The sequence below is a fragment of the Molossus molossus genome, unplaced genomic scaffold, assembly GCF_014108415.1.
Source record: "Molossus molossus isolate mMolMol1 unplaced genomic scaffold, mMolMol1.p scaffold_m16_p_1, whole genome shotgun sequence".
Lineage (NCBI taxonomy): Eukaryota > Metazoa > Chordata > Mammalia > Chiroptera > Molossidae > Molossus > Molossus molossus.
In genome coordinates, this window is record NW_023425344.1 from 43,918,310 (window position 1) to 45,071,742 (window position 1,153,433).

Here is a 1,153,433-nt window from a genome sequence, read left to right on the forward strand (position 1 = left end):
TCCTGCACTGGATGCATTTTAGCTGTTTTATTCTAACTAAAGCGTGTTTGCTTTTTACATAGAAAAGGTCCTCATTGAGAATATATTTTACAAAATTCTTACAGATGTCATCACCCAGCATCTAAGACCCAGCATATTAAGTTCACCAAATTATTATAAAATAAAAATACTGAAAACTACATATGAATCTGACATAGTACATTAAGGATAGGGACCAAATAACCAATAAAAGTCATAAAACATTAAGTATAGCAGTCTGTATCTATTATATATCAGAGCAAAGTTCCCTTATGTATCTAAGAGGCTCTGAGTGATACATATTTTGCAAATGTGTTTTTTATTAGGAAGAATGCTGAATCAAATTACCTTCGCTCTAGGCCTGGTCTTGCCATTAACTTGCTGTGGGACCCAGGGCACATCATATAATCTCTCTGGATTGTAGAATTCTCATTTGTCCAATTAGTGAGGACAGATCTAGATTATCCATAAAGGACATTCTTGCTCTTAAAAAAATAGGATGCTGCAATTCCATGATGATCTTGGGTCATTGAGAAAAAAAAGTTAGTCTATGTGTTTAATATAATATGCTAGAAAACAAGGATATGTACAATACATTTTTAGAAACTTTAAAAATATACATGATTTTGAAAACTAGTTTTTGTACTTGGAAAAAATCTACTAAATATTCCAGAAAGATCGAATATAATAGAATCATTGTTTTTCTACTGTTTTTAAAAGTTTAATAATTTAAAAAATTACGGATGTTGTTTTATATTTAGTAAGTAAAAGGATAAATGTAAAATCATATCCCCATTTGTTAGTATAATAGATTTTATTGAAAATTGTATTTTAAAATATTTTAGTTTTTAGTGTGAATAAAAATGTATTTAATTAATGTCTCTCCTTAATTGTGAAACAGGCTTCATCATAACTCTTCATTTTTTGAGTACATATGCATTTTTTGAAACAATTTCAAGCTTATATACTCACAAGAAGAGGAAACTGATTCAAAGCATCACCTTTGGTTACATTTGCTTAATGCAAAGTAACTACTATTTTATTAAGTAGCATATTTCAAAAGCTGAGGGAAGTCATCGTACATCTTGATAAGGAAGAAGATTGTGAAACACAATTTTAATTTATTTAAAAATGTATTTGTTTAGTACACATTATATTGGTGTCTAGTGTGCATAAGACCTCTGCTTTGTTCTGGAGTAATGATTAGGCTATTCTGACCTAGAGAAAATCAAATCTAGTTGGGAGTACAGAAAGGTATAAAACTAGGTGTATTGTATTTTGAGTACTGTAATAGAAACATGAGAAAAATGGGAGTAATTAATTCAGATTTAAAAACCTTGGGAAAGTTTCCTGGAAGTGGTAGCACAGGAGAAGGATTTTACTGTCAGAGAAGAGAGAATGGACATTTTAAGAGACTGATCTTCGCAAGGCCAGAGTATTCATTAGGGAATAAGGAATCCTCTGGGGGAATATATTCTGGGGGATATGTTTTTTTCCTGAGTGAAACAGTATCAGGTAAAGATACTTATGAAATTTACAGACGTGTTAAGAGACCCTTTTTATATTATTATTTATTATAATCACACAGATATTAATGCAATACTGTTATTTTAAAGAACATCATCTCTGCCCAGCCAATGTGGCTCAGTGAATTGAGCCTCACCCCATGGATTGAGAGGTCCCAGTCCCATTCCTGGTCAGGGCACATGCCCAGGTTGTAGGGTTGATCCCGGTAGGAGGCCTGCAGGAGGCAGCCGATCCAATTTTCTCACATCAATGTTTTTTTCTCTCTCTCTCTCTAAAAAATCAATAAAAACATAAATAAATGAAAAGAACAACATCTCTTAGATGTGTGAGAGATGCATTTCATTAAAGATGGATAAGATGATCAGCTAAAACATATGAAATAGGGGGCTAGAAGGCTAGAACTAATAGCTGCAGTCTACTGCGAACTATATAAAACACCACTGCTCTCTTTTACATAAACCTGTGACATATATACTTTTAGAATTTATTTGTCCTGGGAGGATTACATTTTTCTTCTTTAAAACATTATAAATTTTATGCTTAAATAATAGTTTCTTTTATATCTTTCCAATCTATCTAATATATAATATATGCATTTTTTTTCCCCTTGGGTCCAAAAATGTGTTCGTGAAAGAGAATTTAATTGCTTAAGAAAAAAAAAAATGAAATGAGAAATTGAATTTCTTGGTTTGGCTTAGTGCTGCCTTCAGTGTTCTGAGAACAATAATGCAATTAACTAAAATGTTTATCCACAAAATTTAATTCCTGGGGAGTATCTTCTCAAATTGCCTCTTACAAGTGTAATGGAAGCAAGTAATTGTTTGCTGGTTTTGTTGCCAAAAATTGTGAATGGCTAGATTTTTGTAAAACTTGGTTGTAATGCATGTATAATCATGTAATCTCTCCATTATAAATTTCAATGAAGAAATTGAATTTTGTAGACAAACACTTTTTGTTATATTGCATGTCAGTGTTCCCAGCCACAAATGAAGAAATCCTTTTTGTTATTAATTATTCCACAAATGAAGTTATTAATAGATTTTGTATTTCAATTTTATTTCATTCCTAATTAAATATACTTAGATTAGCAATATTTTTGTATTGTCAGTTTATGGATAATCTAGTGATAAGTAGTTGTAAGCTTATTTTCAGCATTTAAATATCCAAAGAAAGTAAATGTTTCTTATCATTACATCTTTATCAGTAAATATTGTAGCAGTAATTCCCTCTGATACCACCTTTGAAAAGCATTGCTAGTAGGAAAAGAGAGGAAAAAGTATATTAAAAACTTTTCCTATAGATACAGCTTCTGAAATGGTATCCCTGGGCAAAATGCTGTACAGATAATTTCTAATAACTTAGCTTTACTGTACTATGCTATTTCAGGTGCTTTTTATCTTATCAACTGGTATATTTTCTTGCTGCAGTTAAACATTAGATTAATACTATACAATAAATATAATAAAATATTATTAAATCCATTCAGCAAAATATCACAACAGAGTTTTCATTTAAGAATAGTCCACTGTAATCCATTTGAAATAGATAAAACTTTAAAATAGCTGAAAATGTTTTAACTGGCATGGACTACAATGGAACACCAAGAAATACGTTTCAGGTGAAACTATTTGAAAAACATTGATATGGAGGGGGATAGCTCAACTGTGAGTTTAGGAAGGGTAACACTAATAGGACGTTTTTAAAATATATTTTTATTGACTTTTTTTTTTTTTTTTTTTTTTAGAGAGAGAGGAACATCAGTGTGAGAAACATTGATCAGCTGCCTCCTGCCTGGGATAGAGCCCACAACATACATGTGCCCTGACCAGAATTAGAACCCAGACCTCTCTGTCCATGGGATGATGTTCAATTCACTGAGTCACACCAGCCAGGAAAATAGGTATTTTTTATCCCATCTTCTGAGACAGCACATCGCGCTAACATTAAGAGACAAATAAGGAATAGTAATAATAATAATGGTCTCCACCAAACTATATTCACCATGAACTGAAGACCACATCCGATTTGAGATCATTTTTAAATTGCATTTACTATTTAAAACTGCATTTTAAATTACATTTAGCCTATTTTTAGCTAAAGAAGGGAAGGGTTTATTTTTGAAGTACTGCCTATAGTGTGCCTTTCGCCTAAGTGCTTTTCACATTTCTTATACATACTTGCTTTCTAGTGACAAAATTATTTTAACTTTAGCTATAGAAGAAAGTGAACTGTTAACCAAGTTAATAATTATTGAAAAAACACTAGATTTTTGTCCCCCATTATATATGTATTCATGTTTGAAAATTTAGAACGTGGCTCTGTCCAGTTTAGGGTGCCTGTCCACCAAGTTTTCACCAATGTTTCGGGTTGGATCCCTGGTCAGCCAGTGAATACATAAATCAGTGGAACAACACATTGATGTCTCTCTCTCCTTCTCTCTAAACTCAATAAATAAAAAGATTTAAGCCCTGGCTGGTTTGGCTCAGCGGTTACAGCGTCGACCTGTGGTCCAAAGAGACCCGGTTCTGTTCCCGCTAAGGGCGCGTACCTCGGTTGCAGTTTGTCCCCGGCCCTGGTCGGTTGTGCGGGTGGAAGCCACTCGATGTGTCCCTTCACATCGATGTTTCTCTCTCTCTCTCTCTGTTCCTCTCCCTCCCTCCCACTCTACCTGAACAACAAAAAAAAAAGATTTAAAGGAAGAAAAAATTTAGATTGCAAACTCATTTTAATGCTGGTTCATTTCTGCCATAAAAGATGATAAAGCCTTTAAAGTGAGTAGAAATTATCTCTAACTTTTATAATGTCCTAGATCAAATAACTTTGGGTATTTTTTATATTTATGGGAACAGTCATAGATCAAGTTACATTAAAAGACACTTGAATGCATGTATGCATAACCAATGGACATGGACAACAAAGACGGGGGTGGGGTGGGGGGATGGGGAGGAGGCTGTCAATGGGGTAAAAAAGGAGAAACATCTATAACAAAAATAAATTAAAAATTAAAAATAAATAAAAAATGAAAAAATAAAAGACACTTGATATGTTGATGTAAAAGGAGATAATTCTTATTTTGACTTACATTTGCAAAATTTTCCAACTTGACTCATTTGAACTGAATTCTTGAACATTTTATCATTTAAAGGGCCTTTTCTGACAACATATTAGATAAAATGGGTAAAAATGAAGAGTAACCCACACACTTTTCTCTTTTCCAGTCACTGCCTTTTCTGTCACATCCAAGTTTAACTCATTTAGATGGAAACATTTATTATTATTGTTATATTGATTGATACATGATGTAGTTAATTATGCATTTACTATAAATCTATTTTCCAGCTAATATGTTAATTTATAAATTTACACTAGTAACATGTATTCATATAGTGCTTTGACGGGCCTTTTGATATTTCTCACATTCAAATTCACATCACTGAATGTCTGTTATGTCCCAGGCACTGTGAAACATATTTTCATGTGCTTTGTTTAATCACTCATTAATCTAGTAAGGGAGAGATTATTACTTCCACCACTGAGAGGAATGGAAATTATATATAGTAGAATAAATGTTTATTTTTCATTATTAGTTTTCAATATAAGAAATATTTATAACTATAATATGTAACAACAATAATGCAATTTCTACATGTTACAGAAAACGTCACCAACTCATATCATTATTCAGCAATTATTACAGAATTATATATATTTAGGGCTTTTAAACAATAAACTTTTTCTTACTTGCATATTAATTCAGCCTCTTTTTTCCTCCACCTGTAACAATGTTGCCTTCTTTTTATTCTCACATTTTCTGAACTTCAAATAATTTTACATAAACGAATTAAGGTGTAGGACAGGTATGACTGAAGCCGAGACCGTTTCCCTGGTCTGGCTACCATTAAAATCAAGCCCTCGAAAAGCTATGCAGGAGGACATGGGGCAAATGTGGTGATATGAAAATATAAAAGCACATCATTTTTGGAGCTTTGGTGGATTATTTTCATAATCCTCCAGAAAACTGAATTTCACAGCGTCTGTTACCTCCCAGTTCTTAGTTGGCTGTGTTAATTCCTCACCTCTTTTGTAACAGAGCTAGAACACCAGTGTTTCCGAGGTGCTGGCTGAGACCAGCCCTGCTCTGTTCCTGTGTTTTCTAAGTGCTACATATGTGTACCTTTCTTGGAAAAGTTTGAAAAAACGCAGGAGTTGTTCATCTCCCCCCAAAAACACAAATTGAAAACTGTTAACTGGTCTTTTCAGGCTCCTGAGGGGTATGTTGAATCTCTTATCTTTAAGAATAATTTTTTCAAAGAAGAGATTTAAAACTTTACAGTAAAGATTCTGTTTTTCTATATGTTACTCCAGAGTTGGTTTGAGTGTATAGTTCTACAGGTAGAATTGGTGAGTTATAAATCGGTCAGTGGAGAACCTTAGCAGGTAAGTAAATCTGGTCTTTGTAAGTAGCTGCCCTGTTAAAATTTCTGAGTGAACCATTCTTCATATTATTTTAGAGTATTTTTATCACACCAGCTGGATAGCATCTGAATGATGAAATAATGAAGTGATGTTAGTTTAGATATATTTGATTTTGCCTTGAGAAAAAAGATTATTGAACACTGTTTCACTAAAACTTTAATCCCGAATATTTGTCAGTGTCCTTTTTGATACGTCCAAAATTAAAATGATGGAATAGTTGAATTTTGGATATTGATTGATTGAAAATATCCAATTTAGTAGACCCTTCCTTAGATATCACGGAGAGAGAATTATTAGCCACTATAACTGTACTGACAGTAAATGGCATGACAGTCCCCTTGAAGGATATACTATTTCACTGATATACTTTTTCTTTATCTGTTAACACTTAAAACATGGCAAATACTTTCAATTTTAAAGTCTTCATCCAGCCTTGATTAGCACGTTTAATTCATGGTAATTGTGTTCAGCACCCTTAATCTGACTCAGCATTACTTTGTAAAATAATGTCTTCTATATCTTTCCTGGCTTTTATCAACTAACTCCATTTATGGAGCCCCTGGTACAGAGCACCCTTTTTCTCTTTGCTTTTACACTTGGACTTTCTTGGTATATTCCTGAAATATGAACTAAAATAGTTAAAGGATCTTTCAAAGCCTAATGTTTATTTAAAAACCGAATCAGATATAGAAAACATGTAAATAAAGGCATCTTTTTCTTTCCATTCTTCTTCTCGTTTACATGTACATTTTCTCCTTCTACAAGTGTCTTCCTAGCCCCTGGCTCCCCTCCCTACACACTTTCACCCATACACCTGATCTTTTTTTCCTTTCTTCTTTCTTACTGTAAAGAAAAGAATAACTTATACTAGGGCTATTTGAATTTATTCATACATTCTAATTAAAAATAAAATTCCTGAATGGACTATTTATAGGACAAGACAATCCCGTTTTTGTAAGGAGGATGTATACAGAAATAGAAATTGTCCATAGAGTCTGACATTACTTAATCATGATTTATTCAAATGTCAAAGTGGTATTTGAAGTAAAAATTGCTTACTCCAGTTAATAGTCAAATCTCTACGAATAGATAAATAACATTAAATGAATTGTATGAAACTCTCAGGAATAGAGGTGATATTTTATATTTTTCATAGTAGGAATTAATATTAATTAACAAAGGGCATTGCTCACTAGTTTAGAAATGATTTCAAAGTGTGTTTTATGGCTAAAGAGCTACTCTTAAAAGCAGATTATTTTCAGCATGAAATCAAATTTTAAAATTATATATAATATATAACAAAAATTATTAATAAAAATATATAACAAAATTATTAATTTATTTCTCATCTTTTGGTTTAATTCCGTTAATTTTGAAGGTTAATTTTACAAATACTATATATACTAAATATTTTAAGGTGTTTAGGTTGGCAGATAAAAGTATAAAAAGGGTGAACTAATAATAAGAGAAATGTCTCTCTTGTAAATGAATACTTAAAACTACTTGTACTATTTCTAGTAGTTCTACTGGTTCTAGTAGTTCTTAACCTGTAAAGGGTATCACGTAACTTCTGTGGGCCTCATTTCTACCCTAAAATTTGAGAGCGTTGGACTTAATGACTAAGGTATCTTCCTGGTTCTAAGGGTTTAACATTAAAATATTCCCTCCTGTTCTATAAACTTAAATAATGTCCTTTGGGACTTTAGGAGTGGGGAGGAATGTCATTCATATTTGCTCTTATATACGATAACGTAGGCAAGAAGCTCAATCAGAATGACAGAATATAATTTTCAATTTTAAAATGTTGTTATGACTAATGCAATAAATGTGTGCTTAGTTATAAATAGAGGTGCTGAGTAGCAGGGCACACGATCAGTGCAAGTTTGCCCCTGAGACAATATCGTTTTCTGCAAATCAAAACAATCAGCAAGAGAGCATATATTTCCTTAATGGAGGACTGAGAGCTTATCAGCTCCTATTAGAATGTTCACGTAAAAAGAAAAAAAGGAACAAAAGAGAAAAGATCCAGTTGAATTTTGAAGCCTCAGTTAAATAAAAAGGTTTTGCATATGTTATATTTTAATGATGTATCTAGAAGGGTTAATTCCATGTCGAAGAGAGAAGGGTAATAATTATAGAAATGACGATATTTAATATAAGTGGATTCGAGAAACTAAAATGTCATCTAGTTTCATTTATTTCCCTAGTGTATTAGTCCATTATAAAACATTTTTGCTCCCGTCAAACATGCGAAGGAAATATAGACTAATAAAATTAAAAAAAATCTCATACGGTGTATAAAAAGAAGAAAAACAATATACTTTATTTTCTAGAGGAGACTGGAAAGTCAACTAAAATAATTTCTCTGTTCAAACCGGGCATTTGTAGAAGAGAACCATCACTATGCGCTGTCCATGGGACGCCCTGAGAAGAACTGGCAATGTGAGGTTACAGTAGTCAGCGCTCTTTACTCCTTCCAAACCAGCCATTGTGCTGCTAATTAGAATTGGATATCGGTGGTAGTGGAAATGAGGGAGACTATCAATGTTACTTTGTGTTAAATTTTAATCACACAAGTTAGGACATTCAGAATTATGGTTTCCATGGTAACCACAACACTGAGCCCTGTGTGAAGGCATTACAGTGGGGGTCTTTGATTAAAAGAAAGTACACCAGAAGTGAAACAAAATGCTCCATATGTGCAGCTAAAGTTACCAAAAAAAAAAAAAAAGTCTAGCTCCCTTGTCCGTAATTATATTTGCTTAATAGTATGTCACGTGTTTGCGCAGTACACTGAAAGGTCTGTTGTAATTCTCCTGTGGACGCTGTGTTTTCATTAGACTTTAAATGATTACTTTATAGCACCTTTTGCGTTTTTAAAATTTATTATTTTCATTTTTAAAATATTTACAGAATTCGACTTTAGGGAACTTAAGATAATTCATGTGGAAGAGGATTTTTTTAAAAAATGTGTGCGTAGAATTATAGTACTGGGTTTTTGCTTATAAGGTTTCAGTTGAATATTTGGGTTAAGACAGCTGTTTAAGACTCCAGTTTTATTAACTTAATTTTTATCACCAACATGAAAAGAATCCCAAGCAAGACTTGAAATGGACGGATGCAGGGCATATAGATCATTAGATCTGTGAAAAGATTGTCACAGTAAAAAGTAGGTGGAGACGCTGATCATGAAAGATAAAATGTATTTGTACATGATTTATTTTTCAAGACTACATTTTAGTCAGAATGGGTATAATAAATATTAAAACATTATATTACATTCCTTTCACATTTTTATAGAAATGTAATATTTAACAAGCGTGTGTCGTACAAATAAATATATGTATTATACAAGCATGACGGAGAAATCTTGTTTGTGGTGTAGAACCAGAAGGCCTGCTCAGATAAGAAATGTTTTATGTATTATAGTAATGCCTTAGTGAGCATCTGTTATGGGCTTAGTTCTGCTAAGTTTGTCATTACTTGAGTTTCTGTGCTTTCGGGAGCATAGGGTCCAGTGACATTTTTTCTGAGACTGAGTGAAAATAAGGACCAGTACTTTTCTACATTTTCATCTCTAAATGTAGAAAATGCTAATTAGACTGAAATTTCTCATGAAGTAGTTCAAAACCTTGTAACATATATTCAAATCAGTAAGATGGATTAAGAACGTCTCTGTTCAAATCTTTTTCCAAATTCAACACAGTTTTCATTGATGATTTGAATATTTGATGATCCATTCTATGTTGAAACACTGCTGATATCATCTACATGAATTAGACAGGGCCAATGAATAGAAAGTTTTTTCCACATGTGAGTTTTAATCAAAGTGAGAGCTGACACGAATTTAGAGAGATACAGATGAAAGTGTTAACAACGGGGTTGGAGAATGTAGCTCGCACATAGGGTTTCATTGGACTCCCTAAATAGCATCCCAGATATAAACAGTTTCAAGCTCAGAGGGATACATAGGCCTCCCTCCCCATGCAGGGCGATGCCACTGCCAGTTTTATAAATGAAATAATACAGCAGGTTCTGTGTTTTCTGCATGAGCCTGGCTGCCCACAGCTGGGAAAGGGAAAAGGAACGAGCTGGGTATGTCCGGTCCCCTTCCTGAGCTCATCAGTTAGTAAAGTCACTGTTTCACTTAGCAGAGGGAGTAAAGACTGGCAAATGCCAGACACTTACATTAAATGCTGTTTCTCATGAAAAATGAATTTAAGGGAAAAGGATTTTTATCCATCATATTTTATTCATTCATTTATTAAATCAATCATTCAGCACATCATTTCAGTCACCTAATGTTTTAGTCTGCTCACACTAACATAACAAAATACTAGAGTCTGGGTAGCTTAAGCAACAAAAATACATTTTCTCACAGTTTGGGGGGATAGAAGTCCCATCTCAAGATGCTTGTTTGGTTCCTAGTGTGGGCTCTCTTCCTGGCTTGCACATAGCCTTCTCCCACCAGGGCCTCAAGTGGGCTGTGCATGAGAGACCGACGGAGGGAAGATGCTCTTTGTATCTCTTTTTACAGGTGCGCTGATCCTATTGGATAAGTGTTTCATCTTCATGACTTTATTTAGACTTAATTATATTCTAGGGGGCCTCATTCCCAAATACTATCCCATTGGGGGTTAGGTCTTCAACATATGAAGTTTGCAAGAACACGGTTCAGTCCATAATACCTACACTGTGTCAGGCTATGTTCTAGTTACTGTATGTACATTAGTCAACCAGTCCTTGGTATTATGGTCTTTAGAGTCTCTTGGCAAAGACAGACATTACTCAAATAATTTTACTAACTAATACATAATAGCAAACTGACAAAACTTCTCTGAAGAAACAATATTTTTGAGACTATTTTTTAAAAATATTTTTTTCCTTTATTGATTTGAGAGAGAGAAGAAGAGAGAGGGAGAGAGAGAAACATCCATGAGAGAGAACATCGATTGGCTACTCCTGCATGCCCTCCACTGGGGATTGGGCCCACAACCTGGGCATGTGCCCTGACTGGGAATCAAACTGGCGACCTCTTGGTGCATGGGTCAACATTCATCCACTGAGTCACAGTGGCCAGGCGAGACTATTATAATAATAAAGTATATATCCATACTTTTAAAAACTAGCTAAGCCAGATAGGTTCAGAGAAAGCCTCTCTGGGGACTGAAGAGAAAGTACTCCGGAGAAGGGAATCAGCTTGGGGGAAAACCTGGTCCCTGCAGGGTCATGTTTCTCTGATCTTTCCTGTTCAGTTTCTAGGAGGGAAAACATACCTTGCTCTTTTCCAATTGCATCTTACTTTTCAGTGTGCAAAAGGACAAGAATAAACCCCTGGTCTAGAAAAATTATTCAGTTGAATTTGAAACAACTTACCTGAAAAAATGTTTAGAAGCATATTATTTGGCACTTCTTTATCCTGGCTTTAATATTTATTACTATCGAGGATTCCTCAACTGGGTGTTACTTCTAAGAAGCAGAAATATTCTTTCAATCATTTTTTTTTTTTTATCACCACCATGAGTGAAAATAAAAATCTTAATACTGAATATAAATAGTTAAGTCTCAATTGATGCTGTATTCATGTTTGTCCTTTGTGAAAAAATATGTCTGGTTAACAACAGTCAAAGGAAAAATCTCGCCCTGGCCAGTTTGGCTCAGCGTTAGAGCATCAGCCTGTGGACCAGAGAGACCCGGGTTTGGTTCCTGCTAGGGGCCCGTATCTCGGTTGCAGTTTGTCCCCGGCCCTGATTGGTTATGCGGGTGGCAGCCACTCGATGTGTCTCTTTCATGTCGAAGTTTCTCTCTCTCTCTCTCTCTTCCTCCCACTCTATCTGAATAAAAAATGGAAAAATGTCCTCGAGTGAGGATTAAAAAAAGGGAAAATCTCTTTATGTTTTCAATAATCGAGTAAACAGCCCTGGCCAGTTTGGCTCAGCGGTTAGAGCGTCGGCCTGCGGTCCAGAGAGACCCGGGTTCGGTTCCCGCTAAGGGCACGTACTTCGGTTGCAGTTTGTCCCCGGCCCTGGTTGGTCGTGCGGGTGGCAGCCACTCGATGTGTCCCTTCACGTTGATGTTTCTCACTCTCTCTCCCTTCCTCTCTCTCCCTCCCACTCTATCTGTACAAAAAAAAATGGAAAAAAAAAAATATCCTCGGGTGAGGATAAAAAAAAAAAAAAAAATGATCGCGTAAACAAGTATCAGAATCATGACTAATGACATACATAGAAAGCTTTTGTCTGTTTAGAACTCTCATAAGTTTCAAATGCATACTATTGCACAAGAAAATCTAAGAATATTTGAAGTATTAATGAGACTGAGATAGCAAATGACGGGCTACATGTAGACAACTGAGATGTAAACAAAGATGTGGCCAGTGTGCTTACCGTGCTCCCCTTCACCAGAAGTTCTTTGTGAAACCATCTCCCAGACTTGATCTTCAAGGTCTTCATAGTAGCTACTTGCATCTTTGAAAAATGGTAGAATTAATTGAAGAGGGAATGTAGATATCAAGAGTCTTTGGAACTATTGCTACTTGTTTATTATGGAGAATACAGAATGGCAGATTTAAAAACAATGATCATTTTACAGTGAATAAAGGATTCCATTAGAAAATGAAACAAAATTTTTTTTAATGTTTATTTATTTATTTTTGTTACAGATGTTTCTCCCCTTCCTCCCACTGACACCCTCCTCCCCACCCCAGCATTATTGTCTATGTCCTTGTTTACACATACATGTGTATAAGTTCTGTGGTTTATCTCTTCCCTCCCTTCACATCCAACTCTTCTGAGGTTTGTCAGTCTGCACCCTATTTCCATGTCTCTGGGTCTATTTTGTTCCTAAGCTTGTTTTGTTTATATCCCACAAGTAAGTGAGATCATGTGATATTTGTCTTTTTCTGATTGACTTGTGTTTCTTAGGATAATACTCTCTAGGTTCCTTCATGTCGTCTCAAAGGATAATAGATCTTTCTTTCTTATAGCTGCATAGTACTCCATTGTGTATTCGTACCACTGCTTTTTTACCCACTCATCTATTGATGAACACTTGGGTTGTTTCCAGATATTAGCAATTGTAAATAGTGCTGCTGTAAACATAGGGGTACATATGTTCTTTCTGATTGGTGTTTCAGGCTTCTTAGGGTATATTCCTAGAAGTGGGATCACTGGGTCAAATGGCAGTTCAATTTTTAATTTTTGAGGAAACATATTGTTTTCCATAGTGGCTGCACCAGTCTGCATTCCCACCAGCAGTGTACTAGAGTCCCCTTTTTTCCACACCCTCGCCAACACTTGTTTGATGATTTGTTGATGGCGGCCATTCTGGAAGCTGTGAGGTGATAATTCATAGTCATTGTAATTTGTATCTCTCTGACGATTAGTGATGTTGAGCATTTTTTATATGTCTCTTGGCCATTTGTATGTCCTGTTAGGAGAGCTATCTATTTAGGTCTGGAAACATAAAATTTCATATGCTTTGACAAATTTTTCCATGTCTATGAGCAGCTCAGTCTTAATTGTGATTAGTATTATAGCATCAATTTTCATTTCTTCTTATTGTATATGAAGGGCACAATTCTGTAACAGGTAGTATTTGTAAACTCCTAGTACTAAATCTTAATTGTATTGGTTATGATACACCTAGTCTAGATACATATCTACAATAAAACCCAAAAGGATTCTTTAATTTGAGATTTAAGATGAAAGTGAAGCCTTTTGTTAAGACTGACTGAAACATTCTTATGGCAAGAGGACTGCCCTTTATTTATTTATTCATTTTTTCCTTCATTGCTTTTAGAGAGGAAGGAATGGAGAGGGAGAGAGAAAGAGAAACAAGGATGAAAGAGAACATTGATTGTTGCCATGCCCCCCACTGGGTATTTGGCCCACAACTGGGACATGTGCCCTACCCGGGAATTGAACTGGTGACTTTTTGGTGCATGGGTAGACACTCAACCACTGAGCCATGCCAGCCGGGCCAAGAGAACTGCCCTTTAAACTGAATGGGATTCCAAACTATTCTGACACATATCATTCATTGTAGCTGATTCAAATCCCCCATAATCCTGAAGTGAAAAATTTATAATGTAAAATTATGGGTAAATATTGGTACAGACTATGAGACAGATGTATATATTTTTTAAATATAGGGGTGCAAAGTGGAATTTGTATCACAGATTTTGATCCTAACTGCCAAATTCTTACGTTGAGAGGTTTCTTTGTGTTAAATCAAAACATGTTTTTCACATTGCCAAATGCTAAGCTTTCTAAATAATTAACATTGCTCAGTGGAGTGGTCAGCCACAGTAGAAAAAGAATGCATTTTGATCTGTATAATTCAACATCTGGTTGCTAGTATAATGCTAAGCCTACCACAAATATACTATGCCAGATGTGACTTAGGTTTACATTATATTTTATTTTGTTCAGCCAGTGTATTGGAAGTCAAAGATATTACCATGAATAAACAAACCTCAATCCACTTATATAGTCATTTACTGATATGGTAAAATCATTCATAATGAAATAGTTAACATTTATTGAGAAGGCCCTGAACACCTGCATTTGCATATATATTACCTTGTTCATGGTCACATCAACTCTGTGAGAACATTGCATTTGTTCTTTGTGGTATAGAGGAAACTGAGGACAAAAAATTTGTGGATGGTCCTACAACCAACATGTGGGAAAGCCAGGCTTTGAATTAAAGCTGAGACCAAAATACTACACCATATGCCCTCCATCTATGTTGTTATAGTTTGTAGGGTATTTTCACTCTGCCTGTATGAAAAAAATGAGCGGCTAAATTTCTAGGGTAAAATTATCTAATTCATATAATAGTTAATGAGGGACTACATGCTGCTCCTATGAATTAGTACATATTACACACAAACACATACCCACACACAATAATTAAAGGTGATAGATTAGACAACATATTTCTCTGGTGAATACACAGATTTTACTTTTACTGTGTTTAAACTTATTTTGAATATATCTGTGTTGTTAGAAAAAAAATTAAGAGAATATTATGTCATTCCCAGATTATTATTATTTTAACTTTGCATATATTTCTTCCATTCTTATTTTTGAAAGCATAACAGGATAGACAATATGGCTGGTAAGTCATAGGAATTATCACACCTATGCAATATTACCCATATTTGGAGAGGCAAGGGTAGTTCCAGTATTTTAACTATAATGTGTTTTTAGAAGAAAATATTCTGTGCTATTTATTCAACATGTCAGGTTAGTAAAAATATAAAACACTGTTAGTATTGTTCTTTAATAGGTGAGTTTATCTCCTATAATGACTAAATGATGTCATTGGTATTTCCTTTAGCTAATAGCAGTATGCCGTGTGCCACAAATCATTCAGTGGTACCAACGGTCGTAAAATAGAGCATAAGGTTTTAAATTACAACTAACATTAAAAATAACAAAATAGAATGTTAGGGATATGATTAGTTTAGTCTGATTTGTATAGGTTTTATTTCATTCATATGGCATTTTAAGTTGGGCAAGTAATTGTTTTAGTAATTCAGCAGGACTTCTGTTCTTTGGTTTCAGTGGTAAAATTTATATTCAATGCCTAAATCTGATACAATGAAACCTTATAATACTTTATTATAATTTTTCAGAATTAATAATAAAAATAATTTGTGGTAATTTTTTTTTCCAACAGAAAGCCAAGATTAGAACCACATGGAAGAACTGCATTAAAGAATTATACTAAAATAATACGTTGAAAAAGTAACTTGCTTTGATATTGTAGAAGTGGATACGTCATTCATTTTTTACATATTAATTTGCTCTTTGCTCAAATCTATAGTGAGAGAACAGTCCCAGCCCTTTAAGATTTTGACAAACCCTGAAAACACAATACAATATAAGAGTTAATCCTTTCATTTCCTTTCTTTATGTCCTGTGAGGCCTTCAAACTTCAAGGTTTGAAAGTCTCACTTCACTTGTAACATCTTGATAGTGTCTTAAAGTTGTCCATTAGAAACAAAAGAAATGGCAGCTGTGTAAATGAATTTTTAGTTTAAATTGCATCTTGTTTTATCTTCCAAACAAAGCTCTATAACAAAAGTTTCTCTGTTATTTTTAAAGAACATCTTGAAGGTTGGAAGAGCAATAGAGATTCAAATCCCAAGAGATGAAGGAGGCTGGATTCTTTATATGTACCATTAATTTCACAAATGCCTGTATTTAAGGCTATACAAATTACTTTGGATGTTGACTTGAATTATCAAATATAAATGTGTACATTCTATAACTGAATGGATGAATTCACTAGAGAATGAGTGAATAAATAAATAAATGAAGGGAATCTTTTGTAAGTCAAAGACTCAAAATTATAAATTGGTTTTCCACAATAAACATCTTGAAGTCTATATTTATGAGGAATACATGTGGGAAAATAACCATCTAAATATGAATGATGATGAGTCTACATTATATCACTTTTGGGAAAAGAAGGTGGTATGGGGGGGGGGGTGGAGAAGAAGGAAAGGAAAATAAGAGAAAAACATGTGAAAATGAAGGGTCCCTGTGTCTTTATAAGATGGATCTATTAACCTCGGAGAAATGTCATAAAATTAAACATCCCAGTAAGAGAACTTTAAAGATTGCACTAAATGGCTATTGTATTCTTCTGTGTGCTTTCATTTTGTAGATTTTTCCCTTCTCTTTGCCTCCAAAGTATTGCAAATGTGCCAGACGTATTAACTTGGCCCATACTCTCTTGCTAGGCCCCAGTTGGGCCATGAGAAGGCTGTTTTCATCTGCTGACCCTGCACCTGGGTATTTGCAGCCCATGGGTGTATTCGCTGCTGTCCGTTTTTCCCCTTGCTCGACTGCTTGTAAAAACTGCTTTGTAGCAGACTGTACAGCGATTGATTGATCTTTCTGTTTGTAGAATAGATTACCAGAAACCCACATCTACTTTCCAGCTCTTCCTGATGCGGAGGACTGACTTTGATGGTAACCTGGCTTTCTGTCTTAAGCCTTGTGGAAATGTCCCTTACTTATCAATATTTAAGTTAAAAATTGATTTTTAACTTAGACTATTTAATGTATTTATGTAAACTTCATGATGATATATTTTAAAATGGTCAAAACTAACATGTTATCATTTTAGACTGAGATTCAAATCCAAATTAAGTGATAGCCTGATTTTTTGGTAAGTTTAATAAGAAAACTTTTAGTTTGTATGCACCAAAGTGTTTGTATTGCCTCTTGCTACATCTTACCTGCCATTCATAAGCTTATTCTAAGAGTTTTAAAATTATTTTATAGATTAGTTTAAAAGCATCATTAGTAATGAAGAGAGTTGTTGATTCCCTAGCTAAAATATATTGACATTTATGTCTAAATAATGCAATTTCCTTATTAATTTTGTCTTTTTGATTCAACATAAGAACAATTATTTTGGCTGTGGAATTCTGATAATGGCTTTTTCTGCTCCCAAACTAACTCCACCTGATTCATTAACTCACTTTTCCAGTTGCCTTTTAATAAAAGCAAAGATATGCTTAAGAAAAAATAGAAGTCACTAAAAGTTCCCATTTTGTTAAAAAAAAAAATTATATCTATGCTCTTTCCAAGCTATTCCTTTTCATATTTTTCAGGCAGGTTACATACCATTTCTTTTATTCTCTCTTATTTCTAAATATAAGGCATTATGATAACCATAGTTAATTCACAGTCCCAAAATGTTAGTCCTCGTGACCCAAAAAAAAACATGGTAGTCAGAAAACCAAACTGTTTAGATATCTAAGTGTTTCAGTTTTAGATAAAGTCACCTCATTCAGTTTTCACTCTTCTTTTAAGCAATATCTGAAAAAGAATATTACCATAAGCTCTTTTAAACCAAAATTTGAACCACAAAATAAAATGTTATACTTTTAAAAAAATAATTTGTAAACACGAAATCATATACCTATATAGGAACTCTAAAAATAATTGCACTATTTTTTGTTTGATTTTTTAATTTATTATTTATTTATTTTATTTTTTTTAACTTTTTAATTAATTTATTTTTGTAACAGATGTTTCTCCTTTTTCCCCCCACTGACACCCTCCTTTCCAACCTCCCCCACCCCATCTCCAGCTTTGTTGTTCGTGTCCATCCGTTACGCGTACATGCATATAGATTTTTATTCTTTTTTTTTTTGTTACAGATGTTTCTTCTTTTTTACTCCATTGACCCCCTCCTCCCCACCCCCCCCCACCCCATCCCCGACTTTGTTGTCCATGTGCATTGGTTATGCATACATGCATATAAGTTCTGTGGTTTAACTCTTCCCACCCACCACCACCCCCTCTTCTGAGGGTTGTCAGTCTGTGCCCTACTTCCATGTTTCTGGGTCTACCCTATTCCTTAGACTGTTATGTTCATTATATTTTATATATAAGTGAGATCATGTGGTATTTATCTTTTTCTGCTTGGCTTGTTTCACGTAGGATAATACTTTCCAGGTCCCTCCATGTCGTCTCAAAGGATAAGAGATCTTTCTTTCTTACAGCTGCATAGTACTCCATTGTGTACATGTACCACAGCTTTTTGATCCATTCATCTACTGATGGACACTTGGGCTGTTTCGAGATCTTAGCTATTGTAAATAGTGCTGCTATGAATAAGGGGTACATATATTCTTTCTGGTTGGAGTTTCAGGGTTCTTAGGATATATTCCTAGAAGCGGGATCACTGGGTCAAATGGAAATTCAATTTTTAATTTTTTGAGGTAACATCATATTGTTTTCCATAGTGGCTGCACCAGTCTGCATTCCCACCAGCAGTGTATTAGAGTCCCCTTTTCTCCACACCCTCGCCAACACTTGTTGTTTGATGATTTGTTGGAGGCGGCCATTCTGACAGGTGCGAGGTGATACCTCATTGTTGTTTAAATTTGCATCTCTGATGATTAGTGATGTTGAGCATTTCTTCATATGTGTCTTGGCCATTTGTATGTCCTGTTTGGAGAGGTGTCTATTTAGAGCCTCAATTTGCATTTCTTTGCTTTACCTGGGAAAGGCTGAATCTCTGCGGGGGGCCTGCTGCTTTTCCCCACAGCTCTGGGTAGGAGCACACTGGCCACTCTCCTTTGTGGCCGCAACTCAGCAAAGCTCTGAGCACCCTCCAAACCCCGAGTGTCCCGACACAGTTCCAGTCCAGTCCGCCCTCCCTCCGCCGGAGCCCAAGGTGAGTGGCTGTGGCTGTTTCAGCCTCTGTCCCGGCTGCGCTGTGGGGCCGCCTGGGAGTGTACCCCGAGGGCGCCGCTTACAGCTAAGGCTGCTGCCGAGCTGCTGACCGTGGGCTCCCAGCCCCGTCTCGCGCCTTCGCAAGCCTACCGGGATGGAGGCAGTGTCCCTCGTTGTATGGTCCTCCAAGCTGCTTTTCTGTTGCGTTTTCCCGTCGATTTGTCTGTGTTACAGTTGTAATTCCAGTTTGATTCTGGGAGACCGTCTGTGTAGCTCCGTTCACTCCGCCGCCATTTTGGAAAATCTAGATTTTTATTCTTAAAATTTAAATATTGGTAGTGATTTGCTCTACAAGGTTAACCCAAAAGGGTTCTGCTGAGGCTTTCTTTTAAAGAAATGCACTTTTTGAATTCAACTTTTTGTAGAATTAAACCCTAGTTTGAGCATAACTAATGGGTCCCAGAATGGGAAGTTTAGGATAGAGATAACATATTTTTGTCTATGCGGACAGCCATACTAGATTTGTATAATAATGAATCCATATTTTTGTGTGTGCATATATGTTTAATATCTTTCATGAGAATCAAAAAAAGCCTGCTTAAATCAGCATTTTGGCAAATGAAAGAGAAGAAAAAAATACTCGAAGAGTTGTTTCTAGTTATTACTTTAAAAGAATTGGTGTCAGACATTTTAAAATAACAGGTTTTTTCATAACATATTCGTAATTCTATAAACATGGCTTATAAAATGAGTAATATTCAGAGGTGAGCTAGATAGGATTATTTTTCTTTTTATTTGACATATTGAAAGAATTATATTAAGAATTTCTGTATATCTTTCAATCACATTCCCCCAAATATTAAACTCTTACCTGTTACCACAGCTGCTAAAAAAAAAAAAAGACAACTGTTTTTTTTGTGTTTGTTTTTTAGCCCAGTGAATATACATGCTTTGCCATCTCTTCAGGGTTTACTTATGAAACAAATGCAGAGATAAAGTTATTAACACTTCGAGGTGATTACTGAAGGTCCTTGACCCCCAGTCCTGATCGTCCTGAGGGGAGACTGCTGTGACTGCAGAGATTGGCACGTGGAGCCAGGCTGTTTGTAAAGCTGACTCAGATGTCAGCTGTCCCCAAATGTCCACTATAGCGAAAGGAAATCCCTAATCACGCATTAATTGTGTATCCTCAGTTTATTTTTTAAAAATAGTTTCTCCGTCTTTCTTTTGTGTCTCATGACATTGATACTTATAAATAATACAGGGCAGTTATTTTATAGACTGTCCCTCAATTTGAAATTTTCTGATGTTTTCTCGTGATTAGATTCATGTTATACATTTTGGGGCAGGAATACCATAGGAGTCATGTGGAGTTTTTCTCAGAGCCTCATATCAGGTGGCCAGTGCTATCAGGAACGATAATTTGTCAACACGCCTTCCTCTGTAGAGTCTATGTTACAGCAGAATAAGCAGGATTTTTTTTTTTTTTTAGAGAGAGAGAGGATGGGAGAGATAGAAACATCGATGTGAGAGAGAGACATCAATCGACTGCCTCCTGCACATCTGCCACCGGGGACAAGCACATGACCCCAGCCTGTACCCTGACCAGGAATAGAACTGGGACCTCTCAGTCCATGGGACAGTGCTCAATCCACCGAGCCACACCGCCAGGCAAGCAGGATTCTTTCTTAAACAGCTTGCCTTATTTTTATTTGCCTCTTATACTGACATCTGCTATTTCAAATGTAATATCACCTGTGTTAATACTTAAGAACACTATTCAACTTCTAGGTGTGAATCATTAATGACATTTTTGTACTTTTACAAAACATTTTGGCTAATAGCTCTGTCTTTATCTATTGTTGGACATTTTATGAATTCTCTTTCAGATCTCATTAAATTTTGTTTTCTCCACATTCATGACCTGTCAGAAGTTCCAAGCACATCTTAAGCTTAGCTGCTGTAAGGACTGTTTATATTTTATTTACTGAATTTCAGGAGAAGTACTTGGGAGATGTAAGATATTTCCCCCAAATATCGAGAAATCACTTTAAAAATTCAGCTAATGAAGTGATAATTCTATTTGAAGATGAGAACCAATTTTGAAAGGATTTAAATATAATTAAGTCATTAGTATTTTTCCTATTTTTTGGATTGAAATCATGAATGTGTTCACCCTCATTCATTAATTTTAATAAATGTGATTTGAGTTCTGGGTTCTGTGTCACCTTTCAGACCTCTGACCAGGTGCTGTGGTCTCTTGTCTCAAAAAGCTCACTGTTTGGCTAGGGGCATATTTAAATCCATAATTAAGTCCATGTAGTAAAGAATTACACACAGCATAATTATTTCAAACATTTTAATATTTACAAACATTTTATTAATTTTTTTCATGTTTTTAGCATACATGTCCAGTACATATTTTATTGTATTTACATATATTTGTTTCTTATTAAAACTTCTTATAGATGATTATGTTTTGGTGTTTGTGTGTTCAGTTCTATTTTATAGATACAATTAATTTTCTTTTTTAAAAAAATGTAATTTTAGCCCTGGCTGGTTTGGCTCAACGGTTAGAGCGTCGGCCCATGGACCAGAGAGTCCTGGGTTTGGTTCCCACTAAGGGCACATAACTCTGTTGCGGTTTGTCCCTGGCCCCGGTTGGAGTTGTGCTGGTGGCAGCCAGTCAGTGTGTCTCTCTCACATCTCTTGAAAGGTAACCAACTAGAATATCTTCTTCTTCTTTTTTTAAAATTCTCACTCGAGGACATTTTTCTATTTATCTTCTGATAGAGCAGGAGGGAAAGAGAGAGGAAGAGAGAGAAACCTGCATAAAAGGTTATACATGCATTTGACCTCTAAGGCTCTAATGGTTACTTTAAAGGAAGAGTCTCAACACTCCCCACCCTTTACACACATGCATTGAAATTTGATGATGCTTTTCTTTCAAACATAGAAAGACATGAAAATACTCACTGTATGTCTTTGTTGGGACAAATGTTTTAGTTCATCCTTATACAAGTCATAAAAGTAATGTAAATTAAAAGATAACTTAGGAAAAGATTCTCAAAGTTGGTATCTTACTGACCTTAAAGGAGGACTAGATGTTTTCAAGGCCAAGAAAAGATGATGGAACAAATTATAACTAAAGAAAATTCATGTCTAATTATAAATGTTGTGAATCATATTTAGCTACAAACATATGCGAGATAGTTACCCCAATACCAAGTTACGTCTTTTCTTATTGAAAATATTCATCCCCTTCTTGTCCCATCTGTATATGAAGCAGATAACAGAAAAAGTAACTTTTCATAGTGAAATTTTAATGAACCTAAAGATAGATGAAACATTATTTCCTAGCCTTAATATTATGAAGAAGTATTGCTTGAGATCTAAGGGGACTGTATTTTATGAGTTTGACATCAATTTTGGTGGGGAGGCGGGGCTAAAACTATTTGAAATTGACAAGTAACTAGACAGAGTTTTGAGGTAAAACTCTATAGTTTTTCTGAATTGGGTACACCTTGATTACATCCCCAACATGATAATTTGACTTATCAAGCTATCGGAGTATTTCTGTGCAGCAGGAGTTGAGGGTTCTAAGGAGAGGTATCTTGAAGTTGATTGCCAGATACCCCAGTAAAACAACTAGAAAAGCACTGATCATTTCAGTAAAGAAACAGATATGAAATTATTAAGATTCTGATAGAGAAGGAATAGGTAAGAATAGGACTGAGTGAACAGCATAGACAAAGTAAGAGACTGTGAACTATCGTGATATTCTAGGGAATGTGAATCCAGTGTAGAGATGATTAGCAAGAGATGAACTAAAAGGGGTATTCAGATTGAATTCCGGGAGTTACTGAATGCTACAGTAGGGAGTTTAGACTTATGCTTCAGCAACATGAAGTCATATGAGGCTTCATGAAAGCATAGGGGAGAACATTTCAAACAGGCCTATCTGGCCGTAGTGTGAAAAATCAATTAGGAGCCAAGCAACAGTTCATGAGACTCTGAGCTTGTGGAATGCTTGAATTAAAAGGAAGGAGATGGTGTTAAGAGGTGTTTTGGAGCCCTGGCCGGTTTGGCTCAGCGGTTAGAGTGTTGGCCCATAGACCAGGGAGTTCTGGGTTGTTCCCGCTAGGGGCATGTACCTTGGTTGCCGTTTATCTCCAGCCCCGGTTGGGGTCGTGCAGGTGGCAACTAGTCAATGTGTCTGTCACATTGATGTTTCTCTCTCTCTCTCTTCCTTCCTCCCTCCCTCCTGCTCTACCTGAAGATAAATATAAAAATGTCCTCGAGTGAGGATAAAAAAAAAAGGTGTTTTGGAGTGTGTTTAAAGGAATTCACATGATTAGATTGTAGCAGGATTTATAATGTGGCTGACTGGAAGGCCAGTGTTATTTTCATATATTGAAATCACAGGGAATATAACAGTTGGGATTACTAGCAGAGCAGTTATGATTGTGGGATGTTTCACATTTGTAAGACCTGCTGAAAATCTTGGTTTTGTTTGTTGGTGATAATAAGGTTGGAAATGCATTGTTTTGGAAGCAAGGCCAATGTTAACATACGAGTTGGGAATATCCATGCCTCTGGTCCTATTTTGTTCATCAGTATATTATATTCTTTAGATTCCACATATAAGTGAAATCATGTGATATTTGTCTTTCTCTGACCGACTTATTTCACTTAGCATTATACTCTCCAGGTCCCTCCATGCTGTCTCAAAGGGCAAGAGTTTCTTCTTTTTTACAGCCCTGTACTATTCCATTGTGTAAATGTACCACAGCTTTTTAATCCACTCATCTGCTGATGGGCATTTGGGCTCTTTCCAGATCTTGGCCATTGAGGGTGGGGAGGAAAGGAAGAGAGCAACCATGCAGAGCCCATGGACATAGCCAATGATGTGGTGAAGGCCTAGGGGAGACAGGGGCAGGGCGGAGGGAGACAAAGTGAGGGAAAGTGGGGGACATCTTTAATAGAATCAACAATTAATCAATCAATCAATCAATTAATTAATCAAGTGTTGGGCATAATGTATATATAGTAGCCATAAGCCAAAGAAGGATTGGAGAGTGTGAACATTTTCTAAAATGTGATTGATGAATACCTCCTTTTAAAGAAGTATTAGAGGATGAGGAGTTAGTGAAGAAAGCTGTTAAGAGTCAATATTAATTAGATATTTAGAAGGAACACAAAAGGGTAGGACAAGGTCACAGGAGAAGAGTATTTTGAGGAAGGCAACAGTTTCAAAGCTTCCAAAAGTTAGGTCTGAAAAGACTGTGCTGTCTGAAAATACAGCCCATATTTGGATATTAAGAGGCAGTATATATAACATCTTGGGTAAGAGTTGACTTGGGAGCATAGGAAATAAAGGGAATTGAAACTTGACAATTTTAAACTGAAACTTGATCAAAGGAAATGGTGTTGCCCCAAGAAGTACTTCTAGTAAATGGCAAAGTAAAGACTGCTGTACGTATCCAAAGAAACTCAATCTTCAAGTTCTTTTCACTGCAGCACGTTATTTCTCTAGAAAAAAATAGTGTGGGTAAAACCAAGCTGGAAAGTTGAAATTGAAGAAGAATCAAGCATACATTAAGTAATTATTTGGCGAGAGGGCATGTTGGACTATAATCTTTATAAATATATAGGTTGATATCATATTTCTTTTAGTATATTTCAAGGTACGACACATGGTAATTTCATACTAAATGTAATTGAAATGGATTTTATCCTTACTGCTGTTGTTTAGAGTTAGGGAAAGTGATTATGGCATTTTATCAGCTTATTTCTTTCTTCTTTGAACATAAAGGGTAGCTCTAGAAAGTCTCATGTATATACTTTTGAAAAGCCAATAAATGGTTTTTTAAAAGTTTCTGTTTTGTAGGCAGTGATTTAAGAAATTAGACAATAGCTTGCCTAGATATTGGCTAATCAGAGACTCACAAGCTATTATAAATTACAGTTCAGAAATGTGAATGGAAAATAGTCATTTTTATTAGCAAAATACACTTGGAAATAAAGTAATTTTTAAGGTAATTTTCTTGGTGTTTTATTGATGGCTTGATTTTATTTACTACATAGACATCACAATAAAATAGGTATTTATGGGGTAGTTTTAAATTAGAAATAATGGCCTATAGAGTTGAAGTCATGAATCAATTTATCTATATATTGGTTTAAGTGACCCTAGTAAAAGATGATCCCATTGACAGCTTTGCAGTATCTTAACTATATACTTACTTGGTTTTTTAAAACACAGCAAAATCTGTCTTATATTTCAATTTATATGCAAAAGCTCCACATCAACAATGAGGTAAAAAGAAAATCTAAATATGAACCTGTGCTTTGGAAGCAAACAGGCACTTTTGTCTTTCATCTAAACTGAAGCACTTTATAAATTAATAGAAAAATAAGTTATGTGACTACATATTTCTAAATGTAAATGGGATTGGAAGGGAATCAACCAACCTTGTCAAATTTATGAGCATGAGTACAGTAGCCTAGCTGATGAAATGGTTCTGCAGGTATGAAGGATGTGTCATTCAGAAGGACACATTGATTCCAGTTAGTTCTTTTCTGTTTGCATTTAATTATGTACTAAAAAGATTGGTATAGAGAATAAAATATACATGAACTAGTTCTTCTGATTTACAAAAGTGTATCAATAACGTTCCAATTTCGAGTACAACCTCTGCAGGGAGAATCAGACTGTGTACATGCAACTTGCATTTATAATATTGAATTCAAACAAAAATTTATTCTTATTTTCCATTCTTCTTTTAGTCCAGATATTTTATTCCTACTGCAGTGTACGTGTTAACATGACTTGTACTTAAAACCCACAATCAATAAAACTGAGATAGAAAAATAATAAATAAAACTTGAAAAACAGGTAACTACATAATTTCATTCTTTGTTAATTCCTTATAAAGGTGGTGCTTCTCAATGCCCCTCACTTAGATAGATAATTATGGATTTAAGAAACTGAAACCACCACTATGAAGAATGACATACTTCTTTCGAATGAACCAACATATCTAATATATTAATATCTGAAGATATTCCACTGAGTACTTTGGTATTAAGGATAACACAAGTTTAGGGACAGCATTAAAACCTCGAGCTCAGGAAAGCCTCAAGGACAGTTATTAAAAGAGTAATGAGTCTCGAATAGTCATTTCATACCCAGCGCTGATATTCCAATAGTCATTGATTGTCACTAATACCCATTCTCCTTCCATAAGTCTTTCCTTTTTCCCGAAAGTTTGAGCCACATTCAGTGTAAGATAGACTGGCTCTCTCTCAATTATAAATGACTTGTCATTGTAATCATTATTACCGTCACTTGTAACCAAAGGAAAGAGGTGAATTGGGGATGCTGTGTCTGTATAGTTTCTGTTGTTTTAATTAAAACAGTCCATCATTGTGAGGACTCTGAGGTGAATTGCACTGACCACAAAATAGGATCATAGGGTGTTTTAAACAATCCCTCTATACAACAAGACCAATAGATGTCAGGGCCATCTGGCCGCAGCAGCTGTCTTCCCCTCCCCGCCCCAGTTGGCTTCTCTCAGTGGATAGTAGGTGCCTCTTCCTTTTCAGGGGAAGTTGTCTCTTTAGAAGCTGAACACTCAATAGAAGATGGCCCACTGAGATAGAGGACAACTGTGTTTTGTAAGAGTGCCCAGTCTCAGGTAGCGACCTGTTTGCTGCCACCTCTAGCGAAGGCCATTGAAATGGAACCGTTCTAAAGTATTTAGTGTTGCACAGAGAGCAAACTAAATATCAACAAAATTAATAGAACAAATTTTTGTTATAAAATAACTGTATCGGAAATGATTGGGATAAAATGAGAACAGGAAAGTCTGAAAAGACAGATTAATATTAAATCTCCCTCAGAAATGAAGGTGTTTTAAGTCATATTATTGATGCCAATAATAGCTTATAAGGTACTTGTTTAAGTGAGTCTTATAACACAATGTTTAAAAAATAAGAAGCTCTTAATAAAATATAATGATAGCAAAAATAATTCCTGCCTAAGTAACGATGGATAAGTTAATGAATTTATCTTGGTTTTAGTTTCTTCCTACGTAAAATGAGAATGACAGTGGTTACTTCATAGTTTTGATACAGTGATTGTGTCAATATATGTTGAGTTCAGAAGGGTTCTAACACAGAGAAAGTTAAATATTTGCTATTTTTAAAATCATTAATAATAGCAAACTGGATCTACTTGGCTTTCTTTTAGCCCTCTGCAGAATCATCTGCTTTGTTTGACAAACCAATTGATTTTTTTCCCTGAAGAATTAGTGTAAGACAAAGTTCTTGATACTGGCTTATTTCAAGATATAATTGAAATTGCGCTGCCACTTTTACGATTCTGTGAATGTCATAAATATTTATTTGTAGTAATCATAAAGATTAAAAAAGCTGATTCTTTTAAATCGTTATTATATCATGTTAACCTGGTTTTGACTGTTCTGCCATGACCTATTTCTTTCATGCTCATCCATTTTCATCTATTTCATATCTATAAATTACCCATTGTGCAATAAGATTATAACATAGGCAAGCTTTAAGTTTTAAAAGACCAATTAAGTCTGATAAGTTACAAGTACATTGGGCTTTCTCCTAACCCTTTGTGTTACTAGTGTCTCATTCATTATAATACTTTTCTTACTTATGTTTGGTATTTTCTTTGTTTCTGGTACTTCATTTGTGCATGAAATTATTAATTACCTAAAGCTCAGGAGAAAGATATGCTACAAAACCAGTAGTCCTATAAGGGCTATTTTAACGCATAGAAGTGGCAGTACTAGAACAAAAATACATAAAATACAGGAATTAAATTATTATTTTCTGTATTCCAATATCCCTTGTATTTTTTACTATGCATTCTCTAGATATGTTATTTTTAGTGTTTCATAAGTATATTTGTATTATTACAACTTGTGTATTTTTTCATTTGAATGGCCCACAGTAGATTGTCACTTAGTAAGAGTTTAATAGAAGTTTGTTAAATATAATTTACCAATTAATACATAGTGCATAAGGCGTTCTGGCTTTGTATTAGATAGTGAAATGTTTACAAAGGCATACTTTTGATAATTTGTAATTTCAGGCTTGTGAATAGAATTTTATTTAAATTAATCTATCGAGTTATCTCTTTCCCCATTAATGCGGTAACTCCTCTGTTGACAAACAGGATGGATAATTTCCAGCCTCATCTTACTTAAGTCTCGGTAGTATTCAAAGCATTTAATGACTCACTTTTTTCTGAAACCCTTTTTATTTTTTAATGTGATGAACCCAGTCATGTCTCTAGTACTTCCTTTTCAGTTGTAGGCAGTGTCATCCGATTTTCTCCCTTTACCTGTTGTTGAGCTCAGTCTTTTGCTTTTCTGCCCTACTTGACCTTGTATATACCTATTCTGTACATATTGACTCTTATGTCACTGACTTAAATTTAGATCTACATGGGCTTTTTCTCTTAGCCCCAGCCTCATGTTTTCAGCTTGACATATCAACTTGGATGTCTCATAGACTTCTCAAAGTTAATATTTTCAAAAATATTTTTTTAAAAATCTCTCTGCCTTCCTAAGCTGTTCTACCTCCAATGTTCACCATATCAATAAATGAGACTTCCATCATGCCCAACACTGTTGAATCATTCTTGATAACTCTGTCTTGCTCGATCTAGAAGCTATTCCTTTATCAGGTCTTATTACCTCGACCATCCAAAATATGTCTCAAGTGAATCCAGTTTTTGTTTTGTTTTTAATGTCTAAATACCATCTACTCGGTTTTCTGAGTGTCTTCTTCACTGGAGTGTAAGCTTCTTAATGGCTAGGATTACATACGTTTTGGTTATTGTCATTTTTCAAGTGATTAGTCCAGTACCTTGCTCATAGTAGGTATTTGTCAAATGGATAGATTGATTAGGGCTTCCTGGAGGAGTCTCTGCCATAATCCCTGATAAATGGTACCTTGAAATTAGGTCTGCCACAGTCATGGTTGGAAGAGTGCTGACCAGTCCTGTACTAATTGACTCTGATGTCCTTGGGGGTAAATTCAAATGACCTTTTTAATGAAATCTTTCTGGAGCTGACACTGTGAAAAGTTTTGACAGAATGGCATGGGACTTAGATCAAAGCAAGTGTTGCAAATGTCACGTGTACATATATATTTAATTCAAAATATATGGAAAATAACTCTGGTAATCCATTTATTCAAATAAGAAAAGGAAATGATCCTGATTTTAATCTTTTGTTTCTGCAATCAGAATAGATAATGGACACACACAGGGTAGTTTCCTTTTTTAACATTAAATAAAGCTTAATGATCATTCTGAATCTTGCTGACTATTTTAATGGTTCTCAAATATGAGATGTAATAATTTTGAATCAAGAAGAGTACTTTATACTGCTGTATTTAGTGAATATTTAGGTTTTTATTCATTGAGTAATTTCAAAATTAACCAAAGTTCTTTAGGTATGCCAGTTTTTTCAAATTGTTTATTAGAGCTGATTTTAAAACATACCACAGCTTGGTGTAACTTGGTGTAAAATTTGGAAAAATTAAGATTTGTACATTTAAAGATGTACTTCTTATCACTCATTTTTTCAATTAAATGGACTTTGCAAATATTTTTGGTATTAATTATAAGTTACATTTATAAAACAAAACTGAATTGTAGGTTACATGGCCACTCAAACTTAAAAAAGGTCTTCAGTTCTGTGAGAGAAAGCTTCCAAACACAAGTCAATGAACATACAGTTCATAATTCCATTTATTGTAGATGATCTTGAAAAGAAAACAAAATAACATATTTTAAAATGCCAGAACAATTTTGTTTTGCTATATATGTTGAAAATATTTTTTCAGTAATACATATGCATTACAGTATTTTGGTGTATTTTTTTAAATGTTTTTATTATTTGATTGATTTCTTTTTTTCTTTTTTTTTTTATCATCCTCACCCAAGGACATTTTTCCTTTTTTTTTTGGTTCAGGTAGAGTGGGAGGGAGAGAGAGGAACAGAGAGAGAGAGAAACATCGACGTGAAAGGGACACATTGAGTGGTTACCACCCACACAACCAACCAGGGCCGGGGACAAACTGCAACTGAGGTACGTGCCCTTAGCGGGAACCGAATCCGGGTCTCTCCGGACTGCAGTCCGATGCTCTAACCGCTGAGCCAAACCGGCCAGGGCTGATTTCTTTTTTTCTTAGAGAGAGGGAGAGAGAGAAACATTCATGTGACAGAGAAACATTGATCAGCTGCCTCCTGCGCACCCCCATAAAACCCAGGCATGTGCCCTGACCAGGAATTGAACCAGGACCACCGAGTCCATGAGACGATGTTCAACACTGAGCCACACTGACTGTACTATTTTGGTGAATTTTTATGTTTTGTTACCATCTGAATTTGATATCCTTTATGCACCTAGAACTATTTTTAATTTTATGGAGCCTCTAGTTGAAACAACTAGTTATGAATCATTGACTTTGCTATTTACTTAATTTTTTTATGATAGAAATATTTTCATTGTCTCAAAAAGAGTTAATATTCACAAATAGAAATAGAAAATCAACAGCAAATATAGAGAGTTAAAAACAGAATTCCTTTCTAATCTTCTGCTTAATTTCAACTTCCACCAGACATGGATTCAAAGTCAATGAATATATGCCCATTTTCAGTGTGAGAACAGAAATGTTGATTTAGGTTTCTGTATAGACTCAGCAAGTTATTTTGTAAATATCCTATTGTTTATATACCACCTCGTTTTAAAATCCACATTAATCCAGCCCTGGCCAGTTTGGCTCAGTGGTTAGAGCGTCAGCCTGCGGTCCAGAGAGACCCGGGTTCGGTTCCCGCTAAGGGCATGTACCTCGGTTGCAGTTTGTCCCCGGCCCTGGTTGGTCATGCGGGTGGCAGCCACTCGATGTGTCCCTTCACATCGATGTTTCTCTCTCTCTCTCTCCCTCTCCCTCCCTCCCACTCTATCTGAACAAAAAATGGAAAAGTGTCCTCGGGTGAGGATTAAAAAAAAAAAAAATCCACATTAATCCAATTATATCTCATCATTTCCTTTGACCATTTTATAACCCAAATATTTTATTCCTCACCTGGGACCACTGTACCCACCTGCTCTCTGGTCTCCTACTTCCTCTGTTTTCCTTGACAGTCCATTCTATATAAATCAGCCAGGGAAAATTATCCCAAGAGGAAATACCTTTACTAGAACAGAAAAACTAAATCCAAGGCAAAATTAGAAAGGAGAAAATCTCAAGAATTATTTGAAAGTATTCTTATTTACATTTGTGGTATTCTATTATGAAAAAAAACATACATTTTTATAGCAGCTCATAGGTGGATATGAATCTATACCAGCTTAATAGCATTTATTCTTTTTTATATGTATATTTTATTCAGATAGAGTGGGAGGGAGAGAGAGAAAAAAACATCGATGTGAAAGGGACACATCAACTGGTTGCCACCCCTAGGACCCAACCAGGGCCAGGGACAAACCACAACCAAGGTACATGCCCTCAGTAGGAACCAAACCCGGGGCTGTCCAGTCCAAGGGCTGACACTCCAACTGCTGAGCTAAATCAGCCAGAGCTGTTCATTTATTTTTTATTATCTTTATTGTTGAGAGTTTTACAGATGTTCCCCCTTTTTCCTCCCATATATCCCCCCCATCCTGGCTCCTATCCTGCCCCAAACTTCCCCACCATATTGTCTGTGTCCTTGGGCAAACATTTGGTATTGATTAACAAATAGGTAATAGGGAAGCCCAGGTAGTGTGGCTTAGTGGTTGAGCATTGACCCATGCACGAAGAGGTCGCCGGTTCGATTCTGTGTCAGGGTACATGCCCAGGTTGTGGGCCCAATCCCCAGTTGGGGGCACGCAGGAGGTAGCCAATTGATGTTCTCTCTCATCGATCTTTCTATCTCCTTGTCCCTCTCTCTTTCTCTCTCTCTAAAAATCAATATGAAGGAAAAAAAATAGGTAACAGGGAAAACTTTTGATTGACATTTCCTGCAACCTTAAAGTTACTAGACCTTTAACAATTATGAACTTTGTTTCTTTGTAATGTATAAATACTAAAATCACAAGTAATTTTGGACTAAATATTGTTGATAGGAAGCTAAAAGTAGGAAAACAGAAAATGAGTTTGTAAAAATATTATTACATATGAATGTGGAAAAATCATGTTTGATGTGAAGAAAGTAATGGCCAGTACACCATTGATCCAAAACTAAAAATTTGTATGTTATAATTAAATTTTATTCAAAGATTGAAAATGTTATATAAAACCTATGCAACATAATTGAATGCTTTTAAAAATATTTAGGATATATGTTAAAAATGTATCCCTGGCTGGTGTGGCTCGGTTGGTTGGAGCATCATCCCATACACTGAAAGATTGTGCGTTAGAGTCCCTGTCAGGGCACATACCTAGGTTAAGGGTTTTTATCCCTGGTCGAGGCACTTATGGAAAGCAAGTAGATGATTTTTTCTCTCTCACATTGATATTTCTCCCTCTCTTTCTTTTTCTTTCTCTCTTTCCCACTCTCTAGAATGAGTAGTCATACCCTCAAGTGAGGATTAAAAAAATATGAAGACATCCTAAAAAATGTACATTTTTTTTTTTTTTTTTGTGATTGCTAAGTTTATTCAAAAGTAGTCTTAACTTTGCATTGTTTTCCTAGCAATGGTAATAAATTTGAAAACTTCCTTTTTTCATGTGCTTAACCAACTCTTCTTATCAGTCATGGTGTCTTATCTGTTTGATCTGTAGCAGTTTTATATGTGTGCTTTCTTTTTTGAAGTGATTTTTTAAAAAAAATTTTAAATTTATTTTTGTTACAGATGTTTCTCCTTTTCCCCCATTGACACCCTCCTCCCCATCCCCTTATCGGTTATACCTACATGTATATAAATTCTGTGGTTTATCTCTCCTCCCCCACCCCTTCTTCTGGGGATTGTCAGTCTGTACCCTACTTCCACATCTCTGGGATTACCCTGTTCTTCAGACTGTTATGTTCTTTATATTTCACAAATAAGGGAGATCATATAATACGTGTCTTTCTCTGCTCAGCTTGTTTCACTTAGGATAATACTTTTCAGGTCCCTCCATGTCGTCTCAAAGGATAAGAGATCTTTCTTTATTACAGCTGCACAGTACTCCATTGTGTATATATACCACAGTTTTTTTTATCCATTCGTCTTATTCACACTGCTAATTGCGTTTACCTTAAAGAGATCACCTTCTGTTGTTTTCTCTCATCCTCCACTTTCAAACCACATGCTGGCCCAGAATCTTGTAAAATATCACTTTCATCATGAATAAGGTTCTCCTCAAGCAAACCTCCTTTCAGTAGAAGCTTCTCAGGCCTCTGTACCTTGTTCTCTCTGGCTCCCTGGGAAATTCTATAGGGACTGACACTATATTATATACTCCTTTGAATTCCTTATAGGGAACATTGTGTTACTAATATAGTCTATCTGCAAGCATTTTTTTGGTGGAGTGATAAGGCAAATGTGCCCACCATGACTTGATGAATATGATTGTGACAGAATAGAAAGAAAATATGAATATTTTAATACTCCTTTTAGGAATCTGAATGCTTAAATGGATACAAAAATATAAAACTGTTGCCCAGCTGGTGTGTCTCAGTGGTTGAGCATCAACCCATGGACCAAGAGGTCACTGATTCGATTCCCAGTCAGGGCACATGCCTGGGTTGTGGGCTTGATCCCTAGTAGGGGGCATGCAGGAGGCAGCCAATCAATGTTTCTCTCTTATTGATGTTTCTATCTCTCCCTTCTCTCTCTCTAAAATTCAATAAAAATATTGTGGGTTTTTTTAAACTCTCTATAGGTATTGAATCACTCTATCACTTTCACAATTACCTGTTTCCTCTCTCTCAGAGTACTGAGTTTTGTCAGAAGGGAACTTATTTATGCTGCAGTTTTGTCTATTTGTTATATAGATGAGGCTCCATAGGGGACTTGTGTTTACTGTGACGTCCAAGGATCAGCATAGTACCTGGAACTTGATAGATAATAGATTAATTGTTAGTTAACTAAGCAACAACATATAATGTTAATACCCTAAGATAGTGCCTACAGCTATGTTACTCTTATCCACTGGGTATTAAATTGGAGGAAAGAGAAACCCAGGAGGAAGATATTGAGCTAAATAAATTATACAGCAAAATCAAGGTACTTGTGAAAGCACCATTATGTTGTAGTATAGTGTTCAGTTAAAAATTCCTGATTTGGACTGCATTTGATAAGGAAGCTTCTCTGCAATCTATGATGGACTAACTCTGAGGTCACTATACTTGGAAATCATTGAAAGAGTTAAATAGACTTTAGGATGTTGAAAGACAGTATTTGATAAGAACAACTTATTCTTAGCTTACCCTTCTGTCAGGATCTGGTCTCAAGTACTGTTTCAGAGTGACCCCCTTGTTAGTCACAGGTGACATTTTTCTTGCTAAGGAAATAGATACAGATACCATATTTGCTGATTTTTTTGTTTTAAACAGCTTTCTTGTTTATCTTAAAATAATCCTTATAAGTATACATTTCAAAAAAGTAATCTACTTTTTTTCCTACTCATCCTATACCTTCATCTCTTTTCTTTTATTTCATCATCTCTTATATACATGCACACATAACATGCACACATAGGTTCAATATGCATACATGTATCAAATGCAGTGAAATTACTGACATTTTTCTATTCCCAACAATGATATATCTGTCCTATACAGCATTTCTTTTAATATAAGTTTATGGTTCTTGCATTTACAATATTTATTTCACTATTCATTTGGAAACTGATAAAGTTTAAGAGAAATACTTAGTAACTGAGCTGCTCAAGTCATGTAACAGGTGATTCAAAGACTATTTATAAAGCACCATCTGTTGTCTCAAAGGACTTCTCGGATTTATCAGCCATGACAGTAGATTCCTTATAGTTTGTGAGTGGCTTTTCTTAAGAGAGCATGATGAGTGTGATTTTATGAGTCTAACATCTGCAGATGGTAGAAGTTGAGTTGCTATTTGGAAAGTTAAAGATTGAAATTCATACAATATATCACAATATGTTGTTTTTACACAGGATGTTCCACTCTTTTCTCCTCTCATGCTTGTATTGTGCTATGTTATCCTGATTGTCATTATCCCTTGACTTTTCTCTTTTTCTCTGCCTAATTAAAAGTAGTGGAGGTGATGATGACAATGATGATAACAGCAGCAGCAGCAATAATAGAATTGCAGTTCACCTAATGAGGTTCTAATATGTAATAAGTGATGTGCTATTTAATTTAAACACTATTCAATGAGATTCTCACAACATTTCAAGACGTAAGTTAAATTATTTGTTCAACATTGTGTAACTGATAAATGGCAAAACTAATGTTTGAAGTCAAGTCCAAGGGTGTGTCAAGTGATTACATAAAATCATTTTTTTCTGCTTTTTGTACTTTATATTTCTTGTCAAACTGATGCATTTGCAGTATTTGATACTGCAAATAGCCCTACAAATTACTCCTACATGTTAGTGTTGAATATTTCTGAAATTATTACACTCTAACAGCCTTCATTGCCTGCATACTATACAAAAAAGAATTATAGAGGGTACCCTTGCCATCTTGGTATTCACTATTTTTTATAATTGCATGCCAACAAATATTGGTTACATCCAGATATCTCCTTCACAAGTTATAAACTTCTATCAATGTAACTTTTTTATTACTTATGAATGTGTCCAGGGCCTTGTTCATGGCTCTTTTATCTCCCTTGAATATTCTGTTTTTCCTATACCCTTATTAGCTGTCTTCCTGAATTCTATCCTTTCTTCATTCTATTTATATAACTTTTCCCAGTGGGGTTAGAAATTTTTTTATGACTGAATGAACCATGACTGACTCAGCTTCCTCTTTTTATTGTAGTTGTTCAATAAATGTTTATTGAATTGAACAAACCTGATTTAAATGCTAAGCTTGCCTATTCAGATATAGATAATGTTATAGCTCTCCAATTACTCAAAGCACTGTTTTTGCTGGAATCATATTGATTTTGATATTGATTTTAATTATGAGCTTATTAGTTTAATATGCTTTCTTTCTATTAACACCACTTTTGAATAGATAGTATGGTTCAAGGTGATGTCCATAATTTTCTTATTTAAAAATTGAACAGATTTTTACACTACCCAGTAAAATTATGAATAATCATTTCGGCTAAAGAAATTTGAATTCCAGGAAGCAAATAAATTTCTTCATTAAAAATACAAATATTTTATTGTATTCCTTATAAAGTACTACTTAAGTCAGTAAAACATATTGATTCAAGTAATTTGAGTTTGAGGAATCCTTTAGAGCATTTAGTGTGTACACTTGACTGAGTGCCTGGGAAATGAATAAGAACCTCTCTCTATTCTTAAAATCAAACATCAATTAAAGTACGAGGGAGATAGATGGGAGAGCTGGTTATTTCACATGGCAGGGTTATATCTAAGTTGAACCTTGGAGCATAAATCTGAATACATCAAAGAAGTTATAAGTAAAGGGGAGAGTGTTCAAGTTTCCGGAGGAATGACTGTACATTGTGCTAGGGGAAGAGTGAGTGGAGCTGACGAGGTTAGACACAAATACATGAGAGAAAAACCCCAAGAAGTTAGGCTTCGAACTAGGTTGGAAAAGGTAAAGAGCCATTGAATATTTTTTTTATTAATTAATTATTTTTGGTTATAGATGTTTCTCCTTTTTCCCCACAGACACCCGCCTCCCTATCCCGCCCCCCTACCCCCCCGTCCCCAGCATTTTCTGTCCACTGGTTATGCATACATGCATCTGAGTTCTCTGGTTTATTTTTAGCCAGAGATGTGACGCAATCACTGTACGTGCTAGGTCGAAGAGAGAGAATAAATGGGAAGGGGGTTCATTTAGGAACCACATACAGTAATGTAGGAGAGAATATCGTGCTTGTTCTGGGATAGGGAATAAGAATGGAAGGAGGGCAGTGTGAGAAGTGAAAATAGTACTTGACTGAGTGTGAGTTTAGAGGGTGACTTAGAAGTTCATCTTGAACGCTGGGTGGCTGATAATGCTACCAAAGTGATACTGAAAGCAGACGTGTGTGGGAGAGGAGCAATCATGATGAATTTGTCACAAGCTTATCAAATACTGAGGCTTAAATCCAGATTCCTTGAAGTCAAAATATGATCATGCATCTTAATAATTTCTACTTTAAAAAGGTAGCCATGTATTTGTTATTATAGTTCTCCATCCCAAAGTTTTTTCTTGTTGTTGTTGTTGTTGTGCTTGTTTGTTTAATAGCCAGAAAGAGAGGAAATGTAAAACTATGGAGCATTTCTTTTATTTGAATCTGGTTTTGTCTTGGAAACCTAATATGGACTGTATAACATTTTAAACAGAAGTAATAAGGCCCAGATACAAAACCATTGTGTTCTAGCCCTGGCCTGTTTTTTGGCTCAGTGGTTGGAGTGTCAGCCCATGGACCGATGAGTCGCGGGTTCAATTTTGGTCAAGGGCATGTTCCTCGGTTGTGGTTTGTCCCTGGCCCTGGTCGGGGTCATGCAGGAGGCAACCAGTCAATGTGTTTCTCTCACATCATTGTTTCTTTCTCACCCCTCCCTCCCACTCTGTCTAAAGAGAAATGGAAAAAACAGTCCTCGGGTGAGGATTTTATGCCTCACAGTCTATTTACCAGCAACTGACGTAATTTTCCAAATCACATTGCAGCATACACAGCTATGTTCTTTACAAATGCTCTTTATTTTTAAATGTTAAATGAAGACTTACAGGATCTGATGTTCTAAAGAATATTTCAAGCCCGGCCGGTGTGGCTCAGTGGTTGAGTGTTGACCCATGCACCAAGAGGTCACCGGATTGATTCCCAGTCAGGCCACATGCTCAGGTTGTGGGCCCAAACCCCAGTGGGGGGCGTGCAGGAGGCGGCCAATCGATGTTCTCTCTCATCGATGTTTCTATCTCACTCTCCCTGTCCCTTCCTCTCTCTCTCAAAGTCAATAAGGAAAACATAAAATTAAAAAAAAAGAATAATATTTGATACTTGTTATTTAATCTTACTTGACAGTTAAGTCTTTTTTTTTTCTAGCAATTAGAGCCCTGTTTCATTATTAACATGGATATTAATTATCACCACCTGCTCAATTTGTTATAGTTATCTTATCTAAGGTAACCCTTAAAAAGGCCAAAATAAGGTTAGCATATATTAACAACCAACATTTAATGCAGTTTTTTCATATTTCTTTAAATTTCAAGATATTACTGATTATATGTTATGTATGCACTTCATGTGGTCATTTTTGTTTGTCTTACTCTAGACCGGTGGTGTAGGAGCAATATACAGATTTGCAACACATTTTGGGTCTCTATACTCTTTCTACTCATAAATGAAAAATCTCATATCAGTTTTTCAAAGAATAAACAGGATGAATATAAGCCCTAAATAAATTCAAATGTCAAAACCTTTTCTTGTAATTCAGTGAAAGTCATGGCTGATACAGGGACACATTCTGCTATAAATTCTGTGAGAGTGATATGAAAAATTCATTAGTTTACTAATTTAGATTTCGGTGGTTTTGTTTTCATGTGTGTCATTTTAAATATGTTGCAGGTATATTTGATTCTGGTGCCCGAATCAGCGTATGCTATTAAATGGAAAACAATGACCAGAACTTATTTTATATTTTGTAATATAGGTAAAAGGACTATATTTGCTGGAATAAAAAAGCACCCTTTTTTCACAATATCAAATCAGTTTTATGCATTTATTACGAGATTCAGAGATGTAATGTCATTCCATTTATGAAGACATATTTTCATTCTTCCTCACTTGATGTATTTGTTGGTGTCATGTGATTGATTAACCCCTGCTGATGAGCAGCTTTGAGGAATATGAGTTAGAGCTTTGTCTGTTTTGTCTGTGGTCATAGGCCTTTGGTGCTCTTTTCCCAGCCTGTCAGTTCTTGAATCACTTGCCTTCCTCTCCTTTTCAAACTCTTGGATTGGCTTTGGACCACCCGACCCCACCCCACTCCACCATCACCAGATTTGATGAATGGCTTCTGTGTTGATACCTGGGCTCAGCCTCTGACTTCAGTTCACTTTGTCTCAACTTGCTTTTTGTTACTGAATTAGGCTTTTACTTTTCAGATTTAGACCTTGGCCTACCTTTTTGTAGTATATTCTTAAAACTGACAACTGTTGAGGAACCTCAACTACCTTAGGTCATTTCTTATCTAGTTTCTCCCTGTTTTAATTCTCCATTTTCTCCCAAATCTGCTCATATACCCTCACCCACGCATTGATGTCTCTGTCACTGGACTTGGTTTTTGTTGGCGTGAAGTATTGGTGAAACTGTTCATTGCTATCAGGTGTTTTTGTCATTGAAAGCACTATTTCAAGTTAAATATAAAAATCTCTGTATTAATTTTATACATTAAGAATGCTTAGACAAGAAAATTCTACAGAAGTGAAGGATTGTTGATATTACTATTTGTTGAATTCCTACAATATTTGAAATACTGCTTCAGACATTCTATATATGTTGTGTAATTCTAAGGGAAGTCCCATGAGGTTGGCTTTCTTATCTTCATTTATAGATGAGGAAACTGATGCTCAGAGGAGGAGGATAGATTTGCAAAGAATTGTACAAGTTAGAAATAGAGCCAGGATTGAGTCACCGGTAACCCAATAAAAAGAAAGCCCATCATTTTTCTGCTATATTAGGCTGAGATTGGTGATAAAGTCAATGTAATGTTCTGTTTATGAACTAAGAACCCAGGCTAACTTTATGGAGGTAGGCAAATTACATAATAAGAAATTAAAAGGGAGTATAGGAAAGATTGTTCATTATTTAATTTTGTTCACTAATTTGAGTCCAATGTGCAGAGGAAAAATACATAGTAGAGTAGAGAGTGTCATAGACCTTGAGAGGGGAAGTGTTGGTTTAGAGGTCAGCGGGTACTCTTAATGGTGTCATAAACAGATTATGTTAAGGAGGCAATTGCCATTGTAGTAAGTACCATAAACATGGATGTCAGATGTTGTATTGGTGTACAACTTATCCTCACTACTGCATTATATATCTTTTGAATCTCAATTCTACTGTATTTCCTCAGTGACACATTCTTTTAGCCCTGCAACAGGGTCAGATTACTTTTCCATAAATACTTTTAAAGCAAGTGTACATAGGATATTTGCCCTGGAGATGTGATATGTGTATGGATATTTCTCTCTCTCCCTCTCCCCCTTATATGTGGAAAGGTAACTAAATTTGTATATTTCTAAAGTATATGATCAGAAGCAAAAATGTACAGTCCCCCTCATGCCTATTTCATACCTATCTGATCTATTTTTAGCTCTCCCTGATTTTTTTCTATGAAATATACTTATTGTTGGTTCTAGGCCAGTTGATTTGATGAATTACTTTTTTCTTATATGTTGATGCTAATAAGTTAATGTCTCATTGTGCAATGTCTTTTGTGTTAAGAATAATTTACTATGTGGTACCAGCCTTCTGAAGGAGATGAATTTGTAAGAGATAGAGGAAATTTTTCATAACCATCATAGCATACCTTCTACCACATCTACACCGAGACTGAAATACCACCGATCCTGGTTACAGGTCTCTCTGATGTTAAGCTGCTTTGATTGTCCCATTAGAAAAAAAAATATATCTTTATTGATTTGAGAGAGAGAGGAAGGAAGAGGGAGAGAGAGAAATAGAAAAATCAATGACAAAGAACATCGATTGGCTGCCTCCTGCCTGGGGATTTGACCCACAACCTGGGTATATGCCCTGACCGGGAATTGAACTGGTGACCTCTTGGTGCATGGGTCGGTGCTTAACCACTAAGCCACATAGGCCGGGAAATTGTCCAATTTTGATTGCATAAATTAAGATAATATGTTGGTTCATCCTCTCCAGAGAAAAGCTCTCCCGGTTTATGAATATGGAGCTCCAAGTCCAATTTGTCAACCTGGGGACATACAATGTGAAAAAGGAGAGGTAGGCCTGCTAGATATTAGTGGGTATATAGAATACAACAGAACACTAAGAATCAGATTACAGTGAAGGGTAGGTGGTCAAGTTTCTATAGTTTGCTTGGGCAGCTGCAATAGCATTTGCTTGGATAACAAGGGTCTTAAAGGAATTAAGTCTCAATTCCCTTACTCCAGTTTGTGCAAGACTGGACCCCTCAATGTTTGCCAGTTTCCTAATCTTAACATAAATTCCAGGAATCTTGTCTTTGCAGTGGACTCACTTTTTGGTTATTCTGCATTCTGTATGTTATTTACTTTTGCATTTTGATCTTTTATTACAGACATTCCTTTGGGTCACTATTTCTCAATTCAGTCGCCTTGCTCTTTTCTTTTATTATCCATTATTGGCTTTCGACCAACCCAGTGTGACCTATGTTGCCTTCAGGCTACACCATGGTTATAAGCTAATCATGCACCAGGTTTTATGGTTTCCTTTTTCTCTGTAATCCCTGGATTCTTAGAACAAACATTTTGAATTAGGTTTCTTGAGTGTGTGAGATAGGATTGACAACTGACAATTATTAAAACACGATATATAAGATTTCCTTTAATGTTTTAGGTTCTGGAGCTTGGAAGGAAACCTAGTCCTTAACATAAGCTCGATGTTGGCAGCTCCACCTATAAGAAAAGATGTATTCTGCTTGTTCTGCCTGGGGTAGTTGGAGAAAATATCGATGAGCGTAATGAAAGTCAGAGAAGATTTATATAAAAGGAAGGGCAATCTCGTTTTTGTTAAATCCACAGATTTTTGCTTAGTGGCATCCACAGAGCAGTAATACATATTGGTTGAAATCACTAATAGTGTGCTGATAAAATCTTCCTGCTTCCTTCTCAGTTGTGAATAGCCAGGTATGTATTTATTTAACTTCTTGTAAGCCCAGAGTAGAGCAAAAAATATGTTTGCTAGCTAAATGTTTGCTGTTATAAAGCTGAAAAATAACTATGAGAGATAAGTGGAAATAGGGACAATAATAAGAGATAAAAGGCTTGGGGAAATAATTCTAAGCAGTCTAGTAATTAAAAATGAGCTTGTCTTGACTTGAATCCCAATCTATTGGAGTCCGGGGGACTTTGGGGCAAGTTACTGTAGTTCTCTATGCCTCCGTTTCTTTCCTTATTTGTTGAATGAAGATAAAAGTACTTTATAGATGCTTGTGAGGTTTTAATGACAAAATGTATATATGAAGTGCTTAGGATACTTCTCAGCATTTTCAGCATTTGATGAGTGTTATACCTTATGTCCTGTGGAATTCAAGTAATGAAGTTGAAATTTGATTTCAATATATATCATTAGCAACCTTAAAGGGCAAAAATGGCAGTGGACCTAGTGTAGAGGGAAGTTGAAATTGGCACTACATCTCTTTTGCTGACTGCTAAGGGTATCTGGGTGTTTATGAGTTAACAAATCACGTTATTTTGTGTTTTTTTTTCAATTTTTATTAATTTATTTTTGTTACAGATGTTTCTCTCCCCCCTACACACCCTCCTCCCATCCCACCTCCCCCAGCTCCCCGGCATCGTTGTCTATGTTCGTAGGTTATGCATACATGCATATAAGTTCTTTGGATCATCTCTCAATTCCCCCGGCCCCCTCCTCTGAGGTTTGTCAGTTTGAACTATACTATTTTCTATGTCTCTGGGTCTATTTCATTCATCAGCCCACCTTGTTCATTATATTACACAAATAAATGAGATCATGTGGTATTTGTCTTTCTCTGATTGGCTTATTTTGCTTAGCATAATACTCTCGCGGTCCCTCCATGTCATCTCAAAGGATAAGAAATCTTTCTTTCCTACAGCTACATAGTATTCTATTGTATATATGTAACACAACTTTTTAAAAAAATTTATTTATTTATTTTTTTGTTACAGATATTTCTCCTTTTTTACCCCATTGGCACCCCCCTCCCCACCCCACCCCCGCTCCGACCCCGGCTTAGTTGTCCATGTCCATTGGTCGTGCATACATGCATAAAAGTTCTGTGGTTTATCTCTTCCCACCCCCCTACCCCCTCTTCTGAGGGATGTCAGTCTGTGCCCTACTTCCATGTTTCTGGGTCTACTGTATTCCTCAGACTGTTATGTTCATTATATTTCGTATATGAGTGAGATCATGTGGTATTTGTCTTTTTCTGCTTGGCTTGTTTCACTTAGGATAATACTCTCCAGGTCCCTCCATGTCGTCTCAAAGGATAAGAGATCTTTCTTTCTTACTGCTGCATAGTACTCCATTGTGTATATGTACCACAGCTTTTTTATTCATTCGTCTACTGATGGACACTTGGGCTGTTTTGAGATCTTAGCTATTGTAAATAGTGCTGCTATGAACAAGGGGTACATATATTCTTCCTGATTGGTGTTTCAGGCTTCTTAGGGTATATTCCTAGAAGCGGGATCACTGGGTCAAATGGAAATACAATTTTTAATTTTTTGAGGTAACACCATATTGTTTTCCATAGTGGCTGCACCAGTCTGCATTCCCACCAGCAGTGTATTAGAGTCCCCTTTTCTCCACACCCTCGCCAGCACTTGTTATTTGATGATTTGTTGATGGTGGCCATTCTGACAGGTGTGAGGTGATACCTCATTGTTGTTTTAATTTGCATCTCTCTGATGATTAGTGATGTTGAGTATTTCTTCATATGTCTCTTGTACATTTGTATGTCCTGTTTGGAGATGTCTATTCAGCTCCTCTGCCCATTTTTTAATTGGGTTGTTTGTCTTCCTTTTGTTGAATTGTATGAGCACTCTATATATGTTGGAAATTAACCCTTTATCTGATACATCATTGGCAATGATGTTCTCCCATACAGTGGGTTGCCTTTCCATTTTGATGATTGTTTCTTTTGCTGTGCAGAAGCTTTTTAGTTTGATGTAATCCCATGTGTTCATTTTTTCCTTTGTTTCTGTTGCCTTAGGTGACATATCAGTGAAAATTCTGCTTCCATATGATGTCCGAAATTTTGTTGCCTACATTGTCTTCTAGAATTTTTATGGATTCACGGGTCACATTTAAGTCTTTTATCCATTTTGAGTTTATTTTTGTGTATGGTGTAAGTTGATAGTCTAGTTTCATTTTTTTGCATGTAGCTGTCCAATTTTCCCAACACCATTTATTAAAGAGGCTGTCTTTACTCCACTGTATGCTCTTGCCACCTTTGTCAAATATTAATTGAGCATATTGCCTTGGGTCCATTTCTGGGTTTTCAGTACTGTACCACAGCTTTTTAATCCACACATTTATTGATGGACACTTGGGCTGTTTCCAGATCTTAGCAATTGTAAATGGTGCTGCTATGAATATAGGGGTACATATATTCTTTCTGATTGCTGTTTCACGCATCTTAGGATAATTCCTTGTAATGGTATCACTGGGTCAAAAGACAATTCAATTTTTAAATTTGAGCAAACACCATACTGTTTTCTATTGTGGCTGCACGAGTCTGCATTCCCACCAGCAGTGTACTAGAGTCCGCTTTTCTCCACACCCTCACCAGCACTTGTTGTTTGATGATTTGTTGATGGGACAGCCGTTCTGGCAAGTGTGAGGTGATACCTCATAGGAGTTTTAATTTGCGTCTCTCTGACGATTAGTGATGTTGAACATTTCTTCATATATCTCTTGACCATTTGTATGTCCTGTTTGAAGAGGTGTCTATTTATGTTCTGTGCCCATTTTTTAATTGGGTCCTTTGTCTTCCTTTTGTTGAGTTGTATAAACACTATATATATTTTGGAAATTAACCCCTTATCTGATGTATCACTGGCAATTATGCTCACCCATATAGTGGGTTGCCTTTCCATTTTGATGATTGTATCTTTTGCTGTGCATAAGCTTTTGAGTTTGATGTAGTCTCATGTGTTCATTTTCTCCTTTGTTTCTGTTGCCTTAGGTGATATATCAGTGAAAATTCTGTTGCATATGATGTCTGAAATTTTGTTGCTTTCATTTTCTTCTAGGATTTTTATGGATTCACGAGTCACATTTAAGTCTTTTGTCCATTTTGAGTTTATTCTTGTGTATGGTGTAAGTTGATGGTCTAGTTTGATTTTTTTGCATGTAGCTGTCAAGTTTTTCAAACACCATTTATTAAAGAGGCTGTTGTTACACATTGTATGCTCTTGCCACCTTTGTCGAATATTCATTGAGCATAATGTCTTCGGTCAATTTCCGGGTTCTCTGTTGTGTGCCACTGGTCTATATACCTGTTCTTGTGCCAGTACCAGGCTGTTTTGATTACAGTGGCTTTGTAGTATAACCTGATATTCGGTATTGTGATCCTACCTACTTTGTCCTTCTTTTTCAAGATTGCTGTGACTATTTGGGTTTTTTTTTTTTTTTTGGTTCCATATGAACTTTTGAAGTATTTGCTCTAGTTCTGTGAAATATGTCATTGGTATTTTGATGGGGATTGCATTGAATCTATAGATTGCTTTGGGTAGTATGGACATTTTAATGATGTTAATTCTTCCTATCCATGAACAAGATATGTGCTTTCCCTTTTTTATATCTTCCTCTATTTTTTTTTTTTTTTCCAATGTCCTATAGTTTTCTGCAAATAGGTCCTTTACATTTTGGTTAAGTTTAAGTTTATTCCTAGGTACTTAATTTTTTTGCCACAATGGTACATGGGATGAATGAAAAACTTCCTCAGGTATTCAGGGTAAGAGGATTTCCAGAAAATGGGGCAAATGTCGGTTGTTAATGAGCCTCAATTTGCATTTTTCTGGCCCAGCTATGTGGGGTTAAATCTCCAAAGGAGGGGTTCCCCCTTCTCCCCAGGGCTCAGAATGGGCTCTCCGAGCAAGATGGCCCCTGTCCTGTGAAGGCACGACTTAGCAAAACTCTCAACGCCCTCTAAATCTTGAGTGTTTCTACACAGTTCCAATCCAGTCTGCCCTTTCTCTACCATAGCCCAAGGTGAGTGACTATAGCTAGTTTAGTGCTCTGTCCCAGCCCTCTGCACAGTGGAACCACTAGGGATTTTAACCCTGAGGGAGCTGCTCACAGCTAAAACAGCTGCTGTCCGTGGGCTCCCAGCCCCCTGTCTCGTGTCTCCACATATATACCAGGCTTGATTCAGTGTCCTTTTTTCCTGTCCCTTGTTATATGGTCCTCTCCAGCTGCTTTGCTGTTGCTTTTTTCCGATGATTTATCTTCATTTTAGTTGTAATTTCAGTTTGGTCCTGGGAGATTGTGTAGCTCCATTCATTCTGCCACCATTTTGGAATCTCCCAACAAATCACTTTAAATGTCCACTTAATTTTTTGATTAGTGCTATATTATTATCTCTCTTGGTAAATATTTAGTCAGAACCCTTGATAAATTACTTTGAGAATTTGGAATGTCAATGCTGAATATGTCATACCAGATAAAAAGGTACTTGTAGGGAAAATAATATACTATTTTCTAGTCTTTGACCACTGGTAATAATAATCTGTAGGGTGTATAGTTTACTAAGAATGATGGAGTGTGAATTGATGAGTTGCCTCTACTGTTCCTAAAGTGAAACATAAAGAAGGGATTAAATTGTGTACAGAATAATATTGAGTTTTTTGTCTCTGTGTGCTGCTGTTCCATTTGATTTATCTTATAATTTCAAAGCCTGTAAGGAAAATATTTAATCATGATTTTTTTGGAAAACTTTTTCATGTGCATTGCTTTTTAGTACTTACAGGATTGAAAGGTACAGATGCACATAAAGGAGGCAAATAAAGCCTGAAACCCAGACTCTGCTGTAACTTCTCAAGGCATCTGCTATAGTATGAGTCTGTTGTAGCACAGAGGAGATGTATTTTTCAAATGAATTTGCATAAAGTTATCCTATTGGCTAGCAGCAGCCCTGAATAATTGGGTCTGACATTTATCTAATGTACAGAGACAATAGTGTTAGGTAATATAATTGAATTACCTGTCGCAGATATGTTGTGTCTGAATGCTATTCAATGGCAATTATAATTATTTCACAGAAAAACTTTATTAAAGAATATGGCTTGACCTGACACTCATCTTTTTGGAAAAAAAATATTCTAAGACATTTAATTGTTCTGTTTACAATTGATAATATGTATTGTACTATAAATCTATGTAAATGGTGTTTATTTGTAAGCCTTTACCTTTAACCCTTTTTTCCTCTATTCCCCACCTGGAAGGCAGAACTGTGGCTAGACATAAGGAAAGAACTTATGATTGGAGTATTGTTGTCATTGCTTTTTTTTCTTCTCTTAGTGAGTTTTGAAGTTGAAGGCCAGATGAAGATAGAGGCTTCTTTCTCTGAATCCTATTTTGAAATAAAATAGCAGAAATAGAAAATATAGATGACATTTATGTATTTTAAAATTGGAAATCTAAAACATAAATACACTGACTTATTTTGAGGATCAGATATAGGTGGTTCCATTCCATCCAAGCCCTCCATGCACACCCAATTCCAACTGTGATTGGCAGCCCCTTGAGCTAAGGCTGTGGGTGTTAGGCTGGTTATGACTTTATAATGCCTTGCTATGTTTCATAGCTTTACCTAAAAACAAAGCAACACATTCTATACTCTGAACTGTCAATTACTCACATATATACACACATATATACACACACATTAATATACATATGTGTGTATTACTAGCAAATATTTTGATTAGGAATACAAAGTTATAAATGCTCACAGTTTTTTTCTTATTCTAATTAATGTATTTTGTTACAGATGTTTCACCTTTTCCCCACATTAACATCCTTCTCCCATTTCCTCCCCTCCCCCAGCATTGTTGTCTATGTCCATTGGTTATACTTATATGCATAAGTTGTTTGGTTTATCTCTTCTCTCCCTCCTCTGAGGTTTGTCAAACTGATTTACTTCTATGTCTCTGGGTCTGTTTTGGTCATCAGCTTATTTTGTTCATTATATTCCACAAATAAGTGAGATCATGTGATACTTGTCTTTCTCTGACTGGCTTATTTTGCTTAGCATAACACTCTCCAGGTCCCTCCATGTCATCTCAAAGGATAAGAGATATTTCTTTCTTACAGCTGCCTAGTATTCCATGATGTACATGTACCACAGCGTTTTTATCCACTCGTCTACTGATGAACATTTGGGCTGTTTCCAGATCTTAGCAATTGGAAATAGTGCTTCTATGAACATAGGGGTGCATATATTCTTTCTGATTGGTGTTTCAGGCTTCTTAGGATATATTCCAAGAAATGGGATCACTGGGTCAAATGGCAGTTCAATTTTTAATTTTTTGAGTAAACACCATATTGTTTTCCATAGTGGATGCACCAGTCTGCATTCCCACCAGCAGTGTACTAGAGTCCCCTTTTCTCCACATCCTCATCAGCACTTGTTGTTTGATGATTTGTTGATGGAGCAGCCATTCTGGCAGGTGTGAGGTGATACCTCTTTTTTGTTTTAATTTTGATTAGTGATGTTAAGCATTCTTTCATATGTCTCTTGGCCATTTGTATGTCCTGTTTGGAGAGGTGTCTATTGAGGCCCTCTGCCCATTTTAATTGGATTATTTGTATTCCTTTTGTTGAGTTTTATGAGTACTCTATATATTTTGGAATTTAACTCTTTATCTGATATATCATTGGCAATTTTACTCTCCCATATAGTGGGTTCCCTTAATGCTCACAGTTTTTAATAGAATAATTTATTTATTAAATTTTTTTAATCCTCACCCAAAGACATTTTTCATTTTTGTTTAGATAGATTAGGAGGGAGAGAGAGGAAGAGAGAGAGAGAAACATCGACGTGAAAGAGACACATCGAGTGGCTGCCTCCCTCACCACCCCAACCAAGGCTGGGGATTAATTGCTACTTAGGTACGTGCCCTTGACCGGAATCAAACCTGCAACTCATTGGTCCGTGGGCCGACTCTCTAACTGCTTAGCCAAACTGGTCAGGGCTTTAATAGAATACTTCAATCATCAGTTATGTGCTTTGATATTAATAAAGGGTTCTTGGCATAGTTATTTCCAGGATTTAAAATTGCTCTTAAAGATAGTATTATCTTTACAATTTATAGATCACATTAGAATGGCAGCTGATATGTAGACCTTAAAATGTTTTGAAGCTTGTGGTTTGAAAAATCCAATATTGCTGTATTTTTCTGGGAAGAAGTATTTGGTCATGAAAAGACCTGAAAACCCATGTTTAGACATATCAATGTCAAATATCAATTTACTATGAAGAGTAATTAAAAGATATTCTTGAAAAGGTGCAAAATATGCAGGATATTATGAGTTTAAACTAACATACAATTTGTAAGAAAAAGTTATAATGGAAAAGTGAAATGTGATGAAGAGAATGTATGTGGTTCAATCATATTTCAGTTTGTGGCTTTGGCATCTATTTGCTGTTTAGCCTTGGACAAATCAATATATTCCCTTTTCCTCAGATTATTTATATACAGATTAGGGATCCTGAGAGTTCTTCCTTTGTAAGGTTGTTGTGAATATTAAACGAAGTAACATATATAAAGTGTCCAGCACCTTGCCTGGCAGAAAAGAAAGTTTCAGCTCTCATGGTTGCCTGTTCTTGAATTGGTCTTTCTGACCCTCTGAATAGCATGAGGTTTTAATTAAACAACTACCATGACAAAGGTGCACCTTAATTTAGTCGCCTTGGAAAAGACAATTTGTTCTTCTACTTTCTGAATTTAGGTTTTACTGAGAGAGGGAAAAAATAAATAAAGATATCTTTAAGAAAAATAAGTGCCTTTTTTTTTTTTTTTTTGCTTGAGTTGTTTTTTTATTCCTAAAGATAACTTTTAGCAAGACACAAATATTTTACACTGTAAATTTCCTTCAAAATAAAGATTTATTTTTAAGACAAAACAATGAGAATGTATGCAAATAGGATGGTTTCTTTTTTATTTGTTTGTATTATTTATTTATTTATTTTTGGTGAAAAGTATGATGTATTATTACAGCTTACTGGAGTGTGAAGAGCTTGATTTATAACCCTGGATAGTTATATGAATAAATCATGCATTACAACAGTGAGCTACTTCATAGATTTAGACTATCTTATTTTGTATATAGTCAGAATGAATTCGGCTGAACAAGTGGTAGGTGTGTGTGTGTACATACATATATATTATGTGTATATATATATATATATTTTTTTTTTTCATTTTTTGTTCAGATAGAGCGGGAGAGAGAGAGAAACATCAATGTGAAAGGGACCCATTGAGTGGCTGCCACCCCGCACAACCCAACTAGAGCCAGGGACAAACTGCAACCGAGGTATGCGCCCTTAGTGGGAACCGAACCCGGATTTCTCTGGACCGACACTCTAACCACTGAACCAAACCAGCCAGAGCTGTATATATTTTTATATACAAATACACTCTTTAGTATTTTGTCTATGTAGACTCATATACAAATATTTTAAAATCACAAACTAGACACTCATACACATATATAGTTAATTTGTCAGAATGGAAGATGTGTGTGCTGTTTTCTTTAATCTGAGTGGGAGAACTATCTATTTTGAAGTTTCTTTTGTTTAGAGGTCACTTGACTAGGAGACATGAATGCCTTTCACATTGGAAATCCTTATTCAGTGATAGTAGTATTACAGATTAAAGAAATTTTATTATGTAGCTAATAATATATTTTACCTATTAAAGAAAAAGAACTGTTAAAAAAAACCAGTTTAAAATGTTAAACTTAGTTTTCAGTTATTTCTTCTTTTGTGTACTAAATTTTCCACTCAGAAACAGTGGTGGTGGTGGTATGGGGAAATTTTTTTGAGTTGAAACACTTCAAAGACATTACTTTCTCAATAATGATGACTCTTGAAGCAAAGAGGAGATCAAATGAAGACTGGAGGAGTGGACAGCTTAGTGGGAAAAGCATCACTATTAAAAGTGAAAAAGGAGAATTAATCATAACTTTGGAATATTTTCAAATATGAAAATGTTCTCCTTTGACAAGTGTTAAAGATGAGAGCAAAATATGGTGAAAGCTTATCTGCATCTTAAGACTGGATGCTGAGACCACAATATTCTAAATATTTATTATTTCAGCAGATTTACTGAGCATCAGCCAAGTGCTAGGCCCTGAGGTTGTAGGTATGAACAAAACAGACAAGTTGTTCTTTTGGAATATATTTGATCAGGGGAAGTAGATGATTATGTACAGGAGTGGGCAGAAGTACATTTACAGTTGTTCATATGGAAAAAGACATGCAGGTTATAATTATTACAATAGCTTTCTTAACTGTGTTTCATGTACTCACAACTGCCTACCAACTTTTGCCCAGCCCTTTGTAACAAATACTATTCATATTAATAGTTTACAGCTATTCAGCAATGCTATTCTACTCATTTTATGTAGTTCTATTCTATCCTATTCTATTCTGTTCTGTTCTGCTCTGTTGTGTTCTATTGTGTTCTGTTCCATTCTACTCTACTCTACTCTACTCTACCCTACCTACCATACCCTAGCCTAGCCTAGCCTAGCCTATTCCATCCTATCCTATCCCACTATACTCAATCCCATTCCACTCTATTCCACTCCATCAGTCATTCCACTCCATTTATTCCTCACTTGATTTTGAATTAATAAAAATATTTCCAGATAATAATCCTATTTTACTTAAAGAAATGCATTATTTTACATCAACATATATGAAATTGACTAAATCTGTTATTTCAGAATGAGACAGAAAGCACTTTCGATCAATTTTTAGTTGTTTGTTCCACAAAAGGAAAACAATCTTCACAGATACTAAGAGTTGTATCTGTTTCATTCACCTGATATCTGCCAAATTGTTTATTAGTTCCACATATATTTAAAAGTAAAACAAACCAGATACTTGAATGAAAAGTATGAAACATATTCTAAAGATGCTCCATGACTTAGTTATTTTGCCAGCCTTCATTCCATGCCTAATGCCTGTATTTGCTGTGTAATGAGGAAGAACAAATGTAAAGTAGAACAGTCTCTAGAGTTTGGGGAACATGTAAGGACAAACCAAATGGTAAGTGGCTCAGATAAAACTAGGTGGAGATGCTGCTGGGTTCAGAGAGGTTATTAACAGTTTTGAAATGAGGTTTGTTGAGGTGGATCTCAAAATAGTCATAAGAAGTTATTAGCAGATGGGAAGTGACTTTCAGTTCATTGGTTAAAATGTAGTCATATAAATTTTATTATGGTAAAATTCAGGGATTTATATAATTTATCTTCTAAATATTTTGATTGTTTTCTACCAATGAATATCATTCATATTTCAATATACTTTTTAGTGTTTTGAAAACTATGTACCTAAATTTTTTTTTGATACAGTTTTTATGGACCAGAATACATGTACAGTTTGTGTCTTTTGCTTAAATTTATATGTCATAAGGTATTGTCTGTGCCCTTAAATATTTTTTAGAATATGATTCAATGGATGTCTTTATTGTTTTTAAAAAGAGTCTCTCTTCATGAAACCACAATTTAAAAATATATAATTGCCCAACTTAATAATAATTATTTCTAGATGTAAAATAGGGTTATTTAATAGTTAAAAAAGCTATTTCACAAAGTTGTATATAGTCATTCTCAAATGACTCTGGCTCTTGGTGGTCATGGTGCTTAATTTCGAAGCTTATGGGAAATTGATTACTAAATATAAAGTAGTAAAATATTGGATTTTCATTAAATCACTTACTATCTCATATATTAGGAAAATGTTTGAGACAAATTTAAAATTCAAAAAATTCTATTCAGCGGCTCCTTTTCTGTGAATACAGTTTTGATGGCAGAAGTCTAAGTTTAAATCGTGTAACAGTCTTGTTCTGCAGTAGCTTAGTTTGAAAACCTCTGTTAAAATGCAAATTACATACTGTTGAATAATGGGAATTCAATCCAATTAATAGGGCTTTAATTTACATTTTTAATCCCTTCTGACTTGTTTCTTGTTCTTTGTGACAGATCAGATTCAGTATATTATTGTAGAATGAGACCTGAACTGGCAATTAAGATTCATGTGTTCCCTTTTAAGGTCTGCTACTTTTTTGCTTGAATTTTAGGAAAGTCATTTAACATTTCTTATTTTACTGACTTAGAAAGTGATTAGATTGGACAAGGTTGCAATTTTCAACCTTAGTGATTCCTGAAGGCTTTGAGTTTCCGTAAAAATCATGTATGTATATATGCAGATTTTTGGCCTGGGGTTCCTAATTCCCAAAAGTAAACAACCACTCTTTTTAAAAGGCCTTCTACAAATAAAGAGTTAAATTTCAGTTTTCTTGGAGTTCTTGAAATACCATGAAATGCTTTTTTGCAACAGATTTGTCAGGATGCTTTGTCAGTGAGTTCCCACGTTTGTGGATGGTAACTATCTGCCTGGAAAGCTGCTTCTTTTGGTCATTATAGATAGGGTGCTTTGCACTGTGCCTTTGGGCCACTGCTGTTTGATTTGTATCTCCTCCTAGGGAAGTAAAAAAAAATCTGGATATGACTGTAGATACAAATGAACATTAGTGTTTAATGACAAACAATATGATGAGATAATTGTTAGATATCTTGAATTTGCCTATAATTATACAATTTTTTCTTATATTTTAAATCTGAGCTAAATGGATTACTTTGATATACAAGAAGATGTATAAAGTAATAAATAAAATCTTTATTAGCAATTGTTTCATCCAAATGGTTAATAATTTTAAGACCAGAAATATTATCTCCAGTGATGGTGGTGCATATACTAAATATGTATGAGATACATGATTTGTAAATCTTTTCAAGATATGAGCATGATCTAATAATATTCTTGTTAGCTTCCAAATAGGAATTTGTCTTAGAAAAAGTGAATTTGGGAAAATAATATGAATAGAAATCAATAAATTCCTGAAATTTAATCTTAGATACAAATATATTCTAACTTTTAAATTATATGTATACATACATATATATATAAATATAATGCTTTCTTGTCAAGAAACTGAATTTTCCATCAAGTTATTCAACACAAATTGTTTAGTTTACCTAATATTACTAAAATGAATTTTATTTTATTAATTATTTCCTTTTATTGAATTAATTGGGGTGACACTGGTTAACAAAATTATACAGGTTTTAGGTATACATTTCATAACGAATCATCTGTTCACTGTATTGTGTGGTCGCCACCCCAAGTCAAGTCTCCATCCATCACCATTTCTCGCCCCTGTACCTTCTTCCGCTACAATTAACTTTCATTTATATAGGAAATGTATTTTAAAATTTGAAGCATTTATTTCCTTTTTGAAATCCTGTTATCTCTACATATCCCCTCGATATTTTCTTTGAAACAGTAAAAATGTAAGGTGATTGCATGATACTAGGATCTCAGAATTTCAATTTTATTTTTTTCTAATTTCTATTTATCACATTTTATTTTAAAAGAGATAATACATTTAATATATCTCCAATAAGTCATTTGTTCAAAAACATGTTAAAGGTTTTGACAACCGATGATACTTTTTTTTTTTTTTGGAGTTCTGTTGGATATTAAACACACCACCAAGATTTAAAGAGTAGATTATTTCCTGCATATCCTATTCAATATACAGGGGGAATAAAACACACACAAAAAGTACACTCAAGTTTTCTAAATGTGTATCAGAAAGAAAAATACTTTTGTACAGAGATTGACTTTTAAACTATGTTTGTATTCAATTATTATTTAGTTAAATATTTAAGGATATCTGTTTAAGATACTTTTTTGTGCTCTCTTAAAATGTATATTCCAGTTGGTGGGACAATAGTAAGCAATACATTAGAAGTGAAATAACATGTCATTTATTCAAAAATGCTGTGGAGGAAAATAAGACACAGAACCGTATATATAGGTTATTAATAAATGTGCACTTACTAAATTGAATGGATGTATTTACCTCATAAAATAAATTTTAGTTTATCATATTTAGCTCATGTTTTATTGTGTATGATTACCTTTATAATTTTGTCACATTAAATATTAAGTACACATTTAATCTTAAATTTTAAGTCCATTCTCATTCATTGACACTGAAATTTTAGGCACGTAAAGAACCAGACTGATTTTAAAAATTATTAGGAACTCAGTCATTTCTTTTTTCTAAGTCATCAACACAAATCTTAGTAGCCAGCAGATTGAATGGATCTGTATAAACACTGTAATGTAACACATCAGACCCAGGTTGCGTCAATTAATTTCCTCAAGATTATAGCAGTTTCAGTTCCCTGCTCCTTCGCTGGTGTGAGTCAGCTCACAAGTGCATCCTTTATATTTTGTTATTAATCTGCTCAGAGAGACTCCCTTTTTCTAAAAAAAAAAGTAATTAAACATCAAACATATAAAAACATCATAAATGCCAAAGCATTTATTATTAACTGTATGAGATGTAATATTTATATACGCAACTAAATAGCGGCTTGTTATAAAATTTATACGTGAGCTTTCATTTTAATAGCCCTGGTGATCTCCATTTAATCCATAAATGGAGGTAGACAGGAAGATGATTTCTTCAAGTGTTTCCAGTTTGGCCTTGAACTTAAAAATAGATAGAGTAAGTTGTTGTCTATGTACTGTCATTTCGAGGGTTCCAGAAGGATAACAGCTTGAACTTATGCTTTAGGAGAAGGAGCTTAGGACATTGTTTCCTAAGTCAGGCAGCTGAGACGGAGTAAGAGTTTGAGAAGAGAGGGCCTCGGAGGAGCAAAGGAAGTATGAGTGTGGAAACTGCAGCTCCCACGGAGCTGGCCTTGGTTTGGTCCTGTTCACTGAGTCAGTAGAGAAACCCTTTTGTGTACTCAAATGTAGTTAGCAAAGGATATGATGACTTGATAGTGTTACTGTCCATTGACAAACTATTCCTTAAATGTCACTTAACAGAAGGAAGTAAGAAAGCTGAGTATTGTAGAGAAATCAAAAGAGAAAAAGTAGGTAGAAAGTCGAGAGTTCTGTTTTAGACTTGGCTGAGTATATTGGGCCAGTTGGCCAAGCCAGGTGTTGTGGTGTTACCCAGGATAAACAGCCACTGTTCAGTGAGTATAATGGCTGTATGGTACCTGCTTCTTGGCCAAATGCAGAGAGCCAAAGCTAAATAACACAATCCCCACACCAAAGAGATTAAAGATTAGTCACATTTGGGTCTATTCGGAGCTGTTTCAGTGACCCACTGCTCAGATCTTTGCTTTTTTTCCACTTTCAGAGTATTTGATAGAAAAATATAAGCCTCAGTTACAGAGCTAATATTTTTTCCAAATGCAAATTAGATTAAAAGGAAAGTGAATGTAGAAATGAAATGGCAAAGGAACAAACCAGCCCCTCTTAATTTGCCTTCACACAGGTATAATTAAAGGGGAAGTGGGAATGACCTGTGATATTCAGGACATACTTACACCAAAATTGTATATGTCGTTTATCTGAAATTTACATTTCACCTATTTTCCTGCATTTTTTATTTTAATCAGGCAATCTTATTTTGGGGGCATGACACTCAAAAGTTTCATCACTGACACATTAAAAAAAAAAAAGATAACATAACAAATGCAGTAAATATGATGCTTTATCTTATAAAAACATCCATTTTGATGTGGAAGTGGTTATCAGCTTATGCGTTTTTGTGGGAAAGGAGTGGGTATGAGGATTATCTGAAATTGGATGGAAAGTTCCGGCACCAGATTTAAATGGGCATGATTCATAATACACACAGTGAACTGAAGTCACTGGTAGACATCTGAAAGTGCATTTGTGCATTCTGAGGATTCCTCTGCACTTGGTTCAGCTGAGTGTAGCTTAGCCATTTTACTAAAGGGCCAGAGATGGCCTGTTACAATTACTCAACTCAAGTTATGGAAGCATGAAAGCAATCATAGACAGTACATTAGAAAATATGAGCATGGCTGTCTTCCAATAAAGCTTTATTTACAAAAACGGGTCCATTTTGCATGGGTTTGCAGACCCATGACTTTGTGTTTCTTGACTACAAAATCTTACATAAGCAAATGCCAAGGTTGTATTATGCTCAAATAGTTTCGCAAACACATCAATTGCATTGCAGCAAATTGGTGTTTTCAAAATAAGTCTTATAGTTCATTTTTAAGTTTGGCATGCTAAGATAATAGGTGTGTAGACATACAGCAAAGGGGAGAAACTTAAATAGGAAGTAACTGATACTTGTCCTGGGACTGTAAATATGCAAAGTTGTTAGCTGGAATATGCTCACTCAGGTTCACGTTCTCTGCCAAGAGGTTTTCATATTTTTAATTTTTAGATTTAATTCTTAAATTTACCTTTAGTTTGCACTGTTTATTCATGTATTTAAAAAACTCATTTTCTCCAGAAATCTCTATAGTAACTTTTGCCTTTAATTTGTACTTTTGAATGAATAAAAAAACACATTAACGAGAAGTTTGAGCGCATCGAATGTGTGGACACGTATGGGTGTGATATAAATGATGATGTAGATGCAGTTAGAGAACAATTTTTTTTAAGTGTGCCAATGAAGGACAGTTATTTACAGTCGAAACACTCAGGAGTAGAAGTGATCTCTAGTTTTCTCGTCACCGTTTGTGTGAATAGAGCTAAACACTTTCTAATTATTTGTCATCTCATTATTCCATTTGTGAATTTTGCAGATCTTGCTTTCTGTCAATTTTCCTTTTTCCTTTAAATAAATATTTCATTCTCATTCTCTCTCTCTCTCATATTTTGGTTATTGAAACATTGAAAATATATATTAATATCTACATACACTCTCTTCTCTATTATTATGGCTGCATGTTTATTTGTCTCTGTCTTTTAATCATGAGATTGATACATGCACCAGGGGGGAAATGTTGATACTGAAAAAAACTGTGTTCTTGTCACTTAAATGTATTTTGTCACACCTTTGGCCTCTGTCAAAGGAAGGATAGATTAGACCCTGATAAGGGCATGTACACCAGGAGGTCGGAGGTAGCAGACTGAAAGGGCCCTGGAGAAGAACACAGGAGTTCAGAGAAGAGAATGGGTTTCTCTGTGTGTGTTGAAGGGATGAATTGGAGAAGAGAGGTAGCTAGCTACCTTAGATGTGATTGACTAAGCATTACTCAGCAACCTTGTGTGAAACTTTGGAATAATTTGGCAGGTCGAAATGCCTCTTTTGTAGAAGGAAGGTAGAGCTGTAGAAATGAGGCATCAAAAAACCTGTGCGGCTGGTATGCAAAGCATACACATGGAAGTCCTTCTGTAAACTAATAATTAATAATCACCTGAATCTACTCTCTAAAGGTAATGGAAACCCTAAAAGGACAATCTGACTTCTCTGATAGAACCAACTGTACATTTTTGTAATACTACAATAAGGAGTACAAATAGTCCTCAAAATTAAAGAAGACATGACACATTCTAGAATATTCAGTGTTAATCTACATGCTCTTGTTTTACTCAAACATATGTACTCTGAGTATATTCAAGTTTGGGGAAAAGTTATGCTGAACATTTATATGAGTGAATCAGTCTCCTAAATAAAACTATAAATTACAGTTTAAAAACTAATGTTCTCCCATATTTCCAGAAGAGTGTCTTTAATTTAATTTATTTCCCTTTTATATGGCAATTGATAATTTTATCCAAAGCTGAAATTTTATGCAATTATTTTCTTTAAATATGTTTCGGTTGGGGATGAAGAGATAGACCTTCTCAGGGCACTGAGATTACTACTCAAAGTTTAGGGACCTAGTAACAAGCCTCAAAAACTTTAATAGCATTAGCTCCTTTTGATCTAATTACCCATCATTTTAATTTTTGAAATGTCTAAAAATCAACATCCATTGAATATTTCAAGGTGACATATTTCATTATATCAAAAATTATGACTCTGAGGAATTTTTTATGGCATGAAAATATTCTCCAGTTATTTTAATACAATGATGTGATATTGTGTGAAATTTTATTAGGGAATACAGTAATATTGCTGAGACTTTTGCCTGTACTTATTTTTCAGCTTTTTGTAGTAATACATTTTAGGGAGCTCTTGGTCTATAATTCTTTGACTTAAAAGCCTCGATATCTGGATTTGGGTAAATTTGTCTTTACTCAAGTTTTTAGAACTTGCTAAAGCATCCTTTGGATAGATTTATTTCTGAGATATTTGATTTTCTATTTCATATATTTAGTATTTATCAAGACAAAATAGGGAAAAAATAAACATTAAACCCTATTACTAAAGAATAGTAACCACTTGAGCTTGGATGCTTCTGTTAAATAGAAAGTGTGATGGAAACATTTCCAAGTAATTTCTTAGTAGAGTAAATTGATTTAGGGGTTTTAGTAGAACTTTTTTCTTTCTTGGCAAACTAATTAAATGATAATCACATTGATCTTTCTCCTCATTAATATTTTTCATTGGTATTGGTATTTTGTCTTTTAAATATTTTGACAAGTTCATTATAATTCTGTATGAGCTTCAAAATATTTTCAGATTTTTATGATAATTTATTTATGATCTGAGAAAACATTCAAATGGCATTGAATATTGGTGCAAAAGTCTTAATTATATCAAATTATTTATCTTTTTAAAATATTTGTTGTCATCCTCACAAAATAATGCCTTTTAAAATTCCACATATAACGGTTTTGTGCTATGTACAATGTGCAGTAATTTAGGATTAGATCATTTAAAATATATGAGCTTACATTGTGACACAGTCATGCACCTATTGCTTTCTTTTACTTGTGTGCTAAGGAAGCAATCCATAGCCAGGCTCTAACAGACTTTCCTCTGCAGTCTTCATAGTTATAAAAATCACATTAGGCTAACAGCTCTCTAAATCATTGCCGCATACTTTGCAACAAGTGCTACAAAGGATTTGAACATAAAAGAATATATACAAAGTAAAAACTTCATTGTTGAAAAAAATGTTACCCCAGGCATACTTTCTTCCATTTCTTCACCCACACTCCTACCCATCAAGCTGCCACCGTCTCTTAAACAATGGTCTGGTACATTTTTAGAAGAACCGTGTCTGTGTTTTCCTGCCAGGCATGTGAATATCAGGGACCTGGGCTTCAGCAGTTGTTTTCCTGGCCTTGCGGTTTGGTGCATCAGTGAGGTCCGGCTGGGATACCCGTGCTGGGTGGCTACAGGAAGAGCTCTCTTTTTTTTCAATAGGTCTGTTTTTGTCAAATCACCCTGAAGGGGATCATTTTTCTCAAAGTCTTTCTCAGAATGTCCTAAATATTCTGTGGTATACAAAATGATTAGAGTTTAGCTAAGATTTCACTTTATCAAAACCTCAACCTCAACTGAGTTAAAATGTATTCCCCTTTTTCCAAAATAATAGTGTCTTAGGAACCTGCATGCAAATAGTGGAGAGAAGTGAGATTCTTGCAATGCAGACTGGAAATAGGGCTAGGATAAGGACTGTCAGTTATGTTGGTTTTTTTGGTAAAATAAATGTATTGGGATGACATTGGTTAATAGGATCACATAGGTTTCAAATGTACATTTCTATGATACTAGATCTGTATACTGCACGGTGTCCCCACCACCCAGAGTTAAATCATCTTCTGTCACCATATAGTAGGCTCCTTGGCCCCCCATCCCACCCTTTCTCTGGCAACCACCACACTGCTGTTTGTGTCCTCAAGTTTCAGCTTTATATCCCACATATGAGTGAAAACATATGGTTCTTAGCTTTTTTCTGACTGGCTTATTTCACATAGCATAACATTCTCAAGGTCCATCCATGCTGTCCCAAACGGGCAGTATTTTGTTTTTCCTTACGGCTGAATAGTATTCTAATGTGTATATGTACCGCATCTTCTTAATCCAGTCCGCTATCAAAGGACACTTAGGTTGTCGCCAGAGAAGTCATTGCTTCTTGTTTAACGAACTTAGTAAAAGCTCTTGCCTGGTCGGTGTGGCTTTGTGGTTGAGCATTGATTCATGCACCAAGAGGTTTCCGGTTCGATTCCCGGTCAGGGCACATGCCTAGGTTGTGGGCTTGATCCGCAGTGGGGGGCATGCTGGAGGCGGCCAATCGATGTTCTCTCTCATCAATGTTTCTATCTCTCTCCCTCTCCCTTCCTCTCTCTCTAAAATCAATAAAGAAAAAATATATATATAATAATAAAAGCTCTGTTACAGGGACTGGCATAAAGAGAGTGATTTTTTTTTTTTATTTAGCAGAGTCTACACTGCACACTCAACCAGAGGAAACAGGCAACTAAATTCTCTACTTCAGTCATTAACCATCAATAAAACTCCATTTGTGCTGACAGAGCTCCTCATTGCTCAAGTAACAGGTAAAATGACAGATGAAAGTAAACTAGGTTACTAACGTATATATAAAATTTTATAGTTACACTCTTCTTACTCTGTGTGCCTTGACTCAGACTCAGAGTTCTACATTGTGCACTGGAATTGCAGGGCTTGGTCATATATTCTGTCCTAACTCCAGGCAGCGTTCAGCTTTGCAATTTTCTCTGTTCTTGATGTGAGGTCCCATGGCTATGATACCTGACTTCTGCCCAGCCCTCAGGTCTTAGAAGGGCAGTTGCCATGTGTTTGGAGTTTTGGCTCTGTGGTCACACTACCTGGTTTGAATATCTCTTTTTTTCCCCATCATGTGAGTTTGTGAACAGTGATGTCTTCTGGGAAAATGATTCATTTTGTGCCTTCATTCCTGAATCTGTAAAAGAAATGATTATAATAGTGTTAACTTAAAGAATTATTGTGTGTTTTAAATGAATTAAGCTTTGCCCAAGTGTTTTAAACAGAGCTGTGCACATAGCAGGTGTTCCATACAGGGACGGCTTCCTGACTAGAAAGATCTCTGTTATAAGCTCTCGTAGCCTCATAGATTTCTCTTTGGAATTTTTGGTCAGAGTTGCAGTTTTTTCTGTGTGTGTATGTGTGAGTGTGTGTGTGTGATTCACATTTGTGTATTTATTCTTCATTTGAAGGCTATGCTCTTAGATATTTCAAATCTTATTTTATTTTATATTTTTAATTTAATTTTATTTATTTTTTATCCTTACCCAAGGACATTTTTGCACTTATCTTCAGATAGAGCAGGAGGGAAAGAGGGAAGAAGAGACAGAGAGACATCGACTGGCTGCCACCCACAAAACCCCAACCGGGGCCGGGGACAAACTGCAACCGAGGTACATGCTCTTAGGGAGAACCGAACCTGGGTCTCTCTGGTCCATGGGCCGATGCTCTAACCTCTGAGCTGAACCAGCCAGGGCTTATTTTATATTAAAATGTGTTTTTATAACATCCTAATAACATGTATCTCTTATAAAATATTTGTATTCACTCTTTTGAGGGTGATTCAGATAAGAAAAAAATATCTTTGGCCATATGAATCTTCTGTGTTCCAAATGTTATCCATTTTCAAGGCCATTTATCGTTTATATCATGAGAATATTGTACAAAATACAAGTGCCAAAAAATATATAATATGGAAAATCATTGAGGGTATTTTTGTTTGAGAAGTCAAATGAAACTTCTATGCCCCTAACTATGTATGCCCAGGAAGGAAAATAAGACAATACTTAAAAAAATTTTTTTTAATATTTCTATTGATTTTAGAGATAGAAGAAGGGAGAGTGAGAAGGAGATAGAAACATATATGAGAGAGAAACATCAACATCAATCAGCTGCCTCTTGATTCTGGGGATTGAGCTTGCAACCTGGGCATGTGCCCTGACCAGGAATCAAATCAGCGACCTCTTGGTGCATAGGTTGATGCTCAACCACTGAGTCACACCAGCCCAGGAGAAGATGATACTTTTTTTAAATCATAATTTGTACCCAAATAAGAATTAATTTCATTGTCTTGTTTGTTTTTTTAAAGAATAATAATGTACTGCAACTGATAAGCTTTCTAAAAGCTGGATGCTTTATTTGTTATTATTGATAATATACGTTGAGTAAATAAGACTAATTTAAATTCAACTTTTGCCTTTTAAGCACTTTATTTTCACACTTTTAGATAGTACATCATAGTAAGATTCTAGACAGCTAAGAAGAAAGTATTTTTAAACTTAATAAAAAAAAACAAAAAACTGATTTTTAAAGGGGCTTGGAGGAAAACCTTGATCCCAAGTACTTCCCAAGGAAGATTCATGTTTTTAAAAAAAGAATATGTTCAGCCCTGGCCAGTTTGGCTCAGCAGTTAGAGCATCGACTGCGGTCCAGAAAGACCTGGGTTCAGTTCCCGCTAAGGGCACGTACCTCAGTTACAGTTTGTCCCCGGCCCTGGTTGGGTCATGCGGGAGGCAGCCACTCGTTGTGTCCCTTTCACATCGATGTCTCTCTCTCTCTCTCTCTCTTTTTCTCTCCCCCACTCTATCTGAACAAAAAAATGGGAAAATGTCCTCGGGTGAGTTTTTAAAATAATAATAATAATATGTGCAATTTTAGGATTGATTACAATCAATTTTAAAATTGATTATATGAAAAATTTCTGGGACCCCATACCTTTTAATGAGTCTTTTTGTATTCCCAGAGTAGGCATACCTGAGTTTAAATAGTGCTATATTAAATATTTAAGTAATAACTGTAACTAACAGTAGAACCAATAAAACAGGGCAGTTTTTTATCTGATTGACAAAAACATTTAGATAACAGTATTTATTGGAATTATATATATATATATATTTTTTTTCATCCTCACCGGAGGAAATTTTTCCATTTTTTGTTCAGGTAGAGTGGGAGGGAAAGTGGGGAACAGAGAGAGAGAGAGAGAGAAACATCGATGTGAAAGGGACACATCGAGTGGCTGCCACCCGCACAACCGACCAGGGCCGGGGACAAACTGCAACCGAGGTACATGCCCTTAGCGGGAACCGAACCCGGGTCTCTCAGGACCGCAGGCTGACACTCTAACCGCTGAGCCAAACCGGCCAGGGCTATTGGAATTATAGAAATGGCCAATATAGTTATTATTGCATAGAATTTTTGCTACTTCTGAACATTCTTGTAAAATATCTTGTCTAAGGTCTCAAATATCATGATCACAAATAGCAGATGAAAACTGGTAGGCATATTTGAGAAACAGTAAACCAGTTAGCACATAGTAGATGACTGTGTCTGGCTGAGTACTGATTTAAGTATTTTTAACATATTGGTGGTCTGCTATTATATTTAATGAGACATTGATTAATAGAAAACCATGGTGCCTGTAATGATGTTGGAAGGATGAAGAAGCAGAACATATATCATGCTTTGGGGTGGAGAGATAGCTTGCCCTATAACAGTAGTCTTGGGATAAGATGTATTAGTTGCCATTGATGCATGAGAAAAATTACTCACAACTAGCATCTTACAACTGATATTATCATATACTGTAAGTGGATCATGAAGCTGAGTGTTACTTTGGTGAGTGCCTCTGGCTCAGTGTCTCTCGTGAGGTTGCAGCCAAGCTTGCTGGCCAGTGCTGCAGTCGCGCTGAAGGCTCGGCTGGAGAAGAATCCACTTCTCAGCTTACTCTATGGGTCTTTCCACGTGGCTGCATCCTGACATGGCAGCTGGATTCTCCAGAGTGAGCTATGCAAAACAGAGGGTGCCAGAGATAGAAGCCACCATGTTTTCATGATCTAATCGCAAAAATGACTTTCCTTTACTTCTACCGTATTCCCGTTGTTGGAAGTGAATCATAAATCCAGTCCACCCTCGGGGGAATAGGTAACACAGGAGTGTGGATACCTGCAGGGAAGAACCAATGGGGTCTATCTCAAGACTTTCTACCACAGATAGTAAAGCCTGAGGCATAGATTTAGTAGAAGTAGAAAGAAAGAACTATACTGACAAAAGTATTGATAAACTTTGGGGAGATAACCCTAAATATTAACCATTGCTCATATCTAATGCAAGATATGACCTTGAAGAGAACTTACCTTTTAGACTGTAGGTTTTCCCTTTGCAAAGTGAGGTGTTGGTTTCAGTTTTACCTAAGGTTTATTTATTTGGTATTATCTCCTTTTATTCTTTGTATCTGATTGAATTTTGAACCAATGATTTTTATTAAATTTATTTTTGTTACAGACGTTTCTCCTTTTTTCCCCATTGACACCCTCCTCCCCGTTCCCTCACCCCATCCCCAGCTTTGTTGTCCATGTCCATCAGTTATGCGTACATGCATATAAATTCTGTGGTTTATCTCTCCCCCTTCCCTCTTGTCAGTCTGTACCCTACTTCCACGTCTCTGGGTCTACCCTGTTCCTCAGACTATTATGTTCATTATATTCCACAAATAAGTGAGATCATGTGATATTTGTCTTTCTCTGCTTGGCTTGCTTCTCTTAGGATAATACTCTCCAGGTCCCTCCATGTTGTCTCAAAGAATAAGAGATCTTTCTGTCTTATAGCTGCATAGTACTCCATTGTGTATATGGACCACAGCTTTTTAGTTACAGTGATACCTCAGTTCTCGAACATAATTCGTTCCAGGAGGACGGTCGAGGACCAAATTGTTCGAGAACCGAAGCAATGAAACCCAATAGGAAATAATGGAAACTGGATTAATTCGTTCCAAGCCCCAGAAAATGCCTATTTACTGGCCTAATTTGTATATAATATGTAGAAAAACATAAGTCTCAACAAGAAATAAAAGTGTACAGTATGTCTAAGGGTTAAATTCAGTGTAAAGCGTGACTCTCTCCACAAAGCGTGACTCTCTCTCTGCACTCACACTGAGGACGCAAGCAAGGCGCGCTGGGCCGAATGAACGCCATTCGGCTCAACTCGGCTCATCTCGGAAGTTCGAGTTCCAAATATTTGTTCGGATTCCAAGACAAAAGTTTCTCGAATCTCCTGGTCGAATACCGATTTGGTCGAAAGTCAAAGCGTTCGAGAACCGAGGTATCACTGTATTTGTCTGCTGATGGACACTTGGGCTGTTTCCAGATCTTAGCTATTGTAAATAGTGCTGCTATGAACATGGAGGTGCATATATTCTTTCTGATTGGTGTTTCAGGCTTCTTAGGGTATATTCCTAGAAGTGGGATCACTAGGTCAAATGGAAATTCAATTTTTTTTTTTTTTTTTTTTTATCCTCACCCGAGGATATTTTTCCATTTTTTGTACAGATAGAGTGGGAGGGAGAGAGAGGAAGGGAGAGACAGACAGAAACATCGACGTGAAGGGACACATCGAGTGGCTGCCACCCGCACGACCAACCAGGGCCGGGGACAAACTGCAACCAAGGTACATGCCCTTAGCGGGAACCGAACCCGGGTCTCTCCAGACCGCAGGCCGACGCTCTAACCGCTGAGCCAAACTGGCCAGGGCAATTTTTAATTTTTTGAGGTAACACCATCAATACTGTTTTCCATAGTGGCTGCACCAGTCTGCATTTTCACCAGCAGTGTACAAGAGTCCCCTTATCTCCACACCCTCGCCAACACTTGTTGTTTGATGATTTGTTGGTGGCGGCCATTCTGACAGGTGTGAGGTGATACCTCAGTGTTGTTTTAATTTGCATCTCTCTGATGATTAGTGATGTTGAGCATTTCTTCATATGTCTCTTGGCCATGAACCAATGATTTTTTTAAAAATGTATCTTTTTGTTGAAAGTATTACAGATGTTCCTTTTTTTCCCCCATTAATCCCCTCCACCCTGTCCCCCACCCACACCTTCACCACACTATTGACTGTGTCCATGTGTCATGCATACTTGCTTATATGTTCTTCGGATAATCTCCCCCTACCCCATGAGATTCGTCAAGGATTTTAATGGGTATCAGGGTCAGTGGTGCTACAAATAAATTTAGATTGAAAATTATGAAGAAGCCATTGGATTTAACAATTATAATAAGGCCATTAGGGGATTTTTTGAGATAATTTTCAATGAGTGAAAGAGACAGAACCTGCACTAGAAATAATTAGAGATTGAAGTGGACATGAAGTAATGGAGCCAACATTTCTTAGCTGCTAAGGTGAAAATTTTGGTAGAGAAAGGGAGAAGACACCTATTGGTATGTGTTTGACCCTGTGTGTGTGTGTGTGTGTGTGTTTAGCATGAGAGATTATCATATATTTATGAGAAAAATTGATACCAGGGATAAAAAGGATCCTGAGTCTTATTCACTTGGTACCCTGGTTACTGGTTACTTTGTACAGTGCCTGGAGCAAAGCAGGCACAGGGCAAGGGGCTGGTCAGTGAATGAACACAGCTTTTCCCTTCTGATCTCTGGGGGCTGAGGACACAGGACTAAGCAGCCTCTTGATGCAGACTGCCCAGAGGGGAGGTAGCTTGAGCCCTTACTCATTCAGTGACATGCATTTGAACAAGTTCCTTAGGCTTATTGTGTCTCAGGTTTTCCACATATAAAATGGGTATCACTCCAGACTCTATAAGAAGTAAATGAAGAAAAAACAAACCAAACCCCAGATATATCTAGTGTTTATCACAGGGCATTAAGACATATTCACAATTTAATATGTAGTTTTATTTAGGAGAAAATATTTTTAAGGCATTTTCTCTTTGATCTAACCAACTCTAATTCCTTTGTTATGGGGAATCATATTCTTTGGCTTGTTTCATTACAATTTAGTGAAGCAGAAATGTAATGACCTTAGATAGCAAGCCTTATGCTAGTTGATGGGGACACAGAAATGAATAAAACACGATCTTGCCCTTTCTGGTCTTAGGCCAGGAGAAGACATACATGTGTGAACAAAGGAGAGCAATCAAGTATTCTTTATAGAATTGTGATGGAATTCTGAAGAGGCGTTTTGTGGAATTATCAGGAAAACCTTGGCAGGGGAAAAAAATCCATGAATATTACAGAAGTCAGGATTATTCTGTGATGGGAAGAGATTAACAGATGGATTAGCAGGCCTGATTAAGGAGCCTCTAACAAGGCTACATTTACAATACAGCCAGCAGACAGAACCTTTTACAAGAATGCATTTGGGTGTACAATAAGAATTTGAGACGACTTACAAAATCCCTCTCAAATATTTAGATGTAGTCTTGGCCTGTAGGTATAAGTGTCCTATGTGAATAACTTCTGAATAGGTAGAGGAAAACGTAAAGAAGCCTATCATTTTTTGTGAATGACAGTGAAAAAAACCAATTTGAGTCTTTTCTGTGGGAGGCTTTGTGCTGTCTCTCTGCCTTGTGAGTCTCTGAAAGCTCAGTTCATCTAAGAAAAACAAGTGTCCCTGTGTGTTATGATGAAAAGCACTTTTAAAACACTGAGATTATTCCTCTTTATTTACATTATTTTCTGAATACATGGAGTTTATAGAATATTATTAGGTGATCATTTTATAAAACCAAAGTGGTATCATTGTTGCCCTAATGTATTGATTTTTTTTTTTAAGGAGAATAAGTTAAAATATTTATTTGTCTAACAAGAAGAAAGTAAGACCACTTCAAACAGCAAAAGAAACAAAACATGAGAAATATCCTCCTTGTGTTTCTTTTATAATTTTTTTAACCCAAACAAGAATGACTATGTTAACTTCATCAGCATCGTGCTAGATTTTATAAACAGGAAAATATACCTACATATTTCTTAGCTTTAGCACTAATGAATTACCAGCTCTTTAGTATCTAAAACCTAAATAGATTTCACTTGAGTGTTATTTTGTCTCACCTATTTATCCAAATGCAGTGTATCTTGTCCAAAGATAAATTATTTTTCCCCACAAGATTTTGTTGCTGGTTAAATTAATATAAATTACTGTCCAACTCTCATTAAATCACTATTGCCCAATTGCATAAAGTTGCATTTTTAATTTAAAATGATTAATCTCTCACCAAAGAACGTGTGTGCACTCTGTAGCAATCAATTAAACTATTTTAGCCTCATCTAACAAACTGCTTTAGAATGTGGAGGGAAATGTGAAATAAATATCTTCCCACTGTTCTCTAATTAAACACTCTGAGCAGAGTTTTCACACACTAGAACATTTTTTAAAGTTTCTTTATCATTGATATGTTTTAGTATTTATTGTATGTCACATATCATAAGGTCCCTCAGTTCTCTGTGCAAAAAAATCTTGGTATTTGGCCCTGGCCAGTGTAGCTCAGTTGGGTAGGCATCACCCCCTACACCAGGAGGGTGGTGGTCAGTTTGATTCCCAGTCAGGGCACATTTCCAAGTTACAATAGCCAATTGATGTTTCCCTCTCACTTCAGTATTTCTCTCTCTCTCCCCCTCTCCCTTCCTCTATCTCTAAAAATCAATTAAAAATGATAAAAATATATTGGTATTTGTTAGAATCTTGAAATTTTAAGCATATTTTATCAGAACCCGAAGGGAATTAAATAAGTTGGGATACCATTAACAAAACTACTAGGTAAACTCAGCCAAGAGAGAACAAAAATATTTCAGTCTGGCTGAATTCAGTGCTCATTTCTGAAAGTGACAAAGATTTATAGTTTCTTTTTTCTCTGTTTCACTTAGTCCCCTTGGTACTACATCTTTCTTGAAGTACATAAGAAACCGTGCTAATGGCAAGATAGTTTCTATAAAGGTGTATTTTAAAGGTGGATTTGGGAAATGTTAGCAAAGCTACTGTGATTTTTTGAAACAATGATTAATTATGACTACCAAATGTACCTCTTGATTAATATTCATAAAATATATCTTTCATTTTCTTTGTTTTGTCAAAATACCTGCCAAGATCTTATGTTAACTGCTACGACATGAGAAATTCCTCAGGAGCCTTGATGATACTTCAAGGATTAAAACTTCAATTCAAGAATATTAAATCAGGGATAAATGAAACTTCTGAATTCTATTACTTCAGTAGATTTTTAGACTTTGTGCCTTTAGTATTAAAATCTATAGACATCATCTTATTCACTGTAAAGCAAATCTGTAGATCACGTACTGATAAAAAATAATGACAGCCTCTAAATTAAAAAAGTCTATAATGTGCCCAACTGGTGTGGCTCACTGGTTGAGCATCAGCCCATGCACTAAGAGGTCACTGGTTTGATTCCCTGTCAGGGCACATGCCCAGATTGTGGGCCCGATCCCCAGTGCGGGGCATGCAGGAGGCAGCCAATCTATTTTCTCTCTCATCAATGTTTCTATTTATCTCTCCCTCTCCCTTCTTCTCTCTCTAAGATCAATAAAGAAAAATGTCCATGATGTTACACAACCATTTTAGTTAAGAATTTAGACCTTACTCTGAAAAGATGAAGTGGCAGGAAAAAAGCGTGTGTGGGGGTGGGGGGAACATCTGTAACACTGTCAACAATAAAATAAAAGAAAAAGATAAAGTGGTTTTTCAAATATTTTGAGTAGATTAGCAGTGTGATCATCTGTCTTGGCCCTGGACCTCTGTGGGCTGTGCTCAGTTTGGGTCATAACACCCCTCATATTTTATTTTATTTATTCTCACCCAAGGGTATTTTTTCATTTATCTCAGATAGAGTGGGAGGGAGGGAGAGAGAGAGAGAAACATTGATATGAGAGTGACACATAGACTGGTTGCCTCCTGCACGTCCCCAACCAGGGCCAGGGGCAAACCACAACCAAGGTACATGCTCTTGACCAGAATCGAACCTCTACTCTTTGGTCAGCCAGCTGATGCTCTAACCGCCGACCCAAACTGGCCAGGGCAAGACTCCTCATATTTATTGTTGTATTTATGAGTCAGATTTTGCACAATAGCTATATTATTCTATCTTCTGGCTAATTCCTCTCTAAGTGTTCTTTCTACCCTTTTGTACCATAATAATTTATTCAAGTAATATTCTTGCATATCAATAGTTGTCTGTTTTGTTTTGTTTTTATATTCCCTACTCGAAAATATGTTTTTCATTGATTTTAGAGGGATGAAGGGAGAGAGAGCAAGAGAAAGAGAAAGATACATATAGAGAGGAACATCGGAAACATGGATGAGCTGCCTCTCGTATGCGCCCCTCCTGGGAATCAAACCCACAGCCTTGTATGTGCCCTGACTGGGAGTCTAGTTGCAACACTTTGGTGCACAGGAGGGTGCTCCAAACAGCTGAGCCACCTGGCCAGGGTATATATCAGAAATTTTTAAGAGTATTATTATTGCTAGGATTCTTCTTTCTACCTCCTATTTCCTACTTTATTTATCAGTTAAATGAAGGACTTGAACTCAGTTCATTTGAAAACAGTGAAGCCCAGCCGATGTGGCTCAGTGGATTGAGCATCATCCCATGGACTGAGAGGTCTGGTTCAGTTCCCAGTCAGGGCACATGCCTGGGTTGTGGCCTCGGTCCCCAGTAGGGGGCATGCAGGAGGCAGCCCATTGATGTTTCTCTCACACATCTATTTCTCCTTTCCTCTCTCTCTAATAAAATCAATAAAAACATTGAAAAGAAAACACTGAATAAATACAGAAAATTAAATAAAATTAATGATTTGAAAATCATTATGCTGAAATATGTCTGATACATATTTTTAAAAATCTGTATTTACAGATTCTTGGTAATATAGGGGGTCATTATATCTAAACTAATTTCAGCTATGGTTTAGGCTTTGATATAAGTAATATAAAATCAAAAGGTCAATGGCATCAGAGAAATTAATGAGATTCCACATTATTCTATTAGAATGTTTATTGCCAGAATTTTCTTCTGGCAATATGTCAAGTTTGGTAAGCGATCATTTCTGTTTTGTTGTTATTAAACTGTGATAGCAATTCCCTTTTTGAAACATTGATATTTTTTAAAAATATCAATAGTGAACATTAAACATTATTAAAAAGTTGAATCAAAATCTATTTTTTATAGTTCTATTAATGTTCCACTTTTGTCCAAATTCTCTGGACAAAAGTGCTTGAAAAAAATTGTGTGGAATCAAGGATTTGGACTGTGCTCGTTAGCTCCTTGTAAACAGAAAGTTATTCCCCAACTGTATTTTATAATTTCTTATGTTTCTCTTAGATATTTGGCAAATGTATCCCAATGGTAGGAAGTGTATGTAGGGGAAGGATACAGAGAGCTTAGGGAACGTATATAACATCGCCTCCTCACTTGACTCACAGGGTTTAAAAGGCTGTGTATAATTGAAAATGTGTCTTGGAGTTTATTTTGGGTCAGAGTTAATACATTCTGCCATAAGAATATTATTTTTAATCATTATTATTTTTTAAAAGTTTTCAAAATATATTTGTACTAGAGAATTTGTTTCAAAACTAGTGGTGGTTGATGCATTACATGTCTCTTTTTTTTTAAAAAAAAAGCATGAAGTATATGATTTTAAGAATTTGCGCCCAGCCGGTGTGGCTCAGTGGATTGAGCATCCTCCCATGGACTGAGAGGTCCCGGTTCGATTCCGGTCAGGGCACATGCCCAGATTGTGGGCTTGATTCCCAGTAGAGGGTATGCAAGAGGCAGCTGACTAATGTATCTCTCACATCGATATTTCTCTCCCTCTCTCTCTAAGAAATCAATAAAAATACATTTTAAAAAAAAAAGAATTTGCCTTAGTTCTGACATACCAACTGTGGACTTTGTACTTTTTATATAAATTAAACAATTTCAATTAATTTATCCATAAAATGCCTTAAGAGTCACATGTTTCATTTTTATTTCCTTATACATTTTCTTGAAGAATAGAACATAAAATAATAATCACTTAATTTGGAACAAAATCTCCCAAAGCCAATAAAAAGTTGATCTATGTCAGAGTAATTTTTATAAGTATCAGGGAAGAACTCTACACTAAAAGGATTAATGCTACATCCCCCACCCCTGCCCCAGATAATTTTGTCTTCTGTTTAATTTTAAGATACAGAGGCTCACTTTGAGATGTTTATTTATGTAAAAGCAAATGCATTAATAGTGGTGTGATTCTGTTTATAATGTTAGTGAACTTTTGTTTTCTTGGCTGGAACACTGAGTCAATAAAGTGGAAGAGAGGAAAAAGAAAAAAGAAAAAAAGAAGAGAGAGAAAAAAAAGGAAATATAGTGGGGTCATGTCTGAGAGCAGCTAATGGATGCTTTTGGTTTAATGATGTCTGAAATGTATTTTTTAATGCTCCTTAGAATTCAAAGAAACTTCTCCATTACATTAACTGTTTTAATCACTGGGAACACTGATGTTCTCCAGATTGCCAATCACATTTCTTTTTGGCCTCTGCTATATGTCTTCATATCTGAATCTCTAAAAAAATGTGGAGAATCCAGTATGGGGCAATTTGATGCTTTGTATTTGAGAAGAAGCGGATCATTGTTATATTTATTTCTCGGATCTGGATAATGAACATTTACATTTTGACACTTACTGACAGTATGCAGCAAATTTGCCCTTCACTATTGATTTGTAATATATATCCTTTCTATCTAAACATTTTAAATGTGTATGTCTGTGTGCTTCTTTTATTTATGTTCATGTAAAAAAATTTTTTAAAACTTTTATTTTAGGTAATATGTTTCCATGGTGAAGAAAAATATATAGCTATACTACAAAAAACATTTCTGTCTGTAGCATAGGTCACACAGAAAAATAGTCAACATAGTTTTGTTGTTTGATTTGGAGATGTCTGAAGCTATACTTCAGGTAACTGACAGCTGAACTGAAAAAGTTTTTCCTTTTTCTCTTCTTTTTAAAAAGATATTATTAGCAGAAAAACTGCAGACAAAATTGTCAAGGAGATGCCTCTTTAATATATTGGCTCCCAACCTTTATTTTTGAAACCAGACTCAAATAGATCCAAATTTTTCTTTCTATTAGAAGAAAACTGACATTATTAAGCAACTATTCCCTGAATATAAATCAACTACCAGTGCTAGGAAATTTACATATATAGCAAAGGACCTATGAGAAGATATTTAGACTTACATAAGCTTTACATATGTGGAACACACACACACGTGGAAGGGCAGATACTCAGAAAATGTTTGCTTATATTAACTACCTATGGCATTTCTTGCTGAAACACCATTTGACCATAAAGCATTTCTCAAATCTATAAAATTATGCACAATAGAGTATCATCCTCCCTGCTAACTGGAATGATTTTCAAAGAAAGCTGCTCTTCAGAAATCTTTCTAAAAACATCTTTTACTATAAATATGAGAAATTTTCTATAAGTAAATTATGAAATTGAAGAAAATATAAATCAAAACTATTTATTGAGCTCACCATTATGCCATGGTGCATGAGACTTGGTTAAGGTAATTAAGGAAATTTGAGGGGTAAAAATATAGTATAAATTATCTGGAAACATGTATATCAAAGGTTATTATATATATATATATATATATAAAATTTGTGATTCATATTAATATTGTTTCCAATAATATCATCCCCTTATTTTTTTGGCATTGTTGTTGACTGCAAAGATGCAAGATTCTTTTTTTTTTTTAAATTGAGGTTTAATTGACATACAATATTATATTTGTTTCAGGTGTACAACATGACTCGATATTTGTATATATTTTCAAATGATCACCACAATACGTTTAGTTAACATTAGTCACCATACATAGTTATATACATATGTACATATTAGTTTGTGTGTGTGTATGTGTGATAACAACTTTTAAGATTTACTCTCCTAGCAACTTTTAAATGTGCAAGACAGTATTATTAACTATAGTTGCCATGATATACATTACATTCTCATGACTTATTTATAACTGGAAATTTGTATCTTTTGACTCCTTCGACACATTTTGCCCACCCATCCACCACCTCTGACAACTATTAATCTGTTCTTTAACCTATGATCTTGACTGAAGTTTTTAGATTCCACATACAAGTGAGATTATACCATATTTGTCTTTCTCTGTCTGACATATTTTGTTTAGCATAATGCCCTCAAGTTCCATCCATGTTGTGGCAAATGCCAAGATTTTATTTTTTTTATGGCAGAATAATATTCCAGTGTGGAGTGTGTGTGTGTTTATGTGTTTGTGCACATGCTTGCACACATGTGTGTACCACAGTTTTGTTATCCATTCATTCATAGATGGACAGTTAGGTTGTTTACAATTTACATTCCCACCAGAAATGCGAAAGGTTTCCCTTTTCTCCACATCCTTACCAACACATGTTACTTCTTGTCTTTCTGGTAATAGCCATTTTAACCAGTATGAGGTGTTATCTTATTGTGGTTTTAATTTGCATGTCTGTGATGATTAATGAGATTGACCATCTTTTTATGTACCTGTTCGCCATTGGTATATCTTCTTTGACAAAATGTCTATTAAGATCTTCTACCCATTTTTTAAATTGAAGTGTTGTTGGTTTTTGGTTTTTGCTATCGAGTTATATGAGTTATTCATATATTTTGGATATGAACCCTTTATCAGATGTATTATTTACAAATGTTTTCTCTCATTAAGTAGGCTGATTTTGTGTGTGTGTGTGTGCAGAAGCCTTTTAGTTTGATATAGTTCCAGTTATTGATTTTGCTTTTCTTTCCTTTTCTTTAGGTATCTAATCCAAAAAAATATCATTGCCAATACCTATATCAAGGAGCTCATTAAGCCTATGGTTTCTTCTAGGAATTTTATAGTTTCAGGTCTTACATTCCAGTCTTTAATTCATTTGAGTTAATTTTTGTGTATGGTGTTAAATAGTGGTCCAATTTTATTCTTTTGATTATTGTTGTCCAGTTTTCCCAGCACGACTTACTGAAGACACTGCCTTTCCCTATTGTATGTTCTTAGCTTCTTTGTTACAAATTAATTGACTATACGTGTGTGACTTTATTTCTGGCTATTCTCTCCATTGATCTGTGTGCTTCTTTTTATGCTCAAAGCCTACTATTTTGACTACTATAGCTTTGTAATACAATTTGAAATCAGGGAGCATCATACCTCCAGCTTTGTTTTTGTTTCTTAAGATTGCTTTGGCTATGCAAAATCTTTTCTGCTTCCATACAAATTTTAGTATTGTTTCTTCTAGTCCTGTGAAAAATGCCATGGAATTTTGATAGGGATTGTGCTTAAATCCATTGATGGCTTTGAGTAGTGTGGACATTTTAACAATATTAATTCTTTCAATTCATGAACATGAAATACCTTGCCTTTTATTATTATTTTTTTTAGTTTCTTTCATCAACTTCTTATAGTTTTCACTATACTGATCTTTTATCTCCTAGGCTAAATTTATTGCAAGCTATTTTATTCTTTTGATGCAATTATAAATGGGACTGCTTTATTAATTTATCTTTCTGATAGCTTGTTACTGGTGTATAGAAACACAACAAATTTCTATGGTCTGTGGGCCGATGCTCTAACTGCTGAGCCAAACCGACTAGGGCAACAAATTTCCGTATATTGATTTTGTATCATGTAACTTTACTGAATTTATTAGTTATGACAAGATTTTTGTTTTTTCTTTGTAGAGTTCTTAGGGATATATATATATATATATATATATATATATATATATATTCATGTCATCTGCAAATAGTAACAGTTTTACTTCATTTCTACCCATATAAATATCTTTTTATTTTTTCTTGCCTAATTGCTGTGGCTAGGACTTCCAATATTATGTTGAATATAAGTGCTGAGAGTAGGTATCTTGTCTTGTTCTTAGAGGGAAAGCCTTCAGCTTCTCACCATTGGGTGTGACATTAGCCATAGAATTGTTATATATGGTATTTATTATGTTGAGGTTTATCCCTTGTATACACACTTTGTTGAGAATTTTTATTGTGTTTAATTTTGTCAAACGCTCTATCTGTTGAAATTACATAGTTTTTATTCTTTATTTTGTTAATGTGGTATATCTTATTGATTGATTTGCATTCCTGGAATAACCACTTGATCATGGTAGAGGATCTTTTTAATGTATTGTTTAATTTGGTTTACTAATATTTTGTTGAGGAGGTTTATTTCTATGTTCATCAGGAATATTGGCCTGTAATTTTTCTTTCCTATGATATCCTCATCTGTTTTTTATATCTGGGTTATGCTGTCCCATAAAATGAGTTTGCATGTATTTCTTTTGCTTCAATTTTTTTTTTAAAGAGTTTGATCAAGATTGGTATTAATTCTTCTTTGAATATTTGGTAGAATTTACCAGTGAAGCTATCTTGTCCTGGATTTTTGTTTGCAGAGAGTTTTTAAATTATTGAGTCATTATTCTTAGTATTAATTTGTTCAGATTTTCTATTTCATGATTCAATATTAGAAGGTTGTATGCTTTCAGGAATTTATCCATCTCTTCTAGCTTATCCAATTTGTTGGTCTATAACTGTTCTTAGTTGTCTTTTATGATTCTTTGTGTTTCTGTGGTATGAGTTATAATATCTTCTTTTTCATTTCTGATTGGTTTTTTTTGAGCCCTTTCTTTCTTTCTTGGTTTTATAATTGGTGGAAATGGGATGTTCACTGGTGGAAGTGGGTGATACGTTTCCCCACTAGGTGCCAGGGGTTGGGTTCTTATGATAGCTTGAGAATGAGTGATATTTATTTATTTATTGATTGATTGATTGATTGATTGATTGCATGGAATCCCTGCATTTCTAAAGTCCCATTTCCCTCAAACCAGTCCTGGAAGTGGTGCAGCTGAGGATTCAGCAGAGCTAGAAGCAAAGCCAGTGTCCAAAGTTTCCATTCAGTGCTAGAGTTATGTCAGGCACAGCATCAGGCTAGTCCTAGACCATCAGTCCATTGTGTGGGGTCCACATGGCCTTGAGTCACGTGGGTGAATGCAGAGGAGTGGGCTCCCTACAACAACAGAGGCAGGACCCCAGTGCACACAAAAAAGTACTTCTTTGTTTAGGAGCTTAAGTATTTCAGATTTTGCACCCTTGAAGTGGCCATGCTTATTCTGGCCAGTGTGACCTGTTCCAAAGTGTGACTGACAGGCAAGTACCTTCCCTAGATCACTCAGACTTTACTGGGCATGCCTGTAATATTTGGTCTTCCCAGTTAATTAATAAATGGGTTTATTTACAATGGTATCAGTTTGAGCTAAAGGTTTGTCTACTTTGTTTATTTTTTCAGAGAGCCAGCTCTTGGTTTTATTGATCTTTTTTTATTGTCTTTTTAGTCTCTATTTCATTTGCTCTGATCCTTCTTACTTTTTTCCTTCTAATAACTTTGGGCTTTGTTTGTTGTTCTTTTTCTAGGCCTTCATGCATACAGAATTCTTAATTTTAAGTCACAGTGAATTACTCTGAAGGATACTGACTTACTTGATGAACGAACCATGTATCATGTTCAATTTGGTATTTTATATATAATTATAAATTATATAACTTATACGATTTATATTCTTCTAATAATATTACTGGCTGTGGTAATAAGCAGTCATTGATTTCTGACAGCTCCTGCCTGAAATTATATAATTGTCAGTGAGCTAATTAATATGTTATAGTAAGCTCAGTCTTGGACTTAATCAAAGGATTTCATGTATTTGTTTTTTATTCTATCCAAAATGACCTAGAGATTGCAAAGTTCTATTTGTAAAATGAGTATGTAAAAGAATAACAAAAAAAGGCAAAGAGCTAAAAGGAAAGTAGTATGATATTCTGTAAGTGGCATGTACTGATTAATGATGCTACTATGTAGCCCTTGTTTTTTGTTTGTTTGTTTATTTGTTTGTTTGTTTGTTGTTAGCCTCCTCAGGTATAATGAGGGAGCTGAAGGAAGATGGACCTTGGAATTACCTAATTTTTAAAGATGCACCACAAATGTACATGTCCTTCCTGTGGGCAAAATGAATGCTCTGTGTTATGATAAAATACACTAATGATAAGCTTTGAAAAACCATTAAATACAATTCATTCATGAAGACATTTATGTTAGCAATGGTGGGATTTGTATTTTAAATAAGATCCCTTATCAAGACCATGGGAAGTTTGAGATAAAATATTTACCTGTGTTTTATTTTAAAACACATATAGGAATATACATTTTCATCAGAGTTTAAAATATAAAGCATGTTATGGAAGAACAAGAAAAAAGGAACCCTTATCAAAAAGCTACTATTTTAGTTGACCAAACAATCTTACTCTCTCATAAGGAAAAATAATTATTTTCCCTTTATTTTGACATTCTTAGAAAATACAAAGTAAAGGATATAAACTTCGTGTTTAAATCGTGGCATTTCATGCATGCATTTAAAAAATTCATTGGTATAGTAAATCTTCATAAAAGCAAGACTATATTTTCTTTCTGAATGCAATTGTCTTGATATATTTTAGTGAACACCTGAATTTTAAAACCATTTTAAAAGAAATCAGTCTCTAACATGCAAGGAGAAAAGAATGTTTAGGCTGCTTTCAACTATATCTTATTCATATATAGTTGTTAGTAAGGCAAAGTCAGAAAAGAGTGATACTTATTGATTCTAAAACAGGTAAAAGAAAGTTGTTAATACAAATACAGTTATTAAATTAAGAAAATAATCTAAAGATGTTTCACCATTTTCCATAGTAGAGAATTATGTACTTTGGCTCTTTATGTGCCATCACTGTGAAATAAATTACGAGAACATTTAAATAAAATGTTAGATAAGAAATATCCTGATAGTGTGTGTGTGTGTATGTGCATGTGTGTGTGTGTGTGTAGCTTGGCTTTTTCTGATGGATTTTCCATTACGGTCAATCTGTGTTTTCTTACTTTACTTTTAACTAGAGCCAAGTGTTAGCAATGACACAATATATCTTTTTGTACAGCTAGCCAATTTTGGTTACTTTAGAAACTGTGTGCTCTTGGATTGGCCCTGTGGATCACCATTCTGCTGAGAAAGGATTGAACAAAGGATTGATATATATACTGGGACTTCTATTGTAATTTTTAAACTATATAACTCAAAGGTATTTTTTTACCAAAGGGGGGGAAGCTTTTTGTGGGGATCAAAACAGTGGTATCTTTAAATAAATAGTAGCAATTTCAGATCTCTTGATTACTAAGAATATAAAATTGTACGAAAAAGGATGTTATAGACATTTATCTCAAATAGTCTTTGTCAGAAGAAATTCGGACAACCATTCTTACACTTCTCTTTTTCAAGTTTTCTTTCCTTGTGCATTTCAGTTACATGATCTCTATTTCGAATGAGTTGCTGTTTGGCCTAAATTCATTTAAATATAACTTGAAGATAATTATATAACATATCCTCTTGCCTAATGGGAAATAAAAAAAAAACAGTTACCCTATAGAATACTATCTTGCTCAAATCCGTGAGATGATTTCATTGAAGTTTCTGGTTACTGAACACTGAAAAGAGTGGACACCCACAGAATACAGTGTAAGGACCTCTGGTGAGATGTGTGGGCTCGTCTGTATGTGGATAGCTTTTGATATGCTTTCACATTGTCAATGATGCTGCTGTTGTTGTTTTCAAATATTATTTTTCCAATTTACCCAGAATTTCTTTGGTTTTTACCAATTGTTTTCATTAGTCAGTGTATTCGATTGATTTAATTATCTGCCTATGTCAGAAAATAAAGCAAAAAAAAAACCATAGCCTTTTTTGTATAGACAGCTTTAGGGGTCACTCAGTGTATCTTTTTAAATGACAAGTGTTTGACATTTTTACCATTATAAAATATACCAAATATACAAAAGAGACACTGAGAAAAATCAATTGACTAATGATAGCTTTGAATTCTATATTCTTAGATATTCTTTTGTTGTACCAGGTTATTAAAATCATGAAAATTTTGAGTTGCAATATTTATTGAATAAATATACAACTGAATTGAATAATGAAAGATTATATGCTATCATGTGTGGTTATATAAAATATATTATACATTTATGAATGAATGAATTAGTATATTAAGAAGTATTACATGTTCTCTTATAGAATTCTTTAATTATGGGAATCTAAACAAGACATGGCTTATATGTTTCTTCTCTGAATATATCCTATATTTTTTTAGCATTTAAATTTATTAGCCAAATCAGTTTAGTGATGTTTTCTTTCCTCACAACCTTTTTTTTTTTTTTAACGCTGATCCAGGTCAGTTTCCACAGTGATAGGACTAACAGAAACGGGATGAATTAAATGACAGGATGGTTTCTTTCTGATTTGCTTTTAACTCCCTGTTTGCCATTTTGTCTACCTATTGAAACCCTAGAAGTCGGGGATTTTTGATGGGGAAATAGGCTTCTCTACTCTGAAAGCTGGAATGCCAATAGCTCCATCTTATAGTTGTTTTATATTATCATAGTTAGAGTTAATTCAAGTAATGCATGTAAAATGAGAATGTTGTTAGTGTGCTAGCACCCATTAAAAACCACGGAAAAGTAGCTGTAATGGTGATGATTATTTCTATAAAATTACGTGCATTTTATTCTAAAGATAAAATTTACTTTAGGTTTTTCCTTCTCTTTTCTTCTCTATGAGGAATAAACTTTTTGGGGGTCTTTAAGGTTAATTTTTGCACAATGGCCATTTTCATAATTTGGTAGCAACCTGTAATGCTCATTATCAAAGCATTAGTATAAAAATGTATTGATTCACTGATTTTTTTAAATATATTGTTGTGGTTATACTGAACTTTATTATAGCTATTGATTTTAAAACCATAAATATATATTTAAATAAACTCCCAGGCAAGCTAAAGTTACAGCAGAAATATTGCATCATATGCTACTACCTTAGAAACTCTCCCTTGGCAGTAATAGTCCCTGATTCCCTTTGGGTATTTTAGACACTGATACTCCATAATGGGCCATTAAGGAAGATGTTTAATTTGAGACCTATCCAGGTGCACTCTACTAAGATGAGATAATTTCAAAACATGTGTATTTTCTCTCCTGCATGGTTGCTACTGATACACTAACTACAAGGAATGAAATATAGGAGAGCAGTCTTGCAACGCTTTGTGTATCACAAAAGGCAATACATTTCTCTTATAATCTCAAGAACAAGATATTTAAAACATATAGATATCACTTTTATGTAAGGAAGTTCTGAAAGAATTCCTTTTTGACCTTGTCTGCTACATGTTTTAAAATATTTCACGATTTTATAATAATCTCTTTTTTATTAATACTTATTTAAAATGTGTTTTGAAAATAAATCTGTTGATGTCATTAAGAAATGTGAATATCGGGGGGGGGGGTGTTGTTTTTTTGTTTTGTTTTGGTACGTGCCCCTAGTGGGAACCGAACCCGGGACTCTCTGGTCCGCAGGCCAACGCTCCAACCGCTGAGCCAAACCGGCCAGAACAATATCAGGGTTTTATTTATTTATTTATTTTTTAATCCTCACCTGAGGACATTTTTCTATATTTTGTTCAGATAGAGAGGGAGGAAGAGAGAGATAGAAACATCGACGTGAAAGGGACACATCGAGTGGCTGCCACCCGCACGACCCAACCAGGGCCGGGGACAAACTGCAACGGAAGTACGTGCCCTCAGCGGGAACCGAACCTGGGTCTCTCTGCTCAGCAGGCCGACGCTCTAACTGCTGAGCCAAACCGGCCAGGGCTAATACCAGGGTTTTAAAGTCAAATTGTTTATGTGAAAGAGATGAGTGGCACTGAGCAGTCATGATAACTTAAGTGTGAAATTCTGATAGTCATCTAGCTCGTAATGAGATTTAGCTTCCCCTGCATTCCTCTTGATTTGGGAAATTTTCAAAGAAAGTGTAAGTAGATAAGTATTTTCCTCTCTTATCTGCCTGAATTAATTGGAATAGAATGAATTTGACATTATTTCTTTAATTGTTGTAGTTTCTCCATTCTAGGCTTTATTTTTAAGTCAAATATTGAGTAATAGTCATTGTTTTCAGAGAAATCATGTTAAGAAATGAGGTGATTGTGAGTTCAGTGTCCTACATCCATACAGTTCCTTGATGCAATTTGGGTCATCTCTTATGACATTTAAGATTTATTGTTCCAGTGATAGAAATAACATTTGCACCGATCTTTTTTTAAGATAATTTTGTTGAAAGTATCACAGGTACGGTACCCCTCTCTTTTCCCCCATTCACCCCCTCCACCTCACTCTCGCCCCACTCCAGGCCTTCACCACACTTTTGTCTATGTAACTGTAGTTCTGTTTGCAATGATCATAATAAAGTTCAGAATTTTACAGGAGAACATGTGATTATGTTGGTTTTAAATCAAACCCTGGAACTTCACGTATAACACAAACTTACAGTAGATAGAACATATTGTCATGGTTGTCAATCATGAAGTACTCAGGTAATTTCAGTTCTAAAATTGCCAAAAAGAAAAAAAAAAATTAGGCAGTACTAGTCTGTTTCAATCATAAAGCCTTGGTAGGTAATAAAAGTCAAACACATCTTAAAGTTTTGAGGCTAGCTTGGTTGATCGTTTGTCAGTTTGACTCTTGAAGTCAAAATAGTATGAAAAAGTCACAAGCAATTCAACTTTGAAAATATATTTGCTTCTTTTTAATAATATTCAAACTGATCTTAGTTCCTTTTTGGAAAAATTACTTTAGTAACAGAATTAAATAGTCATGCTAATTGAAATTTGGTTTTGGAGTCTTTCACAATTTTTATATAGGAGATATTTTTTATTTCCTGGTTGATTTCAACTTTTAAGAAGCACTTGCTTGGCTCCTAAGAACATCCAAATTCATCGTTCCTGGGTGACTCTCCTGATGACGTCTGTGGTCTGACCCTTCACTCAGCCAAAACAAGCATGAATGAAAGAATAAAATGGGTCATTGGTTCTATTCAGATGTGCCAAAGATATATGTGATGCTAGGTAGTAATTAATAAGAAGGAAAAATAATGAAAACCTTCTGTCTGTGGCATGATTCTCTCAATCCTAAGTTTGTTTGAGTATTTTACAGTATAGCTGTACCCTAGGTCTGTGTCTCACTTCATTCAACCTCCTATTCACAACTGGCTAAAAGCTCCCATATTTACATAACGTGCTGTCCTCAGACAGGCGGCTGGAACACAAGTATTATAGTCTGGGTATCTAATAAACAACAGAAATGTGCTTCTCACAGTTCTGGAGACCGGAAGTCCAAGATCAGATTGTGATCATGGTTGGGTTCTGGTGAGAGCCCACTTCCTGAGTTATAGACAGGTGTCCTCTTGATGTCACCTCACATGTGGGAAGGGGCTAGGAAGTTCTCTAGGTCTCTTTTTTAGGGGCACTAATTCCCTTCATGAGGGCTCAGCTCTCATGACCCAATCTCCTTCCAAATGCACCACCTACAAATACCATCACACTGAGGATTAATATTCCACCTATGAATTCCCCGGGGGCACAAAGTTTGAAATTGTAGTAGGTATGCTGCAGAATCAGTAGTCAATAGAAGTAATCGAAAGTGGTAGAATCGAATGAATGAAAAGCCAGACGATGGGTCAAGGTACAACTTTGTTTAGGTACAAATCTGGGCTCTTTGATTTGTAGCTATGTGACCTCACTAAGTTCTTTAATCTCTTGGTCCCTCAGCTTCTCAGTTATGAATAAAAATAGCCCCTTTATTTGTAGTTGTTATATGATTAACAATAATGTTTATATATAGAATTAATTAAATGAGTTAGTATGTGAGAAGCCTTTGTAACAGTGCCTGATTTAGTAAGGACTCAATAAATGTTAGCTGTTGTTATGAAGAGGACTGTTATTTCCCTGGTACTCTGTAGATTTTGAATAGATTAACATGTTCCTGTTATCAACGGAATATTTTATTTTGAAGTAGAAATCTGTTAAATTCAGAATTTTTTAACTGTAGCTTGCTTGCCATTACGAATTTATCCTTACCTAAGAGCCTAGAACTCAGTCCTTAATTATTATGAGAAATGACATATTGTAAAGCAATTGTTGATTTTTGAATATCGTTTTATATAATGGCTATGTGAATTCAGACTTATTTTTCACAGTTAATGATGATAACAATTTGAGGTTTAATGAATATTTTAATTTTTGGAGAGCAAGTGAGGGATCTATTTTTCAAATCACATCTATTTTACAAACCATATATGTGTAAAGGTATGAGATCTATGTTTTAGTTTTAATTATCTCATTGTAAGAAATTGAATTGTTTTCCAAACTAGTTGCATTATTGTAAGTATTTATACTTACCTTAATTTCAAACTCTGATTTCATTTTCTATTGAACATATCAATGATAGCAAAGATTATCTTATTGAAAACCTATGGGAAACAAACTCTAATCAAATGCTTTGTGTAATCTTCCAGAAGAGGTTAACTGAAGGACACTTCACAAGAAAATAATCCTGTGTAAAACATCAATCTATTTCATGGTTAAATAATATGCTGCCCTAAAGCCAAAAATAGCAATGTTCATTAAATCCAAATTTGTTCCTAAACATTAATAGACACTTATTAGAAAGACAATTAGATGAGACTTTTACTCTAAAGAATTTTCTTATTAAAATTACTTTCCTAGATTACTTGTTTTCTAGTATAACATCAAATTCTGTTTGAAATGTTAAGCAACCAAAAAATGTTGCTTGTGTTTCAGACAGTGTTTAGAGATTTAGCATTTTATTGCCCAAAAAGTGTTGTAAGTAACACTTTGAAAAAATTATTTGGATACAGATAGGTCTTTGCTCTCTTGTCTGAACTTTTCGAAGGAGATGGTAGGGATAAAATGAAGGAAGAATGGAGACGAGTGAAAGTTCTAGTAGAAATGTAGTTTTCTTCTTGAAATTCTTTCCCTATTTCCAATTTGATTTATCTTTTTCCTGTATCTTTTGTACCCATCCTCTGATTTTTCCATCTATTTTTTGTCCTGATTTACTTTTCCTTCACCTTGACAAAACATAAAACTGTGACATTTCTACAACTTGAAAAATGGTTCCCTTGACTTTCTTCAAATAATCTATATTTTAAATCACCATCTATTTGTATGTGACTGAACTCTGGCAGATATTGTTACTGACACCATCAGCCTAAGATATTTTTCTTTCCATTTTCTCCTATATACTACGACCAATTTAATCTGCTAAAAGCATGCTGTTTATGATGTACCTTCTGATTCTATCCCCTTTCACCCAACCACTCACAGATGCCTATCAAATGTTTTCCTCTATCCTATTCACCACCAAACCTAATACGTTTACTATTTATAACACTACCGTTGAATATAAAACCCTTCATTAAATGAGAACAAGAATTTTTTTTACTCACTGAATGCCTGCTTTTGCCAAGAATCTTTATAGGTGACTCTCTCTATCTCTCTGTGGAATAAGTGTTAATTTCAGATGTAAATATTAGAGTATAGAACATTTAAGTAATCTATTTAAGTAATCTATCTACCTGTGGTCGTATGGCATACAGCTCAAAGAGAGAGGAATTCAATGCCTTTTCTCAATCAAAAGTTCATCTCATGCCTTCTATTCATGGTGCTTCTGATGGCTCTGACTTATTTCATGTTTAGTACTTGATGACAGAAGCTTATAATTTTTAAAAACCTGTGCAGTAATAAAGGACTTAAAAAACAAACACCATGGCTGGTTTGGCTGAGCAGTTAGAGCGTCGGCCCGCGTACCAGAGAGTCCCGGGTTCGGTTCCCACTAAGGGTATGTACCTTGTTTGCAGTTTGTCCCCAGCCCTGGTTGTGTGGGTGGCAACCACTCATTGTGTCTCTGTCACATCGAAGTTTCTCTCTCTCTTCCTCCGGCTCTATCTGAAGATGAATGCAAACATGTTCTTGGGTGAGGATAAAAAAACAAACAAATGGCCTCATCCAGTTCTAGGTCAGGGGAAATACATACTTAGTGTATATGAAATATTTTCCAGGGTGCATTTGACTGGAATGTGTTATAAAATATGCATCTGTACAGATAAGTAGTCCAATTATAGTCTGTTATTTGGTAGTAATACACTGCCAAATGGATAACAATACCATTGTATCTATAAGTGTTGTAATTCTCTGGAATCAATATTTGATCTCAAATAGCATAATAGCTACTAAGCAGTGTTATGCAAATTTGGAACCCTGACAAAACTATCATATTATGAAACTGCAAAGGTTGCATTATTATTTTTTTTGTGTGTGGTGTCATGTTAGGTACCAGCTAAATACCTGTTAGTTTATTAATGATTCACTTAATACCTCTATTTCGTTTAATACCTCTATTAACTCAGGCTCTTTATTTCAAGCCAAAGACAATTTACACAAATTAAATTGAGAACAAAATGTTCAAGTGTTTAGGAGCAATTTAGAGGATTATACATTTTTTGGAAATTTACTCACTATAAATATTTATTCTCAATCTTAAAAGACAATACTTGCATTGATTTTTGTGTATTTATGTAATTTGTTCCTTTAAATATTATAAAATATATTTAAATACTTCAAGTTGCAACCTTTGAAATTAACCCAATTGAATTCAAATTTATTTGTATAACCTTTAAAATCCTCTCTATTTGGTCCCAATGGATCATCTATCTTTCCTCTGCTATTCCTCACTAACTCAGTAGACCTGACAAAACTATTGTAGTTCTGTAATAGGCTCTGTTTTTTACTAGTTCTTCATCTTTCTTCATAAAAACCCTTAACCCAGAATGTCCCTCCTTCAAGTATGGTTCAGTGAAATCATCTCCATTCCTCAAACTCTAGCAGTTATTATTCATTTCTGGCAGGTATTCCAGATCTTCAAGTTGTGTTATTTCATCTACTTCTTTAAATCTATTCTTTATCATATTTGGATTTATATTATTTGTATTTCCTGAATTATCTCTTCTTCTTCTCCTTTTCCTCCAGCTTTATGCCATGAATATCTCATATACTCTCTATGACCAGACCCAGATTACATTGTTTGTATTAAGTAATAATCTCATGGGACACTATGCCACAGAAACCCATGTGGGTTGATAGACTTCAGTATTTCCTGAAAATATTAAATACGATGATTGTGAAATTTGCCCTCTATGAATCTTCAAAATTATATGCCACTATTTTTAAAAGTATCCATTGCTAAAACATTCAGCTCCTTATTTCTACTAGATTCAGTAGTTAATATAATGTACTTTAAGTCCATAAATATTGAAAAGAAAGGTCCTTGAACATTATTGTAATATGAAATTTTAATAAGCTTATTTAAACAATAAATTGTTTTCAGAGTCACAACATTAAGAAAATGTGTTTAATTTTTTAAATGATATGATCAATAGTAGGACCCAAAGTAATAGTGCTTTTGAATTTCCTAGTTTACTCATATAATATATTCAAATGCACTCACATTAAAAGAACCAATACAAATTATTTTAGCCAACAATAAGAAAACTTTAAAAGGAAGTTTTAAAGTTTTTTCTGGGTTTCAGACATTATAAGTTACAGCTAACATTTTCAAAAATGGTATGTTTTGCTTCGTCTAAATTTGTCTAAAGCTCATTTTGCTTCTACCTTGTGATCATCACACTAAGCATTTTGAACTATTGTAGGATGCTGGTGGGAGGATGTTGCATTATAGTCGTCTAATTTTTCATCGTTTCCCTAAGAGATAATATATCGTACATTCCCCGTTTGGCATTAGAAGGAGCATTCCATATAGAACTGCTTTGGAAAGACGTTTTTGTGAGAAAAGATCTCATACTTCATTTCCTATTGCATGAACAATGAGGCATTACAGGATGTGTGCTTATTACTCCGCAATATTAGTAAATCATGGAAATATAGCAATCTTAAATTTGAATAATGAGCATTAAAATCCCTGATCTAAGCATCTATGCATAATTACTGCACATGAAATATCTTTTCCATCCTTATTAAATAAATATTTTTCAGAAATACTTGGCTCATTTTGTTTACTTTGGATAGGTCTTATTTTTAAATGTAGTGAGCTGTGTTCACATAAATCATAATTATCTAGATGTTTTGCTACGATAACAGATATTCGCTTTACTTGTTAAGGTAGTGATAAATGATAAAATGTAATAACTACATAAATCTATTTAAAATTTATATCATACTTCATGAGTTACCATATGTCAATTTTATATCATTAAAAAGGTAATTTATGGAGAAGATTGTGTTAAATACTTGATTTATTAATTAATGTAATTTTAAATTGTTCAAATTTCAAAATACACAAAAATAACTGGAGTTTTTTACTTGTTATGTGAAGTTTTTAGAGCATCTTACATAACACATATCTCCTTTTGGACAACAGCATACTTTATTGGTTGAGAATACCTTTTGGTGTTCATGCTTCACTTCAAGTTGTGTTAGCACAGCGATCGCATCTTAGAACTGTAGGCACAGTCCCCCGTTCTGTCCCACAGAACTAGCCAGAGCTTTGCACATAGAGAAGGCTAAAGTACATTTACTGGAGATGGAAATTCTTTTTTTTTTGCAATGACTTGTTAAATGCTTTATATATCTTTAGTAAGTCTTCTTTATGAGTAATTATCTTGTCATATGTAACTAAATGAGTCTCTAATTTTCTTCTCTATGTGTTTTTGAAGAGCTATGTTTTAGAAATGAGTTGAGTGAAAATCCCTTTTATATGAACACTGATTGGTTTGGTAAAGTTAAAGCACATAAATTGGGGAATAAAATTGCAGAAAAAAATTTTTTTAATGTTAGTATTTAAAAACGGAAGTGGGGGGTATCTTTCCATAGGTTATGAGTAATCTTATCTTTTGTTTATCTATTAAAATGTATATAGTTTAATTGGTGGGATTTTATTATATATGCTCCCAAATTAGCACATTATTTTGGGGCTGTGCGTGTGAGGTAGGCGGGTGGTGAGGCTGGAGTGAGAGAATGTTATCCTTCTCAAATAACAGCTTCTGCTTCTACCGATTCCTATCCCCGCCTCTGTTTACACAATAATCCTGAAAACAAATGCCTATGCCTAAACCAAATGTAAAATATCATAGAATTCTCTTTATGCCCTGCTGCAATATTTTTAAATAACCATTATTATAAATAATAGATGTGTGATTTTTATTTTATTCATAAAATAACTTTCTCCCATTGCTTCAAAGATGTGAAAATATATAGCTTATAAAATAAACTAAAGCCAGACTTCACAATAGCAATACTCATATTTCACTATGGAAGTAATTATCCCTGAACTTCCAAAGGGTACAATGTGTAATTAGGCTTTATGAACCCATCTTTTTTCTCTTTTTGTCCTCCACTCCTATGCTGGTCCGGGTTCTTCACTTTTCACAATCAAATAACGTATTTCAGCAAGGCCTACCTCTACCTAGAGACTTGCTACATTGTCTCCTTCTTTTTGACAACTAATAGAACTATTAGGATCATGCAGTTTCTTATTTATTTCTACTGTAGTGGGAGGAAAGAACATTGAAGTTGGGGTCTGACATTTGGTTAGAAATTCTTGCAGCGTAACATGGCTGATTTTCCTCAATAAACATGAGACAATATTATCTGCTTTAAGATTTCTATGGAGCCCTGGAGGGTGATGCTCAGTTGATTGGAGCATCCTCCCATATGCCAGAGGGTGGTGGGTAAGATGGTAGGTTCATTCCGGTCAGGGCAGATACCCAGGTTATGGGTTCAATCCCTGGTCAGGTCCTGTAAGGGAAGCAACCGATGGATGTTTCTCTCTTTCTCTCTCTCTCTCTCTCTCTCTCTCTCTCTCTCTCTCTCTCTCAGTCTCTCTCTCTCTCCTCCTCCCTCCCTCTCTCCCTCCCTCTCAAATCAATAAAAACATATCCTCAGGTGAGGATTAAAACAACCAACCAACCAAACTAAAAAGATTTCTATGGAGAAAATTGTTTCATTTCTAGAACTTTGGTTGGCATATGATAGTAAAGAAATGTTCATTCTACTCTTTATGTGACTTTATTTCCTGTGTTGTGTTTTTCATACTATAGTGTGAGTTGTGAGAAAATTTGTTCTATTTCACTGGCCTTTTCCACAACATTTAGTATATATATTGGAAACAATGAATTAACAATTTACCTGGATGGCTACCCACAATTTTTTCCAGTAGCTAAATAGTTCTTGACATATTTATTTTATTAATGTATTTGTATGTGTTTTTGTGTATGGTCTGTGCATACACACATCCACCGATGTCAGTTTTTGACACTCATCATCTCAGTGTTTATAGAGAAAAAAATAATAACTGAATCTTGAGGGTGGGGGAGTATTGTGTGCTTGTTAATCTATCAATCAATTTAAGTATTATTTAAAATATATTCACTAATTATTATGTGCATGTAAAATAATGTGATTTTAATTTAACTTTTTTAATTTTATTTTTGATAGTATTATAGATGTGCCCCATTTCCTCCCCTTTGCCCCCTTCCATCCAGCCTCTGCCCCACCCCAGGCCTTCACCACACTATTGTCTGTGTCCCTGGGCAATACATATATGCATATATGGTCTTGGGTTAGTCTCTTCCTGTCCCCCTACTTCCCTCCCCTCTGAGGTCTGTCAGTCTGTTCCATGCCTCTGGACTCTTTGAAAATACATCTTGAAAGAAATAAATTAGCAATTTCTTTCAAAGTGTATTTTGGAAAAGCATTACACACTTATGACAATGAAGCTCTGAGTGGTTTTTGCAAGGCAGAGTGTGAATAAGTGAAAATGAAACAAAACCACCGCACATGCTCCCTTTCCACAATTTCAGTTTTGTCTAAACCACATTTTTTCCGTCAACGCTTTTCCTGTTTGTAAGAGTAAAATACTGTATCTGTTGTGTCCAAATTTAGGGTTCGTGGAGCCCATGTAGACACTAGTGACTCAGTAAAGATTTTTGCTGAATTATCAAATGACCTTGCTCCTTATACAGCCACATGAAAAGGATACAATTGAAAACTAGTGAAAGACAGAGAGCACTTATTACATGCTAGACCCTGTTCTGGGCAATCCATTTTTGTGTATTTTATATAATTAAAAATTACAAATTTTAGCTCATTTAATGTTCATATAACCATATGGATTAGGTAATATCACTTTTCCCCACTAACTGAAAGCAAACGAAGGCACTGTGAGTGTAAATGACCAGCCCAAGGTTATAGGACCAGTAGGGTCGTAGTTGACACAAGGTGGTCTTGACCTAGAATCCAGGCTCTTTGTGATCATGCTACAAATAACAGTGCTGGAAATTCAGATAAATCCTTGTAATTTTGCCTTATAACCAAGGTATTTCAGAAATATGTTGAAAACTGTTTTGGCAAAATAAGGATTATAACACGATCTTCACTAAACTATATGTCCGTTTCCAGAAAAAAAAAAATTTATATTCAAAATGTGAAATATTAAATATATATTAATCACCAGAATACAAAAGAGAGAGAGAAGGAAGGAAGGCAGATGCAGTTTGTACATGATTGATACATTTTAAAGGTGCTGACCACGAGAGACAGTCTTCAAAATGTATGTCATGTACCCTGGCTGGTTTGGCTCAGCATTTGGAGCATCGGCCCACTGACCAGTGGGTCTCGGGCTGGATTCCGGTCAAGGGCACGTACCTACCTCAGCTGTGGTTCCTCTCTGGCCCTGATCCAGGTCATGCGGGAGGCCACCACTTGATGTTGTCCCTTTCACGTCAATGTTTCTCTCTCTCCCTCCCACTCTATCTGAACAAAAATGGAAAAATGTCCTCTGGTGAGGATAAAAAAAAGATGTGTGTCATGTTCCCTCATATTCATCTCTGCAATAAATCTGAGCGTGCATAAGAGGAGGCAGCATATCTGTCTGATTCACTAGCAACTTTTCTGATGTCTCACATATACGTATTTGCACTTTTAAGCAAGATTCTTCATCGTAAGTTGTAAAATCCTGGAGAATGGGTTGCATGTTTCATTCCATATTCTATCTTTTTTTTCTAGTCCAGTGCTTTGTAGTTTTGTGGGTACTCCATAAACCTCTGCTGAATGAATTAATTATGTTTGGGCATAATTAATTAACATAAATCTATGGTTTGCACAGATTTACTTACAAAGATGCTTGGAATAGCAATGTAGGTAATAGGTGGAATGATTTCTGAATGAATAGCAAGGCCTAGAATGAAAGTAAGACTCATACCTTTAACTTCTTTTGTGTGACACTCCTAGTAATGATAATGAATGTATTTTTTTAGTAACGTTAGTAAAAATTTATATTTGTAGAAAATACTTATACATAGTGAGTGCCAGATCTATTTATATATATTAATGCATTATATAAAATTAGTTATTATTATACAAATTTATATAGTATATTTATATAAATTTTTTCCAGTGATACTAAATTGTTTATTTTCGTTTGTTTGGGGTGTGGGAATTAAACCTTGATAATACATGTATAAATGTTGTCCGTTAGGCTCCTTTCTCATTTTTATATATGAATCCTGTACTCATTAAAATGGAGTCAGGAGGCATGCCCAATGTTTTAGTCAGGAAATAAACTTTCAAGGAGTTAAGTTAAGAAAACCTGTATTTGATAACCCTTTTTTTTTTCTTGTTTGCAGGATTCGGATTTGGGATATTGGTGTTTCTGTTTTGAGGAATATTTCTTTTTGGGTTTTTACTTTTTTTTTTTTTAATCATCGGTCTTGGACTACAGAAGAGGAACCAGAAATACTTACTGTGACTCACGTTTGAAACACTCCGGAGGCACTGACGCCTTCCTGCACAACCATGTGGCCATCACAGCTACTCGTCCTCATGATGCTCTCAGCACCAGCAGTTCATGGTAAGACCTGTAATTAGCTTTTTGTGTGATGCTTAACACTGTCTCAGTTATTTATACTTCCCGGGCTGGGGCTCGAACCTGCAACCCAGGTACGTGCCCTTCACAGGGAGTCAAACCCGAGACCCTTCTGTCTGTGGGGCCGATGCTCTAACCGCTGAGCCAAAACGGCCAGGGCTGCATGTTTTATTCGTTATTTTCACCCTTAGGGAAAATCAGCTCACTCATTGATTATTATCACTTATTGTGAACTTTTTGGTTTTCGTATTTTTGTAATTAAAATAATTTTTAATGTAGTAAGTATATACATTTGAAAGAAAACACCCCCAAAAGTCAAATTTCCCAAACTAAGTGATCATTTTTTGTGAATGTGTACTCCTCTGTGTAATCTTTAATACACAGAATAAAAACTAAACCTCTCATTAAAGGAAAATTACTTTTGTCATATACCTTTCGATGCAAATAGGAAAAAACAACATCTTAATAATATGAACATTTGCAGAAAGGTAATTTTATGGAAACATGCTATATAGTCATAAAAATCTATATAGTTCATTTAAACATCTTGGTATTGATAACACAAATATATAATAAATTATATACCTTTGGAAATTTTATAAAACATGATTATACAATAAGTAAGCAAGATAATTTCTGTACAACTTAATATATAATATATACTGAATCTCAACAAAATCTGGCAAGTTGAAGTTTATATGTATGTTCCTTTTTACAAATTAAAATTTTCTTCTAATTACCATTGGGTTTGCACTAAGATGAAAATGGTATAATATAGTCACTATCTCATATGTTAATGGTAATTATAGCAAAGAAAAAGAGACAGCTATATTTGCCAGTGCTTAGGAGGTTTCAGCATTTGTATCAAGCAACTGAAATTAATTTTCAGCCTCTTTCAGTTTTGGTTTTTAATTGATTACAGAATTGTATTGTAGTCCATCAGTAATGTAATTCCTAATTTGGCCCAAGTTCCTAAGTTTCAAACTGAATTGCATTCTGCTGTCATTATGAGAACTGGTTTTTCTCTGCAGTTGCCCTGATTTAACTCAGTTATATCTAACAGATCACTATAATATAAGGTAGTGCTTTTTTAAAAACGAGAGTAAAATTATACACCATAAACAATATAAATGTTGTAAAAACTTCAAAATGTTTCTTTAATTCATATACCAATGTAGTACTTAAACATTCATAACTTGGGCATATATAATATTTGTGATATGGAATAATCAAAGAATTGTGTCACTTTAAAAAACTGTCTTGCTTATTAACTATTTCAAGATGATTCTGGTTAGGTTTTTTTGATGTTATTAAAAATGCCTCACTTATAAGTTTCTTTTAAGGATTGAATAAATAGTGTATGTAAAGAATCTAGCACAGTGCATGACAAATATTAAGTGGTTGAACATGTTAATTGCCTTCATCATACATACTATCTGTCCCTCTAGTTTGGTTCCAGTAAATTGTAACAACCAAGAATTAGCTCAGAAATTATCTTACCATGGGAACTGTTCCATTTGATGTTGATGCTGAAGGGAAAACACACACACACACAGTATCTCTAGGTAACTCTGAGAAATATCTTAAAATCCTTAATAGGGCACATAGAAAATTAACTTAGTATATAAAATATTTTAGGCTAAAAACATAAAGAATTCTTTCCATTTTATGTGAACTACATTCTATTATCTTTACCTTGAACCATGTAGAGCTAAACAACATGGAAGCTATCAATTTATAAACTGTATCCTTTGATCATGTTCAGGTATTCTAAAACTTGCACCAGAGAAAATTCAAGTCAGTGTTTTCTACCTTCTATAGAAGCCTTTGCCATTGCCTTGTGGTACGACTTCTGCCTTGCAAACAAAGGGCTTCACATGAACAGCCTTTTAGAGCCCAACTTACTCATAAATGGAGGAATGTATTAACCTTTTGCCAGTGCTGAAATCTACCAAGACAGACATTTTTAGAGTCTCCACCAATCCTGCCTTAAAACCATAGATGATTGAGTTAAAATGGATGTCACAATTATAGAAGTACTCTTTCCCCAAAACATCTGCTAACAACATCTCCTTACCTCCTGTCCTGTTGGGGTGCCCAGCTTTATTTGCCCTCCTGTTCATGGAGAATTAACTTTTCTGGGTATGACCCGAGTCTCTATTTTTTTTCTCTTGAACAAATAATCATGATGACTACTCACTTTATAGCCATACACTTTAGATGTATTGATACAATTAATTCTCACAATATTCTTGTGGGTTTAACAACATTTATTATTATAATCTTTATCATTAACTCTTTATGGTGGAAACATTGAGGCATTGAGTGGTAATGGAACTTGGCCAATGTTACACACTATTATGAGACTCAGGAGAGATTTAAAATCAAGGACCTGGTTTTGTGAGATCTGGTCCCAGTAGATAAGGTAATCAGTTCCTATCAAGGCCATTCTTCCCCATAGAGAATCCCATTTCAACTCCTGGAGTCACTTGGGAGAGGTGAGGCAGAAATGCAGATCACCCACCTCTTCTATAGTCTGGGCAGAGACAGACTGAACTTTAAAGTCTGACAAACCGGAGGTAAAATTCCAACTCTACCACCTACTAGCTCTGTAACACTATTACTTGGTAAACTAGCTAACAAATACTGTTTATTACCCACTGTGAGTCATAAAACTATGCTAGCTGCTAAAAATATGATAGAGAAAAAGAAAAGGATTCTTAATTCTTCCCTCGAGGAGCTTCCAGTAACTTAAAAATTTATAGGTCTACTTTTCATCTGCAAAAATAAACATTTATTCCATGTAGAGTTATTTTAAGAATGGATAGAATGATATACTATGTATAGCTTTTTACATAGTGCTTGGCATTTGGTAAATTTTCCTTGTAGATGATTGTTCTACTGTTACCTACCTTGAAATAGAGCTAAACCTCTGATCGTTTGAAAAGGAAAATGCATAATTATACTTATTCTTTCCCTGAGAATTGAAAAAAATATTTAAGTTTTACCAGAAATATCTTAATACTACTCTCTGAACAACATTATTATTATTAAATTAATACATGTATCAAAGCTTAATATATAATGTCAATATATAAAGATATAATTATAGTATATAATTTTCAGTGATTCTAGTATATAATTGTCCGTGGCAGTCATATATAAATGGTAGTATATAATGCATTTTTGCATGATCTTTACATGGATAAAATTAGAAGCCAAGCTAAAGAACTAATTCTGAATAATGTTTGCATTAGTTGAATTATCTCCACATCATCCTGGAAAGTCTGGCCAATATTTTGTGTAAGAAAATAAAATTAATCAGTACATCCACATTATGTATATATACACATTCTTTTCAATTAGGAAATGTCACTGGTCCTTTGTTTATCTGTCCATACTCTATGTCTCTATGTGCCTCTGTATTTCTGTTTTCCGTGACTGTGCACCATGAAACCCTTATCTCTTGTGCAATGCGATCTGGCAGAAGTAAAGAGAAGCAGCAAAAGCAGATGGCCAGTTCTTTGCTGTGAACTAATGTAGTGTTACATGAACATAAAGGATTTTTTTGTTCTATTGATGTGGTTGGAAAGAAGGGAAAATAGTGGAATCGGAGCACAATATCCAATGATAACATGAGCACAGGGGCTCATTGCTGACGGGCAGGAAAGAAACACCAAGGTTCAGTGTGGGACCTGGGCTAGGAGATCTGGCCAGGGTGTGACTTCACCCAAGCCACAAGGATTGGAAGTTGGGAAGGTGATTGGGATGCTCAGATATTTTAAATATATCTCCTTTTAATTTAACCATACTTATATATTGTATCTTTATCGAAATGATAGAAAACAAGATCCTTGGAGCTCACTATGGGTAATGGGAAACAATATTTTTTATGGCTCATTTCCATAGAATACAAGGTTTTGATATTTTTTTTCTATACCCACCATATGCTTACCTTTTTCCTGAAAGCCTTTTTTGTTGTTGTTAAAGTTACATGTGCATTTATAGATTCATGGACTTTAGCAGGTATCCTACTTTTTATTATGTTCAACAAGTTAATTACAATAAAATGTTCTTAGCAGGGACAAAGCAATGAATAAGATGCATATATATTTAGTACTACACAGTTTTATATAATTTGAATTTTATCATTAATCTGTTTTAACAGTTATAATACTATTTAATGTGTCAGTGATTTAAAATAATATCCATGCATTTTTTTAACACCTAATAAAATGTGAAGCTTGAGAAAGGAGATAATTACATTTTATTACATAACATCTCACCATATAATTCTTTTTATGAAATTATGTTTTATAAATGCAAAAAAGTCAGGTTGACTTATAAGCTATGCTTCACTTTGTTATATTTAGAAATTAATCGTCCTGTATATATTTAAAATGTTTTCCAGCATAGGTTAATTTGTAATATTTCTAATATCATTACTTTTATGGTCAAATATGTTATACAGAAAAACCTTTGTCATGGTCATGATATATAAGGTTACTGTAACACACCCAATACCATCTTCATTAGCCACATGATACTGAATTCCAAAATATATATGCTGTAAATTAACTATGTAGTATCTGATATTACAACGTAAAGTGCAAACAGGCATGGCTGATAGCTTTCCTTTGTAAGAATGGGTTCAGAAACCTTCCCTACATACTTGTTATGCAGTTGGCAATTTGGAAATATCTTCTGTTGTTTTCACACTTACAAAACAAGATATATATGAATTTTATTGTAGTCATACCCATGAGTGACTTGTGTATGTCTTGAGAGTGAAATAGCATTTTTTTTCTAGATCTTATATATTGTGCCTTTTGGGGGGGACTAGGATTCTTTCTTAGTTTGTATATTTCTTGGACCTGGGGTGGCCTATTACTTCAGGAGGAAAGTCATATACTTGATGTTGAATTAACTAAAAAATATTTGGATATATAATATATAAATACTTATCTGTTTTTCTCTTTATTTCATTGCTATTTACTTTCATTCTCAATGTAAGAATGGTCTTACATTTATAATTTCATATAATCATGATACTTTTTTCATGCATTTACTTCCTCCCTTCTGATTAGGAAATTACTCTTTAATGACCAGTTAAAAAACTGAAATGCTATAGGAAAGAGTCTCATTGATTTATCATGTAAATAGAGACAATGCATTGTATTATGATCTTTTTTAATTTGGCAATTTAGAATAAGATTAAGACCCTGTTGAGAAATAGTTAGTTCATTCTCTACTTTTGACTTGATAAATTGATTGGTTTGATAATGCTAATTAGAACATATAAATTGGAAAAATCATTTCAAAAAGTTTTTATTTTCAATGGTAGTATTCATAGAGTGGGAGGTTATCTTTCTATAGATTATGATTAATCTTGTCTTTAAATTTTACTAATAATGACATTTTTATTGTGTTTATATCTGTATTTCTCTTATATTGCTGTCATAGCAGAATTAGTTTTTTTTGTTTTTTTTTTAATATAGAAAAGTGTCTTTCTATCAGAAAAAAATATATAACATGAAAGAGTGATCAAATAAGCTCGGTTAGTTAAGGGTTTGCCAGTGAAATATGCTAGTTGTATTTACAAAAGTAATAGATACGGGTCTTTGTTCAAAAATAGCCTCTCACAATGTCATTTGACAAGCTTTCTGTATTTATTTATCCACACATATAGTTTGTGGTGATTTGAATGTGGTCCTGAAGTCAAGGTTGTAGCTTACTGGTCAGGAACAGAACATCATCACATATATATTTTTGCCATTACCAGGGCCACCTACTTTGTTGTCAAAGTAATTCTCCTCATAGAAATTTAAATTAGAAAGGAAAAATCCAATAATCCTATGACCCCTTGATATACTTAATATTAATGTTGGTTAGATTTTTCTGTTGTTATGTGTGCGCATATTTTTTTAATTAGAATAATGTAAGAAATAAAATTTACCGTTCATTTGAATTAACCTCAAAATATAGACATGTCTATGCTCTCATTAAATTTTTTAAAAAATTATAATATTGTTTCATATGAAGGAACCATTATTTATTTAACCATATGGTAATGACTCAACAGTGAAGGTCACTGATATATTACCATTACAAATAGCAATATAAAGGAACATGCTTGCATATAATTTGACTATATCTCTGTACCCCTGGAAGAAAACATCCTGAGAAGTGGAAAGTAAAAGAATGGCTCCTTTTTAGATTAATTAACTATGTGAAATGAATGGTAATAAGCAATCAATATGACCTTGCATGTTATTACTACCATCTGTTTAAAAGAATTCCACAAGTTTTGGCTACCATAATAAAGAACAAAACAAAATATGAAGACTAAATGTTCAAATAAAAGATAGAATTGTTATTTGAAGTGGTATGATGATGTGTTCAGCAGATTTAAAACAAAAAAGCTTTCTCAGAACCGCAGTCACTTTGAGTTGAGCTGTGTGATTCACACATTCATACTGTATGTAACTGAGTGACATGCATTTCCTCTCTGAATCAACACAGCAATGAGATACATAACTTAGAAAATATCATAGCAAGAAGACGACTCTATGAGAAGAAAATGCTGAAGCTTTACTGGGGATTACCAAAGAGGACATGCAATATATTATGTCCCTGGATAAAAAGACTGAGCACAGCAAAATTGACAAATATTTCAAAATTCATTTCTTTAGATTTTTACTCAAATGCATTCATTGTTCCAATGTGAGCTTTTCTAGACATAAGTGGAATAAAAATATTCTAAAATATCTATGGAATATTAAAGAGAAAAGTTAATAGAAATGAAAAGAATAATAGGAAGGCACTTTGCCCAATTGATCATAAAATATATATTGTAAAAATACAGTAATTTTTTTAAAAGACAAAATAAAGAAAATTGATCATTTATAAAAACAAGTCCTCTGAAACAGCACTGCAGCTTATTTATTTGTGTTGCAGTGTGATAGGAATGACTCCTATGAAATTCAACTGTCTAGAACAGGAAGTAGTCAAAGTAGGATCAAATCAATTGTGTGTGTGTGTGTGTATTGCAAATTATGTTATGAAACTTCCAGAGGAACACGATTTTGATTTACCTACACAAATCTGTATTTTTGAAAAATGTATTAGATAGGATAAACTAGTCTATAGTCACAATAGATTTCAAAATTAATAACAGCTTCCAGAGAGTATTTTCTTGTTCACCAAACATTCCAAGGCAGGTAGGTGTTTCTGGTCAGAGTGTGAGGGGTTTGGGCAGGTGGATGCCATGCTGTTGCTCCTGTTGTTCTTCAGATACCTAGGCTAATGTCACGAGGCTTCCAGAGTCATTTAGAGGGCCATAGCCATTCCAGTGCACAAGAGGGAATAACGAGTGTTGTGGAGATTCTATTGGAAAGTTTTTAGGGATATGCTTTGTAGTAATGCACATTATTTCTGTTTCCGTTTCTATTAAAAAGAATCGAAGCCTCTGCCCTGGCCAGTTTGGCTCAGCGGTTAGAGCGTCAGCCTGCGGTCTGGAGAGACCCGGGTTCGGTTCCCGCTAAGGGCACATACTTCGGTTGCAGTTTGTCCCCGGCCCTGGTTGGTCGTGCGGGTGGCAGCCACTCGATGTGTCCCTTCACGTCGATGTTTCTCACTCTCTCTCCCTCCCACTCTATCTGTACAAAAAATGGAAAAAATATCCTCGGGTGAGGATTAAAAAAAAGAAAAAAAGAATCGAAGCCTCATAGCCACATCTGTAAAGGAGTCTGAAAAGTGTAGTCCTCTTGTGATAAAGGAAGAGGGTAATTATTTAATATACCGCATAGCTCTAAAAAAAGAGGGGGGGAATCTAATGCACTAGCTCTAAAAAAAGAGGGGGGGAATCTAATGCACTAGTTTTTAAATGCATAAATGGAATTTTTTACAGCTTTATTGAGATATACTTAACATACCATAAAACACCCTTTTAAAGTGTACAGTTCAGTGGATTTCAGTGTATGCATAGTTGTACAACCATTACCACAATAAATTATAAAACATTATTAGTCCTCCAAAAGGAAACCACACGTATTAGTAGTCATACCCTGTACCTCCCCCTCCCCCACAATCCCTGGCAACCACTAATGTAGTTTATGTCTCTATGGATTTGCCTATTCTGAACATTTTTCCTAAATGGAATCATACAATTTCTGAATTTTTGTGGCTTGCTTCTTTCATTTAACAAAATTTAAGAATACCATAGCATGTATCAACACAATTATTTTTATTGCCAAATTATATTCTGTTTTATGAGCATACCATATTGAATCTATTGGTTGAAGGAAATTTGGATTATTTCTACTTTTTCCCTATTCTGCATAATGCTGTTATGAAAATTCATGTACAAGAGTTTGTGTGAACATGTTTTTCCTTTTCTTTGGTATATGCCTAGGAGCGGAATTGCTGCATCGCATGAACACTCTATGTTTAGCATTTTGAGGAAATGCAGAACTGTTCTCCAGAGGGGTTGTATAATAATGCATTCTCAACAATAGGAAGAGGCTTCTCATTTTCTCATGTCCTCACCTACGCTTACTGCCTTTTTTGTTTTAACCATCCTGGCGTGGATGAAGTGGTATTTCATGGTTTTGATTTACATTTCTCTAGTGCATAATGAAGTAGAGCTTCTTGTCATGTGCTTATTGGCCATTTGTATGGATATCTTATGTTGTTGTTATTAATCCTCACCTGAGGATATTTTTTAATTGGTTTTTAATAGAGTGGAAGGGAGGGAGGGAGGGGGAAAGAGAGAGAGAGAGAGAGAGAGAGAGAGAGAGGGAGAGAGATACATTGATGTGAGAGAAACACATAGATTGGTTGCATCTCCAGGACCCCAATCGTAGCCAGGGATTAAACCCACAACCCAAGTATGTGCCCTTGCCTGACAATCAAACCCAAGACCCTTCATTCTGATGCTTTAACTACTAAGCCAAACTGGCCAGGGCTGTATGTATATCTTACTTCAATAAATATTATTCAATAATTTCTCAATTTTTAATTATCGAGTTTTACATGGTCTTGTTAGAATAGAAGAGAGGATGTTATTGTTAGAATACATTTAGATGTAAGAGTTCTTTTTTAAAAAAATATTTTTTATTGATTTTTTGAGAAAGGAGGGGAAGGGAAAGAGAGAGAGAAACATCTAAGACAGAAAAACACATATGTGAGAATGAAACATTGATTGGCTGCCTCCTGCATTCCCCATACGGAGGTCGAGTCCGAAACCTGGGCACGTGCCCTGACTAGGAAGTGAACTGGCAACCTTTCGGCGCGAGGGTGACCCCCAACCACGGAGCACATCAGGTAGGGCTAGATGTAAGTTATTTAGACCGCATCTTCCAACAGAGGCTTTTAGCCTGGATTTGCCCATTTAAATCTTATTTATTTTACATTCACTTTGAAATTACACACTGTTTTTCTAGCCTTATTCAATCCCCCCTTTTACTTGTATATTTGATTCTTAGAAGTAGTTCATTAATTCAGGTTTTTATTATGATGATAAAAACTAGAAATTAGCAATGATTGAAACTTCACTCTGATATGTGAACTGTAATAGCAGTGCCTTATATACAAAACCCATACAAAACAAGGTAATTTACTGGGTTCTTCTAGCAGCTTACAATTATTCCTTCCTAGGAAAATGATAAAGAACATTAAGCTTTAATTATAGTAGCCAGAAAAGCTGCTATTTTTTTGTTCTTGTCTGATTCCTTATTCTTCCAGATTTTAGAAGTCTTCTTATTTACATTTTTTGTGTTTTTGCTCTAATTATGTTAAAAATATTGAGTCATTAATTTCATTTCCATAAACTATTTTTTCTCTAATATGTTCTACAAACTACTAGATGCCTTTTACTTTATCTCAAGAAAGTTATGCATCATTATGTCTCTATACAACCTACATATTGTAGATGAGTGACCACTCACATTGTATCTAAAAACAAACACAAATGAGAATCAGAAGAAAATATGAGGTTTTATATGGCAAGAATCCTAGCAAAATTGCACTATTTTAGACAAGTGGGTTTATTTGAAATATTACCATTTGGGAAAAGAAAAGTTTAGGAGAAACCTAAATAAAGATAATGACTTACAAAGGTTGATATTGAATAACTCTTTTAAGGAACTATGAATGGAGGAGTATGTCAGTAGATCTAGAAACTAATATTTAAATAAAGGCCTGAAGTTTTCAATATTGTCTAATCTAAGAGGCCTTAGAATTCTAATTTGCATGGTCCTGTTGAATGAAAAGAAAAATCTCAAGCCTTAGAGTCTAATTCCAGTTCTATTGCTTCCAAGATACATGACCTTAACCAGTTTGATTCCCAGTTTCCTTGTTTGTTAAAGGGGTAATTAGGCCTACTTTGTTATAGTATAAGGATTAAGTAAAAATGTGTAGAGAGACCCTAACACAAAGCCTCACACATTTAATCCTGGGAGAATGTGGTCATTAAAACATACCTTTTGGAATTAGAACTAAAAAAACAAATGACCTGGAGAGTAAGCAAAACTTAAAATATAACACCATCTTGGGGTCACTTACCCTCCATAGAGTTTTTCAAAGACTGCATTGTATATTCTTAATCCCCAATTGTGACAGTTTCTCTAATTATGAGCCTACACATTTGTATACACATTCCATCATTATATTCAGGCCTCACCCACTGGACTGTAACTAAGTCTTTAATGAGTTACTAATTAACATCTTAAGCTTAGATCAGCATTTAAAAAATGTTAAAGAGTGTTGAAAAGCTATTCAGAGTACAAGCCTGTTGCTTTTAATTAGACTATAAACCCAATAAAATCCCTGTCTTCATTATTCACCCCAGGTTTGAAGAACGTGAATAGTGAGCGAAACGTACACCTCACTTTGGTATTATTAGTTTAATGTGAAGTTAAAGGGGATATATACATTGAGCACAATTAGAGAAATCACTGTTTTGATAAAATGAAAAGACAAAAATAATATGCAAAATCATAACTGCATTTCACAATGACTCATTTTTTTGGTGAACTCATGATTTTAAAACAGATTAATTTTATTGTTGCATTAGTGAATAATAAATGACATGAGGGGGAAAGATTCAGATATAATTAGATCATTTAAATAAAAAAATAACCCTCTCAATTTATAAAAAGAATGAATAGTCGGCTTTCACACATTACTGCTTCTGTCCAAGCTTTAGTCACCAGAAAAGTAGTAATTCTCCACACTATCTGAATTAGATCAGGACTATTCTTTTCTGTAGCTCTTGTTACAAATCAACAATGGTGGTGACTATTTAGTAATGATCCTTTGTTGTGTGTGTGTGTGTGTGTGTGTGTGTGTGTTTCCTTTTGATAGTGAAGTTGGTGAAACCATGTTAGCTGTACAGGCACATAATTTAATAATGAAGAGAGATAATACATAAAATTCAAAGCAACAGGCTGGTATAATACTCTCCCTCCAGGGAACACTACACATTTGTCTAAAGGAAGTCTTTCAAAGTCGTCACAATAGCTCAGGACAGTTGGAATAGCTGTGATAGTCCAGGTGTTTAATAGGTCACAGGCTGTCCTTAGGAGGCAGGCCTGACGCCCCGCCTCTGCACACAGATAAAAAGCTGCTGTGCCTATTTTTCAAAGTAGGGGTCCAATAATAATCACACTCTGTGTATGTACCAACAACATAATGTAATCGATCATTTTGACATGTTCTTGATAACTAGCATGTTACTTTCATTCTCTGTGGGCTGAGGAGGGAATGGCGGAGTTAAAAATCTCTACTACCAGAAAAAAAAAAATAGATAAAAAGTTATCAGTCTTCTCAACTATCTTCAGACATGCCAGTTATGATTAACTTAGGACAGGGAAAGAAAGCTCACTAACAAGACAGATCTCTGTCGAAATGTGTATTTTTTCCATGGTTCTTCCCACACATCAAGTATAATTGGCAGAGTGATTAAGGGAAAGTGCCCTGTTACTATAGTTATAAAATTTTTTAAAGAAATGGTTTACTTTACAACATTCTGAAATAACAGCTTTCCAAACCATTAAAAATTTATATATTTGCCCTGGCCTGTTTGACTGTAATAGCATCAGCCCAATGACCTAAGGGTCACAGGTTCAGTTTCCCTGGCCAAGGGTGGGAGGCCAACCAATCGACGTGTCTCTCTCACATCAATGTTTCCCTTCCTCCCTTCCACTCTCTCTAAAAATCAATGGAAAAAATATCCTAGGGTGAGGATTAACACAAAAATATATTCTTAGAGAGGGGAGTAGAGGAAAAGAAATGAAAAGAAAGTTGGTATTCTCCAAATAATAACTTTCAGAATTTTATTTTTGTTACTATGAATTTAAATCTTTTTGCAATATATATACAACTAGATGGGTGTTTTTAGTGAGAAAAGAAAAACTATTAGTTGTCACTCTTTGATGAATAAGATAGGTACTATGCATTTGTTTAATTTGAATAAAAATGTCTTTATCAGAAACTGATTATAATTATATAAATTTGTATCATGTAACAGAAACTTTACTCTCTGATTACTTATTTTAACACATGTTTGAGATATTTATATTACAGTATTACAATCTAGGCAACTGTTGTAATGAATAAACCACAATTTTCCTTCTGTTTTTGGGACATGGGAGATACATATTTGAAAGCCAGTTAAAAGTAATCTTTCAATGTCATTTCTTTTATTTTTAACACTAGGAATTAAGGCTCCTTCTAGCTTTGTTTGACTCTTCTACTGTTCTCAAAATGTCTTATGCATCTTTTATTACTTGATTGTTCAGTCTTCTGGCAACTAAAAGTTTAGCCAAAATATGTTTTATTTCACTGTAACAAGCTATGTTGTACAGGAGAAGAGTGAGAAACCTAGTTTGAAGGAAGAATTACTTACCCACATAGGGTATACCAACTCTTCATAAAACAATTTAATCTAGGGAATGAGTCTGTTGAGTTACATAGATTGAATAGCATCCAGGTATACTATAAAAGTTGCTTCATCATATGAGGTGGACAATTAATCACTAGTGAGCCACTTTCTTATAAGGCCCAGAATTGAAACCGATTTTTTTCCATGTTAGAACTTCCATGTTGTAATTTCTGCCTTAGTCATGTGCTTAAATTGAAAGTTTTATGACTTTTGTTAGAGATTACTATGCAGCCTATAAAGAAATTATGCAGGTGTCACAAACACTGTAGGGAGAAATCAGGAATGATATGATCTTTCTATATGGCCAAAATGAAGATACTGGGGGAAAAGTAGAGTCTTTCAGGTATGCATAAGGATGCTCGATTGGAAAAAGTTCCTTACTTACAAGAAAAGACTTGAAACAATGATTTCTCTCCCCCCCCCCCCACCATATACATACATACATATGTATATATATGTATATATATATATGTATATGTATGTGGTGGCTTGGGAGTTGGATTAGACTTTCCTTATCAATCAGTCATTTGTTATTTTGATATAATGTCTAGCATTTATATAGCATGGTGCAGTTAGCTGAACACTTTTTCACACAATAGCTCAGTGACTACTTGTAACAATCCAGTGAGTCATAGATAGTATCAGTAATTTTAGGATGAAAAAATAGACTCAGAGTCATCAATCTAATAATGCAATGACATTTAAAATTGTTTTTCAAAAAGAAACTCTAATCAAAATATCTTTACCATCTAATAAAACCTTTTTCCACAGGTGTTTTAATAACCTACTGAGCATTTGCCTTATTTTATAGATCTTTAATTTACATTTGAACTAAACCAACCAAAACAATGTATAGAAGAAGGAGCTGGAATATTACAAAATACAACAAGTAAAATTTATAAATTTTTATTTAAGAAAGAAAGCAATTTGTATTTGCTTAACCTTAGAAATGTAACAAAAAACATGATTTTAATTTATTAGATTTAAATTTTAATTAAAAAGTTGATTTAAAAGTTTAGATTTTAGTACAAAAGGGAAGTAAAATAGTGTGAAATTTTGAATAGTATTTGCCTGAGCAGTGGGAGAAAGGGTTTTCTACCAAGAAGGATAATTTGAACAGAGGATTTATAGGAGGAGAGGTATCCAAGAAAATAATAGTGAAAGGTAAAATTAAGTAGTTAGCCATAGTTGTAGTTACAGTACATTTAAAACTCTACAAGGCTCATAATTAACTAATTACTTAAAAGATATGATAAAATATTACCCTAAAACACAGGAACAAATGACTTGTGAGAAACATTTGTAATATATGAGAGTTAGAGTACTTGTAACTCTGATAAATTAACTCAGGTGGTATTTTGTTTTTAGCATTTCTCTCACCTTAGAAATATCTTAGTATAGCAGATCATTGTTCTGTTTAGATTCCAAGCTCAATATTGTGATCAGTAGATATTTGGAGGAAGAAGCTAAATAGTTGACACAATTACATAATGACTCATCTAAGAAACAAGGAAACAAACATTTGAAATTGGTTAGAAACAATGTTAATTTACTAGTTTTTAAATTAGAATTATTAAACAATATCCATCATTTAGACTATATACATTGAAATCTGATAGTTTTGATGTTTATTTCAAGTATTAGTTCTACTAGTAAGATGAAAACTCTGATACTACCATTATAAATAATTTGCCCCTTACATGTTTTTTATTTGTCATTTATGCCTCATATTTAACCACAGCCAATATTCAGAAATTTTGGGGCTATGATGATGCCTTTTGATATTTGGAGACTATACATAAATATAGGGGATATTTTGATCATTTCTGTAGATTATGAAAATAATAATTTTCATGTTGCATGCCTTCTAGTAAAGCAGAATGAAAGTGTTTAAATAGTAAAAATATCAGAAACAACTATGTAGACAGTTTGATTATGACAATAATTCATATGACTTATGATATTAAATATTATCTATGATTAAAGCAATTCACATTTTTAAAGAACTAGTTAGTCTCTTTCACAAATGAAGTCTTAATTAGATATGCAATATTTTACAGTTTTATTGAGAAGTAATTAACATAGCACTGTATTTGTATAAGGCATACAGCATCATAGTTCAATTTACATATATTGTGAAAGGATGACCACAATAGGATCTGCTAACACCAATCTTCTCATAGATAAAATAAAATGAAAAGAATGAAGGAAAAACACCCTTCTCTTTATGCTGACAACTTTAGAATTTACTCTTTTAATGAATTTCTGTACATCATACAACCTATCACCTCTAGGCACCATGTTATATACATCACACCTCTGGTGGTAACTTATTTGATCATTGGAAACGTGTACTTTTTGACCATCTTTCTTCTGTTCCTCCTTCCCTTACACCTTTGGTAATCACAAGTGTGTTCTCTTTATCTGTGTGGGGTTACCCCCCCACACACACACATGTAAGTGAGATCACAATATTTGTCTTTCTCAGTGTGACTTATTTCACTTAGTGTAGTGCCTTCAAGGTCAATCCATTTAATTGCAAATGGTAGGATTTTCTCTTTTTTTTTTTATCCTGACGAGGACATTTTTCCATTTTTTTGTTCAGATAGAGTGGGAGGGAGAGAGAGGAAGAGAGAGAGAGAAACATCGATGTGAAAGGGACACATCGAGTGGCTGCCATCCGCACAACCAACCAGTGCCAGGGACAAACTGCAACCAAGGTACACGCCCTTAGCAGGAACTGAACCCGGGTCTCTCTGGACCGCAGGCCGATACTCTAACCACTGAGCCAAACTGGCTAGGGTGCATTTTCTCATTTTTTTATGTTTGAAAAATATTGTATATATACAACCCAACATCTTTATCCATTTATCCATTAATGGATACAGTAAACCTTCTATTTTAAGGACATCAATTTAATGGACTTCAGATTAAATAGATAGAATTTCCAGCCTGTATGTCATATGTGAAAATTACTACCATGTTAATTTTTAAATGATTTTGACCAAGATTTGCTTCTAATAAAATTAATAGGCATTTGTATTATTAATTTACTGTTATTTTTAACAAATTTTAGTGAATAGGTCATATGTTGGAAAAAGGAACGGTAGTAATTCCACTGACATAAGTGAATATTACATATCTAAAACCATAGTTTACATATTTAAATCCAAGAGACAGTGCTCATAGACACAGTGTTGGGGGAATGGCTAACATGTGTTCACAGTGCATCATCTGCGGTAGTTGTTGCGTGGCATGATTTTCTGCAGCAGTTGTAACAAGGGCCAGCCTGTGTTACCATGTGCACTAACCCACGTTGTTCTGTTTTCTCCACTGTATGGAGACTTTACTGTACTTAAGTTTTTGTGTGTGTGTGTGTGTGTGTGTATGTGTTGACTATTGTAAATAATGCTGCTATGAACATTAGGTGAGATATCTTTAAAAGTTAGTGCTTAATTTCCTTTGGATATATTTTCACAAGTGGAATTGCTGGAACATATTGTAGTTCTATCTTTAAATTTTTGAGAATCATCCATACTGTTTCCATCCTGGTTATACCAATTTGCATCTCCCCCGAGCAGTGTACAAGGGTTCCCTTTTCTCCACATCTATGCTAGCATTTATCTCTTGCCTTTTTGATGATCGACATTGTTATAAGCAGGAGGTGATTTCTCACTGTGAGGTTTTTTTGTTTCTTATTTTTGCTATTGAATTGTATGAATTCTTTATATATTCTGGATACTAACCCCTTATCAGATTTATGGTTTGCAAATACTTATTCTCATTCTGCAGGGTGTATTTTCACTTTGTTCATCATATCTTATGCTGAGCAGAAGCTTTTTAATTTGATGTAGTCCCACATGTTTGTTGTTGATTTTTGTAGCTCATATTTTAGGTATCATACCTAAAAATGTATTACCAATACATGTCAAAGAGCTTTATTCCTATGCTTTATTCTAGGAGTTTCATGAATTCAGGTCTTACTTCTAAGTCTTTAATCTAGTTTGAATTAATTTATGTGATTGGTGTAAGATATGTATAAGTTTCATTCTTTTAGATGTGAATATCCAATTATCGCAGCATAATTTATTAAAGGGACTGTCTTCTCTCCATTGAGTATTCTTGGATCATCTGTCAGATATTAGTTGAGCATATGTTTATGGCCCTTGATTCTGTTTCTTGTTCTATTTGTCAGTTTTTTATTCCCCCAGTACCATACTATCTTGATGACTACAGCCTTACTGTATAGTTGAAATCAGAAAGTGTGGTGGCTCCTGCTTTGTTCTTTCTCAGGATGTCCTTAGTTATTCAGTAAATAATAATATTTTAGGAGTGTTTCATTCTATTTCTATAAAAATGCCATTGGAATCTTGCTAGGGATTGCATTGAATCTATAGATGGCTCAAGTATTGACATTTTAACAATATCAAATCTTCCAATCCACAAATATAATACACTTGTATCTACTTTGATTTCTCTTACCAGTGTCTTATAGTTTTAAAGTAGACATCTGCACCTCCTTAAATTTATTCCTAAGTATTTTATTGTTATTATGCTACTGGAAATAGGTCGATTTCTTTATTGCTTTTTTGGAAAAAAAATTTGTTAGTGTTACAATTTTTAAAGGAGATGAGAATGAAGTTTTTCTGTCTCTGAAAAAGAGTAGAAAGAAGAACAAGATGTGTTGACCTTATCATTACTTTCCGTCCCAGCACCAAATATCTGTGACACCTTAGAGTTTGAAAATGTGATCTCAAATGCAGATGAGAGAGGAGTACAAGGGCAGGGTGTTGGTGAGGTGCCTCCAAACTATACTTAATGCTACAACATTCTGAGGTATGGTTATAGTTAATCTAAAAGAAAACCTTTTCCTTTTTGCATCTAGAGGAGAAAAGGGACATTTATGATGTGAAGATTAGCTTCAACTATCTGAAGACATGTACCTTCTAGGAGTAAGTTGATCTGTTTTGCATAGGCCATATGTATAGAATTTAGACAAGTGGTTGGAGAATACCAGAGCTTAGGTGTCACCTTTCTCGACACAGAGGAAGAACTTGCTGCTTCAAATGGAATTGAGTGTTTCAACAACAGAGTGGTCACTGCCTTTTTATTGCAATGTGGGAGATTTTTAGCCGGGATGATCTAAGGGTTTTTGTGTATGTAGTTGAATGATTAGTTGAATGATTCTGTCTTAGTTGAATGATTCCTTCCAGACTTGAAATTCCATGGTTCTAATGGAATACCAGTCTTATAACTGTGTTTATCGTGAAGACATAGTTGTCTAATAGCTGCAGGAAGAAAAATTAGATGTATATTGTAACTCAAATATCTCCCCCAAGATTATACATACGGTACCTTAAGTTTAACAGACGTGGTATTTTTATACCAGAAGTTAAGATTTGGCTCTGTTCCAATAGCCCTTTTCCGTGCGGACAGTGGAACAGCCCCTCTGCTTCCGCTCTCACTCACCAGTGACTCTGGATTCCTTTCACAGAGATGGTGAACTTAAAGACGTGTCTGATCTCTGGACACAAGATATTTCAGCTTCATAGAACACATCAAAGTCTGATTTCCTTTAACTCAAGAGTCAAATTCTACTTAACTTCCTGATATTTTGTATTCCTCAATTTTATTTCATAACATCGTTTTATTCTCTGGTCCATACCTATTCTCTGTAGGTCTGTAGATCTTGCATTCTTGTTCTAGTTTAAGCATATTTAAGTGAAGATCTTTTACTTCATACAAACACTATTACGTATATTTTTCATGTGACGGTGATTCTAATCTATATGCATTTTAAATCAATTGTCATTCTCTGCCTACTCTAGAAATTGACCTTTCCTGAAATGATTGATCTCGAGTTCAGTAGAGATCACTACCCCCTCGTTCCCATTCTGCACTATTTTTTCTTCCTAGGAGCTTTATTCAGTATCCTAAACAGATTTGATTGCTCCAAAACTAAACTTTTTACCCTCTTTTACAAAGATCATGATCTGCTTGTTGCTGACCTCTCCGATCTCATTTCTTACTATCTTTCTCCCAGCCCACTACACACAACAGCTTCATTGGCCATTGTGCTATTTCTTGAACAGACTAAAGTGGTTGAACAGACTGAGGGCTTTGCAGCAGCCTGGAGTGCTCCTTACTCGTTTTTTATATGACTAGCAACTTGAGATCTCAGTTTAACTTTTACTCCCATAGATAAGTTTTCCATAAAAACCTAAACAGAGTAGTTTTTACATATTACCCTAAACTTTCTGTAAATTACTCATCTCTACATGGTACTTAAAGAAATTATTTATCTATTTATATATTCTCAGTCTCCCACAAAAGTATCTATTCATTAGAGTAGATACGTGGTCACAGTCTGTTATGTTTACCAGAATCTCTAGCACCTACAAAAGGAGTTGACACCTCATGGGAACTCAGTAAATATTTGTTGAATGAATGAATGAAGCACAATGCTTCCTCACTCCACATGTTCTTACATGTTAACTTGGCTGTAGATTAAATTTCCACTTTATTATAACTGAAGTTTGTAGGTTAATACAGCATTATAATCTTTTGTTAATTTTTTTTCATAGAGTAGTTGTAAAGATGTTAAAACATGCCTGTATGTGTTTATGTGAAAAAATCATTAAAAATTAGTTGCATTGTCATTTGGGGATATTTCAGAAGTTAAAAGATCAGAAGAGATGTAACTGGATTTAAACATCAAAGGAGGCACTTAGAGATTTTGATTTTCACAACTTTTTTGGCCTTAAAACTTGTTTCCTTCTTTGACACCTTTTTCATTCACACAAACTATCAAAATAGCATGTAGAGTATATTTTTCCTGGAACTTATATACTATAATGAGTTTAAGTAAAAATGTTACTTTAGTTATAATCTAAACTTTTTCATTTTTGATAGATTGTTTGACAGGTTTCTTTATATTATATGTTTTTTGTTTTCAATAGGTTGTACTATTTCTTGTGATTTGAAAGAAAACATGTTTTCATTTTTAACTTGCAAATATTTTATATATCAAGAAGTTGTAGTCCCACTGTATAAACTTCCAGTGTTAGAAAGATGATTATAAAATTCTCTCGCATTATTGAATTTTTTAGTTTCTCTACTGACTATTGAATGGTAGCCATATAGCATTATTCACGTGTTTTTAAATATGCATGCTCTAGTATGTTAAAAATAGTTGTGTAAAGCAAAATCTTTTTCCTTGTAAAGTCTTTTTCTTATTTTGACAGGAAAATTTTTATGATCATTTCTATTTATTATACTAGTTGCAATTAGTTTAGCGAAATGTGTATTTTATATACCAATTCACCAGAAAAAAAAATCCTGTACTTAAATAGTTGTTTTTCATAGCATACAATGTATGATTGTTTTGTGAATTATTAAAAAAAACCATATGTGTGAACTTTTATTTTTTTCATTATTGTCTTGGTCTTTCATATTTACTCATTTATGTAATATGTACATTTGTCAGTAAAATCACTGTGTATATAAATGGCCAAAATATGTGTATACCCTTTCACCTTAATGTCCATCACAGATCTTAATACAGTATCTTTCAAAAAAATGTTAAATGACCTGAAACATAAATTAATATAAATCAATTATTGTAAGTGTAACAATACAACATACAAAACAAAACTAATAAAAACACCTCTCTGAAACTTTTTTCATCCATTAAATCTTAAGAAGTTTTCTGTGTGAAAATATTTAGTTCAGTAACCCATATTTTTATTTACACTTATAGGTATTAGTGCCCATAATTGACATCAGAATGCTGTGAATCTGTAAAAATATAGATACTATTTATATTTTTCAGGTAGCTTTCTCAGCTTTCAATAATTACGCCTCATTTTCTAATCATGGTGAGGGATTAGGGTGAGGTTTTGAGCTTACTTAAGGTCGTGCTTTACTAGTCCAGAGCTATACAGTCATTATTATCACACTAGAGACCAGGAGATACGGTCTCAGCTCCGTGTGGTCTTAATGGGGCCTGGGGTGGCTGGTGGATGGGGCCTGTGGCCCGCAGCTGACAGCAGCCTTGGGAATAGGCTCTAGCAGGGCCCCTCTGAGCGGTCCTGAGCTGAGTGGAGTCTGATGGTGCCCGCAGGTGGCAAGCACAGCGAGCGACATCCAGCCCTCGCTGCTCCGCTGCGACACGCTGAGCGCAGCCCGGGAGGCGCTCTACCACCCAGACATCTCCTTCAGCAGCCCGCCGCCGAGCGCGCCACCTCTCATCGTGGACAAGGGCCCCGTGGAGCTACCAGAGGAGTCCGTGGTCCGGGTGCCCAAGGAGCCCAGATCCCAGCCCAAGGTGCGGCCAGAGGTGGGGAAAGGGCTGGGGGTGGGTGGCAGGGGCTCCTGGGAAGCTCAGCCCCAGATGTGTCTTGTCTTGTATTTGTGGCTGATATTTGCACTGGGTTGTGTCCTGGCCAGCTGCTGAGCAATGCATGCTTGTTCCACGTGAGAGCCTCGTCAGTATTTCCAAACGCTGGCCTTACAGTTTGCAATATCTTTTCGTTATCACAGGAAATTTAAAATTACTTTTAGTGACAATGTCAACTCAATTTAGTGACGATTTGAATGGTTGTAAAATACAAGTGTTAACAATTCTGACCATTTGCTTGTTTGGAAAAAAAAATGTTAATCAATGGAAATGATCAAAATGTTGAGATGACAATGAAAACGTCTTGGTTAGCAGTTGTGTATTGGCATTTCAAAGCAGGAAACCTGGTAGAACAGGGATGGTTGCAGGAGCAAGCTGGTTTTCCTATGAAAATGTTGGGAAGTCCCTTGTTGACAAACGTCCTCTCTGCAGCAACAGGTGGAACAGGTACCACACAGTCCGCCAGGCTCCTGTGAGGACTGTCACATAAAACTGCGCAACACTCAGTACTGGTCTTTTCCCCAATACTTCATGTTTTGTTTTATCTTTACATAATATTTAGGCAATGTAACTTTTATTTTCTCTCATTGAATTCCATACAGGAATTCTTATCCCTCTAACTTCCACCAGGGAATATAATAGACCATTATATACATACATGGTGGGCAAAAGTACGTTTAAAGTTGTTCCTATGGAAAATAATACAATAATTAATAAACAATAATACAAGAATAATCTCTGGTTTGCATACGACTGTAAACCTATTTTCACCCACTCCTGTATATAAGTATCTATAGTATGATATATATGTTGTATATCATACTATGCTTATAATTTTCTTTGTGTTCCAAAGAAAACATGAAAGAGGCTAGGAAGCATTTGGCTTGTGAACCATAAATATCAAGTCTTCTCCGAAAACACAGCCACCTCTCCTAATTTCCTCAAGGAATACAAGAAATAGTGCCAAAGTTGAGCTTGTCTTCTAAACCTCATTGCAGAATTCTCTGAGAAAACAAGTTGGAATAGTTGATTTCCATTCAGGCCTGAGGGAGATGCACCATACAGCCATGTGAGGCTTCAGAGACTGTGAGAGTTATCCTCTCTCTGCAGTTCCTACAGCCACGGAGAAAGAGGAAGCGTGTGGGAGACGAGATGCTCCCTGTGCTCTGTCCACTCGGTCACATCATGCATTTGCTGGCCCAGAAGCTTTCTGTTCCAAGTAGCATGTCATCCTTGTGGTGATGACTGGGCCGGGGCAGTGGTGGCTGAGAACATGAACTTCCACAGAAGCATGTAGAGTTGACTCCAGCGTGTTCTGAAATTCCAGGAAAATGTGTAGGAAGCATTCTTTAAGACTGTTTTTTTGTTGTTTCTGCTTTCTGTTTTGCATTACCTTTTCAAACCCAAAATTCTCTAAATCGGGTACTGTTGTGTTCTTCCCAGAGTGGGGCTCAACAGTCACAGTTTTCATCACAATATTGGCTTTTGATTTATATTATGAAATAATACTATAAACTTAATATTCATTGATTTACCCCAATGCATATACATTCTTACAACTTCTAGTACTAATGAAGTATTGCAATCCAGAAATGAAGTTTAATTTTTGAGTAGATGTTATAAATATTTAAATTAGCAACTAACAAACACACACACACACACACACACACACACACACACACACACTTACAGTTCTGTTTTGTGACAAAAATTAAGAATATTAGTCACTTAAAATAGTTGCTCCCTGTAAAATTTTTACGAAAGTGTTCTTTGAATATGCATTCCCCAGTTTTAAAGCTTGATAGGATTTTTCTATATTATGAGCTTGTACTTTTATGCCATGTATATGGGAGGTTGCAGTGTAGTGATAGTTATGAATTCTGTTTTTCTATCAATTTACAAATGGAAAAATTATTTTCTGTTTTGGACAGAAATGGAAATGAGGGTCCAAGGCAACCTTCATGTGATCTCATAAATGGAGACTGAGGTAAATGGGATTTGAACGGAGCCAAGAGAATTGTGTTAATCTTTTATGATGAGACAATACTTTTGGAAGTTGCTTTTCTGCAAAACTAATTTTATCAGCGAGACACAGGGCAAATGAAGGACATCTTTGAGTGCTCTCTAGAAAAAATAAGGGAGAATAAGCAGGTAATACAGGGGCATAATATGGAAGATACTGTTATCTATGGGGTGTCCTCCATGTCCCCAGTTGTTGCTGGTAGAAGTGGGTTTCTTGGGGTCGCACAGGAACAAGAATTTCCTGGGACCCCCATGGGAAGATGCCTTATGGTGGAAAGCTTTATCAATGAGGTAACATTAAGGGGGTTCCCCTTCAAGGTTCCATGCCACTCTGCCTTGCCATGGAAAAGGTCCTATTTTGTCTTCAGCAGAACTAGAATTAAAGCCACTACATATTAAAGCACAGTGGGTCCAGTCCAGCATCTGGCTTGCTTTGCTTGTGTTCCCAGCTGCAGTCCATTGCATGTGGGTTGGCTGTGCGGCTGCCAGGGCCACATGGCAGGCTAGCATGGGTCACGGAGCAAGCGTGCAAGGAAGCAGGACCAACACAAAAGAAACAAGAGGAATAGAAACTTTCTTTCTGAATTGAAACTAGGAGCTTAGCCAATGAATCCTTCAGGATTTTACATGCTTGCAGTGGCTCCTTTCTAGCCAATCCATGGTTCCCCAAGCTAGATTGGCAGGCAGGTACCTTCCCTACATCACCCTGACTTCACTGGGCATGTGCCCATCTCCCTCTTTGGTTTCTTCCCCCAGTGATTTTTAGGGAGTGGACTGGTGATTCCTTGGAGTGTGTGAGCTGTAGCTGCCTGGTGAAGCTGCCCAGATAACCACGCTTACAATGCTTGGCCTTCCCTTTGCTTTTCTCCCATAATTAATCCTAATAAACTAGCTAATTACTATAGTAACAATAGTACATACCGCTAGAGCATTTGGACAGTCATTAAAAGTGAAATTGAAATAAGAGATACCACATTACTTTGAGCTCTTCAAAATGAAAAGACATGGAAGACTGCAAACAAGAAAATGTCGACAAACTACTTCCCTCCCTTCCTCTCCTCCACTCCTTTCTCCAAACAAAACAAGTCTGTTCTAAAAACAAGATACTTTAAGATAAAGACAATTCAAATAATATAAGTAATAAAGATTGATATGAATGCAATCTGATTTCAAAGTAATATCAATTTTATTTTTCAATGTGTTAACCTCTCTTTGTTCTACAGATAGCCAAACAAGCATGTCAGAAACCTAACAAAAACAGCCGCAAAAGCATAACAAGGACATAACAAAAACCCTTTTATTGGTTTTAAATTAAACTTTGCCTGTTTTTTTTTCTTTGCATTCATTTGACTCCACATAGCTAATAGTGGTTCTTGAGAGTTAATGAGTGTTTAGATTCAGAGGAATTAGGACTTCACAGTAGAGCAGCAAAGCATAAGATATTTAAAAAGCATTGTTCTCCAAAGACGTTTTTTCTTTAGCATATTAAGGCAGGAGGAAGTCTGAGGGCAGATTGCCCAGTTAATGACTAGATATCAAGGCTTTTCCTTGAAGCTAAAGGAATGTTAATGTGTTTTTTATCAGCACTTTCCTTGCTTTAATTGTGATTTTCATGCAGATGCATAAAAAGTTCATTGAGAGGATCTAGAAATAACCCTCCTGCAAGCCACACGGAGTATGCATGGTTCATATGAGTGTTCTCCAGAATATAGCTAAAGCTTTGCACTCCTGACAGGTCATAAACTCTACCTTTTGTGAGAGCCAAGATGCTTTTCCAAGGGGCTCAGGTGTTCTGTCAGTCCTTTGGAGAATCCCATCAACCTCTACAATCAATTTTCCCCTCATTTTGGGGTTTTTATGTTTATAGATGGGAATGCTTTTTTGTGTGTGTGTGATAATTATAAGCAAGGAGAAAGCTCCTTTTGATATTTTTATTACTTTACACAAAATTCAGCCTCTGAATTATTAAAGACTGGAGGTTCCTTCATTTATTTTTGCCCTCATTTATTTTTATATATTTTTTAACAATGTTGGAGTTAGTGCAAATGCATGCTGGGTATTGCACTCAGTACCAGGAGAACAAAGATGGGGAATTCACAAATGTTGATCTCTCAGTGAGTATAGGGAGACAAGAAGAGAGTACAGTGGTGAAGGCTTGCTGAAGGATACCTCTCCCCTGCTCCCAAAAAGGCAAGAGCCTTGTTTGTAAAATGGTAATTAACAGAAACCAAAAGCGCGCGCGCACGTGTGTGTGTGTGTGTGTGTGTGTGTGTGTGTGTGTATTTGAGGGGGAGTGCTAAATGTAGGAACTGTGTTTTAAGAATACATATCTTATGGGAATCTAAGAACTGGAGTTCAGGATCCAGAATCTCAGTAAATAATATCAGGGAATCAGCTCACACTCACCAAATGGCCTTAATTCTCCTTTGGTTCTCTAACTTTCATCAGCTTTCTTTGCTCATTAACATTACAAGTGACTGTCACACCAAATTGTATACCACCCCTCTTACTACCAACCACCAACTGTCACTGTCTTCATGTCTTTTAGTTTACATTTCCAAGAAAGGGAATTTAATCCCTATTAGATTACATCAGTATCCCTGATCTAATTATTCATGACAGTGGCCATTTCATGACCTATCCTCCACACACTAGCGATGTGTAGCAAAAGTCAATACCAGGAATACCTATTTCAGAGGTGAGTGCAGATACTATAGAAGAAGTATCTACCAGTCTTGGAGAGTCAAAGAAAATGCCCCTGAATGTAAAGTGGTATCTAAACTGTGACCTAAGTAGTAGTTAGCCAAACACAGAGTTAGAAGAAAGATATCATTTAGACAGAGGAAATGGTAGTACAAATGTCTAGCTCAGTATGGTTGGAGCATAGAAGTCTGAAGGATAATGTCTAGGCATTAGTCCAGAATGATCTGGGAAGCAATGAAGAATTTGATCAGGATGGCATGATATAGCATTTTGAGGAGTTTGGAATTTTTCTGATGCTAGCAAGTGAATAATTAAGTTAATCTTAGAGGAATTACACAAAGTGACCTACTTACTGCCTTCATTTGAAGAATGAACTAGAGGCTTCAAGATGAGATGGGGAGGTTATTCTATTGACTTAGCTAAGAAATGATGATTGTCTTGATTCAAGGAGTGAATGACATTAGTGATATGAGGACCACATGACAAGAGTTACAGATTCATTAGATGTATGAGTAAGACAGAGGAAACATCCAAAGAGGACAACCAAGTTTCTGGCTGGAGAGATTTTATGGTGAATGACAGTGTCACTTATTCAGATAAGAAAGACAAGAGGAGCCCCAAAATGTTAGTGTTGATATCCAAACATTTACAAATGAATTCTTCAACATACTCCTTTGAACAGAAACTCAACTTTCTGAAACCCAGTTTAAGAACCCATAACTTAAATATAATATACAAATCTGAAAAAAAAAAGAAAATTAAAAATGTGATTTATTGGGCATAAGTTAGTCTCATCAAAGAGAAAAATGGTATTATTATTCTTTGTTACACATTCTATTTTGGTTTAGGTGTGGTAAGCTATTCTGCAACAAAAGAGCATCTGCTAGGATTTTCAGTCAGTCCTTTCTACTTCCCAGTAATACCTAGCAAGGCTATAGTGGAGCCAAGATTAGATCTGATTATGAGCTCTCGTCTGTTCCCATGAAACAGCTGAAAGGATTCTTGCTATATAGTATGTGCGTGTAATATATGCTTTTCAGTACTATATCATGGAGAGAAACTGGACAAAGTTAGGACAGTTGATCTGCTGGCTTAGGTATATTTGGCATTCATTTCATTCTTAGTAGAATGTTCCATGTCACAATTTGGAAAGAAGCTGGAGAGTAATCTGCTCTTATTTGCACTCAACAATGTCATAGCACACATTTTAATAAAATAATAACAAAAAAGTAATCTTCATGTGTCTTTTGAGAGTGCCTCAAAAAATGAATCTTGACTTATATAACTCTTGCCTAATTAAAACTAATGATTAACATCACGACATCCCTTGGAGACTTTGCAAAGCAAAGCTTTATCTCAAGGAAATGGTTAATGTTCTCATTGGGTAAGAGTCTAGAAAATGAAAGCTGCACTGGAAAAAAAAAAAAAAAAAAAGCACTGTTAAAGTAGATCCAAGACCGCAGTTGTACAGCTCACCTCACTGTACACACAAAGGTGTTATAATAGACTGATAGAGGCAGGGAAGGGGTGGCAAAAACTCTTTGTTGGGTTACGAATAACAATGATTTGGGAATGGAGCCAATTCCTTTTTATCCTATGAACTCACCAATGTAATTAGATAAGTTTTGGACACTGGAATAAATGAAGAACAAGGAGAGGTAAATGCAGGATGCTTAGAGACCACTGAGCCCGCATACACACACAGTAAATAAGATTAGTAGGCAATACATTTCCCCTTCCTTCAAACCACAGCTCCTCACATGTCTTATCCTTCACCCCAAGGAAGTTCTGTTAATTTACTAGACAAGCCATGGCCCCTTCTTTCTAGATCATTGGCAAATGATATTATCTTTGCTGGTTGAAATGTTCTGTACCACCTGGGTCCTCTTCAGCTCAGCTAAAAATTCGACATAGGTTGAATTGGATTGATTTTCCTCCACTTTTACCCATCTCTAGACCTAGTCTTGACAGAGCAATTTCTAATCTGTCTCTGATTCTGAATTAGAGTGGCCTGAAACGTGTGTGTGCATGAGGTAAACAATTTATCTTTATTTCCTCTGGCTTTCATATTTTCATTTGAGATAACTAATGATTATTGGAAAATTTGAGACTTGTTACTCTTAATATGTATTTACTAGTGTTATTTATATTGATTTTGATGAGTTAAACTTCTGGCATGTGCTCATGTTCTTACTCCCAAATTTTTGGAAAAGCTGGTTTTAATTTTGTTATTATTTTACAGTCTGAAGTGTGTAGGTGAGGTCTAGGAATTCATGGGGAGGTAAGGAGATGAAAGAACTTGTAACCGAAGAACAGAGATTAATGTTGCTACAGCAATGGAAAACCTTCTGTTTTACAAGCTCAGCTATTTCAATGTAACTGTTACTGCAAGAGAATAATATAATGTGGCCTTCAGAGTGCTTGTTAGCTTCTTGGTTTATATGACAATATCATATTATTTCAGATAATAGCCCCTGTTCACATTTATTTGTATCCTGCAGTGAGGTTTGCCAGTTCAGAAAAAAATGTCAGGTCTATTTGATATGCAAATAACATTATTTGCACATCGCTCTTAAAACTGTTATGTACATCTAGGGCCTTATATTTCATGTGAGAAGAAGGGTAGTAGACATCTAGGGAAGTAAAGTATTGAGGTTAAAAAAGGCAATAAGCTTTGGGGCCCTAAATATGATTTTAAAACATTTCTTCGGGATCTTGTTTCTTTCCCATATGGTATATATACCAGAATGATGTATCCAATTGAAAATAATGTGTTATTGAGTTTGGCCTTCAAGTATTTACATGAACATATGATAAGCTCTTTTATTTCTATTGGTATAAATTACAAATTATTTTCCCTTTCTATCTGAGAAATACCTGGGTAGGTTTTCAATATGCTTATGGAAATTATATTTCTCATCATTATATTTTTCTTGTTATAAAGGATATGAATAATGAAAAATAAATGCTAAACTTTGACATTTAATACAAAAAAATGTTTTATTTTCTTGACTTAATTAGGAATGCATTGCAGGTTGTTTCATTAATGTCTGTCACATGCTGATAATTTTATATAAGTTCCAAAGGAGCAAATTTTACATCCCCAGTAACAGATACTTTTCAGAATAAGTGAATTAATTATTAGGAAATCCCTTCCTTTTTCTTCTGTTTTTCTTCAACTCAAACAATGTGTGGTAGTAAAAGAGATCTGAAGTATATCCCATACAGAGAGAAAACATCCATTATATTTATAGTGGCTTTAACCCCAAATTTAGAAGAAAGGGTAGGGCAGGTATTGTTATGCATAGACCATCACACTTTCATAGATATGCTTATTGTGTTTTCAGATTTTACATTGTTCCTATAGGTCTACAGTACAGAAATACAGAAATTTTGGCAGACACTCTATCTTTGTTTGTATATATAGTTAATTAAATTGATGATTTCCACCCCCCCCCAATTATTACTTCTTAAGAAGCTTTTTGTATTTTTGGGTTACTAGATACTGGATATATCTTTAATTCTTTACCTTTTTACTTTTACTGCTACAGAGAGGGCTATGGCATGGAATTGCAGTTACTATATGAACTTTGGGGTCAGAGGGGTTTGAGTTCATTCACAGCTTTACTGTTTATTAACTGTTTTTTGTTTTTTTTTGGTGGTACGTGCCCCTAGTGGGAACCGAACCCGGGACTCTCTGGTCCACAGGCCAACATTCAACCGCTGAGCCAAATGGCCAGGGCTGTTTATTAACTGTTTTAACTAAGGTCAAGGACTTACATTTTAAAAATCTTTTTTATCTCTTTTGTATAGGGGCATAATAAAAGTACATATATTGTTGTGATTATTAAGCATCATATATAACTATATTAAATATAATTAATCATTTAGTTCTTAAGGCCTACTAAGTGTTACCTACAACCATTTACCGTTTTTGTTTTTGTTTTTTTGGTGGGGAGGGCATTCTGTTTTGTAATAATCATACCAGAGATATATAGTGGACAATGAAGTACATTTTTTCAATGCATTTATTTAGTTACTCTTTGATACTTCTGATTAGTTTGGGGAAGAGATAAAGTAATGTTCTAAAATGCTGGCTTTATATTTTATGCACATTCATGGGTTCATAGCTTGAGTGACTGAACATGGAGTATAATAAATGTTTAGAAGAGAAAATAACTCAATATAATTGGCACATTTGTTGTACCTTTAATGTGCACAGAATTCTCTATAAGGCTGTCTTTCCCCCAAGGAATTATAGTCTGCTGCTGGTGACAGGGAGAATAGCCAGACCAGTATGCTTTTGGCTCAGATCTGGTCATGCAAGTGCTGTAGTACTTTAAAGAAGGAAATGGCATTCTTGGTGTGGGATGGGGACAGGAAAGAGGGGAGGATAATGTGATATCTTAACTAACTCCTGAAAAGTCCTTAGGATCATTTGCAAACATAGATGGGAGGTGCTCGAGGAAGGAGGATGTTCCATAATTGAATTAAATGTGAACAAAATTACAGTTGGAGAAAAATATGACAATTTCATCAGACAGTGAACAACCCTAACCAACAATAAGAACACAAGGAAAGAAGTATTGAAGCAGGACGTTTGAAAGGTAGGTTGTAGCTCTTTGTAGGCGGTCTTAAATGTCAGGGTGAGACTTTGTACATAATTGTTTCTGTGGCTTGGATCTTTAGAAGCTCCTGATCAGAGTTGCAGTTTAGAACCTGTGGGGATTCTGTGGGAAGTGTGAGGGTAGAGAGGGACTTGAAAGTGGAGAGATCAATTGGGTTGTTGCCCTGGGCAGAAGGTAATGAATTCATGAACTGGCAAAATAGCAATGGGGACGGGGAAAAGGGGGTGGTGTGAGAATTGCACAGAGACGGAATCTGCAGTGCTTGGCTACTAATTGGATTCAAGAGGGGAGGAGGAGGGGCAATCAAAGATGCCTAGGTGGCTCCTGGTACCATTCAGAGAATTAGAATTTAAGAGGAGGCTTTGGTTTATAGGGGGGAGGGACTGCAGAGTTGGACCCGGGAAGTATTGAGTGAGAGGTGTAAATGTGAAGCAAACTCTGAGGTATTAATCTAAATATCAAGAGAAAAGTAATGGCTAGTGATAGCAGTTAGGAATTTGCAACACAATGTGCTATTTAAAGCCATCAGGGTTCATGAGATTATTAAAGTAGAGAGAAGAATGGGCAAGGGGAGATCCCGGGGATGCGCTTACCTTGAGAGAAGGCAAAAACTATGAACCCTGGAAGGTGATCAAATAATGGGTCAGTACAACTGGTAAACTGAAAGGAAGTTTCACACTTTTCTTATGCTTAGCCCCTCAAACAGCCCCTGCTAATGCTAATCCATAGAAAATTTATACATACCTAATGAGATGAGGACTCAATATGAGAAAAGGAAAGTGGTTTTGAGTTTCAGTGGTGGTAGTGATGCAGCGATCTTTCTCAATTGCTCAATATTTAAGTACAGCAAATAATAGTGGGTTCAGTTTATGAGTATATGTGATGGTATTGAGAAAATATGACTAAGTTTAGTGAATTTCTTCTATTTTATAAATTTCAGTTCTTTGTTTCTTTGATTGGTTAATTGTAAATCATCAGGCTATAGTAGTGCTGGAGTGAACACTCCTTAGAAGTATATAGTAGTGTTCGTTTCTGGAATGTCCTAATACTTTTTGAGATTAATAGAAAAACACTGGGATGCCCGGCCAGTGTGGCTCAGTGGTTGAGCTTTGACCCATGCACCAAGAGGTTGCTGGTTTGATTCCCAGTCAGGGCACATGCCCAGGTTGTGGGCCTGATCCCCATTGGGGGGCATGCAGGAGGCGGCCAATCAATGTTCTCTCTCATTGATGTTTCTGTCTCTCTCTCCCTCTCCCTTCCTCTCTCTCTAAAAATCAATAAAGGAAAAAAAATTTTTTTTTAAAGAAAAAAACATTGAGATATTTTTGTACCAGACTTGGGAATTAAAAATTAAACTAAATATGATATATTGTAATAAGTTTTAAGTAGATGGATCTATATATCTTTATTTGGGTTATAGTAAAGAAGAGTGAAGACTTGTTTAAATACTTAAATCATTTTAAGATTTAAGAATTATATTCTGGGAAAAATATTTGTCATTAATGATATGTTTATGAAACTAGCCTTGAAATATAAAAAAATAAATAGACATTTGCACCAGATTTTCTTAGCCACAAAAAATATTTATATCCACCTTAATTTCTGTGTTAAAAAGTAAACACATTAAAACTTTTATTCTTTAAAAATCAAAGGAATTCAAAAACAGAATGAACTCTTAATTTCATTAGAAACTCTTTGTCTTGTAAAAGTCATTTATTTCCACAGTTTTACTTCTAAAAGAAAAATTGTCTTCTTTGCTTATCTAATATTTATAAATTTGGTTTTATCTTTGTTAAATAATATGATTATTTATAGCAATAGAAAAAGAATGTGAAGATAAATTTGAATAGCCTATGATGATATCTGTTCTGTTGGTTTATTTCTTGCCTAATAAAATAAAAAATATTTTATTTTTTCTTTTATACAAATTTGTTTACCACCTTAACATAAACATCTATGACAATAGTATTGATGAAGAGCTACTTGTGTGAGATCTGTTTTGCATTCATCTTATTTTTAGTTGACCTACATATACATGGTGCACATTCATAGGCTTACATGTAATTATATGTGTGTGATTTAAACAGTAGAAATGATTAGAGGTAGCCCATGCATAGAGCTCTACTTTAGATAAGATGTCAATTCTGTTAAAATTTTTATTTGTTTTGTGTTGTAATTCAGAGAATGTGGAATATATATAAGATGTTGCCATCAATTAAAAGAAAACTATTATTAGTTAAACCTTTCAAGGCTTGTTTTTTGGTTATTGATTCTCATGCGACATAACGGATTATTCTTTTATTTTTCCTGGTAAGATTGTGCTGCAGACTGAGCTATGGGGCCCTGTGGCGAGCATGTTCTGGTAGTCGTTTTTCTGGCCCTGCCAGTTGAGCAGCTTCATCGCTTCCAGGTCCTCACTCCCATGCCCTGTTCCACTACGGCAGTTGTCTGAGTTGGGGGTTGGGGTTCTCCTCACCACGCACTGGGCGCCTTTTCACCTTTCTGACTCCCAGCCATGAGTTAGGTAGTGGCACTTGGGGTGCAAGGCAGTGTAATTTAGTAATTAGGAGGATGGTTCCTTGGGCCCAAATGCCTGGTGTTGTGTCCTGACTCCTCCACTTGAAAGAGGTGTGACCTCTCTATGCCTCCCTTCTCTTATTTTTCAAGTAGGATTAATAACAATATTAACTGACAGGGTTTGTGTATGAAATGAGATACTTCACATAAATTACTCCGAAAATATTGGTGCATGCAGTTGGCGATAAATGTTAGGGAGTCTTTTGTTGTTGTTGTTGTTGTTGTTGTTGTTCTGTTCCATTTTATCCTACTCTATGTTCTCTGGTGTCACTTCCTCTAGGAAGCTTTCCTTGATCCCTGCAGGCTGGGTCAGACAACACTATTATACAAACAGTGTCTGTTTCCTCCTGGGACTCTGTTTAAATGCAAAGGCTGTGTCCTTTATCTTTAAATCCTAAGCACCTATAATTAAGCTTTCCTACCTGTGTGGAAGGTACTCATATTTGTTGAATGAGAACATTAATTAATGGGATTTTGGAGAGATGTGCTGTTGTGTGGTAATTTTTATTAATGCAAATAACAGCCTCTGCATAAGTGACCAAGTGAGTTATAACAGAGGTCATGGAACAAAAAAGCTCACCAACCAAGATGCTAAGATTCTGGAATCACGTGGTTTATTTGTTCTGTAGTGCGCTTGAAGCCCAGAACAAAGCTATTGGATAGGTGTACACGGTTAGATTAGTCACAGGATGGATGGAGGGATCACACTTCCTTAACTCTGTTTCATGCAAAGTTGCAGTCTCCTGATTCGTTCTGCTTCATCAGTTATTTCTGCGGATGGTGTGGTTACAGAGACCAGATAAGCAAGGAAGCTCAATAGTAAAGCAGTCTGTCTTTGTTGGAGAGATTCAGAGACGCGTACACCTGACCACAGGTATAGCTCATTGTTTAGCATGTTGTGCTGCTCTGGATTCTACCTGTGTTTCTCAAGCAGAGAGCATACGGAGTCAGAAAGAAGCCATAATGGATGTGACTTAAGGAGGCAGATTTAGAGATGACTAACTGTCAATCTAGAAGCTTTGTGAATATTTAAGGTGTATGGTCATTACATCCTTTCTAAGCAGCCTTCTAATCTATTCCATTTTTGTTACTGATATTCAACAGACCTACATTCCATTATTTCTATCATATCTCTGTGGGTTACTAACTTAACTCTCTATTCTTAATACGTCTTATGAATTCTGCCTTTGTCTCCTGGGTTACTTGCCAATACATTATGTATATTTAACACATAAGTTTTATCTCTCCTATTTGTTTCTGGTCTCTGTAGCAGATTGAAGTTCTCTATTAAAACAGAAAATACACATTGCATGTGTTATAGCTAGGCTAGCCATATGTCCTGGTTTCCCCAGAGAGACCTAGTTTACACCTGTTGTCCTGCAGTCATCCTTAACAATATCCTCTTTCATTCTCAAAAGTGTCCTGATTTGGGTGATAATGTATATAGTTACCTTAGTATTAATTCACATCTGTTACTTGTAGAGTTATGTAAATTGAGGTAAATCATATATAATATCCCATCTATAACATCAGTGGACTGGCTGCTATTTGTATAGCCCTTGCCAAATCTAAAATTCTTTGACATTTAGAGAAAAAAAATAAATAAAGCTTTTTACTTTCTTAAATCTATTCACATGACTATTACCCTGAAGACAAGTGCATTTTTCCATTAAAAATAGATCTAAATAGAAGTTGAATATAAATGTATGCATTAACTACTTTGAAATGTGTGAAATTGCAGTTTTAATTTATACTTGGGGCGACATATCTGAGACATTGTGACCGTAGACTTTAAATCTGAAAAACTAAAAGCACTTTTATTAATTTCTTTAAAAATGGAGTATATTAAATAAAGGGCTTTGAAATCGTTATATGTGGTTTTAAAAATATTTTACAGCTATGTGTTCAACCTATGCTTGTATTCCTTATCTGTCCATTGAATTAATTAGTTGGCAAGGAATACTGGTTTCTGAGGAGGTAATGATTTTAGTTTTCATTATGATGTATTTTCAGGTGTTCCTGAGCCAGTTCTGTAGGGATTTTGAGAATAATGGGAATTAAAGTAAATCAGATCTTTAGCAACAGATTTGGATATCACCTACAGAGAAAAAAATTACCTCAAGGTGTGAATTGTCCTAGAAGCGTTAGTGTAGTTGTGGAGGAAAGTGCAGGGAATCTGGGGAGCATTTCTGTTTTCTCCCGTCAGTTGCTTCCTGGGTCTTTCAAGATTGGTAACTAAAAATCTTACCATAGAGCAACTGCGGTTGCTCCCCCCTCAATGACAACAATAACATCTCCCCAGTATATTTGGGTATCTGAATCGTTTTATTTTAGTGCAACATTGCTTATTTCAGGGTTTTTGTTGTTGTTGTTTTATGGCTAGAAATTTTTATGGCTTGGTGAACAAAGACTGTGGGAAGGCAGATTTTGTCTTTTGGAATTTTGCACTTATGATGTTATCCAGTTTGAAAGGGATGGGATTAAAACATTTATTCATTATTCAAGTCTCCCTGCACCTGCTTCTGTGATCCGATACTACTGAAGAAAATGGCACTACCAGCCTGCTATGGTACCACATTAACTTTAAAAATGTCAAGAGATTGGATAGGTGATTAAATAACTTGCGCTTCAGGGAAACTTTCTCATTTTTGTAGGTTTATGAAGATAGAAGAGTAATGAGAATGTATTGATCTGTGTACTATTGGCAGTTTCTTGGAATTATTATAAATACAGATGGCAACACGTGGCTCTTAAATGTATTGGGGAACATACTGCACTATCACGTTATAGTTGTGTATATATGTGCCTCTTCCTCTTTACCTGACTATAAAATTCTTGAGATAAGGAACTGCATTTGCTAGGGAACCTTAACATTGTGGTTCATTGGACTTGTTCAATACATATTTCTTTGATTGTATATTAATTATAATACAAATGGCAAAGTATCTGTGATCTGTAGGTGAGCATCTATGCAAGCAGGAAGTAGCTGACAAAGTATTGGCAGGCTTGTATGGCCTGTCCCTGATGAGACTATTAAGGAAAGAAAATATGCACACATGTTCTTTCACAGACCTGAATTTCAGTAAAATAATCAGGTGCTTTGCTCCCACCTCTACCCTACGTGAGACAGATTGTCTCCTGGTCTGACTTGCACCGATGCTAACAGCTATTCTTTGACTTGTTTGCTTCTGGGCTTTTTGGAAGTGGCTCACTAACTCCCTGGGGGTTGTGGCTGGGACAGGGGAGGGAAGGTGAGCGCTTGCATCATTCTATGGTGGCCTCAGGGGTTCCTTCGAGAACCTCAGTGGCTTGCTGTGGGGAGAGCAGTGCACAGCCTCCACTTGGAAAGAGATCCTAATTAAAGCATTTCATTTCTATCATCCAGCAATCTTGTATTATGAACCTACTGTGTGTAAATACATGACACTGTTTAGAGAAATAATAGAAATCTGAAGATTTCACTCCTACTTGGGAGAAAATTATAACCAATAGATAAAATATAAAAGGAACCCGAGAAGAGAACAACCCCTATTTAAACCATCAGTGAGGAATCAGTTTGGGATGCTTGTTGGAGTAAAATTCCCATGTGCAGTGTGCTCTCTAATTTTCTAATAGTACGCCTAATATTTCCTTATGTCTGCACGACATTGCCCTTAAGTGATTTTCAAGAAAAGCAGACAGTTCTTTTTATGCTCCTGTATATTTTTGTTAGCCTGTGGAAGTATTAGTTTCACCTGCCATAACTGAACTTTAAAGTATGTAATATGGTGTCTGTGTTTCCAATGAAGGTGATACGTTGTCTACCGCATGCATGTAAAGTCAGGAAAGGATCCTTTTGGCCCTCGGAGCAGATTACCTATTTCATTCTTTCAGTCTGTTTTATAATACTGGGTAGTTAACAAGCTGAAACAAAATATTTGGCAGAGCTGATGATCTCTTCCCTTAGGAGAGCTCTTGGCATTAGAAGGTGTACCTTGATTTATATGAAGGTCACCAGTTCATGCTGAGAGTGTGAGGAAGGGAGGCGGTCAGATACACACGGCTGCATCGAGACAGGAAAAGCCTTGCACTCGGCCACAGCAGCTCTTGTTCCGTCTCCAACGTTAGAAGGAAAGCTGGTATGTCTTGGAGTGAGAAAAAAGTTTATCAGCAAGATCATTAATAACTTGGGACTCAGCTTTTCAAGTTACAATTAGCTGCTCAACAGCTGTGACCTTCAAGAGCTCCTCATTATTGTCGTTCCCCATTGTTCACTCCCACTCCAGAGCTCTTTGCAGAAATAGTTTCTCTGACATCACTGACCCCAGGGGTCAGAGTGAGAAATGACTCTTCAAGCGCTCCTTTGTAAAGCCTTGTTTCTGTAGGAGGCGGTGTCTGTGCGCGTGAGAAGGAAATGAGGGGATGGTTAATGCCTCCTCGTAAATCCAGCTGTGTGGTCAGATCCCGGTTAGGATGTGATGCCTGTTCAATGAAGGTGCTCTCCTGGGAGTAGAAAGATTTAGGGACTCGAAGCCAGGGTACAACCGACGGTGTAATAGCTCCGTTTTATTTAGATGTTTCAAAAAAAACAACAACACAGCTCTCAGTGCACAAGCTTGCCAAACTCTGTCATGCACTGTGTAGCATCTCAACGGATCAGCAGGGATTTTAAACATGCTGTGTGTTTGGCATACACTGCAACCCGAGGAGAAAGTGGGGATTAGAGAAACTGTAGTGAAGTATGAAATGAAAGCTCAGCTGGAGAAGGAGGACTGGATTATGTTCAGCTTCTTTGCCTCCGTTCCTTTAGATATTAAGACCATGGGACTCAGGGGGAAAAGGGATTTGCTTCCTCAAGGTGTAGTGTATCATCTCTACAGGCGAAAAGGAGACTTAATTAGGAAAAAGCTATCTGTCAGAAAACAAACAATAAGCAAATTGACGAGAAGGGTGATAGAATGTGTTATCGATAAGGACTTTTCTGGCCAGTTAGGTCTCAGAATGAAATCTTGAAGTCTCTGGGAAGTCTCGTCCATGCAATGTTTCTGTGATGAAGCTGTCAACATGCAGTCTTGGCTGTTTCAACCTAAGATTTCCAACATGTGACGTCGTCATGATGTGGTCAATGGGATCTCTGGGTACAGGACAAGGTGCTGTGGCTTCTACCGCTGACTCATTTTCTTCCCAACCTTGTGATCCAGGACGGGACCCCTGCCCCGTGTGCATCTGAGTTTTCTTCTGTGCAAATGATGGGATTGGGTTAGACTTTGATGCTATGTCAGGTTCTTGGGGAACTATAAGTCTTGGGACTGCGGTCTCTCTTAGAGCATTTGTACTTCTCTGTCACCTGCATTTTAACTGTCTTTACTAGCCTCTGTTACCAGCCTCAGTGACTAAAAGAATCGCTGAATACATTTTACATAAGTTCAGAGGTCTCTTCTTTTGTCCTCCAACCTTAGCCTCTCTCCCACCACACTATTATTTGTTTGCCGTGTCTAATATCATATGGTTGAAGTTTTTTGTTCGTTTGTTTTCTTTTTTTAATCCTCACCCGGGAACATTTTTCCATATTTTGTTCAGATAGAGTGGGAGGAGGAGAGAGAGAGAGAAAGAGAAAGAGAAACATCGATGTGAAAGGGACACATCGAGTGGTTGCCACCCGCATGACCTAACCAGGGCCGGGGACGAACTGCAACCAAGGTACATGCCGTTAGCGGGAACCGAACCCGGGTCTCTCTGTACCGCAGGCTGATGCTCTAACTGCTGAGCCATACCGGCCAGGGCCATATGGTTGAAGTTTTTTATTTTTTTTAATGTTCCTATTCATGAATTTTCTAATAGTATGATTTCTGAAGTATAACTTTGCATCTAAGTGTCCAATAAGGTTCTCCTAAAAAAAAATAATAATAACTTCATAATGGTGAATTTAAAACTATTGTTGATACTTGCAGTAAAAAAATAGTTACAGATGAACAACAGCTGCAATAGCAATAGCTTACTTATTTAAAATGGGTTATGTGCAGGTACACCTTTTAAGCATTTACCGATATTTACTTATTTAGTCTTTATAACTAGCCCATGGGCACCATTATGGTCCCAAAAGGAAAGTGCAGCACCCCAAAATTAGATGGCTTGCCTGTAGTCATGGCAGAATTAGGATTGCAGTCTGCCACCAAGTCCGAAGTCATTGCCACTATAGACTTTCTTCAAGGCAGCAAAGATTCCCGTATGCCCTAGACATTAGAATTGTTAAACACATCCCTAAAACTGGACTAAATAGAGTGAAATCTTGAGTGAGAAGATGTAAGAATACAGCACAATTGTTCCATTGAAGATGAACCTGCATTTACTGCTTAAGTTGATATTTTAAAAAAGAGATTAAAAAAAAAAAGATTTATCTGTGCCTATTGGAAGTCTCCCTGATAACTACAATGATTAGTGACAGAAAGGGGTGTCCGTGGGTGTAGAAAAGAAGGTAAAAGGTGCAACATTAATATTATTAGACTTTTATAAAAGGTTAAATTTGGTATAAGACGTATTCTCAAAAAGAAAAAGAAAAAAAAAAAAACAACAACAAAAAAACCCAGCCCCACACCTTTCTCCATGAGGTAATTAGGATCAGCTGGGCTGGGAGGCCATGGCCCCGAGGCTGGGGAGTGGAGCCGGAGGACGTTGTTACTGGAGGCAGAGTGAGAGAAGTGGTCCCAAGTCCAGAGAAGCTTCCTGCAGCTTGGAGAATCCTCGGAAGTAAAAGGTCCAGCGCGAGACGGGCAGAAGGAGCTCGGGCCCCAGCAGCTTGACTGCGCATCTTGCCGGCCTTTATTTGCTTCACCCCTGGTGAGAGTTCATCTGGAGAGAACCTGGCCAGCAGGTGAGAGTAACTGAGAACAGCTGGCTGTTCGCGAGGGCAGGGCCAGAGCAGATGCTATTTTTCTGGCAGAGTTTTTGCTTTTCTGTTTTTCCTCTGACATCCGGGCAGGTCACATGTAGTTGACTCTCTTAGCCACACACGTTGCCAGACCTCCCTCTAATCCCGTGACCCCAGGCTGCGCTTCTTGTCCTTCAGGGCTGATGTGTCTAAGGAAATACAAACAAAGGGTTGGAAATTAAGTATTGACGTTCTTCATTAAGGTTGATTTGCTCACATCTCATAGCTAAACTCCAGAGTCATCCGGATAGGAAAGCTGTCACTGGGGAGAAGGGTGCTCCTAAGAAAGCCGGAAGGTATAACAGCTTGGTCAGCTGGCTTACCTGGAGAGCAGTTCCTCTGAGCATTTCCAGAGGGAGCTCTCTGCAAAAGAACCTCGGTGGACGGGATCCGAAGCTCCCCTGAGCCTGTCAGCCTGGCCTTCCTTTCCTTCAGAGCACACAGTCTGCAAAGAGAGCTAACCAACCAGGCAAATAGATCCATTGAGCCTTAGATGTACAATCGTATTTCAGTAGCAGAGCTGGTTGAGTTTCTGAAACCACTTTACATTGTTTTCGTCTGTTCGTGCCTGTGAACGGATTTGGTGAAAGGGTGCTGGGAGGTTGTGGCACATTCATCCAAGCTTTGAAAAATCCTTATTATCAGTAGTAGTCCAAGACAGTTTGCTTTTGATTCTCGTAATTTTTTTATTTCAATAAATTATATGGATTTTTGTGTAAAGAAAGATGACTATGACATTAAGAATGAACGTTGAATCTGGGTATTCTCGTACTATGTTGAAGCGAGAAGGGACGTGTTGGGTCACATCTACTATCCAGTTATTTACAAATGAGGAAACTGGCCCAAAGTTCCAAGTAATCTCACCGTAGTCAGTGGGCTCGCCACCGTCACGGACCCGGATCCATTTCCAGCCTCACAGGGTCCATTGTGGAGGGAAACGGTTCACATTTTGTTTTCAAAAAAGCATATTTGAGTAATCTTCTTGTGTCCAAAGATTTGCATCATTTCTGGGAATTAAGAACATAATTTATGCTCATAATAGAATATTGGGAAAACAGGAAAATGTTAAAGAAAAAAAACAAGCATATATATATATCAGCCTGCTAAAGACAAGTACTATGAAGACTTTCAGGGATTTTTTATCTTTTTTTTTATGTGTTATTCCTTTTTATGCAGTTGTGATTATACTCAATTTTTTTCAAGGAAGATTTTGAAAACGTCAGACTCTGAAAATGTTTAACAATTACATTTAGAGAGAATAATTTACTTTCATGTGCTCTCTATCTTGTGGCATTTTATTTTTAGTATATTAGAGGATCTTTGCGTAATACAAATACATAGTATACAAGTGACATTGTGTTTTCTCACCGTGTCCTCACCTCATAGTCTCTCCTCAGTCCACTTTAACCCTGCACTCTTGGCTACAGCCACACTAAGACTGCTTTTACTAGCTTGTCTGGCTATTTGCGTTTTGCCAAATCTAGTGTTTCTTCTATCGTTATCTTTGTTGACTTCTCAGAATCATTTGACACAACCGACAACACCCCAGTCCCATGCACTCCCTTTTCCTGTTCTGTTTTAGGCCCTCAGGCACACAGAATTTAGTTGACTTCATTTCTGACATTATCACCTCCCAGTCTGTTCAGTCTTTGGTTTCTTTCTTTCTTTTTATTTTTCTTGGTGGTAGGCAGAATAATGTTCCCCACCCCAGTAGGTGACTGTGTCAACTTAGATGGCAAAGTTAAGGCCCTTGCCAGGTGGGCCCAATGTAATCACAAAGTTTTTTAAATGTGGAAGTGGGGGGCAAGAAGGAGCATCACGGGGAGACAGAAGAAAGACAGCAAGAGATGCGACATTTGTTGGCCTCGAAGATAAAGGACCAGGGCTTCTGGAGGCTTGAATCCTCATATCAAGGCTCCAGGAAGAAACAGCCCTGCTGACTACTTCATTTTGAGCTACAGAACTGGAAGATCAAACTTGTGTTCTTGCAAACCTTAGTTTCTGGCAGTTGGTTAGTGCGGAGATGGAAAACTAATCTCTTTCTTTCTCACCCTCATTCTCCACGCTAATGTATTTAACACATATTCTTTCATTCATAATTTCAAAGTGTACTTCAATATACCTGTATCCTTAAAAAATAGAAAACATTTTGTGTGTTTTTATATACGTACAAATGCGTAGGTAGTTCTGTGCTAATCATCTTATCTGTTTATTACTTTTTCACTCAATGCTGCTATTGAACTCAATTCATACTGTTATAATGTTTGCTCAGTGAGTCTAGCTGCAGTCATCTGATTCTAACTAGTCATCTGCTGCGTAACATTTCCGTCAGTGACGGACCACAGATAGCATGGTGTCAGACCATATGGCCTAGGTGTGTGCTATTATATGCAGTACTCATCTAGGTTTGTGTAAGTATGTTCTGTGATGTTCACACAGCCATGAAAATGCCTAATGACCTTTCTCAGAATGTGTCCCTAAGCCACTCATGACTGTACATCATATTCTATTAGAGTATTCCATAGCTGCGTTGTGTTTCATCATATGCATATACTACATTTTACCAATCTAGTCTTCTAGTGATTCTGTCTGCTCATCTTAGTCCACTGCATGTGTTTCACTCTTTATTCATTCAGTGATGGCTACTTAGGATGCTTCACATTCTTTGTGATCAAAGACAATGTACCAGATGCCTCTTTTTGGATCAGTTTGAGAGTGTCCTTGGGAATATATTTTGGATTCGATGACACGCATAGGTAACTTTACAAAACACTGACAAATTGCTTTTCAGAAGGGTTGTAACAGTTTTCACTTGAGCAAACAGGTGAGGAGAGCTTCCCTTTCTTCTTAGCTTCCCTAAAGCTTCACGATAAAAGCAAGCTTTCTGATTTTGTCTGCCTGAGAGATACTAAGTGGTATCTCATTGTTTTAATTTGCATTTCTCTGCCTACTAGTGAGATTGAACATCCTCCTTCAATATTAATTAGCTCTTTGGATGGCTTCTGTAAATTGACTCCTCATTCTTTACCTATTTTTCTCTTAGGTTGTTTTCCACCCTAGGTTGTAAGAACTCTTGATATTAATCCCTTGCCATTTACAATTGTGTAAATATTCTCTTCCTGCCTGTCACCATCTAGAAAACTTTAGGCAGAATCTTTTATTGAGAAAATCTCATGTTCTCCCTTTTGTTTGTGATTTGCAGGTGTGTTGGAAACCATTCCTTACCCAGTCATAAATATTTTACCTTTTGCAGTTAGAATCACACTTCAAATGCAAGTAGATTAACTTGAAGTTTTTATATGTTGTGAATTAGAAAAACAACATTTTTAGATGCATTGAGTCATCTTTTAAAAGAAACATTATCAACTAATGCAAGCTCTCACTAATGCTTTGTGATGTTGCTTCTGTATGACAAGTATAGCTTCTTTATTCTTTCACTGGTTCATTAGCCTACATCTAATCCAGTATGCCACAGTGGATTTGCAATATTGCTTAATGCCGCAAGGAACAGGTTTAATACCCTTTTTCAAAATTGGCTTAAAAATTTTTGAACCAGATTGTCAAATTCCTACCAAAACTTATGGTTAGATTTTGATTGGAAATTGATTGAATTTAGATTGAATTGTGTGAAGTCGATAAACAGAACCATACTAATGTCCATGTAAAGATCAAGAAATTGCCCTGGCTGGTTTGGCTCAGCGATTAGAGCATCAGCCCATGGACCGAAGAGTCCCGGGTTCAGTTATGGCCAAGGGCACGTACCTCGGTTGTGGTTTGTCCCCATGCAGGTGGCAGCCAATCCATGTGTATCTCTCACACCGATGTTTCTCTTTCTCTCTCTTCCTCCTTCTCTCCCTCCCACTCTATCTGGAGAAAAATGTAAAATATCCTCGGGTGAGGATAAAAATATTAAAAAATAAAAATCAAGAAATCATCTTGGATTTTAATTTTTTCTTTCCCTCCCTCCCCACATCACTCTTCATGTTTGTGGGTCCAGAACAGGCGTGTGAATGCCACTAGCCACTTCCACCCAGCAACTAGTTCTCAGACTTGCTTCCCTCCTCTGAAGAGCACGTTCAGTTCTTGGGCCTCTCTCTGTCATTATCCTTGGTTATTGAGCTTTCAAAAAACTTTTTATGACTTATAAAAGAATATAAAAGAGTTTCTATGAATGTGATAGGTGGGTCTTTGTTGTCTGTTCTAAGGACTGTGCTCTCTCTCTCCATCAGTAAGTCTCCTCAGTCTACTGCCTCGACATTGTTACAAGTGCATTCTTCCCCAAGCCCTCATTATCTTTCACCCAGACTTTTACAGTAGCTTCTACCTGGTTTCCCTGTTCTTGAAATCAATGCTCAAGAGTCCTGAGAAGGAACATTTTAAAACACAGTTTGAGTCATATCTCCTGATTTCAAACTTCCAGTGTTTTTTCTTTATTCCTTTAATGAAATAAAAACGCCATTGGTTTACCAAGCCCTTCCCAGTGATGTCTCCCTTTACATCTGTAGCCTCATTTGTATCGCTGTGTGTGTGCTGGAGTCAGCTTGCATTGACCTGTGACAACGAATTCAGAAATTTTCAGAAATTGTTCAAGCCAGTATAAAAACCAATTATTAAAAATACTGTATAGCCCCGGTGTACATGGTATGCGGTGGAAATGCTATGTAATGGTTTGCTTTTGCATCTCTCTTCCCCAGTGAAGTCATGCTGATAGCTTGAAATCAACCCTGGAGTGAGTATTTACATCAGAGAAGTGGGCAAACACCACAAATCAGGGTTTACTTCATGCCTTTTGTTGATTATGTAGATATAAGAGAGTGTTGGAGACAATTTGTACTAATGCGAAGTAAACTTAGTGTGTTGCGTATATCTGTTACATTGTGAATAGCACAAAAAAGTTGAGTGCCTATTCCAGTATTGGGAAACTATTGTGCAATATAGCAAGTAAGTTACATTACTGACAAATGAGTAAAACCCCAACATATGTCTTTGTTGTTTTACTTTCATCTTCATCATTAAAGCAAACAGAAATCAATCAACATTTACTCTGTAACTATACTCATTCATTAGTTCCAACCATAGTTTGGCTACGGATATAACAGTTAGCAAAAGTCACTAACAGCTTTCTGTGAGAATAATCAGCTGCATAGACTTTACATCATAGGTTATTGTATATTTTTTTATTGTTTGCAAATGGTATGCTAGACATCTTTTATATCAGTGAAGTGTATAATAAACTTAATGTATGTTTCCATATACATACAAGTGTTTTTCCATAATGACAGTTAAACATTTATCAGCCACTACTGCAGTTCAATCCACTTCCACTTATTCATTAAGATCTAGCTCCCTTGTTTTCCTTCTGTGTTTAGCAAACCTTGTGCTCTCTTTAGGTTCTTTGCCATAGTTATGGTCTCTGCCTAGATTGTTCATTTTTTCTCCCCATGAGCAGTTCCTTTGCAGTCCTCAGCTTAATTGCTACCTCATAGAAACCTTCTTTAACAAAAAGTAAACTAGTCACACTTTATCACATAATCCTATTTTAATTCTTTGCCAAAGACTAGATATTATTTTTCATGTTTCACCCCTGTACAATAGAAGATACCATGAGCCTTGGAGCTCTATATTTCTGGTGTAAATACTAGACCTTGAATAGTAACTTGCATTTATTAAGCACTAAGAAGTAGTTTTAGCTGAATTAATATAATTAAAACTAGATAGATCATGAATCTGATTATTATTAAATAATGTGACTATTTAAGAAGTTGGTAAAATTGTTTCTTCAAGCAGTATATTGACTTAATAGACAGCAGAGGTGGCATCACCAGTCAGTGGAGGAATGACAGATTGCATAGTACTTGGTGCTGGAGAAAAATAAAATTGGGTCCTCACCAACAACAAACACATTTAAAGGAGGATTCCATATGGATAAAAATTTGAATGCAAAATGTAGTTACATATTTAACTGAAGAAAATGGAGACAGTTTTTCTGATCAAGTAGCAAGGATGGTTTTCCTAAAAAACAAACAAAAAACTGCACTATATTGATATAAATTTAAATATTGCAATAAGTACTTATACTTAAATACAAATTTTTGACATTTTTTATCTTAGAAATTGTAAATTTAAGTATTAAATTTGAGTTTTTAATTACCTTTAAAATACTCCAATATGGCAATGTCATGTATCCAAACAAGTATCGACTTGAGAGTATTGTTTATAGAGTACTTTTACCTTATCACAATGGAGTGGGAAGATATACAATTATTAATTTTTGGCAAAATACAGAAACGTCTTGAAATAAGTCACTTTAAGGTTTATTGTGTCCTGATATGCAGGAACCATCTTGTGTGCTTGTTGTGGAGTAAATCACTGCACTAGGGCTGATTCTGGGCTTTCCATAAGTCAAATAGGTTTGCTTTCTTTAATTCCTTTTTAAATGTATACAGCATCTTCATCTTTGCAAAAATATTTTTTGATGAGAATAGTTTTACTTTGGGATTCAGTTGAGGTTGAGTTGAGGCTGAGAAGATAAGTAGATTCATGGAACTGGATTTTTTTTTTCTTTTCTTTTATGGCTTCTAGGATAAGAAAGCAAACTGGAGGATGCTATAAAAGACAGTATTGTTTAAAATGACAGTATCCTCAAGGTATTAAAATAAATCACTTCTCTTAGAAAAGAAAATTTTGAATTTGTGTACTTTCTCAGAAGGAGGCATGCTCACTTGCATAGTAATTCAGATACGCATGCATGTGTCCATGTTTTAATTCGATGTGACAATAAAATATGGGCATGCAAATATGTCCTACAGTTCCTGTTGATTCATTTTATAGAGCAATAGACAAGGCTGTTTAGATACTTTGCTGTGGTGGGTGGTGAATCAGTGACACTGGCCTTCGTCAAGAGATAACAAGGGAAGGGGTATACATAAGATTCCAGAAGTTTTCTTGCTGGTGAGGCTAATTGATTTTGAGAGGATGGCCAAGGCATAATTTTCAAGCCATGATATATTTATTAATTTATGGATCATTAATCGAGGGAGCTGGCCAACTAAGAGGTTACTTTGTTGATAATGGCACTATAAATCTAGATAATTCTTAAATATCTTACTATTTATATTATACGTTGAGCTAGGCACAGGACCTTCCAGTTCTCCACTGTCAGTGTGTGTGTGTGTGTGTGTGTGTGTGTGTGTGTGTGTGTGTGTGTATGTGAGAGAGAGAGAGAGAGAGAGAGAGAGAGAGAGAGAGAGAGACTAGACACTTGTAAGTTTTTATGTTGATGATATTAACTACATTGTAGCTACATGGTCCTTTTTCATATCCGAAAGTCACTCCACATATTCTTTTGAGATTAAGAATTCTGAAGATACTTCTCTAGCACCAGGACTTGAGACAAATGTAACTATTTGTAATTATACAGTAGTTTCTTAGACATCTAAAAAATTATTTCAAAACCTGCCTATGAATTGTAAGCAAATATATAGTGATTTTTGTGTAATAAGAAAAACTTATGTGCGTAGTGAGGGAAAAAAAATCAGAATTATTTATTTTAGTTGGAGTTGAAAATATATATATGTAAAAAAGAATCATGATAACTAGATATTTCTAAAAATAGGTTTTTATTGATTTTTTTTTTTTTTTTTTAGAGAGAGAGAATCATTGAAGTGAGAGAGAAACATCAATTGGCTGCCTCCTGCACGCCCCTTACTGGGGATCAAACCTACAACCTGAGCATGTGTCCTGACTGGGAATCAAACTGGGATCTCTCAGTCCATGGGATGATGCTCAATCCACATAACCACACCACTGGGCAATAACTGGATATTTTAATGCTAAAATAGTGTTTGGGTCATTTGCCTCTTCTTTATTTTGCTTTCATCATACGTATATCAAAACTACCAGTTATAATTCTGGAGGAGACTGAAGGAACAATGATAACTTCAGGAACACTGAGGACACCACTGAGGACAGCTGTAGAACACTAAGATTTTATTTATAGAGTTACTGTTAGCATTTATACATGCTGTTATTGCATTTAGATATAACTCATTATATAAAGAGTTGAATATGACTCCTCTTGCTATCATAACAAGATCTTTCCTCACCCCTTGGGTTGGTAAGTCTGTAATTCTAGGGTAATATGTAGAGATTTTATATTACGTGATGTGTACCATACATTTATCTCAAACAAATATACTCGTATCTGGATTACTGCAAGGAATCACAGAGAGGAACAATAATGAGGTATAAGTAAAAACTAAGGACATATTGCCAAAGAAAGAAAATAGTTTATAATGTTCTGAAAATGCTGAATGTATAGTTATTAAATAGAACTATATATATATATGTTACAGACACACTTTTATATAATACATGTATACTTATATAATAATATATAATTTGTATGTATACATATATATTACAGACACACATATATATACATATATATACTCATATAAAAATATATAATTTGTGTATACATATATTTATTACAGACACACACACACATATATATACTTATAAAATAATATGTAATCTGTGCGTATAAAATTAATTTAATTACATAAATACAACGGTAGGAAAAATACTTGTTCTACTCCCTCCCTGTAATAAAACACAGGAGCAAGTGAAACATAAACAGAAGTTTATTAACATGCATATAATTCATATACACATGGGAGGTAGATAGGGGAAAATGAGCAACTTTTAGGAGTGGCCTGAGCCACCCCAATAAATAGTATACTCAACTAAAGACAAAAGAAGGGCGTGGGTATGTGTGTTGGGTGTCAGTTATGGGGAGTAATCAGGAAAAAGCAAGATACACAAGGGTAAAGTTTCTATACAGATTTATTTTAATATATATTTTTTTCCTTAATTGATTTTAGAGAGAGAGGAAGGGAGAGGGAGAGAGAGATAGAAATCAATGAGAGAGAACATCGATTGGCCACCTCCTGCATGCATTCCACTGGGGATCGGGCCCCCCAACCTGGGCATGTGCCCTGACCGGGAATCGAACTGGCAATCTCTTGGTGCATGGGTGAATGCTCAAACATTGAGCCATACCTGCCGGACTTCTATGCAGATTTAAACTGGCACCTCTCTATTAGTGAGATGCTTTTGTTATTAAGTCATCCTTCTCTTCCTGGTCCAGAGGGAGACACAGCCTTACAAATGGAGGTTTTCTTTATAAATGGAAGTACCTCTTACAAAAGAGGAACTTCTCTGTTTTTGGAACTTCTGCATGAGCTGTTTCTAAAAATAATCCTCATGCCAAAGGGCACATTTTGCTATCTTCCCACTTTTGACCATAAGGTAGAAGTTACCAAGTCTACTAAGGAGAAGCGAAGCCACCACTTTTGTTAGATGAATTATACAGGGTGGGGCAAAGGTAGGTTTGTTGCAGCAGAAAATAAGATTGTTCCACAGTATCTCAGGAAATGCATGTAAGGGATACATGCACAGGAGAATTTGAAGTGTACTATCATGACATATTGCAGCAAGAACAGCAGAAGGGCTTAGGCAATGTCCATTCGGCGATGTGGCTCAGCTTCCTCTTGCTGAAGAAGTCCAGCTCTGAGGCTGCAGGCCCGCCCTTGTCCCCACCGAGCCCGGGGGAGGGCCAGGACCCAGAGAGGCCCTGCGGGCAGCCCAGCCTCAGAGGCTGCAGCAGTCCAGCACAGCCTCTGTTCCCATCGGCCTGGGATCGGTGAACCTGCTTGAAGGCAGACAGTGAGACTCTGGCCTTTGTTAAGCGTTGATTATATTTCCCTGGGCTTGACAGAGAGTAGGCTTTCTTTCAAACTATCTGGTCTCTCTCCAGGATCTTCCTAGGGCTGTGCTGGGCCTTCCCCTTACCTAAGCCCTTTTCTGGATCTTCCCAGCCCAGTGGCCCTATCCTATCCTTTCCCTCCTCTGTCTCCTTCCCTTTGTGGCTGCCATTTGGCTCCTGCTGCGTTACTCATAGTAATAGGACCTGCCCTCATTGTCTTGACCTCTGCACATGCCTCAGCAGAGGAGTTTCCCCCTCACTGTGTCTCCCTCCCCACATTCAACTGGGGGAGCAGCTGGTTCCCTGGTGAGATTGAAGAGCCTACCCAGATGCCCAGCATGCCCATGAAGCTGCCTTTTCTGGTTAATCCAACTTAATTAGATGTCTGGCTCCCTCCTCTTTCATTAGTATCGAACCAACAGCCTACTGTGAGAAGTTTACAGTTGTTCATACGGAAAAATAGCATAGTAATTAATAAATAATAATACAAAAATGAACTGTGCTTCATGTACTCACAACTGTAAACCTACACAGCCCTACCCTAGCTATATGGATTTGGGGGCATAAAGCTGAAAATGTTTCTTTCCTTCTAGTTGTTTTAGCTGGTCTAATAATTAAATTAACATAGCCCTGATTAACTAGAGGAAAAAAAAATTGGTTTCATATGTGTGGGGGCCCCATAGAAATGTGAGACTCAAAAGCAACCCAGCTATTGAGGCCTGTATGTTATCCTGCGCAAAGGAAAGAAATGGGAACTGGGGTGTCAAAGGGGAGGAGGCAAGTCACAGGAAGATAAGAAGAAAAGATGTTTGTCCCACCGGTGTCTCTTTCTGATGCAGGCCCCTGTCTGAATTATCTTCGATAATTAACGGGGAGATAAAAAGTTTGCCTGAGTCTCCTGGGTCTGGATTGCCTTCAGCTCAGAATAATCCGCATGACAAAGTGGCCCAATTTTGGGTGGCACATTCTGCTCCCATTACTTTAAGTGTTTTTAAGATATGTATTGATTATAAATATGGAATGAGTGATTGCCTGGGAAATAGACTCAATAAATATAGAACAGCAGCTTAGTAACAAAAAAGGCTCATGTATGTCACTAATTCATTCAGCTAAATTTATTGAGCACCTACTAATTATCAAGCACAGTTTTATCACAATCTATCTCAGAGTTTATTACTAATTTTTATTTTCTAATCTGTAGTTTAGGTAACTGGTTAAAGACATTCAATTCAGAATTTTTAATTTAAGTTGTGTTTTTTTTTTTTGGAAAGGGGAGATTCTCAGAAAATTGCCAAACTGCATTACACAGTAGTACTACTCTTATCAGAGACGTGCATGGATTGCCTTTCTCCTTTGTTAGTGGGAGTGGATTTCTTGGGGCGCCACTGGAATAAGCATTTTCAGAGGCCCCCACAGGAGGATGGGATGTGGTAGAAAGCTTTATTTTCATGGATTACATCCTTGGGTTTCCAAAGTCCCATGGGCCTAAATCCAGTCCTGGAAGAGGTGCAGCTGGGGATTCAGTAGAGCTAGAAGCAAAGCCATGTCCAAAGTTCCTGTTCCATATTGGAACTGGGTCTGGTTTAGCATTGGGCTAGTCACAGCCTATTAGTCCATTGTGTGTGGGGTCCACATGGTTGTGGGCCATATGGGGAGTGCAGGGGAAAGTGAGAGCCCTGCAGGCCTGGAGTCAGGCACAAGCAAGAGAATCATAGAACTCCTTTGTTTAGGAGATTAAGGATCTAAAACACTTGCAGTGGCCACACCTACTTTGGCCAATGACCTGTGTGACAGTCAGGCAAGTACCTTCCCTATGTCTCCCAGACTTAATTGGTCATGTGTCTGTTCTTCCCCTGTCCATTCCTTTCCCCCAGGGCCTAGGGAGATGGGTGGCTCCCTGAGGAATGCTTAATTGCAGCTTCCTGGCAAAGTTGCACAAATGGCATGCCTATACTATTTGACCTTCCCTTTGATTCTTTCTAGTTATTCATAATTAGATAATTATAAGGGTATCACTATTAAACCAAGTTATAGTTTACTTTCATAATCAATGGAAATCTTTATATCACTAGTGTTTGTTATAGCAAGGCCAAAATTACACTAGACTTTATATGCTAAAAATGTTAAAAATTACTTCTTAGTCTGTTTTCTTTTCCTGTTTCCTGTATTTTGTATTTTGCTTTACATTCAAGCGCTTACCTGTTGCTACAAATAATTATGAAGAGCCTGCAATGTGGTGACACCATGCCAGATTCCCGGAAACAAAGATACATTTTATCAGTCTTGGCCTCCTAGGAGGAAGCAACACATGGTAACATTCAATGATAACCTGTGCCATTTAATGTGTAAGCTGCCTTCAGTTGTTTAGAAATGGGCAAAGTTCATAAATACATATTTCACATTTGGATATGTTACTAAGTTTTCTGGCCAGATTTCTCTTAATCAAATCTGATATAAATGGGCTATGACCAAGGTGTAACAAATGCTATTTCTGCATTTCCACCCTCCTTTAGTTTGAACTTCCAAAGCCAAAGAAAATATGTCTGAACATAAGCATCTCTATATCTAAAACATATAACCCAGATCAAAAATAACAATACAGCCCTGGCCGTTTTGGCTCAGTGGTTAGAGCGTAGGCCTGCGGTCCAGAGAGACCCGGGTTCGGTTCCCTCTAAGGGCACGCACCTTGGTTGCAGTTTGTCCCCGACCCTGGTTGGTCATGTGGGTGGCAGCCACTCCATGTGTCCCTTCCACGTTGATGTCTCTCTCTCTCTTTCTCTCTCTCTCTCTTCTTCTCTCTCCCTCTCACTCTATCTGAACAAAAAATGGGAAAATGTCCTCGGGTGAGGATAAAAAAAAAAAAAAAAGAAGAGAGAGAGGGAAAAAAATAACAATACAGACCTGGCCAATTTGGCTCAGCAGTTGAGCGCCAGCCTGCGGACTAGAGAGTCCCAGGTTTGGTTCCCACTAGGGGCACGTACCACAAAAAATAAGTAAATACAAATACAAATACGTATAAATAATTTTCAAATAAGTATAAATACAAATAAGTATAAATAATTTTCAATTCAGGAGACAAAATAGAAAAATAGATTTTTTAGGCAGAGGAGAAAGAGAGAGCATTTTTCTTTTCCTTTTTCGAAAAAAATAACACAACTCTTAATTAAGCTCCCACAAGCATATAGCATTTCCCAGAATGCTAAATAAAGCTAAACAGTTTAAATGATTTATTGTTAAAAGTAGATTCAGCCTTTTCAATTGCTTACACTACTGGTTGATTGAGTGATTTTGAACTATTAATAACCCCTCCCCATGTGAACTTAATTGATTATTGGCTGACCTCATAATATAATAATAAGAATGATTATTTTGGTATTAAGACATAAAAGGGAAGTGTAGACATAAGAGGAAACCACAATAATTCTAAGTCACTGGGATTTTTTTTGTTTGTTTCCAGGTGCTTACTTACTCTCTTGTTTGAAACCTCTCACCCAGGGGAAATATTTGGTTAATCAATGACTGGGAAACAGGATGTTTTCTAGACTTGCTGGAAATTTTCTAAACTTCTCAATTAACTCCTACAACTGACATCTTTAGGTTTTCAGTTTCTCTGACTCAATGCAGAGTTAATAGCCCATTTTTTAATTGGTTTATGCAAATGAGTATTTGAGGTGAAGCAATTCAAATTTACATATCAATGTTAGGTGGAATTTTCTTTAAATTAGTACTTCTCTATACCTCTACACACTGGAGGACCAAGAAGAAAGTGTGGAGTAAAAGCTGTTAAAAGGAGAGAAAAAAATGTTGCCCATGTTGTCAGTCTTTGTTTTAGAAATTCATTGTATTTCTTATTAATTAAAAAGATTATTAAGAAATACATTTAGCCTTCCTCAACTTGGAATGATAGCTCTTGAATAAGAATCTCAAAGTCATATTAGCTACAAACTTTTAGAGTATTATTAGTGGCCTTTTTTTACATTTGAAATGTTTGGTCCTACTTATAAAATTGTTTTCTCCTAAGTTTAGATGCTTGATTCTCCAATTTGTATTTATATTTTCTAACATCTATGTTGTGATCACCACCTGTGTTCCTTTGTGTGTGTGTGTGTGTGTGAGAGAGAGAGAGAGAGAGAGAGAGAGAGAAAGAGAAAGAGAGTGAGAGAGAGAGACATAAAAAAAATCCAAATCCGTAGAGAATTTTTATGAGTTTATTTGAACCAAACTGAGGACATATGCCAGGGAGCAAGATCTCAAATCTGTGGTGAATAACAATTTTGCAGCTTCTATTATGCTTTTGAAATGAAGGCGGGGATTTATGGAAGATTGGAGAAAGCAAGGTGGGGATTGGATTACAGGAAAGTTAACGAGATTATGTGCTCCCTTGTGGGTTAATACCCCCTTCAAGAAATATTACTTCTGGTATTTTAAAGCTATGTTAACCTACATGAATAATAGATGGGCTAGTTTAAGACCTTTCACTAAAGGAGTTTTATGCCTGAAGTATGACTTACCCACCATGACCTGCCCAGTTATGAGATCAACTTTTGAGGTTACTTTTCATAGAATCTCCCCTCTTCCTTTTTCATCCACAGACAGCCTGAAAGAAGGAGGGAGGAAGAGGTTACTTTCCATAGAATCCCACCCCTACCTTCTTTTTCATCCACTGAGAATCTGAAAGAAGGCGGGAGAGAGAGACAGACAGACAGAGACAAAGAAAGGGACAAAGACAAAGAAAGTAAAGGGGAGAAAACTGATTTTGTATATTAAATGTTTAAAAAGCAGTTACTGAGTAACCCTATGGCATTCCTGCACTTCAATGTTAGTGGCCGACGTCAAAAAAAATTGTATGCTAGTGTAGAGGAGGAAAAACTCTTCTGCTTTCTTAGATTCACAGGTTGGAGCCTTCCAATAAACTGACAAAAGACAAATTAGCAGGAGAAAAGTTTGTTTGGTATGCAACTGACCAGCATCACAGAAAAGAAGTGAAAAACCCACAAAGGAGGCATTAGACCTGGAGACTTGCATACCATTTTAACAAAAATTCAGAGTGTGGAGAAGAGAGTAGGTAAAGGTTAAGGGTGTTTGGGTTTCTTTGTTTGGGGTAACGGGGAGGGGGGTAGGAAATGTATGGTGATAAGGGTCCTTTAGGGGATAAGAGATGTCTCTGGAGCAGTTCTCTAATGTCAGGAAAGGCAGAGGAGGGCACCGATGCAGATGTGCATTTTCTTTACAGAAGGAAAGTATGTACCTGTTTGTACATAGACAGTGGTAGGGCCCGGAGCTCCTCTGTGTTTGCCATTTCCTGCCTTCAGCTCAACATGATCCTTGTGCCAATGTGACATATTTTGGGCTATTTTTTGATCCTCCTCATTTGCTTTAAATTGCCATTAAATGTTCATTAAGAGAATTTTCTCCCAATTTGTTTGACATCTTAACTCTTTTTTAATATAATTTTTTTCTGTATTGATTTTAGAAAGAGAGGAAGGGAGAGAGAGAGAGAAACATCGATGAGAGAGAACATCGATTGGCTGCCTCCTGCATGCCCCCCACTGGGGATTTGGCCCACAACCTGGGCATGTGCCCTGACCTGGAATCTAACCGGTGACCTCTTGGTGCATGGGTCGATGCTCAACCAGTAAGCAACACTGGCCAGGCTATATGTTAACTCTTTATTTCCCACATAAAAGTTAACAGAAATCTATCTTAGTAAATGTAAATGACAAAGGAATCTATTCAACAAATAAAGCCATTGCTGCATATATTCTGTAAATGTTGAGTACAACCATGCTGCTCTCCTAGATGCTGAGAACACAGCAGCAGGATAGGAATGAGCAACAGAAAATATTCTGCCCTCATGGAAAGAGGAAAAAGAATGAATATATATGTTTTAAATATGGTATGTCATATATTCAAAAATACTGTGGTGATACTAAGTCAGGACATGGAGAGAGGTATTGCTGGTGTATGATGAGGTTGCAAATATAAAGATCTCAGTGAAAAAGTGATTTCTGGTCTTGGGAAAACTATTCCAGGTGGAAGGAACAAGTAATAAAAAAAATAATGTGTGACAGGTGATTGCTGTGACTGAAGCAGAATTAGCAAGGGAATGGGGTATTGGGGAGTTATGGAAGCTGGATTTTTGTGTATTGGGGGGATTAATTTGGACAGAGCAAGGATTTTGGATCAGAAGAAAATGAGAGAACTCTGAGCAGAGCAATAATAGGATTTGACTTCTGTGTTTCCAAGGATCATCCTGGCTGCTGTATGGAGAATAGAGTGCATTGGGAAGGATCTCCCTGATTTTGAAATGAAAGGTTTGCAATACTTGAAGCTCACAGATGCCTATAGGGCCCGTGTCACTGAGCCTCAATGTTGGACTTCCTCCACGTCCATGCATCAGCCAAAAGAAAAGCATGAGCCAAGCAGGAGTTTGCAGTAGAGAAAGGAAGTTTATTATATGACCTGCCAGTCTGGAGAACACATTATTAGACAGTTAGATATTAACAAAAGAGGAGGGAGCAAATGGACAGTCTCCTGGGGAATAACGGGCATTGTTCTGCCAAATGGAGCAAAACCTCCTGCCTATTCTACTGGGCAGGAGAGATAGCTTTACAGCCCTGGGCGGGCGGGGGTGGGGGTGGGGTTACAGTTACTGGCATTGTTATTTATTTATTTATTTTTTGGATTAAGGAGGGAGGGAGAAAATGGCTAGAGGGAATTCCTTTCCCTAGGTGCCTAAGCAGTGGAAGACAAATCAAGAAGCAGAACTAGGAGGCTTGCACAGCAGGAGCCAAGATGACCACTATAAAAGTGGAAGGCACTAACCTGAGAAAACTTGGGGAAAAGAGATTGGCTGGGGCAGGAAGCCTGGGAAACTCCAGGAAAGCGATGGATAGTGTAAAAGAAAGTCTTTTCTTTCCTGAACCCAAGGAAATAGATGAAAGCTAGACAAAGAACGCAGTGCGTGCCCTCCTTGGAGCATGGCCATGTTCTCCCTTCTCTTGGGCACATAAACTTTTGGCCTTTTTCTTTTTTTTCCTCCTAAACTCTTAAGTGTCCCCGTGAGATTGCAACCTGGAGAACAGCCAACAGTGGCAAAGAACTCTCCTTTGGCTACTGTAACTTCCTTTCCCGAGTTGATGCAACTGCTGCTGAGCTGCTGCCCGTTCTCCTGCCTGCTCTCTGTCTCTCTGGGAGGGTTCTGTCACTTTTTGCTTTCACAGATCTTGCCACTATCGGTTAAAACCCCTCCCGTGTGAGTGTCTCTGAAAGACACTTCCTGCACTACCACTGAAGGACCTCTTTCCTCCAGCAACAACATGAGCTTGTACCCTGAAAGACCAACTCCCCAGTGGCATGTAGGTTAGAGATTACATAGGGAAAAATCACAGGACACCATGAGTTACGGGTTCAGGGTTATGTTAGGGGGTAATTTGTCATAGGTCCAGTAGGAGTTATATTTCATTTCTTTAGGTCCCAAGGATAGCTCTGAGGTCAGCCCCAGCATCCCTCTCTCTGGTTTCATGGAAAAGTAGCCAAGGGGCCATTCCACCTTTAGGCTCAGGTACTGAAACATAACTTTGGTCAAGATGTTATCCTGAGTCAGCTAGGGACTCAACCTTGTGACCCTTACTCAGGACCAGAATATTCTCTTCTGTTGCCTGCAGGGTTAATGATTATCAAGGGGAAAGACTAGGTCTGTGAGGTATGTAGAGGGAGAGGAGGGGAAAAAATAGTTTCTAAAACTATAGTCACAAATCAAAATTAGGAGGACCTTTGGTTTCACCAGTAGATCATGTAAAATAGGAAAACGTAATGGTGAATGCAGCTGGATGTTCCGATGATAAAAGGCAAGAAGGTGCTCATGATGAGGGTCCCACGGAATGGAGGGGCTAGCAGTCCATTTGCATGGCAGTCATTGCTCACCTCCAGTTATTAGAATGTAGCAACCTGAGCCTAAGTGTAGCCAGGTCTTCAGACTTTTTAGGAGAAGCCTAGAATATTAATTTTTATGTTAATTTTTTAGAAGTACAGTCTGCACTGCATAACAATGTTTTAGTCAAAGATGAACTACGTATGTAACAGTGGTCCCATAGATTATAATGGAGCTTCAAAACTCCGATTGCCTATTGATATTATAGCCGTTGTAACATCATAGCACAATGCATTACAAAATTACTTACCACTGTGATACAATTGCCTGCAGTATTTGGTACAGTAATGTCAACTTAAGAACATACAAACTTGTTGAGAATTTTTGTAAGAGTTTATTTGAGCCACCCTGAGGACATGCTAGGAAGCAAGATCTCAAATGCTTCAGAGGATGAGAGTTATAGCAGTTCTTTTTATACATTTGGAAGGGGCCTGGGCAGGCATAAGGAAGATTATGTGAAGGTGAAAGAAAGTAAAGTGGAGAGATATCGGTGATTGGATTGTATAGTTAACAAGATGATGTGCCCCTTGTGGGTGGTTGTGCCTCCCAAGGGTCTGTAAAAGAGGATTACTTCTGACATCTCAGAGGTATGTTAATGTAGATGCACAAGAACAATGGACAGGGCTTGCTTCAGTCAAAGAAAAACCTTTTATAGGCCTGGGACATGACTACTTACCTTGACCTCTCCAGTGAGGAAGTTATGATCAGATCACTACGTGAGGTTACTTTTGGTCACTGAACTTGTCCATAGCCTGTTTTGTTCACAATAACATGCTATACAGGTTTATAGCCTAGGGGCTGTAGGGAATCAGAAATTGCCACCCCTAAATATGGCATAAGGATTATTTTAGGCTGGTTAATTTGAAGAAAGTGCAAACATGGGAGAAGTTCTGAAAACCAAATAAAAGTTACCCTTTGTAAAAGACATTTACATTTGTAAGTGAAATCTCCATTTGTAGGTGGTCTCCCTGCTGTACCAGTCAAAGTGTGGTGATGCCATGTCTAGAAATTCTTATCAGTGCAGAAGAAAATAACTAAAATCTGCATAACAACCTCACTGGTGTTTACTGTGCTTTTCTCGGTAACCTCCCACAACTAACTGATTCCTCCCCCACTCGCCACAACATCTTCTTTTGGTTTTAGCTGATGATGGTATTTAAGACGATGGCTTTAGCCATTTTGGCTATAGTGTGAAGTAGGCTGTGCCATCTAGGTTTGAGCAAGTATATTCTACGATGTTTGCATTACAAGGAAATTGCCTATGGATGCATTTTTCAGAACATATCCTTGTCATAAAGAGGCACATGACTGTATAGCTATTAACTCATATTTAAAACACTCTACAGCCCTGGCCGGTTTGGCTCAGCGGTTAGAGCGTCGGCCTGCGGTCCTGAGAGACCCGGGTTCGGTTCCCGCTAAGGGCGCGAACCTCGGTTGCAGTTTGTCCCCGGCCCTGGTCGGTTGTGCGGGTGGCAACCACTCGATGTGTCCCTTCACATCGATGTTTCTCTCTCTCTGTTCCTCTCTCTCCCTCCCACTCTACCTGAACAAAAAATGGAAAAATATCCTCGGGTGAGGATTAAAAAATAAATAAATAAAAAATAAAACACTCTACAGCCCAATACTGCTTTCTTTGATAATTAAAGCATTTCTGAGAGTAGGATTCACTAGAAAGACTATAGTTTGCATTCTCTAATCTATGGAAAGATAAAGCATGTATTTTTAACACTGGTAAATCAGAGGTGAGATAAAGATGGAGAGAGATTGGTGTCTAAATTCAGAGCTTTTCAGGTAAAAGTCTTGTCAAAAATGTTTTCTTAAAAATATTAGGCATAATCCAAAAGTGAGTGCCATATAAATTAAAGCATTTTTGTCTTAATGATTTTGAATTGGCTATCATGTTAATTTTTTCTTCACACAGACACACACTAGAATACTTCATTCTTCATATCAGGACCGCTCATATACAAATTTAATCTAAAACAAATTCCATTATGGATCCTTAGTGGATGCCTGGTACAGTCATTTGCATTGCAGATACATCATTGATTCACAGAAGGTAATCACCAGGAATTGTTGTAGTCTGTAGTGGTTTTAGTAAAAGCTAAAACAGTAAACATCAATAACCCATTTGCTATGAAGGTGCATGCACCGTCTATAGAAGTGGGCGTTTTAATGATGACATTGCCAGTTTTAGTGTATAGAGCTGCCATACAGCTGCAATTATGACATTACTATTGTAAATTATCTAGCAGACTGCCTGCCTGGTTTTCTCTCTGAAGTGCAAAGGGCTTTAGGTCCCAGAGTTGCAATTAATAAGAACATTCAAAAACTAATCTTAGAAATCTCTCACAGGGTGTGTTTGTTTTTAGTATGAAAGTATATGCTTTGGCAGTTTTTCCTTAAATCATTGATCAGATTTTCAGTGCACACTCATGCATGGTGTATGTGTGTGTATTTGTGTGTGTGTGTGTGTGTTTGTGTGTGTTACCAGGAATATTAAAGAAGTATGATTGACTCCAGCAATTTTTCATGAGAAGGAATAACAGGTGGCCTCCATAAGAATATGTACAAAGCATCTGAGGTAATATGGGTCTTTACCTGAAAACCCTGTACAGAACTTATGGATAAAAACAAAAATTTGATATATGAGCTTATAAAATTTTATTGAAAAAGTATCCTAAGTTTTTGGAATGTCAGAATATATATCTTGCATTTTAGTACCCCTGTTGAGTTAGTTCAAAATATGGTTATTGATTTCTATTATTTTACATCACAATATCCTGAATTTTCTGACTATAAAGTCTGATGATAGTCTAGTTGAATGAAGGTTTTGATAGAATTGGTATTTTTAAGTCATTTTTCTTATGTGTTCCTGGCTTCTGTCCTCATGGACTTTCCCAGCCTTTGTTGGAAGCCCCTTTTAGCGGCTAAGAAAACAAAGCACTTTGAAAATGATACTTAGCCCTTCGGTAAACCTCTAATCCATACTAATGCTTTCGGTTCCACTGTCTTTTACCAGTACCAGAGACAAGATAGATCTCTTTCTCTTTCTAGATATATACCTATCTACCTATCTGTACATCTAGGTTCACTGCCTTTAAAATGGCTTGAAGAACATAATCATTATTATTCAATTGATTTTCAAAACAACCCCAAAGATTCCTACAACAGGATTATTTTATTTTAAAGAAAGATCCTATGAGGCTTCTGGCAGAAATGGGTACCATTTTCTAGGCTATAAAGGACACACTTGACATATCCAAATCTCTTACACAATTTCAAAGTACTGTTGAACAGTGAGCATAGGGTTTGGCTTTTTGGATTTCCCTTTTCCCTTTGGAAAATGCCAATACCCCTTGGGTTATCATAAGAATTAAAGGAGAAGACAATAATGTGTAAATAATAATTGCATTGAGGATTAAATTAAGAATGATGTTTAACACAAGTATTGGTGCAGAATAAGTGCCTTGTGATATGTATGGATTATTGTTATCATCACCACGTTTCGAGCATTTAAGGTAGAGCTGAGACAAGGTTACCTAATACGCTCACTGCTGTCGCACAGAGAAGCTGCCCGCAATGGCATTTTCTTAAGTATCAGCATCATCCTCACCCTCACTATCTGTTACCAGTGGCACCTTCCCACTATGTACAATTCCATATTTTATTCTTTGAATAATAAATTAAATAGAAACATGAGTCAGAGGTTATGGACTGTTTGTCCGTTCCCTTTAACTTCTGTGTGGTGACTTGAACATCTTCTGTTGCTTGCCCTCCCTTTACCAATGCAAGTTGCTTTTGTTTATGACCTAGATGGATAGTTAAATAAAAATTAGAGAAGGAAAACACTTAAAAATAAAAACTTGGTATGATTAGTCTGAATTTGGCTCTTACTCAGACACTAATAGTCAGTGCATCTGACACATTGGCAGTAGGTTTTTCCAGCACAAATGTTCATGCTTTGTAATAGTTTGTACTTAGTGTGTGGACATATTTGTTATGTGTTACTTTTTTTCTGGCAGTGCTTTAAGGGGCTGAAAGTGTGACTAAAAATGTAGGAAACAAGAAAAGCATGAGTGAAATATTTGTCTTTCTTCCCGATTTGTTTATGTCCATATCAGTGTGTATAACTTACTGACCTAAAGAGAAAATGTTAAGGTATTTTTATGCATAATCATAATCATGTGTTTATAGTCTAGTGTTTTGTATGTTACGTAGAACAAAATTAGCTCCGAAGGAATAGAATGTGATACTTGGTGCACTTGGTACTCCCTGAATAAGCCATATTCATTCACGTCCATTCCCCGTACATGGAATTCTCTTCTTTCCCTCGCTGCTTAACCATTTCCCTCTGATTCACATGATGAACTTCCAATTATCTTTGAAGATGCATCTTCAAGGCCCCTCCCCCTATGCTCTCATGGCCTATGCTACACAGTTATATTATAGCATTTAACCAATTATATTGTTATTGATCATTGGCCTGGAAGCAAAATAGAAGTACAAACAGGGGAGGACTTCTGTATGTTTTATTCTCGTTGCTTTAAATCGGTGGTGCCTCGCGTGGAACTAGTTTGTGGTATCTAATAAACAAGCATTTGTTTTATGAGAAAGTGCATATTGACTCTCATGGTTACACAAGGTATCTTTTATGTATTCAGAAATCACTTGGATATAATAATCCTTTTCCTACATTTCATAATAGAAATTGTAAAATCTAATGGCAATCTGATGATATTTGACCTTTAAGTGACTAGGAGAATTTAAATTCCGAGGGACAAGTTACTATGACCTTAAATTGCTATGATGGTTGTTCTGTCTTCTGGGAAATGGTGGAGTACTTTGAGCACCTAAGGTACCGCGGTGGATACCTGCCTCCAGAGGACACTAACTGTGTGGGGATAGAGAACCCCTGGCCCACCCAATTTGGCCAATTTTGAATTTTCTTAAAATTTTATATTACCGTTTAAAAGGGTTGTATACTCCTTTACAACCCAAATAACTCTTCTGTGTCCATCTGGTTGATCCCATAGGGCCTCCCACACTGCCTCAGGTATACTGTCCATGTATCTCCCGGACTGGCACCGGGACAGGGGAAATAGATATGCCTTTTCTCCAGTTACATGTCTGTTATCATTGTCACTGAAATACAGATGCTCTGATTTATTTAAGGTTGTAGTATTTTTTTTTTTTTCAGGTGAAACATTATGGTAGCTTTGGTTGTGAATAACTTGGAATAGGTATATTGTGGAGAAAGATAGGGCATTATGTAGATAAATAAACATGGCATCTTTTATTTTAACTTTCTCTCAGGGTGCCTAAGGAGTATGAATGTGCTTTATTAATAATATTGATCAGAACTTACACTGCAAGCTCTTCTGTTATTTATTTATTTTTGGCCACCCAGGTAAACTGAATTCTGCTATCCAAGACTCATTTCTATCAGAGTGCATTGCTCTATGTTGAGTACCTTATTTGGTAGTAAATAAAAGAGGCAATTATTCTGCTTATCTTCCATTATTTAACCATGCTATTTAAAAATAATTCTGAAAGAACATGTATTCCATTCCCAATCCTCTGGTTTAGGAAAATTGTTGAGAAAATAATGTATGTCTTGGAAGATGATAGACCTTTTATTTATCGAGGTGTAATTATGTCAACCAATATCTTATTTATGATCTCATTTAACTCTAGGTACATTAGAATGTTCCCTGACACATCATTTCATCTCCAGGAAGAATAATAAGTAATTTACTGCTTTAAAAACAAACAAACAAAAACCCCCTGATGATTCAGGGGGCTTAAGAAGAAAGAGACAAAAGTCTCTCCAGGATATTTGACCTATTTTAGGATGAATTTTAGAATGCCTAAAATTTCCATAGCCTTATGCTAAATAAACATTGGTTAAATCCTTATAGAGAAAGCAGAAGTGCTCTACACACGTTTCTCTCCTTATTGAAACAGAGTTGTTCCATTTGTATTGCATAGAAATTTATAAATTAAAACCTATAAATCTCATAAATGTCTACTATAGAAATATGAAGAGCAATTTTCTTTCTTAGTGAGGTGGACTTTAAAAATTAATTTTACTCCCGGCCGGTGTTACTCCATGGTTGAGCGATGACCCATGCACCAAGAGGTTGCTGGTTTGATTCCTGGTCAGGGCACATGCCCAGGTTGTGGGCCTTATCCTCAGTGGGGGACATAAAGTAGGCAGCCAATCGATGTTCTCTCTCACTGATCTTTCTATCTCTCTCTCCCTCTCCCTTCCTGTCTCTCTGAAATCAATTAAAAAATAATAATAAAATTAATTTACCCGGGGGATCCCATTTCACGACACACACGCGCACACACACACACACACACACACACACTCATAATTTATACTCTCATAATGCTTGTTCTTATTTTGTCGTATCATCTATCCTAATTCTAAAAAACACTCACACTTTCCACCCTTTGAACTTATTTCTCATAAGATGGCCCTAACTCTATATAAATATGTTTAATAAAATTAAAATTTATGTTTAAGCCATATTATTTTAGCACTATTAATTATTGATACAGGATAACAAATCTTTTCCAACTGACAGTACATTGGGACTTCATAAAAGGCCACATCCATGGAACTTGGCTGTATCAGTTTGTTCAAGCAGTCCTTTCAATTTACTCAGATTTAGGGATCTATTAGTATTAGCTGTATTACCGCTAAAATAATCCTTTTTCCACTTATTAGCTTGATTTCATATGGATTTCTAAATTGTTTGTTTGACATTTATGATTTCCAGTTTGCAGATTTGAAGAGGAAAGCATAAAGGTATATTGATTCTGGGAAAGGGAGAAGAGAGGATTTGGCCCAAAACATTGAACTACAGGGAGTTTGTGAGTTTGCTGGGGCTGCAGTACCAAAGTATTACAATCTCAGTAGTTTAAACAGTAGAAATGTATTGTCTGACCATTCTGGAGGCCACGGGTCTGAGATCGAGGTGTCTACAGGGTCGGTTCCTTATAAGGCCTGTGGCGCAAGGATCTGTTGCAGGCCCCTCGCCTAGTCTTATAGATAACTGTCTTCTCATTGTGTCCCTTTCGGTAATCTTCCCGCTGAGTGTGTCTCTATGTCCAGATTTCCTTTTATAGGGACACCAGTCCTATTGGATTAGGCTCTGTCCCTATAGCCTCATTGTAAGTTCGTTATCTTTGTAAAGACTCCATGTCCAAATAAGGTCGCATTCTGAAGTACTGGGGGTTAGAACTTAAACATAGGAATTTTGGCAGGGGACACAAGTTAACAAATAAAAGGAAGAAAAGGTTACTTTTCCTTCCTGTACCTTCTATTTGAAGTTACTTTTAAAATATAAACCCCTTCTCTTGGTATCTGTTCTATATTAGCAGAGATTAACAAAATATGTTTTGGCATAGACTCATTACTTTTAATGTGTCTGGTGAAGCTAAAACATGTCTGATTAATAAATAAAAAGGAGTTAAATATAACATAAAATTATTAAAGTTTATACAAGAACGTTTGGCCTTATTTAAAAATATTTTTGAGTAATAGATTTAGTATAAAATGTGTCTACTTATATTGTCATTAGCAATATGTGTGTGCCAATTTTACTTTTCTCTTTGACTGTTACTATATTTAAAAAATTAAGGTTTTTTTTTTTGTTTTTTTTTTGAGGAAGATCACTATTTGCTCTACAAAAAACTATAACACCCTAACTTATGGAACATGGAATTGCCCATACTGTGTCATCAATCACCCATTCAGCTTGGACTCTAAGCCTGAAGAACATTATTAATCATTTACCTTACTCCTCATGTTTTATGATGAGGAAATAGATTCCTGAAACATACAAGGGACTTGCAAAGTTGATGAAATTAGTAAAACTGTAGGGCAATTATAAAATAAAATTTCAAAAAATTTTATTATTTTTTTATCCTTACCCAAGGATATGTGTTTATTGATTTTTGAGAGACGAAGGGAGGAAGGGAGACAGGGGGAGAAAGAGAAGGGTCCATTGGTTGCTTCCTCACACGCCAGACCAGGAGCAGAACCCACGACCTTTCGATGTATGGGGATGACGCTCCAACCAGCCGAGCCACCCAGCCAAGGCCACATTTTACAGTTTTGGTTTTTTTTTATCCTCACCCAAGGACATTTTTCCATTTTTTGTTCAGGTAGAGTGGGAGGGAGAGAGAGGAACAGAGAGAGAGAGAGAAACATTGATGTGAAAGGGACAGACACATCGAGTGGCTGCCACCCGCACAACCGACCAGGGCTGGGGACAAACTGCAACCGAGGTACGGGCCCTTAGCGGGAACCGAACCCGGGTCTCTCAGGACCGCAGGCGGACGCTCTAACCGCTGAGCCAAACCGGCCAGGGCACATTTTACAGTTTTAAATGATCTTTAAGTTCATTAGCTCTGTAATTTTCCTGATGAAGGAGCTAAGCCTCAGAGAAGTTAAATAAAGTCATACAGCAGGTTCAGTCAATGGTAAAGTAGATATCAAAATTCAGGTTTAACTGATACACTGATTTCTAAATCAGTTCAAGCAAGGTCAGTGCCAATGGATAGTTGAGGGCCTTAGGAAACTTTCACTGATCTTCATTACCTTCAAATACCCATGGATATAAGGACCAAAAGATTTAAGCAAATACACACATGAGTAGGAAAAATAGGCAGTGTCTGTAGTCTTCAGACTGTTGAAGTCTCTGCTCCATTTGTAATACTATTGGAGTAACTGGCCAGTCATTAAGAAAAAAAAAATACATTAACATTTGAGGACAAGACCCTCTGTCTTTCCACCATCGAATCCAGCTAGATTGGTATTTCTCAGCCCTTTTTGGAGCCTTCACTGAATTCATTGATGTCTTCTGTTCACTATTCTTGCTGGGGCAAGAAGCAGATTAAGTCTAATTATTAATTTGTTGGTTTTTACACTTATTATGGTGCCTTATATTTCCCTCATTCAATTTTTATTTATCCTTTAATATACCCAATTATATTATTACTGTATTATCTCTCTATCTGAAATCTTCCTTCTCTATAAGTATCTTATCCCCTTTCATTTTTTGTCTTTTTGCTTAGCCCCACAGCAAATACCTACAAACATTTTTTCCCTACAAACCTTTTTAAAGCTTCTCCACAAGACATGCTCAAACAGGCAAGCAAAATAACTAAAATAATAGTGATGATACTTTTTAAAAGTCAATACACCATACTATTTTCTTCTGATGTTTTTCCTTCAAATCATACTAATAATTTGGAATTAAATTTATTATTTATCATTAGTAGATTCAAATTCAGGTTTTCTTCTCTTTCCCACTATGCTGCAGAACCAATCCTTCATAAATGGAAACAGCAGATGAAAGGTATTGTGAGATGATTGATTACATTCATAGTTGAGGCTCTGAGGAATTGAGAAATTATACAGTGGTTATACATACTTACAAGTGATGAAGTCAGAATTCTGTAACAAAGAGTTTCTCTATACTCTATATTAGTCCCACTGTAATATACTAAAGCAAAGGCATTAAATAAATGTCGTAATTTGTTTGGGCTGCTATGACAGATGGACTATAGACAGGGTGACTTATAAACAGCAGGATTTTATTTCTCCCAGTTTTGGAGGCTGGGAAGTCCAAGATCAAGGTTCATTGTCTGTGAGGACCAGCTTCCTGGTTCATAGATGGCCATCATTTTGTGGTGTACTCACATGGTGCAAGTGGGAATCTCTCTGTGGTCTTTTTTATAAGGCCACTAACCCCATTCATTAGGGTTATGCCCTCATGACCTAATCATCTCCCAAAGGTCTCACCTCCAAATACCATCATATTGGGGATTAATTTTCAACATACAGAATGGGATTCGGGGGCACAGACATTCAGTCTATACCTCTAAAGTTAATGTATTTTTTTATTTTTTTATTTTTTATTATCATTGAAAATTCTGCATTATGTGATATTGGTTGCTAGTTATTTCATGATCCCCTTTACCTCACCTGGTTCTGTACAGCATAGTCACGGACTCTCTTTCCTTCTTTAACTCTCCTTCCTTTTTTCTTCAAGATTTCTTCTATTTTTACCCCTTTTCCCAAAATCACTCTAGTCCTTGTGATAATCTTCTATCTTTTTATCTTCTCTAGAATAGTGTTTTTATCACTATATGAATTATGACTAATGATGGAATTATAAAAGCAACTTAATGGATTGGACTAAAATTATTTTAATAAACCAGAGTGGAGGGTACCTTATATACTGAGCACTGGTGATGTTCGGAGAGACTTTTATTTCCATTGTGAATGTTTGAGTGTATGTCTTTTGTATTGTGTTAAGGATAAAAATGTATTTACTACTGTAGGGTCATGGTCAAAAAAGGTTTAGAAACTTTTCTCTATCTAGATTGTCTTCCTTGGCAATGAAAAAAATAACAATAGTTCTATTTTGATATAGTTCATATGCCATAAACTTTATCCTCCTAAAGTATATAATGCAGTGGTTTTGTTATATTCACAGAACTGTACAACCATGACCACAGTCTAGAATTTGTAATATTTTTATCATCTCCAAAAGAAACGTTGTACCTGTTAGTAGGCATCAACCTTTTTCCTTCAAACTCGCAAGTCCTGGGCAGCCACTAATCTATGTCTGTCGCTGTAGATGTACCTGTCTGGATATTTCATATAAATAGAATAATACAATATGTTGTGTTTTGTGATCGGCTTCTTGTACTTCGCACAATGTTTCCAAAGTTCATATCAGTTATAGTATAATATGTCAGTTTTTTTATTTTGATTTTTCTATTGAGGTGAAAATTACATAGCATAACAGTGACCCTCTAAAATCATACTTATATGACATTTAATACATTCACCATGATGTGAAGCAGCCTCACATACCAAGTTCTAAAATATTTTTCTCACCCACTTTATTTCTTTTTATAGCCGAAAGATATTCCACTCTGTGAACATACCACATTTTTAAAAATTCATTCATCAGTTGGTAGATAGAGATTTGGGTTGTTTCCATTTTGAGCTGTTATGAATATTTCTGCTATGAACATTTGTATATGAATTTTGTTGGCAATCTTTTTAAATTTATGGACTGTATATAATTTTTAATTCATATGACCATCGTTTATATTTTCTCAAGACTGATTTATAAATGTGCCTGAAATGTAAGGGCTAAATCATGATTGAGCCTTTTTGTATATAAAGACTCACCTACAAGGGCATTTATCTTTGTCTCCTTCCCACCAACTTGAATACCCGTGACGTTCCTTTTTTCTGCTGCTAATACAACCTTCTCTATCAACTTTGGTACACCTGCTCTTTCTTCCCACATCCCGAGAGTTAACTAAATTTGGATTAATTTTCACAAGTCTCTTAGAGCTTCACTATTATCTTTCCTAACATTGCTGTTTTCTCTTATCAGGGTGATTAAAATGATCGTCTTAGATAATTTGTTATTCTTTCTACCATTTTGCTCCCTAAATTCTCTGGAGTCCATCTTGTTCATCTCAGGCAGATTATTTTTCCTAATGTGTAATGGTAACCAAACCAAGACTCCATTCTAAGATATCAGTGCCTCATATCTGGAAAAACCCCATTTCATCCATGTAGTCTATGGTCCCAGGTCCTTGCCTATCGAGGGTAGTGCCCTCAGCCAGGAACACCTGGGCACTCACCTGGCCTGCGTTCCTGTGGTTGGACATGCCCTTGTTGTTTTATGATCTCAGGATGCACTTCAGCAACAGCAATCAGGGAACTCTGGAGGAAAAGATTTATTACTCACAGGTCCTGGAGGGTATGCAGCACAGCATGAGCCAAACAAGGAGGTTGTGGGGAGAGAGAAAGAGTGTAGAATAGGGCTCTGTTCTTATTAGAGTCTGAGGGTGGGTGTCTAGGGTTTTGTGAGTTCATTCTTTATTGGCCAATTTAAAATATAAGAGTGGAAATTAGGGTTCAGGAAGGGGGAGAAACAGGGTCACTTGGGCAATGGGCGATGGGTTATCGAGGTTGCCCTGGGCTTTTCGAAAGCAGGAACTTCATGGGTAGGAGTGATCTAGCTCCTTATTTGGTTGATGTGCTAGTAACTATGTCATAAAGCTGTGGCACTGTATTTATTCAAGATGATGTCTTTTGAAATGGATACATTGGCATTTAAACATTTGGTGTTAGGAACTTATGCTACAATAAAAAACTTAACATCAGGTACTTACACTAGAGTCTATTATATTTTTTCCCATAATACTTACCACTAATGGATGTACCATGAATTTACAGTTCATTTTCTGTATCCCCTCACCAGAAATTAAGCTTTATGAGGGTAAAATTTTTTGTTTTCCTGTATTGTGCACCAGTAGCTACAGCAAAACTAGACTTGTTGCCATTTCCTGACGTGTGTGTGTGTGTGTGTGTGTGTGTGTGTTTACCTCTGTTTTTTGCAATGTAAGAAATAAAGAAATGGGTGAGCCTGGAAATGACTGGGGCTGGGGTGCTATGAGAAAAGTTTGAACAAAGTGGTCTTAAAATCAAGGTTATCTCAAAAGACATCTTTTAACAGTGGAGACATAGTACAGGACACAATATATGTTCTAAAAATGTATAAAATTTAAATGATATGTATATTGAAGAACAGCCTGCACACATAAGATAATACATTTGCCAACAATAAGACAATTAAATGGCTCAGATGAGAAAAATTGGAGGTTTGGGGGAAGATGGAGGTAGGTTGTAATTTTATTCTATGTGTACTTAGGGCTCCCACATGGCTCTCTATACCTTTATTCATACAATTCCCTCTATTACAAGTGACTTTTTTTTGTTCTTTATTGATGTTATATATATAGAGAGAGATAGAAACATCAATGAGAGAAAACATCGATTGGCCGCCTTCTGCACGCCCCCCACTGGGGGTTTGGCCTACAACCTGGGCATGTGCCCTGACTGGGAATCAAACCAGCAACCTCATGGTGCATGGGTCGATGCTCAACCACTGAGCCACACCAGCTGGGCAGGAATGAATTTGAATATATTTCTTATATTCACTTACAACCCTTGCCGTATAAAAACATACTAGATCTATAGCTTTGATTGACACTTATTATATACTTAACAAGTGATTTAATTCTTGTGAAGGAGGCTCAAATTATCCTCATTTAATATAGAAGAAAACTATTACTTCAAAAGTTTGAGAAAGTTGCTCATGAATAAAGAGCTTTTGGATAGAAACCATAATATTTATATTCTGTACATTCATGCTCATCTTTTGGAGAATAAAGCTTATTTCTTGGCATATAATAAAACTCAGCAGCTATTTCTTGAATGAATGGTTGAGTAGATAGATAAATAAGTTGTATTAACTTACAAATAATAAGGTTCGCATCAGATGATTTTTCCAAATGAACTGTATGAGTGTTTTTGAAGATTTTAATAATATTTGTTAGAGAGTTTAAAAAATTATTTTGGCTTGTTTTAAATCCATTTTCTTGGCAAAACTTGCTTTAATAGATTTAGTGTTATGGTAAACAAGCCCATAAACCATATAAAACACTATAATCATGCAATATATCACTGTTTTAAAAGTGTAAATATTATTCCATTGGGCTGAGAGTTCTTTTACAAAAAATGATCAGGGAACCATAAGTGCATAAGAAATCTTATGTGATTAATAAAAACCTCACTTATGTCACAATTTGTTTGCCCATAAATAGCACTGCATTTCATTAATTTGCGCCATGTTAAATTCGTACCACAGACAGTTAGTCTGGCCGGTGTGGCTCAGTGGATTGAGTGTAGGCTCATGGACTGAGAGGTTCTGGTTCAAATCCACGTCAGGGCACATGCCCCGTTTCAGGCTCCATCCCTAGTAGGGGGCTTGCGGGAGACAGTCAATTTATCTCTCTCTCTCTCCCTTCCTCTCTAAAAAAAATCAATGAAAACATATTTTTAAAAATACTGCAGACATTTATAATTATTACCGATGTGAATATTCCATGTATTTTTAAAGTCGATCTGTGATGTGACCTCATCTTTGAGACCACACAAATAAATGCTTTGGCACCTTGAATCCCCGAGCATTTTTAAGTAAATGACCATCTTTAGCCAAGAGTTCACATTTTTTTATGTGCCAAATTCTTGGGCCATTTCTAAAATAAGATCTATGAGTCATCTAAGCAAAATCCCTTATATTCATAGTAGAATTGTTTTTTTCCAAATTGATATTCATGTAATATGAAATTATGTTTTTGTGAAATAGAAATTAAATGATTCATATTTTCCCATCAATTTATGAACTGAAATCTCCTTTTTGTAGAGACTTTGGACAAAGAAACTTTTCAATTAAAATTGATAACTATAAAAAAATTAAATAGTTACAACTTACATTCAACAAATATCTCTAAAAAGACTACGAAGTTGCATTCTCTTTTTTATAGATTTGGACAAATGTAAAATATAACTGGAGAAAGCATATTAACTGTGAAAAACTGGATATCATTTATTTTATTATACAATGATCATTGAGTTTTAAAAGTAACCGTTGATCTCTCATTTTTTGAAAGTGTATGTGAGAAAAATGGAAAAATATCCTCGGGTGGGGATAAAAAAAAAAAAGAAGAAAAAAAAGAAAGTGTATGTGAGGAGGGAAAAAACAAAAACAAAATGTTGGCCAAATAATTGGATAAACAGAAAAAATAAAGAACATTGAGAAATGCATATTATTTTTTAAACTGTTTGGTTAAAATAAAATACTTTCATTCCCGTTTGTCATTCAACTTAACTCTGTGTTATGATTAGGGCATTTACTCATAACCAGTCACCTTGAAAGCATATTTCACATCAAACTGAGAGAAAGAGTATGGATTCATTAGACCTAAAACATCAGCAGTACTAGAAAAATAACTTAAAAATCCATAAAGTAACCGTGTGTGTGTGTGTGTGTGTGTGTGTGTGTGTGATTTTTGACACCTTGTATATATTGAAAAGGCAAGCATAAATAGAGGGAATAATTGCAGTAAGGTGTATGTATATAACCATTCATAAGTATTAGTGTATCACTTTAGTACTTTAATAATTAAGTTGAAATTTTTATTTTATTTTATTTATTTATTTTTGGAGAGAGAGGAAGGGAGAGGGAGAGAGAGAGAGAAACATCAATGAGAGAGAACTTCAACTGCCTGTCTCCTGCATGCCCCCCCCCCCCCGGGGGATTAGGCCCACAACTTGGGCATGTGCCCTGACTGAGAATCTAACGTGCGACCTGTTGGTGCATGGGTCGATGCTCAACCACTGAGCCACACCGGCTGGGCAGAAATTTTAGTTGTTAAAGTTGTCAAAATTCCACTGAACTCACTGGATAAATTCAGGGGAAAAGATAATTAGAAGAAAATAAACAAACAAAAAGCACAAAAAAACTTCCTCAATATTAAGAAGAATATTCTGTTTGGAGAATAGGGAAATATTGCAACAGTAGTCAAGATTAAAAGCGAGGATCTTGGAAACTGGAGCAGATATCCAAGTGAGGATAAATATGAAAATAGATCAGCAGGATAGTAATTAAGTTCAATTCAATGAATGCAACATGGTTAACAGGAAGATGTGTCCAATTAGGAAATAATTTTGGATTTATGTATTTGTAATGATGGGTTTGTTTCTTGGAGCTGGGCAAATTTTTAGGCATTAAAAGGATTCTTTTATTAAAAACAACTTTTATTTTACTTTGTAATCCTGAGATGATAATTTGGAGACCAACTAAAATTTGCAAAATATCTTTGCTCATGTAAACTCTTTAGAAATAGATTGGCAAATTTATTTTAGAATAGCTTAGTATATTATTAATTATTTGATATGATAAGATTCCCCTATGTTATTTATTAAAGGTAGCATGCATCTTTTTATGACTGCTTTCTCAAGAAAATGTATTATATTCTATGCCAATTAAATCGAAGACGTGAAAATCTTTTTACAAATGTCAGCATTTTCTTTTTATTGCAAAATGATGTGGTTTGATTGAAATGGGAAAAATATTTTAGTTTATCTACTCATTTATCCTATTTTGGTATGAATCACTGAAAGCCATTTCTGAATGTAATTATGCTTTCTGCTCTCCCCTTCAACAACTTATTGATTTATGTAAATGATACATTTATAATGATACATTTTCATTTTTCTCTACTAAGGTTTTGACCAAGACTTAATGAGATAATTCATTTTCAATAACATAGAAATTTAAAATTCTCATAATGCTCGCTTTTAGTAATTTAAAAAATTATTCTTGTTAAAATCATTGTGGACACGCCCAGCTTTCTGGGGAAAACCAGACAGATATGTTGTTCAAGCTGGCTTTTGGCGAAATGTGCTCTTTTCTGTGTCATATTTTGTTTTTCTTTGTTTTTCCATCATAGTTTTTATAGTGATTTTGAGGTTAATTATTTGTGCATTTAATTATTTTTAATGTCTATTCCCTACCCCCATTCATTGTAATTTCTATAAGGTGATGAATCAATCTTTTATTGACCATTGAATGCTGTGGGGGCTAAAAAATTAATATTTTTCTTCCCACCTTTGTTAGTGTAGGTAGCTAATTAATTATATATAAAAAAAGGAAGCAAAAAATATCAGACATTAAACATAAATGAAGGAGCTGAGTGTGACAATAAGTCTGCCTCACTAGGAAGATGCAGCATTCATAGGCTTTCGAGGGGACCCCTGCTTCCTTCCCTTTGGGACAGACCCCCGACTGGGCAGGAAGGGTCTGTTACCAGCCCTTAGCTGGGATTACAGAGGGGCGGGGTGAAACAGCAGGGGCATTCCTCTGCTGGGCACTGTCCAGTGAGAGCCAAGGTTGTGACCACAAGAGGAACGTCTCTCACCCGAGGGAAGCATGGGATTGGATAAGGGCCACAGAACCTTGGAAGCTCCAGGGAATGGATTGGTTACAGGGAAGGCCCGGCACAAGCCTGGGAAGGTTTAGGAAATTGATTGATTACTTTATAAGAATGTCTGGTCTTCCCAAGGCTGAGACAACATAATCAGAACCTAACAAAGGCCTGGGCTTGGTAACACATGTTCGTTTGCCCGTTCCTTTGCATGTCCTTTCTCTGAAGCAGCCATGTGAGCTGTGCAGGCCCTAAACGCGGGCCCCAAGTGTGAGCCTGGGTACAGCCCTGTGGCCTGCCCCCAGCCACCAGAGACAGAGACCGCGCTGGCCGGGTGGGGACAGAGACCGAACTGTACTAAGCGTTGGCACAGGTTTTCGGGACCCTGGCCCTACTTCTGTGCTTAGTGAAGAGGAGGCTGGGTTCTGTCACAGTGGAGCTGAACCACCCCACCAGGCATGACACGCGGGAACCTAGGGGCCGTCTTTTATTTCTATACCAATAAATCTTACACTACAGCTCATCCGCGCCCATGCGGGTCCCCAAAGCACTTTTCTCGCATCTTCGTGGAAGGATCCCATTTCCACTGGCAACACCTTTGAAGTTCTTCTAGCTGGGCTAATAATCAAATTAATAGAGACAGATTAATAGGAGAAAATAAAAATTTTAATACATGTGCATGGGGAATTCACATAAGCATGGACACTTTAAACACAGTGAAGCAACATTGGGTATGTATGACATTTTGGACAAAGGCGACGCGGGTGGGAGTTATTAGATTTCAGAAGTGAGGGCGCGCATTCTCCAGGGAGGTGAGGAAGAGGAGAACGTACATGGCGGGCAGCTTCTCGCTAGGCCGCTCAGACAAGGGACACAGGTGGTATCCTGCTAGAGGCTCCTGTCTGACGCCCTCCCATTTACCACACTTCTTTCGAATTAGATTAAGATGAACAAACTAATATCTCCTTCCAGAAGCAGATGCCTCTGCCTGAATCTCTTGGGCAGGAACCGGGGAAGGGTCAACGGTTCTTTGAGTCTTTTGTTTCCTAATAAATAGCTGAAAATCAATATCCCAAAAAGGCAGCTTCAGAGTGGCAAAATTGTTTTTTTTCCCAATGTCCACAACCTGGAAAATGCAGGAAATTCCCTAGTACTAAATATATATATATATATATATATATATATATATATATATATATATATATATATTTTTTTTTTTTTTTAATTGACTTTTATTTTTGTAATTCTCACCCAAGGATACGCTTATTGATTTTATAGGGAAGGGGAGAGAGAGAAAAACATCAATGTAAGAGAGAACATTGATTGGTCACCCACTGTACGTGCCCTGACTGGGAATCGAACCCCTAACCCTTCAGTGCATGGGACAATAGTTCTAACTGACTGAGCCACATTGGCCAAAGTTCAATTTATATTTTTGTTAAATGAATAAATGAACTCGATCACTGGTGTGAAAAATTGATATTAATCATTCAGGCATTTCAGAATATATATTTCTCAGCCACAACTTTGAAAATTGGTTTTTATTACACTATTTTTTTTAAAGATTGGAGGAGACATTGAGGTGGATGCTTGGAACCTTGATTGCAGTCTATTCAAGGAACGTGCTGTGTGGCCCTGAAAATGCGTTATGTAAATACTTTCTATTAAGTTTTATTTTAGGTGAGAAAATATATTTTACTAACCTCAGTAGTATATTTTGTGGCTGAATGTAACAAATATAATTGGATGCTGTACGTACCCTGTCCTTTCATGACTATTTCCCCACATATACAAATAATCTGTGGTATAGACTTTTATCACCTGTTTCCTGTAATTTTTTTTTTTTAATATGGTTTTGGAAGTCAGTTCATAAAACTTTAGAAATTTAAACGTGTGAACTGCTTTTCTGCCTTTCAGGATATTTTTGTTGGTTCCATTGTTGTTAGAGAAGAGATCAAAACCTATTCATTTAAGCCCTGCTCGGGTAGTTCAGTTGGTTAGAGTATCATCTGGATACTCCAAGGATGTGGGTTCAATCCTTGGTCAGAACACATACAAGAAACAACCAATGAATGCATAAATAAGTGGAACAAGTCTCCCTCTCTCTCAAATCAGTACATTAAAATAATTTTTAAAAATATATACTCATTTAGAATACTTCTGGAGGCTTCCCCTCAGAGCTGGGCGGGGTGAGAGTTCGTTTCTGCCTAGCCCAGCAGTTCACGTTCGCTCAAAACCTCTTCACTAGTGTCCAGAATTATCCAGTGTGCCCCCCCCCCCCCCCGAGTTATAGTTTCATTTTGGCTAGATTTTTTTGTAATTCTGATTTTTTTCTGCTTTGGAAAAAAATTGTCAGCAGTGTTTATTTAAAAAGCTGGTTGTCCACTTTGTTTATTCTACATTTTTTCTCATCCTCACCTGAGTACATTTTTCCATATTTTGTTCAGATAGAGTGGGAGGGAGGGAGGGAGGGAGGGAGGGAGGGAGGGAGAGAGAGAGAGAGAGAGAGAGAGAGAGAGAGAGAGAGAGAGAATCGACGTGAAAGGGACATATCAAGTGGCTGCCACCTGCACAACCCAACCATGGCCAGGGACAAACTGCAACCGAGATACATGCCCCTAGCGGGAGCCAAACCCAGGTCTCTCTGGTCTGCAGGCCGATGCTCCAACCGCTGAGCCAAACCAGCCAGGGCTGACATTTTCACTTTTTAAGCAGCATATTTAATTTACAAACTGATTCCTAACAGATACATTCTCCTGGAATAAATGTTTACTTTTAGCTGCTATAAACAAGTAAGAGAAAACTTAGGTTAGAAAACATAACAATGTGGAAATTCAGATTTGGTCAGCCTCTTTATGGAGGCAGGAAGGGAGGGAGGGAAAGAGAGAGAGAGAGGAAGAGGGAGGGAGGAAGGAGAAGAAAGGAGAGAAATCTGAACACGTGCTTTTCATTCAAAATTTGTTTATCCTTTATTAAATTTCTTGTATGTTTCTTCTGTTGAAATCTGCATGACTATGGATTTTCTTGGTTTCACATTCAGAATAACAAATTTTAAATTTGTCAATTTGCAATAAAAATATATATATACTTATATATTGCAAGAAAAGTATACTGACAACACTTGAGGATTGATGCCACATTTTAAAACTAAAATAGTGATTTTCCATCTTAATACAGTCAATTTTCACACAAAGACAGTCTTCATATTGCTTTTTCTGGTGTACTATTAATGTGTTAGAAAAGGAATTCTTAAAATTCTCAAACTAGTGATAGTATGGTATTTTTGTTTTGTGCTATTAAAAAAAAAACAAATAGCCCTTGCTAGACACAGTAAATAGAATGTTTTATTTAACATTTCATATTCAGGAATTTGACTTCATTTCACAGAACTTTAAGATCATTGATAATTAGTACGCTTTTCCTCAGAATTTCTCATATATTTCCGGAAACAGATCCCTTCTTTGTTTTCCCGTCTGTGGACACGGCGAGAAGCATTGCCTCTTACCTCTCTTCTGTGTGACTTTCTCGTCCAAGCCTCCCATTCTTACCACTGTTGGCTAAACTGCAGTTTCCTGGTGCATGGAATGGGGATGGAAATATTGCCAAGCTGTTATTGTTTAGAATTTGAAAGAAGATGCTTTCCGAGTACCACCACTTGGAAAGCTCTTGATAAATGTTAGCAATTATCATGGTCATATTGCCCTAAATAGCTTATCACAATGTCTTCCTGAATAAGTCCCAGACTCTGTTATTTTTCACTCTCATCAGTTTGAATCATCTATTGGCTAATGCTTTTAAAGATTAATTTTGTAAATATTATTATGATGTTATGTTATCATGTCATCTTCCACTGTTCCTGTGTAATTGAGGCTATATTCTGAATCTGATTTTAAGGCTCTTTTCAATCTGACTACTCTTTAGTTCTGTCTCCCATCTGATCCAGATTCTCTACTGAGTATATCTGTCTTTTTCCAGCTGTATAGAGATTCATTTATTTTGTATAAATTTAAGGTGTACAGTGTGTTGATTTGAAACACATATATTGTGAAATGGTTACCACAGAAGAGTTAGTTAATACCTCCATCACCTCATGTAATTGCCTTTTGTGTGTGTACTGAGAACATTTAAGATCTTTCTTAGCAACTTTCAACTATATAATACAATATTTTTTTGAGAGAGAGAGAGAGGAAGGGAGGAGAGATAGAAACATTGATGTGAGAGAGAAACATCTATGGGTTGCCATGTGCACACCACCTACTGGGGATCGAGCCTGCAACCCAGGCATGTGCCCTGACTGGGAATCTAACCTGGACCTCTCAGTCTGTGGGACAATGCTCAATCCACTGAGCCACACCAGCCGGGCTAATACAGTATTTTAACTGTAACCACCATGCTGTACAGAAGATCTTCACAATATATTTATCTGTTAATGGAATGTTTGTACCCTTTGACCAACATCTCCCCATTTCCCTCAAACTCCTTCCGTGGGGAGATATTATTCTACTTTCTGTTACTGTGAGTTTGGCTTTCCTGATTCCACTTATAATTGATATCATACAATATTTGTCTTTCTCTGTCTAACTTATTTCACTTATAATGTCTTCAAAATCCATCTAGCTCAGCCGGTGTGACTCAGTGGTTGAGCATCAACCCATGCACCAAGAGGTTGCCAGTTTGATTCTGGGTCAGGGCACATGCCCAGGTTGTAGGCCAAATTCCCAGTGGGGGACATGCAGGAGGTGGCCAATCGATGTTCTCTCTCATTGATGTTTCTATCTCTTTCTCCCTCTCCCTTCCTCTCTCTCTAAAATCAATAAAGGAAAAAAATCTTAAAAAACAAAAAAACTATCTATATTGTCACAAATGACAAATTTTCTTTTTTCACATGACTGAATAATATTCTATTGTGTATACAGGGTGGGGCAAAAGTAGGTCTACAGTTCATGTGGAAAATTATATAATACAAGGAGAAAGTCTATGTTTTGTGTACATGTCTACTCTATCCATTTATCCACTGATGGACACTGAGGCTGTTTCTATGCCGTCATTATTGGGAGGCTGTAATGAACATGGGAGTATGTCTTTCTTTGCTCAGAATTGTCTCCTCTCCTATATTCATATATTATTTTACTTTTAAAGTCCAGCTTAAGTTTGCCTCCTCAAGAAATCTTTCTTGTGCTCCCAAACACATTTATCAGGTCATTACTCTTTACTCTGTTCCACATAATTCATTTTTCTTTCTGATGTTTTAAAACCTTGCATAGATGTGTTCATTCTCTCTCCAACTACAAGCTTCTAAAGTCCGTGGAGACACTGAGGAGGGTCAGGTACCCACCTGCCCTCTCCCCAGATGGTTCCCCATCTGGTCTTATCATTACCCTGTGACCTTTGGTTTTCAGTAATTATGGATCTCATCTCTTGGCTTTTGGGACATTGCCACAGACATTTTTTTGACAGAGTTATCCAGATTGTTTTCCAATTATATTCATGAGGAATAAAATTTCTGAAACTGTGTCAAATTTTACATGTCACAATTATATATAGATACATACATGAAGAGATGTATTATGAGGGATTGGCATATACAGTTATGGAAGCTAAGAAGCCCCTTGACTTGCTGTCTGAGAGCCGGAGGCACAGGAAGGCTAGAGCTGCAGTTCCAGTCCACAGCTGAGGGCCTGAGAACCAGGGAGCCAAGAGTCTAAGTCCCAGCCTGAGCTCAAAGACCTGAGGAACAGGAGCACCCCTGGCGGAGGGCAGGAAGATGGCTATCCCGGCTCCAGCAGAGAGCAGGTTTACACCTGCTCTGCCCCTTCGTTCTATGTGGGCCCTCAACAGACTACATAATGCCTACCCCAGTTGGTTAGGGTGATCGTCTTTATTCATCTCCTCAATCAAATGCTAATCTTTTTCGGAGATGCCCTCTTACACAGAGCCAGAAATAACATGTTAGCAGCCATCTGGGCAACTCTTAGTCCAGTCAGGCTGACATGCATTTATTCACCATCCCACATTCACTTTTATCATTTTCTTGATTTTATGTCATAACTCTGAGGATCTTTCTGACAATTTTGGAATCCCATTCTGTGTAAGATTACTCCTAGGCCTGAGATAATCCCCCGTGTGGAGCAGGAATTTAAATAATGTCCATGTCACATTCTGGGTGATGCCTATGCATTAAATTAGCATATCTTTTCTGTTTCTTTTGAATTATATAATTGTTTTTACTGGGTTCCTGTTTATCTTGAAATTATAGTTTTTATTTTTAAAAACATTTTGAACCACGAGTTTGGAGTTTTTGACATTTAGAAGAAGATTGAAATAGTTGTGATATATGAAGGATAGTTGTGATATGTGAAATTTAAAATAGTTTTAGAAATTTTATCCCTCAAGAATATTATTGGAAGACAACGTAGAATATAATTTTATTACATGTTGAGAAATGATAACAAGTAGATATGAATTCATTTATTCCAACACTTTCTACATTTTTTTTTTTTATCCTCACCCGAGGACATTTTTCCATTTTTTGTTCAGGTAGAGTGGGAGGGGGAGAGAGGAACAGAGAGAGAGGGAGAAACATCGACGTGAAAGGAACACATCGAGTGGCTGCCACCCGCACAACCGACCAGGGCCGGGGACAAACTGCAACCGAGGTACGTGCCCTTAGCGGGAACTGAACCCGGGTCTCTCTGGACCACAGGCCGACGCTCTAACCACTGAGCCAAACCGGCCAGGGCTTTACATTATTTTTAGACAAAATTGTGTGGATAATTTCACTGAAGGCCATTGCTTTGTATATGGATCCTCAAAAAGGATTATTGATGTTATTCTCATGCCGAAGCTCCATAAGTCATAAGGATATACCAGTTCTTATGATATTTCATCCATTAGAACTTTTTTAACCTCTGTACTCTCAGAAATTCTAAATTTCATGTTTTTTTAACCTTAGAACATAATTGCTTTTTCAGTTTTAATTGTTACTGTGTTCCACTTTATTAAATACTAAAATATAACTTAAATTATATATATATTTTGTTGAACAAAACTTGTTGAAATTCAGTTGAAATTAGAAGCTTACTGGTAGCAGATGTACTTTTAAAGAAAGTAGATGATAGGTTGATATTTCATTGGGTTTCCAGTGTTATTTTTACTGCCAAATATTTTGGACTAGACTTTCAAAGCACATGTTAAAAAAGCTTGTATAAATGTGTTGGCATGTAAAATGGCACAGAGATGTACACATATTTAAGAAAATTATGTTGTAGGCTCTGCTCAGTCTTAAAACTAGGACTATTTCCTTTTGGCAGCGTTTAAGTAATGGAAGTATTTTTAAAAGGCATTGACAATAAATAAAAAGTAGTCTACTTCTAGATCTGTGAGTGTCCCTTTCCATCATTAAGAAACTCCTTTCAAATCATTAATCTGGAATTACAAGTAGTCTAAATGCTCTTCTCTCATGAGGAACCAGATCTTTTTTCTTTCATTCTAAAGTTTTCAAAAGAACCTTTCTTTTTTTCTGATGATCACTGGGAAAAAATGTTTTTAATACCTGTTAGTAATCAGGTTTCAGTGTTGAAATTGATATATATATATATATGTATATGTATATATATAATATATTTGTATATTATAATATAATATATATCATATAATATATATCATATAATATGTATATATATAATACCTGTTTGTATGTACATATATATGTTTTATATATCTACATATATAATTAAATAATTAAATAACATATATGTTTTATATATTTAAACTTAAAAATTATTTATATATATATATTATTGTATTTATACTAGTGGCCTAAATGATGTTTAAGCAAACGGATGGTCATACCAGACTGTCTGTATGGGTAATTCACAACACTTTTATTGATTTGGTATTTTTCAGTATCTGTGTCACAGATTCAACATCCACTCTTGAAATTTGTCTTCAGGCTTGGTTCAGGGTTATTTATATTGGTAATGTATTACCCAAAACTTAGTGGCTTAAAATGATAAACATTTATTATCCTCCATGGTTTCTTTAGATTAGGAAACTGGGTGGAGTTGAACTAGTCGCTCTGGCTCAGGTGTTCAAAGGAAGGCGTCCTGGTGGTTGGAGGACCAGCTTCCAAAGTGCTGCACTCGCCTGCCCTGCGAGTCCACAGCTGTCAAGAGAGGCCCTGTTCTTTGCCTGCATCTTGCAATGGGGTTTAAGTGTTTTCAAGATATGGCGACTGGCTGTGCACAGAGTATGTGATCCAAGAGAGACTGAAGCTGCAATGTCTTGGTAATGAACTACTCTTGGAAATGACACACTCTCATTTTTCCATCACTGCATCCATTAGAGATGAATCACGATGTAAAGGCTGCATTGAAGGGGGAAGGGAATACGAATGGAGTACTATCCAAGAACTGTGAACATATTTAAAAACTGCCTAATGGACTTTCTTCATCAAATCCATACTCCCTTCCTAGGGCCTATCTTATCTACTGTTCTGGTTTTAAGCACTACCTTACAGTTCTGAAATTTATAAAAATCTCTCTTCTGTCATTGACCTGTATTTAACTTCTGTGCTGATTTCGTTAATGGTGCTATCATCTCACCATTTGCTTTCCGTAGGTGAGAAACCTGATAGTCACCCTCCTCACTCTCTCTTTTACTCTCAGTTCAGCCAGTCATCAAATTATGTGATTTTTGTTTGTTTGTTTGTTTCTAAACAGATGTTCTCTGTCATTACCCATATAAACAACCATCTTGTCTGTACTGCTCTAAATAGCCTTCTAATAAGCATTTTGTATCCATGTCTTAAAAAACAAATTTTTTGTAGTAGATTTAATTTTGTTTAAATAAATACAACTTAGGGTAAACAAAATGTAAAGGTCAAGAAATGAAAAATAAGTGCAAATGTAGGCTGTTTTGCTAACATTTTTGTATTCACATGAAACAAACATGTAAGGCAGGCTAGAGATTTCATTCTCTGCCAAATGGAGATTAAGCTGAAGCCCCTATATTTTGAGTGAATCCTTGAGTATGTAGAACAGTTCATGGATATACCAGATTTGAACAAGGCATTGACGACTTGATATATATAAGTGCTTGATTCTTCTGACCTGTAACTCTTTTAGTACCCTCCCATCGAAGCAGTGGCTGGTGGGTTAGTCCCTTTGGTCAAAATCTTCCTTGAATAGATACACAGTGTCCTTTGCTCAGTTAAATATACATATATCCTGTGACTACAACATTTCTTCCGTGGCCATTGAGAATCCAACTTCTGGATTCATCATCTTCTCTATAGGCACTTCCTGAGATACTTCCCATTATTATCATGGTTTTAGCCTATATTCTACTCCTGAGTTCTAGACATATATCCAACCGATGATTGAACATTTCTGAGTGTAATTCTGACACCTTAAATTCAATATGCTTAAAATTTAATTAATTATACTGGGTTATACCCTCAACCAACTAACCGGCTGCTTGCCTCTTCATTTGTGTTAAATCTTTTATTTTTTTGCACTAATACACTTTACTAAAATCCTGTGTCTCAGGGAATAGCTCCTTCCTTGTAAGCTTCCTTCTAATGCCCTGACACTATCGTAGCAGGTCTCTGAGCCCGGTACTAGGGATACAAGAAGAATCATCTGACTCCTGTGTAGTCACCAGGTTCTAGCCTCCTGCCCCCACCTCCACCCAACCCCTAGACTGGTATCTTTAGTTATTATACCCACAGTTTACCAGGATTTACCATTTTGAGTGAAGCATCACCAAGCAGGCTTAATAGTAGGAGAGAGAGCCCAAGGAGAGAGAAATAAAAATAAGAAGTTTCAACAACAGAGCAACTGAGGTCTTAGAAGAAGAGGAAAGAATGAAAGCGATTTGTGCTGAAACAAGTGAGCAAGAACAGGGAGCCATTTCTCTTGTTCAATCCCTGGGAAGAATCACTGTCTTTTGGCGTGTGTTTGACATGGAACTTGGGCACCTGAGGAGGTTCTGGTCATCTTTAAGAAAAAGCTCAGTTTTATTCATGTTCCCATTAGCCCTTGGTCATGAATTGTTCCAAAGTGCAGCATTCTACCAGAAGGTTAGCAGATTTCACACCTAAAGTTTCTTTAGTTTCTTTAGCTAATATGTATTATATACCTAACAGGTGACACTCTGTTCCTTGTTATAACGTATTAACTCATGGGATAAAAGTGGGAAGGAGCTCAATTATATGCCTTTTTTTTGCCCCAGATTACTTTTTTTAAAAAATATTTTTCCTTTATTGATTTTAGAGAGAGTGGAAGGGAGAAGGGGAGAGATAGAAACATCAATGAGAGAGAACATAGAATGGCTGCCTCCTGCATGCCCCCCACTGGGGATTTGGGGCATAACCTGGGCACATGTCCTGACTGGGAATCGAACCAGCGACCTCTTGGTTCGTGGGTCGAGGCTCAGCCACTGAGCCACACCAGCTGGGCTGCCCCAAATTACCTTTTTATTGCCATCTCACAATGCCCAATGCAATATACCCTGGATATTGACTACCCTGCATTTGAATGGTTAACATTTCCATTTAGTCTTTTTCTTTAGAAACATGTTTCTCCATTGTTAGCAATGATAACTGAATGGTAAAACAAAACAAACCTAAAGCACATTGTTTTCATGGAAATTTGCTTGCTGACTAAAGCATTTAGTAATATAATTAAAAGTAATTTAAATAGATGATTAAGTAATGTTATATTTTTCAGGAATGCATTCCTTTAAACAAAGCATCCATCATTTAGTAGTGCAATTTATCACTGGGTTACTGATACAAATACAGTTATATGTTAAATGGTAGAAAACATGGACAAACGAACTCCAGATCTTTGTAAAAGTTTGCTATATCCATAACTTTTGAATACTTCTCCTAGGCCCAAAGTAAATACTTTGGAAATTTGGGTTTCCACATTCTAGTTGACTTTGTAACTGTCTAGTGTCTGATTCCATATTATGTTTTTGACAATACCCAAATTAAATATATGTTTATGTACATGTTTTGAAAAATTGACAAGTTTTAATCAACTAAATTGTCCACTTATATTCAAACAAATGCTTTGGCTCTATGATTTGCTTATTTGCTTTGTTTTGTTGTTAAATTATATTTGAAAAAAAAACTTGACGTAATTGTTTAAGTGAACAAAATATAGCCAGATCAGTTCAATGTTTAGAGTAGTTTCAGTGTCATTAAAAAAAAAAAATGTTTATACCAAAGTTAAGCAGCAAAATGTCTCTTAGCAAGTACTCAAATATTACCTATAAACATTCTGGAAAATTCTGATTTCAAGGACTTTCTATTAAAAATAAACAAGCAAACCTCTATGATGTCATTTAAACTGACTGAAATCATGAAACTAGGTTCCCAAATTGGAATATTTTTATTATTCAATGATTTCATTAAATAAAATACTAAATACATTAATGAAAATGTATTCTTGAAATTATACTTAATATTAAAAATAATTTTATGTTTAAACAATCATCTAATTTCTGAATGATAGGCAAGAAGGATATCTTATTTTAGGAATAGTAGAAATGCAGAAATGTACATTTCAGAAATTTGAGAAATTCGGTGTCTTTTGTGAAAAAACCCTATTGAAGTGTTGTCTCAAGATCAAACTTTAAAAATAATATTACTACCACTTTTAATTATGTAAACTCTCTTTTATCAATGCTATGAATGTACTAGACTAGAGAGAGAGAGAGAGAGAGAGAGAGAGAGAGAACGCACGATGTTGAAGGGCAACCGGAATGGAAATGACTATATAATGCATCATGAGATCTTTAAGCAACGTGCATAGAAGTGCTGCATAGGGTCTATGGTGCAGTTACAGTTTTTGCAAAATATTATAGAAATACAGTAGAAACTAATGTCATTCTCACTTTTGAAATAATTGGTATGGTTTTTGTAAACCAAATCAATATTTTAAGTTTCAAGTGAAAACATGTATAGTAATAAAATTGATCTTTCCCTACCCCAACCCTTTTTACTTCCTCCTTTCACTTCTCCCTTCTTTTCCTGTCACATTTCATGCTTAATGAAAAGGCAACGAGAGTGGCATATATTTATTTACATACATACTTTAATGTGTGTGCACATGAGTGAGTTCAACTATCAGTACAAATTTATAGTTATCACATTAATATCTCTAAAATTAATTATCTTATGTGGAAATAACTCATTAGGTTATTGGTAAACAACTTAAAATTTCACTTACATGTATTTTAAAAGAAGACTTGTTGACTTTTTACAATTAAACATTTGACTTTCTTCCAGTAATGTACTGATTATGTTCCCAGTGTTAGAATAGGCAACTGTAAAACTTGACATGAAAAGATAGTTGGCTATATAAAAATGAAATATATATGTTCATCAAACATCTAAAATCAAACAGCAGACTAGAAAAATATGTGCCATAAATATGAATAACAAATTTTCTATTTTCCTTGCTATACAAAGAACTTTTACAATGCTAACTATGGATAATGTGAGCAAGCAATTCCGAAGTAAGAGAAATATGAAGGGTCCATAAACATATGAAAATGTACTTTATTGTCCAAATATAATAGTGAAAATTGAAATAAGGATATTATATCATTCTTTATCTATCACATTGGCCAAATGGTACTATGTAGCTTTCAAGAGAAAAGTACTGCTGGTGGAAATGTACATTTGTGTAACTATTTTGGACATGTGCTTGTGGATGAGTGCAGCCATTAAACATGAGGGATACAATATAGAAATGAAAACATTTCCATCATGTATTGTTAAGTTAATTAATAAAATAAATTAAAGTATGAAACAATATGTTTAATGTGATACAATCTTAGTAAAATTTACTTGAGTGAAATAAAAAGAGGGGTGAGGGAAACATGTAATGTCTGTTTGTTTTTTTTTTTGTTTGTTTGTTTTTTTAGTGAAACAGTTTAATAGGAAGGTTACCACATTGTTAACTGGTTGCCTCTTGACATTTGGGGACAGGTGTGGTGAGGGTGCTAGAGAAATATTTAATTTTTTAATATACATCTCATTTTCTTAAAGAACATTCATTATTTCTGTAATTAACTCACAAAGTTTACAAATTGTTATTACTTTAAACTATCTATTGTGTTTTAAGATTGTAATAGACTACTGTATTTAAATATATATAAACTCAAGAACAGTGCAATTTTTTGATAATAGTTTTCACACACACACAAAAAAATGCACACACAACACCCCCGACATTTCTCTGAGAACCTTGTTCAGCAAACTGGATATTTCTATATAGTCTTTACTTCACGTACCAGCCAAAGTTTTATAAAATTCAGAGTGCTTTTTCCCATGTATAAGTTAAAAAAAAAAAAAAAATAAGGACTGTTAGGTTTTTAAAGAAATAATTGTTATGACAGAATAAAAAATATCTATGATGTTACTGAAGTGAGAAATGTTCTTTTTGAATTAAAATTATGAATAGCAACTGCTTTATTCCTTGGTGTTCATTTACCCCATACACTGAAAAGCAAACACATGTACTTTTCCTTTGTATGTAATGAAGGGAACTTAACTTCCTCCTCCTTCCCATAGCTTTCAGCCGCGCCCCAATACCCATGGCTGTGGTCCGAAGAGAGCTGTCCTGTGAGAGCTACCCCATAGAGCTCCGCTGTCCTGGGACAGATGTCATCATGATTGAAAGCGCCAACTACGGGAGGACTGATGACAAAATCTGTGACTCTGACCCTGCTCAGATGGAGAATATACGATGCTATCTGCCAGATGCCTATAAGATTATGTCTCAAAGGTACGGTACTCCTAATATTCTTTTCTTTGTGTATTTAATATAAGCTGTCAACATGCAACTGTGTGACATATTCAGCACAGGTAAGAACAGAAAAAATATTGTGTTATTTTAGGATAATTTGAACTATGTCAATATCAAACTATCCCCCATATCACTGAAATGATAAAAGAATTGCAAGTGGCATTGGGAAATTACTAAAATGTATTAGGTTATTTGTTAAGTTTCATGGTCTCCTGTATATTTTCTAGATGTGGGTTCATTAGATGAGAAACTAAATTTATATTTTGCAGTTGCCAGAAAAAATCAGAAATTACAGAAAAATCACCTCACTGCCAGCAGTTATTTTCTATCAGTGTAGGAAGATGAGAATAAATATTAACAGGCAATTTTTGTAACCATTAATCAAAATGCAGTGTAATGAAATGCTACTGATTAAAGATTATTTGGCCTTGGAAACAACAAAAAAAGTATTATTTTAATAACTAGTATATAGCCCTGGCCGGTTTGGCTCAGTGATTCGAGCGTCCGCCTGCGGTCCGGAGAGACCCGGGTTTGGTTCCCACTAAGGGCGCATACCTCGGTTGCGGTTTGTCCCCCGCCCTGGTTGGTCGTGCGGGTGGCAGCCACTCGATGTGTCCCTTTCACATCGATGTTTCCCCCTCTCTTTCTTCCTCTCTCTCCCTCCCACACTGTCTGTACAAAAAATGGAAAAATGTCCTCGGATGAGGATTAAAAAAATAAAATAAAATAAATTTGCCCTGGCCGGTTTGGTTCAGCGGTTAGAGCGTCGGCCTGCGGTCCTGAGAGACCCGGGTTCGGTTCCCGCTAAGGGCATGTACCTCGGTTGCAGTTTGTCCCCGGCCCTGGTCGGTTGTGCGGGTGGCAACCACTCGATGTGTTTCTTTCACATCGATGTTTCTCTCTCTCTCTCTCTGTTCCTCTCTCTCCCTCCCACTCTACCTGAACAAAAAAATAAAATAAAATAACTAGTATATAAGTTAATTCATTGAATACATTCAAGCTTTCTAAAATGTTACCGTATTAAAATAATATAAATTAAGGTGCCATATAATATCACTGGATAAGTAAAAGATCTTCAATTCAAAAGAGACTGATCAATAGAGATCCATGCTACAGAAGGTTTGAATTATATTAATTTATTGAAAAATCAGCTAAATATTTAATGTAGTTTAAATGTGTGCTTACTATTAATGCAATTTCTCAGAAATCAAAGAGGAAGTCATTCATTAAATATAAGCCTTCATGCTATCTGAGTATTTGGTCACAAAATGGTTTTTAAATAATCAATCAATTATTGTACTTAGTGAATTTGTTTAGTGGACTTGATTTTCATTAGGGTTTTTTGTTTTTAATCCTCACCCGAGGACATTTTTCCATTTTTTATTCAGCTAGAGCAGAAGGGAGGGAGAGAGAGAGAGAAACATTGATGTGAAAGGGACACATCGAGTGGTTGCCACCCACATGACCCAACCAGAGCCAGGGACAAACTGCAACGGAAGTACATGCCCTTAGCGGGAACTGAACCCGGGTCTCTCTGGACCGCAGACCAACGCTCTAACTGCTGAGTCAAACCGGCCAGGGCTAGGATATTTTTTAGGCATTTCTTTTCTTCTGTTGTTTAAGGATGTCTTAAAATATGGGTGAAATCATAGCATATGTAAAAATAAACTAATTGAAGTATAAAAGCAAAGACAAAAGGTTTCAAAGATTGCCTTTCTTGTGCTTAAGAAAGTTTGGCTTGTCTAACCTTTTGTCCTCTTGATAAACTTATAATTCTACATATGTTTGTGTGTGATTAATAAATTGGTGGAGTCAGTGTCTTATTTTTATAAGTTATTATATCTATTAATAAAAGAAATTATATAACATGCCAGCACTTTGATAATTAAAGTATGTGGATATACTTGAAGGATAGTGGTCTCTCTGGGCAAATCTGAGGGGCTTGTTAGTCTACTTCTCAAATGCTGGCTCATGCTAAGGTGAGTGTATATGAGAAATACAATTTTAAAATTAGGGATACTAGTTGATATTAGTTCAGTTGCATTTGTGTCTCTCTCTTTGTTATGTTTGACATACACCAACTATAGTTAAATCCTCTGATGTTATGCCTAAAAGAAGTCTAATCATTTCACTGCATGTAGATGTTGGAAAGACCTTTCAGGAGTAGTTTTCCATGAGTAAGTAGTAAGGAATGGGTACTTGATTTCTTTCTGTCAGACCAGCAAACTTTGGAATCCATCTGGGGTGTGTTGAGGAGGAGATTGTGCTTTACTGTGATTAGGTTTTCATTTAAAATGTAGCAGAAGCATTAACTTCACTGGCTCTTTGATCTCTATATGATTTTCATTGAGATTGTTTTAATCCTTTCATTAATATTATTAATGGCTCCCCAAATAAGCCCTTAATCTTATAATGATTGCAAAAAAAAAAAAAAAATCCTCTGTAGCTACTGAATTATATGGGATGCATGTATAAAGTGACAAATCTGCAGAGTAAAATTGCTTTAAGCACCCTGAGTAAATCTTTGTGGAAGCCCTCCTGGTGGTTTCTCAAGGAAGAATTGTCACTTAGCTGAAATAACTGTGGTTAATTCTCCATGGAGGCAAGTTCTTTGCTTGTCTTTGGACTATTAAATATACTATATTTACACTTGTCCAAAATGAATGCTTTTGACTCTTGGAGAGAAGAAATCAGATTCCATCTTGTAAGGTTCCAAGAAATAGAATCCATCATGTCCACTTAAGCTGCTTTATAATGAACCTTCACAGTCATGCCAGTGACAGAATGTTAAATAATTCTGATAATTCCTAATTATGATATGGGCAGTTTAATGTATTTGAGCTAATCATAATGGAAAACATCTTTTCTGAAAGGGATTATTTTCTTTCATTTAAACTTCTAGACATACACTGTATCAGAGTCTAAACATTTTTAAAGCATGTCTCCAGATGGGAGGATTATTAATAAAAGATTATTTGTGTATCCTTGCATAACCTTGTTAAAATGGCTTCCGAACTGGTTTCATCTTCATAAATCAGACAGACATCACAGGCAGGCACAGACAGGAAACATTTTTACCGTATGCAGATGTTTGCATACACATTGAACAAACGCATAAATAAAACTGTGTACCAACAGCTTCGTTAAATGTGAAAAACTGGGGACTTGAACTGAAACGTACGTGACACTTCATTTGCACATGTTCCGGGTAGGACTCTGCAGTCTGGTATCTGCTCCAGGGAAGCCAGTCGTCTCCCTGCCTTTCAGATTGTGCCTCCTGTCCTCAGCGCCAAGTGGGTCCTGCCATTCCGGCCCCACCTCCTACAGATTTCCTGAGCTTCACCCTTTCGCCATTATCCTCCAAGAAGACTTGTTAAGCTGTCAGAGCACATTTATTTATCCTTCACGGGCCTTCTAATCTCACCCATTATCCTCTACATCCATCTTGGTGCATCTCAACATTTATAAACCTGTGCTGTCACGTTCTACACAAGTTGCCTTGTCTACCTAAAACTAACTTTTGATGTATGATGATGTGTAAATGAATGAAAAAAAAATGCTCTCCAATTTTGTCGTGTCACTTAAAAGCTTCCTTAACTCTTCACTGAGTGATTTTTATTTCTTTTTATTTTATGTTTCCATACCTCAGAGAGTTTAAAAATAGTACAGATAACTTTGGAATCTAATTGTGAAGATGACTGTTGACAACTGGTAACTGCGGACATTTTTCATTTGGAATTCAGCTGAGGTTTCATGTTATCTTCGGGTATTAATGGAAATATTTTCATGTTAAACTCCACCACGACTTTAAAGTCCACGGTCTGCAGTTCCCCATGACAGTTAGTCTAGAGTTCAGTGGAAATGTAAGTCAGATAAGATTCCTGCCTCCACAACTAGAGTGGTTTTTCTGACAGATAAAAAACAAGTAACTATATCATTTGATGAATATTTTATTTTTATCTCATTTACATTTATTGGAGAGTTAAAAAAAATAAAAAGGAGGCACGTTCTTTCAGCTACATTATTTGGATGTATTGGTGGAGAGGAAGTGTTAAGCTGGTCCGTAAAGATAACAGCATTAATAGAACCAGGAGAGATCAAGGTGATATTAGAGACATAAATGAATTAACACCAAAAATAAAAAATCGCCCTGACGGGTTTGGCTCAGCGGTTAGAGCGTTGGCCTGTGGTCCAGAGAGACCCAGGTTAGGTTCCCGCTAAGGGCATGTACCTCAGTTGCAGTTTGTCCCCGGTCCCGGTTCGGGTGGCAATCGCTCAGTGTGTCTCTCTCACATCAATGTTTCTCTCTCTCTCTCTCTTTGTCCCTCTCTTCTTACGCAAAAATAAAATAAACAAATAAACAAACAAATACATAACTAACTAACTAACTCAATAAATAAATAAATAAATAAAATAAAAAATAACATGGGAACAGCTTCCCTTTGAGTACCCTACACCCATCCTTTCCCATCATGGCTTCACAAGCGTATTGTGTTGTGCTGTGCACAGTTCAGTCTCTCTAAAGTGTCTTCCGCATGTGCCACAGCTCGAGGCCAGCCCCCAGTCCTCCCCAAGAAACCTTGATGATGCAATGATAAAGGTGCTTGATGCTGTCATTCTCTTGCCAATAAAAACTTTTGTGAAGCCCTCCTTAAAAACTGGACAAAGGTATGGGAACTTGGAATATCACATACTATGGTACCCTTATACCATCTTTTGATGACTCATATTTTCAATATGTGATATAACAACATTACATAGAATTGCGTCTATCTTTCAAATTAAAAAAGACATTTTGAATGCATATATATGTGTAGGAACAGAACAGGAAAATTGTGTATATCATAAGTGTACAACTCAGTGATTTTCACCAAACTCATCCAAACAGCCTGTGCCCTGTACCAGAGATATACTCCCCCACAAAAGAATTGCCCCTATTCTGACTTTTTAACACTCTGAATTAGTTTGCCCCTTTTGTAATTCAAATACAGAGATTCATATAGTATTTGCTCTTTTGGGTCTGGCTTCTCATTCAATGCATTCATTTCTTATATAACTTTATTGAAGCATTTTTTAATATGCCACATAATTCACCCATTTCAAGTGTATAATGATATTTTTAGTAAGTCTACCAAGTGGTTCAATCATGAGCATGAATCAGTTTTAGAGTATTTCCATCACCACCGTAAGATTCTGCATATCCATTACTGTTAAAGTCCATCTCTTTTCCCACCCTGCAATGACTAATCAGTTTTCTGTCTATATGTCTATCCATAGTGCATTATTTTTCAGGCTAAAAAAAGATTAGAATCAAGTTAAATTGAGTGGGCTTAAAGAAATATTAGCAGGTATTATTTCTGGAGGCATGGAGGTAAATACAGGGTGGGCCAAAGTAGGTTAACAGTTGTTTGTATGAAAAGTAATACAATAATTAATCGATAATAATACAAGAATTAACTCTGTTTCTCATGTACTCACAACTGTAAACCTACTTTTGTCCCACCCTGCATGTTGCCTGCATTTTGAACTCTCTTAGAACCTAAGATCATGAATCTAGACATTTAAAAAATACCATCTTTAAAGTTTTCTATCAAGTAGAGCTATATAAAGGTGGAGGAATTTTTCTATGTAAGTAATCTAACCTCTTTTAGCAGTATTTTAGCAATATTACATTTTCATGTGTCATAGTCACATCAGGAACATGAAAAAAAAAGGGAGAGAGAGAATTGTTTTTCACATTTATGAGAAAGTTATATTTCAGTTTATATCAATACCACTGCAGGGGATTTTACAGTTTACAAAAGATCTTGGTTTCTGTTGTATTCATTCCCGGTGATGTTAAGTCTTTCAATAGCAATAGAAGAAAAAATGCCAATGGCAATTTTTGTATGTACATAGCTGAGTAAATGTTCTGCAATAGCTGTGTCTATATATACATGAGTTTTTCAACGTGGGTATTCTCCTTTGTTCCTTTGACAGATTCATTACATTATGTCTTGTATTTCTCTTATGAATTATAACAGATCAAGACGATGCCTCGTATCACAGACTTTTCCATTGAATCCGTGTTCTTAGCAGGGAAAAGAAGAAATAGGCAAGGAAACTATAATCTATAACTTGGTGCCTTAAGGTTACTGTTGTGTGCATGTTTATTTAAAAAAAGAGGGGTGGGAGAGGAAAGATAATTCCCATTCCCAAAGCCTCATCATAGAGAATATGGTAAAAAAAGAAAGAAAAAAAAAAAAAAAAAGGAGAGCATCTATCTGGTTGACATTTATGACTTCTCTTCTAATATTTTGGCTCTTTGCAATTCTGAGATTATATTTTGATAATGTCCTGCTTTATAGGCCTTCCTGCTATTAATGTTGAATGAAATTATGTTATATACATGTAATTCTAAATTTAAAAATTTAGTATATGATTCAAATATTTCAGAATAGCTGTGGGTAAATGCTAAAGGGAATTGTGTTGGCTGTCTCTTCTGGGCCAAGGGGAGTATTAACCCTCTGTGCAGCTATTATTGAGTCTTCATTCATGGAAACTCAGAATCCCTGAGTCTTCTCTGTGAGTTACAGAAGGGCAAAACTATTTTCATAACAACACGAACGTATTCTTTGCCTTTTTTGTTGTATTAGTTATAGGCACTGGTAGTATAAAGCAACGGTGTGTGAAACTGCTGGCATTTTAGCTGGGATTAAGGCAGCAGCAACAATATACTTAACATTTTTTTCTCTGTTTTCATTTCTAATATGGCAAATATCAATAGATATAACTCACATAAACAGATACTCTTTATTAACTTTTATTTTAAATCCTCTCCCAAAGATATGTTTTTTATTGATTTTAAAGTGAGTGGAAGCGGGAGAGTGAGAGAGAGAAACATCGACGTGAGTGAGAAACATTGATTCCCTTACCTGACCGGGAATGCAGTCCACAACCTAGGTATGTGCCCTGACCAGGAATCAAACCCACAACATTTTGGTGTACGGGACGATGCTCCGACCAACAGACCCACCTGGCCAGGGCAGGGGAATCTAAACTTTAAGAATTAAAGAGGTCATGTGACAAAGTAGGAGAATTGATGTTTTTGCAAATATAATTATTTTTTTGATTTCTGCCTATTGGCTGAAAATGAATCATTTATGTTTTATTCTTATTGTTTTTACATTACATAATACTTGTTCTGTTTGTTTTACGTTCATCTGGTCTTTTTCTATGAGTGAATTATTTGTAAGAGAAGACCATCTGTATGTTTTATAGCAGTCCCTGTTAATACAGAGCCTAATGAGAATTAGACCATTGGGATCTGAAAATTAATGTCATTTTCTGTTCAGACATTCATGTGATTAATCTTTCACAAAATTATAAAAACCTGCTTAATATTAAATATAAAATGACTAAAACAGAAATTTAGATTAGCTTATTTTTAAATGACATGTACTACACGGATTAATAGTATTGGTTTGGGGGAACCCTGCCATGATATTATTCTAACTAAACACGAAAATGTTGGAGGAACTAAATTTGTAAGTCTGTATACTGGAAAAAAATGTTTTTTATTTTAAAGGAGCATTGATTTTAATTTTCTTTTCTTCTTTTTTTTATAAAGTCAATACTGTAAAGACTGAGTTTGAGAAGTATGGGCAGCTGTTTCCTGGTATTCTTTACATTTTCTGAATTCTTATTTATTTATCAGTGTTAGTGGTAACTCCAGTGAACTTAGCCATTAGTAAACAAAATAGACCTAAAAGGGATTCAAATACCGGCAGAATTAGTTTGATAGATTTGCCTTGAATTTGTATTGATTCATATTTGATTGATAAACCAAGAATCTCTTTTTTCCTTTTCATTTACAGTAAATGATTGCCTTCGCTGTTTCCCCACATCCAGCTTTTCAGATAATTTTATTTTCTGTGGTCAGTCTGCAGAACTTGACATCGTGTGGAAAATATGTATAAGAGATTACTGAGAAAGGAAAGATAAACAGTTGTTGAAAATTAGAAAATATTGGAAGAAAATACTTCTAATTATCTTGAGTATAGCTTAAATCCCAATGGAAAAGAACTAAGTAGATTACGAACATAAATTCTGTCATTGGTTAGTTGGATATCACTGAACTCCAGGGGGAAATAACTTATAATGATATTTAGCAAACATTCAGAATAAATACCTCAGTTTCTCATTCATTACTAATTTTAAAGATTTCTGGAGCAATTGGGTGAGTAGGTCTCAAAGTGTTTCAACTGCCTCTCATTTTTTATTTTACTGATGAGGACGCTGAGTGACATGAAGTTTAAGAAACTGACCTAAATTGCGCCCTTAGGATACAATAGCACAAATGTACCTCCTCTCTTTAGGTGTAAAGTTCATGATTTTATTTCTTTTACTGTTTTTTCCTCTTTTAAGACTCTAAGAATAATTTTTGTTACAGGAAAGGTCTTTATTTACTTTTAGTAATACATCAGAAAAAGCGAATGAGAGATTCAAATTCATCCACATTTATATAATTCCATCTGTTGGTTAAACAAAAGTAAGGTCATTTTTTTTTTTTCCTTTTTGGTTGACTGATTTATGTATTGAATCCCACCTTGTACAAAGAGGCTTGAGGGGTTTGGAAATAAGAAGACATTGAATTGGGATCTGAAGATGGAAAGAGGCAAGTATTCCAAGCTCTTCGACCTGCAGGCTGGACAGGTGACGCAGGAGTTGAGCCAGGTGGAACTGGGGAGGCCACATCCTCCCAGGGGGCGGGCCTCCTGGGTCAGCAGGCTGCTGCTTGCGGGCATGATGCCCAGGGTTGCTAGATCCGATTTCTCAAGGGATGGCAGCAGTGAAGATTTCCTGAGTTATAAATATTAGAAACTCAGATGCTCAGAAAACTCAGGTTTGAATCTCTGATATTGGAAGACAGGGTGGGGAGAGCCAGGGTTGGGGGCCGGGGTGGTGCCGCAGGGGCGTGGTCAGAGGTTTTGTGCCTTGATCTGGGGGGGTGTGCCCTTCCTGACCATTTCATTGGAACCAGGAAACCAAGTTCACCAAATGGATCAATATAGCCATGTAGCTTCCTGTCAGGAAATTCCTTTCCTCGCCTTCAGATTATTTAGGCAGTTTTTCATTAGCTGGACTTTTGATCCAGATTATAATGTGCTTGAATAAAAAGGGAACATATTCTGTTGTCATTGTTAATAATACTTGTTAACATGTATTGTGTGCTTTTTGCCATAGACTCTGGTAAGTAATTTGCCTTTATTTTATTTAATCCTCCCCGGAACACTAAGAAAATACATGTTATTACTTACATTGTGCCAATGAGATCATTAAAGCACTTAGAAATTTACTTGCTGATTATTTAACCCAACATATGGCTTATTTGACAGATTTGGGGCTTTATTTATTGTAGCAAGGGTGATTAAATGATGAAGTTTAAGAATAGTTAAAAACTGCTTCTGATCATGATCATGATTGTGAGAAAAGAAACTCATTTCCTCTGATGCAAACACAACCAAATATCAGATTGATTTGGCTCAGGTTTGATCAATATTCAATTACAGCCATACACAAATTTTATTATTGAATTTTTTATAGAAACAATTTAATATTATTGTGAATCTGAAACCCTCTAGCCTTTTTTATTTGAGTCAATTATGTTTATAAAGTGTTTTGGATAATGTAATGATTCTTAGAAAAACAAGCATTGATAGAACAGAGCTGGTTGTATTACTAAATATTTCCAGCTATAACCATGTATTAGCAATATTTATTGAGAACGTCATCTGAGCCAGACTGTGTTCTAAGCACTTTATATGAGTTAACTCATCTAGTTCTTCCTCACTCCAGTGAGTGGATACTGCTGTCATCCTTACTTCACTGATGGGAAAGTAAAGAACATTTAAGTAACGTGGTGATGGGCACAGCTGCAATTTTAACCTAGGCAGTCTGGCTCCAAAATCCATGATAGCTGATCTGTTGCCTTGTGAGCTGTGTCTAAAATTTGTACTGTTTTAAATAAATGGGACTGACCTAGGAAACAAGTATGAACCAGTCACTATTAATGAAAAAAATATATATATATACGTATGTGTGTGTCTGTGTGTTATCATTTTCACCTACAAATATGAGAACATGGCATGAAGCTTATTAAATTATCTGGCATTTATTTTCTGCCTTAGAATAAGTTTTCTGGCGATAACACTCAAATACATGTGATGAAATTTATAGTAAAAAAAAATCTATGAAATCCAATTTTGTTATTCTTTTTAACATTTTGGAGTTCACAGGGACACAACTATCCATACAAATACTGCAGTAAAGGTGAATGTACCAGGAATACTGGGGAATAAGTTAATATTTGCATATTATTTGGATAAAAAGAAAATTGATTTCACAATGTACAAACTTAGGAACAGAGAGGACTCATGAGTTTGAAGCTAAATACAATGAGAACTTTGAAATACTTGTAAATAAGAAAATGTATCATTTCAGCCTTTCTTAATCAAACTTGAATATAAGTAATAGAATGCTTTAAAATTGCTAATGCTTTATTTTATGCAATGATATTCAGACAGCATAAATCTACACAATGGAAGCTTTTTACCGTAAGTTATAAAAATGAAAGTGAACCTTTATTTTTACTGCTCTGTAGTTACTTTGTTTCACTATGCAGATCAAGCTTATACTTATTTTCTGATTTTATTTTTTTGTTTCCTGCAAGAATTCAATTATACTGAAAACATATCGCTAAATTTGCCTCTATCAATACTCTGCTAGTTACAAGTTTAATTGATTCGTTATTTCGTTATTACCAAAAAAAAGAATATTGCCAAATAAAGAGTATAGTTAATAAATCATTCTGTGTAATACATTTTGAATCTTCCCATGATGTGTTGGTATGAATAATTTAAGAGAAATGTTATTTCCCAAATTCTTAGGGAATAACGATTACCCTAATACTTGTTAATATGAAAAATGCATGAATTGACACTGGTTTCTGCAAAATTAGATATTTACTTCATCACATATTTAGCAGGGATATATGTAAATCATATTTATTTGTAACCAGGCTTATCAAGTGGTAAAAGCACAATATTTTTTTTCATGCATATTGGCTGATTTCAATATATATATTTATGAGTGTTTTGGCTTGAAAGATTCGAGGTCTGTCAACCATATGAAAATAAATATTTGGAGCTGTTGCTTGAATTTGTTAGTGTATCGAGGAAATAATACTTGGAAGAGAATGTAAGTCCACAGTAATATTGCAATATAAAAAGAAGAAAACATACTTCAAAAGTATTAAACAGGACAAGGAGAAGATAGGGTTGTTACAGAAAGAGGAAACTACATGATTTTGGGTTGCAAGGTGAGAAGATGATAATTGAACTGAACAGAACCTTTGCAGTTAAAATTCTTGATATTGTTGATTAACAGACACTGATGTTTTCAAACCTTCACCACTGATCATCTAAACAACTCTGTATATTTTAAATTTCATTTATGTACCCCTGGATATTCAAATTTACTTAGCAAATATAGTATACTAATTTTATGTGAAAGATTTATGATAGCCCTCTACCAGTGTGAACATCTTATTAAAGATGAAAATCTATTATTATTTGCTGATTTAGTAACATTGACTTTTTTGGTTTCATGATACTAGTAGTTTCTGTTTTAGTTTCAGAATTATACCCCTGAAGCCCACCAAACCCTGGGTCCATGCTACAGTGCTTGAGGGTTTCCATTATACATGTGTGTGTTTCTGGTATACTATACCTGCACAATTCTAACTTTATCTAGATTCTAATTTTTATTATCTTATTTCTCTCTCCAAACCACAAATATTTATCTTTTCATTATAATATACTATAAAAATACCTGTGACCAGTCTCACCATTTACAACCTTCTAGACAGTGAGATTATTTCTCTGTAGGTATTTTAGAAATTAGGGTCACAAAAATGCACTTCTACATAAATTAGTCTTTGCAAAATTTGTCATAATAAAAGGCCTTTCACCTCCAAGGAATTCAAGTAGATCATCCTTGCCTGAGGAGATAGGAGGGTTTTGAATTACTTTCCAAGTTCAGTTCTAAAAAAGGAAGAGTCCTTCAAATGACCTTATATTCAGTTATTTTCTCCACTAGCAGTTCTCTGCTGTAACATTAAAAGATACTACAACTATAACAACAAGCATTGTGTGTAATCTTCCACTGAAAGTCATAGAAGTGGAAAAGCATAAATTAAGCAAAACTGCAGGAATTAAGAAAAGCAGCAATGCCCACAGGGAGATGGAATGGAATATGAGCCTCCTGCAGAATCACACAAAAATGGGTCTCAGGTAAGGGACATAATCCTGTCCCTAAAATGTTCTGCATTAGTGCATATAAAGGAAACAATAATTACTGATGCTATTTAGTAGACTACATATTCGATGACTGTAAATTATAAAATAATGTGAGCAACAGAAGACATAAAGAAAGTGCAACATAAAGCTTGAGTCTTAGATTATTTTATTCTGTTGTACCAGTTTCTTGTGGGAAATAACTGAAGATGTTTGTTTTGATGGTAGCATGAACTCAGTGTATGTTTAGAGCCACAACTTTTGTAGCGATACCCATGTGTATGTACACACACACACATGTACAAATAGATGAGGGCATAACTTCTGAGGTAAAAATGTATAGGGTAATATAATGTGTATTAAATTATTTCTGGGATGAAAATTAATTTCAAGGGGGAAAAAGATAATATTTTCTCTGGAAACGAATAGTTACATTGTTACCTAATGGTTCAAGATTTCAAAGGGTTTACTTCTTCTCTTATTTGTTAAGTAGAGGAATATGTTTATTATTCATTTTGTTTTAAAAAAATGTTTATGTGAGTCAGGAAGATAAAACAGACATAATTATTTTATTTTACTGTTGAAAATACTGATGCTTAAACAGGTAGAATGATTAAGATTAACTATAACCCCGTGCCTTTATTTTAAAAGAGCACATGTGCACAGCTCATGGACACAGACAAGTGTGGTGATGCAGGGAATGGGGGAGGGGCTGGGTAAACGAGGAAAATGGGGGACATCTGTAACAGTGTCAACAATAAATATTTTAAAAATCAACTATATAAATCTATTATTATCACTGGGTTTTTGGAGAGTAGAATGATTGGCATATAACATTATGAGATAAAAGTATATCTTTCATTAATTGGTAAGATTTTTAAAATATTAGCTTGAAATTTTGGACTTTACAATTGAAAAAATAAAATTTTCTCTTTCTAAGAGAAAACACATTGAAAATGGGATAGTCAGCAGTTGTGTAAAGACCGTCTAAAGAAAAAGATATCTCCTGGAGCTCCAACAGTGAATTTGTGTGAGGAAGATGCTTAGAAAGCCCCCTGCTCTCCCTGTACTTAGGCCCCATCTTGTAGGTTCAGAGAATGTGCTTTGAACTCTTGCAGCAGACCTTGGTTTGAAAGGCAAGCCCTCGGTGCACTGGCACTCTGAGCGACTTTTAGGCTCTGATGAGCCTAGAAAAATCTGTTTTCCACATGTGTAGCACCACAGTGCCAAAGTGGTTATTATCCCAATTATTGAATAAGAGGCATGTTTCTGGATATTGACCCTGTTTGTTTTTCTATTAAGTCAAAAGAGAAGTGTTTCAAGAATTCCTGTCTTAGAAAGCATCTCTCTCCATTATGTCTTTAGCAATATATCAGCTTCATATTCTAAAAAAATAGGTTTTGATGTTTTCAGATTAGTAATTTTTTTCTCTACTTATTTTTATTTGATGACCTTTGGGTAAAGAGTTCTGGCCCTGGAAAAATCCTTATATCACATGCAGTTTACCTTTAAAACAAGGAAGTAGTTTTGTTTGTTTGTTCATTGTTTTTGTTTTTTGATTTGGGGACTTCCACTTCATGTTCCAGAACTTCAGGCCTCATTTAAGTGAGATGTTTCAGGCAATAATCTTTGTAGCTTTTCAGGGAAGGAGGTTACCATTGTCATTTCATTCTGCCATTGCTATTGAGAACATCTTGATAGATCACATAAGAAACAGTTGCCCACACACTGTTTACATTAGTAATTAACAGAGAGAATTTTAGGAGACATTATAGACAATGTCATCCCTCCAACATTTGCCTCTTAATGAAATAACCAACAGTGGGGAGCCAGCTGCATTTTTAAACCCAGCAGGCTAAACTTTGGAATAGAAACTATTAAGAATCAGAGGGAAGGGTTTGAATGCAAAGTTTGCTACTGGTGAAAATGATAAGAAGTAGTCTGGTACGGAAATGCCTCTTGGACAATCCAGCCAAGGTGTGTAGAAAACTTCAGGCTCTTTTTAAGTATATATTGATATGCATTTTCAGCTAGACAGTTTGTGGGCTACGAGACCACGAAGACAAACAGGATCAGAATTCCCCTTTACTAGTGGAGACCCTACTTCATTGACTAGAGACAGAATTATTATTTTTTAATCCTCACCTGAGGATATTTTTTCATTTTTGTTCAGATAGAGAGGGAGGGAGAGAAAGAGGGACAGAGAAAGAAACATCAACATGAAAGGGACACATTGACTGGTTGCCTCCCACACGACCCCAACCAGGGCCAAGGACAAACCACAACCAAGATGCATGCCCTTGATTGGAATCGAACCCATGACTCACTGGTCTAATGGCCGATGCTCTAACCACTGAGCAAACTGGCAGGGCTAGAAACAGAATTATTTAAGTAGACTCTCTTACATACCCCATGGGTTTGGGTGTAAAGCAATCAGTATATTTCCAGAAAAGCAACATTGAACAAGGAACAAGAGCAGCAATTGGAAAACGAATCTTACTAACTGCCATTCATCTTAGCCCCCCACCCCACCCCTTTTCTCTGACATCTGGCATTCAGTTTATTGTCACCAGTGGCTAAGAATGGTTCTAATACCAAACAAAGCACATACCTAAAAATGAGGGAAGGATGTTCACCAAAGGTAAATGTGTGTTCTTGACAAAAGACAAGATCCATAGATGACGGGGAGGTAAGCACAGTGATCCGTCCCCGACTCCAAAGGCAATTCGGTATGTTTTGTGGAATTCATAAAACAGTTTACCCTTTCCTAGAAATTACAATGCCAATTACAAAGAATTTGAGAATCTCAGAAATCTCTGCAGCAGCACCTCCCTCCATAAGAACCAAACATGACCCATCAAGGAAGACACATGTTCCCACACGGTGGTGTTTCAACTTTGAAATGAAGAACCCCAGTGCGTTTCCCTGTTTCAGTCTCTCAGCTCTTAAACACTGGGTGCCCTAAGGTCTAATTGGGGATCCTACGTAAAAGGAGAGATATTTGAATTCAAATTTTAGTTTTGTTACAAGTTTTGTATCTAAGGCCTTTGTGAATTCTTCCTTTCTTTTCACCACTGGTCTGTGGAGACGAACAACAGAGCCCTTGGCTGATCCTCTTCCCTGATGTGTGCTGGTGTTTGTGACCTGAGCACCTGCCTCCTTCTCCCCATTGTTGAGGTCAAGCTAATGAAAGGAACTGGAGGCAGGGGCACAGGCCAAGCTTCTTACCAACCGCACCTTTCAAAATTAGCTTTAAACTTTTTAATCAATGGTATTTTTGCTCTGAAATAAAGTGTGCACAAAAGGTAAAAAGAGAACACTTGGCACTTTGAAATAACTCGAGAATCCCTTGCTGAGATATTTTAAATGTTTAAAATTGTGCATTATGAGTTAGCAAAAAAAATAAGTCTTAAAACAATCTAAAATCTCGAATGATACTTTCTTCCCTTTCCTCTAGTTGAAATTGCACTTTTAAAACTCATTAAAACAATTCCATATGTTCAACTATAAAAGCAATTGCTGCAGCTTTTGGAGTCCTGACTTCTCTTGTTTGTCAGCACATACTCTAAATGAGCCATTGTTAGACATTGCATAGTAAATGGTATGATTTATTTTAACAAAAAATATATTTATTGCTTTTAGCAAGAACCAAACACTTCAAAGTTATTTTCCACTTCAGTGTGAATCAAAATAATAAATAAAAAGTATATTATAAACATGTAAAGTCTATTAATCTGCAAAAAATGAGAAAACTTTCCTTGTAGGAAGAAACCACCTTACACTGAAATGAAAACCAGAAGTTGACTTTCTGGGTTTTGCAGCCTTTAAAGTTATCCTACGATGACTTTCACTACCACAGAAAATAAGGAAGTCATTTCCACAGAATTTGGACCTTCAAAAAGTAAAAAATCTTTTTCAGTTTTTGAGTAAAGATTGTTCATTTTATGAGCTCTTGATGTTTCATAAGAAATGTCAATGGCAAGTGTGTTTCTGCAACACAACCAAATAGACACTATGATGCTGTTTTCTAGAAGCATCTGGCAACTCCACTTGAGTCGATCATAACCAATACAAAGACATGCACTCAGTCATTCCTATTCTATATAAACACAGTGAAATGCAAGTAGTTTTGTTTATAGTCTAGGTATACAATGAAATTATGTGCAGGTCAAGATCCTTGATTTCAAGCTTACTGTATGAGAAAAACCAAAAAAGCTCTTTGTTTTGTTTTGCCAATAAAATTACTTTGATGCAAAACATGCAAGTTTTACTTTTCAAATATCCAGGGTTTCTCTGTTGCAGTAGACCGTTCTTAAAGCTTATGTATGTGCATTGAGTACTGAAAGCTGATGCTGAGCAAGTCCAGGCTCCATAGCATGAGCAGACTCAGATTAACCGTAGAGATAAGCTCTTGCTAAAGATGCTTCTGCATATACTACTGTGCCAGGAATCATAAATCCCAAGCTTCTGGCTTAGGAAAGTAGATGCTGATACTGCCCTAGACGAACAGTCGACATGATACTTGTAAGTTCTGCAAAGGTGGACTACCCTTCCTGCACTGTTCACCTGCAGCCAGCCTCCCACATGGGCACACACAGCTTTGCCCTTTTGATCTGGTCTCTTAGTACCTTCAGTCTTGCTCCTTCTTATCCAGCGGTCGTGGTGTCCTTGAACATACATGACAGACGCAAATCACCGACCACTGCTAATTCTTCCGTTGATCAAGTTAACAGCATAAGCATTGTTCCCATTAACGTATGGTGAAATGCTCCAGAGAATTTCAAAAATATATACAAAAGAAGAGAGAAAAACTTCTAAGTACACTCGAAGAACTGGAGGAGGAAACATTCAAAGTTACCAAACCAAAACTGAGGCAAATGTTAGAAAGGAAAAAGGAAAAAGAATTTTGAAAATGCATGCGATCAATATTTGTTTATTTATATACTTATTGAGATAAAAAGGTAAGCTTTAGTGGCTTTAGGGCGATAGATAAATAGAATTCTGCTAAACTGAAGATATGTGCAGCCTCTAGAGTATTTGCCCTGTTGGAATGCCAGCCATACACAGATCTTGTTATTATTAAAGAGAAGCCATAAACTGGATTTCTATGAAAATCTTCTAAATTATTAGGTTTGGATCTCTTAAAAAATACACTGGGTGGGTCAAACAAATGATACCTGAAGAAGAGAAGTAGCTTGTATTTTATGGTATCTACTAGAATGCCAAGGGATTCAAATATGAATTATCGATGGTGATGACTTCAAGTCAATGAGTGGGACTCTATTTCTTCTTTCACTAAAACTTATTTTAATCTTTCAGGGATCTTAAGTAGAATAGACAATCTCAAGTTCACAGAATAGACAGTGTCAGAGTGTGTTTCAGTTTACCCTCGAAATCATAGCATGCATGAAGAACAGAGAAGTTAAAGACATTCAGGGTAATGTTGTGACATACTGAAACTATGTCAAAGCTAGGTTTTTATCATTAAACTTGGTCAGAGCCAGACAGTAAAAGAATAAATTATTATAGGCTTATTAGAAATTGCTCTTCCTCAGACATGATGTCATTAGAAATGGTATACCTTCACTTATTAGGAATTTGAGATGTTGCCTAATTAGATCAAATGAGGCAGGGGACACATTATCATTGATTTTCATAGTTGAAAGACATAGAAATGTAACTGTTTGTAAATGTCCAAATATGGCTTAGTTATTCAGGGCCAAACACCTCGTATTTGTTACTTAGTCATTCTTTTGTTTGTCTGTTTTGCTTGCCTTTTTCCATGTTTAACCACATGTGTGCAGGAGACAATAAGAGTGAAGAGGAGGTAAAATTTCCATCCCTTAATTTTATCTTTAAACATGTGTTTTCCTTTTATGGGGTTAAGTCTTTTATGAGAACCACTACAAGGTCATAGGTGTATGGAATTTACCTTTTATTTATATTATTATTATTTGAGAACTGTCTAAATCATTGATATATGCAACAGCATAAAGATACGACGTAGGTTAGAAATATAACCAGAGCTGTTGTTAGTGGCATCTTGTCAGCTCAATTATGTGGCAATAGTTCTTGAAACAAGATTATTATCTTTTTTAGAATATTATTTCTTCACTGACTACCTGTGAACTTATTTGGAACTTTTTGCTTAGGATTAAAGGTGCGTGTCTGTGTGTGTGTGTGTGTGTGTGTGTGTGTGTGTGTGTGTAAGATTGTCTCTCTTTGTTTTTTACAATTTAGCATTCTGTTAGAATGTGTGCTAAAGCTTATTTGTTTGTGTTTATGTAGATAAGGCTTATCAACTGTACAGAGGAAGTCACAGCAGGGATGAGGCAGGAAAACCTTTGCCAACAATTTTCTCACTGGTTAGTCTCTTTACCAATTTTACGTGGAAAAAGATATGAGTTCCAATTTGTTTAATGTTGAGATTAATTAAAATGTACTCATCAGTATTCCCAGAGAAACTTACACTTGTGTATTATTTCTTACCTTCTGAAGTAATAAATTCTAACTCTGCAGACATGTGCAAATACATAATTAATAAGCAAGGTATAATATGCTGTATATACTATTTTGGACTGCACTCTAAAGGCTATTTTAAAACCTTTATTAGGTTTCATAAAGTCACTTATGAGTAAGAATCTGCCTGATTAATTTTCATAGCTATTAATATTTAATAGCCTGGCTCTTAAAATTAAAGAAGTAAACATGGTCATTTTTAAGTTAAAAGAGAAAGCACCCAAAATATTTGGGATTCATTTTTAAAGAATTGTTTCATATTTTAACTGATGCCGTTTGGTTCAGTTTCTCTCTATTTAGTATCTTAGAATCCTTCCTCCTGAATTTCCTTTTCTGTGTTTATATATACAATCCTGATTATACAACCCAGCTTCACCTAATATTGTTATGTCTTAATCCTTCTTTCCCTTGGGCTTGCCCCATGTTATGTTCAAATGTGTAACATTGTGATAACAAATACATCAAATTAGGACCCTCGAGCTTCTGATCTGAATTCTAAAAATGGTCTGTGAGTAGCTGGTATAAATATACGGAATAAAAGGGGCATAAATTATCCATAGTTACTTCTAAAACATACATATATAATTATAAAATTATAAAATATTATAAAATCTTTAATAAACTTTCTCCCCAAAAGAAATTGAAAGTGATACAAATATATAGTGTAGGGCAATAGTAGGTTTACAGTGTGGGTACACAAATCAGTTTATTCTTGTATTATTATTTATTATTATCTTGTTCTCCATATGAACAACTGGAAACCTACTTTTGCTCCTCCCTGTATAATAGGTACCAAAGATGTGTCTAATGGACGGTGATAAATATTTTTGCCGAAACAGAAACACTTTTGAAAATGACAGTAGGCAGTGTTAGGAATTATGTCAGGATCAGAAGGGTATATATACCAAGAGAGCCCGGGACTGCTCAAGACATGTGGATGAACGCTGGCTACCAGAATTAATTATATTGTTACAAGCATTTCATGTTCAAACAAGAAGAGTGATACATGTGCCTTTGTGAAAGGACTTGGTTTCACTTTTAATGCTCACCTATGATTAATTTATGAGGCAAAAATTTAATATATAGTTTTATTGACTCTACTCTAGTTCTTTTCTTTGAGACAAGTGTCACATTTCTAAAATCCATTCTTAAATTTTAAACTTATGTGAATAATGTATTGTTTCTTCATCTCTGATGGGTCCCATTACAAAGATTGCCCAGGGGTAGGTCAGCAAACTACAGCTTAGAAGACAGGTAATTTCAAACTTAGACATGATAGGTCACATTCTTATATCTGTGCTGATCTTTAAAGGATGTGATGAAGAGGAAAACATTTTTCAACCTTTTGGAAATACAACTTAATGTTTCAGCACTGTAAATGATCTGGCAGATCAAAGGAATAACCTTAGTCTCACTATTTGTAAAAAAGATGTCCTCCAGAAATAATGTCACAGAGATTATGGTGCCATAGTCAGGCAACTGAAGCATATCACAGTTATCCTTGATTTTTAGCAAGAATACAGGCAAACATTAAGATGTTCAGTTTATTTTCAGCTTCACCTCTGAAAAGTCTCCAGGTGATGTAGTCTGCTAAAAGACTCAGCAACATTTTACCTGCTTTTCAGTGGAAAGAAAAAAGAAAAAAAAAATGTTTTAACCATGGGAGGCAGAACATCAGATTATTACATTGAAAGAGAAAGTCTTTTATTGCTTTTATATTAGACACTCATTTCCTAGAGGTCAAAAAATAAATACTGAAGACAGAGTGAGATGAAGGATGTTTGCATATTATCAGCATTAGCAATTTGACTAAAAGTGACAAAATTTTACTTATCAAAATCTGTTAGCCTGGCCAGCATGGCTCAGTGGTTGAGTGTCGATCTGTGCACCAAGAGGCCACAGGTTCGATTCCGGTTAGGCCACATGCCTGGGTGTGGGCTCGATTCCCAGTAGGGAGCATGCGGCAGGCAGTGATGTGAGAGAAAGTGATCGATGTTTCTATCTCTCTCTCTCTCCCCCTCTCCCTTCCTCTCTCTCTAAAATCAATAAAAACATATTCAAAATATTTTTTTTGGTTTCCCTCAAGTCCATTTTGTCAAAAGGTCTACAGATACAGGACTGTTCTGTATTAAGGAGATGCTAGATGCTCTTATAGATAAAGCCCAACATTTCAGTGGCTTAACAGAGAGAGGTACACATGAGATTTCAGAGTTGATGCTTTAGCCGGTGATATTCTTTCATATGGTTATCAGAAAAACCTAGGGTTCATCCAAATTGTGATTCTCATTTTCCCTAGGGCCTAGGAGTCCCCTGAATCCAGCTGGGAGGACAGACAGGGTAGCTACAGAGGAGACTTAACAGGCCCTAAAATTAACCCTGGCCTGGAATGTCCTTCATTGCCTCCGGTCGTGACCCACTGGCAAGAACTAATCACGTAGCCACTGCTGATAAGGGTTTCTGCTGGTCTATAGCTTCTGTAGGTGGTCACTTCCCACATTTTGGAATAGAAAACATGATTTTTGCTGAAAGAACATGATTTAGCTGCATGTACTATAGCAACTGCTGTAAATTTGATTTGGTAGTGGAAAGCCATTCAACAGATATGTATTAATAAGCCATCAGAGTGGTAGGTAGTTCCAGGGAGGTGGGGTGGGTCCCCGAGGGGAAAAATATCTTCAGAGAAAATCTTTTTCATATTTTGAATTAATACCATGTGTACAAATTAGCTGAATAAATATCAATTATATATTGAAATATTTATGCATACATTTAATGGAAAGGAATTTTAGTAATCAGTAACTCACCCACCCTCAGGCTTTAGTATAAACTGTGTGCACTTCTTATTTACTTAGTACATTACAAAAGAGAAATTTGATCCTTTAAAGAGAATGCAAGTTGAAAATATAGACTAGCATTTGCCTTCTTTTCCCATTGGAAAATGTTCTCAATGATTCACATGAAGGAAGAAAAAGAGTCCCTTTATTCTAGACAAATTGAAATGTGGCCAATTTAAGCATACAATGAGTATTTTAGAAATGAAAGCAGATATAGCTCAAAACTTGGCAGGATTTTGATATCATTCTATCTTTCAGCCATGAGGTTATTGTGAATTTTATCAAATGAAGCATTTACTGGTGGAAAACCTGCTCGCTTCACCTCTGGAAAGTCTCCAAGTGATATAGTCTGCTAAAAAACTCATTAAAAACCAGAAACAATAGTCAAAGACTCACCAGAGGCTGGATGTGAAACCCATGGTGGTCATTCCTGTGTTTTGTCCTGAAAATATACACCTTTACTTATTTGTTGGATCAACCAAAAATGTGAAGAGACATTTAACAAGTTTCTAAAAAGTTCACCTTAAGATAATAACCTTTTCCTTACTTCTGTAGGATGGTTATTACCTTTGGTAGATATAATAACACAGCTTGAGAGAGAATTTAAAAATAGAAGTATTGCCCTACCAGTGTGGCTCAGTTGGTTGAGCATCATCCTATGAACCAAAAGGTTACCAGCTTGATTCCTAGTCAGGGCATATGCCCAGGTTGCGGGCTCGATCCCCAGTCGGGGGGTGTGCAGGAGGCAGCAGATTGATTTTTCTCTCTCACATTGATGTTTCTCTCTCTACCTATCCCTTCCTCTCTAAAATTAATTAAAAACCATTTAAAAATAAAAGTATTTTAAAAAAACACCTTAAATACAAAAATCACTCTTTTTTATTATTGGGAAAAAGGACTGTGTTTCTATCTACAAGAAGATCATGGATTTAGGCTTTTCCAAGTAGTATGCAGAATAAAGAGCCATTTATAAATTTCAGTGGGCGCTGCTAAACCTTTTACAGTTATTTCTGCGATGTCTGATGCAGGATGCCCCCTAGTGTAGTCTAGCCAATTTGAATATAGGATTGGCAGCCTCACATTAGGTTTTAGTAGCTATAACACCCAGGGCATGACTGGAGCTGCTTTGGAAAGAAAGGGAAAAAAAAAAAAAAAATCCTAAAGCTTCTTTAATTTCCACAGAGGAATTATTTATTTGTTGTGTGTGTGTGTGTGTGTGTGTGTGTGTGTGTGCGTGTGTTTGTGTTTCCTTCATCATCCTATGTAGCTGTGTAAAATATCTATATGCAATTGTGACCAAGTCCCTACCCTCATAGAGCTGAATTAATTTGGCAGAAATATTAAAGGAACAATTTGCTCTTAAAATGAAATGATCAGCCTGGCTGGTATGGCTCAGTGGTTGAACGTCAACCCATGCACCAAGAGGTCCCAGGTTCGATTTCCGGTCAGGACACATGCCCAGGTTGTGGGCCAAATCCCCAGGGCGGGGCATGCAGGAGGTGGCCAGTCGATGTTCTCTCTCATCAATGTTTCTATCTCTCTTTCCCTTCCTCTCTCTCTAAAATCAATGAAGAAAAAAACAAAATCAAAAATAAATAAATAAATAAAATCTTTAAAAAAATAAAACAATAAATAAAATGAAATGATCACACCTTGTGCCTTACCATGGCCTTCAGTATGATGAGAACTCCCAAGGGCTGTCTGGCCTCACCTCCTGCCCTTGCTCCCCGAACTCCATCTGCATGTTGGTAGGACTCTGAATAGTCCTCTTGTCATTGCTCTTTATGTCAGCATGGGAAAGCTTTGACGCTGACTTAAACGAGGAGACAATTTTTGTTTATCTTCTCCTTTTTTTTTCTGGTTAGAATAGTTACTACAAAGAATGATCTATTTAAGGCCTAGGCAAACAATTCTGTCTTCTTTTGAAAAAAGCCACGGTTGCTTTCCGAAGTCCTTGCATGTTTACAAAAGCGGTCAAGGGTGGGCCCGCTTCCATGTTGCAGTAGTATATTCAACTGTTATAATCTAAGTACATTGTTAAATGAAACATATAAACGGAGCTGCAGATAGGGGTCTAGATGACACCTAAACATGAACGGTGTGATAGCAACACTGCAGCTGGATACTACTGAGTGCAAGGTTCCTGGAAGAGGCAGGTTAAATTCCTAACTGGTGTGCATCAAAATTATCAGCGTGAGTTTGTTCAAAACTTATGGGTAATGATGAGTCATGGGTAATGAATGTATCCCCCACATGCTCAATTTTTAACAAAGTTGGGGGGAAAAAAGTAGTTTTTACAAAGGAAATAAAATATCTGGAGCTCAAAAAAGTATCACACGGTGAAAAGGGACTACTGCTAAGAGTGTTAGTAATACCGTAGGCACCGGCCAGCACGGGAGTGAACGTCATCACTGGAAATCCCCAAGGCTGCCAGCATCCACCACTGACTCACGTGCTCTCGCTAAGAGCATTATGCATGCTTACACTGAGAATAATCTCAAAAAAATTGAATTTATCTCAAGTGGCAAACTTCAGAAGGCTGTCTTTTCAAACTTTGTAGCGTGCAGTTTAGAAAGTGATTGATCTTATTAAGCAACTGCTGTTGTCTGCCACAGAGGCAGCTGGTGCTTAAGGTCACTACTTACTCTGTGCTCCGCTCATTCTACTGCAAATACCTTCACTGCAGGATGTGAGCAATCAATTGGGAGCCTGACGACTAAAATATAAAGGCGAGTTTCTGATAGCCTCAACAAGCCGCGCTAGATTTAAAGCACCCTTTAGCATAGTAATCACCCTATTGCTAAGAGAATTAAGGTAAATTTGTCAAGTCTAATAGAGAAAGAAAAGGCAGGGTGCCAAGAAAGGACATATTGCACCTGCAATGATGCTCACTTTGTTTAGTCTCTGCTTACAACTCACCTTGTGAAAGAATTCTTCCTTGACCTCCCTGTCACCCCCACCCCATCCATCAGACACACTTATTCTCTCCCCACCTGATTTATTTTCTCAGGCATGGCTACCAGTCATTATAATGTATTTAAATTTTTTATTTATTTTAGTCTCACTTAATAAGAATGTCAGCTCTGTGAAGGTAGGGACTTTGTCTTTTTAGCTCATTGTGATATGTTGGTGTTTAAAACAGTGCCTGCCACGTAAAAGACATTTTTTAAAAAGTGTGAAAGATGCGGAACAGGAAGGAATGCACTGCCCGCCCTTCTCATTGGAACCAAAGCGCGGAATTTTCTAAGAGCAATCTCTGAATATACACATTTTATAAAGAATCTTTTCTAATGAAAGGAAGCTATTAATTTGTGAGAGAATGGTAAAATAAGTATGGGCTGAAGGGAAACAAAAATAGATAATCATTTGAGGTGTGACCGAGGATGAAGATTTTAGGAAAGCTGTCATGATCTTGAATTGTAATGGCTGTATTTGTTATAATAATTATCAAATTATCTTTAATGTGCCCGATGTTGTGCAAGACAATAGGCATTAAAAGATTAATAGAGTATATGTCCTGCCCTTCACGGGTTCACAGTCTAGAGAGGGTCGAGAGCAACTAAGAATTATTTGATCACAAACATATGTGCTAAACTACCACCAGTACAAGTCTCTGTGGGCACAGGAGGGGAGAGGGCTTGCCATGTTAAGGTACAGCTTTGAGAGTCGTACTATTTAAGTTGAATTTTGAAATATGATAGGGCTTTGTCGGTTGGTTACTCAAAAAGACAAAGAGGAATAAGAAAGTGAGAAAGAATTTGCATATTGTTTGAAATCGCATGTGAGTGTGTGTGTGTGTGTGTGTGTGTATGTGAGAGAGAGAGATATGACAGAAGGTATTGATAGAGAAAGAAGGAACAAATTACAGTTTTAAATACCAGATTAGTGAATACATTTTTTATTCTTTAGGTCATAGGAAGCTGTCAAAGAATGTTAAGCAAGAAAATATAATTCGAACAGGCCTGTGTGTGTGTGTGTGTGTGTGTGTGTGTGTAATCCTTTCCCGAGGATATGTTTCTAAGTGATTTTAGGGAGGGAGAGAGAGAGAGAAACTTTGACGTGAGAGAGAAACATTGATCGATTGCCTTCCATACTTGTCCTGACTGGTGTACTGGATGGCACTCCTACCAACAGAGTTACCTGGCCAGGGCCAGGCTTGTGTTTTTAAAAAAATATATTTCTATGGACAGAATGTGGCTAAGAGATTGGAGGGAGATGATGTGACAAAGTAGGAGATTAATCTTTTAGTTGCTCGGTATTTTCCAAAATGTGTTCAGTGTGTTGAGTGTATGTGTGAAAAGGGATTGCACAATTAGATATATTGAGGGAATAATAAGTTAAATAAGCCTAAACAGGTTTATTATTTGTATTATTATTGTTTTTATTATTATAATCATTATTGCAGAACTTATTAGTGAATTCAGTATGTTTATTTGTATCATGAATCTCTCAGATGGGGGGCATACTATACAGAGTTTTCTAAACATACTTGACCATGGGACCATCTACTTTTTCTCTTCCTGTCAGATGCCATCCCCCCAATCTTACATGACACTTGAATTTTCACTAAGTCTAGCATTTTTTAAAACTTATCTTTATTGTTGAATGTATTACAGATGTTCCTCATTTTTCCCCCATGGACCCCCTCCAAGTCTAGCATTTTGTCAGAATTTCTCAGCTGGTCTTCTGTGAAAAAATTAAGCCCTATAGAAAATTGAATGATTCTTTTGGCAATTTTCCCAACCATGATTCAGAGGTAGTACCATTCTGAATGTGCAAGAGAGAAGTTAATTCTGTACATACAGTAAATGCCTTTGGACATTAGAAATGGGTTCTTTTATGGGACCCTGATTGAAAGAAACACACTTTGGGATGTGCTGGTAGAGATAATCAATTCTGAGGCCTTGAGCTAAGGCAATAGCAGTGTTAATAAAAAGACTGTTTCATATACTTTAGTGAATTAGTGTGTGGGGGTCTGTGTGTGTAAATTACATTGAAAGATGTTATCATAGGTTTTCTTAATTGAAGATATGTATTAGAATTTATCAGTCTTATTTTTTTTCTCCCCATAATTACTTGTGATCATGGAAGAGTTCTGTTCAAAATCTTTTAGAAAAATCTTGATATAGGAACAAACTGGTTATATAGGAAATAATGGGTAAGAGACATTTGTAACACACATAATCTGAGAATATATGTTTCTGTAAAACCAGCCATTCCATTGAATCACAGGAAGAACATTAGAAATACAGTAAAGTACACATTGAAAATGATGAGGAAATTAAACAGTGAGAGAAAATGGTTCAAAAGATATTTATTTTTAAAGGTTGGCAATATAAGTAGTAGGGAGAAAACATGGACTTGAATAAGTTATTTCAAAAGCATGGTTAGTAGTTACCTAATAACTGTAACTTAAGCATATGTTGAAAACTAAAACATTAGAAATAAGTTTTTTAAGCAGTGTTTTATTGAATATATGCAAATATGCATAGTAGATGCCCAAAACTCATACAATTACTATGTTAAACTATTATTTAAGGCCATTTATATTTTTATATTGAGAGTGAAAGCTATTGAATAGTTCAGTGGGCAAAACAATTTCATCACCACTGGAGATTGATTTTTTACTTCAGTAATCAAGATAGAGGAATTTAAATTTTGCTGTTCTTAAAAGATGTGTAGAATTTTAAGCAACACAAAGACTGCAAGAGAAGGCTTGTTTTTCATAGACAGCTTGATTGGTGGAAGATTCATTCTTTTTTTTTTTAAACAGTGCTACTTTGCCAGTTGGAGAGATAGTCTCTATCCAACTATTGACTACAACCTCCTATGTTGACAAAGACTTTCTTTATAATTTTAATCGATACCTGGAATAGGAAAGCCTGGATTTCTAATACTAATTTATGACTTTCAGTTCTGTTCTTCATACTATACAATGACTGTTTCTTTTATTTATATTATAAATAAATTATATTCACTTTAGTCTCTAGAGTTTAAAAAATTATTAATTTGGATGGATTCATAGTACTTAAACATGGTCCTGTCATTTCTGACTTCCTCCTTAAGCAAAATGTTATATTTATAATACAGAGAGTATTTCTTGTGTTTATTACATTTCATAAAAATCTAGACTTGCAGGCATACTTTTATAGGCATAGGATTAATTAATTGTGAATCTTAAGTTATTTGAATATAAAATACAGATGTTCTGCATTGTTCATTAGAATGGTATTTTCCCCGTGTTTTAAATATATGAAAATATAACCTTATGCATAAAAGTACAGCATTTTTATTTAATGTGGTGTTTTTTTTCAATTTTGATATATATGTTATTTATGACAAATGCTAGCCTTTAGAATTGTTAATTATTGATTGAGTGCATTTATATTCTAATTATTTTCTTCTCTCTTCATTTTAACCTTTCTCTCCATTGCAGCATTTACATTTTCTTAAGCTTTATAGCCACAAAGCACTTACATTCTCTAAGCCATTTCATGACACGTTCTTTCTAGGTCTTTAATTTCTCTCATTATTCTTGGTGATCACTGAATGGTTCTTCCAACTCCTGCTTCTCCCGAAGAGTTATTGTTAGTGCTTGGGCACACACCTCTGCTGCTCAGTCAGAACTTTCTCCTCCAAAGCTGCTCCACACATCAAATGGTCAAGTAAGGGGCAGCGAATATTTCAAACAGCGTGTGTCCCCACCAACTCTCTTCACTTTAGTGTTTCTTGACCAACAGCTCTACTTTTTCTTTCTTTCATTCTTTCTTTGTTAAGCCTCACCTGAGGAAACTTTTCTATTGATTTTTAGAGAGAGTGGAAGGGAAGGAGAGAGAGACACACATTAATGTGAGAGAGACACATTGATAGGTTGCCTCCTGCAAAACTCCTACTGGGGCCAAGGATTGAACCTGCACCCCAGGTATATGCCCTTGACGGGAATCGATCCTGCAGCCCTCTGGTCCATGGGCCAATGCTCTAACCACTTAGAAAACCTGCCAGGTTTCTGCTTTTTATTTCTTGAACTGTGAATCTTATTGAGGTAGCTAGAATTCTGAAGACATCCTCGATATTTTCTTCCCTCAGCAAAAACCTCAGCTTGTTCTCTGTTAACTACTATTATAAATCCTAGTTACTCACTTACTTCTATTACCTACCTAGCATTTCTTTGCCTGTTCTGTATCAGCCAAATCCAAGAATTTACTAGTAAATTCAGCTTAATCAGATAGATTTGACATCTACTATTTAAAAATGTGTAGTGCTGGACACTCAATGTTAGTACTTCAATGAAAATAAGACATCTTGATTTTGAAGAGTTTATAGTCTAGTGATAGAAAAAGCCACATCAACAGATGATTTCAAATTAATATTGTAAACTCTGGAATTGAGGTGTTATTAGGTTTCTATCGGAATCCAGAGAGAAACTCTTGGCCCAATCTTGAAATTGAAGGATGGCTTCCTGAGAAAGAGTCTACCGTGGAAAAATAAGCCCAGAGATACGAAACAGATATGAAATAGAATGAATGTGAAGAAAACTATAAGTTTTATATTTTTAATGAAAAATGTTATATTATTTTTTAATAGCTGTTTTAAAATTTTATTTTGTTATTCCTCTGAATTTTAATCAAACTAATTCAGTGCATAAAATTACTTTATCAGTTGTTTCTAATTTAAAAATCAACCTAAATCTTGGGGTCTTAAAAGGATAAACATTTATCAGATTCATAATTCTGTTGATAAGCTTTGTGGTCCTGATCTAATCTGAGCCTGCTAGGCTGGAGTCTGATGGCCTAGAATGGCCTCCCCATATTTCTGGTGGTTGGCAGAGTGATTGGTTTTGTTTGGAGAGTTGGAGGAATCAGATGGGACTGCTTGTCTGAGTTGTTCATGATCTCTGATTCGCAGACTTCTTTTTTTTCCTTTATTGATATTAGAGAGAGAGAGAGGAGGGGAGAGATAGAGATAGAAACATCAATGGGAGAGAACATCAACTGGCTACCTCCTGCATGCCCCCACCTGGGGACTGGGCACACAACCTGGGCATGTGCCCTGACCGGGAGTCGAACCAGCAACCTCTTGGTGCATGGGTCGATGCTCAACTACTGTGCCACACCAGCCAGGTTGACTCCTAGACTCCTTTATAAGGTGGTCTTAAGGTTCCAAAGAGCTGCAAGCAAGATCAAGGCCCAGTGTGCAAGCGATTTTCAATCTCTGCTCAGCTCACTTTCTTCCCCATTGAGCCATTAACCAAAGTAAGTCTTATGGCCAATCCCAGAGACAATGTGTGGAGAGAGAAAGCCCACCTCCTTAGCAGAATAATTGCAATTCCATTTTCAAACAGATCATTTATATTATACAGGAATAAGAATAATCTTTGGCTATCTTGGTATCTACCAGTTGCCCTGTAGACTTAGTAAAGTTTTATGATAATCTTATTCTTTTTTTCTTCCTTTGCTGTATTATTTTCATATTGAAATACACACATTCTACTTTGCCTTGGGACATAATATTTATTACTTATAAATTTACAAAAAGAGCCAATCTGTTTTTTTGTTTTTGTTTTTGTTACAACTAATTGGATACACACATTAACTTCCTCACAAATCTCTTTACTTTCTACTTGATCTTTCTGTTGTAATTTTCATAAACAAATAACCCCTAATACTTTATTTTCTAGAAATCAAAAGCAAGAAAATGAATGTTTTCTTTGGAAGGAGATACTGAAATTATTATTTAAAGAAATTTTTATGTTACACAGTATCCATATTTGAAATACTGTGTTTTTGTTCGGTAGTTTTTATCTCTTGACTTTTGTAGAATGTGATATACATATACACATATATATCTACGTATATAGATATGTAGATGTAGATAGATATAGGTAGATAAATGTAAATAGATAGATGTAGATATGGTCATGCTTTTGGATTGATGGCCTGTTTTATGATGTTTTGATCCAGTTTTCCCCTGGTGTCCCCAGGCGTCCAGGCGAGTCGTGGGAAGAGGAGGTGGCTCACTGCTGCCTCCGCAGTTCACACTGGAAAGTTCTCAGGCTGAAACTTAGCTCATTGTCTTTCTTTCTTCACTCAAAACTATAATAACTCGTTCGAAAGAAATGCATCCTACCAAAGGATTTTACATTCTGGAAGAAGTTACATTTAATTTTGTTAGTGCAGACTAAACAGAAATGTTCTACTGCATATCTGGGTAAGAGCAAAGAGTTACAAGTTCGTCTACGTCCAGTTTCTGATGCAGTTTTTACCTGTAGGCAGAGCACAGCAGAGTCAAGTTATAAATGAAACGTATTTAAAACGTGTTCTGTGTTCTTAGAAAATTTAGGATATTTTCCCTCATATGTTTAGAAATACAGATGAACATATATTCATATAAATGCATATATCTGTTATATACATAGAGATGTGCACACACAGATATAAATAAAATAAAGCTGGATTTAGGCTTCTTTCTTTTAAAAAACAGGTGAGGGGTTTCTTAACAATATAGAAAACACATGTGTACAAACAAGAACACGTCCCTATAAATGTATCAGACTTAGCTCGTACAACTAATTTCTCTCCCTTCTGAAAACCATACTGAAATGACAGTAAAGAAATTTCCAAGACATACATTTTACAACAATGGCCTGAACGATAGAGGACACAACAGCTAGATAATTTGGAAAGCTGGAAAGTGGATGGATGAGTACTAACTGCCCAGACCTGAGAAATTTTAGTTCTAAACTGACATTGTAGAAAGCCTAAAACTAACCCCATTTAAAGGGGGTGTTAGTGCCAGATTCTTCTGGAGGTGGAAATAAAATTAAAATAAATCTATTTAATAAGCCAGGATTCCAGAGAAGCTCAAGTATTTGAATCTACTCGTGTCTCTTTTCTGCCTTGTATGCTCTTTCCCTCATCCGTTCTGCAGCCGTAGACAAAGAAACAGTTTAGCTGACTTATTTTCTACCCTCGTGTGTAGTGTAGGTAATATAATAAATTACCTGTACTTCCTTTAGGATAGTTCATATCTGAAACTATTATGATTTTATGACTTTATTTGTTGTGTTTGTTTCTGTGTTTCTTTTCATTTTTGTTTTTGTTTGTTTTGTTTTAAGCAAGAAAATTTCCTTAGGCCCTCCAGGAGGATTTTCTTCATTCAAAGAGTATACTTTGATATGAAAAGACTTGTGGCTTTATTTAATTTTGATTATTTTAAAAAGTATTTTTCACATTTTCTCTTATTGTTTTTTTTTATATTTTTTTAGTTTTGCTATATTCCTTCTCTATTATATAGCCCATTTTATTAACATGGATGGATTGAAGACTAAAGATTGCAATGAAATTATCACAGATTAAATTCTTTTTTTTTTTAAATAAAAAATAGTTCATTGATTTTTAGAGTGAGAGGAAGGGAGAGGGAGAAGAAGAGAGAAATATCAATATGAGAGCACAACATTTATTGGCTGCCTCCCACGTGGCCCTTACTGGGGGTTGAGCCCAAAACCCAGTGTGTGCCCGCCCAGGAATCCAGCTGGCCACCCTTTAGTGCAGGGGGCAGTGCCCGACCAAGTGAGCTGCTCCAGCCAGGGCACAGGTTAAATTCTTGACTGAAGTTTAGACAATGACAGTGATGACAAATATGTAGTAGTAACTGATAATTTCTGAGAAAGATGTGGTACCTCCCCCCGGGGATCTCAACATGAAGTATCTCTGCTGGGACCTTCTTAGTGTTTATCACTCACTGTAAGAGTACTTTCCTGGTAAATTAGTAAAATCTGAATGAAAAAGGAACATTTTTTATTTATTTTATTTTTAAAAAATATTCAATATTGAGATTTTATCATATATGTTAACACTTTAATTCTATTCTCTCAACTTTTTAAAAAATATTATGATCTTAACATTAATTAAAGGAAATCTTTGTGTATTAACTGTTCCCAGTATAATCACCATTACTTTTTTTTTTTTGTGCTCAGTAGTGCTTAGTTAATTCTTCCAAACAGCTAATTTTCCTCTTACCGTCACTAGGACAGCAGAACTAATTAATTTGCGTAAACAAGGCAGTTTCTGTGTGTGTGTGTGTGTGTGTGTGTGTGTGTGTGTTGGTGTAATTTTATTTTTTGCTGTGAAATTTGAAATTAAAGGGGGAAAACCAGTTGTACCTTTCCTTTCCTACTTTAAAAGAAGAAAAAGCCAATTAATCTTTACCTGCAGATTTTTTCAAGTGAAAACTAATGGTAGAAGAATGCTGTTTTCATCAGTGTCTGCACTTGTAAGCAAAATTGTCGTCAGATAATTAGACCACAGTAATTATTCATCAAGAGGCTGCCGTCATGTCTGTGGCTGCTGTTGAGATATTTATATCAAAACAGTGTTGCTTTCAGCGTTTTCTGCAAGTTTACAGAAACAAGTTGGAGGCAGTGTACAAAACAAAGAAAATTTGGGGACTATATCTCTTTTAAATATTGCCAAAAAAATTTTAAAAAAAAAGTAGTTATTTAAAGGAAAATAATGTTCTCAGTAGGTGTTAATAGGTCTCATATCAGCATTCTCATCATCACAATTTCCCCTGGGCTTTTCTTTACAGATTCAGTGTGATCAATTAGGATTTTTAAAAATATATGTGTCAGGATGGGAATAATGAAAATCGTACTGATAATAATGCAATGATGATGGAAAAGAAAAGGGTAGTTAACATTTATTAAATATTTGCTCTGTGCCAGGCATTCTCATGTTTGCTTTATTTTGATTTAAAAAAAAAAAAAATTGCTTCCATTTAAACAAACCGGACCAGAGAGAATTTTTAAATGTTTTCCAAAGTCACATAGCAAAGGAGCTCCAATTGAAATCAAAGCAGTCATTTTCAAGACTTCTCTCTAACTATGACATTCTCCTTCCTCCCAGTGGCCAGTGCAGCCCTGTGATGAAGTAGCTAGGATGAGGCCAGCTTCTCAGGAAGGGTTCAGCCAAAACGGAGAACACTGGCTATCAATCTAAAACTGGCTGTTCAGTCTCCAGTCTTTTCATCACATAATGAAAAATGATTAAAAAAAAAAAAAGTCATGCTAACAGTCTACTAAATAGGTAAAGGTTTTTAAAGCTACCTTGACATTATCTGCCTTTTTAACCAAGTATTACTTTTTCCCACTATGACTCAGAGCAGTGATTTTCAACCTCTGTGCTGCCAGAATTTTTAAAACATGCCACACCTGACTACTTAGTCAGGGGCACTGACCTCTTTTCCCTGAGACTGTCAAAGAAAAAAAATGACAATAGCCAACACAACAATAGCTATCCTGTGTGAATGAATCAAAATTATACCTATTTTTTTCATCGGATCAGCAAAAAAATAGAGTATGTTTTTTGGTATGCTGCAGAATTTTAGTAATTGGTTTGTGTGTGCCACGAGATGAAAGGGTTGAAATCCCTGGCTTAGAGGAACTTAGCTGCAATGTGAGGAGATGACCCATCCTCCTCACGCCTCATTCTGCTGTTCCGCTTTGCCTTTGCCACATGACTTTTTTTCTGACTTAAGGTCCTAAATTGTTTTTCCCCGACTTAATTTATCCATTCAAACCTTCCTGATAGAATCTGTCATGTCTTGATGTGCCAAAAGGCCATCCCAGCCGGCATGCTTTGGGCCTTTCAAAAGTGGGCAAAACAAAATGTAACTTTAAAAAATAATGATAAAAGGAGGTATTATGTTCAAACAGTGCTGTGTGGTTACAATTATATAATTTTAAAAATATGTTTTTATTGATTTTCGAGATAGAAGAAGGGAGAGGGAGGGAGAGAGAGACATCCATGTGAGAGGGAAACATCGATTGGCTTTCTCCTATATGCACCCTGACCTGTTCAACCAACTGAGTCCAGAACACAACCATATAATTTAAAAATATTTCTATAGGAATGAATTGGGAACCAAAAACACTGTATCATCTTTCATTAAGTTTGAATTTTAAAACCTAATCATTATGGAAATACTTCTTTGTAGATCTCTCCAAAGAGATTTCTCATCTGTTGGGAACTAAATTAGTCTTTTCTACCATTACCAGTATTTGCCAAGAACTTGTATTCAGTTTGTCCCTGATCTTAATAATTTCGACAACTATTTACTGTGTTTCTGGTATGTGATAAACACTACTATGTTAAGTGAAAGGGAGAACAACGTAGTCTCTACAGAAGGAGATAACATTCAAATAATAACCCAAACAAGTATATTTATCAGTCTGATGGAAGTTCTCTGAAGGATATGAGCATTGTTCTATAAGAGTGTTTAAGGAATCTGAGCTGGTCTAGGGGTGGGGGGCATGTCATGGGAAACCACCCTAAAAGAGAAATGAGCTCAAACACAGGAAGCGTATAGTGGTGAAAAAAATTAAACAGTATGACCAGAGGCTCTTTCAAGGAACTTAAAAATCCCATATACAGTGTGTGACTGGTACTCAGAGTGCAGGGTGATGAATGAGTACATGGTGAGGCTAATGACAGAGGACTATCTCAGATCATGCAGGGTCCTACTGGCCACATTACAGCATTTTGGTTTAAACCTAAAAGCAGTAATGATCTGTTGAATGGATCTAGTAGTGGTGCATAATAATCTGTTAGAGTTTCATTTTGAAAAGATCTGGCTTCATAGTGGAGTTTGATGGGAGGATATTCAGATGGAGTTTGGAAACGGCGCCTGTAGGTTACTGGAGTCTAAGGGAGGGACGGCAGCAGTAGGAAAAGTTGTGATGGATGGCATATAGAATATGAAGCCATATGCTTAGGGTAATTCTTGGTCCTTTTGGCTCACATTATCCAATAGATAATAGTAAAGAAGGAAAAACTAGAAGAAGACCAGGTTTGGGTAGAAGACTCAGCAACTATTTATTGCATGCCTAGTCAAGCCCTTCCAACCTTAGTTTCTTGAAAGAATTAAGCCCTAAATGCCTCTTATGGTATTAATTATATTTAATGAATTACATCTTTCCTATGCATCTAGAATGATACCGGTCTTGTAACATCCTCAGAAGAATTGAGGAAATAGTCAAGTCATTTTATGTAGGCTTTAGTTATCTTACAGACCCATGGTTGAGAAAGACTGGTTTATTTCATCCCAGATACAGTTCTACCTATGTCTTGAATATAATGAATATGAGATGCTCTTAAGCATTTGAAGTGAAGAAAAAATCAGTGTCATGATACGTTTAACACTGATATTTAATAGCTAAGATACCCCCAACAACTTATATATGTTGTTATATATAACTAAGAAATGTTTTAAATCTTTTAAAATATCTCTTTAAAAATTCCACTATAATAGTAGATATGCATCATTAATATATGCTTTCTTAGATGATTTAGAGATCGTTTTTTGCCTTAGATTAAAAAATTTATTCATATTCTATATATCTGCAACTCTTTTTGAAATATGCATACCTTATTATCTTTGAAGCAGAAATCTAGAAATTATTTTGAAAAATGGCCTGGGTGGTAATATAGACCCAAAAGAACCTTGTATGTGGAAAATAAAATAATGCTATCTGAACTTTGAACCTGAGATGTAGTGACATTAAGGTAAAGTATTGTTTTTTATCCAATTAGTCATTAAATAATTATTTATTTAGTGCTTGGTATATGTCAAAGAATGAATAAATCAGCAAACAAACCAGATATGTTTGTGGGTGGAGTAGGCCAGGTTGTTATTTCTATAGGGTATTTGGCAAAGTCCGTGCTAATATTTCATAAACATGCTCAATAGTATATGTGAAAAAAAGAACGTGGACTTAGTTTACAAACTTTAGGTACTTTATGCTTTTTTTTTGATTAGATGATTTCTAGTTTTTAATGTGAATATTTTGAAATTTGAATATAGATCATTTATCCTTTCACAGTTCTTATAGTTTTAGGGGAGCTCAGGCAGATATCTAAAGATGAATAATACAAACCTAAGAACTTGAATGGGGTCAACACAGGGTGATAGGAGATCACACTATACAGCAGGTCAGTCACCATGGCTGTGGTGGTCCAAACGTCTCAGAGAAGATACAAGGTATTTGGAGGAGGAATAATGCTAAATAGAGGTGTTGTGTAGACACTTTAGTCATATATTTAAAACTAATTTTTAACAGTAAATACATAAAGGGAAAAGATTGCACTAACTGACAATATTTTCTTTTGCTCTATTTTATATATTTCTATATACCAAAGAGTAAAGATCAAGTGGTTCCACAAATGTGTAATATTAAGCAGAGCTCTAAGTATTTGTAGAGCAAATTAAATGCCATTAAATTGTATATTTTTTTCAGCATTTTACTGTTACAATATATGTTTATATGGCATTTTATTTTATCTTCAGAGCAGATGAGAAAACTATATGTAGAGATATTAAATAATTTCTCACTTTGAAATCTAAAGAATCAAAGAACTGATTTTTTTTACATTATTTAATGACTCATTTTATTCAGAAATATCACTGTGATAATAATTTAATTAATGTTTTGTGCAGAATATCTATTGTCTATGTGTCTTTAAATCCATTTCCTTTTCTCTGGATATCTATTGATTTGGATTAAACCACTTACCATCAAGTACTCAAGCTTTCACATAATTCATAATTCAGCATATCTCTCAAAACACAAAGCTAGGTAAAAACCAAGCTGGAGTGACTAATTGTATGCTATTTATGTTCTCCACAAGCTTTTTAAAAGTACTTTTTGGTCTTTTTTGATCTCCGTTGTATTAGTAATGTCTACCCTGTGGCAAGGTTAAAATAGTAAAATTTCTTCTTTCTCAAGAGGGATCAAGAAAAACAAAATAATTAATTATTCATTAAGATTTTTATTTCAGATCCAAGGGTATGTTTCCTAATTTATGCTTATAAATTGCTCACATTCTAATTTCAGTTTCTATTATACCTTTATAAAAGCAAAGATGAGAAGCAATTTGGAGCTAATGAAAGAACACTGGCTTGAAAGTGATACAGACCTTATTTAAATAATAGTCAAATAACCGTTTTTGTTTATCAGTGAGGTTACCTTTACTCAATCTTCCTGATTTCTACTGTCTTAAGCTCTAAAATGGGAACAATATACAAATCTATAATTTTTATGAAAAATAAATGAAATTTTGAGTACTTGTCACCCTGCAACGATCTCATATAAAATAGTGCACAATTGTATTTCTTTTTTACTTATCATCCTCATTTCTTAACGTGGACAAGTAACATTATATTTGACCACCTAAAGTAATTATATACTGTATCGGTTTATTATTTTAGTATGGATATGCTCTTTGTTGCTTCTGATTAATATTAATAATTTTTATTTCCCTTGTGTATCAAGGAACATTGTAATTCTAAAAAGTTTGTGTCTTTATTTGATATTATTTTGTGATTGATTGGGATCAGGGGTTACAAGGAAGAAGGGAGGAGACAGAAACAGGGGTATATACCTAGAGAGCAAACCTGGCTTACAGCAATTCTTGGACCAAATTGGTGCATATTACATGGTATCTCTCCCTACAGTGAACTTGCTAGCATAGTAGGAAGAGGCACACAGAATAATAATAATAATGATAATGAAAATAATAATAATAATAATAACAGGTAATATATAATATAGTTATGTGCTAGGCTTGCTATTAATTTGCTTAATTTTATAATAACCAGTATATAAGTACTATTACTGTCTCATATTACAATATGAGAAATCTGACATGGAGGTTAAATAAGTTGGCCAATAATCACACTCCTATGAGGTAGAGAAGTCGGGGTACCAATTTAAGCAGTCTGATCCCTGCCTTTCTGCTCTTCACCATCACCCTGCGGGGCCAATCTAACAGGCCTTCCTCTCCAAACCTACTCCTACTACCACTGTGACTTCGTGATAAATAGGACGAAAAGAATGAGTGTTTTGAATGACTTGATAAAAATATTTGTTTGAAAACACAGGCATTCTTGAGGGATCATGGGTTTTTATAATATGGTTTATTCATGGCTAAGTCCATAAGTAATTTTATTTAACAGTATGCATCTCACTGATGATACCTTTAATTTAATTATAAATGAAAGATAGGAGTTTACAGTGTTCACGACTCAAAGAGATAGCTGTAGAGAGGTTGGGAACTGCTTTGCCAAAATTCGAGTCTTCCTACTTCAAAACATAGCTTAAGAACAGTCCTGTTTGAGAATCTCAGCATTAAAGAAAATATAATTGGGTATTATTCTTTTTGAAAGTATATAAAACCCCTAGAATAAGTGCTGCCAAGGCATATTAGTGGTACTCTGTTTACATGCACCTGTTCCTACAAAGGGAATACAACCTTGCCAGTGTGACAGCCTCTGAGTCTGGAATGTGAGACCTTGCTGCCTTACTTGTGAGAATGATATGCTTTGCCCTGGCCAGTTTGGCTCAGCGGTTGGAGCATCGGCCTGAGGACCAGAGAGTCCCAGGTTTGGTTCCCGCTAGGGGCACGTACTGAAAGAAAGAGAGAGAGAGAGAGAGAGAGAGAGAGAGAGAGAGAGAGAGAGAGAGAGAGTGAGAAAGAAAGAAAGAGAAAGAAAGAAAGAAAGAAAGAAAGAAAGAAAGAAAGAAAGAAAGAAAGAAAGAAAGAAAGAAAGAAAGAAAGAAAGAAAGAAAGAAATGCTTTGCAGACTAGTGAGGTGAGGAGTGAAACTTACTATATACTGATAGAGACTCTTTAGAAAACTCTTTGCCTTATAAGTGTTATGGAGATAGAAAAGATTCATTTTCATTTTCTAAAAGGACAATGTATAACATTCATAAACAAATGATACTGATACTGTTAGCAATTAGTAGAGATAGTGTGTATCTTCATGGCAATGTAGTGAGATCATTTATTTCTGCCCATTTTATTACGTAGTGGAATCATATTTGTAGTTTAACAACATACATCTTTCATCTTTATTCAAGGCCATCAATTATTAGTATCTGAAGTACTACTTGTTTTTCTTCTATTTTTATAAAAGTCCAAGTAATTGGGTTCATCCAAAAATCATAATGCAGACTGCCAGAATCAGAGTCATTTGCATTGAACATGTGTCCTAATTGTATCCATGTGTTGGCATGATGTACTATAGAGACTAATTCTAGTCAATTCTGTCTAAACATTCTGGATTTCCCATCAATTACTATGCTAAGTTGTTGACAGAATGCATGCCAGTCTTTGGGCTTGTGCCTCCCAGTACTGCCATTTTAACACCCCGGAGTGAGGGCAACATGACAGATTTCTTCATCTACATAGTTTGCATACCCACCTTGTTTTAATGTGAAAGATTACTCCTGTGAAGTCGGCACTTCAAGGACATAATACTTTTTATGGATCTTAATGTACTGGGGAGATTGGAATAGTATTTTATCCCAGTTTTCAGAACTGAATTGGCTATTAAATTATTATGGTATGTTTATACACATGTACTATTTCAGGCACACTTTAACCTTTCAAGCGAATATAATGTTACTTAAAAGGTGAAGTAATGTATTTACTATTGACATTATTAGAACTGCATACATATAATAATAGGTATGACATTTCTGTATTAGTCATGTCTTTTTACTACAAGTGATAGGATCTTAGTAAAGAATAACTTTGTTGAAAAATCCTTTTTTTTTTTTTAATGTTGTGTTGTCAACTGACTCATATTATCCTGGAATAAAAAACAGTACACGCATCAGGGACCCAGAAGGCTATGTGTCTTTCTCTTCCTCTTCCTCTCTCTGTTTCCCCTAATATTTTTATAATTTTCTCTCTTTTTATCACTGTCATTTTCTCAGTGTTAAATATTTTGTACAGCTAATATGTGCAAATGGCTAAAAATGTCTCATAGAAATCATGTTTGCATGTCTACAGTTTGCATGTCTACACCTGCTGAGGCTGGCTAGCCAAATGCTCAGGAACAAATGCTTGAGTTAGGTGGTAAATCTTGGGCATGAAGTCGATACACAGATGTGTACAAAGTGCGAATATAAATGTGGTGCCTATTATGCACAGGCACGGAGATAGTAGTTCTCAAAGAAGAGGTGGAGAGGTACCCTGAAAGAAGTCCGCTTACCTTATTTCTTAGAGCATACAATATTTCAATCATTAAGCTATTATGGTTGGAATTGAATAATAGTTTTTCTTTCATTAGCCACCTTCGTAGCTGAAATAATTCTGAATGCTAAAAAGATAATTATTGCATGATTAAATGAATGAGGTAAGGGATGATGGGCATGCCTATCAGTATCTCAAGCTGTGTTGACAATTGTTATTTTCCTACATCCCAAGCTTAACAACAACAACAACAAAAATGTGGCATTTACCTTTGACTAGAACTTCTTTTTTGTGCTTTTTCCACCCCTCTTGGAAGCTTTTCTTGTTTTTTCTTTGCCATGCGTAATGCAAATTCACATGTCTCAACATTTCCAGTTGCATCTCCCTAATCCTGACTTCACCTAGGTCAGCAGTTTCTAAATTCGGTTTTGTGGAATAGTCATATCCAGTGAGATATTAGTGAGTGTTCTGGGAAAAAATAATAAAAAGTTTCTAAGGTCAAATAAATTTGGGAAAGCTGCCTACTATATCAGCCGTTGGAGATTTACAGTGTACGTTAGTTCTTTGAGAAGTTACACAGTAAAGAAACATGTTTAATGTTGATTATACCAGCATCTTTTAAAAAGCATTTGACCATGACTCCGTTTTCATGGAATATCTGTTAGTATCTCACAAGACTGGTATTCTATAGATCAGTGTTCAGGAACTGCTGAGGTAGGCCTTCAGAAGGAATTCCTAACTGCTTTCTCTTGTTTATTTTCTTTCTGAGTCTCTGCATCTTATACATCGTTAAAATAGAAATGATGAAGTAGCATCATGTCACGGGCATATGGAAAGTGGTTACTAAGCCTGTGTTAACTAGAATAATTACCTGAGGAAGAAGAAAATGAGTTTCAATAAAATCAGAGATTAATTGCTAAAATGTAACATTTGTTACCTGAAAATAGCTTAATTCCAAAAAGAGTCATTTAAAAGAGTATTGTTTTACTTAAAAACTGTGATTTACATGCCTATATCAGTGAGGTGTCCACGAGGGAGCTATAAAACAAAATATCTACATAGCTTCTTACAACACATACACCAGCTCAATAACTGCTAATAGCACAAATCAAACTATTGATTTTGATCATTGCTTCTGTCATTTTTATTTGCTTATATCTCTACGCATTATTTTAGCAAAATGATGATAGTAGGAAACGTTTTCCATTTGTAAATTCTTATCTAGAAAACATTTATATTTGTGTATTAGAAATTTTAAGGCTATAATCATTTTTTCCATGGTAACTAAAATGTCTGTATCTATCGAGAGAGGCATGTTAAGAATGAGAACATGTTACTGAGTCTTTAAATCTCCCTCAGTATTAGCTTGTTCTCTTAAGTTAATAAAAGGAAGCAATAGTCATCATCAAAGTGTATATTGTTTAAAAATCAATGCGAGAACTGCCTCTGTGTTTCTTTCACTTTAATACTTTTTTCCCCCTGCCTGGAAACTTAGGAAGAGTCTTTGCTTAGCCTTTAGATGTACGGTCTGGTGTCATGCTGGTTAAGTCCATGATAAAAATGAACGTGTGTCCTCGTCTAACCTAGATACTGGTCCTTGATGTTTTATACCAGGAAGCTAATTATGGCCTCCCACTTCACAGCCTCATTACCCTCAAACAACTTTTTGGTTCTTGTATTTATTTTATTTCTCTTGCTAAGGATAATTGCCCATAGTTCTTATGGCTTTTCTTAAAGGTGTAAATATGAATTATCAATACATTGTAATTATTGGCTGAGGTAGATGACCTTCCTGGGTTTCCAGAATGTTTTCCGCCTTAGTTGACTCCCATGTGTGGTTGGTCCTGATGTACTAAATATGAGTCTATGTTATTGACAATATAATAGGCTCATTACTTTTCTTTAGGATATAACTTTGATAGCTTTTAAAATTTGGACCTTCCCAGTAATAACATTGATGTTTATACCTTATATTTTAAAAGTCATTTACAGGTTTTCATCTGTGCCTTCACATATATCATCATATTTGTTCCCTGCAGCAACCCAGTGGCGATTATAGGTGTTATTCTATATAACAAAAGGAAGAGCTGATGTTTAGAGGGTCACTTACATTGTGTTCCCATACACATAGTAAACTTTGGAGATGGGATTCCAAATGCTAGTTTTTTTATTTCTTTATTCTTGAAGTAATAACTTGATAAAACTGGACCTATGTTGTCGTTTTGTGTTTTAATTATGGGGCAGTCAACCATAGGTTTAACCTTTATTTCATGTAGAATCCTAAGTGTATTCTATCTTTTGTATCCCTTTACATAATGCAAAGATAAAGTAGGCAGAATCCCAGTATTAAGGCTAACTGCAAATCACTTCTAAGTTCCAGTGCTCCGTAAGCCTATCACCTCACATATTCTAATGGCACAGAAAAGAAGCAGGTGTTCGTGTCTTGGGAACTTAAAACAGCAGCTCCTTCTGAGGTCAAACCACCTGTTTAAATGTGTCCCTCCCAAGCTCTGTGCCCTTGCCCGGCTTACTTAGGACCCATTTTTCTTACCTGGAAAGGGGGCAAAAGGGGCACCATTAAGGTAATTTCCATATAGAGTTCTGAAAATTAAGCATAACATGTGTATGCCCTTAACACAGTGTGTCTAGTTCATAAACACTTGATGATTTTTAACTATGAGAAATAATGAAATAGCAAAAGAAACAGGAACAGGAGAAAGGGCCATCAAAAAGAAATGTGATGGTCTGTTGTTTCCATTTAGGATGTAGAATGTTGCAAGAGCATGTCCTCCCTTCCAAATCATAAACCAGATTGAATACCCTGCGAAACCAGTTGTTTCAGCTCATCAGAATCTGGCCCAAAGCAATTGAATACATGGAAACCCGACCTCGGACACACCTCGCACATACAGGACCCACAGCTGCTTTCATTTTTGAAATGTGGGGGGAGGACGTCATTATAGATGCAGTAAGAATAAAACAGCTGAACTTTTACCTTTTTACATTCTAAACACCTATACCAGCTACCTGTTGGCTGGTGTAGGTGTTTAGAATTCCTACGAGTCCCGGATATGAGGGCAACCTATACTTCATCCCCATCTTTTGTCCCTTGGCTTTCGCTGAGAGCTCATGAGAAAGACGGGTGCGGGCGAGATGGGAAGTGGATCCAGTGAGCAGCAGGCTCACTGACTCTGCCACATTCGGTGTCACGTGAGAAGGAAGAGAAATGCCTTTGCATCTGGGCCTTACATTGAGCAAGCGGCGGAGACAGCCCACCACAGTAGAAGGGGAAGGAGAGATCCGCCCCAGCCCCATCTAAGGTGTGTTGGTGCTGAGTTCAGGGTGTGGTGGGAGGAGGACCGAGAGGACGGAGACTTCCCGAGCAGCCTGTTTGTATTGGACAGCAGGGAATGGGGGAGCTGGGAGAAGCGCTGCAGGTACTCTTCACAGGGTGAGTCTTGTCTGTTTTCCACTGGGAGGGAGAAGAGAGTTGAGAGAGAAGGCCCCTAAGACACAGGGGCAGAGACCCAGTTGATTGAAGTCTGAAGATGAAGCAGGAGGAGGTGCCAGCAGAGCCCTGAAGGTTGGGATCAGAACTGAGAGGAACCCCGCAGGCACCCAGGGCCCTCGCATGAGTACCGGTGTTACTGAACTCTAGGGGTTCCCGCTTGGAGTGCTCTATGCAAGAACCAGACATGGTTGTCGCAAGGCACTTTTATTTACTTGCAGCAAGTAAAGGAGATGGGATTCCTATTCAAAGATCTGCTTTGGAAAAGGGAGGCTTAGCCTTTGCTTATATACACGAGTTGGTCAATTACATGTTGGTTTTTCTTTGTAGTTTGCTATATTTATTTGGTTGAGTTCCTGTCAAGCTCATCTTGTTTACATCTGGTCTGCAAAATACTGGGCTACATTTTAGCATTTAGCAAAAAGAGTATTTAGTAAGAATGGCCCAGACCTTGAGACCCTTGTCCTATCCCACACCAGGAAATAGCCCTGTACCACTGGGGCAGGAAATGGATGCTGAGCTACACCTCTGAGCAATCTGAGGGCAGAGTATGACAACTAAGACAAAGCCTCCAGGCAGACTTTTAAGTGAAGGTTCTGGTTTCACCTCACAATGTAAACCTGCGGTGAACTGAATTTAATTGACAAAACAACAAAACCCATATCCATTATATTAGTTTGCTAGGTATGCCACAAGAAACAACTGCAGACTGAGTGACGTAAACAACACAGATGTATTTTCTCATGATTTTGGATGATTGGAGTGTGAGATCAAGGTGTCCTCAGAGTCGGTTTCTTCTGAGGTCCTTTCTCTCTGGCTCATAGCTGGACGTCTTCACCCTGTCTCACGTGGTCTTCCTCTATGTGTTTCTGTGTACAGATTTCCTCTTCTGATAAGGAAGCCAGTCATATTGTATTAGGACCCACACTGATGAAGTCATATAACCTTAACCGACGAATTACCCTATCTTCAACCACAATCATATTCTGAGGTACTGGGAGTTAGGACTCAACATATGAATTTAGAGGTGACATAGTTTAGCTTGTACCACCCCCCTAAACTAGACTGACTCGCCCAGTTATTCTAACAACCAGCTCTAATAAGAGATACGTCCTTAGTGTTCTTTTAAACACATTTTCACATTCAGTCAATAAAAACGGCAATACACAGGAAAGGCAAGAAAGGGCGATTGTTTCCCAAGAGAAAGAAGAGTCCATAGCCCCACATCCAACATGCTATAGTAATCAGACAGAACTTTGCAATACCACTAATAAATATATTAAGGGGTTTATTTGGAAAGGTGGGCAATGTGTGAATAGATGGGTAATTTCATCAGTGAGATAGAAATTATGAGAAAGAATCAAATGTAAATGCTAAAAATGGAAGAAAAAAAACTGCATTGAGATAAGTGATTTTTCTCATGGGCTATCAGTAATCTGACATACAAAAGGAAATATCAGTGAACCTGTCCAAAGACAGGACAAGGGAAATTTTCTAACTGAAACACAAGGAGAACTGTAATTGAATAACTGGCTTCTATGGGACTATGTTTAACTAGAGTTCCAGGAGGACGAGAGAAAGGAGAGAATAAATACTTGAATAATAATTAATGATTTTACAAAATTCATGAAAAAGATTGACCCATTGATCATAAAGCCAGAGAACTTCAAGCAGCGTAAATACAAAGAAGAACGTGCCTAGGCACGTTATAGTCAAGCGCTGAAAATCAAAGATAGAAAAAACTCGTGAAAGCAACCAGAGGAAAAAGACATTACTGTGATGCAAGTGGTATAATGGTGGCCAGTTTCTGACCAGATTCACAGGAAGCCATGATGTAACAGAGGAACATCTTTAAAGTTCTGAAAGAGAGATCTGTCAACCTGGAATTAATATGCCAAACAATAGTTTTCAAAAAAGAAGGTAAAATGAAGACATTTTTCTTCATTAAAAAAGCCAAGTTAGCCCTGGCCAGGTGTCTTGTTTGGAGTGTCATCCCGTACACCAGAAGGTTGCAGGTTTGGTTCTGGTCAGGTTACCTACCTAGGTTGTAGGTTTGATCCCCAGGGCACATACGGGAGGCAACCAATCGAGGTTTCTCTCTCTATCCCCCTCCCCATTCCTCTCTCTCTAAAATCAATGAAAACATATTCTCGGGTGAGGATTTAAAAAAAGCCAAGTTATTCTCTAAAAATTCTTTAGGCTTCAGGGAAATGATACCAGATATGGATGTGTCTATTTGATCTTTAAGCTGAAGAATACCTCAATGAATCATAGTCAATAAATATAAAGGAACTTATTTATATATATGGAATACATATGTGAATACATATTGACATATATAGGAATATTTATATACATATGTAATATGTACATAACTATTTTGTATAATAAGTATATACAGTTTATATATATTATTAACCTTGTGAAAGACATTTCTCTGATTAAGGAAACGTGATAGCAGTGTGATGTGTTTGCAGCATATATTGAAGTAACATAATATACATGCACAAAGGATGTGAGAGTGATCATTGGAAATATGCTGTTGTAAGGATCTTATCTTTCCTGTGAACTAACACGATATTTTTGAAAGTAGACTGTGATAAGTTAAAGGTGCATATAGTAATAATCAAAGTCAACACAGAGACGTATTGTTATGAATTAATTCTGTCTTCTTCGGCCTAACCCTCTGTACTTCAAAATGTGACCTTGTTTGGGAATAGCATCATTGCAGGTGTAATGAGTTAAGATGAAGTCACACCGGTGCAGAGTGAACCCCTAATTCAATATGACTGGTGTCCTAAAAAAGAGGAAATTTGGACATGGTCATGCACACAGGGAGGATGCCATTCAAGGTGAAGGCAGAGATCAGGGTGATGTTTCACCAAGCCAAGGGACACCAAAGATTGTCAGCAAAACACCAGAAACCAGAAGGAGGCTTAGAACAGGTCACCTTTATAACCCTCAGGAGAACCCACATCTTGATCTTGACACTTCGACCATCTGAAACAGACAATTAATTTCTTTGGTTAAGCTGCCCGGTTTGTGGAACTTTGTTCCGGCAACCTTAGCAAACTGCAGGCACAAATAAAAGTCTGTAGGGAAGATACAATGGAATAGTGAAAACACTAGGTTAACCCATGTCTAAAACAAGGCAGAGAGAAGGAAGAGAGAAATAGAATGCAGATCGGATGAAACAAAATTAAACTCCTGGAGCACCTGAATAGTTGAATTACATTAGAACATGGCAATAAATGTACATGAGTGGACCAAACACTCCAGTTTAATGGAAGAAATTGTCAGGCTGGATAACTATCAGTTTCTCATAAAAAATTAATATACATCAACTTTATGAACCAATAATTCTAAACCTAAATGTTTGTCTATGAGAAATGAAAACACATAGCCACAGAAATACTTGTACAAGGATGTTCAGACAGACTTTCTCGATAAGAGCCAAAACAGGAAATAGTCAGATGTTCATCCATAGGAGAATGGATTAAAAACAACAACAAACTGCAGGATATTCCTACACTAGGAGATTACTCACCAATAAAAAAGAACAAACTCCTGATGTAAACCATAGGAACCAGACACCGCAAAGGATATAGTGTACGGTTTCTTGGCAACAGAAATCAGATGAGTTGCTTTTCTCTGCTGGCCAAGTGGGAACTGAATAGGAAGTCCTGTGAGGGAACTGGCGTAAGGAAACTATCCTGTGCTTTGCAGTGGTGTGGCAAACAAACTTTTTTTTTTTTAATTGAGTTTATCTTTTTTAGTGACCAATGTGCACCATGTTTTAATTTACTAGTACTACTACTACACATATTTAATATTAATGGTTTATACTCTGAGTTTCAGTTTACAAAGTATTCTGTATACACAGTGTTTTATTCAGGCTTAAGAATTACTCTAAATTAAACAGGAAAGACTCAATGTAGTTATCCCTGCTTTATAGAGAGATGATGCCACTCATTTGTTTATTTATCCAGAATCAGTGAGGTAATCAGTGGCCAAGACAAATCTTAAATGATAATATTTGGGCTTTGACTCACTTCAGCGAATTTATTCTAAAAAGTTCTAGTATGTTAATGTAGTTTCTCCCCGCCCCATCTAACTTAACCTGCTCTTGTATCTCATATCTTATGTCTCTTTGAGCATCAGGTGGCATAAGGCTTAGTGCCCCGTTGCAGGATCATATGTCCTAAGCCAGCCATACTGGAATTTCATGTCCCAGAATGAAAGCTGGTTATTGAAAGCGGACAAGAGACTGATGACGAGAGTGAGGCTATTCTCTATGTGCATACAGTACTTTTAGAAGTGGGCCAATGACAACCCAGAGTGTCTTTGTAGTCTAACATTGCGCATCCTTTATTTTCACCCACACTTTCCTGCCATCCCCTTCGCTCACCTCCTCGGGCTGACGGATATGTTGTGATGACTAGTAAAAGATCTTAGCTTGTTGAGGCCTGGGGTCTCCATGACCTTAGTAAGAACAAAATAAGACTTTGGAGTGATATTCAATGTATTATGTGAATAATTTAATGTCTTAATAAAATGATCTTGCACATTTTTCAAAAACTAGAAAATTTGTCTCCAAAAATAGGATCAAACATTACTGCTGTATTCTGAAATCAGTTTTGAAAACTTACATCCTTGTGAGATGTCAGAAAGGACACTTCAAGAGTTACACTCACAACTCAATGTAGCAAAGGGTGAATATAAATTAAAATCTCTCTGGAAAGTAGGTTTATTATCCAAAAGAGGGCTGATTCATTAGGGGAATTTATTTTACTCAATTAATAAAATATATTATAGTACCTTGCTTAAGACTCTACTGAAGCAAGTCAAGTATAAACTGAAGTAGCAGAGGTCATAAAATCTCATTAAAAAGGATTTTAAAATTGCACTCTCAGTAGTGGGTTAAATGAAAGAGAATGAGTCTCCATATTTCTCATTTCAGAATTATGTGTTCATAACCATAATTTTTAAACTTCAGCCATATAGCCTATATTAGGTTCTAATTAATATGGACTATCTTTTCAAATCATCTCGTATCTATCTAGATTGCTACCTAATCCTCATGTTACTGATTGCATGAAAAAACCATTGAGATTCCACAGAGGCTAAACAATATACTCATTAAAGGGGAATGGAATTGTCTGAAGAAATTACTTCTGACTTTCCTGCTGACGGCTGGAATCTAGGGAATGGTTCAGAGTGTACTGTCTTTACCTCTCTTCGCAAGAAGTGGTCAGGATAGTTAACACCTTTTCACTTTCAGCGAACTGACTACTTAGAATCATTTAAACAGCTGTGACCAAATAATCAGATTAGATCATGCTCCTGCCACCAACGGAGGCTGTTCAACAAGCAGACTATGGTAAGAGGAAATAATCGGATGTCTTGATTTTAAATAGAAAAAAAGCAAGAAAAGGTAATTAAATACTAATTCCATGTTTTTAACAGATGTCATCTTTCATAAGTTACGTAACAGATCACTCTGCCACTGACATCTATTGGAGGCCAACTTTGTCCCCTGTAGTCTGAAACTAAGAAGGTTAATGGTGTCCCACAGAAGATTCCTTTATATATAGTTACCAGAATTGCTTTTTAAGGGTAGTTGGTCTCACTATGTGGGATTTTGTGAGCAAACTTTTGTTTATTCTATTTTCCATATGACCTTATAGTTGTGATACATTTCCATCATCCTTTATGATTTATTTGTTCATACCTAACTCTTCTCATGTAAGGAATGTAAGAGTATGAAACTGCTTCTTATTAGTATATCTGTCGGTGACAGTGATCCCTGGCTCGGGCCTCGACATATATTAGACACTCAACATGTATTTTATATTTGTATGAAACACTTTCTATTAAGAAAAAAAAATCAACTTTCACCAATTTGTGATTAGAAAAAGAGACCATATTAAATGATTGTTTACATAATTTGGCCAACAGGTCTCATTGTAATTCTTGGGTTCTACTCGGATGGACTCTTTTTTTATTCTTTTAAACAAAAATGTTTTGTGTTTTTTTTAGGATAAATTTATTTTTTGTGTGAAGTAATAAGAGTTTAAGAGAACTCCGTTCCTGCCCTGGCCGGTTTGGTTGCGCAGTTAGATTGTCGGCCCGTGGTCAGAAGAGTTGCGGGTTTGATTCTGGTCAAGGGCATGTACCTGGGTTGTGGTTTGGTCCCCAGCCCCAGTCGGGGTCGTATGGGAGGCAGCCAATCAATGTGTCTGTCTCACATTGATGTTTCTCTTTCTATCTCCCTTCCATCCCACTCTGTCTGAAGATAAATAGAAAAATTTCCTCAGGTGAGGATAAAAAAAAAGAGAGAGAATTGGGTTCCATGTAATTTTCTCAGGGTTTTGGATTAATTGATATACTTTTCAAAAAAATTTAAGACTATGTTTTTAAGGCAGTTTTAAGTTTATAATAAAATTCAGAGGTACAAAGATTTCTTTTATATCCCCTGCCCCTCCCATGTAATCTTTCCCATTATCAACATCATTTACAAGAATAATACACTTTTTATCAAGGAACCCACATTGACACAGCATAAAACTCGAAGTGCATAGTGTACTTTAGGGTTCCCATTTGGTGTTGTACATTCTATGTGTAGACAAACATATAATGATACATATTCAGCATTAAATGCCATACAGAGTATTTTCACTGCCTTAAAAATCCTCTGTGCTCAATCTCTTCATCCTTATCTCCTCAATAACCACTGACATTTTTATTGTCTCCATAGTTTTAACTTTTCAAAATGTCATATAGTTGGAATCATGCAATATATAGTCTGTACAGACTGACTTCTTTTTTTTTTTTTAATCCTCATCCGAGGACATTTTTTTTTTTTTTTTTTTTTTTGATATTTTGTTCAGATAGAGGGGGAGGGAGGGAGGGAGGGAGAGAGAGAGAGAGAGAAACATCAATGTGAAAGGGACACATCAAGTGGTTGCCACCCACACAACCCATCCAAGGCTGGGGACAAACGGCAACCGAGGTACATGCTCTTAGTGGGAACTGAACCCGGGTCTCTCCAGACTGCAGGCCAATGCTCTAACAGCTGAGCCAAACCATCCAGGGCCAGACTACTTCTTTTACTTAGTAATATGCATTTAAGATTCCTCTGTGTTTTCTTATGGCCTGATAACTCATTTCTTTTTCAGCACTGAATAATATTCCATTGTCTGTTTGCATACAATTTACTTATCTATTTACTTACTGGAGGCCATCGTGGTTGCTTCTAAGTGTTAGCAATTATGAATAAAACTGCTATAAACTGCTATAAATCTTTGTACAGATTTTGATGTAGACATACATTCTTAGGTCCTTTGGTCAAATACCAAGGAGTCCAATTGCTGGATTCTATGGTAAGAGTATGTTTAGTTTGTAAGAAACCACCAAATTGTCTTCCAAAGTGGCTGTACCATTTTATATTCTCATTAGTAACATCTGAAGAGTTCCTGTTGCTCCACATCTTGTTAGCATCTAATGTTGTCAGTGGTCCAGATTTTGGCTATTCAGATAGTTGTGTAGTGGTGTCTTGTTATATTGATTTGTATCTCCCTGATAATATATGATGTGGAGCATCTTTTCGTGTACTTATTTGCATTATATATATATCTTCAGGGAGATGTTGGTTAAGGTCTTTGACTCGTTTTTTAATCCTGTTTTTTTTTTTTTTTTATTGTTGAGTTTTAAGTGTTGTTTGTATATAGGGTAGGGCTAAAGTAGATTTACAGTTGTGAGTACCAAAAAGTTTATTTTCTATTATCATTTAATTATTGTATTATTTCCCATACAAACAACTATAAACCTACTTTTGCCCCACTTGTATTTTGGATAGCAGTTTTTTTATCAGATGTGTCTTTTGCAAAATGTTTTTTCAGTTTGTGAACTGTCTTTTTATCCTCTTGATATTATCTTTCACAGAGCAGGAATTGTAAATCTTTTATACTTAACCTTGTATTGTAGTGAGTAGCTTTTAAAAGTTGAGGAATGAGCCCTGGCCAGTTTTCTCAGTGGTTAGAGCGGCGGCCCGAGGACCAGAAAGTCCCAGGTTCGGTTTCCGCTAAGGGCATGTACCTCGGTTGTAGTTTATCCTCGGCCCTGGTGGGGTCATGTGGGTGGCAACTACTCTATGTGTCTCTCTCATGTCAATGTTTCTTTCTCTCTTTCTCCCGCTCTCCCTCCTGATCTACCTGAAAATACGTGCAAAAAAAAAAGTTGAGAAATGAAATCTGCACATATGTTTCAATTGAAGACAACCCTTAGTGAGTGATTTACTGGGCAATTATGTTGGGATGAGACATATTCCTTTCTAGGTCACTAGGTTAATCAAGTTAAGTATTTGTCTCGTCATTCTTATCCATCACAGATGCCACTGGTATCAGATTTTCTGTTTTGTTTGTTTTTTTAGCTTTTTATTTTATTATTATTATTTCTTTTAAATCCTCACTCAAGGATATTTTTTCATTGATTTTAGATACAGTGTAAAGGAGGGAGGGAGGGAGAGAGAGAAACATCAATGTGAGAGAGACACATTGATCAGTTGCCTTCCACACGGCCCTGACCAGGGTTAGGTATTGAACCTGCAACTCAGGAACGTGCCCTTGACTGGGAATGGAACCCAAGACCCTTCAGTCCATGGGCCAATGCTCTACCACTGAGCAAACCAGCCAGGCTGTTTTATTGGCTTTTTGAAAAGTCTTTTCCTGTGCTGAATATTCTCCTTTCAAGTCTGTGAAGCCAAATATCTAATAAGTTATATTTCTATTTTCTAATTAAGGGAGAAAGAAGAGTCTAGAATATGAAACATCACTGCTTTCACTAATGAACAAGGGGAGGAAAATGAGCAAAATGGCATTGGTTTAGTAGCAGCTATATGCCAGACACTGTTAAGCACTGTGTGTATATCATTTCATCTGCTGTTCATTTAATCTAGTCATTTAGATATTGTTCCAATTTTATTGATGAGGAAATTGAGGCCTAATGGATGGTGTTTTTTTGTTTTGTTTTGTTTTTATAGTTTTACCCCTTAAAGTACTAGGGACATAAGAATATCGTTTTTTATCACTTCAGTTATCCATTTTCAGTATTCTATACACTATTTTTCTCTTTTTTAACTTCTCTGTTAATTTTTACTATTTTGTTATTTTTACTAGTTATAAGTGGATCTACCATCACTTATTTATTAATGAAAGAATCAAGTTTAGGAGCATTTATCTCACTGTGTTGAGATCTTGCTTTTGGGCATATTCTCAGTTAGGCTCAAATAAATTTTTTTTTAAATTCTCAAAAAAAAAATTCAAGTTCATAAATTTTTATGTTATAGAAAGATAGGAGTCCCTCTAGTATTCAGTATTTTATTAATAAGGTGTAGGTCTATAATTAATTAATTTTTAATAACATAACATCTAAATGTGTCACAAAAAAACTTAAGGCTTTAGGTCTCTCTTTATTCTCAGAATGTGTTTATCTTTTACTTGTATGCATTCAATTCAGCAAACTTATAGGTGGATCTTTGCCTTGCCTTTTCATATTATTCTTTATTTTCTAGATGTCCTTTGTTTCTTTTGCTAGATTTATAATTTATTTATGTCCTTTGTAGAAGGGTTTAGCCTTATGTCACACCTCTTTATTTTAATGATCTATTCTTTATTTTAGCAGCTAGATAAAAACAAAAGCTCTGCTGGTTTAGTCCTAAAGGTTGGTTATCTTATCATTTTACAGCCTTTGTTGTCTAAGATGAAAGTTTTAGAGAGAGTTCAATTTTTTTTTTTTTTTTTTTTATAGATGAGAAAAGTAATGTATCAATTCCAAGGTTTGTCAAACTTTCAGGAGCAATGTCAGGAAAATAACAAGCACCCATGTTCAGTTATAACCTCTACAAGATATTGATGTGTGTGTGTGTGAGTCCACATCTCAGTTTTCTGTGATGGTGAGCCTTCAAACTTTAGGAGGTAATTGTGATTATTATTTCAGTAGAGGTGACAGAGATTTACTGAACCAACCTTGCCTATAGGCTTCACTGTGACCTTTTTCAGGATGGACAGTCAGAGGTAAAGCTGCAACCTATTATCTGATTAGAAGAGTATTGTTCTTAGGTAACAGCAATACCTTTTGTACACAACTAACAATGTGAAACTAGAGAAGCATATTACAGCAACTGAATCTACCAAGACAAATATAAACTTTTCCTTTTAGTCTTGGACAATGGTAAATGTTTTTATATAGCCCCTTATGTTTTCAGGATATATAATAAGAATTTATTAAACAGGATAGCCAGTAAAATAAAATACTAGTTTAGAAACTATAACCAAAATCTGGCTTTGATTCTCTCTCAAAAGTAAATTGTAATATTGCTAATATATACTCAATAACAGTAGAAAAAAAAAAAAAAGTATTGAATGGAAGCATATCATAAGGCTTCCAAAGATTTTACAAGGTTCATTATGCAGTCATCTTATTAGCACTCTTATCTTGGCTGAAGATTTTCAATTGTATATTTTTTATAAAGATATATTGCTGAAATTTAAATAGTAAATTTTAGTTATAATTTTTTGTTACTACAATGTTTATTTAAATAGGCTATCAATACTAACCTTCATGTTTTTGTCATTTTTTTTATTGTTTTCTTTTAATACATTTTCCATGTTTTTGTTGTTGATTTTTTGGATTTTTTTTGCCATAGTAAGTGAATGGTAATAATTTGACCTGATCCAATATGAATTGAAGAAAATAACTTGACCTTCTGATGACAGGGTCATGATGGAGATCTTTCTTCACCTTAACCATAGTATATAAAATAATTTAAATAAGATAAAATATGAAAATAATGAAAGTTAATATGGTTCCTATATTATATATGAATTGGGAGTGAGCTGGCAAAATCCATGCTTATTTTGGATAATGAATGATAAATAATTTAGGAAGGGTATAGCTGGAACATCTTTGTGATTGTCTGCTTAAGAAAAGCAAACAGTAGTAATAGAAAAATACAGCCTGGGATCAATGAAAGAACAAAGAGATTTAAATAATATAATTAACCTCATTCCCTGTGATTCTCAGGCAAAATGAATTATTTTTTTCCTATTAATTTGATAGTTTTAAAATGTCAGGAGGAAAAGTTTTAGCTTATGGAGGCACTTATCACAAATGTAAGAATTTAGAAACCTTAGCAAATCATCAGTGATTCATTAGAAAGCAGAAATGGCCCTGGCCAGTTTGGCTCAGCAGTTAGAGCATTGACCTGCGAACCAGAGAGTCCCAAGTTTGGTTCCACTAAGGGCATGTACCTTGGTTGCATTTTGTCCCCGGCCCCGGCTGGGGTCGGGTGGGTGGCAACCAGTCGATGTGTCTCTCTTACATCGATGTCTCTCTCTCTCTCTCCCATTCTATCTGAAGATAAATGCAAAAACGTCCTCAGGTGAGGATTTAAAAAAAAGAAAAAGAAAGCAGAAATAACTTTTTTGGGGGATCATATCACAAGGGTAGTTGCAATCCCCAAACAACACAAATAGGGTAATAAAAACTGATAAACATGTACAATGAACATAAATTCTTTGCATTTATACTGTTTCCTAAATCACTAAAACTATACCCAAATATATTATATAAATAAATATCACTATATATATAATTATATATCACATATATGCTATATAATTATATGTCCTTTAAATATCACAAACTGCAGTAAAAATACATACTACTGTTTCTTAAATCAATAAAAAACAAAACACTAAATTATTAATATTTCTGTATCATTAATTGCTATATGAGACCCCCTGCTAGTATGCCTTATTCCCAGCTGCAAGTTTGAAAATACATTTCACATGGTGGTGCTTTTGAGATTTGGAATGAAAACTCTTCATAGAGAGATTAGTATTTCTTTTGGGGAGGGCTTAAAATATTTATTAAATAATGTTTTTAAAATAAATTGCTTTTACTTGTTAAGATAATTTTAGTAATGTTTAAAACATTAAAAATTTATTTAAAATAAATTTTAAAATATTCATTAAGCCAAAGAAAAAGTGGTAACTGGATTAAGCATTTGCTTTTTAGCCCATCTTTCTGACGAAGTTGCATAAGCATATTACGAAAGAATTTCTTTAATACCCTCTAATGTAACTGGAACATGTATAAGAGAAAATAATTTATATTCTGTGTTTTGGCAAACATGTAAGGGATGGCCCACAATACAGATAACTTCATCAGAATATTACAGAATATTGGAAAGCTTTGGGTTTGTTTTTTAAACACCAACATATGTATAAATGTAAAGCTATATAATTAAATTAGGGGATTACTTTTTTTTTACTACTTAATGATAGAATTCATAGACTTTTAATATTTATTTTTCATCTTTTTATCCAATATTGCAGTTAAATAAAGATAGCTATTATCGTTGACATCCAAATAGGGTGTTCTTTGGATTGATTAAATAAAGCAGAGGATAGCAAGCAATGACCCTCTGTCCAAATTAGGCTTGTTTCAGCACAACTTATTTATTTATGTATTTATTGTCTGTGCGGCATTCTTGCTACAATGATACAATATAATAGTTGCAACAGAGGCTATCAGTCCCATAAAACTTAAAATATTTACTATCTGATCTTTTAAAGAAAACTTAAGCTGACCTCTCAAAGAAATACATACATCATACCTTACATACATCATTACCATGTCATGGTGTATTTTTTAAATGATTTTGCAGAAAAATATTGAATACACAGTGTATAAACTCTTCTCAGACTGTCCCTGTTTATTTGTCTTCTTTGACCTTACAATGTTTATATTTCTGTCATAATTATAAGCCCTCTATGTAAAAGCATTTTTCATGTATTGGCTGTAAATAGAATGATTAGTTAACATGTTAATCAAGTACTGAACATTTGCTATCAGAAAAAAAATGTAAGTACGACTGATGTAAAAGTAAATAGTATTCTTCACAATCCAGTGCTAGAATCACAGACAATGTAAATTGATGCTTGAGTTGTACACACAAGACAGGAGGTAGCCAGGCCTGAGGGAAACACAGCTATACTGAGGACTCTCAAGTGCAATGAGATCCAGCTTAATTTAAAATGACTTACAGAAAAAGAAATGACTCTTTTAATTAAAAAAACCAAACAAACAGGTTTAATTGATGTTAGGTCTCAAACGATGTGATCAGAAATGTGACTCCAAGTCTCTTGTCCTTTGTTTGGGGATCGTTGTAAGGTATCAGCATGGTGGCCCCCTGCAGCACAAGGCTTATGTGCTTGACCTTTCAATCTCGTGTTTAGGTTATCAACAGTCTTTTTTCCAGTATTTTCAGGAAAATTTCAAGTTCGGTTATTATTGATTACTCTTGCATTTCATGCCTACCCCTGAACCAGTAACTAACCAGGTGCTAAATGGGCTAATAGATATGGACTACATTCAATTTTCTTGAAAAGTTGTGCTAGAGAAACTTTTCAAAAATGCACTAATTTCATATTCTTAGGATGTCCCCCAGGAATCATTCATTGAGATATCCTGATCTTAAAAGAATATAACTTTTGTCTTTGGTGATGTTCATTGAAAAAGTATGCTATGGGAAAAGGCTACACTAACTCACTCTGTGGGAAAGTTTTGATTTCTTGTATTATTTACCTATCAGTAATTACTTATTTTAAAAAATTTGAAACTTCAGCAGTGCTTTTGGTTTTTTATATTCCTGGTAATTAACATGACTTTTTTACTAAGAAAAAAAATTATATTTGAAATTTGTTTTAGTACCAGCAATTGCCCCAAAATTGAGATTGTGGTTAGTAGAAACAAAGATTTTCATTTTTCTGTAGATTGATGGATTCATTCCAAAAAAATTTTTAGCCCTGGCCAATTTGGTTCAGCAGTTAAAGAGTTGGCCCATGGACCAAGGGTAGTAGGCTCAATTCCTGGTCAAGGACATGTGCCTGGATTGCAGGTTCTATCCCTGGATAGAATGACCTGTCAGGGTCATATGGGAGGCAATCAGTCAATGTGTCTTTCTCACATCGATGTTTCTCTTTCTCTCTTTCTCTTCCTTTCTCCCTTCCATTCTATAAATATATCTATCTATCTAGATATATCTATATCTATATCTATATCTATATCTATATCTATATCTATATCTATATCTATATCTATATGTATGTTTTTAATCAGTGATTTCTATATACTTGCCAGGCCACTATGTTATGCTATAAAATGGCAAAGTAGACCTCTGCATGAGTTCAATTCCTAAATAAGGTTTATTTTTAGTTTTTTTCTTATAGAGCTCTAAGTATATAGTTAATTTGATTTTAATTTAGTTAAAACAAATTTAGTGTCATTATAGCTTTAGATTTTTGAGTTAAAAGGTATTTTCTTTGGATTGCTGAGATTCTAGATACATTTGAAATATATTTTACTTGCTGATAGAAAAGGAAAAATACCTGCTAGCTTGTCAATGTTGAAGCTAAGATTGGTGGTTGACTTGGTCCCATGTGTTTGGTTTTCTCCAGTGGCTTTTGATGCATTTCTTAATCACATGTTTTTGATGTTAAAATAAAGCATTAAATCATCGCTTTATTGCCAAAAGGACATTCATTGTTTTGAGGAAGCATACTTTTCATTATTCAGCAGACAGTGATACAAAGTTTACTAATGTTCTTCAGTGTTCTTTTTTGGTGCCAGCACTTATATGTAAAATTGTAAGTAGCATCTTAAAAGCTTGTTAAAGGATTAATATGAAAGATGAATACAAAATGAATTCACTTCTATGTGTAATCTAAAAAAATAAGTAAACAAGAACAGAAACAGGCTCAGATACAGAGAACATGTTGATGGTTGCTAGATGGAAGGGGGGATGGGAGGATGGCTGAAAATGATAAAGGGACTGAGAAGTACAAATTGGTAGTTACAAAATAGTCATGGGGGTGTAAGTACAGTATAAAGAACATAGTCAATAATATTGTAATAACTATGTAGGTGTCAAGTATATACTAGATTCAGTATGATGATCACTTTGTAAGTTGTATAATGTCTGTGGTGTATACCTGAAACTAATATAATAATATATGTCAACTGTAATTGAAAAATAAAAATTATTTTTTAAAAGGATTAATATGAGCCCTGCTAGTGTGGCTAAGAGGTTGAGTGTCACCCCATGCACTGAGAGGTCATTGGTTCGATTCCTGGTCTGGGCACATACTCGAGTTGCGTGCTCGATCCCCAGTAGGGGGCGTGCAGGAGGCAGCTGATGGATGTTTCTCCCTTCTCTAAAAATCAATAAAAACATATTTTTAAAATGATTAATATGACTCATTAGTTTAGTTTTTCTATATGAAGTTAAGCTTTCATGTGATCATTACTGAGTGGAAAAAAAAAAACAATAAAGGTACATGACTTGGTTGAAACATACAAAAAATGTATTCTGTTAAACACTTATTTTCCATTGCTGCATGCAGTGAACACAAGTCCTTAAAGGTTAGGATAAATACCTATTGTAACCCAATCTCCTTAATTTTGGAATCTAAATTTAAAAACCAATGTTACAAATGACTATATAAATGAGCTTTTTTGGTTCCTAGGTAGAATACAAGTTAAGAACACATTTTTAAAATATACCTAAAATTTATATTGAATTGATTAGGGTGACATCGGTTAATACAATTATATAGGTTTCAAGTGTACAATTCTGTTTTGGCCTTACCATTTGCAAATTTTGTCAAGTTGAGATGTACTAGTAGTATGCTGCAGTCCTAGAGAGGGTATCCACTGAGGGAAAGAAAGCCGATTTGAGATTTAGAGAGTTGCAACAATGACTTTCCTAGCTTTATCTACCTCCTCACTCAGGATTCACACCATCATGCTTGCTAGCTAACTACTTGTTCATGTCCATTTAGGCATTTTAGATGCAGTTAGCCATTGCAAAACTTAATTTTCATCCCCTGCTGTTTTCCTTCTTTGTAACTGTCCATTGCCTTTCTAAGTAGGCATGCTATATTTATGGCAGTCTCCCAAGATTCTTTGCCTCTTGTAAAAGCAGCCAACACATCCTTCAGTTTGCATACACTTGCTAAATGTCTACTGTTATGATACATTTTATTTCTAAAATGTGTTTACTTATCAAGTGGATTAAAATGCTTGAACTAGGGTAACCAGTGAAAAGCATCCATGTTTTTTCCACTTTGCTCCTGTCCATTCTGGACTTTTCTTTTCTTTTCATTTTAATGTAACTTGCTTCCAGCTGAAAAACCATGCGAGCAGCTTTCCTTCAAGCTGATGCAAGTATCATCCTGTAATTAGACCACAGGGAATGCTACAGAAGGAAACAGCCACCTCTCCCCCTCCGTTAGGGACTGTCGTCTGCAACATACTTCGAACTTCATAACACTCCACAGCTAAATTTATTGACATACATGTCCGCTTTAGGTAAATAATTGCATTTGTAAAAAAATACATTACCAACTCATGGTAATTCACATCACTATCTGACTGTATGAGAATTTTATTCACCTAAGTATTCTCTCTGGAGACTCAGGTCTTTAAAATATGGTGCAAAAATTCCTGTTTAACAGTAAGAGCCAGGAAAGAAGGTTGTCTTTTTAGTTCTGTCGCTAACTGATTGCCTAAATCATTTCTTCTATTTGCTCTTCAGTGAAATTTGAATTTTCTGGCTAATTGTGGAAATGTCTCTTCCTTTAGAGAAACAACAAACAATAACAATCACAACAAAATATGATTATATCAATCTGTCTGTATTATGTAGGAAATGGCTAAATGTTTCAGGCTATATATTACAATCAAAGAAAGAATACAAAGTTATTTATTTTGACAGCTGAGATTTAGGTTTATATCTTCATATTTTTGAGGACAACAATAAACACAGGAGAGCAAGAGCCAGGGGTCTGTTTACCGCATGCTGCTGTCTGCTGCTGTAACCCATGGCAGCGCAGGGCGGCACAGGGCAGCGGAGGAGCCTGCTCGTGCCAGCAGCCAGCTGCTGAGCTCCTACTGTGCACATGCGGATGCAGAGCCAGTTCTTTCTTTGTCGTTGGCTTAATTAGGTCCACTGTACCCTCTGGTATTCTCTGTCTTTGTAGTTTGCACCTCCAGCCATTTAATTTCCAAAGCTAGAGTCTGCCCTTCTTTTAATTCCTGACATTCTGCCCAGCGGTGTGCTCAGTGGTTGAGCTTTGACCCATGCACCAAGAGGTCACCGGTTCGATTCACGGTCAGGGCACATGCCCAGGTTGTGGGTCCGATCCTCAGTGGGGGGCATGCAGGAGGTGGCCAGTCGATTTTCTCTCTCATCGATGTTTCTATCTCTCTCTCCCTCTCCTTTCCTCTCTCACTAAAAGCCAATAAAGAAAAAAAATTAATTCCTGACATTCTAACTAATGACCAAGACCTTCCAGTTTTACCACCTGAACTGTTTCTTGAGCTCTCCCATGTTCTCCACCTCGCTGTGAGATCCCTATGCCTGCAGGCCTGTACTCCACAGATTTATTTTCTATAGAAATGGTGCATTAACCTCTATCAAAAGCAATGAGAGTTTATTACTTCCTTGCTTGTAGCACATTCTATGATTCCACTTAACCAAATAGATCAAGTCCAGACTCATTTAATAACTAGTAGGATAACCTTTACATAAATCACATAACTGCTCCAAGCCTTGGTTTTCTCAGTTACACATGTACACAGCCCCATTAGGGTCCTTGTGGAGATTACACAGGATAACGGACAGAAAGCACTTATGCAGTGTGGAACACAGATGAAGCAATCAGTGTGTGTTAGCCACTGTCGCTTATTAACAGGCCATCAGAATCTCTGCATCTGCCCTGGCCGGAGTGGCTCAGCATTAGAGCGTCGGCCCGCAGACCAGAGAGTCCCGGGTTTGGTTCCTGCTAAGGGCATGTACATCAGTTGCAGTTTGTTCCTGGCCCCATTGATATTTCTCCCTCTCTCCCTCCTGCTCTATCTGAAGATAAATGCAAAAATGTCCTACGGTGAGGATTAAAAAGAAAAAAAAAATCTCTGCATCAGAGCCTCTGTTCACCTCCCTCCTCCTGTTAGCCTGTGCCTTCTACTGCAAAAGCATCCAGTGGCTTCTAGATCTGTTGTAATTTTCTTTCTCTCTCTCTGTCTCTCTCTTTTTACTGAAATGTCTTTTCTATTCTCTCAGGTGACTGGTACTCATCTCTTAACAATCAATTCCAGCGTCACCTTGTCTGGGAAATCTGTCCTGTTATCCCCTCTTTGTCTGGGGTAGGTGTCTGTGTTAGTTTACTAGGACTGCCTTAACCAAGTTCCACACACCAGGTAGTTTAAAACAACAAATGCATTCTTTCAAAGTTCTGAAAGCCAGACATGCTAAGATCTCAGCGGGGATGTGCCGCCTCTGAGACCGAACGGACCTTCCTCGCCTCTTCCTGGCTGCTGGTGGCCTGGGTCCTTGGGACTCCTCGGCTTACAGCTGCATCACTCCGACCTCTGCCTCCGTCATAAGATGTGTTCTCCCCGTGTGTCTCTATCTCTGTGTTCAAACTTCACTCTTCTCATAAGCACACCCATCACTTTGAATTAAGGGCCCATCCTACTGCAGTCTGACCTCCTTTTATCTAATTGCATTTGCAATAAGACTAATTCCAAATAAGATCACATTCTGAGGGTTTAGCACTTGAACATATCTTTGGGGAGACACAATTCAGCTTGTAACATTAACCTTTATATGTACTTTAATATTACTTCTGCATACATACATCTATCATTTGCATTTAATTCATCGTATGTTAATAATCTGTTCATGTGTCCGTGTCTCTAATAGACTTCAAGCTCTTTAGAGCATGTGCCATGTCTAATCTGTCTAATCTCTCTTTGTCTTCCTAGCATAGGGCAAATGATAGACTTTAATACATGTCAATTAAATGAACAAATCATTGTTCACTATTTTAAAAACGGTTCTTGTGATATAAAAGATTACAAGGATTAATAATGTCCCATAATACCTAATAATCTCATTTTTATTTTTCAATCACTACAAAGAGAACAGAGGTAGAAATGCCTTGAATCAGGTACGAGAGAATTTAGTTCTTTTCCCAGGGTCCTCATTGTTAGTGCAGCCTTGGGGAAATTACTTCATTTCTTCATGCTTGTCTATAAAATATAAATGAAAGGAGTGTGGCTGACAGACTCACTTTCAGATATTTATATTTTGTACTTCCCATTTGAGGCCCACCGGAGACTTAATTTAATCAGAAAGTAGATGCTGCTTATGGAGTGCCTGGTAAGTCATGGTTAGCTTTTACCCTGAAGGAAATGAAGGGTCATGAAAATCAAGTGACGATTATGATCAAATCTGAACTAAAGCTGCAGTAGTGACGCTGGTTGGGAAAAGACCAGAGATGGAGGAGTGGGGTGAACACACACAGATTATGAGGCTGACTGGATGTTGGCAGGGAGGGGGGGAGATTCAGGGAACATTGTTGAATGAATATTCAAAACTTCATCAAATGCCAAATTTTTTTAAAATGCCGAATATAATGCTATAGATGCTGGGATCTAAAATTTAACACCTTGATGGAATGATATTTTTGATAAATGTAGGAAGCTGTATATGCTTCCATGAGGCCTCTAATAATAATATTAGAGGTTTGGTTGAGCATCGGCCCATGCACCAGGAGGTCACTGGTTCAATTCCCAGTCAGGACACATGCTCAGGTTGTGGGCCTGATCCCCAGTGGGGGGCATGCAGGAGGCAGTCAATCGATGTTCTCTCTCAATGATGTTTCTATCTCTCTCTCCCTCTCCCTTCCTCTCTCTCTAAAATCAATAAAGGAAAAAAAATTTATAAACCTAGTAATTATAAAACACTTACTTTTCCCTCAAGTGTCCCCCACGTCCAGTTACCTTGGATGCAGGGAGGTGAAGCCTGTCAGAGTTGATTTACACATGAGTAGAGTAAAACTCAGAAGCATAAATGGTTGGCTTGCATTGTTATTATTTTGAAAATAGTAATTGGATTCAGAATCTTTTTTTAAGGTGTATATGTGATTTTAATATTACTTTCTATGACTTCATCCACAGATATTCCGTGCCTTTAGCTACAAAATAAAAACAATAGATGCTTTTTAATCATCATCTATGTTCAGGGAGGTTTTCTGTGAGGGCACAGGTATCGGCTGTGTTTGGAGATGGATATATCTGTACTTGGGCAGCACAATTCTCCCCAAAGAAATGGTTTTCTGTTTTTGTCTCCGTTAGTCAAGAGTATGTGAATTAAGCTGTTCATGAATAAAGTCTAATGACATGGTGATATAAAGATCGCCATGTACTGATTATTTTAGTTGATGGCAACAGGGTGTGAAGGAAGAAAAGTGAGATGTAGGGTGTGAAGTGACTTCCTTCCGCTGTGTGTTCCTGCCTCGAACCTGACGGATGCAAAGTGAAACTGCCCTTCAGACGTAGGATGCTTGACTCGGCTGCCTGTGCGCTTGTTTTATTTTCTCTGGAATTCCAAATTAAAAACTTTAAAAAGACCAGGTTTTTTTATTTTTATTTTTTTTTAAAGAAAACTTGTTTTATCTTTACCTTTTTTAATAATGCTTACTATATTTTAGTACTAATTATGAGATCTGGAATTCAGTCACATTTCTTGAGTACTTACGCCCTCCTGGATTACCGATGGTGGTGTCCTATATGTTACTGCTTTACAACCACAAAATATCACAGATTATAATCACAGAGAAATGGAAACTGAGGCCCTGAGAAGTTACACGTCTTGTCAGGTCTTTCACAGTAGTATGGGTTCAAAGGGAGGCTTCTGAGCTTAATTCTAGGACACTTTCTATATCCCTCATGGTCTCTAACCTCCTGGCTGTGGATTGCTTCAGTACCTCAAATTATTTCACATTGCAAGTCTTGTCAGTAACCTGAATAATTTCTTTACAGATTTTTCATGTTTCCAAATATATGTAAAATCCATTGTGAATAATACAGTATAAATCCACTTAAAATAATAAGGGTAAAATGATCACTTTTCATTATTGATTTTCTTTTATTGGTTAATCCTCACCCGAGAACATATTTCCATTGATTTTTAGACAGATTGGAAAGGGGGGTGAGGGGTGAGAGAGAGAGAGAGAAACACCAATGTGAGAGAAACACATTGACTGGTTGCCTCCCACACAACCCTGACAGGGGGACAAGGGTTGAACCTGCAACCCAGGTATGTGCCCTTGACCAGGAATCAAACCTGTGACCCTTCAGTCTTCGGGCTGATGTTCTAATCTCTGAGCCAAACCGGCGAGAGCCATTATAGAATTTTTAAAAAATAAAACTGCAGCTACTACTCTAAAGTACAATTATGTTTTTCTTAAAAAATAGAGACTATGTTCTTGAGAAAAGCGGAAACCATCACTTTACATCAGAGCATTCTCCTAATGAAATGTTATAATAATACATGTCAGTAATGAAGAGTCTAGTGCCCAGCAGGTACATAGCAGGCATTTGGTTTTTATTGTTTGTTATCAGAAATATTTATGCAATTTTGTTTTTCTAAAGGAAACACTTTTTAAAGAAAAGAACAATGTAATAACTGTTGAATAATATTGATATGGATTGATGTGTTATCTCTTATATTTGAGACATTAGGTAATGATTGCATGCATGTCATTACAAAAATTTCTACAATTGTGCTTCAGGTATTTTCTTCTACTACATATGTTATTTCATTTCATATGTGTGATTTCATAATCATAAAGGAAACGAATAAAACAAAGGTATTTTATCTTGTTTGGGTTCAGTAATAAGAATTTCTTTCACTTAAACTTAAATTTGTGTAGAATATTTGTTTTATTTATTTAATCCTCACCCAAGGATATTTTCCAATTTTATCTTCAGATGGGGAAGGGGGAGAGAGAAAGATATTAGAAGAGACACATCTATTGGTTGCCTCCTGCATGACCCCGACCAGGGTCGGGGACCAAACCACAACCGGGGAATGAGCCCTTGACAGGAATCGAACCCGCGGCTCTTTGGTCCATCGGCTGATGCTCTAACCACTGAGCAAACTTGCCAGGGCTAGAATATTTGTTAAATATCAATATCTGTCTATCTTTTCTTTTCTTATCTATCTACCTACCTACCTACCCATCTGTCCATCCTAAATGCGGAAAAGACACCAAAAGCCAATCATTGAAAATGGCAACCAAGAAAATAAGTATACTGTATTCACCTATTTCTTATTCTTTTTAGCAAACAAGTGGTGATGCCAGATTTTTTGTTCTCTTTTCTCTTTCACCACAAACCTTCACTTGTAAGTGGGTTTCTCAACCATGCATACATTATGTCTCAGATAATCATTGTGCTGAGTTAAGTATTATATTCCCACTTGAATATACTTCTGCGAGATCTGGAATGAGGGCCATAACTTTGAAAGAGACAAATATGAAACACTCCCTGAAGACAATGTCTGTTCTCATTATAAGATGTCATAAGTTGTTATCAGAGTCGTGTTAAGATGAATGAACTAACACATCAGTTGCCCATAGCAACTGTAGCAGAAGTTGTGTAGTTTCAGAGGATAAGTACCAGCTTTATGGACATGTGGCAAGCCAGGTTTCCATTGTGCAGAGTCCCTAGATAACCTACACCTGCATCTTATCTCTGGAAAGAGGCTATTTCTTTTGTTTTGTTTTTTTATCCTCACCCGAGGACATTTTTTGTTCAGATAGCGTGGGAGGGAGGGAGAAAGAGAGAGAAACATTGACATGAAATGAACACATCAAGTGGCTGCCCTTAGCAGGAACCGAACACGGGTCTCTCCAGACCGCAGGCCAATGCTCTAACCGCTGAGCCAAACCGGCCAGGGCAGAAAGAGGCTGTTTCTCATCTCAATACTGAAAATAATGTAATGTTTTAGTGGCAGAGAGATGTGCAGTAAATATAGGAGAAACTTTTGGGATAATTTACAGAAAAATAATTTATATGAAAGCTTCATTATAGTGACATTATTGTGTAAAATTTAAAAAGAGTTAATATATTATGAAGAATATGAAGTAATTAATATGGATAGTCTTGAAAAAAATATTCTGTTTACATTTTAAATATGCTTTGGAAGGACTATGACATAATACATGTTCACTTTGTTTTAAAAAGGAGGAGAAGTATTAAGGAACTGAAAAATTACAATAATCTAACATTTCAGTGACAATCACTATTGCTACAGATCTTTCATAGCTATTCTCTTTATGCGTGCATACATACAGCTGTATAACTATTTTTTTTCCCCATTTTTTGTTAGAGTGGGAGGGAGAAAGAGGAAGAGAGAGAGAAACATCGACGTGAAAGGTACACATCGAGTGGCTGCCACCTGCATGACCCAACCAGGGCCGGGGACAACCTGCAACCGAGATACATGCCCTTAGCGGGATCCCTCTTGAACCGCAGGCCGACGCTCTAACCACTGAGCCAAACTGGCCAGGGTGTGTATAGCTATTTTTTAATGTTTTTACTTTAAATTCCAATATGGAGGGGTTTTTTTCAGGTCGATAGTTACTTCATCTTTTTTAATGGCTCTCTAGCATCACACAGAATAAATGCATTTTAATGTATTTAACCAGCTTCTGTACATTAAAACATTAAAATGCTTATGTCATATACATTCAAAGTAAAATATTGTATTCTGAATTTGAAAAAAGACTTTTTGGTAACTGCACTACAAACTTTCTAATATCTTAAACATGAGATGCTTTTCTCTAGAGAAGGAAACTTGAGGGAATGGTATGTCTCAGATACTGGTGTTGGCCTTCCACAGACCCATCTCCTAACCTACTCCTTCCCCCCTTCCTCACCAGCAAAACCCTGATTTGTCCCCTCTCCAGTAAGTGGCCATGTGCCTCAGAGGAGACTGGTGCATCTCTGGCCCTGTGGTGGTGAGCCTTCGCTGGGTAAAACCAGACCTGGGGAGGTCATTCCCTTTCTGTGATTGCTTCAGGCACAGGCTCTGCTGAGTGTCTTGTGTGTAGAATATCCTTATTCTGAAAATGAGACACAAGATAGGGCCTTCACATTTTCTGGGTTTTATCTTCTTCGTGTAACACCTGCAAAAGCAGCGGCTATCTTAGGACCATACGACCAAGTCCAAGAGAATTTCATGGACTCCAAATCATCGCCATGACTTTGTTAACCATCTGACTTTACCAACCTCAGTCAACCCATCTTCCAACTTTTAATATGTGAAATGATACAACCCTTATTTTTAGCCACTTGAATTTGTTTTTGCTGTTTTGCTTTTTGTTTTTTAAAGCTAAATCATTCTACAAATAGAAATGTCTTTGCATTTTCTCTTGTATTTCTTTCTTTCTGGTGATACCATAAATCAAAGCAGATAGGATATATGCTAGAGATGAGTCTCTGTCTGAGGTCATGAATGGACTTCATTCAACAGAGCCAGCCCAACAAACCCCTGTGGCAGAAGTGGGAGAAGCATCCAACGCAGTGGTTCTCCACCTTCCTAATGCCCCGGCCCTTTAATACAGCTCCTCATGTTGTATGTGGGCGTATCTGCATGTGGGCAGACCCGCCTGGAGACGGATAGAGGAGCGATGTCTTGGTTCCTAAGATCATTGGAAATATGTGTTTTCTGATGGCCTTAGGCAACCCCTGTGAAAGGGTTGTTAGACCCCCAAAGGGTTCACAATCCACAGGTTGAAAACTGCTGAAGGGGAGAGGGACCCCTGAGAATGGTCAGGCTTCAGTCGTGTGGGCTTTCTTTCAGTTCATGAGCATCTGTTACATTATACTTACAAAGCATGAAGACAACCAAGGTATTTTTATGTAATGTGGAAACACTGAGTTTCTTCCAAAAATCTATGTGCAAGGACAGAGTTAGTCACAAAAGGGTATTTCTCTCTGCTGTGTATTCCTGCTTTTGAAGTCTTTTTTATTTTTATTTTTTTGTAATCCTCACCCGAGGACATTTTTCCATTTTTTTGCACAGATAGAGTGGGAGGGAGAGAAAGGAACAGAGAGAGAGAGGGAAACATCGATGTGAAAGGGACACATCGACTGGCTGCCACCCGCACGACCAACCAGGGCCAGGGACAAACTGCAACCGAGGTACATGCCCTTAGCGGGAACCGAACCCGGGTCTCTCCGGACCGCAGGCGGATGCTCTAACCGCTGAGCCAAACCGTCCAGGGCTTGAAGTCTTTTTTAACATATATAAAAGTTTGTGTGTACATGTGGGCACATGCATGTGTACACATGCCCACAGATTTATCAGTCTGCTTTCATTTAGAACTGTATTAAAAGCAAACATGAGGAAGCCAAAGGCATTTTTTCCCCAGCTCGTCTCATGTTTTCTTTGAGGACTTTGATGTTAACTTACTTCAGAAGCCAACATTAGTACAGTTCCTTTTTCTTTCCAGTTCTCTTCTTCGTGGTTTGATTTGATTTCTTTTTATCTTTCTCATATGTAAATAGCTTGATTTGTAAATGCCACATTTTAACAAGAAAAGAAAACCTAAGTGACTCAGTATGACATCCTTCATCGAAGCCCTGTCATGCAGACAGGACATTTTTGTAGCTCAGGAAAGAAAAGACTTCTTGCAGCATTCTCAGGAAGTATAATGGATTAAGGCTGTCTCTGATTTAAAGAAATAAACACGTAATTCTGGAAAATAGATCCATAGATTAATATCCTAACTAACTCTCAGCAAAGTGGACATTATCTTTACTTAAATACACACATGTAAAATAGATGCATACAAAATATTGCTCCTTTTTTTACTTAGGAGAAAACAAGCAATCCCTCTATTTGCTACACTTTCAGATAATGAACACAGACACACAATCTTATCTTTTTGGTTAACCATTCATGCAAGTAAAGAATGTTTAGCTCTGAAATGCTGCCACATGTAGATGGTAATAAACTAATAGCAGTCGCAATTCCAGTTATTTTTCAATGAGAAGTTTTTTTATAATCCTAGATAGCCTTTGTTGTCGCATTCAACTACGACTAGAAGATGACAGCTTAGAAATTACTGACAGAACTCAGACCTGAAATGCTTTGTCAAACAGTGTTTGAGAACATGCTAATTTTAGAAGTATATTTCCATTGATTTTGGACGCATACTTCTATGAGTTGTACTCATGTGTCTGACATAGCTAATCATTTTATTTTTGGAATGGGCTCCATGAATCTTCTATAGATGTTAACTGATGACTTTGATAATTTGTTTTATGAAATATTACTCAGAGATTGTGTGAGATATTTGGAAATTGGACTTCTTGCAAAATTACCACATTTTCAAACATATATGTATATTTTCAGAATATTATCAAGTTAATTTGGGAAAGTCTAGGTATAAGCCATTAAGTTTAATAAAATTATAAATTTAAAACTATGAAACTTAGAATTGCATTGTGATCAAACAAAACAAACATATAATGTCTTTTATCCAAATTATACTCAAAAGATTTATTTATACTATAAAAAAATATGTAAGCGGTGGTCTGTGCATCCTTTTAATGAATAAACTGTATATTATGGAGACAGTAAATACCTTAGCCATGCTCTACTGCAATGACACGCATCTTACTTTGTAAGACTTTTTCAAGGTGACCACCTCAGGAGACACAGTTTTCAATGTGTCTTTTTGTTTAAGTACCTATAGTAGGCTGAATAATGACCCCCTCCCCAATAATATTGGCTTCTCAACCCCTGTAACCTGGGGATGTTACTGTACATGGCTAAAGGAACTTTGCATATATGATGAAGTTAAGGCTCTTGAGATGGGCAGATTATCTTGACTTATGGATGGGGCCTTAAATGGACTCACAAGGGCCCCTTTAAGAGTCAGGCATGGAGGTCAAAGAAGAAAGGAGGTGATGTCACATCAGAATCAGGGTTAGCAAAGGTGATATGATGTGGGGCCATAAGCCAAGGAATGAGGGCAAGCCCCCAGAAGCTGAAGAAAAATAACAAGGAAGCATTCTCCCGAGATCCTCCATATGGTACCAACCCTGCCAACACCTTGCTTTTAGCCATGTACGCTTCATTTGGGACCTATAAGACAGTATATTTGTACTGTTTTAAGTCACAGAGATGGTAGTATTGTTTTTCAGAAGCACCAAGAAAACGAATACAGTTCCCTGGTTTCTGTAGTCCTCCTCACTCACCACTGTGGTTGTGTGTCACGTTGCATTTCTCTCATGTAAAGGGATGTTTGTGGAATGGCAGAGAAAGGAAAATAGAAAATGTAAGACTTGAGGTGATTCTAGAGAATCACCCTGTGAAGTGTAGAATCTGATTTATATGCATCGTCACAGCGTAAGGTCCTGCCATCGTTTTAGTTTATGAGTTAGGACAAAAAATTCTGGGTTCTCATCACTTTTGTTTCTCTATTTTTTTTTTAATCCTCACCCAAGGTCATTTTTCCATTTTTTGTTCAGGTAGAGTGGGAGGGAGAGAGAGGAACAGAGACAGAGAGAGAAACATCGATGTGAAAGGGACACATCGAGTGGCTGCCACCCACACAACCCAACCAGGGCTGGGGACAAACTGCAACCGAGGTACGCACCCTTAGCGGGAACCGAACCCGGGTCTCTCAGGACCACAGGCCGACGCTCTAACCGCTGAGCCAAACCGGCCAGGGCTGTTTCTCTATTTTTTAAAAAATATGTTTTCATTGATGTTTTAGAGGGAGAGAGAGATGGAAACATCGATGTGAGAGAGAAACATGAATCGGCTGCCTCCTGCACGCACTCCACCAGGGACTGAACCTGCAACCTGGGCTTGTGGCCTGACTGGGAATCGAACCTGTGACCTCTTGGTACATGGGCTGATGCTCAACCACTGAGCCACACTGGCTGGGCTAGGCTGCTAATTTTTATCAGGGTTATGGAAGTTAAAACAAATATTACTTTGTTGAATTTAGCAGGAAAGACAACCATTATTTTTGTATATCATAGGAACTGCTCTGAATAGTTAATAAACCCAGCAATATCAACTTTACTGTGTGCTGTAGTAGGCTGTGGCAAACAGAGGAACATTTTTGCCCAGAGATGACTTTTTCATTATCGTACCTAACTAGTTTTGTTCTTGTACTGCTACGAGCCATATCGGAAGGAATAAGTTAGCAAACGTGATTCCGAATCCTATTACTAATCCTGTGATTATGTGTATTTTCCCTGGCAGTCATCATAAGACATCTATTCAAGTTAAATAATATTCAAGATTACTGCTAATAATTGTACTCAGCACATTAAATAATGTGTATTAAATAAACTTGATCAATAGATGGCAACTGTATTTAAGTGGGAGGTTTATATGTGGGTTGAATTAAAACAGCATTTTTTCCCCCTTTGGAACAGTCTATGTATAAATGAGTAGTCATTCATCCTGTTACTCCTTCTACCTTATGTTCAGAGATCGATCTTTCTGATTGCCGCATGCCGATTTGCATTGAGAGGGCCTGGCTATGTAATGGTAATTCATATTCAAAACCCCCTTGGAATACCTGATCCACATCACGACTGAATGAATCCTGGGCCACACAGATAGCTGGTCTTTCCCTCCTCAGATCATCACAGTACTCCCGAGATTCTACCAGAGTGAATTAAATCGGTTTCCCAGAGCATAAAATGTATGATTCATACTGTTACAAGACAACAGGATTGTGGTTTTCAGGTCACTGTTCTGGACTCCAGTGACTGTCGTTTGATTGCTGAGATTGTGAAAGTTATTTAAGATCTGCATGTCTAGTCTCTTCTCTGTGAAATGGAGAGTATGAATATTCATCTCAAAAAAGAAGTAACAAGTAGTATACTATTTGTGAACATGCTAAGTTTAAGGGGTTATATAGGATGCTGTTATTAAAAATCTTTTACTTGACTTAGGGTAAAGTAGTTTGCATACAGCTAATTACTTGGCTTACAGTTTGTTTTTAATGTGAATCTGTTTTTCCTGTTTCTACTAAAAAAAAAAAAAAACATAGGTGCTGTTCTGTGTGTCACTTCTTCTGGAAGTTTCTCTCAAAAGAGTCTGTCTGGAATGAAGTGCTCTTAACCCATCATGAAACAGATGACTAATGTTAATAATGATAAAATGATGATAACGAACACAAAATATATATCTTGGGTATTTGTTACTTTACAATTTTTATAATGCATTTTTGTAAGCAAAATTTTCTCTGAGAATCCTACCTGGTATCTGTCCTTGTCACCTGCTTATACTTTATTCTCAAACTGTCAGTTGTCGGGGTAGAATATTTTTCATTGCATAAACTTTCTGATGAAAAAATATTGAAACTTTTATCAATGTAATTAAGCCTTAATATTTCCTTAAGACTATGAGATTTGCCCCAGCTGGTTGGCTCCATCGATTGGAGTGTTGTCCTGTACACCAAAAAGGCTGTGGGCTTGATTCCTAGTCAGGGCACATACCTAGGTTGTGGGTTCAATCCTCGGTTGGAGTGTGTGAGGGAGGCAACCCATCGATATTTTTCTTTTCTTTTTTTTTCAAATCTTTATTGTTGGATGTAAAATGTATTACAGATGTTCCACATTTTTCCCCCATTGACCCCCCTCCTCCCCACTCCCGCCCCCCTCCCTTTTCCCACACTATTGTCTGTGTCCATTGGTTATGCATATAAGTTCTTTGGTTTATTTCTTCCCACCCCCCCAACCCCTTTCCCTTTGAGGTTTGTCAGTCTAGCAATGCATTTGTGCTTCTTAATCCCTTCACCTTTTTCACCCATTCCCCCAATCCCCCTCCCAACTGGCAACCAACAAAATGTTCTCTGTATCTATGAGAATATTTCTGTTCTACCTGTTCATTTTGTTTCTAGATTCCATTGCCGATAGATATGTATTCATTCCCATTTTGTTTGTTCATACATTTTATCTTTTTCTTCAAAAAGACCCTTCATCATTTCATATAATAATGGTTTGGTAGTGATGAACTCCTTTAACTTTTTCTTGTCTGGGAAAGTTTTTATATGTCCATCGATTCTAAATGACAGCTTTGCGGGATAGAGTAATATTGGTTGTAGGTTCTTGCTTTTCATCATTATAAATATTTATTGCCACTCCCTTCTGGCCTGCAAAGTTTCTTTTGAGAAATCAGCTGCCAGCCTAATGGGAACTCCCTTGTAGGTAACTAGCTACCTTTCTCTTGCTTCTTTTAAGATTCTCTCTTTGTCTTGAACCTTTTGCATTTTGATGATGATGTGTCTTGATGTGGACCTCTTGGGGTTCATCTTGTTTGGGACTCTCTGTGCTTCCTGGACGTGTATGTCTGTTCCCTTCACCAAGTTAGGAAAGTTTTCTGCCATTATTGTTTCAAACAGGTTTTCGATTTCTTGTTCTCTCTCTTCTCCTTCGGGCACCCCCAAGATGCGAATGTTGGCACGCTTGAAGTTATCCCAGAGGCTCCTTACACTATCCTCATTTTTTTGGATTCTTTTTTCTTTTTGCTGTTCTGATTGGGCATTTTTTGCTTCCTTATATTCCAAATCAATAGTTTGCTCCTTTGATTTACATACTTTATTATTGAAGCTGTGTAAATTATTCTTTATTTCAGTTAATGCCTCCTTCAATTCTAACTGTGTATCCATGATTTCTAACTGGTCCTTTTTTATGCTCTTGAGGCCCTCCCTAAGTTCACTGAGGTTCTAAGTTCATTGAGCATCCTTATAAGCAGTATTTTGAACTCAGTATCTGTTAGGTTGCTTATCTCCATTTCGCTTAGTTCTTTTCTTGGGGTTTTGTTCTGTTCTTTCATTTGGGACCTGTTTCTTTGTATCCTCATTTTGGCTGCCTCCCTGTGTTTGTTTCAGTGTATTACTTAATGAGAGGTATGGGGCTCGCTGACACCAGATGCTGCTCGTTTGAAAGAATTTAGGAAAAACCTGAAGCAGGATCCAAGACAGGCCAATCCTATGGTTAAACAAGTGGCAACAGTTTGGGTGGGCTTGAAAGTTGGGTAGGGCGGGGCGGGGCCTCAAGGTGTCAGCAGGGCGGGGCTACCAGTGTGAGCCAGGTTGCTGGAGTCCCAGATATGGTGGCTGTCTGCCGCCCCAGGGAAGGGCTCACCAAAGGAACAAAGGCCTCTTATAGCACGTTTGTCCCGGAGAAAGCCCCCTCTCCAGCCCTCGCTCCAGTGCCAAACAGCTCAGTTCTTCCCTGTATCTCTGGCGCCCCTCGAGCTGCCTCCCCTCCAAGCTTAGAGGGAGAGAGTCCGATAAGTCCGTGCGCGGGCCCTTTAAGGACCTACGTGGGGTTCCTGCCGAATCAGCTTCCCTGAGCCTGAGTTCCCGCTGGTTTTTCCAGCCAGAAGTTATGGGGACTCTCTTCCTGGCACTGGAACCCTGAGCGGGGCTCCTGGTGTGGGACAGGGACCCCTCAGTCCTCAGGAAGGACCTTCCCAGCCGCGGGAGCCTCCTGATTTTTATCCGCCACAGGTGGTTGTGGGTCCATCCCAAAGCGCCACTGTCGCGCCGCAGCCGCCTCCACCGCCCCTCACGCCGCCCCTTGAGCCACAGCCGCTCCTACCAGTCTGGATGTAGCTGCTTTTTTAATTCCGTAGTTGTAGGACTTCCATTCAGCTTGATTTCAGGCGGTTTTGAATGATGGTTGTTCTGTAGTTTAGTTGTAACTTTGATGTGGTTGTGGGAGGACGTGATTCCACGTTACCTACCCGCCATCTTGACCGGAAGTCCCATCGATATTTTTCTCACACTTTAATGTCTCTCTCTCTCTGTCTTTCTTTCTCCCTTCCTCTCTCTCAAAATCAATAAACACATCCTCAGGTGAAGATAAAAAGTGAGATTATGAGATTTTTTTTCTGTGACTCTTAGTAGATTACGATGCATTTGACCTTATTATTGCAGTTTTTTCTCATCCTATATTATGGGTTGATAAAGTATTTTTAATATCAGGGATATTGATAATCACCTTTAATTTATATTTATATTAAAATAAATAATGAAAAATATGAGTTTAAATAATATGAGAACATTATTTTTTTTATCATCTATATTATTTTTTAATGAATTTAGTTTTGACAATTTTGATATCACTATAAAGTACTCTTACTGGTGTAAATTGTTCAATAATCTTTAATCTTAAAGATAATTTTATTTTGACTCACAATAACTGAAACCATAAAAAAAGAAGAGGACAGACCTGTAAATTCCTGTTTTAAAAATATAGCTAGTTTTTAAATAATCAATTTATAATGTATCTTATATAGGAATAATTCTCCAGAGCTAGCCTCCCATTCTCCTTTGATTTTTCAGAATATTAATTTATAAAAAACTATTTGATACAGAAATAGTAATAGAGTACTAAGTTATTTTGAAACTTGAATATTGTAAAGCATTTAAAACAAAAACAAAAACTATGACGACAAGGACTGCAATATATTATGGTATAGCATGTTTTCATTTATATACCTCTTCCCATACACTATCTAATCAATTAGAAGTCTTTCTTGACTCATTGGTTAACATTAAGATATTTGGAGTCACAGTAGTTTCTCATTTATAACAAATGGTTGCATGTTTTATTTTTCTTACATATGCATAAATCATGAGTATTTTTAAAAATTAAATTACATGTAAGTTGGTCCATGCACATGTTTAGATAATTGGATGAATGAGTGGATGTGTATAATGTTTACATTATATATTTTAATCCAATCTATACAAATATAATCATTGAAATTATTGGTTCAAGACAGCTTTCTGTGAAATAAACACATCCATAATTATAAATGGCAACCTTTATGTCCTACTCATAAATGAATAGTACTCTAATTTGTTAATATTAAACATTGATTGTTTAAATAATAATAGATTTGTAATTAAACATTTATGTCTGAAAATTACAAGAATGGACACAACTTCTAAGTAAATTTTATTATTTTATCTGCAGTAATTAGGGAAAAAAGTTGATAAGAGGAGGTAAGACAGTAGTGGGCCAAGACCCAAAGGTTGGCAATGATATTATAGTTATAGAATATTACATATCATCAGGTTGTTGTAATGTGTATTGTTCTTTTATTTTTTATTTCTACTTCAAATGTGTTCCTGATAATAGCTAATTTTCTATAACAATTATAGAAATAACTGAGTTTACAATAGCTGTTCATTATGGAAAATCCTCAGATCTTTGAGTTTATTTTTTAAGGTGTGATATGAAAATTATTTTGCTTTAACTGCAAAAACAATGTATTTTAACTTGAGACAGCTTCTTTAAATGTGTTTTCTATGTAATAGGGATGCACTGCTATTTTTTCAAAAGTTTGAATACACCAAAATGTCAAGCTACCTCCCTGCAGTGCATGTGTGAAGACAGCCACATGTACATCCATGTTATTATATGGTGGTCTGAAAATCATCCTCAGACATTAAATCCACCCAAGAGAACTGCCGAGCATGTGGACTCTCAGGATTAACTGTAATGCTAAATTGCCTGATAAGTATGGAATATTGGCTTTTATTAATCTTTCACAGATAACACAGAATATATTTTTAAGCTTAAGACATTCACTATAGAATCAATTTTAATTTAGGGACTAAATAAAATCTTCATTAAGCCTGACAAATAGTAGCCTTGAGTAAACACAAAGCATTTTACTCTAAATCAAAATGAGTTCTGCCCTAAATGCTCCCTGCTCTGGCAGTTTGCTAGCAAGGAATCAGAGTATAGGTTATTTCACAGAATGAAACATCTCTTTAAGAAACTAACACAAAAATCTAGCCCTGAGGTAGACTGTTTCTGAGATGAATAAACAAGCACATAAATAGAAGATAACCGGAGTGTCTCATCCTGTTCTCTTAGTGCCAGTATTTCGGGTGGGAAGAATCATTATTTTTCCACAGAAATGTTTACTGATTGGTAAATTACTGACTCTAGAAAGTTTCTTAGTGAAATTTACCATAACAAGGCCATTCTGAAATGGGTATCTGTATCAAAGTAGGAAGTAATTTTATAATAAGTGTATTTACCCATGATTAAATCTGGTTCACCCAGTTCTGGTTGGCCCAGCTGCCACAAAAGATGTCTAGTGTATATTTGTTTCAATAGTAATGGTTGATTATTCTCTCTGGAGATATGAAGTTATTCTAAACTCTAGGAAATTGGCATTTGTGAACAGCAGTCTGTAAGATGTGTCGTTATTTGTCTGAACACAAGAAAATGAGAATCAGTTTCTTCCCCTTGTATTTATGAAATGTATTGAGGTGACATTGGTTAATAAAATTATATAGGTTTCAAGTGTACAATTCTATAAAACATTATCTGTATATTGCATTATGTTTACACCCAAAGTCCAGTCTCCTTCCATTACCCTGTATTTGACCCCCTTTACCCTCTTCTTCCTGCCTACCCCCTTCCCTCTGATAACCACCATAGTGGTGTCTCTGTCTGAGTTTTGGTTTGTTTGTTTTTCCTTTGTTTTATTTTGTCTTTCAGGTTTATATCCCACATATGAGTGAAATCATGTGGTTCTTGACTTTTTCTGTCAGACATAGTCCACTTAGCACAATATCTCAAGATCTATCCATGTTGCTACAAATGGCAGTATTTTATCTTTTCTTGTGGCTGAGTAGTATTTCATTGTATATATGTACCACCTCTTTTTTATTCAGTCATCTGTTTGAAGTTACCTTTGGTTGTTTCCATGTCTTGGCCACTATTAATAATGCTGCAATGAACGTAGGAGTGCTTATATCTTTGCAAATAAACGTTTTCAATTTTTTTTCTTTATTGATGTTAGAGAGAGAGAGAGGAAGGGAGAGGGAGAGAGAGAAAGAAACATCTATTGACTTCTTCCTGCATGCGCCTCACTGGGAATCAGGCCCACAACCTGGGCATGTGCTCTGACCAGTAACTAAACCGGCAACCTCTTGGTGCATGGCTCAATGCTCAACCACTGAGCCACACTGGCCTGGCAGTGTTTTCAAAATTTTTAATAGACACCCAGAAGAGGGATTGCTGGGGCATATGGTAACTCTATTCTTAATTTTTGAGGAACCTCCATACTGTTTTCCATAGTGGCTGTACCACTTCACATTCTTACCGGCAGTGAATAAGGGTTCCTTTTTCTCTTCATTAGCTATTAGGGACTGCGAATAGGAGCTACAGATACTTCACACCTGTTAGAATGGCTGTTATCAACCAGACAAGGAATAACAGGCATTGGAGAGGTTGTGGAGAATCGATTCTTAAAAATGGGTTATTATATTAATTTTTATAAATTAAATTTTTAGATATATTTTAATATTTAAATATTAACTTTTTACTTTTTTTTTTTTTGGCTAAAAGTTTTTCAACACCTTTAAAATGATTGTCATGATGATCAGTACATTTATTTTACAACTGACTAATAGAACTTTGTGGTTGTATTTTCTTAATTTTACTTTATAATGGGAATGAGTCTTTCCTACAAAATGGATCTCCTTACCTGTCTTTACATTGCAGTACCCTATGGACCAATGAGTTTTGCTTAAGCAGTATCGAACTCCTAACTCAAAATCGTGCTGTGGTCAATCAAATATTAAATGAGTTAATATGAGTAAACTGAATGAATTGATTTTATGTCTAGTTTATTTTAAGGTATATGAAAGAATTTCCTAAATTGATAAAATCCTCATTTAAATATGTGTTACTGGAACCAAAATAAAATTAGTATTGATATTAACACTGATTTAACTTTGCATAAGTGTATTATTTCCTCTCTTCTCTTCTTTTGACTTCAGGTGCAATAACAGAACCCAGTGCGCGGTCGTGGCGGGTCCTGATGTTTTTCCAGACCCATGTCCAGGGACCTATAAGTACCTTGAAGTGCAGTATGAATGTGTCCCTTACAGTATGTATATTCTTATCATTTTCTTGTTAAAAGAAAATATAGTAAGTTTTGTTTTGCATGCATTGACAAAATATTATCTATGAAAACACAAAAAATTATATAAATTATATGGATAAAAACTGGATAATTTTAACTTTTAACTTTTCAGGGTCATATACCCTCTCCACCGTTGAAAGAATTATATGTTGTTTACAGGATCCTGCAGCTTTTAATTTTGACTATACATTTCTGCACACTGATACCTCTTCTAAATCTCTTTTCTTAATGTAGGACTATGCATTTAGAAAAAGGTTGAAAAGTGGTATGCCAATACTATATTCCTCCAGGTCCAAGTAAAAGGTAGTGAAAGTGAGTAATGTCCTTATGTAGAGAGTGGTACAGAAATTGGTAAATTTTGAATTTGATAGAAGTAATTACATCTGAACGTCCTGTGCTGTCAGTACTTCAGGAATAAAGATATTTTCATCAAGAGGGAGCAGACTGAAAGGAACATTCAAGGATTACACGAACTAAAGCACTCTTCAGAATGTGCCTTTTACAGCCACAGGAAGTAGGTCTTTGCAACCTTATATCAGATATTATGTATATCAACAACTTATTTTTTCTTCAGGAATAATGAAGAATCAAACAATCAAAAGTGAAACACTTTCTGACTTCTTTTACTCAAGGGAAGTATCACCATCTTAAATAAAAATATTTTTGAGCTATCTAATTCATTATTCATGAGGTTCTTTTGTGAAGCTTACTCCGGAAATCCTGTATTCTCCTATTAGATATTCAGCTTATCCCAGAGGTATGAAACACCTGAGATCATAAACAAAATCAAAGTTCCAACTTCCTTTGACATCTCAGAAGAAGCAAAGTATCTAGGGATCAGCAAGAAGACTGTGGCTCTAGGCTTGCCTCATTTCTGCTTATTTAAGAAGCAGTACATTCCACACGAGCTATAAGTGAATAATTTGACCATCAAGAACTGAAATTTAAAAATAATAATGAAAGCAATCAAGAAAAAAGTTGTTTTTGCTTATTTATAGTGCATATGATTAGAGGAAGTGTACTACAGTTTTATAAAGCTACTTTGTTATTTAAAAAAAGTGTAAGTGTATAGGTTTGTTTGAAATCTCAGTTGAGGTTATGCTTCTAACATTTTTCTCAGGGACACTTCTGTGAAAATATGAAGCTCATACTGACCTTTTGTTGTTCATAGTAATCGTTTAAATTATATTTGAAGTCCATTTTGGAGCTGTGACAGTTATATTGGGATTGCATGATGAGATCTTTGTGAAAAAATGTAGAATAGCCGTTTCCAAAGGCGTTTTATAAAAATATTCACTAAGGTATAGGTATACCTCACTTTTCAAGACAGTGTTAGGAAACTTACAATCATATTTTGAAACAAGCTGAAGTAGAAATGCCAAATTACAGATTTTTTTTTCACAAGTTTAAAAAATTAAAGAATTTTACAACTGTCCCTTCAATTTTCTGTCTTTCTTCAGAATTTCTTTGTGGGTAGCTACTTTTAAAATCTACCAAACTTATTCTGAAAAAGCACCTAGTTAAGTTATTTCAACAATTTGCTAATACTTGCATAAAGAGAATATGACTTACCACAGATTTTCTTTCTCTCGTACATTTCCAGAGATGGGCCATCTGCTACCGGAATATCTTACATTTGCAGGTTTCTGGTAATCCTGAATATTTACTGATTGCCTTAGAAGTGTGTTCCTATTATATTAAAATCTTTACCTGATTTTTTATTAAATAAGAATTTTCTTTTTTTCTTTTTTTTATTAATTTATTTTTGTTACAGATGTTTCTCCTTTTTTCCCCATTTGCCTCCTTCCCATCCCCTCCACCCCGTCCCCAGCTTTGTTGTCCATGTCCATCGGTTATGCATACATGCATATAAGTTCTGTGGTTTATCTCTTCCCTCTCCGCCCCTCTCTTCTGAGGTTTGTCAGACTGTACCCTACTTCCACACCTCTGGGTCTACCCTGTTATGTTCATTATATTCCACAAGTAAGCGAGATCCTGTGATATTTGTCTTTCTCTGCTTGGCTTGTTTTGCTTAGGATAATACTCTCCAGATCCCTCCATGTCATCTCAAAGGATAAGAAATTTTTATCTTACAGCTGCATAGTACTCCATTGTGTATATGTACCACAGCTTTTTTATCCATTTGTCTACTGATGGACACTTGGGCTGTTTCCAGATCTTAGCTATAGTAAATAGTGCTGCTGTGAACATGGGGGTACACATATTCTTTCTGATTGGTGTTTCAGGCTTCTTAGGGTATATTCCTAAAATTAAATAAGAATTTGAAACTTAGGTGCAACCATTTGGCAGTTCATGCACCAGTTTAATTCTTATGGTGTAGCATGATTGCATTTGTTTAAATTATCTTTAGTATGTTTCAGTAAAAGCATAATGGGTAATTCCTTTAGTGAATTTAACTTGATTTAAAAAAATAATCCAAAACAAAGTATAAACCTTTCAAATAAACTATAGGGACTCTTTAAAGGTAGAATGATTTAGTAGAAAAGATTGCCAGAAATCAGGAAGCCTGGGTCTGGGAAGATGCTCTGGCTACCTCTAGGTGAGGTAGTAACATTTTCTGTATCTCACCTTGTAGACCTTCCCTGATCTGTAGTAAATCATGATTTTGATCCACACTAAGCTCTTTTCCTTGCCGCTAGCATAAAACAAACAGACCTTTCCAATGCTGAAAAGATTCATTTATTTATATTAGCTATCATGTATTGACACTCCAGGTGATTTACAATCTGGGTTAAATGTTTACATACATTATTTTATTTAATTCTCAAAATATCCGCACTGTGTTAGGTATAAGTAGGACCAGAGAGGAAACTGAGGCTCTATTGGATAAATAAATATCTCTTGGAAAATGTAGAATAGCTGGAATGATTTGAGTTGTCATTAATACTATTCTTAAGGACCCAGCTATAGTTCTCATAGATTTTTTTCTTTATATTTTCTTTATATTATTAAATTTTATTCAATATTTAACTCATAATTTTCATCACTACAGTAATGGCACATGGGGAAAGCAAGTGCTTCAAAAGCCCAGACCCCTTTTCTTAGTTTTTCTTTTTGCTATTTACTTTCAATAGGTTAGTATGTCTTTCATAAAGCAGGTGAATCACTGAAACTCCCGTTTACCCAAACACCTAATGAAGCTTTATGGCAGAAACTAATTTGTTCTGTAAAAATGCTACCAACTGTATAGAATAAGGCTCATAGCAAATTAGTAAATTAATAAGTTGTGTAATCTACCTGTGCTATAAGAGAAAATCCTGTACTTAATATGATTGTTAAAATGTTTTATATTTTATATTAAATAAGACTGAAGATTTATTAATGTTTCAAATGTTTCTATTTAACTGAATAAACAATTTTAAATTCTATTTCTTACACAATTTAGTAATATCCAGTTTCATTTTGAATTTAAGACAACAAATTTCAGTGTTTATAGTGAAATATTTAGTATTTATGAATGTTTTCTTAATATTGCTATTTGGGAAAATATTGATATTTTCTTTCTTTATACATAATCTTTGTGTGTGTTTCCAGGGTAATAATGATTTTTAAGGTGATCCTTTTTCATAGAAAAATAGAAATATATAAATACAGGAAAAACTAAAATATGTAGGAAACAAATCAATATTCATAATATCAATATTAATGATACTTAAGCATATTAGAGGTAATAAAGACAAAAATTCAAAAAATTTTTTGTATTACACACACACACACACACACACACACACTAAAGTTAAAATGCCAAAGGTAGGCTTGTGATAATTTTTGCATAGGTTTTTAAGTCAATAAATAGGCACATAATTTAACAACGACAGTTTTAGAAGAAACTTAGACTGAATCAAACAAATGGTATGGCTTTTTATTTTTATTGAAGCCATTTTTTATTTTTTGATTACAGTTGCCAATACAGTATTATATTGGATTCAGGTGCACACCCCAGTGATTCGACATTATATGACTTACTAAGTTATGAATATGACTTTTCAAAAGAGATACTCATACAAAAGGAAAGAAAAACTAGTGATTGTATCCAATTTCATGAAGCTACCTACCTTCTCTGAGTGTTTTGTACTCAATTTTTCGGAATCACTATAGTTAATCTTTTCTGTCTTAACTTTTTCCTCCTGTCAGTACTTTCTTGTTTGGGTTCACAGTTATTCTGTTTGTGACCAAATTTGGGACAGATGAATCGATACTTTTCTCTGTTGCTGTCACACCTTAGTTCCAGTGTGACTTTTATAGCCTTTGCGTGTTTTTTTGAGGTTTGACTTTTCTCTTCAGTGGTCTTGTCTCCCTAGTAGATGACCCAGATGTTCCAGAGGTTAAACCTCAGCGTTTGCCAATGCCACGTGTTGCTCTCCTTTCTTCCTTCTTCTCACCCCACTCGCATCCCTTCTGGTGCGATTTGGGATTGAAATTGTCGCATCTTCCAATACAGCTTCCTTCATTTAGCCGGTTTACAGGGATGACTTGTGTTAGGGAGAAAACAATAAAACATCTAACCACCTACGCAGAGTATTTCTGAGCAAAGAATCTTCACTTTGTCTCCTGCTGACAATTTGTCTTTCTTCCAAGGCATACAATTTCACGCACATTAAACTCAAAAAGTGCTTGTCTTCTCTCACAATCTAGCCTTTCTCTTCAATTCTTTGTTTCTTCCTTTAGAAATACGAAGCACATATTACTTATTCTAACAACCTTCTGTCATGGTGAGTTTTCTTAAGAAATGGAGGGAAGAAACAATTATGAGAGCTTACTAGAAATGCGTGTTTGATTAAATCAATCTTATGTGATAGTACTTACAGACTTTCTCGCCAGTTACATTAGCTATCCGAAGACATATAAAATAAGTACTATCAGAAAATTAATATTTACAAATAATTATATAATCTTTTAGTTTAGTATTAACTGTAAGAAAAATGTATTAAACCTTTAGCATTTGAAACAGATTAAAGTATAACTGTTTAATTACAAATAACTATATTTTTGCAAATAACCTCCAAATGACTACGTATTTTAATATATGCATACTTAAATTCTTATTCTATAAATAAGTAATTCGAATTTTAAATCTTGTGTTGAAGTGAACCCATATGTTTAAGTTTTAAAATATCACAGACATGTCAAGATACAATCTGATTCCCAATAGACCTCAATACATTTTTCAGTTTCTGACATATAGAAAATAAATACACATATATTGAATGATTGGGGGGAAAAAAAAGGAAATTTAGTTGAAGTGGCTCCAGAAGGAACATATTCATTGCTAATATGATAAATATAAAAATTCTTGTCTGCAAATAAGACCTTATTAATTTGAAGGGAAGATCTATGATAAAAATATAGATTCTTTAAATTTTATTTTTATCTAGTTGCCTGGTGATTATGACCATATTCCTAATGATACTAGCAACCATTTGTTTTCCACAGTCTTCTGCATGCCTCCATGTAATAGAGCAGTATTGACCCTTAAATATCACTCCTTCTGTAAGGGGAGTGCCAGCTATCTGGCCCTTTTTTAGATTCATATTTATAACAAGGGCAATAATATGTGTTTTTTTTCCTCCCTTTTCTCTCCCACTAGTTTCTTTTTTTCTCTAACAGTCTCTCTCTGCTTCACAGTGTCTTACACCTAACAGATAATCCATAAAGCTTTTGCAAATGGATCGTTATTACTTAGTATTTAATTAAACATTGTTTGTATGTCTCAAATATTATTTATTCATAAAAATTGCTATCATCACTTTAGAAACCAGGAAGGATAGGTTGGCTATATTTTTTTTGGAGGTCCTCATCCTCAACTCTCTCATACCTTTGTCTGGCTTTTTCATATATTCATGGAAATTATTCTTAACTGCATTGTATCATTTGCTTTCAAGACCTCTCCCTTTTATCTGCCTTCTATCACTCCATCTATTGCAGACCAGGGACTATGCTAAACATTAGGGTAGAAAGCTGGGCTAAGAATTCTCCTCTTTAGGAATTTTGTCAAATGGGGCTCCAGGTCCCAATGGTATAGTGTTAATAGCTGAGCAAATCAATTGAACATTTTCGTGAAGCAGTTTACAGAGAAGGCATGCCCATCTCATGGTGGATGTTTATCTGGGGTTGGGGGTGGGTATCTTCAGGGAAGGTTTTCTAGAGATGACCTTTGAGCTGAATCTTAAAAAATGTATACTTTAGTGAATAGGGCAATCATTTTTAGCAGATAAGACAATGGAAGATCAGAAACTGGTAAGTATATTACCAAAACGGTTTGGTATCTGTATAAAATATTAAGCACAGGGTAGAAATCATAGACTTTCTGTATACTGTGGTTCCTCTTAGACCTAATACTCATCACAGTGTGGAGCTTGGAGACAATAACCCATTTCTGAATATAGTTAACTGATATATTAATAAGAAATATTTGTTTGGAAATCTGCAAAAACAAATGTTGACCAATTTAAATTACAAAAAGGAGCGTTTGAGTCAGGGGTGAGTGGGTCAGGTACAAAGTAGTCGTTCCAGAATCAAAGGAAAGGAAAGCAGAAACCAGGTCTAAAACAGTACGGTCCAGTGATCTGGAAAGCAAGAAGCAGCGGACAGTTTGTAAGGACTCCGTGTTCTGACGAATCCGTTTCAAAAATGATCCATCTAATCTAATTCCTGTAATGATCTACGTTGGCTCATCAAGACTGCATGAGATCCAGGACAAAAGTGTTGTTTCCAAGGAAGGAGAATGGGACTAGCAGAGCAAACATGTGCTTAGGACTCCTCAGACCCCTTAGTGGACTTGAGTGTAAGAACTGCAGTTGGTGGCGGGCGACAAGCCAGATTCCACCTGCAGAGGGATTCCTTAGGCTCACTGACACCTGAAAGTCAGACTTAACATAAAGTCTGGAGCAACCCTGAGCCTGCTTTCTCTTGAGCAACAATGGGCTACAGCTGAGTAGGTGCTGCCCCTTTTAAATAGGGTCCATTCTTTTTTATTTGCTGTATTTTCCAGCACTTACTGTATTATTCCTGGTGCACTGTAGTCATTTAAAATGTCTTTTGGCATTTGAAGAGATGTAAATTTGCAACACTTGGTCTAGAGTTTGGATTTCATCAATGCTAATAGATGTAAAAGCACTCTAAATTGTTACTATATATATATATATATTTTCATTTTTAAAAGATAGCAATAACTTCTTGCACCAATAATAATTTTATACCAGTAAAAATTTATTGGTGCCTACTATTGAGTCAATCACTACGTTAAGTGCTAGAGAAAAAAATAGATTTTGGCCTATGGAGCTGGTGGTCTCATGGCTAAGGTAAATAAACACATGACCCAATTCATCAGTGGTAAAATGCAAGAAAGTAAACCTGATTGTATGATATTGAGAGTAATAAAGGGGCCAGCTTATGTAAGATGATGAAAGACTGTTCATAAGAGGATTTTTGAGATATAAAGAATGAGAATGAGACAGCCAGGCAAAGAGCCTGGGAAAAACATGTCAAGGCAGGGAGATTGTCAGCTCCAAAGACCTTGAGATTGGGAAGAGTCAGCCTGTTCCAATACCTGATGGAAAAGCAGTGTGACTGCAGTCCAGTAAAGAGGGGGGTGAGTGACCTGGAGAAATACAAACTAACAATCAGTACTCTTGATACCATTGATAATGAAGCAGCAACTTTCTAAGATTTATTAAGAATCAAACTATAGAGAGAGATTCCAAAATGTCAGTGGAGTGAACGGAAGCTACACAGACCATCTCCCAGGACCAAACTGGAATTACAACTAAAATAAAGACAAATCATTGGGAAAAAGCAACAGAAAAGCAGCTTGCAAAGACCATATAACCAGGGACACTGAATTGATCCTGGTAGGATTTTGGAGGCACGAGAGGGGGGCTGGGACCCCACAAACAGAAGCTGTCTTCACTGTGAGCCACGCCCTCAGGGTTAAAATCTCAAGCCTGTTCCACAGTGCAGAGGGTTGGGACAGAGCATTAGATTGGCTACAGCCACTCACCTTGGGCTCTGGCAGTGGGAAGGTGAACTAGACGAACTGTGAGGGGATACTTGGGATTTGGAGGGCGCTCAAAGCTTTTGCTGAGTCACAGCCATGCTGGACAGTGGCCATCTTACTCCTCCTTCCCAGGGCTCAGGGGAGAGGCAGCTCCTCCCTTGGGAATTCAATGCCATCCAGGTGGGCCATTGAAATGCAAATTGAGACTTATTAACAATGAGTATCTCTCTCATCCTCAGGAAATCCTCTTATGTTAAACACCTGAGGGCTACTGAACCATTCTTTGGCTTGCAAATCTGCCCAGAAAAGTAAGATTTGATACCAGTGTTTAACGTGGGTCCTCCCACACTCATCCAAACCCAGCAGAGGGAGCCACAAACAGCAGAACAACAACACACATATGGATAATTTGGCAGGCTCCAAATCCCAAATGAAAGAACAAGAGACATCTACCAAAGATGAGATAAATGAAATGCAGTTAAGCAAGTTATCAGAGGAAGAGTTCAGAGCCATGATCTTGAGAAAGCTCAACAGCATGAGTAACAACATCAACACTATGAGTAAAGATACAGAAACACTAAAAATCAACCAATTGGAAATTAAAAACCACCAAGAAGAAATAAAGAATTATATAGAATAAATAAGAACACATTGGAAGGACTAAACAGCAGAATGGAGGAAGCTGAGGACCAGATCAGTGAATTAGAAGACAGGGCAGAAAAAAATCAACCAATTAGAAAACCAAAAGGAAAAAAACAATTAAAAAACAGGAAGACAGCTTAAGAGAACTGTGGGACAGCTGGAAATGTAATAATATTCGCATCATAGGAATCCCCCAAAAAGAAGAAAATGAGCAAAGGTTGGAGAATATATTTGAAGAAACCGTGACAGAAAACCTCCCTAATTTGGTGAAGGAAGAAAGCATTCAAGTTCAAGAAGCATAGAGAGCCCCAAGTAAGAAGAGCCCAAACAGGCCCACACCAAGATACATAGTAATTAAAATGCCAAAAATTAAAGACAAAGAGAGAATCCTATAGGCAGCAAGAGATAAGCAACAAGTTACCTACAAAGGAACCCCAAAAAAGCTGTCAGCAGACTTCTTAACAGAAACACTACGGGCCAGAAGGGAGTGGCGTGAAGTAATCAAGGTCATGAAAAACAAGGATCTGAATCCAAGACTACTCTATCCAGCAAGGCTATCATTCAAAGTAGAAGATCAAATAAAGAGCTTCCCAGAGAATAAAAGGCTAAGGAAATACATTTGGACTAAACCAGCACTGCAAGAAATGTTAAAAGGACTGCTGTAATTAGTAGAAGAAATAGGAAGAAAAATATCACCACACTAAACAAAAATGGCAATAAATAAGTACATATCAATAATCACCTTAAATGTAAATGGATTGAATGCTCCCATAAAAAGACACAGAGTAGCTGATTGGATAAGAAAGCATGACTCACATACATGTTATTTACAAGAGACCCACCTCACAACAAAAAACTCACATTGGTTGAAAGTGAAGGGATGGAAAAAAAATCTTCCAAGCAAATGGAAAGGGAATAAAAGCTGGGGTAGCAATAGTCATATCTGATAAAATAGATTTCAAAATGAAGACCATAACTAGAGACAAAGAAGGCCACTACATAATATTGAAAGGATCTATCCAAAGGAAGATAAAACTCTGATAAACATATATGCACCCAATACAGGAGCACCAAAATATATTAAAAATCCTCTGGAGGACTTCAAAGGAGAAATCGACAGCAATACAATCATAGCAGGGGACTTCAACACCCTGCTGACATCACTGGATACATCCTCTAGACAAAATATTAACAAGAAACAGAGACTCTAAATGATGCATTTGATGTAATGGATTTCATAGATATCTGCAGAAAATTACACCCCAAAACTCCAGAATTCACTTTCTTCTCAAGTGCACATGGTACATTCTCAAAGATAGACCACATTTTAGGACACAAATTAAGTCTCTACAAGTTCAAGAAGATTGAAATCATATCAAGCATCTTCTCAGATCACAGTGGCATGAAATGAGAAATCAATTGCAACAAGAACATGCAAAGACATTGGGACAAATGGAGGCTAAATAGCATGTTATTAAGCAAAGAATGGGTTACTGAGGAGATAAAGCAAGAAATTAAAAACTTCCTGGAAACCAATGAAAATGAACACACAACACAAAATCTCTGCTGACCCATTCAAACTTATTTCAGATTTTTGACAATTCATGTTGTTTGAAACCACTAGGTTTGTGGAATTTTGTAGTAGGAGCATAGAATACTAAACCTATTGTAATATTATTTTTACCTAAAATGATTTATATAGTTTAAAGTAATGTGTTGCTTACATAGGACATGGCATAATAAAGACATAGTTTTTGTCTTCTGAATAAAAATTATCATGTATTTCTATTGTGATATTTTAAAAATGTGAACATAAACCTTCTCTGTCATAGACTGGCTGGATGTGGGATGTGCAGTATGTCATTATAGGCAAAAGTCTTTTTACTTCTCTATGAATATAACCAACCCAAGGCAAGCCCATGTCAAGTGAGTGCTTAGTGAAATCAATTTTACTGTATTAAACTTACCTACTACTTGGACAATGCAGCTAAAATAGTGAATGTGTCAATAAAAACGGGATTGTGAATATATGAGCTACATAATAGGATGAATAAATCTAGTGAGTTTCCACTTATTATTTTTTTATATCTTTAAACAAAAATGACTTGTAATACTTGAATAAAATCCATATTTCTGGACTTACAATTCTGCTCTGTATGTATTAATTTAATTTAGTTTACCAACACCTAATGAAAAACTATTATCTTAAAATATAGCACAATGTGCCCAGTGACATAAATATGACTGGTCCCTAACTTTTAAGATCTCATCACCTCCTCATCATTCTGTCATCATTTTCTAGTGCTCTTGGTTATTGGGATAATTTTGCAGACACAACTTCTGTCTTAAATCTTCTCTCCTTTTTCAGATCACCTCTGGATTTTGAATTCTTTTCAGAGCTAATTACAAGGGCACCTTCCATATGATTTAGTGCTTAAACCAGATCTCTCTTACTGGGTTGCTCTGATTAATGCTGAGTGATACCAGATACATTAGGCAAATTTTCAAATCCACCCTCAGCCCATTGTGTTTCTGTAGGTTCTTTTATCACTTATATTTCCTGATCTGCATCCCCTTTGGACTTGACCTGCTGGTAATTGCATGAGTCACACCTAAGCTTGCCATGGAGTTTGGCCATTGCGTATTTTACTTTCCTACTGGTGTTAGCTTTTAGTACTAATTTTATTTACCTCTATCCCCATGTCTCCCCATTGATAAAAATAGAAAAAAATGGTACCAATCTCCTCAAATGTCTCCTGGTAGATCCTGGCCTTGTCGTTGGCTTCACTCAACCATGGTTGAACCCCTGCTCTGTGAGTATTCACATACTGTCTTTAGGCAATAACAGTGGAATGAATTATAAAGCAATCTAAATCCATCTTTCAGGTTTTTTTAATCAGTAAAGAACCTGAGGCTCAGAATAAATGAAATAGTCAATGATTGCATAGTTAAAATTCACTGACTGTTTTTTAAACATTATTTTATATTTGCACCACCATTTTCCTCCTCTATACCCTCTTCCACCTCTACCCCTCCCATCCCCGACACCTCCTTAATTGCTGGCTGAGTTGTCTTTCTTCATCATGCTACTCTGTTTCTTTAAATTTCAAAATAGTTTTTCTATTGCCTAGAGATGGAATGTAAGACTTACTCTCAAAAATATAAAATATTCTAATATGTTCTCTTTAACTGAAATTTGGCATTCAAACTTTGCTTCTCATTTGCATTCAAATCCTTCTGGAGAAGTTTCAGGATTCGAAATGATGGTAATGTGACTGTTGATCATGTGGTCTGTGCCTTCAATATGACCTCTACTTCATGCAATTAATGATGGTATATTGAGGTACCAAAAAAAAATCATCAATATTTTGAAAGAAAAATCTCTTTGTGTATATGCCTAGACTTTAAGCCTTATGGCCTTTCTCATAAATTGAGTTCAAAATATCCAGTAAGTGAACCTCTTTAGAGAAAATGGATATACACTGTGCTTTTATGTTCACTGCACACCAACCCCTTGTGTTTGGAAGCCTTCATATACGCATTCAAATTTCTGTGGCAAATCTTTTCTGGCCTCAGTTTTTAGAGCAGCTTGAAATAAGTATAATACCCACTAACACTGATTTTTTAGATTCCAAAACTGTAGTTAAAAAAATAAAAAACACCTTATGGAATTATGGAAAGAAGATTGAATCTCTCTCAAACGGCAGAACATACCATTTGCTTTACTACGATTTTTCTTGACCTGCTCTCTCCCCTACTCCCCTTTCTCCTGGAGATCTCATCCATGTTAGGTTTTTCAAGATAACAGGAAAGATTCAAAAGGAAGTTAGTATTCAGATTTGTTAGAAACTGAATGCATTAATTTTTACAAGAAGGCTTTCATTTTTTTCTCTCATCATTCATTATGATTGCTCGAGTGCTAATAGAACTTGTAGCCAGTTACTTATGTATATCAGAGTCTAACAGAAAGTATTTTTTTATAGCAGTATTTTGGTCTTATCCTTATCTGTTACTCACCAAGAACTATTCATCCAGACTCATCAAGCTTAACTTCAAAAGATAAATGCCTGCCTAGTAAAAGAATATTACTGGGATATTATTGAGGCAAAGCTCTAAGAATTCCTCATTTCAGTTTATCTTGTATTTGCTAATGCTCATATTAAATGGATTCAGTACTAGCTTGGGTCTCATAAATTATGAATGACATTCTTGCAACAGATGGCATGTGTTACTCTTTTTAAGAATGAGTGATAAATGTAAAGCAGGAAGCTTAATGCTATTCTGTGTATGTAGGACTTGGCAATCTTTGTCGTTTTGCAATATTGGCCTACATTTGTGATTCGAATACAAAATTCAAGAGTTTATGATGAGTTATGTCACTTGATTGAATTTTACCAGCTGCTGCTTCTTGGAGGTATCAGATGATATTTTCTAAAATGTTGAAATGCATTAATTATCCTCAGACAGTAGCTTGAACACGTAGGAGCTGCTCCTTAAAAATCCCGTTATGATTGCTTCTAAAGGTGTGAAAGCTCCAGACTGACCCTTAATGGCCATTTTATTTTAGCTAAATAGTTTAAAGCCAGGGCCTTATTTTCCTCTTTCACGGGTAATAGGATGAAGAGTCTCATTATTTACTAGAAATATCCAAATGACTCTAATGCTTTTGAAATATGATTAGTTTATTTCTTCAATGCAAGCACTTCAAAATGTTTTGGCTCTTCAAATAAGTAATATACACAGCAGAATTAAAATAATTTCTAGCCCACATTAGTGCTGGATAAAAGTTTGCTAATATTATTTTAATGTTTTCCATATGTTATGAATAGAGTATTTGGCTTATTGTTGAAAACACTAAATCATAAAATTCTGAATGCCAAGCTATATATAATATTGTACACTCCTTATTTAAGCTCTTGATAGATTCTGGATGTATTTTTAAGAGTTAAAATTCTGACATTGATCAGTATTCTTTTAGTAGATTATAGACTTTTTACAGAAACTCATCTACTTTTATATCAGTGATAGTTGCTAGGTAATGATTTGATGCAAATTAATCATTAAACATTTAGAAGCTCATTCTGTGATTGGAGTGGAAACTGGAGTGACTTAGAAGCTGCTGTCCCAGGAAATAACTGATTGAGAAGAATATTTTGGGTGATTAATAAAAATAGACTATAAGTCCTCTACTTGATTTTCTTTGTCAAAACCAGAAAGAAAGAAAGAGAAATTGCTAGAGAAAAATGGGAGCTTTTTTTCTAAAGTAGATACTGTTTTCTGAACAAGTTCCAAGTGCTAAGGCTGCTAAATACTTTGTATACAATACAATTCTATTCTCACAGCAAAATAAGGAACACAAAAATATAAATTAAGTCTTCAGCTTATCCAAGTTTCCATTCTTAGTTAGATGAGTGAGGTTGTGGGGGTAGAAGTTGGAATGGAAGTCCCTTTGATTCATGTGATTTTGCTCTTTTTCATTCTGCTAAAGAAAGCAGGTATAAATATCTTCTTATCTGAGATTTGACAAAGCTGACCAACTTTATCTTTTGCAAAATATTTTGCTGTCCTCTGGCCTGGTTCCTAAAAAGTGGAGTCAAGTGTGCTGGAGTTAGCTTGACTTTGTAAGAATTTTTATCAAGAGGTAGGACTCAGCTCTGACCAGTATGGCTCAGTTGATTGGGTATCCTCCCATGCACCAAAAAAGACTGCTGGTTTGATTCTTTGCCAGGTCACATGCCAGGATTTCGTACTAGATCCCCATTAGGGAACATGCAGTAGGCAGACGATTGATGGTTCTCGCTCACATTGATGTTTCTGTCTGTCTCCCTCTAAAACTCAATTTTTAAAAAACTTTTTAAAAAAAGAAGAAAAAAAGAAGTAGGGGTCATTCCTAGCAACCTAGTGTTGAAACAAGGAGGGAAGGAAAATACAGGTAATGAGTGGGGTGATCACTCTGACTTATTCTGTAACTCTTGCCCTCAACTGAACCTTATTTATGTTTTGTTGCTGTTAATAATTGTTGCCCTGGCCAGTTTGGCACAGCAGTTGAGCGTCGGCCTGTGGACCAGAGAGTCCCGGGTTCGGTTCCCGCTAGGGGCATGTACCACCAAAAAAATAAAAATAAAAATAATTGTGAAGCCTTTGCATTAGTTTTCCACTGCAACTATATCAAACTACCACAAACATGGTTACTTAGAACAACACAAGTTTATACTATTATAGATATAGAGGTTCAAAGTCTAAAATTAGGTGTTGGCGGGGTACCTTCCTTTCGGAGGCTGCAGGGGAGAATCTGTGTCCTTGTCTTTTCCATTTTCCAAAGCCACCTGTATTCTGTGGTCACGGCCTCTTCCTCCATCTGCAGGCCACGCCCCTCCAACCTCTGCTTCTGTCCTCACATCCCCTCTTTGACATTGTCCCTACTGCCTCCCTTTCATAAGGACATTGGGATTAGATTGGGCCCACCTGGATGATTCAGAATCATCTCAAAATCCTTTATTTAATCACATCTGTAAAAGTTTCTTTTGCCTTAATAGGTAAAACAGTCACAGGTCCTGGAGATTAGGGCACGAGCAATCGGGAGGGCATTATTCAGTCTACCTCAGGATAGCTTTAATTAAGTAAAATTTGTATTTTAAAAACGCAGTGCAGTACAGAACACATGTAAATCCCTGTCTTTAATTTTTTTTTTCTTTATTGATTTTTAGAGAAAGAGAGGAATGGAGAAAGAGAGAGAGATAGAAACATAGATGAGAAAGAACATTGATTGGCCACCTCCTGCATGCCCCCCACTGGAGATTGAGCATGTGATCTGACCGGGAATCGACCCGGTGACCTCTTGGTGCGTGGGTCGACGCTCAACCACTGAGCCACACCAACTGGGCTAAAGCTGTGTTTTTTAAGAGAGTATGAGAAAGTATACCTGGTAACTGAGTGTCAGTGATTGCAGAATGCTCTTATAAATCTCCGGGAGAAAATGGTCAGTCTTCAGACAGATGGATTAAATAGAAACCAAGGCACTTGCCTTATTTTTGTGCAATAAAATAGCTTTTTTCTCCTGGTTACATAAATAAAGAATAAATAATCAAATAAGATACTACAAAATATATATATAAAGATAAAAGTATAGTTTACTTGACTTTTCACCACCATTATAATGACCATTCTTTTAGGCCTTACTTTATGCATCTATACACAAAATGTAATTATACTAGGAAGGGATTTGTACACACACATATACACACAATTTAGTTTTTATTATCCACAGTTCTGCCTGTAGTCAGGTGTTCTTTGGAGACCATTACATGAATATAGATTTTGTGTGTGTGTGTGTGTGTGTGTATTCATGAAAACAGAATTGATTATATTATACATATGTCTTTTCTCACTGCACAATATCTTGCGAATTTCACTCAAGTCATCTGGTATAATTTTATTTGATTCCTTTCAAGGGCTTCATTATAGCTTATGGGTCGATGTAGTCATAGATGGTATATTAAGTCATTCTCCCATTAATGGAAATGATTTTATTTTATTTTACTTATGTGATAAGGTGAATGATGCTTCAGTCTTTCCCACTAAGATTGTCTCTGATGATGTACTAAGAATCATTTTCTTCACCTTTGCAAATGGCGGTGAGGCGCTTGCCATCTGACTCAGGAGAACCTGTTTGCTGACTGGAGTTGACGGCCCAGGCTAGAGCACAGCTAGACGGGACTGAACCTGTGACCTGTAACCCATCACCAGAGTGACTGACCCCACGCTGCTGACAGTTCTTAGCCTTTGCCCATGTTTGAGGCATGAGTTTTAATACCTGTAGTCTTTTGTCTGAAGAGCTCTTATTTGATAAACTTTAGAAGTATCATGACACCTGTCACAGTAGGACAGCCCACTTAGTCAAGGTAACTTTGAACTGCTCAGAAAAGGAGGGACTGTTACACACATGACTTACTTAATGTAGTGGCAGCAGGAAGCGTATTCTTGTTTTTATTTCTTTTTCTTTTTTTTTTTTTAATCCTCACCCGAGGATATTTTTCCATTTTTTTGTACAGACAGAGTGGGAGAGAGAGAGAGGAAGGGAGAGAGAGAGAGAAACATCGACGTGAAGGGACACATCGAGTGGCCGCCACCCACACGACCAACCAGGGCCAGGGACAAACTGCAACCGAAGTACGTGCCCTTAGTGGGAACTGAACCCGGGTCTCTCCGGACCGCAGGCAGACGCTCTAACCGCTGAGCCAAACTGGCCAGGGCTGTTTTTATTTCTTTATCTTCATTGTATACTTGAGGCATTTAGTATTTGCTTTACTATAGTCAGTCATTTTCCTTCATGAATTTACTGATCATATTTTATCAAAAATTACCTGAGACTTTCTGTTCAGTCAGACTTTCTTTTCACAAAACTCATTCTTCAGCATCTCTGCAGTACATGTGACTGTTTACCCTCATGGACTTTACTAAGCGCTTCCTCTGTGTGATGTGAATATACTGTCTTCCACAGTACATCTCTCTAATTGCACCTCTCAGTTTTCTTCTTATTCCATTTGGGCAATACTTTCCTGCCCTCGTCCTTCACTTCCTTTTGTTCTCTTCTTTTTCTCAAACCCCATAGAAAGCCTAGACCATCAGGTTTCTGATGTTGAATTTTATTTGCCTTCTCATTGATCATTAGTCATTCAATTGGTTTATCTCTCTCTCGGTTTCATGTTGATAGTACCAAGACTTTTTAGAAATTTTGAAGAACCCTTTCCCAATCAAGCCTCATAATTATTATTTTACTTTGTTAATTTCTTTTACTTTGAAGAATTTGATGATCCGAATCTTTTAACAAACATGTAGTGGGTAGCTTCATTGTGTTTCTGACTAATCATGTTCTTGACTGGTCACGGGCAAAAATGTGAGTTCTCTCAAAAATTATGATGCTCTCGTTCTTTTGATCCTTAGCATCCCTGCATATCCCCAAACTATTGTGTAATTGTATCTTTCATAATGCTTTCCTGTGTGAAAGTAATTTAGAACTCAGAGGAAAATGTCAAAATCCATGAATGAAAGTACTTAAAGTTAAGGACAGTTTTTGCATGTTTTTTAAAAATTGTTTTCATAGTTAGCTTTGTAAGACTTAATGAATGATCTCAACCTTCATGAAAAGAAAAGCAATAATTGAAATAATAACAGAAAAGGTATTCTTTTGTTGTATGCTATTCTGTTATCATGCTTTAACTCACTATTACCCACTGTTCATTTAGTTCCCTATATTAAGTAACCAGATTAACTTTTAAACTATCACGTTCACTTTTCTAAAGCTTCAAAGGAAATGAATAACTTTAGCTCCAACCAAAATGTATTATATTTTTTATGCATGTTTTAGACAAATCAAAGATATAACATGCCCGAATTCTAAAATCAGTATTATTAAATCACCAAGAAATTCCAAAATGGTAAAATAAAGATTATGTTAAGTCAGAGATTAAGCTGTCACATCAGAGTAATTTGATTTTAAGTCTGGCTCCACCGCCTCCATTAGTAATCATACCGTTGACAGAGGCAAAGTTCATCCAATATGAGTTCTCAATGTGAATTAGGTATTGATGTTTTCGTGTTACTTTGGTCAGTCAATAAGGTTAAAAGGATAAAGTTTATTTAGTTTTCAACATTGCCTTCTTGAAGTCAAATGTCTATTTAATTAGATTTTCCAATATTTGGCAAGGAAGAACTGGTAGTGTCAGCTTTCTTCAGGTTGATATTAAATAGCATCTTGTGAAATTTGGTAGAGACTATCTACAGTAATATGAAACAAATATACGGCAAGTCTGCTTAGGAGAGCATTAGGAAGTCCACATTTTTGTCAAGGTAGTTAATAATTTTGAAGAGTCTCCTAATGCTAAAAGATTGAGTCATGTCTGCAGGTCTTAAGTATGGTATTTATTTTCTAAGTGGCTTATGAAAATCTGTAGTATTCTTTTTCAAATATTGAGCAAAAAAAAATGTATACCTTATATAATTCTCAAAATTACTTCTGAACCAAGCAGGTGATAATAACTTTAAAACAGTATATCTTCTTTGTACATTTTATTCATAATCCAGGTACCTATTATATAAATCTCATTTTTCTGCCCTTATAGTGTTTTCTTTCTGGTGTAGCAAAACATCTTTAAATTTAAACAGGCATTAATTATATTTATGATAACTATTATTACAAAGGAAACCTCTAACAAAACATATGCATTGGGTGGTAAATTTTTTGAGGTAGAAAATCTTTTTTTTTTTTTTAAGTGTTTTTATTTTCTTTTTCTTTATTGATTTTTGAGAAAGAGGGAGTGAGAAGGAGAGCGAGATAGAAACATTGATGAGAAAGAACGTCGATTGCGGCCTCCTACATGCCCCCCACTGGGGATATGGCCCACAATCTGGGCATGTGTCCTGACCGGGAATCAAACTGGCGATCTCTTGGTGTATGGGTCAACACTCAACCACTGAGCCACACTGACCAGACTAGAAAAATCTTTTTAATTTTTATTTTTCAATTACAATTGGAATACAATATTATTTTAGTTTCAGGTGTACAACATAGTAACTTGCAAAGAGATCACCCCAGTAAATCTACCATCCATCTGACACCACCCATAGTTATTAAATATTATTGACTATATTCCCTATGCTATACTTTATGTCCCCATGACTATTCTGTAACTACTAATTTGTACTTTTAATCCCTTCACCTTTTCACTCATTCCTCCAACCCCCTCCTATCTGGCAAATGTCGAAATGTTCTCTGTATCTATGAACATATCTGTTTCTTCTGCTTATTTGCTTATTTTGTTTTTTACATTCCACATATAAGTGAAATTATATGTCATTTATCTTTCTCTGACTTATATCACTCAGCTCCGTACTCTGTAAGTCCATCCATGTTGTTACAGATGGCAAGATTTCATTATTTTTCATGGTTGCATCATATTCCATTGTATGTATGTATAGGATAGAATTTCTTGATTAAATGTATCATTCAGAACCTATATCTGATTTCAATCCACAAAGCTAGGGGATATATCCTGTTCCAGAAATTGGTGTGATTTCTAGGACAGAGTTTTGGCTGTCTAGGAGTTGGCAGTTCCCTGCAAGTGATATTTATTCTTCCTGTTAATTTTGCTTCCTTAAGAAAACGGTAGATTAAATGTCATTTTAATTATCTACTTTATTTCCTTTTTTACCACTGTTACTGTAGATTTAAGTGATATTCTAGTGATTTAATTATTTGGTAGACTTGAAGTCCAACTAGCTTATATTTTAATTATAATTACAACAGACACTATATCTTAACATCACAACTGCCACAGGAAAAAAGTTTTTCATGTACATTCTACAAATATTCATTAAATGCCTTCCACATGAACAATAAGTGATGTATCTCCCAAGTTCTATGTGGTCAGGGACTATATATTATTTGTTTTCATTCATATTCTATTATGTGTTACATTCTCCAAAATTAGTAGATACTTAATAGTATAGATTAAATGATTAATTAAAGACTACAGAAATAAACTCAGTATTTTTTTAAAAAGCTTATCACCAAATAGGTGAGGTAATATGAATGCCCAAATAGCTATTATGGCACTAGATGTGTAAAATAAAATAAAATATCATATACCATAGTATATAGAAGTAGGGAGAAATTTTTATTTTTTAATTTCTTTTTTTTTTTTTTTATTTTAGAGAAAGAGGAAGTGAGAGGGAGAGGTATAGAAACATCAATAAGAGAGAACGTCAATTGGCCGCCTCCTGCATACCCCCCACTGGGGATTAGGCCCACAAACTGGGCATGTGCCCTGACCGGGAATCCAACATGTGACCTCTTGGTGCATGGGTCGACACTTAGCCACTGAGCCACATGGACTGGGCCTCATAAACATTTAAAATCAAACATATATGATATTATTTGAAAACTGAGAAAAGTAAGTAGGAACATGAAAGAGTTCAGTGAAATATCAGAGATCTCCCTATAAGAAGTAGAGATGGTAGAGGTTTTTGCAAGAAAACACTGGATTTATGTGCATTTCTAAATTCTCCAAAAGCGGGCCATTGTTTGACCTTCGGGAACTTTGCTGTGTCTTTGAATGTTAGCCAGTGCCCTCCTTTCGGAACCCGCAGAGTAGGTAGAGAACTCCTGCAGCAACTCTTGTCCGAGGTCCTACTCTACTGGCACGGAACCTCACCTACTAATTTAATTTCACCTGTTTTATTTACCACTAAACCCCAAAGATACTTTTGCCACATAAAGCCCAGGAGAGATCAGTAGACTATAGCCTATCATTCTGATCTATACCATTATTTCTCAGGTACGGAGGGATATTTATAAGGAGCACTTTTCAGGGGGTATCCCACTGGTATGAAGAGAAACCGTAGAAGAGAAAGTTACTCATCTTAGTTTTCTCTGTTGGATTTCTGACTCTTCCTTTGAAGCATCAGTACCAAAACCTGCTTGACTATATGAAGTGATACAGTAGTAACGCTTATAAACTTTATGGTTCATTCAAAACACATTTCTTAATTTCCAGTGCTATAGGCTAGACACTGGGTGAAAAGCTGAGGCTAAAGTGAAAACATGATTAGTGACTGACCTTCCAGAGTGGGAGAGTTCTTGTAATATTTTCATTTAAGTTCTTAGGACAGTCATTCATGTTCTTATGACATTCTCATATACTTATTTTTAAATTTCCATGAAATAAATTATGTACAGAATTTTTAGTACTATGCGAGGTTATCTTAAGAAACATGTGTGATTATATATTATCATTTTGGTGTGTAATTCTCCACTAGGTCACTGGGCATCACAATCTTTGATGCCAGCCCCTGCTTATAAAATGAGATAATTGCATATTACATAGACTTCCAGAAAATCCACTTTAAAATTTTATCTTATGTAAATGGCAGACAGTTCTTACGCAATGGGTGTCATTATTTAATCTAGTTAAAATTACTTTTTAACTGTGGAGCTTTGACTTAAATTAGTTTATCTTGAGGCTTCAGCATCCCACTTAAACCATTAGTGTTCTTCTTCTCTAGGGACTCCCATTTATACCTTCCCATTCGGAGTGTAATCCTATCAGAAATGGTAATGATATTTTACACTTGGTAACATCTTCCATCTAAAGAAGTCTTGAGCACTTTTAAACATGACCTTGTTACTGTTTGTAACATCTCTGAGAGGTAGCCCCAAGCTGGGAAGGATTCCTTCAGTTTACAAATGGAAAGATCAGGTGAAGGAGAAAGGCTGAGTTTTCCAAAAGCAATTTTAAGAGGGCACTCTGTATGATGTAATGAACATTTTAAAATGATGAAAAAACAGCCCTCGCCGGTTGCTCAGTGGTTAGAGCATTGGCCTGCGGTCCCGAGAGACCTGGGTTCAGTTCCCACTAAGGGTGCATACCTCAGTTGCAGTTTGTCCCCGGCCCTGGTTGGTCATGTGGGTGGCAGCTGCTTGATGTGTCCCTTTCACGTCAGTGTTTCTCTCTCTCTCTCAGTCTGTTCCTCTGTCTCTCTCCCACTCTACCTGAACAAAGGGTGGATAAATGTCCTCGGGTGAGGATAAAAAATAAATAAAATAAAATAAAATGATGGAAAAACAGAAGAGTAAACTAAATACCAAATATATTCCAAAGGAATGTAAGAAGTTTGTTGAAAAGCTTAAACCAGGTTTTGTATTTTTTTTTTTTAATAGTAGAATGTGAAATGGGGGATTTAAGAGAGTGAAGAGAGAAAAGAGAAAAACCCATTAGGATTTTTATTTCTAGCAATGTATATTGGTTGTTTTTGTTCTTATCTCTTAACCACATGCTCAGTATTTCCTAAACACTTAACAGTCACTTATAGAAATGCATGCAATTATATAAATAATGTTGATTTTATTGAATTTTAAAATAAAATATGCTATTCCATTAATTGAGAAACTACTTGAAAGTTGCTTAACTGAAATTATTGTGAAAAACTCATGCTTGCAATAACATATACTCTGATAGGAAAGTTCAGATCTGTGCTCAGAAAGTAAGATTATATATATTTCATGTGGGCTAGATAAGGTATTATAAGAGCTCTGAAAAGAAAACTATCACTTGAGGAGGAAATGACCAACAATGGAGAAAGAGGCTAATAGATAATCCATGAAAATGTATGCAAATAAATCCACAAATATTGTGGCATTTATTTCACAAACATTATGGAAAGTGATAAAGAGGATACAAATGTGAGTAATACATTGTTTCTCTAGTCAGAATGCTTGTGGTCTAATGGAAGAAATAATTACATAAAAACTATAGTACTACTGATAGTCTCATAAGTACTACAGAATGGAAATATCAAAGAAGAAATTTAATTCAATTACAGAACCTAAATAGATGTTACATTAGAGAACAGTAGAAAACCAAACAGCAAGTTTGATTAAAGAAAGATGTGCCTTTAAATGTCAGTTTAAAAGAAGACACAAGTGCCCTGGCCAGTTTGGCTCAGTGATTGGAGGGTCGGCCTGTGGACTGGAGAGACCCGGGTTCGGTTCCCACTAAGGGCATGTACCTCGGTTGCAGTTTGTCCCTGGCCTTGGTTGGGGTTGTGTGGGTGGCAGCCACTCGATGTGTCTCTCTCACATCAATGCTTCTCTCTCTCTTCCTCCCTTTCTCCCTCCTGCTCTATCTAAAGATAAATGCAAAAAATGTCCTCGGGTCAGGATAAAAAATAATAATAAAAGAAAAGAAGATACAAGTATTATCAGAACAATTTTTAGAGAACACTATGGCTGTTGCATTTAGTGTACCTTAGACCCTGAAAAGAACAAGCAGGTAATTGGATTAGCAGGTGAATATCACAGTCTAGATGTCGGGCAATTCCCACCGAACCCAGGTGCTGATGCGGTGATGGGAAGACAGGGGATGGGGCAAGGTGCTGAAGAAAACTTGACAGAAACTCACAAAATCGTGACTGCAGTACACAGTCAGTAACTGAGTTCTGAGCCAAGGTGATTGTGAAAGTACTGATGCCATTATTTTAAAATAAAATATTAAAAACACAAGAAATGTTGTCTTACAAAATTCAGTGATATGGTATTCGAAGTAAGTCTTAAGCATATTGAGGTGCTGCTGAAATATGCAGTGATCTGCATTGATACCCTGGGGGTCAGACAAGAGTTAGGTTAAGAAAGAAGAATGGCTATGAAGTAATTTGAGTCATTTTATCTGAAACCTAACTTAATTCTCAAAGCCTGTTAAGCAAATACTGCTTAAACTCAACACCATAGACCTGGTGAGTAGAGACCAGAGGGGTGACCGTCTTCTGTCATCGCGTCACACCCTGTGCTGTCATGGAGGAAGGAACGAAACATTTGAGAATCATTTGTATGGAGGGACACCTAACACGTTGAGAATGGTGGTGGTATCTGAAAATAACTAAACAAAAGGTATAGAACAAAGTTTAGTAAGTTAGAGGACTAGAGAAGGTAAACAAGCTGAAGATGTATATAGAGAAGGAAAGTCAAAGTTGAAAGCAGTTAATGGAAAATCTTGGAAAGAATCTAATATCACAAAGACTAGGGGGAAAATCCTTACAGAAAATGAAGCACACTTTTGCTTGTGGAATTTTGTAGAACAGCATTTCTCATCTGTTCTGTGGACCGTCATCCAGTCATCCACAGACTATCTTTGCTGGGGGTGGGGTGGAATATTCCATCTGTTGTCAAGCACACCTGTAAGACACGGAGTAACAGGCTGTCGCTGCTGCCTTCCCCGCATCTTCCAGAAACTCAACATACATTTGCACACTAAAGGCTCAGGGAATCAGCCCTGGCAGATTTGGTTCACCGGTTAGAGCATCAGCCCGCAGACCGGAGAGGCCTGGGTTAGGTTCCCGCTAAGGGCATGTACCTCGCTTGCAGTTTGTCCCCAGCCCTGGCTGGGGTCATGTGGGTGGCAACCACTCATTGTGTCTCTCTCACATCAATGTTTCTCTGTCTCTTCCCCTCTCTCTCTTCCTCAAGATAAATGCAAAAAAAGAAAATGTCCTCAGGTGAGGATAAAATTAAATAAATAAATAAATAAATAAATAATAAATAAATGTACAGGGAATTAATTAAAGGAAGGTATTAACTTTACAGTTGCTTAGGCATCATCTTCTTTAATTTTTAACCTAGAACAATTCATATTTATACATAATTTTAACAAAATAAGAATACTTGCCCAGCCAGTGTGGCTCAGTAGTTGAGCATTGACCCAGGCACCAACAGGTTCGATTCCTGGTCAGGACACATGCCCAGGTTGTGGGCCTGACCCCCCAGTGGGGGACATGCAGGAGGCAGCCAATCGATGTTCTCTCTCATTGATGTTTCTATCTCTCCCTCCCCCTTCTTCTTTCTCTAAAAAATTCAATAAAGAAAAAAAAATAGTTAAATAAAATAAGCATACTTAGCTATAGGATGATGAATCCGAAAGAGGACCACTCAAATTAGTAGGATCTCAGGAATGTTAAAGGGAATGATGAGGAGATAAAAGAAAAATTTAAATCTGGGCATAGAAATTGAGGAGAGAAAATGAAGAAAAGTCATGAAATCGACGGAAAATCCTGGCTTTGTAGAATTAGAATAACAGGGTAAGGCAGAGTAACCCTCGAGCCAGGTCGGGCACAGGGCCGAACTACCGGGGACGATGGGGGCACCAGGCCGCGGATCATTTCTTCTTGCAAATGACTCCAGTCGGGGTTTTGTTTTCTTGTCTGTTTCATGGTTTCTAGATCCCACTCCTATCTTGTTTTGGTCTTTGACTGGTCTCCTAGATGATATTACACCCAGAATATGCTGCTCAGAACAGCACGTGAGTGTCCTGCCCATGACCCAGTTTTCTCTCCTGGCAGGACGGTCAGCGCTCGTTCCCTTGGAGTTTCAGTCAGTTGATCCAGTTTACGTGAATTTCTGTTATTCTTCTAGTAACCCTACAACCTATACACATGAATAGAACACCTTTTCAAGGTTATTATAGAACTTTACTTTAGAATTTGCATTTATAAGCTTTCTTCCTTCTTGCCCTTTATTCCTGCCTGGCCTTTAAAATTTTCTCAGATACTCACTCGGACTTCTCTCTCTCTCTCTTTTTTTATGGAACATTCCTCGTGCAGGGGCCATGCTAATCTTCTCTGTATCTTTCCAGATTTTTAGTATATGTGCTGCCACACACACAAAGCGAGCACCAGACTTATTCTTTATTAGAGCCCCTGGGTCTGTATGAACGGTAGATTTTACTTCCATGCCTTTCATGAGGACAGAGGTTCATGAAAGCCACTGAAACCATTGTCCAGGTTGAACTGACCTGGGGATCTCTTTGGGTACAGTTAATAGGCTTGTCCAGCTCATTGGGTACAGCTTTGAGTCCTCTTAAATAAATCATCACTATTGTTTTTATTTCTACAATCCGTCTACTTGTATGTCAGCATAAACTTGGTCAAAACCATAGGGAGTCCAGTAAAATCTTTATTCCTGCATTTCTTGATTTTCCATCTATAAAGAAGGTGGTATTAAGTTGATATAATTTGTAAGTAATTTCATTTTCATTTGGGGGTACTCAGGAGCCGTCTCATTCGTTCGAGAATGTTGCTGGTGCCCTAACCTAGTGTTACCAATATGTTTACAAAAGGCATTTTTGTGTCCTCTTCTTTCTCCACAACTTTTCTTTGTATTTTATTATTTTGTGAAATCATTTTATCATAGAGGCTTTGGATTCTTGAGTAATTTCCTCAACTTCTTTGCACCTCAATTTCTGCATCAGTAACATGGGAATCACTGTAGTATGTACCTTATAAAATTGTTGTGAGCATTAAATAAATTTAAATGTTAGAATATACCTCACACAAAGAGCTCAACAAATCTTGATTGTTGTTTGTTTGTTTTGTTTTGTTTTCATTATCCTACTCTTGACTAAGAAGCATGATCCATTTACAACCCTAGTGAGACAGTATTTTTGGAACTATAAATTGTTAAGTAAATACAAACGTTTCTTTCCATTACTAAGCTTGAGAAGTGAAAGGGTTTTGCTGGGAACTTAGTATTTAATTGTTTCTATATAAACAGCTTGTGGGAGACATCTATCCAGTTAAAAATATGCATAAATAAAGGGTTCTGTTTATCCATCCGACATCTGAAAATAACTTTCTGAATTTGAAGTTAAAATGCCCACGATCGGAAAGAAAGAGTATAGTTTTAGGAAAAGTGGACCAATTTATAAAAGAGATAGACATCCAGACTGTTCTCTCTATTGTCAGGGAGAGTGAATTAGGACAGTCTTGCTGGGTAGTGACTCAGAGAGGCAGATGACAGAGAATGGGTGCTAAAAAAAGACCAAACCCTGTCACCATCCCATCCCCTTCTTCCACCAGGCTGTGAGATGCTCCTTTATGATACATTGTTTCGGTTGTTTGCATTGATGTTTATTTTAACCATTTCCGTTTTTTTACATAAAAAGGTTTGTTCAGACACCAGAAGGGAGAAAATATGAAGAATAGTATCTGTGTTCTAGAGGGTGGTCAGCTGCCATTGTGGGCTCACAATTGCCTGCTTCAAAGGTGTTGAACAGGATACTCTTTCTTTGGGGTTAATACCTAAGGTCTTTAGAAGACCTAATGTGTAATAGTTTTCAAAATCTAATTAATAATGCTTCATGGGGCAACACTATTACTGGCTGAAGGATTTTAATGGGAACATAAAAGTTATAATTGCTAAAGAAGGTCAAGTTTGCCCAGGCTTTGGTATTTGATATTATAGCAACTCTAAAATTGATCCAAAAAAATGCCTCATAGTCTCTCCACTTACCAATAAGTAAACATTTCCATGCAACATGCCCTTTTATAGGTATTAATACTTGCAAAGAAAAGTAAAATACTGAGTGAGAGTTTTGATTTAACAAAACTAATAACAATTAGTTGATATCTTTTTAATGGGTAACTATTACTATATATTCAACTAATTTTAAAGGTGTTTGCTTGACCTCGATTTCCTTAAGGCTGTGTTACTTTAACTTTTTCAAGTGTGTGAATACTTTCAAAAAAAATTTTTTTTTTTACTGATATGAGAGAAAGAGAGGAGGAGGGGGAGAAACATCAATGAGAGAGAACATTGATTGGCCGCCTCCTGCATGGCCCCCACTGGGGATCGGGCCCACAACCTGGGCATGTGCCCTGACTGGGAATGGAACCGGCGACCTCTTGGTACATGTGTCGATGCTCAACCACTGAGCTACACGGGCTGGGCTTGAATACTTTTAGTTGTCTAATCACATTTTAGCAATACTTTTTAGCATGATATATATATATATCATAAACAAATGAAGAAGAATGATGGAAAAGAAATGAAAACCCCAGAGTTTCATGTCCTATCCCTGTTCCTATGGATCCCAGCGTGTGCCCCGTGGTGTGTAAGATCACCCACTTTCGGAGAGCCCCTGAGGAGAGGCCCGTATGTGCTAGCATACCTGCTGCGAGCTGTAAGGAATCGGGGGCGCCGCCGAATAAAACAGAGAAGAGACTGGAGAGCCAATCAGCCGAATAAACAGGGATCAGGCTTTATTGGGTGGACTCCGGGCGGGTTCACAGACTCCGGGGGTCGAGTCCTAGAAGCCGCGCTCAATTGGGGCTTGTGTCTTTTATATCTGCCTGTTGCAGCTGGAATTTGTCCCTTAGGGTTTGGCCCTGCGGGGGTTATGCATGGAGCCTCTGGAATATGAATAGTTAAGATGGGAGTTAACCTATAGGCTCGAGGCAGGCCATTCAGGGTGGGAGACAAGGCTGAGCAAGGAGACAATGGTCGAGCACTTTGCCTGGTGCCAGTTCTCCAGGCCATCGGACACGAGCCTCACAGGACCCCGGTTACAGGCGCCTCAGAGGGTTTCACTCACCATGTCCGTGCTTGTATCAATTTATTTCAAACCCAGTGTGGGTCATCCTGTCTCACTTTTAGTCTTTCCCTTCTTTTGTGGCCAGAGAGTGTAATTTAACTAAATTTCCTTCAGAATGCTGCCTTGAACTTACGCAGATTTTAGACATTCCCTTCTGAAATTCACAGTCCGTGGGTCATTTGGCACAGAGTGATTGGCTTATTTCCCGAATTGCTATCTCCCTTTTGTTCAGCATTGCTGACATTTTCATGTTTACTCATGAAAAATATCATGTACATTTACACTGGCACCGGGGAAAGTGGTTGCCGTGCCAACATTAAGTGTCATTTGGGATGTAGGGGGATTTAGAACCATAATAAATTGTCTCATTCTAAGGAAAGTAATGTATCAAAGTAATAAATCTTACCTTTCAAATTCCTTCCCTTAATTGCAATTGCAGGGTGATTTCTTTTTCCTTTCTTTATCATTAACAAGAAAGCTTTGATTATTGTTAATGTTTTGAAAGGTATTTTTTACTTAGTCACTGGTTGTTTAAACTCTTAAGGTCTTAGGTATTTTTTAATGAAAAATTTCTAAGTTGAAAATTCAGAATTTCATAGACTTATTTTTTTAACGTAAGAATAGGAAAACTTGTCTAGCCAGTGTGGCTCAGTGGTTGAGCATTGACCCATGCACCAAGAGGTTGCCAGTTCAATTCCCGGTCAGGACACAAGCACAGGTTGTGGACCCAATCCCCAGTGGGGGGGCATGCAGGAGGTGGCCAGTTAGTATTCTCTCTCATTGATGTTTCTGTCTCTCTCTCCCTCTCATTTACTCTCTCTGTGAAATCAATAAAGGAAAAAAAATAAAATAAAAAGAATAGGAAAACTATAAAAATGGAAACACATCATGCTTTCTACTTATATTATTATAAGTAAAATTTATCACAGTTTTAAAAAATCACTTATTTCATTCTTAACAATTCTTGAACTTCCAGTTAAAGCCCCACCTTACCCACAGAACATTCACAGAGCCATTGACCTTGATGTTATACCCTGACCATTTGCAGCTATCTGCATCTGCTTCTGCAGGTCAGCCCATTATTTTTGCCCAATTTATATTTAATATGGTACTTTCTTTTACATTTAAAAGTTACCTAATTGGCCCTAATTTCAATGACTGCAAGTCATGTCTTTAGCAAAATTTAAAAAACTGAAACTCTCTGTTTCCTTGTTTTGTGTTTAGAATTAATTCTTCTTGATGTTAGCCATTTTTTATAGAATAACAACAGCAGCAGCAGCAACAATACCTAGGAGTTAAGCATTTCCTCTCATTTCCTCTGTGTCAGATTCTGTTTATGATTTATACTTTGAGAGAGAGAGAGAGAGAGAGAGAGAGAGAGAGAGAGAGAGAGAGAGAGAGAGAGAGAGGAGGGAGAGGGAGAGGGGAGAAGGAAGAGGGGGATAGGGGGAGGGAGATGGATTGATTCACAATAAGACCAGAGAAGTGGAGACTTTAATTATACTGATTTTTAACAACAAGGAACTAAAGCACAGAAAGATTATGTAATTGACCCAATGCAACAGAGCTACAGAGTAATAGAGACAGAATTTGAACCCATTTGAAACTATGTAACTTAAAAGACTGTTCCCGCAATATTCTTCCCAATAAAAAGTACCACCCATCAAAATATATGTTGACTAAATTATTTTTAAGTGGATAAATCTGAATTCTGCCAATAATGGTTAGTTGAAACTTGATTAATGTTTGCAATCAAATTTCTGGTGTATTCAGGGACGTTAACACTTGGGCATAGAGGATTAAACAATGTAACAGTATAGTTTATGTAGGCAAATGCACCTGACTCCCCAGGTGACTGGTGAGTCCCTGTGACCTTTATTTGGTGTGGGCATGCCACCACCTAGATAACATTTATTTTAAAAAGCACATTTTTATTATAGTCAGCTTGGTTTTGCTAGAGCTAAAGCTTTGAAACGATAACCATAGAAAACAGGCATATTATTTTTTAAACTGGAATTGTTTAATGGAAGCTACTCTTATGGATGTTTAAAATGTGGTAGGTTCTTCGTCTTATCCAGATATCTAGACACTGTCCTGAAAAGCAATTGTGAAGGCAATGCCTGGGTGGTAGGTTTGTCCCAGGCTTTGGAGTCAAAACTTTTATAAAGTTAATATTTCTATATTCTAAAAGAAAGTTTGTTAATGATGTTGTTGAGAACAATAAGTGATATTTACAGAAAAGAAAACCCAATGAGTTGGTCTTGAGGCATGGACATTGATCCAATCTTGACCTTTAAAACTATTCTTAAATTTACATATTAAAATTATAAAAGAAAATGCATGTATAGTATTTACTGGAAAAAAATTGAATCTAAATGGACCTGAGCTATTCAAATATGTGTTATTCAAGGCTCGACTGTATACTGAGTAAGGATATTTTAGGTAATGCTTACAGTAAATATCAGTGGTCCTGAAATCGTATCTTTATATGTGTATATTTAAAACATATCTAAATACTAGATTCTTGGTGATTCTGTTGAATGAATTAAATTTTATTCACAAATATAGCACTATATATTCATTTAATTTGTTACCCTCTCTACATAACTCTTTGCTGACCTACTATACTTATATACATGTCACACAAAGCTCATACATGTTAGGTAAATCTGGCTGGTTTGGGTTTTCTGTTTGTATGTTTAGGATTTGAGTAATCATACTCCACGCTACCTCATGACTCCACGGCTCCACGCATTTACCATTCCATCCAGTGCTTCTAAGCTGCATTAACAGTAAAGTTAGCACATTGATCACAATTTGACATCACATCTGTGAAGAATTTGTGGTGTATCATAAATTACACAGACTTTGGTGGATTGTCCAGGGAAATTACCAACAGGTGGACATTATGTCTAGGGGAAGACCAATCTCCAATTTCAGTGCACTAACTAGACACACGGTTTTTTGAGTACTGCTTTTCTTCATTCAGGGATTGCTTTTCTCACAAAACACATATTGTAGCACCACTGCCAGCCTTCACAGAGAACGTGACCGAACAGTATATGCCTGTGACCGTTTTAGCAGGAGAATATATTTTAGCGCACTCCATACAGATGATATTTAGCTTGCGGTGTTGAGTTCTCCTACGTAAAGAATGTACGATTGTCGGTGCTCCCTTCTGTCCTTTCTGTCCGTCACTGAAGTCAGGGGCCAGCTGGCACAGGGGATTCTGTGAACCTTGAAACATATGTTTTAGAATTTTGCCCTAATAATACAAATTTAGAACTGATAGATACCACCATTTCAGTAAGTAGAATGCCACTGACTGAACAGTATCAATGAAAAACATACTTGAGATTTTTAGGAAAAATTGCAAAGTAAATTAGATTTAACATTTACATTTCATTCTATATTCTGTTATACCCACAAATAGAAGTAAGGCAGGTTTTTTTTTTGTTTTGTTTTTTTTGTTTTTTTTTTAGCATATAGGTTTTGGAACCTTACAAATCTGGATTGCAACCCCAACTTGTCATTTGTGAGCTGTGTCCTTAGCCCAGTCACTTTGCCGAGTCTCCGGTCCCTCCTCTGCAACATGAAGATAGATGCACAATGAATAAATGAGAAGTTGTATGTAAAGTGCTAAATGCACTGCCAAGCATATAGAAATCACTCCACTGAATGGATAAAAATTAATGTAATGCACTAAACACATATTGTAGCACCACTGCCAGCCTTCACAGAGAACGTGACCGAACAGTATATGCCTGTGACCGTTTTACCATATATATACCATATATCCAATTCCAACAAGTTTTACTTATGTTTATAGAAGAGGAAAAAATTATTTTTCCTGCCACCCTCCTGTGTTCTGTCACTCAGGCCCTGTAGAGTGGAATGACAAAAGACAATAAGTGGGAATCATGAAAATATAACATAAATTCTATGTGACAGAGGAGAGGCCATGAAGACTAATGAAATGGGTAAACCCGAGTCTTTTTATTCCAGGTTTGATGTGGAGTAGAAAGTTGTGGAAACACATGATCTGCCAAAATGGTATGAGTTAAAAATAGTAAATTGAAGAAAACTCAGGCCTATTCTTGGATCCCTCCCAGCATCCCTCCAACTTCAAAGATAAGGATGCTCCTTTCTTCAAGGTGTAGAGAGGACACTGCTCACAAGAGAGTCCTATGGCCTGCTTCAGGGGAGAAGAGGGAGGTGGAGGATTCCTTCCCGCACCTTTTGCCTCTCAGGGCTCTTCAGATTAAATATTTATTATGCCAAGGCTCCATATTTTAGGATGATATGTTCAGATCCACTTTATGGTCCCCACAGTTATATAACTGCTATCACTATGTGAACATACTTGTCACTATTTGAATTCAAGAGATGGCTGCCATCTGCACGGAAGCAAGAGATGCCTGATTCTTCACTGTGATTCTGTTTCCTTCTGTCTCTTGATGCAGCTCCCTCCACGTACACTTATGTTCTGAGTTTCTGCCTTGAAATGTGTCATTTTAAAATTAAAGTTGCCCTTTTTGACAAAAATGCTTGTCTTATGCTTTCAAGATGATCTGTCAGTTAATCCTGGATATGTATCTGAGTTGCACAACGTCCAGGTATGTGGAGATGATGAGGACTGATGTTGCAGCTACTGCCAAGTACCCTGCTCATTAAAAAGTAATTATATATACATGCAATGATGAGACTTTATCAATATTTAAATATGTAAATGTGAGTGCATATTACTGTATCACTAGGTTGATTATGGAGCCTATTTTACATTAATAAACATACTGCCATTTTATATTAATTATGCCAGTCGTTAATGGTTATTTGTGATCATTTCCTTCAACGAGAAAACATTTTGTAGCCAATTATTCTTGTACGATGAGCACTGAGTGAGGTATTTTTTCCTGTATATTCTATCTCTATTTAGAAATTAGTTTTTATTAATTCATCATTATGTTCATTAGGTCTATTAATCATCAAGTATATATTGTGTAGCCAGTATTTATCAAAGCATACATTCTTTGCCTTTAAATGGCTTATAAATATTTCAGTGGCTTGCTATTTTACTGTTAGATTAATTAATCCTGATCTAGTTCTAGATTTAAATTATGTTCTCTCAATCTTAAATGTTTCAAGGGATCACTTTTTATGTGTAAGTTAGTAAATGAAAAGCATATGAGTTGAAATTTCAAACCTTCCTCGTCTCTTTCATACTTTGTATTCAAGAATCCCGGACAGCTTTTAACTATACTGAACAACAGGCAGTTTCTTAAAGTACCTGTCTGTGATTCATTTTAAAAGACGAAGATACAAGAACATAGAAAATCAGCAATGGTTTTTATGTAGGAAGTATCTTATTAGTTTCTTATGATGCAGATCTATCTAAACACATTTTCTTATCAATATAGGGAGGGATACCAAGATAGGGCTACATTTTAGAGAATGTTAGTATAGCGTTAAATACAGTAGTAGAAGAGAATTTTTCCCTCTGCTGAAGCTTGCTTGACTCAGCTGGGTCGTAGCTGCTTGTGAGCTCAGGATACATGGTGTAAGTGATTTATCTTTCTCTTTCCCCATTCCCAGGATTGACATAAGAAGAGACAGGTCAGCCACAACGAGTTCCATTTTCCCCCTTTCTGTGCCTTCAGCAGAAGTTCTGTGGAATGTGTAAATTTTAGACGTCTAGCTCCAGTGTAAGTGGAAAGGATGTAAGAAAAATAAAGTAGGAATATTGCAGTAATAAAAAAAAAATTATTGGAGAGAGTGAAGAAAACTACCATGTAAAAAACTATGAGGTTAACAATATCTTTGGCAGTATCTAAAATTAAAGTGGCTACTAAATAAACGTAAAAGTCAGTTAACGAGAAAATGAAGTTAAAGATTAAGATCTAGGTACTGTTCTGTTTACACACACACACACACACACACACACACATACACACCCTCTTACAATGCCACTTGCACACATGTAGGAGGCTTAACTTGGATTTTACCCAGACCCGAAGTACACTATTTCATGGGCAATCAGTCCCACCTCATTTACCAGTTCTCACCTCAGACTGCTTCTGTTGTCTTTTAGGATTCTGCCATAAGGCTTTCTCCAAGGCCAGTAGCTTGTTCCACTGACTCCCAGCCACCTGCTTGTGTTCAGGGGAGTTCTTGCCAGTGAAGATCGTCCTTGACCACCAAGGAGGAAGGGTCTGTGCACTGTTGCCTCAGTGCTCTGTTTCTCAGAGATCTGGGCTGAATGTGGTTCTCCTGGCCAGCCCTAGCTACTTCAATAATAACACATACTGTGGCTGGTCTGACTTCTGTACTGCTCTCCCTGTTCCTTCAGACTGCTTTCGTGGGATCATCTTCCAAATCAACTACCCGCATCAAAATTCTTGTCTTGGCTTGTACTTTCTGGAGATCCCAAATCAGGACACTATACCCTGGGGGACATTTGGATTATATTTGAGTAACTGAAGACATTTGTAGGCATCATCAATCAATAAGTATTTACCAGCTACTATTTAATCAATCAGTGTCGTGAAACAGTTACGTGGCCTTTTGTAAATCTGGTTGACAAAATGTTAATCATCTTGCCACCTCTTCTAACATTTAGCATATTATCTACCTCCTTGGAGAGCAGCTGTAATCTTGCTGGTGAAGTAAGATTTACATGTTTGGAATGGTTGGCTGATATTACAGAGAATCTGCTCCTCCCTGGCATCGTACTGATTACTGCATTTCTTGTTGACATACTAACTGGAGTGATGTCGTACTCCAGACCTTCCAAGGCAATCTCCCTTTCACTGCAGGATGGTCTTCTGAAGGCTTATCTATCAAAAGCAGGCTTTCCCGAGAGCTGTGGGTCACACAGCATGTTGTTGACAACTTCTCAGAAGAGTGGGATTTCACCCAATCTTAGATCAACATATTGGACATTGTGAAAGTCTGGATTAAATAGGTAGTGTGTTCGAGGGCAGAGGTATAAGAGAATCATTGTTTCCTTCCAGAAGAGATGGTTCGGGAGAGAGTGGCCCTAGAACCAACTTGTTTTTTCTTGGGCAAAAGGAGAATTTTATGTGTAAGAAAATAGTATATAAAAATGAAAGCAAGGCATTCATTTATACACAGCTTCTCAGAAGTAAAAGCAAATGTGTCCTAATAGAAATTCTAGCATATATCTACTGAGAGATATTTTGTGCTTGTGGTGGGTACGTAAAAGATATAGCATAGATTTTTATTGCTGTGAGCATGATCTGGTTTAAGAAATATCCACATTTTTCTCTCATTGTATTGTCATAAGCAAGGATAAAGTGACTGTCACATAGAACTGGGAGAGAGCAGGTTGAATTTTCTGTGAGCATCTATTCTAAATATCACATGCTTGACCAATTGGTCACAGTGGCTCTAAGGAATCAGTCACATAAGCCCAACCCACAACCATTTTCTGCAGGACAGAAGGGACTGGAGAAAGGAAGAGTTTGTCTTCAGAGTGTAATTTTTTTCTCTATAATACTGTCAAGAGAAGTACTGATTGTTTTCAAACATTTGTTTATTTCTCAATTATCAGCTTAAGAAAAATATATGGGACTAAATTTTTATTTGTCCAACTGCAGATAAACAAGGTTTGTTAATGACCTGTTTTTCTGATGGTGAATTTAGGAAAAACATCAAACTAACATTATAAAATCCAAATAACTAAGCTACCTTCCCTTTCTATAGTAAATTTTGTAGCTCAAGAAACAATAGATAGAATCTTTTAAAGTTTTAACATACTCCTCGTTGACCCTTTTCTAAATATTTCCAAGTACAGATCAGAAGTATAGACCTGGTCCTATTAAACTGCCATTTGTTAAAGTTAACAACGGAACATTGCTGCTTGAAAAATAATGTCTCTCTCTGCCTTCTTGAAGTTTGCAAAATAAACATGTACCGATTTTAAGTGAAAGTGAACATCAGTGAACTAGACAGATTTATTGAATTTGCTTGTAGCAAATGAGCTCGTTCCATTTCACATACTTTTTCTGGTAGTAAATGTTTTAATCTATTGATGCTGTGGAGAAATGCTACATTAGCTATAAAACAGAAAGAGGACACTGTTCAGTGACAGGACCAATATTATGTATAGTGCAGTCAACACTTTGCAAGAATTTAATGGCCCTGAATTCAAATAGACAATGTGTAGTTTACTAAACTGAAGGTTCATGAGAGACTGCCGATTCCTCCCAATGCTTAAACGGCATCAGGGCTACAGTGGTAGAAGAAAATGTGTTTGATTTCAAAAAGAAGGAAAATCCATTCCCATAGTACTGCTGCACACCAGAACTTTTTCTTATGTTCTTCCTTTCCTAGTATAAGCATTTGATTTTGATTTTGTTGCTAAGGAGCTGTAATTTTCCATCACAAATCTCTTTTCATCTCTAAAATTGGTGGGCACAGTGAGCATGGAACCACACAATGGCCTGATGAATCCATGTTGCGTGTGTCACAGGAGAATTGATGTTAAGAAATTTGTGAGTTAAGAGGCCACTGAGAAATCTACGAAATTGAAAACTTCCCTTCACACTGTACAGTCAGAATTTACAACTTGAGATTTCATCCAAAACATCAGTCAGTTGGATCTACTTTTCAAATTAGTTGGCATTTGAAGTAAGCTATCACATTGTTGTGTTACTTTATATTCTGGGTGGGAAAAGTTGTAAGTTGGAAGCACCTACTTAATATTAGTTATTCTCATTATTTTTGTCATCATCATCTTCCTATTTGCTAGAGAGCATGGCACCAAGGTCAAGAGCATAAGCTCAGAACTTCAGATACCTACTCTCCTGATGGCTAGTTACAGGGCCTCGGTGGTCAGTCTCTCATCTGTGTAATGATGGCAGAGATCCCAGCGTGGTGGTTGTTTGGATGAAATAAAATAACATAGACCAAGTAGTCAGCATATAGACTGACAAAGTGTAAATTCTAAATAAGCGTGACCAAAAGTAACTTGTTTCAGTATCATTTAGTAGAAATGCCACAGAGATTACAAAATCTTTCTTTGCATTTGACTGAAAACAAGTATTTTGCAGTGTAGCTACATGAGTAGAGAGTGCGAGGAATAATGGACTCCATGGAGGGATAAGAAGTAATGCCTCAGGAGGGTTTCATGTGCCAACTTAGCAGAAGTGAAAACCATCCTTTACCCTCAGTAAGATCTGCCCCCTTTCCTTCGCTCACATCACTGAAAAAAACAAGTTCATATTCGGAGCCATTTGTCTGTGATTTTAAAGCATGTCAGTGCCAACATTTGCTGACCAGCAGTTACAATAGGACATTGAGTTGGGTTCTCAACCTGTGGGTTGCGACCCCTTTGGGGTTCAAGCGAACCTTTCACAGGGGTCGCCTAAGACATAACAGTAGCAAAATTACAGTTCTGAATTATCAACGGAAATAATTTTATGGTTGGGGGTCACCACAACATGAACTGTAGTAAAGGGTCGTGGCACTAGGAGGGTTGAGAACCACTGAGTTAGAACCTGAAGATGCCTGGGAGATCACACAGGGCGCTTTGCCTTCAAGAGCCTCTAAGTACTTCCAGAAGACCGGAGAGAAGGTAAAAATACCAAGTGCCAAAAGAGAAGAGTACATGAGAGACAGTGTGAGTGAAATAAAGAATAGATATTGGCAAACTCTGGCCATGGGGCAAACAGCTGCTGGTTGCTTTGTGCTGGCTCAGGAGCTGGGAATCACATTTTTTAAGAGCTGTAAAAACAGCAAACGGAAGAAACCACCACTGTGCCCCATGGCCTCTATGTGGCGCCCAGTGGCACTCACTGTCCAGCCCTTTGCAGAGAATGTTTACAAATCCCTGAACCAGAACATTATTGAAAACCACCCCCTAAACGATGTGGAAATTAGAGTTATTCAGCATGGTTAGTAAATAAAGTAGTGCTCATGAAAAATAACTTAGAACCAAAAGATAGAGTTTGGCTTACCCAAGGAATAAGAGACGGGGGGTTCTGAACCGGGGCAGCCGTGTGCGCAGGAGCTGAGGAATAGCTGTAAGTGCGGAGTATATGCCAGGAAAACGAACAAACCTCTGTGAAGAGTATGGTTGGCAGTAGGATGAGTGGGGCATACAGTTACCAACATACTATAAGAAACACACTTTTGGATAGTTATATTAATGAATCTAAAGCTCTGGGATTTATTCAGATGAAATGGTACTAGCATCTCAGTTTTATCAAAGACCAAACAACTAAATGCATTTTCAAGAGATTTAGTTCTGTAGCTTCTACTAATGAATTCTGAAATTAATTTTATTTGTGTTTACAATTGTGGGTGTCATATTGGTATTAGTAACCTTGTTATTATTAACCAGAGGATTATGAAATACAAAATAGGGGCTGCACTTTGGCTGGGGCGAACGCAGTCCGCGTGGGGTGGGGTATCTGGAGACTTCTCCCCGGTGCTGGAGTGTGGAGTAGCCCTCAGATTCCTGATCTGCTCCTCAGAATGTTGAGGGTTTTATTCCTTACTTAATATCTCTGTAGGTTTTGTTGTCCCATATTTTTTGTACCAAGTGATGCTAAAACCTTTCAATGCCAAGATTAATGTCACAAGACCTGAAGAGTTCTGGCAAAGACTTAAAGAACAATGTTTGGCCAGAAATAAAGTAACTTGACTTCTTGCAGCTTCTGGTTTATCTCATCAGTAAAATTAGGATAGCCACTCCTGCCCTCAGGATACATAAAAGTAAGTGAATCCAAAAAATATCATATACTTAATAATTTGTTTTTAGTTCTATTGAGTTTTGTTTTGTTTTTTTAATGCTGTGATTAATATATTAATTCTCTAGCCTCATTTTTCTTATTTGTAAAATATCAGCTGGAACTAAATGACACCCAGAAGGTATTTCAGTGCCCAAACCCTGGGACTACAATTATTAAGTATTTATTAAGTATCTGGGATTACTTTGGGATCATTTGGAATATCTGCTCCGTTGCCTATCCAGAGCTAGATGCATGGACTTTTATAGGAACCGTCAAATACCATATATTTCTCAGGAACAAATGGACAATATTTTCCACAAGAAAGTTGATTTTAATCAAACTGTTCGGTGTTTCTAACTTCAGCTTTTCTGAACAACCCCCCCTCACTCTGCCATGCACTTCTATTCTGGTCTGGTTTTAATCTCATTACGTGGGTTCCTTTGAAAACATTTAAAAATAGCTTCTTGTTGGTAAATAAGTATACCAGAAATCACCAGTTATTAGACTGTGAGCATCCCTAAAGCAGAGCTCAGGTCTTCCTCTGTAACGTACTCATAATAGTACCACCAAGTTCACAGTTTCTTTGAGGATTAAATAAAACAATCCACAGGTGGATTATTCACATAGTGTGTGTTCATGAACTGTGAGATTCTACCATTTATTATTGTCTCCGTACTCTCAGCTCCAAGGTCCTTGCACATAACAAACGCATTCTACAGATCTAATCTGTAAATATACATATATAGTCTTTTCCACACTGAGGGGACTTTCTCTCTGTGTTTTGTTCAGCCATCCTAAATGCCCGATGGTAGTTGCCTACTGGTGACAAATCAGTTTAAAAAGGTATATCCTTGAACGAAGTGTAATGTTGACTTTAATCCTTACCAATAATAGCTTTGAAAAATTATTATTTTTACCAGAGCTATTTCCAGTAGATTCTCAAAAGACTCTCCTAATAGCACCATTTTCTTTTAAAAGGCTAAATTAACAGTTTGAAAGATTTTACGAATCCATCAATGGGATGGAACATTTTACTACAAAATAAAAGGTAATCTCAGTTTCTGTGGCATCTATAGATACTGTATTTAAGTGTTTCAATTAGAATGCGGCTAGTGAAAGCAGTTTATGAATTATTGACATTTCCAATCTACACACTCCAGGATGAAATTCATTAGGAGGTGTTAATTTTGGAGACACATTATATAAAGCTATTACAATGCAAGGTGCTTGAACAGCACTTTTATTCACTGATGCACAGGTATTATTTGAAAAACATAATTGAGAAGCTAAGCTGCAGCAATTACCCCTGTCTTTCATTAAATAAAGGATTTGCACTGTATTTACAGAAAGAGACAGATGTCTGAGTTTTTGATATGCACTATACAAAAAGAATTAATAAACCTTGCAGATTTTGTTTTATTTCTATACACTGAAGTGCTTTTGTGTCTTGTTTGTTTATTTATTTATTTATTTATTTAGATGGGTGTGAAATGGAATAAGAGAAAATTTTCTCTGTTTCAGAACAATAAGAATTAATAGGACATGAAGTATTCAGCACAAGTTTGCTTCTGATCATAAGAAAATCAAGGTTCTTTGGCAAAGAAATGAGTAACTCATTTTTATTTCTATTATTTTATCTTTGGAGGGAAGCATTGCATCAATAATCTCAGAACTGATAACACTGAAAAGTGTGACATTCAGTTCCTTTTCTTTGAAAATACAACAGTGTCATTCATCATCGCGTGGAGGCACAAGAAATATTAATTGAACTCTTTCTATGTGCTGGGCACTGGAGCTTCAATAGCAAATAAGATCAAAACTTGAATTTGAATTTCAACTGTATCATTTGTGAACCAAAGAATCACGCATCTTTTTTTCCTCCCAATGTATTGTCTTTGTTGATACTATTACAGATATCCCCATTTCCCCACCGCCACCCACCCCTGCTCCTCCTTCCTTCTGGCCATCACCACACTGTTGTCATGGTCTATGGGTCATGCATGTGTCCTTTGATGAATCCCTTCACCGGCTTTCATAGAGTTCCCTGCACTGTGCTCCTCTCTGACAGCTGTGAGTCTGATCCATGTATCCATGCCTCTGTTTCTATTTTGTTCATCACTTTATTTGTTCATTACATGCCACATATTAGTGAGATTATATGGTATTTGTCTTTCTCTTTACTTCACATAATAACCTTCAGGTCCATCCATGCTGTTGCAAAAAGGAAGAGTTCCTTTTTTTTTAAATGGCCATCTAGTATTCCATTGTATAAATATACCACAGCTTTTTAAATTTTTTTTATCCTCACCCAAGGACATTTTTTTCATTTTTCATTTTTTTGTTGTTGTTGTTGTCCAGATAGAGTGGGAGGGAGAAAGAAGGAGGGGGGAGGGGAAGGGGGAGGGGGAGAGAGAGACAGAGAGAGAGAGAGAGAGAGAGAGAGAGAGACATGTGAAAGGGACACATCAAGTGGCTGCCACCCACATGACCCAACCAGGACCGGGACGAACTGCAACCAAGGTATGTTCCCTTAGCGGGAACCGAACCCAGGTCTCTCTGGACCACAGGCCAATGCTCTAACTGTTGAGCCAAACCGGCCAGGGCTACCACAGCTTTTTTAAAAAGTTATCTGTATTGTTGAGAGTATTACAGAAGTCCCTCTTTTATACCCCATTGATCCCCCACTCCCCCACCCCCGCCTTCACTGCACTGTTGTCTGTGTCTATGGGTTATGCATATAAGTTCCACTTGTCTACTAATGGGCACTTGGGCAATTCCCAGATTGTGGTTATTGTAAATAATGTTGCTATGAGCATGGGGGTTTATATATTATTTTGAACTGGTGTTTTGGCATTCTTAGGATATATTCCCAGAGGTGGGATCACTGGGTCAAAGGCAGTCCATTTTTAATTTTTTGAGGAAACACCATACTGTTTTCCACAGTGGCTGCAACAATCTGCCCACCAGCTGTGCATGAGGGTTCCCTTTTTTCCACATCCTTGCCAGCACTTGTTTGTTGATGTGTTGATGGAGCCGTTCTGGCAAGTGTGGGGTGGTATCTTATTGTGGTTTTTAATTTGCATCTCTCTGATAATTAGTGATGAACATTTATCATCTCTATTGGCCATTTGTATATTGTCTTTGGAGAAGTGTCTATTCAGGTACTTTGCCCATTTTTTAAACTGGATTTTTTGTCTTCCTGGTGTAGAGTTGTATATGTTCTTTACATAGTTTGAAAATTAATTTCTTATCTGATGTATCGCTGGCAAATACATTCTTTCATACAGCAGGTTCCCTTTTCATTCTGTTGATAGTTTCTTTTGCTATGCAAGAGCTTTTTAGTTTCATGCAGTCCCATTTGTTTATTTTTTTCTTTGTTTCCCTTGGCCTAGGGAAAAAATATGGGCAAAAATATTTCTACAAGAGATGTCTGAGATTTTACTGCCTATATTTTCTTCTAGGATTTTTATGGCTTTGTGACGTACATTTAAGTTTTTTATCCACTTTGAGTTTATTCTTGTGTATGGTCTAAATTGGTAGTCTAGTTTAATTTTTTTTTGCATGTACCTGTCCAATTTACCCAACACAGTTTATTGGAGAGATTGTCTTTACTCCATTGTATGCTTTTGACTCCTTAGTCAAATATTAATTGACCATAAAAGCATGGGTTTATTTCTATGCTCTCTGTTCTGTTCCATTGATCTATAGGCCTGTTCTTATGCCAGTAGCAGGCTATTTTGAGTACAGTGGCCTTGTAGTATAGTTTGATATCAGGTATTGTGATACCTCCCACTTTGTCTTATTTCCCAAGGTTGCTGAGGCTATTCAGGGTCTGTTTTGGTTTCATATAAATTTTTGGAGTATTTGTTCTAGATCTGTAAAATATATCATTGATATTTTACTAGGGATTGCATTGAATCTATAGATTTCATTAGGTAATATGAACATTTTGATGATGTTAATTCTTCCAATCCATGAACACAGTATATGCTTCCACATGTTTGTATCTTCCTCTATTTTTTCTTCAATGTCCTATAGTTTTCTGAATATAGGTATTTTACCTCCTTAAGTACCTTATTTTTGTTGTTGTTGCAATAGTAAATGGGATTGTTTTCTTACTTTCTCTTCCTGATAGTTCATTATTTGTGTATAAAAATGCCACTGATTTCTGAATATTAACTTTGTATACTGCTGCTATGCCAAATTCATTTATTAGATCTGGTAGTTTTTGGTGGAGTCTTTAGGGTTTTCTACGTGCAATATCATGTCATTTACAAAGAAGGACAATTTTACTTCCTCCTTTCCCATTTGGCTGCCTTTTATTTCTTCTTCTTGTCTGATTGTTGTGCTAGCACTTAAATAGCTACATATCTTAGTATCTGTCACCTCATTTGAAAAGTAAAGGTAATGAGCCCTGGCCAATTTGGCTCAGCTGTTAAAGCAGTGGCCTGCAGTCCAGAGAGACCCAGTTTCGGTTCCCGTAAGGGCACGTACCTCGGTTGCAGTTTGTCCCCAGTCCTGGGTCATGTGGGTGGCAGCCACTCGATGTGTGCCTTTCATGTCAATGTTTCTCTCTCTCTCTTTCTTCCTCTCTCTCCCTCCCACTCTATCTGAACAAAAAATGAAAAAATGTCCTCGGGTGAGGATTATAAAAAAAAGAAAGAAAGAAAAGTAAAGATAGTGAGAATATCTGCCACATAAAGTTGTTGTAAGTTGATTAAATAGTATTGTACATAAAACTTGAAACTAATATGTGGCATGTGGTACATGCTTAATGAATGTTCTTATCACTGACTTAGTGCCTGCCCTCAGGGAGATTCCATTTATGTTACTTGAAGAATTCAATCAAGTGATTCATGTGAAAACTTTTTTTGTGTTATAAACTGCTATACAAGTATAAAGTATTACTGTGAATTTTTGGTTATCCACTTATAAATGATTTTGTTTGTAGATGATGCACCAGCAAATTTTCATCCAAGACTGTTTTTTTAAATACTTAACTAGCTTGCCTTTTTGCCATTTACCTAATTGCCCCTATAATAAGAGTATACAGATGTATTTTAATAGTCTAAGCCAATGTAACCAAGAAAATAATTCCATTTAAAATATGCTATATTTCAGTGGAAAAATACTTGTTTATAAATTATTTTTTACCTAATAGCCATCTTATTTTCCCTGTAAGTGGCTTTTTATTTATTACAAAAATATAGAGAGGTATTATTGGATTATAGCATTCTCCTCATTTCAAATATTTAAATTGTAGATAGAAAATGTGCTGTATGACTTACAGTTTAAAAGAAAATTTAAGCTACATTGGCCTTGGATACAATTTCATACTTCTTAGTTATGGCACTATCAATTTTTGACACACAACAATTTTGCTTGCCTGTAACTCTCAGCGCAGTTTGAAAAAGCTTGGCTTTGCACACGTGTGCTTGCTCGACCACACCTTTCCCAATTAGAGAACGCAACTGAAAAGTTTTACATGTGGTTCAGATACGAGTAGAACTCATAACATCTTATTTTCTAAACAGAAACATGACTATAAATTATATCTATTTTATGAACTGTTGGGAAATGAAAATTGTACTCATCTTTTTTTTTTTCCATTTCTTCCTTTTATACAGAGCAAAATTACCCTTAGTTTGAATTTGTCATTTACTCTAACCACAGGATATAGCTTATGACGTTAAGTTTGACAAAGGACAACATTGGAATTGCTTTAAGGAAATATATAATATATTTGTAGAGACTGAATGGACAATCAAAATAGTTTGGGATTAAGCAAAGAGAGAAAAGAAGAGAAACTAGTTCCAAAGAGGTTTGCAAATGAATAATGACAGCTACAATATCACAATTTAGGATATTGGGCCAGACAAAATGACAGGAGGTCCTGAAGCCCTAACACAATTGTCATCGTACAATTCATTTACTTATGATCTTGTTACAAAGAAGAGAGAAGGGAGTATTTTTCAGCCTGCATATCTAGATCATTACTGGCTATTTTATAGCAATAAATTTTCCTGGCCAAACTAACCCTCAAGACCATCCATACATTTTTTTTTCTTCATTTTCTTGTGTTTCTCTCCAATTTTATGTTTAAGGAGTTGTAGATACAAACCGCTTATACAGTTTACTTCCCTCCTTGTCCATTGAAATATTTAAAGATATTATCCAGATTATGCTTTGCACAGATGATTTGATGTAGTAAATCCAGATTCTTTTTTACCACTGTTTTATTTTTACTACATGCTTAAAATATCAAGAAACAGAATTCAACATCTTTATTTGAATTATATATTAACTCAGGAGATATTTACTAAGAATGTATCAGTAGGCACTATGAGGTTGTACAGGATACAGTGTCAGCATGTTTCCTGTAACCATGCAATTTGTTTGTTTATTTCAGGGGAGGGAAACTTCTAGAATCGGAATTAGATGATGGACAAATTACTGGCTAATCCTAAATGTTTACTAAGCTTTTCAATGACAAATTGCCTGCCTTGCCAGTTTTTGTTATGGGAATATGATTTGTGTGTGCTTTTTTCAACTTAAATCATGGAATTGTTTTACTTCCATCTTGACAATAGCAAATAAGTGATAAATGAGCTACAACCAGTCATGACATAGGCAAGACCATAATAATTTTCTCCAAAGTAGAACTGCCTAATAAATCTTAGTTTTAAGTAACCAGCATGTAACAGAAGCAAGCTTTACGTATGCTACAGCTTTTTCTAATATTTCTGAAATTTAGACCAGGCCCAGAGAATTAAAAGCAACATTTTACCTAATGACAATTGAGGAAATAGAGGTGAAAGTTTCTTTGCAAGGAGAAGGAGTCAATTAAAGTGTTACACATTATTTACAGAATATAAAACTGTATTAATACCTTCTATCATATATTCCATTTTCCTCATTAAGTATTTGTTGAAGAGAGAAACACCAAGAAGTTAGGATATTTGCTCTTAACTATGACTGCCTAAGAATTTTATGTGAAATAAGACTAAAATTGTGTGAGTATACGTTTTATATTTTAGAATATAAAAATACCTTCCTTTATAATCCTCAAAAGGAGATCTATTTAGAGCTATTTCAAGGAATGAAATTAGTTCTAGAAATTTTTTTGTAGGGCGGACTTTGAAAATGTCAGCGTCAGTATTGCTTCGCACTCCCAGCCTCTGCCTCATTGTAATGAGCCTCAAGTCCAAGCTTTTGAGACTATTGATTAAATAATTGTTTAAAGTGCTTAGTTATACATCTAGTTGTCAGCCTGAACTCAGGTTTGTTAATATTCTAGTCATAGCGTGAAGTGCATGTCATAGGTAAAGCTTTTCACTTTACCGTCCAGGGAACACTAGTTATTCATTAAAGATTATGAGGATGATGATAAATTATAACAATATAATAGTTTTTAAGAGCCCTAGAAATACTGTTAAAAATAAGATTTGTATATTAGTGAGATAAAGAATCTAAAAAATATAATCCCACTTCTTAAGCATAACTTGATATATACAAATAGGATATTTGAAAAAAATCAATGAAGAGAAATGAGTGTGATTTTGACCAAAAATTGGAGACATGAACTTAGGTCAAAGCATAAAAATCTCATCCAAATGTAACTAACCAAAACAATATTTCTCCCTTGTTTGAAACTTTCTTAGACTTTTACATTTATTTATTGTGCATAATATCTCAGTTTATTTCTTCCTCTGAAATTGTCTTTGATTTACATCACTTGCAACCTGTGATTTTAGGTGTGTGATATGAGCCCATTCTTTCCTGATTCTTCTCCTTTATTTTCCATTGGTCCCAGTTTTTCTTCTTGTGACTTAGGCAAATGGTTTCTGATGAGACCAATATTTAAAGGATAATAAAGATGCTACTTGATGTGTTTCATGAATATGTTACAATTTCCTGGAATGTTCCCTGACTTATACTGATCACTACCTGAAAAACAATAATAGAATCTAATTTGAGAGATATGTAACCATAACATGTTTGAGGATCTCAAATCATTCTTACAAGAGTATGTTGAAAACTCAGTTCAAAATTTCAGAAAAGGCCAGAGCAGGTGACTTATTATTTAATCAAACTTCTAATACAGATTTTTTCTGAAAGGTATTATTTTGCCACAATAATATAAAATATTGATGAGAGGGAGGAACAGAGTTTCTTCAAATAGGATTCTAAATCCATTTCTCAGGGGGAGAGCATTCCCTGTGAATGGGTAGCCTCATGAGGTGCATTTCTCATAGGCTGACAGGCTGTGGAAAATCTTAGGCCTTAGGAAATGAGTCACAGTCTTTTCTTCTTAAAACATTCATTCTGGAGATGGATAAAAAGCAAGACTATTATGGTAAATAGTGGTATAAATTTTAGTATTTCAAAAATGAAACTAGCCAAACAATTTGAAAGCTTTCTTGTGTATATTACTGACCTGCCTTTCAAATGGAAATTTTGATGTTCTTACTATGAATATTGTATTTCTTATGTCTATCATTGAAAAGGATGTTTAATCAATCTTAGCTTGATTAACTTTGCCTTATTGTTTTCCAAGTTTGTATTATAATTTTAAGATGATATGATTGTTGCTTTTTTAAAAAATAATTTTGCTAAAAGAATGGGTTTTTGAAAAACATATAATGTTCAATAAAGCAAGTGTGAGTGAAATTAATGATTTACTTTCAGTTTGGAAGAGGTGAATAAAAAGTGCTTGGCCAATACCGTACCATTAATCTATTCTCTTTTCTTCTTTCTCTCTCTTTACTTCTCTCTCTCCAATAGAAGTGGAACAAAAAGGTAATTAAATACCTTTCATAAATTATATACTATTTATAGGCTAAGTTATTTAACAGTTTAACATTTAGTTAAAATAATTTTGTTATTAATTCTTATCTATTTTATGAAAATTTATTTACTACTTCTGCTGCTCAACTTCACTTTAATCGGTTGGACTGCCCAGTGCTGGTGTGACTCTTTTATCCTAGAATAGTTTAATAGTGTAAAATTTTAAATTGTGTATTTTATTCTTCTTTATTTAAATAAGTAGTTAGAAATCCAGTAGATGGTGATGGATAGTGATTGCTGTAGATTTGTTTTTATTTCTATACTAATTTTCCATAGCTTTGGTGTGGTTTCCCCTGTTTCTTTCTTTTTATTTATTTTTTTTAACTATTGGAGGAAATGGGAGATGGTTTTCTTGCAATACCTTAAAATAACTTAGGGACCAGGGGCCAATTATTAACTAACATAGCATTTATATGCAATTTCGACAACAACGCCTACCCATCTTTTATAATTATAGCCATCATATTAGAATCCTGAGAAATTCTTTTAATCATCAATTTTATATCAAGTATAAATTGCATTGGCCCTTTATCCTTGCTATGGAAGAGTTTGATAGTCAACTTTTCCCCCAATTTTTTTTTTTTTTTTTTTATTTCTTCTTAAGTAAAACTTTGGGTACTTTAATAATGTACTTTCCTTTTTAATAACCTCTGAATCCTAGCCGAGTTTCATCTTAGACTATTTCAACTGGATCTAGGCTTATAGTTTTCATTAAAGAGCTAATTACTAATATCAAGAAAATAATACTTTTTTACATCAATCATTAAAATATGGTAAACATCCAAGTTCCTTGTGAAGTTCTAATTCCTCCACCCAATACACTTGTAATCATTTCAAACCTAACAGTAGACTGCATGATTATTTTTCAGTGTGTTTGCTTTGCGAAACTGTTAGAGCGGTGTTTCCCATAGCAGGTTTGGAAGCAACTCCAGTACCAAGAGGCTCTGTGGAAAGGGCTCCAAGATCAAATTAGTTGACAAAATTGGCTCACCCTCCCACTTCTGCTTTGGAGATTCATTAATGCACCCGAGCTATTGGGATCACTGCCACAATTCTGTTTTCCATGATATATGGCAAAGGATCCCTTTTTTTCTTTCTGTGTAACTTTTAGCTATACCACTAGAAACAGGTACTTCGGGGACCACCCTTTGGGAAACATTGCTTTATAGCCCCTTCATTACAGCTCAGTCGGCCAAGCTGTCTTAGCACCACTGACAGGATGTGCTACTGAACTGTACTAAAAATCCACTGAATCAGATAACTCTTGCCCATTTTCAATCTGAAGTATGAGCAGCAAAATATGATAGCAAGTAATCTTGTTTTTTAAATGCTCTTCTCATGTAACAGTAAAAGGTACATGTGTTTAAGTTCCAATCCTACTGTATTTAACAGGACATTTTTAACTGATTAAAATCTAGATCTTGGGTTCTCTGTAACCTTTCACCTTTTCTTCTTTCCTTATTCCTTCTTTACTTCTTCTTCCTTTCTCCTTTCCTTCCAGTATTCATCCATCACTCATTTTTAACTGTGTGGGTTGCATGCTCTGTGTGTGCTGTAGCAGCTGGAAGAGCTTGGTTTGCTAGAAGATTCAGTGGCCTGTATTGCAGGGCTTACTTTTCCTTTGTTATTATACTTAATTACTATTGGATTTCTACATATCTCCTAATGATACGTATTGAATAGTTACTATCATCGGAGTGAAAATAATATTTTTTGAAATTTTTAAATAAGATACATAAAAACATCGTGTATAAACATTTGCATTTGTTATGTCTATGGGATGCATAGACATACAGCACCTTTGTATATGCATATCCAAAAGTGTTGTAATACATGTGTAAAAGGTAAAAACCAAAGGAAAGCACAGCTACTCATAAAAGGCCAAATATTTCCAGCAAATGAAATTGGAATGATTTGAAACAAAATTCAAAATTAATGTGTATGTCTACATTGTGTTCTCAGAAGAATGTGGCAGAATAATTAAGTGGTGGTGGGTATCTCTTGTTAGAGTTGCATTCCACTTGGTGAAAAATAAGAATAAATGGCAAAATATAAAAAATTAATATATTTATTATTTTAACTCTTTTTCTTCCAACAGTTTTTCTTTGTCCTGGACTACTCAAAGGAGTGTACCAGAGTGAACATTTATTTGAGTCCGACCACCAGTCTGGGGCATGGTGCAAAGACCCTCTGCAGGCTTCTGACAAGATTTATTATATGCCCTGGACCCCTTACAGAACTGATACCCTGACCGAGTACTCATCCAAGGATGACTTCATTGCTGGGAGGCCAACTACAACCTACAAGCTCCCTCACAGGGTGGATGGCACAGGATTTGTAGTGTATGATGGAGCTTTGTTCTTCAACAAAGAGCGCACCAGGAACATTGTCAAGTTTGATTTGCGGACTAGGATAAAGAGTGGAGAGGCTATCATAGCAAATGCCAATTACCATGATACCTCCCCTTACCGATGGGGAGGCAAATCTGATATAGACCTGGCAGTGGATGAGAATGGGCTATGGGTCATCTATGCAACAGAACAAAACAATGGTAAAATTGTCATTAGTCAATTGAACCCTTACACCCTACGGATTGAAGGGACATGGGATACTGCATATGATAAAAGGTCAGCTTCCAACGCATTTATGATTTGTGGGATTCTGTATGTGGTCAAATCTGTATATGAGGATGATGACAATGAGGCCACAGGGAATAAGATTGACTACATTTACAACACTGACCAAAGTAAGGATAGTGTGGTGGATGTACCCTTCCCCAATTCCTACCAGTACATAGCAGCTGTGGATTACAACCCCAGGGACAACCTTCTTTACGTATGGAATAACTATCACGTTGTGAAATACTCTTTGGATTTTGGACCTCTGGATAGTCGATCAGGTAAGTCTGACTTTTGATGGTTCTCAAGAGGGAACATATTTACAGTTTATTCTCCATAAGTTTGTTGTATGTTTTAATTAGACTGTCTTTGTGGTCATTTTTCTGGCCTCTGTACCTGAAAATGATTCGTTGTCTTTTCATCTAAATGGATAGGGCTGTTAACCATGTTCAGCTACTAAAAAGTATAAGAAACTGATTCTCCTCTGTGCAGCTAGCCTCCAACCTTTAGCCCTTCTTTGAAGGGCATTTGGAGTATCAGCTGATGAATTGTTTATATAGTATAGTATACAAAATCTCTGCTGAGATAGAATGCTGTCCTATCTAATGAAATGTGACTCGTCATCAGAAGTGTCCTCCACTTGGAAAACAGTGAAGGGTTGGCTTGTGTCAGTGCTTCGGGAGCCTACACCGAAGTATTCACCTCACAGAGAGCATCATCTATGACCACTTCTACTGGGAACATTGTCAGTTTCAGTTTCCATGTGTCTGAGTGTACCTACCTGATGAATATAGAAACATGTTCATTACTGATAAATTCAGGAAAAAATAGATTTTTATTTTATTTTAAAAAATGCAAAACACAGCTGAGTAAACTTGAGGTCATCTTTAATTCCCCTGGTTTAAGAGTGCCTTTTATTCTCCAGGCCATACTGTTTCCCTTTTATAATTTTTTTCCCCATTTACTTACACAACTGAGTAGAATTATCTCAGTTTAGAAGCTAAATTATTTTAAACTAGCAATAATATTATTCCTCATGATAAAACATAATGGAAAACTAAGATACAGGTATCAGAATTTTGATAGTAATATAGCAATTCAAAGTTTTGTTTTGTTTTTTTTAATTTTCAGTGCTTACATGTTAAAATTTTTATTGTCTCTATTACTTTTACCATGATTTTACTATCATACTATTCTGCTTTCTAACTTAGTTTATTTTATACATATCTTCTTGTACAACTAGATTCTAAGTTCCATATGGCCAATAACCTTGTCTTACCCATCCTTTTATTATATTTTAATTTGACTATTATTTCTGCTGTCTCAGACACTAGTATAATATGTGGCATATATAAGATAAAGACTGAATAACTCTTTGATAAATTAATGAATGACTGAAGGAATGAATTGCTTTTCACTTTTGACTGTGATAGAATGCCAAAGTAGGCGGCATTTTCTCCAATGCCTGACAGGCGGCAGAATGACAGCAATTCTTTCCATGGCCAGCAATGCAGATATCATGTTGAATTGCCTTTTGTGGAAGGAGAAGCCGAACTACGCAGCAGCAGCAAAAGCAATTTCTACTTACTCAGTCCTCACAAATCTCCTAGCCCAAGTACAGTATCTGACCACCTCTGTATAAGTTAGGTTCCTCAGTCCAATGTACTCTTCCATTGAAAACATAAGCAAGAATCATCTGGAGTATTGTGGGAAGACAGTTCTTTCAGAGCATATTCTTAACTACAATTTATATTTTGACAGCAGAAACTCTGTTGATGAATGGTTCTTAGCTTTTTTAAAAATTCTAATTGGAACAGGAAATAATTTCTATTTGCTTCCAGAGAAAAATATATATAACAAGTAATCATTTCTTTAGGTTAATCAGTGAATAAGGAGCAGTAACATATTTTGAGTTTTATTTATTAGAAAGATCATGCATTATTTTTATTTAGAACAATATGTTGGTTAAAATTAAGTAGCATCCCAAGGTTTACATTTGATAGACTGAGGCAAATTACTTAGTTTTTATAAATTATTCTTAAAGAGTACTTAGGGACTTGCCCCAAAACATATTTCCAAAATATATGAATAAACTTTTATGTGCATGTATTCATATATATAACAAATCATTGTAATTGTGGACATAAGGAAAATTACACCAGTCATTTATTTTCTTTGTTTCTTTACATATGGGAGTTAAATATGAACCATCTTGCCCATATGTACTAGTGCTTATACTTGTTGAATGGATGTTATTAAAATGGAAAATATTGCAGAATGATAAAAAAGTTCAGCTTTTGAAACAAATTTCTATTTAAGCCAGGAAATTGGATTTTTACACTTTTTAAAAAACTATATAAACATCTGTTTTGTAAAGTGTGAGTTTTCACTTTTATTAAATTTGTAAATATAATCATAAGAAAAAGTATCATTATCATGCAAAAATGCTCGAATTAAAAAGCTTGTGCCTTGGTGTGAACTGATACTGTGGTTTTGAGGTGGAAAGAATAATTGTGGGAAGTACATTTTATGCATGATGTGTGGATATGAGAATTTCAATTAGCATTAATAGAGGGTGTTCATCCATTTTCACACAAACAGTTTCAACTGCCTGTTTTTCTTTGGTAAATGGTAAATTACATTGACATTTTTCAAAGAAATTGCCTTTAGTGAATTCTTATTATGGATCTTCTGTGTATATGTAGAAACCAACTTACTATAAATATGTTAAGGTCAAAAAGACTAATTCTAGGTCTGTAGATCTGAAGTGTATTTGCTGTTGCCATTTGCTGGAAGCAGCTGAGTGTTTTTGCTCTGATTTTAAGTAAGTTCTAATCAATGAAAATTTGCATTTTTAAATTTTTTTTTTGTAATTGACTATCTATGTTTTACTTCTACTGAATGTAACTGTTCTTTATATTAAATGATCTAGGTGTCGGAAGTTAGGAAGCAATTATGCTTTTCTCGGGTATACAGAAGTCCTGTGGTGAAGGGTAAATAGGTAGCATACTGCTTGTGAACATGAGCTCGGCAGTCTGAAGGACTTGGGTTTGAATTCTACCTCTAATGTCTGTGGGCTAGATGCTCCACCTCTTTTTTTGTTTGTTTGTTTTAAGGATTTTTTTATTTTATTTATTAATTTTTGTTACAGATGTTTCTCCTTTTTCCCCCTCTGATGCCTCCCTCCCCCTCCCTCCCCGCCCTGTCCCCAGTTTGTTGTCCATGTCCACTGTTCATGCATACATGCATATAAGTTCTATGGTTTATCTCTTTCCGACCATCCCCTCTTCTGGGGATTGTCAGTCTATACTCCACCTCCATGTCTCTGGGACTACCCCATTCCTCAGACTGTTATGTTCATTATATTCCACAAATAAGTGAGATCATATGATACTTGTCCTTCTCTGTTTGGCTTGCTTCACTCAGGATGATACTCTCCAGGTCCCCCCATGTAGTCTCAAAGAACAAGAGATCTTTCTTTCTTACAGCTGCAGAGTACTCCATTGTGTATATGTACCACTGCTTTTTTATCCATTCGTCTACTGATGGACACTTGGGCTGTTTCCAGATCTTAGCTATTGTAAATAATGCTGGTATAACATGGGGTACATATATTCTTTCTGTTTGGTTTTTCAGGCTTCTTAAGGTATATTCCTAGAAGTGGGATCACTGGGTCAAATGCAAGTTCAATTTTCAATTTTTTTGAGGTAACACCATATTGTTTTCCATAGTGGCTGCACCAGTCTGCATTCCCACCAGCAGTGTACTAGAGTCCCCTTTTCTCCACACCCTCGCCAACACTTGTTTGATGCTTTGTTGATGGCGGCCATTCTGACAGTTGTGAGGTGATACCTTATTGTTGCTTTAATTTGCATCTCTCTGATGATTAGTGATGTTGAGCATTTCTTCATATGTCTCTTAGCCATTTGTATGTCCTGTTTGGAGAGGTGTCTATTTAGTTCCTCTTCCCATTTTTTAATTGGGTTCTTTGTCTTCCTTTTGTGGAGTTGTATGAGCACTCTACATATATTGGAAATTAACCCCTTATCTGACATATCATTGGCAATAATGCTCTCCCATACAGTGGGTAGCCTTTCCGTTTTGATGATTGTGTCTTTCGCTGTGCAGAAGCTTTTGAGTTTGATGTAGTCCCATGTGTTCATTTTCTCCTTTGTTTCTATTGCCTTAGGTGATGTATCAGTGAAAATTCTGCTGCGTATGATGTCTGAAATTTTGTTGCCTACAGTTTCTTCTAGGATTTTTATGGATTCATGAGTCACATTTAAGTCTTTTATCCATTTTGAGCTTATTCTCATGTAGGGTGTACGTTGATGGTCTAGTTTCATTTTTCTGCATGTAGCTGTCCATTTTTTCCAGCACCATTTATTAAAGAGTCTGTCCTTACTCCACTGTATGCCCTTGCCACCTTTGTCAAATATTAATTGAGCATATTGCCTTGGGTCCATTTCTGGGTTCTCTGTTCTGTTCCACTGGTCTATATGCCTGTTCTTGTGCCAGTACCAGGGTATTTGATTACAGTGGCTTTGTAGTATAACCTGACATCTGGTAATGTGATCCCTCAGACTTTGTTCTTCCTTTTCAAGATTGCTGTGGCTATTCAAGGTCTTTTTTGGTTCCATATGAACTTTTGAAGCACTTGTTCTAATTCTGTGAAGTATGCCATTGGTATTTTTATGGGGATTGCATTGAATCTATAGATTGCTTTGGGTAATATGGACATTTTAATGATGTTAATTCTCCCAATCCATGAACAGGGTATGTGCTTCCACTTTTTTATATCTTCCTCTATTTCTTTTTTCAATGGCCTGTAGTTTTCTGCGAATAGGTCCTTTGTTTCTTTGGTTAAGTTTATTCCTAGGTATCTTAATTTTTTTGCCGCAATGGTAAATGGGATTGTTTTCTTAGTTTCTCTTTCTGTGAGTTCATCCTTGGTGTATAAGAATGCCATCGATTTCTTGATGTTAATTTTGTATCCTGCTACTTTGCCAAATTCATGTATTAAGTCTAGTAAATTTTTGATGAAGTCTTTGGGGTTTTCTACATATAGTGTCATGTCATCTGCGGATAATGACAGTTTCACTTCCTCCTTTCCCATTTGGATCCCTTTTATTTTTTCTTCCTGTCTGATGGCTGTGGCTAAGACTTCCAGTACTATGTTAAATAAGAGTGGTAAAAGTGGGCATCCTTGCCTTGTTCCTGTTCTTAAGGGAAATGCTTTTAGTTTTTGCCCATTGAGTATGATGTTGGCTGTAGGTCTTTCATATATGGCCTTTATTATGTCTAGATATGATCCCTCTATTCCCACATTGCTGAGTGTTTTTATCAGAAATGGATGCTGGATTTTGTCGAATGCTTTTTCGGCATCTATTGATATGATCATTTGGTTTTTATTCTTCATTTTATTTATGTGGTGTATCACGTTTATTGATTTGCGAATATTGTACCAGATGCTCCACCTCTTCATCTTGGTTTCCTTGGCTATAAAATGGAAAAAATAACATCCACCTCAGAAGATTATTGTTAGATTGTAATGAGATGGTACATGTAATAAGCACAACAATTTAACCTAATAGCCATATGTCAACACTACACAAGCCATTATTTTCCATATTTTCTTTTTTTATTTTTATTTATTGATTTTGAGAGAGAAAAATAGATTTGTTCTTCCACTCATTTATGTATTCATTGGTTGATTCTTGTATGTGCCTTGACCAGGAACTGAACCTGCAGCCTTAGCATCTCTGGACAACACTCTAACCAACTGAGCTACCCAGCCAGGGCATTCGTATGTTCTAAATGCGGGATCTAAGGTACTATGGCTCATATAATTCACTCTAACATCGCCCAGCAATCAAGTGCAGCCTGACTTTCGATCCCTGCTCCCTTCTGTGAGCAGCAGTGGGAAAGTTCTGTGTGTCTAGATTCCTTCATTGGATAGAAGTGACCTCGGTACCCCATGTGCCAGGCTTTCTAGATACAAATCTAGTTTGTAGTTCTCTCAATTAGATAATTACTACAGAATTGCATTCTAAAATATTGTATTGATTCTTTAACCATGAAATAAGATGTATATGTATCACAAGAGTCAGTTTTAAATTCTAAAATGGTAAACTTTAAAGAAGAAGAGAATGAAAAACAGACCCCTGCTCCCTTCTGTGACAATAGTGGCGGGACAGTGCTGTGTCTAGGTTAATTCACTGGGTAGAAGTGATCTCTTGCCTTTAGCGATTATTAGTGACTGGTGTTGAGTGACTGACTTTCACCTTTTAGTTCTTTTTCCCAAACCACCTTGTTCCAAGTTAATTATTCTTTATTTATTAATAAATAGGAATGAGACATGACATACTCTCTTTAACTTTTCCTGTTTGTGTCTAAACTCTCCATAGAAGCATCTAAACTTTCCTTCTCACATACGCAAATGTTTCCCACTGTTTCCTACTTAAGGGGGAGGGAGCAGGCTCAAGCTGATAACAAGAATGGGCAGAGAAATCCAGCTCCAAAATTTTCCTAAAATGCGTGTCCCTAAGAGATCAAAAAAGCTATTGGTTGAGATTTAGTGAAATCTATCAAGCAATGAGTACAAATAACCCAATGATAAAGACATGAAGCTACTGCTGTCTTCTACCTCCTCTTCTACTTACCAGACACAACCCACGTTTTCGTGAAAGCCATTGGAGATTGTGTCAATGTAACCACTCTCACATGTGCTCAAGAGAGTAGACTCTGCACCAACACCACAAAGCCTATGCCAAACAGTTTAGCAATGCAGATCCATGAACCCTCTGACCTTATGATATGCTAATTATGTGAATGTGTGTCTCCAGTAAAAGCGGAAGCTCTGCAGTGATGAATAAGAACTTTAAACACACATGACACCTCGTTAAAATGTAATTTTCACATCATATATCTGAGCCCTTCACTTTGACAACTGAGTGATGTGAGTGCTAGGCAGAGAATCTTGAACACTTCGCAACTGTCACGTGTTTAATAGGTAGCGGGATTTGCTTCCTGAGCGGTTTAGTTAAATAGGGTGCACCCCAGATGGAAAACAGCCAGAAAGTAGTGGGATCTTAAATCAAACGCGTCTTCGGCCTCTGGGTTATGATTGCTTCGCAGTTCCACTTGAGATGCCACATTGCCTCTGAAGTTTAATTCACATCTATCTCAGTGGCTGAACTTTACAAAAAGAAAAAATAGTCAGCTACTTGTTGCTAATTTCATCCAGGTCTGTATTTTTATGTATCAGCTGTTCCCTGGTCTGCAGAGGAGCCCCCTCTGTTTCTCTCCAGTTCTTGCTTCTTCCTCGCCTATGGGGACAGCTGCTGCCTGAAGGGCATTGCTGCTGGTGATTTTCCAAGGAGCAGGACCCAAACTTGCAAATTTTGCAGTGGCTACTCCATTGCCACGACCCATCAGCTACATTCTCTTATGTTTGCTGTACCTTTCTTGTCGTTTTCTTTCTTTGTAACGGAAAGTTAAACCTTTCCAGAATGGCACCTTCTACTTCCCAGGCTCTGAATATCAAAATCGCAGTCCTGTGTGCACAAAGCAAAGCTGGACCTGGCTTTTTACAGCTAAACCCAGTGTTTGCCGTCAAGCAAACATCTAGGTGACATTCCTAATAAACGAGACAAGATGCAAGGGATAAAAAGGTTCACAGATGTTACTAACTTATTCATATTTTCCCTACAGAGCAATGTCCCCGCTAAATGTAGAATTATTAAGAAAGTAATCAAGATCATTTTTTACATGTAAGGCACAGCCATAACAAGATGAGTTCCTTGTGAATCAGCTTCGCGCTCACACGGGCCATTCTTCCTGGAGCCATGTCACCGCTCATTAGCACATCCACCAGAGGGCAGGAGGTGGAACAGCCGCAGTTCTGCTGCTCATTATTACCAACATCTTGTAAGGGGGCTAAAATGAGATTTCTGATTATCCAGGAGTTTCACTTTAGAATACTTTGTTTCTGTCCATGTTAGCACAGATAAGTGAGAAATGACTTCATTAGACAGCGAAGTCTAACTTTTGCTTTGTCTTTGTGTTTAAAAATTTTAGAGAGTGTTCAAGTTCCTTAGAATAGGGTTGGCAAGCAAAAGTATGAATTTAGGCACAAAAGTATCTATTTCCCTTTTAATAATTACTTTTCCACCAGAAAGCTAAATCCTTAGATAATAATGATTAATGAGTAAATAATTTAAGATACACAAATGACAGGGAAAACCTACTGTGCTGTATAATTTTATGGGATGAGACATGTTGCCAGATTTCCCTGAAAACAAATGGAAAATAACTTTTTTTTTTTTAAATAAGAATTCTGCCGGTTTTTCTTTATGCCCTTCAATAGTAAGACTTGATGGCCAAACTCTTTCCATCCACTTACCCCAATGAAGATATAAATTAAAATTATTCAGTGCTTTCTTTCTGAAGTATCTTGTGACTGAAATATTTTGGTTTTAAATTTTGTATTATTAAAAATAATATTAGAAAAACAAATTTAGCAAAGATATTCAATTGCAAGTGAAATGTTACATATTTGTCAATTTCATGACTTAGAATTATCTCATGCTATTTTTTTAAAAAAGAAGAATTGTCTTTGAAGTAACTTTTACTTTTGAGAAAGGAAAATGATACTTTCTTTGGAAACACTGTACTAATAAAATAGAAAATTGACTGATTTTTAAAACATATTAAACATTTCAAAATTTATTATAATTTTGCTTTATAGCATATATACTTACATATTAAACAAAAAAATTAGACTTAAACATTTTAAAGAGACATAAATGATAATGGTTTCTGGAGAAGAAGCTTGAACGTGGAATTGGACAAACTAAGAAAAGGCCAAAGATGAAAAGTGAAATTCAGGTACAAAACCAGACCTGCTGTAGAAAGCAGAAGCAGGAAGTCAAAATTGGGCTGAAGTCAGAAGCCCTTGGTTAATGGATTGCTGACTCTCTCTTTTTTATATTTTTTCCATAACCACTATGCACATGACTTTTTTTCTCTTTCTGTCCCCTCCCTTCCTCTTTCCTACCCTTTCTTCTTTTCTTTCTTTACTCAGAAAACATGTCTTTAAGTATAAAGACCAAGCACTGTGTTATGGTGTGTGGTTACAACTGTGATCATGGCAGGCATTGATCCTGCTTTCACAGGGCTCACAGAATAATGAAAATAAATAAGAAGAGACTGAAAGGGAGATGTCAAAAAAATAGTAGTATCTACTATTAATTGGGTTGTCTTTTCTGGCTATTTACATAACCAAAGATACCAAATGCAATAAAATGTAATCATGCAAAGAAAACATCGTCCTCATTTTCAGATGAAGAAACTGAGGATTAGAGAAGAGAAATAAATCAAATGTCATACACATAGTCCAGAGCTGCAGTTACAATCCCAGCACACCCTCCTGCTGTGTCACTTCAGCCCCATCCGTGAAGATGAGGGATACAGGGACCGCTGCTAATGACCTAGAGCAGTGGTTCTCAACCTTCCTGATGCCCCAACCCTTTAATACAGCTCCTCATGTTGTATGTGGGCGTATCTGCATGTGGGCGGACCTGCCTGGAGACGGATAGAGGAGCAGTGTCTGGGTTCCTAAGACCACCGGAAATATGTGTTTTCCGATGGTCTTAGGCGACCCCTGTGGAAGGGTCATTGGACCCCCAAAAGGGTGGCAACCCACAGGTTGGGAACCGCTGACCTAGAGGAAGGCAGTGCATATGTGCTAGAATGTCCATAAGGCAGGCAAGCGGAAGTAGCAGATGCAAGGCGCCAAGCACCCCCATTCACCTTCAGTCAGGGAGAACAAGCACACAGTAACTGGTGCTGCAGAGCCCCACTGTCCCCTCCACACTGTGCCAGGTAGATGAACACACACCTTAACTTTTTTAAAAAATGCCATGAAGTACAGATGAAGAAATTAAAACTCAAAATGTAAAGTCACCTGCCCAGAAAAACCCAGTTTGCAAGTGTAGGTGTGGGTTTCAAAGAAGCCCAGGTTTATTTGACTCTAAATTGCGAAGCGGAAACACTTTATATTTACAACGGAAAAAAGTACAATGCACACAACCATACAATGGAATGTGATATAATGGTGCATGGATTTGGTGCAGTGTGTCTGTGTCTGTATGTGTAAGGGTGTGTGTTTGTTCTTGGACATGCGTCAAGAAATGTTGAATTATTGGAGGATTAGAAGACTTAGAAACTTGTCAGAAAATCTGAGCAATTTGAAAGACTTTAGAGATTTGGGGCTGGCTTGTTATTAGGTTGAATCCTACTTAACATGTATAATTTCCATTTTCTTAATTCAGATATATTGTTAGCAATACTTTTATGGTTATTTTTTTTTTTTTTAATCCTCTCCCGAGGATATTTTTCCATTTTTTTGTACAGATAGAGTGGGAGGGAGAGAGAGGAAGGGAGAGAGAGAGAGAAACATCGACGTGAAGGGACACATCGAGTGGCTGCCACCCGCACGACCAACCAGGGCTGGGGACAAACTGCAACCGAAGTACGTGCCCTTAGCGGGAACCGAACCCGGGTCTCTCCGGACCGCAGGCCGACGCTCTAACCGCTGAGCCAAACTGGCCAGGGCTATTTTTTTTTTTTTTTTCATGAACAAGGTTGGCAGAATGGTGAAAAAGTAAAGTGAAGAAAGAAAAGAAATTAGTAACAGAAGAGAGGAATAAAAGCAAAACAAATATATGTTTTCCTAAACCTAAATGAATAAGAAATAAGTGAGTTCCCCCTCTTTTTCAAAGGGAAATTGATGAAAGAACATGCATTTAAAAATTTTGTTAAGTTATTTTCCAAGATTTATTTTATTACCTCAAATGGTTAAAGGTAAAATTTAGGACAAAATAGGGAATGCTTATACCTTGCCAGTTGGAATGTAAATTGTTATAACCACTTTGGAGAGCAACTTGGCTATATCTAGTAAATCCTGTGTCTAGAAGATTAGTATATATTATATACTAGCCAATTCACTTTCGTTTCCTCCCTAGAAACAGTCATACTTGCTTACAGAGAGACTTGGACAGGGCATTCCTTGTAGCAATGTTGAAAATAGTGAAAGTGGAGTACACTGAACTGCCCCTCAGTATGTGAAAGGACACGGGGTGTGGTAGGGAAGGAAGACAGAGCACAGTTTGTAAATAATAAACAGCCAAAATAGAAGATATGAACAGCCAGCTATCTGCTCTGGCATCAGAGGTTTCAAAATCCTGGCCAGTGTGGAAGGTAGAGGAAAGTATTATATGATCAGTTATCCCATAGAAAGAAAGACACCAAATATTGGTACCTATGAAATGATAAGTCAGAAAAGACCTTCTACTGGAATTTCCCTTTTCTAGTAATACAGGTAGTGTAGGTCCATTGGACTGCTAACTGGCTTTAATAACTAAAGGAAGGCAGTGTTGCAACTTCCCAAAGCATCAACAACCTTTCACTTCAATAATTACTTCTATGAAATTGTTAATAAAAGAAGCCCTTTCTCATCAGAAAAGGGAAGTTTTGCTCTGAAATGTTAATTGATTATGACCTATAATAGGAACTATCATGTTTTTTCTGCTACTGTGCATACTAAACAATTCTTAAGAATTTGATTGCTGAACCCTGGCCGGTTTGGCTCAGCAGTTAGAGTGTCGGCCTGCGGTCCAGAAAGACCCAGGTTTGGTTCCCGCTTAGGGCAAGTACCTCGGTTGCAGTATGTCCGCGGTCCTGGTTGGGTCGTGCAGGTGTCCCTTTCACGTCGATGTTTCTCTCTCTCTCTCTCCCTCCCACTCTATCTGAACGAAAAAATGAAAAAATGTCCTCGGGTAAAGATAAAAAAAAAGAATTTGATTGGTGAAAAAGTATTTCTTATATTATCTTCACTGAATTTTCCCTTGAATGTGAATATATTGGCTTGTCATACATTCCAGATTCTTATGGCAGCTTTTAGTGTAGTTGTAAGTTTGACGCTTTCAGGGACATGGAAGAGAACGTCAGTGGTGAGCAGGGCTAATGACTCGGCTGGTCATGTTCCTGATATATAATGGGAAATAGCATGACACAGGTTCAAGCATGGAAAAGCTAAAATTTAAAACCCTAACAGTTCACAAGAAGACTTATATGTGAATGAAGGTGAGGATTTCCTTTCTTGGATTTACTATGGCAAGAGATAAGCCCATCAGAATAGGTGTGTGTCAGAAAATACGGAATTTCAAGACAGAATTCACATAAGGCATGTCAAAAATAATCAGCTAGTAGAGTTGAATTTTATATTGGAGTTAGAGTCTAAAGTCATGTATTATAGATGTTTCTCTCTCTTTCTCTCTCCCTCCCACTCTATCTGAACAAAAAATAGAAAAATGTCCTCAGGTGAGGAATAAACAAAAATAAAGTAAAAATTAAACAATCAAAATTACTTTTAAAACTCCTGGAATAGTTTATAAAACATACTGAGTTTAAGAAAAAAATATATTTCTATAGAGTACAGAGGTAAGTATTATTTATTATTGTGCGATGTATATCATACATAGTAAAAAATACCTTTACAAAGTATAATTTTACAGTATTCTAATTACATAACTGAACTATTTGAATTCATGTAAGTGAAATATAACTATGATACAATTTCTCCGAATTAAAAAAGAGAGTTCCAAATGTATTCTGCATTGATAAATCCTTACTGTGAGAACTTTCCCCTCCCCCAAACATTACATACATTCTTCTTGAATATATTGATTTATACTTTTCAATAAGCTTGCATACAATTATTAGATCACTTATTAAAAGTCTCAACAGTGCAACTAAAATGGTTTTGTGATTTAAGAATATTTAATAGTATAAGAATGTTCTTTATGTATTGCTGACTTTTTAAAAGCAGGTTTAAATGACTTGGAATGTAGATCATTATACATTTTTTTCTACTTTTGTTTATGTTTTAAAATTTCTATAAAATGCTTTTTAAAAATTATTTATGTGGGATAGGTTTATTTTTATTATGGAATACATATGTTAACAAGCATATGATCCAAAGTTTTAATGATAGTTCATTTATGAACGGTTCAAATTTGAGTTTTTCTGGAATTTACCAAATTTCTATAGTGAATATGTTCAGTCTTTGAAATAGCTAAATAAAGTTCTGAAAATTAGCCTAATATTCTTCATGAATAGAGTACTAATAAACTATTTAGAATTCTATGCTGGAATGTATAAAGTCCTAATTGTGTTCAGGAGAATTACTCAACTAACTAATTAGCACTCCCTTGTGACTAAGACAAACAAATAAGAAAGTACCAAAGTCAGATGTAAGGGCGATCTGGCTGCGACATCTGTCACCCCATTGATTGCCAGGGTTGATTCGGCTGATCTGGCAAGCTAGGCGGTGTCCCCCTCCTCCCTCACAGATTCAAGTGCAACTTCCCCCCCCCCCCCCCAGGAGAGGACCTGTCAGTCTTAGGTCAAGGATATACGAGTAGCTGCGCTCCCCTGCTAAAACCTCCAAAACAAACTCTCAAGAATGTGCCAAGTCTTGTTGAGAGAATAAAACTGTAAGAAAGGAACCTTACTCTATTTCTAGGGTACTTTTCTTTGTTAGGAAATTAGTAATTATATTTTTTAAATATGTTTTTATTGATTTCAGAGAAAGAGAAAGAAGGAGAGAGAGAAACATGGATGTGAGAAAGAGACATCCATCCACGGCCTCCTGCACACCCTCTACTGGGGATAGAACCCCCAACTTGAGCGTGTATCCTGATCAGGAATTGAACCAGTGACCTTTTGGTGCGACACTCAACCAACTGAGCCACATTGACCAGGACTATTCATATTTCTTTATTATTTTTTTTGGTACATGCCCCTTGTGGGAACCGAACCCGGGACTCTCTGGTCCACAGGCCGATGCTCCACCCGCTGATCCAAACCGGCCGGGGCCATTCATATTTCTTAAAAGTATTGGGTATTCCTAGAGACTTTGCTTCTACCCCTTGATTACAGGGCCCCACAGTGTGTAACACACAATTGAATCTGCTCTCATATGGGACTATAGAATAACAGAGTAGGCTCATCTCTCACTCCTGAGACTTAATAAATAGTTCTAATATCCCATTACATCATTTGGTTTAGTGGTATTCTCTATCGATTTTTACTTTTCACTGTTCAAACCATCAATTTTCACCAGTTGCTTGTAAGGAGAAAAATTGAAAAGGGAAATACATAAAAAGAAAAGCATAAGTTTAAATGTACCAAGAATGAATTTAAATGAAAGAAGACTCAATCATTCTAGTCAGACATGAAACTTAACTTTTTTTTTACTTATACAGTAAAATAGGTAAATTTGTCCACCTGAAATATTCAATAGTTTTTAATTTAAACAATACCATTTTTATGTTCATGCTAATATTTCCTAGGAAGGCGTAGGTAACTCTGTATATTGAACATTGATTACTGGTCATTAAAACGACCTGTCCAGTGAGTTTTTTTGATGAGAGAGAAGGATCATTTTTATGGTATAATGATATTGAAAAACACTACTGGAGAACATTTTAGAATGTTTTTCCCCAATTTTTTGTAATTATTTCAGGAAGCAAATAATTTTGTTCTAGTGATAAGTGGCTTTAAATACGTTGGTAAATTAGAAGCCTCTTTTTATATTCATTTGTGTAATAAAACTTAAGTGTATGCAAATGGACCACAGGTAACTGATTCCTAAGTTATGTAGGATAATGGATCTCAAAGTGTGGTCCAACAGGAAGTTGCTATGCATGCAAATACTCAGGTCGGTTCCCAGATCGAATCAGAAACTCAGGATGGATCCCTGTTATCTATTTTTAAAAAGCTGCTAAATTTGAGAATTACTGTGTAGGACACAATTCCTGATTCCTACTAAGTTAGTATACACTACAGGGTATAATAAAAACATTAAACTGGTTTTTCTTTTTGAAATTTCTTTGACTAGTTTTGTTGATTGCCTTTAAGTGTTCCCAGCCCCCTAGCTAATGACTCCTGCACAGATGCATAGCTCACCCAGGGAACACATTAAAAAGCAGATTTTCTGTCTCTTTCTCCACCCCATCAAATCACAGTCCTAAGATAACTGATTTTGGATGTGAAGCGAGGCTCCAGGATAGTATTTTTCAGAGGTGATTCTGGGTTAGGAAAATAATCACTACTCTAGATTCCCTAATGTTTAAATAGAATTTATATCTCAGCATGGATATTGTCTTAGTGCATTAAGAATCTGTGGAGCGATATATACTAACTGCCCGCTCTCTGGGCGAAGGCTGCTCTGGCAGTGAAATGCATCACTTTGTTTTATTAAATGACTCTGTTTTGTGTTCTCATAGAATTACTACCTGTGTGGTTGACAGAAAAGAACAGCAGCCTGGTGCAGGATGGACATGTCCCCTCTCAGGCTTGTCTTGGCAAAGCGAGGCGCCATTCATCTTCACCTTGAATAGCTGGAATAGATTAACCCCGTGAGAGGCGCAGGAGACTAGGCAATCATGCAGGGCTTTGCAGCCTCTCATGGTCTCCGCATGTGCCGGGAAAACAAACAACAAGAAGGTGAAAAATGGGCAAGGAAATAAATTAGACCTGTTAATATAGTTAAAGGAATGTAGTAACCAGTAGAATCTCATCCTCACAATGAGAAGCCCCTCAGACGTCCATATTTTAATTCAAGGAAATGTGTGTTTCAGATTCAAAAGGAGGAGGAGGTAGAATTCTGAATTTTTCGTTTAGTCATAATTTTCCGAGGTATGTTAAGGCCTAGGCCGTTACACGTGGTGCCACCTTCTCTGTCTATTCTTGACTTTCCTGAACATGGGCAGATGAAGGGCTGCTTTGGGATGCTGTGCTGCAGCCTGCGTTCCATCCCTCTTTCTGACTGTGCTCATTTATTCCGGCTTTCCAAGGCCCACAGGAATGGCACTGAGCTTGGCCCGCTGAGGTGGGTGAGTGCAGAGAATGCGCCCATCCTAAATCAGGCCGATGTGTGACCTTTGTTTGGTCCAGCCCCCTGATGCTCTTACTTTTCTCTCCTAAGAAAGAAACTTCTTGTGGCTTTGACCCAATAAGACTGTCAAATTTAAAAGCACATTTTCAAATGTGAATCTATTGAATTAAATACTCTAGTCTTCTTCAAAGGGATCCAAAAAGTATATCTTTTTAAATTTTAAATTAAAATTGTGCATGGGAGTGCTATCTCACTTAATGAAATAACGATTTTATGGGAGACTTTATGTTAAATTTTCCCTTCACCTCTTTTTTTATGCATATTATTAGAGTTAGCCCTACAAATATTTGTGTTAGTGACTTGGGTGAGTAGCAGTTTTGTTCCAAAGACATTTTTATTCAGTTTCCTTTAATTTTTAAGAAATTTTGCATCCACTCTTTCTCCAATTCAGAGCTGAAAATAGTCATTCATTCCGGTTGCATGAACTTTGATTTGTTTATTTAGATTGTACTTTATTGCAATTAGGAAGTAAAGCAACTCTGGTCTTGTTCCTGTTTAATATAACATGAAATAGTAAAAGCAATAAAGTGTAAAACCTCACACACCTTGGATGTTTTTGCATTTCTAAGCTATAGGAAAAAGGAAAAAAATCTAAAAGATGGATTTCTTATTTCACTAATAGCTATCATGATTATCTATTTTAGATTCTATGAGATAATCCAGAGGCCTTTTAGACTTTCTATTTCATGTATGAGTCTAAAAATATTACACAATTCACTATGTTAACAAATACTTATTGAATTCTTAATTTTATGTCCATCTCTGTACTCAAGATCTAAAGTGAATTAGAATGGATATGTGATGGAATTATTTTTTAAAATTTGAAAGCATTCTTTTGAGTATTAATGGGAGATGGTTATGCAGTTTGAAAAGGGATGAGTAGGATAGTTATCATTTGGCAGAGTATTGATGGGTACTGGAGGCAGAGGTATAATGCTGCCTGCATCCTAAATATGTGAGCTTCCTGTTGTTTTGACATGCACAGCTTATACTAGAATTCTTTCTTTTTCAATTAATGAGAAAGAATAATATTCACTTGTTCAGTCTGTAGCACTTGGCCATTATTTGTTGAGCTATGTAAACAGTGAGCAGCTGTATCAGTGTTTATATCACCCTATTTTATTTATTCATTTAAAAAATTTTATGACAATTGTGTGGCTTAGCAGCATGCTTTTGGTAATGAAGAAGTAAATTAGCAATAGTGAGCAAGACTTTAAGGGATGGGTTTTAATAAGTACTGCTAAAGATATTACACTAGTCATCTAAAGATAAATATAATAAGCCCCAGATAAATGGGGGAAATGGTCAGATTACAAGAAAAATCACGTTAGAATTCACTGGGTTTCTATTTTAAAAGAATAGTGCATGCCTGGCCGGTGTGGCATGGTGGTTGAGTGTCAACCCATGCACCAAGAGGTTGCTGGTTCGTTTCCTAGCCAGGGAACATGCCCAGGTTGTGGGCCCGATCCCCAGTGGGGGGTGTGCAGGAGGTGGCCAATCAATGCTCTCTCTCTTTGCTGTTTCTCTCTCTCTCCCTCTCACTTCCTCTCTTTCTAAATGAATCAATAAAGAAAAAAATTAAATAAAAGAATAGTGCAAACACTCTTTCACATATTAAGAACAGTCCATGTAATTTCCCTGTTTTGTTTTGCTTTTTTTTCCCTCTAACCTAAACTACTACATGGGTAGAAAATGGAAAATTACTTTAATGAAAGGTAAGCAATCATCTTTTAATAATAAATTCACTCTGATAGAAAAGGAACACTGCCAGTAAAGGAGTCAGATAGCTTACCAAGAATCCTGGAATTACATGAGCTTCACCGCCCAGAAATATTGATAGACACAGTCTGAGTGTGTTCGTCTGCTTCGTTTTAGAGCCAAAGAAGTCTTAATTCAAGCACTAGGAAATCCATAATTGGAAAGAATCCCATAATCACTGCTGATATTTTCCTCTAATTTTAAGTGACTTTGTTGTCTCATAAGCCCATTTAAGGCTCTGGATTTTTATTTAAAAAGTATTCCCAAGCTCCACTGACTATACCCGGTGTTATCATAAAATTCACTTCTGTTGGCTGTGCATTAGAGTGTCATAGTATTTGATACAGTGATATAAAAATGCTACTGTCAGAGTATTTTACTATGGCATCAATTTTGCCTGAGGGTCAAACAGGTTAAACTTACATTTCTTGAAATTGGTGATTTAAGGCATACTATTATAATTCATTTTTGGTGTTTCATTATTATTGGGGCAGGTGATGTTACTTTATTCTTCTGTCATACACCATCAGCAGTGTCTTCATGTCTGGGCCATTCTAACTAGATGCTTAAGTATATATTCAGTTCCCATAGGCCTGAAGAGGTTACTTTTAAGGAGGAAAAGGGATGTTTTTTCTTATTTATGAGTCAGATATGAGTCTCATATGAGTGGGAAATGCCAAAAGTTATTCAAGCCAAGAGAAGATAGATTGGTTATAGGAGGTGTTCTGAAAAGAGATCGTTCCAGGAAATTGTACATAAAGCCTCTCAATAGAGATTCTTTGTTGGATGAGTTATGACCATACTCAAAATACTTTATTTTATTTTATTTGTTTGACATTTAGTGAGTGTTTATCATGTGCAAAATACTTCACTGAATGTTGTGCAAGGTAACATAAGAGGCTTGTTTCACAGATAATAAACTTATAATTTAGTGAGAGAGGCAACACCCTTGAACCAAGCCGTGCTCTTGGTGGCAATAGGGCACCAGGCGTTAGACCTCAGTCCAGCAACCTCCATACTTGCATTCTGGCTGAGACAGAATCCAGAACCAAGACTCAAACTATCAGAGAAAGTTTATTTAGAAAGTCACAGAGGTAGAAGAAGAGAGCCATAGAAGAAATAGTCTCAGGAAACAAGTTACAGAGGCAAAAGAAGGACCCTTAGAGCTTAGGAGCAAGAGAGAGGCAAGGAAAATGCTCGGTGGGGAGCATGGGTATGCACCATTGAGAGAGTCTCACTGGGTCTCTATCCTAAGGGCTTTTAAGTTTGGGGATTTTAGGGGATGTCCCATGGGAAGATCTCAATAGAATATTCATTAGCTTTCCAGGTGTGTTCTTGCAAGGTCATGGTCTCCACTGTTTAGTCAGTACCAGGGCAAGGGGTCATTAGTCAATGCAGCTGGTGCTGATGTCAGCCATTAGTTCATTAGTCTGGTGTCACTGTGTTTCTGGGCCTGGAGCTGAAACATAATTGAGGCCTAGATGTTATCTCTAGGGATAAATGCTTAAGGGAGTGATCTTCCAAGAGCTTGTGTGGGGGTCTATGGGGCTGTTCCCTGGCCTCCTTGTTCCTCTTCTAAGAGGGTCCACCATATAACTAGCAACATGCCAGGGGAGGGAAGGTCAGGCGAGAGTCAGAACTGCATGTCCAGAGATAGGAAAGGTCAGGGGTTTAAATCTCATGACCAGCACTATGCTAGCAGAGGTGGGGAACCTTTTTCTCTGGCAGGGGCTATCTCATTATTTACAACATAATTCATGGACCATACAAAATTACCAACTTAAAAGTTAGCCTGCTGTGTTTGTTCAGGCTAATTTGGTGAGGCGTATGATGTTAGCTGGTAGTGATTTTGCAGGCCTTTTTTTTTTTTTTTAATTTTATTTTTTTATTTAATTTTATTTTTGTTACAGATGTTTCTCATTTTTTACCCCATTGACACCCTCCTCCCCATGACCCCCATGCCCCATCCCTGACTTTGTTGTCCATGTCCATTGGTTATGCATACATGCATATAAGTTCTGTGGTTTATCTCTTCCCACCCCCCCAACCCCTCTTCTGAGGGTTGTCAGTCTCCTGCGGGCCAGACATGCCCCACCCCTGTTAGGGAAACACAGGTCACCCTGGGGGCACAGCCTTTGTTTTCCCAGTTTTACCCATTGCTGGACACTCAGAGCTTTTTACCCTGGTGACCTTCTATATCTGGTCCTTTGCCTTTGCTCTGCTTATGTCTGTCTAACTGCCTACCACAATGCCAAGTAACCAATTTTTTAGATTTTTATAAAATTTTCCGAATAAATAACAAACATTAATAAATAAATAAAATAATAAATCTTGCAAAAGTCACATTTGACATAAATTTTGGGTTTTTTTTAAATGAGGTATTTTGCAAAATCTTATATGGCACTCTTAAGATAAAGTAATGTGGATTGGATTATGTCACATTTGACATAAATTTTGGGTTTTTTTTAAATGAGGTATTTTGCAAAATCTTATATGGCACTCTTAAGATAAAGTAATGTGGATTGGATTAGGTTAGTTTAAATTATATAAAAGTGCTAGTATTTGACAGTTTTAATACTAAATCACCAATTTCATATGAATTGACCTAATATAATGTAATGTCTTCATAAATGGCTTGAATTTCCAAATGAGATTAACAACAGAGTCAGCCTCGAATGTAATCTTTTGGGCATGTAGCAAGCTTTGTCATTGGCCCTTTCCTACCTAATATTTGTAATCAATAACTGTGATGAAGGTATAGAAGTGGTCATTTGTGTTGCCGGACCACAGATTGCTGAGAGTGAATTGACTAATAGGCCAGATGATAAAGCCAGGAATCAAATGGTTCTGGACAGTCTGTCTCAATAATCTAAAATGGAAAAGATGAAATCTAACACAGATAAATGTAAATTCCTCTGTTTAGGTTTGTTAGTTTATTATATAATTTCAAAATGAAAAGATTGCTAGACAGTTGTTCATGTGAAAAAAAAAACAAAAAACAAAACAACAACAACAACAACAACAAAAACCCTTTAGTTCATTTTCAGGGAGCAAATACATGTTAGTTGACTCTCTCTTTTTCAGTCACTGCAGAATATACTGGCGAGGCAATGACCCAAACACAGTCAGTCCCTATGTTCCCAAGCTTACAGGATTTGGGGAAGGGTGTCATAGATACAATTTGTATCAGTAGTTTGGGGTGGGAAAGATGAATGAAGTCTTTAATTGTGTTGATGACGATGGAGAGGAGGAGTTGGAGAATGATAAGGCACCTTGACTAAAGGAGAAAAATGCATGCTATTCCCATTTGATCAAACCATTTCCTAAGAATTTGCTTCAGAGCTTCCTAGCACCAGCTTTTCTGAGCCATGCCAAGATGTGAGAGTTCATCCACTGAGGATGCCTAAGTTGTTGTGTATTTGGGGGACTGCAATTCATTTGGCAAAAGGTTGAAAGATCAGGGTATTTAGCTAAATGCTATGAAATCTAATTGACTTGGTTTGAAAATGGCTCCTTCACTTACTAGTTGTATGATTTTGGAAAAGTTGCTTGGCTTATCTTTGTCTCAGTATCCTCTAGAAAATGGGAATGGTAATAGAACCCACATCTCAAGTTTATTAAGAAAAGCTAGTAAATTGTTATTTGGAAAGTAGTTAAAACAATAAATAGAACATGATAAGTGACATGTAAGTGCTAAAAATGTGTAAGTGGTTAGATAGGTAGATAGGCAGATATTATAGATAAGTATCTAGATAAGAGCTAAATCAAGAGGTGTCTTCAAATATCTGAAGAAGGGTCTGTGGATGAGTGTTCATACTTCATTCCATCCTCCAGGAAGCATGAGAAAGTGGTCAGAAACCACAGAGTGAAGACAAATCATATTTTTCTTAATATAATATAATTTTTCAAAAGTTTAATTTAGCCAATTTTATTTTGGCAATGATCTTCATTAATTTTGATCATTTCCAAATGGATGCAGAATTTGCAAAATTTGCATCAACAACGCTGTGATTTGACGCCTTTCATATGAAGTAGGTAGCAGTGCTTTTAAGGTCTAAGCACAGTTCAGAGTTCTTGTCAATTCCTAAGGTGGAAACACAATAATGGTTTGGATCCTAGCTCAGTGCATGTCAAGTGAAGGCTCGACTGCCTGTTGAGTGGTAGTGTAGCTGACTTGTAGTAGAAACCAGAAATCATAGTCTGTTTCAGGAGCTTTGCAGCCAGACATCTGAATAAACTCAATTTTCTTAGTCCCTCTTTTTCTTTAACTAAATAAAATCTCATCAATGCAGTGTTCTTACTAACATTGTCAGAGATTTCTTATAGTAACTGGTTATACTTCAGTGACTTTATCCTTCACATAATGCTTGATTTTTCTTAATGGTTTTAGTGAGACATCTTATGCTAACATTAATTTAGTGTAGCATTTTCAGAGTAAAACCTCAATTATAAGAAAGCTGGAACTTTTGAAATGGTATTTTTAAAAATTACTTCCTTAAAAAGGATTTGTTTTTTCCCCTGGTGTGCTAAGCCTACAATATTTGGAGGCCATCCAAAATAATACAGAATAATAAGACTTGACACAGTGACTCAGTGATACTAGGTGTATAATGTTATATAATTGGACAACAGAAGTTTTTCCTTATAAATTTGAAGGCTGTATAACTAAGATAGTTGTATAAACTAGCTGGATAATATTTACAGCTTTATCTGTAGAATGTTAGGTTTTGTCTCCACTGATACATATCTACATTTTTGGAATAGAAAGCAACTCAGTGTTGTTTTGGCAATTGTTTTCAGAAAGATCGATTTCTCCTTGTTAGAAATGTGTAAGGTTTGAGATGTGATTTTTTAAGCAGTCAGATTTTAGTCAGAACTCTTTTGGTAAAGAGTTCTCTTATTCTCCTCCCTACAGTTTAAACATGGATTCATTAATTTATGCATTCTGTTTTGAGTGAGGTTATTTGTGAGTTTATTTGGTGGGCTGTATGTGTGGATTTAACATATATAAAACATGACTCTTGCCCAAAATGAATGCAGTCCAGTAGGGGACATAGACTTTAAGTGAATAAATCAAATAGAGAAAGGATGGAGAAAACTTTCATGAAATGATTAAATAATACTCAAAACTTTGCCCTGGCCAGTTTGGCTCAGCATTAGAGCATCATCCCGAGGACCAAAGAATTGTGGGTTCGATTTTGGCATTCGGGAGGCAACCAATCAATATGTCTCTCTCACATGGGTGTTTCTCTCTCTCTCTATTTCCCTCCTTCCCTCTCTCCATTCCACTCAATCTAAAAAAAAAAAAAAAAAAAAAAAATCAATGCTAAAATATCCTCATGTGAGGATTAACAACAACAACAAATTTTGAAGACATGAGGAACCATGAGAAAGAAAAGATATAAAATGTTTGGTCAACTACCCTTACCTTATTTACTATTGCCACCGTCAAAAACATTTCCCATAGCTTTTGTTTGTTTTTGCTTTTTTAACATACAACCCATCTGGAAAAGATTTCATATTGGAAAATGTAAACATTGAAATCAAAATATTGTAGTTTTTCCCACAGGTGAACTTAGGACTGATAGGATACTTTTACCCTAAATGAGTTTTTGGTCTGAGAAATACTCTGTTTGCCTGTTATGCTTTCACACATTTATTGTGACACAATTTCTCAGCTCATAGTTAGATTTGACTTTGAGACCACTCAGCTTTCTGAAAAATAGAGTGGAATTTATCATGGGGTACCCAGAATAATCATTACAATTGTAATAATCCATACAGTTAAGGTAGGCTCATTAATTTATTGATAACAGCAAATATTTTATATTCAAGGACTAATTTTTTGTAGCAATAACAAAAATTAGATCTTTATGAAATCTTATTCTGATTACATGAGTTTCTTCAGTGTTAAAGAGAAAAGAAATACAAAAGATAAAGAGAAATCTGGCACACACTTAATTAATTAAAATAAATGTATTGACATTCCTAATTTCCTGTATGAGGTATGCCCTGGGAGGTGGTTAGAGGTGAGGGGTTGCTGTTTTATCCTGTAAATGACAAAATTTGTGAATAACTCATTAACATCACAATGCAAGATATCATTTCTCTTTAATTGAAATGTCACATAAGATGAATTATTGCTTTCCACTAATTGCATACGCTATTCGGGTATTTTTGGACATAGTATAATTCAGTAAAACTGTCTAATTATTCTCACATTATTTTTGAGACATTCCAGCACTTAGTAAATATAAAAGTCATGGGTAAAAAAAGCGTAGGCACATATGGTAGTGAATTTGGATTAATATTTTGCCAGATCATAGCTAGCACTGTGTGCTTTGAAATGTTGTTATATGTTCTTTACAATACAATGGCATAACAACATAAAGAGTGTTTGGGGGGATTTCGGTATTGGTTTATGCCTGTGAAGGGAGAAAACAATGCCAGTGGATTTTAATAAACAAAATAAAACCATTCAAAACAATTCTATTTTTCTCTCAGTTTACCATTAATTATACGCTTGCCAGAGCTCCTTAAGACATATTTTCTTTATTTTTTATTAAGACCTTACCTTATTTCTAAAAGAATTTTTCCATATTTTAAAATTAAAGTATAAATTATAGACAATAAAACTCACCCATTTTAGTGTATGTTTCTGTAAATTGAGAAAAACGCAGTCATAAATTCAACACCACAATCAAGATATAGAATAGTTCCCCAAAAAGCCAGAAAAAGGGGAAGGTTTACATTGGTACATAAAACAGAATAAGAGCAGATAAATTAAAACTAAGGAAAACAATGGACACAATAATGTGAAGAAAGCAATGAGGCTAAAAATGCATAATACATGACCTGATATCTGGCCACAGTTTTGAAGTTAGGATCTGTTTCTATAAATGATAATATAAAAATTATATAGAGCTGCATTATCAGATATTAGAGTTGAGAATCATAGATGTTATTCTATCCACATTTTCTCCCTATACAGTAATGCCTGCTGTAATTTCTGTGCACATGGCTATCCTCTTTCTGCTTTGTGTGGTATGGGTTCCATTTTTACAGAATGGATTGTACTGTTGAGAATTGATTCTATTTTTTCAGTGTAATAAGTTCTTCCTCACACTGAATCAGTATTTTCCTCTGCACATTTTACCCAGTTAACTTTTGCCCACTCCCCTTTGGAGCAGGATGCAATACATCAACTTTCCTTTAAATATAAAAGCCATCACAAGTTCAATAATTGCCCATTTTAGTCATTCACAGTCTGAGCATCCTTAGTTTTCAACTACATATCTTTTATGACAGTTTTAAAAATCCTTTTCTCCTTCCATTCTCAAAACTAGGTACAACATCGAGTTATAACGTGATTAGTGGAAAGGTCTACTATTGACTGTCGTCTATAGTAACCACTAAAATTCATCCAGATTTTCCAATGAACTGTATGGTTTTGTTTCTCCCATTTTACAGATGAAGAAACTGGGAGTTACAAAGCTTAAACTGCTCATAAGTTTAAGAGCCAGGATTTTGATCTACATCAACTTTGTTCGGAATACTGATCCATTTTAATACAGACTGAGAGTGTAGTTAAAGGTTAAGCATCCATATCCCTCTGTTGATTCATGATGAGTTGTGGTTAAGGAAACCAACTAGAGCTTTCCAAAGTGTGACTTGTTTATGTGAAATATTAAACTATGCCTCCCCTATCCTATATGTCTATACAACCTTTGTTTTAAAACTTAAGTTTAATCCACTTATGAGATTTTAAATGAAGTCATTTCTTCACTTTTAAAATTGAAGTAGAGAATAAGAAACATTGTACTAAATTTTATTTCTTTGAGAGAGAGGAAGAAACATCAATTTGTTGTTCTATCATTTATGCATTCATGGGTAGTTATGATCCCTGACCAGGGATCAAACCCACAACCTTGGCATATTGGGACTATGCTCTGACCAACTGAGCTACCCAGCCTGGGCTTTAATAAATTTTTTTTATTTTTTTTTTATCCTCACCCGAGGACGTTTTTCCATTTTTTGTTCAGATAGAGCGGGAGGGAGAGAGAGGAAGAGAGAGAGAGAGAGAGAAACATCGATGTGAAGGGACACATCGAGTGGCTGCCACCCGCACGACCAACCAGGGTCGGGGACAAACTGCAACCGAGGTACGTGCCCTTGTCGGGAACCGAACCTGGGTCTCTCTGTACTGCAGGCCGACGCTCCAACCGCTGAGCCAAACCGGCCAGGGCAAATTTTAACAGGAGCCATGATATTAGAAATTCATACATTTGTGACATAAATGCATACTTTAATGTTTGCTACTCATCTAGACCTTATTTTTTCACTTATTTTCAAAATGTTTCTGTTAAGATAATTATATGTTAAATTTTAGATTATACCTACTCTTGGTATAAAAAGAATATATTTATTTATTTGGATTTATGTTTTATTGGAATACTTTTTACTAAATGATATGATGAAAAATATGGATATTAGCTTGTCTTTATCCACAAAAGGAGAAACTCTCAAAGAGAAGTAATGTCTTATAAGAGCTTTAATGACACACTTAAACACAGACGACTTATTGCCAAACGTGCTGAGTAAAATAATTGCTTTGTGACGTGTGAAAGGAGCATGTCAGATTCCACAATCTCTTTTTCTAAGGATCCTCAAATATATGGAAAATCATATACAACAATCTTATTCATTTTAAGCTTTTTTTTTTCTTTAGAAGTTATAATGTACTACTGTTTGTTTAGATTTTCTAATTATGCTTGGCATATTATTGCCAAGTAAGAGTATGCTAAGCTTTCTTTTAACCAAGTTTGAACGTTAAGTATTTAATTGGTACTTCATAATAAAAATGACTGATAATCTGCTTTCAAAGAATTCTCTAAGGAATGAAATGTTTTCATTACCAGTCAGGTGTAATTACTGTAATTTTTAATTATTTGCACTTTTGCCAAAATGTATTTATACACCAGAATGTACCTTATGTAACTCCAATGCTAAAGGTTCTGAGGAGACACTGAAAAAGCGTTGCACACTCAGAACTGGCACATGCAACATGAAGTGCAAAGGCGGAAACACACCATGGCCTTTTCTCAGCACCTGATACTAAAAATAGAACGAAGGTTTTCCTATTTGAATTCCTCAGAAAACGAGTCATTCGGAATAACTAGATTTTCCATCAAAATGAGAATGTTTAAGCACTGAGGCATTTAAGGCACATTTTATTAGTTTTGGAGAGATCGTTTCTGACATTTTCTATTGCAGAGCTAAGTCAGTTTAACTTTTTACTTTTCCTGGGTCGCTCCAGGTTGTATGCTTGTGAGTTGTGACTTGCCCCACATATTTCATATTTAAATTCCTGGTTTTGAAATAAATAGATTATAGTTCCAAATTGACATTTGGGAATATCACACGATTCCTATGACACATTGGCCGTACATTTATTTGTACAATCATAAACTACTCAGACAGCACTGATTTAATGAATTTGTCATATTATTTAAAAGAAACCAAAACAGAAGCTAGAACGATGTTGACACAGAAAAATACCCAACTTGCATCCATTTGCTTAAAATTCTGGTATACTAGAGTTTCTTCAGTCACATTCCCTGGAGTCCCCCTAGCACCTCACTGTCATTGTCTTAGTTAACCCTTTGGTTCTCTTTTGAGGGATGGGAATTATGCTATTTTAATCACCTGAACACACATCAGTGTTCTGGAACCTTCTTGTCCTCCCAAATTTTATCCGTTGAGAATGACCACTGTGTGAGTCACTGTTCCTGAAGGACGTGTGTTTCTCCTTTAAGGATTTGGAGTCTGAGAAGCAAGAGAACTATTGGACCCAGGCTCCCAACATCTCTGTTCTATTCTCTTGCAAGAACTAATTGAACTCCCAGCCTCTGGTCTCAGCATGCTCCTCAGCCTTCCCACGCTGGCCGATCCACACAGTGACCGGATATGTCCAACACTCAGAACAATAATTCAAATCCTATAGTTTATTTTCTCGACTCCCTATTGCTTTTATGATAAACCCTATGAAATCTATCATGAGAAATATGACCTCAACATATAATCTGCAGCATAAATAATATATAGTAAAAATTTCTCCTAAATTTATGCTATTGGAGGGAATGCATTTTCTATACAGGGTGGGGCAAAAGTAGCTTTGCAGCTGTTTGTATGGAAAATGGTATTATTTTATTTATAATTAAGAAATAATAGCACAAGAATAAACTGTTGCACAGATTTTCACCATCCTGTAATTTCTAAAAAGAAAATTATTAATTTAAACTTCAGTAAAAAGTATTTTAATAGATCAGATAGGGGGAGAAGGTAGAACAAATCCTTACTATATAATGATCAGCACATTGAATCATGGCAGATGGATTTTACAGAAAAAGGATGCTAGGTGCCATCTCCATGATGCTATAACAACCCCTGCAGACACAGTCATAGCTGATAAGGTTATGTTGCCTCGAACGGACCAGTTAAATCATATTTATTTTTGTAGTTACAAGAGTTGTAAACATGTGACCTAGGTTTGTTGACAATACAAAAAAAATGTCATTTATGCTCAGCTGGTGTGGCTCAGTGGATTGAGCATCGTCCCAAGGACTGAGAGGTCCTGGTTTGACTCTCAATCAGGGCACATGCCCAGATTGTGGGCTCGATCCCCAGTAGGGGGTATGCAGGAGGCAGCTGATGAATGTTTCTCTCTCACATCTCTCTCCCCCTTCCTCTCTGTCTTAAAAAAAAAAACAACAACCCATTTAGCTATTTCATCTACTTATAAACGTATTTACCAGTGGAAGTGGAAAGATCACTGTGACCTGAACATTTAGCACTGGGTCATTTTGTCTCCACAAGGTAAGGACGTGAGGGGAGAAAATATTACAGCATGCTGTCTTTAGTATTTTTTCCTGCTATAGGAGTTTATACTTCTGTGTGTCCTTTACTAATATATTCAAAACAGGAAGGAAATTCTACTTCCAGTGCTTTCTGAAAAGACCAAATTGGTTGGTTTTAAACCAATTAATCTGTAACGAGAACACCTGTCTCTTCCTAAATAATGAGTGTGATGTTTTCCCATGAATTCAGTTTGAGATAATGCTAATTGAATAGCCATGATTCATTTCTAGTTGTCTATTTCACCCAATTTGAAACAAATAAAAGCTTCCTGTTATTGATGTTCCTGGAAAGGAGAGACAAGAGATTGCTCACTTGCCTGTGGAGATATTCTTAGTGAAGAGGACCTCAGATGCACTTGGGGTGATTGACTTAAAGAATAGGGTAGCAGAGTTGTGAGAGGCACTTGCTTATTTGTAAGTCCTGGAGCTAAATGAGGTAAACCAGTAGGTGATGGCTCCTTCAGTTTTCTGTCATGTTTGCTTGTGAACTAATGACCATTTTGAGCATAGATCTTAACTGCAGATTTTCTAAAGAAAGTCACTTACTGCCATTAAAATTACTTCCACATGAATAACTTCTTGTCTGCTAACCTCTTTTCATGCCTAAGCAGCTCGAAAAATTCCTACGCAATAAATGCATTTTGCATGAATACTTTTATGTTGGGCCACTGAGGAGAAATTGCAGAGCTATTCATTGGATCTTTCTGTATGTCTTATAGAAACAATAATAGATATTTTCTGAAATAAAATTTCAAACACATCTTTGAGCTCAACTGTAGATTTAAAAAGAAATAGATCGGAAATGATTAGAGAGCAAGTGCTGATTAGAATTCTTTTAAGTTTCATTCTTTGCAGTTCATGTGTGACCTTGACGAAACCATTTGAACTCATTTCTATTTAACATCTATGGCTAGAAAGTACATATATTATTCAAATCTGAAAAATAAAATATATATGCATAAAGAAAGTGATCACGTTTCCAGCTTATTAACCACCATCTGCAAATGAATACTTTTTAGCTACTCACGTTAAATTTATGTACATATAAAGAAAAAGAGAACTTTTACAGCTTTTGAACTACCCTTTCCAAAGGAGTAATTTTCAGATGTGCATAGAGCCTCCACCGTTTATTTTTTGTAAAACATCATTTTAAAAAAATTTTACTCCCTATCCCTGGCCAGTTTGGCTCAGCGGTTGGAGCGTCAGCCCGCGGACCAGAGAGACCCGGGTTCGGTTCCCACTAAGGGCATGTACCTCGGTTGCAGTTTGTCCCCAGCCCTGGTTGGGGTTTTGTGGGTGGCAGCCAGTCAATGTGTCTCTCTCACATCGATGTTTCTCTCTCTCTCTTCCTCCCTCTCTCCCTCCCGTTCTATCTGAAGATAAAAGCAAAAATGTCCTCGGGTGAGGATAAAAAAATGATAATAATAAAAAAATTTTACTTCCTAAACAGATTGTTCTGCAACTGTGTTGGAAAAGATGACTGTAATCTGACTCTGCTTAATTTCTTATTTCATATCCCACTTCTTCCTCCTTGCGGTTTTTCCTGCAACACAGTGCACGATTGTGTTCCCTGTGCTCGGACACAAAGGAACCTCTGCACCTGCCCTACGAGTGCTTCCTCTCTCCTCACCCAGGAGGCAATCGCCAGTGTACCTTTTAAGATTGGGATGCTCATATCATTTGTCATTCAAATAGAGACACTTGAGAAGAAAAGGTGAGCTAACCAAACAGGAAGCATGAAAACAGGTGGCAGCGGAGCTTAATGGTCCAGCTGGAGCTTCCTTATTTCTTCCCTGTGGTTTCCCCCCAAAACAGAGATGCTTGTTTCCTATTTTTGTTGCTTTCTACCCTTGATATGATACTGAACACACTGTCAACTTATATTTTGGATGCATGCCTGCTTCTCCTATTACAATGGAGTCCTTTAGATGGGTTATATGCGTAATCATTTTGAGTTCTTATCATACTTTCTTAACAGGGAGACTCAATTTTTCCACCCCAGTATATCTGAGGGACTCCCTACTCATCAGCATCTGTGCCTCATTACTAGAGTAATTCTTGGTGGAGATGGAAAGACTCACTCTGGACCGATGAGTTGCGGGTTTGATTCTGGTCAAGAGCACGTACCTCAGTTGCGATTTGTCCCCGGCCCAGGTTGGGGTCGTGCGGGAGGCGGCCACTCCATGTGTCCCTTTCATGTTGATGTTTCTTTCTCTTTTTCTTCCTTTTCCCACCCCACATCCAAACAAAAATGGAAAAAAATGTCCTCGGTGAAGATAAAAAAAAAAAAAAATGTCTAGTCTGATTATACTTGATGAAATGCATGACGACTTTGAAAACAGCCTTACTGATTTTTCTCTGACCTCAATTTTTCATGCTAAGTCTAAATGCCTCTCCTTTGTTTATATTTGTTGTAGTGTTCATTTTCACACAGCTTTGTTAGTTATTTACCAGATATAATTTAAAATATATTTTAGACTAGTTTAAACAATAATGAATCTCATCCTAACAACGTAGAAAGCAATTTCAAAGGTAAAAAAAAAAAGCAGTTTGTACCCCTTCTCTGTTTTGGGTTTTGTCATTAATTTTGTGGTGCAGTCGGTCTCCCCTTTTCTTTAGAACTTTTGAAGTTGCTCACTCACAGGCTTCCTCTCTCAGGTGGCTCTCCCTTGGCTTTGCAGACACAGCTTCCTTGCTTCCCCAAAGGACTAGAGATTTCCTAGGGGCCCTTGCCTTTTGTTCCTACATGACCAACTCAAAGGATTTTGGTAGCACTTTTTCCTCTTTCAGCTCTCTGATGGCTTTACATTCACAGAAGTTCAGCAAGGTCACTTTGTAAAAGAACATCATAGTTTTGGTTAGAACTCTGGTGTCTCAGAGGAATATTTAGACTTTATGATGCATGATGACTAATCTTTCAAAATATCAATTGTTTAATTTTAGACCAATCGGGAAATTAAGTTGCCTATGAAAGCCTATTTCTAAAGCAAAGTCCTTTGTATTAATTTTGGTGTCTTTTTCTCTGAAAAGACTACCACAGATTTGAGGCAAAATATGTGAGGTAGCAACCATAGTTCAAATGGAGAGTTAATTTCCTTGTTGGTTAAATAGTGATGACTACAGTGACTAACTACCTCGCTGATTTGTTGTGAGGACAAAAACAGAATTTAACACCGAGTTAACTGTGCAGTCAACAAATAACATTACCATTATCATCATTTTTACAACAGTACATTTTTACATAAACCAACTGATAAAACAAAAAAGTCTACATGTTTAATCATGGGGAAGGAAAAAAAAACCCAAAACACATATTCCTATTTAGATGAAATTTAACTATTATGTATATGAATTCTTAATTTTAAATTAATTCTTAAAATTTAATGGAAGGATTAATTTTTCATGTTCAACTTGCACATTAGCAACCATGTCATTATCAACATTAAGTAATGAATGTGTTGTCATTTTGGCTAACTACCTTATTTTTATATCTACCACTGTGGAATTGTTTGGTGATTTTAGAAAAGTCACTGAAACACCCATCTATTAATATAATCGAAGGGTTAGGATGAACAAGCGAGGCTTAATAAAACCTATCTCGATCTTTATTATTCACATTCTATTTCATTTTTGCCTTTGTACCGTGTGGACAAAATTAGGAGTATGCATTTTCCGGAAGCAACTAACTCCCCCTCTTTTGTCTTGTGCTGTACATGTACCTATTACTGATAAACAGCAAGAGAGACGATCCACAATTACTCAGCTCAAAAACTTCTCAGAGCTAAAATCATACCAAACCACATTGGAAAGTTTTATTATTTCTGAGTCCTATAATACATGACTGCCCCTTAGGATAAAATTGAGCAAACAGTAGGTACCTACAAAGCAGTACCCATAATAACTTATGTATGTGTGCGTGTGTTTATGTGTATAGATGTGGCTGAATGGTGACTTTGATATAAGACTATTCCCTATAAATGCAGCTACAGGAAACAGAATGATTTAAACCATTTTCGCCCAAAAATTCCTGGCTAAGATAATATCATACATCCACCCCTGCCTTCTTTAGCATATTTCTTTAACCAGAAGAAGAAGCAGCCTGTTGGAAGGTTCTCTCTAATGAGTTTAGAACACCATATATTTCCACATCAGCAGATAATTTGGCACAAGAAGAATTACTGCTTCCTTTACTGTGACATTTAGATGAAGGCTTAGAAGGTTAGTCGCAAGAATAATAACTATAATTATGCCAAGTCCTCCGCTTAGCATATTTCAAATATTGGCTCCTTTAATGTTCACAGTACTTCAAAGACAGGGATCAGCAAACTTTTCCTGTAAAGGACCAGATAGTAAATATTTCAGATTTTGGCAGCCACATGTGGCAGTTCTCCTTGTCCTCCTCTTTCTTTTCCTTCTACTTCTTTTACTTCTTCTCACCTTTTAATAATAGAGTAACAATTCTTAGATGACAGGCCACACAAAATCAGGGCATGGTCCAGCTCTGGCCTGTGGGCTGTCATTGGCTGACCCCTGCTCTGTGAACTGTCTGTCACTATCCCTGTGTTACAGATGAGGCAATGGAACCTCCAGGAGGTCTACTAACTTGCCGTTAAATACAGTACTTTGCTCCTCAACTAGCTTATCATCTGTTACTCTGTCTCCTAAGCACCAGGCTAAAATGCCCCACAGCTCAGACGGGATTTGATGAACCGTGCTCATTTGCCTCCGGAGAAACAAGTGTGAGATAGTGATGATGCAAACAGCGATGATAGTAATTCAACACCAAGGCAGACACTTTACTTTGTATACACGTACATGATATTTTTTAAACCTCACCAGAGTCCCCTGGGATTGTGACTGTTTATTTTTCACAGATGAAGAAACGGACACTGAGAGATTAACATACTCAAGGCCACAGAGTCCATCGGTGATGTAACTGCAGTCATTACACATAGATCTCTGTCTCTGAAACCTGAGTTCTTAACCATAGCACCGCGTTGCCTCCCCCTGAAGCTCATGGGTTCTGGGATATGTAACTTTGATTCAAGTTCGTGACTCCTATGTCAACTCAGCCTTGTAAGGTCGAGCGAAGACAAACCTTAATCAGCTAGCAGCAGTGAACAACGGAGTGAAACAGAAACAGAAAATAAATAGCTATGTATGTGTGTGTAAGATTTCCCTACTGAATCCTTTTGAAGCAGGACCTGAGCTGTCAGCATGAGATTTGGCAGGAATGACTGCTGTTTTGGAATATTGAGTGACACTCTGAACACTGAGAAAACTTTGCAAAACCTGTTAGCTAATCATTTTCATGGGTCCGCTTTAGGGGGTTCATTCTTCTCTGCACCCTCTTTTGGCTGTTTCTTGATAAGAAGCAACATGGCATTTAGATAAGGATACTGTCCTTAACATTTCTAACCTGAACTGAGATAGATAAATGCAATGTGGTCAGGAAGAGTTATATCTGGCCATCTGTGTACTGAAAATAAGTGGCTCAGAGCTAGGTTTATGGCAGCAGAGATTCAAGGTAGAACTAGAAACCCTGCACATTGATTTAATTAACCTGCCAAAATCAAGAAGTTCTCCTGGATTTATCCTAAAATGTACCCAAAGAAACTTGTTCAGACATTGTTGGTGATTTTCCTGATAATGTAATTTCTTGCAAAGGGTAATCACAGACAGCTTGGTTTGGACTAGTCTCCTCGGGAGCCCTCAATATCAGAGCCAGCTGTCGACCATCACACGGAATGCGAAGGAGGATTTCATGAAAATGATCCCTCCGTGTGTATAGTATTTTCAAGATAAAGTGATGACAATATTCTGGAATAAAAATTTAGTTTTTTTTTCCTTTACAGAAAATAAATCCGATCGCTTTTTCTGTGACCAGCTTTACTTCTTCAGCCAGTTCGGTGTTGATCTCCTTTGGACCTGGCTTCTGTAGATGAGTCTGCCAAAGCAGACAGTTAACGCTGCAATTTGATCATGTTGAAAAAGTAGTTAAGAAGGTCCAGTAGCCTCAAACCTTCCATGAAGTTAGCACAGAGTCACCTCAGGGGAAAAAAAAAAAAATGCATGTATGTATGTATGTATGCTGTTCAGTGGCAGAGACTGAGCCCATTAGTAGTTGACATTGTTTTTTGGGTTTTGCCCCTGTTGGTAAGAACTTACGCTCTTCTACACAATAATCTGCTTGAGAATATGTTTATTTTTAGAAATAAGGTTAGTGATTAATACTTGGTAAAGCCATTATTAAATTGGCGGCTATAATGTATGACTTCTGATAAGCTGGTATTATTTTTTTTAACTTGATATATCATCTGTATGAGTAGCAAGCATTTAGAACCTTGAGGCAATTGAATTCACCATCAGCACCTGATGAGAAATATTAATAAGAAACATGATTTATGGACATCACAACATGGAACAGATTTTTAATTAAGGGTAGATTTAAACTGTATTCATTGTGTAGCCCTTTTTATTTCCTAGCATCTCACATTTATCTCATGAAATAAAGTGGTGGGTAGTAGAATAAAGTGAAACCATAGCTCCTCATGACAAGTAGAACTCGGACTCCCTTTTCTAAAACCTGGGGCAGTGAAATACAAAGAGAAAAAATAATAATATGATGCCTCATGGTATAAGGCATTAATTGCTTCTTTGATAAGGAAGGAGGATAAAATAACTGGTCTAGCTTTCCCATACAAGCAACGAATCCTAATAGTAGGATATGTTAAGGTTCTTGAATGAGGTTCGTGTCCCTAAAAAGTATTATCAAGACATAACAGTATCTCATACATTTTGGATTTTGACATAATTAATTTCCAGAAATGAATATGCATCTTAACGATTGAATAATTTCATGATCTCGAATACATCATATGTAAATAATACACGATGGTTTCTGCCTTGCTAACATCCAAAGTGGTTTACCAAAGTTTTCTACTTTTTATTTGTAACTTTGATGTGTAAATTTTCTAAGGTGTCTGACATCCCTTTATTGCTACTTGAGCAGCATGTGAGTAATTGATAATGAGTAATTTTAAAAGAGTCATACATTAGCCCTCTAAATATTCCCATTCAAAAAAAGTAATATATTATTATGCATTAGTTGAGTTATATGTGGCTGAATTAATTGAATTGAAACTATATTAATAAATGTTTGACTAGTTGGGACAAAAGTTGGAGTGATCAGCTTCTTTTCATAATGGGCACTTATTAAAGAAGAAAATATTCCTGCTTCGCAGACAACATGTCTATGTGTGCACACACAGTATTAGTCAGAATACTTTTGATTTTAAGTGAGAAAAGCCAAACTCAAATGAGCAAAAACTAAAAGAAGGAACTGAATGTCTCAGTTAACTAGACGGCCAAAGAGTGAGGTTTGCTTCAGACCTAAAAACGGAGGGAGGTATTCGTGTTCTGTTATCTTAGCTTACTGAGTCCCTAAACTCTGTTTCTTCTGATTGGCCCCTTTGTCAGGTATGCTTCTTCCACAGGTGACCACTGGCATCCTCAAGCCTATGGTTTTCATGGAGCTCGGGTTCTCATAGAAGGAGTGCCCCTTGTCCCTAATAGCACTAGTAAGTGCCAGGGAAGAATCTGATTGTGTCTTCTGATATATGTAGTAGAACTTCCGAGTGGGCACACCTGGAGGATGAACTCACATCTCAGATTTTAGAGGATACTGGAGGGCCAGGCCTATTCAGTGTTCTCAAATGGAGCAAGGTGAATATTGAGTGCTGAGTGTATCTTGAAACAAAGAGATCTGGGAAAGAAAATAGACATGTTATTTTACACAACAGAAATCATCTAAATTCACACCAGTAGACGTATTTTGTTTTATTTTTTTAAGCATGGAATCATGTTTATTGCTTCTTTGCTATTTCCCCAAATATAAATCTTAAAATTCTTTATGAATAATAATGAACGCTTTAATCTCACTTTAAACAAGCTGAAATTATCTCTTATCAGATGCTGTTTTCTTGACGTCTGAAGGGAAAAAAAGACTGTATTAGGCAAAATTTTAACCAAAATTGTCCAAGAGATTCATTTAATCCTGCATTAAGTTGCAATAAAGAAATAGGATGACTTTTTTAGAAACATGAAAATTATTTCTGTCTCTTATAGAGGAAAACAGAAAACGATCAAATAACATAGAAAAACTCTGAAAAAATATATTTCCAATTAAAATCTAATATACAGTATCTTAAAATCTGTCAAACTCTGTAGTATTACTTTATAAATATTTTCACTTCTATGACAATTTTCACTCTTTATAAATAACTATAATATAAATGCCTACTACCTCTGAATTATGCTAATAGTGCTTCCTAGTATTTGACTGTATAGCTGAATTCTAACTTTTTCAAATTCCTTTGATTAAGACTGCAAACATAAAAGTTGGATAAATCTGTCAAAAATGAACAATTTGCACAAAGAGTTCAGGTTTTTTCAGCTGACAGCCTTTTAGCACACAGAGGGGAGATGTCAGGATTTCACTACAGGCAATTTCATTCTGTACAATGACATATTTTAGGGTTTATTGAAAAGAATTAAGTGGTAAAATTCACTGTCATCATCTGGGAGACTACCCGTATCCTTTCATTTCTCTATGTGCCAGTCTGGTCTTATTATGTTGGGTCATTCTGATTCCACTTTTTAAGCCTATGCTTGCAATATCATTGCATGGAATTTTCTCATTTCAGGTCTTCGGGGGTATATACTGTATTGATCTCTGGGAACTAAATGAACATGCTGCGGCTCCTGCTGGGCTGTGTTCTTGCGGCATCCTCTCAGATCACTTGGGTTGATGAAAAGGAAGGAGAAATTCTGAACTAATTGTGGGGAAAATAAGTGTCTCCCTGTGTTTCTTTAAGAGAACAGTTAATATCACAAACAAACCAAAGCTGCTGCTACTATATATATATATAGTATATATATATATATATATACTATATATATTTTCTTCTTGCTGCTTGCTCCTGGGGTTCACCTGCTAGTTCTCCTTTGATGTAATTCTAATATCACTTTTTAGGCACCATAACCTGATGCCCTAAACACATAATTTCAACCTTTTATGGCATCAACTATTTTCAATTCTGTTAAAAACAGATAAAAAAAAGAAATATAGTGTCAATTTATCTAACTTTTTCATTGTTTATCATAGTGATGTGATGTTACCTCCTTAATAATTATATTATTGGGGGAAATAAAATTGATAAAAGTACATTAGAAGAGTATTTTTTTAAGACCTACTTTACATAAATTCATTTGGTTAAAGTATACTTGGGGAAATTGATATGTATCTTATTTAATAAAGACAATCAAGAACTTCATGAATCTTGTCTGCTAAAAATGGCAGGACAAGGGAGTCAACATAGTTATCGAATTTGTAACATTTCTCAATTAAACAAAATTAGTTGCACTATGGATTTGTTTATATTTTCAAAAAAAAATTTCCCAGAGTTTCAGTATGTGCCTTTTTTATTATTTGAAGGGTAGCAATTTTAAAATTCATCTTAAGCCCTGGCCAGTTTGGCTCAGTGGTTGGAGAGTAGGCCTGCGGACCAGAGAGTCCTGGGTTTGGTTCCCGCTAGGGGCACGTACCAAAAAAAAAAAAAATCATCTTAATTTTTTTTTATATCATTAATATGAATTTTCATGAAAAATCCATTGAGTTCTTGCAATGTCTAAAACATCTTAGTGAGTCCTAGGATGACAAAGAAGACAGAAACTATAGTTGTTATGCTTCTAATCCTCATGGAGTTTTATATCTGAACTGTCTTCACTAAATGTGTTCATTTAGATTATTCTTCCAGGAAAAACAAGTCAGAAAAGAGAAAGGATGTTTGGTTTCATTACTTATAAAATTATAGCAAATGCTAAAACAAATTTAAGAAATTCTAGAATAATTCGAGAATAGCTGAGGTTTGTATGTGTGTATAACTATTAATACAAATATAAATATAAAATATGCACACATACTTGCTATTCTCATTTTTCAAAGTAGTACACAATTGCTGGAGAACACACATTTTAAAATATTATACAAATTTTCATAACAAAAAATGAATATAGCCCTGGCCCATATGGCTCAGGTGGCTAAGCATCGTCCCCAGTCAGGGCACATACCTGGATTGCAGGCTTGATGTCCATTAGGGGGCAAGCAGGAGGCAGCCAATCAATATTTCTCAATCTCTTCGATGTTTCTTTATCTCTCTAAAATCAATAAAAATATATATATTTTTATTTATTTATTTATTTATTTATTTATTTATTTATTTATTTTTATCCTCACTCGAGGACATTTTTCCATTTTTTGTTCAGATAGAGCGGGAGGGAGAGAGAGGAAGAGAGAGAGAGAGAGAGAAACATCGATGTGAAGGGACACATCGAGTGGCTGCCACCCGCACGACCAACCAGGGCCGGGGACAAACTGCAACCGAGGTACATGCCCTTAGCGGGAACAGAACCCGGGTCTCTCTGTACCGCAGGCCGACGCTCCAACCGCTGAGCCAAACCGGCCAGGGCAAAACATATATATTTTTAAATGAGTATAAAATCTAGTTCACCCTTTTGTTTTCTTGGAAATTGGTATAGGCTGCATATTGAAAAAGTTAAAATAATTGGTATCTTTTAAAATATTAATTTACCTATTTTGATAGATAAATTGAATTATGAGTAAAAATATGTATTCAAAAAATCCATAGACTGTGTTCTTTATGTAATTTCTGCCATATATCAGATACCATGGGCAACACTTCTTTTCTCTCTCTTCAAAAGTCCTTTATAATCTGGTGAATCCTGTTTCCAGATATCACAAGTGAATTAGCAGATTGAACATGCAGATAACTTAAGCTTTCCAGAGTCACAGCATCTGCCTTATATTCGTTCCCCTGCCAACTGGGCCTGAGTCACACAAGGAAATTTTGCTTCTCAGTTATCAAGGTTATTTTTGTCTTTCTTATAGACAAAAGTAATAAGTATGTATGGAACACATACTGTGAGTCACACACATATTTATCAGACTCTCTTTAGCTTAGCAAATGGATCTCCCATTTGAAACCATAATTTTATATCTGATTGTAAATTCCAAAAGTTGACAGTTTACTGGTTTATTCCTGGTGTCATTCACCTGCTAGGCACTCATTAAATATTGTCCTAATGAAGAAGAGTAAGAGAGGGAATTGATGAAAGTTCATTCACAGTTCCTTTCTTTCTCTTGTCATTATCTGAGTTGAAGAGTTATTTTACTTTGTCTCTGCAAGCTCCAAGATTAATAACCAGTATAAAATTAACATTAAATAATTTATTTTAAAAATTTACAATTTTATAATGACTCATTCTTGAACAAGGTGTATCACCAAGAAGATGATAACTACTTCATTAGCACAAAATGCTGCTGATATATAACAAAGTTTGAATCAATAGCCAAGATTGCCTACATTTCAATATACTGCTACATAATCAGATTCTTACTGTCAGAAATCAAGACAAAGATTGATTCCACGTCAATCCAAATTATCGTCTAAATATTTTCTCTTTAAAAATTAGGTAATAAAAATTTTTCAAAAAGTTATCTTCTAAAATCAATTTACTTATTTGTATATTCATTACATTGAAAGGCAATAACAAATATAGTTATTTCACAGTGAAAGACCACATCTGGCATACGTTTTATTATTTGTTTACCCTTTTTGTTGGCTAATAAATAAGATCTCAGATACACACACCATAACAATGAAATAACCCCAAAGGAAATGTTTATTAAAGGGACAGGAAGAGTAAATAAATTAAAATATAATGAAACTTGTTTTGGTACTAAACACTAATAATCATTATTTCACTATTCTCAGTAAATCTATGAACTATATAATTTCAGAAAAGTAAATTGACTCTAAATCTTACTTTTATACAACATTGTTAGCTCTATTTTGTTAGCCAACCAAGTTTCTATAATTTCTATACTTTCTATCATAAAAAAAAAGATAAAGAAAGGAGGAGGGATAAAGTGGAACACAGGATTTTTTAGAACAGTGAAAATACTCTATATGATACAATAATAATAGATATATTATTATACATTTGTCCAAACCCATGGAATATACAAAACCAAGAGTGAGCCCCAGTACTATGGTGATTATGATGTATCAGTGCAGCTTCATAAATTGGAACGTGTGTACCATGGTGGTGGGGGACGTTGATAATGGCTATACCTGTCTGGGGGCTGGGAATATATGGGAAATCTCTATACCTTTACTCTTAGTTTTGCTGTGACTTTTAAACTGCTCTAAAAAAAAAAAAATAAAGCCTTAATAATAATATTTTTAAAAGATAAAGAGAGAGAGTAGTATAGGGAAGAGAACACATTACTAGGATTTGTATAATTATTATCCTGTGTGTGCCTCTGCCCTCAACTACAGAGTGACCTTAGGTGTGTCCTCTTTCTTGTCTGAACCTATTTACTCCTTCCAAATTATAGAAGTTGAGCTAGATGATTTCTTTTTAAAAAATATGTTTTATTGACCTAGCCGGTTTGGCTCAGCGGTTAGAGTGTCGGCCCGCGGACCAGAGTTAGAGTGTCAGCCCGCGGACCAGAGAGTCTCGGGTTTGGTTCCCACTAAGAGCATAGCATGTACCTCGGTTGCAGTTTGTCCCCAGCCCTAGTTGGGGTCATGTGGGTGGCAACCATTCAATGTGTCTTTCTCACATCGATGTTTCTTTCTCTCTTCCTCCCTCCCGCTCTATCTGAAGATAAATGCAAAAATGTCCTCGGGCGAGGATTAAAAGAAAGTTTTACTGATTTTTTTAGAGAAAGAAAGGGATAGAGAGATAGAAACATTGATGTGAGAGACAGACACGTGCCTTCTGCACATTCCTGATGGGGGTTGAGCCTGCAACCCTGGCATGTGCCCTGACAGGGAATCGAACCAGGACCTCTCAGTTCATGGGACGACTCTCAATCCACTGAGCCACACCAGCTGGACTGAGCTAGATGATTTCTAAAGAAATCATTCCATCTCTGATATTTTGTTTTGTCTAATGAACCATCTCACTATATATACTTGTGTTTTATACTTATCATTTAGTTACAATCATCAAGTTATTACATGTGCTTGTGAAATGTTCTCCTATTTCTTAATAAAAGACTGTTGTGTTATCTGTGCTCTTGGAGACATTTTAGGATGCAGTACATTCTTAGTACTACAATGCAGGGATCTAAATGTATTGGAAAGATGTGGTTAAGCAGTCAAAGTTCTAAATTACCTTTAAGAGCATGCTTGACAAAATGTAGAATATCCATGTATTTAAATGTGGCAACAATTCAAATAAATAAATATGTGTGTGTGTGTGTGTGGGGGGGGGGTGATGGGGAGATAGCTAGTATTAAGAGCATAGAATAACTCCAAAAAGATATATGCAGGATACTGGAAAGAGAGATTGCCTGTGGGAAGTCATCAGATTGATTAGATGTTATCATTTTGTCCCAGTGGACTATGTACTAGGTACATGTATTAGCTCTTCAAATAATTAGTACAGTTAATACGAATAGGATTTTTCAGAATTAAAGTGAATACCAGTTATTAAGATGTATATCAGTTTCTCATCCCTGCTGGAACAAATTACTACAGATTTAAAGGCTTAAACAATGCAAATTTATTATCTTAGGTTTCTCTAGAACAGAACTACAATGTGGGTCTCATCAAGTTAAAATCAGTTCTTCATCAAGACTCTGGAAAGGACCCTTGTCTTTCTCAGCCTCTAGAAGTAGCCCCCATTCCTTGGTTCTTCCCCTTTCTCCATCTTCAAAGCCAGCAATGGCGTATCTAGGTTTTCTCACATTGCGTCACTCTGAAGGACTCTTCTGCTTTCCTTTTTGACTTCTAAGAACTCCTGTGATTAGATAACATCATCTCCCCATCTCAACCTCAATCACATCCGCAAAGTCCCTTCTGCCATAACATATTCACAGATTCTGGGGATTAGAAGGTAGGCATCTTTGGGGGACCATTAATCTACCAACCATAAGTTGTAAGCAAAATATTTCAGGTAGCTTTTTTGTTGCTATTGTTGTAAATCCTCACCCAAGGATATTTTTCCATTGATTTTTTTATTTTATTTTTTTTAGAGAGAGTGGAAGGGAGGAAGGGAGGGAGGTAGAGAGAGAAACATTGACATGAGAGAGACATATCATTTGGTTGCCTCCTGCATGGAAGCAGGGACTGAACCTACAACCCAAGTACATGCCCTTGACTGGTATCAAACCCTCAACCCTTTGGTCCATAGGCTGGCACTCTAACCACTGAGCAAAACCAGCCAGGGCTTAAGGATGTGGTGAAAAGGGAACCCTTTTGCCCTGGCGGGACTGCAAATTGGTACAGCCACTGTGGAAAGTAGTATGGAATTACCTCAAAATATTACAAATGGACCCAGTGGTTCCACTTCTGGGAATACAGCCAAAGAAACCTGGCATACTAATTCAAAAGAGTATATGCACCCTTATATTTATTACACATTATTTAGAACATCCTACATTTGGAAGTAGTCCAAGTGTTCATCAGTTGATGAGTGAATAAAAAAAGCTGTGGTACATTTACACAGTGGAATACTACTCAGCCATAAAAAAAGAAAGAAATCTTACCTTTTGCAACATCATGGATAGACCTGAAGGCTATTATGCTAAGTGAACTAAGTTAGTCAGAGAAAGACAAATACCATATGAATTCACTTACATGTGGAATCTAATGAACAACGTAACAAACAAACAGAAACAGATTCATAGATACAGAGAACAGAGGGACAGCTGTCAGCAGGGAGAGGGTTTGGGGGACTGGGTGAAAAAGTGAAGGGATTAAACAAAGAAAAAAAAAAAACCTCATAGACATTGACAACATTAGTGTGATTACCTGAGAGAAAGGGGGTGGGGAGACTGCAAAGGATAAAGGGGGATAAATGGTGATGGGAAGAACCTTGATTTGGGGTGGTAAACACACAATACAGTGTACAAATGATGTATAATAGAACTATACACCTGAAACATCATTTTATTAACCAATACCACCCCAATAAATTCAATACCATTTAAAAAAATAGGAAAGATGTGAGTATATGTGTGGGGGTTCACGCCAAAGGGATTTTTTCCAGCAGCTTTTCGAAATCAAAATGATTCAAAGAGATACGTATTACCGAACCCTAGCTTTTTAAGTCCTTTACTTAAAAAAATGTCAGGAGAAGTCTCATATAGTTAACCTCTTGTAGAATATAACATTTTACATGTTGTCTGAAAAAAGTAATTTTAGAATCTTGATTGTCCTATGATTTAATCTTTAGTAATTTTAGGTAGCCTGAAAATAGAGAATTAAACATTTCTTAAGTTTCAGACAGTATAGTGTATTTCCCTTCTCACCCCACCCATGTGGATATAGTTGTAGGACAAGGGGGCAGTGACCTATATAGTGAGAACTTTTTCTCTGGACTTCAAACCTGGTTCCCACATAGCCTATGGTGTAACCTTGAAAATACACTTAACCTTATGGAGCTTTAGTTACTTCATTATTTAAATGGAAAACAATATTTACTTCACATGGTATTTCCTAGTATTAGGCGCCCAGAAAATAACCGTTTTTATTAATGTGATCTTCGGTTTTCTAATGTGCTCATGCCTGTTTTTTGGTTTTTTTTTTGAAGCATTATTTAAAAAACTAGAAATTCAGGGAAGATAGTGCTCTCGTTTCTTTTTCTATATATTTTCTCTAGGTTGTCATCGTAATGCTGGCTACAATAGGTTTTTGAGACTCCAAGGAATCATTTTGAAGTGATGTTTCAAAAATTCAGTGTTTGTCATTTAACTACCAACTCTATTTTCATGTTTGTGAAAGAAAAACAGTTGTATGGTTTTATAAAATATATTTTCTCTATATTTGTGAGCACCTGAAATTCATCATAAATATAAAGAATTCCTCAGTCCAACAAAATGTCAACACTGGGGCCAATGTGATAATTTGCAGGCTGAAAGGCTTCATCTGTTGTTGATTTTTCCTGACAAGTTGCTTTATTGAATTTTACATTAAATTCATTTTTCATAATATATCTTCTTAATTTTTAAGTATAATAATGGTATTATGATTGTTTTTTAAAGAACTCTTTCATTTTATAGATACATATTCAAATAACTTACAGTTGAAATTATACGATGTCTGGGATTTGCTTTAATATTCTGGGATGGGCAGGAGGCAGGAGCGAAGGGAGGGAAACCAATGGGCACTTAGCTGACCATGGATGCAGCTGATGACAGGCATGTGTATGGGGTGGAAAACCCTCCCTGGTTCCCTTTTAGGTCCTTTGGCTGGTCTGACAATTAAGCTGGCATTACACAGATTGACAGGAGAGAGCAAGTTTAATTTCTAATGTACAGGTGCTGCATAAAAATATGAAACTCAAAGAAGTGAACATAGCAGGAAGCTTTCATACCTTTTAGACAAAGAAACCAGAAACTTGTGAAGAACTGACACGACAGAAGAGTTGGGGAAGTAAGTTAGTGAAGTAACAAGGTTTGTTGATGTGGCTTTCTTGGCCCTGAATTCCCTTTCTTTGTCGATAGGATGCTTTCTACCCTCCTGGTCCAGGAAGGGTACCTTTCACATGGAGATTTATTCTTTATTCTTTCCTTTTCTGTACATTTTTGAAAATGTTTATATTTTTAATCATCTTTTTGCCCACACTGGACCTGTGGTTCCCTGGCCCCTGTTCCTCTGACTCATCTGATCTGTAGACATCCACTTAGAATGTTCCTTCTGCTGCCCCTGCCTGTCGTCCTCTCCCTGGGCTACCACTGGCCACTCCTCACGCTCAGCCTCCTCAGGTGCTGTCCCACACTCCCTACCCTCCGTTAGACCTGTCGTTGTGCTTTTCTCTGTCATCTCTGTCAAGGTACATACAGACCTTCGCATAATCGCTTAACCCGCGTCTAGACCGAAATCTCTTGGTGGAGGTCTTCTAAGATCTCGTTCACATGGCATCATTACTACTGACCACAGAGTGGGAGTGGGACTAGAGAAACATTTGCCGATTGAAACACACACACACACACACACACACACACACACACACACACACACAAGAAAGTTCCCTTAGTTTCACATTACTCTGTTTTCTGTGTCGCAAGTAATATCCAGTGGGAAGAAGCCCATCAGTGACCTTTGCTCCTCCGTCAATGACTTGATATCTTCAGTAAGTCAAGCATGTAGTTGTTTCTCTGCTACCTCATATTTTACTAAATTCACTGAAAATAACTCTGAGTAGTAAGATGAAAAGGAAAAGGAAACCAGAGTGAAAAGATAGGTGTCAAATTGGCAACTTTACAAATCTTTTATTTGACGATTACTTTTGATTGGGGTTTATGTCTTCACCTGAACGCTGACTTGATACATGCCAGATGGTTATGGTCTGACTGGGATTTGAAGACAAAAAAAGCAAGCTGTTATAACTAGGCATGCCCAATATTCTGTGAGCACAAACAAGACATTTGACCTCTGGTATTTTTTATCAGTAGCTGAGATTATTTTCCACAAGGAAATAAACTTTTTTTTTTTTGAGGAGGCTTAGCTGCTCTAAGAGTATTAGGAAAACTTTCAAAAATTCCATATGCCATTCTTAAATGTAGTTTAGTATAGGTTCCTACATTCTGCACAGAATTATTATTGTAGTGGGACAGAGAGATGCAAAGATGTAACTTGTTATCCCGTTAGAGATTGTAAAAGGAAAATGATAATATTATTTTAAAAACCCCAGGAGCAAAAATCTGAGCTCTATTTTATTTTTCTTACTGAAATATTATATCTCTAGAGATTATAATCAAGAGCAGAATTTGAAATTCTAAAGCAAACAAAGCAAAGGCATAAAATTGGCCGGGAGGGATATAAACCTGTTTACAACACTATCTCGCAGATGAGGAAAATTTCAGTTGGAAAATGGTATAACTGGAGAAACCCATCGGGACTTTGTGGTAGTAAAATTTGTTTTTACTGTATGAAAAACACTTGTGTTCATTTTCCCAATTATATATCTTTTTATTTTATTTATGTCTTATTCATTGGTCACATGCATACCTATGAATATGTGTAAAATTTGAAATAAATGTGTTAGGAAAAAGCATCTCATACCAGTGTATTCTGTTCTTTTACTCTTAGTTATTAAATTTAGGTTTGTTCCCTTATCTATAGCTTTATCTTTTTTGTTTCCTATGAAAGTCAGATATTATCTCTTGTCTGCTCTTGAACTCTTCAAATGCTATGATCACCCTCTTTAAAATTGCAAGCTGCCCTTCCCAGTCCAGATGCCCTTTGGCCTGTTCTAATTTGTTTTCATTTCCCTTGGCATCCTATAAATATAGTGTTATTGATGTGTTTATTGTGTTAATTGTATATTCACTGTCTCCCCCTACATAAGGATATGATCATCATTGATTTTGTTGTGTGATGTATGTCAACCAACCAAAAGGACACCTCTCCTATATTAGGCACTCAAGTAATATTGATTAATGAATTAATGAATGAAATAATTTATATTCACCATAATAGCTAAGAAATCTAAGTACTTTATTATGTACCAAGCACTGTTCTAATTACCACAGATGTATAAATTCATTTAGTCTTTAAAACATCCCTATGAGGTTAGTGCTGTTATCATCCCCTTTATACAAAGGAGGAAACTGAGGCACATACAAGTTAAACAGCTTGATAGTTCCTAGCATTAGCAACTAACTTATATGGCTAATAGTTATATGGCTAAAAAGTGTCAGAGTCCAGATACCAACACAGGCAATTATGTTCCCCAGGCATGGTCCTACCTGTTCATCTAAACTGCCTTTCATTAGTAGACAAAGCCTAATGGGGAGAAAAAGTATATATTTTCATAAATGAATAGCTCTAAACCTGTCTCGGCACAACCGAAAAGTCATGCCCCACACACCTGGAAAGCGATGGCTTACTTAGGATGCTTCAGAGGTGAGGAGGCTGCGGCACTATAAGCTATCGAATGTCTTTCTCCCTCCAGATTCTCTGGTTCTAAAAATGTGTTTCTGGCCCTGGCCAGTTTGGCTCAGCGGTTAGAGCGTCTGCCTGCGGTCCGGAGAGACCCGGGTTCGGTTCCCGCTAAGGGCACGTACCTCGGTTGCAGTTTGTCCCCGGCCCTGGTTGGTCGTGCGGGTGGCAGCCACTCGATGTGGCCCTTTCACATCGATGTTTCCCTCTCTGTCTCTTCCTCTCTCTCCCTCCCACTCTGTCTGTACAAAAAATGGAAAAAAATATCCTCGGATGAGGATTAAAAAAAATAATAATAATAATAAAAATGTGTTTCTGTGTTCTGATGTGCAAGTAAATTATTGATGGGGGGGGATGGGAGCTTTTTCTCGTACTTTGTGCTGGTAAAGTCTTTTCTATATTTGAACGTTAGTAGAAATTGCACATGATTCCTCAGTGAAATAAAAATTAAATGAAAGTTGAAAAAAGATTGAAGATAGAAAATTTTTTTTTTTTTCCAAAACCCACAATGGCCTTTGAGGAAAATGTTACACTTTAGATTTCAAGTCAAAATGCCACTGGTTTTGCATGTACTTGAGCAAGATGCTTAATCTCCTCTGCTTGTTTCTGTTTCTTTCGTTTGTTAATCCTCACCTGAGAATATTTTTTCTATTAATTTTTAGAGAGAGTGAAAAGGAAGAGGGAGAGAAAATGGATGGGAGGCAGACACATCGGTTGGTTTCCTCCTGCACTTGGTGAGCTGGGGGTCAAACCTGCAGCTCAGGTACATGCCCTTGACGAGAATCAAACCCGTGACCCTTTGGTGTACGGGCTGATGCTCGAGCCGCTGAGCCAAACCAGCCAGGGCTCTACTTGTTTCTTCTATATAAAAATATTAACTTGGTACCTACCTTTAAGTCCTCATAGTGCTGTTGGTTGCATAAAAGGAGATGATGTATGAATGAGTGCATGGCAGTCATTATTATTTGTGGTCAGAGCCATGTTCCTTGATTAGACATGAAATCAATATTACTTTATGTGATGAGGTTATGTTGAACCCATATGAAGTGACAGGTTCTTATTTTCATTTACATGATCAATAAAGTTTCAAACCAGTTCATTTGTCATGACACAGGAACTTAAAAACAAAAATGTTTTTGCAACTAAATATGCAACATCAGAAAACATCAGATGTTTGTATAATTCAGCTACTCTGAAGTTTTGAATAAGCTAGTTTATACACGGACTGCTAACAGTGCACAATCACTGTCTTATTTCCTTTATAACAGTGCACCGAGTGTTCCGCTGAAACGTGGCCCGTGAATGCACAATATTCTTACTTACCATTATGAGGGGCTCTGTATATTACAGCAGCTCCACTGTGTCTGCTGTTAGCTGGAAAAATGCTGGGAGCAACAGCAGCTACTATCAACAGGGAGCCATATTAATTATTTGAAATGTGCCTCATAAGAGGAATCAGCAGAGTTTATTACAAGTCGAATATTACTTGAAATGGGAAGGTTACTCTAACTGTTATCATAGTCTATGTATCATTAACTTCCCTTGTTTAGGAAAAGAGATTAACAACCCTGTAAATTGCTATAGAAAATGTGTAAAATATCACTGCCTATTCCCATTGTAGAGAGAAAGTGGAGGGTCCTCTACTGCTACCCAGACCTTTATAGAAAGTAGCTTTAGAAATGGAACTGACTCAGTAATTAGGTTTTCTTGCCTTAAAATTTGAATTGCTTACTGGATCACCATTATACAACTATAGCTGCTTTGAGCATTAGAAATTTGTGTTGTTGTTAATCCTCACCCGAGGATACTTTTTTTCCCATTGATTTTTAGATATTGTGGAAGGGAGGGAGAGAGAGGAAGAGTAAGAGAAAAATTGATATGAGAGAGACACATCGATGGGTTGCCTCCCACACCTGCCATGATCAGGTCTGGGATCAAACCTGCAACTCAAGTATGTGCCCTTGACCAGAAATAGATTCTGTGACCCTTCCATGCTTGGGGTCAATGCTGTAACCACTGAGCCACACCGGACAGGGCATTCTTTTGTTGTTAAGCTAGCAATTTTTTCAACCACATCTCAGCCTTCAAATCAACTTTAATACTTTAACTCGTAAGGCAGAAAGTATATTACAAATATGTATGTGAGCTCGCAGGAGGCTTTGTAAGGGAAAAAAGAATGAATTTATCTACCTGTGAGTAGTATTCTATTAAACAATGTAAGAAAATCATAAAAATTAATCTGGGTTGTAAAGTTACCTAAGTAATTGCTGTCAAAATGTTACATGACATTCCTGCTAGCCTGCACACTGTTCCTCACTAATCTGCAGTGATCAGGGAAGACTTGAGAGTGTTTAGAAACATTTATAACAGACTGATAAAATTCTTAATGTCTGCTTAATCTAACGATTAAAAATTAGGACTTGTATTTTGTATGTCTTTGTTCTTCACGTTTCCAAGTCATTTTTAAAAATCATTTTAATTGTATTTTTAAGTGTGACTCCACAATAAATTTGTAATTTAACAACAGCAACAACAAAGGTGATTTCTGTAGAAAGACTGATTGAATTGGTAGATGATTGGATGGCACATAATGTTTCTATGTTGTCTATTAATTCAGTGTGGAGAGAGAGAATGTGACATCATGAAACAAAAACTAAATAAACAAACGTAACTACGATATCTCTGTAATGTTTATTTTTGGGTCCACAGGACAGGCACATCATGGCCAGGTATCATACATCTCTCCGCCAGTCCACCTTGACTCTGAGCTAGAGAGACCCCCTGTAAGAGGTAAGTTGTTCTTTCGTTTTTGTTTTTCTTAATTTAAAGAAAAGGGGGAAATGGTGTATGAGAAAGCTGCTGACAGTAAGTAAGTCTTATATATAGACTAAAAGTGTGAAATATTATTCTGAGAAATGTTTGTAAAGTTAAATAAGAAATAGAGATGCATAGCGATTCAACTAATGGAAGCACAGTTGTAAACCAACCTAGATTTAGAGATTGCCAAATAGCCATTACATTTTTTTATTTGTACTTTCTTCTATTCTCTTATTTTCTTTTATAAATTAAGGTGGCTTAATCTAAGTCATTGATAGATTTATTTCCTTACAAATTGACATTTTTCATTTATTATTATTCTTTTAAAGTCATTTTAGTATTAATATCATTTAGTTTTATAATATATAAATTAAAATTATATATTTTTAATAGATACCACCTATTTAAAGATTTTTTTAAAGAAACTAGTCATACAAAATAAAAGTTAAAATATCGTTTGTAATTACATAATCTAAATACAGAATTTGTCTTTCTTTTTTTAAGAAATACTTATCAAACATTTTACAATATATAAAGCTCGTGTGATGTAGACATGTCTTTTAATTTTATTAATATAAAATGTCCTAAGGTTAATTTTTCACTTTGAAGTAATGCAGTATATTTTCTTATACCTTCAAAAGTGGTGCCCTGGCCGGTTTGGCTCTGCAGTTAGAGCATTGGCCTGTGGTCCAGAGAGACCCGGGTTCGGTTCTCGCTAAGGGCGCGTGTCTAGGTTGCAGTTTGTCCCTGGCCCTGGTTGGGTTGTGCGGGTGGCAGCCACTCAATGTGTCCCTTTCACTTCGATATTTCTCTCTCTCTCCCTCCCACTCTACCTGAACAAAAAATGGAAAAATGTCCTTGGGTGAGGATAAAAAAAAAAAAAGTGGTAATCACTTGATACAATAAAAGTCACCAGGTCTGACTTTTATGGGCATGTTTTCTGTGCCCGCTGTTCTCCAGCCAGGCGTCTCTTACCTTTTCTTTTGTACCCACTCAGTTTCTCCCGGTGTTTCCAGGCTCTGCTTTACCTTCAGTTCCTCTGCTAAGCTTTCCGTGACTCTGTACTAGGGAGGAGCTCAGTGGACGTGTCTGTTCTCCAGGGGCGCAGGGCGCCTGCCGCAGTTCGTACACCTGAGACATTGTATTTGATTTTTCAGTGTGCACGTTTCCTTTCTCCTCCCAAGGTGCTTGAGGGCAGAGAGTGTCATAATTACTATTTCTCCTCCAGCCACTGGTCTGTGCTTGGCACACAGTAGGCATTCGTACAACAATTTCTAAGTGGCTGAAATTAAAAATGACAACCTAGGGCTCATCCTCAGTGTGTTCAAGAAAAAAGGGGATAAGGGTGATACGGGAATCCCGTGAAGAGGGAAGCAAAAGGAACCAAGACATAGATAGTGTGAAAGTTGTGATATTTTTAAGGAAATATGCTGGGCACACAGTACAATGGGAACAGTTCTAGAGGAAGAGACTGGAGCGATGTAATGGGGCCAGTCGTGAAGGGTTCTGTATTACACATGCCAAGGAGTTTGTATTTTATCCTGGAAAAGAACAATGGAATATTTTTAATTTTAAAACAATGTTTCCTAAGTCAGTGGGATGTGACATTGTAACACTATTAGCTCTTGAGGTTAGAAAAACATCTGTGAAGTCAGTGTAGATGAGAGATTGGCAGAGGGAGGCTGTTTCAGAAGTGCAGGCCAAAGGTGACTGGAAAATTAGGAGTGGCCAGGGGCAGGGGCAGGGTCTGAGAAGTATTTTGAAGAGACATGTCAGTTAGCTGAACAGAACAGGGAAAAAAACAGAAATGCCTCTAATGTTTCTATATTGATTAGCAGCTTGAATGCTTATGACATAATCCCTGGCTAGGAGGAATGGATGAATTTTAAATCAATGCATTGTTTTAGATATGTTCATTCTTAGCAGGATGCTGTTGCTGCGAAAGAGGTAAGCCTACTTATGCAAGTTGGTGACCTGAATATAATTCAGTTTTTCAGACATGCTGTCAGTGTGATCTGGGAAGTGTACTGTAAGGTCTCGGATAGGTTGTGTAATAATCCACTCTAAAAGTTAGTGGCTTTACTCACTTATATACGGAATATAATGAACATAACAGTCTGAGGAATACAGTAGACCCAGACACATGGAAGTAGGGCACAGACTGACATCCCTCAGAAGAGGGGATGGGGGGTGGGGGGGTGGGAAGAGATAAACCACAGAACTTATATGCATGTATGCATGACCAATGGACATGGACAACTAAGCCGGGGACAGGGTGGAGGGGGGGTGGGGTGGGGGGTGCCAATGGGGTAAAAAGGTAAAATATCTGTAACAAAAAAATAAATAAAAATTCATAAAAAAATAAAAGTTAGTGGCTTTAGACAAGACACGTTTGTTACCATTCTCAGAGTTGGTTGAGTCACGTGCATGCTGACTTGGATGTTCAGCAGTGGCAGGCTGGTTGGTTTTGCAGGAGAGGGATATTGCTTGTGTGGTGGTCAACTTCATGTCCTCTGGGGTGATGGCTGTATGGTTATCATTACCCAGCAGCCTAGCACATATATAGGCAAGTCCCAGGGTTCAAATAGTTCTCAGGGCTCTGCTTCTGCCATGTTTGCTTCATCCCATTGGCCAAAGCAAGTCAGCCAACTCAGACCATAGACTGCATCTTACAACCCAAAGGACCATGCATACAGGGAAGAGGGGACTTTGGACCATGTCCAAGTACTCTAGTTAGGCAGATAGAGAGCAAAATAAATCTAGAAGGCAAGAAGACAAAAATTGACTGGTAAAATGAAAGGATTTAGAGCTAATAAACTTGGGAGTCCTAGAACTTTCTTATTTAATTTCCTCAGCTACTACAAGGAAGATCAAAACTGAGAATGTCACAGTGTCTTTTTGAAGATTAAGGGTAAAACACAGCAAAGTCTGACATCTGGTAGGCCCTAGATAAAATGTGGCTATTACTATGTAGTGTGGGGTTCAGTGCTATGGCAGATGGGAAGAAACTGGGCTTTGGAGCTTGGAGACCTGCAGGACCTTAGAATGATTATCTTGATAACTTCTAGTTCTCATGTAATTTATCTCCTTACTTGGACCCAGGGACCCTCTAAATTGCTCTGTGATAAATGCAATTGCAGCTCAAGTCACCAGCTCACGTGCCGTAGCTCTAGTTTTTTTAAAAGGCTGCAATTAAATAGAGTTTGTATAAATCACCACAATAACATTGCAGACAATCATGTCCTTTTTTCTTAAATGTAACATTTTACTTCTAAAAATGATTGAAAATGGGATAGAGTTGGTATAATACCATTATTTTGGAACCATAGAGTATTTCCTTTCAACTTTCAACTCTCACCCCTCACTTTTGTTTACTATTTTTAATTATTTTGTAAACTGTTAATAATATTTATATGCAATTAATTTATACAAATGAACTATCATCTATGTGTGTGTGTGTGTGTGTGTATAAATATAGGATGTATATTAAAGGCTTTTATTTGAATTAATACAATAAGATAAATTAATTTCTTTAAATAATTGGGAATTTTACCTCCAATATTTTTTTCTATAAGATTATATAGCAGTGCCCTCTGAACTGCCTGAAAACTTATATTAGCTGACCATTTTAGCTTTTTCTAGTTTTCCACTATGATTCTATACATACTGTGACTATCAAAGATATATCCAGAGAGTCCCCTTCCCGCATTGACCTGTAGCTCTATTTTTTTTTTTCTTGTCTATATGTACATTAAAGTTTTAGGAATTATTGCTTTATAGATTAATTCCTTATGTATTTTCCAGACTTGACTGTATTTTTATAGGAAAATCATACTTAATTTTTATATATTCATTGAGCTAGCCATACAAAATAACATTTAAGAATATATGAATATAATTATCACTATTAGGACAGGAAACTTTTCAATAGAAAATATGAACTATCTCTCATACAATAACCCATCATATTGCTTTAGATGTTTTACCATTTTATTCTTTTCTCATCTGAAATATTATGGATTCCTTGGTAATTAAAAAAAATAATGTTTGTGCTTATTTTGAGACAGTGATCCAATCATTGGTAAAATTAAATTGTGTTTTTAAACGCTATTTTGAAAAATAATTATATAATTGTTCAAAATATATAGATATAGATGACATAGTATAGACATAAATATAGATATATCAATTTCATTCCCTTTTTTTGCCCCCTCAAGTTCTATATCACATATGAAACATTTTGGTTTTAAATCACATGTCACCATCCCACCTCCTTTCAATTCTCTTGATTTCTTTCACTTTTGCTCATTTTTTAGGGAAAAATATTTTGTGAAATCAATGCATTTGTTTGTCAACTATATTTTTTCTTTGGTATTGTGCATTTAAATTGTGGCCAACACGCTCTTAGTAACCATGTGGAAAATATAGCAGCAAGTTATCAAACAGCCTTGAGTAAAATGTTGCGATCTGCATTTCCAAGTAGCCAAAATAGATCAATTCAGTGGCACTCACTCTGTTGAGTAAATTTGAGAGATTCTGTTCTTTAAGTCTAACGTGATTATACATGGAATTTGGCCACAGAATTTATGCCTGTGGTAACTTTATATGCATTCTTCAATTTACAGATATTATTACTGAATAGGGGTGTAAATTCCGATAGTTTACTGGTGCATTAATGTCACAATACATTACAAGGTAATTAACCAGAGCTGCCACTATAAATAGAAAAATAGTCACAACCCTCACTATAAACAACTTAATAAAAGTAAGATCCTGAATCAGCATTCACCATTACAGTAATTTTTTTTGCCACATGTCTCATTAATCAGGACTTTTAAAAAACAGCTTCATCTAGAAGCACTATTACTTTTAAAACTTTCATTATGAAAATAACTTCGTTATAATTTTGTAGTTCATTTAATGGGATTGGTTATATATTTCTATACGCAAATAAGTCCTATATGCTTTTCAGACATATTTGCCAGTTTTATATATTATAATTGGAAATGAAAAAACTACCTTGGTACTTCTGTCGCAGATTTGTACATAAGCACAAGGGAGTTGAGAGGCTCATTAAGAGTTGCACTTCTGAAGGTCATGTTTCCTCACCAACTGTCCTTTCTTCCCCAACCTTTAATTTGCCTCCTAACTACCCACATGAAAAACTGTTCTATCCAGGAATCATGTCTATCTTACAGTCAGAGCCACACAGTGAAGATAATTGGGTGAGACCTTGTGTTGGAAGCTGAATCATCATCCTGAACAGTTGGGGCAATTTTTGTTTGCGGTTTTGTTGTGTTTCATTGTTTTCCTGTACAGTTTGGCAACAACAGCCTTAGCGGTCAGTGATAGAACCCAACCTCGTAATTCCTTACACCCTAGCAAATCAAGTCAGATAAATTCCTGTTAATAACCAACAAAAGATTAAATTCTGAAAAATATTCTCCCTTTATATTACTAAGGATGATATTTTTATGTTCTGCTACATAAAAATCTGAAAGTAATGAGATCCACTTCACCTTCCAATATGGTAAACCACTGGTAATAAAGTTGGTGAATACAGCATTGTATTTCATTTGTATCATATTTTATATAATCTTTTTCTCAAGTAGAGTCTTATATTTAATCAGAAGTCTAATACTAAATATTTGTGCATTTGCTAATTGTTGAAAGTTACAATTTATACTCAGAGAAAAATCTAAAATATTTGGGGATATTTGAAAAACTGCATCTATTTTTTTTTTACTTTTTTTTCAATGAACTGAGGAATATAAACATGGTTCAATTGGCATGTAATCAATGATCTAGAATAATGCCAGGCATAAAGCTTCATGTGCAAATTGAATTACATTCAGCAAATCTACATACTAAAAATATTTTTTTTTTAAAGTTCAAAATAAACAGATGGTCCTGCGTGGTGCATCTATATTAAAAATAGACTATAGCCAAAGATTTAGCATCACAAATTAGAGACATTAACAAACGATATTATCTAGCAAAATGTAAAAACATTTGAAATTGATTAAAATAAAATAGGAACAAGACATCTGGCATTCTTATTGAGGAGTTCCCAGTCCGTTCTTTAATATCCATGTGGTGTTTTGATAACTTATCTGGTTAGCAGACATTGTATGGTAGAACACAATTCCCTAGCTTCAGCCACTCTTAACCCAAAGGAATAAAAAGGAAACGTGCATATATATAACAGAATGTTTTGAATATGTTAAATAAACATCTCTTTCCTACCCTTGTAAGTGCAAACATTTTTGCTTTATTTAAAGTACACAGTGAACAACTACAAGATAGAGGAAAAGTGTAGCTTGTTAATATAAATTATAAACACCACTCCCACTTATTAAGTATGTGTCTTGTGTCAGACACGGGAAAAAGTATTTTATACGTATCATCCCATTTAGTCTTACCAAGGATGCAGTCACTTCTTTATTCAGATGTCGTGTTTGTCATTATACTTCTAGTATCAGGCATACTATTGTAACACTATGTAGCAATAATGGAATTTAATTGAAGTTAAATTATATTGGCATATAATTCAAATATTGAAAATAATTATTCCAGAGAGGAGTGTGATCTGATAGTTTTTCACATTAGGTTCTCAGTTGACTTATCTTAGGGGTCTCTTAGCGAGCCGGAAGGAGGAAGGAGAAGAGTTTGAGTTCCACATCCTTCTTGGCTGATGGAACAATTTTCTTAGTATTCAAAAGGCAGTGAATACAGACTTAATTCTGTTGTGATCTGAACTTTCTCCTCAGAATCCACGTGGCTGATTGCAGATCCAATGAGAATGATCCTTGACTTGAATAGGATCGTTTCTCTTTGGAGCTGTTGTTCAAGGCAAAGGAAAGACACCAAAATTAGGATGTCTCTAAGCAGCTGTGACCAGGGTTCTGGTCTCTGAAATTCACATTCTCTCCCCTCCCCCAGCTCCCTGTGTCCACTCCTAATATTGTTACTCTAGGTTCCAGGACATACTTCCTTTCATCTTATTTAGTTTTTAGTCTCGTTTAAGAAAATGGTAGTATACCTACTTTGTCTTTGTTCAAAGAGAAAATAGTTTGTACTGTATGTTTTAAATGTCACAACTTTTTACAGTGAGATATTGCTAGTCAGTAGTAATAATAGCTATCATTTATTTATTTATTATTTTTTAAATTGTGTTTTATTCTCACCTGAGGACATTTTTCCATTTTTTGTTCAGATAGAGTGGGAGGAGGAGAGAGACACATCAACATGAAAGAGACACATCAAGTCGCTGCCACCCACACAATCCAACCAGGGCCAGGGACAAACTACAACCAAGGTATGCGCCCTTAGCGAGAACCGAACCCGGGTCTCTCTGGACCGCAGGCCAACGCTCTAAACGCTGAGCCAAACTGGCCAGGGCTAGCTAACATTTATTAATCAAATTAACTTTAAATCATTTGTTCAAACTAAAAATTATCTATATATGATCCCTTCTCTCCCAGTTCCTGAAGAGAGCCTATCATAATATTTCAGTAGATACCACCTTTCTTAGTGAATTTGGTAGGAACATTAAATATTTACACTTAGCATCTGCCCAGATCTATTCCAAGCACTTGACATCATTGATTATTGTATTTATTTTTCAAATTCCATAAAGCAGGTATTCTTCTTCTTATTATTATTCTTGTAATTTTGTGGAAAAAAACAACAACTGAGACATAGAAAGGTTTTCTTAACTTCATAAAGGTCAGAGAAGTATTAAATATTAGAGCCAGGGTTCAAACTCAGGCATCTATAAAAATCTGCTATGGCAGTTTTTCATCTATACAAAGGGAACTGTGACTTAATTTCTAAAACTACATACTAAAGCCAGTAATTAGTAATAAAATACATTATCAGTAAGGGATGGGGCATCTGAGTGTCCATTGTATAGTATAAGAAAATTCCTTACCATCTTCACCATTCATCTTAAGAACACAGTAAGACACAAGCAGTGTGAACATTTAATGCTATTTATTACCCAGGAACAAATCAACGTTTGTTGTGTTTATTGTCTTCTTTTATAAAATAAAATGTCTTTGTTCTACTGCTACTCTGGTACCTTTTGCTATTTTCATATACTTATTTTTTGTCTCAAAAGAGGTGTCTAAAATCATACAGTAAAAAACGTCAGGCCCTGGCCAGTTTGCTCAGCAGTTAGAGCATTGACCTGAGGACTGAGTGGTTGAGGGTTTGATTCCCGGTCAAGGGCACCTACTTGATTTGCAGGTTTGATCCCCAGCTCTGGTTGGGGTTGTGAGGAGGCAGCCAATCTATGTGTGTCTCTCATATTGATGTTTCTCTCTCTCTGTCTTTCCCCCTCCCTCTCTTCAACTCTCTCTTAAAAAAACAAAAACAAAAATCAATGGAAAAATATCCTTGGGTGATGATTAACGGCAACAACAAAAAAAGTCAGGCATTCCGATAATATTTTACAAATTAATGTACTAAATTTTATATTTTATTTGTGATAAAATAGTCCCTTTAAATTTTTTTCCCCAAAGTGGTATTATTTATGTAATTACCAGAAAATAATTTTACTCCTGTATACTGAAAATTAATGACCTCACTGCCTGGAGCAGACAGCAGGCTAATAGCTCTGCTGACTGACCCCACTGAAGCCTGGGATGGAATCCGCCTTGATTTCCAAACAACAGTCCCCCTCATATCCATCTGCTGAATACCACAGCTGCAATGTCCGTGCCATGGTGCGCCCAGGTGTATGTGTGCAAATGTGTGCACATATCACTTAGGGGTACTTTCTTTAATTTAATAAGTTTTTCCTGGACAATTGATTTAGAACATAGGTTATTATAAAAGTTACATCTGGTAAATGCATTATTTTTATTATTATTATTTTTTTATCCTCACCCGAGGACATTTTTCCTTTTTTTTTTTTTTTGTTCAGGCAGAGTGGGAAGGAGAGAGTAGAGAAGAGAGAGAGAGAGAGAAACATCTACATGAAAGGGACACATCGCACAACCCAACCTGGGCCAGGGACAAACTGCAACCGAGGTACATGCCCTTAGCGGGAACTGAACCCGGGCCTCTCTGGACCACAGGCCAGCGCTCTAACCGCTGAGCCAAAACAGCCAGGGCTAAATGCATTATTTTTAATATCTTTTACTCAGAGTCAGTTGTCTGAGATTAGATAAAGATCTCTTTTCTTTGGATTCCTTTTTGTAGCTGGCCGGTAGGGGTTAGGACTGTTACAGGTGCAGCATCCAGTTGAAGGAGAAGGGTCTTGTTTCCTTAGCTGCGCAGAGGAATATGCTTCTGGATGGGAAGTGTTGACTTTGGTTATTATTCAGCCCATTGCACCCCAAACAGCACTGGCTACACACCCAAAGCTACTTCACTTGCTCAATACTAAGCACTGTTCTCTTTGTTAGTTACAGCTCTGAGTCCCTCAGTTATTTTCAAGTCTTAAGTCCAACAAAAAACATTTGCTCTCACTGGAGTAGGTATTCCTATTATGTTTGGCATCAGACTCCTCTGGGTAGAGTTCCCCAGAAGTATGCAGCTTGAATACTAATACTTGCATTTAATCCTGATAACCCCACTTTGCTAACCATATGATCATGGACAAATCTCATATCCACAGCAACAACCTCTTTCCCCGGATTGTTTGACTATCAAATATCAAATAAATATTATATGTGAAAGGCCATACTCTATAGAGTGCTCTGCAAATTACTTTATTTAACATTAAATTATTTAACATAATTTAGCAGCAATACTATATTGCTCTAGTCTAAAACTCAGCATAGCTCATACATGGCAAGATCAAGAAAATAACTCCTGCACTGGCCAGTTTGGCTTAGTGGTTAGAGTGTCGGCCTGCGGACCAATGAGTCACAGGTTCGATTCTGGTCAAGGGCATTACCTCAGTTGTGATTTGTCCCCAGCTCTGGTTGGGGTCGTGCAGGAGGCAGCCACTGAATGTGTCCCTTTCGCGTCGATGTCTCTCTCTCTTCCTCTCTCTCCCTCCCACTCTATCTGAAGAAAAACGGAAAGGTGTCCTGGGGTGAGGATAAAAAAAAAAAAGAAGAAGAAAATAAGTCCTCAAGAGAGTTCACCATGTTCTTATCCTCCTTAAATACTATTGGTTTATTTAGGTTACAGGTTTCCTATTTATATTTATATAAAAATAACCATATTCTCTGTGAATGTCTTTAAATTTAAAATCTCTGACATGTATCAAACAATAAAACTATACGTCAGCTGTTCTTAGTATTTAACTAACATTTTCTATGCAGTTGTGTCTTGGTGATTCTGAAGTTAGGAAAGGCTAAAAAATTCAAAAAACAAATCTCACCTTGAAAAAGGTCATCTGAATTATCTGTCAAATATGGTATTTCTAGCACCGAGTTATTCCTTAATATAAGAAAATGTGCACACAGACTTACCTAACATCTCTCTGGGGTGTGAAGATACTTATGGGATGCGTGGTGTAGGGAGACATAAAACAGAGAACATTATCCTACTCCCCCAGCCGTGTGCTTATTGAGTAAATGGGAAGTGGAATCTTCCCCCCAAACCCTTTTAAATGTATAGACTTGGCCCTGGCCAGTTTGGCTGGGTGGTTGGAGCAGCGGCCCTCTCGCGTCGATGTTTCTCTCTCTCCCCCTCTCTCCCACTCTGTATGAAGATAAATAGAAAAATATCCTCAGATGAGGATTGAAAAACAAAAAGCCAAAAACTAAATGTATATAGTTGAATGTAATTCAGTTGGTTTTCATGTGACTTGACCATCGTGAGTTACTACCATGTGCCATGTACTCTCCAGGGGACTGGCAGCACAGGGAGATGCAAGAGAGAAAAGATGTTTGCCCTCATGGACTTGACCTTGTCGTGGGGGAGGTGAACAATAGATCAGTTATGCATTAAATAATCAAGATTATGAATAAGCTATGATTCGAGGTATAAAGAAGATATATAAGGTGGATGATCAAGGAAAACCACTCCAGGGAGGTGACTCTTGAGCTGAACTGTGAAGAATAAGAGTGAGTTGGCTGTGATTAAATTGGGAGGATAGTGTAATCAAAGGCCCTAAAGTAGAAAAGTCCTGGTGTGTCAATTCATTTGTTCACTAAGCAAATGATGATGAAGGCCTCATAGGTCCAGGCCTTGACAGAATGATGCAGTTTCCAAGTCTTTTAAGACTAATGTTCACATGAAGTAGCCCCCGTAATCAGGGAAAGAATCTATAGATTAAAAAAAAAAATTAACAAACAACTGGGCATGATCATTTCTGGAACATCATGGGAGTGCATAGGTACTGGGGATATAGTCTGAGTATTTAGGCAGAATTCAGAGTATACAGGGCCTTTTCAAAGAAAAAACAGAGCTGGATAGTAGGCTAAGTGTTCAAAACGGATTTTTTTCAAAGACCGTGGTATAGAATGAGCATCAACTCCGAATACAGCATGAATAAGTGAAAATTTACAGCCAAGGAACAGAGTGTGTGAGGGGTAGGGTGTGTCACTGCCTAGGACATTACTAAATCAGGAGAGAAGGGAATTCAGGGACCACTTGATAGGATTCTAACCGAAGACAGGGCAGGGTGATCAGACACCCCAGGGGACGGTGGGATGAGGAACCAGATTAGGTAGGGGGCGCTATCACATATCCAGGGTGAGAGTTCTGGTTAAACTGCTTTAGCAGGATTCTTGCTAAACCTGGATTTTATGGGGAACTGAACAGATGGGCCTAGGAGAAGGTTCAGGAGCCTAATTGAAATTTGGTCAAGCAAAGAATCTCCATGCACCAAGAAAGCAGTTTTAAGAGCTGTGAGGATCCCTGAAGGGTTTTTACACAGAGTACTTAATCTGATTTTGATATTTAAAAGATGACTGACTACAGGGAGAATGTCCAGTGGCTTAGAATGAGGTAAGTCCAATCATATTGGTGTGGTCTTTCTTTAAAACTTCATTTGCAGGAGGGAATTCTTTCCATCTTACCACTTAAATTATCTGAAGATTCTCTTTCCTTCTTTCGCTCCATTTTCCACATTACTGGCCTCTTGGTAACGTGTGGCTTCTCGTCCCTGATCCAGCGGTAGCAGAAGAATTTGGAAACAAGGTGATTTCAATAGCTGTGGGACTCCGTGCTAAAGCCTTTAGAAGCACACCCTGCGGGAACACATGCCTGGACTCCAATGAGAGCCCCAAGTGACTGTCCCCGCAGGGAGGAAGAGCATTGGCTGCTCACAGATAACCAAGGAAAAGACTGTATTTGCTGAGTCCACAGGATCACATTCTCATGCTAGGTACACTGAATATTGATCCTGTTTTTTTAAAAAAGAATCGTTTTAGACTTGGCTGGTGTTTGTCAGACTGTTAATCTGTGGGTCAGGTTAGTCTATGTTGCCTCTGGACCTGGGCACGGCTGCAGTGTCCACAGTGGGCATGGTGTGAACTAGGAAGAAAGTAAAGGGTTTGTAGCTCAGACTTTACCCGATGCTTGTGCACTGCGCCCAGCACTTCTGAGATGCTGTAGATCCTGGGAACCTCAAAGGACTTCTGTCCACACCACTCCTGCATGGAAACGCTGACCGACTCCAGCATTTGGCATGGACTGAGAGTGGACAGAATTAGGTTATTTCTAGAAATGGTTCTTGAGAGTGTAAACTTAAAAACTGTAGCAATGGGAATAAAGACGACTTGGTGTCATAGATACTGCCGGTAAAGCATCACACGTCTTGGTGACTGATTGGATATGTTGAGAGGGAAATAAAAGAGAATTCCTTGATTTCTAATTTGCATAATTTGGGTAGTTGTTGATACTGTTCTGGAAGATGAATCATCCACGTTCAAACTAAAAATTATCCATTATTAATTCTTGGGGAATAATGTGACTGGAAATCGTTTCCTTTCAGTCTGCAGGAGATACAAAAAAATAATGTCAGGGGAATCTGAGACCATTAGCTTTTTACAGGTAATTGAATCGGCCCTTTTGTCACCAAGTGGTTAGTTATAACAAGATGTAATTCATTTAGAAAAGTGTGACTAGTGGATTGATGTGATACTGAGTTCGATGAAGTTCTTTCCTGGAACCTGAAAAGCAAGCCTGCCAGCCTTTATTTAAGTACTAATGAATGAATAAATGAAGCCACAGAGTGAAGACCACCTCGGGTCCCCGAGGAGTCCATGCCTCTCCTTCGCTTCACTGTTTTGCACAGTTTTTCTTCTTCACTGCAAATGTGTGTGCCCAGGAGCGGGCCCCCTCGGCACACGCTTGGCTGGAAGGTAAAAGCGTTCGTGCAGACAGAACACAGAGCGTGGGCTGCCCTGTGAGCCCGTGCCCTCCAGAGCACCCGCTGACTGTGCGGTAGTCTTAGATTTCTGAATTCTTAAAAAAAAAAAGCAAGGCTTTAAATGATGCTTCTTTTGGTATCCCGTGTTATATGAAAACGTGATCTTGATATAGGAAGTGGGTTTGTAGAAGCAAATCCTCCATTTTAAAATCTCCCCTGCAAAAAGGTCTGCGGTATTATTTTTCTTTAGAAAATCTACCCTGCTAAAATATTTTCTGATGACTTTAAATGCATATGAACTAGTCCCCCTGGAGAATTTCTTAATTGAGCACTTCATTTTGTACTTTATTGAAATGTGTACTTTGAAAACATTGGCGAAATTTGCCATTTTCCACCTGGCCCGGGAGCAGCTGGAGCGCGGGCCGTTTCCCAGGCCCGCACCCTCGCAGTGCTCGTTTAAAGCAAGTGCCACGTTAAAACCACCTCCCTGCACCGTCTTCTGTTACCCAGATCTGCGCTGACAGAAAGAGCATACTATTTTATTTAAGCTCTAGTTATTTTCCTTTTTCTCCACTTCCCTTTCCATTCCTACTACTCTAAAACGATTGCTAGTGGTCATGCTCTTAACTATAAAATATTTATAGGAAAAAGATTTGTTTTAAATGAGCAGATGGGCCAGTACCAAGACACAAGCTGCTATATTAATAAACATGTGTGGTGCTTTATCAGCAAAGGATCCTGTTTTGACATTTCTTCTGGATGATTTGTATAGGCTATCACTATCACACCTGGTGCAGGGACAATAACTGGCCACTTAACAGCCAAGCAGTGTGTGAATGGCTTCCATTATACCTTCATTATGTCAGATATAATCATCTATTACTGAATGTCAGGCACCTAATTTATGATCAGTTGCCCTATGGAATTAGTGGCCATACAAATGAATAGTCCATTCATGTTACTTCCACTGTAGACTTCCTTCTCCTGATGCTGGCCCCTGTTGTAAACACATGGAATTAACTTGATATCCCTTTTTGGGATTTTAGAATGCAAGATACTTGTTTATATTTATGAAATTTGGAAAGAGGGCCAATGTGAACTACATAAGATGTAAAATTCATATGTTAATGGACATACCTGTTTAAAACAATAATGCAATTCTTTTGTTTCCTTTACTATAGAACTTAAATTTGATCTTGGTAAAGTGACAATGCTCTTGAGGAAAAAAAAAAAAAACTCCCTAGGTATTTGCTGCACTACACTGTAATATAGTAACAATACTGTAGTGTACACTTAAAAATTTAAGAAAGAAAATTTCATCTTATGTGTTTTTTGCCACAATTAAAAACAAACAAACAAACAAAAACACAAACTTCCCACTGGACAATATACAAAAGTAAAACAAGTATATATTCAACCATGGCATGATCAACAAGATGTGTATAAGAGAGACAGTGAAAAGAAAAAGAAGCTTAGGGGAAAGAGGAGCCAAGGGAAATACAAAAAGAGCCAGGGTACTAGGACTTTGTTGTCTTTTGGAATTCATGTTCCCAACTGGCATCTTCAGAAACTTCCTGCCTTTTCCTTTGGACTTAAGAACATACATTCAGAACTTCACAGTGTCTGTTTCCAAGGTCACTGTCAGAGAGAGCTTCAGTTATTGTGAAGATTTCCAATTGAAAATCCTAGCTAAAAAATTTCTTCCAGAGATGTCTCAACTGCTATCTAATGACGCCTGGGACGATGGTGAGACCCACTTTTTGGGAAAAGTAATCTCAAAGATAGTTTTGCAGTAAATGAAACTATCAGACCTTCCAGATTGGGGGCGGGGGGACTGAATGTTGCAAACAGGAAAATATTAACAAACTGATAATAGAGGTGGATGGTAGAAGAACGAGCCTACATGCGTACCAACACCATGTTATGATCGTCTTACCATTTGAAAGGCTGGAGCTGCCAAACAGAAGGCTCTGCCTGTCATGTTACAGACCGGTAGGCTTCCGCCAGTTACAGCTTTCAATGTGATGAGTGGTATTGCACTGGAAACAAGGTGGCAGAAAGTTACAGTTCTTCGTTAGAATTATAAAATTTAAGAAGCCATGCATTTTGGAAGGGATGTCTTACCCTACTGAAAAATGTCATCAAGAGGAAGTAAAGGGTAGATGATACATGGGGACTACAGGAAGTTTATCCCTGATATCCTAAAGAATTAAAAAGCTCTGGTACTGTGAAAGAATACAATTGCAAAATCTCACTACATGGATACATCTGTAATTGGCATAGACATAGCTACCTCTGACTTCTCTCTATAGAAACCAGTGGTCAATAGACACACTAGTGAATAGAATATTCCATTGACTTGAATGAATGGAAAGCTCATTACGGGACTCCTGTTGTAGAAGATGATCTTTTAATGAAGAATCCATACAATATTAAGGTTTATTTGGTGAAAACTCATGCTAAAGTGACTTAGACTGACTCTGGCTGAGACGCTTTAGGGATGCAGGCCCCCAAATGAACTAATCAAGACTGCTGCCTTTTACAGATCGGAACCCTTGGGCAAGTGTAACCAGAATCCAAGGGGAGCTGGCAGAAAGGCTCAGTTGGCTGGCAACAAATTCCATAGCCTGCAGAGTGAGCTCAGCACTGAGCCAGTTCAGGCACGAGACAGCTGAGTAGACCTCAGTGCCCGCTCTCAACCACCAGACTGGTACTTGGCAGGGAACCCTGGTAATTGACTCTCCTTTCCCTATTGTCTTACATGTATTTTTCTCACTGCTTCATTGGATTTGCCACCTGAAAAAAATCTAGTTTGATCATGTGGAACCTTATTGAAAAATCTGATTTTATAATCACTTGACTCATCCAGAGTCATTGTTTTTCTCCCCTTTCTGACCATCAGGTTTATGTAGAGCCACATATTTCTCTGTGCTACTGACAGGCAAGATCTTGAGTGTTTTTGTGGGCAAAACAAAACCCGTTAAGGAACATCACCATCTGAAAATAAAAAGAAAATATATGCATTTATTTGTATCCTTATCCTCATGTTCATTTTATTTTTGCTGGTTATGCCAAGACTGAATTGAGAATAGAAGCATATATCATGTTGTATAAGTGGTAGGAAAAAGTTGGCTACGCTGAATTTTTATAAAAAATAACTAATATGATTCTCGCAAGGACACTTGGTTCATACTACATTTAAAAATGTGCAGAGGTGAATACTTTGCCTTTTTGCTTCCTGCTCTACTTATGGCCTTTAAAGACCGTAGTAGTAAGTAGCTTCAGTTGTTATACACACGGAAATCGGGTTTAACCCCTGCTAAGGAACAAAGCAAATTCAAGAAAATATACCTTAAAATATTTTAAGTGTTTAAAAAGAAAAGAAAACATGTTAATAAAATTAAAATCTTTTAAAAAAATTTAAGGAAATAACACATGGTAGAAAATAGTATAACAGTAATTTAAAATTTTATAATAGGGATGTGGAGGAAGCCCATGGTCTAATTGCCCAGGGTATGCGCAATCACAGTGAAAAGACAATAAATAATGATATTTACAAGTCTTACCTTAAACACTAATCATCTAATAAACATTTGTTGACTTTAATAGAAAACTTTGAGATATAGCACCTATTTTAAGCTATAGGGCAACAAAGTGTAAATTGCTTTCAGTTCAGTAGGAAGAAAATAATTCCAAAATGTAAGCTGCTCTCTTTTCCCTCTTGGGTATAATTAGAACCGTTATTAAATCAGAACCATTAAACAGCTGGGAATTTGGGAACAATAATTAGATTAATTTGCAAAAATTGATTGAAGAATATCTAATCAAAAGAAAAATGACACACAGTAGCTCCTCCCCCTTGGTCCTCTGGAGATGTATTCCAAGACCCCCCAGTGGATGTCTGAGACTGCAGATGGTACCGAACTCTATGTGTGCTGTGTTTTCTTCTTATGCCTAATATCTGTGATAAAGTGCAATTTATAAATTAGGCAATTTTACAGATAGAAGATTCATTCTTACCATAGATCTTAGCAACCTCAGCATAAACTTTGGTTTTCTTTCCATATTAAGTTCAGAATTTCCATTTTTTTCATTCAAACAAAGCACTTTATAGCTTCTCTTTGATATATGTACCACTACTCTTGTGCTTTGGAGCTATTATTAAGTAAAATAAGGGTTACTTGAACACAAGCACTGTGATACTAGGACAGTTGGTCTGGTGACCCAGCGGGCTATTGAGTGACGGAGGGATGGTGGCATACACAGTATGGATACACTAAACAAAGCGGTGATTTACTTCCTGGGCGGGACTTTGTGGGATGGCACGAGATTTCATCATGCTACTCAGAATGGCGCAAAACCTAACATTTATGAATAGCTATTTCTGGAAGTTTCCACTTCATATTTGGGGACTGTGGTTGATTGCAGGTAACTGAAACCATGGAGAACAAAGCCATGGAATGGGGATGGGGGGCGGCTACTGCCAATTTTCCAGAATCACACTTTTCTGAATTTTTTCCTTTTATATGTTTCACATAAGTTAAGTGACTTGATCTCTTCGTTTTCTGAACTAGAAAAAAAAACTATTTCTTACATTAAAGCTCCAAAATTCTATGATAGCTGATAAAAAATTCTATAGCTAAGTTCCTATCAAACAATGTAAACTCATTATTGTGTGTACTGTTGAGCAGCATTTGTAATGCAAACAATTGAAATCTTTGAGTCATTAAAGTCAAAAAGCCATGTGGAAACAATTCAAGTGCATTCTTTTATAAAATCTACTAGAGTTTTTTTCTTTTCTTCTGAGAGTCAGAGTACATAGTGTTAAATGACTGATATGAAACTTTATAGTCCCTTGTTCATTTTACCAAATTTGTGTGATATTTAGGACATTGTGCATTTCTAAAACTATGTGAATTTGAAGTACCCATAATTTCAAATCAAGAGAGATGTAAAACCCAAATGTCTTCCTGATGCTAATATTTTCCTTTAATAACAATATTATTCATGAATGCTTATTATAGCACTTATTAACATTTCATTTTTAAATGACTGCATTTATCATGAAACAAATTTACTTCTGTTGAACTTTTTTTTTTATCCTCACCCCAGGACATTTTTCCTTTTTTTGTTCAGATAGAGTGGGAGAGAGAGAGAGGAACAGAGAGAGAAACATCGATGTGAAAGGGGCACATCAAGTGTCTGCCACCCGCATGACCAACCAGGGCCGGGAACAAACTGCAACCGAGGTACGTGCCCTTAGCAGGAACCTAACCCGGGTCTCTCTGGACTGCAGGCTGATGCTCTAACCACTGAGCAAAACTGGCCAGGGCCTGTTGAACTTTTTAATAGGTTCTAGATTAAGAGGGAAATTGGTAGATGATTTTCACTTATTCTGTCATGTGAAATCTTTGCCTTATAAACATGTAATTTAAAATATGACTTTTACTCAGCTTCTATATAACTGTAACTGTAGGAGTAATACTGAATAATGGAAGAAAAATTGAAATCCAAAATTTAGGAAATATGGTTACAAATGTCATTAGCAAATAAAATAAGAACTAGAAAGGTCACCACTGACTGGCAGTTTTAAACCTGCTACACTGTTTGGTGCTCATACAGGTTACTTCTCATTCTTATGAAAACTTGGGAAGGCAGGTTTCTTTACCCTCATTACAGATGTAAGAGCTGAGGCTTAGAGAAGATGAGGTAGATCATCTAGAGCAATGAAGCTAATAAGTGATAGAGCTAGAACTCTGAAAAAACTCTTGACAGTAATCATGTTTTTACTGTCAGTAAATGATATGATAGCAGTAGAAAAACACTTGTTTCTCTTAGAAAACAACTTCGAAAATAGCAATTATCATAGCCTTCTAGGAAGAAAAGATCACACATAGTTATCAGTAAATAAGCCTTGTTTCCCAGAGGTGGAGGTGGAGAGAAGTTATTGCCTTATTATTTTAAAATTAAATTAAATGAATTGAATTTCATTTGTCATGTCTATATGCAGTTAGAAGTAAGCTTTAGAACTGTGTTGTTTGTTGTTATTGACAAAGGTTTTTTGTAACTCATCAAACTCTCATTACTATGGGTCACATAACACAGACTCTAATCTATGGCTAAATGTAAACTACATTGTGATAACATTTAGTATAATTGCATTTGCTGGATTCTGTAACGGGGAAAGAGGAAGAAATGTTCATGAACAATTTTGACCATCTCATTATACCTAAATATAAAATTTGAATCAAGAAACCTTATGTTTTTATTTCTGAAAAATACAGAGCTATTTTAAAGGTGTATTTACAGTGGTTTAAAATTACTTACCAGGAGCAATATGGACCTAGCTCTATTAAAAGGAAACAGACATAAACAGACATTTTTTTATAGACTTTCTCATGGTAATTAGTCATTTGTCTTACTTAGGATTCTATGTGATATAAGATTGTCAATTAGGTAAATTCAACACCCTTCTCCTATTTGTTGAAACTTTAAATTTGTTTATATGAAATAAATTAGAACTCTATATTAATATTATAATTGAGTTACTTTTGTGGGGAAGGAAAATTATTGTCTATCTTTCTAGGTTCTTGCAACTGGTCTAATAGTTAAATCAACATGAAACAGATCAACAAGAGAAAATAACCAGGATTAATTACATACATACAGCAGAGAGTCAGAGACGCAATGCAGGAGATATTCAGAGATAGAAAGGTAAAATGAGATATTATGTGGGATTCTGAGCCAAGGAATGACATAAGAGTCCTGAAGCTTCAGAGAAGAGAGTAATCTGTAGGGTGATAAGAAGAACAGATGTTCAGTAATTTGATATTTACCCTGCCATAGAGATAGGTCACAAAAAGTAATTTCTGGTAATAACTCTTATTGTGGGGTCAAGGCCTCCAACTTAGAGTCAAGGTAGTACAGTCAGGGGAGAGGCAGAAGTTTCTCCTGTGCCCATAGGGTCTTGATTGCCTTCAGCTCAAAATAACCCACATGCCAAGTGGTACACTAGGGGGCAGCCTGCTCTGAGCCCATCCACTTTGGTTAGATATAGATATAGATATAGCGATATAGATATAGATGTAGATATAGATATCTAATATATAACTATGGGTCTAACATCTTACAGTAGAAAACTGAAGAATCACCAACTTTGTTGTATTAATGAATGAAGTTTTATCCCATAAATACTACAATTTCTCTGGGTGACAGTAAACAGAAAAAAGGTCTGTGCCTTTTATCTTTAAGACCTGAAGATGCTGATTTAATTATTTGCATTTGTTTTATTTTGTTGTGAAGGAGAGAAGGGGATTGGTTCAATTTAATGAAAGATAAAATTGATAAATAAAATTACCCGGCCGGTGTGTCTCAGTGGTTGAGCATCGACCCATGCACCTAGAGGTCACCAGTTCGATTCCCGGTCAGGGCACATGCTCAGGATGTGGGCTGAATCCCCAGTGGGAGGCATGCAGGAGGCGGCCAGTCAATGTTCTCATTGACGTTTCTATCTCTCTCTCCCTCTCACTTCCTCTCTCTAAAATCAATAAAGAAAAAAAATTTAAAAATAAATTTAAAAAATAATAAAAGACTCTTTCCCAGTTGGTGTGGCTCAGTCAATTTAGCATCATCCCATGGACTGAGAGGTCTCAGTTCGATTCTCGGTCAGGGCACTTGCCCAAGTTGCGGACTTAATCCCCAGTAGGGAGCTGCAAGAGGCAGCCAATCAATGGTTCTCTCTCACATCAATGTTTTGATCTCTCTCTCCCTTCCTCTCTTTGTAAAAAATCAATAAAAAATATTTAAAAATAAATAAATAAAAATAAAAGATTATTTGTATAAGTTGACTCTCATTTGTGTATCTAGGTACCTAGAGCAGATAGAACTGATATTTTAAGAAATGAGTTGAATGCTAAGGAAACTAACACAAAAATGATATTTAGAATCATATAGAGTTGTGCTGATAAAATGACTTTCTGTTAAAGAAACTTGGATAGGGTTGAATGGTGGAATGGGAAAGAAAGGAATAGTGTGTGTTCTAGACTATTTAAAATTATTGTACTTTACAAAGTAGTTTTGTTTTTGTTTTTTTTTATCCTCACCCGAGGATATTTTTCCATTTTTTGTACAGATAGAGTGGGAGGGAGAGAGAGAGAGAAACATCAACATGAAGGGACACATCGAGTGGCTGCCACCCGCACGACCAACCAGGGCCGGGGACAAACTGCAACCGAAGTATGCGCCCTTAGCGGGAACCGAACCGGGGTCTCTCCGGACCGCAGGCCGACGCTCTAACCGCTGAGCCAAACTGGCCAGGGCACAAAGTAGTTTTAATGTGTATTGCCATGCATGTTATTTTTTGTTATTTATATATATCTACACAGTTTATAGTTATATTGTGATTCTTGAATTAATTAACAGGAAATAATTCATTCACATGGTAACTTTTTCCCCTCTTAAATGTCATAATTTGTGAGGTCCTTTTCTTCTTTTTAATTAGTTGGTTGTTTTTTATTTAGTTTTAGGTTTTAGAGATAAGACATAAAAAATTAATCTGGAGAAAAAAAAAGACAAATCAGGAGTTTCCTGGAATGGCATAAAATGATGTTACCTTTTTTATTTAAGGAATTAGCCACTAACAAGTTCGTGTCATTTAATTTTCACTAAAGCACATTAAGTGATATAAAATCCCTTTTGTGTATAAGAACAGAGAAGCACCAACAAGTCCCAGTGTGCCCTGTTGTGACTGAGTCTGAGCTCACTCTCCTAAACCATTAGCATCTCAGCTTGTGCAGTCTTTAACTGGGGAAACACCACGTACTTATCAATGTTTGCTTATCTCTTTCTCAGTGTTTATTTTACTAGTTACTGTGCCTAGGGGCTTTGGGAGGTTATAATAAAGGTGTTTCTTGTCGTTTGTTTCATTTTCTTGCTGCTCTGTCTTAAATGAGATTTTTTTTTTTTCCTTCAAAGAATGAGCCCGTTTTGGAAACAGCCAGCGTGCATGTGTTTGCATCTGGACTCAGGAGAGGGTTCAAAAAAGTGCTGCTTTTTCTGGGTGGTCTATCCACATATGCTACTTAGGGGAAAGTTTCCCTCTTCTGTGAAAGGAGAGGAGATTGTTTTTGTTTTTTGTTTTGGATTTTGTCTTTTAGAATTCCTTCCTTTTCTCCTCCCTTCTCCTTTTCTATTCAAAGTCTAATAGTCATTTCCTCTGGAACTCCCTCTAGTCTCAAGGGAGAGGAATAACTAAACTCCAGGTGTACTCCATCAGTGTACGCTGAAAATGTACGTTGGACAGGTTTGCAACGTCAGAGCCTCCATGGTCCTGTAAATGAAAACCATTAGCTAGCCTCTCTCTCTCGTCACCTCCTGCCTTCCCCACCCTAGGCCCTTCCTCTTTTGCTCCCTAAGCAAAAACAACCAGGACAACAACAAAAATCCTAGTTCTCACTGCAAACATTGGAAAGCTCACGTTATGATAATGCGCCGGCAGGGCTGAACATTGGTCATCACCCCACCGTTCCAATGAGCTGGAGACTCACTTATGGATTTGCATATAAATTATTTCGTTTCTTAAATTTTCATTTGCAGCCTGAGGCCTTACAGATTTTCTCAGGTGATTTTCACAAAAGGTGAAAATCACAATAGCCTGTATTTTTAAGGAAGTTCTTTTTAAATGTTTCTATTCTGCATTCCTTTTCATCTACCCACTCATTGTAAAGGACGGCAAACCAGGTCTACCCCACATGGTTGATAGAGATTTGGGGAATGAAAGATGAGAAAAAGAGATTAAAGGAGACAAAACAGATTTGTTTCAAAGAATATGTCACACAAGAGAGACAAATTTTCTCAGAAGCAAAAGGAGCACACCTATGAGACAATTTCAGAATTGCACAATGAAACTTGTTTTTGGTTTTTTTTTTTTACTATTGGACAGAGTAACATAAATTATTTATTATAAGGAAAAGCAGTTTTCATTGCTGAATACCTGTATGAATTGTAAAACAATTTGTACCTGCCTGACATTTTCTTGCAAGTTTTGGGTTTCTTGCTACCTAAACGCTGCTCTTGAACTTGCACAGATTGTTACTATGGTGCATGGTTGTGGGAGAGGCAGAAGATGTGAGTGGAGGCCAGCATGCACGGAGACAGATGACTGAAATTTGGCTTTAGTCTTCCATAGTAAGAGCCAGCAAAGTTGACACTGTGGGTATTTTGCAATCATTTGTTTAATTGGCTGAAACTCCTAAGGGAAAAGTTTATGGAATGGCAAACTCCCAAAGACTAACTTAAATCTGTTTGTCTGTGCATGACAAATTTCATAGTACAGAGACATTAAAAGGGCACTCATGAACAAAACTCTAGACAGACTAAACCTTTGAATAGCAAAAGCAGTATCTTACAGAACAATGTGAAAATAAATTATACAGGTTACAATATTCTTCACATAAGGGCACTGGGGTAAACGTTTGCAGGTGACTAATAAAATCATATCTTGGCTATGGGGATTTTTTTTTTTTTTTACACTCTCTGTTTTGCCCCTTTCTGGTTTCCTGTAGATTTTTCTACATAGCCAAGTGTATAATCCAGTTTACATTCTGTTCTTGTCTAATGTATTTTTTAATCTAAGGTATTTGCTTTTGGAACAACTCAAGGGATATCTCTAAAGGCTATAAGAGCTTCATCATTCTGCTTTGGAGCTTTCAGAGTTTAGATTTACATAGCTCTGAAAAGGCCGGCCAACCAGCTTTTCCTCCGCATTTGGTTACGCAGGCACAGAAACAGCTGTGGGCTGAGTCATCTTCCCGTGGGAGGAAGAAAGCATCTGGCCCAAGAACTATCTTCTCAGGTGTTCCTGGTTGAAAAAAAAGAGTAATAATTCACTGTATCACTTAGAAAATAAAAATGTTATTAGTGTATTGATTCCAGATGAATGAAATCCATCGGTTTTTCCCTGATCTTTAAACTAGAGGATGAATCTATATAAACCCTACTTGAAAGCAGTTTGTGTTTCGTAGGAGGCTGTATCATTTGCTGTTTTCAATAGCTGATGACTTCAGTATAATTTTCCTGAAAACATCAGCTAAATGGAGGCTTCTAGTCATGAATGCCGCAGGCTGCGCCGCGGATGGAGTTCATACACCGGAGATTGGAAACAGGTGTCCCGCATTGGTTCTGTGAGGGCTGTTACAAATCGCCTCCTGTAGTAGGTTGTGAGGAAACAGGTAAGAAAAGGAGCAACTTCGAATTCTTGCGTTTATTACCTCATCCGTACAGTCTAGAGGAAAAGGGAGCCAAGAGCACCAGGAGGTTAAATATTTCAGAATGTGGGTCTAGGTGGGAAGGGTGATAGGACAGAGAAACAGAGAGATGCATTTTTCATGCTATAAAGTGATTTAATTAACTTCACTCTTGGAAATTGGGTCAAGTTGATGTGATATCTAAATTTATAGATATAAACTTACAGATATGCAAAATCCCTGTAGCAGAGACGGCCAGATGCCCGCTGGTCTGTTAGCCCTTTCCTCTGCTGGAATGGAGGCCTCTCGTTTAGCTGGACTCTTGGCTACGGGGAATAAAGAGATTTTCTCTTGCAGCTAAGGTATGTCCTAGCCAATAATACATAAAGAGAGGTGATGTGTGAGCCTGGCCGGTGTGGCTCAGTGGATTGAGCATTGTCCATGGACTGAGAGGTCCCAGTTTGATTCTGTCAGGGCACATGCCCTGGTTGCAGCTCGATCACCAGTAGGGGGCGTGCAGGAGGCAGCAGATTAATGTTTCACTCTCACATTGATGTTTCTATCACACCCTTCCTCTCTCTTTAAAAATCAATCAATCAATCAATCAGTAAGCCCAGCTGCTGTGGCTCAGTGGTTGAGCACTGACCCATGCACCAAGAAGTCAGGGCACATGCCCAGGTTGTGGGCCAAATCCCCAGTGGGGGGCGTGCAGGAGGCAGCCAGTCGATGTTCTCTCGCATCGATGTTTCTATCTCTCTCTCCCTTTCACTTCCTCTCTCTCTCAGATCAATAAAGGGAGAAAAAATTCAAAATAAATAAGTAAATAAATAAATATGTATTCTTCAACACCTATCTGGAAAAAAAAAAAGAGGGAGAGATGATGTGTGCAATTTCCAGGAACTGTCTCGGATGACGGGGGCATTCTCCTTGCCTTTTTATCCTTGACTGGCTGGTTGTTATATGCGCCATCATATAAGATCACAAAGTAGACACATATATTAAGGAAAAGAGCATGGTGGAGGATGCCTGCTTCTGTACTAGCCCCAGACATCTGTTTTCTCTTGAGAGAAATGAAATGATTTCTTGAATAAGCCATTATTGTGCTGGATTTTCTGTCACTGACAGATAAACATCCTATTATACTCTAGCATAAGATCCAATAATAAATACACTAGTGGACAGTGCCTGTGTTACATTCATGAGGTTCTCTGCCGCTTCAAACTGCAGAAATTTGTGAAAATTAATGTTTGTGTTTTCTCTTTCATCTTTGCTTTCTTTTTTTTTCCCTCTGTACTAGTTTTACTGTAGCAATTGTTAGCAGTAAAACAAAAGGACCAGTCAGAGGTTTCAGAAAAAAATTAATTAAAGTCGGTATTTACTTTTCCCCCTTCTATAAATTGGGGAAAGCCTGGCTGAAAGTGAATGATGGCAGTAAACGCAGTTTCATAGTTTGAACACTAAGCCATCGCTGGAGGCTTCCTGTCTAGTCCAAAGGTCCGTGCTTTTTTGGCAAATCTTTATCTGTGTTTGTGTGATTCCAACAGACTCAGACTGCATTCACTGCTTTTGGACTGTCTTCTCTCCCCTCTCTCCTTCTCTGTGCCATTGTGTATTTATATTTCTTTAATGCTTAACCACCCTCTGTGCAGTTATTCTTTACATGTCGATCAAAACAAGTGAACTGTTCATTCCTGCAGGGCATCTGTGTATCTAGACTAAAGGGCATATAGTAGCTACTCATTAAATATTAGAAAGGAGCCCAGCCCCTGTGGCTCAGTGGTTGAGCATCAACCCATGCACCAGGAGGTCACCGGTTCGATTCCCAGTCAGGACACATGCCCAGGTTGTGGTCCCGATCCTCAGTGGGGGGCATGCAGGAGGCAGCCAATCTATGTTCTCTCTCATTGATGTTTCTGTCTTTCCCTCTCCCTTTCTCTCTTTCTAAAATCAATAAAGAATAAATAAATAAACAAACAAATAAATAAATAAATATTAGGAAAGAAAAGGAACAATGGAGGGTAGAAAAGAAGGAAAGAATTTTTCTTAAAGGAAGACAGCTGTCCTGGATGTATTTATTTATTTGTTTGCTTGTTTTGTTAATCCTCACCCGAGGATATTTTTCCATTGATTTTACAGAGAGTAAAACAGAGGGAGGTAGGGAGAGAGAGAGAAACATCAATGTAAGAGAGACACATCGATTGGTTGCCTCCCCAACAACCCTGGCCAGGGCCTAGGATAGAACCTGCAACCCAGGCATATGCCCTTGACTAAGAATCAAACACTTTGGTCTGAGTGCCGACACTAACCACTGAGCAAAACTAGCCAGGGCCTGGATATATTTATTTTTAAAATTATATATGATAGATGCAGTCATCAAATACATTTCTAGTATGCACAATAAACTTTTTATTACTATTGTGTGTTTTGGTAGTTTATCTCTTTGCATTTTAATTTTCTGTGAGGCATAAAATACCTTGGAATGCCTCCTTACCTATTCTTTTTTGGGGCTAGTTCTTATATTGAGAAACAGGAAGAAACTACTTACGACAGGTGGTCAGGTCTCCCATTATATTTTTCTCTTCTCTTTTATTAATAATTATCACTATCTACTGTGCCGTGTAAAATAGTTCATGGAAAAGAACTATCCACATCATTAAATACTTTTCTATAGTATTATTAATGCTGGTGTGGTATTTTATTTGCATGGCTGTAAAGTAATGTATTAAAACCAATTTCATGATGGGATACTTAGGATAATTCCAATTAGTTCACATTACAAATAACACTGCAGTGAATAGTCTTGCAAATTGTATGATTGTTTTTTGTGCATATTTATGATTCTCTTCTCAGACTAAATTTCTAGGTAATGGAATTTCTAAATTAAAGGATAAGCAAAATGCTGTAACATGTCTTTAAATATTCATCGACAATTGTCCACCAGATATATTATATCAATTTACAATCTAAGCAGCATCATATGGGGGAGCAGGGCTTTCCCCAAAATCTCACCAACTCTGTAGAACCCTTTATTTTATTATTATTATTTTTTTATCCTCACCCGAGGACATTTTTCCATTTTTTATTCAGATAGAGCGGAAGGGAGAGAGAGGAAGAGAGAGAGAAATATCTATGTGAAAGGGACACATCAAGTGGCTGCCACCTGCACCACCCAACCAGGACCGGGGACAAACTGTAACCGAAGTACATGCCCTTAGCAGGAACTGAACCTAGGTCTCTGTGGACCACAGGCTGATGCTCTAACCGCTGAGCAAAACTGGCCAGAGCTGTAGAGCACATTAAAGGGAGGATGTGTGTGTGTGTGTGTGACCTGAAAATAGATATACTTTTTGGTGAAGAATTAGTACATTTTTGTCATAGAATTTTGTTGCTTAAAAATCCCAAATGAGAATGTATGTTAAATGGAAAGAATAGGTAATATTTAAATAGTGATAGAAGAAGGGCAGAAGGTTTCTAAATCGTATATCTACAATTTTATCTTACAAACCGTAGTCCTGGTTTTGGTGATGAGATGCAGTGGTTCCGACTTCAGATCCTGAAACATGCACACTCATTTCCTAGGGCCGCTCTAACAAATCACTACATGTTTTCATAACAAACAGCAGAAATTTATTCTGTCCTTAGTTCTGGAGCCTGAAGTCCAAAATCAAGATGTCAGGCCCTGGCCGGTTTGGCTCAGCGGTTAGAGCGTAAGCCGGCGGACCAAAGAGTCAAGGGTTCGATTCCGGTCAAGGGCATATACCTTGGTTGCGGTTCATCCCCAGCTCTGGTTGGGATCGTGCGGGAGGCAACCAATCTGTGTCTCTCTCACATCGATGTCTCTCTCTCTGTCTCCCTCCTTCTCACTCTGTCTGGAAATAAATGAAAAAATATTCTCGAGTGAGGATTTTTTAAAAAAGTTATCTCCAGAGCCTGCAGAAAATGATCCTTCCTTGTCCTTGCAGGCTTCTGGTCTCCCCAGGAGTTCCTTGGCTTGAGGCAGCCCAATTTCAATCCCTGTCAGCATCCTTCATATGATTGTCCTCTCTCTGCATTTCCGTCTCTAGACAACAGTCATGTAGGATTTGGTACCCACCCTTCTCTGATATGACCTCATGTTACTTTGATTATATCTGCAAAGATCCTATTTTTAAGGAAGGTCACAGTCACAGGTGCCAGGATCAGGACTTCAACCACGCTCTTTCAGAAGGACACCTTTCAGCCCATCCCCCCATGCATCTCAAATGGTATCTAATAAATTACAATGTGCTTTTAGAATAATAGTTCTTAATTGTAGGTTAGTAATTTTAATGCTATTACCTTATGCAAGGAGAAATTAATGAAATGATCAGACTTTCTAAAAGGCTTAATTTATTTTTGTGTTCCTTTATCTTTTACCCATGCATATCTGTTTATGAATTTTTCTTTTATCCTCACCCGAGGACACTTTTAGCATTCATCTAAATTAATAAAAAATAAAATAAAAAAGGTTTAATTTAGCATCCTGTGACTATTGTCTATTCCAGAAATCCTCTTATATACAATTATGTAATAGCAAAATTAAAATAAACTGAGGGTTTTCTGAGGCACACTACGATTGTGACAGGGTCTAGTTCATGACAGAGGCCATGGAGAAAGTTCCTGCTCATTTAGACCTCGGTCCATAACAGTATTGAAAGAAATGCTTTATGCAGCTGTCTACATAGTTCATAATAATGGAACCAACTCACATAAATAGAAAGCATATGCAATGGAACAAGTTCAGCTTTTAGCGATACACACTGAGGATGTGATAAGAAGATTCTGTTTTCTTCTTAGCTACTGTTGTAAAAGAATTATTTATTTTAAACAGGTTTGATTTCTTTTTCCTCAGCTGTAAGTTCTATTGATCCTTTTATTTATGAATTTCTTTTTGCACAGTAGCCTACTATGAGGTGTCACTTTCTTTTACTTAAAGCCCTTACTATTATTTGTAAAAGTTCCAGTCTGCTAGTAGAAATGCTCAAATTTCACTTTAAATCTAATTATTATGATTATTAATTTTTTTTTTTTTTTTAGCATTGCATTACCAATGAAGTATTTGCTTCCTTAGGGCACAAACTTCTACGTGTTGTGTGCTGTCTTCAGTGCCCAGCTCCACGTGGTGCTCAAGCTCCCTGTATCATTAGGATGATTCCCAACGTGTTTTCTGTGAAAATAGGAATATTTTGTATAATTTCTGTGGGATGTGATTCAAAACCTGGATCCCCCTTCTTTCACTGGGCACAAGCATGTGTATCTTAACTCTTCCTGTGAAACCCTACTCACCATTCTCTCTGCAGCACTAGGGGGGCGGGGTGGGGTCTTGTTATCCATTTTATATGGAAGTTATGTGTAGGCTTTGCAAACAATTCTGTATCTGCTGTTCCTCGTCTCTGATTTTAATTGTCTTTAGGTTGAGTTTCCAGTTCTTTCTTACAAATATTATACTCATTTAATATCTAAATGCCAGCTGCAGCTTCATTTCTTACAAACAAAGAGAAAATGCAATCAACATAACCAAACACATTTAGTTTGTTCCTAATTTGAGGATTGCTTAAAATATTTTCATATTTCAGTAAACATTGCCATGGGTATTTTAGGTATAAACACATTACATGTAAACAGAATGCTTTTGCAAAACCAGATTGACTTGAACAATATTCCGTCGAATTATATGGCATAATGTAGAACATATTCAGGCAGATTTTCTACCTCATTTTATTTTCCTCATTTTCTCCTCTAATGGACGTCAGAATCGTCACTCCTAATAGGTGTGGAGTGTCCTCTGAGACATGTCTTGATAAAAACAGTAACTAGAGAAGTTCTTTAACTCAGAACACTGTGGGGGTCAGTCCACATTCTTTAATATTTATTGAGCCCATGCCATGGGCAAAATGCCTTCTGCTGAGCACCTTAGGTTTATTAACTCCTTTTATGTTCTTTAATAACAGTTATTATTGTTAAGTATTGTTTTAATCCTCACCCAAAAACATAAATTTTACTGATTTCTTGGAGAGAAAGGAAGGGAGAGAGAGAGGGAGAAACATCAACGTAAGAGATACATTGATTGGTTGCCTCCTGTACATGCCCCCACCAGGGATCGAACCCACAACCTGGGTATGTGCCCTGGCCAGAACTGAACCCAACCTTTTGGTGTATGGGATAACGCTCTCACCAACTGAGCTACCCAGCCAGGGCATTATTAGTTTCTTTTCATTTTAAAAATATGGACACTGAATCTTAGAGAAATTAAGCAATCAAGTTTCTAGCCCTCGTTTTAAGTGCTGTTATCCAATTTAATGCACACCTCCCATCAGTGAAATATAGACTGTAGAATGGGTTCCGATATGACTTTAGTTTCTGTTGCCATCCTTAGTGAGATGATAAAGTTAACTTTAGTAACCAAGGGAAACTCCTGATCCATTTTAGATCCCTTTGCCTAATTTTGTTCTAGGTCAGAGTTTCAGACTATGCAGGTGGTAGGTAAAATGTAAACCTAAAAATACAAGTTCTCTGGGACTTTTCTAGATAGTTTCTTTGCAGCCTTTTTACACTTAAAATAGATACTCTATTTGGACAGGGCTATTACTTCTTGATAACAGCATTAAACATCGCCCATGTTATTTAGGATTGTATATAAGTGGAAAGTTAAATATAGAAGGAAATTCTTAAAATTTTGTCAATATACTATTTAGATAATACCGCCTGTGCAACAGAAGGGGAGAGTCAAAAAATAACCCTACAGCCCATTTCCTAATGATGGAAGTTGTTTAAAAAGTGAGCCAAATGGCATTTTTAATCATTCAGTAATCAAAATTTGAATTAAATGCTTTGTATCTGTTATTCTAAAACAGATGTAATTTTATCTACTATTTTTCTCACATATATAACTTTAGTATTCAGCTTTTTAGCTGTTTCTTTTTAAGTATAATGATTTATCCAAAAATCCTCTATGCAGAGAAATTATGAAAGTCTTTAATAGTAACTTAAGTGAGCAAAGATGTACAGCTCAGAAAGGGATAATATTTATTTCAGTAGCCTTTATTAGGTACCTATACTGTGAATAAAAAATTGAGGTCCTTGATTCAGTGCTTTTGAGTGTCATTTTTAGAGGATAGTTACTACAGAGTAACTTTGGTAGAGATTTTTTTGAGGAATTTCACTCTAGTGTTTCTAGAAATTATATATTAAAGTTTTTTGTTTTTTTTTCTTGTTGAGATATTATGCAGAATAAACCTCTCCAATGACATGTGAAACTGTTTATGTATTTCTGGCATAACATAATGGATGCAATGGGTTTACATTTTAAATCTTGAAAGACATTGTCAACATACAATCGTGAAGACTTGTTTTGCCTTCCAAAAAAGGATGGCATAGCTTTCAGTTTGTCCGGAACCGATTATGTAGTTATGCATATGTTTATGGAGGAAAAAGTCAAAGCAAAAATATATATTGTTAGTGTCTAACTTTTTCCAAAGCAATTTAAAATTTAGATGTTAAAGTTTACATGTTGGGAAGCCTCCAGGATGGAAAATAACAAAGTTGAGGGTGGCCGTATTACTGTTTATCTTGGTTTCTCTAAACTCTTGTTTAGCTAACATTGATGTTACATTGATGCATTATACAGAATCATAAAAACAACAAAAACTGTTTTTGGAGTGCAGATGCATAGTTGGTTTATTTAGTCTGTTTATTGCATGGAGTTAGAATGTGTAACATTAAATATGGTAAAATCTCTGTAAGTCTAGTCTCAAAATATGTGGAATTAGAGGTGGATAGTTCTGCTCAAAGAAGAATCCTGTTTAGAATTTAGTGTTGTACTTTTTAACACGTTTAACTCCTCCCTTTTGACATTCCCATCTTCTGGCTATAGAAGAAAGAGCCTTGTTCTGTGCCCTCCAGGAGTGTTCCTCTCTGCAGCTTATCCTCCCATGATCTTCTCTCCTATTGATATGCAGCACCAAGCCCACAGCCTGAACGCTCCAGGGCAAGATTTAATAATCTAGAATCCACTGATTTCCTGTAGCAATTAATATTTCTCAAAGAAATGTAAGCATATAGAATACATGTAAACAAGTATCTATTTAAGGACCTGGTGGTCTTCACATTTCCATGTGCCTAATAATTAGCTGAGATGCATTTCCCAGGGCCCATGTCTGGAATTCTGACTAGGCTTGTGCTGATGAAAAAAAGAATTTGCATTGTTAAGCAGATACAGGAAAATTTGATAACTGTAGCCTTTTTATCCCTCTGATCTTGACTGAAATGTGACTTCTATTATTGACAGTTTGTGGTACCACTATCGATTAAATACGTCCTGTGCTAAGCAGCACAGCGTGCACTTTTTCAAGTATTGTTTCATATCCTCACAACAACTTTATACAGAAGTTATCAGTGGAAGTGGAGTTCTGGCGATGTCATGAGGAAGAGAACTTCCTGAGACTCACACAAGAGAATACGTGATATTTATTTGGGTGGAAATAAACCCCTGGGTTTCCAAGTTCCCATTTCCCTCCATCCTGCTATGGAAGAATTCCAGTCTTGTCTTCAACAGGGCCACTGCCCATAGTTTCTGCTCCATATTGAAGTCCAGTCCCACATCTTGTGTTTGCAGTCCACACCCCATGACCCACACGGCTGCTAAGGCCCACAGCTCTGGGGACAGAACATACACATTCACTGCGAATGCAGGTCGTGGAACAAGAGGAAATGAGAGGAGAGAACTCTGGGGATTTATCCAGTAGCTTCTTCAAACTAACCAATTAACTTTCCAAGATTTTGCATGCTTCTGATGGGGTCCACCCCCTCGCCAATCCATGGTTCCCAGGCTAGACTGACAGGCAAGCCCCTCCCCTTGGACACCGGATTTCTGAGCATGTGCCTTTCTCCCCGTCTCCCCCAACAATCCAGTAAGGGGTGAGGGGAGGGAGGGGTGTTAATCCCCTTGGGTAAATAATGCCTTGTGAAGCTGTAGCTTCCTGGTGAAGCTTCCCAGGTGAAGCTTCCCAGGTGACCATGCTTAGGATGTCTGACTTCCCTTTGCTAACATTACCTGCCTAATTACCAGGATAACGGTAGGCACTATTTCTCCCTATTTTACAGCCAAGGTAACTGAAACCCAGAGAGTGTGGTAACTTGCCCAAAAGTACAAAATGGTTATTGTGCTCATTTTCATTTGCTTTTCTTACTACTGAATTGAAGGCCGAGAAGTGAATTTAAGGAAATCTCTTGCCTTAAAACTCTTAACATTTATTTAATAAGTAATAATGTTCCCTAGGGATTCTCACAAGGTGGGTGAAGCAAACAAAACAGCGAAACAGACGACTCTAATGTGTACATTTTACGTGTGCAGTTTAGTATCTACTAAATGATGAATTCCTTTTTCTCATTAGAATGGCACAAATTTTTAATGCAAAGGTCAAAGATCCTTTGGATCACCATCACAGGTTTTTCGTTGAGCCCCACCTTCACTGGTCTAAATCATGATGGGTCTTTGTTGAGGCAGTTACCTCTTCTTCACGATCCAGCGTGAGCACGACCATCTAGTCGGCACTGAGGTGTACCTGTCATTCACTAACTCCAAGAACCGGGATAAATGCATTGCTGTTCAGTGATAAATACCGCCTGGTGTTTTCTACCAAGCTCTGTGTTCCACCCTTGTTATGTAATCTATTATTCTTGCCACAGCTCATCCAAACTACCCTCACAATTCAGATTACATGCCCTGAGGGCTTCTTGTACTTGTAAAACTTAACCAGATAAATGCACACATCCAAAAATAAGAGATAAAAAACACAAGGTTGACAACTTTCTTTAATTCCTCCAAGTAAGGATATTAATTATATGTATATATTTTTTTTAAAAATATATTGGCTTTATTTCATAAGAGGAAATAATGTTTTAAATCCTTCTCCAATGAGGAAGGGGAGAATAAAGGTCATAATCTCAGAATAAAGGATATGGTTTTGCGTTCCGGAAAAAGTGAAATGGATTGTTATATGTTCCTGGCCAGGCATTTGGGAACCACTGTTTTAGGCAGTTACCTGTGCTAGCTTTTCAAGAGCCTCGGAATCACTCATTCCCTGCTTTTATACTTACAAAACACTTTCCTTCCAATTGTCAACAAGTTTGAAATAATGCAACATTGTAACATTCCACTTGGAGTCCGGAGTGTGGCAGCATCATGGCAGGCCAGCTCCGCTCTAAGTGGCAAGCAATTTGTATTCCCACAACGGTGTTTTATTATTTCTGCAAAAACGTATTCCTAGTGTTCCTCGCTCACTTTGCTGCTTTATTTTCTTACTAAAAACATATTTTGAATGCTTTTGGTGCTTAGTATTATTTTAAAAAGAAGAAGAAACTCTCGGTTGCAATTTCAAGTTAATGGCCATGGTTATTGTGCTCATTTTCATTTGCTTTTCTTACTACTGAATTGAAGGCACTAAGAAAAAAAGTCTATGATTGAGGAATATTTAGGGATTAAATGTGATATCGTTAATAAATAGTGTCATTTTTGAAGGTTTGTTTCTATAACGTTTGTGTTTTCTGACAACTAAATGTCCAGCAATTTCATGCAATTCTGACACTAGCCCCCAGAATAAGAGTAACCCCACAGTAAAAGCTCAGTCCAAGGAGACTCGCCCCTTGAGACACCAGATACAAATAGGTGCCTAGACGACCACATTTCTGCCCAGCTGACTACAAATTTAGGAAGTTCCCATGACCCCCCACCCTTCAGGTTCAGCAATTCAGTAGAACAGTTTACTCGGGAAAGTGCTCCAGTTAGGATCACAGCTTAATTATAAAGGGTACAATTCAAGAACAGCCTAATGGGAGCGATGTCTAAGGCATTGTATGGGGTTGAAAGTGGAGTCCAACAGGACATCAATGTGTTCACTAACCCACAGGCACTCTGAACATCCCTGTTTAAAAGTTTTATAACACGGTCCCCAGACACCTACTCCCCTCCCTGGTGCTTGAGGGGTGAGTTTGAAATTCCCACTCTTTAATTGGGTGTTTGGTCTTTCTCTTAACTAGCTCTATCTAGGGGCCCCACCCAGAGTCACCTCTAGTATAAACTTCTAGGTGGTAGAATAGACTTGTTGTGAATAACAAAAAACACCCTTATCCAAGGGTTTGGGGAGCTCTTTGCCAAGAATTGAGACAAAGACCAAATTTGTCATTATACCACAGTTTGATTTCTGAGGAGAGTAGAATATTACCAGATTTCTCTCAAGCAAACCATCAGTAAGCTTTCAGTGTGTTTACAGTTCCATCCTTGGCTAATTTTCTTATGTTCCAACTATGTAATTTTTTTTGGCTACAGCATAATGGCTATGAGAATACTTGGAAAAATTAGAAAACACTTTCTGTCTATGAAGTAGTATTATTACTTCCATTTCTCTCCTGGAACATTTCTAGGAGAAAGATGTTTCTCCCCGAGAGACACGGACAAAGCATGTTGGTGTCCTCTGTCTTCTACCCACCGGATCTCAAAGCCACCTGCCGAAGCAGTTTCTCTTTACATGATTTGCACTTCTTATGTAGATGTTTACATATAGTTAGTAATATCTGAGATTTATTCATACTTTTCAGGATCCCCAGTCACTGTCCCAAGGGACAGGTTTGTTTGTAAAATCCAACAAGGGAGAGCCAGATAGGAGAAGTATAAGCTATAACGGTTCTTGAACATAACTGTTTCTCTTTATAGCCTCTTTTCTAAAACGTATATTTAAGAGATCTATTACTCGACATTGAAAGCATATTTATCTTTTGGATAGTTAGGGATAGTCTTACATTACAGTTATCATTTGCAGATGTGGTTTGTTTCATTTTCTAAAAAATCATCCCTCTTTGCATACTTATAAGCCAAAGTATCTGGGAATGAATTGCCTCTTTATTGGTAGAAATACATATGTATGTGAATATGCTGATGTTCATACTCATTAGGAGTGATGGAATCTTAATGGAAGTCACCTTCCATTGGTGACTTGTAAGTTGATTGGTCAATACCTTTCTCACAAATTTGAAACTAAAAAAAAACCCCACAAACAAACAAGCAAACAAAAACCCATCGAGCACCCAAGTCCTGGTTTGTAATACAATTTTCTAATAAAATGAACTATGTCTGATTCTGAGGCTGGGGCAAAAAATATATGTAATAATCCCGGAGAAACTTATACTACCAGAAAGTAAGGAAATTCTTACAAAATAAAATGATGGGGATATGTCAAAAAAAGACTGGAAGCAAACAACCTAAAAGAGCTCTCATGGCCAAAGCTAAAGTATTTGTGCAACCGATTAAATAATGTAACATGGAATTAGAACCTACAGCTTGATATAAATATCAGTGAGACCATACTGATAAAAATAAATGATTGAATAAATAAATACATTGTGGAGGGGAGAAAAATCTGTAGAAAAGAATTCCAAATAATTGATGTAGTTGGGAAACACTACCTCCGTCAGGTCATCAGTACAAACATCATCATCAATGAGACATGTTAACAGCACATACAATTGGTATGATGTCATCAAAACAGTTCTTCGCCTCCGTGGTCATCCTTCCAAACAACCACATTCCCAGGCTATCCGTGAGAAAATGACACAAGACAAGCACAGACTTAGGGATATTCTACACAATATCTGACTGGCATTCCTCAAAAGTTTCAAGATCTTCAAAAACAAGGAACATGTAAGAAAGTGGCACAGTCCAGGGAAAGCTGAGGAGACTGACCACTGAAAGTGCTGACCTGTCCTGGGGCAGGAGAAGGATGTAGGGAAAAGCAAATGAAGTCCAAATAACCCATGTAGTTTAGTTAATAATAATTTATTAATATTGGTTTATTAGTTTTAACAAGTGTGCCAGAGCAATGTAAGATGGGAAACTGGTTGCCATGTTATCCTGCAACATTGATGTAAAAAGCTAGAAACCAAATTTTTTTTTTTTTTTTTTTTTGTAAAGTAAAAAATTAATGAAAAAGAAAAATTACAAGACCAGAAGTCTCATATTTAAAAGAGTTAGTGACTCAGTTTTGTTTTGAAGAATATTTTCTGGAACCAGTTAAATCCAGTAATTTTGAAAATATTTTATATTTGCTTGCTTTTCAATAGATGAGTTCTGATGTAAAAGACATTGTTTAGTGAGTGAATTAACTGTCGATAAAGAATCTTGGGATTGCCCTGGCCAGTTTGGCTCAGCGGTTAGAGCGTTGGCCTGCGGTCCAGAGAGACCCAGGTTCGTTTCCCGCTAAGGGCACGGACTTCGGTTGCAGTTTGTCCCCAGCCCTGGTTGGGCCGTGCGGGTGGCAACCACTCGATGTGTCCCTTTCACGTCGATGTTTCTCTTTCTCTCTATCCCTCTCACTCTATCTGAACAAAAAATGGAAAAGTGTCCTCAGATGAGGATAAAAAAAATAAAATAAATAAATAAATAAATAAATAAATAAATAAATAAATAAATAAATAAATAAAAAGAATCTTGAGATCGATTGGGAATGGCAATGAAGATTATTTTAACTTTTAAATTTTGGGAGGTGGAGCTGTTGAAAATATCATGCCAATTTGGATTATGTCTATTAGATATCAGCAACTTGTTCTCAATAAAATACACAACTGCTCCATATTGGGGCTTGAATAACCCACCTTAAATTATTTAAAGTAATTCTATGAAGGTTGTGAGCTAACAAGGAAGAAAATACTTACCTAATCGTCACTGAGAGGTGTATAGATGTCATTCTTTTCGTTTTTGTTTTACTTCAAGCAACACGTTTTGAATGCCTACCAAATGCTAGGCTCTGGGGATATACACTTAGTTCCTAATTTTGAGGAGGTTTCAGTCTAGTAAAGGACAATGGACATATAATCAATAAGAGTAATTAAGGGAACTGTTTGTCTGGATCCACCCAGAGCATCAGTGAAGGAAGGAGGCAGCAGTCACAGAGGATAGGGGCAGACGGAAAAAGCTTTGTAGAACCGGTGATTCCAGAGCTTAAACAAACTTCACCAGAAGAGCTGGGAAACCAAAGGCCTGGTCAGAGGCCTGAAGCAGTATGCTAAATTTAGGCAATTGCTGGTGTTGGGGAGTTTCTCGGTTATGCTGGGTATAGAGATCCCACAATAGAAAAGGTTCTGTAAGAGAAATTCCTGAACATGCAGGCAGACGCCAGGTTATAGGGGGATTTATAACCCTGGCTAGAGTTTTAAATAAGGGAATAAGATGATCAAGTCTTTCTAGTAGCTTTTGATCAAGGACAATGAGGGTGACTTGCCACTCAGAATGCCTTGGGGTATATTTTAACTTCCTATCACCTTAGTACTGCTAATTTCATCCACTATGATGAAATAACATACCTAAGAGCAGTGTTACAAGAGCTCTTGAGTGTGATGGGGCAGAAAGTTGAGGAAGGCTTTGGAGAAGCATAAGACTGTAGACAGCTGAGAACGGTGTAAATAACTATTTTGATAGCCTGTGTGAGGGTGTAAGGTTTAGCAGTAATGACAGAGAGCAAGACAAATGTGAGAAACATTGATGAGGCAGGATCATTTGGAGCTTGATCACTGATAAATGCTAAAAGTAAAGATGTCACAAATGACTTTTCATTATTGAAAAGAAAAGAAGTTGGTTTGTGAAGAAAAATAACAAGTTAGGTTTTAGCATATTGAGTTTGAGATATCTATAGGATGCAGAGGTGACAGCCCCAAATGGCAGGAAATGAAATGATCTAGAGCAGGAGCTGGCTAACTTTTTCTGTAAATGACCGAGTAGTAAGTCTCTTAGTCTTTGAAGGCCATCTGAGGTCTCTATCACAGCTACTCAGTTTTGTTGTTGTGGCTGGGAGACAGCTAGAGACAATATGTAAATGAAAGAGCGTGGCTGTGTTCAATAAAATGTTATAAACAGCCCTGGCCAGTTTGGCTCAGCGGTTAGAGTGTCAGCCTGCGGTCCCGAGAGACCCGGGTTCGGTTCCCGCTAAGGGCACGTACTTCGGTTGCAGTTTGTCCCCGGCCCTGGTTGGTCGTGCGGGTGGCAGCCACTCGATGTGTCCCTTCACGTCGATGTTTCTCTCTCTCTCCCTCCCACTCTATCTGTACAAAAAATGGAAAAATATCCTCGGGTGAGGATAAAAAAAAAAAAAGTTATAAACACTTAAGTTTGAATTTCATGGTATTTTCACACCATGAAGTATTCTCCCCGCCCCCAACTATGAAAAAATGTCTGCGCTAATGGACTGTACAAAAGCAGGTTGTTGGGCACATTTGGCCCAAGCTCCTTTATTTCTGACTCTGAATCTAGAACAAAGTCAGGCTTAGGATAGGAACGTGTTTGTTATCAATATACAGAGAGAAGTCAGAAGTGATGGTTGTGTATACTGTCATATCTATGGATTAATAGAGAAAAAATATTGACTGCAATATAGTTAGGGAACTGCCAGATTTTGCAGAATAGGACTCCATAAGTGAGATTTGGGAAGGAAAACAAATCCTGTACTGTTATGAGTAATCTCATACTTATTATTCTAAACGTATTTTAATTGTATGAAATATATGTATGAAATACATTGCTAGTGCTTCTGGGCTCATTCCTTTGTGTACTTTTCAGTGCTTAGTGAACCACCTTCAATAGAGCTGACATTTGAAAATGTCTAAGGGGTGGTGGTTAATAAAGGTTTTAAATGTTCTATTTAGAACTGCTTAACACTGAGAGTCGTGGGCGCTGTTGTTTTGTCTACCTGTTAGTTTAGATAAGCAGAAAGGAAACTCAAAATGCTCAGACCCTTGAAATTATTTGCAGCTCACGTAATAATAAAAATATTAGTAATGGTAATATGGCAAATTAGTGGCTAAATTTAATTTTTTCTTACTCTAGTCATGGTGGCGTTAAATGCTGTGTGTTTGTTTTTCCTAATTCCTTGATGTTGAAAGTGACTAAAAACATCTATTAGTGAAGACCCTAATCATTGAGTAGATTTTAGTGAACCTCATTCTACATTTGCCCAGAACGATTTTTCTCTTTCCAGTTTGTAAGGTGTTGAAAGCATAACCCAGAAACAACAATAATCTCACACAGTTCTGTAAGAAGTAGAAATTCAAATGTCAAAAACATTAAAAACATGCGTAGAACTTATTCGTACTGTAGTTCTGATCGAATGCGGGACGCGACTGCTGTGATGGAGCCGCGGTGACGGTCTGTTCTGCAACCTGTCGTATCCAAGGCGCTCCTCTCGCTAAGAGCCGTCCGCGGACACGGCCATCATCTCATCTTGGAGCCAATGCTAAGGAAAGGAAGTTAGTGCTTGATTGTTTATGTTAAAGAGATATAATGACTGTCATCTTCTGGTGCTGATTAGAGAATGTGGTCACATGGTGCTTAGACTAATAACACTAAACTAAAAGCTAGTGGATGGTTTTCAAGATAGAAACCCTTATTCTTACCGTAGAAATGAAATTAAGGTACATCTCTATATTCATTATTTTGGAATAAAGCTTCTAACTTCAGGGTATACTTCATAGTTACATGTGGAGGGTTTCGATTCAGTATGTTCAGGGTGGTGGGCATTTTATTGTTAAAAGCCCCCAGGGGCTTTCTAACATGCAGCTCTAAGTTGAGAGACAGAGTTGGGTGTGTTCGTGTGTGTGTGTGTGCGCGTGCGTGTGTGTGCATGCGTCTGAGCATGTATGTGGACGTGTGTGCATGTGAGTGTGTGCGCATGCGTATATGTGTGCGCATGTGTGAGCATATGTGTGTGTGCGTGGGTGAGCGTGTGTGAGCACACACTCACGTTTTTGTGCAGATTGTTTTGTTTCTTCTCTGCATCCAGCTTAAGATAGCCAGCCTGCAGAACAGACTCATTTTTCTACTCTTTTTTTTTTTTTTTGGTCTTTTTCCTTAACAATATGGAGATAAACGTATGCCCTTTTATTCATTGGCATTGTCCAAAATCACATTATCAGAGTTGGAGTGAAATGTGGAATTATTTGCATTGCTGATCATGAAATGAACCAATTTGCCCACAAGCAGAGATAGGACGATAGCAGCTGCCAAGTAATCCTTTTATCTCTCTGAACCTGGGTGGAGTAGAAAACCTTTAAAATGCTGGCAATCAGTACAGTGTGCCGATGCCAATACCTGGGCGCTTTTGTCCATGCCAACGTCATGCAAACCTCGGCAGCCACACCGCTCCGTCTGCGGAACCTACCGGAGCCCAGGGCAGCACAGGCTCTCTCCCAGTCTCTGCAGGTTAGGGACAGCTGCCACGAGAGGGCGTGTCACGTGGCAACGACTCTTCAGGTACTTGTCATTTTCTCGTGTAATGATCACAACATTATGAAGTAGTTGCTGTTATCATTATCACCATCATCCTTTAATTACAAATGAGAAAACGGAGTCTCGGCAAGTAACATATTCAGCAGCAGAAAGTGATAGAGCCTGAATGAGGACCATGTTCGGTCTGATCCTTAAGTCTCTGCTTTTGTCCCTAAGCTATGCTACCCAAAGTGCTGTGTTAAATCATTCACACGTGCACGTCAAGTCAGCAAGCATTTCCACATAGGAAGTATTAAAATTGGTTTTCTAGCATAGTGAGGATAGAGGGTGTTGCTCTAGGCAGAGACAGAATTTTGAAATAGGAGAGGTACACAAGGACAGTTGTATCCTTTGGTTTTGTTTGTTTTTTTAAAGCATATTTTCAATGTAAATAACCAGCTTCAGGATTACCAGGGAAAGGTGGGAGCAGAAGAATATAACATGACTGTTAAAAGCAAGGATTTGCAGTGAAGCATGTGTTTGAATCAGAATCCAGCACCTATAAAATGTGCATTTGGGCATCTGTGAAATGGGGATAATAGCATCACAGGGTGTTGTGAAGATTACATAGAATAATACACGTCATTGGTTTAAGGTAATGCCCAATGAATAATTAATACATATAAGGATTTGTTTTGAAAAGAAAATTTTTATTTATTGAGTTTTAGAGAAAGAGAGAAAACATCAATTTGTTGTTTCATTTATTGATACACTCTTTGGTTGATTCTTGTATGTTCCCTGACTGGGAATCTTGAAAAGACTAGATTACTGGGTGGGTTAAATCAAAGAATCTAAGGGACGAAAAATTCAATTCAACCGAGAAGCAGCATGCTTGAACAGCAGTCCTCACAGAACCGTCTAAACGCGGATGATACCCTTTGAATTAGATGGGGTCGTGACAGCCTATTGGTGCATGATAAACCACCCCCAATTTAGTAACATAGACTGTCATTTTATTCTGCTCATGACCTCTGGGGTCAGTTATTCATCTGAGGCGTGGTAGAATTGGTTTATTTTTGCTTCGTGATGTCTGTGGCACCCACTGATAAGACTTGAACACTGGAGGTGATTTGAATGACTGGAATGGAATCATCTGGAAGCTTCATTACATGTCAGCTGCCGGGGCTTGATTGCCTGAAGTCCAAACGTACCTGGAACTGACAACCAGAACACCCACATATGACAATTCCACGGGGGGTTGGCGTCCTCAGCACAACAGCTGCTTTCTGAAAGAGAGAGCCCCAAACTCTCAGAACAGCAGATGTTCCAAGAGAACAGTAGTAGCCACACTGTTTCCCCAGAACTAGGGGCTTACCATGATGAGCCTTTCAGTTTAAAACTAGGAGTGTCCCAGGAAAACCAGGACAGATTGGTTTCTTTATGTCAAGGCCATGTTCAAAAGAAAATATGTTCTGCACCAAAGATGGAAACTCTGGGGCAGGGCTTTAACTGTGACAAGCCAGAGTCTAGATCAGCCAAAGCACAAGCATTTGTCTGTTTCAGCTGGCCTGACCCACCTTTGACTGGAGTTGTTGGTTGACATTGTCAGATGTGGGTTAGGAGAGCAGGAGACTGGCCTATGATGGGATACTGAGTAATCTGGCCCTGGGTGAAAGAACCCTACTATTGTCCCTCACACTCGGTCCCCAGTGTTATGTGTAGCACCTCCGCCAACACTCCCGGTGGAAAAACCCTCTGCTCCAAGTCTCTGCATACACCAGCAGCCTCGTCTCCACAGCACTCAGTTCACAGTGGGATCCTGGACTGTGGTGACGGCCTTCCGTAGGGACTTCTTAGCACTGCAAATGCATGAACTCTGTCCCAGACTGACTAAATCAGAATCACTGGCAGGCAACGCAGGAATCTGTGTTTCAACAGCTCTGCAGGTGATTCTGATGTTGGTTCAAGTTCGAGAAGCACCATTCCAACACTACTCCGACACAATACAACATACCTCCTAGGTCAGTGGTTCTCATCCTGGGAGTGCATCCAAAACAGTTCCTTTTGAGCCAGGCTGGTGTGGCTCAGTGGTTGAGCGTTGACTCAGGCATCAAGAGGTCGCCGGTTTAATTCCAGGTCAGGGCACATGCCCAGGTTGTGGGCCAAATCCCCAATGGGGGCATGCAGGAGGCGGCCAGTCAATGTTCTCTCTCATCAATGTTTCTATCTCTCTCTCCCTCTCCTTTCCTCTATCTCTAAAAATCAATTTAAAAAAATAAGAAAAAAAAAACTGTTTCTTTTGGGGGGAGAAGGGATATAAATTGTAAATCAGAATGAATTCAGCTTTCTCAGTTTCATCAACAAAATGATTCTGATTTAGTAGATTGGGGAAACAGAGGCACAGACACAAGAAGACAGGACTTGGATTTCCAAGAGCGGTATTCGCAGTCCGGCTTTGCCACGTAGCTATTGTGTGACTCTGCTCCGAGAAGGGCGAGGGGAACCTGATGAACAGTGTGACCCTTTTCTGTTCTGACATTTGTAATATGCATGCTATCCTGAACTCACTGACAAAGACCAATGCATTATTGACGAGGAAACTCACGGCTGCACAAGTGTCTGAATGGCATTCATTCTCGGGAATTCCTGCCCTTGTCTCTAGAGAAATATGATAAAGTGGATGTTTGTGATGGTAGCAGTAGCCACACAATCACACACAGGTACACATGACATTATTTTCAAACATTATTTAACATGTCTTATAAATATTTTCCATTAGTTGTGGGGATAATTTAGATATAACGACAAGGCAGTGAGTAATTATGGGGGCGGGGGGGGTGGGGACAAAACCTCACTGCCGGCATGAGGGCACAGTTTGAAGCAATTGAAATCATACAAGCATCACTTCATAAACATCGATTTTTGTGTGGTATAGTTTCAGAAAAGCCTGATTTTCAAAGAATATTTTAATTATGCTCTAACAGGTATTTGGATTGAAATGCTATATTGCAGCCATCCACGTGAAGGCTTGGTCAGCATTGATTATTCTGTCCAGCTTTGCAAGAGAGCGAAAGGAAAGTGGTTTTAAATAGACAAACCTTTTTAGAGAATATTTTATATGGCTTGCAGTTAGGTTATCATTAAAACCTTGAAAATAGTCTCTATATTTAAGTGAAAGGTGGTGTACACACTATCTATGTAGATTGTCCTTGGAAATGCAATTCCTAAGTTAAAGTCCTTAGTTTTAAAAACTCATAATAATCCACTTAGAGCTTCTTTTCAGATCAGTTCACTCATAAATAGTGCCACATATTAATTCTAATTTTATCAGTAAGTTGGCAGGAAATATTGGAAATTGATCTATAAAGATAACTTCTCTAAGCCAGTAATGATTTCCACACTGGATTCAAGCTCCCAATCTCAACAAGAAGGCACATTAGTTTCCCCCTCAGAGCAAAAGGCCTTCCATGGGCCTCAGTAAATATTGGCACGTCTAACATGAAGTCTGGCTCTTCTCTATCTTACTTTTGCTTTGAGCAATTCAAAGCCCTGGAGTATCAGATACTTATGTTAAACTGAGCTCCCCAAAAGCCAAGCTTTTAGATGTTCTTGTGACAGGCAGTTACTACATACAACACATGCAGAAACTATGTAATGCTGGCTGGAGAAGGTCAGGTTGTTGATCTGGGATTCCCTTTTATTTGTGGTTAGAATAACTTTATACTGCTGAGGCCACAAATACAGCTAAGGTCACCAGCAGAACCCGGAGCAAATAATGGAATTTTCAAGCCAGATTCTTTTGAATCCGGTGTTGAATTGACTGAGAAAAAACATAGTACACATGTATTTGAACTGGGAGAGTTCTGTGAATAGGGCCCTGGAGACAAATAAAAGGAACAGGTTGAAAAAACCGGTAAAATGGTGAAACTATTGAAATAAAATGTAATAATCAGAAACATAGTTTGTAATGTCTGATTTGATTGTATTTTGTTGTAGTTTTCTTTGGAGGCATGTACACGGTCACATGTTACTTTGATCCAGAATGCCCCAAATATCTAAAGATGTAGAATCGAGTGATTTTTAGGATAAAATATAGAACCAGTTATTTACGTATGAATGTTTGTAATTTGCTGAGTATTTTACTTATATCTCATTGAATGAGATAACTGTAAACTCAGCATGCAAAATTTTGGTCTTAAGAATAAAGTGAATATTTTATTTACATCAGCTAACAAGTAGATTGCCAGTGTCCTTGAAACCACACACACATGCTATATTTGAAAGCAAAAAAAAAAAAATCCTAAAAAGCTTATGCCCATTTCTTCTTCTCCTGGCCTACTTTAGGGTTTCTCACCCCCAATACGTTGGGCAGGTGCCCATTTGGCATTTTGCCATTTGGGGCAGGATCACTCTTTGTTGTGGAGAACATCTCGTGTATTTTGGGATGTTGATCAGCATCTCTGGCCTCTATCCAGTGGGCACCAGTAGCATCCATCCAAGTTGTTAAAACCAAAAATGTCTCTAGGTATTGCCAAATGCCCCCTGGGGGACATACTCACCATTCAGATCCACTGAATGCCTAGGCTATATTTGAAGAAAAAAAAAATTTTTTCCCCCTAGTAAAAATAGATAAGAAATCTGATTATTTTCTTTACATTTTCATTATTTAAAAGTAATTTCACATGGAAGAAGATTGCTCAGTAACTATTATCATTTCTTTCTGTAATGGTTGTTTCTGGATGTGATATTATTAATTAATTAATTTATTTATTTAGACACATTATCAGTATTATGAACCATTAATTTCATAGTCACTTTTCTCTGGACCAAACAGTATCTGCGATGTGTTTGGTTTGCTAATAACTGTAAATGTTAGCAGTTAGCAATTCCCCACCCCCACCCTCCCAAGAAAGCTACTTAAAACAAAAACAAACAAACAAACAAATTTTGAAAAACCCTCTAAATCTCAGATTTTCATAGCTTCAAAAATTTTATTAGGATTTTTTCCTCCACCAACTTGGAGCCTGTAGGGCTGTCCTTGAAACAGTATTTTTAAAACAGCATGTACGTCTGGAAGGGTGTGATTCAACTTTTCAATCCACCAATATAACCAACTGGACTATACCCAGCACATAGAATAAAGATTCCAAGTCCAATCATGAAACAACTTTATTTTAATCCTGCCATGGGCCTTCCTGCCCTTATGGCCCCCTAGCTCCACAATAGTCCTATAGTTAACATGCATGTACCGTTACATGTGGTAGTACAATTTCTGAACCTTATTTAGAATAAAATGTCTTCAAATGTTGCCCTCTCCTCAGTGCAGTTGGTAGGAAGCGGACAGTAAAAAAGGGGAGCTTAGGGGCTTTCCTCCGTCTCCCCAGGTGCTGCTCACACTGGGCTGGACCACCTCTGGCCCCTCTGTGGTTAAGTGTGGGGGGGGGGCAGGTGGGGCACACAGGAGAGCTCGTGTGGGATAGGTTTTGATGGCATAAAAAAATAGAAAGACTTTCTTTCCAGGAAAGATAAGATGAATCTCTGGCTTGGGCAGATTTTCGAAAGCTGAAAGGTCCTACTGAGGAGTATTTGACTGTGCTTAGTGTGAAAGTGAACGATGCATGTTCTTCCAGCTGGATGACCGCTTCCATTTCCTCCTCCTGCCCCTGGGAATCCAGTTGCACAAGTCTCCTGTGGACACTGCTTTATACCTCCAAAAGTTCCCCTTTGGACTTCCAGGCCAGCTCCTCCCCTGGTCCCTGACACACTCATGCAGCCTTGCTCTCAGCTTGCGAGTAGAAATATACCTCATTCCTAATGTTCTTGGTCTTTCTTTCTCTGCTCTGTCCCCAAACTCGGGAATACATATGAAAGTCCCATGACTTCTTTCTCATTAGGTTTGAGTGAAAAACCAACACACTGCCCTTCAGTAACTTACATAGATCTGATGGAGGCGTATCCCCTCCTCTCACCGAGGTGTCTTTTTCGTGGTCACAGCACTCGGACCAGCTGCCAGCAGGGCGGTGAGCTTCCTCGGGGCTGTCTGCACCTTCAGTGACATCACATTTGTCTGCTGTGGAGCTTGTCAGCCTGTGCTCAGCATATATGTTTTCTGTGTCAGGAGAAATTTAGAGACAATTGGTACTGGCCCAGAACTAGTTCGTCTCTTCTTCCTTTCAACGGTGAGGCTGGAAAACACTCCTATTGTAAAATGCCTCCAAGCTTTCCAAGATGCTTTCTGAGACCTCCTAATTCAGGAACTCCAGGGAGAGTCTGTCTTCTCACCGGAGACCCCTTTCACTTCCTGGCACGAACTCCAACGTGTCCCTCCCTGAGCACAGCCCAGCCCTCTTGGAGGGAATATCGTTTTCTCATGTCTGTTTAATTCTGTTTTAGGGATTAAAGGTAGTGTCACAGTGATCAATCCTGCACATGCTGGTTGAATAACAAAATTAAACAAGACAAAAGAAAAACCCCTCTGCTCTTTTTTTTTGCTAAACATATTTTAATTTTTTCCATCCTCTGCTCTTTTGAAGCTCATGACATTCAGCTGTGCTCCCCTAGAGCCAACTCTAAGCACAGGAGAGATTATGTACAGATTCTATGAGGATAGTATTGACTTTGTCTCATCCTTCTTTTGATGACAGTATTGAAAATTTGGGATAGTTTGCCTTCAAATTCTGTTTCTTAAATTAAAAATAACAGAAAGGTGATTATGATAGCTCATTTCTTCTTCTTTTTTTAAACAGATATGCTAATGAATATTTGCATTATTACTGGTCAGATTAAACCAGCAGGAACTTACATCTAAATATAAATGATTTTTTGAAATAATCATATCAATACCTAATAGTTACATAAATGTAAAAGGTATCGAAGAGGGAGACCATTGTGAGAGAAGGGTACATGAGAGGGGGTTATTTGGTAGGTGACATAGGACCAAATTTCACCTATTTAGGTAAAGAAGATTCACCATCAGAGTCAGATAGACCTTATTTTGATTCCCGGAAATACTTCTAAGTGGTTCTTTTTGATAGTTATCAGAATTGCCCTTCCAAAATGGTACATTAATGTTATTCCCAAAATGTTACCAAACAAATAAATTTAAGTGAACTTGATTTTAAGGAGGATCTAGTGGAGTCTAAGTTCAAATAATGTGTGTCCTTTTAAAGTAGGAACTGTAAAATGCAACTTAATTAGCGCATTAATGCTACAGAATTGTTTAAGCAGCACATTAAACTAGTTAATTTGTCTAATGTTTATGGTACAATGTGAGCAAAGAGTTTTGTTTGCTATTTGAAGTTGTTCCAATAGGGAAGAACATTATTATTTGTTTATTTTTTTAAAGTTCTTTGAATAACCCATTTTTAGAGTTTTACCAAATACATTTGGAGTACTTGTGAGAAGTAATGGATATGTGTGTTTTTGATAAAGGTGACTTTACACCTTTTCTTCTTTATGGGAAATGTCACTTAATCAAAATAATTGCTCTTATGTGTTTTTGATGATAGTATAGTCTTATGAATAATGGCTATATTCCAAAAAAAGGACTATAATTGTATTCATTTTATAAAAAGATATAGCAGAGAACCTTTTTAAATGACTTTTACATCCTAAATGTCTTTCATAATATGAAGGTTGACATAAAATATCAATTCTTCATTTTGGTCAGTGTAATATGTAAGCGTAAGGTTGTTTTTTTTTTTAAGAGTCTTCTGATTCAAAATATAGGGTAATTAGTGATAACATACACAATATAAGTAAGTTACCATATTGATGTGACAAATGTAATATTATTCTTGGTAACATTACTATATATAGTTATATCTATAAATATACTAAAAAATTATATCCCAGTGAAGTAAGGAGTTTGAGATAAAATTAAGGAACATAAAATAGTCCATATAGAACAATGTGAACAATGTTAGTACTACTTAACAAATCTATATAACTCAACCCAGAAATGTAAAATATAACTTATAGCACGTATTAGTATTTAAGCTCTATTCCAGTTCTATGCCAGTTACTCAGTTTTTACATGGTAATAATAATTAGGCCCATGTTGGATCTTATACTTTAAATTTTTAAAAAATATTTTATGTAAACTCTTAAATATCTATCTGTGTAGCTTATGTGTTTATTACTTTCAGTGGCAGTAACCGATAGGCCACTGAAGCCTTTCTCAAACTGTGCATGTTTGTATTATTTACATCTTTTCCCTAGCATACAGTACAGATATACATCACGTTATATAAATACATGGATTTCTTTTGTGGAATTTTCTTGCGATACATTTCCTAAGTGGAAAAATGTATGTTTTTCTTTATTTTATAGCCCAGATTTCTCTTTGCTTGAAACTTTATGAACCCTGTTTATTGTAGGTAGTTATGGAAAATCCAGCTTAGCTAGTGATTCAGATTTACACAAGTAACACAAGTAAGAATTGAAACATATATGTTGCCAGGCAAAATGTGTATGTGTACTTTCCTTTGATTGCAAATCAATAAAATGTGTCTGTGATGTTCATATGTCATGGAAATATGAAAGTAGTTCAGCAATTAAGTCTTTCAACAAGGTTCTCTAGCGTCTCTCATTTTTTTCCATCTTTTTCTTTATCTCTGGGTTTCAGGAAATCTTATATTCCAGTTCTGATTCTTTTAAATACCAAGAAATCTTTTCTCTCTCTGTCTCTCTCTCTGTCTCTCTCTCTGTCTCTCTCTCTGTCTCTCTCTCTCTCTCTCCTTTTTTCTTTCCTCACTAGCTTCATCTACATCCCCATCTATCATTAGCACATTTGAATAGATAATTACCAGATCTACATATCTAACCCAAACTTTTTCCGAGCTCTGGTAGTAAGATTTTGATTCCCTGTTTAATATATCTGTCTGGATAACAAACTAAAAATAAGCCTGCGTTTTGAAACGCACGCTACCTTTGTCATTGCTGGTGCCACTGTGACCCTACTACCCATTCACCCTTCTGTTTATTATAATAACCTCCAAACTGTTCTACTTCCTTTCTTTCTTTTTCTCTTATAGTCTATATTCTGTAGCCGAATTAATCTTCCTAAAACAGAACTTCATTCTTTTTTATAAACCTTAATAGAAGCTTTAATTTCTAACTAATTTGGTAGGTAATTAAAGTTCTTAGCATGGCATTAAAAATACTGAAAAGTATTACTTCAGCTTACTTCTGGAGCTTTGCAGCCCAAATTTAAATGCCTTCCATTCGTGCTGTCCGTCATCAGGGTACTGCCAGGCAGCAGGGTCCATCGGAAAGGCCCTGCTCTAATTCCCCAGACGTGTACTGAGTGCCTATGGTGGAGCTGGCACTGAGTTTCACCAATGAAGGAAAAACAAAACATAATTTCTGTTCTTTGGATACTCATCGCACTGATTTGAGATTTAAAACAACACAGTTCTATCATTGTTGATAACATGAGTAGAACTCATACTATATCATACACAAAATTAACTCATAAACCTAAATATAAGAGCTGAAACTGTTAGGAGAAAACATAGGAATAAATCTTCATGACCGTGAGTTAGGCAATGATTTCTTCAATATAGCACCAAAAGCACATCAGAAAAAAAATAGATGTATTGGACTTCATCAAAATGAAAAGCAATTACACTTCAAAGCATATTCTCAAGAAAGTGAAAAGATACCCACAGAATTGGAGAGGTTGTTTGCAATCATGTAACTGAAAAGAGACATGTATTGAGAATATGTGAAGAATTCTTGCAACTCTAAATAGAAGAAATCAAATAACACAATTAAAAATTGGTCAAAGGATCTGAATAGATATTTCTCCAAGGAAGGCATAAAAATATCCAATAGCACATGCAAAGATAGTCAACATCATTAGCCGTTAGGGACTTACAAATCAAAACTACAATGAGATAGCATTTCATAACCACTAGACAAGCTGTAATAAATAAGACAGCTAACTTTAAGTGTTGTCAAGGGTGTGGAGACATTGGAACACTCATACACCGCCGGTGGGACTACAAAAGAGTGTGGCCACTTTGTAAACAGTCTGACAGTTCTTCTCATGGTTAAACAAAGAGCTACCATGATCTAGCCATTTCATTGCCTGGTGTATATCCAATAAAAATTAAAATGTATGTCCACATAAAAAGTGTATACAAATGTTCATGGCAACATTTACTCATAGCAGACAAAAAGTAGAAACAACCCAAATGCCCATCAACAGATGAATAGATAAATATAGCATTAGTAAATTCATAAATAGAATATTATCCAGCAGTTCAAAAGAATGAAGTACTGATTCACGCCATACTGTCACATAAAAGAGGTGACGGACACCCCACATCTCAAACCGTCTGGTGTGCTTAGACGCTGTGAAACACTGGACCAGAGGATAGCGCATGGGGCATGATGATACATAAAGCTGTTGACGAAAGAGAAACCCTGTTATTAAAGATCTGTTACAGACACACTAAGGAGTTTAATGGGATATTCTATAGAGAAGAGAGAACCATGGAAGGGAGGTGTGAGCAAGGAAATGTAATGATCAGGGACAGTTGTGTTGCCTTCTTAGAGGCAGGGATTCTCTCTCTCTCTCTCTCTCTCTCTCTCTCTCTCTCTCTGCTAAAGCAGAAGGGGTTTTCTGATACTCTTTTTAAGTTTTTTCATCCTTTCCACTAATTTATGTTATCATATACTTAGAAGTACTAGTGATACTGAGTACTATAATTTGTAACATGATTTACATTTGTTTATTATTTATTTTAGACTTTTCCATGGTTTAGGTCAGACTTTTAATCTATCCCAAGTCACTTTCTTATCTCATTGTTTACCGTATTAAAAAAACTAGTAGAAATTCAGGCAAGGTAAAACGTTTTGTTTTCCAGAAAAAAGAATTTGTTTGAAAACCGGTATTTATTTGTTCAGTTTACCTTGGTTTATAGCAGCTTTTAGATTTTTCACACTAGAATCAGGGTAACTTAAACAGTGTCCATGGGCAAGGTGAGAAAAGTACTCATTTTCTTCGTTCAGTTTTAAAATTATGGTTTAGTCCAAGAATGTAACCATAAAGTTTATATCAGAGTATACTTGGCGCTCTAAGGGAAAATCTTTCTGTTAACCCATATAGAAATTACAAGCCGGGCTTTCAGTCCTTTGTTTAAAATGCACTTTAGTGCCGTCTGATTTGCATGTTAATGATGTAAATCCAAGTGTATAGTGAATGGGAAGACACATAACTAGTTTTAGAGAGCGGGAAGACACATAACTAGTTTTAGAGAGCAGACTTGTTTGCTATTCCTTCCTTAAATGTTTTCACATGAGAACACAGTTATGAGGTATGCTTGTGTGAAAGCTGTAAATGTGTGATCATTGAATAGAGGGCAGTCAAGCAAGAAGTTTCTTTCTCAGGTTTCTCACACCGAAAGCAACCGGACAGGAGAGGCATTTGGACGTCCGTGGAAGGAGATGTAATGTGGTAAACGGGCTGGCAGAAGTCAGCCGTGCGGCGGAATCTCTGAAATCGGAGGGCAGGGAGCACTGCACCTTCTCCTCTCTCACCAGCAAACCCCAGCCATCCTTGACCCAGTTCCAGCATGCAATTGGGATTCATGTTCTTCTCAAGTAACACAACAAAATAAAACTAGTTTTTAAATATTAATGTGCCATTTGTGGAAGTATGTCTTAGAAGTATTTGAATCACTGGAAACTGAAAAGGCATGATCCATGTTCTTTCAAAGCCATTCTGTTTCCTTTTATTTACAGGCTTTGATACATTTCACAAACTGAAAAGCGTCCATCCAGCCATTTCATGTTTAGATGAATATATATTTTGAGAGATCCTAAAACCTTTATCAGCATGCAGTAGCCCTGTCATGAACAAATACAGATTAGAGGTAAATGAAGAAATTCCTGTAAATCTGGTCCTCAAACAGAAGCGATTTGCCCCTAAAGAGCATTTGGCAGTTTCTAGAGGTATTTTTGATGGTCACAACTGGAGGTAGTGCCCCTGGCATCTAGTGTGTAAAGTACAGAGATATTGGTAAACATCTCACAATGCATAGGACACCCCCTCCACTCACACCCGCAGAACAAAGAATCATGTGTCCTAAAATGTCAATAGTGCCAAGGTTGGGAATTACTTCTCTAGATAGATATGAAGACAAATCATATCCTAAATTTTACATTCTAATTCACACACTGGAAAAAGAGTGAGGGCTTGGGTTGTCTACTGGTATAGGCATAACAATGCTACCATAAACTTAGTGGCTTAAAACATGCGCGTTTGTCATCTCATATTATTTGGGTCCGGAGTCCAGGCCCAGCTTAGGTGGGTCTTCTATCAGGTGCAGTCGTAGTGTGATGAGCTCACATTTGAGTGCTTGCCTGGGGAAGAGTCTTATTCCAAGCTCACGTGGTCCTTGTCTTTTGTGGATTGTCATTCTGAGCGCCTCCGTTGTTTGCTGGCCATTGTCCTCAGCTCCTTGTTCCATGGTCGTCTCTATAGGCAGCTCACGAAATGGCAACTTGCTTCTTCAAAGCCAGAAGGGAACGTCTTCTTATAAGACAAACATTATAGTTGCAGGTAACGTCAATTGTACACATGGTCACATACATCCACCACCTTAGTCATATTCTGTAGGGTAGAAGCAAGGGCAGATCTCACCCACACTCAAGGGTGAAGAATTACACAAAGTGTGAATACCAGTAGGTAGGGATTGTGGGGGACACTTAGAAATCTGTCTGCCCCAGGGAACTTATTGTCTATTTCTTTTTACTATTTATTAAAAATTAATAGGCTAAATGTTAAGAATGTGCTGCTAAAACATAGAAATTATCGTTCAGAAAACTAGAGGGGAGACCACGGAAGACTGTCACATGGTCCTATCACCACTGCTTTTTCATTTGTGTAGAGTTTTGCAGTAACATCATAGTGGCCTTCTTTCCATAGACTGGACTTTATCACAGCCTGTTCTCCTACTCCTCTGTCTGTTTCATTTTCTAGCTCTGTGTTGAGAATTCTCACATTATTTGGGGGTTGGAGATTGGGGATTTGGAGAGCAGAAAAGCCATCCTGGGCTCTTCTCCATTGCTATGGATAGGGGAAGATTCTTCTGCAATTAAAATACATAATTGGAAATAGGTTAAATGGAATTATAATAACTGAAAATCATGTGAGTTACATAACAGAGAATCTCTCTCTACCATAAATTAAATTTAACTCACTATAATAACTTTTGTTTACTAAATCCCTGCTGGGAAACTTTCTCTGTTTATTTTTACTTTAAGTGTTTACTGAATCTTTCCTTTGCCTTTAATACCAACCAGATTAATTTCTACACACTGTTTGAAATTAATTTTAGTGGTGAGAATGTGATATTACAAAGGTTATAATATTGAAAAGATTCATTGTTCAGCAAAGAGGCAAAAATATTAATGAACAAGAGTTGTGTGATTGCATTGAATCTTTTATCCATTTGTGTTCTTTTAAGATGTACAAGTAACTGGATGTCTCAGATAGTATTTGATCTATTAGCTATACTGTAAGGCATATTCTGTGGTATTTAATACATATGTGATGACTGATAAAATTACATTATGATAGGTACCAAATGTACTTTTCACTTTTGCAGGAGAATTCAGAATTTCTATTTTATATCAGTTGTACTCATTATGCAGAATTTTTAGGGACCTGGAAATTATATAGTCAAACAGATTTTTTACTTCCTTCAAAGAACTTCCTTGCACATTTTACCATTTGTTTATCTTATATATTCACAAGTACACACATTTATTAGGCACCTGTTATGTGCCAGAAACTACTGGATGTGCAATACTGCATCATTACTCATAAGTCTATTTTACCCTTTTTTTTTTTTATAGGGAAGTGCCCCTCATACTGGTTTAGAGATCTGGCAAAGTTTCACAGCTAGAAAGTGGAAAAGCCGGTACTCATGTGCAGGTGTCCCTCCCCGTGGCTCTGCCTGGTAGTGGTGTAAAAAATTGTCACTCCCTGGAATAATACAATCTTCCGTTTTTATTCTAAATTATACTCTAAAAATAAGAAACGTATTTTTTATGCAATTATGAGTACTTCAGAATAACAGTTTTACTCTTTATGTTTGCAATGACTATAAATCACGTCTATTGAAAGGATTAATGATTTAACCAGGGAAAGGGGAGTGAGACGTGAAAGGGGGAAGAGTTAAGATTGAAAAGAGAGTGTTTCAGAAAGAAGCATTTACATCATGGAAGATGAGAAAGGGCCTTTTTGAGACAGGGGGATATACAGTCAGTGGTTAGAAGGGGGAGAGCAACAGCAGGAGGCTGGAGAGGTAGCAGGGTGAGGATTAGAAGGCTTTTTAAGCCGTCCTTAAGGATGGCAAATGTATAATAAGATAGGTTGGGAGCTTTTCAAGAGCCACAAGATCAGATTTGCATTTTTTAAAGATCATTCCAGGGACAATGTAAAAGGTAAATTATAGGTATTCAAGGGATGATGCAGGGAGATGACTTAGCTATTGAGAGCTGCAACTACCTAGGTGGACCTCAGAGCATTATGCTTAGTGAAACAAAATTCAATCTCTAAAGGTTTCATGCTTATGATTTTATTTATACAGCATTCTTGAAAGCAGGAAACTATAGAAATGGAGAATAGAGAAGTAGTTGCCAGGAGATAGGAATGGGGGTGTGGGTACGAATACAGAGAGGTGGCACAAGGCATTTCGTTTGTGAAGGCGCAAAGGTTCTGTATCTTAAATGTGGTGGTGGTTACACAGATCTGTACAAGAGATACACTCACATATACACATGAATAAGGAAAGAATGCCAGTTAAAGCACGGTGAAAACTAGATAGTCTCTTGTCAAATCAACAGTCCTATACTAAAACCCGTCTCCAGGCTTTGATACTATACTGTAGCTATGTAAGATCTCACCAATGAGGGAAGCTGGGGAAAGGGATCATCTGTACTATTTTTGCAACTTCCTGTGACTCTATACGTATTTCAAAATAAAATGTTGTTGTTTTGTTTTGTTTTGTTTTTTTAAGACTGTTAAAAATCAAACGGGAGTGAATCTAGGTGCTTGACATTAGAGTACGTGTATTGAACAACTGTTAATTGAGCATCTCCTCTGTGTCCCTTGCTGCTCAAGGCACTGAGGATGGATGCTCAGCAAAACAGCAGCAGTCTTTCTTCAGACTCTTGGGGTGCCAAAAAGATTCTCAAACTTGGTCTATGGAGGGTGTCGTACACGTGTTGACACTCCCCTGTATGACGGTCGTGCTGTGCTTCCGAGAGATCAAGCTACAGGGGTCATTCTGTTATCACGTGTGGACTTCAAAATTATATGGACCATCTGTCATTTCGATTCCACAATTGTTTGACCTTATTTATATTATATATGTCAATAGCGTTTAAAATATCCCTTTCTTGTCCCATCATGCCCTCTATTTTACTTTCAAAGCTAAATACTGATTTTTTTGGAAAAAAGATTTGTTATATTCTATATGACTCCAAAGCCAATCTCAAATTTTGCAATACCACATAGCAGGCAAGTGATTAGGAAGAAATACTTTTCTTTTTATTTACCATATTCTTTATTTTTTTAAAAAATTGCTTCCCATTGGAGTGCAAATAACAGTTTGACACATCTTAAAGCTGGGAAGATGAAGTGGGGGGTAGAGTACTACTGGGGTTTTAAATGTCCTTCAGAGATTGAGGTAAAGATAATCTTTATAATTTTACTTCAGGCTGGCCTCTCTTTGGTTCTTATTAATAAATGCAGAAATAGTTCCCCTTTCTAAGTTAGATGGCTATTTAGAGCTCTCCCAAAACAGAGTGGATGGCATCTTGGGATAATAAAATTTGATTATAATAATGCTATTACTGAATGTCTATTTTATGTCAGTGTTGTCAAAGTAAATATAGGAATCCATATTTTTAAAGATAAGGACATTTGGACTTTCAGGAAGATTAATTTGCCTAAAGCCACACTTTGGCTAGTAGATAATTATCTGATATTTGAACCTAAAATCAATACTCTTTCTAGGACACCTCACTGCCTTTTATTATATTATTAATGTAGTAAGTGCACTGTTTTATGAAGCTTTCAAGGTCTCTTGTAAATGAACAAAGTTCTTTTGGAGTAGAAGGGTCCAGTATAATCAATATCTATTTTATTTATTTGTTTCCCTAGCAATTTGAAATATATGTTTGGTGTGCATGCATTTGTGTGTATACATGTATGTGTCTGGGTGGTTTATTGGCATTGTTGGGGGATTTTTGTTGTTGACTTTTTTAGGGAAACCTGAAAACCTTTATCCTTTATGCAGATTTCCCTACAGAAACAGTTGGCTTCTTAGATCCATTTTTTCACTATTAGTGGAATGCACAACTTCATTCTCTTAAAATAATAATAATAATAATAATCAGGAGAAAGCAAAATGGAGAGGTTTTTATTACTCTTTAATTTGGAAGGTGATGAGTAGTCATGGTTGGCATGAACATTAGAAGATATGTGTATATTTGGTGCATATGTGAGTGAGGAGAAGTTGCTAAATTCTAAACTTGAGGATTAGCAAAAAATATTTGACTTAGAGATAAATGTCATGAGTTCTATTCTGGAATTTATAACAGAAGATACCTTGGCCAAATCACTCCACCACTTAATCCCCAGTTCAACATGGACAATTCATACCCTCTCCTTCATTTTAGGTGAAAATAATTATAAGGTAGTAGTAGCTCTATCAATATTTAAGTTTCTTGAGAGCCTAGGTTTATAATTTCTAATACTCATATCATGTCAATTAATATCGTGTAAGTAAAAATTAGAAACTCTAGTATATTCAGTCTTCTTACAAAATTTAATCTGGGGTAGGTGATCAAATTCTTTAATCCATCTTTATCAAGATTTCAATGTAATTGAGATTCAGTAGTATACACAGTTATCCTGAAACTACTCTTCAAAATACAACATAGATATTCATTCTGTCACTCATGCATTATTAGGTGCTTAATGTAGGTCAAGTAGCATATGTGCATAGAAAACAAAGTGGAATGTTAAATTTGTCTGCCCTTAGAAAGTATGGTAGAGCAGTGATTTTCAATTGGTGTGCCACAAGAATTTTTAAAACATGCAACACCTGAATATTTAGTCAGGGGCACTGACTTCTTTTCCCTTAGGTTGTCAAATAAAAAAATGACAATAGCCAACACAAGAATAGCCATCTGGTGTGAATGCCCTGTCTTGAACCATAAATATGTAGATTACATAATAGAGTTACATTTTATTGGTCACGTTGCATAATAATGTTGCACCTGATTGGTTAATTCTTGGTACCAGAAATCATATACAAGTATGGGCACCTGCTTTTTAAAAAAAGTCACTTTGGAGCAAAAACGGTAGGTAATTACTATTATTATATTTTGGTAAATCAATCAAAATTATCCCTATTTTTGTCAGATCAGCAAAAAATATATTTTTTGGTGTGCTGTAGAATTTTAGTAATTAGTTTATAAGTGCCATGAAATAAAAAAGGTTGAAAATTGCTGTTGTGGAGTATAACTGTGTTTCTGGCAGAATGACTTATCTGTCAAGTTTATAATTTGTATGCTGCTGATTAAGTGATCTTGAAGGAATTATAATATTTTTGTGGCTTTACTTGAGATTAAGAATCATTTACAGCCAATTATGCAGTTGTATTCTTTTGTATTATTTAAAACACCTGATAGCCCGGCCGGTATTTGTTCAGTGGTTGAGCATCAACCCATGCACCTAGAGGTCACAGGTTTGATTCCCAGTCAGGGCACATGCCCTTGTTGTGGGCCTGATCCCCAGTGGGGGGCGTGCAGGAGGCGGCCATTTGATGTTCTCTTTCATCGATGTTTCTACCCCCCCCTCTCTCTCTTCTTTTCTCTCTCTAAAAATCAATAAAGAAAAATAAATAAATCACCTAATAACGTGGATTGTTTAGTGGCCTCTCTGGTGTTACAGTGGGCACAGTGAAGAGCCAAGCTTTGGCTTTCTACAACCTGTAGTCAAAGGAGCGGCCCACCCTGGAAGCCCTTTGAGGAGAGGGACCATGTTTTCTGCGACTTGTGTTCCCATCCCAGCAGCTGGTTGGACCTCCTGTTCACGCCACTCTTCAGTTTATTTGATGAAAAATCAGTGCTTGGGTTGCTTTTATTTTTTAAGAAATATTTGAACTACTTTGAAAGAAATTTAACATCCTTCTTTTATTCCTGGACTCTAACTATAAACAACAAAACAGATAATAGTAGCTACCCTGAGATAGGGTCTTATATTCTCTCAGTTTCTTAGAAACCTGTGCGTTTATAGAAGGATGGGCACATATATATGTTAAACATCAGCATGGATCAAAGTTCCTAAAATTGCATTATTAAACAAAAACACAGGAACTTCAAATATGAGCTCTTTTTTACTGTTCACTTTATTTCATTTCTAATTAGAGGATAATTTTTTTAAATTTATTTTAACTTCATACTTGTAAATAAAACACGCAGTACCCCTGTGTTTCAGTATTACTTTGTCTGTATAGGTAAGCTACAATTCACAAATTAATAATAAAACACATGTCACTGCAAATGCTAGGCAATAACTCCGGTAACTAGATAACATTAATGTCAAAACTGGGGAGATAAATTACAATATTAGGGCTAGGACTAAAGAATTATTCTAAAGCCTAACACCAATTCCACTATTTACCCTCCTTAAATGTTTTACTGGTTGTCAAGGAGTCAGTAAACTAAAATTCAGTTGAATTTATCCCCCCAGTTTGTTTGCATGGTTTTTCTCCACCAAGGTTTCCTCGATATTTCCATAAATTGACACTTAATAGAAATGTTACAGTAATGAGAACACCAGTGTAACTTGGCCGGTTATAACTCAGTAATCCTCAGGAATATTCTCACAGAAAATGTATAAAACTCCCTGTTTGAAGTCAACATGTTTATGTGGGTGCTTCCATTTTAAATACAGTAATTGAGAGGGAGCTGCTGGAGAAGAGTTTACAAGAAAAGGTCTAACTCTTCTTTTATTAAAATGAAAAGAAAAACACCAGTGCAACCAACAATTACTCAGCGCTCACTGTATTCCAGAAAGGATCATAGCATTCATATTCAAAAGCTGTCACCTCCTGTTTCTAGTACTTAATATACTAGAGTCTGAGATGTTTGCTGACACCCCCCTCCCCCACGCTCCTGCATGTAGGCACGTGTCCACATTCCACTCATCACCACAACCTCAGCTGTGCAACCAAGTAGGTCAATGTTCTTCCTACCTCTCTTCACCCGTTCTTTTTTTTTTTAAGTTTTTTTTTTTTGTTCCTCACCCAAGGATATTTTTCTAATTATTATCAGATAGAGTGGGAGGGAGGGAGGGAGAGAAAGAGAGAAAGAGAGAAAGATTGATGTGATAGAGCCACATCGACTGGTTGCCTCCCGCAGGACCCGACCAGGGCCGGGGACCAACTGCAACCGAGGTACATGCCCTTGACTGGAATCGAACCTGAGACTCATTGGTCTGTGGGCCGACGCTCTAACTGCTGAGCCAAACCGGCCAGGGCCCTTCTTCCGTTCTTAAACAAAGTACACCAAGTGATCCTATTAAACCTAAGTCAGATCATTTCACTCCTCGGCTTAGAACTTTCCAGTGCTTCCCACAGCAGACAGAATCAATACCAGCGTCCTCATCATTACTCATGAAGTCCTATGTGCTGCTGGCCCCACCACCTCTCTGCCCTCGTCTCACACCACTTCTCCCACACTCTGCTCCTGCCATTCCACTGGGTCTGCGCCTCTGCGGATGCTGCTCCCTCTGCTGCAGAGCTCCCCCGTTATCCACAGCTCTCACCGTGCTACTCCGCTCGCTCGTCCTGGTCCCCTGGGCAGCTGGCCCACGCCTGACACCCTGTAAAAATTGCAGTTTTCGTGCCACACTTCCTGTTACTTTCCCCCACCTTGTTTTTTTCTTTTTCTTATGCTTGGCACTTTTTAAAATCCACTGTGCTATATTTTAATTTTTGTTGCCTATATTGTTCAGCTCTCCTACTAAAGTGTAAGCTTTATGAGGGCAGGGATTTGTGGCTGTTGTCGCCATTGTTTTGTTTACTTCTTTTTTAAATTTTAAATGTATTTCTTATTGATTTCAGAGAGAGGAAGAGAGAGAGAGAGAGAGAGAGAGAAAGAGAGAGAGAGAGAGAGAGAGAAATATCAATGAGAGAGAAACATCAGCATCGATTGGCTGCCTCCTGCATGCCTCCTACTGGGGATCGAGCCCGCCACTTAGGCATGTGCCCTGACCGGGAATCAAACCAATGACCTCTTGATGCATAGGCTGATGCTCAACCACTGAGCCACACCAGCCAGGCTATTTTGTTCACTTCTGTTTCCCCATCATTTACAATAGCAGTTGGTGCATAGTGAGCAATCAAAAAGTCTTGGTTGAATTAAGGAAGCAATAATAATATTGTTATTTATAGTAAACATTTATTAATCTGTTATTCTCTGTCATTTACTTTGCCAAGAACGTCAAGTCCAAATTGCCATTTTTTTTTTCAAATGCGTATGTGTATTAGTATAGGCATATCTCATTATATTTCCGACAGCATTTGCTCACTTCATGTCTCTGTGTCACATTTTGGTTATTGTCACAGCATTTCAGACTTTTTCATTATTATTTGCTATGGTGACCTGTGATCATTGATCTTTGATGTTACTATTGTAACTGTCTTGAGGCACCACTAACCGCGCATGTATAAGACAGCAAACTTAATCTGTTACTGTTGCATGGTTGTGTTCAGACTGTTTCACCAACCAGGCATGCCCATCTCTCTCCCTCTCCTCCGTCCTCTCTATTCCCTGAGACACAACAATATTGAAATCAGGCCGGTTAATAACCAGACAATGGCCTGTAAGTGTTCAAGTGAAAGGAAAAGTCACACACCTCTCACTTTAAAGCAAAAGCTAGAAACGATTTCGCTTAGTGAATGAAGAAGGCATGTCTGAAGCCGAAATGCCAAAATCGAGGCCTCTCGTCCCAGTTAGTCAAGTGAATGCAAAGGAAAGATCTGGAAAGAAATGGAAAGTGCTACGCCAGTGAATGTACCAAACGATAAGAAAACGAAACACCTCATTGCTGATACGCAGAGGATTTTAGCTGTCTCCACAGAAAATCAAAGCAACCACGACACCCCCTTAGCCAAAACCTATCCCAGAGCGAGCCTCTCCTCAGTTGTATGAAGCCCGAGAGGTGAAAAAGCTGCAGAAGGAAAGTATGAAGCTAGCAGAGCTTGGTTCGTGAGGTTTAAGGAAAGAAGGTGTCTTCGTGACACAGAAGTTCAAGGGGAAGCAGCCAGTGCTGATGTAGAGGCTGTTGCCCAGCAGACCTCGCTCAGACAGGTCATGATGGTGCCACACTGCACGGCAGACTGGTAATGTGGGTGAAACAGCCCCGTATGGGAAGAAGATGCCACCTAGGACTTTTCATAGCTAGAGAGGAGAAGTCCATGTCTGGCTTCAAGGCTTCAAAAGGCAGGCTGATTTCATTCTCTTATGTTCTAATGCAGGTGATGACCTTAAGTTAAACCCAGTGCTCATTTACCATTCTAAAAATACTAGAGCTCTTAAAAATTATGCTAAATCCACCCTATGCTCTATACATGAAGCAACAAAACCTGGATGACAGCACGTCTGTTTGCAACGTGGTTTACTGAACATTTTAAATCCACTGTGGAGACCTTTGCTCAGAAAACGGTCCCTTTCACAATAGTACTTCTCAGCGGTAATGTGCCTGGTCACCCACGAGCCCTGATGGAGACACACAGTGAGATTCATGTTTTCATGGCTGCTGGCACGACAGCCATTCCACAGCCCATGGATCAAGAAGTACTTTCAACTTTTAAGTCTTATTACTTAAGATAGTGATTCCTCTGGTGGATCTGAGCAAAATAAATTGAAAACCTTTTGGAAAGGATTCACCATTCTAGCTGCCATTAAGAACATTTGTGAATCATGGGCAGAGGTCAAAATATCACCATTAACAGAAGTTTGGAAGAAGTTGCTTCAACCCCTCAGGGATGACTTTCAGGGGTTCAAGACTTCAGGGAGGAAGTAACAGCAGATGTGGTGGAAACAGCAAGAGAACAAAATTAGAAGTGATGCCTGGAGAGGGGACTGAATTGCGGCAATCTCATGATAAAACTAACCCATGAAGTGTTGCTTCTCATAGCTGAGCAAAGAAAGTAGTTTCTTGAGATGGAACCTACTCCTGGTGAAGATGCTGTGAAGATCGTTGAAATGACAACAAAGGATTCCGAATATTACACACACTTACTTGATAAAGTAGTAGCAGGTTTCAGAGCACGGACTCCGATTTTGAAAGTTCTGTCGGTAAAATGCTCCCCAACAACAGCACGTGATAAGAGGAGTCATTCATAAAAGGAAGAGCTGGTTGATGTAGCCAGCTTCATTAGTGTCTTATTTTAAGAAGCTGCCCCAGTCGCCCCAGCCCTTCAGCAACCACCACCCTGATCAGTCAGCAGCCATCAACACAAAGGCAGGGCCCTCCACTAGCAAAAAGATCACAGCTTGCTGAAGGCTCAGATGATGGTGAGCATTATTTAGCAATAAAGTATTTTTTTAATTTTATTTATTTATTTTTTTAATCCCCACCTGAGGATATTTTTTTCATTTATCTTGAGATAAGAGTGGGAGGGAGAGGGAGAGAGAGAGTGGGGGGCGGGGGCAGACACATCGTTTGGTCGCCTCCCACACAACCCAGACCAAGGCTAAGGGTGCACGAGGAACGTGCCCTTCACTGGAATTGAACCTGCAGCTCTTTGGTCTGCAGGCCGGCACTCTAACCACTGAGCCAAACTGGCCTGGGCAATACAGTATTTTTTAATACTCAGCCTATACATTGTGCTTTTAGACATAATGCTACTGCACACTTAACAGACTACGGTATAATGTAGACAAAATTTTTACATGCACTGGCAAACCAAAAAGTTATGTGACTCTCTTTATGGCCATCTTCACTTTATTCTGGTGGTCTGGAGCCAAACCCACAGTACCTCTGAGGCATGCCTGCATGCCCATTTAGTGAAAAACTAAGAATAGGAATCTAAGGCACAGAGAAGTATTATTTGTTCAAAGTCATCCCATCTCTTTTAAATGATAGACTATTTATCTCATGGTATTATAAGGAGACATTTCTGTTATTACAGTCTTTTATCAACTCTAGGATTCTCATGATTTCACCTTTTAACATTTCATAAGTTGGAATGTGCCTAACAATTGAAGACATGTCAGAGTTTATTTTGGCAGTGAATATTTTTTCTTTCTAAGTAGTATGAAGAATAATAGATGCTGTGCCTTCCATTAAATGCAGTATATTAAAATCTCCTTCAGGCTGTAAGCTTTGCTTCATTTCTGAATCCTTGATGCCCAGCACAATGTTTAATATAAAAATACCAGTAAATATATATTGAATGAATAAATATGGTTAGCACGTTTTTCCTCTTTCTATTTCCTATCTTCTTCATTAGCTTTTATAAAACCGCTTAGAGAAGGCTTCTCTCAGGTAGGGAACATGATAACTACACTCAACATTTTATTTCCCATGCAAGCCTGTCACACAGTAGTTGATTAATAAATGTGAATAGAAGGAAATAATCTTGTGACTTTCAAAACTGAGCTCTCTTTTGGCAAATAATACTTACCACACTTGATAACTTCAAGCCTGTGTGATGTTAGGAAATTCACTTAACCTCTCTGTACCTCAATGATGTCTATAAAGCATTAGCATACTTCATGATATACAGGTATGAGAAATGCCAGCTATTACTTCATATCATTATGTGCTGATTGTTTATTGCCTCCTTGTTTGTTGAACAATGTATTAAGTGTCCTGGATTGTACAGTGTTTTCTAAACTGGTCCTGAGTCCTTGACTGGAGAATTAGAAGTGCCATGAACAGAAATGAAGTCAAAGAGGGTTCCATTCCACCCCTCTCATCAGCAGCGGGCAGGCTGCTCAAGTTCAGTTTCTCAGGGTTCCGTGCAGGTAGTGTGGTTATGAGTGCGGGTCTTGCCCTGGCTGGTTTGGCTCAGTGGTTAGAGCGTCAGCCTGTGGTCTAGAGAGGCCCGGGTTTGGTTCCCGCTAAGGGCACGTACCTCGGTTGCAGTTTGTCCCCGGCCCTGGTTGGTCGTACGGGTGGCAGCCACTCATTGTGTCCCTTTCACGTCGATGTTTCTCTCTCTCTCTCTTTCCCTCCCTCCCTTCCTCTCTCTCCCTCCCACTCTATCTGAACAAAAAATGGAAAAATGTCCTCGGGTGAGGATAAAAAAAAAAAAGAGTGGGGGTCTCTGTAACAGTATCTAGGTGACTTCTCTGTTATAAACTTTTAACCTTTGAAAAATTACTTAATCTCTTGGTGCTGAATTCAGTTTGACCACCTCTAAAATGAGGGTAATTAATAGTACTTTCTCCCAGATTCGTTGTCAGAATTAAATGGGCCAGTTCCTGTAAAGTATTCAGAAGAGTCCCCAGTCCAATAGTGGTCCATAGTACCAACAGGTCTGGGCCATGGCAGTGGCAATAAAGTGTATGTAAGCAGTGTTGGGGACAAATTTATTTCCAAATTCATCAAGATTTTTCGCCGACGTTTCTGTCATTAAATTTTGTGTAAGCTTTTAAGCACAGCACAGTCCTAAAGCAAAGGGCGCTTTATCACTTGGCAGCTATGTGAACTTGGGAAATCACTGTTTGATTTCTTTCCTCTCCAAAATAAGGAAGACTTACCCAAAGGTTATTAGGAATACCAAATCAAGGCACTTGTATATTACATACAACATGGTTCTTGGCATAATAGGGGCCAAATATGTTGCAGATAATTTTAATAAGATGCCCACAAAATTTTGTATTTTAGCTTATGAACTCACATGATGAGGCCATTGCAAGTTCATGTTTATCAGGACAGTTCCTCTATTTATAACAAGAATAATATCCTGTGCGAGAATCAGAAAATGTACGTGGCTCAAATTACAGAAATGAAGATACTTTCACATGGCTGATAACGTGGAATTTTCTCAAGAGGCCACAGAGCCAAGTACTATAAATGTTTTTTGAAAAGAATTACATAATTTCATGACTGGTAATATTGATGTTTCTTTGTGAAAACGAAGTGTAATCAAATCTGCTGCCACCGACGGATATCCATGGGGGTCAGGCAGCATCTGTTTCTTCTACCAGAGCCCTGGGACAAGTAGCCAAAAGCCACTTGCTGTGTCGTTATGGTTTTAGTTTTCTTATTTCCTCTACCAGGCCCTTGGAAAGATTACTTTAAAATTGACGTTAGATTTAAATAAATATTTGGAGGATGGGGAGAGGGACATGCTTCCGTAATAAGCCAAAATATTATATGTTGAAATCAAGTTAAGACAGGCGAATGGTTTCTAAAGGGAAAACCATGAGAGAGGTACATATATTAGAAAGAAAAGAAAAAGGAAAAATGAAGGGGAATCAAGAAGAAAGTCCATGCACTTTATGAGTAGAAGGGAAACATTCATTATGAAGTTGATACTATTTTTGATTCCAAAATCTGATGTCCTGTGTTACAGACTGCGTTCTATAGCAGACTCCTGCATCAGTCTGCTAGGACCGCCCTAACAATAGACCATCGGCCAGTAGCTGAGGCGACAGGCATCCCTTCTCCTAGCTCGGGCAGCTAGACGTCCAAGGCGCAGGTGCTGACAGGTGGGGTTCCCGGAGGCCCCTCCCCTGGACTTGCAGACAGTCATCTTCGTACTCCCATGGCCTTGACTCTGGTCATGTATCCCTGGCAACCTCACTCTGCTACGAAGGACACAAGTCCTGTTGGATTAGACCCCTACCCTTGGCACCTCCTGGACATCTTAATTACCTCCTTCGAGGTCCTGTCTCCTCCTAATCAGTCACATGTGAGTCAGGGCTTCAGTATGTGAATTTTGGGTGAAGACAAGACTATAACAAGGTCCATCCCAGCTAATAAATATGTTTTGTGCTCAAGGACAGTAATATTTCATTAGAATTACTTTCTCTCCTTTGGTCTCTTTTTAAAGCTTTATGGGAAACTCATAGAATGCATAAAATAATTCAGAATGTCATTTTTTCCTGTGTCTTGGTTTCATTTCTTTAGTGAAGTTATAAAGTTTACTCTGTAATGACAGCTTTGTCTAAGGCAGTTGAAAAGTGTGTCTGAAGTGCAGCGGCAGGAGCGGGTTGCAGTGCCCACTGCAGCCCCCATCACCATTTTCAAATAGTTCAAAAGTGAACAAAGATACCACAACTGGAGATCAAAGTTTCCAAAGGGATTAAGGGCATCCTCAGGAGTTGCAATTTAAAATTCCAAGGTTTTAGGCAAATCCTGTTTGAAATGGTAATGCCTTGTACTCCACGGTTGTATGACCTTGGGTGAATTTACTTAATGGCTCCCTGTGTCATTTCTCACCTTCCCATCTTCTCCCTGTGAAGGCTGGGATCCGGTCTTTCCATCTAACCGTGCTCCCTTGAGGCTAGTCCAGTGTCTGGCTTGGCCTTAAGGAGCTCCCCATCCAGATGAGGTGAAACACAGGCATGAAACCCTTGGAGAAACTGCAGGATCACTGCGGCACGTCCCGAGATACATTGCCTGAGCTGTCTGTCTCCCTGCAGAGAGCCCCCAAACCAGGGCATCCCACACCCCCTTGGCTGCCCTGCGGAGAGCTGCTCCAGGCAGCAGGTAGTGCCCCCCCAACTATCATTTTGATGCCATATTGTGAAAAATGTTGAATATGGAATCTGGGGACACTGGTTGGTGTACTACATGCATGACTATGATGCATTTACCATTTGAACCTATGTTTTCTCATTTGTAAAGTGAGGAATTCATAGGTACTCTGAATATTTTTTTAGATTCAATGAGATACAAAAGTAAAGAAAATCATTGCAAGATGTAAAGCACTATGGAAACGTTGGTTATTTTACTGCTTTTCATTAGTGGACTCCACAAACTATAACCTGTAGTAGTATTCAAAATGTATTTATTCTTTTCAAGGAAGACTGAGGGGAAAAAAATGAAAAATAAATCAAAATAGCCCAGCCAGTGTGGCTCAGTGGATTGAGTGTCGTCTCATGGACTGAGAGGTCCTGGTTGGATTCCTGGTCAGGGCACATGTCCAGGTTGTGGGCTTGATCCCCAGTAGGAGACATGCAGGAGGCAGCCGATCAATGTTTCTCTCTCACATTGATGTTTCTATCTCTTTCCCTTCCTCTCTCATAAATAAGTAAACTAATAAACAAATAAATAAATAAGAATAAAATGAGCCATGGGCAATACATTTCAGGGGACAAGAAAATTGAAATTTTCTTTTGGAAACAGGTTAATGATGGGGGGGAAATGTTAATTGACGTTTTGTTTAGTTACTTTTACAAAATTACTTAATCAGTATAAGCACAATGACAACATGATAAGGAAAACTGAATAGTGTCGATAAGGTCTTCTCTGGGAGTAGTCTCTCAATCTTTCTTTTACACAGTAAACTTTCTTTGGTATACAGGCACATGAGTAGGACCACAGGGCTCCATTCCTAGACGTCATCAGCTAAGATTCAGTAGCAGTGTGCCCTGAAAAGGTGTCATCTCACTTCTCCTTCCTGGAAATAGAGAAGGACACACTCTCCTGGCCTGTGATACAGGCTGGAACCTGGCCAACATGCGTGACTATGACTCGTCAGTGAATCCAGATCTTTCTTTTGCAGCAATAAGACAAGTTCTTTCTGGGGCACGGGTGACAACTTGTATATCACTAATACTTACTCTGCCGAAGCTGGCACTGAGCAGAGCCCTTGGGAGTCTGACACAGCAGTAAATGGGCAGAAAGAGAGGGGAATCAGGGACAACTTTTAAAAGTGACTTTTATTCTGCTTCAACTCCAAAGGAATGATATGATCCTGCTTGTAGGCACCTCTCATGCTGCAGTTCCAAGGAAATACGTTCCCCACTGAGCCTTCGTAGTAGCATGTCTGTATGAAGTGAAGTCCTTGCCATGTATTTCCCAACACATTGAGCTTTTAAAAACATTTTTGTCAGTATTATTGATTCATAAGAGTACAGTCCATTTAGATGGGGTTATTCTAAGATGGAGTCGTTCTGGGGAAGAGGAGGCTGAGTGTCCTCCCTGCTTGATTCTGCCCGAGTTGTCCGGTGGTTGTCTCAGTGTTGAATAAATGCATTTATAAAACAACTTCTCCAGCCTATCAGCTGTAGCTGCCTCATTTGCTATTTCTCACTGTTCATCTTTCCCTTCTGTGAAATTGCACCCTCCCTTCTTTCTTGACCGATCCGTGATGCTTATCTGTCTTGGCTGACAGCTTATTTACTCTGATCAGACACAAGGCTAACGGGAAATAATGGTGAACAAAATACATGTGAGTGTATAACACCACCTTGGTATATTTGAAAGCCCTCTTGCTGGAAATGTCATCTAAGCTAAGCCCTGAAAGATAAATAGGAATTGACTAGGTGGAAATGGTGGCAGGGACACTGCAGCCTATGCAAAGGCCCTGAGGCAGAAATAACAGGGTGCAATTGGAAAACTAGTAATTTTTTATGGTTTAAGAGTGAAGTTATAGGATGAAGCAGCATTATAAATGAGCTAGGGAAATAAACTCTTCAAGGGCTCTAGGTGCAAAGAAAAGGAGCCCAGGCTTTGGAGGGCAGACAGAAACCATTCAAGGACTGTATATCTGAGGGGTAACATATTCTAGTTCATACCCCATGAGATGTCTTTGGCAAATGTAGAGAATGGTTTCACTAGGGTATCTTTAGAGAACAATAAAGAACATTGATTTTTATTCTGCAGTATTGTTAAATGTATTTTGGTGTGATGGTGTACTCTTTAAATCTAGATCACTTAAATACTGTAAAACGATATATATATTAACGCTGTGCTAAAAGACAGATTTATTCCAAACTGGCAAGTATGAAGTCACAGCAAGCAGGTCTTGTGTGGTGTGTCATTGCTCCTTGTCTGTGATTTGTGTGATTGAGACAATAGGCTGACAAATCTCACCACACTGGGATTATGCAGTTTAATTTGAGCAAGAATGATTGAAAATTAAGTCACTTTTTCTCCCAGAGTATTATATGCTAATTAAAATTTCTAACTGAAGAAACACATTCATTTAGAACGTATTCTTCAGACTCCTATTCAACTCTCAAGAAGAGGAAGATGATAACTGAAAAACAGCGCTTCCATTCAGTTTTACTGTAGTTCAGAAACTTCCTGAATTTTGAGCATGAAATTAGTTAACTAATATAGTTAACTGCTATGAATCTCTGTTTTTTTTTTTTTTTTTACATGATCAAACAAAATAACATAAAGAAGCCCTGGCCAGTATTCTCAGTGGTTAGAGTGTCAGACCACACACCAAATGGTTGCAGGTTTGATTCCAGGTCAAGGACATGTACCTGGGTTGCAGGTTCCTTCCCCAGGCCCGGTCAGGCACATGTTAGGGGCACCTCATGGATATATTCTCTCACACTGATCTCTCTCTCTCTCTCTCTCTCTCTCTCTCTCTCTCTCTCTCTCTCCATCTCTCTCCCCTTCCCTTCCTCCCTTCCACTTGCTCTAAAAAAAAAAATCAATGGGAAAAGTACTCTCTGGTGAGTATTTAAGTATACTTTCTTAATAAAAAGAAAGAAATAAAAAATGAAGACCTAAAAATGCTTTGAAATAAAAACTGTAGCTCATTATCAATGCAAAGTTTAGAGTCCCTGTCAAAAATTAAGTTACTCAAATGGTCCCTTCAAAAGTAAAAATTGAGATGGCATTATTTAATTTAAAAGAGAGAGAAAAAATACCTGGAGTTAACTTTTTAAAAAAATTTTCACCCAAGGATATGGTTTAATTGATTTTTAGAGATATTATAAATATTTTCATCTTTAGAATTGAAACAAGGGAGTGAAAGAGAGAGAGAAACATCACCTGCAACCTAGGTGTGTGCCCTGACAAGGAATTGAACCTGCAACCTGTTGGTGTATTGACAGCACTACCACCACTGACACATGTTTTTAAGGCTAATGCTTATTATTAATAAAAATAGTGTCATTTAATTTAATATTAATGTGATTGATTAATTAATTTTAATATTAATTTTCAATTGTCATGAAATTTTCTTAATTGAATATTTTCTTTTTAAAACATTTCAAGCCCTGGCCGGTTTGGCTCAGCGGTTAGAGCGTCAGCCTGCGGTCCTGAGAGACCCGGGTTCGGTTCCCGCTAAGGGCACGTATTTCGGTTGCAGTTTGTCCCCGGCCCTGGTCGGTTGTGCGGGTGGCAGCCACTCGATGTGTTCCTTTCACGTCGATGTTTCTCTCTCTTTCTCTCTGTTCCTCTCTCTCTCTCCCACTCTACCTGAACAGAAAATGGAAAAATGTCCTCTGGTGAGGATAAAAAAAAAAGAATATAAAGCATTTCAATAATTTTATAAGCATACAATGCATACTATAATCATATTTTAAATGTATCCACTTTTAAGAATTCAGTTTCACTTATTTTAAAATACATTGCTAATTTTTTGTTGTTGTGAATCCTAACCCGAGGATATTTTTCTATTCATTTTTTTAGAGACAGTGGGAAGGAGGGAAGAAGGGAGGGAGAGAGAGAGGAAACATCGATGTGAGAGAGACACATCGATTGGTTGCCTCCCACATAACCCCGGCCAGGACCAGGGATCAAATCTGCAACACTTGATCAGAATGGAACCCAGGACCCTTTGATCTGTAGGCTGAGAGTTGAGGAGATGCATGCCTGTTGGGGAATATGGGGGGGGGGGGGGTGCTGGCGTGCTCCTGGGAGGGAGAACATGTGCTAGACCTTCATTTTGAGGGGTTTTAAAAGCTGGGAGTTTAGGGGAGGATCAATAGAATATTCATCAGCTTTATGCTGATGTAACAAAATGAGGTTTTTCTCTTAACTTCATCTGTTCTTGGGTGTGGTTGGCAAATGGCACTAATTGGATTTCTGCTCTCTGTCTCCCTGAGTAGGATGATTTTAACTATTTACCCTCTTGTAGGGGAGAAAAAGTACAAACCATTTACTCTTTTTTGTTTTTTGTTCTTTTAAATTTATCTTTATAGTTGAAAGTATTACAGATGCCCCTCCCTCCCCCCATTGACTCTTAAGTGTCCCTGGTTAGGGAAGACAGGATTTACTAGGTGGCTGGAAACTGCGGTTTGACTACATGGCTCAGTTTCTGTTTCACTGGTCCTGGCTTACAGGCCCAGTTCAATCCATCGATGATGATGGCTGAGCAGGTAATGGGGACCGGGGAGAGAAGAAGAAAGGGATGAGGTGGGAAAAAAAGACCTGGCAATTTGTCAGAAATGGATGGTCTATATAGAAGGAGAGGGGGAAAATATACTCTGCATTCATGTATGAATTTTGAATAAATGTATTTATGAACATTGTTATTCGCCTAGAGAGGGAACACAAGAGAAAGAGGAGGAAAGCTGAGAGGGGGAGGAAACGGAAGAACAAGCAGGGAGACAAATAACAATTTGCGTGACTTCAGAAAATGCCGCGGTTTCCATGACTTAATATTCAGAAAATTCATACCCACTTTCCCCTGCCATCTCTATACTGTTTTTGGAAGCTTTATGTACACCACATGCCCTGTGATGGATTTGGTACCTCTTCTGGGATAGCAGAGTGGAGTTCATGATGCATTCAAAAAGGCAGACAATGAAGAACACACACCAGGAGGCTCACCGCAGGGTTCCTTTCAGCTCCTTAAACCTGAGCTGTTTGAATCTGGCTGGAGTCAATGCCCCTAAGGCTTATCGCCAGTACGTGAGGTTAAGAGTTGTTTCTAATCTTACAGTTAGGGATGCAGTGTATGTATGTGGATCCTCTTGTATTCCTGTGATGGGGATATGCATATATTTTCCCAGAAAGATGGTTCTCTCCAGTGATACTTCCACAGTACGGGTAAGACATCCCTTTGAACACATTATCGGTATAATAACCTGTAATATCTGGTGAAGAAACCTAACTGCTTTTATGTAAACCTGAAATACATGTTCCCATTTTTAAAATAATCTACTTCGAAAAGAATTCATGGACACAACTAATTGGAAACTATTAACACTTTGCATTAGTAAATGTTGGGTTTGAAAGTGTTGGATAAGATGGGTCAGTTTTAAGTGCATCAGGGTAGATTGTCAAGCTCCTCTCGTTTGGAGACTATAATTAAGAAGACAATAATTGCATTTCACATCTCAGTTCATGAGTGCTTTAATTTCTGATTTTTTTCTTTTGCTTCTCCCCGATTTGCTGCATCTTTAGAAACGCATGTTGTAGTTACTGTGAAAAGATGGTTGTGTATGCGCTCTCCCCTTTTCTGAGTTTGAAATTCTAAAGACAGGGCTTTAAGTTTTAATCCTGTAATTATATAAAAGGCAGGAAGCATTAATAAGCTCATGGAGGAACCGAATAGTGTTGTGATTTGTTTTCTGAGGTCTGCGTAGAGAAGAACCACGAACAAGCCTGCCTTTGGCTTTGGTCACATGGGCGTCTTGGTACTTACCCATCGCTCCGATCCCTTGGAACTGGTTTACTTGTCCCATGTGTGGGACTCTGAACTGTCATATAAAAATGTCTGAGGACATTCTGAGGTCCTACTGTGAACAAGCGATGCAGGAATTTTCTTTTGAATTTTATTCCAGAAATTTCTACCACAGGACCTTTCGGCATGGGCAGCACCACCACCAGCACCACCCTTCGGACCACGACGTGGAGCTCCGGCAGGAGTACCACCCCGTCAGTGTCCGGGAGAAGAAACAGGAGCACCAGCACCCCCTCGCCAGCTGTTGAGGTGCTTGATGACATCACCACGCACCTGCCGTCAGCATCTTCCCAGATCCCAGCTCAGGAAGAGAGCTGCGAGGCTGTGGAAGCCCGAGAAATCTCGTGGTTTAAGACCCGGCAGGGACAGACGGCAAAGCAGCCGTGCCCCGCAGGAACTATAGGTACGTGTGTCCTCCAGAGCTAAGCTAGAGGTGTGTCGCCACTTTGGCTTGCTTTTTCTAGCCTTTTTTCTTTTGTTGTTACTTCTTCACATTTAATTAAATTCTGAACTCAGTTAAATGACAATTTAAGGCAATGTATTCTGAGTTTGAAAATGCCTTCTGAAGAAGCACAGCTCATGAGAATCTGCTGAGAACAGTGAGATCAGGACTCTCTGCCCGTGGTGTGCGGTCTCTGGGTGGAGTCGCCACTGGGCTGGGGGGTCAGGCTCCAGAGAGCCAGCCAGCCTGTGTCTGTGCAGCAGCCCAGACAGAAATCACCGGGGCGAGTGCTCACGCCTGTCACCAGCCTCGGACATTAATTGCAGAAAGTGAGACTGAGCACTTTTTTGTTGGAAGACAATCATTGAAACTACCTAAATGTTAACAAAAGAGGAGTCTGACTATTCTTTTTACCAGTTATTGTAGCTGTCCTTTAATAGTCAAAGGCTCCTAATGGTGTCTGGGATCCTGCAGACAGAAGCCGAATTCCTACTCACTGCACATGCGCTAGAGAGTAAGCAATCCTGCATTTTCTCTAAGGGATAGTTAAGAACGAAAGAGCTCTTTGCCTCTTGTTTTTTACTGATATGATTGATAATATCCTCAAATGGTAACCATATTATTAGGTACAATTTTTAAACCAGAAGTAGTTTTTTGTTTTTTTTTTATTGTTCCATATATTGATCTTCAAGAAACTTTTCTTGATACAATGAATGAAATTTGTATTATTCCATAAAATATGTAACTAAAACAAATACACAATAGATGTCACTATAGTAGCACTCTTGGTCTTTGAGGGTTATTGATTTGGCTACTTTTAGGAAGCGGGCTTCTCTTGGAGAAGTTCCAGTGTATTTCTGAATTTCATGGCATATGAACAGAAGTCTATTGGGTTTTACAAAAAGCGTGTGTTAATTTTTCTTTTTTAGCAAAGTGTTTGAAACTATGCAGAAGTCTACCTTTCCTTTACAGAGGGAGGCCATGCTTAATTCTAGAGTTTTCTGTGATAATGAAATCAGAAAACAGACTTAAATCATCACTCTTAGCACTGACCCCTTCATTCTGGACTTCAGTTTCCTTCCTCACTGATAGTATTACAGCCCCCTACTTCTGTTGTTTGTTGTAAGAGTAGTGAAATGCTTTATTTGAAAGCACTTTGCAAACTCAGAAATGAGTCCTTACTGTTCTGTAAAAATTGGGGAAGAGATTTAGAGGAAGCCTGAAGCCCTCCCACGTGACCGTCCATAAACTGGGGTCTCATTTCCACCTTTTCTCTGTCCCTCCCGCTGGGCGGGTTCAGGCCCACACAGCCTCCCCCTGGGATTACTGCACCAGCTTCGTCTCAGCCTCCACCCGCTCCTTCAAACTCATCCTCCGGGGGCTGCCACAGTTACCTTTCTAAAACCTTAATCAGCTGATCTCTCTTATCTGCTTAATGATCTTCCTTGGTTTTCCAGCACCCACACAAGACAGACAAGGGATTTTATGGTCTGGCTTTGCCTACCTTTCCAGCTGCATTAAACAACTCCCCTATCCAGTCGAGCTCAGTTCAGAACACTTGAAGGTGCCCAAGCAGAGTAGATTTCCTCCACTGTGAGTGCCCTGCCCACACTGTTTGCCGGAGAAACCTGCAAAGTGATTGCTGTAAGACCCAGTTGCTCCCTTGCCTCTGAAAATCAAGCAGTAAGCCCCGTGGAGACAGCTACCACATCCATCTAGTTCATGAAGTTATTCCCCGTACCTGGCATAGTTGTCAGCGAGTGCTTTGAAAATAGCAAATGTGTTTGTTTGTTGTGTTACATTTCTCCACAGCCGGTTGCTTGCAGGTGTCGTGCATAGTGTTGGAATAGACATTATCTCCATTTGATGATCTCATTTTTACCTTTGCTCATATCAAAACATAGCCCGGATATAAAGTCCTTGTGAGGAAAATGGTTTGAATTTCTAACACAGACCTATTTCTCTCATAATTTTAGGAGTATCAACTTACCTGTGCCTGGCTCCTGATGGAATCTGGGATCCCCAAGGACCAGATCTCAGCAACTGTTCTTCACCTTGGGTGAACCATATAACGCAGAAGGTAAATTATGTGACTGACAAGGAAGGTTTGCCAAACCTAGATCCTGTGTTGTTGATTATCACTGCTGCTGCAAAAAAAGTCAAGATTAAAAAAAAAAAAACTGGAAAAATTCTCCCATTTTAATCTAATTTAAGATTGAGTGACAACCTCTGATATCCTATGAGCTAATTCTGGAATTTTTTTGTTCTTAAAGGGCACTTTTAAGAACTTCTTCTAAGCCAGGCAGTATTACTCATAATAATTTTATTATTAATAAAATGTCTGTGGTATTGTAAACTGCAGATATAAAAGTCCAAGAGATATTATAAATCAAGCAAGCAAAAGCTTCCGGCATACATACACATAGATTTTCCTATTGGAATAATAATTACAATAAAAAAAAGTCTACTTTTGGAATCTTAAGCCATTTGATAAATGTTCTGTAACCCAATCATTTATCAGTGTTAAAAGTATACACACATGTGACAGAATTTTGCAGACTCAAATTTGCAGGGCTTATTTGTTTGCAATATGTTGAACATTTTTATTATTAATGCACTGTGGGGCTTTGAATTGATTTCATTACAAACAGAGACCAGATGTGCATTTATGCCAAAAGGGCTATGGGATGAATCCTTATTATAGCAATTTGTGTGGATTTATGCACTCCCAAAATGGAGAGACCTTCTATGGCACATTAGTTATGCTAAGAAATTTCTGAAAGAGATTCTTCCTGAGAAATGTTACAAATGATGGCCTTACCAAAATCTTGTCTGTACCATTTGCTCTTTTCTCTATTTGTTTTTAACTAGGCTGATCCTCAATAATATACTGTATAATAATCCATAAATATCTACCCAGTAGATCATTTAGCAGATGAGCCATAACTATCTGTTTACCCTAAATCATGGAAGAACAGTGGCTACATTGACTCTAGTTACTCTCTTACATATGCATCTCCATACTTGTTGCTATTCATAATGATGCTTCTCCAATTTCTGCACTGCTCCTGCCACAGTTTTTATGTCCTTTGATTTTATTACAATGTAGCTCAGACCCGGGGGCAAATAACTCTTGCTGGATGTGATCAGATTAAGAGATCAGTAGCCTATCTCCTCACATTAGTGTCTTTTAAAAAATATCCCCTACATACTTAGCCCAAGGGTTAATATTAATTCAGTAATAACTCACCTAGAAAGCTGAATGGTTTTCATGACAATTCCTGAATATGGTTGGACTATTTCAATGCAGAAATTACTGGGTGACTTTAATGATGCTTAATTCTTTCCTTTCCTCTGCAGACCTGCTAATCTTATGACAAAAGAGATAATTCCTTGCAAAGATCGGACAGCTGTTGTTGCCCATTTTGATTTATGGACGGATGCTTTTGTTTAATAACAAATATGTTCCATTCTTCTGGAGCATGTCTGTTTAATCCTATAGAGCTACAAAGTTATGCTATATTATAATTTTATGAAGATTATAGAATTTGGGTGATTGGAATTTATAATAATATCTTAGCTTGATTATAAATTTATAAAATCTTCAAGAGTATAACAGGAGGCTTGGAGCACAGCTAATCGGCTTATGTAACTAACCCAGGGTCGATGTTGGAGCTGGTGTTCTTAGCTGGGTCTGCCTTATCAAGACGTCATGCTCAGCCTCCATAATTGTGCATAGATTACAATTGCCTTTATGTCATGTACTTACTGACCTAGTCTCTCTTCACTTCTTCCCACCCTTATACCCGGGGTGTCCCTCAGATTTCCAAATATGCATGCTACTCCCTAAATAGAGATGGTGTTTGCTCAGGTTTCTTTACCACAAAACGCCAACACTTTTAAATAGTAACATTGGAAACCTCCAAAAGAGAATTAGTATGCGGTAGTCACAGAGTTATTTGTCTTTATCTTCTCTCCATGTTCCCCAAAGCGTCTTCCTCCAAATTCATACCTTTGCTCATTTCCTCCCTCAGGGCCAGAGTCGCCACACCAAAGAGATGGAGGAGAGTTGTTTACAGTGGTATTGGGGGCTCAGAGGTGAACCCAAAGCTAGTAACAGGCGTAGAGCTGTTCCCAACCCAGGCCTGTGGATGCTGGGTCCAAGGAATGACTAAAAATTGGAAGCAGGGTGTCCTTCCTTGAGAGGAAGAATCACCTATAGACAAGAGACCCAGTCTGTCATCAAGCAACTTTTCAGAAAGAGATTTAGGGGGAATGAAACCCTGACCTCACTCTCCTCCCTGCTCATTTACCTTCCCAGCCTCCCCACTGGCCAAACCCAAGGAGAAGCGAGAGAAGGGGGGCATTTTAAATAAAGTACATATAAGTCCACCCGCTAAGGAGGATGGAAAGTGTCCTTGAACTAGCAACGGGCAAGTACCCCCCATGTCTCAATGTCTCAGCTTTTAGCTCCCCTTCTCATAGCCTTCCTCCCTTGCCATCCCTCTCTTTTCCTTTCTCCCTTCACCCCCCCATCCCTTTTCCCTTTCTCTTGTCCTTCCCCCTCTCTCTGCTTTTCTCTAATGGATTTTTATGTCATATTGAAAATTTAAAGGGAAACAGGTATCCGTAATGATTCACTCCTCCCTTCCTTCCCCTGTTGCAGTTCTGTGAACCTCAGACTTTTTAAGTGAAGGAAGGCTTTTCACCCCCAGTGAAAGCACAGGTGAAAAAGGAAGGAGAGGCCATTCTCCTGTGTAAACAGTGTGTTCAGTTTCTGCCCCCCCAGGGCTTGTGGTGAATGTGCCCCGGACTGCGAGGCACCTCCTGATGGCTTCACAGTCCTTCCGAGGGATTCCTGAGGGCGTGACAGGGAAGAACAGCGCCGGGTCACAGTCTGCATCCACATGGGCGCATCGTACTGTTGACTCATACATGTCAGGCACTGTAGACGGCAAGCATGCACAAATAAGTGGATCGGCTGATTGTAGTTGTGAAAAGCAAACTTTATATTCATTTTTGCTAAAAAAAAAAATGAGCTATGCTTTGTCCCCGGAAGGCCAGGAGGAAGAAAACAGGCAAAGCATTTTGACGGTTTCTGACTCACAAATGAATTCTGGCCACTTAATACTGGTGACAGTACAGATTAAATTCTGTGTGGTAATAGAGAGTAGATTACATTTCACCAGAGGAAAATGGAAGCCTTGGAAAGCCAGAACATCACAAAGAAATTTATTACATACAGACTAGCCAGACTACTTTCATAATGATAAGATTAAATAAGAAGCCTAATTTATACAGAAAGGGAAGGGCAAGGGACCTTTACCCCAGCAACAATGAAGGGAGGAGAGAGAGAGGGAGGGAGGAAGACCAGGTTAGGGGACACTTGAATGGGTAGGATGGAGAGAAGGAAAAGTAGGTAAAAATAAATGGGTGGATAGAAAGATAAATGTCTTCATATTAATATTTTAAAAATATTTTTCAGTTTGTATTGAATGCCAACCAATTAATTCAGAGCTCTGTCTTCTCAGACCTATGTGGCCAAATATCCGATTTTCTCCCCTTTCTTAACAACTGCTTACCAAATGCATGGTCTCTGGCTTCAGCTAGATCTCGTGTGTAGACTCAAATTTTCAAAAAGGAGTTTATGTTTTCTGGCTTGGATACCTTTAAAGAGTTGATTGCATTGTATAATCTCTCCAGTCTTTTTCAATTTAAAATTCTGTGAGTTTCCGGTTTTGAATAGCTTCCATACTTATTTACATGTAAAGTGAGGTGTGCTTCCTCCTTCATTACCTGGTCCAACTATTATCCGGGAAAGAAATGCCTGAATTGTCCCTGGGAAATAGTCTTTCTATTTCTAGCAAATTGAAGTGCCTCTTTTGTTTGTACACAAGCTACTGACAGATTTTGAGAGAAGTGGGTTCTTTCTGCAATTTTAGAAGAACATACAGATCTGGAAAACATTGTTGCTATTTTACAATATAAAGTAAGCCGTTCTTTGCCCTGGAAGACTGGGCTGAATTCTGTCACCAAGATTTTAATGTCCCCATTCTTTAAATCTCCACAGATCTACTGTGAAATGAAAGTAAATCACTTCTGCCCTGGCCGGTTTGGCTCAGCAGTTAGAGTGTTGGCCTGCGGTCCCAAGAGACCCGGGTTCGGTTCCTGCTAAGGGCATGTACCTCGGTTGCAGTTTGTCCCCGGCCCTGCTTGGGTCGTGTGGGTGGCAGCCACTCAATGTGTCCCTTTCACATCGATGTTTCTCTCTCTTTCTCTCTTCCTCTTGCTCCCTCCCACTCAATTTGAACAAAAAAATGGAAAAATGTCCTCAGGTGAGGATAAAAAAAAAAAAGTAAATTGCTTCTTAATTTTATCAGAACTTTGTAGGGTTTTCAAGACTTTAAACACACTTAATCTTTTTTTAGTTGTGAGATGGACCCATGGGTTGTTTACATGCCTACTAGACTCAAATTTATAGCAAATTAGGCAGATTTTTCAGTGAAACAGTAACACTTTTATGAATTGTTTTGGTACCTGGTTAATGTTGGATGTTATACATCTCATACAGTGTCAAGCTTATTTCAAAGAAAATTGTGTTTATTTGTGTCAAAATTTGAAATGTAAATAGTATCCATCTCTGTCATAATTATTATACTTAACTAAAGCTGCAGGGTCTCCCTGTACCTATTTAAGTCCTAGCTATAATCCCACCCTTTCAATATAAGCATTAATTTACTAATCCTCAGAAAACTCATAAGATTTCTCAGTGTGCGTGTGCTTGTTACTGAGAAATCATTTTAGTAGAATTTAGTAAAAGAAATGTTAGAGACAAACATTTTAATGAGGCCTATAAACTAGGTTACATAGAATAACTTTATTTCAATCTTGCCTCTTAGCACAGAAGACTTAAGACAGATTAAAGATGTGTACATATTGCCCTGGTTGGTTTGGCTCAGTGGTAGAGCATCAGCCCACGGACCAATGAGTGTGGGTTCGAATCCAGTCGAAGGCGCATACCTCAGTTGCGGTTCTTCCCTGGTCCTGTTGTGGGAGGCAAGCAGTCGATGTGTCCCTCGCACCTCGATGTTTCCCTTTCTCTCCCTCCCACTCTATCTGAAGATAAATAGGAAAATATCCTCGGGTGAGGATTTAAAAAAAAAAGATCTGTCTATATTTTTGGCTGGAAATAAGGTAGATTTAGTCCACGGTATCAGTGGTGAGAGAAGTAAAGGGGAATATCAGAAAGACAGTAGAGTAGCTTCTGGGTGCTAGCGAACAGAATGTGGTCAGCAGGCTGGTCTGAAGGCAGCCTGTAACTGAGCTGTGGCGGCTGAGGGCGCATGCTTGTGGGAGAATCCAGGGAAGGGCACCCCTGCGTCCTGGGCACAGGAAGCCTGGGCGTGCTCCTCGTGCCCTCCTTTCTGTCCCATTCCGCTTCAGTCAGACAGGAGGCCTATCCAGGTAATAAACAAATAGAAGAAAAGAATCTTATAGTAACAAGAACAACAATAGTGAAAATAAGACAACTACACAAGAACACACTGATTAACCAAGTAGAACAATAGTAATTCTGCAGGTACTTGCAAATCTCACTATCTGTCCAGACTCGATCTGCCCCCTGCACAGCTCAGCTGCTGAAACCCGTTCCAGTGCCCGTGTTTCCATTCTGGGACTCCATGCCCGTGCCCTCCGGCTCTGCCCGAGGCCGCCACCCTCCTTCCAACCCAGCTTCTTTTCCATTCCATCTCAGATTAAACATTCTTCCTTAGAGAAGCATTTCCTAAATTCCTCCCTAACGTCATACACCAGGTGAAAATACCCTTAAACTGGGATTCTGTATGGCACTCCATAAAACTGAAATTAAGTACGTTCACAGTTCACTTATTAACAGCCCCTTCCCTCCCTGGTACGTAAGCTTCTTACATTATTGGGAACCATAGTTTTCACCATTGTATCCTATTAGAAATTATGGATAGCACCATTCCTCACAGAAAAAGTTTTATGGGCTAATAAACAAATAGAAGAAAACAATATAATAATAATAAGAACAACAACAACAATGATAATAAAACAACTACACAAGAATACAATGATTAAAAAAGTAAAACAATAGTAATTCTACAAATATATTAAACTATTATTTTATGTTATATAATACATAACACATACATTAAACTGATGATGTGCTCTACATGGGGCTGTACAAATATACAGCAGTGGTTTATGAGGGTGATAAACATTTCCACAAATCCTTGCCAACACTTCGTGTTAGTAAATTTTTAATGTTTTGAATTAAGTTTTTTCTATGTACTGGAGGATATGATTATTAATAATTTAGATGTTTTGATCACTCCAACTTACTCATTTGTTTCTTTAATATTCAATCCCGCTACAAACATTTGTTGAGCATCCCTGAGTCGATAGATAGATGGAAACAGTGATTATTGCCTCCTATACTCACCCTGGCCAGGATCGAACCTGCTCTGGCCATGTGCCCTGAAAAGGAATCGAACTGGTGACCTTTTGATGCACTAGCAGGCGCTCCAACCAACTGAGCCACACCTGCCAGGGCATGACTAAGAGTTTTAGTTGTGCTCTTTATAGCTTTCTGAATACCCATTAGGGAGAAGGCCTTAAAAAAAGTTGACCTTTCTGTTTGTGATCCTAAATTCTATATTGGACCATACACTAAAAAAAGAAAGAAAAAACACATTTTCTAAATAACGACAATAATAATATATTTAAGTTATAAAAGGGAAAGATATTTCTATCTTATTACCCAGAGCCATCTGATTTGTTCATGTGATAATGGGATTAGCTTTTATATCTTTGAACATCTTTGGAGTTTTGGCGATTTGATATATTGTTTTAGAATATCCTTGAAAATTAGCATATAGTTTCTGAAAAGGAAAATGCTAGAAACAGCAATAACTTGCTACCTAGTGCACTGGGAGCAACATAGCTTATTAAGTAGGTAAGAAGATGGAGACCACTTTGAAGAGCAGTGATTTTATTTAGAATAAACTTTTCACAGAGCTTAACAGCCTGTGAGTATTCATAGTATCCTGAGTGCTAAATTAGGCACAGTGAAAAATTGACTTGCCTCTGAGAACCTAGAATGTGGTTGGGGATTCATAATGCAAACTCATCAACATACAATTTAGAAACTCACAGAGAAAAATCATACGGCAAATAGACTTAGCTACCCAAATGGCTAATTAAGGTAAGAACAAGTTTTTGAAATAAGATTCCTCAGGAGGAGCTTCATAAAGACATGCATTTTTAGGTCAGATACTGTAGAGGAAAATGGGTTAGCAGGAAAACTCAGGGAATGGATTCCAGATGAAGGCGGACTTTAATAACTACTTCTTGGCTCAATGATTATAACTTATATGCAAAATAATTATCCACAGAGACCAATAAAATTACTTATTTAAGATGGTTTTCCTTCTTACTCTGGTTTTCAAAATTGCAGTTGAAATCTGGTGAGACAGCTGCCAACATTGCCAGAGAGCTGGCGGAACAAACAAGGAATCATCTGAATGCTGGCGACATCACCTACTCTGTCCGAGCCATGGACCAGCTGGTAGGCCTCCTGGATGTGCAGCTCCGGAACCTGACCCCAGGTGGAAAAGACAGTGCTGCACGCAGCTTGAACAAGGTAAAGCCCTTCCTTACATCTGTCTTTCAAGTTGTAGGCAAGTCAGTGGGTTTTCCTATGTTAATTTCTCTTTGGAGAATAGCTAGATGATTCTAAAGCACATTGCTAGTTACCGAGTGAGTTGCTTCACTATTTCATTGCAATGATGACCCTATTTAGCTTTAAAACCAAAATAAATAAATAAATAAATAAATAAATAAGTGATAATCTCTCCATGTGTATTTTGAATTTACAATTCTATTTTTCACAATATTTCCTCTATTTTGTGTGCTAAATTCTGACAGGGCCAATAAATGCAATTTATTTTGTTTCTATTTTTTTCTTTCAAACCGTTATATTAAAATAATTAACAAAACAAATGTCTAATCATAATTGATTAGATATCTAGAAAATAGTGACAATGAGAAAGGATATTAGCAATTCATTATAGATATATATGTTTTAAACATACTTTTTTTTTTCTTTATTGATTTTAGAGAGGGAAGAAGGGAGAGGGAGAGATAGAAACATCGATGATTGATGAGCGAGAACATCGATTGGCTGCCTCTTACCTGCCCCCCACTGGGGATCGGGCCCACAGCCTGGGCATGTGCCCTGCGTGGAAATCAAACTGGCGACTTCTTGGTGCATGGGTCGATGTTCAACCACTGAATCACACCAGCTGGGCCATTATAGATATATTTTAAATGAAATAATTTAATCTAATTGATATTGCATTTAAAAAATCATGAGACAGGTTTTAATTTTTTTTTTATATTTTAATTGCTACTATTTTATATCACTACATTAAAATATAAATGAGCCCTGGCCGGTTTGGCTCAGTGGTTAGAGTGTTGGCCTTCAGTTCAGAGAGACCCAGGTTCGGTTCCCGCTAAGGGCGTATGCCTCGGTTGTATTTTGTCCCCGGCCCTGGTTGGGTCATGCAGGTGGCAGCCACTTGATGTGTCCTTTCACATCCATGTTTCTCTCTCTCTTCCTCTCTTCCCTTTCCACTCTATCTAAACAAAAAAATGGAAAAGTGTCCTCGGGTGAGGATTAAAAAAATAATAATAATAAAATAAAATATAAATGATTTAATATATTTCAGCAAATTTGAATTGTAAGTAGTGAAAATAATTTATTTTTTAAATTTCAGAAAACATACATTTACATATTTTATTCATATTTATAAATATAAATGTATATATTATATATGCATATAAATGTTTTATATGTATATTTTATATAAGCTATACACTATATAAGCTAAATGCTTTATTTACATAAATATATAAAATGTATTTTACATAGTATAAGGAATATAATGTATGTAACAAAATATCACATGGTGAGCTAACTTCATGGTAAAATTAATTAGAACTACTGCCATCAATTGACTTGTGTTCCCTGAAAGGTATTTGCATAGTAGAGATGATCAGTTATTAAAACTGGATTTCAAAACCTTGAATATCATGATAATCTTACTACTTAAAAAGCAAGAATTTGGCACTGACATTGTCCTTCATGGAATTCACTAAATGAACATTCCCCTTTAAAATGAAATACGAGGATTAAAAAAAAAAAAAAGGAAAATGACTTTGCAGCATGGTCTTTTAAAATAAGTATATTTAGTACTTTTGTGTCTTATGACATGAAGGGTCTCACTCATTAAGATGGAAGAAGTTTTATAAATAGTGATGGTATGTCATAGGGAAGCCAGCTCTTTATCTGGCAAATAAAGTTTTTTTGTGCAATTCAGTCATCAGAAAATATATTCAGTTTTATTTATTGGATACAAATTATTATTATTTTTTTTCATGTTGAGTATAAAGGAATTATTTTTGCCACTTAAATCCATGATAAAAATCAAGCCAGAGCCCTGGTGGAATATAGTCCAAGTTCCCTGTGTAATCTGGGCATGCTGTGATTTTAATGTGTTATTACCCAGGCTGACTGGATGCTATTAATGAATATTGCCGCCAGCTATTGTTATCATAATGTACTGCAAGTAGTAGTTTCTATTAATGTTACATATCCATAACATTACTTGTTATAGCAATACTTCGTATCTTTATTTAAAAATGGTGCTGATGTCTGACAGTATCAGGTAAAGCTGGCAATTAATGTCACCTTCTAACTGGCTACAGCTAATCAGCTTGCCTACTCTGAATATCAAATAACTACATAATGGGCAAATTTCCATTTGTGAAGCTTTTTAATGCTCTCTTTTTTCCCCCCCATTTGGCGCTTTTCAATTGTTTATATAATGGGGTTTGTCATATGTTAATTTGCATGGTGGGGGAAGGAGATGGGAGGGCAAAGGTTATTCACATGCTTGCTGGCTTATTCTCATCCCCTGTGGTTCCCACTGTTCTCCGAAGCAGTTATAACCCATCATATTTGCAAAGTCAGCTCCTTACAAATCAATTGTGCTCCACGTTGAAATCTGGAGGGTTTAGAATCCTGCAACACCAAGAAGCCAGTCAGTGATCCAAATGAGAGCACTGGTGATGACCTCGCTTGCACTTTCCTTGCTTAATTCTTTAAAGGAGTAACTGCTCTGTGCTCACTGAAGAATGCTTGATCAAAGTGGGGAGAGTGTTAGCCACACCAGAGGCATCACAGTCAATACTCCTGAAAACTGAGCAATTTCCTCCTTCAACAATCAAGGCTACTGAAGGGAGGGGAAGAAAGAGTAGGAAAACCACAATCTAATTTATAAAATTTTAGGTCATTTATTTAAACAGGGCAAATAACCTTATGAATTATTCTTTTAATTACCAGGGGAAATAAAATGTTTGGGACTGAATATGACTTGCTCTTAACCTTTTGGTCAGTAAAACATCCTTGTGTATGCAAATAAAAAAACAAAAACAAGCTTCTTATCCCACAGAAGTTTCTAAAATGTATAAATGCTTATTTGCTCACAACTGGCAAAGGAATTCTTTAAGAAATAAAAGCAGGGATAAATCAGGACATTATTCACATTCTTTTAATCATAAGTTACTTATCTCTCGGCATTTGTCCCTTAGAATCAAATAGTCAGAATGAACAGGCATTTCTACTTTTCTGATAAACAGAATCTTTTGTATGGTTGAACACACAGTTTGTGGTTGCGTATTAACCATCTATATGGTCCATAAACCACAAACAGCATCCTTCCTACCTTCGAAAATGGGTTCCAAATTTTTGTCCTAAGGTACTGAACTTCCCATGTCTTCATTTGTGGCTCATGAATTAATAACTAACCTGATGTGAAGTGTTCATTTCAAATGAATAAAGTATATTGATTTTTACTAATTACTACTAAATTGATTCCAAGATTTCTCTCCATCATTAACAGCGTTACACCATCCAGTTTTCACTCGGGTGTTTCTGCTAGGGTGCTGGCCACTGTTCCCAGCCATGGCTACATTGTGCTGCTGCTTAGCTTCCATTCTCTCCCGGAAAGTGGTGCACAACAAAATAAGGTGTTTTGTGTAGATGTGTTCTTTTATTTTTCTTGTTTCTTCTGTCACTAACTTGTTTTTTCTATTCTGTGTTTAATCTGCTGTCTTATTGGATTCAGCTTCAGAAAAGAGAGCGCTCTTGCAGAGCCTATGTCCAGGTACATTCTGCGTTTTTATAAATGTGTTAAGTTGTTGAATTGTCTCTGTGGTGGTAGCATGCATGGGCATCTGAAAGAAAAAACCGTAATGAACACTGATGAACTCAAGGCGTTTCAGGGAGGGCACGGGGGTGGGGATGGAAAGTCATGTGCAAGGGTTTGTGCTGCAAGGATGCGGCAGGACCAATGCTCCCTCATACAGACACAGGCTAAGGAGGAGGAGCCCTCGGGCACGAGGATGCTGATCATCACAAAACGGTGAGTTGGGTGTAATATGTGACGCTCCCATTTCTTCATAGAGGTGTGTATGAAAACATGCCCTTAATACATAGGGCCAGTTCATATCTGAGTAGCAAGTCGCTCAGAAATGACAATCAAAGACATGTAAGGCAATGACTCGTCCAGGATACTGGGCAGGTCATGCTTCTGTACCAGAATGTTCACCGTACCCTGTGACGATCTTACTCATTGTAAACATGTTCATCCCGATGTACACGTAATTTCTCTCCAGGTAACATGTTGCCGTTTGTTTCTAAGCAAAATAAAAACCGTTCCAATATTTAAAAATTCTATATGAAAAAAAAAATCCTAGAAACAAGCTTTGTAGTTCTTTTCACAAGAAAGAAAGGAAGGCAGTAGGTTGTACAGGGGCAGAAAAAAAAAATGTCCCTTCTTCCTTTCTAGGTTCTTTGGCTGATCTAATAATTAAAGTGACATAAGACAGATTAGTAGGAGAAAGTGAATTTTAGTTATGTATGTATGGGAGCCCCATGAAGATAGGAGGCTCAGGGGCAGTTCTGCAGGTGAAGTTTATGTGCTATCCTGGGCCAAGGAAGGGATCCGGGCCTGGGGCTTCAGAGAGGAGGAGGGACACTCATGGACCAGTGAGAAACACAGATGTTTGGTAAACAGATGTTTGCCCTGCCATGCAGACAAGTCTTTCAGATTAAAAAATATATATATATATATATATATATATATATATTTCTGGTAATAACTCTCTTTCGTCTCTTTCTGGTATAGACTTCCATCTAAATTCTTTTGGGTAGTTAAGTGAAAGGTAAAATTTTTCGAGAGTCTACTGGTTCCTGATTGCCTTCAGCATTAAATAATCTACATCCCACGGTGAACAACTTGGGGTAGTGTACTCAGCTCTCCTTCATCAGGAAGGGAGGAAAAATATGAAATTGTGTGCCTATAAACTTTGTTTTTTATGTGTATGCATCAGAGTATTTTTCAAGGGGAAGGCCAGTTGCATTTACGAAGGGAGATGCCCTCAGGAGCCGGAGTTACTGGTTCTCAGATTGGCATCCAGAAACTCGGCCTTATCAGTTTATTCACAAAGAGCGTATTTCGTGAGAGTCATTTAAAGGGGGAGAAAACAATTTCAATATCAAACATAGTAGGAAGATAAGTGTTTACTTTAGATTTTACTTTTTTTATATATATAAAATAGTGAATCTTTGTATATGAAAAACTGTTCAGGTTTATTTTTCTAAGGTTTTGGGAAAGAAAACTGCTGCGGGAGGTAAAATGCTGTCTATGTGACTTATCCTGTTGGTGTGTGCAATAGAGAAATGAAAGAATTCTTCAGCCCTGAAAGCTGCAGCTCTTTTTGAGCAGTTTTCGGATTGTTTTTTATTGCAATCTGTGCTGTCCCCTCGGTGGGACCTTGGAGATAATTAGCCTTCCACTATTTAAATCTATGAAATGCATGGTCATTCAAACACAAATCTCTGATGGAAAATTAATAGCACAGTTTATTCAGTGGCTGATTTCCTGGTGTTATAATTGACTGGCTACGGGTAAATGTTTCAGCTATTGACTAAACATCTTGATAAAACCAAATACGCACAGAATATTGGTGAAGCGGAAATGCTCAGCTCACTAATACATGGCATTACTTGTGTTCATTTTGATGTAGATTAGATCATTGTTCTATGAAATTTTGGAGTCAATAATACTTTAAACTTTAGTCCATTTAAATTTTAAAGACTTGTTTATGTTTCCTATTGTTTCTATTTTCAGAGCATGTTCTGAGCTCTCTATGAAATAGGTATGAAATACACTTGAAGCACTTTATGTATTAGATTTAAACAATACAATTGTTTAGCCCTGGCCGGTTTGGCTCAGCGGTTGGAGCATCAGCCCAAAGACCAAAAAGTCACATCTTTGATTCTGGTCAAGGGCATGTACCTCAGTTGCAGTTCAGTCCCGGGTCCTGGTTGGGGTTGTGCGGGAGGCAACTAGTCGATGTCTCTCTCATGTTGATGTTTATCTCTCTCTCTCCCCTTCCCGCTCACTCTATCTGAAGATGAATGGAGAAATATTCTTGGATGAGGATTTTAAAAAAACTACAATTGTTTAGTCATCAATGTTCTTAAAAATATGACCTTTCCATTTGCACAAACAATACTCTTTTAGAGTTGATTTTGACCATCTAAATCTATTTGGCTTTCCATTTTTTAGAGGTACAGTGTCATTTTATGAATGAGCTAGATCTGTTATGGGGAGAGGTCCTTATCCCCACTGGTTGCTGGTAGTAGCGGAATTCTTGTGATATCACAAGAAAAGGAATTTTCTCAGACTCGCAAGGGAGGATGAAGTATTGTCGAAAGCTTTATTTCTATGGACTTAAACCCCTGAGTTTCCAAGGACCTGTTTCTCTTCATCCCCTGAAGGAATAAATGTAGGTGTAGCTTTTGCAGAGCTAGAATCAGAGCCATTGTCAACAGTTCTCACTCCTTGTTGGAGCAGTGTCCAGTCCAGCACTGGGCTAGTTAAATTTGTGTCCCCAGCTGCAGTCCATCAGTCCATTGAATGTGGGTTCTGCAGGCCACATGGCTATGGAGCAGACACAGGCAAATGCAAGGAAACAGGAACAGGAGAGCCCCATAAATCAAGAGAGTGAACTCCTTTGTTTAGGGGATTATGAATTCCCAAATTTTTGCAGGCTTACAGTGGCCCTGACTACTCTAGCTAATCCATGGTTCCCCAGGCTTGACTGACAGGCACTTTCCCTGTGTCACCCTGACTCGCTGCACATTTACCCATCTTCCCCTTTGTCCAGTCTCTTCCCCCAGGGAATGGGCTGGTGGTTCTCTGGAGAGCCTGAAATTGCAGCTTCCTGGTGAAGCTGCCCAAATGGCCATGCTTATAATGTCTGGCTTCCCTTTTGTTCTTTTCCTATTCTTAATACCACGCTGATTACAATGGTATCAATGTTACCAGAAGGAACCTTTGAGATGACATGTTAGCTGAGCTGTGGAGAGATGAAAAGACTGGCCTAGGTCACACAACCGGCACTGATGGCACTAACGCCGTTCTTCTGACATGAAGCCAATGCTTCTTCAATGTATTATTAACAGTAGATACATTTATCAGGCCCCTAACGTGTGGCCCAAACTGCAGCACATTTTGCATAAAATCTTGATGAATATTCACAGCAATCCTATGATACAATTATTGCTATTCTTAGTGCAGAGAAAATGGAGCACCGGGAGGACTGAATGGCGTCATAGCATCATACAGTACTAACTGGGGGGTCCTCAAAGCTCGGTCTTCCTGGTTCCAGAGCTCATGCTCTCATTCCCTAAGATACTGTTATCACAGAACTGACTTTATTTGTTGTTCGGAGTCAGGATATATCATTCGGCTTTTATTTATTTATTTAATTATTTAATTATTGTGTTATATTTCAGGGATGGTATAAATGATTTTTTTTTTCTTTTTGAGACAAGTCAAATTAACTGCATGGTAATTATTTGTACTGCTATATTAAGGTCAAATACAAATATAATTTGCTTTGAGGTACTCTTTTTCAGAGGACACTGTGAATAAAAAGTTATTTTGGGGAGAAGAAAAAACAAATAGAAAATATGGTAACTCTAGGTTAAAGGAGGAAGTGTCAAACTGTTTTTCAAAGTAGCTGCACATTTTAATTTCCACCAGCAATATAGGAGGGTTTCAGTTTTTTCACATCTTTGGCCACACTTGTTATTTTCTATCTTTGTGGTCGTAGCCATCCTGGTACAAGTAAATTGCAGAAGTCTGTGACTCTGGTCATAGAATGGGGGCAGGGACAGTTTGGGAGTGTGATCCATGAACCAGTAACAAGTGAACAAGTGATAGGGCTCCAATGAAAGGTCTGTGATTTTCATGAGAATCTGGGAGTTCAGTAGAACCCAGTCAGCTGAAGAACAGCTGCCTTTGGGTTCTATATACATAACAAGATCTGAGATTGACATTTAAAAAATTTTTTTCAACCCCAAGTTCCCATTTTTTAAATAGTAGTGTTAACATTGTTTTATTGTTCATCAGGAACTATTAATAATTACTGACATTTGTTTTTTACTGCTTTAAAAGCAGGACATTTTCCTAGTTAAAAAAATATATATTTTAGTTTTATCAGCATTTGTCCTCAGAACCTCCGAGGCAGCATATACTCCCCAGAGAGTCTTCAAGTCAGCCTGGCTTAATGAGGAATATAAATCCATGTATTTTTCAATGTGAATCTTTTCAGTCATTCTTTGGAACCTGCTATTATCTACATAGTCACATTGAGAATTAATCAGAGAAAACTGGAAGAAGCAAATTAAAACACACATACACACTCACACACTCGTGTGCACACAACTAGTTTCCTCCCTTTCTCCTTACTTTCATTCCTGTTTTTTTGTTGTTTATTTTTTTGTTTGTTTTGTTTTTTTTTATCCTCACCCGAGGACATTTTTCCATTTTTTGATCTGGTAGAGTGGGAGAGGGAGAGAGAGAGAGAGAGAGAGAGAAGCATTGACATGAAAGAAACACAGCGAGTGGCTACCTCCTGCACAACCCAACCGGGGCCGGGGAAGAATCGCAACCAAGGTATGTGCCCTTGACTGGAATCGAACCCATGTCTCAATGGTCTGCAGGCCGACTCTCTACTGCTGAGCCAAACAGGCCAGGACCTGTTTTGTTTTTTTTGAAGGAAGATGGCTTATGTGTTCGTTAAAGCTTACAAAGTATTTGAAACAGGTCCTTTTTAAAATTTCTATTTGTAATTATAATTTGCTCATTTTATTATTTTTTTGTTTGTTTTATCTAAATTATCCACTAGAAACCTCTCTCCCAGCTACCAGCAGGGCTAAAACAATCTCTGTCTTCAACTGGAAGTCACCTAGTAGTTAACAATAAAAATATTCAAAAATCAATAGTTGAGCACATGTGTCCACTAACCTTATTATTACTGGGAATACAGCAGCACACAAAACAGACAGAAGTCCTGATCTCTTTCCTAGGGTGACATTTCTAGTAGCAGAATATAAACAATACACTAAATATAAGAAATATATGGTATATGAAATGATGATAAATGCTAAGGAGACAAAACAATGTAGGGGTGGAAAATTTTTCTTCTAACCTTCTAGGTTCTTTGCTGGTCTAAGAAGTAAGACAGATTAGTAGGAGAAAAACATAGATTCAGTAACTTATGTGTACCTACTGTATATATGAAAGAGACCCAGGAAAACCAAATAACTCACCAAAATGGCTGAATCTGTCACCATTATCAGCTAAAAACAATAAGAGATAGATGTTGGGAGTGGAGAATTAGTAATGGGAAGTAACCAAGAAAAGCACAGTGAACAAGGATAAGGTTGCTATGTAGATTTAAGTCACTGTCTTCTTGATTCATAAGAGTGTCTAGAGATTGAGTCATCCTTGTCTTCCTGGTACAGAGGGGGGACACCCTTACACATGGAAGGTTCCTTTATTAATGTAAATGTCCCTTCTCAGTTTTCAGAGCTTCTTCTATATCTGCTGTTTCTTAAAAATAACCAGCTTAAAATAAATATTATACTTTAGAGACATACTTTGGAGTGGAAAATTCTTCTTCTCTCCTACAGAAGCAGGAAACACATCATGGAGGTGATATTTGAGCAAACCTCTAAAGCAGGTGCAGGAGTGAACTGTGTGGACATGCAGATAAAAAGCATTCTAGCAGGAAGACTGACAATTTCTGAGGGGAAACATGCCTGTGGTGTCCCATGAGGCCAGGGCAACTGGAGCAGAATGAAGGAGAAGGGGGTAACAGGGCATGGGCCTCTGGGGTAGAAAGACCCGGAACTGAGAGACATTGCAGGGACTCTGGCTTTTATTCAGAGGGACATTGTGAACCACTGTAGGTTTCTGACCAGAGGGATGATATGGCCCGATAAATTTTATAAGTGGAGAAGCAGAAAAACTCCTGATACGGGTGACCAACTTAGAAATAATGGCCACTTAGAGTAGAATATGAGATAATTATTCACCTTCAGGATTTTTTTTTTTAAGTGGGACAAACAGGATTGTATGAGAAGTGTTAGAAAGCAAGAAGTTAAAATGACAGAAAGTGTTTTGCCTGAACAACTTGAAGGATGAAGTCACCATTTATTGAGATGGTCTAATTTGTTAACTATTGGTCAAGGCACAAAAATAATTTTATTTGGGGCATGTTAACTTTGAGATGTGTTAGATATGCAATATAGATGTTAAATTTGCAATTACCAAACAACTATTTGGTAACGTTAAACCATAAGTAGCCTTTACAACCAGTATTCTAGATGAATTCATCAAGGGAGTGAGTGTAGAGAGAGAAGAGAACAACATCTAGGATTGAGGCCAGGACACTGTCACATTACGAGGTCAGGGAGAAGAAGAGAACCAGCCATGGGGACCCCAGAACAGCCTGAAGGAAGGAGGACCTGGAGAAGATGGCATCCAGGAGTCCACTCAAGTTCACGTTTTACAGAGAAGGAAATCATGTCAAGTGCTGCTGAATCTGCTCAGAATTGCAGATACAGATTTTCAAGAATAAAAGTCATGTCAACTTTTGATTAATTTAAAGAATTCCAAGGCCCAGATATTTATGATTATATGTACTACCTAAACGTTTTTACCTATTCCTTTCATTTTTTTGTCTTTAACCGAGACTTTCTGTGACCCGAAGTTGCTCCTTGCATCTTTGACAATGTGCAAATTGAATTATGCCGGTTTTGCTTGTGTGCCTTTGCTGTATGAGACAAAAAAGACTCTAACCTCCATTTATACTGCTAGGAAGAAATTAATGAGTATTTTCAAATTCCTTGTTTGGTCACTTAATTGGCTGTGTGACAAAGAGCTCCGTGGTGCGTGTCAAACAACTTTTGGAGTCCTCTAATGATTTGTGCTTTGCTTGACTTGTGATACTCTTCTGTGTGGCCTGTCAGGCTGGATATCCTTGTTAAAGTGGCTGGAATAAATTGGCCAGCAGTGTGCAGACAATGTAGTATATTAACTGCAGCAACAGGGAGTACTTTTAGCAGCTCTTTCAAGACATTTCAATGTTTGCCCATAAGCATCAAAGCCAACCCAAACTTTCATTTAATATAATTAAAAGGACATCTGAAAGTAGTTTGAATCACAGCAGGTTCTTGAGGTTTGGTAACCCTTTGTTAAAACCATGTGAACTTAATATATTTCACAGCTTGATAAATCTGCACTTGGTTTGTGTCAGTAAGAGAGAAAATATAAATCTGCACCCTGCATGTTTCTTCTGCCTTGAACCTATTGCTAAAAGACATTGAGATCAAAGAAAGTGACTTGTGTCTACAAACCAGAGAAGTTTTCTTTAGATTAAGAAGTTATAATTCTCTTCTATAAGTGATAGTCATTAAATGCTTTTAGAAGGCAATCATTGACTCAAAAAGCCATAAAACCATATGCAATGTAAGCAAAGTAAACTATACTGGTATTATTTAAGAGTTTGGACAGGTCAGTTTGTAAGTGTAATGATTCAGATACCTCCAAAGGACAATGACAGATGTTGGTGATGGAAATCCTGCTTTGGTATGCAAAGGAAATCATTCTGGGAATCTCCCAACATTTCCGTAGTTAATATGTCAGCCAGGCAGAGATGGCTGCTTCACAAAGTCACTTATGACTGATTCTTCTATTTTGCACATTTCCTATAAATATACAAATCCTGGCTGCTGTTTGTATATACGTGGTTTTCAGAAGCTTCAGGAAGTAATTTAATGAGAATTGGGGGCGGTACAGGAGGAGCCCTTCTGTTTTTAAATAAAACATTATCTAAAACAAAAGTATTTTCTCACTTTTTTTTACTAGGTGATATTCTCTTCTCATTTATAATTTCCTGATCAAAGACTTGATCATTACTTAATTATAAAATTGATTATTTAAAGTCTATTTGAATGATCCTTACTTTCTGAACATGAGTTTACCTTGAGAACAGTTTTCAGTAAATAGAACATAGATAGATATTATCTCTATGTAAACAAGAGAATACCATCATTTTACATTGCTATTACTTTAACAGCTTTATGATCACATAGCTAACCAGAAGAAAAAAAGATATTAAAAATAGTATTACAGATTTAAGATCCTGCTTTCTGAAAGTATCATTAAGTTTTCTGGTACAGGTCAGAAAAGAAATGGAAATTTTAAGGGCTAATTTGCAGCAAAGTGGTTGCCTGATGACTTGGAACCAAACAAATGATATTTTAGTACCTCTCCCAGCAGAGTTATAATTTTGATATTTCCCCTTATCGAATGTATGAAATTTGTACTGCTAGCAGTACAGAAATGTAACTATGGAAACTTAAACAAACCAGGGCTTTATCCTCACACCTAAATAAGAAATGCAGACATGACTGACAGTCCAGGATTAGCGTGAAAACTCCGGGTTAAAAGAACAAAGTTCCATATGTTTTTCTGCCCTGTTATCTTTAGCACATGCACTTCCATCCTCAATATGACAAGCTGGCTACACAGGTTCAAGTCATCACTTCATGCTAATCTCTGAACAGGTAGGAGGAGAAAGACAAGTGACCAAAAGACTCATCTCTTTTAGAACTTTCCAGAAGTTTCACCCAACTATGTCTGACCATATCCCATTGGCGACTCACTCTGCAAAGCTAACCACTACATTAATAGGTATAGTTTTGCAGCTGGGCTTAGTGTCCAGAGATTCTGTGTCTAAGGTAAGAGAGTTATTGGGCAACTAACAATCTTAGATGCAACCCGAAATATTTCTTTCTTATTTAATGATACATACAGATATCTTCATCCATTTTTGACGTAAGAACCTACCATAGATTCAGGACAACAGTAGGGTTACAGTTGAACCCTAAGTACAGAGTAATATATTGTTTTGATTGTTCTGTTAGTTATAGTCTGAGGGCAATCATTTTGTTTAAATAATAATAAAAAATATTTCAAATTATTCTCAGATAGCATTTTTCTTTTTTAAAGTAACTTTTGGAATTGCTAACATAGGCACATAGTTTAAAATCCAGAAAGTAGGGAAGCTGCATTACTAACTCGGGGGCATGCCACTGACGTTGTGGTGTATTGTGTGGGGTTCTCCTTGGAGTTCCATAGTGCAACCGCACATCATACTTCTCTCCAGTCCCTCAGCTCTCCTTCTTCAAAGCAATCGTCATCAGCCTCTTCAATATCCTATCAGAGAAAACTTTTTTAGTCTATTCCATGTTTTTATAATGTTTCTTTATAAGTCTTCACAAAACAGTGTTGTTCTACTTGCCTAGAAAAAAAACTTTGGAATTAGCTTGTGGCAAACAAGGTACTGTTGTACTACTGAAAAGACCCAGCATGTAGAGCTGATCACAAGGTAGACTTGTATCATGGTTTTATCAACAGACCATCAGTAGAAAACCAGTTGAGTAAAGTGCTACACCAAATAGTGGAATACTCTTGAGCCCCCAGAAGAATGAGGTAGCACTTGTATTGACTTAGAAAGGTGGGTGTGATATATTGTGAAGTAAAAACAAACAAGCAGATGAAAATCAACAGTCAACAGCATTATTATAGTGATCATATTTATATGTGTGTACGTGTAAATATTTACAAGTCTGGAGGGAACTACAACAAACGGTCAAAGTGATTCTTTTGGGGTGAATTAAATAGACTTTCAGGTTTTAATTTATATAATTTACTTTTTAACTCTTTTTAAGTATTTTTTTTTTAACTAAAGACTATTTTTCAGCACAGTTTTAGATTTATAGAAAAATCAAAAAGTAGAGGTAAATCCCATATATGCCCCGACACATACAATTCTCTTAATTATTAATATGTAACAGTATTTATATTTATTACAATTTATTTTATTTATGCATTACAATTAATATTACAGTCTTCATTCATTACAATTAATCAATCAATATTGATGTAGTTTATTCAGATTTCCTTAGTTTTTACCTAAGTCCTTTTTCTGTTTTAGGATCCTACCCAGGATATCACATTACATTACATCTATGCACGCATACCTACATAATATTACCTGCATAATATTACAGTTGTCATGTCTCTTGAGGCTCCACTAGTTGTGATAGTTTTTTCAACTTTCCTACCAGCTTATCTTTTACTGTCAGGAAAATATATTTTCCATTACAAAAATAATTAACCTCTATGCTTCAAGAAGAGCATAGAAGTATTCTTGGATTCACTCACATGTTTCAAGCACTCTGCCAGGAAGAGACAGAAAGGAGTTCTGCTCTTGTAGAGCTCACATTCTAGTTCAGCAGACTGGAGTTCCGGGAGGAAATAGTAAATAAATCAAAATAATCAAATAAAACAATGGCAGAACTACTGTGCAAAGTTGTGTGAATTCAAATGACTACTTGATGACTTTAGATTGTGTTTATCAGGGAAGACATTGTAATGCGGTGGCAATAAAACTGATTCCTGGTAGTGTGGGATCAACCATGTGCCCGTCTGCAGAAGCAGCACTCCAGGATCAGAGGTTACCTGGATGGCCAGCTGAGGAGGGGCTGGCGAGTTCCGAAAACAGAAAGAAGACCAGTGTCTTGAAGCACTCAGTTGAAGGAAAATACAAGGGTAGGAAAACTATGGAAAGGAGTCAAGATTCTGAATGCTATTTAAAAGCTTTAACTAGGGACGTGACGTATTTTTGCAAGATTATTTTGGTTGCAAACTTACTTTTCCTCTGATATCCATTCTTACAGCTTCAGCAATCTCCTTTACGTAGGTGATTCTCAACATTAACCAACTGCTTTATACATTTTGAAAGTCTTCTGTTAATCCATTCTCCCTACTGCTGAATAATGTTTTAAAAATGCAAATCTGATCATGATTTGATCCTACCTCATACTCTCCATTACTCTTTTTCTCTTAAGAAAAATTTTCTTTTTTGGACTACAGTATTTGAGAATTTGACTCTCTTGCGAATTTCCCACACTTTTAACCATACCCTCTCACATCTTTGGATTCTATACTCCCAAACCACCCAAGTTCTTACAGTTCATGTCTCTATGCCTCTGTGGTCATTATCCTTCTGCTGAAATTACTTCTAGAATTGTTCTCCTTTCCGATTCTTTCATCTCTGTAATTTTGACTTAATCTGTCAACACCCACTTTATATGCCAATTACTCGAAGGAAGCATTCTTTGTCCCACTTAGTCTGGATACATGCCCCATTATGGGAACTTTTAACACCCTGAGTTTTCCTCTTATTATAGCAATTATCAAGCTGTATTTTAATATCTCTTTCCTTTTCTATCTCTGAGCTCCCTGGGAAGGAACAGTGCCACTTTTATCTCTATATCCTCAAGACCTTTTCAACTGTATTTAGATATACAAAGTGACCTCTAAATACTTACCATTGAAATGAAGCTTCAGGCTTTTATTCCCATTGCCTACTGGTGTGTCCACCGCAGTAGAAATCCTCAAAACACTTGTCTACACTCACTATCATCAGTCCCTCTCCCATTTTCCCTGAAATTCACCTGCTCAGTATTTTTCCCCCACCACTGTACTGCAACTGCACCTGTTGAGGTCATTAATGATATTATGCTGCAAAACTCAATAGTCAGTTGTCAGTGCATCTTATTTGACAAATCAGAAGCTTCTGACACAGTTGATCACTCCCTCTTCCTTGATACATACTGATTAGGACAATTCATCCCTAGATTTTCTTTTTTTTTAATCTTCACCTGAGGATGTATATTTTTTTCTTCGATTTATCTTCAGATAGAGTGGAAAGGAGGGGGAGAGAGAGAAAAACAGAGAGGGAGAGAGAGAGAAACATTGATGTGAGAGGAACCATCAACTGGTTGCCTCCTGCATAACCCTGACCAAGGCCAGGGACAACCGAGGTGCATGCTCTTGACTGGAATCGAACCTGAGACTCTTTGGTCTGCAGGCCAATGCTCTCAAAGCGGCCAGGGCTCTTTTTTTTTAGCCACTCAAGCTAGGGTGATTTTTATCCTTTTTTTTTCAGTCTCTTCTGATAGATCTTTCTCCCAAACCCTTAAGGTTGGAGTGCCCCCTAGCTCAATACTTAATCCTCTTGTTTTGTTATTCCTTTGTATTGTCACTCCCCTGGTGATGTCAGTGATTTAAAAACCACCTCTATGCCTGTGACCCACAAAGCTATCTCCAGCACAAACCACTCTTCTGAACTCCTAAATTAATTTTCAAGCTAACTTCTCAACATCTTCATTTTATTGTCTTAGAGACACTTCAAATGTTCCACGTCCATAATTGATTCCTAATATTCACCCATAAACTAGTTTTACATGCAGTCTTCACGTACTCAGTCGATGTGGTTCATCCCTACCCACTGTTTTTCTGCTTGATCCAAAGGTGGCCTCCTTCAGGTATTGGAACATGGAAAGCATGTGGTCACTTGGCAACTTTTATTCGATTGTTCCCTCTGATTGGAATGTCTTTGCCTGGCTAACTCCCTCAGCACCTTAGTCTCTGAGATGTTATCTTTCCAGTGAGGCCCACCTGAACTATCCTACATAAAACCACAAGCCACCCTCTCCCCAACCCTACTACTGACCCTTGACTCCTCTAGATCTCCCCATAATGCCCTTTTCCTTCTTTTCCTTTTATTTTACTTCTTTCTTTCTTTCTTTCTTTCTTTCTTTCTTTCTTTCTTTCTTTCTTTCCATCCATCCATCTATCCGTCCATCCATCCATCCATCATTTGTTGATTTTTTAATTTCCTTGCCAGAAAGTTCAGTTCTAGGATTTATTTTTCTCAGCTTTGTTTAAATTGTATCCCAAGTGATTAAAACAATGTTGGCATATATTAAATGCTAAAGAAATATTTATTGGATTAAAAAAATCTCCTACTTTGAATAAAGACACACAATCTTGAACTTATTATCCTTCAAAAACAGCTTTTCTGAGGATTTTCTATCAATTACCCAGAAAAAAATATCTATTACTATTATTATTTAAAGAAGGCTTTTTGGATGCTCTTATGTTTGAGTTCTTTTGGAAACTGATTAAAAACTTCTTCCCTTGACTTCTGTAATACTATACTGTTCTGGCTACTTTTTTCTTTCTTTTATTTTGTTTATCCTTACTTGAGGATGTTTTTCCACTGATTTTTAGATAGAGTGGAAGGGAGGGAAGGAGAGAGAGAAACATTGATGTGAGAGAGACACATCGATTGCTTGCCTCCCCCATGATCCCTATTGGACCAGGGAATCAAACCTGCAACCCAGGTATGTGACCTTGGCCGGAATCGAACCCGTGACCCTCCAGTCTGAGGGCTGATGCTCTAACCGCTGAGCCAAACCAGCCACGGCTACCTACTTTTTCTTTATCTCAGGTTTCAACTACTCTTTCTGCATTTTCTCCCCTAATGTTAGTGTTTCTGGGTCATCAATTCTTCTCCCTCTACTCAGTTTGTCTGCAAAATGTCAGACATATCAACAGCTTCAATGAGTGTAGGTGAATATATGATGCCTAAACCTCAATGTCAGATATTTGTATAACCTGCAGGCTGAGGGAGTTAAAAACATGCCACCCCAAAATATACCTCTTTGGCACATTGATTATTTTGAGATGAAGGCAATTGAGAAACAGTCGATGTTCTATCTCTTTCTGCCTAAAAGCAGATCATAAAATTTCCCATGTACCAAAAAGAGAGGAACATTCTTATCACCCGAGACTGGCAGTCAATGCTAAAATGGATCTTTGAAAACAAACATACTAAAATAACTCTTATCTTCCATTTCTTTCCCCAATGTATTTCCTAGTCACTTTCCCACAATTTACTGCTGCTAGAAGCTTAAACCTTTGTCCTTTATCTTGTCACTTCACAAATTTGTCATTCTTTGATGTAAAAAACATATAAGCACTCAGTCCAAACTACTTCTTCAGGTCTTCATTTTTTTTCTACAAAGGTTCCTGTGTGTCCATAAAACTATTAAATAAAATTGTGTTGCTTTTCTTCTGTTAATGTATCTTATGTCAGCTTAATTCTCAGGCCCAGTCACAGTACCAGCAAGGTAGAGGAAAGGTGTGTCCTCCCCCGCAAGGCTTATCTAGACCTTTCTAATTGGCACCATTCCAGTACTTTTTATTTGAAACAGGCGACTCTGAACTCATCGACTTCAGCGCACTGTCCCCACTCATGCCCTTAAACTGTCTACCTTTTAATAAATGGAAACCTGCTTCTCTTCCTTTATTCCCATTTGCAGTGCCACCTCATTGCCTATTTCCAAATTCTGTGCAGTGCATTTTTTGTTTCTCTCACCAACTGACTGTAACTAATCCTTGGAAATATCTTTGGATTCTCTAGTTTGCTCTGTCCACAGAGCCAGAATGCATGGGTTTGAACCCTGGTTCTGCCTTACATTAGCTCATTCCCCTTTAGCAAGTTATTTCTCTGTGTCTCAATTTTCTCACTGCAAGATGAGGAAAATAATCATATCTTCCTTGCTTTAGGTTATTGTCATAATGCAAGGAATTGATGCACAGAAAGCTTCCAGATGAGAGTCTGGAACACACGCAATGAATATTAACCATTATAACTTATATCACTCCCCTACTTTTAATTTTTCAGTGACTTGTTACCTTTAGGAAGAATTGCAACTATCTTACCTAACATGGTTTGTAAGCCTCTTTGAAAACTAGCTTTCAGCCCGGCTGGTGTGGCTCAGTGGTAGAGCATCAACCCATGCACCAAGAGGTCGCCGGTTTGATTCCCCGTCAGGGCATATGCCCAGGTTGTGGGGCAAATCCCCAGTGGGGGGCATACAGGAGGTGGCCAATTTAATTGATGTTCTCTCTCATCGATGTTTCTATCTCTCTCTCCCTCTCCCTTCCTCTCTCTCTGAAATCAATAAAGGAAAAAATAATTTTAAAAAGAAAACTAGCTTTCATTCTCTTTCACCTCTGTATCCATAAGCACATGTTCTACCCCTTGCTTGTCTAGTCTATGTGGAATCTAAGCTTGGACTTAGATGGAGCCTTTCCAATACAGAGCTTGAACCCTGTGCTTCCACTATTATTATGCCTGGCATGTTCTATCTTAATTACTTGTTTACTTGTCTAGCCTCACTATATTGTAATCATTTTGAGAGAGAAAGAATCATCTTTCTTTCAGCATTTCAGTTGCAGGTATTTAGTTAAACCCTGGATGGTTTGGCTCAGTAGTTAGAGTATCGGCCCGCGGACCAAAGGGTCATGGGTTTGATTCCCAGTCAAGGGCACGTACCTGGGTTGCGGGTTGGATCCCCCACCACATCCAGAGTTGTGCGGGAGGCAATCAATCAAAGTGTCTCTCTCACATTGATGCTACTCTCTCTCTGTCTCCCCCTCCCTTCCACTCTATCTAAATATCAATGGGAAAAATATTTTTGGGTGAGGATTAACATCAACAACAACAAAAAGCAACGGTACTTAGTTAATATTTCTTGAATGAAAGTTGAGTTAGCAAGAAGTTTGAGTCAAGTTTATAGCTCCACTTAATTCTTATAACACAATATAGATTTATTTGGCAGCATTTAGTCATTTAACTCTACATGAGATTTATAAAATAAGCCAATTACAGCTCACTAAAACAATACATTTTTAAACAACAAGAGGTTTCTTGAAGGGGCAGAGTGTTGTCTATGAAATTATAGTTTTATCTTGTTTCACTGTTAAAGGTTCTTATTATTATATTAAGGTCAGTTGTGTTATACAACCTAATTTTAATTAAGACTTGAAAATGCCAACACTTCTCTGTAATATAAAAGGGAGTTCAGAGATTAGGAGTTTTTATATGCTTAATAATATTAAATGACAGTGATTATAAAAAGAACCTTAGGTTTATTGATCAGATGTGTAAATATCAGTCACTCAACTTTATTTCTAATAAAAAACTTGTAAGTTCAAAACTGTTTTGAAGACTCTTCTAACACTTGACCTTTAAAATATTGATTTGAATCAATATCTACGCATAAGTACAAAGTGCCCTATTAGGTAAAGATTTTAAACTTGTGCTCTATTTTATTTTATTCTCAACCAATAGACTTCATATAAAGAAGTCCAAAATGAAGAATTAAAGAAAAGATGTTTTCATTTTTAAAAAAGTATAACTAAGCATAAACTGTATATATAAATGTAGTCAGAAAACAGGAGGTGAGAGCAGAGGACACTTGAAAACTTTTTTTCTCTACATATGCTGAGATTTAATCATGAGGAAAATATTTAAACATAACTATATAGACGATATAGTCAGACTAAAACAACATGTTCCACAAGATGATTTCAGTATATATTGATAAAGAAATATTGCATTCTGGAGAACACATCAAAAAGCAAAGATGTGGCAGTCAAGAGTAACATGAAGTTTCTAGGCACTTTTCAATAGGATTTCAGCAATGTATTAATTTAAATGTATCTACTCATGAGAAATCATTGCTTTTAAGTTTCTAATAGGCTGCCTAATGATAATTTGCATATTTATAAATTTTTGTTTTGTTTTAACACAAAAGAACTTTATAAAAAATAATGAACTTATATAGAATATATTCCCCATTTTGTATTTTTCTTGGCTTCATATATCTGCTCTCCATTCATCCTTTGATATGTTTTCAGAGAAAATTTTGTTTGAAAAGAGACTAAACAGCCCTGGCCGTTTGGCTCAGTGGTAGAGTGTGGGCCTGCGGACCAGTGAGTCTCGGGTTCGATTCTGGTAAAGGGCATGTACCTTGGTTACGAATTGTCCCCAACCCTGGTTGGGTCTTGTGGGAGGCAACCAGTCGATGTGTCTCTCTCACATCGATGTTTCTCTTTCTCCCTCTCACTCTATCTGAAGATGAATAGAAAAGTGTCCTCAGGCGAGGATTAAAAAAATAATAATAAGTAAAAAGAGACTAAACATATTTGCATAAAAATTTTGAACGTCTGTATATTTTCTACATAGTAAAGCCCAAAATTCTATCATATTAAAGATCTTCGAAGACCTGACTTCCACCTACCACTTGCCCACCATATTCCTGCTTTAACACTCTTTGTGTGAAACACATATTCTCCTTTTCCTTAGCCCACTCTTTTTCTACTTTTTTTTGTTTTTATCATCAACTTGCTTATTATATCCTTTAGCCTCAAATTTCCTCATCATAATCAAGGAACGTTTATTCATCTTTTAGACTCTAACTCAAAATTGACCACCTCTGTGATCTTTCCTTGACCCTTTTTAGCAAATACTTCTTTTTTGTCCCATTTGTTGTAATTTTTTAGCTCTGTTTTGTGCTGACCTTCTGCCTTGGGCTTTAAGCAAAGTGAGGGCAGACTCCATGTTTTCCTTATCTTTTCCTCAAACAGGGATTTCCCTAGTTCTTTAAATATTGTACATATCATGCATATTTAATAAAACCTCATTAGATTATATTGACAGCTTTGGTACACTCAGTGTTTTGGAATATATTGTTATGCTTAGTGGCGTGCATTCACTACAATAATGCATGGTTCTGCTTTTCTCTTTGAACTCTGAATGTCTTCTTTCTTTTCTTTTTTTTTTTTTTTTTGGTACATGCTCCTAGCGGGAACCAAACCCGGGACTCTCTGGTCCTCAGGCCGACGCTCCAACCACTGAGCCAAACCGGCCGGGGCTGAATGTCTTCTTAATTCCCTCTAATTCAGCCTGTCTTTCTCTCATACCATGGTGGGTATCTGAGCACTTATTTTCTCGAAAGACTTCTTGAGAGATATGGCAAAAGGCTCTAGAACTAGAAGAGGATGCTTTCAGTTTTCCTATTGTATACAAATTTATTGAAGATTTGATAGTAAAAGTATGTGCAATGGGCACTTATTGAATACCCAAAATACCTCACAGTACTAAAATTTACCCAGGGAAAGCAAATGAACAAGATCTGTCTCCTATGAACATCATGGTCTATTCAAAAGTCAGACTTTTCTTGGGGGAGAGATGTACAATAGTCATTTCAGTTGATAAGTATATGAGACAATTTTGATAATGATACATGATACAGAGAAAACAAACCAGATAATAGATTTAATAGTGGGGCGATTCTTCCTCGATACACTGATAATGAAAGACCTCATTGAGCAGTTGATAACTTGAGTTAAAACCCGGATGAGCTCATGATTGAAAAGCTTGTCTTTAGGAAATCCAACAGTGGTAAAGTTATGTATCTTTTCACGAGGCATTCTTTCGATTTGGACCTTTATTTTGTTGGTTTCCAGGTGAAGGATAAATGGTAGGTAAGTTCCCAGGTGATTCTGCTTACCTAGTTTGAGATTTACAGCTCCTCTGGGTAAAAAGTGATATTGACACGTTTCTCACCATTGACCCTTTTGTGTATTCTTGCTAAGGCATCCTAGCTATTTCTCAAGCACATGCTCTTGGAATAATGACAAAAGTTGTTACTGGCTATATATATATATATATATATATATATATATATATATGTATATATATGTATATATATACGTATACATATATATATATATAGAGAGAGAGAGAGAGAGAGAGAGAACTTATTTTCCTCTATCTCTAAAAGCAATTAATAAATAAAAATTTGAAAAGATAATGAAGTGAGTTAGCATTTAGTTTTTGGCAAGGTCATTGTTAATTACATTTACTTCTCAGAATTTTAGACTATTTCAATCTGTACATGTCAAAATCATTAGGTGACTTTTTCCTTCCCATATCAACACATTGAGAATATACATTTCTTTAAGATACATTCAGGACCAATCTTATTTTCTTCCAAATTTAGAATATAAATTTAGATCAGAAAAATATTTACAGCAGAAGAGAGAAAGCAGTGAGAGCTGTTGGGCATTAACATGATGTCCCAATACCTCACTTAAATCAAATTTTTTACGCATTTCCCATTTAACTTGGTTCTATGTATAGCTATCTCATTTCTTTATAACCAAATAAAATGAAAATAAACCTGTTTTTAAAGAGATCATGTTAACCTTATGAAAACAATGTAAATAACTTGTTTGACAAAAACATTTTATGATGAGAGGTAATCATTTGTGGCTAAATGTGTATAAACACGTAAATCTATAAGAAAAAAATAGATATCCTTTTATCATTGAGGATATTTAATTTGTCTTCATTAAATTGGTAACAAGGACATGTCAGCAAGCTTTGGAAAGCTTAAACAATTTGTATTAATTATAACATTATTATTAATATTGACTGAATTGTGGGGTTTCACTAGTAGTAAGCAGGTTAGTTTTTTCTGCCTTTTGACATGCATAATAAACTATTAAATACATATGTTGTTGCCCAATTGGTGTGGCTCAGTGATTGAGCATCGACCCATTCACCAAAGAAGTTGCCAGTTCGATTCCGGGTCAGGGCACATGCCCAGGTTGTGGACCGAATCCCCAGTTGGGGGCATGCAGGAGGCGGCCAGTTGATGTTCTCTTTCAATGATGTTTCTATCTCTCTCTCCCTCTCCCTTATTCTCACTCTAAAATCAATAAAGAAAAAAATTAAAAATAAATACATATGTTGTCATATTCTCCTATTCCTCAAAGATTCGTGTAGTGTATAGTCTTTAGTAGTTAAGTTGTGTAAAGGTCTATTTATGAGGATCGCATTGCAGAAGAATTACTTTTGCCAAAGCTCACGTCAATTTCAAGACATTATTATATTATTTTTGCCAATTTATAGATGAAGTACAGAGAAGTTAAATAACGTACCCAGCACCACACAGCTTGTAAGTGGTAGTGTCCGAATATAAACTCAGCAGATACGGTTCCAAAGCCCATATTCTGATTGGGGCATTACAGGATGTTGTCTCTCAAGCCTTGTATTGACATTTCCTTATAATTATATGCAAGCAACCATAAGTGCTTTACAGGAGAATAAATGTTAGATTTGTGTTATTACCCACTCAGGTTTTGGGCCATATTTTAAGTCTGTTGTTTCTATGATATACTTGGAAACATTGAGGACTGTAATGGAAAGCTTCTACAATTGTTGAACATGTACTCAAAATTTATAACTATGAAGAAGCATTGCCCCTTATACATTTTCAGTCGCAAAATTAAGATAAATTAATAATTTATTATTTATTTGATTCATTTGCTATGAATTCAAAGACAGGGGAATTTAACTAAAGCAGTCTCTTATAAAAAGGTTCCTATTCAGAACATTTTCAGAGTTGATCATTGTCATTTCTTTGTCTTATTTTTTCTCCTTTTTCATTTTTAAATTAAAAAATTTAGAAGTAGTAAAGGCCAGAACAGGAGTATTGTGTTATCCTCACAAACACTTTTCCCTGGGATAACATTAAAATGAATCAATGTGAGATGATTGACAAATTTTCACATGGCTGCTCCATGAAGGACGAACGTAATTCCTGCTGCATGTGGGATTTCAGAGCATTTGTAATGAAGTCAGAGGATCATCGAATCCCAGAAAGAATACTTCCTTACACTCAAGAGATTGGTGTTCTCTATTTGGCATTAGAAAATACCTAACCTTTTTGTTTGTTTTCTGTCTGGCACGACATTTTTGGCATATCCTGTTGGCATTAGAGAACTTCCTGGAAAGCAGATCAGTTTGGTGTGATCCAGAGATGCTTTTGTCTGGCTTCTGGGTCAAATGTAAAACTCAGAACAAATGACAGAGCTAAGCTCTCTAGGAGAAAATGCCTATTCGTTAGACTCGTGAGAGATTTTTTCTTTTTTTAACGATGCAAAGTACTCAAGTTCCAAGGAGGGCTATTTTACATAAAAGTCCAGTGAAATTGATTTTTAGCCAGAACTTGGAATAGCTGGGAAAAATATCAAGAAAAGCAACTTTTATCAAAAGGCAAATTAGTTTTTGAAGCTGGTGTTAATTGGCAGCCAAGGTGTTTCATTATGAAGCTGAATTTTTAACAGTTGTTCCTTGGTTACTATGAAAACACCAGCCAGAAGAACACACTGCAGTGTAGTGTCTCTTTCTCCAGTCTCTCCCGATCCCTCCACTACTTTGTTAGTCATGGGAGTCCTGTTTTAGAACCCCTACGTGCTGCCTACAAAGTGCTTGTGTTGGCTGTTTATTCAACTTTATTTCTGGATAAGATGGGTATTTCATAATCAAAGGGTTCAGGGAGGATCACTTTCAAAGTTCAGATGTTGTATTTTTCTATTTTGCAATTCTCTGTATTTGAATGAAACCTTAAGAAGACCTTACTGGGAGAACTGTTTTTATTTTGTAATGTAGAGCAGAAAGCTAACCACAGGAAATATACAACTTATGACTACAGAGATGATTCTTTTGGATAAAGCAATGTGAAATGTGGTGCTTTATCTCTGTGTGTGAGTGTACCTACTGCTGGTTTTTTTAAGGAAAAGCACCTGAGGGCCATACGTAGCAAGTTCCATCTGTTTATTCCCCTCCCCAACAGTAAACAGTGTGAAGGTTTCTGCCCACACATAACACATCCAAAGCCCCTGGGAGTATGTAAGCTTTGATACTGTCTCCATTCTGACATTTTACTAGCTGGCTAAGAAAAAAATTGGTTTGCTCAGTGAGGCCTCAACCTATAAGCAACAAATCCCTGTACTGTCCTATCTGTAGGCATCCTTTGCATTTCTGTTGTGTTGACCATCTAGTTTTATGGTGATGTATAGAAAAAAAAAATATTTTCTGGGGGTGATATGATAAAAGTGTTGGTTTAAATTACTTGCCAACAGTTCACCAGCCAAATGATTTAGACCTGTGATTCTAGTCTTATTGAAGCCTTGCTGTTGATTCTAAGAAACAAGCATGGCTAGATTTGTGGTCCTTTCTAAACAAAAGCACGTTTTCCCCTGGCCTCGCAAAGTCTCAGCTCGGGTTTTACAGAACAGAATAATGAATGCTTCTGCTGCGGCATGTCACAGGGGAGGCGGGGACAACACTGAACTCGGGCACACCTCTGATCTTTGCTTGCTGGGGAACATGTACACCTGGACTTCTGACAGCTCTGCGGGTTCACTGGAGACCTCTGTCGTTGTGTCCCTCCTCTCCTAGGCAATGGTCGAGACCGTTAACAACCTCCTTCAGCCACAAGCCTTGAATGCGTGGAGAGACCTGACGACAAGCGATCAGCTCCGTGCAGCCACCATGTTGCTTGACACCGTGGAGGAGAGTGCTTTTGTGCTGGCTGATAACCTTCTGAAGACCGACATTGTCAGGGAGAACACAGACAATATTCGTGAGTGGCCTTTGTTATACAGAGGGGCCAGAGACCCTGTGCAGCAGAATAGGGAAAAGGAAAAAGTATCTATGGTGGCCGAGATATGATGAATGATACTCTCTTGTTCTTTCTATACTTAAGAGGATAGCATCTGTCATTGGCTTACAAGGGTCCTCATAATCATGTATGTTATCCCCCTTAGGACATTCTAATATCGGATGTATTAGCCTGGGATCACTGACATGTGGTCCATTAATTTTTCTGTTTGTTTGTTTTTAATGTGTATTTGACTTTACGTACTATTTACAATGTTATCCTCCTACGGTAGGGCTTATGGGTCACTTTAGTTATAATAGGAGTGTCTCTGAATTATGTACCATAAAGACATCAGTCATTTAAGTTAGGGGTTAAAACAATTTTTGATAATTGTGTTACTGGCTCATAAAGAGTGTAAATCTATTTTTATTGTATATAAGGATGTAGCTGACAGTTTTATTTCACAAGATTTGATAAAACTGTTTCAAACTTATTAGATTTAAAGATAGATCAATATTGGGATAATAACATAGCACTAGATTATAAAAGTATTTTATATCTAATTCATAAAATAAAAATAATATTTTGAAAATAAATGTCAAAGTATGAGGATTTGAGCATGGATTTTAAATTTTTGACCTCATAACTGATAACGTTGGAATTCTTATTTACCTGATTTTCATAGTTTTATTTGCTTTATTTTGAAAAAAAACCTTATTATTCTAAAGATACTTTCAAATAAAAGATTAAACTACTATAAAACATGACAAATAGAATATCAATTTCAGTATTTTGATTTCAAAACCATTTCAATGATTTAGGAAATTACACAGCTTTGCAATATTTCTCGGTAAGTGCTGATATCTCTTTGCCATCAACAGAGTTGGAAGTTGCAAGGCTGAGCACAGAAGGAAACTTGGAAGACTTAAAATTTCCCGAAACCATGGGTCATGGAAGCACTATCCAACTTTCTGCAAATACTTTAAAGCAAAATGGCCGAAATGGTAGGTTAAAGTCTATTTGTTAAGCTTGATAGAATTTAACTTGTCATCGGTACATTGCTTCTTGGCTTGGAATTTTAATGTCTGTTCAAAACCTGATGTCCAAGTCATCTGCTCTCTGACTCCTCTGTTCTCTTCTGTTCTTCATGCTCTTTCTGTCTCCTGTACCAACACTATAGCAGTGATATTTGTTCTGCAAATTTGGAAATTTCTCAGATTTGGAAATTGTTTTGTTACTTTTCAGTTCAGTAAAATGTCAGAAATTTGAATATGAGGGAAATTAATAAAGAGTAAAATCCAGATAATCTTTTTTTTTTTTTTTTTTGCTCTGAAAGGAATAACCCTTACTGACTTGTCAGATTTGGTTTCTAAAATTTTTAATGAAAATTGTACTTGTAATTTTAAAATTGTATTTTTGTTCCTTATTCACTTCTTTTTGGGGGCATTTCTATGTTTTTCTTTCACAAAGCATACAGAAAATTTAATGTAAGGAGATGCTTTGGAGGAATGGAACTGGTAGATATAGGTCAGTTTAATACTGGGTTAAATTTACTGAATGTAATTAAAATTAAATAAGTAATCTCATGGAGAAAGTATATCTCAAGCCTCACTAATATTAATTTAAAGATTATTTTTGACCAAGGAAGTGAGAACTTTAACTTGTTGGTGATAGTAAGACGACCCCAAATCATAGCAACCAACTCAAAGCTAATGTTTCATATTACAGGATAAATAATTTTTTTTTTTAGTAGCCTATTAAATAATATCAAGAAAAACAAATTATAGTTGTTGTCACCAGAACAAAATTCTTTGTAAGTGTTGAAAATCGTATGAAACTGAAGTTCTAAATCTTTATTATGCTGTTAATTTGACAATGTGAATTTTGAGGCAGCAATAAGATTTTGTACAGAACAAAATCAGATTCCTGTATTAGCTTCCTAACTGGTTTCCCTCCTTTCGCGATTGCCCCCTAACAGCATATCCTGTTGATAGAAGTTCTTCCTGAAACATAAATCCTGCTTGTTTGTCTACATATTTAGAATGAAATCAAATTACTTCACTAGCCCTACCACATGTTACCTGGTCCACTTCCTCCCTGCCTCACGTGCCCCACTTCACACCGATCTTCCGCATGTACTGTGATCCAGACAGGCTAGTCTCAATTCTCTGTTTTTATTGAGACATGATTGACATATAACAGTGTACTAGTTTCAGGTGTACAATATAATAATCTAATATTTGTACATTTTGAAAAATGAACAACACAAAAAAGTCTTGTTAATATCTGTCAACACACAGTTATAATTTCTTTTTAAAAGTTTTAAGATTTACTCTCTTAGTAACTTCCAAATATGCAATACAGTATTATTAACCACAGTCACCATACTGTACCTTTTGCTCCCCTTCACCCATTTTTTTTGTTCTATTCTCTTCCCCACCCTCTACTTCTGGGAACCATCAGTCAGTTCTATGAGTTTTTTTTTTCCCCAAAGATTTTGCGTATAAGTCAGCTCATACATTATTTGCTTTTCTCTGACTGCTTTATTTCACTTAGCGTAATGCCCTTAAGATTCAGCCATGTTATCACAAATAACAAGATTTCCTTTGCTTTGGTTGAATAATATTGCATTGTGTATATACAATATATACCACATTTTCTTTATTCATTTGTGTGTCCATGAATGCTTAGGTTATTTCCAGATCTTGGCTCTTGTATAATATGCTTCAGGGAACATGGAGGCCAGGTGCAAAAATCTTTTTGGCTTAATGTTTTTCTTTCCTTCAGATAAATACCCAGAAGTGAAGTTGTTGGATCATATACTAGTTATGTTTTTAACTTTTTCAGGGACCCCCTATTGCTTTCCATAATGGCTGCACAAATTTACATGCCCACTAGCATTGCACAAGGGTTCCCTAGTCTTGTTTTGATTCTGTTCTTTGACCACACCAAGAGTGTTTCTGCATCAGCTTTTTGCACTTTTTTTTTCTTCCTTCCTGGCAGGCAGTTTTTACAATTCTTTATATAGAACCTTCTTATCATTGACTACTCAGTATAAATCTTACCTGTTTAGAAAGTTGGAAAGTCTTCCCTATCTCCCTAAAGATAAATCACTTTTCCCAGTAGCCACATTATACCAGTGCTTCTTCACAGCATTTATTCATTTACCATTATATAAAAATATTACTATTATTATTATTGTCTGACTCTCTGTAGGAAGTGAGCTCCATGGGATCAGAGACTTTTTCTAATTTTGTTCACTGATATAACCCTAGTGTCTGGGACATGGATACACTCATTAAAGGTTTATCAAATAAGTATGTGAACTTTCAGTAACAACATTAATCAATATTGCAGTAGGTCTGTTAGTCGTATTATTTTTTGTGCTCATTTATTTTATTTACCAAATCAATGTAGTGTATGTATGTGTATGTTTCGGTCACATTTAAGCATTAATTTAGGAGTGGAGAATTGTAACAATTATATGTGACTAAATGCACTGGTAAAACAAAGTCTGATGGCAACATGACACCATCCCACAAGTGGAAATTGGTATGAATTATTAGCCAATTTTAAACCAACTAAATAAAACTTGTGACCATCAACAAGAAAAATACATAAATGTTCTTAAGTTTAGTTTTCTAAAAATCAGCTTTTTTTTTTTTTTTGGTATTAAATCTAGAAGGAAAGAACTAACATTAAATTCTATGTTGTAAGAGCCCAGGAAGTATTGTTTGCTGTGTGCTGTTAACAGATGTGCATTGGGAGTTTAAGAATGTCCTTTTCCTTTATGTAGCTCTTGTTATAATAGATGCCTCAGGGAATTACTACAAGGGTAATCGACACCTCACAGAATCCCTGAGAGGGCTGGAGAATCAGGCTCAAAACCATACGAAAGCCTGGAGGCTGGGAGCACCTGTACCATGGACAGAACCATTGCTATGCCTTGTCACTGCTGCCAGTCAGGCTGCTGCTCCGCCTCCTGCTTCCTCCTGCCACCAAATCCCCATCCAGAGTCTGAGGCTAGTGCCTCTGATCTATGCATCTAGCTGAGGGGTCCAGAGCAACCTCTTTGCGAGGCAGGCTGGGAAAGCGAGTGTATGTCAGTTTTGTGTCTCTAATCCCTAAGAGTAAGGGATTTCCCAAATATAGAAGAACAGTTTAGATGTTGAGCGGTGCTCTCCCTCCTCAAAAAATATATTAAATTTAGTTGTCTTTAGTCCCACTTTAAGGTTCAAGGGACAAAGACTGTGACTTCCTTATCTTAATACCCTTAGTAGTCAGGGCAGCACCGTCTCTTGTTGGACTGATATGAGTTCATAATGGAAGGTTTGACTTCTTTCAAGAATGGAAATATGAAAAACAGAAACCAGGTTAAAAGATGATTACTGGCCTGGACAGTGTGGCTCAGTGATTGAGCGTTGACCCATGCACCAAGAGGTCGCCGGTTTGATTCCTGGTCAGGACACATGCCCAGGTTGTAGGCCTGATCCCCAGTGGGGGGCGTGCAGGAGGTGGCCAGTCACTGTTCTCTCCCATCGATGTTTCCATCTCTCTCTCTCTCTCTCTCTCTCTCTCTCTCTCTCCCTTCTTCTGTCTCAAAAATCAATAAAGAAATTTTTTTTTTTAGAAAATGATGATTACTTTTACAGAGGATTATCTGTAAGAGGTTGTCAAAAGAAAAAATAAGGTGGAAGGATGCATGAAGATAGAACCTTTAAAGATCATAATTAAGTTTTAAAACAGCTAAAATTTTTGAATCTTTGTACTTATTTTTTATTGCAACTGAGATATAATTTACATGTAATATAATTCACATAACCTTCAGTGTTTAGCTTGATGAATTTGACATTCATACTTATCCTCTGGAATATCTCATAAGACACGAATCTCTTCTGTTACCCAGAAAATTCCCTGGTGCCTCTTTCCATTCTGCTCACCCCCTGCCTTGCCTGATGAAACTACTTTCTTTTCATCACTATTTGTATAGACAACTTTTGTCTGTTTTTAGATTTTATATAACTGAAATCATACTGTGTAGACTCTTTTCTGTCTGTATTCTCTAACTCAGTATTTTTGGAATTCAATCATAATGCTCCATTTATCAGTGTTTGTTCTTTACCGATGCATAGTATATTCCATTATATTAATATTCCATAATTTATACTCCTATTGACAAGTGTTTGAGTTGTTTCCAGTTTGGTGCTACTGTGAATAAGGATGCTACAGACATTTTATTTTTTCCTTTGTGAATTTATGTTTTCACCTCTCTAGGAAGGGTAGATATATGTTTAACTTTATAAGAAACTGCCAAACATTTTGTCTAAATAGTTGATCCATTTTATACTTCTTCCAGCAGTATGCAGCCTGAAGACTTCCAATCGTTCCACATTCTTATCAACATTAGTGTAGACAGTCTTTTATTTTAGAGATTCTAGTGGGTATGAAATAGTATCTTGATATGATTTTAATTATTTCCCTCATTAATAATGATGTTGATAATTATTCACATCTCTTAGTGTATTATATATTTATTTCTAACATTTCTATGCATATATTTTTCCATTTCAGTGTGGTATTTATTCTTTTGCTATTGATTAGCAGATATGCTTTATGTATTCATGTCATATATACATATATGTTTTTTTCTAGTGGGTGGCTTGCCTATTCATTTTCTTAATGTTGTATTTTGATAGGCATAAATTTTCAATTTTGATTAAAATCAGTTTGCCATTTTTTTCTTTTATGATTAGTGTTTTTGGGGTCTTAACCAAGTCATCCTTACCTTCCCCAAGATCACAAAGATATTCTATATTTTGTTCTAGAAGGTTTATGGTTCTACTTTGCATATTTATGTCCCTGATTCATCTTGAATTAAGTTCTGAGTATGGAGTGAGGTAGGGATTGAGGTTCATTTCTTTGAATTCTTGTATGTACTTGTTTCAGCATCTTTTGATTTTTCCTTTCTTAATGAATGACTTGGCACTTTGGTTAAAGTGAATGCTTAACTTTTGTTGTGAGTATACATTATACAGATTTTATTACAATCTAATTAGAACTATCTAATTTAAGTGGAACATGTAAAGTAATCAGAGTTTCTCCCCAATTCATAATTCACATTTGTATTTATTTTAGGAGAGATCAGAGTGGCCTTTGTATTATATAACAACTTGGGTCCTTATTTGTCCACGGAGAATGCCAGCATGAAGTTGGGAACAGAAGCTCTGTCCACCAATCACTCTGTGATCGTCAATTCCCCTGTTATTACAGCAGCAATAAACAAAGAATTCAGTAATAAGGTTTACTTGGCTGATCCTGTGGTATTCACTGTTAAACATATTAAGGTAAAAAAATGGCATCTTAAGTGTAGTTGTCCAAAGTATCTGTATTTGTTATAGCATGAATACAAAATGTATTAATTTTGTTTTAATTTTTTAAAATTTGATATATAGCAATTCAGAATCTATTATATGATAGTGGTAATTTTTTTTAATGAGGAAAGAAAATATTTCTCGAATATGTATGTACATTGCTTATGATAAAAAACATTCCTAAATAGATTTTGTAAATGCTTCTCCATAATTAAAAAGAGCTAGCAATATGTTCAGTAAAACTGGCCATGGCTTCACATGGGATATTGCAAGTAATTACGTCTTTGCATGTAGATATATTTTTGTTATGCTAAGATTGTATTGTAAATAGAACAAAGATTTCTAAAGACCATCCTTTTGCAAGTTCATTAGAACAGTTTTTTTCTACTCTGCAATATACTTTATTTTGAAATTCATTGATATAATTCTGAGACATTGGTCTCAGTAAACTTACTCCTAATCAGGGGGAATAGATCGCAACAAAATTGCTTAGACTTCATTAGTCCCACTTCATAGGAAAGCACTGGTAGGGATCTCCACAGGAATTGTAACAGAGTATGAGGTTGTGTTGATGTAAAGAAAATGTCTACTTAATTTACATGATCATAATGTAGTTCTTGGTGTTATTGATTTCCCACCCCCCTGTAGCAATCTGAGGAAAATTTCAACCCCAACTGTTCATTTTGGAGCTATTCCAAGCGCACAATGACGGGTTATTGGTCAACTCAAGGTTGTCGGCTCCTGACAACAAATAAGACACATACTACGTGCTCTTGTAACCACCTGACCAATTTTGCAGTACTGATGGCTCATGTGGAAGTTAAGGTAAGATATATACCATAGAGTGAAATGCTTACAACCAGGACAGTAACTATAAGAAGTCCCGACTGGACAGGCCCCTCTCACTGCTCCCCTCCGAGTTTTTCCAGTTCCACGTAATTCTGCTCAGGGACTCTCTGGTGGTAAACTCATATCCTTCTACCTAGATGATTCAAAGAACTCTTTTTTTTTCCTATTATCAACGTAGTTCATAAAATCAAAGTTTGCTTATGAAATTTCCCTTAGTCTCCCTTTCTTTTACATTGTACGGATACGTGTCAGATCTCATGAACAGGGCAAGATAGGGCCCCAGGATCAAAAGCCAGTGTGATGAGATTAGTAAGTGGGATCTGGTATGTTGAAGACTAAGGAGCTGTGCCTCGGTTTAAATTCTGTCAAAATGATTCTTGGGAAAGCAGCTATTAAGCACAGGGCACAATGCATAGTAATGCAAAGAGCTTAGCAATTCTAACATAACGTAATGTGTTTTGTCCATTCAAGAAGACACTATCCTAAAGAAAAATCCATATGGTCAGTAGTTTCCAAAGTCGGAAACATCACTAATGTGGCTTCATCGATCTTTTCCCAGCACGGCTCTGGCTTTCGTGGTTGGTGTGAAGAGGCTTTAGATTTCAGATGTACTTAGGACAAAAATACAAAGTGCTGATTAACGTGGTTATAGAGATTGATAGATGAGTTGCTAACGAGAAATTATATACTTGTGAGTTCTCTTCTCATCTCCCTGGTGTCAATAAATATAGAGAATGTATTACTGTCTAACACGTTTTAAAAAGGGAAAACTCTAGCAAAGGTTTATCTACCTGTTGTCATTGATCCAAATAGTTTCATCCAAAATTTTCTTTGACACTGTTGAATTTAAAGTTGGTATAAGTATCCCAGAGGGAGAGCAAATGCAAGCCTAGTGATACCTGAAGAGTAAATTGCCTTAGCTGTGTCAGCGCAGTTCAAATTTTGGTCTTTAAAGGACTGCAAACACATTCTGTCAGAGCATCACAAATTGATCTAGCTTAGCAATTTGGCTGCACTAACAAATGTTAGATTTAAACTTGGAATGTGTTAGTATGAACCTAGGATTCCATTTTCTAGCTTAGGGAATAAATTCAAACTCAGAATAAATGGATCACATTTGAAGCAACAACAAAATATCATTTTGCTCAGTTCATTCATGACATCTACCCAATCTATTATACAAGAATTCTGACTGTGACCATTATTGTGTGTCAACAAGAGATATAATAGATGAAAATCAATATTTTCCTTTAGCAGTCAGTCACACAGTATGTATGTCCTGGATTTCTTGTATTACATACTCTTGTGATTACCTAAGTCTGTCCCATTTTGATTTCACAACATGATTTTGACACTTGAAAAACTGAAAGCAAGCAGATTGATTATACCTAGAAGTCCAATAATTACACACTAACCAAACCTTCATTAGACTAATCTCTAAAACACCGCTAATTTATTCATGCATAGTGAGAAATAGAGTAGCCAAATGGAGCTGTTATTTATGTTTGCAGTTGTCACATTTTAATTCTGCAGGTAGATCTGTAACTGAAACAAAATTCTATTGGAGAATGTGGTTGACAGTCTTGGAAAAAGAGCAAGAGGTAGCTAAGTAATCTTGAGTTGTTTCCCTGATGCATGGGTCTTCACTCTATGTACTGAATTGCCCTTATCTATCATCTGTGTGATCTCTTCTGTTTGTTCATTCAGCACTTCCTTCATTCCTTTATTAAGATTTATTGAATACCCAAGTAAACATATTAACAAGTTCCCTGCTACATAGTAGGTCCTCAATAAACATTACTTCCCCCTCCCGTCTGCTAGAGATATTTCTAGTTTTACATTGTAGGGAAGCTTCTGGCCCTAAGGGAACTCATGAAGAGTGGTGAAGCTGCAGTCATAACCTTGTTAAGTATTATAATTGAGGTCAACAGGAGGACGATCTATCTAAGGCAAGACTGCTCAGAGAGAGCTTTTCCAAAAAGTACCCTGTTCCAAAGGATGAATTGGGTGTATTTAGTAAGGTAACTTATGGACAATTTGCATTTACCACATTCTGGCAACATTTTCTTAACTTTACCTTAGGTACACCATTCTCTCTTGTTTCTTTCCTTCTTTAGCAAATGGTCCTTCTTAGCTTCCTTTGCTGGTTCCTCTTCATCTCCATGACATCTCATAGTTGTTCTGGCCCTGAGTGTAATTCTAGGTGTAGTCTAGGCACTGTGCGTTCTTTCTCCCTAAGTCAGTGGTTCTCAACCTTCCTAATACCGTAACAGTTTAATACAGTTCCTCATGTTGTGGTGACCCCCAACCATAACATTATTTTTGTTGCTATTTCACAACTGTAATTTTGCTACTGTTATGTCTTAGGCGACCACTGTGAAAGGATCATTCAACCCCCAAAAGGGTCACAACCCACGGGTTGAGAACCACTGACCTAGGTGATCTCATGTGGTCATACGGTTCTAAACATCATCTCTTGATTCCCAGACTTCTGTCTCCATTTCTTAACTACAGACTCACAGATTCAACTGCTGACTTGATACATCTACCCAGAGTTCTAGTAAGTTTTACAGTTCTAGAGTTACATTTTTGGTATTCTCCCATCTGAGTCATTTCTTTCTTCCAGGTACCTTAGCCCCAAACCAAATCTCTGATTTTCTTTTTCTATTCATGCTCACACCCAGTCCTTACACCCAGTCTTATGAGCATATCCTGCCAGATCCAGCATCTGACAACTTCTCAGCATCTTCATCACTACCACCTAGATTCAAGTCACTATAATCTCTCTAATTTTTAGTTACAGCCCCTTAATTGATCTCCTTTCTTTCCTCCTAAGTATTCTCAGTATAATGGCCAGAAGGATGCTCTTTTTTCTCCCCTTTATTGCTTTTAGAGAGTGAAGAAGGGAGAGGGAGAAAGAGGGAGAACATCAATTGGCCTCCTCCTTCATGCCTCCCCACTGGGGATCAGGCCCACAACCTGGGCATGTGCCCTGACCAGGAATCAAACCCATGACTTCTTGGTGCATGGGTCTGTACTCCACCCCTGAGCCACACCAGAAGGACTAGAAGGATACTCTTAAAATGTGAGTCAGACTGTGTCTCTCCTTGGATTCATTCTCAAAAGCAATTCTATAACCCCTTTGTAATGCAAATCAGGTAGTTAATACCTTTGATCTAATCTGAGGGACTTCTTATCTCAGAGCAAAACCCAAATCCTGGCTGCATTACCATCTCTTGCCTTCCTTTCCTACTACTCTTCCCCTTACTCACTTGTCTTCTGCCACACCAGCCTCGCTGTCTTTCCACAGACTCATCAGGTGAGTTCTAGTCAGACCGGAAAGTCTCCCTCTCCTTCCCTGCAAAGAGCCACAGGGCCAGCCAGGTTTCTCATCTCCTTCAATTCTTTGCTCTAGTGTCAGGCTTTCCCTTTCCATCCTTTTTACAGTTTCAGATGACCACATCCCACAAAGGCTGTGGGAGGAAGGCAAACCAAGGCCCTGGCCTCAGTGAACTTACAGTTTATCAAGGCAGGAAAGTGGTGAGACCTCTTTTGGATGCAGTGCTGAGAGAGATTTTATAGTGAGGGCAGTTTAGGCAGATGAAAAAGGCAGGGGGTGCTTCTACCCAAGGGAGCAACACTTGGTTAATGACTTCTGAGTGCTCCCTACTTCTGTTGTCTAAGGAAACACACAATTGTCTTCTCTTTTAGACAGAAAAGTACTCATTATAGATATTTGGATAATGTGATTTTATACTAAACTGAGATAGTATTTATGGTATTTTAAAGTCTTTCCATTATTGGGAATATCTACAGGTTTATTTGTCTGTTGTTAAGCAAATTGTTAAATACACTACATTGAAACTTGTATTTCTTCTCTTACCGGTAATTTTTGTTGTGAATGCCATTGGTAGGAGGAGTATTTTAGTCTATAGGAGCATATGTTTCAAACTAGTTGACTAACTAATATTTCTACCATGGTTTTGTAGAGTGCTATAAATAAATGCTTTACAAAAGATCTGACAATTTATATCACCTATTGTTTTTTCCTCCACTCAAATTATAATTCTTTGGGAGATAATAAAATGAAAGTCTCCCTACGCTGTCCTGTCAGTTTAACTTGACATGGATCTTTATCTTTAAAAGGCTTCACTTTCTTTAGTTTGATGCTTACACTTTTCTCTCTCTCTCTTTGTTTAGCTCAGTATATCTTATTGCCCCCAACCCAACTTCATGCCTGTCCAAGTGTAGGCATTGATTTTGCTACTTAAAATCATTATATTTCTTTCTTAACTTAGTATTGTTCAAATCAGTGACAATTTGGAAAATTTTAAATTCATACCACAGATTCAGTATATCAAAAGTTGTATAGCTAGACTTTTTCTAGGCAAGAAGAAAACATGAGGTAGTTCTACATTGTAAGGTTTTGAATTTATATATGAAAGAAAGTACTTATTTTTCAAAAGAAAATATTTTTTATTCTTGAAAGTCGAAAAAGAAATGTTACTTTGAGCTTAAGAAATGATTTTATTAATGAAAATTAAATGTTTAGTGTGTGATGCTAAAGGTGTACACGTCCATTCCTAAATATTTATTGCTAATTTTATATTTTGCCATCTACAGTGTGATGGAATTGAGGTAGAGGTAGAGATTAAACATCATAACTGATATATAATGCTTTAAACTGTGTATTTATTTAGGGGAACAAAATTAGATAACTGGAAAGTTGAATACCCTCCAAATATGGAATATTCCATAAAAATAAAATGGTTTTTTAAAATGTCAGATTTTGTTATATTAATGATCTCAAATTAACTTTACATTTAAAAATTGACAGCCTTGTAGAACAAACCAAGAATTATTCTCAGATTTCCTCATTGAATAGTATAATGATATAGTTCCTTCACAGATTTATTAAAATTTGAGATTATTTATTTGATAGTGTGTCATTTTACTGTTTACCTCTTCCTTTAGACTCTAAATTCAGAGAGAAGAGAGAGAATCAGCCTTGCAGATCATCTGGTGAAAGAATCTTTTAGGAATATGGAACAAAAACAAGACCCGAACCAGGGGTGATCCTATGTTTTTGAGGAACTGCAAGGAGAACAGTGTAGTTTGAATGGAAATAGTAAGAGAGAAAGGATGTTAGCAGAAAAAGTCGGAGGGTCTAGAGCAGAAAGCTTTTTTTTTTATCCTCACCTGAGGACATTTTTCCATTTTTTGTTCAGGTAGAGTGGGAGGGAGAGAGAGGAACAGAGAGAGAGAGAAACATCGATGTGAAAGGAACACATCGAGTGGCTGCCACCGCACAACCAACCAGGGCCGGGGACAAACTGCAACCGAGGTACATGCCCTTAGCGGGAACCGAACCCGGGTCTCTCAGGACCGCAGGCCGACGTAGAGCAGAAAGCTTTATAGGTCATCAGAAGGACTTTGGGTGTGGATTTTAATTTTTTTTTCTTTATTAATTTTTAGAGAGAGGAAGGGAGAGGGAGAGAGAGAGAGAAATATCAATGAGAGAGAATATCAATTGGCTGCCTCCTGCATGTCCCCCACTGGAGATTGGGAACACAACCTGGGCATGTGCTCTGCCAGGGACCTCTTGGTGCATGGGTGGTCGCTCAACCACTGAGCCACATCGCCGGGCTGGGTGTACGTTTTACTTCAGTGCAATGGCAACTCCACAGCAGAGTTTTGAGCAAAGGAACAGTATGATCTGTCATATTCACATGTAATATGTTCAATGCTTTACATCTACCAATTTGATATTCATTTATTAAAAAGGAAATGCAACCATGCCCATCATCCAAATGATATGTATATATACTTCCTAAAAGTTTGAATTAATTTTTACACTGAGAAATATGTATTTTCCAAGAAAGTTTATCTTTATGTATTTTAGCCCCTCTGAATTTTAAGTTCTCTGAGACATTTGCATATTTATCCTGGAGTCCTACACACCTAGAACTAAGTCTGTAGCAATTTAAAACCTTCTAGAGTTGTTTAAATGTTTGCCCAGACTGCCAGGAAGTAATATATCCCCTTTACTTAATAGAAAAATGACATCTACCACCTTCTTCACCAGCCCCCAACCTCCCTCTGTACCAAATACTTGTAAACACATATCTTTTAATATGTAGAGGGAGAGTTTTTAGAATTTTATGCCACTTGTGAGCGATGAGCATAGGACAGGTAATTCAAAATATGAATGGGTATAGTAGGAGGATTTTCTTTCCACTGCCCTGGCTCCCTGAGGGCCACAAAACCTCAAATCCTGGTGCTCTTTTGAACAGATAACAAGAAATGAAGTATACTGCCACTGTATTACTTCCCCCATCCTACAAAGGATCCAGTTGCCTACAGTCTCTTTTGTTTCATTTCCAATACATTGCTCTGAGTAGGGGAAATTATTAAAGGGAGAAGAGAAAAGTTCTGTGGATTCTCCCCTCCACTTATCTCTGTACAGGGCAGGGAGGAAGAATAAAAAGGTAACCTACCTGATGATAGAGAGAAGGATATTCTTTGCATCTGTGTTTGAGAAGAAGTAATTGCTTCTTTTTCTTAGGCAAATTATCTGAACTCCCTCTTTCCATTATTAATTGGTTAGAGGACACTATTAAAATTTTTTCTAACATTATCTCAGGATTATTTTAGGAATTGAATAACAAAATTATATGAAGAATTATAAACTTTTTTTAAAATAAGATTTTTCATATTCATTATTTCCTTCACTGTCCCAAAGCCCTTGAGCTCTTGAACCTGGAGGGCTGTGGGGAAGTTAGCTGTTAAGGCCAACACTTTTCAATGAGTTTTTAATAATAAATAATCATTTATCTACTTCTATCCACTTAAGATTTTTCTGAAAGAGAGAAATTTAGGCTAATGTTTTGCCTTGTTTTTCAAAGTAAGACTTATTCCTCACAATGAAATTGTCAAATAACAGATTTAGCACAAAATACAACTATATATAACTTCCCACCTCTTTAAAATGTCAGTTACATAGACACTGTAAATTCCTACAGTGTCAGCATCACCAGATTCGTTTTAAAGTACAATCATAGCCCCGGCCAGAGAGAGATAACAATCATAAGTCGGTATGAAGTGTACATAGTCTTTTTTCATTGATTGCGTTGCTTCCTAATTAATGAGATGATTTTTAGCGCTAACAACTGAAATTATGTTTTTATGGCTCTACTCATCCCATTTACCCATGCTTAAGAAAGTATAATCAACTAATCAAGTGAAACCAGTATTAAAGCTTTTCCATCTGAATGTTCTAAAAATATTCTCAAATGCTTATACTGTTCTTAGTAAGAACAAAATTGTTACTAAGTTGTTGTGTTTACTAACAATATTCTATTTGTTTCCGGTCACAACATTTTGGCCCCCCTTCCCTCATTTTTAAACATTGAATAGTAGGCAGTGACTGTTCTTGTTTTTCCTGGCCTGTTTCATTCTGCTGTGTCTAGTGAATAAAGTGATACAACTAGAAAACTACTGTACTCTAGAGGAATTAGGCTAGATTTTCCAAAAGTTATTTATGTGACTTCTAAGACAGGCAGGAAGGTCAACTTATATAAATAATATTTTTAAAGCATCTGAACAAAAATATGACTGAACTAAACCCCCTTTCCTATGTTGTCATAAACAATACAGGAGACTGCCAATTTCCTTTGAGTATTCTTGCAGTGTAAGCATTGTTATGAAAAAATTTCTATGGTCGGTTACTTGATAATTTAAAAGTCCAGCCCTGGCCAGTTTGGCTCAGCGGTTGAGCGTCGGCCTGCGGTCCAGAGAGTCCTGGGTTCAGTTTCCGCTAGGGGCACATACCACAAAAAAAAAAAAAAACAAATTCTTGTAGCCCTGGCCGGTTTGGCACAGCGGTTAGAGCGTCGGCCTGCAGTCCTGAGAGACCCGGGTTCGGTTCCCACTAAGGGCACGTACCTCGCTTGCAGTTTGTCTCAGGCCCTGGTCGGTTGTGCGGGTGGCAGCCACTCGATGTGTTCCTTTCACATCGATGTTTCTCTCTCTCTCTGTTCCTCTCCCTCCTTCCCACTCTACCTGAACAAAAAATGGAAAAATGTCCTCAGGTGAGGATTAAAAAAAATAATTAAAAAAAAAAGTCCAGTTCATGGAACTGTGGACATTTTAAGGTGTTAATTTTGTAAAATGTAATGTTGGCTCCTACCTATTGTCTTTAGACCTGTGAGATAATAGTTTCCAGGGTTTTTATCTGGAAGACCTCCCATTCTGTTTAAAATGTAATAAATTCATTCAAGAGAATGGAAAAATGAAAACCTAATAACTACTTATTTTTCTGTTTGCCTGAAATTGCTTTAGTGAGGAAAACCAAGTAGAAATGGAGTAAAAATGGGATATGTGTACACACGTTTGTGTACATGTGTGTATGTATATTTATTTACATTCTATTTTATTCAGTACCTGACCCCTGTTAGCTATCAAATAAATATTCTGAACATCACCAAAGTTTTATTTGGAGAAGTTACCTATTTTGCCTGATAATCAACAAGTTTGCTAAATGATCCCTAGCAAACTTTGTTTTAACAAAGATGCTAGGTTTAGTTATTGTATGCAAACGGTGAAGAATTTTTTACCCATGAAAGCCTGTCCATTTCTAAGAAGCTTAGTATAATTGGGTCACAAAAGGTAATAAAGAAGAGGATCTATGGTTCTCTCCACTGTTAGTGAAGTTGTTTAGCACATGGAGTATTTGGCCTTCAGTTGGGATGATCAACTTTCTAGAGAGCCAACTGGGGAATAGCACCAGATCAAAAGCATATTTAATATGTATTAAGTAGTTATGCACATGTATTATTACTACTTAATAGTGACAGTTCGTAGTATTAGGCTTGTACAAATCAGAAAACATGATTACAATGTTCACAGTGTTAGAAATTAAAAAAAAAAAAAATGGCCATCCACTTTGTATATATTGGCTTGTTCTGATTGACCAGCTGTTTGTAATCACTTCTTTTTTTTTTTTTTTTTCCATCTGTGAATTGATCATATTGGCTGTCAATATCCAAAATGTTCATAATTTTTAAACACTTCCAAATATATTGGATGTTAACATAAGGTAAAATACTATCAAGGATAGTGTTTTTAAAGCCCTAAGGGAATTTTGCATGATGAAATCCATATTGAATTTTAAATAAGTTACAGTTTTAATAAAGAAATGAGAAAGTCCTACTGACTATTCTTTTCTAGTGATATATTTTGGAAATAGTCTTAAATCCCAAAAATACGTTATATTTTCTCTGTGTGAGTTTTTGTCCTGAACCTACACAGAACTCCATGCATCTCAAGTAGAGTCAGTTCATCTTTATCCAGGTTCCTTGTAGTCTGTTGAAAGCTTATCACAGTTTTAGAGAATCATCATATACATTTATTTTACTGTAATCTGTTTCTTCTTTCTCATCTGTCATATATTTCAAGATTAGAGAAATAAAATCTCCTTGTCTCATATTTGAAAATATGATTTTATAGAAGGCCAATATTTTTACATTTTTCTATGGGGCCAGACAATGACACCAATCATGTAGGCGCCTGTCTTAGGCGGCTGTCTCCTCCCATTTCTAGAAAGTTAAAAAGCCTATTAAGCACTTCTGCACATTTTATGGAAATTGAAAAGTGACCCCAAACTTTCATTAGTAGACCTCATTATGGAAGGTAAGCAAATTATCTTCATTTTTAGCAGTCTTGTCTATAAGATGAACTGTTCATTTTCTTAAGAAGTTTATAGGCTGAATGAAATTTTCCAATGTTGATATTTGCACTATCTGTTGAATATGCAGATAAGTGAGCAAAGTCTACTTTATAGCTTACCAAGGTATCAACAGAACTTTGCTTTATGTCTTCTGAAGTTTCATTAAAATCTTTGTAGAGCCCTGCCAGTGTGTCTCAGTGGTTGAGCATGGACCTATTCACCAAGAGGTCACTGGTTCAATCCCCAGTCAGAGCACATGCCCAGGTTGTGGGCCAAATCCCCAGTGGGGGGCATGCAGGAGATGGCCAGTCGATGTTCTCCCTCATTGACGTTTCTATCTTTCTCTCCCTCTCCCTTCCTCTCTCTCTAAAATCAATAAAGAAAAACAAATCTTTATAGAAATCAAGAAGGCGATTTGAAATTCCATTTTTCAAATTAAAATATGTAAGAGCTAAGGAAAACATTATTTCATTGTGATGATTCACTTGATATACTTTAGAAAGCATGGTCTTTAGTAAAGTCTGACAGAATTAGCTCTACACTACAAGGAACCAAAATATTGGTTGTCAAAATTTCCCCTTTTGTTGACCCACGGGACATTTTAGTTGCATGCTCTAAATCAGAAAAAGTAACTTTACTCAGATACATAGAGAAATCAAAGGAACAAAACAATAATATGTGTTAATTCTTGTGGCTTGATCAAGCTTATTTTACAACCATTAATTTCAACTGAGCACTGGTGTCTTTTGGGGGAAGATTTAAAAAAATAAAAATCTTTTGATTTTACAAAAACTTGCCTGTCTCATCCAGACTTGTGAGATTGAGCCTCTGTGTGCACATTCGCACAACCTTCTCTGTCACGCCAGGTCCCAAAGTCATTTCTGAGGCTGTGCAGCATGCTGTGTTTTGGTTATCTCTCTAACCTAGTTTAGCATGTCCTTCAATGAATCTGTAAAATAAATCATGTTTCCACTTCTTTTTTCAGTATTACCATGTTATTATATTATAGTCATTCTTAGTTTGGTTGAGCTCTCAGAAAACATGATTACAATGTTCACAGTGTTAGAAATTAAAGTAGTACAGTCTTGATACAAAACACAAGAGTTCATCCAAAGTCAAAGAGGAACTCAGGATCACAACAGAGTGGTGCAACAATGCGTGATCCAATACTGGGAACTACAAAGCATGATTGCCAACATCAATAGCCGGGGAAGAACAGCGGCAGTCACTGAAGGAGGTGGATAATTGATACTACATCCATTTGACACTACAAATAGTGTTTCTTCCAGCCTCTATTTTCCAGGCTGTCATATGGATTTTGTACTGTTCTTTTAAACTTTTGTACCCATCTCTGATCTCTGAGGTTTTTTTATGTCTTGGAGAGAGAGGGCTTACCCAGGATGTAAAATTTACTGCTAAAACAAAGACATCCTGAGCAAACATGACAGTTGGTCACCCTACCACTAATTCTATCTCTACTGCATACTAGTTGAATGATCTTGGGTCAATTATTGGTTCTCTGTGCTTCTGTTTTTTCATTTGTAAATTAGAGATAATAACAGTATCATTTCATAGTGTTTTGTAGGATTAAGTGAGTACTCTAATAAAATAAATAAGCACTCCTAAAAGTCTGACATTTTGAAAGTCATCATTATCACTCTCATCATCATCACTGTACTCACCTCAGAAATGCTAAGAAAGGAATTTTTTAGAAATATGTTTTTATTGATTTTTTAGAAAGAGAGGAAGGGAGAGAGAGATAGAAACATCAATGTGAGCGGAAGCATTGATTGGCTGCTTCCTGCACGACCCCCCCCCCCACACACACACACACACTGGGAATTGAGTCTGCAACCTGGACCAGGAATGAACCATTACCTCTCAGTCCCTGGGATGATGCTTAATCCACTGAGCCACACCGGCCAGGCAAGAATAGAATTTTCTATCTGCATAGTTTCATTTCTTTTGCTCACCCCAGATACTTTAAAAGTAAGACTCTAGGTACTTCTATAATCTTTTTCTTATTTAGTGCTTGATCAGTTCATTTCCTTTAGAAATTTCTGACGTATCATTTCTTGGTTTATCAACTGTAATCTACCTTTTTCCTCACCTATATCTGCATTTATTCTCAGCTACTGTAAGATACCAAATGCCCACATTTTCTACTGTGTCCTTTTTGTTTCCTTCTTTATGGATATTGCAGACCTACTTGACTAAAATTGGTGAGAGTATAATTTTTAAAAAATTCAAACCAAAAATAAACTGACAAAATAGAACCGGAGGCATGGAGCATTGGAACAGACTGAGGAATATCGGAGGGTGGGTGGGGTTGAGAGTGACTGGCTAGAGGGCAGAAAGTGGGGACATCTGTAGTAGTGTCAAAAATAAAAAAATTTTTAAAAATCAAAACAAGAAAAATCTCAGTAACTCAGAGTATGCTGTGCTGGGCTTCTGATATCAAAGAGATTTGATGAATAGTTTTATTAAATCCATAAGACAACTGGGTATGAATGGTTTTACTTTGGGAGTGTTTTTCTTTGCAGTTAAAGCCTGAAAATGTTTAGATTCCTGCTTTTTTTTTTTTTTTCTAATTTGACATTAATTTGAAAATTGTTGCTGAGTTCTTTTGGTTAATTTACTTTAAAAATTATAGGAAATACAGTCATATTGTTTTTCTTACTGTTACTCAACTTTGACCTTCATCCTCTTCTGACAAGTAAATCCGAATTTCCTCAGACTATTAAGCCCTTTATTTTCCTAAGCATTCGCAGGGTGACCTTTGGGTCTGATGACATGGTTCCCAAGACTTAGAGCAGTGCTCAGAACTTATTTCACAGAGTTCATACCACACTTATCAGAAAATAGGCCTTTCCTGACCTTCTGGCTTCAGTGAAATTCACTATTCAAACCAATGCCTGAATGCTTATTGTGTGATACATTAGTAATGAAGCGGGTGTTCACAGGTTTGCCAAAAAGAAGAAAAAAAATCTTAGTTATATTACAAATATTTCAGAACAAGATAAGTTTAAGAGACAATTTAAAATCATATTATTGTGCTTTAACAAACTCACTCAACATTAAAATATTATATTATTATGCAGAAAGTAAAACAGGTTCTTGATAATAAATGACCCGGAGTTAATATTATTATAGGGTGATTTTTCAAACAGTGTCTTGAAAATGCAATTTTCTAAAATTATTTATAAAAAAGAAAAAAAAACAGCCAGAGGGGTTCAAAATGAAGGCATATAGTCTGTATTCCATCTGGAAACACTTATGCAGTTAACATGAAAACCATTTCAAAATCTTATTTTCCACATTGTTTGCTGACTTGATTGTTAGACAATACAGTTAGAAATGTCAAGATTTTCACAAAAAGGTCTTAATGTACTCTGAATTATTTTTAAATTATTAGGCAAAAGTCACATTTTCCTATTCCTTGAATTTGGACCTAGTTTCATTAAATGTACTTGTAGGTATATTTGAGAGTCTTACATTGACAGTAACTTTCACAAAATCGTTTTTCCCATATTAATTGTTTTCCCCATGTGGCACTCACCCTTTGTGATATTTGAATTACTCAGTAACCCCATAAAAATAGGACAGAGCAGATTCCTTGAGGTAAAAAATAAAAGGGAAAATCAGAAACTTTCAATAGCTTTACAAAATATCTGGCATTTTATATATGAATAGAAACTTTATTGGAACCCTAAAAAAACCCAAGTGTTTGTTTTTAATACAAATTTATTTCTAGAGAGGATAGAATCATTGAATGTCCTGAAAGTGTCTTAATTTTCTCTCACACTTCCCCATCTCTTTTAAAATAGATTTTTTTTTTAAAGTTTCTGGTTTAATTTTATTTTTTGTGAGCTTTCCAAGCATTCTTTACAACAAATTATACTAGTCTACTGTATAGACTATGGGAAAAAAATTAAATATATATCCTTTTTTTTAATCCTCACCAAGGACATTTTTCCATTTTTTGTTCAGATAGAGTGGGAGGGAGGGAAGAAAGGAGAGAGAGAGAAAGAGAGAGAGACAGAAACATCAACGTGAAAGGGACACATCCAGGGCCGGGACAAAGTGCAACCAAGGAACATGCCCTTAACAGGAACTGAAACCTGGTCTCTCTGGCCCACAGGCCAATGCTTTAACCACTGAGCAAAACCGGCCAGGGCTGTATCATTCTTGATTTGTCTTTTTGTTATAATTTAAGGAAGACTATATAGGTGAAATTGAGTCCTCTGTTATTTAAAAGTCATAAACACAATTGTACAGTAATTAAAGTAAAATTCAGATTTTAAAGTTAAAATATGCCTTCTTTATATGCTTTGGGCATTTAGGGGCCTTAATTTATCAGTAGCACAAATAGTATTAATAATATAATTAAGCAGGCAATGTTATAAGGTGAAATCAGGTAACTCAGTAGTTGGTTGGAATAATAGTTTGTGTCCTTAGTTAAAATAACATTAACTTTTATTCTACTGAAGTTATTTTTCTGATTCATCATGTATCATTCATACAGACCTTTAATTATTTATATGAAGGTTGCTGTCAAATATGAATAAAATCCAGAGTGATTTCAGATTATAAAAGAAACATGGACTTTATTACCTTCATATATATTACCCTAATGACTTATCACAGAACATGAAACCTTAGTTATTTTTTCTCCATGTGTCTGCGGTTTCTAATAGTCAAAATGGCAAGTAGTTTGTTTAAGGCAACAATTGCAAAAGTTGCAGTGACAAGATTAAATTTATGTCTGTAGATGCTAAGACTTACTCAGAAGTTCTCTCACTTCCATGAATAGTTTTACCTTTATTGTCATAAGTGTTTGACACCTTAACATATCAACATATCTGAAGATAGTATGGTGTAACAATCTTCTTATTCTTCAGCTCCAATTTTCTTTAACTTTTTACTCAAGATTTTAGAGCAAATGGTTGAAGAACCAGACTTCCAAAAACTGCAATAGGCAGCGTGATGTAAATTTTAGTTTATAATCTAAATCCATTGTAGAAGAGAAGAGTAATTAAAGAGAGATTCATTTATTCACTCAACTCATTGTTTATCCACTCTATGGTAGACATTTTTTGTAAGATCTAGGGATGCGTTGCTAATCAGAGGTGATAAAACAACCTGTTCTCTCGAAGTGTATTTCTAGTGGAAGACATAGACAATAAACAATAAATAACAATATATACTTTAGGTAAATGCTAAAAAGAAAAAGTAGTTCAGGAAAAATAACATAGAGAATCAGAATGAGGAGAAGTTGTTTGAAATTTTAGAGAGGGTGAATCAGGAAAACCCTCTGTGAAAAGGTGACCTTTGAATGAAGGACTGAAGGAAGGTAGCCAGTAAGCCATGTAGATACCTTTTGAAGAATATTCTAGGCCAAGAGCACACCAAGTGCAAAAACTCTGAGGCTGGAATGTGCTTGACATTTTCAAAGAGCAGAGCAAGCTAACTGGGGTGGAATGAACTGAAATAAAGGCGAAAACGGGAAATTATGCACAGGGGTACAGATCTTACGTACATTGCAGACTTTGTAAAGACCTTAGTTTTTAGTTTGATTGAGATGGATGGAAGACATTGGATACTTTCATCAATGAGTCCTATTATCTGACATATATTTTTAAAAATTTCTCTGATCTGGTAAGTATAGAAGAGGGGATGTGAGGGTCAAAGTAGGGAGATCAATTAAGAGGCTATTAAAAACAATCAGGAGGCTCAAACTAATCTGGTGCAGTGGAGGTGATGAGAGGGTGTCAGAATCCCAAGGCAGGACCTACACGATTTTCTGATTGACTGAGCGTAGTGTGTGAAAGAGAGGAATCAACATGACTCCTAAGTTTTTGGCCAGAACACTTCAAAGAATGAAGTTGCTGTTTATCAAAATGGGGGAAGTGGAAGAGCAGGTTTGGGAGGGTGGGGAGTGAAGAAGCAGGGTATGATTAGGAGCTCAGTTTTGGACATATAATCTTTAATACCTTTCTAAACATTCGAGATTAAATGGATACTAAAGCTATACTGACATAAGAGGGTTCAGCTCTAAGGCAATTTGGTCTGAGTGGGATTATTATAATCACTCAAAAACAAATATTAATTAAGCATTTTTTAAATCCTCACCGAAGATATTTTTTCACTGATTTTTTTTTTACATAAAGAGGAAGGGAGGGAAAGAGGGAAGGAGAGAGAGAGGGAGAGAAACATCCATGTGAGAGAGACATCAATTGGTTGCCTCCCACACAACCTTGACCAGTCCGGGGATCAGACCTGCAACCCAGGCATGTGCCCTTGACCGGGAATCAAACCTACAATCCTCTAACTGCTCTAACCATTGAGCAAAACCAGCCCAGGTTTAAGCTTTTTATGTGTCAAGGCCTGTACTAGGTGGTGGATATTAACAAGGTATAAGATTAAAATATCTGAAGGCACATAATGGTATATAGTTCATGTAATAGGTAATTGAGTTACATAGTGCTCACAAGTGTGGATCCTTGAAATAAGAATACTTGATCCATGATCCATTGTTAAAACTATATCTAGGAGTTTTATTCAATTGATCATCCTCTTGAAGGTGGTTTGGTTCTTTTCATGTCTTGGCCCCCTGGAAATTCTAGTAGTGCAGACTATTATAAAGAAGGCTATACCAACAGCTCTTATTAGCATTTCACCTTTTGTTCTTTTTCTTCCATGTTACTGATATAATTCTAGTGCTGCTCTTATAGCATAGTATACACAAGGTGTTGGTTGTGGCATTTTCTGGGCTAGACAGTCATATCAAAAAGGTGAATTAATCACTAGACTTTTTTGTTTTCTTTGAGTGCTGTGTACTTTTTGTACTGATGTTTTGACATCTTGCATTCTTCTCTTAATAACTCTGCGTGGGGTTTTTGAAGGAACTGAGTAAAGTAAATACATTTCTAATAATGCAGCTACCTGGAGAAAGGCAGGAGATTTTTGGTTCCTTTTTTTTTTCTTTAAGTATTTTAGGTCTTTAGGATACATTTGAGAATGTATTATGCCTTCCATTTTTCCCATTATGGAAGACTGCTGTGCTGAAGGTTGGTGCTTGATACTCAATCACAGCATCTTTCCTTTGAGTCAAAGTAGAGAGCAAATAGCCCTCTGTTCAGGAAACCAGGTAGCACTAACCACTCTCTGCTCTCAAACAGTAAAAGTAATTTAAGCTATCAGAGACCCAACACTACTTTAGTAGTATCCCCTGGAGAACAATGCAGTTAAAGCAAAATTTCATGTGGTTTTCTTTCATGACTTGAGCTCCTTCCGAGAAACATATCTAGAGTTATGCAGGAATATTTCGAAAATGTTTCATTGACAGTGTTCTAGCAGAGCTTTTTATCAAATAACAACTGAGAAGTCATATCTGGCAATATGAGAAGTGCTATGATTCAGGTTGCCGCATGGTACCTCAGTCATAAAAATAATTTCCACACTCAGAGTCACCTTTTTATGAAGTTTTTATGAGACATAAAAGTCTCAAGTTTGAATAAAAACAAATAAAAACAAAAAACCCGGATATTTCTCTATTTTTAGGGAAAGTTGACATTGTAGAAGACAACAAAATATAGTAATTCCCATTCTAAATCAAAAATCAATAAATATGATTACACAGTTGAAAAAGGTGTCAATTAGAAACACATATTTTTGCTTTGTACTAAAATATTACCCATGCATGTTATACTTGTAGTATTTAGGAATATATTCATAAGAATAAATGTCATTGATTTATGCTTTTTAATGTTTTATATAGGTATTCTGCACAGACCCTTTTATATTTAAAAATATATAATATTAGATTTTTGAGAAGTATCCATGTTTGTGACCATATATATATATCCAGAACACTGATTTCCTACTATTCTTTAGAATATTGTTCTATAAATTAACCATTATTTGTTTATTCATTGCCTTGCTGATGGAAGTTAGGTCTTGAGGGCTTTTAAGGAGACCTAGAAAGAAAAGAGGAATTGACAGTCATAGATAATTTCTCATCTCTGGTCCAAAATCTTGGCACACTGATGTGTTGGCCCACTCTAAATTCTAAAGCTCTACAGATGTGGTTTTGAGTGGCGCCAAACTACCATAGAGTAGAAATAGAGTGTTGAACCTTAGAACAGGCATAGAAATGGGAATGTGGACAGACCAAGGAACATGACAAGTATGGAGCTCACAGACTATTTTAACAAAGAAAAAAACACAGTTTCATGGGGAAGTTCTCATGAGCTTTTACTTTTCCTTAGCTCTACTGTCTTATGCTGTTATTGGGTATACTGTAGTAATTCTGAATGCTTATATTCCATCTGTGTACAGTAGGAGCTATTCATGCAAATCCTTCAGGGATCAAACTTCCTGATCTCCTTAAGCCATTCAATATGAATTTAAATCCAGGAATATTCTCATTCTTTTAGATCTTTCACTAAATAAATGGTACGCATATGTGGCTATTCATCAGAATTAACTGGGGATCTTTATAAAACTACATACTTTTTTAACTCAACCTTGGAAACTCTAAGTATTTATAGGACAGAGGAAATATATATTTTTATAAAAATCTCCCAGTGATTCAAAAAGCATTTCAGTTGAGCTACCACTATGCTAAGTGTATAGCTTAATTTTGAACCAGAGTATTTCGTAGTGGGAGTTGTTGAAAAATTAGCCTGAAAAGTGATATGGGGTTAAAAAAAACAAAAGGCTTTTTTTGAAATTTTTGGCCAGAATTAAGTGGATATGCTTCAACTATTTATATTCTGAAAATGTGTGTAGCTAAGAAAGGTGCAGGCACTATTGACATCCTTGAATGTCAAACTAATGTATACCTCCGAGAAAAGATACAATATTTTACCTATTGACTAGAAAACCAAAAATAATTCTCTTATGCATTTTGTATGTGGGTAATATTTAGTACACTGTTAAAATTAGACCTCATTAATCCAGGCCCTTATGACTCTTTATCATTGGTTATGCATCAAAGCAACTTACGGCTTTTCTATTGTGTTTCCAGCACAGTGACGCGGTCCATGACCTTCTTCTGGATGTGATCACGTGGGTTGGAATATTGCTGTCCCTTGTTTGTCTCCTGATTTGCATCTTCACATTTTGCTTTTTCCGCGGGCTCCAGAGTGACCGTAACACCATCCACAAGAACCTCTGCATCAGCCTCTTTGTAGCAGAACTGCTGTTCCTGATTGGAATCAACAGAACTGACCAACCAGTAAGCAATTCACGTTGATCTGCATGTAGAATTTCTCCACTGCCAGCTCTCCAATACTGGATACTTATGTTTGAAAACATCTCCTCTTCCAGTTACCTAAGATTAATATGAACGCTCAGATTTTATTCAGTTTTCCCCTTTTCATGTCCCATTGTCATAAGGAAGCCGCAAATGTTATGGTTGTATGCATATGCATTTCTTCAGAAATTCTGTTTATAAACTTATCTTCCTAAAGAATTGTGTCTCTCTATTAGTTTTCCCCCATTTAAAAAAAAACAACAGAGCTGAATATAAGAAAGGTAAGTGAAATGTTTTGGGGAATGGAGAAGTATCTTTAGTAACAGATATAATTGTTATTGTTTTTTGAAGTTTATAATAGATTTTTTTTTTTTTAACGATGGATAATATATCAAAAACTGCATGCCTAAATGAGTTTCTCTAGTTGACATATTTTGATAATAGTTCAAACTGTGGCTAATTTTTAGAATATCTAACTCTTCCCAAATTTTGTTTGACACTTGATATTTGCAGAAGTTCTGTTCACATCTGTAAGTGCCTACCTCATACTTGACTACTACCTACATTTAACCATATTAAGACAGAAAGGAAGTGAGAGAGTGAGGAGAGGAGGGGGGAGGGTGGGAGGGGAAGGGTTAGGGGAGAAAAGGAACGGTACTAGCCAGCTGTTCTTGGAAAAACCAAACAGAAAATATGAATAACAGATAATAGCTGATATATTACACAGACTTCATGCCCAGTTATAATTTTTGTGAGGTTCTTGTTATTTACTTAAGATTCAAGCACTTAGTGAAAGTTTGTTCTCATGACCAAACTGCAAATGAAACAAAAACTTTCTTCTTAGAAGACTCACAATAGGCATAATAAATAATTCATTCACTTAATGCTGTTTTCTGGTACGTGTCCATATGTATGGAGTACTTTACAATAAAAATGCAGTTGGATTTGTGTTTGTGATTACACATTCATGATTAATAGCTGTGGAGGGTACAGTTATGCTGATTATACTTTTAATTGGTTATCATACACCAATGTGACAGTTTTTCCCATAAACACATACATATGAATAAGCAATCAAAGTACACATTTCTTTTGCCCCAAAAGTAAAGCCTTCTGATAACAAAAATTAATAGTTGAATTTCCGATTCTGAAAAGAAATGGAAATCTGTTTTATATTCCAGAAAGAAATCTTTTTTCTTCTCAACCTGCACTTCAAACACTGTGTTATTTATTTTCATTTAGAAACCTTACTATTTTTGTTTCCTGACGTCACATAAGATACAGTAAATTTCCCAAATGTTGCGTACCGAACAAAACTAATTTCTGACAAAGAGCATAAAGAGCAATGATTGATATGAAAACGATGATTGGGTAGAGCGAGGCTTAGGCCCACCTGTCTTTATTCTTATTGCTGGACAGGTGTCCTCTTCTGCATCCCACATAGTGGACAGGCCCTGCCGTCTCTGGTCCTCTGACGCTGGACTGCCTCATCTCCCCTCACTGTCATCTCGCTAACCCAAAGAAAGTGACTTTATTTATCTCATTTCCCAAGGACCATACCCATCATGGAATTCATACTAATTTGATCATTTCTATAAATTTGTTGCCCCTTTCTAGTAGGAGCTATAGATATTAGGATTTTTTAATGAGAAATAAAGATCCCCAAAGGAGTAAAAACTTAAGGAACTGACATAAGAAAATTAATACAGGCCAGCTGAAACTTCTAGGCCCTTTTAAAAAATGTCAAAGAGGCATGGCTGGGTGGCTGCATTGGCTGGAGCCTTGTCCAGTACACCGAAAGGTGGCTGTTGATTTCCTGTCAGGGCACATACCCAGGTTTGCAGGTTCAATCCCCAGTCAGGGCGTGTACAGCAGGCAACCAATTGATGTTTCTCTCTCCTTCTCTCCTTTCCTCTCTCTAAAAATCAATAAACATATCCTTGGCTGAGGATTAAAAATCAATAAATACATATTTTAAAATATAAATAAATAAAAATAAAAAGTATGCCAAAGAAAATAGCTCAAACTGTTTTGAACTATTGGCTGCCTTTTTGAACAAGCTTGTCTAGACCAACATTTAGTACAATAACAGAAAGCTGGGAGCAGAAACACTGTTCTCGCCAGATCTAATTTTACACCTATACAGCATGAACTTCCCAATGCTACCTTGCCCTTTCTGAAGGAAATAAATTAGAATTAATAACAATGAATTACTAATCAATTATAAAATTCTGTCATTAATTATATGATGTAATTTTAAGACCTTTTATTCTCCTTGCTTTTACTATATCTCTAACAATTAATACATTAATGCACACACCTTATGGCCAAGAGAAGAAATTCCTGAGATCTATTTTAAAGTCTTTTGACTAATCTCAGCCATAATCACCCATAGGCTCTTAAAACTTTCCCCTAACTATTACAATCTTTCTTTATTATAATGCTATGCCACCCATCAGCCATTATTAATACAATGTTAAATATAGCTTTCAAAGCACATTATATTTAATTAGGTTTTAATATCCGAATGTTAAGAATCGCGTTGAGGTGATTCTTCGGCAGACATGTTTTTGCTGCAGCATTGATAAATATTTATTTTAATGTTATGGTGGTGGCGAACATTTCACGTAGGAGTTACTGGGCCCGTCCCCTCTCCGCAGATCGCCTGTGCGGTGTTCGCTGCGCTGCTGCACTTCTTCTTCCTGGCGGCCTTCACCTGGATGTTCCTGGAGGGCGTGCAGCTCTACATCATGCTGGTGGAGGTGTTCGAGAGCGAGCACTCGCGCAGGAAGTACTTCTACCTGGTGGGCTACGGCATGCCCGCGCTCATCGTGGCCGTGTCGGCCGCCGTGGACTACCGGAGCTACGGGACGGACAAAGTGTGAGCTGCTCTTCTCTTCCTTTTGTCTCTCTCTGGAAATCCGCTCGAAGTAACAGCGTAGGATTGCCTTGGAAACGGAGGTCTTTTATCACCGCACAGCAATAGAGGGAGGATCTGCAGAAGCAAACGGGGATCGTTCAATCCATGCTGGTATTGTGAGGAAGGAAAAAGGGGGAAAATAGCTCTGAGACCCACTAGGATGCTGTTTTCAAACAGCAGCGTGTTTCCAAATCTAAATCGTAACCTGGAGTAATTGTAAAAGGATGATGATTTTAATGTTTGTTCTTTTTCACAGCATTGAGGTATTTGTCACATGCAGAACTCAGCGGTATTAAAAACTGTGTTCTCAGAGGACGGTGCAGTCGCATGCATTGATGGCTCCCTTCTTCCTGACTGTCATTAACAACAGAAAGAATGACTCTAGGAACATAGGGAGTCTGTGTTTTCCCTTTTTTTCCCTAGGTGGGTATTGGGAGATGGTGATGAATTGTGTTTTCAGTATCACTTCAAGTTGTGAGACATGTATGAAGACATGCGCAGCACACCGGTAAGGAGCTCAGTGAGAAATAGTTCTGTAATCCACATCAATATAACAGTTGGCATCCTGAGAATGAATGAAAGTTTCAATAGGAGAAGATTAGAAGGGTGACCAAGATAGATCTCTGATGAATACTCACATTTAGGACATAGATTGAGGATTGAAAATTGAAAATAAAAATAGAAAAGAGAACAGGTGACCGGAGCCTTAGAAAGAAAGCCACAAGATCGAGGTCAGGGAAAATGAGAAGGAAGTTTCAAGATGGCATTTCAAAACCGTAGTGTTTTATGTCAAAGATAACTCAAATAGGATAAGCGGTGAGGAAAAATCATTTGACCTTTGCAACAACTATTTTGATAAAGTCCTGGAAGCAGAAGCCAAATTGGAAGGTGTGAAAAGAGATAAGTCAGTTAAAAGTAGTGTTCAAGTATTATCTGCACCCTGAAGAAGTTTATTGAGAAATAGTGAGAATATTATCTCAAGTGATAACAGTAATGAAGAAGGATTTTTTAAAAAATGAAGTCCCAAGCTTGTCTAAGGTGAGAAGCATCAAGCTGTTTGAGGAGATTCCTAGACAGAAAATGTCTGTGCCTCATTTGTGTTACATATATATATTTTGAACGAAAGGGAAGGTTGTAGAGGGGTAGAAAGGCTTAAGATTGGCTATAGGATGAGGAAACCTTGATTTAGACCTGAAAGTGTCTAGTATTCACCAAGTCTAAGGCTTTAATTTTACAGATGAAAAAAATTAAGAACCAGCTAATCTAATCGCCTTGCCCATGATTATAGAGCTAGATAGTGGCAGACGTGATAAAACAAGGCATTGATTTCCACCAAACTAGGATATTTTTGAAATGGTAAAATGACCCTTCTCCTGAAGTGAGTGTGAAGGAAAGAATACATACAGGGTGGGCCAAGTAGGGTTAGAGTTGTGAGTTTGCAAAGCAGAGTGTATTGTACTATTATTTATTAATTATGGAATTATTTTTAATATAAACAACTGTATGAGAATTTACCCCACCCTGAAAGGTAAACTTTGAAGTGGAAGAACTTTCCTTTCTATCAAGTAGGAAATGCTGACTTTTGCTGAGTGATCAGGGGAGGTCATGTTGAGAGGCAGGAAATGAGCATTATGGAAACTGTGGGAAGAAGCCAGTTAGACATTAAGACAGATGTTCAAGCAGTAGTGAAGGCTCAGGTGAGGTTAGATGACATCAGTTTGTCCATAAGCTAAGAAGCCAAATTCCATGCCTTTTCACCATCAATCCGCAGACAAAGCAGGTCACTTCTCAGAAGGAAGGGTTCTGAAGGAGAGAATGACAAGAGAGGACTCCAGAGTTGTTGGGAGCATCATTAGAATAGAATATATGTTGGTTCAGAGACACTGACTTATACGATTACAAGAAGACCACTTCACTTGTTGAATTTTCTTCTTGTGTCAGGCTGTAGAAAGCTATTTCTCTAAATGAAACTAACAGTAATTAGTTTTTAATCTAACTGAGAATTGTGGTTGATTTTGTGGATTCCACTGACCACTGTGGAACAGATTAGTAGTAGATAAAAAACATTATCTGGTGTTGCCTCTAAAGGCATTTTAAGGAAGAAAGGGTATTAGATAGATCAGAGGATTTTTAAAAATAACCTTTGTTGATATAATTCACATACTATAAATTCCACTCTTCAGTTGTTTATAGGACATTCACTGTTGTACTGCTATCTAATTTTGGAACATTTTCATCACCCCAAAAAGAAACCCATTAGCAGATCCTTTAGATCATAGGATTTTACATTTAATTAACATATTTCCTCTTTAAGATATTAAATTGAATGATATACTTATTTGTAACCTTATGCAACTTCAAATATTGTGTTTTAAGTAGGTTCAGTTTCGTTCTTTTGCAGTTCCTGATTTGCTATTATTTATATTTTATGTTGACTTCTTTTCTCTTTGGATATATGCAAATTGTCCTGTTGGGGAACTGGCCCAACTTGTTTGCTTTGCGTTTTAGTCATTTATTTTGAGACAGATGTCATTTTCTGGATAGTAGGAATCTATCTTTTCTTAGAATCAATAATGCGTAGTCCCTGGTGACTCTGTTAAAGCTTTGGCCATCATCGCTTTAATTTCCTGCACTGTAACTGGAAGCTTTCATTTACTGACATTATGACTCTGTGGGAATAGAGGCTAATTTATTTCCCAGGCACTGATTTAAAACAAGCTTTAATAATAGTTCAGTTTCACAATTATGATTTTCCCAACCCAAAGAGAAACTAAACAGATAAAGAGAAAATGGAGGGTAGAGGAAAGAAAAGGATGGGGGACATGGCATTAAAATGTCACACACAGGCATAGAACATTTAATGTCTCACTTCTATGTTTTAAAGAAACTGTCCACAGAGGGACCTTTAGAATACATGAAAAAAAAATGTTTAACTTCTACCCTATGAGAATTGATCCACTCCAGTGTCTGTGCAATGCCATTTTGCCCTTTGAGGAAGCAGGTATTTAAAAAAAAACATTATTGAGTCATTTTTATTTACTCGAGAAGCTGAAATGAGCAGATCATGTCCCATCAGGACTTTAATCAAGATATCTTCCCAAAGAAAAATGTAAGCAAGGAATTTTTACACTACTTGAAGGATGTCTGCATATATATCTTGTTCCTCATTATCAACTCTGTCTTGGTTGTTCCAGCTTCTATTTATTTCAAGTGGTATTTTTCACTCCCTGCTTATTCATCTTCACATTTTTTTTTTTTTAATATAACTACTATCTCAAGGTTTTTGGTTTTTTTTTTGCCAGTGTACTTATGTACTACATTGATTTTTTAATACAACTATGTATACTTCACAGTCTTAAAAACAAAACAAAACTGGAATTAGCAAGAATTCACACACATATTATCAACCCTTTTCCGTAAATTCTTCTTAAGGTTAATGATTTTTATGCCTTGGAAGTCTATTCCATTTATTTTGGAACTTCATTAATATTAAATTTTTACTCCTCTGTCTCCACCACTTAGAATGCATATAGAATAAAACTATTTAATATATTATAGTAACACAAATAACATATATGTCTCCCATTTTTCTCCTCTTAATATATGTAATTGTATTTTATTATACTGACAATGAGGTTTTATCTCTGAAACCTTTAATAATAATAATAATAATAGCTTACATTTCTAAAAAGTAGAAAATCATATCAATGGTAGGAGATAAAATTGTTTTTCTAGGTTAAATAAATATTTTTTATACAGATAATGGTAACTACCATATTCCATCGGGCTGATGGATTAGGATGTGTTTTATTCTGAAACGTTATTAGGGCTGTTGAATTGATTATTATTATGTACAAAGCACATGCTCACACACAAAGCATACATAATGTGATTTTGAAAAGTTGCTTAGTTTTCAAAATTGCCATCAATTTGCATTGCTTGTAAGAGTCTTACTAAGATTTTCGGATGTTGCTTAATGAAATATTTTTTATTTGTACTGACATTATTATTGAGAATGTACTCAGAATAGCATTTAGTCACAATAATCAGACATTTATAAAATGTTATTAAAAGACCAGTACAATCATTAAAAACAAAAACTCCCAATAAGTGGACCACAGGTCTAAATTACACTGTTAATAATTGACATTTATTCCATTTGATCTCTTTGTGTGTCTTTCACTTATGCCATTATATATGGCCATTTAGTGAAGCCACCTAATGTGATACTGTCAGAAGATAAAGGTTGGCATTGACTTTCCAACAATTCAATCAGGACAGATTTGGAAATTCAGTGCTAAATACTTTGATTTCATGACCTGAAACTAATCAGTTCATTTAAACTTCACCTCACTATCACCACAAAATGCAAACAGTCCGAACAGCTGATTTTTCTTTAATGAAAAAAGCCACACTAATAGTTTATAACACTTATCTTATAATCTCAATATGCTACCGAAAGAGCAGCGGTTATGTGGTGGGTGAATTGGAAAGGGATTGGAAGTATGTGGTGGGTGGATTGGAAAGGGATTGGAAGTAGGTTCCCGGAGGAGGGAGCGTGCTAGGAAGGAATAAAGCCCAGAAAACAGTCGCAGAGTTGAAGTATGGGCCTGAAAATTGGTAAGGGGTTTCTGAAGGATGTTGATTAAGTCACAGACATTTATAATGGATCAGACATCCTTGAGTCCTAAAAGCATAGCCAAGCTCTTAAAAATAATTGAAATCAAATTTTATGATCTGAAAATTATTATAAATCATCTATTAAGTCAGATTTGTCTTCCCAGCTCACTAGCTTAAGAACTGCTTGGAAAAGAGTAGTCTCGCCTCTGCGGGTTAAAAGCCCCAGATTTCTTTATTTTCACTTCATTATCTAAGTAGCATAGCCATTTGGGTAGAAAGGTGATAACTGATTTAAAAAATACTAGATTATGGTATTATTTAAGAAAGAGCCTTGCCAAGGAACATTGAACTTGATAGTTATCTGCAAGTTGTATGCACAGGTTTATTTAATCCATCTCATAGTTCCTAAGCCCTGCAACCCAGTCATAGAAAATAATATACTCATTTGGAATATTTCTCTAAGGATATCATTATATGATATTGTAAAATATTCTTACTTATAACTTTCCTTGATGTGAAATATCTACCTTATTGATATATCATCACCAGATTATCTTCGACTCTAGTTTGGCCAGTGGGAAATAGTACAGGTAATGAAGAAGTATTTTTCATTGACATATATCAACCTAATCATTGCACATATGTGTGGGGAGTGCAAGTGCATGTTTATATGTTATTTTTCTTAAAGGCCAAAAGCATGTTTTATGTGTATGTGTGATAGAGATTAAGGGTTTATTGTAACATCATTTAAGCATCTAGGAACCCTATGAGTGAGCATAAAATGATCATCACATATATAAATTGTTGGTTAAGCATAATTTTCTGTATGAAGAAGTTACCCACATGACAACTGTATCAGAACATCAGGAATGCTGTCTCGTTATTGACAAAGTGCATTTCAGTATTGGCCTTAAAGTTAAATATTGGATTTCAGTCCTTATTGGAATCAAAGAAGTATAACTTCAACATCTAAAGATCTTTTTATGTAATAACTTCACCCACTAGAAGTTTACAATAAAAAGATAATAAGCTCTGGCCAGTTTTGCTCAGTGGTTAAAGCATTGGCCCGTGGATCAAAGAGTCCCGGGTTTGATTCCAGCCAAGGGCACATACTTCGGTTGTGGTTCGTCCACAACCCCAATTGGGGTCATGCGGGGGGCAGCCAGATGATGTGTCTCTCTCATGTCAATGTTTCTCTCTCTCTCTCTCTCTCTCTCTCTCTCTCTCTCTCTCCCCCTCCCTTTCTCCCTCCCTCCCTCCATCCCTTCTACTCTATCTGAAGATAAATGGAAAAATATCCTTGGGTAAGGAATAAAAAAACAAAAACGATAACACATGTTGGTGAGGATGTGAAAAAAGTAGAATCTTCATATATTGCTTGTGGGAGTGTAAAATGGTGCCGCTAGCTACTTTGTAAAACAGTTGCATCTTCCCAAAGTTAAACATAGATATCATATGACCCAGCAATTCCACTCCTGAGAAAAATGGAAACTCAGGTTCATTCAGAAACTTGTACACAGTGTTCAAAGCAGCATTATTTATGTTAGCCAAAAAGTAGAAACACTCAGTGCCCAAATCAATTGATAAAAAGGTAAACAAAATGCAATCTATCTCTATGACAGAATATCATTTGAAAATGAAAACAAAGTATCCATACATACTTCCAAATAAATAAGCCCCCAAAATTTTGTGTTAAATGGAAACTTTTAGTCACAAAAGACAACACAGTTATATGAAATGGTCCTAAGGACTGGGGATGGTGGCTATAGATGTACAGGTTTTATTTTGGTGCTATGAAAATACACTAAAATTAGACTACAGTGATGATTTTATAACTTGTAAATATCCTGAAAACCCTTGAGTTTTACACTTTAAAAACTGACCCTTAAACAACATGGGTTTGAACTGCTCAGGTCCACTTATAAGCAGGTTTTTTCAATAAATGTAAATATATTTTCTCTTCATTAAGATTTTCTTAGTAACATTATTTTCCTCTGGCCATATTTACTGTAGGAATACAGGATGTAATACATATAACATAAAAATATAGGTGTCAATCACCTGTTAATGTTGTGAGTAAGGCTTCCTGTGAAGGGTAGGCTGTTAGCAGTTTAGTTTTGGGGGAGTCAAAAGTTACTTGTGGATTTTTGACTGCAAAGGGGTCAGTGCCTCACCCCCAAATTTTTCAGAGGTCAACTGTATATTGCAATAAAACTTTAGATATACTAAAATTTAAAATAAAAATACTAAAAATTTTACTAACATCAAGAGATGACCTTATATTTAGAAGGATCTAATTTTTTGTTGTTGTTAATCCTCACTGAAGATATTTTTTCCATTAATTTTTTTTAGAGAGAGTGAAAGGGAGGGGAGGAGAGAGAGCGAGATAAACATCCATGTGAGAGAAACACATCGATTGGTTGCGTCCCGCATGTGCACTGACTGGAGCTGGGCACGGAACCTGCAACCCAGGTATGTGCCCTTGATGGGGAATCAAACCTGAGACCCTTCAGTCATTGGACCGATGCTCTAACCACTGAACAACTCCGGCCAGGGCAAAAGATGTAATACATGAGGCATGTGTCAACAATCTGTGCTTTATGTACAGCAAATGAATTTCTCATCCATTTATTGAGAATTTATAATTATCAACAAAACTAGTTTTTATTTATTTTATAGCTTGTATCTTTATTCTTTCTGAGAAGCATATAGTAACACCAATGACTTTTGAATCAGGTAGACTAGAATAAAATTCAGGCTCAACTAATTATTAGCCATGTGGCTATGGGTTAGTCACCTAGTTCTTCTGAGTTACAACTTTCTTATGTGTGATGTGTGCGTTACTATATAAGTACCTTGCAAGACTGTAGCAAAATTTAAAACTGTGTGTGTGTGTGTGTGTGTGTATGAGTATACATATATGTATATGTGTGTACATATATACGTACATATAGTAAGTGCCTGGCATATATAAGTATTTATTAAATTAGAAGTATTATTAGGTACTATTATTTGGCTGATACTAATGCAGATGTACAAATTTTACATTTAGCAAAATTGCCTTAAATTTAATTAAATTTAAAACAAATTTTATTTAAAGCATCCATTTATAAGAGTAGTTATTACAATTCTTATGTTACTGCCTACTATTAATTTAAGCAACATGGGACTATGGAATGATTCCAACATTTAGTCTTAATAAATTATAACAGATAGTGCTATTCTCAACTTTGTTGTCCACGGAAAAACTCTAGGATGTATTTTGCTGGAGCAAAAATGAAACCCTTATTTAAAAAATTATAACAACATTGGGGACATGAAGATTGTGTAATATATTGATATGATGTATAGGAGCTAGTTTGAATTCTAAAATATAAAACTGTAGCCTCACCACAAATGCTAGTCTTGACTACTGTTGACCATACTCTGTTCCTGCATCACTCTGCCAACCTTTTTTCCAGTCCATGCACTTGTTCACAGAGTATTCCAAGATTAGCGTCTGAGTGTGCTGTGATGAAAATGGCATTTTAAAATCTTTAACAGCCGTGGTCGGTTTGGCTTAGCAGTTAGAGCGTTGGCCCATGGACCAAAGAGTAGTGGGTTCCATTCCAGTCAAGGGCACATACCTTGGTTGCGGTTCGATGCCCAGCACTGTTCAGGGTTGTGCAGGAGGCAACCAGTCAATGTGTCTCTCTCACATCAATGTTTCTCTCTCTCCCTCCCTCCCTCCCTCCCTCCCACTCTGTATGAAAATCAATGGAAAAATGTCCTCTGGTGAGAATTTTAAAAATAAAAATTCTTAACAGACATATTATGCAATAAGCTCAGAACCCGAGTACTTATGCTTGAAGTATATATCTGTCCTTTCCCTCTTTCTTCTTTCTCGCCCCAGTGATTTTTATTCCCTCTTTTGACTCTCAATCTTGCCAGATATATGTAGTACAAATACAGAGATCTGCATCTATTGTAGAAAAAAGATTATATACTTTACAAACTCTCATAAACAACTTAATGTAAATTAAGCCTTATACATTTCTTTGTCTAACAGTGCCTAAAATTTGTTTACTGGTTACATTGGATACTCACCAAGGATAGATTAGTTTGTGATTTTGGGTCCTAGAGAAAATGAAGCAAATACCACTATTAATTTGCATTACTTCAGAAATACTGGTCATAGTCAGATGTCTACTTTTATAATAGTGTTTTAAACAGGCAAGAAAATACAGTGTCCCAAAGAGGCATTTTTTTGGCAGCACTTACATTCTGTCACTGTGCTAGTATCTAAAAGCATTGTAAAACATGTGATTTGGGTGATATATATATATATATAGACACACATACATATACATATATGTGTGTGTGTGTGTATATAAATATATATATATAGAGAGAGAGAGAGAGAGGGAGAGGGAGAAGGAGGGAGGGTGCGAGAGGGAGGGAGAGGGAGAGAGAGAGAGAGAAAGCAATTGACCTATTTTTCTAAATATAGCATCATAAATGACTGATGCTAATACAATGGTGATGAGTAGTTTACTAGAAGAAGTGAATAAACTTTAGAAGTATGGAGTTTTTTGGTCCTCTTTTAAGAAGTTAATTTGGCTCATTATTTCATTTTTCTCCATTTTGAATAAATATGAAGATGGTATTTACAGGATCAGTAATTGACATTTTTATGGGAGATTGATCCAGATATCAACATCTTTAATTTGTAATGATGTTTCTAATATTTCAAAAGAGAATAATTCGGCCTGGCTGGTTTGGGTCAGCGGTTAGAGCATCGGCCCGTGGACCAGAAAGTCCTGGGTCCGGTTCCCGCTAAGGGCATGTACCTCGGTTGCAGTTTGTCCCTGCCCCAGTTGGGGTCATGTGGGTGGCAACAAGTCGATGTGTCTCTCTCACATCAATGTTTCTCTCTCTCTCTTCCTCCCTCTCTCCCTCCCACTCTAACTGAAGATAAGTACAAAAATGTCATCGGGTGAGGATAAAAAAATAAAAATAAATAAAAGAGAATAATTTTGGAAAAGAATAATAACTTATCCTTGTGGATTAGCTCCATTTCTTCAGAGTGTTAAACTAATATGCTTGTGTAAAAATTCATCACATATAAACAATATACACTGTTTTTATATTGGAAAATTCTACAAAAGAATTTTAATAACATCTTTGTATTAGATAATCTTTTTGAAAACTCAAGGTTTATGGTATATAACAAGTTCTCCTTTGCATTCTAAAATGGCATTGTAAAATTTTTATTTTATATTGCTTCAAATAAGCATGTAGTGTGGTCAGAATTCACTTGCTTTTTCAACTTCAAGTCATCTCTTTTGACATGTACTACTGTAAACATAAATTATAGATTACACACATGACTGAATCTCATTTCAAAAAGAAATAAACATATCTTAAAAATGAAATAAGAATGGCCTATTAAAATTGTTTAACAAATTAAATGTTGCTTAGTGGATAAAGACAATTTTCAGATAAATCCTATTCTTCAATAGCAGGTCTCTCTGGCCATTTGTAAGCTGGACTTTATAGTGCTTAGAGCAATAAATTTTTCCTCTAGTATTTGTTTTACTAATCTGACTTGTCTCTCCTTTACCAGTGTTTTTGCATTGCATCCAAGTGACATTGAATGGCCTGGGTTTATAGAAGACTATGAAGTGGGATTTTTGTGCCCAGGCACGTAATATACACCCCAGTGTAATGTAACATTCGTGTAATATACACCTCCTTCACCTTCAAGCCAGAGTGAATTGTTTTAACATCCACTCAAGGAACTTAGGGAGGGAACCATACAAACTTTTAAGGTAGTTAATGGGAAAGAGAGGAAATACAGAAAGCTTTGAGAAAGCCAGCATGTGGCCAAACACAACAGCAGGTGTGGCCATATGGTAATCAAATTAGAAGAGAGATCCTTGCCACACTGCCTTTCAGAGGACAGTCAAGCCCAGGCAGCTCTGGGGAGGATGATTTACTCAGTGCATGTTAAGTGTTTCATATCGCCTCTTTCAACTGCTCAATTCCGAAGGGAATTTAAATCTGTCGTAGCAAATCGATGTTGAAGAATTTTCTTAAAGAATAAAAATAACTTCTAAAGTGATTTCACTTCCACATTTAGAGATCACCATGCCAAAAGCATATTCATTTCCAAATAAAGCATTTGCTAAGCTGAAACTGTTTTAAAAAAGTGAAGCATTAGAATGGTAAAATTTTAATTATTTTATTAGAATGCACATTATTTTATTTTAACAATATATTTAGTGAGATTATTTAGTATTTGAAATGTTCTACTTAGGGTAAAAAACTCTGTAATAATGCAATTAAAATTATTTCTTAAGAAGTCCTTAAACTGCAAAATAACGTTTTCAGAAATTCTTGAAAATTTTCCTTTAAAACAAATTTGCTGAAAATGTGTTTTAGTTGTCAGATTCGGTCTCAAAAATTTGTTTGACCTATGAAAGAACAGAGGCTGTACTACTGACCTTCATTCTTCAATGTAATATCAGTATTGTATCATGTTCTAACTTCAGCAACATTCTTGAAAGGTGTGTGTGTATGTGTGTTTTCTATTCTGGGAAAATGTCCATGCTTTATGCTTTGTTCTTTACTGTTCTTATTTTGAGGGAAAAATGGTCTTTGTTGAGAACTTAAACCCATGAATATACACCCCCTCCCACCCCATTTCCCCACTGCTAATACACACCTTTATTAGGATGAAGACAAACTAGCTTATATCAGAATGAAGACAGTGTTCAAATTTCAAATTTAAGTTCTCTGGCTTTTTTCTGCTTATTGGCAGCACCACACTCTTATTTTCCATGGCCCAGTTTTTTGAACAACAGCACAAAAAATGATATTCAATTACTCAAAGAAAATAATGACTAATAGTATAAATATTGATTGTTTCCCTAATAGTTTTTTTTCAAATAGGATTATTATCTCTGTTTTGAATAAAGAGAAATTGTCTGTGTAAAAAAACATGAACTTGTACTCAGTTTCTTATTGGAGAGTAAATATTATACTTCTATTAAAATATTATACTTCTATTAAAATTACATAGACTTAACTTAATAAAAGGTGGCCATATTTTGTTTTGAATTGATTGTTTCAGGAAATGTGGGTATTTTTTGCTTAAAAATCTAGCTTTGAATCTTTTATAAAATTAAAAGTTATAGAAAAGTTGTTTTTTTTTTATCATAAATATTACTGCCTCCATCACTCAAAGGTTAAAACAATTAGTATTTTGGTACATCGCTTTCAGGAATTATTAAAATAAAACGTATGGCTAAATCTCCTTTGGTCTACTTCTGTATAATCCTCTCTATTCTCATTGGGGAGGCAACTACTAAATGAGTTTGGTTATTTTTCCCCCCTTTCAGTTAAAATAGATGCTACATACACACACACACACACACACACACACACACACACAGCTGTCAAAAATGTGAGTATTTAAGTATGTATATATACATTTCAAAGGTATGTAGTATAAATTATTCATGTTACTTTTTCAGTTAAGTTTGTTGTTGTGATCTATCCTATTGCTATAAAGACCTACTTCCCTTTTAACTCTTTTTTTAACATTACATCATAAGAATTTAAAACATTTTACTTACCTATTTCTCTCCTGATGGACATTTATAAATTCCTTTCTTCATAGTTTTTCTAGTATTCCATTATTCCTGAGATTTAAATAACATTTTTATAAAAAACGCAGTATATTTACATACTTCGGATTTGCAGTTTTAGACCACTTAGCAAGGCACTCCTGAATAGTATCAGCTGGAGATGTTTTATTTTTAAATTATGCCTCAAATATAGCAAAATGGCAAATAATTCAAGATATGATTTTTAACATCAAATGTAATTTGTTCAAAATTTACATTAATCTTTCTCGTAAGTCGTCGCTTCCATTTTGTCTTCCTGTCATCCTGAAGCATGAAAATGTAATTTCCCCGAGGCTTTAAGAATTGGGGGAGTATTAAATGTAGCTGAAATTAAGTGATTAATAATTTACTTTGGGGTCATGAATCAACTTCAAGGGATGCTAAGGATCATTTGCAACCCCAGAAGCACTAGCGGTAACAATGCACTTTTTAAGACTCAAGAACTCTCAAAGGTTGGCTGCCCAACCTAATTAAACTTCAATCTTCTGATACCAAATTTATTTCTTCTTTGTACAGAATTTCCTGAGATCTTCCTGACAGGAAAATGTCACTTTGCCTGACAGCTGATAGACAGGTTATGTAGCACCATAATTGGAGAGAAAAGGATAGCTTAAAGCCACTCGATTTAAAGGCTATGTGGATGGCTCCTTCCTTTTCTTTTCTTTTTTTTTAAGGTTTCTATGACAGACAAAAGGCCTTAGCAAATAGGCCCAGTGCCATTTTTTTCTGCTTCCTCCAGGGGTAATTATCTAACTCCATCAATAGTGCTGTCAGAAATTGGGCACGTAATTCAGCATTTAAATGAACAAGCAATGTAATATTTCCTGTCTCCCTGTGGAATGCTGTGCAGCGCACATTCTTCTCTGTCACTCGCTCAGTCTTGATGTATGTCCCGTACCCAGTCCTTGAATGCCTTCTCTCCCTTGTGCTTCATTGCAGATGCTGGCTCCGACTTGACACCTACTTCATTTGGAGTTTTATAGGACCAGCGACCTTGATAATTATGGTAAGAACTCCTAATTAACTATGTGTTTTCCAGGTCAAGAAATAAAACTTGCACTATCCCTGTCCTGACTATCTTTAATTTACGTAGATTAACTTGGGGAAGCGTGTACTTGTTTGACCCTGTATAACTCAAGCAATTAGACACATGATAGTCTACTATTATATTTGTAAAATACTTAATCCATACCACTGAGAGAAGAAGACATGCATTTGCAAGTCCATGCACTGCTGTTCTGCTGAGGAGCCTGGTCTAACCCGATCCATTTGGTTTTGTAGGTTTTTGAAAAGTGATCAACATTAGTTTTCCATTCTTTTTCATTTGGATCATTTGAATTATGAATGGAACCAGAAATTCAAAGAGTGGCAAAATATTTTACTGTTCCTTACAGTTTTGTTTTTTTATGTAAATCTTGGAAACTTTAGAATTTAAAACAATTTCATGTAAAAATGCCACAAATGAGCATTTTGGAGTCATACTTCTTGTTTTTTGTTTTTTGTTTTTTTTGTACATGCATAATATCTTGATTTCAAATATGAATTATTGCCCTGGCCTGTTTGGCTTAGTGGTTGAAGTGTCGGCCCGTGGACCGGAGAGGCCTGGGTTCGATTCCCGCTAAGGGCATGTACCTCGGTTGCAGTGTGTCCCCGGCTGTGGTTGGGGTTGTGTGGATAGCAGCCACTTGGTGTGTCTCTCTCACATTGATGTTTCTATCTCTTCCTCCCTTTTTCCCTCCCACTCTATCTGAAGATAAATTTTAAAAATGTCCTTGGGGATAAAAACAAATATATATGAATTATTTATCCTCATTTAGATATAATTGTTAGCATCATTTACAAACTTATTAATTTAAAATACAAAGTTGCTATTCATTTTTTCAAAAAAATGGCCTCTTGATTTTGAATAAAGTATAGGTCTACAACACATTTTCTGAAATCCTTTGGGCCAGGAATATTTTGAAATTCAGACATTTTCAAACTTTGTAAAGTAGTTGCACTGAATATTATATATTATCTCTAGTGGGAAATAAGCAGGTGCCCCAAATCAAACATATCAGCCAATACTCACAGTAGAGACTAGGCAGGACTCTGAAACTAAACAGTAGTAATTCAACAGAAAAATAAAATTATAGGAAAAGTAAAGTCAAAGACAATAAAGACATGAAGAGTCTTATGTCTATTTAAATCAGATTCTCCCGCCAAATGGGTTCTGTTCAGGCTAGGCTTTTCGGCTACCCAGTGAATTTTTTTAAACTTTCATTTTTCAGACTTTTTAAATTTGATCAAGGATCCTAACCCTGTATTATTTAGAGGACAACTTCTTAGAATTGGAGCTTAGAATCGGATTGTCCCAGTCCCACCAGTCCCAAATTCTGGAATATATAAACAAATCAGGTGATCAAGGGCACTTTGACATGTGGTTTTCTAATATATATATATATATATATATATATATATATATATATATGGGATTTACACTGGAGCTTTTTGTTTTGTATTATTATAAATTATATGCTCTCTCTGGCTCCAATAATATAACATTCCCATTGGAGGCATTGGAGGTTCCCTCTACCTTAATCCTAGTTTGTTTTTACATCAGGATTTAACCAGAATTTTATAATCCTTTTGATCTGGAGGTTCAAAAATAGATTGATTTTATATTTGTGTATACTTGGCATAACAGTGCTTTGTACCTCATTGGTATTCCAATTCCCCAAACTGGCTTTTTGCCTTTACTAAAATACTAGGCAATCATCTATGATCCAATTCCTTTAAAAGTGTAGTGAGAGCTAATTTCCCAGAACAGCTCATCTGTTATATTGAATAGACTTGCTTTCTTCCTACTCCAGTCATGCTACATAACTGTACCTTTTACATTCCAGCTTAATGTAATCTTCCTTGGGATTGCTTTATATAAAATGTTTCATCATACTGCCATTCTGAAACCCGAATCGGGCTGTCTTGATAATATCAAGTAAGTGATTTTTCTTTTTGTTTTTTTTTAGGCTGCCTCACTTTGGTACACTGCACTATCCCTACTTTTAATTGCATTTAAGTCTTATGACAAAATGATAAAAATCAGTGCATTGTCTTTGCTGAATAAGATAATTTCTTGACTATTAAAGTAACTTGATCTGCCTGAAAATGAGTATAATGAAGCTCTGTCTTCAAAGAAACTACCCCCTCAGCTCTGATTTACAATAGGATAACATTTTCATATGTACATTTATTCATTTTGTTCTGAAAGCAAATACCCAGTGTCTGGGTCCAGGCAAACTATTATTTCTTAGAGCAATAAGTACATCGCTTCTTAACATTCCATGGCCCCCTTCGGAGCAGTGTGAAGTGAGGTACATCATAGCATTTGCAAGTACCGGAAGGGGGATTCTACACCACGGAGAAGAGCCCCCTAATTATTAATCTGGGCATTTATGTGGGAGCTGTTATGCAGATGCCCTCCTCTGCTCCTCAGAGAGGAAGAGAAACCTCAGCTTCCTAATGTAAAATCCTTTGGAATATAAATATTTGGCTTCAGGCTTACTCACTCCCCCTTTGAAATGTTAACTTTTTTACCTCCTGGGAGGTAAATCCCTCCAGATGTCTCTCATTATCTATTCTATTACTCAGTCATCTTTTAACTTCCCAGGTTTGTCTTTTGACACACATTTCACTTGTCTGTGTTCAGAAAACCCTAGCCAGGCAGAGATAGGAAAATAGTCACATTACATTCCACACTAGCAGTACTTCCTTGATTTACACAGAAAAAGAAGCTACTTTACATTTTCTGAAAAGAAATGTGGTTCCTCTGTGTAATGAAAAAGTTTATCTTATTTCTTTAGAATCTGTGACGTTTGAGAAAAATAGTAATGTTGAGATGTACTTTAGTCATTAATATATATTATATATGAAATTGCATTTGTATATAATTTTGCCTATGCGTTAACTTAGTTAAATGTCTGTATTCAAACGAATGTACCTTCAGAAGTTTCCCAGGGTCACCTGTAATCTTCATGTGCTATCGACATTCTCCTTGAACCCTCAGGGAGCCGCTGTAGTCACCATTTTCCATCTTTCTGCATTGAGTGCCTGGCCATGGTTCCTTGCCCATAGTAGATGCTCACTGAATGTTTTCAGAATAAATGAACACATTCAAGGCTTGAGTGACAAAAGTGTATTGACATTAAGTGGTTAACTCTGATGAAGCAATAATCTGTCTAAATTAATTGAAAAGGATAGCTAAGTAATTAGAAAATAATAATATATCGGAGAAAACTAAGGGCCATCTACTGTAAGTAATGGTCTTTTGAAGGTCTTAATATTTCTTAATTGAGATAATGATCATTATATTGTTGATTTATGTACAATTAGACTACCCTTCTAAAATGTAGTGTTAGTTCCTTGGACTATTTGATCCTGATTAAATTGAATTTAGGTACATTAAATAAAATATGTTTTCTTTGTCAGATCGTACTTTTACTCTAGTATAAATTACAGTATCTTTGATTCTATTATTATGTATACAATAATATAGAAGTAATACTTTACTTGTCATTTGTTATGTTTTTAAGGTATTACCATAAAAAAGCAAATAATACATTGATATTTATGTCATAGCTTTTAACAGGTTAAAAATCAGAAAAAGGTCATGTACTTAGTACAATCATCTTTTTAAAGATCAGTTCTCTTGTTATTCATATGTATTTCTTTAGATAATAGGGATCAAATATTTATGATATTACCGTTTCAAAAAATAAACATACAAAAAAGAAATGATTCCATTTAGTGACGCTGATGGCATCAAGCCTTAGGCTGTAAAGGAAAGCCTTGAATGAGGACACCTTGATTCCTTCTGTCTGAACTGCTTGATACTTTGTAGCCTTGGGAAGGTTTATTTAAGCTTACTGAGCCTTCCAGTCCTGTTTAAAATGGACATAATAATGAAACATACCCAAATATCCAATGAGCAGAGGACTATAAACAGCCTTTGATGATGCCTTTAAAAAGTCAGTAAAGCAAAGAGAGAAATTGGGTAGTTTGTTAGAAAGGGTATAAAGGTGGTTTTAAGATGAAGAAACATGGACATGGACATGCTAATGGGAACGAACCAAGAACAGAGGGGTCAGAAATATGAGCCGGGATGGTTGTTACAGTTGTGACTGGAGGATTTGTAGGGAATGAGAACCAGAGTAGTGGCAGAGCAATTCCACTGCATTAGATTTCATGAAGGACACGTTTCCAGAGTTAACAGAAGCCAGGCAGGAGGCCCCTTTCCCACTGAGACTGGATAAAATAAATACGTGTGATGTAGACAGGCTGGTGGAACCAGGGTAGGGCAGTAAATCTAGAGATTTCGGCCTGTTCTCCTCCATGAAATAGGAAAGATGGTCATTTGTGGGAAATAGGGGACTAAGGAAGGAGATAATAAGAAAGAAAATATTTATTAGAATTTTCCAGAATCTGAAGGATGTTTCATTTTATTTAAAATATATTAACTACTTAAGAAGTGCTTGTAAAGACATCAGTGGAGCATAATTGATAAGGAACAAATTTATGAAAAGTAATAATGATTTTGAACATTAAGCAAAACACAAAATCTGGCAATTAAAATTTTTTTTACAAAACAAGGATTTGTATTGTTAAGTGGTGTAGGTGATGATTTGAAAGGTATAAGCATAATTTATCTGGAAAATCTTTTTTCTGAGTACAGAGGAGAGGACATAAAAGTTAATAATATATACTTGCTTTTGTTTTTTGTAATTTTATAAATGGTGAATAAGACAGACCACTTTTAGTTTAAGAGAAAAGCATACCTTTTATAAGGCCTTCTGGCAGTTGCTGTTTTTTTTTTAAAAAAATTCCTTCACTTATAAAATTTGTATTGCCTTTGTTATACATGTTCTTTTACATCAAGGTATCTCCTTTACCTAAAATGTGTTTGTTTCTCTTTAATCCACTGCCATCATTTTCTTAGGCCACCATCAACCTCTACAGAACAACATAGTGGTCTCCAGGCTTCTTTCCCCGTATTCATTCCTGCCCTTGCCTTAATCAGCTAGTGGTCTCTTGAAAAGTTAAATCTGACCATGCAACTCTCTTGGGTAGAACTTTCCAGTGGCTTTCTGTTAGTCTCCCATGAAAGTCCAGACCCCCTAACATGGCCCCTAAGTGTCCCTGATCTGGTTGCCCCTTTCTTTCCTCAGCCCCTTCTTAGCCATGTGCCCCTTGGCCGTTCTAGATGTGTTTGTTCTCTTTGGCTTCCGGTTTTATCCCTGCTGTGTTTCTACTGATGTTCTCTTCCTAACACTATGCCTCGCTGACTTCAGTTTGACCTAATTGAATCTTTATTTTTAAAAACAATTGAATTATGTTTTAACTCCAAATTTACTTCACTGTCATCATCATAAACACATTTTGATGTTAAGCATAGAACATTCATTTGACTTGTTCATTACTGTACTAATGCTGTACGCTGGGAAAAAATAGTACACAAATAGAGTGAATTGCATAATATGATCAAAGAGGAAATGAGGGATGCCAGTTCTCAAATTTCACTAAAAACGTAATTAAAATTAAACAACATATTTCTACTTGCTATTTGTTTACTTGTTCTTGGTCCCTTTTTCATCAAAATAGGTCATTATATTTGAGGAATAAAGTATTTCCAATCATTTGAAGTTTTTGGTTTAATTTCTGATGAGTTGAAATTGGAGCTTAGAGTCATCATAGCAAAAATTGGACCTAATTTTGGAGCCATGTATGTAAGTGTGGATAAAACAATGACTGACTTGTTACCAGCACAAAATTAACTTATAGTCTCACTGAAGTGCTATGATATAGAAAACTTGAATTCTTGAGGAGAGCACTCTCGTACCTTCAAAATAAAAATGGACATTTCTGTAATTATCAACTATGTCTACTTTTGGAAAATGTATCTAATAATATCACAAGTACTTTGAAGACTACAAACAAAAATAAAGGTGTTTAGGGCTAAGAAATAAAATTGGTACCTATATGGAGGGACAGGAAATCTACTAGATTTTCCTGTGTCTCCCACTGCACTTTTTCCCACAGACTGACTGACTTCTATACCAAGACTTCTGATCTTGGCCTAGTCATGTTTTTTGATTTTTGGTCTCTCCCCTTAACTTAGGTTTCACTTGAGTGATGGGTCAGCAAACACATTGTCAGATGGATGAAAGAAACACCTTTCACTTTTCTTTTTCCTTTCCCGGGTTCTAAATGCTAAAGGAAGACATTAGAGAAGAGGAACAACTTAATGTCAGACACACTTGGGTCTGAATTTCTGATCAATCTTTTAATGATTATATGACCTTGCAAGTTATATCATGGCCTTCAGTCTCTATCTCCTCTGAATTGGGAATGACTGTATCTACTTAAATAAAGTTTGATGATAATTAAATACAATCACATGTGTAAAGCATACAGCATGTACACCTGGCTGGTGTTGCTCAGTGGTTGAGCATTGACCCATGTACCAAGAGGTCACTGGTTCAATTCCCGGTCAGGGCACATGCCCAGGTTGTGGGCCCAATCCCTAGTAGGGGGCATAGAAGGCGGCCAATCCAATGGGAGGCGGCCAATCCAATGGGAGGCTGCCAATCCATGTTCTCTCTCATTGATGTTTCTATCTCTAGCTCCCTCTCTCTTCCTTTCTCTTTAAAATCAATAAAGGAAAACCAATTTTTGTAAAATGCAGCCTTTAAAAAAAAAGCATACAGCATGTAATTTAGTGCCCATACAGGATGTTTTTATTATTTTTAACCGCTCTATGTGGAAATAATATTGCTGCCTTTGGTTCTTTGTGCATTTTATCATGAAATTTGCTCAACTTCATATCAAAATCCCATTAAACTTTGATGGTTTTTTTAACCATATGGTATCATTATGAATTTGCATGACATGATTCTTTTTTTATTGAAGCCAAATTTATGCTATTATGAAAAATTGACTCCAGGAGTGAAATACTCACTTGATGACTAAATAGCAAGTTCTGTAGTTAATTCTGAAGAAAAAGAAGGAAGTGTTCTCCCTGAGCTTGGACAACATCCATATGTAAAGAAATCTAAGAAGGTTTCTGAATAGCTTCAGGGACGAATAGCAAATGTTTTACCTTACCTGCATCCATAATAATTTATTCTGTTCCTCTAGAAAGTAAAATTTTTTTGAGGACTGTTTCTAAATATTGGTAGAAATAATTAACTCAGAATTACATTCAGCTTGACTAGTATTACATTAGTCCATTACAAAGTTAAGGGTGACAGGGTTCTAAAAAACTGAATGCGGGAAAGCATATTGATACAATCTTGAAAAATTCAATAGTCTCCCAAGAATATTTTAATGCTTTAAGTTTCCTACTTTGTATGACTATATATCATAATAATTATTTATTATATCATTATACATTATGCATTATATATTATAGCATATAAATAATTATTATAATATATTAATATATAGTCTGCTTTTCATAATGTATCCTCTTTGTACTATAGTCAGAGCAATATCCTAAAAAGAGTCTGAACTTTATTAGAACAATAAATCTAGTTCTGAGTTGTCTTTAATAAAAATATTCATCCACTTCAAAGTTTTCTGGATGAGTTTGGAGAGAATATTTTTAGTACTTCTTGTCCTTTTCAAAATATTACCTAGTGATATAAAATATTGCAATATTAATTTGTATTTTTAAAAAAGGAAGTTCAGTATGGTCCATATAATCCATGCAGAGTTTTAAAAATAGTGTACCTATACATTGTATTATAGTTTACCCTCACTAAATTGAAATTAAAATTTCACAGATTCCAAATTATTAAATATTTAGAGGTATGTTTAAAAATGTCCACCTCTTTTGTAAAAGGATTATTAGGTCAACACACTATTTGAAGATGTGTTTTACCCAATCGTTTGTATATCTCCCTATGCCCATACACACCGCAAACACTTCAGTTCTTGGAAAGAATCAGAACTCTAATAGATTTGTTGTATTTATTGTAGTAGATCAAATAATGTTTAAGAAAATTCTGAAACATATTAAATCTATCTGTTATCTCCTTCTCTCCTGTCTTCCTATATTTCCTTGGTCTGTGGGTGTCACTGAAATCTGCCACAACATCATCATCAATGATCCAAGGGTATTTGTAGTATCATACAGTCCAGACAACACTTTTTGGAGTTATTTGCATTGTTATGACATCACTAGATTTGCTTCAAACAAGTTAAGACTTTTTTTAAGATAGTAGTTAGTCCCTTTCAGATTAACTAATTTAAACATTTAACAATCACTTCCTTGGACAATAAATTTTAGTCATTGATTCACAAATCTGAGAACTCTGCAAGTGTTGTTACCAGTTTCATTATATCATGCTATTTTGGTTGTAGTTCTAAGTGTTCTGAAAGATAGAAGGATTGATCTCTTTTTTAGGAGTTTTTTCTTTTTTTCCTTTTTTTTCTTTTTCAAATCTTTATTGTTGGATGTAAAATGTATTACAGATGTTCCACATTTTTCCCCCATTGACCCCCTTCTCCCTCCTCCTGCCCCCCTCCCACCTTATCCCACACTATTGTCTGTGTCCATTGGTTAGGCATATAAGTTCTTTGGTTTATTTCTTCCCACCCCCCCCCCCAACCCCTTTCCCTTTGAGGTTTGTCAGTCTAGCAATGAATTTGTGCTTCTTAATCCCTTTACCTTTTTTACCCATTCCCCCAACCCCCTTCCCAACTGGAAACCAACAAAATGTTCTCTGTATCTATGAGAATGTTTCTGTTCTACCTGTTCATTTTGTTTGTAGATTCCGTTGTTGATAGATATGTATTCATTGCCATTTTGTTTGTTCATACATTTTATCTTTTTCTTAAAAAAGACCCTTCATCATTTCATATAATAACGGTTTGGTAGTGATGAACTCCTTTAACTTTTTCTTGTCTGGGAAAGTTTTTATATGTCCATCGATTCTAAATGACAGCTTTGCAGGATAGAGTAATTTTGGTTGTAGGTTCTTGGTTTTCATCACTCTGAATATTTCTTGCCACTCCCTTCTGGCCTGAAAAGTTTCTTTTGAGAAATCAGCTGCCAGCCTAATGGGAACTCCCTTGTAGGTAACTAGCTGCCTTTCTCTTGCTGCTTTTAATATTCTCTCTTTGTCTTGAACCTTTTGCATTTTTATGATGATGTGTCTTGGTGTGTGCCTCTTGGGGTTCATCTTGTTTGGGACTCTCTGTGCTTCCTGGACTTGTATGTCTGTTTTCTTCACCAAGTTAGGAAAGTTTTCTGGCATTATTGTTTCAAACAGGTTTTTGATTTCTTGTTCTCGCTCTTTTCCTTCTGGCACCCCCAAGATGCGAATTTTGGCACTCTTGAAATTGTCCCAGGGGCTCCTTACACTATCCTCATTTTTTTGGATTCTTTTTTCTTTTTGCTGTTCTGATTGGGCATTTTTTGCTTCCTTATATTCCAAATCGATGGTTTGCTCCTTGGATTTACGTACTCTATTATTGAAGCTGTGTAAATTTTTCTTTTTTTTATCCTCACCCGAGGACATTTTTTCATTTTTTTGTTCAGAGAGAGTGGGAAGGAGAGAGAGAGAGAGAGAGAAACATCGACACGAAAGGGACACATCAAGTGGCTGCCACCCGCACGACCCAACCAGGGCCGGGGACAAACTGCAACCGAGGCACATCCCCTTAGCGGGAACCGAAGCCGGGTCTCTCTGGACCGCAGGCCGACGCTCTAACCGCTGAGCCAAACTGGCCAGGGCTAAATTATTCTTTATTTCAGTTAATGCCTCCTTCAGTTCTAACTGTGTATCCATGATTCCTAACTGGTCCTTTTTTATGCTCTTGAGGCCCTCCCTATGTGCACTGAGGTTCTCACTAAGTTCATTGAGCATCCTTATAAGCAGTATTTTGAACTCAGTATCTGTTAGGTTGCTTATCTCCATTTCGCTTAGTTCTTTTATTGGGGTTTTGTTCTGTTCTTTCATTTGGGACCTGTTTCTTTGTCTCCTCATTTTGGCTGCCTCCCTGTGTTTGTTTCAGTGTATTACTTAATAAGAGGTATGGGGCTCGCTGAGACCAGATGCTGCTCGTTGAAAGAATTTAGGAAAAACCTGAAGCAGGATCCAAGACAGGCCAATCCTATGGTTAAGCAAGTGGCAACAGCTTGGGTGGGCTTGAAAGTTGGGTGGGGCGGGGCGGGGCCTCAGGGAGTCAGCAGGGCGGGGCTACCAGTGTGAGCCAGGTTGCTGGAATCCCAGATATGGAGACTGTCTGCCGCCCCTGGGAAGGGCTCACCAAAGGAACAAAGGCCTCTTACAGCACGTTTGTCTCTGAGAAAGCCCCCTCTCCAGCCCTCGCTCCAGTGCCAAACAGCTCAGTTCTTCCCTGTATGTCTCTGGCACCCCTCGAGCTTCCTCCCCTCCGAGCTTACAGGGAGAGAGTCCGAAAAGTCCGTGCGTGGGCCCTTTAAGGAGCTGCCTGGGGCTCCAGCCAGGTCAGCTTCCCTGAGCCTCAGTTCCTGCTGGTTTTTCCAGCCAGAAGTTATGGGGACTTCTCTTCCTGGCACTGGAACCCTGAGCGGGGCACCTGGTGTGGGACGGGGACCCCTCGGTTCTCAGGAAGGACCTTCCCAGCCGGGGGAGCCTCCTGATTTTTATCCGCCACACGTGGGTGTGGGACCAGCCCATCGGGCCACCATCGCGCCGCCCGCCCTCTTACCAGTCTGGATGTAGCTGCTTTTTTAATTCCGTAGTTGCAGGACTTCCATTCAGCGTGATTTCAGGCAGTTTTGAATAATGGTTCTTGTGTAGTTTAATTGTAACTTTGATGTGGTTGTGGGAGGACGCGATACCGCCTTTACCTACTCCGCCATCTTGACCGGAAGTCCCAGGAGTTTTTTCTTTAAAATGCATTCAAATCCTTTTATTCCAGGAATAAAATCCAGGAATCGGTGTTGTGCGCATCACTGTGTTCGGTGTGCTTCGTACACTGGGAGCTGACATTTGAGAACACAGGTTCGGAGGATGACTGGCACAGGACTCTGGATTGCTGTGCACTATACCTTGAGATCAAATAATAGTTTCACTTCTCCCCAACATAATGAGGTTTACATCAGATTTAGGGGAAAGGCTGAAACAATAACTAGGGGAAAATAATTTTTCTTTATAGTAAAAACAAAAAATCACCAGCTCCTTTATTCTGTGTGTGTGCCTTGGACTCAGAGTTCCTCATATCCTACATCAAATGTGCATTCAGACTTTAGGAAAGCTTGATAGCCAGAGTTTTTTATAAAACCGACATTTCTGAAGTAATTGTACACACAACAGCAGAATTCATCTCAACCAACTATTCATAGGACTCTGCTTGTTTTCCCCCAAATGGTAACCTTGTAATTTTCATAAGAGTGGAAGAAATATGAGAATAATTGTAACTAAGTAACATTTATGTTTCATGTTATTTACATATTTTATTTTATTTTAAATTTATGAACTTTGATATTATTTTTATTCTTTAGTTATTCATTAATTTATTTAATAAATAAGAAGTGCTAACATTTTAGATCATTTATGTTATGTAGACTGTGAGGTAAAGGAGTGGAGTGCTTTTGGCTGCAGGTACTGGGCGGGTGAGATGTTATTACTGAAATCTGGAAAACTGCAGGAAAAAGCACATTAAGGGTTGATCAGAAGGGGTTTTTTGCAATATAACTTTGAAAGACTTACTAGACATTGCATTGTACATGTTGAGTAGGCAGTTGGAATAGTGAATGTTAGAGATTTAAATTTGGAATCATCAGTGTATAAATTTGATTTGTTCTGATTTAATTTTTATATTTAGTGTTTTTTATATTTTATTTTCAATATTGATTTCTTTTTTGTATCTTTATTATTTTCTACAATGGCAACTTCTTCTGTATTTCAAATTTATGACTGTGATATATTTCCTTTTAAAACATGAAGCAGAGTGAGATGATTAAAAAGGTAAGAATAGAGAGGGAGTGGGGAACCAGTAGGGGGGGAAGGAGAAACATCTGAAACAAAAATAAATAAATTAATTTTTTTTTTAAAAAGGTAAGAATAGTAAAATTAGTAGGAAGATATGGCAAAGTATTGATATAGTGATTTTTCAGCCAGACTGTTTCCCTCACTAAGTCACTGGAATGCACGCTTCTGTTAAGATGAATCCTGCTGTACCAAATGCTGACCAATAAAACAGCCTAAATTATGACACTGATGATTTAAAGAACATTAAGTCAAGAGATAGGTAGTTGTAGAGTTGGTTCAATACCTCGATGATGTCGGTGAGGACCAGAAGTCTTTCGATCCTCCCCATGTTCACTGTTGTCATTCACTGTGCCTGCCTGAGGCCCAGAGATGGCTCTCTCAACTCCTAGCATCATATCCTTCATCATATGTGTTCAGAAGCAGGAAAGAAGAGAGAAAAGAGGACTCTTTTCATAAGCCTTTCCTCATAGATTTTTCTTCCATGTTCATAGTGGGAAATATTTCCCAGAAGCCTATTGCTAGCTTCACATGTCTGGATCATGTGACTGCCTGTCATTGCAAGAGGATTTGGGGAGAGAGATCATGGATCTGGCAAAGGTAACAGGCCGTGGAAGGGAACAAGCCAGTGTCATCACTTGCAGAGTTCAGGGCAAGAGTACAAAACTATTAATAGAACATGCCCTAATCTACTCTGACAGATATACCTTAAAAACCACCTGGAAGACCAGGATTAAATTCAGAATCCTTGAACTCCTACCAGGATGTGGCCCCTGGCTCAATATCCATCTTCATTCTCTTCCTACCCCCAGGGCTATCCCATACCACGAGACACAGAGCCTACACATGGGCATGCTGGCATGGACGCTTCGGCCCATACATCTAAGCTCTGTCTATCCCTCCCACAAACAGCTACCCCTTGACTACTCCCCAAATGTAGGAGTTTGGGTAATGGCTACATTCTTGGGAGAATGGATCATGGTAGATTCTATTTTAAACGCTCGAGACTGGGTAAAAGGAAGGGATTGAGGATAGTGATGAAACAGCAGAGAGAGCAGTCATGGCATGAGCGCAGTTCTGGAGCAGCATCGGGATGAGTGGACTTGTGGGCTTAATGAGAACAGGCACGGCTTTCGTGATAACAGGAGGGAAGGCGGTGTGTGTGAGGACTGTTGAAGAGAGTTGACAGGTATGCTGTTGGAAAGATGAGAACATTTGTACCACTCTTCTTGGTTGAGCTCTCTCAGAAATGGGCTCTGAACCTAGGATTCAACACAATTTATTAAAGAACTGCTTTCAGAAGATGTCAGTGAGAAAGTAAGGGGTACAGGATAGGTACGAGGAAGGAGCTATGCAAGTTTGTGATTTTATGTCACGTTTCAGACTGACCCCAATCCCAAAGGAACTGTGGAGTTTCAATTAGTTTGGGGCTGTCCATCCTTGAGGCAAAGGAGCTGGGATGGTGTAACTCCACAACTATTTGTAATTGACCACAGGCTTGCATGGGGGTGGGAGTGCAGTGTAAATTCCCAAGCACTTCTAGCTTGTGGGCATGGCAGCTCTAGTGCCCAAGGACAGCCCTCTGTAGGTCACAGGGGCAAGCCTTTAGCAGCTGGAGGAATGAGCTCAGGGACTGTACAAGGGCTTATGAGGTCTGGGTAGCGTGCCGATGTGTTTGCATCTGTCAGATTGTTTCTAATCTTTTAAGGAAATAGGAGGTGGTATTCAGTTAAGGCGTTTGGGCTGAGAAGGAAATTTGGGATTTAAGGAAGATTCGAAATAATTCTTATGAAGAATGGGAAGGCGTATGTGCTAGAAAAGTAGAGTTGGCTTGTCAGACACTGCCAAGTGCGCTTAGAAAGTTGTCATGAATTTAGAATGTCTTCAGTAATCTTGGTTGTGTGATATTATCTGAGCAATGTTCACATATCCAGGGGTGGACTTTTTTCAAATCATTAAAGTGGAAAGAGGAGGTAAGAAAGTAAGAGGCCATGGGATCTAGGCTGGCCAAGGAGGAAAGCATGAACACGAAAGGGTGATGTGCATAGTGAAAAAGGAAAAACAGAAGAAGAGAAGGCCTAGAGATGTTAGTAGATAACACATATAAGAAGGAGTAAAAGGTGGTAGCAGGTATCTGATGGCAGGAGCCTCAAAGGAGCTGGGTTTGGGGAAAGGGTAAATCGAGGTTTGGCAGGGGTACTTCTACCTCCCGAAGGTTGTGAGAGAACGGATTATGGAGTTTGTGTGACCTTCATGGAGAGCACTGTCAGCAGGGGAAACGTGCACTTAGAGCTTGAAGGTGACAGAAACATCCAAGGATGAAATATAGGATGGAGGGGAATTTGTTGATATTGGACTGTGAGTTCAAAGGACAAGTTGGAATTTTTAGGGAAGAAGAGATACAGTGGAAAGTTGGATTGGATTAAGACACAGACAAATAAATGTTAGACTAGATGGAAGGAATAGCCTGTAATCATTTTTGTTGTCCAAATTCATTACTGTTTTCTCACAGTCTGTTACCATCTTGGTCAATAGAGTCCTACCCAGATCCCCTAGATGGGTGACAACACTATGCCTTAGATACATACAAGTTATCCCCCAATTTTAAAAAATACGAAGATACACAGATCTTAATAAGAATTGTAGCTCTGGCTATATTCCAGTTCATTAAAAGAAACTAAAATGTTCTGTGATTAAAGGTAACAAATAGATCATCACTGATTGGCAAATGAAGGTCATAAACTACTCAAAGGGACTAAAACACTTACTCCGGATGCATATCAATTTCCCTTAACTCCAAGGGAATACCTCATTTAAGTAAAAACAACAGAAAGGTAACACGTTTCAGACTTTCACTGTTCTCATTCTCCTATTTCCTAGGACTGCTTTCTAACAGAAGTGTTACTTTGTTATAATGTTTTTCTTTACCTCATGTTAAAATTGGTGAAAGCATATAAGTCATAGTTACTTTACATAAATATGCATTAAATCACTAGATTTGTAATTAAAAAGTGCAGATGGTAGAGTGGAATGTGAGGTGTCTTGAGCTGCTCAATCCACATTTGAAAATTTCCTAATCTAATTTTCTATTGGCTGAGTTCCTATTGTTGGATTTTCCCACTACATGTAATTATGTATTTTTAAAAGGTCTGTCATCAAAGGCCCTGGGACTTTTATAAATGTGCTATTTGAGTATGCTTTCTAGAATAATGTTAAAGAAGCTATATTAAATCAGATACTTTATTGTCTAACACAAAACCCCTCTCAATTCCAGAATTAAGATTGACAGCCTACGGTTATAGTTTAAAACTTTTTAATTATGCGATTAAGTAAACAAGCTAGGAGCATAAAAAGTAAAAATTTATCAACACCAGAACTGACATGAATGGATATTAACATAGTATATCTACCAAGATGTAAGTCAAAAAATGGCACATTTTTCCTGTAATAGTCATTGTCAAAGCAGGTCTCTGATTTTTCTGCCATCTCTGAATTTATCACATCTTGTTCAATTCTCTTTTGAAAAGTTCCCAGAACTGCTAGATCTCTTATTCAGTAACTTTTATAATGCAGTGTAATGGGACAGCAAATATACAGCATCTCAGTTAATACTCACTGGGCCTCCTCTAGTAAAATTACTATGCCCATGTGCTTCTACCAGATTTTTAATCTTTTCTTTTCTTTTTTTTTTTTTTCTGTTAGCTTTCCTATGCTTTTTTTCCTTTTGCTTGCTGATAAACAATTTGAATGCTCTTCTCCCAGAGTGTCATGTTTCTGTTCATTTTTGCTTGGTTAAAAGGAAACATATGAATTAAATAATCAACATTTCCCTTTAATGTATATGCTTGTGAGGTCTTTTAACAAAAATTCTTTTAGACCAGGAGTAGAAAACATATTTTTTTTCTTTTATGTCTTGCACTTTCTTTTATTTGTCTTAGAGTTTTACAATTCACATTAAGACTTGAATCTCTGTGGCAGACCTTGTTTTTCTTTATATAATGAGCCACACTTCCAACATAATTTTCTAAATAAGCCATCCTTTTCCTCCAGAATTGGGCTGCACACTCTCTTCTGCTCCATGGACATAAGCTTTTGTTCCTCAACTATTACCACATTATTACCAGAATGTGGTTTTAATTCTGGTAGAGTAAGTCCTTTCATTGTGAGTGCCTCTTTCAAATGGCATTATACTCATGGATTGTCACTATTCTTTCACATAAATTTCAGAATCAGTTGTTAAAGTTCTCCTAATACATTTCTTACCTTTCTGGGATAAATCCTAATCAATCATGATGTTTTTGCACCATTATATTTTGCTATTAAGCAGCTATTATATAGGATTTTTATTAAATTATTAAGTAAAATATTCTTATAATTTATTTTTTGTTCTCTTAAACTTATACTTACTTGGTAAATTATAGTAGTCTCATAAATTGTTTTTCTTCTTTTCTATTTAGGCCTAACCTATATGAGAAAAGGATTATTGCTGCTTGAATATTAGAAAGCATGTCGGTGAAATGTTTTGGGGCTGGAGATGTTTTGGGGGCTATAGCAACAGATGCCTATATGTGCATGTTTTATTACTGATTTCCAATTTGATTTCATTCATTGAAGAATACATTCTAATTGATGCTGGTTCTTAGTACTTTAATGAGGTTGCCCTTTGGCCTAAAATACAATTGAGTTAAGATTTGTTATTTTGCTATTTAGAGCTGTTTATATATCAACAAATTGAATTTATTTATTATATACCATTTCTTAATTTTTCTCATTGACATAATTTTAAGATATTATATTTAAATCCATAGTAACAAATTTAATTAGAAACAACAATATCTCACAGGGCTTTTGTATTAAAAGCAGACTTGAAATAGAGATCTTGGGTCATTAATGAGGTCTAATCACTGTCCAAGTAACTAGTTTTTGTGCAATATCTATGCAGGGTGACTTCTTCACAGTGGATGTTCACTGTTAATCTGAATGATAGAGTCAAGAATTCAGAGTTCTCTTCAATAGCTCTTCCTAATTGATAGCCTAGGGACCGTAGACTAATCTTTCTTTGGTTCCATTCCACTCTAAAAAGATGCTAGTGAGGTTACTTTATTCATTGTGGAGGTGAGTAAACAAAGGTGAATGAAGGTCAAGTTACTTATCCAAAATTAAATAAAACCTGCCTGCTTCCTATTGTGTTTCAGGGCCTCCCTTGGTTCCATTTATTGGAATCTTCAGTAAGTGCAGACATGTTTTAAATACTCAGTCATGCTCTTTTATGTTTTAGTTATGCTTACAAGCAGTTTATAAGGTGTTTATTCACAGATGGGGCATGATGAATGTTTCAGTGGCAAATTGTTGAAATGAGAGGTGATACCATATGGTATGAGAAAGAGTGTAACAGCAATTCAACCTGTCAAAATGCATTTGGCAAAAATACGAAAAAGTTATTAATTTCCTGACTTATTTTTCTTAACATAAAAGTTTGTGAATCTTCTAAGTTAAAAAAGAAATCATGAAAGGAAGTAATATACTCTTTAAAGTACATCAATTCCCTGCACTCCAGTGACCCCATTTTATCAACCCTGTAGTCAAATGTTCTAAAAAGTTAGTGAATTCTGAAACTCGATGCAAGTCTAAAAAATATGGCCCATGGATAGTGAGTCAGGAATCATTGTGATTCAACTTATAAGCATCAGTACATAAAAGATGTCAACTTGTTGCTAATATTTTATGGATCTAGAAATGTTACTGACTAAAGATACAGTTTTCTTTGATCATAAGATAAACATTTTTGAAAAGAAATAACAACTTTTTCTTTATATAGATATATTGTCAATTATTTCATCTTTTATTCAAGGTTTAAAATTTCCAAAAAAATTATGAGAAGAAATATTAATAAAGTTCAGTTTTAGAACATATAGCTCATCTCAATGAATTTTAATGAACCTTTATTATATGATTTTATGTCTTTTACCCCCCTTTACTTTATGGTCAAATTATTACATTTAGAGAAACATTGCAGTAACTTAGTGGGCCTTTTGACACTGAGGATGTACTGTATTTATGAATTAAATGAAGATCTCTTATGTAATCCAGAGAAACCTAGGTTTCTGTTTTAATGTTCGTTAGGAATCTGGATATACCTCATTTCAACTGAGAATGAAAAAATTCATACCATTTACTAAGCTTAAAAAAATCTTAAATGAAACATTGTATAATCTAAGGCTTTTAAAATGTAAATATTAAAGATCATTTCAGAAAGAGGCAGTGACTCCCTCTTCCTCTTTGGACATCTACTTAATATATGAATTTTCAACACACTTAAAAGGATACCTAATATAGCATGTTTGTGTTTCTCCCTATGGTCCCTTAATTGAGTTCAGAAAGTCAATGTACGCCATTAATTGTAATAGCAAATATTTATATAGTGCTTTTGTATATTAAAGTTGTGTGTATTTACTTATTTTTGTGTGTATTCAATAACAATGCCAAGCCCTTTCACTGAATACACACAACAGCTCTGTGAAGAAAGTTCTGTATTTATCCCCATTTCACAGATAAGGAATCTGAGGCTCAGAGAGGTTAAGTAATTGTCCCAAGGTTGCAGAATTAGCAAAATGCTCAGCTGGCATTAAAGCTCAGGTAGGCTGATTCAGAGGTCCATGCATCCAGTCACTGTGATAAACTACCTATCATATATTAATATCAATAATAATAGTGATATTATTTCCTTGCAACATATGATTCTAAAATTTTATATCGTATTTTCACAAAACCTACCAATTCATTTTTATAATGAATTAAGATACTAAAGTATAATAAGTTTGTAGCTGTCTATGTACAATATAATAACTCATTATTCATTCTTATAATTGATACCTTTTTATATATAAATTATTCTTCGATAATATTTTATTGAGTTTTAAAAATTTGCATAACATTGAGTTGCGGAGATAATATAATTAAAATTTTATCAGTTATTGATTTAATATTTCTTGATCCTGATGTATTACACTCAGTTCTGCCTAATTTCAGACATCTATTTCATCAGCAGTGTAAAATCTGTGACTAAAAATTTAATATTGGTGTGTGCTCTCATATCTGCAATATTATTATCAGGACATTGAGGCATGGGAACAAGAATATCTGTGATATATTTTAAGTCATTTATGTTATTTATTTGCTTCACTTTATTCTGCTCTTAATAAATTTCATATTAAAAATGTAACAATATATAGTTTTACTAGTAATATTTAATATCAATAAAATCCAGAGTTGAAATATCATCTTCTCTGTGGTTTATAATTTTTACATTCATGTTGTGACTTTCATATTTTTCTAAGAATTTTTAATATCTTTAATACTTAGTGATTTAAGCATATGACCATAGTGAAACATAATTCATGTTTTCCTCGGAAATATTGAGTTACATTCTAAACAACTTTTCCTTTTCATCTTCTTAGAGTGGTTAAAAAAGGGAGAGAGAGTGGATATGAATAAGGTAATTTTAGGGTGGTATGGGCCCATTAATATAAAATAGATTTGAAAGAAATATAAAGCAGTCAGGATTTCTACCATATTACTAATTGAGTATTTTCCTCACAGTGCAAACATAAAATGTTTAGATTTTTCTCTGATTATTATTCTTGTAGCTATACCCTTAAATATCTCTTAACTACTGGGTAGCAGATTTCTTAATGCTACCTTAAGTATTATTACTTTGCTAGTCTGTTCTGGTTAGTAAATGCCTGACCAATTTAAAACTTGAATAACATCCATTTAAAACATTCTTTCTCCGTTGCCTGCTAAAATGTGTGCCTGGACGATTAGTGTAAGTAAAGGTGTCTCTTTCCTTCCTCCTTCCACTGTTTCATGTGTTCTGTGAACACTGCAGTCCTACCGGGCCTTGTATTTACACTTCCAGACCCCTGGGTTGGTAGAATGGCAGAGTAGGGTCTCAGAGATCGCTTTTAAATAAAGTCTGGTACCTTGAGTTGCTGCTGACTCCTCTTAAAATATGGGTGACGCGATCCTCTTAGGCCACAGGTTGGACTAATAATCATTATTGATTGAGGGGCAATAAGAACAGCCTGCTCAATATACAGACACAAAAGTATTTATTACCTTTTCCCTTCTTTGAAGAATGAAGAATAATTTTTTCTTGAGAAGCTCACCCATATTATCTTTAGCATTCCTACCCATACCAAATTCAAGGGAAAAGTCTTTACCTTTTGATAAATTAGTTTTATACCAGAAAAAGTAAATTCATCTGCATAGTAAACCTGGAAATATTTCTATGCTAATCAGGATATATATCACAGTAGCTTTCTTTCTAGTACTAAACATACAGTTCACTCAATGAACCAATTAGCTAGTTCCCCAACAATTCTAGAGGATCCCAGAATATATTAATCTTGAAGTTGATGGGATCAACAATTCTGCAGAAACCATTCATTTTCCTTTACCTATTGTGACTTATCAGCGACCAGACTGTTTGGCTTGGTGATTAAATACACTAATATGTGTCTCATCACCTCATCTTTCTTCATACCAAACCTTACCCATCTCACTTTTTTTTTTAACTCGTCACACTATTTTTAAAAATTCTATACTGTTTAAATATAATAGAAAGGAAATGTAATAATGGAAAGTTTTATACCATTTAAAATAATTTACCTCCTTTATATTAAATTTTTTTAAATATAAAAAAACAATATTTTATTTTGAACTCTTGAAGTCAGAGAAAGCATATTCTATAACTAACTTGATTCTGTCCATTTATCACCTGTCTGTATTGATATAATATACTATGGCTCTTTACATCTGATGTAATATACTATGAGTCTTTACATCTTAGCATTAATTTATAAATTAATATTTTGATCAAGAAATCTATTATCTTAAAGATGTTATTTTGAGCTATGCTTCCATGGGGGTATATGTTAATAGCCCTTCTTTTTGCATTTGAATAGTTATACAATATATAAATATATACATAATTATTATTGTTATTTATGTAGAGACCCTAATTTTTAATTTTTATTGCAATGATCACTTTTAAAGATAATTATATGACATTAATATTTAAATAAAGTTATTAATTTTAGATGTTAGTAAGAAGAAATTAATAAAATAAAATGTTTGACAAAAGAAATGTATTTGCTAAAGGAGGATCTGTTTTTTATTTGTTTCTTCAAAATTGTATGTACAAGTTGTTTTATTTTCTATAAGTCACCTATTATAAATTATAGGATAACATGTAAGTTCCTGTTAACATCTGCCAAGAGAATCTTAAACATTTGTGTCCATATTTTTATAAAATCTTTAAAAAGCTGATGTGAGATTGGTTTAGTCATACATCCTAAAATTTTGTTTCAATCAACCTGCCCTGGTAAATCAAAATGAAAATTACTAAGCTTTAGAAACTAGTTTTGTAGATAGTTTTTAGAATTAAGATAATGAGCTTACAAGAATATACAGCTTTGCCAGAGTAACTGGTAGCAACATTACAATTAATTTAACTTGAATTTGATGGAGAGACATTATAAAGGAAGAATCTCTAAGCCAATGGAGTATCTGACAAAATGATGGAAGGCACTGACATAATACAGATCTTCAGTCATCTCTAGATTTTGAACCATTGTATATTATTTATGTCATTCTGGAAGTAAAATTAATGGATGGTTCTTTTCCATTAGCATGAATTTTTATATTGAATATGAACTGGGATTTCTTATAGCTAAAAGATAAAATTTAATGCTTTATTAATTATTGCACAGGCTAAGCCACTGTAAAAAAAAATTCTCTAAAATATAACAGTTTAAATTGATTACATAAGAATCTAGAAGGAGGTGGTCTAAATCTAATATGGCGGCTCCATGTCAATAAATGGCTTCAATGTGTAGGTTGGAGGCTCGACTGTCACTTTCTTCTAGCAAAAGGGAAGAGAAACAATGACAAGGGAGGCCCAATTCCAGTCCTTTAATTGGAAAGACCCATAAATGTCACAATTCATTTCTCTTCACATCCCAGTGGACACTACTTATACACATGGCTATAGGTAACTGTTAAGTGGAGGTGAATTATAATCTTTGCTATTGACTGGAATAACTGGCTGATCCCCGAAATTGCCAACAAAAACTGCTGAATTGCACCCTGATATCTTTCTTTTTGATATTTCACATTAAAGGTAAAACATCTTACTGTAGCAGTTATAGTGCAAGTATTGTATTTTATTTTATGAAACATTTAGATAGCTTAATACAATTTTGTGGAGCATGTTGACATGTGTTCCTATGTACTAAGTTATGGAACTTTCTTTACCTGACATTGTACTGTACAAATTAAAGTAGAAAGAGGCATTCCAATCATGAACTGGGCATCACCAGTGGGATACACTGATGCAATAAGAATGCATATAATGATCTGGCTGGTGTGGCTCAGTGGTTGAACATCGACCCATGCACCAAGAGATTGCTGGTTCGATTCCCGGTCAGGACATGTGCCCAGGTTGTGGGCCTGATCCCCAGTGTGGGGCATGCAGGAGACAGCCAGTCAATGTTCTCTTTCATCGATGCTTCTATCTGTCTCTCCCTCACACTTCCTCTTGCTCTAAAATCAATAAAGAAAAAAAAAAAAAGAATGCATGTAATGGAATAAATATCACATTATATTCTATAACTTTTCAATGTTAATATAAGTACAGTTGACAACTGTTAAATATGATCAATTCTTAGAAACACTTCTTCTCTTTATCTTTCACATATCCATGGCATTATTTAAATATCTCTTGGAATTTTGTTTCTGAGTCCAGCACTGTCCTTTAGAACTTTCTGTGAGGTGAGGACAGAAATGATATAGAACTGCAGTGCCTGATGTGGCTGCTAGGGGAACTATTGAGCACTTGTAATATGACCAGTGTGACTAAGGAACAGAACCTCACACTTTATTTCATTTTAATGGATTTAAAGACACCCATGTGCCCAATAGTCACACAGTTGGTCACTGCCTGCTCCATCTACAAGCTTTTTTCCACCACATCTCATTTACTGCCTGATATTACTCCTGAAATGCCCTCAAATAAATTTGGATACTCAACATTTATTATTTGGTGCTTTATTCTTTGGGGGAGAAATTCTGTATTTTCATTATGACTGTACTCTAGTTTTAAACACATAATCACTGTGTCGCTCTAACTTGTGTGGCTCAGTTGGTTTGACATCATCCTGGGCACCGAAAGGTTTGATTTCCAGTCAAGGCACATGCCTGGGTTGCAGACTCCATCCCCAGCAGGGGTTGTGCTAGAGGCAGCCAATCTATGTTTACGCTCACATTGATGTTTCTCTCTTTATGCTTTCCTCTCTCTCTCTAAAAAATTAAAACTTTAAAAAACAAAACATAATCACTATGTAATATTTACTGAACAAAGTATCTGTCAGGCACCGTTCTTAGCACTTTGCCTGTAATATATAACTTCATTATCACCAGAAACTTACATTATAATTATCATCATTTTGTAGATGCATAACCTGAAAAATCACTAGTTAAAAACTCGCCTAGGTCAAATAGCTAGCAAGTAGCCGAGCTAGGAGGTCAACCCCAGCTTCGAATCTCAAGCTCTCACTCCATTCTGTCCTCCTTTGTCCTGGAGAGGGAGGTCTTCATCAGTAGTCCTCTTGATTTGAAATGCATCACAGTTGGGGCCTTTCTAAAAGCTTATTAGTATATGCATAATATCAGAAACTATGGCCTCTGGCAAGAGGTAAGAGAAAAGAGCAGACAATTTCTCTTCCCCTTCTCTTGAAATGCATTGAGCAGCATCTGTGTTTGTTAAAAGCAAAAATGATCCAAAATGTTCCTTATCTTTACTAATGAAGCACTGGGATCTGATTTTATTATGATGATACTAAATAAGTTAGTAAATATAATGAAAATGAACAGGTGCTGTATGTTTGCTCCTATTACTACAAAAGATTATTCAAATTTTTTCTCAGTAAACTAGCAGAAAGAATTCTAAAGTAGTCAGGGTCAATTATTTTCAGAGGACTGTAATGTTCAGATTTCACTCAGGTCAATTATCTGCAAGTTAAAATTACTCAGGAGCATACTGTCCATAATTAAGTAATCTCACCTCCTAATATTACAGAATAAGGATACTTTTAGGTGATATGAAATCTGTCATTTTAAGTATGCCCCTAAGCCTTTTTCAGATTGCTCATAAGATTTCTCATTCTCTAGAGAAATGCAATCCCTAAGAAATAAATGTGTCTGTCAAGTCACAAGTAATATGAACACATGATGAAAAAAAAATGGAATTTTTTAACTTCATAAGGGATATTAGAGTTTTGTAAAATTGACTTTATTCTTTGTTATTTAAGTCCTCATGATCGTTTTAGGATTTACCTTTTGGATATAAAGGGAAGGTTATGATGCCTCTTAGGGAGGTGGGGGCCAGAGACCTTTGGGGACCAGGAGAATATTTTTCATATGAAATTCTTTGTCATAAAATGCTAATGTTGGTGTTCTTGTCTTTATGTCTATGCATTCTTTAGCTATGAGGATAACAGACCCTTCATCAAGTAAGAATGACCTGAATGGCTGATAAATTCCATTTATCAGTGTGGTCCCATGAACCAGCTGTCAGATCTGTACTGAAAAATCATTAGAGCTTCTGTCATTCACATTGAGGCAGAAGAGCAAACTGTGCAGGAAAAAAATCAGACATACAACTTCTTTGCAGAATTAATATGCTGCAGGTGTACTGCCAAAGCATAATTCTGCTCCACCTCTTTTAATTGGACATCACCTGAATTCCGTGCCACAGTACTAGCAACTTGTGTGGTACAGACTTGTTTCACTCTGAATAGCTTTCCTCTTTCATTGTGATGTGCTCCTCTGTACTGTGTGTCCTCATTTCCGTTGTTTGGTTGGACATCATTCATCTGAAATTATTTTGTGATTTAGTAGTATATCTTCAAAATGATCTATGGGTATGAAAGTACCCAATTGCGATTGATACCAGTGACTCTATAGTAAGCATCCAAAAAGGAAAAAAAAATGCCTTCTTGAAAAATTAAATTTCACATTTGCAATATTATCTCTTTCAATTTGACATGTCAATTAATGATCTGATTGCTTATAAATATAATTTTTAAATTTCTTAAGCTAAGCTACAAGTCTGTACTAATCAAATCGAATAAACATAAATGTTAATATTTGGGCTTTTTTCATTTGAACATTTTAAAATTACATGTCTTGCAACACTAAATTTAAGATTGACAACCTCTGGGTGACCTTGTTCTAGACTTTCAGTTTGTTCTTCTGGTGAAGAGTCCCTTGTTTTCATGTTCTCCAATGCCATTCCACCTATTTCTTCATACCCTTGCTTATTTTTTTCTTTACCAATTGGGCTTGTTGCAGTTTTATATTATTAACTCTTGGGCCCATAATGTGTTTTGTAGTGGATAATAGCTGACTTGAGTATTTTATCCTATCATTTCATTTTTAAATCTAAATAGCAATTTGCTTCATTTAATGGCGATTCTTCCCATTTTTCCTTCTTTCCAATATCCGTGAGAGCTTTACCTTATAAGTTCCCATATCTGGATCTAAATTATAGCATAAAATATAAACATCTAAGATGTTTTCTAAATCGTATAGGCAAACATGCCACATACAATTGCAAGCTTCCTTTGGGTATTGTTTATTTAAGAACCTTAATGTTTTACATTATATATGTTAAATTTAGTAGCTATTTAAATCTGAAATATGGTGGCTCATGTTGTAAAAGAAAAATGGTCAATGTTTGAGATTAATTTGAATGAGACTTTAATAATAATATTTGACTACTTTGGGGCCATATCTTTCTTAAGGTATAGTTCTCTCTGAAAAGTTTATTAAACCCAGTTTCAGCTTATGGCAAACACGTGACTTTTTACCCCTTCATTTTGCAGAGTTTTAATCCCCATAAGTAGTTCTTTCTTAGTGTAAGTGGAGGATAATAGTCTGGTGAAAAGAAACATTAGTGTACCCTATTCCAGGAAGGTGTGCTGCTGGCAAAGGAAGGAGTGGGTTAGTTCATGAGTGTACAGCGATACAGACTGGTCTGGTCCCATTCTCTATGTACTTAGAGAGGAGTTGAGAAGGATTACATCTTCAGTTATTGGATTCCAATCTAGTAGGAAGATTCCTTTTATGTTGATAGTAAATACATAACACATAACCACAAATACATGGACTTCTGCTACCCGTTGATTACTATTGCGAATGGCAGCGTGGAGGGAACAGGGGAACGGAGTGAGACGGAGAATTTGTCTTTCATTCTGGACTACCTTGTTCATGCCACTCCATCCCCATCCTCAGCTTCATCTTCTCCCTGAGTTCACAGACACTTCTAAGAGATGCAGGAGGCCTGAGTCGTTGAGCTTCTGTTCAACAACGCTGCCAATTGCCTGATTTCTGAAATCTAGTTCCACATATTATAGAGTATATATTAAATATGTATTTATGTACACTGTATTAGCGTGTACACAGAGAGAGAGAGCACTTCAAAGGCTGAAAGAAAGTAGGTCGCAGTCTAGACTGGAGCTATTTTTTCCATCTACTGTATCTCACACATGCTCTTCATAAATATGCTATCAGCCAAATAGAACTTTTAAAATTCATACATATATTCCATTTACTGGTTCCTTCTAATAAGAGTACTGTTTTTGACAGTAAACACTGAAATGTTTATGGAAAAGGAGGAAATATGGAAAAATGGGGTAAAAGTGTATCAGATGAAGCACTAATAGAAAGAGTCCAATCAAACAAACGTTGTTACATCAATGAGACCAGTGGAGACTCATAGCTTTATAGATGTTTCTTCCCCTCGCCATTCGCCATGGTTCCATCTCCATATCATTTACATATGTGCTGCAAATACATGAAAATTTTAATGCTGCAAATCTGCTTTTGCTTAAATGAATTTCTGTGTTCATAACATTTTCACGTGTAACTCCTCAAACTTGAAACTTATATCTCCATAAAAATCTTAATGTACTTATACCACCTGTCTTACATTTTCTGTGAATAAAACTTACTGTAGCATTTTTTCAGTGTCAGTTTTTTTTATATGATATGGTCGTGTTCATTAAAAACCAATTATCTTATAACCCTTAATTTTCTCTTTCTCCACAGGTCATGGGTTATAGGTGCAATAGCTCTTCTCTGCCTGTTAGGATTGACCTGGGCCTTTGGACTCATGTATATTAATGAAAGCACAGTCATCATGGCATATCTCTTCACCATTTTCAATTCTCTGCAAGGAATGTTTATATTCATATTCCATTGTGTTCTACAAAAGAAGGTAAGCTAGAATTCTCTATTCAAGAGTAAATGGCCTATATCTCATGATAGCAAAGCAACCGTAACAAAAACCATTCTTGATGTTTTTCTCTGAGAAGTATATTACTTCATTGATTTAATTTTTAAAGCAGTAAAGACAAAGCAGACACAAATATAAGCATAATATTTGGAGAATGAACCAAAAAACAAAAATCAAAGTGTATTTTGATTTGGACACTGCACAAAAATCACATTCTTGTAGACTTGAACTTACAGTCTTTAATATTTTTTGTTGGCAGATACATGGAATTTGTGTAATAGGAAGTAGCTTTTTTAACATGTTATGGAAGCATGTTATATGTATTTATATACACAACATATACACATACATATACATATATATGACATGGTGTAAGAAATATATATTTTTTAGTTCCTTTAAAAACTAGTTTTCATATACTAGAAGATATACATTTCTAAACATTTTACTATAAAATAACATTGATATTGTTTTCAATGAATGATGTAGTACTTAGTAATGGTCTCTGCTTCTTTTCTTTAAAAGCATCTTTTATAAAATCTAGGAGTAGTATGATCAGAATGCAATATTTAGTTTTTTATACTGGCCTATTTTTGTGATCTTTCACATCTACAAGGTCCTAAAATAATCATTTTCAAAGCTAATTTTAGCAACTAAGTTGCATTTTTTTTTTTTTTAATCTCAAGATTGATTGCCTCATCACATACCCTTTAACTTTAGTAAAAATGTGGTATTTATAGTTTTGATCACATAGACCCCTGAACTAAGACTCTTTGGGTCCAAATATTAGTTCCTTTTCTAAAGCCTATGTGACTTGGGGCAAGGTAATTAACCTTTCATGCCCCAGTTCCCTCGGATGTAATCTGAGGTAATCATTGTGAGGTGGCTCTGAAAATGAAATGGCAAAATGTGAATATTTTTTCTAAGAAAGAAACAAGAAAGCCTAAAATGTCTCCTGGAACACAAAGAAAATAAAGATCTCTCCCTCTCTCTCTTTAAAGTTTTTGTTTGAGGGACTGATGGGATATAAAACAAAAGTTGAGATGGGTGTCTACAGCACACATCACTGGTATTACTAGCATTTGACATCTAGGTGGAGAAAATAAACCTCATGATCCAAAACCAAGTCTAGAGTTTTTAGTATATTTAACATAATTGAAATTGAAAAAATATGTCATCAAGTTCAATTTTGTGATTCATTTGAACAGAGGTTAGCAAACTACAGCTCTTTGGCCAAATTTATTCAGCTGCCTTTAACTTTTTACAGCCCCTCAGCCAAAAATGACTTTTACATTTTAAATGGTTACATTTAAAATTTTAAATATGTAACAACATCCTTAGTTTATCTCTTGGGATACAAAGCTTAAAATACTGATGGTCGAGCCCTTCATGAATAAAATTGCCAAGCCCTTATATACAAGCTTACTTCTATGATTTATAATAACATGTAATAGCATATTGTTCTTTCATCCAATCTATGTCTGGAATTTTTATGGGATTTAAAAAAATTTTTATGGGATTTTTATTGGCATCAAGAACATGGCCCAAATCAGAGAACATAAAGAACATAGAATTATTGTTCTCCCTTTTTTTTTCCTAAAAAGAAAGAAAGAAAACAAACAAACGAAAGAAACCCAACCAGGTACTTCTCTGTAAAATTGCAGAAATGGTTTTAGATTATTTTTATTCTATTTTTTTTAATTGAGAGATATAACTGTCTGTAAATTTAAGGTGTACAGTGTTCATTTGATACACATATGTGTTATGAAATGTTAGCTAATACCTCTATCACCTCACATAATTACTCTCTCTTTTATGTGGTGAGAACATTTAAGATCTCCTCTCTTAGCAACTCTCAAGTATGTAACACAGTACTGTTGACTATAATCATCATCTTGTCCATTAGAGCCCCAAAACTTATTCTTCTTCTAGCTAGAAGTTTATAGCCTTTGACCCACATCTCTGCATTTCTTTACCTCCAAACCTCTGGTCACCACCATTCTACTCTGTATCTATGAGTTCAGCTTTTTTAGAATCCACATTTAAGTGAGATCATACAGTATTTGTCTTTCTCTCTCTGTCTTAGTTCGCTTAGCATAATGCCCTCTAGGTCCATCCATGTTGTTGCAAACAGCAGAATTTCCTTCTTTCTCGTGGCTGAAAAATATTCCATTGTATATATGGGCCACATTGCTTTATCCATTCATTCATTTATGGACATGTTGGTTGTTTCCACATCTTGTCTATTGTGAATAATGCTGCAGGGAATGGGAGTATGGATATCTCTTCAAGAACCTTATTTCATTTCCTTTGGAAATATACCCAAAAATAGGATTGCTAGGTCATATGGTAGTTCTACTTTTAGTTTTGTGAGAAACCTCCATACTGTTTTCCATGGCTGTGCCAATTTATGTTCCCACCCACAGTGTATAAAGGCTCCCTTTTCTCCATGACCTCACCAACTCTTATCTCTTATCTTCGTGAAGATTACTTTTCTAACAAGTGTGAGATGATACCTCTTTGTGGTTTTAATTTGCATTTCCCTAATTAGTGATGTTGAGCATCTTTCACATTGGCTATTTGTGTCTCCTTAGGATAAATGACTATTCGTTTCCTGTGTCCATTTGTTAACTGGATTGTTTGATTTTTGCTATTGATTTATATACTTTATATACTTTGGATACTAACCCCTTTGCAGATATATGATTTGCAAATATTTTCTTTCATTCTGTAGATTGTCTTTTCATTTTGTTATTTTTATTTATTTATTTATTTATTTATTGAGTTGAGAGAGAGGAAGGGAGAGAGAGAAAGAAAGAAAAACACCAATTTGTTGTTCCACTTATTTACGCATTCATTGGTTGCTTCTTGTATGCTGACTGGCAATCTAACCCGCAATGTTGTAATGTTGGTGTATAGGGATGATGCCCTAACCAACTGAGCTACCCAGCCAGGGCTGGTGATTGTTTCTTTTGCTGTGTAGAAGCATTTTAGATTGTGGTAGTTCCACTTATTAATTTTTGCTTTTGTCGCCTGTGCTTTTGATGTCATATCCATAAAATCATTACTAAGACCAATGTCCAGGGGCTTGTCCCCTCTGTTTTTTTCTGGGTGTTTTTTGGTTTCAGGCCTTACATTGAAATCTTTCATCCATTTTTAGCTAAATTTTTTGAGTTGCATAAGATAGGGGTTCAATTTCATTTGTCTGAATGTGGTTATCCAGTTTTCCCAGCACCATTTATTGAAGAGATTGTCCTTTCCCCATTGAGTATCCTTCAGTTTCTTGTCAATTATTAGTTGAACATATATGCACGGGTTTATTTCTGGGCTTTCTCTATTCTGTTGCTCTATGTGTCTATTTTTATGACAATACCATATTGTCTTAATCTAGATTTATAGTATAGTTTCAAATCAGGAAGTTTGATACCTCTTCCTTTGTTCTTTCTCAGAATGGTTTTGGGTCTTGGGGGTCTTTTGTGAATTTTTTTCCTATGTCTGTGAGAAATACCTTTGGAATTTTGATAGAGATTACATTGACTCTATAGATGGAATTGAGTAGTATGGATATTTTTAAAATCTTAATTGTTCTAGGAGTTTGTCCTTAAGCCACCTGATTGAATTTTAACAATATGCCCCTGCTAATGCAGTTGCTCATATGTTTTCATTAGAGAAGTATAGAGTGTTTTATTTTTTAGCTATTTTTGTTTATAGGGTTTAATTTATTAACAAAAATCAAACTTTGAGTTGTCATTCTATTTCTGAGTGTGGATTGAATGATTGTGTCACTGGTATTTCCACTGGTGACATTAAAGTTGTCACTTTTTATTTTGTTATGCATTAAATTATGTATTACATTTCAGAGTAGTTCATAATTATTTTATTTCTGATCTAAGTGTATAAAAATGATCCAGTGATAAGACATATTTCCCATCTTACTCTAAAACAACTTCACATTGAAAGAATAACATTACATTGATTAGAGTAAGATGGAATACATGTGAAATAGTGGATTAGAATATGCAAAGGATTGAACAATCAAATAACTTTTGTTGTAATTTAAAGAAAAAGATCTCATAGACATGGTCTAATAAGCAATATCGTTATTAGACTTGGCATCACTAAGTATTTTGATTTGCTGGTTATTTATATAATCAGTTCAAAACATTTAACCTTTGTTGGAAAATATAAATAGTCCATGATGAATTCCTGTGGCTTATACAATATTGCTGCCTGTGTAACAGGAGGAGAAGTGTTTCTCTTTCACTGTCTCTTCTCTCTCTTGTCTCTTTTCTCCTCTCTCTCTCCAAAAATATTTGTTTAGATTTAGATCACTTCCTTATAAAATACTTTCTCATCTAAAAAGAAGAATATCCCATGTTGAGGATATTAGGAAAAGCAAAGTAGGATGTAGGTTATGATCCAAGTTGGATCATGGAGATGTTTCATAAATTAGGTAAACATTAATCAACTGTAATTGAAAGTGCTTACCTTTGGGTAGAGATTATTTTAAGCTGTCTCGAATCTAATTAAAGCAGTTGTCCTTATTTTTTTCCAGGTACAGAGAAGGAACTAACCTAATAGATTACTTTAATAATAATGTTAATAATATATAATATATAATGACATATTAATGTTAGAAATGTGGTATCTTAGAACTTGCCGATTGTAGAACACATGAAATTTGGACATTTTTCACACAGGGAACATTGCTTAACCTTTTTAGTCTTTTAGTTTACTTTTATTACTTAACATTTTCAATGTACTCATCTGTAAAATGTAGGTAAATAGTTGTTTTCTAGAGTCCTTATGAGGGAGGGGCCTAACACAATTCCTGTCGAGTAGCACCTAAAAATAAGAAGCATCTTTATCCCACCCTCCCAAACTCACACCTATCCTGGACTGCATACATGTAGGTGAAGGCTTATTTCTTTTAAAAAAAGTCAGCAAAATAGGAAGGGGCTTGTAAACACTGAATAGATATAATCTTTCCTTATTATTGATAAATGTAGCATGGAAGAGATTGATTAGAAAACAGATCATATAGTTTTACATATATTAAAGATATGTAGTTTAGCCTCAAAGAACAGAACATCATGCCTCTGGTTTGCTCACATGGTCCTGAACACTTGGATGCCTTTTTCTCTCTTGTCTATCCTTCCTTTCAACTTCATCCTCTAAACTGGTTAATTCCTACCTGTCTTTTGAAGTCTCTCAGAAGTCCTCTGCTCTTAGAAGCCTTTCTTGGTCCCCTACTTTGAGCGGGCCCTCCATGCTTTGATTCACCTGACTCCATATCACTGTTCCTCTCACAAGTCATTCAATATATGAAAGTTCTTCAGATGAATCTGAATATATTCTATCTCTAATTTATTAAATCTTTGATAGAATAAACTTCAGAATATTAAGATATAAAATTTTAGTGTTGATTATTAATTTAATATATCATTTACACCTTATTTTTGTTTTTGATTATAAATATTCTTCAAAAAGTATATATTTATAACTTTGTTAGAAGTAAAATTACTTTGGAATATTATATTGTCACAAGTTGTGGAAAGTATGAACTCATATGAAACCAATATATAAAGAACTAAGAACAATGTATGTACAGTGTTATTTCATAATGAATGTAAATCTGTGGATGTCTAACCAACCGATAACATGTCCCAGAATGTGTGTTTAGAAAATGCACACGTAGTTAGGATTATTTTTGTTGATGTTGATAGTAGTAGTATTATTTAGGGCAGTTACTGTTTATTTTTGTATGTCATGTTTGATTAAATAGGCAATAATAAAAAATTTAAACATGATAAAAGTTTCCCACAAAATTGTTGATATAATAGTTTCCTGCTTGAAAACATCCACTAAAAAGTGTTTATTTCCCCTTTTCCTGTATTTTATAGTATAACCAGCATTAAGAATTTAATCAGCAATGCTATAAAGAAAAGCAATCATGTTTCTCTGTGATTATTGAATAGAACTATTTTGAGAAAATACATTTAAAATATTTTGAATTGTATATTCTGAAGTTGCAAATTTGATCTCTCTTAAGAGAAATAAACTTCAAAGCAATATACATTTAAAGAAATGCTTAGGCCTAACACATTTCTTTTTTTCTGTTTTTAAACACTCTTCTTCTTTCTTCCTTTCACTCTCTCCATCCTTTTCTCCATCCTTACTTATCTCTATAAATGTATAAACCTAAAAATAATATCTGGAGGAATCTTACATTTTGGTTCTTTGAACTAAGAGGTGGTATTGTTATGGTGTGATTGGAAGTGTATGAGTGTATGTGTGTGTTTTAAAAGTCTCTATGCAGCCCAGCCAGTGTGGCTCTGAGGATTAAGTGTGGTCCCATGGACTGAGGGGTCCCACTTCAATTCCTGGTCAGGGACATGCCCAGGTTGTGGGTTCGATCCCCAGTAGGGGGTGTACAGGAGGCAGATGATTGACCTTTCTCTCTCCCTCTTTAAATAAATAAATAAAAGTCTCAGCAAAATTTCAAGCTTGACTGTATGAATATCATTATTTTATATTGTAAAAATATGCTGAACAGACTTTCTTGTATCTGTAGGGCAAGGAAATAATTATATTATCTAAAAATAAAACATATATTTTATACTGTAGTTCCCTGCTGAAATGAATGCCTTGCTGACAGAAGTTAATATTTAATTGTCTAGGTCCGAAAAGAGTACGGGAAATGCCTACGGACGCATTGTTGTAGTGGCAAAAGTACAGAGAGTTCCATTGGCTCAGGGAAAACATCTGGTTCTCGAACTCCTGGACGCTACTCCACAGGCTCACAGGTAAACCACATTTGGTAATTAAAATGAAATATATTTTACCACTATTTTGTTATGGATTGCTCTCCTTTCTTGATCAGCTCTATTTTCTCAACACATCAACTTTGTTGTTGTGTCTCAAACAGGCATACTTATACCAGAATTTAAGAAACCAAATTGCAACAAAATCATGAAATGTAGGGTCTAAGTTTGTATAATAATTAATGATTTCAAATTGGTTCAGTTGAATGAGTGTAGAGGTGAGGAAAAGAACTGGGCTTTTCAAAATCCCAAAAAACTAATATTTTATATCTATGACTCTTGAGTTAATTGCTTCTTTTAACCAATATAATAATTGTCTGTCACGTACTGAAAAGATTTACTTATTAAATGTTATGCTTAGTGAAAACAGTTACAACATGCCTCACATCATGTTGTTCTCTACTTGAAGAACAAGGCAGGGCAGTGAAGGACACCGGCACAGCTTTGCTGTTCAAACTAGTCCAAGCGCGACTCCCATCAGCCCAGCACTGAATAGAGGAACTGCGTTGCCCCTCCCCAGGGAAACTGTAAACTTCTTACCAGGCCACAGTGTCAGTTCAAAGATTATTAAGTAGAAATTCAGCAACTTCAGGAGACTAAAATGAGCCCATCGGATAAAAGGCACAGGGTTATGTGGGTTGTGAATGGGTTTGGGTTCAGACTAGCAGACTCATATTTTTAAGATTGCATTATTCAGTGGGAAAAACAATCATGTTTTCACTGTTGTCAATTAAGCTTTTCTGAAGACTTGAATTTCAATTGATAAAGTTGTAAATCAAGACTCAGTATTTTCTTAACTCTTTTAATTCAACCTATTTGTCTACTTATTTTTGGTAAATATGGTAATTTTATATAACATAAGAAAGATAACTTTATTCTTTGATTATAAATTTGATTATAAATTTAACTGATTAAATTTCCCTAAACAATTTCATCCATATGCTTAGGCAATGAAGTATCCTTATAACCTTTAAATATCATTTACAAATTTAACGTATCTGATTCTCTCAAACACATCCACTGTACAAATTGAACAGTTGTACACACCCAACTAGCACTTCAGCTTTTCTAATAAACCAGTACTTTCCGGAAACAAATGAAATTCTCTTTTAACTTACAAATAAAACCACATATCTAATATCAGTCTAATATTTCAAACTAAAAATTTTAAAAGTACCATAACTGTCAAACCCATCAGATTATCTTTATCACTTAAGGTAACCATGAATTGTGGTAGTGAAACTTATTCCTACATATAATACACAACTATGAACCATTTGAATTTAAGTTCCCTTATTATTTCTATGCCTTGCTGAGGTTGTAAAGTTGCAAATTAGAGGACCAGATATAGCAACTAGCTGGGCTGAGATTTCTGAATTTAGGGCTAGAAATTTGCCAGTTAGAAATCTAAAGTCTCTAAAGGAGAAAATGAACACATGGGACTACATCAAACTCAAAAGCTTCTGCACAGCAAAAGAAACAACCACCAAAATGGAAAGGCAACCCACTGTATGGGAGAGCATAAATGCCAACGATACGTCAGATAAGGGGTTAATTTCCAATATATATAGAGTGCTCATACAACTCCACAAAAGGAAGACAATGAACCCAATTAAAAAATGGGCAGAGGAGCTGAATAGACACCTCTCCAAACAGGACATACAAATGGCTAAGAGACATATGAAGAAATGCTCAACATCACTAATCATCAGAGAGATGCAAATTAACACAACCATGAGGTATCACCTCACACCTGTCAGAATGGCCGCCATCAACAAATCATCAAACAAGTGTTGGCGAGGGTGTGGAGAAAAGGGGATCTAGTGCACTGCTGGTGGGAATGCAGACTGGTGCAGCCACTATAGAAAACAATATGGTATTACCTCAAAAAATTAAAAATTGAACTGTCGTCATTTGATCCAGTGATCCCACTTCTAGGAATATACCCTAAGAAGCCTGAAACACCAATCAGAAAGAATATATGTACCCCCATGTTTGTAGCAGCACTATTTACAATAGCTAAGATCTGGAAACAACCCAAATGTCCATAAGTAGACAAATGGATAAAAAAACAGTGGTACATATACAAATGGAGTACTATGCAGCTATGAGAAAGAAAGATCTCTTATCCTTTGAGATGACATGGAGGGACCTGGAGAGTATTATCCTAAGCGAAACAAGCCAAGCAGAGAAAGACAAATATCACATGATCTCACTTATTTGTGGAATATAATGAACATAACAGTCTGAGGAATGGGGTAGACCCAGAGACATGGAAGTGGGGTACAGACTGATAATCCCCAGAAGAGGGGTTGGGGGGGGGAGATAAACCACAGAATTTATATGCATATATGCATGAACAATGGACATGGACAACAAAGCTGAGGACAGGGCAGGGAGGGAGGGAGAGGGGAGTATTAGTAGGGGACAAAGGAGAAACATCTATAACAAAAATAAATAAATGAATGAATGAATGAATGAATGAATGAATGAATGAATGTCTTAAAAAAAAAAAAGAAATCTGAAGTCTCACCTAAGAATTGGGGATGATTCTTCTAGCATGAGCCCCTTACAGTTCATGCTTTTATTTTCAACCTGATAATCCCTACCTCTTCTTTTTGTAATAATCTTTTCCACAACTTTTAAGTTGACATTGCTGAGATTCTGTGTACCATCCAGCTTGGTTAGCTCCTGCATGCTTTTCATATAACTGAGCCCACCAACCATCATCCTGTAGTCATTTTATTGAAATTTGCCATAAATAAAATAATAATATTAAGGATTTTAATTTATTATGTTACAACAACTTTGTGTGGTGTTTAGCAATACTTCTAAGCTACAAGATAGAGCAATGCAGCTTAATAGAATACTCATTAACTTGGTAGGAGGGTAGACCTTGAAGTGAATTGTAACCATGCCATACACCAGCTCTGACACAAAACAAGTTACTTAGGCTCATTGACCCTCAGTTTTTTCATCTGTTAAGTGGTGATAATAATACTGATTTCTTATGTTGTTAGGAATATTGAGCTAATGTATAAAAATACTCAAAACAAATTGTGTGTGCTTAATAAATTGGAGCAGCTGCCATTTATTAGTATCATTATTATAGATATGTGTTTTAAAACAGTATCTTTTTTTTCACTTTTATAATTTTAACATCACCATTTTAATCTTGGATAAATACCAAACATTGTCTTTTTACTCTTATTGTAATACTAATTATGACATTTCAACCCAACATAAAGTGAAAGTTACTTAAAACCAGTATGTCTAAGTACATATAATAAGTGTATTTTATATTAACTGACCTTTCAAAAACAAAGTCTAAAATACTCCCTGATATTAAGGTAAATTTTAGAAATATGGATGCCTTTTCACATCAGAGGACTTCTAAAATAACAATTCCCATTTTATTTTATTTATTTATTTATTTTGGTATGTGCCTCTAGCAGGAACTGAACCCTGGACTCTCTGGTCCACAGGCCGATGTTCCAACCGCTGAGCCAAACTGGCCAGGGCTTTTTATTTATTTTTTATTGAGAAATATTGAGTGTCTCCTATATAATGCCAAATAGTCTCATAAGCTCTGGAGTTACAATGGTTAAATAACAAATAACTTCCCCTATGATCAGGAGCTTCCACACTAGTCGTGGAGGACAAAAAATTAATTAACAAACCAATAAACCAACAGAAAATATCAGCTCATGAAAGCTGGTAGAGAACCAGATATGGTGAAGTGATACCGAATGTTCAGGTGCCTCCTTGGATTATGTGCAGAAGAAGACTATTTTGGAAGATGATATGCATGCCAAGATTCTCGATGACAGGAAGGGAGTTAAGGGAAAAGAATTCCAGGTGACAGAATATCTAATGCAATGCCCTAAAGGTCAGAGAGAATTTGCAAATTCCACAATAGAAAGAATGTCATTGGTTAAAATGGATGAGAATCTGAATGGGAGATGAATTCAAAGAAGGAGGCTAAAGACAGATCCAAGGGTGTTTGTAAGAGTATGTGTGTTTAGATCTTATTTTGATTATTTTAGAAAGCCAGTGGCATGATTTAGAAAAGGAAGTGAAAGGATATCATCCACATGAAATAAAAATCATGTGGCTAATATATATAGACAAGGAAGGGAAGTCCATTGGCAAGACTAAAATGTGAAAATTCTACCCAGTTGCTCCCTACCCAGTATCCACTCCCTGGCTCATCACTTTTAAAAGTTTGGCAGTACTTGTAATCACACGAACATGGATTTGCTGAGATGTGTTTAGGTATGGTGTGAGTGAGTGTGTGTGTGTATGTGAAATCTATGGACTGAGGCATTGTGCTTCCGACTTTGACCTTCCTTTAATTGTCATTTATCTTTTATTTATTTTTATTGACTTTTCAGATGAATTTACTTTTATTATAGGATATTGGACACATAAAAGAATGTATGTAGCATTTATTAAATTGTGAAGCATAGTAATAAAATGAACACTTGTAAAGTCAACATTCAAGTTAGGAAATAGAACATTTTCCATGTTTGTCCCTTCCTGACAGCTCTCCTTCATTAATCTCTGTGCCGCTGCACCAGAGAAAATCTAATGTTTGTTTCCTTGACGGATTCTAATACTTTTTTCTATCTCCAAAAGAGATGTTATTTAATATGCCATTAAAAAATCTTTGTTTTAAGCCCTGGCCAGTGTGGCTTAGTTGGTTGAGCATCATCTTGGGTACCCAAAGGTTGCAGGTTCAATTCCTGGTTGGGGGCACCTGCCTAGGTTGTGTGTTTGATCCCCTGGTCCTGATGTAATGGATGTTTTTCCAATCGATATTTCTGTCTTTCTCTCTCCTTCCTTCCCCTCTCTCTAAAATCAATAAAAACATATATATATATATATATATATATATATATATATAAAATCTCTATTCGAAGTAATACCTTATTGTATGTCGTTTTCTGTGACTTGCTTTTCTTAACCTCCATGTTCTAAGGCTCATCCTGGTGCAGTCCATGAACTTTTAAGTGTTGGCTTTATGCACGTACTATAAACTTTCTTTTGCCATGCAATATATTTTTTTTCCTTATTTTTCTATTCAACTATTGTTTTACATGGTAGAGGTGAGTTATTAACCTCTGGGAACCGGAACCAAATAACTGAATTCAAATACAGGTCATTCCAGGTATTAGGTCTGTGACATTGGACATGTTAATTAACCTCTGAACCTTAGATTCTAATGCATAAAAGACTACCTATCTCAGGGAATTCTGAGGTACCAAGGAGTGAACACATGAAAAATGCATAGCAGAGACCTAGAACACAGACGGAATTGATATAAAATATATATCCTATATATCCACATATAATATTTACCATGTTCCAGGCATGATTTCAGTTGTGTGATAATATCTGTTAACAAAAAAGAAGAAAATCCTGTTTTGGAAGACCCTCCAATACAGGGGTGGGCAAAGTAGATTTATAGATGTTTGTATGGAAATAATACAATAAATAAGAATATAATAATAAACTCTGTGTTTTACATCGTCACAACTCTAAACATACTTTTGCCCACCCTGTATAATATAGATATTAGACACTGGACATTGAATATAAAGATAAGAAACACGTCCATTATTACAATGTGTCATATTATAGAAAGTGGTAATATCTATGAGAGGTAATAGTAGAGTTGAGTGGTACAAGTCTGCATAAACTAGTCCGGTTAGATATCTTGAAGGAGCATGTATGTGAGCAGAACCTTCAAGCTGGGGAGGGAGCTCTGCATGCCCGTGTGTGGCCGAAGAGCGCTCCAGGCACAGGAAGCCAGCATCCCAGGCCCTAAAGCAGAGGCACGTGGGCATGTGCAGAAATGGCAAAAGAACATGTGTGGCTAGCCCAGACAGGAGAGACCAAGAGAAGATGAGGTAACGGGGCAGCTCGTATAAATGCCGCCTAACAAGGTCACAATTTCATCAACTCTCAGTTAAGATGTCACTTCTTCAGTGCAGTAGCCTCAGAGTTTCTAGACAAGGACATATGCCCTTATTATGTGCACATTTTTTTTAGTTATGTAGTATAACAAACATTCACAAAAGTGCACAAAACTTAAGTTTATGACACAATGAATCATTACACCTCCCCACGTCAAGTAATATACTATTGGGTCAAATCCTTTGACCCCTTTTCATTCATTCACCTCCAAACACAACCATCATCTTCACGTTTAGCATTGCATTTTGTTTTGTATGTGTTTGATACTTATTCACATGAAATCATCCAGAACGTATTCTTTTTTAATTTTTTTTTCTCTTCTTAGACATCTATATTGCTGCAGTAGGCTGTGTTCCTTTTCTGTTTTGTTGCTGTGTATCTTGCTATCATTTACTCATTCTATCATTTAGTCATTTGTGTTGTATAGTTTTGAGTTGTAATAATTAATGCTTCTATGAAGATTTGTGGGCACATTATTAGACATTTTGGATTTTCTTTTCCCCTTTGTATTTCCTAGGTTAGTATTTGGCATATAGTAGAGGGTAATTAATATTTTTAATTAATTTATAAAACAAATGTTCTCAGTATTTGTTCCTAATATTTCAGTTTGAGGCTTTGAAATATTTTTCAATAGAAATATCCTCAAGTCCTCAGGGTCTCTGATCCTACACCAGCTTTCTTATTATGCTTTTGTTTATTAGTTTTGCTTTGTGTGTGTGTGTGTGTTTGCTGACCTATATAAAAATATAGATAATACTGCTGAGGGGTAAACATGTCCCAAGAGTTACAAAATTTTAACATTAGATGCCCCTATTATTCAAGGAGTTCAAATATATTTGGAACATAACCCAATTGTGAGCTTGGTTTCACCGTCAGCAGTAGTAATAAATAGTTCTTATAACTATTTCATCCTCGGAAAAGCTTCTGGAAGATTTTGTTTTCTTCTAACAAGATTGTTAATACTCTTTTGATCCCTAACTCAATAAAGTAGTAAAATAAAATAAACCAGAAAAACAAATTTCTCCAAATGGATAAATACCACACTGCTTTCTTGAATTATCAAACACTTAGAATATTGAATTTGAGAATATAAATAATGATGTAAGAATTTTCAGTTCTCTATAAAACTTCCTACTGTGAAGCAATAAATAAGGGTAAATTAACTTCCTTTATCTCCTTCATAAAAAAAGAAAAGTCAAGATAGTATGTAACCTATGAAATTACATTGGTCTTCTTACAAACTAATGGAGAGGTTAATTAAATTCAATAATGTTTTAATAATATTCTATATTCTTTTCTTACCAAACTCTTGCTTACAAGATTTTTCATCCTTGAACTAAATATTTTGTTAATAATACTGGTAATTTTTTTTTTCTTTATTGATTTTAGACAGAGAGAAAGGGAGAGGGAGAGAGAGAGAGAAACATCTGTGAGAGAGAACATTGATTGGCCGCCTCCTGCATGTCCCTCACTGGGGATTGGGCCCACAACCTGGGCATGTGCCCCGACTGGTAATCAAACTGGAGACCTCTTGGTGCAGAGGTCACTGCTCAGCCACTGAGCCACACCGGCTGGGCAATAAAACTGATAATTTAATAGATATTTAAATATCCTATTCCCATTAAAGTTACAATGAAAATAATTTGTTTTACCTCGGAAACTAAGATTATTAATTTCTAACTGTGTAGAGTACATTTCTATATATCTTTAACATGTTTAAATCCATATAGTATGTTACATTTATTCTTTTTCATAATTATAATTGTGTTTTGGGTTATAGGCATTTAGAATTATACTTAATAAGAACAAATTATTACCATGAATTTATTTTCTGATGTTCTGAAGCCACTGTACTGTAAGCACGTAGAAGTTGTATATTTGCCAGATGCCGGAAACAAAGGTCTCATGTAATTAAGAAAGAAAAATGTGATTTTGGTAAAAATTTACTGCTTGGCAGATTCATTTCTTTTTTTTTTTTCCTCCATCAAGAGCCGAATTCGTAGAATGTGGAATGACACAGTCCGAAAGCAGTCAGAGTCTTCCTTCATCACTGGAGATATAAACAGTTCAGCATCACTCAACAGAGGTAATTAGAAATGATTTTTCGTATTTCTTAGTTTGTGATTACTTTAAGAAGTTCTTAAATGCATTGCTTTATTTGCAACCCCTGGACCTTCTTCCATGTGATAGGAATATTGCAAGGATGTAAAACCCGTTGAGTGTAGCAGTGTGTTCCATTATTCATAAGCCTGAATTTTTTTCGATCCTGAATTTTCAGGAAATCTTTTCTGAAAGGAAGTTAGGAAACAAGAACTTTCTTTTCCTAGTCATCCACCACTGCTATCAACTGGTGAGCTGTCAGGCCTCGTTGGAAACAGTGAAAATGAGCAATTATGTGGCTATATAGTCTGCTAAGCATCATAGAGTTCCACAGTGTCCCAGGCATAGAGCAATTTCATAGTCTTTGCGGAAGTAAAAATATGCTGTCTGATACATGCTTAAGGCAACCTGTGTATTTTGGGGGGTGGGGGGAATCACATCCAATCTTAATATCTAAAAGACTTATTCAGATAATATAGATTATTTAAAGGTTTAAAAGAAAAAATACTTTATATATACATCCATGAATATGTTATAATTTTTTTTGATATGTGTGTGCTTTAATTAAAATGTCCCTAGGTCATAATTCAGGTGTTTAAAATGAAGTTCACTTAATCTACTGCTTTGTTTATGGTTGATTTATTTATTTTTATTCTCTCTCTCAGTTACTCTCTCTTATAGTGCATGTGTGTGTGTGATTAGAATTAAAGTGAGTGCCATAAAAATGCGCAGCTGCATTATTTGTGGAGAGCTAGAGTACACCACAGTAAGTGCCGTAAAGCATTTAGAATACAGTATGGTTTTATCCGGGAAGGTGCTGTTTGAATGAGTTCATGCCAGTCATGCCGCCCTAAGAGAGACATATTTGATGCATACATTCAGAAATTTTTTTTATGATCCGTATTATTATTTTTTTCTTACCAAACTAGGGTTATTAGTATGTTCTAAACCTGTTTCTGTCAGTTTGTCATTACATTAAATGCTACTGAGAAACAAATAATGTAATACACTCAATGGCTTACCATTAAGAAAGATTCAGAAGTTCGTGCTCTTAAACACGTTTACTCAAGTGAGTTTCATCTTACTAATATAACAGAAGTTAGGACATGTAGCATCCAAGTTGAATTTTATGTAGGGATTTATGTTGCATATAACCTTAACTGACTTTCTTATGTTACTTGGGCAGTGATCTAGTAACTATCAGATAGTGATGATATGAAATCTTCTGCATTACTTTTACTTAAATAAGAACAGTGAGTACAAATATACCTCCAAATATGAGGAAAGTGCATTAAAATAAAGCAATTTCCTTCTTATATTTTGTTTCATTATTAGTCTATTGTTATTTGCTAGAGTACATTGATTTACATAGTATCATTCAAGTATTTTTCTCTTTTGACATTTTAATTTTTAATGGTTAGTTTGTGAAAATTTATTTAAATATGAATACTCTAACTTTTTGACACATTTTCAAATTACAGAAAACAAATGACTTAAAAATTCCTCTGAAGTGTAGGACATAACTTGCTTGCACAGTGACAGACTTTCTTTATTTTTAAAATTGCCCCATGTATAGAAAATTGACAGTATGTTCCTAGAAAGAAAACTATCTTTATTAATATGATTTATCATTAGAAATATCTTACATGTAATTATTACAGAAACCGTAGAATAATTGTTTTTTTAAACAAAACATGAGACAATATGACTTTAATGATTCACTGTTTATTTGCCTGCTGCGAAGATGGATAAAATATGTAAAATTATTTTGTCTAGCACAATGACCTAAATTTATGTAAAAATAGTAAGGTATGTAACTTTCGCAAAAAACTTTTTAAAATTGATCATGTTTTATGACCTCGATTTTAAAGTCAGTCACATTTATCCCCTTCTCAAGAATTTCATCCACTTTGACTATGTAAAATGTAGATGACTGGGTCAATTTGAAATATATTTAAAGAAAATAGTCTTTTATATCGACTGATCCTATGTTTAAATCTATTTTTAAAACCTTTAGTTCTACAAGATATTTTTTAAAGTTATTGAAGAAAGTATAAAATTTCTTGCGACATCCGATAAGTTACTTTAATGATGACTTTGGGAGACAGTTAAATGGAATTTATGATTTGAAGTGTGTCCTTCAGGACATATACTCTTCCTTCACTCAGTGACTTTAATGGTGTAGACATCACAGTGATCTTCTTGATGTCCCGTATTAATTTTCTAGTCCCTCAAGTCAGAAACTCCTTGTTTTATTCTCATCTCATTATTTTGTACCTTAGGTGAGTGAAGTACTTTGAAATTTTATTTCTTCGTATTATATCTCTGAAGACAGTCTATAACCTCCTTCTTTAATCTTGTCTTATTTCCCAGGGCCCTATCTCCCCTGCATTCAGGCGTGTGTGTCATACTTAGGTAGGTGGCATCCAAGCTTCACCTTTCCAAACACTTCAGTCACCTCAGCAACATAATTCTTCACTTCTGTACATTCTCTGTTGTTCGACAAAAATTCAGGTCTTGCATTTTTACATCTTCATATATTCTAACCTCTCATTTATTCTTAGTTTCTTACAGCTAGCAGTTTTTAACTCAATTTTCCTCAGTTAGATATATTAAATCCCTTATTTTTGCCTTTAGAACATATCTGGCCCTTGAAAACCATAAGACTTTGTCTAAAATTTAATCCTATTTTCACTGTAGGTTTCCTATTCATACCACTGCCTAACCCAGCAAAAGAATTATTGTTTTGAAATTCTGTATGTCTTATCTATTCTTCTAAACAAGAAACCATCATTATTATCTTCGAGATCGACTAAGAATAAAGTCTCTGCCATGCAGTCCAGGGCACCTTCTCCATAGTTTTTATTTTTTAAAACCATTTCTAATATTCTGTTCTTGAGCCAACTTGTTGCATCCTATGTATCAGATTAGCTATCTAAATTTCCCAGTGTGACAAACTTGATTGCTATTGGGATTCTACTCCTTGGAATCATAGGAGACTTGGGAAGATTGATTGATCACTTTCAATTTGTATAATCATTCTTATATATTCTCTTTGGTATTTTGTTATTTGGTCACTTCATCTCTTTAAGACCTTCCATTTGTCCTTAGAATATCTATATTTATGAAGATGTTTTCCAGATGTTCCCTTATGTTTTCAAATATTTTTCCCCTGCCGACTTGTTTGTTATAATGCTACACACTCTCACAAATCCAGAACTCTGTGAGGCCTGTGCCCCAGGACTACCTTCAAGTTAACTTCGAGCATGCCACTGGATACGCAGGTAGAAGGAGCTTTGCAAGAGCCCTGAGGTGGTGGTTAATTAACAAAGTAAGGTTAACGCTGATCCAATCCCAAGTTTTCACAAACCTCATAGTAGGGTTTATTCATTTGTTCATTTAAATATTTGCTATTTTCACCAACCTTTATGTCAGTCTTTCATCCCCGAGCTCCTTCCAGGTCTATTGGAAAGTTAATCCAAATCTGTAGTAGCTCCAACTTTCTGGTAGTAATAGAAACAAGTTGTAGTAGAGTAATCTTTTGCACCTGTATCCCCTACCCACAGTGTCTGCTGGCCAGATCTCATCTTGAACAATTTTATTAACACTGCCTCTAAAACTTGAGTTTGATCCGCAAATGAAGTATCTGCTCAGAAATGTCTCTGGTAGCTCAATTCATTGCTAAATATTTCCACTTTTTGTAGATCTATGTAGAAATTGGAATATGTTCTAAAATTATATTTTATTAGTCTTACTTTCATCATGAAAGTACAATTGTGATGCCCATGCTTTATTTAATTTGTTGAATTGACATTAGAAATTTCAGTTCAAAATCAAGTTTTGCTAGGTAGGTGCTACCAGTATGTTATGGTTGCATCAATTACAAAGACGCGCCTCCCACCCTCACCCCAGCTTATTGCAAAACTATGCCCCACTGGAGTGGCAGATTTAGCAACAAGGCATTTCTTCTTTTGCAACAACGGTTAGCACCATGAGTTTTTATTTCCCCAACCTCCCATCCTCCATCTCATGTACCTCCCACACAATGCAATTTATATTTTTATACATGGTAAATTGACCACTAACGCTGAATTTATTTAAGCCAAATTTGTTATATGGCAGAAGACTGATTTGTAGATGTGTAGCACTTATTTATTGAGGTTAATACATTCTCCTTTGAAGGCTCAGAGTCATATTAATCCGTACATGCATTCTCAGTAAATTTATGTAATCGGTAAAATTATGATGGCCTTTGGCAATCTTTTCATAAATTTTAAGGGTAGGTTTTGACTCCCAGTGGCACACCACCTACTGAAAGGTGACCTCTCTTGTCAGAAGCATTGTCAGTACAAAGGGGAAAAGTGCCATCAAACAGACATGTGCAAATAGCTGACTTACTGCAGTTATGTACAGTCGTTTTGAGAATGGAGTTTTAACCCAGTGATTTCGGGAAATTTCTTAACTTCTCAATGTCTATACAATAGGGATATAAATAATACCCCCTTCAGGGGAACCTAAGGGCACTAAGTCACTTAATAAATGTCAATTGGTTACAAAAGTGCCTGGAACATAAGTACTATTATTATTTATTATTATTATTATTTATTATTATTTTATTCAGAAGGGTACTTATCTTTTCTACAACTGAAAACTGGTTCTTGTCAGTGCTCTCAAGAAATCAGATGTTAAAATGTATCAATAAATAAAAAAAGTTTAGTTAAAAAAATAAAATAAAATAAAATAAAATGTATCATTCACTCCCAGAGGTTTTCTTTCCTGTTTTTATTTTCTAGTTCCAGGTGGGAGGAAGGAGGTTGTTATCTGAATGCCAAGTAAAAGAAAGAATAATTTACCTAAGATGGTGCTACCCTTGAGGCTAACAAAGAGAAATAAACAAATAAAGCTGAATTGTCTCTTCTAAATCCGAAATTAAATGCAAATTACCTATGCCTCAGTTGTGCTCTTCGCTTTTGATTTGCAACCACGTTTTAGCATTTAGGAAATAAAGGTAAACGTTGACTTCCCCCTACCTTAGATAATGATATAAGCAAACACTGTCTTCTCTTTCCTTCCAACCCCCCGGCCCTCCGGACACTGGTTCCATTCAGACGGCCCTGCTGAATGGCCAGCGCAGGAGCAGAGCGCGGATGTGACTCGCTCCGTTTTACACTCTTGTCCTGTCTGAGGCCGCATTGTCTCTTCCAGGAGGCTGGTCACTGAGACAGAACCAACTCCGCAATAAATCACCTGCCACCTCATTAATATTCAAGCTACAAAGCATATTTTGTTTGTATGTTTTTAAAGAAAACGGCAAATAAAAAGTGTAAGTGGTGTTTCGCCGTGATTAATGATTTCTGTAAATTAAAGCTGCCGGGGTGAAAGGCTCCTACGCATTCACTGCACGTTATGAATGTCAGCAGATATGGTGTGGCTTAGAGGCACGAAATCTGTCATCTGGCCCAAAGCCTTGCTGTGTGGAAGGGTTATAAAATCATTGTTTGTAAATATTAACCAGATCCTGACATAATCTGACACCTATTTGTGAAATTTTTAGCAGCAGTTAACGATGTGCCTAACAGTACTTGCATAGCTAAGAAGTCAGAGTGGGCTATATAATAAGTTACTGTTTGTTATGAGCAAGCATTATGATATGAGTGCGAATACAGTAAGTATCCTATGGCATGTATGCAATTCTTGTTTGAGATTTGTCATTATATTGATATCTAGTATTTTTTACCTTTACAGTCATGATTTATAAATGAAACAACAGTGCTCTCTGTTAATTTCTTTCTTTTGTAGATGTCATCAATAAAGACCGGCAGAAAATGTACGATAAGGAAATGTGTGTTAGTAAAACAGATTAATAGCACAAAAGCAAAATAGGTACAGATTTTAACTGAGATGCTGTGTCAGAAAGACAATTAAGTAATGCTATTAATATCCTGATTTCTAACTCAAGGAGACCAAATAATTTGCAGAATGACCTCTCCATTGAAAAATAATATATATTAAATATTGATTTCTGGTCAATCAGAGGCAAATATTCTTGCTATAAATCATTAGCCAGAATTGAAAAAGAAAAAAAACACTTTTAAATGCTTGCCCAGTGAGTCCTTTTGTTTTGCTTTTAATTTCCTCTTTGATACAAATCCTTCAAATCGTCCAGCCTCTCACAGACGATTACACAATAGTAAAAATTATTATTATTATTATAATTAGTAGTAGTAGTATAGCTTCCACAGAATCCTTCACAGAGTTCTTTATGTAGAGTAGATTTCTTATTTTAGGGTTTATTATCTTATTGCGTTATATGTAATTGGCAGTATCTCTTACCTCTTTATCATCAAACAAGATACAATGAGACACCCTGTTAACTTCTAACTATAGTGCTATAGAATATCTCCACTTGGTTTTAAAATATTAGTGTTGTTTCAGATAAGTGGCTGAACATATAATTTTTCAAAAATATCATCTTTTTTTAGAACTTCATGTGAATACTCCAATTTATCTTCAGAAATTGCTGATATTCTTTTCTCTAATAGAACACAGTATGTCCCTTTATAGTTCTTGATAAATTTGGGGTTTCTACTCTGGTGTGCATAGCGATCACTTATCTATTGTACACTGTTCATTTTTCATTATCCATTATCTTTATATCCATGAAGAAGCTGGGTTTTTTGGTAACTTGTCCAAGTTCACTTGGCAAGTAAAGGACAGTCTAGATTGCAAACATTTTCTGACCACAAAGCCCTACTCATGATAACGAAAATTTTCATTACTCTTTTATGATAACAGCTTTTCATGAAGGTTGCTGAAGCTTCGAATAAAGAAATTTTCGAAGAAGTATTTCAAAATTATTTTTATCACCTCACATGGATAAAAGAGATCCTTAACAGCACAATTATATTCATATCTTTACTTCTTATTTTCCTCACTCAATTTTTTTCTAAGTACAGTTCCTTAGTGTGGTTTTATCCTATCATTTAGGGAAAGAAAAGCTTTAAAATGCTATGGATATATGGGGAGCTAGATTGCCCAATACATATTAACTTTTCCAAAACTCATGTGGAAGATGCTGACTTACTATACATTATTGTTCAGGTGTAGCACTCAGGTTGCAGGAGGAATTTTACAATCATTCTTCTTTCCTAGAGGCACTCAATGTATTTTATTGTAGGATCCTTTTATCTTAATTTTTAATTTCTGATATTCCAGTAAAAGCATGAACATTTTAGTTAGGAAACAGATTCTGTTCATAAATCAGGTAAATAACTTCTGCCTATAATCACTCAGTAACAGAACCAAAGGTAAAACTCTCCCCAGATCTTTGTATTCATGAGCTTGATATTCCTTGAAACTGCTCTTCATCAGGACAGCATAGCAATGCCTAGAACAAACAGAAAAATCTGTATGAGCTGACTTTAAATAGATAGGGATAATGGTATATGTTAAACTTATTACTTTTATGTGCTAATTCAGTTTTAACAAAAACTGACATGTCTTATAATTCAAAATTTAAAAACAAATGAAACCTAACCATACCTCTCATCTGAAAAAATGTTCCTACTGTGTTCAAACATAAAGGTTGTGCTGATATAAATGGCAGTATGTAGTACCCAAAGTTAACAGAGATTACTTTTCAAATTATTTTTTCTAAGAAATATATTAACTTGAATCTGATATTTGAAAGTTCATAGAAATTAATTCAGTTACATGAAAAATTAAAGGGATATCAACATTTAGCAAAACAAAACAAAACAAAAAAACAAACAAAAAAAAAACCAACCAAACAAAAAACTATCTACATTTAGCAAAAAGATAAGTTGTTATTACTAATAATTATGTAATATCTAGTTAAAATAGTACCTGAGGAATTGCATATAAGGCTTGCACTTTATATAGCTCAACTTATATACTGCATGCTATTTAAAAGTTAGTGTTTATGTGATAGGTTCTCCTATTATTTTCATAATAGACTTTCTTCATAATTTATCATTATAAGGAATGAGGGTGCTTTAAAAACTAAGACAAGTTACCCATCACATTCGTATAAAGTACTTTACGGTCTCAGAATATCACTAGTGAATTGAGAAATATTTGAGAGGATATATAGATTGAAGGAAGGTAGTTAATCTTGATATAGAAAAATAGAAACAGTATAAATTTCCTAAAACAGTCTCAGTCTAAACAAAACAAATTTGATTATGATTATATAAGTCTTTCCTGAACCACATTGTCTAGAATATCTTTATTCATAGATACCTTCTTTTAATTCATATCTACTTTGCTCAGACATCCTTTTTGTTAATGTAGGTGCCAAATTTAAAGTTCACGTTTTAGCCAGGATAGACCTTCTACATGTAAGTTCATAGAATTGGCACAGTATTAGACAGTAGCCAATATAAGGCAGAGAATGATATGAAAAGTCTTTATTTTTTTTCACACTGGTAAATTATGTTATATTGTTAAATAGTTATTATATTTTTCTTTGTTCTGAGTTTCATTTTCCTCAGCAAAAAATACATAAGTAATGTGTGATTTACGAATAAATATAGCTGTGGGGTTGACTATGTACCACATACGACATAGTATATTCTTACTAAAAATAACTGATTTACTGTTGTATTGCCCATGGTTAATCACACTTGGCCTGTTATCTTCAGGTTCATTATTCTTTGTTTTGAGTACTATGCCAGTGTATTCAAAATATCCAAGTTAATAGCATACAGAAACACATGTCTTTGATCACAGAAGATGAGTTTTAGAGATGAATGACTGTCTAGTATAGGTTCATCATTTCTTCTGCAGACCAACCACTTCCTCCTTTGTGAAACAGATTTCTCAAGAATTCTGAACTTCATTTCTTCCAGTGTTGGCTTGAGCAGTCAGAACATTTAAAATCTCTGAGCAGCTTTGCTTTCAGCTAATTATGTAAAAAACAACAATCAATATCTAATGGCATCAGTTTCTTCATTGGCAATACAATAGTGTTACATTTCATGGCAATAAAAAATATATATTTAATAATGAGATAATATAAAACTAATAATTTAAAGCTTTTAGAAGAAAATAGGTTTTAGATTTTGTCAAAGAAGTTCTATAAAACAAAATAGAAATCATGACTAAAATAAAAAGACAAATAAGGTTCTTATCTCAAAATTTAATAGGACTCATAACTGCTGAGGTATTAAGAGAAGGCATGAACAACATATGATAACAAACAAAATGCCTACATTGTGTGGAGGGTGTCTAAAAATCAATAAATAAAATTCAACAACTCAATATATATGTGAGCAAAAGATACAAACTGGTAATTCACAGAACAGGAAACTCTGATGGCCAATAAAGCTGTGAAAAGTTACCCTATCTTTCTGGAAATCAGGGAAATGCGATGTATAACACTATCAAATTGGCAAAAATGTCAATCTGATAATACCAAGTCTTAGCTAGAATTTGAGAAGCATATACTGCTCATGGGCATGTGAATTGGTACAAATACATTTGGCAGCACTTTGAAAATATATTGTAAATTGAAAATATGGACAACGTATGACCCCAGTAATTTGACTTTTAGGTATTTCTTATAGAAAAATTTATGTATCTGGACAAGAAGACTTACGGAAAGCCAGTTAGTGTAAAACAAAGGAGAACAGAGTAGGTAATTTCCAAGGTTCACAACCCTACAGCTCTGAATTTATATATTAAAATAGAGCAACACCTCTATATTCAGAATATTTCATTTTTTATTGAACTAACAATAACCCAATCTGTACTCTGGAGAAAATATGCCATTGAAATTCATATTAATAGATTCCTAGTGAATGAATTAGCTATTAAAAGAAGCTAAGTGTCTCAGAACCATTTCAAAAAAATTTAATAGGCTGCTTGATTAAATTTTAATAGCAAACTTGTTGGCTATTAAGAATACACAGTGTGATAAATCAAGATGTCAGCCCTTCAATTTATGACTTTAGAAAAAAATGATGAAAGAGTTCTTGGCTTTCAAGATAATATTTCTTCCTTGACACTTTGTAATTTCATTAATTGTTTGAATACAAAGAGTAAAAATTTAAAATTATGGTTTCTGTGGTTTTTATTTTTTGTATCTTTTTAGTCCTCACCTGAGGATATTTTTTCCATTGATTTTTAGGTAGAGTGGGAGGGAGGAAGGGAGAGAGAGAGAAACATTGATGACTGAGAAGCGGGCCAAAGTTCTAACCACTAAGCCAAACCGGCCAGGGCAGTTTCTCTGGTTTTTAAAGTTACTTTATTTAACTTTTAAGTGTAGCATGCAGATTCTGTTAATTTTATTATTGTAAACAACTGGGTCTTGATTTACATGGCTGTCTCTGTTTTATAAAATAGCTCTTTAAATCTGCACTAATTACTGCTTGTGCTGTCTTTCCTTAGATCGAGTTGATATTGATTTGTTACAACAGAAAAGCAAAAAATAGGAAACATGCTTAAAATAGACAATGCCTATTGAATCCATTCTTCATAGTTCTGGAAGCCTCTTTTATCTATTTACATTTATTTTTACTTATTTATGTTAAATAAATTAATATATGAATATAAATTAAACAACTGGGCTTCTCGGGGCACCTTTTCCTTCCTCTCACCACCTCTCCTTCCTCTCACCACCTCCCCCCCGCTTTTACCCTCTCCTTCTCCCCCCTTCCCCAGGCACATTACCTTTGCAGGAACAAAAATTAAATAATTGAACATCACAGAAAAGCAAATGAGGATAAAGTAATGCACACCTACAAGGCTCCTAATAAAATTGTTTTGAATCATATTTGTGGGAAAGAATGCTAAAAATCATTGCTTTAGATATGTTTAGCCTACCAGAGTCAATTGTGACGTTGAAAACATTATGAATATCTCTGGACTTGTGTTTCTTTATATATTAAATTATTATGTAGATTAGATAATGTTGAAATCTTATTCAGTTCTAAATTCTCAGTTATAACTTTTCTCTATAATGATATATTGCAATTGATTCGGGGGCACTCAGCTCTGTGAAAGGAGGTGAGAGCCAGAGGCCCCTCTCCCCGGAGGGACGTGCAGGCATGCGCACAGGCACAGCTGAGCAAGGACGTACACCGAAGGCATTTTGCATGCCATTTTCATGGTTTCATGATGTCATAGATCGCATCTCCTAGTAAAATATCCCTTTCCTTACACTGAAGTTAGTATTCTAATTCTATAAAAAATACTATCATTAGTGAAACTATACAAGGTGGGGCGACAGTAGGTTCACAGTTGTTCATATGGAAAATAATACAATAAATAATACAAGAATAAACTCTGTGTTTCATGTGCTCACAACTGGAAACCTACTTTTGCCCCACCCTGTATTTACTTGCACAAAATGAAGTCTCCATTATGGGCCAGAATTAAGGTGTGAACACAAAAGCAGAGACATTATTCAAAAGTAACTCTGGCCCAGCCGGTGTGGCTCAGTGGTTTAGCATTGATCCACGCACCAAGAGGTCACTGGTTCGATTCTCAGTCAGGGCGGCCAATCATTGTTTTCTCTCTCCTTGATGTTTCTCTCTCTCTCTCTCTCTCTCTCTCTCTCTCTCTCTCTCTTCCCCTCCCTCTCCCTTCCCTCCTCTCTCCCACTCTCTTCCCCCTTCCCTCTCTCTAAAATCAATAAAGAAAAAAATTTGTTTTTAAAATAGTAACTCTGCTTTATCTATAAATGTGATTTATGTGTATCAGTCAATGTATATAATGAAAATGGAAAATATGTCAGATCAAGGGAGAGAGAACCATGAGGAAATGGAATGGAGGGTGAGCTATATTAAGGAAAAAGAAAGAACTACCTGGTTAAAAGTGTTTTATTGAGAAAAAAAAAAAAATCAGAACATTTACCATCCTATATATTTATAAACTACAAGAATTTGAAAATTGAGGCATATTAAAATGTGACTGCTAAAGAATGCTTGTATTGATTTAGTTCATTCAATTTCACATTCCTGAAATATACAATTCTGCCCATTCAGTATGATCAAATAAGAATGTAAGTACATAGATGTGATTTTCTTTTTTTTTAATGAAGTGTGAGGGGCAGAGCAGAATGACAATTCAAGTTATTTTAAGATCCTTTCAGTACACTTTTGTTACCCTGCTGTCAGGAAGAAACGTTGTTTGAATTATGTTTCTGAATGATATAATACAGATTCAAGTGGGATACACTGTCATCTCTCTTCACATCTGTTCTTTACTTTATCATTTCAAAGCACAGCGATCTCCTTAGATATTTTTTTTAGTCTTCAATTCTATATCTCACACTGAACTGACCTAGACAGTGCTGTCATTCAGAGCTTCCCAATGTCAAAACACCTATTTTTTATTTTCATGTGGAAAGACATGTAATAGTTTTGTGGTCAACCTATAAATTTAAAGAGTGTAGTCATTATTTCATTCAAATTTCACTCATTCAAAAACATTTACATCAGCCTCCATCTTTAGGTACAGATCAAATGAAAAAGACCAGACTCGCCCTGGCCTGGCGGCTCGGTTGGTTGGAGCATTGTCCAGAACACCAAAAGGTTTCCGGTTCAGTGTCCACTCAGGGCTCGTACCTAGGTTGCAGGTTCGATCAGTCCCTGGTCTGGTGCCAATGGGAGGCAAGGGATCAATGTTTCTTTCTCCTATCAATGTTTCTCTCCCCCTCTCAAAATAAAATAAAATCAACAAACATATCCTGGGGTGAGGATTTAAAAAAAGAAAAAGACTCTTCTTAAAATGACTATGATTTTACACTTAATCTTTTTCAGTAGCTTTAGGGTCTGACTTTCAAGTAATTGTCAGAAAAATGTCCCTAAGTTTTTCATATGTAATATGAAAATCCCATTTGCTTTGTATTACACTTCCACCAGAAAAAAAGGTTTTGTGGTAGGCCTGTTGTTGACAGCTTTGGGGGTAATTCCCACACAATGAAATTCAATGTTAATTCCTTTTTCAGGGTTATATTAAAGAGCTAATCCTTGTTTCTGATGGCAAATAAGCATGGATGAGTAGACTATAACCAGGATTTAGTGAGTCAGATAATTAAGGAACAACTATTTTTATATAGCCGCTTTGAGCTTTTTTTGCCCAATTTGGGTTTTTTATTTTGAGTCATGTTTTCTTCTCCACCCTACTTATTATCTATAATTAGTATTGAGTGTTTATTTCTCCTTTAAAATTTCAACATTATAGTAACTGGTATAATGTTAGAAGGAAATAAATCACATTAGGAATTATATAATTGACACTCCTAAAAAATTTACTCAAATTATAAAATTACTCATAGTTGATAAAATGCCTTTGTTTAAGTTTTATAATTTCTCAATGCCATCGATTTCACATAAGTTTTTTTTCACGAATTAAGCAACTATTTATTGAGCTCTGGGCACTAGTCTAGACACTTAGAACAATGAGAGAAACCCTACGTACTCCCCACTGACCTGGGGTTTACAACCCAGTGAACTGAGCACAGTAACATTCTTTTCACATAGGTAGTCTTCTAACTTCCTCCCCACCCCTAGCAGCAACTTATTTGTGTCTTCAAACTGACTAACCGGTAAGCTTAACTATGCAGCTGAAAAACAGTGACAGATGGTCTGTAAACACTGATCTTCTTGGAAGTCTTCAGCAGTTTCACAGCTATTAGAAGGGAAGTTTACAAATCAAAAGTTAGTTGGAGGGAAGAGGAATAGACAGCATGGACAGAACCTTGGAAAACAGCGCCAGAATTCAGAGACCTGAGTAAATTGGGGAAACAACCAGGAACAAACAGAATGGACTCGAGCAGACAAGTGAGAGACAGTGCAGCTCCAGAGAAATGACCAAGGCAACTGCGTATCAAAGGAAGAGGAAAACATGTTCTGTGCACGTTTCGGGGCAAAAGATCTGGGCACTGGCAACCAGTTGTGTTTTACAATGCAGTGTGTGTCACCTTCCAAGGTATAATTGAAATGCCTAAATGTGAGTGGGGAGTGTAGGAACCATAAGGTAATAACTCCTAGAGAAATTGCACTTGTTTCGGATGGTGACAGAGTGACCTCTTACGGTCACTGCAAGTCCTGAGTGTCCATGAAAAGCATGAAAAAGAATTGACTTCTTTCACCAGGTGGATCACATGAGAGACAACGGGTTGATTACTCCGACATATCCCTTTCTTTTGAACTAGCAAACCCATAGAGTTTATGAGTAACTTTACACTCCTTGCAAAATGTTCATCATCAAACTTCATATTCTACTTTGGATTTCCTGTTACTGAGCCCTCACTTGAATTATAACTCTCCACTTTCAGGACTAAAGTTAGTTTCAGTGACATTAATTACATTGGTTTCCAATAGTGCATGAGGTATAAAAGTGAGTGATAGTGCCAAAGCAACTTAAAGTATGATTCTTTTTCTCTCAGAAAAAGGTCAATACCAAGGATAAAGAAGAAAATGTTTCTTTAAGTTTTAAACTATTTTTGTAAGTTTTAATGTAGTTTTAGATTTAACAGAACAGCAGGTGGATCTCCAATTATTATTGCATGTCACTCCTTATGGCTATAGAAAATTAGCTGATTCTGGATTGCACCCCATTTGTGGAAGAACCCTGTCAAAGCCATGGAGCTGAGACTGAATATTGCATCTAGCCGACATTGTGTCATAGCACAGTCGTGTACCTATAGCATTTCTGCTACTGTTGTTGGCCTTCCTACCTTACCAGGAATCGATTATAAATAAAATGAACTTTAAAATTCAGTCTTTGCCATGGGCAGGTGGCTCAGTTGATTGGAGTGTCTTCCCATATACCAAAAGATTTCTAGTTGGATTCCTGGTCAGGGCACAGACCAGGTTGTGGGTTAGATCCTTGTTGGGCTGCGTATGAGTCAACCAATGGCAGATTCTCTTTCACATCGATGTTTCTCTCTGTCTCTCTCCATCTCTCTCCTTCTCCCTCTCCCTGTTTCTCTCTCTAAAATCAATAAAAATACCCTCAGGTAAGGATTAAAATAATTTAAATTAGAAATCTCAGTCTTCCTACAATTCTACAAAATAGGCAGATCACTAGAATAAAATATCTTCACATAATATTTGGAGAAAAAACTCAGTTTTTCTACATCAATAGTTTTACAGATAAAAGTACTTTAAAGTACATCCAGAATTTTTTTTTAAAAGAAAAGGCTGAAAAAGAACTTTATGCTATAAAAGATATAACTAGACGGATTATCTATAAAAATTTTGATTGCTTCACTATAATTTTATTATGGAACTCCATTTTGGTATGATTACAGTTTTTTTGTTGTTCTCATATGCTTAGATTTTAATAAACAAAAAACAAAATATTGAGTCACTCGCTTCTTGCTTATGCTTGATTCATCCCAAATCATTGGTTTCCTTATTCTAAAGCACAGATTATCTTCTTTTTATAAAGTCTTTTATCTTTCATTTATTTTTTATTATATTCTTTTTTTTATTGAGGTATAACTGACATATATAACATAGTTTCAGAAGTGTAAAATAATAACTTGATTTTTATTTATTTTGCAAAATGATCACCCCAATGAGTCATACATAATTACAAAACCTTTTTTCTTGTAATGAGAACACCTAAGCAGATCACCTTCCTTGACATCAGCATAGAATATACATATATACACACACATACATATACATATATATATATATATAAACAAATGAATATTTTATTTTATAAGCTGTATGAGGCAAGGGAAGTAGTAGCATGCAATCTTCTTAGCCTACTATTTGTTTTCCAGTTCGTTTAAGTTAAATAATGTGCAGTAATGAAGGGAAATACATAGAGATGCAGATATAAATCCCAACCATAAAGAATTTATCCCTTATTTGATCTATGAGGGAATATAAAGAATATGAATAATTTTATATTTTTAAGGTTATTACCCTAGTTCCTATTAAGCTGCTTACATCTTTCATTTTCTATTTAAACGCTTATTTAAAGTAATTTTAGAAAGTAATTATTATTAGAAGACTAACTTTCCTTTTTACTTGAAAAATAGGCTGCAGTAATAAATACTTGGTAGCAGGTATGACTTACATGTAATTTGCTTTTTAAAACTTTTGTGTACACCAAATCCTATCTCTAAAAATTAATCTGAAATTTATGTAACATCAACTATATACATGTTTAAGATTTACAGTATTCCATTTCTTACCTGAAAGTTACTTTAGCCCACTCTTTTTTAAACTTTTCTTATTAATTTTTCATATATTTAATTCATTAATGGGAAATAATATTCTGATAGACCAATTATATGATGAGTTGGCAATCTGCCTTTGCATCGTGTAAAAACATTTAAATATATATGTTGTAAAATTTCAGCAAATAGTCATCAAGTACTTAGTGAAAAATTTGATGCTAGTTCTATGCTCATTCTTGGCAGGATGTGTAAGATGCAAACACATGGCTTATTTCCTGAAAGAACTGAAACGTTCCAGCTCCAGAGATCTGACAAGCTATGTTGACCTTTAAATCAAGAGGTGTTCACTACCCAATTTTGAGGTTAAAATATTTGTAGTATGACTGAGAATTTACTTACTGTATGGCAAAGAGCTATAATTTCAAAAAAGCATCACAGAGTGTTTAACCATTCACCAGCTGAAGGACATCTTGGCTGTTTCTCATTATGACCTATTACAAATAAATCTGCCTTGAGCATCCATATGCACGTTTTTGTGGACACATAAATTTCCATTTCTCTGGGATAAAAGTTCAAGGGTACAATTAGGGGTGGAGGTAGTATGGTAATTGCACTTTTAGTTTTATAAGAAACTGCCAAACTATTTTCCAAAGGAGCTATACAGTTTTCATCCGCACTAGCAAAATATGACTGATTCAGTTTCTCTTCATCCTTGTCAGCATTTGATATTGTCACCATTTTTATTTCAAGTATGCAGTGATATCTCATTGTGGTTTTAATCGGTTTTTCCGTAATGGCTAATAGCAATTCTTTTCATGAGCTTGTTTGCCTTCTTATATCCTCTTCCATGAAATTTCTGTTTCTGCCTTTGGCCCCTTTCTAATCAAAATGTTGTGTGTGTGTGTGTGTGTGTGTGTGTTCTGTTGGTTGGTTTTTATAGTTGACTTTTGAGAGTTCTTTTTATACCCCAGATACTGGGTCTTTGTTGGATTGAAAATATTTGTAAATTTGTTTGCAAATATTTTCTCCTTGTGTGCAGGTTACATTTTCATTCTCTAATATATATGTGTATTTAAATGAACATATACTGGTGTGTTGAACCTATTCCTACACAACTTGTGTTTTCCTTTCTTCGGTCGCTTTTTTCTTTCTTCATCTACCATAAGTACACATTGTGCCTATAATTTCCCACACCTGCCGTAATTACATTTAATAAAACTGTTCCAGTGATTATTTATTTGCTTTTTTGTTAAGCAGCTTTGGCGGGTGGGAGGTGGCCACTCATAGTGATGGGATGTTAGAAAGTAAGTCCATCTGTTCACAAGAGATAAAAGACTAACTGTGTGACTTTGCTCTACCAAAGTCCAAACAACCATTTGGAAAATGGAAAATAGAATAATATATACTGCTTGATACCATGAAGTTCATATTTTATTTAAAGTATTTTAAAATAATACCCTTTTCATCATTTTGTCAGATTTGTCAATTCACCTAAATAGTATGCCTACTCTGGTGTACTAATGAGAGTGATTTTATTTCAATTTAAATAATTGCTGTTCCTCAAATTTTAAGAAATGTCTAATTCTTCTGTTGTGTCAACAACTGCTCTCCAAAGAGTGTTTTAAATGTTGCCTTTTATTCTTTTTTCTTTTACTGAAAACAACGCAGTAGCTTCTGTGAATGAGGAGGTGTTTGTTTAATTTTAGCTTTTCTTTCTTTGTTTTTAACTTTTTTTTCAACTTTTATTTTGTGTTTTGTATTTTGTTTGTATAGAAGACTGTATTTTGCTTTTTTTATTTTATTTTAATTTTAGCGAGCATGGGAATATATTCTTGCTTATTCTTTGGAAAAGAGAACACCCTAAATGTGGCTTAATCAACATTGTAAATCATTTTATTTCTTTCCCATTGACTCAGATATGTGCCTTGTTGGAAACATGTGTGCTTTAGCGGCATATATTTTTTAGTCTAATTAGCTGCCTGCCTGTAATCAGGACTATATCAACTGTTGTCATTCTAAATGTTTCCTTTCTTTTTTTCAAACACATTTGCCTGATTGACCTGTTTTTTTCTCTGTCTTTCTATGGGGCTGCTCCAGGAGCCATGGCTAATCATCTTATAAGCAATGCTCTGCTTCGTCCGCATGGTACTAACAATCCCTATAATACATTGCTTGGGGAACCGGCGGTCAGTAACCACCCTTCTATCAGCATGTACAACGCACAAGGTGTGCTGGAGTTTATCTTAATTTTTTCAAGTGAGAGTCCCATTTTATGTAGCTTTTATGGCCACGTTCTATTTTTCTTTCCTTCCTCCTGCCTTTTCTTTCTTTTGGAAGCAGACACACAGATTCCTTTCACCTTCTACCCCTCTTGGTGCTTTTATTTTCCATTTTCCTTAGGTTTTCCATAGTAAGAAATGGATTCCTTCCTTCTGATAAACAAATGCTTGATTCATCGATATGTGTTTGTTTCTTTGTAATGTTATGGAATGTATTGTGGCTTGTCGATACTTTTCTTATTGTTGATTGCTTTCTATAATAAATACCTGTGTATTTATGTTGAGAAACAAAATATTTTCCTACGGTAAGTAAGATAAAGGAACACTTGACCCACTAGTCTTGATGTTTAAGATTAAGTAATCATGCTCTATTGTACCATGAAGCACACTGGGCACAAAGCATCAGTACTGGTAAAAGCATTTACATCAGCTCCAGGGGAAATGACATGAACGAAAACATGGAGGGAAGAGCAGGGAATGAACAGTAGCAGATCAGGCTTTCTATTGTCCACATGAGCTGGCTTGGAAAGGTCACAAAATCCTTTTTCTACTGTGTCTACATGGTAAAAAAAACAAAGCTGTTGAATATGGTTCCTCTATATCCTCTGTTTTAAAATGATAGAAAATTTAATCGTGCCCTGGCAGATGTGGCTCAGTTGGTAGGTGGCTGTCCTGTGCACTGAAAGGTTGCTGGTTCAATTCCTGGTCAGGGCACATGCCCGGGTTATGGGCTCCATCCCCCGGAGGCAGCCAACTCATGTTCTGCTCTCACATCAGTGCTTCTTAATCTCTTTCCCTCTCCCTTCCTCTCTCTAAAATTTAATTTAAATTTTTTTAAAAGAATGTAATTGGTTATCAAACAAGCATAAATCTCTCTAAACCATTTGTAATATAGAAGCCAAGACATTGAAAATACCCATATCATATGTAAAGAGACCACAGGAAAAAGATATTCAAATAAAACTTTTATTACAGAAAAATCTTAATAATCTACTTTAAAAAAAATCATATTTGAAAGTTCACTATCACACAGAGACTTCCAAGATTCCTTCAAGTTGGATGTGATAGATTATCAGTATTTTACACTTCCAGACAATTTTGAGTAACATTTCTAGTATCCTCTGTGAAAATCTACGTGGAAGTTTTTTGTGTTTTCTCTTCTCCAGCAGAGGTAAAACATCAAGGGCATGAGTGCCTGAAACTTGGTGTGAATGCCCATTTCAGAGAAGTATGTTTGTTTCAGCACGGCCCACTGGGTGTCTAAAACCATCTGAGCCTCCCAGCTGACACCGTATCAGATAAAAAGGATGATTCAAAATTATTTCTGAATACCAAAGTCAGTATGCCCTGGCCGGTTTGGCTCAGCAGTTGGAGCATCGGCCCATGGATCAGAGAGGCCCAGATTCGGTTCCCGCTAAGGGCACGTACTTCAGCTGCAGTTTGTCCCTGCTCCAGTTGGAGTTGTGTGGGTGGCAGCCGGTTGATGTGTCTCTCTCACATTAGTGTTTCTCTCCCTCTCCCTCCCTGTCTCCCTCCTGCTCTATCTGAAGATAAATGCAAAAATGTCCTCAGGCGAAGATAAAAAAAAAAATAGTAAAATAAAAAATAAATAAATACCAAAGCCAGTAATTCAGAAGCGATTTCAGGAATACAGTCAAATTGTTTGTCAATAGCATAAAATAATTAAGCAAACTTTTTTTTTTTTTTTATCCTCACTCAAGGACATCTTTCTTTTTTGTTCAGATAGGGTGGAAGGGAGAGAGAGAGAAACATCAATGTGAAAGGGACACATCAAGTGGCTGCCACCTGCATAACCAACCAGGGCCGGGGACAAACCGCAACCAAGGTACGCGCCCTTAGTGGGAACTGAACCCTGGGCTCTCCAGACCTCAGGCCGACACTCTAACTGCTGAGCCAATCCGGCCAGGGTTTAAGCAAACTTTTTATTTGGATTCTTACCATCCACATGTATAAGAAGCATAGAGTTTTAGAATGAAAAGAAGAAACAGCTCATCGGGCCCTTTCTAGGACATTGCTAGCATTCGGTCAGCCTGTGCTGAAGTGTTTTCTATAACATGACCCTGCCCAGCTCTGGATTTCAAATCACAATTGACTCTTGAACAACAGGGGTTAAGATCACCCAACCCATATGCAGTCAAAAATTTGCATATAAATTTCGACTCCCCAAAAACTTAACTGCTAATAGTCTATTGTTGACTAGAAGCATTAGCAAATATAAACAACCTATTAACTCTTAGTTTGTATGTTATATGTATTATATATTATAGTTTTACAATAAAGCTAGGGAAAAGAAAATGTTATTAAGAAAATCGTAAGGAAAATACATTTACAGTATTTATTGAAAAAATACACATATAAGTGGACCACGCAATTCAAACCCCTGTTGGTCAAGGGTCAACTGCATTCAATTGTGGAAATGCCCCATTTGTTGTATATATTTTTTCCTTCCATGGAGCTGAAATTTGCCTCTGGCCACAAGCTTAGATTTGCCCTCTGGAGCAAAGAGCAAAGCATTCTGCTCTCTGTTGCAATCCTTTAAATACTTGAAAGCAGCTAACTGTCTTCCTTTAGTCCTCTATTAACCTAGTAAAATAACCTCAATACCATCAATACAAGATACTTTCCAGGTCCCCTTCAGGGTCACACCTCCCACCCCTCAATTCTCTCTCATTTGTCAACGTCCCTATTTTATTGTAGTGCTCAATAAAATGTACTTTGCTCAATGCACCAGATGTGCTTTGGAAGAACAGTTTAACAGAACTTATAAAGGCCTTTTAAAAAATTTAGGCTATGGGACAGATAATTGTGTCATCATAAATATTTTAAAGTGTGCTGACAGTAAGTTTTGAGTGATGTTAAATGAAGATTTACAGCATATCTGCAAATTAAATCTATTCTGTGTTATTCACACACAGATTATTTTATAACAGGTAACAAATTTAGATCACATTTTGTTTAGAATTTTTTATTATTCTAATATAATTTTAGTGTCTTATATAGTGAAAAAAAATTATTATTCTGTATGTTTTTCCTAATTCAGTATCTGCCTTCTTGTCTTAATTTATGTTTATTGGTATCCTAAATTAGGAGATTTTACTAAGGATGGAACATTTCTATAAACACTATCAAATTAAAATTCTTATGGTGCAAAAGTTACATTAATAACATATAGAGTTAAAGTTTATTTTTATGAATCTATTACTGGGTATTGCTATTAAGATTATCAATAAATACACAAAGGATTATTCTGAATGGATTTGTCATTTATACCAGTAAGTTAAATAAATTCTACTAAATTGTCTAAATAAGATAGCAAATAATTTAAGATTTTTCAGAGTCAGAAGTAGAATTTTCCAGCTATTTAATGTTTAAATATTTTTAAGATGTTCATAAACTATGGTAGTGCTTAAAATAATTCTTTTTACCACTGATCCAAAATAAATCTTGGTGATTGTCATATTGGTACTAATCTTATGCTTTCAGATGAATGCACTTATATTCTTATTGGCAAGGTGAAATCTGATATGAAATGTAGGTGTCTCGGTATGTACTGGAGTGGTTTATATTGAATTACCACTTAGTTCTGTTCTGTGGGTCCTGTGATTCAGTTGCCCCAATGCCATCCAAGCAAAGAAGCATTCAGATTTACAGTATCCATTTTTGTTTGTCATGCCTTTATTTAAAATATGTAAAGATGTGTTTATAGTGTTACCGAAGCTTATTGAGTTAGGAATAAAGATGTAATAATATATTTTTATTATATTGGATGTAGACTGTCTGTGGAAATATTTAAAACTTCATACATAGTGTTTCTGGACCATTATCTTCTTGTCCATATTGGACAATTCAATTTTTGTAAGACCAATTTCATTATAGATAAACTTGTCAACAAAACCTAATATAGAGAGGAAGTCATGATTTTATAAAATAATTTACATTTTAAAGTAAGTTAATTTAATTCTAAAACTTTAAAGAAAGACACATCCTTGGGATGGGATATAGTGAAGACTGCATTATACATTATGGTTGGTAAGAATACAATGTTATATTATAAAATATGTAAATAAATATTCAAAGCCCCAGGCCCGTGTGAAGAGAATGAGACAGTGGTACCCAGAGCACATCCAGGAGATCCCCTTTCTGATCCCAGCTCCTGCCACTGTTTGCAGGGCAGCTCCACAGGCTCGGCCGCTGTGGCTACAGTGTCCTCATCTCTAAAAGGCAGATTCAACTTCTTAGCTGTCATGTGCTTTCTAGTTCTAAAATTCTGCTTTAAGGAGGGAGCCGTGTGAACCTACAAATGATTGCCCTCTGTGCCTTAACTGGTTTGGCTTTTTATTTCCAGTCCTCTTTCTAAAGCTATTTTGAAAACTTAAAAGAAGTCCCCCTACATGTTGACATATGATTCATCTTTTGCCGAGGAGCAAATCCACATTTATTTATTTACTTTTTATTAATCTTCACCCAAGGATATTTTTTCATTGACTTTTGTTTTAGAGAGAGTGAGAGGGAGAGAGAAATATCAGTGATTGGTTGCCTCCCACACAAGCCCAACCGGAGATCGAACCTGCAATAGAGGTATGTGCATGGAATCAAACCCAGAACCCTTCAGTCAGTGGGCAGACACTCTAACCACTGAGCCAAACTGGCCAGGCCAACATTTAAAGTTCAGAGGCTTATTCTAAAGCAGTGGTGAAATTATAACAAGTTGGAATCTCTTGAAATTTTCTAGCCCGATGAATTTTCTGGAGTATTTTTTGCGTGTGTGATTTAACCTTCCTGGAACAAAATCAGCAAGAGCAGTTCTTTTGACCTGATTAAAATATGGTTTTTTTAAAAAAAAATAATTTCACTAGGACTGTTTTTAATGGATCAGCTCAAAAATGTTTGATTGCATATGATTATGCAACAACTAGAAGAAAATGATATTGATGGTGGTATTTTGTTCCCCCCTCACATTTTCCTGATGCAGAATAATGATTGGATTTAACCTTTTTCTTTCTCCAGAGTTATACAACTTTTGAATTTGAGCTCCAGAAATGACAATATTGATCAGTGTTATTCACAAATGATAAGAAGCATTTGTACAGGTACAAGAGGGAGAAAACAATATTTGTACACGGAAAGAGAAGATATATAAGAAAAAAATACATTATGATTTTCAACTATAATTTTACTTTTGTGTCTAGCTAAAGACTTTTTAATTTTACTGAAAAAAAATGTTAAAGTAAAATAACACATCTTGGAAGCAAACGTTTTCTAACACACACACACATACACACACGATATTAACATATAGTTTTGGAAATCGTCATGGCTTGCCCTCCAATTTTTACTCTCTTTGGTTGGTGTGATAATCTTAACTTAAAAAAATAAAAAGGTGTATTTGTGGAATTTACAAACTGTAGAAACGCTTATTAAAATTTCCTTTTATTAGCATGTGTTAAGGGGGCGGTTCTTATTTTCTGACTAACATTTCAGTATTTTTAATTATGATAAACCATGTAACACAGACTCATGAATTTTGGGGCAGTGGAAATTATTTCCTTTGACTCTTTCCTGCATATCATCAATTTGCTTTTTACTCATGTTTCTTCTACTGTCGCTGTAAGCTTACTTGTTGTTTTTTCTTTCCTTTTCTTCACGCTGTCGTTTAGAGCCCTACAGAGAGACAAGTATGGGAGTAAAGCTAAACATTGCATATCAAATGTAATTTTTTTTAGTTCACTTTTATTGCATCACATATAGATGATGTAGTTATTAAAAACAGTTCATCTCACAATTTAAAAGCTAAAGAACCTATGAACCGATTTACATAAATATATGTTGATAGAGATTAGACGCTTTTGTTGTCTGATTCTTTTACTGTGTCACATAATCAACATAGTTGTTAAGTCTCATGTAATGTTTGTGTGAGTTAAATTGTTTTTAAATTAAGCATTTATTTTTGCTAATTCATAAACTGTTAATTTTTATTAGTCCATTCCATCAAACAAATATATGTCCCATGCAACATGCCCACTTTACTTTTATTACGGCTGTTCTCAACCCGTACCTAATGCATTGACAACAGAAGTAATCGACACGTTTCAATGCATCAGTCACGCGACCATACCATAAAGCATACCATAGCAGCCTCCGCAGCAGCAATCACCCATCACATATGGCCCTTTAAAAAGCATTTACTTTTTTTTCCTTAACATTGTGGATTTGTCTACAAGATATCTTATAACATGAAAATAAATCGCTTCACCCTATGTCTGTGATGGCCGCTTTTTAATGTACTTTATGCATTGCTGTTTTTGAAAACGGTGTTACTTGAATACAGAGTATTCATCAGAAGTCTATATAAAAAATTGACATATTTGGGACACTTTATTTAAACCAGCAGTTAACTAGTTCAGTTTTGATAAACATAATTGCATCACAGATATAGAATGAATGCTATATTTTCACAAGTTAGCAGTGTATTGAGAAGTTTAATAGAATTCTTCAATTAATTGTTCTGTAAAGAAAAACCCTTTCTTATTTACCACTGTTGGTTAAATGTTTGTGTTTGATTTTCTTTCGTGGTTGCATTTGAAGTGATTTATGGAATTATTGTAGATTCTTGGATTGCTGTTAATTCAAGAGAATGCAAAAACCTTGAATAAGCATGTGGTCAAATTTATTTCACTACAGCTGTTTCTTCCCAGAATATAATGTTTAATCTCTTTTTAAACCCAAAGTTTAATATATACACAAAGTCATCACTCATTATGAAATGTTAACTTTAATAATCGCACTATGTTTTTAGGAAACAGATCCTATGTCTTTACACATTCTTTTGTAGTATTATCTAATGACCCTAAATAATTACTAATGGGTTAATATATAATAGCAACCAAAGTGCTAAGAGCAGAAAAAAAAACTTAGAAAGTAAAGACAAATATTTTTGTTTTGGAATCTCCTACGTGCAAATTATTTTGATGTGCCATTTATTTGACTAAACATTATTTTATAACTACATTATTCTGACAAATTTAACATAATCCTTTGTGGTTTTGTATGTAGGGACTATTTTTAATATTATAGAATTCTATATCAAATTGTTAGAAACTGCTTGATTTTTTTTACTTTAACCAGTATATTCAAAGTACCACACACGAATTATGTTACTATTATACCTATTTCAATGTTAAGACAACATGTAAAATTAAAGGTAACTAACTACTGAATTGACTTTGATGTGTATAAATTGAAAGCTATGAATAATTAAACCAAAATTTTGCATTATTTTTTCTAAATTCTAACGAAATAGGTTTCAAATAATTTTAGGCAATGTTTTTTGTGTAAATTGCAAATTCATAGTTTTTTTCATTTTAAGATTTATTTTAAATTCTTCTCTTCCATTTATAAGATTTCTATGGATTGTCCAAATATATATATAGAGAGAGAGAGAGACAGAGAGATATACATTAAATTTAATAGTGTTTTTGGTTTATATTCAAATATTTTATACTTAATTGAAAATGCTAGCAATTTATACATACTTCACAGTCTTACGTTTTTGCTTTTGTGTTTGTGTATATGTTCTATGGCCAATTGGATATAAATGTCATAGTGTTTTGTCATTTTTTTCAGAGGGGCTTCTGAACAATGCCAGGGATACAAGTGTCATGGATACTCTACCACTGAATGGTAACCATGGCAATAGTTACAGCATTGCCAGTGGCGAATACCTGAGCAACTGTGTGCAAATCATAGACAGAGGCTATAACCATAATGAGACCGCCCTAGAGAAAAAGATCCTGAAGGAACTCACTTCCAACTATATACCTTCCTACCTGAACAACCACGAGCGCTCCTGTGAACAGAACAGGAATCTGATGAATAAGCTGGTGAATAACCTTGGCAGTGGGAGCGAAGACGACGCCATTGTCCTGGATGATGCCACCTCCTTTAACCATGAGGAGAGTCTGGGCCTGGAACTCATTCATGAGGAATCCGATGCTCCCTTACTGCCCCCGAGAATTTACTCCACAGAGAACCACCAGCCACACCATTACACCAGAAGGCGGATCCCCCAAGACCACAGTGAAAGCTTTTTCCCTTTGCTAACCAACGAGCACACAGAAGATCTCCAGTCACCCCACAGGGACTCTCGCTACACCAGCATGCCGGCACTGGCTGGTGTGCCTGCCGCAGAGAGTGTTACCACCAGCACCCAGACCGAACCCCCACCGGCCAAATGTGGTGATGCCGAAGATGTTTACTACAAAAGCATGCCAAACCTAGGCTCCAGAAACCACATCCATCAGCTGCACACCTATTACCAGCTAGGTCGCGGTAGCAGTGATGGATTTATAGTTCCTCCAAACAAAGATGGAACCCCTCCAGAGGGAAGTTCAAAAGGACCTGCTCATTTGGTCACTAGTCTATAGAAGATGACAGAAATGTAAAGCAACAAAATGCGGACACCTGGTTGACTGTTCTGAGTTGCGATAAGCAGTGGTGATCATGTGTGTACTCCTAAATCTGTATGCTGTTCTTCAATGACAAACACAAACTCTCAGACTTCTTCTTCTTTTTTTTTTTCTTTTTTTTTTTTAACTGGGATTTTTAGGTCAGCCCAGGGGAGAAAGATAACTGCTGAAATCCCCCTGTGCCCTATCCTTTCCTGTCCTTTCCCCCTCAGATGGAGACTTCATTATGTTAATGAACAAGATATGAAGAAAATGGCGCTCATTGTGGCCTTGTTGATCATGTTGTGTGTGTTCTAACATCTCTGATGCTCTGTTACTATAATCACAAGGACCTGATTTTTTTAAAGGCCGGAAGAGTTGTTTGAAGTTAGTAACACTGTTGCATCTAGATCGGAGTGCTGCACAAACAAACATCAAAGCAAAGCAAACTGTATCACATAGTGGTTTCTAGTCACAGCACCACCTGAATCCTCCAGAGGGAACAGCTGTGGTGTGCAAAATCAAGCAACAAATTGATAACGAGATGGAGGGGAATTCCAGAATGATATGCTAAGTGCATATTTTATGATTTGCTGTATTAACTGATGATAAAACTAATGGCAGAAAAAAAAATTGAACAATTTCTATGTAATGTACAGATACTAGCATCGCACATATAGTCTGCTTTCTGTTCCTCCAGAATTTGAGTCCTGTTCATGTAGTGCAAAAAAAAAGAGAAATTTTCTTTTCCTTTCGTGCTGGTCTTGCAAGTTTGTCTACCAGTAAGAGAGCAAAGTTTCCTTCCTTTTGTCTTTGTTTTCTTTCTTTCTTCATTTTTTTTTCCTTTCTTTCTTTCTTTCTTTCTTTTTTTTTTTCCTCCTATTTTCTTTAAAATTTCACCTGGCAAAATAAATAAATAAATAAATAAATAAATAAATAAACAAATAAATGAAGCTATCACTTTATAAGAATCATTTTCTAGTAATGCAAACAAATTATTTTTTACAAAAAAATAAAATAAAATAAATAAAATTAGACTTCCTTCCTCACTATATATCTTTATTCAGTCAGAATATTTCCAAGAGCATTTTTGCAAATTAGAGCAGGACAAACTTTTATGTTTACAGCGCACATCTATTGTAATGCAAGCGTATTTGGCAAGCGGTTCATCACCAAGACAGTAGCTATGGTTCTAGAAGTCAAGAGATGTCAATAGAGCTAGTGGGGCTTCTGCATGTGAAAAAAAGGGTATCCCATAGGCATTAAAGTGCTGAATGCTCAGTCTGATCCCCAAGTGGGTTCGTGCACTACCAGTTTTTAAAGGAAATTCACTCCCTAGTAGTAAGAATCAAAAGATCAAGTTATTTTAAAATGATTTTTTTTTCGTAAAAACAACAACAAAAAATACTCTTCTGTTTGCTAACAGGAACGTTTATTTATTTGACAGGATTTTAAGTAATGTAGGAATACAAGAGGTAAATTAGCAGCACATATCATTTTTTTAAAATTTATGATCCATTTTGTATGGTCTCAGAGTTGGATGACCTCATTACTAATATTTGTTGTAAAAGTGAAACTTGTTTGCCAACCAATAAACAACTGATTGAGATTTAGTAGACATTGTATTGATGTATGTACTATATGATTAATTATTCTTTTTATTTTTCTCGCCTTTCTATCCTTCTGTTTTCAGTATATAAACTTTCCTAATCCTCTGTGGCGCAAATGAGCCATGCAAAAGGTATCAATCTGCCTAAATGAATAACCTAAGCACAAAGTTATACAGTTTTTGCAGACAGAGTAAACCAGAACAATGGGATGGGCATGTTTATGTTGGCTGAAATAAGATGCATAACTTACTTTTGAGTAGGTTAATATATAGGTTACTGTGTGCTTACTTATAAACCAGCTGCAGTCTCCATGCGCTTATTATAAAAGCCGATTTTAGTCAGAGGTTTAAGCATTAAATTGGGGGGAGCAGAGGTGGATCATATCGTTTCCTCCCTTGCAAGGTCCATTTTGATGTTAGAAATTTTAATTCACCCAATTTGCAAAATGCTGCAAGAATAACAGCAAAGAGAATGTCCATTTTATAAAGATAGTATAAGACATTTTAATGCTAATTTTTTCTTGTTCTGTGTATGGAGAAAATAGAAGAAAAAAATGTCCTTTCAAATAAACTTTTTAGATCACCAGTTACTACAGAACATTTACCAGGAGTGTCCGAGCATGGAGCCTCACCTAGGGTGAAGGTAGAACAAATTTGCCAAATTATAATTTCTCTTGTAGTGTATAATACCTTGGTGGTTTCCTTCTTTTTCCTTTTTATTTCCCAAAAGCCTACAAAGCCTACACACCATCCACCTATAAGTTGATTTCTTAAATTCAGATGGGAAGGAATAGTTTAGAGAGTAGCCAGTTATATATATAACTGATATAAAATAAATGATAAAAGGAAATATTTTATGCTGGGTCAGAGTATATCATAACCTTAATATCACCTCAAAATGTCTTATGCATCACTCCTTTTTAGTCACTTGACATGCGTATTTAAGTCTACAGATTTTTTTAAAATTGTAGAACCACAGCTTTAACAGAAATTAGGTTTTCTCATATTAGCGCCTGAAAGGTGGTTAGCCTACCTGGCTCATAGAATACATTTGGTAATGAGAGAACCCTTTTTAGACATGTTTAATGTAACTTCAGAAACACAAATCTAGTCTGTGGGTTATGGGTCCTTATTCTTGTTTTGCCAGTCCAACAGAAATCTATATGAAAGCAACTCTATCAATAAGATCATTGGGGAAACTACCTCAATTCAGCTTGCTGATGCTGCCAATTCTGATTTTCTGATGTTGCTACCTCCCTGCCCGCGATCTTCTGTGTTTCCATATATGGAGATTTGAAGCAGGTAGCCTCCCTAGCTCTCCATAGACGAAGTTGAAGAAAATCACTTGAATACATAAACTGGAGCAGAAGGCCATTCCATAGTCAGTTACTACCAAGCTCTTAAAATGAAAGGGTAAGATTTTTTTAACTCACATACATCCTAACTGGTGTGCTTTCAGAGAGACTTATGATCCCAAAGACTTTCACAGAAGAGATGGTTCCCCCAAGTTTTATGTGACTATGATGAGAACAAACAGTGGATAAAGCAGTTAACTGCATCCATTGCAATAGAAATTTGTGTATATCTAACATTTTCATTTAGTCCTTTTTACACTAGCAAGAGCTGAATTCCTGAACTTGAATCTTTTTTTACATGCATTTTCATATGTAACTATTGATAAATTAATAATTTTAAAAGATGTCTTGGTTTTGTTTTGTTTTTTTGTTTTGTTTTGTTTTGTTTTACTACCTTTGGTTGATTATATATTTTTAATACTCTGTGACATTCATGACATTATCTGCATATTTCTGATGTGTTTATCTGATTTTCCATTAAGAAGTACATTGGCATCAAACAGATATACACATTATCTGATAGCTGTAACAGTAATGTTAATGAAACAAACCAATTATTTCCTAGTGAAATAATGTTTTAATAACATTTTACACTTGAATTTATCTTTTTCTCTCTAAGGTCTATTTCATATGATAATTTATCAGGGCACTAACTGACTGCATGTTTAGTTGATTCAGAAACTGTTGGACTATTGCACAGCTCATGTTCCTAACTGATAATATTTGTGGAGAAATCTAAATTTTGTGAAGGAGAAATAGGTTGGAATTCCAAATAAATTTTCTTATCATCCCTCTTTGTTTCCATGTTATTAAAATTAAAAACACTATATTTGAATAATAAATTGCTATGCTAAAATAATCATAATAGCAAAATAATCATGTCAGTTCACATGAGAACAATTATATTGAAGTAAAAATAACCAGGAAAATTAATCAAATGCAGGTAATAGAAATACCCTTAACTTCCTGTAAAAAAAAAAAATCACAATGACTGTTAATTAAAATGTAGTTTATGATCTATATTTTAAAATTCCCATTAGTCTAGAAAATATTGACATATTGATGAAAAATTTTTTAATTTAATGTTTCTAATTTTTTAAAATATTAATTGGTGTAATGAGACTTCATAATGAAGATAAGCAGACAAGAAAATTAGTAATATTTACAAAGAACCCATAGACTTAATTTTGGGCAATAATTTTAGGCTTTTCCCCACACACATGTTTGACTGGTTTGCTCACTTTAAACAGTGACATTAAAAACTTTAAAGATTGACTTCCTTATTATTGTAGGGACCAGAAGGGAGGGGAAAAATGTTTTCTGGGTCATCTAAAGATCAACTCCAAATTAATCAATAATCATCTTCTAAAAGTAATCAGAATGATTACTTTTTAGAAGTTGTCCATCAGTACTATACCAAGATGCCACTGCTTGGGATGTTTTTGGGGAAAAAGAAAAAACAGAACAGTACAAATCTATTATGCATGATCATTCAAATTTAGAGACATAGAAAAAGAACACAAACCCTACTTTGATTTTGAGCAATTATGAAAATATTGACAAGAATGTTTCTTTTTCTTCTCTAACAAACATACTTGAGATAAAATAACAATATGTGTGATCTTCCCAGAATATTGTAGTAACACCAAGGTATTAAGATTTAATTAGTTCATGTTTAGTAATCCATAACTATAACTTACCACATCAATAATTACTATGCATTCCTAATACTTTAATACATGTTAGACTTCTACACACTCATAAATTGGGAACATGGGAACCCAAGCATGAAGCAGCAACATTGCAAAATAGCTTATGGAAGCATTTTGGTGCAAACGAATTCTACATGAGAAACTTCTTTGAACTCATAAAATAGAGCTGATGGATCCCAACTAAGAATTTAACTTTGTGATCAGCAATTATGTCCTTCCTAAACCATCTGAAAAATGTTGTTAAATATCTAAATTTTTATTTAGGCTAATAGAAATGAAAAGGTGTTGGTAGCTGCTTCTTTCCCACTTAGGCCACAAGAGGAATCTTTTCTGTTTACTAATTAACCTGATTATTTCCTCTTAGCTTTAAAAGGGAAATCGATCTTTAACGTTCAATTGTATTCATACCTACGTTCTGTGATTTTTTTTTTATTTACAGCTTGCAGAGGAAATAGCTTATTTACAATATCACCCATTTTTTGATTTTTGCAATAAAACAAGTAGTTATTATGGTTTTGCATATTGTCATTTGAAATAAAGTTATTGCTATTTCCTTTTTTAAAAAAATTAAAAGTCTGCACTTCTTTAACATCTAAGACCTTTAAGTTATTATTCAAGTGTTTTCATTTCAACTATATTTTGATTTTTTTTTCCTCTGTTAATATTATGTCATGCAAACTTTTCTCATTTAGTTTGTGTCCCATTAGAGTATTTCAAGGGTAAATGCAAACTATGATTTTTCAAAGAAGTCATGTGACAGGAGAACTTTGATTTATATGCAGAGGTCAAGGAAGACTGTACAAGAAAAACCTCTGTTGTGATAACCAAGTCTTTTCAGTCACAATATGAACAGAAGAGGAGCAGAATCAATTTGGCAAAGTTATGGGGAGGTAGCAGGTCCTAAATTAGAGTTACAGATAAAAAATTTTCCAGGAAAAAATAATAAAATAATTTAGAGTAATAAAAAATTGTAAACACTGCACTAAATACTGTTGATGTGTTGGAAAAATACAGTTGCAGTTTACCATATTATAATTTTATCTCGCTGATTCCACAGGAAACCCTAACACTTTTAACACTCTAGATCTTTCTTATCTAGCTATACCCTCTCTTAAGGGAACATGAATATGTTATGAATGTTGCTTAAATATAAGTATTTTTGCCTCAATTCACTTTCACCCTCTAATCTGCTTACTCGATTGTACGCCAACACAGTTAATGCAACTTGTAGCTTTGTACCTTTTAGGGCTTTATTATGAATCTTTCTAATAAACATTAAATTAATATTAACTTGGAATTATGTACATTGTGCGAGATAATTCATAACCAAGCAATCTTCATATTACCAGATAATTCATTACACGTATGAATATCACTCTGAGGCTGAACAATTACACTGTCGAAAATATTACTCTCAAGTTCTTTTCATTCAATTTTATAGTCAGTTTATAAAATTCTACAGACAGTTGTACACATTATGTGCTGTCAGAGTACTCCATAATCCAAATGTGTCTGAAAGTATTCCCAGTGCTGCCTCGTTCTAGAATGCTAAAGGAAAGAGCTTGAAAGGAGAGGAAAGTAAAACTAACTTCTAAGGATCTAATTTAGATAAACATTGTCATTCATCATGAATAATTTAAAAATGAGAATGTTTTACTCTGTGATCTAAGGAAGAGTTATTAAAGATTTAGAACTAAACTAATATCGGAGGATTTTAAATTTTAAAGGTGTTAACTTTGTCTCAAGGCACAAGACTGCAGAATCTCACACTGCACTGGCAAGGAAATACGTTTCAAATGCAGACCTAAAGTAGCTTTTAAAGTTAAGAACGCCTCTGATTCTTCTCAAAGTAAAACTGGCAACATGATCCTGGTTTCAACATACAATGTATGGTTGACTTCTAAAAATGTTGGCAAAATTCACGAAGGTCATCAACTCTTTAATAGTAGGTGGCGATCTTTGGGTAAGGAACTTGGGATACAGTGGCCAGAACTGAGTGTCTTCATGCTGACCACTGCCTAGTCCTCTGGAGCATATCTTTATTGCCTTGAATTTCAAGTTGTCACAATGTCTTATGTTTTGAATGACAATATGAATTAAGAAACATGAGGAAAAAACATTTGAAGTTGGGTTTCATGCCTCATTTGAGAATTAAAAACTTCCTTTACCATCCTAGGGAATAAAAGGTGATATGTCTTGAAACAGAGCTCTGGGCAATCAGAAAGTGTTCATTTGTAAACAAGTCCTATGTATATTCTAACACTGACCTTTGCCTATGAACTATGAAATCGAGAACTGTAGAAAGAACTTGATTTCCCTGCATTGGTTTTGTGGATGCATTGGGAAGGAGGATAATTTGGAAAGCTTTTTCATACTGTTTTCCCACTCGCTAAACATTAAATCTAATTCAAGATATATCTTTGTTTTTTTAATGGTAGTTTATTTTAAAAACTAACAACTAATTAAGCTATTTCTCTTTGATAAGAAAATCACTTTTAGGAACAAGAATATAGCTATTGCAGGCTTTGGTCTCTTAACCATTTTCATATATTTACACATGGCATTAATCTTATATACCTACAGATTTCAAGCTACTGGATTTTTCCCCTTGTACAACCTTTCCAACCATTTCCCCCCTCAAATGCTCTGTACAATCACATGTAAAATCATGAGCTACAAATCTCAATAAAAAATGTCAGTAAACAAGAAGTGATGTAGTCACTGTTATTATATAGTAGTACCAAAATTTTGCTTTGGGGACAGTGTTTTTCCAACTGTCAGATAATAATTGAAACACAGACTCCTAATATATTTGCTCACTCTCCTAGCACCCTCCACCCTCCTCTTCACACATTGAAAATAAAATGTGAGGGTTTTTTTTGTATGTTTTCAGAGAACTGTTGTGATCCAAGGTGTTCAGGAAGATAGGAAGTTAAATTAGGAATTTACTGTTTGCCCTTTAAATGTGCCAATAATGAGGTATAATCAAATGTAATCTTGTATCTGCTCCCTGATCTTATTTCTCCTCATCTCAAACTGGGGAGGACACTTCGTCACCAATGAACCTCTGCTCCGAAAGAGAGATCAGAGATCTGTGCTATGACATGCCATTCTTCTTTTGAATAAAGGTCACAGTAAGTATCAGTCTATGTTGTGTATCACAAAGGTAGACATCATGCACTAGGTACTCTGAAGTGTTAGGGATCCGCAGTTCCTGAGTGGCTAGGATGTGTCTGGTGTGTTACATTGTTTCATTTAACCTTCCCAATAATATGGTGAAATGGAATTTTCATGCTCGCTTTACAGAGGAAATTTAAATTCTGATTCACAGTCAAGAAGCTGGTGAGTTTTAACAGGTTAAATTAACAGGTTAATTTTTTTGTTATCAATTCACTGTTATTATTATTTTTTCTTTCTTTATTGATATTAAAGAGAGACAAGCAAGGAGAGATAGAAACATCGATGAGGGAGACATTGATTGACTGCATCCTGCATGCCCCACACTGGGGATCAGGTCCACAACCTGGGCATGAGCCATGACTGGGAATCGAACTGGTGACCTTTTGGTGCGTGATTCATTGCTCAACCACTGAGCCACACCAGCCAGGCTAATTCACTGTTATTTTTAACAAATTTTAGCGAATAAGCCATATGTGGGAAAAAGCACTGTAGTCATTTTGCCGCCATAAATAAATATTACATATCTACAACTATAGTCTACATATTTAAATCTGAGAGTCACCGCTGGTAAATCATACTGGGGTGAATGATTAGCACGTGATCGCACCACATCGCACAAGGTGACTGGCTTTGTTGTGGCATGACTTTCTGCAGCAGTTTTAGGGCGTGGCCGAAGTTGCGACCCGGGCTAAGCCACACCCAGCCGTGTGCATTTGTTTACTCTTGGTGACACGTGAATGCACACATTTACTAGACCTATTCAGTACAAATTTAAAATTACTGTAATACATATAGAAAACTTTTCTGTGAAATTAAACTTTTAATACATACGTAATTTTAATTACACAAATATGTCTACATAAGTAGAAACAGGCAAGCTAGTAATTTGTCAATTTATTAACATTGGCATTTGGAAAACATACTTAATTATAAAATGGACTTTCAGTTTTAACGGACACCTCCCTTCTCCCGAATTAGTCTGTTATATCAAGGTTTTACTGTTTTTACACTAAATGTCTAGTTCCAATCTTTAGGTGAAGAAAGAAAAATTAATGAGATGGATGCTGCCCAGAGAATGTATCCTTACCATAGAATGTCTTTATTTTAGTATAGCTTACTATCTTTTAATGTCAAATGTTCTTTCAGCATCAGCTACTGGACACAAAAATAGTCTCTACTCAATCTCTGTGCTTCCCATTTATAAAGTACTTATGAATTGCAGGAGAATTGTGTCAAAATGCATGTTGTGATTTGTGTTAGTCTGGGGTGGGTCTGAGGTTCTGGATTTCAAACAAGCTCAGGGATGCCTGTGTGGTACTCCATCTAGCACCGAGGTCCTTGGACTGTCTTCCTTTGTCTCTTTCTCAGAAACACACTCTGCCTTACTATCAGGATTTTTTTTTCCCTGAGCAATTATTTTTAGATACTAGGGAATATATTACAAGAAGAGAGAAACAGAATTTCTAGATTGTGTTCAATCTTACCAAAAGATAAATCTGTTAATATTTTTGGAAGTATATAGAGAGTAGATTTGCAAAGTTGGTTATGGAAACATTGATACTCTACCATTTTAGGTTAGACATGACGTGGAAAAGAAGAGACTGTCTCTCTAAATACATAATATATAAAACATGTACACACATATATGCACAGTTGTAGATATTCTACATATATGTGTGTGTCCATATGTGTATATGTATATAAAACAGCACACATATATGTAATAATTGCTTATCATGAAAGATTTTGGCAAAGTGGTATTTTCCTTATAAACACATCTAAAACTCGCTAGAATAGTTATTAGAGAAGGTTAATTTTTGAGTATGTAAAAAAATTTCTGTTGCAATTGGAGATACTTGCCAGTCTTCTATTTATATGTAAAGTGGAAATAATCACATAGGTATGTATAGTAAAACGTAAAAAATTAAAGAATATCCAAAAGTAACATCATTTTGGAATTCATTGATTGAAAAATACATTTTTAAAAATATCAGTTATAGTTCATTACAGTAAGTCTTCATTTAACATCATCAATAGGTTCTGCAACCTTAAGCCAAATGACATACAACAAAACCATTACCGTAAGCTAATTGATATAGACAGTTAAGCTCCTATGGTATGTTGTAAACTTTATATGAAATGACTTTGAACTAAACAATGTTATTCAAGTACTTGCTCTATTTGTTTCATTACAATGCTAAAATATTTATTGCCAGTGAAGAATCTTCTCTGATTAAGACAAAAGGCAACTCACTTTTCTCTCCTGACCTGAGATACTTCACCCAGGATTTACTTCCAGTCACAGCAGCAAAAAAAAATAACTGATGTCATATTTAAAAGTATCAAGAATGCTAATGTGCTCTGGAGATTTTATGTATAAACTGAAATACAAGATTTTGTTCATATTGGTGATTGTGTAGTCAAAACACATCTTGATATTTAAAATGAGAATAATTATGACTTAGATAATCCTTGTAATGAACATGATCTTTCATATAATCACAATTCTCTAAGAACACGACTCCTGTCTGAATCTGCAAAACACTGATTCTTTGTATATATGCAATTGGAGAAAAAACAAACAAAACTCACTAAACCCTTTTATTTTTAGAAATGTATTCTTTGCTTACATTGTATGTAAGAACATGTATTTTATATTTAGTATATTGACTTAATTCTACCAATTAAGCCATATTCCAGAAATTTTTTTTTTTTTTTTTATCCTCACCCGAGGATATTTTTACATTTTTTGTACAGATAGAATGGGAGGGAGAGAGAGGAAGAGAGAGAGAGAGAGAAACATCGACGTGAAGGGACACATCGAGTGGCTGCCACCCGCACTACCAACCAGGGCTGGGGACAAACTGCAACCGAGGTACGTGCCCTTAGCGGGAACCGAACCCGGGTCTCTCCGGACCGCAGGCCGACGCTCTAACCGCTGAGCCAAACTGGCCAGGGCCATATTCCAGAAATTAACAGTTATTTCCAAAAGTTGGAAAAAAAGATAGGTGGATTATAATATAAGCCCCTTGCCTTGCACTTTATATTTCTTAAAGCTAATAATTTCTCACAATCTTGGAAAGTCTTTAGTGTTAATTTTCACCATTCCCTTGTAACTGATAAAAACAATTCCATTAATTCTATTAATGCAGAGAAACAAACTAAGAAGAAATAGATTCAAACTGAAAAAAGCATATACAAACTTTCTTTGTAAGCTTAGTCTTTTGTTTAAAATTTTTATTTTAAAGAATAACATGCTATTTTTTATAATCTAAAATATTTAAATTAATGGTAATTGTTTTACAGTTGTAACCTATGTATATATAAATTGCCTAAAAGGTTAAATATGATAACTAATTATATATTTTTGTTTTAAAGCTTCAAACTGGAATAATATCTAAGATTGAGGAGTCAAGACCAATTTGAATCCCTGTGAAAAACAATAATTTGATGATATAATTTATTCATTTATTTTAAGAAGATGATGAAATTTATCTTGTAGTTTCCATGTGTTATTGTGAGGGTCAATAAAATAATTAGCTCAGTATTTCTCATCTCTGGCTTTGTTTAGAATTCTATAAAACATTTTTTCTTTTTAAGGAAGCATTTGAAATCTTGTTTCTCCACATATGTCATCAGTTTGGCTCAAATAAACTCATACAAATGCTCTACAGGTTTGGACATTTTTTCCATGGACATTTTACTTGGCGTAGTCAGCAGGATTCAGAAGCCCACCCAGGACCACCCTGAGGACTGGATCGGTGCTAGGTAAAGTAAGGGCTCACAATGTCCCGTCGGTGTCCCACCAGCTCCTCCCTTGACACCTGGTGAACTTGGGTGAGTTTCTCTAGGAATTCTGGACCACCTTGCTGTGAGTAGCAGGCCAGTACTTTGAGCTGTTCTTAGAAAATTGTCAAGGTGGATACGGGCAGAGAAAACCCAGAAGGGGGGGGGGGGAAATAAAAAATGGGTTGCTTGCTTTTACTTTAAACTTTTAATTGGATTGCTTACTGAGAGTCAGAGCAAAATCTTTGCTGGTTAAATAAAAGACTGAACTCTCTTCAGCTCTGGAAGAGAAAAGAACACACGCTTTTCCGTCCTGCATGGCCAGTGGGGTGATGACAGCTGTTCAGACCCCTGAGTAGGGGGTGGTGATTTGGGGTAACACAGCTGATCCCGTGCACAGTTAGAAAAAGCTGGCTATAAAATTAGGCAGAATTAATGGGAAAAAATCGTATTAAAAACTGTCTCAGAACTTAAAAAGGCCTTCTCTCCTAGGCTAAAATGAAACTATATAAAGAGATTTATGATTTAAAAAAGAGAGAGAGAGCCCTGGTGGGTTTGGCTTAGCGGGTAGAGCCTTGGCCCAAGGACCAATGAGTCTTAGGTTCGACTGGACAAGGACATGTACTTCGGTGTGGTTTGTCCCCGGCCCTGGTCAACCTTTTATTTGGGGAGGCAACCATCCAAGCATCTCTCTCACGTGGATATTTCTCTTCCTCCCCCAACCCTTCCTCTTTCTCCCTCTTCCTCCCTTCCACTCTATGAAGATAAATGGAAAAATATCCTCCGGTGAGGATTAAAAAAAAAATTTAAAAAGAGAGAGGTAAAGTATTTAGACAAATGAATCTACCTATGATGTTGTTTAGATAGTTCTTTGTGGTAATAAAAACGGCTCTTCTTATCTTAAAACAGGGAAGGTCATTTGGAACTTGACTTGCTAAGGACAGACGTAAATTGCAAAATGACTAAAACAGGAATTGGCTGAAACTATTTCCTGTGTCTGTGTATGTCTATATATGTATGCTGTAAATGTGAGATAATTTTCTACCTCTACATGATATTGTTAAAATTAATTTAAAGGCAATAGTTTGTAAGGATTGGTATTTTAAAATTCTCAGAAAATAGAAACTAATTCAGCCCTGGCCTGGTAGCTCAGTTGGTTAGCACGTCATCCCGATATGCCAAGGTTGCTGATTCAGTCCCTGGGCAGGGCACATACAGGAAGCAAGCAGCGAATGCATAAATAACTGGAACAATAAATCGATGTTACTCTCTCTCTCCCTCTCCCTCTCTCTCTAAATCAATGGGGTAAAAATGAAATTAGAAACTAATTCAAATGCTTTTCAAGTTCATGTGATCTAAGATTAATCTTCAGTAAATAAAAGCTAGCTTAAGTTTACTGGTTTAAAAAACAAACGTGACTTTATTTTGCTTGGGTTTTAAAAAAGGCAGCCCATGTTAATATGAAATGTGTTTCTAGAGGTTATAAATGTCTATAAAATGTGTTTCTAGAGGTTATAAAATTTCTTCATAAATCTGCCCGGAATGCTAATTGGTTACTTTTTACTTTTCATTCGGTATTGAGTTTTAAGGGTTAAAATCTTAATAAATGTAGAAATAACTTCGTGGTCTTTCAGAAGGGCCCCTGGAACACCTCAAAAGATTTGAAATTGCATAAGAAACATTGTAAATTAAGTGATGAAAACGTCTAGGGAATATTGTATGGGCAAAAAAAATGGTTGTAAATTAAACAAATTGTCCGTTTATCATAAATCCAAGATGGCCACTTGGTTCTTCTCCGCTCCCTGACAACCCTTATTATTATTATTTTTTCATTCTTCCATGCATCACGGTGCATTTAAGCTGAAATTAGGTGAAGGAATTTATAGGAGAAGGAATTTTTGAGTTGACATCATTGAAAGGAGACATCTTACACTATCACCAAGGTTTGTTTGATGAACCCACTTCCAGAAAATGCCAAGTGGCAACCATTTCCTTTCACAGTGAGCTCCCAGGAGACAAAGACTTTAAAGATCATTGAGTGCCACCTGGATTTTGTTTACTGGAAAGGACATCAAATAAAAGACACTCTCTAGTCTCACTGGAAGGGCCCTTATCAAGACCCTAACTGCAAATGGACATCTACCCCTGTTTATGGACATCAAAGACCCATTGAGAATGAGAAGCCACTGAAATCACAGGTAGACAGCTATCCAAAGACACTGACAAGGCCTGTATACTTACAGATTGATGTTGAACTCAGAAACCAATTAATTGATTGCCTTTATCTTTCTGCTAATGACATTGGTCATAATGATCATTATATTTGTTTGCAGGTCTTTCTATATAGTCCTACTGTATGCTTACTGAAGATACATAAGATAATTGTTAATGCTCTGTTCATGGTTTATGTAAATGTTATACTAATGCCAAATAGAGAAAAATGAGACAGAAAGCAAAACTCAGATCATGATAGTTCATTCAAAGGATAGAAATGATCCAGAGTGCTTTTTCACAATGAAGGCCATAAGACCTGACTGCCTTCCATTTACCTGTGGGTCCTTTTTTTTTCTTTTTTTTAATCCTCACCCAAGGATGGAGATATATATATATATATATATATATATATATATATATATATATATATATGAGAGAGGAAGAAAGAAAGAAACATTGATGCATGAGAGAAACATCGATCAATTGCCCCCCATATGTACCCAACTGGGATCCAACTGCAACCTTAGGTATATGTCTTGATCAGGAAGTGAATCCACAACCTTTTGGTATATGGGGTGACGCTCAACCAACTGAGCCACCTGGCCAGGCAGTTCTTCCCTTTTTTGAAAACATGGTTTTAATTCAGGTCCCAGGGTTACAGTATTGCTTCATCCTCAGTGGTTACAAAAGTAATGTTAATACGGAGACTTCCTAGGAATGAGCCTCACTAGCTCTATGAGACCACACTATCCGACCAACTGATTGGTCATCAGTGCGTGCTTCGAATTGATTTATGGCCAAAAGGGAGAACTATGGATGAAAAGAAGGGGTTTTATGGAAAGTAACCTCACAGGGAGATCTGATCATAAATTCCTAACTGTGCAGGTCATAGAGGGTAGCCACACTCTAGACATATCATTTCTTTAGTAAAAGCCTTATCTTTGCCTTAAGCAAGCCCTGGCCATTGTTTCTGTGCATCTAGGTTAACACACCTTTGAAATAAACTGAGACCACCTCAAGAGAGCACCTGATCGTGTGCACTGTTCTGTAATCCAGTCTGTGCCTTGGTTTTCCCACCTCCTGTCATTGTCCTTACCTTCCTTCCTTAATCTCACATGCACAAAAGAAGCTGCAAAACTTATTTTCTGGATCATTTGAGACCTTGCTCCCCAGCATGTGTTGTCATTTTGGCTGAAGTAAACTCATATAAAAATTGAAAAAAAAAAAAAAATAGCCATGCCCCACTCCATACCAATTAAATCAGAATCTCCAGGCATGACACTCAGGTATAAGTCATTTTAATGAATTATTTTATTTTTCACAACATCATGTATCCCCTCTATGCCCTCTTCCACCTCCACCCACCCTTCTCCACCCTCACCCTCCATCACCACAATGTTGTCTGTGTCCATGAGTTCTCTCTCTCTTTAATTTTGGCTCAATCTGGGCCACAGGTAATTTAATGTGCACTTTTGGCTGTTTAATAAATATTGGATAAACATTTGCATTAATCATGTTTAAATATCATCAAAATATTATAAAACATTTTTTAAGTATGAAAGATATATAGAAAAGCTCAATATAGAAATTTTCATATCCTCATATGAGTCTAGATAATCACTTAAATATGGTTTCACAATTTAGTTCATAAAACAAAAATTGTTTTTCAAGTTCAGCTGGTGTGGCTCAGTGGTTGAGCATCGATCCATACACCAAGAGGTTGCTGGTTCAATTCCTGATCAGGACACATGCCCGGGGTTGTGGGCCCAATCCCCAGTGGGGAGCAAGCAGGTGGCGGCCAATTGATGTTCTCTCTCATTGATGTTTCTATATCTCTCTCCCTCTCTCTTCCTCTCTCTCTAAAAAAAATTAAAAAAAAAAAATTCTTATTCAAAACATCTGGGTTTCTATCACTATTTTCAATGTGCATCAATATCATTATAGTAGAAAGAAGTCAGTTATTCATTTTACATCAAACTGAATTCACAGACGGATATCAGGAATTATTTGCATGGAACAAAAACCTCTTCACGTTTTCCTTGGATATTTGACTAATATCAGACCATATGGCTACTTGGTATTTAACACAGCATCATAGCTTTTCAAAATTGTGCTCTTTGTAAAATAAATTGCCTGTAATTTCATAGTGAAGTTGAAAGTTGATGAAAGATCATCTTTTTTTTATTATTCAAAATGCATAATAAATAATAGAGTTTCTTCAATATAACTCCCAACTTAGCCTTGTAGGCCACCTAGTTAACATTCTTTAAGTTTTAATAAACAACTAATAATGATTCTTAAAAGTCACTCTAAATGGAAATAGCATGGAGGACCTCATCTAAGGTAAGAGAGAAACCGGTAACACTACATTAGATAGAAAAACCACTTCTCTTGGGTTCTCACACCTACTAGTCTTTTCCAATTATGACAATAATACATAGAATCAATACAGCTATATTACCTAATGACTTAACATATAACTTCCATGGATAGAGTGGTGGGGTGTCTAACTGTCTTTACTCTAGTGACAAGTAATCATATGGTAATGTCTGGAGCACTGTTTTCAGTAGGATTAGGAAGAAAGAATTTCATGATGCATTATTTATGTCTGCTGTGATCAAGGTAAAGTTCCACAAGGGGAAATGATCAATTCATGTGCAATTTATGTGTCATCTCTGACATGCAAGTTGTAAATACTAATATCTGACACTCGTTTTTTTTTTAACTAATTTTACTTTTTAACTCATCTTTATTACTGAATATATTATTATTGATTGATGTCCCTCCTTTTTTCCCCATTAACCCCCTCTTCCCCAACCCCACGGCCCTCTAGCCTTCCCCACACTGTTGTCCGTGTCCGTTGTTTATGCATATATGCATAGAAGTTCTTTAATTTATCTCATCCCTCCCTCCCTTACCCCTTCACTTTGAGGTTCATCAGTCTAACAGCCAATTTGTACTTCTTAATTCCTTCATCTTTTTCACCACCTCCCCAATCCCCACTCATGCGGCAAGTAACAAAATTTCTCTGTATCTATGAGTCTGTTACTGTTCTGCTTGCTCATTTTGTTTGTAGATTCAATTGTTGATAAATATGTATTAATTGCCATTTTATTGTTCACATTTGTGTTCTTCTCCTTCAAGAAGACCCTTCAACATTTCATATAATACTGGTTTGGTGGTGACAAAGTCCTTTAGCTTTTTCTTGTCTGGGAAACTCTTGATTTGTCCAACGATTCTAAATGATAGCTTTGCAGGATAGAATAGTCTTGGTTGTAGGGCATTGCTTTTCATACCTCTTGCCACTCCTTTCTGGCCTGCAAAGATTCTTTTGAGAAATCAGCTGACAGTCTAATGGGAACTCCTTTGTGGGTTACAGACTGCTTTTCTCTTGCTGCTTTGAAGATTCTCTTTTTGTATTTAACCTTTGGCATTTTGATGATGATGTGTCTTGGTGTGGTCCTCTTTGGGTTCATCTTGTTTGGGACTCTCTGTGCTTCCTGGACTTGTATGTGTGTTTCCTTCACCAAGTTAGGGAAGTTTTCTGTCATTATTGTTTCAAATGGGTTTTCAATTTCTAGTCTCTCTCTTCTCCTTCTGGCATCCCTATGATGTAAATATTGGCACACCTAAAGTTGTCCCAGAGGCTCCTTACACTATTCTCATTTTTGGGGGGGGGGGGGATTCTTTTTTTTTTTTTCTTTTTAAAATTAATTTATTTATTTTTGTTACAGATGTTTCTCCTTTTCCCCCCATTGATTCCCCCCTCCCCCACCCTCCCTGCCCTGTCCCCAGCTTTGTTGTCCATGTCCATTGTTCATGCATACATGCATATAAGTTCTGTGGTTTATCTCTCCCACACCACCCCCTCTTCTGGGGATTGTAAGTTTGTACTCCACTTCCATGTCTCTGGGACTATCCCTTTCCTCAGACTGTTATATTCATTATATTCCACAAATAAGTGAGATCATATGATACTTGTATTTCTCTGTTTGGCTTCTTTCGCTTAGGATAATACTTTCCAGGTCCCTCCATGTCGTCTCAAAGGATAAGAGATCTTTCTTTCTTACTGCTGCATAGTACTCCATTGTGTATATGTACCACAGCTTTTTTATTCATTCACCTACTGATGGACACTTGGGCTGTTTCCAGATCTTAGCTATTGTAAATAGTGCTGCTATAAACATGGGGGTACATATATTCTTTCTGACTGGTGTTTCAGGCTTCTTAGAGTACATTCCTAGAAGTGGGATCACTGGATCAAATGACAGTTCAATTTTTAATTTTTTTGCGGTAACACCATATTGTTTTCCATAGTGGCTGCACCAGTCTGCATTCCCACCAGCAGTGTACAAGAGTCCTCTTTTCTCCACACCCTTGCCAACACTGGTTGTTTGATGATTTGTTGATGGCGGCCATTCTGACAGGAATGAGGTGATAACTCATTGTTGTTTTAATTTGCATCTCTCTGATGATTAGTGATGTTGAGCATTTCTTCGTATGTCTGTTAGCCATTTGTATGTCCTGTCCTATTTAGTTCCTCTGCCCATTTTTTAATTGGGTTCTTTGTCTTCCTTTTGTGGAGTTGTATGAGCACTCTATATATATATTGGAAATTAATCCCTTATCTGATATATCATTGGCAATTATGCTCTCCCATACAGTGGTAGCCTTTCCATTTTGATGATTGTTTCTTTTGCTGTACAGAAGCTTTTGAGTTTGATGTAGTCCCATGTGTTCATTTTCTCCTTTGTTTCTATTGCCTTAGGTGATGTGTAAATGAAAATTCTGCTGCGTATGATGTCTGAAATTTTGTTGCCTCCAGTTTCTCCTAGGATTTTTATGGATTCATGAGTCACATTTAAGTCTTTTATCCATTTTGTGTTTATTCTTGTGTAGGGTATAAGTTGATGGTCTAGTTTTATTTTTCTGCATGTAGCTGTCTAATTTTCCTAGCAACTTTTATTAAAGAGGCTGTCCTTTCTCCACTGTATGCTCTTGCCACCTTTGTCAAATATTAATTGAGCATATTGCCTTGGGTCTATTTCTGGGTTCTCTGTTCTTTGCCACTGGTCTACATCCCTGTTCTTGTGCCAGTACCAGGCTGTTTTGATTACAGTGACTTTGTAGTATAACCTGAAATCTGGTAATGTGATCCCTCCAATTTTGTTCATCTTTTTCAAGATTGCTGTGGCAATTCAAGGTCTTTTTTGGTTCCATATGAACTTTTGAAGTATTTGTTCTAATTCTGTGAAGTATGTCATTGGTATTTTGATGGGGATTGCATTGAATCTATAGATTGCTTTGGGTAGTATGGACATTTTAATGATGTTAATTCTTTCAATCCATGAACAGGGTATATGCTTCCACTTTTTTATATCTTCCTCTATTTCTTTTTTTAATGACCTGTAGTTTTCTGCGAATAAGTCCTTTATTTTTTTTGGTTAAGTTTATTCCTAGGTATCTTAATTTTTTTTTTGCCACAATGGTAAATGGGATTGTTTTCTTCATTTCTCTTTCTGTGAGTTAATCATTGGTGTATAAGAATGCCATTGATGTCTTGACGTTAATTTTGTATCCTGCTACTTTTCCAAATTCATTTATTAAGTCTAGTAAATTTTTGATGGAGTCTTTGGGGGTTTTCTATGTATAGTATCATATCATCTGCAAATAATAACAATTTCACTTCCTTCTTTCCAATTGGATCCCATTTTTTTTCTTCCTGTCTGATTGCTGAGGCTAAGACTTCCAGTACTATATTAAATAAGAGTGGCAAAAGTGGGCATCCTTGCCTTGTTTCTGTTCTTAAGGAAAATTCTTTTAGTGTTTGCCCATTGAGTATGATGTTGGCTATAGGTTGTTCATATATGGCCTTTATTATGTCAAGATATGATCCCTCTGTTCCCACATTGCTGAGCGTTTTTATCAGAAATTGATGCTGGATTTTCTCGAAGGCTTTTTTGGCGTCTATTGATATGATCATGTGGTTTTTATTCTTCATTTTATTTATGTGGTATATCACATTTATGGATTTGTGAATATTGTACCAGTCTTGCATCCCTGGGATGAATCCCACTTGGTCATGGTGGATAATTTTTTTGGTGTATTGCTAGATCCAATTTGGTAGTATTTTGTTCAGGATTTTGGCATCTATGTTCATCACAGATATTGGCCTGTAGTTTTCTTTCTTTGTAGTGTCTTTCTGGTTTTGGAATAAGAATTATGCTGGCTTCATAGAATGAGTTTGGAAGTCTTCCTTCCTCTTGAATTTTTTGAAATAGTTTGAGGAGAATGTGTGTTAGTTCTTCTTTGAATGTTTGGTAAAACTCCCCCGTGAAGCCATCTGGGCCTGGGCTTTTGTTTGCTGGGAGAGTCTTGATTACATCTTCCATTTCTTCTGTTGTTATTGGTCTGTTCAAGTTTTCTATCTCTTCCTGGTCCAGTGCTGGGAGACTATGTGTTTCTAGAAATTTGTCAATTTCGCTTAGATTGTCGAATTTGTTGCCATATAATTGTTCATAGTTGTTAATGATCTTTTGTATTTCTGTGGTGTCAGTTGTTATTTCTCCTCTTTCATTTCTGATTTTGTGTATTTGGTTTCTCTCTCTTTGTTTCTTGGTGAGTCTAGCTAAGGGTTTATCAACCTTGTTTATCTTTTTGAAAAACCAGCTCTTTGTTTCATTGATCCTTTGAATTTTTTTTTTTTTTTTTTGACTCTATGTCATTTATTTCTGCTCTGATCTTTACTATTTCCTCCATTCTACTTGCTCTGGGGTTTTCTTTTTGTTTGCTCTCTAGTTCTGAGGTTAGATAGTCTATTAGAGATTTTTCTTGTTTTTTGAGGTAGGCCTGTAGTGCTATGACTTCCCTCTCAGAACTGCTTTTGCTGCATCCCATAGATTTTGTGTTGTGTGTTCATTTTCATTGGTTTCCAGGAAGTTTTAAATTTCTTCCTTGATCTCCTCGGTAACCTATTCATTGCTTAATAACATGTTATTTAGCTTCCATGTTTTCAAATGTCTTTGCATGTTCTTCTTTTTGCAATTGATTTCTAGTTTCATGCCATTGTGATCTGAGAAGATGCTTGATATGATTTCAATCTTCTTGAACTCGTAGAGACTTAGTTTGTGTCCTAACATGTGGTCTGTCTTTGAGAATGTCCCATGTGCACTTGAGAAGAATGTGAATTCTGTAGTTTTGGGGTGTAATTCTCTGTAGATATCTATTAAATCCATTTGGTCTAGTGCTTCATTTAGAGTCTCTGTTTCCTTGCTAATTTTTGTCAGAGGATCTATCCAGTGCTGTCAGAAGGGTGTTGAAGTCTCCTGCTATGATTATATTGCTGTTGATTTCTCCTTTGAAGTCCTCTAGAAGATTTTTAATATATTTTGGTGCTCCTATATTGGGTGCATATATGTTTATCACGGTTATATCTTCCTGTTGGATAGATCCTTTCAATATTATGTAGTGGCTTTCTTTATCTATAATGATGGCCTTCATTTTGAAATCTATTTTATCAAATATGAGTATTGCTATCCCAGCTTTTTTTTTTCTTTATGTTTGCTTGGAAGATTTTTTTTCATTCCTTCACTTTCAACCTATGTGAGTCTTTTGTTGTGAGGTGGGTCTCTTGTAAACAACATATAGATGAGTCATGCTTTCTTATCCAATCAGCTACTCTGTGTCTTTTTATGGGAGCATTCAATCCATTTACATTTAAGGTGATTATTGATGTGTACTTATTTGTTGCCATATTTGTTTAGTGTGGTTATATTTTTCTTCCTATTTCTCTGCTAATTAAGCAGTCCTTTTAACATTTCTTGTAGTGCTGGTTTGGTGCTAATGTATTCCTTAGCCTTTTTATTCTGGGAAGCTCTTTATTTGACCTTCTATTTTGAATGATAGCCTTGCTTGGTAGAGTAGTCTTGGATTCAGATCCTTGTTTTTTATGACCTTGATTACCTCATGCCATTCCCTTCTGGCCTGTAGTGTGTCTCTTGAGAAGTCAGCTGAGAGCCTTAAGAGGTTTCCTTTGTAGGTAACCTGTTGCTTATCTCTTGCTGCCTTTAGGATTCTCTCTTTGTCTTTAATTTTTGGCATTTTAATTATTATGTGTCTTGGTGTGAGCCTGTTTGTGTTCTTCTTACTTGGGGCTCTCTTTGCTTCTTGAACTTGAATGCCCTCTTCCTTCACCAAATTAGGGAAGTTTTCTGTCACTATTTCTTTGAACATATTCTCTAACCCTTGCTCATTTTCTTCTTCTTCAGGGACTCCTATGATGCGAATGTTATTACATTTCCAGTTGTCCCACAGTTCTCTTAAGCTGTTTTCCTGTTTTTTAATTATTTTTTCCTTTCGGTTTTCTGATTGGTTGATTTTTTCTACCCTGTCTTCTAATTCACTGATCCAGTTCTCAGCTTCCTCTACTCTGCTATTTAGACTTTCCAATGTGTTCTTTATTTCTGATATGTCGTTCTTCATTTATTCTTGGTGGTTTTTAATTTCCAAGTGGTTGATTTTCAACATTTCTATGTCTTTACTCATGGTGCTCATGTTCTCACACATGCTGTTGAGCTTCCTCAAGATCATAGCTCTGAATTCTAGTTCTGTTAACTTGCTTAACTGCACCTTATTTATCTCATCTTCGGTAGAGGTCTCTTGTTCTTTCATTTGGCTTTTGTTTCTCTGTTTCACCATTTTGGCTATCACAGTGGACTTTGGAGCCTGCCAAATTTTCCCTGTTCTGCTGTTTGTGGCTCCTTCTTCTAAGTTTGGATGAGGCAGAGAGGACCCAAGTTAATCACCACTGTCAAGTCTTACTTTCCTGGTTAGAGTAGCTAGCCCAGGGAATTGTAGTTATCCTCTAGCTTTTTGCCTGGAGACTATTAGTAGGGGTCACCTGAAGAACATTGGTTTCTGAATTAAATGAAAAACTCCCTCAGGTGCTCAGTGTAAGAGGATTTCCCGAGGGTGGGGGAAGATGCTGGTTGTTAATGGGCCTCAATTAGCATTTCAATGGCAACCAGGTGGGGTTGAGGGCGCTGCAGGTCCCAGCCGAGGGCGCAGCTCCCATCGGAGGCCACAGGTCCCAGCCAAGGCCACCGCAGATCCCAGCCCAGGCCGCTGTGAACTGTGGGCTCCCGGCCCCCTCTCACATCTTTGCAAGCCTACCAGGATTGAGTCAGTGTCCCTGGTTATGTGGTCCTCCAAGCTGCTTTGCGGCTGCCTTTTCCTGACGATTTGTCTTTATTTTTGTTGTAATTCCAATTTGGTCCTGGGAGATGGTCTGTGTAGCTTCCATTCACTCTGCCACCATTTTCTAATACTTGGATTCTTTTTTCTTTATGATGTTCTGATTGGGTGTTTTTTGCTTCCTTATATTCCAAACTGATGGTTTGCTTCTTGGCTTTACCTACTCTACTATTGATTCCCTGTAAATTATTCTTTATCTCAGTGCATCCTTCATTTCTGACTGGTCCTTTTTTATGTTGTTGATGTTCTCACTAAGGTCCTTGGAGGTCCCAAGTTCCTTGAAGGTCTCACTAAGTTCCTTGAATGTCTCACCTAGTTTCTTGAGCCTTATAACCTGTTTTCTGAACTCTGCATCTGATTGATTGATTATCTCCATTTTGTTTAATTCTTTTCCTGGAGTATTGTTCTTTTCTTTCATTTGGGACATATTTCTTTGTCCCCTCATTATGGCTGCTTCCCTGTGATTGTTTTTATGTATTAGGTAGAGTTGCTATGTATTCTAGGCTTCATAGGGTGGCCTATTATTGTAGGTGTCCTGTAGGATCCAGGAGCACAGTCTCTCTGATTGCCCCAGCTGGGCCCTCAAGGTGCACCCTTAGTGTAGACTATACACTCTTCTGTTGTAGTTGAGTCTTGATTGCTGTTGGCAGGTCAGTGGGGGGGATTTACTCAGGCTGATCAGCTGCAAGGACTGGCTGTGCCCACTGACCTCCTGACTCTGACTACCTTGGAGGATCAGCTGTGCAGGGGCCCACCACACAGAGCAAGATTTACTTTATCAGGGCTCTGGTAACCACTGAGTCCACTCATTGAGTGTGTCACTTGTGGAGGTGGTTGGGTGGTGGTGTTTTGATGTGGTCTGAAGCTGTCCACTGGGTGTGCTGGCTCTGGGGCAAGGTCAGCCACTGCCTGTGTTCTATCCGGGCCCACTAGGCTTAAGCTACAAAGTGATCTGCTGATGGCTGCTTCTTATGCTGGGTTTGGAGGTGCCCAGGAAAAGCCAAGTTGTGAACTAAGGCTGGCTGCTTCTAATGCCAGGCCTGGGGCCACTTAATGAGAGGTATGGGGCTCGCTGAAACCAGATGCTGCTTATTTGAGAGATTTTAGGAAACTCTGATGAAGGATCCAAGACAGGCCAATCCTATGGTAAAGCCTTTGGAAGCAGGTTGGGTGGGCTGGAAAGTTGGGTGGGGCGGGGCCTCAGGGAATCACCAGGGTGGGGCAAACAGTGTGAGCCAGGTTGCTGGAGTCCCAGATATGGCAGTGTCTGCTGCCCCAGGAAAATTTCTCACCAAAGGAAGGTCAGCCTTCGCCAGCACATCTGTTCAGGAGAGAGCCGACTCTTCAGCCTTCGTCCCGAGGCCAAACAGCTCAGTTTTTCCCTGTATGTCTCTGGCCGTCCCTCAAGCTGCCTCCCCTCTGAGCTCAGAGGGAGCGAGTCCAAGTAAGTCTGTACATGGACCCTTTAAGAGGAGCTGCCTGGGGCTCCAGCTACCTCAGCCTCCCTGAGCCTCAGTTCCCGCTGGTTTTCCAGCCAGAAATGATGGGGACTTCTCTTCCTGGCACTGGAACCCTGAGCTGGGTGCCTGGTGTGGGACAGGGACCCCTCAGTCCTCAGGGAGGACCTTCCCAGCTGAGGTATCATCCTGATTTTAATCCACCACACATGGGTGTGGGACCAGCCCATCCGCCCCTCCGCCCCTCCTACCAGTCTCGATGGAGCTGCTTCTTTAATTCCTGGTTGTAGAACTTCCATTCAGTTCGATGTCAGGGGATTCTGAATGATGGTTCTTGTGTAGTTTAGTTGTAACTTTGATGTGGTTGCCTGAGGAGGTGATACTGCATTTTCCTTTGGCGCCATCTTGACCAGAACCTCACACTCATGTTTTGGCTGAATCCAGAACTTTAACTTTTTTTTTGATGATAGGTACTTCAGTTATGCAATGATAAAAAATACTATGCATCCTGGCCGGTTTGGCACAGCTGTTAGAGCCTCAGCCCACGGACCAATGAGTCGCTGGTTTGATTCTGGTCAAGGGCAAGTACTTTGCTTTCGGTTCGTCCTTGGCCCCAGTTGGGTTATGCTGGAGGCAACCAGTCGATGTGTCTCTCTCACATCGATGTTTCTCTCTGTCTCTCCCTTTTTCCCACTCTATCTAATAATAAATAAAACAATATCTTTTGGTCAGGAATTAAAAAATATATATATATTTTTCAAGGGGAAACAAAATTTATTTATATCATTCATCCCACTTCTTTCACATGCTTGCTGTATATTACTTACTAAGTTAAGAATGAATAATTTAATTTCCCATTATTTTTCACAGAGCTATACTTAAACTTTCCTCTCCTCTAGCCAAGGATCATCTCCATCTAACCACATTTGTGACCAGTCTCCCTCAGTTTCAGGCTAAACTCATTCCAATCGCATAAAAATATGAGATCTCTTTTTAAATCTTTTCTACCTATCAGTCTCATTTTCAGTCTTTCTCTTATGTTTAGTCTTAGCCTTACCTTTCCCCCTTTGTTTCTGTGTTCCACAAAGGTCAATTATAGCCTATCTGATCTTTCTGTACTCCATAAATCAGCAGCATCTTCTCTCAGTCTTTTTTTAAAATCGAATTTAGTGGAGTGACATTGGTTAATACAATTATATAGGTTTCAAGTGCACAGTTCTACAATACATCATCTGTATATTGTATTGTGTATTCACTGATGCAAGTTCTCACGCAATCTTGAGATTTACTCCTCAGCCAGTCCTTTCCCTGGTTTGCCTTCTTTCTCTTAATATTCCCAGGTCCACCTTTGCCTCGGCGCTTAATGAGATTTCTTTTTTCCAGGTCATTTTCATCCACCTCTCTGGAATTCTCCACCCCTCACACTAAGCCATTTGCCTCTGCAGAGTGTAAATTCACAGAATTGCAGACCTCAAGCAACCCTTGAAATAATGTAGCCCAATCCCTTACTTCACAGGTAAGTAAATTGAGGACTGCAGAAGGCATGTCATTGTTCACTGTCATCCCTCACTCCTGCTGGAGCAAGTTCCCGATCACTGTTTTCTGATCAGCACATTATATGTGTGTGTGTGTGTGTGTGTGTGTCCCCCCCCCCCCCCCCCCCCCCCCACACACACACACATGTATACGTACACTCTTCCTGGCTAAGCCTTCCTACTGCAATGTGTTTGCCTCATATGTGATCCAATTTTCCCTCTCTTACTAGAGACTTTTTTCAGGATTCTTTGCTTTTAAATAATAGAGCCACAACTCAAACAAGCTAAACAAATGAAAAACATCAAATACTTTAATGGGATTTATCAACTCAGTCTGGAAGGAAAAAGGTGAGGCCAGGACTAAGTGGGAAGCAGGACAATGAACACAGTAGAAACGGTCTCTGTGTCTTATACCTGTTTTTCCCTATGTGCTGGGTTGGTTTCCCCATGGAGAGGCAGCGTTGTCTGGCAGAAAGTGTGCAGACTGTGAATCCAGTTAAAAGCTTGCTCCGAACCCCATCCCCATTCTCTCGTCTTGTGATTTAGAGCAAGTTCCTCTCTGTATCTCGGTTTCATCTTCTGTAAAATGAGGATCACAGTAAAATCTACCAAATAGAGGCATTGGGATAATAGAGTTAAAACCATGAGTTAGAACAGTATCTGATACATGATTGATGTTCAAGAACCGTTCCCTATTTTTATCACTGCAACAGGACGGTCTCATTTTGTAGAGTCTTTTTTTTTTTTTTAATTTATTTTTGTTACAGACATTTCTCCTTTTTTCCCCATTGACACCCTCCTTCCCATCCCCCCACTACTCCATCCCCAGCTTTGTTGTCCATGTCCATTGGTGATGCATACATGCATATAAGTTCTGTGGTTTCTCCCTTCCCTCTCCCCAGCCCTTCTTCTGAGGGTTGTCAGTCTGTGCCCTACTTCCACGTCTCTGGATCCATCCTGACAGAGTCATGTTTGGCAGCAGCTCCGGACTTGTGATCAAATATCTCCACAGAGATAGGAAAGAACTCTTTGGTGAGAAAAATCACAAGAAGTGATCCCAATTCACCTTGCTTGGTTCTTCTACTTTACCCTAGACCAGTTTGGCCCAGGGGATGACTACCAGGATTGGCATACACTTGTTTACTGTTCATACCTTCAACTAGGACCCCAAAGTCTTAACAGAAGCTGGCTTGAGGGGAAAGCTGGATGAACACACCTGTGTTAGTATCAGGTCTTATAACTCTTAGAATATTGCAGTTTGCCCAGTCTATCTGAGACATGAGCCTTGGAAAATTCCCCCTTTATATCTAAACCATGCTTCACATCCAAATGACCTTAACTTTTTAAAAAATCTTTACTCAGTTCCATTTCTATCTCACCAGGGTAATGCTCATCAAAAGCAAATATTAACCTCACAATCCAATCAATATTACATAGCTGCCCATTTCCATTGGTTGCAATTACTTTCTATCCTCTCCTTAATAAGCCTTCATTGTAAATATTAGAAAACCAGAACTGAATGTTTAGTTCTACTCTCTCTTCTCTCCTATCAAGGTCCTGAATATTGCAAGAAGAGAAATGCCACTTTTTCTAAACACTTATGTGTCCTTGAAAAAATAATTAAATTGGTTTTGATGAAAACTCTTCTGGAAAAAAAGGACAGAAATGAAAATGTTATTAGGTTTAATCCAGGATTAGCAAGAGATAGCCAGAAATCTCTTATTGTCACCAAGCCTGAAGGCTTAGAACTAAAGGATACACCCCAATACAATATGTATCTCTAAATAAAAGAAAACATTTCAAAGAAAGAGTGTTGCCATGAGTTAGAAACAGTCTTTCAGATAAAATTGTAGGGACTCTTCTCAAGGTATATCTTAACATCCAAGCATTTTATTTGAATCTGGATGGATGACCTTATCTTCCAACACAGACACACGCCCACATGTGCACATAATTATTGGAAGGAAAAAAGTGAACAAAATATATACAATTCTAGTAACAAAACAAAGCAAATGAATCCTAGCATTTCCCCCCAAGTTCACAAAGATTTGAAGAGAGATATTTATTCAATATACTCTGGGGTCCTCCACATTCTTTGAGTCAAGAAGAAGACCCAATCCTTCATATAATAATGCCGTAGGAGTTCCAACTCTACCAAAATAATGTCAGAAACACAAAACAATTACATTTCTGCCTTTTTTGCTCCCTGATCCCTATGTATGTAGAGTTGTGTTTATTTTTTAGTATCTTCAGTTTTATTCTAAGTGAAAGTGGTTGAGGGTTTTGTGAAAAAAATAAACTAGAAGTGCCACTATTTTTTTCTTTTTCTTTTGAGGCATTTTCAGAAATATTAAAAGCCAGACAAAAATATAAACTATTTGAGTAGTCTCATTAAAAAAAAAAAAGTTTGAAGTGTTCCAAATCTGAAATGCAGAGACTTGTATGTACATCAGAAGGAATTACTTATTATTTATAGTAGATTTAATTTAAAATAAGCTACAGGGGAGACCATCATAAGGAAATCGTACAAATCTTTCATTAGGATAATTAAAACCTCATTGTGATTTAACTGCAAATAAAATTAAATTTTGCCAAGTTTAAATTTTAATTGAGTAATAATACTTTATTAAAGTTTTGCTAGTTGTAAAAGCCTAGATTTAAGAATTGTGGAGCTTGTTTATTAAAACAGATTCCTATCCTTTTGTTAATATACGTAGGCTTTATGTTAAAGCAGTAAATTAAAGCATAATTTCAGGACCCTAACATTTTTAAGGTGATAGAAAGATCAACTATTTCTAATCATCCTACATAAATGCTAACTTACAAAATCAACATACATAGTACTTTCACTTTTCTCAGAGGAATAACAACTCAAAGAACAAACCAGAATATTGAGGATTAAGTCACACTCAGGGTTTATATAGTCCACATGCCCAAAGTGTTTGAAAATAGTTTCAAGAGACGGGAGTGCTTAAAAGGATTATAACTCTCAAGACTATTGTAACCAAGCACATTGTACTACAAATAAATCCTGGTGGGACTGTTATGGAAAATAGGTACTGCAAAGACCATCCTGTGGAGGGAACGTACAAGCTGCGGTCTAGACAAATAATAAAGCCTTTTTTGATGAAATGAGCTGAAGCTCTGATGTCTCCAGAGTTTTAGAATGCTATTCAGCAGTTATGTGTCTGTTGAGATTTAATTATCCCATTAGATATTTATTTAATACCACATATTAAGTTGCAGTATACTGTACACCATTACAGTTGGTGGACTAATACATACATTACTACTAGATAGAAACAGCTTGGACAAATAATTATTTCCAAATATTTCACAATCACTTAACACTATGCCCAGAACAATGTGTTGCCCAGGATATGTATTCAATTAATATTTTTTCGAAATGAGAAGATGGATGACCTGACCTGCATTTTATTCGACTGCTCTTAATCTGATCTCTTATGTAATAAACCTTTTAGCAATCCACTTAGAACTTTAACTTGATCCCCAAACTACATTAAGCCAGTTTGGGGAAGGAGAGTAATAGAGACATGGAAGAACGTAGAGGTTCCCTTCCAAGTAATGGTCTCCCCCCCCCCCCCAAATCCTGCTAAGGTTATTTCCTCTGCCAAAAGCTAGGCAACAGAATGTTGACTCGGTTAAAAAATGAGACACATAGAACTAGAAGAAAAGCCTTTAGATAACTATTTCCATTTTTGTAGTTTCTGAAAAGAAGAAAAAAAAGATTTGTTCTCAAAGTAAGCTTAGTGGTTCCCAGTAAATTAATGTTTACATTACACTTTTGGTTCAAAAAGTCCAGAAAAAGATATTATGGCTTCAGAATAATCTCTATCATGATGACATTTCCGCAGCAATGAAGCATAAGGAAGTTACTCGAAGACTTAAGTCAGTGTTGCCCACACTGTTCTGATAAACTCCTGTTCTTTGAGATAGTGTATGTGTGGGCGAGGGGGAAGAGTGGCTTTCTGTGTGTCAGGTAAATTCGGGGAGACTAAACACATTTAAACACGTTTCTAAACCGCAAGTTCCACAGAAGCTTTACTATCTTAACCCTCATTGTGAGCCTCCTCAAAGAAAGCACAAACTGATGTTAAGAGCATGTATGATGGGATTTAAAAGCAGAAAATCCAATTAGCAAGAACATTAGAGACTCACTGCTATGTCCACGATCCACTGATTTCTAAACCTGGTTCCCGATCAGCAGTCTCTTAATCATGTCCGATTTTAAAAGTAAGATGTTGAAGAGGAGTGACTCACTCTTTGGTGAATGGACAAGTGCGGTGACCGGCCCACACATCCTGTTTCTCTCAGAGAGGTGGGGATAAGTACTGTGTGGCCTGCAGCTGTCATTCGAACACAGCCATGCCCATGCGTTTAGTGTCGTCTGTGGCTGCTTCTGAGTTACAAGAATACAGTTGGACAGCTGGACAGAGACTTTTTGTCTGGCAAGTCTAAAATATTTAGTAACTGGCTCTTTTCAAGAACACGTTAACGCCCTCTGCATTGGTGGTTAGGGGTACCCACCCCAGAGCCAGAAATCCAAGTTTCAAATCCTGCCCAAATTCTGACCTTAGTCAAGTCATTTCACCCGCAGTGACTCAGTTCCCTCATCTGCAAAACATGAATAACAATTTTATCTACCTCATGTGAAAACATTAGTCTATGAAAATCACTCAGAATTTGTGATGCATACATGTGCCTGGCATATATAAACGGCGTATAAGTAAACCACTATTACTCTTAAAACCCCGATAGTGTGTTAACTTTGCAGTTTGCCCAGCTGAAAACGTCTGTGACTAATCCTTTCTTGTGGCTAGAGGTGATCAATGAGATATAGGTAGAAACAATATTGATAAAGTTGTTTCTAGGCAGTCTTCTTAAAGGGGCCTGCCTCCGCCGGGCTGTGTGTCTTTTACCCTCCCTCCCCATCCTCTTTCGTTTTGTTGGAATATATCTGTATGGTTAGAGCTCCAGCATCCATCTTGGGCTATCAGGCAACCTTGAAAAGAAATCTATACGCTAAGATGGCAAAGCCAAGAGACTGATGGAGCATAGGTTTCTGCTGAGTGTGCAGCTTCTGTATGACCCTGAATTGTCCATCTACAGACCTTATTTACCTACCCAAAATAAATTGCAATCTTGTTTTAGTCATTGTTGTTTAGACTTTTTTGTCACATGCAGCTAAATATAATTCCTAATGGATAGAACAGTGTATCAATTAAAATTTTAATTTTCATCTTTTTAACCAAGGTGGGAAGAAGTAATAATAATGCTTTTTTTTTTTTTTTAATGTAAGAATGATGGGGCTTTACATGTCAACATTAAACAGCAGCAAGGGACCCATCTTAGATTCCTTGAAACAGGACAATTCAATTTAAGTCTGATTTCTCCATGGATTATATAGTATCATGGCGGGTATCTCAGTTGTCATGTGGTTCCAACACTGTGTGATTTCTCATTACTAGCCTGCAGTTTCGGAAGAGTTTTCTCTCAAGGTTATAATCATTATGAAAGTGGCAATGAAGTACTTAGTCAAAAGATAGTGAAGTGTGCTTCAATTAAAAGCTGGTAGCAACACAAACCTTCCTTTTCTTTCTGACTCATGCATAAAAGCTGTCTATACCAACACTTGACTAATCAATTAGAAACCAGCACTAGATAAAGCTTAGCAAGGGCCCCAGTGGCAAACACACCATGGAGCTGTAGCTGTTTAACAAAGGCTGTAGGATCCTATTAAGGAGGCGATGGCCACATCGGTGATTTGACTTTACTGTCCCTCTCCCTCCTCCCCCCTCCCCAACACATACCATATCTCAAAGAACAGGAGTTTATCAGAATAGTTTGGGAGACACTAACTTAAGTCTTCAAGTAACTTCCTTATGCTTCATTGCTGCAGAAATGTCATTTTACTTAAAGACTTCAGGGGGATGTAACTCTCTGTTCAAATAACACAGGACACACTGAATAGAGTTATATATCACTTATAGATGATGAGTAATTATCTTATTGGTAAAATCATGTGGCAGAATGTAGCTTAGATGGATATTACTGGATTTGTCTACATTCTCCATCTTTTGTCCATATACAGGTACCTCTACTACTTGGAATTAAGGAAAGCAAACAGGACGAGTATAATTAGATGTAGCGAGAAGTGAAGAAACTAGTTTTAGCAAGTGTTTACAAGAAAAAACAATGAAGATTATTAGAGCTAATCACAGAAGTACTGAAAAATGACTCCCGGTTCAATTTGATAGGTTCTAAGCAGATTACTGTCAGTTATAGCCAAGCTACTGCTTCCCTTTTCTGGAAGTGGTCAGACTTCCAAATTAAATGAAGAAAACTGCAGATGTCTTTTTATAAGTATTTTCACATGAAAACAGTACCAATCTATAAATCACAACAAAATAACTGCATGAGAACAATTCCCAAAGCTGGCGTTGCAAAAACAACAAAAGGCGTCTGGTGGCTGCTTCCATCTCACTCTGTGTAAAAAGTAAGTCCTTACAAAACCATGATCAGGCGCCTGTTCCCTCGGAATCCATTTCTCACTCTTCCCTTCATTCCCTCCTCTCAGCCACACTGTTCTCCTGGCCAGTCCTCAGAAGTGGAGGGTGTGCCCCTTCCCAGGAAAACACCCAGCTGTTTCCCACACGTCCAGCGAGACCTCTGCAACCGATCTAAAAATCCAGGAAGCTCCTCCTAACTCTTTTCTTTGTTTAGTTTTTCTCATGACATGCTTAATTTTTATTTATTCATCTGACATATTATCTCTCTCTCCAGGTTCTATTTCCATGAAGGTAGCAATTTATGCCTGTGTTATTCACTCCTGTATTCCCAGTACCCAGAATAATACATAATGCAGAGTAAATACTAAATAAATAGTTGTTAAATGAATGAGCAAATGAATGAATGAGCGAGCAATAGGAAAATATTTTAAATAGCATTTTATACAATTTGACACTAATATCAATTTGTTGCACATTCTTCTAAGCACGTTCTAGGGATATATCAATGTATATTTGTGCTTGCATATATTTGCATATATCTACGTTTGTGTGCATTTATATACACATTTCATATAATTATATATTTTTCCTGATCTACGTTTATATATACACAGATTTAATGTCACTTATAAAAATAATTTTATATAACCCCTTTTCTTACATTATAAGTAGTCCACAAACAACTTCCTGTAATACATAGATGTTTCCATTATTTTTATAACAGTACAGTTTTCAACCAGTTTCAACCTCCAGTGTAAGTTAATTCTAGCTTTCTGGTATTCCTTTTACATATATCTTTTATACTTATGTTAGTGTATCTGTAGATAAATGCCTAGAAGTAAAATTGCTAAGTCAAAGGTGTGTGCATTTTTAACTTGTAATGAAATGTTTTAAATGTGTACTAAAGAGACAGATAAATATAAGCCCCATCCCCTTCAACCATTATCAACAATTGGCCAGAGTTGTATCCTCTATATCCCTATCCATCCCCTACCCATTTTATTTGGAAGGAAATTCTTTTTATCATTTACATTTTTTATGAAGTCAATGATGTAATTTTGTTCAGATGTATTTTAATGTCTCAGAGACAGTGACTGTTTTAAGTTAAATACAACTGTGAAATCATTTGCACACCTTAAAAACAAAAAGTTCTTGTAGAATCCTCCAAGTTCATATTTTCAATTCAGTTCTTTTACAGTTTGTTGGAATCAGGAACCAGATATAATTCAACCATCGACTGATTAGGTCTGTTTAAGTCTTTTTCTTCTTGCTTTTTTCTTTTTATATAAAAACACACGTTGTTTGCCCTGTGAAACTTAGAACAATCTGGATTTTGCTTGATGAATCACTGTGATGTTTATTGCCAGGTTCTTCTATTTCTCGCATTTTCTCTACAATAATAGTTGGATCCAGGTACAATGGTTCAGCAAGACTTCTTTATAGGTGATGTTTGCTTCCATTCGGAAATAAATAATACTTGGTTGTCTTTCTTTTTTAAAATTTTTTATTCCTCACCTGAGGATATTTATCTACTTATTATCAGATAGAGTGGGAGGGAGGGAGATAGAGAGACAGAGAGAAATGTCGATGTGATAGAGTCACATAGACTGGCCGCCTCCCTCTCGACCTGACCCGGTTGGGGACGAACCGCAACTGAGGTACATGCCTATAACTGGAATCGAACCCGAGACTCATTGATCCGTGGGCCCACACTCTAACCGCTGAGCCAAACCAGTCAGGGCTTGGCTTTCTTTAATTAGTATCAGTAGCCAATGATAATCACATTTATAATCATATTAATATGTATGTTAATATATTCCCAGCCATTTTCATTACCTGGGGCTTAGTTCCTAGTGGAATTCTTAAGAAGAAGTCACAGGAACAGTGGTTGCTGAGTTCATAGATGTTCAAAAAAGTTTGATTGCACCTTTTAAACTTGAAAGACAGTTTGGCAATAGGAAATTATTAACTCACATTTGCTTTTCCTGAGTATGTAAAGTATGATAACCATATTACCCCTTTTGCTTTTGGCATAAATTGCCTCTTTTGAAAAATCTGATGACAATCTGATTTCTTTTCCTCATAAATAAATTTCTCTTTTTGCTTTAATATTAAGATTTTTTTCTTCAAATTTCTATTTTATTTCATTGTTTTTGTTCTTCAGGGATTACTGTTATAGAAATATTGAAATTTATTTCTCCATATAATTCATCTGTTCTTTCCCTTAAATTTTCTTATTGCTTTTTCTCATTTTAAATAAAAATTTTCTTTTGTACTTATATTTCTTTGAAGAAATCATCTGAGTTTAATAATTCATGTACTCTTTATAATATTTCTTACTACTAAACTTAATATTATTTTATTTGATGTTTTTTCTAAGTCGAATCACCTTATTTGAACTTCTAAAATTCTGGTCTGTGTTGTTCTTTCATAAGTTCCATTACTTTATTAGGACTTTAAGTTTATTTAAAAATTTTAGGCTATAATTTTCATCTTTTTAAGCATGTCTAGCCTCCTTTCTTGTCTACAGAAGATTTTCTGTTCCATATTTTGTTACTTTCAACAACTATATACATTTCAAACCAATCATTTCCTGTAGCCCACTTCTGTGTGAAATTAGTTTTCCTGAACTTTCAGAACGGAGAGGGGGGTCAGAGCATTCTTTTCTAGCTTCACAATTCTAGGGCTCCTTATTTTTCAATAGTTAAAAATTATGGTTTTATCTTTTCTGAACTTTCCTGATCTGGACCCTCTGCCACTTGCTTTTATTTGGACCTTCTTTTTTCTTTGCCTGTGTTGTCCCTGTGCTACTCAACGTGGACTCCATTCCCACGTTTCTCACTGTAGGACTTCATCCTAGATAGAGGTTGACTAGCAGTGTGGAATGTGTACAGAAATTACACTGCCCCACCCTGTCCGAATTTACCCCGGAATTCGTGGGCCAAGATTCGCAATGGATGGAAACTGCCTCATTCAGCTGCTGTGCTTTCGGGTGAAAATCTGTGCAGTTCAGGGATTCTCCTCTCTTCAGGCCATTCGGATGGCCATCTGCTCTCTTCCTAACCCTCCCGTTGCTGCTATCCATGGCAGTTTTATAGCTTCTGGTGGTTTATCCCCATGCTTGCATTTTGGAGTCCGTGGAGATTCTTTGTCATTTTGATTGTAGTTACTGGTGGTGATGTTTTGATTTTGCTATCCTAGTTTCTGTGTCTGTTTTTATGATGGGATTTTTGAAGATCCAACATTATGCCACCATAACCATCTTTTCAGAATTTTCTAGAACAGTGAGTATGTGGATTTTTAATTTTTTTTAATTTAATTAATTAATTTATTTTTGTTACAGATGTTTCTCCCCCCCCCCACACACTGATTCCTCCCTCTTCTTCCCTCCCTGCCCTGTCCCCAGCTTTGTTGTCCATGTTTATTGTTCATGCATACATGCATATAAGTTCTGTGGTTTATCTCTCCCCTACTCCCTCTTCTGGGGATTGTCAGTCGGTACTCCACTTCCACGTTCCTGGGACTACCCCATTCCTCAGACTGTTATGTTCATTATATTCCACAAATAAGTGAGATCATATGATACTTGTCTTTCTCTGTTTGGCTTGTTTCACTTAGGATGACACTTTCCAGGTCCCTCCATGTCATCTCAAAGGATAAGAGATCTTTCTTACAGCTGCATAGCACTCCATTGTGTACATGTACCACAGCTGTTTTATCCATTCATCTACTGATGGACATTTGGGCTGTTTCCAGATTTTAATTTTGATAGAGAGTGGCAAATTCCTGCAAGAAAATCTTAGCCATTGTACTCTCACGTATAGATTATGACAGTTTGCTTTGCCACACCAGGGCTAATGTTAGATATTATCATTACCTTTCATCTTTGGCGGCCTAACAAGTGAAGAGTTTATATGTCACTGTTTTATGTTGCCTTTTATGATTTAAATATTTTTTTCTTTATTGATTTTAGAGAGTGGAAGGGAGAGGGAGAGAGAGATAGCAACATTGATGAGAGAGAACATCGATTGGCCACCTCCTGCATGCCCCCCACTGGGGATCTGGCCCACAACCTAGGCATGTGCCCTGACCAGGAATTGAGCTGGCAACCTGCTGGTGCATGGGTCAATGCTCAACCACTGAGCCACACCAGCCGGGCAGTAATTTGAGCTTTTATTATGGATGTACTAGGCATATACCTATATGTTTTCCTACGAGTTAATGCTTTATATCCTCTGAACGTATTTCTAACAGGTTGGTGGTCTTGTTTGTGTTGGTTTATGATGTTAATATATTGACAAATTGTTTAGATTATTTCGAGAAATTTAATATAGCAATCCATATGTGTTGTAAGTATTCCATGTCTTTTGTTTTTCATAAATAACCTGTTATTTAAACATTTTATTATCCAAAAGTTCTTCACTTTCTTCAATGATTTGAAATCCCATACTTGTCATTCTTTTTTTGTTTGTTTTGTTAATCCTCACCTGAGGATAGTTTTCTACTGATTTATTTATTTATTTTTTAGATAGAGTGGAAGGGAGAGAGGTGGACAGAGAGAGAGAAACATTGACGTCAGAGAGACACATTAATCCATTGCCTCTGCATGCCCCAAATACCTGGAGATCAATCCTGCAATCCAGGTCCATGCCCTTGACTGGGAATCGATCCCTCAACCATGCTCTAACCACGTTGTCAAATCAGCCAGGGCATACTTATCACTCGTAAATTACAAAAATATACTTAGATTGACCAATAGACATTTAATTCTGATTCACTGAACTGTCTGCCTACTCTTTTTTTCTAACATCCATTTTATTTTATTTATTTTTTTTCAAATCTTTATTGTTGGATGTAAAATGTATTACAGATGTTCCACATTTTTCCCCCATTGACCCCCTCCTCCCCACTCCCGCCCCCCTCCCACCTTTTCCCACACTATTGTCTGTGTCCATTGGTTATGCATATAAGTTCTTTGGTTTATTTCTTCCCACCCCCCCCGCAACCCCTTTCCCTTTGAGGTTTGTCAGTCTAGCAATGAATTTGTGCTTCTTAATCCCTTCACCTTTTTCACCCATTCCCCCAACCCCCTTCCCAACTGGCAACCAACAAAATGTTCTCTGTATCTATGAGAATGTTCCTGTTCTTCCTGTTCATATTGTTTGTAGATTCCATTGTTGATAGATATGTATTCATTGCCATTTTGTTTGTTCATACATTTTATCTTTTTCTTCAAAAAGACCCTTCATCATTTCATATAATAACGGTTTGGTAGTGATGAAGTGATGAACTCCTTTAACTTTTTCTTGTCTGGGAAAGTTTTTATATGTCCATCAATTCTAAATGACAGCTTTGTAGGATAGAGTAATTTTGGTTGTAGGTTCTTGGTTTTCATCATTCTGAATATTTCTTGCCACTCCCTTCTGGCCTGCAAAGTTTCTTTTGAGAAATCAGCTGACAGCCTAATGGGTACTCCTTTGTAGGTAACTAGCTGCCTTTCTCTTGCTGCTTTTAATATTCTCTCTTTGTCTTGAACCTTTTGCATTTTGATGATGATGTGTCTTGGGGTGGGCCTCTTGGGGTTCATCTTGTTTGGGACTCTCTGTGCTTCCTGGACTTCTATGTCTGTTTCCTTCACCAAGTTAGGAAAGTTTTCTGCCATTATTGTTTCAAACAGGTTTTTGATTTTTTGTTCTCTCTTTTCTCCTTCGGGCACCCCCAAGTTGCGAATGTTGGCATGCTTGAAGTTGTCTCAGAAGCTCCTTACAGTATCCTCATTTTTTTGGATTCTTTTTTCTTTTTGCTGTTCTGATTGGGGATTTTTTGCTTCCTTATATTCCAAATCGATGGTTTGCTCCTTGGATTTACATACTCTATTATTGAAGCTGTGTAAATTATTCTTTATTTCAGTTAACGCCTCCTTAATTCTAACTATGTATCCATGATTTCTAACTGGTCCTTTTTTATGCTCTTGAGGCCCTCCCTAAGTTCACTGAGGTTCTCACTAAGTTCATTGAGCATCCTTATAAGCAGTATTTTGAACTCAGTATCTGTTAGGTTGCTTATCTCCCTTTCGCTTAGTTCTTTTATTGGGGTTTTGTTCTGTTCTTTCATTTGGGACCTGTTTCTTTGTCTCCTCATTTTGGCTGCCTCCCTGTGTTTGTTTCTGTGTATTACTTAATGAGAGGTATGGAGCTCGCTGAGACCAGATGCTGCTTGTTTGAAAGAATTTAGGAAAAACCTGAAGCAGGATCCAAGACCTGCCAATCCTATGGTTAAGCAAGTGGCAACAGCTTGGGTGAGCTTGAAAGTTGTATGGGGTGGGGCGGGGCTCAGGGAGTCAGCAGGGCGGGGCTACCAGTGTGAGCCAGGTTGCTGGAGTCTCAGGTATGGCTTCTGTCTGCCGCCCCCGGGAAGGGCTCACCTAAGGAACAAAGGCCTCTGACAGCACGTTTGTCCCCGAGGAAGCCCCCTCTCCAGCCCTCGCTCCAGTGCCAAACAGCTCAGTTCTTCCCTGTATGTCTCTGGCGCCCCTCGAGCTGCCTCCCCTCCGAGCTTAGAGGGAGAGAGTCTGATAAGTCTGTGCGCGGGCCCTTTAAGGAGCTGCCTGGGGCTCGAGCCCCGTCAGCCTCCCGGAGCCTCAGTTTCCGCTGGTTTTTCCAGCCAGAAGTTATGGGGATTCTCTTCCTGGCACTGGAACCCTGAACGGGGCACCTGGTGTGGGACGGGGACCCCTCCGTCCTCAGGAAGGACCTTCCCAGCCGCCACATGTGGGTGTGGGACCAGCCCGTCTCGCCACCGCTGCGCTGCCGCCGCCCCTCCTACTGGTCTGGATGTAGCTGCTTTTTTTTTTGTTTTTAATTCCGTAGTTGTACGACTTCCATTCAGCTTGATTTTGGGCGGTTTTGAATGATGGTTGTTCTGTAGTTTAGTTGTAACTTTGATGTGGTTGTGGGAGGACGCGATACCGCGGTTACCTACGCCGCCATCTTGACCGGAAGTCCTAACATCCATTTTAAATCACTACAGTATCTCCATAATATATTTTAATATCTATGAAACAATGTTCTTCTCAACTCATTTAAAATTTTTTTTTCTCCCAGAAATTTAATATAATTTTGACTTTCTAAGGAAGCGAGTGGTTTGCCTGAGGTCACATAGCTAGGAGTGGGGAGAGGTAGAATTTGAAATAAAATCTGTTTCGTTCAAAAATTTATTCTCTATTTACATAGTTCTTCTTTTATAAAAATCCAATTGTTTCCATTCAGCAGAAAAATAAATCTGTGGTGTGTTCTATGTGCCGGATTCTGTGCTAACTGCTAAGGCTACAAAGATAAATTACTTTGTTTTTGGACTTGAGAGCTTATTTCTTAGTATCTTATTGTTATCCTTTTTTATTGTCAATTTCCCTGCAGAAAATCATATATAAATCTTTATAAACCCTTTTAAATCCATAAAAGTAGTCATTTTTAATATCATAAATATATCAGTTGGGCACAGGGACAATGTCTAAAATAATTTTTAGTTGCATCTATTTTATGGGAGATGAATGCTTAGAAAGAAATGGAAGCAAGGTTTATATTTTTAAAACAACAGTAAATATAATGTCTTCTACAAAACATTTGCATTTGGAGTTTTTACATAAAAGTCCTAACCCCTAATTCATGTTCCCTAATTCCCCTCTAAAGATTGAAACATGTCTCAGGTTTCACATCCTTTCTCCTTATAATAGTTATTTATAGCTGCATAAAATGTTACCCTGAAACTCAGGGTTTAAACCAACAATATTTATTGTCTCACCGTTTCAGTAAGTCAGGAATCCAAGTGAGGCTGGGCTGGGTGTGCAGCTTCAAGTTGCAGTCAATGAAGATGTCAACCAGGACCACGGTCACTGGAAGCTTCAACTGACTGAGGATCTACTTCCAAGCTCACTCCCTGGGTTGTTGGCAGGATTTCAGGCCTTGATTTTTCACTGGCTGTTTGTCAGGGGCTGCCCTAAACTCCTTGCCATTTGGACCTCTCTGTAGCGCGCCTCAAAACAACACAGCAGCTTGCTTCCTCGGAGCCAACAAGAAGACAAGAGAAAGCTGTGCTAGCAAATGGTGGTCACATTTTATTTATTTATTTATTTATTTTACTATTACTATTTTTTCTTTATTGATTTTAGGGAGAGAGGAAGGGAGAGGGAGAGAGAGAGAGACATCGATGAGAGAGAACATCGATTTGTCCACCTCCTGCATGCTCCCCACTGGGGATCGGGCCCACAACTGGGCATGTGCTCTCACCGGGAATCGAACTGGCGACCACTTGGTGCAGGGGTCCATGTTCAACCACTGAGCCACACCAGCCGGGCTGGTGGTCACATTTTAGTCTAGTCTTGGTAGCACAGTCCCATCACCTTTGCTGGATTTGATTCATTAGAAATAGGTCAGTAGGCTCACCCACAGGCAAGTGGAGGAGAATCCTAAAAAGGACATGAATAACAGGAGCAGGAGTCATTAGAGATCATTTTAGTAGTCTGCCTCCCACTTGCCCTCTGCACCAATTCTGCCACCATGCCTTATCTGCATGCTAGACACAGAAGAAAAGAAACCTATTTACAGCTTGTTATCAGTGAAATTAAATCTATACTCATGAAATAAAATTCTGTCAATATTTTCTTACTTTTTACTATTACTGATTATAATTTACATTTATGAAACACTTACCGTATGGCCAGGATTCATGTAGGTCACAGGCACAATAGAATCTCTTTTCCCCTGCTTATATTTGAGGAAGCCAGGGCACAGAGAACCTAATTTGCTCCAGTCATGCAGTTAGTAAACACCCGGCAGACTATCCGATTCCATGATTGCCACTACTGCATTGTAAACAAAATTTTTTTAAGTCTCTCTGCATATTATGGATGAGACATTATCTACTTCATTGCTTGTAACTAATTTTGAGATCGAAATCATCTTTGAGGTAGGACTTTGGGGGCTCTGTTTTTTAAAAAAAATGCCAGCTGTGAGTTACAGTCTACACAGACAAGCAGCAGCGGCAGAGAAATGTTATTAGCCTGCAGCGGTTAGTAGCCTGAACTGGGAAAACACCGGAACAGACAGTAACTGTTTGCAGATCATTGTACTGACATTTCTACTTCATTACTTTTAATGGACTTGAATTGGGGGGCTCATGCCGGGGTACATGAGCACCACCTTTAGGAGAAAGACACACCACATGTCCTTATTCTGAGTCGAATGGACAGCTTTTGGCAGAGGTAACTTTGCAGCATGAAGGATACATTCACTTAACTAAGAGACCAATCTCAACTACAGTAAAACAATTTAGCAGGTGGTTTTAGAGGATCTTGTGCATCTAGCCTAGCTACAGGTAAGAGTGATTAGATGATAGAACATAGTTATATAACAGATCTCTGTGCAAGTGTGGTATTTATTCCAATGTGTATGCAGCACCTACAAGGTAACCCATTTTATACTCTGAGAAGGAATAAAACCCGAGACAAACATAGACATGCCGTGAAGGATTACTCTTCCATTCAATGAGTGCTGAGATGAAGAACTTTGTAACATTTTATGGAAAACAAATTTAATTAATAAAACTAAACAGTTAATGTGCAGGTTCCTTCACCTACAAAATAAGCTTCTTCATAGCCCTACACCCAGCCCATTTTCTGTACCATAAACCCAGCCCATTTTCTGTACCATGACTCTCCAGTCAGTCATTCAAGTCTCTTCATTAAATGAGTATCTGGTGAAAACAGGTTGTGTGTTGCTGCTATTCCTTCACTCATTCAACCAGTGATTGCACATGCCCCCGCTTCTAAGAGACTTTTCCTGACTAAGGCAACCCCACACATTACTTTTTATTTTTACATGTTTAAAAATATATCACAGTTGCAGAAGTATTCCTGAAATGTATAGTTTAGAGGGTAATTGTAAATCAAATGCACATTTAACCAATACTCAAGCTACGGATTAGAAACAGTAGTAACTCAAATGCCCATTCTATGTTCTTTCTTGCTTTACTTCTTTCTTTCAACTACTGTCTTTTGTTTATTGCTTCATCACTTGTTTGTGCATCCCTAAGAAGGATAATGTTGTTTTGCCTATTATTGAATGGTATTTAAATGGAATCATATTTAATCCATCTGTAACTATGTTTTGTTAAATTTCATGTTTGTGAGAGCAATCTTTGTTGATGTAAACACCCATAGTTAATTTATATTGTCGGGGAGCATTCTGTGTTATCAATATGCTACATTTTATTTTTCTGATCTATTGTGGTACATTTGAATTATTTTTACTCTTTCTGTTGGGCTATTATATCAATGTGCTATGAACATCACGTCGTATGTCTTTCTGTTCGTGTTGGCAAGGATATCTCAGGTTTTCCTCATTTCTACTAGATAATGCCAAATTATTGTCCATTTTACTAGATAATCCTAAACGGTTTTTTTTTTTTTTAAATCCTCACCCAAGGACATTTTTCAATTTTTTTGTTCAGATAGAGTGGAACGGAAAGAGAGAAGGAGAGAGAGAAACATCGATGTGAAAGGGACACATCGAGTGGCTACCACCCGCACGACCCAACCAGAGCCAGGGACAAACTGCAACCGAGGTACATGCCCTTAGCGGGAACCAAACCTGGGTCTCTCGGGACCGCAGGCCAACGCTCTAACCACTGAACCAAACTGGCTAGGGCTAAATTGTTTTTAAAAACGAATATACCTGCCGTGTATGAAAATTTCTGTTGTTCCACATTCTCACAAACATAGGTATTTTCTCTTCCTTCTTCTCCCCCTCCTCTTCTCTGCTTCTCCCCTTCCTCCTCATTACACTTATCAGTTCTAGTTAGGCTGGTGGCCATGAACTTCTTTCTCCTGCTATTTTTAACTGGAGCTTTAAAAACTATTAATGAAGTTGAGCATATTTTCATTAGCTATTTCTAATATTTTCATATTAGATCATATGGTTATACATTTACTTGAAAAACTTATTTTGATATTGGTACAATTTTGGGGGTGCTGATTTTCTTTTCCTCATTGTTATATATTCCGGATCTAAATTCTTAACAATATATGTATTGAAAATATATTTTCTCACTTTGTAACTCTGTTGTAATTTAATTAATGGTGGCTTTGAATGAACAAATCTGTTTTAATATAGTAACAGATATCATTATATATGCATATATATGCAGTACTTTCCAAATTGATCTAAAGATTTAATTTAATTTCTATAAAACTCACAGTGAACTGTTTGCAGAATTTGACAAGCTGTTTATATTTTATTTTTAATTTTTTAATTTTATTGTTGAGAGTATTGTTTTTAATATTCATGGGGAAAGGGCCTTCAAATAACCAAAACAAATTTAAAAAGAATAAAGTCTCCAAGTGTAGTAGGTAGCTAGATAAGCCTTAGCTGAGTAGGAACAATGGGCCAAGTACAGAGGGTCATCAGGGCAAAGAGCCCCAGGTGCCTAGAAATGGGCAAAACTATAAGCCCTTGCAGTACGACTCCCTTAAACATGAATCCCTGGAGATGACATCTAGACCTCAGCAGTGTTTCAGCTCCAGAGCCACACCTTGGTGACATCAAGACTGGCTGCATTGACTAATGACCCCCTGCCCTGGTGCCGACCAATCAGTGGAGACCACCACCCTGAGGAGGAACACCTGGAAAGCTGACGAATATTCGTTTGAGATCCTCCCCTGAGACCTCCAGATAAAACCCCTTAAGTCAGGAACCCAGAACATGCTTTCTCTCTCTCTCTTTTTCCAGAGCACACCCATCTTTTCCTCCCTCTTTCATCTCCCAGGGCGTGCATCCCCCCCCCCGCCCAAGCTTAAGGGCCCTACTTTCGCCTCTGTAACAAGTTTCCTGAGCCCATTTTTTCTATGGCTCACTTATTCTACCTCTGTGACTCTCTAGATAAACTTTCTCTTTTGGGTTGAGTCTTGGTTCTGGATTCTTTTTTAGCCAAAACACAAGTCCTGAGGTTGCTGAAACCAGCTCTAATACATGGTGCTGTTTTGTTGCCAACAGAAGGACTTACACTTCTTGATTTTAAAACTTACTACAGAGCTATCTGCCAAGACAATAGGATAGTGACATGAGGATTGACATACATATCAATGGCACAATCTTGCAATTCCATAAATGAAACTTTATACTTATGGTCAATTGATTTTGACAAGGGTGCTAAGCTAATTCAATGGGGGTGGGGTACACAGGGTAGGGGGAATAGAATTATGTCTTTCTATAAACAGTGCTGGGACAACTGGACACATCCACATAAAATACAGTCGTCACTCGCCACTTCGCGCTTTGACTTCCGTGGCTTCACTCTATTGGGTTTTTTTTCTAAATATTCATTAAAAAGTTGATTGAGACAGTGAAAATATTACAGTGCGTGCTCAGTTGTTTGATCCAATTATACACCCCTGTAGTACAATTACAATTACTGTACATATGGACTGTAGGCCTATGTATTCGAGCACCCCCGCAAATCCTTCAACACCAGGTGCAACTGCTAGAGCCTGGAACGAATTAACTGCGATAAATGAGGGACAACTTGTAATAAGAATATACTTCTTCATGTTACATGATATACAAACACTAACTCAAAATGAATCAAAGATTTAAATTTAAGAGCGAAATATATGAAATTCTTAGAACAAAGCGTAGAATAAATGACCATGACCTTGGAATAGTAAGTGGTTTCTTAGTTATGATGCCCAAAGCACAAAAACAAAACAAAATTATAGGAACTTCTTTAAAAAATGTTTGTTTAGGACTTCCGGTCAAGATGGCGGCATAGGTAAACGCGGCAGCGCGTCCTCCCACAACCACATCAAAGTTACAACTAAACTACAGAACAACCATCATTCAAAACCGCTGAAATCAAGCTGAATGGAAGTCCTACAGCTATGGAATTAAAACAGCAGCCACATCCAGACTGGTAGGAGGGGCGGAGGCGGGACAGGCTGGTCCCACACCCACGTGTGGTGGATAAAAATCAGGAGGCTCCCGCGGCTGGGAAGGTCCTCCCTGAGGACTGAAGGGTCCCCGCCCCACACCAGGTGCCCTGCTCAGGGTTCCAGTGCCAGGAAGAGAAGTCCCCATAACTTCTGGCTGGAAAAACCAGCGGAAACTGAGGCTCAGGGAAGCTGACCTGGCTGATGCCCCAGGCAGCTCCCTAAAGGGCCCGCGCACGGACTTATCGGACTCTCTCCCTCTAAGCTCGGAGAGGAGGCAGCTCGAGGGGCACCAGAGACATACAGGGAAGAACTGAGCTGTTTGGCATTGGAGCGAGGGCTGGAGAGGGGGCTTTCTCCGGGACAAATGTGCTGTCAGAGGCCTTTGTTCCTTTGGTGAGCCCTTCCCTGGGGCAGCAGACAGAAGCCATATCTGAGACTCCAGCAACCTGGCTCACACTGGTAGCCCCGCCCTGCTGACTCCCTGAGGCCCCACCCCATCCAACTTTCAGGCCCACCCAAGCTGTTGCCACTTGCTTAACCATAGGATTGGCCTGTCTTGGATCCTGCTTCAGGTTTTCCTAAATTCTTTCAAAAGAGCAGCATCTGGTGTCAGCTAGCCCCATACTGCTTGTTAAGTACTACACAGAAACAAACACAGGGAGGCAGCCAAAATGAGGAGACAAAGAACCAGGTCCCAAATGAAAGAACAGAACAAAACCCCAAGAAAAGAACTAAGCAAAATGGAGATAAGCAACCTAACAGATGCTGAGTTCAAAATACTGCTTATAAGGATGCTCAATGAACTTAGTGAGAACCTCAGTGAACTTAGGGAGGGCCTCAAGAGCATAAAAAAAGACCAGTCAGAAATGAAGGAGGCACTAACTGAAATAAAGAATAATTTACACAGATTCAATAGTAGAGTAGGTAAATCCAAGAAGCAAACCATTGATTTGGAATATGAGGAAGCAAAAAAGGCCCAATCAGAACAGCAAAAAGAAAAAAGAATTCAAAAAAAATGAGGATAGTGTAAGGAGCCTCTGGGACAACTTCAAGCGTGCCAACATTCGCATCTTGGGGGTGCCAGAAGGAGAAGAAAGAGAACAAGAAATTGAAAACCTGTTTGAAACAATAATGGCAGAAAATTTTCCTAACTTGGTGAAGGAAACAGACATTCAAGTCCAGGAAGCACAGAGAGTCCCAAATAAGATGAACCCCAAGAGGCCCACATCAAGACACATCATCATCAAAATGCAAAAGGTTCAAGACAAAGAGAGAATATTAAAAACAGCAAGAAAAAGGCAGCTAGTTACCTACAAGGGAGTTCCCATAAAACTGTCAGCTGATTTCTCAAAAGTAACTTTTCAGGCCAGAAGGGAGTGGCAAGAAATATTCAGAGTGATGAAAAGCAAGAACCTACAACCAAGATTACTCTATCCTGCAAAGCTGTCATTTAGAATCGATGGCCATACAAAGAGTTTCACAGACAAGAAAAAGTTAAAGGAGTTTATCACCACCAAGCCATTATTATATGAAATGTTGAAGGGTCTTTTTGAAGAAAAAGATAAAATATATGAACAAACAAAATGGCAATGAATACATATGTATCAACAATGGAATCTACAAACAAAATGAACAGGTAGAACAGGAACATTCTCATAGATACAGAGAACATTTTGTTGGTTGCCAGATGGGAGGGGGTTTGGGGAATGGGTGAAAAAAGTGAAGGGATTAAGAAGTACAAATTCAGTGCTAGACTGACAAACCTCAAAAGGAAAGGGGTTGGGGGGGTGGGAAGAAATAAACCAAAGAACTTATATGCCTAACCAATGGACACAGACAACAGTGTGGGGAAAGGCGGGAGGGGGGCGGGAGTGGAGAGGAGGGGGTCAATGGGGAGAAATGAGGAACATCTGTAATACATTCTACATTCAACAATAAAAATTAAAAAATTAAAAATGTTTGTTTAATGGACACCAGTAAGGAAGTAAAAAGACAACCCACAGAATGGGGAAAACTATATGCACGACATAGGGATTTGTATTCTGAATATGCATTTTTAAAAAGACCTCTTATAATTCAACCAGAAAAAGTTAATTTACATAATTATATAATGGGTTAAAAATTGAATATACATTTCTCCAAAAAGATATACAAGTGGCAAATAAGCTCATGCAAAGAGATGCTCAGTATTCCTCACCATTAGGGCAATGCAATCAAAACCACAATGAGATACCATTTCACACTCACTAGAACAACTGAAATAAAGAAGATAGGCAATAACACATTTTGGCAAGGATGTGGAGAAATTGGAACCATCAAACACTGTATGTGCCACTCTAAATGGTGCAGACACTGTCCTTGACAGTGTGGCAGCTCCTCAAAAGGGTGAACGTATAGCTACCCTATGATATAGCAATTCCTCTCCTAAGGATATATCCAAGAGAACAGAAAACATATAGCCACACTAAAGCTTGCACACTAATGTTCACAGCAGAATTATTCATAACAGTAAAAAATGGAAACAAACCAAGTGTCGGTCAACTAATAAATAGATAAATGTGGCATATTCATACACTGGAATATTATTCAGCCATAAAAATGAATGAAGTCCTCGTACATGCTACAACATGGATGCATTGTGCTATATAAAAAGAAGCCAGACCCTGGCCAGTTTGGCTCAGCAGTTGGAGTGTCAGCCTGCGGTCCAGAGAAACCCGGGTTCGGTTCCCGCTAAGGGCACGGACCTCAGTTGCAGTTTGTCCCCGGCCCTGGTTGAGTCTTGTGGGTGGCGACCACTCAATGTGTCCCTTTCATGTGGATGTTTCTCTATCTCTCCCTCCCACTCTATCTGAACAAAATATCAAAATAAATAAATAAATAAATAAGTCCTCGGGTGAGGATGAAAAAAAAAAAGCCAGGCACAAGCGACTACATATATCATTCAAATATGTGAAATATCCAGAATAGGTAAATCCTTAAAAATAGAAAGTAGATGAAAGGTTTCCAAGGACTAGGGGAAGGGGAAAATTTGGAATGGCTGCTAATGTGTATGGAGTTCTTTTGAGGGAGTGACAAAAATATTTTGAAATCAGTGGCTATGTTTGCACAATTCTATGAACTAAAAAACACTAGATTCTATACTTTAGACAGGTGATTGTTATATTATATTAGAATTATATCACAGAAATTTATTTGTCTATTTTTTCCTATTGCATTTTAAGCTTTTATTACCTGAATGTAAAAATTTATTAAAATTAAAATGATTATATCTTTCTGGGGAGTTGTGTCTTTTATTATTAATAACTATCTTCACCTGTACTTTTTCACTTGAAGTCTATTTGTCTAGTATTTATACAGCTATGTCAGCTTTGTTTGGTAAAAATTGGACTGGTTATAACTTTTTAAGAATTGTTTTACTTTTACCTTCTCTATTTTCCAGTTCTAGATGTTTCTTTTACAAGTAGTAAGGCCCTTGGAAAGACCCTAGCGAAGTGTTCATTGGCTGTATGTTTGGTTAAATGTGCAACATAAGGTATTTTGACTGTCATTGTTTAAGATTGCTCCTTTTTTCCGACTGTCATTGTTAAAGATTGCTACTTTTTCCACTGTCTTTCCTCTGCCATAGTCCCCTCTGATCCATGGAAGTACAATAGCCATGGGGATTTTGGGGGCTCAGTTAATGTGATAAGTTCTTTAGGCATTGATTTATAGTTTCAATTTTCTGGATACTTAATTCTTGTTTGCCATGGAGGCATGCCTTCTGGAAGCCTGTGCGTCGTGCTCACGCACCTTGTGTCACGGCACAGAATTCATGGTCCTGCAGCTGCACTGCTGGGTGAACTCGTCATATAGCACCAGGCACACAAAACATGTGAAGTGGAGGAGAATTCAGTTTATTTTTATATAGTATATTTTTATATAGTATATTTTTATTCAGTATATTTTTATATAATTTTTTATCCTCACCCAAGGACATTTTTGCATTTACACAGAGTGGGAGGGGGAAAGGGAGTAAAAGAGAGAGAGAAACATCGATATGAGAGAGACACATCGAGTGGTTGCCACCCATATGACCCCAACTGGGACTGGGGACAAACTTCAACCGAGGTATGTGCCCTTAGCGGGAACCCAACTGGGGTCTCTCTTGTCTAAGGACCAACGCTCTAACTGCTGAGCCAAACCAGCCAGGGCAAGGAGAGTTAAGTTGAAAAGCTATGCATGCAGGAACATACCTGAGAAAAATTCTTCCAATCAAAGAGATTTAAAATTACAATATAAACAGAAGATTTGGTTGTTCTCTATGCTTGGTCAAAATAGAACCTCTCTTGTCAGGTAATTCGCTGACTCAGTAATTCACATGTCACTCAGTAATTCACTTGTACAATGATAAAAATACACTTTTTTAAAAGTATCTTAGACAATTAAATCTGTTACACTTCCTGTGTTTTCTGGGACACTAACCTATAGACGTGATATTAATAAGTACATCAATGTGTTCAGTTTCATGTTCTTTGCATCTCAACATAGGGGAGTATATGTTAGTATATTTGATGCATCTTATTCTTTAAGTCCCAGATGACATAGCTCATATAAATGTTTTTTTCTGCCTACGTGACCCAAAATACTAACATTGATGAAAGTATCATAAAATATACCACAGAATAAGACTATCAACAGTAATTATTAAGTACACAATTCTTTAATATTATTTTCCTGCACAAGAATATTTTAAATGCCCTGAAATTTCACGCTCATTTATGAAACGAATTTAGAGAGGTTTTTCTGATGTTGGTAAAAATAATTTTAAAATCTGCATAGTAGTAATAATAAGACATAAAGCTGAAACCTTCTGTACTGCCAATATTAAAAACAAATTTCAGTCATGTTTAAAAAAATAGGAACTGTATTTTTATTTTGTTTCCTAAATTGTTCCAAACTTGTTGTTATAGGAAGAGCAATAAAAAAGTATGCAGCTAAAAAATTTAGGAAAATACTGTGATATAGGTATGTCCAAATAGAAATTTAAAAAAGTTAATTTGTTTGCTTATTTTGGCTTATGGTGTTTATCAGGTTTTTTAAACTTGCAATGTGTTATAATTTCTTTTCTTGTTCTAATAAATATTAAAATTTATACCTAAGTTTTATTATTTATTCTTTATTTATTTTTCTAGAGAGAGAACCTCAAATTAAATAAACTTCTGACTCCTTACAAAGCCTGGACTTGTGTCTATCTCTTCCTCTTGCAATGGTCATTTATTTCCATTCTTTTCATGAAGTTCATACAAAGAGTGTTATTCGATGTGTTTAGGATTAACAACAATACTTTGAGTTTGCATTAAAGTTAGCCTAACTACTTGAGTAATAGGAAGTCTGATATTTCCTTCAGATCCTACTTTCTGTGATAGCTTTCTAACACCTGTGTTACTGAAATGATTTAATTGCCACAAATGTGTGGATTCAGTTGAATATTTAAGGTTAGATGGGTTTATTAGCTATTCAGTTATAGCATTCATCATTGAATGTTTACAGGAAGTTGATTTGGCCAGAACCCAAAAATTGGAGATGCTTTTATGACACTGCTTATTTGTAAACATTTTGCTTAATCAGACTAAACCTTTAAGCAGTTAAATATGAATAGATACTGTGCATAATAATGTAAGCACCAAAGTAATTTAAAATAACTTTATCTAAAAGAAAATGCCATTCTGGTGCTTTTGTAAGCAATCAACATATGTATTTAATATAAGGTTTGTCATCATTGTAATTAGTTATTGAGCTTCTGAAAGGAAAAATGAATACATTTTAAAGAGGCAGTTTGCTCAGATTATGTAAATATAATAATCACTCATATGTCACTTAATAGATTTTTCTATCATTGCACATCTGTAAGTCTAATGATTGCTATCTCTATTTATTTAGAACCAAATTCTAAAGTAACAGATGTACTGAAATAATATATTTGATTCAAAATTTCATTAGAATAATGCGCATGTGATATATATATATATATATATATATATATATATACTTGTGCCCACTTAGCACAGATTTTTAGCATTTCTCATAATTAAGGCTGTGACTATGCTTCCCAAACTTGTGTGCTTTTAGATGTACAGAGATAAAGTACATTATACTTTCAAGCATAAAGTAGGCGCTCCTCAGGTTGTATGAAATAGAAACCCGCTCAATTTGAGCAAAAAAGGTAATTGATTAGAGCAGCACTATACCTGGGCTGTGTGAGCCGAAGTAGAATGGGAATACACTAATGACTCCACTAAACTACTCCTTGATGCCTCTCCTGTCTGTTTCTCTCTGAATATGGTGCTTTATTTCTCTCCTTTATTTGTGGAACAGTTTCTCTTCCCTGCCCCTAGGTAGAAAATGACCACCAGCACTTGTCTGAAATTCATGTGGAATCATGAGGTAATTGGGAAGTGGTAAATGGACTCTCTCTAGGTCTCAGGTCTCAATATTTGAGAAGGAACCCATTGGTTGAATTAAGGACTAATCCCAGGGGTTTGAACCATGATCCTGGAAAATCATGACGGCTGCCATTGGAGCAGGGTGGATGGGGAGTATTTCCAGAAAAGAGATCCTGGAAGACAATTTAAGAACTGTCTCTTGTGTGTGTTCAGTGGCCGCACTCTCTAACCTTTTGTCACTCAGTGTTTGGTCAGTGGAACAACTCTGGTACTACCAGGGTCCTGTTAGAAATTTAGACCCTCAGCCCCACCATGTCCCTTAATCAGTATTTACATTTCACAAGGTCCCTAGGTGATTTGTCTACATGCTAAAGATTAAAACGTGGTTCTAGTCTGGCAAAAAGTCAGGACCAGGTGCCTAACAAATAGGGTTGATTTTAACGTACATTTTATTCCTGACTAGATACAATCCTTTAATTTCCTGTGTTAATCCTTTATGTCCTTGGCAGAATCCCAATTAACTGTCATGTATACGGCAGATATTTCATTACATATATAATGTAATTATATTACAAAGGGAATCTGAGAGTGTGTAGATCACTGTAAATTTATTCCCACTAGTGAAAAAAATCGAACATTTTATGTTTCAGATCCTAATAATTTGAGCCAATAGTTCCTATTTTATATATGAAGGATAGCATAATATAGCCATTGACAATGTATTTGTAATATTTCTAATTTTACTGCTAGAACATACTATAGTAATTACCAAAATAACAAAAACAAAAAATAGCTCATTGGACAACAAATGGAAACAAGTAATCCAGGTGACCTTGATAAAGATATCTAAGTTAACAGAAATCCTCAACTCTCAGGTATCATATACTTGAATTTTTATGTAAGTGTATCTTATGGAGTAAAATAGTATTAGTTAAGTTTTATTAATGTTTATTGTATGCCAAAAACATTGCTAAGTAATTTACATAGATTTTTCTGGTTTATATTTGGTTGTGTTCAGATTGTGATTCACCATAACTCAATTTTCACAAATACTATTTAGCTAGGTTTTCTTTTTTGCTTTTATCATTTTAACTTTAGCTTGGGATAAGGGGTTGCACTGGCTGGGATTTGAATTCAGGTTTAACCTCTTACTAGTTGCATATACTTGGGCTACTTACATCAACTCCTTAAGCCTCTGTTCCCTTTGTGAAAAGTGGAAATGATAATTACAATTTCTTTATAGAGTTGTGAATATTCAAAGACAAAATTTGGTGATGGAAAAATAAAATTAACTTTTTTAAAAAAAGAGAAAATTAATGTGTCTTGACATAGAGTTAGCATCCGTAAGGATTAATTATTACTATTATAATTATTTGATTTTATGCTCATCCTCACTTAATTTTGTTTGGTTCATGACACCAAGTTTTCCCATGTTGTGTTTGAAAACAGTTTTTTTCCTATCTAAATCACTTGGGGGGTTGGGGGGAGAAAAGTTTTCTTTTTATGTCAGCCCATGACAGGTTTGGGGTAGAGAGCTATTGCTATTAGGTCTCGTTCTTGAAAATAGTATGTGTTGCCTGTATTTGCTTATAAACTTCATTTGTAGTTTTCAACTTGATCCTTTATTTAGGTTGACTTTATGTAATCTTAGGCTATTGAATATATGCTGTGTCCGAAACAGGTGAGCAGAGAAAATCAACATGGAAGACCTTGTTTGATGATGTTTATCTATATTTTTGCAGAGCTTCCTTCCATAAATAGACTTTTAGCTTCCCGCTTTCCAATTCAATGTCACACTGTACGCAGATAATTCATGTGGCTTTTCAGAGGTCAGAACCTCCCGGTTAGAAGTTTTTTGGCAAACAGATGCCTTCCTATAAACATAAGGGCAGTCTGGATCTCATAAAAATTGATTTTAAAGAACTTCGCAAATATCCTTTAATATCGCTGTATGACATAGATTTAGGGAGGATATTATTCTGATTCAATATTTTGTTTTTTTATTTCTCATACATTTTATAAGATGAAAAATTCAGGTAATATATCTCACATAAAAACATTACATTCTTTATTCTTTTGTGAAGTTTTATTCTTTTATCAAGTCAGGAAGCAACTTTGAGATAGGGGAAACAAAGAGCAAAATGTCACTTTCATCTCAGGACTAATTGGAAAAGGTGACTTTGATATTAGGGTAAGTTTGCTTGCCAATAATCCATCTCTGTATTAGACAGAGTCAACCCAATAATTGGAGATTGCACAGTCCCAGAGTGGACAGACCAGACCTCTTCCTTCATCCCCTTAGGAATGAGACAGCAAATAGACCTGAGCACATGCCTCCTATGCAGACAGAATGGAAGCACACACGTTTCCAAACAACGTATATTCAGTTCCCTTTTCCAGAATAATCATCATAAAAATCATTCCTCTTTGAACGATGAGGATAATTTGAGCTTTGTTCTTTATTTTCTCAAGGTGACATACCACAAAACTTGAGCATGACTGCAGAATTGGAAGCATCCTACGAAATGGTAAATAATAGCATTCTAACACTGGGTAATTTTCAGAATCTAAGGATAGATTGTTCACCTGAATGTTTTAATTATTATTTTATATTTTATGCAAGGTTAAGTAGGAGTTTTCAATACCCTCAGAAAAACAAAATTTAGCTCAGTGTTTGGAACTATGAATTCAAACTTATTTTAATTTCCAATGTGTAATTAAAATGCTATTAATTCCCTTTTACAATGCACAATTATAGGATGCAGTTTCTTTTCTAATCCTCTTCTAAATTTATGTATTTTCTTCTGCCTAACTTACTAATGTTTCAATAGTTTCAGGGATGGGAGTAAGCTCACTGAGTAGGATCCAAAGCAAACCATTAATTACAAATGCGATTGCCTCAATAAAAATCTCAAGTATCAAATTTAGCATTTATTTTTACTTTTCTTCTTCATTGTATCAATTCAATTTACTTTGATTCCTCCATCTCCAATCTCAATTAGACTTATTACATCATCATAAGATGCTAATCTCTTCCCATGACACTGTATATGTGGAATGCATAAGAAAGCCACAGAGACAAGATTTATTTTTCAAAGTCCAGAGTGCTAATCATTACACCATAGAACTTACTCAAGATTTATTTTTCAAATCTCTAGGCTCTAAGTTTTCATGAGTGGACAAAAAAGTTTGAGTTCTGCTTCTCCTTTTCTATTTTTCCCCTATTTTCTGTTTGTTTTACCTATAAGTCTTTTTAGCCTTTCTTTTTTTTATCTTTTTAGGCATAACAATACAGCTATTTATAGTATTTGTAGTATGGTACAAATTTTAATGCTATTGATTTTGTAGTATGGTAACAAAATCACTATCTAGTATGTAAAATCTTGTATCTTGGTTTTAGTTTTCAAGACTCCACTTTTTAACTGCAACCCTTATCACTTAGTTTAATTGAAAATTGTCTGAAACAGACTTGGGACATCAGTTTTTTTCAATATAAATATCCATTTAAAAATACACATGTTGGGTATTAGTGACATTCTTAAAGATGATTAAACTATTCTCTCTGGACAGTTTGACAGCATTCCTACTGCATACACATTCAGCCATCTGGTTTACCTAAAGAGAATTTAAAGGATGATGTCACCAGAGTACCTCATCTCATTGAAAACACTGCACTGCATATACAAGACTGTTATTAGAAACATATGTTTGGTTTAAGATGCCTGCAATTTTATTCGTTGTAAGCCAGATTCTATCAGTGACAACATTTCTGAGGAAGTACGCTGGCACTTGAATTTATTGAATTACTACTAAAAGGCACAACATCTTCAAACTTGTCTCAAATATCTGTTGCACCAATCAAAACACTTGATTAACTCTAGGGAGAATATTTCTCTCTTTAAAAAAAAGATTATGTATGTATTATAATTGAGAAGGCATAGAAAAGATTTATAGAGTCTATATAGCATCATTTATATCACATTTAAAACAAGGAAGATCAACATTTAATCTCACAGTAAAATTATTGCCCTATTTCCAAAGAGATTTAAATTTTTTTTTAATCCAGGCTTCAGACAGGAAATGCAAAAGATGTATTATGAGAGACTATTTAAAAAAATAATCAGCCCAGCCAGTGTGGCTCAGTGGGTTGAATATCATTCCCTTGGAGTCCCAGTTTGATTCCCGATCAGGGCACATGCCCAGGTTATGGTCTCGATCCCCAGTAGAGGGCGTGCAGGAGGAAACCGATTGATGTTTTTCTCTCACATCAATGTTTCTCTCTCTCTTCCCCTTCCTCTATCTCTATAAAGTCAATAAAAACATATTAAAATATCTTTAAAAGAAATACTCAAAACAAATCATTGTTTTGGGTTGACCTAGTGTTTTAGTGACTTCATTTTTAAAAGGAAGAGCTGTTTATAATAAACTACCATTAAAGTACAAGAAAAATGATAACATTATTGCATTCAAAACAAAAGATTAAAAACTTTAATAACACTTTAAAAAATGATTGAGGTTAGAATGCAATAAATTACCAGGCATAGATGTAATCTTTACATTGAATCTTAAGTTTTGCTTTAAAATATTACTTGAGCGGGTCCTCCTCCTCCCAATTACCACATACACATTTCTTTTAAAGATTTTTTTTCCCCTGAAAATCAAAATCCTTCAAATTAGCAAAATTTGTTCTACTTAAAATTTTTTTTTCTTTATTTCTTTTTTAGAGAGAGAGGAAGGAAGAGGAAGAGAGAGAGAGAGTGAAACATCAATGAGAGAGAATATCGATTGGCCACCTCCTGCATGCCCCCAACTGGGAATCGGGCCCACAACCTGGGCATGTGCCCTGACTTGGAATCAAACTGGCAGCCTCTTGGTACATGGGTAGATGCTCAACTACTGAGCCACACCTGGCTGGGCTTACTTTTAAAAATAGTTTATCCTGGGTAGGGAAGTGGGTTAGGAAATATCAAACAAAATCATATTTCTGAGAGTAAGGATAAAGATAAGATGGTTTTTGGAGCCCAACCAGTGTGGCTCAGTGGATTGAGCTTTGCCCCATGAACTGAGAGGTCCTGGTCCCATTCCCGGTCAGGGCACGTGCCTGAGTTGCAGGCTTGATACCCAGTAGGGAGCGTGTAGGAGTCAGCTGATTGATATTTCTCTCTCACATCAATCTTTCTCTCTCTCTCTCTAAAAAATCCATAAAAACCATATTAAGAAGGGGGGACATTTAAGTACTATGTATATGATACCTACTCATTTCAGTTACTAGGACTTCCTAACAAATCTCCTCAAACTTAGTGGTGTAAAACACGTTTTTGGGTTTTATGGGCTCACAATTTGGAAGGGCACAGTGATGATGGTTTGTATTTGCTCTGAAATGTCTTTGACCTTACCTGGGAGACTTGAAGTTGGAGGCTGGGATTATCTGAAGAAATCAACTCATACATCTAGAGTTGATGCCAGCTGCCACCTGGAGGTCTCAGTACCACTACACATGATTCTCTCCATGGAAGGCTAGCTCAGGCTTCCTCCCAGCACCGTGGGTTGTAGGCATGTGTCCTGGGAGGGCCACATGGAAGCTGCACCCGCTGCAGAAACTAGCCTCAGGGGACAAAATCTTTCTGTCATATTCTGTTGGTTAAAGCACCCACAAGGTCCTGTCCAGATACAATGGAACCCCACCTTTTGACTGGAAGGTTTTCAGTTACTTTATAAGGACATTTAGAATGGGATATGTATTTTGTGTGACCATAGTGAGAAAATAAAATCTTCTATAGTTCTCAACATATAGAAGCCATCATTACGTTTATATGAGGAATTGTGGAAAAAGCAAGGATTTGGGATCAGGACATTTTGCCACTTACCTAAAAATCTTGGTTTAATTTCTGAGTGTCTCTGACAAACTTTTCATCTATTAAATTAGTAGGATACACTTGTTTTGAAGGGTTATTTTAAGGATTAAAAACATAACATGCAAAAGTACTGAACAGATCTAAGTACTCAATAAACGGTCCCGACTGCCTCCACTAAATTTTGACTCTATAGGTAATGACCCTAAAATGCCTCAGCTGCTGCTAAATCACAGCTCCCAGCAGGCCAGAGCAGTTGTTAATGGATCACAGGGATGAACTTCTGTTTAGAAACAAATTTTGAACAGTATGTTGTGGACAGAGCAAAATATAACATTTTATATGGAAAAACCCAGTGTCACAAAAGGCTAGAGGAACAAACCGAATCACAGACTCATTGAGTCTACGAGAAAGTTGGCTACTAACAGGGCAAACTCCACCTGTTACAGATAGGACTCCAAAGGGTTACGTTGCTTGTTTGAGGTTACACTCTGAGAAACAGAGCTGCCGCTGAAGTTTGCATCTGCCAACCTGTGAGTTCAAGTCTCTCAGACTCAGCTGTGCGCATTTTCAACTTTCTTTATACCTTTTTCCCCAGGAACAGAGTAATGTGTTAATGACAACAGAGCATAGTGTTTGTGCAAATATGATGATGTGATTACAACAGCTAATGGATTGCTATGTCTTATGATGGTTTTTCAAAATCTTAAATATAAGAGAAAGAGTAATTATTTCATGATAGGAAACAAGCTAGAAACTGAAGCTTAAATATAGCTGAAATCATTTCCAAACCAAGTTTTCCAAATGCACATTTCCGTCTTTGAATTGTTATGACATCGTTTAATCAAAAACCCACGTGTAGTTGGATCAGCCCTCGATGTATACTGGACAAGCCCACTTTCCCACCGTGGGATACAGTGTGGTAGTGAAGGACAAGAGATTGGAATCAGACTGTCTGGACTGGATCCTGCTGTCAGCTTACTTCACTTTCCTGTGCCTCCAGCAATAGTTTGTGATCGTGAGAACTAAGTGGTGGGTCAGTTTCCTGTTGCTGTGTAACTAATTACCACAAACTTAGTAGCATAAAACACAGAGTTATTCCCTTGTAGTTCTAGACTCAGAAGTCCTAAATCAGTTTCAGTAGGTTGAAGGCAAAGTGTCAGCAGAGTTGGTTGCTTCTGGAGGCTCTAAGGGGAAAATGTGTGGGTTTTTTTTGTTTGTTTTTTTTTGTTTTGCTTTTCTCAACTTCTAACGGCCACCTGCATTACTTGTGATTATATTTAGGACCCACACAGATAACGCATGATTATCTTTCATCTCAAGATACTTAATTAAATTTAATTTCAAAGTCTTTTTTTTTTTTTCCAGATTAGAAAATAGTCACAGGTTCTGAGGATTAGGGTAGAGATACATTTAGAAGCCATTATTGAGCCGTATGCAAATGAGTTGATGTATACAAATACTTGATCTTTTACCTGGTTCTAGGAAAATGCTCAATGAAATGCTATCAGTTATATTATTGTGAAATACAGCCAAGTTATAGTTATGCACATAGATATCACCTTTTCCCCTCTAAACCATACCTTTTTGTGCTAATGTTAGTCAAAGAATGTAGATGACAAAAGGGAAATATCATCTTTGTCTCTGAGCCTCACCAAGGGGCATCACTGGGATTCCAGGCACATCCCAAATGTATTTTCTCCACATGATCCTAAGAAGGCACCTCTGTATTCCATGATACCTTTAAATCTTCTTTCACCTCTTCCTCATTTTCACTCTTGCTCCCTTGATCTCCAAAGATGTGCATCTTTTTGTGTTTCTGTATCATTGACATGTTGGCACCATGTGTCTCAGCTCGGTCCCTGACAACTGGGTTCACCGCCTTCCATGAGTCATCAGCCACAGAAGAGTGCCCAAGTCTTTTCTCTTATCGTCACTCTGATGAGCTGATCCCAGTTTTGAGCCCTTCTCCTCCCTTAGATATCACATTTTTCTTTTATAAATTAATACTGTACACTCTTCGATTAAGTGACATCTACATGTCTCTCATAGCCGTCCCTCACAAGGCTCTTCAAACTAGTTTTCCCGCATGAGATTGAAGGACTTCAGCTGCCTCACTGACAGACGTTTCACATGAAACCTGTCCATTTGCCAAACACATGGTGAGTCCTCCGTTCAGCCAGGACATGTACAGTTATTAAATACCTGGTATACATCAGGCCTGTTTGGGTGAACGTGAAAGCCACAATCCCTGCTTAAAGGTTTTAATTAAGTGTGACAGATAAAAAGAAAAAAGTAAATACAATTTAGTGTGGTCTACCCCCAAATATGACATTCAGGGTGCTATGGATGGAAACCCATGGGAGAGGCAACTACCGGTGATTTGTGGGTCTGAGGAGGGATCTCAGAGAACGTTCTCTGTAGGACGAGACAAAGTAGCAGTTCTCTTTAGACTAATGAGATGGCGGAGAGAACAGGATTGGTGGCTGCAAGGAGACTGCAGTTTTTTTTTTATTTTTTATTTTTTTATGAATTTTTATTTATTTTTTTGTTACAGATATTTTACCTTTTTACCCCATTGGCACCTCCCACCCCACCCCCCTCCACCCTGTCCCCGGCTTAGTTGTCCATGTCCATTGGTCATGCATACATGCATATAAGTTCTGTGGTTTATCTCTTCCCACCCCCCACCCCCCATCCCCTCTTCTGAGGGATGTCAGTCTGTGCCCTACTTCCATGTGTCTGGGTCTACTGTATTCCTCAGACTGTTATGTTCATTATATTCCGTATATAAGTGAGATCATGTGGTATTTGTCTTTTTCTGCTTGGCTTCTTTCACTTAGGATAATACTTTCCAGGTCCCTCCATGTCGTCTCAAAGGATAAGAGATCTTTCTTTCTTACCGCTGCATAGTACTCCATTGTGTATATGTACCACAGCTTTTTTATCCATTCGTCTACTGGTGGACACTTGGGCTGTTTCCAGATCTTAGCTATTGTAAATAGTGCTGCTATGAACATGGGGGTACATATATTCTTCCTGATTGGTGTTTCAGGCTTCTTAGGGTATATTCCCAGCAGTGGGATCACTGGGTCAAATGGCAGTTCAATTTTTAATTTTTTGAGGTAGCACCATATTGTTTTCCATAGCGGCTGCACTAGTCTGCATTCCCACCAGCAGTGTATTAGAGTCCCCTTTTCTCCACACCCTCGCCAACACTTGTTGTTTGATGATTTGTTGATGGCGGCCATTCTGACAGGTGTGAGGTGATACCTCATTGTTGTTTTAATTTGCATCTCTCTGATGATGAGTGATGTTGAGCATTTCTTCATATGTCTCTTGGCCATTTGTATGTCCTGTTTGGAGAGGTGAGACTGCAGTTTTAAAGAAGAAAGAGGAGCCCATAACAAAGACTTGGCGACCTGGAGAGACTATGGTATATGTGAAGTTCGGAGTGAATTTCAGAAGGGCTAAAGCATTGAGCATGGCAGGAAGAAAGAAGTCCGGAGAGGTCAACCAGGTCCTGAGAACCTTGAGAGTCATTTTTAAAAGTTTGATTTTATCTAAAGAGTAAAGAGTAGCCCGTGTGGCTCAGTGGACTTTGCGTTGCCCCATGGACTGAGAGGTCCCGGTTCTATTACAGTTGGGGAACATGCCTGGGTTGCAGGCTCAATCCCAGTGGGGGGGGAGGGTGTGCAGGAGGCAGCTAATCAATGCTCTCTCTCTCTCACTGACGTTTCTCTCTCTCCCTTCTTCTCCCTAAAAAATTCAATTATATATATATATATATATATATATATATATATATATATTTAAAAAAAGAGTAAAGAGCATCCTTTAAAGTGGAGAGCTATTTTAAGATTGGTGTTTAGCAAAGTTATTCTTTCACACATATTGCAATGGAAAAGGGCAAATGGCAAGATGGGAGACGGACTGAGTTAGGCAGTGTGGACGCTCCTGGAGAAATACAGTTGAGACAGGATGGTGGCTTCAGCCTAAAATGGCAATTTTGAAAGAGTCAAGTGGACAAGTTCATGGATTATTTAGGAGGCAAATCCCACAGTATGTGATGCTTCCTTAAATGTGGGTGTTGGGGTGAATCCGAGAAAGGGAGGAGTTCCTGGTGCCTCTCATGTAGATTCTTGGTTGTTTCTAAGTTTACCTGTAGGACTTTAGAGTCCATTTACAGTTTTTCTAAGGAGACTCTTTATTCTTGTATTACAAGAATTGACAAAGTAAAGTTTATTGTGTCCTCACAGATATGGCTCTTCAATTGGGCCCTTTTTGCATGTTTACATTTTTAATGTTAATCATTGTTTAACCATTGTATTGGATTTGTTTCTACAACCCTCCTATAGAGTTAGATAGTACTGAGTCTACAGGCCCCATAAATCAAGAAAAAGAAACATATGGCTACAAATTAGTCAGAAAGTCTAGCTATTTAGGGAATTAAGGCATTTTGGGGAAGCCTCTGGGAACCTTTTATCTAGGAGAGACGCCTGACGGTTTCATCTGCTCTTTGTGAGCTGTTGGAGGTGACCGTCGTTAGCCACAACGCGCAGCATTTTCCTACTCCACTCCTTTCTCCGACTCTCCTCACGGTTCTCCTGGTGTGATTCCAGAATGTTGTAAGGTCCTGAATAATGAGTAAATCTAAACAAGAAAAAGGCAGAGAAAAAGCTTTTATAACTAGGAGATGAGAAAAAATCTTTAGCCAATGGATTATTTTCTCTCCCTTCTGAGGAATGGCCTTAGACTGTCAAATTGTACCCAATATGACCACAATACAGTCATTAGAATTCATCCGCCACAACCGAAATAGGTAAGCTTCTGTATGTACACTGCTAGTCTTTGCAAGTAATGTGGCAGAAACAGAATTCTGCGCTTTCTAGAGTGTGACAGGATTCTTTTTTTTTTTTTTTTTTAAATTAAAGGATATAAACAGTTTACTTAGTTGTCTGCATTTTGAAACAGAAAACCAAGCAGGTAAATTTCAGAAAGATATGAAATGCTCTTTCCGCATGCCAATGTGTTTTTCTTTGTATATTATACAGAGAACCATGAAATTGCTATTCACAAATAATACAAAACTAATCAAAATGAAAAACACAAAACAATGAACAATACGTGAAGAGATGAATAATTTTTTATTGCATTATAGGGAGGACTTTTAAAAGCACAAAACAAATGAAAGAAAACTCAAAAGATGGATAGTTCTATCCTTAGAAAATTTCTATACACAAAATTAATCGGATTGAATGTATGTGGAAAACTGGGAAGAAATTATATGATTAAGAATTATGACAAACAGCCTTGACCAGTTTGGCTCAGCGGTTACAGGATCAGCCCTCAGACCGAAGGGTCACGGGTTAGATTCCCGGTCAAGGGCACAAACCTGGGTTGCAGATTTGATCCCTGGCCCCAGTCAGGGTCCTGTGAGAGGCAACCAATCAATGTGTCTCTCTCACATTGACGTTTCTTTCTCTCTCTCCCCCTCCCTCCCTTCCACTCTATCTAAAAATTAGTGGAAAAACATCCTCAGATGAGAATTAACAACAACAGCAAAAAGAATTATGACAAATAGTTTATAATATTAAAATCTTAAAAAAATACACACAAAGAAATTCTAATATTTGAAGGAAAATGTGCAAATAGCCCAGAGAACTAGCCTATAAGTATATCTGATGAACATTTTTGTTTGAATTCTCTAGCAGTCATTTCTCCCTCTTCTGTGGGATCTAGACTCAAGCCAATCTGTTGTTTGGATCTGGGCATGTGTCCTAAGAGGATCCATTCAGATCTTAGGATCTTTCTGGGGGCTACTAGTAAAATGGCCTTCCCACTGAACTTGAACCTGAGAAAATATGAAGTTGGAGTGGCTAGAGCCATCTTGTCACAGTGAGGAAAATAAAGAATACATGTAGATGAAAACAGAGCATAGCAAATAAGCAGGTAAAGAGATGAGGAGGTGATGACATTGTTTGAGCCTAGAAATCCCACTTTGCCTGGAAAAGTAGCTACAATCTTTCTGCCAAACAGTATGTTAATAATAATATTATCTCAGATGACCTAGAATGTATATGTTAATGCACCAACATGTTAACATACTCATATTGCATATATCTGGGTGATGTGATTACTGATGAATTTAATTTTCTTAATTATATTCAATTTTATTACCTAAAATTTCCTAAAATCACATGTATTATATTTGTTTTAAAATTTTTGCCTCTTTGTATCACTTTTATAAATCAGGAAAATATATTTTTTGAAGTGTTAATTAATATGATAAGTTGTATGAACAACAGAACTTAATTTATATGAATTCAATTAGACTGAAGAAACATTCTCAGGTGCTAGCAGAGTTATCCAAACTCAGGTTTGAGGCCATATTCCTCCAGGCTGCTAAGTCTGCCCAAGACCAGTGACATCCACTGCAAGTTTGGGGGAATGATCAAAACCACTCTCGATTTCAATAATTTGCTAGAAAAACTCACAGAACTCACTGAAAGCGAGTGCGCTCGTAGTTACAGATTATTACACGGAAAGAATACAGATAAAACATTAGCCAAGGGGAGCTGTGGGTAGGGCAGTCTGCGAGGTTCCAAGCACGCAGCCTCGGTTGTCCTCCACTCGAGCTCTCTGGCACTGTCCACAGTTCGATCTCATCCTCACTGATCGGTTCCCCGTGGAGCTGGCCAGAAACCAGATGCATTCTCTGCATGGACTGCCGTAACAGAATACCATAGGCCGAGTATTACCCAGATGGCTTCCCCTAACCTTAACGCCAACTGTCATCACATTAAGAATTAAGGCTTCAACAGATGAATTTGAGAGGTGGGGGAGTGGCACAAATGTTTAACCCATAATACCTGGTCAACTGAAAACACGTGACTAAAACCCCTATTCCAAACCAGAGGATCAGTGTTCAGAAAGCAGGGTCAGCCCCATGCTAAGACCCAGTGTGGCCAGCCACCCACCCTAAACACAAGCAAGGACTGCATAGAAGCTGAAGGCAAAGGCCAAGCCTCTTTTGGGGAAAGGTCAAGTTCTTTACCACACAAATGGTATACCATATATATATATACATTCATACATACGTTACTTTTTATTGAAAAATGGGTTGAACTTAGTAAAGTGCCATAAATGAACAGCTTTAATTCATTAATCTTCCTTCACCCTTTCCTGTCTTCTGATATAGACTCCCCTTTCTCCCTGATGACAAAATCTCTGGCAGATTCTGTAGCTGTGCACAGTTACTATCAACTATAAAAACAGTCTGATCTTGAACACATTTTAAAGCTTTTCCTCTTTACATCAAATCTGTTGTCTGCTCCCTATAGTAGGGATGAGACCTAGTCTTTGTTTCTCTTCCCCTCTACCTCCTTTGCAATCCTTTCTATAATTTCCAAGATAGGATTTGGATGCAACAGAGAAATAGAGCAACTATTTGAATGGTCGGATGCTTCTGTGATCTGCCATGTCGGGCACCCAAGAGCTTATGTAGGCTCACGCATGACAGGTCAGGCTTTTTGGCTGGCCTCTTTCCACTCTCTTCTTAGTTCTGTTCCCCCATCCACAGCTCCAGATCAACCCTGCAGACCCACAACAGCATCCTTTTGGCCGAAGAAAACTCGTGTCTCTTGGCTCCACAAAACGCTGTGGACTGCCTGCCTGCTGGGCTGTCTTCTCCCTTCACTGTGCCGTGAAGTTGACCAAGGCCAGCCTCCTGTTCTCTATGATTGTCCCACAGGAAGTGTGTACTAGTCTTTCTCTTCACATATACCCCCAAATCCTGGGGACTCATGTCGGTTTTCCTGCAGATTTCTCCCATGCCCTGTGTCATTAGGAGGTTTGCTGCTCAGCAAGCCTGAGATCCAGACAGTGAGAAAGACGTCGGTCCTCCCTCTCACAGACAGCTCCTCTCCATCAATGTGTCTTTTGGGCACCTCTCTGCACTTGATGGTGACACAGAACAAGGAAGGAGAGGGCACAACATTCACTACTCTTATATTTCCTTTAAGTAATTTTCTTAATGAACCTTCGTCATTTTTAACAGAGATGAAAGTGATAATGGTAGTTGATAGTTAAAGGAGCAATTAAATCATCTATAAATTCTGTTTACTATGTTGGTAGTTTTCTTTGATCGTGGGAGTAATATATCACCTGCAGTCTGCAGCTTTGGGGATTTAGCCAAATTTTTCAAGTTGATAGGAAATGTTTCATTCAACATCCTATAACATGACATATATATATTACTGAGCTCATTGCTGCCCATAAAAACTAAGGCGTATTGAACTTAAATAAACTTAGGGGAAATATCATTTCTGATTGAACGATCTTATTCTCATCTAGCATTTCCTAATTCTGGTTTAGAAAAGCAATCCTCCGAAGGGAGGATCCTCAGACTCCCAGCATATTAAGGATTGTGAGAAATCATGACAATGCTCTGTACAAAAGCACAACAAAAGTTAGTGGATCAAAATATCACTTATTTAGCCCTGTCCAGTCTGGCTCAGTCGATAGAGCATTGGCCCACAGACCAATGAGTCGTGGGTTCGATTCCGGTGAAGGGCACGTACCTTGGTTGCAGTTCATCCCGACTGTGGTGTGGGAGACAACCAGTTTATGTGTCTCTCTCACATCAATGTCTCTCTCTCTCTTTCTCCCTCTCTCACTCCCACTCTATCTGAAGATAAATGGAAAAATATCCTCAGGTGAGGATCTAAATAAACAGAATTTCAAAAAATAATAATAATAACACTCATTTATTTTTGAGCATCTTCTTGTCGCCTGAGGCTTGGCTGGTCTCAGTAGAACTTGACTAGATAGTGCTCTGCAGGTAGTGGTCACAGCGTCCTTCTTCGAAGTGAAGGACGGAGGCAGAGTGGGCGTCCCTGCTTCAGTGTTGTTCATTCTCCTTGTGTCAGGGGGTAACCAAAGAGGTCCCTTCCTCTCATAGCACTGTCAGACGTGTAACTTAATAAGCACGAAAATATGTGGCCCTTCAGGTCCAGGGTTGGCATTGGCACACTGTTATTTCTGCTCGTTTGCCCTTGGTCAAAGGACGTTACTTGACCAAACCTATAATCAAGGGGGTGGTGAACCACACTCACAATGAAGCAAATGGGGAAAGAATTAGGGCAATAATTAAATCTCAAAAAGTGGACAAATAAACTACCTATTGGGTCAGAGGTAAGTTGTATTGGTTTACCTCAACAACCAGTGAAGTTATTTCAAAGAAGTGAAGGTGATGTCATTAAACAGCCTTCAGCCTTAGGGTCAGAACCTATTGGTGCTGCCTTTTGTCTGAGTGACCGTGGGTGAGACACTTCTCTCAAGTTTCACCTCCTCATACAAGAATGTAAAACAAAGAGTAACAGATTCCACTTCACGGAAAAGTGGTGATAGGTAAAAGAGGTAATATGAATGATTAAGTAACTCTTCATTTTATGGATTGGGTTGTTTATTTTCTTTTTTTACCAGCATCAGCTGTATATTCAATTGCAAAACTGCCACGGCTTTTCTTAATCTATCCAACGTCCTTGCAGTTTTAGATAGTAGCTGTGAGTTTTCAGTGCTTAATAACCTGTATCCCTCTCCTCCTTGTGGGCTCCAGCCTCCTCACTGGGCGCCTCCTGCCTTCTGTGGCTCGGCTGCCTCCCGACCCCTCTACCTCACGTAGTAATGCGGTACTTAAAAGAGAAATGGGCCCTGGCCGGTTTGGCTCAGCGGTTAGAGCGTCGGCCTGCGGTACAGAGAGACCCGGGTTCGGTTCCCGCTAAGGGCACGTACCTCGGTTGCAGTTTGTCCCCAGCCCTGGTTGGTCGTGCGGGTGGCAGCCACTCGATGTGTCCCTTTCACATCAATGTTTCTCTCTCTCTCTCTTCCTCTCTCCCTCCCGCTCTGTCTGAACAAAAAATGCAAAAATGTCCTCGGGTGAGGATAAAAAAAAAAAAAAAAAAAAAGAGAGAAATGGAATCATACTGATACACACACACGTTTCACTCTTCATTAAAAGGCCAAAATAATTAACAAGGAAATAATTAACAAGGAATGTAAGATACTGAGTCTTGTATATTATTTTTTTCCCTTTTTCCCTCCACGTCTTGCAACATTCCTCTCCTCAGTCTTGTACAACCACCACAGCAATCTGTCATTTCCTCAAACGACCAAGCTCTCGCCTGTCCTCGCCTTTTTGGAGACAGTTCCCGCTACCAGGAGTCCTCTCTCCCCTTCACTAGTTAAATCCCCCTGTCCTTCCTTCCTCAGGCAGTCACCACTCCCTTGGCCAGGCTGATGGCAGCACCTCCCACCTTGGTCATTTCACGCATTGTAATTCCCAGAATCGATGTGTGCCTTCCTGATACGACCGGACCGGGCCCAGGCTGGAGCAGGTCGGCCCCAGGCCAGCGGGTTGTGTGTGGGGTTTTGACTGTGTGCAGAGGAGATTTCACAACACAAGATCAGGTGATTGAGAGAATACATTCATTAAAGCTGGCAACAGAGGAACAAGGAGGGACTTAGGATAGAAGAATTGTTACTAGTCCTCCTCTACCTGGTATAGGAGAGGGAGACACAGTTTACAAACGGAAATCTCTCTCATAAATAGAAATTTCCTTTACGAAAGGAAAACTTGTGCCTTGTTTTTAGAGCCTTTCCTCTATCTGCTGGTCCTTAATGGCCTTTAGTTCAAAATAATCCATAGGCCAAAGAGGCATAACTTGGGGTAGCATATTCTGGTTACCTTCATACTACTTATTATAGTGGCAATATCATATTTTTTGTGTGACCATTTGATTGTCTTTCTTATTAATTTGATTATAAGCTTCAAGAAGATAGGAAATATGCTGTATTTAGTCACTGTGATATCACTACATCTTGCAAAGCACCTCCCCCAAATTTAAGAAATATCTTTATTGGAATATTTTCACTTATTTCCTATAGTGTAGGATAAAAATAGTTTACAGTATCCAGGATTATATTATAGAAGCACACACAAAAAAAATCATAAAGGAAATCATCTTATATAGATATGCATTTCTGGTCAGAATTATTCTAACTTTTTTTCTTAGAATCTGATTTCTTTTTAAAATCAAGTTTTCTCTTAAATTATGCCTTTCAATGAGGAGGGTATACCCTTGTTTATAACCTCCCTTTATCATTCTTTCACATAACTCTGTTCTTTCCCTTTCAAAATACCTATTTTAATACTGAGCCCTAAACTAAACTGATTTGATACTCAGAAAGCCTGAAGTTTGATAAAACCCAAGGGCTAAACAGGCTAAAAGAAACCCTGATTTACATGAATGGATAAAGTCTTTACCATCTCAAATTCCTGTTATAATTAGTTTCAGAAGAACAGATCCATGTTATGTCTATTTCTGTTCCTTTCCTCATCTGTGACAGGGGAATGAGTCATTAGAATGTTAATGTCTGTGTTACTTGCCAGCAGTGGTCTGTCGTTAGGCTTTAGCTGCTTAAGTATTCTGGATTCTGACCGGCTAAATCCGTGCACACTTCACTGTAAGAGAATAGGAATAGGCTGCTAATCAAACAAGAGAGCATGGAAAAGGTCAAACGAGTGCAAAATTATCTGTCTATCATTAATGGTGACAGAATTAGAAGGCTTGCTTTTGTGACTAAGATTGAAATTGGGACGTAGAATGTCACCACATGAATCCTCTAGATTGACAATGAATGTGGTTGGAGTAGGACAGGTAAAGAATGAACTATTTAAAAAAAAATTTTGCATATTAAAATTCTAAAAAGAATGTATTTTTTAGCCACAGGATATGATTCTGGTAATGAAACAGTGGTTAAAATAATAATAGGGTGGTGATAGGGTGTTGTTTTGAACATGTCTTGAGGTAAAATTTTTTGGCTAAATATTTTAGAAGAACCCAAGTTCTCTTCTTTTTAAAAATAATTTTATTGATTTTTTTTTTTTAGAGAGAGAGAAACATTGATGTGAGAGAGACACATTGATCGGCTGCATCCTGCATGCCCCCCACTAGGGATTGAGCCCCCAACCCAGGCATGTGCCCTGACTGGGAATTGAACCTGGACCTCTCAGTCCATGGGACGACACTCGATCCATTGAGCCACACCAGCTGGGCCCAAGTTCTCTTCTTGAAGTAATTCATGTTTTACTAAGATAGTGTAACTTTCAATTTGATCTTATGCTTGTATTTTTAAAACTCAAAAATAATTGTTTTGAATTTAAAAATTGTTATTCTTACAAATGAATGTGTCTTTATTTCATACTAAGTTCTTTTTCTTTTACCAGAAAGTCTGCCAAATAGTACCCTTTCAGATTTCTAATTTATCATGAATTTGAATAGACTCAAATAAATCATTCCATAAAATGTGTTTCCTCTGCTGTGGATTGGCTCAGATTTGCTTTCAACATCTTTCTCATTATTGAAAACAAGAAATCACAACAATGGGTCTCTGCCACATCTCAGGACTGAAATCTATGCATGAGCCACCAACTTACATTTCTTTTACAAGACACTCATCTTATTTATAGACTATGCAGAATAATTACTTTTGCTTCCGCTGTTTCCTGCAGATTCCCTTTGCCTGTGGTATGCACTACATTTCAGAGCCTCATTGTGGAAAACAGGAGAGAGGATGTGTGTGGGAGTGAGGTTCAATCTAATGACTAACCAGAGTTTGCAGTGTTACGCGTATGGTTCAGTCTCCTCTGCCCGCTTTATCTTCCAAAGTGTGGATCTCTGGCAATTAAATGTATTTATTCCTTTGCCAGGGTTGAGGCCTCTTCAAGGTCATCTGAAGAGTTCTTTATTTTATATGGCTAACACCTCCTAAGCACCTGACCATTTATCATAAGTTGGATTATTTGGCCTAACAATTGCTTTTTACCTAGCAGGCTTAGAGAAAAGTTTTCTGATAATTGGTATTGTAGACATGCAGTCTGTAATAGAAATAGAAAATTTTGCAAGTTCAGAAGCAACAGTGGATAGAAGCACAAGATAAATTATTGTTATTCTCATGACAAAAGTAGAGTGCTAAATTAGCTGATCCAGAAGAAAGTCAGAACACGGTGCTTAGGGATAGAATTTTATATTTCATGGAAGTTGAGAGGTAGACAACAAAATCTTATGTGCAACTAATAGAAAAATAGAGAGGGCCGAGAAAATAGAAGTCACTATTAAAGTATGTGATTTATAGATCTGCCACAGGGGACTCTAAGAGTCCTGATTTCAGTAAAATTATTTGAAAAATCTATTCAGAGATGTGCAATGTAGAGGGCAAAGGAAGAGTGGAATAAAATTGATGGAATCCTTCACCTTCATATGCTCACCACATGACTTAAAGGCTTAGTAGAAGTGCAGTTGGCAGTATTTTAAGTCTGTGATCTATAAGGGGGCTGTGTCATTGTCACAAGTCCCTATTTAAACTGACTGAAACCCACAGTCAGATTGGACAGGTTCTGTTTGTCCAATATTTATGCATATTGATTATAACACTCTTTTTGTCATTGCAGAGGGGGAAAACTATCAAACTTGGAGAATGCCCTGGACCTGGGACTTTATATTTATATATCCAATTTTCTTTTCACTAGACCTTTTCTACATTGTTCTAATCTTGAACTAGAAAATGAAAGGGTTGAATAAAGGACTGCTTTGTGGGTGTGTGGCCTACCAAAAAATGTAAGAGGATGAAAAACATGCATGAACACGGGCAATGTGTGTGATGTCATAGAATGTAGCTCAAGTGTGGCAACACATTGCAGGATCTCTGGTAACTGGAAATACCTGTTCGTGTGCTGTTTCAGCCTTACGGTGTCTGAAACACGCATGAGAGCTTTGTACATGGCTGCCCATTGTTAGAGGAGGGAGTCTAATGTCAGCTTTGTCAGCTGCATCTCTTTAATATTATTAAATTTGCGTGTTCAGTAAAAGTGATGTAAGAATAAAGAGTAATCACAAAAATATACTATTTCTATGATATTTGTGCTTTTAAATGACTCTTAGGGGTAGCTGAAGAAACAATCTATCAAAAGCATTGAGTAGCTGCTATGCTCGAGGCACTGTGCCAGGTGAAGAAGTGGACTACAAGTAAATAATAAGAACCAGGTAAGCTTCTTAAGCAACAGACTGTCTTAATTGAGAAAGAAAATCTGAAACAATACAAAGGAACAATGTAATACTGAGGGAACCCAGCCTAAGAGCCTAGAATATATTGACCATCATTAAAAGTTAAATGGGATTTATTTATTCATTCATTGAAGAGTGGAGATACCACTGGAATGAAGACATAAGTGCATGCCTCCTTACTTCTGCCTCTCTTGACACTGCCACATCCTCCTAAATATTGAAACATGGGGAGGAAGAACGCGAAGAGGGAGATGTTGCATCCTCTTAAATATTGGAACACGGGGAGGAAGAATGGGAAGAGGGAGATGGTGCATAGGGTTTGGCAAGCATGGCCTTTGATAATTTCTTGGTAACTCAGTTGCACTTGTATATATTATTGTAGAAAAATGAAGAATACAGATGAAGGGGAAGATAAATATTTTTTTCTACCCTTCTGAGTTATTGACTGAGAATTCCTCTAATAAAAACAGATTAACAAGAGAAAAACAATCGAGTTTATTAGCATGAATACCTCATGTACACCTGAAAGATACCCACCCATGAAAAGGTGAGTAACTCTCTGAGGCAGCTTTGAACTCAGGCGTAAATACCATCTTCAGCTAAAGATAAAAGAAAGGCAGGTGTGTTTGGGGTGGGTGTGGGGAAGGCCAGTTATGGAAAGGTTAGTAGGAAAGCTAGGTGAACAAGGAAAACATTTGTTATGCAGATTTCAGTGAGTGTCTTCTCTATTGATAAGACTCTCTTGGGATTTAAAGTCATCCTTCTCTTCCAGGTACAGAGATAAAGACACCATTACAAATAACGATTTTCTTTATAAATGTAAATTTCCCTTTTAAAATAATAACTTCTTGCTTGTAGGGCTTCTTTTGTGTCTGCTATTTCTCAAAACAATCAGCTCAAAATAATGCTTAAGCCAAAGAGGCATATTTTGGGTTGGCACATTCTGTTATCATTCAAACAATGTAAGAATAAATTGATTATACAACTATATTGGTCAATGTAACCTGGAGGAAATGTATATGTCTTAATTCTATTAATTCTGTATAATTTTAAGAATATGCAAGAAAGGTATACGAAAGTATCAAGCAGTTAACTAATGAAAATGCTTTTACCCCTCAATTTTATGTATGTGTTATAATTAGCTTTTTGAGAGATCTAAGTTTGTTTTTCTTAAATAAAGTTCCCCAAATTATATGAATTTCTGGCTCCATAAAATGTTTCTCTACCCCTGATAAATATTTAGCAATAATAATTTAAAAAATATATTTGGTTAAATAAACATGAACTCTTAGTCACTTAACCAGAAATAAACTTCAATTATATTTTTGGCATAGTTTTCTATCAAGCTCATAATAATAAGCCTGTAAGTATTAACTGGCTCACCAATGACAAAAGAGGCCACTGAAGGTGGCAGGGAAGTTAGTTGCTAAGATCAGTAGATAGAGGGAGAATAGCCTTAAAAAGTGGGAGTGTTACGAATATCACATGGGTAATAAGAATGTATATTAAACTTGCCACATTTTGGCCCTGGTCAGTGTGGCTCAGTTGGTTGAATGTCATCCATTCACAAAAAAATTTGATTCCTGGTTGGGGCACATGCGTGGGTTGCAGGCTTCATCCCCAGCAGAGGGTGTTCAGGAGGCAGATCGATGTTCTGCTCTCACATCATTGTTTCTCTCTCTCTCTCCTCTACTTCCTCTCTCTCTTAAAAATTAAAATAAATAAAAGTAAATACTTGCCACACTTTGTATAAAATAATCTTAGTATAAGACAAATAAAGTAATAGTAGTAAAATATAATTATTTGAAGTCTTTTATACATCATGTTAATTGAAAATTTGACTTTTATATTTTTTCCTTAATAAGGGTTCATTAGTACTCAAAATTCAGTGCCTTTGAAATATCTCAGGAGATTTGTTAATGGAAATTATCCCATACTCATAATACTTTACCAATGCAATGTTTTAAAAATAAAAATTCTGGAAGAATTCTTCAATACTCTCCCCTGCCCCTAGATAGAGCATGGTGGCAATCTGTACATTTTAATACATTGGTAAACATGCCAGACTCTAAAATTATACTAATGTAATATCAAGATATTAATCTTTTTATCTGCATTTTCAAATACTGAATTCTTGATTAATGTGATATTTGGGGAAATGAACCTACATTTCAGATGTAATTCTGTCACCTGGCAATGCCTTCCTATGATAGTTCTATTCTTCAATTCTACTTCTTTAAAGAAGACTTCCCAAATGACCCTCTTTAGCCCTCTCTCCTCTGAAATCTTAGGTTACTTATTGTTTTACAATACCTTTTATAAAATATTCCACACTGATATCTAAATTCTTCACTTTTCAAGTTAGTCTCCCCAGTTAGCTTTTAATCTCTATGAAGACAGGATCTGTGTCTTTTGACTTCTTGGTACTGCTCACAGTAATATGTAAGTAATTAAGACTTAATGTAATTGAGTTTAATTTAATTTGATTTAGACTCCGGTAGATTTTTTTCCAATTAGATGATGTGAGACTTTTATCTAGTAAAAAAAATGCAATTATTATTAATTTCAGCCTTTTTCACTTATCCAAAGATAAGCTAAGACTTGTTATATTTTCAATCTTGAGATACATCTCATAAGCTCTTTAATCACTTTTGTCATCATCTGCTACAAATTCCAGCCATAAAATGTAACATGCAACTCTCAGCTTAGATTTCCTACAAATACTTGTTCTAAAATACCAAGTATTTATATATTCATGAATAACATATCAGTAGATATAGAAGACAGGACATACTGATAAATTTTAAAATACATCATTCAAGAAAGAGAAGATAATGTATCAGGCCAAAATTCAGTCCTTGATCGGGGGATAACTCGTGGATAAAGGGGATCTGATTACTGGTATCCTGCTTCATCCACCCACAACGTGATTACTCTTTTCAAACATAAAAAAGTATATATGCTGTTGACTCCTGAAAAATGCTGGGGGTTAGGGGTGCCGACCCCCACACAGTCTAAAACCCACATATAACTTTGACTCTCCCCAAACTTAAGCTGTCTCTGAGGATCCGAGGGAGATTGGTTCCAGGACCTCCTGCAGTTACCAAAACCCACAGATGAACCAGTCCCCTATATAAAATAGCATCTATGGATTCCTGCTTTTACAGTGGTCTCTCAATCCAATAACAAGTGTCCTCATAAAAGAAAGAAAAGGAGAAAACACAAAGACATACAGAAATAAAGACCACGAGAAAATGGAAAGAGAGATTGGAGTTTTGTGTCTACGTGTCAAAGAAAAATAAAAAATTCTGGAAGCTACCTTGTAGAAAGTAGAAAGAAATTCTGCCTCAGCCTCGAAGAGGAATCCACACTTCACTCACCTTGATTTTGCACTTCTGGACTCTTGAACTGTGTGGTAGTTAATTTCTGTTGATTTAAGCCACCTAGTTTGTGGTAATTTGTTATGAAAGTCTTAAGAAAAGATTACACACTCAATCCTTGTTGCTTCTGTGTGGCAGACATCCAAAATTTTGGTGGGTTGCATATGTGAGTTCATAAGAGATTCTGAGTGAGTCTCCCCACTGTAATTTCCCAGAAATGGAAGGTCAGACTTAAGCTCCACTTTCCCTCTTCCTATTAACCCCTGTAGAAGCCAGAATATACAAAAATTTGTGCTGCTGTCATCCTCTTAACTTGAGGTCAGTCTTTGTCCATGGTTTACTGACTGGCAAGATAGCTGAGATGTTTTATTCTCTTCCCCTGAACTCCAATTTCTACAAGAAAAACAATGTAATATTTGTCTCTCTCTTGCTTCACATTGTAGAGGCAGACAGGTTTACCATCAGCAGTTGACTAGCTCTCTTTAAAACGTTGGGTAGTTAGCCTGGCCAGTGTGGCTCACTGGTTGAGCGTTGACCCATACACCAAGAGGTTGCCGGTTCGATTCCTGGTCAGGGCACATGCCCAGGTTGTGGGCCAAATCCCCAGTAGGGGGGCATGCAGGAGGCAGCCAATCAGTGTTCTCTCTCATTGATGTTTCTATTTCTCTCTCCCTCTCCCTTCCTCTCTCTCTAAAATAAATAAATAAAAATAAATAAATAAATAAATAAAATGTGGGGTAGTTAGTATGTCTTTGTCTTCAACGTTGGATGCTAGTCCCTGATTCTTGGGCACTAGAAGACATTTTACTCAATCTAGTTGCATATGTTTAACATGATATCCTTCCACTAGTATTGTCGAGTTTGTGAATTTGGATCTTTAATATGAAAAGCAATTAGCAAGATTTGCTTTCACTATTTACTTAATGTCCAACTCAACTATTTAGTTTACTTTCTTGGAAAATGAGAGATTGAACTAAAATCAGGGATTTCTTACTCATATGATTTTAGGACTAGAAGGAAAGTAACCTGAGAAAACAGTCATTGTGAACAGGGGGACTCAGATCAACTCAAGTGCAATACCTGCCTGAGGTAGTGACATCATTTGCCAAACCGATCACAGCAGGTCTTCTTGAAGCCAGTTACTAACATAGATGCTAAATGACCTTAATATCCATTCCATATTTAATTATCCATGCCTCTGTTCTCTGTGCCTTTTAGACAATATAGTAGAGCACCTTTTCCCTTTAGTATTGATTGTGAGAGGGTGGTGCTAGCCTTTTTAGTGAAAAAGGCCCAGAAGTATTATACATGCAACTGTTCTTTGTACCACATGATTTTCAAATGATATAGAGGGCATTTATGCAGAAAAAAATCTGGTCATATTTATTTGAATAGAAACTCAATTCTGTTTTTTAAAGAGATATAAAGTTATTTTTTTGCAAAATTTCATAAAGATAATGTTTTCAGAAATAAAAATTACTGTGTATCTGCACTTTATTTTGTTTAACGTTTTACCCAATATATCTAGTATCAGTCATCCTTTCAGAAAATTTTTAGCAACAGCAAGTTGTTAATAGAACTTGAGTTGTTTTTTTTTTTTTAAATGAATTTATTGGGGTAAAATTGGTTAATAAAATTATACAGGTTTTAAGGGTACAATACATCATCTATATACTGTAATGTGTGTTCACCACTTCAAGTCAAGTCATCTTCTTCTATCACCATTTATATCCTCTTACCCTCTCCTACCTCCCTCCACCCCCTTTCCTTCTGGTGATCACCATACTGTTGTCTATGTATGAGGGTTTTTTTCCTTCTTAATCTCTTCACCTTTTTCATCCAAACCTCTCTACCCGCTTCCTTCTGACAGCTGTCAGTTTGTTTTCTATGTCTACGAGTCTGTTTCTATTTTGTTAGTTTGGTTTGTTCATTAGATTCCTCATATAAGTGAAATCATATGGTATTTGTCTTGAGTTCTTAATGCTTCACTCTGAATCATTCGGCATTTTCTCTTTTACATTTATGTGATTATACAGATAGAGTCCAGCATCTGACTGTTTCATGAAATCTTCTCATGTAGTGTGCCTAAGAGTATATATACATACTGAACTTCAGATTTTTTTCTAGTAAATTTCTTTCTTACTATTTACATTAAAATTAAAGATGGGCATCATATAGGTTTTTTAAAAAAGCAATGTGTAAGTAGATCTTTATATCTATAATCTTTATTTTTGGATGGGAAATCATGCATCACAAAATATTTCCTATAAAAAGGGAAACTTGGTTTGATAGCACTGATCTGCGCTCACTGAGATTATAAAACCCCAAAGGTCATCAGAATACCAGATTACATATACATGTACATCTATGGATTGCCACCTATTCCCTGTTGTATATATCTGCTATTTCCTTTACCATGCCTTTTTGTCTTGGCAAAGAGGCCTTATGTAGGAGATGTCCTGTGAGGCCCAGTGGCATAGTCTCCCTGATCACCAGAGCTGGGTCCTCCAGATGTGTCCATTGTGCAGGTTGTGTGTGCCCTTTGTTGTAGTTGAAATTCAGTTGCTATTGTGATGTCATTGTGAGGGATTGACCATCAGGCTGACAGGCTGAGGAATGACCAGGACTACAGTGAATGAACTCCTGTGCACAGGCTGACCCCTGGAGTGGGATTTGCTTTAGTGGGGCTCTGGTACCTACTGAGTCTGTCCTTTGGGTGTGCTGTCTGTAGTAGTGGTTGAGTGGTGCTCCGGTGTGGTCTGAAGCTGGCCACTGGGTTTGTTTGTTCTGAGGCCTCTTAGAAAGGACTCCGGTGCATGCTAAGGTCAGCTGTTGCCGGTGCCGGGCTCAGCACCACCTGGTAGAAGCTACAAAGTGATATGTAGATGATTACCACCTGTGCTGGACTTGGAGGCACCTGGGAGAGGCTAAGCTGAGGGCTGAGTGGTATGAGGTGTGCTTAGGCCAATAGCTGCTTGTTTGGGTTTGTGAACCTTTGAGAGGTTTTCGGAAAATGTGCAGCTTAAGCCAACACAGGCTGTTTGTGTGGAAAAGCCACTGGAAGCAGCTTGGGTGGACCCATAATTTGGGTGGGGTATGGTCTCACCAGGGCAAGGAGAAGGGTGTTACCCGGATTCACGGAGACTCAGACTTGGCACTAGCTTGTGCCTGTAGGCTGTGTGGGGGAGGGCTCAACAGAAGAAACTTCCGTCTGGGAGAGAGTTGCCCCTCCTGCCCTTGCTCTGAAGTCAGACATTTCAGTTCCTCCTCGTATGTTCTTGGTGCTTTTTGAGCCGCTGCCCCGTAACTGGAGCTCACAGTGAGTGAGCCCCTCAGCAACTCAATTTATGCATGAGCCTTTTAAGAAGAATGCCTGGGATTCCACTGCCCTCTGTCTCACGCAGCAGCAATTCCTGCGCGTTTTCATAGCAAGAACTTGTGGGGACTTTTCTTCCCTCGGAAAGGAGCCTCGTGTGGGGCTGGGACCCACAACTCCTCAGGAGGGACCCCACAGCCTAGGCATTCCGCCCGTCGTAACCACTGTGGGATGGCTGCAGGGCCTGCCCCTTCACTCTCCACCCCTCCTACTCGTTTCAATTTAGCTGCTTCTTTACATCCTTCGTTATAAGAGTTCTGTTCAGCTAGTCTTCAGGAGGTTTTTAATGATGGGTGTTTAGAAATGTAGTTGTAATTTCGATGTGGTTGTGGGAGGAGGCAAGCACAGCATTTGCCTACTCTGCCTTCTTGACTGGAAAACTATATAATTTGAGTCACAAAGGCCCTAAAATAACCTGGTCTTACCTGTAGTGTGGTGAAAACGTGAATCTGACACCAACTACCAGAGAATATGTTCATCTGATGCTTTGCTGAATAGATATAGTTTTCAATACTAGATTTAATATGAGAGAAATACAGCTCCCTAATATTGTCTATGGTCAATTTTAGATATGCACCAAAACTTTCTTAGTCACAATTAAAATGTTTATGGGACTGAGGATATTTTAAAATTCAAACTAGTAAGCTGGATAAACTCATTGTAAAATGGCAAAGCATTTTCAACATTTAAAGAGAATGCATTATTTCATTTTCAAATCTTTTTTTCTTTCTTACTGAAATTCTAATTAGTGGGGACTTGCTGGAAAAGGTGAAAATATTAATGAGATATTCATGGATAGTTCATAGAATGAGGTCAAATATCATATATATACATATATTATAGAGAACATTCTCATTATGTAAGATAATTGTGTCACTCGTCATAAAATTTCCCCAAAGAGAGTATAGGTAGCATAAAATTGCAGGAAGCCAATTATCTGATCTTTCCCCTTTCAGTTATGTTCTCCTTTTTATCTATAAATGAATCTTCCTATTTGTTCATTTAATCAAATCCCTTTAATTACAGCTGAAAAATAAGAGATAAGACTAAATAAAATGAGATAACAATTTCTACCTAAAATTTAAACTAACAGTTTTCTCATTTGGCAAACATGTGGTATCTGATACATTTATGAGATGGTTTAGATATGGTGAGGGATAGAGAGTGTAGCACAGAATTTATACCTGTCATTTCTCTCCATTATTCTGCAATTATTGAAACAGTTAACTTACATTTTTATTTACAAAAATTGACATTTTAAAATGTATTACCATTTATTGAGTTGGGTAACAGAAATTGATTTCCAGTTTAAGGTTTGCTGTATCTTCTTTCTCCCTATTTTGTAGTTTCATATTATTTTTGCTTCCTTCAGAAAGTTTTATACTTCTGTAATGTCCAGATTTGGAAATTGAAATAAAACCCACGTTGGCACTATGTATGAGCAGGAGTACAATCCAGAAGGAATTCCTTCTTATTGTTGTTCATAAATGTTTCTAGTTTGGACTATAATTATTAAGGGGATCCACTAACAAAGGTTGGCTTGGCAGGTGATTTAACCACAGTTTGTATAACACACAAACTGCTCTGCAGGTAGCTGCCTGGCTTGAAGTAGCCTATAACTACTGTGTCCCTCAGCGGTGCTTCACTGAGAGTTCAAGGCTGAAATTATACGCAATATTTTAAGCATCAGTTTGTGTGTGTGTATGTGCATGTGTCTGTGATTTTTGGGGGATGGTGTGTGGCCCAGTAGGTATTATCAGATTCTAAAATCTGATGATCAATGACTCCCCAAACCGTAAGATCCCCCGAAACCTCAGCTTTCTGCCTCTGTATAATTCTACAGGAAAATATTTAATTTCCCCTCCATTTCAAATGTTTCATTGAATAAATGAATTATCCTGCCTTTTAACTGATAGAGGCAATCTATTACTTTGGTTATTAAAATGCACTAGTACTATTGGCTTTGACAGGCTCTGCTCCAATAAAGACTAGTTCCACTTCATTTCTAAGCCATTCAACACCATCTGAGTGACATTCCTGAAAGTTGAACATTTCATTTGTGCATTCTAATGATTTAATTTAGTAAGCTTAATAAGCTTATCTCTGGTCAAATTTAGTAAGCTTAATAAGCTTATCTCTAGTCAAAGATAACATGACATTCATATGATGCCAGGGTATGTGATAGGACTGGATTCTTCCTGCTTCAGTGTCAACCTAGACTCTATTTTGATGATATCAGATACCAAAATGAATGTGAGACAAATCTACCCATGAAGATTTTAAAAGAAATGGATTAGAAACCTGTTCTTTTATTTCTTGAACACTTTCATATACTTAGAGAATATACAAGAGGATCATGGTCTCAAGAAAGGATTTTATGAAAGAGATCAGCAAAGTTGTTTTTTTGGTTCTGGTGTGGTAGCTCAGTTGGTTAGAGCATCGTTCGAATATGCTAAGGTTGTGAGTTCGATCCCTGGTCAGGGCACATATAAGAGTCAACCGATGAATACATAATTGAGTGGAACAGTGGGTCGATGATTCTCTTTCTCTCTTCCTTCCTCTCTTTCAAAAAAAAAAAAAAAAAAGATTAATAAATAAACATTTTAAAAAGAAAAGAAAGAGCTAGAACATCTCTTATTTACCTAGTTCTGTCAGTTAAGGAAATGAATAGAAAGAGAATTAATATTCTCTAGTTCCCAGATAAAATATAATGAATACCCACTACATAATTACAAATTAAAATAATAAAAAAAGAGATTTCTTTGGAGAGAACTGTTGCCCTATTGGCCATCCCCTCCTCTTTTGAGGGAAATGCATTGGGAGGAAAGTTACTTTCCAATCTCAAGCTTGAAAAGGGTTGATTTCTAGGCTCCGGGTTGAAGACCTTTGAAACAGTCATGAAACTGATTACTTGTGCCCCACCACAACAAAGGAAGGTAAAGCAGAATGTGTTCTGAGGAAATCCAGGCGAAGAGAGAGGGTCTGAATGACAGCTTTGGTGACTGCATTGGGATTGACCCACCCTCTTCAGGCTTGTCATGGCAAGGGACATGTAATTGTTTCTGGTAAACCAGATGTAGGCCATGCTATCAGGGTTTTTTGTTTTGTATTTTTGAGGGGGGAGGGAGTGGGGCAACAGGGATGAGGGCTGGAAGTATGTTCTGGGATTAGGGAAGGGTCACAGAATCCACATGTAGTACGGACAGATCAACCCAGAACAAGGGAATTTCATAAAGAGGAGGAATAGGGAACCATCCCAAAAATTATAAAATAAAGATCGTGAGAGTCAGCTTTAATCATTGGCTAGGGGCACCAAGGGCACCCAGGCCCAACAATCTACTTTGCCCAGAGAGCACAAAGCATCTGGTCAAATAAGTCTGCTAAGGAACCAAATAGCAGCTTAGAAATGAAGGAAAAGAGGAGCCAGTAATAGATAGTAGGAGTATCTACTACTGTCTCCACCCTAATCCATCATCCTTGAGCTTTTATTGAAGGTTCGGGGTGGGGGGAGAGATTTAAAGCTATATCAATATTGGAATGCTTTGATTTTCTTACAGTATATATTCTAATTACTAAACTGAAATGGTATTTGCAAGTTAAAGTAATATTGTGAGCTATTCCCTAAAAATGTGCAAAAAAAAAAAACCTCAGGACTTAACGAAGCTTCTACCCAGGGCTACAATAAGACGGTCTCTATTGAGGAAAGCTTAAAGGGATGGTGGGAGAGCAAAAGAAGTTGGCTTGCTCATGTCTCAGTTCCTGCTTGTTCATCGTACTGGATGTGCTGTTTAAATAGATTCTAGGCAATTAGTACTTATATTGATAACTGATTCATTTTTTATGCATCATACTATTTTTTTTTTTTTTTACTGTGCCATTGATGAAGAGATGATGAAGTCTAATAGTACTTAGCTTACAACTAAAATATTTTAGTGTCCTTCATTTCCACTATTAAAAAGATTACGACATGCAAGTTTAATGCTTCATGTGTGTGCCATACTGTTTCAGGTTATATTATAGTTCATTTTGAAACTTAGTGATTCTCAGAAGAATCTGGTTCCCACTTATATTACTGAGACTTTGCCATCCAGGGTCAAAACTCATGACTCACCACTGCTCTGTTCCCTGCCCCCCGTGTTCCCCTGGAGATGAGAAAACTGACTTTTAGAGTCAGACTGCCTGCAAGTCACAATGTGAAATTTTCTTCTGCACCAATTCAGCTATATCACATTTAATATTAGATTTCAGTGACTTTCTCATGACTGTTTATCAGCGCTCTCAACTCCCCAACGACTCTTTAATTGTTCTTCCTTTAAAGGCTCATTTTTTGGGGCAGTTTCCTTTCCATAGAGCACTGTTTTACTCTGTGTGGCAGAAAGGCTGTCTGAAATTCTTCTCTTATTAAATGTAGCCTGGTATCATTTAAGTATGTTACCTTGATGACAGTGACGTCACTCAGGTACTTGGCCTACAAGGAGCTAGCACAATTTCACTTATTTCGTTTTAATGGTACCCCTTGGCTTTGAGGCTATAAACTAAAATACCATTGCAGTCTCCTCCAGCAATCTCAAACTTAATTATTCCAGGAACCTGTCTGCTGGCCCGCAGAGGCTGCCTCGCACCAACACGCGATCCCTTACTGTTTGATAAAATTCCCTTTGTTTCATGTTCTTTTAAACGATTTGTTTACAAACAGCATGGAAAAACATTTCTCAGCACAACTTGATAGGTGATTACCACACATTTGATTCGAGAGTTTTGATTGGATATTTGTTAAGGTTTCCTTTTCATTCTTTCCTATGTAATCATGATGACTTCTTAAATACTATTCCAAGTACTGGGCATTGTGGGTAATGTGCTGTAAATTGCCAGATAGCTGACTCAAATCTTTCCCTCTACTAAGTTTTGATATTATTTATTAGGTTTCATAGCTTAGATGACACATCTTATATGCCCATCTCTCCAAATATCTTTTTTTTGCTGCTTTGAGCAAATTCAATGTTTTAAACTAAAATTTCTAAGTCATTTTGCAGAAAGCAGAATAAGAGACAGAGACATGCGTTGCAAGAGAAGGAGCCAGGGAGAGCAGAGATACAAATGTTATCATTTAAAACACAGTTATGCCTGGGTCAGTTTTCTCAGTGGTTAGAGCACCGGCCCACGGACCAAAGAGTTGTGGGTTCGATTCCCGTCAAGGGCATGTACCTTGATTGTGGTTCAGTCCCTGGTCAGGGTCATGTGGGAGGCAACCAATTGGAGTATCTCTCTCATATCATGTTTCTCTCTTTCTCCCCCACACTCTATCTGAAGATAAATGGAGAAGTATCCTTGGGTGAGGATTTAAAAAGATAAATAAATGAAATAAAATACAGTTATCTATGAAAATAAAAATGGTCAGCAACTTACTGGGTGAGCAATCAAATTTTCCTTTTTTAATTTCAGCATATTTTCACAATTTGAATAATAAACAAGAAAAATTCAGTCTGTACCTAGTCAAAAAGATGGTTGAGCTGAGAGCTAGAGACTGTAATATTATACAAGGAATGTATTTGGGCTCTATTCATCACTTTGGTCTGTGGGGACTAATAGGAAACTAACTTCTTGCTTCTGTCTCACATTCTTTAAAGACAAAGGAGCAGCCCACGCATGTGTGGTGTTTCCTAATACTAACGTTTTCTTTCTATTGCTAGTTTCTCAGCCTTTGAAAAATGGTAGGGTGAGAGAGAAAACAGTGAGAGACTGGCATTATGATACTTTATGAGTGTAAGTAGTTTTTAATTTCATTCTTTTCAGCCGAATGCTCTCATCTGTGCAAGAAATTAAATGCATGAGCATTAATATGTTCAAGTCAATAGGTAAAGCAATAAAATACAGCTGAACAGAAAGGGACGCCATCATGCACACGCTTTAGAAACATTTATTTTATTCTCTATGTGGATGGGATGTTTACTTATCTGGACCAGAGCTTCACACAAAACAAGAATTCGATTTTCTTCATTTTGAACTTGCAGTCCTACTTTATTTAACAAGTGTGGAACTGGGGGAAAAAAACAGATGCGGGGGCAGACAATATTTGGAAAAAGAGCCAGAACAAAGCTGAATACTGCTTGTTTATTTTGGGTTTGGGAAAGTGTGGAGAAAAAGAGATCGGATTTACACACACAAAACCATGAACGCTTTTTTCTAAAACTCATTTTCGTTTATCCTCTGGGAACAAACTGAGCAATATTCAGTGAAGCTCTTAGTCCCTGTTACCACGTTTTAAATCGTGGGCTGGTCGGAGGAGGGTCGGTGAGCACACTGTCAAGTCACTGCAGGCAGAGCAGAAGTCAGGTTTCACAAAATATTTTGCCTCAAAGTGAAAGGTCCCCCATAGAAAGGGTGACTATGCTTTGTAGGCACGATGGCAAATAGACAGATATCCATAGATGTTATCTGATTAGTCTTCGAGATAAACAAAAACTAATATTAAGATTCCATAAAGAAATGCCAGTTTAAAGTCTTCCTAAGAGCTAAAATCAAAGATTTATTATTTAAGGCTAACAAACCAAAATGCAAAACCTATATATTGTGACATATATCTAGAGCATATTGGTTTCTACTTAAAGGGAACAAATAGGTTCAAATGAGAGAATTGTCCTGAAAGAACTTTAGAATGTTATATAAACCTGTAGCTTTGTTTATGATAATACATTTCATTCTTTGACTACCCCTCCAAAGACACTATCTTCTATATTCAAAAAAAGTAAACATCATATTTTTATTAAAAAGTATCTTTCTATTACAAGGCTGATTTATTCAACAAATACTAATTAATGGTATGTAGGGCTGTGTAGGTTTGTTTATGTTTGTTTTCTTCTGTGTCCATTTGGTGGTAGACTTTTAGGCAGGGTGGTAGATTTTGTGGTGCCTGAAGCTGGTAAAATTTTGGGAGTCCTTTTTAAGAAGTAAAGAAAAAACTACAAACACATAGTAACTACTGTGATGTGTTTGGAAGGGATGCGCTCTGGTGAGGGCCTGCTGTGGAAGCTACATTAGCTTCATTGTCCATCTTCCCCTGGACTTTTGTAATCTATGGAAAGCACGATTATTTTATCCTTTGAATTGGAAACAAATGACATTAACCTGAAAAACGAAAGAGACAAGATGCACTCTCCTGTGCTTTTCTTCTGCAGTCCTGAACAAGATTTTTCTCAACTGTCCAGCATCAAATGGTGATAAATATGCCTTCTCTGCCTCATTAGTGGCATTATTATAAGGACATAGTGTTTGGCCAATTGATCTAAATGACAGGTAGGAGAATGTAGATAACAGGATGAAGTAGAGGCTTGTCAGTTTGGATGGGCACTGTGTTTCTTGGTATATTTCCTTTTTTAACTTTAACAGTTTTATTTGAATGCCTACATATTTCTGCAATGGCCTGGTGTGCTCGTGGGAATGTTGTGTGTAGAAGCTGCCAAGACATTCAGCACCCAAGAGGCTCCTTTTGGTCTGTGTCAGCTGTGCCTCTCAGGGAGGGTTGGCGCCTATTCCTTCCAGGACTTGACAGCTGTATTTCCAACATGTGAGGAGTGTTCCTTATTGTTTTCAGTGATGGGCTTCACCCAGGAGCAGCAAAGCTCTTACTTCTTCCCCCGTGGCCTTCAACACTTCAACATGTGGGACTAGGAACTGTCTTTTTTAAGAAGTGAGAGAAATTGCACGTATATCTAAACAATTTGGGGGTAATATAATCTGTGAAAACATTTTTATTATTCAACACTTCTGAAATGTGGAAATGAAATAAACAAAACAAACCCCACAGCACCGTGAGACTGAGTGGTGTAAACAGAAGAATTAGCCAAAGCCTGCAGGCTGTTGATGGCTCCAGATATTTCAAATGTAGCCGACAGGGAAGAGCAGGTAAGGAAAAGGCTTCATATCTTATACCAGGAAAATAACCCTATAAATATTGACTTATCTGTGGCTAACCAATATGCAAAATATATCAAATTACTTCAACTCCTATCTGTAAAAAAAGTGTATAGGACAGTGTTTGGCTTTATTTAATTTTTAATTCCTAATTAGATATATTTTTACACATTTTGATGGAGTTGAAAAGCATATTCTGCATAAATAAATCTCAAACCATAAAGTTCTAAAGATTATAGAGAGATAAACATTCTTCAAAGATCTTTCTAAGGAAGTGAAAATTAAGATCAATTTATCAGTGAAATGATTTAAAATTTAGATCTTAATTTTAGGTAACTCTATGCCTTTAACATATTTTTAATAGTTTTATTGAGGACATATTAATCTTTTAAAATATCTAAAATACCTTTTAAAAATTCTGGTTCTCGTCACAATAATTTAGACTAAATATTAGATAAAGAGTAGACATAAAATGATAAGCCCTTTGGATGAAACATATTTACTTCACATGTTTTCAATTTTCTAAAACAATCCCAGATTCATATAGATTTTCAACATGATTTGACAGCATTGGCATAACGCTTGGCATATGACAGTTATATGAGTTTGCATTCTAGTGTGTAAGGTGCAAAAACAACGTCGGGCTAACTTATGAGGAAAGGAATTTTTTGGAAGTCTAGTAAACCGTCACTCACAAGCTTGATGGGAAGATTAGAGAATCAGGCTGAGAAAACGGACAGGAAACAAAGAAGCAGCAGCATTGGAAGGTTCTTAGTTCTGGTCACACTGCAAAGTTGTCTAGTCTAGTCTCCATGACCAAACACTGGGTTGCTGAAAGTTGCCCCCTGAGAAGATATTAAAAGCCATGCCTCTGTCCTCCCATCCAAAGCTAAATTAATGTTTAGTGTCCTAGTTCAATGGACTGAACCTCAGTCAGGGGCCTCTCCTCTTACTGCCAAGGCCATGGAGAGCTAGTATTTGGTACCCTTCAGCATGCCAATTGACACTTCAACCGAGACTTAAACAAGGGGGCAATACCCTCCACCAAGTAAGAAGAAACATTGGATGATGGAGGACTAAATACAAAGGGACACCCTCTAAATTTGTCATTTCATAATATACAGACTGTTGATGCTTGTTATTTGTGGTATTATATTTTAGAAAGTTTCCTTAAACACTGAATTAATAACTACTAAGGCTTGTACCTAGGGAAACATACAAGGTTAAGTTCCCATAAGCCTCAGGTCACATTTTCATCAGTCGATCAATATATACCCTGGTTTAATTTGTGTTTCTGTTTAAAGACATTTAATGCATATTGTTGTTCATTAACATTGAACTCACAGCTGACAGCACTATAACTCCTGCCTGAAGTAAGGTGGTCTAACATGCAAATTTTCTCAGTAAGGCACAGCATAGTCTTCTTGCCCTTAGGAACGATTAGACAGCATTTTGGGACTATACTTAGGGGACTTTTTAAATAGCAAAACCAACACAAAGAAAGAAAAAAAAGCAGAGAATGTGGTGTGACATAAACTGTGAAAAAGACACTCATTTACAGTACAAGAGCTAAAAGAAGGCGGAATGTCGCCTCGCTCAGTCTCTGCTGACAATGTGAACGTCCAGCAGCTGAAATTTGTCGCTGTTCTGTGAATGAGTATGTCTGCAAGTGACAGCAAAAGTGCTGTGAGTACTGATTTGGGGGTAACAAACAGATTTTAGCAAGCAGATGATCACAAATAAAAAATCTGAGGACACTGAGGATAGACTTTATACACATACACATGTGTATACCGGGTTTGGCAAAAGGTTTATTGTTGTTTGTACAGAAAACAATATAATAATTAATAAAATGATAATACAAGAAAAAACGGTTTTACATACAAGTGTAAAGCTACTTTTCCTCATCCTGTATATTGAAGATTAACAAGTACTACTGTGATTTTGAACTGAAAAGCCTATGCATGCATATAAAAGCTGACATCATAATAATATGTCAATGATCTAACATATATAACAATTTTGTGTTGGTATTGATACCTTTCAACTTTTAAAATCCTTAGTATATTTCTATTATTAGGTAATTGTGTTAATGTGGGAAATTATATATTTGCCCTCTAATTAATTGTCCAGGTTAATTGCTCATACTTTGGAAAGCTTTTTATGTCTATGAATTTGCCTATCATTTGTGGGTTTTAGTTTTGTGTAGATATGTCACAATCTCTTAGCCATTATTCAAATATCCATTACAAAAAGATAGTATCCAAGTCATGGATAATATTTTCAGTTTTTAACCACATTTAAAGGCAATTATCTAACTAATTAATTGCTCTCCTTTCATCAAGGATACTTCAGACTGAAATAAAAATTTTAATTTATTTCACATCTTATGAGTCGAATGGACGTCATCAGTCCAATGACTTTCCTAAGCATTTGGCAAATTAAAGATATTAAATAAAACACAAGGAAGCCTAATTCCTGTCAATGTTCCCCCATGTGGTTTCCTTCTGGACACTAGCAGAAAGCTGGTATGGCTTTGTGCTCTGGGTACTTGAATATCTTCAGTCTTTTTAGCTTTCTCTCGGCACACTGACATTTTATTTTATTTTTTAAATTGATCTTAGAGAGAGAGAGAGGGAGAGAGAGAAATAGAAACATCAATGTGAGAGAGAAACATTGATAGGTTGCCTCCTGTGCATGCCCCTACAAGGGATCAAACCTGAAACCTAGGCATGTGCCCTGACTGGGAATTGAACCCACAATAATTTGGTGTACAGGATGGTGATCCAGCCATCCAAGCTACCCAGCCAGGGTGGCACACTGACTTTTGACCTTTGGTTTATTTTAATGGAGGTAATAATATGAAATAATTCTTATGAGGAAATGAGAAGGAAACTCTATCAGATCCAACAACCTTGTTTCAGATAAAAAAAATCTTGCCAGTCCTGCAGTCAATGTTGGCATTGTTGATACCTCTGGCAAAGGTGAATCAGAAGCATAGTGATAGGACTGGATTGAAGCAAATGCGTTGATCAAGGATACAGTAGGCTTTTACATTATCATAAGGCTGGAGAAGGGAGATAGAACCAAAAAAGTCATATTAGGTAGAAGTGGTCTGGCAGACACCTCAGGTCTAGACTTCAGAGAGACCCAATGGAAATGTACCAGAAAGCAGAATTCAACACCTAAGAAGTCAGAGAATGACTATGATTGCTTTTTAGAAATTGCAGGCTGATGACCTCTGCCCCATTTCTTACTACCTCCTAGAGTGGGTAGACTCAGGTCCTGAGATGGCATTTTAAGCAAGAAGAAGGTTAGAAGCTTGCAGAATAAAGTCAGACATTAAAATAATCTTTTGGAAGTAACAGATCTACAATAAATTTAGGTACAAGTGTATGAATTTCTGAAGGAAAGTGAATTCAGTTCTTGAAAAATAATAGAGAAAAATGGGAAAGACTTCAAGACCTTTCATGCATTTATTTATCTGAAGTAAAAGCAATTTCTCATGTCTAAAACAAAAAAAAAAGAAATACCAAAATTCATTGATTCTAGGATGGAACTTTTTCACATTTCTGACATCTCTGCAACTGGGAGGCATCTTATAATCAATGGCATCCAGTAATTAAAATTGGATCATTTTTTCTGCGTGAAACATAAAATACAATTGGAGGTAACTTAGATTTGGTTAAATATGGTATTATGTCTTAAATTTAGAAAAATATGTTTACTAGTAAAAATAAGATTAATGTGCACAATGTAGAGTTAAAATAATTTTAATATAATGCTGTATAATTTAAACCTGGAGATAAGTAGATCCCTTTCAGGGAACAATTTCCTGTTATTTTGTACAAAATAATTTTTATATGTATATGTATATTTTTCTCCATAAACAGGTTGTAATTTTCATCCAATTCTAAAAGTTAGTAATCAAAAAGAGAAAACACCTTGAAAAATTATACATAATTAATTTCTAATAGTCCAAATGATGATTACATAGTAGGTGATCAAAAATGTTTTCTAATGGTTACATTAAACTAATTAATATAGGTAGAATTTTTTCCTTTTTTGATTCTTCACCCAATACCTCACAGCTTAATAGACATGAGTCCAGCTAGATGTACAGTAGAGTCCTTCATTTATTCAGGAAGTAAAAGTAGAAAGGACCATCTCAAACGTATCACTGAAAACAGTTTTAATTTTCATACTGACACTTTTAAAAATTAAGTATAAATCAAATTTTATAACTTTAGAACTATGTCTTCTAATTTTAAAACAATAGTATTTTATTTATTTATTTATTTATTTTGTAAAATACATGCAATGGGAAGAAAAAAGTATCAAACAAAATTGAATTACATTCACATCCTCATTTTAGGGTGAAAAGTGAAACTGATCAGGAATAGATACATTTTTTAAAAGGGAAACTTAAGCCCTGGCCAGTTTGCTCAATGGTTAGAGCATCGGCTTGCGGTCCAGAGAGACCCGGGTTCGGTTACCACTAAGGGCATGTACCTTGGTTGCAGTTTGTCCCCGTGTGGGTGGCAGCCACTCAGTGTGTCCCTTTCATGTCGATGTTTCTCTCTCTCTCTCTTCCTCTCTCTCCCTCCCATTCTATCTGAACAAAAAATGGAAGGATGTCCTTGGGTGAGGATAAAAAAAATAATAATAATAAAAGGGAAACTTAAATGATAGTTATTTTGGTAATGAAGGTCAGGCTATTGTGGAGAAGTGACCATAAAAATAATTCTTTCTTTTTTAAAAAATATTATTTCGCCCTGGCCAGTTTGGCTCAGCGGTTAGAGCGTCGGCCTGCGGTCCGGAGAGACCCGGGTTCGGTTCCCGCTAAGGGCACGTACTTCGGTTGCAGTTTGTCCCCGGCCTTGGTTGGTCGTGCGGGTGGCAGCCACTCGATGTGTCCCTTCACATCGATGTTTCTCTCTCTCCCTTCCTCTCTCTCCCTCCCACTCTATCTGTACAAAAAATGGAAAAATATCCTCGGGTGAGGACAAAAAAAAAATATATATATTATTTCATTTTTTAACTTTATTTTTATTGTTGATGCCATTACAGATACTCCCATTTCCACCCTCTTTGCCTGCCCCCCCCCCCCGGTTCCCCTTCCCTCTGGCCATCACCACACTGTTGTGTGTGTCTATGGGTTATACATTTGGCTAATCCCTTCACCTTCTTTCTTTAAAACAATAACAAAGAATTTGAGTTGTCTTTTGTCTCTTAAGACTCAAGATCCAGGACTTATGTTTGCCTGAAAGATTAAAAAGAAGGGGAAATTGGGAACTGTGGCCCTTGAAAAGGAACAACTGTGAGAAATTGGGGAACAAAGAAAGGAAAGCGAGCAAGAGCTTCTTTGTGGCAGAGATGGCTAGGAATTTAGGAACAATACTGCTGGTGAATACACAATACAATATACAGATGACGTATTATAGAACTGTACACCTGAAACCTATATAATTTTATTATTCAATGTCACCCCAATAAAGTCAATAAAAATTTTTTTTTAAAAAGTAAAAATAATGGCTACATTCCATTTTTAATCTTTATTTTTTTGTTTCGCAGTCATTATCCCTCAGTATAACATGGATTTTGCAGAACATCCACAAAACAGCATTATGTTATACCTTGGGGAATGAAATCGAATAAAATAGAAGCAGTACAGACATGCTTGAAAATGCAACCTTTGCAGCCAGACTTACCTAGGTTCAAACTCTAGCTCTGACATGTAACTACCAGCCTCTGTGTGTTCATTTACCTTCGTTCCAAAATAGGGGCAAAATGTACTTAACCCACAGAGTTGTTTTTAGGATTAAATCAGTTAATGCATATAAAGTTCTTATAACACTGCTAGAAATGTAGTAAAAACTAAATCCATTTTGGGGATAAAATGACACATGGAGGACCCGAGTAACCTGGCTTCACTGAGTAACTGAACATTGCACACGGAACAGGGATTCAGTGTAATGCATCCCGGCAAGTCAAAGAGTCTCTGCGTGTCCTTCTGTAGCATCTTAGGATGGCTCCAAAATATTGAGAGGAGGGATGAACCTGTTTCAGTTTCATGAAATAGAGGCTTGAGTTTATTTTATAAAGATATTAATAAAGGGTAACTCTGGAAGGCTGCATAACTTTGGAATATTCCAGTTGTATATGCAAAATAGTAAGTGAAATTTTCATCATCTCATACCTCAGAAATATCCTGTTAACAATATGAGTAGATAATATACTTCCCCCCTTCACATATATATATATATATGATCTGTATTGATTTTAGAGAGAGAAGAAGGGAGAGGGAGAGAGAGCTAGAAACATCGATGACCAGTGACCTCTTGGTGCATGGGTAGGGTCAACACTCAACCAGTGAGCCACACTGGCTGGGCCCCCCTGCCTCACAGGGTTAATAAAACTATTTTCCTTTTGAATGAAGAAAAATGTGTCCAATACTCATTTTAATTTCTCTGAATTGAGCAGTATTAATAAAAAAAACTCTATTTTCCTTATTAGTTAATTTATTAGGGTGACATTGGTCCGCAAAACCATGCAGGTTTTATAAATACAACTCAACAAAACGCCATGTATGCACTGCACTGCATCATGAGCCCATTGCCCCAAGCAAAGTCTCCTTCTGCCCCCATTTCCCCTGCTTTGCCACCTCCACCTACTCCCCACCCCCTTTCCCTCTGGCTAACATCACACTGTTGTCTGTATCTATGTATATAGTTTTTTTTTAAATCTTTATTGTTGAATGTATCACAGATGTTCCTCATTTTCCTCCCCATTGACCCCCTCCTCCCCACTCCTGCCCCCCTCTTGCCTTTTCAACTACTATTGTCTGTGTCCATTGGCTATGCATATAACTTCTTTGGTTTATTTCTTCCCACCCCCAAACCCCCTTCCCTTTGAGGTTTGTCAGTCTAGCAACCAATTTGTACTTTTTAATCCCTTCACCTTTTTCACCCATTCCCCCAAACCCCTTCCCATCTGGCAACCAACAAAATGTTCTCTGTTATCTATGAGAATATTTCTGTTCTGCCTGTTCATTTTGTTTGTAGATTCAATCATCGATAGCTATGTATTCATTGCCATTTTGTTTGTTCATATATTTTATCTTTTTCTTCAAAAAGACCCTTCAACATTTCATATAATAATGGTTTGGTGGTAATGAATTCCTTTAACTTTTTCTTGTCTGGGAAGCTCTTTATATGGCCATTGATTCTAAATGACAGCTTTGCGGGATAGAGTAATCTTGGTTGTAGGTTCTTGCTTTTCATCACTCTGAATATTTCTTGCCACTTCCTTCTGGCCTGCAAAGTTTCTTTTGAGAAATCAGCTGACAGTCTTATGGGAACTCCCTTGTAGGTTCTCTTGCTGCTTTGAAAATTCTCTCTTTGTCTTGAACCTTTTGCATTTTGATGATGATGCGTCTTGGTGTGGGCCTCTTGGGGTTCATCTTGTTTGGGACTCTCTGTGCTTCCTGGACTTGAATGTCTGTTTCCTTCACCAAGTTAGGGAAGTTTTCTGCCATTATTGTTTCAAACAGGTTTTCGATTTCTTGTTCTCTCTCTTCTCCTTCTGGCACCCCTAAGATGCGAATTTTGGCACGCTTGAAGTTGTCCCAGAAGCTCCACGCTTGAAGTTGTCCCAGAAGCTCCTTACACTATCCTCATATTTTTGGATTCTTTTTTCTTTTTGCTGTTCTGATTGGGTGTTTTTTGCTTCCTCATATTCCAAATCGATGGTTTGCTTCTTGGCTTTACCTACTGTACTATTGAATCTGTGTAAATTATTCTTTATTTCAGTTAGTGCCTCCTTCATTTCTGACTGGTCCTTTTTTATGCTCTTGAGGCCCTCACTAAGTTCACCGAGGTTCTCACTAATTTCATCGAGCATCCTTATAAGCAGTATTTTGAACTCAGCATCTGTTAGGTTGCTTATCTCCATTTCGCTTAGTTTTTTCCCTGGGGTTTTGTTCTGTTCTTTCATTTGGGACCTGGTTCTTTGTCTCCTCATTTTGGCTGCCTCCCTGTGTTTGTTTCTATGTATTACTTAACAAGAGGTATGAGACCAGATGCTGTCTGTTTGAAAGAATTTAGGAAAACCTGAAGCAGGATCCAAGACAGGCCAATCCTATGGTAAAGCAACTGGCAACAGCTTAGGTGGGCCTGAAAGTTGGGTGGGGCCAGGGCTCAGGAATCACCAGGGCGGGGCTACCAGTGTGAGCCAGGTTGCTGGAGGCCCAGATATGGTGGTTGTCTGCTGCTCCAGGGAAGGGCTCACCAAAGGAACAAAGGCCTCTGACAGCAGGTTTATCCCGGAGAAAGCCCCCTCTCCAGCCCTCGCTCCCATGCCAAACAGCTCAGTTCTTCCCTGTATGTCTCTGGTGCCCCTCGAGCTGCCTCCCTTCCACGTTAGAGGGAGTGAGTTCGATAAGTCCATGTTCAGGCCCTTTAAGAGGAGCTGCCTGGGGCTTCAGCTGCCTCAGCCTCCCTGAGCCTCAGTTCCTGCTGGTTTTTCCAGCCAGAAGTTATGGAGACGTTTCCTCCTGGCCCTGAACCCTGAGCGGGGAAACTGGTGTGGGACAGGGACCCCTCAGTCCTCAGACAGGACCTTCCCAGCCGAGGTATCCTCCTGGATTTTATCTGCCACACATGGGTGTGGGACCAGCCCCTCCGCCTCCACCCCTCCTACCAGTCTGGATGTGGCTCCGTCTTTAATTCCGTAGTTGTAGGACTTCCTTTCAGCTTGATATCAGGTGGTTTTGCATGATGGTTGTTCTGTAGTTTAGTTGTAACTTTGATGTGGTTGTGGGAGGACATGATACTGCATTTACCTACCCCGCCATCTTGACCGGAAGTTTGTTTTTTTTCCCCTCAATCCCTTCACCTTCTTTCATCCAGTGCCTCAGCACCCCTCCCCTCTGACAGCTGTGAGTCTGTTCCATGTATCCATACCTCTGTTTCTATTTTGTTCATCACTTTATTTTGATCATTACATTCCACATATAAGTGAGATCATATGGTATTTTTCTTTTTCTAACTGGCTTATTTTACTTAGCATAATAATTTCAGGTCTATTCATACTTTCACAAAAGGTAAGATTTTCTTTCTTTCTTTCTTTCTTTTTTTTACCCCCAGTAGTTTCCACTGTGTAAATGTACCACCACTTTTTTATCTACTCATCCACTGAGTGGCACTTGGGCTGTTTCCAGTACTTGGCTATTATAAATAACACTGCTATGAACATAGGGGTGCATATATTTTTTCAAATTAGTTTTGGGTTTCTTTGGATATATTCCTAGAAGTGAGATCACTGAGTCAAAAAGCAGTTTCATTTTTAATTTTTTGAGGAGACTACATGCTTCATCCACAGTTGGCTGCTCCAGTCTGCATCCCCACCAGTGTACTAGGCTTCCCTTTCTCCACATCCTCTCCAGCACTTGTTGTTTATTGATTTCTTGATTATAGCCATTCTTACAGATGTTAGGTGTTATCTCATTGTGGTTTTAATTTGCATTTCTGTGATAAGTCAGTGATGCTGAGCATTTTTCATATGTCTATTGGCCATCTGTATGTCCTCTTTGGGGAAGTGTTTATTCAGGACCTTTGCCCATTTTTTAATTGGTTTCTTTGTCTTCTTGGTGATGAGTACTATAAGTTCTTTATATATATTAGAAATTAATCCCTTATCAGATGTATCATTGGCAAATATGCTCTCCTATTCACTGGGTTTCCTTTTCATTTTGTTGATGGTTTCTTTTGCTGTGCAAATGATTTTAGTGTGATGTAGTCCCATTTGTTTATTTTTACCTTTGTTTTCTTTGCCAGAAGAGATATATAGGCAAAAATATTGCTACAAGATATGTCTGAAATTTCACTGTCAATACTGTATTTTCTTATAGGATTTTTATAATTTTGCAACTTACATTTAAGTCTTTAATCCACTTTGAATTTATTCTTGTGTTTAGTGTAAGAAGGTGGTCTAATTTCATTCTTATGCATGTATCTGTTTAATTTTCCCAACATCATTTATTGAAGAGACTGTCTTTACCCCATTGTATGTTCTTGCCTCCTTCATCAAATATTAATTAACCATAAAGGCATGAATTTATTTCTGTTCTCTCTATTCTGTTCCATTAATCAACAACTCTGTTCTTTGCCAATATCATAGTGTGTTTTGGTAACTATGGCATTGTAGTATAGTTTGATATTCAGTATTTTGATCCTTCCAACTTTATTCTTCTTTTCAAGATTGTTGAGGCTATTTGGAGTCTTTTTGGTTTCTATATAAATTTTGGAATATTTTTGAAATATGCCATTGATATTTTAATAGGAATCATGTTGAATCTATAGATTACTTTGGGTAGTATGGACCTTTTAATGATGTCCATTTTTCTTATCCATGAACATGGTATATTCTTCTACTTATTTGTATCTTCCTCAATTTCTTTCTTCAGTATCTTATAATTTTCCGAGTACAGGTCTTTTACCTCCTTTGTTAAATTTTGTCCTAGGTACTTTATTTTTTGATGTTGCAATAGTAAATGGGATTCTTTTCTTAATTTCTCTTTCTGATAGTTCAGTATTGGTGTATAAAAATGCCACTGGTTTCTGAGTATTAATTTTGTATCCTGCTACTTTGTCAAATTAATTTATTTAAACTTGTAGTGTTTTTTTTGTTTGTTTGTTGTTTGTTTTTTAATCCTCACCTGAGGACATTTTTCCAATTTTGTTCAAATAGAGTGGGAGAGAGAGAGAGGGGAAGAGAAAGAAACATGGACGTGAAAGGGACACATCGAGTGGCTGCCACCCGCATGACCAACCAGGGCCGGGGACAAACTGCATCCGAGGTACAGGCCTGGACCACAGGCTGACACTCTAACCACTGAGCCAAACCAGCCAGGGCTATAGTGTGTTTTTTTAATGGAGTCTTTAGGGTTTTCTACAAAAAATGTCATGTCATCTGTGAATAATGATAGTTTTACTTTTTTCCAATTTATATTTCTTTTTCTTGTCTGAGTGCTATAGCTAGTACATTCAATACTATGTTGAATAAGAATAAAATCTTCCATTTTCATTGCTGTCAAGGAAAGGTGTTGTTTTGAAAACTGAGAGATGTAGTCTTCTAGCTTTGACTTGTTCTCTTACCCTATGCAAATTGCTTTATATCTCAAGAACTCAAGTTCATATTTTAAATTAAAGCATTTCATTCAATCATCTCTAAAGTGCCTTCCAAATCTGAAATTATATAATTTTAAGTGTTCAGTAGCAACTTTGTTGATTAAATTGTAACAAAAGTGCTTTCATTTTCTAAAGCAAGTATTTTTCTTTTTCTTTTTTGTCAGTGGTTATTCACTAGCCCATAATCAACTACCTCTAGGTTTAACCGAACAACCACACATCCAGACACTTGAGAGTAACAAAATGATTTTTCTTTGTGTTGGACAGTACTACATCTCAACTGCATTTATTTGCAAACCTCTTCACACTTCTAATTGTGAAAAATTTGATAGGAAGCTCAATGAGTATTTAATCCAATAGGTGTACTTGGCTGCAGGTACTCAAGCCAATGTCAGTATACAGGAGGCCATTTGATGCTGATAGACTGACTTGCTCTATCTATTTCTTAAAGAGCCTTGAATAAGAATGACCAATCCATAGCAGACGGTTTTAGAATTAGCAGTGGAAAAGGAAACATAAATCTGTAACACAATCTGGAGGAAGAAAAGAAAGAAATTATATAAGAAGGCAATGATTTCTCCTCAAGGCTTTGCCTTAGTTTTCCTTTACTATCCACTTTGCAGTTGGAATATCACTTGCTGTGAGTAGCTGTTCTTTAGAACAAGTAGCACATAAAGCCATTATTTACTTAACTTTTGGAATTTAAGTTGTCAGATTTGTTTCTGGCATTAAGACTAGTAAACTGGAGCCACTTTGGGGAATATTGTGGGGATCTAGAGATGGGAGAGCTCATGGCAAGTAGATAACTGAATGGGACGTTTAGATATGTTGGTTGGTGGAAGGGTTGGTATGAGGAAGACAGTTCATAAAGGGAAAAGGGAGCTAATAGAAAAGTTTTCTGAAAACTTCCTTTGAGGTTATGTTTTCCCTGACAGCTGGTCCCAATCAAGTTCTTGGGGAAACTGGGTTACTTCAAAATGTAGATGCTCTAGCTTGAGATGCCTTGAATTTATTTATTCAGCACAAGGCATTTTCTCTCTATATATGTTATTTTAGGATTATGATGCCAGATGTTTCTTGTGCAGGATGCTGGCAATGAAATTCTTCACATATTTACCTTTTGATTCCTATCTGGCAGGCTTTGACTGAATGCCACATGACTGGAATTAAAACAAATATACAGTATAACTTTTTAACTTAAAATTTAATAACTCTTCTCACATAGACATTCTTATCAAACTTAATATCATTGATAGTAGGCAGTTTTCTCAATTTTTGTTGATTCTATCTTGCCTGCAATCATAGCCTATGAAATAAAATTAAAAATATATAATTACAGTCCCCTTGGTAGGCTGTTGACAATTTTGAGTTAAAAAGCATTCTGTGCTGGCAGCAGAAATACAGCAGCAGCAGTCTCATTTCCTCTAATCCACTAGGTGCCTGCTTAATTACAACCTTCCATTTACCAGCTCTTTGGCTGTAGTCCATACTTGCTTGTATACTTTTTCCATTCACTTTATCGTTCATTTCTATTTCGTCGAGTAACACATAGTGTAGTTGCTCCCTGGCTTGCACGCATTCAGTGGAGCCATTTCTATATTTTGTTGCAGAATTAATTTTACCTTTTTTTACTCAGAGAAGAAAGACATTTATTAAAAAGTTTAGTCTTTAAAAGTCTTTTAAATGTCAGAACATTATGAGAAATAACAGAAGAGCTTAGAAATCATTTCAACTGTCAGATTGATGAGTAAGGTGGCAGATACTGAAAAGAAAAGCAAGGGTTTCTGATGGGAAAGTTTTGCTGCCATTTATTGAATTTTGTTAATTATTTTTAATGACAGAAAATATTCTTAAGACTAGTTTTTTAAAATTGTCCTCTTCTGTCTGTATACAGATCATATGATTCTTCAAATCATCCAAATATTGAATAAATTCAATAAAAATATTTAAAAATGTATTTATTCAATATACAATTATGATTTGTATGAGTACTTACTGGTTATATGTATTTAATTGTATACATGTAAAATATGTGCAGTTTCTGTACAGCTGAAACAGCATCATTTTGGAGTGTTAAAATTGTACATGATGTATTAGATTCAGTAGAATTAATGATATTAGTCTGGTGTAGAGAGAATTTATTCAACTTTGATTGTAATCTAGATGAAGACAAAGAATGTGTCTAATTTTTTTAGCACCACATTCTGAGACTGGTTCTAAATATAATGCCTGGCACAAAGTAAATTCTCAATAATACTTGATGTATATGAATATGAGGATTTAAATGAATTATTCCTATGGCAGACAAAAAGAGATATAATTACAGCTCAGCTGATGTGGCTCAGTGGTTGAGCATTGACCCATGCACCAAGAGGTCACTGGTTCGATTCCCGGTCAGGGCACATGTCCAGGTTGTGGGCCCAGTCCCCAGTTGGAGGCATGCAGGAGGCAGCCAGTCAATGTTCTTTCTCATCAATGCTTCTATCTCTTTCTCCCTCTCCCTTTCTTTCTCTCTAAAATCATAAAGGAAAGAGAGGGAGAGAGAGAGAGAGAGAGAGAGAGAGAGAGAGAGAGAGAGAGAGAGAGAGAAGAATTACAGATTTAACAATAATTTGCAGCCAGATATACATAATGAAGTTGGGTCAAATGCAGAATGAATGTAACCTTGTGGAAACTGTTGTAAGGTTTTATGAGAAGGTTAAAGAGAAGCAGAGACAAAGAACATTCTTTCTAGAAGATGAGAATACAAATATTACCCTTTTTAAGTTAAAAAAAAAAAAAGATGACTAGGAGTCCAGGGAAGGATTAAATAGAAAGAGAAAGAGAGGATTACTTTAAGGTGATGAACATGTTCTGTATCTTGACTGTGGTGGTGAGTACATGCATGTGTACATTTGCAGGAACTCATGGGACTATACACCTAAAATGGGTGATTTTTACTGTTTGTAAACTACATCCCTCAAGATGGTTGATTCAAAAAAATGTTCACAAGCAAATACATATACATACAGACAGACAGACATACATACAGACAGACAGACATAAAACAGTGATACCTGATATTGTGCTTTAAAAAAATATCTTTAGCCAGAAACATTTTACAACATGACTGGAAGCCTGCCCTGAAATAATTTGTCAACTTGGAATTTGTTGACTAAAAATCAATGACTGTCATTTTCATTTTATTTTTCACCCTTTCTGACTGTTAGCCACTGCAGAAGGAATGCACAGAAAACATTAGAGGACAGAAAGGACCAAGACATCTCCTTAAGCTCTTTAATTATTATTAGAGAATGGATTAGAAATAAGGGTCTCTCAATATAGAACTCATTTCTGATCAAGCAAATTTTTATAACAACATAAAAATTCTATTATTTTAAATGATGTTCTATTATTTATTATTTTTATCTCTTAATTCTGCTGTCATTGCTCACTTCGATTTAGTCAGCAATGAATCTGCCTCATTTTCTGGGACTAGCTTGTGTTTGGCTATGTGTTAACCGTGCTATATCATAAAACCCTGTCTGACTTCAAATTATGTGCTTCTTTAACCTTTCCTATTGGAATGCAAACTCACTGTCCTACCTTTAGTGCTGAGCAGTGATGTCATCATGTCATATGCTGCGAATAAATAACAGAGATACATGCATTACTCCCTCCGATTGATTTTCAGAACTTACTTTGAGAGAATAGTCCAGATGAGACATGTGAGTTTTTGTTTTGTTTAATACTATCTTCTGCAAAAAAATATGTAATGTGTTCTCATTTTACTTCTGCCTCCAATATCTTCAATTCGATTGCATTTCCATTTGTACCCAGGATTTATGGTTATGTCACAATGACCATGTCATACTGAGTAGCTATCTACTACATTTTGAACACTCTTCATGTTTGGGGAAATTTTCTTCCTTCTAAGTCCTATCTTCTTAAAGAAAATCCCATGAGTTTATTTTTCCATCCTCCCCTGCAACTAGTTCATGGAATTAGAAGATTCTGCCAATAGAAGCATCCATTTCAGTTTGATTTGGAAGAGGAGCTACCATAATGTATTAGATGTTACCTGATGTACTTACACAATACATTTAGGCATGTCTACTAACCCCCTACCTACAAGTGAGTTCATCTATCCATTAATTCATACCTGTGATCTCATAAGAAGTTTTCAATGACTAATTAAGAGGAGGAAAAGTTGAGCTGGGTTTGGTTCAGATATCATCCTGCATGGTATACCAGAAACATAGACCTTTGCAGTGCTAGAGTTGTACTCGGGGATATTCCTGAAAGACAGTGGGGAAGAATAAATATCCTAATGGAAGAATTTTGAGCAGTACTTCTCATTGGCCAAGCAAAATGATCTGTATACCAAATGTTCGCTAATCACATATAAATAAATATATGGCATGTGTGTGTTGTACATGTATGCATGCATGTGTGCCCATACTTCTAGACACATACATAACACACCTTTTTTCTATATGTGTCTATTTATTTAGGATATGCTTTCTAAACATAATGGAACTCAAATGACAATCTAGAAGAACTAGTTTATACATATACACATGTATGTATATGTATGACATTGAATTAATTCAATCTGAATATTTCTTTATTATTAAGATGTCTAGTATATAAGTTTTCTTTTTTTAAAATTTTTTATTTATTTATTTTGTTACAGATGTTTCTCATTCTTTACCCCATTGGCACCCCCCTCCCCACCCCACACCCACCCCGTATCTGGCTTTGTTGTCCATGTCTATTGGTTATGTATACATACATATAAGTTAGGTAATACTTTCCAGGTCCCTCCATGTCGTCTCAAAGGATAAGAGATCTTTCTTTCTTACAGTTGCATAGTACTCCATTGTGTATATGTACCACTGCTTTTTTATCCATTCTTCTACTGATGGACACTTGGGCTGTTTCCAGATCTTAGCTATTGTAAATAGTGCTGCTCTGACCATGGGGGTACATATATTCTTTCTGATTGGTGTTTCAGGCTTCTTAGGGTATATTCCTAGAAGCGGGATCACTAAGTCAAATGGCAGTTCTAGTATGTAACTTTTCATATTATTTGTTATTTTTATACTTATTTGACAATATAAATTATTTATTTTTCAAGTATCTTTATGATAGGAAAAATGGATTAGGAGATTCTCAACATCACCCAATTGAATTTTTTGAAATAGTGTTAGATTTTTTTTTTTTTAATTTCAAGATATTTCTATTCTTTAATCCTATACTAACAAGAGAAAATTCTCAATTTTACTAAATAATATTAAAGTGTATATCACATGTATTTTTTAAAATGATAAAGCAGCTTTTATATTTATTTATTTATTTATTTATTTATTTATTTATTTATTTATTTATTTATTTTTTTAATCCTTACCCGAGGATATTTTTCCATTTTTGTACAGATAGAGTGGGAGGGAGAGAGAGGAAGGGAGAGAGAAACATCGACGTGAAGGGACACATCGAGTGGTTGCCACCCGCACGACCAACCAGGGCCGGGGACAAACTGCAACCAAAGTACGTGCCCTTAGCGGGAACCGAACCCGGGTCTCTCCGGACCTCAGGCCGACGCTCTAACCGCTGAGCCAAACTGGCCAGGGCTATTTATTTATTTTTTTATCCTCACCTGAGGACATTTTTGTATTTATCTTCAGGCAGAATGGGAGGGAGAGAGAGGGGAAGAGAGAGAGAGAAACATCGATGTGAGAGAGACACATCGAGTGGCTGCCACCCACACGACTCCAACCAGGGCCGGGGACAAACTACAACTGAGATGCGTGCCCTTAGCAGGAACCGAACCCGGGACTCTCTGGTCTGCAGGCCAATGCTCCAACCGCTGAGCCAAACCGACCAGGGCTAGAACATTACTTTTTATTGAAAATAATTTTTAATAGTTTAAGACTACTATTTTTATTCTTTGTTCAGTGATGTGATAAGTCCCATTACTTATTATTTTGTATTTTAGTGATGCATATTCTTTTATAAAAATAAATTTATAGTGTAAAAACATATACTTGTAAATGTTTGCTATGATTTCTTCTGTTGTTTTTTTTTTCTCTCTTGTCTTTAATGTTGTATTACAGATTTCATTCATTTTCTCCCATTGACACCTTCCTCCCCGCTCCCATCCTGCCCCTTGCTTTCACCACACTGTTGTCTGTGGCCTTGGGTTATGCATGAAGTTCTTTGGTTTATCTCTCCCCGCTCCCAACACTCACCTTCCCTCTGAAGTTTGTCAGGCTTTTCCCTACTTCCATGTCTCTGGATCATTGCTAATCAAGCCCAAGTTACTTAGTAACTGAGTTAAACACATTTTGAATGAATTGGAAAGCACCCCAAACAATTAGTTTTTAACTATGTAAGTAACTAAATCATGTCAAAGGCAATCTTTTCATTTGGGCCAAGCTAATAAACTGGTCATTTTCCAGTCTGGTGCTTGTCTCTGAATGGCCAGGTTCCCATGCAGAATGTTACTTTTCTTGAGCCTTTATTAGACTCTCATGTGAGGAGCCTGAGAGGCATAAAGTTTGTAACCTTGTCACTATGGTATTCCTCTTGCAGTTTAGGGTGGAATCTATTCACAGCTAAAGAGAAAGCAAACAAGCAATAGAGGGGACTTCCAACATATCTATTCTTCAGGCCACTCCAATATATTTGTTCTTCAGGCCATTCAAATATTTCTTCAGTGTTCTCCGCCTTTGTTTCCTCTGGTTTCTAGTGCTTTCTTTGATTCAAGTCTTTAAAGAGGGAATACGTAAAATAAATAAACCAAAGGAATCAGGTCGTAGGTGTACAGGTGCAATAGCTCAGTTCTGATGTCCTCAGAGTACACGTAGCAAAACAGCAACTGGACCTCCAAGGGTTTGGGGCAGTGTGAGGAGCGTAGAAGCATACAGCTCTTCTCACTGGGATGTGTGGGCCCTCTGTCACCACAGGGATTACGTATGAAGGAAAAGATGTTCTCTGTTCACCGGCTTCTCAACAGGCAAAGCGCTAAATCCCCCACTCCCTCTATGTGTGCATTGTAATTGATGAGGCTGGTACACGGCATAAAGCCATTCTGGCACAAATGACCTGTTGGCATTGAAACGAGAATGGCAATTTTAATTGTATCTTCATTCCAAATTGAGAGAAAGAAAGAAAGAAAGAAAGAAAGAAAGAAAGAAAGAAAGAAAGAAAGAAAGAAAGAAAGAAAGAAAGAAAGAAAGACGGACTCTGTTGTTTTTCCAAACAAAAAGTTGTGTTTTAAAATTTGGTTCCCAGGAATAAAGAAAAATAATAATTAAAACAAAACTTGCCTATGCCCTTTTGAAGCTGTTGGTTAATAAGCTTTGGCTTACAGTTTCAATCTGGAATTTCCCTAGACTGCCCTATTTATGATGGAGGCTAGATTTTACAGTGGCGTTTTATGTGCGTGGTCTACATTTTAAACCCCAACCCTGTTGTTCAGGACCAGAAATGGACACAATTTAATTCTGTTTATTACAGAAATCAAGTGCTTTTGGAGAGAGACTTGTGAGCAGCTGTTTAATATTGTCTTTCTGCTAATATAGAGGTTCATTTCTCTTGCCCTCCGAGGAAAAAGCAATTCATGAGATTTCTGGAGGCTCTTTTCTACAGAAACATAGGTCGCTGCCAGGAATTAGCAGCAATAAAGATTTCTGTTAATTGGTGGGGCTGGCTGTATCTGACAGGTGTCAGTTTAAGGCGGTACTGCAGCAGGATTTCCAGGAAGTCTGCAAAGAAGACGTCAGCTATCAAAAAAAAAAAAAAGAACATCACTTTTTTTATATAATTTCCCAGATTTATTTTTTTAATCTTTGGTAGTGATATTCAATATAAATGAAGGTTTTTGAAATAAGGATGGGCAAACTTATCTGTCTTCCTCAGAAACTGTGTTCAGTAGTTAAGGAAATTTAAAAATTTCTTCTTTAAACACTATAGTTAAAATAATTGAGGGAGATGATGGTTTTAATAGTTGAACTGATGATGGTAAATAGCTGAAATTCACTGTCACTTGAAGCATGGCCTTGACTATAATAGTTGATGTGTCCTACAGTGACATGAAGGAGACTATTAGACTTGCTGGAAAATCAAAATGACATTTAGCCATTAGGCCATTTCTTTATTTTTGGTATTGGTACATAAAAATGCAGCTCTAAGATGAGACTTGCTCATAGTCTCTTAATGGCCTATTCTGGCTCTGTATCCACTATGTCTAATCTTAGGGCCCCTTTTGCTAGGGCTAAGAGATTGACAGCCAACTGCAATGAGTCAAAGACAAACAATATCCAGATAATTTCCTTCTTCTTTTTTTTAATCCTCACCCAAAGATATTTTTTCATTTATCTTCAGATAGAGTAGGAGGAAGGGAGGGGGAGAGAGAAAGAGAGAGAAAAAAACATTGATGTAAGAGACACACATCGAATGGTTGCCTCCCACATGACCCCGACCAGGGCCGGGACCAAATCACAACTGAGGTATGTGCCCTTGACCAGAATCCAACCTAAGATGCTTTGGTCCACAGACTGATGCTCCAACCGCTGAGCCAAACTGGCCAGGACAATTTTCTTATTCTTAGAAGAAGTATATAAATATAACCTATATATGGATGACTTTGACAGTTAGAATAACATCGAGGAATTATTAAATGGAGTAGGATTTGTACTACACATAAAGTTCAAACCAAATACCCATTTAAAATATGTCTTGAGGAACATACCCTGGTAGATTTCTAAAAGCATACATGTTATCTTGTAGGTAGAGTATGCTTTCTGTACTCAGACTACATGGGTGAGGTTATTTCTCTGTTTACATTGATTATATTGTTTTTTATTTTACATGATTTTGGGAAAAAAACTGGTTTGGGTTTCATTTTTCATTGGTTTTTTTCTTCTATAAAAAAGGTATTCATTTTTAAGTTTATTGCAGAAATACCACATTTTGACTGAATTGGGTAGAATGATTCAGAAGCAAATTGTTTGAGTTGAATAGTTTATGCCACCTGCTTGCATAAAGAGCTGAAACATAGAGTACAGATTTTCTTTCTTCCTGTTAGCAGCACCGTGTGAGTCAGCACTCCAAGATGACTTGATTTTGGTTTCCAACTTAAAGAGTATCATTGAATTAGGTGGTAATCAAAACATACAGATGACACCTTGAAAACTTGACTTGCAAAGAAAACTCCTTCAAATATGAGATCATATTTAGATATGAATTTATATTCTTTTATTGAAAAGAACATTTCAAACAAGAAATTTTAGTCCCTGAGACTTTTGGGGTTCCAAGGAACAGGTTACCGTAATATCAGAAGCAAGGATGTTGAAGTAAAAGGGAAAAAAACTTGGAGATCTGATGGCGATGGTGCTATCATCTCCACCTTGAATTATCTATTAAGAAGAACTACAGTGTTTTTGTTTAAACCTACAACACCTATTAGTTTATACTAACTGATATATTCATCTAAGCATATTGGGGTAGACAAATAAAAAATTAATCTCTCTCTCTTTTTTGCTCACCACGCCCCCCTCTCTTTTTAGGTTGGAAAGATATATATGTATATATCTGAATGGCACAGGTATATGTATACCAACATTTGAATAAAATGGAATAAAGCTTGACTTCAAGTTGTAGGATCTGTACTCAGAGTTGCTATCTCTACTGCACATTTTAACAGTATTTATCGCTTCTATGCATAGTCCACGGTCCTTTTTATCAAAGAGTAACTGGTGATGAATGAAATAATATGAGAAAACAAAACCTGATGCAGAGTGGCAGCCACAAAATGCTGTTTCCTTTCTGTTTCTTCTAAGGAATGAGGCAGTGGTCGAGTTCACAGTGTATGCATTGGTTTCAGGAGCACTCTAGACTTTTTGAAGATCGTGTTATTCTTTTTTTTTTTTTTATCCTCACCCGAGGACATTTTTCCATTTTTTGTTCAGATAGAGTGGGGGAGAGAGAGAGAGAGAGAGAGAGAGAGAGAGAGAGAGAGAGAGAGAGAGAGAGACATTGACGTGAAAGGGACACAGAGTGGCTGCCACCTGCATGACCCAACCAGGGCTGAGCACAAACTGCAACCAAGGTAAGTGCCCTTAGTGGGAACCGAACCTGGGTCACTCCCCGGACTGCAGGTAGACACTCGAACCACTGAGCCAAACTGGCCAGGGTGAGATCATGTTATTCTTGTATGTGTTGTACAGTGAAATCACTGACAGTGACATGTAGTTATGCTGTAGAATACTATTTGAAAGAGGGGAGATTTAAATGTATTACCTACATCTGAAAGCTCTGTTCTCAGTTTAACGAAGAATCAAATTAGCTGATGTCTTTTTATTCTATTTTTATTTTGTTTTTATATTTATTGTTGAAAGTATTACAGATGTCCCCCTTCCACCCCCCATTGATCCCGTCCTCCCTGCTCCCACTGCCTTCTTGCTTTCCCCAAATTATTGTCTGTGTCCATTTGTTATGCATATATGCATATAAGTTCTTTGATTTATCTCTTCTGACCTTCCCCCCACATCCCCCTACTGTCTGAGGTTTGTCAGTCTCTTCCTTACTTTCATGTCTCTGGATCTATTTTAATTGACAGCTTATTTTGTTCATGATATTCCATAAATAAGTGAGATCATGTGGTACTTGTCTTTCTCTGACTGGCTTATTTCACTCAGCATAATACTCTCCAGGTCCCTCCCTGTCATCTTAAAGGGTAAGAGATCTTTCTTTCTTACAGCTGCGTAGTATTCCATTGTGTATATGTACCACAGCTTTTTTATCCACTCATCTAGTGGTGGGTACTTGGGCTGTTTCCAGATCTTGGCTATTGTAAATGTGCTGCTATGAACATGGGGGTACATATATTCTTTCTGATTGGTGTTTCAGGCTTCTCGGGGTATAGTCCTAGAAGTGGGATCACTGGGTCAAATGGCAATTCAATTATTAACTTTTTGAGGTAACACCGTATTGTTTTCCATGGTGGCTGCACCAGTCTGCATTCCCACCAGCACTGTGCTAGAGTCCCCTGTTCTCCACACCCTCGCCAGCACTTGTTGTTTGATGATTTGTTGATGGGGGCCATTCTGACAGGTGTGAGGTGATACCTCATTGTCGTTTTAATCAGCATCTCTCTGATGATTAGTGATGTTGAGCATTTTTGCATGTCTCATGGGTATTTGTATGTCCTGTTCTATTCAGGTCCTCTGCCCATTTTTTAAATAGGATTGCTTGTCCTCCTTTTGTTGAGACTATATATTTTGAATATTAACCCCTCATCAGATGTATCATTGGAAAATATATTCTCCCAGAGAGTGGGTTCCCTTTTCATTTTGATGCTGGTTTCTTTTGCCATACAGAAGCTTTTTAGTTTGATGAAGTCCCATGTATTATTATTTTTCCCTTTGTTTCTCTTGCCCTAGGTGATGTATCAGTGAAAATTCTGCTCCATGTGATGTCTGAGATTTTGCTGCCTACACTTTCTTCTAAGATTTTTATGGTTTCACAAGTTACATGTAAGTCTTTTATCCATTTTAAGTTTATTCTTGTGTATGATTAAAGTTGGTGGTGTAGTTTTATTTATTTATTTATTTTGCATGTACCTGTCCAATTTTCCAAACATCGTTTATTGAAGAGGCTATCTTTACTCCATTGTTTGCTCTTGCCTCCTTTGTCAAATATTAATTGCATATGATAGCTTGGGTCAATTTCTGGGTTCTCTGTTCTGTTCCATTGATCTACATGCCTGTTCTTGTGCCAGTATCATATTCTTTTGATTACGATGGCTTTGTAGTGTAACTTGATATCCAGTATTGTGATCCCTCCAACTTTGTTCTTCTTTTCCAAGATTGCTGTGGCTATTGAGGGTCTTTTTTTGTTCCATATAAACTTTTGGAGATTTGTTCTAAATCTGTGAAATATGCCATTGGTACTTTAATAGTAATTGCATTGAATCTTTAGATTGCTTTAAGTAGTATGGACATTTTAATGATGCTGATTCTTCCAATCCATGAATTTGGTATATGTTTCCACTTTTTTATATCTTCCTCTATTTCTTTTTTCAATGTCCTGTAGTTTTCTGAGAACAGGTCTTTTACCTCCTTGGTTAAGTTTATTCCTAGTTATCTTAATTTTTTTTGTTGCAGTTGTAAATGGGATTTTGTTTTGTTGTTGTGTGTGTGTGTGTTTTTTAGTTTCTCTTTCTGAGTGTTCATTATTGGTGTATAAGAATGCCATCAATTTCTGGGTGTTGATTTTGTATTCTGCTAATTTGCTGAATTCATTTATTAAATCTAGTAAATTTCTGATGGAGTCTTTAGTGTTTTCTACATACAATATCATGTCATCTGTAAATAATGACAATTTCTCTTCCTCCTTTTCAATTTGGATGCATTTAATATTTTTCTCTTGTCTAATAGCTGTGGCTAAAACTTCCAGTACTATGTTGAAGAAGCATAGTGAAAGTTGGCACCCCTGTCTTGTTCTTGTTTTAAGGGAAATGCTTTTACTTTTTGTCCATTGAGTATCTAACCCTACAACTTAAACAATCAGAAAGTGAACAGTTGTTCATATGGAAAATAATACAATAATTAATAAATAATAATATAAAAATAAATTCTGTGTTTCATTTACTCACAACTGTAAACCTACTTTTGCCCTGTATTTTTCAGTTTTATGTGGAGAATGACAATGCATATTTTATTATATGTAAAAAAAATTGGTGGCTTGCTTTATTTGGCTGTTTTACTCTGCTTTCACTATTCAGTTTAGCAGAAAGCCATCACCTGAACCATTCACTTTTCACCCCCTTGAACTGCCACATGAGAACAACTTGAACTTTATACATGAGCATGATCCAACTTGAGTCTTGTTCTGTATTTCCAAAAATGTAAGTAATTTTCATCAATTACTTTTACATATGTTTCTAGTCCTCTGTTATGTCTATATTAAGAAGCAAACTTTGTGGAAATAGTACCAGACAGTGATCCTGTTTTAATGAGATTTTCAGTCTAATTATCTGTGCTCTGAAGGTTCAAATAACATGTGGATCAACTGCCAAATTTTGGGGGTGCTTAGCTGAATTGAACTTCTGAACTCCTGAAAAAGTTCACTTTTCAGTGGTTGAAAGACTACAGAAAGCAAATTTCTTAGTCTGGTCTGGTTATTTTTTCAGCCTGTTATATCTGACCAGCATATACCTTTTTTTTTTTTTTGCTTACTAGTGAGGAAATAGAACCATCAACTACAGAAAATGACAGGTATTTTTTCCTAAGGTGGTGAATGTGTATTTTGAATTGTGTTGCATTATGATCAAATTAGAAAAGAAAAAAATATATATATCTTTTTTCTCACACTTGTAATTTACATTGAATTAAGTTTTTGGCCAGATGATGTCACCTATGACTATAAAAGAGAATATTTTCTAATTAATATGAACCAAGCTTTATATAGATTTTATAATGCCCTCCCCATCTGTTTTAATACACATATGATCCTAAACTCTCCCTGTGAAATTTCTTATTAATCTCATTTTACAGAGAAAGAAAGAGCCCTGGAGATTTAATGACTGGCTGAGCATGAGTTAGTAGTTCTTGAACCCAGATTCTCTGGTTTTTGGTCTATTATTCACAGCACTGTGCCACAACTACCTCTAACCTCATGTTGTTAGCCTTTCTCAGGAAACAGAAGGAAACACAAGAAATAATAAGGAAACGGCTAGATTTTATCTGGGAGATATCAAACAGCAAGTTTAAGAAGTGTAATCTGGGGTAGCTAAGCCACATATAAACTGAAGTTATGGGGGAGCAGAAAAGTCATGTTTGAAAGGAGGTGCATTCAGAAGAGACAGAGAAGGTGGCCCTGGTTTCCTATGTTCTATCTCTAGTTTGTGGCCACCCTAATCATGGGGTTCCTCTTTTCCCTTTGTTTTTTGAAAGGAGTTAAGAGAATCTGATGTTCTCATGTAAGTGATAGTTTCGAAAGGTACTTTAAATTTTGCTGTAATTATTAGAAAATAGAAAAATAGCTCTATTTCTTTCCACCAATATCTTTGCACAAAGCAAAATTTAAAATTCTAAAATATTTGAATGAGTTCAGCTGAATCTAGAAAATAGCCATTCAAATTCTTTCATAAACCCAGTTATTATATTTTTGTGAATTACTGCAATTATTTGGGAAAAAAAAATCTCCCTGGCTGATTTCAACCATTTAAAAGGATCTCTGAATACTAAGCTCAGGCAATTTATTTTCTCTTCTGTGGGGATTCTACTAAAATTATAGAAACAGCTGAACAACCCCCACTCCCCCGAAGAATACTGTCATTAGAATTCAAGAAATGTTTCTACCCAAACAACAAAAGGTTAAAGGGATTCCTAGAGATGAGAAATCAAGTAATAATACTGAAGGAGAAAGAAAAGAAAACTGGCCCTGGGCAATAGACATAAGCATAGATTTTCTCTAGAAACTCCAAGGTCAGAATCAACAAGTACAAATGAGAGTGGGCCAGGGAGCAATCAGCACAGTGATTCATTAAAGAGCCGCCTCTTTCTTTTCCGTGTAAATAAATAGGCTGGAAGCGATGACTTCTGCCCCGAGGCTCCATCCAGGGAAATGCTCTAGAAAGAGTTTGCAGTTGTTCCCAGGGATGAGTTCACTGGGGCAAGAGTAAGAAGCACAATGGGATTTGAAGTAAAAGTAGACTGAAACAATGGATACATGATATAGAACCCTCACCCCTCAAAAAACCTTTGTATACCCTTTTTAATTTGTAATACGTTGTTGGGGGAAGAGGGGTTTCCACTGGGGTTTTAGAAAAAGTCAGTAGTCATATTTTTTCCTTAAAAAAATCCTTAAAATGGTTTGTTGACAAAATTGTTTAGAGGGGCAGTTGTCAAGTCCTGCCATAGGAACAAGGAGAGAAAGGTCTATACTCACAGTGCCTTCACTGCTCCTTAGGAATCATAAGACTTACTCTAAGCTGGAGCCAGATTTCAGAAGGGTTGTGCTGTGAGAATGTGGACACCTTGAAGTTGATTAAATAGGATACATGCATACGTGTATGTATGTATATATGCATGAATAGTATCTGGCAAATATTAAGCCCTCCGTATGTATTAGCTATAATTACTATGATTATTATTTTAACTTAGATGATACTACCAGGATGGTGTTGTGTGCTCTGGGACTGACAAGTGTTCAAAACTTTTTCTATTGCAGGAAATTTTGTAGGCATTTTGAAGGATCCTTTCTTAGAAAATCTGATTATGCATATATGATATGGTTGATGCATTTTTCTCTAAATGCTAACTCTTCCCCTTCATGTCAGTCAGTTCCACATAGTATATTCTTTCGTGTAGGCTGGAATATACATTAGTTACGTTAACTACAATTTTCCAAGTGGAATGTAGAATTAATGTCCCAATATTTAAATAGTTCTTTATAGGACATCATATTTGGTTAGCTATCCCATGGTGAGTAGAAGCTACATTTATGTTTGTTTAGTTTTTGTTTTTGTCAAAGTCAGATTTCTTAAGGAATTATTTGAAAAAACAGTTTGAGAGTTGTTCAAGCAGCAGAAATATTAACTCGGCAAGTCCCAACTTGACATTAAATTTATGAATTTGAATATATAACTTTTTGTGAAAAAAGTTTCACAAATAACTTCGTGAAAAGGATAAGAACTTTCTTCTGCAAACTTGACCACCTCTCTTCCATTGGCCTCAACCCCTTGAGCTTATCTCCTCCTCCTGGAATGTGCTTTCCTCACCTCTTCAGTTGGGTAACCCTGTGCGTCCTTGTTAATTGTCACTTTTTCCAGGAAGCCTTCCTCACCTGCAGATGCTATAGTCTCCCCATTATTTCTTTCATGGCCTTCTGTTATTTTACCTTTCTCTCTCTCTTTTGTTCACTTCCCTTTATGGTTTTATTAAATTTGACTTTCCTTTGTGGTTTTACCAAAATTGACACGTATTCACATATTTATCCATTCACTCACTCACTTATCAATGCAATTTTATATTTGATATCTCTCCCCTTCTCCTCTATATTACAAATTCTATTAGGGCAGGAACATTTATAGGTCTTATTCTGTACTGCATCCAGTGATTAGCTGAGCACTTCACATATTATAGTTCTCCACAAAATCTACTAAATAAGTAAATTAAGATAATCATGGACATTAGAAGAGATCTGCAGGTAATTGGACAAAGTGGGAGAGATGGGTATGATTTGCCTGTATGGGTAAATGTAAATTCTTTCAGCTGTAGCATACCTACTTCCATTTTTTAAGAAACATAGTTTATTAACTTTTTACTTTTACTTTAAAAGATGTGCAAAAACTTCTTTGCCACATCAGTATGTCTCAAATAAGTGAGCAATTAAAAAGTGCAGTATATTGCATAAGACTGTCTACAGTGCACATCTAATTACTTAGGACCTTTCCACCATTAAAATGCATCCTGACCAATCTCCGGGTAAGTCATGCCCCAAATGTAGAATACCTTTTTCTAGCTGAATGGTGTGTGTGTGTGTGTGTGTGTGTATGTGTGTGTGTGTGTGTGTGTGTATTTTTCCATTCTTGTGGCCAAACCTTTTTTTTCTGTTGATGCTTTAAAAATGTTTATTTTAAGAGATACGAAAGATTAGCTAAAGGGGAGAAATGTTCGGAAATGAAAATGCTATAAATAGTTTATAATTTTGGAAAATACTTTTCTCTCTTCTGCCTTTTTTATTAGTATAAGGCATAAGCATTCTCATGCACTAAGCTTGCAGCTTCTGCAGCAGGTCAACTAGGGTGCTGCATTCAGAAACAAACCAAACCCCAACACTGAAAAATACTTTGGTTTGTCCTGAAAATGAGTTATAAATCTCCCGGCTACCTTATTCCAAACAGATTTGTTAAGGCATTTTCAATCTAGACTAAGGATAAAGCAGCAGACAAAACAGGCAAGTCCTTGCTATCCTGGACCTTATCGTAAGGGAACTTAGTGTGTGTGGTATTAGTTAGATGCCTTCCTATGTGACTCAGAAAAGTGCTTTTCCCTTGGCGTTGGCACTGGTTTTGAGTGAGACCAAGGTGTGGAAGAGGATATAATCCTGTCCTTCAGGCAACAGGTATTTTATTCATAAGTTGGTTTTCACCTTGGGGTCACCTCAGGTCACTCTTACTTAGAAAGAGAGTGGTGAGTGAGCGTGGCCTGGTCACTGCCAGGAAGTCCAGGTTCGGGAGAGGGTGCCCTGGCAGCAGCTGGCATATTCTGACATCCCTCATTTGCACTCACAGTTCAGCTTTCTCACCCACGGAATTATGGTCCTGTATTCATCATTTGTGTTACTTTATATTTATGAAATTATTTGTAAAAAAAGGATTTAATGACAAAGTAAAATATTTTTTGAAAATAATTTAAAACCACAAATCTGTGGCTTAGCAATGCAGTTCTTCCTAAGACACTGTCCATTTCATATAACAATGGCTCATTAACAAAGAATAGCTGTTAGCTAAAACCTTTGGAAGGAATCATTATTAATTTTTTTTTTTTTTTAATCATGAGCTATAGAAAAGGTTGTATCCCCTTTACCAGTAATAGCAGAAAATCTTCTAAAATGCTAGAGTTTATCCAATGCTCTATTCTATTTAACTATATCAATTTCAATATACTATAATAGAAAGAAAAATGAAAGGTAACTTTTGGGCACCTTCTAATGTCTTTTATTTTTTGTCTCGAATTCAAAGGGTATTTGCTTTTTGCCAGAGGGTTTAAATGGAAGGAATGGCAGTCAAAATTCAGGTCACTTTGTCAGGTGGAGGACAGTTTGAGAAACAGGAAACCTGATTCTACCAGGCTAATACGCAAGGTGAGATGCAAATCTCCCACCAACTGTTCCCATCGGTGTAGTTAGCCTTCCTCGCCATAAATAAATAGCCTCTTTGAAAAAGAGCTTCTAGGTATTGTGCAGCTACTTCTGAGTGGTATGAGCCTGAAAAAGAGAAAAGATTAATTAAAGAGAAAGTGTTCCACAAACAGGCTATCACTATGGACTGAGGTGTTGTGCTGGTTTGGGGAACAGAGGGCTTAACTTCCCTGTGATTCTGTAGAGTAGCAGGTGAGTTCTAATACACACTGTTCTCTTGATAAGTAATCAGTGAGTGGATGTCTCTGCGGTCTGGTTGTCTTAAGTTCACTGTTTATAGTAATTCATAGACAGAGCGGACCTTAGAGACAAACCTCTAACACAGGAGAAGCATTTTCACATTGGCAATTTTCTAGACCTGTAAAGGCACATCCTTATTTTATTTTATTTTTTTAATTGCAAATGACTGAATTCAAATGGGAGTGGAGAATTTATTTTTTTTTAGTTTAGTAAGTTATCAATTCTAATATGTTGCTTAGTTTGGGGAAGAGGAAAATCAAGTAGAATTCTGCTCTAAATGTTTAGTTACTTTTTTCTTCAGATTCTAGATACAATTAGCGTTAACTTTTACAAGGACACATTTTCTTTCTTTCAAAACACCTTTATGTTGTTAATCTAATGTTAAAGTTTGTAATCAAGGATGATTTTGTTTGTTTTTTTATAAGAAATTTTCAGTGTCTGTAATGCTATATATGTTTAGTCCTAATTTAAAATAATTGTTCTGAAGAAATAAGCAACTCGGTCTCTGTGAGTGTTTAGAAGAAAGAGCAGTCTTCCAAGTGAATTATAAACAAATTGACCCTCTTAAGATTTTAATTCTTATCTAAAAACTCATTCTTTGCCAATAAACCTTATGATATTTTTGTGGCTAGGAAAGCACAGTTCTTAATGGCCCATTAACCTCAGACTTCTTGATCCAGACAAGTAAATGCAAACCCATGCCTCATGAGGAATGATTGATTTCGTTACACGGGCATAATTGTTCTATTAGGAAGAATCAGTTTGTGGAAGCTTAGGGGAATGACTAAGTTAGAGGTGATGCTGGCTAGACTTACCTTGACATGGACACAATCAAGTAAGTAGAAATCAATTGTTCTCAATTTAATACTCTATGATGTGTGAAAACTATTCCAAGAAATTAAGTTGCTTTTTCTTTTTTTCATCTCTCTCAAAAGGGAGAAATCAGTACTTTTAGTTATAATGTACATTTCACTTATAAAATAAATAAAGGTAAGCCCGGCCGGTGTGGCTCAGTGGCTGAGCATGCACCAAGAGGTCGTCGTTTCGACTCCTGGTCAGGGCACATGCCCAGGTTGTGGGCCAGATCTCCAGTGGGGAGCATGCAAGAGGCAGCCAATTGATGTTCTCTCTCATCGATGTTTCTATCTTTCTTTCCCTATACTTTTCTCTCTCTCTCAAATCAATAAAGAAAAAATATTAAAATAAATAAAGGTTAAATGTGATTTCAATGTATACAATACTTCTTTTGAAACAGAACTTCATTATAATAGACCTTTTATAAATACTGCAGAATGGACTCTTTATAGATAAAGAGTTTTACAGGTTTACCAAAAGACAAAGAGTATCTTACAGAAAGAAGTTAATAAGTAAGTTGAAATTAATAAAGAAGTTTATAAGTTGCAAGAATAAGTAAAATTATATTACTTATGATATATGATAAGTATATATATTACATATATATGCATATATAATTTTTTTTAATTTTTATTTTTTTTATCCTTACCCGAGGACATTTTTCCCTAGCAGGAACCAAACCCGGGTCTCTCTGGACCACAGGCCGACACTCCAACCGCTGAGCCAAAGTGGCCAGGGCTGCATATATAATTTATATTATTCTGTTGGTAATATGATATACCACTGATAGAACCATAGGATTACAGTACTGTAATAATAATAATGCTTTGAATTTACTTGACTTTTTGCAGAGATTTGATTTTTCATAGAGACCTTGTAAATTAGCCACTTCCATTTAATCCTTATTACTCATGTGGAAACCATGTCAAAGTCATGTTTTTTTTTTGGTTAGTTCTCAACTGATTTTTAGAGAAAGTGGAAGGGAGGAAGAGAGAGTGAGAGAGAGAGAGAGAGAACATTGATGTGAGAAAGACAAATTGATTGGTTGCCTCCCACATGACCCTGACTGGGTCTGGGGATTGAACACACAACCCTTCGGTCCTAGGGCCAACATTCTAACTGCTGAGTCAAACTAGCCAGGGCTCAAAGTCATCCTTTTTTTTTTTTTTTTTATCCTCATCTGAGGACATTTTTTCCATTTTTTTGTTCAGATACAGTGGGAGAGAGAGAGAGAGAGAGAGAGAGAGAGAGAGAGAGAAACATCAATGTGAAAGAGACACATCAAGTGGCTGCCACCCATATGACCAACCAAGGCCGGGGACAAACTGCAACTGAGGTACACACCCTTAGCAGGAACCGAACCTGGGTTTCTCTAGACCACAGGCCGACGCTCTAACCACTGAGCCAAAACAGCCAGGGCCAAAGTCATCTTGATTTTAGGTATCAACCTGCACTTGGTTCTACGCCTTTTGGATCTTTAGAATATCTAGGTAGTGCCTCATCATATATATACATATACATATCTATATCTATATATATGTAAATATTTTGAGATTTCTGATTTGCTCAAGGCTATAGCTTTAATTGACCTATATTAAAATAAACTTTATTGAATTAATTAAAAATTTATAAATACATTTTATATAAAGAATTTAAAACATTTAGATGCAAAAATTAGAATAAGAAGTCATCTTTCTTCCTTACTCTAACAATAACCTTTGCCAGTTTGCTGTGAATCATTTCAGACACTGCTCTGTGGATTTAACCACAAAGAAACACGTATATGCACATACACATACATACCCTCTCTCACACATGTAAACAGTGTCTGATTCATTCATCAATTCTAAATGATAGCATTGCTAAGTAGAGTAATTTGGTTGTAGGTCCCTGCTTTTCATCACTTTGAATATTTCTTGCAAATCCTTTCTGACCTGCAAAGTTTCTGTTGAGAAATCAGCTGACAATCTTATGGGAGCTCCCTTGTAGGTAATTGCTTTTCTCTTTTTCTCCTACCTCCCCAGCTCTCTCCCTGATGCTGGACAATTCAGTTCTTCCCAGTATATCTCTGGTGCCTTTCAAGCTGCATTTCCCATGCCGGAGACCAGAGAGAGTATGTCTGTATGCAGGCGCTTTAAGAAGAAATGCCTGGGACTCAGAAGCCCCAGCCTCCATCAGCCTCAATCCCTACTGGTTTTTATAGCCAGAGTTATGGGACTTCTCTTCCTGGCACTGGAACCCTGGGATGGGGGGCCTGGTGTTGGGCTGGGACATTTTGCTCCTCAGGGGGGACCTCTGCAGCCAAGATATCTTTCACATTTTTTTTTTATCCTCACCCGAGGACATTTTTGCATTTATCTTCAGATTGAGTGGGAGAGAGAGAGGAAGAGAGAGAGAGAAACATCGATGTGAGAAAGACATATCGAGTGGCTGCCATCCACACGATGCCAACCGGGACCAGGGACAAATTGCAACCAAGGTACATGACCTTGGTGAGAACCAAGTGGGACTCTCTGGTCCATGGGCCAACGCTCTAACCACTTAGCAAACCAGCCAGGGCTCCTTCCCAATTTTTATCTACCACACGAGGATGTGGAACCAGCCAATTCTGTGTCTCTGCCCCTCCTACCACTCTCCATGTGGCTTCTTCTTTAACTCCCTAGTTGTGGAACTTCCATTCAGCCAGATTTCAGGTGGTTCTGAGTGATGGTTGTTCTGTAGTTTAGTTGTAATTGTGATTGGTTGTAGGAGGAGACAAGTACTGCATTTGCCTATGCCGTCATCTTGATCAGGATATTCAATTTGTTTTTGTTATTTCTTATTCAAGTCATATAAATTTCTTATTCATTTTATTCTTAGACACTACATTTTAATATTTGCCTCTGTTTTATTGATGTAATTGACATACAACGCTAGATAAGTTCAAGGTGTGCAGTGTTCATGTGATACGTGTACATATTGCAATGTTTTCTATTCTATTTAATCTTTGTTCTCTTTGCTTTTCAGTTTTCAAAGTTTGTATAGGTATATCCTTAAGCCAGCACAGTCTTCCATCAATGGTAGCCAGTCTGTTAAGTCCATCAAAGGTATCCTTCATTTCTTTTACAGTGTTTTTTAATCTCTAGCATTTATTTTTGTTCATCTCTCTATTTATATCTGTTCTTATATGCTCTCTACTTTATCCAATAGAACCATTATATATTAGTCACAGTTATTTGAAATTCCTGGTCTGATAATTCCAACATATTTGCCATGTGTGGTTCTAATGCTTGTTCAGTCTCTTCAAACTCTTTTTGGTTTTTTAATGCTCACCAGGGGATATTTTTCCATTATTATTATTTTTTTTAGTTAGAGTGAAAGGGAGGGAGGGAGAGAGAGAGAGAGGGAGAGAGAGAGAAACATTGATGTGAGAGACACATTGACTGGTTGCCTTCTGTGCCACCCTGACCAGGGCTGGGGTTGAACCCACAACTGTGTTACTCGCTCTTGACTGGGGATCAAACCTGCAACTCTTTGGTCCTTGGCCTGGTACTCTAACTAATGAGCAAAACTGGCCAGATCTCAATCTGTTTTTTGCCCTTTTGTCTGCTTTGTAATTCTTTCTTGATAACTGGGCATAATGTACTGGCTGAAAAGAAACAAAACCTGCTATAAATAGGTCTTTGATTATGGGTGGTAAGCTGTGGGCAGAAGGGGAGGTGTTCTATAGTCCTGTCATTAGGTTACAGTATTTTTCTGAGCCTTTGAATCTTAACTGTGTGCTTTATAAGAGTTTTTAAAACTTTTTCTCCCCTGCCCCTTAGTTGTTACTGGATGGCTAGAGTGGAGTGGGATTGGATATTTTATTTCTCTTGTTACTGGTGACACTCTCACGTGGAAGGCTAGAGCTGCAGTTAGTTGGGGTCTGATAACACCCCAGCAGGTTAGGCTCTGGTTAACTAGTCTCCCTGGAGGGCAGCCTTGTTAAGAAGTGCAGAGTGTTCTGCTGCAATTCAAAATGGCTCCTTTTCTTCTCTTCCTGCTGGAAGTCCAGGGGTATTTTCCTCCGATGTATACTATGAGAACCTGGTCAGGTTCCTGGCGGTCAATCTCACAATACTGTGAGCCGCCTACCCCTATCTGACTGGGTCCCCTTGGGATTTTTAATGGTCAGAGTTGTCCGCAGTGCGTTCCAGCAGTTCCTCAATTATGGTTCAGGGTTTCCTACCCTGGCACTGGTTCTTTCAGCATGAGGCCTCAAGAAGCAGCCAATTCCTGCATTTCCCTGTCTGTCTCTCCAATCTTGAGGTCTGCAGAGGATCCTGTGTCCTCCCTCTCTTGAGGATCCTAGAAGAGTTATTGATTTATCAATCCATCAACTTTACTTGATAGGATGGAGTGACAACTTCCAAGCTGACAGTACATTTTCTTTTACATCTGGTTTGTTTTGTTTATAGGAAAACTATTAATTTCTACTGCTGATTAGTATTGGCTATCTCAATGTGTAGTAGATCAAATAGTGCCTCCATTTAAATATTTATTTTCTAGGTTGAAAATTATGTAATCTCAAAAACTCTTAACTTTTCATTTCCTTTTATCTATTCATCCTTAGTTATTATATTGATCCCATTCTTGCATTTGGTAAAAACTCCTCTTATAATAATTGTTCTTCCTGTATTTTTTTTCTTTATTGATTTTTAGAGAGAGAGGAAGGGAGAGGGAGAGAGAGATAGAAACATCAATGACAGATAACATACACTGGCCACCTCCTGCATGCCCCCCACTGGGGATTGGGCCCACAACCTGGGCATGTGTCCTGACTGGGAATCAAACCAGAGACCTCCTGGTACATGGGTGTCTGACACTCAACCACTGAGCTACACTGGCCAGGTTCTTCCTGTATTTTTTGATGAAAAGTAATCATTTGATTTTATGAATAAGAAATTTGATCATTTCATTTTTATCTTCAAATGCCTTGATGGTATAATTGTATATAATAGTTATTTATATTTTTTAGATTTCTATTATAGGAATAATTATCTTTGTATACATGCCTAATAATACATTTTATTTTTTCTCTTGATAAAAATAAAAAATATTTATCATTTTATGTTGTAATTTTGTGAGATCCAATTTGGTATTATTAATGTCTTCTGTTGTGTTCTGTCTCTCACTCTTTACTTTGCTTACATTTTTCTTTTCTGGTTTAAGAATCTGTGCTTTAAGATTTATTTATTTATTTTGCATCTGCGAGTTCCTTTTCACCAGTGTCTGAAAAGTCTCAATTTGGTGGCTTGTTTTGACTGAATTCATAGTTCAAAATGAAGTAATGTTTCTTCCATGGTATTATTTTCAGGATTGAATATTATTGATTAAAAGGTATTAATATGATTTTCGTTTTTTGTATCACCCAAATAATGAATGGGCACGTTATAAAATGCAAATGAGGAAAACCTAAGTTACTAATAGTTACACAAAGAGATACTCAAACTTATTTGTAATTATAGAAATTAAAATAAAATTTGATATTTGTATTCATCAGATTGGGTGAAAATGATATAGTTTTATAACTGCAAGTGCTGGGAGATATTTAGGTAGAAAGGACTCTTGTATATTGATGTTGAAAGTGTTATTATCAAGACATCTTATACCACTTAAGGAAATTAAGTATGCCCACTCTAAACCCAGCTCCTAGGTGTACATCCCAGAATAATTCTACACAAGATGATGATTTGTATTACCAAACAGTTAGAGGAAACCCACTGTTACTAGAATGGACACATGTAATGTGGTGGTTATGCTCTACAACATATCATGCAGCAGCTAAAAACAATGTCTAGATATATACCAGAAGTGGATAGCTCCTAGAAACATAGTGTTGTGTAAAAAAACTCAAGAAACACAATAAGGTTTCCAGCACAATATATCATATTGAATACATAAATATAGAAAGTAAAATTTCAGATGTCTCTACATAGAATAATAAAGAGATAAGAATAACCAAGATGTTTCTGAAGAAAGAAATTAAAAATAGAAGACTAGTCTTGGCCGTGAGGATCAGTTTGTTGGAGCATTACCCTATACACCAAAATGTTTTGGGTTGATTCCCAGTCAGGGCACATACTTAGATTGTGGATTGGATCCCTGGTTGGGGCATGTTTTGGGAGGCATTCAATCCAAGTTTCTCTTACACAGAAGTGCTTCTCTCTCTCTCCAAAATCAGGTGAGGATTTAAAAAACAAAAAACAAAAAAGAAGACTAGCCCTTCTAGATATCAAGATTTATGAATCAATAATCATTAAGACCGATACTCCCATATGGAATGGAATAGAATAGAATGAATAGACTAGACTAGACTAGACTAGACTAGACTAGAATAGATAGGATAGAATAGAATAGAATAGAATAGAATAGAATAGAATAGAATAGAATAGAATAGAATAGAATAGGGCTTGGAAATAGACACATGCATTTATTGTACTAATTTCTGACAGTGTTGGCATGATCAGTAAGTGAAGAATAGAAGGACATTTAATCAGTGAAATTGTAAAAATACTGACATGGGAATATCAAGGTGAGGGAGGAGGGGAATATATTACATGCCAACCAAAAAATAAATAAAAAAAGAATGTTCATGAAGAATCCTAATTACTACTATAATTGGTTCCTAAATAATCAGACATTTAGGTTCTTAAGTACTTTTTAACCTAATAGTAGTTTAATATAATGTTTTTAAAATTCCAATTGCTTAAGTAATTTTATTTCTAAGTTCTAAAGGTTTTCAGAATAATTACATAGTTAGCTAATAGACACTATAGTTTAAAAATATTTTGAAAAATATTTTAGATTTGATAAGATTAATTTAAAAATATTTTTTATTGATTTTTTTTAGAGAGAAAGAAACGGAGAGGGAGAGAGAAAGAGAAACATTGATGTGAGAACAGAACATCTATTGGCTGCCTCCTACACATTCCCTACCCGGGATCTAGCTGGAAACCCAGGCACGTGCCCTGACTGGGAACAGAACCAGCAATCTTTCAGTGCACAGTAAGAAGCCCAACCAATTGAGCCACACTGGCCAAGGCTCATACAATAAATTTTTATAAATTTTCCATTATCTGTTGAAAAAAATTTATAATTTTTACTTTCAGTAGTATATTCTACATGTATTCTGAGTCATACTGCTGTCTTTTGTATTTTCTGTTTTAGTGCTTTGTTTGTTTATAGATTCTGCTAGTAAGTTTAATTTTTTATTATTGACTATATTCTCTATGCTGTACCTTATATCCCCATAAATTATTTTATAACTGGCAGTTTGTCATTTATTTGTATAATTTTCTTCACACTTCACATTATATACATGTTGAGTCTTAAATCTTTGCGTGATGAAAATGATTATTACACAAGAATAAACTCAAAATGGATAAAAGACTTAAATGTGACTCATGAATCCATAAAAATCCTAGAAGAAACTGTAGGCAACAAAATTTCAGACATCATACGCAGCAGAATTTTCACTGATACATCACCTAAGGCAACAGAAACAAAGGAGAAAATGAACACATGGGACTACATCAAACTAAAAAGCTTCTGCACAGCAAAAGAAATAACCACGAAAATGGAAAGGCAACCCACTGTAGGGCAGAGCATAGTTGCCAATGATATATCGGATAAGGGGTTAATTTCCAAAATATATAGAGTGCTCATACAGCTCAACAAAAGGAAGACAAAGAACCCAATTAAGAAATGGGCAGAGGAACTAAATAGACACCTCTCCAAACAGGATATACAAATGACTAAGAGACATATGAAGAAATGCTCAACATCACTAATCATCAGAGAGATGCAAATTAAAGCAACAATAAGGTATAACCTCACACCTGTCAGAATGGCTGCCATCAACAAATCATCAAACAACAAGTGTTGGCGAGGGTGTGGAGAAAAGGGGACTCTAGCATACTGCTGGTGGGAATGCAGACTGGTGCAGCCACTATGGAAAACAATATGGTGTTACTTCAAAAAATTAAAAATTGAACTTCCATTTGACCCAGTGATCCCACTCTAGGAATATATCCTAAGAAACCTGAAACACCAATCAGAAAGAATATATGTACCCCCATGTTTGTAGCAGCACTATTTACCATAGCTAAGACCTGGAAACACCCAAATGTCCATCAGTTGATGAATGGATGAAAAAGCAGTGGTACATATACACAATGGAGTACTATGCAACTGTAAGAAAGAAAGATCTCTTATCCTTTGAGACGACATGTAAGGACCTGGAAAGTATTATCCTAAGCAAAACAAGCCAAGCAGAGAAAGACAAATATCACATGATCTCACTCATTTGTGGAAAATAATGAACATAACAGTCTGAGGAATGGGGTGGTCCCAGAGACATGGAAGTGGGGTACAGACTGACAATCCCCAGAAGGGGGTAGTGGGGGAGAGATAAACCACAGAACTTATATGTATGTATGCATGAACAAAGGTCATGGACAACAAAAGCTGGAGACAGAGAGGGGAGGAAGGGGGAGGGGAGATCAGTGGGGGAAGAAGGAGAAACATCTGTGACAAAAATAAATTAATTAACAAAAAAGAAAATGATTATTACTACTAGTACTGTTATTATAGAAAATTTCTTTAATTATCAGAATCTTCAGGCACGATTATTTAAGTAATTAATTCAAAAAAATGCAACTAACAAATACGATTAAGAATTTAAATTGTGGGGATTCCAAAATGGCGGCAGAATGAATGGAAGCTACACAGACCATCTCCCAGGACCAAACTGGAATTACAACTAAAATAAAGAAATACAAATTCCTTATTTAGTTTTTTTTTTTTATTAATTCTTTCTATTTCTGCCATTTTGGGGAGGCTTATACTTTTATTTTGGTATTCATTGAAGTTCACTTTATAAATTTATATAATACGTTTAAACATCTATTTACTGATTTATAGACTTTAAAGGGTATCATCTATTGACTGTCTTCTATAATGAATACAAAAATCAGTACATTTATCATCCCCTTCCACCTGTTTTTATAAACCACTCTCATTTTTTGGGGCAATTTTGTTGGTTTTCATAGATATTAAACACTACTGAATGAATACATAACTACCAATCAGAATAATTACATATCTGTTTTTCTGTTGTTACATGCTGTCGCCTCCCTAGTTCTTTTCCAATAAAATTGTGGGACAGTAGTAAGTATAGATTTAATCTTTGCTCTTATCCCCATGTAATTTTGTTAAAAGTTTTATTCCAAGGTTCAGTTCAACTGGTCAAGGGTAAAGCTCATGATTTAAAAAGTACCTTTATCTTTTGTTCTTTTTACTCCCCAGCCCTAATTCATTAGCTTAATTGAATGAATCACTTCTTTTAGGCAGAGGATGTAAAGATGGAAAAATTGGAGGATTCTGGAAAAATCTGAGGAGCTAGTAGGAGAGGACTCAGCAAATGGAGCATTTCTCGAAACATTTCCCTTGGCCGTTCACTTCCTTAGCGTTTCTACTTGGTTTCCTTAGAGTTTCTACTTGGTTTTCTCTTTTGGTTTCTGTTCTGGTTAGAGGTGGCTTTCAAGACACAGGTAATTGTGTTTATTTTAATTTCTTTAAGCTTCAAAATCTTTTTATTATGAAAAATTTAAACATATTCGAAAGAAGAGACAATTATTTAGTATATCCTCATATACTTATTACCCAGCTTCTGTAATTATCAATTATTGTTTAATTGGACTCTTTTATATTCTCATTCTGTTCCTTTCTTTCTCCTGGATTTTTTTTTTTTTTTTTTTTTGAGAAAACAGAAGATATCGTGTTGCATCATCAGTACATACTTTTAATGTATTGATAAAAGATGACTACTTTTTATTTATTTATTTTTTATCCTCAGCTGAGGACACATTTTTTACATTCATAGAGCAAGAGAGAGAGAGAAGCATCTGGGGCTGGGGATAAACCACAACCGAAATACGTGCCCTTAGTGGGAACCGAACCCCGGTCTCTCTTGACCACAGGCCGACACTCTAACCGCTGAGCCAAACCAGCTAGGGCAGATGACTCATTTTTAATTATAACTAATTATAATGTAAAGCACTAATATAAATTCATTAATATAATAGAATATAAAAGACTACTAAAATTCCCATAATTACATCTCACACTTTAAAACAATTTAATTCTTCAAATCAGGATCCAAATAAATTTCATGTGTAGCAATTGGTAATATGTCTCAAGTTTCTTTTAGTTTGTGGCTTCTACCTCCATCTCACTATTCTTCTGGCATTTATTTGTTGACAAAACCTTATTGTTTGTATTTTAGAGTTTCCCATAACCTGAATTTTGCTGATGGCATAATCTGCTCCTTTTCCTATAAATTGATCAGATTGAAGCTTGATTTTTTGGTTTGTTTTGGTTTGGTTTTGGTTTTAAGCAAAGCTACTTGATAGGTGATGGTATACAGGATTTTTATTAGAAGGGTCATAATATCTGCTTATCTCTGTTTTTGTGAATTTAGCAGCCATTGATGATCACTGCTAGATTCATTATTTCATAAAGGGTTGCAAAAAAAGGTGATTCTCTACTTCAATCATTCTTTAATAATTATCAGAAATACTTAGATGAATACAAAAATTGTCCCCATCAATATTTTTTTAAATCTGAGTCCAGAGCATATAGGATAGAGCTGCAGGATAGATGTTGGAGTCTTTCCTTATTGATCAGATTTCAAAATAATGAGTTGGCTTCCTAAGATCCTTGCAAAAATACTAAGTTTTAAAAAATATTAAGAGCACATGGATTTAAATATTTAATTTTTTTTTTTTTATTTTTTTATCCATACCCAAGGACATCCTTTCATTTTTTGTTCAGATAGAGCAGGAAGGAGAGAGAGAGGAAGAGACACAGAGAGAGAAACATTGACGTGAAAGGGACACATCGAGTGGCTGCCACCCGCACGACCCAACCAGGGCCAGGGACAAACTGCAACCGAGGTACGTGCCCTTAGCGTGAACCGAATGTTGGTCTCTCTGGACCGCAGGCCGATGTTCTAACCGTTGAGTCAAACTGGCCAGGGCTAAATATTTGATGTGTTTTAAGCAATTAAAATTGTTATTCTTATTTGGGTAGGGGAGCTTCTGGTTGGCTCCTGAGCCCTTTTAAGGTCCCAGTAGTGTTTGTTTCTTTACTGTCAGGATTGACAACATGTTTCAGGCTCAACATGTATATTTTCTGCTCTAGCTTGAAATCTAAATATTTTTTGAGGAACCCTAGTTCCTTTGTAAGAAATCGTATTTATTGTTACAGTGTAGGGCTTTTTAGTAAAAAAAAAAAAGAAGAAGAAGAAGAAAAAGAAGTAGAATGCAGTTTTAAAATATATACAATATATCATATTTTTATGTCTACATTCCAATTCAAATTTAACAAACTCAGGAATTTCATTTAACCGAATTCTTTCAAGCGAGTCTCTTTTTCTCATGACCGAAACTGAAGTTTTCAATGATATGACCATTATTCTTAATTTGATTTATCTGGTAAAGCATACTCAGGGAAACAATATTAGTATTAAAATATTTGATTACTAAAAATTGTTTGAGAATTTTATTCTCTTTTTGTTCTTTTTCCCCTTTTTAGTGTATATCCCATTAGGAATGAAAAATCAATTTACTGTGTTTTAAAAATCACTGTGAATTTGTTTTCCATTCATATTCCCATGTGTAAAGGTATCTTTGACAAATGTAGGTCATCAAGAAAATTTTTTATTAAAACACTGAAATTTAGCAATGAATTGAATGTAACTTGATAATATTCATGTTTAACTATGAATAAAATAAACTTATCAGTATTATATATTAACATTGCTATACTGATTCTTTAAATTTTACTGAACATAGCTCTAGTCTTTGAGAATGAGTTCTCTATTTGGAAGGTTTTGGTAAGTGCCGATGATCCTTGTCTCCTTGTATTTGTCTTCTTACGTTGTTTCCTCCCACATTAGACTCGGCTTGATTCAGTAAACTTTTTTGTAGGATTTCTCACTGAATTTTTTTTTTCCACTTCTTACAGTATTTATATATATCGATTACTGTCAAATGTAAAAATAAGACTTTATTTACTAGAGTTCTAGTTCATCTCAAGAAATATAATTAATGGAGGATGGGTGACACTTTCCAAGTGACTAGTAGTGGTTGGAAATGTATCGAAATTTGGAAGAAATGCAGCAAAAGACCAACAGTGTGACAGTGCAGTGCTGCTGCGACAGAGGAGAAGGAAAGGCAGGTTTCAGCACCCCGAAAATAAAACTGGGGTCTAAAGGGAGTTTTAAAAAATATTTACCAGTATGATGGCACAAGCTGTATGACATCCTTGGACGTCACTTTCAAACTCTTCTGATTAATCATTATGTAGAGTTAGATTCATGTTTCTTTGTGATGAATCCCGGATTCTATAGCTAGAGCATGCCTACCTCTTTTTGCATTGATCTTATCTAGTGTTTCATCTCTTCTTCCCCAAACTCATTATCTTCACTCTATTCTCAGTCCAAATCTGCTCTTCTGACTCCCTGAATGGAAATACCATCTAATGCATGACCCAAGATAGAAACAAGAGTCATTCTTAACATTTGCAATGTCTCTTAACTTTCTTAATCATTCTTTGAGCCTTGGCAAGATTCTTCCTGAAATGTCTTTAAAATGTGTCCTCTCTGATCACCTCACTGACACTGCTTGATGTTAGAAATGCAACGTCTGGGTTCTGAACTATTGAAGTAGCTTCCTGATTCCTGTGCATATCTCCAGAATTCGTATCTCCAAACTATTATCTTCTCTTCCACTAATTTTTGCTATAAAACACAGATACAATACTGCCAAATTTATGGTAGAAAGACTTAAATGACACTGAATTACCTACTTGTACATTTCTACATACCCCAGGAGGGCATGACAGGTTCATCACCTTTAACCACTATATCTTTGGGGATTAAACTACAAACCAAACGAATTCCCTTAACTATAAAGAGAATCCATTACTGAGATCTTTTGGCAGCATTTTGGTTGGTCCAGGGATGGGCAATAGACAATAAAACGGTGATCCAAGACCATGTTTGGGGGAAGGGGAGTGGAGAGTAAGAGGAATTTGGAGTTGGGCTAGAGAAATGGAGAGAGAGAAAAAATAGACATTGAAATTTTGTTTGAAATTGTGTCTCTGTTCATGCGACAGGACATTTTTCATGTGAATTTAAAGGACTGTTGGCAGTCATCTTCTTCCTTTCATGTAGCCTGAGTAGTACAGATAGCAGGAATGTTGAAAAAGTTATTTAAAAACATTATCAGAAAGAAGCAGATATGAGAGATGGAAAGAGCCTACTCCGGTCCCTTGAAAGCTTCTAATTTGCTGACTTCCTAAGACTTGAGTTTCTGTGTGTCTAAAGAAAAAATAAAACAAAACATGACAACAACAACAACAACAAAAACACACCTAACCCAATGAATCTAATTTTATTGAAGGAGAAATGAAAGAAACAAGTAAATTCTACTAATTACTAAGTAGAAGGATGATTTTATTAAAAGTTTAACTTGAACATACTTAAGAAATTGACAGAACTTTTGAAATATGTTATATCTACATAAAAAGCTATTTATATGTTTTTACAATATTGAACATTAAATTTAGATAAGTAAACTATTAATAGGACACTAACACAATTATTCTTTTGACTTTGGCTATAGTTTATCTGAAAATTGAATCTCTGCCATTAATTTGAAATTTTTTTTTTCTCCATAAACAGAAAATGGATATATAATTGGAATGAGATGTATTTTCTCAGGTGTGCAGTGAGGAAAGCTACCCTCATATCCCATATTTGGCTCACCTGTTCATCCTTATATCTAAGAAAAGGCCACAAGCAATTAAGTCTAGAATCTTCCCACTTTTCCCACTCTAATCCTGGAGATTAATCTTGAGGCATGTCGTCGGTATTGCCTGGACTGTGTTGGAGAGAGATATAACTATGTAACCAGGAATTTAAGAAAGGTAATTTCTGAGAGCAATAAGTTCTCTGAAGGACATAAACTGTCATGTGATAGAATGTGATGGGGGCGGGACTTTGAATAGGGTGGTCAACAAGGACTCTGAAAAGATAGCATGTTGGCTGAAATCTGAATGATGAAGATGTTCAGCTACCTGACCATTCACAGGAAGAGCATACCATGAAAAGTAATAGCAAGTGCAAAGTTTAGGAAATGAGGACTTGTCCGAGGCGGGTGCAGAACAGAAAGAAGTGCTAGGGGCGTTTGACAGGCATGGAGCATAATAGCTAGTAGTACGACTTTTCGTGTTTTTGCTAGAATAAGTCTGACTATAATAATGTAAACAATTTGGCCTTTTTAGTTTTTCAATATTCTTTTTTTTTTTTTAGTCAAATCATAGATCTCCTTTTCTTTATCTAGAAGAATTACCTTTTAACTTACTATAAAACTTTCAATCTTATGACTTTGAGCAGATCATTTCTTTTAGATCTTAAGAGACGATCCATAACTAGTGGAGTACCATGGCAATTTTAATCCATTGATGACTTGCAAGAAGTTATTCTAAGTCAATATACAAGGTTCATCAGCGCATTGTCTAATGCAGCAGAAATTGACTCCGGGCATAGGTATACTTCAGTACTGTAGTTATTAGCTCCATTTGTCAATATGGAGACATGAAGGCTAAGAAAGATTAATTGGGTTTGCCACAATTACAAAACACTGGAGTGACAGAACCAGAAAAAGAGCCTATGTTGTCTGACACCCAAACCTTAGCAGAGTCCTACATAATATTGCCTCCAGCTAAATGCTACCAGTCTGGTGGAAAACAGGCTCAGTGCAATGCTTTTTATTGTGACATTTCTCTAATTAATGACTAAGGATGCCTCCTCTGTTCTTCCTAAAATGCTAAACTGTTTCTCAGTAGGTTCTCAGTCATGAATCTTTGTACTTGCCTATATTTCTCACCCCACTGACTTCAGAGCAAAATGGAATGCAGGAAAGATGTAAGGCCTCTGCCCCTTTTCCATTAGTGACAATATTTTTCCAGTTCAGTTACAGGTTTAAGCACAGGTTCTTTGTTAGCCAATTCATCTAACACCTCAATTACCCAAAGCCCAAAACATACAAATGCTTCCTAAATCTTAATGTTCTTATTCTATTAATTTCAGAGACAAAGTAATAGGATATTTTTCCCCTGTTTTTACCTTATATCTTTCTATCATGAAATATATACGACTTCTGCAATAACTTACCGATAGAATGGGTTACCAAGGATTATTGATAAAATCCTACTCATTTGTGCACAACTACCTTTTAACTTCATTGCTCATGGTCTAAGATTTGTTTCATAAATCAGATTTGCCTTTGTGAAATGTAGCAATATTTTGAGAAATGTAAATAATGACATTGAAATCTTCCAGTCAATAATATGATATGACACATTTAATTAATTTTCTCTCCACATCCCAAAGGTAATTGAAAGTGAAGACTTTTCTTTTTCAAAATGTGCTGAGCACACTTGCAATAGTATATCTTGATGAAAAAGACTATGGCAAGGTGCAAAGGAAAGAAAATGAAATAAAACATCTTGTTGCTCTGGAAGCAAAAGTACCTAGATAGTCAGTTGCCAGTCAATTGGGATTTCACCTCAGATAACATAAGACATCAGTAACACTAAATGTGGAGAGAATATCCCAACGCTGTATTCCTAGTGTGTGATCTTTAAATTATTTGGGTGATTTATTTATCACATGCATTTTATTCATATACATACATTATAAATTCTGATTATACCAAAAAATAATTAAAATATTCAAGGTTTATTTAATTTCAGGTTTTCCAACATGTTTTGTCATGGTGTTTAACAAACATGATTTAAAGTTATAGTTACCATGCATGTTTCCATATAGTTTCATTTATTACATGTGACTTAATTACTAGTATTTCAGCAAAATAAATGAAACTTGTTAAGTTTTTCAAAAGTTGTTCTGATTACTATGATTCCTGGGTTCTTTTTGCATGCAGAATAGTTGGCATAATGGCATAACCATATGCATCTGTTAAAAAGAGTTAACACTTAATCTAAAGAATTTTTTTCTTCTCTTGATTGATAGACAATTTTTAAAAAAATGTAATTTGTCAAGAAACCTTTTCTTTTCCTTTCTGAAATCCCTGTTTCAAAGTAGTGCTAGCAATTTCCTGTCTGTGATGGCATTCAAGACACGAGATATCCTTGTCTTTGACAGCGAAGGACATTTGTTTTGTTTGAGTTGCACTCTTATCACTGACAACAATAAAATTGTCAAGTGTGTTATTTGAAACATCAAATTCAGTAAGAACCTTTGTTTAAGTAAGGGACATTGGAAATAATGTTTTCTTTCTTAAACAATGGAGCACACAGATGGAATTTGAAATACTTGTGGATTATATGATAAAATAGGCTATAATTACAGAAGAATATAATTTTAAAAAACCGATGAGGATATTTCTTTCTGTAAATGGTAGAGTAGTATATAATCTATTTGTGAAATTATACATTAAAAATCCAGGGGATTCTAACAACAAGTAGTTTTAAAACATAAATTTTAGTACTTAACAAAGGTTTGAAGTTAAAGGTTTGAGTTGCACTGAAATAATATCAACATATTAAAATTAAAAATTAAGTTTTCATATCTCTGTTTATTAACTCACTGTCAATTGGAAATACAGTCGTCCCTCGCCACTTCGTGCTTCTACTATTGCGGTTTTTTCAAATATATTCATTAAAAAGTTGATCGAGACAGTGAAAATGATACAGCATGCATTCAGTTGTCTGAGTCAATTATACACCCCTGTATTACAATTACAATTAAAATTACTGTTTGTATGGACTGTAGGCCTATGTATTTGAGCACCCCTGCGAATCCTTCAATGCCAGGTGCAACCGCTTGACAACTCCTTGTATGTGGGCGACAACATTTTTCCAAAAAATCGGATATGGCGAAACCAAGCCAATCAGAGCATGCTGTTCACTGATTGGCTATCCTACCCTCTTCCTATCCTGGCCACTGCTTGGCTCAGCCTTATGCAAGTTTGTTTCTCTCATACACACTTCTACATTGCTACACATTGGAAACATCTTTGCTCTTGTGTTTGCGATTTCTGAGAACTTTTATTTCAGCCCCACAATGGCTCCTAAATGTGCTGCTTCTTCTAAACCTTCTGATGATAAAACTAAGCACCGAAGGAAGATGCTTACCATTCAGAAGAAGGTGAAACTCTTTGATATGATCAAAGATGGCAAGAAAGTCATGGAGGTTGTCCGCCATAGTGACTTGAATGAGTCTACCGTTTGCTCCATCAGTAAAGATGAAAAGAACATCCGTGCAATGCTACTATTTCTTTCAACAAGGAAGCAAAGTGCGTTGTGACAAGTCATAGTAAGTTCATAGTGAAGACGGAGTCTGCCCTAGCCATTTGGATCAGCGACAGCCACAAGAAAAACATTCCGTTGGATTTGCTGGTTATCGGGGAGAAGGCAAGGCAGCTCTGTCGGCACTTTATGGTGGACAAACCTCAACCAGGACCCTCTTCTGCAATGTGCGTGGATTTCATGGCGGGCAAGGGTTGGTTCGAGAAGTTCCAGGAGAGGTATCATCTGAAGAGTGTCGTTCTCTATGTAGAAGCTGCCTCTGCTGACCAGCCTGCAGCAGAGGACTATGTGAACAACATGTTCCAGAAGATCCTTGAGGAGGGAGAGTAGCATCCAGAACAGGTGTTTAATATGGATGAAACAAGACTGTTCTGGAAAAGAATGCCTTCCCGGACATTCATTTTCAAGGATGAAGCCAAGGTACGTGGCTTCAAGGCATATAAGGATTGCGTGACTATCATTATATGTGGAAATGCTGAGAATTTTTGCTCAAGCCTGCCCTTATCTACAAGGTCAAGAACCCTAGAGCCCTGAAGAATAAAAACAAGAACCTGCTGCCAGTGCATTGGATGCACAACGACAAGGGCTGGATCACAAAGCAGCTGTCATCAGACTGGTTCCATGAGTGCTTCATTCACCAAGTCAAGCTGTATCTCACAGAGAAGGTATTTGAGTTTAATGTCCTTCTCCTCATGGACAACGCTGGAGATCATGCACAAGACCTATCCTATGATGGTGTGCAGATTGAGTTTCTTCTTCCCAAAACCACTTCACTGATCCAGCCCATGAATCAAGGCATTTTTCACGTGTTAAAGGCCCTCTACATGCAAAACACCCTGCAGCACCTCTTGAAGAAGGAATACTGGTGGCAGTATACCATCGCAACCTGTCTGAAGAACATCCAAGTCGTGTTGAAGGACATAAAGAGGGAGACCATGAAGGCCAGCTGGAAGATGTTGTGGCCTGAAATTGTCCATGACTTCAGAGGAGTCACTGGAGAGGATTTAAGCAACTTGGCAGTTAGACTAGCCTGGATGCTGGGAGGAGGAGGTTTCATGAATATGACCCGCAATGACGTGGATGAGCTGCTGGAGACACATTTGGATCCCTTAAGTGATGAGGATCTGGTGATGACGACTAAGTTTGTGAGTAAGGAGGAGGAAGAGCAGCCAGACATTCCTGGGGGCAGGGGGAGGAAGTTGACCTTACACTTGAGTGTCTCTCACAAGTCATGAGAACTATTAAGGTAGTACAGGACATGATTGGTGAGTGGGACCCACAAATGATGTGTCATTGTGGTTCTGGAATGCACTTGATGGAGCAATAGAACCCTACAAAAGCCTCCTCACACATATGAAAAGACAGCACCAGCAACTGCCTATCACGATGTTCTTCAGCCATGCACCCAGACACCCACTGCCCACTCCTAGTACTCCATCAGCAAAAGAAGATGACAATGCACCTGCTGAATATACTGCACCACCTGAAGACTCTCCTACTGAGGTCATGCTTTCAGAGAAGCAGTAACCTTGCTCTTCTTTGCTGTGCAGTACATCTTTTCATCTTCATCGCTTCTTCATCAAACAAGTTGCACTGTTTTCATAGGTTAGTGGTTGTGTGTGTAATTAAATGTACAATAATAATAAAATGATATTTGTAATGACTAATATGTCTTATTTTCTCTTATTTTGTCTAATATATTGGGTAATATGAGTGTAATGGTGACTAAAGGGTGTTATTTTATGTCTAGAGGGCTCTAATAATGTTAAAAAATGTATTCAGAAGGTTGTAAACAGGTTTTCTATGCTCTAACAGCAAAATATTCAATTTATAAATAAAGAATCCTACTTCGTGGAAATTCATTTATTGCAGTTGAGTCTGGAACTGATTAACCGCAATAAATGAGGGCCGACTGTAATATTCATTCATTCATTCTTCACATTTGGTGAATCTATGTCCATCTGATCCAAAACTCCTATTTCTCAATGGATTCAATCTTTGCAAGTGAAAGGAAATTTATCTAAGGTAAATTGGATGAAACATTTTTTGATGATTTAATTTAAGATTCACAACTTTTAAAGTCTTGAAATGTATACTACTGCTGGCAAAGATTATAGAGACACCGAATCCTAGAAATAAATTAAGTTAGAATAAAATTTATACTCTTATGACCATATAACTTTATTCTTTTAAGTTAAAATAGTGGTAAATCTGTCATCAGATCCTACACACATAGTAATAACTATAAAATTATTAAAACATCCACCAGCAATTTTTATTTTTAGCATCTGTGAAGCAACCCTAATTTACATTAATAATTATAATTCAATCATATATTTATCTTACAAGCACAGAAATATCCCAGTCTTTAATGTCTTGGTTTACTGATTTGCAAGATTCTTAAAATATAAATTTAAAAAATGTACCTAAAACACAAAATTTGTAAACATATGATGAGGTAAGGTGATATTATAATATTTTATTTTAAACATATTGCATTTTCCTGGAACACTATATAGGCAGAGGGGGAACATGCATGGTATTATGGTCCTTCCCAACAAAATTGTAGGTAAAAATTCGCTCATCATCTTTTTTTTTATCCTCACCTGAGGACACTTTTCCATTTTTTTGTTCAGATAGAGCGGGAGGGAGAGAGAGGAAGAGAGAGAGAAACATTGATGTGAAGGGACACATCGAGTGGCTGCCACCCGCATGACCAACCAGGGCCGGGGATAAACTGCAACCGAGGGATGTGCCCTTAGCGGGAACTGAACCCGAGTCTCTGTACCGCAGGCTGATGCTCCAACTGCTGAGCCAAACCGGCCAGGGCATCATCATCATTTTTTTTGTAACTATGAAATATCCTCTGAAGTTCTATTTCTTCTGGAGTAAGGTATAAGCTACATGGGTCCGAGAAGATATAATTTTTTTTGAGTTGGGGAATTTGGCTTGGTGGTTAGAACATTTGCCCATGGACCAAAGGGTTGTGAGCTCAATTCCCAGTCAAGGGCACTACCTGGGTTTGATCCTCGGCCCTGGTAGAGGTCAAGCAGGAGGTGGCCATCCGATGGGTCTCTCTCACATCAATGTTTCTCTCTCTCTCTCTCTCTCTCTTTCCCTCCTCCCCCTCCCTCCCTTCTGTTCTGTTTAGGAAATCAATGGAAAAGTATCCTCGGGAAGGGAGAAAGAGGAAAAAAAAAAAAGGTGGGGAATATAATATGTTAACTATTTCCTATGTGCACATACGTCTGACAGGGCATCCAGAGCAGAGTTCATTAATACCCAATGTGTCTGGAGTTGCACTGGTGTCTAAAATAAAGGAATCCGCCCTGACCGGTTTGGCTCAGCGGTTAGAGCGGGGGCCTGCGGTCCGGAGAGACCCGGGTTCGGTTCCCGCTAAGGGCATGTGCCTTGGTTGCAGTTTGTCCCCGGCCCTGGTTGGGTCGTGTGGGTGGCAAACACTCGATGTGTCGCTTTCACGTCGATGTTTCTCTCTCTCTCTCTCCCTCCCTCTCTATCTGAACAAAATATCAAAAAAAAAATGTCCTCGGGTGAGGATAAAATAAATAAATAAATAAATAAAAATAAAATAAAGGAATCCCTTCTTTACATGATTTCCTCTGTTTTTTTACTTTTTACATTTTTATTTCTATCTTGTCTCCTTGCCTCACTTGCTCATCTGTGCACAGCCCAGATTCACATAGAATCCAAGGATAATGGTCAGTTTTATTTCTAGATTTGCCCTCCACTGAGTGGCAGGAGACCCTGTAAGCATTTGGAAAATAATGATTTTATTTTTCAGTATTTATTGAGAAAAAAGCATTAGTTCTTAATTAAAGAACTTTAGATGTTGAAATGAATAGGTGAATATAAAACTAAAGTTACTTAGTTTGGGATTAATATACTTAAAAAAATTTTTTTAAGCCATGGAATATTCCATTGTAAAATGCCCCCAAATGAAAATAAGTCTTAGACCCATTTAATCCTTTAAAAATATTAACATATTCTTAGTGTGTATAATTATTATGTATGCAGTTATTACTATTCATAGCATATAATTATGTGTGCAGTTATTATTCTAATCGTAATGCTAGTCATTTGATGAAATGTCACATGACCTTTTCCTCTAATGTGCAGTCTATACCTGGAAGCCCACCTGACTGCCTTATGTCTAGGCTTTTACCAGATTAGCCTCGTTTAGAACTTGCAGCAGGCTAGTCATACAGGCAGACCTCATTCTACTGAACTGCACTTTATTTCACTTTGCAGATGTTGCATATTTTTAAAATGAAAGGATGTGGCAACCCTGCATAGAACAAGTCGATTGAGGACATTTTCCCAAAAACATTGACTCACTTTGTGTCTCTGTGTTACATTTTGATAATTCATACAATATTTCAAATGTTTCTATTATTATATTTTTTTACATTGTATTGGTATATTTGATGTCATACACATTTGTATGGTGTATATTACATAGTCATATTTGTTATATTTCATGTTACTCTTGTGATTGTTTCGAAACACCACGAACCACATCCGTATAAGATGGTGACCTTAATTGATAAATGTGTGTGTTCTGACTGCTTCACCAAACAGCCATTCCCTGGTCTCTCTCCCTCTCCTTGGGCCTCCGTGTTCCCTGAGACACAACAATATTGAAATCAGACCAGTTAATAGTCTTACAATGGCCTCTAAGTGCTTCAGTAAAAGGAAGAGTTGCACATCTCTCTCTCTAAATCAAAAGCTGGAAATGATTAAGCTTAGTGAGGAAGGCATGTTGAAAGCTAGTTCTCTTGTGCCAAACTGTTAGCCAGGTTGTGAATGCAAAGGAAATGTTCTTTAAGGAAATTAAAAGTGTACTCCAGTGAACATACAAATGATAAGAAAGTGGAAGAGCTTTACTGTTCATATGGAGAAAGTGAATAGTGGTCTGGATAGACTATCAAACCAGCCACAACATTCCCTTAGGCCAAAGACTATTCCAGAGCAAGGCCCCAATTCTTTTCAATTCTATGAAGGCTGAGAGATGAGGGGAAGCTGCCGAAAAAAAGTTTGAAGTTACAAAGGTTGCTTCATAAGGTTTAAGGAAAGAAGCCATCTCCATAACATAAAAGCGCAAGGTAAAGCAGTAAGTGCTGATGTAGAAGCTGCAGTAAGTTATCCAGAGATCTAGCTAAGATAATTAATGAAGGGGAAGACACGAAACAGATTTTCAATGTGGATAAAACAGCCTTGTATTGAAAGAAGATGCCATCTAGGACTTTCATAGCTCAGAGAAGTCAATGCCTGTCTTCAGAACTTCAAAGGACAAGCTGACTCTCTTATTGGAGGCTAATGCAGCTGGTGGCTGGAGACTTGAAGTTGAAGCCAATGCTCATTCACCATTTGAAAATCCTAGGGCCCTGAAGAATTACATTAAACCTATTCTGCCCATGTTCTGTAAACAGAACAACAGAGCCTAGATGACAGCACACCTGTTTATAATGCAGTTAACTGAATATTTTAAGCCCACTGTTGTGACCTACTGTTCAGAAACAAACAAACAAAAAAAGAGTATTTCAAAATATTACTGCTCATTGACAATGAACCTGGTAATCCAAGAGCACAGTTGGAGATGTACAAGATTAATGTTCTCATGCCTGCTAACACAACATTCATCTGCATCTCACAGATCAAGGAGTAGTTTCGACTTCCAAGTCTCATTATTTAAGAAATACATTTTGCCCTGGCCAGTTTGGCTCTGTGGTTAGAGTGTCAGCCTGCAGACCAAAGGGTTGTGGGTTCAATTTCCAGTCAAGTGTGCAGGAAGCAACCAACTGATGTGTCTTTCTCACATCAATGTCTCTCTCTCTCTCTCTCTCTCTCTCCCCCTCTCCCTTCTATTCTATCAAAAAACAATGGAAAATATCCTTGGGTGAGGATTAACAACAACAACAAAAAAAAAAAAAAAGAAAGGAAAGAAAAGAAAGAAATACATTTTGTAAGCTCTAGCTTCTAGCTGCCATTGCTAGTGATTCCTCTGATGGATCTGGGCCAAATACATTGAAAATTGTCTGGAAAGGATGCACCATTCTAGATGCCATTAAGAACATTTGTGATTCATGGCAAGGCGTGCACATGTCCACATTAACCGGAATTTGAAAGATGTTCATTCCAACCCTCACAGATGACTTGGAGGGGTTCAAGACTTCAGTGGAGGAAGCCACTGCAGATGTGGTGGGAACAGCAAAAGAACAAGAATTAGAAGTAGAGCCTGACGATATGATTGAACTGCTGTAACTTCATAATAAAACTTCAACACATGAGGAGTTGCTCTCTGTGGATGAGCAAAGAAAGTACTATCTTGAGATAGAATCTATGCTTGGCGAAGATGCTGTGAAGATTGTTGAAATGGCAACAAAGCATTCAGAATAGTACATGTACTTGGTTGATAAAGCAGCGACAGGGTTTGACAGGATTGATTTCAATTTTGAAAGTTCTACTGTGGGTAAAATGCTCTCAAACAGCAGCACATTGACAATGCTACAGGGAAATCATTCACAAAAGGAAGATTCCGCTGATGCAGCAAACTTTATTGTTGTCTTATTTTAAGAAGTTGCCACAGCCACCCCAGCCTTCACCACCCTGGACAGTCAGCAGCCATCAACACAGATCCACCACCAACAAAAAAATTAAAGCTTGCTAAAGGCTCAGATGATAGTATTTTTAAATTAAGATATGTACATTTTTTAAAAGACAGAATGCTATATTATACATAATATCCTACAATATGGTGTGACCATAACTTTAAATGCCCTAGGAAACCAAAAATTCTGTGTGACTTGCTATATTTGCTCTATTGCGTGGTCTGGAACTGCATCCACAATATCTCTGGAGTGTGCCTGTATCCCTCTGGTCATCGTTCGCTGCAGTAGACAGCCACCTGGCTGTAGGATCCTGATCTCCACCCCACTCACAGTTTACTGTGTGTTCTGTATCATGTCATCTCATCCTTTATCTTAAGACTAATGTCTCTCAGGTGGCTGTTGCTGGTCCAAACTGCTGTAAGTTTGGGCAGAAAGCTGGATTTTCAGTTCCCCACAGGAATCACTGAGAACAGGTTGTAATGTTTAACAAGATTTTACTGAAGGCTTGGGAACAATAGAAGAGAAATATAATACAAAGAACTTAAAAAAAAAAAAAAGATGCTCAATAAAGCCACTCTCGGTGTGAGCCTCAACCCCATTGCTCTTGCACCTAGCAGGGTTAGATACATAAAGCTGTAGTGAATTAATTAAAGCCATTAAATGTTTCTAGAATCAGCTCATTCAAATGTATTTGCAGTTTTTGAATTAGAAGACTCTTAATCTCAACTTGGTCAACTTCCATGGGATTTCAGTTCACCTCCCCTCAAAAGAGAGAGACTTTGAAAAGAAGTCTAATCAAGTTCCCATTTCTTCAAAGTTAGCATAGACTAAGCCATTTTCTTATGGCTTGGGATTCTTAAGGATCATTTTTGAAATGATGATTATTATAACACTTCCATGATTCTAGATCTGCTATACCATGCTACTTTTAATTACCAACACAAATAGTATTGTTTTATTTTAGTTGCTGTGTTATCAGTCAGCAACTCCATTCTCCTTTTTAATTTCTTCCCCCCACCTATTGTTTTCCTGACTCTGTCAGCCTTGAAACCAGGTGCTCTATTGCAAGACCCTTCACCACTCTTCCCACTCAGTGCCTGGAAGCCCCCCCCCCCATTCCATTGCTCTCTGACCTTCTCCTGTATGGCAACTCCACCAACTCTCTAAGTTTATCTTTCATCTGAGAAAGAGGAGAAGTTAGATCAAAAGGAAAGAAAAGACATTCTTTAATCAGATGTTCTGCAAAACTGTCCTTAGGAAATTTTCTGAGAATTTCTCTCAGGGTGAATAAACAGGAATAAACAAGAAATTCTGAAGCTTGGTGAGCCTGGCTCTCCGAGGGTTGGGAGCTCTTACTCTGAGGTTGCTTTGGATGGACTGGACTAGCAACAGAGCCTGGAGCAGCTCTCAATGGAAGTTAGCATGATAATAATGGAGGCACATATATGCATTTACATTTCACCCAGTGCTTTGCTTTTTTTTTTTTTTTTAAAAACATCTTTATTGTTGAATGTATTACAGAATGTTCCTCATTTTTCCCCAATTGACCCCCTCCTCCTGTCTCCTGCCCCCCTCCTGCCTTTCCCCACACTGTTGTCTGTGTCCATTGGTTATGCATATGTGCATATAAATTCTTTGGTTTATTTCTTCCCACCCCCCAAACCCTGTCCCTTTGAAGTTTGTCAATCTAGCAACCAATTTGTACTTCTTTTTATTTTTTATCCTCACCCGAGGACATTTTTTGATATTTTGTTCAGATAGAGTGGGAGGGAGAGAGAGAGAGAGAGAAACATCGACGTGAAAGGGACACATTGAGTAGTTGCCACCCGCACAACCCAACCAGGGCCAGGGATAAACTGCAACGGAGGTACGTGCCCTTAGCAGGAACCAAACCAGGGTCTCTGAGGACTGCAGGTCGGCACGCTAACCGCTGAGCCAAACTGGCCAGGGCCAATTTGTACTTCTTAATCCCTTCACCTTTTTCCCCCATTCCCCCATCCCCCCTCCCATCTGGCAACCAACAAAATGTTCTCTGTATCTAGAAGAATGTTTCTGTTCTGCCGGTTCATTTTGTTTGTAGATACAATTGTCGATAGATATGTATTCATTGCCATTTTGTTTGTGCATATTTTTTATCTTTTTCTTCAAGAAGACCTTTCAACATTTTATATAATAATGGTTTGGTGGTGATGAACTCCTTTAGGTTTTTCGTGTCTGGGAAAGTTTTTATATGGCCATCAATTCTAAATGACAGCTTTGTAGGATAGAGTAATCTTGGTTGTAGGTTCTTGCTTTTCATCACTCTGAATATTTCTTGCCACTCCCTTCTGGCCTGCAAAGTTTCTTTTGAGAAATCAGCTGACAGCCTAATGGGTACTCCCTTGTAGGTAACTAGCTGCCTTTCTCTTGCTGCTTTTAAGATTCTCTCTTTGTCTTGAACCTTTTGCATTTTGATGATGAAGTGTCTTGGTGTGGGCCTCTTGGGGTTCATCTTGTTTGGGACTCTCTGTGCTTCCTGGACTTGTATGTCTGTTTCCTTCACCAAGTTAGGGAAGTTTTTTGTCATTATTGTTTCAAATAGGTTTTTGATTTCTTGTTCTCTCTCTTCTCCTTCTGGCACACCCAAGATGTGATTATTGGTACACTTGAAGTTGTCCCAGAGGCTCCTTACATTTTTTTGGATTCTTTCTTCTTTTTGCTGTTCTGATTGGTTGTTTTTTGTTCCTTATATTACAAATCGATGGTTTGCTTCTTGGCTTTACCTACTGTACTATTGAATCTGTGTAAATTATTCTTTATTTCAATTAGTGCCTCCTTCATTTCTGACTGGTCCTTTTTTATGCTCTTGAGGCCCTCACTAAGTTCACTGAGGTTCTCACTAAGTTCATTGAGCATCTTTATAAGCAGTATTTTGAACTCAGCATCTGTTAGGTTACTTATCTCCATTTCACTTAGTTCTTTTCCTGGAGTTCTGTTCTGTTCTTTCATTTGGGACCTGTTTCTTTGTCTCCTCATTTTGGCTGCCTCCCTGTGTTTGTTTCTGTGTATTACTTAAGGAGAGGTATGGGGCTCGCTGAGACCAGATGCTGCTTATTTGAAAGAATTTAGGAAAACCTGAAGCAGGATCCAAGACAGGCCAATCCTATGGTAAAGCAACTGGCAACAGCTTGGGTGGGCCTGAAAGTTGGGTGTGGCAGGGCCTCAGGGAATCACCAGGGCAGGACAACCAGTGTGAGCCAGGTTGCTGGAGTCCCAGATATGGTGGCTGTCTGCCGCCCCAGAGAAGAGTTCACCAAAGGAACAAAGGCCTCTGACAGGACGTTTGTCCCAGAGAAAGCCCCCTCTCCAGTCCTTGCTCCAATGCCAAACAGCTCAGTTCTTCCCTGTATGTCTCTGGTGCCCCTCGAGCTGCCTCCCCTCTGAGGTTAGAGGGAGAGAGTCTGATAAGTCCGTGCGCGGGCCCTTTAAGGAGCTGCCTGGGGCACCAGCCGCCTCAGCCTCCCTGAGCCTCAGTTCCCGCTGGTTTTTCCAGCCAGAAGTTATGGGGACTTCTCTTCCTGGCACTGGAACCCTGAGCTGGGTGCCTGGTGTGGGATGGGGACCCCTCAGTCCTCAGGGAGGACCTTCCCAGCCGAGGTGTCCTCCTGATTTTTATCCGCCACACGTGGGTGTGGGACCAGGCCGTCTGCACCTCTGCCCCTCCTACCAGTCTGGATGCAGCTTCTTCTTTAATTCCTAGTTGTAGGACTTCCATTCAGCTTGATTTTAGGTGGTTTTGAATGATGGTTGTTTTGTAGTTTAGTTGTAAGTTTGATGTGGTTGTGGGAGGACCTGATACCGGAAGTCCCAGTGCTTTGCTTTAAAGTGAAATTATTTGTGTTTTCACAGTTTCTAATATATGTCAGTATACGGTAAAATGCTAATAATTTTCTTTACTAAGATATTTCCTTAAGAGGCTTTGAACTTGCATGAGGTTTTATTTAGTAAAGTTTTAATTTTTCTAAAATTATATCATATAAATTATTAGATAATTAGAACACTTATCATTCATAATATTTCTTGATTTGCTTATTTACTTCTTATTGAAATAGCATACAATTTCACGTGTGGCTTAGAAAAAGAGTGATGCTTCGGTTCCTAGAAAGGGTAGTTAGGAGATTCACAAAGTGAAGTGGGATACTGGTCAAAGTACAGGTAGAAGAGACAACACTTATTTTAGTGACAACAAGGTAAAATGACTTGTCCATAGCAGTAGTGGGCATTGCAGAGTAATAGGAAATACATCTGAATTGATTAAGAGAATTTCTATTTTAATGTCAATAAAGAAATTTTGCATTGAGGGAAACAGGATATAGTGAATTAAAAAAAAATTTATCTCAGAAATTTTACAGCTTTTGGATTTAGTGTGTTAATGCTATAGCTGGCCATGTTATTGAATCAAATGTCAACACTTTTGTATATTATTCTAACATAACAAAAGGGAAAGCAATAGATGCCTTCTGTCCACCCTAAAGTTGAATTTGTAGTGGTACATTCTATTACTCATATAATATCCAATGTTTTTCCCAAATTAAAAACAATAATTTTGGCAAAAGTGTCCACATGTCTGAGGTATAACTCAAATGACAGTTATTTAAGAAGCAAATCCCAAGTGCAGAACAGTCTTATGAAGGAAAATGCTCTGAATTGTTTTCAAACATTTGATAGAAGCTGTGAATCTCCTTTGTCAATCTTTGAGGGAAAAAAATATAATTAAATAGTGAAAGTAACTGAAACTTGGTTTCTACTTAGGAAGAGAAAAATAATCCTTTTGATGTAGTATGTGTATGTGTGTGTGTACACTGGTTGTACTGATATTGTTACTAATGTAACAGATGAGGCCCCATAAACACCAGCATTACATGCAAACTGCGAGCATATTGTTATTTCAACTTTGTGACAAATATTGTTGAAGGTGCCAAGACAGGTGTAAAATTTTCAAATTATCACTTGGTTTACTTTCAAGAAAGAGGATCCTGCTGCTTAGCAAAATGTTACAATATTATGATTCTAACACCTACTATCTGTGCAAGGCAAGCCTTGGACTCTTTCATCTGTGATGGTGCCACATTTCACTGAGAGCAATCTATGCCAATTGTACAGCTGTGTAATGGTAGCCAAACATAAACAGTTTTTGTAGTTCAAGGATGACAACCTATTTAAAAAAAATTTTGGAGGAGGTGGCAACTTTATTGGAACAAGTTGAACATTTCATGACCTGATTTTGTTTTTGTTTTTTTTTAATAATTAATGCTATTATTTATTTCTTTAAAAAAAAAATCAATTTATTTATTTTGTTACAGATGTTTCTCCTATTTCACTCACTGATTCCCCCCACCACCCACCCTGCCCTGTCCCCAGCTTTGTTGTCCATTTCCATTGTTCATACATAGATGCAAATAAGTTCTGTGGTTTATCTTTTCCCCCCACCACCCCCTCTTCTGGGGATTGTCAGTCTGTACCCCACTACCAAGTCTCTGGGACTACCCCATTCCTCAGACTGTTATGTTCATTATATTCCATAAATAAGTGAGATCATATGATACTTGTCTTTCTCTGTTTGGCTTGTTTCGCTTAGGATAATACTTTCCAGGTCCCTCCATGTCGTCTCAAAAGATAAGAGATCTTTCTTTCTTACAGTTGCATAGTACTCCATTGTGTATATGTACCACTGCTTTTTTATCCATTCATCAACTGATGGACATTTGGGCTGTTTCCAGATCTTAGCTATTGTAAATAGTGCTGTTATGAACATGGGGGTACATATATTCTTTCTGATTGGTGTTTCAGGCTTCTTAGGGTATATTCCTAGAAGTGGGATCACTGGGTCAAATGGAAGTTCAATTTTTAAATTTTTGAGGTAACACCATATTGTTTTCCATAGTGGCTGCACCAGTCTGCATTCCCACCAGCAGTGTGCTAGAGTCCCCTTTTCTCCACATCCTCGCCAACACTTGTTGTTTGATGATTCTTTGATGGTGGCCATTCTGACAGGTGTGAGGTGATATCTTATTGTTCTTTTAATTTGCATCTCTCTGATGATTAATGATGTTGAGTATTTCTTCATATGTCTCTTAACCATTTGTATGCCCTGTTTGGAGAGATGTCTATTTAGTTCCTCTGCCCATTTTTTAATTGGGTTCTTTGTCTTTCTTGTGTTGATTTGTATGAGCACTCTATATATTTTGGAAATTAACCCCTTATCTGATGTATCATTGGCAATTATGCTCTTTTGGTTGCCTTTCCATTTAGGTGGTTGTTTCTTTTGCAATGCAGAAGCTTTTTAGTTGTTCATTTTCTCTTTTGTTTCTGTTGCCTTAGGTGATGTATCAGTGAAAATTCTGCTGCATATGATGTTTGAAATTTTGTTGCCTACATTTTCTTCTAGGATTGTTATGGATTCATGAGTCACATTTAAGTCTTTTATCCATTCTGAGTTTATTCTTGTGTATGCTATAAGTTGATGGTCTAGTTTAATTTGTGTGTGTGTGTGTGTGTGTGTGTGTGTGCATAGCTGTCCAATTTTCCCAACACCACTTATTAAAAAGGCTGTCTTTACTCCACTGTATGCTCTTGCCACCTTTGTCAAATATTAATCGAGCATATTGTCTTGGGTCCATTTCTGGGTTCTCTATTCTGTTCCATTGATCTATCTGCCTGTTCGTGTGCCAGTACCAGGCTGTTTTGATTACAGTGGCTTTGTAGTATAACCTGAAATCTGGTAATGTGATCCCTCCAACTTTGTTTTTCTTTTTCAAGATTGCTGTGGCTATTTGGGGTCTTTTTGGTTCCATAAGAACTTTTGAAGTATTTGTTCTAGTTCTGTGAAGTATATTGTTGGTATTTTGATGGGGATTGCATTGAATCTATAGATTGCTTTGGGTAGTATGGATATTTTAATGATGTTAATTCTTCCAATCCATGAACAAGGTATGTGCTTCCACTTTTTTATATCTTCCTCTATTTCTTTTTTTCAATGACCTGTAGTTTTCTGTGAATAAGTCCTTTATTTCTTTGGTTAAGTATATTCCTAGGTATCTTAAATCTTTTGCTGCAATGGTAAATGGGATTTTCGTTTTTTAGTTTCTCTTTCTGTGAGTTCATCATTGGTGTATAATAATGCCATTGATTTCTTGACATTAATTTTGTATCCTGCTACTTTGCTAAATTCATTTTTTAAGTCTAGTAAATTTTTGATGGGGTCTTTGGGGTTTCCTATGTATAGGATCCTGTCATCTGTGAATAATTACAGTTTCACTTCCTCCTTTCCAGTTTGAATCCCTTTTAGTTTTTCTTCCTGTCTGATTGCTGAGGCTAAGACTTCCAGCACCATGTTAAATAAGAGTGGCAAAAGTGGGCATCCTTGTCTTGTTCCTGTTCTTAAGGGAAATGCTTTTAGTTTTTATCCATTGAGTATGATGTTGGCTGTAGGTCTTTCATATATGGCCTTTATTATGTTGAGATATGATCCCTCTGTTCCCACATTGCTGATCGTTTTTATCAGAAATGGGTGCTGGATTTTGTTGAAAGCTCTTTCAGCATCTATTGATATAATCATATGATTTTTATTATATTTTGTTTATGTGGTGTATCACATTTATTGATTTGCAAATATTGTACCAGCCTTGCATCCCTGGGATGAATCCCACTTGGTCATAATGAATAATTTTTTTGATTTATTGCTGGATTCGATTTGCTAGTATTTTGTTCAGGATTTTGACATCTATGTTCATTAGGGATATTGGCCTGTAGTTTTCTTTCTTTGTAGGGTCTTTTTCTGGTTTTGGAATTAGAATTATGCTGACCTCATTAAACGAATTTGGAAGTCTTCCTTCTTTAATTGTATGAAATAGTTTGAGGAGAATGGGTATTAGTTCTTTATTGGATGTTTGGTTAAAGTCCCCCGTGATGCCATCTGGGCCTGGGCTTTAGTTTTCTGGGAGAGTCTGGATTACATCTTCAATTTCTTCTGTTGTTATTGGCCTGTACAAGTTTTCTACCTCTTCCCGGTCCAGTTTTCGGAGACTATGTGTTTCTAGAAATTTGTCCGTTTCGCTTAGATTGTTGCCGTATAATTGTTCATAATATTTGTTAACAATCCTTTGTATTTCTGTGGTGTCAGTTATTATTTCTCCTCTTTCATTTCTGATTTTGTGGATTTGTGTTCTCTCTCTTTGTTTCTTGGTGTCTCTAAGGGTCTATCAATCTTTTTTGTCTTTTCAAAGAACCAGCTCTTTGTTTCATTGATCCTTTGAATTGTTTTTTTTTGTCATTTATTTCTGCTCTGATCTTTATTATTTCCGTCATTCTACTTGCTCTGGGGTTTTCTTTTTGTTTGCTCTCTAGTTCTGAGGTTAGATAGTCTATTAAAGATTTTTCTTGTTTTTTGAGGTAGGCCTGTAGTGCTATGAACTTCCCTCTCAGAACTGCTTTCGCTGCATCCCATAGATTTTGTGTTGTGTGTTCATTTTCATTGGTTTCCAGGAAGTTTTTAATTTCTTTCTTGATCTCCTCAGTAACCCATTCATTGTTCAATAACATGCTATTTAGCCTCCATGTTTTCAAACATCTTTGCATGTTCTTGTAATTGATTTCTAGTTTCATGCCATTGTAATCTGAGAAAATACTTGATATGATTTCAATCTTCTGGAATTTGTAGAAACTTAGTTTGTGCCCTAACATGTGGTCTATCTTTGATAATGTCCCATATGCACTTGAGAAGAATGTGAATTCTGCAGTTTTGGGGTGTAATTTTCTGTAGATATCTATTAAGTTCATTTGATCTAGCAATTAATTTAGAGTCTGTGTTTTCTTGTTAATTTTTTGTCTAGAAGATCTATCCAGTGATGTCAGCAGGGTGTTGAAGTCCCCTGCTATGATTGTATTGCTGTCAATTTCTCCTTTAAAGTCCTCCAGAAGATTTTTTAATATATGTTTGTGCTCCTGTATTGGGTACATATATGTTTACCAAGGTTATATCTTCCTGTTGGATAGATCCTTTCAAGATTATGTAATGACCTTCTTTATCTCTAGTTATGGTCTTCATTTTGAAATCTAGTTTATCAGATATGAGTATTGCTACCCCAGCTTTTTTTTTGCTTGAAAGATTTTTTCACATCCCTTCACTTTCAGCCTATGTGAGTCTTTTGTTGTGAGGTGGGTCTCTTGTAAACAACATATATGTGAGTCATGCTTTCTTATCCAGTCAGCTACTTTGTGTCTTTCTATGGGAGCATTCAAACCATTTACATTTAAGGTGATAATTGATATGTACTTATTTATTGCCATTTTTGTTTAGTGTGGTTATATTTTTCTTCCTATTTCTTCTACTAATTACAGCAGTTCTTTTAGCATATCTTGCAATGCTGGTTTGGTTTTAATATATTCCCTTAGCCTTTTTTTTTTGTCTGGGAAGCTCTTTATTTGACCTTCTATTTTGAATGATAGCCTTGCTGGATAGAGTATTCTTGGATTCAGATCCTTGTTTATCATGACCTTGATTACTCCATGCCACTCCTTTCTGGCCTGTAGTGTTTTTGTTAAGAAGTCAGCTCAGAGCCTTATAGGTTTTCCTTAGTAGGTAACCTGTTGCTTATCTCTTGCTTCCTTTAGAATTCTCTCTTTGTCTTTAATCTAATGCCTTCTTCCTTCACCAAGGTAGGAAAGTTTTGTGTCACTGTTTCTTAAAATATATTCTTTAATCCTTGCCCATTTTCTTCCTCTTCGGGGACTCCTATGATGCAAATGTTATTACATTTCCAGTTGTCCCACAATTCTCTTAAACTGGCTTTCTGTTTTTTAATTGTTTTTTCGTTTTGGTTTTCTGATTGGTTGATTTTTTCTACCCTGCCTTCTAATTTACTGATCCTTTCCTCAGCTTTCTCTACCCTACTTGTCAGTCCTTTCAATGTGTTCTTAATTTCTGCTATGTCATTCTTCATTTCCACTTAGTTGGTTTTCAATGTTTCTATATCTTTACTAATGGTGTTGATGTCCTTACTCATGCTGTTGAGCTTCTTCAAGATCAGGGCTCTGAACTCTAACTCTGATAAGTTGCTTAGCTGCATTTCATTGATCTCATCTTCCATAGAGTTCTCTTGTTCTTTCATTTGGGATTTGTTTCTTTGTTTCACCATTTTGGCTATCTCAGTGGGTTTTGGAGCCGGCCAAATTTTCCCTGTGGGTGTTGGTATTCTGCTGTTTGTGGCTCCCTCTACTGGGTTTGGATGAGCCTGGGTGGACCCACGTTAAACACCACTGTCAAGTCTTACTTTCCTGGGTAGATTTGCAAGCCCAGGAAAGGTTCAGTTATCCTCTAGCTTTTTCCTGGTGGCTAGTAGTCTCAGTTACTCAGTGCCTTGGAGTGTAGCACTGGTGTTCTGAATAAGAGGATTTCCAGAGGGTGGGATAGATTCGGTTGTTAATGAGCCTCAATTTGCATTTCTTTGCCTCACCTGGGAAAGGCTGAATCTCTAAGGGGGGCTGCTGCTTTTCCCACCGCTCTGGGAAGGAGCACATTGGCCACTGTCCTTTGTGACTGCAACTCAGCAAAAACTTTGAGTGCCCTCCAAATCCCGGGTGTCCCCACAGAGTTCCAGCCCACTCTGCCCTCTCTCTGCCGTAGCCCTCAGGTGAGTGGCTGTGGCTATTTTAGCGCTCTGTCCAGGCTCTCTGCGCTGTGGAGCAGGTTTGGTCTTTATTCTCCAAGGGCGCTGCTCACAGCTGAGTCTGCTGCTGTCTGTGGGCTCCCAGCCTGCCACCCTCTTGTGCCTCCACATATCCTACCAGTGTCCCTCGTTATATGGTCCTGTCATGCTGCTTATCTGTTGCTTTTTTCTGAGGATTTGTCTTTGTTTTAGTTGTAATTCCCGTTTGGTCTTGGGAGATCGTCTGTGTAGCTTCCCTTCACTCTGCTGCCATTTTCACATCCTCTGATTCTATCTTTTTAAAATTTATCTTAATTGTTGAAAGTATTATAAATGTCCCCACCTTTTTCCTCCACTGAACCCCATCCTCCCACCCACCACCCACCTTCACTGCACTATTGTCTGTGGCCATTTGTTATATATGCATGTATATATGCATATGTGCATATAAGTTCTTTGGTTTATCTCTTCCTGCCCCCCCCACTTCCCTCTGAGGTTCATTGGTCTGTTCCCTGCTTCTATGTCTCTTGGTTTATTTTGTTCATTAGTTTATTTTATTCATTAGATTCCACATATAAATAAGATTATGTGATACTTGTTTTTCTCTGACTGGCTTATTTCTCTCAGCATAATACTCTCCAGGTCCCTCCATGCTATCTCAAAGGGTAAGAGATCCTTCTTTTTTTTTTTTACAACTGCATAGTATTCCATTGTGTAAGTGTACCACGGCCTAATTTAGAAACTAGGGGTACATTTTGGTTTCTTTAAGGCATGTTTTTGTTGGATTTATAAAAATATCCCACAATTTAATTAGTAAAAATCTCAATCTTCATACCTCTGGTTCTCAATTGAACTCATGCAAGAGTAAAAGTAGGGTGCCATTGCAAGGTTAGTTTTTATACATGAGTGTATTTTACTGACTTATCCTAAGTATTCAGTCACTAGTTAATTAGCTATCTCTCATACTCTATTTTAGCATACTAAATGCTCACATTAAATGTGTTATCTGTTGCCGTTTGCTTGTGTGGCACTCTTGTGAGTTACTAATACTTGTAGAAGTCAAAGAAATACAGTATATTTAGATGTTGGAAAAATCTTATGTGTGATATATATCCAATTGTACGAATAAGTCAACATTGACTAGAGATCTATATGCCCTGGTTGTTCCAATAGCATGAGGTTTTAGAAACAAAATTGCAAATTCATTTCACATCAACATAAAATTTCTGTGAATTGCTACAAGGATATAGTCTGCAAGTTGTAGTGATATTAAAGCCCAGCCTGTGTGTCTCAGTGGACAGTGTCATCCCGTGGATGGAGAGGTCTCGGTTCTATTCTTGGTCATAGCACATGCCTGGGACTGTGTACTCGATCCCCAGTATGGGGCATGCAGGAGGCAGTCGATCAGTGTTTCTCACATTTATGTTTCTATTTCTCTGTCCCCTTCCTCTCTCTCTAAAATATCAATAAAACATATCTTTTAAAAAATATATTAAAGAATCCAGAGTACTGCGAGCCAGAGGAATTTGGTATTTGAAATTCCACATAATCTGGATAGTGGCTGGTGCCCATGAGCAGTCCCTCAATTCTGAAACCTTAATTTTCCTTTCCATATCCTGACCCCTAGTTACACTTTTCCGCACATTCTTGATAGTGAGTAGCTCAATCTCGAGAGCTCCCCTTCTGTGTGAAACCTCATGGTTCTCTGTGGCTCGGGTCTGGGAGCTGTCCTCCTTTTTCTCATTGTTTTATCCTGTAGTACTTCATTTCATGCAAGCGTCACTCCTTGCTCTCTTTTATGCATTCCTTTCTTAAACTGTCTATGTGGGACCAAATAAACCAGATATCTGAATGTGGAGGGGCCAATATTCGAGAGCCCACCATGTATCCGGATCAAAATTTCATCAGTACAAATACTCATAAATTCCTGGTTTGATTGACATGCTGTTTGTATTATTATTTGCACATCAGATGTCTATAAATCTGGATTTTGAAGATGTCATTAACCGTCACATTAACAATTAAATAATTTTAGCATTGTCATTGTTTCTGTCTGTGATTCACTTTTATTTCCACCACAATTTTGTACACACACACACCCCAAATCTCTTAGTAGATTAGACATGGATGATACAGTAGAGAACAGAACAGAAATTCTCACCACCACTAAACAGTACTTTGGAGCCCTAAATTTATTTTCTACGTGCCTCCTGAACCACTAATTTGGAAAAAGACTAGATTATTTAATGCAAGCAGTTTTCAACTTTGTTTGTTTGTTTTAAACTTGTTGAATATTATTACATTTTTAGTTGCACTGGTTTTATAAAATGATTCCTGTGGAACTATCTTTTTCAAAGGTAGTATGCCTTCTTTCAAGCCTGAACTCATGCCATTGAACATGCCTTTGACGCTAATAATTGAAAAAGAATAAAGGCTCATTATGGATTTTTTTCTTCCATGTAATTTAAGCTTAGTTTATTTCTCAGTAATAGCTACCTATTAAGATTTACATCAATGATGAAGACTGGTTGGAGTGTGTGGTTTATTTTTGAACTAACATGAATAATGCTAAATATGTTTCTGTAGTCTCTCTGGAATCCTCAGCCTCTGTGTAGAAAATCTTTTGATTTTCAGACATAAGAGTATATTTGGTTTCACTCAATCTAGAAGTATATATTGTACATAAGCTATTTTGAATGCTACAATGTAAGAATCAAAACACACAAAAAAGGGTCATTTTCTCAAGTTACTACAATATGTTAGGGAATTAAAAATGGTAAAATATATTATAAGAGTTTAGAGAAGGGGATTTTTCATTGTTTTTGTCATTCTATTTCGACATAACAATACATGAGTAACCCTAATATATTTGAGGTTTTGGTGTGGCAAATTATTATTATTTTTTTATATGAATTTTTATTTATTTTTTTGTTACAGATATTTTACCTTTTTACCCCATTGGCACCCCCCACCCCACCCCACCTCCACCCTGTCCCCGGCTTAGTTGTCCATGTCCATTGGTCATGCATACATGCATATAAGTTCTGTGGTTTATCTCTTCCCACCCTCCCACCCCCCATCCCCTCTTCTGAGGGATGTCAGTCTGTGCCCTACTTCCATGTGTCTGGGTCTACTGTATTCCTCAGACTGTTATGTTCATTATATTCCGTATATAAGTGAGATCATGTGGTATTTGTCTTTTTCTGCTTGGCTTCTTTCACTTAGGATAATGCTTTCCAGGTCCCTCCATGTCGTCTCAAAGGATAAGAGATCTTTCTTTCTTACCGCTGCATAGTACTCCATTGTGTATATGTACCACAGCTTTTTTATCCATTCGTCTACTGGTGGACACTTGGGCTGTTTCCAGATCTTAGCTATTGTAAATAGTGCTGCTATGAACATGGGGGTACATATATTCTTTCTGATTGGTGTTTCAGGCTTCTTAGGGTAAATTCCCAGCAGTGGGATCACTGGGTCAAATGTGGCAAATTATTTTAAAGACATCTTTGACAAATTTTACTGTCATCACATTTTTACTTTCAAAATATTCTTTTGAAGAAAGGCTATTTATAAATTAGTGCATCTGATCCAAGAGGGTACAATAGTTTTACTTGATTTTAGCAAATAGTGCAAACATTGTAGACATTACAGCAAACATTGTATACTGGATACAGTATAAAACTCTTTGCAAGAAAATATTATTATTATTATTTTTGTTAATCCTCACCTGAGGATATTTTCCTACTGATGTTTAGACAGAGTGGAAGGGAGGGAAGGAGAGAGAGAGAGGGAGACACATCAATGCGTTGACCCCCCACACGAACCCATCTGGAGCCAGGGATCAACCTGCAACCCAGGTACGTGCCTTTGGCCAGGAATCCAACCTGAGACCCCTTGGTCTGCAGGTTGACACTCTAACCACAGAGCCAGGGAAGAAAATGTTCTTACATGTGAACTTTAATCCTTTTGAATTTGTGAAGGTAGAAATCATGGGTGTAAATTATTTTAGCCAATTGAAGAATAGTGCGACCATTATGAATTAAATGCTGAGCCATTTATGTATAATTTCAGAAACCAAATAGTATTTAAACTGCCACAGCTACCAGGAAACAAAGAAAACTTGAAAAGGCTGCAGGTGGTTCATGTTGGAACTAGAGGTTTTATAAATTAGAGTCTTAGTGTCGTCGGACTGATAAAGGGGCCAGATTCTTCCAGCACTCGTGGGCAGGAAGCTCTTGGGGCGCAGTCGGAATAAGCCTATTCAGAAGCTCCCAGGGGAGAATGGATGGATTTTATTGACGTGCAATTACACTTCGGGGCTGTAAAATCCCATGTCCCTCAGTCCAGTCCTGGAAGAGTGGTAGCCGTGAGTTTAGCAAGATCAGAAATAAAGCCAAAGTCCAGAGTGTGTGCTCTGTGGTGAAACTGTGCCCAGATTCAGTCCATCAGTTCACTGTGTGGGTCCCACGTGGCTGTGGGCCACACGGCTGGGGCAGGGCAGGGGAGCCCTGAAGCTGGGAGTCTGGCTCAGTTGGTGAGAGAGGGAGAGGAGGAGAGGAGCTAGAGAACCTTTGTCCAGAAGATTAAATATTCAAATTTCTGTGCTTGCAGTGACCACGCCTGTTTTGGCCACTGACTCACTTCCAGGTGTGGCGGCAAACAGGTAGGTACCTCCCAAGACAGGCAGGCACCTTCCATGTCATTCAGACCTCACTGAGCATGCTTCTCAACTGCCTTTGTCCAGATCCTTCCCCTACACAGGCAATGGAGCTGGAGTATTAAGTTAGCTAATCTTTCCTTTACTCCTTTCCTGTTAAATAATTAGCAGCTTACTGTGCCAGTAACATTAGGGCCAGAAATCTGGTTGGAAGATAGATCAGTAGACCTATCTTGAACTTGTGTTTATTTAGGAAGCTCGTAATTTTTTTTTTTTTTAGAGCATAAGTGTATTGGCGTGTCTAGGGGGCTGATGAAGATGGAGAGGGATACCCTCCTCAAGCCAGCTCTGTCATCATCACTGTGTGAGTGTGTCAACTGAGTGGTTTTACTTTGTTGAATAACCTAATTTCATATAATTCCTTTCCTAGAACGTTATCCATTGACTGGGACAAATTCTGAAATTACTTGTAATGGCGCTAACTGAGAAAGAGTATGTGTATAATAGTATATGCTATTCTTCCTTAACAGGTGTGCTTTTAACATGCTTACTAGTTGGACTTCAGCATGATCTCTGATCAATGTGGTGCATTTCCTATATACGTATGGTGAATGCTCTTTCGATGAATTCTGGTTTGGGGTCTACATTAGTGTGCTACAACTTCTGTAACAAAGTATCACAGACTGGGTTGCTTAAACATCAAAAATCCATTTTCTCACAGACCTGGGAGGGGAAGCCCAAGATCAGATGTCAGCAGGTTTGGTTTCTCCTGAGCCTCTCTTGACTTTCAGATGGCCACCTTCTCCAGGGCGTCTCTCTGTGAGTCCTAATCTCTTTTTCTTATAAGGAAAGCAGTTGCATTAGATTGCAGCATACACTGTGACTCCATTTAAATGTGATTACCTCTTTAAAATACCTATCTGCAAAGGACCCCCTCATATTGAAGGGGACACAGTTTAGTCCATAGGGGTTTAGATTTGTTGAACAAAAAGAAACTCTAAAAAGTACCCTGAGTGACTAGGGAAATGGCATATTCTGTGAAAAGAGGGGTTGTCTTATATTGACTGGTAACTTGTTACCTATTAAGGCAAAAATCTGGGAAATACTCATAACGCTTCCCTCAGCTAATATTTAGGTAATTTACTTGAGAAAATAAAATCTGTTCTTTCTTCTAAATATCTATACAATCTATCATCTTTTCTCTACTCACATTATGAATATGTTATTTTGGCTAGATTGGTATGGACATTTTGAAATGAGCATTTCTGCCATCCCTCCCGTTTCAATTCCTTCCAATCCATTCCCAACTCAACATCCAGAAGGATCTTTGCATAAATGCTTCAGCATTTCCTTTTGATCATGGGATTGAATGAAATTATCTTCATGATTTCGTATAACTTCTGTCAACTTCTGTATGTTTGTCCTCTGACTACCTCTTCATCCTTTTCTTTTCTTGCTCACCCCTAACACTCTAGACCAAGTTTGTATTTCTTGAGAAAGACCACACTCCCTCTTACCTCTGGTACCTTGTACATGGTGAAATAGAATCTTTTCAGCTAAGAGTCTTATTCATAGTTAAGGTCTCAGTTTAGGTATCACTTCCTACAGGAAGCTCTGACTGATCTTCAAATCTGGAAGAGGTGCTCTTTGAGATACAACCAAAAACTCTTTTGTGTGTGTGTGTGTGTGTGTGTGTGTGTGTGTGTTTAATCCATACTTTCCCCATGGTAATGTTTCTCTCATTATATTGGAATTACATATTCTATGAGTATATATACTCGTAAAATATAAGCTTCTTAAGAAATAAAACGCCTGCCTTGCTCACTGCTCGAAATGCAGTACTAGGGTTGTGTGGCACAAGAGGGCTGCAGTTACTGAATATGTGATTAGATTATGGAATCCCTCCTTTTATTCATTTATTTATTGTTTTGAATCAGAGGTGCTTTTTATTAATTTATTTTTGTTACAAATATTTCTTCTTTTCCCCCGCAGACACCTTCCTCCCTATTCCACCCTCCACTAATCATTGTTGTCAATGGCCATTGATTACAAATCCCTCTTCCTTTTTTTTTTTTTAATCCTTACCTGGGGACATTTTTGCATTTATCTTTAGATGGAGGGAGGGAGAGATGAGGGAAGAGAGAGAGAGAAACATTGACATCAGAGAGGCATATCGACTGGTTGCCACCCACACGACCCCAACCGGGGCCGGGGACAAGCTGTAATCAAGGTACATGACATTAGTTGGAACCAAACCTGGGTCTCTCTGGTCCATGTGCCGACACTCTAACTGCTGAGCCAAATCAGCCAGGGCCCTCTTTTTAATATAGATCAATTTTTAATAGTCGGGGATTAATGACAGTTATACCCAAGTTTTCCTTAACTATATTTCTTTTGCTATGTCCAACATTTTCATCTGTTTCTATCATTTTCTATACTGTATAGTTTTCTATATTTTTGATCCCAAGAATCAGGTCATCACTTGTATTTTTTTCGCCTTGCATGATACAAAGAGACACTTGAAAGATGCTGATCTATTGTATAAACTGACAGCTGGGATAAATTGAAAAAACTGAAGCACAGCGACCAAATTAACCGAAAGGAAGAGAGGCAGAGGACAGTCCTGACACAGAGAATGCTTTAGGGAGCCGAGGGGCTGCCATCACATTTCTGACGGTAACAGAGCTGGTGGCTCTCCTTATGAGATTGTTTTCGAAGACAGTGGACCCCACCGCAGTGAGCACCATCCACATTTTAAGAGGAAAATGTCCACCCAAACATCAATGTTGTAAATTGCATGTGTTGATGAATTAGAGCTTTATTTTCCAAACAATGAAACTGAAAAGTGATTGAAAGTGAGCGAAGCATGAAAAAGAAACTCACAGACAAAACACTCCCCGAAGGAAGAATGCCTGTGTAATGACTGTGCTAAAAACCTATCATTTCTAAATATATGCTATCAGCTTCATCAGAAACTGGGCCCAAGTCTGTAAACATCTAGTCAAATAATAAATTTCAGAATAAAATTACCCTTTACTTTAGATAGAGGCTTTGACTATACAATTACTACCAAAAAAAAAAAAAAAAGTTCTGCTAGTCTTTGTTCCTTTGCCTCAAGTGTGCTTAGTCCTTTAGAAATCTTTGTATTACTATTGTATTCCTTTAAGTATATAGTGAGCATATTGAGACCTCTGTGGACTGTGAGTGAAAGTGTTAGAAAATCCTACTTACAAATCATACTACTTTTGTGAGTATAAAGAAACCACCTTGTCGCCCTGAGAGAAGTTTACCTTTGGACTATGTGGGTTGAAGTAATGCACTGTTACTGCAATTTTACTTCTCAAAAGGGAAATATTTGGTAAACAAAATAGAATTGACTAGAGACTCTATTTGCCCAGTTAGAAGTAACAGACCAACAGTTCAAAACTTTCTCCCAAAAAACTAGGACAAGAGCAGCAGCAGGCTTAGGCTGCCTTCTGTGGATTGTTCTCAGAACTACTTGGGAATCAGTAATCAAATACGCAGCTACTGAATAATTGCCATGATATCTAGGACCGTGCTGGACAATGGAGATGCAAACACAAAGATTCCAGCTATTATCCTTGCCATCAACTTGCTCACAGTCCCTTGGAATGCTCACCACTTTTTGCCCTCATGTGATTAAAAATATTTTTTTAAAAATCTCATCATATATAATGCTTTCTGAAACCATTCAAGAAAACATTTTTCCTTTGCACTGAAGAGTAAACTAAAACTAGAAACCATGGTTCACAGGATTCCAGCTGACATGACCGGTGATCTAAGTTTCTGGTCTCTTACCGTCTCCTCTTCCTTCACTGTGCTGTTTACTTTGTTTGGAGCAGGAGTCTGTCAGATCTTGGTATGTCTCACTCCTCTGTCCACACTCCCTTCCTCAGCGAGGCTCTTTCTGACCATGATATTTAACAATCTCTATCTATTCCACAACACTGAGTCAGTCTCTACCCTCCATTGCTTAATATCCATCTTCTTCTTCTTCTTTTTTTTTAAATTGAAGATAGATTCTATTTATTTATTTTTGTTGTTGTTGGATTTATTCTTGCTAACACATCTGAAATATCTATTTACATTAAGGGAAGGGAGGGAGAAAAAAAGTAAAAGAAAATGTCCAATAGAATGAAGTTCCATGGAGAAAAGACTATTCTGTTAACTGCTGTATTCATGTTACATAAAAGTAGAGCCAATGGGAGGTGCTTGATGAGCATGTGTTACATGAATGAATAAGTTCTGGAGAGTCATTGGCAGTTCACCATATGGTGCCATAGTCCTGCATGAGGCAGTAGCTTCTGTACAACTGGGATGCTGGCGAAGGCTCAGGAAGTCCATCAAAACACTGCAAAATGTTTTCTCCTGTCTCCCATTAAATGCATGCTTATGAAATATAGTTTGGCACTTAGACACAAGAAGAGATGCAGAAATTCTCCTCCACTAAGACTTCCACATTGAAAGATCCATTTTAAATGGTAATTTTTCATAAACCTACACCTTAGGCATAGTCCTTAACATTCTTTTTAAAAAAATGGATATAGTCCAGCCCCAGGCGGGTTGCTCAGTTAGTTGGAGCATCATTCTACACACCAAAAGTTTGTGGCTTCAGTTACCTGTCAGGACACATGCCTAGGTTGAAGGTTTGATTCCCAATTGGGCAGATACAGGAGGCAACTAATTGATGTTTCTCTCTCATCTATACATACCCTTGGGTGATGATTTTTTAAAATTATGAAAAAAATGCATATATTCTCAAAACTTGATTATAAAGTCAATTTTTGTTTGTTTGTTTTGTTAATCCTCATCGGAGGATATTTTTTCATTGATTTTTTTAGATAGGGTACAAGGGTCTGAGGGAAGGAGAGAGAGAGAGAAAAACATCAATGTGAGAGAGACACAATGACTGGTCCCATATGACCCTGACGGGGGCCGGGATCAAACCTACAACCCAGGCACATGCCCTTCACCTGGATACGAACCTGTGACCCTTTGGTCTGTGGGCTGATGCTGTAACTGCTGAGCCAAACTGACCATGGTTAAAGTGAATTTTTATTAAAATATGTTTTTGAAAAATGGAACATTTGGGAAGTAGGTCTCATAATTACCATTTAAATTTACCATTTAAATATTATTGTTTATAAGAAAATATAAATATTTAGAAAGCTGGATTTTTTAGAATGAGTCTGTACCAAGTACATATGTTGCAAAATAAAAGTAGCACTTCTGGCTATCCTAAAGCATGGCTAGGTTTTAAACTTACAAATGCTTTACTACAGTGTGCCAAGAAAATCAACTAGTTTCAAAAACTAGTTTGGACAACAGGTACACTCCTGTTAGGCACTGCACCCATATTGTCTAAACTGCCTAACCTGTATCCATCTTACTTTAAAAGCTGCACTTGCAAATACTAAGGGTGCTTTGAGAATGTTTATCAATTTCCTTTTTAGTTGGAGAGACAGTACTCAATATGATAAATTACCTTTCTGGTAGAAAACCCATTGCAGAAGAGCCCTCTGAAGTGAATACCTATTAAAGGAGAAGATCTTTAAAATGAATACATTTTTATAATGATAAAAAGAAATTGAAAGGCAAATCAGTGAAATAAAATGCCTGATGCTTGAAGAAACAAATGAAACCTGGTAACCTGTAAAATTTACCTTTTTTAACTTATGCCTCATTAAAAAAAAAAAAAAAAAAAAAAAAGGTATAACAGTAGAGGTAGCACAAAATAGCAAATGTCATGCTCAAGATATGTCTTTGCTCTATGTAATTATGCTCTTTTAATTCATATCGTCCAACTGTAGCATTGTAGATTGCTTTGCGTCAACTTAAAAAAATCCGATTTTGTAAACTGAGTTTATGGGAGGATATGATTCATAGATGAGAAGTTTTGAATTGTACCACCGGGCAATGTTCGGATTGAATTCTTCCATTTCTCATCTACCCTTCAGGTTCCTTGGAGCAAATATTGTTGAGAAACATACCTCAGTAATATTTCCTTAGATATACAGATGCTTCTGGGTGAAAAAATAAATTCTACCTATAACACATAAACAAGTTGCTTCTGTGTAAACCTCTCTCAGTCTCTCCCTCCCTCTCTTCCTGTGCTCCTCCTCCCGGGGAAACTTTCTTCCTGACAAGTTAACTTGCAAGAATTCAACGGTTGTTTTCTCATTCAAGTCCCGCATCACAGGCAGCAGAGGCTGTCAGGAGGAAGACACTCCTGAATGGCTGTAATCAGAGATGTGCTTCTAACGTGAAGTTTGCAACATAAAAACTGGAGGAAGAATGAATGGCAGCTGGGAACCACACTTCAGGCAGGGAGGCGATACAGTAGCTTGCTGAGCACATTCCTCTTAAGATGTCTGCGTGAGTTTCTTAGCCAGGGCCCTGTCTACCAGGCATACGAATGTGCCAGAAGATTAAAAAAATCATTTACATTTATCAAGGTGTCTGAAGGAGTATCTGAAGCATGAGATTCCTTTGTAGCTTTTACAAGGAGGCCTTTTCAGAAGCAAGACAAGCCAAGTATTGGAAAGGCCAATTTTAAATTTCAACTAAAAAAGGTTCTTATTTTAGGACCAGAACAGTAGAATAAATTTTAAAAAGTAGGGAAAGCCCTGGCCGGTTTGGCTCAGTGGTTGGAGTGTCGGCCTGTGGTCCAGAGAGACCCGGGTTCGGTTCCTGCTAAGGGCATGTACCTCGGTTGCGGTTTGTCCCTGGCCCTGGTTGGGTCGTGCAGGTGGCAGCCACTCGGTGTGTCCCTTTCACATCAATGTTTCTCTCTCTCTCTCTCTCCCTCCCACTCTATCTGAACAAAATATCAAAAAATATCCTCGGGTGAGGATAAAATAAATAAAAAAATAAAAAATAAAAAATGGGGAAAAAAGTGACATTCTTCTATGAGCTAATAGAATGGTTATTAGTAAAAAATTATTACTAGACCAAATTCTTTTAATGTCCTAATCCATGTCGTCATTTGTGTATTAATTTCTCTCTCTCCAAATACATATATGTACACATACATGTATATATTCTAAAATAGAACAGACCTGAGACATCTGCTGAACTGAAGATAATGATATAAATGTGATGTACATAGATAGGGCTTTTATGTTATTCAAGACATATTTAATTTGCACTTCAAAACAAAATTAATATAGGGTAAACACTTTGTTTTTCTAGGAAAGCCTGGGAAAACTAAGAGTGAGAGAATGTGTCTCTGGTCCTCCAAGACAGACATGAAACTGAAATGCAAACCTTCTCATTCATTTTAAATCAGCACAATGCCCAGGACAGTGCCTAAAACAAAGCAGATGTTATTTTTTTTTATATTAAAGAGAATTATTTTCAATTTTAGGAATATTATGTGGTATGTTCAAATACACTTATCTCATAAATATAATTTAGTAACATTAATTAGGTAGCATTGGTGGAGCATACAATTATTAAAAGTAAATTTGGATGGCATGTAGTTTTTGATGAGATGTGAAGGCATCTCACCTGTTCTTGGAACAAGATAAATAAACAGCTAACAGATTACTACTTAATACATAATTAGAAGATCATGATTAGGCAAACAAAAGTGGAGGTCACCTGCCCCAATGGAAAGTCATGGTTGCTTGCTTGCTTAGTTCCTAGACATGAGCCAACTCCAAGACCTAGCAATTATAGATTGAACCACAGTAATCTACCTGTTCTTGTCCTCCGAGGACCTATCGTCATTTATTTGGGTAACTATACACTAGGGAAAGGGGAATAATAGATCTTAGGGGACTCTTGGATGGAGGATCCCAGTTGATACTGATATCTGGGATCCAAAGTGTTGTCATGGTCCCCTTGTTAGAGGAATCATGTATGTGATCAGGTAATAAATAGAGCTCAGGTCCATCTTATAGAGGGACCACTGGACCCACCTCGACCCAGCCCACCTCATCTCTGTGGCTCCTAAATGGATATATTTAGTTACTGGTAAAACCCTCACTTTTCTTCCTTGACCTGTAGAATAAGAGCCAGAACAAAAGGCCAGGCCAAGAAGAAGCTCTTGAAATTTATCCTCTCCTCCAGAGAGTGAATCAAAAAGCATCAGCCACTCACTGACGGGGAGATGAGGCCATGCTGGTGGGTGAGTTCCTCTCCTCTAGCCTCCCGTGGATCAGACTGGAGCTAGGCTTAGCTGCTTCCTACTTCTGCTTCGCCCACTCTGAGTCCTTCCCTGCTCCGGAGAACACTTCCCCCATAAGTATTTTGCTCATTACTCCCTGACTTTAGTTCTTCTTTAGGGAACCAGCCCTATCACATTTGAAACAGCAAACCCTTTTCTCTACTCCTTTCAGACTCTATCCTCTCACCCATTTTATTTTACTTTTTACACATTTCAAAAACCATTTTACATTTTATTTTTAGATAATTTAAAAATATTTATCTAAATAACTCCCTAGTTAGAGTCTAAGCTACTCTATGTTTAGATGCTGTGTACTGTTTACTCCTTTAGCCCAGGTAAACAGGACCTAAACAATAGCAGATTCTAAAACAAAAATTTGTGGAATAAATGAACATATGAATAAGTAAATGAATTTGAAATACTTAACTGTTATTTACCTTTTTTTTTTTTTTTTTATCCTCACCCGAGGATATTTTTCCATTTTTTTGTACAGATAGAGTGGGAGGGAGAGAGAGGAAAGGAGAGAGAGAGAGAAACATCGACGTGAAGGGACACATCGAGTGGCTGCCACCCGCACGACCAACCAGGGCCGGGGACAAACTGCAACCGAGGTACATGCCCTTAGCGGGAACCGAACCCGGGTCTCTCCGGACCGCAGGCCGACGCTCTAACCTCTGAGCCAAACTGGCCAGGGCTGTTATTTACCTTTTAATTGTATTGTTCTTAAGTATGTAGTTAGCAAAGTTAGACATAAAAGAGAATTTCAGTTGCTCAGATAGACATATGTGCTTTTTTTTTTTATCTTATTGTATATGTAGATTCAAAGAGGATCAAGAAAAATTTTTGAATAAAATTAAATATACTCATAAGAAGTTAAAAGTTTATATAAATGTACATTTCCTTTAGTTTTGTCCTGAGATTTTTTTCATATTTACAAAATGAGTTTTTTTTTATGTTGATAACCTATATCTAGGGTATTCTAGCTTTACACTACCATTTATGTATATTTTGAAACAAAGCCTGTTCCTAATTGCTCCCTACTTGTTAACAGTCTTTTTATAAATGGAACAGTATTGTCTTTAATTATCCCAACATGTCATCAATCTAAAGTATATCAACATTTTGCACATTTAAGCTTCTGAAACTCAGTGTCAGGTGGTGGATATATTTTACTATGTCCCATAAATTATAAAACCCCTATAATGTTTGGAATTGAACAGATTTCTGAAATCATTGTGGTTATAGCAATGTTAACTTACATAAACATTTCCTTTTTCACTTAAACTAATTATTTCACTATATATTTTATAGTAGCCTTTAAAACATAGTGAGATATGTTAAAATATACTTTCTTAAATCAAAAATTTGACATATACAGAGAACAGGTAGACAGTTTGAGTTTATCTCAAGCTGTCATTCATATTATAAAGCACAGGGATTTAAAACTCTGAGACAATATTATTTGGTGGGAGTTTGGAGGCAACAACAACAAGAACAACAAGATTTGTTTCGATTTACTGTCTTGAGAGGGTTCGTTTCAAATTCAGTGCGTTTAGAGGTGTCATCAAAGAATTCAGTCCAATAGAGCAGGCATTAAGAGAACTGATTTGTCGTCCCAACTTTGCTATCTACTAGCTATGCGATCTGGGATACAAGTAATGTCATCTATAAAATCACTGTGTGATTAATGTTGAGTGAATGATAGTATAAATTTCTACTGTGTTTTTACTCCACCCTACTCCGCCTTTTAATCCCATACATGAGCCCATCTGAGTCATAAGGTCATAGTTGCTTACATGGTACAGTTGCCAAACTAGTGAATAGAAACAGCACATGCTTAACTCTTCAGTAACAGTGCATAGGTAAAATGAAGAGGTCTAGCCCTGGCTGGTTTGACTCACCAGTTAAAGCATCAATCCTCGGACCGAAGAGTCCTGGGTTTGATTCCCAGTCCTTGGATGTGGGTTCATACTTTGGTTGCTGGTTTGATCTACGTGGGAGGCAACCAATCGATCGATGTTTTTCTCTTTCTCTCCCTCCCTCCCATTGATTTAAAAACATCAATGAAAAAATATTGTCAGGTGAGGATTAAAAAATGTTTTTTGAATGAAGAGATCTGGGAGACTGCTTCCTCGATGCTACAGACTCAGAATTTGTGTCTCCCCAATTTTTTTTTTGTAATCTTCACCTGAGGATTTTTCTATTTAGCATCAGATAGAGTGGGAGAGAAGGAGAGAGAGGGAGAAAGAAAAACTCAATGTGAGAGGGACACATCGACTGGCTGCCTCCCGCAGGACCCGACCAGGGCTGGGAAGAACAGCAACCGAGATACGTGCCCTTGATTGGAATCAAACCTGAGACTCATTGGTCTGTGGGCTGTCGCTCTAACTGCTGAGCCAAACTGGCTAGGGCTGTCCCTCAAATTGGTATGTTAAATCCTCGTAATGTGAAAGCATTTGGAGGTGACCTAATTACCTCAAAGGTATGAGGTCATGAGCATGGAGCCCTCATGAATGCGATTAGTGCCCTTATAAACAAGACCCCAGCAAGCTCCCTTGCCCCTCTGTCCGGTGATATTATAGCTAGAAAGGGCCAGTTGTTAACCAGGAAGTGGGTTCTCACCAGATATTAATCTGGTCTGACCTTGGACTTTCTAGCCTTCAAAATTGTGAGAAATATACATTGTTTATAGCCACCAGTCTATGGTGTTTGTTATACAGCAGCCCAAACACTCTGAGGTACTGGGTAAGTTGTATCTATGCCAGAAGAGATTAAATTTCTGGGCTGGCTTTTAGACATGGCAATGTTGGGATGTGAGCATAGACCCCAGTGAAGGAGGAGACTCTGTGCTCTGACCCTCAGCTCCTGAGTGTTAGCAGTCACATTTGGTCTAATAAGACTGCCAGGCAAGTTGGGTATCTGAGAGTTTAAAGTGGCCATGCTCATCAAATTTGTCTGGAAAACTGCATTCTTGCAGGCGTTCACTGGGCCGTTATGACACCAGAACCAGGGAAGGAAGACATTATCAGAGTTGGACGTAGGCCAATTGCATAGCCCAGTTTGCTCAGGACAATCTTGATTTACATCGACAGCATTTGTCTCAGACGAAATGTCCCAATTTTGGATGATAAATTAGATGACCACTCTAGGTGTAAATGGCAAATAGGGTTTGAAGTAGCCCTACCAAGTTTCCCAAGCACTAGATTGGGATACGGATATAGCTACATTTTACTATGTCCTGTTCAATTTAAAAAGACACAGCAGTTGAAAGAGACATACATATGTAGGCCGCATTTCACTTGGGGCACTTAGATAAATGAAGAGGTACCTATGATCAAATAATAATTTATATTACAATGGATACAAATGGTGGCACAGTAAACAATAACACAGATATGATGACCCTTCTCCACTGTAACTAGAACTCTTTCAAATCCCTGGGTAAAAGGATCTATAGAAGGTTCTAAACTGACTGATTTAACCTAAAATGACTGTTCATCTGAGATTGAATAAGATTACAGTATATTTTTGGCAATCACTTGGATTGAAAGTTTGAAAGTAAGTTCAAACTAAGTATATAGTTTAAAAAATCCATATGTAGATTGAGAAAACTGTACCAACTACAAGTGCTTTTAAAACACAAACGTTCTACTGGTCCTCAGAGTGACATCGGGGGCTAAAAGGTGTCTTGAATGAGGGATCTGAGCACAACACGCCTGCTTCAACCACTTGCTCTTACTTGTTCATCAAGTTTTTAATGAAGAAAAGATTTTGATACTAAAATAATGGTATTAGAATCACCTTTACTCCTCTATTTTTCTCACAACCCATATCTGACATGTCTTCCTACTCTAGTTTCAAAAGTCTGACATTTTCTACTATCCTCACAGTTAATCACCATGTTCAAAACCATTATCATTTTTTACCTATGTTATTGCAATAGCCTCCCAACTGGTTCCCTTTGTTATCCTAGAGTCGATTCTCAACAGAGCAGCTGGAATAGTTTTTTTGAAAACATAAGTAGAATCAGGTCACCTCTGTGCTCGTGACTCTTCAATCGTATCCCACATCTCTTACACCCCATACGGTACCCCACATGAGCTGCCTCCCCCCTTACTGACTCTGATCTCAGCCCTTTCCGATCTCCTCTTGCTCGCTTTGTTCTAGCTGGATTCTGGGCATGTTTGCTATTGCACAAACTTGCTAATTATGCTTCTACTTCAGGGTTTTTGCATTTCCTATTCACTAGCCTACCCTTTCCCCAGAGCAGGCAGTAAAAAATAAATGTAATAACCACTAGGCCAAATGATTTCTAAGAGCATTTTTATGACTTTGGTTCTGTAATGACAAGAAATTCTTGCATTGGGATACCTGGAATGAACCAGATGCTCTCAAAATACTGTAAAGGTGAACTCACTGTCTGTTGCAGTGTTACAGTGTCTATTTCCAAAACCTTTATTTGACTCCTGATGGGGGGATTTTGAACCAGTACCACAGAAGTTACAAATAGCATACATTCAATTACTACTATTTATAGAATACAGATACCACTGCTATCTTATACCATGTAGCAAAGAATGCAACTTAAAAATTTTACTTGTTGTTGACAGTTATGAACCTTATAATTTTTACTGTAATAAAGAATCATGTCTTGTGTTCATTATACCAAATACTTCCCGTATATTACTTATAACAATTAGTTTTAAGATCACGCCCCAAAATCACTGTCCAAAAAGATTAAGCAGCCATATATTATTCCTAGAAATTGACACTTGAATGCAAACTTGTCAAGGGATCTGGGTTCCAACGACCAAGTCAGTTAACTGTTTGAGGACCCACTTAATTTCTTTTTCTTTTTCTTTTTTTTTTATCCTCACCTGGGGACATTTTTTTATTTTTTGATCAGATAGAGTGGGAAGAAGAAGAAGAGAGAGAGAGAGAAACATTGACTTAAAAGGGACACATCGAGTGGCTGCCTCCTGCACGATTCAACCAGGGCTGGGGACAAACTGCAACTGAGGTACGTGCCCTTAGCGGGAATTGAACCTGGGACTCTCTGGACCACAGGCCGACGCTCCAACCGCTGAACCAAACCGGCCAGGGCTAATTTCTTTTTCTTATGTAGTAGGCAGCCACTAAAATGTCCCCAATGGTCCTCACCTGGTATTCACACCCTTGTGTAATTCTGTCCTTTTGACTGTGAGATGGACTTAAATGGACTCACTTCTGATGAACAGAATATAAGGAGAAGTGATGGACAGTCCCTTCTGAGATTAGGTTACAAGAATTTTATGGTTTCTGCCTTGTGTGCTCTCTCTCACTCTTATCTTGCTTGTTCTGGGAGAAGTAACTCGGCTTTTATGTCTTTTTATTATTTTTCAATTACAGTTGACATACAATATTATACTAGTTTCAGGTGTACACCCCAGTGACTAGGCATGATATAACTTACTGAGTGATCATCCTGATAAATCTCAAACCCAGCTGACACCACCTATAGTTATTAGAATATTATTAACTATATTCCCTATGCTGTACTTTACATCCCCATGACTACTCTGTAACAACCAATTTGTATTTCTTAATTCCTTCACCGTTTTAACCCCTCTCCCCCAATGCCCCTCCCATGTGACAACTGTCTATGGGTCACTTTCTATTCTGCTTGTTCTTTGATTTTTTTATTCAGTTGTTGATAGATATATATTTGTTGAAGTTTATTGTTCATATTTTTTTATCTTCTTTTTCTTCTTCTTCTTAAAGTAGACCCTTTAACATTTCCTATAACACTGGTTTGGAAGATTTCATATGTGTGACCTTGGAAACAAATCTTCTGAGCTCTGCAAACAGCCATGTGGGAGAGTTTGGGTATAGATTTTTTGAGGACTATGAGACTTAGGTAGACTCAGAAACCATCCTCTTTAAACCATCCTCTTTAGTTGACTTGTGAGGTGACAGCAGGCACATGGCAGCCTTGTGAGAGATGCTGAGGCAAAAACACTCAGTAAAATTCCTTTTGCATCTCTAACCCTTAAAGACAACAAGATAATAAGTGTTTCTTATCATGTCATATCATATGATAAGATATAAAAATATCATTCTAGATATGCCCCCTCAGGACAATACTATTAATTACTATAAAGTTCTTTCATCTACCTCTTAAATCCATCCCTGCTTTTCTAGGTATAATCAAACTCGACTACAATAACTGTCATTCTCACAAGTCAGAGAGCCAAAATAGTGAACTTGAAAGAAATGTGATTTTGCATTGTGATAAATCTATTAAATGGCCAATTGGGCATGTAAAATATGTGTGATATACATTATTTTTGTCCTAAAACTCTGGTCTCCTAAAAAGTAAATATCCTAAATATTTGCACAACTTTAGTCTAAACTGATCAAATTGAGACAATCAAGTCAGAGAGGCTGCTCTGGCCCTCGGCACAGTCCCCTAGAGGAGACTTAGTTCTGTAAGGTCGGGGCTACCTCAAAAAGACAGCAGTAGACAGGTTGGTGAGAAGACAGCAGCCTTGTTCTTTACACTCCTGTCCTTACATTCCAAGCTTACACTAATGCCCTTTGAATAACACAGTTTGATCTTTCTGGTCCATCCACATTACTACGGTTTTAATTGGTTAAAGGGCATTGATGTCAATCCGTCAGTCTTGGCCTTGTTACATTATGGCTCTGGTACCAGGAACCTCTAGCATCACTGATCCTTTTATTTGTATAAAAGCAGAAATCTTTCAACGTTATTTATATAACTAGCACCTCCCCAGCTCCAAGCAGCAGCCTGCCACCTCAGCTTTCTTCCAATCTTTTACAGCCTTTGTGTGTATAAAGAAGCTTCAGCATTTTTATTATTACCACTTTGTCATAAACTTCAATGTGCATTTATATATAGATACATGCAGACAAGTATACGTGAACATACATACAAATAGAAGAATTTTTCTAGAAAAAATTTAGTGTATAATTATGTAGGAGTTAATAAAATAGGTAAAATAGTAATTACAATAATTTTTACTATGTAACAGATAACACCTTATATTAAAATGTACATAAGTAGTACCTGAACTCTTTTTGTGCCTCCATTAAAATAGGTAATAGAAAGTTGTCTAATCACACACACACACACACACACAACACAAACACACACACACAGTTTTATCTTTACAAAACATTTAGCAACCACATGCTGCTATTTGTTCAGGCATTTTCATAAGGAAATTATCTGTAGAGTTCTCTGATTACGGTCCCCAAGTGCATTTCTTGAATTATTTTTAGTTAGAGGTTGACATTATACACTAAAAATTCTCAGGTCATGTATGTTTGGAAAATGCTAGTTTAAATTAAGTGAGATCATTTTTGTCACCTCAGAAATATTATATTTTAATATGCTTATATGCACTGTTGATATGCAATGGAGGACAAGAGGAGGCAGCATTCCTCAAAAGAACTGATGATTTATTTTGGATAATGAAACATTTTTGGCAAGAAAAAGAAAGAAATAGAGAGAGGAAAAAAGAAAGAAAAGATAGGAAGGAATAAGGGAAGAAAAAGAAAATTAGAAGGTCATACATTACTTTCTAATATATTAAAAGACAGAAAAAGAAATAATACCATGTCTAGAATCTACCTAGCATGTTATTGTGCTTTTACATAAAACTATCACATTGTAAGTGGTCCTGGAGACATCTATCAATGAGAGAGAGAGAGATGTTGATTCAATGGTGATAGGCATCTTGTACCTATATAGCAGCTGGAGGTCAGTCTTGGGTGAAGTATGTAATTGAGCATCTCTTCATCAGCAGCCTTAGGTTGGGAGCAAGGTCATGAGAACACACAGCACAGTTTTCCTGATTTGCCACTTTACTTAGACCCTTTTAAATAATAGCATGTTTTTTTTTTTTTTAATCTTACAAAAATGAGACAATGCTATATTAGAATACTTTTGTATATAAAACAATGTAACCACATGAACAATCTACTTGATGATGTAAGATCCCTTGGTAAATAGGCTCTTGTGGGTGAATATTGATATGTATCATGATCAGTAAATACTTGTTTAACAAAAATGAGTCATATCTTGAGAGTGTACCTATATTTCTTTCTCCATTGATCCTATCTCATAACTCTTTTTAAAATCTTTACGCCATTTTCATTAGCCAGTCTATGCATTCCTTATTTCCCTCCTGGACTGTGTGCCTACCTCATCTTCCTCATGTAGCTTTGTCCTTCTATGCTCCACTTTGCTTTAGCACTGGAATTTTTTTTTTTTTAATGAAATCTGATTGTTTTACTCCAATGCTTATTTGCAATGGCTCTCTGTTAACTACAGGGAAAATTCCAAACTATTATGTTGTGTACGTATGGTATTGTGATAGTTTAATTATTTCATGAGTTTATGCTTTTATATTCACCATCTCTCATCAAATTGCCCTCTCTAGTTCTATACACTTGACAGATTCTTAAAACTAGTTTTAAAAAAAATATACCAAGATATCTCAAAACATAATGGGGGAAAATCATTTTAAGGTGTTCATTTAATCTTTTTAAGAGGTTGTTTTTAATATGAACCCTAATTAAAATTCTTAAAGGCATTTTTTTCTTTTTTGTTCTTTGGAAAAATCTTTAAATCATTTCAATAAATAAATTATACATAGTCCTAGTGCATTGAGGAAAGAAAGTGAAGACATTATTAACTAATTCTCTACCTCAGAGATATGGAGAGTAAGAACTACAATATAAAATGTAAAAAAAACCAGTTAAGTAATTATTAATAATAATTATCTAACACAGTATGGTACTTATCGATATTTTATTGTGCTATAAATCTTGCAACCACTTTCTGGCATAAATATTAAAGGGTGCCCTTAAACATTTGCTGAAAGAGATTTCCAGATCTGAAGCTATACAAAGCAGTTACCCTCATCAATCAGAAAAAAATAGAAAACAACTAACAAACAATGGCTTTGATAGTCAGAAGAACTCCTCTTGACACCTCACTTCCTTATTTGGTTAATAAGCATAGATCTACTTTTTTCTTGAGGTAATTAAAATATGTATGCACATACTATTCTTGAATGGATTAATCAAGAGGAGGGTTTGTGGCACATAAATAGAGAATATTTGGTATGGTAAGAATGCCATCTTGAGGCACCACAAAGACTTGACAAAATACTAAGTGGGTAATAGTCCTTAATTACATTAGTCAAACCATACAGTCAAATCCATAGATAATTGCCACCTTTAATCTTCTTATATAAACAAGAGCATTGGTTTTCTTTTTTTTTTTAATTAATTAATTAATTTATTTATTTTTGTTACAGATGTTTCTCCCTCTCCCCAAACTGATTCCACCCTCCTCCTCCCTCACCGCCCTGTCCCCAGCTTTAGTGTCCATGTCCATTGTTCATGCATACATACATGTAAGTTCTGTGATTTATCTCTCCCCCACCATCCCCTCTTCTGGGGATTGTCAGTCTGTACCCCACTTCCACATCTCTGGGACTACCCCATTCCTCACACTGTTATGTTCATTATATTCCACAGATAAGTGAGATCACATGATACTTGTCTTTCTCTGTTTGGCTTGTTCCGCTTAGGATAATACTTTCCAGGTCCCTTCATGTCATCTCAAAGGATAAGAGATCTTTCTTTCTTGCAGCTGCATAGTACTCCATTGTGTATATGTACCACAGCTTTTGTATCCTTTTGTCTACTGATGGACATTTGGGCTGTTTCCAGATCTTAGCTATTGTAAATAGTGCTGCTGAAAACATGGGGGTACATATATTCTTTCTGATTAGTGTTTCAGGCTTCCTAGGGTATATTCCTAGAAGTGGGATCACTGGGTCAAATGACAGTTCAATTTTTTTGAGGTAACCCTATGTTGTTTTACATAGTGGCTGCACCAGTCTGCATTCCCACCAGCAGTGTATTAGAGTCCCCTTTTCTCCACACCCACGCCAACACTTGTTGTTTGCTAATTTGTTGATGGCGGCCATTCTGACAGGTGTGAGGTGATACCTCATTGTTGTTTTAATTTGCATCCCTCTGATGATTAGTGATGTTGAGCATTTCATCATCTGTATATTCGCCGTTTGTATGTCCTGTTTGGAGAGGTGTCTATTTAGTTCCTCTGCCCATTTTTTAATTAGGTTCTTTGTCTTCCTTTTGTTGAGCTGTATGAGCACTCTCTATATATTGGAAATCAAACCCTTATCTGATATATCATTGGCCATTATGCTCTCCCATACAGTGGGTTGCCTTTCCATTTAGGTGGTTATTTCTTTTGCTGTGCAGAAGCTTTTGAGTTTGATGTAGTCCCATGTGTTCATTTTCTCCTTTGTTTCTGTTGCCTTAGGTGATGTATCAGTGAAAATTCTGCTGCGTATGATGTCTGAAATTTTGTTGCCTACATTTTCTTCTAGGATTTTTATGGATTCATGAGTCACATTAAGTCTTTTATTCATTTTGAGTTTATTCTTAAGAGCATTGGTTTTCATTTTGACATCTTTACTTGGCCTATCTTCTCTAAAATGGGGCATTTCTATGACCACATTTCCATGTACTTTCCCTGAAAATTACAGTAAAACCATAGGTGCCATTTTCACATGTATTGAAACATTTGAGCTTCTTTCAATAGGAACTGCCATCTTCTAGTAATTTTCCCAAATGACTGACACAAAGGGAAGGGGAGAAGCTTCTGCTCTGTATTCTCTAGGCTTTTTTATAAAATGTGAAGTTTTTCCTTTGGCCACACACATGAGAGTCTACAAGAAGGGTGATATCGTAGACATCAAGGGAATAGGTACCTTCCCAAGAGGAGTGCCCCAGAAATGTCCCCATGGCAAAGCTGAAAGTCTACAGTGTTACCTAGCATGCTGTTGGGATTGTTGTAAACAAACAAGTTAAGGGCAAGGCTCTTCTTGCCAAGAGAATTCTTGTATCTATTGAGTGTATACACTCTAACAGCTGCATTAGCTTCCTGCAACTTGAGAAGGAAAATGATCAGAAAAGAAGGAAGCCAATGAGAAAGGAAGTGTACCTGGGTTCAGATGAAGCCTTGGTCTCCTCCATCCAGAGAAGCACATTTTGTGAGAACCAATGGAATTAGCCTGAGCAGCTGGGACCTATTTTGTATGAATCCCTGGCATAATGGGTAGTCAAACAAACAAACAAAGAAACAAACAAACAAACCTTACTCTGAATTATAAAAGTTAGGCCTTTGTTTTTTTCTTTAATTGAATAAAAATGTGGTGTCCCCTCCCCCCAAAACATATTTAAAGCAAACCTTAATTGTGTCCTAAGTCACTGGGTGACTTCTTTATTATTAAAATTTAGTGTTTTTTTTTTTTTTTTTTTTTTTCTGAAAAAAATTTGAGCTAATGTCTGGTCGGCATAGGATAGTATGATTCAGATATCTGCTATATTTCTACTCAACGAGCCCCCCTGAACACAGTGTGTTGAGTTGGGTAGATATACCTTTCTTCATATCATTGTACTCTTCCACAATCATAGAAAACCTCCTTTGTTTGTCAGATCTGTTTATATGTTTTTATCATTTGTATTAGTTTTTTTTATTAATATCCATTTCCTCCAATAATCTCTCCCCTTCTGGTTATTCTCTAGATTAGATCAATTCCACTCTTATATTATTTATCCACTCCAGGAGGTGAGGAAAAGATAAGCAAACATAATTGGAGAGATTAAAAAGATAAACTGGATAGCTAGGGTGAGAGCTAAGGAGGCAAGAAGTATAATAGGGATGGAATTGTAGAGATACAGCTAAATGTTTTCTCTCTGAAGGAAACAAAATTTAATTCACTAAATAATAAATTGTTTTTTTGTCTGCCTGGTAAACTCTTCTAGATTGATTACTGTTTAGCTCTTTCTCATGTTAAGACTCAGCTCATATATCACTTCCTTTTAGAGACTTTTCTTAAACTCCCAAAATAAAATACTCCCCCTTCTTCACTTCTATCATAGCAATATGTTTTAATTTCTGTATGTTAAACTATAACTATCTAAATTATTTTATTTCATCACATGTTGTTTTCTTCCAATAAAAAGTAACTTCCATGTAAACAAGGTTCCTGTTTTTCTTGAACTGCATATTCCTAGTATCTAAAGCATATACTTATTTTAAAAATTTTCTATAAAGGTAGTTCATTCTCTTCATAAAAAATTGTAATTTTTCCCTGGACAGTTTGGCTCAACTGTTACAGCACCAGCCCACAGACTGAAGGGTCACGGGTTTGATTCCCAGTCAAGGTCGGGTACCTGGGTTACAGGTTTGATCCCAGAGCCCAAGGGGCCGTGCAGGAGGCAACCAATCTATGTGTCTCTCATATCAAAGTTTGTTTCTCCCCTTTCCTCCCACCTTTCCAATCTATCTAAATATCCTCTAAATAACAAAAATAGAAAGTTATAATTTCATTAGAGAGTGAAATAACTAAAAAAAGACTAAATAGTAAAATGCCTCCTGTGGACCATAATTCCAGTTTCAAGGATAAGAAAAATTGACATAGTTAAAAACATGGCAAAAAATGTGAAATAGTGTAAGGAGCCTCTGGAAAACTTCAAGCATGCCAACATTTGTATTATGGGAGTGCCAGAAGATGAGAGAGAGCAAGAAATTGAAAACCTATTAGTAAAAATAATGACAGAAAACTTCTCTGGTGAAGGAAGTAGACATACTAGCCCAAGAAGTGCAGAGTCCCAACAAGATGAATATAAAGGGGACCACACCAAGACACATCATGATTAAAATGCAAAAGGTTGCCCTGGCCGGTTTGGTTCAGCAGTTAGAGCATTGGCCTGAAGATCTGAGAGTCCTGGGTTCTGTTCACACTAAGGGCATGTGTCTTGGATGAAGTTTTTCCTTGGCCCCAGTTGGGGTCATGTGGGTGGCAACCACTCGATGTGTCTCTATCACATTGATGTTTCTCTCTCTCTCTTCCTCTCTCTTTCCCTCCCACTCTATCTGAAAATACATGCAAAAATGTCCTTGGGTGATGATAAAAAATAAAATAAAAGATAAAATGCAAAAGATTAAAGACAAAGAATCTTAAAAGCAGTTAATTACCTACAAGGGAGTTCCCACAAGACTATCAGCTAATTTCTCAACAGAAATTTTGCAGGGTAGAAGGGAATGGCAAGAAATATTCAAAGTGATGAAAAGCAAGGGCCTACAATCAAGATTACTCTACCTAGCAAATCTATCAGTTAGAATTGAAGGGCATATAAAGAGATTCCCAGACAAGAAAAAGCTAAAGAAGTTCATCACCACCAAACCAGTATTACATAAAATGGTAAAGGGTCTTCTTTAAAAAAAAGAAGAGAAAAAAAAGATTAAAAATATGAACAACAAAATGGCAATAAATACCTATCTTTCAGAATTGAATCATAAAATCAAAATAAGTACGTAGAACAGACACAGACTCATAGGCACTGAGAAATTTTTAATGGTTGTCAGATGGGAGAGATATTGGGAGCCACTGGTTAAAATGGTGAAGGGATTAAGAAATACAAAGTGGTTGTTACAGAATAGTCATGTGGATGTAAAGTACAGCATAGGGAATATAGTCAATAATAGTGTAGTAACTTTGTATGGTGTCAGATGGGTATGAGATTTATCAGGATAATCACTTGGTAACCTATACAATGTCTAATCACAGGGTGTACACTTGAAACTAATATAATATTGTATGTCAACTATAATTAAAAAATAAAACTGAATTAAAAAAGTATGTGGGGAAATCTTCACAGAGGTGTGAGCTTTAAAATAACCTCTGAAGAACAGACAAAGAGAAGAGAGGGGACCGTACGCATGGAGATATTGGGGGAAAGAATTGGTCTTTTTTTTTCTTTCTTTCTAATTGACCAACCAGGGCCGGGGACAAACTGCAACCGAAGTACGTGCCCTTAGCGGGAACCGAACCCGGGTCTCGCCGGACCGCAAGCCGACGCTCTAACCGCTGAGCCAAACTGGCCAGGGTTTCTTAATTGATTTTTAGAGAGAGAGAGAGATAGAAAGAAACATTGATTTATTGCTCCACTTAATTATGCATTCATTGGTTGAGTCTTGTATGGACCATGACTTGCAACCTTGGCATACGGGGAGGATGCTCTAACGAAATGAGCTACCCAGCCAGGGCCAGAAGGAGTCTTAAATACTGTTAAATGCTTTCTTTCATACCACCCACTTCTCATTTCTTTTATGAAGTGCCATTTGGAATTACCTTCCTGAAATTTTTATGAACACAAAGCCAGATCTTTAACAGCACAGCTTCCTGGAGGAGCTGGGGGTGAAGGCAGCCCATGTCTTTGTGCTGAGGGGCAGCACTCAGTAAGCCACATTCAGGGAAGTGCTGTCTTTCTGACAAGATGGGTGTGGCAGCAACATTGTGAGCTGCAACTGTGGACTGTGCTGGCTGCGGCCTTCGCAGCAGGAATCTCTCAGGCTGGTCTGCATTTCATCTGGGAAACCTTAAGCACATGTTCCTGAGGATGTCTACGCGAGCCAGCTAGGAGGGGCTCAGTGTTGCCGTCGGCCAGCATACACCTACTACCTTCTCTCCTCTTGATTTAGAAGCTGTCAATTCTCCATCCTCTCCATCTGAAAAACGCTCTGCCTGAGGATCGTTTTATTCCATGGGGCATTTAGTTAGTGGAAAGGAGACAACTAAGGATGACATTTTTAATACTGGGAAGGCGGGGATGTAGCTCAACTGGTTATTTTGTGTGTGTGTGACTGCCTTGGATATTGTCTTGTGCGCTGGTGACTGTGTGTGGGCGCCTGTGTGTTTCATGTCTGTGGATGTTCTTCTTCTTCTTTACTTCCTTTTCTTCTATTGCCATATTGACAGGAAGCTGTGCCCTTCAGGACTGCACAGTGTTGAAATAGAAAGAAAGCCATTTTGAATGGCTGTGTTAAAGAATAATGGATGGACCGAGATGGAAACCACTAGTAGAAAAGAAAAAGGGGTACAGATGGTAAATGATGGAAGATCTGAATGTTACAAAGATGCAAAATATTGAAATATACAGATGACAAGGATTTCATTTACAAGATAACAAGGAAAACCTTAATCGGGGGAGTCATTTTCTTATTTTCTACTAAGGCCATAATTATAACCAAAGTTTACAGCTGACATTCAGAATAAATAATCTTATGTTTGAAAATTTCTATAGATATGAATGATACTTTTTGTGGCTATTAGTGATATCCTTAAAAATTATGTAAAATGTTGCTATAAAGTATAATGATATCCTAAGATTGGGTTAGTAATTTAAACTCTGTTCCCAGTGTATTTATAATATTATATGTGAATAGACACATGCTATTGTGGGATATTTCTGTAAATGTACAATTAAGATTCTAAATGCAGCTGCCAATTATAAAGGTTACTTTCTCTGAGGCAGAGTAGATAATACATTAGAAAAAATAGAAATAAATAACACTGAGCAATATTTTAAACATATTAGAAATATTTTATTTTAAAAGAGGATATTGTAGAAGAAGATAACTTAAACTACGATAAATGTAAATGATGGAGGATAAAACAAATAACTGACCTTATGCTCTTAGCTTAATGAGTTCATAACTTTGAAGTATGTCGACATTATATTAAAAATATAATCAATTTTGGGTGAACACTTCACAAATTATGGAATAGTGACTTAATTATAAAATTTTAAATTCAACCAGAAATGATCCATATTTCCTTGAAATGTTACCTGATTATTTCAAATCTACTGGACTTGAAAAACATAGAAAATAAAAATACTGAAAAGAGGTCTAGCATTCAGACAGAAACATGTCTTCCAAATTGTGATAAAAAGAACAAAACTATACTTGTTTATTTGTTTATTTATTTATTCAATCTTTCATTTATTTATGCTTTTATTGTTCTTGTTAACAGACCATTCAGCTGATAGAATGAATTTCTTTATTTAGTCTATGTTAGGAGTTTCCCAAAAGCTCCTAGTTGAATTTGGGTAAAATGTTTCTATGTCTTACTTTTTAAAATAAGTCATATAGAGGAAAATATACTGCCTAGATAGGGTTATGTGGGTGGTTACTAGTTTGGGCTCATCCAAATGGTGAATTGAAAAATAAACTACATTTGTCTGTGGTTACTCCAGTTTCACCTGAATTTTTTCCCCATCCGTCCATGTTCCCTTCACTCCCTGGTTCACTTGTGTTCTCAAGCCCACCTGTTCTGCTGTTCTTTCATCACTTTATATAGGGCAAGTATTTATTAACAACATCTGTAACTTTGGAATGTGACATCTTTCACTGTTGAGAGAAGGTCACATTTTAAACAGATAATGGGGATGTCTCATGTCTCTGCCAACACGCATGGAACTGGAAAGCTAACTTGTTAGGTTCCAAATACAGTAAAGTCATATTCCCTTTACAGTTCTTTATAATGATGTCATGATTTAATTAGTAGTTATATTTTCTGCTTGTAGTTTTGTTTTCTTAGTGGTATATGAAATAATGGTATATTTAAAAATTAATGGCTTCTTAGATTCAATGACATGTGGTAGCTGAAGACATATTCCTAAATTTATAAAGCATAGAATTAATAGTATTCATGCGTTCTCTCCAAGAATCTTGTCAAAGCTTCAAGGTTTTGTAGCACAGAGCTGTTCAGAACATGGCATAATCTTAGTATTTTCACTTAAAATTAGGGCTAGAGAGAAGCCTCACTTAACTTTTACTTATGATCTTTACTTAACCCTATCAGAGCTCTGTTTTGGAAAGCATTTGACACTGGCCCACCTAATCAGCTCATGCTTTTATTCTCCCTTTCTAGTCCTACCTTACACATGCTCTTCTGGGAAAAGCCTTGGAGGAGGTAGTCAGGCAAAGGTGCCTTCAGGACTTTTTAGGCTGTAACCATCTTCCTTTTATCTTTGCTGAAATGAACAAGCCAATGTATTACTTTAGAGTGAGAAATAACTGAAAGGCCAAGACATTTCTGTCTTAAAGTTATACATTATCTACCTATTAACAAGCAACATGGGAAGACAAATCATCATAATAAGATTTGGTGGTAGGCACAGAATTACAGTAAATATTATTACTGCCATTCCATTGTTTACTAGCATTTGATTCAAACAAACAAACAAACAAACAAAAAACCACCAACATCCCTGCCCTGAGACATGGCTCGATGTATTATTTGCCCCATTGGATTAAGCCTATCTCGATGATTTCATTCTTTAGGGAAATTAAGTTTGTTTTGGACATAAGAACACATTCTAGACATAAGAAAAAATGCTAGCACTGGACATAAGGAACCATTCTTATATTGAGATATGAGAGAAAGTAAAAGGAGCATTTCTGAAAAAGAGACACATTCCCTGTGGGCATCGTGTTGAACGGGCATTGAAGATGCTGGTAATGTGGATGCTGTCTTCAACCAGATGCAGAACTAGACTCCAGACAAGGCCAACATACTGAGAGACAGCTAGGTGGCAAGATTGTATCTCCCACACCACCAGACTCCAATTCCATCCCTGGGTACTCAGCAGATAACTTTCCCAGGCTCACATTTCCTAGGTGTCTCTTTTGCCTGCATTCCCTGGCAGGAGTGGAGGGCGGTAGTGTGAGGAGTCGATCTGAGTAGAACACAGCACCACATGGGGCTCTCACCAAGTTCTTTTTTTTTTTTATCCTCACCCGAGGACATTTTCTCATTTTTTTGTTCAGGTAGACTGGGAGGGAGAGAGAGGAACCGAGAGAGAGAGAGAAACATCGATGCGAAAGGAACACATCGAGTGGCTGCCACCACACGACCGACCAGGGCCGGGGACAAACTGCAACCGAGGTACATGCCCTTAGCGGGAACCGAACCTGGGTCTCTCAGGACCGCAGGTCGACACTCTAACCGCTGAGCCAAACCAGCCAGGGCTCTCACCTAGTTCTTATCACGACTCTTCTCACTAACTCTCAGCCTAGTTTCATTCTTCCCTAGCTCAAAACTGAAAAATCAGTTTTCTTAATTCATGTGTAATCACTGGTATTTCCCCACTTCGTTCTGACAGGTATATAATTATTTTAATATCAGAGATTACAATGCTGTGTTCTTTTTCTTTGATGGCTTTATGAGGGACAGGAAAAGAGTATTCAATGGAAATGAAAATAAACTAGTTTTTTAAAATTTTTATTGTTGTAAGTATTATAGATATTCCCTCTTTTTTCCCCCATTAATCCCCTCCTCCCTGCCCCCACCCCCTTCCTGCCTTCCCCACACTATTGTCCGTGTACATTGGTTGTGCACACATGCATAGAAGTTCTTTGGTTTATCCTTTTCAACCCCCACTCCCAGACCCCTCCATCTGAGGTTTGTCAGTTCGTCCCATACTTCCATGTCCCTGGATCTATTTTGATAGTCAGCTTATTTTGTTCATTATATTCATAAATAAGTGAGATCATGTGGTACTTGCCTTTCTCTGACTGGCTAATAAACAAGTTTTTGATACAAAGTTTTAACTGACACAAATAAATACTTTATGTATCCTATTTCTATATATGTAATTAGCTATTATAATTTCTTATCATTTATAGCCTTTTAATCACTATTCATCTAAACAAACAATGCCTTACTTAATCTGTTTTATGTAATTTTGGTTAGTGCTGATAATTTTATAATACTTTTTTACTTTTAATAAGATTACTATTACATTTATTTTATGGCAGTTGATTGAGAATTTTAGTACATCAGATATTGAATTGAAATTCATATTTTTAGACCATAGTTCTTAATGGATTTATTATCTGATTGAGTGTTTTTTCTGTTATGCACTTTAATATTTGCTCTATTGATAATTATAGAAGCACTGGTGTGTAAAAAAAATGATTTTTTTCATTTCAGCCACTTTACGTGCATTGTTCTATAGGGAATAATTCTCTTTCATAATCACAAAAGTACCTCCAAAGATAGTTTTGTACTTTTCTTTTGAAAGGGTCTTTTGAAACATAATATTTTCATGACCACATATAATTTCCTGAAGCCTTTTCATAAAAGGCTTAATGCTAGCTTTTATCTCACTTACTTGATACAATTTTTCACATTATGATCACAGGTTTTAATTTTCTTTCAGCAACTTATTTTAAACTTCAAATAGTAGTAGAATTCTATGTAACTTCCCAATCATTGGTCAGGCTGTTGTAAAGAACACCCCGTTCTCCATCATGATCCCCTGAGTTGCTTTCCTTCATATCGACTGCAGCTACAAGTGGAAGAAGGGTCAGAGTAAGAGCATTGCCATCACATTGAGTACAACTAATCAGAAAGAATATATGTACCCCTATGTTCAAGCAGCACTATTTATGATCGCTAAGATCTGGAAACATCCCAAGTGTCCATCAATAGATGAGTGGATACAAAAGCTGTGGTACTTATACACAATGGAATACTATGCAGCTGTAAGAAAAAAAGACCTCTTATCCTTCGAGACAACATGGAGGGACCTGGAGAGTATTATCCTAAGCGAAACAAGCCAAACGGAGAAAGACAAATAGCACATGAGCTCACTTATTTGTGGATTATAATAAACAAAAAACAACCTGATGAACAAAACAGACCCAGAGACATAGAAAGGAGTATGTTTCAGTCTGACAAACCTCAGAGGAGTGGGACTACGGGGAGGGATGAGTTAAACCAAAGAACTTATATGCATGTATGCATATCCAATGGACACAGACAACAGGTCGGGGGAGAGGGGCAGGATAGGGAGGAAGGTGTCTGCTGGGAAAAAGGAGAAACATCTGTAACAAAAATAAATTAATTCATTTTTTAAAAAATTAAAAAAAAAAAGAATCTTTTTCAGCAAAAAAACCCAAAAAACCAAATGAATAGTGACCTCTGTGAGGAAGAGCCAATGCTTTGAGATTGGATATGGCAACACATATGGGATCTGTTAATTCTGAGAATGTCCTCCAGAATATGAACCAAAACATGGTAAATATTGGGAATTAGTATATAGGCAGGCAAGATGTATATAGAATTGGAAATATGTTCGAACTGAGTTTGAGATCCAAAAAGCTGTCACCATTATTATTTAACATGGTTTGTAAAGTCCCATGAATGCAGTAAGATTGTACATAGTAAGTGGTTAAAAAAAGTCATTATTTACAAAAGATACAGCTATTGTATTAGTTGGAAATTGCATCTCATCTGAGAGTCCTAAAACAGTGGCTTACACAAAGTAAGAATTTATTATCATTATTTCTGCATATAGAAGAATATTGGAGTAGGATGTTTAGTGTTGGTATGAGTTTCCTAATATCAGTAGAGAATGAAGCTCCTTCTATTTTTTGCTCCATCTTTCTTAGGGCAAGATTATTGTTCTTATTTCCAAGGTAGTTAATGGTCCCCAATTATCATTATCTACCCTGGGCAAGAAGAGTCAGGTCAAAGGTAAAGAATAAAAAGATCATGGCTGGGTGAGTCTGTCCTGGTATTTAACTATTTTTCCTGTAAAGTCCATGTAAGAGTTTCCAGTTAAACATGATCATGTCTACTTTCCAAGTGAGGCTGGTAGACAATTTTTAAACTTGCATTGATACATCAAGTAAGATCAGGGATCTCTTAGTAAGGGAGATTGGAGGACCACTGGGTAGGACAAAAGTAGTCTCTGTTATGATTTAATGTTAGAAAACCAAAGAGAAGCAGCTGAAAATTATTGGATATAATGAAAACATTTAATATGGTAATTATATTTGAGACAGATACACATAATCCAAATTCATTGTTATATGCCAGCTACACTCAGAAGTTGATATGTGCAAACAATAATAAGCACTCAAAAAACAAACAAACAAACAAACAAACCCATAAATACTCAGAAAACACTCTAAAAAATGCATAATATCAATTTGAAGTTCTTTACACACTCTAGTGAGAGACATAAAGAGAGGTTTTCGTAATTAGAGGCCATACCATATTTTGGTGAAAAATGGAATAGTTTTTAAAAATCACTTATTTCAACAAACTCAAGATGGATAAAAGACTTAAATGTGACTAATGAATCCATAAAAATCCTAGAAGAAAATGTAGGCAACAAAATTTCAGACATCATACGCAGCAGAATTTTCACTGATACATCACCTAAGGCAACAGAAACAAAGGAGAAAATGAACACATGGGACTACATCAAACTCAAAAGCTTCTGCACAGCAAAAGAAATAACCACCTAAATGGAAAGGCAACCCACTGTATGGGAGAGCAGTGTTGCTAATGATACATCATATAAGGGGTTAATTTCCAATATATATACAGAGTGCTCATACAGCTCAACAAAAGAAAGACAAAAAACCCAATTAAAAAATGGGCAGAGGAACTAAATAGACACCTCTCCAAATAGGACATTCAAATGGCTAAGAGACATATGAAGAAATGCTCAACATCACTAATCATCAGAGAGATGCAAATTAAAAAAACACTGAGGTATCACCACACACCTGTCCGAATGGCCGCCATCAACAAATTATCAAACAACAAGTGTTGGCGAAGGTGTGGAGAAAACAGGACACTAGCACACTGATGGTGGGAATGCAGACTGGTACAGCCAGTATGGAAAATAATATGGTATTACCTCAAAAAATTAAAAATTGAACTTCCATTTGACCCATTGATCCCAATTCAAGGAATATATCTAAGAAGCCTGAAACACCAATCAGAAAGAATATATGTACCCCCATGTTCATAGCAGCACTATTTACAATAGCTAAAATCTGGACACAGCCCAAATGTCCATCAGTAGACAAATGGATACAAAAGCTGTGGTACATATACACAATGGAGTACTATGCAGCTGTAAGAAAGAAAGATCTCTTATCTTTTGAGATGACATCGAGGGACCTGAAAAATTTTATCCTAAGCAAAACAAGCCAAACAGAGAAAGACAAATATCACATGATCTCACTTATCTGTGGAATATAATGAACATAACAGTCTGAGGAAGGGGGTAGTCCCAGAGACGTGGAAGTGGGGTACAGACTGACAATCCCCAGAAGAGCGGGGGGAGATAAACCACAGAATTTAAATGCATGTGTGCATGAACAATGGACATGGACACTAAAGCTGGGGACAGGGCAGGGAGGGTGGGGGAGAGGGTATCAGTGGGGGGAAAAAGAAAAAACATCTGTAACAAAAATAAATAAATTAGTTAAATTTAAAAAATCACTTATTTCAAAATTGATTTATTGGTTTAGTTTAAAGCCAATGAAATGCAACTGTGTTTTTTCTCTTCACCTTGATTCTCAAAAGTATAAGGACAAAACATTAAGATTTTAAAAATTGTAACAAGGATAGATTTGCCCTACCAGATATAAAAGTATGTTATCATGTTATTAAAAACAAAATAATGTAATTATAACAATGATTAGAAGCCAGATCAATAGAAAAGAACACATTGTCACAAAACAAAATAAAGTATACACATATATTGTATTTATCACATACATAATACATAATAAAGACATCATTACAACTTATTAGTAATAAAGTAAAATTGTCAACAAATACATGAGAAAGTGATCTTAAAAACAAATATCAGCCCTGGCCGGTTTGGCTCAGCGGTTAGAGCGTCGGCCTGCGGTCCGGAGAGACCCGGGTTCGGTTCCCGCTAAGGGCACGTGTCTCGGTTGCAGTTTGTCCCCGGCCCTGGTTGGTCGTGTGGGTGGCAGCCACTCAATGTGTCCCTTTCACATCGATGTTTCCCTCTCTCTCTCCTCCTCTCTCTCCCTCCCTCTCTGTCTGTGCAAAAAATGGAAAAATGTCCTCGGGTGAGGATAAAAAAAAACAAAAAACAACAACAAAAAAAACCAAATATCAAATTAGACCATTATCGTATTTGAAACACCCAAATTCCCAATGAATTAAAGCATTAAAAGTAAATGCATAAACAAATAAGAAACAAATTATTTGTAAAAACTAGTAAACACTGATAATTAGCTGATTTTAAATAAAAAAGGATTTTTGAGCCTCTGGCTGAAAATTATATCACAAGGAAAAGGCTGATAAATTTGCTAGATTAAAATTCAAACTTCCTTGCCCTGGCCGGTGTGGCTCTGTGGCTGGAGCGTCCACCAGCGCACTGCAGGGTCGAGGGTTTGAGTCCTGGTAGAGGCACCTGCCGGAAGCAGCGGATCCATGTCTCTCACGTCAGTGTCTCTCTCTCTCTCTCCCCCACACTCCCTACACTCTCTCAAAAAACCAATGGAAAAAATATCCTTGGGTGAGGATTACCAACAACAACAAAAATTTTAAACATTCTTAGTGTTAAAATACCATAGAAAACACTGGAACATTCAGAAACATTTTAAAAATAGAAGTGATAAAGAGAGTCATAAGACATGACTGAAGCCCAGTCACTGGGCAATGGAGTACACATTTAAAAATCGTTAACTGGGAAGGATTTTGTTGATAGTATCGTATAATTAAGCACAGCATTTGCAAAAATACCTTAATTTCCATTCATAGAGGACTTATAATTGTCAGGGTTTTTACACTATATTGATAAGTTTTCTTGAGACAGACACATCTATAATGTGCATAATTTCATCACCATGCATAATATTAAATCATGATTTTATCTTAAGTTTTGATAGATCAATCCAATACATCGTCCTGATGTACCTATAAAATATAAAATATACAAACCTGTTAGTCTACTTTATAACCTCTCAAGTTTTGTTACTATGTTCTTCCCAGTAGTGTATTTCAGCTTAATATACTTTACTGCTTTGCTGCCATCCAAGAGGTTACTACAGCTCTCAAGTTTCTATTTATTCCTCGAGTGTCTAGGTGAACATATTTTATTTCAACAACTGTGAAATGTCTGCTAGCTGCTTAGAAACCACTACATTTTGGGAAAGAAACCACCTTTAAATCAGGTTGAATATTTATAGATCTTAAAAAGTTCTGACCTTACTTAAACAAATGTTACCTTAACAGAGCAACTGATCTCAAGGAGGATCAATTATGATACAAATCACTAACTCCAGAAGAAAAGTCTTGTCTTTGAAAATGAACATGAAATGAGTTTTTGAATTCTAATAATATGTTTGCCATTAGAAATGTGAAATGTCTTTACCACAGAGAAGATACAGAAATATACATGAAACATTTGATAAGGGAATAATTAGTTACTGGTTCTTTAACTTCATTATTATTATTTATGAAATAAATAGACCTTATGTGTCAGAACTAGGTCTTTATCTAAATTCTATGAGCTGTTTTAAAGGAATAACTGCTTTTGTTCTTAGGGAAATAATTAATAAAACTTTTCTTGACTCAAATAAACAATTGCTTTTATTTTGGCTAATGTTAATTCAAGACCTAAATTGATCATTTTGCTGAATATATTATCTTTGAACATATGAGGGATGGAATACTTCTTTCAAATAAGAGAATTACTTGTTGACATTAATTATTTACTTATGATTTATTTGTACTATTATCAAACGAATGACAAAAACCAATTTACCCTCTCATCTTACTTGTTGAAAGTAAAGCTGAGACGTGTCCACACAAACCAATATATTTAAGTAAAACTTAAAAGCTTATTTCAATCTGTGTAGATATTTGTAATTAATGAAATATATGGAATTAAGAAAACGGATCCTCATTAAACCTATTATTTACATATTATACACAATTTAAACAGCAATTAAATGATTAAACCTTCATTTTCTTCTTTCACAGTTTTACATTAAACACACTTTTACACAAATATTTTAATTTAATAGAAATGCTTTTATCTTTTCAAAAGTGCACCTTGTTCATAATACACAGTCTTCCTTTTTCTTTGAGGGAAGATACTGGTGTACATAAGTACTGCTGTGATTCATGGACTGTCAGAGCTGTATGATAATGAGCTTGAAAGGATTAAACAAAGCCTTCCTGGATTTCTGTCGTGTGAAGGCTAAGAGAGAAGGCTATGTTAATGGCCTTGCACAAAACAATGTCATGATGTCCCTGTTTCTGGCCAGTGTGGATGTGTTTTCTGCTTGGACTTGTGGGAGTTTGCTAAGGTTGCCATGACCAAGTACCACAGACTGCATGGCTTCACCAACAGAAATGATTGTCTCATGGTTTCGGAGGCTAGAAGTTCAAGATCAAGGTGTCAGCAGGGCTGGTTTATTCTGAGGCCTTTAACTTGGCCAGTAGTTACCTGTCTTCTCTCCGTGTCTGTACGTGGTCTTTTCTCTGTCTGTGTCCAAGACTTCTTGTAAGGACACTGGTTATAGTGGGCTGAGCCCACCTGAGTGGCCTCATTTAACTTTAACTACCTCTTTAAAAGCCCTTTCTCCAAATATAATCACATTTTGTGGTAGTAGAGGTTAGATCTTCAACATATGAATTTTTATGGAAGGTAACTCAACTTATAACAGAACTCAAGCAAGAAATTAATCTTTTTGCCAAAGGAGTTTAAACATATCTATCATCATCACAGGAGGCAAAACTATGATAATAATAAAACTGACTAGGGAAGAAAGAATATAATTTGTAATCAGCACCAACAAAACAAGAGAGCTGAGGTTAAGGAGTGCAAAATTGCCCAGCCACTCTTTTCAATTAAGTAAGTCTGTGGCCACCGTTTTGGATACCATGTTGGAAGGAAGGACACCGGCATGACTAGTTTGACTAATTTAAGGTGTTGGTTCTCTGGTAATTAGTTATGTGTCTCTATACCAGCATGTCCAAGTGATCCCAGAAGACCATGAAGAAAATGTCAGGTGACAAGGGCTCCAGCATTCTAAAGTGGGGTGCTAGACACTTATGCTACACATGCAACAGAAGAGACCAAAACTCAATTTTGCAATTCTTAGTTCAAGGTGTACCTCAAAGATTGTTCTTGGGAATTAGAGGGAACATTTCTTTGGAAAGGCTTCTGTTTGATTAAAAACATGAGTAAAAGCAGGCCGGTGTGGCTCAGTGTTTTAGCATCGACTCAGGCACTAACAGGTCACCAGTTCGATTTCCAGTCAGGGCACATGCCCAGGTTGTGGGCCAATGCAGGAGGCAGCCTCTCTCATTGATGTTCCTGTTTCTTTTTTTTTTTTAATCCTCACCTGAAGGTTTTTTTTTACATTTATCTCCAGATAGAGTGGAAAGGAGGGAGGGAGGGAGGGAGAGGGAGAGAGAGAGAGAGAGAGAGAGAGAGAGAGAGAGAGAGAGAGAGAGAGAGAGAAAGATTGATGTGAGAGAGACACATTGACTGGCTGCCTCCTGCACGACCCTGACCAGAGCCAGGGACTGGATTGCAACTAAGGTATGTGCCCTTGATCAGAATCGAACCCACGACTCTTTGGTCAGTGGGTCCACACTCTAACTGAGTCAAACTGGCCAGGGCTCTCATTGATATTTCTCTCTCTCTCTCTCTCTTTCTCCCCCCCTTCCTCTCTCTCTAAAATCAATAAAGAAAATTTTTTTTTAAAAAAGAAGTAAGGGAGACTGTGCATTACGTCACTTCAAGTCGTGTATGGGTCTTGATTTATATGGTATGTGCACCTTAAAAGCACAGGTACACCTATGCTATCAGATGTATGTCTGAACATCTCCCCTGTCATGTTCTCCTCTTGGAAACAGCAGAGCCAAAAGGCTGGCTGGAACGGCCTGCAGCAGCAGCAGAGAGGGCTGCATCAGCAAAGGAACTTAGTTATTTGTCTCTATATCCAACAGAGCAGGCCAAGGCTGTATGTTTCTTGTTGACCAAATCTAGGCCATATGCAAAGAGAAAGCCAGTCTTGGGTTGTCTGAGACTCTAAGAGCATACGAAATTTTGAGGAATGGGGAGAATCCAGGGCATCATAATACTTCGTGAACGAAGGAGAGCTTTAAATACCTAAATACCTACCTGGCCCACAGTGCACCATGACCCTCATGACAGTACTGCTCATTTAAGAACTGCCGACTAACATCATGTCCAAGTCAGGGAATGAGAGAACCTTATACTTAAAATGTAATTCGAAGTTCTGTTCATTACATATTGGACAATTTAATTATATAAGTGACATTAGGCTAGTAACTAAAAGTGAACAGAAAACTTTTATTTTCTGTGAATCAGGAGATGAGGTTTGAGGCCTATCCAAGTTCTCACTCAGGGACAGGAAAAAACCAAATTGAATGGATTTAGATGAGCACCAAGGAGAAAGAATTATGCTGGTTTCTGAATTACATGTGAGTCTCATTTGTTTGATTAATACTTCCATGGAATGAAATTCTGCTCAAGTCTTTGGAAGTATGGTAGTATTCTTCTTGCCTGATTGTCCAAGAAACCCGAGGACCTAGCATGGTTCCAAAAGGTGATAAGTAAGTCTACCTTCCATAGTCTTGTGGATTTACTTTTTCATGTTTCACTGAATTCTGTTACATTTTCATTATGACACATGTGGCCATGATCGAACCTTTATCATCTGCGATGCATGAAGCCTGACTAGGCTCTAAGTCCCAGAAGAACCAGCCTGATCCCGGGAAGGTAAAGGATTGCACCCTGTCTATCCTAGGACTTGCCAAAGAACCCTGCAGTTAGATTGCAGCCTGTGGTCTCCTGCCGTCGTTAACACACACATACATCACGGAGAAAGGTGCAGAGAGAAAGCGTGCTCGCTCAGTCCTCAGTGAGTCTTTTGCTACGTTGGCTTTTTATGTATGAACTGGCACTTGATTTTCGTCATCGCTACAGGTTTTCAAATGGTAATAAGTTTCCTAAAATAATAAATATACATCCTTATGCAAAGAGCCTGGGACAAGCTATAACCTGTTTGAAATTGTATCCTACCTTGAAACGTTCATAGAGAAGTCCATACTAGGTCAGATTAAACAGTGGTTTTAACTCCGCCAGTAAAGGATCAATGCATTTCTATATTGAGAAGATGAAAATGGATTTGACAAGTTTCTAAATATATCACAACCACCACTATAATGTATATTATTTTAAATAGTCATAATCCATTTAGTTTCAGTGAATCCTGGTCTTCATAAAGTGACAAGTTAAGAAATCCTTCATAAAGTGACAAGTTAAGAAATCTCTGTTACAACCAAACTTTTATACTTAAAGTGAGCAAAACCAATGAGATAAAAAATATGTATTACAGAACAATATCCACAAGAGGTTAATTCCACCTGGTGTTGATATAATATACAAATACATTCCATGGTTATAACTGTATATTTTAAGGTAGAGAACTTAATTATGACTGGCAGATGAGTTTTGCCTCTGAAGCAATTGTATTTGTAAAAGTATTAAAGATGCTAGCAGAGATAGACAGCTATCTGAATTTGCACCTTATTTGAATATTACATCCTCGGAAAGAACGCAATGGTGCCTAAGGCCTAATTGATCCTGCTTGAGCACATGAAGGCCTTTACCGCTGATAGATTTGATTTGAGGAGTTGGAATCAGCATCAGTGATATTCTCTAAGCAACGGTTGCCTTCTTTCCAGACTCTTTGGTATATGCTATATTTTAAATGAACTATGACAACTACAAGTAAGGAAAACAGGAACTAATTAAGCAAAAATGAGTAGAAACAATTTATAAAGGAACCTTTGGGGTTAGAATAACGGAACGGCATCCTGGATACTGTGTATATCACAGGATTTTCTTTATTCATTGGAGTCTGCATAGCTTTCAAAAAGGAAACAAAATGTTGAAGTTCAGAGAGAGGAAAACCGAGGGAAAAAGATGTCTAGTGTTCTGTTTTCCACATTATCAGATAGTTCCCAGAAACCAAATGACAACCCAAGCAATCCAACACATTTACCGAACCCCAACATTCCTCATGTGGTAGACCCTGAGGTGGAGACAATGACAAATTGGGAATGTAGAAACATATTATAAGACAATAGCTAGAAAAGTATGTCGGCAAACAAACTAGTATTCTTGAAATATTGCATGCCACGCTCACAATTTTTTTCTTTATTGAAAATGCATGTGCCCTGAGAAAGTCCTACAAAATTGATCACATTACCGTTGTGATGGTGGCAGCAGAACAGCCATTGTGTGATCCCATTTTGACAGACTTCAGTAACACACAGACAGCGTTAACACAAGACCCCTGGTCTGAGGCAGCCAGCTATGATGGACCAGACCACACTAATCAATCAGAATTTGAGTCCCCGCTGTTCTGACAAGGCTCCCTTTTATAAGCCATCAAAAGTAGTTTAAACTTGATAGTCCCGCTGCCCTGTTTTTAATAAAACAGGTACATACCTCAGCAGCCGTCTTTCCCTTTATTGAAAAACTGACAAAGCATTACAAAATGCATCTGCTTTACGTATTTGAAGCTGACTAGAAAACATCAAGGTGTGTGGTAATAAATGCATCAGTGATAATGGGCTGGGGAAGAAATATGCATGAAACTGTCAAAAGGCGAAAGAAAAGTTGAGGAGCAGGATTGAAGTTAGGACAATCATTTGTTAAGAAGGCAAGTTATTTAGTGGAAAGAAGTCTGGATTTCCTGGTCAGGAGACCTGACTTTCAGTCCTTCCGTGGGTAACAGGCAAGTTGCTGAGTCTCTCCTGGCTTTGCTTTACACGTTTGGAAAATGAGAGGCAGACTGGATGATTTCCAAGGTTCCTTCCAAAGCCATGTTAGTTATTTACAGTAGTTAGAAGGCAAGGAATTTCAGATTCTTGCTTAACAATCTTTAGATGAAAAGAAAATTATCTTCCTTTTTAACTGGTACAAATTGTAATTGGCCACAATTTGTGTGCATGCTGTTAAAAAATCAATGAAACTGTGTAGGTAATTTTTATGTTGTGTGGCATATCAATTTAAATTCCAGAGCAAATCTTTAATTCCTATATTGAAGTAATTTTAGATCTTGGGCTTTTGTGCAGAAACTGCAAAAAATATTTCCTTAGACTTTGTTAGCCTCAAAATATATATGCCTTGTAAGAGATATCCCATGTTGTTGGTATTTTCTGCAATCCAGGTGCTACATAGATAATATTAAACATCAGAATGCTCAAACTGTTTACAAATTCAGCGTGCTCACACCAAGTGTAGAGAAGATGCAACTTATCATGATAAGATCAATAGAGGTAAAAATTCTGAAGTGAAATTATGCAACAGTGGTATACTAAATACAAAATCTCATGAAAAGTGAGGCAGGTTATAATAAAGAGAATAATGTGTTTAAATTTCAGTGTCCTTTAAATCCTTAGCTGTTCTGTTAACTACTACCTTATGTATTCTTAAAAAGCAAAACCAAAATAAAAACAAACCAAAATAAAAACAACCTTCAGAGAGTCTCACTTTAGTGAAAACTGTGCTTCTTTAAATCTTACTTTTTCAGTGAAATCATTCTCTTCCCTTCTTTCCTTGATTTGCACTAAAAACTCATAGCAAAAAACAACAAACAAGCAAACAAAACAAAACAACCCAAAAAAGTTCTTCTTAACAAACAAACAAAATATGTAGAAAGTTTTGAAATGTCAACATAAAATTTTGTTTGTTCTATCTAGCCAATTTTAGAGCAAAAAGAAAAAAGGGGGGAAAAACCCACCAAAACAAACAAAAAACCCTCATCATTAATATGACTACTTTCTTTTTTCTGAGTCTCACTCCTATTAGAAGTAGCTTGCTAGCCTTGATTTCTTCCATTAATGAGGTCCATTCAAGAAGAGTATCATTTTCCCAGTAACACTCTTGGAGAGCTTTTTGACTCAAAAACCAAATGCTTCAAAATCTCAGAGTTGCAAACATCTACCGCCAAGAGATTTTATTTCCAACCAGCTCTCCTACTAGCAGTGTTTGCAATTTCTGTTAAGGTACCCTTCAGAAATAAAAAAAGGAAAATAAAGGAGCAAATGAAGTGAACATTCTTTTCTTTTCATTTTACCTACATTTGGAAGGCCCCTCTTTCTGTGTAAAACACACAAAAGTAAGCATGATTGTTCGGCTGCTGTTTGCATTTTATTATCTAAGTGTTTTTATTTATTTATATTTTTTGCATGCTTTATCTTTCTTTATCATTATGGAAGCTCCTCCATGGTTCTCTGAGTTACTCTGTCTTGCTAGTTAAATCAATAAAACCCTTTATGGGGAGAAAGAATTGCATTACAGTGTTGTCAATAAGCAATGGTTATGCAAGAAGGAGCTCAGAGAAAATAATTAAGAGGTGGAACTCTCTTAAGAAACTTTTGCAAACCAATTGTAGATGTAATCTATTTATGTAAATGATGGGCTTACCCTGTAGAGCACCTTTCATCCAAACAGATTACTAGGAACTTAACAATGCTGACTCATGAATGCATAGCATGTTCTTTCCTTTCTCTGAAGTTTCCATGATGAAATGTTGAGTGTGCTCAATAAAATGTGGTATGGATTATCGAGGCCAGAAATATAAAAGAATGAGTGATTCATTTGAGTCCATTAGATCACATCACGGGGGCTCCATGTGTGCAAATACAAAACTCTGGGATCTGCAGAGGCCCTTGCAAAGTCAACGACAAAATGACTGCATTCCCTCTGTTCCATTTCTTGGCTCATGGCCATTGCTTTACACCTTTACCTGCTACCATTACCTCGCTGTTCTTTGCCTCACACAAAATTCTCTTCCTTCAACCTTCCTCAATCGGAAGTATGAGAACTTCCATTGGTATGTTTTTTATAACTATTTTATGACTTTCTCCTCATCAAACTGCAGTTGCTGCAAGTCATTTTGGGGGGGGCTCTGTTCCTATATTTATAAAATTCAACTTTTCTGTGATCCCACTTGAGTCCTCCATCTGCCTGTTAGTTGTTCCCCAGTCTCTTCACTCATTTCCTTGTAATAAATAAATTTCTCTATATGTGTCAAGTATAGAAAGTACTGTACACCAGTCTGTGTATTCAAACCAAGATGAATTTGTAATGAAAAATAATCATTTCAAGGTGTGTTGTTGCTTTGTGGACATGGATTAGTGGCAAATGAGATTGGGATAATAAACTTAAAATTTATTTATTTATTTTTAATCCTCACCCAGGATTTGTTCATTGATTTTTAGAGAGAAGAAGGGAGAGAAAGAGAGAGACAGAGAGAGAGAGAAACATTGATGTGAGAAAAAAAAAACATGTATCGGCTACCTCCCATAGGCACCCTAACCAGGGATCAAACCCGCAACCTAGACATATGCCCTGAAGGGGAATCACACCTGTACCCTTTTGGTGTGTGGGATGATGCTCCAACCAACTAGCCACCCAGCTGGGGCTAAAGGGAAAATTTATGAAAGATGTGTGCTATTCGGCAATAATTTCTTTAGGATAATGGAAGAACGCATTAAGAAATAAGTGCTGCCTATTTAAAAACAATATTAAAGCAAGATAAGTTATTAAAATGTATTCTGGAATAACCAGTAAATGAAGTATGGAAGCTAATATGATTCTCAAATATTGACCCCAGCAGTGCTCCTGTTTGAGTCTTATCTGGGTGAGAGTGAAGAGTCCATAGAGAGGCCCAGTCACTGAAGGCTGGCCATGTTCCAATCTTAGCTCCTGATTAATTGGTGCATTTGAGTTTATATGGCCAATTGCAATGATCAAGAAAAAGAAGAAAAGTTCTTTGTGGTTTTCAGTCACACAGAATAGAAGGCTATTACTGAGGATTAGACAAGGAGAGGTAAATAGTATAATTTTTTCTGGCTAATTTATAGTTTGTGACTTTAAATATATTTTGATAATCCTGCAGACATGTCTTTAATTGTAAACTTGGAATCTTCTATAGGGCAGAGTAATAAATAGAATTCTTTCAAGGCAGGTACATACCAATTTTATATCCCTCTCACTTTAAAAATTAATTGTCTCTTAAAGCATGGCATTGGATCTATCTCCTTACTAGAGTGATTGAAAGGGATGATTTAAAGATAACCTGAAATTACAAAAGGCTTCACAAATTAAGGTAATTCTCCCAGGCAATCGCATTTCTCAGTAAAAAACAAACAAACAAAACAAAATATATATCTATATATATATATATATATATTCCTCCTACAAATGGCAGTTAAAATTGAGATGTATTTTAAATAAAAAAGATAACATAAAAAAAAAAAGAATCAATATTATAATGTCTCGTGGCCTGATGTTAAAATCTCTTCTTTCCTGTTAAGATCGGGCTTTCTTAGGGCTAGTACCTTTTGTATTCTCATTATCACTGTTAACATTACTTTCATCAACATTTCATTGTGATTACATAAGTTATGTTAGTATTTCATACTGAAATATTCTTAACACTCTCCAGATACTGACAGCAAATGACAGATACTTTAATTAAATTTTTTTTTTTCTTTATTGACTTTAGAGAGAGAGGAAGGGAGAGGGAGAGAGAGAGAGAGAAACATGGATGAGAGAGAACATCAGTTGGCTGCCTCCTGCATGCCCCCCACTGGGGATCAGGCCACAACCTGGGCATGTGTCCTGACTAAGAATCACACTGGTGACCTTTTGGTGCATGGGTCCACGCTCAGCCTCTGAGCCACACGGGCTGGGCGATACTTTTAAATAGTTGCAGTTCAGGCTTGTTCTGCTCTGGTCTACGTGTGAAAACACAGCAAAAAGAGAGGCGTGGAAGGTAGAAGCACAACCATTTCTTTGTCTTTCAGAATTTTAGCCAGGGAAGCAGTAAGTAAAGTAGCTGCTTGTTAAACTCTGCACTTAATTTGCATCTCTTTTTTTATTTATTATCATTTTTCTTAGCTCCAATTACAAATTCATTTTCTTATATTGTTTTGCATAAGTGATGTCAGGATTTGCCCTGAGTGCTAAGCACTAGGTAATACTTTCGTTTCCAGTCCTTTTAGTTAAAATCTGGTACAAAGGAAGCTTTTCTATGGAAGCCTTACTGTATAACTTTGTTGTTCTAGCTTTTTCTTTTGTCTTATTTTTTTTAAACTGTAAGGTTCAAGTAATTTGAAAGAGACCCTTTTGCTTATTCTAGCCTTCAGACTTTTGTATGTGTTTGCTGGGAAGAATGAAGGCAAATGATTTGCTTGTTTATTATAGAAACAAGCCTGAAAAGAACAATGTTTATTTTACATGCAGATCAGTAGTGACAATGTTAAATGTTAACTGAGCCTTGTGATCCTAAAACAGTGGAGGTTAAAGACCCCACCCTCCACCCCCAACCCTTCTGTGCATCTGAAAAAGCCTTACTCCTAAGAACTATTCCCCCCACATGATTTAGATAAGACTCCTGTATGCTTCCTTGTTTACCTAGGACAGGGCCAGGCACAAGCTCCAAACTGATACACCCTCCGCTGAACCAGCATACCACCTTCCTTAACAGCCTCTCCCAAGTTATTGTTGAGGCCCCAGGATGAAACATTTTCTGATCTACTATCTACTATTCTTTTGTCCCATGGCCCCACCCATTTTAGCCTTACTTACTCCCTATAAAAGACAAAAACCCTTTCTGCCTGACTTTTGAGACACTTGAAGATCTCACAGGCAGATGTGTCTCCCTCTGCAATAGCTCCTCCTCCCATTAAAATAATCCCTTTCCCTCTTTTGCAAAATTGTTTTCTAATAAAGTTTTTCCTGACCAATGCCCAGAGCTGTTCTTTTAATTAATTGATTGATTGACTGATTAATTGATTTTTAATTTACATATAGTTGGAATACTAATGTTACATTAGTTATATTAGTTGCAGTGTACAATATAGTGATTCAACTATTTTAGCTTATAATGTAATCACTCCACTTATTTTAGTAATTATGTCAAAGTTGTTTTTATTTGACAGCTGTCGATAATTGTTAGTTAATAATAGCATTATATTCATTCAGTCCCCTAAGTATAGAATAAAGTAACTAATATATCTACAGTAAAGTAATTGTATTGTCAAAAATAATTAACATGTAATTACTGTACCAATGATCAATTCATTGTCTTTCAGCTCCAAATTGACTGCTGTTCACTTTGCTTGGTGATCACAGAGCTGGGATGTGTACAGACTTTGCCAGCTGGCAGAATGTTAAGATTCACCAACAGAGGGCACTGGGGTGACTTCAAGGTGGTAACAGTAGGAAATGTCTTTCTTTCCAGGTTCAAGGCCTCCATTCTATTTTTTAAAAATCTTTATTGTTGAGAGTAGTACAGATGTCCCCTCTCTTTGTCCCTCCCATTGTCCCCCTCCACCTGGTTCCTGCCCCACCCCAGGCCTTCACCACCCTATAGTCTGTGTTCATGAGCAATGCATATATGCATATAAATTCTTTGGTTAATTTCTTTCTGCCCACCACCCTCCTTCTCTTTGAGATTCATCAGTCTGTTCCATGTTTCCATGCCTCTGATTCTATTTTATTCATGATTGTATTTTGTTAATTAGATTCTACATACAAGGGACATCATGTGATGCTTGTCTTTCTCTGGCTTATTTCACTCAGCATATTACTCTCAGGTTCCTTCACACTGTCTCAAAGGGTAATAGATACTTCTTTTTTTTCTTTTCTTTTTATCCTCACCTGAGGACATTGTTTGCATTTATCTTCAGATAGAGAGGGAGGAAGAGAGGGAGGAAGAGAGAGAGAGAAACAATGTGAGAGAGACACATCAACTGGCTGCCACCCACATGACCCCAACTGGGGCCAGGGACAAAGCACAAATGAGGTACGTGCCCTTAGCGGGAACCAAACCTGGGTTTCTCTGGTCTGCCGGCCGATGCTCTAACCACTGAACAACCGGCCAGGGCTAGATACTTCTTTTTTATAACTGCATAATACTCCATTGTGTAAATGCACTACAAATCTGCTGATGGGCTACTGGGCTATTTCCAGATCTTGGCTATTGTAAATAACACTGCTATAAACATAGGGGTGTGTATATTCTTTCTTGGTGTTTTGGAATTCTTAGGATATATTCCTAGAAGTGGTATCCTGGGGTCAAATGACAGTTTCAGTTTTTTTTTTTTTTAAATCCTCACCTGAGGATACTTTTTCATTTATCTTCAGATAGAGTGGGGCGAGGAGAGAAACATCAATGTGAGAGAGACACATCAATTGCTTGCCTCTGCACAACCCCAACCAGGGCCGGGGACCAAACTGCAACTGAGGTACATGCCCTTGACCACAATCAAACCCACAATTCTTTGGTCCTTGGGCCAAAGCTCTAACCACTGAGCAAACCAGCCAGGGTGGCAGTTTCATTTTTAATTTTTTGAGGAAATTAAGCTTCTGCACAGCAAAAGAAACCAGCATTAAAATGAAAAGGGAACCCACTGTATGGGAGAACTTATTGCCACTGATACACCTGATAAGGGGTTAATTTTCAAAATATATAAAATACTCATACAACTCAAGAAAGGGAAGACAAACAATCCAATTAAAAAATGGGCAGGGGACCTGAATAGACACTTCTCCAAAGAGGACATACAAATGGCCAAGAGACATATGGAAAAATGCTCAACATCACTAATTATCAGAGAGATGCAAATGAAAATGACAATGGGGTATCACCTCGCACCTGCCAGAATGGCTGCCATCAATAAATCAACACACAAGTGCTGGCGAGGGTGTGGAGACAAAGGAACCCTCGCGCACTGTTGGTAGGTAGGTCTCCATTCTTATGATTGAGCAGGAGACCCCAATGGCCGGCACATCAAGCCCCAGCTGTGCTCTCAGGTCACGTTCTCCCTCCCAGCAGCCCCTCTGAAGGCTCCAGTCTTCCTGCACACTGGAAGTTGATTGCTTCCACACACTGTTGTCAGTCTAAGCCCTCTGACAAGTCTCCTCATCCCTGGCAGGCTGGGCCTCTCTGTGGCAGCCTTACAGCTCTTTGCAAAAGTGTGAATTTCAGCATTAGCAGGGCTTTGGCATCTCAGAGTCCTTAGTTCCTTCCTCTTTGTCATCACTTTTCATACTCAGCCCAGGGTAGTAACTGCCTTTTCTCACCTACTGCTTCTAGGTTCCCTCAAAATCCGCTTATTACTTTTACTAGTTAACCATGTTTTACTGGTTAACAATTCTTTATATTGAAATTTCATTTCTGTTTTCTAATAAACAGTGTATTTTCTGTCTCCTGACTGCCTTGACTGACATAATGAGTGAGTAATACATTGTCCTCGATTTTCAAGTGGACTCTAGTCTTAACCATTCCTCCAGTCTTATCCATCCTGTAAAATATACTCCCTTGTCTGGCTGGTGTGGCTCAAGGGTTGAGCGCTGACCCGTGTACCACGAGGTCACCAGTTCAATTCCCGGTCCAGGCTCAGGCCAGGGTGTGGGCCCGATCCCCTGTGGGGGGCATGCAGGAGGTGGCCAACCGGTGTTCTCTCTCAATGTTTTTTTCTCTCTCTCTCTCTTCCTTGCTTTCTAAAATCAATAAAGAAAAAAAATGACACCCCCTTAATAATCATATGGCCAATGGTTCAATCTAGAAATCTGGGAATCATCCTGACACTTCCCTGTTTCTCTCTCCCTAAATGCAGTTTACCATCAAATCCAATAGACTCTTTAAATGTATTCCAAATTGCACACCTTTTCCAATGTCTACTCTACTCTGCCATCCTACACCATTACTAGGTTCTTAAGTGGTTCCCCTTCTGGTATTGTTTCTCAATCAGCTTACACCATGCAGGCAGACTGATCACTTAGAATACAAGTCGGATCGTGTTATTTACCTGATTAAAATAATGCAATATTTTACCATTATTTTTAGGATAACATTTAAATTCACTAATATAGCTATAGGCTATTATCATGATCTGACTACTAACTACATTTCCCCTCTTACTACACTTAACACACCTGCCCTATTTTGTGTGTGTGCTTGTTTATTTATTTGTATTTTTTTCATAAAAACAACATTTTTAATTCCAGGGAAAGATTATTCTGTTATCCTTGGAGGCATTTCAAATGTCACTGAAATTCACCAGTGTGTTTGAAACAATACACGTCTTCAAACTAAGAGACAACAGTGGACAGCTCAGTCCTATGCCGGCAATGACAGGTGTGTGATGACTGTCCAGGCTGGCGTTCAGAGACTGTAAAACACCACAGCTTGTTAAGGCACAATAGAATGGTGAAGGACAACAAAACGTGAAAACAATGTTTTAAAACTGATAAAATAGTATATACACGTGTTTGTGTGGTTATTTATTTAACGTCTGCCTTGTGGCCAGATTGGACCATGTGGCTTTTGTGAACCATTTAATTTCCAGCATCTAAAGCACTTTCAATCATTTAGGCTGTGTTCATAAACATCATTTAGATAAATAAATGCATTCAATGTTTCTCAGCACTTAGTGATGAGATTCAAGGTAGTTTTCTTTTCAAAGGGGGCGACAATGGAGGCTGTTTCTAACCAACGCTATTATCCATGTCTCTGTGGCTGACCTTGAATAACAGAGGTCACCTAAGTAGGTGCCATCAACCCAGGGATTAGAGAACCAAGAAAAGAGAGTCTTTTAGTCTCACTGAAGCTTACCTCAAAGGGAGCCGTATACAAGCTTTGTACACGCTGGTTGTTGGGGGACCTTCACCTCCCTGTATTTTCCCAACAAAGCATACAAGCTGTGACTTTAAACCTCAAAGACAAGCTATGTGTCACATGGGTACCGAGCTTTAGAGCATGAGGACTTTGCAGGAGCAGAAAGGCTTTGCTTTAAAATTTTAGTGTTGAGCATTAATTGGCATATTAAATCAGTAGCCAAAATCACAAAATCATTGTTCTACTTAATCTTGCCATTAGTTGTATTCAGGACGAGAGGGAAAACACTGTAAAGTAGATCACTTCCAGTATTTACGTGGTCTGTCATCAGCTGGAGGACCACCCCCCTCCCCTCTAACACATGGTTTCAAATCATGTCTGATTTATTAATTGTACAAGCTCTGACCATGGATGTTGCCTTCAGGAGCCAGTCAGCATATTCAACCACAGAGGAGTTGTAAATACTTATTAATGAATAGATGAATAGAATGGGGGTGTCTATTTCTATGGAAATATCGTTTCTATTTTAAAGGAGTCGAAGAAACTGCTAATGAGATTTCCCCGCATCCCAAGGTCAGGGTCAGTAAGGAAAACTCGCATGTGGGATGCTTTATCATGGAGACTCTGTTAGCACCTAAAGAGTATAAGAACTTGGAACAGCAGAGAAATTTCAAGATGTTAGAGGAATCAAGCTTGGGGAATCATTTTAACTCTGGAAACAGCTAACACACTGGGGAAGTGTCAAGGAGTCTAGGAGAAACACACTGAAAAGGAGGCAAGGTTATTGAAACCAAACTAGATCTATATGACAGGCTAATAATATAGATTTATTTATTCATTAAAAAAATGCTTTCTTAAGCATTTTCAATACCTCACAGGAAAAAAGGAAGAGAAAAATCCCCATACTTTATAAAGCTCATGTTCAGCGGGTTTACTGAAAACTTACTGCTTTTAAAATGGTATTATAAGGGCAGCAGTGCGTGAGTTATTGGGTTGATTTGAGTCAGAGACACCTAACAGAAAAGAAGAGGCCTGGCCTCATGGAATAATCTGGAATGTTGCCCTGAGATAGCCTGGATCCAAGAAGTATTAAGAGGCTTCCTGCTTAACTTCAGACACGAAGTCTATAATGAAAGCACTCGGGCTAATTATTTATTGAGGAATGGGACACATTAACATGGCAAGGGGGAAAAAAAAAGATAGATTTAAAAGGAGCCTGAGACGATAATATTGGCATATCTTATTTTTATATTAGTTTCAATACAACAAGACCTTAAATGGCACACCAGGGAAACACGTAGTTAGGTCTGAGAGGAAAGACACAGGGAACATGAAGTACACTAAGGGAAACCAGGCAGCACCTTGACAGATGAAGTCTAGTCCTGGGCTAGTGAAACATTTAATATAACAAAAATTTTAAACATAATGTCTTGGTCCTAAAGCAAAGAGTGAGAATAAAAAACGAAAGTACACTTAGGAGAGAAGAAAAGGGACAGTTTAAGGAGATTAAGATCCGCTGAGCCTGCCTAAAAGAAGAAACAACGGAAGAAACAGAACACTAGGGGGATATTCCACTGAAGTAGAAAAAAGAACTGGCGAAACAGAATGTGTCTGCAACTGTTAAAGTACGAGAAGTTATTCAAGGTCTGGGAAGTGGAAAATTTGTCAAAAGGACAATTTCGAGGTAGGTTTATGGTCCTTTTCAGAATTTTAAGGCACATGCTTCAGAAGGATCAGATGTACTTTGGATTGAAGATTTTGCTGAGCATAAGTTTCCAGCTGGGGAAAAACAGAGTGAGGACCAACTTTCTGCAGTAGGCAGGATTCACAGGGCTGAGCGATTTGCAGAGAAAGGCAACGGTAAGCGTGTGAAAATGTCAGGTAGGAAAGCGGAGGACTGACCATGTAAAACCCAGGACTCTGGGCATCACCACTGCAGACACCCACATTTCACAGGAAGACGGGTCATCACCAATGTTAGCTGCCAGGAAAGAAGTCAGGAAGATAGGTGGATCCATACTGTCCTCCTCGCCTCCTGATAAAGGGTGGCCATGGTGACATAACCCCTTGTCCTACCCGTTGATATCACCCTTACAGGTTGTATGCTCCGTCGGTCTGCACAGGCTGATTGGAACCCTGCTGAAGTGAAGCCAAGCAGATCTTTCCTCTGTTCATAGTATCGTGGTGGTCTGAACCCTCCTTCAATGACAGGAACCTTTGGCAATTTTTGTAGAGTCCAGATAACAGGAAGAATGCAAGAGCACGTGGGGATGGCTCGTCTTCTCCAAACTGTGTGAGGAGGGGCTGTATAACAATGGCAGGCCCCCGTGATTATTAAAGATTCTTTAGCTACAATAGTACCTAAAACAATAGCACTGTTGTTTTAAGGTCTTTATTTGTCATCTAAGTCATCAATAGATTAGGGTTCAATTAGTTCAACTTTAAAAGCTGAAAGATCTTTTTTCATTCCTGGGAAAACCAATGAAGAAAATAATTACCTGGGATTCTGTGAGACCCCTCTGGTGGAGAGTGAGCAGAGAAATAAATTGAGGATGGTAATGGTGGGATTTATTTCTTGAACTTTTAATAATTTTGAAGTGGAATTAAATTTCGGACTTCTTCCTGGATTTTGATAAAGGGGAGAGAAGCGATTCGTATTTAAATGTCAGACATTTAAATATTTGTGTCTTTGAGGTACATTTCTGCCATCATTGAGCTGATTACCAGATTTCAGGTAAGTTATATCGGCCTTTGTGACAGGGGGTAATATTTAGGTAGAAGTTATTATAGAAAGCTATTTTATTATACTTTATTTGCCTGTGGGAGAAGTGTGGACTTGAAATTAATTTTGCATAATATTTTGCACTAATCTAATATTTTATTGAAGCAAAAGCTAACCCCACATCAAGTAGTCCCAGGATGCTGTTTAAAAATGCATGTAGTTGGTATGCGGCAATTATATTAGCAAGTGAAAGGGCGTAACCTGAGACAACAGTGGTCTCCTCCATCCAGGGCACAGCCACATCCAGCTTTTAATTATTAAGGGTTAATTGTTAAGACCCATAGGTTAAAAGAATAAAACCAGGTGACTGATAGAGTGTAACTTATTTTCCTGTAAATCTATGTCCTGAATAAATGATTTCTTTCTTTCCCTGGGAGAGAACAGGACTGTGAAGTTAACTTTTGCTTTTCTTCCGGCTTTCTCACTTTTGCTAAATGCCTAAAGCAATTTAAGAAAAAACAAATTGATCACCATGATGATTTTTGTTGAGAATTGAGTTTCATTTACTAGTGTTTAGAGCACTGGCAATTATGATGTTGTGGGTTTTTTGTAAATTTTTATGGATCTCTATTTTCATTTATTTTTAAATTTACCTCCATTTTTTACTTTTTCCGATCAATTTTATATCAATTATACATACACTATTTGTAACATAAAAAACTTGGGCCAATTTTATTATTTTTATTTTATTTATTTTATCCTCACCTGAGGACATTTTTTCCACTTTTTGTTCAGATAGAGTGGGAAGGAGAGAGAAGAAGAGAGAGAGAGAGGAACATCGACATGAAAGGGACACCTTGAGTGGCTGCTGCCACCCGCACAACCCAACCAGGGCCGGGGACAAACCGCAACTGAGGTATGTGCCCTTAGCGGGAACCGAATCCGGGTCTCTCTGGACCACAGGCCAACGCTCTAACCGCTGAGCCAAACTGGCCAGGGCGGACCAATTTTAATACCAAACCATAAGACTTCATTTGGCAAACTGAAGTATACTGGGTGGGGCAACATTAACAGTAGTGTCTGGGGTGGAACATTTTATTTGTTATTATTAATATATATATATTAAAATTTGTATTTTTTATTATTTGTTTGGGTGGAACACTTTAAAGATGTCATGATTAATGGAATATTTACAATATGATAGTATACCTAAAATAAATAAAACTTACACATAGGATAGGATTTGGAAATTACATGTTAAGGTTTTGCAAGTGGTGGTGTCTGGATACACGAGAGTATCTGGTGCACGTGATTGACTTTTTTCTATTATTTATATTTTAATTATTCTGAACTAAGTATTGCATTTGTGATAAGGAAAACCTAGAGTTAATATAAAAATAAAATTTACTATAAAGGAAAAATAAGTGAGTTTGGGGAATCTTGCTGATTTATACCTCAACTTTATAATTCATTATAAACCAATTATTTCCCTTCTGCTTGTTTGACTGTGTTTTCATTTTATGCTTAAGTGTGAAAAACATTTAGTATGTTCCAATTAATTCCTTCTTGTTGGGCATTTAATGTTACACCCCAATTAAACCCATATTATTGGATGTTCAAGTTGTGGCAAATTATTTTTAGTTAACTCACTGGGCAATTGCAATGCCTAACTCTTTAATTGAAACTAAAACTTTTAAAGGAATTAGAATATAATTAAATATAGTTTAAAATCTATCTATGCTTATAGCTTAACTCTGGGATGCCATTTTCTTTTTCTGTTCTTTTGATACCATTTTAAGTACTTATATCTTAGGGTCACTGATAATACATATTGACCATAATAAAAGTCATTATAATATTTGTCACTAAATCAATTGGTCTTTCCTAAAAACACTTGAGATTTCTCCAGCATTTAACACTGCTGCAATATCTCCATTACTTTGATGTAGTTCTATAATGTTATGCTCATTCTTCAATATCTCTGGCATATCTTACACAATTGTTATTTTCCTGTGCTGTATCCATCGCTTCTTTTCATTCCTCTCCTTATTCCCCCCTTTCCTCTTTTTCCACCTGATGTTTCCTTCTTTATTTCTTTCTCCTTATCATCTACTCTTCCATCTTTACTTTCTTTTCCTTTTTCTGATGACCTGTTTTCCTCTTTTTTATTTTTTCTGCTATTATGCTTTTTTTTTCTCTTCCTGCTTTTGGATTTTTCCCTTCTAAATGAAGGCAGTCCTGTGATTCCTAATCTTAATTCTGTGTGAATTTCCTCCACACCAGTGAATTTCTAAGTGTGGTCCAAGGATGTCTGGGGGGGGGGGGGGGGTGTCTCCCTTCCCTAACTACATATTTGTGCAAAGTCAGATTTTCTGCATATACTTTAACCAAAACAGCACATCACAACAGATTTCATATCTACTAGATATCATCCTAATCCTTGAAATCTGTGAATGTTTTACCTCCAGTGGACTAATTAAGAATTTGCAAATAGGGAGACTGTTCAGGTGGCTCCAATGTATTCACAGGTATCCTTAAAAGAAGGAGGCAGGAGGGTCTGCATCAAAGAGGAAGACTTGAGGATGGAATCATGGGCCAAAATGGTTTGGCCAAGAACTAAGGACTTCTGACTGCACATTTCACATTTCTGACCACCAGAACAGTAAGTCAATACATTTTTACTGTTTTAAGCCGCTAGATTTAGAGTAATTTGTTACCATAGCTACCAGAAATGAACATAGGATCTTTGTCAGGCTGGAGCTTGAGGAGTTTTAAAGATTGTAGGTTACCTGGCCTGTGTGGTTCAGTGGATGAGCACTGACCCATGCACCAAGAGGTCATCGGTTCAATTCCATGCCTAGGTGGGGGCCAAATCTCCTGTGGGGGTCATGCAAGAGGCCGCCAATCGACGTTCTCTCCCATCGATGTTTCTATCTCTCCCTCTCCCTTTCTTTCTCTCTCAAATCAATAAAGGCAAAAAAATTTGTAGTTTCCCACCCTTCTTCCCCAAGAAAGTGTTTCATATATGGAGGGGGAATGAGAAATATTACTAATATTATTTTAATTACTTTATTTTTTTCCCTGAGCATTTGAGATGTCACCTTTATCATAAATCCGAGTTTCATGTGTACTTGAGTCAATTTCTGGGCTTTCCATTTAGTTGCACTGATCTATTTTCTATTTGTGCTCAGTACCACAGGTTTATTTACAGGGGTCTTATGACATGCTTTAATTCCTGGCAGGACTAATCACCTCTTCTAGTTTTTCTTTTTAAATTTTTTTCCTGGCTATTTTTGCATACTTTTCTTTCCATATGAACTTGAGAACAAACTTTTTAACTCTATAAATTATTTTTAAATGTTTCCCAGTTTGGGAATCTGAAAATTCTAAGAACTGTGGACTAAGAGCACAGGTGAGAACTTAAAGGGTGGGTTTCTTCTGACAGTTTAGAGATAGCTCACCTGAATCTGGGCATTTGCAAATTCAAGCTCTCAGGAAAAAGTATTTGTAATCCACATGATGACAATTATTTTAAAAATCCACTTTAGGGCACGCAGCCTGTGTGGCTCCGTGGCTGAGTGTCAACCCATGCACCAAGAGGTCATCGGTTCGATTCCCAGTCAGGACACATGCCCAGGTTGTGGGTCTGATCCCCAGTATGGGGCATGTAGGAGGTGGCCAATCGATGTTCTTTCTCATCGATGTTTCTACCTCTCTCTCCCTCTAACTTCTTCTCTCTCTAAAAATCAATAAAGAAAAAAAAATTTTTAAATCCACTTTAGGGCAGTTGCTTCAGGAAGTTTTTATTTTATTTTGTTTTAATAATCTATACTAAAATTGAGCAGCCATAGCTGCTGTAATTGCCCAGCTTGATATGTGAGAAAAATACAAATGTTAATCCTTTTCAGTACAGTCGGCCCTCGTTTTTCGCGGCTAATCAGTTCCAGACTCTACCGTGATACATGAATTTCTGCCAAGTGGAATTTTTTATTTATACAGTCGCCCCTCGCCACTTCGTGCCTCCACGTTGGCGGCTTCACTCTATCGCGGTTTTTCAAATATAGTGTAGTGTATAGTACAGTATAGTATAGTATAGAGTGTAGTGTATAGTATAGTATATAGTATAGTATAGTATAGTATAGTATAGTATAGTATAGTATAGTATATAGTGTAGTGTATAGTATAGTATAGTATATAGTATAGTGTAGTATAGTATATAGTGTAGTGTATAGTATAGTATAGTATAGTATATAGTGTAGTGTATAGTATAGTATAGTATAGTATAGTATAGTATAGTATAGTATATAGTGTAGTGTATAGTATAGTATAGTATATAGTGTAGTGTATAGTATAGTATATAGTATAGTATAGTATATAGTATAGTATAGTATAGTATATAGTGTAGTGTATAGTATAGTATATAGTGTAGTGTATAGTATAGTATAGTGTAGTGTATAGTATAGTATAGTATAGTATAGTATAGTATATAGTATAGTGTAGTGTATAGTATAGTATATAGTGTAGTGTATAGTATAGTATAGTATATAGTGTAGTGTATAGTATAGTAGAGTATATAGTGTAGTGTATAGTATAGTATATAGTGTAGTATAGTATAGTATAGTATACAGTGTAGTGTATAGTATAGTATAGTATAGTATAGTATATAGTATAGTATAGTATAGTATATAGTGTAGTGTATAGTATAGTATAGTATATAGTATTGTATAGTATATAGTATAGTATCGTATATAGTGTATAGTATAGTATAGTATAGAATAGTATAGTATATAGTGTAGTGTAGTGTATAGTATAGTATAGTATATAGTGTAGTGTATAGTATAGTATAGTATAGTATAGTATATAGTATAGTATAGTATATAGTGTAGTGTATAGTATAGTATAGTATATAGTGTAGTGTATAGTATAGTATAGTATAGTATATAGTATAGTATAGTATATAGTGTAGTGTATAGTATAGTATAGTATATAGTGTAGTGTATAGTGTAGTGTATAGTATAGTATAGTATAGTATATAGTGTAGTGTAGTGTATAGTATAGTATATAGTGTAGTGTAGTGTATAGTATAGTATAGTATATAGTATTGTATAGTATATAGTATAGTATAGTATATAGTGTATAGTATAGTATAGTATAGAATAGTATAGTATATAGTGTAGTGTAGTGTATAGTATAGTATAGTATATAGTGTAGTGTATAGTATAGTATAGTATAGTATAGTGTAGTGTATAGTATAGTATATAGTGTAGTGTATAGTATAGTATAGTATAGTATAGTATTAGTATATAGTGTAGTGTAGTGTATAGTATAGTATAGTATATAGTGTAGTGTATATAGTATAGTATAGTATATAGTGTAGTGTATAGTATAGTATATAGTGTAGTGTATAGTATAGTATAGTATAGTATAGTATTAGTATATAGTGTAGTGTAGTGTATAGTATAGTATAGTATATAGTGTAGTGTATAGTATAGTATAGTATATAGTGTAGTGTATATAGTATAGTAGTAGTATAGTCTAGTATAGTATAGTATATAGGTAGTGAGTGTATAGTATAGTATTAGTATATAGTGTAGTGTAGTGTATAGTATAGTATAGTATATAGTGTAGTGTATATAGTATAGTATAGTATATAGTGTAGTGTATAGTATAGTATAGTATAGTATATGTATAGTGTAGTGTATAGTATAGTATATAGTGTAGTGTATATAGTATAGTATAGTATATAGTGTAGTGTATAGTATAGTATATAGTGTAGTGTATAGTATAGTATAGTATAGTATAGTATTAGTATATAGTGTAGTGTAGTGTATAGTATAGTATAGTATATAGTGTAGTGTATATAGTATAGCATACAGTATAGTATTTGAAAAAACTGCGATAGAGTGAAGCGGCGAACGTGGAGGCGCGAAGTGGCGAGGGACGACTATAAACTATTCAGGGTGATTTTTCATAACCACAGTCTTTTTCCTTTCTTTCATCCCTTCAATTTTTAAAGGACTCTTTATTTATAATGTTAAGTTAAAAGTGTTAGTTTATTTAACTTGCATGGGTGAGGAAACCACAGCAGATGTAAAATGATTTTTAAAAGCGTGGTCTTTGGGATTGGAAGGAATGTGGTTTAAAATAAATCCCTTGATCAAAATTCCCCAGTGCCTTCCCCTCACATTCAGAAATATTCCAAATGTCTCAGTATGGCTGCAGTGGACCCTGGCCACTGCTCTGGTCTCATCTCCACATCTTTCCTGCTGCGCACTCCCCACCACCCTCCAAGGCCTCTTTGCCTCCCCAAGTGTGTCGCTCACGGGATGGTCTCGGGTTTCTCACATTTGTTTTTCTTTCTACCCATTATTCGCACAGCTTCCTTGTCTCTTCATTGATATTTCCGCTCAAATATTAATTCCTCTAATAGGCTGTCATTTTTCTGAGTGTTGTGTAGCAAAATGGATGGTAGAAAGCCCAGAGTTGAGGAAAAGAGACCAGTTAGAAGACTACTCCAGCTATTTCCGGCAGATTTTTGTGGTAGCCTTGTACGACATGTACATACACTGATCGTGAGTGTAAACTGTCATGATCAATTTGGAAAACTCTTGGCAATATTTACTAAAGCTGAATATATGTGTATCATAGGACTCAGCCATTCTACTTCTAATTACCTACCCATGAGAAATGAGTGTATTTGAACATCAAGAGATATGTATAAGAATGCTCGTTGCAGCTTTATTCATAAATAGCACTAAAAATAGCCCAACAGTCCCAATGGAAAGAATAAATAAATTGTGGTATGTTTCCAAAACAGAAGTTTAGAATACAATTGTATTTATTTTTTCCATTTTGGAATGAAATAAAAAAATGAAATGCCATAACACATACCAACATGGATGAATCGTATGGGTATAAGGTTGAGTTAAAGGACTAGTTACAAGTGTCCATACTGTATGACTCCAAGTATATTAAGTTCAAAAAAAAGCAAAATAGTATCTGTAATTATAGAGCAGGCATTACCTTTGAAGGCATATTGACTGAGTGGGGCATGAGGAAGCCTTCTGATGTGTTGGTAATGTTCTATAACCTGATTTGAATGTATATATATTCAACATTTATATAAATTTATATTTATATAGAATTTATATTTATATAGATCTATATATAATTTATACATATGTAGAATTACTGATGTTGTAAATGTAAGATTTATGTACTTACCATAGATGACAACTCATTTTAAAAGTAAATTTAAAAGTAGTAGTTGGGCTTGATTCATTGTGATATTGGTGACAGATGGTATAATTCAGGATATCTTTTGGAGATAAGGTTCTCAATATTTGCTGCAGGAGAGTCTGTAAGAGAGAAAAAACCATTGAAGATGATGCCTTTGGTTTTGGAATCCATGAACTGAGCTGGGTAAGATTTAAAACAATAAAGGAGATTCAAGGACTGTGTCATCTTTGCTTGTAATAAATATGTATATCTGTTACACACACACACACACACACACACACAATCACACACACACAATCAAACACACACACACATATGAAAGCACAACATATAAAGTGTTATAGTTATAAATAAAATAAATATAAATATAAATAAAATCCTATGTGTGTTAAAAAGAAGAAAGGAATAAGTATACTCTTTATCCAAATGGCTGTTACTCTCTGATTTATAATTGGCAAATTAGGTTATTAATGAAAGGGAGTAAATGATGATATCAAGCTGTTAGGAGAGTTTCCAGATGGAGGTGGCTCCTGAGTCCTGCAGTGCTTTGTTCCTGCAACTCTCTGGAGGAGCCATGTCTACCTGAACTTTCTCCCGGCAAAGGCGTAGCCCACAGCTGTGCTGTCTAATAGGTAGCCACTAGGTACATGTCTCTATTGAGCATTTGTAATTTGGCTAATGCAACTAAAAAATTAAATTTTAGTATAAATAGCCACATGTGGCTAGTGACTATTGGACATGATATCATTATTATTACCTGAATAAATACATGATCAGACTTTGTTAAGAACAGGCACTATCTAAGTACATGGAGTGTATTTGTCTCTATCAAGGTAATGAACTACCTTTCTTTGGCTCCTCACTAGCTCAGCACTGTGCAGATATGCTTGCTTAACTAGTTTGTTAGAATGAACTCTTTACATATTACACCTCTTGATCTAGTTGAACTTTAGGATTTTCTATAACAAAATAACTCTTTGTTAACTAATGTGGGTGTTAAGTAATCTATACCAGCCTGTTCTCTAGTAATGCTACAAAGATGAAACACTTTTATAGATTTAGATTACTGCTCTGTTTGAACTTATTAGAAAGAAACTTCAATGGCATGCCACCAGCCTCGCTTACTGCTATTTAACCTACTCTAGTTATTCTAATATTCTAATGTGCCTTATATGAGAGAATATAAAACAAAATCTTGGTCCCCAAAATTATATTTCCTAGGATCCTGAAGACACCAGTTTCCAAAGGGTTGTTTCTGACTTGCTTTCTATCACACAAGTTTGCTTATAAATATTTGATAAAGACTGAATGCTTTGCTCTTTATTTATTCCTCACAGAGAATTTCTGAATCATCCTATGGGTATGGGAATTTTGATGCCAAACTAAAAACAAACAAACAAAAAAACCCAAAAAAACAAATAAAGAAAAAAATTTCCAACTTTTTGAAATATGGAAATATTCTCTTTTAATAAACCATTAACAAGGTACATTGATACTTTTTGGAGTTTCATATATATTTTAGGTAATATCTTATCTTTTTATTATATAAAATTTAAAACATGTAATATGCAAGAGACTCGTAAAAAGAACTGAAATACCCATCATGTGTTTTCAACAATTATCAGAACACATCCAATCTCGTTTCATCTATAGCCCCGTCCATTGTCTCCACATGATTATTATTTCATTTCGTTTTTGAATTTTTTCAGTTACAGTTGATGTTCAGTATTATTTTTATCTTACTTTTAGGTGTATTGCACAGTGGTTTGACTGTTATATGATTTTCGATGTGATCGCCTCGATAATTCTAGTACCCAACTGGCAGCATACATAGTTATTACAATATTATTGACTATCTTCCCTGTGCTTTACATGATTTTTTTTTTTTCATCCTAACCCGAGGATATTTTTCCATTTTTTTGTTCAGATAGAGTGGGAGGAAGACAGAGGAAGACAGAGAGAGAGAAACATCGATGTGAAAGGGACACATCGAGTGACTGCCTCCCACGTGGCCCAACCAGGGCCGGGGACAAACTGAAACCGAGGTACGTGCCCTTAGCGGGAACCGAACCCGGGTATCTCTGGTCCGCAGGTCGACACTCCAACTGCTGAGCCAAACCGGCCAGGGTTACATGATTATTTTTTAAATACTAATTAGTACTTCTCAATTCCTTCACTGATTCACCCAGCCCTCCTTCCTCCCTTCCATCTGGCAACCATCAGTTGGTTCTCTGTATCTCTCTTTTGTTTATTTGTTGATATTGTCCTTTAGATTCCACATATAAGTGGAATCATATGGTGTTTGTCTTGTTTTTTTTTTTTATGGCCAAGTAATATTACATTGTATACATGTACCATATCTTCTTCATCCAATTGTCTATTGATGGGCACTAGGTTGCTTCCATGTCTTGGTCATTGTAAATCATGCTACAGTGAACATGAGGGTATAGATATCTTTTCAAATTAGTGTTTTGGGTTTCTTTAGATAAATACCTGAAGTGAAATTGTTGGGTTATAAGGTAGACATTATATCAGCTTATCTGTATATATTTCACTATGATCTTTAAACTATGAGGTCTCTTTAAAAATCAGAATGACAAATAGAGTATCATATCTAAATAATTAATAATAATAATTTTAATAATAATCAAATATCCAATTAGTATTTACATTCCTTTGTTATTTAAGAACACATCATTTGTCTCTTTAAATTAAGATAAAAATAAGCTCCATGCACACCTATGAAGAATTGATGTTTCTTAAGTCTCCTTGATCAGTACATCTCCATTTAAATTTTTCCTTAGAATTTTTCTATTAAAGAGACCCAGTGTTTGTCATGCTGAATTACCTGCAACCTAGAGTTTGCTGATTATGGAGTGTCAACTATACTTTGAGTAAAATTACTACATTTTACTCAACAAGTCTGGTATAGATACACATTTGAGTGGTTTGCAATCTTTAGTGTTTGATAATGGTGTAATGAATAGCTTTGTGGATACTTGGCTTGTATTTTGGCTCGTATTTATTTTGGAAAGATACCTAGACATGGGATTGTAGGGCAAAAAGTACTGCATGTGAAATCATGCTAGACGTTGCCAAATTCTCTGGCATTAGGATGTTCTATTTTGCATTTCCTCCAGCGCTGTTTTAGGGTGCTTGCTTCCCCACAACATTGCCAACAGAGTAGATTGTCAAACTTTTGGATATTTGCCTAATCGTTGAGAAATACCATCTCGATATGGTTTTCCTTTGCATTAATCTTATTATCTGTTAGGTTAAACATACAGATGCTCTCAAGGGTATTAAGCAATAAATTGTGGTTAAAAAAATTTTATGGATAGAAATAAGCAGCGGCTAGCCTGAAAAGTTACTTTTGTCGCTGCTGGTTTATTGGGATGGTAAATGTTAAAATGATTTTGAGAAGCAAATAATGATGAAAGTACCATTAACTTAATGTAAACATTTCAATGTAATCAGGTGTGGTATATCTTAAAATATTTAGTAAAATTATTTTCACCTAATATCCATAAATGGAAAAGTTGGTGAAGGTGCTCTTATAGAGCTTGTCAAATATTTTCATGTTTTAAAAAGTAAAATTAGCCCTGGCCGGTTTGGCTCAGCAGTTAGAGCGTCGGCCTGCGGTCCTGAGAGACCCGGGTTCGGTTCCCGCTAGGGGTATGTACCTCGGTTGCAGTTTGTCCCCGGCCCTGGTCGGTCGTGCGGGTGGCAGCCACTAGATGTGTCCCTTTCACATCGATGTTTCTCTCTCTCTCTCCCTCCCACTCTACCTGAACAAAAAAATGGGAAAATGTCCTTGGGTGAGGATAAAAAAAAGTAAAATTATTATTACTTTTTGAATACTTCAATAGGGCATACGGCCTCTTCAATTTAGCAAACTTGTTAATTATCTTGTAATGGTGAATCACTTAACAAAGTTAGGGTGCGAGAAAGCAAAGGAAGTTTTTCTCTTTTGTCCCATGTCAGGGATGAAAGGCTACGGAGCCCACGTGGAGCAGTGAGATACGCAGAGGGCCTGAGATTCAGGGGGCAGAGGGAAGGGGGAGCTGAGAAGTGAAAACTCTCGCTTCCAAGAGGAATGCCTTTTTGGTATTTCTTTGTATGTCCGAAAGACTTGCTAACTTTGTAATGCTATCCTCTTTGGATTTAGCTTTTCCTCTTCCTTCCCCTTCTCCTGTGTGGCGAGGGTTAGCTAAATGTTCCTCCCTGTTGGAAGACCTGTGAAACCTGGAGGAGCCAGGGTGAGTTCTAATGGAAATCTGGTACAGAACTGGCAACTGAGGAAAATGTTGCTCAAGCACGTTGTAGGAACGACTCAGTCTTTTATTACTTTCAGAATGGTAGATCCCGGAGGCTGGGTTTTGCTTCGGAGAAAGGATTCGCGGCCTGGCTTACTTTGGACAATTCAGCGGGTCAGAAAGAATCCTTTAAGATCACAAGACTACGAGATTGCATGCCACTCAGGATGAAAGACTGTTAAATGTTGTTCCCCAAGGACTTAAACATGTTTCAGGCTGCTGGCCTAGACTTTTGGTTTCCCCGCCGTTGTTTTCCAATGGAAGCACAATCAGTGTTTTCTATATGCCTATCACATGCTGGTTATGGACCAGCTCCTAAGGATATAAAATGACAGTGCCTCGCCTGGCCAGTGTGGCTCAGTGGTTGAGTGTTTACCCATGCACCAAGAGGTCCCTGGTTCGATTCCCGTTCCCGGTCAGGGCACATGCCCTGGTTGTGGGCCAAATCCCCAGTGAGGACATGCAGGCGGCCGATTGATGTTCTCTTTCATCGATGTTTCTCTCTCTCTCTCTCTAAAATCAATAAAAAAAAAAATTAAAAACAGAAAAATGACAGTGCCTGTGTGCTGAGAAAGGTTGTAACCTACTGGAAGAGGTACTAGAACACAGTGGCTCAATGTGTGAATTCTAGAGTGAGACCCTTATGTTTGACTTTCAGGCAAGTTATTTTAACTTCACCGTGACTTAGTTACTTCATCAGAAAATTGTTAATATTAACTGACAATATTGGTAAAATGCTTAAAATAATACCCTACACATATGGATACTTATTATTAGCCATGATTATTTAAAATAGACCCCCTCTTTAATTAGCCCCTGTAGTAATGTGCATCTTCTTTTCACCTTTCTAAAACTCCCAGGTCAATTCCTAAGACCAGGTGTAGAAAATCCTCCCTGATCATCTTGCTAAGGGTCTAAGGACACATATATTCTTGTTTTCCCTGGTTGATGAAGATTGTGCTTAGTGCAATAAGCACCTTTCCAGCTATGCAGCAATTTCTGTGTCACTAATTAGCTGTGCATACAGAATGAATGACTTACTACCTGGAGGTTTTAGTTTATGCATTTATATTATGTGGAGATTTATCTGTAAAGCCCATCATAAATATAAAACATCATCATTAATTTATAGTCTTGATACAAGAAAATGCTTTATTGTTAAGTAGCTATATGAAAAAGCAGAGAACTTTTCAAATATAGCCAAGAATACTCGACCGACTGAAAAGCTTGCATTTAGTTACTGCTAATTCTTGGGCTTGTAGGAAATTTTAGGTCTCAAGTTTATAGTCCACTGAGCTTAAAGTTAATCACAAGGTAGTTCAGATTCAAGTGCTATATTTACAGGACTAGCAATTCTCTTTAGAAAACATAGCCCAGTTGAGTTTGCCACACATGCCAATCAGGTAATTTTGTCTAAAACAGGAGAGGGAAAACTGTTCAAAATTATTGAATTTCTCTAACACATATGAATATATAGTAAGATAAAATAATTTGGACATTAATATGAAAGGGAAAAATGAGCACTTTCAGTTTATAGTTATAAACATATTAGAAATCAAGTCATTATTGGTACTACCTCTCTATGTATGTAAATATATGTGCATACATGCTCATACATACACATATATGTATATGCATACATCCACACATATATACACAGCATACCTGGAGGGATGGACACAATGATAGCAGTGGTGTATGTGTGTATGTGTGCGTGTGTATGTGTGCATGTGTATACACAGTCCCCAAATTACTATGGTTTTATTTGTACTTTTCTGCTAATTATGATTTTTCCACTATACATTTGTGTAAAATCGATGTGCAGTCATCAGAAGCCATAGGTCACATTTTGATCTTTTCCAGGACTAGTGATGTGTGGCACTGTACTCCTTGTCATGCCGGCAGCAGCAGCGAGCCATACCCCCAGTCAGCTACCCGATCAGGAGGGTGAGCACCCAATACTCTACAGGGAACTGTGCCACCGGTATTTTTGGGATATTGTGCTTTGTGTTTTCACACCATATCATATCTACAAGATGCTCATATGTGTGCCAGTGTGCTCTTAGCTGTGTGTATTGGGTACAACTGTACATTGATTGCAAATATAACTGATTATGCCCAACTGTAGGTTCAAGTTAAGTTTTCTGAATACATTTAAGGTAGGCTAGGCTAAGCTATAATGTTTGGTAGGTTAGGTGTGTTAAATGCATTCTCAACTTACAATGAGTTTATCCAGAGGTAATCACACTATATGTCAAGGAGCATCTACCCATCCACCCATCTTCATATATGATATGATATGATATGATATGATATGATATGATATGATATGATATATATATATATATACACACACACACACAAATGTGTGTGTGTGTGTATATGCACACATACATAGAGCATTGGAATGATTTCAAATAATTGCAGATTTCTGATTTATAGTATCTTTTACCAGTGGTTCTCACCCTTCCTAATGCCGTGACCCTTTAATACAGTTCCTCATGTTGTATGTGGGCGGACCTGCATGTGGGAGGACCTGCCTGGAGACGGATAGAGGAGCGGTGTCTCGGTTCCCAAGACCATCGGAAATATGTGTTTTCCAATGGTCTTAGACGACCCCTGTGAAAGGGTCATTAGACCCCCAAAGGAGGCGTGACTCACAGGTTGAGAATCGCTGTGACTATAAGTTGTCATTCTGACCTTAAGTGATATTTGAGCCTTATAAAATAAAAATATCAAACTAACATTTTAATTGTAAATGTTTATAAAACAAGTAACTCAAAATTATGTTAAGTAGTCCCCAGCATGTGATGCTGAGGTAAGATATAAAGGTTATTTGACATTGGTACTAGCAAATTCTGTTATAAAAGATTAAAAATTCAAAATGTCTACAAGGATTGTTTCATATCTGTGAAAAGAGAAATTCCCACTAGAGGTTACATGGTTGGAGGCTCACAAGACATATGGTTTCAGGACATGAACTCTTGAAATGGGCTGCCTGAGCTAAACTGGCTTTGCCACTTATTAAGAGTGTGATCTTGGGCTCTGGGTGGTGTTGCTCAGTAGTTAGAGCATCGACCCTTGCAACAGAAGGGTCTCAGTTTTTATTTCTGGTCAAAAGTATGTACCTGGCTTGCAAGTTTGATCTCTTTCCTGGTCAGGGCATGTGCAGAGACAACCAATCAACATGTCCCTCTCACATTGATGTTCTTTTCTCTCTCTTTCTTCCTCCCCTCCCTCCCTGTTCCTCTCTCTAAAAATCAATGGAGGGTAGGAGCAGGAAGAGGGCTTCAATGGGGGGAGAAAGGGGGATATCTGTAATACTTTCAGCAATAAATATATATGTAAGGGGGGGTAGGACAATGCCTAACGCAATTAACATAACCATAATTGTAATAAGATAACTGAGATCCTTCCAGTTCTATACTTCTATGAAATATAATCATCGTAAGAGAAGAAACTTAGGACTTCTTTAGCCATATGACACTGAACAATATGAGCTCTCAATAAAATAAACACTTCCATTCTTTTGTTATCATATGCATTTATAATATTAAAGAGTAGTTAATAGAATGACTTGCGACTTGCAATAGTTGGAGGTGATTTGGGAACAATGTGGTTGTCAAGATAACCAAGTTGAGAGAGGAAACAGGGGAAAGTATGAGGAATCAGCTGATGTGATTATGTATGTTGAGAATTCCCATGATCTGCATCTGTAAGCTAGAGACCCAGGAAAGTCAGTTGTGTAATTCATTCTGAGTCTGAAGATCTGAAAACCAAGAGCAGGAAAAATTGAGACGAGATGTCCTGCCTCAAAAGTGATCAGAAAAAAAGGCAATTCCTCTTTCCTCCATTATGTGTTCTATTCAGGTCCTCAATGGATTGGGTGATGCCTCCCTACATTGAGGAGGGCAACCTACTTTATTGAGTCCACAGGTTCAAATGCTAGTCTCATTTAGAAACAGTCTAATACACACATCCAGAAATTATGGTTAATCCAGGTACCCCAGGGCCAGTCAGGTTAACATGTAAAATTAACCATCACAGTTGAATATGGTAATAATTGGAGGAATGGCACTATTTTGTATTTGAAATTCAAACATAAAAAATGAAGGAATCGTGTAAAATCTCTTAGGATTTATATACTATGACTGTAGCTTTGTACTGACTCTAGCTCAAAGAGAGTAAGCAGTTCTCCATTTGCTGAGTTGCACAAATATTTTTTAATCTGAACTCTTTATAAGGAGAATAAAATGAAGAACATTGAAAATGCCAGTGTAGATCTGGGTATCAGAACAATGTATTCAGGTAATGTACTTGATGGAAAAGAAAGGTCAGTGCTTAATTCACCTGGCCTCTGTCTCTTCTCATCTGTAGAGAGTTAGGAAGCACACTCTATAAATTGCTGGGGAATGAAGATAACACTTGATGATTTTAATGAAACCAGTGGTGGTTTCTCTAGAGTAATTCAGTGAAAGTTGCCCTGTGTTGATCATCAGTGAAACAATTTCTCTCTCCTCTTACTTTTATTCTGTATAGAGAATTAAATGGGAGGATATTACATTTCAGATAATCTTTATAAGGCCAAAATTTTCTGCCCAATGTTTAGACATTGTAAAGATTGTACAAGTAAAGACTATTCATTTATACAGTATTCTCATTTCAACAATAGCTCATTTCTAGTACTTAATTATATGATGTTCCAAATGATATCCAGTACAGTAGGAATATTTCATCTAATTAGAGAACATATTTTTTATGTTGTGAATATAATGTGTAAGGATATAATTTATATTTTATTATTTGGTTGAAGATGGAAGAATGGTGAAGAAATAAATGTTTAAATAAACATTTAAAATAAATTCAAATGTGCTTTCTATTAATGTGAAGCAGGTTATATTAGAACATGATTGTAAATTTTGTAGTTTTACTAGTCTTTTAGGATTATATGAATATAATACAGAAGTTAAAAATGTATACCAGAGTAATAAAACTAGTGGAAAATTAATATTACCAATTCCAGTAATTTATTTAAATGCACTTTAGACCCAGAAATAGACCCACACAAATAAAGATTTAAATTTTTGATAAAGGTATAACAACAATTCAATGGAGAAAAGGTCATCATTTTAAAAAATGGTGCTGAAGTAATTAAACATCCATAGACCAAAAAAAAAAAAAAAAAAGAAAGGAACCTTGGCCCACATCTCACATTTTATTTAAAGACTAACTCAAAGTAGATAACTCAAAACTATAACACTTTGATAACACAGGAGAAAAACTAGGGCTTGGTAAAATGTTATTAAACATGAAACTAAAAGCATGATCCCTAAAAAAAAGTAATTGATAATTTGGACTGCATAAAAGGAACATCTGTAATACTTTCAACAATAAAAAAATAAACAAATAAAACCATTTCCTCTGAGATTCTATTAAGATGGTTAAAAGACAAGCTACAGACTGATAAAATACTTGCAAAATACATGTGACAAAGATTCATATCTAGAATGTACAAAGCACACTTTTTTTATTTTTTTCTCATTTATTTTAGAGAGAAAGGGACAGGGAGAGATAGAAACATTGATGAGAGAGAACATTGACTGGTCAGGAATCAAACCAGTGACCTCTTGGTGAATAGGTAGGTCCACACTCAACCACTGAGCTATACTGGCTGGGCTGTACGAAGACCTCTTAAAACGCAACAGTAACAAACAAAAATAACCATGCCAATTAGAAAATGGGCAAAGAACAAGAGGAACGTTTCCATATGATCTCACTGATTTGTGGAATATAATGAACATAACAGTTTGAGGACAATCCCCTAAGGAGTGGGGAGGTGAGAGAGGGATGAACCACAGAACTTATACGCATGTATGCATGAACAGTGGACATGGACAACAATCTGGGGAAGGGGCAGGGAGGGAAGGGGGAGGGGGGAATCAGTGGGGGGAAAAAGGAGAATCATTTGTAACAAAAATTAATCAATAATAAAAAAAAAAAAGAATATAGGGATGGCAAATAAGTACATGAAAACATTTTCAACACCATTAGATATTAGCCAAATTTTAACCAAAATGACATATCCCTATACACTTATTGGAAGAGCTAAAATGAAAAAATAGTGACAATACCAAATGCTAGTGTGGATGCTGAAAAACAAGATCTTTCATACATTGCTGGTGGGACTATAAAATCCAGAGCTCATGTGATATTCCAGAACAAGAGAGAAAACTCTTGAGATTATTTTTAATTTTAGCTTAAAAATATTTTTGTCACCTCCTTGATTTTACTACCACATTTCAGCACAATATTTTAGTTAGCACATGCTTTGAGCTTAATTTCTTATGAGTTAAACTTTCAAAAACTTTATTTTATATATTACGTTTTAAAATTATACATATTACATATAAAATATGGGTTGAGTCATCAGTGTTTCCACAAATTATTTTAATATTATAAAATATACAATTTTGCTTAACTAAAATAACTCATAATAATGAATAACTTAAGTGTTTAAGACAATGATTACTTACATACAATGTTACCAATTATGTAAACTTAATGCATTTTCTTAATTTTTTTTTATTGATTTTTAGAGAGAGAGGAAAGGAGAGAGAAGGAGATAGAAACATCAATGAGAGAGAACATCGATTGGTCCCCTCCTGCATGCCCCCAACGGGGGATCGGCCCACAACCTGGGCATGTGCCCTGACTGAGAAACAAACTGGCGACCTCTTGGTGCATGGGTCGACGCTCAACCACTGGACCACACTGGCCAGGTACATTTACTTAATTTTTATCTTTAGATCATTACTTAACTTTTAGGTCTTAGAGTAATATTTTATTGAGTTAATAATTTAATTTCTGGATACCTGGATAATTTCTAAGAGAAAAACATGTAAAATAGTAGTCATTAATTATTTTGTATACTTATTCTTTTTTATTTTTATGTGTTATAGAATGTCTGCATAGAACAAGTATATACAATTACCTACTTTAAATTTTATTAACCTAATAGATTTCTGCTTATAAAAAAATAGTTTTTGAATTTCTATCTTTTTTCTTGAGTTTGGAAAAACAAAAACTTGCTTACTTTAGATAAAATTAGTAATTCATATAAACTGTTAGATATGTTTGGTTCAAGAGGCATAGAAGAGTATTAATATATTGTATTAGTCAGGCCTACCATAAAAAAATACCAGAGACTGGGTGATTTAAGTAACATAAATTTATTTTCTCACTGTTCTGAAGGATAGAAGTCCAAGATCAAGGTATCAGGTGAGTTGACACCTTCTGAGTCCTCTCTCCTTGGGTTGTACGTGGCCACCTCCCTGTGTTCTGACACGGTGTTCCCTCTGTGCCTGTGCTCGAATCTCCTTTTCTTGTGAGGACAGCAGTCCTGTTTGATTAGGGTCTGCTCTGATGACCACTTTCAAGGCCCTGTCTCCAAATATAGCCCCATTTTGAGGTAATAGGGGTTGGGACTTCAACACAAGAATTTTGGGAAGACACAATTCAGCCCATAACATACTTACCTATATATTATGTATGTATACATACTGATACACACACATATGATGATAAATATGGTTTGGTTGATCCTCACCATTTCATTCTATGGACTTTTTAAATTGATTAAAGGATCTGTTTTCTTGGTTTAATTTGGGCACTCTTAGCTCCTGGCCTGGGGGTGGGGGGGACCAGAACTAAAAACTTTGATTATCTCTTAGCATTTGCTATGTTGCAGTACTCAAATGTGTGATTTCCTGAGTCTTAAATGCTATTATACTACCACTGTCCCCAAACAATCATACAACAAAACCAACAGGGAAACCTAAACTTTATAAAGATTGAAATGGCCACAACCAAAAACGTATGTGATCACACTCCATAAAGAGTTGATCCGACTTGGAGTGATCACGTCCCCAGATGATATTGATTTGTTGTCTAGCACAGGTATGAGACTAATTACAAGGGGCATACACAACTGTGCTCCCTAGGATGATATGACATGATTTTTTTGTCCTAGGAAGATAAGAGTATAAATCAAAAATAAAATAAAATAAAAAATAACCTTACTGTTTACTTCAGGAAATTGATGTAAACCAATTTCTTTGGGCAAACAGTTTGTTCCTCTGGGCAAACAGCTGTCCTATCAGAAAAACGAAATGATCACTGGTACAAAGAGCCCACATGTCATGTAACATTTTACTCATCAAAATTCTCACCTTGCCATGCCTACCAATTCTAAACTATTATGTCACAAACTATGTTCAATACCAAACAATTTCTTGTCTTGAACCTTGAACCTGGTCTCACAAACTTTGTAAGTATCTTTCCCTAATCCCTCTTCTGAGATGGAGTTAAGACTCTGACAAAATGGTGTTCTCTAATAAATATAGCTTTGCTTGAATAACAGATTTTTTATGGTGTTTTGGGGGCTATAAGAGTTGATATATTTTACACCTAAACTATAAATAACATGTGAACATTATTAAGAATAATCCTTTTGATTGATTTACATATGATTTTGAGAATTTTGTTTCTATTTTCTCAAAATTTAATTTCATCTTCCAAAAAATAAGTTAAAAAGTATATGTTGTTAACTCAATAGTTAATCCATTCAATTCTTTGATATATTAAATTTAAAAATCGGTTCAATGCTGAAATTTGGTGCAGTAATGAAGTGCCAGACACTGTTCCTTGACAATGTAAACATTTCCTTCCCTCTTTTTACTTCCTGCAATGTTCTCCTATTATAAAGGCTGAATGGCAGGTTATCCCTTTCCAGCCTCTCTTATAGTAAGGCTAGACCTTAACTCCAGCCAAAAAGATAAAGCAAAACTGTGTATGTGTAAAACCTGTACAAATACACACACAAGGCATTGATGTTCCCCTTGATAAAAAATATAGTGCTGTGAGCGTAGAGTCTTAACTTTCTTTCTCCTTTGGATGCTGCTGCTTGAGAATGTCATATAAAGAGATGAAGTATTAATCTTGTAACCACGAAGCCCCAGCCTGAAAACCAAGGCAGTTTGCTGAGCACGATGGAGTGGAGAAGCTCTGGATCTGGGTGAAACTGGTACCTTAAATTCACCTTGGAACTACCTACCTTTCGACTTCTCATTATTTCTAATAAATATTTATTTAGTTATTTGTGAATAGATTATGCCATAATTTGCAGCCAATAACATTTCTGATTCAAATATTGGTCCCATTAATTTTTTTTTGAGTAACAGGTTATTTATTTTAAACCTATCTTTATTGTTGAATATTTTACAGATGTCCCTCCTTTTCTCCCCCATTGATCCCCACCTCCCCAATCCTGCCCCCTCCTGCCTTCCCTACCCTATTGTTGGTGTCCATTGGTTGTGCATATATGCATAGAAGTTCTTTGGTTTATCTCTTCCTGCCCTCTCTCCCCCCTTACCTTTGAGGTTTTTCAGTCTAACAAATAATTTGTACTTCTTAATTCCTTCATCTTTTCACCCATGCCTCCAACCCCCTCCCATTTTGCAAGCAACCAAAAGTTCTCTGTATCTATGAGTCTGGAGTAATAGGTTATTTGCTAAAAATAATTTTAATTGACTATAAGATAGTATTACCTAAAATAAATTAAAATCATATGGCCTCAAAGAGATATTAAAAATGAATACATTTAAAAATAAATTTGTAAAATTATTTAAGAGAAGAGAATTTTTATAATTAGCCAAATTTAAACCTCATATACTATAGTAAGCTTTCAAGGGAAAATTATCTTGTCACACACCTGTATGCACATGTCAGGGTTCGATAAAGTTTAGTGATGGTGAGAAATAGCGAATAATGCCACTTTCTTGCTGAATACTTACCATATTTTTCTTATGAAAACTCAAGAACAAATATAAAATTTTAAATAACAAATGCTGTGATTTTTTTTAATTTAAAAAATAAAAATTAAAAATTGAATAAATTTTCTTGTAAAAGGTTAAAATGAGAACACATGTCTAATTTCATGTGTGAGTTTTCTATGGAAATGATCAATAAGACAAAAATAAAAAATAACCTACAATAACACTGAGAACTAACAAATCCATTCAGATGTCTAACACCTCTAAATATTTTAAAATTTGGGATTATGAGACAATGAGCTTTATTTTATAAAGTAATGTGCTATGGGTAGAGCCTTGATTCTCCACCAAAAACAATGTTAAAGGCACTGAAATGTTACCACATTTGTTTCAGTCCTCTGTGAACATTCTTTCTCTGCCTTTTGTCCTCTTCTTTATATTTGAGCAGATCTGGGGCTCTCACCTTTATGAAGGTAGACAAAATGGTTTTTGCTTAGAATTGTGTCCTCAAATAGAGGAAAGTGTCTGATACATTTTTGAAAATGATAACAGTGATAGCATTCAGTCATAACTCCATGAGACTTCATTTGAGATAGTTTGAATGGGCAGGTCTATCTCTATTCATTATTTGCAACATTACACACTGAGCCATACTGAATAATTTTCATTAATTTGTAAGGAAAAATATGGACACAATTTCTCTTTGGACATTGTAAGCTTGGCAATTTATTGTTGCAATAATGTGAAATTTAAATGTGTACGTGGGTGTCAGTGGAACTACTTGAAAACTTGTTTATAGTCACAATTTGCATTTCTAATCTTTTTCTTATGCAGAGAAACATTTTAAAATGTATATAATTATTGAGGATACTTCAAGCCTAATAAAGTGACATTGCCTAAAAGTGGCCAGTGATTCTATCTTTTGGTTTTTCTTAAAAATTATTCAATGTATTTTTATGCATAAATTATCTTTTTTATTTGGCCTACAAATGCCTAAAACATGGGACTACAGCTCACTTTTGGTGACAACATATTTGGTTTAGAGACTTTGACTTCTTCTTGGCACATGTAACTGTAAAATGCATATTAGCAGACTACAGAGATCTTCGGGGTGAATCCAGCAGAAAAAGATTCTATAAGTTTTCACACAAATAAGCTCTCCCATAATCTTCTGGAAAGAAATCAATGAGACAGTGATAATTGTACAAAAGGACTTGCACTCAGTTCTGAACAGTTCATAGACTTAAATCAATACATTTTTAAAATATATTATTAAAATAGTGACCGAGTTAATTTCCTGATGTTATAGTTTTGCTCCTGGTTTATATTCCCACGCAATACTTGTACCACACTCTGGGAACACGAGTACCTCGGCCTTGGTGGGAGCAAAGCGTGTGAAAAAGGTGGACCATAAATATCATTGAGACTTTGCATTTTAAAATAGACTTTTAAAATGTCTGGCATAAATAATTGCGTAACTTTAGAGTATCCAGAGTCAAGGTATATATACATACTATAGTAATGAATGAGAAAATGCATTATGATATAACAAGATTTTCTGCTCTATATGAAATAAAGGCAACAGATTGGAGAGGAGAGCCATACATGAGAAGCTTTCATCCTCCACCAGGCTGGGCCCTGGGTTGCAACAGAAGCTTTGAGATGGTGGGAATTTGAAACCCAAGGAGAATAATTGCCTCTCTTCTCAGGTGGCACCCAAAAAGCGACCAGTCTACTAGAGTTGCATTACTGCCCTAGCACGGTGTCCCCAGGAGAACAGAAATGGTAGCATGTGGTTTCTAGATCGAAAGGTTCTATAACTCCTAACTGCAAGTAGTCTCTACTTTAAACTTCCATTTCAGCCCTGGCTGGTTTGGCTCAGTGGTTAGAGTGTAGGTCTGCGGTCCTGAGAGACCAGGGTTCAGTTCGGTTCCCGCTAAGGGCACATACCTCGGTTGCAGTTTGTTCCCGGCCCTGGTTGGTTGTGTGGGTGGCAGCCACTCGATGTGTCCCTTCACTTCGATGTTTCTCTCTCTCTCTCTTCCTCCCTCTCCCTCCCACTCTGTCTGAACAAAAAATGGAAAAATGTCCTCAGGTGAGGATAAAAAAAAAACAACCCTAAAAAATAAAAAAATAAATAAATAAAATAAAATAAACTTCCATTTCATGTGACTGCAAAAAAAACCCCAAAAAACCCCAAACCAAAAAAACACAAACTGATATTTTAAAAATATCATTTTTGCATATATCATTGTGTTGAGAAAAAACTACATCTGATATAAACTAAAATTTCAAAAACTAATATTTTGAGAAAAAATACATTAATTGTAAAAATGTTAATAAAATTCTAGATAATACACACAGAAATAAGAAAGTGACAATTTCTTCATAATGCCCAGAGAATCAGGATACTCTTTCACCTTGGTGACAATTTGAGAATTATAAATCTAAACATAAATGTAATACTTAAACATAAGTCCTCATAAAAGCAAAAATAGCATGTATACTATGTAAATTACAAGAATAAAAAAATTCAAAACATTGTCCACCAAGAAAAACACATGCAATGAACAAATAGCATGGAAGCCCAAAATATAGTAAGTAAATAAAATGCAAAAGAAGAAGAGATATGTTAGCTTTGATAATGGATGTAAACAGTGAGTCTTGTTTATGCACAGATAGCTCCTTGGAATGGCTTCCAAAGCAAATTCATCTGTATGATGCATCCAGGGCTGCACTGAAAATGATACAGAAAGCTAAAATGCAAAGAATACATAACGCAAATTCAAAATGAAAAAGAAAATAACTTTAAAAGCAGGTATTAATATATTCCTATGAAACACAGTACAATTCAAAGTAGAAAACATAAAATTGAAAAAAGATGGCCATTTATATTGATAAACAGTACAGTCCACCAGCAAGCAATAGCTCTTATGAAACTATGGTCTGCAATGCAAAACATTAGAGAATATTGAAGTATATAAAGAGAAAGAGAAATGCTAGAAAGAAGAGACAGCAAAAACTTAATTGTTTTAAGAAATGTTATCTAGGTTTTTATGGCTCGCAAAATAAAACTGAAATAACAAATAGCAGGTTCTTATATATCTCCTATGTGCTATGCACTATTTTAAGTACTTTTCGTGCATTTATTTAATCCTCACAAAATCCCAGTCAGTTAGTCCATATTATTATCCCAATTTTTTTGTATAATAAAACTAAGAGATAGTTTAAATAATTTGTGCCTGGCTGGTGTGGCTCAGTGGTTGAGGGTCGACCCAAGAGGTCACCAAGAGGTCACCAGTTCGATTCCCAGTCAGGGCACATGCCCAGGCTGTGGACCAAATCCCCAGTGGGGGGCATGCAGGAGGCAGCCAATCAATGTTCTCTCTCATTGATGTTTCTCTTTCCCTCTCTCTCCCTTCCTCTTTCTCTAAAAAGCAATAGAGAAAAAAAAAATTTTTTTTTTAATAATTTGCTAAGTCACACTGCTAACAGGCACGGGGCTTGAATTGAACTTAAGCTATTACTCTTCAGAATCCACGTTCCTATCCACTACATTATAGTTGTAGGTAACATAAAATTAAGATTTCTTATATAATTGTCTGGCATATGAAAGTTAGACAGTTAAATATACCTTTCTAAATGTCAGTGGAAATGATGATCGCTTAATAAGTTAATCACAATAAATTAAAAACAAATCAACAGAAATTGCCAACATTTTCTGACAGAGGTGAAAAAGGATTAATAAAAGTTCAAAGAATTCAACATAATCGGATAAATATGTGTGTTGTGGCATGCACAGAGGACAAATAGGATGGCAGGCGTACTCCTCAGTTCAAAGTTCAAGGAGTGCCATCGAAGCTGAGCCCAGCCGAGGAGGCAGGTTCGCAGGAGAAGGCACAGGGTAGAGGGAAGGAAGTGACCTGGGGACAGAGGAGGCACAAGAGGGCGGGTGTTGGGAAACGATGTAATTTAGTATTGCTGGCACTTGGTGCAAGATGTGAAGTCTGGAGAGATTAAGTCTGAAAAGGTAATCAAAGCCAGTCTTTTCTATAATGGGTTTAATTCTGAAGGGTCTTTGAAAAATTTAAGTATTATTTTTTTAATCAAAATAATACATATGTCAAATTCTGAAAATAAAATTCATACTATAAGGGTGGTAAAAGTATAATAGCAGACCCTAATTCCTCCTGGACACTTCTACTTTATGGTGTTTCTTTTGGTATTTACCTCCATATTTCTAAATAACATGCATATACAAATAGTTCTTTCTTTTTAAAATTTATACATTTGATTTTTGGGTCATTTAAAAAATATATATATTTTATCAAGTTCGAGATGCATATTCCCCCACCTTATTTTAGAGAAATTAATCTTTTAAATAAAGCCAGGCAATCTTTCCACTCAAAGCAAGTGAAAGCCAGTTTGATAAACTAGACAAACTGCCAATATTGTTCTGTTTGGTTGTTAATTTTTGCTGCAGAACAATAATGCAATTGGTATTTTATGGTATAGTCCTGTATGAATTGTAAATTAGTACACTACATTTAATAATAAACGGAGTGGTCCAGCTGGTGTGGCTCAGTGGTTGAGCATCGACCCATGCACCAAGAGGTCAGGGCACATGCCCAGTTGTGGGCCTGATCCTCAGTGGGGGGCAGGCAGGACGCAGTCAGTCGATGTTCTCTCTCTCACTTCCTCTCTCTCTAAAATCAATAAAGGAAAAAAAAATTAAAAAGTAATGAACTGAGTGAAAGAAAAATTATCTAAACTATTCTGTGTTGGGATTTGATTTATTTGAAATTCACTTTGCTTTTGTGGATTTGCATAGAATGTCAGGTCTTCGAGATTAGATGGTACAATGGATTTCAGGAAAGTTTGAATAATTTGTTTACATGACTTACAATATTTGTTAAAAGTTTATTTAAGACATAAAAATAAATTTAAAATGAAAGTTTTTTAATGCAAAATAAAAAGGTATCTGTCATTCACCCTCTCTCCTTTGTATACACAATTGTACCTCCTATTGTTCCAATATACTTCTGCCACCATTTTGTCATTTGACAAAAAACTGTGCAGCCCTGAATGGTTTGGCTTAGTGGTTAGAGCGTTGGCCCGTGGACCAGAGTCTCGGGTTTGATTCCGGTCAAGGGCACGTACCTTGGTTGCAGTTCAGTCCCTGGACCTATGGCGGCTAGTTGATGTGTATCTCTCACACATGAGGATTTAAAAAAAAAACCAAATAACTGTCCATTTTTTTAAAGCTGAGATATAACATATACTATAATTATTTTCTTATTTTACATTTTATTTTTTAATATAGTCAATAACACTTTGTTTTTTATTTCCTTAGCTTTCTATCCATTCTATCAAAAATGTATCCCTATAGAATTGAAAATGTCTTAGGTATGCTCATCAGATATTCCATTCATTTAATTTTCTTTTTCTTTTATTGATTTTAGAGAGAAAGGAAGTCAGAGGGAGAGAGAGATAGAAACATCTATGAGAGAAAACATAGAATGGCTGCCTCCTGCATGCCCCCAACTAGGGACCTCTTGGTGCATGGGTCAATGTTCAACCACTATGTTACACCAGCTGGACCATTTAATTTTCTTATAGCAGCAAGTATTGTCAGAACACTTTGTTCTCCTGCTCTACTTTGAATTGTTTGTTCTTTAGCTTATTTCATACACTATGGTCTTGTAAATCTCTCGTTTTGAACAGTATTCCTCTGTTCCTGTTTCCTCTTTACTGATTTTCTCCCTTATTTTGGTGGAGTACATTCATCATTAGTTTTCTGAAGAAAATGTCTGAGTTGTGAATTGGTTAGCCTCTGTTTGGCTTATCTTTTAGTGGTTTAGGTTTTTAGCTTTTTCTGAGCTATTAAATAGTATACTCTTAGTCCATTTACTTTGTTAATTTCTTGTCTGCTATTGTTTTTACCATTCACTTTGTCCTGGTGGCTTAATTCCTGTTTTATCCTTTTACTATTTATTTCAAGGGTTTTGTAGGCAGAAGATCTCTGCCTCCTGGCATTCATGCCTTTGTGTAACCCCTGCCCCTTGAACGTTGACTGGACCTGGGTCACTCACTTCTAATGAATAGTAGGTGAAAAACCTAATAGAATTTTACATCTAAGATTAGGCTACAAAAAGACCATGACTTTGGTTTCACTTTGCTTCTCTCTTGCTGTGACTCTCATTCTTGCTCTTCCACTGGCTCTGAGAGGATACGTTTCCATATTGTGAGCTGCCCTTCACAGGAGCTCACATGGCAAAGAGCAGGGAGGCCTCTGGCCAATAGTCGTCAAGGAATATGGGCCCTCAGTCTAAAAGGCTGGGAGGAGTAGGAACTGAGTTCTGCCACAGGAGTGTGCTAGAAGAGTATCCTCCCCCATTCAAGTCTTCAGGTAGGACCAGCTGTGCTGGCACTGTGGTTGCAGCCTTGCAGAAACCTTGAGGCAGAGTTACCTCCATAAGCCACCCCCAAGTTCCTGACTACTGTAGGCTGAATTTTGTGTCCCCCTAAAAATATATGTTGAACTCCTACTCACCAGAGGCATATTAGGAGGTAGGGGTTTTGGGGAGGTGAATAGATTGTGAGGACAGAGCCATCATGAAAGTAATTGGCATCCTTATAAAAGAGACTGGGATACCTCCCTTTTGTCTTTGACAATGTTATAACATAGCTAAAAGGTGTCTATGAATCAGGCAGCAGTCTCTCACCAGACCCTGAATCTGCTGGTGTCTGGATCTTGGACTTCTTGGCTTTCAGAACAGTGAGCTATAAATTTCTGTGGTTTATAAGCTATTCAGTTTATAGATTTTGTTTGCTTGTTTGTTTGTTTTTTGTTATAGCAGCCTGAATGGACTAAGATTCTGACCCACAGAAATTGTGAGATAATACATGCTTATTGTGTTAAGCTGCTGAATTGGGGTTATTCAATTCATAGACATAGATAACAAATACAGAGAGATTTTAGGAAAAGATAAAGATGATCACATGTGTTTGATTTGCCATGTTTGAATAGAAACATGAAGGCTCTTGATTAAAAGTCACCATTTAATTTTTTAAGATAAAGTGAAATAATATTTTTTTTCTTTATTGATTTTAGAGAGAGAGGAAGGGAGAGGGAGAGGGAGATAGAAACATTGATGACAGAAAACATTGGTTGACCTCCTCCTGCATGCCCCTCACTGGGGATCAGGCCCACAACCTGGGCATGTGTCCTGACCAGAATTGAACCGGGGACCTCTTGGTGCATGGTCAATGCTCAACCACTGAGGCACACCGACTGGGCAAAATAATAATTATTTTTAAGAATTATTATTTGGAAACCTCATGGGGAAGATACTGGAGGGAGCAAGGCTGCAAAAAAGGAGCTACTGCAGTAATCGGACGAGAAATGAAGACCACCTCAGTTAAGTCAGTATCAGAGAATATGGAGGAGAGAAGGCAAATTTAAGAGCTATTAAGGAGGAATCATTGACACAATGTGATGAGGAATAGATATTGTGATTAAATAATAGACATTTCTACTAGATGCCAATCTGGAGGGAATGAGTGGATCATGGTTCTGTTAATAAGGATAAAGTCTAACAAAGAAGGAGCAAATATAAAGAGCATGAGGATGAGTTTGGTTTTGGACACTCTGAGTTTGAGACGCCCTGGTGTACCTGTGTGATAATAATGGTAATAATATGTAGCCTACATTAAGTGCTGCCCTGTTTGATGCATTCTAAATAGATTATTTTGTTTTATTCCCCATGACAAGATTATCAAGTGGCTGCTATCATTACTTCCATTTAACAGTAAATAATCTGAGAATGAGAGAGGTTAAAGGACTGGCCCAAAGGTACAGGGTATTTTAAGATAATTAAACATAAGAAGCCTGTTTCCAAAGCTCAAATTTCTTATCTCCACTCCATACTATTCTTCTAGGACCAGCTCTCAAAAGGAAATCACTGGGCATTTCCTTCAGAAATTCCGAATTTCTTTTGGTCGTCCTAAATATTTTTGCAACAAGACAATTCTGGTTCTAATTACATGACTGGGCCTACAGCCTAGAGAATAATTACAGGCATTTAAAATTTTCTGGTAAATTATTATATTTTGTGAATCAGTTACATGTAAGATATGTTGTTGATAGATATAGAAAAAGACAGGCCTGGTTTTTAGTGTTAAATTTAATCATTATAGTACAAGCCTCCTGAGTAATGTACCTCATATTCATTTAAATAGATTATAATACTGACTTGTTTAAATCTAGGATCTTCAGTAATAAGTGGTTGCACAACATAAGTGTCACTTCAATTTACTTATGCTATTGAAAAACTATGACCCAAATAGTGTCATGTAAATATTGAATTTGGTTGATTTTGACATTAAAAAAATAATATTCTGCATTCTTCTGCTTAGTTTGAATGGACATGTACATTGCATATTTTGAAATAATCATCAATTTAGCATAGCAGAACATGTAAATTGCAATGCCATATATATATGTGTATATATATATGTGTGTGTGTATATATATGTGTGTGTATATATATATGTGTATATATATATATATTTTTTTTTTAAAGGAAATTAATGTGTCTCTCTCTGGGAATTCTCTTAGGACCACTGGAAAATTTTTATTATTGAAATGAGGAAGTAAACATTCATTATGATTATAAATGCTTAAAGAGAGTGTAGAAAATGTTTAGACAAACAAAGCTATCCAGGGAGCCAATGGTCAAGTTCAAGGGAATGAAGGGAAGGATTTTATATAGGCATTCATTCAAAGCATTTTAATTCATTTGGTGACCTCTTCTCTGAACTGTTTGCATTATTTCTTCTGTGCTTTTTACATCCACATCCTGAACTCATCTCAGTGCTATCACATTATAAAGTTTGATGAATGCCTCTTTTTCTTCCAACTTCTATCATGAAAATATTAAAATATACATCAGAAAATAGTATAACAAACACCAAATCCTCTTCATCTAGGTTTAGCAATTATTAAAGTATGCCATATTTTCATATGTGCATGTATGTGTATTCTAATCCATCCCTGAATATTTCAGCATGCATCTTTAAGTATAAGGAATTCTTTAGTGTCATATTTTATTTTTCAGTGCCAATAAGAAGAGAGAGTTTGGTGTAATGATTAAGACCAAAAGCATTACAGAGTTAAGTCTGAATCCTGACCTTGCCATTTTCTAGGTATGCAAGATTACTTTACCTCTTTTTATAGCCTCAGTTCCATCATATATAAAATGGGGATGAAATATATCTCTGCCTGACAGGATTATTGTAAGATCAAAAGAGAGAACATATGCAAAATGCTTCAGCATAATATCTGATATAAATGAGTGCTCAGCAAAAGGGTGGCATTGGTAACGGGCACTTCTCATCTGTGTCCATCCTAGCCTCAATACACTCTATTCCTATTGTTCAAGTGTTATATACTCACAGCCAATATGAACACAAAACAAAACTGAATATAGAAATTTGGAAATTTGAGGAAAAGTTTGGAGAAAATATAATTCTGTTGGTTAACTTATCTTTCCTTAATTCAATTTAAAACTACTCTCAAAAGGTAGAAAAGAAAAACGAACAGAAAGACTTGCTTGCCTACCTTATCCTTTGCTGAGAATTTATCAGTCTGAGATTTCTTCTGCCCAATTTTGCATTATTTAGGAAGGCTTTTGAAGATAGGTAGGGTCTGGGAACTTTTGAACAACCCACCTTCAAGTGAGTTTATAGCCAGTGATCAGTGTTTGTTGTTAGAAGGATACTTTGTCATTTGGCTGTTTTCACAGAGAACTTAATAAGAGTAATTGGGAGGCAGCTGGATCTCTCTGACAGGTCTTAGAGAAACTAGAATGATACATTTGGTATTTACTGTATAATACTGTATTTAAGAGAAAGAAAACCTATCTTGGGATCGAGTCAGGGATATTTGCTTTGCTGTAGCTCAGAGTGGAGAGGGAGCTGTTTGTGGAGAGACCAGCTGAGCTGGCTTCAAGAGGATTCCTTCTTTATCCAGAGAAAAAGGGAAGAAAGAGAACATTTATAAAATACATCTTTCAGTCATATAATACACTAATGCTGTGTGTGTGTTTCTAAATTTAACTGAAACCCCAAGATGACCCTAGTAGTGTTGTTTGCCATCTTTAATGTACTATACAAGTGAGGATGCTGAGGATTGGAGACACTGTCTTGCTCAGTGTCACACAGCTAGCAAACAATGTAGTTGCAATTCAAACTCAAGCCCCTATTCTAAAATTGGTACTCCTTCCATAGTAGGCAGATAGTAGGCATGAGCAGAGTCGAAATGGTAGGCCAGGTGCAGAAGATCACCAGGATGGAGAGCCCCCCACCCTGCCTAGCAAGGGACAAAACTACAAGTCCTTGCATGACCACTCCCTTAAGCATTAACCCCTGGAGAGGACATTTAGGCTTCAGCTGTGTTTCAGCAACAGACCCAGAAAAGCAGTAAAACCAGAAGGAGCAATGCCAAGGCTAAAGTCAGGAAGTGCTGCATTGACTGATGATCCCTGCCCTGGCACCAACCAATCAGTAGAGACCAGGACCCTGAAGAGACATAACCTGGAAAGCTGATGGATATTCTATTGCGATCCTGCCCTGAGACCTCCAGATAAAAGCCCTCAGGACTACCTTATGCCCAGCTAGGTTCTCTCCATAGCATTTCCCCACCCTGTTACCTCGGCATTTTCCTGGCCTCTCTTGTTCTCCTAAGCCCCAAGGTCTCTTCTTTTGCCTCTGTAAGTTGTCTCCTGAGCCCATTCCCCTAGGGCTCACTTCCACCTCTTTGACCTTCTAACTAATCTTTCTCTTATAGATTGAGGTTTCTGAACTGAGATCTGATTGGACTCCGCCAACTTAACGCCTGGTGCCTTTTCGCTGCAGACACTTCTGCTACTACAATGGTTCTCCGAGGGTGGCTCTCTGCCCAGCAGCATTAATATCACATGTAAAGAATACAAATTTCAGGCCCCAATCCAGATCTATTGAATCAAAATCTCTGGGGATGAGGTCCAGCAATCTGTGTATTAACAAATTCTCCAGGTGACTTTGCACACAAAAGAGAGAGACCCCCTTGCAGTATGTCATGTTTCTGATCTTATATCAGCATTTGAAATTTGGAGTAGAAAATGGGTGTTAAAGTTAGACAATTTCAACTTGGCATTTACTGTTCTGACCACACTTCTTTGAAGGCTTTGCCATCACAGGCTAGATCCAGGAGAAAATTAGGGGACCTCCCTGCTAATATCTACATATGGCTACGAAAAAAGCATACCTATGGAAAGTAACTTCATAGAGTGATCTGATCATAAGCTCCTAATTGGGCAGAAGTCATGGTGGGCAGGCACTCCCCAGGCATACTACTATGACCTTTTTAGTAAAAGGTTTATCTCTGCAGTCAGGTTAACACACCTTTGACGTAAGCCGTAACCACCCTCAGGAGAGCACATAGTCTTGTTACCTCTTCTGTTATCCAAACTCCACTTGCTTTTTTCTCACCTCAAGGTAATCTTCTTTAATTTCAAATGCATAAAAGAAGCTGCAAAACGGTTATTCTCTGGAGCATTTGAAATCTTGCTCCCTGGCATATGTCATCAGTTTGGTTCAAATAAACTCTTATAAAAATTCTCTACAGGCTCGGATGTTTCTTATGTCGACAGCAGAAACCACAGGTAACTGAGGTTGAGAGAATCCACTGAGTTAGGGCTCCCAGCAGAGGAGCACATTTGTGGAAGGAAAAGGTGGATAATATTACTGGGGAGATGATGTGATGGCTCAGTGAGAAGATCACTCAGCAGAGGACATTTTATCTGACCAACTGGCAGTAGTTGATTCTAATGCTCATTAAAAAAGTGTTCTTCACGGACAACTGTGGAAAATATTTGGTACATGGGATACTGTGGTAGCTGTGATTTGCCTGATGTAAAATGCACAGCATTTTCTTCTTTTATTAACTTTTAACAGAATTTTCTTCTAGTTCACTGTGGCCAGCCTCTTGCAAGTTGGGCTATAGATGCTGGCCTGCTACACTATCACTACTACTTGCCACACACACATTGAAGGTCTATACTAGGCTAGGCAATGGTTAACCAGTATAAATTTCTTAGTTGATAATCTAATCCAAAAAAGAAAGACATGTGAAAAAAATCTAATTTTTATGACCTAGAATCTTAGACAAATGCAGGAGAGTAAAATTTTATTTGTTTGTGCATTGGTCCTTGGACTGAAGGGTGATGGGTTCGATTCTGGTCAAGGGCACGTACCTGGGTTACAGGTTGAATCCCTGGCCCCAGTCGAGGTTGTGCAAGAGGCAACCAAACAATGTGTCTCTCACACATCAACATTTCTCTTTCTCTCTCTCCCTCTCTTCCACTCTCTCTAAAAACCAATGGAAAAATATCCTCAGATGAGGATTAACAAAAACAAACATAAAAAAGACGGTAAGCAGATGCGACATTATAACTGGAGGAAACAGAAGCAAAAATTAGACGATTTTACTTAAACAAATGAACAGATGCATTAAAGAAAACAAAACCAATAAAACAAACATTTGGAATAAGAATTTTTAAATTTAAAATGAAGTACAAAGAAACCATGGTCCTACATTGAGATATCTGGTGTGGTAGAGTGTTGTCCATTCATTTTCTTGGCAAATATAATTTTTTAGGCATCTGTGATTGGCATTAAGACTTTTAGGTTTTTAGCTCTGAGTTTCTCCCCAATTTAGATCTCACTCATGCCTGAGTGTGGGGAAGTACTGCCACCCATTCAAGGTTTGTGGAGATTTAATGGTCAAGATGTCAAGTGAATGTAGCTAAACCTGCAATGTGGCCCCAGACTCGCAGTCTTTGGGCTGCAAGAATTAACTTGGCAATAGTAAAGTGTGTTCTTACCAGCATGAAGTTTGAGCCTTGTTTGGACCAGTTTTCTGAGTATCTGGTTGATTTAGAATTTCCTTCTTATCACTAGTGTAGTATAGAAGGAAAAGGCAGAAATAAATTTAAAAAATTTTAAAGATAAAAGAGATTTAGGGACAAGGTCTCTTATGTTTTCCATAAGTAGAGTTATAGAGTGAGAGAGCTGTAATTTTGATGTACAATAAAGTGTGAGAAGCATGTGGACAGACATACCCTATTCAAATATGTACTCTCTCTTCTGTAATAGCAATATTGACTTTTCACATCTGGATTATATCCCTCTAGCAAAATGACATTTTTGTAGAGAAATGCTGAAGTATACAAAGCCTGAATACTATCAAGCAGTGCAATATTGCAGAGAAAGTACTGGGTTTGTAGTTAAAAGATCCAATTTTGAATCCTGCTTGGGTCATTGACTATCTCTGATATATTAGAAGAGTCATTTAATATTTCTTATACTCAGTTATCCTGATTGCAAAGTGGGATAATAATTATTTCTAACTCACAGAATGCTTGTTCTACTAAAATTTTTATTAACATATTGACCTGATAATTTCTGATTACCTACTATGTGTTTGTATGGTGCTAGAAGCTAGAGATATAACAGTGAAGAAGACACAATAGCAATTCCAATAGTGTATAAATACTGCTGTGGGGTAAGCTAAGCACACAACCCATTTCATGTACATAGCTGTGGGCAATAATGAGGGGTGACTTTTCAGAGGGGTGTTGTATTGAGAGAAAGATGCAACTAAAGAAGGAAGAAAAATTCTGTAATGAAATGGGTGGTGGGTGGGACATTCTGAGTAGATTGAATACCATGCAAAAACTTGGAAGCAAGAAAGAACATTAAGCATTAGGTGCTACAAGTAGTGGATGTGCTGATTGAGGCAAAGGTGGAGTTTTGAGAGACTACTATGGATATGTAAATAAGAGCAAAGCACCAAAGACTTTATGCAGCATGCCCTGTGGAACGTGGAGTCCACAGTGAGGAAACTTAAAGGGGCATTGGCCCAACTAGTTTCATAGTTTGTAAAGGCCATTTGGCTGCGTTACTTAAAATGGGAAGGGATTCTATTTAGGTAGTTATGATAATCTGGGCAAGAAATAATAATCGCCAAACTAAGATGATGGCAATGGATAAAGTAAAATATAGAGATTGAAAGTTCAAAGATATAGCCTCAATGGCATTTGGAAAATAATTGGACATGATAAAAAATGTACACAAATTTTTGGACATTGCCAGCGTACAATTACAAAATTGTTTAATGCCCATAGTATCGTAGGTCGAGGTCTCACTGGCCTGGCCTGATTATTATTAATCCACCCTTCTCAAGAGGTCTTTTGCCCCCAGTGGGTTTTCCAGGGTGCTGCCTCTTGTGTGCTCAAGGTCATGTTCCTTAAGTCCTTCTGCTCTGTCCCTCTGTCATGCCACCCTATGACTGACTACTTTGTAGGTCATTCTACAATCTCCAGTGTTTGGACACACAGGTCGTCTGCTGGACTGATTGTTGCCCCCTTCCTGGCTGTAAGGAAAGTCCTCTGTTCTATCATTCATGTATCTGCTGCTATAACAGAGCCATGGGAGAATATATGATTTGGGGATCCTATTCTCCAAAGCACAGTTGAGACCAGGCCATAACTTTTAAGGATATTTTTCAGAAGTGCCAGGGAGGCAGATTCCAGATCAGTACAACAAAGAAATTACTTGACAACAATTCAGGGGTTCCGTCTCATTCTAGAGCATCTTATCCTGCCTCACTGCTACTGTGCTCTGTGTGGCCAGGAGAATCTGAGCTCCCACGCTGAAGTTTTCCAGGATCTTCCCACCTTAGATTCAGACTAAATCTCCCTTTAGCTCTGGAGAAAAGGAAGAGAAAAGGAAGCTTTTTACTTACTCCAAATTAAGGCTTGCACCTTGAGTCCTCATCTCCATTTATAGTTTTATTATCTGTTTCCATGGCCCTAACAAAGCAATATTACATAACAGTATGACATCAGTATACACAGAGTCATAGATAGAACATAGCCTTCTTATCCCGTGGGTGGAGAAGACATTTTAATTTTCTTTCTGTCTCACCTCTGCAATGATTTTATAATCTTGCGGTTAAAATCACTCATACTAAACTTGTTGCTTATGTGTATTAGTGCTTTTGTTAGCTGTAATACATTATACAAATATAAATGTTATTTTTTTTATGCAAAACAACAAAGTCTAACTTATTTAGTCCAATTCAGTGAGTACTGAAGAAACAGGTTGTTCCTTATTCCGAGTGTGATGATATAAAACCCTATACTTTATAGAGTTTGATTTTATAAGACACCAGAAATAACAATATCTAGAATACAATCTATTTATAATAGCTTGCCTCCCTAAGTCACTAAAATCCTAAGCAGACATGATTTTCAGTAGAATTTATCTGATAATAAATTTTTAGTAAGGCGAAATGAAAAGGAAATGATATTTTATAATACCTTTATCAAATCCATTCTTATTTCTTTCATCCTTCTTTTAGAGAATGATCATCACTCTTTCCCCGAAGTTATAGAGAGATTTTACTTTATCCATCAATTTTTATCAAAATTAGCACCAAGAGCACCTATATGTATCATGACCTTAGAATCTGTACAATACAAGTCATATGGCAACCATTTCTAGCATCTAGAAAGAGAATTTGAGCTAAATATAACTAATCCAGGAAGATAGGATCATTTATTAAAAATATCCAGCAGAAAGAATGATAATTGTTAAGTAAGGATAGAAAGCAATTGAAAATAAATCTTAAGAGAGGTTCTGGGGTGACAAAGAAAAAAGAATTCCTTTATTATACTACGTTTAAACAAAAATATTCATAGAATTCACACAGTTTTGAAGATATTGGGGTGCTCATAAAACTGCCTCACCATCACCAGGTCCATTTACTTCAGAGAACTTAGGTAATTAATTCTCCACTTTCAAGACCTGCTTGGCCATACTTTCTCCCTTAGCATAAATCCTCTTTCTAGGAGTTCTTCCCCTATTAATTCTCAACCCACTAAAATTATTCTCTGTCTTATTGACAGTCTTATTTATTTATATTATTTTTGGTGTTCTATGTTCTGCATCTTTATTTAGTCTCTCTGGTCCCTCGACTTCCGACGCTGTTTGGAGATGGCAGATGGTGGGGAGCAGGGTTGAAAATGCTTCTCTGACCATGGACTGGATTCAGAGTGAAGTAGATAAAAGAGTGAATGTAATTAACATTTTCTCACTGTCCAGAAAATGGCTGCTCTCAGTTGGTCTCCATGATGTAAAAATGATGTCTTTCTCCTGTTGCCCAAGAAGAAGAGGGCAGGGGGGTGGACTGGACTAGAAGCTGTTCCACTGCCTTTGGCCCTGGTAGAACCCTCGGGCTGTACCGCTCCCTCTCTTCATGGTGGATTGAACCACAGCTTAGCACAAAGCGGAAAGATTCTAGTTCCCCTACACAGTTAGCTCGCTGCATTGAGATCAGCTGCCTGTGGGAAGCTGTCATTTATTGTTTGCTGTATAAATTGGCTCTTGTACGTCATCCTTTGAATGTACTCATCTTTTTGCAATGGTCCTGGATTTTTAATATTTTCTTCCTTAAGATACATTGATTTCATTCAAAGCCCAAACTTTCTTCCTTTATTATGTTCTACCAAAGAGGGCTTGCACCTGGCACATGCTGAGAAGAAAAATGTTCCATCTCAAGCTATGCCCGAGAGGACCTAGACCCTCTCACCGGTTTCTAGACTCATTACCTCTTCATTCTCAGGATCCACCCTTCACCATCTGTTGCATATGCCACAGTTACTGCCAAATTGGGAGGTGGCATAAATTCTCCTGTGGGCTAGTTTATAAATACAGATAGATATTTCTGTACATGGCCTTAGAATTTCTTTTTATGGCTTCAGACTTTACATTACACATTAGCAAGAATTTTAACTGTTCTAATACAAAACATGGATATTCTTGCATTTTTCCGCTGAAACTGTGTTGTGAGACTCAATAAGCTTCTCACAGCTTCTGATTCTGCATCTGTGTGTCATAGAAGTGTTTTCTGTTACACATATAACCAAGAGCAGATGCATTTGCTGACACATCTACTATACATTGTTTGGTTATGAGAGTGTATTTCTCTGTATTAGTCAAGACTCAGTGTTGTAAATGACAGAATCCCAATCAAAACTGGCTTAAGGAAAATTAAATTTATTGTGTCCCATGATGAAAAAGTCCAATGGCTTCACTGTTCAAACAATGTCATTACAGCTCATTTTATCTTTCATTACTTCTCAGTTTGTTTTCACATGCTTGGTTCAGAATAGTCACAGGATCTCCAGTTCTTACATATTCTCAGGCCTCGCAGGAAAGGGCAGCGGTATCTCTTCTGGGAATTACAGCAAAATCGTTTTCCATATCAGAAGCTCAGTTTGCATTAAGTGCTCATTCCTTAACCATCATGTGGACAGGCAAATACCATACTCCAAATGTCTATGTCCAGGTCACACAGGATTGAGAGATGGATTTGGCTGTAACAGAAGCAAACGGAATGAGAAGAACACTGAGATGTGGTCATCAGAAAGTGCTGGACCCCAAAACAACAGATATTCACTGTAGTCCCCTAACCTTTATATGTGGCAGGATCCAGACAATAAATGGTTTGAGAAGCACAATGACCCAAATATGAAAGATGGCACCACAGAGACTATTTAGTTTGGCAAGTATTTGGGAAGAAAACCTGCAGAGTATGATGTTATAGACATTAAGATTTTGAGAAAGACAAAAATGTAGTAAGAAGTTATTGCATATGCAATACATTATATAATACATAGTTTCCCAAAGCTCAGCTATTATCTTAAGCAAAAAAAGATTTCTAATATCAGAAAGTAATGTTTGAATGTGATATAGCAATTACAATCATTACAATGATTATCTACCTTTAAATTATAGCAGAGTTCACATTTGTATTGACATAGGTAACATTTAAAAATGCCATTGCCTATTCAATACAGTCTATGTATTCATTAAAAAATACCTTTGACATATACTCTAGGGTATTGCTACAAATGATAGCTGAAAAGAACTTATTGTCTACATTTTATTAAAATAATATTAAAACAGTTCCAGAGGAAGCAAGTAAAATATCAATAAAAATATTTTTATCCACTAATAAAAATTGTAGTATATGAATTAATTCTGGCGAATAAAAACCTTCTAAAGCTTTGGGACTCAGACAAAAAAGATTGCATTTTACTTCTATACACACAGTTTTTTTATACTTTATTTTCTAACAGGCAGGCAATTTTTCAGCCAATGTCTGTATTGCTCACTGTGAGTATATAAACTGAGGGGGAAATTATGTCATATGGATATCATTGAAATCCTATATTAGGGTTATCTTTCTCTTTTTTGTTAATCCACACTCAAGGATATTTTTCCATAGACTTTTTAGAGAGAGTGGAAGGGAGGGAGAGGGAGAGAGGGAGAGAGGGAGAGAGAAAGAGAGAGAGAGAGAGACATTGATGTGAGAGAGATACATCAGTTGGTTGCTTCCTGCAAAACCCGGACGGAGGTCAGGGATTGAACCTGCAACCCAGGTATGTGCCCTTGACTGGGAATCAAAACCAAGACCTTTCAGTGGGAGGGCCCCATTCTAACCACTGAGGCAAACTGACCAGGGCAAGGGTTACCTTTCTTGATGGAAGGAAACCAAATCTTCAAAATCAAGAGTTCAAAATTTGAATTTTAGAAAACATTATGAGCAGGATTATTACGAGTTGACTCATGCCCCTCCAAAATTCATATTTTTAAGTATTAACCCCAGTACCTCAGAATGTAACCATATTTGGGTATAAGGTTTTAAAGGATATGATTAAGTTAAAATGAGATCTTTAGAGAGGGCCCCAATTCACTATGACTGGTGTCCCTTTAAGAAGAAGAACTTTGAACACACAGAGAGACCAGCAGACGACCATATGAAAACATGGGAAGAAAATCACCATCTATTAAAACAAGGGTAGAGGCCTCAGGAGAAGTTACCTGGTGACATTTTGATCTTAGACATTCAACCTCCAGAACTGTGAAAAAACACATTTTTGTTTTTTAACAATATGATAATTAATAGCTAAATATTGCCCTTGTCTAGCTAGCTCATCACCATTCATTGAACAAAAAGTGTCTAGAGCACTTAAAAAAAAAAAGGAAATTTTGTGAGATGAAAAAAACAAACATCCCGAAAATGTAGGGCCTTGTTGGCTATTGAACTTGAGCCAAAAGAGAATTTACTGGAGTGGCAAAATCAGATATGCCTTTGAGGAATTTCATTCTAAAGGTAGTAAGGATGGCCCTGGCCGGTTTGGTTCAGCGGTTAGAGTGTCGGCCTGCGGTCCTGAGAGACCCGGGTTCGGTTCCCGCTAAGGGCGCGTACCTCGGTTGCAGTTTGTCCCCGGCCCTGGTCGGTTGTGCGGGTGGCAGCCACTCGATGTGTTCCTTTCACATCGATGTTTCTCTCTCTCTCTCTGTTCCTCTCTCTCCCTCCCACTCTACCTGAGGAAAAAAAAAAAAAATAAAGGTAGTAAGGATGAATTAAACAGGATCGAAAGTGGACTTATAAAAACCAGAAAGGATTGTATACTAGTAATGCTTCTTTCCACAAGAAGTATGGGAATGAAAAAATGAATGAATTAAAGTAATATGTTTAAGAGTTGCATTACGAAGACTTGGTTAGAAGAAATGAGTGAAAAGAAATGCTGGAGAGGGAGGAGTCAAGGACAATAATCAGGTTCTAAAATGAAGAGCTTGGTACACAGCATGAACACTTAGTGATATATGTAAAACTAAAATCAAAGTTTCAGGGAAATAATTCTACACTTGGTTGAAGAACATTAATTACTAAAGATAATTATTAATTAATATTAATTACTAGTGGAGTTGTCAAGTATTTCTCAGAAGAAACAGTCAAAAAAATAAGAGAAAAAGTAAGGAAATAGTTTGTTATTACAGCTAAGGAAAGAATGTGTTAGAATTAGCTAGAGATGAACCATAACCAAGTGACAATGGGGATCTGTTGGGAAGGGCCAAATAAGGTATGGTTTGAAAGATGACAATTAGAATGACTGACTTGGAGATCTCGAGACACTAAAAAGTTTCTGTTAGGGAAAAATTAGATTTTTCTCAATATTGGCAAAATTGAGAAGTGGTAGAAGGAGTAGAAATGCAGACCCCCTAAAAAGTTGGCTTAGTCAGTTGCACCTCTCTTCCCTTATTCCGCCTCTAGCATCTCTTTCCTATGTTCTCTCTCTCCACTTGTAAGAAAAGAGGGGCCATTATTGTGATTGGTTATAGCCCAGGGAGTTAATTGAGTAACATTTTATTCATGGGATGGTTTACTGTATTCTAAATTTAGCCTCTCTGTACAATGCCTTATTTTTCTACTCACAGTCCTAGGTAGGAACTACATACTAGGGCAAATAGTGCTCAATCTCTATTTGTTGTCTATGTTCTGACCATCTGAAAATGGATGAGTTAAGAACAGTGACTGTTGTCCAAACCTGCTTTTTTTAAATCAGCAGACAAAAAGAATGTAGCCTCACACAGGCCTTAAGAAACAACTAATTCTCCAAACCACTTTGGAGCATGTGTTAGCTAGGTGATCAGATTCTTGTCTACTCTTAATAAAGTAATATGCTGATCCTTTTTGCCACAGTTCCTTATATTCAGGTCTTTCTGGTGAGAACCTACTGTGGAATGTTAATAGTTTAGAATTTAAACAATTCTTGATTCCTGTTCTGAATACCATGTAATTACAAACAAACCTTACACCTAAACTTTTAACACAGTATAGAGGAATAGAAAAAGGCAGTATTTAAGGACATTTAAATTCAAATATAAAGGAGACAGTAGACAGGGAGAGGTTAATAACATAGGAGAGAGAAGATAGCTGAATATATTCTTTTCCATAAAGGAGTAAGATTAGACACAGTTGGAGAGACTGCATATTTACTCTATTGTAACAAGGCTAAAGTAACAAAGAATAGCTGCAAATACAGTTACAAGGTTAAGAATTGTTTGGATCTGGTAACTTCTAGTTTCTATGTGAAATGGTAAGCAGGGTCATTTACCTAGGGTGAAAAATTAAGATGGCTTGTCAGAGGGTAGAAGAGAGGAGAGAAACTTCAACATCATTGTTGCAAATGAAAAGACTAGAAGAAGATGATTGCGTTACCAAGGTTATTGGGTGTCCAACTGAGTTTGGGAAGCAAATGCCAATTTTCCTAGTTATGCTTTTTTTTTTTTTTTTTCCTGCAATAACATCCAGAGACCTGGGGTGGTGGATAATTAGATAAATAAAATAGGGTTGGTATTTTGAAGGTAGGGTGGAAAAAATGACAAATGGTAAGTGAAGGCAAGAAAGGTAGATGATGTGTAGAGAGCAGAGGCCAATCGAGTAGATCCAGAATCAGTTGGGGTATGAAAAATAATTAAACATGCTGATGATGACTTTGTGGTCAGAAACTGGAATGTATGAATTAATAATGCAATCATTTGCTTTATCTGAATTGGTAGTAAAAGAGTTCTAGGCATTTTTTTTTTATTTTATTTTAAATCAAGAGGAGTTGTCTAATCTTGTCTTTATACTTATATTTCTAATTGAGATCTCAGTTAACTTAGTAGTAAAACAGGAGTAAAATAATCCATTTTAAAAAGCTGTGACTTCATTATATGATAGTATGTCAATCCCAGGATTTTAAAAATAATTAAATATTTGAAATAGTCCTTTAATTCTTAGATGGTCTTAAATCATATGTAATCTCTCTCTTTTTTTTAAATCCTCACCTGAGGACATTTCCCCATTTTTGTTCAGATAGAGTGGGAGGGAGAGAGAGAAAGAGAGAGAGAGAGGGAGAGAGAGAGAGAGAGAGAGGAAATATCGACATGAAAGGAACACATCGAGGGGCTGACACCTGCATGACCAACCAGGGTCGGGGACAAACTGCAACTGAGGTACGGGCCCTTAGCAGGAACCTTACCTGGGTCTCTCTGGACCGCAGGCCAACGCTCTAACCGCTGAGCCAAACTGGCCAGGGCTGCAGGGCTGTAATCTCTTTTTTACTTTTAACCTAAGCTTTCCCAAAATGATATCAGGACTTCTGAAAAATATACTACCAATATTTTCCAATGTCTGGATTTAATCAACAAACATAACTGAAAATCCAACTGTGCTAGATATGAATAAAATAAAACTTTTTTTTAAATTTAAAAATGTTTTTCCACTAAATTAGGCTTTATAGTATGCTTTAGTATTATAACATATAGACATGGTAAAACATATATTCAATAACTTAAATTTTAGTGCAAACCATAGGTTATATAAAATTTAATGTAAGAGGAGTCTTAAGAATGTATCACATTATTTTCTTCTGCTGTAGAATAAAAATTATATATTGTTAGTTGTAGGGAGTGTGTCTCTTTCATTCATTTGTAGCAACTATGACTGATATTTATGTATGTATATAGATGTATATATGTAATATATACCTGATATATATATATATATATACAATATATATAATATATACACACATATATAATTTAAATTATAAATCTGAGTCCTATTGCTAACAAGTTGATAAAAAACTTAAACTCTGTACTTCCTGAAGTTTGCTCAGCTCTCCTTGGGGTGGTGTCACAGTTTCAGTCTTGGGGTTAAGTAAGAATTAAATGTTTCATAGTCATATAATCACACATCTCGAAATTTCAATAGACTATTTTTCGTTCCTCTCTTCATGGTCCCTTCCCCTTTTTCTGTATTAGGATTGGGGTGCCCCTGTTCTAGGCAGGGCTGCCCATTGGCTAACCTGGTGACTTGATGAAGCATGCAGACATTTCTACGTGATATCTTGCTGCACGCTTCTTAAAGGGCCGTAGAATGAATACAGGAAAAAGTGACTACATAATTTTTGAGTCCTGGAGAAGGCAATAGAAATGGATAAGAGTTCTGATTTATTCAAATCCTCTCCAATATTCATTGTTATCAGTCTTTAAATTTTAGCCATTCTTGTGGGTTTAAAGTGATCACATCATGATTTCAATTTGCATTTCTCTGAACACCAATGATTTGGGGCCTTTTCATATGCTTTTCTCCTTTTGGTGAGGTATCTGATCAAGTTCTTTGCCATTTTTTAAGGCTTTATATGGTTGTTTTATTATTTATTTCTAAACATCTTTTATAGATTATGCACATGCATTCTGATCTATTTACATTGTATGTATATAATATATCACACGTATGTTTTATTAATAATTTTCTCATTTCTGTGGCTTTCCTTTCATTCTTTTTTATATTCTTGTTTTTCTGTGTCATTGACTTCTGCTCTTATATTTATTATTTTATTATTCTACATAGTTTAGGGTTTAGTTTTCCTCTATTTTTCTAGATTTTTTAGTTGAAAACTTAGAATATAGATTTTATGCCTTATGATATTTTCCTAATAGAGCATTTAAAGCTGTAAATCTACACTTAGTGCTTTTTTAAATTCAACTTTGATATGTCATGTTGTCATCATTCAATTTGAAAAATTTGTTTTTTGGATCATTTTAGAGTGTGTCGTTTATTTTCTAAATATGGGAATTAAAAAAATAGCTGATTTTTATTGATTTTGAATATACTTTAGTTATGGTCACAAAACATACTATGCATATTTTCAGTCTTTTGAAATGTTTTTATGGCTTAGTATATTGTTTGTCCTGGTGAACTTTAAATGTGCAGGTAAAATGTGAATATGTATTCTGAGGTTGTAGGATGTAGTGTTCTATAAATATTAATTTATTCATGTCTATTACTCATTCAAATCTTCTATATTCTTACTAAACTGTTTTGTTGTCTAGTTGCTTTACCAATTATTAGGAATTGATGTTAATGCCAATTAGGATTTAAAATGTTTCTTTTTTCTTTAGTTCTTTCAGCTTTTTCTTCAAGTGTTTAGAAGCTCTGTTATATGAATCCATATATCTAAAAGATTTTATGCTTTTCTGATAATTGTTTCCTTTTGTTGTTTGAAATATACTTACTTATCTCTAAAAATATCCCATGTTAAAGTATACTTTGGTATTAGTTTAACTAAACAAGCCATTTGGGTGGTGTATCTTTTTCTATACTTTTTCTTTCCATACTTCTTTATCACATATTTTGAATGCACTTATTCATTTATTGTTAATCCTCACCCAAGGGTATTTTTTCCATTGATTTTTAGAGACAATGGAGGCAGGGGGTAAGGGAGGGGGAGAGAGAGAGAGAAACACTGATATGAGAGAAACATTGATTGGTTGCACCTGTCCTGACTGGTGTCAGGGATGGAACCTGCAACCCAGATATGGCCCTTGACTGGGAATCAAACCTATAGCTCTTCTGTGTGGGCTGAAGCTCTGAGCACTGAGCCACATCAGCCAGGGCTGAATGCATTTATTGGCAACAAAATATAGTTGGGTCTCTTTTTTTTTCCAATATGACAATCTTTTTTATAATTGATTTTTTTGGGGGAATCAATTTGTTGTTCCTCTAATTTATGCATTCATTGCTTAATTTTTGTATGTGCCCTGATTGGGGATCAAACATGCAACCTTGGTGTATTGGGGACATGCTCTAATCCAATATGACAATCTCTGTCTTATAACTGTAGAGTTTAGTAGATTTATATTTAATGTAATTATTAATATGATTGGGTTTGAATATATCATGTTGGTATTTATTTTCTATTTGTTTCTTTTTTAAGATATTAATTTTGTTGTTATTCCTTCATTCCTTCATTTTTGAATTAACCAAAAATTTTAGTTGATAATTTTGAATTAACCAAAAATTTTGTATATTCTATTTTAACTCCTCTAAAGTCTTTATAATTAGCTCTTCAATTACTTTTTCTCTATTAGTTGCTTGAGTTTATACAATGTGAACCTTTAACATACTACAGTCTACTTAGAGGTAATATTGTACCACTTCATGTGAAATGTAAGAATCTTATAAAAGTATAATTTTATTTGTACCTTTTAACATTTTTCTTATTTTTATCATAAAATTTACTTCTATGTGCAGCATAACCATATAAGATAATATTTCTGTTTTTTGCTTTAAATATTCTTCTAAATAAATTAAAAGAAAAAACTTTTATATTTACCTACATATTTATATTTCCTGTATTTTTTAGTTTTATTTGTTAACCTTTATTTAGTATTTATATGTATTTAGTTGTAATATATTTGGAAATATATTTCAGTTTTTATCACAAAATGTTTTAATTCTAGCATCATTTTTATTGGATATAGAATCCTGTGTTCGTGCACTTTAAAGAAGTCTTTCTATTATTTTTGATAAGGAGTCAGTCATATTTTATAAATAACGTGTCCTTCTCCCCTGGCTGCTTTTACTCTCTGGCTACTTTATCATAAGGAGTTGAATCACTTAAAAAGCTTTATTTTTCATATATAATCTTAGTGGGCATCAACAACTAGAGATATTTTTGTATGTACAGACTGTCAGAAACCAAATAGACTTCTCTTTGTTATCCGCATGCCCCCCAAAGTAATCTATCTAGTTCTGTGGCTCAGGCATTATACTATGCTCAAATACAGATCATATTAAACATATTTCTTCAGCCTCAATTTACCCCCAGGCTTTTATGCTAATATACCTGATTTTCTACTTACTATGTTATCTTGCTTGACTAAGAAACAAATCAAAATTAATAAATCCAAATTCAAACTGTTGATAATCTTCCCCACTCACCCAATGAAAGAACTTATGAACCCCATGTCTCCTGTTCTTTTTGTTGCTCAGGCTAAAAACAGAGAAATCTTTCACTTCTTTACTTTGTACGGGCATCACATTGCTAAGCGAATACTATTACCATTGCTTTTAATTTTGAATTCCACCAAGCAATAAGATTTACCACTTCTAGTCATCTCCAAACCTACCACTCTGGAGCAAAATCACCCAAATATCTAACCTCAGTCTTTACAATGTACTCCAAACAAGTTTATTGGTTATATTGTAAGCCTCAACCTCAACAGTCTTCTCACAACAGCACATGATCCCTTAGAAATACAAATCATAATTCCCCTGCTCAAAACATTCTTGCTTCTCTACCACACCTAGAAAAAAATCTTGCAAACCCTTAGTAAGATGTAAACAATCCATGTGATGAGTTCCTAACTATTGTCTACATAAGAAATGTCTACATCTATAGAGAAGTTTATTTGAACCAAACTGATGATATGTTCCAGGAAGCAAGATCTCGAATGTTCAAGAGTAACAGTTTTGCTGCTTCTTTTATGTATTTGAAATTAAGGAAGGGATGTAATGAAGATTGAAGAAAACAAAGTAGGGAACGGATTATAGGATACTAAAGATTATGTGCTCTCTTGAGAGTTAACACTCCCTTCAACAGGTATCATCACTTCTGGTATTTCAAAGGTGTGTTAACCTTGATGCAGAAGAAAAATAGACAAGTCTGATTTAAAATTTTTCACTAACCAGGACAGGCCTGAGGCATGGCTACCCGCCATGACCTGCCCATTTAGGAATTCATGATCAGATTACCGTATGAGGTTACTTTCCATAGAACCCCTGTCTTTCATTCACACCACTTTTCTAACTTTATTATCTACCAATCACCCTTTGCTCTATTTTAGGCACCCTAATCTCCTTGGTGTTCCATTAACAAATCAAATGTGATATCACCATAGGGCCTTTGCATTTTATGTTCACTCTCTTTGGAAAGTTCTTCACAGAAATTCATATGGTTCTCTCTCTCATGTCACTAAGGTTTCTGCTCCACAAAAATAGTTCACCATGACAATCCTATCTAAAGTAGCAATGCTTTCACTCTTTTATTTTTCTCCTAGTATTTGTCCCCTTTTGACATTATATTATACCTCAATTGGTTATTGTTTATTGTATTCCTTCCCCACTACCATACGGGGTCACAGAAGGCAGGGACCTTGTCTGTCTTGCTTGGTGTTGCGTGCCCAGCAACTTGAGCACTGTGTTGTTGATAGTAGGCAGTCAATAAATAACTGCATGGATGACTAAATGCTTTTGTGCTATGGCTCCTTTATCTTCTCAGTTCTGTGAGCATTGGGACTCAGATAATTTACTCTCTTATACATTGGGATTACTTTCTAGATCAAAGAGCAAGTACTCAAGCTTGATTTATTATGTTTATTTATTTATTTTTGACTGTATTACAGGTGTCCCCCATTCCCCTCCCTTTGCTCCCCTCCACCGAGTCTCCCCCGCCAGGCCTTTCTCACACTGTTGTTGGTGTCCATGGGCTATGCATATATGCACATATGTTCTTCGGCTAATCTCTTCTTGTTCTCCCCAAGCCCCTCCCCTCCGAGATCTGTCAGTCTGTTCCTTACATCCATGTCCCTGGACATATTTTGTCCATCAGTTTCTTATGTTCATTAGATTCCACATATAAGTGAGAACATGTGATATTTGTCTTTCTCTGATTGGCTCATTTCACTTACTGTAAATAAAGGTTTTTTAAGAAAGAATGTGTAGACATTGCATTTCCCCACCCTTTCACTGCAGTTATATCTCTTGGAAAGAGCACACATAAGCTGTTCTATTTTAACATCATAGATACAGACTATAAATGCCATATGTTTTGAGTGAATGGTGGTGCCAGGACTTTTAAGACTTGTATTAAGAATTTTCTAGAGGGTTTTCAGGCACCTCTTCCCTATTGAGGAATGGCTGCTCTCCAGAATGTTCTTTAATTTTTTTTCTTTTTATTAACAAACTTTCAGAATTATTATTACTATCCAACACAGATATGTACATCTGGTATGTTCTTTAAATAGCAAAATGCTGATGTCATGATAGTTCATAAAATATAAGGCAGGTTTGGAGTCACACAGGTTAAATTATGTCTTAGAAGGAGCTTCCTGTTTATAACATAGAGGCTCAGGAGGTGAGGTGGACACAATTTGAATTCTTTAATAGTCTTTCTTTTTGTTGGCATTATTGCATTTTTCTCTTTCCCAGATGAAACACTTCACTAAGTTTATTGCATTTACTAATTAGATTAGTAATTACCAATTAAGTTAAGTTTCAAAAAACCAATCAAATTTTATATCTTGATTTTTTACATTATCATTAATTAGAATAGCAGTTTTTACTTAATAGATTAACGTGTAAATTAAGACAATTTAGTCAGTCTTTAAAGCCCACATATATTTCACTAATTGGCATTGTAATCATTAACTTATATTTAAATTTAATATGTCAAGTTAATAAAGAATCATGTGGCAGTTCAATTTAAGTCTGTGTGAAATATAGGAAAATTATTAAGATAAACAAGAGTTAATTCATTTCAAAATTTTCCAATTTTATCCAGGTTTTAGTTAAGTGGTGAGCATTATGTAATCATGCTTTTGAAAACAGATAGGCCAAGTCTTCTAATAAGAGTAAGAACTAGCTAAACACTCCAATATATTAAAAAATATGCAAAGAGCACATTTTAGGGACATGGGCCTTTCATTTGGCAGGTACTGATGGACATACCTTTTGCTGGGATAGTAGCTGAAGATGAGTTGGCTTTGCCCCAGGCATAAACATTATATTTCAATTTTTTAAAACCTCATTGGGTTTTGACATCTGGACTTTGAAAGCTGTTCAAAGTCTATTTCTTTTTATGGATTTTTAACAAATATTTTGTGAACAATTCTACTGCCAGATGTTTTCTTACTATCATATTTGAGATACATCAAAGAAGATATATAAAATTATAGTAGCATGATAAAATAGATTCATATCTGTAGTGTAAACAATATCCTATAAAATCAGCATAAAATGTTTAAATTACATTAACACCTTACTACATTTACTACAGTATCTAGATTAATTAACATTAATATGCTATTGTCTGACTATATTTAATTCATTTAATGGTTATCTTAGTCAGGCAGAAAAATTTATACTATTGGTCAGCATAGTTTTGTAGTCCAAGGCCTAACAGAAATACTAGCAGAAAGAAATATAGTCTTTCTTTTTTTTCCAGATTCCATCTTTTTTATTTTTATTTTATTTTATTTATTTTATTTATATTTTTTTAAATCCTCACCTGAGGATATTTGTCCATTTATTTTCAGACAGAGTGGAAAAGAGAGAGAAACATCAATATGAGAGAGACACATCGATTGGCTGCCTTCCACATGACCCCAACCAGGGCCGCAACTTAGGTAGGAGCCCTTGACTGGAATCAAACCCATGACTCTTTGGTCCATAGGCCAATGCTCTAACCCCTAAGCCACACTGGCCAGGGCTGTTTCTTTATTTTTTAAAATTTTCTTTATTGTTGAACGTATTACAGATGTCCCCCGTTTTTCCCCCATTGACCCCCTTCACCCCACTCCCACCTTAACCAGTTACATACTTGTATAAATCCTGAAATTGCATTCTGTCTCACAAGACTATTATTAATTAAAACACTCAAGCTCTTTGCTCTTGGTTATGACCCCAGGATGGTAAAAGATGATGCAAATTTACAAATTAGCAAATACATGTATATAAGATACTGATAATTAAAAAGGAGGCCTGTCAACCAATTTGAGTAAAAAATATATAACTCTTTGTTCTCTATATCTCATATTAGTTATTTGCATAAACCTATTCCTGAGTGGTTAATATTTGCATGTTAGTTTTTTTACAAAGGGGTATTTTATGGAATCCAGCTAAGGATCTGGCACGCAAATGGTTAATCAGTAGGTCTGCAATTTACTCTTCCCCTTAGAGGGAACTCACTCTGGGAAAGATGTTGATCCAGTGTAATCTTCTTGTAAATATGTTGATGACAGAACTTTTGACAAACAAACCAATAATACTCTCTGGTGGGACAGTCCATGTCTATGGGATGATTTTAGCAGGTTGGACCAGGTTGTCTATAATAGCTCATGGTAAAAAACAAACAAAACCAACAAAAAACAAAACCCAAAAAACAAAGCAATCAAAACTTTGCATTTATGGGGCAACTTTCTGGAAAATGTCCCATAAGCTATGTGACAATCTGAATGGAAGGTATAGATGTTATGAACCAGACAGCACTCTACCATAGATAGTTATTTACATTATGCTGCTTCTTTCTTTGCTAGCCTGCACCTTGAGATTATTTATATTATCAAAACTATTGGTAAAGCTATATTCCTGGGTTAAATGTCTGATGCATGTGACTGAGATTTAACAATCTGATCTTTTGTGTTATCATAGTTTGCAGCTAATATTTTAGGTTAACTACATGGCAGACTAAGTATAAAAAATACATGATTGGATGAAAAGTATAAAGTCACAACCACTTCAAGTGGCTGTAATTCAAGCATATGGGAAAATGATAAGATCCTGGTGTTAGGCACACACAGTCCTAAAAATTCATCTTTTAAGAATTCAATAGTTAATGAAATCTAAGATCCTTTGTCTATTAAACCTAAGAATAAATCAATTCAAATTTTATTAGAATGCACTACAGTACAAAAGCTTTTAACTTTTTTTATTCACTTTTATTTTATTCTGGACAAAGGATTAAAAAGTAGAAAATGAAAACCTCAATTTAAAATATGAATTTTCAGTCATCTATTTCAATGCCATTATAACATCCCCATTTGCTTTAGATTTTGATGTTCTCTTTAACTTTTATTTTATTTCCTCCAGTTTTTTTTTTTTTTTCTCACAGCCTTAGACTCTAATTTCTCTTAATCATAGTTATCTCCTGCATAGTTCTCGTCCTACATAAAACCTGTTACATCTGTACATGTCTTTCTGGATATGTTTACACCTATACAAAAATGCATCCCATGGATCAAATTTTATTTGTTTCTCTATGTCTTTTTTAAAGTCCAAAATGTGCCATTTTATTAAGTGAATTGCTTGTTTTGTTTTAAGAAATTATGTTTAGTATCACTAAACACAAGCTTTAAAAAAAACACAAGGACTTCTGGTCAAGATGGTGGCGGTGGTAAAGGCGGTATGTGTCCTCCCTCAACCATATCAAAAGTTACAACTAAACTACAACACAACCATCATTCAAAACCACCTGACGTCAAGCTGAATGGAAGTCCTACAACTACGGACTTAAAGCAGCAGCCGCATCAAGACTGGTAGGAGGGGCAGAGGGAGACGGGCTGGTCCCACACCCACGTGTGGTGGATAAAAATCAGGAGTACACCTCTGCTGGGAGGGTCCTCTCTGAGGACTGATGGGTCCTCTTCCCACACCAGGTGCCCCGCTCAGGGTTCCAGTGCCAGGAAGAGAATCCCCATAACTTCTGGCTGGAAAAACCAGCGGGAACTGAGGCTCAGGGAGGCTGAGGCGGCTGGAGCCCCAGGCAGCTCCTTAAACGGCCGGCGCACGGATTTACTCGGACTTGCTCCTTCTAAGCTCAGAGGGGAGGCAGCTTGAGGGGCACCAGAGACATACAGGGAAGAACTGAGCTTTTGGCATTGGAACAAGGGCTTGAGAAGGGTCTTTTTCCTGGACAGACATGCTGTTAGAGGCATTTGTTCCTTTGGTGAGCCCTTCCCTAGGACAGCAGACAGCCGCCATATCTGGGACTCCAGCAACTTGGCTCACACTGGTTGCCCCGCCCTGGTTATTCCCTGAGGCCCCGCCCCACCCAACTTTCAGGCCCACCCAAGCTGTTGCCAGTTGCTTTACCATAGGATTGGCCTGTCTTGGATCCTGCTTCAGGTTGTCCTAAATTCTTTCAAACATGCAGCATCTGGTCTCAGCTAGCCCCATACCTCTTGTTAAGTAATACATAGAAACAAACACAGGGAGGCAGCCAAAATGAGGAGACAAAGAAACAGGTCCCAAATGAAAGAACAGAACAAAACTCCAGGAAAAGAACTAAGCGAAACAGAGATAAGCAACCTAACAGATGCAGAGTTCAAAATACTGCTTATAAGGATGCTCAATGGACTTAGTGAGAACCTCAGCAAACTTAGTGAGGGCCTCAAGAGCATAAAATCGGACCAGTCAGAAATGAAGGAGGCACTAACTAAAATAAAGAATAATTTACACAGATTCAATAGTAGAGTAGGTAAAGCCAAGAAGCAAACCATCGATTTAAAATATAAGGAAGTAAAAAACACCCAATCAGAACAGCGAAAAGAAAAGAGAATCCAAAAAAATGAGGATAGTGTAACGAACCTCCAGGACAATTTCAAGTGTGCCAACATTCGCATTTTGGGGGTGCCAGAAGGAAAAAGAGAGAGAACAAGAAATTGAAATCCTATTTGAAACAATAAGCAGAAAACTTCCCAAACTTGGTGAAGGAAACAGACATACAAGTCCAGGTAGCACAGAGTGTCCCAAACAAGATGAACCCCAAGAGGCCCACACCAAGACACATCATCATCAAAATGCAAAAGTTTCAAGACAAAGAGAGAATCCTAAAAGCAGCAAGAGAAAAGCAGTTAGTTACCTGCAAGGGAGTTCCCATAAGACTGTCAGCTGATTTCTCAAAAGAAACTTTGCAGGCCAGAAGGGAGTGGCAAGAAATACTCAGAGTGATGAAATGCAAGAACCTACAACCAAGATTACTCTATCCTGCAAAGCTGTCATTTAGAATCGATGGCCATATAAAGGGTTTCCCAGACAAGAAAAAGCTAAAGGAGTTCATCATCATCAAACCGTTATTATGTGAAATGTTGAAGGGTCTTTTTGAACAAAGTGATAAAAAATATGAACAAACAGAATGGCAATGAATACATATTTATTGCAATTGAATCTACAAACAAAATGAACAAACAGAATGGCACTGAATACATATCTATCGACAATTGAATCTACAAACAAAATGAACAAGAAGAACAGAAACATCCTCATAGATACAGAGAACATTTTGTTGGTTGCCAGATGGGAAGGGGTTTGGGGGAATGGGTGAAAATGTGAAGAGACTAAGAAGTACAAATTGGTTGCTAGACTGACAAACCTCAAAGGGAAGGGGGGTTGGGGGGTAGAAAGAAATAAACCAAAAACTTATATGCATAACCAATGGACACAGACAACAATGTGGGGAAAGGCAGGAGGGGGGCGGGAGTGGGCAGGAGGGGGTCAGTAGGGGAAAAAAATGAGGAACATCTGTAATACATTCAACAGTAAAGATAAAAAAACAAAAAAACAAAACAAAACAAAAAAACCCCACAAAACCTTAATATGCAGGGAGATACCTCTTCCATAATTTTGACTTTGATGATAGATTTTTCTTAAAATAACCCTACTATACTCTTACTCCCTCTCCCTTCCTCCCATTTCTGTGCAGTTCTCCCCAAAAGAACCACCTAGGTGATAGTGCAACCACGAGGCGGTATTCAGGTTCCTTGTCTCATAAAATCAAAGAATGAGTTCATGGACCAAGGGTAAGCGATAGGAAAGTTTATTTGAAAAATAGACTCTCTGAAGCAGGGAGGGGACCTAAGTGGATTGTCATAGGGTTTTGTTTGTCTAGGGCTAGATACATCTTACTAGCCTCTTATTGGTCCTTTCAAGGAATTCTACCTTAGTAACATTGATACTGTTTAAAACTTGTGTTTCCTGCTAACTGGGTTCAGCTCTAGGTCATCCATAGGGGACTTAGTGTCTTTCCTTTTTTGACAATATCAACTTCTCCTAGACTATTAGTGAGGAGGAGAGAAATGCCCTTGGAACTACCCTATGCTTGCTTTTAATTTCTCCCCCAAATCCATTCTTGGTTTTCTATAATCCTTTCTAAGGTGACCAGGTTTTCTGCAATAGGAACAGACTCTATAGTTTCACTGCAGAACTCATTCGGTAATCCCGCTGCCTTGCCTGAAACCAGTTTCTCTGGACTTTTTTTTTTGTTATGTAATTGACCAGTGCTCCTTCCAGGAGCCTCTAATGTACATTTCTATAAATGGGGGCTGGGAGTTTCTGGCCTTGGTGGCAAAATCCCCTGTTGATTTTAGTTTCATTTTGAGATATAGTTCCCATAAACCTCCAGATATGCTGTGTTCTGGGTTACCTGCCAGTGTGCTAAATTCCATGTCATCTCAAACTTCCCCATGTCTCAGCCTCCCCTTCCCATGGTCCCGTCCCTCACTGCCTAACCTGCTTCTAGCTCCTCAATAGTGAAAACTGGGAAAAGCCCATCAGGCTTCCAGAGAACATGAGTTAGCTTCTACTTCATGTTCTAAGTCTTCTAAAGTCATCTGTTTCACCTTCACAGAAAAGTTTGCCTGAGACCAGTTATTCAATAGTCAACTGATTATATCTATCTAACACTGGGATTCACTGATGTGTGACTATTCACTCTTTATTAGGCTGTGTATCCTAACTCACTCTTTATTGAGATTAATGATAACATTATTTCACTCAAATATCAATCTGCTTAGATATAAGGTGGGGGAAAGATTGCGAACCTAATTTTTTAGGTTCCTTTAAAGACCTCAATAAACCATTACTTATTTAAACTATCAATGAACAATTAATTAGTTGTTTCTAGAATTCTGATTTTACAACAAGTTTTTTTTTTTTTTTTTTTTCGTACATGCCCCTAGCGGGAACCGAACCTGGAACTCTCTGGTCCACAGGCCAATGCTCCAACCGCTGATCCAAATTGGCTCGGGCCAATTTTACAACAAGTTTTTAATGGACATAATTTGTAGTTATATTTTTGCATGATTTTTATTTCTTGGGTAATTTTATAAAATTGAAATTGTAAGCTACAAATTTTTGTATTTAAAAATTTTTGTACATAGCTCTGTGGTGTTATCCAAAATTTTCACTAATTTTTACTCACAACTGTAGTGTATACAATTATTATTTTTTCTACTATGACATCTGCATAGTCGTTTATATTTCTATTCGTTTTATTTTCATGGAATTGAGCAAAATTTCACACATTTGCTATCATCTACTTTTTTTTTTTTTTTTAATCCTCACCAGAGGACATTTTTCCATTTTTTGTACAGATAGAGTGGGAGGGAGAGAGAGGAAGAGAGAGAGAGAGGGAAACATCGATGTGAAAGGGACACATCGAGTGGCTGCCACCCGCACGACCAACCAGGGCCAGGGACAAATTGCAACCGAGGTACATGCCCTTAGCGGGAACCGAACCCGGGTCTCTCCGGACCGCAGGCAGATGCTCCAACCGCTGAGCCAAACTGGCCAGGGCTCATCTACTTTTCTGTAAGTTTTATATTATGCCCTATAACATTTTCTATTTTTTCTTTTAAATATTTATTTGTAAAGGCTTTTTTATATTAAAGAAGTTCATTTTTTCTCATTATACGTTTGCAAATAGTATTTTTTGAGTTTCTCGTTTATTTTTCACTTATTCTCTGTTTATGTGTCTTTAATATGCATAGGTTTTTAATTTTTATACAGCTAAAAGTCTTCTTGTTTTCCTTTATGGCTTCAGGATATCAAGTTTAGAAAATCTATTTTTTTTTTTTTTTTTACTTCAGAATTATACAATAGCTACCATTTTCTTAACTTCCACAATTTTCTCTGCATTGAACAGAAGACAAGGGGAATGTAATTAGCCTAATTGTTTTCAAATTTTTCCTTTCCACAAAAGTTGAATCACGTTTGAGGTTGGACCAGAGATAGCAGAGAATAAAGTGAGCCATCTTAAGCTCCTAAAACAGCCAAAAACAAATACTGAAGAAAAGAGTACACAAGTAAGGAAGCTTGGGAACATGTGAGGGTCGGAAGTACCTGTGCTGGGGGGAGTTGATAAACCTCTTTGAAAAAGGATGATTCAAAAGACTTGTGTCCTGCTGTGTAACAGCCATAGAAGGAAAAGGACAGTAATAGATGGCATTTTCCTTAACACTGAATGATAGAAAGATTGTATCTATTTTCCTTTCAATTTACTCTAAGTTTCAAAACAACTTTGAACATAATTCTGTATTTGCAATTTAGCAACAATTCAGATTTCACAAGTACAAGAAAATCCTTAACATCTTAATCGTGCTTAGTCACAGCTATAAATCATGCAATAAATGCTATTTTTATGTATGAAATTTTAAAGTCTAATATGTGATATATAATTATAACTTTAAACTAGAATTAGCTGTAGAATCAATATAAATATATTTAAAATTTTAATCAATTTAATATTTTCCATGTAATTAATATTGATAATATAATTTAACATATTAAAAATGTATACTTTCGCAATAAAATTTTATATTAATTAGATTAAGATTTTCAATATAAAATATTAAGCACTAAATTATTAGAGGAACATTTATATGATTTTGGTGAGTGATAGAAAATAATATGGAAAATCCACAAACAATTTTGGAAAAGTAGACATAGTTAATTATATAGAACTAATTATATTATATTATTATTATTATTATTATTATTATTATTATTATTACAAACCCTTCTGTTGAGGGCTGGTCTCCTTTTTAAAAAAAATTTTTTTTTCTTCATTTATTTTAGAGAGAGAGGAAGGGAGGAGGGGAGAGAGAGAGAGAAACATTGATGAAAGCCAATATCAATTGGCTGCCTCCTGCATGCCCCCTACTGGGGGTTTGGCCCACAACCTGGGCATGTGCCCCGACCTGGAATCAAACCACCACCCTCTTGGTGCATGGGTCAACACAACCACTGAGCCACACTGGCCGGGCAGGGCTGATTTTCAATAGATTACAGCCAGAGAGCTGCTTTGTTACATCCAAATATTTTATCTGTTTGATGTGGGAAACAATTCCTATAAAATGGTATCTAGCAAATAATAGAATAAATATTTAAAAAGTATGTGACAGAGAGTTAATATCCATAATATAGAGAATACCTCAAAACAATAAGAAAAAGATCAATTTGTTCTCAAATTGGCAAAGTATTTCAGTGATCAGTTTAAATTAGAGGGCAACCTAATGGTCAAAATGTTTATGACAGGAATCTAAACCATTTTTGAATAATGTCTGTATTAACGAGATATATTTTATTTTATTTTATTTTATCTATCATTTTGGGGGAAAAAAAGGAACTATAGACTGTAATCCTGGTGAAATGTGAGGAACTAAACACTTATACATTTTTAATAGAAATAATAATTGCTATAGTCTTTATGGAATGTAAACTAACCCTCACTGTAACATTAAAAAATAGACCCATAACCTACCATTTTTCCTAGAAATCCTACTTTTAGGAATCTGTCATATGAAAGTAAGTGAGAACATATATGGATACAGATTGGCTAGATGGGGAGAGAGGTATATTTGTGTGAGGATAGATAGATGATAGATAGATGATTGATAGATAGATAGATAGATAGATAGATAGATAGATAGATATGTAGAAATAAATTACAGCCTTGGTTCACTAAGATATTGGCAAAAAATTGAATGTGTACTAATATTTGCCAAGAGAGAAATCATTAGTGCAGTGTAAAGATATTACATATTATGAAACTATTACAAAAAAAGAAGTAGCTCTGTAGTTATTGCCCTGATATATTATGTATGTATAGTATAAAAAGTAAACAACCAACAATTTTAGAATAATTTGAAAAGTATTGAAGCAGCAACAAAATTCTTTGAAAAAAGAGAGAATTAGTATTCCAGAAAGAAACAGATCAGGCTGTTAACATTTGTTACTGAGAGGTGGAGAGAAATATGAGTGGGAATTCTAGAACAGCTACTTCATTCATTGTTTAAATGTTTTCAGACAATAGATTTCCACCATTTTAATGTTGAAGAGAAATTTAACGTAAGAAATGTGAAATGAAAAGACAATTGGAATAAAAGTAAATAATTGAGGTTAAAATAAAAAGTTTCTAAAATGCTATTATTATAAAAAAATAGTTTTGAGTCCCTAACTTTGTGCCGTTCATTAGAAAAACTGACTCTTGCCCTTGCAGGTTAGAGCATCAGTGGTTAGAGCGTCAGCCCGTGAACTGAAAGGGTTGTGGGTTCAATTTCTGATCAAGGGCATGTAACTGGGTTGCAGGTTCCATCACCTGCCCTGGTTTGGGTCATGTGGGATGTGTCTCTCTCACATTGATGTGTATCTATATCTCTTTCTCTCCCTCCCTCCCTTCCACTCTATCTAAAAAAAAAACCCTGGCTAGTTTGGCTCATTGGTTGGAGCATCCGCCTGCGGACCAAAGAGTCCTGGGTTCGGTTCCCGCTAGGGGCATGTACCAAAAAAAAGAAAAGAAAAATCAATGGAAAAATATCTTTGGGTGAGGATTAACTGCAACAAATTATAAATTAAAAAATAATGTCATAAATTTTCAATTTCTAAACTATTTGAGTAAAAATTTAACCATGTATGCTATTATTATAAAACACATGACAAAAATATGTCTAACCTGTATAGGCTTTTTCTTCTGATCTGTGCTGGAATGCACTCATCCTTACATTGGTTTTTGAATTGAACTTAAAATATTTGAGAGTTAACAATGTGCTGGTTGCATATTTCAAGTCAGACAAATTTGGGAATAATTTCACCTTTGAATAGATTATCATTCTGGACTATGCTTTCTTCCAGTAGGATGACTTGAAATGAATCTTATAATTTTTGAAAATTAAAAAAAATTATATATAGCCCCGCCCCGGGTGGCTCAGTTGGTGGAAGTGTCTTCCCATACACTAAGGTTGCCGTTTTTTGTTTGTTTATATTTTGTTTTGTTAATCCTCACCCAAGGATATTTTTCCATTGGTTTTTGGAGAGAGAGAGAAAAACACTGATGTGAGACAGACACAGCAATTGATTGCTTCCTGCATGACCCAGACCCTGGTTGGGTGTGGAACCAGCAACCCAGGTGCATGCCCTTGCCTGGGAATCGAACCTGCGACCCTTTGGTCCAAGGGCCAGTGCTCCAACCACTGATCCAAACTGGCAAGTGCTGTTTGCTTTTTACTGTTTTTATTGACTTTAGAGAGAGAGGAAATAAGAGGAAAAGAGAGAGAAATATCAATGTGAGAGAGCAACACTGGCAGCCACTTGCACTCCTCATACCGGGGATCGAGCATACAACCCTGGCCTGTGCCCTAACTGGAATCTAACCTGCAGCCATTGGTACATGGGTCATGGCCCAACCAGCTGAGCCACACTGGCCCGGGCCTTTTTGTTTTTTTAAGTGAACCTCAATGAATCTGTTACCCAGACTTGGCATTTACTAACGTTTTGCCATTTATAAACAATATTTTTTTTTATTTTTTGGAGAGGAAGAGAAAGGGAGAGACAGATTGGCTGCTTCCTGCTGCCCTCTATCTGGGATTGAGCTAAGGTTGCAGGTTGGAGTCTATGTCAGGGTGTGTGCGGACGCAGCCATTCTGTTTCTCTCTCATATCAATGTTTGTCTCTCTCTCTCTCTCCCCCTTCCTCCCTCTCTAAAATCAATTTTTAAATATTATATGTAGACATTATTGATACTGGGGCAGCAATATAAAATATTAATCAAATCTTTTCTTCCCACGGATATCATTATTCACAGTCTCAATGGAGGTGGGTATGAAGCTGGTTCACCTAGAGATACTGTGGTTTTCACCATTACCATCTCCTGGAGCTCACAAACCCTCACAGGTGCTAAGACACTACCTACACAGAGGAGAAGGAAAAGGGAAAATATAGAAAAACAGACTCGTACAACCAAAGTTTATTGCAGTCACATCCAGTTTGAATGACAGATAGAAGCAGAAATGATTTGCTATTCTCCTGAGCACCTTTCCCAGAAATGCCACATAGTAACACTCTTAGGGGTAATATGTTGACAGGATAATTATTAAAACTATAGAAGTAGAGAAAGTGTATGAGAGTGAAACCTGGAGGCTGTCAGAGGACTGTGCTATTTGTACTTGCTTCTTCTTAACCAATCAATTGCACCAGCCCCGCTGAGACTTGTCTCTTGGCTCAGTTCCTCTGATGATGAGATGTGACTCTCCTACATTTATCACCTTTCCCCACCCAAACACCACAAAGGAATTTGGGGTTCCATGGGAAAAAAATCGCTGTTAAAAACAAAGCACAAAAATCACTGTTTAAATTTTAGACCCAGCAAATAATAGTTTCCTTTAATTTTTGATGTTTGGGGAAATCTGAAATTGCAAATGTTTACATGGGGCATTCTTTATTAATTGTTCTTTAGTTTATATTATCAATATTTTGTTAGATTTATTCATTCATTTATGTATTTTTTAATTAGTTCAAAATGTACTTAATGTATTAGGCAGAGGTCTCCAGAGAATACATCAACACATACAGAGATGAGAGACAGAGAGAGAGAGAGAGAGGGGGGGGGGATTTTAAGTAATTGTGCAATTTTGGGAGTTAGGAAGTCTGAAATTTTTACAGCATCCTGACAGGCTGGAGACCCAGGGAAAAGTTTATAATGTAGCCCAAATGTGAAGACAGTCTGGAGGCAGAGTTCCTTCTTCCTCAGTGGACCTCAGTCTTTTTCTCTTAAAACCTTCAACTGATTGGGTAAGGCTCACCATCATTATTAAAGGTAATCTGCTTTACTCAAAGTCTATTGTTTCAAATGGTAATCACATCTAAAAAATATTTCACAGCAACATCAAGTATGAAATTTAATCAAACATCTGGGCCCCATAGTCTAGCTGAGGTGACACATAAATTTAACCATGACACTGAATTTCAAATACAAAAAGCCTAAAATTCTGTCGAGTGTGTAACTTTGTGGTAAAGATTGAAAAGGAAGAGAATGGAGACGAGGGACAGACATAAGGTCAACTAACTAGATTGCAATAGGAGAAGCAAAGTAACAGATACTTACAAAATGTCAAGGGAGCTGAGAGTAGGAAATGAATAATTTCACCTGAATCTAAAAGAGGTACATCGATGCTCAAGATGCCTACTTCTTGTCCAGAAATTTGGCCCAGAAGAGCAATTGCTCTAGTTGGAGAGAAATTTAAAGAGATGTGTGAAGCTCCATCTTGGGGCTCATGTGGAACTTGTTCTAGGCTCAGTTCCAAAATATTTGCAAACTTAAGCTGGGATTCAATTTTATAGTGAAACCTAATATGCATTGGGATCTTTCTTAGTCTGAGGTATTGTCTTAAAAAAATCTCTTTCCCCCAGATAGATTTTATTTTATAATCATGATATATGACTATTTGTTTGATTAAATGTGCAGAGTTTTTGGAAGACTCTTTTGAACTGCTTTAAACTGTGAGCTATGCAGTTTTTCCATTTAAAATGTTCATAGTAGAATCTTTGCTTCAGCAAATCACAAAGCATTTTTTGTTGCAGAGTTTTGGCAGCTAAATTCACTCTGAGCACAGTGGGCTGTCTTTCTTCAGCACACTGCATTAGAGAAACAGTTCTATACCCTGAGGGTTTTTGGAGTTTCTTTGTTCAGCAAAGAATTGAATCATATTCTTGAAAGTGGATCTATTTCTTTCAAGATTTAGTTTAAATGATCATTGACAAATCAAGCTAGACACTAATTAGCTTTCCTATTGAAATTAACATATTTTATATGTATTAATGTGCATATCAGAGGAGACATGCTGTCAATCTAGATTTTATTAAGGAATGTTACATACCTTCCGAATAATTTGTACTGACAAAAATTCTAGAATCCTGTCTCATCCTGCACCTAGCCTCCTTAGTTCCTTGATCTCTTCAAGACTTTTTTTATCTTAAAGTCTTTGTAGGTCCTGTTTCATTGGGCCTGGAAAACTGTTTCTGTTTCTCCTATGACTTGTATCTCTTCATTGTCCAAGTTTTAACATCTGTTTTACCCCCTAAGAGAAGCTGTCTTTGGCCATCCCACGTATAGCAGGTGTTCCCACCACCCATCTTTCGTCTGTGGTCCACAGCTTCTGTCATAGCACATTCTTTGTGTCCACCAGTGTCCATATCATAGTATTAAATTATTTTGATTATTTATTTATTTACTTACTCAAACAGGGTCTGTTTTCTCCGTGAGGAAGTATGTTTCATTAGAACAAAGAATCCCTCTCTGTCTTTTTTTCAAAGCTGCCTCCTGAGCACAAAATATGAACAAATTTGTGTTTCTTGATTCAATAGTAGAAACAAAACAATGTGTTCATGATGGCTAAGCAAAATGTTATTCAAAGGAAAGTTTTAGGAAAAGTCAGGTATGTAGTAATATTACAATTTCTGCTTTATTTTAAATAAGATGTCAAGAATCATAAATAGCAGACTCCAAAGTAAATGTGAGATTAACTACATACAGGTAGTTTACAAAAGGGAATTGGTGTAATCTTTAGATCCTTTGGCTATATTAAAGATTTAAAAAAAGGGGGTCAGATTTTAGAAAGGCAAAAAGACGGTGAAGTTATCTCTTTAAGGAAAGTTGTTGCTCTACTGGTCCCTTGATGTCCTGCATCATTTACCTCTTTATAGCTTAGCGAGGAACACAAATAAGACCAGTCTGAGCATGGAAGATACATGGGCAGCAGAATGACAGCCAATAAAAATGACAGCTGAGAGTGACCTACATTCTCAGACATTTTCATTCTAGAGGAGAACACATATTTCTAGGAGCTTAGAAAGGACTCACACACAATCATTCAGAATCAGACTAGAGATACTTGCACCAAGGTCAAAAAATGGACAGAAGAATCCCTAAACATGGACTTCTCTGAGGGATCTAAGAAACCCCACAAGAGAAGGTGTCAAGGTGTCAACTTTAAACATCCACCAAGCCCATAGAGCATAAAGCCACTCATCCAAGTAAAATGATAAGGATGAAGAATTGCCTTTCCATCCTATACCTTTTCTGAGCATCACCACCCCATCCCATTCCCTCTCCACTCCCTTTCCTCCCATGATTCTTTTCGTTTTAGCCAAAGTCCATAGCATCAGCTAGGAAGAGGCAGCACAGCAGGTCAGGGAGACAGTGTAAATGCTGACCTTCCCCTTCCCCCAAAGCAGGCAATATCTATTATAAATCTTAGCTTGAACAGCACTGAAAATTCTAATTTTGAGTAGAGATTAAAGCATTTGAGTGATAGCTGAGTTGTATTCAAGTGGAAAAAATGTCTATCGAATAAGATGAACTAGAGAATTCATGGGATATTACTAAATATGCATCCACGGTGAGGGGGGTGGCGGGAGATTACCCCCACTGAATAAAGGTGTTTGAAAGGGTCAAAGAAAGAAATAGTCCGGAAAATAAAATTTGAATTTTACATTAAAACAAAAAAGAGAAATAGATCTGTGTGTTGATCTCATCTGATGAATCAGGTATTCCAACATACCAGTTACAGAAAATTCTGTGATCTGAATGATTTCTCCAGAATTTATAGCTGAAATTTGTCGCTCTTTTAATTCATTCTCCATACAGCGGCCATATTTCAAGAGCTCAAATTAGATTATGACAATCCCCTGCTGAAAACCCTCCAATTGCTATTTAATTCCTTTAGAATAAATCTTACCTGACCATAGCATACAGGATCTATATGTTTGGCTGTTGCCCAATTCACTGACACTTGTCCTTGCATTACCACTCCAACTCCTGTTCTTTAAACACGTTGCCCTACTTTTTATTCTTAGAACATTCCAGGCCCATTCCTGTCAGAGAGTGTTGGTTGGAGACTTGATCTGGTCACAGGTTCTGGGGCTGTTTTCTCGAACACCCAGATCTCAGCACTAATCATCCCTCTGTAGTCAGGCCTTCTCTGACCTTATAATTTAAATTTGACTCTTTATCCCCGGCCCCCGTGGGCCCACTCTAACTTCTCTACTTCATCGACTGTTTCATTTTCTTCAGATGATTTATCCTTGTGTGAGATTATTTATTTGTCTGCCTGTTGTGGTCTGTGGCTCGCATCTGATCACAAACTTCCTGAGGGTAGTGAATTACTTGGTTTACCACTGAAACCCTGGTACATAGTTTGTGCTAAATACATTTACTGAATGAAGTATTGAAACGAAAACATTTAATTACACGTTTAATTATCAAATATTTGAATTTATTTCTCTTTTAAAACAATTTGATTGTGATCTTAAAAATACCCATGCATATGTAGTTCATTACTCTTTTTTGATGCCATAGTAGCTTTAAATTTGTGTTTTTTAATTTTTGAGATAGTTCCATTACTCATATATAAGCTGTGTTGAACATATTGATAACATAAAAAAAAAAAAATCAAACTGCCCTGGCCGGTTTGGCTCAGTGGTTAGAGCGTCAGCCCGCAGTCCAGAGAGACCTGGGTTCGGTTCCTGCTAGGGGCACGTACCTCGGTTGCAGTTTGTCCCCGGCCCTGGTTGGGGTTGTGCGGGAGGCAGCCATTCGATGTGTCCCTTTCACCTTGATGTTTCTCTCTCTTCCTCTCTCTCCCTCCCACTCTATCTGAACAAAAATGGAAAAATGTCCTCAGGTGAGGATGAAAAAAAAACCCAACAAACTACTATTTTTTGTAGTATCAAAAATGTAAGTGTTTTTAAACAGAGTAGACTTGTTTATCTAAAATAGTTGGCCAATAAAGACAGGCCATAGAATATTTTGATTAACTAAGCGTTATCATATTGAACAGGCATCGATGAATAACTTCTCTAGAATCAGATTAAAGAAATCCATTTAAAACTAAATGTCATTAGGAATACTGTAGAATCACAGGTATTGGTGCTGGATAGGGGCTTGGGATCCTCTGCCTCCCTAAGGGATCACTTGTTCCTACTTCTCAACTTCCAGTAAGTAAAACATCATCACATGGCTGGGGCTGGGGTAACACCAAACTCCCTCTGTCCTGTTTCCACATTGAAAGTGCTACATAATCTGTAACAGAACAATCTGGGAATATAAACAAATGATTCTGCACAGACAAATTTTATTTTCTTCTCTTGATATCTTGATACAAATGACTTAATTTTAGTACGCTCCCCCCTCCAAGTCTGCAAACATACAGAGTTGGATTAGTCTTGATGAAGTATGAGGGTGCCTAGCAGACATCTAGCTTGCTCTTGTCATTAATTAAATGTTAATCTCATAAATTGCTGTATGTTTATGAATGTCTTCTTAATATCACTCAAATAATTGTTGCCAAAAAACATCATAAAATGATACAGTGGCTCTCTCTATCTATCACTTTGTGGTTTTTATTATTTGAATAAAACTTGATCTTATCTCATCATCTGTACAACAAAAGGGAAAGAAAGCACCAGTCTCCAAGGTGGTTTCGCATGAGGATTGTGTGAGATAATGTGCAGAACAGGATTTTGTTCCTATAGGATGTGTTTTAATTTAACATGCCCATATCACATTCTACTCCAATTAATTTTTTTTATCTCAATATCCCAGTGTTGAGTGTTAGATTGTTAGGTGAGGCAAAGGTTTCACTAATTAATAAAAGGTTTTATTAATTTTGTGCATCTCCTTAATATTTAACAGTGGTCTTGCCCTGACATTTGAGAGAAGCGGGAGAGAAAGCTGATGAGGGAATGGCAGTAGATCCAAAGTAGTGCTTAAAGAGGAAAACAGGTTATGTATGGGTGGTTTAATATAACAAAATATTTTTTAAGTGTATTTTTTTCTTAGCAAGTTGGATAGTGGAAAGCACTTCTGCTTGTAACGGGCTATACTGCCCTCAGCGGAAGTGTAAGTACGTGCAACCACCAGAAGGAAAAAATCTGGGCTAAAGGGGAAGCCTGGAGCTGAGAACCTGTACTCTTTGGCCTTCATATGATGGTGGGAAGAACTGGGTAGAACTGGGGAAGTACCTGGTGAGATATTTCTGTCGTGATCCTTCTGCTCCAAGTCAAATGTCACTTCCCACACGGGGCTCTTTGAAGAGAGCACCAGCTCTGTGCCCCTGGCTGCGCCTGGGCACTGCATGCCAGTCAGCGGGCGTGCAGACGTGGAGCTCAGTCCGCCTGGGTGAGGCGGGTTCTAAGCAGAGTGAAGGGCTCAGAGATCCCTCCACGCCCTGAGGAGGGATGAGGCAGGTGCTGAGTCGGAGTGGGTAGATAGCCAAAGGGAACCACTGAGTGGTGGGGAGAAATGCTGCTGTGGAGTCTTTGGAGATGACCAGCTGTACTTAGGTAAAAGTGAAAATCACAGCCAGTACTCAAGTTGTCTGTGCCAGCAAGTACTGAATCAAGGGGCAATTTGGAGGAATGATTAGAACTTGTCCTGATCCATCAGAGATTTATCCCACTTTAAAAAAAAAATTTTTTTTTAAATCTTTATTGTTGAATGTATTACAGATGTTCCTCATTTTCCCCCATTGACCCCCTCCTCCCCACTCCCGTCCACCTCCTGCCTTTCCCCACACTGTTGTCTGTGTCCATTGGTTATGCATATATGCATATAAGTTCTTTGGTTTATTTCTTCCCACCCCCCAACCCCCCTTCCCTTTGAGATTTGTCAGTCTAGCAACCAAATTGTACTTCTTAATCTCTTCACCTTTTTCACCCATTGCCCCAACCCCCCTCCCATCTGGAAACCAACAAAATGTTCTCTGTATCTATGAGAATGTTTCTGTTCTTCTTGTTCATTTTGTTTGGAGATTCAATTGTTGATAGATATATATTCATTGCCATTCTGTTTGTTCATATTTTTTATCTTTTTCTTCAAGAAGACCCCTCAACATTTTATATAACAATGGCGTGGTGGCCCTGGCCGGTTTGGCTCAGCGGTTAGAGCATCAGCCTGCGGTTTGGAGAGACCCGGGTTCGGTTCCCGCTAAGGCACGTACCTCGGTTGCAGTTTGTCCCTGGCCCTGGTTGGGTCGTGCGGGTGGCAACCACTCAATGTGTCCCTTTCACGTTGATGCTTCTCTCTCTCTCTCTCTCTCCCCCACTCCACTTTATCTGAACAAATAATGAAGAAATGTCCTCTGGTGAGGATAAATAATAATAATAATAATAATAATAATAATAATAATGGCTTGGTTGTGATGAACTCTTTTAGTTTTTCCTTGTCTGGGAAACTCTTTATATGGCCATTGATTTTAAATGACAGCTTTGCAGGATAGAGTAATCTTGGTTGTAGTTCTTGTGTTTCATCACTCTGAGTATTTCTTGCCACTCCCTTCTGGCCTGCAAAGTTTCTTTTGAGAAATCAGCTGACAGTCTTATGGGAACTCCTTTGTAGGTAACTAACTGCTTTTCTCCTGCTGCTTTTAAGATTCTCTCTTTGTCTTGAAACTTTTGCATTTTGATGATGATGTGTCTTGGTGTGGGCCTCTTGGGGTTCATGTTGTTTGGGACTCTCTGTGCTACCTGGACTTGTATGTCTGTTTCCTTCACCAAGTTAGGGAAGTTTTCTGCTATTATTGTTTCAAATAGGTTTTCAATTTCTTGTTCTCTCTCTTTTCCTTCTGGCACCCCCAAGATGCGAATATTGGCACGCTTGAAGTTGTCCCCGAAGCTCCTTACACTGTCCTCATGTTTTTTTATTCTCCTTTCTTTTCGTTGTTCTGGTTGGGTGTGTTTTGCTTCCTTATATTTTAAATCGATGGTTTGCTTCTTGGCTTTACCTACTCTACTATTGAATCTGTGTAAATTATTTTTTATTTCAGTTAGTGCCTCCTTCATTTCTGACTGGTCCGATTTTATGCTCTTGAGGCCCTTACTAAGTTTGCTGAGGTTCTCACTAAGTCCACTGAGCATCCTTATAAGCAGTATTTTGAACTCTGCATCTGTTAGGTTGCTTATCTCTGTTTCGCTTAGTTCTTTTCCTGGAGTTTTGTTCTGTTCTTTCATTTGGGACCTGTTTCTTTGTCTCCTCATTTTGGCTGCCTCCCTGTGTTTGTTTCTATGTATTACTTAACAAGAGGTACGGGGCTAGCTGAGACCAGATGCTGCATGTTTGAAAGAATTTAGGAAAACCTGAAGCAGGATCCAAGACCGGCCAATCCTATGGTAAAGCAACTGGCAACAGCTTGGGTGGGCCTGAAAGTTGGGTGGGGCAAACAGTGTGAGCCAGGTTGCTGGAGTCCCAGATATGGCAGCTGTCTGCCACCCAGGAAAGGGCTCACCAAAGGAACAAAGGCCTCTGACTGCACATCTGTCCTCGAGAAAGCCCCCTCTCCAGCCCTTGCTCCAATGCCAAGCTCAGTTTTTCTCTGTATGTCTCTGGAGCCCCTCGAGGTGCCTCCCCTCCAAGCTGAGAGGGAGTGAGTTTGATAAGTCTGTGCGCAGGCTCTTTAAGAGGAGCTTCCTGGGGCTCCATCCGCCTCAGCCTTCCTGAGCCTCAGTTCCAGCCAGAAGTTATGGGGATTTCTTTTCCGGGCACTGGAACTCTGAGCTGGGTGCCTAGTGTGGGACTGGGACCCCTCAGTCCTCAGGGATAACCTTCCCAGGTGAGATATCCTCCTAATTCTTATCCACCACTCATGGGTGTGATACCAGCCCAACTGCCTCCGGCCCTCCTACCAGTCTCAGTACGGCTGCTTCTTTAATTCTGTAGCTGTAGGACTTCCATTCAGCTTGATTTCTGGCAGTTCTGAATGATGGTTGTTCTGTAGTTTAGTTATAACTTAGACGTGGTTGTGAGAGGACGCGATACCGTATTTACCTACGACACCATCTTGACCGGAAGTGTTATCCCCCTTTTTAACCAGGGTCAGATCACAGTACTGGATCTAGTGTCATACTCAGTGTCCAAGTGACAAGTGGCATCTTCATGGAAGTGAGAGAACCAGAGGATGGTACAAGTTCTCTTTCGTGTAGATCTGAGACATATGCGCTCCGCACATAGGAAGTCACTACAGATGCCACCTGGTAAAAATGCAAAGGGAAAGGCAACCTCAAAGATTAAACATTTATCAAGACACAAAAACAACAGAGTTATCCACAGCGACTACATTATTGGATGAGACTAAGTTTATCAGGTTGAAATATACATCATCTATTAATCAACCAATCTATTTTTTTCCACACTACCCCTCCCCATGCCCAGTATGATAGGTTAATATTAGCAAGAAAAATAGATAAAGATTATCTTCGATTATTTAAATGCTTCCCTGATAAATGCATCATAGTCAATAGACTCAGACTAGTGTAGTCTTCCCAAACACCTCCACAAAAAATACTTCAATTCATATTTTTGACAATTTTTTGTTAAAATAAAAGTTTAACTTTTGAAGGAAAAGAGCATTTTAAGAAGAGATGGCTTTTAAAGAGAACACTTAAAATTGAACATAATCTGGTCATTTATAAACTATCATCTCCTACTTATTTATTGAATTTTAAAATATTTACTTTTAAAAAATGTGTTGCAGAATAGAAAGTTATATTTGCTGTATACTTTTGTTATTTTCCAGGTATGATTACAAGTGGAAATGATTTAGTTTTCCTGTTCATCAGTCCACTTGCCTCTATTCTCACAAAACAGAGTTATTTATTTTTAATTTTCATTTTTTCTTTATTGATTTTAGAGAGAAAGAAAGAGGGGGAGAGAGAGAGACAGAGAGAGAGAGAGAGAGAGACAGAGACAGAGAGAGAGAGAGAGAGAGAGAGAGAGAGAGAGAGAGAGAGACATAAATGAGAGAGAACATTGATTGGCTGCCTCCTGCATGCCCCCCACTGGGAATTGAGCCCACAACTTAGGCATGTGTCCTGATTGGGAATTGAACCTGTGACCTCTTGGTACATGGGTCCATGCTCAACCACTGAGCCACATGGGCTGGGTCAGAGTGAATTATTTATAAAAGATGCTTCCAAGAAAGTTACTCTTTGTGGATGTTTAAGTGTAGTTGAGTAAGTTTGTAGAGTTGTTGGTAAATTCAGCAATTTGATAACTTGGTATTTTGATTTTTCTATCCTTTCCTAGCTTGGGCAGTTCCTTTCTGAATGGCATGCTGCAGCATTTGTGATTCTTTTCTGAACACTTGAGCAAAGTCCCGCTATCCTCTTAATTTGAATATCCCCCCTCACCTCACATCTCAGGTCATTCATCTGATACTTTCCATTCCACTTGCTATGGAAACTGTGATAGTGGCATGCATATCTGAAATCCACAGACAAATGAATTAATATATTTATTCAATAATTCAGTTTCCTCCTTGATTAAGTCAATTGCTAGAGGTACTAATACAGTATCCGAATTCCGTCCCTAAGCACCGGGTGTAGGTGCTAACACGTGAATAAGAGAAGGAGTCGTTCCTGGAGGAGAGCAGCAGGCACAGCTGAGGGAGATGCTTCCCGCATAATGAAGAGCTGGATGCATCCCGTTCGAGATGCAGGGCTGAAGCACATCATTGGTGTGTGAAGTTGAGGCAAAGGAAAGGTTAATTCTCATGTCATCTTTCTCTAAACTAAGTGATTAATAATAGAATTCATTAGAATTATTTAGCTTCAGTATATATTGAGTCTCCATTTTGTATTTCTTCTATATTATACTTTTAGAAAAATCCTATAGATGTCACAGAACGATGCTTAATATAAGTTAAGGTATTTAATTTAATCATCTCTATTTCAATGACTTCTGAAATGTAGATTGGCATTTTTTTTTAATAGCATTTTGAAAAAAATGTTTTTATTGATTTTTTTAGAGAGAGAGGAAGGGAGAGAGAGAGAAAAACATTGATGGGAGAGACAAACATCAATCAGCTGCCTCCTGCGTGTTCCCTACTGGGGATGGAGCCCACAACCCTGGCATGTGGCCTGACTAGAAATCAAACTGAGACCTCTCAGTCCATGGGATGATGCTCAAGCCACTCAGCCATACTGGCCTGGCAGGTATTTTTGTTGTTGTTAATCCTTACTCCAGGATATTTTTTTCCATTGATTTTTAGAGATCGGATGGAAGGGGAAAAGAGAGAGAGAGAGAGAGAGAGAGAGAGAGAGAGAGAGAGAGAATGAAAGAGAGAGAGAGAGAAAGAGGAGAGAGAAAAACATCAATGTGAGAGAGACCCATTGATTGGTTGCCTCCCGCGCCTGCCCTGATTGGGGTCAGGGATAAAACTGCAACCCAGGTATGTGCCCTTGACTGGGAATCAAACCCACAACCCTTTGGTGCACGGGCTGATGCTCTAACACTTAGCACACTGGCCAGAGCTAGACTGTTATTTTTAAATGCTTGAAAGTAGAGAACAATATAGAGAAAGAAGATTCCAGGGAAAGGATAAGAAACTACCGAAAGCAATACTTGTTGGCTGCAGTAAATTCTTAATAATTTTTATGAAACCAGAACACTAATATAAGTTGCACACAACCAAGACATGAACTTCATAGGACTTTTACTTTTTTTGGAGACATTAGATTAATTGATGAAGCAAACTTTCTTAGCACCCACTATGGACAAAGACATCAAGTTCAAGGAATAACAGTAGAGTAGGGGAGAAAGACCCATAGTAATGCTAATTCAGCATCAGGTATTGTTCTTAGAGATTTATGTGAATTAACTCATTTGATTCTTATACTTACTCTATAATTTAGGTACTTTTCTTTGGTTTTATGAACTTAGTCTGACACTGATCATTGAGGTTATCTTGTCCAGGGCTGTATGGTTATTCTGTCAGCCAGGAGAGTTCAGGCCATGATGCTATAGCAAATAAATACCAGGATTGTAAGCCCTTAACAAAACAAAAATCTGTTGGGTCTATTTCTTGCTTGTGTTCCAGAAAGCCCCCCTCAGTGGTGGCTTAGGAGTCCAGGTTGCTTTCATTTTGCACCTACAATACTGTAGCCACAACATCAGGGATACATGTCTCTGAAAGTCGTATGGAAGGGTTAGGGGGAAGAAGGGTTTGCTCAGGGGAACCATGACCAACCCTGGAAATGCAAACATCTCTTTCCTCGTGTCCACCTCAATCACATGGTTCAAAATGAATATAAAGGAACCTGGGAAATGTTGTCTTGTGTACTCACAAAAGGAAATGGATTAGTAAACACATGACAAATTTCTGCCACAGTTAATGAGTAGCACAGTCAAGATTTCAACCTAGACAGATGTACAGAACCTACCCTCTTAACCACTGTTTCCTAGGAAGAAATATTTACTATACAATGTGGAAAATAACATTAAGCAGAGACATATGCCTGGGAGAGCAAAACAAGGGTGCCTAGTAGTCAGCATGTCATCAAACTTGTACCCAAATCACATCAACAAAGTTTGGCATTTGTCTTTCTGAATGAACAAGATGACATATCGACACTGCATTCCAATAGTGTTTCTTTGTAAAGGAAAACTATTCTTATGGTTTGCCAGCCTATTTTTAAAATTGCATTCATTGCAGTGGCACTGGTTAATAATGGTGTGCCAGTCTTATTGCATAGTTTTATTTATACTGTTGTTTATATGTCTAACCTAAGAAAGAGGATAAACTCTTCATGCTTTTTGCTTATTCAACTTTAATATAAAAGTTGTGTGTATGAAATATATGTATGTATGAAATACATATTTATGTATGAAATATAAATGTCTTCAAACCAATAAAATTCAAATTAATGTTAATCTAATATGACAGATAAGATTGTTTGCTGAAACTAAATTGCATTCCCATTGTGACTATGATTTTGATTGCTATATTGCTATTCCTTTGATTTTGACACAACTCAACTGCTCTTGGCCTCTGACTTAAAATTTCCTATTTAAATAAATGGAAAACGTTTGTTCATATAGCACTTTCTAGTATCATTTTGCCTTCAGCTAGCTTTGGTGCAAAATATAGTATTTTCATGTTAAGTTGGGCTCTGTCTTGGATTTGCCTGTGACATCTAAAGTTGAATTGCCTAGAGGCAGCTTAATTATAAACATAAATGCAAATATGAGCACTGAAATTGTCTAACAACTCATAAGTGTAGTGGATAATATTTTAGTATGGAGCTTAAAGATTTCTAAGAATACTTGGGGATATACAAGGACCTGTGCACACACTGATAAGGTTCGCCTTAGGGGGTGGGCTCTTGAAGAGCAAAAAATAGCTTCACTTTTAAAAAAATGATAATAATGGAAAAATGTCTCCACAGAAGACAAGGAACACAGTGCATTATTTGGTCCTTAGATACTATGTTCAATCTTGGCCGGCTTGAAATTCAATTTTTCATTTCCAATTTTTGGCACTTTATTGTACCTGATTTGTAATCTTTATGCTTATTTGACATAGAATATTTTCTGGAATACATAAGAAAATGTGAAAAATAGGCTTGTTGAACAGGCATTATTAAATTTATGTTGTAGACAATGCTATAACCTGATATTTGGATGAACATTTAGAGTAATAGAAATTTCTAGTGTAATAAAAGTTCAGGGTCTTTTATTTTTAGAGATCTGAATTTCCTGAAAGCAAAATAACATATTATTCAATGAAACAAGAATTCAAACCTGAATGAGAATTTAAAGGAAACACCTCCATTTTGTTCTTTTTTTCCCTTAGTTTCTTTTCTACCTTTTTTGACATCTCCCCATCTTTCCCCCCTTTTTTCCCACTCCTTACTTTCTCTTTCTTCATTTGCTTCATCAGTGAACAAGAGTTTTAGAATGCATCCCGTTCGTCTAGCACTATGCTAAGTACAGGGGATTCATAGATGTCCAGGAAGCAGTCTGGGATTTCAAGGTTTCAGTCTGTTAGGTGAAGTAGATGGAAAAACAATCACTGAAGTCCTGAGGTGATGGGCTAAGTGCTATAATAACTAAATTTAAATGGAGAGGGTTAAGTGAAGGTCTGGGAAAGTCTTGAGGCTGGATGGGGGTGAAAGGGCTTCTGAAAGCCCTCTTTAAGGTTGAGTCTTTAAGGATGTGTAGGCTACTCAGGTGGTCATAAAACCTTGGGGAGAAAGACAGTACAGGGCACAGTACAGATTAAGAACTAGATGTACACATAGGGATTATTTTATAAAAAGCCTGTTCGTTCTGTTGAGCCTATATTGATGGCCTTACTCCAAAAGCAGTTGAAGTGTTTAGTAAACAAGGAGGTATCTAGATCCTTTCCCAAAACAGTATAATGAGATCTGTATCAGAATGGAGGAGTCATCCTTTTAAACAACACTTGTTTCTTAAGCAGATGGTCCAAGGACTGTGGTTTTATAAACTCTGCCATATTTGGTTTGCAGATATAATGATACTCTTGCAGTTGCGTTTGGCTATAAAGGATGGATACAGTTCTTTTTATGTGAGTGAGAAAGGTGTTGGGGTGCAGTGCTTAGGGGCAGTGGGAACATATTTATGGAGATGTAACTGGGATGAAAGAAATCTTTAGAACATGAAAAGCAGGAGTGCTTCCTGAGGTGAAATGAAGTGTAAAACATTGTGGAAGTTACAGTAGTGAAGGGGATAAAGAACATATATAATAAAGTACTATATAATGGTTGACTTAAAGTTTTTGTGTTGTTTTAATAAAAAATAAAACCTCCTTGCTGCACCACATTTTTAGTGGAAATCACCGCACAAGCGGAGTCTGGTTTGTGTGTGTTTATTTTTGGAAGACGTGTAATAGGATGCTCTGCCCGAGATGCGCTGGAGCCAGACTGTACCAGCATGAAACAGCCAGTTGGTAAATTTTCAAGGGTTTTCTGAGATGGTTACTAAACACAGCAATTATTAAAAATTAACTTATATAAACTTATAAACCACATTAGAAACAAAATAAATACTGAAAGCATATCAGTTTCTAATTCTTTTAAAAAAATTTTTTTCTTTATTGATTTTAAAGAGAAGAAGGGAGAGGGAGAGAGAGATAGAAACATTGATGAGAGAGAACAGCAATTGGCCGCCTCCTGCATGCCCTCCACTGAGGATCTGGCCCACAACCTGGGAATGTGCCCTGACTGGCAATTGAACTGGTGACCTCTTGGTGCATGGGTAGATGCTCAACCACTGAGCCACATCAGCCGGGCTGTAATTCTTTTTATTACTGTCAGTTGTATCTCTATGCACACGGAGGTATGGTGTACAACAGACCATCTCTTCCAGTTCTGTGTTCTGTGTCCTGATATCTTGAAATCATCATGGTGGCTGAATTTACAGCATGAAAATTGACAAATACTACAGAAAATACTTGTGTTTTTTGTTTGTTTTGTTTATGTGCTTCCCCTTCCCTCTTTTCTTTGGAGAGCTGCTTGTCAAACATTCATCTACACACAACTGCCTACTAGATTATTTTCTATTCCTTCCCTTCCTCTCTCCCTCACTCCTCCCTCTCTCTCCTCTTCCTTCTTTCTCATTTGCCTTTCTCTTCCCTCTCTTGCTGTCACTGCCCTTCCCTTCCTTCTTTCTTCCTTTCTGTCCACCCAACATTCATTCTCTTCTTCTGTTGCTATACAGGCCCATGTTGCTTTCGGGAGCCAACTACACATGCTACTCTAGTCGAGGGGATTCACGGGAGCATGGAACTCGGGGTAAACCAATCCATACACACATCCACACATTTTTATCTTCAGCCACAGCTAATTCAGGGAAATGTACTTGACTCAAGTCAGGCGAGTCACAATTGAAACTTCTGCTTAAAATTTTAGGATTTCTGTTTGAAGGCCTAGGAAACAGTCAATTTCTTTTGCTCTGTATGTGATTCTCCAGGGTAACAGCTTGGGGATTGCTGGAGGTAATTTAGTGGCTAGGAGGAAAGATGGGTTGAAAGTGAAGCCAACACTGGAAAAGGAACTAAGAACACAAGAAAGTAAGGGGGGTCCCGATCGTATCATTTGAGCCCTAGATTAAGCTACATCTGGACTATTCACCTTCTTGAGCCAATAAATTGCTTTTTTTCATTAAGTGCATTTGGGAGGGCTTTTCTGCCTTAGTTATAGAAAATCTTCTAACTTAAACAGATTGAGCCGGTATCTTGGTCAAACTAGCACAAAACAGATCATTCCTGTGGGCTGGTGGGATAGTTCAACATCTGGAGAAGCAAGAGTCCAGGCAGAGCCGGTGCTGACAGCAAGGACACACACGTGGAAAAGAGAATCTGAGCTCTCGGAACCGGCCCGATGACGATCACATCACTCTCCATGTCAGCATGGCCCTCCACTAGTACTGGGCTTTGAAGAGGGATTGTTTTTCATTCTATTCTTATGCAGTTATAGACCTTGTATTTATTGGTTTGTTTTACGCATTTTATTAGTTAAAACAGAAAACTATATTTTGTTAGTTAAAAATAGATGTCTCGAGGTCAGAGACTCTCTTTCTCTTTCTCTCTCTAGTTTTTTAACTGTACACCAACTGATATGTTGCTTTAAAACATCGAGTGTTCAATAAATGCTGTGGACAGATGAACCATGCCTTATTTCATCTTAGAGATATTATAATTTCAAACTTTTTCTATATTTTCATTATTTATTATATGACTTTTGAAAATTATATATTACTCTAAAGTGCATCAGCAAGAAAATGGATAATAAATTGTGCAAATTAGATCAATAACTCCTATCTGTGATAAATTATAAAGAAGGAGATTAGAGGAAATGATAGAAAATAAATTTTCCTGTTAAGAAGTTCATGAATTAAGTGGGACTTAAAACAGTTTATTCCTATGGTGACCATCCATCCTAGTTTGCCTTTGATGCTGGTGAAATTGTTAATAGCAGTCTCCTTAATTCTCAAAGATGTCCCAGTTTGGATGATACATTACTTTGCCCAACCATTATTTCAATAGTTCCCAAACCTGGATGGTGATCTGAATTACCTGGGTATAGTATTATTAATATTATAACACATTTTAAACCTATAAAATAATACAAAAACAGTAGCCTGTATATCCAGTCAAAATTTGACAAATGTTAACATGTTGTTAACATATTTTAATGTTAACATATTTTTCTTAACTCTTCCATTTTAAGAAAGAGAAACAACTTTGCAGTTAGAATGAAAGAATTCCCTATCCTAATCCCATTTTATTTTCACCCTCACCAGAAGTCACCATTAAAATGTTGGCATATGTCCTGCCTAGCGATGCATTTATTTATATTTTTATTGTGTGTATCAAAGAATTAGACTTAGTAATTTGTATATATTTTTGTACATTTATATATGTAAAAGTTACTAAAACAAATTTTGTATATATATATATATATATTCCAATTAAAACATTTTAAAATATAAATTTCTGTGCAGTATTAACTCAGAATGTTTTGGGGTTGTGGCCAGAAATATATATTGTGTGGTAAAAATGCCAACATTCCAACAGACTTGGGAAATTTGATTATTGTCAGATCCCAAACTAATTTACAATGTTTATTTAGATTTAAAATATCTGGTTTCATGAGCTAGAGATTCAATATTGAATATGAGCTATAAACATCTGAAGATGAAATCTGATAATGTTAAAAAGGTCAATTTTCCTGCGATCTTTTAAAATATAGCCTGGTATATTTTCCCTTTATAATATTAGTATATTAGTATTCAGGGGTGAGAGAATTATGGAATTTGCACCTATTATTTCAATTCCCAAATAAAGTGGGCCAATTAAAGTGTGGTGGTCGGCATAGACAATATATTAAAAATGAAATATAAATGACACGTGAGTAAAAATTGATGCTGACACACAACTGGATTTCAGGAAAGACCAAAACATTTGAAAACTATTAAGGTTTCAGAGACTAAATCTAGAGAAAATGCCCTTAAAACACTGAATAAAGAAAGACTAGTATGGAAAGCACAGAAATTGGGCCTTCAGAATAGAAATAAAGTAGAATATAAAGGTATAAACCAAAGTAAATTGCTGCTCCCCAGTACACACTGGAAGGTATCTAATTTCAAAGAATTTACTAAACTTATTGAATCCTTACTGTATTATATATTTAACTTCCGTAATCACTGAATGTTTGGTCTCTCTAACCGAAACCAACTGATCCGGTGTGCTCTGATTATATGAGTGATTATACATTTGTCTTTCAATCCTAAAGCAAATTGTAGGTTCATTTCATACAATGGTACTAATGATAGAAAATAATGTAGAAGATAAACTCGGAGACTCCGCCAGTTTCAAGTGGCATATCTTAAATATTTACATGTGTATTTACCTGAGACTTCATCAACAGAGTCTCACTACCATCCTTCACCAATCAGGCATCAATCAGAGTTCACTGGAAAGACAGGAACACATTCCCAAAATTTCATCAAAAGATTCAACAATGTCACTCTCTGTTTCGAAAACTTACAGTGAATTTGGCACCTCATTTTTTTACTTAGTCTTTTGGAGTCTCAAGATAATAGAAAGGGAATAATGGAATGGAGAGGATAATTTGGGAAGAAATTGTGTTTGCAACCAAGCTATCAAATAAATCACCCTCTAAGGGAGACAACAATAGAAAAGATTTTGGCTCTAGCAATAGGATAAAGGTAAGCATTCAAAATGAGACAACCAGGGCTAGGGTAGATAATAGCTTGTCCATCACGGGCAATTGTTGCCAATTAATGCTAATAGAAGTATATAGAATTTCACAGTATTGCTGCTAGCCATGCCTAGAATATTGCAACCGTTAGTATGTGTGTCTTTTATTAAACACCTAGAATGAGAAAGTGGGGAAAAATTAAATCAAAGCTTTTTTATTGATGGTAAGGGAGATTTTAATTGAGAATCACTTTCTGAAGAAGGGTCTTAGAAGAAAAATAAGATGGTTTCACATTTCCCTTTATTATCCAGGTGCTTCTCCATTGTGGTCTCACAAAAGTTTTGACCTCAATAATCTACCAGTTAAATATTACAAGTGCCTGGATCAGTATGAAGCACTGGAGATATAGAAGTGATTAAGACCATGGAGGCCACTGCCAATTACAGCACAACGTGTGAAGCAAACTTTAGGGGAATTCCGGGTGCTATGAGAGCACGTACGGAAGTCACTGACCCAGGTTCAGGGTCAAGAGATGCTCGCTGGGCAGGGATTATACTACATGAACAACTGAAAGGAAGGTGGGAGTTAAGCTAAAGGAGGGGGGAGGATGCAAGAGGTGTATGTTCAAGTTCCTGGTAAAACTAGAAGTGTGTGCAAAGACCTAAAATATGGATAATGTGCTTCAATAACTAAAATAAGTTTGTTTTGATAGAATCTTAAGGGGGCAGGCAGTCAGAGTGGTAGAAATGTCGCTGATAGACCATCAATGATAGATATTTGAATTTTATTATAGAACCTGTCAGTAGTTACTGAAGACGAGGCATGCTGAGATAGGGTTCTCGAGAGACTGTTTTGATTCACCATGAAGAATGGATGGAGGAAGGCACATGTAGACGAGGGTGGTGACAGATGGGAGAAGCAGGGAGATTGGACAGATTTCAGGGACAGTACTGACAACTGTTGGGGATGGTTTTGACAATTAATCAATTTGGTGATTAACTGGATGAGGTTGACGGTGAGGGAGTAGAAGGAGTTGAGAGTAACATGTAAGTTGAATACTGCTGTAGGCGGTGCCCTTGAGTGGTGGAGAATCACTGGAGCAGAAGATTAAGGAAGAATTTACAAATTGAGAACGAGGCAAGTGTTTCATTTAGGTGATTGCATAGGATCTTTTGTTCATGGGAGTTTCTTGGGCTGGGATTGCGTTTTTGAGCATCACTAACACTTAGGTATTAACTGAATTTATAGGAGAGTGAGATCTCTTTGAATCTTGGAAAGAAAAGACACAATGCTCAGCCTAAGATTTACCTGGGAAAAAAACATCTAACAGAAAAACATATCTCAAAAAAGAAAAAGCCAGGAATGTAGAAAGAAAAATAGAAAATGCTGGAAAAATTAAGATGAGTGGAGAGGATTGTTTGCGATGGGATGGAGCTTCCACAGAACCTAATGGATGACAGAGAGACCAAGTAGATGAAGATTTTGTTCTCCTTACACTGTGAGACTGTAAAGTTTGCAGCTCCCTCTCCCAATCTCATCCTCTGGAAAGGAGATGACTTCATAGCAAAAGCAGCCCTGCGTGTAGGGCTCACTTCACTTATCCACACTCCAAAAACTCCAGTTTAACTCAGTCTGCTGATTCTTATGAACATATTATTTTCTAGTACAACTAAGAATTTTTGTACTTAATTTGCCCAACTTGTAATGTGGGAAGGTTAGTCAAAATTACCTTGACAATCAGTACTAAAAGTGGAATTATTCTGGAAATTGTATTTTTTTATTTTGAAGAATGGTTAGATATTATAGGGACCCAGTTTGATCTGTTAGATCTATTCGTACAAAAACCCAAGTGCTTAACTTCTTCTGCCTCCATGGACCAGTGAACCCTATCCTCAGGCAGACTATTAAGATCAGATTCTAGGGTCCCTAAGGCTATAACAGTTTTGCTTAGTGAATTTATATCTTTTGACTGATATTCCTTTTCTATTGATTCACAGGAGAAATCCTTCTTCCCTTTCTCACTTTCCTCTCTCCCTCCCTCCCTCTCTTCCTCCCGGAAGAGTATAGCATCCTCAGGAGGAAGATAGCAAATTATTAGATTCTTATACCATCGAAAGATGAATTTTTGGAATAAATTGAGTAAGTGTGATACCATTTAGTTATATGATTAAACTTTTTGGTGAGTCTTTTTTTTTTTTTGCAGTGTAACTAGAGTGCTTGGTGTATTTGCTAGAGGGTGGAATGCCAGAGGCAGTATGTGCAGGAAGGAAGGCTTAGTTTGATTACAGTGAGTTATCACTGAAGATTTGCCTTGATTACAATGAGTGCCCTTGTTTCCATAGAAGTGGGTGTGGCCCTGGCTGGTTTGGCTCAGCAGTTAAAGTGCATCAACCCACAGACCAAGGAGTTACAGATTCGATTCCAGTCAAGGGCACGTACCTCAGTTGTGGTTCGTCCGGACCCTGGTTGGGTCGTGCAGGAGGCAGCCAGTTGATGTGGCTCTATCACATCGATGTTTCACTACTTCTGTCTCTCTCTTTCCCTCCCTCCCTCCCTCCCTCCCTCCCTCCCTCCCTCCCTCCCTCCCTCCCTCCCTCTCTATCTGATGATAAATAGAAAAGTATCTTCAGGTGAGGAATTAAAAAAAAAAGTGTGTGTGTGTGTGTGGAGGAGGGTGATAAAAATAGTTATCATGTATGAATTTCTCATATATCAGGCACAGTGCTAGGCTGATGGTACACATCATTTTAGTTTTAGGTAAGTATGATCTGTCCAAAAGAGGAACCCAAGGTTCAGAAGTTTAAGTGACTTGTCCAGATCCAAATTAAGGAAGGGGATTCTCACTTTTCAACCTGGCCAAAGCAATTTTGGGGAAAACTTTATTATCTCAGGCTAAAAATTCAGTTTTGGGGTGATGAAGAAGATAGCAATGGAAAATGAAGGGGAGAAAAAGAGGCTCTGCCTGTTGGTGCTGATAAAACAAAAGACATGACGTACATGCACTTAGGACTGGTCCATACATGCAGTGTTCTCGATCGCCAAGCAAAGTCGTCATCTCATCTTCGGCTATATATTCCAGTTTTGTGGATTTTATGAGTCTTCCAAACTTGCCTTTAATACTCTTTTCACCTGCATCTACCACAGAAATCAAATTTTCTGGGCCCTGCATCCAGCTAGAATCAACCACTCATTAAAAGTTTACTCATAGCAGGTTCAGAACTGTTGTTACTCAGCCTAATGCTTGGGGTTCGACAGTGGCCACGGGTGTGAGAGGGTGTTACTAACAAACAGTATGAGAATTTGAGTGTTTCTGGGTAAGAACTGTACATTTTAACCCTCTGGCTACTGTAAGTGATGAAGGATCCAGGGTGAGTCCCCATTTATCTTAATCTTCTTTGACAGCATAATATGTCTTTCTCAAGGCTCTATACTACTTATATTACCAAAAGTTGATTTCATGCCAGGATATAGGTAGAGTGAACAAAAGCAGGCTTATTATTTTCATATTTTTTGCTTATAGAGATGTAATTATAATTTTAATGCCATCAAAATAAGTTTGCAAGGACTAAACTTGCCTTTGTAGACTTAGATCTAAACACGAGTTCTAGATGCAATTGCAATAGTCGTCTTGAGGTGGAAAGATGTGATAATACCTACATTCTACTCTCAGCTGCTTGTTATTATTTTTGAGTTAAGTCATGATTTAGCCTCTGAAATTAAACATTTATTTTAATTTTTTTTTCTTATCCTCACCCGAGGACATTTTTGCATTTATCTTTAGGTAGAGTGGGAGTGAGAGAGGGAGGAAAAGAGAGAGAAAAACATTGATGTGAGAGAGGCACATCAACTGGTTGCCACCCATACTACCCCAACCAGGGCCGGGGATGAACTACAACCGAGGTACGTGCCCTTAGCGGGAACTGAACCCCAGACTCTCTGGTCCACAGGCTGATGCTCTAACCGCTGAGCCAAACCTGCCAGAGCAATACATTTATTTTAAAGGTAACCTCTCAGTCACACTATCATCTGTAACAAAGTTTATGGGAAAAGAAAAACAATGTAAGATGAGAAACATTGGAATATTTATCTTAAACATTCTAGAGTTTTAGGGAGGAATCTCTGAAGACTGCATCCCTGAAACAACCCTGTGCTTTCATCCTGGGGGTTATTTGTTCTACCACTTCAGGATCCAAGGAAGGACAGCTTTTGTGGCAAACATCCCTTGACAGTTGATGTTTTTAAGAACAAATAAACCTAATCTTTATTTTGGCCCCAGGGAGATATTAAATATTACTGAAACAATCTACTTTTCTTTGGCATCAAGTCTTTGTGTATATGATAACCTCAACATGTGTATTAATAATGGCTAAAAGTGAGATCACATTAAACTGTTTGTATCACACTATGGGTTCCCCTATAGTGTTACCCCTGTTTCTTTCTTCTTCTTCTTTTTTTGGGGCACACAAAGTAGAGTAGTTTCAAGCAAACTATCAACAAAAGTTCTTAATTTCATCGCTGGAATTGTTTTAATAAACATTGCAAGGAAAATGCTCACATCATTTAATTATGAGTTGTTCTTCTCAGTAGCCAAAGCTATGAAGTCCATTGATTAATTTCTATTAGCTGTAAGATGGTTTGGTTTAAATAAATCTTCCTTGGCAGAAGAATTAAAATATATAACTAAGAGCCCTGGCCGGTTTGGCTCAGTGGTTAGAGCATTGACCTGCAGACCAGAGAGACCTGGGTTCGGTTCCCCCTAAGGGCACGTACCTTGGTTGCAGTTTGTCCCCACCCCGGTTGGGGTCATGTGGGTGGCAACCAGTTGATGTGTCTCTCTCACATCGATGTTTCCCTCACTTCCTCCCTGTCTCCCTCCTGCACTATCTGAAGATAAATAAAAAATGGCCTCAGGTGAGGATAAAAAAAAATATATTTTTTTTACACAATTGTGTAAATTGTGTAACACACAATTACATATATATAATATATTATTATATATGTATAACACTAAGAATTTATTACTTATATTTCCACTATGGGTGCAAATTTGACCCCCATCAATATCTCCAAGAGTCTCCTAGAACCAGGGGTAAAAAAGAAACAACTAAGTAAGAGGGTCTGCCTTCTTCTTGTAGCTGGTGCAGAGAGCTAAGTCTATCTATCCAACGTATCCTGAACTCTAGGGAGTTACTTTGCTTTGGATTTAAGACTTCTAATTTAAATAGGTAGTAACTACAGGGGGAAAGAATTGTAGAATTCCCTCCTCATAATCTAGTAACCTCTGAACTAAACTGTAACATTTACTACTGCTAATAAGAAAAGAGAGGGAGAGAAAAATATATGTGTATATTCTATATACTACTCTAATTTGTGCTGATTATTATTGTACAAATGTAATTAAAATATATGTAAAACACATGTGTGCGTGTGTGAGTGTGTGTGTGTTTTAATGGAGCCAGAGGATGTGTTACTTTGTTTTAGGAAAGAGCCTGAAATTTCAAACAACTGCTAATTAACTGACCCCCCTCTCCTTTCCTTGGGTCAGAGAGGCAAGTTAAAGGAGGTAATAGGTATTTTTACCTTTGCATCTTTCAACTCTTGGATATTGTTCCTAATCTCTGAAGTTCTCCTAGTAATGGGGCATTGTTTTTGCTTTATTTCTTTGTCACAAAAGTGTGGTTTCAGAAGCTTGCGCTTACTCTTTTCTTTGAAAATAACCTTCATGGTTGAAGGAACCAATGGGATGCTGTTGCCAGCCTGCTAAGATCCTGGCAAGAACATATCAGACCAAACTCCATTTATTATTTGACCCTCACAAATCCCCACTGTCACTGCCAGATCACCATGATGTCCTGTGTGGTCGGAAGTCAAGTGTTAGTTTGGAGCCTGGTGGTAGACAGGATAATGGCTCCCCCATGTACGCCCAAACCCTACTCTCCAGTGCGTAGAGAATTAAATATCTAGATAGAATTCATGTTGCTATTTAACTGACCTTGGGATGGGAAAACATCCTGGTTTATCCAGGTGGGCCCAAGATGTCCCAAGGTTCCTTATAAGGCTGAAGCGGGAGGCGAGGACTGTGTCAGAGCCGCGTGACGTGAGGAAGACTCCCCCACTCATCGTTGGCTTCGAGGCAGAGGTGCAGCTGGAGCGGAGAAATGTGGGCAGCTTCTAGAAGCTGGAAAGTCAAGAAATCAGATTCCTCTCTAGAGCCTTCAGAAATGAAAGAAGTCCTACTCACATCTTTTATTTTATTTTGCCATATAAAAATACATTTTTAATTGATTTCTAGGAGGATCATGGAACCAAGTTTTTATGGTGCAGGAACACTGAGAAGGCATCAAACTGCCATTTGGTTGATTATCCAGACAAAATCTTGTTATTACTGCCTGCCTTTAGGGATACATAAAATAGAGAAACTATATATATATATAAAATAAAAATAAATATATTTATGTTTGAAATTCAATATTATATTAGTTTCACGTGTACAACATAGTGATTGGACATTTATGTACCTTACAAAGTGATCACCACAATAAGTCCAGTACCCATCTGACACCACACAGTTATTACAGTATTTTTGATGATGTTCTCTATGCTGTACATTTCATCCCCATGATTTATTCTATCACTGGTAATTTGTACTTTTTAGTACCCCTCAACTTTTTTGTCCATTCCCTAACCCCTTCTCTTCTGGCAACAATCAATTTGTTCTCTGTATTTATGAGTTTGTTTCCGTTTTGTTTGTTTTATTTTTTTAGATTCCACATATAAATGAAATCATATAGTATTTTGATTTTAGCCCAGTAAGATTCATTTCAGACTTCTAATTTTCAGAACTGTAAGTGTGTGTAATTTGTTACAGTAGCAATAGAAAACTAATACAGAGCCTGTGTCAAATAAATTCTGAAAAGTCTGGACATTTCTCTTTTCCCAATGTGCAGTTAGCTTGGTTAATATCAGCAAGTTCTTTTATGAAAGAAAATTTATAGCAAGAAGTTATGGTGGTGTTTATTTCTTTCTCACTGGTACCCATTCTCTCATTCAAGGAGCTCTGTGTCTTCGAACTGATGTAGAAGCTCTAGTTCTCAAATTGGATTGCTCAATACAGGCCTTATTCATCTGAACCAGAGGTTTTTCATATATACTGAAATAGCGGGGCCTTGTTGTGCTTCTAATCTAGGCTGATCTTAGAAACCAGCAAATATGCCTTCATGACAAACAATTCTGCTTAGTACTCTGCCCTTCCTGCCACTTATGATACCAGCACGCTCCTTGCCTTGACAGGTAAGTGTTGCTATTTGGCATCATCCCTGATTCTTATGGAATTCATTTCAATGACATTATCTCTCATCTTCATCTACCCTGGAATGCTTCCATTGTGCTTTTTAGGAACGCCACCAATGTAATTCTTAATGACTTTATAAAGTCAGATTAGGTTGCTAGAATAGAATACTAAAGTCTGAGTGGCTTAAAGAGCAAATGTTTATTTCTCACAGTTCTTGAGGCAGGGAAGTCCAAGATCTAGATGCTGGCAGATTCAGCATCTTGGGAGAGTGCTTTCCCTGGCTCACAGGTGGCTGTCCTCTTGTATTCTCATGTGACACGTGTGCGGGTGCATGAACACAGAGAGAAGGAGAGAGAGAGAGAGAGTATGGCATCACACCCTGGTCTCTTCTCTTAAGGAAATGAATTCCATCACGAGAATCCCACTTTCATGATCTCATATACGCCGAATACCTCCCAAAGGCTCCACTACCTAACATCATCACAGCAGGGTTGGGGCATCAACATCTGAATTTTGGAGGACACAAGCATTCAACTCATAATACAGCCTCTCGGGAAAAGATTCAGGGCTGTTTGTACATATTCATAATAACTCTACTCCAACAATTCTATATCACTATATCTATGGATCTTTAAAAAGTATTTCAGGCACTTCAATTTCATTTATAATAGATTTCCTCAAGAACTACCTCATCCAGGTTTTTGACTTCTTCATGTTTCTCTCAGTCATTTGTTATGACAGGCCCTCGGTCTGCCCAAACTTATCTTAAGTCCTTTATTTCTATGTGCTCACCAGTTTAACAAAATTAAATAAGTATTTCTTGCATACTAATAGTTAATAGTCTTCTAATGTCAGCTGGATCCTAACTGTCTTCAAACTCAGTTAGGTTAGGAAAATAATCTAAGTTCCCTCATTGCTTGATGACCTGTTCTTGGCAATCACTTTTGTTCCTAATTGTCTTCTTGGTCTGCATTTTTACTTGCAGGCAACTCTACGTAGCTACTGCAGCTAGTTTTGCAGGTAGGGACTTATGAAAAAAAGTAGGAGTCACCTGGCACAATTTCTAGGAGGATCAAGCAACCAAGTTTTCATCGTGCACAGCACTATAGACAGGAGAAAGCATCCACCTGTCATGTGATTGATTATGCAGACAATTTCTTGTTATCACTGCCTGCCTTCAGGGACTCATAGAAAGAGGGAGAATGAAAAGGTCAGAAGGACAGAAGACCTCTGTAACAACTGTTGCAAAAAATTAATTGCCTCCCCACAGTGCTCATCAGAAGAGCCACTTGTGATTGACTTACGTTACCCTTTTTGCCTTCTAATTCCCATGTACATGCATTTGCTTAATAGAACTTAAATCACCTATGAATCTTGAGTTATAAAACAATTCTAGAAAATTTAACATTTTTTTGAGAAATAACATTTTATTTAGGGGGTGTCTCTTATAGCAACATAATCTATTTTATCCTGACTATATTAGAGTACTATATATGTGTGTACATGCATTTATACACATACATACACACACATGCAGACACACTCACACAAACTAAATATACATATACATATACATGTGAATATGGTATATATTTTTTGTAGCCTTTTCTATATGTTTCCTAAGAAATATATTTATTTATTTATTTGTTAATGTTCACCTGAGGATACTTTTCTATTTATCTTCTGATAGAGTGGGATGAAGGGAGAGAGAGGGTGAGAAAGAGAAACATTGCCGTGAGAGGGACACATCAACTGGTTGCCTCATGCATGACCCTGACCAGGGCTGGGGACAAACTGCAACCGAGGTACGTGCCCTTGACTGGAATTGAACCCTCAACTCATTGGTCCAAGGGCCAATGCTCTAACCACTGAGCAAAACCGGCCAGGGCAAGAAATATATTTATTATTCAAAAGTTGTTTATTGAATACCTACTATATCTTTGTACTTTTCTAAGTTTTGATGCTATGTTTTCTAAATTCTGAGCAAATCCAAACAGAAAAAAATATTTTTAAGAAAGTAAGTAATTGAAAGACCATCTTGAAAAATTAGATGAAGATAATCTAATAAAAACATTACAATTATGAACAGCAATTTGAATTATAAATGACCACAAACTTCTCTTCAGAAACAGTGGTGATGTATGGCATGAGATAACATCATAAAACCGAAAACAACAACAAATCACCTTGTCAAACCAGACTTTTGAAACCAATGAACATATACTCTATAAATGAAGACAAAAAAAACTTGCAACAGGCAGCATAAAGGTGCTGGAATGGCTATATTAACATGAGATGAAATACATTTTAAGATGGAACATCACAAGATATAGAGGGACACTTTATAATGATGAAGGGTCAATTATTAGGAAGGCATTATTATAAAAGTTGTAGGTGCATCTAATAACAAATCTTCAAAATATATTAAGCAAAAATGAACAGAATTAAAGAAATAAAATATGTCCATGATAACAATCATTAATTGCCAAGACAAATAAAAATATGTGATCTGAATAACACTTTTAATCATCTTGACCTAATTAATGTTTATAAAAAATTACACATAATGGAAAAATACAGTTTTGTTTTGTTTTTAAATCCTCACTTGAGGATATTTTTTCATTGATTTTTAGATAGAATGGCAGGGGCAGGGGAGGGGAAGGAGAGAGAGAGAGAGAGAGAGAGAGAGAGAGAGAGAGATGTGAGAGAGACACATCAATTAGTTGCCTCCTGCACAACCCCAACCAGGGCTGGGATGGAACTACAACTGAGGTAGTTGTGTATCCTTGACCAGAATTGAACCCGAGACTCTTTGGTCCATGGGCCACTGAGCTAAACCTGCCAGGGTGAAAAATACAGTTTTAAAGTACACATGATTCTTTTACCAAGACAGAATATATGCTGGACTATAAAACTAGTCTCAATAAATAAAATATTTAAAATTATATGGAGTATATTTTCTGATCACAGAGAAAATAAATAGAAATCAATAACTATAAGATGCCTAGGAAATCCTTACATGACTTAGAAGTTCAATAACATAATTATCAATAATCCAAAGGTCAAGGAAAAAATTCATATAGAAATTTGTATAGTATTTCAAACTACATGAAAATGGAAATGGAACATTAGAAACTCTGCCTCACTGCCTAGTTTTTAAAACACAACCACACCTACTTATTTATGTATTTACAGGCTGCTTCTCTTCTGGTGGCAAAATAGAGAAGTCGAGACAAAGAGCATATGGAGAAGCCACAAGTCTAATACGTTTATTATCTGGCTCTTTACAAAAATAGGTTGTGGACACTCGTCTTAAGCCATCATTCAGAAAGACACCTCTTTTGATGAGTGGGGATTTTAGCATATTGATTATCTTGTTTCCACACCTGTACTAATTAAAAGTCACAAATGTCAATGTCAGTTAGGTAAACGTTGTGCGTTTCAGGGTGTAGATCAGAAGGGTCTCGAATATGTACCAAGCAGTGAAAGGCATTGATTGGATTTAAGTGAGGGCAGCATTGTCACACAGAACAATTGGGTTGAAGGTGATGGCCATTCCCTACCTGAATGTCTTTGTTAATACAGATATAATTCTCCTGTATTTTTCAAAAAATATAAAATGTATCTAAACACAGAATTAAAATCTCTCCATTGAAAAGGTCTGAAAAAGGGAAAAAAGAGAACTTGGAAAGAAAACTCTAAACTATGTTGGAAAATGGAATTCCACATGTTATTATGCATGAGAAATAGAAGAGAAGGTGTTTTTGTTTGTTTGTTTGTTTTTGTTTGAGTTTATTTTCCTGCTAATTGATAAGGCCATTGAGAATGAAGTTACAAAGCCAAAGCAAAATTTAATATTTAAAATTTACACAGCTAGTGTGAAATAACTGGCTAACATTCAGTACATAGGGGAGTCCAATCCAGACACATTTAGATACCAACTGGTTTTGAGTTTTGTAAAGCTCTGAGGTGATAGCACACCTGTAGAGTACCTCTGCTTGACACATGATAGGCCTTCAATGATTATGGTAATATTTTTGCTGTAATTATTTTTATTTTCCTTCAACACATGAAGCAATTGTCACCATTCTCACTACTGCTGCTATGAGATGGTCTCATCTGGAAGACAGACTTTGTCAAAGGGTCTGGAATGGCAGTACTTGGTAGATACTAAGAATGATTTATAGCTGTTTGGGTTTTGTCCTTCTTGTGTTCATTCCTAGAAAAAATAAGGTATTCGTGAAGTCCTAATATATTTATCAACAGGCTTTATATTGACCCAACAATAAACTGTCATAGAGATAATTATACATGCACACATATGTGTGCGATAGACTCATGGTTCTTCAATATTAGAAGTGCCTTAGGGGAAAGATGATAAACACTGAATCTTTGTGAGTCACACAGCTTTCAGAAGACAGACAATTTTTTTTTTTAATTTCACCATAAGGGCTAATGCACTGTCAGTGACATTTTGCAAACAATTGAACAATGCTTCTTCTGGGGCTACTAAATTTGAAATAAAAAAAGAGATGATAGGTAGCACTCATCATGTGGTCACATTATGCTTCCAAGCTATTGGATGATAAAATGTAGTTTAGGCAATCAATCAATTTTGAAGTGCATTCTTAATTTCTCTAGATATTTGTAGGGATTGATTGCTATTGTTTCCATCATCATTGCATTATTTTAAGAGTGATATCATTGGCCGCAGGCACAGGGAAAATATAAGAACTAAATATTAAAAGAAAAGGTGACCTTCCATCTTAGAACACATATAAATAGTAAATGAGGTCTATACCCTCCAACGTTGATGTTTCAAGGTAATTTAATAACAAGACCCTTAACTAAAATACTGAAGTGTGATACTATATATCACACTTAGAGGCATTCACTGCTTGTAAGGGCAATTAGTTACAGTGACTTTTCTAATCCCACCATATTAAATTCAATTAATCTATCATGGGTTGAAAGATACCTCGGTTTTATTAGACATTTTCTAGACATTTGCAGTCATTAATAACACTCGTGTATTCATAGTTGTAGCCTGGAGAGACAGGTGTTTATTCATTTCCAAGACAATAGTTCAGACATTATATTTAGTTTCTAGAATGGCTATCTCTTGTTCAAGGTCAAGTGTGTGTGTGTGTGTATGTGAGAGAGAGAGAGAGAGAGAGAGAGAGAGAGAGAGAGAGAGAGAGACAGAGAGAGAGAGAGAGAGACAGAGAGAGAGAGAGAGAAAGAGAGAGAGAGAGAAAGAGAGAGAGAGAGAGAGAGAATAGGAGGGGGGAGATAATTTTATTGCTGAGGTCCTTTTGACTTTGAAAATATTCCCTTTCCCCTCCCCTCACAACATGCTAGTCTTCTATCTACAAGAAGGCAGAAACTAGATTTGGTGTTTATATAATACATGTGATGCTTTTAAAAGCATTATGTTCTTATAAATATTAATTCTGATTATAAAGAAACAGCAGTAGATATTAAAACTATTACAATGTAAAGAAGGAAAATAGAACAAGAATTCAACTCAATTATTCGAAATGGTAGTCCTCAAGTGATATTTAGGTAGTGTATGCTAGTCATTAAGAACTCTAGCTTTGGAGTCAGAGAAACATGAGCTTGAGCCCCAGCTACACTCAAATTCTTCGCGGAGATGCCAGAGATTTGCTAATATTGGGCAAGGTAATTCTCTAAATCTTATTTTCCTCATTGATGAGTGGGCAAACCAAAAATAGCTATTTCATTGGCTTGTGTGAATTATTATTACCATCATCATGTATTTGTTTCATGATGTCTGAACAAGCCATTACATTATTGACAGTGTGTTTGAAGAATGGACAGCAATCTGGCGGAGAGTACTAAGGAAGTAGCACCTGCTGCTGCTGGTTGCCTACCAATTAGTCATTTCCTCTTTCATTTTTGCAAACAGAATTCTGATTTTATTCACATTTGAAGGAAGCAATATGCTCTCCACTAGGCATAACTAGTGATTGATTGGTTAATTATATTAATCATGTACCTTTTTACCTGGTTTAGGATTAAGCATGTGATCTTGTTCTGGCTAAAATGACATAACAGAAACTCTGTCGAGGGACTTTGAGGGGGAAAGTTTCCTGTCTAATTAAAGGAGAGAGGTGGCCCTTCACTCACTCCCTTCCCACCTTTGCCTTTGAACACAGTTATGTACGACTGGAGTTTGTAGTAGCCTCCGGCAATCATGAGGGAAGAGTCCAGAGAATCATAAATGACAGAAAGGCCTGACATGGTTGAACTGCTGAATTAACCTCCGAACTTCTTGTCATTCAAGATTTATTAATATAGCCGCATGTTAAGCCACTGGACAGTAAGTATGCTATTACTTGAAGCTAAAAACATTTTAAGGCTACAGCTATTGTTCAATTGTGTGATTGCATTACGTTCTTTCTTTGGGATATCCCAAATGAAGAAAGAGAGGAATAATATTCTAAAAATGCTTACATTTAATAATTAATGTATTTCATTTATGTGTTTATTCAATGCATGTTTTTAAGATCCCAAAGTGAAACAACACTTATTATGTACTGGATGGGGGCAGATACTAGACAAATTCAAATAGTTAATGAGCAACAGCACCTTGCTGTAAAATCCCATGGGACTTGGAAGTACACAGAACAGAGGTTAATCTGGTTTTGCTGGAGCAAGTTTTCTCAGAATCTCTGAAAAGTGAGGATAAAGTGATCCCTACCTCCAGTATTGCTACAAAGATTGGAGATTAATGTTATCATTGATTGTTTAGACATTATCTCTAACCTCAATAAATAATAGTTTACTGAGTGAGCAAGTGGTATATTTTCTCATCGGTACTAGTAAGGATATATTTCGTCCAAAGTTTAGTTCTCTAAGGAGAATGGAGCATAATCCACTTTAGAAGACATCATTTAAAAATTGGTCATTAGAAATTTAGATCAGGTTGTTGAAGTGTTCAGGAACCTAAGGCCCCTGGAAGGATGACACCTATGCTTCATTGATTTTCTTGTGGATTTTCTACTCTGCAATATATTGCAGCAGTAATTATGTATATTTGCTTCAGCAAGTTAGGCCCAAATAAAATTTATGTTTATTCACTTCTTTCATTTGAAAATCGCAGTGTAGGATGGTCAAATAAAATTTTCTCACTTTAGCCCTGGCCGGTTTTGCTCAGTGGTTAGAGCGTCGGCCTGAGGTCCAGAGAGACCCAGGTTTGGTTTCCGCTAAGGGCACGTACCTCCGTTGCAGTTTGTCCCCGGCCCTGGTTGGGTTGTGTGGGTGGCAGCCACTCAATGTGTCCCTTTCACGTCGATATTTCTCTCTCCCTCCCACTCTATCTGAACAAAAAATGGAAAAATGTCCTCGGGTGAGGATAAAAAAAAAATTTCTCACTTTAAAAAGTCAGGTAAGTATAGCTTCTCATACAAACTATACTTAATGCATATAGAAAATTTCATTGACATAAATTTCAGTGTATAGCATAATGACTCTTAGAACATCAATATATGTATGGCCTGTATTAATTTTCATCTACTTTTACTGGCACATACACAAAATCATATAAGGGAAATTAAATACAGCTAAAAAATATGGAGCCATATTGAATTTACATAAAAATTGTATATATTCTCAAATCACTTGTACAGTTATTAAAAATAATCAATGTTAACACTTATTGAACATTTACCATGAGCTAGACAATGTTCTGAGCATTATGCGTGCATTAAGTCATTAAACACATGATATTACTATTTTTTTATTTTATAGAGGAGGAAACTGAGGCACAGGGAGGTTTACTAATTTGCCTAAAGGTACACAGCTAGTAAGTGGCAGATCTGGAATAGATGTAGGCACTGATAGATTCGATGCTCTTAATTTTATAAATTACTTGAAGGAGGTGAGATTTATATTAATAAATCATTAATAAGTGCTAATGGTTCAGTTCTTAAGTGCTTAGGAATTCTGAAATAAAAAAATCAATAATGCTTTGCGTAAATATTGGTGGTTTCTTGTAAGAAGGAGGACCTTCCTAGAGACCTGAAAACATTATGCTCTTGTTAAGCAGTCCATAAAAGAGGGTGTGCATTTGGGCAGTGCAGGAATGAGCTTATAATACAAGGTGGGCAAAAATAGGCTTGCAGATGTCTGTATGGAAAACAATACACTAATTAATAAATCATAATGCAAGAATAAACTCTTGTTTCACATACTCACAACTACAAACCTACTTCTGTCCCACCCTGTATATATGGATGTCAGGACATGGATGAGAATGGTCTCAGAAAACAATGTTCATATCACTTTGTTGTCTACTCCTGTTCTTTGTGGTCTGCATGCTTTTCCATTCCCCTCAGAGCTTCCCATAGTAAATGATGGGACAAGCTGAATGATGACCCCCTAAAGATGTCCACATCCTAAGGCCTGGAACCTTTGAAGAGGCTATGTTACCAGGCAAAGGGAACTTGCAAGTGTAATTTTGATTCTGAACTTCAAACTAGGCAGGTTACCCCGGGCTATCAGGGTGGACCCGCTCTGCTCACAGGAGCCCTCTTGGGCTGGCACCGGGAAGCCACGAGGCAGCAGAGGCGGAGGAGATGCCGCAGAAGGGGAAGAGGAGAGGTCCCACGCCTGAGAGCGACTCAGCGTGTTGTTGCTGGTTCTGAGATGTAGCAGGGTGAGGGCTGGAAAGAGGCTTCTAGAAGTTACGGTGTCCCTTCGCAAAGAAAGGGAACTAATCCTACAGATTCATGGAACGGAAACCTGTCAGTGACGTGAATGAGCTTGGACGGGCCCCTGCCTCGGGACCTGCCAAGAGGAACACAGCTCTGTTGACACCTTGGTCGTCATCCATGAGACCCATCTCAGGCTTCTGACCTAAAGCCACTGTGAGATAACACTCATGTTGTTAAGTTAGTTAACACTCATGTTGTTTGTGGCAATTTGTTACAGTAGTAATAGAAAACAAATACGGGTGATGTGTAGGAGATTCTCTTTGGACTATGAGGAAGGCCAGGAAGGGCAAGTAGTTGTAAAACTTTTCACTTTTCTTTTCTTTCCACGTCAAATCCTGATAATAATGGGAGCGTATATAAATTCTCTAACAATCTTTTTCTCAGATGACTATGGAGCCTGGTATTAAAAATGACTCTTTCCATTGTTCTTTCTTTCTTTTTATCCTGTCTAGGTATTTAGCTAAAATGTCATTATTTCCCAAAATGCTTTAAAAAATGGTAAAGTGAGTAGATTTTCTTTCTCAATGTTCCCTCTCTGCACAGCAGGAGTTTTCATTTAACTGGGATATTTTGAGTCTTAGTCAACACTTAAGGAAAACAACGGAACAAGGATTGTGCTTACTTTGAGAGTTCTGTACGATTAGATTTGTTGTGGATTTTTTTATGAAGGGAAGAGAACAGTTTTGCCTACTTGTATGTTGAAGTATAAAAAGAAAAATGTACTTACCGTGAGAAAGCCCCTGGTCACTCAGCGTCGTTGTGGTTTCTGACATAATGATGTGTGTGCTGTTCAAGGGAAAGGACTCCCAAACTGGAAAGACTTCCTCCTGGTGCATCTCTGGAGTGTGGTTTGTATTTCAGGCTTTACCACAGTCTACTGCCCTCATGTGGATCTGTTTGCAAGCATCAAAAATGAGTGTTTAATTAAAGAGAATATTCACGCTAATAACCTCACCTTTTCACCCATAATCTGTTTAGTTTAATGTTCATAAAGATGAAAAAACAGTTAATTTTTGGATAATAGCTTTTCATCATCAAAGATACAAAGTTTATTTGAAAGGAGCACTCTGTCCTAGATAAATTTTGATCAGAAATTTAGGAAAATAAGCAGCGATCCTACTGAACTTAGGGCAGAGGCTGTATTTTCTTTCATCGATTGAATCTAAATTAAATACATTTTGTTGATTAGTGATTTTTGTTGTTATATTCAAATAACTGAAGCTGTGTGGAACAGAAATTTTTTTTTTTTTTTAGCAAACTTCTAAAATTAGTTGGCACTGAGAGGAATGTAAAATTTAAAATTCTACATGCTTAACTTTAAGTAAAAATAGAATTATAGAGATTGTTAGAGTGAGCTGAATTCTAATGATTTAGGTTATGTTCATCTAATTTCTTTTAATAGGTGTGTTTTATTTCATGCTGAGTCCAGAACCTATACCATTGATTAACTCAGTGTTTTCTTAAAAAAAATAGTCTATTATTCTGTTTGATTTTTCTATTGTAAGAACAAATTGCTTAGAATTCCCCCACGTTAACTGCAGCTAGTGCTTCCTTTGACTCCATGGTTTAGGCTAATGGAACCCAGACCTACACAGATGTACTAGTTACGATTCTGTTTTCTAGATTTTATAAAGTATTTTTATTATCTTTAACCTGGTTATAAGTCTAATGCATCATTATTCTAAAAAGTTTGGAGAAACTTGTCTAAAGAACATAATAAAAGTCACCTATGACTATACCATCAATATAATGTTAATATTTTGGGGGATGTTTATTTTAAGACTTTTTTATTATTCATATGTAATGGGATACATTTTGAAAGAAAGTTAATATATTTTCGTGCCCTTCTTATCACAAGATCTTCCTCTTAGTTGGTCCAAAGGCCGTCTTTTACCTGGGGGAAATATGATTGTTACAGGAGATGTATAGAGAAAGAAAGAAGGAAAATAAACTTTTGACATTCAAAATAAGATTTTCAGAAAGCCTTCAAAGCCAGTCTTCATAAAAGAATTATTTTTCTAAAATTTTAGCTCATATTTATCCTATCAAGGGGCAGATCAGAGTTTTATTATTTCTATTTGGAGAAGATACTTTGTCTTTCATTAAGATTCTAGAATTGGTAAGAAGTTGGGAATGTGACTAAGAAAACGTGGGAAACATGAGAAGGACATGAGAGGAAATAAACCAGGATAAAGAGATTGAGGCAGTCAGGATGCAGGGCTAATTATACCCCCCTCATTTCCCTGTCTCAAATCCAAGCCAAGGGTTAAGCTCAAGATGGGTGGGGGTAGGGAGCTGGGGGATGATGGCATTGATGTAAAAAACCCACGGTCAGGCCAGTGTGGCTCAGTGGATTGAGGGTCATCCCATGGATGAGAAGTTCCAGTTCGATTCTCTGTCAGGTCAGGGCACATGTCTGGGTTTCCAGCTGGATCCCCAGCAGGGGGAGTACAAGAGGCAGCTGATGTTTCTCTCTCACATAGATGTTTCTAGCTCTCTCTCCCTTCTTCTCTCTCTAAAAAAAATTCAATAAAAAATAAAATAAAATAAATAAAAATAACATAAGGTTGACAAAAGCACGGAGGGCACTTGGAACTGGACTGAACAGGGTGGTCATTTAAGGAGACAGAACTGAGAGCTGAGACACAGCTGTGAGCTTAGGCAGCGGGAGCAGGGAGTGTACATAGGTCTCACCTGAGACTCGTTTAGTTTCTCCGTGGTTCTGTGCTGAAACGAACGCCCGTGTGTCAACAAAGCCAGGCCACCGTCGGGATGAGCTGGACTCACGGCAGAAGCTACAGATGGGTCAGGAGGTGGATGGAATGGATAGTAAAGCCTCAAGTATCATTCTAGCCAGTGATAGTTATATGGAGGCCATGTCAGCAGAAAAGACTACTGAGAAAAGATTGAAAGGGTAAAAAGGTCATGAGTTATGTTTGTGATATGAGTTACATTGCCTGTTGACATCAACCTTACATGCTAACATGAGAGCCAGGCAAACAAGGGGTGTTGCAGATGAGCCCAGAGTAGCCACTGACCACCTTGCTGATGCTTTTTCTATTCAACAAGGTCACATCAGCTTTTTGCCCACAATCATCTGGACATCATCTTGAAGAGGAGAAGGAATTTGATGAAACACATTATAATATATACAAAATATTTATACACGTATTGAAATGTAATTATTACATAAGTTTATGTGAATACACACACAGACACAAGCATATGCATGCAAAGGAAATCCTGATATTCTATCTGGAATAAAAGTTATTCTCTTCTTTCAAGACTTATTGGATATTACACATTTAAAAGTCTTATGTTTGTGTTGGAAAACATAACACAAATAATCATAAAATATACATTTATGGAAAGCCTACAATACATTCCTTCTTAGTAATAATCCTCTCCTGACTCCAGGCAGCATTCACTAACATGCCTTTACAAAAATTATTCTCTTATTATGTGCACTTTATCACCTCTATATGTGTCCCTAAACAATATGGTATTGTTTTGCATTTCTTTTTCTTTATATGATAAAATTATGCTGTATGTGTTATTTTTGTCTCCTTTTTTAATGAAACATTTAAAAAGTATTTAATCCATTGTATTGCTTGAAGATATAGTTAATCATTTTTATAGGTACATAGTATATTATATGACTATATCACAGTTTTACTTATTTATTCTCATGGATAACATGTGGGTTATTTTCAGTACTTTGCTATCACAAACTAAGCTTCTCTGATCATTCTTGTATATGTACATCCTAAGCATAACAGTAGGAATTTATCTAGAGTGTATAAAGTGGGTGTATCATAGACTATGCATATTTTCCACTTCATTAAGAATGACAAACTATTTTCCAAATAAAGGAGACCAACCAAATCATGTTGAACAGCCCTTAACATTTTTTTCCTCAAATAGATACTTTGTTGTTTGTGTATCTATGTCTTTAGCTGGGCATTACATATAATGCTACAATAAATTTCTTTGTCCACTTTATTATTATTTTTCATTTTATTTATTATTTCAAATATTAAATCATTTTTTATTTTTCAGTTGCAGTTAACATACATTACTATATCAGTTTCTGGCATACACACCAGTAGTTAGACATTATATATCTTACTAAATGATCATTATGGTAGGTTTCGTACCTGTCTAACACCATACAGTTACTAGAATATTATTGATTATATTTCTTATACTATACTTTACATCCTAATGACTATTCTGTAACATCCAATTTGTGCTTCTTAATCCCTTCTCCTTTTTCAAGCATCTCCCCAGCCCCCTCCCATCTGGCAACACCAAAATGTACTCTGGAGCTATGAGTGTGCCTCTGTTCTGGCTGGTTGTTTATTTTGATTTTTCTATTCAATTGTTGATATATATGTATTTATTGCCATTTTATTGTTCATATTTTCTATCTGTTTTTTCTTCTTGAAGAAGACTCTTTAATATTTCATATAGTATTGGTTTTGTGGTGATGAATTCCTTTAGCTTTTTTTTTTTCTTTATCTGGGAAGCTCTTTATATGCCTTTTGAATATTTCTTGCCAATCCTTTCTAGCCTGCAAAGTTTCTGTTTAGAAATCAGCTGCTTTTAAGATTCTGTCTTTAACCTTCTGCATTTGATGATGATGTGTCTCGGTGTGGGGTTCTTTTGGCTCATCTTGTTTGGGATTTTGTGTTTCCTGGACTGGTATGTTTATTTCCTTCACCAGGTTAGAGAAGTTTTCTGTCATTATGTTTTCAATTTCTTTTCTTTCTTTTTTTTTTTTTTTATCTTCACTCAAGGACATTTTTGCATGTATCTTCAGATAGAGTGGGAGGGAGACAGGGAGGAAGAGAGAGAGAGAGAGAGACATCAATGTGAGAGAGACACATCGACTGGTTGCCACCCACACAAACCCAACCAGGGACGGGGACAAACTGCAACTGAGGTACGTGCCCTTAGCGTGAACCGAACCCGGGTCTCTGTGGTCCATGGGCCGATGCTCTAACCACTGAGCAAACTAGCCAGGGCGTTATCAATTTCTTGCTCTCTCTCTCGTCTCTTTCTGGCACCCTTATGATGCAAATGTTAGTATGCTTGAAATTGTTCCAGAGGCTCCTTACACTATTGTAATTTCTTAAATTCTTTTTTCTGTTTGTTGTTCTGATTAGGTGTTGTTTTCTTTTCTTTCTTTTTTTTTTTACTTCCTTATATTACAAATCACTGATTTAATTCTCAGTTTTATCTACTCTACTATTAATTTTCAGAAAATTATTCTTTATTTCAGTTAGCGTATCCCTCGTTTCTGACTGGTCCTTTTTTATACACCTAGTAGATTACTTATCTTTACTTTGTTTAGATATTTTTCTAGAGTTTTGTTCCGTTCATTCATTTAAGACATGTTTCTCTGTCTCCTCATTTTGGCAGCTTCCCTGTGTATTTCTATGTATTAGGTAGAGCCGTACATCTCTCAGGCTTGGTAGAGTGGCCTAATGTAGTAGATGTTCTGAAGGGTCCAGTTGCCCAATCTCCCCAGTCATCCAAGTTGGGCACTCAAAGTGTGTCCCTCATGTTGGCTATAAACACCTTCCTGTTCTAGTTGAGCCTTGATTGCTGTTGTCACATCAATGGAAGGGATTTACTCCTAGTCTAATCAACTGCAAGGACTGGCTGTGCCCACCAGCCACTGACCTCCAACCACCAAGAAGATCAACTGTGCAGGGGTCCAGCCCACAGTGCAGGACTTACTTCCATGGGGCTCTGGAGCCTGCTGAGTCCCCCTCTTGAGTATGTTGCTTGTGGAGGTGGTCGGGTGGTAGTGCTTCGACGTGGTCTGAAGCTGTCCTCTAGGTGCACTGGCCCTGGGGCCTCCTGGGGAGGGACAGGCCAAGGTTAGCTGCCACCTGTGTTCTCCCCGGGGCTACCTGGTATGAGCTACAAAGTGATCTGTAGAGAGCTGCCACTTTTGCTGACCTTGGGGTTGCCCAGGAAAGGCCAAGCTGTGAACCAAGGCTGGCTACTGCTAGTGCCAGGCCTGAGGCCATGCAGTGAGAGGCATGAGTCATGCTAAGGCCAAATGCCGCTTTGAGAGATTTTAGGAAACTATGAAGCATGCGCCATGACAGGTCATTCATATGGAAAACCCACTGGAAACAGCTGGGGTGGGCCTGAAAGTTGGGTGGGCGGGGCCTCAGGGAATCACCAGGGTGGGGAAAACAGTGTGAGCCAGGCTGCTGGAGTCCCAGATATGGTGCCTGGCTGCCGGTTCTGTGGGGGAAGGGCCTATCAAAGGAACACTGGCCTCTGCTACCACTTCTGTTGGGAGGAAAGCTGCTCCCCCTCCCCCAGATCTTGCCCTAAGATTAAACAATTTAGTTCTCCCCCATATGTCTCTGGTGCCTTTCAAGGTGCTGCCCCAGCATTAGAGCTCAGAGGGAGTGAAGCCAAGTACGTCTACGTGTAGGCCCTTTAAGAGGAACTGTCTGGGACTCCGGTAGCCCTCCATTTCCCTCAGCTTAAATTCCCACTGGTTTTTACAGGCATTTACAGGGACTTCTCTTCCTGGCACTGGAACCCTGGGGTGGGGGCAAGGGGGACCGGTCTGGAGCTTGGAACCCTCACTCCTCAGGGGGTTACTCCTGAAGTTGAGATATTTTCCCCAAATTTTATCCACCACATGTGGGCATGAGACCAGGCTGTTCCATGTCTCTGCTCCTCATACCAGTCTCAATGTGGCTGCTTTTTAATTCTTTGCTTGCAGGACTTCTATTCAGCCTGATTCCAGGCAGTTCTGAATGATGTTCTGCAGCTTAGCTGCAATTTCGATATGGTTGTGGGAGGAGGCAAGACCGCGTTTACCTACGTTGCCTGGAAGTTCTTTGTTCACTTTACACACTATGTCAAAATTGCTATTTTTTTTCTTCCTTTTAAACAATTCTCAGGTTTTTAAATTATTTGATCAAGAATTTGCTCATTTGTGTGGTTCTTTATATAATGTTATGTTGAAATATGTTCTTATTTATAACACTTTGCATATCTCTCAGCCACTTTATGAAGTGTAGTGCTGTTAATGAAAGTCAGTTGTATAATAACATCAAAGAAGAAGTAGATTTGGCAGAATCAAGTATACTATTTATATGTTTTCTTTTGTATATCAGCTATTTTTCATAAATAAGTATTTCCCAGTTTCCCAGGATACTAAACATGCCTTTTCTATTTAAATTCCTTTCTTTAGAACACTGAAATTATGTCAGTCTGAAAGCACTTTTTTTAATTGTTCAAAATTTATGGGATTTTCTTTTGTTCAAGAAAAAAGTCTCATGTTAAAATGCCCGAGAATCCTGTTATGATGCACAGAAGTGTCAAATGTTTCTGTTTTTATGACTAGAACTAAGCCAAACAATCAATATAAAAATATGTTTATATAAACAATCACATTTTTAGGTGAAATTTTAGGGCTGCCAATATTGAAGTATACTTGAAAAAAATAAAAAAGAAAGCTCAATTCTAAGAGGTCCTCAAATATATATCAAATATGTAATTGTTTTGTATTGACTTAAAATGGCATTGGCTATTTTTTATTTATTTGTTGAATTTATCAGGGTGGTGTTGGTTAATAAAATTATATGTTTCAGGTGTATAATTCTATAATATATCATCTGTATAGTGTATTGTGTGTTCACCACCTCAAGTCAAGTCTCTTTCCATCACCAATTTATTCCACATTCCTTTTCCCTCTGGTCATCACTATATTGTTGTCTGTACCTATGAGGTTTTTTTTGTTGTTGTTCATTTGTTTGTTTTATCCTTAATCCCTTCACCTTTTTCACCTACCCTCCCACCCTCTCTCCCCTCTGATAGCTGTCAGATTGGCTGTTATCAAACATATTTTCAAAGTTTTTTTAATAGGCACATCTTTTCTGTGAAGTTCCCTGAGATTTTATTTTAAAATATCTTTCTCTTTCAATGCAGTTGTTTTTAAAGGGTTAGCCATGCAGAAGGTAAGCTGTGGCTCAGGAGTGAGCCTGCTGGGAGCGAACCCCCAAGGGCAAGGTGAGGCTCTGGGGCAGCAGGCTGCTGCTGCCGCCGAGCCGTCCGTTTTCTTTGGACCGAATCACCGACCACGAGAGCGGAGTTAACCAGAGCCTTCAGTTTCTCCTTTTCCCTTTTAGTAGTGGCCTGACCGATTTAATTTCAAGTTGCTTGGGGTTTTAAGAAACAAAATCCTCCCCCATTAAAGCTGCGTGGTGTTTATGACCACCACTGGGATGGTTTAAAAAACAATGATAAAAGTGGACTTATGAAAAATAAAGCTGGTTAATTACAGCAAATGGGTTTAATTTAAAAACCACAGGTGCCTCTTTTATAAGCTTTTGTTGAGCTCTTGCCCATAGCATGTTTATATGACAAGGTTCGAGCTGAAATTTTTGCTGTGGCCAGCATTAAATGGGAAACATTTGGTTCACCTCTGTTTACAGTTCAGACCACATATGATGTCATAGAAATGATAAAACCTGGGAAAGTTTGTTTCGGCCTCAAGGAATATTGCATCTGATTCATTATGTATAGAATTTAAGTAAAATGATATCAATTAATGCCCTGGCAAAGAACCCATTTGCTATATATTTTGTTTTAAGTAGAACTATAAAGGGATTTACTCTATAGTTCATAGTATTTTACTTTTAGAAATCTGTGATATGAGAAGCATTAAGATATATTTAGTGAACATATGTTTTGCTGATATAACTTTGGGTACAGTTGATAACTATGAGCTTATAAGTAAGATGTACATAAATTTATATTCTAGTACCTAACACATTTCCTTAAGTACATGTACACTTTTTTTTTTTGCACTGACAGTTCATTTGCAAGTTTATTTAATTTGGTTATTTTAGTGATGTTCATCTCTTACAAGTGTAATATATTTTATTCAGAAGACCCTATAATCTCCAGAAATTAGAATATCTGTTTACTCTTTGTCTAACTCCTGACACATACATTTTCTTGATACATTTTTCATGGATATGATAAGCTTTTAAATCTTCTACTCTAGAGCTTAGAGTTTAAAGTTGGTTCTTGAGGTTCTTGTATTTCTAAATTAAGCAAGCATCTAATCTTGTCAAATAATTAGAACTTTTGGATTGCAGTCAAAATTTGGACTAGAATTACATAGAGAGGATCAAGGAGAAAACCAATGAACCCCGAAGATTATCCTCTAAAATTAACCCAAAGCAGTAGAGAGAACAGCAAATAGATATTAAATATTGCCAATTACTTTTCAATACAAACATTATATCATAAACAAATCACTTAAAATTCACTAAAACACCAGTTCAGGTACCTCTGAATCTGTGCATAAGTTAGAATGAGCGATGGAATCCCATATATTATTGCAGGCATGCATCTATTTACTTTATGTATTTATCATGGAAAAATAATGCAAACCATTTTGGTTTGATTATATTTCACATTAGTTTTATGGTTATGTTTAAAAAGCAAATGTTATGTCCCAGAACAAGGCTCTTAGTTCTTCATCTATTAAATGAAGCTGACAATCCTCTCTTACAGAGTTCTTGGTGGAATTGCAGGGACTCTGCAAATGGTATAATTATATATACGTTTATAGCATTTCTAATTTTAAATATCACTCTGCTTTGCAAAACTATTTTCTTTATCAATGGTTACTAATTACACAAGCTTTGGGACTTACATGAGCAGATATCAATAGTAACTAGTCATGATTATTGAAGAAAGATAAATAAAAATTTTTTCCATTATCACAATTAATCATTATCTTAACAACAGCATTTTATTTAGCATCGATTACATTGGAGATGGTATATGTAATAAACATTATTGCTATCCCTTGAAACACAAATATTACCCTAATTTTGGTATCATAACAGTGAGAGTTGAGGAGGTTATGTAATTTGTCCAGAGTGACCAACACATGAACTAAACAAAGGTTTCCCTGATTCCTGCTTTTCTAATTTTTCTAGAAATGCAGTCATCATCTTTCCATGAAGCCAGCTCAACTAGCCAACCGCTATGTATAGACTTTTAAATCTAGAGCCAGGTTACCTGCATTTGGAATGTTTAAGAACTTAATATTGCTCAATCTTTTCTGTGCTATTGTTGCTATAAAAATATGCAGTTGATTCAGTGCGTTTGCATGGCATTTGAATACAAATTAGCAGGCAATAATGCAGTATATAAGGTGAACATATATCAGAAGGACATTCCAGGCAGAGAACCTCCATAGGTACAAATGCAGTGAGGTAGGAGCAATTTTTATATATGTTTTCTTTTATTTTGCATAAAGTGAAAAATAAGAGTCTGAATTTAAGCTTTATATTCCTGGTATCTCTGTTGATTAAATGTATTTATATATTTTAATATATATATTTATAATTTAAATTTAAAACCATACTGTAAAATCTTTAGTCATTGTATCTTACGGGGGCTAGTAGACTTTGAAAAAGACACCACCGTTCAGAAAGTGGAAGAATTACAGTAGTATTTACCAAACTCTGCTGGGTAAATATTAAGTTGTACATCTTGTCCTGAAGATCAGAAATATTTCTGGTTTAGGACACATTTCTGCACCTACTCTAGCTCTCCAATCCATTGTTTGCCATGGCTCTTGGCTCCTCCTAGAAATTACCTCCATTTCCATTATCCCCTTGATTTCATCGAAGGAGTTTACTGAAGAACATTGCTTCTTTAGATGCTGAACAACATCCCACCCATAAAGTTATGGGGTCTTAACATTTCTCCTCAAAGATTGAATGTTTGTCAATGATATTTCAGTTTTACCATACTGGGTAATAAGTAAAATTTTGGTTTAATTATTCATTCATCAATTTGTAATTAAGGGACTTCCGGTCAAGATGGTGGCGTAGGTAAACGCGGTATCGCGTCCTCCCACAACCACATCAAAGTTACAACTAAACTAAAGAACAACCATCATTCAAAACCGCCTGAAATCAAGCTGAATGGAAGTCGTACAACTACGGAACTAAGGAAAAAAAAAAAACAGCTACATCCAGACCGGTAGGACTGGCGGCGGCGCGAGGGGGGCGGTGGCGGCGGCGCAGCGGCAGCGGAGCGCGCAGCGGCGAGACGGGCTGGTCCCACACCCCAGCGTGGTGGATAAAAATCAGGAGGATCCCGCGGCTGGGAAGGTCCTTCCTGAGGACTGAGGGGTCCCCGTCCCACACCAGGTGCCCGGTTCAGGGTTCCAGTGCCAGGAAGAGAAGTCCCCATAACTTCTGGCTGGAAAAACCAGCGGGAACAGAGGCTCAGGGAAGCTGAAGCGGCTGGAGCCCCAGGCAGCTCCCTAAAGGGCCCGCGCACGGACTTATCGGACTCTCTCCCTCTAAGCTTGGAGGGGAGGCAGCTCGAGGGGCACCAGAGACATACAGGGAAGAACTGAGCTGTTTGGCACTGGAGCGAGCGCTGGAGAGGGGGCTTCCTCGGGGACAAACGTGCTGTCAGAGGCCTTTGTTCCTTTGGTGAGCCCTTCTCAGGGGCAGCAGACAGAAGCCATATCTGGGACTCCAGCAACCTGGCTCACACTGGTAGCCACGCCCTGCTGACTCCCTGAGGCCCCGCCCCGCCCCACACAACTTTCAAGCTGTTGCCACTTGCTTAACCATAGGATTGGCCGGTCTTGGATCCTGCTTCAGGTTTTTTCTAAATTCTTTCAAACGAGCAGCACCGGGTCTCAGCGAGCCCCATACCTCTCATTAAGTAATACACAGAAACAAACACAGGGAGGCAGCCAAAATGAGGATACAAAGAAACGGGTCCCAAATGAAAGAACAGAACAAAACTCCAATAAAAGAACTAAGCGAAAGGGAGATCAGCAACCTAACAGATACTGAGTTCAAAATACTGCTTATAAGGATGCTCAATGAACTTAGTGAGAACCTCAGTGAACTTAGGGAGGGCCTCAAGAGCATAAAAAAGTACCAGTTAGAAATCATGGATACACAGTTAGAATTAAAGGAGGCATTAACTGAAATAAAGAATAATTTACACAGCTTTAATAATAGAGTATGTAGATCCAAGGAGCAAACCATCAATTTGGAATATAAGGAAGCAAAAAATCCCCAATCAGAACAGCAAAAAGAAAAAAGAATCCAAAAAAATGAGGATAGAGTAAGGAGCCTCTGGGATAACTTCAAGCGTGCCAACATTCGCATCTTGGGGGTGCCCGAAGGAGAAGAGAGAGAACAAGAAATCGAAAAGCTGTTTGAAACAATAATGGCAGAAAACTTTCCTAACTTGGTGAAGGAAACAGACATACAAGTCCAGGAAGCACAGAGAGTCCCAAACAAGATGAACCCCAAGAGGCACACACCAAGACACATCATCATCAAAATGCAAAAGGTTCAAGACAAAGAGAGAATATTAAAAGCAGCAAGAGAAAGGCAGCTAGTTACCTACAAGGGAGTACCCATTAGGCTGTCAGCTGATTTCTCAAAAGAAACTTTGCAGGCCAGAAGGGAGTGGCAAGAAATATTCAGAGTGATGAAAACCAAGAACCTACAACCAAAATTACTCTATCCTGCAAAGCTGTCATTTAGAATCGATGGACATACAAAAACTTTCCCAGACAAGAAAAAGTTAAAGGAGTTCATCACCACCAAACCGTTATTATATGAAATGATGAAGGGTCTTTTTGAAGAAAAAGATAAAATGTATGAACAAACATAATGGCAATGAATACATATCTATCAACAATGGAATCTACAAACAAAATGAACAGGAAGAACAGAAACATTCTCATAGATACAGAGAACATTTTGTTGGTTGCCAGTTGGGAAGGGGGTTGGGGGAATGGGTGAAAAAGGTGAAGGGATAAGAAGCACAAATTCATTGCTAGACTGACAAACCTCAAAGGGAAAGGGGTTGGGGTGGGGGGGGGTGGGAAGAAATAAACCAAAGAACTTATATGCATAACCAATGGACACAGACAATAATGTGGGAAAAGGTGGGAGGGGGGCGGGAGCGGGGAGGAGGGGGTCAATGGGGGAAAAATGTGGAACATCTGTAATACATTTTACATCCAACAATAAAGATTTGGGGAAAAAAAAAAAAAAAAAAATTTGTAATTAAGTAGATATTTCTGTTTTTATTATAACTAACATTTTTTTTCTCCATAAATATTTAAGACTAATTAAAGTTACTCAGCATAGTGGACACAAAGAAAAAGATATTCGGTGTCTCAAAAATATTCCATGAAGAAGATTGATAAGAATATCAAAAGTTATAAAATTGTATAACAAATACTGTAAAATTGGTTATGTTTGTTAAGCTTTGGGAGCAGGGCAGAGTACCAATCTAGCATGTCGATCAGATGGAAATCTAGAAATTTTGATGAACTGAATTGGGGTAGAAACGGTCAGGCAATGTGGAGAGAGATTGAGAATGTAGAGTGGAGAGAGTTTTTTCACTAAGTGAGGGTTGAGGAACAACCCTAGAGAACAGATCTCAGCTCTCCTATTTCATTCATAAAGAATATCTGAAAAGGAGAGTAAATGATTTTGTATATGTGATGAGATTATCCATGATGGAACTGAGTGGTCTGTTTTATCTAAATGGATAGTTAAGTATATATTTGGATATATGTATGTTTAGGGCTCAAAGGAAAGCAAGCCACCTACCTATATATAGGTGCTGTGAGGCCAGGGAAGAGTCAGAGGAAAATAAATGGTGGAGAAGTGGAGATGATAGTGAGATAGCAGATGTGAGAAAAGCTTTTTCGTGGGAGTGAAGAGGGGAGGTATTATTAATGGAGAAGGTTGTGAATGGTATTAAAGTGAAAAATAAGTCAGTCAAGAAGAAGGTCCAATAAATTGGGCCATTAAGAACTACTTGATGACTTTAGGGGAAGCAGTTCCAGGACAATGTACCTACATAGATTTTTGAGGCATGAGATGGAAATGTAAGGCAAAGAAGTGGAGGTGTGGAGTACTAATGTTGTTATTGCTGATACTAATAAGTATACTAATACTAATAAAAAGGTTGGAGTATTATTAAACTTGATAATGAAAGAAAGAAGGACTTTAGGGAAACACTAAGATTGTTTATTTTCTTAATATTTTTTAATGTTTGGAGAGACTCCAGCATTCTGATGGGAGGGGTGGGGAGGTAGAGAGGAAGGCACTGAATTGAGAAGTGATGGTTCCTTGAACATGGTGCTAAGGAAGTGGTGTGGATTGACCGTGAGAGATGTTAGAATCAAGTAAAGAAACAAAAGATGATCCATCTTTTGAAAAGGAAGTAGACAAAGTATTATGAGGAAATACTTAGAAATTATCACTAAGTTTTTAAGTGATAAAATTAAAGTTTTTTAGCTTTCGATTTATCTAAATATTTTGATTTTTGTTAGATATGCAATGATTTTCACTGCTGAGCTAAACAGCAGTCTGAAATCTCTGAAAAAAAAAATCTACCATCAGAAATAGCAGAAACAAATATGTATTGATTGGATATATTAAATCAATTATCCTGTCTCAGAATAGGACTGGAAAATAATTACTTTGGGGAATTGCACTCTGACCTCATAGAGCTCAATGTGTTTGTTTAGCCCACATTCTTGTATTTTATGTATTGTCAGGCTGATCTCCTTGAGATTATAGCTTTTTAGATACAATTTATGCATAGTAACAACTTGATCTGTTTTTGATAACTCATCTCTAAATATGAAGTATAAAGTGTCACTTCAGCACAAAATAGTATTTTACTTTTGCCATATATTAAAATATACACCCAGCAAATAAGTTGTAATTTGATTTTTGAAATGATTATTCGTAGAATCAGCATTTCTTAGTGGATAAGACAGCAATAATAGCACTATTAATAAAAACTGTATGCTACTGCTATATTTATTCACTATAACCTTCATAACCAATGGTAAGTAGGAAACACAGAGATCCATCACAAAATATCATAAATTGTCAGAACATTTAAAGAATATTATCAAGTAAATCAAAGAATATAATCTATAGGTCTGGGATTTGGATACCTAAAGAGACATGGCTGGGTTGAGAGAAAGAAATAGAGAGGAAAGTTGAAGGGAAGGGACAGGTACCAGGGCTGTGCAATTTTAATTCTGGAAGAAAGAGCGAAAGAGTTATCTAAGATTAGGAGTCTAGATAATGTACCTGAGCCATTCCTTTGGGCTGGCCTTTTGTATGGACATACTCACCAGTCTTATTCTGTAGTGACTCACATGGCTTATTCTCCTTTCTGAAGTCCCACTTCCGTGTGTGTGTGTGTGTGTGTCTCTATATATGTCTTTTGTTGTAAATGACAGTCAATGGACTTCAAATGCAAATATGCCCAGAAAAGACAGTACTTTTATATAACACGGTTTTATTAGAGATAATAACCACAAGTACTGGTTGGTGTGAGATTTTTGTTTTGAAGCTTAAGTTAAAAGGGGGATTACATACACTGGATTCATGAAAGGAGGGATAATTGCATAAAGGAAGAGTGGGCTTACAAAAGACAAGATTTACATCCAATTGCATCTGGCTTCCTGGGGAAATTCAACAGGTCAATAGAAAGCCAAATATGGAAGTATTTTGCCTTGTGGAAAAAAACAGGTCCTTATTAGATATAATATTATTTGCTTGCTTTTAACCGGTCTTACATCATATAAAGACATTTTAATACCAGAGTTTTGTCAATGTATAAAAGAATTTGTTATACAAATTTCATCCTGAAAACCATGTTTTGTTTTGCACATCTAATAACCAAAAGTAAGGCGTAAACATATTGACACTTTTGTCCTTCTATCAGCATAACAGGCTATTTAATATTTTCTGATCCCTCACACATTGACTATAAAATAGTTATGTACAAGTGAAGAACACACTATCCCAAGCGACCACAATTTGAAATGCAAATAGAATTCCCTAATGTATAAGAGCAGAAACATTAGTGTTAGAAAGGGCTGTATCTGAATTTCATTTCCATCTCTTATGAATTATGAGACTTTGGGTAACTTATGGTGAGTAAGCCTCAGTTTCCATATACCATATATACTTAGTAACCACTTCATGCATCTTTAATGAATATTCATGATAAGATGCACATGTAGCAAGTTGTAAATGCTTACTAAATGTTAGAGAAGAAGAATCCTGCCAACAATAAAGCAGTGAGTTGCTTGCCTTTTTTCTTTTCTAATCCTTACCTGAGGACATGTTTTATTGATGAGAGAGAGAGACATCAGTTGTCCTACACATGCCCCTGTTGGGATAGGGCTGCAACCTAGGTGTGTGCCCCAAGCAGGAATCGAACCTGTAACCTTTTGGTGTACAGGATAATGCTCCAACCAACTGAGCCACCAAGCCAGGGTGAGTTGCCTGCCTTTTAATAGTAGAATAGCATGTGTTACCTATTAGTGCCAGTTGGAAAATAACCTTTTTCTTGGATTCAAAATCAGCTTAAAATAATTGCTACAAAGACAGTGATTTTCACTGTTTATGGGCATAATATATATATGAAACAGATTTTTTAAAAATCCTCACATAAGGACATTTTTGCATTTATCTTCAGACAGAGCGGGCGGGAGAGAGGGAAGAAGAGATAGAGAAACATCGATGTGAGAGAGACAGATCAACTGGCTGCCACCCACACGACCCCGACCTGTGCAGGGAACAAATTGCAACCGAGATACGTGCCCTCAGCAGGAACTGAACCTGGGTCTCCCTGGTCCGCGGGCTGACGCTCTAACTGTTGAGCCAAACCGGCCAGGACTGAAACAGATTTTTTAGCAAAAGAAAATTCTCAGTTTTTACTAGTTTCAAGACCTTCGTTTTAACTAAAATAGCGTTTTTACCATGAAATTGAGTCCACCTGCCTGGACTTCTGCAAAGGGTGAGGTTAGTTACAAGGGTCCTTGAGAGTTTCAGGCAGTCGATATCAGGGTCAGGGGAACAGGCATGGTGGGAGCCAAGGGTAAACAGCTGATGTCCTGTGTTTGAGGTCAGCTCCAGGCCCTGATTAGTGTCTACTAAACAAATAATACTACTTTTCATTCCATTCCATGGCATTCCACTATATTCTACTTTATTTCAAGCAAAAGTAACATAAAATTATACTCACTAAAATGATTTCATGATCTACTAGTGATAAACTACAGTTGAGAGAACCCTAGCAGAGGGATCTGGAAACTCCAGGAAGACTTCTAGTGTATTCCTAACTCACGTCTCTCCTAATGTCTGAACAATACCACCTGTCATAAAATGAGGAATTAACTCAGATCAAAACTGTTCACTAAAAATGAAAAAAATACATGCATCAGAAAAAAATATAAAAAATAAAATTTTATTATGGAAAACATCTCTTCTATCCTCCATGCAGTCTCATTTCCAACTTTTCCTTCACTCAGACAATCGCTTGGACCAATTTTTGTTTGGGGTTGTAACTTCCATCTCTCTAAATATTTCTTGATGTGTTGATTTTGAATATAATTTAATTGCTTTCTGCCATAAAAATCACTATTATTATCTTCCCTGACTTCTTTTTTCCCTGTATCTTATATCACAATTAATATGGATAAAGGTGAGAATGGATATTGGGAGACACAGAACTATTATTCTGAGATTTCTAATTGTCTTTCCTCTTGTAGCACTCTTTTCTAGTCCTCTTTACTTCTGTGTGGGTTTGTGTATTTGTGTGTGTGTGTGTGTGTCTCAAATACAGTATGTCAAGTATTTGAGTTTTATTCTTCTTATTTTTTCCTGAAGTCCCTCTTCTAGAGCCCGTATCCTCTAGGTCTTCCTCCTCCACTTGAGGTCGTTGGCTCTGTGGTTGATCATGGGTTCTGGTCCATTCTCTCCTGAGAAGCTGACCTTGTGTTCAGATCTCACGTCCTCTCTTTTATATTTGCTGATTGAGCTGTGAAAGTGTGGGTGAGAGAGTGATCCCTGCATATCTGAAAATGCTGCATTCCACCAAAGCTGCTTTATTAAAACTTCAAAAACAATTATAAGCTTACAGAAAGTTTCAGGTACAGTAGAAATAACTCCCCCCCCCCCCAACTTCCTCTTCTCACTCATTATTTCCTTCTCCCTTTTCTTCCCCCCGTTTCTGTTTCTCTCTTTCTTTCTCTAAATAACTTTCCTGAAAACTTGTAGTATAACTTGCTGACATTACTACATTATTCCTAATTGTTTTATTATGTATTTCTTACAAACCATCACATGATGAAATTAGAAATTTAATCCTCAGACCTTAGTTTTTCTTTTTTTTTAATTTATTTGTTTATTAATTTTTGTTACAGATGATTCTCCTTTTTTCCCCCACTGATTCCTGCCTCCCCCTCCCTCCCTGCCCCTTCCCCAGATTGTTGTCCATGTCCACTGCTCATGCATACATGCGTATAAGTTCTGTGGTTCATCCCTCCCCCTCCTCCCCACTCCTTAGGGGATTGTCAGTCTGTACCCCGCTTCTGCGTCTCTGGGACTACCTCAGTTTTTCTCAGAGAAGTTTCAGCAACTGTCCCAGTAATTTTATTTGTAGAGGATCTAGTCCAGAATTTCCCATTGCTTTTAGGTAGCACGACTCCATTCTTTAGTCTGAATGATGCCTCATCTCTTCTTGACTCTTTGAAAGCCATGTCTACAGGCTAGTTATTTTATAGAACATACTGTAATTCAGGTTTATTTGATGTTTGCTCATGTTCAGATTCAGTTTTGCATCTTTGGCAGGAAAATCATACGTGTGTTGCTGTGTTCTCAGTGCACACTATTGGGTGACAAACAATTTTGATTTTCCCATTAGTGGTGTTAACTTTGATAATGGGATTGTGCTGGTGTCTGCCAAGCTCCCATTGTAATTTAGTCTTTTCCCCTTTGAAATTACTAAATGGTTTGTTAGAAAGTACTTTGATACTTGTTGCATTCAGTGGTTTATAATTTATTACTACTGATTTCAGTTGTCAGAGTTAAAAAAAAACTAAGGGCTATAGGATTGTATGTACATTCACACTGATAACTGCTGCATCAACACGGTTTACTTGTTACAGAGAAACATTTTCTCTGGCAGAGATAACTCTATAAACCATTAAATAAAATTGTTTGGAGAAATTCCTTTGTTTTTTTTTTTTGGGAAATTACTTACACTTTTTCAGAGAATATACCTTAGTGAAGAGCTAACTAATGAATCAACAGTTTGGTTAATGTCTGAAGGCCCTTGCCTTGTTAGTTCCCTCAGTCCTAAACTGTTTAAATTAAACTAGTAAATGCTAAACTTTCCCCAATCCAATCAAATTCCTACCTTAAAAAGTATTCTTTAAATCACTTGGGTCCAGATCACAGAATCTTATAAATAGCTCACTTCCTTTAAATACCTGCCAAGGTGGTATTCTTTCATACTGTATAAGTTCAAATAAACTTAATTTTGATCTATTAATAAATTGTCTGCTGACACTTTGGGTATGTTCACCTGTATACACACATATATACCCACATTTACAACTACATTAATTTCTCTATTAATTATCTGTCATCTATCTGTATCTATATATCTATATTTACATGTGTATCTAAATCCACATGTACATGTGTGTATATATAAAATTGTAATAGAATATGAGAGTTCCTCAGGAGTTTGACATAGAAGTAATCCAACCAAATGGCTGGGTTTGAAATAACACCTGTATCAAACATCTATATCCACCAGGAAGTGGGAGGCACAGTTGACCTATTTTTATAGGTTCATTTGGTACCAACACACCAGAAACACTTTGTCAAGCAAAGGAGAGCTAACTAATAACACAGATTTCACTGTTTGTAATTTTCACATTAAACTATTAAATGGGTATTTCAAAGAACATTAAATGTTTAAAAATGAGGAGACATTAAATATATATAACTGCACATTTAAAAATGGTACATACACTGTATAATATACATAAAATAATATAATTATGCATTCATGTGTTTAATGCGTGCTAGTATATTCACTTATTATGTCTCCTTTGCTTTTCTTAGGACAAATTATGTCTCTATTTTGCAAATAAGTAAACTATGCTATAGGTTGTTAACTGACTCACACCTAGGAAGTGATATAATTAGGAAAATTATCTAGATCAATTGCATTCTTTTTAATGATAGTATAATTTTCTGTAATATTGGGCTGCATACTATAATCCTCATTCTCTTATGGTTAGACATTCAAAATGTATTCTGTTTTGTTTGTTTGGATTCTAAAGAATTATAAATGCCTAATCAAAGTTAAAGAAAATTTAAATTTAAATACATTTTGCAGATGTATTTAGACAATATTTCAAAGATTTTTCTCATAATCTAAGTCATTAATATGCAGAAAATGATGACACCTCCAAGTGCTTCAAAACTGTCTTCACTCCTTATTTTGCATTTGTGGAGTGTTACAGGGTATACAAGTAATAAAATCCAAGAACTCAGTTTTCTAGAAAACTACATGTGGATATAAGATTCGATATTATTTAATTTATATTATGACTCTACAAATAATAGGTTAAAATGTAGAATAAAAGTGAATTTCAAGAGGACTGCTTAGCCAAGGCATTTTGAAAGGATGAGTTTTCAGCTGCTTTTAGCAGAAAAGGAGGAGAAAGTCCTGTTGGAAATCAGTGGTATAAAGATATTTTCTTTTATTTTCATCCTCACCCAGGGACATTTTTGCATTTATCTTCAGACAGAGCAGAAGGAAGAGTGGGAGGAAGAAACATGGATGTGAGAGAGACACATTGAGTGGTTGCCACCCACAGGACCCCAAATGGGGCCCAGGACAAACTGCAGCTGGGACATGCCCTTAGTGGGAACTGAACCGGATCCCTCTGGTCCACTGGCCAATGCTCTAACTGCTGAGCCAAACAGGCCAGAGTGATAGTTTCTTGTTATCTGCCAGTTGACCCAGGGTATAAAATCCCCCTAACTAGTAAAAGTACCTTCCTTATGTACATTTTCTCAACATTTGTGATGCATTTAATTTTGGGAAGTTATTGTTTATTACTATGGAATAATTCCCTAACATCTTTTTTATCAAAGCATTCATGGATAATCTAATCATAGTACTGTGGTCCTTTCTCCTACACTATATTTGGAACTTTCACTCCTTCGAAACATATAATTTTTTTTATAAAAGATTGCAGGTATGTAATAATGCCCTGTTATAAGCAAATCATGATGATGAAAAATATCACCTCTATTTTGGTACCTGTATTTTGGTAACAGTATTTAATGTAGATCACAGCCATCACTGACACTTCATATTATACACTTTTCCATGTTTTTGATTTATAATCTAAACCTTCATACAACTACATATTATAATTATAAGGAATACATTTTATAGAATAAATTGAGCTCTAAGGGAAACCTTATTATTGAGACCATCTTCTTCTGGGGTAGAATAAAGATTATATATAGTCTTATAACCACATAAGTTTAAAATTTTCAATTACTCCCAATCTCTTTATTGATGACCCTCTCTAAAAGATAAATAATCATAATATTTGACCTTGGGCTAAGCTAATGTTATTCTCTCAGATGCTGTATTTAAATTCAAGCTTTGAGTATCACATATAGTTTTAACCCCAACAAATTCTGCACTATTGTTCTGTAAGTGTGCCAATGAAATAATCTTTTGGTTCTCCACGGTTTTCCTCATGATAAAGAGATCAACTTCACCTTCAGAACTCACTTGCTGTGTGGTAATACTTGTTATGTAGGCTTTGGGAGTAGATGCTTCCCTGAGGAATGCGTTGGGCTGCCATTAAATTAAAGAAACAAACATTCTATTCAGGAGAAGCTGTGCTTGTGTGTAAAATAAGATAAAAATTGACCTTCTTTGTATGTGTGGTTATTTTTTTTTCAATCCTTCCTTTTTTTTTTTTTTACCTGACTTTTTGTTTTTTAAAGTAGATCTGTGAAAGTTTAATAAGCAGTTTATGGAATCCTTAAAGAATGCAAGACTTTGCTGTGGAAATATAGAACTGATTCTCACTTGATGTCAGAAGTACTACTTTATTAATAATTTGACAACTGTTCCAAAAATATATCTTGTGGGAGAACATTTTTGAATTGGAGAAAGAAACCAGAATAGAAATATAAATAAAACAAAGGCAAAACATTAACCATTTTGGATTTTTCTATTTTTTGCCCAGTGGCAATTTAACACTAGGTACCAAGTTTGTTTTTTTGTTTGTTTTTTTTTTATCCTCACCCGAGGACATTTTTCCTTTTTTTTTTTTTTTTTTTGTTCAGGTAGAGTGGGAGGGAGAGAGAGGAACAGAGAGAGAGAGAGAGAAACATCGAGAGAGAGAGAGAGAGAGAGAGAGAGAGAAACATCGACGTGAAAGGAACACATCGAGTGGCTGCCACCCGCACAACCGACCAGGGCCGGGGACAAACTGCAACCGAGGTACGCGCCCTTAGCGGGAACCGAACCCGGGTCTCTCTGGACCGCAGGCCGACGCTCTGACCGCTGAGCCAAACCGGCCAGGGCCCAAGTTTGTTTCTTTTAACCAACCTTCTCCAAAATCCTTTTAAAAAATTCATAAAGGTTTTTGTCTGAGAACAGTTTCAGGCTTACTGAAAAACTGGACACTAAATACAGAGGTTTTCATACATTCTCTCCTCCCTCTCACCTGTTGTCTCCCCTCAACGATTTTCCCTCCTGTAACATCTTGCATTGGCACGTTTGTCACAGCTGATGAACCAATATGCTACATCATAATGAACTGAAGTTGGTAGGTTACATTTGTGTTCACTCATTGTATTTTACAGTTCAATAGGTTTTGACAAATATATAATGTCACGTATCTACCAGTAATATATCATACAGAACAGTTTCACTATTCTAAAAATGCCGCGTACATTTCTTCTTCCCTTTCTTCCTTACTGCTGGCAACTACTGATACTTTTACTCTGTATAGTTTTGCGTTTTCCAATATGTCATACAATTAGAATCACATAGTATGTAGCCTTTTCAGACTGGCTTTTTTGTTGAGCAATTTGTATTTAAGTTTCCTTCGTGTCTTTTGGTAGCTTGATAGGTCATTTACATTTGTGGCAGAATAATATTCCATTGTATGAACATACCTCAGTTTATTTTTTTATTCACCTATTGAAAGACATCTTGGTTGCCCCTAGTTTTTGACACTTATAACAAAATTGCAATCGATATTTGTGTGTGGGATTTTGTGTGGATGTGCTTCATTTATTTGGATTAATAGCCATAAATGTGATTAAATTGTGTTTTGCTTTGTAAAACAACATACACACACAAAACACAAACAAAACAAAACAAAACCTGACAAACTATTCTTCCAAATTGGCAGTATCATTTTTCATTCCCACCAGCAATGAATGAGAGGTGTTCTTGATCCACATCCTCAACAGCATTTGGTTTGTCAGTGTTTTGGATTTTGGCCATTCTTGCAACTTGTCATGAGATCTCATTGTTTTAATTTGCAATTTCTTGATGACCCATGATGTTATAATTTCATACATATACTTGCCTTCTATATATCTTTTTTCTAGAGTAACTGTTCAGATCTTCTGCCTTTTTATTGGGTAGTTTTTTTTTTTTCTTATTATAGTGTTTCAAGAGTTCCTGCATATATTGGGGATGCAAATATCATCTATTTTTAATAAAATATTGCAAATATTTATATTTCCTCCTGGTGTGTGACTTGTCTTTTCAGTTTCTTAGCAGTGTCTTTTGCAGAACAGAAGTTTTACATTTTAATGAAACATATCTTATCAACTTCTTCCTTCCTTCATGGATTACGTGTTTAATGCCATATCATTCCCAATCCCGGTCACCTTGGTTTTCTTTTGTGTTTTCTTCTTGAAGTTATTTGTATTTTCTACATAGACAACTATGTCATCTGCAAATAAAGACAGGTTTATTTCTTCCTTTTTATTATAGATGGCTTTTATTTCCTTTTCTTGTCTTATTGCATTAGCTAAAACAAGATTATTGCATTCCAGAATGATGTTCAATTGTAATGAGAAGGGATATTCTTGCCTTCTTCCTGATCATAAGGGGAAAGCATCTAGTGTCTCACCATACATTATGTTAGTTGTAGGTTTTTTGGTAGATGTTATTTATCAAGTTGAAGAAGTTCTCCTCTATTCCTTCCAGAGTCTTCAGGGAGAGAATATATTTTCTTACTTTTTCCAGCTTCTAAGTCCTCCTGAATTTTCTGCCCTTCCTTGTTCTTCACTCCAATAGCTACTTCTTTTTGTTGCATCTCCTTTTTATGCATTTGATCTTCTTAGCTCCCTCTAACAAGGTCCCTTATGATTACATTGGACCTCCCTAGATAACCCAGGTTAATTTACCCAATTCAACATTCTTACCTTAATCACATCTGCAAAGTTCATTTGCTATATAAGGTAACAAACAGCTACCGCTACTTAGTACAGTCGGCCCTCGTTTATCGTGGTTAATCAGTTCCAAACTCTCCCAGGATAAATGAACTGCTGTGAAGTAGGATTCTTTATTTATACAGTCATCCCTCACCACTCCGTGCCTCGACTTTCGTGGCTTCACTCTATCACAGTTTTTTCAATATGTGTATTATAGTATTTGCAAAAACTGCAATAGAGTGAAACCGCGAAAGTCAAAGTGTGAAGTGGATAGGGATGACTGTAGCTAGACATCTTTGGGAGGCCTTTGTTCTGTCTACCACAGTAACCTTTCTTGCTTCCGTCTTTGCTTCCCAACCTTCCACATTCTTGTAAATTCAAGTGAACCATCCCTTCCGTGGTGAAATTTTCTCTGAGCCACTTAATGGGATTTGTTTTCTTCTTCCATTATAAAATGTATAGTGTTTTTCTGGACTTATTATTTATATTCATTTCTTATAACTTTTCTTATTGTCTTCAGCATTACTTCCTTTTAGAGACCTTTCCTCTGTTTCATTACTATACAATCTTACAAATACTTATTTAACAAACATTTATTATGCTCTTATCATATCCAGTCCTGTGATAGGCAATAGAAAAAAAATTGTAAGCAAAAGAGGCACGTATTTTTGTCTTTAGAATATGTAATTATAATATCAGTCAGATTTAATGGAAATAAGATACTATGAAATTCTATAGTGGAACTGAGTGGTCTGGAGGGAGCAGGGGTGGTGGTAGTGATGATGATGAGGGCGGTGGGGTGTAGCAGAGTTTAGACTTTTACAAGAATGCTAAAGTGATACTTGCAGTTTGGGAGATACTACAGGCAGAAAATTGCTTGTAAAGAGGGTTTGGGGAAGAAAACATGTTCAAGGAATTGAAAGAAGGTCAGAGTGACAAAGTATGGAGAAAAGGGAAAGGCATGAAACTTGGACTTTGTAGATAGCAAGGGCTTGATCCCAAAGGGCTTCTTAAGCCATGTTACTAGTTCTCACTTGTAACTGTGGGTGTTAAGCAGTGAATTATCATGACTATATCCAAGTTTTTAAAGGGATCACTACGATAAGTTCATTTCTTTAAAAAAATATCTGATTGTTTCTTATAGTCTGAGTATATTCTACAATAATTTTTCATTCTACCTTCTGTATGCCTACTGGTTAAGAAGACTGTATCATTATTTTCTGCTGGCTGTCTGCTTTTAGTTTAAGAAAACAACTTTAAAATTTTTCTTAAATAAAAATGTATTAAACATGGGATATTCAATTGAAGGGAAGGAGTGTTAGATGTTTTGCTTCCTGTGCAAACCTCTTTCTGTGTAACCATTTGTTGCTTTGAGTCTATCAGTTTAACAGTTTTCCCAATTAGAATGCAAAGAGGCCAAAAAGGTATTTTAAGGATGTTTGTATAATGAATTACCAGGAACATAGTAGGTATTCAATACATGTAAATTAAATAAGAATATTTAATTTAATTGGAAATGTTACAGGAAGAATATTTGTGTACACTTATTGCAGGAAACTACAGAATTTCACACAGAGAAATCGAATTTCACCAAAATGAATTTGGACATTTGTTTTCTTTTTTATTGCCACAGTAACAATGCACTTTTCGATGTGTTCTTATATTCACCACGTTTCTACTTTGCATTCTTTAAAAATAGGAAGAAAACACACTATCCATCTGGAAAGAAAAATAATAAAGACAGCAACAAATATAATTTTAAAAACATGCAGTCATTTTTTAAAAAATCCTTATCTGAGGATACGTTTATTGATAAAAAAAAATTTATAATATGTTTTTTATTGATTTTTTAGAGAGAGGAAGGGAGAGGGAGATAGAAACATCTATCTATGTGAGAGAGAAACTTCAATTGCCTGCCTCCTGCATGCACCCCCTCTCCCCTCCCACACACACACACTGGGGATTGAGCCTGCAACCTGGGCATGTGCCCTGATTGAGAACCAAACTAGGACCTGTCAGTCCATGGGACAATGCTCAATCCACTGAGGCACACCGGTTGGGCTGTTTATTGATTTTTAAGGGAGAGGAAGTGAGAGAAAAAGAGAGAGTGAAACCTCCATATGAATAAGAAACATTGATCAATTGCTTCCTATTCGGCATTGGACCTGCAACCTAGGTATGTGCCTGATTGAGAATCGAACCCTCAACCCTTTGGTGTGTGGGAGGACACGCCAACCAAGTGAACAAACTGACCAGGGCAACATATGCAGTCATTTTTACTGAGTATCACCATGTCCAAAAAGAGTAAAAGATGTATTTTATAGTATAACATTAGTCTGAAAATGCATGGGAAAATTCATGACATCTCCTATGTATGAACCGCTCAACATGACGAATGATTTTTGAAGTTTTATGACTCTGCTGCTGTATGAAATCATGGTAACTTAGGTCCTGGACTTTTTCTTGATGATCTCACAAACCTCAGGTGACCCGTAGATCTGAAGTATCCTTCTACAGTATCCTGCTTCACTCGTTGTGCCAGATCAATACACTGTTGTTCCCTTAAGAAGAATGCTTCCCCCCACATTTCATTAATTCATGTTAACATGTTTAGTTCCATCTAATTTGCTATGTGTCTAATTTGAAACACTACTTCTGATTTTAGTAAATATATCAGATTAGGAACCAGTAAATTTAGTATATGTAAGAGATTAATTGGGCACAAAGTAAAGAAAAAAGGCAAGTAAAGAATAAAGACCGGGATAGTGAAGGAGAGAGATTAATGTTAAAGTGTGTGTGTGTATGTATACATGTGTACATGCATGCATACATATATATTTGTGTTGTGCTAAACATGTACATATACATGCACAAAATAATAAACATTTAAATTAGTGACATGAGACTAATGAATAATAATTCACATAAACAATTATCTATCTGATCCATAAGGTAGATATTGTCCTATTTTGGTGAAGACAAAAAGAAAACATGAGTAATATAAATATGCTTAATTATATTATTATGAAGAGTATCTCCTTTTAATAACTTTGTCTCAGATTCATTGACTAACCAAGCTCAAAGAGAGAGGTATCGGTATAGCTAGAAAGCCAAAATACTATGGAGCTAGGCATATATTTGATCTGTTTCATATGTAAAAACAAATGAGCATGATTATAACCTTGTAGCATTAACTATTATGAGGATTAACTGGAAAAGTGTTAATATAGTGATCAGAGAATGCTATTTCTCTCAAATTTGAAATCAAGGAACAAAGCGATTAAGTTATTTGAGGAGCCCTGGCTGGTTTGGCTCAGCAGTAGAGCATCGGCCGTGGACCAACGAGTCACATATTCGACTCTGGTCACGGGTATGTACCTCAGCTGTGCGTCAGTCTCTGGCCCTGGTCGGGTCACGTGGGAGACAATGAATTGATGTGTCTCTCTCACATCAATGTTTCCCTCTCTCTCGCTCTCTCTCCCCCACTTTATCTGAAGATATAATGGAAAAAAGAATCCTCGAGTGAGAATTTAAAAAAAAAAAAGAGTTATTTGAGGATGAATAATAATCTCCAACATCCCCAAGGTTTTAGTTTAATGTCACTTTTAATATAGATAGAAAAAGAAGTTGCCAACATGATGTGATTAAGAAGTTGCCAAAAATGTTTGCCCATGTTTTACAAAATATTAGCCCACAATAGTAGTGATTATGTGCAAAATTTTTATACATTTGATTTAATTTCTTGGTTTTGAGATCTTGTAGTCACTAATAAATTGGTAATTTCTTACATTGGTGTTAGGTCTTAGAATTGACAAGACTTTTCATATTTATTATTAATTTAATCTTTATTCAAACCTATAATTTAGGCATTTCAAAGATCCTTATTTCAAAGTGGTAGGCCTGTTCCATGTCAGTCCTGAGATACAAACTCAATGTTTCAACTCCAATCAGCATGAACAATGGTCTTTTCATAATGCCATGGCTGACTAAAAATAATACCTGGAAAAGTATTCTCCCACGATGAACTTAAGGCATATTAAATGACCTCCTAGGAGCAAAGATATATCCCAGCATAAAGGGATCTAGGAAGATTATGAAGGGAAATGCATCAAGAAAACTCCACACTATTAGGACCAGGTCAAGGAGGCCGTGTAAAGAAGAGTGTCGAACACTGAGAAGGAATACTGTTATCAATCACCAGGTATTCCAGAGTTAGCAAGGGCCTAAACAAGAAGAAAACAGTACCACAAGAGTCACTAAGAAAGATTTCACAAGGCTTTGTGATCTGGTTCTATTCCAAACTATGTTTCTCTGTTCCTTGACTTGCATTTTATAATCTAATCATTAATTCAAACATTTATTCAACCAACAGTTACAATGAATCAGGCACTGTTCTAGATAATGGAAATGCATCTGTAACCAAAAAGATTAAAGGCCTGGCTGGTGTGGCTCAATTGGTTGGAGCATCGTCATGTACACCAGGAGGTGACGGGTTCGATTCCTAGTCAGGGAAGGTGCCCACGTTGCGAGTTCAATCCCTGGTTGGAATGTGCGGGAGGCAGCCGATTGATGTTCCTCTCTCTTTCTCCCTCCCTCTCTCTAAAATCAGTTTTAAAAAATTTAAATATAAAAGTCAATAAACTATTTTTTAAAAAAGATGAAAGGCTGCCTCTATGAATATTAAATTGAGGTTGGAAATTTTCAAATGTTTATGGATGTTTCATAAACTATTACTTTTTTCACCGATGGCCCTGCTGCCTACAATGCTCGTTCCTTACTCGCCTGGGTAATGTGTACTAATTCATCCCAGTTCTCACATCTTTCAGGAAGTCTTGCTGAGCCTCATGTTCTGGATGATATTTCAGTATTTTATGGGTCTCTAATATTACACTTAACATATTTCTATAGTGTTATCTTTTTTTTCCCCTTACTTAAAGTCAGAGTCTTCATCTTCTTTGTATGTATATTATCCACAACAAACCCAATGTCTTACATTCCTGCTCAACACAGTTTTTTTGGGGGACAAAATAATAAACTTCCTTTGCAAATATGACCAAGAGCTTACCTTGCTTTAGTATATATATATGTTTTGCTGATTGGATTTTGGTAAATGTTAAGCTAAATTTTTCAGTGTGTTGTTCTTCATTGATCAAGTGACTAGACAGCTGTCAAATTTCTACATCAACCTGGAACCATATAAACGTTTTTCCCATCTTTGAAAACTGTGAAATAAGAAAAGAAATATATAGAAATAGAAAAATAATAGGAACATAAGGCAGCATGGTATTCACAGTTAATATAATTAGCACTAAATAATTATTCTGTCAATACCTTTAGATTCTTTACATTCCCTGAGTATTAAAAATAAGAGTTTGTGAATTAAATACAACCCTTCCCTCTTTTCTCCCCCAACCAAGCTAATGACTGATATTCTTACTACCATGTGTAATAATTTTGAGCAGCACATTAGCCTAAAGATAACAAAAAAAACAACAAATCTCAAACCCATTAGGGATAAAAATTACCTATGGAGCTGGAGTTGATCTGATATATCCAGCAAAATTGGGAATAGCAACTTCAATAACGAGCCGGAAGACTGACAGAGTGATTGATAGACTTCTATAAACCCACAGGGCTCGTAGAGGATTTCTTTGCTCTCTGTCTGCAGTTGTAGCAAGTGGCATGGTTCTTTTAATCTGCAGCTGAAGTGTATAAGAATATATGATGAATTAACGTGGATTTATCTTTCTTTCTGTCAATTTTATAAAAATAGGAAAATACACTATTAGTCATGTACATTAAATACTCATGTTGTATTTAATCAATATCCCTTTCCTCTCTGATTGTTTACTTATTATCTATTATACCTTCTCATCAGCTTAGTTTTATTTTCTTCTACTAAATGAACAGACACTTTAACAAGTTGCTCATAGCACCTGTTAGCCTATATTTCACTCTTCCTTTTATCATTCCTCAAATAGTCCTTTCTTCTCACTAACGCCCTTAGTCTTTGAAGCCATGTGCAGAATGGGTAGGTGGGCATACCTGAACTGACTTAACTGACTTTGCTGCTCAGTGACTTAACAGTTGGGTGGCTCTGGCCATGTTCCTTACCCTTTCTGTATCTTCTTTCTTGTGAAATAATACCTCACAGTATTGAAGATTGAATGAAACCACAGGCAAACTACCTAGAACTCTGTAAGCACCCTGAAGTGTTCATTTCTTCCCATCCATGAGCATAGCTCTTTTTATGACTGTATTTTCATATTTTTTTTTTTTAAGTTAGAAGAACAGGCATAAGGAAAGCATATATTTGAACCCTAATCTTATGTGTAAAGAAACATAGTTACTAACCAGAGTTCACTTAGCTAGGAAGCGCTAGAGACAATAATCTTCCATTATAACCTGGGAATTGTAGCTCTTACTAGTCATAGAATTTTAGATGAATAAAATAGGTGGAAAGGAACTATTTATATTTTGGTGCCTACTACATGCCAGGTTCTGTGCCAAGCACTTAGTTTTCATTATTTTATATAACCCCCACCACATTCTTGAAAGGTGGATACTTATTTTACAAGTAAATTTAGATTCATGATAGTTAATTTTCCATTTCTTACTTAGTCATTATGCAGTAAATTTTAGATTAAAATCCAGGCAATAAAGACCTTAAAATCTGTACTCTTTTTATCTTATCATGTTATCCTTTATTCTTGGAGGGATTTTAGGGATAATTTACACCAATCTTCTTTTATTGGATGAAGTTTAGTCTAAGAAAATCAACTTACTCAAGAAAACTCCAATACATCTTCTCAAACTTTGTTAGAACTTTTTTAGCCTTTATTTAACCTATTGCTTTCTTGTAATCATTTCAATAATTTTTCCTTTGTCACCTAAATCTCCCATTATTTTTGAGTCCACATGTCCTTAGACTATTTACCAAGAAAAGGACCCTGGGTTCTTGCCCTCAGCTGACAGTATTATTTTTGATAAGTAATTCAGTGTCTTTCATTCTTCTTTTGGCTGATATGGAAAAAAATGCTAGTGAATAATTTTAAAGTATTCTGACACGTATTAAGTGACAAAAGTGATTTTAGCTGCATATATCTAATAATAGCCTTGACAGAAATTTTTAAAGCTATTTCAAATATTTATATAAAAATATGACTATTTTAAAAATATATGTATATACATTTAATTCTTTTAATCAGAGACACTATATTTGTGAAAGTATATATTTTCTAGTTACCCCTATTTAAAAAGCTCCCCATTTTATTCTTTCTATGAGTTTTTGGTAATTTCCCCCAATTATCCACCTTTTCAGATCATCTACGTTTTTCCTTGACTGCCTTAGGAATCCTCTAGATCTTCAAAATAATAGCCAAGACGTTTTAGAGATGGCCCTCTTCTTAAATGTGTGAAATACAGTTGTCATAATGGCTGACTTTTAACACAGATGACATCATTTCAACATCATAAGAGAACTGAGAATTCTTGGTTCCGTCAAAATAAAAGTACTAGGAAGTTCATTTTTAGAAAGCCATAACTAGTCTTAGGATGTCTTGAAACAAGGATATCTTTGGTAATTTCTTTGTGATATTGTCTTGCAGAAATATACCCGGCCATGAGCAGCAAGCAGTTTTTCTTAGGAATGGTCTGCTATTGAGGTTGACATCTATCAGCATGGATTAATATTTATTTATTTGAACAGAGATCTGTTTGTGTCAAAATTTTATATTTATAAAGCTGCTTTCTGTTGTTAAGTTAATTTTACAAACATTTTCTCATTTGATCTTCATAAAACAAGATGGGGCAAAAGTAGGTTTACAGTTGTTTGTATGGAAAATAATACAATTGTAAATTATAACACAAGCATAAACTGTGTTTCATGTACTCACAGCTAAAAATATATTTTTTGCCCTACCCCGTGAATCTTCAGAAAGAAAAATAGGTGTTAGTATTCCTGTTTCACAAGTAAGGAAAATATTCAAGTTAATTTAAATTATTTTGTTGTTGCTAAGGTAGTTCCTTTTGCAATAAAATTAATTTGCCAAATATTTATGTTCATAACATTCATCAAAGTATTTTTTAAATGTAAACACATATGCTTATTCATCATAACATTGAGTGTGTGTCAAGGAGGTGAATTTTGAATCTTTCTGGAAGGCTGTTTGCTTAATGGATATGCAGTATCATTATTGTTATGATCAGCAATACTTTGTCTTTTTTCTTTTTTTGTATCAGTCTCCCCCCTGCACGTTCTTTGTGCTCTGGAGATAACACAGCATCCCTCTTGAGTAAGGACACAGTCATTGCCTATTCTGTGGAGAAGATGTAAGCTGGGAACAAATGAAAGCCACTGCTGTGTTTTATCTGGCTTCTTTTTAAAAAAAAAATTTTTATTTTGAGAGTACATTTATTATAGCTGGGAACAGTGAAACAAGGAAGGGCTTAGCATAGGAAAAGCAACAGGAGCCAGCCTAGGCGGGGCTGCATTTGGTTCTCGAGAAACCTTATAGGAAAGAAATGAGCCAATGTGGGGCTCTGTCAGCTCACTGGGGAGTCAAAGAAAAGGGGCCTTGGAGACAGGATCAGGGTGTTAGCCTGGGACTACCTGCTGCTGCCCGCAGCTCCGCTAGTTGCAATTCTCCTGAGGACCCTTAGAGCTTGGGAGATACACACCTATGGAAAAGGAGAGGGGGAAGGGAAGGGCACAGGCTGCTCCGGGAGGGAGGGCTGCTTACCTTGCTGCTTACAGATAAGCACTCTGAGGTCAAGATAAGTCTTTATGCTCCTGAGCTCCTTATGAATTGCTTAGAATTATGATAAGAGGCCAAAACACAAGGACCCTTCTAATACATTTTATAATTATTTTATGTGTGTGTATGTGTGTACACATGCTCTGTCTCAAAAGAAAAAGGCAAAAATGTAATTTATAATGAATTTAAAGACAAGAAATGTGAAAGGAGACACGATGCTTGATGGCCTGCAGTCCATGGCCAGATGGGAGGCAGTAGGTCAGTTTGCAAAATATATCCGAAATGCATAAAACTGTATTGTTTACAGCCTTAAACAAATCTAAAATGTAGGTTTATTTTGATGGGCATAGAAATCCCATTATTCATACCATTATGATAATTATGGCCTCTCAAGCTAGACATGTCCTTGTACGGGCCACATTAGCTGTTTTGCCTGTAAATATTTTGCTAATAGGATACAGTTTGTCTCACCTAATATATTTTCATGCTGCTGTTAACATTATTAAATTTGTAATTCTGTTTTTATGTTTTTGTGGCATTATATCCCCAATTCTCAAAAATGGACCCATGACTGAAGCATAGAAAATGATGAAAAGAGTAACCAAATAGTACAACCCCAAATAACTTCATAAACAAAGAGTGAACCGGTCTCCAGTGGAGAATAGGAGATGCAAATCTGTGTGTGCTGGGACACATTCATCTGCAAGTGTCATGATTTTACACAGGCAGCAGGAAAGGAAAAGTGCAAATCGGAAGCACATTTATGAATATCTAAAAAGTTGAATTATATATGACTGGAGATTAATTTACCACTATTCCCCAGTTCATTTTTGGTTATAAAGCCTTGTCAAATAGGGGCACGCATGTCTGGCAGGATTATTTCTTGAAGGTTTAATGGATGTGTTCTCTCTGCTTCCTTGTGACGTCTCCTGCTTGCACCCTGAGGACTATCCCACCTTCCTAGACCACATGAGTAAGAGGAATCACCCGCTTCCGCGTCATCAACAAAAAGACTGACATGACACAGAAAGGGAAAGGGGAAAAAAGAGAAAAGAAAGAAGAAAATAGATAGAAAAGGGGGATGAGAAAAAGGGAGAAGAGGGCAGAGGAGAAAGAGAAATGAGGGCAGGGAAGAGAGCAGAAAGGTCCTGATGTTATCAGAGGAGCAGGAGGAAACACCTTTACTCGTAGGCACTGGATCCCGGCTACTGCTGAGCTGTTCTTCTTCATGGAGAGGTCCACCAACAGGTGAACTGCAGCCCTTTGATTAGAACACCAAGTGGTAATGAAACTGTCCTGTAACCTAGAGATGCTACCTTAGTTTTGCCCACTCCTAAATATGTCATTATCTGTGACGGACCCACCATCTTATAGTCAGGGGCACGTTCTCCTCTCCGTCAACAGTCTTAGGCATCAGGTTGTTGGGGGAGGGGGGGTCATGGTGATGATTTTCTCTCATATCAGGGTTGAGGTTGGGGGGAAGCTAGAAACAATAAATTGGAAATTGTCATTTGACCTGGGGCATCTGTGAACATAGGATTCTTATTTTAAAGCCATTGATTATTTCATTCTTGATCCAGTAAACTAAGGGAGGTGTTTTTTATTATATGCATAAAATAACTTCCATGCAGTAAAATTGATTGATAGTGTTGCCAAATGTATAGAAGAGACTAACAGTAGAGGAGGCATTTAATGTTTCACTCCTTATAGCAAAAGCAGCTTAGAAAATTGTACAGTCAACTGTAATATTAATGACACATATTACTCTCTAAGAGAAAGCAGAAGACACTATTGTCAAAAATCTTTTATTGAAATTTTAGTGTGATGCATAATATTAATTATGTATTAAAGGAAGACGAACAATTACTATGTTGTTGGTGCCTGCAGATGCCTTGCTAAGCAGTTGAATGAAACCAACTGTGCAGACTATGAATAAATTCTTGGCTTATGCACAGTGCAGATAGGAGAGAATTGTAGTTGGTGACTTTAATTCTGTTTATCAATGAGGAACTCATAATCCCAGATAGGGAGTTGTTTTATTAGCTTACTATGTATTTTGTGGCCTTGGCTTTTGTGTGTTTGGCCTTGCAAGGAGGGTTGGGAAGAAGAAGAGGGGTTACTCTGCGAAATAGTTTGAGTGTCCTTTAATGTAATCTACAGACAACTTCATTCACAATGAACATTTTGTGAACATTGAAATGCTTTCTAATTTTGATTTAATGTATCAAGAAATAGTAAAGATGTTAATGCAGTTCCATTGTGGCTACGAAATTTGTTGTTTAGTGAAAAAGTGGACAGTGAGTTCAGCAATCTGTTTTTTTATATTAATGTACCCTTGGGGGACTGTGCTGCATAATGTGCCTGCGTGACTCTTAGAGATTCTTGTTGATGTTGATATGCTCGAGCTGTCTACACACTAGATAACATTCACATATTTCAAGTAACTTCCTCGGTAGTGTATCAGCCATATATATTGATTATGTTAAATAACTTGCACTTATCTTTCGGAGCTGAAATAATAAAATGTTTAATATTGAGGATAAGATATTAGGATTTCCTAAGCTGAGTGTGCAGCAAATTCTTTATCTTTGATAGTTTAATTAATTTCCCATCAGTTGATTATATTTTTCACTTGTTGAAGAAATACATCAATGAGATAATATAAAGTGAACTTAAAGATCAAATGAAAACACCTTAAGAGAAAATGCAAAAAAAGAACTTTAGAAACAAACCTAACATAGTGAATTAAGAATTCATCCTTTGATCTTTAAAGATACAGGGTACATATCCATTTTTCTTTTTAAAATAATTTAGAAAATGAATATTTTAAAACTGGCTAGTTACAAGTCTGTAGCTAATTTCATTTAGCCATTATTGAAACTAGAAGGACTTTTTAAAAAATTTATTTTTATCTTTATTGTTAAAAGTATTACAGATGTCTCCCCTTTTCCCCTCATTGATCCTTTCCTCCCCACCTAGGAGGACTTTCAAAGTCCAACCTTAATGTTGACATCTTATCTACTAACTGCTTGTCTTATTGAAGAGACTAGGAGGGCATTCTCAACTGAACAATAGGGGGCCCTTAGTCCAAAACCCAGCCATTATTTTGATAATGACAGAATTATCAGGCACTACCTTAAAAGCAAACCCTAAGGCCCCATGGATGCTATTCATGCCATGGCCTGCAGGGCTGGCCTGCCAAGTATTTATTACTGGTACCTGGAGAGAGAAATACAGAATTGAGAAGAGGAGTTTGGAATCTTTTAGAGAGCAATTGACGACCTACTGTGTACAAGCATGTGATCAGTGGGTTCTCATCTCTGAGCAAGTGTAGACCTGTTTTGGTGACATTCATCATGTAGAGTAAGTTGATGTGGGGTGAGATGCTTATGTGTAGTAAATCACAATTCAACGTGTAATACGTTATTTTTCAACATGTGGTATTTTAAAGTTAGTTTGTAAAGTATAACTCAAATGGTTATGTATATTAGAGAGAAAAGGTATCATTTTTTAAATACCTTTTTATTTCTGCATCATTTTGTGTATTAATTAAGCTGGGTTTTAATTTATAGATTGACTATTACATAAAATTAGAAAGGTTCATTTATATCATTTACTTTTACTCCTGACTTCCAGATAGTAAACAGTCTTCACTGATCTACTTTATTAAGAAGAGAAAAAGCTTTTCTAAATGCTACAAAATAATAGTGTTTAAACAAAAAGATCCAAGCTTAGATAAAGAGAAGGAAGGGCACTCTGGCAATGGGGAGACGGAGACTTTGGCAGAAGAGAGAACTTTCTGACCATGCGATCTGCAAGATTCCAACCTGAGGCAAAAATAATTTTTTTTTAGTAGTGAGAAATTATTAAATTTATTGCGGTGACATTGGTGGATGAGTGACAAGGCTAAAAAGAACTGAGTGAGGAGGAGGGGAATGAGTGGTGGTGTGATCAGACTGTTGGGTTAAAACGACTTTCCTTGAGGTCAGCTGATTGTTGATTCCTTGAGGGGCTGTTCCAGGGCTAGTGTGATCCCAGTGCTGGCTCAGAGTGAGTGTGGGTCCTGTTTAGAGCAGTGCATTGTGACAGGAGAGAAAATGAGCTAAAATTACTCAAGTAAACTTAGTAGGTATGTGGTCCAGATTGGTCAGTGAATACATACAGTTCAGCTAATCATAGATGAGACAAAGACTGGGAATTCGGCCTGTGTCTAGCCTTGTCAGAGCTAAACGGTGGAGGGCATCATGGACTCTTATCTAGTCATCTGAGGAAGACTGGTTCTTTGCAAGTAAGTTGTTTTACAGAACACAAAATGATTAGGGGAAATTTTTTTTTTCCTGGTGTTATAAAAAATTTGTATTTTTATTGTTGACATTGTTATAGATGTTCCCCATTTACCCCCTTTGCCCCCTCCACCCTGCCCCGCCCCACTTGCCACATTGTTGTGCCTTTGGGTTATGCACATATGCACGTGTGTTCTTTGGTTAATCTCTTACAGTGCCCCCCAATCCTCTCCTCTCTGAGATCTGTTGATCTGTACCATATATCCATGTCTTTGGTTCTATTTGTTTATCAGTTTATTTTGTTCATTAGAGTCCAATGTAAGTGAAATCATGTGATACTTGTATTTCTCTGACTGGCTTAATTAGTTTAGCATATAATCTCCAGGTCCATCCATGCTGTTGCAAAGCAAAGGGTAAGAGTTCCTTCTTTATTTACTTTTTAAAAATATGTTTTTATTGATTTCAGAGAGAGGAAGGGAGAGGGAGAGAACGGCAGAAACATTGATGAGAAATATTGATCGGCTGCCTCCTGCATACCCCTGCTGGCGATAGAGCCTGCAACCCGGGCATTTACCCTGACTGGGAATTGAACCAGTGACCTCCTGGTGCATTGGACAACCCTTAACCAACTGAGACACATTGGCAGGGCAAGTTCCTTCTTTTTTACAGCCATGTAGTATTCCATTGTATAAATATATCATAAATTTTTTTTATCTAGTCATCTATTGATGGGCACTAGATCTATTTACAGATCTTGGCTATTGTGAATAACACTGCTATGTCCTGAATGGTTTGACTTAGCAGTTAGAGTGTCAGCCATGAACTGAAGGGTAATGGGTTCAATTCTTGGTCAAGGGCATGTACCTAGGTTGCAGGTTTTATCCCTGGCCCCAATCCCTGGCTCTGGTCATGGTGTGTGCGGGAGGCAGCGAATTGATGTATCTATTTCACATTGATGTTTCTGTCTCTCCCCCTCTCTTCCACACTATCAAAAAAAAAAAAAAAAATCAATAAAAAAATATCCTTGGGTGAGGAGTAACAAAAAATAAAACAAAATAAAATAAAAAAAATGCTGCTATGAACACAGGGGTGCACACATTCTTTCTGATTGGTGTTTGGGGATTCTTAGAATATATTCCCAGAAGTGGGATCACTGGGTTGAATGGCAGTTCCATTTTTAATTTTTTGAGGAAACTCCATACTGGTTTTCATAGTGGTGCTGTACCAGTTTGCATTCCCACCAGCAGTGTACTAGGGTTCCCTTTTACCCACATCCTCACCAGCACTTGCTGTTTGTTGATTTATAGATGGTAAGTTTGAGGTGATACCTCATCGTAGTTTTAATTTACATCTCTTTGCTAACTAGTGACAACAAGCATTTTTTCATATGTCTATGGGCCATTTGTATTTCCTCTTTGGAGAAATGTCTATTCAGGCCCTTTGCCCAATTTTAAATTAGGTTGTTTGTCTTCCTGTTGTTGAGTTGTATTAGTTATTTATATATTTTTGATATTAACCCATTATCATATGTATCATTGGTGAATATGTTCTCCCATATAGTGGATTCTCTTTTCATTTTGTTGATGGTTTCTTTTGCTGTGCAGAAGCTTTTTAGTTTGATGTAGTCCCATTTGTTTATTTTTTCTTTCATTCACTAACCCTAGGAGATGCATTCGCAAAAATACCGTGACTGAAATTGAGATGTCTGAAATTTACTGCCTATGTTTTCTTCTAGGATTTTTATGGTTTTACAACTTACATTTAAGTCTTTTATCCGTTTTGAGCAAATTCTTGTGTATGGTGTAAATTGATTGTCTAATTTCATTTTTTGCATCTACCTGTCCAAGATTCCCAACAACATTTATGAAGAGATTGTCATTACTCCATTGAATTCTCTTGCATCCTTTGTCAGATATTAATTGACCATAAAACATGGGTTGAGCCCTGGACGGTTTGGTTCAGTGGTTAGAGTGTCGGTCCATAGACCAAGGAGGCACAGGTTTGATACTGTGGTTGCAGGGTTGATCCCCGGCCCTAGTGGAGGTCATGCAGGAGGCAACCAGTCAATGTGTCTCTCTCACATCAATGTTTCCCCTCTCTCTCTCTCTCTCTCTCTCTCTCTCTCTCTCTCTCTCTCTCTTCTCCCTTCTTCCCTCCCACTCTATAAAACAAAAAAACAAAAAAGATCAATAGAAAAATATCCTCAGGTGAGGATTAAAAAAACAAAAACAAAAACAAAAAAAATAAGGTTGATTTCAGGATTCTCTGTTCTGTTCTATTGCTCTATATGACTGTTCTTATACCAGTATCAGGCTGTTTTTATTACAATGGCTTTGTAGTATAGTTTGATATCCAGTATTGTGATCTCTTCAACTTTCTTCTTCTTTCTCAAGATTGCTGATGCTATTTGGAGTTATTTTGGTTCCATATAAGTTTTGGAATATTTGTTCTATATCTCTGAAGTATGCTATTGGTATTTTAGTTTATTGATTTTTTTTTATTTTTTTTTTTTAGAGAGATAGAGGAAGGGAGAGAGGGATAGAAACATCTGTGTGAGAGAGAAACATAATCAACTGAATCCTACATGCCCCTCACTGGGGAATGAACCTGCAACTTGTATGTGCCCTTACTGGGAATCAAATCCAGATCTATTAGTCCATGGGACAATGCTCAATTCATTGAGCCACACCAGCTGGCTTACCATTGGTATTCTAAAAGTAGTTGTGTTTGATCTATAGATTGTTTTGGGTAGTATGAACATTTTAATTATGTTAATTCTTCCAATTCATGAACATGATATATGCTTCCACTTTTAGTATCTTCCTTTATTTCTCTTTTCAATGTACTGTAGTTTTCTAAGTAGAAGTTTTGCCTTCTTGGTTAAATTTATTCCTAGGCACCTTATTTTTGTTGTTGTTATTGTTGCAATGGTACATGAGATTGTTTTCTTAGTTTTTCTTTCTGAGAGTTCATTGTGGGTATATAAAAATATCAACGAATTCTGGATATTCATTTTATATGCTTCTACTTTGCTGAATTCATTTATTAAATTTTGTAGGTTTTTGGTGGAATCTTTAGGATTTTCTATGTACAAAATCATGTCATCTACAAATAATGATAATTTTACCTCCTCCTTTCCAATTTGGATGCCTTTTAGTTTTTCTTCTTGTCTGATCACTGTGGCTGGGACTTTCAGTACTATGTTGAATGAGAGTGGTGACAGCAGGCATCAGGGGGAATTTCTTAGCTGTCATGGTTTTCCAGAAACACAAGACTCAAGTAATGTTCAATATTGTCCATTCTTCTATTTGTTCAACCAAATGAATGGTATTCATTGATGAACTACTCCGAGATGATCATAAACCAGAGTAGGCAAAGCAGGTTCTCAGAAATAGGCTCCAGAGGACTTTTATTGGCATTGTTCCTATATAATTAGTTAATTCATCTGTTGAGAGATTATGGCAAAAGTAATTTCTGTTAGGTTTAGGCATCTTAAAAGAGTAATGTTTAAAATAAAAAACAGACATCATAATGTAAAAGATTATATTACAATGAAGAGCCAGAAGTTGAACCCTGAAAAGTATCCAGAACAGTAAATTCCAAGAGGTTGATGGCTAAAAATTTTTCACTTACTCAGCATGGACTATTAAATTTCTTGAAGCTAATGAGATATTGATGTTCCTGATGATATTGTCCAGTTATCTCTCCTGTAAGAGCATGCATGGCTTGAGCATTTTATCAGACTTCCTGGTGATCCAGACAGCAGATTGTTCAGGAATAAGTCTGGCCCATGCATAGTCTCTTCAATTCTCTAGAATTTAGCTCAAGCGCTTCTTTAGATGTTGAGGGAAATGGCCTGCTACAAAGCAACCTAGCATCCAGATAATAATTTCGTCAGTTAGGCTTTAGCTCTGGATAATACCAAGTTAGGAAGGAAGGAGAAAAATCAGAAACATTAGTTGAGATGTAACCGGATATTGAAGAAACATAGAAGAATTAAAATATTCTGAGTTGACAGTGCATGCCATATGAAAGGATATAGTCCAATTTACATAAATACCAAAAGTGATTTTTTTATATCTATCACTTACTTACAATTTTCAAAATAATGCAAATAGTTTGAAAATAATTAATAAGATCAGAATAGCCTTTCTAGCAGTGATGACCTCCCCACTATAACAAGCCTCTCACTAAGGATCTCCCTTGTTCCTCTGCAGAGAGGAGAAGAGAAGAGAAAACACAGGACAAAGTGCCTGGTATAGAGCCCCGATTTCTACTTCATGAATGTGAAATGCCAGGATGCTATAAAATCACCACTGCCTTTAGCCCTGCACAAATGCAAGTTTTATGTGTTGGCTGCTCTATTGTCTCTGTCAGTCTACAGGAGAAAAAGCAAGAATTGTAGAAAGATGCTCCTTCAGAAAGAAGCAGCACTAAAAGTACCTGAATCAAGATCTCAATAAACGCATTTTGTATTTTAAAAAAAAATCAGAATACAATAACCTGCATGGCTAAGCTATATACTTTTCCATTGAAACTCAAAATTTCTCTCTGTAGTCACTTCTTGTTTTATCAAAGATATTGTCTTGAAGTTTGAAAACCAAGTCAAGAACTCACCACCAGATTTCACTTACAATACTATAGACTTGGGTGAATCTCTCTCTCTTATGGTCCCTAAAATATCCTGTTTTTTTGTTTTGTTTTGTTTTGTTTTGTTTTATTTTTGTGACTACAAGGAACTGCGCTTTCTTATTCAACTATAAGTTAGTTTTTCCAACAGGACTTTGTGAACATTTGTTTTTTTTTAAGGCACTTTTAACTTCTTAAAAGTGTCTGGTCATACCTGATTGAAAGTATCATTTTCAAATATGACGGTCCGGTTTAAACCGGTGTTTCCAATGATGTCTTGTTAAGAAAAGAAAACAGATAGATTCTTATTAAATTAAGCAAAAATTATATTGCCATGAAATCAGAATATTTAACCAATAAGTTTTCCAAAATCGAGAACAATCCAGAAGAAAGACAAGGATAAATATTTCATTTCTTTTTACAAGAGCACAGTCATCTAGACTGTTAGGATTTATAGAAAACATAACAGAAAAGAGAAAGAGATTCCTTATGTCCAGAAAATAGGATATAAAAGTATCAGCAATACTCCAGGCAAAACCCATAATCATTCTTAATCAGTTCATTCATTCTTATGTAATTAATCCTTATTCTGATTGATTTGGGGTTAGCACTGTCATGAACCCATTTGACTCTACAGAAGAATTCTAAAAATCCTGACTCAGTCCAATGCTATGGTCTTAAAGTTATTTAAACAATGCCTTCTGAGATCTATGCCCAAGGGTATTTGGCATAGTCATTTTCTAAGGGGCTCTGATACTGTCCTTTTTTGGATACAGAGCATTCTGATCTGTAGGTGATTTGCCAGTGCTTTCAGAGAAGTCTAACAGTAAAACAAAAAACTATGTATAAAGGATGCAAGCCTTTAAAATAGTCATGATTAACTTATTGTTTATAATTTTCAAAGGCAAAAGACCTGATGAAAGTTCACTAAAAAATAATACAGCTAGCAAAAATTTTGCTTGTTTTGTAGCATGCAGAATGAAGTCAATCAAAAATCAGTGATAATAAAATATTTTAAAGTATACATAAGATGATTGTAAAGAACCATAGTACAAAGTGAGAAAAGCTTATTTTCTTAAATAATTAAGGTCATGACAAAGTCAAAATAAAGCACAAAAAACAATTCTGATATGACAGAATTTTTGCCTTCCAGGCAGATTATTCAGAGGGTAACAATACACAATTTATGACCTCTTATTATTAAGAGCAGACCAATAATTCAAGACAATTCATCATTCTAACCGAGAGAAAAACAGATTTTAATTTTGCATCAATATGCTATTTTATATAAATGCACGTCTCAAAAAATTATTATAAATAAACTCACCAAAGCTTTGATAGCTCTGAGTACAACTAATAAAATTGCTTCTGCCTGGAACTTTACATCTCTCTATATTCATTCAGGTTTTGTTCTACACTTTCCTCTTTCTCTTGTGGAACAACTGAACAAACACATTATGTTGGGACAAAACTACTCTTCTCCTTTTTAAAAAAAAGAAAGTTGTTTTTTTCTGCCATGTATAGAAAGTCGTTTTTCTTTGCCACTATTTATTTAGTAGCATCTCATTAACATACTAATTATAAATTTTACTACATTAATTTTTATTTCACAGAAAAAACTTGAAAGTGGATAATTTTGAACTGTCTGTCATAGACCAGAATTTTGTAGTAGAGCTTAGGAATATACATCTTCCATATTTTTATAATAATTTATGTCCTTATAGTATAACTTGTCAATGTGGCCAAAATAAACACATTTATTGACAAACCCAAATACATAGATCCTTAAAATCAGGGTTACTGTTTTATATCTCAGTGTTTTATCTTCCTTAGAAATTATTTAGGCATTTAAAGAACAGTCATTAATTAACCTAATTTAACATAAATCTAAGATTTTGTTATCAAAAGTTCTTGGATATTACATCTTCATGCTGACATACAATAGAAAATAATTACTGTTGAAATAAAAGTTTTTCAAAATAATGATTAATCATAAATTTACATTTTCCTAATCTTAAACATCTAGTAGATGTAATAAAAGATTATTCAGTCAGTAAAATGTGTAAGTTTAGGAAGAACATATTCTAATGGGAAAAAAAAAAATTTTATTAGCCTTAATTTCTGCCATTTTTAGGAATATCCAAATTATATAAACATTTATTTATCTCTAAGCCAATCAAAGTAGAATTCTTTTAAATTTTATTGTAATTTAATTTGACAATATCACCCACATGTAGGAAAATATTGCACATGCATAATTTATATGCGTACTATACTAGTGTGCTCTGGCTAACAGAACAAAATGCTCCTTGGGGTTCATTCCGGTAGTCCTGCCTTCGTCGCCCTTGCTTCTGTGGCTATTTACTAGGATAGCCCAACCTGCTGAAACCTAGAAGGTTGTTCACACCCTCTGAGATTGAGGAGAACCAACCTTGCCTTCTGGGCCGTGGTAGTGGCAGGCCTGTTGATCTGTGAATTACCTTTGGGGGGTCATTCCTTCCTTTTCTTGAAGGATAATACATGCACACTCACAACTGGATAGATTTATGGTCTTGTCCTATAGAATCCCAGAAGTCTAACAGCTTTTCTTCATTCTGTCTGATTTCCTCTGTTCCCTTTAGTTTCTGCTATTATAATCCCATCTCTATTCCTGGTTTCTGCGGAGATAGCTGATTAAATCCACGAGTCGCACCCGTGATTTCATCAAATGGTTATTCAGCTATACCCTTACTGTTCTCTTTGAAACATACTTTCTCATTTTTTTGCAATATAGGTAGTTTGATAACTTTTTAAACCTTCGATATTTGGTTCCTTTTTGTTTAAAAATTCCTTTATGTTCTTCTCCTTTTGCATTTTACTATAAGTGTAAGGAAAAAAAACAATGCTCTCCAATATTTTGCTCAGAAATCTCCTCAGTTCAATATCCAAATTCATCACTTTCAAGTTCCGTCCTCTACAAAACATTTGCACACAACATGGCCATACTCTTTGCTACTTTCTGACAGTGATGCTATGAAAGCTGATTATAAACAACTGTTAATGCATGCAAGGAATCAAATTTTCTGTTCCAAATGTTTGAGTGCCTGAATAAACACTTAGTATTTCTACAAAATAAAAATCAGTTTGGTCTTAACTTTTTAAACGTATAAATTGGACAGCCAGTTTTCACATTGCCTATATAAAGCATGTGTGATGCTTTTAATTTTTGCATGAAAAAGAAGAATGCAACATGATTTTCAAAGGCAAGTGAGATCAAAGAGGAAAAAAAAAAACAAAAAACGTTAGAAGAACCATTTCCAAAGATTCTTTAACATTAACTTGCTTCATTTTAGATAAAAGTTAAAAACAAACATTCGGAGGTTGAAATTGCTTTAAAATGAATCTTGCATTTAATTTCACAAACTTTTCCAAGACTAGCTTTTCCACTGATATTATTAAAACAAAGTATAAACACCATGCAGATATATATTGTCCTATGCAAGTCATCAATCTTACCCAATTTAGGTAAACAAGCAAGAAGCAAGCTCATGTGTCATATTAAATACTTAAAGTATTATTGATATGTATGGTATTCACATATGGGTGAAAATAGCCATTTCACTCACAACTTTTTGTTAATGTACAGTTTGAATTGACAGAAAGGTGAAAGTGTAATTAATAGTAATTCTATACCACTTTTGAACAATGAACACGTATGATTTTTTGGTAATTCTTTTTCCCTGTGTTGATGGAATTTGGTCTTCTCTTTCAGGCATATATTTTTATTTTTTTCTAGTAATTTGTTATATTTTATAAAGCTCTCTAGCTATGACAGATTATTAATTTAAAAAGGGTAAAACTAGTCCTTCCTCAAGAATAGTTTAAAAAGCATGGATCTAGAACTTTCTTTGATATTGTGTTCTATTTCTGGGCTCTTGCCCTCTACCCTTGTTCCCACAAACTTCTACGAATTGCAAACCAGACAACCTGAGCCTCCCTTGGTAAACTAACAACCACCCCCAAATTAAAATCACCTCTGATAGCTTGCACATTCACTTTACCAGGTTTAGATATGACATGGTTCTACCCGCTTGTGTTCTCTTGAGACGAGCTTTCAAAAGTAGGCCCACACTTGCAAGTTTGAAAGGGGCGAGGATCATCTAGGAACACAGGTTTCGTAAAATATACCAAAAATGTTTATTTTTGCCATTTGAAAATATTTTCAAAACATCAAAGTATAGAAGTCATAGTTGTCAAAAAATACTCACTCTCACCCTGGCTGATTTGGCTCAGCATTTAGAGCATTGGCCCATGGACCAAAGAGTTCTGGGTTCGGTTCCCGCTAAGGGCACGTATCTTGGTTGCAATTTGTCCCCTGCCCCAGTTGAGGTCGTGTGGGTGGCAGCCAGTCGATGTTCCTCTCTCTTCCTCCCTCACTCCCTCCTGCTCTATATGAGGATAAATGCAAAAATGTTCTCAGGTGAGGATAAAAAAAAATACCCACTCTCTATTATATGCCAGGCCTATATATATGCTTTCAATGTTCTCATAAAGAATACAACGATGAAGGAAAAGTAAATTTTAGGTTATTATAATTAAATAATTTTGATTCTACAAAGATTTACATATTTTTTATCATAACAGTACTTATAGGACATGTATTGGAACATGTAATGGAGGCTCTATTAGGTTGAATTACGGTTCCCCAAAGCTGTCCACATCCTAATCCTCAGAACCTAGGAATGACATCTTTTCTGGCAAAGTGGACTTTGTAGATATGATTAAGAATCTTGAGACAAGGGGATTGTCCTGGATTATCCCACTAGGTCTGATGTATTACAATCACCCTTATAAGAGGAGGAGATCACAATTCCTGTTACTGGTAGGAGATGTGACCATGGAACAGCAAGCTGAAGTGAGGTGGCTTCTAGAAGATGGAAAAGGCAAGAAAACAGATTTTCCTTGGAGACTCTGCTAGAAACAAGCTGCCACCTTTATCTTAGTCCACTGGAAATGATTTTGGACTTCAGGCCTCCGGAACTGTGTGTTGTTTTAAGCTACTACGGGTGTGATAGATAGGGCACTATTACAGGAATCTAATGCTTATAATTGAGAGGCAGAGAAGGTTTTTCTATAGGAAAACAAATTTTTAATCTGTGGCATAAAGAAACAGAAAAAATTTGCCAGCTTTTACCTGGCAGAAACTTCCAGGTAAGAGGCATATGGTATATGGATTTTTGTACATGACTATTATCTAGACATAGTTCTCGGTGATTTGGACTAAAATCTCAAGTGACATGGCTGACCCCAGAGTGAGAAAGGGAGGGTACTACAAAATGACGCGTTGAAGGTCAAGACCAGAGGGAGGGGTAAACAATGTGGGCTATTTTTGCACTAGAAAGAAAGAATGAATACTGAGGTAAAACAGGAATCTCAACCATATTTCTTATTTAGTGTATGCTTTATTTGTTTGTGTTAATCAAGGAATGATAACATACCATCTAAGCTGTTGAATTTATTGGTATAAATGTGTACACAGTGTTTTCTTTATCTTTAGTATCCATAGGCTCAATACTGATGTACTTTCTTTTATTCCCAATAGTGGTCATTTAAACAAATCATTTGACTGGCTGGTTTTGTTCAGCAGTTAGAGCATCGGCCCACGGACCAAAGAGTCGCAGGTTTGATTCTGATCAAAAGCACATACCTCGGTTACGGTTCATCCCCGGCCCTGGTAGTGTTGTGCAGGAGGCAACCATTCAATGTGTCTCTCTCACATCAATGTTTCTTTCTCTCTCTCTCTCTCTCTCTCTCTCTCTCTCTCTCTCTCTCTCTCCCACTCTATCTGAAGATAAAAAAAATATCCTCAGGTGAGGATTAAAAAAAAAGAAGAACCAAATTTTGTTTTATTGACTTTCTTGATTGTATTTCTTTTTTTTTTCCCTATTTTATTATTTATTTTTTTCTTTAATTCTCACCTGAGGATATTTTAGATAGACAGGAATTGGGGAGGGAAAGAAAGAGAAAAACATCACCAGGGCTGGGGATTGAACATGCAACCCAGTCCTTGACCGGATTTCAAACCCTAGACCCCTGGTCTTAGGGCAAACACTCTAACTGGCCAGGGCTATTTTATCATTTCTTCTCTTTATATTCTTCCTCCTGGTTTTATTTACTGTTATTGTTTTCCTATTTTTGTTAAGTGGAATCCTAGGTTTTTGATTTAAGGTCTAATTTTCTAACATAGATATTCAATAGATGAATATCTCATACATTGGTTTTGTTGCATCTCACATATTTTTATATGTGAGAAAAAATGTAGTGTTTTCATTATATAGTTCATTTTATTTTATAAATTCTGTTGTGATTTGTTCTTTGCTTCATGGATTCATTGGGAAATATGTTGATTGATTTCCTACTATTTGGGGATATTTCAGTTATCTTTATGATTTTGAGTTCTAGTGCACATAATACAGTATGATTTCAATCCTTTGATATCTCAATAAATTTATTTCTGGTTTAGATTATTTATATTGGTGAATGTTTCATGTACAATTGAAAGAAACATGTATATTGTTATTAAGTTCATCTTTTTTCCTCCTTCCTTCATCTCCTGTCTCTCCTTTTTTCTTTCTTCCCTCTCCTTCCTCCCTCCTTCTGTCTTCTGTTGGTCATTAAGATGTTCTCTTTATTTTAATTTTTAGTAATTTGATTATGATGTGCCCAGGTGTATTTTTCTTTGTATTGATGTATTTATTCCTTTTGGGGTGCTGTGAGCTTGTTGAATCTGTGGAATTTTTTTTTTTTAATTTCTTAATTTAGGAAATTCTCAACCACTGTATCTTCATATATTTTTTTGGCTTCATTTTCTCTCTCTTCTCTTTTTTGGATTTTAATCATATGTATATTAGGGCCTTTGATATTTTTCCAGGTCTTGGATGCTCTGTTGTTTTTTTTTCCTTTAAGTATTTAAATTTGGATAATTTCTATTAATATATCTCAAGTTCAATGATTCCCCCCACACACACACACTGCTGAGCAAAGATTTATAACAGACTTGTTCATAGATTTCTTCATTCTCTGGCATTTTTGTCTAGCATTTTCATTTGATTCTTCTTTTTTCCTGATAGTTTTGATTTCTCTGCTGAAATTCCCCACCTGTGATGGATTTACCCATTTTTTCTACTAGATTATTTAAATATTAATAACAAGTTATCAAAACTGTTGTGTGATAGTTCTGACATGTCTTTCATCTGGCTCTATAGACTGCTTTATTTCTTGACAGTTAACTTTTGTTACATTTCTATGTGCCTCCGAATATAAGATTGAATACTGGATAACATGTGTGAAAGAACAGGGAACCTGAGGCAAAAATATTTAAAGCTGGAAATGGATGTACTTCTTGTCAGGCCATTACTGTCATTGGTTGTGTTCCTCTGATCAGTGGTTGAGCTGGGTCAGAATTTTGTTGTTGGTGTAATTACCTTTGATACATCATGGGATCCAAGTGCCTCTCACAGTGGGCTCTTCTACCTTGTTCATCGTGTGGGTAGATTACTGTGCCAGAGCTTCCGTAACAGACTACCACAATCTGCGTGGCTCAAACAACAGAACTGTCTTGTCTCACAAATCTGGAAGTGGAAGCTGACGGTCTGATATTAAGGTATTAGCAGGATCATTCTAGGCCTCTGTCCTAGCTTCTGAGTAATTCTTTGGCTTGTGGCTGCATGACTGCAATCTTCAAATGACGTTTTCTCTGTGTAGGGATCTGTTCCCAAATTTCCTCTTTTTATAAGAACACCAAGCCTACCAGATTAGGGCTCCACCCTATTTCAGTATGATCTAGTCTTAACTAAACACATCTGTAATGAGCCTGTTTTCAAATAAGGTCAACTTCTGAGATACTGGGGGTTATGTTTACAACATATGAATTGTGGGGAGGGGGCACCAATCGACCCGTAACAGTGAATATGGGGGAGCCGATGGCTTTCCTCCGCGCCCCCTCCACCGCTTTCCCCGGATCCTGCACACCTGTGTCACGAAGGGATTACTCACGCGGGCCCTTGGGCAGTGGAAGATTGCTGATGCTTGGTACTTAGTGGGATACTTTTGGGGGGGGGGGGGAGAGATGTGCTTCCCTGTCAGTCTTAAGCAGGTCCTGTGTTCCTGAGATCAGGAGTGAGACTCTCCCTGATTGTCTGATCCTCCACTCATGGCAGACGCATTCCCCGTCATGTATGGTGTGAATCTGTGGGCTGGTGTGTGCCCGGCTCTTCCACTCATGCCATCCAAACTCTTCTTTGTGTAGGTAAAGGGTCTTGGCTGTGCAGGAATTTCCTGTTCACTTCTGGCAACAGTTATATTGACTTTGTATCCGTGTAGGTTCTAGGCCCGAGCGGATTCCCTGCTTTCCCCCCAGTGGCAGAGGGCGATGGCTTATTTCAGAGTGGAATTGGGAGCAGGCAGCCGATTTTCTGTACCCTTGTTCAATGGCACCTAATCTTTGCCCGGAACCCGGGCGTGGTGGGTATTCTGTCCTACTCCCGCCAATAGATAGCTTTCGCTTCTGTTCCTCACTTCTGTTCCTCACTTCAGGAGCAACCAATCTTTGCCTCGGACCTGGTGCAGAGAGGTTTTCCTTCCTATCCGCAGTGGCAGTCAGCTTTTCCTGTGAAAGCAGTTGGGTCACAGGCAAGACTGGACTTCTTCCTCTCCCACAGAAGCAGCTTAGTTTTGTTTTGTTTCAGAAAAACGTCTGGCAGGTTTCTGCCCTGTCCCCCAGCAGCCGCTGATCAGTATCGAACCCTCTGCACAGCCGGTCATTGATGTGCTTCTGTGTGAGTCCTCCTCTCTGAGCACTCCCTCCAAGCCTGTGCCACAGGGGAACTCACTCAGCTCTCTTGCCCTGTCCCCAGTGATACTCACGGTGAAAGCCCATAGAAAAGGACTTCAGCCCTGGCCTGTTTTGCTCAGTGGTTAGAGCGGCGGCCTGTGGTCCAGAGAAACCCGGATTGGGTTCCCGCTAAGGGCATGTACCTCGGTTGCAGTTTGTCCCCGGCCCTGGTTGGTTGTGCAGGTGGCAGCCACTCGATGTGTCCCTTTCACGTTGATGTTTTTCTCTCTCTCTCTTCCTCTCTCTCCCTCCCACTCTGTCTGAATAAAGAATGGAAAAATGTCCTCGGGCGAAGATTAAATAAATAAATAAATGGAAAAGAACTGCAGACAGGAGGCAAACTCAGCTTACATTATAGAAGGCTACACAGTCACTCTAGCTAGCCCATGAAAGAGTTTGACATCCTTTAGAATTAGGTTTACCTTATTACCTGCTAACTTCAGCTCCCTAGTGAGTTAAAAAATATCCAGTCTTTTCTCATTTTTAGGGTTGGATTGACATTCTGTTGTACACATCTTAAGTGTTTGTAAAACTCTTTCTAATTATATCCTGAATTATTCTTCCCTCCCATATGTCTGGTACATTCTTCAGAAGCACCTATACATTTTATATCAGACCTCCATTCTCTGTCTTTTCATAGGTTTTATATTTTCTTTATAACTTTTCCTCCTTGTTCATTTACTCTGAGTTATCTACTCTAAAACTCTGATGATGATTTCCTGCAAATGATTTTCTTACTGCTTTAATGGTATTTAAGATTTAATTTTTATTCCTCCTCAAGACAAACAGCTAACGTTTTAGTCCAGGGAATCTCACTTTGCTTTTTTTTTTTTTCTTTATTGATATTTAGAGAGAGAAGAAGGGAGAGGGAGAGAGAGATAGAAACATCAATGAGAAAGAACATTGACTGGCTACATCCTGCATGATCCCCACTGGGAATTGAGACCACAACCTGGGCATGTGCTCTGACCAGGAATCAAACCAGCAACCTCTTGGTGCACGGGTCGACGCTCAAGCACTGAGCCACACTGACCGGGCATGTTTGCTTCTCTTTATGTTACTCTTCCTGCCTCTGGCTCTTCCTTCATAGCTGTCAGACCTCCTTATAACCTACTGAGGGGAACAGAGGTTTTCCAACGTTTTTTAAGGTTTCACTATAAAATCTTTCCCTGATGTAAATACTTTTTATTTGAGTTTCAGGATGATCTTCTTTTTATTCTCTGCTGCAAGACTTTTGTTTTTCCAGTGTTTATTTTCACACTGTCCTTTGTTTAACACTGACATTTGAACCCAGGAAGCATGTGTGTGACTTATAGTATTGGTAAAGGGTGTTCACATCATAATAGACTTGTCATCTCACTACTATGACCAGAAGGCAAATTGCACTATTCAAATTATGGCATACTTTCTAGCAATAATCAGGAAATGGGGAGGAAGTAATTTGGCGAACACCGAAAAGCATCCACCCTGCCGAGTACTGCTCTGCTGCCTTCTGATCAAGAAATTGATTGTGGACTGGAAACACGTTCTGTCTACTTCCAAGAACAGAGCAACACGTTTGCCTTATTTCACAGAACAGAGAAGAAAATATGTTTCATTAATTAAGTTCCTCAATGTAGCTCTATGGTTTTTGTTACTTAAAGTTGGTCTTTATACTCAGTAGTAAGTTTACTGACTTGGTTTTAACATTTTATATATTTTTCTCCCTTTGAGCATCTTGGGAAAGTTGAAAAGTTTGAATCAGAGGCTACTAGTCAGACTCCATTTTTAAACTGCAAACCTAACATGAAGTTTTCAGATAATGACACGTTATAGTCTATGGTCATCATATTGACGCTGAAGTTGGTGGTTTTTGATAAAGTAAGTAAACAGCTGTTTGTTACAGATACAGTGTAAGAGGTGTGTGAAACTTAATCACTGAACTGCATCTGTGGTTTAATCAATTGTTGTCAGATATTTATTGAGTGCCTAGCAGGGGCCTGAGCTATCAAACCTCCACTGTGGCATCATTCTGTGAATTTCAGAGCTTTGAAATTTGACAGAGCATTCTTAAAGCAGCCTTACTTAAATTCAGCTTTCAGGCTGTTACCTAGTTGGATAAAAATATAACTTTTGTCAATTTTAATCTGTGCTAGGAAAGAACATCTAAATTAAAATCAAACAAAAATGGTATGCTCATTTCCCATTCAATTTTTCTCCCAGTTTAACAGATGCGCTACCCTCTGGAAGGCTGGAGGATACACAGCATAGCTCTGTGCCCAGGTTATTTGATCTGCATTTCTAGGGACAGCCAAATTGGCTCTCAGTTCTTTGATTTCTGATTGTAGTTTGCTAGAGATAGCAATGGGATATTGAAATTCTGGTGAAAGCAGTCATGGAAAATGATCAATACTTAAAATTTTTAATCATAAATTGAAGCAATATGGTACAGATGGGGACTCCCAGAATGGACCACACCTTTCATCTGAAAACCTTTATACATTTTAGAGTTTTAGGTCAGTGAAGTGAGATTGATTACTAAGAGCTATTGAGCAAATACTTTGTTCCAAATTTATTAGGTGTTAATACCTACACACTCACTTTTCCTATTTGCTGTCTTTTTAAGACGATTAATACAGGGCGTAGAGAGCTGTATTAACTTGCACTAGCATAGCTGTAGATTGGTAGTCACGTTTGGCACTGAGGTCTTCATGGGTACAAACCCTGAGCTCTTTCTGCTCTAATATTTTGCCTGTAATATGTAGGATACCATTTAGGTTTTGATATATAGAGGATTAGTTTAGACTTTTTCAGGGTTTAACGTCTAGTTAAGGGATTTCAATATATCAAGTTAAACAGCAAATGTGTATAAAAGCACATGAAAGGAGTTATTCCAATAAGGGGAAAATATTAAAGCAGAGAATATTCATGACTGGAGCAGTTGGGTAGATCGCTGATTTGATGGAAAGCAATTCGATATGTGGTAAGTATCTGGCTGGCCTGAGAATCTAGGAGAGGGTTAAAACACCAAGAAACAACAACAAAACTATTTAGAGCAAGTATAATCATACTAACTGTAATTAGAACTTAAGAAAAATGATCAGCCTCCCTCTTTATCTCATTTCTGTTTTCACCTGAGATAAACAGCCAGGAACTTGCTTTTTAAACAAATAGGTAATGTGGTCAACACAGTTAAGATAATAGTGTCTCTCTGGAGCAGCCTTAAAGTTCATGCATGTGGAAACTATCAGGGGTGGGGAATGTCTGGCCCACCGGCAGTATAAGGCCCATGAAATCAATACCAGGTAATATCACACGCCGCACCAAATTAGCCTGACCAAATATAGCAGGCTGATTTTTAAGTTGATAATTTTGTATGGTCCTCGAATGATATTATAAATACCCAAAGGGCCCTTGGCAGAAAAAAAGGTTTTCTATCCCTGAAAGGTCATTCAGCATTTGCGGCTTACAGTATTTCAGGAGTGAAGGGCAGGGAGTATCATCTTCACCTGACTCCTACATGGACATCAACAGCTTAATCCTTCTACAAGTTTATAAAATTCCTTTGATGCTCTGCACAGGAGGCAACTATTATTTATAAATATTTTAAAGCTTTCAAATATTTATCACTCAAGAGGGAGAATAAGAAGGGTACTTTAAGAAAATGGTGAGTAATGAGCTACAGGGTAATCCAGGAAATACATGATAAATGCCTTTGGAACAATGAATCCATCAGTGTGCTGAAATAAATAGTTTCTTTATGGCTGTATTTGAAGATAAGTCAGGAAAGGAATGTAGTATCCAGGTTGTGAACAATTAGGTAAAAACATCTGGGTTTTTCATTAGGTGATTGCGAACAATAAAACAAGAAAAAGTTGAGATACAAGAAGAAGTTCCAGTAGTATTATAAGAGTTTAAAAGTGGCAGGGGTGCATTCTATCAAACAGAAAAAAGAGAGCCTAAAGTCAGGGTATTAGTTGGTTTTTGTTATACAACAAAGAGCCTCAGAATATTAGTGGTTCACAGCAATAAACATTTATAGCTTCTCTTTCGTAGCTTTGCAGGTCTACTGAATCCCTTTGGTTTCAGGTTGAAACTGTCTAGGCTTGCTATTGACCACAGGCTGTGTTCAGGTACGCCCCACAGTGTCTCATCCTGGGACCAGTGACATTTCTTTTCTGTTGGCAATGATGCACAAGCAGAAACACCTGCTGACTCTCACAACCTCAGCTTAGAACTAGTTATTGTCATTTCCCTCCACATTCCATCAGCCAACACAAGTTAGTGGCCAAGCTCAACAGCAGAGGCGTGGGAAAATATACTCTGCCCATTCTAGCAGTACCACAATATCACATGGCAAAGAGTGTTCCAGTATATTTGTGATTTAGGAAGGGACCAAGACCCAAATCTACCACATTAAGAGAGACTAGTTTGGGGACTTACTGAAGTAATTTAGACTTATGATGACAAGAGCTTTGACTAGTGTGGTGACAGAAAAAATATTTTATTAATGAAAGAAGGGAAGAATTCAAGAGACATTGCTAATATAGAAAGAAGAGGATTTGCAGCCTGATCTGATATCTGGAATCCTGGGAAAAGATTTTTTTAAAAATCAATATTAAATTCCAAATGTAAGGGACTGAATGGATGACATAAGATATGTAATTTGTCTTAAAAATATGCAATTTGAAAGTTGTGTTGACTCTAAAAACCAAGTGTGATTAACTCCAAAATTGATAATCTCAACCACCATACTGTATTGTTATCAGTCATACTGTTTCCAGAAATAAAGCACAACATGGTTCAAATATGTGGAAGATTGGTCAAGTCATCATTGTTCTTACCTAGATCCATTGGTTCAGTCCCTACGTGCACCTAGTGGATCTCAACATGACAATCTAAAATTCTAAGAACCAAATTCACACATGGTTTTCAGAAATGACTGGAATCATGGGTGATTCAGTGCTCTTTTTGGCCTAATTCTATGGGTTTCATTTAGACTTAGACAGTTTACATGGTCATTTTTGACCATGTAAATTATTCTTTACTTACAGCTTCCTCATATTGTAAATTGAAATGTACCAATTTTTCATGATTCCAAGCTAATTTTTGTGTATAAATGAGAAAAAATTAAGGAAGGTAATAATATATGGTGTAAAATCTTATTGAAATTAATGAAACATGAGAATAATTATCTTTCATTTAACTGGATCTTAAAATATACAATGTTGTATACATAAAATGCACCGTGGAAAAGATTTAAAATGTTAAATGAATCTTCAGACTATAATATTTGACAATTTTTTAAAGAAATTTCAAATTGATTTGACTGAATTTTAGTTATGTTTAGACATTATTAAGATAATATTAATAATAATAATATTAATATTACTAATATTATTATTAGTTAAATAAATTTATACCACTTCTTTTTTTGGGGAATGTAAAATTTTTAATTAAAGCATAGTTGACATACAATATTATATTAGTTTCAGATGTACAACATAGTGAGATTTGACATTTATATACCATAAAAAGTGATTACCATAAAAAGTCCACTATCCATCTGTCACTATATAAAGTTATTGTAGCCCTGGCCGGTTTGGCTCAGCAGTTAGAGTGTCAGCCTGCAGTCCAGAGAGACCTGGGTTCGGTCCCCGCTGAGGGCATGTACCTTGGTTGCAGTTTGTCCATGGCCCTGGTTGGGGTCGTGCACTTGGCAGCCACTCGATGTGTCCCTTTATAAGCAGTGTTTATAAACACTGTGACCATGTAAATATGTGTCCCCAAAAAAAGAAGTGGTATAAATTTATTTAACTAATAATAATATTAGTAATATTAATATTATTATTATTAATATTATCTTAATAATGTCTAAACATAACTAAAATTCAGTCAAATCAATTTGAAATTTCTTAAAAAAATTGTCAAATATTATAGTCTGAAGATTCATTTAACTAAACACTGCTAGAACTGTGTCCCTGCACGTCCCTTTCACGTCGATATTTCTCTCTCTCTCTCTCTTTCTTCCTCTCTCTCCCTCCCTCTCTATCTGAACAAAAAATGAAAAAATGTCCTCGGGTGAGGATAAAAAAATAAAAAAAGTTATTGTAATATTATTGATTGTATTCCCTATGCTGTACTTCATATCCCTGTGACTTATTTATGCTCTGCCATCCCCCCAACTCCCTTCCATCTGTATCTATGAGTCTGTTTCTGTTCTGCTTGCTCATTTTGTTTATAGATTCAATTGTTGATAGATATGTACTTATTGCCATTTTCTTGTTCAAATGTTTTTATATAATACTGGTTTGGTGGTGATGAACTCCTTTAGCTTTTTCTAAATTATAGCTTTTCAGGATAGAATAATCTTGGCTGTAGGTTTTTGCTTTTCATCATTTTAAATATTTCTTGCCATTTCCTTCTAGCCTGCAAAGTTTCTTTTGAGAAATCAACTGACAGCCTTATGGGAGTTCCATTGTAGGTAACTAACTGCTTTTCTCTTGCTGCTTCTAAGATTTTCTCTTTGTCTTTAAACTTCTGCATTTTGATGATGATGTGTCTTGGTGTGGACCTCTTTGAGTTCATCTTGTTTGAAACTCTCTGTGCTTCCTGGACTTGTATGTCTGTTTCCTCCACCAAGTGAGAGAAGATTTCTGTCATATTTTTTTCAAATAGGTTTTCAATTTCTTGCCCTTTCTCTTCTCCTTCTGGCACTCCCATGATGTGAATATTGGTACACTTGAAGTTGTCCCAGAAGCGCCTTATACTATCTTCATTTTTTTTTTTTTTTTTGATTCTTTTTTCTTTTTGCTATTCTTATTGGGTGTTTTTTGCTTCCTTATATACCAAATTGATGGTTTGCTTCTTGGTTTTGCATACTCTACTATTGGTTCCCTGTAAATTATTCTTTATTTCAGTTAGTGCATCTTTCATTTCTGCCTGGTCCTTTATTATACTCTTGAGGTCATCACTAAGTTCCTTGAAATTCTCACAAAATTCATTGAGCATCTTTATAAGCAGTGTTTAGAACTCTGCATCTGTTAGATTGCTTATCTTCATTTTTGTTTAGTTTTTTTTTTCCCTGAAATTTTGTTCTGTTCTTTTATTTGGGACATGTTTCTTTGTCTCCTCATTTTGGGTGTCTGTTTGTGTTTGTTTCTATGTATTAGGTAGAGTTGCTGTATCTCCTAGGCTTCTAGGGTAGCCTGTTGTAGTAGGTGTCCTGTAGGGTCCAGTGGCACAGCCTCCCTTGTCACTCAGCTGTGCCTTTGAGGTGCACCCCTAGTGTAGACTTACACCCCTCTGTTGTAATTGACTCTTCATTGTGGTTGGCAAGTCAATGGGAAGGTTATACTCAGGCTGATCAGCTGCAAGGACTGGTTGTGCCCACTAACCATCAACCTCTGACTACCTTGGGTTATCAGCTGTGCAGGGGCCCACCACACAGAGCAAGACTTACTTCAGCAGGGCTCTGGTACATACTGAGTTCATTCCTTGAGTGTGTCACTTGTGGAGGTAGTTGGGTGGTGGTGCTTCGACGTGGTCTGAAGCTGTCTGCTGGGTGTGCTGGCTATGGAGAAAGTTCAGTCACTGCCTTTGTTCTAGCCAGGGCCACCCAGCAGAATCTACAAAGTGATCTGCTGATGGCTGCTTCTGTGCTGGGCTTGGAGGTGCCCAGACAAAGCCAAGATGTGAACCAAGGCTGGGGATTGATGTGGCCATATGTTTCTTGTTTGAATTTATGAAAATCTGAGGCAGGAGCCAAAACAGGCCAATCCTATGGTAAAGCCACTGGAAATAGCTTGGGTGGGCCTAAAAGTTGGGTGGGACAGGGCCTTAGGGAATCACCAAGGCAAAGCAAACAGTGTGAGCCAGATTGCTGGAGTCCCAGATATGGTGGCCATCTGCCAGCCTTGTGGGGGAAGGACTCACCAAAGGAACGATGACCTCCTCTATCACGTCTGTATGGAAGAAGGCTGCCTCTCCAGCCCTTTCCCTGATGCCAAACACCTCAGTTCTTCCCTGGATGTCTCTAGTGCATTTCAAGCTACCTCTCCTCATTGCTGGAGCTCAGAGGAAGCGAGTTTCAGTAAGTCATTTTGGGCCTCTTAAGACATGCCGCCTGGGGCTCCCTCAGCCTCAGCCTGTCTCAGCCTCAGTTTCTGCTGTTTTTTACAGCCAGAATTGATGAACACTTCTCTTCCTGACACTAGAACCCTAAGCTGGGTGCCTCATGTGGGATGGGACTCCTCACTCATCAGGGAGGACCTTGGCAGCTGAGGTATCTCTCCTGATTTTTATCCACCATATGTGCGTATGGGACTAGCCCATCTGCACCTCCACCCCTCCTACCAGTCTTGATGAGGCTTCTTCTTTAAATTTGTAGTTGTAGGACTTCCATTCAGCTTGATTTCAGGCAGTTATGAAGGATGGTTGTTCTGTAGTTTAGTTGTAATTTTGATGTGATTGTGGGAGGAGGTACGTACCGCATTTACCTATGCTGCCATCTTGACTGGAAGTTCTGTGAGAAACTCTTAACTTTTGCTTGGCTGAGAAAATATTGATCTATTCTTTAGTTCTCAATGATAAATTAGCTGGGTTAAGTATTCATGCCTGTAGATTTTTCCCTTTCATCATGGTGAATATATTGTACTACTGCCTTCTGGCCTGTACAGTTCCTGCTGAAAAGTCAACTGACAGTCTTAAGGGTAATCCCTTGTATGCAACTAGTTGTTTTTTTCTTGTGGCTTTTAAGATTCTCTCTTTATTTTTTACTTCTAACAATTTAATTTGGGTGGATCTCTCTGGGAATATTTTGTTTGGACCATTTTGTTTGGCACTCTCTGTGCTTCCTGTACTTGGATGTCTGTTTCCTTCACGAGGTTAGAGAAATTTTCAGCCATTATATCTTCAAATGAGGTTTTTCGTCCCTTTCTCTCTCTCTGCAACTTCTGGGACCCCTGTGATTCAAATATTAGTATGCTTCCCCAAAGTCCCTTGTGCTATCCTACTTTTTAAAATTTTTTTTTATTAATTAATTTATTTCTGTTACAGATGTTTCTCCTTTTCCCCCCACTGATTCCCCTCTCCCCCTCCCTCCCTGCCCTGTCACCAGCTTTGTTGTCGATGTCCATTGTTCATGGATACATGCATATAAGTTCTGTGGTTTATCTCTCCCCCCCTCTTCTGGGGATTGTCAGTCTGTACCCCACTTACACATCTCTGGGACTACCCGTTCCTCAAACTGTTATGTTCATTATTCCACAATTAAGTGAGATCATATGATACTTGTCTTTCTCTGTTTGGCTTGTTTCACTCAGGATAATACTTTCCAGTTCCCTCTATGTCATCTCAAAGGATAAGAGCTCTTTCTTTCTTACAGCTGCATAGTACTCCATTGTGTATATGTACCACCACTTTGTTATCCATTCGTCTACTGATGGACACTTGGGTTGTTTTCAGATCTTTGCTATTGTAAATAGTGCTGCTACAAACATGGGGGTACATATATTCTTTCTGATTGGTGTTTCAGGCTTCATAGGGTATATTCCTAGAAGTGAGATCAATTTGACTGGGTCAAATGGCAGTTCAATTTTTAATTTTTTGAGGTAACTACATATTGTTTTTTGTAGTGGCTGCACCAGTCTGCATTCCCACCAGCAATGTACTAGTGTCCCTTTTCTCCACACCCTCACCAACACTTGTTTGATGATTTGTTGATGGCAGCCATTCTGACAGGTGTGATGTGATACCTCATTGTTGTTTTAATTTGCATCTCTCTGATGATGAGTGATGTTGAACATTTCTTCATATGTCTCTTAGCCATTTGCATATCCTGTTTGGAAAAGTGTCTATTTAGTTTCCCTGCCCATTTTTAATTGGGTTCTTTGTCTTCCTTTTGTTGAGTTTTATGAGCATTCTACATATATATTGGAAATCACCCCCTTGTCTGATATATCATTGGGAATTTTGCTCTCCCATACAGTGGGTTGCCTTTCCATTTTGATGATTGCATCTTTTCCTGTGCAGAAGCTTTTTAGTTTGCTGAAGTTCCATGTGTTCATTTTGTCCTTTGTTTCTATTGCCTTAGGTGATGTATCAGTGAAAATTCTGCTGCGTATGATGTCTGAAATTTTGTTGTCTTCATTTTCTTATAAGATCTTTATCGATTCATGAGTCACATTTTTAAGTCTTTTATCCATTTTGAATTTATTCTTGTGTATGGTGTAAGTTGATGGTCTACTTTCATTTTTTTGCATGTAGCTGTCCAATTTTCCCAGCACCATTTATTAAAGAGGCTGTCCTTACTCCACTGTATGCCCTTGCCACCTTTCTCAAATATTAATTGAGCATATTGCCTTGGGTCCATTTCTGGGTTCTCTGTTCTGTTCCATTGGTCTATATGCCTGTTCTTGTGCCAGTACCAGGCTGTTTTGATTATAGTGGCTTTGTAGTATAACTTGAAATCTGGTAATGTGATCCCTCCAACTTTGTTCTTCTTTTTTATGATTGCTGTGGCTATTCAAGGTCTTTTTTGGTTCCATATGAACTTTTGAAGTATTTGTTCTAGTTCTGTGAAGTATGTTGTTGGTATTTTGATGGGGATTGCATTGAATCTATATATTGCTTTGGGTAATATGGACATTTTAATGATGTTAATTCTTCAAATCCATGAACAGGGTATGTGCTTCCACTTTTTTATATCTTCCTCTATTTCTTTTTTGAATGACCTGTAGTTTTCTGCAAATAGGTCCTTTATTTCTTTGGTTAAGTTTATTCCTAGGTATTTTAATTTTTTGCTGTGATGGTAAATGGGATTTTTTTTTTTTTTTAGTTGTTCCTTCTTGAGTTCATCATTGATGTATAAGAATGCCATTTATTTCTTGAAGTAATTTTGTATCCTGCTACTTTGCCAAATTCATTTACTAAGTCTAGTAAATTTTTGATGGGATCTTTGGGGTTTTCTATGTATAGGATCATGTCATCTGCGAATAATGACAGTTTCACTTCCTCCTTTCCAATTTGGATCCATTTTATTTATTTTTTTCCTGTCTGATTGCTGTGGTTAGACTTCCAGTACTATGTAAAATAAGAGTGGTGAAAGTGGGCATCCCTGTCTTGTTCCTGTTCTTAAGGGAAATGCTTTCAGTTTTTGTCCATTCAGTATGATTTTGGCTGTAAGTCTTTCATATATGGCCTTTATTATGTCAAGGTATGATCCCTGTATTCCCAGATTGCTGTGTTTTTATTAGAAATGGGTGCGGGATTTTGTCGAATGCTTTTTCAGCATCGATTGATATGATCATATAATTTTTATGTTTCATTTTATTTATGTGGTGTATCATATTTATTAATGTGTGGATATTATACCAGTCTTGCATCCCTGGGATGAATCCCACTTGTTCATGGTGAATAATTTTTTTGATGTATTGCTGGATTTGATTTGCTAGTATTTTGTTCAGGATTTTGGCATTTATGTTCATTAGGGATACTGGTCTGTAGTTTTCTATCTTTGTAATGTCTTTTTCGGGTTTTGGAATTAGAATTATGCTGGCCTCATAATACGAGTTTAGAAGTCTTCCTTCTTCTTGAATTTTTTGAAATAGTTTGAGGAGAATGGATATTAGTTCTTCTTTGAATGTTCAGTAAAATTTCCCCGTGAAGCTTTTGTTTGCTGTGAGAGTCTTGATTACATTTTCAATTTCTTCTGTTGTTATTGGTCTGTTCAAGTTTTCTATCTCTTCCCAGTTCAGTTTTGGGAGACAATGTGTTTCTAGAAATTTGTTTGTTTTGCTTAGATTGTTGCCGTATAATTGTTCATAATATTTGTTCACAATCCTTTGTGTTTCTGTGGTGTCAGTTATTATTTCTCCTCTTTCATTTCTAATTTTGTGTATTTGGGTTCTCACTCTTTGCTTCTTGGTGAGTAAGGGTCCATCAATCTTGTTTATCTTTTCAAAGGACCAGCTCTTTGTTTCATTGATCCTTTGAATTGTTTTTATGTCTCCATGTCATTTATTTCTGCTCTGATGTTTACAATATCCTTTCTTCTACTTGCTCTGGGGTTTTCTTTTTGTTTGCTTTCTAGTTCTTTAAGTTGTGAGCTTAGATAGTCTATTAGAAATTTTTCTTTCTTCTTGAGGTAGGCCTGTAGTGCTATGAACTTTCCTCTCAGAGCTGCTTTCACTGCATCCCACAGATTTTGTGTTGTGTGTTCATTTTCATTGGTTTCCTGGAATTTTTTTTTTTTTTTTTTTTTTTTTTTATCATCCTCACCCGAGGACATTTTTCCATTTTTTGTTCAGGTAGAGTGGGAGGGAGAGAGAGGAACAGAGAGAGAGAGAAACATCGATGTGAAAGGGACACATCGAGTGGCTGCCACCCGCACAACCAACCAGGGCCGGGGACAAACTGCAACCGATGTACATGCCCTTAGCGGGAACGGAACCCGGGCCTCTCCGGACTGCAGGCCGATGCTATAACCGCTGAGCCAAACCGGCCAGGGCGGTTTCCTGGAATTTTAAAATTTCTTCCTTGATCTCTATGGTACCCATTCATTTTTCAATAACATGCTATTTAGCCTCCATTTGTTCAAATGTCTGCATGTTCTTGTTGCAGTTGATTTCTAGTTGCATGCCATTGTGATCTGAGAAGATGCTGGGTATGATTTCAATGTTCTTGAACTTATAGAGACTTAGTTTGTGCCTTAACATGTGGTCTATCTTTGAGAATGTCCCATGTGCACTTGAGAAGAATGTGAATTCTTCAGTTTCGGGGTATAATTCTCTGTAGATATCTATTAAGTTCATTTGATCTAGTGCTTCATTTAGAGTCTGTGTTTCCTTGTTAAGTTTTTGTCTAGAAGATCTATCCAGTGATGTCAGCAGGGTATTGAAGTCCCCTGCTCTGATTGTATTGCTGTCGATTGTATTGCTGTTTGGGTTCTTTTTACTTGGGGTCTCTGTGCTTCTTTAACTTTGAAGTCCTCCAAAAGGTTTTTAATATATGTTGGTGCTCTTATATTGGGTGCATATATGTTTACCAAGGTTATATCTTCCTGTTGGATAGATCCTTTTAATATTATGTAGTTGTCTGATTTGTCTCTAGTTATGGTCTTCATTTTTGAAATCTACTTTATCAGATATGAGTATTGCTTCCCCAGCTTTTTTTTTTTTTTGCTTTCCATTTTCTTGAAAGATTTTTTTCCATCCCTTCACTTTCAACCTACGTGGGTCTTTTGTTGTGAGGTGGACTTCTTGTAAACAACATATATGTGAGTCATGCTTTCTTATGCAGTCAGCTACTCTGTGTCTTTTTATTGGAGCATTCAAGCCATTCACATTTAAGGTGATAGTTGATATATACTTATTTATTGCCATTTTTGTTTAGTGTGGTTATATTATTCTTCCTATTTCTTTTGCAAATTACAGCAGTCCTTTTAGTATACCTTGCAGTGCTGGTTTGGTGTTAATATATTCCCTTAGCCTTTTTTTGTCTGGAAAGCTCTTGATTTGACCTTCTATTTTGAGTGATCGCCGTGCTGGATAGAGTAGTCTTGGATTCAGATCCTCGTTTTTCATGACCTTGATTACTTCATGCCCCTCCCTTCTGGCCTGTAGTGTTTCTGTTGAGAAGTCAGCTGAGAGCCTTATGGGGTTTTCTTTGTAGGTAACCTGTTGCTTTTCTCTTTTTGCCTTTAGGATTCTCTCTTTGTCTTTAATTTTTGGCATTTTAATTACTATGTGTCTTGGTGTGGGCCTGTTTGGGTTCTTCTTACTTGGGGCTCTCTGTGCTTCTTGAACTTCAATGACTTTTCCTTCACCAACTTAGGAAAGTTTTCTGTCACTATTTTTTCAAATATATTCTCTAACCCTTGCCCATTTTCTTCCTCTTCATGGACTCCTATGATGCGAGTGTTATTATGTTTCTAGTTGTCCCACAGTTCTCTTAAACTGTCTTCCTGTTTTTTTCATTATGGTTTTCTGATTGGTTGATTTATTCTACCCTGATTCGGTCCTCAGCTTCCTCTACTCTGCTGGTTAGTACCTCCAATGGATTCTTAATTTCTGCTATGTCATTTTTGATTTCCATTTGGTTGGTTTTTAATGTTTCTATATCTTTACTCATTGTGCTGATGTCCTTACTCATGCTGTTGAGCTCCCTCAAGATCATGGCTCTGAACTCTACCTCTGATAATTTGCTTGGCTGCATTTCATTGATTTCGTCTTCCATAGAATTCTCATGTTCTTTCATTTGGGATTTGTTTCTTTGTTTCATCATGTTGACTATCTCAGTCGGTTTTGGAGCCTGCCAAATTTTCCCTGTGGGTGTTGGTATTCTGCTGTTTGTGGCTCCCTCTACTGGGTTTGGATGAGCTGGGTGGACCCACATTATACACCACTGTCAAGTCTTACTTTCCTGGGTAGATTTGCAAGCCCAAGAAAAGTTCAGTTATCCTCTAGCTTTTTCCTGGTGGCTAGTAGTCTCAGTTACTCAGTGCCTTGGAATGTAGCCCTGGTGTTCTGCATAAGAGGATTTCCAGAGGGTGGGATAGATGCTGATTGTTAATGAGCCTCAATTTGCTTTTCTTTGCTTCACCTGTGAAAGGCTGCATCTGAGGCCGGGGCTGCTTTCCTTACAGCTCTGGGAAGGAGCACACTGTCATTTGTGGCTGCAACTCAGCAAAAACTCTGAGTGCCCTCCAAATCCCGGGTGTCCCCACAGAATTCCAGCCCAGTCTGCCCTCTCTGCCGTAGCCCCCAGGTGAGTGGCTGTGGCTATTTTAGCGCCCTGTCTCTGCTCTCTGTGGTGTGGAGCAGGCTTGGTCTATATTCCCCAAGGGTGCTGCTCATAGCTAAGAATGCTGCTGTCCATGGGCTCCCAGCCCACCACCTTCTCATGCCTCCTCAGATTCTACCAATGTCCCTGGTTATATGGTCGTGTCCTGCTGCTTTTCTGTTGCTTTTTTCCCCAAGGATTTGTCTTTATTTTAGTTGTAATTACCATTTAGTCCTGGGAGATTGTCTGCGTAGCTTCTATTCACTCCACCTCCATTTTCACATCCTCTAGGCCTATCTTGTGTGCAGCTGGATCGCACAGGCCTTTCTGGTGCCTCTGCACCCTACAGTTCCTGTGGATAACTGGATTGCACAGTCCCTTTGGGGACCCAGCTCTATGCATATGTTATGGGCTCCTGGGTCACACAGGCCTCTCTGGTGCTTCAGCACCCCCCAGGTCCCGTGGGTAACTGGATGGCACAGTCCCTGCTGGGTCACGCAGGCCTCTCTGGTGCTTCAGCACCCCACAGGCCCAGTGAATAACTAGATTGCACAGTCCCTGCTGGGTTGCACAAGTCTTCTGGTGCCCCTGCACCCTGCAGTTTCAGGAGGTAACTGGATGGCACAGTCCCTGCTGGGTCTCACATACCTCTCTGGTGCTTCAGCACCCCGTAGGTTCTGCAGGTAACTGGATTGCACAGTTCCTGCTGGGTCGCACAGGCCTTTCTGGTGACCCCGCACTCTGCAGTTCCTGCAGGCGGGCAGCTGGAATGCACCAGTCTCTCTTGGGCTCTGGCTTCCCACTGCTCTTGTGAACTGCTGGACAGCACCGACCTCTGTGGAGCCCCACGTCCCACTGCTGGCAGCTGGGAAGTGTTGCTGCCCCATGGGACTCAACTCCTGCTCAGCTTTTTCTGTAGTTTTTGGGGAAGGGTCTCAGCTGCTGGTTTGTACTTCTGTTGCTTGGGGATGGATGTCTGCTCCCCAGCCTCTGATGGTAGGGGTATATCTGGACTCTGATTGGGCTGCTACTATGGGGGATTGTGCTGGGCTCTGTGCTGTCTGCGGGTTCTACAACTGGCACCTTGGGAACTCCACTACTGTGCACAAGTCTGTGTTGACACAGAGTGTCCACTGGTCCGATGATGCCAGGTGTGTTGGTGGGCTCAGGTTGCTGGGCCCTAGCCACTTCCACTGCCTCCTCCCAGGGAAGACCTGGGATCATCCAAAATAGTGGGACCTCCCTGTGGCACAAGGAGAAGTGCCCTGAAGGGCCACTTACCACAGTAGTTGGTTTGCTCCTGCCCATAGCACGCGAACCTTCTGCTCCGCGGCTCTGTACTGCTCAGGTTTGGTCATCCACCTTCAAGTCCACTCACACTCTCTCACATACTCACTCACTCTCTCACACCCTTACCCTCCCTCCGGTCCTGCCCACCACCATCTTTCTCATTCTATCCCACTTCTTTTTAATTATTATTTTCTTTTTGATGTTCCAATTGGGTAGTTTTTAGTACCCTGTCTTCCTGACTGCTGATTCATTCTTCTGGATCATCTGATCTGTGGTTAATTCTCTCCAATGTATTTTTCATTTCAGTTGTTATAGTCTTAATTTCTAATAGGTCATTTTAAAATAATTTTTATGTTCTGGCAAGTTAGGTTCAGCATTAGAGCATTGGCCCGTGGACAAGAGAGACCCGTGTTGGTTCCCACTAAGGGCATGTACCTCGGTTGCAGTTTGGCCCTGGCCCTGGTTGGGGTTGTGTCGGTGGCAGCCAGTTGATATGTGCTCTCACATTGATATTTCTCTCTCTCTCTTTTTCCCTCTCTCCTCCGGCTCTATCTGAAGTGAATGCAAAAAAAAAAAAAAAAAGCCTGACTGGTGTGGTTCAGCGGTTGAGCATTGACCCATGCACCAAGAGGTCACTGGTTTGATTCCCAGTCAGGTCACATGCCCAGGTTGTGGGCCTAGTCCCCAGTGGGGCACATGCAGGAGGTAGCCTGTTGATGTTCTCTCTAATTGATGTTTCTGTCTCTCCCTCTCCCTCTCTCTCTAAAATCAATAAACTAAAAATATTTAAAAAAATACAAAAATCTTTGAATGAGGATAAAAATAAATAAAAAGTAAAATAAAAAAAAATATTTTTTTATCTCTTTGTTGAAGTTCTTGCTGAGTTTATCCACTTGTGTACAGAATCTGATGAGCATCTTTATGACCATTATTTTTAACTCTTTAGTATGCAGCTTACTTCAGTTTCATGTTGTTTTTTTCTGGGGTTTGGTCCTATTTTTTTGTTTGTTTGTTTTGAATACATATTTTTTCTCTCCTCATTTTGCCTGTCTGTTTCCATGAATTAGGTAGGTCAGCTAAATCTTCTGGTCTTAAAAATGTGGCCTTCTAGAGAAGGTGTCTGGTGGGGTCCAGTGGTAGAATCTCCATTGTCACCAAAGCCAAGTGCTCCAGAGATGTTCCCTGGGTGAACTAGTGTAACCTCTTGTTGTAGCTGGGCTAAAACTTCTATGGACACACTGTCAGGTAAGGCTGGCTTGGGTCCACTAGCTGTGAGAACTGGCCACAACTATCTGGAGTTCCCTGGTGTGCAGAGCAAGCCTTCAGTGTAGCTGGCTACAAAGCCCAGCCACAATGTTGCAGACACACTGCTGTTTGCTGGTGCTGACTGAGGCCTTCCACTGGATGTGGCAGGGCAGGAGCCACTTTGGAAGGGTGCTAGAATGGGTAGGACTTCAGGAAAATGCCAGAGTTGGGTGAACAGCATTAACAAGATTAATGAAAAGTGTCTGAAATGGCACCTGCCAGTATCAGACCAGCCAGATTAAAGAAAGGAGGGAAAAATGGCACCTACCAGCACCTCTGACTGAATAAAGTTCCAAAAGATTCCTGTTCCTCCAGCACACATATCAAAATTAGCAATGTACACCTTCACATATGACCTAGGCACTTTTCAAATGGCTACCTCTGTAACTCAGAAAGTGTGCAACCTGGGTTTCCTATAGCCACCTGTCTCTCCCAGACTTAAGCCCTGCTGGTTTTCAAAGCCAGATGTTATGGGGGTTCCTCTTCCTGGTTCAGCCCTCCAGGCTATTGGTCAGACTCCTCACTCTTTGGAGATGACCTCAGTTGTGATATCTCTCCCACCTGTGAGTCACTGTATGGGTAGTGGGAGGTAGAGTAGATTCTGACTAGACTTAGTCTCTTCCCCTCTCACCTATTTCAACGTGGTATTTTACTTATATCCCTAGTTGTAGAAAACCCATTTTACTAGTCTTTAGGTTGTTCTCAGAGATAGCTATTCTCTATGTAGTTGTAATTTTGGTGTCAGTGAGAGGAGCCCAGGATCCTCCTACTCTGACATCTTGAACTCCAAGCCAGGAGCATTGCTCTTGAATCCCAATTTAGCTTGTCTGTGAAATGTTGTTCCTTGTGGTTGCTGCACTGCCCCCACAACAAAGGTATCTCCAGATGTGATTGCTGAGTCACTATATATCAGTTTTTTATAACATAGAAGCTATTATGCCTATCAAGCAGAAACCAGATAATTTAGTGAAAACAAAGTCATAAATATTATCATTTGAAAGCATGTGGAGAAATAAATAGGGTTTTTTAATGTGTTTGTCAATATAGTCATGTGCCACTTAATGATGGGGAATGTTTTGAGAAATGCATCATTAGGCAATTTAGTCATTGCATGAACATTATAGAGTGCATTTACACAAACCTACATGGTACAGCCTATTACACACCTAGGCTATATGGTATAGCCTATTGCTCCTAGGCTACAATACAGTATGTTGCTGTGAAAAACAACATGAGATTAAATCAAGCATAAGAGAAAATGATGCAAACAAGAGATATAGTAAACACGAGTATATGAGGCTGCTGCTGGCATAACACAACATACTGTTGTATAGCAAACTTTTTCTTTAATATATAAAAAAAGGACATTCTAAAATAATAAAAATTATAGTATAGTATAGTATAATACATAAACCAGTAACATGATCATATGTTGCCATTGTCAAGTTCTATGTACTGTACATACTTTTGCTATACTTTTATGTGACTAGCAGTGTAGTAGCTTTCTCTACACCAACATTACCACAGACATGAGAATAATGTGTTGCAGTATGATATCACGAAGGCTACAACATCCTAGACCCTTGGAATTTTTCAGCTTCATCATAATCTTGTGGGACCATTGTCATACAGGCTGTTCATCATTGACAGAAACTTAATATGGTTCATAACTGTACTTATTTTGCTCTAGCAGTATAGCAAAACTTTTTATATGTATTTTTCTTCTCTCTTTCAAGCCATCAAGCATCCATTGCTCTGTTTTCCAATTATTAAAGTATAATAAAAATAAAACCATCATGTGAGTTTCCCAGAATATCATATCTATAACCTTTTTTTATTTACATTTTCTATCTCATAAATGACATATATCACATAAAGGAAAACTACATATGTGGTAAGCATGAATAAACCATCAAAAAAAAAAAAAAGTACAATAAAAGAATATAAAAATAATTTGCTTGAAAAATATGGTTAAATTAAATATTTACCATATTTGCATTATTGTCATTAAACCAAAATTTGGAAGAGTAAAACAAACAACTCCATGAAATTATAACTGAAAATCTAAATATTTTCCGGGCATAGAGATCTTAAGTTATGCAACAGTAGAAATTTTACCTCTTCAGAGCTGTTGAAGAGGGATAAAAGTTGTTGAGTGTCTTGAACTTAAATTCTAAAGTCAAACTCAGGTGTGAACTTATTCCACTGGAGCTGAATTTATAGCTTAACCTTGACATTACCTGATAAGGGGGGTGAAATGGCAAAAGGATTGGAAAAAAGCAATTGTCATCAAAATGTTAATGTATTGTTTACACAGCATGAATAGGGCCTATAAATCCTTCAAACTCACTATGGGTCAAAATAGGAAGTTGTGGTTTAGGAAAAAAAAATCCAAATCAAAAGAAATTCTGTCTTTTAAAAGCAGTTACATTTTTCCTAGAGTCACTGCTAACTCCAGTGGTGAGTAATAGGAACAGTGATAGAAACACTCTCAGAATCTTCAAAGCTGACTTCTAAAGTCCTCAGAAACTGAGTTATTTAACAGGATGTGGACAGTGTAGATGTTTGGCTTTTTATTTGTTTATTTAAGATCTCCTCATTGATATAAATGAACACAGCCCAGACTACTGCAGCTAATGTAGTAGTTCAGTATCAGATTTGTCACCTTTGTGTTAGACCATAAATTTCTTGTCATATTTCAGAGCATTATATTTCTCTCCACATTTTATCATTTATATCACTGTAAAACTCTCAGGGTTACAAGGTATAAGATTACTTTTTTTTTTAACAATTAAAGAAAATGTAATATAATGTCAAGAAAGAAGTAATAATGTTTTTATTATTTATTATATAAAAAGAAGCCTATATTTTTCCCCCAAATTCCCAAATGTATTGTTTCAAAATTAAAGAAAAATATTAATTCTTAAGGAGATTAAAGTTCCAGAATGATGAGTCAACTGAGAAAAACTGAAAATTTTGCTGTTTCTGAGCAAGCTATATGATATAAAGTATTCTAAAAATATTTTTGTTTTTAACTTTTTGTTATATTAACATCCAATGTATGAAAATTATGGTGTGAAAAATATGTACATATATAAGCAACAGAAAATCCATTTTAGATATGAACATATAAAAACTTTTATAAGAAAAAACCAGCAAAATTTAGCTGGAGTCATACAGAAGTAAGCCAAAATTAATTTAGCATTTTCTTTCACGCCCCAGATCAAGTAAGTCCAGCTGGTGTTATCAATGGATCATTGGTATTATTTATCTTGAATCCCTCTCCTTTCTATCCTATTGCTTGGCCTACGTGTTCACTGCTTACCTGACTATGATTTGGTTACAATCTTCCCTTACACTTAATTCCCCCTCTCTTTAATGAGGAAAATTAACAAAACAAAAAACAAAACAAAACAAAAACTCCATAGGTTTAATCTGATGATGAAATTAGATAATATGTATGTACAGTTTAGTTCTATAGCACAAACAATACTTGGCATGTAGTAAATTAAATAAGTGATCTCTGTTGTTATTATTAGATTATCTCATTGCAGAAATATATTGAGTGTCAGTACCTAACATCTGAGGCCTGATAATTTGAAGACCATAACATTAACTTTAATGACTTAGACACTTTATATAACATTTTTTAGAACTTAAAACATTAACTTATTTACACTATACAGCAAAGTGTTATTTATAATCTATGCTAATGATTTTACATTTATTTTATTATCTCTGGGCTAAAGTTTTCTTTAAATTTCACACTCATATCCAATTGAATATTTGATTTATCAATGTCCATATCTCACATACATGATCAATTTCCATATCTCACATACAAAATTCTTAATCAGACACACAAACTACCTTCCCTCTAGAAGCATATGCACACACGCACACACACGCACACACACACACACACACCAATAACAAAAACACTAACCAAGCAATCTTTCAGTTACTATGGCTACACAACAAATAACTCCAAAACATGGAGGCTTAAAGCATGATGACATTTATTTTGCTCACAAGTACCTCTTTGACAGGGCTTGGTAGTGATGGCTTGTGATGCACGTGGTGTAAACTGGAATCGCTCTGAAGGCTGGGATATGAAATCATCTACAGGCCCCTTCACTATCATGGCAGGTGGTTGATGCTGGCTTTCAGCAGAGACCTTAACCAGGGCCATTGTTTGAGCACTTGTGCAGTCATTTCTACGTGGCTTTCAGCCTTAGCTTCCTTAGAACCTGATGGCTGGCTTCCAAGGGTGAGCCTTTGGGAGTGAGACTCTTTTCTAACTTAGCCTCAAAAGTCATGCAGCGTCTTTTCCATTGCATTCGAAGGAATCGGCCGTACTATATCCTTTTGGTTCACTCCCCAGATCAAATAGGTCCAGCTGGTGTTATCAGTGGATCATTGGTATTATTTGTCTTGAATCCCTCTCCTTCTCTTCTCTTGCTTTGTCCCTACTAATCGCAACAGATTTTTCTTTCTCCTAAACATCACCAGTAAACTTCTCACACATGGACTGGTGCTTTATTGTCCTTGCCCACGCCATTCATTATCTTTAGTAACAAAGAGCAGCTAATGTCACTTTCTTGCTTAAAATAGCCACACACAAGCATGGAATATTTTTCTTAGTCTTTTTATATGGAAGAATATATGGGTGTATTAAACATTTCATTGGTGGGAGTTATGCATGATGGAAAGGGGAACAAAGATATCTCAAATATGTTCGATTGTTTAAAGATCAGCAGAGTTATATTCAATTGTTTTCTGCCTTAAAATGCTATGAATAAAGGAGAGATTAGATGTTTTTTTAAACACTAAGAACATCATGTTTTATTATTATTTTTTTCAAAAAGTAGATTATTATTTTCTCCTACAAGTAAGTATACAGGTCATAGACTTTTCCCCCCTCGAAACATAATTTTGAATTGGGTCCTTGAACTTTCATTTTATATTAAACATTTTTAATATATATTTACATAAAACAGACAGCTACCTTGTAAAGACATAGACAGTTCATATATTTTTCCTCTTTCTGTTATGCTGCTTCCTGTTTATATAAGATGCATTTATTTATTTATTTATTTATTTATTTATTTATTTATTTATTTTTAATCCTCACCCGAGGATATTTTCTATTTATCTTCAGATAGAGTGGGAGAGAAGGAGGGAGGGAGGGAGGGGGAGAGAGAGAGAGAGAGAGAGAGAGAGAGAGAGAGAGAGAGGGAATGAGAGAGAAACATTAATATGAGAAAGACACATCGAATGGTTGCCTCCTGCATGACCCTGGCCAAGGCTGGGGACGAACCACAACCGAGGTGTGTGCCCTTGACTAGAATCAAATCCCAGATTCCTTGATCTGTGGACCGACACTATTACCATTGAGTCAAACCATCCTGGGCTAAAATGCATTTATTTTTATATCAACTGAGAATAAAAAAGAATAAGATTTAAGATGTTAAAAACACATTTCTTAATATCCTCTATATTTTATCTGCTTTTCATGTTTGATTTTCTTTATGCTTAACAGTATATTTACACAATAAAAATGATCTCCTCAAATACAATCTATAATCTATAAAACAAAATATATACTCATAAATAAATATTTATTTATCCACACATTTCTTCAGCAATAATTTTAAATTATTGCATTTTCTTTTCTTTAGCCATTGCACATTTTATGTAATAAAATTCACAGGAGAAGCGTGAAAACAGTATAATTTATAATTTATGAAGGCTTAATTTTCTTTCTTTGTTTCAGTCTTCCTAGTGATTTTTTTGTTTTTTTCCTAAGCTATGAAATAATATGTATTGTGTATGCCCAGGACACACACATATGCCTTTAAGCTGTGTGTGGACTGCTCTTGCTTGATCAAAAACTGAGCAGATATACTGGGCCGGTATGGATCAGTGGTTGAGCATTGGCCCATGCACCAAGAGGTCACCAGTTTGATTCTGGGTCAGGGAACATGCCCATTTGTGGATCAAATCCCCAACAGGGGGCATTCAGGAAGCCACCAATCGATGCTCTCTCGCATTGATGTTTCTCTCTCTCTCCTTCTCCCTTCCTCTCTTTTTAAAGTCAGTAAAGAAAATAAAATAAAAAAAAAATACTATGTAGATATACTAAATTAAATGGTAAGATTTTACTTCTTTTTAATTCATAATCTTCTGACTTAGCAACTTCATGAACTTATGTATTATTTTAGTTTAATAGAAGACATTTTATATTTAAGTTATGCAATAGATAAGCTTTGGGGAAATGTTTTACCTCCATAAATTTGGGACTTTGTTAAATAAAAAATAATGTTTTAAAAAAATTAGTTGCATTTCATCCAGTGTTTTCATCCAATTTTATCCCTAATTATTTTAACTCTGAGACATTATTTTTCAAATTAGTTTCTATTTACAAATGATTTTAGCAAAACCTTACATTTCATAGAGACTTTTTTAAAAGTGGGAAATAAATATTGTCCTAAGAGATGACCTCTTTAATGTATTAGAAAACTAATTTTGGGGAAGGCAGGAGTGAGGTGGGAGGTGGGAGGAGGGAGTCAAGGCGGGGGAGAAGGGAAACATCTGTAATACTTTCAACAATAAAAATTAAAAAAAATAGGAAAATAATAAAATAAAAAAGAAAAAAAAGAATTCATCACCAGCAGAATTGTGCTAAATTAATTAATTAAAAAAAAAAAAAAAAAAAGGAAAAGAACCCACCTGGTGTGGCTCGGTGGTTAAGTGCTGACCCATGCACCAAGAGATCGCTGGCTCAATTCCCAGTCAGGGCACATGCTCAGGTTGTGGGCCAAATACCCAGTGCGGGGCATGCAGGAGGTAGCCAGTTGATGGTCTCTCTTATTGATAACTCTATCTCTCTTCATCTCTTTTTCTCTCTCTCTAAAATCAATAAAGAAAAATTATTTTTAAAAAAAGAAAAAAGATGCTAATCTAACATACACAATTCACATTGTATAATAATGTATGTGAGAAAACTTTTACTAACGAAATTGTTTAATATCTGTACTCTGGGCTTATTTGTAATTGAGATCATTGACATTTAGCATTATATTAGTTTCAGGTATATAACATAATGCTTTGCTCTTTGTGTATATTGTGACTAACCTCAAGTCCAGTTAACCTACCTGTTGCCACCCATATTTGCAATTTTTCTTTTGTGACAAGGACTTTTCAGCTCACTCTTTTAGCAACTTTCAAGTATATAGTACAATATTATTAACTTGTACTCTAGATTTTAAAGTCATTGCACTAGTTATCTATTGCTTAGTTGATACCACAGACTTAATTTTTTTAAAACAACACATTTTGATGATCTTACTGTTTCTGTGTGTCAGGAAGCTGGTCATGGCTTAGCTGGATCCCTCCTTCAGGTCTCTCATAAGGCTGCAATCAACCTGTGGGCCAGGGCTGGAGTCTCAGCTTAAGGTGAGGGCTAAGGTCTGCTTCTTAATTCATGTAATTTTGATAAGGTTCCATTTTTTTGTGGCCTATTGTGCTTCAGTTCCTTGTTGGCTTTTGTTTGGACTCCTTTGCTTCGTCATAGTGTGCAAGCTGAGAAGGCGATAGAGAATACCTGCCAGATGAAGCACAGTCTTATGGAACTGCTGAGTTTTTAATATCACCTTTATTGATTTTATCCTAGATGTACATGTAAGGTATTCTCAATCAGAAACAAAATGTTAATTAAATATTTAGTCGTAAAGAAGTGTCAACATTTGCATGTTCTAGTCCTTATCCATAGGACTACAAAATGAAAATGTGTCAATTGTTCTAAAGGAAGATGAGCCTGACCCCCAACCCCCACAATGCAAGATTGAGGGGAAATTATTGTTCTATGTTTACCGAAACCCTTTGTTATATAAATCAAATGTCTCTCTTATGTCTGTTCTGCAACCTTAGAGAAGTCTATGTTTTGGGGCCTCATTCTTTCTCGAAATATAAATCTTTAGGAAGATAACCATCGCAGTCTTCCTAGAGCCTTGGGGGCTTAACCCAGAGTCTTCCTCTTGGCTGTAACCATTTAGATCTCTAAGGAGATAAGAGAAGTTTCATTATTCTGTTCAGAGCAATTAACTGGACTAGTGACTGAAGATCTGATTCTCAGGTGTGCGAACAAGTTATTAGGAGGCTAGGGTTTGGCATGGATGTTGAAAAACTCAGCAAAGATTATTTTTCCACTGTAATGCAATCATGGAAATCACATGTCACCACTATTGTCATATTTGGATACATAGGAGTAAGTTGCAGGTCCCACTCACACTCAAGGGGAGGGGCTATGGAGGCATGAATTTGCAGTCCTAAGAGGTGGAAATGATTGGGCACTATCTTGAAGTCTACCCACCACAACCACCTTGAAGACATCAAATATTTTGAAAATGAATATAGCTAAAAGTAATCATATCAACTTATATTTGTAACAGTAACTTTCAAAAATCTAGTTTTACATCATTATAGCCCTCCACTTCCCCCCCAAAAATTCTGGCTTAATCTGTACAAAAAATTCTTAGATTGCTGAATCTACATTAGAATAGTAATAAATCCACATGACAATATTCTATATTTGGGTTATCTCAAATTCAGTTTTAATTGGCTTTCTTTTAAAAGCCTTATTACCATATTTCTAAAATCAATAGAGATTAAAAAAAAAATAATGGTATGCTGTACCTTACATGAATGTAACATTTTAGAGTTTATGAGGTGCTTATTTTCTGCCTAACAATGTAGCTGGGGCTTTAGCAGAGCTAAGATCAGAATCAGTGTCCACAGTTTCCCTTCCATGTTGGAACAGTGTCCAGTCCAGCATCAGGCTAGCTTATCTTGTGTTTCCCACTCAGTCCGTCAGTCCATTGCGTGTGGGGGCTGCGGGGCCACATGGAGGGAGCAGGGGAGAATGCAAGGAAGCAGGTGCAAAATAGCCAAGCATAAGAGCAACAAGAGAGCAATAAGAGAGAGAACTCCTATGTGTAGGAGATTATGTGTACCCCAATTTTTCATGCTTGTAGGGGCCATGCCCATTCTGGACAACAATCTTTGTTCCTGGATGTGACTGACAGGCAAGTACCTTCCCTGTGTTACCCTGACTTTAAGTTCTGGGTAACATTATTATTGATACTTATTGAATTCAGAGGATGTTATTTTATGAGAATAGCAAAGAAAATTTTATATTTTGCCATGTTCTGGACTAACAAGTGGCTGTTCTTTTAGTAGTTTAATTTTTTTATTGTTAAAATAGGATTGGACTTCAAAATATCTAAAATCCTTTTAGTTCAACTATGTATTGACTTCCATTGTTACCTTTTGAAATCAGTATTTACTAAGTTTATATTATCCTATCTTTTTTCCTCCAAGATGACTGGAATATGGATAATTGTGAATTTCAAAGACAATTGCATGGCACTGCAAATGATAAGTAGAATATATTTTAAAATATGATATTAGGCATAAAAATTCAGAAAAAGTGAACCAGGTAGAATCTAATTTTAATTGATTTATCAAGCAAGATATTAAATACTTTAACCTTCTTTACTGACATAAAATTATATAATTCATTTGTTCCTATAAAATAATTCGGAGATATTATGTTGACTTATCTGGACAGTGCCCTCTCTCTCCATAGAATGTAGTTGTATTGGTTCCAACTCCATTTGTCCTCTGCTCTTGCTATGGTCACTAGTGACAAACATGTTGTCAAGTCTATCAGCATTTTTCATGTACTGTCTTGACTTCTCAGTAATATTTTGTTTGATGAGTTTGACCATTTTTGTTTTTTGTGTGTGTGTGTTAAAAATAGTCTTTAATTCAATTTCATGACATATTTCTTGGCTTTGAGTTTTTCTTCATTATGTTTTCTTCAATGGATATTTTTTAACACAACCTCAGGTCTTTGTATTGTGCTTTTGTTTTTTTCCCTCATTCTATATGCATTCACCTTGTCTGGCACATATGGCCATGCCTTTAGAAACCATTTATATGCTGATCTCTCTCAAAACACATATCAGTTCTGATTTCACTTTTGTGTTCCAGAACCCATAAGCAACAATCTACCCTTCATCTTCATTTGGATATCTCTCAAACATCTCAGTCTTACTATGACCAAAATTAATTCCATCTTTTCTAGTCTTCACTGTTTTAATAAATTACACCACCATCCACTAATGCTCGAGATAGAAAATGGAACAAACCACATATAATTGAACACCACATCCAATATTGCCTAAAAAATAGTATCACAAATTTGACAGGTTATCTCCCATCTTCATCCCATGCCCTATCTTAGTCACCTTGCCTTATCGTCTATAATAATTGCTTTTCCACTCTTGCTCCCAACCAATCCAACCTACTAACAGAAGCCAAAATAATCCCCAAATATAAATCACGATGTCATTTCTCTGATTAATTTTTAATTGAATTTATTGGGGTGACATTGGTTTGCAAAACCACACAAGTTTCAAGTGCACAACTCAATAAAACATCTTCTGCCCACAGCATTGTGTGCTCATCACCTCAAGCAAAGTCTCTTTCTGTTCTCATTTTCATGGCTTCATATTGTATTCAGGATAAAATTAAAAACTCTTTGACCTTGCCTTCATAATGTCCTTCTAGCATTTTCTCCGGTCACTCTATTATCACACTTTCCACTTCGGCTTTCAGTCATGGTTTAGACAATCCCTTTGTAATTTCATCTATCTTTGCTTAAAGCATCCCTCTCCATTATTTGACTTCCTCTACTCCACGCTCAAAATTATTTTGCCTAACATTCATTCTCATAAGTTTTGGCTTAGAAAGTCATGACCCTCTAATGACTAAACACATTTTTTTTATTTTTATTTTTTATAAATCTCAGAGCACTAGTTTCCTTTACTTCATAAACAGCATTAGTTTGTAAGCATGACTGTTTTTTCTGTGATTATTTTTTTCCTTTCTCACTGGACAGTAAATAGTAAACTTTGTTTCTCTTTTCCCACATTTTACTACTGAGGTTAAGTTAATAGCTCTATAATGAATGATAATAGTTAATAGTATATAATGAATGATAATTTTGATGTAATATCCTCCCCTAAATTAATTTTTTTTCTAAAATACAAAATAATATTGCGTACGTTTATTTGCATATTCCTTGTTCTCCTCTGGATCATCTTTTTTACCTCCTATTGTTCTAAAGTCCGCCTTGTCTTTCCAGGATGTGCTTATCAGTCCTTCAAAGTACTTCAGTGCTGTTTGGTAATCCTTTTGTTGTGGAGACATGTAACGCCTGTGAAGTGTCATGGTCAAACTTCATTTATTACTTCATAATTTATTTTTCTACGTTATTTTTCCCTACCCTTATGTACAATAAATTCAAACATGTATCCTCAAACATCTTCTATGATTTCTTCCTAGGTTTTTTACAAGCTTGCATTGCCATGGTTTTCTAATGTATCCAGTAATTATTCTTTACTTTTAAAATAATTTCCATTTGATAAATTTATTAATGGTTATGATGGCATGATAAAACTGTTAAAAATTATGTGATCCTTTTCTATTCCAATAACCCCTTTAATTGTACATAAAAGAGTGCTTCTCTTTCCTAAAACTGCAGATCAGAACTCAGCTCTTTTGTGTCTTTTTGTTGTAAAGGAGTGCAAAGTTGGTTAAAGGACTTAACCTCCCTCCCTGAGGAGAGCTTACTGCAATGAAAAGTTATGTAGGAAGTTGACTACCAGAGCTGAATACTAGCCTTGATTTTCTAACCTATAATAAGAAAAAAACGTATTTTGGGAATGAGGATGGGGGGGCCAGAGCATTTCACTGAAACCATTAAATGTTAGATATATATCAAGTCTTTTTCTTGATATTATTCCTCTAAGAAAAGTATCAGAAATTCTGATTACCAAGCCATTAAGTTTTATGGGCAAAATTGACAAGAGAGTCAATTAGGACCGTAAGTGAATAACTTGCTTCATGTCACATAATGCAATTCATTTGGCCAGTTTATATTTGGTGATTTTGCCAGTAGTAATTTGAAAAGAGCTAATTCACTACCATAGAAAACAAATTCCATAAACTTTTTCTTTTTTTCACAGATAGTTCTGTGTAATGTGGTATCATTAGCAAGATCAATTTGGAGAGACACCGTAGGAAGAAGAAAAAAATGCAAATTTTGGGGGGAAGAGGGTCACTCAAAGTAACAGTAAGCTTGAGTATATACATTATTGTTAGTGGTGTCTATACACATTTTATTTTTTAGTTATTATTTGTACAGTGTTTCTTTTACCAAAATTAATAATAGTCTTTAAATAGGTGTTTTAAGGGACTCAAACAGAAATGAATCTTGTAGTGACAGGATTGTTTTTGTTCACTTTACTTTAAAAATTATAATAAATTAACCTCAATTGTCTATATATTAAATAATTATAAATATTTTTTAATTCAGTTGTCATATAGATAACAGATTTATGGAGAATAACTAGTCATACTCTATGATAGAAAAATACATATTTTAGCAGACTATTATAAGAATAAGTATACAAAAGAAATAAAAATCACTATTGTATTCTGATTAAGTTGCAATTCTAAATAAATGAAGGAAATAAACTATATTCTGATTCTGTCAAGATTGGAATATCTTTCCATTGTGATCAGTTGTTCTGTGTTGATATGGTTACTTGCTTTCTGTAGGCAATTATCTCCTCTCTTTGCACTTCTGCCTAGTTGCCTGTAGGAAGGGCTCTTGTGTTCTCCCTGTCCAATACGCCGTGTGCACAGCTCGTGCTCGAGTGTTAATATTGTCGAGTATGTTAGTCCTTGCGGGTACCCATACCATCAAACACTTTAGCACTTTGTTTCTATATCCAGAGTTCCCGTCGTTTTTCTATGCTGGTCTCTTCTTTCTAGTCAGAGTAACTGTCTTCCTTTTGCAACCAAAACCAGAGCACTGAAAATCAACTTGAATATGAAGCAATAACTTGCTACTTGGGTTTCAGGCTGAAAACAAATTACTCCTCCTACTTAATCATTATTATTCTGCTTATATCTTTCTACTGGAAGCAAAGCCTAGGCATTAACTGTTCTATCAGACCTCACACAGTATAATAAAGGAAACAGATATGTCTTATCTAAGTTTCCTTTTCATTTATAAAAATCTGTGCAGCAGAAACATGATAAAGGCTTTAACTATTATTTCATCGGTAGTAAAAAAAAATAACATCTTAGTTCTAACTTAAGTTTTTAATTTGTTTATATTTTATGTAAAAATGACAGCTACTTATAAGATGCATATGTGTGTATATATATGATATATAGTTGATAAGCATCATAGAAAATTGAACACTTTAATATCATAGATCAAATATTAAAACTATTTGAAAAATAAAGTCACAATGGTTGCATTTGCATTCAATATTTCTAAATAAATACTAATTATTAGAAGTTAATTCTAATAAATAACTGTTGTTTTACCAGAGTAACTTTTTAAATACTCCATGTTAAAGAATGCACAGTGTAGTGGTTTATATTTGGACAACAAATATCTATCTATCTATCTATCTATCTATCTATCTATCTATCTATATAAATATATAGAGAGAGTGATATATAAATATATATATAGACATATATATTAAAATGGATAAATAGGCCACAGTCTACTTGTATCTATTTATTTTCTTAGTAAATCAAGGAGAACATGAATTGTAGTAGAAATTCAATTAATATTTGATATATTGCATATCTTACTTTTGAAGAAGAAAATTATCTTAGGAGGAGGTAGAATTTCAGTATTACTTGGTTTGAGAACAGGTTATTATTTTTAATGTTTAGTTCTTTGTAACCCCAATTTTATTAGGCAATACATACTCAGTATTGGCATTACAGGTGTCATCATGTGGGACCTAGAACACTTGGAAACAAGAAACTGAAATAATGAATATAATTCATCCACTTGAGAAATTATAGTTGATGTTTATAATGTGAAATAAATTTAGTGATATATCAATAATATAATTTACCATAATTTTACTATGTTTTACATTACTTCTGATTCCCTACAATATAACATTACTGATATTGAATATAGAAAATGAAAAGAGTAATAGAATCAATGAGACATATGTAACAGTTGGTGAGAAAATACTTACGAAGAGTACATTTTGACATAATTTTATACGGTAATGTATTTTACCAATACTAGCAAAGGGAAGAAGAGTTTATGTGTTAATCTGACTGAGCCGTGAGCTGTACAAATGTTGGGTCAAACACTGTTTCTGGGTGTGTCTGTGAGGGTGTTTCTCAGTGAGATTAGCATTTGGATCATTGACTAAATTAAGCAGATTACCCTCTTCAAAGTGGCTAATTCATTGAGGGCTGAAATAGAACAAAAAGAAGCAAGAAGGGAGACTTTGATCTCTCTCCTGACTGATAAAATGGGACATCAGTCTTTTCCTGACCTAAGACTGGGACTTACTCCACCTGCTCTTTGGCTTCTCAGGCCCTCAGACTTGAACTAGAACTTTCACCATGGTTTCTCCTGGTTCTTAAACCTTTGGACTTTGACTGGAACTACAACACCAACTTTCCTGGATTTCCAGCTAGCAGACAGCAGATTGTGGGGACTTGGCCTCCATAACTGTGTGAGCATATTTCTTATAATAAGGCTTGTTAGGTAGATATAGGTATAGGTATAGGTATAGGCCTAGGCATAGGTATAGGTATAGGTATAGATATATATGTACATTTTCTCTTGGTTCTATTTTTTCTGGTAAACCCTGACTAATACAGTAGGTAAAAATAATGTATAACTATTACAGTTTATGTATTATACTTACATATAAAGTGCTATTTACTTAAATAAATGTAACATAATTCATTGAGGATATAAAAATAGAATAAGCTATTTTCACAATCATTAATTTAGTGAACTAGAATATGATGCAATTATTTGTTGCTTCTCTGAGAATTTTGTTGAAAGAAAGAATTATTAAAAGAAACAATAGAAACCCATGAACTCTAATTCCATTTGGAGAAAATTGAGCTCATATGTTTACAGAGGAAATTATTTTTTCAAGTGTCCAAATGCCTAAAAAACCCAAGCAAAAAAACTCACAATATAATAAATGACAGAGATTAAAACTATTAGAACGCTGTGTTATTAGAAACAGGATTGTTTGTATAGGTCGAGGTGTACTGTGATGGTTGACCTACAGCGCTGCCATAGAAGGCTCCGTGCTCTCAGAAGCCACATTCAAGAAAATGGACTGAGAGTATGAATCGTAACGGTTCACGGCGAGGCAGAAATTGTGAGCAGGAATCATGAGCATCCTTAGCTTTATATAATTTGATAGATAACTATTTTAGAAAGCTAAAATGAAAATATAAATTACACATCTCATCTCTTTATCTTTAAAACAGGAGAGAAAAAGGAGTTATAATACAGTAAAAAGGTAAATCAAGTGACTAAAAGAGAAAAGTCTCTGTTGTGAACATCTAATTTTTCAGACATATCACTGTTCCAGGAAAAAAAAAAATTCCTCATAGAATAAGTTTCAAATGTAAACTTTGGACTATTGGGAAGTTCTATATAATGAAAATAGTTAGTAAAGAGTATATATTTTTCACACCAAAATGTAATTTTAACGGCTTAGAAAGCATACTGTTATTTGCTTAAATGGCAGAAAGCCAACTAGATCAACATTATTTCAATATTTTCTAACAATGTTATTTTTGTTTTAGTTAAGTGTGAAGCACACAATATCAATAGTAATTTGAGTTCATCTATCCATAAAATTGTAGGTAGTATTTTCCTTTAGTAATCTATTGTTACATTTATAGCACCAATTAAGACCATTTAGTTAAATCATAGATAAATTACTGTTTAGGCCTAATACATTTTTTAAAAAATATGTGATTTATTAGAATTGACTTATAATGAATATTTTGGTCATTTTGATGCAAGATATAGTGATATTTTTTTCAACTGTGCACCAACAAAACTTAAGGAAAAAAATTAAATCTATAAACCATAAGCTTGCTCGGATCCTCTTATTGATTTCAATAATTCAATATCCTAAAAGAGTGTTAAAGATACTGCTTTACATCTTCTATGAGTGCAGTATCCCAGAAAAGAGAGAACTGGTCTACTATGCTTTCAATAATAAAAGATTATTACTTTCATATTGAAAATGACTTCTCTGATCATTACAGAATGGTAATTATTCTCCGTGTCCTCACCAGTCCTGAATGTATTAACACAACCATTGTATAGAAATCAGTTAATAAATCACTGAGACCGAAATTCACAGGAAATCTTTGCACTGCTCTCTTTCATGAGCAGGCTTCGCGGGAGCCGTGGGGATGAATGTAAAGCAGGATGAGTGAATGCCAAGCTCTGCTGCAGCATGGAGGAGGCTGTGCTGCACTCGACAGGCTTGCTGCTCTTCCATATCCGGGGAACTATTAAATCCATAAAAGCGCTTGGTATTAGATTTTATGGGAGCCAGTTTAATGATTAGGATATCATCCTTTTATGGAAGCAAAGGTGAGAGAAGCAAGGTAAAGGCACATTCCAAATTATTTCTGTCCTCAGGATTCTTGGATAAAAAGTAATACCCCTCTCTCTCCATTGGAAAATTAAGAGCCATCCTAAATAGAATCCTGTCCTTTTATTTCTCTGCGCCTTTTCTAATCATATCGTGTTTATATTTCCACTATGTATCAGTGGTTTATAGTATCACTTCTGACCCTTACCATTATAGTGATGCTGAAGGTAGACATTTTTGAAGATTTTTGTCTACTTCCCTTGAGAACAAGGTTGCTGAAAGCTAAGGGGAAAAGAGACGTAGACATTTTCTGCTGTTTGGGGCAAAGGGCGCAGGAAAGCCTTTATGAATGAACAGTTGACTCAGCTGCCGGAATGTCTGGTTTCTTTCTTGTGAGTCTGAGACCAAGACATGAGACACAGTTTTTAGAGTGAGAGGATCTTTAAAGGCTGATGGCTCATCAAGGATTTATTGTTTGCTAATGGTTAAGTTGGGCAAAGCTATTGAATTATTGAAAGGATGTAAAATCAGTGACCAAATCATTATAGGTATAGCTATTTCTAAAAGTGTTTGCCCAAGTGTCTCTAATGGTGTAGGATAATGAGCCGGGGACATCTATGGGTCTGCTTTGTGTCCCATTGCCCTATTATAAAAATTTAATGAAAACTTTTTATTCAATGTTATTACAATAAAATAATGTTTTATATTAATTACTATATGTGATTCTTTAATTTCCCTTTTGCTAAATGACTGAAATAATTCTCCATTTATTGAAAATCTAGGTTGAATGGAGAAACATCACTACATACCAGCTTCCTTGTCTAGGCAATTTCCTTTTGTGAAAAAGTGTTTACACATATAAATATATAGATATAAATGTGGAACAATATTCCCAGCTTAATAAACTATGTCAGAAAGACTCCTGAAGAGAACTGCAGGGATGATGTTTCCAAATGGGTGGTGCCATCCGATGCTGACATTTTCAATAATAAATCTGATTACTGGGAAATTTAGTTAATTGTGTCATGACGCCAGTGAATGGTTCATTGACTTAACATTTCAGTCTTTTTCACTAGACTAGACATGTTCAGTGAAGAAGAACTCATACATTTTTTAAACCATTTAAACTACAATTTTTGTCACATATAATAAAAGGTAAAAAAAAAAATGCTTATATTACCAAATGATTAAGTCTCTTTTTCCAGCTCTTAATTACTATTATCAGGACATCATCAATTACATTGAAACAGTTCACAGGCTTACAGTTGTTGAATGTGAATGCTTAGCCTTGAAAGATATCTGCTACATAATTCCAATTGGTAAGCAAATTGTTAGGTCAACAATGACTCCTCTTTTTAAAGAAATTTTTTTTTTTTCTTTCTTGATTTTAGAGAGAGAGGAAGAGAGAGAGAGATAGAGACATCGATGAGAGGGAACATTGATTGGCTGCCTCCTGCCTGCCCCCCACTGGGGATTTGGCCCACTACCTGGGCATGTGCCCTGACCTGGAATCCAACCAGTGACCTCTTGGTGCATGGGTCAATGCTCAACCACTGAGCAACACCAGCAGGACAACAGTGTCTCCTTTCAACCTTGTTCTCATGTTTACCCTTTGTCAAGATATCATTATTTTCCTCTTAGAAGAAAAGCAGCAAATAAATTTTGACTAATGTGCCAAGTAAATATTTATTTCTGTATATGAAGAAATCTTATAATTCACTTTAAATTCCAATATAAATATGGCCAAAAAGTCTTTGTTATTATTTTATTTTTATATATGATTATTTTAATACATTTTTATTGATTTTTTTTTTTTTTTTAGAGAGAGAGAAAGGGGGTGAGATAGAAACATCCAAGTGAGAGAGAGACATCCATCTACTGCCTCCTGCACGCCCCCTACTGGGGATGGAGCTTGCAATCTGGGCATGTTCCCTGACTGGGAATCAAACCAGGCCCTCTCAGTCCATGGGACCACACTCGATCCACTGAGCCACACCAGCTGGGCTTAAATTATTTTAATTTACCATTTTACCACCCAGAGGACGATATGAAGGAAATCAGGATGCAAATAATTTAAAGCGCAGCAATTTCAGCAAAAGTTGTCTTGCTGTTGCTGAATTCAGGATACAGAATGGACACAGTGTGAATCTCCATTCTTATATTGTATCTGTTATAGTTTTAGTCACACATAGGTATATATCTCTATTTATTTCCCAATTGAAAAAATATATATAAATATTTGAAAATTTTTTTATAATTTCACAATTAAATCCATTTCCATAGATATACATTATTACATGTTCATTTATACAAATTATTAAATAATTGAATTCAACTGAGTGAATTCGAATATATAATTGGTTTTATTAAGCAATTTATAATATTGTCAGCATCTCGTTTAGCAACCAGAAGGACTCTTGGAGATTACAAAATGGAAGATTTTTATAGAAGGAAAGTGTGGCAAGTGGGCTATTTACAAAAGTAAAGAAAGGATTATTTTTAGACCATGACATCTTTCTTTTGGGAGGAAGGGAAAGTCAAGAGATTTCATCAGTTACCTTGTTTTTCTCTTAGGGATGGAGAGGGCCTACTTGACTGATTACTGGTGCTTGTCCAGACATGTCCAAACGGCTTGATTAAAATTCTATTTCTGGGAAGGTTTGGAACAACAATTTGATCAGGTATAAAATCTAGGTTTGTTATCATAAACTTTAATTCTTTTTTTTTTTTAATTGTTTATTCATTTATTTTTTTTATCCTCACCTGAGGACATTTTTTGTTCAGATAGAGTGGGAGGGAGAGGGAGGAAGAGAGAGAGAGAGAGAGAGAGAGAGAGAGAGAGAGAGAGAGAGAGAAACATCAATGTGAAAGGGACACTTCTAGTGGCTGCCTCCCACATGACCCAACCAGGGCTGGGGACAAACTGCAAACGAGGTTTGTGCCCTTAGCGGGAACCGAACCCAGGTCTCTCTTGACCGCAGGCCGATGCTCTAACAGCCGAGCCAAACTGGCCAGGGCGGTTATCATAAACTTTAGCACAAGATGCCATTTTGAGGCTGTGGTTTTTCTTTAACTAAGTCCAAGGTAACAGTCTTGCTGATTTCACTCTTTCAACCGATTATTCACAACATTCTGTGAGCATTTTAAAATGAAGACATTTTTTTTTCAAGCTTTGCTTTCTTTTTGTGTCCCAAAATTGATTTATTCATGTCTTCTATGCAGTACTTCATAAGATTTCCCATTGATACAAGCTTATTCTTCTAATATGAGTTTAAAACTCATCTTGTAAGAAACTTCCAATATTTTTATTTGTTTGTTCCTGGTAGAAATCTCATTTCACTAATTCAAATGTGTAATAAATAGAAATTTATTTTCTAAAACTATAAATATGTATTTTCTATTTGAGCCCTATTCCCTCAGAGTCAAACTTGTAATCCAAATTATTTCAGTCTTCCTTTCCTATTGCAGGTACTGTGTCAAGGTTCCAAGGGTCTTATATTGTTCTAAGGCATCAGAGGTTAAGTTGGTCAGCTAGTTTTAAGTGTACACTGTCCACACTGACTTCTAATGAGTCATGCACTGTCTTGCTTATTTCTCAGTGGTAAGTCTATGCAAATTCCTACTAAATTTTTCCTTGTTTTTATCTGATCCATTAAGTTCACAAGACAAATGTCTTTGTCTTTCTGCAGTACCATGCTCAGGCAGAGAGAAATCCTATTTGTTCCTTCCACAACATTGTGTTTGGGAAATTTTTTGAGCCCAACTAAACCCCAATTTGCCTAGAAATTCCATGCAAATGTTTTTATTCTGTGTCCCATTTTGTGTTGCATGTATATTATTCTGCTGTTGCTATGCACCCTGGGACCTAGGCTCTGTTTGCATAACATATTTCAGTCATTTTCCCCCAGAGACTCACTTTCTTGCTAAGTTGTAACTAGGAGATAAGGTACAATTACACTGGTCTCAGTTGACTCAAATATGCCCAGGATGAATACGTTATATAAAAAATAACAAAATGTACTACAAAATAAATTAAACTGATAATTTATCTGCTCCTACGTGCACATTTTCTTCCTTTTCCCCTTTTAATAGGAAGATATTTTTATTTCTTTCAGTTGAAGGCTTTTCCTCTTACCTGGGAATTTTATTCCATCTCTTACTTTCTAAGGCACTTGTTTCTACATCTAATTCATTTCTATATACTGACTCATTCTGATGGCAACAGTGATGACAGTGATGATGATGATAGCTATCCCAGTCAGGATAAAGCCAGGTAGTTTAATAGAGGAAACATAACATGAGAAACTCGTTGTAAAGCTGATATAGACACGAAAACCAATTGGGTGACAGCATGGCACTCAGAACTTAGCTGCAACTAAAGCTACTACCACCCCTATAGCCGGAGGTACAATGAAACAAGATGGTGCTACCAGAGTTCAGGGCTGCTGATCCCCAGGGGTGCTCACACTGAAGGAGAGGCAGATGCTGCTGAGACCTGGCATGGAGCTGGGAAAAAAAGAAAAATATAAATATGTTGACTTCTTTTATCTCCTCTAGTGTTCTGCTAGTGCATCCAGAACACCAAAACTAATTAGAAGCCAATAGACAATGGCACTTGGGAAACAGAGCAGTCAGACATCTGTGGTGTGGTATAGAGCAGAACAAAGGGCATCAGAGAATGAATCAGAGTAAAAACAGCAACCACAGGACCAATAGCCAAGGAATAAAAGCACAGGTAATCTTACCAATCTTTAATATCAGCGCTAATATTATCTATACTTTCTGGGAGGGAACATTGAATCAATGTCATGTTAAAAATGGTAATAAGGATGAAGAATGGGTTGTTTAGGGGGTAGGGAAAATAAAATAGGTGTGGAGAGACTATTCCTTCTTTTAGCTATCTTTAGACAGATTAATTTGTTAAAATCATAATATATCCCTCCAATGAATGAATACTGATGTGAAACTCAAATACCGCCCATTAAAAAAATTCCTTATTTTCCTGTTTTTCTCGGATTTACTTCCCCATCTATCTCAACTCTTTCATAATCAAACTTCTTGGGACATTTGTAAATTAACTGCCTCCAATTCCTACATTTTTTACTTACTCTCTTTTGCAATGTCTTCTTAATTCTCCCATTCCACAGAAACAGTTCTTGACAAGAACCTGAAATGAAATTATATTTTACCATGACATACAGTAAGTATTTTTCATTCCTTCCTACCTGTCTCATTTCTCTTTTTCTTGAAAACATTTCTGCGTGTTCGCATAAAAAGCACTGCAACTTATTTTTTATTTTCAGGCAGTAAGTTGGAGAAAGTGGAAGAGAAGACCATTTCCATATCTTCTAATAAACTTTATGAAGATATCATGCATTTCTATTTATATCTCCTTGGCTAGAACTAAGTCATGGGGCCATATTTTGCTTAAAGAAAGACAGAAATAAAATTATTTAGGAGGGTGGCAATATTGTTTCCTAAAGAATCAAGTTCTGTTACTTAAAAAAAAAAAAAAGATTAAATGGATATTGTGAGATTCCTCACATTCTCTGTTAAAGAGGTCATGTGTGATATCTTAAACTGTCTCAATAAAATATGAAGCAGATCATTAAGATTTAGGGAAACCAATACACTAAGACAACTTCATAGGAGTTCTAGGATTCGACTTCTTTTTTGCTCATTTGAGGAATTTGATTGACTTTCATGTAAAATATGCCCAGTTGATGTTTTCCTTCCCCCTGTAAATATTCAGGTCTTCAATTAGATGTAGTAAAATGGTATAGTAGAATTCCACAAAAAATTTCCTAGTGATAAATGGAAGGAAAAGGGGTAAAAGGGTTTAGAATATTGCAAATGAGTGATTATAGTGGCATATTGTGTTATCAAGCTGGACAAAAAAGAGAGAAAAAAACTGGGAGAATGCTGTTAAAAAGATAGTCACAGCAAGAGGGTTGGAGAAGGATTAGGAATTGTGATGTTGAAGTCCACATTTTAGATCTGGTTGGATTTCTAATGAAATCAAAGCTAAATGTGGAAATGAGTTTCTGATGCAGAGCAGAGCAAAGAGTTTGAGGACCAAAGAGATTGGGTTTTGGCTATTTCAACAAAGTTGATGTTGGAGAAGCTAAGCATGATAATAAGGTAGCAGAAACTGTTTGCTTTGAGAGATGTTTACCATAAAAGATAAGAAATAGTTCAGTGGATGGCATTAAGAAAAAAAAGACACATCAAGGGTAGAATAGAAAAATGACATAAGCTTTAGATATCATTCATTCTTTTTTTTTAAATCTTCACCCCAGGATATTTTTCTGTTTATCTTCAGCTAGAGTGGGAGGGAGAGAGAGGAAGAGAGAGAGAGAAACATCAATGTTGCCTCCCACATGACTCCGATCACAGACTAACCGTAACCAAGGTCCATGTCCCTGACCGGAATCCCACCACTCTTTGTTCCGCAGGCCGATATCATTCATTCTTCAAGAAGAAGTTTGTGTGTAGGCAGGAAATTAATGACCTGAATATAAGTATTAAAAAGGCAGAACAGCTAATTTACCTCTTGGACCTGTGGTTTGTGGACTGAGAAAGAAAAAATAATAATAATAAAGAGTTTCTGTTAAGATCAAATTAGTGTAAGAATTTCCAAAAAGGGAACCAGATTTCAATGAAGGTCAGCCAGTCCTGAGAATACTTAGAGAAAAGATAGCAGTCCTCCAGGAGTTTGCTGATCACGAATTAGAAGGTGGAAATGAAAGAGAGCACAAGGAGATAGGGAAGATAAGAGTGTGTGGACAGCAACATGGGAACTGCTGGTTATTGACATACATAAGCACAGGATGTATGGCCTCGGATCCCACAGTCTGAAATGAGGGTGAACCAAAACCCCTATTTCCACGGCCTTTGTGCTTTTCGAATGGTTTTCTGAAAGGTTGGAGGAGGGTTAGAAATTTCTGAGGGAGCTCTAATGTGACTGTTGTTCACATTTCTTAGAACTTTTTTTTTTTTTTTATAAACTCTGCTAGTTTATAAACTCTTTGTAGTCAAGGACCCATTCAGTATTGCTAACAAGTATATTCCCAGGAACTTGAATAGTACCTTTCTGTATATCTGTGGCTTCTCATGTAAAAGTTTGCAGGGGCCAACATGATAATATAAACAATTGAAGTGGACTGGATTTTTCCTTTGTCAGAGACTGTTGTGTGGAAACAATTTTATTTCCACGGGTAAATATATATTTTCCCATTTTCTTAAAATGTGATACTTTATTGATCTAGGTTTTGCCTTTCAACTCTTTATAGAGGTGCAAGTATAAAGACATATTTCTCTAAGGTTAACAACTGTGGCTCTGATAGAGGACACTGAGTGAGGCAGGGTTTCAGTGGAGAATGGTCAGGCCTGTGGTGAAGATCACACCCTGGTCGCAAGGAGGCAGCTTCTCGTTCCTGATTGTTCCAGAAAGGACAGAAATCTAGATTTGTGTATGAAATGTCCCGGTTTTAAATGTTGGTTACACTTTTTAAAACACAGTGCACATATAATGTATTATCCCAGATGGCCACATTTAAGCTTTCATCCTCAGTTTAGATTTCTACATATTTAATAAATATCTGTTTTAAAAAGTGAATGAATGAATGATTTGAAGGTAATTATCTTATATTAAACATTTGGTTATATATTTTTTTAAAAATCAATCAATTTAATATAAAAGTTTCTTTTATAATTTTCTTATTCAGAAGTCTTTGTTTTGTTTTGTTTTGTTTTGTTTTTAAGTTCTTAACGGTAATATGCTGCTGTACTCAAAAGGTTCGTTGTACCTAGAGTGAAGCAGGTGGCCAGATTGCACGATCACTTCTTATTTGTGAAATTATTTTCACACGTATTTTATAATTTGCTGTGACTTTTCCTGAAGATAAAACTAAGGTATTCATGGAACAAAATTACTTTTAAAGCCCTTGCATAATTATTTTCTGTGTTAGACTTAAGTTTTTCCAGTGAAAAGCAGTTTTGCATGAGACTGCTCTTCTTTCAGGACTGCAGTCAATGAGCGGAGAACACTGACAGTGGATCATATACTCTCTTAGCTGTGGTGGACTACAAAGAATTTCAGTCTTGAGTTTTCAAAAATGTCTGTAAAATACCTCCAACTGAAAACAGCCAAATGGAGATTCCTTCCAAAACAAACAAAAAAACTTAAGTTAATAAAAATGTCTACTTTACATAGAAATTTATACACAGATGTGTTCAAAAGAATAATGTATTTGCATTGTGGAAATATATTAAGTATACAAATATATTATAAAATTTCCACAAGTGCATATTAGCATGAAAATAAAATCTTTAGTATTTTGAGGTGTCCTCTAACTAGGCCAGAAAGAGAGTGAAAGACCGAAAATGCAAATGGTACATGGCCAGACCATGTAGAAAAATAAAACTCGAATTCACAAAATTTGTAGCAACCAGTCCAGGAAACCAATCTACAACCTCTTTGCTAATTGGCTCCAAATGATGAATAAATAACAGCTTTGCTAATTTTGTCTCAGCTTCAGACTTAAGAGAAACCAGAGAAAGCCGACTATACTATACTACCCCAGCCAGTGACATAGGGTGCTCCGCTTCTAGCTAGCCTGCCTCCAGTTCCTCATGCCAACAATGTCCAATCAGAGCCTCCCCTTTTTTTCCACCCTGGGGCTTTGTTACTCCCCTGCCTGTCTTTGAGTCTCTGTCAATGGCCAGTGGTGCTGGCTTACCCTCTTGCTTTATAGCAAGCTCTGAATAGCCTTTGCTTGTTTTCTTTTGGGTGGTCTTCATTTATTTCTACAAGTGTTATATGAATTGTTTGTTTCAAATAAGTACAAGTAAGCAAATGGACAATGAATATTTCCTCTGCATCAATAAATCTATGAGATAAAATATGGTGATATTATATAAATGGCAATATGGTAATATTCTTTAAGACACTAAAGGAGAATCTCTGCCTCTTCCTAGACTAATAGGGAAGAAATGATTTTTAAGTAAGTTCTTTGACTATATACCTTAATAGTAATTTTAAAGCCTGGTGAAGGGTTTATATTTCAGGGAGAAAAAATAGTTTCTACTGGCAATACAAGAAGGATAGGAGAAACATGTTATTGTTTCAAGAGGAAAAAGAGTTAACAGTTGCCTTTTTAAAACTCACCCTTGAATACAGCACATTTGACCTTCCATTTGCTATAATTTAAGGAGAAATTTATCTCTAGAAAAAATATTTACTATGGTGGAGTGTGAACTCCAGAAAGGCTTATATTGATAATAATGACAATGATGATATTAAAACAATTAAAGTAATGGTAACTATTATTTATTGATTGCCCACTATGTATTAGCCTGCTTTTAAAATCATCTTCTCATTTCAGTCTGTCAGAAGTCCTGTGCAGTAGAGTGTATCTTTGTTTTAAAGATGAAGAGACTGAAGTTTGGGATATTCACATCACCACAGGCAAGACTGAAATTCAAACCCAACTGTCAGTGGTTTCTTACACACACCACTTGATTAGTCGTTTTAAGATTTTTTTAGGTCATTTTTGATAATCATCTTGACACATACTTTTAAATAGTCAAGTTGAAATAGGTTCTATAACAAGTCCTACTTTTTTGATGTCTATTTATTTGTTTTTATTTCTAGTTTTGCTTTAAGGCAGCAACACTAGGAGTTTTAACACTTTTATTACTTCATTCAATATATATTGAACATTTATTCTCAGTAATGCACTCTCCTAGGCAGAGGAGATAAAAAGTGAAAAATTCTTTGCATACCAATTGCTTGCAATCCAGGAGAAGATATATCCGCAATGAAAATAATAGAACTCTTTCACACCTGATAGAGAGAGGGAGGGAGAGAGAGAAGAGAAAGTTTCAGAGAGAAGGTGATAATACTTCTTCCTTTTCTTCCCTTTAATAAGAGTTTGCTACACACTGACTATTTATTAGTAACTATTCTAAATGCTGGAGATATAAAGGTATATAAGACATAGTTTCTGGGTTTAAATTGCTTACATTCTAAAGGAGGAGACCAATGTACATACAAATAATAACAGTGTTTAAATTTAATAGCAGTGTTAAAAATTTCCAGGGGTAGCAGAGAAAGCATCCTTTACTTTGCTTAAAGGGCCAAGGAAAACTAAGATGTAAAAACTATATATTAGTTCATCAGGTGACTAAGTGGGGGAAGGAAAACCTGCACATAAGGGAATCACATTCTGGGTATTTTTGATTGTTGGAGCTGGTTATTTATTATCAAAATTGGAGAGAGAAGTACTAAGAGAGGCCCTGTTGAACACTCACTCGGGTGCTTACATAGTTTTTGGTTTTATATAAACAGCAGTCTATTCCTCTTGATCAGGATCTATCAGCCAGATTGGTGATTCCTTTCCTTAACATCAGGAGCCTGAAGTCATTGAGCAGCATCTGTAGCTTACATTTTATTGAGATCATTGATAGGCTGACTCTTGGGAGGATTCGTTCTCTGGGAACTAAGAAATCTAGGAGCTGAGGTAGAAGAATGGAAAGCATTATTCATTCAAGTGGGTCACTGGGTAGATGGAGAACACGGTCACTCATAACTTCACTCTTTGGTCCCAGACCTATGGGTTTTTTTATTTTATTTTATTTTTCATTTATTATTATTATTTGCATGAGGTTCAGTGTACCAGTTAATGGTTCTGAATTTAGGGTAAAACCCACAGCCTGGAGTTTGGTGTCCTAGTCTCGTATGGTCACCTCTCCAATCTAACACCTCGAGCAGGTATTCCAGATGCTGTTGCAGTGTTCCACTAGACTAGCAGTCACAGGGAAGTGCACTTTGTGATGGGACCAGTGAATCCCATGTTCATTTGACCACGGCCACATGTCCTTTGCTGTAGAGTAGCTCCCTTGGTTTGAGATGATGTTACACATGATGGTAGCTAAACATTTTGCAACTTTGTCAAGGCTCTGTGGGCAGAAGAGGTAAATTTATATCTAAAATGCATGGCATTTCCAGTCAAGAGAAATCATTGCCCTTTCCAAGATCAAAAGGTACAGTGAGGTCAAGTTGCTACCAATTGCTATTTGGTCTCCTGGAGAAATAGTTTTAGTGGAATTATCCCAGGTCTTACACTGAATGATTTGTGTCCTAGATAACCCCTCAGTCTTTGGCAAACTGGGACTGTTGATCACCCTGGATGGAGCTTTACTACGGCCTGTTTCAGTCTCTGTTGATGGTAGGCTGGACATAGGGCAGCAGCGGTGGCTAGATCAGCCTTTATAATAAGAGTCCAGGCTGTTGGGTCCATGCATAGGCCCCTTGCTGTCTTCATGGCTTGTCCATGTACAAGTCCAGTGTGCCATGATTAGGATGACTGATATTAGAAGCTGGCAGATGTCTACTGGCTAAGTCATTATGTCTACTTGTTTGTTTAAGCTTCTTATGTGATGGATGTTCACTCATGGGCATCATCATGTAATGCAAAGATTGGACATTGTTATTGCCATAGGTCTGTCCACATGTCTTTTTTTTTTTCATCTTCATCCAAGGACATTCTTGCATTTATCTTCAGATAGAGTGGGAGGGAGAAAGGGGGGAAGAGAGAGAGTGAAACATCGATGTGAGAGAGACACACCAAGTGGCTGCCACCCTCACAACCCCAACCGGCCCGGGGACAAACTGCAACCGAGGTACGTGCCCTTAGCAGGAACCAAACCGGGACTCTCTGGTCCATGGGCTGACGCTCTAACTGCTGAGCCAAACCAGCCAGGGCTGTCCATATGTCTTTATTGTAGACTTCCCTGCCACCCTTGGCTCCGGGTCCTAACTAATAAGTTGAGGCATTTTTCAATGCTCATGATTTTGTAGATATTTTTCTTTCCAGATACCCATAGCTAAAGTCCTGTCCTCTTTAACTTTACTGCTTTTACTGTATCAGATATCTATTTCTGTATACCAAATACCCTAAAAATTAGTGGCTTAAAACAACAAGCATTAGTTTTTCACAATTCTTCTGGTTGAAGGCTGTGGTGATGATCTAGACTAGGCTCAACTGATCTCAACTCAGCTCCTTTATGCATCTTTAGTCAGCTGGTCGGTCCACAGGTTTCTCACTTTTCTAGGATGACCTCAGCTGGAATGACTTCATTCTCTTTCAGCAGGCTAGACGAGGCATATTATCCTAGGAGTAGAAAGTCTCCATGAGAAAAAGCAGAAACATCTAAGCCTCTGCTTTCATCAAAATAGCTTATGTACATTGGCCAAAGCAACTCCATAACCAGCCAGTCATCAATATCAGATTGCAGTGTGCAAGTAGATACAGTGAAACATGAAAAATGGGAACCAATAATAAAACCACTTCAGGGTTCAATGAGAAAAGAAAGAATTACTATGAGTTGTTTTGGAAGTTAGAAGTTTAACATAGGGATCAAAGTTATACAAGTGTGGGAGGAACTGGAGAGTGAAAGTCTGGAAGGGGAAACTGGAGGACTTGAGAATAACCATTAACTGTATCAACCGTAATTGCTTGTGTGCGTGGACAAGTGGACATTCCTCAGGGAAATGTCTGAGAATGAGAACGTGAAGAGGATACTCATGGCCATGCCTGTGAAAACTACCACCTCTGTGAAAAGTGTTCCCAAACACGTGCTGCTGGATTTGAGGTAAATTTTGGCTGGTGAAGTTAGCAGCTAGGGAGACTGGTTGGACACAGAGCAGGTGGGGGACTGAGGACAAACTGTGACTCGCTATTTCTCTCACTTTAGTACTCAAAAGAATATAAAACAGTCTCCCATTCATTTCTTTTCTACCTAGATTGTTGTTCTTACACAACAATCACATTGGCACAAACATTTATTTTTAACTTTACTAGGTTTTCTCACTTATTATTTGTTAACTAAATATAATGACATTCTCTCTTCCAGTCTCAATACATCCCTCTCCATCCTTCCTTTGCCTCCTTCTCTCAATCTTTTCATTCTACTGTCTTAGATCCTGTACCCTGACCTTTTATTTTTAACAAGTCCCTTTTCCTGAATTGTCATTATTTTTTTTCAAATAAATCTTTATCTGACTTGTAGCCAATTCTATTAGGCCCCTGCTCATATAAATTAGATACCAATCAATTAACAAATTGAGCCTGCCTACAGATGAATGACTTTAGGGAAATCTTATGTCCTAAAACATAGGATTGAGTCTAATGGGGAGTGTAAACCCTATTGAGCATGACAGAAGATGTTTTGGTACAAGAAGGACACTTGAATTTTTAAGTAACATGATGCGTATAAACACTGGCCTCATACATGGGTAAATCTTCTGAGAAAATGACAGGTTGTAATTTTTAAAAATTAAAAAGTTGCTATGTCAAGGGCTGACATCCAGGGAATAACTACTGGGAAGGGAATGATGCATGCTTGCACCTTACAGCTTCAAAGGCTTCTGAAGTGATGGATGAGGCTGGTGGTACAGCAAAGGAGTAGAATAAAAAAAAAGTCTCCTTTTTGATAAATCCCTTTAGAATTTTCCAAAAGTATCTTTTCTATGATGCAAGACACAGAATGATACATTGTGACATACATATTTCACATTGTGAATATATAATGTGAATTAATATATTGTAATGCATTTCTCCACTACTAAGGTTAATGCATTGATTAATGGTGGATATGTATGTAATTATGTTTCAGCAAGTCATTCATCCAGGTAATATTTGAATATATGTAATACTATTAAGTGATTAAGCTACAAAGTTTGTTTTACATCAATAAATTGAGTTAGGAGTATGCATTTGAAAGTATAAATAGCAAAGCACCCAGAGGTATCAATAATCTCTCAAATAGTAGAGCACAGCCAAAGCGAACACAAATTCCCCCATTACAATAACTGCACCCCTGAGATTTAAAACAAAATCACTTTGGTGAACTTGAACTCACATAGTATGGACTCAAATTCATTAGTGTTTTCTCACTCCACACTTTTACGTCTGTGTTTTCTGAACGGATAAAGGCCTTTTGATAACCTGCAGAGACTATGTTACTAACGGAGGAATACATTTTAAAATGCTATCACTTCAGGGGCAGCAGAACATCTTGTCAAAAGTCAGAAAGTCAATTGTTCTTCCTTCTTTCTTTGTTCCAAATGGCAAGAAAACTTTGAAGTAAACTTTATATTGTTTCAACAAACTTTAGTTTCGCATAAAACTGTTGAAAATATCAACAGATCTGGTATTAGAATATCAGTCCACTGCCCTTGTTAGAGACTGCAGTGTAAGAGGGAGGGGAATAAGTGCTAATGGTTAAATGATTTTATGTAGTAAGGCAACTGAAAGATATTATATAGAAAATTATTTAAAAAAATTTAACTCAATGATACAAATCACTCTGAGTCAGTCACTATTATTTAATAAAGGCATGGCTACTTTTTAAAGGGGAATGAAATAAACCAAAAGTTGCAAATCTATTGTATTGAATCATTTTTTGTGTGATACTAGTCAATAGTTACTATATTAACATCCTCAAAATATTAATTTTGTTTTCAGATATATTTTATAAGTGATGCAATAAACTATAAAAATTAAAACAAAATGAAAGAAATGTTGCCCTGGCCAGTTTGGCTCAGTGGTTAGAGCGTTGGCCCATGGACTAAACAAAGGGTCTTAGGTTGGATTTCCAGTCAAGGGCACGTGTCTGGGTTGCAGGTTCGATCCCCTGTCCTGGTGGGGGTCATGCGGGAGGCAACCAGTTGATGTGTCTTTCTCACATTGATGTTTCTCTCTCTCTCCCTCTCCCTCTATCCTTTTCACCCTGTCTAAAAATCAATGGAAAAATATCCTCAGCTGAGGATTAACCAAAAAATAAAGACAAAATAAATAAAACAAGTGTTCTTTCTTGTCTGTGTACACACCTCACACACTTGATATGTAAAATACCATAAAACTGTAGTATGATTCTAATTATTAATGATATCAATGTCTGAGAAAAGAGGCAAATTATCAGATTTAACAGCTTCAAATTATTGGCCACAGTTTAGTCAAAACAACTTATCATCTTTTATGTATCTTTCCACAAACAAATTATTATATTCAAAACTACCCATGCCATCTCTTCTCTTCTTGTCCCTGACCTTACTCGTCTACCCTTCCCACCCCAACCAGAGGAAAGCACTGTTCTGCCTGTTCCGTCATTTGTTCTGAAGTAATGGTCTGTCAGTGTATCTGGTTCCATCAGCACCCCTGAGAGTTTATGTGAAGTTGCATTGCCTTTGAAGCGAAACCCAGAGAGACATCTTCAGATTGACTTTTAAACACAAAACAAAATGAGCGTTTTGCTTTTCTTATTAGGAAGTTTCTGTTCCTATGTAAGACATTTTTCAGTTGTCCCCTGTACCATTTTCAATCTGTATTTGTGCGTCAGACAATCCACAGATACTCGCTTTTTGTTGTTGTTGTTAGCTTACAGTTGAAGTAAACATGTACAATGATAGCTGAGTATGCTTACTTTCTTGGTATTTCCTGTGTAACTTACTAAATCAAATGAATATTAATGAAGATGAAACATTACCGGGCTGGAGCTGTGTGTAAAAATTAGTGGTAAAATCTCAGAGAATTTTTTCTCATGTTGCCTGTACCGAAAATGCTTACTTTTTGTTCCGGGTTTTCCTAAATCTCAGTAATAGAAAATTTTGTAATAGCTCCCAATCCCCCCAAAAAATTAATTATAGAATAAAAAAGGATTTTTTTCCCAAATAAGTGAATACTCACTAATTTATTCAATTAAGGAAAAAAAAGAAAAATGGGAAAAGATGAATTTGAAGAGGTAAAAGTAAATGTGAAATTAGAGAAAAACAAATATAATGTAGGGAAAATCACTGGACAGCAATGCAAAGATGGAAATGGCTCAAATACAACCCACCTGATGTATTTGGACCCCTGCCATATACAAAGTGTACACTTTTGTACTATGAACCAATGTACTACGTATACTGGTTCTGAAAAACAATGACCACTCTGGCTGCTGGTCACTAATTTGACCCTATCTGCCTTATTTATTTGGTAATTTTTTTAAATGACTTGATTATAATTAAAGATCTCAGGTGAAGTGACTTTGCTACATATCAACTGCCTGATCTTTTTTGTATAAGCGTAGAAGAGAAAATAATAATGTGATAAGCATTAGAAGATACTGTCAGCCGGAGGCTTTAGCCCGAGGCAGGTTACATCAAGACATTTGCTGCCCAAAAAGTAGTGTACACTTCCTGCATCTCACTGAATTTAGCAACAGATTAACATTTGGTGCTCTGTGTTAACATCTTGTATTCTTCAGTTAAGGTGTACGTTCCTATGCTTTATTAAGTTGCAAGGATAATTTACAAAGTGCGATCAATAATTTTCCCCTAAAATTAAAGCAAAAAACAAGAATCCCGATTTTCAAAAGGATTGATGCCATGATATTAAATATATTGTAAAGTTATGAGAATAAATACTTGAATATAGCTGTTAAATTTTGACTTCTGTTATCCTTTTTATCTAGGGCCCTAGACCAACACAACCCTTTTGGCTGATTGCACAGGGTAGGGAAATCAATCCAAGAAACAAACTACTACAATGTCTATAATAAGCAGTCAAAATATACAGAAAGATGACTTCTATTCTTCAATCAAAAATCCCATTCTGTAGGTAATGCAAAGAGTTTGAACAGACCATGTAAAGTAGACATGCCACTATTTGATGTATTCAGACCGTTTGCAATGAAAACAGTAGGAGAGGTCACAGGTGTGGCCTGGAGCTAGAGAGCACACAGGCTTGATTTCACCCCTTTTCTCAAAACACAAATTACTTCCTTACTGATATCAACGGATGTCTGCAGATGAGCCAGCGGGCAGCGGTCTTCAGGGAAGGGGTTAGCGCGCTTCAGGAGGTGCAGTGCGGAGCCTGGACCAGTGAGCGCGGGCTCCGTGTCCGGCCTTTCCATGTGTCCGGTGTGCCGCGAAACATTGCTTTCTAAGTATGCCCTGACATTAAAAAAGTCCCAAAGCCTCTTTTCCCTTGGACAGACTCACTTTGATTTTGGGACGAGCTAGGCACATCTTTCATATGAGTAATAATTACTTAATTTTCATGTGATATTTCTCATTATATAATTCTCATAAGATGGGGGGAGGGGAGTTTGTTACCAATTCACCAACGAGTCATGATTGTGCTGTTTCCCTCTATAAAACCTCAATTCTTCTTTTTTTAAAAATGTATTTATTTTGGTTAATTCTCACTCGAGGATATTTTTCCATTGATTTTTTTTTTTTTTTTTTTTTTTTTTTTAGAGTGGAAGGAGGGGAGGGAGAGAGAGAAACATTGATGTGATAGAGACACATTGATTGGTTGCCTCCTGCATGACCCCGACCAGGGCCGGGGATCAAACCTGCAACCCAGGTATGTGCCCTTGACGAGAATCAAACCTGTGACCCTTCAATCCTCAGGCCTACACTCTAACCACGGAGCCAAACCACCAGGGCCTTAATTCTTTTTTATATCCAACTTGTGCTCCAGATTACACTCCTTTCTGCATTTTAACAAATGTAAAATGTGACACAATGCTCTCTCCCTATTTTTCTTGTTTCTACACAAGGGTTACATGGATGTGAGCACTCTTTTAAATTTGCTAACCTAACCCACTTTCATCACGGAATTGGATGTCTTTCTCTTCTCTAACACCATAAGTTATGTTCTCACCAGCACTGCTCACTCAATACTACACTATTTGTTTTTATCCGTAGATCAATAGAAATAGCTTTTTTCCCCTTCATATTTCTGGTTAATGCGAGAGGCTTTTAAATAACAGAATGTCATTTTGGATTTGCTATCCTGATATTTGGGGGAAAATAGAGGCTGTCAGTGGGTGCTTAGCATATAGTAGGGTTTTTGGGACTCATCTCTATTAGCTGTGAAAATTGATTACTTTTTGTTGTTTCTAAAAATCTCATATCAGCAACAATAAAATCCAGCTAATAGACAAAACTACAAGGCTGGCTATTTTTAAAATTTGAATCTTCTCTACCCAAATAGCTCTTAGTGCATATAGCCATAAGTATAGTTTTCATAAAAATGAAAAATGGTCCTGTATTGATTGATTGCTTATAGTCCCATTCGCCGCCTGTTTTATGTACGCTTCCATCCTGAGCGCCCTGGGATTTTTCTTAGCTAGCCACAAACTCCGAGAATAGCTCTTCTTTGAAACATAAACCGCCCAGAAAAGTTTCTATCAGAATTATTATTAAAACATTAGTTTTGGCAGAACAATGTGAACTTTTTAAAAACACTAGTGGGGTAGTTCTAAACATTGGCTGAACATGATAGAGAGTGAAAGTCTTTTTCAATGTAATCACAAACACTTCAGGGATTCTGAACCATCCCTGGAAAATTTCAAATCTCCAGGGTGGCCAAATTCAGGTGAGAGTAGGAAGAAAATTAATGATAGGTGCAGTACGCATACTTGCTGAGGGGCTACTGCTTCACGGTTCGACTGTAATAGAACCGCCCATGTCAGGAAACATAGCACACCGACAAAGCATGATAGTCTTAATATAAACACTTCTATAACATAGCTTTTTTTCAAAACAATTTGATTCCACATTGGAGTAGGAAGTGTTCTATTTTACCCTAGGGAATTACCATAAAGAAGCAGGATTGAAGAAAAATAGATAGTGCTGGATAGTATCTGAACATAATTTAAGAGTTTTGAATTCTTCAGGACCGATATCACTCCGACTATTCCAGCTGTGAAATGTGGCTTTTGATAAACACTTTTAGATTATTATAGAAAAGTAAAAAGAAGCCACAGATAAAAATGGTCACACAAAGGTAAATACACAGCACACGCTACAGATCTTAAAAAAAAACAAACAAAAAACATATGGAGTCTAAAAAAAATTGTAAATAGTCACGATATACTGGATCTTGAGAAATGCCACTGGAGAGAGCAAGGAGACTGTGATTGCACTATAGCGTATTTGTTGTTGTTGATTCATAGTTGGTGCATTAATGCTCTGCCTTTCATAAGCAGCAACTGTGAGCACACTGTGCTAGGGTCCGAGGTGGAGACTAGGATGAGTGAGTGTGGCTTAGTTCTGCTCTTATAGCAGCTACCTCTAGAAGGATAATAGTACAGGTTTAAAAAAATCAGAAAGGCATGAAGTCATGGCTATTTTTGTTGAGAGTCAAATGGTACCTACAGACTAGCAGAGCTTCGTGAATTCAGAGATGTCAGCTAAACCAATTGTAGTTGTGGGAATCTTCTAGGAAGTGACAAGACTTGATTGCATCATTAAAGAATGAAGAAAATGTTCCTAAATGAAGAGGAGGTGGAGAGCGCGCTACAGGAGGTGGGCAACCTTCCAAGAACAAGGGAGAACTCAGGATTTGTGGTAAACAGCTGAGTTTGGCTTACGCAACTAATTTCCACTGGCAAGCAGCTGTGAGAAGATGCGACTGGCGGGCTGGAGCCAGATGGGCTGGTGTGGCCCTCCCCACAGGTGGTCCTTGAAGGGCTGTGTTCAGGGCTTCTCTCCTGAGCACTGCAGGTCGGAGAGGAAAATAAGGTGACACCAGGCAGAGCTGTGTGAAAGTTTATCATTGTTAACGTTGTTTTTTTTTTTACCATTCACTTAGTAGGACTTATGGCTTATGGAGGATGTTTATCTGTAATTTTTTTTTTTAAATACAAACTTCATTAAAGCTGCCTGAAACCTGATTTCTACGGAAATCGTCCTGATCTCTCTGAAACACAGGTCCCTCTTCCTCTAACACAGTCCCAGCAAAAATGGAAGCACCCTCCTATTTTTATTGTCCTGCTGTGTATAGGAAAGCAGCTCTAAGCCTCCTTTAAAAGAGGAAATAGCTCTTTCTATTCCAGAGGACCTAAAGTGTTTCTATGACAACCAACTTTTCACTCTCCAAGAACCTTCTCCGTGGCCCTGGAGTCTCAAAGGCACCACCACGTGTTGGCACGTATTTTCTAACAACAAACCACTTTGGTCTGTGGCCAATAGGATTAAATTATAAAAAAGTTTATTGATGAATGCTCTGGAATTGACTAAGATCTTCAACTCCAGGAAAACTGATTCTTTGCCAAACATCATACCCACTGGCTAGATAAAATGTGGTCTGGAAACACCCTTCCAGAATTCTTGGGTTTGCCCTGGAGGCTCTGTGAAATCAGATAATATGACACTCAGGTATCAGGCCCTAGTTATATGTGAGATAAAGACAGAACATTTGGATGCCTTGGTTTAAGGGATCCAGCAAGTTATATTCATCAAGCCCTAGTAGTGGACGTGACACAGGAAACAGACAAAAATTAGAGTAGCAGAAGAATGAGGAGAAGCTAGTATCATAAAAAATGCAGAAGAGAGATTTCAAGAAAAAAGAAATGATTAATGCCACAATCAGAACATCACACACACACACACACCACACACACACACATTTTCTGTTGCATTCAGCAATAAGGGTATCATCAGTGACCCTTTTCCAAAACAATTTTAATGAAATGTTAGAGGTCAAGAAATGAGTGTGATACAAGAGAGAGAAGACCTCTTCTGAGGGCTTTGGTAGTGAAAAAACAAAGAAAGATATTGTAAAGCTACAGGGTAAATAGAGTAAAAAAGACACTATTTTGTCTAGGTCACTTTGAGGTGAAAGAGTTGTGATTGTGATTAAAAACTGAAAATAGCAAATGCAGTAGTCTCTCCTTATCTGCAGGGGATATGTTCCAAGACCACCAACAGATGCCAGAAACTATGGATACCCCTAAACCTTATATATAACTATGTTTTTTTCCTATGCATACATATTTATAATAAAGTTTAATTTATAAATTAGGCACAGTAAAAAATTATCAACAATAACTAATAATAAACTAGAACGATTATATCAGTATGCTGTAATAAAAGTTATGTGAGTGTGGCCCTTATCAAAATATTTATTGTACTGTACTCATGCTCCCATTTCTTGTGATGATAGACGTGATGCCTACATGATAAAATGAAGTTATATGGAAGACATAAGCAATGCAACGTGACGTTGGACTACTATGAGGGTTACCTGAACACAAGCATGGTGATACTGTAACAGTAGATCTTACACTACTCCGTGACTAATGGGCTGGTAGTATATACAGTGTGGAGACACTGAAAAAGAGATGATTAATGTCCAGGTGGGACAGAGCAGGACTGTGAAAGAGTTCATCACTTTACTCAGAATGGTGCACAACTTAAAACTTATGAATTGTTTATTTCTGGATTTTTTATTTAATATTTTCAGACAGAAAATACTGACTGGGGGTAACTGAAACCATGGAAAGTGAAAACATGGATAAACGGGACTACTGTAGAGTGAGAGAAACTGAGCAGACAGTGTCAGAAAGGGTTACCTGATAGGGCAATGCGCTGAAGAAGCTGGAAGAAAGGTGAAGATGTTGTTTTGTGTTTTTATCCTCACCCGAGGACATTTTTCCATTTTTTGTTCAGATAGAATGGGAAGGAGAGAGAGAAACATCGATGTGGAAGGGACACATCGAGTGGTTGCCACCCACACAAGCCAACCAGGGCAGGCGACAAACTGCAACCGACGTTCGTACCCTTAGCGGGAACGGAATCCAGGTCTCTCTGGACCGCAGGCTGACGCTCCAACCACTGAGCCAAACCAGCCAGGGCCAGATGTTGTTACTGAGCAGAGATAGTGTCCAAAAGGCATCTTATCTTTTCCTAAGAGTGGAGATAAGGACATAAAGGTAGGTTCAGGAGAAAAGGAAGACAAATTAAAAGAAAGTAGAGAAGTATGTTAGTAGCTGAAAGAGGATTAGAGGTCAAACTTATATGAAAAGTTTATTTTGATATGAAAAATGATAGCATGCACTTGGTCTGATGATCATGTTCCAGGTTAGAATATGTTTGGTGTGTCAGCAGTATCATGCTGTAGACCATTCTTGACATCATTTCTCCCAATGGTGTAGAGTAAGTCTTCCACTGGGAATAAGAAAAATGCTTATTTTGGTGGCTAAGTATAGCCTCAACATCTTTACTGCTCCCAGTACTGCCAGCAAGAACCAGGTCAAGGCCTTTAAATAAAACAAAACATAATTTCTTACATTACTGGTTCTCTCCAAGTCCAGCGAGATGGCAGGGGGCTTGATAACACAGGGCATTGTAGTTCACTGTGAGAACTTTGGCCCTTACTTCCATTAAGAGGAAAAAACCAATGAAGGGTCTATAGAACTTGTTGACCTTAAAAAACAAAAGAACCTGTTAATTTGCCTGCAAAATTAGTTTCTTTGGGAATAGTGAAGGGACTACAGTTCAAGACAAGCAAACTATGGCAAACCAGTCATGTTTGAAGAACAGAGGAGAGGGGCTTGCTTTTATAGAGAAAAAAGAGTAAGTTGGGTAAGGGTGTGCAGAATACAAGGTGGTAACGGCTTCTCATTGGCTGAGTGTGGCAGTGTCTCATTGGCTGGGCTATAACCAGGAGCCCAAACCTGAAGACTGACCAGCCAAAGAGGTTCAAGTGATGATTGAAAAAAGTGGAGGCATTTTGCTGGGCAAGACTTTCCTTTACCTCCTATTACTTTTAACAAAGTGTACAATTCAACATGTTTTTAAATCATCATTGTGAATGTGGTAGAGAACAGACTACGTGGGGTTAAGTATAGATGTAGTAAAAACAGAAGCCTATTGTGATAATTCAGTGAAATGAAGGTTGGCCAGACTAGGGTGGTTGTAGTACAATAGGTGTGAGATGTGATTTGAATAGATTTGTGATTGAAGGGTAGGACAGATGATATACTGATGCAAGTGGTATGTGGGTAAATAGAAGCATCAAGGTTGAGTCCAACATTTTTTATTTTAGTTTCTTTAAATCACTCACAAAATGGTTTGGGGTAGAAAATTAGTAGTCTGGTTTGGGATATGGTGACTTAAAATTCTAATTGGCATTCACATGGAGATGTCAAGTAGCAAGTATGAGACCTGTGTTTATGAGAGAAATCAGGTTTAGAGATATAAGTGCAGATTTAGTCAGCAGGTTGGTGTGATGTAAGATTATGCAGTTAGCCCTGGCTAGTGTGGCTCAGTTGGTTGAGCCTCCTGCTATGCGCCAGGAGGTAACTGCTTCGACCTGTGTTGCTGGCTCGATCCCTGATTGGGTGGGGTGGTGTGCAGGAGGTAGCTAATCGATGTTTCTCTCTCAAATACATGTTACTTTCTCGCTCCCTCTCCCTTCCTCTCTTTCAAAAAATTTTTTTAAAGGCTATGCAATTAGATAAGATAACAAGATAGTGAGTGTAGATGAAAACGAGATGGAGTCTGAGACCATGTTTCATGGTGTGTCAATGTCTAGAATCAAGGGAGATGAAGAGAAACCGGCAGAGGGGACTAGAAAAAAGTTAACTGTTAGGAATCAAGAACAACTAAAATAGACATGTATCTTAAAAGTGAAGGAAAGAAAAATTTTCAGTTGTGAATAAGTGAGCAAATGGGCAAATATTACAGCTAGTAGATTAGGAAGACGATGAAGAGTTTTCGCAATTTAGGGTTATTGATGACTTTGAAGATGATAATTAATGTGGAGTAGCCAGGATAAAAGTGTGATTAGATTGGGTTCAAGAGAGGAGAAGAAACAAATTGGAAATGATAGAAACAGATGTTATCTTGAAAGAGATTTATCTGAAAAGGTAGGTGGAAGGGAGTGCGTGGTCATAGTTTTAAGGATAATTTTTTTATATGAAAAACAAAAGCTATGATTTTGGCTGATAATTATGTTCCATATCAGAAGAAAGAATTAACCATGCAAGAGAGAAAGGAAGAGCAGCGCACCAGTGATGGGGTCCATTGCTAAATTAGAAGATTTGACCTTAGGTGGGAGTTTGAACAGTATATCCCTGGCAACAGGAAGGAATTTATAGGATATGTGTATGGAGACAGGTCAGGTGGTACATATGAGGGTGATAGAAAAAAAAGTTAGTGAAATTTCTCTTCTTATTGGCTCCCTCCCCAACCAAAGAAATATAAATAAAAGCCATCACTAGAGTTGTGGAAGAGGTATTAGATGTTCACAGGGAGAGCAAGATCTATTACATGTAATAGTACATTTTTTTTTCCAGTCTCAACATGATTTCTGTAATTTTTTCATCATCCATCAGCCCTCTGCTTGCTTCAGTTCTTTCTTATCCCATAGCATGATATTCTGATCACTTACTGGGAAGAATTCTCCACTCCCTTGGTCCCCTATGCTTTGCTCACATGTTTCTGGTTGGAAACAAGCATTGGTCCAGTGCAAGGATATCTTTTACTTATGATTGCATTAATGCTGCTGAATGCTATAGAAGACTCTTGGGCAAGGTTACATGATTTCATTTAAAATCCAGAAACATAAATTCAATTGGTAACTTAATACTTACTGGACACCCAACTATTTTTACCCAGGAAACACGCCGGTTCATGTTCTAATACCGTAATTTTTCTCTCTTCATAAAGTATTCACATCTCCCTCTCTCCTCTTCATTCCAAAAAAATGACTTCACCTTACACTTCACTAAGAAAGTTTAAGCATCAAATGAGACTCATTTATCTTTCCATCACCAAATTTATGAATCAACCTGAATCTGCCACCATATTTTCTTTCTTCACTTCTACTGAAATGGTGCATGTGTCCAACTTTCTCGAAGCTCAGTTCTTCCCCATGTGTACTCGGTCTTAATCTCCCTTGTTTTTGTAAAGATGTATCTCATCTACTTTTCATCAATCTGCTATATTATAACTTTATCTCTTTATTTTCATCAGCATAGTGCCTCTTTTGTTTTGTAAAATGAAACTCACAGTGCTTCTTGTATTTAAATATGCACCCAATTTATTAAGTCGAAAATGCACTATGCCCGATTCTCTGTAAAGTTTCAAAGATGTTGGGAAACAAGTGTAGCACTTGCAATGTATCTCAATAATTTCAAACTGCTTGTATCTACACATAGTTCTAACATAAATTATCAATATCATACATTTATTCAATTATTTTTTATTTTCATGCCATTATCACAATTGCACTTACTAATCAAGGAAACTTCATTTACCCAACCAAGGAAAGTAGAATAGCCATTCTCGTTATGGACTGTTCATTCTAGTCCAGAAACTGGGCGAGTCCCCAAGGTAATTGAAATTCCACCTGGCATTAGGTGGGTTACATCTCTTCTTATTTTAAGGTTTTGTAGATTTAAATTTTTTCCAGAGATGGTACCTGTGTGTTGCGTATATTCCTTCTATTCTTAACCCAACTGAGACTATGCCACTTAGCCACAAGGGCAGCTTCAAGGTGCTTTCCATTAGGGTTCATGTGGTTCAAAATTAAAGAGAGCGGTGGGTTGCTAGCAAACGGATGAATGGAGACTAAAAGGTGATTAGCAGTTTCTTCTCCTCTGGGGACTCAGTATTAATGCATATCATTTCTTTTACACTCTTCTCCAAAAAGACAACACAGAGTTGCATTCTGCATAAAGTCTACCATCTCTGGGTAATATGCGGTGCTTTTCACTGAGTCTGGATGTTAGTCTTCAAGATCTGGTGACATGTTCTTTAACAGGTGAATTGCTTTCCTTATTCCCTACTGCTGCCCCACCCACCCCCACATACACCGATATACAGTATAACAGAACAGAACATTGGCAATAAAAACCCTCGTTTAGACAATTAGAATTGGAAGAACAGGAGACATATAGCATCGTTGGTGCATAACAATGATAATGCTGAGCTCCTGCTGGACGATAATTATAAAGACTTTCTTAGTTGGTGGTTGAAAAGTTTCTTTCAAGATCTTGGTTCTTGTCTGCTTTGTCCATTGTTATCCTTGGCTTTTGATTTGCCTTTTGGAAGAGTCTTTCCTGTCCATTATGTAGTCTTGTTTTTAATCATTCCTACTTAATTTATTTACACTGTTAGGTCCATCTTTGCTTCCTCAGATCAACTGGGATTGCATGAGTCTATAGAGTACAGGAAACAATCTTGGCTGCTAAAGAAACACCATTTCTTTGCTACCATATCTACCTCACAAATCTCAGTGAGAGATACTAGAAATAGGCTCTGGAAAAACAATTTTATCTCCTTTCAGTTGAGTTACACAGAAAAGAAAACTAGCATTTCCAATATGATTAGGCATCCAGACACTAAATTTATAGTCAATTCAAATTACAAGCCACAGGACCAAAAAACCTCCTTTGGGAGATGTGTGTTCTATTTTATCTCTGCTTGCAACCTGGCTAATTCTTGCCTGTCTTCATTATTCTCTTTCAGGATCTTGCTAAAAGTCACAAGGTGAAGTCACACAGAGTGCAGCACACTTACCTTCTGAACTACCCAGAAGCAAGAATGCTGGGCAATTGGCCTCTACATAGACATTCATTTGCTTTGTTAAAATTCAGAGGGAAGGAGTCACAGTTCTAAAGTTATGAAGGGAGATGTGATACTGGGAGATAATAACAGTTCCTGCCACATCTACCTCGAGAATAGGTACATTCTTCTACTGTTAATGCTATCTATTTAGAAAATATGCTGAAGTGGAGGACCAGCACCTATTTTTCTTAAAGACTCCTGAAAGCCATTTTTTTTTTTTTTCTATGTACTTACTGGAAAGGATTGAAATGGCTGAAGCAACTATGTTTCTTCTTCACACATGAGTGAATAGATGAAACTAGCTCATCTACGTTGTGGATACTTTGTAAGAAAAAGAACATATAAGGAAGTGTTTATTGGCGACAGGGCTAGCTGCATTCTCTACTTCAGTTTTCCTAGTTATAGTGTCATTTTAATCTCAACATGGTTTATTCCTGTGTCTATATGCCATTCGATTCTGAATTTGGTAGTGAAGAGAGGGGTGTGATTTATAAGTTCTCTCATACTTCAAAATCTCCTATTCATTCTTTAATGTAGATTTCTGACCTGGTGGTAACTCCTTTGCTCAACTGAAATTTCTTACCTAGTTCACCAACGGTTGTCATGTTGCCTCCATCTATGGACATCTTTCAGGTCTGACTTTGCTCAACCTCTCAGTGGTTCTTTCTTCTCACTGGTTAATTCTTCTTATTCTTTTTTCTTTTTGACTCTTTTTATTTTTATTTTTAATGTATGTTTTAATTGTTATAGTCCCTGAGGACTTGGTTCTGAGATTTGTTTGCATAGTCCCTTTGGGATAAGTTGTATTAGTGTTCACAAATATCTGTTCTTCCTTTCTCCTTCCCTGCTAAACTCCCCATGAATAATTGCAATTTCTCACCCCATTGGGAAGTGACTTCCATTGGTCCACTTAACTTGAGCAGATCTTCCATATGCCGGAACTGAGTGGGGACTATTTAAATACGATGACACGATCTGGCTTAGCTTCCTTGCTCTTCCTCTTTGCACGAGAAATGCCGCGTTCTAGGTTGGAGCTGTCTCTTAACCTGGCCTACAAGTTCCAAGGACAAGTAAGTGTAGGAGACACAAACTTGCCCCACAGACTACAGCAGAGGCACAGCTATCACACAGAATCCACAAAAAAATGAGTGAGAAACAAACCTGTGCTGTTGTTGGCCACTGACATTTTGGGGTTGTTTGTTACTCAACATAGACGATCAAAAGCTGACTAATATGAAAAATGACACTTAGAAGTGTTCTCCTCTTAAGATAAAATTTTAATATATGTGACATTGGGTTTGGGACCAGTTGAAGGAAGAAAATAGAACCCAAAACCTTGTTATTAAGTGCTGAAAAAAGTGAGGACCCATATGCAGTGAGGAACAAAATAGTAAAAGCATCACCTGTGTAAATTTGGAAGTTAGATAATGTGTCTAATGAAAGCATGGCTTTGACCTATAAGATTTTGAAACAAACTGTTACTATAATGGTTAGTTATTAAGCTGCATTTGATAAAATGCTGCAAACAAAGGATGAACTCAGAAAAAAATTTCTTCCTGTTTAAAAAAGAAAATTAGGGAGTGACAAAGGTGAAAGGATTAAGCAGTACAAATAGCCACAGGGATGTGAAGCACAGCACAGGGAGCATAGTCAGTAATATTGCGATGATTATGTGTGGTGCCAGGTGGGGACTAGACTTACTGGGGTGATCACTTCATACGTTATATAAATGTCTAAGCACTATGTTGTACACCTGAAACTAATATAATGTAGGTCAACTATAATTGAAAATTTTAAAATAATGAACCAGTTAAAAAAAAAAGAAAAGGAAATTAGGGGTTTGAGTAGCTGAGACTTGCAGAACTGGGAAATATAATGGTTTCTCCTTGAGAAATGTTTTGAACCCAAAGCCTCATTAAGATGCATCCTTAGGTCAAAGACCAAATCATGATATAGCCATTAAGTCACATGCTCAAGGGGAAGAACAAGTCATAAACATGGTTTAATTCTTGGTTAAAACCTCTGAAGGGATTACTTCATGCATTTTATTTGTTATTGCATGGTCTCTGATAAATCTTTTTTATGTTGTGTAAAATAGTTTAGAAAAAAATAGGGTAAGAGTGTGATCTAATGAAAGCCAGATATACTGGAAATATCTGTAATTAAAGTTAGAAAAGCATGTGTCAAAAATTTAAATGCCTGTTAGAATACTGAACTAACTAGCATCAAATAGGTAAAAAGAAAAATTCCAACTCCATTTTTGAGAGAGTTGTGCTGTTAACCTCACCGTTAGTTCTTATGAAAAGAGTCTGTGACTATTCAATATGTTAAATTAACTTTTAGCTTCTAATTTCCATTGGGGGGGGGGATGCAGAAAGCTTTGATCACATGTTGCCAAGGAGACTTATAAAAAGAAAACTCTTCTCAGAAAGCAAGGTTTAAACCCACGGAGAACAATGAAGAGTTCCTCCTAGGGGATGGAACCAAAGACTAATTGAAGAACGTACTCTACTACCAAGAAGAGGAATCTGTAATGTGCTTCTAGCTGAATTTCAGACATCCATGGAACAATGATTGATGGCCGTGTGCCTCTGATTATTCTCTTCTCAAACACGAATGCCTTTTAGTGGATATCTCACCATTTAATGATGGATGTGTGAGCCAGAGACGTGCCAGCATCTAGGTATAAAGTAGAAATGATCACACAATGATGGATCTATTGTCTGATTTATGATTGGATAAGACAGGATATCCTCCTTGGGGTGTGTTTCCTGTGCAGAAGGAAGGGAAATAAATATTTGTGACTAGGAGGATATATTGTGTTAATAGATTATTGATCACAATTTTGTGCCCCTCCTTCCCTCTACCCTGCCCCAACATGCTACTGAAGAAGTCTGTCTCCTCTTTCTGTTTTTTTAAAAGAGCACTGGGGATTTTGTTGTTGCTGTTTATTGATTATTTATTTATTTATTTTGAGAGAGAGAGAGAACAATGGGGGGGGGGCATCTATTGGCTGCCTCCTGCTTGCCTCCTACCAGAAAGCCAGCAGACAGCCTGGTTGGGAATCGAACCAGCAACTTTTCAGTACACAGGACAATACCCAACCAGCTGAGCCATACTGGCCAGGGCCTCTTTTAGTTTATTAAAAAACTTCCCATGACACTGAATTTGGCCAAAAAATATAGTAGCCGTGATGTTTCGCAAACTCAAACATCAAATATGACTCCCTGAAATTGCTCAGCCTCTTGATTGTGCTTCCAGCACAAGAAGGTATGACTGGCATGGGGTTGCTCTTCAAGCTGATCCCTGAATGAGAAGACATGGAGAAGAGACGCAGAGAACCCACAGTTTATATATGTAACGTGAGAAAGAAATAAACTTTCATTTTATGTTTCTGATTATTTGGGGGGTTGTATATTTTACAGCATATCGTACCTGTCAAGCACATGTCTTGTTTGGGATATTTCTCACTGGTTAAGTTCCGTAAATCCAAGGTAGAAGTCAGGTATTCACTTTTCTAGCTTCCTTTGCAGAAAAGACACAGACTTGTACACTAGTGTCTTCAAAGCTAACCAAGTATGTCTGCAATGAACTTTGATTTAGAAGAGATCACTTGGAGGAAACAGTGCCACATGGGACACACATTTAGCAGAGGGAGGCGGTGGAGGCTTTTAGGAGCAATGATGATGAAGAACCAGGCATCCGGTGCCCAGGATCACTGGTGCTAAGAATGGTTTCTGTTCCCAGAAGCAATGACAGAGGTCCTTCTCTGGCACAGTGTAGTTTGGGCAGAGTACCTTTCTGTGTGGATTCCGAGCCTATTCCTCTACCTTCCAAAAGTTTGTACACTATCTAATAAACTTTAATAAGATACTTTACTGCTTAAATTTTCTAGAGTGTTCTAAGTTGCTTTATTTCCTCTTTTCTTCTCCCTCTCTCCCTTTCTTCCTTATCCCCCCCCCCTTCCTCCTTTTTCTTCTTTCTTTGCTCCCTTCCACATCCTGTTTGTCTCCTTCCTTCCTTCCTTCCTTCCTTCCTTCCTTCCTTCCTTCCTTCCTTCCTTCCTTCCTTCCTTCCTTCCTTCCTTCCTTCCTCCCCCCCTCCCTCCCTTCCTCCCTCCCTCCCTCCCTCCCTTCCTTCTTTCCTTCCCTTTCTCCCTCCTTCTCTCTCTCTCTCTCTCTCTCTCTCCCCCCCTCCCTCCTTCCCTCCTTTCAGTCTTTCTCTCTTTTCCCACGATCCACGAATGAATGACTCTATTTCCTATATCATGGATAAACACTACATCTGCCTTTCTTCATGCTCTGGATACCCTGAACTTTGGACAGGTTCTAGAACACTGTTCAAGGACTTTGCTCGTGCTGTGCTATTTGTCTGGGCATTTTCTCATAGCTCTTCTTAAGGTTGTCTTCTCATATTTTACATTCTCTTTTGAATATGTCTTCTACAAGATATTCTAGTCTGATGAACATACAAGAATATTATCTCCACCACCCTTTCACCACCCAAATTTGTAATTCTCTCCAAGCATTCTTTTTATTTACAGTATTTATTTTATAAAGGCAAACTTTATACTTTCTTGTTTATCCATTTATTTCATTTTTTTCCTGACTAGACAGACTACAAGCTTCTTGACAGCAGAGTTCACTCATAATTTGGTCATTATTTTATCTCTAAGTCCCAACAAAATGTATATTGCATGATAACAAGTTAATGCAAATTTTTGAATGAATGTGTGAATAAATGGTTGAGTTGAAATGGGTTAAGAGACTGAGACGTGTGATGAAGATTTGGAGTCGTTACTTTCAGGCAGAGAAAAATGGCCAAGGATTTCCAAGCAGTGTTTGAACTCTAGCTGTGGCTGGAGAATATTAATGTAAAACATGTACATTTTTATGCTTTTTTTACCCCTCTGTAGCATAGCTTGGCAACAAAGGATAGGAGCAAGAAAGGAGGCTTGGTCTTTGTCTAGCAGTAGAGCGTTTTTGTTATGCAGATGAAGTGAATGGAAGAAATACAAGGGAATTGACAGTATTTATGAGCAAGTAGTGTAGGTGATTTATAATCCGTCCAGGAGAGATGGACAAGTGAGCGTGCGAGAGGCTGTTGATAGATTGGCGAAAAGGGAGGAATCAAAAGAGGTAAAGTCCAAATGTAGCATAATTAAGGAAGTCAGACAGTAGAGGGTTATAATCAAAATACAATCTATTACATTTTATGTTTTCTGAGGCTGAAGAAGAACTAGTGATGATAATTTTCAGAATGCAGCCATGTGTATAAGTACTGAAATGAAATAGACATAAAATTCACTGAAGATCAAGGAAAGGTGAGGATATGTTTTGGATTACTCTTTCTTTTCGACTTTGAAATCAGCCAAGATTATGTTTGCTATTTTATTTTCTGAAACTCAAGCTTTCTATTATTGAATAGTGTAATGTAGTGCAATTTCACAGAAGCTTGTTATGCATACAATCCAGGCTACAGTGAGGCCTCCTATTGCATCTCTGAGAGTTAGGTAAAGGCACCCCTTCCTCTGGGCAAAGAAACCCTATACCTGCGTATATAGTAGGAGAAACAGAGCGTGGGCTGTCATAGGGCACAGCTTCTTTAGGCTTGGTACTTTTGTGCTCAGCATATCTTGCACAAACACACTGTTACCCCAAATCCACTCTAGGAAAGAAACTGTCAGGGGAGAGGAAAGGCAAAGCAAGGAATATTACTGAGTCCTGAACAGGTAACGGGTATTGTGCTAAGGGTTTTCTTTTTATTTTTAAATTTTTTCTCCCTTATTGATTTCTTTTAGAGGAAGGGGAGAGAGACAGAGAGAGAGAGAGAGAGAGACAGAGAGAGAGAGAGAGAGAGAGAGACATCGATGAGGGAAAACATTGATTCACCTCCTGCATGCCCCCCACTGGGGATCTGGCCCACAACCTGGGCATGTGCTGGGAATTGAACCTGCGACCTCTTGGTGTATGGGTTGATGCTCAACCACTGAGCCACACCAGCCGGGTGTGCTAAGGGTTTTAAAATGTTATCCTTTTTAATTCTTACCACAACCATAAGTAAACAGAACTTGGTATCTCAACATTCCAGGTAGGTGAATTCAGTTTCAGTAAGGTGAGTAACCCGTGCGAGTTAAACGATTGGTTAGATGGTAAATCTATAGTATGAGCTCTTTCAGTTAGATTTGTTCTACTCAGACAGACAGCAAAGTACGTGGCTTACAGCAATACATTTTAATTTTTTCTCATAATTCTGTGGGTTGTCTGGGCAGTTCTTACAGTCTGGATCAGTTTGATTGGAAGGAGACCATTCGCCAAGGAGACCACACTCCCATATCTGGGACGGGAGGACAGCGGGGAAGGTTTGGGACTTTTCTCCACATTGTTTTTATGCTTAAGGCAGGTTAGCCCCAGCTTGTTCACACGGTGGAGGCTTTGTCACAGCAAGACATGGCGACCACCCAGTATACAGTCCGTTTTTAAGACTCTACATTATAGCCCTGGCCGGTTTGGCTCAGCGGTTAGAGCGTCCGCCTGCGGTCCGGAGAGACCTGGGTTCGGTTCCCGCTAAGGGCATGTACTTCGGTTGCAGTTTGTCCCCGGCCCTGGTTGGTCGTGCGGGTGGCAGCCACTCGATGTGAAAGGGACACATCGATGTTTCCCTCTCTCTCTCTTCCTCTCTCTCCCTCCCACTCTACCTGTACAAAAAATGGAAAGGTGTCCTCGGGTTAGGATAAAAAAAAAAAAAGGCTCTACATTATATGTTCTAATGTCCCATTGAGTAAAAAAAGTCATATGGCCAGGACCAAATGGAAAACCTGTTTTTTTTGTGTATGTGTATTTTTTTAACCTCTTCATAGGAGGAGAGGAACACGAATACAGAGAAAGGAAGAATCTGTGGCTAATTAATTAATTAATTAATTAATTTTTGTTACAGATGTTTCTCCTTTTACCCCCATTGACACCCTCCTCCCCATCCCCCACACCCACCCCACAAGCATTGTTGTCTGTGTCCCTGGTTACGCATACATGCATGTAAGTTCTGTGGTTGATCTCTTCCTTTCTCCCCCCACCTCCCCACCTGCCTCTTCTGAGGTTTGTCAGTCTGTATCCTACTTCTATGTCTCTGGGTTTATTTTGTTCATCAGCTTGTTTTGTTCATTATATTCCACAAATAAGTGAGATCATATGATATTTGTCTTTCTCTGATGGCTTGTTTTGCTTAGGATAATGCCCTCCAGGTAATCTGTAGCCATTTTAAAATCTACCAAAAGAACCTGATTTCTAAATCTTGCTCTTTCTACCATAGCGCATTGTTTACTGCTTGCTCTTCACTCTGCAATGAAGACAGCACTGCCCACACCCTTGTGGGACTGTCTGAATTAAAGGAAACTGTTACCTACTTAGATTCTACTGCGTACTTAGCGCCATCCTAAGCATTTCTCATGAACTCCTAATTATATTAGGGAGCTAGAATTTGGAGAGTAATGTACCTCTTTAGGCAACCTAGAAGTCATTAAACGGGATAGATAATGTATTAGAAATTCAAATAAAGTTCTACAGAATGCAGTTACAAATGGCCATAGGGGTATCATAGACCGTAACATAGATCAGAAATGTCCTTTAAATCATCTTTTTGGATGAGGAGCTTTTCCTCACAAAGATTCTATTACATAATAAAACAGAGTTAATTTTAGGCTATAAAATACGGCCATATTATAACCAAAAAATATTGTGAGAAAAAAATGCACACACATGCCTATATAATACATAGCATTTCACCAATTACTTACAGATTGAATACGTATGAATGGGTGAATGCCAAATTTCTTTCAGAATGGCCTTGCTAGATATGATAAATGCAATCAATTTGACACAATTATGATTGTCATTAGCACTGTTTATTATCAAATGCCAATCATCAAGTTAGATGCTTTCCACAGAAGCCTTCATTTAATCCATACAATAACATGGGGCAGGTAACATTATCACTCTCACTTTATGTTTAGGAAATTTTCTGCAGAACAGGGACTTTAAGTAACTTGCCCCAGTCCCATAGTTAGCTAAATGATGGAGCTAAGATTTTAGTCTGAGAGTCTTACAACAGAGTTTGAACATTTCACTAATACATGTATCCTTCTTCAGTTTACATCAACTCTTTTTATGATTAGTTACTTAAGAGTCACGGCAACTACATTGACATCCACTAAATCTGAGACACTCCAGTTCTTTGCTGAGAACTTGGTATTTTCACCCCATTTGTAGAGTAAAATTCAAAAATAGATTGTGGAACATTATTTATATCCTCTCAAATTTTATTCTGCTTTCCTTCTTTTGGGAGATGATTAAAAGCTAATTGGTGCCTTTTATCTGCATATTAATTGGGTTCCACTAAAAAAATGCACTTGTGAGAGTTCTGAAATGTGATGCTGAGGCAGAACTCTTCTTCTTGAGATATTTGATAGTGTGAAAAAAAGTTTGCAAGTGTGCAGGTGTCTGTCACCGGCATTGCGGCATCCGCCCCCGTGTCCAGGTTGAAGCTGTGGCGGTGGTGAATGCTCCAGCAGATGCAGGGACCCACAAAGTGCAGCTTCGGTTGCCTATGGTCCTACCTCCTGGGCTTGGGGGACAGCTGTGGTGCCAGTGGAGGCCAGCAGCGGCCTCTGGCTCCAAGACTATGTCCCAAAGATGCCTCAGAGGTGCCAACTTTCATAATGATAAAGCAACTGCATAAATGTGCATGGAAATCAAAATTGCATCCTAAATGTGCACAGTGGGGGGAATCTAATATATGCAAATAAGTGAGGAACTGTACTTCAGAATATAGAAATGCACAGTCACTCAGAAGGTTGCTTCGAGAATTAATTTTTCTATTTGGATATATGGTATATTGTGTACTATTTTATTTTTCAGCCGTGTCCAGGATATATTACAATTTGAAATGTTATTATGTAATTTTTGTGTGTTATGGTTGCATCACATTTTAGAGTATAATCTTCTTTGTAATCTTGTAGTTTACTTTATTATTTTTATAATATTTCTATCTGATTAGAATGGGTCAACTAATATGTGTTCACCAAGAATTTGCTTATGAGGTTATTTTATCAGATTACACATAAATGATTAGTGTTGGAGAGACTATCTACTCCAGGTGATTAAACTGAGCCTTAGAGTTTAAGGGACTTTGCCAAGTAAACACATTTACTTAGTGTGAGTTAGAAACTTGGAACTCTTACTAAACAGTTGAGTTCGATATTCCTTATATTACTCCACACTGCTAAAAATAGGGAGAAACTATAGAGGGATAAAGAAACAGAAAAAGAGACTAGATAAATAACTGTTAATTAGGATAAATTTCAGGATGCTTCAGATATATTTCGTTTCCAAATTATGTATATCACCTGGCATACTTAAGAACAACTGAATTTGAACCTTTGAAAGTTGAGATGTCTAGATAATGCCGTTGCCCACAGCCATTTAAGAATAAATGTGATAAATGTTGATATGCAAAAATTGCTTTTGAAATGCTCTGATTAAACTCGATTCTCACCCAGCTGGTGTGTCTCAGCAGTTGAGCGTTGATTCATGCACCAAATGATGTTCTTTCTCGTCGATGTTTCTGTCTCCCTCTCCCTCTCCCTTCCTCTCTCTCTAAAATAAACAAGAAAAAAAAATTTTTTAAATAAGTAAATAAAATAAACTCCATTCTTAGACCTTGTCTCTCTTATTGGACATAGCGTGGGATACCACTGACCGGATTCCTTGTTGAAATTCTTCCTCTTTCATTCTCAGATCATTTGTTTCCCCTTCTATTTCTTGGCTGTTCTGTTTGGCTCTCCTGTGTGGGCACTCTTCCCTTTAGTTGCCATTTATCTATTTACTAACTTATTTTTAAATTACCTTTTAAATGTTAGTGTCCCCTTCTACAATTAGAGCAGTGGTTCTCAACCAGGGCCATTTGGACACATCATTCGTTGTCATGCCTGCGGGGTATACGAGCACGTAGTGGGTAGAGTCTAAGGGTGTCACAACTAAACATCCTGCAAGGCATAGGGAGTCCCCACAACAAAGGGTTTTCTGGCCCAAATGTCAATGGTGTCAAAGTTGGCACACCTTGAATTAGAAGACTATAATGTTTGTGTGCCCAGGGCTGATTTTGATCAATAAAATGCAAGCCAGAAAGACAAGCACTTGTGTGAAGTGACTTCACATAGTTTTCCCTTTTAATTAATAGAGGAGTAATTACAGGTGCTTTTGCCATTGCAGAGCACCCTTGAGGACAGGAACTGCTCCTCATTCTTCTTCATATCCACAGAATTTAGGATAGTAAGTGCGAAAAATTTGTTCAATTTTTAAAATTACCTGGAGGCCTGGAAATTAGGGAAAGTTAATTTACCCAAATGACTGTGGTTCCATTAAATGTGTTAACCTAAAATGTAAATAATGAAAGGAACGCATATCAACTTCCTGTGATTTAAACATTTGATGGAGGACAGGAAATTCATTGAAAGAATCAAGTTAAATATTTATAAAATACACATGGCAGGAATCAATAAGTCACACCACCTCTTCCAGAAATACAAGTCTGATCTTTGGTTCCCTTTTCCATTTTTATGGGGAGAAGAAAAACAGAGAATGAGATTAGTAACAAGCTGCTTAAAAGCATCCTTCAGCCTTGGGTTTTCACCTCATGTAGGAAGAGAAAAGGATATATTCTTGTGAACCTTGTGTTAGATGATGGATGCATGGTGATTAAATTATGATTGACCTGAATGCAATAATGCTGTTTATCAAGCCCTACAGTAAGAGAACAGAGCTCTTTTAATTGAAATAGATTTTATTTCAATTTTATAATGCCTAACATAGAATGAGAAGGACGAGAACAACGAGAAGAAATTCCATTTCTCATTATCTCAGTGATTACCAGCTGCTAATGTTTTATTTTTACTAAATTCGATGCTTCATGAAATAGATAAGAAAAAAGACAAAGGAAAAGTAACATGATGAAAAATGTAGAATTATATACAGTGCCTATTATTTCTGTAATATGTGTTGATTTGGCTCCGGACTGCAAAATACATTTAATGCTTGGAATGTTCGAAAATCTAAAAGGCCTTATCTCATGCTTAGCTAATTATTTTGACAGGGGTCGGGCTGGTGTGTGCTTTTCCATGCAAATGAGTTTGTAGCAAAAGAGATGGCTGCCACTTACAGAATCGCTCCATAACTAATCCCTATCTCCACAGAGGGATTAGGTAGTAAAAGTTAGCAATTAGAATTCAGTGACAATGTTTTCCTCTGTAATGGATTAGTGTATGGCAATGTTCATCTACTAAAAGTGCTATAAACAGTTCCATCAGTTATTTCCATTTTGGAACCCCCAACCAGTCTGTCCTCTACCCGTGTGAAGTCTGTATTTTCTTTTTTTCTCTTGAATAGCTCATCTTTTGGACACATTCTCCAGGTAAATTTTCCAATGTGATTCTCTCTTCCTTATGATATATGCCTTCACTGGTTTTCAAATTCTATCTGAGATACCATCATTTCCTCAAGCTGCCTTGTCTCAGAATCTTGATGAATCATTCAGTTTTTCTTTCTTTACAGACAGTTATTTATTTTTAGTTTTCCTTCATAAGATTTTCAGTCCTTTTTATCCTGCTGCATCCACCCTGTTATAAACACTCATAAATTTTTACCAAGAATTATGTATTTTCATTAGTTTTCCTTTTGATCTCTGTGCCTTTATTTTGAATCCATTTCACTCATCACCTCAAGCTAATTGTTCAGAAACCCAACTACTTTCATCATATTATTTCTTGGCTCAAAATTATCAGTTGGTCTTATGTTTCTCTAGAACAAATTTTGCTTATTTGAGAAATTTGATAATAACCATAATCCTCCTAATTTATCTCTCTTATTTGATCACTGATAGTCCCCGAGAAGCTCTTCAAAATTTACTTACCAAATATGTGCCTTTTCGCTTCATTAAGGCTTTTTCTTAGGCTTGAAATAGTCTTCTTTGTCCATTTACCTTAACTCATTATAACCAGGTCAGGTCACACTTTAATCCACACTCGTCTCCTATGATGTGTCCCCATCCACACACAGAGGATCAGTGACTTTTGTCGTGCTTTCCTAATATATTACGAAGTCCGATATAAACTTCTAGGTTTCTGCTTCACTATATTGATGACTTTTGCACATATATACATACTTTCTATTTATGTAAGGACTTACTCTATTCACTTACAAAATGATTTATGGAGATTAGTTTTAAAGCTTATATAAATGAGAAAAGTGGTGTAGGAAAGAATATAAATCTCACAAAAACCTAGTTTGTTTTTGTGTTGGTTAATTTTATGTGTCAACATGACCGAGCCATGAGGTGCCCAGATATTTGGTCAAACATTATTCTGAGTGTTTCTGTAAGGATGTTTTTGGATGAGATTAACATTTAAATCGGTAGACTGAGTAAAACGGCATGCCCTCCCAATGTAAGTAGGCCTCATCCAATCAGCTGAAGTCCTGAAGAGAACAAAAAGACAGACCATTCTCCTGAGAATGAATCAGTTTCTCCTGCCTAGCTGCCTTCCAACGAAAACATTGGCCTTTTCCTGCCTTCAGAATCAAAGTGCAACATCAACTCAAGCTTGCTGACCTTTGGTCAGGGACTTTACAATCACCTCTCCTGGTTCTCAGAACTTTGGATTCAGATTGGAAATGAACTACTGGTTCTTCTGAATCTCCAGTTTGCTGACTCACCCTGCAGATAAATATTATTGCTATTATTATTTTTAATAAGCACAGTTCTCTCATCAAAAGACAAAAAGACTTCTCAATTCTCAAATTGTCAAACATGCCAATGGAATGTCAGAATTCTAACACAAGTGCAGAACGCCTCATTCCTATTTTTCATGGCTACCACAAAAGAAATTGGAAAAATATTTCACAGCCAAACTTTTCCAGCAGCTAGGTAAATTAACATTGCATCTCAAATAGCATTAGGCAAGCTCTGAACTATGCTGGGATATATTGCATATGAGGAGACAGATCAGCCAAGCAATATATTTTAGGTTAAAATTCTCACTGGGACTGTAATTTAAAGCTTGGTACTTAGAAAAATAAATAAATAAAAGGCACACAAAGCGTGGTACTGTAAGTGTCCTTTCCTTATAACAAAATTGAAAAGTACTAATGCATTCTAGTTTTAGTGTAATAATTACATGCACCAGATATTTTAAAGTATTCACAAAGCAACATATGGCTTAGCTGTTCAACTGCAGTGAAAATGTGGATTTTTAAGAATAAAAATTAGTTTGAAAAGCAGCAGGCAACAGTAATCTTGAATCCCCTGTATGCCCGTAAAGCAGAGAAACCATCTGCACTGTGTGCAAGCTGATGACCTTGGATTAATTCTAGCAATGTCATTACCCAATTAGTTGAGGAAAGAAAGATACTTGGGAATTACAATTACAGATCCATTAAAATTGTGCAGTGCTTTTATTTTCAAATATTTAGTAAATTACATCTGTCTTTTCTGCACCTAAACAAGACTCAGTTTGCTAGGTAAAAGAGTGAGCTGGCCCTGAATTATATAATTATGCTACTTGAGCATACTTCAAGCATGTCTGTCCTGAAAAAATAAAATAATGACATCTCTTTTTTAATCACATGAGTTCTTAGATGATAATGCCGTCGTTTATTAAAATAATTTTCCCAGTTATAATAAAACCCTTTTTAACCACAGAAAAATGTAAATAAGCATGCCAAATTATGTAGTAAATTTTATGTTTTCCTGCTCTACTGGCTCTTATTTTACAGAGACCCTGTTGTGCCTCAAGGGATCATGTTAAAGAAACTAATAATTCTTGGAAAATTTGCAGAATGCTATTTTTTTTTTTTAATGAAAATTTTGTTTTGTAGTGATCTTAAGACAGAAATTTTCTATGTAGCTATCTATCCTAACCATTTAATTTGAGAAGGCATTTGACAAGCGTGTAATTTGCATAAAAATTTTTGTATGTAGAGAAAAACATATTTGTGACATTTATGGACACAGTATAGATGAATAAAGTAAAATTGATATTATATGAAAATAAGAAATGTTTGTTATACTCTGGTTAGAACGAAAATACTAAAATTAAACTGTAAAAAATCTTGTGATTTAACATACAAAAAATTGCATGACAACTGTCATTAAGCAGTATTTATGATTTTTATAGGAACCTTTTCTGTTCATGTTATTCTATTGTTAGAAGAGACAAATGATTGGCAATCATTTTTTTTTTTCCTTTTTTGATTTTAGAGAGACAGGAAAGGAGAGGGAGACAGAGATAGAAACATTAATGAGAGAGAACATTGATTGTCTGCCTCCTGCATGCCCCCCACTGGGGATTTGGCCCACTACCTGGGCATGTGCCCTGACCATGATTTGAACCAGCGACCTCTTGGTGCATGGGTCGATGCTCAAGCACTGAGCCACACCAGCTAGGTGACAATCATTTTTTAATGCTTACATTTGGCTCCTCTTTGATTACCTTTAGTCAAAGAGCAAGAATGTCTTTAAAATACTGTCCATTTATTCATTCACTGAAAAAAGTATTTACTGAATGCCTACATAATTGCAGTCGCAATTCTACTCATTGTAGATATAGGGGAGAACAACACAGAAGAGAAGAAGAAAAGAAAAAGAACCAAGAAAAACTGTAATTCTAGAAGACAAGTGAAAAAATATTTTAAGAAAGAGGAAGTAATATCAAGTGGTACTGATAGACTTGGCAAAATAAGCACTAAGGATTTACTGTAGGACTTAATACAAAGGATGCTATCAGTGACTTTGACAACAATAATGGTAAGGGAATAGTAGTGGCAAATGATGACTAGAGAGAGTTAAAGAGAGAATTGAAAAACAGGAAGTAGAGACAATGAGTATTGACAACTACTTTGAAGGTTTTGTTATGAATAGAGTGTCTTGGTTAGTCCCAGCTGCTGTAACAAAGGACCCTAGACTAAGAGGGTTCCAAACAACAGAAATTTATTTCTCACAGTTTTAGAAGCTGGAAGTCTGAAACCAGGGTACCAACATGGCCAACTTCTGGTAAGAGTTCTTTTCCTAGTTGCAGACTGCTGAATTTTTGTTGTATCATAGGACCGAAAGAGATAAGAGATTTTTTTGGCCTCTTTTTAGAAGCATACTAATCTCATCATGAGGGCCTAATGACTTAACTTCTAAAGGCCCCACCTTCAGAAACCATCACACCTGGAATTAAATTTCAACATTTTAATTTTGGGTAAACATTCATTCAGTCCTAACAGTGAGAGAGAGGGAAAAAAAAGTAGTACCTACAGAAGGATATGAGATCAAGGGAGAGTTTGTTGGCTGGTTTTAGGAGTGGAGATGTTGAAGTATGATTTATCCTTAAGCTGTGGTTCAGATGTGAAGGCAAATTAGAAAACTTAAAACTGTAGGAGCAATGTACTTTAATTTGTTCTTAGAATCCAAGTCATAAATGGGGGCACTTGCTGATTGCATCTGGAGTGTAGAGTATATGGGTACTGTTATAGGCTCATTGACTAATTTGATGTTTGGTGTGAGGCAGAAAATCTCTGGTTGCTTCTTATTATCTTTTTTTTGTGAAAAAAAAAAAAAAAGTAGTCATCTGAGTGAATGAATAAACGATTGGATGACTAAATACTAAATTAGGAATGGGTGTCAAAAGTAATGCAATAAATTCAAAAAATACAAATCAAGGTACCATATGATGAGCTATATATAAAGTGCTGATCAATGCAAGCAAGAGTATTATCTGTTGAATTAAAATGTAAGACCTCTATAGACGTGGTAGACTTTCTTTATAAGGAATTCAAACCAATTGAAAGTTCAAATGACTACTTTATGTCTATAACAGTCAACAGAAATCACAATGTACACAATGCTGATTGATCCTGGAATATATTCTCAAGAGTTTTCTGAGTCAATAAAGATAGTTCTGTCAAAATTAGCTGTTGTGTATTTTATTACATTTTAAAACATTTGTTAAAGTGAAAATGATCAATTCTCTACTATTCAAGACTGTAGAGTTTCCTCTGCGAGAGTTGGTATTCAGAAAAAGTCTTGGTAACACCAGTTAGATTTTAGTGTCTCTCAAGAGAAGGTGAGTCTCACACCAGGCAAAGATTTCAATTTTAATCCTCCAGATCATTCAATTGGCATTATAATTCTGAATCACATTTAAAAACACATCACCCTTTGAAAAATAAAATTTATTGTCAATTAAACAAATAGAAATATAGAAGAAAGGAAGAAAAAAATACCCTAGCCCTCATAAAATATAACTTTATTAACCTATTGGCATAATAGTAATGTTGGAATATATCGTGTATGTGTGGTTTATCTTGCTCCTGCAATTAATTTCTATTCAACTAGCATAGTGGTGATAGAACTTGTTTGATATGCTTAGAAGCTCCACATACTAATGATCACTAAGAAAAGATCCTCTTGACAATGAAGCCTGTGAATTTTAAGATTGAGATATTGTACTTCCTATCTTAGAATTTCCAGCTGTTTCCTTTTATAAAGTCCATTTACATGTTGAAATGATCTATCAATTTGATTATTATGACCAGATTTTCCTTTAATTTCTTGAACATTTTATGTTAGCTGCTTTAACATTCTTAGTTATTAGTCTACCCTCTGTGTTACCTAAATGTAAGTTTCTGTGTGTTTCTCCTTCTCCTGACTATGGATTAGATTTTTCTGTTAACATTTATTAATTTTTACTGTAATCTGGATGATTTATTTTAGACATACCAGTTTCTGTTATCTTCCTCTGAAACACTTGTGTTCTAGATAGATATTTAAGTAAGTGTCTGATTAACTTGAAATTCTGGGTTCTTGGTTGTATACTTTCTCAGAGCAGGTCTATAATTGTTTTGTTTCTACTCCCGGAGAAAATTCCTCAGACTTGAAAAAGAGGCATGGCCATTATTTGATTTCCCAGGAAAACCCAATGTGTTTACCAAACATCTAAAAAGTACCAGTTTCTGTCTCTCTTGTGCTGTTAGTAATGTGTTTCTTTCTGCTGGGCTCCGTGAGATCCCCACGTGCACGCACGCTTTCTGGGAATTTTATATACACCCTTTGGGGCTTCCCCTGTGCACCCTTCTTTTTCAGTTTGTTTTTTCCTTCAAATTCCAGAAGTCTGGCAGCTCTAAACTCTGTCTTGTGACACCTCAGCCTAGTAAGTCTGTGATATTTTTCTGAAGTTTCAGCTATTCCATGACCTTCAGATGTGGGAATGCCTTCCGGGGGAAATCTGTATAAACATGGATCTAATCCAATGCAGTTTCTGTCTTTCAAGAGTCAAATTCTCTCCAATTTCAGTCTGATTGTGCCTCTTTGGTGTTTTTTATGCCTTGTCCATAGGTTATACTTATCTGTGTAAAGGTAAATCCAGTACAAGCTATTCCACAAATACCCATCTTTCTTTTTTTATGATAATAATGAGTAGTATCTCTATTATCATTAGTGTTTACTATACATGCTAAAAGTTAAAGATTGAATCTATAAACTAATATATTGCATATGGAAAATATTTTTTAAAATATAAGGTGCTACCTGATGTGTATTGAGCTATCTTAGATTATAATAAATATGCTAGATAGTTTAAGATATATATACTTTTATTTAAATAAAATTTAATTGACTAATACAAAGAAAGTTCCTCAAGCAAGTACACCTTTAGGGAAAAAAAACAGTGATTTATAATTGGGTTGATTTCTCATTCAAGTATTCATTTATGAAAGCTAAAAATTTTTTTTCATTTTAACTATTTAAATAAGACCATCAGTTACAACATAAAGTAAACTTTGAGAACCCATAAAATGTGATTACATTGGCTAAGCAAAGTACAGCTAGAGGAGGGAAATTAAATCTGTCACCAGAAGTATATGGTGATAAGCAAAAACAATCTTAAAAGTTGCAGAAACCTCCAAGAAAGAATTTAAAAATTAAAATTGTGAGGACATTTTGAAGTGCAATATATTTGTTAGTATAAAGTGTTATTTCTAGTCATTAATTGTGGTGATTCAATTTATTTTGACTTTTACTTATTATAAATTATCTTTATTCTAAACAATTTAATCGTAGAGTTTTAGAATAAATTTATTCTGATCTTGTGAATATTTCCATTGTTTGTTTGTTTTTTTTTCATTTCACACTTCTAGTCTGTCTTTACGTCTGTGCTTTAAGAACTCCTTCCAAATCTACCACTACTGGGTATAGTCTAATCTCATTGCATTTGCTGGCTGTGCAGAGTAGGTCTTTCTTCACTATGAGCTGAACAAATTGCTCTAAATTTCCAACCTGACTGGCAGGATCAACTATATGATATTATTTTTCTTATTTTATAAAGCGAAGTTGCAAGGCATAGAACTATACCTCCACAGTTTGCTGTTGAAGGAGAATATTGAATGAATGGTTGAAAATTACACATCATGTCTATAGCACTGCACTATTATACCAGTGATGACCTTCCGCTGAGCCTGGAAATGTGAGAACCTCACAGCAAGCAATGTTTACCCTCCAGGGCTGTAAAGTTCACTCTGCCCAAAATTTCCTCGGCACCCCGAGTTGCAGGTGTAAAATAGAACTCTTCCATTATTTCCTCCCCCCCTCTGTTGTGTCTACTTTGCCATTTTGACAGCCTAAATTCCCACAAAAGATTGAAAGGGCAGAATTTCAAAAGATTTCAGAGAAAATGGTTCCCCCTACCCTTTCTCTAGGCAGCTTTTACTGTACATCTGGGGCTTTGGATATTTTATTCTGTAAACCCCTGGCACGGGTTTTCCTCTGAGCTGTACTCTGCCACATGCTGTCATTTGACTCTTCTATAGTAAGCAGGCAGAAAGGAGTTCCTGCCTCCTTCTGCTATGGTATTAACCTTTTATTACTTAAATACTCACATGTGTGAGTATAGCAGCCAAAGTTCATTGCTGCTATATTTCCAGATCACGCATGTATTTAATTTTACATCAAATAGTTGGAATTGGGGCAGAAAAATGAAGATATTGGGGATGTTTTCAGATCAGTTTTGGACTGGCAATGTTTACTTGAAGAAAAAATAAACCGATTGGGTATTGGTTGCATATTTGTTTTGCATGTTGAAATTTATCGAAGAAAACTAACATGGAACTAATTCAGATTATTATTCAACAAACATACATTTCAGGTCTGCTGTGTGCCAAAACTTCACTAGATACTGAACAAAAAATAGGAGAGAACCTATCTTGAGCATCTTTATAGATATTAATTTCTAATATAATTTAGAATTTTGAATCACAGGATGAAAAAACATCCTTTACTATTATTCTGATTAGAAACACCCAGTCCCTTTATTCCTCAAGGATCGGTTGCCCTGAGCCTCAGAGCTGAAGGTTTAAATTCACAGAGAACCTTTTCCATCTGCTTTTAGCTTTGAACTTGTCAAAGGATATGCTTGTAAATCTGTAAGAGTTTGTTCTTGGATTTTATATATTGAACATCATAATTTTAAACATCATATTTTTATCCATTATTTCTCTGTTAGTTTTTTAAAGGCTTTTTGCTTTTTTAAAGCTTGTCTTTTGCATTTATAACACAGGAGTCATAATGTGAGGAGAATAGTACATAGAATTTGCCTAAAATTAGGTAACTTAAATGAGTTCATTTTCCCCTGAAACTAGCTTCGTAGCAAGTCATTAGGGAGTAGTAAATTCCTCAATGAATACCTTAAAATTTAAACCAGAACACAAAGAAACTGAGGGCTGTTGTTTCTAAAAATTCAATGAGTCCCAAAATTGCAAAACCAAAATAAAATACAACAATAAAAAAAGCAAATAGGCTGAAAAATCACTATCACCAAACTAGGGGGACAAAAAATAAATTTAATCCTAAGAAAACATCAGAACCTTTTTTCTTAATGTATGTCAAAAACAATTCCTTTTCTTTCTGAACAAATACATTAGCTATGCAACCCATCACTTTGGCAATTTAAAAGCAGCGCCCGGTAGATAAGGAGATGGAAATGGGTGGATAATCTCATCCCGAGGAGAAATCCACAGTGTTACTCTTCTAATTTCACATAATAATACTTCATGGAAAAGACACAGCAGAAGAATCATAATCATATCACTGGCCCTTTACTTTGGCCTGTACTTTACATAAACCTCACCAAATTGATTTTCTACCATCAGTGCAGGACTTCCAGCAGATCATTTTATGGTGTAAGTTTATTAATGTGCTTCTTAAAATAAGAAATAAGATGTGTATTTGCATTATGAATAGCAGGGATTTTAGGAAATAAAAGGTACTTTTTATCTCTATATCTTGATCAGTTTAAAACTAGACCAAACCAAACAAACAAACAAACAAACAAACAAAACCAAAAAGCAACCAAAAAACCAAACAAACAAATCAAGAACAACAAAAAGACAGAATCCAGAAGAGATAAAAAGGCTTTGAGTAAAGCAATTGTACCAAAAAGTTTTGCATTTAGGACCCTTTTATAGTCTTAAAAAATTGTTGAGTATCACAAAAAGCTTTTATTCACGTAAGTTATATATGTCAATATTTATTGTGTTGGAAATTAAGATCAAATTTTAAAATATAGATAATAACAAACTCACAATGATAGCATAAAATATATTTTAAATAAAACAACTATACTTTGGGAAACAAAAAATAACTAGTGATAAAACGACTTAAATTTTTGTAAATCTTCTAAATGTCTAGTAGAAGATACATGGATTTTCTATATGTCTCTGGATTCAACCTGCTACAATATATTATTTTAGTTTGTAGCACATGAAGAAGATTTGGCCTTATAGAGATATGTAGTTGGAAAGTAGAAAATATTTCAATAGATTTTTCATGTATTTTGAAACATTCTTCTTTGATTCTACATCAAAACTCAATGTAGTGATTTTTTAAAGGTCAATTGCTACATAAAATATTTAATGATTTCATTGGACATTTTGTACATTGTTATCGTGAAGTCCACTGTCTATCTTGCACTTTGTGTCATTTCCCTGTATATTATTTTGTAACATTAGACATGCATCATTTGGAAAATATCTGTTCACTGAATAATGGAAATCTTCCAAATGTTGGCACATTTCATTATATAAGTCAAATATAAAAATATCATCTTCCTTGATATTACCTTTGATCTTATCAGGCAATTTCTTACCTCTTGGTTGGGAACTTTTAAGTTCATGGGAGTGGGTACACATTTTCTCAAATTCAGTTTTGTTTTTGTTTTTTTTTGCTTAAATTCTTGGCAACATACTTATCACTTGCTTTTCTCAACATGGTAGGCTCACTTTGTTCATTTTCAAGAACATGTCTGCCGAACACCCACATCTGAACAGCCATAGTTGGTGTGTCAAGCGTCCTTTCAAATAACTATGGTGCTTGTTTTGAGCTCAACCACAAAAGCCTACACATTTTTTTTCCTTTATTGGTTTTACAGAGAGGCTGTGGAGGGAGAGAGAGATAGAAACATCAATGAGAGAAAGAACATGGATTGACGGCCTCCTGTATGCCCCCCACTGGGGATCAGGCCTACAGCCTGGGCAGGTGTCCTGACCGGGAATCGAACTGGCGACCTCTTGGTGCAGGGGTCGACGCTCAACCACTGAGCCACACTGGCTGGACAGTATACACATTTTTATACAGATTTCTGTGACACAATCATTGTACTTTATACTTTATTATGTAGCAGAAACACTTCCTGTGTGCTTCTCGTATCATTGCACAGAAGATTATAAAGGTGCACTCAAGGGTTGATGTTTTGGAAAAATCAACATATTTACTGCTTCCTCATCGACATTCTTAGTTGAAATTTACAAGTGTTGTTTTTTTTGTTTTTGTTTTTTCCTTATTGCAAATGCATCCTATTGAAGAATGAATGATTACTCATACAGTTTTGAGTTACTCTCTTGATTTGTGCTAATATGTCATGACTTTTACCCATTTCTGCTTTTTCACCATCATTATAATGTCAACACATTCAAGTGACAAATGATGTCTTGGTTTTTATCTTACCTACCTCTTCAAAAAGAATCAGGAATTCCTAGGGGTCCTGAATTACACTTTGAAAACGGCTGGACTAGAGCAGGAAAACAGAAAAATAGGTAGATGAAAAATCGTTTTATTCTGAAAGCCAGTGTTGAAGGCTTTGGGGTAATTGAGGTACATAAGGCTAAAAGACATGTGGTTTGAATTTGCTATCCTTCTATCAAATAAGAAAATCAATTCTATGTATTCCTGGAATTAGAAATGTCAACAGGAAATACACCTACTTCTTGAACAGCTTGAACTCTTTCTGAAATATTTTCTTCGTGGATCTTCCTCAGTAAGAATGACTCGAACAGTAAATACAGACTCGGTTAACCTGTATCCACAAAGGTAAGTTGTGGCTTTTCCCCTTGGAAGCTTTAGGAAGTTATACTTTCTCATTGCTGTATCTTAGAAATCTAAATGTGAATATCTTAATCAGCATTTATATAAAAGACATTAAGGTGCTAAATGGGCAATGACAGAAATTAAATTATTTTTTTTATTTTTTTATTGATTTTTTGAAAGAGAGGAAGGGAGCGGGAGAAAGACATAGAAACATTGATGAGAGAGAATATCAACTGGCCACCTCCTGCATGCCCCCGACTGGGGTTTTGGCCCACAACTTGGGCATGTGCCCTGCTCGGGAATCGATCCAGTGATCTCTTGGTGCATGGGTCGATGCTCAACCACTGAGCCACAGACAGGTGGGCAAAAAATTAAATTCTTTATGTGTTTCAATGTTGTTTTACTCCAAGAACTTGATCATGCATGCCAGCATGCTCAGGAAGTCTGGTCTATGCCAGATTTGATTCTCAATGGTGTCCCAGAGTATATGATTAACTCATCTACAAGGAACCCTAAAATTATTTCACACATGCCCAAGGCTTTAGAATCTTCTGCTTTCCTTTATGTGGAAAGTTGATTTCATTCGAATTTATAATATGCCAATTGTGATAATCACAATATCAGACGTATAGTTTCTGAAATAAATGTCAAATAAACCAGGCACATTTCTTCTAATATTGAGTGCTCATCAAAATAAATTAAACAGGCATACTTATCAACAGAGAGAACCTTCAAAATTAATCAGGAAACATTTAAAGAGGATGTACCCTGGCCAGTGTGGCTCAATAGGTTGGGTGTCATCCTGTGTATCTAAAGGTTGCTGGTTCGATTCCGGTTCAGTGCGTATGTCAGTGTTGTGGGCTCATCCCTCGCTGGGGGATGTGCAGGAGGCGGCTGATTAATGTTATGCTCTTATATTAATGTTTCTCTCTTTTAATCCCTCTCCCTTCCTCTCTCTCTTAAAATAAATAAAAATATGTATATTTTTTTATTTTAAGAGGGGATGAAGACGTGGGCATATGTCTTGAATCAGCAGAAAAGAGCTGAACATATTGGTCAACTATTACTAAAATAATGCTGTGAAACAAACCACCCAATATTCATTAACTTACAAAAACAAGTACTTATTTCTCTAGCTCAGAGCCTGTAGGATTAACTCTGCTCTAATCTGTGGATCCACTAGACTTGTTTACAGGTTAAAGATTAGATCAGACAGATCCACATGTTTCTCATTTTTCTTTGACCAGAAGTTACCTGGGACACATTTTTCTCATGAGTTATAGCAGTACATCAAGCACCAAGCCACATCAAGCAAGTGCAGTTTATTCTTACATTTTTAATATATCCACTAAACTTCATTGGCCAAGCAAACCTTAAGGGCAAGACTACCTCACCGGGACAAGGAAGTATGTCATCCACAGTGGGATGGTACTGCAAAATTACATGATTTGGACACATATTCCTAATGCAGGAGAGAGAATAATCTAGAATTCTCCTCATTTCCCCAAAATAAGTGAAGATAATTGAAGAGTGAAGTTATTTGGCTGTCTCCTAAGAATTGAGGTTTTCAAGTTCCAAAAGGAAATGGTACCAAGGGCTGAAGAAAAGCATCCCATAGCCCTTTATTATGGGTTGAATGTTGTCCCCCAAAAGGTATGCTGAAGTCCTAATTCCCAATACCTGGAACTGTAATTTTACTTGGAAGTAGGGTGCTTGCAAGTGTAATCAAGTTAAGATAAAGTCATTGTGTGTGTGTCAGCGGTGGGGGTGGGGGTGTGCTAAAGTGGAAAATGCCATGTGGAGACAGAGACCGAGAAGGAAGAATGCCACGTGATGGCAGAAGCAGAGATTTAAATGCTGCATGGGCAAGCCAAGGAATGCTCAGGATTATTGTAAATCACCAGAAGCTAGGAAGACTAAGGTCAGATTTTCCCCTGCAGGTTTTAGAGGGAGCACAGCTTTGCCAATACCTTGATTTTGGACTTCAGGTCTCCAGAAATGTGAGATGATACATGTCTGTTGTTTTAACTTATCCTAATTGTGGTCGTTTGTTATAGCATTCCTAGGAAAACAATATAGGTGGAGGTAAATATATTGTGCATACCTGAAGAAATTGTCCCTATGATGCTGCTGAGCAAGATAAGCAACTCTGGATCCTACAGAAATCGGAATCAGAGCTAAGTGGCAATGGGTTAAGATGCCTGCCATGCAAAGAGCCTTCTTGAACTGATAGGGCTGCCTTAATCCAAAAAGGTCTGCTAGCCCTGGAGGGTTGGCTCAGCAGTTAGAGTATTGGCCTGCAGAACCTGGGTTGCAGGTTCAAGCCCCGGTCCTGGTCAGGGCCATGCAGGAAGCAACCAATGGACGTGTTTCTCTTACATTGATGTTTCTCTCTCTCTCTCTCCCTTTCCCTTCCACTTTATCTAAAAATTAATGGAGAAATATCTTCGGGTGAGGGTTAACAAAAATAATAATTAAAAAAAAAGTTCTGCTAAGCCCTGAATGCAACAGGATATTATAGGTACCTGAAGTGACTAGAATTTGTGGCAGAGTAGCAAAAATGATAAATAGAGTTGATGTCTGTGACATAGCAACCTGACACCAAATTCCAGTGCCTCTGGTGACAATAAGTATTAAAGATGCATTTTTGAAACTTCCCAAGTCCCTTCTTCCTTTTCCTCCTTGCAGGATTGCCAGGATTGCAAAATGGATTATGGAGAGCTGCATTAGTTCATACCTGTGCTCTTAGAGAGTTTTTTTTTTTACAAACTTTATCTTTATCTTTTAAACATTTCCTTGTTTGTATTTATCCTGATAATGAGCACAAGGGTAACATTTACATTTATATTATTCCTGCTGATTTGTGTGGAGACTCATTAGGAATCACATCTTTAATTTTTAGGTTTAACGTTTATTCTATACATTATAATACTCTGTGAATGTAGTTCAGTGGTAATGACATTTAACAAATTTCTTCCTCAGGTAAGATGAGTCCGAAAGTTATTTCCCCAGGAGATGTCTTTCAAAAATGATATCCTAAGTCAAAGCAGAAAACACTAAGAAAAATATTTCTATAATAATAACATGATATTCTTTTTGAAAAAAATTTTTTTATTGATTTTAGAGAGAGATGGAGGAGAGTGTATAAGAGAGAGAGAGAAAGGCATTCATGTGAGAGAGAAACATACATTGGCTGCCTCCCACACATACCCTGACCGGGGATCAGCGTAACCTGGGCAGTGACCTTCTGGTGCACAGGATGACATTCAACCAACTGAGCGACACCGGCCAGAACACAATGTTCTTAGGCTACCATGTGGTGGAGCATTAGAAGACTCATTTAGATCTGCAGTCATGAGACAGTGGCTTTTCAGATTTAATGTTCACCAAAAAATTAATACACTACTAAATAATAATAAATTATGTTAACTTTTTTCATTTGTCTAATTTTTTTTGTTAGCATACTTTAATAGTATTCATAACTAAAATGGTGCTTAAAAATGGCAGATTATAATTTTTTCCTAAAACTAGATGTCAATCTTGCATGATCCAAAGGCAGTTTCTTTTGTGGAGACTCTCTTTCCTTAAATTCAACCCATTTTATCTTTAAATTTTGGGAAAAAAATTGACCAATGATTGACAAAAGACTTCCCTTTCATTATCTTATTTGATACTTACAAAAATATTGAACGGAGAGAAAATATAATAATATCCCTAATTTTGGAGGATAAATTAAGATATCAAGAGTCTAGGACACATTGTCAAGATCACATAACCAGCTAGTGATGAGACTGGGATTAGCTTCATGTTTTAGTATTTACTTTTCGTCTACTTTTTCAATGGAGATATTTAATGAGGAAGACTATTACATTCCCATCCTATTTATAATGACTTCTACTTTCAATTGAGATGAATATTTTGTTTAGAAGTGTGGATTGTTATATATGGAACTTTTAGAATAAAAAGATAGTGATTTCATTGACAATATCACCAATTAGAGAAAAAGAGTGAGAGGTCAGACAGCTTGAGGATAAGAAAGGAGTAAGTGGAGAGGGAGAGGGAGAGAGAGGGGTGATTTCTTAAGTCCTGTTGGGGAAAGGAGAAACAATCCTCCAGCAAGAACCAACAGCATAACCACTTCGTTACTACTTAAATGAAAGCATATAATTCATGAGCAATACTCTTCCAAATGGAACAGCATCACAGACCCTTTCATCTCAGAACCCAGTGTCCAACCAATATCCCCTGTCGGCTCCTCTACTTTGAACTACTAAAATTTCTAGGCTGAGAATCACAAACAAATATATGATGCCTTGGGACCTTTATTTTTCCAACTCTCTCTCTCTCATATCTGTCTTTGTCTGCCTGTCAGTCTCTCTCTCTTAGTTGGTGTTGATGTTCATTTAATAGTGATTTGGAAAGAAGAACAAACCTTGTGTGAAGCTTGCTTCATATATCTCTTACCCTGTCTTTATCTTCATCTCTATTTAGAGATATTTTATGTTGATCTATCTTTCAGTTCACTTTTTTTTTTTTGGCTATGTCTAATTTAATGTTAAAATAATCATGGAGATATTTGTTTAGTTAAAAGATACTTTCTTTTTAAGTTGTTTATGGTTTATGGTTTCTAATTTTCTGTAGAAATTCTTAATGTCTTTTAACTCGATGAACATATTCAACATGGTTATTTTTAGAATTCCTTCTACTAAATTTATTATCTAAATAATCTGTGGGACTTTTTAATATCTGTTGTTTTATCATTTTCTTGTCTGATTACTTTTAATTAAAAGCCAGTCATTATATACTAAAACTGAACTCTTCTACTAAAGATTTATGTTTGCTTCTGTGAAGTAGCTAGGGAACACAGAAACACTGTTTTTTTTTTAATGTCAATGATTGAGATCATTTGAAACTTGTCTCTTGCCTCTAGATTAGTCTCTAGAAGGGGCTACATCTATTTTTCCTTCTCCCTTTTCTCCTCCTAAACCCAGTGAGGATATGTGTGTGGTGGGTTAGCAGAAACCTCTACATATGGAGAAGTCCTGGGTTCAAATGCACAGCCAGCCTTCTCACACTGTTTAAATAGCTGCTCAACCTCTTGAAGCTACCATTTCGATTATCCACATATGTCCCTAATTTCCCCTCTTCATATTTATTTATTTTTCTGGATCTTTGCCCTATGAATTCTCACTTTTTTTATTTTATTTTTATTTTTATTTTATTTTTTATTATGAATTTGTATTTATTTTTTTGTTACAGATATTTTACCGTTTTACCCCATTGGCACCCCCCACCCCACCCCCCCTCCACCCTGTCCCCGGCTTAGTTGTCCATGTCCATTGGTCATGCATACATGCATATAAGTTCTGTGGTTTATCTCTTCCCACCCCCCCACCCCACATCCCCTCTTCTGAGGGATGTCAGTCTGTGCCCTACTTCCATGTGTCTGGGTCTACTGTATTCCTCAGACTGTTATGTTCATTATATTCCGTATATAAGTGAGATCATGTGGTATTTGTCTTTTTCTGCTTGGCTTCTTCCACTTAGGATAATACTTTCCAGGTCCCTCCATGTCGTCTCAAAGGATACCAGATCTTTCTTTCTTACCGCTGCATAGTACTCCATTGTGTATATGTACCACTGCTTTTTTATCCATTCGTCTACTGGTGGACACTTGGGCTGTTTCCAGATCTTAGCTATTGTAAATAGTGCTGCTATGAACATGGGGGTACATATATTCTTCCTGATTGGTGTTTCAGGCTTCTTAGGGTATATTCCCAGCAGTGGGATCACTGGGTCAAATGGAAGTTCAATTTTTGATTTTTTGAGGTAGCACCATATTGTTTTCCATAGCGGCTGCACCAGTCTGCATTCCCACCAGCAGTGTAGTAGAGTCCCCTTTTCTCCACACCCTCACCAACACTTGTTGTTTGATGATTTGTTGATGGCGGTCATTCTGACAGGTGTGAGGTGATACCTCATTGTTGTTTTAATTTGCATCTCTCTGATGATGAGTGATGTTGAGCATTTCTTCATATGTCTCTTGGCCATTTGTATGTCCTGTTTGGAGAGGTGTCTATTCAGCTCCTCTGCCCATTTTTTAATTGGGTTCTTTGTCTTCCTTTTGTGGAGTTGTAGGAGCACTCTATATATATTGGAAATTAACCCCTTATCTGATACATCATTGGCAATGATGTTCTCCCATACAGTGGGTTGCCTTTCCATTTTGATGATTGTTTCTTTTGCTGTGCAGAAGCTTTTTAGTTTGATGTAGTCCCATGTGTTCATTTTCTCCTTTATTTCTGTTGCCTTAGGTGATGTATCAGTGAAAATTCTGCTCCTTATGATGTCCGAAATTTTGTTGCCTACATTTTCTTCTAGAATTTTTATGTATTCACGGGTCACATTTAAGTCTTTTATCCATTTTGAGTTTATTTTTGTGTATGGTGTAAGTTGATGGTCTAGTTTCATTTTTTTGCATGTAGCTGTCCAATTTTCCCAACACCATTTATTAAAGAGGCTGTCTTTACTCCACTGTATGCTCTTGCCACCTTTGTCAAATATTAATTGAGTGTATTGCCTTGGGTCCATTTCTGGGTTTTCAGTTCTGTTCCACTGGTCTATATGCCTGTTCTTGTGCCAGTACCAGGCTGTTTTGGTTACAGTTGCTTTGTAGTATAACCTGATATCTGGTATTGTGATCCCACCTACTTTGCTCTTCTTTTTCAAGATTGCTGTGGGTATTCGAGGTCTTTTTTGGTTCCATATGAACTTTTGAAGTATTTGTTCTAGTTCTATGAAATATGTCGTTGGTATTTTGATGGGGATTGCATTGAATCTATAGATTGCTTTGGGTAGTATGGACATTTTAATGATGTTAATTCTTCCAATCCATGAACAGGGTATGTGCTTCCACTTTTTTATATCTTCCTCTATTTATTTTTTCAATGACCTGTAGTTTTCTGCAAATAGGTCCTTTACTTCTTTGGTTAAGTTTATTCCTAGGTATCGTAATTTTTTTGGCGCGATGGTAAATGGGATTGTTTTTTCAGTTTCTCTTTCTGTGAGTTCATCATTGATGTACAAGAATGCTGTCGATTTCTTGACGTTAATTTTGTATCCTGCTACTTTGCCAAATTCATTTATTAAGTCTAATAGATTTTTGATGGAGTCTTTAGGGTTTTCTATGTACAATATCATGTCATCTGCAAATAATGACAGTTTCACTTCCTCCTTTCCAATTTGGATCCCTTTTATTTTTTCTTCATGTCTGATTGCTGTGGCTAAGACTTCCAGTACAATGTTAAATAAGAGTGGCGAAAGTGGACATCCCTGTCTTGTTCCTGTTCTTAATGGAAATGTTTTTAGTTTCTGTCCATTGAGTATGATGTTGGCTGTAGGTCTTTCATATATGGCCTTTATTATGTCGAGATATGATCCCTCTATTCCTACATTGCTGAGCGTTTTTATCAGAAATGGATGCTGGATTTTGTCGAATGCTTTTTCAGCATCTATTGATATGATCATGTGGTTTTTATTCTTCATTTTGTTGATGTGGTGTATCACGTTTATTGATTTGCGAATATTATACCAGCCTTGCATCCCTGGAATGAATCCCACTTGGTCATGGTGAATAATTTTTTTGATGTATTTCTGGATCCGATTTGCTAATATTTTGTTCAGGATTTTGGCATCTATGTTCATCAGGGATATTGGCCTGTAGTTTTCTTTCTTCGTAGTGTCTTTTTCTGGTTTTGGAATTAGAATTATGCTGGCCTCATAGAACGTGTTTGGAAGTCTTCCTTCTTCTTGAATTTTTTGAAATAGTTTGAGGAGAATGGGTGTTAGTTCTTTTTTGAATGTTCGGTAAAACTCCCCCGTGAAACCATCTGGGCCTGGGCTCTTGTTTGCTGGGAGTCTTGATTACCTCTTCAATTTCCTTAGTTGTTATTGGTCTGTTCAAGTTTTCTATCTCTTCCGGGAATAGTTTTGGGAGACTGTGTGTTTCTAGAAATTTGTCCATTTCACTTAGATTGTCGAATTTGTTGCCATATAGTTGTTCGTAGTAGTTGTTAACGATCTTTTGTATTTCCGTGGTGTTGGTTGTTACTTCTCCTCTTTCATTTCTGATTTTGTGTATTTGGGTTCTCTCTCTTTGTTTCTTGGTGAGTCTAGCTAAGGGTCCATCAATCTTGTTTATCTTTTCGAAAAACCAGCTCTTTGTTTCATTGATCCTTTGAATTGTTTTTTTGGTCTCTATGTCATTTATTTCTGCTCTGATCTTTACTATTTCCTTCCTTCTACTTGCTCTGGGGTTTTCTTTTTGTTTGCTTTCTAATTCTTGAAGTTGTGAGGTTAGACAGCCAATTAGAAATTTTTCTTGTTTTTTGAGGTAGGCCTGTAGTGCTATGAACTTCCCTCTCAGAACTGCTTTCGCTGCATCCCATAGATTTTGTGGTGTTGTGTGTTCATTTTCCTTGGTTTCCAGGAAGTTTTTAATTTCTTCCTTGATCTCCTCGGTGACCCATTCATTGTTTAACAACATGCTATTTAGCCTCCATGTGTTGAAATGTCTTTGCATGTTCTTTGTGCAATTGATTTCTAGTTTCATGCCATTGTGATCTGAGAAGATGCTTGATATGATTTCAATCTTCTTGAACTTGTAGAGATTTAGTTTGTGTCCTATCATGTGGTCTATCTTAGAGAATGTCCCATGTGCACTTGAGAAGAATGTGTAGTCTGTAGTTTTGGGGTGTAATTCTCTGTAGATATCTATTAAATCCATTTGGTCTAGTGCTTCATTTAGAGTCTCTGTTTCTTTGCTAATTTTTTGCCTAGAGGATCTATCCAGTGCTGTCAATGGGGTGTTGAAGTCCCCTGCTATGATTGTATTGTTGTCGATTTCTCCTTGGAAGTCCTCCAGAAGATTTTTAATATATTTTGGTGCTCCTATATTGGGTGCATATATGTTTATCAAGGTTATATCTTCCTGTTGGATAGATCCTTTCAATATTATGTAGTGGCCGTCTTTTTCTCTAGTTATGGTCTTCATTTTGAAATCTATTTTATCAGATATGAGAATTGCTACCCCAGCTTTTTTTTGCTTTCCATTTGCTTGGAAAATTTTTTTCCATCCCTTCACTTTCAACCTATGTGAGTCTTTTGTTGAGAGGTGGGTCTCTTGTAAACAACATATAGATGAGTCATGCTTTCTTATCCAATCAGCTACTCTGTGTCTCTTTATGGGAGCATTCAATCCATTTACATTTAAGGTGATTATTGATATGTACTTATTTATTGCCATTTTTGTTTAGTGTGGTTCTATTTTTCTTCCCATTTCTACTGCTAATTACAGCAGTCCTTTTAACATTTCTTGCAGTGCTGGTTTGGTGCTAATGTATTCCCTTAGCCTTTTTTTGTCTGGGAAGCTCTTTATTTGACCTTCTATTTTGAATGATAGCCTTGCTGGGTAGAGCAGTCTTGGATTCAGATTCTTGTTTTTCATGACTTTGATTACTTCATGCCATTCTCTTCTGGCCTGTAATGTTTCTTGTGAGAAGTCAGCTGAGAGCCTTATGGGGTTCCCTTTGTAGGTAACCTGTTGCTTATCTCTTGCTGCTTTTAGGACTCTCTCTTTGTCTTTAATTTGTGGCATTTTAATTACTATGTGTCTTGGTGTGGGCCTGTTTGGGTTCTTCTTACTTGGGACTCTCTGTGCTTCTTGAACTTGAATGCCTTCTTCCTTCACCAAATTAGGGAAGTTTGCTCTCACTATTGTTTTGAATATATTCTCTATCCCTTGCTCATTTTCTTCTTCTTCGGGGACTCCTATGATGCGTATATTATTACGTTTCCAGTTGTCCCATAGTTCTCTTAAGCTGTCTTCCTGTTTTTTAATAGTTTTTTCCTTTTGTTTTTCTGATTGGTTGATTTTTTCTACCCTGTCTTCTAATTCACTGATCCGGTCCTCAGCTTCCCCTACTCTGCTTTTTAAACCTTCCAATGTGTTTCTCATTTCTGATATGTCATTTTTTATCTCTTCTTGTTGGTTTTTAATTTCCAATTGGCTTATTTTCAGTGTCTCTACGTTCTTACTCATGCTGTTCAGCTTCCTCAAGATCATGCCTCTGAATTCTAGCTCTGTTAACATGCCTAATTGCTCCACATTGATCTCATCTTCGGTGGAGGTCTCTTGCTCTTTCATTTGGCTTCTGTTTCTGTGTTTCACCATTTTGGCTATCACTGTGGGCTTTGGAGCCTGTCAAGTTCTTCCTGTGGGTGTTGGTGTTCTGCTGTTTGTGGCTCCCTCTCCTGTGTCTAGATGAGCGAGGGAGGACCCACGTTGAACACCACTGTCAAGTCTTACTTTCCTGGTTAAAGTTGCCAGCCCAGGAAATGTACTGTTATCCTCTAGTTTTTTGCCTGGAGGCTAGCAGTCCAGGTTAATTGATGAGTTTTGGGTTGTCAGTTGATTGAAAAACTCCCTCTGGTGCTCAGCCAAGGGGCTTTCACGAGGGTGGAGCAGATGCTGGTTGTTAGTGAGCCTCAATTAACACTTCAATGGCCCACAGGGTGGGGTTGGATCTCCGAGGGAGGGGCTGCTGCCTCACCTCAGAGCCCTGGGAAGGAGCAATGTGGCCACCGTCCTGAGTGGCTGCACTCAGCCAAAGCTCTGAGCGCCCTCCAAACCCCGAGTGTCCCGACACAGCTCCCGTCCAGTCCGCCCTCCCTCTGCCGGAGCCCAAGGTGAGTGGCTGTGGCTGTTTCAGCCTATGTCCCGGCTGCGCTGTGGGGCCGCCTGGGAGTGTGACCCGAGGGCGCTGCTCCCAGCTGAGGCTGCTGCCGAGCTGCCGACCGTGGGCTCCCAGCCCCGTCTCGCGCCTTCGCAAGCCTACCGGGATGGAGTCAGTGTCCCTCGTTGTATGGTCTTCCAAGCTGCTTTTCTGGTGGTTTTTCCCATCGATTTGTCTGTGTTATAGTTGTAATTCCAGTTTGGTTCTGGGAGACGGTCTGGGTAGCACCGTTCACTCCACCGCCATTTTTCGGTTCTTGAATTCTCACTTTCTAAAAAGCCTCCTAAACCTTTCCAGAAGATAAATTTTCTTTTGATCCTATTTATATTTGTCTCAGTAGGAGGGTTAGTACAAATTACTTAATCTGCCCTAGTAAAGGAAAACTCTTATTCTAAATCTCCCTTTATCAATGATTCACAAAAACTCAAATATAAGGTTTTATGAGTATAACTCATATACAGTAATATATTGATATTAATATTCTTTTGAAATACTTATTTTTGGAAAGTAACATGTTGTAACTTTTGGTTATAGCCACAGTACAATTTGGTGACAGCTGTGTGTTTGTGGGGTTTTGGGTAGAGGTAATGAATATGTTACTATGATAGTGGACAATTATTATGCATCATTGCTTGACTACGTTGTTTTTCATTTCAAGAATAGTTCATGCTCTTTGTGCTTATGAACTTCAAATTTGTATCTGACCTAATGCTTATATGAAAGAGTCTCCAAATGTGTTATGTAGAGTTACTTTCTTATTTATTCCACCATATAGTATTTTGTTGTTAACAGTTTTTACATTTATTTTTAAGTATTCATACTATTCTGTTGTAATTAAATAAAAATTTGCCTTAGGGTAAGGAAATATGTCTTATCCAGCTTCTTATCCACATTGCTTAACAGAACCTTATTTTGTGTTTGTTAAATAAATAAATGAGTGATGAGTGGGTACACACACGAAGACTAAGATGGTGTATTGATTGCTCTAATCTTATAATCAGACTTCCAAAATGAAAATAATTCATGCCTTTCTGCTCTGAATGTCTGTATATTTTTAAATTTTATCAAAAAAAATGTTCATCTTTTTCTGGTCACACATATAAATGACAAATATTCTTGTTCAACAATTTTTTGAGAGTGGCTTTGGGTTGCCAATCATATATCATGAAAATACTAGAAGCATTTTTTTGCCCTCTGTTAGAGTGATGAGAGATTTGTAACCCTGTTCTAGTTCTGATAAGAAATCTCAGGATAAAGAAAAATCTCACACAGGAAAAATGGCAAGTCTAGCAATAACACACACACTTTATCTAGTATATAATTTGGTGTACTTGTTAAAAGCATAGGTTTTGAAATAAGACAGATATAGGTTCATATTTTAGCTTTGTAAATTTCTTTGAGTCAGTTATCCAACTATGTAGATCTATCTACCTTTTCTTATCTGCAAAAAGGAATTAATAATAGTACCTATCATGTATGGTTGTTATCAGGATGAAAGTCAATATACAAGTAATAGTCTTAGTAAAGTTCTTGGCATAATGTAAGCACTTAATACATATTAGTATTTAAAAATTTAGCTGGCTTGCCATGGCCAGTTTTGCTCAGTGGTTAGAGCGTCGGCCTGCGGTCCAGAGAGACCTGGGTTCAGTTCCCGCTAAGGCACGTACCTCGGTTGCAGTTTGTCCCTGGCCCTGGTTGGTCGTGTGGGTGGCAGCCACTCGATGTGTCCCTTTCACATCGATGTTTCTCTCTCTCTCTCTCTCTCTCTTCCTCTTTCCCCCTCCCACTCTATCTGAACAAATAGTGGAAAAATGTCCTCTGGTGAGGATAAAAAAAAAAATTTAGCTGGCTTAATTTCCAGCTCTATTTCTTCCTCAACATGCTCCCATCCTGAGTTTGAAAACCTACAGAAATATGTGAGAGGTGCAGCTGTTTTAAGGCATCACCACATTGACACTAGCCAAGATCATACGATTTATCACGCATTCATCAGTCTACTACAGATATTGTACTGTGGTTAGAAAGTATTTATGGCCCTGGCTGGTGTGGCTCAGTGGGTTGAGTGTTGTCCCATGCACTCAGAGGTCACTGGTTTGAGTCTCAGTCAGGGCACATGCCCGGGTTGCAGGCTCTATTCCCAGTGGGAGGCGACCCATTGATGCTTCTCTCTCATCAGTGTTTCTCTCTCTCTCTCCCTCTCCCTTCCTCTTTCTCTCTAAAATCAATAAAAACATATTTAAGAAAATTATTTGTGTCAAATTATATCAGCTCTTCATTTGCCTAAGATTATCAAAGTTCTCCAAAGCTTGGAGCTGAAAAACTACTATGAAATCAGAATCAGTGGGAATTGTCTTGCAAAGTGTCATATTTCTGTCCAAGTATGAAAAATGAAATATTACTTCAGTCCTTCTTTTATGTATTTTTTAGCAAATTTTATAGAGACTGTATTCTTTAAGTTTTGTGATAAGAATCAGTTTGGCAAATATTAAAATACCACCCTTGCATTCAAAGAACCACATTTTCATTGAGCGTATATTATAAACACATTAATAAGCTGTTAGAAAAAACTGTATCCTGCTGAAGTAACTAAGAAAATATATTTTTCTGTGTTAAAATTATGGTTTCTCTATTCCAAACCAGTGGATGATTGGAAAATCACTTGACATTTTTCTTTAACTAGTGTCAGAAAGTGCATTTTGATATTAACTATGGAAGAAAAAAACTATTTCATTTAGAAGGTAGTAAGCAATATTTATTTATTATTTATTTAAATTGTTGTTTATCCTCACCTGAGGATATTTTTCCATTGATTTTTAGATAGAATAAAAAGGATGGAGGGAGAGAGAGAGAGAGAAACATTGATGTGAGAGAGAGACACTGAATGGTTGTCTCCCACATGACCCCAACCAGGGCTGGGCTGGGGATCAAACCTGTAACCCAGGTATGTGCCCTTGACCAGGAATAGAACCTGTGACCCTTTAGTGTGAAGGCCAACCCTCTAACCACTGAGCAAAACCAGCCAGGGCAGTACGATGCAATCTTAAATAAAGAATAACAGGGCCTACCTACTTATTCAATTAATTAAGTTAACTGTTGATACATTTTGCAATTGACTCATTCTGCCAGGATCATCCAAAAAGCACATCTATTCAAAATCATACATTTGATTGAAAAAGTTAAGGTAGACAACAGACAACATCTGTTCTAAAAAATATTCCTGGCTAAAATCTCATCCTCTCTGCTTCGTGGTGCGGAACTTCAGCAATTCAATTATGCATGTGGCACTTGAACAGACCTAAATATGTTTCCAACTTCAGGAAAAAAAATTGCCCTTACCAGAAGGAATTCTTTTAGAGATACAATGGTTTGTCTTTTGGGAAAGAATATGTTATGTTTATCAAGTTTCATAAAAAATGTTTGCCTTGACCTGATATGCAAATTATATCACTCTGTTTTCAATTGGCTCCACATAATATGTACATTCTAGAAGCTTGCCAGATAGTATAAATCCAAAAATGTTATTTATCTTCTCTCAAAACCTAGCATTATAACTGAGATTCCCAAAGAGGTATGCATAACATTGAAATATGGTTGTGAGATAGCGTTTGTAAAAAATCAAGATTAAAATTTTATGATCACAAATGTGTAATTCAAATAAATGAAGCTATGCATAAAAAAAGAGAAAAGTCATAAAGACATGTTTAATGTGTCTAAATGTAGACACACTTAAATGCTTAAAATTAAATTTTTATGTCAATATACAATATAAATGATTCACAAAGAAAATGCAAACTTATAATTAATAAAGTCAATATGAATACTAGAACAAGAATTCCTTCTAATTAATAAGAAATAAATTGACCAAAGAGGAAAACAGATAATTAATAAAAATATAATTCAAAATAAGTAAGATCTCTTTAGCATTGCAATATACAAAAACTTATTCAATCTTACTACATGTCAAGAAAGTGGAAATTAAAATTATAATGCAATATAGTTTTAACCAATAGAGTTAGGGGGACAAAAGACAGTAATATCCATTGCTGACAATGGTGCGTGCAGAGACAAGTACTTTCAAATACCTCCAGTGAGAGTGTCAATTGCTGTAACTTTTCTGTAAAGCAGTTGGCCTGGGTTAAGCTTCTAACTCCAGGGATAAGATTTTTTGTCACTTCCCTGTCCCCAATGGCAAAGGTAGGTGGGTTAAAATTCTTATTCACTTATTTTTTTTGTTAATCCTCACTTGAGGATATTTTTCCATTGATTTTTTAAAGAGTAGAGGGAGGGAGACAGAGAGAAACGTATTGTATTGTATTGTTTAAAAATTTATTAAGGGAAAAAGAGAAAAATGGAAATCAAATAATTTAAAATTTTGATAGGTATTTCATTAAGAGAGTTTGACTGTAGATTTACCTCAGGTTCTAAATTAAAGTCCCAGAGTTCAAAGTCTCCCATGTCATCCCCTGACTTTTCAGTTATATACAGAGACATACGAGAGATGCTGCACATGAACCAATTCATATATTTGTTTTGACTAGGACACATTTCTTCTGCATGAAATTTGTCAAGCATAAAATAAATTACAGGCCTAAAGCTGGTGCACCTTAAATAGAAGATGATGCCAGATCACAAAAGTCCAGCCATGAAAATATATGTAAAATAAAATATAATAAAAATTGACAACTCAAAGTAAAGCCTTTTGGTATCAGCTCCATGTTCTTACCCAACTACTTTTCTGGGAAAAAAGGGAATAAACCTATTAGCTACATAAAATGAAATGTTTGAATGAAAAGGTTAATTCTCATATTACCTATCTACTTCACATTTGTTTTCATTTTTCTTGCAGAAAAAATACTCTTGCTATATTTGTTGCTTTTAGGGGATTTTAATACATTTCTTCACTATATATTTTTACTGCTACTTAACTACCAATAAAACATTGCTCCACATTAAAATCCACATAAACAAACCACAGCTCTTTAAAGAACATATGACTGAATACATTAATTTCCCCTACAGATTTTTGGTATTGTGTTAACATATATGAGCACCCATTTTCTTTATCATATAGAAAAGATAACACATTTTCTTAGCTAAGTCAATTGCATCTTACAGATTGACTAAAATTAAAAGTCATTTTGATTCTTCTTTTTATTTATTTTGGTAAACCTATTTGATACAAAGTAGAATTTTGTTACTCTATGAATTACAATGTTGGATTAAGTTCTGGCAGCTGATATCTGAATGTGTCTAAATATATCACACTCTTGTTAAGATATGGCAAAACATGGAATTGGCCACTTATGTAATACAAGGGAAAAGGTCCAGAAGTCAGCATCAAATGATCATAACTAGATTTGAGTCATTCATTCAAGACACATAAGCATAACTTCAGGTTTGTAAATAGTTTTTAAGCAGTCTTATTATTCATTATTTTTAATATTTGCCTAATGACTTTATATGTATAACTGTTAGCCTTTGCACACATCCTCCTACATACTCAAATATAAAAGAGATCATCACTGCTGTATTTTAAAAATATCTTAAATGTATAGAATAGGCAATCTAACTTAATTTTGACATGTTTTAGGTTAGACTTTGGGTTTGAATTTTTATGTTACTTTTTTTCTAAAAGATACTATGATAATAAATATACTGCTTAGGCAACTTAAGACCTAGTAAATATTATAATATTCACTTGATATAATAAGATTTTTAAAAAAATAAAGTGGGAAACAAGAAAAAATGTGTTTTGCTGCACGTAATCTGATATAAACTCTGGTGTCTTGTATTTTGAAGTATAAATCTGTTATTAAAAAAGCCCTATCTTTCAAAGATGTTTATTGCCTTATAAAATTAAGAATAATAACATTTAACTGGGAAATAAAATTAAATAATAAACACTTTTGGACATTTTTCTCATCTACAGTAGTAGCATTTCATCTAGCTGTCATTTTACATAAATACCTATACAAATTATGTCAAGAAATAAATTTGAAAAAACAGTTTCAAGTAATTATTGATAAGACATTTTTATCTTTCTGCAGTCACTGTTCCTGAGTAGTCTTCATAGATTAAAGAATAAATCATATTTAATTTTGTAGTGTTCATAAAGGAAGCCATTGACTCTAAATGAACTACTCTCTAGTTGTAAAAATAAAAAAAAATAATATCCTAGAAAAAAAAGAACAAAATGAAAATTTTATTTTATTTATGATGCTTTATTTAATTGTAAGCTTTTTAGTTACTATTTTAATTGACTTGTTTTAGGTAAATATAAAATGTTTACTTGCAGTCTTTTTCATGTAATAATTTATTCTTCAAATCATACAGGGATTGGGCAGAATTTGTATGCTATGGCATATTAGAATGGGGCATTATAGTTTTTATCGTTATGTTTTTCTTTTCTTTTGAGAGCACTATGCTACCTGATACAAATTCCTTTTGTAGAGATAAACAAAGGTGGGAGTGTGAAAGTTGGGGGAGACTAGAAGATTCTGAGAACTAGAAAGTCAATGAGAAAGCTGAAACAAGCCAGTGCAGTTGTATTCATAAAAAGGAATTGATTTGGAAGCATTTTTGAGCCCTAGAGCTTTTCCCCCTAATAGCTGAGATGAAGGAAAATGAGAAAGATGAGGGAGTAGGGGTTATAATATGAGGACCCTACAAATGATGATATTAATAACCAAGTTCCAAAATTGTCAGCTTTATAGATTACTGATGGAAATACATATTACTGGGTTTGTAATAATAGAATAAAGGCTTTAAACTTTGTAATAATATTGTTTTCCTACTGCATTTCTTCACCACTTGGGTGAATTTTTTGAATATGCTTTCAGTTTTGGTTTTTTCCCCCAGTATTTTTTGGTAAATTTAAGAGTGCCCAATTTTCCCTTTTAGAGCACCTCCATTTCTGTTTGATAAATTTTCTCTTCCCTATTTGTTAGTCAATAAATGGCTTCTCTTGTTTGATCACGTCTAGATCAAAACTGCTACCATACTAAAAATTGAATCTTGACTCTTGAACAGAGGGGCAAAGTGTTTGTGCCTTTGACACTCTGTTGTATGGGTTCTTCCTTCTGGCATATGACCTGCATTGGTTCCCAAGGATTTACTTCAATCAACTGTCAAATTTGTGAATTACCAATATTCTTCCCAAAACTCTGTTGAATTAGAAAAGCCTGTTTCTTTTAGTGCAACCAAAAATACTCAAATGGATACGACTTGTTTCCAAACACCAATGGCTCAAGCTCGGATAACTTACATGGATATCAGGTTTAACTAACCTGATTTCCAGCACTGGACTTTGGAGTTCCTTCAGAAATGTGGCACTACTGCTCGATTTAGAGAAATACAGAAGAATTTTTAATTGCCTTAAAATAATTGCATATTTTAAACATTCATAAAAGTACAAAAATGATATGATAGCAATAGTCTTACTCTCTGCAAAACCATTATGTAATTATTCAAATTTGAACTGTAGGAAGATACTCCACCATGGGTCTCTCATTTCTGTACATCTTTGAGCAGTGGCATTATCTCTGTGCTGAACTATCTTTTTAAGCATAATTTTACAGCATTAAGTCATGAAAACTCCATCCTTCATCTCTGCTTACTGTGTTTGCATCGCTAGCATTTCCATTGGATTATTTTTTGTAGTTTCATTTCCGCCTTGAAATTACCTATCTAATGTTTCATGTTGTTCATCTTTTTCTTCAGAGCCTTTAACATATTAATTATAGTTCTTTAAAATTCCCTCTGAAATAGTTCCAGCATCTGTCACATGTATGGATCTAGTTCTATGATTGATTCATCTCTGAGGAGTATGCTTTTTCTTGCCCTTTATAGATCTCATATATTCTTGTCGAAAGCTGGACATCATTTGTAGGACAGTGAGAAATGAAGTACATAAATTTCATCTGAAAATGTTTTTCTTCTGTTGTGTCTCTAGTGTAGGTTGTGAGATAATTCCATTTGGAGTTGAGTTAGGCTTGAGGTTTATTGTTTCCATAGTTGTCCTCAGTGCACCACCATCTTCAAATTCTGCTAGTGATTCCTTGTTTATAGTGTGGGAAGTGGTTTGCTAGAAGATTTTGTTTTCTGATGATTGCTCCCCTTTTGGCTTTAAGTTTTTTCATTGTACTGTGCCTCAGAGAGGAGCTGTCTTTCATAAATTATTTTTACCCAAACACTTGCTAAAAGAGTGAGAGCTTGTTAGGCACCCCCTGTTGTTATAATGAACCCTGTGTGTCAGGCAGTCTCTTTGTCTGATGGTTTTGAGGGTGTGGCCTAGTGATTTTGACTCTCTTTGGGTGTAGTTCTGAACCTAGCACATATTTCTTTCTCTCCTACACAGGTGGGCTTGTTTCCCTCTTCCTTTCCACTGGTGCCGTGGAATTTCACTCACACACGGTGGGCAACAGTGTTTGCCCCCCTCTTCCCCACGTCAATTCTTTTGTTTTATAGAGCAAATGGGGGAAAAGCATTCAAATGAGTTTCTTGTTTCTTATAAGTGCATTTTCACATTATAAATGTCAAAATGTTTTCTTGCATGCTTCTAGCTGACGTTTTTACCTCATAATTATTGAACAAGGAGAAATTTAACAATTTGATAATATTTATGATGAAAAGAGTAGACATATTAATCATTGGCTTGGTCTCTGCTACCAATGAAGTAATCACACCCCGTCATTTATACAAATCCACCTTGTAATTTCTAAATTATTTTGGGACTTTCTTTGTAATAAGAATGCCACAGCATAAATTGATGTATGACTATCTCTTGAAATTATATATTAACTGTGATTATTAATATTATTAGTCATTATGACCTCATTATACAGCTGTAATGCCTAAATATATCTTGTTTTAGATGTGATGTAATGATAATTATACTGTTTTTAATATAATACTGTAAGAGTCACCTGATATCTTTAGAACTAATTAAATGTTAGGTGACTGCTTTTAGACTTAGAAGATTTATCATGCTCTCTAAACTTAACCTTTGCCTTAGGGAAAAGAGACATTAAATCTCTCAGCCAGTGCTTTCTTTGCTATATCTTCAATGTGAAAATGTATTTCATTTAATTTTCACCTATCTGATAAGAATCCTCAGTCAAAGATACTCAAGGTATTGCTCAATTATTGCATTCTTTATATCAAGTCTTGAAGAACACAAAAAGTAATTTTCAATACTGCAAATTTTAAGTTGCAAAACACTTGACAGCAGCATGGGATATAAACTAAAGGATTACACTGTCTTTTTCAGAGAATAGGTGGGGTCAGAATTATGTAATGTTGAGAAGCTGCTGTATAACCAGAAGACAGAATTGTATGCACATGGGAGGAAGAGTGTTATTGTTTCCTCAAGGAGATATCATCAATATCCTTTGTCTTTACTTCCCGTTGTTACTCATCATCCATTCTTTCAGGGTCTGTCATATCTTTTATTTTACTCTTCCTTTTATACTATATTTGTTTTTTACTCCTTTAAAAAGTTTTTTCTTCGTATCTGTCCTCTCCTCTGTCATCGTTTAATATACCATCTTCCTCCTTGCCGTAAGCCTAAGAAAATAATAAATATTATAGTACTGTAAATGAAAATGAAAATGTTTCATTCAATATTTTAGTAATAAATTAGAGAATTCTAATGTGTAGATTCTTTCCGATGTGATTTCTCTCCTCAACCCTTAATAATGATGCCTTCTTAATTTGTGTTACCAAAGATACTGCTATTACAATGAGAAAAATTCCCTTCTTTTTTTTTTTATCCTCACCCGAGGACATTTTTTCAGATAGAGTGGAAGGGAGGGAGAGAGAAACATCAACATGAAAGGGACACATCAAGTGGCTGCCTCCCTCACGACCCAGCCAGGGCTGGGGACAAACTGCAACCGAGGTACATGCCCTTAGCGGGAACCGAACCCCAGTCTCTCTGGACCACAGGCTGATGCTCTAACCACTGAACCAAACTGGCCAGGGCGAAACTCCCTTCTTTTCACAGTTTGTCTTTGACTGAGCCAGTTCAAAATGGCTCTTGGAATGACATATTTCAGGACTTCATTGATTAATTCTGCAACACCACACTGGAAGAAAAGGTCTATTATTCTGCTTAAATTAGTTCTCTAAAGATGAGTTATGTTGATTTACCTTAGACCTTGGGACTCTTTGTCTTTGGAAGAAGTCTCAATAAGAAGTGACATATTTTACAACTTATCTCTTACAGAAAAATAAGAGTCAATAAAAATATATTTGGATGTAGAGTTCCCCTCGACTACCTCAATAGTTAGAATATATATATATATGTGTGTGTGTGTGTGTGTGTATCTTCTCAGTAATCTTTTTCTCCATTCAGCATGATATCATTCAGTGCTTTTCAATTTGTTTATACACTGAGACTTCTCTTTAGTACCAGAAAATAATTTTGAGTAAGATCACGTAAAATCATAATTCTTTTATAGCCATTCAATGAGATACTACATAATGCAAAAATATCGTGACTATAGTAACAGTGGCATATGATTTATTAATCACTATAGCACCTAAACACATTTTAAAATAATAGTGCACTCGCAGTACTTAAGTGTACTGTAATGATCTGTAAAACTCTCTTAAGTAATGCTGCAAACTTTCAGAGTTCTGAAGTTCAGAAACTGGTGATAGAACTAGCAGTTAGTTATTAAATAGCTAATAATTCCACCTGGTATTTTATCCTCTGCACAACCGAAAAACATGTCTATCCTACAAATTTTACAAAGTATTTTAAGGATCACATGAAATAATATATATAATAACAATTTTTTTAAAAAATCCAGGGAAAAAAGTTAGCATACATCTTTATACTTTAAATTCATTGTGTAAAATATTTTCTACAGAGTTGCTAGCACTACTTAGTTAGTGTTCATGATGAAAAACATAGTAGGTAGCCATAGTTTGAAGGTGGAACATTGTTGTTTCAGAGAGATTCAGAAGCAGCAGGGTCTGCTCAATATCTTGTGTTCTGCTGTTGAAGGTGAGCCAAATGCAAAGATCCTACTGCAAGTCGATGGAAGTTCTGAACACAAGCCAGAGCAAGAGGAGAAAAATGAAACAAAATGAGAAACTGGCCTGAAGTCAACTGTTTAAAAAATGAAGGTAAAACTTTCTGATATGTTTCCCTAATGGTAGATAATTATACATTATATTTTATATGGTTTTCCGAGTGCCTTATTCATTCATTAGTCAGTGCACTTTATAACCTTTGAATGAGATTACAGTATTGAAGGACCTTTCTTTTGAGTTCAATTAACTTTAGTGTGGATAACACAGGTACTATTGAGAGAGTTAACCCGGTGCCTTTTGTAAGATTTATATGTGAGGGAAGAGGAGCATTAATAAATAAAGAAAAGGGCATGAGCCACCTTTCAATTTCTTTTTACTCTTCTAAAGTATTTTCACTGATAAATATTAGGAAAAACATTCACTTTCCCAAGCTCATTTTAGCTTTTAAAACCTTGAACTCTTCATATGATTTTATAAAAGAAGGACCTATAGTCTCCAACACCAAACCTTAATTTCAGTGGCATTTTTAGTGTCCAATATTATTGTAAGGTGAAGATAATATGCAGAAGCATACTGATTTCAATTTTCAATCTCAGTAACGTTATATTATTTTAAATCATTTTACACCTGTTATACCTACTTTATGAGGGCATCATATACAATATTAAGTTTTCAATTCACATTTTCTAACTGTTCTTCAATATGAGAGTTATTCTCTTATTATCCATGAGTTAAAGGAGTAAAGACCCTGTGAATTTGTTTTATCTATGGGTTCGAGGAGCATGTAAAATGTCAGCTACCCTTCCTGGATAGCATTTAGACATGTTACAAAAAGCTGAAGAGACATGGCACACTCTGGGAGAAAAGCTAAGTTAAAAAAGGTGGCTCACATGGGATATATAATGAGTGACAGCAGACATTTTTACTATGTCATAGAAGGGGAAAAGAAGAACAACCAGTCTTGAAAATTATTTTTTTTAAATGTGTAAGATAGAAAATATTTCTCTTTATTGCATAATGGATGGGAGATACAGATAATATATTTCAAAGAGAGATCCAGCCTGGCCAGTGTGGCTCAGTGGTTGGGCTTCGACCCAGGCACCAAGAGGTCGCCGGTTCGATTTCTGGTCAGGGCACATGCCCAAGTTGTGGGCCGAATCCCCAGTGGGGGGGGCATGTGGTGGGTGGCCAATTGGTATTCTCTCTCATCAATGTTTCTATCTCTCTCTCCCTTTCCCTTCCTCTCTCTCTCGCTAAACAATAAAGAAAAAAATGTTTTAAAGTGAGATCCAGGCTAGGATTGTTAGTACTTCAGTGTGAATAATTCAATCTTGATTTACCAGTCATGTAGATATAAAGTTTAAATATTATTTTTACTACTAGTAAATCAATTAAGTAAAATGTGAGAAAAAAGAAAGTAATTTTCAAGGTTTCTATCGATATTTTTCTTATACTGGTATGTTCTTACTATTAAAAATTTGAAAAAAATATTAAGATTAAAGTAGAAAGGTAACATTTTCCCATTGTTATTTTACCTAAAGAGAACCAGAGTTGACATTTTAGCATATTTTCTTCTGGTATTTCTAAGCATATCTTACATAGATGAGTGTGTGTGTATGCACACATTTCTGTCTTGCTCTTTGCACTTAGTACATTTTGATGGGTTTTCATAAAACTGTCCAATTGGCTTAAGATTCTTTGGTAGATCTTTATTGATACTACATGTCTATAACACAAAATAATTTATACCTATAGGATAGTTTTAATTTGTAAGACTTTACGGGGACTTTGATTTGATTTTATATTAATAACAACCCCTTGAAGTGTTCAGGCAGGAGTGGTCATCTTCGTATTTCACAGAACTGAGACCTAGGGGAGTTGATTACCATGATGGCTGGGTCCAGGGCTCCTCAGTCTTTGGTTTGTGCTTTTTTCTCAACATTATGAGATACTTTGCTGTTATTTTAATTATTAAAGCTTTCTGGATGGAACCCAGATGAAATGTGTCTCATATTGAAAAATATGATGCCAGAGGTTCAAATATGGATTCACACTTTGGAATAAAAACAATATAATGAGAAAGGAAAGAATTTTGGCTTAACATATAACCATTTGTTTCCAAAGTCTATAAATCCTGAATGTATTTTTGTCTGTTTTAAAAACATCGATCAACTACTAATAAAATGTTTTGAACAATAGCAGCCAAAGAAGTTATTGACAGTTTTTCACTGTTGACATTTTTCTAAGCAATTTACTCTCCTGGCAGAACACAGGAGGAAGGTCCACTCTTTGGTAATTGCTAACTAATGTTTTAAAGATACACCTCAACCTTTTCCTTAACCCAAATGAAAATGTAAATAACTGCAAGTTTAAAAAAGGGACACCGTGTGTAAAAGAGCTAATTAAACTTTGGACAGAAAGCTCATAAAACTGTTGTTTCAAAGAGATGAAGTAGGTTATCCACATTAGCACAGATTTTCATATTAAAATAAAAGTCTTTAAGGGACTGTAACATTTGTCATGACGACACAGACACAGCTGATATGAACTTCAAGTGCTGGAAATAGCTGGGACTACCGTAAAACATTTGTGTATTATTTTTAAATAATTAGTTGAAAAATTAATTGCAATGTGGTAAACTTATTTATAATCTTTATTTTTTAAAAATCTTAGTGATTTGATTATTGAGATAATTAAGAAGTTAAATTTATTACTGCTTTGTTTCTATCAATGATATATCTTGCTTGTTGTACATCATAGAAACACACACGTTTTAGCATAAAGATCACTGAGAAATAAGAATATGGAGAACAAGGGGAACAACTAGTGTCAGGATAGTAGAGGAAACATACAATATTCAAAGTCTAGTAAGTTGCACAGGATTTTATCTGTTTCAGAGAGGTATTTGAATGTCTAATACATGTCTGACTCTTAGTAAATATTTGTTGGTTGAATGAATGAATGCATGCATGTATTGATTCATTAATTCTCTATTCCAAGAATGTCTGTGACTCTGAATTGATGGTGTTTGCTACAGCTTTCAGTCTTCATCAGGCTTCTCTTCCCTTCCCTTCCCTTCCCTTCCCTTCCCTTCCCTTCCCTTCCCTTCCCTGCCCTGCCCTGCCCTGCCCTGCCCTGCCCTGCCCTGCCCTCCCCTCCCCTCCCCTCCCCTCCCCTCCCCTCCCCTCCCCTTCCCTTCCCTTCCCTTCCCTTCCCTTCCCTTCCCTCCCCTTCCCTTCCCTCCCCTTCCTTCCCTTCTCTTCCCTTCCCCTCCCCTCCTTTCCCTTCCCTTCCCTTCCCTCCCCTCCCCTCCCCTCCCCTCCCCTCCCCTCCCCTTCCCTTCCCTTCCCTTCCCTTCCCTCCCTTCTCTTCCCTTCCCCTCCCCTCCTTTCCCTCCCCTTCCCTTCCCTTCCCTTCCCCTTCCCTCCCCTCCCCTCCCCTCCTTTCCCTCCCCTTCCCTTCCCTCCCCTGCTTTCCCTTCCCTTCCCCTTCCCTTCCCCTCCCCTCCCCTCCCCTCCCCTCCCCTCCCCTCCCCTCCCCTTCCCTTCCCTTCCTTCCCTTCCCTTCCCTTCCCTTCCCTCCTCTTCCCTTCCCCTCTCCTCCTCTCCCTTCTCTTCCCTCCCCCTCCCCTCCTTTCCCTCCCCTTCCCTTCCCTCCCCTGCTTCCCCTTCCCTTCCCCTTCCCTTCCCTTCCCCTTCCCCTCCCCTCCCCTCCCCTCCCCTCCCCTCCCCTCCCCTCCCCTTCCCTTCCCTTCCCTTCCCTTCCCTTCCCTTCCCTTCCCTTCCCTTCCCTCCCTTCTCTTCCCTTCCCCTCCCCTCCTTTCCCTCCCCTTCCCTTCCCTTCCCCTTCCTTCCCCTCCCCTCCCCTCCCCTCCTTTCCCTCCCCTCCCCTCCCCTTCCCTTCCCTTCCCTTCCCTTCCCTTCCCTTCCCTCCCTTCTCTTCCCTTCCCCTCCCCTCCTTTCCCTCCCCTTCCCTTCCCTTCCCCTTCCCTTCCCTCCCCTCCCCTCCCCTCCCCTTCCCTTCCCTTCCCTTCCCTTCCCTTCCCTCCCTTCTCTTCCCTCCCCCTCCCCTCCTTTCCCTCCCCTTCCCTTCCCTCCCCTGCTTCCCCTTCCCTTCCCCTTCCCTTCCCTTCCCCTTCCCTTCCCCTCCCCTCCCCTCCCCTTCCCTTCCCTTCCCTTCCCTTCCCTTCCCTTCCCTTCCCTTCCCTCCCTTCTCTTCCCTTCCCCTCCCCTCCTTTCCCTCCCCTTCCCTTCCCTTCCCCTTCCCTCCCCTCCCCTCCCCTCCCCTCCTTTCCCTCCCCTCCCCTCCCCTCCCCTCCCCTTCCCTTCCCTTCCCTTCCCTTCCCTTCCCTTCCCTTCCCTCCCTTCTCTTCCCTTCCCCTCCCTTCTCTTCCCTTCCCCTCCCCTCCTTTCCCTCCCCTTCCCTTCCCTTCCCCTTCCCTCCCCTCCCCTCCCCTCCCCTTCCCTTCCCTTCCCTTCCCTTCCCTTCCCTTCCCTTCCCCTTCCCTCCCCCTCCCCTCCTTTCCCTCCCCTTCCCTTCCCTCCCCTGCTTTCCCTTCCCTTCCCCTTCCCCTCCCCTCCCCTCCCCTCCCCTCCCCTCCCCTTCCCTTCCCTTCCCTTCCCTTCCCTTCCCTTCCCTTCCCTTCCCTTCCCTTCCCTTCCCTCCCTTCTCTTCCCTTCCCCTCCCCTCCTTTCCCTCCTCTTCCCCTCCCCTCCCCTCCCCTGCCCTCCCCTGCCCTCCCCTCCCCTCCCCTCCCCTTCCTTTCCCTTCCCTTCCCTTCCTTTCCCTTCCTTCTTCAGGGAAGAAGCACAATGTTAGACGATAACCTAAATGAATTAAGAGAAGTTTTTCTCATTAAGGAAACAGGAGAAGGTGGAGTAGCCACAGGGCTGGAGCAATACAGGAGGCGCAGGAGGGCAGTGAGCGCTGATAGGCCGGAGACACATTGCTTCACCAACCCACTGCCCATATTTATATTGTCCTCTTTTTAAAATTCCACGTGGCTTACCCATACTTATCTATGCACTAAGCCACTGGAAGAACTCAGAGCATGATTGTTGCTTGAAAAATCTAAAAGCTATGCTATTATTTTGGTAGTAAGATTCTGAATATCCAAATAAAATTCATGAATTTTTGAATGCCAAAGAGTTCCTTCAAAATTCTACTAAAGATATGGGTACAATAAGTAGTGTTGAGAGAGAAAATATATTGTTCCTTCCATGCATCCAACTGACTTGTGGTTTTGGTGTTGACACTGTTACTGTTTCAAATAAGCAAACAAAACACACGGGGCATAAAAGGTCAAGTGCGAATTCAACCTCTGGTCTATAATGTCCTTTAATACAATATGCCTTGAAGAAATCTTTGATGTATGAATGCCATCTATTATGATTTTTTCAACCACGCCAACTTTATTAGCTTTCTCAGTAATAATGTCTCCAAGAATGGTTCTATATGGAGCAGTATGTGGGGTTGGATTAAGCCAAAGGAATTTACCACTTTGGGGCCTGGAAAGAGCAGACTACAGTATGTGATTCTCTATATTTAGTGAATACACAATTTGCTTTACTGAAGCATGGCTCCTGGTAGATGGTTGTTTTCTGTCTGATGTAGATGTAGGTGTCCTTTGTATCCTTCAAAGCTTCTGTGTGTATTATATAGCATGTACCTTGATTACTTTTGTAAAATTTTAAGTCATTCTTAGCCATGATTTCAAGATTACCCAGAATAATCAGTTGCCACATTTTATACTGTACAACTCTAAAAATTAATTTAATGATTATTTAAAAATGAAATGTGAGCTCAGGGTTAAGGAGAAGAATAAGGATCTGGGTAGAAGAAAATGAGGTAATGTGTTTTCTAAACATGCAGTTCTGAACTACCATCAATTTTCAAAATCAGTGCTTTTATTTTTTAGTCTGGATATTTTGAAGTATCCATAAAATTTGAAACTAATCAAAGAGAGACCTAGGATTTTCAGGAAAAACAGTCTGCTTGCATTCGAACTTTAGCTCCACCACTAATTAGTGGTGGGACCTTAAGGCAAATTACTCATCTACTCTGTGCCTCGGTGCACATGGATAGAATGAGAAAAATTACACTATTATCTCATTGTTTTTTCTGTAAATAATAAATGAGATAATCTATAAGAAGGAACTAATACAATCTTGTCCAGAATAAGAAATGAATAAATACATGAAAATAGCCATTATTGTTGAAAAGGGAGGAAATAATGAGTAGATAATTTCTTGGAGACTATTTGATGCAGAGCAGCATTGGTGACCTATCTGTAGATAGAGAGTGAGAGAGAGAGAATAAACTAAAATCATCATTTCATTTTAAAGCAACAGATTTAGTAAACAAAATTGCACGTGTTTTCTATGGCTCTGGAATTGTTTTAGGCACTGGGACAATAACTATCCTCATGAAAATTAAAATCTAGTGAGGAAGTCTAACAGGTTATTAACAAATATTGTGAAATGTCAATTCAGTTTATCTTTTGATAATCTAAGAAGAATACATATTATTTTTTGAAAAGTCTTAGTATTTAATCGACAACATTTGAGATGCCATAGTCAAAAGGGGGCTCATTTCTTTGGTTGTCAAAATGAATGACTGCTCAATGTTAATTTGACAAACAGGAAGTGTTTTTTATGTGCAAAGCACTCTATTAAGCATGATCCTTTCAGAAGTTCAGAGTCTGCTGAGAAAAAAGAGAAAAATGTGGCATTTGCTTTTGTTATAAAGCAAAACAATTCAAATGCTTTAATAAAGATTTATGTGCTGTAGGAGTAGGTGGAAGGTGATTATTTTAGTGGCAGATTGGATTATGCATCTTGGGATAGGTGAGATGTTCAACTGTGCCTTTAAGGAAGAATAGATCAACTTCTCAGTAGGAGAAGAGGGGTAGGGTAGAAGAAAGGAGGGACTGTTGTAAACAAAGAACAGCAGAAATGAATGACCAGAGGTATGAGTACAGAGTGAATGAAAAAATTATAAAATATAATATTGTTATCAGAGAATTGTATGGATTGCCTTTCTCCATTGCTAGTGGAAGTGGGGCTCTTGCGGTACCACTGGAATAAGCATTTCCAGAGGCTCCCTTGGGAGGATGAGATGTCATAAAAAGCTTTATTGGTGTGAAGTTATATCCCTCGGTGTGCAAAGTCCCATTTTCCTTAAACCAGTCCTGGAAAACATGCAGTTGTGGGTTCAGCAGAGTTAATAGCAAAGCCAGTGTCCAAAGTTCCTGTTCCATAATGGAGTTGAGTCCGGTGCAGCATCAGGCTAGTCCCAGTCCATCAGTCCATTGTGTGGGGTCCACCTGGCTTGTGGGCCACATGAGTGAGTGCAGGAGCACGAGAGCCCCACAAGCTGGGAGTCAGGTGCGAGCAGCAAGAGAGAAAACCAAGAGGGCCAGAGGCAGAGAGCTCCTTTGTTCAGGAGCTTAAATATCAAATCTTTCCATATTTGCAGTGGCCACGCCCATTCTGGCCAATGATTCACTCCCAGCTGTGAGCATATATTATCTGGCCTTCCCTTTTGCTGTTTTCCTAATAATTAACAGCCAGATTATTACAATGGTATCAATATTACTTTGTACCCACTGGGTGGACTAAAATAAAAAAGGACAGACAGTAGTTAAGTACTGGTGAGTTTGTGGAGAAACTGGAATCTTATATTGCTAGCAAGATTGCAAATTGTGTAAACCACTTTGGAAAACAGTTTTGGAATTCCTCAAATGTTAAACTTGGGGGTACTATACCCAGAAATTCTAGTCCCACGTATATACTCTGAAGATTATGAAAATAAATGTCCACACAAAAACTTGTACATGAATGTTATTGGCAACATTTTTCATAATATTTAAAAACTTGAAAGAACCCAGATGTTTATCGGTAAGTAAATGGATGGCATATTACTATGTCATAAAAAAGACATTTAGCATTCACACATACTACAACACAGATTAACCTTGAAAACATGACACTATATGAAAAAAGCTAAACACAGAAGAGCATATCTTGTGTGATTCCATTTATATAAAAATATCCCAAAAAGCAAAGCGAGAGAGAGAGACTGCAGTATTAGCAGTTAGTGAGGGCTGTAGAGGGCTAGCGAATAAGGAGCGGAATAACAGCTGGAGAGTATGGGATTTCTTTGCAGGATGATAAAAGGTTCTAAAATTAGATCATTGTGATGGTTACACAAATTTGTGACTATACTGAAAGTCACTGGATTGTATACTTTGAAAGGGTTGATTTTATGATATGTGAATTCTATCTCAATAAAACTGTATAAAAGGTAGAGTATAGATGGGTATTGAAGTAAGATGGGTGTAGTCTATATACATTTTTAAAAATATTTTTCTTTGTTGATTTTTAGAGAGACAGGAAGGGAGAGCAAGAGACAGAAACATTGATGAGAGAGAACATTAACTGATCCACTTCTGCATGCCCCCCACTGGATATTGGGCCCACAACCTGGGCATGTGCCCTGACCGGGAATTAAACCGGCGACCTCTTAGTGCATGGGTCAACGCTCAACCACTAAGCCACACTGGCCAGGCTGTATTTTTAAAGCCAATTTGTGGAGATTCCATGCAGGAGTCTCTAATTGCCTTCTGTGTCCAGGAGGGAATACTGCCCATGTTAAGAGCATGGTGTTAAGACTAATATCGAACATTTTTTGATGTCTTAAAATTGCCAGAATCTGATGTGCCTTTTATAAACTATTGATTGCATTAATAGTCCTATGTGCACTACATTATTATTATTCCCAATTCATAGAGAGGAAAATTGAGTCATAGATGGCTTAAACACATCTTGGGAACACCAAGACCTAAAGTCTCAATCTCACTTCCAATGGTGCAATGCCTTTTGACATTGTCCAAGTTGCATTCTATGACGAACCCTCTTGTTGGAGTGTTGAGGGCGAATTTAAGGAAGAGAGTAGAGACAGATGGCTAATGCTGTAGTCCAAATGACAGATATGCGTGACCTACAGCAATAGAGGTAGAAATTTTCTATGAGAACATTTGAATTTGGATCCAATATTTAGGTGAGTCAAAACATTCATCCAAAGCAGAAATACTATTCATAAGAGCAGATTTAGTGTGAAATGCAAAAATCAGTCCAGGGTGACCAAATGACTTAAATTTGTCTCATAAACAAAAACATTTCTAGAGTCAAGGTTTTTTTGAGCATGGTAAACTTAGAACAACTATTAGCGGCTAACTGTTAAAGAAAGCTGTTTTACCATTATATATTCATAGGTAAAGGACTAATCCTATTTGTATGCTGAACCATTATAATGCTCCTAGTAATTATGTTTCCAGCTATTTTTGTGCTACCCTATCCTCTGTGGGTTGTTTTAAATGCTTTTCTTAGTAGGGTGGAAAGCTCAGAAGCTTTAAACCATGGTTTTGTAATGGTACAAATGTTTCCTCAGTCTTTAAAATGCTTTGGGGAACTCTTAAAATTGTTATCACTGCCTGTTTGAAAAACCAACCTGGTGCTAATTGTTAATGCGCTGTTTCACGCCGCAGCTTTGTGTGTTATTGCCCTTAAATAAACACCCTCTTAGAAATACCAAATCAAGGTGGATTATGGAGAGACTAACTTCTCTAAAGCATAGAGATATAAAGTAGTAGCAAGCTTCCCAATATGTGTTCTAGTGTTCAAACTGAGAAGCTGATATCCATATCAAAGAGCCCTCTGCATAAGGACTCTGCAAACTGAAGATAAAATCTGTAGATGCAAACAGCAACAAAAAACAACAAAAACTCCAGTAGAAGAAAAATAATCAGGTCAACAAAACCAACAACAAGAAAGAAAGAAAGAAAGAAAGAAAGAAAGAAAGAAAGAAAGAAAGAAAGAAAGAAAGGCGATAGTTTTCTTGTTCATTAAGTAAATTTATTAGCAGGATCTTGTTAATAGGTGAGAAAAAAAAAATTAAACCATAACATTGAACAGATTTTGTCTTACTTGCAAGCTTTACTTGTAGCCCAATAACCAGATAGCAATGCATGAAAAGTTTTCTTCTCTATCATGCGCTAGTGTTGAGTTCAACACTATCACTACAAATAAGACTTCGATGAAACTGAAGCGTTTTAAAATAGCTGAATAAAATTAATCTGACAGAGCAACGGAGATATTTATTTCCTACTATGAAGAGTATTCTGGCAGTTTACATTGTAACTATTCATCTATTCAAAAATACTAGGTATGTCTTTTGTGACAGACATTGTGATTAAGTGTTGTCATGAAGAGTTAAAATGTGCACTGCCTTCATGTACAGCACTTAACAGGATAAGAGAGGATCTAGTAAACATTGACATCATCACATCACAAGAACAATAATGTAGGTATGCATGCATTGTGTAAATGCATTAAGAAAACGCAACTCTAGCCCAGACGGTGTGGCTCAGTGGTTGAGCGTCGACCCACACACCAACAGGTCACCAGTTAAATTTCTGGTCAGGACACACTCCCAGGTTGTAGGCCAAATCCCCAGTTGGGGGCGTGCAGGAGGCGGCCATTCGATGTTCTCTCTCATCGATGTTTCTGTCGCTCTCTCTCCCTCTCTCTTCCACCCTCTCTCAAATCAATAAAGAAAAAACAAAAATAAGAAAACACAACCTGTCTGAAGAATGAGTTGACTTTAAAAGAGCAAGAGCTTTCAGGATATGATGACATTGAGGTCAATGTTCAAAGTTATCCAGTGGTTAACAAGGTTGTGTGAGAGAGAATAAGATAAGAGAAAGTATCCAGTTATAGGAAGCTTGGCATATTTATGCACAAATAAAAAGAATATGGCTCATTGGGATAATTTGTATAATACAATGGGGCCAATTTGTAAGTCACTCATAAGAAAATACAGACAAGAAATTAAGAATCACTTATTTAATATATATATAAAATCATGTGGCTGTATTATGATATATTTAAGGTAAAAAAAGAGAATATAAACAAATATTAAATTCATCCCCAAATTGATAGGAATAAAATAAACTTTTCGTATTTAAAAGTCTGAATACTAAACAAATGATTTTATTTGTCCATTCAACTTTCACGGTCAGAGCTTTGACACTATCATCCCTTTTCCTCTCAAAATATTCTCTAAGATGAGCTCTTACTCTTTTTTCATTATAGACTTACCTATTGACAGAGATCTGCAGGGATACATCATGAAAATGAATCCTATTAAAGGGTTAGAATTTTGCATCTGGGATTAAAAATAAACAAAACATGATATAGACTTGTAAAGGAAACAAGAATCCTACTTTCCTTTTTGCTCTTGGTTTTTCTCATTTCTGAAATTTTGCAGGAGGCAAGGATGGGAGAAATGGTCAAATCTTACCATCAAAAACAGAGAAAATTAGAAGTTCAGAGAAAGTAACTGGATCTAGATTATACCAATTATTTGACCATTATCATGGGACACCTGTAACTAAAAAAAGCAAGCATCAAGTGTTTATTTTAAAAAATGGTTGATAGATGACCTTGCCTGGGTTGACCAAGGTTGTTGTTTTTGTTTTTGTTTTCTTTTCTTTTGGCAAATGGAACCTTTACATTTAATGAATATAATTATTTAGGCTTTACATTTTCTTTAAAATCTAAAGGCATGATTCATGTGTTAATTAATTTTTAAATCTTTTATCTTTTTTTTTTTTTTTTTTTATCCTCACCTGAGGATATTTTTCCATTTTTTGTACAGATAGAGTGGGAGGGAGAGAGAGAAAGGGAGAGAGAGAGAGAAACATCGACGTGAAGGGACACATCGAGTGGCTGCCACCTGCACGACCAACCAGGGCCGGGGACAAACTTGCAACCGAAGTACGTGCCCTTAGCGGGAACCGAACCCGGGTCTCTCCGGACCGCAGGCTGACGCTCTAACCGCTGAGCCAAACTGGCCAGGGCTAAATCTTTTATCTTTAGGTTTCTTTCTCTTCAGAGAAAGAATTTAATATTAATTTCTAGTTTATATAGTATTTCTACATGCTCTGTGATATCAAATAACTGTGTCTTGTCCTATAGAGTATTTTAAATATCACAAAATAACAATGGCCACAAAGTCATTGTGATATCATTATTTAGTACACACCTAACTGAATTATTTGATTCATTTCTCACATAAGGGAGACTTTTAAAAGGAGAATAAATTCTTCTTTATCTCAATAGTTATGGTTCTTACCTTTTTCTTTCTTGGATTGGTAATCTCTATTCCTAACATACAAGTCCAAAATGCCTCCTAATTAGATAAAGCAGGGCTTTGGGCATTATTTTAGTGAGATATTAGAATAAAAAGTAAGATATTAAAAAGTAAAAGAAAACAGCAATTTAAATATTTTGGCAGGACACTTTCTCTTCCCAACCCAAGTAGACTTGAAATACCCTCCTCCTCAGTATATACTAAGGTGGCTGTCTGGTCTGAGGTGTATCTGGATGACTCAACAATGAGTTGACCAGGTGGTCCAGACTCAGTGACAATGATAAGCCAAACTCTCCAAGGAGGATATAAGAAAGAGGCATAAATAAGAGCGTGAACTCTTAATAGAAATGGTAAGATGCTCAAAGCATGTTCATTTTCATGTGTTTCTTCAGTCTCTCATCAAGCACCTTGCTGATATTAGGTATCTGTATTCATCTTTAGGAATAATAAATAGTCTTATATAAAAAAGTAGTAATTAATTCTGTTGTAATTCCACCATGATATTGACTCTCCTCCAGTAAGTGCTCTCAGTGTTTGTTTGTCCAAATTACTCTCACTCCTATTAATTATGTTGTGGAATGTAAGGAATGGATGACACCAAATCAGAAACAAGTGTGCAGAGCACCACAGAATTGTTAATTTTCTACACATCAGGATAACATGCTAATTACATTATACATTCTTATGAATGCAACTACTGGTTATTGATTTTAGTTTTTACTTTTACTTATTGAAATTTTAAAAGTACACTTTCAGTGGTTGAGAATCTACCTGTGTACCAAGAGGTCACCAGTTGAATTCCTGGTCAGGGCACATGCCCAGATTGTGGGCCCAGTCTCCAGTGAGGGGTATGCAGGAGGTGGCCAACTAATGTTTCTATATCTCTCTCCCTCTCCCTTCCTTTCTCTCTAAAATCACTAAAAGAAAAAATATTTTTTTAAAAAAGTGCACTTGACTAAGAATGTTATGAATCCACTGGTAATTACTGTTTAAAACAAGAAAGTTTGTGAGACAAGTTAGAAATGAGAAACAAAATTTTTTTTTTAAATCCTCACTTGAGGATACTTTTCCATCTATCTTCAGATAGAGTAGAAGAGACAGAGAGAGAGAGAGAGAGAGAGAGAGAGAGAGAGAGAGAGAGAGAGACATTGATGTGAGAGATTCACATTGATTGGTCACCTCCTGCACAACTCTGACCAGGGCCGGGGACAAACCACAACTAGGTAAGTGCTCTTGTGGGGAATCAAACCTGTGACACTTTGGTCCGTGGGTCAATGCTCTAATCACTGAGCCAAACTGGCCTGGACAGTTTAGCTTACTTTTTAGCTTATTTATTTTATGTTTGATTTTTTCCCCCCATGTGGAATAAATGGCTTATCTGTCCTCACTTACCAACGACTTCTTTGATCAACGGTACTTATTTCTGAGATATATGATCAAAGTGAGGTCTTTGTATTTTAGGCATTGAAAACAGAAAAGCTAACATAGGAATAGGTACGAAAAGGGTTCCTTGTAGCACGATGTAGTAAAGCAGGAGCTCGATAGCAGGGAACAGGATTGTTTATTAGTGGGCCTGTGATTTAACGAGGTTATTTTATGAGAAAGCATTGTTATCTTCCCTATGTTTCACATGTCTTTCTTGAGGGTGGCACATTAAGAAACACGCAGAGGGGAAAAGGCTGTAGCTCGTGGCAATGCCTATTATTTTATTAGAGATGACTCCACTGTAGCCCAATTAAGTAGGGCACAGCCGAGGGCTCTGACTGATAATCCAGAATAAGCGCAGTTCCTGAAGCAGGAGAATTTCCAGGAGACGTAACAGGAGCAATCGTGGTTATTTCCCACTTTACATGAGCACAACATCCATCACAAGGAGAGGGAACAGCCACTGAGGCCTTTTTAATGAACTGTCTCAGGGAAAAATGTCTGACGCATAGTTACATAGTAAAAAAAAGCTACAACAAAACCTCCTAGGTCTCTTCAGTGCTCACATCACAAGACAAGGTCACGAGGGTGTGGCTTGGAGACTCTAGTTGATATCATTTTCTCTTAAACAACCAAACAAACAAAGAAAAACAACAACTGAATTTGAGAATAAGAAAGAGGATGTCCAAGCAATGAGATATTTTTACAACTATGTTTTAAGGTTAATTCATAATAGCCCTACTGTCATAAAAATAGTTTTTTGAAAAGTAAAACCAAATAAAGGAAAAATCGGAGTGTATAACAAAGATCCAAATGTCCAGAGAAAACAAAAGAAGAAAAATATATTAAAATTATATTCAGTAGTCTCACCAATTTGCATGGGTTTCCATATAGTTTTATATATAATGATATTAACAGATATTGACAGATCAATGGTGCATTCAGTAGCTTCTGAGGAGCATCATGGGAGCTGTAAAGATATAGCACTAATTTCCCCACATCTGTTTTCTTTTCAAAGTACGATACCAAATCATACACTTTGTCCTTTGCAAATGTTCTCTCATTAGATTGGAGTTCACATTTCCCAAGGGTTTTTGATAAGTCTGCTTGCTGTATGTGCTAAAATATTCATATTGTCATGTTTACACTTCTTGGTATTTACTTAAATACAGAGTAACCTCAGTTTTGCATTTTAATCATATCTTTTCTTTCACTTTCAGTAACTTAATATCTTTAAGAGGAAGTGAAATATTGTGTCTTAATATAATTGGCTAAATTGTGAAAATCTACTTATAATGAGTCTCCACTAAGTAGTCTCCATGCCATATGTATCTTTAACATTCTCTGTGTTTCTAAAAGATTGAAGACTTTTGCATATAAAAAAAGAGTTGATCAATCAATAGAGACTTAAAAATATATAATTAAGTTGAATAGCAAGGCTTAGACTGCATATTAATATTTTAAACATTTGGTTTTTATTGGTTTTATTAAAAATAAAGTATCTTTCTGTATAAATTTGTTATCAAGATATTCAATGCCTAGCACATCATGAGAGATTAATGAGACATTTCAATTTTCATTTAAAATCTATTTAAGCTCATTAGTTGTACCATATTAACACAGTATTATTATAGTATTACAATTATTATATTAACTCAATATTTACTGTAGTAGACAACTTTCAAGCTAATAACAAAATATTAAAGTTATAATTATATTCCTTTTAGATTTTTGCTCTTATCCAATTATCTTCCGTTTACCTTTTGTGTTCTTGGTGGATTGGGGAGCAATACTGAGAATTTAGCAAATTCCAATACTTATGTTTTTTGTTCTTTCTAAGATCCCTGGTGCTACAACTTATTTCTTTCTCACAATAACTCAGGTTTATTTCAACCTCCTATCTCATGTTATAATATCTTTTTGTCTCTTAATGTCTGTTCAACTCCTCTCCCTTCACTCTGTATGTATATCAGCCACATTATTTCTCCAATTGCACCCTTGCTTTTGTTATTCCTGATACCTTTCTTTTCACTCGAAGAAGCAGGATATGTTTTTGCCCTGTTGCCTTTGCTGATGCTCAACAGCACTGTTTTGCAAATATCTTACCTTCAGCCTTTGAAATGAATTATCCAGGCGTGAAAATGGAATCCATGTACCCGAGGCATCATTTAAAAATGGTGTTGGTGCCCTGGCCACTTTGGCTCAGCTGTTGGGGTATCAGCCTACGGACCAGAGAGTCCCGTGTTGGGTTCCCACAAAAAAAAAAAAAAAGGCGTTGGGAAGGAATCTGCCAAGTGGCCTTGAGAAATAACCCAAATTCTGTCTCTGGCCTTGAGAAATAACCCAAATTCTGTCTCTTGCTTTGTCACTTCTAACTCTGTATTGTTCAGTAGGATACATAGTAGCTGCATGTGGCTGCTGAGAACTTGAAATGAAAAAATAAAATCTAAATACTGCTGACTATATCCAATAAAAATTAGTATATGAATTGAGAAGTGCCGAAAAAATAAACTACACACTGGCCCTCCCCAGGTGGCTCGGTTGGTTGGAGTGCTGTCTGGTACACCAAGAAGGTTGAGGGTTTGATTCTGGTCAGGACACATACCTGGGTTGCAGATTTGGTCCCTGGTTGGGGCATATGTGGGAGGCAACCAATCGATCTCTCTCTCTCTCTCAAATCAATAAACATATTCAAGGGTGAGAATTTTTAAAAATGTAAAGTACACACTAGATTTTGCAGGCTTAGCATGGAAAAAAAGAATGTGCAATGTTATTTCATTAGCAACTTTTTATTCAGTATATATTTAGATGGTAATATTTTATATACCAGAGAAAATAACAATATCAATAAAATGTTTCATCTTTTTTATTTTGTATTTTTATATGTGGTGACTGGGAAATTTAAAATTACGTGGCTCACACTGTGTTTCTATCAGATGGTGCTGTCTCGACTAAATATAGTTCAGGCCTTATTTTTAAATAAAGAAAATTATTAGAATGATTATTTACTGGTAATACTTTTCATAAACTAAACATTTAGAACTAGAAAGGTATTTAATAACAACAGAGTATTTTAAGTGTCATCTATTTTGTGTATTTTTATATTGTTAAATCTAAATCTGAAAAGGCATGTTGCTTCTCTAATATAAAATCAGTTTACTGACTGAGGGCATAACCATTGTTAAGAAACACTTATGTGGCCCTGGCCAGTTTGGCTCAGCAATTAGAGCATCAGCCTGCAGACCAGAGAGACCTGGGTTCAGTTCCCACTAGGGGCACCGGTTCAGTTCCCACTAAGGGCACGTACCTTGGTTGCAGTTTGTCCCTGGCCCTGGTTGGGACATGTGGGTGGCAGCCACTTGATGTGTCTCTCTCACATTGATGTTTTTTTCTCTCTCTCTCCCCTCCTTGCTCCCTCCCGCTCTGTCTGAAGATAAATGCAAAAAAAAAAAAAATGTCCTTGGGTGAGGATAAAAAAAAGAAAGGAAGAATACTTATGTAAAAATTCTAATTATAAAAATATAGAATGTATGATACTGAGCATATTCTGTGATTATTATTATTTCATTGTTCTGAATATTTAGTTTTCGAGAATTGGTAATGGAAATTTAGAATATATCCCTACGGTGGATTGAGCCCCTTACTATTAATAAGTGCAAATCTCTTTAAGTGCTTTTGTTACAGGAGAAAGCATTGGGCCACATTTCCCCTTGTGGGAGGGAAGTTCTTGGAGCACTGCTGAAATGAGCATTTGCAGAAGCCCTCATGGGAAAATGAGATGTGGTAAAATACTTTATTTGCACAGAATTACATTCCATGGGTTCCAAAGTGTCAGTTCCCTGAACTAGTCCTGAAAGGGGCAGCTGTGGGTTCAGCAGAGCTAGAAGCAGGGCCATTGTCAAAAGCTTTTGATCCATGGTGAAGCTGCAACCGGCAGAACATCAGGCTAGATCCAGTCCGTCAGTCCACTGTATGGGTCCCACATGGCCAGGAGCAACACGAGCGAATGCAGGGCTTGGGAGGCCTGCAAGCCAAGAGTCTGGCAGGGGCAGCAAGAAAGAGAGCCAAGTGGCAAGAGAGGAAAATTTCTTTGTTTCAGGAGATTGTGTATCTTAGATTTTGTGCATTTGCACTGGCCACACTTATTCTGTCCCTGCCTTGTTCCCAAGTGTGACTGACTGGTAGTTACCTTCCCACATCATCCAGACCTTTCCTCCAGCAATCTGCAGGGAGTAGACCTGGGGAGTGTTAAACTGCAGCTTCCTGGCTAAGCTGTATAATTGGAATGCCTATATTTTCTGATCTCCTCCTCATTTCTTTTCTATTAAATAATAACCAGATTATCATAACAGTATTACTTAGAATGACAAATATTTGAGATCTTTGACCAACATCAAAAACTGGATTTTTAAATTCTTTAATATGTACTTATAAAAATAAAATTTTATTTTATACCTTCAAACCATCCCTGTTCTTCTAAAGTGTCATTTATATATATGAATACATATGGCATTCTAGATAGGAGAAGCTAAAGTATAATCTGGATTTTTATTTATTTATTTATTTATTTTTTTACATTTAGCTTCAGACAGAGTGGGAGGGAGAGAGAGAGAGGGAGAAACATCCATGTGAGAGAGACACATCGATTGGTTGCCACCTGCATGACCCCAACCTGGGCCGGAGACAAACTGCAACCGAAGTATGTGCCCTTGGCCAGAATCGAACCTGGGACTCCTTGGTCCACAAACTGATGCTCTAACCACTGAGCAAAACTGGCCTATAATCTGGATTTTAAGACAACAGGTATGACTTACCTTTTGGTGATTGAATGTTAGATTTGTAAGAACAAGAAAACTTACACCAAATAGAGATTGGGGTGAAAGTTTATCCAAGACAACAAGAAATTAAATACAACCATGACAACAGTTCTTAGAATGCCATGAATTTCAGTTTGAGCTAAAAAATTATAATTCTCATTTCCATTGGTTTGTTAAGAATTATGATAATGCTCTTAATGAGGTGTTTTTAGAGTGAAACTCAGTGAGACATATATGTCTGTCAGGCAGCAGACTTAAGATTCAAGAAATAAATACCATTAGTCTGCTTGGGCTTCATAACAAAATACTCTATACCAAGTGGCTTAAACAACAGAAATTCATTTTCTAACAGTTCTGGAGGCAAGATGCTGACTGATTCAGTTCCTAAAAAACAGCTCTCTTCCTGGCTTTCAGGTGGCTGCCTTTTCTCTGTGTATTCACATGGGCACACAGATGCAGAGAGAGCTCTCTTTCTCTTCCTCTTCTTAGGGGGTCATCATCCCTATTGGATCAGGTCTCACCCTTATGTCCTCATTTAACCTTAATAGTCTCTTAAAGATCTATCTCTAGCCCTGACTGATGTGGCTCAGTTGTTTGAGCGTCAGCCAATGCACCAAAGGTTGATTCCTGGTCACAGCACAACATACCCAGGTGGCAGTTCCATCCCCAGTCAGTGCTCGTGTGGGAGGCAAATGATTGATGTTCCTCTCTCTCTCTCCATCTCTTTTCCTCTCTCTCTTGAAAAAATTAATAAAAATGTACATATTTTTTTCTAGAAGTATGTCCTTAAAAAAAGAAAAAAGGATCCTGTCTCCAAATACAGTTTCACTGAGGGTTGGGGCTTCAACATATGAATTCTAAGAGGACACAATTCAGTCCATAGAAAGTACCATGACCACATATTCAATCATACAATTTGCTAATAGTTTATTTCTTAATTATTTTATTCAGCAAATGCTACCAGAGTAGCTTTTCCACTTGCTAAGTTTCTAGAAGACATCAGCATTGCATGCTTTAGCACCTGCCTCACATTAATTTGAACAGTTCAGCAACTCTGAAAAGAGTTCAGCAATTTCTGTACAGCTTTAAGTGTTAAATGTACCTCACTCTATACTTCAAGGCAAAAACTTTATACTAGAGTAGCAGGACCAAAGGTTCTTTCTGTAATTGTTTGCCTGTAGATTAAATATCTTCTTCCGAGACAGTTTACCAAGCCCAAAGTTTTCCTTGAGCCACTCATTCTTCAACCTTTGCATTATAGTAGCATTTCTTTTCCTGTGTTCCACACTCCCAGGTAAAAGATATCAGTAATGCTGGCAACAGCTCCCGCTGGCTATCTCAAAGGATTGTCTGCATTTTGTACAACATACCCGAATAAACACTGACATTCAAGACACTTGTTTTTTTCAATTGGCCAGAGACACCAATTTGAGTACAATATTATCAGCCTTGCAGCGAAGATTGAAAGCTTGTGAACAATACTAACCTTTATTGTTAAATTTTTAAAATATTATCCTGTTTTATTTAATAAATGTATAATTTTGAATAAAACATGGTAAAATTAGCATTCAGTTTAGGAAGACTTTCACTAATTAAAAGTATACAATTATACTTTTTCTTCACATGTACAGAAGCAGAACTTTATGTGAAAATGAAAGGTTTTTTTTTTTTTAATTTATTAAAAAACTGATGTAGGAGTACCACAGAGAGAGGTAATGACTGGGAAGTAGTAGGTTGTGGAATAAATCATTTTTAAGTGGATTTTTGTGTGATTGGGAGATTCCTGGCTGACATCTGGAATATGTTTGTTTCATATAACTAAACATCTACTATTTTCCGCCAGTTGGGTAATAGACTTACACAGTACCTTGCAATATTTTAGTGAAAATTTACTAAAAACAAAGACAAACCATGCTTGTAATGTTCTCTTTTTAAAAAAATATATAAATATATATATATATAGAGAGAGAGATTGATTTGGTTTTTTTTTAGAGAGAAAGGAAGAGAGAGAGAAACATTGATTGGCTGCCTCATGCAAAACACCTCCTGGGGATTGAGCCTGCATCCTGAGCATGTTTCCTGACTGGGAGTCAAACTGGGACCTCTCAGTCCATGGGAAGATGCTCAATCCACTGAGCCATACCAGCCAGGCTGTAATGTTCTCTTTAAATGGGGTGGAGTTACAGGTACAAAAACTTTCCCAAGGATAAGTAATTAACAAATAAACTGACTATTTAATGGTGGTATTCAAATTGCTTATCTCCCTACCTAAAGATGAGTGAGGTATAACATACTGATAACAGTGACTCATCATATACTCATCCAAACCCAGTAGAGCAAGCTACAATCATCAGAACACCAACACCAACACCCACAGGGAAAATTTGCCAGGCTCCAAAACACATTGAAACAGCCAAAATGGTGAAAGAAAGAAATAAATCCCAGATGAGATAATAAGAGAAGGCTACTAAAAATGAGATAAATGACATGCAGTGAAGCAACTTATCAGAGGTAGAGTTCAGAACAATGATAATAAAGAAGTTCAACAGCATGAGTAAAGATATATAAACATTAAAAACCAACCAATTGAAAATGAAGAATGACATAGCAGAAATAAAAAACACATTGGAAGGCATAACAAGCAGAGAAGAAGCTGAGTACCAGATCAGTTAATTAGTAGACAGAGTAGAAAAAAAAAAATCACCCAACTAGAATCACCCAATCAGAATCACCCAAACAACAACAAAAAAACAATTAAAAAACAAGAAGTCAGTTTAAGAGAACTGTGGGTCAATAGAAACATGACATCCACATCATAAGAGTTCCAGAAGAAGAAGAAAATGAGCAAGGGTTAGAGAATATAATTGAAGAAATAGGAAATAGTGACAGAAAACTTCTCTAACTTGGTGAAGAAAAAAGGCATTCAAGTTCAAGAAGCACAGAGAACCCCAACTAAGAAGAACCCAAACAGGCACACACCAAGACACATAATTATTAAAATGCCAAACATTAAAGACAAAGAGAGAATCCTAAAGGCAGCAAGAGATAAGCAACAGGTAACCTGCAAAGGAACCCTCATAAGGCAATTGGCTGACTTCTCAATAGAAACACTACAGGCCAGAAGGGAATGGCATGAAGTAATCAAGGTCATGAAAAATAAGAATCTGAATACAAGATTACTCTATCCAACAAGACTATCATTCAAAATAGAAGGTGAAATAAAAAGCTTCCCAGGCCAAAAAAAAAAGGTTAAGGGAATATATTAGCAAGAAATGTTTAAAGGACTACTATAAGTAGTAGAAGAAAAGGAAGAAAAATATAACCACAGTAACAAAAATGGCAACACATAAGTACATATCAATAGTAACCTAAATGCAAATGGAATGAATGCTCTGATCAAAAGACACAGAGTAGCTGATTGGATAAGAAAGCATGACTCATATATATGTTGTTTACAAGAGGCCCACCTCACAACAAAAGACGCACATAGGTCGAAAGTGAAGACATGAAAAAAAAATCTTTCAAGCAAATGGCAAAGAAAAATACAAGCTGGGGTAGCAACACTCATATCTAATAAAATACATTTCAAAGTGAAGGCCACAACTAGAGACAAAGAAGGCCAGCACATAATATTAAAGGATCTATCCAACAAGAAGATATAACTTTAGTAAACATATATGCACCCAACATAGGAGCACCAACATATATTTAAAAACTTCTGTAGGACTTCAAAGGAGAAATCGACAGCAATACAATTATAGCAGGGAACTTCAATACCCTGCTGACATCACTGGATATATCTTCTATACAAAAAATTAACAAGGAAACAGAGACTCTAAGTGATACACTAGATCAAATGGATTTAATAGATATCTACAGAAACTTACACACCAAAACTGCAAAATTCACATTCTTCTCAAGTGCACATGGACACTCTCAAAGGTAGACCACATGTTAGGACACAAACTAAGTTTCTACAAGGTCAAGAAGATTGAAATCATATCATGCATCCTCTCAGATCACATGGTATGAAACTAAAAATCAAGTGCTACAAAAACATGCAAAGACATCTGGAGGCTAAATAGCATATTCTTAAACAATGAATGGGTTACCAAAGAGATCAAGAGAGAAATTAAAACCTTCCTAGAAACCAATGAAAAGGAACACATAACCATACAATACCTATGGGATGCAGTGAAAGCAGTTATGAGAGGGAAGTTTATGACACTACACACCTACCTCAAGAAACAAGAAAAATTTCTAATTGACTATCTAACTGCACACTTTAAAGAACTAGAAAATAAACAAAAGAAAACACCAGAGCCAGTAGAAGGAAAGAAATAGTAAAGATCAGAGCAGAAATAAACATCATAGAGACCAAAAAAATAATGCAAAAGATCAATGAAACAAAGAGCTAGTTCTTTGAAAAGAAAAAGATTACTGGACCCTTAGCTAGACTCACCAAGAAACAAAGAGAGAGAACCCAAATACACAAAATCAGAAGTGAAATAGGAGAAGTAACAACTGACACCACAGAAATACAGAGGATCATTAACAAATACTATGAACAATTACATGGCAACAAATTGGACAATCTAAGCGAAATGAACAAATTTCTAGAAAAGCATAGTCTCCCAAAACTAAATCAGGAAGAGATAGAAAACTTGAACAGAGCAATAACAACTAAGGAAATTAAAGATGTAATCAAGACTCTCCCAGCAAACAAAAACTCGGGCCTGAACGGCTTCACAGGGGAGTTTTACTAAACATTCAAAGAACTGACATCCATTTTCCTCAAACTATTCCAAAAAATCCAAGAAGATGGAACACTTCTAAACTCATTTTATGAAGTCAGCATGATCCTAATTTCAAAACCAGATAAAGACACTACAAAGAAAGAAAACTATAGGTCAACATCACTGATGAACACAGATGCCAAAATCCTTAACAAATTATTAGCAAATCAGATCCAGAGATACATCAAAAAAATTATTCATTATGGCAAAGTGGGATTCATTCCAGTGATGCAAAGATGGTACAATATTTGCAAATTAATAAATGTGATACACCACACAAACAAAACAAAAGATAAAAACATATTATCATATCAATAAATGCTGAAAAATCATTTGACAAAATCCAGCACCCATTTCTGATAAAAACGCTCAGCAATCTGGGCATAGAGGGATCATATCTTGACATAATAAAGGCCATATATGAAAACTCTTACAGCCAACATCATACTCAATGGGCAAAAACTAAAAGCATTTCCCTTAAGAACAAGAACAAGACAGGAATGCCCACTTTTTTCCACTTTATTTAACATAGTACTGGAAGTCTTAGCCACAGCAATTAGACAATAAGGAAAAATAAGAAGGATCCAAATTGGAAAGGAGAAAGTGAAACTGTCGTTGTTCACAAATGACATAATGTTTTACGTAGAAAACTCTAAAACTCCATCAAAAATCTACTAGATTTAATAAATGAATTTGGCAAAGTAGCAGGATACAAAATTAACATCACAGAAAGAGAAACTAAAAAAAAAAAAAAAAAAAATCCCATTTACCATTGCAATAAAAACAAAACAAAACAAAAACATTAAGATACCTAGGAGTAAACTTAACAAAAAAGTAAAAGACCTGTTTGCAAAAAACTACAGGACATTGAAAAAAGAAATAGAGGAAGATATAAAAATGTGGAAGCACATATCTTGTTCATGGAATGGAATAATTAACATTACTAAAATGTCCATACTGCCCAAAGCAATCTATAGATGCAATGCAATCCCCATCAAAATACCAATGGCATATTTCACAGAACTAGAACAAATACTTCAGAAGTTTATATGTAACCAAAAAAGACCCTGAATAGCCACAGAAATCTTCAAAAAGGACAAAGTAGGAGGGTTCACAATACCAGATTTCAGTTTGTACTACAAAGCCACTATAATCGAAACAACCTGGTACTGGCACGAGAACAGGCATGCAGATCAATGGAACAGAACAGAGAACCTGGAAACTGACCCAAGATATTATGCTCAATTAATATTTGACAAAGGTGGCAAGAGCATACAGTGGAGTAAAGATAGCCTCTTTAATAAATGGTGTTGGGAAAACTGAACAGCTACATGCAAAAAAAAACAAAAAAAACCAAAAAAACCACCAACTTATACTATGTACAAAAATAAACTAAAAATGTTTAAAAGACTTAAATGTGATTTGTGAATCTATAAAAATCCAGAAGAGACCTGGCCGGTTTGGCTCAGCGGTTAGAGCGTCGACCTGGGGTCCTGAGAGACCCGGGTTCGGTTCCTGCTAAGGACACGTACCTCGGTTGCAGTTTGTCCCCGGCCCTGGTCGGTTGTGCGGGTGGCAGCCACTCGATGTGTCCCTTTCACGTCGATGTTTCTCTCTCTCTCTCTCTGTTCCTCTCTCTCCCACCCACTCTACCTGAACAAAAAAAAAAAAAAGGAAAAATGTCCTCGGGTGAGGATAAAAAAACAAACAAACAAACAAACAAAAAAAAACAGAAGAAATGCAGGCAACAAAATTTCAGATATCATATGCAGCAGAATGTTCACTGAGGCAAGAGAAACAAAGAAAAAAAAAATTAATACATGAGACTACTTCAAACTAAAAAGCTTCTGCACTGCAAAAGAACCATCAAAATGGAAAGGGAACCCACTATAAGGGAGAGCATAATTGCCAACAATACATCAGATAAGGGCTTAATTTCCAAATTATATAGAATACTCACAGAATTCAACAAAAAGAAGACAAATAATCCAATTAAAAATGGGGCAGAGCAGAGGACCTAAATAAACACCTCTCCAAACAGGACATACAAGTAGCCAAGAGACATATGAAAGCATGCTCAGTATCACTTATTATCAGAGAGATGCAAATTAAAACAACTATGAGTTATCACCTCACACCTGCCAGAATGGATGCAATAAACAAATCATCAAACAAATGGGTGTGGAGAAAAGGGGACTCTAGTTCTGCTGGTGGGAATGCAGACTGGTTGCAGCCACTATGAAAAACAGTATGGTGTTTCCTCAGAAATTTAAAAATGGAACTGCCATTTGACCCAGTGATCCCACTTCTAGGAATATAATCTAAGAAGCCCGAAACACCAATCAGAAAGAATATATGTACCCTTATGTTCATAGCAGCATTATTTACAATTGCTAAGATCTGGAAACAGGCCAAGTGTCCATCAATACATGAGTGGATAAAAAAGCTGTGGTACATGTACACAGTGGAATACTATGCAGCTGTAACAAAGAGAGATCTCTTATCCTTTGGAATGACGTGGAAGGATCTGGAGAGCATTATGCTAAGTGAAATAAGCCAATCAGAGAAACACAAATACCACATAATCTCACTTATTTGTGGAATATAATGAACATAATAAGCTGATGAACAAAATAGACCCAGAGACATAGAAAGGTGTATGATTCAGACTGACAAACCTCAGAGGAGGGGGCCGGGGAGGATGGATGAGATAAAGCAAAGAACTTATATGCATGTATGCCTAACCAAGGGACATAGACAACAATCCTTGGAGGTGGGGGACGGGGGCGGGATGGGAAGGAGTGCATCTAGAGGGGGACAAAGGAGAAACATCTGAAACGAAAATAACTTAATAATAAAAAAATAAAAGTGACTCATTATTATTGATTACCTATCATTTGATCTTCACCCCAGAAGCAAGGAGGAGGGAGCTGAGGGTTTATACCTGCATTTCTGGGGCTTATAGAGAAGACTTTGCTTATTTACAAAAAGGGCTCTTCCCATTTCCAAAATTTTCCATTTTTTGGCTAAGTATTAATCATTATTTGCCAGGTTGAAAATTTGGCTTTGGCACTACACGTCACAAAACCTCTCTCAAGATTAAGTACAGAAGTTTTCCCTGCCTACAAGGTCAGACATTTCTAGGCATAATCCAGTGTGTGTCAGCTGTGATGACAAAATCTCAGCTAACTTCTCTCTAAAGAGCAGTCAACCCCCTTCTGTCCCTTACACGCTCACTGCTAACCCAGAAACTGCAAATGTATGAGATTTTACCCAACTTCAAACTGACAAATTAGCCTGTTACAATTTCATAAATTATGGCAGAAAACACAAGCGTTTTGGACCTCAAACACAAGAAAATGTTGTGCTTACTGTTACCACAGTAGCCAGAGTTATATATTGTGCCCATTCTCTGAGCCCTAATTCCCACAAAAAGATGACAAGAGGGTTGGGTGTTGCCAGCACGTGCTGTGTGGTATGTTATAGGTGAGGAACCATGAGATTAGGAAACCTCAATCTTGTAAAAGCTCTGCTGGAAAATTCTCTATCCTCCCTTATGGAGAGAGAAATTTCGTTTCTGACACTGGAATGCAAGGATAGCTACACTAAGGAGGAGAGGGAGGCATCTCTATTTGCACTGTCCAGGAATTTAATAAACGTAGGGGTGGGGTTGGGTGTGGGGGGAGATATCTCTTTCTTAGAGAAGTTACTTTTATTACTCTTAGGCTCTTAGCTCATAACAACAATCTTGAAAAGATAAGTCAAAATAACAGTCAAAGATATTATTAATAATATGCAGAAACATAAATTATCTCCCAACACCCATATCTTGCAAATGCCTTTATTGTAACACTTTTTCTTTTTTTGTCACAATAATCTATCTACATTTTTTACTCCCTCCGTTCTTGGTACAATACACAGCTTATAGTAGACATTCTGTTTGTTTGTTATTTTTTCCATTGACTTTTAGAGAGAGTGGGAGGGAAAAGAGAGAGAGAGAGAGAGAAACATTGATGAGACAGACACATTATTGTTGGTTGCCTATCGCATGTGCCCCAACTGGGCTGGGTATCAAACCTGCAACCCAGGTACGTGCCCTTGAGCTGAAATTGAACCCATGACCTTTTGGTGCATAGGCAACACTCTAACCACTGTGCAACACCGGCCAGGGCAACATTCTGAAACTTGTTGCTAAGGAAATGCTGAGTACAATTTTATTAAAGAATAGAACATTTTAAAAAAGTAAATAAAAAAGAAAAGGAAAATAAAAAAAGATACCACATACACACATACATTAAAAAAGTAAAGAAAAAAAAAAAACCCAAAAAACATTTATCTTATTTCCATTTCAGTTCGTCACCATCATCTCACACTTGGTCTAGTAAAGAGCACTTCCAATCTTTATTCTCATAATCAATCTCTTTCAAGTGTTGCTAGATTATTCATTTTTAAACAAATATAATAATATGACCATAAAACCTATGGAATAAAGTAAACTTGTATTTGTTCTTAATCAAAATTATCATATGGTTTTTTTTACTATTTTTTTCTAACCTTATTTTTGCCTATTATTATTCACTACAACCAAATAGAATGAATACGTTCTCTAGCCCTTTGACTACTTGTATTTTCTTTCTTTCCATTGGGTATCTTTAGACAACATTTAAAAATTTTTCTTATAGTATATGCACTAGTGACTAATTCCTTCAGCTATTTATTTTCTGAAAATCAGTTTATTTTGCTTTCACTTTTGAAAAATATTTTAAATATATATCTAAATGGATATAGAATTCCAGAATGATGTTTTCTTTTCTCTCAACACTTTGAAGATATTCCATTGACTTTTGATTTGCTTTGTTTTAAATTTAGAAGAAAATGATTATTTTTTAAGTTATGTTATTTTCCGCTGGTATAGCGTGTGTTTATCTTTGCTTCAAAGATTTTTCTCTTTATTATCAGTTTTCAAAATTTTAAATATGAGGCGTTTTGGTGTAGCTTTAGTGTGTGTGTGTGTGTCTGTTCATGCTTCTTGGAGTTTTCTTAAACTTCTTCATTCTATGGTTTTATATTTTTCAACAAATATGGCAAATGTTGGGGCATTATTTCTTCAAATATTTTGTGCTCCCATCTCTTATCTCCTATGACTTCAATGATATATGTTAGATTGCTTGATATGGCTGCATAATTTAGATTTTGTTCATATTTAATAGACTTTTTATCCTCTGTGTTTTTGTTTGGTGTGTTTCAAGAGATATATCTTCAAGTTCAGATATTTTCTTTAGCATTGTCTAATTTGTCAAGTCCATCTTCTGAATTATTTTTTTTTGCAGTTATTTTTAAAACTTTGAATATATTTAGTACAAATATTGGCTAATTTCATCATATCTGTTATTTCTGGATCTCTTTATATTGGCAATTTTTAGTCTGTGTGATGAGTCATACTTTCCTGTTTTTGCGTGTATAATAAGTTTTTATTGGGTGCCAAACAGCATGAATTTTATAAATGTTGAATTATTGAGTAGTTCATCACTATTCCTATTTTTTTTTTGAGATCTCTACTGAAAATTTTGGGAAATTCAATGATATTTCCATTCATGTTTGTCTCAACTCCAATAGAGTAGACAATAAATTTTTATATAAGAAATAGATGATTGAATTATAATTTATTCTATTTTTCCAAAAACTGTCAAAGGTCACACATTAGATTCCAACTCAATCAATACAAATGTTTCAAAGGTATTTAATGAAGAAATGATATATTAACTTTCTTTTTGAGGATGATGGTAGAATAAAAGAATATTGGTAGGAAACAGAAGAGCGCAAAAAATTTTCTAACTACAAGTTTGAAACATTTTAAAATGAAAGAAAACTCACCTTTTACAAATGTTTTTGTTTAATTTTAGTAAAATTTATTACTTTTAGTGTACAGTCCTATAAGATTTAACAAACACATTCTGACATATAATACAACCACAATCAAGGTGCAGTGCAGTTCTATCACTTCCAAAATAATCTGCCTTAACACACAAACATCATATATATATATATATATGTAAGTTTAAAATCTTTATAATGTTAGACTTCCAAAGTCCAAAATGGGTCTATCTCACTGGGCTGAAGTACAACTGTTGTAAGTCTGTTAATTCTGGAGGAGCCAGGTGAGAATCTTTTATCATGTCTCTTTTCATTTTCAGAGGCTAAGTACATTTCCTTGGCTCATGGAGCCATTCCACTATCTTCAAAGCGACCAAGGCTGAGGGTTCTCTTCACATCACTATTTCTCTTATTCTGTCTCTTCTGTCTTTCTCTTCAATATTATAAGGGGCCTGGTGATTGCATTGGGTCTACCTGGACAATCCAGAATAATCTCTCTATTTTAATACTCTCAATTGAATCACCTCTGCAGAATGTTCTCTCCATATGAAATAGCATAGTCATAGGTTCCAGGCATTAGGACGTGGACATATTGGGGGGAGGGATTATTCTGCCTAGAAGAACATAGTTTACATGCGCTGGATTTATAGAAGTATACTATGTTTTGCTTCTTCTTTGATATCTTCCTGGTGTACGATTCTGAAGAATGGGATAGTCTGTAATTCTGCTGACTTAAGTGTACAAGTTGAGTTCTCACCTTGTAGGCTTATTATCTTATTTATAAGACTTTCTTGGTGGACATTAAACTTTAAGGTACATGATTTGATCCAAAGTATTTTCAATACATATAATAATGAACTCAGCTATAATGGGATGCTAATATATTTATGAAGTGTGTAATTGTGTTTCAAAGCCATTTCAAGGAAGCACTGTAGCATAGTAGAAATCACCTGGCACCAGAGTTCAAATAAGCTATTAGTTTCTTGTACTATTAATGAGGCTAGAATTTCTAATGCAGAATTTCCCCTTAAAAACATCTCATCCTTATTTAATACCATCATTTTCTCCTCACTTTCATTTTGTCTAATTCTGTGGCAAATCCATGGGGCCAGGGACCTCAGTCATGTTAGTTTACATATTGCCAGCTTCTATTTCTTGCACTGACATCCATAGAGTTCCATTTGTATGGTTGAGTTCAGAAAAAAAATACATCTCTGTGCTCCCTCAACAATTTGTATCCACATGAAAATACAAAAACAAACAAATGAAAAAAATAAATAGAATAAAAAATAAAAAACCCAGGAATCTTAGAAGTTGTTCTTAGGTTACAGGACCACTGTGTTAATAATGTAACTTTATTCAGTTATCTGCCTACCTGATTTTATCTTTTTATAAAAATCATATTGTGACAGAGTAAGAATTGTATTATAATTATGACTTTTAGCACTTTCAAGGGATTATTTTTGCCTATTTGCCCCTAATTGCAGGGCTACTAAACATATTATGAGTTGGTAAAATCAAGGTCAAAACACTATTGTGTGCTAGTCTTTGAAGAAAACTGCTAATTTATTTTAGGTTGGCATCTGAGGAAATAGGTACTTATTCTCACTAATAATATTTTGTTTTATTTTAACATAAAAATTCATATTTACAAAAAATGTTTTAATGGATCTTGAAAATTAACTGTGTAAAACAGAAGAGAAGAAAATAATGAAATCAGGCCTTACGCTGGCAGGTCCCTCGGAATGTGGAGCTATTTTAGTCCAAATGAAAAGTATTTAACTTGGATCTATTTTTGAATTTTTTTTTCTTTCATCAGTTCTTTAAATATGAGTTTGGTTTAAAATACATAATAATATATGTGAACATTAGTTCTGGGCAGCTGATTTTGCTTAGCATTTCTTTAGGGTGTTTTGAGATAACAATTTCGATTGTGGTCTGCATTACCTGATAGATCTTTTTGGGAACTTCTAGAAGAGCTTTATGCCTAGCTCAGAAAGATTACTTTTAAATTATCGTGGCTTATTTCTCAGAATCTATTGTTTGAGATAAAAATCTTGAGTAATTCAGAACATAAGTTTAAACTATTTCCTCTGCAGCATTTGGATCATAAAGGCTAAAGTAAGAGTATTGTGTTCAGCTATATTTCACATTTTAAAAGCTTATTCTTTAAATGTATGGAAACAGCATAAGATTCCTTATAATATGTGATTTCAAATAACATTTTTTTATTGCATTAGTTGTATCTAATTATATCGTTACAGTTATTGGTAATCGGTCTAAGCATAGGATGTAAATTGCGATCATTTCCACAAAATATATTAATATATTATGACAGGCTACTGAGGATGTCTTATATTCATTGTAATTTCATTGGTGATATTGATTACTTAATTTGATTATAACTAGTGTAATGTGATAGTATGATCATTTTGTTTTCACAAATTTGAACATTAAATTTTCCCACCTTATCATTTAAAATTTTTATCTATAGAACTAACAAATGCATTCTGAATTGCTTTACCATACCATAAATAGGGAGACCTTAATCACTTTATAATGAAGTGTAAACTTTATCTCTCATAGGAAACTCATTGCCACCTAAGACTAACATTAATAGCTTTTCCTAGTCCAAAAGGATATTAACCAAAATATTTGGAGCATGCTCCAAAGTAATTTATTGTTCAGTAATTACTTTGATAGCACACAGAGTTGAAAATAAAATTTGAAATATAGACAATAAAAAACTACAGTAGATCCTGTTTTAGGGGTAGCTATATTCTGTAAAATCTCCCAAAATGCTGAATTAGCAAACACTGACTCATTGCTCCTAGGGAAAATATGTATGTATGTATGTGTATATCAACATATGTGTGTATCATCTATCTATCTACAAACATATCTCACATAGATTTTAATCTTTTTATTTTAACTCATCTTTATTGTGAATGTATTACAGATGTCTCCCCACCTTATTTTCCCCCATTGACCCCCTCCTTCCTAGTCCCGCCCCCTCCTGCCTTCCCCACACTATTGTTAGTGTCCATTGTCAGTGTCCACATATATGAATAGAAGTTGTTTGATTTATCTCATCCCACCCACCCTCTCCCCTTCCCTTTGAAGTTCATCAGTCTAAGAACCAATTTGTATTTCTTAATTCCTTCATCTTTTTCACCCATCTCCCCGCCCCCACCCATCTGGCAAACAACAAAAAGTTCTCTGTATGGAGGAGTCTGTTTCTGTTCTGCTGCTCATTGTTTGTATATTAAATTGTGATAGATATGTATTAATTGTCATTTTATTGTTCATACTTTTGTTCTTCTCCTTCAAGAAGATAGATTTTAATCTTAAATCATAAAACCAACTCATCCTGGTGGATCTTTGTTTCTTTATTCTACAAAAGAGAAAACAAAGATTCAGAAGTGAGTGACTTGCCTGAGGCTCCCACCTAACAGGTGCCAGAGTTGGGATCTGAACCCCATCAGGTGGCCTCAGAGGAGGAGCATCTTGCACTGCACCTCATTGTCCCCCAACATCTCCACTCTCTGGTGACTCACATGAGAGTGAAACAAGAAGGCAGAGTGTGGCTTCATCTGACTTCAGGTGGAAATTTGGCAGCTGGGCAACTCCAATCGCCCCTGCTGCCTGCCTCACTCTGTGCACGTATGCAAACCACCCCCAAACACTGTGAGCGTTGATTTAGGGTTACAAATGCATTTTAGCTACTAGGAAAATTGGCATATATAAGATCTGCAAATAATAAGGTTCGACTCTGTTTTTCAGTATTTCTCCTTAGTAATATAAATAAAAAATCCTTGGTTATAGAAGAGTTAAAGCAAGAAATAGTAATTCAAAAGAATAAAATAAATTTGCTTGGAATAACATTAAGCTAAAAAAAAAAGGACGCAAAACATTCAGCATAATTACAGTAATAACTTTGGAACATCCCACAGAATTTCTCTGCAAATAATTCAAATAAAAGGTCACGGCATCATTAATCCCTACTTTGAGTATTGAAATTTTGAAACAACAGATATAAAATATCAAATATCTGCATTGTGTCAGGTACAGTGTCTTTTATGTTCACTGGTTTATATAGTATTTGAGTCTAAACTATGAATGAAGCAAGTATAGCTGTTGTTCAGTTAGTGAGACAGTTTTCTAAGATATAAAACTATCCTGTGTCTGAGTGAGAATCTTAAAAGCAATTATCTGTGACTCCAAAGCTCATGGCCTCTTCAGTACATCATGCTGCTCCCTAGAGAAAATACTTTGTGGGACACATCACTTAATTAAATTTGTGTGTTTAACTGCATGCATTTTGCTTGGTTGAAGGTTCTGTGAAAAGCTACCAAGGCTGTCTGGTCCAATATTTTATCTCTGGTTCCTAGTATAGTGCCTGGCGCATCATGAACAACCTATAAATATTTGTTGATGTCGTAAATGAAAATGAATGGATTAATGATATCCTAGTCACAAAGATTAGCTTCCAAAACTTTTAGATAACTACATAATTCAGTTCAGAGTATTTTCTTTCTTTCTTTTTTGCTATGTACACTTAGCCAAAATTGAAAACCACATTTTACAATTAATGATTACTCGAGTTACTTTTAGGTTTTTAGTATATTTTTGTATGCAACACAGGGCTTTCTTTTCAACCATTTCCTGCCATTACTGTGCTCATTGATGACTTTCTTTGTTCTACCTTCTAAGTCTGCATTGTTGGCAAACCTCAGGCGGAACACTGTGCCCATTCTCAAACAGCCATCTGCGTGTGCCCAGGAAAAATAGCAAAGAACAGAAAAAACCCTGTCAAGCTCTTATCCTTTGCCAATTTCTTCACTCAACTTTACTGTGTACTATGAGTGCTAATATAAAGTGGGTATTCTGATAGCGTCACTCCTTCTCAGTGGTTTGTATTTTAAAGAAGGAGGAAGAACGGGGGCACAGAAGAAAGAAAACATCTACTGCTATCATTACAAAAAACTGTATTGATATATTATTAAATGATGGATGAGGCCAAAAGAATACCTGACAGAACACATTTTAATACATGTATCCATGAACATATATATTCATACTCAGGCTGAAGTTTATGAATGCTTGGAAGATGTAGAAATATGATAGAGAATGATTGCAATAGCTCAAATTCAGATAATTTGACAAATAAAAACTCTAAAAGGAAAAAAAAATTGTTTAGCAGCTTCTTACATGAATGTGTTTTATTAAAACACTTTACCCTTAAGCAAATTGGTAGAAGTTTAGAGCAAAAACAATATTTAATTTATTTACATAGTATTATGCTTGAAATTAATAACCTTTTTATTGTAATTGATATAAACACATTTACTACGGCATTCTTAGAAACATGTAGATTTTTTTGTTTGTTACATTTCAAAGAAAAACACTTTTTTGAGGGACGTGATTCTGCTAGCAGTGTCTTTCTGTTTTAGGGTTTCTGGCTTCATTTACAAAGATGAAGTTTTTTTAGGATTAACACTTTAATAATTGAAAAAATTAGATCGTGTTGCTTATAGGTCCGGTGGTCTTCAAATATGTCCTTTGGAGAAGCAAGTTCTTCAGGAGTACCTCAGGAAAAGCTGAGGATTATGAGAGAGAAACCAAGCAGAGAATATTTTATGAGTTTAAATTTTGGGGTTTTAAATAAGAGCCTACCTGCTTAAAGGAGTCTGTACTAAGAAAAGATTTTAGAATTCTTTATCTGGTCTAGCTTTCTCAGCACTAGATCAAACACTTGCAGAATGCTAAGTATATATTCTGGTAGATTACACAGAATTTGTATTAGACACTATAATATATTTAGGGGAAATATTATTTCATACATATTGTGGAGCACACAATCTTCTGCAGTGATTTCAAATAGGGTCCTCTCCTGATTTGCTTTATGAGACTTAACATTTCTACACCACTGAATCTGACTGATGACCTAGGCTTTTGTTTTTGTCTCATTTCAGCACAACGCCTGGCACATAACATGATCTCAATGAATGTTTGTTAAAAGGCCCTGGCTGGTTTGGCTCAGTGGTTAGAGTGTCGGCCCTTGGACCAATGGGTCTTGGCTTTGATTTCAAGTCAAGGGCATGTGCCTGGGTTACAGGTTTGATCCCCAGCCCTGGTCTGGGTTCGTGGGAGGCAACCTATCAATGTGTCTTTCTCACATCAATGTTTCTCTCTCACTATTCCTCCCTCCCTCCCTTCCACTCTATATTAAAAAATCAAAGGAAAAACATCCTTGGGTGAATAATAACAAAAAAAAAAAAAGGAAAGAAAGAAAGAAAAAGAAGGAACACTTGCAGAAAGTGTTCTGATCCAACTGATGTCCTGATTCACAAGGAATCGCAGGTCGGAGAATGCTTATTCCCTCACCACGTTTTTGTTTTTGAATTTTTGTTTCCAATAAAGGAGAACAAAGTTCAGCTCCTTTGGAGAGGAGTAACGTGATGAACACTTGTGTATTGTCTGGCTGCCTTACCTACTCCCCCCTTCAGAACGCCGAGTGACGCTGACTTCTAAGTTTCACACCCATTGGTTCCCCGTTTCACATGGTTGTTTCTATTAACATAGCATTCTCGTTCTCTTTCCCTCCCACCTCCAAGTGTACTCTCCTCCTTGGATTCTTATCCTCTGGCCCCAATCTCCAGGCTCAGTACAGAGGTGGGTCCCGAGGAAGTGCGTTCTGCCATTCCTTACTTGAGCCACTTCACCGCAGTGAGACAGGGTTATGTTGGTCTGCAGGTTACAGCCCCAAGTAGGATGGAAGACTCCATCATGTCCCCCATGCTAGCTCTACAGGAAGAATTGATACTGTATATTTTCATTTGAATTCTTCTGTCTGTTATCATTTGATCAGAACTTGAAAGGGAGAAGGGCTGCTTAATTAATATGTTCAAACTACAAAATGATTCAATAATATCTCACTTATTTAATGTATAATCGATGTCAGATTCTTCTAAGTACTTTGCATGAATCAATCCATTTAGTCTCCACAGTAGCCATATTAGTGTGTAGAATTGAGACGGGAAGGCCCAGGCACCAAGAGGTCAGTGAACTTTCCCAAGGTCATAGGGCTCGTAAAGGGCAAAGATCATACACAGCTATTTCAGATTCAAAATACCTTAAACACCATGTCATATGGCCTCTCTAACACGATCCGGCATTATCTACTCACTGGCAGTTAACTCAAATTATATTGGATTAGAAGTCTGAAGACCTGGGCTCTGGTTTCCCTGAATCTACTATGACCTTAAAACTTTTATTATCTTTTGTAATACAATACTTTTGTACAGATTGAAAGAAGCTGCCAGTTTAATGGGAAGGAAATGATGAATTTGACTGGGGATATACTTAATGAAATAGGATAATGAAACAATTTGGTTGAACTGCGAACTCTTACATGGGAGACATTGGCTAGAATTTTTTTAAACTACGTCTTTTGGAGTCATCTTGCTAAAAACGAAGACAGATAAACTCCTCTACTTTTCAAAAGAATTTTACAATTTGATAGACTTCTCTTTTTTTACCTTCGTTATCACATTTGTTACCTAGGTTGGCCCATTATTATGATTTCTGTTTTATAGCGTTTAGAAACCAAGCTCAAAACGGCTAGGACGTATACATCTACAGGTTTATGCTAATTCACTCTAATCAGGGCCAGACGAAGAAATGGCCCCCAAAGCTTGTGTGACATTATATTTTAAAGCATATATTACTCTATTATTCTTGTAACAAGAAAATGATGTAACATACAAATGGCATGGGAGCTGTATATATAATAGAAATTTTCATAATCATATAAAATATAATAACAAATATGAAAGCTTGCAAAATGTGACTTCTTAAGCCTTTCAGTCACGTAAGCATATATTTCCTTTTTTTGAATCATGAATTTAGCTTTAATTTTTTTAATATATAGATAGAGAAAAACACATTTAAGTGCTTTCTGCATAACAAAGTTCTCAGATTCCAGGGGATTTTTTATTTCAACCATGTTATTTAGAGTAAAGCTAACATTTATTTCAGCGTATCTATGTGACGGGCTCTGTGCTGGTGGTTTGCCTGCATCCTCACTGTGTGACACGAGCCTGGCCCAGCCGTGTCCAGGCCGGCCTAGCGGAGGCAGAATCGCCAAGTAACTAAGAGCTTGGAATCTGGAGTCAACCCACGTGGCTCTGCTCCATCAGTGCATTGTGGGTGACTTGGGGCAATTTAGAAACTTCTCTGATTTCCATTTTCTTATCTCTGAAAGGGGAATAATAACAGAACTTAATTCATCAAATTGATCGTTTTGAATATTTAAGTAATGCTTGGTAAAGAGTATTCTTCAGTGAATGCAAGCTGCAAATACATTTTAGATATGAAGAAACTGAGATTTAGGAGAAATGGATTGCCCAGAGAGATGTAGCTAGGTACTGTGACTAATCCATATTTGAGACATTCCTTGTAATAAATGCTTTCTTCAACCTTTTAGGTCTTGCTTTTTGGCTCATTTGGATGCTGACGTTGTCATCCCCTCTAATAGGGCCCATGTCCCCGTGCGTTTTCTATCAGTTCATTTTCTGTCTCTGATGAGCCTCTTAGCCTCTCCTCCAGGCCTCGGAACTCCTTGCCCCTACCCCACAGAGCATGAATAGCTGCAACAACATTACCGTGGAGAAGAGAATGCATTAAATGCCTTATATATTTTTACTTCATGTAATCTTAAAAATAGCCATGTAGGTTAGCTATTAATATTATATTTATTTTAAAGATGAGGAATCTGAGGTGCAAATTATTAGTAACTTGCCACAGGTCCCACAGCATCTGACTTCCAACTGGAATCTGAACTCAGATCTCCTGAATCCTGAGACACATATCTGAGACTCTGTATTATAGAATCACTCTGGAACAAACAAATCGATAGGGACATTCTATGAGAACTTCTGAGTCCATGATATCTAGTCAATTTTTGATTGCTTGTTTGGTTTCATACAGCTTACATAACGCAGACATCAATGTCAGAATAGAGAGCACGCTATTAAGAAGCAGAGAACATCAGCGATGCTTAGAAGTACTGAAAAGTACCTCACAGACAGATGTGCTAAATCTGCACAACCCTAAAGTAATAACTCTGCTAATGGGGGATATAGAGCCAAGAGCTAATGTCCAATAATAAGTTTGGAGAAAAGTTAGAAAAATGCATTCTTAGGAATTTCTGTGAATTTTGGTTAGATCTGAAGGGTTGATACAGTATTCAGCAGAATACTTTTTCTCTGCTATTTAGCATGCAGCAGTTAGCAAATTATTAGTTTCTTTGCTGATGCTTCTAATTTAGTTACCTTTTTTTGGCTCATTATGTTGAAGAAACTTTCTAGAGAATATCTCTGTGAGAGCACTAACCTAATTAAAATAACTGGGTTCTATTCCTAGCTCTGATGTTTTCTAGGGTTTGACTTTGGACCAAATATACATTCTCAAGGCCTTTAATATATTTGTCTCTAAAGGAATAAAATTGGAAGTAATCATCAGGACATCTACAGTTTTCAAACTGTATCTGGCATTCTATTACTTTAGAATTCTTTAAAAGAGACTTTTAAATGGATATATGTAGTAGGCACCTTTTATTTTTCTCTCCAGCATTCATCCACCCTTCTTTTGATATTAATTTCTTTCTGATTAATATTGGACTGTTACAGATGGGCTATTTTGATTTCTACCCTACATTCAACTCACTTTCAGTAGACCTAGGGTTATGCTGTGGCTCAAACGTGGCCCATTTTAGCATTATGCTACTTGACTACGTTACTTTTGTACATGATAATGGAAAAGCAGCGCAATGGGAAAGACCAGGAGGCATTTCTGGGGCCATGGAGAATTGGAATTGGTATTCACCATGGAACTGACTTGGTATGCTTTCTACAACCTAGTCAACTATACTGCCCAGTATTTTCTTAGATTTCCATTCATTCCCGAAGTAGGAAAATTTGAACATGCAGTATCTCTAACAGACCTACTTCACTAAAGCTGGAAATGAAACAAACAAACTAAAGTTAAGCAAATGAGAACCAAAGAACTAAGATTTATTGAGCACTTATACTAGGCAATGTTTTAAACACATTTCGTGCATTAACTTACTGCATTTAAAAGTAATAATATAATGTGTTTCTTTAATTTCCACCAAGTAGACATAATTACTCCACTTATTAACCTTGGCTTTTTGAGCTAGAAGAAGAAATAGAATATACTGAGGAATTTATTTTCCCCAAAGGCACATGACTTAATGAGGAAAGAGAGAGCCATATTTTGTCTTAAGAATGAATGTTGAGTGTGATACATTAAAAGGAAATAAAGAATGAAAAAGCAAGTTGATTCAAAATGTGAAGGTCTATTTGACAAATGAAGGAGTTTAAGTTTCATTCTGCAAGAAGAAGGAAACCAACATAAGTTTGTAAGCAGTATTCTGACAGGATAGGAACTGGAAGGGGAAGAGGAATATTGTGAGGAAAGTACAGAAATGGACTGAATTGGCTGCTTCACATTTGTCTCTGTGTAACGAAGTTAACAGCTTATTTCATCTTACTGTTGGCTTTATAAATTAAGAAGGGGAAAAGTGTTTTAACCCTATATAATGCTATAAAACATTTACTACTGATTACTATTAAAATAAAGGATTTGGAAAGCCTTGAGACCTGCATCAACCTTGTGGTTGTCAATGGTAATTGAACTTTGCCCAAGATAGACAAATACTATAATAAAGGTAAAGATTTCTTTACTTTCAGTGAACCACAATTGGGGAAACTGGGCAGGGACTGAAAAAAAGGTGCAACAGCTTATAGCTGGTACTTTTTAGATTCTGTGAAGAAAAACAAAGGTAGCAGGAGAATGTGTGTTACAGACCTGTGTAGAAGAGGTGAAGAGGTAAAAGAGACACACTCCACGATAAGACAAATAGCTGTGACAGTGGCCAATTTATCGCCTCTCAACTGTGCAGTTGCTCCTTTGCCAGCTGAACTAATGTTAACCTTTGCCAGTAGAGATGCTGGGAGGAAGGGGCTTTCTCTTCCCATCCCGATGTGCTTCTCACCCTCTAGCTTCTGTAGCCCCTGGCTCTGCAGCTCAAGGCAGCCCGCAGCACCCAGGTGCAGGCAGCTTCCCCTAGCATCCCTTTGGTTTGGTTCACAGCGAACTGTGAGTAATGGCCACTCTCTGTGGGTGGCTTCTCCAGGCACCCCAGATGGAAGGCTCCAACAAGTTCCAGAGGTAAGATTTCTAGCAAGTTCCTCCCACAAAGCACCACAGTGACCTTGGTTAGCCATGGCCATGCCTTCACCAAGGAGGTCTGGACCTCAGCCCATGGCTGAGTGGTGGTATTTAGTTCAGGCTACTTGAACACAATGTCATAGCCTGGGTGGCTTAACACATTTATTTCTCACAGTTTTGGAAGCTGGAATTTTGAGATCTGGGTGCTAGTGAGGCACCATTGATTGCTGACTTCTCCTTGTATTCTCACATGGCAGAGGACAGAGAGCAGAGAGAAGAGGCATCTCTCTTCTGATTTTACTTATGATAGCTTTAATTCATGACCTTGTTGAATCTAATTAACTCCCAAAGGTCCCACCTCTTAATACCATCCCATGGGGGTTGGGAGTAGGATTTTAAAATATGAATTTTGGGGGCACAAAAACATTCAGTCCATAAAAAATGCTTTTATATAGTATATGATATTCTCTTTGTTGTTATATTATTTATTATATCTGTTTCTTATGTTATTCAGAATTATCTTTATGTCTTACTAACCAATCTCTTATTACTCCAAGCTCCTGCCACAATTAGTAATTATTTATATTAATTTTCCCTGTTCAAATTATTGTTTTTATTTCCTGATAAGACTCTGATTAATAAGGTAATTAAATGAAAGAAAATGGTTATTTGTACTAAATAGATTAATAATTTATATTTCTTTTGTAGTATCTGACTACTATAAAAGTTTCAAGTACAGTAAGTATTTTTCTAATGATTCATCAGTGAATACTGGTTCTTTAAAAAAGTAGAAGTTAGTCCTGGCTGGTGTGGCTCAGTTAGGTAGGCATCATTCTTTGCACCAAAAGGTTGCTGGTTTGATTCCAAGTCAGGGCACATGACTGGATTTCAGCTCGATCCCTTGTGGGGAGCATGCAGGTTGCATCCCACTGATGTTTCATACTCACATCCATGTTTCTCTCTCTCTCCTCTCCCTTTCTCTCTCTCTAAAAATCCATCTAAAATCTTTAAAAAAGTAAAACATAGATTTAAAAAATGTTAATTTATACTTTATTTTAATTTCTATTACAGATTTTGTATCTGTGTTATAGAGTAACTACCTAATTTATGTAACTAACTATGGAATATGAACTGAGGACTAACCAATCATACCAGTTCCTTCCAAATTTGATCTTATTAGTGAATAACACCAGCACTGATACAAATTTTTCTGACTGACTTTTAAATGCACTGTAAAAGGTAAGTTACCCTAATCTGGTTTCAATGTACACCCAGTACTAATGAGTTATTGAATAGAACTCCATATATGCCACTCGAAAAAGCAATTGGTCAGATGACTTAATACCCTTTTCTGGTACCATAGCATTTTTTCCTCTTAGTGTTTTGTTTATTTTAAGTGCTTACTTTTGTTATGGTATGATAAATGGGAAAGGAACGAAGCCTATGGAAGGTTTCCTTTAATTAGAAGAAGAATCACTAAAAACTTTGGGGATGGAGGAAGAAAGTTGAGATACTCTAAATTGGACAGTTACATAATCTGCTCTAACACAGGTGAACAACTTTTTTAAAAAAAAGTTGTTTCTTTCTTTACAAACCCTGAAATCATATGAAAATTAAACATTCAGTAGCAATAATAATTTGATATAGATTACATTTAAGTATGAGATGTTAAGAATAGTGTAGAAAATTCCTATGTAAAGGCAAAGAAATTAGATTTGATTACTTTGGTTTATTTCTAATACTTAGCACTTTAACTCAATGTAAATGCCTTTCCTTCTTATTAGTTATAATATTATTTATGTTTCATTTATTACCTAACATTTGCAAATGTTATGTATTTACATGTAAAATTATATATAATTATAAATTATAGTAATTCTAATATATAATTTAAAAGTTAAAAACTATTATAGATCTTCAGAACCCTAAGTATGAACTATTTAAACATAACTAATGTATAAAATCTGTTATACTTATATTTTAGAAGGATTCTTCTTTTGAAAATGTGACTTTAAAAAGCATAATCTATCCTGATACCATTCTAGTGAAATCAAAATACTTTAATTCATATGGACATGTTAATAAATAATTGCTGAAAATTGTGGTAGAATAAATGAGTTTGAATTCATTGTTGTTTGCCAAATTTTCCACATCTAACCTAATATAAAAAGAGGACAACATGTAATATTCTTGAACTCTTCATATTTGAGCTTTAGCAACCCACATGAAAGGAAATATCTGAATAGTTTTTCTATTTACTGTGCAGTTTTTTTTAAAAAAAAATAATTGCACTTGTTATTTTTTGGCTCCAATTGAAATACTATAAAATGTTTTCATAAGGTCCCATTTAAAAGTATTTTCTTATTGAGTAATTGCAATATAATGGCCTGCAATTGCATTAAACATTTGGAATGAATAGGCAAGAATTGAGTGAAAGCAAAATGAATCCATTAAGCCTCTATTGAATAGAGACAGGTCAATAGAGAGAAGCTCTAACTCAAAACGTTTATTTATATAACTGTACAAAATCTTCATTCCTGAACTTTCTAGGTAAAGCTAAAGTGAGGTTAACTTTATACAACCTAAAATATTATTCCCAAAATTTCCTGAGGAGATAAATATTTATGTCATGGTAGTTCCCTAGAGGGAGGTTGCAATATCCCCACCCAGTGTGACTGCTGGCATAATAGGCCAGAAGATGAGAATGAAGCCACGAGGGCACTGTGAATCCAGACATTGACCCTACCATCAGAGATCAAATCCAAACAACACTTGCTCACATTTGGATAAGGTAGAAGAAATGTAGACGACTGGGGAGATTTTACTTTTGTTTTAGGGGATGAACAAGGAAGAAATATTTTTTACATCTATGGTTTTTCATTTTTGAAAACAATACTGCTTTGTAACGTTATAAAATATGTTTTATGACACCTTATCCCAGTTGGTGCTGATGAAGTTTCTTCATTTATAATCTTCCTTATGTCTTCAGCCCAACATTTGAATTCTTTATTAAACATTTCGGACTCATTTGGGTTTCAGGAAGTTTTAATGCCACAATTTCTCCTGGGGATTTCTGTGACTATTTTAGTGTTTAGGCAACCCTGGGTTGTTGCCCTAAAAGAAACTTATTTGCCACCCCACAAGGAAACACATAGCAACCATTTTCAATATATGTTATTTCTCACCCTCAAGTTATTTGGTAACCCTGATAATAGTAACCGGTTTCAGGATTATTTGCTGACTAGTATATTTAATAAATGATTATATGGACCACATCCACATTGTTTACCCTCTGAAAAAATGATGCAGCTCTTGTATCTTGTCTTTTCTGGAGTCAGAGAGAGACCACAAAACCCAACAAGGATATACTAATTACTTTTCTTTCCCAATCTTTATCTACAAACTTGAAATACAATATTTATGTTTAGCCTGTATTTTCATTTTCAGTCTTTTGTACAGAAAATATGTTCTCCTGGACATTCAGGGTATTTTCATATTACAATGTGCATTTTTTTTTGTGGTGTAATTTTTTAAAGACCTCCCTCAAAGCAAATCATTTTTGATTTTCAAATGTTAGTAGATAAGTTTAATTCAAGAAACATTTATTGGTGACTACTAGATGGTATGTTCTACAGAGATGTAATGCTAACTGAGACACAATCTTTATTCTTACAGACCCTGGTTATATATATATATAAAATGCCTTTTGATGTTTTCCATTTGGCCAGAAATTGTTCAAGCATCAGTTATTTAAATAATAGTTTTGTAGATCTATGAAAGTTGGTAAAAATTTCCAAACTCTTTCTAAATGTGGGCACTTTAACAAGTAGACTCTCCTTACTCTAACATAGTCACATGGAATTTTCTTTCATGAAGATGGAAATATTATAGTTATTTTTAGTGTAAATTACCATACTTTTATTTTTCATATGCTCCTTGCTTAGTTGAATTTCATATCTACCAAAATATTCAATAGAGTACACAGGGAATAGTGCCTTTCTTAGCTCTTCCACATTCTTTAGTTATTACATGCATAGTAATAACTACCTTGAAGCAGCTCATTCACTGGAGCCAGCTGCTAGGGTCATGTCCTAAATACAGCTTGAACAGCAGGCTCCAATCTGATGAAATCTGACCGGAAATCGTGGAGCAAACAGAAGCTCAGCAGTTGTTCATATTTAAGATTCAGCAGGCACACAAAGCTGAAAGCACCTCTTCTGCATTGACATTATCTATAGGTCCAAGCCTCAGTATGCTGATTCTATCATAATACAGAAAATTGGTTAATTCCCTCTGGAAATTAACAATAATAATAAAAAAAAGACTCTCCTTGAATCGCTCTTGCTTCTTTTGATTGGCCGATGTTATCTTTTCTTTACTTGAGGATAAAAGAAACATTTTTTTTTTAAAAAGCATGTCCATTTATGAAGCATTTGCACATTTTCTGCGTGTTTTTAATGCACAACATGAGAATTGACCTGTGGAAATGAAGTGAGGTAGGTGTTCTCCAAATCCAATTAGAATATTCTCAAAAAATTAATCATTTTGCGAAGATTGCTTTATACTTTAGGATTGCTTTTTAAATGATATGTGCTGTTTGGCATTTTGACTTGGAGATGTGTTTTAAGTGCAGGCTGCAGTCTTCTGGTTGCTATGTAAAATTATCTCTTGCTTCTCAGATACTTTGATACATTTCTCTCTACCTCATTTCACGTGCACACACACACACACATGCACGCACTTTATAATAACCTGAATTTGTTACACATTAGTTAAAATATGATATAACTCAGGCAATAACTCACATGAAAACTCATGTAAAAACACATATAGAGAGATTTTCTCTCATGATAATTCTGAAGGTGACAATTTTGATATCTGTGAGTTGCTGAGTGTACCCTACACTGGGCACATCTGCTGGCTTTCATAAATGTTCTCAGATAATATCTGTTAAATGTACCATAATATATGTAATTACTATGCCCTTTAAAATTGGGATTAAATCAGTCTTGTGATATAAGTGTACTGATGAATTGCCATGTAAAGAAACAATGAATAGGATACTTTCCTTACAGAATAATTCAGAAATATAAGGAATTTGTTATTTTTCTATTTTAAATCTATTAATACACATTTCTTATCAATATATTTGATTAATGGTATTTTATTTGTCTTATATAGCAGATGTAATGGTTTCTCCCTTCTCTCCTCCCCCCAGGATAGGGATAACTGTGTTTTAAACTGCCTTGTGGACAATGCCCAACAATGCTCCACCATCCAATTTAGATGTGGGTTTAATAAATGCTTTTGATTAAGATACTGAAACTGATCTAGTTACAACTTACAGACCATTTAGCAACAATAATCACGTTTCAATTCTCTGGTATACCTTGTGGCTTGTGTGCAAATTTGAAGGAGACAAGTGCATTTAAAAAAATAAAAAACTGGTTTAATCTTCACCTTTTGATTTGCCTGCCCCCTTCACTGATCCTAGAACCATTTGCTGGTCTTGGATGTCACCTAGTTTGTATTAGATGAGTCGACACAGTTTTTTTTTTTTATCCATCCTCACCCGAGGATAATTTTGCACTTATCTTCAGACAGAGTGGGAAGGAGAGAGGGGAGAAAAGAGAGAGAAAAACATCTACGTGAGAGAGACACATCGAGTGGAGCCACCTACACAACCCCAACCGAGGCCAGGGACAAACTGCAACCGAGGTACGTGCCCTTAGTGGAACCAAACCTGGGATTCTCTGTTCCAGGGGCCGACGCTCTAACCACTGAGCCCAAACCAGCCAGAACTAGTCTACACAGTTTTGAACCCAATTTCCTTCTTGCTGAGCAAATTTTTTCTTCTTTATTCTCACCAGTAAGAAACTCATGACCGTAGTAGGGTAGAGAAAATAGAAGTTTCTTTCAGTGGCTTGAACATAGATTGTATCTATTGTTACCATCTCAAGTAGTTATATTTAGTCCATTAGACAGTGTTCACTGAGGTTAGTTATATTTTCCAAATTAAATAATGGGTTCCTAGTGAACATGTTTCGGTGGTTCAGAGTACTCTCCCTAACTGCCTCTAATCACATGTCTACATCTCCGCTCCTCTGGTCACGATAGTGACGCAGAGCAGAGTTCAGAAAGTGCTATTGACAGTCCCATTCATGGGTCATCACTCAGTGAGGACAGACACAAATCTTCAAAGAAACAAAATACTGCGAAGGCCAATACTACTGCTAAAAAGTAGATATCATTTAATAACTATTTATTCCGAACTTTATATCATTATAGTTGAGATGATGCCATTCTTACAAGTTCATTTATGAGGTAGATATGTTTTGTCCTAATTTATCAGGAGAGAAAATTGAGGTTTCAAAGTTTGAGTCCTTTGACAAATCAAAATGATCAATTATAGAGCTAGCCCCCTGTCTTTTAGCCCCTCTACTTTACCCTAAATTTGAACATGGGGCAGAAGTTTGAACAAAAAATGTTTCCCACATCTGGTAGCTCAGCTTTAAAATGCCCGGGTTATCTAATGCTCTTCCTTCAGACTGGCAATTGCTTGAGGGCGCCTGGAGGCCACTGCGAGATTTTGGAAAAAAATTCTGTCCATACATTTCTTAAACTCGACCTAGTGAGGACTTGTCAGAAACGGTCATGTCTGACTATGTAAGCTGGGTTCTTCAAGTAACAAATGCACACGTGGGAGGTGGAGACGGTAGTTTGAGAAAGAACACGGAACGCTGGCTTCCACTCTGTTAGAGAAGCAAATTATCTTTCACTCTAATAATGATTCAAAAGTAATTTAGATTCCTAATTAAATTTGAAAAACTTGTGTTTAGTAACCTGTCATTATATTTTTTTCAATATCAGAATTAATTTTATATAAACATATCCAGGTTTTGGTCAATACTGTTTTATAAAAATCCCCATATCCATGTCCTGAATAATGTGAGGACCAGCTTCTGATATTGCTACAAAGTGTTAATAGTAAGCAAAATGGGATGATGTAAGATTTGTAGCTTCTATACTAAATAGTTAAGGGGATAACACCCTTCACAGGTAATGCACCAAACCTTCCCATTAACGTGTAACTATATATTTTTCAAAATAATACAGCATATGTTCTTTTCATTTCATTCATAATGTTCCGTAACTTTCTGTTCTCGCTACACTCTTACCCACTACACTTCTGCCCACCCTTTCTCTCACACCATCCTGACCCTTATCTTCGCTTTCCTGTCCTTGTATCCAGAATAAACTTTCTTCCCCATTATCTGCATCTGAAACTTGTCAAAAAAATACATTTTTAAAAGGGGGCTTACATAAAAGGTAAGACATAGTAAGGGAAGATAAATAAAAATAATACAATATAGATCAGTTAAAAAAATAAAACAAACCTCTTGAATAAATAAGATCAGTGAACAAAATGTTTATAATGTAAAAAAGTAAGACTTTTAGTTTAAAACCCATCCAATATCTGCTCTAAAAAAAGATATAATTGACATTATGTATTACCTATAATGTGTTGGAACTGTATTCGAATCCAGGCTGGCTGATTCCCTGCAGAGCCTGTTGATAGCTTCCTGGCTTCCGGTGCTTGTTTTCTATGTGAGACCAACCCTCTTAATCACTCTGAGGTTCACTTTCCCTTTCTATATCCTTGATTGATAATTCCAAATGGATTTTCCTCATATGCCTATGCAAATACCTTGTTCAAAATACCCCAGGCGCCATTTTGTTCAACTTTTGTAAATAGAGATTTTGAGCAAAATGTTTATACTGATGACATTAACACTTGCATAAATGTTTCTTGAAAAACATTTTATATGTTTTTGTCTTTAACTTTGTTTAAGAAGTTTGTGATATGTAGACATTTACATTTAATGATAACAACATATATATGTAATTTCATTTGCAATGTTTCCATTACTTTAAGGATTAAATAAAACTCCCCATTCCAGTGATTTTATGCATATATATTCATCACATGTCTTTCTTTATTTTGATGTTTTTCTTGTACTTTTATTCCATTATTCAATTTGTAATGTTGTGTAGCATACGATTTAATTTGAGGATCTAAAATTTTATTTTTGTTCAAGTAGGAATTGATTCAATATCATCTGTGATACCCTCTTTATCATAAATTAATCTTTTGTAGTATAAGACTGTGTTACTAAAAAGCTTTTAATAGTTAATTTATCTGTTTTAATTCTGTGTTTTTGCTTATTATAACTTGTTGATATGTTTAAATAGCTAGTAAACAAAATGATCTCTTCAGTCTACCTTTTAAATTTTTAATAGCTATATATTTTTTTCTTTTTGAAAAGAATATACACTCTTCCATCAAAGAGAAATAGTCTCTCTCTGTCAGTTCAGGTCCTCTGGAAAAAAGGTAGCAAGATGGAATTAAGAATGCAAAAGGTTTATTTGGGGAAATAGCTGTGAATGCTGCAGAGGAAGCAGGAGCAGGTTGGGAACGTCTTCAATGGTCATACAGGTGTAACAAAAGGAAGAAACTTGGGGTAGGAAGAATCTTGGGCACAATGTAATTCTGAGGGGGTCTCCGCCAGGACAGTGAGAAGATTCAGAACAAAGGTTTCTTTTCAGAGAAGGCCCACATTGGGCTGGAAAAGCCCTGGCTCTAGGATTTTAGCTGTGCTCAGCCATTAGCTGGATGTAGTCCAGGCAGTGAATGGCTTTAAAGAAAACACTGGTGGATTATGAAGAAACAATGGCCAGGGGCTCTCATCTAACTACACTCCTTACAGCAGTTCTCTCTTGAAGAAAGAACTGAGCCTACATTCCAATGGCCGCATCATCATCCTTTTGAAATTCCTTCAACTTCTACCATTATTCATAACAAATGGCTGTACTTGCGTCCGCATTTTCTACTTTCTTTCTCCAAATACTTACAGGGATGTTCTTATGTATACTGTCAGTCCTTCCACTGTCTTCTGCGGATGTCTTCTGTATGTTACCATGAATGTGACTCGGTAAGATGCGAGTTCTCTCATTTCCCTCAGATCTTCAGTTTTTCTCCCTCTACCCACTCCTTCCTATAACTACACAAGAGTTCCAAGGCTCAACAGTGACAACAAAATAAAAACAAAACACCTTATCCTTTCAGAACCTCACTCCAACTGAATATTGCTGACTTCCACATCCTGTCTTCCTTTTATGCCTTTCACTGATAGCCAAACTGCTTGCAAGAGTAAACTACACTCCAGCATTCCCCTTCCTCTACATTGTGCTATACTCCGCCCTACTGTCTTGTTTCTTCCCCTGCTATTTCTGCTTCCTGATTGGTCAAATTCAATCTGTTGTACTTTCCTTATTTCTTTTTCTTTATTGATTTTAGAGAGGGAGAGAGAGATGGAAACATCGATGAAGAGAACATTGATCAGCCACCTCCTGCATGACCCCCACTGGGGATTTGTCCCACAACCTGGGCATGTACCCTGACCAGGAATCGAACTGGCGATCTCTTGGTGCATGGGTCAATGCTCAACAACTGAGCTACACCAGCAGGGCTGTCTATTATACTTTCTAAATATCAATTGACTATATTCTATATACTTATATATATATATATTCCTACGCATGCTTATATGTGGGTTTGTATATGTGTGCATATGTGCACGTGCACATGCATGCATGCACATATACATACACATACACACATACATACACATACACACATGCACACACACACACACACACTCTCTTCCCTCATTCCCACTGGTATTAACTTCCAAACTATTTTATCTCCTACACAGATTACTACAAAGGCCACTAACAGGAAAATCTTGAATCAGTATTAAAGTTATTGAAAGATATAGTTGAGGTAATATTTGAATAACAAAAATGAGAGGGATTAATACACATTAAAATGTCCCCAAAGTTGGTGAAATTAAGGAGTTGAAAGGCAGGATAGCTTCAGAAAAAAACACAAAAACAAAGATCTGTTCTAACACAAGAGAATGAGGCTGACTTTGATATCAGGAAGATTAAAGTGTACTGATTTAATGGTTCTTATTTTGTTCAGAGCCTATGTTTTAAGATTGTAAATCAGGGTTCAATCTGCTGCTGTGCAAAGTTGAAGAAAAAGATACTGCAGGTTGGATTGATGACCTAGAGAGTGTTTGTTCTCTGTTGTTAGCGTGTGACTCTTTCTAAGCAAACTGGGCTGTTTGGTGCAGACAAGAAGAAATCAAATGGTTGAGTTTATTGTTTAACATTATAAAAAGAAACTCAAAGTAAAAAGCATTCTATTGTCTTTAGTTTTTAAAGTAGGAACATGGCATTCAGAAAAACGGTAAGCCCCACTTTGTCACACAGCTAGCTAGTCACGAAGCAATATACACCCACAGATTCAGCACTTTTTGAACCACACTGACTTGGACCCTGTGCCTCCAATTACTGCTTATGAAAATAACATTGGCTCTATTACTATAAGGCAATGCAGAAAGGGGTAAGATTTCTCTTTGAACCATTAATGATCACTAGTTTTTAGCTCAATTTATCCAACGGGGGCAAAACATTGACATTTAGCTTTTATTGTTTGCCCAGTGACTTACAATATTAGACCTAAATGGCAATTCATGAAGCTTAATAGATCATACTTTCTACAAGAATCTATAGTTTAAAAAAGGTAGTTTACTTCAGCCAATAATTTTTTTTAATATAGAATGCTTTTTATTTTGTGCTTTTTAAATAATGTTTAATTCATATATTCTCTGAAGCAAGTTTATTTACACACACACATAATTATCATCAGCAGCATCATCGTCACACCTAATTCTTTCCCTTAATACAGAAGAGTTTTTTGTTTTGATTTGTTTTAAGTTCTGGAGAAATAGAGCTGTATAGTTCTCAAATATGAAAAAATATAAACATATTATTTCTGCTCTAATATCATTCCTGCGACATACATATTATTCTATATCCTTTGTGTTATGTTTATAGTTAATATTATAGATAGTCATTAAGATTGTATGTTAAGCCCTGGCAGGTTTTGCTCAGTGGTTAGAGCGTCGGCCTGCAGTCCAGAGAGACCTGGGTTCGGTTCCCACTAAGGGCACGTACCTCTGTTGCAGTTTGTCCCCGGCCCTGGTTGGTCATGCGGTGGCAGCCACTCGATGTGTCCCTTTCACATCGATGTTTCTCTCTCTCTCTCTCTCTCTCTCTCTCTCTCTCTCTCTCTCTCTCTCTCCCCTTCCCACTCTATATGAACAAAAAATGGAAAAATGTTCTCTGGTGAGGATTAAAAAAACAAAAAAGATTGTATGTTAAATAAAAATTGCAGCTAAATTATAATTCATTTTAAAGGGTGATTTTTTATACATAGTAATGACTTGTGAGGACATTTCAGGGACACGCATTCTGTATAAACACTTAGTGTTGGTACAAACCTTTACCACAATATGATGGTCTACTAAAGTGTAAATCTGCAATTATGATGACATTATTGGTCAATGAGAATAAATAGTTATAGCCTTAACTCTAATTTATTCAGTTTATATGCCTGCAATTTCTGTCAGTTGTAAGTTTTTTTCTGATTTGTGTGTGTGTGTGTGTGTGTGTGTATGTGTGTGTATAATCGGTTAACCCAAAGACTTTAATTTCTAAATCTAAATTTATTGATATCCACATACATCTTATCTCATCATTAATATTTTCACCTTGGGAAAAGTTACATTGCTTCTCTTTTTCACTCACTCTCATGCACACACATGCAAATAAAATATCCTAGATAAAATTATGACATAAAGTTTGTCATTAAAACTAAAGGAGCAAAAAATATACATATTTTTAAATAATAATAGTGGAAATACTTGTGTAATCCAAGGCCGAAATAAAATTGAAATTTCACCAACAAACTGGAATTCTTTACTGAAAAGCCAGCAGATCTTTCTCCTTGAATTTCAGCCTTTCTACTTTCTACACATTTTCTCATTCTCCTTTCTTTGTAGACTGGCATTTTCTGCCTCTTGTTCCAAAGGAGTGGAAGTGGGTCCCTTAATGTCTTTCAGGTTTATATCATCTTTACTTCACTGGCCAGCTCATGATTTACTATTTTTCAATTTAAATTCCAAGTTTCCGAGAAATGGAATCAAATTGTTCCAGTTTAGGTGCCACCTCCACCTATATTCAGTCACGTGCAGCCAGGGGAGTAGACTCATAGAAAAGAAACATTGATACATGGAACCAGACCTGGAGTGAGGCTGGCAGTCCAGAAAGAAGGCTGGAATGGCATCTGAACTAGTGCCCACAACACTTGCCCACTATTCGCTGTTATATTATTAGCTAACAAATGTAGATTTGCTGAGAGAGCCTGATTATCACCTTCTCATGCTGTCCATGTAATTTTGGGACTACAAAGTGATATGGTAGGGAGTATTCAAGGCTATGGGATAAACCTGGTACATAATATGTGACTGTCAAATGTCCTTCATGACAATTCATTTAATACAGTTATATTTTAATTAAAAATTTAGAATTGACTAAAAGTACCAACACACTTTAATATGTATTTTATCTCAGTATACCATAATATAAAAATGCAAACAAATTGTAAATGTAAAGCTTGAGGAATTATCAAAAAGTGAACCACCTGTTTCACTCCAAAGAGACAGAACCTTGCTCTTCTCCAGAGTTTCCCCCTGTCTCTGCAGAGGTAAGCACTACCTTACTCCTCAGACTGTAGATGATTTGACCCTTTGTATTTTATTTAAATAGAGTAAAAGAGTGTATGTACAGTACATTATTTTGTGACTGGCCTCTTTCACTTAACATTGTATTTGTGAGGTTCATACAAGTTTCTAACTATAAATATGGTTTGTTCATTAATATTATTGTGTAATAATAGGCTATTGTGCATGAACATACCTCCTTTTGCTTATTTATCCATTTTATTGTAAATGGATATTTGACTAGTTTTAAGGATCTTTTGTTGTTAGGAGTAATAATGTTATATCCATTCTGTATACATCTTTGGAATGCATTTCTCTTGGGTTATAATAGCAATGGAGTTGCTGGGTCAGGATATGCCTATTTTCAGCTTTAGCAAATATTACTAGCTTCCCAAAGCATTGTTATCATCTTATTCTCACATCAGAAATAAACAAAAGTTCTGGTTACTTACATCATTGCTAAAACTTGACTTGCTGTGTCTACTTGTGCATAGGTAAGAGTAAAATGAGATAAAAAGTGTAGTAATGCTCATGTCCCCCAGGAGTTGTTACATACTTTAATTTGTTTTTCATTTGAATTTTTTTTGAAATGTCTGTTCATATCTTTTTCTCATTTTTAAAAGAGGTGTTTTTTTTTGACTTATTGGTTTCTCTCTATATTTTCAGTATTCAAATAATTTATTGATATATGAATTTCAAATATATATTCTACTCTGTGGTTTGATTTTTAATGATATCTTTTGATAAGCAATGTTTCATAAATTTTAATATAGTCCAGTTTATCATAATTTTCTTTACAATTAGCTAAAGTTGTGATGTTTTAAAAGTATACTTCATATTTGTCAGAACTCATGAAACTGTGTAACTAAAAAATGAATTTTCGCTATGTGATTTATACGCTGATACAACCCCATGCTTCTAATATACATTTCTGATGTACACCGATTTATTATTCTTTTCCTTTTTAATTGATATTTTCTAGAAAGATATATTATATATTTCACATATAATTGATTTTGTATGTGTGTATGGTGTGAGATAAGGATCAATGGATATATATTCTATTGATCAAAAATAAATAATTTATTGTGGAAACTTCTCCCACTTCTCTGATATGTCACTTTGACATAAATTAAATGTTGTGTTCCATTACTTTAATTGATTTCTCCAATAGTACCAATGGCACACATTCTTAATTACTGAAGTTTAACATAAATCTTGACATCCACTGAGTTAAGTCCTCTACCAGTGTTTTGCTTCATCAATATTGTCTTGGGTAGTCTCAGTCCATTGCATTTCCATGTAAATTTGAGAATAAACTAAACATATTCTAACACACACATATACATACACATACCCACACAACACATGCCTACATTGTTTATGTTTGCATTAAATCAAATCTATATACTAGTTCTTTACTGAATTAGTTTATTCATGGATATAATATACTCTTAAAATTTCAAGGAACTTTTTCTCAGTAATATTTATGGATTTTTGTATAGTGTTTAAAAAAAATTCTTACAACTAGATTTACTCAAAGAAATCTCTTGTGTTTGTTTTTTGTTTTTGTTTTTGGTTAATTACCAATGTTATTATATTTTAGTATTTTATTTTCTAATTATTTCTTCAAATACAGTTGATATTCATATATTAAAATTTTATGAAGTGACCTTACTATATTGCCTCTTAATTCTATTGACATATCTTAGATTATGGATTTTTAGTGTAACTAGGCCATCTGAAAATGATAAAAGTTTTATTTCTTTTTTTCAAATACTTGTTTTTATTGTATTAAATAAAATATCCAGTAGAATATTGATTATGAATGCTATGACATTTTTAAAATCAAGGCATTTAGCCCTGGCCGGTTTGGCTCAGCGGTTAGAGCGTCAGCCTGCGGTCCGGAGAGACCCGGGTTCGGTTCCCGCTAAGGGCATGTACCTTGGTTGCAGTTTGTCCCCAGCCCTGGTTGGGTCGTGTGGGTGGCAACCACTCGATGTGTCGCTTTCACATCGATGTTTCTCTCTCTCTCTCTCCCTCTCACTCTATCTGAACCAAATATCAAAAAAAATGTCCTCGGGTGAGGATAAAAAAAAAATAAAATAAATAAAAAAAATAAAATCAAGGCATTTAATTTTCTTTTAATTTTTATTTATTGGTTTTAGAGAAGAGGAGGGAGGAAGAAAGAGAGAGAGAGAGAGAGAGAGAGAGAGAGAGAGAGAGAGAGAGCGCAACATCAATTTGTTGTTCAACTTATTTATGCATTCATTGGTTGCATCTTGTATGTGTCCTAACTAAGGATTGAACCTGCAACCTTGACGTAGCATGAAGACACTCTAACAAACTGAGCTTCCCAGCCAGGGCCTAAGACACATTTTTACTATACTTTCAGCTCAGATAAATATATTTTTATACTTCATCATTAACTTGCTCTTATTTGTATCCATTCTAGATATTAGTTATTATGCTAATAAAGTTTTTTTCTCTTACTAGGTTGCTGACAGTTTTATTATAAATTGAATTTTATTTTATTAAATGCTTTTTCTCTATCTATTGTGATGGTTATGTAAATTTTTCAATTTGATTTTGTTGCTATGTGTGTTATATTTTTAAATTTTCAAGTGTAAATGAAATGTCTTAGATAATGCCCTAAAAGACCAGTGACTGAGCAAGGATTTAAATGCTCACGTTTGATAAGGAGTTACAGGACCAAGCAGTAAAGGTGATTAGCAAAAGGGAAAGCAAGGCAAGGAAAAGCTCAGAACAATGTGCTGCAATGCATTATCTAATTGGTTTCCCCTTTACGGTCAGCCAGGATGAGATTGAGAATGTCACTTCGTAGATCTATTTGATTGGCACTCGTGGTTTTATCACTTCATAAAGGAGGTGTCTACAAGGCAGAGGTAAGTGTAAAGTTACTTTTCACTTTGTGGTGAAGTACATGATCTTTCAAAATATCTCGATCCTTTACAAACTTTCAAATTATGCACCATTAAATTTTTATCTGTACAGACTGTTATTTTCCAATTTTACTCAATGTACTGTAAACTGCTATTTTATATTTTAAAAAAAAAGAAAGAAAGAAAAAACAAATAACAACAAAAACTACTTTGAAGATAAATTTGTCCCAGTAGAGTTCACCAGTGAAGCCATTTGGTCTTGGGCTTTTGTGTGTTGGGAGGTTTTTGATTAATGATTTAATCTCCGTGTTAGTAATTTGTTCAGATTTTATTTCTTCATAACACATGATTGTGTATTTCTAGGAATTATCTATTTAATCTTTGTTGTCCAATTTGTTGATGTGTAAGTATCTATAGCATCTCTTTTGATCCTTTGCATTTCTGTGGTATTGTTGCAGAAGAAATCAGTTGGCTCCATTACTAGTGGGAATGGAGCTCTTGCAATATCTTCAGAAAATGAATTTTCTAAAACTGACATGGGAGAATGAATGGGTTTTATTTGTGTGAAATTATATTCCTCAGGTTTTTAAGTCCCAGTTTCTTTAATCCAGTTCTGGAAGACATGCAGCTGGTGTTTCAGCAGAGCTAGAAGCAGAGCCAGTATCCAGAGTTTCTGTTCCATGGTAGAGTTGGGCATCAGGCTAGTTTGGGTCCATCAGTCCATTGTGTGGGTCCCACATGGCTGTGAGACATATGGGTGAATGCAGGGGCACACTCTCCCTGCAACAGGGGTCCCAAGAGAGCCAGGAGTCTGGTGAAGGCATTAAGAGAGAGAGAAACTTCCTTTGTTTGGGAGATTATGTATCTCAGACTTTGGCCCTTGTAGTGGCCATGCCTATTCTGATCACTGACTTGTTCCCAGGTAGACTGATAGGTAGTCACCATCTCACATTACTCAGATTTTATTGGATATGTGTCTAAACTGCCTTTGTTGAGTTCCTTCCCCATCAATCTTCAGGGAATAGACCTGCAGTGCTAACTTGCAGCTTCCTGACAAAGCTGTATAAATTGCATGCCTATATTTTCCAGTATCCCCTTTTCTTCCTTCCTGTTAACAATAACCAGGTCATTAATGGTATTGATATCAGTTGTAACATCTCTTCTTTAGTTTCTGATTTTATTTGAGTATTCTCTATTTTTTTTTCTTGATTAGTCAGGCTAATTTGCCAATTTTATTTATCTTTTCAAAAAAACAAGATCTTGGTGTTACTGATTTTTTTCTATTGTCTTTTTAGTCTCTATTTAATTTATTTCTGCTGACTTTGGGTTTTATTTTTTCCTTCCTTTTCTAGTTTCTTGAGATGTAAATTTAATTTTTTTGAGACATGTATTCTGAATGTTTTTAACTTTTACCATTTCACATATGGAGAACCTGAAATCTGATTAGATCTAAAATCCAGGGAAGAAAATTGTGCTACAACCTGTGACTTAGTGTAAGCTACTCTTTTAAAATGAATTTAGTCTTGCTTGCAAATATTTAAAATCCATTTTAGGATGACAATATTCTGCTCTCTGGAAACATGAATATGATTAGATCCCTAGATTTTTATCATCATTCATATTTTAATGGTTGACTTTCCTTGGGAAATCAAGAGAGATACATGAGTCTAATTACAAAAACAGAAAAGATTAGATATATAAATAAATAAAAATATGACAACCTAATCTAAATTTTAAAAAAAACTTTAAATAAAATAATCAGATTTTAATGAAATCTGGGATTTGATGTCTTACCAGCAACAAGGATCATTAATGATTAAATATATTTCTTAACTCAATAGCTATGACTAGGATGTCTGATAACAAATTAAATCTTTTCTCCTATCTTTTATAATTAACTAATGTGTTGAACTGTCATCAGTAACTAAGTTATTCAAGCTTACAAATATTAACCTATAAAATAAAGACATTAATGAATTCCTGTTTGTCTGCTTCTATTTGGATGTATACAAGGATAAAATACATTCTTCTGGATAATAAGAGCAGCAAAGAAAAGAAAAGGCAATTAATCAAAACATGAATTTTTGAAAGACAGAACTAGAAGTAGCACAACTCTGTTGGTACCCTAATTACTAATTATTTCCAGTATCTGCCTAATGAGTAAAAAAAGTTCCAATTTACAAGTAACACAAGTAATCATTAGATTATATAATGTATGAAACCATTTCTACATTTAAAATTTTTACTCACAAAAGGAACAGACAATACTTTAAAGTGTTTGAAGCCATTTGTACATTAAAAGACTTTAGTGTCTCTTTCAAATGTCTTGAAAACCTATTATAAGTACATTAATATGGCATCTTTGTGCTAGTCCAATAATTGGAGGTATGACTGAAATGGAGATTGCACTTTCAGAGTGGTAAATACTTTTACTAGCTTCTTTGCAATTTGCTCCAAATTAAAGTTTTAGTAAATTTATAGTAGTCTATATCCTTTTTTTTTTCTGCCCATGTCAGTGCTTTTACTTAATATTTTATCTAAATTTTATTGGTTTCATAACTCATCATGCACTGTGAGGATGAGAGATTATATTATTTTATTTCTGAGTTCATGAAGTGACAAATGGGCTATATTTACCAACATTGCTACCACCAAGAATTTGTAAATCTAAACAGGCTAATATTGAGCCCTGCGAGCACTTTATTCCTCAGCAAACTTCTTTTATGTAAAAAGGATAGAAGATGAATGGTATTATTTGTTTGGTGCCCTTAGGAGGAAATTAAATATTTATTCAAAGTATGTTTTTTACTTTGATAACAAATCCAATAAACAAGTGCTTTGATTAATGAATATTAGCATTTCTTATTGTAAGATGTATGGATTACTTATAGCTTGAAGGCAATTCTAGACAGGGCTTTGTGGAGGAAGAACTGACATTTGTTCTGCATTGATGATTTTTTAAAGAGTTTTCTGGGACAGAAGTGCAAGTGTTGGATTCTTGATCCAGCACTGACATCTTATGACTAAGTGACCTTGGATAAGTTGCTTAATGTTCCTAAACTCAGTTTCTTCATTTCAAAATTGGGATTAACATAGTACTTAAAATATTAACACGTCACACATCCTGGCATTGTAGAATGCAAGGGAAAACATTCATACACTACATATAACATATTGTTATTATGTTTAGGATGCAAAATAAGCATGTTCAATAATGGGTTTGCTTTCTAACACTTCCATGACTTTAGTAGTGTGTATTTTTTCACCATTACTTAACTATACATTCTATTTATAGATGTGCAACTTAATATATTTCATAGACAACTTTGGAACTTTGGATTTTTTTTTTTTAAATTCTCACCTGAGGATATGTTTAGAGAAAGGAAGAGATAGAGGGAGAGTTAGATACCTCATTGTGAGAGAAAATCATAGATCGGTTGCCTCCTGTATATACCCCAAATGGGAAACCAACCTGCAATCTAGGTATGTGCCCTGACCAGGAATTGAACCTGAAACTTTTTTTGGTGTATGGGATGATGCTCCAACCAACTGAACCACCCAGACAGGACTGGATTGTTTTCAAGTGTTCAGGTGAAAGATTATATTGTATGAGTTTTGGGGAAAAGATGATCTTTTATTTCATCATCATCATCATCATCATCTTCATTTACTTCTCAATTTTGTAAAAAGATTATCAAGATTTCTAAAAGAAATGCAATTTAAATCTTGTCTCTATCACTTACTGACAATATGACTTTAAGCAAGTTATTTATTAATTCTTTACTCCACTTATGCTTTTATAAAACGGGTGATACTGACCTTTTAGGATGAGTATGAGGGTGAGATGAGAAAATCTGCCTTGTATAATTCTCCTGAAGTACCCTGAATTAATGCAAGTCTACTTTTTATTACACATATTTCATAAATTTCTTTCAAGTCCTCATAATAAATGAGAAGTTATAAAAAATAATGTATCAGTTAATTAATCAGATAGAAGACCAAAAACTTTCTAATTTATTGGCCTGCTTATTTCAAGAAATATGGACATGAACTGAAAGAGACTGAGATATTAGTAGATTAATTATATTTGTCCCATACCTGGGAAGAGGTATGGATTAAAAAGTAGTTATTTCTTTCTCTGAAAAATTTCCTGCTGACTACTTTGTAGTCTTTTTGTTAATTAAAAACAAAGAAAAAAATAGTGTTCAAATTCATGTCAATAAAATAGTGGAAGAATTCAATCTCAGAATATAGACTCATGAAAGAAAATATCTGCATATGTGTTTTCCCTGCGAGTTCCTTCGAGAAGTTATAACTCTTTTTTTCATGGTTCAAAACTTTATTAAATGCTATAATTTTGGTTTCAAAAAATACACTCTAGCCATGGCTGTTGTGGCTTAGTGGGTTGGGCATTGTCCCTGCACTGAGAGGTGCCGATTTGATTCCGGGTCAGGGCACAGGCTCAAGTTGCAGCTGGATCCCTGGTAGGGGGCGTGCAGGAGCAGCAGATGGACAGCAGATGGACGCATCACACTCACCTTGTGTTTTTCTCTCTCTCCCGTTCACTTCCTCTCTCTCTAAAAGTCAATTAATTATCATAAGCGAAACAAGCCAAGCAGAGAAAGACAAACATCACATGATCTCACTTATTTGTGGAGTATAACGAACATAACAGTCTGAGGAATGGGGTAGTCCCAGAGACGTGGAAGTGGGGTACAGACTGACAATCCCCAGAAGAGGGGCTGAGGGGAAGATAAACCACAGAACTTATATGCACGTATGCATGAACAGTGGACATGGACAACAAAGGTGGGGACAGGGTGGGGAGGGAGGGGAAGGGGGGAATCAGTGGGTGAAAAAAGGAAAACACCTGTAACAAAAAATATATTAATAAAAAAATAAAAAAATAAAAGGCTTATAAACTCAAAAAAAAGTCAATTAAAAAATATCTAAGAAAAAAAAAAAAAAAGACTTTAATTGACTACCCTAAGAGTGATTTTCAATCCGTGTTCCACAAAGAGGCACACTGGTGCACTGCGAGGCGGTTTACAACATGCAATACCTGACTATCTAGTCAAGGGCACCGACTCTTTTTCCTTAGATTTCCAAATATAAAAGTGACAACAACCAACACAATAATAGCCATCAGTGTGTATGTGCAACATTATACCTATGTTTTTTGTCAGACTGGCAAAAAGTAGAATGTATTTTTTTTGGTGTGCCACAGGATTTTAGTAATTTCTTTATATGTGTCATGAGATGAAAAAGGCTGAAAATCACAGCCTTAAGTAGAACAAATTCTGTAATGGATGTATAAAACTGGAGGTGGCTCGGCTCTGGGATCCTTGGCAGCCAGTGGGATTTTTAATAGACTCTGCATTTATATCTGCACATCACTTAGCTCTGTCCCAAATACCAAATACAATTTTATTTTCCACAACTTGTCAGTTATAATTTTGCTTTGGTAAACTAATTATATTCATTCTGCTAGCAGGATTATTCAGGTGAGCAGTTAATTATTATTTTTTTAAATACATTTTTATTGATTTTGGAGACAGTGGAAGAGAGCAGGAGAGAGAGAGAAACATCTTTGTGAGAGAGAAACATCGATTGACTGCCTCCTGCACTCCCCTCGCTGGGGATTGAGCCTGCAACCTGAGCATGTGCCCTGACCAGGAATCCAACTGGAGACCTCCTGGTGCATAGATACTGCTCACCTAACTGAACTACATCAGCCAGGGCCAATTCTTTACACTTTATATTAAAGTTTAAAAGTTGCCATATTATACGAAGTGTAGTTGGGTTTTATCTTAGCTTGGAATGCTATCACAAAATAACACAGACTGGCTTAAACGACAGAAATTTATTTTCTCACTGTTCTGGAGACAGGAAAATCTAAGACTAAGGTGCCATTTTGATCCCTGTTGAAATTTTCTTCCTGGCTTGCAGACCGCTTCTTTCTCTTTGTGTCCTACTTGGCAGAAAGAGAACTCTGGTGTCTTCTCTTCTTATAGGGCACAAGTCCTGTGGAATTAGAGCCCCACCCTTATGACTTCATTTAACCTTTATCACCTCCTCTCCATAAGAATTTGGGGGAGGAGACACAAATATTCAATCCCTAATGGATATCAATAATACTCTGTGATTCTACACACTAGTAAAGTGTGTCAGTAGTTTATGTATTTTAATTTGAACATTGTGGTTTTATTTTTATTTTATCAATTATTTATTTAGTGTTGATTATACAGGCTCTGTCTTAGATGTGAGAGGGTAGACATGGGGAAATAACCCCTATCTCAAAGAATTCCTGGCTGGCTGTGTTCTACAAAGTAGAAATGCACATGGTTCTGGGGAAACTCAAGTGAACACCTGCACTGTACCCTGAACCCCATGGGCTCAAACAGCTCAGGAGGCGTGGAGAGGGCGTGGCAGGAAGAGAGGAGCATTTTCAGAGATCCTGATTGAGACGGTGCATGGGGAAAATGTAACTAATTGGTCATGAGTGGAAAGAATGCTGATAAAAATAGTGTAGGGTCATTTGATGAGAAGAGCTATCTGCCAAGTTTTTACATTTTGGATTTTAAGAACAACTGTGGAAAACCATTTATCTTGGAATCTAGAAATAAGTGCACCCAAACAATAGAATTGTGCTAATGTTCATTTCCATGGCCATTTATTTTAACCATTACCATGATCATATTTGAAAAATGATGTGGTATGATGTGTCTGCTTTATCAGCCCAGAATAAAATTGTTAAATTATGTAACCATCACAATTTTCTGGTGTTATGGACATAGTAAGATGGAGACTATGGAGGGTAAAGGGACAGTTTTATTCCTTCTGAGAAAATCTGACATTTGTTGAGCAAGGCTTCTATATGTAAGACAATGTGTAAAAATTACGTATATTATCTCATTCCAGGCTTGCCACAACTCCATAAGGCAGATACTCTTATCTCCATTTTACAGATGAGGAGTTTAAGCCTCAGGAGATTCAAGAATTTAACCAAGGTCCCTCGGCTGATAACCAGTTATATCTATCTGCCTTTAAAGTCCATTCACTTTCTATGACTCTACCCTTCTCCTCTTGAGAAAGGTACTCAGGTTTATAGTAACTTGCATCATGTAATAGACTGAGGATTTTCGCGTAGTCCCCCTCAGTGGAGAGACTTGTGTGGCACCACTCTGGGACATTAGAACTGTGTCCACGGAGAGACAGTTAAAGAGATCAGATCTTAACTACAATGTTTCCTTTAGTCTTGTATGAAAACAAATGGCAATAAACCACTAAGCATCTTTTAGGTTCTTTCTTGCTTTTATACTGTGCTTTCTATTTTGGAATCTTAAAAAAAATTATCTTTAACATTATAACTTTTTTTTATGAATCTTTACCTGAGGATATTTTTTCATTTATCTTCAGATAGAGTGGGAGGGTGAGAGAGAAAGACATTGAAGTGAGAGAGACACATCGACTGGCTGCCTCCTGCATGACCCTGACCAGGGCTTAGGACCCAACCGCAACCGAGGTACGTGCCCTTGATTGAAATCAAACCTTGACTCTTTGGCCCGCGGGCCAACACTAACTGCTGAGCCAAACCGGCTAAGGCTAACATTATAACTTTTGATCATTTTAAATGTAAGATATTTTATGCTAAAGCAAAATATTACTATTATAATTGTGAATGCTACCTTTTATTTAAAATGGTACATAAAGATTTATATTCCTTAAATGTTAATATTCATATTGTATACTATTTATGAAAACTGTTTAAGAATTAAAACTTTATTGAAAATGTATCAACCCAGCCAGTGTGGCTCAGTGGTTGAGCTTCAACCGATGCACCAAGAGGTTGCTGGTTTGATTCCTGGTCAGGGCACATGCCCAGGTTGTGGGCCCAATCCCCAGTGAGAGGCATGCAGGAGGAGGCCGGTTGATGTTCTCTCTCATTGATGTTTCTATCTCTCTCTCCCTCTCCCTTCTTCTCTCTCTAAAATCAATAAGAAAAAAAAAATTAAAAAAAAATGTATCAACATTTTTTAGTAACCTTGTATGTTTTAGAATATCTGCAACATTTTGGGCATGGTGTTTGGGGACTGTGTTTGTAGACATACACCAAGGTGACTCCCAATGAGTCATGCATTTGTATAACCCCCTCTTTTTGGGTGCAAGTGGAACATGTGACTTGTTTTCTAACCAATCAAAGTTGCCACCCATTAAATCTTTTATCACATCACTATCTTGTAAGTCTATTCTCAGAATCTAACTTTATCTGTTTTGGTTTGTTTTTTGCTTGATTGCCTAAAAATAGTTTCCATGAGGGAAGAGACTTCTGTCTGTTATTCTCACTTCTGTACTTCATGTACCTACAGCAGGACCCAGAATATTATTGGTGCTCAGTAAATCTCTGTTGGATGAATTATTTATTTGCATATCATTTACTTGTTTTGCTTTTCTGTCTAAACTTAATAGAAATCTTCACAAACTTCATAACAGCAGGGCAATTATCATGTCTTTTTCACAGCAATGTTAATTATATCTAGAGCAGTATTTTGCACATAATAAATGATAATTAAAATCTATTCGATAAATACTGCTTAATAAAATGTATATGATACTTTATATATATATTATATATTTGTATATTAATATATACACAGTTAATTTCTATCTAGTTTTTTTCTCATGGTAACTCAATATGGTAAGTATTATTACTACTAAGAAAAACTGGAGACTATGAAAACTTTAGCCAGTGAGAGAGTAGACTTGAGAACAATTAATCTTGGGAAATGAAGATGGTAAATGGAGAAAAAACATGATTACTTCCTTTTTCCTTTGCAGTCTGAAGCTTAATCTGCACTCATCTTCCTTTGTCACAGACCTGAAATAACATATTGGATGGGGCCTTACCTATATAAGCCCCAAATTACTTCTACTTCAGTAAATGACACACCATATCCATCTGTTTTCCTAGTTTAAAACTCTGGAATCTATTATTGTTCCTTTTGCTTTATCCATTTCTTTTTTTTTTTTTTTTTAATCCTCATCCGAGGACATTTTTACAGACAGAGTGGGAGGGAGAGAGAGGAAGAGAGAGAGAGGGAAACATCGATGTGAAAGGGACACATCGAGTGGCTGCCACCCGCACGACCTACCAGGGCTGGGGACAAACTGCAACCGAGGTACGTGCCCTTAGCGGGAACCGAACCCGGGTCTCTCCGGACCACAGGCGGACGCTCTAACCACTGAGCCAAACCGGCCAGGGCTGCTTTATCCATTTCTTAATCCATCTCATCAATAAGTACCTGCAACCTCTGATATCGAACCAGTTTCCCTATCCCATACAGTCTCATTTACAACTTAATCAATGGCTAAAATATCACCCCATTTTTAAACATCAACCAACAGAGTTCCATACTCAGAATGGAATTGTAGTCTTTTCCATGTCCGGTGCTCTGACACTCTGCAACCTCTGATATCTAACCAGTTTCCCTGTCCCATACAGTCTCATTTACAACTTAATCAATGGCTAAAATATCACCCCATTTTTAAACGTCAACCAATAGAGTTCCATACTCAGAAGGGAATTGTAGTCTTTTCCATGTCCGGTGCTCTGATGCTCTGCAGAACCTGTTAAACTAGCTTTTAAATCTCCAGTTGTACTACATTTTGTTTCATGTATTTTGCTGTTTCTATATTGGCTGTCTTTCCATTCCTCAAACATGCCTCATTCATTCTTCCTCCAGTTCTTTGCACTTGTTCTTTCTTTGGCTCCAGCCTTTCAAATGGTTACTTTCTTCTCTTCATTCTGCTTTGAAATCTGATGTTTCTTCTCAAAGAGTTCTTCATTCCCCATGCCATCTGGTGCTGCCACTGTCGATCATGCCCACCAATTACACTGTGGCACTTAATTCTGATTATTTTCTTCTTGATATTATCACTATCTAAAATCTTATTGCCTATGTTTTCTTGTTTATTGTCAAATTTTTCTGCTAGATCATCAGTTCCATGAAAGAGATTGGTTTTTGTCCTGTTCACCATGCTAAACATCGTGAGCAGTGTCTGGCACATATAACAACAAATATTTCTTAAATGAATGAATATCTAAACTTAATCTAATGAATCCAAAATATCCTTTCTAAATTGTAATCTGATAAAGTCATTACCTGCTTAAAATTTTACAGTTGCTCCCCATTACTGGTAAGAAAATAAAACAAAAAATACTTTAGTTTGAGATATACTGTCTCTCATAATTTGTCCTGTTCCTTTCATCCATTGAAAATCTAGCCTTATTAAACTATGTATAATTCTATCTGTATAAAAATCCAGTTACATATCCCTGAATTCTGGTTCCCTTGAAGTGGTACTGATCAAAGAGCTAACTAAACATTTACCAGATCCTCAGTCTATAGAAGCACACAACTTGAGAATTTTATATAAATTCAGGTGTAGCTGACATTTCTGACTTGTTTCTATTCATTTTTTTTATTACTACTTCTTGCTAACTTTTTTTTTTTCTTTTTGGTTTCTGTTTTACAAAATTTTCTTCTATTAGCCCAATTAACTATATTACAATAGTTGCTTCTCTTTATGAGGAAGTTTTGGTTATTGCAAGTAAATCTTATTGAAACCTGGGACCAATATATTCTCCAAATTAGACTAAACCTGGTCTTAAGTGGAAAATACAATCTAGCAATCAAAATTAATCAAAAGTAATTCAATCCTTATTTTGTTCTTTAAAGAAATAACAAAGAGAGGTATGTGTTCTTAAGGCAACAGAATACTAAATACATTTCTCCTGCTTTTAGCCTACTTTAACATCCTTCACACTGAAGGCTACTGCAATCTAAATTGATGGCTTCTTCTAAATTAATTATCATAAAATAATAACAATTATATAAAATACTATGTGCCATGCATTGTTGTATTCCAATAATTTTACTTATATCAATCATTTAATCCTAGAAATTCTATACAATAATACATTTTTTAATTAAAAGATAAGTAAACATTTAGTACCTTTTTTTGTTATTGTTTTAGATAAAAACAAAATAAATGAAGCAGCTCATGATTTCAAAGACCTTACATCTTCAACTGAAAATGGTATAAAGTCATGAACATATCTGTATAGTGCCTGCCATGAAATCCCTGAAGGTAATTGGTCATATGCCCAAATCAAGCCTGAGAGAAGAAGCTTGAGGCTGGCAAACAGGTTACTGTTCCATTTCTGTCATAAACTTCTCAATTTAACTTAATTTCCTAAAGACCCGAGATGCAAATTTCCAGTACTATAACTCTTAGAAATTATTGAAATACAAAACTGGCTTTGTTACATCAATGTACTAAGAACCAACCATCCAAGGCAACACCGTATGGTAGGTAGGACATTCTCCGGTCTTTACGAGATGATTAGAAATGTAACATGTGAAGAAGCAGGGTAGTTAGAGCAACAAGACTAGCTCAGACATTATAAGTAAAGGTATTTGAAGAATCAGTGACATATTAAATCTTCAAAAAAGAATTCTTTGTTGAAAACAGTGGATGTCTGAATGGCTATACTGTCTACATTATTCTTTCAAGTATACATATGGAAATGCATTGTTTTAAATTTTGCTACCCTAAGAAAGGACATAGTTAAAGATGAAGGTGTATTGTTAAAATATTAAACTTTAATGCATTCATAATGACATCCTAATTCTCCTTTCAATAGCCTTCAATTTTATGTTAGCTACAATTATAAATTGCTTGGAAACATTTCAGCAAAATCGAATGCAGATATATTCACATCGAAGTGGGTGCTTCATGCTTTCCTCAAATACAGCAATATTAAAACCTTTGAAATCTGTTACATGTACAAGAAAGTCATGCAGTTCTCCTAATTATATATTGGCGACAATCAATATTGATAAGAAGAATAACCGTGAAACTTTAATATCATAAGCAAAATATCAAAAGATAAATATAACCTTATCTTAGTCTAAAAACTAATTTACAAAAGATAAATTAATACAAATAATTTAACAATCTTACCTCTTTTTTTCCCTAAGGAATAATTATTTAGAAAATTAAAGTATTAGTGTATGAATTAAAATAATCTAGTTCTACAATGTTCCTGTTCAGAAGTCTATATATTCAAACACTGTGAATATAAAATATATTGTTATGAAGAAATCTGAATGGTCCCATATTGTCTTACAAATTAAAAGAAAGTCCAGAGTCTATAAAGACCTATATGAAATGAAACAAGACTAACGTTTTAACAATGACCTTAAACACATGCTAGTTTAGAAAATTGTTACAACAAATATATGACAAATACATTGAGTAGTTTATATTGTTGATATCTGAACACTATGGGTATAGGCCCCATAATATCTAAAACAATAATCTTTCCAAAAGGCGAAGGTGTGGGGGTGGGAAGCACTAATGTGATGTAATTAATTACTGCTTTCACATAGGAGTATTCCAAACAATGCATTCAGTTGAATGAAAATAACCTCATATAGCGGATATTATTTTTATTTCTTAGAACACATTGATTGCGATCTTTATGGTTTTAAAAGGAGAGCTTAAATGTTCCAATTTCAACATAATAAAATCAAGTTGAAGGAAACTTTAAATGATAAATCAGTAATATATGTACGATGACAGGATTATAGTCTACTGTGCTTATGAATGTGTTTTATATTTGAAAATACTCAATGTTCAGATTTCATTGCTTAATCAATACATTTTACCATAAAGATGATTATATTGTTTTATTATGACTGCAGTGAAATTTTGTTTATAAGAAATTGTATTCAACCTTTTGATATATATGTCATTAAATACTGTAAAAATTAGCATTATCTAATTTTTTCTTACATGAACATATATATTAGAGACCTGACTATATTATTAGAAAATTGCATTGTATTTATTGTGTAAGTTCTGTGATACAGTAAGGAATATACAGGTTTTGATAAAAATAGGTTTACAGTTATGAGTATGCAAAACACAGAGTTATTCTTGCATTATTATTTATTAATTATTTTACTTTATTTTATTTTTTTACAAACAACTTTAAAGCTAGTTTTGCTCAACCCCATATATTTGGTCTTTGTTTTTAGTAACTGACAGAGAGCTTCTAAAACCCTTGGGATTTCATGAATAATGAGGGTGATAGGAACATGATTTGCTATTCATTACCAGCCCTTTTCAAACATACCAGTGTATATTTTCATAAGGAGACATTTAGAGTCTTAGGGGTTCTCTGGATAGCTTCAGGATGGGTACTGGTTTCTGGAGAGACCGAGACATGTTTCAGAGGGTTGGAACTTTTAGGTCCAGCCCAACCTCTGTGGAAGAAAAAGGGCTGGAGATTGAGTTAATCATTAAAGGCCAGTGGTTTAATCAATCATTCCTATATAGTGAAATCTCCATAGCAACCCCTAAATGACAGGGTGTGGAGAGCTTTGGGTCAGTGCATGCACTGAGGTGCTGGGGCGGTGAGTGGCCAGAGGGGACACGAAAGCTCCGCATCCTTCCTCTGTCTCTGTACCTTTTCCTGTGCATCTTTCCTGTCCGGCTGTTACTGAGTTACACCCTTTATAATACACTAGTAATAGGAAGCAAAGCACTTTCTTGAGCTCAGGGAAGCATTCATTCTAGCAAATTATCAAAAGGATTCATAGCAGTCACTTAGAAGTACAGGAGCACTGGGACTTGCCATTGGTATCTGAAGTGCAGGGGCAGTTTCGTTGGAACGCACCCTCCGTCCGCCTGGGGTCTGCGTTCACTCCAGGTAGTGTGTCAGAATTCAGAGGAAGTGTAGAACATGCAGCTGGTGTCCCGAGTTGAAGAGCTGGTTGCTATACAGAAACAACCCACACATTTTGTATTAAAAAGGCTAATAAAAACAGTTCATAACCTCTTAGACTGTATTCATGTAAATATTGTACTTTTATCAAGAATTAGATGTGGAGAGTTGTTCTTGCTACTGAAGATATTCCAAAGGAAAAAACATTCTTGGGTCAAAAAAATTATCATAAATTGTCATATTTGTAGCTGTCCCAGGAGGCCAACTATCTAGTCCAAAGAAAAGTTTCATCTAAATTAATACAAGAAATGTTTAGTTTATCTAGCCCTGCCCTCTAAAAAAAGTCAAGCTATAGCCTTGGCTGCGTAACTCAGTTGGTAGGAGCATCATCCCATGCACCAAAAGGTTGTGGGTTCAATTCCCAGTCAGGGCACATACCTAGGTTGTGGGTTCGATCCCTAGTCAGGGCATGTAAGGGAGGCAACCGACAAACGTTTCTCTCACATTTGTGTTTCTCTCTTTCTCTCTTCCTCTCTCACTAAAAATCAATGAAAATATGTTCTTGGGTGAGGATTAAGAAAAAAAAAATAATTAAATGATTGCCTTTAAAAAAAAGTCAGGCTAAACGACACATTTTAGTGTGTTCACTGAAGTACAGACACAATAATTGCAATATTACTAAAATTATTATGTTTTCTCTTTACTAATATAAATTGTTTCATACCTAAGTCAATATATGGCTATAAGTTTACAGATCCATGATAGCTATTTTTAAATCATGTGAGACAGATAACAGTTTATAAATATTAAAGAATCACTGTATGACTTATGATAAAAAGTTAAAAATAGAAAACCTTAGTTATTTATTATTATCTGAATATTAACCTTGTTTAGCTTAACTCAGTTGTATTATAATTTGAGAAGTAACATCCCCCTGTGATCAAATATGTTTTAAAAATAAGCATATGAATGGTATTGATATCTTTTTATTATAACGATACAAGTTTTATGAAAATAAAACAAAGTATAAACAGCAAACCCAAGGAAAGTAAACATTTATTTGAAACCTCAAAAACGATTTCTGGAATTGATAGTTAAAACAGTGTTTCAAAACAATGGGGAAAGAATAAATCTTTTAATAAATCATTTGGAAAGCTGGTTATACATATGAAGAAAAATATTTTCAATCTCTCCCACATGCCATAGGCAAAAAATTATATATATACAAACAAGAATTAAATAGCTATTTTAGCAATCTGAATTATGAAAGTATCAGTAAAAAGTGTAAGTGTCTTGAAAATTTGGGGGTTTAAAATGCTTTCTTAAGTAAGACACAAAATCAGAATTCGTAAAGAAAACAATTGATAGAGATAACTAGTAACTTATAGCCTATATTAATCAAAGATGGTGTAAACAATGCTAATACACAAACAACAAGCTTGAATAAATATTTACAATGGCTATTATTAACAAAAGTAAATTACCTGATATAAAAATCTTTTAGAATTTTATACAAAGAGTAAGATAACCCAGTATGAAAGTGTGTAAAGGTGATATGAATGTGCCATTCTAAGAAGAAAGCCCATAAACTCCAATAAAAATGTAAAATAATACACAATTTCACATATGTTCAGCAATAAAAACAACACAAACGTTGCCTCCCACCATTTAAATATGGGGACATTTTTAGAAAAAATAATACTGTTTATGTTTTCCAAGAACTGGGACTGGGATTTCAACAAGCCCCTCTCTTAGTACACAAAGGGGGAGATGCAAAATTAGATGAACTTAAGAAAGTGTATATAGATCCCTTTGCCTTAGCAATTCTGCTTTTAAAATGTATCTGACAGAAATACACACATGCACAGTGGTGTTTATAGCATCATTGTTTTCAATAAAAAAAAAGCTCTGAACATTTAATGAGGAAAATAGTTAGAGAAGTTATAGAATATGCATACTATAAAACATCATGATGCTTTCAAAATGGTTAATTGGACCTTTATGTTGACACAGAAAAATACTTAAGTTCTGTTTTAACTGAAAAAACAAGTTGTCAAACCATATGCATAGCATGATCCTCTTAGTATAAACTAGAGAATGTGCATATATGTATATCAATGTACGTCATGCAGTTACAATGACTGATGGACACACCAACTATCCAAATACATGAATGTGGGGCAGAGGGAGAGAGCTGGCAAAAGAGGACATTCACATGCTAACGTTATTCTTTACTTGATCATTTTAAAAATCAATGCATGTTATTTATAAGAGACTGGTGAAAATCACCTGCCCTCCAAAGTATTCTATGGTCTCTTATTATTTTAACCGGAGAGTCTAATGTTCCGTTAATATACTCATCCAGTGAATTTTTTTGGTCTTCGATTGTACAACAGATACTCTGTTAACATTTCAGAAAACCTTTATATTTGCTCGTTTTGAATATAAATGCTCTGGTATTCAATTTCCTGAGAAAGATAGCTCAATTTGTGTGAGTGACTCTGGGGAGATCCAGGTGAGTAAATTAGATCACTTCACTATTACATGATGCGTTATTGCATCATGTTGTCAACAACCCAGGTGTAGACAACGGGGTGCTGGTCCGGAATTCACCGGCGATGCAGATTTGTAATCTGCTTAATGTTTCCCTCCAACAAGCATTCCAGTCATCAGCATGAGGGAAACATGCTTTTCTATCAAATGTTTTCATTTTCTTCCAGTTTATTTGTCATAATGCTTTATTAGGAACATGTCCCCTAGCTGGAGCAATATTGTTGACATTTCTTTGCTAATAGGCCAATTTGTACTAGACATTTGTGTGAGTAGAATAGCAGAAGGACCAGCAAAATAAGATCTAGTGATAGTTGATATCAAGACTGCAAAAATGAACTGAAGCTAGAAAAACCTATATTCATGCTAAATATTGTTTCTGTTAGTATATAGCGCCACCCAGTGTCAGAGAATTCTCCATGGAGCGCTCTACGAAGTAGGCTATTGTGCCAAGGTGGAAAGGGACGGAAATGACAGTATGTGAGCTCCATATTAATATGTTCATTTTGAAATGTGTGTAGGAATGTTGCACATGCTTGCTTACTAGAAAACGTTAAATTGAAATAAAATGGCAATAAAAACAAACTGAAATGGTCACGCCACTCTCCATATACTGGGAATTCTCCTCTTTTTGGGTCTTTGTTGCTTGAAAAGAAATGTCCTGAAAAAATTGTTCCCGTTTTATTAATTCACTGTGTATTTCAAGGTAGTTTATGACGTTTCAAAGAGATAATTCCAGAGACCATTATAGATTCAAGCATACTTTAAGTTTCTGCAAGTATAAAAGGATAACCTTTCTTTTGAATTAAATGACAGATGAAAATGAGAATGGATTTGCAGAAAGAAGCAGGGGGATTTTTAGCATTCCAAAGTGGCTGCTACCAAAGGGATTCAATGGTGTAGAGAGAGGCTATTTGGCAATTAAGCAATACAATTAGAGCATAAATATTCATATTGAGGCAGATCTAGAAATAAAAAGCAATATAAAAAGTTGTCGCTTCATTACTTATTTGCCGAAGTGATAAAGAACATGTGAAATTCTCTCTAAGTCCTCAAAGATTATGTAGATTTGATAAAAGTAACTAAATCTAAGAAAAATTACACTCTACATTTTTCATTTTATTTTGTTTCTTAAGTGTTCAAGATTTTGCTGCGCCTTACCTTACCGCCCTTCCAAATGTCGTCTCCACTGATGCCTGAAAATGTATACCTCCTGCTTTAAAGAGGGCTCGGGACTTCTCTGTTTACATGGGCTATAATCATATCAACTCGAATTTCTATAACTCAATTATTTTCCTCATTAGCATTGCTCTCTTTCCAAGTTTGTCACTGGCACTAACATTGTCTTATTTTATTCTGAAATATTTTAGTCGGCACTTAACAAGTGTAACCTGATGTTATTGTTCTTGTTACTGCCCTTCTTGTTATCATGATCACCATGTTTCACTCCCGTTTTCTGTGTTTCTCAGGTCCTGTCTCATGATATGTTGACTCCTTTTTGCTGTGTTTCTTGATTTACTCTCTTTATTCCAATGTCGTCATAATTTAGGCCCCAATCTCATGCTGTCATTACAATTTTCTTCTACCTGATCTCTCTGTTGCTCTCATCCTTTTCTTTCAATCCAACTTGAGCAGAACCAAATTAATGTATTGGAATTTTATAATTTTTTTCTTTATTGATATTAGAGAGAGAGAGAGAGAGAAAAGGAGAAGGAGAGAGAGATAGAAACATTGAAGAGAGAGAACATCGATTGGCCGCCTCCTGCATGCTCCCCACTGGGGATTTGGCTCACAACCTAAGCATGTGCCCTGACCGGGAATCGAACCGGCGACCTCTTGGTACATAGGTTGATGCTCAACCACTGAACCACTCCAGCCAGGCAATGTATTGGAATTTTTTCTCATTGTCTTTCCAAATATACTACAACTCCTTAAGTTAAGAATTATGCCTTTCTATACACACTACGACTGTTTAACACTGTGCATACTTATTCGTCCAATGTGGTGCGTCTATGAGGCCATTAAGGGGTAAGGCTGAGCCAACTACTGATTGTGAGTAGAATGCAGTGGTGCTCAGTAGGAAGATCACCAGAGTTTGCTCTGTTGTGGCATCGAGATCACTCTTCAGATGAAAACACTTCAACTTTTTTTCCACCAAAGTTATTTTAAAAAGTCATTTACCAGCCCTAAGCGAAGAAGGAGCCCAGACCTCACAGAGAGAAATACACTTCCAGGAATCTGGTTAGAAAGAAAAGGAGAGATGTATCATATGGCCATTACCAAGATTAAGAAGGAGAAGAATAATAACTGTCTGTGATTAATGAGGAGAGACCCAGTGTAAGTCATATGGCAGGGCAGCCAGGGATACACAGCAGGATGAATCCACACGACAGGAAGACTAGTCAGAGTCCAAGGCACACTCTTAGATCTACTACTTTAGATCCAGCCCCTGTTTCTGGATAAGGAGAAAATAAAAACTAATATTAAAGCATATTTTATTTTTATTTATATTATAGTTCTTTGTACAGTGAACTTTACATGTTTCGGTAACTGTGTTTCAACTCCTTTTTAATGAATATTTTTGTTGTCTTTATATAGCCCCTGACTGAAGACCCTTTATTTTATGTAGATATCTGGAAAAATAGATGTTGCTTGATGTTTAGAGTCAAGGCATTGATGTCTAGATTGGGGGATGGGGACACATAATTATGGAGAACATCAACAATAGTAAGCTCTCAGGGAATTTCTGGTCAAGATGGCTTTGTGAATTCATACTTCAAGCTTCCCTTTTTCTTCCAAATGTGACAGAACTAAAATGAAAATATATGTATCATGAGTTGTTGCTAATTTCATCAGTATGCTGGTGTTAAGGACACTCAACAAGCAGAGACAGTATAACATTTCAACTCCTGTGAGGTACAGACATGAATGGCAAATCACTGAGACAAACGACAAGAACCCGCCACTTGGCACAGAAATTAGGGCTAGAATAACACTTTCTATCCATGCAAAAGAGAGGATGAAAAAACCTTTAACCAATTCTAGGAGCTATGGCTTTGATAAAGCTACCTATCTTGAAAGAAGGAGGAAGTGAAGAAATTATCCCAGAAGTCTGGGTTGAACTAGCTGTTAGTTCAGTGACTAGATCTAGAAAATCGCTGGGTCACTACATTGTGGGAGTTGATATAATATCTGATTCCAGAATGAGGTCTGGGAATCTAGTGGAGGGAAATGCAAAACAACTGGACAAAGATGAAGGGAGGAGGCAGAGACAGAGAGGTGAAGAGAGGCAGGGAAAGAGAGAGAGAGAAGAGAGATTCCCCATGTGAAATTTTTGCAAATATCCCAAGGATGTGAGGAAAGCTAACATTAAAAGAATTAATCAGCAAAATCAACAATTGAGAACTAGCAAGGAAATTAAATGCAAACATTAGAGCAATTTCAAAATAATTTTAAAGTATGTAGAAGATACGAAAGGAGAAAGTGGAAAAATAGTATTGCTAAACTCAGTGAGAAATTTGAAACAAAGTTAGACTCATTTAAGAACTACGGATTTAAAAGTCAAATTTCAGATCTTGGATGGTAAAATACAGTAACTAATATGAAAAGAAAATGCCATGCAGTGCCAAAATCTTCAGACTGAACACAAAGAAAGATATATTGTATGAGAAGATACACTTAGTTTACCTGTGCTGCTGCATGCAATAACAGAGTAAAAATAAGAGAAATAGAGAGTCAGAGAGACGACTCAACCATAGCTGCTAGAAAGACAGTAGGTGGAAAAGCTTATCTAAAGTGAAAATGCCTAAGAATTTTTCTGAATTGAAGGATTGTTTTAGTTTTCTTCAGATTGAAAGTACACACAGACTGCTAGAAAGGATAAACACAATGAACCCACTCCTGGTCAAGCGTAGTGACATTGCAGAGCAGAGTGAAGGAGTGAATCTTTAAAGCTATCGACGATGGAAGAGAAAAACGGACTGAGAAGGGATGACAGATAGTCTGAAAAACTTCTCATCAACAAAAATGATACCCATGAGATGTTATATTCAAAGGACTGAGAGAAAACATACACAGAATTCATACAGGTCCGCAAATGATCAGTTTTCGATGAGTGTCAACTCTTAGACTTAATAATTTATTTGCTGTCCCTTAAAGAAAGCATAAACAAAGGAAAAAACATGATGATGAAAAATCAATCTGGATGTAGAGTAATACGGTATTTAGAAAAGATAAAACAATTCTAAAATCCAATTATCTAGCTTTTTTGGGTTTAGAAATTTCTATAACCTTAAATGGCCCATTTAGAACCAGTATTGTTACTTATTTTTCTGCAATTAAAAAAAAAAATTAATGGAGTAATCTACCTAAATTATAGTCATAGGGAAACCAGGCATTAGGTTCCAGTTATTTATTGCTTCATATCAAAACCACTTCAAACTTCATGGCTTAAGGTAACAATTTACTTTGCTCACAATTTAAGATGCAGGATTTTGGAAGGTGAGTGGCTGGATGATTTGTTTCTGACCATGGTAGCTGTCAGCTGGGGCTACTAAAGCCGGAAGATCCCCTTTCCAGATAGCCTTTAGCGTACATGTCAGGTGCCTCGGAGCTCCTTGGATTTGATTGATCTCTCTCCACCTGGTTTCATCCTCCAGGGCCTCCACAAATATCTTGGGCTTTTTATAGCTTAAAGAAACGAGTTGACGCTTTCAGATTCCTGTCTGGATATCTGCTCTGGGTCTCTCAGTTTATTAAAAACAAGTTCTACTTTCCATGTTATTGCAGGCACCAGTTTCACTAAACCTGAGCAGTAAATAACATGATCAGCTTTCTCCAGTCTGAGTACAGTTTCCTCCCGGTGCGGTTTTCCATCCGATCTCTTCGAGAACCTTCCAGGGTCCTCTCACTGGCTTCCAGTGAGCAAGTTCCATGTGAACAATTACTAACAAACGACCCTTAATGCAATCACATGAAATTCATTTCCTTTTGCCCCAATTTTTATGTCAGAGATTCTGGAAGAGTTCCTCCAGGTGGTTTATTTCTGATCTACGTGGCGTTGGCGCAGATATGGCTGGGGATTAAGGTTTCATCTTCAAGATGACTTTTTTTACTCAGACATCTAGCACTTTGGGGATTCTCCTTACTGTTTCCCTGTCTCTGTCTCTTTCTCTCTGCCTCTCTGTTTCTATCTCTCTCTCTCATCTCTTTCTCTCCACTTGATTATTCACCCTCCATGAGCCTCTCCAGGAGCCTGAACTTTGAGCTTTTCACGGCATGGAGGTTTCAGGGTACTTGAACTTCATAAAGTCGAGCAGCTTTCAAGTCGCAGGTAGTAGAAGCTTCCAGGCTAGTTAGTATGTCCCTGTGGAACTGGCACAGCTCACTTCTGTTGTAGTTGTCGGTCATGCAAATACACAACCCACCAGGTTAAAAGGGATCCAGAGACATTCTCATCTCTTGATGAGAAAGTGATAGTGTCACATTATAGACAAGTATGTCTGATAGGAGATAGCTTTATGACCTTTCTTGGAAAATACAATTATTCACATCCATCATCCTTTATTAAAACTCAAATATAAAATAATAAAATATTCAACCAGACAGTTGTGTTAGTCTGTTAGGGCTACTTTAAAAAAAAATGTGACAGACTGGATGGCTTATAAATAAACTTATTTCTCACATTTCTGAAGGCTGGGAGTCTGTGATGAGGGTGGGAACACAGCTGAGTTCTGGTGAGAATTCACTTGGGTAGCAAATAGCTGACCACTGCAGTCTCACAGGTAGAGCAGAGTCTCTCATGACCTGAGCACCAGTCCCTTCATGAGGGCTCCACCCTCATTAGCTAATCACTTCCCAGAGGCTCCTCCTTCTAAACCATCATCTTGGAAATTAGGGTTTCAACATATAAATTTTGAGGAGACACAATCATTCAGACTGTAGGAATAATTGAAGTTAACACTGTAACTTGCTAATATAAATATTCTTAAAATATTAGAATTTTCTAAGCAAACTTTGTGAAAATTGGCAGACAGTTAACAGATTTCATCAAAGTTTAACTCCAATTGGGATATCATTTTGAAGTCTTGTTTTAATGTATAAGTTAAACCTCCTATAATATATAGTTGAAGAATCTCTACACGGTAAGTATAAGAACATATAGAAAAAAAATGTCTGTTACAAAAATGATTTCTTAACAAAAAAGGATTCCATTGTATTCATCTTTCTAGTTTTTCATGTTAATTAAAGCATTATGTTCTTTGAATTATATGATTCAATTGAATTTAGAAAGAACTAAAGATGAGGGAATGTGAATGGTTTAATTACAATTAAAATAATATTTCTGTGAATGAGGTTTTACTTTGTTATTGGAAAATCAATTCATTAGGCTTCCCCAGTTTCAAGGAAAGCAGACTGCTTTCATAGTTGGAACATACTTGTTATGGTCTAAATAAATATGGTGCTAATGGTGGCTACAATTCCTCTTTCTGTGTTCAGAGTTAAGTTTTCTACATGTTTAACCTCTTTCTTTTGACTTTATAATACATGAATATTATTTTAGCATTATTGTTTCTTTTTACTTTATCATTGATTGTCGTCATAATATATCATTATATTGTGAAGTCATAACAACTGACTAATATTACAGAACTACTTTCTCACATGGCCATGAAAACTCTTGTTTTCAGTGTTATATCAATGCAGCTATTTAATTGTAGTTTTATATAAGATTTATTCAGTGTAGTAAAATGTGTTACATGCCAATATTAGAAAAATCCACTTCATGAAATATAATAGTGTTAGCAAACAGTTCTTTAAACTCAGTCCTTTAAAATTCCATTTGAAATTGTTCTAAGAAAATGGTTAAAAACAAAATAAATTCAATTTTATTTTTCTAGGCACTGCTGCGTTCCAGGGAATGTGGTGGTTTAATTGTCTGGATGGCACAGCGAGAGACCCTCTGAAGTCAGACTGATATGGGCTCTGTAGTATCTTGCTTCCTTTCACACAAACACACACTTTCTTTGGCTACTCGGCGTGACATCTAGCGAGCATGGATACAGAGGCTAACAAAAAAGAACAGTTATTTATTATTCAGCACTATCCTGGGGTCCCTTGCCACTTGAATTTAACATATTCTCATATGAAATATTTAACTCTCCATGGTTCATTCCAGGTAAAACCACATCAGACAGTACACATCAGTAAAGAAAAACAGCATTAAAAGCTTGAGCTTTATCAATTTAAATCCTTTGTTTAAAGGGAAAAAAAGAAAGGCTAAACAACGGTTTTGTGAATAAGTCCTATGTACCTTGAAAAGATATTAGAATTAATCTCCAGAAATCTTTACAGTAAATTCTCAAGTTCCTTCGGCACATTATCCACACTGTCAAAATAGCTTTCTTAAATAAAAGTATTGATTGCTACTTGTTTACTTTGTTAGTAATTTTCCCTCTTTATTTACAAATACTTTGAAGAGAGTCTATAAACACACAGAAAAGAAAACACTAAGCCATGATTCACAAAAGATGGAAGGGAACCGCTGTTTCATGAACACGGGCTTGGGAGCATTGTTTAGATATCACATGCAGACTCTTTACCTTTTTTTTTTTTTTGAGGAGGGAGTCTGTTCAGAATTAGAATTTTAATTTTTTTATTCTTATTACTGAATAGAAGAAAATACATTTATGTGTTGACGGCTGCATTAGTTTTTTATTATGATATAACAAATTACCACAAATTTAGTGGCTTAAAACAACATACTAATTATGATGGACCAAGTATCTAGGCATAGCTTAGCTGTGTTAAAGAAAAATTGGAGCCAGACATTAGTTAAGTCAGTAAAACCAGATTTTATTCAGGACTATTGTAATAGGGGAAAAGAGAACTCAGTCTAGAAAGAAACTCAATTCCAAATACAGCAAGTGAGGATTTGCAGCCAAGGAGCAGAGTTGAGGGGGAGGGGCAGTGAATAGAAAACTTCCAAGGAGAACGTCAGGGGTAAGGAGGGACTGTGGTTAAATAGACTTAACAGGATGCTTGAGAAAGGCAGGCCAGAGTGATCAGATACCGAGGGTCTGGGATAAGAAATTTGATCAGCTATTCAGGGTGATCAGATACCAAGGGTGAGGATTCTTGCTAAACTGACTTGGCAGACTTTTTGCTAAAATTGGTTAATGTAAAGGAGGACATGGAGGTCCAAAAGTCAAGGCTTACCTGAGAAGAGGGACCAGAGGAACCTGATTGCAGTGTGGTCAAGAAGGACATCTTGTCAGTGGGTCTTCTGCTTGTAGTCCTATAACAAGGTTGCAGTAAAAGTTTCACCCAGACTAAATTTTCATCAGCAGTTATACTGGGGACAAATCACTTCCAAGCTACCTCAGACTGGTGGCAGAATTTATGTCCCTGTGGATAAAACTCATGGTGGCATACTTCTCTGAGGCCACAGGCAGTGTCTCTGACTACAGGGAAGGCACCAAACCCTCTTTTAAGGTCTTTGACCCGATTAAGCCAGGCTCAACTAGGCTAGTCTCCTTTTGAGAAAACTGAAATCAAGTGATGTAAGACCTTAATGACAGCTGCAAAATCCCATCCCCTTTGCCATATTCTGCTACTGTTTTTATTGTTGTTCTTACACATCATATATATCACCTCAAAAAAAGAAAAGTAACAGATCATTTTTTTCCTGCCAAGCCAAACTGTACTCTTCAACTAGTTTTCATTTAATGCTAATATCTTGACCTAAACATACTTCTGAACAAAAATTCATTTACCCTTTTTGATATTCACACTTTCTAGTTCACAATTTATTCTGTTTCTCTTAACCTTTCACTCTTGTATATGAAAGCGTTCTCACATCTCCCAGACCTTTCTCGTAATTTAACTTATACTTTCGCAGCTTTTCATATATCATTCCAGTCTTTTTCTTGAATGTTTCTTTGAATATCTTTGCAGGTTATTCCCAACTTCCTCTTATTCTTGTACTTTCTTTTGCTCACGTCAGTACCTGGGACACACAGCCAATTAAAATCCGTCAAGCTGTCAAAGCTTCATTCAGCAGGCGGAATCCGCCAAGTTTCCTTCTATCTACAAAGTCACTAACAATTTTTCTTTGCATATATGGCATTTCCTGTGTGTTCAAATGCACACTTCTCTGCGTGAAAACAAGTCGACTGGAATCTTTGCTCTGGTAAACCCCAGGATACTGCAGTAACACAATCATGCCATGGTTAATACTTTCTTTTCAAGGGACCAGGGGTTTATTTACAATAAAACTTTGTTTTTTTAGGAAAACCTGGATAACAAAAATGATTACATTTATATATGAGAAATAAAATAAGGTATTGATTATAAAACAATTCCATGAAGAAACACTTATTTTAAAACATACCACCCCATAAAAGTTGTAATAATAACTTGATAATAATAGCTTGAAAGTAAATGTATGATGGCCATCAAATTTATGTTCATTATAGGCAAAATGCTTTGAAGTCATGAGAAAGTTATATAGAGTAAATATTCACTCAATTATTCATTTGTTGATATAATAGAAATTCCCTGCTCTTACGTAGCTCACAGTGTTACATAGATAATAAAGACCAATAAATAAATGAACAAATGACTACATAAATAAGCAAAATTTGTAGTGAACTATATATGGAGAAATATAAAGAAAGGGAGAGAAAATAGGAAGTTTCAACAATGCTGATCAGGGTAGATGGTGCTTTACAATTTTAAATAGGTTATTCCTTAAGAAAGTGAAGAGTCAGCACAGAACTAGAGAAAGTGAGGAAGAATCTATGAGGATATCTTTGGAAATAATGCCCCAGGCAGAAGAATGAGCAAATTAAAAAGCCCTAAAGTGGAATTAGGTGTTCAACAAACAGCCAGGAGATCAGTGTGTCGACCGCAGGATGGGAGAGCAAGAGTAAGTAGGAGAAGAGATGATCGAGATAACTGCTGCTGGATAAGCGAAGTCCTTGTACATCTTTCTCCGTTCTTTGGGCTTAACTCCTAAGTAAGACTCAGTTATTGAAGAGTTTTTGTAAGGGAAAGACTTGATTTAACTTTGTTTCAAAACTTTTATTGTGGAAGACAATACATGGAACAAAAATATCAAAATCACACAAGCAAAAAATACTTGAGATGTAATTGCTATATTGTACTCTAAACACCTATAGAAACATCCCAGATTTGTGCCAGACTTCAGCAATTTTTATTAAAAATATCCTTTCTACACCTTGAGTCACCATTGTCTTAACTTTAATGGTAATCATCTCTCATCTTTATAGTTATACCGAATAGATGTGTGCCTATAAGCATTATAATATAACTTGTGGGAATTAAACATTCTGTGTAATGTTTTATGCCAATTTCTTTAACTCAACATTTTATTTTTTAACATTCTCTCACCTCATGTAGAAATGTGTTGTGTTCATTTTTATTGCTCTGTAAAATATATTTTATATTTATTTTTTCTATTTCTGATGGATATTTTCAAAGCTTCCAATTTAGGAATACTATGAACAATGCTGCTATTAACAATCTTGTGTATACTTCCTGGAACACTTAACACATATTTGTACTAGTTAATGCCTAGGAGTGAAACTGAGGGTCTACAGGGCATGTACAGTTTTACATTTACTAGATATCAACAATCCTTCACAACGTTATTTTCAATCACACTCTCACCAGCATCAAATAAGAGACATAACAGCTTCACATCCTCAACAACATTTGGTATTATCAGTACCTTCTTCTAGTTTACAGAAAACTTTATTGAATATAACTTTTGTTGGTTAATCCATGCCTATTTATTTGTTTGTTTGTTCATTGATTTTTTAAGAGAAGTTTTAGATGCACAACAAAATTTGGTCACAGATGTTTTTCATGTACCTTCTACCCCCTCACATCATTGCCTTCACCATTTTCAGTATCCCCCAGATAGCAGAGTGGCACATTTGCTAGAATTGATGAACTTACACTAACACATCATAGTCACCCAAAGTTCATAGTTTATATTAAGGTTCACTCTTGATGTCGTTCACTCTATGGGTTTGGACAGAATATTTTCACTGACCTAGAAATAACTCTGCATAGCCATTCTTCCCACCCCCAGACTTTGGCTGTCCCTGAATATTTGACTTTCTCCATATTTCTTCCTTTTCCAGAATGTCATATAGATCGAATCAACAATTGTAGTCTTTTTATACTGCCTTCTTTTACTGAGTAATACAGTTACATGTATTTGAGTTTCCTCCATGTCTTTTTAAGACTTGATAGCCTTTTTTTTCCTTTTAAACACAATGATATTCCATTGTCTTAATTTGTCAGGGTTTATTTATTCATTCACCTACTGAAGGACATCTTGGTTGCTTCCAAGTTTTGGTAATTATGAATAAAGCTTCTATATACATTTGTATGCAGATTTAGTGTGGACATGTTTTCAGCTTCTTTGGGTATATACCAAAGAGTGCAATTACTGGATCTTATGGTATGAGTACGTTTAGTTTTCTAAGAAACCACTGAGCAATCTTCCAAAATGGCTGTACTATTTCACATTCCTACCACCTACCTCCTTGTCAGCATTTGGTATTGTCAGTGTTCTGGATTTTGTCCATTCTAAGAGATGTGTAGTTGTATCTCATTATTATTTTAACTTGCATTTCTCTGATGACCTAGGATGTAAAATATTTTTTTGCATGCTTATTTACCATCTGTATATCTGTTAAGGTTTTTGGCTTATTTTTATTTGTTGTTGTTCTTGTTATTAAACCTCACTTAAGGATATTTTTCCATTGATTTTTAGATAGAGCACAAGGGAGGGAAGGTGAGAGAGAGAGAAAGAAACATTGATGTGAGAGAAACCCATCAATGGGTTGTTTCCTGCATGACACCGACTGGGCTGGGGATGAACCTGCAACCCAGATATGTGCCCTTGACCAGGAATCAAACTTGAAACGCTTTGGTCCACAGGCTGGCTCTCTAACTGCTGAGCCACACCGGTCAGGGCTGCTCATGTTTAATCCAGCGGTTTCTTTTTCTTGTTCCTTTTTAAGAGATCTTTGTTATATGAAGGGGTAACAGTTTTTTATCAGAAGGGTCTTTTACAAATACTTTCTCTCAGTATAGCTTGTCTCCTCATTCTCTTAATATTGTCTTCCACAGAGTAGTTTTTAATTTTAATAAAGTCCAGCTTATCAATTATTTATTTCATGGATTGTGCCATTAGTGTTGAATCTAAAAAGTCATCACCGTACCCAAGGGCATCTAGGTGTTACTTTGTGTTATTTTCTAGGAGTGTTATAGTTTTGAGGTTTACGTTTAGGCATGCGATACATTTTGATTTAATTTTTGTGAATAATGTAAGTTCTGTATCTGGATTCAGCTTTTTTTTGCATGTGGATTGATTTGTATGTGTTGGAACCAGCCTTGCATACCTGGGGTAAATCTGTTGAGTTGATAAACCTTCTTTGAAGCTTCTTTGGAATAATCTGAAACTGGCCCCCATACAGAGGGTAGGAAGAGACTAAAGAAAAAGGCAGACTACTCCAGATTGGTAGGTGGCAAGTTTCATAAGAAACTTTTGAGGTTTGTCTTCGGTGACCACAAGATGAGTAGATTTCTGCACCCACTAACCAAATCTTAAAAGTTTATATAGGGGCCTTAACTGGGGTCCGTCGGGCATCCAGTCTAGATAGTCTAAACGCCACATTTCTGTCTCAAGCTGGATCCTTAGAGAAGCTTCTGGGAGCAGGGAAGGCAACCATAACACATATTTCAAAGCACAGGAGAGAGAGTGAAGAGCCTCTAATTGCTTCAGTCTAGTTTGTGGGTTAAACCAGCTGCCATGTTTTCTTGATGACCTTCACCAACATTTTACCCCATTGGATTAGCTCTTACAATCTCATATGTCCCCCTCCTTTGTAATGTGCCCGGAGTGGCCAGCAAGGAGTTATACCATCATAGAGGTAGGTCATTTATTTAGCAGTTATGTGCTGTATTCAAAGCAGATACCATAGCAACAATACACATGCAAGAGAAAACACAGGTTAAGATAATAATTCTCAAAATTAGTGACAATTTTTTTAATTTTTTTTTTTTTTACTCAGAGCTCCAAGATTCAAATCATTGATTTACCAAGTTGCTTAGGCTGGGGGTCAGGTCACTCACGGTGTTCATCTGTGTCTTTGAGGAATTTGATAAAGGTGATATGTTAGGAAACTCATCAGGTAAAAACACACAACATTCTGTTTAGGTGATGGCACAGGTTTCTCCTTGCAAGACAGTGATAATGTCCAAGGTCATTCTATTTTGAAGGACAGCTTTTTTCATTAGAGATAAACTGTTCTGTGAGAATAAGCTTTGTTGGCTAACTTTGAAGGTTTGCTGGGTGAACTTAGTAAGGGCTTCTACGTGTGCAATAATGTCTCCAGACCAATGGAGGGAACAAAACAGTAGCAAGTAGTCCTACCAGTAGAAAACAGAATGTGCCCACTTGGACTTGAGAAGAGGAAGGTGGGCAGGTTTAGGAACTTGACCTGGTTGTACATACCATACCTGTTATCTGGGGGAGGCAGCACTGTCAGTCATAAGATAAAGTCAGAGTGAGATCGGTCAGACCACAACCCCCATCATTTTTTCTCTTTCAATGGTATGCATTCCATTCCAGGTATAAAATGTTTCAACAGGCCTAGCTTGAAGCAGGACGATGGGATCCCAGCAGAGACTGAGTAGTTTTCCTTTACCCAGGGGTATGAAGTAACTTATCCATAGCAATGGGATGTCCCACCGTGAATCCCAGTAGGTAATTCCATTCCCAGGTGTGATGTGGCTTGCTGTTTTGAGCATAGCATGTTGATGAAAGTAAGAGTTGGAGCAATGATTTTTTTTTTATGACTTCAAGACCTTTATGCTCTTGGCAGGGGTCCCTGGTCTGTCATATAGGGCAATTGGCTCTTCTGTTTGATCATTCAGATGTATTAAAGACCTTAGTTCTCGTGGTCAAAGTGGTTTTAGTTGGTAGTAAATTAATTTGCTTCTTTAACCTTCCTTCCTTCCTTCCTTCCTTCCTTCCTTCCTTCCTTCCTTCCTTCCTTCCTTCCTTCCTTCCTTCCTTCCTTCCTTCCTTCTTTCCTTTTTTCCTTCCTTTTATCACCCTTGCTGTCTGTGGGTTATAAGGTAGATGACACCTCCGTTCAGTGTCATGTTCTGTTGCCCAGTCTTGCATATCATGACCTTTCAAATGTGACCCCCATCTGTCTATTTGATGAGGTTGTCCATACATGACCCTCAGTTTCTCTAGTCACCCAGGGTTGCAGCCTGGTTTGCACAGTGATGGAGGAAAGCATGGGCGAGGCCAGGTGCAATGTCCACATAAACCAGGGCATATTTAGATCCCTCATTTGCAGGGATGGGCCAATATAATCATTTTGCCAAACCCCCATTAGCTGGGAACTTTGCTGGATGATCTCAGACTCCTCTGGTATTTGCTTTGGGCATTATTTAGAACACACAAGCTATCAGCTTCTCAATTCAGCAAAGCGGCAGAGTGTCCTGCAGCAGACACAAGTCTTCACATGTTAACATTATATCAGCAATGTAATGGGCCCATTTTATTGATGTTGGGAAGAAGAACAAGAACCAGTGTTGGGTTACCATCCTATGACATGTTGTGGTGCTGGGCAGTTAGCCTTGGAAAGCACTTAAAAGAATAATTATTATCTTTCCCCCATGAAGGCAAATGACCTTAGTTACCAGCAACCTGCACTTGTCAGGGTTTTTCCATGAATCCTCTTGAAGGTGAAACACCTTTGAAGAACACTTTTGCAAAAGCAGCAAAGTAACAATAACTGTCCGAAAATGACCAAAGACTTAAAAACATGAACAGTTTACATACGCACACACAAATAGTTTCCGTGGACTTAGTGACCCATTCATCTCGGTCAGCTTCACCACACATAAAATTCCTCTTTTAAGATCCACATTTTACAATTTTTTGCAACTTTTATAAACCTTTTATATACTATTTAGCTTTTGTCCTGTTCTTTTTTTTTTAAGCAATCATTTTATGTCAGGACAAAATTATTATTCTTTCTCTTTATTTTAAAAAACCCCATGCCTTCTGTATTTTTACTCATCTAAAAACACTTCATTTTCATCCAACAAAAATGTATCTCTTTTTATACCTCGTTCCAGTGAAAACATACATAACTCTTAGCATCCCAATCAGTCTTCATCACAAACACTAGGACCTCAGTCCTTGGCAGCTCGCACCTGTCTGCCAGCCCCAAACGAGCAGAGCCCTGAACAACCCCATATCCTTCTCTATCCTTACCTCTTTCTGTGAAACTTTGTAGCTGGACTTTAAGCCTCGAGCTGGGCATCGCTGCTTAGCCACACCGCCTACGTGGAAGCCAGCCACTGCAGCAGCTACTCGTTCCACTCTGTGCCACCGTGAGCAATGCAGTTCCTCAAACAGGTGCGTGAACGCGCCAGTGCTTCTAGGGTGATTCTGTTCTCACACGGTGGTCCAGGAGCTCCTAACATAAAGATCATCCTTCCCCACACAGAAGTCACTGGCCAGTGTGGGATTCCTACCAAGGATGCCTCTTTTTCAACTGAGGCCCATTTCTTTGGTCTCCTGGCTAGCCAACCAATTACTGGGTCAAAACCTCCTTGGACGCTTCCGAGGTGTGATCTGAACCTGGCCCCCAGAGGAAGGCAGGGAGAGAATAAAGAAAGAGGCAGCCCACTCCAGATTGGTAGGTGGCAGGTCTAATGAGCCAGGGAAATGACGAGGTTTGTCTGGGTTTAGTCATGTTTCCAGTCCAGAGGGTCTTGTCACCACATTTCTATCTCAAGGCTGCATCCATGAAGTAGCTTCCAGGAGCAGGGAAAACAAGCAAAGCACACATTCCAAATAGCAGGGGAGGAAGGAAAACACCTGCGAACGGTCACATTCAGCTTGTGGGTCAAAACAATGGTCGTCTTCTTGATGAACTTCTCCAACAAAATCCCACTTGTTAGTGGTGCATTATTATTTTTTTAATACCTCGTGGCTAATTTTTTTGCTGAGAATTTTTGCATCCATGTTCAGGGGAGATATTAGTCTGTAGTTTTCTTTTCTTGTAATGTCTGTGCCTGGTATCGGTATTAGGGTTTCACAGAATAAGTTAAGAGGTATTTCTTCTGAAAAAGTTGCAAAGAACTGTGATATATAATTTCTTTTCTTAAATGTTTGGTAGAATTTGCCAACAAAACAAACTGGGCCTGGTGCTTTCTGTTTTGCAATTTATTATTAATTCAATTTATTTAATAGATATAGGCATATTCAGATGGTCTATTTCTTCTTGTGTGAGTTCTACTGATTGTCTTTCAAAGAATTTATCTCTTTTATCTAGGTTATCAGATATATATACACATAGTGGAATACATTGTTATTATTCTTTTGAATAAACTATTGACTATTAGATCAATTAAGAATAAAAAATAAAGATTTTATTTTACTTTTGCTTATTTCTTCTTTGATGCTTTTTTCGTTTGTTTACTTTATGTAGATCCACATTTCTGGCCTATATTGTTTATTTCCCTTTTTTATTTTTATTTTTTATTCCCCCAAAATTTTCAATTTTTGTCTGTCTGAGAAAATCTTATTTTTTTCTTCATTTTTGAAGAATAATTTCGTAAATACAGAATTCTAGGTTGATGTTTTGTTGTTGTTGTTGTTCTTCTTCTTCTCATCACTTTAAATATTTTATTTTTCTCTTTTTTTCCTGCATGGTTTCTGAGGATAAATCAGACACAATTTTTATTTTTAGTCCTGTATAGGTAAGGTGTTCCCCCCACACATTCACTTCTGGATTCTTTGAGGATTTTTTCTTTATCTTTGATTTTTTTTTTTTTAGTTTGAAGATGATGAGCCTAGGTGTCATTTTTGGCATTTCTCTTTGTTAGTGTTCTCTGAGCTTCCTGGATCTGTGTTTTGGTGTCTGAAAATAATTTGGGAGCTATTCTTAGTCATTATGATTAAAAATATTTTTTTCTGTTTCTTTCTCTTTTTTCTTTTTCTAGTATTCGTATTATGTGTATGTTATACCTTTGTAGCTATCCAACAGTCCTTGAATATTCTGTTCTGCTTTCTTCAGTCTTTATTCTCTTTGATTTTTGGTTTTCAGTTTCTATTGAAATATCTTGTAGCTCAGAGATTCTTTCCTCAGATACTAATAAACCAATCCAGTCTACTAATGAGCCCTTCAAAGACCTGCTTCATTTGTTACAATGTTTTGTGTTGTTCACCTGTAGCATTTTTTTTTTTTTTTGGTTCTTTCTTAAGATTTCTATCTCCTTCTTAAATTTCCCATCTATGCTTTTTTATTAAGGCCCTTAGCATATTAATCATAGTTGTTTTAAATTCTCAGTCTGATAATTCCAACATCCCTGATGTGTCCAGTTCTGGTGCTTACTCTGTATTTTCTAATTGTGCATTTTACCTTGTGTTAGGCTTATTATTTTTTCTTGATAGTTGGACATGATAAAAGGGACTGTCATAAGTAGTTTTTTAGTAAGTGTGGTGGTGAGTGTGGGAGAGGAGAATCACCCTATGGTCCTATACTAGGGCTCAGTGTTTTAGTGAACCTATTCCTCTATTACGTAAACTTCAAAATAATTTTCCATTTTTTCTCCCCACTTATGTGGGAAAGAATAGCTAGACTGGGCTGGAATTGGATATTCCTCTTTTCCATGTGGAAGGCCATAGCCAGCTGGGGTTGAGTATTTCTCTCCCCCAGGTCAATTAAGCTTTGATAATATCCCCCAGGTTAAGCTCTATTTAACTTGATTCACCTGAGGAGAGACCTTATTAAGAAGAACAGGGCTCTGTGGTATAATTCAAAATGGCTCCTCTTCATCTCCTTCTGCTGGAAGCATGAGGGCATTTTCCTCTGATATTTACTGTGAGAACCTAGTTGGGCTCCTGGAGGCAAAACTGAAAAAAGTGTGTGCCCACTCCCCCACACCCCCTGACTGGGTCCTTCTTGAATTTTAACTCTCAGAATTACCTACACAAAGCTTCCAGCCATTCGCCAATTACAATCAGATTTTCCACTGAGCCCTGGTCCTGATAGCAGTTTCCGCTCATGAGTTTGGTAAGTCGTGTCTCTCTGACTCATTTCTGTGTCCCTGTAATCTTGGGGGTCACAGTTTGCTCTGTTCTCCCTTTTCTTACAGATCTAAGAAGAGTTGTTTATCTTTAATTCTCTTCAGCTTTTTACTTATTGTTAAGATACATTAGTGATTTCTAAGCTCCTGCCATGTGGAATTAGAAACCAAAATTCCAGTATTTTTGTTCTTCTTCTCCTCCCCCTTCTTCCCATTTTAGAGAGGGTCTTTTGGCTTAATTTGAATTTTCCTGGTTACTAATGAAGTTGAATGCTATTCCATCTGTTTACTGGACATTTGTTTTTAGTACAGTTCAAGCTTTCTTACCATATTTTCTATTGTATGGTCTGACTTTTCTTGGAGACTTAAAAGAGTTCTTTATATATTATATAATACTATACATTGCAAATACATTCTCTCGCTCTGAATTTTGCCTTTTCATACTTTTAATGATGCCTTGATCAATATATCACGAAGATACTCTCCTAGATTATCTTCTAAGATGTTTGCTGCGTTGTTCTTTATATTTAGAAAGTCAAATAATACTATTTTCTCAGTTACACATTTATCCAAGCATCATATACTGAAAAAAAAGGTCCGCATTGATTTTTCAAAGCCATTTCTTACATATATTAAGTGTTCATATATGTATGAGCCTATCTCTGAATGCTCTGTTTTACTTTCTCATCTATCTAGTTTTCTTCTAATAGCACAGTGTCTATATGCATTTTGTATTGCTGCTGTTATAAATTACCATAAACTTAGCAGCTTAAAACAATCCAAAGTGTAAGTTTATTATCTCACACTTCTGTAGCTCACAAATGTGATACTGGTCTCACTAGACTAAACCAAAGTATTGGCAAAACTGCCTTCCTTTCAGGTTTTTCTAGAAGAGAATCTGTTTTCTTGCTTATTTAGTTTATTGGCAAAATTTTTTGTTTCTTTGTTTGTTATTTTGTGGTTGTAAACGGAGAGCTGTTCTTAATTTCTAGATGCTACCTGCATTCCTTGGCTCCATCTTCAAAGCCAGCAATGTTGGGTCAAGTCTTTCTCAGACTTTGAATCTCTTTTGCCTTTTCTTTTTTATAATTTTTTTTCTTTATTTATTTTAGAGAGAGAAGAAAGGAGAGAGAGAGAGATAGAAACATCGATGAGAGAGAACATCGATTGGCCACCTCCTGCATGCCCCCCACTGGGGATTGGGCCCACAACCTGGGCATGTGCCCTGACTGGGAATCAAATTGGTGACCTCTTGGTTCATGGGTCGATGTTCAACCACTGAGCCACATTGGTCAGGCTCTTCTGCCTTTTCTTTTATCATCACATCTCTGTCATTCTTCTTTCTCTTCCATTGTTATGGATTTGTGATTAAATTGGACCAATCTAGATAATCCAGAATAATCTCTTTATTAGATCAGTTTACCCATATAATCTAAGATAATCTTTCTAGGTTAAGATTCTTAACCTCAATCATAATTGCAATATCTCTTTACCATATAAAGTAATATATCCTCAGTCCCTGGGAATTAGAGCATGATCTTTAGGAGGACATTATTCTGCCTACCACATTATCTAAATCACATTATAGCCCTGGCTGGTTTGGCTCAGCAGTTAGAGCGTTGGCCTGTGGTCCAGAGAGACCTGGGTTTGGTTTCCGCTAAGGGCACGTACCTCGGTTGCAGTTTGTCCCCGCCCTGGTTGGGTCGTGCGGGGGGCAACCACTCAATGTGTTTCTTTCACGTTGATGTTTCTCTCTCTTTCTCTCCCTCCCACTCTCTCTGAACAAAAAATGGAAAAATGTCCTTGGGTGAGGTTAAAAATAAATAAATAAATAAATAACATTATAGTTAATCTGGAAATCTGGTAGAGTCAGTTCTACTTTTTTACCCCCTTGAAAGGATATTTCTTGTTCTTAAATTTTAGAATAAGCTTGTTTAGTTTCCCAAAATATTATGCTGATATTTTGGTGTTATATTAAATCTATATATTAATTTCAGGAGAATTGGTATTTTACACTACTGAGACCTAGTCATAAACACCATTTTTTTCCTCATAAATGTTTATGCCTTTTAAATGTTTTATTTGATTTCTCTGAACAAAGTTTTTAGTTGCCTTAGAGATCATATTGTTTTAGATTTATTTCTAAGGATTTCATACTTTTCTATTCTATTGTATAAGGTATTTAGAAATAAATTAATTTTAATAATTTTACTTCATACTGTAGATCTGTATAAACTGTCTTTAAAAAAATTGTCGTTCCAGTTGAAAAACTCTCCCTTCGTAGTCCATTCACATATAGCTTTGGCTAACTCCTGTGTGGGCACTTTAATGCTTTTAGCTCTATGTTAATGGCTTGATGTCATTGCCTTGGATATGTATTAATCAAACTATGTCTTTAGTGTCTTGAAATCAAGAATGCAGTATCTTCAGGGTGACTTCACTGGCAGGTTTACGTACTAAAATACTATCATTCATGGGCTATAATTTAATGATTTAAATTATAAGTAAGATGTCAATAATAAAAAAGTATGACATTGTTGCCAGTATTACTACTCCGATGTAGGTAGAAATGTAATAATTAACACTTTAATGTTAATTATTACACTTCTGTGTAAAATAACTAATTTATCTTTAAAAAGTATTGACACTTTATTAAAATGGTTTTCATTTTCTTTCTGGCAAATACATAATACAATCTAATGTCTGAAATTTTTTGATGTAAGATTCTAAAAATATATGGCTTTAAACAATTCTCTCACTTTTCTTTCACTAATTTTTTTCTTGCCCCTAGATCTCCTCATGACACCAAAGATCCAGTCATAACTGGCACTCAAGCAATCCTCTAATAATCTGATCGATGTCATGCCCGTACACCTTTTCCATGTCATTTACTTTTGCTGGAATCCATTTACTTCATTCAGCAAAATCACAGAGATTCTTCACTGCCTCATCAAAGGCAAACTCCTTTTTCCAGCCTGTACTCACCTCGACAGTCAGAACTAAGCAGTCCTTCTTTTGTGCTTCCTATAAGCCTGATTTTTGCTTTGGCTTATTAAAAACAGTAAACTTCTTGAGAACCAAGCTTGTTTCTTATTCAACTTTTTATTCTCTGGACACAGTCAAAATGCCTTATGTGTAGTAGGCATTCATTGCTTATTTTAGGATAAATTATGCATTATTGTCTATAAAATGCATTCATGTATAAATGTTAGGTTAATCTGAATTCAAGAAAGTGAAATATCTGAATGGTTATTTCATATTTCAGTAGTTATAGTTTTCATGTGTAAACTAGACATAGATCAACGTCTATGTGACCCTCAGTAAAACACTCTGTGTCTTGTATTCCCTGTTCTTTGAACTTGAATTCTGTTAGAGTTCAGAGAATAAAGAGATTCAGAATCTGCCAGTTTTAGAAACTCTACGAAACAATTGTTTCTCTAAAAAAATTTATCCTTGTTTTAGTTGAAGGTAATCTTTCCTCCAGGCCAAAATACACTGAGCAGTTTGAAAGAATTCGGGATAAGGAGTAGTACAGCCATGCCAAATGCAATAGTGCATGAAGAGTCCTAAGTATAAATGTCTCCCACAGTTTGAAATTGTTCTTCTTCCCATACGTTATGTAAATGCAAAGCACATCCCAGTGTGGCATCTTTTCAAAGTGAAAGGAATGCATATCTGAGGTACAGCTCTGTGCTAAAAAGAAGTAAAAAAAATGCTGTGGAATCCAAAGAGAGTACAGATCTTACATGTCACAGATGAGTAGGTAAGATAGAGGAACAGGGATTTTTGCATTTAAATATCTAAAGCCGTTTATAACATTATATATTTTGCTCTTACAGAGTTCTTGTCATGAAATACTTCTAATATTTTTTAACAAAATTGTACTCTAAACAGCTACATGGAAAAGAGAGATTCACATATTAAATAGTATCTCCAGATATAAAAATGTAGAGAGGAATTTCAAAAGGCAATTCAGAGAGTTAGGTAAAATGTTTGGAATTACCTAGTGATGTTGCTCAAGTGACTATTGTTAATTCTACTAAAGAATAGTTAACAATTTTAGATTAGAATAGTATGCTTTCTTTGTGTTTTTTGTTGTTGTTGTTGTTTGTTTGTTTGTTTGTTTCCCCTTTGGGAGATTTTTATTATTCTGATGTTTGCTTGTTCAATAAATGTTAGACTAGAGTCATTTTTATCTTTATCTGAGAAATATTTATAGCAAATTGTGTACTTTTTTAAATTTTAGAACCAAGAATTATATAATTTATTATATGCATTTTAAAGAAAATATTTTTGAATGCATATCATATTTCAGGTACTATTCTAAACCTTGGGATGCATCAGTGAATGAAATAAAACAGCACAATAAATCTGATTACTTGGAATCTACTGTCTAGAAAGGAATTGTAGATGCAAATTAATAAATAAAATGAATAGATAAAATATATCGTATGTTCAAAGGAGAAAATTGCTAAAAAAAAAAAGAGAGAGAGAAAAAAGTTAGACCAAGTTAAGAGGGATGTTGTATACTAACAGTGGAATTGGGTGGGTAAGATTCAGAATTCCAGATAGGCATCAATAAGGTCAATTTTGGGCAAAGACTTGAGGGATGTAATTGAGTTGGTCATGTGGATTTATGGGGAAGAAACTTATACGGAAAAAGAAGATAATGGGGTCACACAATTTGCTATTTATAAACTATTTGAAGGGAAGCAAATGTCTATGACAGAGCAAGTCTCTAAAGTGAAACTCCTGCATTTTCTGTTTTTGAGAATATATTAAGTACCAGAAATTTGCTTAATACTACAACTTGGTGATTTCCAATCTAATAACAACACTTCAAGGAAGACATTACTATTCCTATTTAACACAGAGAAATAAAAGATAGTGTAATCACTCATCACTGTTAAGTAGTGGGGCTAGAATTCCAATAATACCAAAGGTGCACGTGAGTTTATTTAACACTTTGCAGCTATTTTTATTATACAAAATTCCCTGAACATAGTTTGTTTTTCTGACCACCAGTGGTAAGTTTTGTATGAAAATTTAAATTCTATTTTTAATAGTTTTAAAATGCATGAATGCAGAACTAGTCAATTGCATTTTGTTCAAGTCATCCAGGATAATCAGAGTTCAGAGCCCTTGCTCTTCATTGTCTCTGCATCTAGAGCAGCGGTTCTCAACCTGTGGGTCGCGACCCCTTTGGGGGTTGAACGACCCTTTCACAGGGGTCGCCTAAGACATAACAGTAGCAAAATTACAGTTATGAAGTAGCAACAAAAATAATTTTATGGCTGGAAGTCACCACAACATGAGGAACTGTATTAAACAGTCACGGCATTAGGAAGGTTGAGAACCACTGATATATAGGAATTAAAATATACCACAACTTTGAAATGTATTTGAGTCTGTACTTATTTAAACTTGGTAAAATAGAGAACATTTTTAATACTTTTGATCTTGTTAGTCATTCTTGCAATAGATTTGAAAGCATGTCCCCTTTTCCAATTGCCTATATTTTTAGAAAAAACTAAGGTGCTTCCATTTGGTATGTTTATTGTATATTCTATGTTTTGTTGGTGGTATAATCATTTACCATTTTTTTTTTTCTGTGAAGGTTCAGGAGTCATTCATTATATATAGCATTTAACTGGTTATATAATACATAAATTTGAGTCAATTTTTTTCTTTATCTATTTAATCTCTCTTCTAGATTTTTAAAAATAGCCTCTGAATTCTTTCTCCATGCCCCTCCAATCTATTCTCTGCACTACTGCTAACACGAACGTTCAAAACGCAAGTCTTATTTTGTTACTCTCCTGCTTACATTTCATTTGTACTGTATTATCTGTAAAGAAAAGAAAATCACATTCTTGAATCGGTATCCAAGGCTCTCTGTGATCTAAGTCCTGGCTATGCACCAATCTTCATCTTCTGCCAAATGAGATGCATACGATAGACTTGTATTTTCTTAAATAGATTGTGTTGTCATTATGTATATAATATAATTTCTCTCCTACTTGACCTTGAAGTTATTGAGAACTTTGATTTTATTCCACCCATCTTTCAATCCAGGTGTCTCATTCAGTGTCTGACATGTTCTTGTTTTGGAGTGTTAAATTTTCTTATTCTTCTAAATATTATACTTTAACTTAAGAAGTACTGTATTTGTAAAGTTCACTGTAGTTTACCAGATTATTCAATGAAGGGAAATGAACAGTGATATAGGAATCAGAAGTGCTAGATTATCATTTCAGCACTGCCACCCACGAGCCACATGACTGTCAACACCCAGATTCATTACCTGTGGAGTAGAAAAATAATGCATGCTGCCTACTTCCAGGTTGCTGTGAGAATCACAAGTGATCCTATATATATACTTTGTGAATAATAAAGTTCGATAAAAATAATATGTAATTCTATTAACTCTAGGTGAGAAGTACTAAAATCGATTTTGCCTACTCAGTCAACACAGTAATAAAAAATGGCAATTTATTTAAACAGATGTTATTTAAATATATTTCTTCTATGCAAAGAAAATTTCTGACTTTTGACATTTTTGAAAACCTTTTCCTATGTTCTCATGAAGAAGGTTGTCTGTATCTTTGTGTGTACGTGTGTATATATGTCTGTGTGTGTGTGTTTACTTACTGTGATAGAACTCAGTTATAAATTTTTCCTGTATACTATTTAAAGATGTAATAAAACTATGTTTGTTTTATGATTTACATATATAGAAGAAAACCCAGTTATTTGTATAATTCTCTTATTATTTTTCTATAGAAAGACATAATATTAAATAGTAAGGTAGAGTTATATGAAATGAAAATTTCAGGATCACAACACTGATTCATTAAAAAATTTGGTGGTATAATGACAATGAAAGTAGAAGAAAATAGACTAAAATATTTTTTACTTATGCTAGGTTTTTAAATATAAAAGATTCAAAAAGCTTTTACATCTCAAATACTCTTTATTTTTTTTAAGTATTTTAATGGCAGACAGATGGGGAGTGATTGAGACATTGATGGATGTTTTAATCCAGGAAGCAGGTTTTGAGTCATGGATATATCTTGCCAATTATCACTAGTAGCTTGTTTTCACCCTCAGTTCATTGCTTTAGTGTGGAAAGAGAACCAACCAGGGATGCTGTTGCTTGCAGACACTAATATGACCCAAGAAGAGTTGTCTGTGGGAAAGTGACAATGGTATAACCTGTAGCAGGAATGATTAATTGCTGTGGGGTATGAGTGAAAAAATTTTTCAGACTCTTAAACTTTGGAATCAAATTTTAGGAAAGATGAAGAAGATACTGAGTTATAATAACCACTTTGTTTTGGGGTGTTTTTTATTTGTTTTTTTGTTTTTGTCCAACACTACTTTTTGTAATTTGCCATTCTATACTTTACTGTTCACTCCCTGAATTCATTCTGTATTTGCTAATATATAGCAAGAATAATTCTTCTTCTCCTTTTTTTTTTTTACTCCTCACCCGAGGATATGTTTCTATCAATTTTAGAGAGAGAGAGAAACATCGATTGGTTACCTCCCGTGTGTGACCAGGGAATTGAACCCACAACCATTTGGTGTACTAGATGATGCTCCAACCAACTGAGGCAAGTAGCCAGGACTAGAATAACTTTTTATCTAATGCTTTGCAACTGTCAGGCCTATTCGATCTTTCTTTCCTTTTCTAGTTTTCAAAACAATGTTTTTGGTATTCACACATACTATACAAATTTTACAATAATTGATTATAATTTGAATTAGTGACATTGGTTTCATTTTAGTCAGTTTCCTAGAGAAATTCTAATATTTTTAGAGTGATATGAGCTGGTCAATTGCATCTCTCTTTCTCATATCAGTATTTCCCTTCTTGAGGTAAATTAGTTTGTAATTTAATAAGAAACAAAACAAAAATATATAACAAAGACTTTCTTAATGAAAGCTTATTGAAAGTCAATCCAATGTCTGAAGGTGTTGTTGTTGGCTCAACTGCAGGTTGCTTTTGAAAAATAAGTAAGTATCAAGATTTCTATTGTCTTCACTCATTATTCTAACTCACTTTCCAGTAATAGCAACAATATAAACCTCTTAATGAGTACTCATTATTACCTGGATCTGCACTAGAGGCTTTATGGGTAATTTCATTTTTAATTATCATAACTGGGCTGCAGATGATAACACTGAGGCCCACATAGACTGACTGATTTTCCCATGTTCATGCAGTTCATCTGACTGCCAGAGTAAGAAATCTCCAGATCTGTCTGATCCTGAATACTTTATACTGCTAAACTGAGCCACTGAGTTTTATCTTCTAAAATTCATTTTCTGTATCACTGCTTTATTATGTACTTTGTGAGATTTTCATCTTCTTTTTTATTTATTTATTTTTATTTTATTTTTGTTACAGATGTTTCTCCTTTTTTACCTCATTGACACCCTCCTCCCCATCCCCCCCCAACCCGTCCCTGACTTTGTTGTCCATGCCCACTGGTTATGCATACATGCATATAAGTTCTGTGGTTTATCTCTTCCCACCCTCCCACCACCCCCTCTTCTGAGGGTTGTCAGTCTGTACCCTACTTCCGTGTTTCTGGGTCTACCCTATTCCTCAGACTGTTATATTCCTTATATTCCATATATAAGTGAGATCATGTGGTATTTGTCTTTCTCTGTTTGGCTTGTTTCGCTTAGGATAATACTTTCCAGGTCCCTCTATGTCATCTCAAAGGATAAAAGATCTTTCTTTCTTACAGCTGCATAGTACTCCATTGTGTATATGTACCACTGCTTTTTTATCCATTCATCTACTGATAGACACTTGGGCTGTTTCCAGATATTAGCTATTGTAAATAGTGCTGCTATGAACATAGGGGTACATATATTCTTTCTGATTGGTGTTTCAGGCTTCGTAGCGTATATTCCTAGAAGTGGGATCAATTTGACTGGGTCAAATGGCAGTTCAGTTTTTAATTTTTTGAGGTACCAACATATTGTTTTCCGTAGTGGCTGCACCAGTCTGCATTCCCACCAGCAATGTACTAGAGTCTCCTTTTCTCCACACCCTTGCCAACACTTGTTGCTTGATGATTTGTTGATGGCAGCCATTCTGACAGGTGTGAGGTGATACCTCATTATTGTTTTAATTTGCATCTCTCTGATAATTAGTGAGGTTGAGCATTTCTTCATATGTCTCTTAGCCATTTGTACGTCTTGTTTTAAGAGGCATCTATTCAGCTCCTCTGCTCATCTTTTAATTGGGTTCTTTGTCTTCCTTTTGTAGAGTTGCATGAGTACTCTATACATTTTGGAAATTAACCCCTTATCTGATGTATTATTGGCAATGATGTTCTCCCATACAGTGGGTTGCCTTTCCATTTTGAAGGTTGTTTCTTTTGCTGTGATAAACATTTTAGTTTGATGTGGTCCCATGTGTTTATTTTTTTCCTTAGTTTCTGTTCCCTTAGGTGATGTATCAGTAAATATTCTGCTGCATATAATGTCCAAAATTTTGTTGCCTACATTTTCTTCTAGGATTTTTATGGATTCACGTGTTACATTTAAGTCTTTTATCCATTTTGAGTTTATTTTTGTGTATGGTGTAAGTTGATGATCTACTTTCATTTTTTTGCATGTAGCCGTCCAATTCTGCCAACACCATTTATTAAAGAGGCTGACTTTATTCCACTGTATGCTCTTGCCACCTTTGTCAAATATCAATTGAACATATTGCCTTGGGTCCATTTCTGGGTTCTCTGTTCTGTTCCACTAGTCTATATGCCTGTTCTTGTGCCATTACCAGGCTGTTTTGATTACAGTCGCTTTGTAGTATAACATGATATCTGGTATTGTGATCCCACCTACTTTTTCCTTCTTTTTAAAATTGCTGTGGCTATTCGGGGTCTTTTTTGGTTCCATATGAACTTTTGAAGTATTTGTTCTAGTTCTGTGAAATATGTCGTTGGTATTTTGATGGGGATTGCATTGAATCTATAGATTGCTTTGGGTAATATGGACATTTTAATGTTGTTAATTCTTCCAATCCATGAACAAGGTAGGTGCTTCCACTTTTTTATATCTTCCTCTATTTATTTTTTCAATGTCCTGTAGTTTTCTGTAAATAGGTCCTTTACTTATTCGGTTAAGTTTATTCCTAGGTATCTTATTTTTTTTTGCCGCTATAGTAAATGGGGTTGTTTTTTCAGTTTCTCTTTCTGTGAGTTCATTATTGGTGTATACAAATGCCGTCGATTTCTTGACGTTAATTTTGTATCCTGCTACTTTGCCAAATTCATTTATTAAGTCTATAGATTGATGGAGTCTTTAGGGCTTTCTATGTATAATATCATGTCATCTGCAAATAATGCCGATTTCACTTCCTCTTTTCCAATTTGAATCCCTTTTATTTTTTCTTCCTGTCTGACTGCTGTGGCTAAGATTTCCAGTACAATGTTAAATAAGAGTGGTGAAAGTACACATCCCTGTTTTGTTCCTGTTCTTAATGAAAATGCTTTTACTTTCTGCCTGTTGAATATGATGTTGGCTGTAGGTCTTTCATATATGGCCTTTGTTATGTTGAGATATGATCCCTCTGTTCCCACATTGTTGAGCATTTTTATCAGAAATGGATGCTGGATTTGGTCGAATGCTTTTTCAGTGTCTATTGATATGATCATGTGGTTTTTATTCTTCATTTTGTTTATGTGGTATATCACATTTATTAATTTGCTAATATTGTACCAGCCTTGCATCCCTGGAATGGATCCCACTTGGTCATGGTGGATAATTTTTTTGGTGTATTGCTGGATCAGATTTGCTAGTATTTTGTTCAAGATTTTGGCTTCCATGCTCATCAGGGATATTGGCCTGTAGTTTTCTTTCTTTGTAGTGTCTATTTCTGGTTTTGGAATTAGAATTATGCTGGCCTCATCAAATGAGTTTGGAAGTCTTCCTTCTTCTTAAATTTTTTGAAATAGTTTGAGGATAATGGGTGTTAGTTCTTTTTGAATGTTCAGTAAAACTCCCCAGTGAAGACATCTTGGCCTGGGCTTTTGTTTGCTGGGAGAGTCTTGATTACCTTTTCAATTTCCTTAGTTGTTATTGGTCAGTTCAAGTTTTCTATGTCTTCCCGGTCTAGTTTTGGGAGACTTTGTGTTTCTAGGAATTTGTCCATTTCGCTTAGATTGTTGAATTTGTTGCTATATAATTGTTCATAGTAGTTGTTAACTATCTTTTGTATTTCTCCTCTTTCATTCCTGATTTAGTGCACTTGGATTCTCTCACTTTGTTTCTTGGTGAGTCTAGCTAAGGGTCCATCAATCTTGTTTATCTTTTTTAAAAGCCAGCTCTTTGTTTCATTGATCCTTTGAATTGTTTTTTGTCATTTATTTCTGCTCTGATCTTTACTATTTCCTTCCTTCTACTTGTTTTGGGGTTTTCTTTTTGATTGCTTTCTAGATCTTTAAGTTGTGAGGTTAGACAGTCAATTAGAAATTTTTCTTGTTTCTTGAGATAGGCCTGTAGTGCCATGAACTTTCCTCTCAGAACTTCATTTGCTGCATCCCATAGATTTTGTGTTGTTGTGTGTTAATTTTCATTGGTTTCCAGGAAGTTATAATTTCTTCTTTGATCTCCTCGGTAACCCATTCATTGTTTAATAACATCCCTCCATGTATTCAAATGCCTTTGCATTTTTTTGTTGCAATTGATTTCTAGTTTTATGCCATTGTGATCTGAGAAGATGCTTGATATGATTTCAATCTTCTTGAACTTGTAGAGATTCAGTTTGTGTACTATCATGTGGTCTATCTTTGAGAATGTCCCATGTGCCCTTGAGAAGAATGTGAATTCTGTAGTTTTGGGGTGTAATTCTCTATAGATATTTATTAAATCCATTTGGTCTGGTGCTTCGTTTAGAGACTGTTTCCTTGATAATTTTTTGTCTAGAGGATCTATCCAGTGGTGTCAATGGGGTGTTGATGTCCCCTGCTATGATTGTATTGCTGTCAATGTCTCCTTTGCAGTCCTTCAGAAGATTTTTAATAAATTTTGGTGCTTCTATATTGGGTGCATAAATGTTTATCAAGGTTATTTTTTCCTTTTGGATAAATTCTTTCAATATTATGTAGTGGCCTTCTTTGTCTCTAGTTATGGTCTTCATTTTGAAATCTATTTTATCAGATATGAGTATTGCTACCCCAGCTTTTTTTTTGCTTTCCGTTTGCTTGAAAAATTTTTTTCAATCCCTTTACTTTCAACCTATGTGAGTCTTTGGTTGTGAGGTGGGTCTCTTGTAAACAACATATAGATGAGTCATGCTTTCTTATCCGACAGCTATTCTGTGTCTCTTTATTGGAGCATTCAGTCCATTTTCATTTAAGGTGATTATTGATATGTACTTATTTATTACCATTTTTGTTTAATTTGGTTATATTTTTCTTCCTATTTCTTCTACTAATTACAGCAGTCCTTTTAACATTTCTTGTAGTGCTGCTTTGGTGCTAATGTATTCCCTTAGCCTTTTTTTTTTGGTCTGGGAAGCTCTGTATTTGACCTTCTATTTTGAATGACAGCCTTGCTGGGTAGAGTAGGCTTAGATTCAGATCCTTGTTTTTCATGACCTTGATTACTTCATGCCATTCCCTTCTGGCCTGCAGTGTTTCTTGTGAGAAGTCAGCTGAGAGCTTTATGGGGTTTCCTTTGTAGGTAACCTGTTGCTTATCTCTTGCTGCTTTTAGGATTCTCTCTTTGTCTTTAATTTTTGGCATTTTAATTACTATGTGTCTTGGTGTGGGCCTGTTTGGGTTCTTCTTACTTGGGGCTCTCTGTGCTTCTTGAACTTGAATGCCTTCTTCCTTCACCAAATTAGGGAAGTTTTCTGTCACTATTTCTTCAATTATATCCTGTAACTCTTGCTCATTTTATTCTTCTTCGGGGATGCCTATGATACAAATATTATTATGTTTCCAGTTGTCCCACAGTTCTCTTAAGCTGTCTTCCTGTTTTTTAGTAGTTTTCTCCTTTTGATTTTTTGATTGGTTGATTTTTTCTACCCTGTCTTCTAATTTGCTGATCCGGTCCTCAGCTTCCTCTACTCTGCTCTTTAGACCTTCCAATGTGTTCTTTATTTCTGATATGTCACTCTTGATCTCTTCATGGTGGTTTTTAATTTCCAATTGGTTTATTTTCAGCATCTCTATGTTCTTACTCATGCTGTTGAGCTTCCTAAGATCATGGCTTTGAATTCTAGCTCTGTTAACTTGCCTAACTGCTCCACATTGATATCATCTTCGGTGGAGGTCTCTTGTTCTTTCATTTGGATTTTGTTTCTGTGTTTCACCATTTTGGCTATCACAGTGGGCTTTGGAGCCTGCCAAGTTTTTTCTGTGGGTATTGGTGTTTTGCTGTTTGTGGCTCCCTCTCCTGGGTTTAGATGAGCGAGGGAGGACCCACGTTAAACACCACTGTCAAGTCTTACTTTCCTGGTTAGAGCTGCTAGCCCAGGAATGGTTCTGTTATCCTCTAGCATTTTGCCTGAGGCTAGCAGTCCAGGTTACTTGAAGAGTTTGAGTTGTAAATTGATTGAAAAACTCCCTCAGATGCTCAGCATAGGGGGATTTCCCGAGGGTGGGGCAGATGCTGGTTGTTAGTAAGCCTCAATTTGCATTTCAATGGCCCACAGGGTGGGGTTGAATCTCTGAGGGAGGGGCTGCTGCCTCTCCCCAGAGCCCTGGGAAGGAGCAATATGGCCACCGTCCTGTGTGACTGCAACTCAGTAAAAGCTGTGAGTGCCCTCCAAATTCCAAGTGTCCCCACACAGTTCCAGTCCAGTCTGCCCTCCCTCTGCCGGAGCCCAAGGTGAGTGGCTGTGGCTGTGTTAGCCTCTGTCTCTGGTCTGCACTGTGGAGACGCTTAGGAGTTTAACTCGAGGGCGCCGCTCCCAGCTAAGGCCGCTGCTGAGCTGCTGACCGTGGGCTCCCAGCCCCCCTCTTGCGCCTTCGCAGTCCCACCAGGATCGTGTCAGTGTCTCTGGTTATATTGTCCTCGCAAGTTGCTTTTTCCCATCGATTTGTCTGTGTTTTAGTTGTAATTCCAGTTTGGTCCTAGGAGACGGTCTGTGTTGAGATTTTCTTATTTTATTTTTTTCCCCCAAAATACTTATTGTAGACAATGTTGGAAAAAATTAGGTAATCAGATGAGAAAAAGCAGTCTGGACCTCAGACTTGGGCTCCAGTCATGCCTCCACCGATTTCAAACTGTGAAACTGACAGCACCATTTCTCTGAGCACTAATTTCCACATGTATAACTTGAAGATGATAATATACCCGCCCTTGCGTGAAGAGACAGTGAGATCATTTGTAAAATGTTAATATAACATATCACATGGCACTTTTCACATTTATTATGTGGAATTTATTTAACATTTAGATTTATTTGTTAAGGCACAATTTTGTATGTTACTTTCAACTTGCTGACGATTTTTTACTTCTTGATGATAGTTCTTATGTAGAGATTTGTGAAAGTGTACATGAAATAAGAGAGCCTCTGAGAAAAATTGAAACTCCCAGTGTCAAAACATAAAAGGTAGGACTATGAAGATTGGAAGTTTCTGGATAGAAAAGCATGACTATGAGTAACTTCTGCTGCGTTAAATACAGTAATTTTTGTAGAAAAAGCTATTACTTAATAGATTATACATGCATGCTCTTTAAATTTCTAAGTAATATGTATTTTAATTTAACTAATGGGATACAATTATTTTTACTGATTTTAATATGTCAATTAATTTGATATTGAATATGCATGGTTTTATGAGGCATTGGGAAGGTTTTTACTAATATCACATTATCCTATCTATTTTTACTTTTGAAGTTTTTTAAGACAACAGTGGTATAGTGTTTGAATGATTACTGGTGAGATATACCAGTTATGTGCTGGTAAATGTTTAACAAAAATTCTTTAGGATAAAAGCAACACACACGCGTGCGCGCGCGCAAGCACACACACACACACACACACACACACACACACACGGCCCTGTTTCATATTGTTTGCTCATATCCTTGGTGTAAATTATCCTACAATAACTGATTTCATAGTTGATTCCAAAGTGACATTGTTAACGTGTTGCTGGGAAGAACTCTAGTACATCTCTAGATACAGCACACTGATAAGCAAATTTGCTTGACAAGCCTATCAAATGTGTACATGTGTCTGAGCATAATGGCAGAGAATTTGGAAATAGAAACAAGGTGCAGTAAGAACATTAGAAATTGCAATGTCCTTTAGTTACCAGATGACCCATACTGTAACATTTTTTATAAAGGAAATAATCTGAACTCATATATGCTAACTTGCTCTATGGCAAGCTTCTCATGTTAGGGAAGTAGTGCTTTAAGTTGCAAAAATAAATATACTCACAAAAAGTAAGTCCTGGCTGGTTTGGCTTAGGGGGTAGAGCATCGGCCTGCAGTTCAGAGAGACCCAGGTTCGGTTCCCTCTAAGGGCTCGTACCAAGGTTGCGTTTGTCCCCGGCCCTAGTTGGGTCATGCGGGTGGCAGCCACTCGATGTGTCCCATTCATGTCGATGTTTCTCTCTCTCTCTTTTTCTCTCTCCCTTTCTCCCACTCTATCTGAACAAAAGATGGAAAAATGTCCTTGAGTGAGGATTTAAAAAAAAAAAAAGTAAGAATGTTAAGACATTTACCAAGAAATCATACTTTATTTTAACTTAAACTAGGTAAACCATAAAGAGAAAAGATTATAGATAATAAAAATGCCCAATAACCTTAATTAATAAAAATAATCAACTAGAAGACTAGCCATTAATATTATTTTACTAGATATAAAGGATTTCTAAGACTCTACAATAAAAAATAAAAAAAAATGATTATTAGTCAAAGTGGTCCCCAAAGTTAGAAAAACACAAACTTGAGAAAATTTGATTTTTACTCTGAGGTGATTTTTTCCCCTTTAATACCCAAATGAGACAGTAGCAATTTGCTTTCTCTCTAAACTCTGAACAAATTCCAACAATATATCTTAGACTTAATTGGTTATAAATATTTTTGCGTCAGTTATTGTTTACATAAATTAAGTCTATAAAATAAAGTAAATGTAGCTCTGGCTGGTGTGTCCAGTGGTTAGAACATTGCCCACCCACCGGAGGGTCGCTGGTTTGAATCCCGTCCAGGGCACGTACCTGGGTTGCTGGTTCCATCCCAGGCCCCAGTCAGGGTTGGGGAAGCAACCAATTGATGTTTCTCTCTTCCTCCCCGCTTCTCTTCCACTCTCTAAAAAAAAAAAAAAAAAATCAGTGGAAAAAATATCCTCTGGTGAAGTTTAACAACAACAAAAAGTAGATAAAATAATGCATAAAGTAGTGTCGAGTAAGAGGGCAAACAAATAGATAAAATTGATGATACAGTTTTTACACTGCTGCTTGCTATATATGTACAAAGGCTTAATACAACACCCTGCCCTTTGAAACATTTTGTCGTTTTCTTATTCTGTAAGTTCATGGTAAGAATCTCCAACCACTGTTACCTCAATAGACAACCTGGGCATTAATTTACTTCTCTGTCAGTCACAAAATCTTGTCAAGATTTTCTCTCTATATTTTAAAAATTGACTTCTTCCATCTTTCCTTATAAACAATTTATTATGGCTTTTCCAAATCCCTGCTGTATTTATAAATGGGAGTAAAAATTATAATAATATCATTGTCTGATTATGGTGATTAATTGAAATCATATATGTCAAAGACTTAAGATGGCATCTCACACCTAGTAAGCACATCAATGTTAACAGTGATTATTATTATTATTATTATTATTTGTTTAGTCCTCACTGAGGACATTTTTCCAATTTTTGTTCAGATAGAGTAGGAGGGAGAGAGAGGAAGAGAGAGAGAGAGAAACATCGACATGAAAGGGACACATCGAGTGGCTGCCACCCACATAACCCAGCCAGGGCCAGGGACAAACTGCAACCATGGTATATGCCCTTAGAGGGAACCAAACCCGGGTCTCTCTGGACCACAGGCTGATGTTCTAACCTCTGAGCCAAACCAGCCAGGGCAGCATGATTATTATTATCACCATTCATTGTTTCATAACAGTTATTGAGTGACTTCTTTACACCATACAGTATTCCAGGTTCTGGTGATATATCAGTGAATCAAGCAAGATTACTTTTATCATGAAAATTACATTCTGGCAGGTAAACAGAAAATAAAATCATACAAATTATGAAATTTGCAATAATGCTATGTAGAAAAAGAAAGAATGTAAAGGAATAATGAATGAAGGTAGTGTGGGTCGTGGAAAAGGAATGTCATTTACGTAGGCTGAGTGATAAGGTAGATTCGAGATGCACCTCAAATGATGCTCAGAAGAATGCATACGGATGATGGAGGAAAAAGCATTCTAAGGTTAAGGAACAGAAAATACAAAGGACTCGAGTCCATACTGTGTTCGTGAATGATCACAGAGGCCAAGGTGGCTGGGGCCATCAAGCAAGAAGGGAAGGCAGAGAAAAAGAAGGCAGGGCAAGGTCATCCAGGCCTCACTTTCACTTTCCTGTTTCAGCAGGTTCTGCTTTGTGCTTGCCCCACTCAAATGTGTGGCGCACAAAGCCACTTGGTGTCTTTCTAAAATGCAGTTTGCTGACATGACTCCTTTGCTTAAAAGCATGCAGGGATTTTCATTCACTTTCAGGACACTTTAGTAACATCCAGGGCAGCCGTGGTTTGCTTTCTGACTATTTCCCAAGCACATATGTAGTCATGCGGTACTTTGCATTTTATGTTTCTGAAGCTCCAAATTACTTTGGTTTTCTCCAGTATACCGTGTTACTTTTATTAGCCTTTACCGTCTTCAATCTCTGGAATATCCTTTTCTCCTCTCTGAGTCTAAATAATCTTCACTTACCCACTGAAATTCAGCCCAATGGTCACTTCCTTTGGGACGCTGTTTCTAACCAAGTCCAGTTTTTTGTTGTTGTTGTTGTATTTTTTTTAATCCTCACCCCAGGAAATTTTTCATTTATCTTCAAATAGAGAGAGAGGAGTAGAGAGAGAAAGAGAGAGAGAGACATCAATGTGAGAGAGACACCTGGATTGGTTGCCTCCTTCATGACCCCGACCAGGGACCAAACTGCAACCGAGGTACGTGCCCTTGATCCGAATCAAACCTGTGACTCTTCGGTCCGCGGGCTGACTCGCCAACCCCTGAGCCAAACTGGCCAGGGCTAACTAAGTCCAGTTTTAAACTGCTGTCCCTTATTTCCGTTCACATAATCTGCATACATTTCTGATCACTGCATTTATCACCACTTCATATTTCTTTTAAATTAGGTAATGAGCCTTATCTTCAGGGTTAAACACTGTGGACATATATTAGACACTTATTTAATGGTTAAGTAAATGAATAAATAAAATATGCGTAAGAAACATTGTCGAATTTTCACACTGGAAGAGAATGTCTACATACATTACAAATGATTCAAAATTTTATGGGGAAATGGGAGTAAAATGCTCACCTTTTTTCATATCATACACCTTCATTTCTTCAGAACTGAAGCGAACTAAAGCACTTGCCTAACACTGAAAATTACTTTGGTGTCTTCAGCATGGATGCACTTACAGCTGCAGCTTTAGGAAGCTGTTACACACTTAGCCACTATTTCTGGATATTTTTTCCCTCCACACTGGCACGCTCAAAGTGGAGAGGTAAGGACTTTCTTTGTTAGAACCATGATTTTAGAAGATAGATGTTTTATTCTAAGGAGTAACTCCTAACGACTCATTTTATACCCTCCAATGATTCAGGAAGCCAAGGGACAACAGCCCATATTGAACACCCACATTTTCCTGGCCTAATAAACATGTTGATGACCTTGGACTAGGAGAAGTCCATTCTATCGGAGAGGCCAAACACTTCATTCCTACTCCTATGTTTTTGCCTTTCAAAATGTTAGTTGCTAACCTTAGAAAGAATAAGTCAATAGGTAATAATGCAGTCCATAGAAAGGACAATTTAATTTAAAAATTACAAGAAATTTGATGACAGATAAATGTTTTAAAGATTTTTAAAAAATGAGTTTCTTAAGCAGTTTTCTAGATTTAAGACTCATGTCAGTGAAGTCTTCTATAACAACCCATTTTAATGTTTAAGAGTTTTCAGTGTCTGCTGATAATCTAATGCACTTGCAATCAACAGATAACTGAGATTTAATAAAGAATATTTATCATCATGAAATTGTATATCACAAAAAATACCCTTAAGTGAATCTTTACTTCTTTGTGTTATCTGGAATTGTATACCATAACTGTGACATACGGGGTTATAACATCAAGTAAAGGTATAAATCATTTTCATTTCTGTGGTTTAATTAGAATAAGCCTATTTCAAAATAGAAATGCAGTTAAATGCCAATTAAATGGCTTAAAAATATATTAATATCTTCTAGCACTTTGTAAGTAGGTCTCCGAAATGTCAAGTTCAGGGTTTATTTATTTTGTGTGCTTCAATAACTAGAAAAAGTGTTCATTGAATTTCTCAATGCTTAGGAATTATTTACAGAACAGAATACTTCACTCATTGTTTGCGTAAATGCAATACTTGAGTATTTCCTTCTGTGACTAAGGATTTTTATGTTTTCTTTATGGTCTTAAATTATTATAAAGATATTTTGGGTTTCTTATGTTAATTGTAACACATCTAAGAAAATAATTACAATTTAAATTATAAAATCAATATTAACATAATATAAAATATGTTTTAATATAACTAAAACAATGATTTATAAAAAATAAACAAGAAATGACCATTGAATATTGTTATCAGAGCTGGACTAGCAAAAAGATAAGAAACTCACAAATTATTCTATGCTTAACACTGATTCAAGAATATTAGAAAACTAATTTTAATTTAATAGCACAAGCCCTAACATGTGAAAACATAGGCCATATCTAGTAAAAAGCAATTCTCTCAACATGACCCATGCATATAATTCATTTTGATGGGAAGGTCATGGGGACAGGCCAATTTAGATATGAAAATAGCAAGCCATGATTACTGTGGTGAGCTATCTGCACATTATCTGTAGCCAAGATGTGCACGTCAGGTTTCTTCAGCACTGAATGAGGTTTGCTTTCTCTAGTAATGAAAT

The 1,153,433-nt window shown here is 36.6% G+C and overlaps 1 protein-coding gene, 1 non-coding gene and 1 pseudogene across 2 annotated transcripts; 2 read left to right on the top strand and 1 right to left on the bottom strand.

Moving 5' to 3' along the window:
- Positions 1–114,854: 114,854 nt before the first annotated feature.
- ADGRL3 (adhesion G protein-coupled receptor L3) lies at positions 114,855–586,183 on the top strand. The gene is made up of 24 exons (XM_036253182.1): positions 114,855–115,071; positions 182,155–182,368; positions 262,394–262,503; positions 310,653–310,667; positions 312,814–313,614; positions 363,781–363,861; positions 438,425–438,727; positions 440,743–440,846; positions 448,245–448,430; positions 451,978–452,016; positions 474,296–474,479; positions 475,379–475,501; positions 480,633–480,841; positions 481,517–481,693; positions 500,476–500,685; positions 503,364–503,584; positions 516,853–516,919; positions 518,799–518,890; positions 541,475–541,501; positions 544,101–544,269; positions 550,968–551,093; positions 559,080–559,176; positions 583,316–583,333; positions 585,282–586,183. The coding sequence occupies exons 1-24, from the start codon at positions 114,855–114,857 to the stop codon at positions 586,079–586,081; spliced, it is 4,590 nt and encodes a 1,529-aa protein (XP_036109075.1). The 3' UTR covers positions 586,082–586,183.
- LOC118621749 lies at positions 288,300–288,405 on the bottom strand. The gene has a single exon (XR_004957781.1). It is a non-coding gene; the product is annotated as a U6 spliceosomal RNA (small nuclear RNA).
- A 138,903-nt stretch (positions 586,184–725,086) lies between the features above and the next one.
- On the top strand, positions 725,087–798,287 carry LOC118624978 (annotated as a pseudogene).
- The last annotated feature ends 355,146 nt before the right edge of the window (positions 798,288–1,153,433 follow it).

Bases quoted from the DNA above. Each gene is read 5' to 3' on its own strand.
- ADGRL3 (XM_036253182.1), top strand. From the start codon at position 114,855: ATGGTGCCCGCAGGTGGCAAGCACAGCGAGCGACATCCAGCCCTCGCT. The intron at 313,615-363,780 runs GTAAGTCTGACT...TTGGGTCCACAG, and splicing joins ACCTCTGGATAGTCGATCAG to GACAGGCACATCATGGCCAG. The intron at 541,502-544,100 runs GTAAGAATGACC...CTTTCTCCACAG, and splicing joins GATAACAGACCCTTCATCAA to GTCATGGGTTATAGGTGCAA.